Here is a 1,030,497-nt window from a genome sequence, read left to right on the forward strand (position 1 = left end):
AAGTTCCATATTCAGTATCTCGAGAAGAATTTCTGGATTATCCAATCCTCGGCCTATCCCTGGTCCTAACACATTATTGGATGATTGAAAAAAATATAATAATAATAAGCTGCTCAGATCAATGATTACTCATTCTGTTTCCTATCATAGCAGCATTTACTATGTTGCTTCTTTAAACATATTTCTGTAGAGATTCTGCAACATCTAGAATTGTATGGCCTTCTTTGGACTCTTCTAAAATATGAGCTCAAGTGACTGCCATCACTGAACTAACTTGCTTCTTCATTCATTGTTGTACTTCCATTATTTGGAAAAATCTCTCTTAATATTAAAAGACTGGAATACAAAGTAAAGAACAGTCGGTGGATCTGGGAGACTTTTATTTTATGCCACCATAAAAATTAATTATCTAATAATATTTAGTAATTAATCTCCTAGCACGCCGCAACAATGCCAGTTGGTGATCCACCGACTCTCTTAATGTTACATTTCCTTGGAGATTTAATTCGCTTTAGCCAGGGCAGAATTTCCAATTTAGCATGTTATCTTCCAATTTAGCAAATTGGAAGATAACATAAGGCACAGCCGAAAGAGGTTGATGAATCTTGTACCTATGGAAATATGATGTTATCAGAAAATCAGCATTCTGCATGATATCTCGACTGGCGATCAATTTTTTTTTCTTTCCTTTATTGTTGTTGTTGCTGACTGATTGAGTTATTTTGATTAGAAAAGTACCGAATCGCCAGCCTCGGTCTCTTATTTGCACATGATTAGTGTACGCCCTTCCTTCACTGCTAATAACTGGTAGCAATCTTTCTTTCTTAAATAAAAACTACTTCCACTCATAATTGTTACGAGCTGGAATATCAAGTTGTGCCAAGGTCAACTTCCTTTCTCAGTCAGGAAAAACTCCATACACTGTTTATTTTACCTTGTGCTTATTACGACGGAAAATTTCACTGCTATCTGATTGTTATTATTATAATTATATATCATAAGATATTTATTTTAAAAGTGACCACTAAATACAAGCCTGTTGATTTGTAACTAGATTTCAGTAATTTCCAACAATAAATAAGGGACTCCACAATCTCCATAATTTTGAAATTCCTCGATTTCCATATAAGGTCTTGAGTCACAGAGTATATTTATAACAGAGTCTAATGGTAACAATAGTGATTGGCCAATGTTACTCGGGGAGGCTTCACTAAGGTCTTTTTTTTTTTTTCCTTGGCGCATCCATGGAGTCAAAGGACTAATCACAAAGAAAAAAAAAACCACCATATACTCCTATACACCCTACATTATCCACCATCCGCAACATAATATATATCCACGAACGCCAACCACTGTCCACCAATACACTACATAATTCATCATCCACATCACTCCGCCCATCATCCGTTATCTACTACATAATTCCCCATCTATACGCTATGTATCTACCACCCACTAATTGTATTTTTGTCTGTTAATTGTCGGTAGCCGATTTGCTTGGGATGAAGAACCTGAATTTCCTGAGGAAAAAACCCTGTTACCTCCGTATGAGATCTGGTAAGTTATATTCGACTGAACAAAGCTCATATAAAGATTCCTCTTGTGAGGAAGAGAATCGAACCCAGGTCTTTTCCAATTGAAGGAAGCATGTCTCGTTGTTCTTCAACTACGCTACGGAGGCTTATGATAACGTTCTGTCCATTCGTAAGAACAGTGATTTCAGGCATATTCCCCCCCCCCCAATTTATAATTAAAGCATTTTTATAATTAAAACGTAAACGAGTCCATTATAGATATTAGGCTGTTAATCTCCTTTGTCATGACTGCTTTCTTAGCTCGAAGAGCATTATATTAATAATGAGCAAAATACTCTTACAAAATAACTAAATAAAAACTCTTGACTTGGAAGTGCATTGGAAAAAATTATTATTATTATTATTATTATTTGTCTTGCATTTTAAGTGGTGGAAGAGAATCGGGACTTTTTTTTATCCAGGATTATTTATTTATTTATATTTCTTAGTTAAAATTGAGTAAGGAGAAGGATGAATATTAGAGCGTTATTGAAATATTGGAAGGATGAGCGATTATTATTATTATTATTATTATTATTATTATTATTATTATTATACAGTATGTATGTCCTAGGGACATACAGAGAGCTGAAACAGGCGCATATAAATATTATAGCGAAAATGAAAATTTGAGAAATTCCTGTTTCTCTCCCTCTCTCTCTCTCTGTCCCTCACACACACACACACACACACACACACACACACACACACACACACACACACACACACACACACACACACACACTATGAAAAACCCCACTCAAAAAACACCACTACAAGGACACAAACAAAGACACCATATCCAAATCCAACCCTACTTGCAACAACAACAAAAAAAAAGTTAAACTGCGAAATAGCAGTTGAAGTCTCCCAAGCACGTACCAAGAAACAGTAAAATCAACACCCGGATGGCGACGGTATAGAAACATAACCACGAAACCACCGCCATCTATTTATTATCTTCCTCGAAGCTCTGCAAAGCTTCGAGGAAGAAATCAGAAATGCCTCCCTCAGAAAAGAAACAAAGAATATTATTATTATTATTATTATTATTATTATTTTAGCATTTCTTGTTATTACGACAATTAATTTCAATTTTCAGCTTTGTATTGTAATTAAAAATACAAATGGCTTTCGTTGTTGTTGCTAATGTTTAATTTAAGCTGAATATTATTTTTGCTGAATATTAAGCTACCAGAGGGCGATCACCTTTATTCTCTAACACGCATATGGATCAGTCTGCCTGCCGCCAGAATTAAATGGTTTGTTTTACTTTAAATTCTCCTTTTTTAAACCAGTACATTTTAAATTAAAATAATGTGCTAGTCATAACGGATGATTTTACTCAGGTATAAACTAAAATAATAATTTACTTAATTCTACTTCATAAAATATTACATAGTAACGTGATTTAAAAAAATTAACTTATAGTTCCAGTTAATATCAATATTACTGGTAACTGCTTTGAAATTGCTTATTTCAGTGGTGTTTTTATTTCCTGCTTATGATATGTCGCGTAAACATAAACAATTAGTTTTAATTGTGTTAGTTATCAGTACTGTGTTAATATTTTAATATGGAATATTTTAGACAGCTTCATAAAAATTGTACTTAAAAAAACAATAAATTTTCAATATCATGGAAAAATTAATAATTTCATATTTATGAAGAGCCTTTCTCTTCGGTGGAGATTGGTTTATAGGCATTATGGAACCAAGTCTCCTTTCATTTTGTGATTTAACAAACCAACTTTCATCGGTAACTCAGTTTTAAAGTTTTATGCGTTTATCTACTACGATGAAAAGTTGTGATAATCACCATGAAGGAATTGAGGTGGGACCATGTAACTTACAGGTTATTCTACATATTCCCCACGAAGTGTTATATACGTTGCTGTATCATTTGCAATCCTCTGAGAAAATAATTGTTATATCAGTTGCTTTAATATCATTTTGTTCTAGGTGTTTATCAGAACTTTTCACCCCCCCTCTTCCCGTATATATATTTATATCCCCGTATATGTAATCCCCAACTACAGCGAACTGCCACCTACTATCATCACCTACACCAACACTATCTACTATCCATCACCGCCACTATTTCTCATGCAGATTAGTATTTAACAGTACTAGCTGCGGTGGTGGATAGTAGATAGTGTTGGTGTAGCTGATGATGGTAGGTGGCAGTTTGCTGTAGTTGGTGGATTAAGTGGTGGAGACGGAGTATTGTAGAGTAGGTGCCCTCCCACGATGAGTCTTTGGACTCCTTGGAGGTGTCACATAATAATAATAATAATAAGTTGACACACCCTTTTTCTACTTGTTTATATATGGAAAATGTATGACCTGGATTGATTTTACCTTGCTTTCTTCTTGGCTGCACTAATGAGAGCACGATCAAGGTCGAAACCGAAACCACGGTCTGGAAATGAACTCTTTCCATAATGTTTTTGAATTGTGGGATACTAAGTCAATTAATGTGAAGTCAGCAGCCTCTCTATATAAGTAGACTAGTTGTAAATTTACTCTATGCTTTATCCTCATGCTCATGCTTAGGTATAGGGTTAAAACGAATATAATTTCTGCCAAGTATAATTATAATCAAGAAGAAAAACTGTCCACAACTATAAGAAGTTTAACATGTAGAAATATGTTGAATGATAATGGGATTGGTTATTTCCTATGAATTATCTCTGATAGTTTCCAAAAATACTTTTCAAACGTTTACCTTTTTTTCTTTTTCTTTTTTTCGTGGAAAGGAAACAGTTATAAGTTACAAAAGGAATTTGCGATTTCTAATTCTCTTTCCCATGTTCCGTCCCCATCATCATGTCCTATACTGATTATACCTGATCGATCTCTGAAATTTATTGGGATGTCTATGTAGCCCTGTAAAAATGACGTTTGCATCCATAGCTCTAGGATGCCCGAAGGAAGACAGTTATAGGTTAGATTCTAGTCGCAGACTAGAGGAACTTTTTCAAAACCTTTTCTTTGACTGGTTTCCGAGTTAGCCTGATTTTTGGCATGGACAAGTAGTGTTTTTTCCCTTCCTGAAATTCGGCTTTTAAATCAGCAGTCAAAAATCGGCAGTAGAACTCACTATTACAGGCAATAATGCGAGTGAAAGATTTAGGGGCACGAGATGGTGGCATTTGTATGCAATTCTCTCTCTCTCTCTCTCTCTCCCCTGAAGTCTTCATTCATTGATAGCTTAGGCTTACTGTCAGTGAAGGCTTGAAGAATAGAGACTGGCTGCATACCTATCTTCAGAACGTTAGGACTCAAGGAGTGCTGCTTACCTCTTTGGGGAATAAATGGCATTGGACGATTTTTTATTTTATTTTATTTTAATTTTTAATGAAAAATTTTCTCTCTCTTAGCACGTGCAAAAATTTTGCTTCTATAGGAACAGGGGTATTGTCAATAATTTTCGTTCTTCAACCAGCCCTAGATTTAATGCTAATCGATGAAAAATTGTTTTTTATATTTCTGTTATACTTCCATTTTTATTGATAAAACAATTTTAAATGATAATATATATATACTTCTCCCCTTTCTATAATTCGACACTTATTGTCAAACGTCACGAAATTATAATATTAATTTTTCCCTGGCTTGATGAAAAACTGTAATTTCAGTATTAATCTTTAAGATTCATACTGAAATTTCTCTTATCTAAAGTGGACCTCTTTCTTTATCTAAAATCAAGTAAAACAAAACAAAACACTAGTTACACATGCCAAAATGACTCTTCAGTGGCTGTGATAATGAATGGTGTCATGGATGCGATTATGAAATGTTTTTTATGCTTGTCTATGATTACTTCCTCACATATTTAAACGAAGCAGGTAACCATTCTAGGAAGAGCAAATCGAAATTGATTAAACGGTGCGACGTGTAGGATATCCTCATTTTGTCTGATTGCGATAAAATTTTGCTTCTTAAGAAGTACAGGAAAATAACTAAACCAAAGTGCTTTAATTCTCTTCTTTAATTGGGAATGGATGCTTCGGATTTTGCATGCTATGCCTTGTTCGCGGAATAAAAATGGCAGATCATTAACATTCGACTTAGAACTAGCTATAACAGGTTAAATTTCGGCTTTATTCCTGTGAAGCGTAGCGAATGTACAGTACTGTATTTCTACCTCGTGACTCTTCCAACTCTAGGCATTAAGCAAAAAAAAGAAACAAAAAGTAAGTATTGTTTGTTACTCATTAAACTAGACCTGAACAATTCAACATTCGTTTTTCCCCCTTAAAAAAACTAGACTCTCTCTCTCTCTCACTGAATACTAAAATACTTTTTTTTGTTTGTTTGTTTGTTTGTTGTACTGGCCGTGGCGTAATGCTTTACGCGTTGTCACTGTAACAGCGGTTCTGCTTAATGTGTTCAGATAAACTTAGCGTATTTTTCAGCGTAGGTAAGATAAGCGCTATCTTTCACATGTTCTGCATTGAAAGCCAACTTACCTTACAAATGTTCTTTTAAACCGAGGGGCGGGTTTTTTTTTTTCTTTCTTTCTGTTATAAACTTCGATTCTGAAATTCTTTATAAGAAATATTGAAAAATAATCAGCTTGCTGATGAGATAAAACATTTTTTGAAAAAAAAAAAAAATTACAAGTTTATTGTGATCGAGGACGATAGCTGTATCTTGCTGGCTATGTCCTCGAGACCCACTTTGCACTTACACCAAACTGGACGTGCGCATAATTAGTATGGGTGTTTTTAGTGACCTAAAAATGCCCAAACTTTTTACGAGGACAGTGCTTGAATTTAAAAAGAAAAACTAAACCGTCATTGTACTCATAGTTAATTTCTTCTTGTAGAGTAGACCAAAAACAAATACTTTAACATAGTATATATATATATATATATATATATATATATATATATATATATATATATATACTATGTTAAAGATACCAAGCAATTTTATAAGCTAGGTTTCTAATCCTTTTTCTCAAGTAAGCAAACAGACAAGTGTTTACTTGTCTGTTTGCAGACAATTGCTTACTTGGGAAAAAGGATTAGAAACCTAGCTTATAAAATTGCTTGGTATCTTTAACATAGTATATACCCAAGGTAAAAAAAAAACTTTCTACATATATATATATGTGTGTGTGTGTGTTTACATTTAGGTCATATTTTTGTGTGTGTTTGTATTTAGCTCATATTTTTAAATTTCATAATCTTTAATTCCATTATTCCAATTTTTTAAAATGTTTTTACAGCTTTAAAATATCTACCTTTTGATATACCATTTATTTATCTGCTTTTCACTTTCCACATTGTTTTTCTAATATCACATAAATTTTCGGCTCATTTTTAAAAGCGTCATCTAAATATCACCGTCATCCTGACTTCATAATATACAGGTATATTCAGGAACGCGCCAAGGATGCAAACTTTTATCGGTCGTCCCTTAAAAAATAACTCAAAGAAACTGCATATTAACTTTTGTGTGTGTATGTAGTAAATGCTACTTTTGCATGTAGCATTTACTACATGCAAAAAATAAATATTTGATATTTGTTTCTTGACGCTCTATCAATGTTGACGCCCGGGTGCACCACCCAGGGTCATCCACCCTCGGGTTGGCGCGGCCCTGGGTATATTATTCTTTGAAAATTATGTTTTAGAATATTCCGAGTTATAGAAATTAAACTTTCTCCCCCACCCCTCATAAATATGAACTAACTTTTATACCCAGTATATTAGCAACCGTAATGTATATTTCTATTTCTCATAGCTTTAACGTTGATAACCTGGAGATGCCAAATGATAATAAGCACACATTTTATATACGTTTTTATTTATTTTTTCCTTGTTGTTATTCGTTATTACGTAAAGTGTATGTCCACTTTCATATAATGAAAATATAGTAAAACAATCATATAAATAAATGGTAAATGATTACTGTTATTATTTATATACATGAATAACAGTTAATATAAGCTGTTATTTTTAGAATATTTCTTTTCAATCGCTATCTCTTTTTTTTTATTTATAGTGTACTCGAAAAACTTGAACGATTTGTACCTCACGTTATTTTCTTAAATGATTCCACAATAACTCAGGCGTGCATTTTGACCTGGATATTACGAAACAGGAATGACATTATTATGGAAGAAGGAAGAAGGAAAATGAAAAGGTAAAGGTATGTATGAGCTATGATTTAAAGCTGGAAACTGCAGATATGTAAGATAAAATGGGATTTGACAGCGAGTTAATTTTTATCACAGTGGATTTTGGTATATAAAAAAATTAATTTATTTATGATTAATTAATTAATCATAAATTAATTAATTAATCATAAATTAATTAATTAAATAAAATTAATTAATTTAATAAATTCTACCACATAAATGATGGGATAAATTACTAGTAAGATCCAGTTTAGTGAAGTGTAGGCTAGTCGTCCGCAAACGTTTTTTATAAAGTAGCTTGCGGAATAGGCTGTATTTAAACAGGACATAAGAGGCTCATGAAGAGGTTTTTTTTTTTTTTTTTTTTTTTTTTTTTTTTTTTTTTTTTTGTCTTAGAAGGACAGTGGAAGAAATCATAACACTGTGCTCATCAAACTGTAGTAGCAGTTATATGAACAATCACATCAGACTTTGGTTTAGATGTGCTATATTATGCGCATATATCTTACTGTTTTATTATTTTTTGATCAGGATTTAACTTCGAATTATTTTCAGAATAAGAACAACACCAACAAAAGGAATCTTAACACGTGTGTGTTTGTTTGTGTGTTCTTGAGGCAATGGTATGACGATAGCCTGCTCTCTCCGATACATATCTTCATCTTCGGTTTCACATGTGACGTCAATTCTGGCGATGTGCTCACAGGGTGGTGGATGTTTTTGAGGTGGGACACTGCGGGTGTGTGGTTGTGTTTTTTGAGATGGGAGAGGGTGGGCGCACGTCAGTCTCAGAGGGCCGCAGGCCAGGAGAAGAAGAGGTAGGTTTGCAGTTGGATATTTGGCAGCTCTGGTTCTGACAGGTTAGTGGAAAGGGGAGGAATGAAATATGCGAGTTCAATGGAGCAATGCCTATGAGAATACTTGTAGAAAAGCTGAAACGGACTGTTTGTGAGATAGTGGACGAAGTGTGACAGTGATCTCCAGCCAGACTGCCCACCTCTAGACAACTGCAAGAATTTTTAGGTAGATTTTTGATGCTGTGTCAAAAAATTAGATCAGTATTCTAAGGTTGACTGTTTGGAATTGTGCAGAGGTTGTCTTCATTAACGAATGTCTCGACCTTCTGTAAAACTTGAAAATAATCCGCACTTTTTCACTGTGATTACCATTGAAAAGATTCAGCTTAGTTTTTTTTTTTTTTTTTTGAAAAATATGAATACGTTTTAAGATTGGTATTTTACTACCTTTGCATTTCATTATGTAGATCAGGGCTGTCTAATCTTAGGTAATCCGAGGGCCGCATTAAAAAAAAAAGATTTATTCGAGGGCCGCATCCAAATTATTTGCGTGCTCACGAGGAACGTGAGCGCCCGGAGCATGCGCTTTCGAACAAAACAGTATAAGAACTCTTATTTGACACATCTAATATTTGAAAAACACGTGGGTATATAGTGATGTAAAAACACCAAATAAAATTAACGACATTGAGATTATCGATTAGTGATAGAATTACAATATCGAATACGCATTCGATTAAAATTGTTATTTTATTTTTTCGCTCGTGAAAATCAAAGCCCACTGGCAGGCCGCACAAAATCGTCCCACGGGCCGCGGTCAGTGTTTTGGACAGCCCTGATGTAGATGAAACTAAGACGGGTAAAGAGAACTAAGTCTCATTCCACAATGTGGATGCAGCGCCGCTTAAAATAATAAATATTTTTTACTGCACTATAAAAAAGCAGGGTTGGGTAGCCCCTAGTTAATAATATTGAAAAATATGTAGTCCGAAAACGACATTATTTGTCATTTTATCATTTTTTTATGTTGATTTTTGTCATTATTTCCTTAAGTCATATAAGAAAGGGTGTGCAAATACACAATGATTTTTTAACACTCGTCCACAGTTATGATTGTCTGCGAGACGTTATTCTATGTGTGATGCCTGCCATGACTTCGTGGTTATGGCAGATCGCCATATCACAAATTCCAGGCCGCTTGTTAATCCATAAATATGCAGCCTTGAGCAGGTGGACAAGTTCACAGCCAAAACGAGGTATCGTGAAAGGGTGGAAAGTAGTTGGACGGAGGGGAGGTTCGTAGGAATGCATTTTTCGAATAGAGTTACCGCTATTCGAACAACGGAAATATTAATTACATGCCAAAGAGAGAGAAAGGAATACTTTTTTCTTACGATAATGGGTGTTATTTTCAGAATATACAAAAATATCCCCCCCACCAAAAAAAAAGAATATAATGTGAAGATATGTTCGTGTTATGGTACAACGCCATATGATACAGGCACATTATTTCCTGATTTTTATTATATTACATTATATTTTTTTATTTATATGAATCCCACCCATAAAAAGTTGTAAACTTGTCTTATGTGGATTTATATTATTAGTATTAGTACCTCAGGTATTCGCGCGGTTAGCCTAGTGGCTTTGCGCTTCGCAACCATATTTCTTCCCCAGGCATATGGTCGCGAAGCGCAACCATATGCTTGGGGAAGGAGTGTCCTAGGTTCGCTTCCCATCGACGACGTGAGGAACTTAAGGATCTGCCATAGCCAAGTTAGCCGGTCTTGGGTGTGGACAGTAGGGTTTTTTCCGCCAGTTTATCTGGGATTGTTCATCCCGCAAAACAGGCCAACCGTCCCCGTGAACACACGCTTTGCCAGACATGGGATACTACCCAGAATAAGGAGCAACCAACCTATTCCGCGGGATTATCGGTTACGGAAGCTTACGCAGTAAAATGTGTAGGCCTGCGCGAAAGCGTAACATACGATGACCTCAGGTATGCTAAGGATAGATAATCCAGAGGCCCTAGAGAACCAAACATGGAACTTTTTCAAGTCACTTCAGTCATCCAGTAATCAGGGTGGTGGCAGTCTTATAATCGGACAAGTACTACCTGCTGTAGCCTTTGGTTTTGCGTAGTATGACCTTTATTATCCTTACGCCGTTAAACCCCTAATCAACCAGCCAACCTTACCGGACAATTACATTCAGCTATAGTTCGCCCACCATTTCTAGATCCCTTCTTGGCTTGGTGCCAAGAATAGTCGATTCATGCTGAAGGGGAGAAAGAAATGAAGGATGTACGAATTGGTCGCCAACATGCGAAATCACGTGCTTTCTTGTCTGTCGCTGTACTAGTACTAGCTTGATTTTTGTTGTTCTCTTTTTGCATTATTTTTTTATTATTAATTTGTATGATGGATCCAGTACAGTCCACAAGTTCTGTTGTTACACGTTTCAGTAGCTCTTGCAAAAGAATATTGAATAATATGCTGACATTCTGCGAAAAAGAATCGTCAGAAGGCCGTCTTCTTGTTCCCCTTTCTCAAGTCATAAAACGTGTAAGTGCGGACGTATCGGGGTCGACTGTTAAAAGAATTCGTAGGGAATCAAAAGGTGAAGGTAAGCCAAAATTTAAATCTCCTAAAAAAATAGCGCCAGAGAAAGAAAACCATCGAAACCGTAGCTTTGAATGATTTTGATGTAGACGTTATAAGAAGAGCTATTCACGAATTTTACGTGGTCGAGAAAAGAGTGCCAACTGTTCCGAAATTGATTCCTGTGCTTAAAGAAAAAATTAATTTTCCTTGGAAAAGAGAAACTTTAATGAAAATACTTCATGAAATCGGATTTTGTTTTAAAAAGTCCCAGAATAAAAGGAAACTTATCATGGAGCGAAGTGACATTGCTTTATGTAGAACGTACACTCTACGTACATTTTTCCAACTGTTATACAAGCAAAATAGTTAGACTTTAAAAACAACAATGTTCGTAAAAGAAAAGCTAAATTTTCCGACCTGTAATAATAAACAAACTCAGTTTGTTTATTATTACATCCCAGAAGACAGACTGATTACCCTATTATCGGAATGGATTCTCCTTTTTCTGACATGCGCAGAAGTGTCGAGGGACCTCAAATCGGTGGGCCAACTATACCACCTAACATTCTCCAAGCATCCACGACCACTGTTGAGATTCGAACTTTGAACTAGCTGAAGCAAATAATGCTGCAAGTCCAATGTATTATGTCTATTAATTTCTCTGACGGGTTTGTCTGCATTGCAGGATATAAAAACAAAAACAAAAAAAAAAGATCTTTCTACTCCCGCATTAGAACAGTAACTCACCTTCGGTTAAAAAGTCATAAATATTTTTTGCCTCTTAAACGAAATTCGAATCCACATCTTCCTAACCGAGGGGTCAGATCGTAATACTACCTGCTACTGAAGCTCTTTCCAAGCAGGGATGTGAAATTCATAGCTTACTGACTGCGATATTCCTCCCCCCCCCCCCTCTCTCTCTCTCACACACACAAACGCATTCCACTTTTGGTGTTCCCTTATATTCGATTGCTAGTTTCGAAAGAACCCGATTGGCAATATTTACAATCAAATGAATCTCAAATATTCCTATTAACTGTAAAATATCATGTTATATAAGTTATTTTAGAAATGTTTTAGATTTTTTTTCAGATAAAATATTCTTTTGAAGTGATTAAAACTTGTATGCTATAAAAAGCTCTCTTGAATATCGTTAGAATTGTTATCTCTGTTTTTCAAGTAAGAACCATAAGTTTCGATATTTTTCTGGAATGGTAACTTGTACATTAGGTTTGCATATACGATTGTGTGCTGCAAAATCCGCTTGTTGTTTCGGAGTGACGCTTAGACTCTAAGCGTCGCTCCGAAACATAATTTATTTAATAATAACCATCTCGCCTTTAAATAACACTTCTAAATTGGCTAAAGAAATCAATTTGCAAGCATAAGACAATAATAAAACACTCGTGCTGACGACCTTCTTACCGCTTGTGCTGAAATGTTAGGGGTTAAGGAAATTGTATCCAGAACAAACGTTTGGCAACGTTGTCGGCAAGCAGACGACAATATTGCCTGAGATAACAGGAAGTGTTATAACTTGCTTCTAGGAAACATGGTTAGGAAATAGAATCGTCTACTCTAGGTTAACAGAATAATTTGGACGCACCTCGAGCCGCATAGTTTCCTTTGTATTTTATTGTAAACTATTTTAGAATTAAGTGTGATTATTCTCAGAATGTTCTGAATAGACATTTCTAAGATGGAGATGATTCGTAGTAGAGGTTAGGTGTAGAGAGAATTGTAGATGTCCTCCCACGATGAGTCTTCGGACTCCTTGGAGGTATCAGGAATAATAATAATAATAATAAGCTATATATATATATATATATATGTAGAAATGTAGAAAATACCGAGAATGAAAAAGAATAAGGTTTAATGTTAAGATACTACTAGTTTCGTTGAATAAATCAACTTCTTCAGGTATCACAGGCAAAGAATTATATAAAATAACAGAGACATGATAAAATTACATCAACAGATCTAATATAAAACACAATAGTACATTTTAAAATAGGAATGCGTGCTGGAGTTCCAATTGAAGTTGACTACGTGTGTGAGCTGTCACGAGTGCGCCAATACTGAACAGTGGCAATGTGTGCGTCAGAAAGATTGTAGCTGAGGCTGTTGTTAATATGGGATGAATCGAGGGATATTCCTCTAGATTTGATAATCTTTCTTTCGAGTTCATTATAATACACATGGATATTAGAAGTTTGCGGCCAGTCTACGAGGTGTTGGCGGCCTTCATCCGAGTTAATAGAGAAGAGAACGTGGCTAGAGAGAGCTCTGGCCATGGTCCTATTGTAGGATATGTCTCTTTGGTGTTCTTCCATACGTAAAAGGATGGATTTAGCTGTCTGGCTGTAATATGGTTTGCCACATTCACACAAAATCTTATCGACTCCTGGATACTGAATAGGGAGATGTTTCACTTTAGGTCTACTTAGTATGGAGCAAAGTTTTGGAAACGTAGTGAAGCAAGTTCTAATGTTGATTCATCTCTCGATTCATCCCATATTAACAACAGCCTTAGCTGCAATCTTTCTGATGCACACATTGTCACTGTCCAGTATTGGCGCACTCGTGACAGCTCACTCACGTAGTCAACTTCAATTGGAACTTCAGCACGCATTCCTGTTTTAAAATGTATTATTGTCTTTTATACTAGATCTGTTGATGTAAATTTTATCATGTATCTGTTATTTTATATAATTCTTTGCTTGTGATACCTGAAGAAGTTGATTTATTCAACGAAATTAGTAGTATCTTAACATTAAACCTTATTCTTTTTCATTCTGGGTATATAGTCATTCAAACTAATTTTTTATAACATTATCTACCGAGTAAATATGAACGGTAATATATATATATATATATATATATATATATAGGTGCTTTAGGCGCCATCCCTAAAACATTGAAAAAACATCTAGAAGCACTCGAGTTAGATGGATTAAAAATTGGGTAGCTGCAAAAGGCCGCTTTGTTCGGCACAGCTTTCCTTTTCAGAAAGTATTTCCACAACTCATAGCCCTTGGGTAGGGCTCGAATTAGTGGAATATAACCAGCCTTTTCTTAAGTCTGAGGAAGCAAATCAAGCTTTAATGAATATTATATATATATATATATATTTGTGTGTGTGTGTGTGTGTGTGTGTGTGTGTGTGTGTGTGCGCGCGCGCGCGCTGCATTTAAACATTTATCATCAACATTAGTTGTAGTTTGTAGTACATTTTAAACGCCTGACTGGAACTTGCCAAACTACTTTTTTTTTTGTCCTAGAGGCCCACTTAAACTCATTCATTCATCCATATTTTTTTTAGTAACCAGATGCTCTTCCCCTTGATGTGCTTACGTGCCTCCGCAAGCATCACCAAGTGGTGCTACGTGACATTGCACTAGTAGGTCTAGGGCGCTTTAGTAGCGTTTCTCGAAATCTCTAAAATCTATACGTATATCGTTACCCTAGCAAGAACAAGCTGTCTTGTTCATTATATTAAAAAAAAAAAAAAAAGTGTTTGGCGGTTGGTTCTGTTATCGGAGTATAGGTAAGTAAATTCAATATATAAGCGTGTATGATATTCGCTACCTTTTTGGACAATTAAAAGAGAGAGAGAGAGAGAGAGCAAAACCATAAAAACTCGAAGTTCTGCCATATTGTAGATGACATCGTATTCAATTTTCATCACCCAGTGTCAGACAACCACCGCCTTTCTTATTGGAAGCTGAAGTAGCTTGAAAGCGTAGTCTTCAGAACAGAGTTTCCGAAGTATCTTTTAGCCCACTACAGCATATGTAGGTATAGTAGCCTATATATATTTAGTTAAATTTAAAAATACAACAGTATTTTCCAACCAAGTAAAAACAGAAATTAGCTCAGTTAAAAATTGAAGGTTTCTTTTTTATAAATTACAGAGGTGTGTAGTGACTGGATTATTCTTCCCATATGGCAAATACTCATAGCAAGTTCTTGCATGAGTATTCGTATAAAAGCAAGTTTCGTATTTTGCAGGTGCAATTTGGATTAACGTGGGGGAACACCCTGGTTCTGTCTTTCTTACAATGCTTCACGTATCCCAGTCTGATAAGTACAGTCGGTGATTAACTACCTTCTTGTTTTTGACCCAGCTGGGCGTAACCGTCTCAAAGTGACTGTGTGGTCGACTTGCGTGTAATTTACGAAACTGAAAACTTTAGTAGGTGGGAAATATTTTCATGTGCGGCAAATTGGGTGGTTAGGCCTAATGATATCTATAAATCAACCAGAAAAAAATAATAAAAAATAAATAACTAAAAAATAATGGATTCTAACCAGTTAAGGATATTAAACTGCAGTACTTAATATGAAAAATAGTCTTTCTACATAAGATTTATTCAAATAAATTAAATTTATGCTGATCTTGCCTAGAGACTCAATATGCTTACAGTTAGAGCTGGACAGGGAGAAAAAAAAAAGCTGGGGAAAGGAGTTAAGTATACTTGAAATAACTTTTTTTACGTAACTCTTATCCACAAAAGGTTGCAAATCCATAATACGTTAGTCGATTAACGGTGAGCTAATGAGTTATTTTTTATTTTTATTTATTTTCTTTACTTAATCCTGAAACTCTGCCTTAACGACAAACGTTTAAAACTGCTTCAGTTCTCCAGTTAGCAGGGTCGTGGTCTAGCACCGGATGATGATTTTCATCCCCCACATAAAAGACATTCACAAACATTTATGCTCACTGAGGGTTCGAATCCTGCAGCCCGTTGGTTGGAAAACGGCTAAGCTATCCATTCGGCCAACTAAAAGTCAATACCCCTGAGATTATGTGATTTTTCTGAGTTGCGTCATTAAAAACCCGAGTTTCGGGAGGGAAAAAAAAAAACTTGCATAATAAATAAGTTTATTTAATTAAACTTTTATTTATTATGCAAGTTGTTGATTTGGTAATTACTCATACGATTAATGCACCAGACCACTTTATTATGATGCTTGGAAGTTTTTTGATGATAGCGGTAATTTTCAAAAAAAAAGTATTCACTTTAGTTCAACTATCTTCGAGTCTTTTACTGAAAAAAAAAAACAACCCAAAACGATATATCTTTTAATTTAAAATACCTAAGCAAAGATTGCGTTTAATCTTGTTATCTTCTTTTATGCAGTCAGCACAGTAGGCAGTGACGACACTCTCAGAAAAGACTTGGGTTCGAATCGTATGCAGTGCAATGCATATTTATGATGGCTTTTCAACTGAGGATGAGTTAATTGGTTTCATACAGAGTTGGCAGGTTTCTCCATCCCGGCAACTCCGATTTTTACTCCCACAAAACGTACGGTTAACAGACCTACGTTTTTCATTCAGAGTAAATTCAATTAAATCAAACTAAATCAAGCTAATATTATTAAATTTGTAAAGTTAAGCAATAAACAGAATTTATCGTAATATTTTGATTTTGGATTTTTTTTATTCTAATGCTTCCCCCCCCCCCCCCACACACACACCCTCCGAACATATCATTAATCACTACTATTCTCGGTAAAAAATAAAAAGAAAAAATAAACTGCACTTCACCCTTCAAGATCGAGTGTTGACCTGAACGGATATTCAGTTTGGCAACAGGGGAAAAGATAGAAAGATCTGATTATATGAGGGCTTATGTCTGAAATAGATAGGAAAGTAAATATGTGAGCAGGGTGGGGGGGGGGTGTAGAAAGGCGTTCATATGATACTTTTGCATTCTCGTGCTTCTCAGAAGGGAAGTAAGTCACACATATATCAAAAGCAGTTCTTGACCTTCGATTATTTCAGCGAAATTTTTAATCAGAACTATTTACTCTTAAGCAGTTTTCTGTTGCTAACTGGAAACTCACTTCATTTTCTTCGAAAGGAAATTCTTCCCATATGTAAAGGCGGATATATAATTTCTATCAACTCAAACATTCTCTTAAACTATCAAGACTCTCCATAATTCTCATACGTAGTTGGAAAGATTTTTCCTTTTGAAGACTCCATTTTCTTCCCCAGAAAAGCAGGTAAACCTACCAGAAGAACACACACAGTTAGCGCCATAATACACTGACCTCATAGCCTTAGTTCCATCAGTCATAATTTCAAACAACGCCAAGTCGTTTCCAGTAAGAGGGGGGGGGGAAGTAAGTAAGAGGATCACTTGTAGTTCGACAGTGCACTTTAATGGATTTCTCCGTTATTTTAGAAATGCATTGTATTCCTATTGGACCAAACGCTTCGTGCGTAAATAAATAGCACATTTTATTCTAAAGGAAAAAGGGGTTGCGCACTGGCTATGAGGCCAGTGGATTATGGCAGCCAGCTGCGTGTGCTTTTCTGGTAAGTTTACCTGTTTCGCGGTAGAAAAAAAAAACGGAATTTCCAAAAGGAAAAATCTTTCCACCTCCGTATGAGAATGATAGAATAATGGAGGGTCTTGATAGTTAGGAGAATTTTTGAGTTAATAAAAATTATGTATCCGCATTTACATATGTTCAGAATTTCTTTCGAGAAAATGAAGTGAGTTCCAGTTTACAATAGAAAACTGCGTAAGAGTGTGAATCGTTCTGATTAAAGGTTTCGCTGAAATAATCGAAGCTCAACAACTGCTTTTTATATACTCTATATGTGATTTCCCTTCTTCGAGAGCCTCCCTAGCTCAGTCGGTATAGACGAAGCCCTTTGGTCGGAAAAACCTGGGTTCGATTCCCGTCAGTGACGTGAGGAACCCTTATCTGGTCTCTTTCGACGAAAGGAGAGCTAGCCGGTCTCATAAGGAGGTGGAGGATTTTTCTCTAGGAAACTCGGGTTTTTCGTCTCAGAACAGGCAAACCGCCCCCGTGAACACACTTCTACAGACAAAAATACTTCTTCTCCCCAACATTAGTCTCTGCGACAAGTCAGTTGGGATCGCGCGCATAAGGTCGCATCAGGTAAAAAATGGCCGATCCCAAATAGATAGGATAAGGCACAAGAAGAAGTGCTTGGCATTGGTTAGTTCATCCTGACCAAAGGCTGTTGGCATTATTCAGACAATAATGGATAGAATGTGAAGGGTATAGCTCATGAAGGGTATAGAGAAAAGAATGGGGGGGAAAGGAGTATTGTACTGACGATAGAACTGCAGTCAAAATAGAGTAGAAGTTCAACTGGAGCCTACTGAAAGTGAACGTGAGTTCAATTGTAAAGTTCTTATAAACGGTTCTTTGTATCCTAGATGGGATTCTAAGGCAATAGAAATACAATATAGAAATAGAAATATACACTATATATAGAAATACAATATACAAAATAGAAATATAGTGCATCTAGACATCCATAATTCCTTTTTTTTTTTTTTTTTTTTTGCTCTTCTAGCATATGATTTGCAAGTCGCTAATATAACAAGTTCCTTTCTACCACTTAAGAAAACCAACGAGGTTGAAACAGTTCTGTCTTGTAGTGGAATCTTAAAAACGAACTTTAAAAAAAAATGTAAATGTACAGGGCATTTAGTTGCCTATGTATCTTTTTAGTTCGGTATTACGAGCGCGTTTGCCGAGTGTTATAAGCGTCGGGGACAGCAAGATTGCAATTTGAGCTTTACGTTTTTGTGTTTACAGTAAATGCTTGATATATATTCATAGAAGAGGCACGACAGATGCCACTATCTCGTGATCCTAAACCCTAACTCGAATTGTGGTTTGAAATAGTGTGAATTCCACAGTCGATATTTCTGAGTTGCGAGATTATAAACCTCGGTTTCCTGAAGGGGAACCTACTCACATGAAGAATCGACTAACCCGGGGACCGGTTGAAAATGCTACCTTGAAAAGTTCCTCTAATCAGTAGCTAGAATCAACCTATGACTGCCTTTTTATCTCCGCTGTCTAAGATTATTGAACTAAGAATGATGCCACAAACTACAGATTCCGTTCTTAGGAATACATTTACTTTTGAGATTTTAAATATCAACATTTGCAATTGATCCTCCATAAAAATTGGAACAGAAATTTAAATGGAAATTTCCCATCTTATTGTCTGATCAATCAGATCACAATATTGATAATGATAGTGGCTTGGGATCACATAGATATGTTCTCTGAGCACCATATTGCTTGTTCGGCAAACTAGTTAAATTCGCTCAACAAGTTATCACACTATGAAAGTGCATTTTTTCAAATTAAAGTAAATATATACAAGCTATTTTATGCACTTACCTCGCAGTAGATTTTAAATTTTGAACAGTTCTCCATTAGAAGTGTTATACTTTGTATTATTATTAATATTATTTCCAGGTAGCAAGGAGATATTTCAAAATTAATAATAACGTCTCTCAATCCACGTAAATTTTAATGAAATGACTATAGCTGTTGTATAAAATGCAGAACAAACTCACAACTTAACATAGAAAACACAGATTTACATGCTAAATACAGAGAAACATCGTGTGGTGCTTTGGTCCATCTCTTGTTTATTTTGAAGCTGCAGTATACGCTGTCTCTTCTCAGCCAACATGTTATCTCTATTTTTCAATGTATAATCGGATGCATTAGGTATTGCGGCAACTACGGCAGAGCCCATGGCTATTCGGGAAAAGTTCGCATTTGTCTGATGGTGCCAGCGGTCGTTAACATCATCGTAACATTCTACTTCATCACTTTCTACTTCGTCTCTTTTAAGTCCACCAACAGCATATATAATACCATTTACTACCTAAAAGTATAATAGCATATCAGCATTACTGTTTAGTTTATTATCTGTCTAATGACATTCCATCATTTCGCTATTATTATATATACAGTATATAATAAGTTTTGAGAAAAATTACTAATCCAATTACTAATGCACATATCAGTGAAAGATTAATACTGTATATATAACTTTGGTAAATGATACAACGGAAACGTGTGAAAGCAAGAAAATCGCCAAAATTCGAAATAATAAAAGTAGTCATCTGTCTTCCAGACATTGGCTGATCAAAAGCATCAGTGATATTCAGTACCGTCGACAGAGTGTAGCATAGAGGCTGCCTGCTTCACAGCGCCGCTTAATTAAGGGCGCTCGTTCAGCCATATTGCGGTAGGCGCCGTATTACGGCAAGATATTTTACATCTGATGTAGATGCAATAGATTTATTTGAAGAATTAGAAATTCTCCCAAAAATCATACAAGAGAAAAGTGATCCTCACCAAATTTTATCATATATATATATATATATATAACCAAAATCTTGTGGAAATTTATCCCAATGTAACCCCCCCCCCCCCTAAGGATATTGTTAACAATTCCCGTCAGCGTAGAAAGTGCAGAAAGAAGTTTTTCCAAGCTTAAACTGATTAAAAATTATTTGCAAACAGCAACGACCCAAGAAAGATTGGTTGGTCTAGCAAGTATATCGATAGAGGCGGAGAGAGCTCGTAATTTAAATTTAGAAGAGCTTATAAACAGTTTTATTGTGCGATATCCCCGTAAAGCAAACATGTAATTAATATTATTATGTAATTTTTTTACATTAATGTTTCTCTTGTAATAAAAACAAAACAGCAATTGGAGATTTTCTTATATTTTTATCTTATAATCCATCAGGGGCGATATTTAATTGTTTGCCTCAGGGCACGATCTGGCTACGGACCTGGTGATATTTATTCCACTTTATTTTCTGTGTGTATTACTGTTAAGTACATAGCTGTTGTTTGAATGGGTATAAAGTTTGAATTTATTTCGAATTAGAAAATAAACTCTCAACTTTGAAATAATTGTTAGAGTTTTTATATTAGTTAATTCGGATAATCAAAGAAATCTCCCCGAAATTCGATCAGTGTTTTGACATGAATTTCTCCATTCGAATAACCATCAAATTTTTGGCCTGCTTTTGTGCAAACCTCATAATTTTCCCCCTTCCGTTCCTTAAAATTTCTGTCTCCATTGCTTCAATCTACATTTTAGTAATGGAGAAATCCATGAACAGTGAAGTTATACATGACCATATTTCTCTTGAATAATTAATGATCGCCCGCATGAATTTCGTCACTGTCAATCTACAGGGAACCCGCTTACCTAAGCATGGTTAACATCAAGGCAAATAACTCTGTATACCAAATTTAGAGCGTTTTTTATGTACCCCACTCATAAAAGGTTGTTATAGTCCAGCGTAAGGTTTAGTAGCTTGAAGGGTGCTTTCTATTGTCTACTCCTTCTCTTCTATGTACACAACATTCTAAAAAGTATTTGAGCATCCCTTTGAAATTGGTTACCATGCAATTCCATGTATACGCAGGTAAGGAGGCAGAGAACACAATACGTATCAGTAATAGTCCGATAAGTATGGGTTGGAATAAAGCATTTGGAAACTAAGCACCTTACTCAAAGAGATCCATTGTCTAATGATATATACGAGTATTTGTCGTTATTTGCTGCAGTGGACCTACCAAAGTCAACAGCAGAGTGGACGAAAGCGGGAAAGAAGAACAGAGGGAATAGATCCTGTAAGACTGGCTCTAGATGCACAAGAAATACATTCTATTTTAATAACAAAGCATAAGAAATTTTTAACGATGAACAAGAATAACATTATTTTAAATAAATAAATAAAATCAATCAGCTAATGCCTTTTATTCCCTTATTGGGAGCAAGCGGGACCTTTTAACCATACCCAGCTTTTGGAGACTGAGTGGGCAGTTCAATCTTCACCGGTAGCCAGAGATAGCTGACCCATGTCTATCACTAATTATAGGCGGCACCGATGAAGAGACGGGTAAACAAGTGCTGTTCATCTCTTGGTGCCTAATATTAACAGGATATGTTACTTGAAATAATGTGGGCTCTACGGTCGATTTCCTTGAGTTTACGGGAAGAAAAATCCGAGTTTTCGGGAGAAAAACCCGCTTGCCCGTGCCAGAGATTGACTAACTCGGGAACACGTCGAAGATAGGCTTAGAAACAGTTCCTGCAGTCGGTGACTAGACTTGGACTTAAGTCTACCTTTGGGCAGCTTAGCGCAGAGAATTCAAGCTCCACTTCCACTGAGCTACACAGTCCTATTATTTTCGTATACTTGAATAATATCTCTGTACTTTTTAGCCTGTTTTCTTGGCACAAAAAGGCGAAAATTTGGTATCAGTATTATGGTTATAGCGCATGATCAGCATACTACTTATTTTGGTTGGTCACCTATGCATGCGTTTATTGTACTTATGTTACAGATGGAAGAAAATGTCATGCTAATAATGGATAAGGCCAACTGGCTTCTCTAGGATGAGGTCAGTATATCCTACTGCTAATACTATGTTGCAATGACTGCACTGAAGGAGGAACAGCAACAAAACCAGAACTAGTCCAAATGGTTGCATGAATGAACAAAACGATCCACATTTGATTCATTTCCTTATTGCTAATCAAACTTATTCAACGTATGCTGGTGACCTAAGCCTGTAGAGAATACATTAATGTCTTTCAGAATGTGGTTGACAAAGTTCAAGATTCTGAATTGGAGAGATCTGAATTAGCAACCTGTTAGTTACGAATGGCATTTTCGTTCTTTGTTATAGGAATTAAGTAACCCTTTATTCTGAGATTTGATTTCCTCAATTGGGATTTACTTCACTTCCTGAACTGTTTTTCTTTAGCAAACAAACAAATATTTTCATGCCTATTATCGACTGGGAGTAATAAGAACCGTTTACTTCTGAGTTTCGTTCACTAGTTTACACGTCATAGCAGGTCACTGAAACCATTAGTCTCAAGAAAGTTCATTTAGTTCACTCGTTCATCTTGTTTGCCTCAGTTGCTCACATTTCGACTGTGCGTCAGCAGTTCCTTGCATAAATTTACGTTCAGGTTTTCTAGCATAATCATTGAGTGGAACAAGAATGAAGATCATTTAATAAATTAGTTAAATATTTACATGACTACGTTTCGGTAGTTTAAGCTAGCATTATTAAGGCTCAAAAGACACACATTCAATTATTATTGACAGGCAGATAACGCAGTGGGTGGACCAAAATTTGTTTAGAATTATATCGTTCATTGGTTGCAATTATTTCCAATCGTTTCGAATATTTGTGTAGAAATTTGACTTTCTTCCACCAGATGTCACGATTTTTATTCAAGGCATGTCATGCTAAATCTGCTTTTCGATTGTCCATACCGTATGTACACTGCTTGGAAAGAAGTCAACGGACACCATAGTGTGAGGAGCAAACAGTCATTCGCCCACCTTAATAAGATGTAGGACCTCCTTTCGATACGATAAATGCAGTAAAGTGTACAATAGTGATCAGTGGCAATTTTGGACCATTCTTCCTGTTGGGATGTAATGAGGTCCTGGATTGTTGTGGGAGGACGTCCCTTGATATTCATCTCCACAAACCATGCAGTTACAGCAACAGCCATAATTATGACACAGCACATAGTCGGCATGCAAAGAGACAATGGTGAGTTCCGTCGGAGCGTCACAAAGTAGGAAGCATTGCATTGTCCAAAATGTTCAGATACCTCTCGGGGTTCAATGTTCGTGGCGCCACAAACAGAGGTCCGAGGCCAAACCAGAAAAAACAGGACCATACCATCACACCACTACTTCCGAATTTCCTAGTTGGAGTTTGGTAGGAGATGTTCAGGCATTCGCCACACCCATACTGTCCAACTGCTCGGTACAGTGTGTAGCGTGATTCGTTGTTCCATAACATACCTTTCACATCCACTGTACACGCTATTTGCACCACTGAAGACGACGAGTATGTTAGTTCTGGTAATCTGGGGCTTGCATATTGCGGTTCTACTATGGAAAACCTATGATGTGTACCTCGGTTCTGAATGTTTTTGTGCAGATTCGTGTTCCAGTCGATGCCCGAAACTAGGAATTCAATGTTTTGGCTGACGAATGGTAGTTTTTACATATTATCCTTTGTAGCACCCACGGGCACGTTCGGTGAGTAAGATAGGTTGTCCAATGTGGGTAGCACTTGCAGTTGACTCCGTGGACTTTCCCTTTCTCAGTATGGTATTATTGATTGTTGAATTGGGATGACCAAATTTGTCGATAATTTGTCGAACAGATAGGCCTGCAACATTACGTCAAACTCCGTCAGTTCCCTTTTCGCTGCCATTTGACCCGAACACAGTTGCACTGACTTGGGAACATCATATTCCTTCAATTTATACTGGCGACGAACACGTGACTTATTACATGGCACGATGCACCTTGCCTATGGACGTGTCCGCTGACTTCTCTCCAAGCAGTGTATGTTTTGTATTTTTAAATGACTGACGAACTATCTACCTTAGTCCTCTCTCTCTCTCTCTCTCTTTGTAGGAAATATGAAGAACTTAATACAAAAACTAATTCATGTAGTTCTTCGGATTTAATCAGTCACGAGCTACCCATTGCTGCTTGGTACAGCGTGAAAAAATATTTTAAAAAATAATTAAAAAGCAGTTGAAAATCATTACATGAGACACGCTTAGGAATCCAGATAGGAGAAACTTCTTCAATGAAGAATAAGAGAAATATTTCCTGTTTTGCATTCTTTCTCATTTAACATCTAAATTTAGGAGATATGATTTGCTAAACCTCAAGAAAATGGAAAGCGAAAAGAAACTTATTTACCTCCATACAAAACTGGCAACGAGGATTAAGCATTTGAGCTATGATGGTCCACGTGTCAGTTGCTGGGTCGTATCTTTCTGTACTGGATGATGTCTGGAAGCCATTATATCCACCAGCTGCGTATATGTAATCGCGATGACTAACGATACATAACTCACTCCTCGCAATTGTCATGGAACTGACTGTCATCCACTCGTTCATATCTGGGTCGTAGGTTTCCACTGACTTGATATGCCTCTTTCCGGAATATCCACCAGCAATATAGATGGCTCCGTTGAGCTGTGTGGCAGATGCCCATGCTCGCTTGTAGTTGAGGGAGCGTACGAACTTCCACTGAAATTTCCGAACATTTAATTTTTTTAGAATGAGAATAAAAACTGTTTCATTTTAACAAAAACTAATAAGAATATAGAAAATAAGCACAGTTTTCACGCATACTTTACTGTTTTGTACCAACAGAACATGCCCCCACACCTTGACACTACCGCCACAACTTTGAGTTCTGTCTACAAGGCAACCTGGGTCATGGTTTCAGAGGCTCCTGCCAAACTCTCTCTCTCTCTCTCTCTCTCTCTCTCTCTCTCTCTCTCTCTCTCTCTCATCTCTCTCTCTCTCTCTCTCTCTCTCTCTACCGTCGGTGCAGAACAATGTGTACCATGACTCGTCGGACCACATGACTTTTGTCCGGTCTTTCAGTGTCCAGTCAGGTATCCCTTACACCATTGTGGACGAACTTTCCGGTTTTTTTGCAGAAAGCAGTGGTTTCCCGCATAGGCATGCCACTGCCAAGCGATTCTCTTTGATTCCCTGTGTATAGTTCGGTACGGTATGGGTCGGGAACAGCCTTCATTAAATGATTCGGTCAAATGTTGCACACAGAAAGTTCTGTTTGTCCGTATAAGCCTTCGCTGACGACGGTCAGAGAAGGCTTATACGAATGTCTTATGACCACAGTTACGCCTCTTAGATAAGCAACATAGATTATTTTTACAGTGATTAAACATCTGCGATTTCTCAAAAGATGAGATACCGAAGTCTGCCCTTCTGTCTGTTGTCAGCAGAGCTGACTGAAAACAGAATTGGCAGAGCTAACTGATTTTGAAAGCAGCAGCTCTGCTGATTCTGCTTTCAGTCAGCTGAATTGGAAATCGATAAAGCATTTTCCTCTTCTATTCGTAAGAACTCTAAAAATTGTAATTTTATTTTCTCATAATAGAAAATTCAATCAATAATCAATCAGTGAACAAGATTTTTAAAAAAATACAAGATTAAATTAAAAAATCATATTAAAAATACTCGGAGTTGGTTTCATCCAAACGGAATCTTGTTAACAAAGCGAAATGCATCTTTGGAGAGTAAATCGGCAGTGCGATTGGAAGAAGAACGTGAGAAACATATTCAACAGAGGCACTAGTTATCCATTCTCAGAAGGATGTATCAAGATTTCCTTCTGCTGCAAAAGAACAAATCCAACCTAAGAACATATGCAACTGTGAAACAGTACACGCAGATAACGTGGTCTTAGTTTGCCTACAAAATTAGTTTCTTCTTAACGCGGTCGTAAGGACAACGTGATTTGCCTTGCGGTAGAAAATATCTGGTGGCTTGAACTCGATCTTGGACTCGAGGAACCTTTAAAGGGTTTATCTCGTAGACATGCGTTGGAACTATGACCGAAGGAACTTTGAACCATGATGCCATTTGTAGCTTGTCTGTTAATTGCAGGCTTTCTCTCTTTGCCTAGAAAGATTCACTTTCTCAGAATATATTTTCCACTTTCGTCTGAGATCGATTTACTCCACTTAAAATTTTAAAAGTGTAGGAAATTTTTCTCGTAACTAATGTCATTCAAGCTAGTGTTTTCATCCAGAAAGCATGCTTTCTTTTGACTTCGTCAAAAAGCCATTGAGCTATGCCTCGTTTTCCAAGAAATGTGCCAAAGTTGTCCAAGATAAGAATGAAGCATACAGCTTTCATCAAAATATAAGCTTAAAATATATGCGAATTGTTCATAATTGATTTTTAAAGAATAAAACTCATAACGCTTGTAAGCATGTAAGAGAGTCTTATTTCCATCTTTTTTTTTTTTTTTTTTTTTTTTCAGTCTCTTCGGTTCTGAACTGTGAGTGCGGGAACGTTATATATATAATAATTCTTGCAAAGGATCTGGTTGCTAAGGCAGTGGGTTAGCATTGCTTCTTTAAAATTCACATTTGTAGGAAGCCAGCCATTTTTACAAATATACGGATAGGTCTATTGATCCATCGCAAATCTATTTGATTTGTGATGGATCAAACATTCTCTTCTTCGCATTCATGCAATTTCTATGAATCATGATCTATTTAGATCATGATTTAAAAATTCAAACGGTTGTGACCTACCTCATTTTTTGTGGGATCGAACTTTTCGACATTCTTTAATATCGTCTCTCCTGCTGATCCTCCGATAGCATAAATACATCCATTACAAACAGCCACACTGAGGGATGATCTAGGAGGAAAATACAACTAAATTACAACTAATAAAAGTATCTTGGAGTAAAGGATCATTGCTTTATTCTAAACTCTCTCAGTTCATATAATTATTTAATTGACAGAGTTTGAAATTATTTTCTATGTCTTTTTATATTTGTTGCCAGTAATACTAGGAAACAATGCGGGTAGTTTTTTTTTTTTTTTTTTTAAACAAAAAACTCTTGACTAGTTGGTATTTCCAGTTAAAGAATGTTCCACAGTGTTATTAATATTGAAGATACATGAAAAATAAAAGAAATAAGAACGTTAGCGGCAAATGTTGAACGCATCATTTTTGAACATGCTGAATATTCTCACCTTGCTCGACGCATTGATGATATATCCCCTCCATTCTTTTTTAACCACATTGAAAGAACGACAGCTGCGTAAACAGTCGTCCTCATTACGTCCGCCGATAACATAAATATCATGGCCAATTACGGCACATTTGTGGTAGGCTCGTTGACACTCTTCGTCGTCATCAGATACCTATGTAACGATATTAACATATTATTTATTTTCTAAACATATCCAGATTTTGTGGATTTATTTCTCTAATGATTTTTCGTATATACTTTACCACCTCTCCTTTATATGTATTAAATAAAATTTAGATAATTTTCGGTTTAGATTTTTTTTTTTAAATTTCAATTTATTTAAAAATTATCAAAAATATAAAATTTTTGATATATGCCGATTTTTTAGGCTTCTGTCATGTGCCTCTCAAAATCTATCACCAAGAAAAATAGTTGCATAACACAGTAATTTTTTAAAAAATAATTTTTTTATGTGATCAATGTTGGGAATGGGACTAAAATTCTTTGTTTTATATTTCTGAATGGTTTCCCGTTTTTGAGTTTTTTTTTTTTTTTCTTGCATGTATCTTTTAGTAAAATAATGAGTAGGGAATATCAGAACAAACAAATAGCAGTCAGATAACATAAGTAAATAGTAAAAATTCAAATAAAATAATACTTATAACCGAAGAGATGTAAGTGTAGGTACTCGAATAAAACGCAATATGAAAATGAAGCTAGATGGTCATAAAAAAGATGCGGCTCGCAATGGAATGATATTAAATAATTTAATTTAATACGAATTTAATAGGTAAATACACAAAATGCGTTTATATTATTAAATTCGATGTACGTCCGTATGCAGGTTATTTCTGAACTCTAAATGGACTGATTTCATTGAAACTGCACGTTTCGAATTCTTGCAAACGAAATGAGGAAGAATCATCTCAACCATCGAAATTTTATGTAGCAATAATTGTACTCTGGCTCGATGGCATTTAACAGAATTTGGTATTTAGTAAATTATACTACAATACGTTCATGCTGCTCAGTTTTTTTTTGCTTGGGGGGGGTAATTCGCATCATTCTTAGTGGCAAAACGAGTCGAACTAATGATAATTCCGCACTGGCTAGATGGAATTTCACGGAATTTCGTATTTAGGATCTCTATTACGGTTTGTCAAATCTCAATTTTTGTTTCAAGTCCTAACCATTTTTTAGTAGCAGAATTCAGCAAAACAAAATTATACGTGTACAGCAGAAGCCAAAATCTGGTTTAATGTTTCATGAATAGTACTATAACCTTTATAACACTCTCTTCATATTTTTGTACTGCCATTCGATAAAGCTCTTTGAATACCGTAATTTATTTATGACAGACATTATGACAGTTCTTTGAAAATAATTCGAAAAGATAATAATAATTCCACTTTGGGTTAATGGAATTTAACTGAAACTTGGTATTTATGATCACTATTAAAATGTGAATCATTTCAGTTTTGGTTTCAATAGGATCAGTTTAATGTCAAAACTAAATAAAGATAAAATTATGTGTGTAATACATAATTTTATCCTTATGGGTAAATATAGGTAATTACTTTTGAGTGAAATATAACAGGTATTGCATATTCAGACAAAGTACCGCTTTAAATGATGATACAACAACAACTTGGAAATCACCGTAAAACGCAACATCTGTCACTTTGTCCGTATTTTTCTCTCTCTTCCTGAAGAACTTCGTCATTTTACTTTTGGTTATTTATATTTAATATTTAATCGATTCTGAACTATACTGTTCCTTTTTTTTTCTGTCCTGCACTCCCCCCCCCTCTCTCTCTCTCTCTCATTATGCGAACAACTTTTTACTTACCACAGTCCACAGATCTGCTTTACTATCATAAGTTTCTATGCAGCCGATTTCTAAGTCATCGAAGCATCCTCCAATGATGAAGAGCACTTCGTGAGGAACTCGAGGACGAGCAAAGGGTGGTGTGGTCATATCCACCTTAGTTATCAGAGGAAGTTTTAGAAGAAGCTTGAACTTTTCTAGTAAGAAATCTTGACATGCCTCATTCTTTTTCACGAGACTATAATTGGCTATATTGTTAAATATGAAATCTGCTCTGATAAAAGCCAATCTCAGGGTATGCATAAGACGGAAAAGGGCTGTTTGTCTGTTCGGAAAATCCTTCTCTATCCATTGAATTATGGCGATCCAGGCGTCTTCTTCTTTAATATTAAGAGAGTCATCCTTCAAAAGTTCTAACATTTCATCAAATGATAGCTCAAAGAAATCAGGCGCTTTACGATGAACTGAACTAAAGTTGATCAGTAAGTACCTGAAATAACAACGAAAGTTATTACGTTTCAATTTCACATTTAATTAAAAAACCTTCATTATTAAGTTATAATACTAATCTACATCGATAGTTTTCCTTATTTCATCTATTAAGGAGTACAAAGTTTATCTTCGCATTTTTTTGCTTGTATCGAAACTTTTCCTTTATGTTTTTATAAACGTAATTTACAATAGGAAATTTTTATTAAAAAAGTAGAAATACGGAGTATGTATATATATATATATATATATTAATGACAATAATGAGAGCTTTTAGGTTTTCCTACATTGATTTCATGTCATTTATACAATTTGGATAATGAAATTTTAACGAAAATCAAAATGACTGATAGAGTAAAAGCATTTCAAATTCCTTTTTTTTTTTTTTTTTTAATCTATCCAGCCAGAAGAACGCTGTCATATATTGAGAGGGGGGGAAAAAGATCCGAATAATTATTTACTGAATTAAATATAAATAAATACATCTGGAAAAAAAATCACTGGTTTTCTGTAGACGTTTACAAAAAAGAATCGTCTATTTATTTTTTAATTTTTTAATTATCCTAGTTGTTGGGCATGTATTGCTCTGAATTATAATATAATTCATAATTCATTTTATGCATTCTTAGCCTCATATTCCCCTGTAGTGCATTAATTGCATTCCAATACTTTCCCTTTTGGTTGGTTTATTTACAACACTCCACCAGAAAAGAAAAAAAAAAAAAGAAAAAGAAAAAAAGATGTGGTCTGGCTAAAATATTTAAATCGAAAAGTTCTTGCAAACTTAAAAATTTTTTTTTTTTTTTTACATATTGTAGTATTAAAACATTTAATGCAGGGGCTTCTTAATTTTTTCTGAATAGGTGGCGACACAAATAGCTGTTAATCTATTATATATTTGATATAATAGATTAACATAATAGTTGATATTCTGTTCCAAACATGGCGTCGCTCCTGTCAGTGTCCATGCGAGGTTAACAAGCAAGTGCTGTTCAATGTGGGTTTTGTACTCACACTAAGCGTATCACGTTAAGTAACATTTATCGGGTTCATATATAATGAAGGACCTCCTACCATCTCCTGAGATTGAGATGTGGTTGAACCACATCGGTATATGTCACCATGAATTGCCATGATGCAGGAGTAACACTCATTCTAGGTTGCATCAAATGTTATGTTTCTTTTAGACAGTAACAAAACGCCGAAGTGTGCTGCAATGTAATTTAACAGTGGACATTGGTTTACCGACTATGTCCATAGTCAGGAAATGGACCAGAACGATTTCTTTATGTCGCTAAAATTAGCACGTCAACTTGCATTTGGAATTTCTTAACTGACCAAACCTGGCTGCATCAATGATAACAGTCCGTCCATATTTGAGCTGCTAGTGCAACCAATTTATCGTACAATGCAACAAATAAATTTTACACTTGACACTGACATTTATTGTTATTTAATTAATTTGTTGCCACTAAACATGACATTCGGGGATTCCGAAAATCGCACAATACTTCTTGTTGTTCTGATTGGGACACGAACATGAGCAAAACCATGTTCGGAATACCATAACATCCACTACACTATCTACACTTGGCGAAAAAATTACGAAAATACTGAGAATTCCTCCTTTATTTTATACTACAGTATGCCAAATAAAAATATTGCAGACTTTTCGATTTACCTTTGAATGAGTGAATTCTTAGACAATGATTAATGGAGGGCTGCTGATTAGAATCAGTAATAAACTGCAAATGAATCAGCCCGATGTCCAAATTGGCGGTTGATAAATGCATTGCCAAATCAACTTCATTGTTGTTCCACAATACTTAATCTAGACTGTAATTAATTTGAGTTCAAGATATTATAAATGTTCCTTTTGTTCAAGGATGTCAGGCATTATATTCGTACTGGGTTGGGAGGAGAAGACAAAGTATGCACAGTAAAGCAGTGGTCATTCTAGAGGGAAGATTACATCGAAGCGATCTCTAACAGCATTTTAAAACCATTTGGTTCACCAAAAAGCATTTCAAAAATTCAGTGATTGTACAGAGGGTCGGATGATCGGCTGTACTACAATATATTAAGAATTCGACAGCGCTATTAAAAAATTCCTCCTTAAATGTAGGATAAATTATATGAACACAGCAGTGTTAAGATCGGTTTTAACATTTAAATCCAAATCACGTCACGTTGAATTGGATTTCGATTCCTTCTCAAGTGTATCAAAAAATAAATGAAGCAAATTCTTCCCTCAGGCAAATAGGTTTCGTGCATGCTTTCTGTAGAAGCAACTTGCAACGAACGTATCATTGCAAGTAATTACAGTATATTCTCATGCATACATGGAGCCACGAAAATTCTCAGAATGGTGTTTGTCAGAGTGAGAACCATGGTAAAAGGTCATCAGTAAATCTTCTATATCGTAAGCAGCGCATCTGTTATCTCCATGTCCGTCCATTTGTATGAAACCAATTTAGAACGGATGAACTAGTTTTGATAAAACTTAATACTTAAGACTTCGGGGAAAAATTATCGAGAAATTTTAATTTTTTTGTTAACATCAGACAATAATTTACTACTTTACCCGAACCCTAAAATAGAGTAACTTCAATTGCTAGTGACGTCCTGCAATGGGGTGACCCTTGGCCGTCGGTGATTTTAACCACCGAATCTCTTTACCTGATTGTTTCCTTTTTTTATAATTTTGCTTTGCTTCATGTTGTGAAATTAAACTTATCGTAATATCGAGATTACGACTGCCATAGTATGTTGTGCATACGTTTCTTACTAATTTTTCTTGACGCTGTAATGTACATATGCAGTTTAATTTTAAGTATTTAAGTATTAAGTATTTAATGAAAAAATAATAATAATCAACTTTGTCTCTTTACCTATGGGAGATCTCTGCCAAATCCCAAAGCCCATACATTCGAGCAAAGTTTCTAATTCGAATACAGTTTTCAGGGCTCATATTGGAGGCGAAAAACGTTTCGCATAACTTGACTAATCCTGAAATAAGGAACTGATCTGCAGCCGTTATGGTTTCCCACACATTTTCCCAATTTAACTGCATAGTTCTTGTGTAAGCATAATCAATAATGTGACCCAGCATTTCCTTCGTAATTCCTGGAATCGTGACATCATAGCGACCTTCTGTATTATTTACTTTTCGGGCATAGAGAGCACGAAAATAATTGCTTACAATAATCAGAACAACTCGATGTACGTTGAATAGTCCACCATCTTCCGTCCTAAGTATTCCTTCACAGAATTCGTTTTTCTTTCTCAAGTCATTAAGCGCGTGGAGAAAGTCTGCTGATTCATCCATTTGGGGGGAAATGTTAGGCTGAATATTCCATTTTGCTGTTAGTTCATTTCAGTTTTAGTTCGTTTTTGGCGCTGAATTTAGAAGCTAACTATAAACGATTGCCATTATCTAATTACGTGGATTGCACTCTGACACAATAATATAAAAACTCCATCTTGTATTGTGTAACAACTAAGTCGATAGTATTCGAAGTAACTTCAATTGTTAAAATTGAACATTGTTTATGTTATAATTAAATTATGTTTTCGGATTCTAACTGATTTTAGTATCCGATCAACTTTGCACAGTCCCGTTGTATACCATCAAGTATTTGATTAGGTAACATTTTTAAATTCATTGATGAATAATATTTAAATAATACCAAATTTAGTTATTGAATTAGCATTCTTTCTGTCTTTGGAAACTTTAATATTCTAAAATATTCCAAAGCAGTTCAGTACATGTGTAGCCTCTTAGTTGCTTATCTTTTTCGCATGGTATTGAAAGATAAGATATTGTCAGGAAGTAAGGCGTAGATTATGTCGAACTTGTGTAAGTAGCCTTCTTAGAAGAAGATGATTTCCTAGAAAAATCGATGTGTCAATAATTTATTAGGATTGACGATACAGGCTGACAGGAGAATGTAAATGATATGCACTTACATGAGCAATAATATCTTCACTAGTTTCCTTATAAATGATGGATATGCCTCATAACTCTTATAAAGGAAATGTTTTCGTAGAATTTATCAGTTCCAGGAAATTTAAGTAGGAATATTGAAGATTTTGTACTTAACAGATTTTTAACACACTTTCTATCATTTCGCAAAAATCAGTACAGTAGAATTATGAATTACATCATTCTTTGAAATTATAAAATGATAATAAAATTAAGCAAAAATTATTTTCCCTTATAGCATCGGTAACACAATCTGAAAGAAACCGATTGAAATTTTTAATCCCATATAGGAGGCGGGAAAATTATTTCAAGTTTTTTGTTGTTGTTTTTAAACTTAAGCTGAGTTTATCCATGTTATTTAGGTTTCCCTCTTGAACAAATTAGACGAAACTGGCTTTAGAATACAAACACCTGACAAACGTAATACATCAGTTCTAAGTTTTATTATTATTATTATTATTATTATTATTATTATTATTATTATTATTATTATTATTATGTTGGGCCCATATACGAGAGGTTGGCTGGTCAATCTATAGTACTTTAGTACTGTATGTGGGTAGTGGGATGGGAAAGGAGGAACTTGTTAACATTTGATTTGGAAACTTTATTGTATTCCTGTATATTGTATTCCTTGGGAAATAGCTAAGGGGGAAGACTTTTCGACAGTACAACAGTAGCAAGGATGAAGGAGGGGGAAAAGAAACTTGTTCTGTGGGTTTCAAGATGTACTGTGAAGGGACGTTGGGAGGTGGCTGTATACGTGTTCCAATGGGTTTAGTACAGAATGGGGGAATTATTGATGCTGTTTCAGATAAGCATTTTCCATGAAAATATTTGTAGAATATACAAATGAATCATTTGTCAGTCTAGCATTTTGAAGGAGCTTTTAGGAGCCCCACTCCAAATGTGAGAACAGTATTCGATAGCTGGGCGGATTTACGATTTGTATAAGGTTAACAGCTGTTTAGAAGTGAATTAACGTCTTGAGCGAAAGAGGAAACCTAGTTTTTTGGAAGCTGAGGATGTAATGGTTTGTCTCCCTTTTTGGGAATGGGTTGAATATAGGGGCAATTTCCAGATTTCCAGGCTTTGGGATATATATATATATACCAGTGGAGTAAGATAGTGTGTACAGACAGCATAGGATAGGAGTCAGTTCTGCTGCAAGACCTTCAGGACAATTGGAGGAATGCCATCAGGGCCAGGGGCTTTTTGTGTCTAATTTTGACAACAGGTTTATGATCTCTTTCTGGCAAAAGGATACAGGGGGGCATTGTATTTGGGCAGTTGGAATGACTAGGGGGCATTTGCCATTGTCAGTTATGCATGCATTGTAGGCAAAGTTTGTGTGAAGCCAGGAGATTAGCTTTTTCTGTGGGTAATGTTGCAATTGAGCCATCTGGGTATAATAGGGGTGGGAGTAGTGTAGGGCAAAAGTTGCGACTAATTGCTTTGACAAGAGACCAAAAGGCATGGCTGCCGCTAGGACAGGCTGCAAGTTTCCTGGTTTTGCCTGTTCAAATTCTGTTTTCGAATCATCGATAATTTTTTTACATCTGTTTCGGACTTCAGTATAGGCACTGAAGGAGGATGGAGTTCTTAATTTGAGCCAGTTGTGGTATGCCTGATTTTTCATTGATATAGCCTTGGCACATCTTTTGGAGAACCAGGGTTTGGATATGGGATGGCAGTTCCGAGTGGTGTGAGGAATGTATTTTATCAAGTTTGGTTCCATGCCAATCCTAAATAACTAGCTAAACAATCAACTAACCCAAAGCTTCCAAGAAATTTGGTAACGGACCGGATACTCCAAATTATCTGTACATCGCAAGTCACTAAAATGTCTCCCCAAAATAATGCAGGTATTTTAAAATTCTGATTTTTTTAAACCTATGATACGAGGAAGATATAACAAATAATATGAACGACAGTTTATTATTATTGTGACGGTGGAACAAGTTAATTGTGAAACTCCATGTGTAGTTTTGTAACTTTCAGTTTGTAACTCAGCTCTTGCCTTGTACGCTTTAGCATTCCCAGAGTCATGATGGCTCTGCGTCTCCGATTTTTTTTTTTTTTTACTTTTTTGTTAAGACAAGCCTTATAAACCCAAAGAGCTGTACATGCTGTTCTAAAGCATCTACAGCACCGTGGACATGGATGGTTTACAAACATTCATGTTATCCAGTCGACCAACCAGGCCTCCAATTTGTACATCTCAAGTCACTAAAATATTATCTCGTAGTAACATTTTCGTTTTAACGCTTTTAATGTCTGTACCTTGTCCTTTACTTAACCCATAAAAATCTAAGGTGAAACTTTTCTACATTATTGTTGGTTTGTTTTGCTTCCAGTTCACTCTTGTATACGCCTATACACCAACGATCCTTTATTAACTCGGCTATTGTTTATTCGCAGAGTATCCACCCTTGATAAAATGGACGACGACGAAGGCTCATACCCAGCTCACTCTTCTATTCTAAACGAAATGAGGAAGAGAGGCGAACTGTGTGATGGGAAGTTACGGACTGAGGATGGCGGCGAGTTCCTGGTTCATCGAGCAACCATGGTAGCAAGTAGTGAATATTTCAAAGATTTATACATCAGTGATACAAGCAGTAGCGAAATTGCGAGTGACACGTTGATATCCGGTATTTCGGCTCAATTACTCGGGACTGTCATTGAGTTCGCCTACACCCAGAAGACGGATATCAACTGGGACACAGTGTGGGAGCTGATGTCGGCAGCCGATCAACTTCTAATGACTAGTCTTTCCAAGAAATGTAAACGATTTCTGCTCTCAAACATCGATCCTAATAACTGTATACGCATCTACCATTACGCAAATTCCAAAGGGATAGAACAGCTAAAGGCAATAGTTCACAGGTAAGTGAAAACAGCTTTTCTTCCATCTCATGCCCTTGGCGGGGGAGGGGGGGGGTTTCTCTCATTAATCAGTGATTAAGTCGAACTCGCTAGTCTGTTACATCCATAAATTGCATATGTTCTCTGCAGGGACAAGAGGGCATTCGGGCCCCGGTGAAAAAAAAATTTTTTTTTTTCGCTTTCCCTGGCAAGAGCAGCTGGCTAATAATTATCTAGAAAGACAAAAATATATGCAGCATATATTTGAGATCTCGAAATATGGTTGCATCATAATTCAAGTGAAAACAGTAGCAGCATCAAACCAAACAGCAAGCAAGGCAAAAGGCTACTAATTAGTTTTCTTCGCGGTCCGAATCATATACAGGGTGTTCGGGATAAATTTGACAGTTTCGTAAGGAAAAAGAAAATCTTCTTTGTATCTATTAAATTTAATGAATTGACAAAAAAACATTACAGGCAGAGTTAATTACAATACTATCAACAAGATTTACTCAAAATAACCACCATTAGCATCGATCACAGCTTCAATTCTGCTTCGGAACCTCGAACAAGCTGATGCTACAGTCTCCCTGGGAAGGGCCGCAAAAACTGTTTTAATTTTATCCATTAACTGGGCTTTTGTATTACTGGAAGTGCGATTGGTGTCTTTTTCAACTGCGCCCCATACAAAATAATCCATGGGGTTAAGGTCTGGGGAGTTTGGAGGCCAAACATTTGGACTGGTGAAGTCGTAGAAATTTTCAGACAACCATTTTTGACTTTTCCCAGAGGTGTGGCAAGGGGCCGAATCCTGCTGCCATACATACGGCCTACCATTGGCTACCCTTGTTTTCCAGGGCTTGACTACAGTTAGCAACTCCACGAACAAAGCCCGAATTCCAATGCCAGGGTTCTTCAACACCTGTTCCTGCAGATTTGCGAGGAATTCTGCTGTACGAACGCAATCAGATCGTCTGCTAGGGATCTTTCTTCTTGCTACATCCTCGTAGTCACCATTGCAAGTCTCTAGTTCATGCCTGATTGTTTTTACTGTATTCAGGGAGCATTGGGCAGCAGTCGTAATATCCTTATTTTGATGGCGGGCAAGAATCATCATGATACAAGTTATTCTCTTCCATGATTCAGGTGGGTTCCAGCTATCCATCCTTTCTGACATCTTGTATATGAATGAAGAAGGGTCCAAACTTTTAAATGAAGAGAAGTGTGTGTTAATACATGTAACTTACGGAAAAATATAATTAATTATAAATATGTCAAATTTATCTCGAACACCCTGTATATATAAAAGTTAAAAGTTACATCTGCATTATATTTCAAAACCAATTTTATTTTAATTTTATTAATTATTTGTGAATAATAAGAGAATAGCTATAATTATATTATAAATTCAAATATTAATTAATACAAAATGACATTTTTTGACATTTTCCGCTTCAAAAGCAGTCATGTTTGTACTCGATATTCCAGCATGCAAACAAATCGATGCACAATTTTTGGGAAGGTACAGCCGACTTTTTAATATTCTATATATATGACGTGTTAAAATAGACAACTTCAATAATTACTTTATTTACAAATTAGGTTCAAATCATGCGAAAAATTCGTTGACGTTCCAGATGCGAATCGCTATTTGCCATTCGGTGACTTTTGAACTACGATTACACGAGTTAAAGATATTCACTTGCAGACAAGAATACCAAATTTCCTTCTAAAATATTGAGCACAAGTTTTGTATTTTAAGCTGGATATTTAAGGATATTTTTAATCGTGCCAACGTTTCATTTCATTTTACTTGACTTTCTCAAGAGATTTGCTGAATTTTTCTGTGTGTTAAAAAGTACTGAAATTTGGTATACGACTGTTTAATTCCCTGCTAGTATAATGTAGTTTTTCATCAAATATTTAAAATAATTAACCGGGTGTTGATTTTTATTCTATCCTGTAACAATGACCCACTCTCATGATATCTCGTTCCTGCATTCAATGTCTGCTACGTGTTGAATGAATGAATTTTAAAAAAATGACGATTCGTTATTTAGAAATCTCCATGCTAATGTCTCGTTTTATGTTTGTGTAATTATATCAATCCGAAGCAGCACACAATAGTGTTGTACGAAACTAGTCATTGATTCATTAAATTGTTTTGACTTTTTTTTTAGATGGTTTTATGAGTTGCGAATATTTTTAGCATGCTCAATATTCTGAACTTCTTTGGAATTGAAGTGATTTTATTTTCAATGTAGTGTTAATTTATCGTTTCATAATAATAATAATAATAATAATAATAATAATAAAACTTCTAAAAATCATATTCAAGAATCCAATTCATATGAACTCAAAAATCTGCAACGTTAAAGAAAATTTTCAGTCCACATTGACGTTTGCAGCTTAAAATTGCATAAGTGATTTTAGTTATTTTTTTAATGGACTTTTTTGTGTGAAATTTTATTTTTTAGAGAATGATACTCACTCAAGAAGCACCATGTGCTGTGTAATCAACTATGAACATAAATTATCTGATTGCTATGGGATAATTGTCACTCGCAAAAAAGAATTGATGCAGTTTGTTTAATGAGGATGCATTATGCTGAAATGAAGTAAATAGGGATATCACATCATTCACTGAACGTTCCTGTTTTGCTAGTTTAAATTTGAACTTGTAAAGAACTATTCTAAAGACTAAGCATCTTTTTTTTTTTATCCTGGAACTAGGTTTAAATAATAAACAAGTTATTAAGCTAATTGCAATTCTTAAACAGATCTTAAAGTTAATGGTGGTTAACTTAAACACCCTATTTCTGAATTCGGTTGGCGAACAGTCGAGTTGCATTTCTCTTTGAGAGTGTGCAGTTGTCCTATGAACTGTTGGTGAAATCAGACAAATTACTTCGAGTAATATTAAGAAAAGGAAACCTGTAGTCCGTGGCATAGTTTAGGCCAGTGCTTTTTTAAACTGCGGGTCAACCCATTAGTGGGTCTTGAAACCAATTTAATGGATTACGACAGCATTTTTAATGAAATAGAATAGAAAATATCAGAGTGCATCTTGCATATTTCGTAGCTTTAAAACACTGATTTTGTACAAGTGTTCAGATCTAAAAAATATAAAATACAAATGGATGCCACGCTTGCGAAAATGTTTTTACATTTGCTATCTCCCCAGATAGGTATATGTGTGTGTGTGTGTGGAAGTTCATGATATTAGTCTTCACTAGAGACCTCTTGCGGCAACTTCTTCAAAAATATAATAATAATAATAATAATGATAATTCTGTTTGCTGTCAGAATGATGTCGGTTACGAATTATCAATGCGTTTTTCGGAAACGGCGTTATCGAGTGTGAGACAACTGTATAAAAACCTAGTGAAAATCATTCTCAAAATTGGTCGTTTTATTATTAGAAGAGAAAAGAATGATGAAGTTAAAAATAGAGTGGCATGTCGACTTCTAAATCTAGAAATGCAAATAGTGACAATATTGATTGTAATCAGTGTACAATAAACGTAACATTGTCTTCGTGTGTGTGTGTGTGTGTGTGTGTGTGTGTGTGTGTGTGTGTGTGTGTGTGTGTGTGTGTGTGTGTGTGTGTGTGTGTGTGTGTGTGTGTGTGTGTGTGTGTGTGTGTGTGATAAAATACATTTCTTATTGTGGTCGCGGTCACAAAAAAAAAGTATGAAAAAACACTGGTGTAAGCTATAAGAAAGTTGGTCAAGGACTGAAGCTTAATTTGTACTGCACTAATATTTTAGTAAAATCTATCCTCGCTTCTCTCACTTATTCATACATAAGGAAATTAGTGAAGCAAGTTTGTTTAAACCAGTCTATTATGTATTTAATTTAAACTAGTGATTTAATAAGTGGCTAGCGTATCCGCTTCCCAGCCAAAAGGCTGCGGGCTCGAATCCCGCCGTGGGCATGGATGTTTGTGATTGTCTGTGGAAATTCTAGTGGTGGTGGTGGTGGTGGTGATCGGCGATAGATGGCGTTGGTGCAGTTGCGGTCAGTTGGTGGATTGTGAATGATGGAGACAGAGTTGTAGAGTGGATGCCTTCCCTCGATAAGTCTTTGGACTCCCTGGAGGTGACAAATAATAATAATAATAATAACAAACTCCTAAGTTCAGTTGCAGCACATTTTGTCTTAAACTATATTGAAATCATTTACAAATAACAACAGCAAAAAAAAAAAAGTGCATTTTTATTCACCTACCGATTTTTGCCATGTGCTAGTATCTCTTCGTTGTATTAGGTTCTTGCTGCTTCTCACTGGCCTGCTGATAGTGCGACTTTGGTTAAGTTTCATTTTCTTTATACATTTATATTTGGTAGAAATGGAACTATTAATTCAGTGATTCCACAGGAAAGATTCCTAATTGGTTCTTTCATTCAATATTTACATCATGTGTTATTCGTCATTTTAAGGACATTATTATCTTTCGAAGTAGGTACATCAATTCTCGCTATAGCATATTTATTTATAGGAATCGTTTGTTATAGTTGAAAGTTTGCTATATTGCATTTTGTTTAGCATGTCATCGTGCGCTTGAGCATTCGGGCAGGAATTTTTGGAAGTTTGTTACAGTGAACGAGTTTGTTATAATGATGTTTTGCTTTAGTGAGACTGAACTGTACTTATTTCTCTTAACTCATGTTTTACAACACAATGTAGAGAGCATTGTGTTGTGCAGAAGCTTTGCATATTTGTTGTCAATTTTCCTTTCAGTCACCACAACCAAAGATATGAATCCATATTAGGAAAAACAGCTCCAGACCATTACGTCTCTTCCATTAAACTTTACAACGAAGATGTTCTTTACAGCAGTGTAGTGTGTGTGTGTGTGTGTGTGTGTGTGTGTGTGTGTGTGTGTGTGTGTGTGTGTGTGTGTGTGCGCGCGTGCGTGCGTGTGTGTTGATCCGCAAAGCCCTCTTCTGGGAAACCGAGATGTGCAGTTCTTTACATAGTGCTTTTCTATAAACCTAGACTCTTTGAACTCCCGACTGATCATGCTCACATCGGACAGTCGAGATTTCCGTACCTCCTTTCCCCAGCACTCTTTAGTTGCTTGGCCTTAGCTTTCTGGGTTATCCATTCCGTCTCTTGTTTAAGGTTATTCTTCCATTTTCATCCACTGATAATGTTGCGTACAGTTGATTTTAAGTGATTCCGTGTTTTTACCAACGTCGCGAAGGTAGGCAACTAATGTATCGTCAGTAGAAGGGGAGCCACTAGTGAAAAGATCAAGATCAAGATATAGGAATCATGACGTGATTGGTTATTGAGATGATGACGTTATTGTGCATCTGTGTGTGTGACATCACGTTGTTTGTTTTGTTCACGTATGGAATTATGGGTGATGATTAGAGATAAGGATTCGTGTCGTGATTGGTGGGACACTTTGAACAAGATCAAGATAAAATAAGGAATCGTTTCGTGAATGTTTGTTATTATGAAATGTAGATAAGTGACGTCATTTGTTAGTTGTAAATAAGTGACGTAATTTGTTATTTGTAAATAAATGATGTTATTGTTTTGAATGGAAAAGGAAGATATTAGTGGATAAGGATTCGTGTCGTGATTGGTGGGATACTAAAATAGGGGTAGGGTGAATGGGGGAAGCGACGTCAGTGTCCTGGATGTGTGTTGTTATGAGTTGTAGATAAGTAAATGGTTTGCGTATGGCATTATGGGTGATGGATAGTGATAAGATAAATTTTGGCATGTTTGCAATTTAGCTGGGGCCTACCCCCCCCCCTTCTGCCAGGGACATCACGTGGTGTGTTGGGTTCTCGTATAGCATTGTGGGTGATATTTAGAGATAAGAAATCATGATGTTATGTGTTTGGAAATTTCTGGGGAACATGTGTCTCTCTGTGATATCACATGGTGTTTTGGTTTGCCTATGGAATTGTGGGAGATGTTTTTGAGATAAGATATCTTGGAATTTCTGCAAGGTGACATACATCCGTCATTGTTGTTATGTTTTGTCTTTGGTTGTCTATAGATGGCTGTGCTAATTTTCCAATACAGTTTGGGGTATTTCTTTCCTGTTAAAAGACTATGGGAATTCTTAGAGCATAGTAAAGTCTAGTGGTGGCAGTGATTATGATTTTCTGAATAATTTAATTATATGCTGGTGTCCCTACAGCATTTAAAAAATAAATTAAAATAAACAGACAGTTAAATGGATTACAAAACCTTTTGTATGTATTCTGAAATTCTAATGATAATTTAAATTTCTTACAGTCTTTCCAGAATGGCTCTTCTAAATGCGAATATTCCAAACCAAATATTCCAAAATAGTTGAATTTTATATCCACACCACAACACAAACACAAAACCCACAAAGAACGAAATTTCTGTAAATACTGTAACCTGAAATAGTTGAGTACTTCTTCATTTAGATTTCAGCCCGTGGGATCATGCTATGTTTATTTTCCCACGGTAGTGAACATCGTGTGTTTTTCATGAGTAATATCTGGCAGCGAGCGGTTACTTCAAATCGCGGTATTCTTCAAAGGTGTCTTTTCATGAAGATGGCTGAGTTATATCCGCTCATTTGATCCTCTTTCACACTATGTGAATATTAGTTAGACAGTTTGTAAACAATTAATCACATCCCTTTCATAGATGTATTGTGACAGTTTCTGATGTGACTGTATTCATTCATTGTGACACATATCCTAATCTTCATTCCTGATTATGGAATTTTATTATCGCGTCTTGTTTTCAAGGTGATGCACGATTTGTTTACACTATTGTGGGTACCAATGGTTTGGAATTTGACCTCATGTGATCGATGAGAACTAAGTTTTTTGGTGTTCTCGTTATTGGTTTTCCATTGGTTCTGATATTTTATAAAGACTAATGGGTTCGTACAGTTCCTTTGTTTTTCAAGTATTTGGAATATCTACATGCAGTCAGAATTTCGTAGTTCCAAAATGAGTTATTCTGGACAAAATGTAAGTTATTTTATTTTAATGTCTAAGTTTTAATATTAGGTTATAAGGTGGTTTTGCAATGGAATTAAAAACATGTTCATGAAAATACTTCAAACTGTTTTTGTGTTAAGTGAATATATATTTTTTGGTTGTTAGTGATTGGAAAAAGATATTGAGGGTTGTTATTTAGTAAAATTGTGTTAGTGAAAGCATTGTGTAGTGTCGAAATTGAAAAAATACATTATGATGAGTAACGTTTATCTGAATTCGAGAAAGTCGTTTTTTTAATGTCTGATTTTGAGGGCTGATGTTAAGTAAAATTGTGTTGGTGAAAGCATCGCATAGTGTCAAAATTGCAAAAACACTTTATGATGAGTAACATTAATTTGAAATCTAGAAAGTAATTTTTTTTAATGTCCAAGTTTTTAATATATAAGTTTATAAGGTGGTTTTGCAATGGAAATTAAAAACATGTTCATGAAAATACTTCAAACTGTTTTTGTGTTAAGTGAAATGTCCATAAGTCATATTTATTTATTTATTATTATTATTTTTGCTTGTTAGTGTTTTTGGGAAAGATTTTGAAGGCTGATGTTTGTTTAGTAAAATTGTGTTGGTAAAAGGATCACTTAGTGTCGCAATTGCAAAATCACTTTATGATGATTAATTAATTTATTTATTTATAAAAGAGATTTCTGAATCTACAAAGTAATTTGTTTTAATAGCAATCATCAGTCATTCGGTTTGTTAGTGACGGCATTGTGTATAATCATGCACCAGTTATTACATAGACTCCCCTCCCAAAATTTACATTCAGATTCTGTAAGTGAAACTAAACTCTCTGCTGCTGCTACTACTACTACTTCTACTACTGACCTCTCAGTAGTAGAAGTAGTAGAAGTAGTAGAGTGACCTCTCACTCTACAGGGATTTTTATACAGTTTTGGTGGGCCGATCACGTTTCTCTATCAAATATCAAACTCATCAAATGGAGTATCAAATTAAATTTTGTGATCTTGAGCTCCTCCCACCAGAGTCTTTTTTTGGAATGTTTCAAGATATGCTTAATGAGATCATTCAGCGATTATTGAGTTTATGAACTTTTTCTCACGTTCGATTGGGCGTTAGTGCATCCAGTTTGGAAAGCAATATTAACCTACCATTCATGTTGCTTTCTGAATTAACTATCCAAAGGATAGTTGATGCATTTTATGCTGTCACCCAATCGAAATGTGAGTTTCTTTTGGCAAATGATCTTATCGATGTCACAGTGGTGGTGGAAGAAAACCAGTGTAAAAAGAAGAACGCTTCTTAGCCTGGATGAATTTATGAAACTCAAAAGAGCTATTGTGTAAATTAACAACAAAGACAATCTTTGCACTGGCCGAGCACTTGTTCTTGGTGTTTCTGCACACACTGATGATGCCCAAACATACAGGCAAGTGCAATTAGATTATAAAAAGATACAAACCAAGAGGGCTTTAACTCTCCACAAAATTGCAGGGGTTCTGCTCATTTCTTGCAGTATTCCAGAAACAGGTCTCTTTCAAAAGCATTTGACGCTGGAATACCAAATCGTAATTTTTTCGGCAAATGTTGATTTTTCTGTGGTGTTTTGTGGTTCAAATGCAAGTAAACATCTGTCTTTTATACCGCAGCTCTCATTATGATTTTGTGCGTAGTGTGCCAGCTCTGTTTGCCGATAACTATTATTGCCCCTGTCGTTTGAAAACATTCAAACAATCTATCAAATTGCAAATACATAGTTGTAAAAATGTATGCATCTGCTGTCGCACAAACGCCATTCATAAAATGCAGAACCTTCTTTTGTGTGAGTCATGCAATAGATTTTTCTACAACAACGATTGTCTGAATTTGCACATACAAAATAATATTTGTTCAAAATTCCATCTTTGTGGACAGCAGTGTTTGGCTACTTTTTCTACAAATAAAACCCACCTCTGTCCACCTGAAAATTTCTGCCACCACTGCAAGTTAGTTCACCCAAAACAGATGTGTTTTGTGCAAAAATCGGAGGTCTCAAATAAGCAGGTTTCTATGATTTTTTTGACACTGAAACTATTGCTAAAAATCATCGTCATGTACCAGTCTTATGTATAGTTGATTTCGGTAGTCATGAATGTGAGTTCCGGGGTGAAAACTGTGTGGGTCAGTTCCTAGACAAGTTGTTTTCTGTCAAGAATTTCATGAAAAGGGATCGAGATGGTAGGATCCTTCGGACTGTCAAACCAAAATACGAAAATATTCGTGTGAATGCACACAATTTTCGTGGTTTTGACGGGTATTTTATTTTGGAATATCTTTTTTCAAAAAAATTTCCAACCCCATGTAGTGTTTGACAGTTCGATGATACTTGCTATCTATTATGACCTATTAAATATCATATTTCTTGACAGTTTTTCCCACATTAGTGTGGGTCTCAGGAAACTACCAGCCATATTTGATCTCCCAGAAGTTCGTAAGGATTTCTTTCCTCAAGTTTCACAGATCCGATTCTCTGGATTATCGCGGAGTCATCCCCAAAAAATCATATTTCCAGCCAGAATTTATGAACAAAGAAACTCGTACAGAGTTCGAGACTTAGTACAAAAATTGGCTAGACACTGAATACTGTCTGAAAGCAGAACTATTAGCTTATACTGTACAAAAGATGACATGCGTGTTTTGCATGACAGTTGCAACAGTTTTCGCACTTTCTTCATACAGCTAACCCAGCGTAATCTCTTTCTCCATGACATTACAATTGCAGGAGTATGTTTGAGAGTATTTCTCTAAAACTTTTTGAAACCTAACACTTTGGCCATACTTCTTGCTTGGGGTTACATAGGGGTAAACGTGCAAAGTCGAAAGGCTTTGGCTTGGCTCAAATGGCAAGAACAACATAACCATACAACATGCACGTTCTGTGGGGGGAGAAGTATGCATCGGACCTTATTTTGTTGATGGCAAATGTGGAAGCTTTTTATATGAATTCTACAGCTGTTTCCATCATGGGTGCCAAAAAATGTTACAGACCAAGTACTTTCCAACCATACAGAAACACACATGATTTCCCTTTTTGAGCAAATGAAGGATCGCAAAAATTATTTTCGTAGCAAAGGATTCGATGTGATCTCAATTTGGGAATGTCAATTTAATACAGAAATTTCTTAAAACACAGCCTTGAAAAACTTTATTGCTGCTCTTAATATTCCAGATCCCATTTTACCTCGTAGTGCTCTGCATGGTCGCAGAACTGACTGCTACAAAATGCATCACAAAACCCAGTCAGAAGGGGAAGTTATTCGCTGTTTAGACTTCAATAGCCTTTATCTGTGGGTAATGAAATACCATTTCATTGCCCATAGATAAAGAAATACATAGATCAGTATTTCCTATGGGGAATCCCGAAGTTACTCTCGATAATTTCGACTATTCTCTTGGGGTATAATTTGGTATTTGCCATGCAAAAGTGGAAGCACCTACCGATCTCTTTTTACCAGTTTTGCCCATCACAGTGAACGAAAAATTAATCTTCCCCCTGTGTGGAAAGTGTGCTTCCTAAACGGCCCCATTGTGCTCTCATATGGACTGATCTTTTACAGGTTTTTGGTGCACTCCAGAATTATATTTAGCACATGCTCGCGGTTATAAAGTTTTAGAATTTTACGAGACGTGGCATTTTTCTCAAAAATTTGAAGGTGAAGAAAACTTCTTTGCTCACTACATTGATACCTTTCTGAAGCTGAAACAGGAAGCATCTGGATGGCCTGAAGGTCAAAACCGACAGTCTTATCTGGATGAGTTTTTTGTTAAGGGAAGGTGTTATGTTAAATAGTGAACACATTAGTAGAAATCCTGGTAAATTCACTTGCTAAGCTTTGTTTGAATTCCCTATGGGAAATGCTCGGTATGAGAATGTTAAGAACTCAGTACCAGGTGATGGTACAACATTTTGTCATGTTGTACCATCATTTTTAGATAACAGTAAAATTATCCAGGGTCAAAGCTGTATAACTGAGAGGAGACCTCGACATAGCCTTTAAAGGAATGCTAAGAACCAAACAGTGCTTCTGACGTAATGTCCAATCCTCACCTTCTCGTGGTGCACCCTGTTGGCTATCTACCTGGATACCGAATGAACGAGGATGGGCTGGCAATTTGGGATTTAGCCGACCAAATTGTATTCTTATTGGCTTAAACCAATATACAAAATGATGGTACAACATGACAAAATTTCATGCTGCCTGGTTAAACAAGGCCCCCGTTGTTTTCGCCAGGGAACCAGGGTGAATAGCGAAAAGTCAGCTACTGGAACAAATCTGAAAGCACACCCCAAATCAACATCACCAGAGTTAAAGATTGGTACTATCAACATAAGAAGCCTCAATGACAAAGAAATGGAGCTAACTGAGGAATTAGATAAGTACCAGATCGACATTGTAGGGGTGACTGAAACAAAAAAGACAAAAACTGGTGAGATCTTTCTGAGCAATAAATACAAAATATTATATTCAGGCAATGACAATCAAGGAAAAGAAGGAGTAGCCATAGTATTCAACACAAAATGTGAAGCTAATCTTCTTGAATGGCAGGCTGTGTCAAGTAGAGTGATTTGGTAAAATATCAGAATGGGGAACTGGACAATGAGATTTATTTGCGCCTATGGTCCCACAGAAGGCTCTACTTAGGTAGAAGTGGAAGAATTTTTTGAGGCTCTAGAGAAATACTGACACAATGAAAAAGGAAAAGTTGGTCCTTGTTGGCGATCTAAATAGCAGAGTAGGAAGTGATTGTCAGACATACAAAAATATTTTGGGAAAATTTGGAGAAAAGAGCAAAGCTAATAATAATGGCAAATATCTGTTGGATTTCTGCTCAGGACATGGACTGGTTTTTACTAACACCATATTCCAACATAAAAATGTGCACAAATTCACATGGAGAGAAGAGGCAAGGAATAAGAAAAATCTCATTGACTATGTTATTGTTGATAGTGATGTTTTCTCCCTGGTGCAGGACACCAGAGTGTACAGAGGATTTGAAATTGGAAGTGATGACTATTTAGTCTTGAGTAGGATAAAATTGAATTTAATATTGAAAAGAATGACATGTAAGAAAGTTTTAAAGCAAATAAAAGTTGAGCCATTCTCAGATGTGAACTGTAGACTAAAATACACGAAGATTATTGAATAAAAAAATGAAAGAGTTTCAGAACAAGAACCAAACCTTGAATCAAATACTGATTGATTCAGCCAGAGAAGCATGTGGTGAGATTGTCTGCAAGGATAGAAGAATCAGAACTCCATGGTGGACACAGGAAGTTAAAGAGACAGTGAAAGAAAAGAAGTAAGCATATCAAAAGTTGCTGGCAAATAAGTCAGCTTGTGCTCTTAAAGAATACAGAGACAAATGTAAGAAAGTAAATACTCTGTAAAACTAGCTAAACAAAAGTCATGGGAGGACTTTGACAAGAACATAGAAAATAAATATCAAGAAGGTGGTAAGATATTCTGGAGGTTGTTGAAGAATGTTAGAAATGGAGGAAAGAGTGCTGTAAAAGGAGTTAGAGATGATAAAGGTGACATGAAAATGGGAGAAAAAGATATCCTTGAAGCATGGCGTAATTACTTCGAAAAATTGCTAAATGAAACAAGCACTGATAGTACAGTGGTAAAAACACTCAACAGGCATACAGTCAGGAATAAATATCCATACTTGAAGTAGAAAAAGCCATCAAAGGCTTGTTGATGGTTGCCTACTCTCCTATTGAAATGTGGAAAAGCAGCAGGAGTAGATGATATTCGACCAGAAATGCTGAAGTATGGTGGTATAAACGTCTTACAGTGGCTGCACTGCATAGTTCAGAAGGCATGGACAGAGGGACGAATTCCTGATGATTGGGGTAGAGGTCTAATAGTACCCATATATAAAAAGTGAAATAAAACTGAATGTGAGAATTACAGAGGTATTTCCCTACTGAGTGTTCCGTTAAGATTTATGCCAGTATACTTGAGAAACGGTTGAGAAGAATTGTGGAAGAAAAGCTTGGTGAAGAACAAGCTGGATTCAGGCCAAATAGAGGCTGTCAGGATCAGATCTTCACTTTACGACAATTAGTTGAGAAAGCATGGGAATATAACAAAGATCTGTATTTAAGTTTTGTCGATCTGGAAAAATCATACGACAAGGTGCCAATAGAGAAGCTATTCAATACACTACAGTTATATGGCGTCAGTGGGGCATTATATCAAGCAATACTTAGTCTTTATTTGAGTTGCAAGTCCGCAGTTAGAATTAAAGAAGTACAGGAAGATGGTTTAATGTTAAATCTGGTGTGAGACAAGGATGTACGTTATCACCTCTGTTATTCGTTATCTATATGGATCATATTATGAAGGAAAGTGGTATTAAACATGATATCAGAATTGGAGATGTTAATGTCAGCTCTTTGCTTTACACAGACGATGTTATACTTCTAAATAAATCTGCTACAAGTTTGCAAGATTCCCTGACTAAATTGAATAACTGTTGTAATAGATATGGTATGAAGGTCAGCAATAAAAAGACAAAGACAATGAAAATATGTAGAATCGTTGAAAATGTCAACTGTGTTGTGAACGGGGAACCTGTGGAACAAGTAAAACATTTCAGCTACTTAGGCACGATTTTTAGTGAAGATGGTAAATTAAATATGGAAATAGACAACAGAATCAACAAAGCTAGTAATGTAGGAAGTCAATTGAATAAATTCATATGGAATAAGAGAGAAATTAGTCGGAACACTAAATTAGCTGTATACAAGACAGTGTTCAAACCAGTTTTAACTTATGGATCTGAGTGCTGGGTCAGAAGTAAAACACTTGACCAAAGACTAGAGACCGCAGATATGAGAGTCCTGAGAAAGATTATAGGCGTGAACAGATGGCATTCAATGGCAATATCATATTAAAAACGAGGATATTAGGAAAGAACTTGACATTGTCAGCATCCAGGAATGCGTTAGCAGAGTTAATCTCAGGTGGTATGGTCACTTGAACTGAATGGGCGAGGTAAGATTAGCAAAACAAGTGTTTTCTGCCAGGTTGGCAGGAAAATGAACGAGAGGAAGACCAAGATATAGGTGGATTGATACGGTACAAAGTGCCTTAGACGAGAGAAATATAAGATCTGGTAATGATGTTAGAGTCTTGACAAGTAACAGACTGATTTGGAGAAAAATTGTAGATAGGAAGTTAGTAATGAGGTAAATTTTTCATGAAATGTCATATCCTGTACACCGCTCAAGGGGTGTAGAGGATATGATAGGAATTTGATGATGATGATAAAATTATCCAAGATGCCAGACTAGTTTCAGAAGAGCAGATGATGGGTGCCTACTCTCCTAGTGAAGGCACTGAGTCTGAAAATAGGAAAGGGAATGCTTTCATATCCTCATTTGTAGCTGCCTACGGTAGGATAAAGTTATATGAGGTCATGGAACCTTTGCAAAGACGGATTTTATACACAGATACCGACTCTGTCATGTCATTTTTCAGTGAAAAACTGGGTGATTACTCACCGTCCACTACCTTGGGGAGGTAGGCAACGAACTCGACGGTGACTTTATAGTTGAGTTTGTTACTACAGGCCCCAAATCGTATTCCTACAGAACGCGGGGGGGGGGGGGGTAAGATTGTGACCAAATGCAAAGGCATTACTTTAAATTCTCGCGCTGTCACTAATATTAATCTGGAATCTATGATAGCAGCAGTATGGGGTGAGCCACAAAACATCGAAATTCCTGTACCATTTTCTGTCCACAGAGACAAATGGAGCTGTCAACTCAAAACGACCTCCGTAACAAAAAGATTTGGATACACTTTTGCGAAGCGCATAGTGTCAACAGACACATGCACTTTTCCCTATGGGTATTTTAAAGGATAATTCCTTACACACACATACCCCATAATCAGAAGATGCCATCTATGGGACAGAAAACTAACCAACATTCTACCTGGTAGGTAAAAATCCATGATTGTTTCCCAACACGATAATTTGCAGTGTCGCGCTTCTCATGTGCAGCTTTCACATCACTGTTATTGTTACTATTATTCTACAATAGCTTATTTTTTCTTAGAATTTAAAAATAAAAAAATTCGTCTTGGTATGATTACATGGTGACTGTGATAAAAAAAAATCTTGATGGGGAGAATTTTTTGATATTAAAACAAGTATCTATCTGTTTTTACATGATCTCTGATTATATAAAATAATCACAATCTATTATGTTATCATTTTCGCTATGTTCATACATCCATTTACATGCATTATTTCTGGAGCTACACAATCAGGAAAAACAACATTCGTGTTGTCTCTCATAGAACGTTGTAATCAACAAATCAAACCACCGCCGGAGCGAATCGTTTACTGTTACAGTGAAAATCAGGATAAATTTTAAAAATTTACCAACATAGAATTCGTGAATGGTTTGAAGTTACCTGAATTTGATTCAAATGTGAGAAATTTACTCATAATCGATAATTTGGTTCACCAGGCTAAGGACAGCACGGAAATAGCTGATGTTTTCATAAAAGGTTCACATTACCGTAACCTCAGTGTTTTCTGTATTCTGTAAAGACTACAGAATTTATTCTGTAAAGGAACACATTTTCGAACAATTTCTCTCAATAGCCATTATGTTATTGCTTTTAAAAATCCCCGAGACTCTTTACAGTTTTCTCATTTAGCTTCCCAAGTATTTCCAGGACAATCGAACGTATTAGTTCAGATTTATAAAGATGCAACACGGGAACCCCACTCATATTTAGTTTTAGACTTTAGACAGGAAAAACACCTGATATTTTACGCTTAAGGTCACGGATTTTCCCAGGAGAAGAACCCAATACAGTATATATCCCTGAATGGCTGATAGGCTCAAAACACTGCACTTTCAACCAAATCACCACACTCTGTGAAATCTGAAAAAATGTTTTATCTGGAAATATTCCACTAAAACATAACCAGAAGTCACGCCTACGAAGAAGAAAAAAAATTATAAGAGCACTAAGTGACAAATCGCTTCCTTTCATTACTAGAAGAAAACTGGTTTTACCTCACGGGGAGCACTATTCCCATTATTAGGCAGTATTATTGTTCCTTTATTGAGTTCAATTATTAGGAAATGAATCATACGTTTAAAAAATTTACACTCCTCCAATCACCTGAGAAGCATGAACTGTACACACCAGATGATGAAATGAGTGCCATTTTAAAAATAAGAAATAAACATGCAGATGAAAAAATAAAAGCATATTTAAATGTTCTGCAAAAGTATTTAGGGTTGAAAAACCAATTGGCTCACACAAAAGGAGAGCAACAGGAACATAGACTGTCACATCCAGAACCTACATTGAACAAACCGAATACCCAGAACCATTCCCGTCAACTATCAACATCAGTCAGTCCCAGTGAGGAAAATGTTTCCAGTCCACTCCCTGCCCGCAGGAGAGCTCGAAGAACTAATAGCAACTTCGCCTTTTTTATCTCCCCGAAAGCTGCGTGGGAATAAGAAACTGGTGTGGAAAAAATGGTAAGTGAAAATAAAACATTTTTTTTTAAATTATTTTTTATTTTCAGTAAATGATCTGTAACAGAATAAGTTACTACAATATCATTTAACCACAAATCCTTAGAATAACATTTGCTAATAATATTTTGCATAGAAAGACCACGGCATCTCAATATTAAAAAAATCTACACAGTGCAAACCACACGTGACAGAATCATTAGCTTGTACAGGTACACTATTATAATGCCATATATTAGTGTTGATATTCAGAAAGTTAACAATATCGCTTTCGGGTGGACGACCGAAGCTATCGAAAAAATCACCGTTTTTGTCTTTGATATAGATAACTTGCCAATCTTGTCCTGGCAACCAAGTCGGATCTGTGCCATTACGAACATCGAGTGTCGTTGTCTGATCGGATGTTGTAGCAATTCATCACGAGCACAAACTCCTAAACACACTTTTCTTGTGGTGGGTTCTAACTCTAGTATGCTTACTAATTGTTCAGTGTTCATAGTCCAGTAACACAGAACGATCCTTTGTTACGGATAACGTACACTCAAATTCTTCATAAAGAACCACTGTGATGTTTTCAGGAAGAGGTTGAGCAAATTTAACTTCGAGTCGCACACTTCCTCTTCTTAACCGGCTGACATGGGGGGCAACTGCATTTTGATCTGGCGATGTCAAATCCATAGAGAATGTTTCCCTTCATGTATTCCTCATAAGAAATGTCATTACCACAGTCCCTGTTGCATTTGCCTAGTGATGTGAACAGTGACAGGTAACATCTGCTGTAATGTCTCTCTTTGAAGTTCGGAGTCAAAGCTTGCGAGGGATACTGAATACCTTCAGCTGTCACCACAAGAAAATTCAGATTGAAATGATGAAAATTAAATGGATTTATGTTGAAAGTGCCATTAAATCCATCACTAACAACCAGTCCAATAATTAATCTAGATGGTATTTCACCTAGATACAGATTGTCTCGTGTGGCATCTGACATACCCTTGGGAATCGAAAAATAAGACACTTGCACTCGATTGATGGGATATACCATGTTTGGCTTGTCTAACACAGACAGGTGAGCCAGTTGAATCTTTGGGTTTATTTTGACTTTGCGGACAAAAAAGTGTAGCCTCTTCAATTTGCACTTTAGCCTTAGCATCAGCATTTGCAGTTAGTAAACAAAATTCGGGAGAACTGCGAACCATACGAACACGAACAGAAACGTTGTTGATCAAGTACCGGTCTTGATGCATGATGTCAGCGTGTATTCACCCAAGCATCTCGATACTTTTCGATTGGTTAATTCGAGTTTGTCGTCTACGCATCCCACATTCATTTTTGGTAAACATATCACTAACATTAGCCACATCATCTTTAACAAATAGTTCATTTGTCAGTTGACTGTTTTTAGCATCTCTGTCATAATTTAGTAGGTTTTCAATATGTCTTATAAGGATACGTGTCTGATGTCACATTCCCTAGTTTATCTTGGAGAAAAAAGTCAATTTGACTGAACGAACAGGGAATGAAAAAAACTATTCACAACACCAACTGAAGAATCTTCGATAGGTTTACCATCGTTGTCAGTGATGCGCACACGAACGCGTAGGTATGATTTTCCCAAATCCAAGTATTCTTCAGATGTACCTGGTATGCAAAATTTCACAGGACCTCCACTGTCAGTACTGGATATTGGTTGGTAGGTGACATAAGAACTTCTTTCCACACACATATTGACACGAGGGTGGGAAAAAAGATCTAACTCTGACATCATATCCTCAGCAAAAGATTAATCTCGCTTGCGCTTTTTAGTATTCGTTTTTTTCTTCTTGCTTCCTTGACCTCTCTGAAGTAATCGGCTCTGAGCCTTTTCAGCAATGGAGTTTTCCCAGCTTCTGATGCTCTGTTTATAAAGGCTCGACGTACAGGTACCCCTTCCAATACATCTCCTATCATATGCTGACCGGCTTTTAAGGCTTGACGACAAATTGAGCTGCAGGTTTTAAAAGTGGACTTAGAAAGGAGAAGGTACTTCTGAAATGCTACCTAATCTGTACCCACGCTGTATTGGGGGCCCCGTAAACATTTGAGCCCCACCTGTCTGCAGTGTGTAATATCTGAGATAATCAGTCATCCTTCACTTGTCGGAAGTGTAATTTAACTATTGTCTTACCGCCACGAAAGTGGAACAACTCGCCGCTGTCAGAACGAATTTCAATGCTAATTGACTGAAATGTTTGTTTTCGTAACGGATAATAATCAGGTTGAGCAAAAACGAAGGAACACTTGATGCTACACTGAACAACTCGTAACAATGGTGCACATATATCACCAACTATCTGTTCTTGGATTAAATCAGAATTAACAAAATATGTGGCTACACCCCTCTTTATATCAACTGGATATTTCCCTGTGAACACCAGTCTGATTAAAATCCAGTAGAAAGCCCAAACCCGAGGCCTCCTTGGGAAACAACAGGTTGTAATCTTTTGGGACTGTCAGAAAAATGGTATTGTTTGGGTTCTTTTTTTCCAGTAATCACAGAACTCACATCAAACACTGCTTGAAGAAGTTCAGAGGGTGAATTGTAACTGCCATGGGGAATCTTGTACACTTTGTAAAATCCTTCTTTAGACTTTTCGAAAACTTTATTTCCTGTGATGTTGTTGTTGTCGATAGTGTTGACTCCTCCTCCAACTGCACGTATCATATGAAACTCATCGTAACCCCAATCGATGTCATTAAATTCTCCCGGAAGATGAATTTCGACAAGAGCAACTTCCCATTTACCTTTAAGTCTGATCTCGTGTGGTAATTCCACTTGAAATTTCGTTTGGGTGTTAGTAGGAAACATTTTCATACAGGCGTTACTGAGAAGGGTTAAGTAAAACATCTTCGCTACGAACCCAAGAATTATACGATGAGGGATAACCGAGCCACTTAACAAAATACTGAAGCTTTCCTTTTGTTTGTGTTGTTTAAGTACTTGCTCGATTAGATACACGTCTTCCGGAAGTTCATTGGGTATATCAGCCTTTTGAAGTTGAGGTTCATAGAAAGTTCCCTCCACTATCTCTCCGTCCCGACCGCGAACTCTATATACTACAGGGTTTCTATTAATAACCTGAGCAATAGTGAACAATTCTCGTGTCCAGTTACCCCAAAACCCTTTTCTAAATTTGTGGGTATCATCACTTAAAACCACACTATTCACCGACTTGAAATTTTGGTTTGGTAGTCTCCTCTTGGGTTCCGTACAAATATTTCCAAACACGATCCTCGTTGTGAAGGTTAACTTCCGAAGGAGCCATACCGATAGTGCGGTGTGGGTGTGAGGTTATAAGTATGTACAAGGGTCGGCAAAACTTTCGTATAACTTTTACTTTTAGTATACGTCATCCATTTGTAGATCTTTGTTTTCGATGTTCTGATAAATCTTTCTGAAATGAGTGCTTTCATTTCGCTCCTGGTCGTGTAGAAATGAATATTATGGTTCTTAAACAATGCACGAACTTTCTTGTTGCAAAACTTTTCCTTGATCAATGTTTATGTAATATTGATCATTGGCACTTCTTATTTAAAAATAGACTCGAAAGCATTAACAACAGCATCTGCTGATTTCTTCTTCAGTGTTCGAACCTCCGCAAATCGGGAAAAACAATTTATGCACGTAAGGAGGAAACACACAACCCCATTCTCTTTTGCATGGGATGACATATCAGCCAAATCACATTGAAAAGTGTGTAAAAGTGTCGCGACTTTGATTTGATTGCGTTTAAACTCTCTTCTAATGGGTTTATGTCTCACATAAGTAGGCCGTGTTGCTAATCAACTTTTCACGGTTTCATGTGGCAAATTTTTGTAAAGCTTTGATACTAAGTACTGTATTAGGATTATAGTAATCTGCTAACTTTTCCATTATTAACAATAAGTTTTTTTTTTCTTTGCAGGAGAAAATCAAGACCTATCGCAAAAGTGGCTGATACTTGCTTTTACTAATACACTAATATTAGCAGCACTGCTAATACACTAATATTAGCAGTGCTGCTAATACACTAATATTAGCAGTGCTGCTAATATTAGTGTATGTGAAAATTGCCATACTCATCTGGGAAGCAGTATCAAAATCACCAAATCGTACATATCTCATCAAAGAAATGTTACGAGAAAAACACCACTTGCATTGGTGATATCTGTAAATTCCTATTTCTGCATATTACATTGTAAATAATATCTGTGAAATAAAATGTGTTAAGCTATGGAAAAAAAAAGTGTGTGTTTGAGGGACACCAGCATATAATTAAATTATTCAGAAAAGCCTAATCACTGCCGCCACTAGACTCTTAGAATTCCCATAGTCTTTTAACAGGAAAGAAATACCCCAAACTGTATTTGAAAATTAGTACAGCCATCTATAGACAACCAAAGACAAAGCATAACAAAAATGACGGATGTATGTCACCTTGCGAAAATTCCAAGATATAGTTCGCCCACCGATTTGAGGTCCCTCGAAACTACTGCGCATGTCAGAAAAAGGAGAATCCATTCCGATAATAGGGTAATCAGTCTGTCTTCTGGGATGTAATAATAAACAAACTGAGTTTGTTTATTACTACAGGTCGGAAAATTTAGCTTTTCTTTTATGAACATTGCTGTTTTTAAAGTGTAACTATTTTGCTTGTATAACAGTTGGAAAAATGTACGTAGAGTGTTAATACGTGCAAATACTGCGTTCTACATAAAACAATGTCACTTCGCTCCACGATAAGTTTCCTTTTATTCTGGGGCTTTTTAAAACAAAATCCGATTTCATGAAGTATTTTCCTTAAAGTTTCTCTTTTCCAAGGAAAATTAATTTTTTCTTTAAGCACAGGAATCAATTTCGGAACAGTTGGCACTCTTTTCTCGAATACGTAAAATTCGTGAATAGCTCTTCTTATAACGTCTACATCAAAATCATTCAAAGCTACGGTTTCGATGGTTTTCTTTACTCTGGCGCTTTTTTTTTTTTTTTAGGAGATTTAAATTTTGGCTTACCTTCACCTTTTGATTCCCTACGAATTCTTTTAACAGTCGACCCCGATACGCCCGCAATTGCACTTGCACGTTTTATGACTTGAGAAAGGGGAACAAGAAGACGGCCTTCTGACGATTCTTTTTCGCAGAATGTCAGCACATTATTCAATATTCTTTTGCAAGAGCTACTGAAACGTGTAACAATAGAACTTGTTGACTGTAAAGGATCCATCATACAAATTAATAATAAAAAAATAATGCAAAAAGAGAACAACAAAAATCAAGCTAGTACTAGTACAGCGACAGACAAGAAAGCACGTGATTTTGCATATTGGCGACCAATTCGTACATCCTTCATTTTTTTCTCCCCTTCAGCATGAATCGACTATTCTTGGCACAAAGCCAAGAAGGGATCTAGAAATGGTGGGCGAACTATATCTTATCTCAAAAATATCACCCACAATTCCATAGGCAAACCAAAACACCATGTGATATCACAGAGAGACATATGTTCCCAGAAATTTCCAAACACATAACGTCACGATTTCTTATTTCTAAATATTACCCACAATGCTATACGCGAACCCAACACACCACGTGATGTCCCTGGCAGAAGGGGGGGTAGGCCCCAGCTAAATTCCAAACATGCCAAAATTTATCTTATCACTATCCCTCACCCATAATGCCATACGCAAACCATTTACTTATCTACAACTCATAACAACACACATCCAGGACACTGACGTCGCTTCCCCCCATTCACCCTACCCCTATTTTAGTATCCCACCAATCACGACACGAATCCTTATCCACTAATATCTTCCTTTTCCATTCAAAACAATAACATCATTTATTTACAAATAACAAATTACTTCACTTATTTACAACTAACAAATGACATCACTTATCTACATCTGATAATAACAAACATTCACGACACGAATCCTTATCTCTAATCATCACCCATAATTCCGTACGCGAACGAAACAAACAACGTGACGTCACACACACAGATGGCCCCAGAAACATTCCAAACTCATGACATCATACACACAATGACGTCATCATCTCAACAACCAATCATGTAACGATTCCTTATCTTATCTTGATCTTGATCTTGTCACTAGTGGCTACTCTTCTACTACTGTCCTACGATAACGATCCTTCCAAGCAAGTTTTCTCTACACGCACATGTTAATCTAGCGATATATCTCGTTGTCTTTTAACACTTTCGTTGGCAAGCTGAAAATTGGAATTTCGTGTGGTGGCCAAATTTTTTAAATTTTTTATTTAGTTAGCGACGTCAACGCGATAACGCGTGATCGGCCGTTTGGTGAGAACTCGCATCGCGCGATATCGCGTGATTGGCAATGAACGTGTTAATGCGGTATAAGCCACATGTGCCGACATAAATATACTATTACACGTTTCAGTCCACTGATTCCATCATAGTATGCATTATCAGAATCTCAAAAGTTGAAAAGAGTATGTTTCTCTGATCATTAATATTTTGGAGGTTTAAAAGCTTTGTTTGTTTTTTTTTTCCCTGGAGGAAGATATTTATTTATTTTAAAGATTATTTGCTAATCGAATTTAAAATAGTAAACTATTTTCACTCATTCTGATCTCTACTGACAGATATGTGATGTCAGAATTCTGCAAAATTCCACTGCACAACGAATCTCTCTTGGAATTGACAGTAGACGAACTGATCAACTTGATCAATGACAGTACCATAAATGCTCAAGAGGAAGACATCTGGGAGATTGTAACTTATTGGACAGAACACGATCCTGATCAAAGAAAGCAGTTTCTTCCCCAACTAATGGAATGTATTCGCTTATCATTTGTGGAAAGAGGATATTTCTTTATAAATATTATGAACCATCCGTTCGTGGTAGAGAATGCTGAATGTCAAACAATAATATTGAATAGGTTCAAATTCCTAAGACAGCTGTCATTCATTGTTGAACGAGAAATGGAAACTCCTCATCATGCCCAACCACGTCTACCCCATGAAATTATCTTCCTGGTTGGTGGAATGAAACGGAATAACGAGCCCATGGATACGATAGCATCCTATGACACAAAAGCTGACTTATGGTTTGCGGTAAGTTTATCTCTCTACCATGCTATTTTTTTTTTTTAATCTCTTTTGCGGATTAAGCTTCTTGATAGACACTACTAACTCATTTACAAAGTGGAGATTGTTTTCTATAGCGCTCTATTTGATTAGTTCATTTAATTGTGAATTCGAAATATTTCTTTCAATTTACCCTTGTCTGAAGAACATGGATAAAAAATACCATTTTTTTTTCACTATCAAGTTTTCAAAATGAGTATGAAGAACGGTTGTGACTGGAGGACATCATAAAACTATTTGGTTGGGTTTCAAAGATTTCAATACGAGACATATTATTCATTCATCCATTAATATCTTCAATTTCCAAGTAATATAATTTTAATGCGTTTCCACGTGTTATGTCTCCGCTCATAAAAATTAAGTAACAAAGTGTAGAAATCTGCTCTTGTTTTGGAAACACCTGGTGATCTTCGAATCCCATTTAGGATGTAAGGAACCTTTTCAACCAAAGGTGACCTAGCTAGAGTGAACTATGGATTATGTTTAACAGGATTATTAAGATAAAAGAGACTAAAGTTTATTTCTGAAATTTAATTGGCTTCAGCACGCTCCTATAGTCAATTAAATAGATACAAACACGTAATATGTCTCCCCCCCCCTTTCTGGAAGTCTAAATAACGAGACTTAATTAGGCATTCTTATAATTTTCCCATCGGTAGCTGATTACGAGGATCGAGTTGCCGGTATCACGCAAAACTCAAAGCTATAAGCAGAAGCCTCTGTCTACACGCGACCAGGCCACGATTCGCAACGAAGTAGGGAATTGCTACCCTAAAAATTCGCGTTTATAAGCGCACGTAGTGATAAAATTCTACTCGAGTAAAAATAAATAAAAAGAAAAAAAAAAGTAAATTTCAAATATTTAGTGATGAATGTTCTGTTTTAATTTGAAATTTGTGTTTGTAAAGTAATAATTCTCATCATTATTTTTATCAGTTAAAGTATTGTAACTTGGAAGTTAATTGTAGTGATTGGCTAATGAGGATTATTTGATTAAACTGTGCTAATCCCATGTACTTCGAAGCTATGGTTAGCTTTTATGAAGAGAGTGAGATTAGCATACACAATACATAATACATACCAAACGTATGTATTATGAATGGAAAGCAGGCGTTGGATGCTGGTGATTTGTGAAGTGAAAATAGGTGTTAGTATAGTTTCAACAGTTCGTGTTTTAATGTTCTGTAATTGTCTATGTGTTTTAAATTTTGTGGTTGTTGAGTAGAGTGGGTATGAGATGTGATTTCGCTGCAGAACCGTATGAGTTGTTGAAGGATCTAGAGGTGTAAAGAGTTGTGATTGATCATGTTATGCAATTCGGTTGATCATGTTATGCAATACGTGTCTCTGTTGACGATAGGTATTATTGAAGTAATTCCTTAGTAACATTAAGTAGTGTTTCAGATTTTTTATGCTTAGGATTCTGTGCATCGACATAAAGGCTTCGGTTATTGGCTGTTGTATGTGAGTCCTCGAAATCACGGTTGAAATAATTTTCAAACGTAATGTTTCTGTTTTCTCTAGGTGGCTGTTTGATGTGTTTTTTGCGTAGACTGTTACGAGTAGTATACCGTAATCGAGTAGCGATTTGCAAATACCCTGATATAGAAGTTTTTTTTTTTACGTTATATGGAACCATGTCTTTTACTTGGAAACGTTCTGCTGCATTGATGCGGAGTTAAGTATGTAAGCATTCTATATGTTTTGTCCATTTGCAGTGGCAATCTATGTAAAGGCGAAGGTATTATGTGTTGCGGGTGTGTGATTTCGGGACATTAGCAGATATTTTTGTTGTTAATGCAGCGGTCTGTGTGACAGTGTTGCGATAGTGGTGCGGGACTCATGATTCTCAGATTATGTGTAATTAACATCTGCGTTTTGGTGCTATTCATTATAATTGAGTTTTGTTAGAAATAAGGTGTGATTTCATTTAGGTCTTGTTGTGCTTTGGAAAGAGCAGTATTGATGTCTTTGTGGAGTGCTAGTAGTCCACATTCAACATATACATATACGTCGTAAATGTATATGTTGAATGAGGTAGGTGATAATATGCCGCCTTGTGGGATTCCATGTTTTATCTGTATATCCTTGCTGTAATGTGTGCCTATTTTTGTCACTTGTGTTCTGTTTGAGAGATAGTTCCTGAACCAGGTATATGCAGTGTTCCTCTTATTCCGACTGAATGTAGTTTGGTCAGCATGCCATGTTCAAGTGTATCAAAAAGCTTTAGCTAAGTCAATAAATATAAGGACAGCGAACTCATTTTTATTGAGAGCTATGTTTATGGCGTTGGCAATATCTTCTAATAAAGTGATGGTGTGTTTTGTTTTCTGGAAGCCGTATTGGTTTTGTGAGATAATGTACTTTTGTAAATAATTCTGTAGTCTAGTGCGTGTGTTATTTTTTCAAGAATTTTGGAGATGGCTGGTAGATTTAGCTATTGGTCTGTTACCTGGTTCAGGAACTATCTCTCGAACAGAACACAAATAGGCACACATTACAGCCGGGCTATAAAGATAAAACACCGAGTCCCACAAGGCGCCATATTATCACCTACCCTGTTCAACATAATAATAATAATAATAATAATAATAATAATAATAATAATAATAATGATGATGATGATAATAATAACCCTTCTTACTTGAAAGAGAACCTCCGTACCGTAGTTGCAAGGACAACGTGGTATTTGATTTTCGATAAGAAAAACCCGAGTTCCAAGTTCCTTAGCAGGATCTTTGAGTTGTATGTAAGCCACTCGCTGTTTAGAGAAGTAGCAGGATTTGATTCTCTCCCGGCAAAGGGTGTTTTCCTCTTGTGAACCAGAAAAACTGGTAGAATACACAAATTATCGGCCATTATTTATGCTAATCTTAATCATAAAGCATAGTTACAATTTAACCATTTTTATTACGTATCGAAATAGAGTTATAAATTATAAACATATCCAGAATTTTGATTTTCCTGTTTTTTTATTTTTTATTTTTTTTAGCCTCCAAAATTTCAATGTCCAACTCGCTGTAGCAAATGTGTTTCTATTGGTTATAATATTTACATCATTGGAGGATTTCAGCCAGGAGAAAGTTGGTCCACTAGGTGTTATGTTTTCAATATTGTCAAAGAACAATGGAAAACTTTAGCCTCCATGAAAGAAGCAAGGTAAGTGAAAAATCTGATTGCACTAACTATTGTTTGTCATCTTAGATGTATAGAAATATAACTTTCAGTGTTAATCTCTCTTCACAGGTTTTTAAGATTGCCTTTTTTTTTTAGCAAAATCATTTTTATAAACCCATATATCACGATGTACATAAGTTCAGTTACACAAGTTTCATTTTATGAGATGCAGGAGTGAGTGTGATAACTTTTAATGATATTTGTAGTTCGCACTGTGACTGAATACAACTCTTTCCACTCTCCCGCCTTTTTTTCTCACCTCACACCAGAGACTCCATAGCTCAGTTGGCATCGACGATGACCTTTGGTTGGAAAGACCCTGGTTCATTAAAAAGCCCTTTGTACGGAGGAGGAATGGTTTTACCTCCCCAAAACTCTTTTTTCATTACATAAAACAAGGAAACCTTCCTGAAGAAAACACGGAATTAAGAACCATAATACACTGATTTCATAACCTTACTTGCTTCTGTAATTCTAAAGAATACCGAAGTTCACCTCACACCAGTGACCACTAGCATTCAAAATGAGTTCTTAAAAGATAATTTGCATATTGTTTGCATGTGATGAAAACCAGAGAGCATTTCTTTTTGAAGTATTCATAAAAAAAGGGAATAAACATCTTCATATCTCGGAGTGGAGTTTGTCTTGGTGCATAATCAATATAACTAATATATATAATAATCAGCTAACGTCTTTTTATTCCCGTATACGGGAGTAGGCGAGGCCATTTAGCCCTATCTAACTTTTGGAGACTGAGTGGGCAGTTCAATCTCCACTGGTACCAATCAGAGATAGATGGCCCAAGGCTATCACTAATTAAGCGATACACAGTGAAGAGAGACGGCTCAAATGTGCCGCCATCTCGTGGTCCCTAACCCTAACACAATATATTTAATGTCTGAAATAATGTGGGTTCTACGGTCGATTTTCTTGAGTTTACGGGAAGAAAAACCCGAGTTTCCGGGAGGAAAAACCCGCTTGCCCGTGCCAGAGATCGACTAACTCGGGAATCGGTCGAAAAAAGGCTTAGAAAAATTTCCTCTAGTCGCCGACTAGACTCGAAACCAAGTCTTCCTTCGTGCGGCCAAGCGCCGTGGTATGCAAACGCCACATCCACTGAGCTACACAGGCTTTTTATATAATTTTTTATTCCTTCAATAATTTCTTATGTACAACGTAATAATGCTAAGGATTTTTTTGTGTTTTTGTTTTCATATTTTTGTGATCTATAGAAGATTTCCGTGTGTCGCTGTTCTGAACAAACAGATTTATGTCATTGGTGGAGAAACTCAAGAGAATGGGGAACACGACATCCTAAATAGTGTGGAAAAATATGATATGGTGAACGACAAGGTGAGTCATTTATATTTAAACACACAGAAATGCTCCTTTTTAATGTTCATTTAAAAAACAAAACAAAACTGCAAATGGCTTTAGTTACTATCAACACGTCCTGGTGTAATAATTAATCCGCTAAATAATAAGCACATTTTCTGAAGTTTTCAATTTTGGAGTTCTTCCTTTTTGGTTGGGTCTACACCGGTATTTACTTATTTTAAGTTGGTTGTTCGAAAAACTTCTGCATCGTATGAAAAGGATTTGTAGCGTTGTAGACACTGATGTTTATTGTAATCAGTATATACAAATCTTTTTCTTTATTATTATTTCTTTTTAAAAATCTCATACTTGAAATCTGTCGACTTTGAACATCAACTTCAATAGTACTAAGAAACCCGATGATGAATACAAGAAATGTAGCCAAAAATTTAGTACGTCAAGCATATGGAGAATTCTATTTACTTATATTCTATACAATTCTTGTCTCTTTGTCTTTTGGTGTAAATAATTCAAGTATGCTGTTTATTAAATATATTTTAAGTGTTTTCATTCCAAATTTTTAAAAACTCATTAGTTTTTTTTCTGCTTTATTCATAGCTATTTTTATATTTTCCCAGTCATGAAATTATCTTTAAAATCCATCTCTTCTGTAATTAATTTCTTCTTATTTTGTATTTATTATACTTTAAATTTTGTTTTGTAGAATTTGCTTCTCTCTTTCTTTCTCATTTGTGTTAATTTCTTCTGCCCTGGGCATATTTTTAATTTTGAAACAACTTAAGAAGTGATCGGAAGACGTCATGTGCTCTGGAAACGTCTGCCTGCCACTTGTAATACTTGTTTTCTAGTAAGAAATTACTAAAGCAAGATCTTCCTTAAACAAATTCATGTTGTTCTTCTAAGAGATTCCTTTTCTCATCCACCTAGTCATTACTCCAGCCCAAAGAGTAGACAAAATCAAAAGACAAGTATCCGTTCCAGGAGGGTGGGGAGGAGAGAGAGTGAGAGAGAGAGAGAGAGAGAGAGGGAGTCTCCACCAGGATTTCTAGGATGATCATCTAGAATCTTTAAACTATCTACCAAAACTCTCTCTCTCTCCACTTCAGGATAGGAACCCCCCTTTACCTTTTTTCTTGTGTTTTCTGTCTTCAAGCCATACTCTCACTAGTTTGCCAAGCTACAATTGCCAGCAGATAACCTTGGATTAAGATGCTATTCAATAGAGGCAATCCTCTTTAGATATGTAGGTAATGACAGTACTCGAGAAACATGATGGCAAGCAACAAAGGTACAAGTTATGGATAAGAATTGCAGATAAACTACTGAAGCTACTCTACTCATCACTATAAAAGAATACAGTCTCTTCTGTCTTTGATGAATGAAAACCCAATACCATTCTTGAAAGGGAAACCAAGGAAAAAAAATAGTAAACCAGAGATCTGGTGTTAAACAAAACCAGATGATGCTACAGAGCCTGTACTATCCCGTGCCATAACGTGATCAGAAAGAGTAGGTTCCGAAAACTTAACTTGTTTGAAACTAGAAATTAAGATGGACTGGTGATTGGTCCAACAGTAGCCAGAGGGACAATGCATTAGTAATTAGAGTTATATCCGACTGCTGGTTCTCAGCAGTGGTGGTAGTCACAGTCATTAACATTAGTTCACTATGTTTGTTTGCTCATATTGTCTTTCCCTGGTAACTGTAATGCCCTTTTCGGCATTACATAGAATTCCTTGTTCTTTTTTCACCTTTGTTGTTGTTGTTGTTGTTGTCATATCATTTGTACTGACTTTTTTCGTCATTTTTTTTTTATGTCGGTTTCTGGCGAAAACGGTGGTGTATCCGAGCTTCTATTAGTTTTGTATTTAAGGAACATTTAAGTAATACCGAGTGTGCCAGATTTCCTACATTTTTTTTAGTTCTGTTTGAGTGAAAACTCTTACGAATAAAGTAACAAAAGTTGTGCTTTTTTTTTTTCATATATTCTGCATTTTTATAAGATAGGAGTGTAATAATGTAAGTGTTTTGTGTGTGCGCGTGCATTTTTTTTTTTTTTTTGGTTACTTTGTGTCTAAATACAAGAATATTATCGGTTAATAAAAATACCGGTCTTCCCCCCCCCCCCCCTTTGTCATCTAGTCACCATAAAATTTTACTATATTTTAACTGAATGCCAAAAAAATGCGTTACCTATCGTGAATGTCTGTGCTGTGATTGACTATTGCCTACTAGTGGGAAAGTATGTTTTTGGCTGACGACGTCACCTACTTAGTTAATCTCTGTGGACCAAGAAATTTTGTAAATAAAAGAAAAACTGCGTATGTGCTAAGAACAGTTTACATTCACACCTTTCATTTGTTTTCGTTTTTAAAATTAAGAATATATAATTAACGTATCTTTAATTTAAAATATATCAACATTATGTTAATAAACAACAGATCACTGAGTAGATCCGGAAGGTCCGCCTTTTTCATCCCACAAAGCATGCAAACTGGCAAGAAAAATCCATGCCATTTACTGACATAACACACCTGCCTCATAGCTTCAGTTGTTCACATAAGAAATAGGAGAATTGTGTACACGTGAATTATAATAAATAGGGTAAATGTAAAATAATAATATTTTTTGTTTATATGAGAATAAATTGCAAAAGTATAAGTTATATACATTCCTTAATTATTTAACACAGTGAAAAGCCAGATAGAGTTACAAAAACCTAAATTGGTACAATTCGTGAAGAAAGGACGTCTTGCGTCGTAGCGAACATTGTCAGGTCCACAGTTACATACTGTGTGGCGAGGTTCTTCTTTTTTTTTTTTCTTTTTTTTCCCCCCGAATTGTATATTTAGAAATATATTCCATGTTTGTATTTCATATATTACATCCATTGATGTGTTTCCAGTGGACCTATGTATCATCGTTGAACACAGGGCGGATTCATGCGGCTGCTGCGACACTTGGCGGATTAGTTTACGTAGCTGGAGGAGAAACTACCGAGTGGAAATTGCGTTCATTGGAATGTTTCTATCTTGATATCAGCCACTGGATGATGCTACGTGCAATGTTTACAAAACGGTCGAAGCTTTCGCTTGTCGCCTTTAAGGGTTGCTTATATGCTATAGGTGGATATCATAGTAACATAGTTGAACTTACGGTGGAAAAATACGATCCAGGGAATGATACTTGGACCTATATCCCAAATATGCACTCACCGAGATGTTTTGGCACAGCAACTGTAAGTTGTGTAATGTTTCTTCTATTTAATGAGATTATTGAATAGAGTACTTTACCATGAAGTCATTTATAAATATTTCGATATTAAAATTTCAAAGGCAACTGAGTAGCATTTAAGACAAAAAAAAAAAAGAAAAGTAAAAGCATTTTATTACCATCTTATTAATAGGAAAATATATACGAGTATATATATATACCATTGTAGAGACATATAATGTTATGATTAGGAACCCGTATATGTTCTGTGTGTGTGTGTGTGTGTGTGTGTGTGTGTGTGTGTGTGTGTGTGTGTGTGTGTGTGTGTGTGTGTGTGTGTGTGTGTGTGTGTGTGTGTGTGTGTGTGTGTGTGTGTGTGTGTGTGAAATGCATAATTAGAATTACTGGAGGACCTAATACGATTAATAATCAGTCGCCTGTTTGTTTGGTTTTGTTATAAGCATTTGTTTATACTTTCCATTATTCCACATAGCGGGTTAGACAGATACTTGAAAAAGGTAACTGAGATCTTTTGATCCAGCAATTAGGTTGCATTGCACAACGATTGAAAGATCGTACACCTGAACCAGAAATAACGTTTAACTCCGACCATTATAAATAAATATCTGATATGCATCTATGAGAAGTTGTTCAACAGTAGGTTTCTAATTACCGTGATTAATTGGGTTAATCACGTAAGAGATTTCACGAAGGGCAAGTAATGGGGACCAACTCTTTCCCCCCCTATGAAATTATCTAAATGTTTTTATGTGGCTATTATAGTGATTATTATACAGTTTACAGTTCGTGTTGCAATGAAGAATTTATTTATTTTATTTTTTAAAAAAAAAAGCTTTCGCAACCTTTCTCTTTTGCAGTAAAATGTGTTCAGTATGTTAAAATAAACACAAATGTAAATTGCATTTCGATTTAAATATGCGTAATATTTAAAAAAAAAAATTAAATATAAAATCTATTTTTTAATCTAATCAAAACATATTTAACACATAAACATTGCATTTTAATAATAAAAAAACTTGAAAATTAAATTATATCAACCAAATTCTTTTCAAGCAGTAAAATTTCTTCCCTTATCTTAATTTCCTTCACTTTTATGCAACTTTTTGTATACTTTACAAGTCCTTACTAACTCACAATAGACCATGACGCATACGAGTGCAACCTCTTGACTGAGGACATCATGCACAACACGTGATCATAGAATGTTTTACTGCACTTCTTTTTTCTCTTTGGTGCTACCCACACGATATATTTTATTACATATCGCATGAGACTAGATGCACAACTGAAAATATGGTCATTTTCCATAACTGGAAGCAAAAACAAATCTAATCAATACAATAAATACACAGTAAAATAGGTGAAAATATCGTGGCTTTAAAAAAATATATGTGCATGCACATTTCTATTTGATATCCTTGGCAGTTGAATCTCCAAACAACACTCTTCTCTCTCTCTCTCTCTCTCTCTCTCTCTCTCTCTCTCTCTCTCTCTCTCTCTCTCTCTCTCTCCCTCTTCCACGATTTTACATTCCAAATGTCCCTTCCCCCAATCAGCCTTCAAGTTATCATTTAATTTTAAAAAATTAAAATCATGGTCAAGAGGATTTAACCATGATTTTGTTTTAATGCATTTCAAAAGAAAAATCACGGTAAGTCCAAATGATTCAGTTTGTCTTGGTTTCCCGGTTTCATCAATTGACGATGTGGCCTATTTCGTATGTTATTTTAACACTGAAGTGGTCTTATTAGTCAGTTAACAATTAATTCCAGTATACGGGGTATGTCAGTTTGCAAGGTTTAAGTTAACAAGTGGGGTACCGCATTAGTGCTTAGTTCACTGTTATTCAATCTGTACATTAATAATATTGGGAAGGATTTGACAAGCGACATACAATAAAGATGATGATGATGCAAAGATAGGTAGGGTAATCAGGAATATGGCTGATATGTAGTACTTGCAGAATAATTGGAATGATTAGAATGACTGGAATTTGTGGACATGGGAAAATGGATGTCAGTTCAATGTCAGTAAATGTAAAGTCATTCACTTTGGTGTGATTAGATGTCCAATGTCGTATTATATTGCTGGGATTATGCTAGAAGAACGTAATGAGGCTAGGAATCTTGTAGTGTTAGTAGATAGGAAGTTGAAGTTCGGGGGCCATGTAGCAAAGATTGCAAATACAACTGAAAAGATAATTGCAATGCTGAAACGAAGTTTGACATGTAAAGATAAGGATGTTATTTTGCCTCTTTACAAGGCCTTGATAAGACGTCACTTGGACTATTGTGCGCAGGTCTGGTCTCCTGGTTTCCATTGTGATTCTGATACAGTGGTGAGAGTGCAAAGGGAATTAAAAATGCTATCAGTATTGTGGAATACTGATTACGAAAACAGATTGAGAATTTGTAGACTGCAGACACTAGCAAACAGGAGAAAGAGGGGTGATATGATTGAGACTTACAAACTTCTGAAAGGATCATACAGGAAATTGATGGAATTTTTAAATTTATGGAAGGTGGAGAAAAAGGACAAGAGGGCAGCCTTGGAAGCTAACATTGGCGGCCCGTACATAAGCACTGCGACACTGCAGCACCCCCAAGGAAAAAATGAAAAATTTAAATTTTGTTTGTGTTTATAAATAATAACGATGCTTACAACATTATATAAATGCAATAACCTGTTAAAGGTTACAGCTTATATTTCGACATTGATTGAATAGTTAATAATTGGTCTATTAACACTTCAGATTACGATACAAATGCATCGGCGATCTAACGCCGATATTCGTTTGCGCTTGTCATTGCACGTTACGTCATTCCCAACTGTAACCTGCTCAAACGGCAGTGTATCTTTAGTATGCTTCCGCGCGTTATTTCTGTGAGATATGAAACGTTTATTATTGGTGCGTGTGAGTGGCGAACTATTTTTTGTAAATCTTATTTTATTTTTTTAAAATAATATATAATTATTTATTTATTACAGTACAAGGCTGAATTATGACGGGTGTCACTGTCGAAAATATGAAAAGAATTATATTTTTTCATTTGTTTCGTGTAACGATAATTGCGATCTAACTCCGATATTCGTTTGCGCTAGCACGTTACGTCATACGATACACTGCCGTTTGGGCAGTGTATCATATGCTTCCGCGCGTTATTTCTGTGAGATATGAAACGTTTATTATTGGTGCTGTGTTCGTGGTGAACTATTTTTTGTAAATCTTATTTTATTTTGTTAAAATAACATATAATTATTTATTTATTATGGATACAAGCCTGAATTATGACGAGCGTCACTGTTGAAAATATGAAAATAATTATATTTTGTCAATTATCATAACGAAACAAATGCACTGCCATCTAACGCCGATATTCGTTTGCGCTTGTCAGCTATTGATACGAAACTTTTATTATTGGTGTTTGTTCGTGGTGAGGATGAAATATTTTTAATAAAGCAATTTTTGATATGTAAATTTATTTATTAATAAATTCGTTACTGATTAGGGTATTTTATTATTATTTTTTTTTTTGTATATGCAGTACCCCACTTTAAATTTTCACCGGCCGCCACTGGAAGCTAAGAAGGGGTGAGGGCTAGATTTTTCTCTCACAGAGTGGTGCGTGAATGGATTGGATTGCCATTGGAATTTGTGAGTTCAAGCAGTGTGAATGAATTCAAGAATAAGTATGATAGCTGGTGCGTGTAGTATGTGGCCTCCCTCGATGAGTCCCTGACTCCCTGGGGGTCTCTCTTAATAATAATAATATAATTCTTTGATTCAATGGATTTATGTCACATAAATAAAGAAATTTTGTAAAATTTCTTTTTCAGCTAAGTTGGCAATTTATTAACATATTTACTAAAAAAAATGTGTTATTATTTTAATTTCATTTTATTGAAAACCTTTTCTTAACCTTCTAGGTGGTCAACAATTTTATATATGTAATTGGTGGAATGAAGAATATAAGTGATACTGATTTCGATATTGCTAGTGTAGAAAGATACAACTATGCTACGGGAGAGTGGTACCAACTACCAGACTTCGATGCGAACCGCATAGGGATGGATGCATGTGTAATAGCTGACATTCCTACTCCTGATGATTATATTTTAACAGATAGGAGTAAACTGTTAGAGTTAAAGCGGAAGGAGATAATGAAAATCAAAAACAAAGATGGAGCAAAGTATACCGACTATACTGGAATATTGAAACTATTTTATATGTAAACAATGAATAGCAAATAGCCAATAATAGAATTATATATGAAATGATTTATTTTGATAGTCAAATTTTCATGAATAAAAATCAAGGCAGAGTAATTTTAAAAGTTGTATTTCTTAGTAAACCATGTTTCTCACAGGACTAATGGATAAGAAGCGAACAAGTAGCCTCGCGCTGAACATATTTTATTATAGACTATATTAAATCATACACGGGATTATAAAAATATGTTTAATACTGAAATTAAAATATTAAACAGTATGAAAAGCTTTACACTGGTCCAAAAAATCTACATCTAAAGAAACCAAAAAGCATATAAACAAAAGCTTCACTCCGGGTACGGATCCTAGCACAGACGCAGTCGCCACTGGTTACACCACGACAGATTGCTAACTATTATTATTATCATACGGACATCTCCATGCGTCAGTAGACTCATCGTGGGAGACCCAAACTATCCATAGAATATCTATCATACCTCTTCTTTATTGAGACGAAGCACTCACAACTGAGTCAAGCAACGCATTCCATTCATTCACCACTCTCTAAGTGAAAAATCACTCTCTTAACCACACTCCTACTTAATTTTCAGGGATGACCTCTTGTTCTTTCCACCACTGCTGAAATATTTTCCTTGCATCAATCTTACAAAAACTTTTTAGTAACTTAAATGCTTCTTCATATCCCCTCTTCTCTTCCTATCAACCAACTTCTGTAATCCATAAACTCTCAATCTGTCAATGTAGAGAGCATTCCTCGCCAACTTGGTCACTCGGCTCTGAATCTTTTCTACCACTTCCTCATCTAAAAAGGAATCCAGGCAACCAGACCTGAGTACAGTAATCCAGAGGGGGACGTATCAACGCCTTATGAAGAGAAATGATAACTTCTTTATCTCTGCATGTTAGTGTGTTCTTCAATAACCAAGTAATCCTATGAGCTATCTTGGACACATTACTAACATGCTCTCTGAACTTAAATTCTTTATTCACTAATACCCCTCCCCTAAGTCATCAACTCTTGGCGTACAGTTCCATCAATGTGAAACACAACTTGTCATCTTTTAATCCCAAAATGCATAACTTTATAATTTTTCACAGTGAACTGAATCCGTTATCTTTTGCCCGTATTGCCAGCTTATTTAAATAATCCTACAAGCTCTGTACATCAGCTTGATTAATTCTTGCGCTACCCAACTTTGCATCATCAGCAAATAACTGAATATCTTCCTTCAAGTCCTTTCTTATATCATTTATGTATAAATTAAACAATAATGGTCGAAGCACAGAGCTTTACGGGACACCATTGGTCACTTGCTTCATCCTGGACTCTGCTCCTCCGTACATTACTTTTTGGTATCTGTCTATGAGCCATTCTCTTGTCCACATCACCAGTTTAATGCCCATCCACATTTGTTCTAATCTGCGTAACAGTATTCTATGGGATATCTTGTCAAAAACCTTAGCAAAATTCATCAGTATCACTGTGTAGCTATTCTTCTTGTCCACACTCAGTTGTCACTCTGTTATAAAAAGTTACTAAGGAAAGACCGACCTAAAACTATTTTAAAAAATCTTGTAAGCTATTAAAAATACCTGCGTATTGTGATCAAAATATTTATTCTAATTTTTGTTTTCTTCTAAATCCAAATAAAATTAAAATGAAATCAATAGCATGAGCAAGTGTTTAGAAAAGAAAAAATAATCTGATTTTTATTTTATTTTATTTCGGATACCTTCTGTGTACCGCTTGCAATCAAAAATTACGCAATTTCTAAGAGTTGTATGAGCATGGATACATTCTTTTATGAAAATCGCAGCAACGTGGCAGCCGCTGTTCTCTCTCTCTCTCTCTCTCTCTCTCTCTCTCTCTCTCTCTCACACACACACACACACACACACACAATGCATATTATCTCAAAATGGTAAGCCTCGTTGGTGTTCCACAGTTCAGTTAATATTGCTGGTGAGGCTATTGTTTGTTATGCAAGTTCTTTTCGGCATAGCCGTGGTGTTTTTCACTTCTGATGTTATTACACTTGATATTACAAAATTGGGGCAATAGACTGGAATTAGAGCAATACGTCATGGATACTTCTCTTTCTCTTTCAAGGTGTAAAACCAATTGACCCAAAATCTAACATAAATGCCTTTGAGGCATTTATGTTAGATTTGTTTTTCTTTATAATTTGAAGTTGTCACGCTTTTTAATTGGGGAAAAATATTTCACACAATAAATTACGATTATCGTGTGGAATAGAAATGTTTCATGGTTGCTTAAGAGCTATTTCTTTACGCTACTCTAACACTTTTTGAAAATATTTTATAACTAACGCACTGTAGGCTTGATTTCTCATAACATTTAAACAGCGGAGAAAAATACTAATTGTATTAGTTTCTCTCTCCCATCTCTGTTCCCCCGCCCCTTGTTCAACAGTAACGACTGACAAGCTTGCAGCTATTGCGAAGTACCGCGCACACTCATTATATAGGTTCATTCATGAGTATCTAGCAGTTCGAACACGACTGCCGACTGAACTCAGTGCGAGCTGAAATAGATAACTCATGGTGCCCAACCAGTATAGCCGCACATTTTGGTCCTGAACAACAACCGAACGAAGAATACACGTACCTAATGATTTTTTTTTTATTGTTCTGTTTATTTTTGTATAAGTTGTTTGGGTCGCAGATTTTGGAATTCCTGGGGTTAGTGTTGTGCACCCTAATGACAGTTCGGATATATTGTGTAGTTCATGTTTTCTTAGATAAAGTTATACAGGGTGTTTCAAAAAGAATGTCCCGATTTGAAAATTGTATATCTCTGCAACCACGAACCACAAATGAATGCGACTTGTACCGTGTGAACGGTCTTGGTCCAGAGTTTGATATGACGACCGCTAGATGCCACTATTAGCGCCCAAATAGCCGCTACGCTTAGTTAATGAGACGATGGCGTCATACTTCGTAATTTATTTTGTAACTGTACCACATTTTCATTATTAAATATAATTATTTGAAATCGGGTAATTCTTTTTGAAACACCCTGTATTTAAATTCAGCTTGAGTGAAAAGAGTTGAAAACGTGTTAATCATATACGGTACGGTGTAAAAAAAAAAAAAAAAAAAAAAAACAGTACCGAACTTAGGCTTTTTTAGTTATTCAGTACTCTTTTTTTTTTTGCGCCGTACTGTATTTATGATCGACTAGATGGCAATCAAATATCCATAATGTCAAGTTATTTCGCAATGTAAGTGAAATGAGTCTTTTCGTATTATTATTATTATTATTACGTGACACCTCCAGGGAGTCCAAGGACTCATCGCAGGAAGGCACACTACTCTACCTCGCTAAACCCATTCCATCCTCTCCACTACTACTCAATTCTCCAACTACGACACTACTAACATTAACGCCATCTATTGCCCATCATCACCAACAACAGTAGTTTTTGTTTGTAAATTGCGTGTGTTCTGAAGGCCGATTTGTCCGTATATCTGATTAATAACACTTAGAAAATACGTGGATGCTTTTCTTTTCTTTTTTTTTTTTAAAGGGCACCTGACACTATCTAAACAGAATTCAAGACTCGTTGTAAGAGTGGCGTTACCATGATTTTTTTTTTCTTTTTTGCCACAGCAAGCTTTCGTTGGTAATATTTGAGACCATGAACAATACTTGCTTAGGATTGTTATCCAGAACCTCCGTTGAACACACTTCAGCTTTCCATACTGCCGCATTGTGGAGACCATTGTGTATGGTAGTAATTTCTCTGATTTCCACGTAGATATCTGCCACTTCTTTGGAATATCTGTTCCTTGACAGACAGAATTGACAGAATTCCCCCCCCCCCACCTCTGGGAAACTAACTCTTAAACAGATAAATTACCTTGAGAAAGAATGCGTCTGGCAGTTCAGTCTAATTTATAGATAGAACTTTCCCCGATGGTTGTTCAGATTAACCAGATTAGATGGCATCAGAGGACCGAAAGTGCAATATTCAATACCCCCCCCCCAAAAAAAAAAATGTTCGCTGAATTCATTATCGAAATCTGGAAAAAGCGATTTTTACTTGTTTTACCAATCCATCATCCAAGTAGTAACTTTTCATTTAAAAAGCTGATTACAGGTAGCATTGCGAATCTTGTTGATGGTGTCTCACTGAAATTGTTTCCCAAGTTGAACCCATGAACCATGTTATCAACATATGAAGGTAATTCTCGTTTGCGGTTTTCACTTGAAGATAAATGGGCGTGCACTTTTTTTTTTGCTCGCTCTCCAACTAATTAGCATTTTGTATTCTTCTCTTATAATAACCTTATTTTGATTTATTTTGTTTTGACTAAGACATGCATCACGGATTAGTATTGGAAACCTGATCTAATGGCAGACGGTGGAGTGACGGTAAACTTAGATCAGACATTAGAGATAAGGAGGTGTCCGAATAAAAGATAAGTGATCAGAATAGCTAATCCAAGGAATGCATCTTTACTAATACCCCTCCCGAGTATATTAACCAATTACATTGTGTATTTTCAAACTAATGGATTTGGTATATATAATTTAGAATTTATATATTATTAATTAATTTTAATTATTAATATATTAATAATTAATTTATATTAATTGTTATATTAATTATTATATTAATTATTAATTTATATTAGTTTGAATTAGGAACATGAGGTAGAAGTTCTCTGCATATTCTTTTGCCGCCTTCATCTAGGTACGAAACAGATTAGCAGTCAGTCGATTTCCGAAAAAAATAAAAAATAAAAAATACGACTAAAAATGCCATTTAATTCCCTTTGGGAAAAAAAAAACGATGTAGATGATTTATTCTATTATTATTATTTATTTATTTTTATTTGTTTTTATTTTAATTTCATTTACGTTGAAACTTAGAACTCGTTATTCATTTTAAAATCTTATTATTTGATCGAAATCCCTGTCTTTTCTGCTTCCTTCTACCATGGCTAATGAAGTTGTGACTCTGTTAAGTGGGTTCTCCACTGGAAAAAAATTCAGGCCTTGTATTCAAATAATGTCTGGTGTAGTTTACGAGACACTTGAAAGTAGTGTTACTCTTGAAGTGTATCGTAAACCTACACATACTGGACGTTATCTTCATCCATCATTCCTTCGTCATCATTAAGCACAATCCTCACCCTAAAGAAGTGGCTATTATGAAAAATGATGACTACCTCAAGACAGAACTGCAGACTCTGTCTATTGTTGTTGTTGTTTTCAATGGCTATTCCATTGAAACAGTTGGGAGACTTTTATTTTCGAATCCTACTCCTCGCAATAACCAGAATATCCAATACAAAGATTATTTTAAATACTTCAAACTGTTCGTAACCTTCTGAGATTTCTTAAAGCTAAAACACCTTTCCAGGTGTTTATACAAATACCCAGAAGTATATAGAATTCCATCTCATGTGGTTTAGCCTACATAAGACAGACAAGCCATGAATATCAGGTAAGAAAGAAGGAACATGTTGTAGATGTTGACCACAAAAGAAAAGACATGAGGTTATGCAGTTAATTGGAATTTCATGTTCAACATCTGTTGAAATCTCTAATGTTAAAATTTTTATTCCAGACTTCTGAAAAAATCAGTTATGGTTATCGATTTGCACGGATTATTGAACCAAAACCAAGGACTGGTGTTAAGACATATGAACATCTCTTATTAAATATTTTAACATTAGAGATTTCAATTTCTCCAACAATGACCTTCTATCCAGGGGCGGCTCGTGCATAGGCACTGCAGCACCCCCCACTTTTTCTCGATATAAAAATATATTTATTAATTTATTTATATTTGCTTGTAATATTTAATTTTATCGTCAACAATCCTATACAATTCTCTTATTTTGTATAAAAAAATAATAAAAATCCATCTTGTAGCACTTAGGATGGCGAAGGACGCTGGCAGCACTGTATTTGCCACTGTGTCATATTGCTACGCGCGCAAACGCATTCACTCATAATGAAATGCGAGCTATTAGCGTAATGCGGCACTGTCCGCCGCGCAGTTCCACTGTTGTTTATATGCAGTTTGCGCCAGTAGTAGAGTGTTCGATTGCTTATCGTGTTTACTCCGTCTCTTTAAATATTTGGACATTACAATTAAAGGATTTAATTGTAATGTCCAAAAATTGTAAATCCATTCCTTTAATTAAAATTAAAGGAATGGGTTTTATTTTTAAATAATTTTGAATTATACTAAACTGTATAATTTTATCGATAATAAACAATATTTTTTCATGAAATAAAACAAGAAGAATATATTTTTTTATTTTTAAGTAATTTTGAATTATACCAAACTGTATACTTTTTTCGATAATAAACAATATTTTTTCATGTTTAATTTTTTTTTAATTTTTACCATAATTTTGATATTTTATCCAAACACTACTTACAGTATGTATGTATATTTCGAAAGTTGCTGTACCCCCACGATTTCAAGCCACGAGTCGCCACTGCTTCTATCACTAATTGCAGACAGCTAATGCGTGCCACGCGTTTCTATTCGTTATCTAGCATGAATTCATCTATATGTACTGTAACAGTTTTTAAGCGTTGAATCAATTTTGTGATAAATATATTTATGTTCAATGCGTTTATAGTTTTTTTTTAATGTTTTTAACCTGAAGAAGCCACCAGTTCCATTTTAGGTAGTGAAACTAGTAGGTGATTTTTTCCTGTGGTTTTAATAATATATTCTGTTCATTACGAACCTAAACTTCTTCCTTTTAGGCATTAGGCTTAGTAGCCTGTTACGGTTACGTATTAGGCTTATTGGCCTATTACGAATTCGAAACCGGAAATCCCACTGAATAGGTCGGTCAATCCTATTTCAGGAGTGTTGTCTGTAGATGCATGTGTTCACGGGGCGGTTTGTCTCTTCTGGGAGACGAAAAACTCGAGTTTCTGGGTGACCCCCCCACTTCCGCATAAGACTGGCTAACTTACCTTTCGTCGAAAGAGACCAGATAAAGGTTCCTCACGTCACTGACGGGAATCGAACCCAAGTCTTTCCGACGAAAGGGCTTCGTCTATACTGACTGAGCTACGGAGGCTCGAACCTAAACTTATTTGTTAAAAATAAGATTCCATTTCAGATTACTGTCGATATGGGGATCCGGATAGTTAATTAATTAAAAAATAAAACTGAGTTACAGTGTTATAATTTTGGATATCACTACATTTCATTTCATGCAATTTTATAGTTATATTATGATCTAGCTTATCTGTTAACGTGAAGTGTATATATATTTAGTTTTATTTTACGGCCATTATCGCTAAACCACTTACTAAGTCACGGCATTGATTTTTTCTGAATTAGGCATGTAAAAGGATATGGAATTTAGATCGATATTTAATCTTTATTTTTTTTTATTAGAATTTCAAGAACCTTTGAGACTGTAGATAATAATAGATACTAGTCTGTAATTTCTGATTTCATTTCTGTTATCTCCTTTGAATAACGGAAGAAATGAAGCAGCCTTTAGTGCTCTATAAATTTCCTGTTCAAAAGATTTATTAATGATATGTGTAAATAACTTTAATATATGTTTAATTATAATATGTAGATTTTCGGTATTTATATGATCATATCCCATTTTTTTTCTCGTTTTTAAAAATCTGATTACTACATTCTTTACACTTATTCAAACATATTTTCTAATTTTTAATATTTCATTAATAAATTTTGTAACATCTATTATATGAAGTTATGTTTTTTAGGTTGATTTGTGTTGAGTCATTCATTCTATTGGTTAGTGATTCAGGTTTTGATTCGATCTTGAGTTTGCACTTCATTTTGATGAATGTTGTTTAGTCAGATTAATGCTTCCATTTTTTTTTTTTTTTATGCATATAGCGAATGAGTCAAGCGTTCCTTTTCTTTCACGTATATTACAAGGAATATTAGGATTTGTTCAGAAAATACTTCGGATCTAACTTTGAATTTGTTTACCATGGTGAATCTGTATTTCCTTAGGTTTATGCGATTTTATTCATGCGAAAGATTGGGATTGTATTCGGCACTAATTAAGCTGGGAGAATTTGGAAGTCGATCAAGTTCTCATCCTATTTCGAAAGCTGGGTGAATTGCTTGTGGCCAAATGGTCCCCTGAAGATATCTTGTGTAGTACTTCTTCATAGTCCACATCTCAGGTCACCATAGAGAAAAAAAAAAAAAAATCCGATGGATCCGTCGAGAGTAACACTAATGCAAAAAAAGCAGATACTCTATCATATTACCAGCTAAACATCAATGGAAGACAGTTGGGACTGCTATTAAATTCTGTATGATTAGCGTCTCAAAAGCGAAAACTACAGACAAAGGAGCCATAGAAACGGTTTCTGACTATTATAATATTACTAAATTCCTTAATGACAAGAACATCCCATATCACACCTTCGTCCTAAGAAAGCAAAAATTCAAAGTAGTAATCCGAAGAATTACAGAAACAGTTGCTTCAGAATTGCAGAAACAGTGGCTTCAGAGGAGATTTATTCATTTTTTAAAATGAATTCTACCCTGCTCTACAGATCAAAACATGAACATTTTTTCATGTACAATGTTCTGTACATGTATAGAATTTCATGTATAGAATAGTGGTTTCACTCCATCTAGATCAATCGTATGTAAAAAAAAAATAAATAAATAAAAAAGCGAATAAAAATCAAATGCTGCTCGTCCTCGTGCCGGTTAAAATTAACAAGCAACAAAGCAAAATCTATGATCTTCAAACAGTGTGTGATTTAATTATCAAGAGGGAGTCCTCAAGGTGTAATACTACCCAATGGCATTGTTGTCAACGTTTTGGTCATTCCTAGCGATGTTGGAAAGCAGAATTTCGTTGCGTGAAATTCGGAGATGAACACCCAACTGCAATCTACAAAAAATGGTCAAGTCGAAATCAGCTATGTTGCGCAAACTGCTTCTATTCACATCTTGCCAAGTACAAAAGATGTATCCAGTTTCCGCTGAACCTGAAACAAAAAGGAACCCTAAACAAAAGACCCATTATCCGAGTCCGCGATGACACAAAACAGAAACTTTCCTAGAGGCTCTGAGAAGCACACAAGTTGCAAGTCATACGCCAAGGTATTAGCATCGCCGAAAACAGTACAACACAGTTTGCAATTCTCATTTAAACCCAGCTATGCTGCTTTCTTAGTAGCCACTTTAGAGAAAACAACTGAATTCACTAACACAAGTCCCACACGACTCCACTGCTGCTTTTTTTTGAAGAATACTCAAACAATCTTATCCATACTGTTTGATAGCTAACTCTTACAGAAAACCTAATTCATTACATATCATTTGGAATGTCATGGTTTGGGAAATAACTCACTTGAACTAAAAAAAAAAATCGCTATGCACTGACATCGCTACACAATGATATAGCATCGTTGATCATATATATGATCAACTGTGCTATATCATTGAAAAGACAAATGAATACCAAAAACCCTTAGATGTCGTCTTTATTGATTTTGTTCATTTTCAACGCTAGCTATTTTACATCTTAAAAAAATCAAGGAATTGAAAATAATTATATCGATATACTTAGCCATGCTTATAAAAATTCAGCTGCTGCATCTAGAAAATCAGCAACAAATACGAAATTTCCTATAAAAAAAGAGAGTTAGACAGGGCAATGCATTTCACCTTAATTATTTACAAAAAAAGTTCTATAAGATTTTTTTTTTTAATCTGGAATGGATAAATAGAGGAGTTATAGTAATAGGAAAGAACCAAGTCACCTACGATTTGTTAATGACATTGTTCTTTTAGGAACTCTCCGGGAGTACTTCAACAAATGATCAATAAGTCGAATGCAGAAATTAAAAAGAAAAGATTAAATATCAAAACCAGTGCATATGCAACATCGGGAAATTAACATACTAATTTCCTATGTTAATCCAGGGGAAACGATCTCAGAAGAAGGAAGCTGTGAGCAAGAAATCAAACGAAAAATTCAACTTAATCGGGTAGCATTTGGAAATCTCTGCGAAGCACTGAAAGGAGATGCCCCAATCAGCCCTAAACTTTGACAAAAAAAAAAGAACAACAAGTTAACGACTACCCAGAGGTAGTAAACGGAAAGTACACTGGTATCAGCTTTGAAGAAATGGAAAGAGAGATACAGGAAGACCAAAAAAAAAAAATCGGTGCAAAGATGAGATTCCGGATCTCAGTGACACAGAAAATCACAAGAAAGAACTGAATGGAGGATGTTGGGGAGGTGGAGGGGTAGCTTCATTCAGTAGTGGTCAAAGATGTTTGATGATGAATGTAGCAGAGTGAAATTGTTAACTGTGCAAGTCTTGAGATTACCGAGGTTGAAATTTATACATTCAGCATGAGCAGTCTTAAGGTTTATCTCTGTTGAACTACTTTGTAAACGATTACCTGACTTTGATCTGGAAGAGGTATTAGAGGAGCCTATAGGAGTTAATGGTTGACATAGTAGTGACATTAAATGATTAAGTTTAATAAATTATTAAATTAATGCATAATTAAATTTGATTTTCATTTATGCTCACGAAATTTAAATGCATAGTTTTTTTATACGAATTGCACCCACGAAGGTTTGTAAGTACATAGTACATTAGTATTGTGGGTAGACTAGGGATGAGATAATCCGGAAGCGCTATTCTAGAGAAGTAAACATTTTTACAAGCTACTTCAGCCCTCTGATAAAAGAAAGTAGTTGTCTCACACTAGGCGAAAAAAAAAAAAAAGTCTACCATCTAAAGACCCGAATAGCCACCATTCCAGTGGGATTCTAGTCCATAGCATGTTGAGTGGAAAGAGGAGAGTTCGGACTACAAGACTTGCAAAATTCAGAACAGGTATGTGGTGCTAAAGCCTGATTTTGTTAAGCAGAGAAAGTTTTTTTATTCATTTTAACACTTTCATTGCCAAGCTGAACATTTGAATTTCGTGTGGTGGCCATTTTTTTTTATTTAGTTAGCGACGTCCACGCGATAACGCGTGATCGGCCGTTTGGTGAGGTCTCGCATCGCGCGATATCGCGTGTTTGGCAATGAACATGTTAAAGGAATGAGCTGTTTGTAACATAAAATTTTATATTGCTTGGTAATATTTTTGTCTAATCATTCCACTAAAAATAATCCGACTTAAAGCTAAAATTGAAATGACGCAACATATCTTATTCGAGATCCTAAATAATAAATTTCATTAAATTCCATCCATGTAGATTGCACTGTATCCTTTCTAAACGCTTTGAGTAATTTTGCAAATTTCCCGGAATGATCTAGTTTCAAATGAAACTAAAAATGTCCAGATAAATTTTTGTTAGTATCTCAAATATTAAATTACATTAACATCGTCTAGCCAGAACGGAATTGTTTTGTTCTTACATAATAAAACGAATCTATGGGTGCTTACACATTTTTCGAAACGATTTGAAAAGCATCAGAAAAATTTCATCACGGATAGATAAAGGAAAGCTTAGTGGGATTTTACTTTGTCTCCACAACACAGCTTGTCAGCTTCTACTTCCATTTTATCCAAATATCCTATTTAATTTCGAGTTTCATAACCCATTATATCCAAAATTATAAAATTAATTCATCCATAGAGCACGCTTTATGCCGCTGAATTAATGAAATCAGCAATATCACACTTTAACTGCATATTAAATAACTTGGAGATGTATTTAAATACTGCTGAGCGTAATTTCTAGTTAAATAATTAGAAATGCTGTTCCGTTTGGTCCTGTAATGAATCCAGGACACAAAAATTTCATCAAAATCCATCCAGATATTCATTATCTGACTGTTAAATACATCGCATTTCCATTTTTGAAAGCGCCAGTTCCACCCGAATTCATTTTAATATCAAACATTCAAGTAGGTAATGTATTTTTTCCCTTTCGCTACTGTAATTGAACATAACATTTTATTTCATATAAGATTAAGTATAAAAAATCACATATGTAATCCTCCATTTAAGCTTTCATATGGATTTAAACTTTTTGTATATCCTATTCCAGATTAAAAATCCTATAATAATATATTTCCTAAATATTGTTAAATTCTGCTTTGTTAATCTGAAACAAACCATTTCTCTAAAAATGAATTGGATTTTCTACCTCACATTTATTAAAGCAGCTTACCGATGTAAGATACTTTATAAACTGTAAAGGCCTGTAATTTATCTAGAAATTAAAAATATACAAGGTAATGTATTTGCGGATTGAGTATAACAGAAAAATAAACTGTCACACAAAATATATTCTGCAATACACATTAAGCAGTGTTATATTAACATAGAAATACAAACTAAGAGCACACCCTTTCAGATCATGTAGCAATTAATAATCTTCGAGAACTGCGGAATAATTCAGTCAATAATTCAGAAGAAACAAAATTTTAAAATAAATATTATACATTAAAAATCCTGGAAACTATATAAAAAAAACTATAACGTTCTTGCAATGTTGAAACTGTAAACTGTGATTATTTATTGCTATTTATAAGCCTGCTTGGTTACTGTGTCTTTGTAACGAATAATGTCTAATGCGTTATTTTGTAATATCTTTATTCTAATAAGCAGTGTGCGCTTTTGCTTTTGTAATCTTCCTTACTTATTCTATTACGTACTATGTTTATCCACCTTTCGCATTTACTACTCGTATGCCTATGAATATGGGAAAATTTATTTGTTAAGACTGCGCCACCAGTATTTCTATATCGGCATAAGACTCAGTAATGCTTCCGGTAGATCTCTCTCTCACTAGCATAAATTCCTTCAATAAAGTCAATAAAGTTTACGTAAACAGTCATGGTTTCACAAGTACTTAAACTACGCTTGATATGCCTTAGTTGTTTCCTGCTCACAAGTCCGAGATTATTTAGGAACAGTGCATTATAATTTAAAGAATCAGGCGGCACTCCATTGACATATAGATAAAACACTTTTATTTACATTAATATCAAAGTACATTAATTAAACGATAGGGAGGTTACTCTCTCTACTTATCTGTTAGACTTTCAGCATAAAGAAACAAACTTTTCATTTTCAATACTAATTAACTATACAATACAATTACTCAATTACTTCTCTGCTTATTAAATCAAATTATTGAAAACTCTGATTTACTTATTAAAAGGTTAGCTAACTATGCCAAGTTATTTCACAAATCTTATGCCAATCATTACCATTCCAAATTACTCCCTTATGGACTCTTCTTATTACTATTAAGCTAATTCTTATCAGTCCATCTATAACGTATCTCCTAGATTACAAAAGGAATGTACAACAAAAGATGGAACAAACTTACAGAGGCTCTGTATCGCACATTCAATCAAAAGTCTTGCACTAAAGTCTCTATGGCCTTTCTTTCATCTCAGGTCTTAGACTTCCTTCAGGAGTGTCTTGCATCAGCAGTATCTCAACGGGAATTGGCGCGCTGTGGACTGCAACCTGCGGTACTCGAATAGCTCCGGCAAGAGGTTGATCTCCCACGGCAAAAGGACTTCCAAGCTTCGGGTATTTACGTCGGCTGTTCTCTCGTCATTCCCAATTTTCTCCTCTGGCATGGGCTCGCTGTAACGTCCGGTCCTCTGGATCCTATTCCCGATATTTTTCTGCCTCTAACTGCCGACTCTGATAACTGTAACTGCCGCCGACCGGCTCCTATCGATGTTCGGCTCGGTCCCTTTTTATTACACCTTCTCCGGGACCTTGCATGAAAGGTTGTAACCCCCGAAGAACTCGGCACGACTCCTTGATCTTCTTTTAAGACCGACTCGTTCTTTCTTCTCCTCCGTGCATTCTTTTGATCGTGTCTTGTCGGACAGCGGAAACTTGTCTGAACCTTTCAGATCTCTCAGGCACTGACTTTGAAGGTGTTTATGCTCAGAGCTCGTAAGCAACTTTATCATACACTAAAATCGTAAACAACTTTCTTATACCCTCTTATAGAGCTATTATACAAAGTTCCGGCGGCAAAGCATTGCCTTTATTTTTGACATTCTAAAAATATTCTTGTTAAAGGAGTAAATACAGTTAATTCCCATAGGTTATTTACAGTAATATTTAGCATAAAACATAGAGAGACAAACAAGGTTATTTTTGCAACATTCTCATGGGACTTGACCTCTGTAAAAATCGATGTAAAGCGCTTTGGTATTTCTAAGCTACATCGAGTTTTACAAAACCAATCACTTATATATGAAATATTACACGAAACTACCACAAGAGGCCCTCACAACTGTATTCACAACAAAAAGGTCAAAATAATGTATAATGCATGAAAATCAAAAAGAAGAAAGTCGAGTACAGGAAAACCTACAGAACGTTTAAAAAAGATAACACACACACACACACTGCAATAATACCATCAGAATAAATTGAAATCAATGCTTGTAGTAAATGTAATTTACTGTAATTGGTTATGTTTATTACAAGTTTAACAAATTTAAAACTCGTCATTCAGTAAATTTTAGTGTTTTAATTTTATATATGCATTTTTTAGCCTGTTTTCAAAGAAATATAATTAACTCTAAACAATGAGTCCACTAAAATATTTATTTTAAATTTTGTCTTATTTCTTTCTTCTTTTCTTTTCTTTTTTTTTTTTTAACCAAAATTAAGAAAACCAATACTTAAGAAGAGCTATAACTCAAAATATGATCTGAAACCTTGAAATAAATACTGAACATGGAAGCAAGCATGGTTGAAATTCATTAGATATAATTGAGATTGATTACGCTCCAGCCAAATCACTTAAATGTCCGTATAAAAATATCATTTCTATATTTTTATTTCATTTCCTACTATTATACATAAATACCTGTAAAATGATTTTTGTTTGATGGTTTGAATGTTTCGTGATTCTGGTTAAAATAAAATATGAATCTTTGACATCTACGATTTGTGTAGCGCAGGATGGAGGGATGTTTAGACATGCTATGTGTTGGGTACATTGGTTGCATAATTCTACCTTATGTAGGATGTTGCTTGGCTTGGAATTACGACCGAAGCAGCTAAGACTACAAGGTAGGATATTTCTGTCAGTTAATATGCGTGTCCTCCACTACCAATCCTTGTATGAGACTTGCTGACTTGCTTTCATTTGAAAAGGCTTTATATGGGATTTGAACCCAAGAACAACAGGATGTCGTCGATATTGAATGAGTCTTGTAAGTAGGCCTGAAGGATTTCTGAAGAGAAATTTAACAACATTTGTTTAGAACACCTGCATTTTTTATTTTTATTTTTATTTTTGGAAAATGGATCCTCCACGTGATAGAGACGGTAGGAAAGAACGAAGAAGAGTTACTTAGAAGTCGAAGTGAAAATATCTTCAGTAAAGTAAGAAAAAACTGCATTTTTTTTTTTTGATGATGTGTTATGATGCAACTACAGATGGGATATGTTTGTTTCAAGAGAAGCTGGATATTACTAATTCCAAGGCGCTTGACGATTTGATTGTTATTCAATCAAATCAGTGTATAAATCAAGAAAATCGTATTCCACGAGATCTCCTTGACATATATACATTCAAAGATCTGAAAAAAGACCTTATATATACCTTATATATATAAAATAATTTCCTCCAATTTCTAACTATTCGGAAAAGTACATCGTAACGCCATCATCAAAACTATGTAAATTGGATTTTAAGTTTGTGAAAGAAAATTGCTGACACAGAAAGAAAGAGAAAGAACAGAATATTGAGGTACACCTCGACATTACAGAGAAGTCTGAGGATAAAAGTCTACATGACTCATATAAGGAATAAGTAGTCGGAGCTGAAATTGACACCCAATTACAAAATACAAGACGAACACCATACATGGGTCCTTGTCCAAGAGACACTTACGCTATGCCCCATGGATTTTGGAAATCTCAAAAGTAACAAGAAAAGCCTCTCAGCCTTTTCGATAGCATTGATCCAAATATGTGTAATGTATCAAGAAGGTGGATTTTTACGGGATAGTGCAGTTAGAAATCCCTATTGGAAATCTGAAAATACTGGACTTCTATGTAACATACGAAAGTTGACTATTAATAAATTTCTCCATTTGAAATGGACTAATAATTTATGTGTTTTTTTGTGTGTGTGTGTGTGTTGCAAGGTAAAAACAATGTTAATTGAACAACGCAGTTTAAAAAAGCAAAATAGGACAGATCTGTGGTCTAATAGTTCTCCAAACTAATATAGTGTTTTAAACTTGTCAATGTGCTAGTAAAAATAACTGTGAGGATTATTAAAGTTATATAAAGGCACTCATATGCTATAAAAATGTTATTTGTAATAAATAGATAATTATACATATTTTCTCGATTTTTAGGATATTTTACTTTCAAAGTTATCATGGACAACGCGGACGAAAAAAATGGCAGCTCTGCTTACTCAGCCGTTCTAAACGAAATGAGAAATAATGGCACACTCTGTGATGCGAAGTTGTGCACTGAGGATGGTGGTGCGTTTCCCGTTCATCGAGCAACCATGATAGCTAGTAGTGACTATTTCAGGGCTCTATGCACTAGCATAAGCAATGGAGAACCAGAAAGTGAAATCATGATACTTGGAATATCGTCTCAGCTACTCGGCAGGATCATCGAGTTCATCTACACCCAAGAAGCAGATATCAACTGGGACACAGTCTGGGATCTCATGTCGGCAGCAGATCAACTTCTTGTAGCTGCCCTTTCCAAGAAATGTAAGCGATTTCTACTCCAAAACATGGATCCAAATAACTGCATACACATTTACCATTACGCAGTCAACAAAGGTTTCGAGCACTTAAAAACAGACGTTCATAGGTAAGCTTGACTCGAGTCCTGAACGTTAATTTAATGATTTCTTATAATAATATTATTAGCTACCAAATCAGTTTTAAGTAGCCACTAAACTAATCCACAAAAAGGCTAAAAGATGGATCCTTTTAGCTATAATTTTTGAAATCGATGAGCTACCACACTTCACTCTTAGCAGTCACTATATAGTTGATCTCAAGGATACTGATAATTATAAACACATCCGGCCGCGAGTACGTCAAACAATTGCAGCCATCCTGTGATCCTAAACCCTAACTCCATTGTTATCTGAAATAGGAATTTCCAGTTAATTTTTCTGAGTTTCTGGGCAAATGGGCAAAAAAACCTAATCTTTTGAATAGAGAGAGAGAGAGAAAGTTTTTTTACCTTGGGTGTATACTATGTTAAAGATACCAAGCAATTTTGAGCTAGGTTTTAATACTTTTTCCCAAGTAAGCAAACAGACAAGTAAGTCGAGTTTGCGCCTGAACATAGTTCAAGTCTGAGGCAACTCGTGGTAAATAAGTTGCCACAAGGTGCTTTGACCTTATTAAATAAAAATCTTAGGATGAGAGTAAGTGTGTGTGTGTGTGTGTGTGTGCGCGCGCGCGTGATGAGCTCACAGAAGGATTTTTTCTTGCAGCCTAGCATTATGAAACTGAAAATCCCACACAACCACCAATTTTAAACAAGGAAAAAAAGGAACTGTTTAAAAAGTCATAGTTGCTTTTTTTTTCTTTTTTTTTTTCAAAAACCAAAAGAGGGAAGAAGAGAAAGCACAATAATTATGCCTTTGGTGTCGTCTAATTATATAGTACAATTTATCGCGGTCAGGTAGCGTCACGCAGATTATTCATATCACCTAGAATAAGCTCTGTTAAGTATCTGGTCAATAACTCCTCTAGGTATTTTAAACAGCATGCCACTTATTCTGTATTATCTTGGAGATGATAGTATTTCTCCAACAAACTGATTTTCAGATTGGGTTGATTTTCTGACTTGCGGTTAATCCACAAGTCAGAAAATAACACGAGATGGCGGTAGTTATTTTACTTATCATTGCCTATGAACACAAGCTAAAAATTGTACTGCCAATGAAACCAGCTGTCAACTGATTTATAACAGTTAGGACTAGAGAATGCTTTGATGCCGATTTTATTTTGTTTTTTTTCTATGCAGGTTATTTCCGATTTTATTTTTTATTATTCGTGTAATTATCAAAGAGAATTAAAAAGCTGAGTTGGATAAGTTGCCCACACGGTGGCTACTCGACTTTGAAAAACCATTGGACAGGATACAGCATGGAACTTTATTATAGAAATTGGAACAAATGGGTTCAGATATATGAAACAGGTGAAGTGGCTAATGGACAAAAAATATCAGAGAGTAGTTTATTGAGGATTTGAGTCCAGGATAAGACGTGTGAACAGCGGTGTGCCACACAGGACTTTGTCCATAATAATAATAAAGTGACATTTATTTTAGATTTTAATATAATTCAAATAAAAATTGCAGTTAGCAATATCTCCGCATACTACATTTTGATTTCAGCTAACTTTTTGGAGGGGGTTTTGTGGGCGTACCTCATATCTGGACTGAGCTTATGATAGGATCGATGCTTGGAACTGATTAGATAACTTCTTTAGCTTTGACACGTGAAGGTTTGCAAAGAGTAGACCGAGCTAATTGGGTCTACTCCATACACCAACTTCTGTAATGGTCTTTGCAAGATGTTGATTACTGATACCTTAGGGAGAATTGACCAATTTTAATAAGCTGTTCAGTCAAGAGCGTCACCGCCGTTAACGAAAAAGCAATAAAAAATTTCGAATCAATAAACAAATGTCAAGTATGAATGATAACAAATAAAGAATTAATGGATGGAAAATATATCTGAAAAATATTACTGTGTTACCACCAGCTAACAAAATAATACATTGACAAATGCAGTGTACAGTACAGCATTACAGTTATGTTCTAATTCTAACAAAATAAAGTTAAATATTACTATAAGAATTATTTGCAGATGAAGTCTTCTTTAGCCAACGAACAAGGAGGAGAGTGTACGATTAAAAAAAGTGATTTTGTTTTATTTATATGTTTCTGATTGAATAATTATTTACAAATGAATGTTCGTTCTCAAAATTAATTTCAGTGTTCATAACTTTTCCACTTTCTTAAGTTAAATGATTTCACGTTATTGATTTTTCATTTAAATGTGTGAAAGATCATAAAGAGAAAACGTCATTTCTTTTTCCCATTCATTTCAGATATTTGATGATAAATTTTGACAAAATCCCGCACAACAACGAATATTTATTGGAGCTCACAGTCGACGAACTCGCCCATCTACTCAACAACAACAACCTAAATGCTGAAGAGGAAGACGTCTGGGAGATGGTCACTTTTTGGATTGAACACGATCCACAGAACAGGAAGCAGCATCTCAGTATACTGATGGGTTGCATTCGTTTATCATTTATAGAAAGAGGAACTTTCTTTTCAAATATTATGAACCATCCGTTCGTCGTAGAAGATGCAAAGTGTCAGGAGAGGGTAAAAGACAGATTCAACTTTCTATGCGAATTACCACTTATTGTTAAAAAGGAGATAGAAGCTCCTCGTCACGCACAACCACGTGTTCCTCACGAAGTTATCTTCTTGATTGGTGGCATTGACGTAAACTGCATTCCTATAAAAAACATACAGTCGTACGATCATAAAGCTGATTTCTGGATAACGGTGAGTCTTTCTTACCATTATATACATTTGTTTTTGAGTGGAGAGGTTCAATGATAATTGTAGTCATAAAAGAAATTGTTCATTCTAAAATTTTCTAAATAAAATATACTTATTTCCAAATCTGGCAACGATTAATACTGCTTGACATGAAGACCCAAATACCTTTTTTTAGCAGAACTGGCGGTACCTGGATGAGTTTGATTTTAATCGCTACCTTAGGATGTTAATCACGATCTGTAAATGTAATTTCTCATTTATCTTCTTGCCTTTTGTTTATTAAGCAGTAGTCGTTTAAGCTACATTGATATGTGGAATGCCTCCAATGTTATGCTGTATGTACATTTCCTAATTTGTTATTTTTTCATTCATCTTCCTACTTTATCCAAGGATACGCTATTGGTGTAAACAACTTCCAAGGGAATCCCGAGATGTTCCATAAGCTATAGTTCGCCCACCATTTCTAGATCCCTTCTTGGCTTTGTGCCAAGAATAGTCGATTTATGCTGAAGGGGAGAAAGAAATGAAGGATGTACGAATTGGTCGCCAACATGCGAAATCACGTGCTTTCTTGTCTGTCGCTGTACTAGTACTAGCTTGATTTTTGTTGTTCTCTTTTTGCATTATTTTTTTATTATTAATTTGTATATGATGGATCCAGTACAGTCAACAAGTTCTATTATTACACGTTTCAGTAGCTCTTGCAAAAGAATATTGAATAATGTGCTGACATTCTGCGAAAAAGAATCGTCAGAAGGCCGTCTTCTTGTTCCCCTTTCTCAAGTCATAAAACGTGCAAGTGCAATTGCGGGCGTATCGGGGTCGACTGTTAAAAGAATTCGTAGGGAATCAAAAGGTGAAGGTAAGCCAAAATTTAAATCTCCTAAAAAAAAGCGCCAGAGAAAGAAAACCATCGAAACCGTAGCTTTGAATGATTTTGATGTAGACGTTATAAGAAGAGCTATTCACGAATTTTACGTGGTCGAGAAAAGAGTGCCAACTGTTCCGAAATTGATTCCTGTGCTTAAAGAAAAAATTAATTTTTCTTGGAAAAGAGAAACTTTAAGGAAAATACTTCATGAAATAGGATTTTGTTTTAAAAAGTCCCAGAATAAAAGGAAACTTATCATGGAGCGAAGTGACATGATCATGGAGGAAAAAATGGCGTTTTGCCTAGTGCTCATACATTTGATTCGCGATTCTGATATTTGATATAAAATGTGATTTAATGAACTCAACAAATATTTTTACTGACAGTGAATAGTCCTACTTGTATAGTCAACCGGTTTGGTTCTTATATAGGCTCGTAAAAACTAATTCAGTAGGTAAGTTAACCTTTTTTCCGAAGCAACGGCGATACGCTAGGCCTACTGCCATCAGCATCGCCATTGTTTCATTGCATCAGTTATTATTTTAGAAACTACCTATTATCACAATACGGTAGATAGAAATGGAAAGCATGTCCTGTTCTCCAGAACAAAACGTGGGTCCAACCACAGACCTGCCGTACGAGGAACTCACCTTCAAACAGCTCCTGGCTATTTTCAAGCATATTGGAAATCTGCTACACACAAAATGGCCAGGTAAGGTAGTAGTTCATGAAATCCAAGAAGTTGATACGGACGACGTTCAACTTCTTGAACTACTCCAAGACAACGCTACTGAAAAAACCACAACGGCTGAAGATCATTCCTGTACTGACCACACTGATTTCCAGGAGGTTCGCGCAAGCAAAAAGCGCAAAACTGTGACCTCCGAAACACCGATTATAGATGTCATGGAAGAAGATGGCTCTGCCCCAGACTCAACTACCTCCGCAAGGGAAAAGATCCCCCCGATTATCCTGCGTGAGAAGAACAAATGGATGACTCTAAAGAGCATAATGAACGACCTAAAGATCTCATATAACAATGCAAAGAATATCACAGATGGTGTAAAAATTCACCCTAAAACTGCCACAGACTATCGTAGGTTAACAGCAGAACTAAATTCCAGAGGAATTCAGTACCACACTTACTCACTCGGTTCGGAAAAAAATCTAAAGGTTGTGATTAGAGGCGTGCCTGAGGATGTCTCCACCGATGAAATCATCACAGACCTGCACTCAAGTGATTTACCATCAATCAAGGTCAGCAGGATGACCAGGAGGGACAAGACTCCAATGCCATTAGTGCTGATCGAGATCAGTCAAACCTATAAACACATATATGACTTGACAACCATCTGTGGATTAAAAATCTCGGTAGAACCGTTAAGGAAGAGAGCTTCTACTGGGCAATGCCATAGATGTCAAAAGTTTGGGCATGCCCAGAAAATGTGTAGGGCCGAATTTAAATGTTTGAAGTGTGGGGTTGGTCACCCAACCAACACCTGTTCTAAATCAAAATCTACCCCGGCTAAATGTGCCAATTGTGGCGGTCCTAACACATCCAACTACAGAGGATGTTTGCACAATCCACGTAACAGGAAATCTGAAGAGGGACCATTCTCTCCTTCCATCAGCTCGCCTACATCTGCGGCTACATCACAGCCTCCTAAAGTACAGAATAAAAACTCAGAAGCCCATCTGTTGAAAACTGAGGTCCCTCAAAAAACGACTCTAAGCTGGCAGCCCAGGACATATGTGGATGTAACCCGCCCTAAACAGACATCCCTAGAACAGTCAACATCACGCCCAAATATGACAGCTATCATTACCGCGTCCCTGGCAAATATGCTATTAGATTTCAGCAGATCTAATCCTTCACAAAGTTCTACTAACAGATTTCTAAAAGATACTCAAGTCATCATTTCAGCGCTCACTAATGAACGGTAAAAAATTAAAACCAGAAGCCCTAGAGATAATAGCCTGGAATGCAAACGGCTTAAGAAATAAGATCCTAGAACTCCAAAATTTTGCCCACAGACATCGGCCAGATCTTCTACTAATAAATGAAACGCATCTAAGACCAGCAGACAATCCCAAAATCTATGGATATCAGTCGTATAGAACTGACAGATCAACCCACAGAGGTGGAGGCACGGCAATTTTCATCAAAAATTTTATCTCTCATCACTCCATAAACATTCCTACTACCTCCAATCTTGAGATCACTGGCATCGAGATTCTCACGAGCTCAGTAGGCAAATTAAAAATTTTTGCAGCATACCATCCACCACAAAAAGCACTACTACCTTCTGATTTGAACGCCATATTTGACACTGGAGAGCCTACCATTGTGGCAGGTGATTTAAATGCCAAGCATTCTATCTGGAATAGCCACTCCACTAACAAAAATGGACAGATACTACAGAACTATGCTGATTTCAACAACCTTCACGTAATAGGCCCTGCTAATCCCACCCATCACAACACCTATGGTAGGGCCGATGTATTGGACATAGCCATACTGCAGCACATCAGACTCCAATACAATCTAATAACAATCAATGATTTATCATCAGATCATAATTCAATAAGGTTAAAATTAGGAAATCTTGAAAAATCATCCCCACTCCCTCACTCATTTATTCCTTGGGAAAGGCTCTCCAAGATGCTCCCGAAATATATTGGACCTGTTCCCATCATTAAATCAAAAGAGGAAATTGACATAGCTGTCAAAAATCTAACAGAACAGATTACAGCAGCCTGTACAGCAGTTACTACCCCTGCAACCAACCCACAAGTCCAACCACCTGCCTGAAGATACTATGAATCTGATTAGGGAAAAAAATAAGGCTAGAAAAAGATACCATAACACTAGGGCACCACAAGATAAACGGATCTTAAATAGGTTAAATTCTGCAGTGAGAGATGCACTCGCAGCTCATAGAACTCAACTCTGGGAAGAAAAACTGACCTCCATCTCCGCTGACAGCCACTCTGTATGGAATCTTATCCGAAAGATCAAGAACAAAAATAAACCTCTTCCCCCTCTGCAAACAGATTCAGGTCTCATCCACACCGATGCTGATAAAGCTGAGGCAATAGCGAATCATCTTGAAAATCAATGCAAACCCGCATACGGTCACCTTGACATTAGTCATATCTACAAGATACACCGTAATGTCAGATATTCACTCAAGTCTGCTCCCACACATTCTACTCAAATCACACCCACCTCACCTGCTGAAATATATGCTATTATTCAGAAATTCAAAAATAAAAAGGCTCCTGGACCCGACGGCATCTCCAACAAAGTTATAAAACTTCTACCTCGCAAAGCTATTGTTCATTTGGCAAACATAATCAACTCCATACTTCACTACAAGTATTTCCCTTCCTACTGGAAATTGCCGTACATTGTTCCAATTCATAAACCTGGAAAGGATCCCACTCTGCCACAGAATTACAGACCAATCAGTCTCATTTCTAATCTCGGAAAAATAGCTGAAAAGGTAATTCTTACTAGGCTTCAAGATTCTGTACTCCTGTTAAACATCCTGCCTGAGGAGCAGTTTGGTTTCAGACAGTTGCATAGTACCACACAACAAATACACAGATTGGTGGAACATATCATCACAGGTTTTAACTGGCGCCAATGCACTGGGGCTGTTTTCCTAGACTTAGCCAGTGCATTTGACAAGGTTTGGCATTATGGTTTACTATACAAGCTTATATCATCCGGTATCCCAATCGGAATCATTCAACTCTTAAAGACGTACCTCTGCGATAGGCGCATGCAAGTGAGACTAAGTGGAGTGATGTCCTCACAGAAACACATCTTGGCTGGAGTTCCACAAGGGTCCTTACTAGCACCAATCCTATTCTCCTTATACCTGCATGATATACCACACAACCCATTATCTTCAATTAAAGCTCTTTACGCTGATGACACAGCGATATTGGCCAGATCATTAAAGCCTCACTAAGCCATCAAGAAACTGCAAGAAAACCTACTGCAAATAGAGCAATATTTTGCCAAATGGCGTCTCCAGGTGAATCCTCAGAAGAGCGTAGCCGTCTTATTCTCTAGAAGATCAGTGCTTCCCAAAGAAGATATTCTCCTCTTTAACACAAAAATTCAGTGGAAAACAGAGATCAAGTACCTTGGTGTAGTAATGGACAGTAAACTGACTTTCAACTCCCATATCAAGACTCTCTGTGCAAACACATCCAAAACCATAGCCCAGCTCTATCCGCTAATAAACAGAAACAGCAAACTGAGCACCAGAATCAAACTTCTCATATACAAACTGATGGTTCGTCCAATACTCACTTATGCCTCACCGGCCTGGAGCCATACTTCAAACTCAAATATCATTAAATTACAACGCATTCAGAACAAGTGTCTTAGAATGATCCTGGGCGCTCCATGGTTCATCCGAACTGTCCAACTGCACCGCGACACGGAGGTCCCCTATATTTACACCTTCATGCGGACTATAGCAACCAAATTCTTTTCAAAGGCAAGTGTGCATTCTAACAGACTGATCCAACTGGCCGCTGACTATGATGCAACGGACTATTCTAAGCACAAAAGACCTAAAGCCATCCTAAATCCCCTCACTGAGGATTAATCTCCTAGCCCAATCAGGGCGAGCAATATAGCTCATAAACTCTTTCTACTCACAGTCTCTGTTAAGATAGCCGGGAATATGAAAAGCTTTTGCTTCACCCGTTAAGCCAGTAATGTTACTAGTTACTAGCGAAGTGACATTGTTTTATGTAGAACGTAGTATTTGAGAGCAATAAGACGTTTCAGGGAGGAGAAAAGACCGATTGTGTATCTAGATGAAACTTGGATTGATAGTAATTTAACTTATGGAAAATGTTGGCAGTCTAAAGAAGAATGTGGAGTGCTACAAACCGGAAATGCCTCGCGGCGCATAATAATTTTGTGTCCGGGTGGAGAAATGGGTTTTTTAGCGAATTCAAACTTACTATACAAAGCCAATTCAACTATTGGAGATTACCATGGGCAAATGAATTCTACGATTTTCGAAAAGTGGGCAGAAGAAAAACTGATTCCAAACCTTCCTAAAAATGCTGTTGTTATAATTAATAACGCTTCATATCACTCTATTCGATTAAACAAAGTTCCAAATTGGTCTAATAAGAAGCAAGTTCTTATGGATTGGCTCTCTGCAAATAACATTTTTCATTCCCCAGATATGCGAAAAATTGAATTGCTTAATTTGGTCAAAAGAAACTCGCCCACAACTAAACTATTTAAATTCGACACGATGCTCAAAGAGCATGGATTTCTAGCTTTGAGGCTACCACCATATCATTGCGATATTAATGCTATTGAGTATGTTTGGGCAGAAGTGAAAAGTTTCATTCGCCATCGCAACGTAACTGGGAATATTGACATGTCGAAACTTTTTAAGCTTTCAGAACAGGCGATTGAAAGTATTACAGTTCAAAAGTGGGGAAAATATTGCTCTCATGTCACCTCATTGAAAAATATATATTGGGATAGAGACGGAATTATCGAAGAATTGTGCGAACCTATGGTGATCAGTTTAAGTGAAAGTGATGGCGATTCGGACACCGATTCAGATGACTCTGAAGATTAAAAGAATTTGACAATGGTATTTTTTCCAACATTTTTTTGCATGCTGTTGAGAGTCACAACAACTCATAAATAATTAATCAGTTTAGGACATTAAAGTGCCTCAGTTCTCTCAACTGTAAGTTTGGAATATCTAAGTTCATTTGAAATAATTTCTGTTTTTCTGTATAATTCTTTTTATTTTATAGAAAACTTTCTTAAAAATAAACTTAGTTACATTTTTGTTTTATGCTATAGCTTTTTTAATTTTATTAACACTCTACGTACATTTTTCCAACTGTTATACAAGCAAAATAGTTACACTTTAAAAGAAAAGCTAAATTTTCCGACCTGTAATAATAAAAAACTCAGTTTGTTTATTATTACATCCCTGAGGACAGAGTGATTACCCTATTATCGGAATGGATTCTCCTTTTTCTGACATGCGCAGAAGTGTCGAGGGACCTCAAATCGGTGGGCGAACTATATTATCCATTGCAGTGCTCAGTTTAACATAGAAGCTAAATGTGGATCTTTCATTAGTGAGTTAGGCACACATGTCCTGTCACGGCCTAAGGCCGTACTCATACAAAATAGTCTCTCTCTCTCTCTCCCTGGATTCGAAGCTAGACCTTTCTAGTCGCGAAGTTGGATCTATGGTTGATGTACTTGTCAACAATTGTGCACCATAACATTCTATCTACGAAGCAAGACGTTTCCTATTTCAGTGTCACGTGAGGTGAAAGACAACCAGAAAATTATGGCGATAGTCACTTAGAAAAACTGCTTTAATCTACAAAATGCTGACTTGAAGTTTGATTATTCTTACTGTTCCGCGATCACATGTCATAGGGTTTATGACTGTGCAAAATAAAATAGAAACAGGTGTATTTCAAAGCTGCAACTTAAAAAAAAAAAAATATGCAACCACGTTTCATCAGTTACATCAGTCTTGGGACTGGTAGCTCAGCAGCAATTTCCTCCATTCCGCTCTGTCATTGGCTTTTTTCTTAACCTCCTGGTAACTCCTCAAACCCGTGCTGTCTTTGACTTGGTCAAGAAAGCTTTTCCTTGGTCTGCCTCTTCTTCTTTCCCCCTCTATTTTGCTTTCGGTTATTCTTTTTCACAAGTCCATCATGACGAAGTATATGTCCATACCACCTATCCCTTCTATTTTTGATCGATTTAATTAGAGTTCTTGTTTCGTTTATCTCTCTCTCAGGACGTGTTCGTTTGATTTTTTTCTGTCCATTTTATTTTTTTCATGCGACGTCAGCACCACATTTCAAAAGCCTCCAATCTTCTTACATCTTCTCTGCCTAGAATCCAGGTTTCACATTCATACAGTGCAATGCTCCATATCAATGTCTTTACTAATTTTTTTTTTCAATTGTAGGTTGAGGTTTCCTGTTAAAATGCTTTTCATCTTAGAGAATTGGGCTTTTGCATTGTTTATTCTTGATCTTATGTCTTCTCTTGTTCTGCCATCTTCTGTTATTAGGCTTCCTAAATATTTAAAGCTTTTCACTTGTTTTATTTGTTTCCCGCTGATGTCTATAGGGATTTTGCTTCTAACAATGATTTTAATCTTATATGTGTTGATTTTCATTTTATATTTTTCAAGGTTATTATTTAGTAATTCTAGCATTGTTTTTAACGTTCTTCTGTTTTCTGCTACAAGGGCTACGTCATTAGCAAATCTCATACACATGACTTGCTCACCATTTATCTTTATCCACTATTTATTTTATCTTTAGTTTCCTGAATGGCTTTTTCAATATATAAATTAAATAAAAGTGGTGAAAGTATACATCCTTGTCTTACTTCACTCCTTATATTTATTATTTTCTCCTTATCATTGATTTTAATTATTCCATTTCGATTTTTGTAAATTTGATAAATTATTTTCCTATCCCTCAAATCTATGCCGATATTAGTTCGACAATTTAGGAGTATTTGCTGGTTTACTTTATCAAACGCTTTCTCTAAATCAAGGAAGCAAATATAAGTATTTTGACTAAGGTCTAATCTTCTCTCTATTATTGTTATTAAACAGAGTATTGCCTCTCTTGTTCCTTTATTCTTTCTGAATCCAAATTGGTCTTCATCCAATAGACAATTTATTTTTGAATAAATTCTATTTTGAATAACTTTTAGCAGAATTTTGCTAACATGTGGGATTAAAGCTATTGTTCTAAATTGGTTGCATTTTTTTGCATTATTCTTTTTTGGCATTGGTATTATGGTTGATTTCATAAACTCCTTTGGTATTTCTCCTCTATCATAGATTTGGGCTATTAATTGATAAAGTTTTTGTCTCATCACCTAGATTTTGTAGCAGTCCTATGGGAATATTGTCTACACCTGGACTTTTTACCTTACTCAACCACGTTTAGGATTTGGAAAAAAGACAACTTTGTCGTTGACCATGGTATCTGCATAATGACATCGATGGACATAAGTATGAAGTCCTTTTGGAACGTGAATATCGGTAAACGACTTGTTCACTTACTCTTAATAGTCCATAATCCTTCATCAAAGATTATGGAACTTTGACAAGAAGAATTATCAAGATACACTCACGATTTTGATAATCAAGTATTATCATATTGTTAATTTTGACAGATTCGCTGATGATGCAATGCACTTCATCTGACCACGTTGTCCAAAAAAAACTCTCATTGTGATCGATCATTGATCTTGTTATAAACAAGAACTGCTATGAATAATAATAATAATATTATTATTATTATTATTACTTGACACCTTTAGGGAGTCCAAAGACTCATTGAGGGAGAGCAACTACTCTACTTCTCCACTACTCAATCCATCAGCTACACCAACGCCATCTACTGCCCACTACCACTAGTATTTTCACAAACATCCATGCCCACAGCGGGATTCGAAAACCCGCAGCCTTTTGGCTGGAGAGCGGATACGCTACCCACTCGGTCAACCTGGGCGGCAATATGATGCTCAACACCAATTCAAGGTGGACCAAACGTTACATGGTATGCTGTGTCAATCTTGAACTGGTGTTGGTTATTAGTTGTGCAGAATTTATTTAGAAACCTTTTATTTTTAGGCAACTGCTCTTCGCGCCGATCTTCTTATTCCCCCCCCCCCTTCCCACACATCTCATTTTGTGTTTGTGTGTGTGTACGTGTGACACAGAGGGAAGATAACAGAATATATATATATATATATATATATATATATACTCTTCTTTTAAGTTTTGTCTTTTAAATAAATAAAGTATCGGAAATTATATTTATTAAGACTGACAATATTTATCTGCTTTTTGTTTTCTCAGCCCACAAATACTACTGTTTGTTGCCATCATGCTGTTGCTATTGGTTACGACATTTATGTTATTGGGGGTCTTGCGCCTGATGAGAATTGGTCTGCTAATTGCTTCTGTTTCAACGTCGTTAAAAAAGAGTGGAGAGGAATACCTCCTATGAAACAATCAAGGCAAGTAGACACCACGTGAAAAACAAAATATATAAAAAATTGGAATAGCATTATTGAATTTTTAAATTAAAAACAATTATTTATTTTATATTTATTTTATATTTTTCTTCTTGACAGAGGATTTCCTTCAGTCGCTGTTTTGAACCAACAGATTTATGTCGTGGGGGGCGATTCCGGAACTAGGGATCGCGCTAATGAACCGATAATCCTGCGTAGTGCGGAGAAATACGATCCAACAGAGAACAAGGTAAATCATCTTAAATATTATAGTTCATACTTTTGAACTATAATATTTAATTATAGTTTTATATAATATTATGTTGATTGGATTGTTGATTTGGAACTTAAGTTCTTAACCGACTTCCCTATCTTGTTCACAAATTGCCATAAAATTCAAATTAATTTATATTGGAGTCTCAAATTTGTTAGCGAATGTTATCCAAATATTAAGAGCTGTTATTGTCAAGTCATGCTTTGTTTCCGTATCTTTAGTTCATCTCAAACTAAATTATGCTTAGCTTCCGCCCCATTACAAAACTACAGAAATTGAGCTGGATGAAAACAGCATGGGAAAAAAAAACATTAAAAATAAACAATAGCAACAAAACGGGCCTTGGTTGCTAGTTCATAGTACAGTATACCCGTTCTGAAACCAAGGCAGCATATTTGAATTCTGCCGTAGGCATGAGATACCTGTGATTGTCTTTAGGTGGGTGATGAATTTCATAGTCCTGGTGTGAGTCCAATGCTCTGCTTATTGGAGGTCTAAAAGGACTTGAATAACTCAAACCTATAATATTGAAAAATCAAGCTTAATATGCTTTTCTTCTAAACACAGGTTCGATTTTAGGTATCGACAAAAGGAACATTTTTTTTTTCTAGGTCAAGTTAGTCGATCTTTGGAATAGGCAAGTATGGTTTTAACTCCTCAGGTCAAAAAAGAACAACTTTAGAAATAGCATGATTCCAGACATCATGAGATGGCAGCACTTACCTGTCGTTCGCTCTCTCATGAAAGTTTCATTTCATTGGTAGCCTTGAGCTTAGGGATTGCCAAAGGATAGAAACGTCTCTTCTTTGATCTGCAAGAAGATGATTAATATAAAAATTACATAATTAAAATAAAAATATTTTTAAACACTAATGATTTTAAACTATTTCCCGAGTTAGTTGATCTTTAGCACAGGCAAGTTAGGGATTTTTCTCTCAGAAACTCAGGAAATATAAATATCATATAAATTAAAATTATGTAATTTACACTAAAATTACATAACACGAAGACATTCAACTATGTATCTGAATACATAATTACAAAAATAACTAATTTAAATATTTTTATTTTGATTAAAGAGTATTTAAAGTATAGCCCTGCGGAAATGGTTTGCATTCATAGCGCTAGGCTGCATAAAAAAATAATAAATAAATAACTGTTGTAGCTTCGACTAGAGGAATAGCTTTTTTGTAAGCCTTTCTTCGGCTGATTCCATAGTTAGTCAATCTTTGACACAGGAAAGTAAGCATTTTTACCCCTCGAAAGTCGGATTTTTGATTCCTCCTGAAAACAAACTACTGCATGAACTCACTATTACATACAATAATACAAGTGTTAATTTTTAGGGTCATGAGATAGCAGCGGTTATCTGCGGTACTCTCTCTCTCTCTCCTGAAAGCCTTGATTTATTGATAGCATGAGCTCACTATCAGCGAAGGTTGCTGATGAGATGTTCACCTGTCTTTATGATGTTAGAGTCAAAGCTCTGCCTACTCCCTTGGGAATAAATGCCATGAAGTGCAATTGTTTTATTTTAAGATAATGTTAATTGTTATGTAATTTTATTTTAATCACATTCGTTGAGACATTTCACTGAAAATGTCTGGTCTACTGATTGACGTTACAGTATTACAGATTATTGTCACATACAGGCTATTAAAGGACAGCTGTTTACTTTGTTCTCAAAATTCGATCCGATTCTGTTTGATTAGATGACAATGCAAAAAAAAAAAATAACGTAGGTTTCCCATTACTGATATATATTGTTGGCAGTGAAACATTTTCAAAATGTCATAATATAACCTAAGATGTCATCAGATATCTCAGATTGACAATGCGAACGTAATATACGCGTAGCATGGACGAACATCTTGGCACTGAAAATGTGTAGAGAACTATTTGTCTTTCTTTCTTTCCCCTCCTCCTTTTTTAAATTTTAGCGAAGAGGGTTAAAATATCTCTATTTCATAAACAAACAAGGCAATTAATTGATGGCTCAAGAAGCTGTTTCCGCCTTGTATAAGTGGGGTAAGATTTCTCCTTTTATCAGCGCACCTTCACAGTATGATTGCTCTGACAACACTAGTTTGAGCCTTACTAATAGCTTGTAAAGTGTGGGAAGTTCGCTCTAGTTTGAGTGACAGTTAAATCTGGAAGAGAATTTCAAAATGACTTCCGGTAGTTGTGAGCGGTTAAAAGCAAAGCAAATCACACACGGAATTTGAACTCCTGCAATGATTTGAATTTGTAGGTTAATCTCCATTTCTGTTTAAATGTTTTCCTTCTTCAGAGATTTGACTCAACACATGAATGGTGCAGCCCCCTTTATTTTTGGGTGGGATTTACGGTAAATCCAAATTTAATTTATAAATCGCATGTTGGTAGGGAGGGAACGGAAAGGAGGAAGCAAACAGTGTTTCTTCTCATAAGTAGATCTGCAACGTATGTTAAATACGCAGCCCCTATATAATTAATGGAGTGTGAAATGTGAATATGAACACAATTATTTTTCCTTATCACGTACATATTTTTCAATCTCGTGCTTTTTTTTTTTTTTTTTTTTTTTTTTTATTAAGAAATAATCTATCATGTTCTCGACAGAACATTCTAGACCAGGGATGCACAAACTTGTTAAGGCCGAGGGCCGCATAGTTCTACTGTTACTTATGGAAGGGCCGCCAAAAAAAACTTAAAATTATCTATCATATATTGTTTATTTTATTTATACCTATCATAATTGTTACAAAAAAGGTAATAAAAAGTAAGTAAATTTAATTTGATGCGTGACATTGCATTGATTTGATAATTGTTTTGATTGGTTCGAGTTTTGTAGTAGCCAACCGCAAAATTGATTATAAATTTTCATCAGTCAAGCGGTTCCTATTTTTCGATTTGTTAATATTCATGACTGAAAAAGTTTGTTCAGTTTGTTCTGAAAAAGCTTGCACATTTTAATGCGTTATCTAGAAACCATTTATAATTGTTTTTATCGACACAACGATAGAAGTTTAATAAATTGCCTTCGTTAAATTTATTTCGCAGGCTCTCATCGTTTTGAATGTCGATGAGTTCAAGCTGTGCTGATTCAGATGCATTTTCGGGCAAAATAATAAAAAGATTGCTAAATAAATCTAGCAACGGTTTCACTTTTTTAAAATCAGAAAACCGATCCTTGAAGGCTGATATCAAGTTATCAATCTTTTCAACATACACAGTTTTGAAGTTGACATTGAACTTTTCAGAAACTTTCTTATAATTAGGAAAATGTATGTAATTCCCTGACTTCAGTTGGATTTGAAATAGATTTAACTTGCACTGAAAAGACAAAATGTGGCCATAAAGTTGAGTAACCAATTGATCTTTGCCTTGAAGTCGCGTATTAAAATGATTAGTAATGCCAACCAGAAAGGCTAAGTCACATAACCAATCTGGATTTTTTATGTCAGGGACATTTTTTTTTTTTTCAGTCATGAAGATTTCAATTTCATCAATTAAATTTAAGAACCTCTCCAATGTTTGTCCACGACTTAGCCACCTCACTTCTGTGTAAAAAATTAAGTCGCCATGCTCACTTTCAATGTCTTCAAGAAACTTTTTAAATTGTCGGTGATTAAGGCCACGGGATTTTATAAAATGAATCGTTGAAACCATTATAAACTTTCATGACATGTTCTAATCCAAGTTTCTTAGGGCACAAGCTCTCCTGGTGGATTATACAGTGGAATTGTATCAACTCATCGTCGTGCCGTCCCAAATGCTGTTTCAATAATGTTACCAATCCAGAATTAGCTCCTATCATGGAAGGGGCTTCGTCAGTCGTGATACCTGATAATTTTGTCAGATCTAAATCAATTTTGGAACACTGTCCCAAAAGCCCAGTGAACATGTCATTACCTTTCGTTTGATCTGACAATGAACTCATTCCAATCAGCTCCTCACTTACCTCAAACTCTTGCGTTATTCCACGTGCAAATATTAACACTGGGCTGTGGAAGTATGTCAGCTGATTCATCAACAGCTAATGAATAATAGGCAAATTTCTTCGAATAAGATGTTAATTGGTCCTTTACATTTTCCGACATTGCAGTAATTCTTCTTTGCACAGTCATCCTGTTTAACTGAATTTTCTCAACATCTTTGGTTGATTCAGGACAAATTTTTTTAGCAGCTATCTCAAGGCAATCTTTAACGAAATCTCCGTCTGTAAATGGTCGGCACCTTTTTTGCTATAAGGCGAGATATTTCAAAACTTATTTCTGTTGCGATTTCCGAATCTTGAATAGGTTTTGTAAACATCACTTGCTGACCTGTCAATTCCCGTTTCAAAAATGAAAGCTTTTGTTTACGTAGTTCTTCGGGTAGATTTGAAAATGTAGAATGCAGACTTTCATAATGTCTCCTTATATTGTATTCTTTTGGTATGGCTACAGCACGTTTGCAAATCAAGCACACGATATTATTAAACGACTGCACAAAACCATATTTTTCGGTCCAGCTATCCCGAAACTACGTTTCCTGCGTGGCTCTGCTTTATCCATTGTAGAATTTATTTTTTTACCGTTTCCTAGGGATGATAATTAATTGTAGCAACCGCACCTACGAAAACAAAATACTCATATGAAAAATAGACGAATTATAAAATTTGTTAACATTATTACTAACCGATTATCATAAGTAGACAGGCAATCGTGACGTCACAGCTACTTTGCTTTGCGCATGTACCATTTTTAAAAATTACCTATCGTGTAACTTGTTAAAGTTAAAATAATACACGTTGAGGTGGACCGCCAGCAAATCAACGGAGGCCGCATGCGGCCCGCGGTCTGTGCATCCCTATTCTAGACTTAAAGAGAAGTAATGCCGATAGGTGGCGTGAATATATGTGGTCAGAATATCGCCAGGATTGTCATTCCAAATTTGTTTCACTGTTTTTGTTTTATTTTCTGTTTAATTTTCGTTATGCACTTGTCAGCGACAGCGTTTGTGTATAGTCCAGACAATCTTTTGTTATATCTGCGCTAGTTTTATAATTAAAAAGAGGCTGGAAAATATTAAGGAATGTTGCTCAGATATAACTGTATATATGTATATACATACACATTGAATTTCGGTATATTGTAATGTGATATATATTGTTGCCTTGTGTGTTTTACGAATATCGGAATATTTTTTAGAAAAAAAAATTGACTGACTGCTTTTATTTTAGCATTTGAAGGTGTCTTATAAACCTTCCTAGACTTTTTCTTTTATTTTGACAAATAACAATGTTATTTACCGGAAAATATCAGTCTACGAACTCTATTTTTTTTTTTTTTGACAGCCTCCATATTTTATTTCTTAACTTTATTAACAGTTTAACTCTGTCAATGTTTTTCCAGTGGTCAGTAATCCCATCAGCCAAGGTAGCACGAGTGTATGGCGCTGCCACTGCATTACAAGGAATCCTTTACGTAGCTGGAGGACATGATGGTAATTGGAATTTAAGTTTTGTAGAATCCTTCAATCCTGAAACTAAACAATGGCAAACTGTACATCCCATGAATTCATCACGTGTGAAGCTCTCAATGGTTACTTCTGGCGACTTTATATACGCCATGGGCGGATACAACAGTACTACCATTCATTCAACAGTGGAAAAATATGACCCTGAAACGGACACTTGGATTCCTGTTCCTCGTATGCACACGCCCAGATTCTTTGCTGCAGCAGCCGTAAGTAACATTAATATTTCCCTATATTCTTCTTCTTCTCTCGAATAATTTCTGTACTTCTCTGCGTAATAATAATGATGAAAATTTTGTTTGAGACAACAAACGGACGTGACGTATCGTTTCCATGACGACTGGTTTGCTTTTAGTAGCGATATATGCTCGATTTCAACGTGCAGCGTTTCAATCCAACTTACCTACAAATATTCTTTTCGATTGAAAAATAATAATTATAATCTGCAATAAGAGTTAGGGATATTGTAGATAGAATATTTTGAAGGAAGAATCTGAATAGGCGTCAGGCTTGGCGAATGCAACTATTTTATTTAAGAGAGTTGATTTGTTTTAGACTAGTGGTGAAAATCTTTACTGGGTCAAGAACATAAGAGAAGCAAAACAGTATGAGCACTGCATGTTATTATATTTTTTAATGAAAATAAAACGATAATGTACTTTTTAGAACGCCTATTTAATATACACTGCTTGGAAAGAAGTTAACGGACACCCCACATGTGCAAGGTGCATCGTGCCATGTAACGAGTCACATGCTTGTAGCCGGTATAAATTGGAGAAATATGATGCTCTCAGGTCAGTGCAACTGGGTGAAATGGCTTACAGAAGGGAACTGACAGAGTTTGAAAGAGGCGTTGTAATTGCATGCCATGTTACAGGCCTATCTGTTCGGTAAATTGTTGACAAATTGGGCCATCGCAGATCACCAATAAGTGATACCATACTGAGATGGAAGCGTAGCGAGTCAACTGCAAGTGCTACCCGCAGTGGACCGATCCGCCATCCTCGCCAAACGTGACCACAGCTTCTACGAAGGATAATATGTAAAAACTGCTTCGTCGATTGACGCGTTGAATTCCTAGCTCCGGGCATCGACTGGAACACGAATCTGCACAAAAACATTCAGAACTGAGGCTCACAACCATGGGTTTCCATGGTAGGACCGCAATATGCAAGTCTCACATTACCCTAACCAACATGCAGCGTCATCTTCAGATGCAAAGAGCGTGTACAATGGGACGTGAAAGTTTGGAAAGCTGTGCTATGGAGCTACAATTCACGCTACACCATCTACCGAGCAGTTTGATAGGTATAAGGGTGGATTCCGGGTGAACGTCTCTTACTAGAGTGCGTAAGCCCAACTATGCATTTCGGAAGTGGCGGTGTGGTCCTATTTTTCCTCAGACCTCTGTTTGTGGTGCTCTGAACACTGAACTTCCAGAAGTATCTGAACCTTCTGCAATGCAATGCTTCCTAATTAGTAGGTTTTTACGGAACTGACCATTGTCTCTTTTCAGCAGGCACTGTGTCATAAGGCTGCTGCTGTAACTGCGTGGTTTGAGGACATAAACGTGACCACACGTGACTGGGCTCCACAGAGCCTTGATGTCAACCCTATTGAACATTATATATATATATAAACTGACTAAAAATCCGAGAATTATAACAAATTGAGATTTATTTGAAAACGCAATATCTTTCGTCGGGATTGACTTCATCAGGCGTTAAGAACATAGAAAGCTATTAAAAGACACTGAAAGCAAAAACATTGAGACACTCTAAAGCTATACAATTATAAAGCTATAATATTCGACTGTAAATTACAGTTATTATGAACTTGAGCTATAGTCCGTGTTAGAGTTCTATTGTTGTACACTTGTGCGTGTGTGGAACCACGCAATCTCTAGTATCTGATAGTAGAGCTGAAAGAGTTAGGCAAATTAAAGCTGAGATTACTGTTCATATCCTCATTGTGGCAAATATGTAGGTTTGAAGTTGTTGTCGAATTTACTTCATGTTGGCGGCTTTCGTTGTTCGTGTTTATTGAAAACAGGACATGGCCTGATATATATATATATATATATATATATATATATATATATATATATATATATATATATATATATATATATATATATATATATATATATATATATATATATATATATATATATATATATATATATATATATATATATATATATATAATGAACATATAATATATATTGAACACACATATATATAGATATTGAACACACACACATATATATAATGAACACACACACACACATATATATATATATATAATGAACACACACACACACACATATATATAATGAACACATACACCCATATATATATATTGAACACACATATATATAGATATTGAACACACACACATATATATAATGAACACACACACACATATATATAATGAACACACACACATATATATATATATAATGAACACACACACACACACACACACACACACACACACACATATATATATATATATATATATAATGAACACACACACACACACACATATATATAATGAACACATACACCCATATATATATATATATATATTGAACACACATATATATAGATATTGAACACACACACATATATATAATGAACACACACACACATATATATAATGAACACACACACATATATATATATATAATGAACACACACACACACACACACACACACACACACACACATATATATATATATATATATATAATGAACACACACACACACACACACATATATATAATGAACACATACACCCATATATATATATATATATATATATTGAACACACATATATATAGATATTGAACACACACACATATATATAATGAACACACACACATATATATATATATATAATGAACACACACACACACACACACACACACACACACATATATATATATATATATATATAATGAACACACACACACACACACACATATATATAATGAACACATACACCCATATATATATATATATATATATAATGAACACACACACACACACACACATATATATAATGAACACATACACCCATATATATATATATATATATATATTGAACACACATATATATATATTGAACACATATATATATATATATATTGAACACACATATATATATATATTGAACACACATATATATATTGAACACACACACACACATATATATATATATATAATGAACACACACACACACACACACATATATATATATTGAACACATATATATATATATATTGAACACACATATATATATATATATTGAACACACATATATATATATTGAACACACACACACACACACATATATATATATAATGAACACATATATATATAGCGCCAACATGACATCCGTTTTAACAGCCTCACTTGCCACTATGCTGCAAGAATTCAGCAAGACATGCCCCTCAACATCTTCCAGAAAGAGATTCCTGCAAGGCACTCAAAACATTATATATATATATATATATATATAATAAACCCTGTGTTTCATAAAGTATACAGTATAGGGTTATGCATGGAATAATAGCATATCGGGTAAATGGCCTCCACCGCTTTGCTGGCACATACGCACTCTTTTGTCGAAATTTTCCATGACGGTTTTGCATAAATGTGGCTGAATTTCGTTGATACAGCTCTCAATTTCCTCCTTCAAGGCGTGGGTGGTCGTGGGCTTGTTGGCATAAACCTTAGACTTCAAAAAACCCCAAAGAAAAAAGTCCAACGGCGTTAAGTCATATGATCTGGGCGGCCAATTCTGATCAACAAAATGGGAAATTACACGACCAGGAAATGACTCATGCAGTAATTGAATTGTTTCTCGGGGTGTATGGTATGTGGCACCGTCTTGTTGAAACCACATGTCGTCCACATCCATATCTTGCAATTTAGGCACAAAAAACTGGATTATCATGTTGCGATAGCGAGCACTGTTATTAACTGTTATTGCCTTACCAGCCGCATTTTCGAAGAAGAATGGACCGATGATGCCTCCAGCCCAAAATCCGCACCAAACAGTGACACGTTGTGGATGCATTTGTTTCGCAACAATCACTCGTGGATTTTCTGAACCCCAAATACGACAATTTTGTCGATTAACGAAGCCATCAAGATGAAAATGAGCCTCATCGCTGAAGATGATTTGGTTCGAAAAATAAGCATCCACTTGTTGTTGTTGTTCCATAATCCATTCAACGAACTCTTTTCGCTGTGTGTGTGTGGTCATTTTTAATAACCCTTAACTGTCAGCTGTCACGGTGTCTTTTTTTTTTCTCGTTGGCAACACTTTACCGCACAAATGGCGCTAAATTTAAATCTTGCGTGAATTTTGGGACACCCTGTATATATTGAACACACACACACACATATTGAACACACACATATATATATATCGAACACACATATATTGAACATATATGCAGTGGTTACCCATTAAGGCAATGAGGCACGTGCCTAGGGGCCTCAAGCTTTGGGGAGCCCCAAGCCAAGACATTTTCCTATAGTGTTTTAAAATAGATTAATATTTTCAGTAAACATCATAAAAATCTTGATTATTTTAAGCGAAAAAATTTTCAAAACAATTATTACGTTTTAATACGTATTTTGAAAAGCGCGCACTATCTACGCTTTAAAAATGCCGCAATATCAATGTCGGCGCTAGTTGACAAGCTTCGTATTTTGAACAGCACGCGCTATTACGCTTTAAATTAAACCGCTTATCAATGTCGGCGCACGGCGCTGTTGACAGCTTCAAGGTCACGAAAACTGATTGCATTGCCGAGATAGGAAGTTTCGCCTGGTTGCTCCTTAACTTCATTTGTTATTGAATCGTGTAAGAGTGAGGTGTTTGACTTTTCAAAAATAACATTTTAGTGTGACTTTTCATGTTTTCATTATTTGAGTGTAGTGCAAGTAAAAAAAAAAAAAAAAAACTTTGTAAAATTGTAAAAAAAAAAAAAACTGATAAAAAAATAAAAAAAAAAGTTTTATTTATCATCCTTTAACAGGCAGAAAAATCCAGAAGTTCAAAAGTACAAAATTTCATTTATTTGCCGCCTTTTATTTTTTTTTATGGGGAAGGGGCAAATATATATGATAGATTAAAGATAGTTGGGGCCCCTAGGCAAATTATATTATTTGCCTAGGGGGGCCCAACTGTCCTTAATCCGCCACTGTATATATGGGATGAACTGGAGCGTCAGGTGAAGTCAAGGGACGTCGCCCCACTACAATCCAGGACCTCATTTACATGTCTACAGGAAGAATGGTCCAAAATTCCCATTGATCGCTATCGTACGCCTGTGGAAAGCATGCCCTGCAGGAAGGAGGTCCTACATCTTATTAAGGTGGGAGCCATGGTTGTTTGTTCCTCACATTATGGCGTTCATTGACTTCTTTTCAGCAATCTATTAGAAATTGGATTTAAAAACTAATATACAGGGTGTTCGGGATAAATTTGACAGTTTCGTAAGGAAAAAGAAAATCTTCTTTGTATCTATTAAATTTAATGAATTGACAAAAAAACATTACAGGCAGAGTTAATTACAATACTATCAACAAGATTTACTCAAAATAACCACCATTAGCATCGATCACAGCTTCAATTCTGCTTCGGAACCTCGAACAAGCTGATGCTACAGTCTCCCTGGGAAGGGCCGCAAAAACTGTTTTAATTTTATCCATTAACTGGGCTTTTGTATTACTGGAAGTGCGATTGGTGTCTTTTTCAACTGCGCCCCATACAAAATAATCCATGGGGTTAAGGTCTGGGGAGTTTGGAGGCCAAACATTTGGACTGGTGAAGTCGTAGAAATTTTCAGACAACCATTTTTGACTTTTCCCAGAGGTGTGGCAAGGGGCCGAATCCTGCTGCCATACATACGGCCTACCATTGGCTACCCTTGTTATCCAGGGCTTGACTACAGTTAGCAACTCCACGAACAAAGCCCGAATTCCAATGCCAGGGTTCTTCAACACCTGTTCCTGCAGATTTGCGAGGAATTCTGCTGTACGAACGCAATCAGATCGTCTGCTAGGGATCTTTCTTCTTGCTACATCCTCGTAGTCACCATTGCAAGTCTCTAGTTCATGCCTGATTGTTTTTACTGTATTCAAGGAGCATTGGGCAGCAGTCGTAATATCCTTATTTTGATGGCGGGCACGAATCATCATGATACAAGTTATTCTCTTCCATGATTCAGGTGGGTTCCAGCTATCCATCCTTTCTGACATCTTGTATATGAATGAAGAAGGGTCCAAACTTTTAAATGAAGAGAAGTGTGTGTTAATACATGTAACTTACGGAAAAATATAATTAATTATAAATATGTCAAATTTATCCCGAACACCCTGTATATACACATATATATGAAAAAAATCTGTTACTTCATTTCTATTATTATTACTTTTTCTTATTGTTAAATATATATATATATATATATATATATATATATATATATATTGAGTTAAATTGAACTCGTCCGTTGAACGTTTGCCAGTAACACCATAGATTCTTATCATGCTACTATGCCATGTACCTATTGAAATATATATATATATATATATATATATATATATATATATATATATATATATTCACAATATACTCCCAATATATATTCCGCTGGAGTACAATTACCACATGGATAAACTGTATGAAGTAATTTAATTCAACGGACTCATAATACGAGGTAGCATTAATTTCAGTTTTATTGAATGAAAGTGTTTTCTGATTTGCAGGCAATAAAAAATTTCATATACGTCTTCGGTGGCATGAACACGTTGGCTATCCACTACAGCGAATTTGCCAATGTCGAGAGGTACAACTGTAAAACCGATCAATGGTCGGAGCTGCCAAATTGCGATGCAAACCGTGCAGGAATGGCTGCTTGTGTCATAGCCGATCTTCCGTGTCTCGAAGATTATGTGCTGACTGACAGGAGTAAAGTGCTCGAGCTAAAACGAAAGAAAATTATGAAAATAAAGGGAAAAGATGGAAAAAATTATACTAACTATACTCCAGAACTCTCACTATACTTTTTGTGAGAGCATTTTGACAAATACTGCTTTTAAATATTTATTTATAGATTACAAATATGTGAGGATTTTCTATAAATAAAAATTAAAGTTTTGTTTGCAACAGAAATGGACATTAAATTATTGTCTTATGTGAGCTCTGCTGTTCAAATCACTCAAACTGATGAGCTACGATATCTCGAAATTCCCAGTATATTTTAATAACTCTGCACCAGAAGTTAATGGTACTTTTTTAAATGGACAGTTTATTAGATCAGTAAATTACAGGTACATCTATTCTTAGCTGATGTGAGTGAAGCTAAACCCTTCACCGCCATGTCAGCTAAGTCATCCTTAGTTAAAACCACAACAACAAAAATGTAAATATTCCTCTTGTATTACTTCGGGATTGGAACCGGATCTATTCATTATATATATATATATATAGAGAGAAAAACTTTCTCACAACAAAATGTAAATTCATATGCAAAGTGGATATTAGATCCACAAAGCTAAATGTAGAAACTATGAAATTTTCGTAAGTTGACCAGAGAGCTTGCGGAAATACATTTCTCGGCATTCACGAGTTGCTTTAGTGTGGACTACTTAAGACTAAGGCAACTCGTGAGCCGAGGAACTGAATAATGCATAATATCATTATGCAGCTAATTCCAGGAGCTTTAATTGGTGCAATCTATTTGTCAAAAAAAATCCTACGATATCATGGCATTACTTTATGGTGAAATCGGTATCTGAGTTATTTTAATTTCAATAAAATCCAGAAGAGAATGGAATCCAGGATTGAAAAGTGAGGAAATAAAATATTCGGAGAGAATTTTTATACACTTCACTAGAAGTAACTCATTTTTACGCACATAAATATAAAATCCAGAAGAGAATGGAATCCAGGATTGAAAAGTGAGGAAATAAAATATTCGGAGAGAATTTTTATACACTTCACTAGAAGTAACTCATTTTTACGCACATAAATATATATAAATATATATACACACGCGTGGCACGAAAAACCACTATTGGAGACTAATGACTCAGTGGTATCGACAGCTACCGCTGAGCCTAGAGAAAAGAACTTAGAGCCCTCTGAAGTCGAAAAAAAAAAAAAAAAAGCAAATTCTGTAAATAAATATATTTTCATTTACGCAGAAACAGACATTAATATAAAAACTCATGTCCGGGCCCAGAGAATTTGACCTTCCCTTCACCCCGGTGAAATATATTTCTGAACAGACAGTGCCAAGAAAATTGCTATTCACAGTTTTCATCTTGGTACACTCTTTTCGAAATATACACACACTACAGAATGTGGAATATTCTGTAAAGTAGAAAGTGACCTAGATATAAATTATTACGGGATTTTTCTGCAGTGATCATTTTTATATTTGTTTGCATTCGTATCAGGAAGTATTTTTTACTGATCGGATAGTGAGCAAGGCATATATTCGACTTAATACACTATAGTATCAATGTGTTATATGTAATACATTGCAGACTTAGGAAAGATTGTGTGATTAGTAAGGTGCAAAATCTTCTAATTTTGTCTCATGTGATCGAATATCCTTTTATTACCGTAGCTCAGAACCAAGATATTAACATCTCGGTTTTAATCCGATCTAGAACGCGAAGAACCTTTATATATATATATATATATATATAGATTTGCATCAATTGCAGGCCAAACTTGACTTTTAGTCTGTTTGCTTACTTGGGAAATGGAGTAAAACCAGATTTAAAATTACTTGGTATCTTTAACATATTTATACCCAAGGTATAAATACTTTCTACATTTATATCTCCTCCAGAGATTTTTATTTAATAAGGTTAAAACACCTTATGGTAACTTGTTTTGGCGAAATACTTACAAGCTCTGTACTACTAAATCTTGGTATTTCTAATTCTAGCCTAGCTCCCACTGACGAGACCTTAATAAAGGTCGAAACCGGTCTGGGTAGTGGCCCCTTGCCTTTAATAATACAGAACATCATACATCCCCTTCTTGGAGATGTGTTTTGGCATTAAGGGTAAATATTAAGATTAGTGATCGGAGCTTGTTCCACCTTTGCCATGAGTTGCCCTGGTCCTGCACTACCTGTGGGATCAGTTAGACTTGCATCAATTGCAGGCGCAAACTTGACTTTTAGTCTGTTTGCTTACTTGGGAAATGGAGTAAAACCAGATTTAAAATTACTTGGTATCTTTAACATATTTATACCCAAGGTAAAAATACTTTCTATATATATAGCTTTTCAGATGAGTTAGCTAGAGTTCTAGAAACCGCACTTATCCCGATAATTGAGAATTCAGCGATATCACTTGACGTAACCGGAAGTGCCGTTATTACTTGCTTCCCTCGTTACTCAGCGTTTAAGTAACGCTATATATATATATATATATATATATATATATAGCTTTTCAGATGAGTTAGCTAGAGTTCTAGAAACCGCACTTATCTTCGATAATTGAGAATTCAGCGATATCACTTGACGTAACCGGAAGTGCCGTTATTACTTGCTTCCCTCGTTACTCAGCGTTTAAGCTGCCGAATTTTTTTTCCCCCTGAAAGCGATGTCGTTCGTTTTATTTTTGAAGTAGGAGGGGTTAGGTTTTTTCCCTTCGAGACTTTAATTAGCGATCGGCTTCTGTAATTTTGAGGTTGAATGGTTATTGCAACGTGATACCGCCAAGGGATCCAGGGACTAATCGCAGGAGGACATACTTTACTCGGCTACACGTGTTTCCCCCCACCTTACTAAATTCTCCAGCTACACCTTCCGCACTTTTTCACGTTTGTATTCTGCATTTTTTGAGGGGAGTTGTGTTTTTCGTTTTCTAATGAACTTTTTTGAATGACTTTTTTTTTTTTTTTTTTTTTTTTAAGCTGCGAGTGTTTCCTCCCCTTGACTGGAGGGTAGTTTTCTTCGTATTCTGACTAGTACCTGCCTTTTACATCTTTTAAACCTAAATATCACCGATTTGTTTCTCCGTGGTAGATTTTTACTGATATTTGGAAAGAAAACGGTTATTTTACAAATATGTAAACTTACCCGTTAATAAACTGAAACTCACTTTCTCATCAGTGAAGAAATGTTTATTTTTATCCGTTTCTTCTTGCTGGTATAATAAATTTTAATTCTCACTGATGCCAAGTTCAGCATGCGATTGAACAGAAGCATGTAATATGAATTCTAGTTGATGTATTAACTTTTGTCTGAGCAATGGTTGTTGCCTGTTTGTTGCGTGTTATGGAAATTGTCCTCTGTTCATTTTCTTTAATGCACTCAACTGTTTCGTATACAGCCAGGTCGCGATTAATACTAGTTCGAATAATGCGAATCAAAGTTCAGTTAGTGCAGTTCAGGATACTGGGTTACCAGTAGGGTTGTAAACGCTATCGCGTGTGTTTTCGCTATAACGTTAATTTTCGCGATTTGTTTTAATCGTTTTAAGAATAATTTTATCTGAAGACTCAAATATAAATATGAGAGAGAAAAAAAACTAAGTTTTTTCTCTCTCCCATATTTAATGGGACTGAACGAGGTCACAGCAACCCTAAAATAAGACGATTAAAAAAAAAACGTATTTTTTATCCTTTACCGTAATATTTCTTTAACATTTTGTTAATGAAATATTGCGGTAAAGAATATTAGAAATATATTCGAATTTTAATCGTTATTTCCGTCAAGCTGGAATAATTACCATATATTTTAATAATTATTTAGTTCGAATAATGCGACCACTTATTGGGATTCATCTGCATATTGAGTACAACATGGTTTGCTGTGATGTTCGTAGCGCAAACTTATCACGTAGTTTTCTCAGTTATCAGAGACAGCGAGATTCCTAGAATTGTACACAACTAGATGGGAAGGCTCCGCTTCCCGAAAGTTTGGTTTTTTCCCTCCCGCGAAAAATGCACGCTTGTCAAGACATCTTAGACATGCAGCAGCTTCTTAGTCTTCGACCCGAATTCTAGACACTTATCGACGCACAAAACATTGTTGTAGCACATTACTGCATGGGACGAATTTAAGTCGTTTCTTGAGACCCGGGATACGCGAGGTCTTAAGGAATTTGTTTTAGTTTTGTCGCAGATAAGCGCATGTCTATTTTACAATATTGAATTTAAAAAAAAAAAAAAAAAAAAAAATTCAATCTTGGCATGTATAGACAGGATTGCATTTCAACCGCTTTGTTAGAACGGTTTGCATTAAAAGTTACAGCTAATAACGCGGTACTCCTCAAATTTCGGAATCACTTTTATATCGGACATTGCAATGGTCCCTAGCGATCATTTAACTACTCATGAGTTAAACTATAAATGGTTAATCGTGTTCGTATTTTATTGTAATGTATTCAGTAATTAAAGTTGTTCACTTGTAATTTATTGTAAAATAATTGCTTTTAATTATCCTTATCTAAATAAATTTAATTCTCCTAAATTACCTTTTTTTTGAAGGTGGTGGATATTGCCAGTGTTAAAGTTTTCCAAAACACTCTGCCCTAAACAGCACTTTCATCGGATTATGATGCACGAAGTGGTTCAGCAATATCGAAGCTCACGGGCAGAATTCGAGTTGTATGTCAACTCAAAAGTTTGTATGCGGTTAGAGTACTCCCCCCATCCTATTTTCAATGAAATCACTGACTGTATTTAGTTTCACGTTTGTCTTATTAATTACGAATTTTTGCGATTTTCTCCAATCGTATCATTCCTTACATGAATAATAGAACTATAGCTAAGAAACTTTGTAGCGATGGGAGGAGGGAAAGCTCTGTTCATCGAATTTAGAATGAATCAAGTTATTTGCCTTCTCCCCACAGATTCGAAATTAAGTTCAGCCGAGATGTAGATGCTGGCATATAGAAATAAATGTAATGCATTATCCAAATGCTAACATGAAAATTCTAGGTATAAATACAATTTAAATTGGAAATTAGTTCAAATTCTCACAGAATGGAATGTCAAATTTATTAACTTAGAATAATAGTTTATTCAATTATAGGTTTATCGTTAACTTTGTGTCTGCTGAAGCTTTTCATTCGATTAATGGTTATTGAAAGAAATGCACGTATGGTTGATACAAAGCCTATTTATATTCTGATTTTTAGATAAAAATTTCCAAAAACACGAAGAATGAAATGCGATTTGTTTTTGGTCAGGCGTTGTTTGGTGGAAATCTTTAATCTTCTTTCGAACAATACCTTAAACATTATATTTTTTATTAGAATTTATTCATAAATTATGTAGTTGTAAAATTTAAGTCATTTTTTAAATTAGTTTTTGCTAAAATATCTTTATTACCTTATAATACATAAAAAGTCATTTAATACTGGACGCCATGTAGTGTTGTCACAAGTCTACAAATTTCAGACATTAAGATTGAGAAGATAAACATGTTTTGCGTCTCACTTTATCTTTAAATGCTCAAAATTTAAAATGTTCAGTCTGTAGCTATTACCTTAGGCCAGTTAGTTGATTAAACTGTTCATTTTCTTCGTGCTCATCTGCTCAAGCACTAATACACTGATCACGTAAGACACAAAACATAAATTCAAAAAGCTTTATGAACGTCAAGAATTGCCTTGCCGTCAGTCATTTAACCACCAAAGCCATACAGTGTCTTTCCTTGTCGTTTAAGGGCATATACAACATCCATTGCAGTCACTGTTTTTCTCTTAGCATGCTCAGTGTAGGTCACAGCATCTCTAATGACGTTTTCTAAAAAGACTTTCAATACCCCGCGGGTTTCTTCGTAAATCAATCCGGATATACGTTTCACACCTCCACGACGAGCAAGACGGCGTATAGCAGGCTTGGTAATACCCTGGATATTATCTCGAAGAACTTTACGATGGCGCTTTGCTCCTCCTTTTCCAAGACCTTTGCCTCCTTTACCACGACCAGACATTTTAACACAAGCAAAGCAAAATTCTCAACTTCACAAATTACGTATACGCGGACTTGAAAGATAAATCTATCGTTAATTCAGAAACCATGAGAGGACGTGAGAGAAAGCCTTGTTTATATTTCGTTGAAAACCAATTGCATTCTAGAATGTATGACGTCATAGTAAAATCTTGTATCCAAAGTACTTTGGTTAAGGTTGCTATTGAATTTACTGCTTTTTACTAAGCACCTTGAATTCGATAACCAATTTTCATTTCGAAGTAATTTTGTTTATTTTTGTGTGCGTACTTTTGTGATGAATCGTTAAGGAGTTATTATACAGTTTTTTTTTAATGTTTTATTACTGCAGTAGTAGAAATTTGCTTTCGTTTAGATCACCATTAGTAGCACTACAAAGCAGGTAAGTTTTGTATATTTAAAACTAATATGGACGAAGAAGAGGTGAACGCTCTGCTTCAAAATCTCGATCATAAACATGTTCTCAAACTATTCAAAAAAACTTGTGCACATAATCGATGTCAAATGGTAAAAACATCTCAATTTATTCACTGTAATATCAAATGCATCTTATGTTGAAAATAAAAATTCTTAACTCAAAAAGAAACACATCAGTTAGAATCTCGGAACAACAATGGTGTTATCGTCTGCTGTGGTTTCTTCCTCTGAAACTGCTACCATGGAGGAAGAAACCTCAGCAGATGACCAACACCGACGAAAGAATTTTTTTTACCTCCAATCATTCTGCGTGACAAAGACAGTTTGAATGAAACAGCCACATGCTACCAAAGAGCAAAACAAAACAAAACAAAAAACTTTTCCTAAGTAATAAATAAATAAAGATGGAGGTATCAGGATACAACCTACTTCAGTTCCAGATTATTGCAATCTATCCAAACTTCATGACAATTTATGAGTTTACACGCAGTAGCGAGAACTTAAAAGTTGTTTAAGAGGCGTTACGGAATCAATCTCAACAGAAGAGGTGGATGCAGACCTCATTAAACAAGGGCTCCACCCGATCAAAATTAGTAGGATGTATCACTAGTATTAGTAGAGATTAACAAAAACCAGAGAGAAATATATAAGATCACATCAGTATGTGGCCTCATAATCACCCTCGAACCCCTTCGAAAGAGGGCTTCAACAGGATAGCGCAACAGATGCAGAAATTTGGTCATGCTCAAACATTATGCAAAGGTGACTACAGATATATGAAGCACGGTGAGAACCATCCAACTAACACTTGTAGAAAGCCCACGACCATACCTGCCAAGTGCACAGACTGCATCGGGCCTCACCCAACAAACTATAGAGGATGCAGTTTTCATCCTAACAACCGATTTGCGGGGAAAATAAGCTGCTCGAACACAGTATATGCAGAAATAACACGCCTCATACAAACTCCCTGCACCAACTGCAACCAAGTTGTTGACACATTTCATGATATTGGTTATTTCTGTTATGAATGTGGAACGGATCGCTTTCAAGTTTTGTGAGCTGGCTTAACTTGCCAAAGTTAAGCATTTTCTGGTGCATCTTGTGGACAGAATTGATGTTTATGTTTTCGTATACTGGGCTACACTGTCTTTCCAGGTTGTTAGCAAGCACTTTTGTTTTATTAGCGTTTGAATATACCCCATGTTCGCCTTATATTGCGAGATGTAGTCTGCTTCTGGTTAATTGTTAACTTATTTGAGTGATGGACTGAGTTCTTGACTCCTTATCCCTTTATCTGAGTTCTTGTTTGTGGGTTGGGGGGGGGGCTAGTGTGGGTTCTTTACCCTCTCTTTGTGAGCGTTTTGTGTTGTTTCAGCATTCTTTCGCAATGAAGGCTTTCGGTCTTCTATGCTTGAAGTGGTCCGAGGGTTTGTAATCAGCTGCTTGTCGAATTAGCTGATTTGGATGGTTGTCTTTGACTGTTAAGAATTTTTTTGCGATGCCTGTCATGGGTTTTGATGTCTGGCAAGTTAGCTTCTCGGTGCATCTGGAGGTTTCTGATGAACCAGGGAGCACTTAGCGCCATTCTTAGGCATTTGTTCTGGATAATTTGTAGTCTTTGGATGTTTCGTTTAGTCGTGTTTCTCAGGCTGGTGAGGCGTAATTTAGTTGAGGTCTTATTACTGAATTGTAGAGGAGAATTTTGTTGTTTATGTTTAGGGGGCTGTTCCTATTCAGGAGTAGATAAGTTTCCACTAAAGCCAACCAGACCATAGCTGTGCTATGGTCTGGTTGGCTTTAGTGGAAACACTATCGATGTGCGTGTTTTATTTCCGCTGGGAGTCTGTTTGGCGGTGCACGTGTGGTTGTGTTTGTTACACAGGATATTTCTGTCAATATTTGTTTTTCAAATTTTGCCACTGCCTTTTCTATTTCTTCAGTAGATGTTATATGGTACTGGGCCTATGTTTTCCTGGAAAGCTGAGGAGAGTTGTTAGGTCGTGTACGGTGCCTAATTGCAGTATGATGGGGGGGGGGGGGGGGTTGTAGTCCGAACTCATATCGTTTGATCGCCTGTATTTGATAGCCGTGTGCTGCTACGTTCTTTAGTATTATTATATCAAGTATGTTTGGACAGCCATTGGCTCAGTAGAATGTGGGCTCTCTGGGTCGTATTATTGTCATATTTCTTGTAGTAGCATATGAGTTGAGTGTTCTGCCGTTGATGTAGTAGTCTGCTGCTGGTTTTCTGCTTGTTTATTTATATATCCTCTGAATGTACGATGTTGCTGTGACGTGTGACCGGCATTGATTTAGTACTGTAAATTTTGTGCATGTTTTTAGTATATTTTGTATTATGTTGTTTAGGTCAAGCATTGTTTGCTTGTTTGTGTAATTTTTTTAATTCTTTTTGGTAAGTATCTTTTATGAAACTGTAGTGGCAGCGAATGTGCAAGCATCTAAGCCTAATTTTTGCTTCTCTTTGTAGAGCTCATTTCTGTATGCGCAACTGCTAAAAAATTATGTTGACAGTATCATGAAACTAAATCTTGTTTAAAGAATTGCTTGATAGAAGTATGTTATTAAGTTTAATGTTAGTTCATTACTAAAATACTATCCATGGTCAAAAGTATAAATCAGGTAGGCATTGGTGGGATGAGTAGTAGGATTAAGCATGATCGGCAAAAAAAAAAAAAAACATAAAATAAAATAAATAAATAAAATAATAATGTTATGGAGGATTTATAAGGAGAAAGATGATTGGTAAGCTTACAAACAGTACAGTGCTCAGGCTAGAAAGGTGACCAGCATAGTAAGGAAGGTAAAAAATCAGATTATGATAAGACTTTAGCCAAGCAGGTCAAAGGAAATGCCAAGGAATTCTTTCGCTACGTGGCAAGTAAAAGGAAGAATGACTTTGGAAGGATAACTTGAGTAAGTGCTGATGGTAGCGAGGTGACCGAGGCATATATAAAAGCAACTCTACTACTCTACAAAGTCTGTTATCCAAGCGAGGATATTTTTGTTTCATGCAGCAATAACGGATATGAGAATAATGAATCAAAGGTATTTGAGATATTGCATAATTTAAATACAGATACTGCCTGTGGGTTGGGATGGGATATCAGGCTGTTTAGCCTAAGTCTGAGCTGTAACAGGTCCCTAGGGAGTGGAAGGAGAATAAAATAGTTGCTTTGCATAAAGGAGGCTCTAAGACTGCAGTAGAAAACTACAGACCAATCACCATCTCTGGAGTGGTAATAAAAGTATTGGCGATTTGGTTGAAGAGACAAAATTCAGGAATCTGAATGGGTGGATAAGAATATGATACTCTGTGGGGAAGGAGCAGCATGGCTTTGTTAAAGATTGGTCTTGCCTTAATAATTTATTAATGTTTTAAAATAGAGTGACAGCTCAGTTGAACAAGAGGAATGGCTAGTGTTAGATTTTGCTAAAGCGTTTGGTGGGATACCCCATAGAATGCTATTTGGGATGGATGTTAAAGTGGTGATGTGGATAGGAGAGTGGCTGATTGAGAGATAAAGAAAACGTAGTGTATGGAGGAACAGAGTCCAGGAGGAAGCAGGTGAGCAGTGGTGTGTTGCAATGTTATGTGATTGGACCATTACTGTTTAAATTACACATAAATTATATAGGAAAGGATTTGAATGGAGATATCCAGTTTTTTGCATATGATGCAAAGATGGGTAGCATAATACGTACTTAATCAAACCGATATAGAGTGTTTGCAGGATGATTTAAATAAGCTGGCAATATGAGCAAAAAATAATGGATATCAGTTTAATGTAGAAAAAGTGTAGTTATGCACTTTGGGATTAAAACATTACAAGCTGTGTGTCACATACATGGAACCGTACACCAAGTTATTGATTCGGCTAGACAGTTGAAATTTAAAGGGCATATTGCAAGTGTAGCGACACATTAGATCACGTGATTCCAAGAATACACGAACTAGCAGGCATAGAGAAATACAAAGCAGGTATACCTTGGTCTATGCATAGACCGAGGAATTTAAAATGTGTTACGGGTGTGATTTCAGAACGGTAATAGCTACCGTTGTTATTGCATTGCTATGCGTAACTGTATATCGTGAACTGTTCTCAATGAGATGACATTGAGAACGGTGAAGAAAAACTAGTTGATAGGCAAAAAAGAGGATACACGATAGCATGATATAGGTTATTATACGGGTTATATGTGATCGACTAAACGCTGTTTTCAATCCGTAGCAGGGAGAAAACGAAGAAAATATCATTGGAATTGTGCAAGAGTAGGACAGGGTTTCTTGTTTCGAGGGTAGTGAATGGGTGGACCGGGTAATTAGAGGTGTTTGTGAGTCCGTCAGTGAATGAGTGTAAGGGGATGCATGCTAGGCATTGTGTTGATGGACTTTCAGAGATAAGTCTTCTGACTCCATGGAGATACTTGTAATAATAATAATTATTATATTAATTAATATAAGTTACCAACATAATTAATCTTATTAAACTAATATATTCCACCTAGAATTGCAAGTGTTACTAACATATCGTTCTGCCTTATTGCCACGCTAATATTGTAACATTCTTGACAAGAAAGGAAAGCTGAAAGCCACAATTCTTGTGAAAACACAACCATGAAGTGGGACAGAAATTGGTCTAACAAAGGTTCTTCAATCCGTAGATAACCAATTGGGTGGCACGAAACAAAGGTCTCTAAGATACCAAGCCAATTTCTGGCTTCCTGTCAGACCGTGGAGACTTAAGAAATAAGATAGCAATAAATAAATGCTACAGTTATATTCATAAGCATATAATAATTATATGCTTATGAATGAGTAAGCTGTTCTTCGATCTCTATTACAATTCCTTTGTGAAGGCGGCAACTAACATTAAGTTAGATTAAGCAATTTCTGTAAATCACACAATTCCCATCCCTTCCAAAAACTGTTCTGAAAAAATGAGACGTAAGATGAAGAATTCATCATAACATATTAACAACGTAATAACTTGCGTTAATTTTAATGTCTTTATTTGTAAAAATTTTGGCTAATTTTCATAGCCATTGTGAATACAATTATAGGAAAACACAAAAAAGAAAACATCAATTCAATTGAAAGTATGTGATCCAATGTGCGCTATCGGCTGCAGGAGAATAATTCCATCTGCATTAATAGATATTCAAACTAAATTACCATGAAATAATTTAGTCGATAAATTGTTATTAAATATAAACAATGAATCAATTACAAATTAAGAAACACATTAATAGTGAGTATTAGTCAGTATAGCTTTCCAAAATTGAGAAAGTTTTAGGCAGTCGTTTTCTGTTCACGTTTGTGTTGTGAATATGTGCTTCACAGCTTTCTTTGTACAGTCTTTCCAGGAGAAGAAAACTTTTGTGTAACACTGGTTTTGTCCCACTAAATCGTGTGTTTGTTTTGAAGATAATGCGTGGCTTGCTAAAACGGATGGAGCTATTCTCCTGCAATCGACAGTGCACATAATATTTGCTGTTCTATTTTTTTGTGTTTTTCTATAATTGTGTTGACAATAATTATAAAACTTAGTCGAAATTTTTACAAATAAAGACAACGTAAGCGATTCCGTTATTAATATGTTATGATGAATCCAAAAAAACTATGTGTGCTTTTTCCATTCAAGATATTTCACCTGTGCAATTCTTAACACTGCATAAATCTGTCCTGCCTTAGAGCACTGTTCTTTTACAGACTCACTGCAGTCGTTTTCTCATAGACCTTTGTTTGTGCTCCAAAGATATATTTGTATAGGTAATGACTAAAATTAACACACGTGAACCACAGTAGTAGGTTTTTTTTAAATACAAAAATAAAAAATAAAATAAAACAATAAAAAAACCGTGTGGTTCATGTGTGTTAATTTTAGTCATGAATTCTCCACAGGTTTCTTTATATAATCAAATGTATAGGTAATGTTTCGTTGAACTAGAATATGATTCCAATATTCCACTTTCTTCAAACGGCCGAACACACCACCACCAGCCAGTCAGCTGTTTTTCAACATTCACTCTGAAAATACTGAGCCAACTGCTCATCATCCTCTTTCATATGTTCTACCGTGGTTCTCTTGAACAGGCCTATGTGGGAAGGACTGCATCCTTCACTTGTTTCACAAATATATCAACGGATTCCTTCTTTCTTCTTGACATTGTCTACACTCGTCATTGATGTCTCATAGGTCTCGCAAATGATCGTGTGTGGGATTGATATTAAAAGAAAACTCAATCATTCCATACCTCTACATAAATTCACGTAGTGAATTTCAATTCTGAAGCTTACCAGTTTATTCTGACTGTTAATACCTTGTTCTTCATTAAAGTTTGCTATATTTCATTCTGAGATGAAATCTATTAAACTTTAATGAAGAACGTCATTATGTTGCATAGAATATATAAATATATATTCCGTTTTAGATGAAATGTATGCATTAGAAATATTCCTCTTTTCTATTGTATAGAACGAACTTTCAGAAATTAATTCTGCTTAAGTTAATTTGATATTCAGACTGATTAGAAGTGAGTCGACCTTGATTGGGAATCTTGCTATCCGTTTTGATGCAGGTGTTTCCAATTACAGGAATCACTAAGTTTCGGAAGGCACATTTAACGCGCTGGCTTCCGATTGGCTGCAATACCATCTCAGAAATTATCACTTGATAACGTTAGAGCTGGAAAAAAAAATTGCCTTTGTTATGATGCGGGTTGTTTTTGATAACATCAGTATCTCCAAGCTTCGAACCGTACATGTGACGCACTGATAATTGCCATGATAGTCTTCCGATTAGCTGTATGCACTATCAGTACCGTCGACAGGGTGTAGCATAGCTCAAGGAGCGGCTTAATAAGGGCGCTCGTTCAGTCATATTGCGGTAAGCGCAATATGGCTGAACGAGCCATTGTAATTTCTTATTGGCAGCAATGACCCAAGAAAGATTGGTTGGTATAGCAACTATATCAATAGACGCGAACATAGCTTGTAATTTAAATTTAGAAAAGCTTATAAACAGGTTTATTGTGCGATATCCCTGTAGAGCAAACATTTAATTAATATTATTATATAATCGTTTTGCATTAATGTTTCTCTTGTAATAAAAACAAAATAGCAATTGGAGATTTTCTTCTATTTTTGTCTTATAAATCATCAGGAGCGATATTTAATTGTTTGCCTCAGGGCGCGATCTAATATGGCGACGGCTCTGTGCACTATCAAAAATGATTACTTAATAAGTCCGATGTGCCAGAGGGGATGTAGAGTTCGTGTGTATGTTAGTCGAGGAAGGGTTGGCTGGTCAGATCACTAGCGTGGGGCATTACAACTTGGTGGGAATTGGAGATTGTTAGTTTTTTTTTTTTTGAAGAATTATTTTTTTTAAAAAAATCAGTAACTATGTTAAGTTGAATAAGAAGTTATTATTAGCCACGGAACCTCAGATTATACTAATTTCATGATTATAATGGTGTATAACAACAATAATATGAGGGATTTCAAGTGCTCTTGATTTTAATCTCTTAAGCAAGCAAGATTTTATTACAGATCATTCTCAAGGGGATTAAAACCAAATTTGTGAAAGAGATGCTTGCGGAACAAGCATCTCTTTCAAAAATTTTCGCTTTAGGAAAGTCGGAGTTACCAAACATCAGATCCTTTACTAATTATATCGCCGAACTTTATATATAGTTTCTATATATTCGGCATGAAACTCTTTGAGTTTCTTATTCGGCTAAGAAACAATATGGAATATCATTGAAAAGTGTTAAGAATTTAGAACTTTTCAATAATGCGAAAGTTTTCTTGTGTTCAGCATGTGGAAACTGTGCGAGGTAATGAAAATAATGAATTTTCCTCAATACACATTATGAGGTCCATAGTTAGCTTGTACAATGATCACGAAGCCACAGTAAGAACAGGATGTCAGGGAGTAAGGTGATGATGCCTGCTTTCTCCTCACTCGATTAGTATCTATGCTGAGGACATATTGAGTGAAGCATTGCATCACCTTAAGACAGGATTAGAATAAATGGCAGATTGATCAGCAATCTGAGGTAGAAAATTGATACAGTACTCCTTTGTAATGACAAGGAAGAAACAGGACGAATCCGTGACAAAGTTAATGAGATCAGTAAGAACAGAGACTACAACCTTCACTTGTTTCTAGTTCTTTTCTCTTTACAGATTTCCACACACACGCACGCACGTCATTGATGTCTCAAAGTCTCGCAAATGATCATGTGGGATTGATATTAAAACTATTTATTGAATCTATTTTTAGTTCTTTACGTTTGTGTGCTTCTCTCTATGTCCTCGGTAGCATTTTTTTTTTGTTTCTATTTTTTTCTTCTGTACTTTTTATGGTTCATATTTCGCTTCCCTACAAAATAAAGAGCATGCAATGCATTTGAAGCAGTTACAGGAATTGTATAAGTTTTAAGCAACTTAAAAACCACTTCAGTTCGAAATACTAAGTATTAATAGGAGGCTTAGAAACTGAAACCATCATCCATAAAATTCTAAGGTAGATCACTCTGAAAGAATGCATTTTACTTTCACTAAAAATATTTCATGTTTATCTGCTGAAAAAGTTCTTCTTTCAGTTAAAACATGAATTGTTACTTCGCTGGAACACTTGGGAGCGTCAGAAAAAAGTCATATCTGCTTCTGAATATCAGTATAAAAAATTCGTTAATTTTTTTCAATCTAAATAATGATGCATCATTATGCAACCCATTCAAAGATATGTATATATCCCACCGACCAACCCCTTTCTCCTATCCACTCGTTTTGCTCTATATTGTCAAAATGTCCGTATACCGCCTTCCTATAGGTGTTGACCACCATCTTCGTGTGAAGTTATTCAGACATTCCAGCAATCTTGTAGCCAAAACACTGCTACAGCACTGTTCTTTCAAACCCAGCAATCAAAATAACGTCGTCTTTTTATTTACGAGAGTGAGTTGAAAAATCACCATGACAGCTGTAACGCATACCCATCCACCAGCCCATTTCACACCGTTCAGAAGCCGAAAATCACGGCCCCAACATATGGAAATAGTGATGGTTCTATTTCCATTATTGCCAATTTCGTGAACAGATTTCAATGTAACCATTGAAGTAAACTCTTCGATATTTCTACCTAAGTGCAACATTGTTAGCATTATAAAGGCTTCGTTTTTCATTTTTTTTTGTTTTGCAAACAATGAAAGAGTAACTTGTTGACGTTACAATACGCAATGCGATGACGTTTGAAGAAAGGAGCAATCTAATGATTCAAATTGTATTAAGGGATATTATTTTAAGTGACAAATAGCTGTCACTTAAAACTCCAATGTATTTTCACCAGTCGACAGGTGCGATATTGAACAAATTACTGTCTAATCTCATTCTTTTGAGAGCTCTGCAATCTACTAATTAATTCAGTTGCATTGCGTTTCTTAGAAGAACCGGTATCGCCATTTTGTTGAAGTGATATCGTTTGTTTCTTCTTGGATTGGCTTGTACTTTGTCATAATTATTGGTTTTTAATTGGAATAAACGTCTGGCATGCTTATAATGAGAAATGTTTCTATCTTAAATAATCATCAAACTGCATATACCTGCACAGACATCACAAATATTACTCCGACCCATGGCCAGATATTGGCATTTGCTAACAAACTACAGTTTAGGCTTAATATTACAAGATTCCTACGAAAAACTATCCTATCCTATTTCATACGACTGGTGGGGGATAGCTATATGCTAGCTACCATATTAGGGAGATGATTATGAGCAAGCACGAAAAACTATGAAACCTAAAATTAATTTTTTTTTATGGAAGTGCTGTTTACACTCCTCAGTGCTAAACCGCCCGAAGAAAGAGTGTCATGAGTTCGAGTCTAGTCGCCGATTAGAGGGCCTTTTTCGACCGTTTCCCGAGTTAGTCGATCTCTGGCATGGGCAAATGGTTTTTTTTTTTTTTTCTCCCGGAATCTCGGGTTTTTCGTCCCGTAAACTCAAGAAAATCGACCGTAGAATCCACACTATTTTTAGACATTAAAAATATTGTATTAGGGTTAGGTACCACGAGATGGCGGCACTTGTTGGCTACCTCCTCATTGCGTGCCGTTTAATTAGTGATAGCCTTGGACCAGCTATCTCTGATTGGCTACCAGTGGGGTTTGATCTACCCACTCAGTTAGATAGGGCTAAAACAGCCTCACCTACTCCCTATACGGGAATAAAAGCTGTTAGCTTTTTTTTCTCTTTTTTTTTTAACTTAGTGGTGGGAGCGTCTTAAAAGTTATAGTTTAGGGATCATTAAAACCTTAAATCGGGTCCGACCATAACATTTGAAATATGCATTCCAGAATGAAACCTGAATGTCTATACTCAGCTTGTCCAACCCGCGGCCCAGGACGGCTATGAATGCGGCCCAACAAAAAATCGTAAACTTACAAACTTTATGAGATTGTGACTAAAAAATACCATTAATAATACTACAAATGCAATTTTAACATGCTATTAATTTATAAGCAATGAACTTTTGAATTTAACACGTTCTTTAGCAATGAGAGATTCATAAAATCATTCTCAAATAATTGTATTTATTCAAAATTGCCGCCCATGCGAGTAGTTACTTCTCGACATAATAAATGGCGCTAGCGCTCGTGCTCCCTACTTTTACCACGCAATAGATGTCTCTCTATGTGCGGCATGGGTACGCTGGTACGGCTTTCAATGTGCAATTGTAAACAGTCGAGTTGACACCGAAGAAAGGTACAGACGTTACGTGTGTTTGTGGCCATTTGGCGATTAATTTTTTTAGTAGTAAAAATTTGGCGATTAATTTTTTTAGTAGTAAAAATTTGGCGATTTGGTGATTATTAAACCTAGCTTTCTAATTTTCAATCTATTTTTTTTTTTAATTCCAGCATAGCTTCCACAGCGTCTCAAAAGAAAACCGAACCAAAAAACAAAAGAAAAATTATATAAGAAGGAAGATTGTTCAACGAAAAGTGGACAGGCGACTGTTTTTTTGTCGAGGCAAATACTAAGGCAATCTGCTTATTTTTTAGGGAATTTGTGCCAGTTTTCAAAGACTACAATTTGAAAAGGCATTACACGCAAAAACATACTGCGAAATTTAGTGCGTATCAAGGAATGTGTCGTAAAGACAAAATAGCGGAACTGAAAAAAAGTCTATCATCTCAACAAAATTTAAAAAAAAAAAAAACTGAAGCGGATTCTATTGTAAAAGCTAGTTATGTGGTTGCAAACTTGATAGCAAAAAAATCAAAACCGTATGCCGATGGTGAGTTTATTAAGCAATGTATGGAAAGCGTGGCAGATATAATTTGCCCTGATAAAAAAGGGGATTTTTCTAAAATCAGTTTGTCTCACCAGACTATAGCCAGACGAATTGATGAAATAGGAAAATCTGTCGAAAAAGGTTTGGAGAGTAGAGCTGCTAATTTTAAATTTTATGCTTTGGCGATAGACGAAAGTACTAATGCTACTAATACAGCTCAATTGGCAATTTTTATTAGAGGTATTGATGACGAATATAATATCACTGAAGAAATGGCTTCTTTAGTCACAACTAAATCAAGAGATTTATACGAAGCAGTGAAAAATACGTTAAAGCGATTTTCTTTGTCCATTGTGAACATATCTGGTATAGCTACTGATGGTGCCCCGGCGATGATAGGTAAAAGAGATGGACTTGTAAAATTAATAGAAGACGATGAAATTGCCTCCCAAAATTTAAGTATGATGAAATATCACTGCATATTACACCAAGAAAATTTATGCGCAAAAGCTTTAAAGATGGATAACGTCATGCAGATTGTCATCAAGGGTGTAAATTTCATAAGGGCCAAGGGATTGAATCATCGCCAATTCCAGGACTTCCTTAAATTTATGGATGCTGACTATGGGGACATCATTTACTTTTCGGAAGTAAGATGGTTAAGTCGAGGTAAAATGTTGAAAAGATTTTATGATTTGCCAAATAAAATCAAGTCGTTTATGGAATCAAAAACAAAATTGGTGCGAGAACTTGACGATGAAAACTGGCCTACAGATTTGGCATTTTTAGTAGACTTGACCGCTCATTTAAATGAGTTAAACATGCGTCTTCAAGGTGAAAACCAACTGATCAATAAAATGTTTCAAACTATAAGCGCGTTCGAAATGAAACTGGAACTATGGCAATCTCAAATTAAGGCAAACAATTTTATGCATTTCGACACGTTGGCTAAACACGGTCCTGTGAACAACGAAAAATATGCAGCCATGCTTTTCAATTTGATACAGGAATTTGAGAAGAGGTTTCAAGATTTCCGGAAAAATCATCAATCTTTTGATATATTTGCGACTCCATTTTCAGTCGACATAAACATATTACCTGCCAATTTTCAAATGGAATGCATAGAGCTATAATCTGACATTCAACTTAAAGAAAAATTTAATCATGTCTCTTTACTGGACTTCTATAAGCTATATCTTCCCAGAGAAAAATATCCCTCGCTTCACAATCATGCCTTATTCACGTCATCGCTATTTGGGAGCACGTACATTTGTGAGCAGCTATTTTCAAGGATAAAGCTCACGAAGAATAAAACTAGAACCAAAATATCTGATGAGCACCTTGAGAACTCACTGAGAATTGCAACTACTTCCATCGAACCATTAGTGTCTCAAAAACAATGTCAAACATCTCACTAATTTCATGTTGCTGTCTTGTCTTTTACTTTTATAATAAAAAATTCATGAATTAATGAAGTTTAAATTACTTAGATATGCTAACTATACATTCTACGTTTTTTTGCACATCAGCTATCGTTAATGTTAGTGTATTTTATGTGTGGCCCAAAACAACTCATCTTCTTCCAATGTGGCCCAGGGATGCTAAAAGGTTGGTTTGTTACGTTCATACAATGGCTCGTTAAGTTTTTTCTGTTTCTTTCTTTTTTTCCTGTTTATGTTTGCACCTTTTAAATTCTATTTTTTATGCTAGTTATAATAATAAAAGAAAAGCAGTGGCGAATTCTCCATGCTTGCTGCGCAAGCTCATTAATTGAGAAAGAAATAATATTTATTTGTTAATAAATGCATGCGTTTATAAGCATTCCATTTAGGCTTTTATTTTTGTAGACAGAAGACGTTTTAAGCTTGTGCGGCAATAATTGAGCTTTGCGTTGTGTATCGAAGGCCGACGCTAGTCAAGCTACCTTGGCTTGCTCGGTTGTGGGAGCATCCGGGTTCTCGCTTCAGCACTGTGATTTCATGCGCGCGTATAGCCATTTCTGCTCCCTCCACGTCATCTCACCCTCTTGCTTAAACACGGGCCATACGCAGTCAGAGTAGCTCTAGCTAGTGAGCTTCAGCCAGCCTTTACAAGTGTGCGTGTTGCTTGGGAAAATTAAGTTACAACCAACTTTTTATGACGATGTTATTGACCAGTTCATAAAGAAGAACTGTAGGATAGAATTTGTATTCAAGTAGCTAAATTGAAAGTGATAGAATATCATTTGTAAAATAAATGTTGTATTTGTATGATTAAATGTACATAAATTTCTAAATACTGTACATACTTTTAAATGGTCAGTAATTCATTATTCCGCTAATTAGACTTCAATCACACCTCTCATTCCCTGAATTTGATAACAAGAGCAAGCGTGAATTTCAAGACCAGCATTCGCCCTTGAAGAAAAATATTCCGTTTTTAATTCGATATTTCGTTGGGTGCCAGATGAGTGAAGCCAAAGTTTCATGGAGGACTGGGATCAAAGGATTCACTGAGAAGCTACTTCTCCTGGTGAATTCTAAATGGATATCGATTAGTTTCTCTTGGTGTGATTGTAGGATTAGCGGAAATGGAGAAGGGAATGATGGACACCAGTTCATTGGAATGGCATGAACGATGAAAGCATTGAAAACACAATACAGAGTCCCGATCCTATCAGACAATCGGAAAAAAAAAAGGAGAGAGGGGAACTCCGTCATAATGACTGATAGGTGAATCAATGAGAGAGGGGAAGGATGGTGAACCTCACCTCTTTGGTCAGCATAAGTAATTAAAAAAAATTTTTTTTTTTTTAGATTTGTTGATGTCCTTCCCATCGTGTTCTAAAATTGGGAAGATTTAGGATTTCAGGTAAAAAAAGTAACGTCTATACAAAAAATGGTGCCATGAAAAGTTAGAAATAAATGGCCGCCCATGGAAAAAATGAAAGAGACATTGTCGTCTGGTGACGTGGGTATTACTTAAGATAAGTGGAAGAGAAATAACAGCTTTATGCGAGAAAAAATATAGCTTTGGTACTTCGGTAGCATTAAGTCGAGTATAGCGATAAAGATTGCACTGCAACTATACTGGATGTGCTGTATAATATACAATAGAAGCTGACATTGACTTCAAACTTCCTAAGATAACACGAATGATCATTAACATTTTTAAACCTAACCAAGTTCAAAAGCATGCAAGAGTATGCATTTATAAAGTTTGGCAACATCTTCTCTGTTGTATGGAAGTGAATTGTGCACCATAAATCCTTCAGAAGAAAAAACCGAAAATGGAGAAATAAAATTCATATGAAGGAGAGCAGACTATACTCTCAGACAAATTGGACAAAGTATACCAATATCGAAAGTGCATTTTGGTGGATACGAACTTCAAGTTCAAAAGTCACACACAACAAAAATTGCAATGGAGAAGCAAACCATGACATGTCTGATTAAGGATCATTTTAGGATTCTGTCTGGACTATTGTGTGCAGGTTTGGTCTCTAAAGAAGTGGTGGAAAAGATGGTGTAAAGAACAGTTGCAAAGATATCAGGATTATACAGTGCAAATTATGAGGACAAATTGAAAGTATATGGACTACAAAGTCTGGCTAAGAAGAGAAAAAGGGTGATATGGTAGAGGGTCTATGAACTTTTAGTATTATAAGATATTGTCTAATGAAATTTTTCATTATGTGGAAAAAATAGACAGAACACGGGAACATCCATAGAGTTGTTCATGGTTAAGAAGATGCTAGTTTTTTCTCTGAGTGTGAGTGATTGGAATGTTTTGCTTTTGAAGTGGTGAATGTATCTAGCGTGAATGATTTTAAAAGATGTATGAGCTGGTTTGCGTGATGTGCAGCCTCCTTAGATCAGTCCTTGATTCCTTAGTGGTCTCAGATAAAAATGATTACATTAATAATAACTTCAACACTCCGTACACGTAATTATTACATAGTAATAATTACGTGTTTATACTTGCATGCACGTTCGTGCTTATGTGTAATGTAAATAGTATAAACGAAGTTTACCTTTGATTATGAAAAAAAAAATATTTTGTATAGACATTAATTCTAGTCATTGTTGCCAGATGGTAGTATCTAGCACTGAAATTTTTGTTATGGAATTATATAATTCTTATTTAAATTAAGGGGATATTTTATCCCACATTATTTCAAAGCCGAATAAGAAAACTCTAAGATAGAAATTAAAGAGTTACATTCCGAATATAGCAAACTATAAAAGTTCGGTGAGTCCAAGCGTGAGCAAACACCTGGGTGGTACAATACCGGGCAACTTGTAGTAAAGGAGGATAAAGCTAGGATCGCTATTCTTAGTATTTGCCCCAATGCAAAACTCATCCCCTAGGAGATGTATGTTTCATTAATTTATCTGTGCACCTTTCTTAGTTTTCTTATTCGGCTTTGAAATAATGTGGGATAAAATATCCCCTTAATTTAAATAATTTTTACATCACCGAAGTGAAGCCTTTTGGCTCTTTATTTCATTAATTATATAATTCTTGTTTACCTTCTTTCCGTGTACATGTAATTGCAGTTAGAAATAATGGCGAGAATAAGTAATAATATTTATTTACGTATTGTGTAACCTAATGGAAATTGGAGTTAGTGTTTCAATGTACAGTCCAATATATGATTGGAATTACAGGTGCATCCTCACAATGAGGTTGTATGGAAATCAAAAATTCGAATATAATTTATTTTTAAGTAAAAATTTTTAAAAAAATTTACTCCCCTATTGAGAATGAATTGCAGTAGAAATTAACCATTTCTTGATTTAACACGTTCATTGCCAATCACGCGATATCGCGCGATGCGAGTTCTCACCAAACGGCCGATCACGCGTTATCGCGTTGACGTCGCTAACTAAATAAAAAAAATTTGGCCACCACACGAAATTCCAATTTTCAGCTTGGCCATGAAAGTGTTAAAGAAAGATTTTCATGACTACTGGCAAGCATACTAATACATTATATTACACAAAAAACGTTATAAATTTCATACAAATTGAATTGCAATATGTTTTTTATATACCTATTTATATATACTTTATATACTATATATGCCTCCGTGACCAGGAGAAATCCTTATATGAGCTTTCTAAATTGAATGTGAATTAGCCGATCTCATACGGAGGTAGCAGATTTTTTTCTTCTCCCAGAAACTCGAATTTTTCACCCCACGTATAGACAAATCGGCCTTCGGAACACACGCAATTTACAGACAAAAAATACTGTTGGTGGTCATGATGGACGATAGATGGCGTTATTGGGTGTAGTAGAATTAATAGTGGAGGGGGTGAGATGTATTTAGCAAAGTAGAGTAGAGTGCTCTCTAGGACTCCCTTAAAGGTGTCATGTAATAATAATGTTTTTGGCAAAAGTTAAGGACGTAGTTAAGGAATTAACTTACATTGCTTAAGAAAATTATGCAGAAAGATGTTTCAGTATTGACCTCAGCACTGCCGTATCTATCCCTTTCAAGAACATTCTCGCGATGGTAAGCAGTACCACTTTCATGCCAGATCAAGTGTCGTCTAGAATCGGAGGAAAGATTAAAACGACTCTCATCTGTAAAGAGTACATTAACCCATTGGTGTCTTGTCCAATTTTTATGGATACAACACCACTGAAAACGTGATCTATGAAGAACCTGTCGATGAAGGATGCAAACTACAGTCTTCGGGCGTATAGGCCTACTTGTCACAGTTTGGGGATATCTGCGTACCTTTGCTTGAATGAAGCCAACTTGCAAGCTGGCCTGCCGTGGTGCGTCCAGAGTCTGGATACGATGCTATGTGAGATTCCAAACTCTCTGGCAATATCAGTCATATTTGGGAATTAATTTTAATATCCATTAGAATAGCTGTAAAGAATTGTAGAATTTGGGGTACTGCTCTTGCACAAGAAGGCAGTATCCTATCATGGATTTTCTATGGAAACAACCAAAGCAATATTCAAATATAGCATGAATACTTTGTAGACTTTATTCTAGAACTACACGAAAGATCTTGACCACAAGCGAAAGCCATTGTTATTCCCCACCATAAGAAAAGCAGAACTGTTGTCTATAATCCATCAAACTACACTAAAAGTTCAGGAACCAATGGCATCATTGGTTCCTGAACATCAGACCCACAGCTAGCGTAGGTCTGGTCTCACTAAAACTAATAAATAAAACCGGGATAAAACTAATCAGATACCCAGCATGTTAAAGACTAACCTAATCACATCTATGTACAATTAATTGATAGTATCTACACTACTATCAATTAAATTATGGAGCAAGTCATTTTATAAGAAACTTGCAACATATATAGAAAGCTTTCACATAATCCTAAAAATACAGTATATTTTTCAGGAGAATAAGGAATATCGATAATAAAAAAAATTTTATTATCGATAAAATTAGATATTTAGTATAATTCAAAATTACTTAAAAATAAAATCCATTCCTTTAAATTGTAATTAAAGGAACGGAGTAAACACGATTAGCACTACGAACACTACTACTGGCGCAAACTGCATATAAATAACAGTGGAACTGGGTGACGGACAGTGCCGCATTACGCTAATAGCTCGCATCTCACTATGACGTGCATATGTTTGCGCGCGTAGCAAATACTAGCAATATGACACTGGTAAACACTGCTGCTAGCGTCCTTCGCCCTCTTAAGTGCTACAAGATGGATTTTTTATTATTTTTTATACAAAATAAGAGAATTGTATAGGATTGTTGATAAAATTAAATATTACAAGCAAATATAAATTAATAAATAAATTTATATATATCGAGAAAAATTGGGGGTGCTGCAGTTCCGTAGTGGCTATGCACGAGCCGCCCCTGGCGATGAGAAAATATCAAAATTAGTTTCATTCTCGCGTAAGTTTTTGAACCGCGAACTGAATTCTTGTAGTCTCTGTATTTCCTCTGAATATTTTTTTTTCGTTTCAGGTGGATTTTCTTTTTTCAAAATTGGAAAATGATCCATATTATTAGATTTCAGTTGCCTATTCTAAATTTTTAGTTTATTTTCAAAGGCTTTTATCGAACATTTCATTAATAAGTTTATTCTGTCCTTGAAGATTTACATTTAATTCGTTCAAATGTTGAGTAATGCCAACGCAAAATCTCACGTCCAGTCCTTGTCATTAAATTCTGGAAACGGGTTGTCTTTCATCTCCAAGAATAACTGAATTTCGCTCTTCAAATCGTACACACGCTTAAGCATTGTGCCGCAACTTAACCATCGAACCTCGGTGATAAAAAGAATATCGCCATATTCGCATCTCTCAAAAATTCCTCAGAAATTCGCAATGATTCAGTCCTTGAGAGCTAATAAAATTTACAACTTCAATGATCAGTGGAATAACATTTTCAAAACTTTTGCACTCAAAGTTTCTTGGTGCAAACAGTGAGAAATAATTATTTCGCGTCCCTAATCTTTTTATCGTCTCTGGATAATAATCCGACAGACCAACATTCACACTAGACATGGCTTGAGCTCCATCTGTTGTAATACAGACGATCTTTTCTATTGGGATATTTAATTGATTAAGAACAGTTTTCAGTTCCCTGTATATATCTTTTCTGGTAGTAGTTTCTTTCAATGGAATTAAAGGTGCAAATTCTTCGGTGATGTTAAAACTAGAATCTGTTCCTCTCAAAAAGACAGCAAGTTGTGCCATATCACAACTTTCATTCAAAAGCCAAAGAAATCCATTCTAACTTAGAAATATGTCCCTGCTACTTACTGGATTACTTAGAAATATTTCCTCGATACTTTGTGAAAGACCGTCAATCCTTGCGATTGTAAATCGCGACAAGCCTGATTTTCAAAATTATATCTTTTTTTTTTATTTTATCAGTGAAAGCGACATCTGCTACCACTAGTTAGCATTCTTTTACTATTTCTCCATCAGATAACGATTTCATTCTTTTTTGCCAAAATTTGAGTACCAATGTAGCTTGCATGAACTGTAATATCTGCAGTTAATGAAGCAGCTCTAAATACTTTTGCCGTTGTTTAAGATTTTTTGCAGTTGATTCACTTTGTTTTCACGTGACTGTCCTTGCAAATGTCAAAATTTGAAGAATGTTTAGTTTTATAGTGCCTCTTGATGTTATATTCATTGAGAACAGATATCTTTTCACAACATATCAAGCAAACAGCAGTCTTTTATCCAAGTAAAAAAAAGTCGCATGTCCACTTTTGTTAAACTGACAATTTTCATCCTCAACTTTTCGTTTTCTAGATTTTGAACTCATTGATTAAACAGTTTTCTGTTTGTAAAAAAAAGAAAAAAAATTGTCAAGTTGCAATTTTTGAAAAGAAAAAATTATATTACTGTTATAAAATTATAATTTGTTTAGAAGACCTACCTTGCATCAATAAGTTTATTCAAGAATAATGCAACTACTTTCATATATTGTTAAAGTGCGACTGAAAATGCAAAAGCAAATGGCACAATCATGGGAACTATCATTGCGAGAAATATTTTTCATGTGACTTCTTAAATGCATGCTTCCTATTAATAGCACATGCTTTTTGCTCAAATTTTTACACTTTAGCTAAATGAAGTGAAATATTAAAAAAACGTTTAATTTTCTTGACCCAAAAGCTCTGGAATGACTTTTAATGGGATTATATTGATCAAGTGCATATAATAAACAACTATGTTATACCCAACTACGGCTATTGGCATCTTCGGGGGCACATAACTGATGTAAGGCACTAAAAAGTAAAAAAACTGTTACAAATTATAATCAACCGATTCCAATTATATTAAACAAAGAACAGAGCGCATACAATACATGCATAGAGTGTGCATGATATCACTGAAGTGAAATGTTTTGGTAGGCTGCAGGTTAGTAGTTGTAGGGCTGCATGTCCCCCATGGGTTGCTTAGCAGTGATCTAGATGTCTTTGAAACATTACAAGACATCCAAGTTTACAACTTTATTTCTTCATGGAAAGAGATTCCTTCAAAAAAATTCGCTTAACGCAGCCTTTTGCCTTTTATCCTGTTGAGTGCTACCATGCAATCCCCTTTTGCACACAATTTGACAATTTTGAATGTATACCCACTTTCTACTTGAAATAGTCAGTTATACAAATTGCCACAAGTTGACTTGTCTGAATTTGCAGTTGTAATCTACAGAAATAGTTTGTCCTTAGGTTTTAGATACCAGTAAATGGTCTGCATATATACAAATGCAAAAGCAGAAATCATCATGCTACATTTAAGGCTTGCTTTGTCATGATTACTTCTCATTTTACTTTGAGTGGTATCAAGGATCACACAATCATCCACATCTCTCACATACACTAGTGTATAATGCATTCTTATTTAAACTACTAATTATTTAGTTAGTTCAATTCAGGGTAAAATTAATTATAAAGCATCACATAAACCACCAAACAATTTTATTGACTGTGAAGGCAGCTTGGATCATGAGTTCTTACAAAAATTTGTTAAAGGATATATATACACACAACCTGAAGAGATTTCCAATGTACATTCAAAATTTTGTGCAAGAGATCCACAAGACATCTTTTGGCTTTTGTTAATAGCAAAATAATAAAGGAATTATAACAATATACAGTAACAGATATATTCACATTTTATTTAAGTAATTTATCTATATTTTGGCATATGAGTTATTTTCACTCAATAAAAAAATTTAAAAAAAAATTAAAAAAATTAATGTTTCTGGTTCATTATGAATATAAAATTATTCAATCCTAACTGCAATTGTTACTCAACTTGGAAAAATTGAAACAGAAAAATTTAATACTTTTAACTAGTGAAAGGAAACTGCTACATACCTTATTTTCTGAACACAAACACAGAAAGTGCTAATTCAATCTCTGGATGCTGATAAATTAGGTACTTGAGCTTAAGTCATCACAGTAATATAACATTCCATATTTATTGACCACAGAGATTAATAAGGTGGTATGCATATTAAAATAATGTCTCTGAAATTCGATATTTCTCATTTGCCCCAAGTTCACAATGCCTATATCAAATATTTCGTTATTTTTATTTTTGTGATTATTGTTTTAGCTGCAAATTTTCATCAATGCAGGATGATCACATTCCAAGTTTTAATTAAAATAGCCAGGTGTATTGCACCACCCTAAATCAAATTAGACTTCGATTCTGAAATGTGTTGCGATCAACAATTCTGCACTTATTAAGAACAATTACACAGGACATGTACTAGAAAACAACTTGATATAAAAACATTCATTGGCAATTAAAAAAACAACAAAACAGTGGAATGTTCTGCAGGAATGTCTTATCTGTTTAAAATGCTAACGGGGTTGAGTATTATACATGTTACAATGACACTTTATCGATGCCATCCATGTTGGGCTTATTAACACAGTTTTAACTCAATCCATATGCCATCAAACTATATTCTTAAGCACACATTTAATACGAAATCTCTATCTCCATAATCCAAGATTATCACTTAAAAAGTATCAGTCCAAAAATTGATTAATGGTGGTTTCCACTTCTGACCATCACTCATCTCCAGCTCCTGTATTTCTTTTTACTTTACGTTGGCGAGGAGACCTCCTTGGAGACTGCTTTGGTGATTTGTCTTAAAACAAAAAAAAAAAGAAAAGAGACTGAGATGTAACTAAATACATAAATACAAAATCTACTATTATATATTATTATATAGTTTGAAATTTATTTTAGATTTGGCCAAAAGCCAAATCCCAGGAATTTTCTGCAAGTTTACTATAGAAATATATTATAGAAATTTGACTGTATATAGTAAATCAAATAAGACCATGCAATGGGAGCTTACTTAAAAGAGGTCTTTATACCAACTATCTTAGTATGTCAACTCATATAAGATTTATTCAAAGATAGGGATATATTCAAACATGGGTTAACAGCAATGAAATCCATACTGGAGTTCATTTATTCACTGTGATATACTACTTTGTACAAATTAATGTGCATTTATTGATCTACCCTAATAATAGCATTTCTGGATGGAGTCATGCATTTTACTTAATAATTAATAGAATGTTAGTTCTCTATATATTCAGTGACAAGATCAGGCAAACAAGAATGGGTTGTCATCAATTATGTAGCTCAGGCTTCCATATTACTTGACACACACATTTTGAGCAGGTCTTGTGAAAAGTGACAAGATAAAGAGGAGAAGAGACAGAACAAGTGATAAATTACCTAGACACACAGAACAAAAGTGGCAATGGAGGGAAGAAGTTATTATTTTCATTATTTTCAATGTCTTAATTCATTAGAAATGCTTTACTTTAGTGCGATCAACTTGTTATGCTAACATAATTACTATGAATAAGTAATATAATGCATTAAACAACGCTGGATGCAGATATGTAATCCCAGAAAAACAGAATGCGCCATTAACAGTTCATAAGGGTAGTGTAATAGAATGCTGTGCCATTGCTGTTAATCATATGCTGTTAATTTCTTTAATTTAAGTGTCTTTATTTTTTCTCAATACCTTATATATTATCTCTTTATATGCCATTATTTTATTATCTTTACTATTCTACGTGTTTTTTCTATATATTTTCCTTTCTTACTCTGCCTATATTAGTAATATCTTTTTATCTTTATTCTAATTAGTGGTGCATGCTTTCTCTCTCTGAATCTTTCTTGCTTATGTTATTATGTACTATGTTTATATGTTTATCTACCCTTCGCACTATGAGTCTTATACCTAAGATACTAGAAAATTTAAACTTTATTTAATTTAGACTGCACCACTAATATCATTTAATTAGCATAAAACTTAAATAATACAGCCGGCAGATTTCTCTCTCTAACACAAATTCCTTCAATAAAACTTTACACAAACAGCTGTGGTCTATTCTTTTACTTAATTTTACGCTTAGGCTATATCACTTAGTTTCCCGCTCACAAGTTCAATTTATTTAGGAACAGTGTAGTTGTAAAAATAAACAAACAGGCAGCACTCTTTTAACAAAAAGAACAAAACAGTTTATTTACATTACTATGAAATATACATGAATTTAGACATTAGGGAGATTGCTTTCTCTATCCATTTATAAAATCTTTAGCATAAATTATAACCTATTTACTTCAACACTAATTAACTTCTTTAACTCACAATCTTATTTACTCTCTGCTTACAAATTCAACTTATTAAACTTCTAGTTTACTTGCAAAGCAGGTTAGTTAACTCTCTGTTAAGTTATCTTTACAAAATTTATATCAACTTCCAATATACCAAATCGATTCTCTTAATGACAATTCTTACTACTATTGAACAATCTCTTAAAAGTCCATCTACAACCTACTATGAGAGGGAATAAACAAAAGGTTTAACTTACAAGACTCAGCATTGCACATTCAGTCAAAAGTCTTTCACTACAGTCTTATGGCATTTCTTTCAATTCAGATCTTGAGCTTCCTCAGGAATGTCTGGCTTCAGTAATATATCTCAATGGGAAAATAGTGGGCTGTGAACTACGACTGGCAAAAGGTTGTTCTCCCACGGCAAAAAAGAAAATCTTCCAAGCAAAGTTGCTTCGAGTAATTTACATCGCCTTTTCTCCTCTGCTTTGGCTCGCTGAAAATGCCTGGACAACTGCCGTCTCCAATAGCTCAAACAGCCGCTTCCAAATGACCGTAATTGCCACCAACTAATTCTCTTATGGACTCCCGAATCTGTTCCCTCTTTCTGGCGATAACTAGAAGCCTTTCCTTTTTCGGCAACGTCTGGAAGCTCTCTCTCTGGCCTAGAAGTCGTCTCTCACTAGCAACGTCTCGAACCGGGAAGCTCTTTATGCTTGGCTCAGTCCCTTTTTATTATCCTTCTCTGAGACCTCGTACGAAGTTTGTAACCCCCCCCCCGAAGAATTCGGCATGAATCTTTCATCTTAAGTTTCAAGTTCGGTCCGTCCTTTGCTATCTTCTGTGCCTTCTTTTGATTGTAAGTTGCCAGTCATCGGAAAGTTGTTGGAACCTTTCTGACTGACTTTGGAGGTGTTTACATGCAGAGCTTGTAAGCCTTTCTCATACACACAAAGTGTATAAACAACCTTTCTTATGCCGCCATGTAGATCTATTACATACAGTTCCAGCGGCAAAAACATTGCCTTTGTTTTTAACATTCTAACATATTCTCATTAAAGGAGTATATACAGTTAATTTCCAAAGGGCTATTTACAAAAACATATCTAGTACAAAATATACAGAGACAAACAAGTTATTTTTACAACATTCTCATGGGACTTTTGACCTACGTAAAAATTGATGTAAAGCGTTTTGATATTTTTAAGCTACATCAAGTTTTTACAGTAGCTAATGAAAATAAAACTAATGTTAATATATATACCAGCTTCCCCTTAATCTGTTAAGTCCAATGGCCCATCATGGCCAAGTTATCTGGCATCATAAATCTAGCTAATGTCATGTTAGGATAGTTAAATCAGTATACATAGCTGCCATGAATTAATGAAGCAAACTATATTTTTTGGCCAGTGTATTTTGGAGATGACACGAGGGCAACTAACTCGCCATAAATAACACTGGCCAACAAAAAAATTTTTTTTTCCCTGCTGATTATGATCTGACACTTGTTTTTTACTAATTTGGGTACGCTGATTTCAAATATCAAACCCATTTTTCTCTATCACATCAGGTTTTTCCTCTGTGGCATTTTCTTTTTGCTAATTTGTAAGTTTTTGATAGTTTTAAGGAGGCAGTACTATTTAGAGGATCAAAAAAATCGATTTTTTATTATTTTCTAAAAGTATGTACTTTTAAAAATCTGTTCCTAACTTTTTATCAAGACATTCGAAAAATTCCCGAAGATATAGCTTATTATTCAAAGCGGTGCACAGATCAGAATCGAATCGGAGTGCTCACCGCTCTCACTTGTTAGTAAACGAATAAATGCGCAAGAACCTGCAACGGGACGTACTGGCGCTTTGAATGCGAGAGAGGGTGATAACCGACCTAATACATTTAGTTGATGAAAAGTAGGTGATGACAACTGCCTAAAACAAATGAATGCTATGGTGCTATATGCACCATAGCGGACAAAGAACGATCAAAATTAGTCAATCGATCGTGAAAGTATGATGAGCGCTTATAACGTTTCAATAAAGTCTCTGTTTTTTTTTGTCTTGTTAATTGCATGTTAGTTGGCAGTGAAGAAAATACATCATGTCTACTACTCGAAAATGTGTCAATAGTGTAGACTCCTTCTGCTACATTTGTGGCAGCTTTACTGTTCCCAGTCAAAGGACAAATATCACTGATTTTGTTAAGAAAGTGTACTTTGCATACTTTGACGTAAAACTTGCAGATCAGGACAATTCATGGGCTCCAAATAAAGTGTGTAAGTCATGTGTAGAAAATTTACGACAGTGGAGCAAGGGAAAATGCCAAAAATTAGCTTTTGGCATTCCAATGATTTGGCGTGAACAGAAAAATCACGTAGATGATTGCTGTTTTTGTTTAGTTCAGACTTCTGGTCATAATAAGAAGAATAAGAAAAAAATTGTGTATCCAAATCTCGACTCAGCAATTCGGCCAGTTGCTCATTCCAATGAAATAGCCGTGCCAATTTATAAAGGACTTCCTTTACTTGAGAACGAGCATGATCGGGATATGCCAGATGTTCTTGAGGAGCAAGACCCGGATGTTGATTTAGACAATGAAAATTTAATTTCTAGTTCTGGACCGCAACGTTTTACTCAAGCGGAATTGAATGACTTAGTAAGAGATTTGGGCCTATCAAAGGAATCATCGGAATTGTTAGCTTCAAGATTAAATGAAAAAAACTTACTGGAGCAAGATACGAAGATAACTTTTTATCATAGCAGGGAAAGTAATCTTGTACAATATTTTAAACACGAGTGTGGGTTTGTTTACTGTAACAATGTGTCAGGTTTACTAACTGAAATGAGTGTTGTACAATATCATCCAAATGAGTGGCGTTTATTTATCGACAGTTCAAGCAGAAGTCTCAAGTGTGTCTTACTACACAATAGGAATGTATATGGCTCAATTCCTATTGGCTATTCCGTCCACTTAAAGGAAACATATGAGGACATTACATAGGTTCTGAAGTTATTAAAATATACAGACCATAACTGGATCATCTGTGTGGATCTTAAAATGGTGAACTTTTTACTTGGCTTTCAAAGAGGATATACAAAGTTTCCATGTTTTCTATGCTTCTGGGATAGTCGAGCTAGAAACCAACACTGGAGTCAGAAACATTGGCCTCTTAGAATATCCTTAAATGTTGGAGAACAGAATGTTATAAATCAACCTTTAATTGACAGAGAAAAAATCATTTTTCCACCTCTACACATCAAACTAGGTCTTATGAAGCAGTATGTTAAAGCTATAGATTTACAAGGTGACTGTTTCCAATATATATGTGAAAAATTTCCATGACTTAGTTATGAAAAAATTAAAGCCGGTGTATTTGATGTACCGCAAATTAGAACTTTAATGAGAGACCCAAATTTCATCAACTCTATGAACGAAATTGAGAAAGAGGCCTGGACTTCATTTACGATGGTTGCGAATAATTTTCTTGGAAACAAAAAAGCATGCAATTACAAAGATCTACATGGAAACAATGCTTGAAAATTTCCAGCGTTTAGATTGCAACATGAGCATAAAGCTTAATTTCCTATACAGTCATCTTGATAGATTTCCCGAGAATTTAGGTGCTGTAAGCGATGAACAAGGTGAAAGATTTCATCAAGACTTAAAAACTATGGAAGATCGGTACCAAGGAAGATGGGATTCTCACATGATGGCCGACTACTGTTGGAGTATTCAAAGGGATTGCCAAAACAGAACACACAGCAGAAATTGCTACAAACAAAAATTTATTCCCTGAAACTCATGTGTAAGTAAAATTGTTATTTTTATATAAATATTCTTGTAATTTTTAATGAATATTGTTAAGTAGTTATGTATCTAATTATCGGCCTCTCTCGCATTCAAAACGCCAGTACGTGCTGTTGCAGGTTCTTACGCATTTATTCGTTTACTAACAAGCGAGAGAGGTGAGCGCTCCGATTCTGATCTGCGCACCACTTTGAATAATAGGCTATATCTTCGGGAATTTTTCGAATTTCTTGATAAAAAGTTAGGAACAGATTTTTAAAAGTACATACTTTCAGAAAATAATATTAAAAAATCGATTTTTTTGATCCTCTAAATAGTACTGCCTCCTTAAAACTATCAAAAATTTACAAATTAGCAAAAAGAAAATGCCATAGAGGAAAAACCTGACGTGATAGAGAAAAATGGGTTTGATATTTGAAATCAGCGCACCCAAATTAGTAAAAAACAAGTCTCATATAAAAGTCAGCAAAAATTGTGTTGGACTGTGTAACTTATAACCAAAATCTGAGACTTGATACAACCATTCAAATAAAACAAACTCTCAAACAATGCAGTATTAATAACTTATAAAATAAGGCAACTATCTGAGGTGTGACAAATTCCCAGAATGGCTTTGTACTATCATGCATATCAAGAGTTAGCAGAACCATGTGACTGTGAATGTTTGGACATGTCTGTGCTACTGTCTTGAATCATATCAAAACAATCAAGCTAGTAGTTCACAAACTATAGCAGAGTTTGCACATGCATGTTTGTTGTTTCTAGCAGAAAAAATAAAGTTTATGGAATTTAGGACAGCATGTTAATGTTTTGTGCAAAGTTAGGCAAAAGTTAAGAAAACTCTAGACATGTTAAGTGATTTGTGGTGATGCCGTGAAAGTCTGGTATATTTGAGTGGCATAAGAGGTTTAAAGAGGGAGACAGAAAGATGTGAAAACAATGAAAGAAATGGGTGACCACAAACCCATTGAATATGTGAAAAATGTAGAAAAAGTTAGGCAATTAGTTCAGCGTCAGTAATAATTAAGTGTATGGTTAGTGGCAGAATTAAATTTAAACAGAGAAAGAGTGAGGAAGATTTTGATGGATGAAAGTGAGAATGAGACAAATTGCTGCAAAGATGGTTTTGAGAATTTTGAGTACAGATCAAAAGCAGCAGCAACTTGATTTTTGACCTGATCTTTCTTCATGACCTTGAAACCAAATGCCAAAGTTTTTCCATTACATTACCAAATAATGTAATGGAAAAACAACATCTTCACCAAGAATCGAGGAAAAAAAAAAGTGAATGTCATGATCGTAGATAATTTTTTTTTTTAAATTGTAAGGACATGGTTCATTTCAATTCATTAAACAAGGACAAACACCGTCATCATTATTTAGAAGTGCTGGCAAGATATGAAGCTGTTCATAAGATGAGGCCTGAATTTTGGCCGAACAACTTGATATCTATCATCACAATGCTCCACATAATGCAATAGCTGACAGTTTCTGGCTAAAAAAAATCAATCACAAATTTGGACTTCTTCCATGAAAATTCACAGTTTACTGAATGGCAATGCATCAAATAAACAATTTGTCTAATGACAGTTCACTGCAAATGTAATTGATCAAAAAAACAATTCACTGATGATTTTTCATTGAATTCTTTTATTATTCATCAAAAGATGGTTTTCTTGAAAACTATTGTTTTAAAGGGTTCGGTAAGAATACCTAATATTCATGCGCAGGTTTCTGTGGTTAAGAAGTTCAATAGAAATATTCTGGTTTTGTGATCACATGTTTATTAGAGAACTGTTTTTAAAATACTAAAAATAACCCGACAAGTTTCGTTAGTTGTAAGACCAACATCTTCAGGGGTAAAGATAACTAACAGTTTAAAGCACAAACTATAAGAAATTATGAAAAACAAGTTCATTTGTTGTTATTATGAACCTAAAAAACATTCGTTAAAAAATCGAACAACAGATCTATACAACCGTTAATGCCTGTTAGTTGGAGACAATGCTATTTGTTGTCGCGTTCTGTGGTTCATGCTTACTCTGTCTGAGATCTGAAGTGGGTAAATTTTTAATAAACGATGACCAAACTTGATTTAAAATCAAACCTTGGTTTTTGTTGTATTGCATAGGAATTTTAATCATATTTGCCACCTCTTTGAATTTTCTTGTGAAACAATTCTTATCAATGTAGGACATGTTTGTTCTATCCCAGAGTACATCATGACCGGTAGAAGCAAGCTGTGTGATATGCTAAGCCAGATTTATATTCTCTCTTCTTGTGTATGTCCTTTTGATTCTTTTATCCTTTTTATAGTCCTTTTAGATATTTAGTCCTTTTATGTCCTCATGCGGATTTCCCCCGATCTCCCTGTCTGGCCTACATAGCAGATGTCACAGGAATAATGAATATTATAAACCCTTGGTTTTTTCATTGGGTGATATGGAGGTTTCGGAGGATGAAGAGATCTTGATATTTTTTCAAGTGGCAGGAAAGTCACTTTTATGTTGTACCTGTAGAGTAATTTGGCTAATTTATCTGTTATATTCTTAATATAAAGAAGGGTGACTGCATTCTTGAAGTCTTGTTTATTTAAGTTTTTTTGTAGGTGCTATGTTGAGAATTTTCTTAATTATCTTAGTTGTGTAACCATTCAGTTGTAGGATCTGTGTTAAATATTGTATTTCTTCTTTCCGCTTTTCTTCTGTACTGGGATGTTGTATGCTTTATCTCTGAAGGTTTTTATTAAGCCTATTTTTTTGCTTGGGGTGGTGGTGTGAGCATGAAGAAATCTTCCTGTGTTTGTTGGTTCTCTATAGATGGAAAATGATAACAGACCTGTTTTTTCTTTCATTTATTTCTATAAGGAAGTTTTTTATTTTCTTCTAGTTCCAGTGTGAATTTTATGTTTGGATGTAAGTTATTAAAGTAGTCTTTAGTCAATTCTAGTGCTGTTCCTGGCCAAATGATGAAGATATTGTCCACATAGCAGAGCCATATTTTTGGTTTTATGTGCCAGTTTTGTAAAGCATTATTTTCAAAATTTTCCATGTAGAGGTTTGCTAGAGCTTGTGAACCCATTGCTAGTCCTTTTTGTTCCCAGAGTTTGTCTTGGTAAAGGAAGAACGTGTTTTTTATGCAATGTTTGTAAAGTTGTACAATGTCCATTGGAAAAAGATTCTCCAGGACGTTTACTGTTTCATTTCTTGGAATCTTTGTGAAAAGGCTGACAACATCTAAACTCGCTAATATGTCTTAAAGATCTATGTGTATATCGTTTACTTTTTCTATGAAGTCTGTGCCGTTCTTAATGAATGATGTTGTTTTTCCTATATGTGGTAAAATCAAGTTTGGAAGGTGTTTTGCCAAATTTGAGGTTGGAGAGTCACTTCTGTCTACTACCAGTCTTAGTGGTATATTTTTTTTTATGAATTTTAGGAACTCTATATAATCTAGGCACTAGTGGGTGTTTTGATTGTAAATTCCTTTTTAATTCCTCAGACCAGTTTGGTATATTCTTGATAAGTTCATTAGTTTTGTTGTGAGTTTACCAAGTAGGGGTCTCTGTCTAATGCTGTGCAGGTATTGGAATCTTCAAGGAGGCTTTTCATTTTGTTGTTATAATCTTCTGAGTTCAAAATCACTTTGCATTGCCTTTGTCTTATTATGACTATCTTTTTATCTGATCTGAGTTTATTAAGGGTTGTGAATTCTGTTTTTTGGTGGTAATTTGCAATATAATAGTAGTGCTGTACTTTGAATGCAGATCAGGTCTGCTTTATCCCCTGATACATTTCTTATTCCTTTTTCAATTTGGGCTATGATATCGATTTTTGGGACTTGTTGAGGTGTTACAGCAAAATTAAAGCCTTTCACTAGAAGGTTTGTTTCATCTCCTGTTAGAAAAGGAAAGGTTAATAACTAATAACTTTGGATTGATCTAAATGTTTTCTTTTTCTTTTAAAAGAAAAAGAAAATATCAATCGTTTGATATGTTTAATCTGTTGTAGGTACACTGAAATTGTGGCCAAGTTCATAAAAATCAAACGCACATTCCACTCCAATACAGCCAACAGAAGAATTAGCTATATTGAGAGAAAGAATTACTGCTAGAGCAGAATTATCCAAGATTAACCAGGATACATGCAACATACATAACGAACTAGCCACATCACAGCCGTCCGAACTTTGGAACAACATAGACACTATCACATACAATAAACTACAATGGTGGCTGTAAAGAAAAAAAACGCAACCTAATTTAAAAATTCTATTCTCTTTTAAAACTAGCAATGGGTTCACTCCTCTCACTAGCTCTAGCAAACCTTTAGAGCTGGTGAGAGGAGTGAACCCTCTAGCAAACCTCAAAATTTTCTCAAAGAAAAATTTGAAAATAATGCTTTACAAAACTGGCACATAAAACCAAAAACATGGCTCTGCTATGTGGACAATATCTTCATCATTTGGCCAGGAACAACACTAGAATTGACTACATTTAAAGACTACTTTAATAACTTGCATCCAAACATAAAATTCACTCTGGAACTAGAAGAAAATAAAAAACTTCCTTTCTTAGACAACGAACTAGCCACATCACAGCCGTCCGAACTTTGGAATAACATAGACACTATCGCATACAATAAAGCTACAATGGTGGCTGAAAAGAAAAAACGCAACCTAATTAAAAAATTCTATTCCGTTTTAAAACTAGCAATGGGTTCACTCCTCTCACCAGCTCTAGCAAACCTCTACATGGAAAATTTTGAAAATAATGCTTTACAAAACTGGCACATAAAACCAAAAACATGGCTCTGCTATGTGGGCAATATCTTCATCATTTGGCCAGGAACAGCACTAGAATTGACTACATTTAAAGACTACTTTAATAACTTACATCCAAACATAAAATTCACTCTGGAATCAGAAGAAAATAAAAAACTTCCTTTCTTAGACATCCTTATAGAAATAAATGAAAGAAAAACAGGTTATCATTCTCCTTCTATAGAAAACAACAAACACAGGAAGATTTCTTCATGCTACCTCACACCACCACTACCCCAAGCAAAAAATAGGCCTAATAAAAACCTTAAGAGATAAAGCATACAGCATCCCCAGTACAGAAGAAATACAATATTTAACACAGATCCTACAACTGAATGGTTACACAACTAAGATAATTAAGAAAATTCTCAACACAGCACCCTACAAAAAACTTAAATAAACAAGACTTCAAGAATGCAATCACCCTTCCTTATATTAAGAATATAACAGATAAATTAGCCAAATTACTCTACAGGTACAACATAAAAGTGACTTTCCTGCCATTTGAAAAAATATCAAGATCTCTTCATCCTCCGAAATCTCCATGTCACCCAATGAAAAACCAGGGGTTTATAATATTCATTGTTCCTATGGCATCTGCTATGTAGGCCAGAAAGGGAGATCGGGGGTAATCTGCATAAGCGAACATCAAAAGGATGTACAAAAGAAGAGAGAACATAAATCTGGCTTAGCATATCACACAGCTTCTACCGATCATGATGTATTCTGGGATAGAATAAACATGTCCTATATTGATAAGAATTGTTTCACAAGAAAATTCAAAGAGGCAGCAAATGTGATTAAAATTCCTATGCAATACAACAAAAACCAAGGTTTGATTTTAAATCAAGTTTGGTAATTGTTTATTAAAAATTTACCCACTTCAGACCTCAGACAGAGTAAGCATGAACCACAGAATGCGACAAGAAATAGCATTGTCTCCAACTAACAGGCATTAACGGTGGTATAGATCTGTCATTCGATTTTTTAACAAACTTTTTTTAGGTTCATAATACCAACAAATGAACTTGTTTTTTTGTAATTTCTTATAGTTTGTGCTTTAAACTGTTAGTTATTTTTACCCCTGAAGATGTTTGTCTTACGACTAATGAAACTTGTCAGGTTATTTTTAGTACTTGTTTACTATTTTAAAAACAGTTCTCTAATAAACATGTGGTCACAAAACCGGAATATTTCTAAAGAATACCTAATGTCCCCCAAGATGTAGACAACGCACGTGTTATAATTATTCTGGTGTTTTTTTTACAACATGATTCTGTAATCATACCTGCTATTTCATTGTGTTGACAGTGATTTATCTCTAAACAAAAAAGTTTGTTCTACCTAATTTTTTCACAACAGTGATCAGATTGAAATAAAACTAACAAAGTTTAATATAGATCATAACTATAAAATTTCATTTATTTATTCGTATCAGGTTTCCCCCCTTCCTCCCCTCTCTCTTTTTGTTTTGGGGGAGGGGTTGAGCCCTACTAATGAGCTGTTAGGTATATGTATTTTATGACTGTAGATCTGTGTGTATACACAGAAGTCATTTTGCCTGTTCTGAGGGATGAAAAAACTGTCTACCTCTGTATGAGACCGGCCAACTCACCTTTAATCAAAGAGACCAGATATAGGTTCCTCATGTCATGAGCAGGAAATGAACCCAGGTCTTTCTGACCAAAGGAGCTACATAGGCTCTATAAAATTTCATCCAGCTAGAGTGGAATTATCAACATCATTTCCAAACTTCTTTACCAAAATTTCTAATAAAAGCGATCCTGTTGGAACTAAAACTGAAATACACTGATTCCTTGTACATTTTACAAATTCTAACATTTGTGTGTTTCCACTAAGTCAGAGAATTATTGCAATATAATTTCGCCATGTTGTCCTTTTGTAGTCCCAAATATGAGAGTGGTCTGAAAAGTTCTCAGCCTCAACCATAGATGACAACATTATCAGCAAGAGATTTTTTTTTTCTAAGTTGGTATGGTTGCATCTGTCATAAGCATCCATGTGAAATTGCAAGTCATTCTATCAAGTAGTTTGTTTTATACAGCTGTCTTAAGCAAAAGTGTTATCTGTATCCCTTGAAATGGATTAAATTGAGTATCGTGCAGTTATAAAATTCTTTGTAAAAGAAGGTTTAACATCAAAAGAAATTCATTCGAAGTTTGTGGGCACTCTTCTCCTTTGTTTTTGACAATTAAGAAATGGGTTGCAGAATTTAAACATGGCTGTACCAGCCTTGAAGATGATCCATGTGAAGGAGGTCCAAAAAGTTTAACGCTGGAAATCACTGATAAAGTGCATGAAATTGCTGAGACTATAGGCATTTCAAAAGAACGTGTAGGATATATTTTGATTGAAGAATTGCATATAAAAAAGCTTTGTGCAAGATGGGTGGTGCGTTTGCTCATAGCAGATCAAAACCGCACTCGCATGAAATTCTCTGTATGGTGCTTGGAGCGTTTTTAACAAGAATAAAACTGATTTTGTGCATCGATTTATTACTATGGATGAGACTTAGATTCACCATTATACACCAGAATCCAAACAACAGTAAAAACAGTGGACAGAAGCCAGTTGTTCAGAGCCAAAGAAGACAACGTTGGTTCCATCAGCAGGAAAAGTCATGACATCAGTGTTTTGGGATGCTCAAGGCATTTTGTTTATTATCTTGAAAAGGGTAAAACAATAACCGGGGAATATTATTCCGATCTTTTAACCAGACTAGACGAAAAGATTTGTGAGAAAATACCCAGTTTGCAGAAGGAAAAAAAATCATCTTTTATCAGGAAAATGCACCTGCCCACAAAGGTGTTTTGGCAATGGGAAAATTAAGGGATCTGCACTATGAATTGTTGGACAATTCACCCTATTCCCCCAGATTTGGCTCCCTTTGACCTCTATCTCTTCCAAAAACTAGAACTCTTCCTTGCTGATCAGCATTTTTCTTCGAATCAAGAGGTGATTACAGCTGTAGAGGGGTATTTTGCAGATTTTACTGAGAACCACTACAAGGATGGGATAATGACACTGGAGCATCACTAGAATAAATGTATTAGTCTTAAGGGAGATCATGTTGAAAAATAAAAATAATTTTTTAATTATAAATTCGTTTTTTTTTTTTTTTTTTTTCATTGTTAGGCCGAGAACTTTTCAGACCACCCTCGTATAGTAGAACTGAAAACTGGAATGGTTCGACAAATTTCTGTAAAAGGTTCATATACCAAATCGAAATAAAAATCTTCCCACAGAACTGGTGTGTGTGTGTGTGGATGTCACATACTAATACATTCTACTATTACTATTAATAATAATAATGGAGCCTCTGTAGTTCAGTCGGTAGAAACGAAGTCTTTTAGTTAGAAAGACCCAAGTTCAATTCCCATGCATTTTTAGCAGTTTTCTTCAACTGAAGGTGAGTTATCTGGTCTCATATGGAGATGACAGGGTTTTGACTCCTCTAAACTTGGGTGTTTGATCCCAAAAACCAGACTCCTGAACAGACATAAAACACTTATCAGGTAAGCAAGACAATGGGAAACCATCTTGTTCTCTAATTATTCCCTAGTAAAATAGCACTGCTATCCCACAAACTATTCTGTTGAGGAAAAAGGAAGATAAGGGGAATAATAATAATAATTAAGAATTTTTATGTAATCTTTCTGGATTGTGTAAAGCACACATAAAATACATGAAACTCATATACTGACTGAAAGGAATATCCCTCAAAAAAATGCTACATAACAAATATAAAGGGGATATCATGCTACACTTCAACTACATCACAAATTAATCCATTAAAAACTGCAGTTCTTTTTGATAAATACACTTCATGTGCCTTATAATTAAATTTTCGCCAAACTGTTCATTCGATGATTTGTAGTTTCAATGAATTATTGGTTTTTGATTAACTGTCTTTTGGTAAATTGTCATTTGATGAATTGTTTTCAGTGAATTTTTTGAATACCTTAGACCAGGGGTATGCAACCTTTTTAAGTGTGCGTGCCAAAATTGCCAAATCTTTGATGGAAATTTTTCTCACGTGCCAACCTAAATTTTGCAGAACATATCATTATTTGGTGTCTTTTCTATATTGGTTGAACCTTTTCAAATGACCAAAAATCACACACCAGTGGTAAAATCAAAGAACATTGTAACACTGAATGAATGTAAAAATTAGTGACAGAGTTTTTATTTAAAAGTCCTTCTACCCTGTTGACAGTGTGGATATTTTTTTATTTGCCTGTAAGTGTAATTCTAGCTGCCGTATACAGCCACACAATTTAGAGAGGCAATTTTTAAGCATCAGCAAAACAATAAACAATTCTGAATTTTTTTGTTTTTTTATAAAGATCAATCAGACATAAGTTTTTTCAAGTTTTTCCAATATGTTACACTGCACAATCTCATAATTGTTTACTTGACTAAAGCGCAATAAAAAAAAAAATTAAATTAAAGAAAAAATAAAAATAAAATAGAATTAAAAATGAAATAGAATTAATAAATTTTATTAATGCTTAATCCCTTAGAAGTAATACATAAAAATTACAGATAAATAAAATATTATTTTACCTACATAATATATTAAACAGAAGTTAATCTTTACCATTTTTAGCAGAAAACATCAAATCAAAACTAGAGAAAGAAAAATAGTGGAGGTTTTATTTAGCATCAATGAGACCTTTGCTGCTACATTACTGATGACATAATTTATATCAGTTTATATTTTGTAACCTGTAGAGATATGCAAGCGCTACTCCTATTACGAGACTTCACAAAGTTCATCATTGAGAACAATGATTCACAAGAATATGTAGATGCAAAAATGGATAGTAATGCTGTTGCAAGGGTATTTAAACATACAAAAGTTTCTGGAATAGTATTCCAAGTCCTTAATACCTTGCTTTCCGCTTTTCTCTATTACTCCCGTCTCTAATCACTCCTTTTCAATATTATCCAAGTTAACTCTGAGGTCAACAAATTCCTACCTCCAAATTGAGATATTTTCAATCAACTGCATTGAAATTGAGATAAAAATCAATCAACTGCATTTCAAAATCATCCATATTTATCCACAAAAATACCTGTAAGTTTAATTCAGCCAGTTTTATAGTGTCTGGAAACTTAATGAATTTTGCAGTCTCTTCTAATTCTTTGAACTTACAAGTCTTAGAGAGAACTGCTCAACAGTTGACACGATGTTTAAAAATAGCTTTTGAAGACATTGGCAGTCTGTTTTCTCATCCTTTTGGAGATCATTGATATAAGTAAAATAACATTTTATTTATCTATCTAGATTTGAAAAATATCTTAATCTCTCATTGTCTACATCTCTCTTATAAAACTGCTAGTTTTATTTCAAATGCCTTTATGTCACCAAACATCACATCAGGTTCAAGTCATTTAAATGTTCACAAAAATTTGCAAAAACATCTGTTTACAAACCCACACGATGTAATACATTTTTTTTATAAGACATTTGTTGATTAGTCAAAAAGAGATTTATCTCATCCAGGCATTCGACTGATCGTTTTAGAACAAGACCTTGACTAAGCCAACGAACATTACTATACATTAGTCCTTTGTACAACTTCGCCATTGCCAGTCCCAAGCCCAGATGAGAAAGGAGAGGGTTGTACTTGTGGCTAGCAACCATAATATAGAAAAAACATATTACTACAGAAACCTCAACCATTGCTGGAAAACTGATACAAAACCAAGAGGGAGAAGTACTGGGAAAATGAAGCAAGCCAGTGAAATCCCCATTGGGGATCACAGGCAGAAAACTACAAGAAAAAAAACCTCTTTAGCCCAAAACTTTCAACCAAAATTGGATGCTGGAATATTAGGACTTTGTACGAAAGTGGAAAAGCTAACTTACTAACCAGAGAAATGGACAGATACAAAATAGAAATACTAGGTCTAAATGAGACAAGATGGAATGGAAGCGGAGAAATCCAACTAACAACAAACATATACATTTTATATTCTGGAAACCAAAATGAAGATGACACACATAGCAAAAGTGTAGCTTTCATGCTAACAACAGATGCTAGAAGAGCACTAATTGAATGGAAACCAGTTTCTGAAAGAATCATCAAAGCTAGATTTAAAACTAAATACAGAAATGTGACTATAATAAACATATATGGACTAACAAACAATGCAAAAACAGAAGAGAAAGAAGACTTCTATGACATGCTGCAGAAAGAAGTCGATGAAGTAAAAGTAAAGATATGCTTTTAATTATAGGTGACATGAATGCAAAAGTAGGAGATAGTAACGTAGGATATGAACGAATAATGGGAAAAGAAGATTTAGGAAACTGTAACGAAAATGGGGAAATCCTAAAAGACTTTTGCACTTTCAATGATATGATGTCTGTTTATGGATGTCTTTATTTAAACATAAAGACATCCATAAACAGATTGGATATCACTAGATAAGAAATCCAAAAACCAAATAGACCATATTTTAATAAACAGATCTTGGAGAACCTCTTTGATGGATGTAAGAGTTTGGAGGGGTGCAGATGCCTTTACAGACCACTTATTATTGATTGCAAAAATAAAAATGAAACTAAGAAAAATATTTAAAGACAAGAACCAAAGAATTAAATACAATATATCCAAACTGAAACACAAGGATACAAAAGACAAATATAAAGTAACATTAAGGAATAAATATGGAAGCCTTGTAGAACAACATAAGGAAATAAACATTGAAGAGAACTGGGAAAAAATAAAGAATATATTTAATAGTACCGCCAAAGTTCTGGGAAGGCAGGGTAGGAATCACAAACAATGGATCTCTGAAGAAACCATCAAATTATGTGAAGAAAGGAAAGCTTTATGAAATAAACTTCTGCAAAGTATAGAAGAAAACAAAAGAAATAGGGTAAATGAAAGATACAGGCTTAAAAACAGACAGGTAAAAAAAAGTGCAAGGAAAGATAGAAGAGTTTTCCTGGAGGAAATGTGTAAAGAGGCTGAAGAAGCAGCAAGTAAATTTGACCCAAAGAGGTTGTTTGAGATAACGAGACAGTTAGCTGGGAAGAGTTTTAAAAGAGAAGGGCCTGTAAAAAATAAACAAGGAAAGTTACTCACAAATGAAGCAGACATAGAAAAAAGATGAGTGGAACATTTCCAAGAAATTTTAAATGGAGAAATAGAAAACCTAGAACAAGAAATACCAGAAGAAGAAATACTTAAAATAAATACAGGAACTATAACTAAACTAGAAATAACTCAGGCAGTAAAGAAAACAAAAAACAATAAAGGCTGGGAGTGACAATATACAGGCTGAACTACTTAAAGCGGACATAAACACTACTGTTGAAATGCTACACCTGCTATTTAATCAAATATGTGAAAAGGAGGAATGGCCAGAAGACTGGAATACAGGACTCCTGGTGAAACTGCCAAAAAAGGGAGATATAACACTTTGTAAAAATTGGAGAGGGATTTCACTTCTAAATGTTGTAAGTAAAGTATTTACTAGAATTTTGCTAGAAAGAATGAAACAAGAAATTGAAACTAAACTGAGGAAAGAACAGGCTGGGTTTAGGCCAAACAGATCTTGTATTGATCAGATAATAATATTAAGAATAACTGTTGAACAGTCAATAGAGTGGCAGAGTTGCCTATACTTGGGATTCATCGATTTTGAATGTGCATTTGATAGCATAGACAGAAAGACTATATGGAAGTTAATGAAGCACTACGGAATTCCTCAGAAAATCATAAATATAACAAAGAAAACTAACGAAAAATACAAAATCCAAATAATAAATAATGGCAAACTATCAGAATCATTTGCAACAAACACAGGAGTAAGACAAGGATGTATACTCTCCCCAACCATCTTTCTGATTGGTTTTGATTGGATGATGAGGAAAACATCTGAAGAAAGAATTGGCATTCAATGGGGATGGTCAAATAAAATCAGTGACCAGGAATCACTAAAAGAAAATGGAACTGGATAGGGCACACAATCAGGAACCCAGATAAAGAAATAGCAAAAAAAAGTGCACTAGAATGGAATCCCCAAGGCAAGAGGAAAAGATGTAGACCCAGGATAACATGGAGAAGAGAACTAGAGGCAAGACGGCTGGGATGTTCCTGGAAAGATATAAAAAAAGAAGCATTGAATAGAGTCAGATGGAAGTCAATGGTTGAGGCCCTATGCTCTGCAGGGAGCAAAGAGGATAGGTAAGGTAAGTCCTTTGTACACTGAATCCAACTCATTCAATAGATTCTTAAATTGTCTTTTATTCAAAGCACGTGCAGAAATGTAATTAACAACCTTGGTTACTGTTTGCATCACTTCTTGAAATTCCTTTAGGCCAGCTTTTAACACATAAAGTCTCTTCATGTCTGATGCAATGAAAACTTATCACTCGATGACCAACATGTTTTGCAAACAGATTTACAAATCCTGCTTCCTTACCAATCACGCTGGGTGCACCATCTATAGTGACGGATACCACTTCAGAAATATCAATTTGCTGAATAGATAATTCGTTCATAACTGCTTTACATATTTCAACCACAGTGGTACGCTCAAGTAGTGTTAAAAGGTTAATCGTTAATCATCTCTTTGCATACTTCATCAACCCTACAAAATCAAGCAAAGATTGCTAGCCTAGCTGATAATGTAATGTCTGTGCTCTCATCAACACAAATAGAAAAGAACTTCTATGAAGCAAAATCCTTTGTTAATTGTTCTGCTGTATTCCTTTCCAACTTAATTATCTTATCATTAACTGTTTTTCTAATCACAGACAAATCTTTAATACACAGAATAATTTTTACCTTATCAGACTGTTTTTTTGTCTTGTTCAGTAAAAGAGAAATTAATTCTCTTTGTTCTTGTTCACTTTTATTGCTTAAGTTCTTATGAACAGTTTCAAAGTGTCTCTTTACAGAAGTAATACAAACAACTGATTTAGAACATACAATGCATGCTTTATTATCTTCTTAATCATACCAAATTTTTCAGTCCGTATTCTTTAAATTCTCTAATATCTTCTTCATTTGAATGTCTTTGTTTCATTGCTGGTGGTTTTGACATTAAATTGACAATAAATACTTCCAATCCATATTTTAATGACTTATGATTTAATTAAATCCAAATCCACATATATTACACTTTAGAAAACTGATAAATTCTTTACGAAACATAAAAAAAATACAACATTATGGTAAAGGAGTCACGCCACATCTGGCTGCCTGGTTTATGATGCAACAACTGAACAGGACAAAACTTGTACGGCAGTATATCGTGGAGATAAATGGCTTGGAAATAGGATGTTTGTTTCATTTTCTTCATCATCATCAAATTCCTGCCATGTACCCTCAAAGGGTGTACAGGATATGATAGTACTACATGAAAAAAATTACATCATTACTAACTTCCTATCTACAATTTTCCTCCAAATCAGTGTTACTTGTCAAGACTCCAACATTATCAGACCTTATATTTCTATCGTCTAAGGCACTTTGTACCGTATCAATCCACCTATACCTTGGTCTTCCTCTGGGTCATTTTCTTGCCAACCTGGCAGAGAACACTTGTTTTGCTAATCTTTTCTCTCCCATTCTGTTTAAGTGACCATACCACCTGAGATTAGCTCTGCTAACGCATTCCTGGATACCCAGCTCTCATTTAGCATTTAGTTACATTTAGCAGTTTTTCAAAGTAATTACTCCATACCTCAAGGATATTTTTTCTCCCATTTTCATGTCATCTTTATCATCTCCAACTCCTTTTACAGCACTCTTTCCTCCATTCCTAAGTTTCTTCAACAACCTCCAGAATATTTTGCCACCTTCTTGATATTTATTTTCTATATTCTTGCCAAAGTCTTTCCATGACTTTTGTTTAGCTAGTTTTACACAGTGTTTAGCATTCTTGCATTTGTCTCTGTATTCTCTAAGAGCAAAAGCTGACTTATTTGCCAGGAATTTTTGATATGCTTTCTTCTTTTCCTTCAGTGCCTCTTTAACTTCCTGTGTCCACCATGGAGTTCTAATTTTTCTTTCCTTGCAGACAACTTCACCACATGCCTCTCTAGCTGAATCAATCAGGGGTTTCTTCGAGGCTTGCCACTGAATCTCCAAGGTTTAATTCCTGTTCTCAAACTCTTTCATTTTTTCTTCAATAATCTTTATGTATTTTAGTCTACAGTTCACATCTGAGAGCTGCTTAACTTTTATTCGCTTTAAAACTTTCTTACATGTTATTCTTTTCAATATGAAATTCAATTTTATCCTGCTCAAAACTAAATAGTGATTGCTTCCAATTTCAAATCCTCTGTACACTCTGGTATTCTGCACCAGGGAGAAAACATCACTATCAATAATAACATAGTCAATGAGACTTTTCTTATTCCTTTTCTTTTCTCTCCATGTGAATTTGTGCACATTTTTATGTTGAAACATGGTGTTAGTAATAACCAGTCCATGTCCTGAGCAGAAATCCAACAGATATTTGCCATTATTATTAGCTTTGCTGTTTTCTCCAAATTTTCCCGAAAATATTTTTGTCCGTCTCACAATTATTTCCTACTCTGCTATTTAGATCCCCAACAAGGACCAACTTTTCCTTTTTCATTGTGTCAGTTACTTTTTCTAAAGCCTCAAAAAATTCCTTCACTTCTACCTTAGTAGAACCTTCTGTGGGACCATAGGCACAAATAAGTCTCATTGTCCAGTTCTCCATTCTCATATTTACCCACATTACTCTACTTGAGATTGACTGCCATTCAAGAAGATTAGCCTCGTATTTTGTGTTGAATACTATGGCTTTTCTTATTACTTATTATTACTAAATAAGTTGACAGTGTCTATTTTTTTATTGCATTTTTATTTGGTATTGCTCTACTTAATAAAATTGTATTCCGTTATGTTAAAATATATAACTCAGCGAAGATGTTGGATATGTATTTATTTATTTAATTATTTTTTAAGGTAAGCCCTGGGTTGCATGCCAGAAAAAGGTCATTGGCATGCCATGTGTGCCAAGGGCTTCCCACTCCTGCCCTAAGACAGCTCTGCAACTACTCTGGCTGGTCACAAAACAGAAGAATTGTTGAAAAGATGCAGATTTTCTGACATCTGATGTCATGCGATGACAGTAATAAAAAGCAGACTTCATGAGGAATTTTGGCACCTATGGCCAGGAAAGAAAATTGAGCAGTTCTAAAAAAAAAAAAAATTAAAAAAGAAATATTATTCATATTAGCATCTAAGACGATCAGCAGAGAACTTCTGTAAAAATACCAGAGGATGATATCTACTATCTGTATTCACTTTTTCCAGTAGGTGGATAATTGCTCCTCCACATCTATATAACTATAATGCTTGCTAAAATAATATGAATCAAAAACCTTTAATCTTTTCATTCTTCATCTCTAGATTGTACTAGTCATTTAGACAAGTGATTCCTGAACTACAAACCAGAGGAAACTTGTCTGTTTCTATTCAGCTACAGCTTTTTATTAAAATTCATATTTTTGTTAATTTATTACCACCTTTTTAAAATATTCATTGTAATCTGTGTAGCTGATCAATAAATTATGTATTTAAATTATATTCAATTATTATTTACCAATATGTAACTTCAAGGGATGAATAAGATACTATGTTAGTACTACATAATTATGTTTACATTACTATTAGCTCATAATATTCTTGCAAATTAATCTGTTATTTGATAGGTCTTCAGTGATGCCACAGAAAACTGTTCTGTCTGCTAAAGCACCACTAACTATGTTGCATCTAGACCTTGGCCTGCCTTCTTTACATCAAACCAGTTTTGTCTTCATTTTAATGATTATGCCACTGAAGCCATCTAGATTTCTAACAAGCTCAAGTTTCCTTTTCAGTTACCTAGCAATGACTTTTAGACACTCCCTACAAGGAAGTTATCTTATGGTCTTTCTTTTATGTAACCTTCCTCTTGCATTTTACAAATCTTGTAGTGAATCAATAAGCCTTTAAAACACACACTATAAATATAATATTGACCTTTAACGACAAAGACAAAGTAATTCAAGGCAACTGACCTCACCAGTCATTTCTTGTAAAAGAAATTAATATCTGCACCTGTTATGACTTACATCTGAAGCAGACAAGATTTATTTTAAAAAACTTTAAAACTTAAATCATCACAGATAGGATATGAATCTGTCTTTCTAAGGGAGGTAAAATATGACAACATGATAAAGATGTGTCTTTTGTAATCAAAGTAAAATAATGATTCATATGTATAAAATAGGAGGAAAATTAAAAATATTTACTCATTTCATTTAGGGTTTCTTTTGGTAGCCAGTCATAATCTACATCATTTGGATTTTGTGTCCCAATCTCTATTTTCTTTTGCTTTGTTGCAATTTTCTTTCTCTGGAAAATAATCATAAAAAAAAACTTTAAAATATAAACATAATTAAAATTCCCACAACATATACTGTAATTTGATGAACAGATATTTAGCACAAGAAACACTGTGCTAAAGTTTCTCTGATCCAAGACATTCTAAGAAATTTAACTACAAGATGTAATTTCAAAATTTGGATCAAGTTTTTATTATTATTATGTGCACTAACCAAATGTTGCCTAAGAAAAGTGCAAATAAGTTTTAGTAGATAGCTGATTCAAGGGAACAAATATGGTTTGAATGTATGCAGTGTCTTTAGTTTGATTTTCTACAGATACTTTTTTTAAAATAGTTTCAAAAGAGAGTGGTCATTAATGTCAAGGATCTTACAATGATAATAACCTCTTCCATTTGTGTTGGCACTATCCCACACAGTGACAGAGTATTGTGCCAATTAAAGTTAACCATAAGAAGTATGGGTTAAGGCAGTTGCAAGATAAGGTTATCAATATCAATTTTGTTTAACTCAGCACCTGCTGGTAAATAAATTGAACATATTGTAATAAGAAATTCCATGGATAAGCAAATTGCTAGTGCTTGTAGAGCAGTATTAAGCTGGACATGATGGAAAGGAGTATGACTACCCACTAGAATAGTTCTCCTCCATGAGCAGGACCATCACCAGGTCTGTCCTTGTGTACAACAATGAAATTCCTTATTCTCATTGGATCTTAAATATGTTTCCTGCAGACAAAAAGGCTTGTGCTTCTGCAGTAAAATCTTGATATCAATATTTTGGAAAAACCCATGACAGTTCCATTATAAAAACTTTCTATTGTTTAGGCTTCGTTAGACTTGTCAGATTTCTGGCTCTGAAAAAATATCCAATACATCACTGGATGTGTCAGGATCACTGGGTAAATTCAAGTTACTTTAATCAGATACTGAAGCATCCATTTTTCTGTGGGGATATATGGTGGCTTATCTTTAAGTGATATCCTTGCCATAATTTTTTGATGAGTGGGTTCTCATCAAATGGAACGATTTTTGGAGTTGTTTCTGGAGTGAGACCAAAGGTCATATGATTGATGCACTCAACAGAGAAGCATTCACGATCATAAAGTTCAGGTATGGTGAAATTACCATTTGGTGGTATAGACGTTAAGCGTTTGAGATGTTGACATTTTCTTTGCTGCCACCTTCTCAGTATAAGAGGATCTCAGAACAGGTGTAGTGGTGACTAACTTCTTTTTTGCATCCTGATATGTTCTTTTTTAATTTTTTGTATTTCTTTTTTCATCTTTCTACTTCTGACATGTACAGGAGTAAGCTGAGTGATCTCCCTGCCAGTTGATACATTTGGCTTTCTTTGCAGAGCATGGTTTATCATGTTCTTTACTAACCACATCAAGCAGTTTGGGCATGTCTATATTTCTGACACCGAAAGTATTTTAGTGTTAGGGATGTACAGTCTAACAGGACAGTTGAAATACTTTCTTTTACAGCGGTTGGAGGCTTAGGCGTATCATAAGGATGCTATTCCTGGTTGGAACCAAGTGATCATCCCTATGCATCAGGATGCACCTCATACCTGTCCCTCCCTCATATTACGCTCTGAAAATATCTCATCAGGAACATCAAGGAGATCGCATTCTGATATTACTTTTCTACAAAAATTGCATTTTATGAGGTGTTATTGTGAATGGTATTCCACCTATTCATGTTGCTCTCAGCAGTTTCTCAAACTGTTGCTGATATGTTTCCACAAAGATAACAGTAAAACATAATTTTTTAACAGTTTTGGAAGATCCTGCCAGTCCTCCTAAACCCTTCTGAATAAAGAAGGGCGCCGTTTTCCCAATTGGCTTTTCACCTGTTGTGTGAATGATCAGGAACACTGGTACATTTGTATTGGTATCACATCTTTTGTTTCTTACTTCTGTTACCAAATACTGTATCAATAGTATCACTTCTTGGTTGGAATCTTGTTTGGGTCCCTGAAACATTTGAGGATGAAGAATTCATACTCAAGGGATTTTTGGTTCGGTGCCAGAGCTCCCCACCGACCATGAAGTCACACAGAATGTCCACTGACTGACAAACAATGACTCTGCTTGGTAGTGGAATGCCAGGGATACTACCCCAGATGCTATACCAGAACCACAGCAAGACTTGGGTACCGATTCTGGATCATGGGGTGAGAGACCTCCACCACAAACAGGCGTCCCCCACAGGGAGAATGGAAGAGAAAAGGTTAACAGAACGTGGTTGATGCCAAGATCACAGGAAAAAGACCCAGAGGAAGTTCTAGTGCATTGATTCAGTTAGAAGTGCCTTAGAAAAACAAAATTATTGGAGTACTGAAAAGTAATAGACTAATCTGGAAGAAAATTGTTGACAGTTTAATAATAAGGTAAACTTAATCATATAGTACTGTCGTAACAGCCTAAACATCCTTTTGGAATACATATCATGAAATTGATGCAGAATTTTATCTCTAATAAGTGCAGACTTACTACCTAAGTATAGGTGCGCTCTCTCTCTCTCTCTCTCTCTCTCTCTCTCTCTCTCTATATATATATATATATATATATATCTCCCATGATAAAAGCTTAATGGAGTAAAACAGCACTCCATTAAGCTTTTATCATGAGTTTTTCCTGGCAATTAAGTTTCCCCCCCCCCCCCCCCCAACTGCTTGGAAAGAAATCAGCAGACACACCATAGTGTGAGGAACAAACATGTCTGTTTGTTCCTCACACTATGGTATCTGGTAGACATTGTCGGCCTGGTTGGCCGAGTGGATAGCATATCCGGTCTCCAGCTAAAAGGCTGTGGGTTCAAATCCCACCACAGGCATGGATGTCGGTGATTGTCTTTGGAAATACCAGTGGTGGTCGGAGGGTGTTGGTTGTAGTTGCGGTCAGTTGATGATTGAATGGTGGAGATGAAGTTGTAGAGCATGTGCCCCCCCCCCCCCCCCCCTCGATGAGTCCTTGGACTTCCTGGAGGCGTCAAATAATAACAACAACAACACAGGCCTGTGATGGAAAAGTTGTCTGAGAAGTAATAATTGATTCTTATAGATTTTTAGATGCCGAGTTCAGAAAAAACAGTAAAAAAATTCCATCACCCACCAATTTTACCCAATTTCTAATTTTATCGTTTTTATTAGTAGTATTTGGATTTAAATTCAGCACATTTTATTTTCATTCTCCTTTATTTACAGCTTAGTTGTATAAGTGCTTTTTTTTTTTTTTTTAAATGCCTTTTTATGGTAAATAAAGAAATTTCCAAGAAATTTCTCATTCTTAAGATAGGAGAGGGAAGGAGGAATGCAGATAAAAGTGCAAGTGGCTACTTTGCATCTGATTCACCAAGATAACGGATGACTTTCCTTTTGTCACAGACACATTTTTCTGTATAGAAATTTTTCTCATTTCAATTCGGTGTTTAATTTTACGTTTTTTTTTAGTATATGTACTTAAATGTTTCAAAATCTTATATACATTGGGTCTTATTTTATATAAATCATGTTCTAAATTAGAAACAAATTTGTTCCATTATTCTCTCTGTCTTTTTCTGACTTCTCTTTTAGCTATGGCTCTTATTCTTTTATATTCTAATCTTTTACTGCTTAACCATTTATGATATGCGTCTTTTTCATTTTGATTATGTCTTTGATTGTATCGTCCCATATCTTCAGTTTTTTTCTTGTTATTGAACAATTTTTTGGTCTTTCCTAAGCTTTCATTTGCTGCTGTATTTAGTATCATTTTTATATTAAGCCATTCTATTTCTATTTCTTCATTTTGTTTTATTTTATCTAAATAATGGTTAGTTCTTTGTTCATATAGCCACTGTATATTTATGTCATTTAATAATCTAGTTTTATAAACAAATGTTTTAAATTTTCTTTCTGTTCTTGTTATTTGTAATTTATTTATTCATTGTAATTAGTAATATTCATTTAAATATTATCTTACCCCAAATGAAGCCAAAAACTGTTGTCCAGCAACTAACAATAACACTCCACATGCAGCCAAGAATACATAGAGAAAGAAGCTGAAAAAAATAAAAATAAATAAATAAAATAACATTAAAAACAAATGGAACTGCCATTCACAATTGTTCAATTATTTATACTTGAACTGCATCTTGGAAGTCATAAAAGGTATATTAAAGGATGTACATCTTATTAAAGGATGATTTGCAGTAATTATCCACACTACAGGCTGAAAGCAAATAAACAAGTTTTTTTGCTCAACTATCAAGTTTATATATTTTTAATACATTATATAATTTGTATATTTAACTGCATACCATTTAAAAAATCCAGAGCCTGAAATGGCTTCAAAACTTATTGCTAATTATTTAATTAAGTCTAATAAAAAATGTTGGTTTGTAATGATTATGTAGATTTTTAACCAATTAAAATCAATTATAAAATTTCCTTTTTATAAAATGCTGGTTTAGTATTACCAGTGAAGTATTCAGTGTGTTGGCTTATTCACATCTGCTGAGAATGCCACCCAATGCTCTATATCCATGCCGTTTTAGTTGAGAAAACATGTCATAATTCCTAAAATAATACAAAATTATCTGTAAGTTACTAAGGAAAAGAATTCCAGAAGACAACAAAGCTTTCAGGATACAAAAACTAAGAGAAACAGCACAGGCAAAAACCAGCTTGAAAAAAGTGGAGACAGACAAATTTTAAACAGTCGATTCCATCTGCTGTACAGGATCAAAATGGAGAAAAACATGCTAACAGAAAAAAGATAGAAGAAATTGTGCAGAATTTCTATAATGACCTTTATGCAACTAAATGCCAAGTCTCAGAACCTATCATCCCAAAACCAAACAATATACCAGATGTACTTCCTGATGAAACAGAACATGCCCTTAAGAAAATGAATAAAGGAAAAGCCTCAGGATTGATCATGTTATGGCTGAAGAAATCTAACAAAGTCAACCAACTATATTCAAAGCCTTGGCTACCAGATTCACATGGTACTTGAAAGAAGGAAAGATTCCTATTCAAAAAAGGAAATAAAAAAGACAAAAAAAATTATCACCCAATCTGTCTACTCTCTCAAATATATAAAATCATGAACAGGATAATACTGAACAGAATTCAAACTATTCTTGAAGACATCTCCAGCAGAGAGCAAGCAGGATTCAGAAGAGGCTTCTCCACAATAGATCGTATCTAGGTTATTTTGCAATTAACCGAAAAATGTAGAGAATATAAAATTCCTCTATGTTCCTCTTTATTGATTTCAAAAAAAAGCATTTGATACCATAGAACACAATGCAGTCATCCATGCCTTACTGGAAATAAACGTGGATTCTACTTACATTCACATGATAAGAGAAATTAACAAAAATCTGACCACACGAATAACCCTATTTGATCAACCTATAAATATAGATATAAAGAGAGGGGTCCACCAAGGTGATATGATCTCTCCAAATCTAATATTAACCAGCACTTTATAATATATTCTGAGAAAAATAGACCTAAACAGAGGAATAAACAGATGGCAAAAAATTACAAATCCTTATATTTGCCAATGATCTAATACTAATATCTCAAAACCCAAAAGAACTAGAAGAAATGGGCAAAAAAATACACAAACAGCAGTGAGATAGGCTTAGAAATGAATCTAGAAAAAACAAAATGGATTAAAAACATCTACACAACTGACAGCAACCTATGCATTAATAACATTCCTGTAGCTCAGTGGATGTGGCGTTTGCACACCACGGCGGTTGGCCGCACGAAGGAAGACTTGGTTGAGTCTAGTCGGCACCTAGAGGAAATTTTTCTAAGCCTTTTTTCAACCGGTTCCCAAGTTAGTCGATCTCTGGTACGGGCAAGCGGGTTTTTCCTCCTGGAAACTCAGGTTTTTTGTCCTGTAAACTCAAGAAAATCGACCGTAGAACCCACATTAAATATATTGTGTTAGGGTTAGGGACCACGAGATGGCGGCACATTGGAGCCGCCTCTCTCTTCACTGCGCACCGCTTAATTAGTGATAGCCTTGGGCCATCTATCTCTGATTGGGTACCAGTGGAGATTGAACTGCCCACTCAGTCTCCAAAAGTTAGATAGGGCTAAATGGCCTCGCCTACTCCTGTACACGGGAATAAAAAAAAAAAAAAGGCATTAGCTGATTTTTTTTTTTTTTTTTTTAGAACAGGTTAACTCTTACAATTACTTAGGACAAACAATAAAAACGAATAATGATTATCTGAAGAACTAGTAAAATAAAAGAAAGATGCATGACTATCATTCAACAGACTAAAAGACACACTAAATGATCCAAATCTTGACATCTCTGTGAAGGCGAAACTATTTAATAGTGACATTCTTCCATCACTCACATACGGATCAGAAACATGGAACACAACAAGACGAGAAGAAGACACTCTCTCAAGATATCTCAGTGTGCAATAGAACGTAGGATTTGTAACATCAGCAAAATGGAGCATGTTAGAAATACGGAACTAAGAGAGATCAGGTGTAAAAGATGTAACTGCAGTATACGAAAACAGGATGAGATGGGAAGGCCGCTTAGCAAGACTTAGGGATAATAAATGAACATACAGAATACTTAATTGGCAACCGAGAATAAAGAGAAAACCAGGAAGAACACCTACAAGATGGGAAGATCCATTAGTGAAATCTATGGGTATAACATGGAAGAGAGAGGATCAAGATCGCTGGAGGCATCTTTGTGACCTGAACAAACCACAGGTCCATCAAGGTAATTCCTAAAAATCTTTATGGCAGTGAAATTGTTAAATGTCAAATGGAAGTCTACATGGCTGACACTAGTTTCTAATAACATAATACTAGAAGATTAACTTTTCAATAAGTTGATTTGGAATTTTACTATAATCAAAAAATATTCACTCCTATTATGAAAAATGTCATTATATGAAACATTTCTTCAAACATAAAAAACTGTTTTTAGTTGAATAGTTAAATTAACATGCTCTGTTGTTTTATTAAAACTGATATACATACATAAATATAAATATTTAATGAACAATTTGGAAGACGTTATGAACTAGTATGTGCAGAAAGAGAAGATGGTTTCTTTTTTAAATGAAGTGTACACCCTCTGTCCAAAAACAAACCGAACCTTTGATAGAAAATAAAACACAGGCCAAATATAATTATTAAAATAATTTATTTTAATCAATATACTCTCCCTCAGTTTGATACAGTGTTCGGCATGGTCAATTAATTCGTTAATGAGTTTTTTTTATATCGGTTTATGGGATACTGTCGGGGGTCGTGGTTACTGCCGCTTGAACATTTTCAATGGTCGTATTGCTTTCCTTTCATCGGCAAATGAAGTCGGGTTGAAAAAAAAATAGTTACAAGGTGCTAAATCAGGTGAATATGGCGAATAATCCAACACACAAACTTGGTTTTTGCTCAAAAACTGTCTCACAAGGTTCGAACGATGAGATGGTGCATTATCGTGCAAAAGTGACCAGCTGCCTGCATCGTGATGTTCATGCCATACGCAATGAATTCTCGCTATCAATCGCTTCAAAACTACAAGATAAAACTCACCATTGACCATTTCGCCAGGCAGAACGAATTCTTTGTGGATAATGCCCTTGGAATCGCAGAAACAAATCAGCACTATCTTTACTTTTGACTCCTCCAAGCAACTTTTTTTTCGGATGCCCCGCCTCTTCTGGTGGTTTTCGCTGAGCACTCTGGGGCTTTGTTTCGGGCTCATACTCAAAATACCGCATTTTGTCACCAATAATGATCATTTCAAGGAAGTTTCAGTCCTTACAAGCAGTTTTAATGAGGTTCCTTGCAGTGTTCAATTCGATACATTTTTTGGTCGTCAGTCAACTTGTGGGGGACAAATCGAGAATTCAATTTACGAAGGCCCAAACTCTCGATCAAAATGTTGTGCACAGTTGATTTTGAAATCCCCAATTCATCTTCAATCAATCTCAAGGACGATTTTGGATTTTCTTTGATGAAATCGCACACTTTTTGGGTGTTAACTTCGCTCAGTCCAGTTTTTGGACAGCCCGGCTTTTTGTCGTCCTCAAGTGTCTCACAACCACCTTTGAAATCGCTTAAACCACTCATAAACTTAAGTAGGGGATAAGCATTCATCACTGTGTGCTTTTTGAAGCATTTGATGCACAGTAAAACTTTTACTAAAGTTTAACACAAAAGTCAATTGCAGCTCTCTGTTTGAAACTCATTTTCCGACTATTTGTCAAAACACACCGTCACTCTTGGCATTATAACTTGGCTTCTAATGAAACAAATGTCAAACAGTTGACACAATACTAATGAAGGTTGCTGCTTTTGACAACAAAAAGATACAACAGTGGCACCACTAGCTTCTTCTATTTTCGAAAAGTTCGGTTTCTTTTTGGATAGAAGGTGTATTTCAGGATGTTGGTTATTTAAATGCATTAAAAAATGTATGGGGTCATTTAAGAATCAAAGCTAAACTTGAAGGAAACCTCCACATAACATTTAAGGAATGCAGAAAATGACTGGGCCTCCATCCTAACGTCCAAAGAATACAGTCATGTGGTGCACTCCTGGTAGCAGGTATCCACCAGGTACCTAACAATGACGATGGGCTGGCAAACTATATTCTGTACAGCTTAAACCAGAAACAAACATGATGCCTTTCATGCTGACTGGGGTTTTACCCAGTTAAACAAGCCCACACCCCCTCTTGTTTTCATCAGGGAACTAGGGCAAATGGTGAAAAGTCAGCTACTGGAGCAATATTAGCCTACTTTTGTCTTCTGGATCAAAACGTCCAACTACAAAAATTCCAGATTTTCACAAAAAATATCAATAGGTTTCTTCTTGCCTACACACAGAACTCATAGCAATAAGTTTTGTAACTGATATAAGGTTCTGGATGAGAGAAACCAGAAAAAAAAAGAAAAAAAAAAAAAAAAAAAGAACTACACCCCCCCCCCCCCAAAAAAGCAAGCTACATTTGAAAACTTCAGAAATGTTACACACTCCAATCAACATGTTATTAAAACCAATGTATAACTCATAACATGTGGACAGCCCTGTATGCTTTCTCTAGGTATACATGTGCTTGAATTGTAATTTTTTAAAATGTCATGAAAGGTTTATGTTCATATCAAACTCAACTAAATAAAAGAAAATGGCAGGTGATAGGCAAATTTATTTTTTGGCGGTCTAAAAAAAATGTCTTTTATCATCATCATCATCAAATTCCTGCCATGTACCCACAAGGGGTGTACAGGATATGATAGTATTACATGAAAAAATTATACCATTACTAACTTCTTATCTACAATTTTCCTCCAAATCAGTCTGTTACTTCTCAAGACTCCAACTTTATCAGATCTTATATTTCTATCGTCTAAGGCACTTTGTACCGTATCAATCCACCTATATCTTGGTCTATTTCTGGGTCGTTTTGCTGCCAACCTGGCAGAGAACACTTGTTTTGCTAATCTTTCCTCGCCCATTCTGTTTAGGTGACCATACCACCAGAGATTAGCTCTGCTAATCCATTCCTGGATGCTGACAATGTCAAGTTCTTTCCTAATATCTTCGTTTTTAATATGATATTGCCATTGATGCCATCTGTTCATGCCTATAATCTTTCTCAGGACTCTCATATCTGCGGTCTCTAGTCTTTGGTCAAGTGTTTTACTTCTGACCCAGCTCTCAGATCCATAAGTTAAAACTGATTTGAACACTGTCTTGTATACAGCTAATTTAGTGTTCCGACTAATTTCTCTCTTATTCCATATGAATTTATTCAATTGACTTCCCACCATACCAGCTTTGCTGATTCTGTTGTCTATTTCCATATTTAATTTACCATCTTCAATAAAAATCGTGCTTAAGTAGCTGAAATGTTTTACTTGTTCCACAGGTTCTACATTCACAACACAGTTGACATTTTCAATGATTCTGCCTATTTTCATTGTCTTTGTCTTTTTATTGCTGACCTTTATACCATATTTATTACAACAACTATTCAATTTAGTCAGAGAATCTTGCAGACTTGTAGCGGATTTATTTAGAAGTATAACATCACCCGCATAAAGCAAAGAGCTGACATTAACATCTCCAATTTTTATATCATGTTTAATACCACTTTCCTTCATAATGTGATCCATATAGATAATGAATAACAGAGGGGATAATGTACATCCTTGTCTCACACCAGATTTAACATTAAACCATCTTCCTGTACTTCCTTCAATTCTAACTGCTGACTTACAACTCAAATAAAGATAAGTATTGCTTGATATAATGCCCCATTGACACCATATAAGTGCAGCGTATTGAATAGCTTCTCTCTTGGCACCTTATCATACACCTTTTCCAAATCGACAAAACTTAAATACAGGTCTTTGTTATGTTCCCTTGCTTTCTCCACTATTTGTCGTAAAGTGAAGATCTGATCCTGACAGCCTCTGTTTGGCCTGAATCCAGCTTGTTCTTCACCAAGCTTATCTTCCACAATTCTTCTCAACCGTTTCTCAAGTATACTTGCATAGATTTTGCCAGGAACACTCCGTAGGGAAATACCTCTGTAATTCTCACATTCAGTTTTATTTCCCTTTTTATATATGGGTACTATGAGAGCTCTACTGCAATCATCGGGAATTCGTCCCTCTGTCCAGGCTTTCTGAACTATGCAGTGCAGCCACTGTAAGACTCTTATACCACCATACTTCAGCATTTCTGGTCGAATATCATCTACTCCAGCTGCCTTTCCACATTTCGAACCTTTGATGGCTTTTTCTATTTCAAGTATGGATATGTATTCCTGCTTGCATGCCTGGTCAGTGTTTTTTACCACTGTGCTTTCATCACTGCTTGTTTCATTTAGCAGTTTTTCAAAGTAATTACTCCATACTTCAAGGATATTTTTTTCTCCAGTTTTCATGTCACCTTTATCATCTCTAACTCCTTTTACAGCACTCTTTCCTCCATTCCTAAGCTTCTTCAAGAACCTCCAGAATATTTTGCCACCTTCTTGATATTTATTTTCTATATTCTTGTCAAAGTCCTCCCATGATTTTTGTTTAGCTAGTTTTACACAGTGTTTAGCATTCTTGCATTTGTCTCTATATTCTCTAAGAGCACAAACTGACTTAATTGACAGAAACTTTTGATATGCTTTCTTCTTTTCCTTCACTGCCTCTTTAACTTCCTGTGTCCACCATGGAGTCCTGATTTTTCTATCCTTGCAGACCACCTCACCACATGCCTCTCTGGTTGAATCAATCAGGGTTTTCTTCAAGGCTTGCCACTGAATCTTCAAGCTTTGATTCTTGTTTTCAAAATCTTTCATTTTTTCTTCAATAATCTTTGTGTATTTTAGTCTACAGTTTACATCTGAGAGCTGCTCAACTTTTATTCGCTTTAAAACTTTCTTACATATTATTCTTTTCAATATGAAATTCAGTTTTATCCTGCACAAGACTAAATAGTGATCACTTCCAATTTCAAATCCTCTGTACACTCTGGTGTCCTGCACCAGGGAGAAAACATCACTATCAACAATAACATAGTCAATGAGACTTTTCTTATTCCTAGCCTCTTCTCTCCATGTGAATTTGTGCACATTTTTATGTTGGAGCATGGTGTTAGTAATAACCAGTCCATGTCCTGAGCAGAAATCCAACAGATTTTTGTCATTATTATTAGCTTTGTTCTTTTCTCCAAATTTTCCCAAAATATTTTTGTATGTCTCACAATCATTTCTAACTCTGCTATTTAGATCCCCAACAAGAACCAACTTTTCCCTTTTCATTGTGTCAGTTGCTTTTTCTAAAGCCTCAAAAAATTCCTCCACTGCTACCTTAGTAGAACCTTCTGTGTGACCATAGGCACAAATAAGTCTCATTGTCCAGTTCCCCATTCTCATATTTGCCCACATTACTCTACTTGAGACTGACTGCCATTCAAGAAGATTAGCCTCGTATTTTGTGTTGAATACTATGGCTACTCCTTTTCCTTGATTGTCATTGCCTGAATATAACATTTTGTATTTATTGCTCAGAAAGATCTCACCAGTTTTGGTCTTTTTTGTTTCAGTCACCCCTATTATGTCAATCTGGTACTTATCTAATTCCTCAGTGAGCTCCATTTCGTTGCCATTCAGGCTTCTTACGTTGATAGTACCGATCTTTAACTCTGGTGATGTTGAGTTGGGGTTTGTTTTCAGATTTGTTCCAGTAGCTGACTTTCCGCTGTTCGCCCTGGTTCCCTGGCGAAAATAACGGGGGCCTTGTTTAACCGGGCGACGCTCCAGCCGGCATGAAATTTTGTCATGTTGCACCATCATTTTCATTTTGGTTTAACCAATAAGAATACAATTTGGTCGGCTAAATCCCAAATTGCTAGCCCATCCTCGTTCGTTCAGTATCCAAGTAGATACCCAACAGGGTGCACCACGAGAAGGTGAGGATTGGACGTTAGGTCAGAAGCCCTGGTCGGTTCTCCACATTCCTTTAAAGGCTATGTGGTGGTCTCCTCTCAGTTATACAGCTTTAACCCTTAAGCACCCCAAAATGTCTTTTATAGTTGGCATAATAAGAGGCATAAACACATTTTCAGGGCGATGGTTATTTATCAAATGCTTTTTTAGGATGGCATGATTTATACACAAATTAAATGGGAATGAGGAAAATTTCATTTTCAAGCCAAAACTTTACTGTAAGCAAGCAAGCAAGTAAAAAAGTTTTAAAATGGATTAAAGTTCAGCAGCTTTCGGAGGTGAACTGTAGACTCAAATATATAAACATTATTCAAGAAAAAATGAGAGAGAGAGAGAGAGACTGAAAACAAGAATCAAAATTTAGAGATTCACTGGCAAAACCTGAAGAAAACATTGAGTCAGCCAAATATGCATGTAGTGAGGTTGCTTGCAAGGATAGAAAAATTAATTAAAGAGGCAGTTAAAGAAAAGAAAGAAAGCAAATCAACTTCGCTCTTAGAGAACAAAGAGTAAAACGTAAGAAAGTGAAGCATTGTGTAAAACTAGCTAAACAAAAGTCATCAGAAGACTTTGGTAAGCATATAGAAATTAAATATCAGGAAAATGGTAAAATATTCTAGAAGCTAGTTAAAAAACTTAGAAATGGAGGAAAGAGTACTATAAGAGGAATCGGAGATGATTAAGGTGACAGTCTAGATATCTGGAGTAATCATTTTGAAAAATTGCTAAAGGAAACAAGCAGGTGTTGGAAGGTGATGGAAAATACTCAGCAAAAATGTAACCAAATTTTCCTACTATATGTATTGATTACATGAAGTAGGAAAAGCCATCAAAAACCTGAAATGTGAAAAGGCAGCTGAAATAGATGATACCCAACCAGAAATGCTAAAATATGGAGGTATCAAAGGTTTACAATGGCCATCATCATCAAATTCCTGACATGTACCCTCAAGGGGGATGTACAGGATATGATAGTACTACATGAAAAATTATATCATTACTAACTTCCTATCTACAATTTTCCTCCAAATCAGTCTATTACTTGTCAAGACTCCAATATTATCATTATCAGATCTTATATTTCTATCGTCTAAGGTACATTGTACCGTATCAATCCATTTACATCTTGGTCTTCCTCTGGGTCGTTTTCCTGCCAACCTGGCAGAGAACACTTGTTTTGCTAATCTTTCCTTGCCCATTCGGTTTAAGTGACCATACCACCTGAGATTAGCTCTGCTAATCCATTCCTGGATGCTGACAATGTCAAGTTCTTTCCTAATATCCTCATTTTTAATATGATATTGCCATTGATGCCATCTGTTCATGCCTCTAATCTTTCTCAGGAATCTCATATCTGCGGTCTCTAGTCATTCGTCAAGTGTTTTACTTCTGACTCCAGCTCTCAGATCCATAAGTTAAAACTGGTTTGAACACTGTCTTGTATACAGCTAATTCAGTGTTCCGACTAATTTCTCTCTTATTCCACACGAATTTATTCAATTGACTTCCTACCATACCAGCTTTGTTGATTCTGTTGTCTATTTCCATATTTAATTTACCATCTTCACTAAAAATCGTGCCTAAGTAGCTGAAATGTTTTACTTGTTCCACAGGTTCCCCATTCACAACACAGTTGACATTTTCAACAATTCTACCTATTTTCATTGTCTTTGTCTTTTTAATGCTGACCTTTATACCATATTTATTACAACAGTTATTCAATTTAGTCAGGGAATCTTGCAAACTTGTAGCGGATTTATTCAGGAGTATTACATCGTCCACATAAAGCAAAGAGCTGACATAATGAATAACAGAGGGGATAATGTACATCCTTGTCTCACACCAGATTTAACATTAAACCATCTTCCTGTACATCCTTCAATTCCAACTGACTGTTAAGTTCTGAATGAAACTTAAATTAAAGTAATTCACGTTTCCTACAGACTTAACATGGGCTTGCAATTTTGAATCAATTATTGATATATCAGAATATACTAAACACTTGTAATTTCACAAAAATATTACTAAACTAAAAATCTTTCATTTAATTATGTTATAATGTAAAGTATTATATATTGCTAAATTGCTTAAACCCTACTGCTTAAGTTAAGTACCTATAAATTGCTGGGAGAAAGAGATAATCTGATTAAATAAAAGTAGCCGGATTCTGAACGTGTGCAACATAGAGTACAGGTGCACCTTTTTCGTAAGCACTTATCCCCCCCCCTCCCCAGACACATGTTCGGAAAAGTACGCTAAGAATTCCGTTTGTGGCGCTCAGTACTGGATGACGTGAGGTAATGCTGAAAAATAGGAGGAGAAATCGATGATGTAGTGTGAAAGTGTGGCGCACAATTTAAAAAGTCGTGCAGCGCCTGAAAAACCCCCCTTATGCTCCGGATCTAGTGCCTTCTTGCGGTCTTGCTGTTGTGTGGAGCCTCCTCGTGGCATCCTCTCGTTCCCCGCAGATTCGAGACAACGACTGAGGAACTTTGCCGCGGAATTCCCAAAAATTTACCAGTCGGCGACCAGCCCAGCAGAAGATAATCACCGATGCTAACGGAGATATAGTTATGATGTTGAGCCAGTTCACCAGAAAACAATGTCTACCTATTTTCGGCAGCAGAAGTAAATGCAGCTCGAACCCTTGAAGAATGCCTCAGAAAAAGCAGAAGGAATGTGGAATCGAAAGTAATTGTCCAGACGAAGTATGTGAAGTAGCCAAATAGTTCCCCAGCAGTTGGTAACGTACAGTATGTTTTTTATATGTAAATGTGTATTACAAGGATGTCTGTAAATTTTAGGAAGGACTCTAGAGATTGTTTCTTTTAATGATAGAGTAATAATGAGATTTTTGTGAGGGAAATTGTATGAAAGCACGTGGAGACTAGGAATTGTCTCTTTTAATGATTGAATAAATTATGAGAATTTTGTGAGAGAAATTGTATGAGAGCACGTGAAGCTAATTTAGTAATTCAGTTAACAAATGTCCTTAGTATTGATGAATAAGTGTGATCTTTCAAGTATAAGTTGTAAACCATAAATGAGGTTCTTTGAAAAAGAATTATGTTTGCAGTCGTAGCCTCTCTATAAATTAATCTCCCGCTGTGGTCCGTATTTTATGAGAAAGTGCAATAGAGAATCTGAATAATTAGTGCTCATTAATTAGCAATTGCAAATTACTTAATCAGAGTGTATTCATAATGTGTAATATGTTTCAATTGAATTAAATGTTTTGTATTTTTTTGTTTAACTGATGACTTGCCTGATTTTCTTCTCTATTGCACTTTCTCATAAAATACGGACCACAGCGGGAGATTAATTTATAGAGAGGCTACGACTGCAAACATAACTCTTAGTAAAATAAGCTTGTATGCTAAACTGCGTTCTGGTTCCTTGATTCTACAATCTTTGTTAATTTAGGATTCGGAGTGGCGCAGTGAAAAATAAATTTTCCCTGAATCCGATAAAGGAATTAGAACCAGTGTGAGACAAAAGAATTGGTATTGACCAGTAGTATTCCCTTTGTTCCCCAAACCACTAGCATCGTTCTTATAAGTAAGGATCGGCTTAAAGAGAAAATACTGAAGTTAAGAGAAACAAGGTTTAACTAAATAAGGATTTTACAAAGGGAACAGATACAAAAAGGTGTAATTAAGATTAAAGAGAACAAAATAGAAATAAATAAGAGACATATATAAGATTTTTACAGATAACTTACAACTCAAATGCAAACTAAGTATTGCTTGATATAATGCCGGATTGACACCAGCTTCTCTCTTGGCACCTTGTCATGCTTTTCCAGATCGACAAAACTTAAATACAGATCTCTGTTATATTCCCATGCTTTCTCAACTATTTGTCGTAAAGTGAAGATCTGATCCTGAAAGCCTCTATTTGGCCTGAATCCAGCTTGTTCTTCACCAAGCTTTTCTTCCACAATTCTTCTCAACCGTTTCTCAAGTATACTTGCACAGATCTTGCCAGAAACACTCAATAGGGAAATACCTCTGTAATTCTCGCATTCAGTTTTATTTCCCTTTTTATATATGGGCACTATTAGAGCTCTACTCCAATCATTGGAAATTCGTCCCTCTGTCCAGGCTTTTCTGAACTATGAAGTGCAGCCACTGTAAGACTTTTATACCACCATATTTCAGCATTTCTGGTCGAATATCATTTACTGCCTTTCCACATTTCAAGCCTTTGATGGTTTTTTCTATTTCAAGTATGGATATGTATTCCTGACTGTATGCCTGTTGAGTGTTTTTTACCACTGTGCTATCACTGTGCTTGTTTCATTTAGCAATTTTTCGAAGTACTTACTCCATACTTCAAGGACATCTTTTCTCCCATTTTCATTTCACCTTTATCATCTCTAACTCCTTTTATAGCACTCTCTCTCTCCTCCATTTCTAAGCTTCTTCAACAACCTCCAGAATATTTTGCCAAAGTCCTCCCATGACTTTTGTTTAGCTAGTTTTACAGTGTTTAGCTTTCTTACATTTGTCTCTGTATTCTCTAAGAGCAAAAGCTGACTTATTTGCCAGGAACTTTTGATATGATTTCTTCTTTTCCTTCACTGCCTCTTTAACTTCCTGGGTCCACCATGGAGTCCTGATTTTTCTATCCTTGCAGACAACCTCACCACATGCCTCTCCGGCTGAATCAATCAGGGTTTTCTTCAAGGTTTGCTACTGAATCTCCAAGGTTTGATTCCTGTTCTCAAACTGTTTCATTTTTCCTTCAATAATCTTTGTATATGTTAGTCTACAGTTCACATCTGGGAGCTGCTCAACTTTTATTCGCTTTAAAAGTTATTCTTTTCAATATGAAATTCAATTTTATCCTGCTGAAGACTAAATAGTGATCGCTTCCAATTTCAAATCCTCTGTACACTCTGGTGTCCTGCACCGGGGAGAAAACATCACTATCAACAATAACATAGTCAATGAGACTTTTCTTATTCCTTGCCTCTTCTCTCCATGTGAATTTGTGCACATTTTTATGTTGAAACATGGTGTTAGTAATAACCAGTCCACATCCTGAGCAGAAATCCAAAAGGTATTTGCCATTATTATTAGCTTTGCAATTGTCTCCAAATTTTCCCAAAATATTTTTGTATGTCTGACAATCATTTCCTACTCTGCTATTCAGATCCCCAACAAGGACCAACTTTTCCTTTTTCATTGTGTCAGTAGCTTTTTCTAAAGTCTCAAAAAATTCCTTCACCTTAGCAGAACCTTCTGTGGGACCATAGGCTCAAATAAGTCTCATTGTCCAGTTTTCCATTCTCATATTTGCCCACATCACTCTACTTGAGACTGCCTGCCATTCAAGAAGATTAGCCTCATATTTTGTGTTGAATACTATGGCTACTCCTTCTTTTCCTTGATTGTCATTGCCTGAATATAACATTTTTATTTATGGCTGAGAAAGATCACACCAGTTTTTGTCTTTTTTGTTTCAGTCACCCCTATTACCTATTATGTTGATCCAGTACGTATCTAATCCTCCGCTAGCTCCATTTCTTTGTCATTTAGGCTTCTTATGTTGATAATACCGATCTTTAACTCTGACGATGTTGAGTTGGGGTGCATTTTCAGATTTGTTCCAGTAGCTGACTTTTCATTAAAAAAAGTTTACAATGGCTATAATGCATAATTCAGAAGGCCTGGTCAGAGGGTAGAATTCCTGATGATTGGAGTAGAGCTGTCATAGTATCCATCTATAAAAAAGGAAATAAACTGAATATGAGAATTACAGGTATTTCCCTACTGAGTGTTTCTGGTAAGAAACAATTGCGGAAGGGAAACTTGGTGAAGAACATTGTTAGTTTTTTCACTTGGTTATACTCTAAAGATACCAAGAAATTATATACTTGGTTTAATCCGTTATTCAAGTGTAAGCAAAGAAAGTTTGCACTTGGACAATTTTCAGGACTGGGGCAACTCGTATATTGAAGCTGATGACTTCACATCACTTGCCTTGGTATCTACCCAGAAGAGTCACTAACCAGACCTTCTAACTTCAAAAATCTTCTAACAACTTTCTCTAATCCAGAGTATTTTAATAATAAGGTGTGACAACTTTTGGCTAATCGTATATGAAATTATGACTTCTGCATTACTTCAACCTTAGTATCACCTCTGGGTCTGGCTCTCACTGACGAGACCTCAATAAAGGTCAAAATCAGTCTGGGTAGGGACCTTTCCCATAACGCATAACATTATACATACCCGTAAGGATACGTGCTTCTGCATTATGGGATACTAAGGCAAGTGATGTGAAGTCATCAACTTCAATATACGAGTTGCCCCAGTCCTGAAAATAGTTCAGGTGCAAACTTTGTTTGCTTACACTTGGATAAAGGATTAAACCAAGCATATAATTTCTTGGTTTCTTTAATTTATTGGTGAAGAACAACTGGATTTAGGCCAAATAGAAGTTAGGATTATATTTTTGCTTTAAGAAAAACAGTTGAGAAACCATGCGAATATTACAAGGATTTGTATTTAAGTTTTATAGATCTGGAAAAGGAAACAGAAAAGAGAGAGAGAGAGAAAGATGCTGTTCAAAACCCTACAGTTATATGGTCTATATGGGACATTATATCAATCAATACTTTATATTTTGATTCACAACTCAATTGAGTTGTAAGTCAGCAGTTAGAATTGAAGGAGGAAGATGATTCAATGTTAAATCAGGTAGGAGACAAGGGTGTACATTACCTCCACTGTTATTCTTCATTTACATCTGATATCAAAATTGAAAATGTTAATCACAACTCTTTATTTTATGCATATGTGTTATGCTTCTAAATAAACCCACAGTACAAGTCTTCAGGATTCCCTGATGAAATTGAATGACGAATTAAATTTGGTATGAAAATCAGCAATAAAAAGACAATGAAAATAGGTAGAAACAGTGAAACATCAACTGCATCCTAAATGGAGACCTTATAGAACATGTGATACATTTCAGCTGTTTAGCACAATTTTTAGTGAAGATATTAAATATGGAAACAGACAGCAGAATTAGCAAATCTGGTTTGGTAGAAGGTAGCAGAATAAATAAATTTATATGGAATAATAGAGAAATTAGTTGAAACACTAAATTAGCTGTATACAAGACAGTGTTCATATGGATCGGATGGCTGGGTTTAGAATTAATTGGAACATTTCTAATAGAGGTGGAAATTAAAAAAGATTGAAGATTTACAATTATCAATTTGCTCTTAAACAGCATACATATACAAAACAAATGATAATCAATATCTGGGACCACTTTTGGTGGCAAACTATGGTACCAGGCAACTCTGAAATTTATAATTTAGTTATAAGAGGGTAATTACTGATGTAATAATTGATGTTTGGATAATGCAGAGTTTGCTGTATTTACTATCTTTTACATTTTCCAACATAATGGTCCAGATGATAAATCAATGACTAAACTGTGATTTGAAAATAACAACAATGAAACTGCAGTGGATAGCAGAGCCTCAATATAAAAGAACACTTGTTGAATGAACTGGAATGCAAAATGATGGTAAGGTCAAGACACCCTCTTCATTAATGCAACTTAATGCTACTCCAGAGGAGAAACATAATATGGTACCGTCAACTTTCTACCAGAAATTAGTCATCTTTCACAACATACTGATGCAAATATCATTAGAGCAAAAGCAGAATATGTTAATTTCTATCAAAGGCAAATTTTGTTTATAACCATAGCAAGCGTCCCATGATTTTTGGTTGTTTAAAGGCAGTGTTTCTCAACATGGGGCGTATGCCTCCAGAGGGAGGCGATTAGAAAATGATGTTGCATTCATCACCGATATACTCAAAAACTCACCTTTGTCGATGTTGCAACCCTGACTTTCCAAGAAAAAAAGCTGATATCACTAGTACAGCAGTCAACATAAATACAGTATCAAGAAGAACTCTCAGAAAAGCAAAATGATGAGTCTATTAGACATTTATTTAACATAAAAGGAACAATGGCGTGGCTTTCTGACAAGACAGAAACGAAATACAGAAATTCAACTAGTTTTGCAAAAAAAAAAAAAAAAAACTGTTTCCCTTCCCATCATCATATTTAGTTGAATGTGGCTTTAGTGCTGTAAATGACTTGCTACTGAAAAAAAAGAAATCATCTGGATATCACAAACCATGGGGATTTGAGATTGAAAATGACTAAATTAGGACTTCAAATAAAAACTCTTTGCAGCAGACATCAAGCTCAAGGATAGCATTAACTTGGATTTTCCCGAGTTCAGTTCAATTTATGTTTTATAATATACAAAGTGTAATATAAAATTTATATTCATTGAAGAAAGTCAAATTAAAAACAGTTTTACCTATGTTTTTTTTTATTTAAAGTACATATCTATATTATACTTTTTCAGATGCTAGAGGGGGAGAGGCATCAAAATCTTTGTGGCGTTGAGGTGGGGGCACGTTGAGAAACACTGGCTTAAGGGTTTATTACAGCCAAGTAACTTGGCTTCATATAAACCTAATTAATGCTCATATAAGGTGGTTAGGACTCAACTATACAGTCTTATTTCTGCCAACTATATGTATTCTCAGACTAGTTTGTTTTCCTGGATGAAAAAACAAACTTAGGTTTTGGGAGGAAATTCCGCTATCTCAATGAGTCTGGCTAATTTACCTTCAGTTGAAAAAAAAAAACGTATGAAGATTTTTTGCATCCTAGACCAAATTTATACACAACCATGGGTACTGGTAAAATTTAACTAGTTATCTTCCACTACAGCAAACACTGTTAAACTACCAAGAAATTCTGTTTTCTTTAAAAAAAAAAAATCCCTATAGAAAACTATCCATTATAACAAGCTATTCCTCTGGTGTATTTTAAAAAATATTTTTAATTTAAATCAAACAAGCCTTGATGAAACATAGCTTTTTTTATGATTGAATCTTGCAGAGCAGTGCTATCTAGAGTGATAGTTTGCAATACCATCCTAATAATAAGGGGTGGAAATGTGTAGTTGCTCAACTGCATAAGTAGATTAACATACAATGACAGCATCTGTATATATCAAAACATCAAATTTTGAATTTAAATGTTTGAAGTAAAATGCAAATATATAAAAATATGACTGTAATAAGTAGTTTTAAATATACTTACGTTTCTCCATCTAAGCCATCATCAATTTCAACTATATTTACTGTTTCATTATAAACAGCATCTAAATATTCATTACCTTCCTAAAAAATAAAACCCCTATTAATTGACATGCATAGAATCCAAGAATTATCTCACATACTTAAAAGCTACATCATGAACAGAGGTGAAAGCATAAAGAATAACAAGAGGAACTTAAACATTCAATTCAGCAAATACATACACCATGCTTATAACAATGCACAATCATTTCCCATAACTTAGCAAAGCAAGTTATGCTAAAATAAATGTCTATCACAGTAGAATTAAAATTACCCCAATGAATTTGATTGCCATCAATGGCATAATTTGGATTTTTCTATTGTCTGTTTAGCTGAACAAAATCCATGTACAGCTCAATATCAAGATTAACTGCAATAACTCAATAACAAGATCCTCATATGAAATGTCAGTAGGTAGTACATCAGGAAAACCTGGCTGAAGTCAGCAATGCATCATGTACTGCAGAAAGCACCAAAAGTATATTTATAGAAGTTATCACACAAACAAAAACTAGACTAGGAATGAAGTGATCTGAATTCAACCTAAGTGTTGGAACTATCTAGAGGAGTAAATTAGACATAGTTATTTCACACATGTGCACAAAACAGTTTCTGGATCAGCTGCAATATGATACTATCAGAGTTAGTATAATCTTTTATCCTAAGCATAGATAGAGTAGAATGAATGCATCATGTTCTGCTTCAAACTGGAAAATCTCAGAATTCGAGATGTTCAACTTGTTTTTAAAAATGGAAACAATGCACATAATCTAGATGCTTGACTGATTTTCCCAGTTCAAAAATTGATAACATTGAATGTTGGGGAATATCTATAAATTAGTAAAAAAGAATGAAGGTGCAAATCAAAGATTTTTTTTGAGTTCAAAAGTAGACTGACAGTGGATTTGGGAATATCCATCAATCAATGGAACAAATGAAAATGTGGATAGCAAAGAAATAGTCTATGAAAAATACAAGATCTGAATATGACTGACTGCAGCAAATGCTCCTGTTCACTCTGCTTTTTCTGTGAAGCATGTTGCTTTTGCAGTTTCCTCCATCCAATCCCAAACCATGCAACAACATTTTTAAAAAAACATCTTTAATGTAATTGGCAAATTAAAGATGGAAATATATAATAAGCGTGGTTAGCATAGTTGGTAGTCTCCTGAATATGAATGACAAAAGAGAAATCAACCAAAGCATCAAGCTAGCATGACGGTATTCAAACTACTTTTAACATGACCAAAGACTGGAAACCACTGACTGAAACCACTTACATAGCTATAAGGAAAAAAATTAAGATCATGAACAGGTGGCTTTGAATGCTATAATTGTTTAAAAATGACTATCAGAAAAGAAGAAACTGACATATTAATATTCAATAATGTAAGCAGAGCTAATTTAAAATGCACTTAACTTCATCAGCAGCTAAGTACTTTAGAAGACTGAAATATAAGAACTATTCAAATCAGAAATCTGATTAATAACAGATCAATTTGGAAGAAGGTGTTGATTAGAAACTAGTGATGTAAGCTTTGCTGTGTAGGACATATCTGGTATTAAAATTTGAGAATATACAATTACAAACAGGAAGCCTACTTCAGAGGTAAGTTACCAGAACTGTATTTTAAATATTTCATTCTGAAATAAGATCTGCTGAGGTGCTGATTTATAAGGTGTTCAAGCTTTGCTATCGAAGTACAGGTAAGACAAAACTGAGCAAAACATATTAAGGATATAGTAATTAAGTGCCCATATTTCTTTACATATGGGAGAGAAAAAATTCACCCTGCAGTGGGCTGTTCATCATCATTTCTTTATATGGTGGGATACTATTAGCATAACTTTAACTGGAAATTAAGCTTAATGCATTTCACTGATTACAGCTATCAAGTAAATATGCAAAAATGTTCCATTCACTCAGTGAAGAAGTAATGTTTCATATTCCAATGGTTGACCTAATTAATAAATTCTATTAACATAACATTTGGTTAGACATGCCACATGCAAAATTCTTCCCATCTGTTTATAAGGTAATAAATAAAGATACTTACCACGTCTCTATACATGAGGTTTACAACTAGTCCAAAAGGCCGTGAGCTGAAACTTTCACTGGTATAGAAAGAATAGAAGAATGTCACCTGCTGTTTGGGTTTCACAAGTCTGTTACAGAGAACAGTACTAAACTAATGGAGGGGGGAAAAAATACAATATATATATATATATATATATATAAAATTTTTACAATTATCAGTTTGCAAATATTCCTAATATTTAGTTGAAACAGAGTGGACACAATGCAATTGACTCTCCACAGAAATAGTTTCTTATTATAATCTGCCATAACAAATTTCCTGAAAAGAATTCATTAGGATTTAATTTGTTATAGTGAATAAATTGTAAAATTATGGTTAAGGTCAATGCTCCCTCTAATTTTTTTTGTACTGTTATTGAACTACAGTATGGTGAGGAGGGAAAAATCCATTCCTGGGAAAAATTGTAAATCCATTCCTTTAATTGTAATTAAAGGAATGGATTTACAATTTTTGGACATTACAATTAAATCCTTTAATTGTAATCTCCAAATATTTAAAGAGACCGAGTAAACACGATAAGCACTACGAACACTCTACTACTAGCGCAAACTGCATATAAACAACAGTGGAACTGCGTGACGGACAGTGCCGCATTAGCTAATAGCTCGCATCTCACTATGACGTGCATATGCTTGCACACGTAGCAACATGACACTGTGGTAAACACAGTGCTGTTAGCATCCTTCGCCCTCCTAAGTGCAACAAGATGGATTTTTATTATTTTTTATACAAAATAAGAGAATTAAATAAATAAATAAAATAAAATATTACAAGCAAATACAAATAAATTAATAAGCTACAGCCAAAAGGCTGCAGGTTTGAATCCACGCTTTGGGCATGGATGTTTGTGATTGTTGGTGAAAATCTAGTGGTGGTGATGGTGCTGGTGATGGGCGGTGGATGGCATTGGTGTAGATGATGATGGTAGTTTCGGTTGGTGGAGACAGAGTTGTAGAGTAGGTGCCCTCCCTCGATGAGTCTTTGTATTCACTGGAGGTGTCATATAATAATAATAATAATAATTAATAAATATATTTATATATATTGAGAAAAATTGGAGGTGCTGTAGTTCTGCAGTGCCTATGCACAAGCCGCCCCTGTTCATAATATATATATCACTGTGGTTACTCAGCACTGTTTTATTTTTTGTGCTGTATTAATAGTTCAATAATAATAAACATTTTCAGTCTTTTTGAGATTTTTTTTTATTAGCAAAATGAATAGCTACCCATTTCATGGATGTGTATTCCCAGTTTTCTAGTGTGTGTGTGTGTGTGTGTGTGTGTAGTTGAGGTAGTAGAGAAATCACATCAAAACATCAAACAGCTCAAATTTAATCTAGATCAATTTTATGTATTATTTTAAATAGAATGAAGTTTATATGGAATGGTACTGCTAAAAACAGCAAATGATTCATTTTAGCAAGATTTTGTGTTTTTCTCAAATAAGAATGGGGTAACCAAATACTATTATTGCTTCTTGTTTTTTTTTTTTTTTTTTAGTTAGAAGCTATTAAATTAATTTTGATGAGATTGTAATGATGATTACATGGTTAATATTTAATTAAATAGGTTTCAGTGATTAATAGCCAGTGACACTGATTTACCACAATACATTTTTACCTTGGGATATAATAATGCAAAAATTTTCATGCACTCATTACTAGAATTTATATAACTAGAATTAGATATTAACTTCAAATTATTTTGTAATATGGTATTAAGACTTCCAAATTCAAATAGTACATGGGTAATTTCAAAAAGTTGTGTAAGGAAGTTTTAAAAAGAACCAAAACTAAATAGTTTGAGGTGAACTGAAAGTTCAAAAACTCAAATCTCAAACCTAGGAGACTCAGTAATAGACTGAAGAAAGATTCATTCAGCCAGAGAAGCATGTGATGAAGTTGTCAGAAAGGATAAAAACATCAGTACTCCATGGCACTCAGTACACCATGGACTCAGGAAGTTAAAGAGCAATCTAAGAAAAGAAGAAAGCATATTGAATTTTATCAAATAAATCAGGATGTGCTCTGAGAGAATACAGAGAAAATTTTAGCACAGTAATGTGCAAAAGCAGATAAATAAAAGCTATAGGAAGGCTTTGGTAAGAATGCATAAGATAAATATCAGGAATGTTGCAAGATGTTCTAGAGGTGATTAAAAAACTGAAATATAGGGAAAAGAGTACTATAAAAGGAATTAGAGATGAAAAACTGAACTAGAGTAATTACTTTGAAAGATGGGCTAATTGAAACAATAATTGATACAGTGGTAGAAAACATTCAAGAGGAATACAATCAGGAGTGCATATAAAAAGCCATCAAAAATTTGAAATGTGATCAGACATCCTGTTTTTAATGGGATCATCCCCTTTTTCAGCCACTGATCCCACTGTCCCAAGAAAATGCAGATGGGATGGCAAATTTTTTTTTTTTTTAATGTGTTCCATTTTTCTCTCTTTTTTTGTAAACTCAATCTAACTATCTAATTTGTTGGCAATTAGTAAAGAGGTTTATCCTATTTCCAACAGAAAGGCATTATAATCCATTCAGATGTTAATCAGATGATTTTCAGTTTCCACAGGTGCCATTATAATACAAATGAAAGCCAACTTTTGCATGTGTAGCATGGTCAGTACAGCAGACACGTGTAAATGAATTTTAGTATTGTTTTTGGTGCGTTTCAAAGTACTGATGTGTTGGTGTAAACCAGCGGTTCTCAACCCTATGACTGTGGGTGCAAATGTGTCTGCAGAGCTATTTGCATGCACCCACTGTCAATTATTAAATAAGGAAAACTATAAAACTAAAACTGGAAAATATAAGTCTTCTCCTAGTAATATTTATTGAAATCGTAAAAAATGTTAACATTTATGTTACATTATGAACGTTTTATAATTCCCCTGTCTTTGAGTGCAAGTTACCAGTGCCGATTTTGTATGTTTTATGTATTTAGTCTACTTGCAACCATGTGTTTGGGGGATGTGTCACCACTTTGTGGGTGTTGTCAACATGCTTTGACCATACATTGTTTTCTTGTGTTTAAAAATTTAGCCTCAAAATGAGTAATCCAAATAAAAAAAACAACGAACCTATAAATCCAACTATGATTGGGAAGAACACTACTGTTTTATCCAGAGTAAAGAGAAATTTTTTGCTTATTGTGCAATGGTTTAATTTAGTTGTATAATAAATATTACATGTGTATTTATCCTACTTTCATAGTTAATTAATTTGTTAATTGTTATCATTTGATATTATAAGAAGTATAAATTTTCAATGAAAAAATATTGGTGTCCACCAATATTCCCAATCTTGAATGTGCCCACGACCACAACCAAGTTGAGAATCCCTGGTGTAAACAGACATTATTTGAAGGGTTTAGTAATTAATTATAAATTAAATTTGTTGAAAATAGGTTGTGATGCCCCAGCGAAAATGCTTTCATGCACGCGTTGAAACAAGAATTCTCCTTCCTAACTGAAGTCATAATGTTAATGGTAAAGTTTTATGCACTAATTTTATGCAGCTGAATTTTCTATCAAACATGGTGGTTGTTCAGATATTGCACATCACACTGCAAAAATAAGCACAAAAAATACACTAATAAAAATTTGTGTAATTCAACAATGTTAATGTGAGACTAAAATGGCAATAAACATGTAAATAACCTATGTTAATTTTAATCAAGCTAAATAGTTATCACTGCTTTTAACTTAGGTGGTAGATGTAAGAGCCGAGATAGAAATAAAACATTTCATCAAAGACTAGAGTACACAGATGGCAACAACGGTAGTTCCTTATGATATCCTCATATATAATATGGACATTCTTAGCATTCAGGAATGTGTGAGCAGAGCTAAGGTGATATTGGTCACTTAAAGAATGGGATAGGAAAGTAAGGAAAACAGGTGTTTGATGACAAAGATCTAGGTGGATTGATATGGTAAGAAGTGCCTTGGAAGACCAAAATATAAGATCTGATGATACTAGAGTTCTGACAAATAAGATTAATTTAGACATTATCAACAGGAGGTTAATAATCAATGTCACTAGTACTATCATAATAGCATATGCACTCTTCCGCCTAAGGGTACATATCAAGAATTTGATGAGAATCTATTTAAGACAATGAAAATCAAAGTACTTCAAATAGTATATGCATTCTCATTATTAAGATCTGAAAAAATTGTGAACTAATTTTGATTAGATTGTGTGATCATTTCGAAATAATGGACATATAATTCTCTGATGATAATGTAACGTACACCTAAACATCAATATACACCAGTTGCACAAGTTCCATCACGAAATTACAGAGGGGGGACTGAAAAGTTCTGATAAACACCTATAACAACCACAAGAAAGAACATATCTTAAAACCCTTTTACCCCCATGTTTCATCAAATTGTAATAATTTGTTCTTTTTCTTTTAGGATATATAAGAAGACATGTCAGAGGTTTTGAAGAAATTCAAAGACCCAGCGGCACGGGCCGTCATCACGTTTTTCATGCTGCAAGAAAAGTCCACAACTAGATTCATCAAACTTTGTGTGAGACTTTTAGGAGACTGTGCCCCAACATATCCAACCATTGCCAGATGGGTGACCAAGTTTAAAATTGGGCATCCTGAGACAATAGATGTCTCAACAAGTTTGGGTCGCGTTATCCACCAACATCTGGACATGCAGAAGTTCCCAGCAAAGCGAATTCCCAAATGTTCGAATGCCAACCAAAAGAGAAAATGTGTCCCGTTATCTGAAGGGATTTGGAGTCATTTTGAGAAATCGGGTGCAAATTGTTTGTCTCATATTGTGAACTGTCGATGAAATATGGCTTCATCACTATGACCACAGACCAAACAACAGTCAATGGATTGGAGACACAAAGGTTCTCTACGCCCAAAGAAGTTCCAAACCCAAAAGTCAGCAGAGAAGGCTCTTGCCTTTGTTTTGTGGGATATGGATTGTTTAATCCTTACCAAGTACATCAAAAAAGCAAACTGTTAAGCAGCAGTTTATTCAACAGTTCTGAAGAAAAAATGCCGTAGGAAATTGAGCAGAGGTGTATTGCTTTTGCAGGACAATGCACCTACCCACACTGCTCATGAAACCCAACAGAAAACAACTTGGGTTTTCAATGTCTGCCTCATCCACTTCATTCGTCGGACCTGGTTCCATCTGACTATTTCCTATTCCTAAATTTAAAGAAATGCTTGAAAGGAACAAAATTTACCACATATGATAGTCATATCTGTAGCTGAGGACTGGTTTGTGCAACAAGGGAATGACTTTTTTCTCAGAGGATTGCAAATGATGCAGCAGCATTGTAACAAGTGTATAACACTTCATGGGAAATATGTAGAATAATGTGTCAGTTACATGGTTCTACTTCAATTCCTTCATGGTAATTATCAGAGCTTTTAAGCAAACCCTCATATAATCAGATTGGTCATTGGCATTCTAAAGTATGTTACAAAATTGGAAACATTCTTACATTTTCTCGTATTGTTGAGCACACAAATAGCTCATTCCAATACAGATTAGTGCCGTTAGCAAATATTTTGATAAACAGATTACCTACAATAACTATACAGTCAATTTAATCCATTATTTCATGCGTATTCCAACATTTTATACTTTAACCTAATATATTCATTTCTTCTAAATAGTTGAACCTCAATCTTTTTTGACAATAACCTTTCTAACCACATATATAAAATCTAGATTTCTTGCTGGCCTAGTTGGCTGAGTGAAGAGCATATCCACTCTCTGTAGGTTTGAATCCCACTGCAGTATGGAATGGATGTTTGTGAATGTCCTTAAGTAGTAGATGAATTTCATCACCTGATGTGAGACTACTACCCTATTTAACTGAAGTGGCTTGAAAATTCCCATATTTTTTGTCTAAAGCAGGAAAGGGGGTTTCCAAATTACCTAATCTGCCCACAGTATTAATACTAATATAATACAGGTCTGACCTTTTGTGAGTGGGATTCACAGTGTGTGTGTGTGTGTGTTAGATAAATTTTTTCTCTGAATCATATTGTTAAAAACAAAATTTAGTTATCTTTAGTTCAAACAGTAACTTACATTTTGAATATAGAAAGTAAAGTCCATTGGATATCTGAATGATGCATCCATAGTATCTACTATGAAGTCTTGTGACCCTTTATTTGTGAAGCCAACCAGGAATTGCACATCATTGCCAGCTGGTAAATCTATTAGATAACAGATCTACTAAGTATATTTTCAAAGAAATGTTAGAATATTTTTATAAGACAAGAGTTACAAATAAATAAATATAAATTTTACTGACATGAAAAAAGGAAGCATTTTTATCAATTAAGGTAACTTTTGATAATTTTGTAGTAATTATTTACAAATTGTTTAATCATTTTCAATGTCCAGAATATAAATTTCTCTCTGTCTCTATGATACAAAAATCTAAAGAAACTCCAAGCAGCATAGTTGACACTGAAGCATGAGAAAATAAAATATCTGTTGCCATACACCATCTATCTGAACAAGTACCAACCCATTTCAATTATATCTGCTTTTACTTATATATGAATGCAAAAATGTAATTTATGAGTTCAGCTGCAACCATACATTTTCCTACTTAAGTAGGTAAGCAGATAACAAAGAAACATTAACAATGAATTTTTTTTTATATCATTTCCACACACAAGAGGTTGGAGCAGCTACAGAAAATGTGTGTGTGCGCGTGCATGCGCACGCACAGGAAGAACTAGTGAAAAATCAAGCGAGAAGGGTTTAGGTTTAGTCCCTTAGTATAAATTTTGTCTCACTAACCACCATATTGGCCTTGATGTGTATGTATGTACATAACTGCATGGATTCAAAGTTTCCGATAAAGTAAATATAACCATTGGATATTATAGAAATAATATGGATATGAAGCATATATTTTTGATATGTTTTATCTATGTGGTCGTTTGGGTAGTTAATATTTAGAGAGTAATTTGCATGATTCTGAAGGTCATGATGAATTTCAATGATTACTTCTTTCTAGTACATTACTTGAACACGTTTTTGTAAAGCAAGTACTTCAGAACAAACAAAGAAGTCACCAACTCCACTTTTTTTTTTTTTTTTTAAAGAAGTTTAGTCAAAGTTTAGTTAATTATTCACATATGATGTCATTGGATACCATATGGTCACTTCTACACCTCACATGGTTTTGGGAATAAAGTCTTCTGTTAGAAGTGGTAGGGTGGTAGATGCCCCTTTCCACACAGAGTTAGTAGGACAATCACAAACATCCATGACCATGACAAGATTCGAACCTACAGCCTGCAGAATGGATATGCTAACCAGTCAGCCAACCAGGTTAACAGTCCAAGTTTAGCATGTATCAAAGGAATGGAAAAAAATTTTGATATAACATTTGCTTGCTTGTCGTAGTGATTTATCACTTAAATGAATTTTTTTTATTCAGATAAACTCAAATTAGAATGAATTCAGTTGTCCATTGCCTCAAGAGATTTAGATGATACCATAATTATCCAACTTAAAGCTAGTTTTCTCTCATCCATTTTTTTCTTACAGCCTGTCACATTTACAGATTAGTTCTTAGGTTTCTTTCCACCAGGGTATGTTTTTAACCATATCCATCTATATAGATCTTTGTCGTTCTTTTGCTAATCTTTCATCCTGTTCAAGCAACTTTATCACCCTTAGATTACTAGTGCTTATGCTAATATCAATTACCTCTCCACTATTTGCATTTTTAATAAGGTTTTGCCACTGATGCCATCTGTTTGCTCTTATACTTTTTTTTTTTTTTTTTTTTTTGAACTCTAATAGTATAGTCACTAACTTTAGATCAACTGTTTTTTTTTCTAACCCAACTTTTAGGTTCATAAGTTAAGCAGTGGGAATGCTATTTTCTCTGTTTTGCCACCACCATATCAGCTGGTTCCATAACATATTTTCAACACAGAATTAGCTTTAACAATCTTTCATCTATTTTCTTTAGATGATCAGAGATTACTTCTGACATTCTTCCATATTAATAAAGCTCTTCAAAATGTTTTTATCTTTTAACTAAATAAATTAGTTTAGGTTAGTTTACATAGTCCAGAAAAGTTATAAAGCAAAACTTTTCCACTACTGACATTCTTGAGCACTGTTTAAACTATAATCCTTGGAATGTAAAAGCATAATGCCAAAAAACAAGGAATGTCAAGTTCTTCGAGGTTAGATTTGAGGAGAAGAGAACATGACTGGAAAGGGCGCTCGCTCATGTTCTACTGTAGGAGATGTAATGTCTGTGTTCCTCAAGACGAAGTGAAACCAATTTATCTGTCTGGCCAAAATAAGGTCGACCACAGTCGCACAAAACTTTATAAACACAAGGAAAATGCAGTCGGTTGTGTTTTGGTTGACTCAGAAAAGAACGAAGTTTTGGCAGAGTAGTATAGTCGGTCTTTATGTTGAATTTCTTCAAAATCCTAGATAGTTTTGGGGTAAGAGAGCTGATAAATGGTAACTGTATATGAGTGATAGGGTTGGAATCATCATCTTGTCGAGGATGTTGGCATGGTCTCAAACGTTTAGTGATGTTACGAGACAAATATCCATTGTTTAAGAAGGTGTTTTTCAGGAAGTTAAGCTCTGTTTTAAGGTCTTCTTCTGTGGAAGTGAGACATCTTGCTCGATGGGCAAGGGTGGAGATTATGCCCAGTTTCTGAGGAGGGAAGTGATGAGAAGAGCCACGTAAATATCTATCAGTGTGGGTGGTTTTTCGAAAAATTGAAAATTTAAGACAGTCAGGTAATCTGTTGATCTTTAGATCCAAGAAGTGGAGAATGCCGTTAATCTCTAGTTCTGATGTGAATTTAATGTTCTGATGTTGATTATTTAGATGGTTTAGGAAGTTTTGCAGTTCCCCTAAACTATGTCCCCAGAGATGAAGTTCTCTTGTGGGATCACTTTCTAGATAGAATACGTATTAAAACTTAATAAGTTGTTAATCTTTGAACAGTAGTCAGCTTTGTCTAAGATTGCAGTTGCATTCCCTTCATCAGCAGGTAAGATAATAATGTCATTGCTGTTACGAAGTTGTTGTATTGCTTTCCTTTCTGTCGGAGATAGATTATCTGTAGGATGACGACCGTTGTTTATGGTAAAGATGGCATCGATCCTAAGTAGATTCGCAGTTTGTTTTGGTAATTGTGCAGCTGCCTTTTCAACTTTTGTAAGAAAGAGTTCTTTAGGAATGAGGTTGGAGAAGGAATTTATCGTTCAAAGATTAACTTATTATGTTCTAATACGTATTCTATTCTAGAAAATGATCCCACAAGAGAACTTCATAACCATACAAACAATCTTCTGAAATCAACTTCTGAACTTCCTAGACACACGACTATCTCTCCTCTCTCTCCATCCCCCTCATTCCTCGGTTGTACGGCTTGCCAAAGATCCATAAGGCTGACACTCCTTTAAGACCTATTGTGGAAGGTATTGACTCACCTACGTACAATCTGTCTAAATATCTTGCAGCTTCTTTAAAACATTTAGTTGGCAATTCCTCCTCCTTCATCAAAAACTCTGAAGATTTCATCTCAAAAATAAAAAATTTGAATCTTATAGACTCTGACAGAATGGTGAGTTTTGACATGGTGTCTCTGTTTACAAATGTACCTACAGATGAAGTTCTGACTCTTCTTAAGGAGAAGGTTTCTAAAAAATGTTTGCTCTTTTAACTCACTGCATCAATTCCGGCTATTTCTGCTATGAAGATAAAATATACAAACAAACTAGTAAGTTAGCTATGGGCAGCCCTCTATCCCCAGTCTTGGCTAACATTTTTCTAGAAGATTTTGAAGAGAAAGCTATTTCTTCAGCTACTTTAAAACCTAAACTGTGGTTACGCTACATTGATGACGTCTTCCTTATCCAGAGAGATAGTTTAGAGGAACTGCAAAACTTCCTAAACCATCTAAATAATGAACATCAGAACATTAAATTCACATCAGAACTAGAGATTAATGGCATTCTCCACTTCTTGGATCTAAAGATCAACAGATTACCTGACTGTCTTAAATTTTCAATTTTTTGAAAAACCACCCACACTGATAGATATTTACGTGGCTCTTCTCATCACTTCCCTCCTCAGAAACTGGACATCATCTCCACCCTTGCCCATCGAACAAGATGTCTCACTTCCACAGAAGAAGACCTTAAAACAGAGCTTAACTTCAGAAAAACACCTTCTTAAATAATGGATATTCGTCTTGTAACATCACTAAACGTTTGAGACCATGCCAACACCCTTGACAAGATGATGATTCCAACCCTATCACTCATATACAGTTACCATTTATCAGCTCTCTTACCCCAAAACTATCTAGGATTTTGAAGAAATTCAACATAAAGATCGACTATACTACTCTGCCAAAACTTCGTTCTTTTCTGAGTCGACCAAAACCAAAACACAACCAACTGCATTTTCCTGGTGTTTATAAAGTTTTGTGCGACTGTGGTTGACCTTATTTTGGCCAGACAGATAAATCTGTTTCACTTTGTCTTGAGGAACATAGACATGACATCTCTTACAGTAGAACACAAGCGAGCACCCTTTCCAGTCATGTCCTCTTCTCGGCAAACTCTAACCTTGAAGAACAGCTACACCAAGTTGATTGGGAACGCACTACTAATTTATATATATGCAAGGATGAATTTGAAAGAAGAATTATCAAATCAAAAGAAATAGTTCTGGACCCTTCACACTTGAACAACAATCTAAGCTACAATTTGCCTGATTCCCATAGCGCAGTAATCCAGTACTGGCACCCTAAAATTAGCTGTCGCACACATTCAACTCGTGCCAACGGTAGCACGCGGTCACCTATTCAAATATGACTGTTACTATTCTACTTCTTTTTATTAAGCTGGAAAGTCCATGTTTTTTACGTTGTTATTTTTATAAGTCTTGTTTTTTCTTTCTCACCTGAAGAAGTCTGAGCACCGATGAAACTAGTCGTGATTTATTAAAGGTTTTTGTTATACTTTCTCGGGTTCTAGTCAGTTAAATTTATTTATATATATATTTTATTTATAAGCTTCCTATAATAGTACAATATGTTGAACAATCATATGTGTAACCTAAGAGCAACAGCTCATCCAGGTTACGATATGCATAAAGTTACAAAAATTTATGTAATGCATTTTCATTATATACATATATGTACATTCATATAATATACATATTACTATAATATAATTACATAATAAAATTGCAGATAAAATAAAATTTTATCATACAGAGAAAGTTGCATAACAATTAATTAGGAACAAAATAAAACAAAGCAGTTAAATAGCATTTAAATTTTACGTTTTACACATAAGACTGGATCTTTGAATACAAATATGCTAAAAACCAATAATTTATACAATTATTTTGAACAGAGCTTCCTCATTTCTGTGGGAAAATAAATACTCTTTGATTAGAGTTTTGTATTTGTTTGGGTTAGTTTCATTTCTTATTGTTAAAGGTAGTGTGTTGGATACTTTTGGCACTAAATAAGTATAATCTTTGTGTATTGCTTCTTTATTTGCTTTTGGAACTAGATATTTTAGGCCCTTATGTCTACTAAGGAAAGTATCTTGTTTGATATTTACGTATTCGTTGTCATTTTTTATGAATTATAGTATCCTATAGACGTATAAATATCTAAGGCGTAATATGTTTAGTATGATGTATTTATTACACATTGCAGTATCCTTATATCTGTTTCTAGTTAAGATTTTAATTACTTTATTCTGAGTCAAGACTAAAGGTTTCAGAGTAGTGCGAATAGATTCCTCCCCAACTTAATATACCATATTGTAGTGTGCTTTGAATCCAGGCAGAATATAATATTTTTAGCAGATTTAAATTTAAGAATCTTTTTAGGTAGTAAAGTCTGTTTAACATAATCCTTACTTTATTTATGACATCGGTGATATGCAGTTTCCAGCTTAAATTACTATCAATTTTTAATCCCAAGTAAGTTATTACACTGACTTTTTCTATTTTCTCGCAGTTGCAATTTGAATTTGTCCTGCAATTCCAATCATGCAAAATTAATTGTGCAGTGAAGTTCATGTTGCCAGTTGTATTTCACAAGTTAAAATTTACATATTTAGTTTTTGAGACATTCAGACTGAGTTAGTTTGACTGGAACCGATTTGTTACTTTCAAAAGATCAGCATTCACGATGGTTTTCATTTGTTTGGCTGTGTCTGTAGAGAAAATTAGTACTGTATCATCTGCAAAAGTATTTATTTTACTGTTTAGTTTAAGATTGCAGAAGTCATTGATATAAATATTAAATAAAATTGGTCCTAAGACAGATCCTTGTGGTACACCACAGTCTACTGTTTTGGAACTGTTATAGCTATTTATTTTTACAATTTGTGATCTGGTATTTAAGTAATTTTTGAACCAGTTTAGGGCAGTACGTCGTATTCCTATGACTTCTAATTTTTTTATTAAAATTTCATGTGATACAGAGTCAAAAGCTTTGTGTATATCTAGAAATACTGCTAATGTTAGTTTATGTTCGTCAAGGGAGGTATAAACTGTGTTTGTGAAGTTCAGTAAAGCATGTTCTGTTTTAAACTTTTGCCTGAACCCAAATCGATTCCTTGAAAAGAAGTTGTTTTTGCCCAAAAATTTCACAAGTCTAATTTTTACCAATTTCTCTAATATTTTCGAAAAGACTGGTAGAAGGGAGATCGGTCTGTAATTTCTCAAGTTATTTTTGTTTCCCTTTTTGCAAATAGGTACAACTACAGCTTTCTTAAAATCTAATGGAAACGTGCCTGTCATCAGCGGTAAGTTAAAAATGCACATTAGGGGTTTTATGATTTACATTTGGCATTCTTTTACAATGTTTGTGTTAATACCATTGTATCCTGAAGTTTTGGTTGTTTTTAGGCTAGTCATAACATTTTTGATTTTGTTTTCACAAGTGGAGAAAAGATATATGGAGTTGTCAAGTCTCTTGAGAGTGCAATTCTGAGGGGTGGGTTTAGCATTTTTCAGAATGCTTTCACTGACCATGGCAAAATGGTTATTGAATTCTTCAGCTAATCCCCTGTCTCCATTTTCTCTACTCCTATCGATATATCTTTAGGTATGGGGAGGTTTTGTTTGTGTGTATCTTTACTGATTAATTTATTCACAAACTTCCATTGTTTTCTGGGGTTTCCTTGGCATTTTAAGAATTCATTTCTGTAGTACTACTCATTTTTACTTTCTTTTAATTTATGATGTATCAGATTCCTATAGTACTTGAAACTGTGTTCATAATATTGATTGCGTGGTATTTTTTAAACTTTTTATACACTTTATCTCTAATTTTTATGTAGTGTCTGATTTCCTGTGTAATCCAGGGCTTTGTTTCTTTCATTTTGTCTATTATTTTAACTTTAATCTTGTATTTTATTGTTCAATATTGCAATAAATTTATGATACGAGGTATCAATAATTATTTCCGTCATTATATTTTCCCAGGAGACAGTGCTTAAGTTACGTTTCAAAACTCTGGAGTCAACTGTTGTGTAGGGAATGTTTTCAGTTGTACTATCTTTGTGCTGTACTTGCAAATGCACTTTAATACCGATTGGAAAGTGATCCGTGAGAGGTTGGCGCAGAACTGCTGCTTGGATTTTGTTTCCACTTAATGTTCTCCCAAATACATGATCTAGACACGTTCTACCACCACTGAATTCTCTCGTGGGGACATTAATATATTGTTCGAGTCCACGTATGGCAAATAGATCTAGATAATCTTGAGAGGATCCAGCAAGTCAATATTCATATCCCCAATTATGAGAACATTGTCACTTCTGATCTCATCTAGACTACACTCGAGTTCTTGTATAAAGTAGGAATCTGTGTAACAATGCAACCTATATACAGCCATTATATATATATATTATGATGTTCTAAATATAACTTGATATTTTCAGCTGTTTTCATTTTTCTGTTAGTAATGTTATTAACAGATATGGAATTTCGGATAAAGATAATTACTCCTCCAGATTTGTTATAATTTCTACATTGATAATAATTTTTAAATCCGTTTAATTGGTACAAATCAATTTCTTCGTCTTTAACCCAGATTTCTGTTAATATCAGAACATCTAGCCAATAATTTAAATTGTCTAGTAGTAATTCAATGTGCTCTAATTTATCTCGAATACTTCTTATATTTATATGCAAAATTTTCAAGGTACTTACAGTGTCTGAGGATAAAAAGTTTCTTAATTCTACTGAATCACGACAAATTACACATTTATGAAAAGGGACATCACAGTTATTATTCTCATCTGTCATTGTTGTCCGTAATTAGCTATTACTCTCGCTGTTTTCTTGGAGTTTAGATAAGTCTTCTTCGCATCTGATTCGCCATATTTCAGATATGTAGTCTCTTCTCATGAAAAGTTTGACCCAGAGATATTTGTAGTTGACTTTTTCTTTACATTTCTTGGCAATAAATAGTAGGTGTTTTAGGTTTCCAGTCAAGTACTTGTTTAAATATATTTTACTATCCTTAAAACTGTCACATATATCAGTTGTACTTAGTCTATATTTGATACTTTTGTTTCCGTCCAGCCATTTGTCTCTGATCATTTTACTTTTAAATTTTATAATGATAGGCATTGGTCTTTTTTTCTGCCCATCAGGAACACGATGTATAGCCTTGATATCATCTTCATTATAGCTGATTTTGATTCTACATGCAGTGTTCTTCGCTATTTCATGCACATTTTCACGTGGCTCATGAGGAACACCAATAATTTCTAGGTTTGAGCTAATTGTCTGTTGATTCAAGTCATCCACAGTTTCATGAATTATTTTCAGCTCCATATTTGCGTTTTCTAGTTCATAGTTCTTTGTTTTAAGTTCCTTAACTTCTTGTGTTAGGCCAGCAATGATACCCAAAAAACATCTATTTTGTTTGAGGTATATTCAGTCGAACTTCTTAAATCATTGATGTCTTTTTTAATTCTTTTATTAATCCCATTAAATCCGTTATACATATATTGTCTGCGTTACTAATCTCTGGAATGCAAGAGTCATCGCCCCCTGGAAGAAGTTGCCGGTCTTTGTTGTTCGCCGAATTTTCAAGTGAAACTGTGCAAATTCAGCAAACGAATTTGAAGCGCATTTCCAATTTTGTTTCCTGTCTTTGGAGAGCTTTTTAAATTGGCTTTCGCTGAGACCAGCACAATAAAAAGGATAACTACTTTTGCACTTATCTGCACACTTCATAACAGATGTAACATCAATACATGTCTCTTCACAAACTTTGCAGCGGATTCCCATTATGTTAGAGTTTAATGCTTAATGTTAAGCCTATTTGTTCTAGGTACTCACCTTGTATACTAGCCCAATGGTGACCGTTGAACAACAGCAGATTGGATAGGCAATTTTTAAAACTACTTGCAGAGGTTAACTTTCATAAAGTTGAGCATTATAGTACCACATCAATGACTTCATTTATCCTAGGAATGTCTGATCACACTTTAAAATTAAAAACAGGAGTTGGAACCAATTTAAAACTATAACAAACGGGAGCAGCGATATCACCGCGCGCCCATTCGTATGACTACACAGCACCCTGTGTAGTCAACAGAAGTGATATTTCTTCCACCAAACTTCACTTTAACAACATGGACTAGTATTCAGCAGCATTCAAAACCTTCTCACCAATTACTGAGACTAATGATGTAATATCAGTAAGAATCTGAAAAACTTTTAATGCAATGATAGATATCAACAATAATCAAGAGGCCTGAGAAGAAGTAACAAATTCATGTCTTAATGGTGTTTGGCAGGATTTGTATTATATTAATGGTAAGAAGTAAATTAATAGGTTTATGATAAACCTTAACTGATACATTAATTTTTAAGGCTTAAATTAGTAAGTATCAATTTTTTTTTTCTTTTTCATATTGTAAATTTTAGCCTAAAACTAAGTTGATAAATATATCTGGTAATATCAAAATGACATGGCATGATTTTCCAAGATATACAACTTATTTAACTTCAGACAGGCTAAACAATACAATATGAAAAAAAAAAAAAAAAAAAACAACCTCTAAATTGAATCCTTATAAAATAGAATCAGTACCATTATTACTAAGGTTTATCATAAGCCTACCAACATGGGAAATTACATTTTACTTCCTATCACTCACCCATATAAAAAAAAAAGTAAATGCTATTTATTTTGCTTGTGTATCTTACACTTCAATGTATAAGTGAGCCAAGTAAACATCTAAACAAAGTACAGTCAACTTTCACTTAGCATACAGCTATGAACTACTAAAGTCTGGACCAAAACCCTACAGGTACAATGTTATGCTAAAAGAAATTTGTTATCACAACTTATCAATAGTCCTGTGTCCTTACAAGGTTTACTATAGAGAGAGAGTCTGCTAACTGCTGCAATTTATCTCTCTACACTCAATTACAAATGCTGTATTCAAGATGTAACTACTACTTCTCTTCAAGGATTAAGCATTTGCCTGTTCTGGCTTCACTGGACTTTCTGTCTCTCTCTCTCTTTCCCTTTTGTCTGTATCTACCACCTCTTTTGGTAGCCAATATCTTTTCATCCTAAATAGATGTCCTTTCCATTTCTCTCTCCATTCCTTGATATTTTCATTTATATTGTAAATATCTAGCTCTTTTCTGATGTTTTTATTCCTTATATGGTCCAATTTTGTGCATCCTTTAATTGCTCTTAAAAATCTCATCTCTGCAGCTTGAATTTTATTTTCATCTTTCTGAACCACATAATAGAGTAGGAGTGTCTATTACTTTATAAAATTTTAGTTGGGTTTCTCGTCTTGTTTTTTTATTTAATGTCTTTTTAACCATTCCACAGATTTTCAGATAATAATAGATGCAGCCTAAATAATTAAACTGCATCATCTATTTTATTATTTAATTTTCTATAACTATTTTTGATCTAACATTATCTCAACCTTTAAATGCCATGACTACTGTTTTCTTTTGTTAAATTTTTAAATTGTAAAGTTGGCTTATTTTGGTTAATTATTAATAATTAAATAACATTATCTCAACATATATATATATATATATATATATTGAATAGAGTTGGGGATAAGCTACATCCCTATCTGAACACCCTGAGTAATTTCAATGTCTTCTATAAAGAAATTATATACTTGGTTTAATCCATTATCCAAGTGTAAACAAACAAAGTTTGTGCCTGAAGTATCTTTCAGGACTACAACTCATGGCAAAGGTGGTATTGACTTTTTTTTTTATAATATAACTAAGTGAAAAACTTTCAACAACATTCAATGTCTTCTGTTAATTTATTACCAAACTGTATTTGTGTATCTTTATAAAAATTTATGTAGTAGATATCCTTGATTTTTCATTATATCCATAGTTTTTCTCTGTGTATTTATCAAAAGCTTTCTCGTAGTCTATAAAATATTTTTATAGACTACAAGACTATAGAAACCATTTTGTTATTCTGAGAGTAGATTCTGAGAGTAAATGTTTACAATATTTCTAAATCTTTTATTCAGGATTTTACTATAAATGTTGTAACCTGTATTTAATATACTTATTCCTCTGATTTTTACAAGCATCTCTGTCTCCTTTCTTAAATATAGATATAATCTTAGCTTATAACCAATCTGATGGAACATCCCATTTCCTCCAACAGTCATTAATTAACGCCAAGATGTAACAATTTCCTATTTTAAGCTGATACTTAATATAATTAGTATCAACAAAAATTTTTAACAGAAAATAGTTACACCTTAGCTTCCTTGGCTGAATGCATTTTCTCTAAATTTTACCACTCTTCAAGGTTTTTAAGGTCTGATTCTCATTCTTTAAGGTTTGGTTCCTATTTTCAAATTGCTGCTTTTTCTACAAATAATAATTACACATTTATGTCTACAGTGCACATCCATGTTTGCAACTTTCTTTTCAAAATTTTGGTAAACATTTTTCTTTTTAATAACATGCTCCAGATCAAACTGCAAATCTTTCATAATCCAAATTCCTATATACTTTTAAGAGCCTCTGTAGCTCAGGATATAGATGAAGCCCTCTGGTTGGAAAGACCTGGGTTCAAATGCTGTCTAGGATGTGAAGAACCTTTATCAGTACCTTTCAACTGAAGACAAGTTAGTCTATCTCATACAAAGGCTTTGTATGAGATAGGCTAAGAGGCATACCAGCCAGAAGAATGCAAGCAATTAACATCCACAGCACACAATGCAAATAGGATTAACTGCCCTATCAAACAGTATCATGGCTCTAAGAAGCCAAGTTACTTGGCCTCTGCTGTTTAGGTTGCCTAAAGGAAACACTTTTTTTTTTTTTTTTTTTTTTTTTTTTTTTTTTTTTTAAAATCAACTGCCACACCTAGCGACACTTGAAATCCTCTACTTCTTTTCTACCAATGGCCTGGATGATCATGACCAAGGAAACAGCATTTTCACTTTCCAACCAATAGGTCATGGGTTCACAAACATCCATACTAAGAAGCCCACTTCTCCAAGAAGTGTGCCAAGATGATTCAAGAGAAAAATCAAGTATACTTCAGTTGACTTTCAATGATATGGTTGCAACAATATTAATCACCAAACAGGGCTCTAAGTGTAAACACATCGCAGTTGCCATGGATGTGAAGCGCACAGTAAAATTGCAACATCACTGATATTCCACTGAAATATGGATAAGAAGTTTAAGATAACTGATACATTTATCCACAGATGTTTTGGTGGTTAAGTAAATTATAAATAGATCCAAAATTGATTTTCAGTTTACAGGGAAAAAGCAAGAAACCTGGAACAGTCATGCTTTTGGCTTCTTTTAAATGAATAATTTTACTACATCATTATGAATGATGTAAGGAGGTGCTTAAGGGTCAAAGCTGTATAACTGAGAGGAGACCTCCACATAGCCTTTAAAGGAATGCGGAGAACTGACCAGAGCTTCTGACCTAATTTCCAATCCTCACCTTATCGTGGTGCACCCTGTTGAGTAGCTTCCTGGATACTGAACAAATGAGGATGGGCTGGCAATTTGGGATTTAGCCGACCAAATTGTATTATTATTGGCTTAAACCAATATAGAAAATGATGGTACAACATGAAAAAATTTCATGCCGGCTGGGGTCGCCTGGTTAAACAAGACCCCCCCATTGTTTTCGCCAGGGAACCAGGTTGAACAGCAAAAAAGTCAGCTACTGGAACAAATCTGAAAACACACCCCAACTCAACATTACCAGAGTTAAAGATCGGTACTATCAACATAAGAAGCCTGAATGGCAAAGAAATGGAGCTAGCTGAGGAATTAGATAAGTACCAGATCGACATAATAGGGATGACCGAAACAAAAAAGACAAAAAACTGGCGAGATCTTTCTGAGGAATAAATACAAAATGTTATATTCAGCCAATGACAATCAAGGAAAAGAAGGTGTAGCAATAGTGTCCAACACTAAATAAGAGGCTAATCTTCTTGAATGGCAAGCAGTCTCAAGTAGAGTGATGTGGGCAAATATCAGAATGGGGAACTGGACAATGAGATTTATTTGTGTTCATGGTCCAACAGAAGGTTCTACTATGGCAGAAGTGGAGGAATTTTTTGAGGCTTTAGAGAAAGCAACTGACACAATAAAAAAGGAAAAGTTGGTCCTTGTGGGATCTCTAAATAGCAGAGTAGGAAATGATTGTCAGAGATACAAAAATATTTTGGGAAAATTTGGAGAAAAGAACAAAGCTAATAATAATGACAAATACCTGTTGGATTTCTGCTCAGGACATGGACTGGTTATTACTAACACCAGGTTCAACATAAAAATGTGCACAAACTCACATGGAGAGAAGAGGCTAGGAATAAGAAAAGTCTCATTGACTATGTTATTGTTGATAGTAATATTTTCTCCCTGGTGCAGGACACCAGAGTGTACAAAGGATTTGAAATTGGGAGTGATCACTATTTAGTCTTGAGCAGGATAAAATTGAATTTCATATTGAAAAGAATAACATGTAAGAAAGTTTTAAAGCAAATAAAAGTTGAGCAGCTTTCTGATGTGAACTGTAGACTAAATACACAAAGATTATTGAAGAAAAAACGAAAGAGTTTGAGAAGAGGAACCAAACCTTGGAGATTCAGTGGCAAGCCTTGAAGAAAACCCCGATCAATTCAGTCAGAGAGCCATGTGGTGAGGTTGTCTGCAAGGATAGAAAAATCAGAACTCCATGGTGGACACAGAAAGTTAAAGAGGCAGTGAAGGAAAAGAAGAAAGCATATCAAAGGTTCCTGGCAAATAATTCAGCTTGTGCTCATAGAGAATACAGAGACAAATGTAAGAAAGCTAAACACTGTAAAAGTGGCTAAACAAAAGTCATGGGAGGACTTTGGCAAAATATTCTGGAGGTTGTTAAGAAGCTTAGAAATGGAGGAGAGAGAGAGCTATAAAAGGAGTTAGAGATGATAAAGGTGCCATGAAAATGGGAGAAAAAGATATCCTTCAAGATATCCTTCAAGCATGGAGTAATTACTTCGAAAAATTGCTAAATGAAACAAGCAGTGATAGTACAGTGGTAAAAAACACTGACCAGGCATACAGTCAGGAATACATATACATACTTGAAGTAGAAAAAGCCAACAAAGCTTGAAATGTGGAAAGGCAGCAGGAGTAGATGATATTCGACCAGAAATGCTGAAGTATGGTGGTATAAACGTCTTACAGTGGCTGCACTGCATAGTTCAGAAAGCCTGGACAGAGGGACGAATTCCCGATGATTGGAGTAGAGCTCTAATAGTGCCCATATATAAAATGTGAAATAAAACTGAATCTGAGAATTACAGAGGTATTTCCCTATTGAGTGTTCCTGGCAAGATCTATGCAAGTATACTTGAGAAACGGTTGAGAAGAATTGTGGAAGAAAAGCTTGGTGAAGAACAAGCTAGATTCAGGCCAAATAGAGGCTGTCAGGATCAGAACTTCACTTTATGACAAATAGTTGAGAAATCATGGGAATATAACAAAGATCTGTATTTAAGTTTTGTCGATCTGGAAAAGGCATATGACAAGGTGCCAAGAGAGAAGCTATTCAATACGCTACGGTTATATGGTGTTAATGGGGCATTATATCAAGCAATACTTTGTCTTTATTTGAGTTGTGAGTCAGCCATTAGAATTGAAGTATAGGAAGATGGTTTAATGTTAAATCTGGTGTGAGACAAGGATGTACATTACCCCTCTGTTATTCATTATCTATATGGATCACATTATGAAGGAAAGTGGTATTAAACATGGTATCAAAGTTGGAGATGTTAATGTCAGCTCTTTGCTTTATGCGGACGATGTTATACTTCTAAATAAATCCGTTACAAGTCTGCAAGATTCCCTGACTAAATTGAATAACTGTTGTAATAGATATGGTACGAAGGTCAGCGATAAAAAGACAAAGACAATGAAAATAGGCAGAATCGTTGAAAATGTCAACTGTGTTGTGAATGAAGAACCTGTGGAACAAGTAAAACATTTCAGCTACTTAGGCACGATTTTTAGTGAAAATGGTAAATTAAATATTGAAATAGACAACAGAATCAACAAAGCTGGTATGTTGATTAATTAGCTGTATACAAGACAGTGTTCAAACCAGTTTTGACTTATGGATCTGAGAGCTGGGTATCCAGGAATGCGTTAGCAGAGCTAATCTCAGGTGGTATGGTCACTTAAACAGAATGGGAGAGGAAAGATTAGCAAAACAAGTGTTCTCTGCCAGGTTGGCAAGAAAATGACCCAGAGGAAGACCAAGGTATAGGTGGATTGATACGGTAAAAAGTGCCTTAGACGATAAAAATATAAGATCTGATGATGTTGGAGTCTTGACAAGTAACAGACTGATTTGGAGGAAAATTGTAAATAGGAAGTTAGTAATGATGTAAATTTTTCATGTAGTACTATATATCCTGTACACCTTTGAGGGTACATGGCAGGAATTTGATGATGATGATCATCATTATGAATAAAAAAAAAAAAAAGGCATTTCCGAGCTTTTTTTCCCCCTATACTTTTCCTCAAATTGCTGATCTCAGCCTCTACCATTCTAAACTCATAACATTCTACTTCCTTCGATTCTTTGCAAGAAAGATCAGAAGAATTTTTGGTATCCATAGTGGATACCAAAAAAGTCTTCTGATCCTGATGGCAATTCTGTGAATGTTCTGAAACTTTGTCCTCCAAAGTTGACTCCTATTTTGATCTCTGCACCTTGGAAATTCTAATATCCAACATATTCCTAAAAATATTATACTTGACAAGAAATTATATTCATTTTAATCCTTTACGCAAGCATAAGCAAACAAAGTTTGTGTGTGAAGTATCTTCACAACTAGTCCACTTGTATATATTGGCTGTTGAGTTCACATCAATTGCCACTACCCAGACTAATTTATTGACATCTCATCAGTGGGGGACCGACTCAGGAAGATATAAAGGTTAAATGGAGAAGACTTATTTTCTATATATCATTATAAAATTGTGTATAACCATATTATTAAATATCTGAATTAGAGATAGTTGTAGAAAGTTTACCCAAGCATAAGTAAACAGAGTTTGCACAGGAAGTATCATCACGAGTAGTTACTTGTACATGTTGAACTTGTATATGAAGCTGTTACCTTCACATGATTTTCATAAGTATCACATAATTCAATCCCAGGAAGTCTGATGAGACCTCAATAGAGGTTGAAACTGGTCTGGGTAGTAGTAATGACTCTTTACATAATGTTTTTGCATTTTGGGATACAGAATCGACTGATGTGAAATCAACAGTCTCTATGTATAAGCAGACTAGTCGTGAAGACACTTCGTGTGCAAACTTTGTTTACTTATGCTTGGCTAAAGGATTAAAATGAGAATAAAATTTTGCCAAGTATATTCTTTGTAACCAAGTAAAAAAAAACTTCGTACATTCCTAGAATAAGAACAATTTTTAAGCAAACGACCATCCCATTGCTTACAGTTCATTCTAAAGTAATAAAGAAATTACAGTCAACTTCTAACCACCTAGAAACCATTCAACTAATAAATGAATGCCAGTATGAATTCCATTACTCTATCAATAGTAATCTTCTGTAAGAAGATTACTGTAAACATTAGACAAATGTCCAGAAAAAGTTCAGAGAAACTCAACTGACTGCTCTTGATATATAAGCCATTTCCTCAGGTTGGCACAGAATACTATTAAAAAAGTTGCCATCTTAGTCTTGTGATTTCTGTATGCACCTTACATGAAATGGCAGATGAATCCTTATTTTTAAACTTTGCAACTAATGCTGGAGTATCACAAGATACTCTAACATTAGTTTCAATAATTTCTCATCTGATAAACTGTGCATGAGAGTAATAAAAAAGATTTTTAGAATATCTCTTCTATAGTGATAAATTCTGATCTCCAAATCATTTTTCAGTGGTATTCTGACACACCTGTTGCCTGCAAAGCTACCTTGCTTCTAAATATTGTCTTATTTCTAAAATAACAAAAACTCTTTCCAGTCTTACTTCCGATAAATCTGTTAACAAGTTGCCTTTTTTAACTATGCTCTAGTACAAATGTACTATAGGATGAACATCCTCTCATGTGTGTGTGAGATTACTATAAAACTTAACTATGCTGTGTCAAAACATGTGTGGTGTCAAAAGGAAAATATATCAAAGGGAAATAATTCTTTGAGATATATTTAGATGTTTTACAAATAAGGAATAGTAACTTACCTGTAGTCATGCCAGATGGTTTGGTAAAGAGAATAAATGTATCTGCATCAGGAGATGGGATCAGTGGTTTCTCTTCTTCTTCATCCTCATCACTTTCCTTCAATTACAACAAAGTTTGCTTCAGAAAAAAGCTATGAAAAGTATATAATAATTCACATTCCTGATAATATTATTATTATTATTAAGAGAGACCTCCAGGGAGTCAGAGACTCATTGAGGGAAGCTACATACTACACACACCAGCTATTATATTAATCTTGAATTCATTCACACTGCTTGCACTCACAATATCCAATGGCAATCCATTCCAATCACACACCACCCTCTGAGAGAAAAATCTAGAAAAACCTCACCCCCTTCTCAGAGGCCTTCATTCTCAGCTTCCAAGGATGACCTCTCATCCTTTTCCCACCCTTCATAAATTGAAAAATTCCATCAACTGAAATCCTGTATGACCCTTTCAGAAGTTTTAAGTCTCAATCATATCACCCCTCTTTCTCCTGTTTGCTAGTGTCTGCAGTCTACAAATTCTCAATCCATCTTCATAATCAGTATTCCACAATCTTGATATCATTTTTAACACTCTCCTTTGTATTTTCTCCAATATATAAGAATCACAACAGAAACTAGGACACCAGACCTGCGCACAATAGTCCAAGTGAGGTCTTATCAAGGCCTTGTAAAGAGGCAAAATAACATCCTTATCTTTACGTGTGAATGTTCATTTCAGCATTGCAATTATCTTTTGAGTTGTATTTGCAATCTTTGCCACATGGCTTCTACTTCCTATCTATTAACACTCCAAGATCCCTAGCCTCATCAGTTTCTTCTAGCCTAATCCCACCAATATAATACGACATTGGATATCTAATCACAATGAAGTGAATGATTTACATTTACTGACATTGAACTGACACCCACTTTCCCATGCCCACAATTTCAGCCTATTCAAATCATTCTGCAAGTACTGCATATCAGCAGCATTCCTAATTACAATACCTATCTTTGAATCATCAGTAAATAGCTGTATGTTACTTGTCAAATCCTTCCCAATATCATTAATGTACAGAATGAATAACAGTAGACCAAGCACTGATCCTTGTAGTACACAACTTGTTACCTTAACTCTTGCAGAATCCCATTCCCTGTGTACCACTTTTTGATATCTATCAGTCAGCCATCCTCTTATCAATGCTAATGTTCTATAATTCAAACCCATTTTCTCCAATTTATGCAACAGTCTACCATGCTGTATTCTGTCAAAAGCCATAGCAAAATCCAAAAGTATCATGGTGTATCCATTCCCCCTTGTCTAGTTCAATGGTAACATTGTTATAGAATGCGAGCAAATTGCTAAAACATGACCTTCCCTTAGTAAACCTATGTTGTTCGTTGCAAAGTAAAGATTCACTGTCAATCCATTTCTGAATGCGAGCCCTAACCAATTTTTTGAAAAACGTCACCACCACCACTCCTGAGATACTAATTGGTCGATAGTTGGACAAATCGGACTTTGCAGCAACTTGTGCAATGGAATTACCATACATTCTTCCATTCCTGTGGAATCTTCCCTGTTCTGAGACTCATATTAAACAGCGTGGTCAAAGGAATGGCAATTCAGCTAAACATTCTTTTAGCACACGTGCTGATATCCCATCAGTCCCTATTACTGAATTCTTATTCAATTTGTGCAACAGCTCTAATACCTCGTCCTCAAACACCTGTGTTTCTTCATCTAGTGAAGCGGTAACAGTGAGCTCAATGTTGTGTACACCAGGTCGATCGCTTTTAACAAAATGGGCACTCATTAGCTGAACAACCTCTTCTGCATCTGTAACCTATCACACCATCAGGATTTAGAAGAGTTATTCTTTCATATTCATTCTTTCTTTTACTTGCAAGCATATCGATAGAATTTTTGTGGGTTGTCCTTAGTACGCAGAGCCAGTTTCTTTTCATACTCAGACTTTGTTTTCCGTAAACAGTTGCAACTATTCTAGCCTGCTGCTTATAATGTTCATAACGAACGTTATCCTTATGCACACAGTATTCCTTCCGCATCGTCCTTTTCTTACAAATCTCTTGCTTAATAAGATTACACATCCATTTAACTCCTACTTTATTTATTTTTCAAACTCTTGGGACACATTCTGATATCGCATCATTTAAGTATTGTTTAAATGCTTTCTATGCACTGTCGATATTCTTTCCATCCAGCAACCAATCCCATTCCACTGAACTCAGTATACTCCTCAGTTGGTCATAATTTCCTGCTTTGTAGTTCAGTATGTAACCTTTTCTGAGTGGAACATTTATAAACTTAGTCACTTCCCAAGTGAGTACCGCATGATCACTGTCACCAACCAGAAGCAGAATAGGTATGTCTAACTGAAATGCCCTCTGACACTATAATCAAATCTAACAATCTTTGCCCTTGAGTTCCTTCTGTCACATGCTGCTTGAGGAAGTTGTCTTGCAACAGCTCACTAAATGCATTTTCGTTCTTTTCATGAGATTCTACTGTTACTCAATCAATATTTGGATAATAAAAGTCTCCCATTATTATTACTCTTTTTGCACTCATCTTTTCTATTTAGTGATGCATTTTTATATATATATATATATATATATAATAGAGAGACAGAGAGAGAAAAGCAAGATGAACAGTTAACTACATATAGAAAATTAAACCATTTCATTTATTAAAATATTGTATTCAAAAGATTCCATCCTGCAATGAGTCTTTTCACTCCATGGAGGTCTGGTGTTAATAACAATAAACATAATATGTAAACTTCCTTATTTTCTCAGTGGTTATTTTGATCTCAGGTATTCAAATCAATTAATTACTTTACTTATATCAATAAAAATCAAGGAGTATACTATAAAATGAGCCTCTATAGCTCAGTGGGTATAGACAAAGCCCTTTGATTGGAAAGATCTGGGTTCGATTCCCTTCCATGATGTGAGGAACCTTTATCTGGTCTCTTTCGACTCAAGATGAGTTAACCGGTCTCATACGGAGGTAGAGAGTTTTTTTTCTCCCAGTAACTCAGGTTTTTCATCCCTCAAAACAGGCAAACCGGTCCTGTGAGCACACACAGCTACAGTCATAAATACTTATGGCAAGGGAGGCAATGGAAACCACCTTGCTTCATAATTATCTCCCTAGTAATCAGCTGCAACCCTCTCAAAGAGAGGAAGCCACAGGATTATGATACTATAAAATATAACTTTGCAATTTTAAAATAAACAGATCAGTTCTTGAAACTATCTTGTATCTGCCTAATCTCCATAATTAGTATTTACATGATCAATAGTATTAGAAATTAGAAACAGTTCACTGGTAATAGTATTACCAGTGAACTGTTTCTAATACAAATAGTATTAGAAACAGTTCACTGGTAAAATAGAAAAACTTGTATTATCAACAACAGAAAAAAAAAGTAATAATAATAATAAGTAAACAACTGCAGAACAAGTAAAAAAAAAAAAAGACAGGTTGAGAATATATGGACTGCAGCCATTAGCAAATAGGAGAAAGAAGGGTGATATTGATTGAGATTTACAAACGTTTGAAATGTCATATAGGAGATCAGTAGGAATTTTTCGTTTTATGGAGGGGTCGGGAAAAGACGAGAGGGAAGCCTTGGAAGTTGAGAATGAATGCCATTGTGGAGGAGGTGAGAGTCAGACATTTCTCTCAGAGTGGTGTATGACTGGAATGGATTGCCATTGGATTATGAGGTGAAGTGTAGCCTCAATGAGTCTGACTCCCTGGAACTATCTCTTAATAATAATCTTAGTAAATACAGATGTGAGGAAAGTATCTAATGCATTAGAAATAGCTAAGTTTGTATGCCTTATCAATATAATTATTTTGATAAGGCATATAATCCTGACAGTCATTAGCTCTAGGGAAGCTGAGATGGATCTGGAGAAATTATAGAGATTGAAGATGCCGGGGTGTTAAAAATATTGCAAAAGATCGATGTTAAGATTGCAGTGGGTCTGGATGAGATCAGCATGCATCTTAAAAGAATGTGCTAGAGAATTAGCTATGCCACTAATGGTTGTTTGAGTCTCAACATGAACACAATTCCAGATTAGCAGAAGAAGGGCAACATAACTCCATTATACAAGGAATGATCTGGAACTTATGCAGCTAAGTAGAGACTAATCTATCTCTGGATAGTAAGATAAAGCAGCTGGTGAAGAATTGCATCCAGTGGTAGATAGATAATAATTCAATCTTTTATAGAGGACAGCATGTTTGTTGAAAGGTAAGTCTTGTTTTACTAATTTACTCACATTTTACAATAGTGATACAGTGGAGTTGGATAAGAGTTAAATGCAGAATGATTCTTTTAGATTTTGCCAAGATATCTGAGAGAATTCCACACAGGAGTTTACAGTACAAACTCAGAGGGATGGATAAACAAAATAGGACTGTGGCATGGATTGGAGCATGGTCATCTGAGGTATCAAAGAGTGATGTATGAAGGTGCCGAATCTCTAAAGAAATGATGGTAACTAGTGGAGTACCACGGGATTTTGTGGCTAGACTAATTCTGTTTAACTTGTATAATAATGACAGTTGGAATGGTCTGGGGGGGAGGGCATTCAATTATATGAGGACAGCACTAAGTTGGAGGTGATGAGGGACATCTGATAGAAAATCACTGCAGATTGACTTGAACAGACTGCTTCCATGGCAAATGTTAATGAGTGCAGTTTAATGTTGCTGCATGTTATGCATTTTGGGTTGAAGACATTGCAGACCGAGTATGGGAATGGGAATTTATTAAAGATGGTTCATGAAGCTAAAGACACGGGAATAATAGTGGGCAGCGAATTAAAGTTATGAGGCTGCACTGCCAAGGTACTCAACATTGGATATCTACAATGTTGAAATGAACACTAAACCATACATTTTGGAAAATTATGGAGACAAACGTGAACACGGTAGTTGTCGCAATAATTTTCCAAAATGTATTCTGATCACCGTGTAAGCCTCAAAGAAAGGAACACTAAACCATATTTAGACTACTGTGCTCAGATATGGTTACCAAGGTTCTATGAAGGTGAGGAAACAGTGGAAAACGTCCAGCACCACTAAGCAAAAATCCTATCTGGATTGTGAAACTTTGCATAAGAAGACATGCTGAAGGGATGTAGTCTTCAGTTTGAAAGATAAGAGAAGAAGAAACATGATAGAAACTTACTATAGGTACATATTTTCCATCAAATGGATGGTCCAACACCTCCTTCAGTCCAGACAAAATTACCAGAGTGCACTTGAAATTTTTGAAATCACCTGATACATTAACCGTACTGCCACATATGGCATTGCTTATGCACATGCTTAATTATTTACATTTGCTCTTTTCATGGTAATCACTCGGTTGAATGATATAACCGAGTTCCTTAGCTTTTTTTGCTTACATTTAACCCTAGCTAAGTCTTCTTAGCAAGGACCAGTTCAGATCGGTTACAGTAATGGTGTCAAGCATAAGCACAAGTCCATATCTACTTGCACTGTATCACTTATGCTAATACATTTCATTATATTTATTTAATTAATATTTAAGTTTCTAGTGGTCCAAGGTGCTTTAGATATGTGAGAGATAAACTGATCAGGTGCACTGATGACTTATTATTTATGTGACCTCCATTGGTTTGGCAAGGCTCTAGAACCATGGATTCCAAAAAATTAGTGGTGTACCTGTAATTAGTTAAGAGGTTCTCATAGATATGGGAGAAATATAACCACAGTGCATTATATTTTTCAGTGGTCTATCTACATTGTAATAACACTTATGAATTTAAGCTAATGCCTGCTGATTGAAAATATTCGATTTCTGTTAACTTGAAAAATCATTTCTAGATATTTTCATCATACATATTTTGCAACTCATGGCAGGTGGGGAAGAACTTCAGGTCATCCATTGAAGCTGAGTAAGGAAGAATGTGTGAGGTCCAGGTTCTTTCATTGGCATGTAGTGAGTGAATAGGATAAGATGCCAGTAGTGCGCCATCGGTGAGCGTTTTTAAGGAGAAATATGATAGGTATCAAGGAATTATACTTTCCATGGTGGCCCCCCTCCCTTAATGAGCTCCTGACTATATATGATATATGTAAGATCCTGTTTTAATAGAGCACATAAAGTTGCTCTTCTCCAGAAATCTTACAACAAGAACTTTCGATCATTAAAAAGTTAATGGAATCTAATAATTACCACCCTAAATAAATCCAACAGATAATTGAATCTTATGTTCCAATACCTAGGGTTTCTTCAACAGTCTGCAGAGTTCCAATCCCCTACATTCCAGGAATCTCAGAACCTATAGGTAGAATTTTAAAAAAGTACCAATTGATTCCCACGTATATTCCTATCAACAAAATTTCTTCCTTATTAACTTCTACAAAAGATAAACTGTCATCTCTATCTTTGGCTGCATTTACCAACTACCATGTGAATAAGATGTTTCTTATTTTGGACAAACTGGCCGTTCTGTGGAAAAAAGAATTAAAGAACATCAATATTATATTGATTACAACAACTTCTGAGGTCAGAAGTCTGGTCTAGCACAACACAGTATTACCACAACCCATAATATCCAGTATTCTCCTTCATAGATGCAGGTTCAAATATGAATGCTTCTTTAAAGAAAGTTGTGAAGCTATTTTACACCGACCGAATTTAAATCGAAATGATTGCCTCTCTCTCTTTCTAGAAGATCTGGGAGACTTTTATTTTATGTAATCATTAAAAAACCGATTATCTTATATATTAATTATTTATTAATTTCTTTCATTTCCTAGCTCTCAACAACAATGTATTTTAATAGGTGATCCACCGAATGTTCATTACTTGTATTCCATTCCTATCTGTTTGTAACACTGAAGATGTACTATTAGTTTTAGTATGAAATATCTGTACCTTATTTATTAATTAAAAGTTATTACTGTGGATTTATGTGTTCTTTAATAAAGATCCTGTTTTGCACCTTCCACAAAAAAATAGGAATAAAAACCTAAGCACATTAAATCACTGTATGAAGGGTTGCTATAAAAATGTCAATTATTTCATATTTTAAAAAAATAAAATTTTTAGCACAATAATGTTTTCCACTACTATAAGTGCAGTTATGAAGCATACTGAAGGATCCTACTTATAATCAGTGTGTCATCAATAGTCTATCTCTATTGTAATAATATCTAATGTCTGCTGACTCAAAATATTATATCACAAAGAATCATTTCTAGATATTTTCACCATGCAGTGAGGAAGATGTAATGGAGTTCCTTAATGGGAAATGTTCTTTCACCAGAAAAAACAAAAGTTAATCTAAAGGATATGCCATTCATAGACCCAATACACTCAACAAATTTATCTTTTCTAGTGCATTATGGCTTTAATTGCCACTGTGCCAAGTAACACCAACCAATATGATCCTTTATGATTTATTTATGACTAGGAGTGTCTTCAGTAAAATATACCTTTCCAACCATTTCTCCTTCAGAAACATATGACTCAACAGGTGGTGGAGGTGAATCATCCATTTCAACTTGGACATCATCTTCATCATCTTCTTCTCCATCAACAATGTCAGCCACATCTTCAGCATGTACCATACCTATTATAGGTTAAAAAAATTATAAGCTAGGAATTATCAAATTTAAGTGGTTAGAATTCTATCTGGCACTAATTCTATGTAAAATTAAAGTTTACATTTATGTATATGACATCTAAAAAAAAGAAAAAAAAGTGAATTAACACAAGAGTTGGAAATCTATAAGAAATGACAAAGGGCAACCAAATTAGATGGTTTCACCTAATGTACTCCATCTAAAAGAGAATACATCCACTAGTGTAAATGTTCATTATATATATATACACACGAATGTGTGTGTGTGTATATATATATATATATATTCTTCTTCTTTCTTCTTCTTTTCAGCCATTTTCTGTCCACTGCTGGACGAAGGCCTCCTCCAGTTCTTTCCACCTTTCTCTGTTCTTGGCAATGGTTGACCAACTTTCCCCAATAAACTCTGACAGTTCATCACTCCAACTTCTTTTAGGATGTCCTCGGTTTCGTTTCCCTTCTTTAGGAATCCAGTTCATAAGTATGGTGGCCCATCGCTCATCTTCTCTTCTGGATAAATGTCCGGCCCATTTCCATTTTAGTCACTTGTGGTGAAGAATGATGTCAGTGATGCGAGTCTGGCTTCTTATCTTTTAATGTGATGCCTAGCATCAACCTTTCTATTTTTCTTTGAGTTGTTAATTTATTTGCCAGTGCTCTTGTTAGTGATCAAGTTTCGCAACCATATGAGATGACTGGAAGTATACACTGGTTAAATGTCTTCCTTTTTAAACAGAGTGGGACATCATCATTTTGAAAAATGTTTTTCAAAAATTTCAAAAAAATGTTTTTGAAAAACACACACACACACACACACACACACACATGTGTGTGTGTGTGTGTGTGTTTTTTTCAATATATAAATGAACAAAATATCTGCATTTAAGAAAATTTTTCAATTTAATAAAAATAAATATTTAGCAAGTCTTTATATGCATTAAATCGTATACATTTTTCTAATAAAAAATTACTCTTAAAGGTAATGAAGTTTAAATAACTGTCATGTTATTTATTCTGAAATAGCATCAATAATCATCATCTGAAATAATCTTCACCTGAGACAGCATCAATAATTCCCCCATTCTGTACTAAGCCCATTGGAACACGTACAGCCACCACCCAACATCTACACCTTGAAACCCATAGAACAAGTTTCTTTTCCTCCTCCTTTATCCCTGCTACTGCTGTACTGTGGAACAGTCTCCCCTGATGTATTTCCCAAGGAATACAACATACAGGCTTTTAAATTGACAAGTTTTTCCTTTCCCATTCCACTACCCATATACAGTACTCAAGTACTATAGGTTGACCATCCAACCTCTCGTACATGGGCTCAACATAAAAAAAAAATGTTAACATGTAATTGTTTATAATTAAGAGCTACTACCAAATTTACTGCAATAAACAACAGATCCATATACAGTAACTTTCACCAAGTGATTGGGACTATAATAGTAACTTCACACGCTGCAGTCTGTTTGATGTGAACTTATTAGCAAAAGTGTCTGAGTCACTAATTAATACCATTTGCAAATTTCAACTAGTTAGTTTGGATCACATTATGCGTGGAAGTAAACCAAACTGACAACCCACTCCATGTTACATTTCCACTGTAATCTCAAATATCCAGTACCAATTCAAATCTTATTTATACTGCTCAAAAGAATCACTATGCTACTGAAGTCTATACACGGATCAGTTGACTCTTATAAAACGCAACAATGCAGTGCAATGCATGTCAGTTTGGTAATATTTTTCTGAAACATCTTGTGTTCAATATTTAGTTAATCTTCACATATTTTATATATATTAAAGCCCATCTAGTTTACATGAACAAGCTGAAAATACTGAAATGGAAATTACACAAGGTTACTTTTGCTTTTAATGCCAAAAGCATTATTTTTGTAGATATAGAGTAACTTGCTCTCGCATCCACTATTTAGGTCCAGTTTTGTTCTTTGATACTGACAAAACAATTTATGAATTTCCTTCCCACCCCTAAAATGAAGAGCAAATAAATTTAAAATGTAAATAATGATAATTAAGCATATAAAACCAATCTGTGATCTGAAATTTTACTTCAGTTCAACATAAATGGATGATTATTCAACATCAATTTAACAAATGATGGGTGCATGAGATGTTCTGTACCTCAATGTTCAAGATCAAAAATGCTTTTGTGATTATGGATCCTGTGTGCAGAGATGGGATTGTAGAGTAGAAAAGGAAGATGTATAATGGAGGGAGGGAGAAAGAAGAAAATCAGAACAATTATTTTCAGGATGCTTATATTATGGACAGACAAGAATGAAGGGAAAGAAAATAACAGACAGTAAATAGGTAAATACAACATAGTCAATTGTCAAATTCTGCCTTTCTATGGTGTTTCTTGTTTCCAAAGAGATTGATGGAATCAGAGCATACTCCCACTACTAAGGAATACCTTTCCAGTTGGAGAAATACTAATTTCCTATGTTGCAGATGACTATTACCTAATTAAATATCATCTTGCTTATTAAAAGGCTGATATAATATTTGGTCTCTAGAGAGATTTCAGTTTTCTTCACCCTCTTCTACATGTAACAGAAGTAATACCTCTCGAGGGCATGCCAAACATATTATAGAGATTTGGAATCTCCTGGTGGTAATACAAAGTTGGCATATAATTCTACTGGCACTTAGTACCAAACCATGCCAAGAGGAAGGATGGTTATGGCATGGAAACTGGATGATTTGTGTTGTGACTAGTTTGAGACTATCTTCTCTTACAGAATGTCTTTAACTTCAATACCACCATTGAAAAAAAAAAACACTCATGTCATTCGACATTTGTGGCATAAATGCAAACTTAAATGACATACATCACCACTCAGACATCCTCATAGAATGATCTGACCTGTCTAACGCAAATTCAAATAGCTACAACAATTACATTTTTACTGTCCAAATTACACTGTATGATTCTTTCTGATGCAATGATATTCCCTGCCAGAGAATAAATCTTAAATACTCTCTTTTTGGTACACTATGGCTTAAGATCTCATTGTATCATTCTGAATTATTAATTTGCTGTTGTTACTGCTGTCCTAATTCCAAAAATGACTGATTCGACTTCTTATTTCCAAAGCTTAATTTATTGCAATTCAACTATCTGAACAGAAGTTGCCTTGCTTAGTGATGTATACAATTCCATCTGGCTACATCTTTTCAATTCCATTGATATGCTGGAAGAAATATTGAAGTATCTGCTATAAGCAGTAATTAATGCCAACTGTCCATCTATCAACCCAAATATCTGATAACCCCATACCCCTGGTCTTTTGTTAACCAATTTTCTCCTTCCAAGTATACTCTAGTAGAAGTCACCTCTTCTCTGGGTAACTCAAACCATAATCTTGTGCAAGTTTCATCTCTCTCAGAATGCCTTTCCTTGAACTTTGAATCCTTTGGCATTATGTATAATGGTACTGAGTGGATGACCTCCCAGACTCCTTTCCCATAGACTACTGCTCCAATCTGTTTCCTTGACTGGATGAGTGGGTAGCATCTGCTCTCCAGCCAACAAGTTGTATGTTCAAATCATGTGGTGGGCATGGATGTTTGTGACTGTCTTTAGGTTGGAGATGACTTCGTTGCTTGGCTTGAAACCACTGCCTAGCTTATTAGAGACTGAAGTGGCTTGAAAAAGTTCCATGTGGAAAAAAAAAAAAAAAAAAAAACTCCAATCATATACTCAATGTTCGAAATGCCAGCTTTTACCTTCACACATGTCTGAAGCTGCATATCAATGGTGGCATGCACAACATAAAAAAGAAATGCTGCCACTACTCTCTCCAAATCCCTTCAGACTGGAGATTCTGGGGAGATGTTTATTGCAGGCTGTTCTCTCATGCTCTGACCGCAATTTGAAGTCCAACAAATTCAGATCGGACTTCTGGATGGCCAATCAGATGATGATATGTGGTCAGGAACATTTGACTCCAACCACTGTGTGGTCCTCACCTTGAGTGCAGGGACTGAGTCCTGTTGGAATGTCCACTGCCTACTGTGAAATAAGGTGTTGTTCAGGAACTGTACCACAGGTTCCAGCACAGTATCTTGATCCACTCAGGCAGAGGTTTTGACCCCTTTCTCGAAGAAACGTAACTTGGATCTCTCATAATATATTACCGACATTGGGATGATTACCTCTGTGAATCCCAGGTACTATGGTGTATGCTGTGCAACCATCCAGGGCATGTACCTGATTGTTTTGGTGGTTAAATGACTCTGCAGTGATGAAAATCTTCTCATCTGTGAAGAGGATATAAAGAGGTGGTACATAAACAACAGACACATCTCTGTGTCTGTTGTTTATGTACCACCGGAGAAGTGCCTTCGATTTTTATCACCCTCTTCCACATAAAGTTGTGTTAGGAAGTGTTTAGTAGAATGATGATAGGCTCTTCTCCACAGGTCATCAGTTAGTATATGTGAAACGTTCATCCCTCGTGACATCACAAGCTGATGCATCCTAACGCAGCATGGTTGACCTGTTCTCTGGTGGTCATATGTCTTCTGTATCGTTATAATGGTTTATAGTCTGATACACCAAAATTCTACTGATCCCAAGTGTTTTCAGCATGTTGAAAATAACAGGTGGCTGCATTCCAACTTTGTGAAGTGCTTGTGATGCAACAGCTTGTGACATCACAAGTTACAATACTGTTACAACTTCCACACCCTTGTGCTGCCCACAAAATTGTGTGGTGCTGTGTGCAACCAACATTCGTGTGTTTATCAGTAAAGAGAGAGGGTTGTCTAGCTGTATGGGTTAACATGTGGGGAGATTATGAGAACCATGTAGCTGTAATAGCACTTCACAAAGTTGGAATACAGCCACCTGTTATTTTCAACATGCTGAAAACACTTGGGATCAGTAGAATGTTGGTGTATCAGACTATAAACCATTATAACGATACAGAAGACATATGACTACCAGAGAACAGGTCAACCATGCTGCGTTAGGATGCAACAGCTTGTGATGTCACAAGCTGTTGCAAAGACTGTGTATAATAGCACACAAAACTGACTCTTGACATCATTTTTCTTCTTCTTCATCTCTTGAAGACATAACAAAAGAGAAAACACCTCCAAGTATATCTCTCATCAATCAATTTCTGAATAATTTAAAGACTGCATTTCTTCAATCTATCCTCATATGCATAATCTTTCACAAATAGATAGTCAAAAAGATCTTGTGGCAAGATCTTTTTGACTATCTCTCCGTCTCAACAGAACCCAAGTGACCATATCTGAACACAATAGTCCAGATGTGAACTTATACAAGTCATGTAAAGTGGAGGAATAACTTCTTTATTCTTACGAGTCAATGCTTTCTCTTTCTTTCTCTCTCTCTCTCTCTTCAACAATGCAGTTATCCAATGTGATGACTTAACCACCTTGGCAATGAAACTTTAAACTTCAACTCTGTCTAATAAAATGCATAACATTACAAAATACTAAAAGGGCACATGGGAGATTGTCATAAGTGTCTCTGTAAAAATGTATGAATACATTATAAACACAAACATCTGCTAGTCAACACTCATATATAGTTTAGCTCCAAACTTATCAAACTAACTTTTCATCCTCTTCCATTCTATATACCTATGCTCTCTGGGAACAGTCTTCTCTATACTGTATTCCACTGATAACAATTCTAAGGTCTTCAAGAAACTCAACAAATTGCTTTCTTATCTCTAACTACCTACCCACATACATAGCACACTGCTCTATTATAGTTCTTAGGACATTTCATGTAGAACTGATGTAAACAAAAATATAGAGCACTGTCTATTGGGGAAAGTTGGTCAGTGACTGGGTTTACTCTGACAGCGGTGTTACACTTAAGAACCTTGGTGATATGGTTGAGATAATGTGCTTCTCACTTGGACTTGAGGGACTTGGCTAAAGAAAGTTTTTACGAAGGCTTCTGCAGTATGAGGACATGATGAAATCATAATGCCAGTATTAAACCACATAGAACAATCTGACAAACCTAAAACAATGTTTATTCAGTTATTCAGACACTCAACTAGCTTCATGAAGTAACTGTTTCACATCATCAGGAGATATAGTGGGCAGGGGGGGGAAACTAAGCTACAAACAGGAAACGACCACAATGTAAATATATGAAAAAGTGACTAACAATGGAATGCATGCTTGCACTATATAGAAATACTTGATGGTTGGTGGCATTATGTGTGCCACTGGCTTCCAAGTGTACTAAATGTTTTATGATAGAGGACTTTACTTGGTTCTCTCTCTCTCATGAGAGAGGACCTTACTTATTTCTTGTTGCACTGTTATGGATGATTTATCATTTTCACTGACTGTTTAAATGCTCTTGGATAGAAACCGTAATCTATGGGGATCATTTCAGTTTGCTGCCGCAATACTTTATTTGGCTTCTGTTGTATGTGTTTCCAATCCTGATTTGTGTTTCTTTTTTTATCCGTCTTTGAAATGTTCAGACATACATATCTCTCTCTCTCAACCTGCCTGTCTGTCCTACATAACATAACCCACAGCTATAGGTGATGTTGTAAATGCCAGGTTTCTTATGTAGTGGATGGCAAGATTTTTGGAGGCCTAAAGAGATTAGAAATCTTATTAAGGGGTTAGGAAGGCAATTTTGATATCCTGTTGATGCAGTAACTTTGAATGTTGTTCATGACACTGACTGAATATAAGAATTACTGCTCCCCTGAAAATCGTCATGCTCATCTAGTTGTTGTGTGGTGGTGGTGGGGGGGGGGGGGGGAGGAGTTAGGATTTCGGTCAATAGCCATTGACCAAAATTATAGCCATTCTTTGGTTGGATGGAATTGAGGTAATCAAGTTTTTCATTTCTATTGTCTATACTGCTGGAAATTTTATGTGCTCTCACTCTCTTAGGGTTTATATAATGGCAGGCTTTTGTGTTGGATAGTGATGAGATATGGCATGCAATCATCATCTGGTATGAGTTGACTTCCTATAAACCGAGTAAAAGTCTGTTTTACTCAGATACCTCTACAAGCATGTCTAAAAATGGTAATGATTTAATTAAAAAGTGAATTTGATCTCAGGGTGAAAATGTTTAGGCATGAGACAAATTCTAGTAGTTGGTTAGTATAACCAGGCCAAGTAATGAAAATATAACCACATTTTAGGTCATGCTCCATGGTACTCTCAGGCTTTATAAGAAACACAGTACATTTCATTGAACATACAAAAGATCTTACGGTAGAATCAATTAACCTATTGAAGTCTGGACGTTACTAATTTGTTCACCAATGTGCCTAGAGTGGAAACTATACATTTATTCTAAGTCTATTTCCACAAATACCGTGAAACATTTTAAGCATTGTATCAACATCTTTAAATTCCAAGGAATTTTGTGAAAAGAAGGAAAGACTAGCAATGGCTCCTCTCTGTCTCCACTGCTAGAAAACTGTTCAGAGTAGTTTCAGAAAAAAGCCTTACAGCACCATGGAACACAATATAAACTGTGGCTACATTATGCCAGAGATATTTTCATCACTTGGGATGGCTCTACTAACCAACTACAAGAATCTCTCATGCTTAAGCAATTTTCACCCTGGAATCATATTCAGCTTTGAATTAGAAAACAGATCATTACTTTTAGACTAGCTAGTAGCAGTATCTGAGTAAAACAAACTAAGTTGCTCAGTTTTATAGGCAGCCAACTCATACTGGATGATACTTGCATGTCACATCTCATCACTATCTGGTGCAAAAATTGGCATTATACACACCTTAAGAGGTAGAGTATATAAAATCTCCAGCAATAAGAATAGCAAAAGAAACCAAGAATTCATTACTTCAATTACATCCTACCAAAGAATGGCTAAAACAGAAAACTGGTCAACAAAATCCTATATCAAGACAACCAGATGTGAACCTGATAAGTTTTCAGAGCAGCAGTAATTCTTCCCTATAGTCGGTCAGTCATGGACAAGATTTCAAAGTTACTAGGTCAACAGGGTATTAAAAGTTGCTTTCTCACCAGTTAATAAGATTTCTAATCGCCTTACGCCTCCAAAACCTTGCCATCCATCACTTAAGAAACCTGACATTTACAAGATCACCTCTAGCTCTGGGTTGTGTTACACAGAACAGATAGGAAGATGCCTGATACCTAGTCTTTTAATATGCCATATCTTCAGACTGTGTCGTAAGCTTTTTTTCTCCCCTTCCCACATCAAAGAAAACAACCAGGTATTCACATTTCAGGAATGTATCTCATGTTCCCAAATGGATCAAAGGATCCAATGTTGGATGGTGTTAAAGAAAGCCAAATTGTTTGAGAGAGAGAGTATCATTGTTCTATGCAATGATACTCTATGCAATTTAGAGTATCGTTACTGTGTAACTCTATAATACACTATGCAAGTTTGGCATAGTGTATTATAGACAACACCTTACAAAGACAGATGGTTAGGGTCATAGGTCAGTATATGTGTGTGTGTGTGTGTGTATTTTTTAAATATGACTTCCACAGAGAGGCTAAAATATAATAAAAGGTAAGTAAGAAGTAAATAATAAAAGGCCTATATCAAATAAATCTTGTGTTAGTTGGGGTCAAGAGAAGAGTAATCTGTTAATATTTTTCCTAAAGAGCTGGAAGTTACAGTCCTTGGGGGATACTTCATGAGGTAGATTTACTCCATCTACCACAGAACTGTGGCAAATGGAATAAAAGACAACTGGGAATATCAGATTCAGTGAGATAACAGTTCCACTGTAAAAGGATGGGCAGGTCTTGCTTATCTTCCTGCAGATTTAGCAGAAATGGGGGAGGGGGGCATAATTGATGCTAGTTCTGCTGGACAGCACACATGGAAATATCTGTAGAAGAGAATGTGGAAACTATATGAGACATTGTCTGAAGAGTCTATGAGAGAGAGACAATAATCAAGCAAACCACTCTTCTGCAAAGGATCAAAATTGTTCAGTCTTAGGTCAAAATTCCAAATGTGGAGTGAGCTCAGACACTATACTGGCAACACACCATCACACATAAAAAACTCAGTCCACTTCAAAGCCAGCATAGAAAACCTTACACTCCAACATACTGACATAATGGTCAGCTTTGATGTCTCCTCTTAATTCGCAAATGTCCCACTCAAAGAAACTTTAGAGCTAATCCAAGCTAAATTTTCTCCCGATATCCCAGCCCTGTTTCAGTTCACAATGAACTCAGGCTATTTCGTTTAGCAGGGAAAATTCTATAAACAAATAGAGGGGACAGCCATGGGTTCACCACTCTCTCCACCCTTAGCCAATTTCTTTATGGAGCCCTTTGAAGAAAAAGCCGTAACCTCTGCCCCACAAAAACCAACCATATGGCTTCGCTACATTGATGATGTGTTTGCTATTTGGCCACATGGCTCTGATACACTCCTCTTCTTCTTAACACACTTAAACAACCAACATCCTGGAATCAAGTTCACCCTGGAAAAACAACAGCCTCCCTTTCCTAGACACAATAGTCATCTGCCAGCCTGATGGAACCTTGGTTTTCTCAGTTTATAGAAAACCCACCCATACAGGCAGGTACATTCACCAACAATCCCCACCCCCCTCACAACAATATGGAGTGGTGAAAACACTATACAACAGGGCTAAAACTAATCTGTTCTAACGACAAGGCTCTAAACACTGAACTAAATCACATCCTCAACACTTTCTCAGCAAATGGCTACCCCTCCCAAAAAATCCAAAAAATATTGAACCCAACAAACCACAACCTCCCCCTCCACAACAAGGATTACTCTAAATCCATCACCATTCCCTACATCCGAGGCACCCCAGAAAAAATTACCAAAATCTTAAAAAAACATGACTTGACCTCCTGTTACAGACCATACAGAAAATTGGCATCCCTTATCCACTCCACTAAAGACCAACCACTTCTCCTAGACCTACCTGGTGTATACCAGGTCCCTTGCAGCTGTAAACTGTCTTACTTTGGCCAGCGTGGGACAGCGAATATCAGAATTTCAGAACACAAGGACTACATCCGTTTTCACAAGTACAGCCACTCTGGTCTTGCAGACCATGCTCTGGATACATGCCACAGAATATGGTGGAAAAAAGCTACAATAATACACCGTAGCAAATACAAATTCGAAAGACTATTCATGGAATCAGCCTCAGCCCTAAGAAACTCTCCAAACCTCAACAAATTTGGTTGTATGAGACTCCCTCAAATTTGGGAGGCTTACATCAGCAGACCTTCAGCCCAATAACCAAGAACACTACTTAGCCCGCTAAGGGGCACCATCAGGACTTTTAGGAGAACAATAGCTTCATCACTTCATTCTTAGTTACTGTGTTGTAGTGCCTACGTGCATGTGCCTTTTTTGTAAGTTCCTTTTGAAGATAGCAACGTGACGTTGCCGAAATATCGGAAATATTTATTAAAGTGTAATTTAATTTATATTCTTACTACGTTGTCAATTCCTTAAGTGATGTAATAATGCATAACCAACATATAAGCCTGTCTACGAGGACACATTATACAATGTTCTAGATAAAAGAAGTGATTTTGCTCCATCACTTATGTAGGAGCTAAATGAGAAGAATGCTGCTAGGAGGTCAGCTTTATCTTTGGGTGATGCTGCAATGCTTATTTGCTCATGTTGAGTCTTTTCCTGGTTTTAGGAAAGCAATAATAATAATAATCACTAATCCAGACACTCCTCTTCAGTAAGTATTCTGTTGTACAGTAAGAGAAGGAGATCCACAGAAGATGGCAGAAAATGTTTTATCTCATAACGGATATTATCAGGCCCTACTGCAATTGCATGACATGACAGAGTGAAACTGTTCTGTTTAGTTCCTCAGCTAGAATGTACAGCCCTACCCATTTGTAGAAAAGTTAAGCAGCTATTTCTTTTGTTTTCTTTCAATATCAAAAATTCAAAAGGATATGAAGTTGTTGCCGAGATTCTAACCAAACTTCCTCCTAAATAGCTGCAAATCAGCAACTACACATCCATTACATTTTATGGATTTTTCAGATTTTGTCTCATAAAACTTTTGCATTGCATAACTGATGAATGTAAATTCAATCCATGATTTTTTTTTAACTCTGAAGTCTAATATAATGTCCTTTGTCCCAAGCACATTTAAAAGTCGTGAAATGTGGTAGGATGTCTTTAAAATATACTTAACATCTTTATTGGCTGCTTGGCACTCAGGGTTTCCATCATGACTTTAGGTAAAGTAGAAATCAAAATGTTTTTCAAATTTTAGTTGTTGCTGCCTGGGCAATACAATCTGTTACATACATTTCTACTTTACCAACAGGTGCTTGGCTGATTGCTACAGCATTAAATTTTGCAAGATGGGCAAGTATTCCAGTCAGCCTGGTGAAATTTCCACATACAAATCCATGTAGGAAAAACAGTTTTTGTGAGGATATAGTACAAATCACAGGAAAATCACTTCCACAATATATTCACCTCAATATCTCACACTGAAAAGTGTGAGAAAGGAAGGAGAGCAGATTGCAATATCTATTGCAGTATATATGAGTGGTTAGGCATATGAAAAAAGTATTGGCTCTCATTACTCTAGAGAGAGAGAGAGAGAGAGGTCATTAATGTCAAGCAAACAATCGACTGTTAATAAGGTCTTGGCCCTTTTGTGACGGCACTACCCCACAGTTTTCTGTCCACTAAAGTCACCTATAAGTATCAGCTGAGGAAGTTGCAAGATTATCAAGGTCATTCATGTAACTCACAGCAAAATGATAAATAAATGCAACATATTGTAATAAGAAATTTCACTGATAGGCAGATGGCTATAACTTGGAGAAGTGCGAAGCTGGACATGCTGTAAAGCCATATGGTTGTCCACTAGGATAGTGATTCTCCATGAACAGATCTATTTCCAGTTTTGTCCTTACGAATAATAGCGAGATGCCTTAAGGTGAGGTCCTCACCAGGTTTTAAATGTCTCCAACAGACAAGCAGGTTTATGTTTCTGCAGAGGAACCCCAATATTCTATTCTGGCAGAATCCACAACAATTCCACTGTTATTTTTTTGTCTTTGTAGACTTATGAGATTTCTGAGAAGATGAGAGTTCATCTCTGTCCTGGCTTATGTTTATCAATTGATTTTGGGAAGCAAAGTAAATTTTTTCTGTGAAGGTATCTGGTTGTTTTTCTTTTAATACCCTATATAATTTTAGGGCTATAATTTTGTTGATAACTGGATTCTGATTTAGCAGGATTATTTTAGGAATTGTTTCATAAATGAGACTGTAATAGGTTTTGCAATTAATGCATCTAAAGAGAAGCACTCAAAGTCACAAAGTTCAGGTATAGTGAAATTATCAGATGGTGGAGCAGATATATAAATTTGATATTTAAACTGCCATCTTCTCAGCATATAAGAGAATTTCAAGGATGGTTGATGGCTTCCTATTTGCAATCTAATGCAAGATACTTTGGGTCAATATTTATCTTTTGTATCTGTTTTTCACCTCTCTACCTTTGGTATGCACAGGTGTAAGCTGAATAGTCTTCCTCACAGTTGATATAGTTTCCAAACTTTGTTTGCTCACACTTGGATAAAGGATTAAACTAAATTTATTATAGTCTAATCAAGTGAAAAATAAACTTTCAACATCTTTCTCTAAATCCAGAGTAATTTAATAAAAAGGTGGCACACCTTTTGGCAACTCCTATAGGTAAAGATGACCTCGCTATTGCTTCCCTGGTATCTCCACGTCTGGGACTGGCTCCCACTGAAGAGACCTCAATAAAGGTCGAAACTAGTCTTGGTAGTGGCCCTTCCCTTAATGCACAGCATTATACATATCCGCAAGGAGATGTGTTTTGCATTATGGGAGATACTGAGATAGGAGTGATGTTAGCTTGGTCCACCTTTGCTGCGAGTCGCCCGGTGTTGTACTACCTGACCCCAGTCCTGAAGATACTTTCAGGTGCAAACTTTGTTTGCTTACACTTGGATAAAGGATTAAACTAAATTTATTATAGTCTAACCAAGTGAAAAATAAACTTTCAACATCTTTCTCTAAATCCAGAGTAATATAAATGTTCTTCATATTCGATTGATATATCAGCCTACAACTAGTTAAATACTAAAGAGAGAGAATTGTAAGATGATAAAACGTGATTGAGAAGAAGTTACGATCCAACAAAATTATTTAATGCAGTGTCACATAAATTACATCATAACACAGCATTCCAACAGGGACATTACAATTAAATGATCAACAATTACCAATCATGATTACCAATCAACATCCTGTCGACTGTGCCATTTTGTTGGATCATAACTTCTTCTCAATCACGTTTTATCGTCTTACAATTCTCTCTCTTTAGTATTTAACTAGTGTTGTAGGCTGATATATCAATCGAATATGAAGAAAATTTATATTATACTGCACCACTTCATATTCTGAATTGCAAGAGCAACTTAGATAAATCAACCTTCAACTGTAGGGAGATCAAACAACATTTTTAAAGTCCTTGCTGACTTTTACTTTGTAATAACACAGACTTAAAAGAATCTTCCACTTCCAAGACTCGGGAGAATATAACTTTGATGCACTTGGTTTAAATTATCTCCCTATTTCTTCTTTTTCTTATACATATTATCCTATTTCCTACACTATTCCATTGCTAGGCATTAGGAAGTTTTGGTATAACTCCAACTCAGAAAAAGGTAAGTTAAAATACCAAGCGATGCCCGGTCCTTTAAATTCCGTTTTTGGCATGTCAAAATTCCCTTCCAGTCTCCAGCTACCGTTCTCTATACTTCTCTACTCGATTCTCTCTTTACTTTCGTTTTTGTATCCACTCCTTCCTTTTTTCCCGTCAAAAAAAAGGTTCTCACCGGTTCAGCTCATATCGAACTTGTTTTTCCCTTCGTATATAGTAGTTCATGCTCCAACACGTGCTAGAAGAAATTTGCATGTTTTCTCACAACAACCAAATGATATCACAAAGAATCTTCTGGATATATTAAAATTACATACATTACAGTTTCTTATATTATTATCAAAGGAATAAAGTAAATAAAATAAATGACAATTTAATATAGAGCCTTTTCATGTCTATAATATATTTTAAAATCACATAAATAAAATTAACTAACAAAACTCAAAAGGAATTTACATGAATAACATTTTATAAGCAAGAAACTAACAGAATAATTTTAAAATAAGTCCTGCTTATGACATAGTAGATGATGTTAATTATGAATGAAGTATTATTACTTATAAATATCTTCATTCACAATTTAATAGAATTATAGCCAAGGCTGACAAAAGACATGCTGTTGTAGTGCAAGATAAAGAAACATTTTCGAAAACTCTGGCTGTTATTATGAAATCATTCAACATATAGCTTTATTTTCCAGAGATCCTGCATGAGGAGAAGGAATTTCAAATGAACAAATTAAACAAGCTTCTAGATAATGCTTAAACTTGAGAAAAATAATAAGGTCCATGCTGTCTAAGAGAATTACCTGTAAAGGAAGAAAGTGCTAGAGACCATATTGTTAGCATGAGAAATGATGTCAGAATCCACTACTAGCAATTCTGTAGTAACTTTCGTTCCTACTTAAGAGTGCAGATTTGTTTATAAATCTTCAGACTCTTCTCTAATAAAACAGATTGATAAAAAATGCAATCTGTTTTATTACACACCGAACATTTAATCAGCTTAGATGTAGTTTCATATTTCACTCATATTCCTCTGGTATGTTATAATTATTATCAATTTTTCTCCTGGTATTTTTGAAATTATTTGATTTTGCTATTAATGCTAGTTATAGTTCATGTCAGAAACTATAAGCAAATAGAAGGAGCAACAGTAGGTTTGCCATTGATGTTATCTTAAGTATTACATAAAGCATTTTCAGCAACACATCTCTAAAACTTTCTCTCCCTCTCTGACCTGCTAGGTTCTGCATGTTGATATGTTTGCAGTTTGGAACTCTTCCTTGTCAGACTAATACTTTAAAGAAAAACATCCGTCCAACGAACAATCAAACTCATTCTAAAAGTAGAAACAACTAACAGCCAGATGATAGTTTGTAGTTTTCTTCCTACAGAAAGAAAATAAATAATACAGGAAGATACATTACTGCCATTTCTCATCATCCTTCTCAAAAGTTTGGTGCTATCAAAATCTTGCATAAGCTTTCTCCATTGAAGCTCTTTTATATAAAAATAAAATAAAAAAAACTGATGCATATTAAACATCTTTTTCTCTCTAATGGTTACAACTTGACTCTTATTTCTAAGATAATAAACAACCATAGTCTCTATTCTCATTTCCCCAAGGAGATGTTTTTGGGGTTTCTATTCCCTTTGTCAAAACTTTATTAGTAACTGTGAATTTACTGTTAAATTCAAAATTTAACAGAATTTAACAATTCCATTTCAGAGAGTTAAGAGCTAAAACTTCACTCTTGCTTTAACTAGAAAGATGATGGCTTTCATGTTAAATGCACTGCCTTAAAATGAATTTTTCTAGCAGTACAATAAAGTATATTATGAAGTTCTTTATCGGTGTTAAAAGGAAAAATCCATTTTCTAAAGTCCCGGGAGGGGGGGGGGGGAATAATCTTAATCTGTTGATTAAGACATCATCCACTGTCATCGGAGAAATTACTAGTGACTACTTGCAACATTTTTTTTTTTAAATGTTATTCTATTGGTGCACAACTCTAAGTTTTTTTTTCCCTAATTAGAGATAACCTATCTATGCAGAATATACATACAATGAATAATAACATATGCAAGGTAATAAATGATACTTAAAAGAGAAAAACGTACATAAAAATTTTTATTATCATCAAGAGAAATTTTTGTTGTTTCATGACCACTTTTAAAATTGAAAGATTAACTTATTCCTTTATCCCACCGAGGACAACCACAGATTCCTTGCTCGTGGATTTTCATATTATGAACATATGAGTATATGATATTATGTTTATAAGAGCTGGGATTACATTTATTTCTGTGGACCAGACAATTTAGGTCTTGCAGATCAAGCTTCACAAAGATTCTGTTGAAAATTGACTGATGTGCTATAAAAAAAAAGGGAGGGAGGGAGACATTTCTTAATAGAAAGACTGTATAAAGAGAGTGGTGAAGCTGCGACTCATCAGCCAAATTTAAATAAAAATGACTGCCTCATATTCTCGTTTTGGAAAGTGATCTTACTAAATACTTATCAACACAGCCAGGGCCGTCAGCAGATTAGATCATGCCCTGAGGCAAACATTTAAATATCGCCCCTGATGGAAAAAACAAACATATAAGAAAATTCCCAATTGCTATTTTGCTTTTATTACAAGAGAAATATTAACGCAAAATGATTACATAATAATATTAATTAAATATTTGCTGTACGGGGATATCACACAATAAAACTGTTTATAAGCTCTTCTAAATTTAAATTATAAGCTATGTCTGCCTCTATCGATATACTTGCTACACCAACCAATCTTTTTTGGGTCATTGCCGTTTGCAAATAATTTATAATCAGTTTAAGCTTAAGAAAAACTTCTTTCCACACTTGCTACGCTAACAAATCCTGGTAGCGTAGCAGTAATGGCTATGATCTCATAGCCATTACTGCTTTGGCTATAAATCCAAAACAACTGACCAACCAACTGTAATGGTCATGACATATGATTGAAAATTCTGTTAAAAAAATTAGGTTTTTTCATTTTAATTAATTTAATTACTAGGCTTCTGCAAGTTGGCAGAGTTATCCAATCTCTCAGCACATGATGGCAATGTTTTCCTGCTTAGAAACTCGGGTTTTAATTATTTTAAAGAGATACTTGTGCCATAAGGTTTCTTCAATTCAAATATTTATTCAAAGGCCAATATTTAAACCTGAACAAATATTATTCACTTTTCTTGTGTTATCATGTGAGATGAAGGAAAACACTCAGGTTTTGATCCCAGCATCTCAAAATCCACACCGGTAGTCATGGGCTCAGCATTTGGTGATAGATAAGGATGTTGTCAGATCCCTGATTTCCACATTACTTAGGGATAAAATAGCTTTCTCTACTCCCTTTAGGGAATTAACGGGAGTTTGGAAATTTATTTTTCAATCTTCATATTAACTTTTATTTAACATTCTTTATATTAGTAAATCTAAATATTACTAATCGTATATTTCCTCCCACCTTATTTTTTTTATTTGTCTTTAAAATAAAAACCGCATTTTGGAAGCTTTAAAATGTTTAAGGGACTAATGTTTGAAAATCTGAGTACTAGGTTGTTTAAAAGTACAGCCACAGCTACTTAGGCGAGTAGTTGGATTAATAACATATGTTCTTCTGGCTGTTTTTCTGCTACTAGAAATGATTTATAAACACAAATATTTCATTCTGACTCACTGATTATCATTTTTGTTTAACTCTGTCATGATTTCACAAACTGACTCAAAAAAAGGGCTAAATCTTCATAATTTATTATTATTATACAAACACCTCCCGGAGTCAAGACTGATCAAGGGAGGCAATAGTAAGATGCATGCAATTCCCATTCTGTTCGTGTTTACACGATCTGTAAAAAAAAAAAAAAAAAAATCAATGTTTGATAAATATATAGATATATAATATATATAACAAACATTTATATTCCCTCGACACCTGTTAATTTTCATACTGGGCATTTAAAGAAAGGTAAGGGAAAAGTAGCCTGTAAAAATAATCAGTGTATACTTTTATAACACTTTTTTGAAGAACACGTGGTGTGTAAATGAAACATCTTCGTTTATATTTTCACAACATCGTGCAAATTGGATACAAAATTCTTATTTACAGCATTCACATGTTCATATACTTAAATTGAAACTTTGATATCGTAAACCAAAACATGATGAGTAAACCACTGCAAATGCCACGTCGTCATCTTCAACATGGGTAAGAAAATATGTAATCCCCAGCTTGCTTACCTTTTTTTTCGAATAACAGTACGATAGCTGGCAAAGCGAGCAATAGCATAATTAAAAATCTAAATGACATCATTATCAATGCACAGGAATTAGAAATAACTAATATTTAAAAATACGGTTTTGATGACATAAACCAATCTGATACACCGCAATAAACGAACACCGGAGAGCCGGAAAATTATTACAACTTTCCACACCGTTACTCTCTTTTCAAAGATCCACGCCACCTATAAAATATAGACTGATATAATTCAAGTAAACGGAGAGTTTAATTGACGCGAACTGTACGTAGATCAGTGACTTGTGCAAATCAAAATGGATAATCAAAATAGACAGGTTGCATTAATATGAAGAATGTGTTTTCAGTATCAGACTTTAAAAATATGCAATGATTAACATGTCGTTATTACTAGTGCTTAGATTGAAAAATAAAAATCGGAACGTCTACAGCAATTTAACCCTGCTGATTAACCAACTTAACCTTGCATCATTCCCCCATTAATCCAGTGATATCTTCCCTCAGCTGAAAGTTCCTTTTGGGAAGCTTTCAGCTGAGGGAAGATATCAATAATGAATAACAAGACCATGCAATTCTCTAAAGCGATCTGCTTTTTTTTCATACAAATATTCATAAACAAAAGAGTGAATCTGCACGACAAGTCGTGTCAATTTAGTCTAATCTTTCGGATTAAACAACAGGCTATTCCTTAAAAAAAGTTTTACCGCTTAGCTACAAAGTATAATATACTTGAAAAGAAATTATATTCCTGTTTTAATAATCTTTGATCCAAGCGTAACCAAAGAAAGTAAGAACAAGTATCTTCGCGACTAGTGTGCTTGTATATAGAGGCTGTTAACTTCACATCAATTGCCTCAGTATTCCACAATACAAAAACATTATGAGGAAGGTTGCTGTCCAGGCTGGTTTTGACCTTTTTTAAATCTCAAAAAATAAAATAAAATAATTAATGTGGGTGTGGATTTTTTTTCTCCTGGAAACTCGGGGTTTTCGTCCTGTAAACTCAAACAATCGACCATAGAATCCTCATTATTTTCATATAGTAAGCACAGTGTTAGGATTAGGGAAATGAAATGGCAACACTTGTCAGCCGCCTCTCTTCACTGGATGCCGTATATAATTAGTGATAGTCTTGGGCTGGCTATCTGATTGGTCACCAGTGAAGATTGAACTTCCCCTCAGTCTCCAAAAGTTAGGTAGGGCTTAAACAGTTCTCACCTACTCCCTATATGGGAATAGGTGAGATATTTGATATCTCATTTTTGATATGTTATATTATATATATATATATATATATATATATATATAGATATATATCTTCCCGTTATCTCAAAAAAATCGACCGTAATACCCACATTATTTCAGACAGTGACATATATATATATATATATATATATATATATATATATATATATATATATATATATATATGCGTGCGTGTGTGTGTGTGTGTGTGTGTGTGTGTGTGTTAAAAATTAAATTTAGAGTATGAGCAGCACATGGCACGTAAAAAGCTCGAGGATTGTCGAAAAGCAAATTTTGGAGCCCATATTTTTTCCCTTTCATATTTGCCCCATTGTCATACCCTTGATCTCGCATGTCTTCAATGGAAATGTTCCATTTTTCCAGTTGTTCCATTATTGTTGCACATAAACCACGTCCTGTGGAATCTGATATATCTGCAAAACCTAAAACGTTTTCCCTGAATTTGACAACTCCATTGTCACAGGAAACAAAGCTAATAATAATGGTCATTTGTTCTGTTTTACTTGCGTCAGGTGTGCAGTTTAAAATTATGGAATAATATTTAGATTTTCGAATTGATAATAAAATTGTATCTCCAATTGCATTACTTAAAGTTTCCAATATTTTATTTTGACTGTCTTTACTCAAATAACGTACTCTATTGTTTCGTTGTAGGGCCCTTTCAGCATGATTTTCCATAACGGGATCAAACTTCCCAAACATTTCGACTAATTTTAAAAAATTGCCGTTATTCCTTTTATATAATTTATCAGGTGATCCATGAAAAGCTAAATTTCGGCTACCAAGGAATTTTATAATTTCAATCAAGCATTCTAAAACACTTGTCCAATGTTTCTTTTCCATTTCATACATGCTTTGAGTCTGGCTATCAATAGTAGTTTTGTTTTTTTAATTTTTATCAAGTTCCTTCCATTTTAAGAAATTTTTCACGTGAGTTAAACTAGTCTCATGTCTATGCAAAGTTGTACTTACATTTCTCCAATCGTTATAACCTTCTACAAGACTACTTGATTCAGTAGGTGCGAAAAGTTTGCAACAAAAGCAAAAAACAGAATTTAAAGTTTCGGAATAGATGAGCCATATTCTTGTCATGAGCTGCCCGTTTTCCATTTTTCTATTATAATACGTGTCGCCAAATTTACGACCATATGTATCTCTGGAATATATTATATATTTCTTTTGAACAGGCCCCATTTCAATTAAAACAACTCGTAATTTTTCATCAATATTTCCCCATTCACCTGGATCTTCTAAATTTACAGACACTAGCAATGTGTTAGTTTCGTGGTCAACTACAACTAAATCTTCCCCTAACTGTTTTTCACTTAAAACATGCGTCTTGTTATCTTGTTCAATAGTTGCAATAGTACTTTTATGCAAACTGGATGATGTGCACGGTTCGTCAACTATGATTTCTGATGTACTGAGTTGGTTACAATCTGCATCAGAATATTTTAATATTTTAACAAATTTATTAAGAGCCCCAGTTTGTTTCTTAATATCTGCTTCTTTCGCAGCATGACGCTTACTTTTTTGTGCACCGGATAACTTTTTTTAAATTTTTGATTCCATTTCTATTTTTACCCACAAGAAATTATTACACAACACGACACAGAGACGAAATAATTTTTTTAAATTTTTATTCAGTGTATCCAGCTATATTTATTTTAATATTGATCATTCTAAAGATTTTTTGTTTTTATGATAAAAATTTTGTTTCTTAAAAATAAATTTATGAATCGTGCTCCGGCGGCGGCCCCTTCGTATCGACGCCCGCTTCCGCCGGCCTTGAATTTAAAGACAGTTTACAAAAAAAAGTGGAATGCGTTGATGCAAGGAGAGAAAAGTTACACAAAAGGAGGACAAATGTGACATGCGTCTTTGGTAACTATGTGTGAATGGGTAGCGAAAGCATGGGATGAAATAAAACCAGATACAGTAATAAAATATGCCTAAGTTCGATTCTCGTCTCGACGGGAGATATCTTTATCTGGTCAATTTCAATCGAAGGTGAGTTAGCCGATCTCATACGAAGGTAGCAGGTTTTTTCTCCCAGAAACTCGAGTTTTTCATACTGCATACAGACAAATCGGCCCTTCAGAACACACGCAATTTACAGACAAAAAATACTAGTTGTGGTGGTGTTGGAGGTTGGTGGTAGATGGAGATGATTCGTAGTAGAGGTTCAGTGTAGAGACAGTTGTAGGTGTCCTCCTGCGATGAGTCTTCGGACTCCTTGGAGGTATCAGGAATAGTAATAATAATAATAGTAAAAATCTTTTAAAAAATGTGCTATATCTAACAAATTAGATGGCTCAGAAGATGATTTTGTTTACAATGATGACGAAATTGATGCTAAATCTGATGCAAAAAACGAATACAATTTATATGACGATATACTGGAAGAAATTACAAAACCAGAGTACAATGAACTTTTCATACATTCAGACAGTGAAAATTAAATTTTAATTATGTAGTTACCTACCTATTTTCTTTTGTAAATAAATAATTATATAACATGTAAATAAATTTGATATAAGGTGAAATATTTTTACTTATTCACCCTTTTTGTATATTGCTAATAAAATTTAACAGAGTATGTTTACTAGTTTTTTCTTGAAAAGCAATCAATTTTTGACCCGGCATATAAGTCGACCTAAAAAATTTAGTACTTTTTTTCAATGCTAAAACGTCGACTTATACACCGGAATATACGGTATATAGTTAATTTTGTTTTTAAAGTTTGTATTTGAAATAGTTGTGAAAATTGCATGAAAACCAAGCAGAACAATGGATAAACGTCAATAATTGAAGATAATGATAATTTAAAGCCCAAAACGAGAACATTTATATCGATACCATTATTTTTTAGTATAGTACAGCCATCTCCATGGAGTTCTAGGACTCATTATGGGAGACCCAAACTATCGACTCAGTATCTATCACCTCTCCTTGAAACCATTAACAGACAAAGCATTCACAACCCATTCCATTCATTCACCACTCTCCAAGCTAAAAATCTAGTTCTCACATATTTGCTAACCACAGTTTTATCAACTTCCAGGGATGACCTCTTGTCCTGATCCTTCAAGCCAAGTGCTGAAATATTTTCTTTGTATTAATCTTATAAAATCCTTTAAGTAGCTTAAATGTTTCCGTCATATCCTTGCCCTTTTCACCTATCAACCAAATTGCAACCACAAACCATTAAGCTACTCACCATCTTAGTCACTAACCTCAGGATCCTCTCCACATCTTCAGTACCAAGAAAACCAGGTGAACAGACTTGAGCACAGTAATCCAGATGTGGTCATATGAAGGCTTTATAAAGTGGAATGATAACTCCCTCATCTCTGCTTGTTAGTGTGTGTGTTCTCCAATAACCAAGTAATCCTGTGAGCTACCCTGGCTACTTCAGCAAAATTCCTCTAAACCAATTTCTTATTTACTATTTCACAACTTGTAATCTTTTTATCCCAAAATACATCAATTTACACTTTTTCACATTAAATTGACATTCATTATGTTTTGCCCACACTGTCAGCCTATTTAAATCATTCCACAAGCTCACTTCATTATTCTGATTAACTATTACTCTACTCTACTTTATATCATCAGCAAACAATTGAATATCTCTGTTCAAATTAATTCCTATATCATTTATGTATAAATTAAATGGCAGTGGTTAGAGCCCTTTGGCATGACATGAATCACCTACCTTCTGCTTTACAACTTATACAATATAACTCTTATACAACTTTTTGGTATCTGTCCATCGACCTCGCTTACATCCATATCACCAGTTTCATAATCATCACTATTTGTGGCAGTTTGCATAAGTTCCATATGCTATTGTCAAATGCTTTTGCAAAATCCAGCAGTAACACCATGTAAGGAATATGATAAAAGGGAATGGTTCCGTTTATCCAACTCTATCATAAAATGTCAGTAGGTTACTAAGGCATGACTGACCCTTCACAAGGCCACGTTTACCCTGATAGAGTATCATATTCTTATCCACTCATTCCTAAATTCTCTTTTTAACCAACTTTCGAGTACTTTTACTACTCATGAGATACTGATTTGTTACCACAGGCTTAGATCCTCCTTCATGCAAAGGAATTATTTTGCCCTCCTTATACTCTATTGGGACATTGACAGAGCTGAGACTTGAACAGTCTAATCAAAGGCATTGCCAGTTCCCATGCAGATTCTTGTAAAACACAAGCTGATATTCCATCCAATCCCACAGCTGTATTTGCATTTAGATTCTGCAATATCCTAATTATCTTTAATTCATCAATCTCTGTTGTCACATCTGTCATAATAATATCTTCACTTGGATGATATACTCTTGCAAAATGGTAACTCAGTAGCAAAAACAATTTCATCTGCCTCCGTGACCTCTTTATCATCTGTCCTGATTCACGTTATCCTGTCACATAATGAAAAAACTCTGGAATTTCCTTTCACCTGCTTGGCTCAATTTCTTCTTATAATCTGATTTTGCTTTCCTTATCAAGCTAGTCACTCTTTTTTTGCAGCTCATGCTTAATGATACTACTCATCCATATAACTCCTCCCCTCCTGACCTTGGGTATACAGTGTAATATTACTTCCTCCAGATGTCCCTTGACTATTCCCCCATGTGCTGTTGACATCTTTCCCTTGCAGGTCTTCATGCTATGGTAGTTTCAAGCTGTCTCCTAGGCATGTCACAATTACATGCCTTGTAGACAAACATATATTCCCCCCCCCCCATTCTTAACTGGAATTTCCGTGTTTTGCTATCTCCTAAGTAAAGACCATGTGATCATTCCCCAATTAAAGGCAATGCAGCCACCTTAGTTATGAACAGGTCTTCTGATCCTATAACCAGATCCAACACATCCTGCTTCAAGTATTTATTTCTCAGTAAATGTATAAATAAATTCCATTTCTTTCATGCCATACGATGTTTCCTCCTTCCAGTCTATGTTTCCAAAGTTGAAGTCCCCATAATAATTATTTGACTTACATTAATTGTACTGATGCGTCTTCTATACCATCCATCGGCTATAGCAGTAACCAATTTTATATTTTGACCTACTGATCTCAATCTCACACCAGATTGAGCAGTAGTTAGCTAAAGCGGCCAAAAAAAAATCCTAAGGAGTTTTTTCGATATGTCGCCAGTAGAAGAAAGAATGATTATGGTAGAATGGGATTGATTGGTGAAAATGGAGGAATGATAACCGCTGCGGAGGATATAGTTGAGATATTTAGTGAGCAATTTCTAAAGGTATTTCATTCTTGCGAAAGTGACATTATGCAGAACTTGAAAGCAGTGGGAGAGGAGGAGGAGGAACTGTTAGTAAGTGAACAGGAGGTATATGAGGAATTGAATAGACTTGATGTAAATAAGGCTGTGGGACTTGATGCTATTTCACCACGTGTCTTGAGGGAACGTGCCAGAGAGTTAACAGCTTTTGTATATCTTTTCAACATGAGTCTCTCACTGGGTCAAGTTCCAAAAGAGTGGAAAGAGGGTAAAATTGTTCCAATTCATAAGGGAGGTGATAAGAGTAAGGCTTTGAATTATAGACCAGTCTGTGTGTCTGGAGTTGTGGTCAAGGTATTAGAGAAGTTAGTTAGGAATAAAGTTCAGAATTGGGTTGACAACAGAAAAATACTCTTTGGTGGCCAGCATGGATTTACTAAAGGAAAATCGTGCTTTAGCAACCTGCTTACTTTTTATAATAAAGTGACAAATGCGTTGGATAAGGGTATTGCATATACAGTGGTATATTTAGATTTTGCAAAGGCGTTTGATAAATTGCCACATGACAAGCTGGTAATTAAATTGGAACGGATGGGGCTGAACAGTAGATTGGTTGTCTGATAGGTATCAGCGAGTTGTTTATGGAGGAGCGATATCCCAGAAGAGGAAAGTTACTAGTGGTGTACCTCAAGGGTCTGTTTTGGGTCCATTGCTGTTTAATTTGTATGTAAATGATATCTGGAGAGGTCTGAATGGTGATGTGCAGTTGTTTGCAGATGATGCAAAGTTGGGCAGAGCTATCAGGAGTAGTGTGGATGCTGTAGCTTTGCAAGAGGACTTGAATACGCTGTCTGAATGGGTAAATAAGTGGGGATGTCAATTCAATGTCTCAAAGTGTAAGGTTTTGAAATTTGGGAAGCAGAGATGGGATGTAAAGTACACAATCGGTGCAAATATCTTGGAAGAGGTAGAGGAAATGAGAGATCTGGGAGTGATTGTAGACAAGGACCTAAAATTTCGGGGACATGTTACTAAAATAGTGAAGTGAAGACAACACAGCGGATAATGGGAATGATGCGGAGGACATTAACTTGTAGAAGTAAGGATGTTATGGTTCCTTTGTATAAGGCTTTGATCAGGCCACATATGGATTACTGTGCACAGATCTGGTCACCTGGTTTTCAAAAAGATCAAATTGCATTGGAAAAAGTTCAGAGGCGACTGACTAAGGTGGTTTCTGGTCTCTGGAATGTAGAGTATGAAGACAGATTGACAAAATGCAATTTGCAGAAATTGGTGGATAGGAGGAGGAGGGGGGGATATGATTGAGACATATAAGCTGTTGAGTGGTTATTACCAGATTAACGTCGGGGAGGTTTTGCACAGAATGGGTGAGGATAGCAGGAGAACAAGAGGTCATTCCTGGAAGCTGTATAAGGAGGGTGTGAGCAAGGGAGTGAGGAGTAGGTTTTTTGCATGGAGAGTGGTGAGTGATTGGAATGCTTTGCCCAAGAGTGTGGTGTGTGCAGAGACAGTGAATATATTTAAGGCACAGTATGATAAACTGTGTGTATAACAGTGGACCTCCCACGATGAGTTTTTGACTCCATGGAGGTTTATAGACAGGACAGTGGACCTACCCACTGTCCTGTCTATCCTATTCTCTCTGAAAATACTAACTTCATTCTATTCTTGTAACTTACGTGATCTATTGTTAGCCAAGTTCTCATTAATGCCTATAACTTTTGGTGAGGATGTGTACTAATGGTCATAAATGAAGGAAAATGAATATAAGAAATTTCGTTATTAAAAGGAATTATTCAAAAATCGACCAGGGAATTTGGGAAAGTAGAAAACATTTAGAACTAAGAAGAAAATAACAGGAATGAAAGCGTGGTAAGGTGTTTGTTATCAGTGAATAATAATGATAACAACGAAAGCAAAAAAAAAAATCATATGGGTGTGGTTTGATAATTAAATTTGCTCTTGACAAAGGAGTCACTACATACTGATATCTTCCTGGGAGCTAAAATAAAGGATGTAACAAAAGCAATAGACAAAAATAGATGGTAGTACTAGTCAGAACGAATAATTTAAGTAGTTGCAAATATAACATGAGAAAGGATAAGAAGAGCTTGATGGAAAAAAAAAAAAAGAATGAAAAGTGAGACATAAAAATAGTAAATTTATTACCAAGATATTGAGTTAAGGAAAACTATAATTGTAAATGATTCAATGTGAAGGCTATGTAGAAAAAAAAGGTTTAAATTTTAGGAAGTGTCGAGTGAGTTTGATTCCAGAAAATACTTGTATAAGAGTGGATTTGGACTTGAATGGAGAAAATATTTATTGGAATGAACCCTAATGCACAGTCAGGGAAACTAGTCATCTTGGGATGAACACTGAGGATATATATGTTCAGCTAGAATGTTCAGATATAATAATGATACGAATGTCAGTGAGCACAGTTCACTTTGGGTTCAGGCATTTTGAATGTCTAGGGAGGGAAAAGAGAAAGTTGCCACCGACAATGTGCCATGCCGATTGTAGATTTAAGTATCAGAAAAAGCAAGGAGGTAACTATGTTTATACACAAATATTAGAAGCATTAGAAACAAAATGAATATGTTATGTCCTAAAAGTTTTGGCATTAGTGAAAGGTAGCCCTCAGGTTCAGATGTATTAACTGGAATCAGTGTAAAGGGTATATTATTTTTATGAAAAAAGAGATAGGATAGAAGGAGAAATATTAATATCAAAAGACTTCAGTCCAGTTAGAATAGAAACATGAAAGCAATAATATGCCCGTGTAGTGCTAAGTTTGAGGCTATTTGGTGACATGCAGGATAACAGGATGAAGAAATATATTGCCAAATTACCCTGATGAGTAATTATTATGGGTGGCTTAAAGTCTCCAAATATTGAATGGGTAGCAGAGAAAACTCATAAGAACAAAGGAGAATTTATTGAGCTGATGCAGGACAACTTTCTCAAGCAGCATGTGAAAGAAGAAACATCTCAGTTAAAGATGTGACTGTTTTGTCACCATTTGGTGACAGTGATCATGCGTTCTGACATTTGAAGTAGCCAACTATACGGATGTTGCGATCAGGACAGGTTATATGCCAAACTACACAGCTGGAAATTATGACAAACTTGAGAAAATCACATCTTTGGTTCCATGGTACCAGTTGCTGAATGGGAAGGATATCAGCAGTGTATGTGGTATCTGAATGTGTCTCTAGAGTTCAAAGAACAAATAGGATGAGAATGAAATATATGTGCAATCCATTAAACAAAGAGATCCATGAGAAGAAAATGTGGAAGGATTATCGTGAAAATAAAAGAAAGAGAAGTTATGAAATATATAAAGCTGAGGCCAGAAAAGCTATGAGTATTGTATGGAAAACCAAGTTGGAGTATGAAAAAGAAATTGGCTGCACATGCTAAAGGCAATCCAAAAGAATTTTATGCTACAAGTAAAAAAAAAAAAAAAATGAACATGGAACAATAACTTCATTGAATGCACAGTTCCCTTGTATTAGAAACCATATAAGTGCTCACTTCACCATCATATATCAACCTGGTGTAAGTAACATAGTGCACAGTTCAAAACGGCATACCTTTCGTTTGGTTTCCCCATGGATTCTATTCATGTTAAAAAACGTTTAATTTTCTTGACCACAAAAGCTATGGAATGACTTCTAATGGGACTATATTGATCAAGTACATATAAGAAACAACTATGTTATACCAACTAGCTTCACCAACTAAGGCTGTCATCATCTTCAGGGTACATAACTGAAGTAAGGCACTAAAAAGTTAAAAACTGTTACAAACTATAATCAACCGATTCCAATTATATTAGACAAAGAACAGAGTGCATACAATACATGCATGATCTCACTTGTTATTTAGGAACGTTCTATAGTTGGCACTGTAATTCAGTTCTGGTGAGTTAAGAGATCTAATAAGGATCTTCCAGATCATGGACAAGATTAGTCCTTGGTTCCTGTTAAGGTTTTGAATACAGTGGGCAACTGCTGTAGCTTCTTTAATAATTCGGGAGCAGAAGTCCTTCTCTATGTAAGGAATTGTGCTTCTATCCCACTCTATGATATGGTTCGTTCTTGAGAAATGAAAAGCTAACCCCGCAGTGCACAATGTTACCACTGCATTAGATGAAGAGATAGAGGTGCATGAGAAGGAAATTGAGAAGGTATGACAGCTGGGTGATGTATGTCCCCCCTCTCAATGAGTCCTTGACTCATTGGAGATCGAATAATAATATAAAACACTTCCAGTATTATGCATTGTCAGAAACTATTTCAATGAGGTCCTTTAGTGCTTTTAAAAATTCTGGGATTTGAAAACTGATATTGATGACTGCCTGTTTGCTTTGTAAAAAAATACTTAATTTAATACAGCAGAATTTTTCGTGTTTATATTTGATATCAAGCACGAGGTCCAGTGTGACTACACAGATTATAAACCGATGAAGCTGGTGCCAGCTGCTCAGTCTCTGCAATGAAAGGTTGCTTAGTATGCATTCAGATCTTTTTTTACCTGAATTTCAGCACACTAGCACAATTGTGTAGTATTCAATAGCTTATTCAGTTCTTTGAATATTTAAGGAAATGGCATTTTATATGAAGCCTAGTGAATTCAATACTACCTAACAAACATAACTACTTAACAAAAAATAAATCCAAATTGCGTGCAGTTCAGGCCACAAAGCGCCACTGCACACAATTTGGATCCCATTGTACGTACGCACCCTATCCTTTGTGTCATTCCTAGTATTGTTCCACTGTACCGATGATATCCTAAGATACCTAGGATGAAATATTTACGTAATAAAAAACCTACTACTGTGGTTCACGTGTATTAATTTTAGTAATGATAAATAAAATATTATGTTTCCAGTTTTAATTAAATTTGTAAGGAAGGAGGAATACACAAGAGATCGACCAAAAATCGCTCTACGACCGATGGGCTGAACACCCTTGATCTATACTACAGGTTTTTTAAGTTCTTAATCTTTTTTTTTTTTTTTATTAAGCTCCTTGTCCTTTCTGTTTTACTATATTATATTCTTGCTATTTCATATTTCTATGTACATTTATTTTCTCAAGGGCTCACTTTAATGAGTATGGGAGTGGCGAACCCGAGGTACCTGATGTTGGACCATACCTTATTTCGTGTAATATACATCTGTTATATTATCTATAGGATGGTCCCTACTCTAATTTCTTTCTATCCTTTTCTTCTTTCTTGTTCCTTTCCCGATGCTATTAGAGTAATCGAGGGCTAGAGGTGATTCTTTCAATGTTTCTACTTTTTTCATCTCTTCATGCATAGAAGGCAACAGGAAACCACTATGCTTCTACTTTTTCCCTAGTTTGGATCAGCAGTAAAGATCAAAATGACGAGAGATGCACAGCTCAGGATGGGTCCGGAACTGTGCAACTGGCTACCAGGGAGGTCACTTGTTCCCGTATAGATATAGACCAGATTGCATTGCATGTCAGTCATATGAATCTTCTTTACTAAAGCCTGCGGGAGGTGGAGAAGTGGAAGATGAAAAGTATTCATGTGGAAAAGGGGCTAAAAGTAATTTTCGCATTGGATCTTGGAATGTGAATACCTTACATCAAACTGGAAGATTGTAAAGATGGAGATGCTAAGATTGAAAATAGATGTTCTGGGAATTGGCTGAGGTGAGATGGAAAGGAAAAGGAGATTTTAGAACAGAGGATGGAATAAGAATAATTTACTCAGGAGGGGAAGAGCAGCATCAAGCGGGTGTTGGAATAATATTGAATAAACGAGTGGCAGGATGTGTGGAAGGCTACTGGCAAATCTCAGACAGAGTTTTAGTGGTAAAGTAGAAAGCAAAACCAAGAAATATTCTACTTATCCAGATATATTTACCTACTTGTGATTATGAGGATGAGAAGGTAGAGAGAGTTTATGGCGATATAGAACAGGGCTTGAAATGTAAAGAAACAAAAGATATAATTATAATACAAGGCGATATGAATGCAAAAATCGGAAGAGGAAGGGAGAAAGATATTGTTGGGATATTTGGATTGGGAGTGAGAAATGAAAGAGGAGATATGTTGCTGGATTTCTGTAGAAAGCACAATTTTGCAATTATGAACACTTGGTTTAAGAAACATCCAAGAAGATTGTACACATGGAAAGCCCCAGGGGAGGATATAAATAGTAGAAGAAATCAGATAGATTATATTTTAATAAACAAAAGATATAGAAACATTATAAAAGATGTGACAACATATTCAGGAGTAGACTGTGATACAGATCACATATTGTTGTCAACTAAGATAAGGATTAATCTAAAAAAGATAGCTACAACAAAGCGGAACAAATCATGGAACATGGAGTGGCTGAAGATACCAAGTAGGCGAATGAATTCTCAAAGAAAGAGGAAGAAATGAACGAGAAAAATATACAAGAAAATGATGATGCAAGTGAAAAATGGAAGATTCTGAAAGAAAGCATAATTACAGCTACAGAATTGCATTTAGTTCACAAAAGAAGAGGAAAGAGAGAAAAGAAAGAAACCATGGATGATGGAAAATATTTTGAGGAAAATAACACAAAGAAGAAAGTTAGTTAATAGTATAACAGAGGAGAAAAAAAAAAGCAGTATAAAGATTTGAGTAGGGAGAGATACAAAGATAGATAAGAAGGAAAAAGGAAGAGTGGTTAGATGAAATAAGTAAAGATACAATAGCAAAGGCAGAAAGAAAGGACATAAAAGGTGGTCATCATTAATATGATGACAGGAAGGAGAAAGATGCTAAGGACTGGAGCAATCAAGAATGAAAGAGGTGAAATTCTGATAGAAAAAGAGAAGATATTACAAAGATGGGAAGAATATGTAAGTAAACTTTATGAAGACAGGGAAAGAGGAGAAAATCAAAGGAAAGAACATAGTGGGCAGAGACTGTGCATCATGAGGGAGGAATTGAATCTAGCAATTCAAAAGATGAAAGAAGGAAAATCGCCTGGAATAGATGGTATACAGATAGAACTTATAAGGAATATAGGCGAAAAAGGTATGGAAGTGTTATGGCAAATTATTAACGGAATTTATGAAGGACAAGAATTACCAGAGGAGTTTAGAAGATCAATTTTTATCCCCATTCCAAAAAAGACGGGAGTTTTAGACTGTAACAATTTTAGAATGATAAGTCTTATAACTCACACAGCAAAAATTCTGGTGCAAATAATTTTAGAGAGAATTAGGAATAAAATAGAAAAAGAAATGAATGAGGAAAACAGTTTGGATTCAGAACCAACAGAGGAACTAGAGACTATAACTTGTCTAAGAATTATTGGGGAGAAAACACTAAACTATGGTGGAAAGTTGTTTTTGGGATTTCTAGATTTTGAAAAGGCATTTGATACAGTGAAACATGAAAGGCTTTTTAACATTCTAGAAAATACTGATATTGACTCTTATAACTTGGAAATTTTAAGGAGATTATATTGGTTACAAATAGCGTCAGTATGTGTAAATGGAGAGGAAACAGGAGAATTCCCGGTGGAGAGAGGAGTCAGACAAGGATGCAAGTTATCACCATTATCGTTTAACTTTTATAGTGAACAAATGTTTAGAGAGGCACTTGAGGATGTAGAAGAAGGAATAAAAATAAACGGAAGAATTATTAATAACTTAAGCTATGCGGATGATGTAGTGGTGATGGCAGAAAGTGAAAATGGGTTACAACAAATTATTCAAAGAATTGAAAACTCTTGTATGGACTAAGAATTAACACAAAAAAGACCAAGATAATGATAATGGGTAAAAAATAGGAGATAATGTAAAAATAAGATGTGGATGAAAGATTTTAGAAAAAGTGGAAAGATTTCAATATTTAGGTAGCTGGATCTCAGAGAAAGGAACTTCAGAGTTGGACATTAGAAATAGAATAGGCAAAGCTAAATCAGCATTTATGGAAATGAAGAGAATTTTAATAAACAAGAACACTAAAATAGGCATTAGAATTGGAATAGTTAAAGCAACAGTTTGGAGTATTGCAAGTTATGGAAGTGAGTCATGGACACTCAGAAAGAGAGAAAAGATTAGCTATACAGAAAGAATATCAAATCAATTTAAGACGAGTTGGGATGGAAAGAACCCTGCTTAAGAATATTATGCAAAGAAAGACCAGATTTGCAGGACATCTTCTGAGAGGTTCTTCGGGACACCTGACAAGAACTATATTACAAGGGAAAGTTGAAGGGAAGAGAAAACGTGGAAGACCAACTAGAGAGTGGTTTAATGACATCGTGGAATGGACTAGTTTAAGAATGATGGAAGCGACAGACAGAGAGAAATGGAGAAGAGCTGCTCATCTGCTGCAACCATCTTGCTAGAGGATGCTACCGGACGACGCCGAATCTTTTTTTTTTTTTTTTTAAGCTCCTTGTCCTTTCTGTTGTACTATATTATATTCTTGCTATTTCTATGTACATTTATTGGTTCTTCACTTTTTGCATTTTTAATCTTATATTATTTTCAGCCTATTATAGAGTTCAGTACTAAATTCAGGACAACAAGAGGAGAGGGGATTGGATCCTGGTGAAAACATTTTTCATCTTCCTATCATGGGCAGAGCAACTAATAATAATACTAATGAACTCCTGGACCACTGGGTCCTGGTAATTTGTACTGGCTTCCTCCTTCTCATCAGTTCTGATAAAATGAAAACACATAAACAAAATAAAGTAACTAAATTTGAATGTTTGACAAATATGGTGATCATCTTTCCCTTCAAGAATATTCCACTATATTTTTGGTCAAACTTTCTCTCTCTCTCTCTCTGAAATATATATATTTTTGAGCTTTATGGCTAGATTATATGAGGATGGCCTCATTTTCATTAAGCTTTACTCTTTTAAATCATAAGCAGAGTATTTATACTCTACTTATTTAACAAACCATTTAAACATATATTAACACAGTGACATCCTTTGTTTTTATTTTTAGATACTGGCAAGAATGCACACTGAGAAAACAAGCTACCTGATTTCACAGTGAAAAAGAACTGAAGTTCAGGGACTTACTGACAGGTCTCTGAACTTCAACAGAGAGGATTAGTGCAATAATGAGTACATTTCACACTGAGTACAATGACTTTTTATTTTCTGAAAATAAACTGATCAAGACTACAATCAAAAATGATGAATGCTTTCCTACTCATACAACCCTAATTACACATTTTTGCAATACAGACATCCATCTTACTGTTCCATAGTTACAGTAAAACTGAAATGGACATCAGTTATCGTTATTTAGAATTATGGCTGAAGCAACTCAATCTATTAAGCTACTACCTTATGTTTGTAAACTGTATGTTCTTCTGTCCAGTTTGCCTGTTCTGCAGATGGAAAATCATTCTCATCAACCATTTTCTGTCCACTGCTGGATGATTGCCTACTGCAAAGTCCTTCATTCCATCCTATCTTGAGCTTTTCCATCTGAGGATAAGTTAGCTAGTCTGATACAGAGTTTCTCCATGTGAAAACTAGGCCTTTTCCTCCTGCAAAACAGATAAACTTGGCAGAGGACATATGCACTGAGAGACAGTGAATTATGGAGATTGGATTTGCTACCCTATTTTCACCAAAATCACTGTGTGATTGTTTCTTGTCTTTCATCAGCCGAAGACAAGTAGCTCCCTACCAGATTCCCTGTTTTTGTGGTCTATCTAGCCAATATGGAAGGTCAACCTCTGTCGGTTATGATAATATAAAAATTACATCAAATACTGTGAACCCGAGTAGCTTGGCTTTGCTGAACAGCATATCTATTCGAAAGTCTTCTTCTTTTTTTTTTTTTGAAACTAAAGTCCTGCACATGAACAGATTTCTTATGGAAAGACTTTACAAGAAAGTTGTGAAGCATTATTAAATTGCCCACAGATCTAAATGACTGTTTCTCACCTTTATGAGGAAATAGTGCTCAGCATAATTATTATTTTTTCTCAATTTTATATATAATTTATTTTTAACTTTGAACTTTTGTATTAATTGACTGTTGTTGCCTCACTAAATCATCAGTGAAGAAGACTATGAAATGTGGATGTAATTTTACATAAGTTTTCTGCATATTTTGCTCATAAGACACGAATACTGAATAATGACAAAGGTGTGAATATTTTCAAGCATATGAGTATGGAACATAGTGAAACATCACCACAAATTGCCTGTTCACTTCTGTAGTAATATCTATATGAAAAAAATATAATAATGACACTTAACCACTATAAACTGGTTAATTCAGCATTTCAGACACCGCAAGTGATAAGATATCTCATGAATTTATAGTATATGTCCTCTTTTAAACCCTAGTGTGGCCAAGTGGTTAGTGCACCTAATTTCCAACCAACAGGTTGCAGGTTCTAATCACACCATGGGCATGGATGTTTATTATTGTCTTCAGGTGGAGATGAATTTCATCACCTGGTGTGAGACCACTGCCCTACTTATTGGAGACCTGAAGTGGCTTAAAAAAGTTCTATGTTTGGTCTTCAGAGCAGAGTTTTTTCAGAACTATGTAAAAACAAATTATAAATACAAAAAAAAAAAATGTAAAATTGATAAAAATAGAAAAAAATATCCTTAGTCCACTCACGGTACAAAATATACTATAGGTTTGCTAAGAACCTTTTGTGGGTGGGAGCAAGATAATATATATAAACTGGAGCAAATGGGATGGACATGATAAGAGGGAGTGGCTGATGGACAGACATCATATGAGAGGGAAATATGCATCTGCTGATGATGGTGCATCTGCTAAATTAGGAATGACAATAGTTCATAAAGTGATATAGAGATCTTTCAGGATGGTCTCAAATAAACCAGCAATTTGGATAAAGGTTGCACTTCAGTATGGAAAACTTTAAGGTTATGCACTTTAGGATGAAAAGATTACAAGTTGATGTTAGACAGGGATTTTCTGAAGTTAGTTCACAGAGCATACTGCAAAGTGGCAAAATAGCTCAAAAGATCACTTGGATGCTAGATAAGAAACAAGCTGATAAGTAGGGATAAGGAATTATTATCTCTCATTATAATGTCTGATATAATCACATCTGGCAAAAGTTGCATAGATTTGATTGCCTGCCAAATCTGTGTGGCTATTGCAGAGGATCCAGAGGCAAGTGACCAAAATGGAGACACCTGGAGAGTGTTTGCGATGAAGTTAAACTGAGAGTTTGTGGATTCTAAAAGTTAGCTAACAAGCAGAAAATACTATATGTGATAGAAATAATCTGAAAAAAAAAAAAAAAAAAAAAAAAAAAGGTTATAGAGTATATGCTAGAAATGTTTCAATACATGACTGGATAGGGAAAAAAACAAGGGATTATTCTTTTGGAGGTTGTGGTTAATAAAGGGGTGAAGATTAGATTTTCTGCTTGGAGAATGTTGGATGAGTAAAATGGGTTTAAACAGAGTTATAATAAGCAACCTCCCACAATAAGTCTTTGGACTCCATGGAATGAGTCATCAAACTCTGCATAATAATATATTGTAAAGTTTTGAAAACTGAATCACTATTATTATTCAAATCAAAGGCAGCCCTGTGCTGGCCAAGAACCCCAGCAAGTGCACTGATTTAAAAGAAGTGATTGAAGTGCATCAGGAGATTTATGAAGTGAAATGAGCTTAACCCCCCCCCCCCTCCATTTGGAGCAGATATATTTTTGTTCTGTTAACTTAAAGCACTTCGCAATTCAGTTCATGCTATGTTAATTTTTTTTTTATTTATTATTTTCATGTATTATAGAATCATTTAATTAGGTTAATTCATATGTAATGTGTGTGTGTGTGTGTGTGTGTGTGTGTGTGTGTGTGTGTGTGTGTGTGTGTGTGTGTGTGTGAGTGTAACTTACTAAGTGATATAGCTATTCATTTTCCTCAGTGGAGTGCTGGTCAAAAGCAGGAAAAGAGAGAAACATTTTATGAACAAACTGTCTAAGATGATACAATGCTAGCATCTAAATAGTTTTTCAGGAATATAGTGTAAATTAAAATAATAGCCTTCAGCATGGGATAAAGGGATGCTTTCATGTCTGAATTATGTTCAAACAGGAAACAGTCAAAGCATATAATGTATAAATTAAAAAAGATACTATAATTAAGTTGAAGAACGTTTTTTTTTTTATTATGTGTATACTACTTTCAAAATCTTATTAAATTTATTTTTTGTTTATAAATAAATTTGACACTTTGAGCTAAAGATATAACATTCAAAAATGCTGATTAAAAAGAAATCAATATTTTATTATTTACAAAAATGACTTATGAATAATTATATACAAATGAAATCGGTGATGATTCGTGGGTGAAAGAATATCATGTGGAACATATACATATTAGAAGGCATAGCGTGTTCTAATGTCTTCCAGTTTTTTGGATACCTGAAAGGAGAAACAAAAATTTGAATATTACAAAAGCAAATTACCCATTTTGTCATGGTCTTTGATTTTAAATTTCTAAAAGAGACCATAACAAATGAATGAATAAAACATATATATACACATTACATATAAGCAATGTTATTTATTGAAAATACTGGCTTGTACATAAAATATGGCAAATTCCAACTAAGGTTATTATTGTATCATCTGCGAGATGTGAATAAGGAACTGTATAGTCTACATTGACAGTATTTTTATGCAGTTTGAGAAAAAGAATTCAGTATTGTAGTTGCTTGTGATGAAATAAAACAATAGCTTGGGGAGGGGATTCTTATATATAGTTATAAATTATATTTTTGAAGATTTGTTTAGTGTGAAAGTTATATTACATGGATGGGTGAATATAAAACTCAGCTGTTACTTTAGTATGAAATGTAATTACAAAGACAAGATCTTCCCTTAAGAAAATCCATCTAGAATTGAGAAACTTTTCCAAGATACAGAAATAATAAATGGCCTGTGATATGCTGCTTCATTTTGGTGTATCACCTTATGTGATTTGATTATCTTATCCTCTTTCTCACCTTCATTCACTAAGCAAGAATTAAGACTCAATGTAAATAAATGTGTGAAAGATACTATCAATTTTTTTGCAGACTGTGGGCCTGCATATGAGTATAAATGGATGGGGATTATCACTTTATTCAAATGGAAACTGCAAACTAGTATGGGTGGAATCTCAATTTACAAGCTGATTCATAAAAACCATCCAATTTAAAAATCATAAAATAATAACCATTATCAAATTCCTGACATGTACCCTCAAGATGTGTACAGGATATTATGATAATACTACATGAAAAACTTACATCATTACTAACTTCCTATCAACAATTTCCCTCCAAATCATGACTACAATATTAACACATCGTATATTTCTGTCTTCTACAGCTAATTTAGTGTTTTGACTAATTTCTCTCTTATTCCATATAAATTTATTCAGTTGACTTCCTATCATTTTGTTGATTCTGCTGTCTATTTTCATATTTAATTTACCATCTTCACTAAAAATTGTGTGCCTAAGTAGATGAAATGTTTTACTTGTTCTATAGGTTCTCCATTCACGATGTAGTTGATATTTTCAATGTTTCTGCCTAATTTCATTGTCTTTGCTTTGTTATTGTTGATACTTATACCATATCTATTACAACATTTCAATTTAGTCAGGGAATCTTGCAGACTTGTACTGGATTTATTTAAAAGTATGGTATCATCTACATAAAGTAAAGAGCTGAGATTAAAATCTCCAATTTTGATATCAGATTTAATACTGCTTTCTTTCATGTGCACTTGTCTGACACCAGATTCAACATTAAACCACCTTCTGTATGTCCTTCAATTCTAACTGCTGACAAAGTAAAGAGTTGAGATTAACATCTCCAATTTTGAAATCAGGTTTAATACCACTTTCCTTCATGTGATCCATATAGATAATGAATAACAGAGGAGATAATGCACACTTGTCAGACACCAGAATTAACATCAAACCATCTTCCTGTACTTCCTTCAATTCTAACTGCTGACTTACAACTCAAATAAACACTAAGTATTGCTTGATATAATGTCCCATTGACACCATATAACTAGGCGTTTTGAACAGCTTTTCGCTTGGTATCTTGTCATATGCCTTTTCCAGATCGACAAAACTTAAATACAGATCTTTGTTATATCCCCATGATTTCTCAACTATTTGTCATAAAGTGAAGATCTGATCCTCCTGACAGTCTCTATTTGGCCTGATTGTTCTTCACCAAACTTCCCTTCCACAAACACATTCAGTTTTATTTCTCTTTTTATATATGGGGACTATGAGCACTCTACTCCAATCATCTGGAATTCATTCCTCTGTCCAGAAGTTGTGAACTATGCAGTGCAGCTAGTGTAAGACTTTTATACTTCCATACTTGACCATTTCTGGTCGAATATCATCTACTCCAGCTGCCTTTTCTCATTTCAGGCTTTAGATGGCTTTTTTTTCTACTTCAAGTATGGATATGTATTCCTGATTGCATGTCTGTCAGTGTTTTTTTACCACTGTGTTGTCACTGATTGTTTCATTTAGCAATTTTTCAAAGTAATTACTCCACATATCAAGGATATCTTTTCTCCAGTTTCATGTCACCTTTATCATCTCTAATTCCTTTTACCACACTCTTTACTCCATTTCTGAACTTTTTCAACAGCCTTCAAAATATTTACCACCTTCCTGCTTTTTGCTGAAGTCTTCCCATTACTTTCGTTTTTGGTTTTACACAGTGTTTAGCTTTCTTATATTTGTCTCTGTATTCTCTAAGAGCACAAGCTGACTTATTCACCAGGAACTTTCGATATGCTTTCATCTTTTTCTTCACTGCCTCTTTAACTTTCTGTGTCCATCATGGAATTTTGATTTTTCTATTCTTGCAGACAACCTCACCACATGCCTCCCTGGCTGAATCAATGAATGTTTTCGTTAGGGCTTGCCACTGAATTTCAACATTTGGTTCCTGCTCTCAAACTCTTTCATTTTTCCTTCAATAATGTTTGTGTATTTTAGTCTACAGTTCGCATCTGAGAGCTGCTCAACTTTTATTCGCATTAAAACTTTCTTACATGTTCTTCTTTTCAATATGAAATTCAATTTTATCTTGCTCAAGACCAAATAAAAAATAATTTCCTATATCAAATTACTTAATTTATGCAATTTAATGTAATGTTACTTCTGCAAATTAACTAAATTGTTATTTTCCTTGTCAGACTATTATACAGAATTTGTATATGGGATAAGAAATAACAGCCTTACCTCACTTGGATTTCTATCTAAGTCTTCTGCAATACTTTTCTGCTTAGCAGGCTCAAGTGAATTGAACTGTTCACAGAGGTCTCCATCAATCACATTCTAAAAATGCATTCAAGACAGCTTCAATTAAAGGCATGTTAAAATAAGAAACCAATTTCCCTTTTTCCTTATAATTAAAACACACACACACACACACACACACACACACACACACACACACACACACACACACACACACACACACACACACACACACACACACATTAAGAAGTCTTGAATTTTTTGTTTCACATAAATAAAACTTTTTTTATACTACCATTTTACAAGCAAAAAAGCAACAAATTTAATCAGAATTAATTCATTATACAAGCGATTATTTATAATGCATCCATTTTTATATTTCATCTCAATGCTGTATGTAGCAACTTAGTTACAACAGTCAATTACTGTGTTTGAAATTTCAGAAAAATAATGTCTGGCTCTTACTGTTACTATTAGTGACTTCACAATTTATTTAAGTAATGTGAATTTACTTACTAGTTAGTGAATTAGAATCTTGCCCATTCTTAATATTTAAAAAAAAATAATTAAGTGATTTTTAAGTTAAGTTAAAACGCCCAACCACTTTCTATATAGGACTTCTTGAAGCAGTGCAAAATGAAATGAGAGATGAGATTATCACATGAAATATATGGATGAAATTATGCAATAATGAAAGAAATAAGCAACAGCTATAAACAATGTACTTCAGAAAGAAATACAAAACAGAAAAAATAATTAAAAAATTTAATTATTAAAATGTAATTTATGCATTTTTATATAATTAAAATATACTTACAACATTCTTATAGAATGTCTTATTCTTTAAGCAAGAATTATTAGAATTCAGAGATGTTTCATATGTTAGACTATTTTCAAATCTTATAGTTCATTCATAATTTGTATAGTTATTTGGAATTTCCTACTTTCTGTTACAATCACAAGTATGGTAAAGTGCAGGCAGTTAAATATGCTGTGCTTAATTTGATTTTGCTTGTTGAAGAAATTCAAACCAGACTGTATACAATGTTATTTTTTAAAGTGTGGTAACAATATTGTCATGGAACTTCCTTTAGAAAATACAGCATGAGCTGCTTTGCAAAAAAACTGAAAACACTTTCAAATTAAAGCATTCTTCAGACTCAGGAACTTGATAATATAATATTGAATTCATACTCACATAATGTACCATATAAATCTATGATTAATATAATTAAAGTGCCTGATGTACAAGGTAATTATAATTAAAGTTCACATTTCAAAAGGCTGTAACAGGGTAATTACTCAGCAGAATGATTTAATATCTGACATGATGATATGTGTGGCAATTGAATTTTATTTTGTGCAAAAACCAACATTAGTTCAAAAAGCTGCCACTAGAGTAAGGTGCTACATGGCACTGCAATATATGTAAATTACGTATGATACTCCTAGTATGCAGTGAAATGCTGCAACTATACCATTTATGCAAATGACAAATGTCCCCCAATGAAGCATGCTTCAAAAGAAGTTCCTATAAATGCAGGTAGCTGCGGAATGTGTCAGTTCATTGCCTGTGAGCAGACGTGTTAAAGCACAATGTCACAATTATCAAATGATCATGCACTTCTTGCAAAGTTGTTTTACCAAAATAACAGCTGTGCGTTGACAGCATTTTGAAAGTTCAGAACATCAAAGGGATTAAAAAGTGATTCTATGACTGCAAATGGTTTACACAAAATGATGTGGAAATTTGAAGAGATATGTTCTTTAGATGTCAAACCTGGCAGAGGATGGAAGCCCATTGAATGGAAACAGCAGAGGAAGTAGCCACGGTATCAGAGGAAGAAAGGATGGCAAATGTTGTAAGAAGCAACAGTGAACAGCATATTGCATCTAGATTTCCCACATTCAGCAATTGCTTAATCCTGACTGGAGTGCACTTTACCATTTCCCCTGTGGTTTCTTGCTCAGACTAAACTGGACAACAACTAGCCATGGAACATTTTCTGGACTGACAATGCTCACTTCCATCTAGATGCTGCTGCTGTGAATATGTACAACTGAAGAATTTGGGCAACCACAAACCCACATGTTGTGCAATAGATTCCACTTCATTCCCCAAAGGTCATTAATGAGACCTGCTGGTCTCATTACCTACACTACTAATGGCCAGCGATATGCATCCATCTAAGCCAATCAGGTGATTCCACACTTCAATGGTGCCAGTGTCTGGATTCAACAGTTTTTATGCAGGATGGTGCCCCTCCTCACATTGCCACCTATCAAATGGTTGTTTCAGACGCATTTTACAAGGACAGATTCATCAGCCACCATTTTTGTACAACATAGTCAGAACGCTCGCCGGATCTGAACCACTGAAACTTGTGGGGGCATCTCAAGACATTGTCTATCATGGACACATGGCCAACTTAGTGGACCTCAAGACCAGCATTACATGCCACATCCACAGTATTTGAAATGAAACCACATTCAGTGGGTTGGGCATGCGATTTTAGCACATTGCCGACAATAGAGGACAGCATATCGAACATGTTGTGTAACCACACAACGCCCCATATATATCCAATGTTCAGGGATCCCATTTTTTGAAAACAAAAAATCGGGACACAATAAATTTGTAGAATTAAGGGTCAAGAGAAATAAATTTTATTCGTTAACATTATGTATTTTAAAATAAAAAAATTAAAGATTTATTTGAATTTGAATTATTAACGTAGATAACATAAATGTTTATACATACGTCAAATAAATAGAATTCTAATAACAACACTTAAACACAGATGACAATACTTAATGACAATAATTCTCGTAGACAGGCTTAAACGTTGGTTATGCATTATTAAAACACTTAAGGAATAGAACAACGTAGTTAAGGATATAAATTAAATTAAACTTTAATAAATATTTTCCGATATTTCGGCAATGTCACATTGCCATTTTCTAAAGGAACTTACAAAAAAGTTACGTGAACGTAAGCACTACAACACAGAAACTGGGAATGAAGAGATGAAGCTATTGTTCTCCTAACAGTCCTGATGGTGCCCTCTAGCGGGCTAAGTAGGTGTTCTTGGCCATTGGGCTGAAGGTCTGCAGATGTAGGCCTCCCAAATTTCGGGCAGTCGCATACAACCAAATTTGTTGAGGTTTGGAGAATTTCTTAGGGCTGAGGCTGATTCCATAAAGAGTCTTTCAAATTTGTATTTGCTACGGTGTATCACTGTAGCTTTCTTCCACCGTATTCTGTGGTGTGTATCCAGAGCATGGTCTGCAATCCCAGAATGACTGTATTTGTGAAAACGAATGTAGTCCTTTTGTTCCGAAATTCTGATATTCGCTGTCCTGCCTGTTTGGCCAAAGTAAGACAGCTTACAACTGCAAGGGACCTGGTAAACACCAGGTAGGTCTAGGGGAAGTGGTTAGTCTTTAGTGGAGCGGATAAGGGATGCCAATTTTCTCTAAGGTTTGTAACAGGAGGTCAGGTCATGTTTTTTTAAGATTTTGGTAATCTTTTCCGAGGTACCTCGGATGTAGGGAATGGTGATGGATTTAGAGTAATCCTTGTTGTGTGGGGGGAGGGGAGGGGATCTGTGGTTTGTAGGTTCTAATATTTTTTGGATTTTTTTGGGGGGGGGGGGGTAGCCATTGGCTGAGAAAGTGTTGAGGAAGTGATTTAGTTCTGTGTTTAGGGCCAAGTCGTTTGAACAGATTAGTTTAGCCCTGTTGTATAGTGTTTTCAATACTCCATATTGTTGTGAGGGGGGGGGGAAGATTGTTGGTGAATGTATCTGCCTGAATGGGTGGGTTTTCTGTAAAAAACCTAATGGATCCTTGGTTTTCTCAGAAAACCAAGGATCCATTAGGCTTGCGGGTGACTAGCGTGTCTAGGAAAGGGAGGCTGTTGTTTTCCTCTTTTTTCCAGAGTGAATTTGATTCTGGGGTGTTGGTTGTTTAAGTGTGTTAAGAAGGAGAGAAGTGTTTCAGAGCCATGTGGCCAAATAGCGAACACATCATCAACGTAGCGAAGCCATATGGTTGGCTTTTGTGGGGCAGAGGCTAAGGCTTTTTCTTCAAAGGTCTCCATAAAGAAATTGGCCAAGGGTGGGGAGAGTGGTCAACCCATGGCTGTCCCCTCTATTTGTTTGTAGAATTTTCCCTGCCAAACGAAATAGCCTGAGTTCATTGTGAACTGAAATAAGGCTGAGATATCGGGAGAAAATTTAGCTTGGATTAGCTCTAAAGTTTCCTTGAGTGGGACATTTGTAAATAATAAAGAGGACACATCAAAGCTGACCATTATGTCAGTATGTTGGAGTGTAAGGTTTTCTATGCTGGCTTTGAAATGGGCTGAGTTTTTTATGTGTGATGGTGTGTTGCCCGTATAGTGTGTGAGCTCTTTGGCCAAATGTTTAGCTAATTTGTATGTGGGGGAATCAATGCCATCCACTATGGGACGTAATAGCACATTTTCTTTGTGTATTTTTGGGAGTCCGTAAATACGGGGGGGGGGGGGGTATAGAGTTAAACGGCTTTAATCTGTTGGTAACTTCTACAGGCCAAGAAGTGACTCTCTTAAGGAGCCTGTGAAGTTTTCTAATTTGAGAGTTGGTGGGATTGTAATTGATAGGGAGGTAAGTGGCCCGATCTAATAGAAGAGCATTCAGCTTACCTGTGTAGTCCTTTTGGTTAAGTAATACAGTTGCATTTCCCTTATCCGCTTTGGTGATAACTAATTCTTTATTATTCTTCATTTCTGGGCTTGCGGACCATGCTCTGGATACACGCCACAGAACACGGTGGAAGAAAGCTACAGTGATACACCGTAGCAAATACAAATTTGAAAGACTCTTTATGGAATCAGCCTCAGCCCTAAGAAATTCTCCAAACCTCAACAAATTTGGTTGTATGCGACTGCCCCAAATTTGGGAGGCCTACATCTGCAGACCTTCAGCCCAACGGCCAAGAACACCTACTTAGCCTGCTAGAGGGCACCATCAGGACTGTTAGGAGAACAATAGCTTCATCTCTTCATTCCCAGTTTCTGTGTTGTAGTGCCTACGTGCACGTAACTTTTTTGTAAGTTCCTTTAGAAAATGGCAATGTGACGTTGCCGAAATATCGGAAAATATTTATTAAAGTTTAATTTAATTTATATCCTTAACTACGTTGTTCTATTCCTTAAGTGTTTTGACAATACTTAAACACGTAACACTTAAATCAAACATTAATAAGTATATGAAATATAAAGACATAGAATAAAGATATAAAATGTTAATATCAATAACGGGCATTACAATGTAAATACAATAAAATATAAAATATAAACAACACGAGCCTTATGCGTATTGTGATGCATAATATCTGAAATTATATGAAAATAAATTAATTTAATTTAATTTAATTTAAAAATTTTAAAAAATAAAAACATATTTATAATTAATTTTTAATATATACCTCCTCTCTTCCTTATTCGCCTCTTCTTGTACATTACAGCTGGTCATTGCCTGTCCCATTTTACTGCTACTTGCAGAATCATTATTATATTTGGTTGAAGAATGGATTTTGTGTAAGAGTTGTCGATTTTTAGATACTATATCAAAAAACTCTGAACATAATATGTTTCTGTAATGGGTTTTAACAAGCATGATAGATTTAACTGTGTCCAGTTGTAAGCGATTCCTTTCATTTGTCCATAACAAATTCATCAATGAAAAAATTAGTTCAATAGAAGCATTTGATCCTGGTAAGGTCAAACAAAAACTTATAATTGAAGCTATTTCACTGTAAGTAATTTGTTCTTTTTTAAAATGACCAAAGATTTCTTTTCACCTATCCTCAAGTTTACAACTGACATTATTCCATTCATTAATTTTATACTCAGCTGCATACATTTTAACATGGCTGTACTCATCAAATAAGTTCTCTTCATTTAAGTTGAAATTTGGTAAGATGATCTTAATTTTTTTGACACATTCAATTAAATTTTCCCAGGATATAGGTGTGTTCAACCAAGTCCATTCCATTTTAGTAAATACACTAAACTGATTTTGAGTCTATTCTTGAATATATTGAATTGCAGTGAAGTAGAAATTGGAGATGTCTCTAAATAATGATTCAGTCATTAAACCTTCTTCACAAAGATTTTTCATTTCGATTTTCACTTCGCTGGTAAATACTTCTCATTTTCATGCAATAAAATTTTCGTAATAAGAATGTCTATCTCTTTTTTTACCTCACAACCTGTAGCATATTCTCTTTCGATTCGCTGGATTGCCTCAGAAAACATTTTCATCTGATTTTTTAAAAATAGAAGATAAATGAAAGACTTCTTATCACTGAAAACCGTATTCAAAATAGTTGGACATTTATCTTGAGACAAGAAATAGGATTTAAGCCCATCGTACATTTCAATAAAACGAATTAAACATGGCTGCAGTGAAAACCGTCGTGTTTTGACCTAAAATAGTCTTGTATTCAGTTTTGACAAAATCACAAAAAGATTTCAGACTTTTGACTCTGACAGTGAACTGGTGAAAATGCTGGAAAACTTTACCCAAAATTGTTTGAATATCTATTGGTAAGATATCAGCAGCAGTTTGTACAGCATTATGTATAATGTGAACTGCACAACCTACACCTATTAATTTTACCTTTCTGTTTTAATCCACCAAAATTTGTGTTGGTATTATCTGCTGAAATGCCTATTATTTTATCAGTAACGTTATATTTTTGGGCAGCATTTAAAATGTGTTCACAAATTAGATCTGAGGTTTCTCCAGGAAGGCTAGAAAATTCTAATATTTCTGTTGAAATTCTTTTATCAATAGTGAAATACCTCACATTGATAGGTACAATCTTAAGATCAATATGATTAGATGCATCTATGGATATACAACAATATTTTACATTCCTCAGATCTTCCAATATTTCACTTTTTACATGTAGTGATAAGACATTGGTAATAATAGACTTGCACTTCATTTGTGCAGATGAAAATTTCTTATTCAAGAATTTTTTTAAAATAGAGGACGTACAATCCATAGATTGGAAACTGTGATTGTGTTTAACTGCATGAAAAACAAATGTAGCCTCTTGTGCAACCAACTCCATTTCTTGGCTACTTAACTTTTGATACCCAAAAAATGATGTCAATGATTGACTTGAACTTTTTGCAGACACAGCAGACTTGTGCTTTTTTGTATTGACATGGTCAGTTATATCTGCCTTACCTCCGTAGCCAATGTTAAATTCTGCATGGCACACGCTACATTTCACTCTTGAGCTATCATCACAATCACTGCTTTTTGTTATGAAAATGAAAGGAAAAAGATCCTTCAATTTTTCATTGAATTTTTCACTTTCTTTTGGGCATTTTGTAACAAATGGTATAACTTTATTAATTTAAAAAATACAATATTCACAATTAATATGAAAATGCAAGAATACGAAATGAACAGTTCAAAACTAGGTTACATCACATACCCTGTAGCGATATAAAGCAATTTAGCGCCCGATGCACGAAGCTTAGTTCACATAGCGTACGATATCCGACGGTCTGAAATGTTTCTCGTTGGTTGAAAGAAAATGATCTATTGTGGCGCGTTAATATTCAAAAACATGCTGACCAATGAGAAACATTTCGGACCATTAGATATCGTATGCTATGCGAACTAAGCTTGAGACAAAAGATTGCTAAAAATTTATGGCCAACCAGATGAACGAAATAGATGCCATGCTTGTGATTAGTTAAACATACAGTTGGGCGACTGTCTCCCTCATTCTGACATTCTTTTCTCCGGCTGAATTAAATGAATGGATGTATGGAACTAAATTGTTTTCCCAAAATTCTAACATTCTGGTAATTCACCGAACTACAAAATAAATATGTCTCTGCTTTTTGTTTTGTAAACATACATTTTTAAAAGCACCCAAAAATATTACGACTTGTACTTATTCTTATTAGAAATGTTAATATTTTTATATTCTAAAAAATCTGGGACATTTACCGTCCCGAACTAAACATATCGGGACGCTGGGAGAGAAGTAATAAAACCGGGACGTACGGAATCCCTACCTATGTTTTATGACGTTTTGAACTATATGCTACTGTATTGCAGTGACATGTATCACCCTAGCAGCAACTTTTAGAACTAATATTGATTTTTTGCACAAAATAAAATTCCACTGCCACACACGTCTTCATGTTAAATAGTAAATCTTTCCTCTGAGTATACCAGTTACAGCCTTTTGAAATGTGAACTTTAATTATAATCACCCTGCATGTATGGATGGATATTGCTATTTGCTAATGCACAAGCTAAGGCAATATCAGAAACAATGCATAGAATTAAACCATGTGCATGGTTTCTGTGATATTATAACATCATGAATGTCATCCAAATGGAAAAGATACTTGAGATTAAAAGAGGTTTAGGCTTTTTAGTTTTTATTGTGCAGTACTTAACTGTGCTACACAATAAAAATTCAGTGACATTTAGGGCTGAGTGTGGCACATTTGGTCTGGGAGAATGTAACACGCATGATGAAAGACTGTTGGAATTTTCTGATGATAACAGATTAGTTATTATTCATACTTGCTTCCAGAAGCACTTATGAGGCACCTATTCTTGGACATCAAAAATGGATAGATCATTACATAATTGATTACATCCTGGAGAAGAGTGTGGCACAAATAATCAAAATAGTAAGGGCCAAAGTAAGACTGAGACTCCTTCCAAGCCATTCCCATTCCACCAGATGGAATGGCTCAGTAATTTCCAGAGTTTAATGGAAGAAATTTCAAAAACTTGGATACTCCTTTGGAGGCTGAGAGGACACACTTGAAATGTTCTGGGAGAAAGCCAAGGTCCGAACACAGGATACAACCAAAAAACATCTAGGCTCAATTAGAAGACAAGAGTCTTCATTGATCTCAGAATCAACATGGGATTTGATCAAGAGGGGATTGGAGAAACTAAGATATACACAGAATGAATAATACAAGAGATTACATAGAGATGTCGGAAAACATATCAGGCAGGACAAGGATAAATAATATGCTAAAAATGTGAAGAGACAGAATTCTAGATTGCTTTTAAAAGGATGTTGTTTGGGTTAGTTTGTGGGCTTAAGCACAAGTTTAATCCAAAATTGAATGTTAGGATGAGAATGGAGCAGTACTAACAGAAAAGCAAGAGTAGAAAGAGTATTGTGAGGAACTATATATATATATATATATATATATATATAGAGAGAGAGAGAGAGAGAGGATGAAGGACATTTGCAAAAAAAATCCCCTCCACAGGGGAATCTTGAGTTGGAACACCTCCTGTCTAGTCAGTTAATTAAGGCCATAGGATTAGTGTTTCACAGATTGATTATAAGGATACAGGAGAAAGAATGTGGCCTAGAGACTGGAAAAAGTCAGTATTCATAATACAGCACAAGAAGGTAGATATGAAGGACTAAGAATTATAGAACTATTAGTTAATTTCTTATGCAAACAAGATTATATTAAAGATTATTCTAAATACGACTGAGGCTTCTTAAGGTTCTTGTGCAATTTAAGACTGGGGCTTCTTAAGTTAAGTTCTTCTAACAGATAGAGGTATTCTGGGTTTGTGTCTGGCTACTGAAGAGAACAAATAGTTTGGAAAGGAGTAAATGTAACATGTCTGTTTTTCCAATATATGAACACCTGATTCAACATCAAACGTTTTTCTCTAGCGTTTTATTCTAACCACTGACTTGCAACTTAAGCTATATATAACTTCTACTTGCTATCATTTACCTATGGTGTTTCTCAGTGCTCTTCATAGTTATTACAGGTTATAAAAATTTTTGAGATATAATACTGATGAATTGTTCACAGCTCCTTTTCTACATTAAAATAGTGATTGTTTGATGTTCCTCCTGTAGTGTCAACAGCGTGCTCGATCAGCAGAGCAGGTAAGACTTCTATTTTCATCCCTGAAAATTTTCCAGGCCCCTCTCCTGTTCCCCGCGCTGTGCAGCACTTGGTGGTTGGAAGGGACAAGGCAGGTCCTGCCCCAACTTCAAGCCTAGATTTAATTATGGATTCACCATATGAGGTGAATCCATAATTAAATAACTAGATTTAATTATGGATTCACCTTTCAAGGAACTTGTAGCTACTGTTTGGCACATAGGTAACATATTACACATGAAATGGCCAGGAAAGGTTGAAGTCCATCAGATTATGGAGGTAGAGACAGAAGACCCTCAAACCTCCGAACTTTCTCCCAACCTTACACATGACAGCGTCAATTCCCCCACTTCAACAACCGACATAGATTCCAATGATTACCAGGAGGTCGGCAGAAAGAAGAGCTGCAGAACCTGAATTAGCACCCCAATCCTTGGAAAGAACAGGTCCAATGGACACATCAGCACTATCTGATGAAAGAACAGAGACAGATACATTGACACTGTCCAAAGAGAGGATTCCACCAGTAATCTCGAGATCTAAAGAAAAATGGTCGTCACTTGCAGAGTCGATGAAGAACAATAACATCAAGTTCTCATCAACTAAAAACACCGATGATGGAGTCCGCATACAGCCCAAAGGAGCAACGGACTACCACCAGCTCACCAGACTTATGGATGAACAGAAAGTCCGATATCACACGTACCAACTGAAAAATGAAAAAAACCTTAAGGTCGTCATCAGAGGTTTGGTAGAAAACATAACATCTGAAGAGATAGCCCCATGCCTCTGGTCTTAGTGGAGATCAGTAAAGATCAGAGGGAAATTTACGACTTTAGAGTAGTCTGCAACTTAGTCATCAAGACCAAACCACTCAGAAGAAAGGCATCTGCTGGTCAATGCCATCGATGCCAAAAATATGGGCATGCGTAAATGTTATGTAGAGCAGATTACAAGTGTGTAAAGTGTGGTGGCAACCATCCCTCGCACACTTGCGTCAAGCCAAAGACCACACCTGCTAAATGTGCGAACTGCAGCAGCCCACATCTTGCCAATTACAAGGGTTGTTCTATCCACCCATCCAATCTCCAATAGTCTAGACAGGAGTTAGTCCTGCCCATTCAGAAAAATATCATGAGATCTGCACCAGAGATTAAAGCATGGGTAGTTACACCAGATAAGTCTTATGCTTCTATGGTTTCCTCGCGTAACACTGTGGTACTCCCTGCAACTAGCAGTCAAAACTCCTCAGCAATTCTCGCTGCCTCACTAGGTAAGATGCTAACGGCCTTTAGCAAAACAAATCCCAGCCAGGCCGACACCAACAAATTCCTTAAGAATACCCAAGTCATCTTCTCCATGATTAATGACTAATCCAGCTTCAACATCAAATTCTATGCAGATAGCATTCTGGAATGCAAATGGTCTCAACAACAAAATTTTGGAATTACAGGAACTTGCAGATCACTTACAAATTGATATTCTCCTCATTAACGAGACTCACCTACATCCCTCTGATAATTCCAAACTCAGAAACTACTCGTTACTTAGAAATGACAGACTCAATGCCAGAGGTGGAGGCACTGCCATCTTTGTCAGAAGAAACATCCGCTATAATGCAATTAAGAAGACTAATACATCTAACCGTGAAGAGACAGGCATAGAAATACATACCAACAATGCAGGCAGCTTAAAGATTTATTCTGTATACAACCCCCCCCCCCCCCCCACCAGCAAACCTCTCCTACCCTCTGATCTCTCTCAGATACAAATGAAGCAATAATTGTGGCAGGAAATCTCAATTCCAAGCATCCTTTATGGAACAGCAAGAGTTTTAACAACAATGGAATGATCCTCTACAATTCTGCCTTGAAGAGAAACGTTATTGCAGGCCTAACACATTACGGAGCGACCGGCAGACCTGATGTTTTGGATATTGCTATATTTAACATTTCTTATCAATTCCAACTTCAAGTGGTTGACGAGCTCAGCTCAGATCACAATCCAGTACTTTTAAGTTTAGGAGGGGATCCTGAGCTCATTCCCAGCCAATCACACACTAACTTTGCAAAATTCAAGGCTAAAATCAACACTATCATAGACTCAGTACCTAGTATCTCCTCCCATGAAGAAATTGATGCAGCAGTCAACAACCTCGAAAGAAAAATTCAAACTAGCTTAACTGCAGCCTCTTCTATCTCCACTCCAGCTCAAGTAAACCTACTTCCAGAAGAAATCCTTACTCTAATCAGGAACAAAAATAGACTCAGATGCCGCTATCTCCGCAAGACCTTCGAGAACTAAATAGAGCATCCAACCTAGTCCGTTATGCATTAAAAGATCAAAGGAACCAGCAATGGGAAAGAAAACTCTGTACTCTCAAAACTGAAGATAATTCTCTGTGGAAATTGACAAAAGCTCTCCGCACGGATCACTCTAACATCCAGCCCATTCACGGAGAAAGAGGCCTTGTTTACAGAGACAATGAAAAAGCCGAAACATATTAAGAAACTAAGAATACTCTAACTATTAATGAATCATTATCATATATTTTGGCTGCCATTATCCATAGTACATGAGATTATCACTTCTTGAAATAATATCTTGAATAAAATATTTTCTACTCAACATTTTGTAACATTTCACAAATGACAACTACAATTATGCTTTAATTTTAGAAATCTAGATAATGTCTCATTTATCCATTTTGAACAATCTCAAGGTCCCTTATAAACATGTCTTTTTCAAATCTAAAAAACTTAAATATATTTCTTTGTTATATTCTTACAATTTCACAACTATTTGTCATAAAGTAAAAAAAAAAAAAATAATCTTGCTAATCCCTATTTGGTCTAAATCCAGTTATTTCTTGCCCATAATTCTCTTCTGCAATTTTCATTAACCTTTCAGTACGTCAGCATAAATCTTAATGCTGGAACACTCCAGGAAGGAAATTTTTCTGTAATTCTCACTTTATTTCCCATTTTATAAATCAATAATATCATCATCATCAAATTCCTGACATGTACTCCTCAAGAGGTGTGTACAGGATATGATAGTACTAGGTGAAAAATTTACATCATTACTAACTTCCTATCTACAATTTTCCTCCAAATCAGTCTGTTACTTGTCAAGACTCCAACATTATCAGATCTTATATTTCTATTGACTAAGGAACTTTGTACCGTATCAATCCACCTATATCTTGGTCTTCCTCTGGGTCATTTTCCTGTCAACCTGGCAGAGAACACTTCTTCTGCTAATCTTTCCTCGCCCATTCTGTTTAAGTGACCATACCACCTGATATTAGCTCTGCTAATGCATTCCTGGATGCCGACAATGTCAAGTTCTTTCCCAATATAATCATTTTTAATATGATATTGCCATTGATGCCATCTGTTTGACCAAAGACTAGAGACCGCAGATGAGAGTCCTGAGAAAGATTAGAGGGCTCTCATATCTGTGGTCTCTAGTCTTTGGTCAAGTGTTTTACTTCTGACCCAGCTCTCAGATCCATAAGTTAAAACGGGTTTCAACACTGTCTTGTATACAGCTAATTTAGTGTTCAAACTGATTTCTCTTTTATTCCATACAAATTTATTCAATTGACTTCCTACCATACCAGCTTTGTTGATTCTGTTGTCTATTTCTATATTTAAATTACCATCTTCACTAAAAATCAGCCTAAGTAGCTGAGATATTTTACTTGTTCCACGGGTTCCCAGTTCACAACACAGCTGACATTTTTAACAATTCTACCTATTTTCATTGTCTTTGTCTTTTTAATGCTGACCTTCATACCATATCTATTACAACAGTTATTCAATTTAGTCAGGGAATCGTGCAAACTTGTAGCGGATTTGTTTAGAAGTATAACGTCGTCCACATAAAGCAAAGAGCTGACATTAACATCTCCAATTTTGATATCATGTTTAATACCACTTTCCTTCATAAAGTGATCCATATAGATAATGAATAACAGTGGAGATAATGTACATCCTTGTCTCACACCAGATTAAACCATCTTCCTGTACATCCTTCAATTCTAACTGCCGACTTACAACTCAAATACAGACTAAGCATTGCTTGAAGTAATGCCCCATTGACACCATATAACTGTAGCGTATTGAATAGCTTCTCTCTTGGCACCTTTTCATATGCATTTTCCAGATCGACAAAACTTAAATACAAATCTTTGTTATATTCCCATGCTTTCTCCACTATTTGTCGTAAAGTGAAGATCTGATCCTGACAGCCTCTATTTGGCCTGAATCCAGCTTGTTCTTCACCAAGCTTTTCTTCCACAATTCTTCTCAACCATTTCTCAAGTATACGTGCATAGATCTTGCCAGGAATACTCAGTAGGAAAATACCTCTGTAATTCTCACATTCAGTTTTATTTCCCTTTTTATATATGGGTACTATGAGAGCTCTACTGCAATCATCGGGAATTCGTCCCTCTGTCCAGGCTTTCTGAACTATGCAGTGCAGCCACTGTAAGACTCTTATACCACCATACTTCAGCATTTCTGGTCGAATATCATCTACTCCAGCTGCCTTTCCACATTTCGAACCTTTGATGGCTTTTTCTATTTCAAGTATGGATATGTATTCCTGCTTGCATGCCTGGTCAGTGTTTTTTACCACTGTGCTTTCATCACTGCTTGTTTCATTTAGCAGTTTTTCAAAGTAATTACTCCATACTTCAAGGATATTTTTTTCTCCAGTTTTCATGTCACCTTTATCATCTCTAACTCCTTTTACAGCACTCTTTCCTCCATTCCTAAGCTTCTTCAAGAACCTCCAGAATATTTTGCCACCTTCTTGATATTTATTTTCTATATTCTTGTCAAAGTCCTCCCATGATTTTTGTTTAGCTAGTTTTACACAGTGTTTAGCATTCTTGCATTTGTCTCTATATTCTCTAAGAGCACAAACTGACTTAATTGACAGAAACTTTTGATATGCTTTCTTCTTTTCCTTCACTGCCTCTTTAACTTCCTGTGTCCACCATGGAGTCCTGATTTTTCTATCCTTGCAGACCACCTCACCACATGCCTCTCTGGTTGAATCAATCAGGGTTTTCTTCAAGGCTTGCCACTGAATCTTCAAGCTTTGATTCTTGTTTTCAAAATCTTTCATTTTTTCTTCAATAATCTTTGTGTATTTTAGTCTACAGTTTACATCTGAGAGCTGCTCAACTTTTATTCGCTTTAAAACTTTCTTACATGTTATTCTTTTCAATATGAAATTCAATTTTATCCTGCTCAAGACTAAATAGTGATTGCTTCCAATTTCAAATCCACTGTACACTCTGGTGTCCTGCACCAGGGAGAAAACATCACTATCAACAATAACATAGTCAATGAGACTTTTCTTATTCCTTGCCTCTTCTCTCCATGTGAATTTGTGCACATTTTTATGTTGGAACATTGTGTTAGTAATAACCAGTCCATGTTCTGAGCAGAAATTCAACAGGTATTTTCCATTATTATTAGCTTTGCTCTTTTCTCCAAATTTTCCCAAAATATTTTTGTATCTCTGACAATCATTTCCTACTCTGCTATTCAGATCCCCCAAGAAGGACCAACATTTCCTTTTTCATTGTGTCAGTTGCTTTTTCTAAAGCATCAAAAAATTCCTCCACTTCTACTTTAGTAGAACCTTCTGTGGGACCATAAGCACAAATAAGTCTCATTGTCCAGTTCCCCATTCTCATATTTGCCCACATCACTCTACTTGAGACTGCCTGCAATTCAAGAAGATTAGCCTCGTATTTTGTGTTGAATACTATGGCTACTCCTTCTTTTCCTTGATTGTCATTGCCTGAATATAACATTTTGTATTTATTGCTCAGAAAGATCTCACCAGTTTTTGTCTTTTTTGTTTCAGTCACCCATATTATGTTGATCTGGTACTTATCTAATTCCTCAGCTAGCTCCATTTCTTTGCCATTCAGGCTTCTTATGTTGATAGTACCGATCTTTAACTCTATAATATATACTATGACAACACTAAGCCAATCATCTGGAATTAGATCTTCTGAAAATCTACTAGGATTGTTCCTAGAATATCTTCTCCAGATGCCATATTTCAGGTTTCTGATGGCTTTTTCTACCTCAAGTATTGATATGATAAATAAATAAGAAAGAATGCACTTACAATAAGAATAATATATCACTTAATGAATGCAAAAGTTTTATTGGAGGTTCTTGAGCGTTATCAATGATCAAACACAGTTAAAGAGAAAATAACAAGCATATTAAAATATATTTAGATGAAAGAGCAAAACTTGATCTGTAAACATTCAAGTAAAAAAAAAAAAAAAATATATATATACATATATATATATATATACATATATTGCTGAGGAAACAAAAAAGTTAGTTCACTATGCTCATGATATGATAAATAGATTCTCTTCTACAATAAGATCTGTCATTTATTTATTAAGGATGCTTTTTCTCTAATAGCCAAAATTTCTATCTCAGGTTAAAAATAATAAGAGCAGCAGTCCTTCATCCTCATTCTTCTCAACAATTCACCTAGATAAGTCAAGAATTCATTTCATATGTCAAAGGTTTGTCTGAAAAGTCTGTTGAACTTCTAGGTCAAATAATTTTTTGACCTGGAATTTCTTTTCATCCAAAAGAAATTCCATTATTTCCTGAACATTAAACGTTTGCATACCGAGTTCTCTTTTTGCAATTAAATTGTATATTCTGTTGTCTCCTTAGTGATTCTATGTGCCTTGATTTGAATTAATTAATTTAATGAATTTAAGTGAATTCAGCCTCTCATTTATTTTTATTATCACACCTAACACTCACATGTCAAATTTGCCATAAGTATTGATATATATATATTATCATAGCTACAGGGTAATCAAAATTAAACTATCCCTGTTTATGTACTTGGAGAGCACCATCCAGTGATTCAAATACTGTGAAACTTTGCAGGAATACACCTGTGTCATGCAGAAGCAATATCTAAAAAGTTCCAAAATTTGGTATTTAGATGCCCCCTCTAGCAGCATCTAAACACCAAATGAATGGAATTTGAATACACACAACTCAGTAGGTGCCAAGAGGGTTTAAAAAGACATGGGATTTTTCTCTTCATTCTGATTGTTAAATACTCTCCACAGTGATGGCAATAACTTTGCTCCAACGTGCTTAGCTCATGAAGCTGTACTACCTATACAATTGTGATACTGTTGCTGCACTCTGTGAATTTTGTCACCTGAACAAATGTCAAAATTGTTGTGTCACAGCTCCAGCAATGTCTGTGCATGGATTCAGTCAATTTTATGCAGGTCCACTATCTCCATGTGCTCTGCAACAAATGATTAGTCATTTCGAAGAAATGGGACCATTTGGGGTTAGACCTGGCAGAGGTCGCAAACCAATCAGTTCCCAACAAGTGAATGAGTTGACTGTTTTTGTGGAGGTCATGAATAACAGTGTTGGTTTCTGCAGTGCATGTACTGTATCAAGGAGCATGGATGTGCTTTACAGAACTCTGTGGAAAATTCTGCATTTCTACCCATTCAAGATACCCATGACAGAGGAATTGTGCCCACAAAACTTTAAAAGTCAACCGGCATTTTCTTTAACATTCCTTGCTCAAGTGGAGTTGGACATTGCATGGCTGTGAATGATTCTGTGGGGAGATGAAGCTCACTTTCAACTTTATGTAGCTGTGAATACCCACATTTGCTGGGCTATACAAAACCTGCATGCTATCAAACAAATTCCTTTGCATTCACCCAAAGTTAGTGTCAGGTGCAGGTTTCTGGCTTCATTTATCATTGGACCATTCTTCTTTGAGGACATTTGCTAGTTGGGTCCTGTGACCTGCTCAGTTACTGCTGAGGTATTGCGATATGATAAACAATTTTGTTGTGTCACAGCTCCAGCAATGTCTGTGCATGGATTCAGTCAATTTTATGCAGGATGAGACCCTCCACAGATCGGTTGAACAGTACAGGAAGTTCTTTAAGAACATTTCATGGAAGCCAAATTGATCAGCCATGTGTTTCCCACTGCATGACAGCCTCATCCACATGATCTGAACCCCTGTGACTTCTGGCTTTGGGGATTTCTCAAAGACAGGGATTAATAGGATCATCCCGATAACTTACAGTGCTGAAAGACAACGTAACACAGCTTGTGGGCAACATCAACCCCAGCCAGCTGCATTTCTGCTGTTGAACACAGAATGCAGCTGGCTGAACACACACACACTATGCAAAGAATTCAGTTTGTAGTATACCAGAAAGGGCAGGTCATTGAATAGTACAGCCTGTGAATTCATAATGGAAGTGAATAAAATTGTGTTATTTATGCTTGTGTTGCTTTTCTCCTTCTTACACACAGAAAAATTACTACAACTACATTCAGTACATCATCCTTGGTGGTGAATTTTGGAACTATTTTTGTCCCTCAGATATTGTTTCTACACAACACACAATGCATTCCTGCAAAGTTACACTATTTGGATCACTGGATAGCACTCCACAAGGCCTTATATTTGTATATTTAAGTCTACAGTTCACTTTTGAAAGCTGCTTAAAACTGCAATTTGTTTTACTAAATGGTGTTTACTTCCTATTTCAAATCTCCCACACTCCTGTATATCATAAACCAGCATAAAGATATCACATCGACAATAACATTATTATTAGCTTTGCTTTTTTGTCCTTTCTTTCCTTCATAATTATTGAATTCAAAATACTAAGTATGGCATTCTTGTATTTGGATATTTTCATATATTCATGATTGAATTCTAACATTTTTAAACCATGTATTTCATTAAAATATGAAATTCCAAAGATTAATTACCTTAACAGGAAAGTAATATGAACGATATGAGAGATGATCTCGTCCACAAAGTGGAGGATTTTCTGAACGCATGTGCATTTCTAAATGTTGGAAAAAGTCATGGTCCTGAAAATCAAGCATAGCAAAATTAGTATATTGATAATAATATAACTGAATTTATAAATTATATAGATACTGTTTACTCTCGGGGTGCTTAAGGGTCAAAGCTGTATAACTGAGAGGAGACCTCCACATAGCCTTTAAAGGAATGCGGAGAACCGATCAGGGCTTCTGACCTAATGTCCAATCCTCACCTTCTCATGGTGCACCCTGTTGGGTATCTACTTTGATACTGAATGAACGAGGATGGGCTGGCAATTTGGGATTTAGCCGACCAAATTGTATTCTTATTGGTTAAACCAAAATAAAAAATGATGGTACAACATGACAAAATTTCATGCCGGATGGGGCGTCGCCCGGTTAAACAAGGCCCCCGTTGTTTTCGTCAGGGAACCAGGGCGAACCGCGAAAAGTCAGCTACTGGAACAAATCTGAAAACAAACCCCAACTCAACATCACCAGAGTTAAAGATCGGTACTATCAACGTAGGAAGCCTGAATGGCAAAGAAATGGAGCTAGCTGAGGAATTAGATAAGTACCAGATCAACATAATGGGGGTGACTGAAACAAAAAAGACCAAAACTGGTGAGATCTTTCTGAGCAATAAATACAAAATGTTATATTCAGGTAATGACAATCAAGGAAAAGAAGGGTTAGCCATAGTATTCAACACAAAATACGAGGCTAATCATCTTGAATGGCAGTCAGTCTCAAGTAGAGCAATGTGGGCAAATATGAGAATGGGGAACTGGACAATGAGACTTATTTGTGCCTATGGTCCCACAGAAGGTTCTACTAAGGTAGAAGTGGAGGAATTTTTTTTGAGACTTTAGAAAAAGCAACTGACACAATGAAAAAGGAAAAGTTGGTCCTTGTTGGGGATCTAAATAGCAGAGTAGGAAATGATTGTGAGACATACAAAAATATTTTGGGAAAATTTGGAGAAAAGAGCAAAGCTAATAATAATGGCAAATATCTGTTGGATTTCTGATCAGGACATGGACTGGTTATTACTAACACCATGTTCCAACATAAAAATGTGCACAAATTCACATGGAGAGAAGAGGCTAGGAATAAGAAAAGTCTCATTGACTATGTTATTGTTGATAGTGATGTTTTCTCCCTGGTGCAGGACACCAGAGTGTACAGAGGATTTGAAATTGGAAGTGATCACTATTTAGTCTTGAGCAGGATAAAATTGAATTTCATATTGAAAAGAATAACATGTAAGAAAGTTCTAAAGCGAATAAAAGTTGAGCAGCTCTCAGATGTGAACTGTAGACTAAAATACACAAAGATTATTGAAAAGAAAATGAAATAGTTTGAGAACAGGAATCAAACCTTGGAGATTCAGTGGCAAACTCTGAAGAAAACATTGATTGATTCTGCCAGAGAGGCATGTGGTGAGGTTGTGTGCAAGGATAAAAAAATCAGAACTCCCTGGTGGACACAGGAAGTTAAAGAGGCAGTGAAGGAAAAGAAGAAAGCATATCAAAAGCTCCTGGCAAATAAGTCAGCTTTTACTCTTACAGAATACAGAGACAAATGTAAGAAAGCTAAACAGTGTGTAAAACTAGCTAAAGAAAAGTCATGGGAGGACTTTGGCAAGAATATAGAAAATAAATATCAAGAAGGTGGCAAAATATTCTGGAGGTTGTTGAAGAAGCTTAGGAATGGAGGAAAGAGTGCTGTAAAAGGAGTTAGAGATGATAAAGGTGACATGAAAACAGGAGAAAAAGATATCCTTGAAGTATGTAGTAATTACTTTGAAAAACTGCTAAATGAAACAAGCAGTGATGGCAGCACAGTGATAAAAAACACTGACCAGACATGCAGTCAGGAATACATATCCATATTTGAAGCAGAAAAAGCCATCAAAGGCTTGAAATGTGGAAAGGCAGCTGGAGTAGATGATATTCGACCAGAAATGCTGAAGTATGGTGGTATAAAAGTCTTACAGTGGCTGCACTGCATAGTTCAGAAAGCCTGGACAGAGGGACGAATTCCTGATGATTGGAGTAGAGCTCTCATAGTACCCATATATAAAAAGGGAAATAAAACTGAATGTGAGAATTACAGAGGTATTTCCCTACTGAGTGTTCCTGGCAAGATCTATGTGAGAAATGGTTGAGAAGAATTGTGGAAGAAAAGCTTGGTGAAGAACAAGCTGGATTCAGGCCAAATAGAGGCTGTCAGGATCAGATCTTCACTTTACGACAAATAGTTGAGAAAGCATGGGAATATAACAAAGATCTGTATTTAAGGTTTGTCGATCTGGAAAAGGCATATGACAAGGTGCAAAGAGAGAAGCTATTCAATACGCTACAGTTATATGGTGTCAATGGGGCATTATATCAAGCAATACTTAGTCTTCATTTCAGTTGTAAGTCAGCAGTTAGAATTGAAGGAAGTACAGGAAGATGGTTTAATGTTAAATCTGGTGTGAGACAAGGATGTACATTATCCCCTCTGTTATTTATTATCTATATGGATCACATTATGAAGGAATGTGGTATTAAACCTGATATCAAAATTGGAGATGTTAATGTCAGCTCTTTGCTTTATGCGGATGATGTTATACTTCTAAATAAATCTGCTACAAGTCTGCAAGATTCTCTGACTAAATTGAATAGCTGTTGTAATAGATATGGTATGAAGGTCAGCAATAAAAAGACAAAGAGAATGAAAATAGGCAGAATCATTGAAAATGTCAACTGTGTTGTGAATGGAGAACCTGTGGAACAAGTAAAACATTTCAGCTACTTAGGCATGATTTTTAGTGAAGATGGTAAATTAAATATAGAAATAGACAACAGAATCAGCAAAGCTGGTATGGTGGGAAGTCAATTGAATAAATTCATATGGAATAAGAAAGAAATTAGTCGGAACACTAAATTAGCCGTATACAAGACAGTGTTCAAACCAGTTTTAACTTATGGATCTGAGAGCTGGATCAGAAGTAAAACACTTGATCAAGTCTAGAGACTGCAGATATGAGAGTCCTGAGAAAGATTAGAGGCGTGAACAGATGGCATCAATGGCAATATCATATTAAAAATGAGGATATTAGGAAAGAACTTGACATTGTCAGCATCCAGGAATGCGTTAGCAGAGCTAATCTCAGGTGGTATGGTCACTTAAATAGAATGGGAGAGGAAAGATTAGCAAAACAAGTGTTCTCTGCCAGGTTGGCAGGAAAACGACCCAGAGGAAGACCAATATATAGGTGGATTGATACGGTACAAAGTGCCTTAGACGATAGAAACATAAGATCTGATAATGTTGGAGTCTTGACAAGTAACAGACTGATTTGGAGGAAAATTGTAGATAGGAAGTTAGTAATGATGTAATTTTTTCATGTAGTACTGTCATATCCTGTACACCCCTTGACGGTACATGGCAAGAATTTGATGATGATGATGATTGTTTACTCTCCAAGCTCTATATTCATTATATGAAAGAGAAAAATAATTATTTTATATTTGTTTAAAATAGTGAATTCTGAGGGTTTTAATTTCAAAAGAAAATTCATAAATTCAAATGTTTATCATAGATTTAATAAAATACAACGTAATTAAAGCTAATACTTTTAGAATTTTTTCTTATTTTTCTAATTTTAAAATATTTTCTAAAGCAGTATATTATTGTTGATTTTCATGTTTTTACTATACTTGGTATATTTCCTGGCATTTTGCTGAAACATTATAATATTTCTTGTGTTGTTCTTTTCCCATTTGAATTTGTGCACCTCTTTGTGTGGAACATGGTGTTAGTAATGACAAATCCATGTCTTTAACAGAAAACTAAAGTAGTACTTAAATAAAATGGCCAAGTACACAAGAACAACAGAGCAGCAGCAAAATGAAATGCAAACTGAATAGTGAAGTTGAGAATAGAGCCTTATCCCTAATGAACAGAAACAACATGACAGCCAGTACCAATCTAATGAGGATACTGAAAATGAATTAACTTTAGAAATCTCAAGACTAAAACAAATTATTAGACAGATGAAATGGGAATTAGAAAAAGATAAGAGACATTTAGAACAAGAAAGTTTAGCAGCAAAAAGAAAAACAACAAAACAATGAAGTAGGTGAGATATTATTGTGTAATGATAAGTACAATATAATATAAAAAGAATATTATATTGTATGGTGATTCAATTATGTGCCATTTATGACTGCATTACTACTTGTGTTTTCTGGTACTAAAATCAAAAGTTTAATGAATGCATTTGAAAAACATTTCTGCCAGTTTATCTGGGGTTTTTCATTCCGCAAGCAGGCAAACTGGCCCCGTGAACAGACAGGGATACAGCCAGGAATACTTTGAGGCATAGGGGTGAGGCATAGGCATCCTATCCTCGTACTTCGGTTACAAAATCCAAGCATGCTTGGAAGGCTGTGGGCCTTAAAGGCCTGTTAAAGCCATAGGGATAGGATTTGAAAAACATACAAGAAAACTAAACTGGATGGTAGTTCTCATAGGTACAAATGATTTAACCAGCAATACAGTATGAGAGATATGAAAGAATTGTTGGAAGAAGTGAAAGTGAAAACATTAGTCTATTACAAAAATGATAGTATTTAATTAAGGAGAAGGGCTAGGATGATAAACAATTGGACATGCAGACCATGTAGGAAGAATGGATTTATATAACAGAGAAGCCTGCACTTGAATGCATTTGGAATCAGAAGTCTTGAGAAATTATTTATTGTTATGCCACCTAATAATGAGAGGGAAACTAGTTCATGATGGTGAGGAATTAGGAGAATCTATGAGTAAGGGCAATTAAATTAATGATATGAATATGTTTAATCATGGAATTTTTTATGATGAAACACAATTGCATATTCATCTAGTTTGGACTTAAATATGTGCAAAGATGTTGTTATAAGTAAAGCATTAGATATGAATAGAGATCTGAAGGTTGTTCAACAGAATCCTGCAGACTACAGTGGTGAGTATACAAAAAATCATGGAGATAACTTATATCTCTACACAAATGCTAGGAATATCAGGAACAAGGGGGATTGCATTTCTTGCCTTGTAGTTTCAGATTGTTGGCATTAGTGAGAACTGGCTCTAGGAAGCAAATCAAGTAACTGACAGAGTGTAAAGGGTAGGGTATTTATGAAGGATAGACAAGATAGGAGACGATGGGGGGGGGGGAAACTGCTTATGGTATCAGATGATTTGAGTCCACTCAGGATAGAAAGCTATGATTGCATTGCAAAATTAGTAACAACTTTCCATGCAGCAGTGAGTATGAAGCTATCTTGGGTGAGGTGGAGACTAACAAGATCAAATACATGGAATGGTATTGTTACAGACATAGTGGATCAGTTGCTGGTGATGATGAACTGCATCACCAACTCAATCTGATGGGTGCTAAATGAGTAATCATCACATGTGACTAATAATCTGAACAGTGATTGGGTAGCAGTGAAATCTCATTAGAAATACTGAAGACAAATTTATTGAGCTGTTGTGAGACAACTTCTTTAACACATTAAAGGCAGGGTATTTGAAAAACTCCCACAGCTACCTTAACCTTCTGGAAGGGTCAGAAAAAACATAAAACCCTGCAACTTTCATGTTTGCATATTGGTAATATACCACATATCATGACAAGTTCATTTATTATAACCGAATCTGCTTGGGAGAGTAGGGATGAATTTTTTTTTTTTTTTTTTTGATATATTAGAAAACAATAATTAAGGAGATTACTATATCTGATTGGTATATCTGAATTACTCAACAGCGTAAATATATGAATCAACATGTGAATCTCTAACTAAACTGAATAACAGCTGTAACAAATGTGGCATGAGAATCAGCAATAAAAAGTCCAAAACTATGAAAAGAGGTATAAACATTTAACATTAATTAATCGACTGCATTCTGAATGGAAAGTATAGAACAAGTAAAATATTTCAGATATTTAGGTATGGTTCTTAGTGAAGATGGCAAGTTAAATCTGGAAATAGACAACAGAATAAGCAAAGCTGGTATGGTGGAGAGCAGCTGAATAAATTTATATGGAATAAGAGAGAAATTAGCCAAAACATCAAACTAACAGTATACAAGAGAGTATTCAAACCAGTTTTACGTTATGGATCTGAGAGTTGCGTTAGAAATAAAGATCACATATATATCAGGGTTCTGAGAAAAATTAGGTAGAGTGAACAGATGACATCAATGGCAGAATCATATTAAAAATTAAGATATCAGAAAGGAACTTTTCATTGTTAGCATTCAAGAATGTGTAAGCAGAGCTAATCTAAGGTGGCATGGTCACTTAAACAGCAAGGGGGTAAGGAAAGGTTAGCAAAACGGGTGATGTTTGATGGCAAGAAAGAGACCCAGAGGAAGAACAAAGTCTAGATGGATTGATTCAGTCAGAAGTGCCTTAGAAGCATGCAATGTTAGATATGACAATATTGGAGTGCTGAAAAGTAACAGACTAATTTGGAGGAAAATTTGGATAGGAGATTAGCCAGAACATCCCCTTCTTGAGGATACATATTAGGAAATCAATGATGACAATGGCTGCATTAATGGGCCATTTTGAGAACAGCAAATATAAGGAAGAGAAAGAACAGGTATGAATAAAAATGCTTTCGTTAAAGACAAATCAATTAATAATTTACATTGCTGCTATTACATGTCTGAATCCTATAACTTGCTGGTTGGAGCAAGTAATATATGATCCTATAAGCTCTATAAACTTATGAAGAGAGGTAAAGAGTTTTGTTTGCAAAATGTAAATAGTTAACCAGTAATAAAACAGCAGCTGTATACATTGGTAGCTCAGTAAATAACTACAGAAAGGGGCTAATCTAATGAACTATAAAGTTCATTAGGTGAGTCAATAGACATGGCAGAAATTGTGTGGGTTGATGGAGCTGCAAATCATCTTGTACAATTTGTTGTGTTTGTTCAGTGCATTTATTTCTGTGTTTTATTTAGATTTCACTTTGTTTTCTAAGAATTTTTTTTATTAACTGATGATCAGTACACATTTTCACATAATAACATATATAAAAATAATTTCCGATCCCTATTGGAATTACCTGCTTATTATCCACTCTTTCGTGAACCTACATTAATTAATTATTTATTTTTTTGTCAGCGGCTCTTCTGTCTTATCAATAATAGATATAGACATTTTGCATATGATAGTATTTTGTTAACAACAACTCAAAGAAAAATGGAGAGGTTGATGCTAGGCATCACATTAAAAGATAAGAAGCGAAACACCTGGATAAGAAGCCAGACTCGCATCACTGACATCTTTCTTCACCACAAGCGACTAAAATGGAAATGGGCCAGACATCTATCCAGAAGAGAAGATGAGCGATGGACCACTTACTAATGAACTGGGTTCCTAAAGAAGGGAAACGAGGCCAAGGACATCCCAAAAGAAGGTGGAGTGATGAATTGTCAAATTTTGTTGGGGAAAATTGGTCAACCATTGCCAAGAACAGAGAAAGGTGGAAAGAACTGGAAGAGGCCTTCGTCCAGCAGTGGACAGAAAATGGTTGAAAAGAAGAAGTATTTTGTTGGAGATCAACATAAACAGTCCACTTCTTGTAATACATAGGATTCATTTTTACTTACTGTGTCTGTTCTTTCAAAGACTGGAATGAAAATGTTGCTAGAGCATGAAAATCCCCAACAAATGCCAAAAAGCAGAAGCAAAAAAAAAAAAAAAACCAACTAGTTTTATTGTATCACTAAATACAGTACAGAGACATTTATAGCCTATGTTCTGTATTTAGCAATAATTACTGTAATTAGAGGCAACTAGAAGGACTCTTCAAAATGTTCATGTTTCTCCCCTCCCACAAACACAGTATCTAATCAAATATGTGTCCTAACATCCTGTTTATAATGCAATCACTGGGTGCAGGAAGCAAACAATTTACGTAAAACAAATTTTCTAAAGAAAATAAATTTTTTATATACACTCAATGGACAAAACATTAAAGATACAAGTGATGGGAAGTTGACACTGGCATCCCCTGCACAGAATGAAATGTACCCAAACTGAATGCAGATGATAAATAGGCAGACATTCAGTGTATCGCAATCGAAGAACATAAGTTAATGTAGCGATCTTAGCAACTTTAATTGCAGACGTATTATAATGGTTGGGTCATTCTATCATTCAAGTGGTAAGAACCCTAGGGTTCTCGAGGACAACTGTATCAAGGGTCTACTGTGAGTATATCAACGGATGTAACAGCATCCAGTGAACAAGTGGTGGCCAACCACAGGGCAATGGCAGCATAAATCACAACCAGTTTTAATGTCATAGGTCCAAGCAGCATCAGCAAGTGAACAATATGTGGCGTATCCTATATAACATGGGCTACGGGAGCCAATGCCCTAGTTGTGTACCACTGTTGACAGCTTGTCAACAGACATTGCCTTGCTTAATGTCAGGGCCATCAAAACCGGACTCTACAGAATAGACCAGAGTTGTGTGGTCTGATGAATCCTATTATCAGCTGTGCTGAGGTGTGGCGTCAATAGCATGAGGCTGTGGCCCCGTCATGACAAGTTGGCTCTGTTCAAAGAGGTGGTGGCTCCGTGATGGTTTGGACAGCTTTCTCATGCGACACATTAGATCCCTTAGTGTGTCTGGAGATCCTTAAAATGTTGTAAGCTATCAGAATGTTATGGCTGATCACCTACATACTTCCATGGTCTTCAAGCATCCTGCAGTCGATGGTCTGTTTCAGAAGAACAATTTGCCACCCACCACTAGGCCAGAACCACCCACACATCACTCAAGAAACACACATCTGAGTTTGGGATGATCCAGTGCCCCCCCCCCCCCCCCCCAGGTCCCTGGATTTAAATCTGATCAAATTTCTTTGAGGTGCCATAGAGTGAGACCGTGTATCCAGGATCGATGTTGACTGGTGGAGTCAACTTCTCCTGTGAAGATTACTACCACAAATTTAGATGAATCAGCTTGTGGCACTTTGTTTAACTGACGATTTTGAGCAGAAAGTGGGTAGGTACACATTCAAATTTTCAAATCTCATGCAAAGGGAGTCATATGGTAGGTAGCATTCACAGTGTAACATCATTTCGGTGATGTCTTTGCAAAGACATCATCTAGGTGATTTTACACTGGGAAGAATTATTGGAAAGCTTGATGAAGGCCGCCTTATTACTGAAATTGCCAGTGTTTGGAATCTCACATAGCATTGTTTCCAAGCTCTGGGCAGCATTTTAAACTAATGGAATATGTTCTAAACATTTGCTAAGAGGTAGCCCTCACTCTATCATGGAGCACGAAGACAGACTTTTGGTTATAACAGCAAGATGTAATTGACGCACCATGGCAGGTCAGCTCCATTTGCTAGCACAGGTATGCGGATATATCGACAAACTGTGGCAAGACTTTTGCGACAAACAGGCCTATATCTCTGAAGGCTGTAACCCTTTATCTACAATTCATTGTAAAGCATGTTTTCATTGGTGTTGTATCCATAAAATTTGAACAAGACACCAATGGGCTGATGTACATGTTACAGATGAGAGTCATTCTAGTCTTTCCTCCAATTCTAGATGACACTTGATCTGGCGTGAAAGCGGTACTGCTTACCATCATGAGCATGTTCTTGAAAGGGATAGATATGGCAGTGCTGGGGAGGCATTATGCCTAATAGATGCACTGAGCTACAAGTGCTGGAAAAATAAAATATGATCGGTGAACAATACTGAAATGAATTTCTTCAATGGCATGTTTGAATGTTCTGTGGTGCAGAAGGCAAAGAATTTGTTTTCATGGATGACAATACCACATTGTACATGAGCAGTGGAGATACTTCTGGAGACCAAAGATATTAATTGAATTGAGTGGCCAGTATGCTCCCCAGATCTCAACCCCATAGAACACGATTGGGACATAATAGGGAGATGCACTGCTGTTCAAAATTTACCTCCAAAAAAGAAACAAGGCCTTGCTCTGAAGGAGGAGGAGTGGGTCACTTTGCCTCAAGAACTCCTGAATCACTTGAGGCTAAGCATGGTATGACATTGTGAAAAATGCATTGCAGTCCAGGGTGGACATATTCCATACTGAAAAGTTTTCTGTAAGCACTGTACATAAATTCCTTAACTATGTTCTTAAGAAATTTGTAACTTTTGCCATAAATATATTTCAATTTAATTTGTACAAAATTTATAACACATTTTTTGTGTAATATAATTTATTAGTATGCTGGCAATAAATTTATGTCCACATTTGGTTGTAGTCATGAAAATTTTTTCATATACAGGTAAAAATGTAGTTCATCCTTAACTTTTGGACACTATTGCATGTTATTATTATGTGACATCTCCAAGGAGTCCAAACTCATCCAGAAAGGGCACCTGCTCTACAACTCTCTGTCTCCACCATTCAAATCCACCAACCACAACGAATCCCAACTACCATCATTATCTACACCAACGGCATCTACCACCGACTACCACCACTAGTATTTTCACAATCACAACCATCCATGCCCACGGAGGGATTCAAACCCACAGCCTTTTGGCTGAGAGTGGATACGCTAAACTGCTCGGCTATATATATATATGCATATACAACTTGAAATCAGTTCAAATTGTATTTGAGATTTTTGATATCAGTAAGACAGTTCACAAACACTAATTTTACAAATAAAATTCTACTGAAATGTAACTGGTGTGCAGCATAAACTATATGGAAATGTGCCTGCTTGCGGAAGCTACATATATATATATATATATATGCTGAGGGTAGCAGTCCCCCCCCCCCAATCCACCAGAGTATTTTAATAATCCAGGTATACACCTCTTCATTACTTGTATATGGGAAATATATGACTTCTGAATTACTTCAACCTTTATGTCTTTTCTAAGTCTGGCTCCCATTGATGTCATTTAGTAACGTTTGTCTCTGGGCTTGCTTGCTTCCTAGGGAGTATAGCGGATCTACTTGGTTGTAGGTTTTTTGCCTGTCACTGAGTGAGGCCACCACCGAGTTTCCTGCCTTGGCATGATGAGTTTAGTAGTGATCCTTTAGGGTTATTCAATGAGATTTAGAGAGAGCTTATAGATCACTGAGTTTTTGGAAAGGTAACCTTCACACTTTAACAATACCTCAATAAAGGTTGAAACCAGTCTGAGTAATGGGCCTTTCCATAATGCATAGTATTATACATGTCTGAAAGGAAGTGTGTTTTGCATTATGGGATACTAAAGCAATTAATGTGAAGTCATTACCATTTATATAAAAGTAGCATGGTTGTGAAGATGCTTCATTCACAAACTTTGTTTATTTACACTTTAATACAGGATTACACAAGAACATAATTTCTTGGCATGTTTAATTTAAATTATAACCATGTGAAAAAAAACTTTCTGCTACTTCTGATAAATGGTGGCAGTATAAAATAGAGGTATTGGAAAATGAAACTGCAAAAATTCTCTGGGACTTTAAAGTACAAACTGATCAGCCTTTACACCACAATAGATATGACATCGCAATACCCAGTGATAACAACAAAGAATTGGAAAAAATTACTAAGATCGAGATCTGGCAACCGAAGTTAGCCAGTTATGGCATATACCAACCAAAATCATTCCAATTGTTATCGGTGGACTTTCAAAGAAACTATCTATAGAAATTCAACATCAACAATTTAAACACATCTCATTTCCAAAAAATTGCATTACTTGGAACAGCTACCTGACAGACTATTTTTAGATTTTTTGGTGGAATCTGAATTGCATCAGTCAAATTGATGCAAGTGGTATCTTGTTTTGGCTGTATTTCAAATGTGTGAATAAAATAGTAATAATAATAATGCAGCAAGTAAAAGAAAGTATGAACGTGAAAGAACAACTCAACATTCACTATAGCAAACAATCCACTATAACATGTAGTTTGTTATAGTGGATACCTTGCTACAAGTTTACCACAATGAAAGTCAACTATATACAAGAAGACAGATTTGATCACACAGCTGAACCTTGGTGTTTCATTTACATACAGAACATATACGATTAAGTTATCAATGGTTTAGCTTGTACCAATAATACAAATGAAGTGTGGGCTGGATATTCTATACCACAGACTTCATTCAATAATTGATAGCCTTTATGGGATTTGGTTATGCTAAAATCAATCTTGCATTTTTATACAAAGATAAGAATCATCAAAGGCAAATAAAATGTACAAATGAAGTGATATTTCTGAGTTCTAGTTTTAACTTATGACAATGCAAAATTCATGATCATCTCCTTGAAATTTTATATAATCATGTGATTTTAAAACAATTAATACAATTTTAACAATTTATAAGAATTAATATAAAGTATATTACAAATCATTATCTTAAACTGATCTAAAATCTAAAAGATTTAATTAAGATTTTTGTTGGAATATTTTGACAGGTCAAATATGCCAGGTTACACTGCTGGATAGTAAGACTGCACAAAGTGGATGAACAAAACTATATTGATATGAAAGTAGCAACTCTATGATATGAGTATCCCTTTCCCTCCTTCCACTAAGCATCAAACTGGTTGGGGGGGGGGGGGGTCATTTGATATTTTAAAATCAGCTTACATAGAAAAAAAAAAGCATTATTATTATCTGTGTTCTTAATGATGCTCAAATGAAAGAACATAATTCAGTTCCTTTAAGTTTTTGCAAAATACATTAAGTATATATAAAATTTTAAAAGAAAAATCTAAAAATTTAACTTGGTACAGAAACTCACCTCATGAGATGTGAATGGCACAAGTACTCCCACTGTACCAGATAAAGTTGTATAGACAAGAGATTCTGAACCACCAGGAATTAGAGTAGCTTTTTGTAAAGATAAAACTACTTCTCCTACATGGAAATTTGCTATGATTTCAGCCTAAAAACAAAAAATAAACTACAGCAAGTGTAGCAGAATATACATAAATCTTAGCAAAAAAAAAAGTTTTGCTATTAGAATAGGCCACTTTATCTTGGGCTCTCTTATTAAAATGTACAATGAGTCAGCAACACTACTGACTCACAGTTCATTTAAATGGTAATAATATAATAGTACTTATTAGTGAAGTTCTATTACAATAGCTCCACAAACTACTTCTCTAGTTGGGCAGATTTTTAAGATACAGTAAAATATATAGTCTTCTCCCCTCCAAATAACTGGAACTCCAGACTATTAATCTTCTAGTAATTTCAAGTTCCTTCACAGTTGGTCAATTGGAGGTACAACAATAATTGCCTTTTATTTGTTTCGTGTGTTTGATTTTTGTTTTTAAACTGATAATTACATATATTTAATTTTTAATATGACTGGCTTTTACTTTTTTCTGTTTGAAAAAGACTGCAATAAGCAGTAATCCTAAAATGATGGCACACTTTGGAAGGAAGGAGAACCAGCATGTGAATTGTTTAAGTGATAAATGATTAGCAGCATCCAAAGTAATCAAATTAATGAGACAATACTATTTTAGAGAATAACTTTTATTGATTAAAGGGTAACATGATGTTTTAATCATTACATCATGGTTATCCTTAGAGTATAGGACTGGTAAGCTTGACATCTTGTGATTAAAAACTTTTATCACAAACACCATATTTTAACACAAGACAAGCACAAATTCACATGGAGAGAATATATAAGAAAAAAGAAGTGTAATTGACTATATCATTGTTGATAGTGACATCTTCACACTGGTTCAGGACAGAAGAGTGTAGAGATTAGAAATTTTTTCTTCAAATGTTATAATGATCAGCATTCATTGTGTAGAATTGTGGAGACTAGACCACTTTATTTATTTATCTTAATTTAAAGTAGGTGCTCAAGCATGGGCGCTTGTCTCCATAATTTGAAAGAAACTGGAAGTGAACGTTACTCAGTTTTAAGCAGGATAAAAATGAATATCATACGTTTCTTACAATGACATAGGTAAGAAATTTTTTTTAAAAGAATTAAAGTTGAGCAACTTTTACAGGTGAACTATAGTTTCAGTTATGTTGATTTAGTCAAAAGGAAAGTTTGAAAACATTAACTACACCTTGAAGTCTCATCAGCAAACTCTGAAAGCATTGATTCAGCTAGGGAGGCATGTGGTGAAGTTGTCTGCAATAGAAAATTCAGAAAGCATAATGTTCTGGAGGATGTTGCAAAAAAAAAAAAGGCTTAGAAATGGAGAAAAGAATATAGTAAAATGAATCAGAGATGATAAAGGGACATGAAAAGTGAAATCAAACATATTCTGGATATCTACAGTAATTAGTTTTAAAGACTGTTAAATGAAACAAACAGTGACCAACAGAACAGTAATACAAAATATTCAAGAGGAATGCAATCCAGATTACATCTTGGTCCTTGATGTAAAATAAGCCATCAGAAATCTGAAACATGGAAAAGCAGCTAGAATAAATGATATTCAACCAGAAATCTTCATATAGGGTATAAATGTTTTACAGTTGCTAAAGTGCATAATTCAGAAAGTCAAATTCTGGATGACTGGAGCAGAGCTCGCATAGTAGCTATCTAGAAAAAAAGGGAAATAAAATTTAGTTTTATTTCCATTTTTTTTCAAGATGGCTAAATTACACAGGAATTTTTCTATTAGTGTTCTCCCAGGTAAGATTTATGCAAGAATACTCGAAAAGAGGCTAAGAAAAATTGTGGAAGAGTAACTTGAAAAACAAGTTGGGTTTAGGCAAAACAGAGGTTGCCAGTGTTTCACTTTATGACAAATAGTTGTGAACTTGTGAGAATATAACAAGGATCTGTACTGAAGTTTCATAGACATGGAAAAAGAACACGAGAAAAGATGTTCAGAATATACAATTATATGGGGAATGGAACATTATACAGAGCAAGAAAGTATAGGAAGGTGTTTGATGATCAGGTGTAAGATAAGGGTGTACTATATCTCCACTCTTCTTCATTATCAATATTATACCAAGGTCAAAGAGTTAGATTTGATTATAGTGCCAGAGGGTATTTCAGTTAAAGACAACTATTCTGCCTCCGGTTGGTGACCATGTATTACTCACTTGAGAAGTGGAAGTGACTAAGATAACGAATGTTCCATTCTGAAAAGGTTATATGCTGAATACAAAGCAGGAAATTATGACCAACTGAGGAGTATACTGAGTTCAGCACAATGGTATCGGTTGCTAGATGGGAAGAATATCAACAGTGCATGGAAAGCATTTAAACAATACTTAAATTATGCAATATCGGAATGTGTCCCAAGAGTTTGAAGAGTAAATAGAGTAGGAGTCAAATGGATGCATAATCTTATCAAGCAAGAAATTTGTAAGAAAAGGGTGATGTGGAAGGAATACCATCTGCAGCAAGTCAGAAGAGTCACAACTATTATACAGAAAACTAAGTCTGATGAGTATGAAAAGAAACTGGCTCTGCAAGCTAAAGATAACCCAAGGAATTCTATTGATATGCTGCAAGTAAAAGAAAGAAAGAATGAACATGAAAGAATACTGAATGCAGATGGTACAGGGGTTACAGATACAGAGGAGGTTGTTCAACTAATAAGTAACCATTTTGTTAAAAGCTATCAACTTGGTGTAGTTCACTTCACTGGATGAAGAAACTCAGGGATATGAGGAGAAGGTATTAGAGTGTTGTTGTACAAACTGAATAACAATTTGGCAATGGGAAATCATGGGATATCAGCATGGATACTAAAAGAGGGGTTCAATGGAATTGCTATACATTCTTTCTACTCCTGCAGAATCTTTCCAGTTGAAATTGGCTATTCCTTTGACCAAACCATATAATTTGATTCTCAGAAAAGGAAAGATTCTGAAGAAGTAGAAATAACACATGGTAATTTCATTGCACAAGGGTGGTGAAAAGCCTTATGCATCCAACTATTGACCAATCAGTATCTCAGGAGTGGTGGTGAAGATTTTGGAAAAGTTGGTTAGGACTCACATTCAGAAAAGGGTTGACAGAGAATCTCGACTTTGTAACGAACAGCATGAGTTTGCTAAGGGAAGGTCATGTTTTAGCAACTTGCTCACATTCTATAATAATGTTACCAGTGAGCTAGACAAGGGGAATGGATACACTATGATACTTTTGGATTTTGCTAAGGCTTTTGACAGAATACAGCATGGAAGACTGTTGCATGAATTAGAGAATATGGGATTGGATTATAAAATTATAATCTGATATCAAAAAAATGGTATACAGGGGATGCGAGTCTGCAAGATTTAAGGTTGCCAGTGGTGTACCACAAGAATCAGTACTTGCCCATCCGTGCAGTTAGCCTAGTGGTTATGCACTTCGCAACCATATGCCTGGGAAAGGAGTGTCCTGGGTTCGATTCTCGTCACCGATGTGAGGAGCTCAAGGATCTTCTCAAACATAGCCAAGTTAGCTAGTCTTGGGCGTAGACAGCAGGGTTTTTCTCCGCAGTTTATCTGGGGTTTTTCCTCCCATAAGCAGGCAAACTGACCCCTCTCAATACATGGATTACAGTAAGGAATACCCAGCCATAGGCCTGATTCATCAGCTATGCCGGTCCAGAGCCTGGATAAAATTTTGGGGGATTGAGATGGTGCCGAACTTTCTTGTTTTTACGGGGCTGCACAGCTGTTACATCATCATACGAATAAATAAAATAAATAAATAAGTACTTGGCCCATTGTTATTCAATCTGTACATTAATGACATTGGAAGGATTTTGATAACCAACATATAGCTATTTGCTAATGATACAAAGATATGTATGGTAATCAGATATGCAGTATTTGCAGTATGATTTGAATAGGCTGGAATTGTGGGCATGGGAAAAGAGATATCCGTTCAATGTCAGTAAATATCAATCATGCATTGGCATGATTAGATATCCAATATTGTATTATATTGGTGAGATCATGCTAGAAGAAACTGATCAGGATAGGGATCTTGGAGTGTTAGTAGATGGGAATTTAAAGTTCAGAGGCCCATGTAGCAAATACAACTCAAAAGATAACTGCAGTGCTGAAATGAATTTTCACACGTAAAGATAAGGATGTCATTTTGCCTCTTTACAAGGCCTTAATCAGACCTCACTTGGACTACCTCATGCCGAAATTTCATCTCCTGGTTTCTGTGGTGATTCTGATGCAGTGGAGAGAGTGCAAAGAAGAGTGTCAAAAATGATATCAGGATTGTGGGGTACTATTATGAAGACAGATTGAGAATTTTTTAGACTGCAGACACTAGCACACAGAGAAAGAGGGGGGTGATATGATTGAGACTTACAAACTTCTGAAATGGTCATCATACAGGATTTCAGTTGATGGAATTTTTATTTTATGGAGGGTGGGGAAATGACAAGAGAGTCATCCTTGGAAGCTGAGAATGAATGCCTAAAAAGAGGGCGATATCTAGATTTTTCTCTCATAGAGTGCTGCATGATTGGAATGGATTGCCATTGGATGTTGTGTGTGCAAGCAGTGTGAATGAATTAAAGAACAAATATGACAGCTGGTGCATGTGGTCTCCCTTGATATGTCCTGACTCCCTGGAAGTCCCTCTTATTAATAAGACTTTGTTTTATTTAAACTCTCAGTTAAAACCAGTTGGAACAACTGGTTTTAACTGAGAGTTGTGTTAGAAATAAAACAATTGATCAGCGATTGGCAACTACAAACATGAGAGTTTTGAAAAAAATTAGGGGAGCAAAAAAAAATGACATCGATGGCAGAATGATATTAAAAATGAAGAAATCAGGAAGGAACTTGACATTTTTAGCATTCAAGTACATGCCAGCAGGTGTGTCAGAGTTAATCTAGTGATGTATGGTTACAGAATGAGAAAGGTTAGCAAAACATTTTTGATGCCGAGGAGGAAAAAAAAAAAAAAAAACAGAGGAAGACCAAGATCTAGGTGGATTGATGCAGTCAGAAGTGTCCTAAAAGACAAAAATATAACACCTGATAATACTGAATACTCTAATTTGGGAGAAACTGATGACAGATTATTAATAATGTAGTAATGTCATAGTATTCTGTACATCTCTTGAAAGATCGACATCAGGAAACTGATGATCTGCTTTTGCACTCTTGTCAACTAGCATGAATGTCTTATCTCAGTCAGTGTATGAATGATTAATCATCTGTGATTACGAAAAAGATATCTCACATTTTAGTAATCAGAAGACCTTCAATCTAAAATAATTTCTTAACTGCAAAACTGTTTTATCCCTCTCTCTCTCTCTCTCTCTCTCTCTCTCTCTATATATATATATATATATATATATATATATTGAACAAGACTAAACTAACACTTGTTTTTCTACCCTTGCACAAATCTACAACAGTATCAGTCAGAGAATATAATATTCTCTTTTACCAGTGAAATTAAATTTCCTTAAGCAATTTGGGATTTAGCCGACCAAATTGTATTCTTATTGATTAAACCAAAATATAGAATGATGGTACAACATGACAAAATTTCATGCCGGCTGGGGCGTCGCCCAGCTAAACAAGGCCCCCGTTGTTTTCGTCAGGGAACCAGGGCAAAACAGCGAAAAGTCAGCTACTGGAACAAATCTGAAAATAAACCCCAACTCAACATCACCAGAGTTAAAGATCGGTACTATCAACGTAAGAAGCCTGAATGGCAAAAAAATGAAGCTAGCTGAGGAATTAGATAAGTACCAGATCGGCATAATAGGGGTGACTGAAACAAAAAAGACCAAAACTAGTGAGATCTTTCTGAGCAATAAATACAAAATGTTAAATTCAGGCAATGACAATCAAGGAAAAGAAGGAGTAGCCATAGTATTCAACACAAAATACGAGGCTAATCTTCTTGAATGGCAGTCAGTCTCAAGTAGAGTAATGTGGGCAAATATGAGAATGGGGAACTGGACAATGAGACTTATTTGTGCCTATGGTCCCACAGAAGGTTCTACTAAGGTAGAAGTGGAGGAATTTTTTGACACTCTAGAAAAAGCAACTGACACAATAAAAAATGAAAAGTTGGTCCTTGTTGGGGATCTAAACAGCAGAGTAGGAAACGAATGTGAGACATACAAAAATATTTTGGGAAAATTTGGAGAAAAGAGCAAAGCTAATAATAATGGCAAATATCTGTTGGATTTCTGCTCAGGACATGGACTGGTTATTACTAACATCATGTTCCAACATAAAAATGTGCACAAATTCACATGGAGAGAAGAGGCAAGGAATAAGAAAAGTCTCATTGACTATGTTATTGTTAATAGTGATGTTTTCTTCCTGGTGCAGGACACCAGAGTGTACAGAAGATTTGAAATTGGAAGTGATCACTATTTAGTCTTGAGCAGGATAAAATTGAATTTCATATTGAAAAGAAGAACATGTAAGAAAGTTTTAAAGCGAATAAAAGTTGAGCAGCTCTCAGATGTGAACTGTAGACTAAAATACACAAAGATTATTGAAAAAAAAAATGAAAGAGTTTGAGAACAGGAATCAAACCTTGGAGATTCAGTGGCAAACTCTGAAGAAAACATTGATTAATTAAGAGAGGCATGTGGTGAGGTTGTCTGCAAGGATAAAAAAATCAGAACTCCCTGGTGGACACATGAAGTTAAAGAGGCAGTGAAGGAAAAGAAGAAAGCATACCAAAAGTTCCTGTCAAATAAGTCAGCTTGTGCTCTTAGAGAATATAGAGACAAATGCAAGAATGCTAAACACTGTGTAAAATTAACTAAACAAAAGTCATGGGAGGACTTTGGCAAGAATATAGAAAATAAATATCAAGAAGGTGGCAAAATATTCTGGAGGTTGTTGAAGAAGCTTAGGAATGGAGGAAAGAGTGCTGTAAAAGGAGGTTAGAGATGCTAAAGGTGACATGAAAACGGGAGACAAAGATATCCTTGAAGTATGGAGTAATTACTTTGAAAAACTGCTAAATGAAACAAGCAGTGATGACAGCACAGTGATAGAAAACACTGACCAGGCATGCAGTCAGGAATACATATCCATACTTGAAGTAGAAAAAGCCATCAAAGGCTTGAAATGTGGAAAGGCAGCAGGAGTAGATGATATTTGAACAGAAATGCTGAAGTATGGTGGTATAAAAGTCTTACAGTGGCTGCACTGCATAGTTCAGAAAGACTGGACAGAGGGACGAATTCCCGATGATTGGAGTAGAGCTCTCATAGTACCCATATATAAAAAGGGAAATAAAACTGAATGTGAGAATTACAGAGGTATTTCCCTACTGAGTGTTCCTGGCAAGATCTATGCAAGTATACTTCAGAAACGGTTGAGAAGAATTGTGGAAGAAAAGCTTGGTGAAGAACAAGCTAGATTCAGGCCAAATAGAGGCTGTCAGGATCAGAACTTCACTTTACGACAAATAGTCGAGAAAGCATGGGAATATAAGAAAGATCTGTATTTAAGTTTTTTTGATCTGGAAAAGGCATATGACAAGGTGCCAAGAGAGAAGCTATTCAATACGCTGCAGTTATATGTTGTCAATGGGGCAATATATCAAGCAATACTTAGTCTTTATTTGAGTTGTAAGTCAGCAGTTAGAATTGAAGGAAGTACAGGAAGATGGTTTAATGTTAAATCTGGTGTGAGACAAGGATGTACATTATCCCCTCTGTTATTCATTATCTATATGGATCACATTATGATGGAAAGTGGTATTAAACATGATATCAAAATTGGAGATGTTAATGTCAGCTCTTTGCTTTATACGGATGATGTTATACTTCTAAATAAATCCGCTACAAGTCTGCAAGATTCTCTGGCTAAATTGAATAGCTGTTGTAATAGATATGGTATGAAGGTCAGCAATAAAAAGACAAAGAGAATGAAAATAGGCAGAATCATTGAAAATGTCAACTGCATTGTGAATGGAGAACCTGTGGAACAAGTAAAACATTTCAGCTATTTAGGCATGATTTTTACTGAAGATGGTAAATTAAATATAGAAATAGACAACAGAATCAGCAAAGCTGGTATGGTGGGAAGTCAATTGAATAAATTCATATGGAATAAGAGAGAAATTAGTGAACACTAAATTAGCTGTATACAAATTTGAAAACTGGTTTGAACACTGTAGACAGTGTTCAAACCAGTTTTAACTTATGGATCTGAGAGCTGGGTCAGAAGTAAAACACTTGACCAAAGACTAGAGACCACAGATATGAGAATCCTGAGAAAGATTATAGGCACGAATAGATGGCATCAATGGCAATATCATATTAAAAACGAGGATATTAGGAAAGAACTTGACAATGTCAGCATCCAGGAATGCGTTAGCAGAGCTAATCTCAGGTGGTATGGTCACCTAAACAGAATGGGCGAGGAAAGATTAGCAAAACAAGTGTTCTCTGCCAGGTTGGCAGCAAAACGACCCAGAGGAAGACGAAGATATAGGTGGATTGATACAGTACAAAGTGCTTTAGACCAGTGCTTCCCAAACTTCTGGATGTCAGGGCCCCCTTTGCAAAAATTAAAATATTTCACGGCGCCCCCCCTCGAAAAAAAATCGTAATAGAGATATATTATTATAATATTTATTGTATTTATATTCAATACAAAACATACACAGCGAATATTGCAAAAATCAAATGCATATATTACATTTTTTGCCTCTTACCGTTTGGTTCTGAAGACGATATGGTCTGTTCTGGTAAAATATGAAATACTGTCCTTTTTTTTTTTTAGTCTGTTTCTGCTTCTTCTGATTGTTCGCGGGATTTTTTTTTTTATCTTTTATCAACCACTTATCCATCTCAGGGTTAAATTTTTTAAAGTAGAATAGATCAAATAATATCACCACTTACCAATACTGGCACACCACAGACTGATAACATGAAATTAGTGAATATTACCTGAATAAGGGAATCCCCCGGACCAGGAACATTTTTCACTTTTGTGACTTTTCTCCTTTTACGGTAATTAAGCCTAACGCGAAACAGACAGCAAAGGCAGTCTGTTTATTGAAATGTGCATATGATTGGTGCGGTATTAACAAAAGATCGTGCAACCGAAAGATAAAAGCATAGCTGACAATTAAGTTGAAATGTTAACTCTCTTCAACCGAATTTCATATGTGAAACTGCCATAACATTCATTATATATATATATTACTTAGTTTTAACACTTTTACGAATTTTAACACGTTCGGTTGAATTTTATTGCTGCCTTGAAAAATCGAACTGACATACATCTAATTAATAACAATAGTTTTTAGTTAGATACTGTGTTTGCCCATGCAACATATGGTTTTGTTTCAGTCTATCTATACAGCATAATTTCTGTATAAGGGGACATGTGATTCATTAATTAGTATTTTTTTATCCCAGTTGTCTCTAATTGCACTATTTGTTGAGAAATATATTACACAGACTCCTCATACCTTATTCACTGGCATAATAAAAGTACTTATTTTTATTGCCTCTGCAGTATAGTGGCTCTTAGGGAGGGCATGTTGTTTACCACTGCAAGCGAGTTACTATATCCCCACATGAACTTGTTTAAGCTTTTTTTTCATGTCTGAAGTATATGCGAAACTTTTATTGGTAACAGAAAACTAGCTCGGATGACAGTGATAATATAAAACGAGTTTTGATATGTATATAAAATCAATATCAACAGTCCCTGATTACGAATGCGTTATGAAAGGGACAGAAAGATTTGGAACTTCCCTGGAGAACATTCGAAGTAAATACAATTAACCACTGCTTTGAAATGAAACATATGAATAAGCAATATTTACTAATATTCGTTAAGCGCCGAAATACGCAGGAAGCAAAGTTTGTGAACCAACACCAATGTGTGAATTTTTCCATTAAAATATAAAAAATAACAAAAAAGAAATAATAAAAGTTAAATACGTTTCTTTTAAAATAAAAAAAATATACTTAGTCTTAAAACATTTTAAATTTGTTTTCATTATTTCACGGCCCCCAAGGGGGCCGCGGCCCACAGTTTGGGAAGCGCTGCTTTAGACGATAGAAATATAAGATCTGATAATGTTGGAGTCTTGACAAGTAACAGACTGATTTGGAGGAAAATTGTAGATAGGAAATTAATAATGATGTAATTTTTTTCATGTAGTACTATCATATCCTGTACACCCCCTTGAGGGTACATGGCAGGAATTTGATGATGATGATGATGATAATGTGATACAGCTTGAATGTTTCACATTTTTGGTACTATTTACTTAGTTTGACTATTTATCCATCAGTCATAGGATTCAAGCAGGTATTTGCTTACACTTGGACTCGCCGAACTTTATATATTTACTATATTCGGCATGAAACTCTTTGAGTTTCTTATTCGGCTATGAAACAAGATGGGATGTAATATCGCTTAACTTAAATAAGTTTATATGTCACCGAATTGAAGCCTTTGGCTCTTCATATAATTAATAATTTATTAGGACACCTTCTTGGCAATTCTCATAGTAGAGTATATGTAAGTTCTGTTCGCTACAAACTTGGTATTTCTAAGTCTACCTACTCACTGATGAGACCTCAATAAAGGTTGAAACCGGTCTGGGGTAGTGACCTTCTCTCACTCATAATGTAGAACAGTAATACAGCTCCTAGGAGCTGGGTTTCACATTATGGGGAAATATCAAGAATAGTGATCGGAGCTTGCTCCACCCTTATCATGAGTTGCCTCAGTGTTGCATTCCCTTTAGGGTCAGTTGTAACACTATCCAGGTATTTGCTTATGCTTGGACTCGCCGAACTTTATATATTTACTATATTCGGCTATGAAACAATATGGGATGTAATATCCCTTAACTTAAATAGGATTCTGTAGTCTTACATTCCAAAACAAATCCTCTGATTTCTGTTCCTATCTTCTCTAGTCCAGCTGTCAATCTTCTATGAATCTCTTTGTTACCTGTCAGTCTGTAGGGCTGACTCTTAATGTTATTCAGTAATTTGTAAAGTAAATCTATAACAATGTCAGACAGTGTATGAATGATTAATTATCTGTGATTATGAAAACAATATCTCACATTTTAGTAATCAGAAAGCCTTCAATCTAAAACAGTTAAACATTTAACTGTTTTTCTGCAAAACTGTTTATCCTGTGTATATGTTTTTTTTTTTTTGTTTGTTTGTTAGTTTAGTCTCTCTCTCTCTCTATATATATTTAACAAGACTAAACTAACACTTGTTTTTCTACCCTTGCACTTGTAGATAACTTCATCAAGCTGCTTGCCATTCAACAAAATATGAGGTATCTTCATTCTGTTGAATAATATAGCAATCTATTTTTTTTCCCTGTTCTTCCAACAAGTCATATTATTTAGGAGGATCTGTTTTGTCATCAGAGTTACACCAATTCACATGATGAATGGGAATTTTAGTTATAATTAAAGAAATAACAGTTCATTATTGATTTAAATTCATAGTGAGTTATTTCTCTAGTTACACCAGTAGCTTTCCAACTTTTTTAAAAGATGTCCTCTCTTTTTTTTTCCTTGAAAAAATTCTTGCACTGTCTCCCCCCCCACCGACACTTTTCATGAAACAATACTGACCCATAATTTTCTTAGCATGTATTTTATTCTAGTAAAACTAAGATGTTCTTACAGTTTTTTTTAAAGTACACAATTAAACTTCAAGGCAAACTAAAAGTAAAATAGCACACACAAGATTAAATTTACAACTTTTATAACTTAGTGCATTAATCACAAAAATATTTAATAAAACATAAAGAATAACATTTGCTACTGCTTTGCTCTCACCCCCACAAAAAGTCTCATGTTCCTTGGAGGGGGATGTCCCACAGTTGGAACACCACTAAGTTACACCAGTTAATGAAGATATGGTATTTCTCAATTCTTCTACTAGTTTCCACTTCATTTCAGTTAATGTTTCTTGCAATGGTGGTATCTATTTTCAATTCTATTAAGGTCATTAATATTTTAAAATTCATGATTTTAAAAACTATAAGAGCACTAGTAATAATTTCATTATTAGTTTCATTATTATAAGAGCACTAGTAATAATTTCATTATTAGTAGTGCTCTTATAGTTGTTCCCATCTCAATCCCTTTTGCATCTTTTACCAGTCTTTTCTCTTTTAGATTATATTTTTATCTTTATCATCTCTTTCATTTTAATTTATTATTAAATTATTAATGTTATCATCATAATCATTTCAGAATTCTGTACTCGCAAGCTTTCCATTTTATGCATGGCTCTACTAATTCACTATTCATTATTCTTTGCTTCATTTTATTTATTAAGATAATTCAATCTGCCATCTCAATATTTTACCAATTAGCCCATCAGCAGTTTCATTTTTTTTTGTTTGTTTGTTTATTTTGCTAATTCCATTTGGTTCCGAAATATGTACAAATAATTTTCAACTTGCATTTGTTTTCCCTGGTTCCAAGCATTTGATATAAGCACACATGTATGTATATATATTGCATTTTGAATAAATTTAATTGTTATTCTAGTCTCGGTTATAGTCAGTATATATAAATAGTTGGCATTCACTACAGCATATGGATCATAGGAATATTGTGTTATGGTTGGTAGTACATTATTTCTTTTAGAATACCATTGTGTCTATAGGCTTGGTATGGGAAGTTGATAGTTTGGCCTAGCTACACTTCACTAAACCTTTGTCTTGGTCCAAAAAATTCTGCATTTGTAAGATAAAATTGCACAAAAAAATTCGAAGGCAGCAACTTGAAAATCAAACCATAAGTTTAAAACATCAAAATTATCTAACCTACATATAAAAAGTTGCAAGACCTGTAGAACATTAATGCTGTCTTCAACTTCCAAGTTCAAGAAAAAAAATTTACTGAAAATTAAATTGAAGCAAACAGATTCAACAACTGATGATATAATTTTAATAATTGTTTATGAAAATTATGAAAAAGGATTGACATTTATGAAACATAATTGTTTCATAAATGTCAACCCCCCCCCTACAATGATGGTTTTTAAGTCAGTGCTTCTCAAACTTCAGATATCCATGTACCCCTTCTTAAATTTTCATTATTACTGAATACCCCCTTATCAAAAATAATAATAATAATAAATAAAAAAAAAGTACATTTCATTGTAAATGCCTATTTTATTTGAATTTGTACATGTAAACAAAAAATTATTTAATTTTAATAGAACAATATTTATAAAGATACTGTAAATTTTTATTTGATTTAAATTATTTACCATCAATGAGAGGAGTGAAATTGCTTATGATGGGATAAAATGTCAGCAAAATTTGGCTCTATAGTTGTTAATTTCAATCTCAGATGAAGTTTGATATCTATAACGCAGTTCCTCTTCTTCGTCTTAATATCTACAAGGGCCGAAAATCCAACTTCACACAGATATGAACTTGGAAATTGAACTTTTCCAGGAATACTTTTCTAGATTCATTTGTAAGCTTTGTAAATGCTGCCTGATAGTAATTTTCAACACCATCGTCAATTTGTTCATTTGAACTTGCGAGCAATTCATGAAGAGATGGAAACGTGTCAACTTCTCCATTACCAACCTGCTTTTGCCATAACTTCATCTTTCCCAATGTGGCATTCACTTTATCTTGGACATGAAATATAGAAATTTCCTTGTCTTGTAAAGACAATTAAGATTATTTAGTGCAGTAAATATATCTGCCGGGTATGCTAATTGACTTAGTGGTTTCCAATTATGTAAATGTTTTTTTTAATTCAAAATTTTCATCAAGAAAAACTTGTAGTTCATTTCAAAGTTCAAATAAACGAGTAAGGACTTTTCCATGAGAATGCGAAAGAACATCGGTATGGAAAAGAAGTTGTGTATGATTACTTTCCATTTCTTCGCAAAGTTGAGAGAAAAGTCTGGCATTTAGAGGATTGCCTTGAATATAATTTATGATTTTTACAGCTTCATCCAGAACTTTTCTTAGGTCTGTAGACATCATGTGTGTAGCCAAAGTGTTCCTGTGTATGCAGTAGCATGTCGACTTTGCATCTGGTGCAACAGCTTGACTCCTTGAGACAAGCCCTTTTTTAGATCTGCCCATGGATTTCGCTCAGTCCGTGCTTATTCCAATACAACTTTTCTTTTGATGCATAAATGTATTTCTATTGTTGAATATTTCTTCTCCTGTTGTATGTTCTGGCAAGGGTTGGCAAAATAAAAGGTCGTCATGAAGTTTTTGATTTTGTTCAAACTTAAGGAACACTAGAAGATTTGCAAAATTTATAATGTCGGTGTATTTATATTTCAATTCAAAATGGCGATTTAAATTAGATGGTTTGCTTTCATTTTTTAAATTTCCCCACATATGATACATAATGGAATAGGTTCCTCTTCATTTGCCATCCATGAAAATCCACTTTTCAAGTAATTCATATTGTACTTATGAAGTTTTTCACCTTCTTCCCAGTTGATTCTTCAGAGATGTCAGACGAGACACCCTTATCAATTTCATTTGATCCAGATACAACATCAATGTTTTCTTGTTGCTTGCAGCTACTTGTATCAGCTATATTGTTCTCTTTTGTGCGTTTTATAAATCCAGTATTTAACCAATGATCCATACTTCTGTACATTATTAAAGCAATTATGTCACTATAAAAGTAGTACGAACCTATTAATCGTTATTTTAATTAACAACAAATTTGTAATATGATCAAATAATGAAGCACATTGATTAATATCTCCTTAACTGTCTTAATTACATCTACTAGTGATTCATATAATTACTTTTTTTTTTTTTTTATCAGTTGCTATTGTACGCTCTTCGCGTTGTTGCAGGCTCACAATGTACGTTCATATATGAATCTGAACAAAGATTCATGAGTGATCGTCCGTAAATTTGCAAACTATTCAAATGAAGCAGTTATCGTAATTTGAGTAGGAGAATTCATACATAATATATAATTTTATTGAGAAATATATAAGTCTAAAATAATTATTTTTTCTTAATAATGATTCCATGCGTTAATGACGCATAGCTGAAAATTGCGATAACTGCTTCATTTGAACAGTTTGCAAGTCTGGCATGCAAGGAGAGCCAAAGCAATAATGAAATATCAGAGAAGATTTTTAAGTGAAGGGCATTTGTAAGGTACCCATAGAATGATCCTTTAATATCCTATGACAAAAGTTTTGAGGTGTTTCTCCACTGTCACATGAGAGATATTCTTCTTCTTAAGTAGCTTCTCCAATTTGGAGGTTAACGATTATGGTATGCCAGAGTGTCCATTCCCTCTCTCATAATAGCTCTTGTTACCCATCCATTTATTTAAATCATCAACCCAAGAAGTTCCTGGTCTACCAGGAGATTTTCTTCCCTCTAATTTTCCCTTCAGTATTTCCAGAGACAATTTCCCTGAAGATCCCCTCAAGTCCCCCCCCCCCCATCTTGCACTTTCTCTTTATAAAGTCTTGCATGAGCACTCTTCTGGTTCCTATTAATCAAAATACCTTTTCATTATTTTTCTCCTTCCATCTTCAGTGTCTGCCTGTAGCACCACATTTGAAAGGTCTGCGATTTCCTGGTTACGGATTTTGTATATGTCCAGGTTGCACATCTATAATTTAATGTGGATGGTATATATGCTTTTATTATTCATATTTAAGTCTATTTATTTATTTATTCCAGAGGTCATTAGTAATTTATTATTCCAAAATGCTTCTTTTGCCTTAGCTATTTTTGATTTTATTTCCATAACTGTTGTTCCATCTTCTATAATCATTACTCCTCCAAAACAATTAATTACAAGTCTTTACATTTTAAATGAATCCAATTGATGCTCTTAAATATGTTTTATTGCTTTTTTTTAGCTTATTACCATATACTCTGAGTTACACTTCATGACTATTATTAGAACAATTTTAAGGCCATGATCTGCTGAAGAGAATCTTTCTGAAGTTGTCTATCATCTTTAATTAACCTACATGTTATTTTTATTTAATATGATTAATGTTGTTACATATAAATTTATATGCATGTTTTGTATATATAATATAATATATACATACATACAAGAGGATGGTCCGAAAAGTTCTCGGTCTAAAAATGAAAAAAAAAAATGTATAATTTCAAAATTATTTTTATTTTTCAGACTAATACATTTATTCCAGCGATGCTCCAGCGCCATTATCCCGTCCCTGTAGTGTTTCTCAGTAAGATCTGCAAAATATCCTTCTACAGATGCAATCACCCCTTGATTCGAAGAAAAATGTGACCAGCAAGGAAGAGTTTTAGTTCTGGGAAGAGATAGAAGTCAGACGGAGTCAAATCTGGGGAATAGGGTGGATGTTCCAACAATTCATAATGCAGATCCCTTAATTTTCCCATTCCTAAATGAGCAGATGCATTGTCTTGATGAAAGATGATTTTTTCTTCTGCAAACCGGGTCTTTTCTCATGAATTTTTTTGTCTAGCCTGGTTAAAAGATCAGAATAATATTACCCAGTTATTGTTCTACTGTTTTCAAGATAATTAATAAACAAAATGCCTTCAGCATCCCAAAACACCGATGCGATAACCTTTCCTGCTGATGGAACTGACTTTGTCTTCTTTGGCGCTGAACAACCGGCTTCTGTCCACTGTTTGGATTCTGGTGCGTAATGGTGAATCCAAGTCTCATCCATAGTAATAAATCGATGCACAAAATCAGTCATATTCTTGTTAAAAAGCTCCAAGCACTGTTCAGAGATTTTCATGTGAGTGCATTTTTGATCAGGCAAGCATTTTTGTGAGCAAGCGCAGCACCCATCTTGCGCAAAGCTTTTTCATTTGCAATTCTTCATGCAAAATATATCCTACACATGTTCTTTTGAAATGCCTATAGTCTCAGCAATTTCATGCACTTTGACTTGCCAGTCATCCAATACCATATTGTGCACTTCATTAATAATTTCTGGTGTTGTTACACTTTTTGGACGTCCTTCACATGGACCATCTTCAAGATTGGTATGACCACGTTTAAACTCGGCAGTCCATTTCTTAATTGTCGAAAACGAAGGAGAAGAGTGCCCATAAACTTTTCTGAACTTCGAATGAATTTCTTTTGGCATTAAACTCACTTTTACAAAGAATTTTATAACATCACAATACTCAATTTTATCCATTTCAAGGGATACAGACAAAACTTTTGCCTCAGACAGCTGTCTTGATAGAATGATTTGCAATTTCGCATGGATGCTTGACAGATGTACCAACTTAGAAAAAAAAAAAAATCTTGCAGACAGTGTTGCCATCTATGGTCAAGGCCACGAACTTTTCAGACCACCCTCGTATAGAGTGTGTAAAAATTGTGGGGAAACACTTGAAATTTCTGTTTTTTTTTTTTTTCTTTAAATTTTTGAAATTATATAAAGGTATTACATGTACTATAGACATATACTATAGTTAACAAAATGATGAACTATAATTATGAAAAAGATGCAGAATTGCTTTTGACCAATGCTATTTTCAGCTTGTTGCTGCAAACAGTCATAAACACAAAACCTTCATAAGAGTGAACTAAATTTTCTCACAAATTTCACAAAATACATCTATTTCGAAAATGTCAATGATACAGGAAGTATTGCATAAAATTATTTGAGTTTTGTATGAAAACTAGAAAACAGCAGAAAGTAGAGTCTCTATAGTTCAATAAATATCAAAAATGCCTTTGAATGGAAAGACCTTGGTTAAAATCTTGTCTAAGATATGAACGACCTTTATCAGGACTCATCAAGAGAAGGTGAATTAGCTGGTCTCATTGAGGGCTGGAAAGATCTCTCTGTGGGAAACTTGAGTTTTTCATTCTACAAAAAGGCAAGCCAGCTAAAAGAACACATGCCATTTACAGACCACAGAAGGATTGATCACTCTATCATAAGCAGTAATCAGATTTGTAAGATGGCAAGTTACTTGATTGTAACAGGCCAATGAGTCTAGCATGAAAGGAAGATGGGATGAGAATGAAAGAAAGGATGACACCAGAATTTTTTTAAACTTTACACAGTAATTTCATATTTGGCATTATTTTGATAGTCCATAATTTTGCCATTGCTCCTAAAAAAATAGAAGTTTTTTGAAATAATGACTAGCATGGAATGTGGTATCTATGTTCTATCATCCACAGTAGCTAATAACATTCATTTCGACTTTGCTTAAATTCTGACAAAATCAAAACCTCCCAAGAGTAACATCTCACCTAAAGAAATATCAGCACTAAAAGTTTTACGGCAACAAACAAAATTATTATAATCAAAGCAGATAAGGGAAATGCAACTGTTATTATGGACCAAATAGATTATAACAGAAAATTTGCAAGTAATCTTAAATACTTCTTGATATATGATATTACTAGAAAACTACCTAGAAAAAGTAATCATCCAAGGTAAACTGTGTGGGAAAAGAAAAAGAGGAAAACCACCCAACAGGTGGATTGACCAAATATTAAAAATCACTGAACTTAAACTAGAACAAGCAATAAGAGAGGCACAGGAGAGAAAGAAATGGCGAAGCATCATCAAGAAGGTCACGAGTCCTCAGACATGAGGAGATCCGAGAGAGAGAGAGAGAGAGAGATGATATTACAGATTGGGATCCTACCAAATTTTGAAAGAAAAAAGTTTATAAATTATTAAAAAAAAAAGTTGCATCTTGGCCCAAAGAAATTACCAAGGGGGAGGGGGGGATATATGAAATTCACAAAATTTACAAATCGAATGTCTTTTGTTCAATAGTTGACAGCATAGACACACCAGCCTACAAACATTTATCCAAGAAGAAGGTACTGCCATGGGAAGTCCACTTTCCCCTGCTCTAGCCAACTTTATTTGGAGCATTTAGAAGACATCATTTTTTCATCTATATACTACCCTCAACCTTCATTTTGGGTTAGATATATAGATGACATTTTGGCCTCACAACAGAGATTCCTTACCTTCCTTTTTTTTAGCTAAAATCAATACTTTACACCCTCGTATCAAGTTCACCATGGAAATTGAAAAAGACAAATCCTTTTTAGACATCCTTCTCATCCACTCGCCATCAGGTAATTTAACATCTGTTCACAGAAAACCCATTTTTACTGGACGTTACATTCACAAACAATCTGCTCATCATACTTCTCAAAAGACAGGAATCATAAAATGTTTAATTCGACAAGTTAGAACTAATTGTTCAACTCCCCCATCATTTACAGAAAGAACTTTCTACTATCAAGCAATACATGAAATTAAATGGCATCTCTGAAAGGACCACACAACATGTTCAAATCCTACAAGTCAAACCAAAAGAACAAAGAATCAATACATTGAGTTCCAATCCCATATATCTCCAGAATTTCAGAACCGATTTCAAGAATTGTGAAGAAATATGATCTAACAGCTACTCATATTCCTATCAATAAAATATCCACCTATTTCCCATCATCTAAAGATAAACACTCAACTATGTCTCTTCCTGGTGTATACCAAGTTCCATGTGACTGGCCATCTTTCTTACTTTGGACAAACCAGACGCTCTATACAATAAAAACAAGAACATCAATCTTATATTCTTCACAACAAATCCAATGTCTGGATTGGCGCAACATAGAATAGAGACAAACCACAACACTCGCCTTCTACACAGATGTTGGTATAAATTCGAACACTTATTCAAAGAGAGTGCTGAGGCCTTACTTCAACACCCTAACTTGAATCAGAATGACTGCATATCCTTGTCAAAAATATGGGAAAGTTTGATCCGAATAATACATTAACACGTTCGCTGCCACACTCCTCGGGCATATTTGTTACCGCACGCCAAGCACTTTCACTTCTACAAGGTCAGTACGAGTTATCTTGTGGCTGGTTTATCAGACAGAATTTTAGATACAAAATTAATAATGGAAAACTCGCATACAAAGATTATTTAATAGTATAATTTTCGCCTGTGTGTCACAGGTATTAGCGCTTTTTGGAATTGTCAGTTATTGTTTAATTTGAGCATAAAATGTACTGAAGATGCCTGTGACACACAGGCGAAAATTATACCATTAAATAATCTTTGTACATGAGTTTTCCCGTTATTAATTTTGTATCTATATGTCTGCTCACGGTGTTTCTTTATTGAAGCACACAGAATTTTGTTTCATATACCAACTACGAGTAATCTCATATTACTTCCGCCTATGTCTTACATGCGCTGACGACTATGTAACTTGAGTTCAGAGTCAGCGCAGTAAGGTTTATTGCGTCTAGTCTTACAGTTATTTAAAATTATCTAAATAAAAACTTTCAATTACGCCATGGCCAGTAAAAGAAAGCTTACTGATGAAGAATTAGAAGCTTAAGCTAATATGAGCGATGATGAATGGAATGAATTATTTGGTTCCGATTCTATAGATGATTATAATCCTACAGACGACTCTAGCGATGACTCAGATGATGATGTATCATATATAAATATATGTATATGTTGAAAAAACTTCAAACACTTGTTTCATTTGCATTAATAAATACACAGTTTACGCAGCAATACCTCTTATAAAATGCTCTACTTTTGCTGAAATTATTTTCCTTCTATCAAGCCCCCAGACATGCTCTCCGCTTTATTCACAAGTCAAGGGTCCAAATTAACCTGCTTATACTACGGGTTAACCTGTGCTTGACATAGGAGGTTGGTAATCGACATACAAGTATATTCGTAGTAGGCTTGTGAGGCTCATATACCAACTACAAGTATATTCATAGTTGGCAGCGAACAGGTTAATTTTTTATTTTTATTTTAAATCAAGGCCTTCTAGATACTACATCTGTCTAATGACATCTTTAATATGATTTTATAAATTAAGTTTTTTTTTTTGTATAACATTGTAAATTTACACATGCGATTTATTTCTGCACACTTATGTTTACCTTTCTTCAGTAAAATGATATCATGATTAGCGATGTAACATCACGCGGCTCTTTCTAATTTTGACTGATCGTTTTTCGTATCCTACCTTGTAAAAAACCGCTTCCTGCCAAGCCACTGATGACAATTTGTTATTTTCAAAGTGAAATATTTGGCAATATATTAAATATACTTTTCTTGTGCTAACGCGTTGATAATTCTGGACTAACCAGGCAGGGCGCTGCTATGGACACTTGTCGGCAGCCTAAGATATAAACTGCAATTTCAAAGTATTAGTGTTTCCCATATTTTGGAAAGTTTTATGCAATCATATTTATTCAAATTAGGCTGATTTTTAAGAGCAGCAGCAGATTCTAAAAACAGTCTTTCTTTTCTAAATTTATTTACTGTGATGGAGAATGCTGGTCTTTTTCCAATTGATTCTTTGAGCTGTATCCAAAGCACTGTCTGAAAGGCCAAATCAACCATAGACATAACTATCGTTGATTTGGCCTGATTATGTTCTTCCATGTGGATGGTAGCTGATCTTCCTGTCTGTCAGAGTAGGCCAACTTGCAGAAACAAGTAATTCTATATACACCTGGAACTGAGAGAGAAAGAAGTGGAGCAGATAAGGGCAGCTAGGTTTACGTGGGGCTTGAAAGTTAAAGGTTTGTAAATTTAGCATTGTTTGTTAGTTTAGTGTTTTTCATACGTCTCTTAAGAGCTTATAGTTTATCAATCAACCAAAGAAAAAGTACACAATACACAACTACTGACCTAAACTCATTACATGTTCAGAATAATTACAAAATACTTCAGTACAGATACATTTATCATTTCCTGAGTGAAGTGCACAACAAATCTAAGTATGGATCCAAGATATAAACAGATACAGGTAACTTCCTTTTCATTATAATTACAAGTTCTTTCAGCTTGAAAGAACTATTTCTTTGCAAGCTTCTGTGATGATTAAAATGTCAATTTTGAGGGCTACGTGAGCATTACAGTTTATATTTATATCAAAGTTCATATCTAATTAGTAGGAGGATTCCTAAGTCTTTCTTTTGTTAAACATATATTTAACATTTTTAAAAGAATTCTGTGTTTTTTTTAAAGTTAATTTATGCAAGGCATGTGCACCCATGTTTGATCTATTAGGGCCTGAACTATTTTAATGAAATTTTCTAATACAAAAATAGGGGAAAAAAAAAAGGAGAAGAGAAACTAAAGACTTACTTTTTGTGATGACCCTCCTAACCAGCCTCGGTCCCAAAGAGCCTTAACTCCAGTAGGATCTTCATCAACATCGTCACTAATCCCTGATGGAAGCCTTATCTAATAAAATAAAAATTATAATACAGTATTTGAACAGAATAAAATCAATAATGATGTGAATAATGTTATGACTGATGGGGTGTGAACTCAGGGTGTGCTGAGTGGTGTGGAAATAGATTTGTCCCCCCCCCCCCCGACTATATGATGAGGGTGTATCTTAATTAAACAGCAAATAGTGAGTTGAATGTTCAGATTTCAAGAATAAGACAAGGTTGATTTACAGTTGAATAAAAACAAAGCAACACTACAATATTTGTCAAATATCACAAGATATCATAACAGATTAGTCAACAATGGCTTACTGTCTATTATACAATTTAATTAATATAACATTAATACTTGTGTTTATGAGAACGTAAAGTAAAATATTAGCACAAGTTCCATCATATTGCTAAAACACAACTAGATTTAGCATTAACTTAAGATTCATCAAGTTGCTTCCATCAAACTACAAACAAGGTTCAAATGCTTACCTTACTGGCAGCTTTAAATACTTTACACTCTTGTCTAGGGTCTGACTTAAATTGAGGTTTACAACACATCAGCACATCTTAACACAAACACCTCGAAATTTGTGCTGTACAACGTGAGAGGGAAAGATATGTCTTCATAACAGGAACATTTCTGCATCGCCTACTTCTGCCTAAACTTGAGACTATTCTCAATAAGAAGATTATCTACTAGCCCTGTGAAACATGACATACTCTTATTTCAGCAAGTGCATTGCCTAGTTAAGTTCCAATGGTGAATCATTCTCTACTGCAATGATGTTAGAGACTTGTAGTGTTTTGTGGACTTCAGCTGATAAATTGCTATATCCTTACACCTTGTCCTTTCTAACTATATGCCTGACTTTGAACTTAAATCTCTCTCATTTTCTCTTTCCTCAACTCTAGAACAAGATATAACGCTATTACTACGTCAAACTTCCTTCCTCCTTCTTTCTGCCTGTCCTACTCTTAATGAGTACTTATATACATTTTTTCCCTACTACTTGCTATGTGATATATGATTGTGATTTGCATATATGGCAACTTTGCTTAAGTCCTAATTAGCAAAACAAGTGTTCTCTGCCAGGTTGGCAGGAAAAAGACCCAGAGAGAGACCAAGATATAGGTGGATTGATACAGTAAAAAGTGTGCCTTAGAAGATAGAAATATAAGATCCGATAATGTGGGAGTCTTGACAGGTAACACAGATTGTTTTGGAGGAAAATTGTAGATAGGAGGAGGTTAGTAATGATGTAAGTTTCATGTAGTACTATCATATCTGTACCCCCCCCCCCCCCTCGAGTGTACATGTCAAGAATTTTATGATAATGACAGTCCTATTGATTTGTAGTCATGGCAGACTTCATGACCCATGGAATTCAACATCCATCAAGCTCATACCATCCTTTAAATTTGTAAGAGTATGGTTGTTGCAAAATTTACATTGCGTGAAATTGAATTCATACAAATAAAATGTTTCGTTAGGTTTTGCGGATACACACTATGCTGACATGTGGCATTAATGCGCTATGGCAGAAATTCTAAAACTTTCTCAGTTTGTGGTACCCCTAGTGTCTTAGTATCCAGAAAATTCACCAAAAACAATTCATCGAAAGGCAGTTTTGTGAAAAAGCAATTCATCAAATGGCAATTAATCAAAAACATGATTTATCGAAAATCAACAATTCATAAAAAAATTATAAGACAAGTGAAGTGTATTTATCAAAAAGAATTGTAGTTTAAATGGATAAACCTGTGATGTATTGATATTCCCTTTGTGTCTGTTATGAGTAATTACTTCGAATAATTGCTAAATGAAACGAGCAATGATAGCATAGTGGTAAAAAACACTCAACAGGCATACAGTCAGGAATACATATCCATACCTGAAATAGAAAAAGCCATTAAAGGCTTGAAATGTGGAAAGGCAGCAGGAGTAGATGATATTCGACCAGAAATGCTGAAGTATGGTGGTATAAAAGTCTTACGGTGGCTGCACTACATAGTTCACAATGCGTGGACAGAGAAACGAATTCCAGATGATTGGAGTAGAGCTCTAATAGTACCCACATATAAAAAGGGAAATAAAACTGAATGTGAGAATTACAGAGGTATTTCCCTACTGAGTGTTCCTGGCAAGATCTATGTGAGAAATGGTTGAGAAGAATTGTGGAAGAAAAGCTTGGTGAAGAACAAGCTGGATTCAGGCCAAATAGAGGCAGTCAGGATCAGATCTTCACTTTACGACAAATAGTTGAGAAAGCATGGGAATATAACAAAGATCTGTATTTAAGTTTTGTTGATCTGGAAAAGGCATATGACAAGGTGCAAAGAGAGAAGCTATTCAATACGCTACAGTTATATGGTGTCAATGGGGCATTATATCAAGCAATACTTGGTCTTCATTTCAGTTGTAAGTCAGCAGTTAGAATTGAAGGAAGTACAGGAAGATGGTTTAATGTTAAATCTGGTGTGAGACAAGGATGTACATTATCCCCTCTGTTATTCATTATCTATATGGATCACATTATGAAGGAAAGGGGTATTAAACATGATATCAGAATTGGAGATGTTAATGTCAGCTCTTTGCTTTATGCGGACGATGTTATACTTCTAAATAAATCCGCTACAAGTTTGCAAGATTCCCTGACTAAACTGAATAACTGTTGTAATAGATATGGTATGAAGGTTAGCATTAAAAAGACAAAGACAATGAAAATAGGCAGAATTGTTGAAAATGTCAACTGCATTGTGAATGGGGAATAAGTAAACCATTTCAGCTACTTAGGCACGATTTTTAGTGAAGATGGTAAATTAAATATGGAAATAGACAACAGAATCAACAAAGCTGGTATGGTAGGCAGTCAATTGAATAAATTCATATGGAATAAGAGAGAAATTAGTCGGAACAATAAATTAGCTGTATACAAGACAGTGTTCAAACCAGTTTTAACTTATGGATCTGAGAGCTGGGTCAGAAGTAAAACACTTGACCAAAGACTAGAGACCGCAGATATGAGAGTCCTGAGAAAGATTAGAGGCATGAACAGATGGCATCAATGGCAATATCATATTAAAAACGAGGATATTAGGAAAGAACGTGACATTATCAGCATCCGGGAATGCGTTAGCAGAGCTAATTTCAGGTGGTATGGTCGCTTAAACAGAATGGGCGAGGAAAGATTAGCAAAACAAGTGTTCTCTGCAGGGTTGGCAGGAAAACGACCCAGAGGAAGAGCAAGATATAGGTGGATTGATACGGTGGAGGAAAATTATAGATAGGAAGTTAGTAATGACATAAAGTTTTATGTAATACTATCGTATCCTGTACACCCCTTGAGGGTACATGTCAGGAATTTGATGATGTGTGTTATGTAGAAGTGTGTGGCAATTTTTTCTTTTGAGGAATATTCCTTTCAGTCAGTGTATGCATTTCGTGTATTTTATGTGTGTTTTACACAATCTGGAAAAGATTATGTAAAAAAAAAAAAATCTTAATTATTATTATAATTATTATTCCCCTATCTCCTCCTCTCTCCTCAACCAAATAGTTGGTGAGGTAGCAATACAATTTTTTTTCTTCCTTTCTTAATCCTCCTGTTCTATCTTTTTATGGTGGCGAGGTTTCTTATTCTTGTAACTGCAATCATCTCAAGGATAAGGTGGTTGGCCCTATGTCTGTAAACGAGTGTGTTCACAGGGTTGGTTTGCCTGTTCTGGGGGATGAAAAACTCGAATTTCTGGGTGAAACCCCCCCCCCCCCATATGAGACTGGCTAACTCACCTTTTGTCCAGATAAACGTTCCTCACGTCACCGACAGGAATTGAACCAGATCTTTCTGACCAAAGGGCTTCATCTATAATGACTGAGCTATGGAGCATCAGCAATACAGTTTTACTAGGGAATAAATAGAGAACAAGATAGTTTCCCATTGTCTTCTTTATCCGGTAAGTATTTTATATCCATAGATATGTGGGCTCGTGGAGACTGGTTTACAGGATGAAATGTCTTTCTGGCCATCTCCATATGAGACCGGATAATTCACCTTCATTTGAAGAGGCTGAAAAAAAATTCTTTGCATCATGCATGGGATTCGAACTTGGGTCTTTCCGACTAAAAGGCTTTGCTTATACTGACTGAACTATGGAAGCTCCATTAAATTAGTAGTAATGTCCACACACACCAATCATCATACTAATACCTATTGTCGAACTGTCCCAGTTTTCAGTTCAACTATATTTGGCGCTACAAAGGAACAACATGGTGACATTTTATATTGCAATAGTTCTCTGATTTAGTGGAATACGCACAAATATCAGAATTTATAAAATGCACAAGCAATCTGTGTGGTTCAATTTTAAGTCTAAATGGATCACTTTTTATTAGACAATTTTGGTAAAGAAGTTTCAAAATGATATAATTCCAATATGGCTGGATGAAATTTAACGAAATTTTATAGTCAAGAACTATTTTAAAATTTGTCAGTTTTGATTTCAATCTGATCACTGCTGTTGTGAAAAAGTTAGGTAGAATGAACTTTTTTGTCTAGCGATAAATCACTATCTACAGAATGAAGTAACAGGGATGCTTATAGAATAATGTAAAAAAACTACAACAAAATAATTATAAAGTCTCAATGACCACCTACACACACTATCTACCAATAATTGTTCAGATACCCCTGTTATTTGAAGTTATGGAACATTCCAGGTTTGTTAATAACATAAAAACTGGTGGACAGATAGCAGGAAGCAGTATCTCATCATAGCAAGTGAATACAGGTGGTATGGCAATACGTGAACTCAGTGACTTCGAGAGAGAGGTGTCATCGTAGGCTGTCATATTGTTGGTATGTCCATACATGCCATTGCTGCTCAATTGGAGACATTCTGGAATCACAAGTGCAGAAAAACACCCAGGGCAGCTACCGAAAATGGCTGACAGGGACAGGAGGGTGTTGAAACAGGTGACACGCAAAAACCAGCTACAATTGGTCAACCATCTATGATGAGTTCCAGAGCACCAGTAACACCATGGTGACACTAATACTGTACAAAAAGAATTCCATTTACTGAGTGTTCACAGAAGAGCGATGGCACACAAGCTGAACATTACAACAATGAACATAGCAGCTCATCTAGCCTGGTTCAAAGAGCATGTGAACCAGACAATTGACCAGTGGAAAAAGGTACTCTGGAGCGATGAATCAGATTGAAACCAAGCTGCCTCCTCACCTACACCATGTCAGTCTGATGAGAGCATGTGGGTGAGGAGGCAGCTTGGTGTACGCTTGTTACCACAGTGTGTTGTACTGAGAGTGAAGTTTGGTGGTGGAAGGGTAATGGTGTGGGTGCATTCAGCTGGTTTGGAGTGGGACCACTCCAAACACTGTCCATGGTTTAATGAAGGTAGCTCAGTACCTTGATATTCAGGATAATCAGATGCTGTCCACACTGCAGAGTTTTATGGAACAGACCTGTGTTACTATCAAGACAACAATGCGCCATGCCACAAAGCTGCAGCTGTTAGGGAACAAAGAGATGGGTGTTAAATGACTGTCCTAGCTTGGGCAGAGTCCTGACCTCAATCCCATCAAACACCTATGGGACAAACTGGAACAGCGATTGAGGTCCAGAGCAGCATGTCCTTGATCTGTCGCTGAACTCATCTGCTTTGATGGAGGAATGGAGACAAATCACACCTGATGTCTGCTGCAGAGTGGTGGAAAGCCTCCCTCAAAGAGTGCAGTAGGTGATCAAAGCCAAAAGTGGACACACCCGATATTAGGGTTTGCCTGCTAGTATCAGTTTAAATTGCTAAATGTCCGGACAATTATTGGTGTTGTTGTCTACATGTTAGTGATGTTAGATATTCTTACTGAATACTTTAAAACAATAGTTTTAAAAAAAATTAATCTCGTGATGAATTATGAAAGAATTCATCGAAAAATTATCAGGGAGGAACTGTTTTTTTGATGAATTGGCATTTGGTAAACTGACTTTCTATGAACGGTTTTCAATGAATTTTCAGGGAACCTAGTGTCTGAGCAATTTCTTCATGTCGTCTCTAAGCCCAAAGAAATACCTAACAGTTCTGCTTATTAAATAGTTAGGTCCAAATTACTTACTTACTGGTATTTGTTTCCTAAAAACTTAGTCCATCCATCTATTCATAGAACATTTCTATGATTTGTCTAAGGCAAAGTATGTGATCTCTGGTACCCATATCTTTCCTAAAACCTGCTTGTTCCTCAGGCATCTGTGCCTCAACTTTGGCCTCAATCCTATTTAGAATGATCGTTAATAAAATTTTGCCTGCAAGAGAGATTAAACTAATAATTCTATACTTCTTGCAATCATTCATATCTTCCTTTTTGTGTAGTGTATTAAAATGTTCTTAAACTGTGCTGTGAGGTTTTTAACTTCTCATTTGTTGACAAAGATTTGTCATCCTGTCCTTTGTCATTTGTCATGACAACAAAGAACAGGAGTTAATGCTATACACCAATGGCAGCTTGTAAGAATTTGTAGTGGTGGGGCTGTAGCAATAAAAGTAAAAAAAAAATAAAACAAATATGGATTGAAAAAATTATATCATTTACTTGCTAAGTCAAGTTATACACATAAATACAATTGAATGTAAAAAGAAAAATAATGTCAATAGATAATTATCTATTTATATTTAAATTCCATTCTCATTCTTTTTGATTTACAAATTTATCTATGACCTTATTATTAAAATTTGTCATAATAAGAGAAATCATGTTTTTCTCTATACTTAATGCCAAGTTAAGTATTTTAAAGCAGTAAGTCAATTTTGTGCCATTGAATTTCTTAGTTTTAATCTTTTGAGAGCTGAGAAACACCTTTCAGGTTCAGTCGTGGTCATAGGTATAGTAATTATTATTTATAGAAGTTTGAATTACTAAATCACTTAAGGAATTGAACAATGTAGATATGAATATAAATTAAATTACACTTTAATAAATATTTCAGATATTTCAGCAACGTCACATTACCATTTTCAAAAGGAACTTACAAAAAAAAGGCACGTGCACGTAGGCAATACAACACAGTAACTGAGAATGAAGAGACGAAGCTATTGTTCTCCTAAAAGTCCTGATGGTGCCCTCTAGTGGGCTGGGCACCATCAGGACTTTTGGTTAAAATTTTCAAAAGGAACTTACAAAAAAAGGCATGTGCACCTACGTGCACTTGCCTTTTTTTGTAAGTTGCGAGAACTTTCATTTTATACTGGAGGGGCTGCAGCCCTTATGGATGAGCCACCACTGCTATACACATTCCTTGGGGACAAATGCTATCTTGAATAAGAGACATTTTTGTATTAAGTTTGCTCAAAATTCTTCTAACCTCCTTTCTAGCAAATATTCAAAAGGGACATTAAATGTTATATTGAGCAAGATCATCAATCAATGCAAAGAACCATTCTCTTAGTTCAGTACAGCAAGGTTGGACAAAAGTTATGGCAAAAAAAAATGACTGCTATTTTGATATAATGCAAATTTCTTACTTTTGGATTTTTCAAAGTCAGTTTTGGATGTATTAATAATCTACTTGCAACTATTTCAAGCTTTAGTTTAGCATAAACAAGAAAGGAAAATGGAGATGATGATGATGAAAACCAGTTGTGTTATTCTTCTCTTGTACAGCCTTGGCACACTTCTTGAAGAACCACTGCTGAGGGACAAGAATTTAAAGTGGAATGGGAAGTGAATATCTCTGTACTAATAAGAATGAGGCAATGAAGTCATGAAGATCATCCCTAAGCATTCTTACAGAATGCCATGTGGATGAGAGTGGCTGTGTAAATGTTGCTCTCTGGGAGAAGAAATTCACACTAGACTGTGGTCTGATCTACCTTGAGAACAATATATAGAGTTTAAAAGAGTCATGAGTGTGGAATATATCAAGACTATATGAAGAGTGGTTGAGGATATCTAATATTCTAATAGGTATGTGAGAACAGCTCCATGTGACAGTAGCTCACTCATTTTTTAGATTTTCAAATGAAAAGTACTATAAACGTTTCTTTCATAAGCACTTTTCATTGGAGATACTGTGTCTCTCAGAGACTTTAATTCATCAGAAAATAAAGGGAACAGCTTCCAGTTTAGCAGTTGCTCCATGTTATCTTTGAGAACAAATAAAGCTGCAACAATTCCAGCAAGCTGGCAGTGGATTAATGCAAGCTTAAAAAAAAAAAAAAAAAATCAAGATGATATCAATAGTAAATGCCTTGGATTGGAAAGGAAACTAAGAATAGAAACATTGAAATCATCAACAATTACAGATAAAGATGAGGAATTGGTGGATGTTATAATGGAGAAGAAGAAATCAGATGCTTTGAATTTTTGAGCAAAACAAAATAGAAAAAAAAAAAACAAGAAACCAAGAACTTAAGGGCAGACCTGTTTATGACAGGTGCAGATGCCAATAAAAAAATGGTGCTGGTTTCATCATCAATAAAGAAGTAAATGATAAGACTTACAAAGCATGATGGAATTAGTAATAGGATAATGAGGCTTGTATTTGAATGTAATGAGAGAGAAAAAAGAAAGATCTGACTTATCCAAATATATATACCACAACAAGCTTAAGATATGGAAGAAAAGAAACTATCTGAGGAGCAATTATCAAAATAAGAGTATTTTATTGTACAAAAAAACCTGTGGAAAATTCATGACTAAACAAACACATAATAATCACAGTAATAAGTTTTAATAAGTAAATATTTCATCCTAAGTATCAAAGGACATCATCAGTACAATTAATTCAAACAATACTAGGAATAAAATAACATACAGTTAGGGCACATGATTACAATGGAATCCCAGTATGCGTACAGTAGCGTGTTATAGAATTAAAATATATCTGGAGGGAAAAAAAATAGATTACATTAAAATAAGATAATATATATAAAAATTATTATTTTACACATAAGGGGCAATCATCTCGATTGTAAGGGAAGCGGCACTCCCATGGACCCCTAGCTGGATCTATCCTCTCCTTCTTCTACTTTGAGGAAGACCCACTTACTTTAATCTTTCCTATAAGGCCTTATCAGCCAACTCTTCTTACTTTATGACCCTTGTGCTATTAGAGTACTCGAGGGCCATGGGGTATTTTCATTTCTGGCCTTACAACTATGTACTCTCTATAAACCTTACTATATTTCTTCTAAAATCTACCCTTTCCCCTTCAATATACCTATTCCTCCTATGGGTTTAAATTCGGAAGAAGGCGAGTTCAGAAGCCTTAAGGTAGCAGCCCTACCACTGAACTATTCCATCGTCAGGCTAGTCCCCTGACATGGAGAACATAACCATACTTGTAAGCTGACAGAAAAAGATAATTGGATAGAATCTATGGGAAACGACCCTGGAATGGAAAAGGGAAAACGAAAATGGAAACGACAAAATATAATACACATAGCAAACTGGAATGTAAGAGGAATAGCATATAAAGAAATAGAATTAGACCAGTTATTAAATGAAAGAAATTTTAAAATAGCAGTAATCACTGAAACAAAAAAAGAAATTAAAAGGAACTATGAGAACTGAAAATTTTAATGTGATATACAGTGGAATCGACAGAGCCCAAAGAGCACAAGCAGGAGTCATGATTTGGATTCATAACTCCCTTTCAAAACAGTTTTCTTCACTTTTAAAACATTATAAATTATGGAATGAAAGAATAATAGAAGCTAGAATAAAAATAGATAGAGGCTATTTAACAATAATTGGTTTATATGCCCCAGAAGAAGGAAGAGAACAGGATAATATTGATTTTTATAATCAGCTACAAAACATATATAATAAAATAAATAAAAATGATTACATAATTTTAGCAGGAGACTTAAATGCAAGAATTGGAAACACGAAAATTAATAATAATATAGGAATACATGGAGAAAACACTAAACAGAAATGGTAAAAAATTGATTGACTTTGTAGTTTATAATAACCTAAAAATAATGAATTCCTTCTATAAACATAAAGACATACATAAATATACTTGGGCAGCAAGAGGATGGAAATCAATATTAGATTACTTCATATTAAATGAAAAGACATCAAAATTTTCACTAGATGTTAGAGTTCACAGAGGATATGAAATAAGCAGTGACCACTTCCTTGTTAAAATAAAATTAAGATTACCACCTAAATGGCTACAAGTAACAAGAACAGAAAGAAAAATTGAAACATTTGTTTATAAAACTAGACTATTGAATGACACAAATGTACAATGGCTATATGAACAAAGAATTAACCAGTATCTAGATAAAATAAAACAAAATGAAGAAATAGAAATAGAATGGCTTAATATAAAAACGATACTAAATGCAGCAGCAAATAAAAGCTTGACCAAAAAATTCAATAAAAGAAAAAAACTGAAGATCTGGGATGATACAATCAAAGAAATAATCAAAAAGAAAAAAGAAGCCTATCACAAATGATTAAGCAGTAAAAGATTAGAAGATGAAATAGAATATAAAAGAATAAGAGCCATAGCTAAAAGAGAAGTCAGAAAAAGACATAGAGAATCATGGAATAAATTTGTTTCTAATTTAGAACATGATTTATATAAAATAAGACCCAATGTATATAAGATTTTGAAACACCTAAATGCAGATACCAAAGAAAACATAAAATTAAACACTGAATTGAAATTAGAAGAATTTCTAAATTACTACACAGAACTGTGGACAGACAAATATTTTAAAAAAGACAACTGGCAAACAATTAACGAAAATGAAAAGGAAATAACTGAAGAAGAATTAGAAATCAGCCTGAAAGAAACAAGAAACGGAAAATCACCTGGAGAAGATAAGCTAGGTTCAGAACTATATAAATACGTAGGAACAAGATTCAAAGGAAGACTCATTATTTTTAAATAAAATTTACTCAACTGGTATCCCCCCAATAGAATGGAAAAAAGCAATTGTGATTCCTATCTTTAAGAAAGGTAATAGAGATGACCCTAAAAACTATAGAGGTATCAGTATACTAAATTCATGTTACAAAATATACAGCAGAATCTTAAATAACAAACTAATGAAATATTCCGAAAACTTTATTCTAGAGGTACAAAATGGATTTAGAAAAGGACGATCATGTATAGACCCAGCCTTCTGCCTAAAATTAATAATAGAGAAAAGAAGAGAATATAATTTAGAAACACATATTGCATTTATTGACTTTGAAAAAGCATTTGACAAAGTTAAAAGAAACATATTATTTAACATATTAAAAGAAAGAAAAATACCAAATAATATCCTAAAAGCTGTCACAGGTATATATGAAAATAATCAAATACAAATAAGATTAAATCATGAGCTATCATATACAAGAGAGATAAACCAAGGGGTCCGACAGGGATGTCCCCTCTTAGCAACTCTTTTTAATATCTACTTAAATGAAATAATAATAAAATGGAGTAAAAATTTACATCAAGGAATTAAACTTTCACCTACAGTTAACTTAAACACTCTCCTCTTTGCAGACGACCAAATAATAATTACAAATTCTGAAGATAACTTACAGAAAGCTATTTTAAATCTAAATGAGATATCCAAAGATTATGGTATGATAATATCAATGGAAAAATCAAAAACTATGGCCTTTAAAGGACAAGATCCAGCAAGAATTAAAATAGTATTAGATAACAAGATCTTAGAACAGGTGAATTCATTTAACTACCTAGGATGTATGATCACTTATGAAAATGAAAAAGATATAAACATAAAAATTGCAAAATATTTAAAAATAACAGAAGTAATTAACTCTATATTTAAACCAAACCTAGTTCAAAAACAAACCAGGCTAAAAGTATACAATACATTAGCCCTACCGGTCTTAATGTATGAAAGCGAAATCTGGACAATAAAACAAAAAGACAAACAAAGATTAACAACAGCAGAAATGAAGTTTATGAGAAAAACTGCAAAGTATACCCTATTTGATCACAAAAGAAACGAAGATATTATGAAAGAATTAAACCAAGAACCAGTAATTGAAAAAATTAAAAAATATAAACATAGATGGATGGAACATGTTCAAAGAATGAAAACAGAAAGATTACCAAAACAAGCCTTAAAGTACAAGCCATTAGGAAAAAGAAAACCAGGACGTCCTCTTAAACGATTCAACGATGACTTCTAAGGCCAGAACGGCCATACTAGGCCTAAATCCTTGATACGTATGATGATGATGATGATTATTTTACACAATTTTGTATGACAATTTCCCATACTTTAGGAATAGCAAGAATGTCATTACAGTTTAGATTTGGTCTGTGAAGTAGGTCCGGTTACTTCACTTGGAAAGAGAAAATTTACAAGCAAGAGAAAGGAACAATAATGGGGGTCTCCCTTATCACCAAACTTAGCCAACCTGTTTCTATAATACCTTGAAGAAAAAATTTTCACATTTAAACCCAACCCAAAAATTTGGCTATGATATGTTGATGACATCTTTGCTGTCTTGGGTCATTCCGAACAAGAACTTCACCTGTTTCTAGATAAAATAAACCTTCTTCATCCTCACATCAAATTCATGCTAGAAAAAGAATCTCCACAGGGTATCTCCTTTCTGGATTTACACATCCAAAGAAAAGAAGATGGTTCCATCTCCACTTCTGTCTATCGCAAGCTGACATTTTCGAGTCGCTATATTCATGATTCTTCTGCTCATCATCCATCTCAAAAATTTGACATCATTAAATCGTTAGTAATCAGAGCACACAGATTCTGCTCCACTGAAGAATCTCTAAACAAAGAATTGGAAATAATCAAAAATACAGCCCTACTAAATGGATAAAATCTTAAAACAACTCAAAAAATCATCAGTCACTTCCCCACACATCAACCTAGACAAGAACAGGCCTGTAGGATTCCCAAACCTTATGTCAAAAGTATCTTCGAACGTCTTTCAAAAATTATGAAGAAATACAAACTTGCTACTACCTACAAACCAATCAACCATATCTACAACTTGTTATCTTCTCCTAAAGAGAAACTCTCACCTCTGATGCTACCTGGCATGTACGAGGTTCCATGCTCCTGTAAATTGTCTTACTATGGACAGGTAGATCTGTTCATAAACGCATTTCGAAACATCAAGACCATATCCGTCTTATCAAACCGCAGAAATCTGGCTTCGCACAACATGGAGATGAAAACCCAAACCATAGGATCCATTGGAAAAAGACCAAACTTCTATATAGATATTTATATAAACATGAACGTTTATATAAAGAAAGTGCTGAAGCCCTACTTCACAGACCAAATCTAAACCGTAATGTTGTTCTTGCTATTCCTAAAGTATGGGAAATTGTCATACAAAATTGTGTAAAATAATAATTTTTATATATGTCATCTTATTTTAATGTAATCTATTCCCCCCCCCCTCCAGATATATTTTAATTTAATTCTATAACACGCTACTGGGATTCCTTTGTAATCATGTGCCCTAACTGTATGTTATTCCTAATATTGTTTGAATTACCTGCACTGACGATGTCCTTTGATACTCAAGATGAAATATTTACTTATTAAAACTTATTACTGTGGTTATTACGTGTGTTTGTTTAGTTAAAATAAGAGTATAATAATCTTGATTTTAATGTATAGGTTGAAAAAGATAGAACAAGAGTAGAAAAAATTTTGGAGTCACTTGGTTTTGGTTAAAGAAATGGTCTCAGAATTCGAAACCACTGGTTTGAGAAAAAAAAAAGCCACAGAACACAGGTGCAGTTAGGATAGTGCACCAACATTGATAATTGATTATTTCATCTTTAACATAGCATATAGATCATAGGCTTCTTATAGCCACCCTTTAAGGTATGCCTTAAAAAAAAAAAAAAGAGAGAGAGAGAGGTGAAGTTGTGGATGTTGAAACACACCAAAGTAAAACAAGAATTTGAGCCTCAGATCAAGTTCACAAGTTCAAGGTCCTTAGTAAATTACAGACAATGCAGATAAAGAATGCAAAACTTTTCAAGATATAATGATAGGAATAGCAGTAAAAGAGGTGTGTGTGTGAGAACAAGAAGCAGAAAATAAAAAAGAACACACTAGAGAAAAGAAAGAGTTAAAGAACCAAGTATATCAAAAAAAAAAAAACCTCTAATAAAAATAAAGCTTTTCAGAAGTTCATAAAGATGAGATCGAATGATAATATAATTTTTATAATAAGAAAGCAATGAAAAAAAAAAGAAAAAAAAAAGAGAGGAAATATAAAAACCCAGGTTGAATTTATACATGTTTGCGAAAGATATTAATGGGAAAACAAAATGTCACATGGATTGATAAATAGAAGAGGAGCCAATGAAGAACTAGCTTTTAAATAAATGGAGATGGAAATCATTTTAACATCGAAAGAGAGATTAGGATGAATATGGGAAGCTCCACAAATCTCATTATTTTAGGTACTTGTTCTGAAAACAAACCCCAACTCAACATCACCAGAGTTAAAGATCGGTACTATCAACGTAAGAAGCCTGAATGGCAAAGAAATGGAGCTAGCTGAGGAATTAGATAAGTACCAGATCGACATAATAGGGGTGACTGAAACAAAAAAGACCAAAACTGGTGAGATCTTTCTGAGCAATAAATACAAAATGCTATATTCAGGCAATGACAATCAAGGAAAAGAAAGAGTAGCCATAGTATTCAACACAAAATACGAGGCTAATCTTCTTGAATGGCAGTCAGTCTCAAGTAGAGTAATGTGGCCAAATATGAGAATGGGGAACTGGACAATGAGACTTATTTGTGCCTATGGTCCCACAGAAGGTTCTACTAAGGTAGAAGTGAAGGAATTTTTTGAGGCTTTAGAAAAAGCAACTGACACAATGAAAAAGGAAACGTTGGTCCTTGTTGGGGATCTAAATAGTAGAGTAGGAAATGATTGTGAGACATACAAAAATATTTTGGGAAAATTTGGAGAAAAGAGCAAAGCTAATAATAATGGCAAATATCTGTTGGATTTCTGCTCAGGACATGGACTGGTTATTACTAACACCATGTTCCAACATAAAAATGTGCACAAATTCACATGGAGAGAAGAGGCTAGGAATAAGAAAAGTCTCATTGACTATGTTATTGTTGATAGTGATGTTTTCTCCCTGGTGCAAGACACCAAAGTGTACAGAGGATTTGAAATTGGAAGTGATCACTATTTAGTCTTGAGCAGGATAAAATTGAATTTCATATTGAAAAGAATAACATGTAAGAAAGTTTTAAAGCGAATAAAAGTTGAGCAGCTCTCAGATGTGAACTGTAGACTAAAATACACAAAGATTATTGAAAAGAAAATGAAAGAGTTTGAGAACAGGAATCAAACCTTGGAGATTCAGTGGCAAACTCTGAAGAAAACATTGATTGATTCTGCCACAGAGGCATGTGGTGAGGTTGTGTGCAAGGATAAAAAAATCAGAACTCCCTGGTGGACACAGGAAGTTAAAGAGGCAGTGAAGGAAAAGAAGAAAGCATATCAAAAGCTCCTGGCAAATAAGTCAGCTTTTACTCTTACAGAATACAGAGACAAATGTAAGAAAGCTAAACAGTGTGTAAAACTAGCTAAACAAAAGTCATGGGAGGACTTTGGCAAGAATATAGAAAATAAATATCAAGAAGGTGGCAAAATATTCTGGAGGTTGTTGAAGAAGCTTAGGAAGGGAGGAAAGAGTGCTGTAAAAGGAATTAGAGATGATAAAGGTGAAATGAAAACAGGAGAAAAAGATATCCTTGAAGTATGGAGTAATTACTTTGAAAAACTGCTAAATGAAACAAGCAGTGATGACAGCACAGTGATAAAAAACACTGACCAGGCATGCAGTCAGGAATACATATCCATACTTGAAGTAGAAAAAGCCATCAAAGGCTTGAAATGTGGAAAGGCAGCAGGAGTAGATGATATTCGACCAGAAATGCTGAAGTATGGTGGTATAAGAGTCTTACAGTGGCTGCACTGCATAGTTCAGAAAGCCTGGACAGAGGGACGAATTCCCGATGATTGGAGTAGAGCTCTCATAGTACCCATATATAAAAATGGAAATAAAACTGCATGTGAGAATTACAGAGGTATTTCCCTACTGAGTGTTCCTGGCAAGATCTATGCAAGTATACTTGAGAAACGGTTGAGAAGAATTGTGGAAGAAAAGCTTGGTGAAGAACAAGCTGGATTCAGGCCAAATAGAGGCTGTCAGGATCAGATCTTCACTTTACGACAAATAGTCGAGAAAGCATGGGAATATAACAAAGATCTGTATTTAAGTTTTGTCGATTTGGAAAAGGCATATGACAAGGTGCCAAGAGAGAAGCTATTCAATACGCTGCAGTTATATGGTGTCAATGGGGCATTATATCAAGCAATACTTAGTCTTTATTTGAGTTGTGAGTCAGCAGTTAGAATTGAAGGAAGTACAGGAAGATGGTTTAATGTTAAATCTGGTGTGAGACAAGGATGTACATTATCCCCTCTGTTATTCATTATCTATATGGATCACATTATGAAGGAATGTGGTATTAAACCTGATATCAAAATTGGAGATGTTAATGTCAGCTCTTTGCTTTATGCGGATGATGTTATACTTCTAAATAAATCCGCTACAAATCTGCAAGATTCTCTGACTAAATTGAATAGCTGTTGTAATAGATATGGTATGAAGGTCAGCAATAAAAAGACAAAGACAATGAAAATAGGCAGAATCATTGAAAATGTCAACTGTGTTGTGAATGGAGAACCTGTGGAACAAGTAAAACATTTCAGCTACTTAAGCACAATTTTTACTGAAGATGGTAAACTAAATATAGAAATAGACAACAGAATCAGCAAAGCTGGTATCGTGGGAAGTCGATTGAATAAATTCATATGGAATAAGAAAGAAATTAGTCGGAACAATAAATTAGCTGTATACAAGACTGTGTTCAAACCAATTTTAACTTATGGATCTGAGAGCTGGGTCAGAAGTAAAACACTTGACCAAAGACTAGAGACCGCAGATATGAGAGTTCTGAGAAAGATTAGAGGCGTGAACAGATGGCAACAATGGCAATATCATATTAAAAATGAGGATATTAGGAAAGAACTTGACATTGTCAGCATCCAGGAATGCGTTAGCAGAGCTAATCTCAGATGGTATGGTCACTTAAATAGAATGGGAGAGGAAAGATTAGCAAAACAAGTGTTCTCTGCCAGGTTGGCAGGAAAACGACCCAGAGGGAGACCAAGATATAGGTGGATTGATACGGTACAAAGTGCCTTAGACGATAGAAATATAAGATCTGATAATGTTGGAGTCTTGACAAGTAACAGACTGATTTGGAGGCAAATTGTAGATAGGAAGTTAGTAATGATGTAATTTTTTCATGTAGTAATTCTTCTTCAACCAGACCTGTCATATCCTATACACCCCTTGAGGGTACATGGCAGGAATTTGATGATGATGATGATGATGATGTTAAACAAAGAAGAAAATTAAACTTTCTTGTATAATGAGACCTGTGAAGCTTCCATAATTATATAAACACACATATACAAATGACCTTATTAAATGGCTATCACCCAAGAATAAAAGAGAAAATATTTAACAATCTCCATCAAACCTATCAATGAAATTTGCAATCTCTAACCTTCTCTAAAAGGCAAACTTTAATGCTATCTGGTGTTCGCCACATGTTCTTGCAATGGTCAAACAGGAAGATCAATCAAGAAACATATCCAGCTTATCAAATCTCATAAATATGGCCTAGTTCAACATGGAATTAATAACACTAGTCACAGGATACAATGGGATAATAGCAACGTTTGTATAGATCTACTTATATATATGAGAATTTATTCAAGGAAAGTGATGAAGCCTTACTTCACCGGCCAAATCTTAATTGTAATGATTGCCATTGTAACCAGAAAGTTTGGGAATTTGTCATCCTCAACTATGTTAGCTAATTTTTTTAAATATATTTATTGTACACCTATCCCAATAGTATTTTATCCTAACTAATATGTGACTGCATGTTTAGATGAATTCCACTGTAATGCATGTTTTTCTGTTCTTTAGTTTTCACATTTCATCATTATTGTTCTTCACTTACACTGAGATGTCTTACAATATGTAAGACATTCGTCTAATAACTAATATATATTTTTTACTGTGGCATACATGTGTTTATATAATTAAAGAAAAAAATTAGTAAAATAAACTGTCAGATATAACAGGACAAATAGGTCTGGTTGAAGAAGAATTAAAGAAGATGAAGAATGGAAAATCCCCTTTCATATATTCCCTGGATAGATGATGTGCTTGCTGAATTGATCAGAACTTCTGGTAGTTCAGGACTGAAATTGTGTGACATCTTTAGAATAATTTAGGAAAGAAGAAAGAAGGTGATACTTGATGACTGGACCAAGGGAATTATTATTCCAATATATGAAGGTGGTTTCAAGAAGGAAGTGTAGTAACTACAGAGGAATAACATAACATAACATTGTATCACTATGCAAAGAGTTATGAAAGAATACTGCCAACAAGCATAAGGAATAAAATAGAGGAAAATCAACTGTTGGTTTGATTTCCACTACAAAGAAAATGACAGAGAGAATGGGATTCATGGCATTTCTTGTTCTTGATATGGAAAATATCTTGGACTGAGTTCAACAGGAAAAAGTCTGGGAAAGCTTGGAAAAGACAGGCACAGGAAAAGAAAAAAGTTATGATCAAGAATATATGTGCCAAATGTAAGAGCTGTGCGAATACCGAATTTGGCAATTCAGAGTGGTTTCCACTTCATAATGAATTGTAAAAAAAAAAAAAAAGTGTCTTATCTCCATTGCTGTTTCATTTTGATAATGAACAGTGTCCTTGATACAATTAACAACCAGAAAGGAGACACATTTGTTTGCAGATGATGAATACAGAAGAATATGGAAAAATGGAACAGCGTCACACAGACAGCAAAGAACAGTGAAAGAATGATTTTAAATCATACCAAATGTCCAAGTTGATGGTGCTAGACTCAACAGATAAGTTTGAAGAGTGAGTCAAATATTTGCAAAGTGTACTTTCTAGTTATAGAAGTTTAGCTCAGGAGGTATTGAGATTTCGTTATGCTAAAGTTTTTTTTTTTTTTTGTTGTTAACAGTGTAAGGTTTTGATTAACAGAAATTACTTTTTGTCCATTTTTTGTTTTATGCAGAAAAGACATGATAAATTCAAGAAAAATCAAGAAATTATAGTCTTGTTTTAATCCGATACCTAAGCAAGAGGAAGTGTGCTTTGCATTATAGGATGCACACTAAGGCAATTAATGTCACGTCAACAGTCTTTATATACAAATAACATAGTCATGAAGGTAGTTCACACACAAACTTTGTTTGCATAGTTGGGCATAGGACTAAAACAATATAATTTATTTTCTATTATAATTTATTTGACAACCAAGTAAAACAAAAACTTTCTGCAACTTGATACATCCACATCTGGATTACCATGCTAAAATGGTCTCCTGGGTTTCTTGGGGATGAGAAAGTAGTGGAGAAGATTCAGAAGTGAGCGACCAAGATGGTGAGTGGTCTGCAGAATGCTCATTAAGATAGACTGAGGGTGTGTAAACTGCAGAAGTTGCTTAACAGGAGAAAAAGAGGGGATATGATAGAAACATTTAAGTGGCTTAAAGGATTTCATAGGATAGATGCAGAGGAAATGTTTCAGCACTTGGCTGGAAGGGCCAGAACAAGGGGTCATCCCTGGAAGTTGAAGAAAGATGTGGTTAGTAAGGGGGTGTGAGGACTAGATTTTTTGCTTGGAGAGCTGGGAATGAGTGGAATGGGTTGCCAAAGTCAGTTGTGACTGCTTTATCTTTTAATGGGTTCAAGGATATGATAGATTGTGTGGATAATTTGGGTCTCCCACAATGAGTCTTCGGACTTCATGGAGGCACCCATACAATAATAATAATAAATTAATATGTCTACAGGGGTATATTTAATTGTAAAGAGATTAGAGAATTCAGAGGAAAAAATTAATTAAAATTAAATATCAAAGAGGAAATTATAAGGAATTATCAATGCTGTTTTTATGGGGGGGGGGGTTAAATATGCTTCTAGGATAAAATTTTCTGGTTAAAGATCCACAAAAAGAAGCATGACTATCTCTGCAAATGAAGAATTTTTATCTAAGTGTTTTTCATCTGGAAAAGATTGATAGGTATTTTTTGCGATCATAATGTCTTATCATAATCAAATTCCTGACATGTACTCTCAAGGGATGTACAGGATATGATAGGACTACATGAAAAATTTACGTAATTACTAACTTCCTATCTACAATTTTCCTCCAAATCAGTCTGTTACTTGTCAAGACTCCAACATTATCATTATCAGATCTTATATTTCTATCATCTAAGGCACATTGTACCATATCAATCCACCTATATCTTGGTCTTTCTCTGGGTCAATTTCCTGCCAAACTGGCAGAGAACACTTGTTTTGCTAATGTTTCTTCGCCAATTCTGTTTAAGTGACCATACTACCTGAGATTAGCTCTGCTAACGCATTCTTGGATGCCGACAATGTCAAGTTCTTTCCTAATATCCTCATTTTTAATATGATATTGCCATTGATGCCATCTGTTCACAGTGTTAATCTTTCTCAGGACTCTCATATCAGCAGTCCCGTCTTTGGTGAAGTGTTTTACTTCTGACCCAGCTCTCAGATCCATAAGTTAAAACTGGTTTGAACACTGTCTTGTATACAGCTAATTTAGTGTTCCGACCAATTTCTCTCTTATTCCATATGAATTTATTCAATTGACTTCCTACCATACCAGCTTTGCTAATTCTGTTGTCTATTTCCATATTTAATTTACCATCTTCACTAAAAATCGTGCCTAAGTAGCTGAAATGTTTTACTTGTTCCACAGGTTCCCCGTTCACAACAACACAGTTGACATTTTCAATAATTCTACCTGTTTTCGTTATTTTTGTCTTTTTATTGCTGACCTTCATACCATATCTATTACAACAGCTATTCAATTTAGTCAGAGAATCTTGCAGACTTGTATTTAGAAGTATAACATCATCCGCATAAAGCAAAGAGCTGACATTAACATCTCCAATTTTGATATCATGTTTAATACCACTTTCCTTCATAATGTGATCCATATAGATAATGAATAACAGAGGGGATAATGTACATCCTTGTCTCACACCAGATTTAACATTAAACTATCTTCCTGTACATCCTTCAATTCTAACTGCTGACTTACAAACTCAAATAAAGACTAAGTATTGCTTGATATAATGTCCCATTGACACCATATACAATGAATAGCTTCTCTCTTGGCACCTTTTAATATGCCTTTTCCAGATCGACAAAACTTAAATACAGATCTTCGTTTTATTCCAATGCTTTCTCAACTATTTGTCGTAAAGTGAAGATCTGATCCTGACAGCCTCTATTTGGCTGAATCCAGCTTGTTCTTTGCCAAGCTTTTTTTCTTTATCTTTGCATTTTCTTTGCATAGATCTTGGCAGGAACACTCAGTAGGGAAATACCTTTGTAATTCTCACATTCAGTTTTATTTCCCTTTTTATATATGGGTACTATGAGAGCTCTACTCCAATCATCAGGAATTCGTCCCTCTGTCCAGGCTTTCTGAACTATGCAGTGCAGCCACTGTAAGACCTTTATACCACCTTACTTCAGCATTCCTGGTCGAATATCATCTAGTCCTGCTGCCTTTCCACATTTCAAGCATTTGATGGCTTTTTTTCTACTTCAAATATGGATATGTATTCCTGACTGCAGGCCTGGTCGGTGTTTTTTTACCACTGTGCTGTCATCACTGCTTGTTTCATTTAGCAATTTTTCGAAGTAATTACTCCATACTTCAAGGATATCATTTTCTCCTGTTTTCATGTCAACTTTATCATTTCTAACTCTTTTTACAGCATTCTTTCCTCCATTTCTAAGCTTCTTCAACAACCTCCAGAATATCTTACCACCTTCTTGATATTTATTTTCTATGTTCTTGCCAAAGTCCTCCCATGACTTTTGTTTAGCTAGTTTCACTTCCTATGTCCACCATGGAGTTCTGATTTTTCTATCCTTGCAGACAATCTCATCACATGCCTCTCTGACTGAATAAATCAGGGTTTTCTTCAAGGCTTGCCTCTGAATCTCCAAGGTTTGATTCCTGTTCTCAAACTCTTTCATTTTTTCTTCAATAATCTTTGTGTATTTTAGTCTACAGTTCACATCTGAGAGCTGCTCAACTTTTATTCGCTTTAAAACTTTCTTACATGTTATTCTTTTCAATATGAAATACAATTTTATCTTGCTCAAGACTAAATAGTGATCACTTCCAATTTCAAATCCTCTGAACACTCTGGTGTCCTGCACCAGGGAGAAAATATCACTATCAACAATAACATAGTCAATGAGACTTTTCTTATTCCTTGCCTCTTCTCTCCATGTGAATTTGTGCACATTTTTATGTTGGAACATGGTGTTAGTAATAACCAGTCCATATCCTGATCAGATATCCAACAGGTATTTGCCATTATTATTGGCTTTGCTCTTCTCTCTAAATTTTCCCAAAATATTTTTGTATGTCTGACAATCATTTCCTACTCTGCTATTTAGATCCCCAACAAGGACCAACTTTTCCTTTTTCATTATGTCAGTTGATTTTTCTAAAGCATCAAAAAATTCCTCCACTTCTACCTTAGTAGAACCTTCTGTGGGACCATGAACACAAATAAATCTCATTGTCCAATTCCCCATTCTGATATTTGCCCACATCGCTCTACTTGAGACTGCCTGCCATTCAAGAAGATTAGCCTCGTATTTTGTGTTGAATACTATGGCTACTCCTTCTTTTCCTTGATTGTCATTGCCTGAATATAACATTTTGTATTTATTGTTCAGAAAGATCTCACCAGTTTTGGTCTTTTTTGTTTCAGTCACCCCTATTATGTCGATCTGGTACTTATCTAATTCCTCAGCTAGCTCCATTTCTTTGCCATTCAGACTTCTTATGTTGATAGTACCGATCTTTAACTCTGGTGATGTTGAGTTGGGGTGTGCTTTCAGATTTGTTCCAGTAGCTGACTTTCGCCCTGGCAAAAACAACGGGGACCTTGTTTAACTGGGCGACGCCCCAGCCGGCATGAAATTTTGTCATGTCAAAGCTGCATAACTGAGAGGAGACCTCCACATAGCCTTTAAAGGAATGTGGAGAACCGACCAGGGCTTCTGACCCAATGTCCAATCCTCACCTTCTCGTGGTGCACCCTGTTGGGTATCTACCTGGATACTGAACAAACGACGATGGGCTGGCAATTTGGGATTTAGCCGATCAAATGGTATTCTTATTGGCTTAAACCAATATAGAAAATGATGGTACAACATGATAATGTCTTAATGATATGATAATGGGCATTGCACACACACACACAATGGTCATAAATGAAGGATGCAAGGAAGCTGGTTTGATGCAAACTATATTGAGATGTAAAGCAAAAGAGCAGGCTATCTCCACCATTATTCATCAAGTATATGGATTGCATTATGGCATTAAATCTGATATCAAAAATTGGAGAAATTAAATCAGGTTCTTTACTTTATACAGATATATTACCTTCCTAAATGAATCTGCAAATCTTTAGAACTAAACTGAATAACTGCTGTAACAATCAGCAGTTAAAAAAAGAAAAAATTAAAACTGAACTATAAAAGCAAGCATGAACATGGAAAGAATTACCAGCACTCTCAATGGCATATCGAGAAAACAAATAAAACCAGCTATTTTGTTCCAATTATTTAGTGAAAATGGCTTGCCATTTTCAATTTGTTAAAGATGAAAATAGATAAATGACAGAATAAGCAAGTTGGTGTGGTAGAGAGTTGCTGAATAAATTTATGTGGTATAAGAGAAAAATCATCCCAAATATATTAGCAGTATAACAAGATAGTGTTTACACCAATTTTATGGATCTAATAGTCAGGTTAAAAAAAAAAGCATTCTATACATAAGAGAGTTCTGAAGAATATTACAAGCATGGGTAGTTTGCTGGGATTAATTGATTGTACCATTGATATAATCAATTTTTAATATGATTATATCAATGGTATAATCACATTAAAATGTATATATTAAAAGGAATTTGATATTATCATTATTCAAGAATGTATGAAGAGAGCTCAACTTTGTGTATTGTCCACCTAAATAGAATTTGAGCGGAAAAGTTAATTTTAAGTCAATATGGCAGGAAAACCCAGAGAAAGACTAAGATCCAGTGGTCTGATATCGTTAGCAGCCTTAAGAAAACTAAAATGTAAGATATGATAATAACAGATTAATCTGCAAGAAAACGGTTGATAGGAAGCTAGTAATAATATAAACCTAATTGGATAGTACAAAATCATTACACATCTTTAGAGTATATATATATATCAAGTGGTGATTTTTTTATTTTCTATTTTCTATTTTTTTTATTTATCACACCTTTACACTTTGATTCACATTCATGTATTTTTTTCTATTTGGTCTTTCTCTATTCAGATTTCAATAAATCAGCTTTGACACACACACACACACACACACACACACACACACACACACACACACACAGTGGGTGGGTCAACAATTAGATAATCTAGATTGGTTTGGTTTATAGTTTATTTGGCACAAAAACTACAAAGGTCATACTGTGCCATAATAAAGGTTACAACATTAGCATTTACAGAAAATGGTAAACAATGTCTGTACAAGAATCTAGTTTCACAAAGCAGCATCTCTAGGTAAACAGAACTGCTGCAGAGGGCACAGCAACACACAAGGTTAGAGGTTATTACAGTAATGAAAAAATAGTTAACAATATAAGTTAATACATAATATATGAAACACTAAGCCAAGGAATGTAGTATCTACATATATGTAAAATTATAATAGACGCCTTTATAGCAGTACAAAAATAGGCAAAAAGGGATTATTATAAAATATGCATGGATGAAAATTAAATTTAGCAATGCAGTAGAAACAGAATATAAACAGAATTACTAGAAAGTACACAAATAGCTAAGATGTCCTACAGCACTACATAATTATTCGAAAAATAAAGTAGTAAATAAGATGCATACACAAAATGTATGTTAAGTGATGCAGTATCTACATATAAACAAAATTACTGCAGAAGTTTCAGCAGTACATAAATAGATAACTATAGGTTAACATATGTATATACAAAACAAGTCAAGGAAAGCAGTGTCTACATCTAGTAAGATTATAACAAATATTATTATACTAATACTTAAAGTCAGAAAGGAATTATTATGCAGCATTGATGCATAAAATTTAAGTTTAGCATTATGGTATTTACATATTAACAAAATTACAGTAGGGTGATATAAATATACAAGATCAAGGCCTATGGTAATACATAATTGGTCAGATTTAACCAAATGAATAATATATGTATAAAAGTTAAGTTAAGCAAAAAAAAGTATTTACATATAAACAAATTTATGGTCAAATGTGTTTGTACAAATTAATTCTTTCTAAAAAATTAAAAACATCATGTAATTTGCCTGAGTCTGCTAGCATTTCCCTGAGTGTATATGGCTCGGTTAGATAAATGAAATTTTCATTTCTCTCTCGTGTAAATTTTTGACAATCTACCAGAATATGATGAATAGTGAGATGTGTGTTGCATTTTTCACATATGGGAAGGTCATCAGCTCTCCATAAATGAGAATACATAAGGTGACTGTGACCTATGCAGAGCCTAGCAAGGACAACCTCCTCCCTTCTCTTTGTATGCTGACTAGAATGCCAGTGTTTAATTTCAGGTTTAATGTTATATAATTTGTTTGTTGATGTTTCTTGCCATGTTAACTCCCACTGAGCAATTAGCTTTGATCTTATAAGTTGTCTGTAGTCTGTATATGGAACTTTCAAATAGTATGTGGAGAAGGTATGGGCTGATTTAGCAGCTGCATCTGCAGCCTCATTTCCTTTGATTCCGATGTGGCTGGGAATCCAGCAGAACTGAACATCGAAATTAAGGATTTTCATTTTGTGAAGCAGGTGTAGCACTTCATGAAGTACTGGATGAGGATTATACATAGAAGAGGAGATAGCCTGTCAAGAGCTCAATGAGTCTGTATAAATTATACACTTTTGGTATCAGTTTTTTTTTATATGCACACGTGCAAGCTGAATGGCATGTAACTCTGCTGTATAATTACTGCAGTCTGGTGGGATCTGATTTGAGATAATAATGTCAGGAAACACAGCAGCACAGCCAACAGAGGTGTTAATTCTTGAACCATCAGTATAGATGGGTAAGAAATCAGTGTATGCTGCTCTGTGTGCATTAAACAATTGCAGGTAAATGGATGATGGGGTATAAGATTTCTGTAGCCGACAAAGTGAGAGGTTGCAGGATGGTGTGCAAACCTGCCATGGAGGAATGTCGTTATGTTTAGTGTCGCTAATGTTGTCAACATTTATACTAACAGCTTGCACAGTTTCTTTAATATGCATACCAAAAGGATGTATAGCAGTTTGATGTGTGTGATATTGAGCTTCCCAATGCAGAGAGAAGATACTATTCCATGTAGGGTGATCTGGGAGAGATTTTATTTTTAGGGCGTAATTAAGAGACAACTGTTTCTGTCAAAGTGATAGAGCCGGTTCATTTGCTTCTACATAGAGACTTAGAGTGGGCGAGGTGAGAAAGGCACCAGTAGCTATCAGTATACCCTGATGATGGATGGAATCCAACCATCGTAGGTTACTCTGTCTTGCCAAACTATAGACTTGGGACCCATAATCCAGCTTTGAACGTATAAGTGCATTATAAAGATGGAGCAATGAGGCTCGATCAGCACCCCACCAAGTAGAGGATAGAGTGCGAAGGAGGTTCAAAGTTATTTTGCACTTTTCTCTTAGTTGATAAATGTGTGCTAGAAATGCGAGTTTTCTGTCAAAAATGTTTATGTTTATGATCTTGGTGATGAGTGCGTTTACAACTGAAGTGTACACAGACACTTTTTTCTGTTGAAAACCTACACCCATTATTAAGAGCCAACGGAGAGACATGATCAATTGCTTGCTGAAGTTGTCTTTCAATTATCCTCATGTTACGTGAGTGAGTCATCAACAAATAGAGCATTGTGAAAAATTGTGAAGTCATCAACATATAGAGCATTGTCTACAGTGGGAGGAAGCTGTTCAATGATTGAGTTGATTTTAACAGCAAAAAGGGTTACACTTAAGACAGAGCTTTGGGGAACATCTTGTTCTTGAAGATGTGGTCGAGATAGCGTACTTCCCGCTCTGACTTGGAAAGTTTGCCTGGACAGAAAGTTTTTAATAAATATAGGCAGGTGTCCTTTGAGACCTAGGTTATAGAGGTCTTTTAATATGCCATATCTCCAGGTTGTGTCATAAGCTTTTTCCATGTCAAAAAAAACAGAGACAAGATGTTCTTTCTCGCTTCAGAAATGCATCTCTTATACAAATTTCTAACTGAACTAAATGGTCTAAAGTTGATCGATGTTTACGGAAACCCCATTGTGTATTGGAAAGAAGACTGTTGCTTTCTAAATACCAGAGAAGTCTGGCATTAACCATTTTCTCTAGTATCTTACAAAGACAGCTGGTCAGAGCAATGGGTAGATACTTATTTGATTGTGTTGGATCTTTTCCTGGTTTTGGGATAGCAATGACAACTGACTTATGCCAAGAATTTGGAAACTAGTCCTCTGCAAGTATTCTATTGTATAATAAGAGGAGAGAGGAAGATCCATAGAAGATGATGATAGATGTTTTATCATTTCATAATGGATGTCATCAGGTCCTATTGCACTAGGGTGAGATTGTAGGAGAGCTCTTTTTAGTTCCTCCTTGACAAATGGTTGATTATATGGCTGAAGAATGTTGGTAAAAAATGAAGCCTTTGTTTCTCTTACTGCTCTTTCAGTATTAAAAATTCCGGAGAATATGAAGCTGTTGCTGAGATTTTAGCAAAAGTTTCTCCCAAAATATTTACAATAGCTTTGGGATTAGCAAGAACACCTCCATTATAGTCTAAGGTGGACAAACAATGCGTACTATATCTGCCTTTCATTTTCCAGATTTTATCCCATACAATTTTTGGACTGGTCATTTGATTAATTGATGCAGTAAATTGGATCCATGGTTGTTTTTGACTCTGACATCTTACAAAATGTGCTTTGGCTCGAGCATGCTTGAAAGTTATTAAATTTGATGTGGTGGGGTATCTACGAAATATGCTCCATGCTCTGTGTTGATCTTTTTTGGCTGCCTGACATTCTGGGTTCCACCAAGGCTTTGGATAGACTGGAAATCGAGATGATGTTTTTGGGATGGAGGTTGTTGCTGCCTGGACAATGCATTCTGTTATATATTTTACAGCTTCATTGATAGGTGTTTGATTGATGGTATCAGCATTAAATTTTGCAAGATGAGAGAAAGTGTTCCAGTCAGCCTGGTCCATTTTCCATATAGGTATCTGTGTGGGTGAACATGGTTCCCGTGAAGACATTGGACAAAGAACAGGAAAGTGATCACTTTTCATATATGTTCTCTTCAACGTCCCACCATGAGCAGTGGAAGAATGGAAGGGGAACAGATTGTAAGATGAATTGCAGAATATGAGCAGGTAGGCATATGGAAGAAAGTATTCAGTTTATTATTTAGAAGGGAAAGGTTATTATTATCAAGAATTTTTTCAATGATTCGACCTCATCTATTAGTGTTGAGACTACCCCATAGAGTATTGTGACCGTTAAAGTCACCCATCAAAAGTATGGGTTCAGGCAGTTGCGAGATAAGGTTATTAAGATCAATTTCATTTAACTCAGCATTTGGTAGTAAATAAATTGAACATATTGTAATAAGGAATCCCACAGAGAAGCGAATCGCTACCGCTTCCAGAGAAGTATTAAGTTGGACCTGATGCAAAGGAGTATGATTGCCCACTACGATAGCTACTCCTCCATGAGCAGGACCATCTCCAGTTCTATCCTTACGTACAACAGTGAAATTCCTAAAGGTACGGTCCTCATTGGGTCTTAAGAAAGTTTCCTGTAGACAGAAACAGAAAGGTTTATGTTTCTGCAACAATATCTTGATATCGTCAATATTCTGGCAGATCCCACGACAGTTCCATTGTAAAAATTTTCCTATTGTTTTGATTTTATTGACTTGTCTAGTTTTCGAGAGGTTGAGGGCTTACCTTTGTCAGATTTATATTTATCCACTGTTTTAGGGAAGTATCGATGGCCAGTGTCCATCTCTTCCTCTGGTAGAGTGTTCAAAACATTAAATGTGTTAGGGTCAATTGGTATGCTTAGTTTGCTTTCAGTGGGTATCGAGGTATCTGTGCGAGTGTCTAGTGGTTTATCTTTGAGTCAAGTCTCCACCATAAATTTTTTGACAGATGAGTTTTCATTGAATGGGACCATTTTTGAAGTTGTCTCTGGAGTAAGGCCATAGGTCTTGTGATTAATGCACTCAACAGAGAAGCACTTGCGATCGTAAAGATCATATATGGTGAAATTATCAAATGGTGGAATAGACATACATGTTTGAGTTGCTGTTGGCACTTTTTTAATTGTTACTTTTTCAGCATAAGAGGATCGTAGAACAGGTGTAATGGTGGTTAGCTTTCTTTTTGTATCCTGATATGTTATGTTTTGTTCTGTTTTTATTTTTTGTATCTCTTTTTCATCTTTCTATTTCTGACATGCACGAGAATATGCTGGATGATCTCCCTGACAGTTGACACATTTAGCTTTTTTTTTCACAACAAGATTTGTTTTCATGTTCTTTACTACCACATCGAGCACAGGTAGTAGAACCACAACAGGCAGTTTGGGCATGTCCATATCTTTGACATTTAAAGCATCTCAGCGGGTTAGGGATGTACATTCTAACAGGACAGCTGAGATACCTTGCTTTTACAGATGTCGGAGGCCTAGGTGTATCAAAAGTAAGGATGATGTTCTTGGTTGAGACCAGGCGACCATCCCTGCATATCAGGATGCGCCTTACACCTGTCACTCCTTGATCTTTAAGCTCTGAACATATCTCCTCATCAGGAACCTCAAGGAGATCCCATTCTGATATCACTTCTCTACTGGAATTGAGTGTTCTGTGAGGTGTTACTGCAATTTGTATTCAACCCATTGTCGTTGCTCAGAATAATTTCTCGGAATGTTGTTTGCACATTGTTTCCATGAGGATATCACCAGAACGCAATTTCTTGACAGTTTTGGGAGGTCCTGCCAGTCCTTCTAAACTTTTTTGGATAAAGAAGGGTGACATTTTCCCAACTGGTTTTTCACCTGTTGCATGAATGATTAAAAAGGTTGGTACATTTTTGTTAGTATCCAATATCTTTTGTTTCTTACTTCTGTTTCCATATGCTGTGTCTATATTATCAGTACTTGGTTGGGACTTTGTTAGGGTCCCTGAAACATTTGAGGATGAAGAATTCATATTTAAGGAATTTTTAATTCGCTGCCAGAGCTCCCCACCCACCACAGAGCCACACATGGACGCCCACTACCCGGCAAGCAAAGACTGCGCTCAGGAGTGGAACGCCAGGGCTACCCTGGATGCTATACTGGCACTGCAGCAGGTCTAGGATCCTGACCCTGGGCTGAGAGACTTACTGCAACACCGTTGACCCTTGCAGGCAAGCCCACTAGCCGACTGATCCTGGCTGGGCCATCCAGGACCACCCGTCTTGCTGAAGCAGGGACCAAAGTAGTGCAAGACTACCAGGATCCCCCTTTCCGGACGTCCACGGGTCGCACCGCATGGCAAACACGGCAGCAGGGCATTGGATCCCAGTGATGGTGGTCTGGAAAAAAGATAGTGAAAAGGACTCAGGAGAAGTAGAGCAAAGAATATGGGAAGAAAAGCAAAGAAATAGAGTTAGAATGAAAAGGGCCAGTACCATCACTGGAAGGTCCCCTCCACCACGAACAGGTGCCCCACATGGGGGGGGGGGAGATAATCTAGAAACTCTGCTCTAGAGACCTAAGAAAACTTTTTTCAATTCAAGTCTTCTGATAAGTAGGGTGTTGGTTCATTAGAATAAAATTCGCCTACAAAAAAAAAAAAACTAATAATTAAAACTGGATTGAAACTCCATTTGCTGTTGGAGAGCATATATGCTATCTACATGGCTAATCAGGATGGTTATGATGATGATGATTATACAAATATAATATACAAAGTCTTTCAAGAGGAACTGTAATGACTAGTATATTAACAAAGATTAAATCTTTATCCTAGTCAATTCTCTTCACCATACATTTGCTAAGAATACGTTCTGTTCTCTTGCAATCATTTTCAATTGGAGAAATTATAAGGTATAGCTGCCTTGTGTCTACTGGTCTATTGTAATGTAAGTACAGACATCACAACCTGTGAAAAGTTTTTTTTTCTACACCTTTTTATTTTAACCCATGAATGTATTTTTTTATTCTATTTAGTTTTCTCATTCTCATCTCAATAATGCTTTATTGCTTACTTTTCATTAGCCTGTACCAAGCTATTCTGAAAGTGGTTATCATAGAACTGCAAAGGTTAGCTGTACAATGGCTAATCAGGATGGCTATAATGATGATGATTAATAATTTCATGATAAACCTATTTAGTAAACTTTGTGATTTATTTCCTGCACTATTCTCATGGGAAAAAAAAATGGTATCTGTCACAGATTGTTTTGCCTAGTTATTATATAAACAAAATATGCACACTATGTTCATTATTCATGTGATTTATTAAAAAAAAAGTCACAGTTATTAAAGTGCATAAAGGAGGAATTACAGCAATTAGAAAAAATGCTGTTAATTTTAAAGACTACTAAACTTTTAAGTATACTTACTGCTGATATGTTGCCAAATTTATCAGCTCCTGCAACAGTGTCACAGTCTAACAAAGATGCAGTAGTTATCCATCGTGGATTTGTATCATCTGCAAATATCAGTAGTTGATTTTCTTGTCGTTTGTAGCGAAGGTAAAAAAAGCTTTCCTGGACATCACTGATAGTTACACGGTTACCAACTGCATGAATAGTAACTATGAAGTTTGGAACGTGCTGAAATGAAGCAATAAAACAGATATAATTAAATACACAAAAAAAGACCAAATATGTTTTAAAAAATCAAACAGCTATTTTTTTTATTACGCCATATTAGATCTTAAATCAACAATAAGTGTGTAATTAAGAGATAAAAAAAAGACATAAATCAAAAGCAATTGGGGAGGAGGGGAATCATAACTATATAAAGTCATTTTTACTACTGGATGAAATAAAAAAAAATCCACTAAAACAGAATTGTAAGGAACAGTATCAGAATCAGTTATGATCCTTTTATGATGTGTAAAAAACTTTGTTCACTTCACAAGGTATGGTAGAAAAGTTATGAGACTGCTCACATTATTAGTATGTGAGATATCCTCACATTCAGGCATGGTTTTTCTTTCAAGCATAATGTCTTTCAGGTGTTATAAATTTTTTTTTCTTTTTTCAAGATAGATTTTGCTTTGAGACCAAATCCACCAAATTTAAGCATCCCAAACACCCAAGAAATCACAAAGGATGATGTTGAGAATATAAGGTCATCAACATTTCTTTGGTTTATGTGCTGTGGCAAACTATGGAAATTTTAACAAAGGGTTCGCATCATCGAGCAAAAAAAAAAGCCTTATTTCATACAAAAACTTTTATTAATACAGCTTGTGTACAAATTCCAATAAAAAAGTATAAGGACAATCAACCTCTAAAGGTTATAATTTTAAACAAATATTTCATGATCTAAACATGAAATATTTGCACACAATCAACTGTGTTAATTTATCTTACATAAGAAAAACATTTTTTAACTATCAAAATATAATAAGAATGAAATCTTTTATAAAACATTTGATGGGCTACTGGTTTTACCATACAATTGGCTACCAGAAGGGAGAAGGGTAAAGATAGGCCATGTGCTTATTTTATTTTCAAACTTGGGCACATTCGTTATTTAGGAGTTGAAACAATAATTCCAAATAATCTACATTGCCGAATAGACTAATTTTTGTTAGGTTACAGTACGAGTTTGTCGCTTAATATGTTTGAAAAAATAAAAAAGTAAACAAGAACAAGGTGCTCGCAAATTTGAGAAAAATTTAACAAAGGGCTCGCACAGGCCCCTTATAGCTGTATGTAGTTGTGTAATCTGACTTGAAACAAAAATTTTGACAAACTTTGGTCTTTTTTATCTGAATTGTATACTGCCAATGAGACTTGTCTCTGTGTAAAAATTCACCAGTAACAGTTCCTTTCGGAAGCATCCACTGTTGAAGAATTGTGACTTTGAAAAAAAACAGAGTAGAAGAGAGTATTTCCAAACCACTTGGCTGTTGTTTGATTCAGTCAGAGTGTCTAATCTGAGACTCATCAGGTAATTATTATGGATGATAAAAAATCAGTTTTGTTTGACAAAAGTCAAATTTCACTAGTGAACTGCCATGCACATTTCATTCATCACTGAGAACATGTAAAATTATCTACACACAGTTGTTTCATATTTAATCTGACATAACAATGTAATGAATCCAATGATGCATTTAAGCTGGCAGACAATTCCTGTAATGATAATAATCTATCTTTGCTCAAGAAATAATCAGGAAATAAAATGCTTCCAGTACTTGAATAAATAATGTTGCTATAGCTACTGCTTGTAGTCCACAGGCATTTAATGACTTCGCTGTTTCTTGACCACTTTTTCTGGGTTTCACACAAAAATCTATAGCATATCTTAAAATGCACAAAATATCATTGCCAATGAAAGAGATAAAGCTCCTACAGCCCTGTGACAGAGAGCGAGAGAGAAATAATGTCAGGTCTTACACTGAGGTATACAAACCTGATAGAGCCATTCAGACTAACTGCAATACAAGAACACAGCAACAGCAGACTAAGCAGAAGGGGAACCTCTAAATGTATTGGTCTTCATTCCACCGGAGTTAACTTCCTCAGCTGTCATGTATTATTTATTTGCTGCACTAACATTCTCACATTATGCACAAGCATCTTCTAAAATGAAATTATCAGTGTCTTTTTTTTTTGTAAAAAAAAAGCACCAGCATTCATTCTTTGCTAGTAGGGAAAACTGGAGATTTAATGGATACGAAAAGAAAACTAAAAAAGGTATTAAAAAATAACCAGATTTTAGCTCGCAGATCATTTTTTATTAACACTTGATGTATTTATGTCTATATGGCTAGCATAAACACAAGCAAAAAATAACAAAAAAAAAAATAATCAAATTTTTCCCAATAGCCATTATTTCTATAAACTGAAAAAGACTGGAAGGACAGTTTAATTACACATATTATGAGGCATGTTATGCAGTCTCTTACATAGTTTTGTAAACTCTGTATGTGATTGCTGGCATAGGAGAGGTCTTGATGTTACATATGACATGCCTAATAACAAATGTGATTGAAAGAGCTGGTAGACAGAAGGAGGGGTGGAATGTGTAACTAATCTGCACAAGGAGAAGTTGCATGATGGAATGCAGTTGTGGCACAGTGCTAGTGTATTTAGTGACATCTATGCAATGTTAACTGCCCTGATTTTCTTGTATAATGAGACCTTATGGAGGACCATAATTATAAAATCATGCATGTACCCAGTAAAAATTTATTGTGTTGTACAACTACTTTTGTCGTATATAATGTAAGACATCACCATAAGACGAATAACAGTAAGGAATTGAAAACAGTAGAGTATATGCACATTAGATTCTGTCTATACATATAGTAGCGAGCTCTTAGAGACTATTAGGTGGAAATTAAAATTAAAATAATTTACATTTAAGAATTAAGTTTAAAAATACATTTATAAACTTCATTTATATACAATTAGGATTTCCTATACTTTAGGAAAGGAAGTAATTACAATTGAGCTTTAGTCGATGAAGTAGGGCTTCAGCACTTTCTTTGAATAAACATTTATATTTATATACTCAGGTCTCTTTTTTATGCAGTTTTGAAGTTATGCGGTGCATAACTTCAAAACTTACGTACCGCTATACATAATGAACAGCGTGTTGCAGCACATTCTGGTGTAACGTGCAAGCAGTGAGTGTCTGTAAAGTTTAATTTTGCATGTGAGTAAGTGTTTGTCTTTTCATTATTCGTAAGTCTAAAATATGTTAATTTTTATTTTAAAGATTTAATTTGACCCAATGGAGGAAAAAAAGCACCAAAGAAAAGCAATTTCTTTGGAAATAAAATGCAATTTTAGATCGCTTAGCAAAAGGAGAGGGATCTACGGCGATTGGTAAACATTTTAATTTAGGGGAATCTACTATAAGAGCAATTAAAAAGAATGAAGTCACAATAAGAAAATCTGTCATTTCTGGCACAAAACTAAGTGCCAAATTATCATTGTACTCAAGAGATGCTTTATTAGAAAAAATGGAACAAGCACTTGTAATTTGGATGGAAGAATTAACTCAAAGAAGAATTCCTATAAGTGGTTAGATAATTAAACAAAAAGCTGTTCAGTTTTATGAACAGATGAAGGAATTTGAGCCATCTCCTTCCGCTTCCCAGGCCGACAAAGAATTTTCAGCTAGCAAAGGATGGCTAACCAGGTTTTTAAAAAGGAATGCACTTCATAATGTGATGATTACAGGCGAGGTTGCAGCAGCAGATGAAAAAGCAGCCAAAAATTTTCAAGAGAAGCTATCCAAAATTATTGAAGATGGTGGATATTGTCCCGTTCAAGTGTTTAATGCTGACAAAACATGATTGTTTTGTTAGCATTAAATTATGAGTGCTCGTAATTTGGATAGAAGAATTAACTCAAAGAAGAATTCCTATAAGTGGTTAGATAATTAAAGCTAGATAATTAAACAAAAAACTGTTCAGTTTTATGAACAGATGAAGGAATCTGAGCCATCTACTTCCGCTTCCCAGGCTGATAAAGAAGTTTCGGCTAGCAAAGGATGGCTAACCGGGTTTTTAAAAAGGAATGCACTCCATAACGTGAAGATTACAGGCAATGTTGCAGCAACAAATGAAAAAGCAGCCAAAAATTTTCAAGAGAAGTTAGCCAAAATTATTGAAGATGATGGATATCATCCTAATCAAGAGTTTAACGTTGACAAACATGATTGTTTTGGAAGAAAATGCCTAGTCGAACTTACATCGCAAAGTCTGAGAAAAAAGCAAGTGGGTTTAAAGCAAGCAAAGATCGAGTAACATTGTTAATTTGTAGCAATTCAATCACGAGATTGAATGTTGAAACCCCTCCTAGATCGATCTCTAAGACCACGTGCTCTTAAAGGTAAAGATCTAAAACAGCTGCCGGTACACTGGATGACTAATACAAAGGCCTGGGTAAAAACTGCTGTATTTACTGAATGGTTCAATAATTGCTTTGTACCAGAAGTGGAAACATATATGAAGCAAAAAGCTCTCGATTTTAAAGTTTTATTAATTATTGACAATCCACCAAGTCATCTGCATTTAGAACATCCAAATGTGCAGGTAGTGTTTTTTCCACCCAATACAACAAGCATTATTCAGCCATTAGATCAAAGCATAATTGCAAATTTTAAAAAATATTACGTTAAGCACACTTTTCAATTTATATTGGATAAACTAGAAAATGAATCATTAACAGTAACTGACATTTGGAAAAAATTTTCTATTTTGGACTGCTTAAATCATGTTGCATCTGCTATCGCTGAAATAAGACCACAAACTTTAAATGCCTGCTGGAAAGCAGTTTGGCCTGCTTTCCAGCAGGCATTTAAGGTTTGCGCTGAAATCATTACTTTGGCACATGAAATTGGTGGAGAAGGTTTTGATTTTAGCCAGAATGATGTAGACGAATTGCTTGTAGATAATGCCTTAAGTGACGATGATATAATTGGATATCGATTAACTTTAGATATCGTCGAAGATCCAAAAAATGATAATAAAGTGGAAGAAAAACTGTCCCCCCCCCCAATGCAAATATAATTCGATAAGGTCTTGAACTGTGCAATAAATTGGAAAATCATTTTCTTGTTAATGACACAAATTCTGAACGAGTCTTTAAATTCCAACGTGAGATGAAGAATTGTATTGTCTGGATATCGTGAGCTGTATAAAAAATTAATAAAATCATCATTGCAAAGTTTAATCACCAATTACATTGTCAGAAGAAAAAAGTCAGCACAGAACGAGTGTAAAGCTAACTTGTTTGTGAATAACCATTGCCTTTACCATAAAGATCTGATGCGCTGACTATCTCTTCTGGTGATGAAAGTGATTTCGCACCAGTTCGCAAACATTGCCGAATATTGTCTAAAAGCGATAATTCTGATGAAAAAATGTAAAAAAAAGTGTCACTTTTCAATAAAATTAAATGAATAAAGCTTTAAAACAAATTTAGGTATTCTTATAAACTTTTTTATGCAATTTTAGATTTATTTTAATTCATTGCTTTGGTTTTATGTGGTTTTAGAAAATTATGGAAAGTATCCCTAACTTTTCAACGTAAGTTAGGTCTTTTTTGTGCCATTTTTTATATGCAGTTTTCTATGGAACATATCTACCGCATAAAAAGAAACCCAACTGTATATAGATCTATGTAATAGCTTGGTGTTTATCCATTGGATCCTGTGGCCAGTGTTTTCAATACCATATTGTACTAGGCCAGATTTGAGGTTTGATAAGTAGATCTGGTCTCGATGTTCAGAAATACATTTATTGACTGATCTTCCTGTTTATCCAGAGTGAGACAAGTTAAATGAACATGGTACTTGGTATATACCAGGCAATAGCATCATTGGTGAAAGTTTGTCTTTTGGAGAAGGTAGCAGATTGTGAATTTGATTGATGGGTGTTTAGATAGCAATGAGCTTGTATTTTTTCCTAATCTTTGTCAAATGTTCAAAGATGCTTTTGATATAAGATATGGGAATTCTATGGACATCATGCCTGAGTTGCTGTACCAGAGAGCTGTTGATTATTTTTTGCATTACTGTTGGGTTCTACAACCCAAGAATAAATGGATACCCATTTAGTAAAGCTGTCTGTTTGATAGTTTGAAGTTCTTGTTTGAGAAATCCTTTGGAGGAACAAATTATGTGTGCTCTAGACACTGATTTTATAATACTGTACTTTTGAGATGGATGGTGAGAGCTGATGTATTATGTATATAGTGTCATGTAAAAGCTAGTTTTCTGTAGAAAGAAACAGAAAGTGATCCATAAAGTTTCTGTTTGATGTCTTTATCTAGAAAGGAAATTCTTCTTGACAATTCTTTTTCTGGTGTGAATTTAATTTACAGATGTAAGTTGTTGATTTTTTGTAGAAATGAATGGAGTTGTGTGTGATTGCAAACAGCAAAAACGTCACCTAGATAGTGAAGTCAAATCAACAGTTTCTTCTATTTTATGTAAGATTTGTAATAATCAGCTCCCTCGTCTCTCAGGTACTGAGAGAGGAGGTAGAATGGATAAGGGTAGCAAGTTTCCAGTGGATCTTAGAAACTGTGTGGAGGTTGTACTTATTCAAAGACTTGGCTATTTTTTCCAATATGCCCTAGACATAGGGAATGGTGATGGAATTTCTGAAATCCTTCAGGATTTCATCCCCAATGGAAACCAGCTACCTTTATCCATTCTAACAAAAATCAGCTCCCTCCTCTCTCAGTGCCTGGAGTATATAAAGTGCCCTGCTCCTGTAAGTTGGCTTATTTCGGACAGACAGGGTAGATCAGCCATGATTCTTTTAGATGAACACATATCTTACATCTGTGATCAATTCGGCTTTGCGGACCATGTATTAGACACTATTCACAGGATCTTCTGATGAAAATACCATGCTCCAGCATAGTAAATTCAAAAAGGAAAGATGACTGTTTTTGGAATCTAAAATGGCACTTAGAAATCAACGTAATTTAAACAAATACATATGCATAAACTTCCCAAAATTTGGGAAACAATAATTTTCAGAGGTCCCAGTTTACATCCTAGGTTACCTACAAATACTCAGAGGGTGCACCACCTAGATAGGACTTTAGAGTCACATACGTGTTTCATTAAGTATTGTGGTGTCTTTGTATATGTGTTACAGGTGTTATTTATACTCCCTGAAGATATCTCAGTGACTGAGATGAAATATTGGAAGCATTAAAATTAGTTTTTAATCCTTTCCTAGTGCTGTCAATATTCCATTAAGAATCCAACATGATGTCCTCCTAGTATTTAAGCCTTAATACAAAGAATGACAAAAGATGGTAGTCATCTCCACAGAGTGAATTACTCACACATGGAAGAAGTTATTCTGTTATTGAGTTAACTAGGATAGCAAATAGTGTGATACCTAACACAGAAACTTGTGGGACACTGCCCTCTTTTAGAAGGGGCTGGGAGAGGCTTCCTCTAAAATGAAAGTCTTTCGATATGTCAACCTCCATTATATGTTTTTCTGGTCAAGAAAACTGACAAATACCTGCCCGTGTTTTAGGAAATATCTCTAATGGATGCTTCCAGTGGGATTAAATGATTTGGTGAAGAATATTTTTTTAAGAAGCCAGGCTGTGTCTTAGAAAAAAGGTCGCTGCTGTCTAGAAACCATAAAGATGAGAGCTAACCATTTTTTTAAGATGATTACTAGTGAAAACCATGTAAAAAAGTAAAACACTTTTAATAAAATACATGACTAGTTTCTTACAGCTCTATTAGGTACTTTGAGACAAAACACAAAGAGGTTTTTACAAAGACTTTTCTGAATTACAAACTATCATTTTTTAATTTATTCAACATATTACAGATGTTGAATATAGGAATAAGATATCATGAGCTTGGCTCATTGTTACAAGATATAGTATACCTTGCTAATTCCTTAATATGTAGATCCTTATATGTGCCATCCAGAGATGATTTAAGATTAAGCCTTGATTGTTGTTACACTGGGTTGGACATTGTATCATTTGCTAGCCTGCTTAAATTTGCATAACATATTAAATTCTATGTATGTCATTTTAGTCAGTTGCCAATTAACTTGATGGTTTTTGTTGGACAGACTGCCCTGTCTGTCCAATGTAACAAATTCAGTGATACTTCAACATGAATAATAGCAAGTGCTATAGAAATTTGAACATGGAAATGTTTAAGGCACTGGTTGTAGATGATTTTAAAGCTTGGGATGTATGTCAGAGGACTTCATGGTTTGTCAAATGAGTAGGATGAATGGAGAATACTATTGTCTGCAAAGCTATAGACAGGATTAGTGATGTTTGAGAGGAGGTAATTTTTGTAATTGTATAGGAGAAAGAGAGTAGGCGATAAGACAAAGTCTTGAAGCACTCCTGCATTAGTAGGTGAAGCTCAAAAAGAGGAAGCCATCTCCTACGACCTGCAATGAATGAACAGAGAGAAAGATGGTTATCCAATTATAGTGGGTGGCAGGTAGACCAAAGGATGGTGATTTGTTTAGCAGGATCCCTATGCCAGACATGTCAAGGGTTGTGGAAATGTCAAGAGCAACAGCACAAGTTTCTTTTAACCTTTCCATGGCATCTTCCAGTGGAGGGTGATGTAAGTTGATTAATCAGTAGGCTTCTAGGTAGAGATTAACTTAATAATTAAACCAATGGACTCATCAAGATGAAGCAAAAAAGTACATTCTGATGTAAATGTGATAACAGCTGATATTTCACATTATCAGCCATGCTTATTATTCAATGTTTAATTGCATCACTAGAAAGGAGCACTTTCACAATAACATTTTTTTTTGTTCTCCAAATGTAATTTTTGCTATTATTTTTCAGCAGGCTTGATAGTTTTCTGTTATAGTATGATCCTTCATGTTCTTAGTCATCAGTATTGATACTCTGAAGCCTGTATAGCAGTGGCATTTTCTCCACCACAAGTGATGAAATGAACATTTCTATTGCCAGTTAGCTCTTTCAATTTGTTTTGGAAAAACTGCAGATGCTTATGTCAAGAATTTCTTTGCAGTCCTCGTTTCTGCCAAAAGAATAGCCATTTGCATTAAGCACATTTTGTTTTGATTTTTCATTGTTTCCTCACTAGTTTTCACGTTTTTCTACTAATAATTTCAAAAACTTTACAAGATTTGCATTCCTAAATATCATTTTTAATACAGCATTCTCTACAAAATATAACTTTTTTTTAATTGACTAACCTTGTATGCCAGTTAATATGATTGGCAATCAATTTTTTTTTTATTTATTTATTAAGTCATTACAATGACTGTATATATGGAAATGCTTATTCCTCACAAAAATCAGAAGTGACCATTCCGGACTACACTTCACGAAGGCAGTAAGACAGACTACATTTCTTGCATGGTGAGATATATAGGGTGTGGTAAAACATTATAATATTATTATGTTGAAATCAAACGAATTTTGTAAAAGACTTTTTTTAATATATTCCAAACCATACTACCTGAAAATTTATAAGCTAAGATAAAAAAAAAAATATATATATATATATATATTTACTAATAAAAATCTCCTGCAGTCCATACTTTGAGAAAGGCTGTGAGAGGATGCTGGACAATGAGAAGGTTGATGGTGTCTGGACAGAAAAATATTTTCAAAGAATGATATCTCTTCTCTCAGAAAAAGTTACAACCAAACTTGCTAAGATATATGCGAAATCTAAATCAATATCATTAATTTTGTTAATGAAATCCTTCAAATTATTGATGCAGGAAGATGTTTTTCCTATATGTGAAGTTAGTAATTTAGCTAAATGTTTGGGGATTTATAGGAGAATCCACAATTGGTCTTAACAAAATACCTTATGAAGTCTAGGTGCACTATATAACTGTGGAATGACTATTATATAGTTTAGATGTAATTTCTTCAAGTCAATTACAAAAGTTCCTGATTAAATCATTTGTTTTATTATGAGTGGGGTTTCTCTAAGCATTGAGCAGTTCCCTCATCTTATTTTTGCACATACTGGAATCAAGAATAATGACTGTCGTGCCCTATGTCAGCTTTTAATACCAAAATGTTGCTATTTATTTCCTTATAATCTTTACTTTTTGTTTTAGATCTCGTTAAGACCATGTATTGACAAAAGCATAAATATAACATGAATCATATTATATACTATCTTCATATAAAATATAAAAAATAATATATAAAACTTTATTACTCCATCATTAATGATGAAGAATTTCAAGTTTAACTTCAAATAAAAGTTTTCAAAACTTTTTCTTTTAAATGGAGTACACATTCCGTAATTCACTTGGCCAATATATGTCTGCTAATTATGCATATCCTTCTAGCCATTTGGAAAACTCGGATTTTCAATGGCTAGAAGATGGCAGAGGAAGAGGAGAGGAAGCAAGCTGCTGATTTAGTTCAATACCATTCAGAGGAACTAAAGTAACTCAGCATTTGATTCGTGACATATAAATTTTAAGTTTTAAAAGAGGTATACTGTGAGTAGACATATCAATACAAAATTAATAACGGAAAACTCATGTACAAAGATTATTTAATAGCATAATTTTCGCCTGTGTGTCACAGGCATCTTCAGTACATATCAAGCACAAATTAAACAATAACTGACAATTCCAAAAAGCGCCACCTAAGTAGCTGGTGTAAGATAACTAAAATGGTCAATAAATTTCCTAAAAATCTATGAAAGATTAGCTGATTTGTAAAGTACTATCTCCCATAAAGGGGATAGACGTAAGCCGTTGGATCTGTTTAAGTTAGGAGAATGAAGTAAAGTTTCACATGTTTCTTTATAAAGGCGTTCCATGAGGAACCGACTTTAGTGAAGGACTCTTGTCTTTCTCCAATGAACTCTATGTCTAGCGAAGATGGCATGTTCTGCAAATCCAGACTTTTCAGGTTTAAAGTATTCAATATAAGACTGGTGCTCTTCTAGCCGAATAGCGGCAGATCTTAAAACCACTGAATATTTTTGTTGCCTTTTGACAGTTTAGAAAAATCTCCACCTTTCTCACTTCTCCTAAGGACAAGCTTCCACATCTTAATTATCCAGGTGTCTACTTGATTCCGTGCTCTTGTGGATTATCTTATTTTGGACAAACAGCAAGATCTACCTCTATTCGGCTAGAAGAACACCAATCTTATATTGAATACTTTAAGCCTGAAAAGTCTGGACTTGCAGAACATGCCATCTTCACTAGACATAGAGTTCATTGGAGAAAGACAAGAGTCCTTCACTAAAGTCGGTTCCTCATGGAACGCCTTTATAAAGAAACATATGAAACTTTACTTCATTCTCCTAACTTAAACAGATCTGACGGCTTACATCTATTCCCTTTATGGGAGATAGTACTTTACAAATCAGCTAATCTTTCCTAACTTTTTATTGTATAGATTTTTTTTTTGTTAGGAAATTTATTGACATTTTTAGTTATCTTACACCAGCTACTTAGGTGGGGCTTTTTGGAATTGTCAGTTATTGTTTAATTTGAGCTTAATATTACTGAAGATGCCTGTGACACACAGGTGAAAATTACGCTATTAAATAATCTTTGTACACGAGTTTTCCGTTATTATTTTGTATTGATATGACATATAAATGTTGAGCAGAGGCAAGAAAGAAAAAGTAAAATGATAAACCTAAAATATTTATGCTATAGTTAGCCGAGTAGTTACCATATCTGCTCTCCAGCCAAAATACTGTGGGTTCAAATCCTGCCGTGGGCATGGATGTTTGTGATTGTCTGTGGAAATGCTAGTGGTGGTGGGCGGTAGATGGTGTTAGTGGAGACAGAGAGCTGTAGAGTAGGTGCCCTCCCTCGATGAGACTTTGGACTCCCTGGATGTGTCACGTAATAATAATAATACAGGGGGGTCCTCCACCTACGTCATCCTCGACATGCGTTGTTTCGACTTTATGGCAGCAATCCCATAAATAATTTTAAAAATAAATTTCAACTTGAAGCAGCACGATGTAAAATTCAAACGTCGTGGGCGAACTTGTTTGTGAGCACGGCGGAAGAATACACCGTTACGCGGCGTTTGTTTGGGAGAGGTGGCATTGCTTGGCTCCCAGCATACACTCTTTGGGTACTGCATGCTTTGTTTACATCCGCTCTCTCACTTTTGTGTTTTTTTGTGACTTTTTACCCTCAATATGGCACCCAAACGTAAGGTAGACTCTTCCAATGGCAGTGTGTCGAAGAAAAGGAAAGCCATTACATTAGAAGTGAAATTAGACATTATTAAAAGGGCAAAAAAGGAAGAAACACCAATGAGCGTGGCCACGCATTGAACTTAAGTCGTACCACAGTCGGGACTATTATCAAGGATAAAGTTCACATCCTTGAACACGTGAAAGGATTGGCGCCCATGAAATCGACTGTGATTACAAAAAAAAGTAGTAGGCTCATGATTGAGATGGAAAGGCTTCTTGTTCTATATTGTACTATACAGTAATTATGTTCTCCCTTTCATTTTCCTATGGCCTAGTTCTGTTTCTTGATATATACGCATGACTTTAGGGTGTTTTAGGTTAAGCAAGTAACTTAGGCTATGGTAATTTCAACTTGCATCAAAAATCGCCTTATATCGGTCAGTAGGAATGGATCTCCGACGTAACTCGAGGACCGCATGTAATATATACAATTAATGCACTTTATGTAGATAAATTAGTTCTTTGAGGAACCCCAAAAGCAATCTAGTGTTAGAGCAACCAGCAGAGGGTCATAATTGCGCATCATCAGAAGGTAAGGTTGAACAATTACAGACTATATGACCTGTACGTATGAAGAAAATTATGATGATAATATAGGTATTTATTTCTGGGAAAATTCCCATGTTACTCCACTTAAAAAAATATTATTTTTACTACTACTAATATTATTATTTAAAAAAAAAAAAAAAGTTTTCAAAAAATTATTCTTCCTGCCTTGCGTCAAACACTCCCCCCATGTCTCCCCCCTTTTTTAACAACCTAACAGCAGAAGTATGGAGAATGATGTCATCCTAACATCTAAACAAGGTATGTACAAAATTTTATTCGTAAATTATTCTGCTATATTTTCCTTTAAAATTTCTTGAGGAAAAAAGCCAATGTATTTAAAATTAGGGATACTTCTAAACAAAAACAGGCTATAATAGCAGTAAAAATAACAGTTTTTTAAGAGGAGTAACATGGGAATTTTCCCAGAAATAAATACCTATATTTAATTGTATTTTATAACTATACAAACCTTCATCCATTGGCTCTCTACTCAAATAAACCTCCCCCCCATCACAATAAACGCCTTAAAATAAAGATCATTTTAGTACACGCACCAAACACAAGGCTATGTCATGGGCTCACATCATACATTCAATGAATGTATAATTTTCACAAAAGAAACCTACCAGAAAAACCATCCTAACATACATGGCACAAAAAATACACATAACATTCCTTAAACACTGCCTCCATCACAAAGTCACGCCAAATTTTGCAAGGGTACACGGAAATCGCTCCATTCCCGGTAATAACAAAATTTGCTACCGAGCATCATGCACTCTCATCAAACAGGCCATGCATGATAGATTCAAAAAGAAAAATCAAGCTGATTCATACATACACAATACAAAACATAGATTGAAAACTTTACTGACCCCTAAGGAATGGACTGGTTTATCTGAAAGTACCCAATCACACATCAATGACTACACGCAGTTAATAGAAGCCCGACACACAAACAAATGGTATGCCTTAACAGGCACCGAATACACTATACGTACAGCTCCCATTCCTTCGGATATCACAGCATCACGATCCACACAAGATAACTCTATCATAAATCTGTCACACCACACTCTCACACCCAATGAAATCACCATCCTGCACAAAGGACTTAATTTTGCTGTATCTCCAAAATACGTACCGAGAAAAGACATCATCATCAAAGTCCAAGCGAAACTTGAAAATGACCCCAACAGAGATAATATATTCCAGAAAATAAACAACATCATAAATAGCAAAATAATAGTGAAACCCAACATTACTCCCAACTTACAAAAAGTTGGGAGTAATGTTGTTGTTATCTTTAAGAATGAACCCGGATATAATGATCACAAAAGCAGACAAAGGGGGATACTGTAGTCATCATTAACAAAACCTATTGCCACAACAAAATAACGGCCGTCTTAAACGACCAACACACACGCACCTACCAAAAAATCCAAAATGATCCTACCCCCGACCTCATAAAACAAATCAACAGCACCCTACACCTTAAAAAGTCAAAACAAGATAAATAAAACCACATTGAAAAATGTGGTTTTATTTATCGTTTTGACCCCCAGCACCCCTTATATGTTCGGGAATATCAAAACCCACAAAGACGGTTACCCGATACGGCCTATAGTCTCCTATAAGAACACCACCCATATCAAAATTTGTTGCCAAACTCATCAAACCATTACTTACAATGTCTAATTCTATGATTAAAAATACGGACGACCTATTCCAGAAAATAAATAACATTACTTAATCCTGTGATGATGTCCTCACCTCATTAGATGCAACCTCTTTATATACTAACGTGGATGTTTCCAAAACATTAGACATCATACACACACACTACTCACAGAGGACCACACCCTGCACAAATGCACAAAATTAATACCTAATGACATCATTAACCTGATCAAACTCACAATATCAACCAATTTCTTTAAGTTCAATAACAACATATACGTTCGAATTTTTGGTCTCCCTGTGGGCAAAAACATCAGTGGACAACTAGCGGAATTATTCCTGGCACACATAGAATCACTCTTACCCCCCCCCCATCACCTTTTATGGCAGATATGTGGACGATATTCTATGCATTGGTAAACCCACACACACACATCACCGCCTTACAAACATCCCTCAACAATTACAGCAACAGACTTAAATTCACCATGGAAACTGAACAGAACAAATCCATCAATTTCCTAAACCTGACATTAATCAGAACCAACAACAAAATAGTCACAAAAATATACCACAAACCTGCATATTGGAAACTACCCCCATTTCAGTTCATATCACCCATATTCCGTTAAAAAATCAGTCATCCTATCACAATTTATAAATGCTTACAAATTCACAACTAACTGTAATTATCTTAACACGGAACTAAAGAATTTAACATAGATTTTTAAAAATCACAACTATCGCATAGAACTAATAAATCACGCAAACAGAACGGCAAAAACCCGTCATACACAACAACGCAACCAAAACTGACTTCCCAACATCAAACTGCCATACATCCAAAACACATACAAAGCCTACAAATACATTTTCAAACACACGGACTATAAGCTAGTATTCACCACGAACCAAAAATTAGCAACTCTCCTAAAACCCAGTAAATCGCTCACACACACAAAGAAATATTTGAACACCATAATGTAGTCTACAAATTTCCTTGCCAAAAAGACTGTGATATCACCTACACAGGCTCTACCATTAGGTCTTTATGGACTAGACTACAAGAACACTTCAGTGACTGTAACATCCCTATTCCAGAACATTTAAACACAAAAAAAAAACAATGCAACATCAAAAAGAAAAATAGAATACAGAGTACAGGGAAGACAGAAATAGCAGCTCGTGCCCTTGAACTGAAACACATCCTGCAAAATGACAAGGCCATAATAATAGACAAACAAGACAACGAAACAATGCTTAGAATATCCGAAACAATAGCCATAAAATGGGATGAAAACTAATCAACATCCACCGTCCGTACCTAATTTCCGAATGTTGGAAACTCCACAATTTACAAATCAGGTCACGCCTCCGACCAATTAGCGACAACAAATGCCCTTGCAGGTGTAGACTTCTGTGGTTAATTGGTTCAAAAGATATATTTCGGTGATTACACCACATTTTTTATTATTCAGTTATACAAAACACTGAAATAATAGTTCCTGACAAGTTTCGTAAATCATAGGATTTACATCTTCAGGGGGTAAATAGTATAACTTAAAGTTTAAACAAGAGAATTAATAAATACAAATCATAACCGTCTGGCTATTCATAAAACTCAAATAACAGAATGCAGATATAAAACGTTATTGACGTTGAACAATACTGGACGATGTCACGTGTTTTTGTTCTCGTTCATACAGTCCGAGCTCAGATTGAGGTAGATTTTTTTTTTATCAGAGCTGACCACACTTGATAGAGAATTAAACCTTGATTTTTATTGCATTGGGGTTGGGTTTTTAGCATATTAGCAGCTTATTCTTGTTGAGAGGCTTATACGCTGGTTATACATGATAACTAATAATTAAGGAATTGACAGCGTACACTAGAAATATAAATTAAATAAACTTTAATATATACTTTCCGATATTTCGGCAAACATCACGTTGCCATCTTCTTGGGAACTTATTACAAAGACACGTGCACACAAGTACTACATAACAGCAAATGAGAGCAGAAGCTAGGAAGTTAATGTTTTCCTAAAGTCCTGATGGTGCCCCCTGGCAGGCTATATTGGTAGTTCTTGGCCTTTGGGCTGAAGTTCTTCTGATAAATGTTTCCCAAATTTGGGCAGTCTCATGCATCCAAATTTGTTGAGGTTTGGCATGTTCCTAAGGGCTGAGGCTGATTCCATGAATAGTCTTTCATATTTGAACTTGCTGCGGTGTATTACCGTGGCTTTCTTCCATTTGAGTATCTGGAGCGTGGTCTGCAAGCCCAGAGTGGCTGTATTTGTGAAATCGGATGTAATCCTTGTGTTCTGAAATTCTGATATTTGCTGTCCTGCCTGTTTGGCCAAAGTAGGACAGTTTACAGCTGCAAGGGACCTGGTATACACCAAGTAGGTCTAGGGGAAGTGGTTGGTCTTTAGTGGAGCGGATAAGGGATGCCAATTTTCTATGTGGTCTGTAACAGGTGGTCAAGTCATGTTTTTTTCAAGTCATGTGTTCTCCTTGCCGACGTAAACAAAACCGTATGGGCGCTAGAGGAAGAGCTTTCGAATACACTCGGCCATGATCTTTGGACGATACTTTATGACGTCTCATGTGCATCGGCAAGAAAAGAGTTCGAAAAAATAAGAAGTCGGCACTTGAAAAAATACGAAAACCTGACAAAGAATTCTACTTCCTTACCACAGCTGCCACTCAACACAGTAGTCAACCTCTTGTCTGTAGTTTTAAAGCCTGAGGCACTCACTGCACTTGCACGTGGTCACAATTTTGCCCTAGCTCCTAAAAGAATACCTGCCGAAGAAATCATGATCCAATAGAACGTGGGATTCGCAACCTGCCTAACCATATCGCCAACAACATCAGACTGGATGTAGTCGGTGTTCTCACTAAAGCCAAACCTCCAAAAACCAACCTATCCAAAGACGAATATGCAGCCCTACAAGAAATGAAAAATAACAAAAAAATAGTAATCACCAAAGCAGATAAGGGAAATGCCACTGTGGTGCTAAATCAAAAGGACTACAAAGGTAAGCTTAATGCTTTAGTACTAGACCGTACTACTTATCTCCCTATTGAATATAATCCTACCAGCTCTCAGATTAGAACTCTCCACAGACTCCTTAAGAAAGTCACTTCTTGGCCTGTGGAAGTCACTAACAAACTAAAACCTTATAACTCTAGACCCCCCCCCCATTATATGGACTCCCAAAAATACATAAACAAAATGTGCCATTACATCCCATAGTGGATGGCATTGATTCCCCCACATATAAATTAGCCAAACATTTAGCCAAAACGCTCACACACTATACTGGCAACACACCATCACGCATAAAAAAATCAGCCCACTTTAAAGCCAGTGTAGAAAACCTCTCACTCCAACACACTGACATAATGGTCAGTTTTGACGTCTCCTCCCTATTCACTAATGTCCCACTCAAAGAAACCCTAGAGTTCATCCAAGCCAAGTTTCCTCCCGATATCTCAGCCCGATTTCAGTTCACAATGAACTCAGGTTATTTCGTTTGGCAAGGAAAGTTCTACAAAGAGATAAAGGGGACAGCCATGGGTTCACCACTTTCCTCACCCTTGGCCAATTTCTTTATGGAGACCTTTGAAGAGAAAGCCTTAAACTCCGCCCCACAAAACCCCACTACTTTGGCTTCGTTTCGTGGATGATGTGTTCGCTATTTGGCTACATGGCTCAGACTCACTCTACTTCTTCCTAACACACTTAAACAACCAACACCCCAGAGTCCAGTTCACCTTCGAAAAAGAGGAAAACAACACCCTCCCCTTCCTAGACACTTTAATCACCCGCCAGATTGATGGATCTTTGGTTTTCTCTGTTTACAGAAAACTCACCCATACTGGCAGATACATTCACCAGCAATCCCCCCCTCACAACAATATGGAGTTATAAAAACACTATATAACAGGGCAAAATTAATCTGCTCAGATGACAAGGCCCTAACTACTGAACTAAACCACATCCACAACACTTTCATAGCCAATGGATATAACCCCAAAAAAATCCAAAAAATACTCAAACCAGTAAACCACAACTCCCCTCCCCTCCTCCACAATAAAGATTACACCAAATCTATCACCATCCCCTACATCCAGGGCACCTCTGAGAAAATAACCAATATCCTCAGAAAATATGACCTTACTTCTTGTTACAGACCATATAAAAAGTTGGCATCCCTTATCCGCTCTACCAAGGACCAACCACTTCCCCTAGACCTACCTGGTGAATACCAGGTCCCTTGCAGCTGCAAATTGTCCTACTTTGGCCAAACAGGCAGAACAACAAATATCAGGATTTCAGAACACAAGGACTACATCCGGTTTCACCAGTACAGCCGCTCTGGGCTGGCAGACCATGCCTTAGATACCCACCATAGAATCCGTTGGAAGAAAACAAAAATAATACACCACAGCAAGTTTAAATACGAGAGATTATTCAAGGAATCTTCAGCAGCTCTAAAAAACGCTCCTAACCTCAACAAATTTGGGTGCATGAAACTACCCCAAATTTGGGAGACTTACATTTTGAGAACTTCAGCCCAACTGCCAAGTCAACCAAATTAGCCCACCAGAGGGCACCATTAGGACTTTGGGAACAAGATTAGTTTCTTGCTTTCTTCCTCATTTGCTTTTGTTAGTGCCGCATGCACATACCATATCTTTATGTTCTTGAAGATGGCAACGTGACGTTGCCGAAATATAGAAGTTATTTATTAAAGTTACCTTTAATTAATATACTTTATATGCGTTGTTAATTCTGTAAACTAATTACCAGTTATCATAGATGGCGAACCTATGGCACGCAAGCCAGGGTGGCACATCCAAGAATTTTGCTGGCACGTCAATGATTTACAGGTGATATCCTTTTATAAGCTTATAAATTATTCAACCTTTTTTTTTTAATTGTTACAATACACACAAGTTAAATTTTTTTTTACACCAGAGAGCAGCTATGAAGATGTGCATATGATTGGTGCGGTATTAACAAAAGATCGCATGACCCAAAGACAATCGACAATTGTTGAGTTGAAATGATAATTCTCTTCAACCGATTCCATAACATGCGCCACTGTCATAACAACATTCACTATACATTTCTTAGTTTTAACACATTCACGAGGTGTCGTTTATCATTCTGATGGAACTTCTCTTTATCGGTGGGGCTCAACTCACACAAATTTCAATGTTTGGTTGAATTTTATTGCTGCTTGTTTGCATTTGAGCTGGCACAGAAACTCACATATGCATTATATGGCATATTTCAATTCGAGGTAGAATTTTATTTGAAGTTAGCCTTTGTGATCTGTCATAATGACATTGAGAATTTCAAATACAATAAAACAAATACTTATTTCATTTAATTGAAATATTGGACAAGAGTTTTTTGTTAGATACTGTGTTTCCGGTGCAACATATGGTTTTGCTTGAGTCTATACAGCATAGTTTCTGTGAGAGGGGACATGATTCATTAGTTAGCATCAATTTTATTCTACCTATCTCTAATTGCACTATTTGTTGAGAAATATATTACACACCCTGCAAAAGCCTCTGTACCTTAATCAGGGATACAATAAAACTACAGGTAACCCCCATATAACGCGGTACTTATACAATGCGGTCTAAATTGTTGTAACCCTTGTTCAACTTGGTACTTATACAATGCAGTTTCGATATAACAAATTCCACAAATTGTAATAACCCTTTATCGTTTCATATATTTTTCACCGCGCAAATTAAAAATCAAATTATATCTTCGTTACATTTGCATCTGCCCTTATCATGCATGTAGTTATAAGTAGCGAATTTATATTAGGGGAAATACTCTTTAGCGCACATGTACATCAATTGTTTACCGTATAAAGTGTTTATCGGTGAAAATTGTCTTCGTTTTCTGCCAGGAGTGGATTAAAAATCATAAGTGTGTTAATCTCAAACTGAGCACTTTATTTTCTGGTGAGTTACATACAATATGTAATGCTTTATGTAAAAATTTTATTTTTATAGTAAACAAACTTTCAACGATATCGCGAAGCAGGACTTTTGCGATATAGCTGAAAATGAAATTAATGAATTAATTGATGGGGAAATAAATTTAAATGCAGAGAAACTGGTACAATTAATTGACGATGTTGAACCAAATGGCAGAGAAAGTTCTGCCGAAGATTCTGATTGTGATGAATCCGTTAAAGAATTCAGTTTAAAGAAATTAACAGAAGGATTGGACTTGGGAAGAAAGTTAGGAAGTTATTTTACGGATAATGATCCCTCAATGGAGCGCTCCGGAAAATTCACGAGACAATTAGATATTTGTTTAGCTCCATATGATGAACTTAATAAAAAATTGCAGGCAGAGCAAGGTCTTATTACGAAGTCTTATTTTTACAAGGTCAAGGAGGTAAGCAAGGTCTTATTACTGACTTTTTGATTTACTAAATAAGCTGAAGCATGCAATGAGAATGATACACGTCATATACAAGAGATTCAAGTGATGATGACGTCCGGCCACTAGTAAATAAAATAATGTCTACGAAATGTTATTTTTGAAGACAGTGATGACGATTAAAATATGCATTTTAATCTCCATATGAGTTTTAATTTTATTTTGCCTAAAACATTTATGCATTATGCATAAATGTTTTAGGCAAAATAAAATACAACTTGTGTTTTTATGTACAACTTGTATTTTTATAAGCTTATACTATGTATTTGTTTCATAGATGATGTTTTCTTAACTTACATGAATTACCTGAAATAAATAAAAAATATTTTTTCGTTGGATGTCATTTTTTTTTAATTATATAAACAACAAACAATTTCGGAACACAACCCTAATTTTTCTATGTGATCTGCATCTCGCATAACGTGATTTATATAAGGCGGCATTTTTGTGGAACCTAACATCCACATTATACGAGGGTAACCTGTACTTGTTTTTCTTGCATCTGCAGTATAATGGCTGCTGGGGAGGGCGTGTTGTTAACCGCAGGGAGCGAGTTACTACCACCTCGTTGTGAACATGTTTAAACATTTTTCGTGTGCGAGGCATATGCAATGCTTTTTAATGTCTTTTTTCATAAAGTAAAATCAGGGGTGCCAGTTATACGCGAGTGAGAGATATTTTCGAGTAAATATGGTAAGCGTTTCGTCGACAAGTTGACATCCTTCTGCTGCTTCCTTGCTCAGGTAACTTCGATGGTGAGTTACAATGCATAAATATTTTTCTCACTACTGTTTTTTTTTTTTTCAAACCGACATAATGAAAATCAATTTAATAATACAATAATCAATTTTACACTGAATAACATTATAAATTTATATATAAATAAATATTATAAATAAAATAAAATATTATTTATAAAATATAAATAAATATATCTCACCTCATCTCATCTTCCTTTCCCTCTTTTACCTTGCGGTGTCGAGGGTTTATTAATCAAAGGACGTCAAACTGTTCACAGGATAAGGTGGTCAAGCCCTATGCCCCAGTGTATCCTATGTCTGTAGTATTGAGTTCTCAAGGCTGATTTGTCTGCTTTGCGGGATGAAAAACTCCCACATAAACTTGGGAGAAAAACCCTACTGTCCACGTCCAAGACCGGCTAACTTGGCTATGGCTATAGGAATCGAACCCAGGACACTCCTTTCCCAGGCATATGGTTGCAAAGTGCAGCATTTATTATAAATAAATATATATATTATAAATAAATAAATTAAGTTAGATTAATTTTCTGTTAATTTTTCCCCTATTAAAAACTGCCCGGCACGTCAGCAAATCGATTGGTAAATTTTTGCCACCAAGTCAATGACTCAATTTGTAAATTTTTGGCACGCGCACATAAAAAGGTTCGCCACCACTGAACTACATGATTGCTAATATTGATATCTTCATGCTGGAAGTGACCATCATTTAGTGCTAAGCAATATAAAAATGGATATTACATTGAAAAGAACAGTCTGTAGGAAAGTTTTAAAAAGAATTAAAGTTGAGCAGCTTCAATGTTTGTTTGTTTAAGTTTACAGGTAAACTGTAAACTTAACCAAACAAACATTGAAGAAAATTTGAAGCACTCTGAAAACAAGAACCAAATCTTGGAGTCTCAGTGACAACCTCTAAAGACAATACTGATTAATTCAGGTAGGGAGGTATGTGAAGTGATGAACACAAGAAGTTAAAGAAGCAGTTTTGGAAAAGAAGAAAGCATAAGTAATAAGTGATATCTAAAAGAATACAGAGAAAAATTTAAGAGATAAAACTAAGCTATGTGTCAAAATAGCTAAACAAAAGTTATAGGAAGACTTTCAGGGAGGTATGTGATGAAGTGGTGGACACAAGAAGTTAAAGCAGTTCTGGAAAAGAAGAAAACATATGAAAAGTTTCTAGCAAACAAGTCTGCAGATATCCTAAAAGAATACAGAGAAAAATGTAAGTAAGCTACGTGTTGTCAAAGTAGCTAAACAAAAGTCATGGGAAGACTTTGGTAAGAATATATAGAAGAAAATGAATATCAGGAAAGTGGCAAAATGTTTAGGAGGCTATTAAAAAAAAAAGCTTACAAATGGAGGGAAGGGTACTGTAAAAGGAATCAAAGATGATAAATGTGACATGAAACTGAAGATAAGGATATCCTAGATATCTGAGTAATTACTCTGAATGACTGTTAAATGAAACAAGAAGTGAGAGAACTAGCAAAAAATTTTCAAGAGAAATGCAAACAGGAGTACATATCAATACTTGAGGTAGAAAAAGCTATCAAAAAACTTGAAATGAAAGGAAAGGCAGCTGGAGTAGATGATATTTCACCAGAAATGCTTAAGTATGGTGAACTGCATAACCTTTCCTCACCAAGAAAAGTTATGAAGTGGCTACACTGCATAATTCAGAGGGCCTGGTCAGAATGTCAGATTTGCAAAGATTGGAGTAGAGCTCTAATAGTTCCCATTGTTAAAAAAAAAAAAGAAAAGGGAATAAAGCTGAATGTGAGGATTAAAGAGGAATTTCTCTATAAGTGTTCCAGGTAAGATTTATGCAGGCATACTTGAAAAGAGGTTGAGAAAGATTGTGGAATAGAAACTGGGAGAAGAACAAGCTGGGTTCAGGCCAAATAGAGGTTGTCGAGATCAGATTTTACTTTAAGACAAATAGTTGAGAAATCATGGGAATATGACAAAGATCTGTACTTAAGTTTTGTAGATCTAGAAATGGCGTATAAAAAAGCTTTCGAAACACTACAGTTATATGGGGTAAATGGAACATTATAGAGAGGCAATACACAGTCTATATTTAAGTTGTGCATCAGCAGTTTGAAATGAAGGAAATACAGGAAGATGGTTTAATGTAAAATCAGGAGTAAGACAAGGCACATTATTTCCACTCTTATTCGTTATGTATATGGGGATCACATTATGAAAGAAAGTAGTATCAGGTTTGATATTAGAATTGGAAATGTTAAACTTAGCTCTTTGCTTTATGCAGATGATGTTGTACTCTAAACACATCTAGTGCAAGTTTCCAGGATTCTCTAACCAAATTTGTTACAGTTGTTCAATAACAACTGTAACAAATTTGGCATGAAAATCAGCAATAAAAAAACCAAAACTATGAAAAGCAGAAACAATAAACGCATCAAATGCATTCTGAATGGAGAGCCTATAGAACAAAAATATTTCAGCATTCAGGCACAGTTTTCAGTGAAGATGAGAAGTTAAATCTGGAAATAGATAACAGAATAAGCAAAGATGGTATGGTGGGTAATTAGCTGAATAAATGTATATGGAATATGAAAGAAATTAGCCAAAACACCAAACTATCAGTACAAGATGGTGTTCAAACCAGTTTTAAATTATGGGATCTGAGAATTGGGTTAGAAATAAAACACCTGAACACTCTTGTATTGCTAGTTTGGTGTTTTGGCTAATTTCTTTCTTATTTCATATACATTTATTCAGTAAACTATCCACCATATCAGCTTTGCTTATTCTGTTGTCTATTTCCAGATTTAACTTTTCATCTTCACTGAAAACTGTGCCTGAATGCTGAAATATTTTGGAGAAAAATTAGGGGAGTGAACAGATGACACCAATGACAAAATCATATTAAAAATGAAGATATTAGAAAGGAACTTTTCATGTTACATTCAAGGATGTGTAAGCAGAGCAAATCTAAGGTTGTATGGGTGAATAAAGGTTAGCAAAACAGGTGTTTGATGGCAGGAAAAAGACCCAGAAGAAGACCAAGTCTAGGTGTATTGATTCAGTCAGAAGTTCCTTAGAAGCATAAAATATTAGATATGACAATATCGGAATGCTGACAAGATAGACTAATTCGGAGGAAAATTGTGGATAGGAGATTCATAATAATGTAAAACTTAATCATTTAGTGCTGTCATAGTAGCCTGAAAACCCCTAGAGGATACACATCAGGAAATTGATGATGAGCCGATAGCAAAAATGGATTTTCCAGCTTACCTACTGTTAATTTCAAATGATGACCTGCAATTTGGTTTCCAAAATATAAGCTATAAATGGTAAGCTGAAGGTCAAGAAAAACAGTAAACAACTGCTGTTTATATAGCAATTGTGCTGCTATGCGAATTTGCAATGCAGAACACCAAATTTTGCATCAAATCACATCTTAACTTTTTTTTTTTTCTTTTCCTGTCGGAACATACTTTATCATCCCAGTTACACAATTTTACTATTTTTTTTTTATGAGAAGCACAAACATATGGATGAAAAATGAAAACCAACTATCCATTACTTAGAGAATAACCAAATATATTAGAATATATAAAAAATATGAGGGTTGTTCGATAAGTCCGTGCAAAAATGAAGAAAACAATTTTTTTGGGACAAACATTTTTTATTTTTCAACATAGTCTCCTTTGAGGTCTATACACTTAGTCCAATAATGTTCGAGTTTTTTGATCCCGTCCATATAGCATGATTTGTCCAACTCTTTAAAATTGGTAGCTGTTTTGGCAATCGCCTCAGATTTTCCTGCCAGCCATTTTTTCATGTTTGGAAACAGATAGTAGTCCGAGGGAGCCAAATCTGGAGAGTGTGTGTGTGGGTTGGGGGGGGATGCGAAAGGACTTTGTAGCGTAAATCGAACAATTTTGTGGTCACAATCACAGAAGAGTGAGCAGGTGCATTGTCGTGGTGAAAAAGAATCTTCTTTTTCGCCAAGTGTGGTTGTTTTTTCTTTATTTCATTATTTAAACGATCCAGCAAAGATGCATAATACACTCCAGTAATTGTTTTGCCCATTTCCAAGAAGTCTATAAAGATTATGCCATGAGCATCCCAGAAGACGGTGGCTATAACCTTTCCTGCTGAAGGAACGGTTTATTGCTTTCTTTGGTGCAGATTCCCCACTTGCAACCCATTGTTTGACTGTTCCTTGGTCTCAGGCTGGCAGTGATGAATCCATGTTTCATCCACTGTTATGAAACGATGCAAAAATTCCTCTGGATTCCGTTGAAACAGCTTTTTGTTTCAAATTTTTGTCACAAATTATTGAAAAAAACAGGATTTTTTCAATAATTTCTGGAGTGGTTACCCCAACAGGGCGTCCAGAAAGTTCAGTGTCATTTACGCTCATATAGCCACTTCAAAAGTTACTAAACCATTTATAAACTATTCTAATTGAAGGTGCAGACTCACGATAATGTTTATCAAGCTTAGATTTGGTTTCCTGAGCCATTTTGCCTTTCAAAAATAATGTTTAATCACTACATGAAATTCTTTCTCATCCATTTTACACAAATCATGGTACTTGTTTGATTCAAATGAACACCAAACACAGAGTAATAGATCCATCTGACTGAAATTTAGTGTGTGTGTGAGATCCTCCAACAGTTGCCAGCAACTAAAAATAGTTGCTGGCAACTGTTGGAGGATCAAGTACGTATCGAGTACTGATGGTGCCACCAGTACTCGATACGTACTGGTGGCACCATCTCTTCGACTTTGCATGGACTTATTGAACAGCCCTTGTGCTAGTAAAGTTAATGAAGGGGGAAAGGAATTTTAGGTAAATAAGTAAATATTAAACAGATACTGCATTAGCAACCATGGTAACAATAAGACAAGAAGCAACAAGGCAAGGGTTACTTCAAATAGTACATTATTTTTAACATTTGATTTAGATAGGTTTCATAAATTGGTCATTTGAACTGGAATCATTTTCCACAGTCACTGATAAGCATACAAAAGATATATATATATATATATATGTTATTTTCTCCAGTTTACTTTAATGTATAAAAACTAACACTCAATGATAATGATGCCCATCATTATTATCAAATGCTGATATCTATCCTTAAGGGGCCGACAGGATATTATGACAGTACTATGCAAAAAAAAAAAGTTCAAATCATTACTAACTTTTAATTGACAATTTCCCTCCAAATTAATGTGGTTTGATCTGTGTGATACTTTGTTATAAAAATTAGCTTGTCCTACCAGTCAGGAATTTTGCATGACTTCCGATTTGTATATAAGAAGACTGTAGGCAATGTTCCAAATTTTGAGAAATAAAATGAGGAAGAGAAAAAAAGATTTACTATTTCAAAAATTATGTAATTTAAAAATTGTGTTCATTAAGGACATTAATTTACCACTCTGTTTTCCTGACTGTTCCACTAAAACTGGATAACATCAAACTAAGAGTAACAGGTAACCCTAGCTAAGTTTTGAAAATGTAGGCAGTTAGTCTCCACAACAGTTAGTTAGGCAGTTAGTCTCTTAGTTATTGCCAATAATAGGAGAAATCATGGTTGCTAAGTTTCAGGAGTTCAGAGTGAGAGTATAACAGGCAAATGCCACCATCTCATATTACTATACCCTAAATGGGATATTATTGCCTGAAACAGTGCGAGGATGACGTTCCCTGTGACTGTGACTTGGCCTACTATGGACAAACAGGAAGACCAGTTAACATCCACCTGGAAGAACATAAAAAATACATTCACTACTATTACTATGGCAAGTGGACTGGCAGACCATGCTTCGGACACTCCTTCACACAGGATTAGATGGAAGAAAACGAATGTGCTATTTAGGAGTTGTTACAGATCTGAATGATTACTTTTTGAGTCAGCAATGGCTTTGAAGAATTCTCCTAACCTGAACAAGTATGGTTGCATTAATTTGCCAAAAATTTGGGAGACTGTCATCCTAAGAGCAACTCCCACATAGCTGTAATGATTCCCCCCCCCCCCCCCAACATTAAAGGGTGCCATGAATAGGACTTTAGATCTTTTGTACACTGTAATTTTATTGTTTTACTTACTCACTGTCGCACGTACAAGTGTGTTGTGCGCTGGTGATGCTGATTTGAAATTCAGCGAAATATAAGCAGTTAATAAAACATCTTTTGATTAAATTGTTTGGTGTTGTTAATACCATTAAATACTTAAGTCATGGTCTCTGATTAATTGGTGGGCCTCTAAACAGTGGAGGAGTTGGCTATTGATGGCTTTTGCCATTATTTTGGAGAGGACTGAGGTGATGGCAATTGATCAGTAGTTTGACAGTAGACTTCTGTCGCCTTTTTTTGGAATAGGATGGATATGAGATTGCTTCCATTCACTGGGAAAAGTACCAGTGATGTAGGATGGGTAGTAACTCTGGAGCACAATGTTTGAGAAAACAGCTGGAGAGATGCACCAGAAGACTTTTTAGTACCCAAGTTATTTAGTGTTTTCTGATTTCTTTCTTTTTTTTTTTTTTTGTTGAAAAACTAAAGGAGATATACAGTGCTTGGATTCCGGTATGGTAGTAGGTGATTTCCCTTGGTTGTCTATGCAGGACTCAAAGAAAAAAGAGTGATATAAGGACGTCAGATTATCCTTGGGTGAAGTAACAGTAGTGCCATCAGGATGAGAGAGAGAGAGGTAGCAGTACAGGAGAGCAGAAGTCGTATTCAAAGGCCTTATTGAGGGACCAGAAGGTACGACTTCCATTTGGTCAGAAGGCAAGTTTTTTGCTGTTGACCTTTATGAAATCAAATTTGGATCTGCTGATGACTGATTTGCATATGTTGTGTGCTTTGGTAAAGGCAGAGTATGAAGCTGGAGTTCCTGAAGTGAGCCAACATGCAGTCTTATATCATCTAAGGTTAGTCTTATTATTATTATTACATGACACCTCCAAGAAGTCCTAACACTCATTGAGGGAGGCACCAACTCTATAACTCCCTGACTCCACCAACTACAATGAACCGCATAAATATATATTCTTGTGTGTTGTCTGCCTGAGAATACATGCAATGTGTTCTCAGGCAGACAACTTCCACCATCTCACAGTCCTAAACATCTGACTTGTATCACTGTCAGTAATAGTGTAGGGTCTGAGGCCATTTTTTGAAATACAGGTTTAAAACCTAAAGTTTCCTAAAGAAAAATCTTAACTAACATGGGAAGTGGTTGGAGAAAGTCTCAGAAAAGTTTCTCCAGTTGGCAACCAGAATCAAACTTATGTTTCGTCAAATGGACTATGTTTTGGATACAAATGGTATTTCCACTAACCACACAGGCAATCCTCCCTCAAAAAAAAAAAAAAAAAAAAAAACAGAATAGATGTCTGATTATCACTCTGCTACTCTACAACCATAAGTGAGGTAGCAGTGAAAGAAACATAGAAATCACAAATTTAAAAATTAAATGAGATGGAGTAATAATTGAAATTGCTTTGTATACATCAAAATAAGATAAGTTATTCAACATTAACCACACACATCTATCAAAGCGACTGAATAAGTGAATAAATTCTTGATAAGGAGTGAATTTTGCTATGGCAACAGCATGATAATTTTACCTTATTTTCACATTTCCTGAGAAGCTTTTTTTTACCCATATCATATATCCGCAACATCCTTCCGACTCCAATTAGCACTCTTCCTTGAAATGGACATATAGCACCAGGCACTTCATCAACTGGAGTAACATGCACAAGCTCAAGTTTACGTCCTTCATCTACTACTTTGTAAGTATGAATAACTCCTCCACTACACTGTCTGGGGCTAAGGTGAAGTTCTTTGCCTATTCCAACTAGGACAAAAGGTTCATCTCCCTGATTAGCAAACTTGACTAAACAAATACTAAAAAAACAAAAACACTGTTAGTTATATGGTGATAATAATACAATTTAGACAAAAGATTATATTCAATCAAACCTAAGATGACCATGAATAACTATAAATTTCTATAATAAATTTAGTTTAATCCTTTATCCAAGTGTGAGCAAACAAAGTTTGCGCCTGAAAGTATCTTCAGGACTGGGTTAAGGTGGTACACACCAGGGCAACTCGTTGCAAAGGTGGAGCAAGCTACCAACACTCCTATCCTAGTATCTCCTATATCTCCTATAATGCAAAACACATCTCCTTGCAGATATGTCTATTGTTATGCATTAAGGGAAGGGCCACTACCCAGACCGGTTTCGACCTTTATTGAGGTCTCTTCAGTGGGAGCCAGGCCCAAGTCGAGATATCAGGCAGAAGCATTTGCAGGTCATCTCCACCTATAGGAATTGCCAATTGGTGTGCCACCCTTTTTTAATAAATTACTCTGGATTTAGAGAAAGATGTTGAAAGTTTATTTTCCACTTGGTTAGAGTATAATAAATTTAGTTTAATCCTTTATCCAAGTGTGAGCAAACAAAGTTTGCGCCTGAAAGTATCTTCAGGACTGGGTTAAGGTGGTACACACCAGGGCAACGAGTTGCCCTGGTGTGTATATATAATATGGTGTGTATATATAATAAAGGATTAAACTAAATTTATTATACTCTAACCAAGTGGAAAATAAACTTTCAAACTATAAATTTCTTCTAAAATTCTATTTATTTGTAAATCTTAGCTTGTGAATTTCACAAGTTTCCTGTCATGAAATTTAAACAACACTCATCTTTAAATGAAAAGCTTTATATTTATTATCAGCATTTCAGTTGAAGACAAAAGTACTTGCTTCATTTACCAATTATGTTGTCATTATCCATTATACCATTAAGACAGCATATAATAAATATTTGTTACTCAAATTTCACAGCCTTGTATCACGTAAGATCAGAAAATTATTTACTTCATTGTCACTGATTCAATAAGTACTCACCTAACACCCTTTTCTAACTGAAATCCTCATCCTGTCTATGAAATTTTATATGCAAAATATATATAATTAAAAAAAAAAAGTCTGAACCAATAAGCATAAGCAATATTTCTTTAGGAATTCTTGGAAATTTACTGTTTTATTTATTTTTAACATCCAGTAGACAAACTTGTGCTCAGTCTGTAAGAATAATAGTCATATTATATCCTTTCCAGAAGTTAGGACTGTTTGAAATTATATCTGAGGTAATTAAAGCCATAAAACCAATATATTATACATCTATTAAATGTATATATTTTCTCTAGCCAGTTTGCTGTTGTATAAGAGTAAAAATCAGAATACTGCCCCCCCCCCAATATTCTGATTTTTACTGAAAAACAAGATATGTTTTCTTCACAAATGTGATTCTTTGAAAAGCTATTGATCACCTTCAGTCTGGTGTGAGATAGAGGCAAATAGGACAAAATAAGTTGTTGGGTGCTGCTATAGATCAGTGGATCCACAGAAAGATGTAGATGTTATGTATTGGCAAATCGGCACGAGTGCAGGCCCAACAATTATTATGGGAGACTTTTAACTATGGGCACATCGACTGGAGGGAGGAAAGGAGCATGGCAAGATGAAAGTGGGATTTATGCAGTTGCTAATTAGGATAATTACATGAAATAACATGTTATAGAGGACACAAGAGGTTTGAGGGTGTTGGACACAAGAGGCTGGATCTGATAGCAGCATTGGAAGATGCATTGATAATCAAGATAGACACTCTGACTCCAATTGGGGAGAGTTACCATGTGGTCTTAACAAGTGGTAACTTGTTCTGGGAAGAGCATGGCAAGATGAAAGTAGGATTTATGCAGTTGTTAAGGGATAATTACATGAAACAACATGTTATAGAGGACACAAGAGGTTTGAGGGTGTTGGATCTGATAGCTGCATCATTCTGGGAAGTTGCCAAACACGTGGAATTCTGTGTCAAGAAAAGATTTGTGTACAACTACAAGGCTGGTGATTATGAGAAACTCTTGGAGTCAGTTGTTCAATCTAAATCAGCTCTGGCAGGGTTCCAAGGGAGTGGAGAGAGGGTAAGATAGTACCCTGCATAAAGGTGGCTCCAAGACAGAGGCTACAGATCACTTAATATATCGGGAGTGATTGTTAAAGTACTGGAAAAGTTGGTGAAAGGTAAAGTACAACAGTGGGTGAATAGGGATGTGATACTCTATAGTGGGCAGCATGACTTTGTAAAGGATAGGTCCTGTCTTATTTACATTTTATAATAAATAAATGCGACAGCAGAATTGGATAAAGATAATGACTCTACCATGATACTGTTTGACTTTGCTAGGGAGTTTGACAGAATACCACATGGAAAACTATTACAAAAACTGGAGAGGATGGGAATGGATATGAGGCTAGTATATGGTGGAGTGGAGTCTAGGAGAATGGTGGTGACTAGTGGAGTACCTCAGGAATTGGTACTAGGTCCATTACTCTTTAATTTGTATATCACTGACATAGGGGAAGATTTAAGAGGGGGGGGGGACATTCAGTTGTTTGATGATGATGCTCTCTATTGCTCTCTCTCTCTCCACAACTGGAGAGAGCAATAATTGATAAAGGTGATGTAGATATCCTGCAGGATGATACTAGGGGTCATCCATAAGAGAGTTGTCTAAGAGTGTGGTTAGTAGGAGTGTTTGGACCAGAATTTTTGCATGGAGAGTGACTGATGAGTGGAATAGATTGCCATAATTGGTTGAGTTCTCTGATGGTGAATAGATTCAAGGAGAAGTATGATAGGATTTGTGTGTATGATGGTTGATTTGGGTCACCAATGATGAGTCTCTGGACTCCATGGAGATGCTGTAAATAATAATAATAATAATAAAATAACTAAGGAAATATACAGTTTAGATGATGGTAAACGATGGTAAACATATATTTCTTTTTTAAAATATATAGAAAGAAATACATGATATTAATAACTATTATTTAAATGAGCACCATTCAAAATTACTTCCTAGAATGGATCTTCGCAATATAATATCTTTATAATAAAATGTCTTTGCTCTTTTAAAACATTCACAATTTTATATAAAAGTAATAAAAGTTTTATGGCGTTTTTTTTTGTGTGTGTGAAATTAAGATAGTAAAGACAAACTGCATGATTGCAGTATCTATGGCTAGTCTAATATGCTAAACTTCAGTCAAGTTTGATCAATCTGTTGCAACCAAATAATTTGCCTGCACTCTCATACTGGTGGGCATGTTATTAGTAATGAATATATCTCTCAGCCAAGAACCATTAAACCATCAGACAGGATGAAACTATTCAAAAGTGAAGTTCACTTTTGAGTAGATGACAGGAGTCATCCACATCTTTCAGATGAAATGCTGAGCCATCATGGTAATATGCAATACTAGGAATAGATGAGTTTTACTCTTGGTGCAAAATAATCTCTGATTGTTGGAAGGCTGTGAAACAGCCAAGGCATACAGTGGGAAGTGAGAGACTACTCACAAACATATTGCCCACAGAAAGAACCCAGTTTCCTGTCTCCATGTGGCCTTGACAGTTTCTCCTACAAACCACCAAATTTGGACTCCTCCAGGCACAAACTAGCAGAGTAAGTGACAGCAAAATCACCTGCCTGATCAAAGTCACTGGATCTGTTACTGTCAGGTTTAATGCCATGCATTATCTAGCAACCAGGTTGCAGAACCATTTTACTGCTGTACCTTTGAATGGGAGAAGGGTCTAGGTCCCTACAATATGTTCCAGAAGATTATCACTTGTACTGCACGTGAGAAGGGAGGGGGGCAGAAGCCCTCAATGATATCACTGAGGGCTTCTGTCTTCAATTGGGTATTAAACTTTTCCTTTGCTTTATTTCTTACTTTCTTTCTTTGTCCAAGACAAGGTCTTAGTGAATGACATCAAGTATATGTGAGATATAGATGTTGGTACACATTGGTAGATTGATTTCATCATTATACTGATAATAAAATCCCAAACTCTCACTCTTTCCATTCTGAGGAAAATAAATCCCATTTCTTGGTAAATCCTGTCTACACAACATATAAGTAGATGAATATAATGACAGTGACTCCATGAATGAGTGGTGACATTGTGCATTATTTAGCTACAGTTGAAACAGCTGTATTCTAGTTAATTTTGCCTTCAGCAGAATAGGTAATTGATTCCTGAACACATTTATTAGCAGTGAATAAGACTGATCACCTATAAATTGATAGGTCTTATTCACTTCATAATACCATTTTGGTATTAAAGACGTGAAGGAGAACAAGAATGTGATATGGTACTTAAGAAAATATTTAACCTACCAACCACACACACACACACACACACACATCAAGGTTACCATGGATGCAAAGTGCATATTAAAATTTTAATGCCATTGAAATATATGATGGATATGAAGTTATGAGGAATAATGTACTTTATCCATATTGACAGCAAGAGGGTTGATAGAATTAAATATTAAACTATTAAAGAAATATATACAAAAAAGTGCATATAGTAACATTATGGTTTTGCCCACAGTGCAAACAACACACAAAATGTGTTGATTAATCTCAATTAATGATAAAGTATATACTACATATGTGCATGTACGTGTGAGAGAGCCAATTCTAACCAAAAGTAACTTAGGATGTGGAGTATGCAGTTCAAGCCCCCACCTTCCCATTAGTTGAACTGCACAGAAATAGAGGTTGCCCAACATCTTAAAAATAATCCTGATTCTCAGTGATTTTTGAAATTTATATTCGATTTTTTGTCAGTGTTTCATGGATCCAAAAAAGTAAAAATTATTTCTGATTATAATTTGGCTAACATGCTGCAATTTTTTGCAAATTATGTACCATTTTATGGGTTTATGTTTCATTAAAAATTCAACCACATTATCATTATGACTGCACATTATATAAGAAGGAATTCATATTTTTTTTTTAATAGCCATTTAATGATCATAATGCATATAATGAAACAAATTACTTTCCTTAACAGGAAACTTAAATGCTTAAATCCTTAAAAATCAAACAGAAATAATAATCATCATCATGCTTTTCAAGGATTTAAGCCTTGAGTGGCCTTAGAAGTCATAGTTGAATATCTTTAGAGGATGTCCTGGTTTTCTTTTTCCTAATGGCTTGTTTTGGTAATCTTTGTTTTCATACTTTCAACGTGTTCCATCCATTTATGTTTATATTTTTTAATTTTTTCTATTACTGATTCTGGTTTAATTCTTTCATAATTTCTTCATTTCTTTTGTAATCGAATAGGGTATATTTTGCAGTTTTTCTCATAAACTTATTATAGCTGTTATTAATCTCTGTTTGTCTTTTTGTTTTATTGTCCAGATTTCACTTCCATACAATAGGACAGATAGGGATAATGCATTGTATACTTTTAGTCTAGTTTGTTTTTGAACTGGGTCAGGTTTAAATATAGTTAATTACACCTGTTATTTTTAAATATTTTGCAATTTTTAGGTTTATATCTTTTTCATATATAATCATACATCCTAATACGATTATTACTAGGTTTAAATGAATTCATCTGTTCTAAAATCTTCTTATCTATTCTTATTTTAGATCTTATTTAAAGGCCATCATTTTTTCATTTTTCTTTGATATTATCATTCCATAATCTTTGACTATTTCATTTAAATTTAAAATATCTTTCTGCAAGTTATCTTCAGAATTTGTAATTATTATTTGGTCATCAGTAAAAAGGAGAATTTAAGTTTACAGTAGGAGAACGTTTAATACCTTGATGGAAATTTTTATTCCATTTTATTATTATTTCATTTAGATAAATAAGAGTTGCTGAAAGGGACGTCCCTGTTGGACTCCTTGGTTTATCTCTCTTGGATATAGTTCATAATTTAATCTTATTTGTATTTGATTATTTTCATATATACTTATGATAGCTTTTAGTATATTATTTGGTATTTGTCTTTCTTTTAATATGTTAAATAAAATGCTTCTTTTAAAGTCAATAAATGTAATATGGATTTCAAAATTGTATTATCTTCCTTTCTCTATTATTAATTTTAGGCAAAAGGCTAGGTCTATAAATGATCGTCCTTTTCTAAATCCATTTTGTACTTCAAAAATAAAGCTTTCAGAATATTTTATTAGTTTGTTATTTAAAATTCTGCTATATATTTTGTAATAGGAATTTAGAATATTTATACCTCTATAATTTTTAGGGTCATCTCTACTGCTCTTTTTTTTTTTTAAAATTAGGATCATTATTGCTTTTTTCCATTTTGTTCAGCAGACAATAAGAACCAATACAAAAACTGAAGTCAAATAATAACAAATTACAGTGACAATGTAGGAAAATATCTTAATTTTAGACACTGCATGCACTTTTTCAAAAATATGCAACCAAAATTACATATGCATCAATAGTAAAAGTGACTTGCTACAGCTTAATGGACAGATCTTTTAATTGACATTTAATAGACATTAATAATTATAATGCACATAATGAAACAAATTATGTCTTCAACAGGAAACTTAAAAATCAAACAGGAATAATGTTAAAAGAAACATTATTTGTATAGGCTACTAAATATAGAATAAAATAAATTAACATTATGAAACACTTTTAGAAAGGAATAGAACAATTTATAAATTTTGGGACCACTGACTGCTAGAATTAGTATTTTCTAAAGCTTCTTTCACACAGTTCAATTTTCAGAATTAGCAAAAGTCTGTTTGTTCATAACTGTGTAAACAGTCCCTCTTTGGTGTCAAGCTTCCAAACATTTATTTTAAAGCAAAATGCTATAAAAAAAAAACACTATTCTGAATCAAAGTCCTAGAGGGAAAGGAATGCTTGCTAAGTAATTTTATATAAAAATTATTTCATAATACTATGTTATGTATGATGAAAATACAAACAATCTTAGTTTCCAATAAAATGTCACTGTTCATTTAAATTGCCTGCCTCTTTATTTGGTTAATTTTTTAAAAGAAAACAGTATTGCTATCATTTATTGTATTTTTCAAAAATGCACCTCTAGCAGATAGTTGGTTATACCTATACATTAACTTACACAACATTCAAATATTTCTGTTACATGCATGCAATTATTGTATTTTTATTTATTTCTAAAGTTTACCTGAAAGCAGCTTCATTTTGTTCCAGCTGTATTTTGTGAATTGTTGAGCCATCAATTGGATCAAGAATACGGATAATTGAAGCCCACATACCAGAACCTCCTTTAGGAGCACCAAATATATTTTCTGGTAAATTTTCACTGAGAAAAGCTGCAGCCATTTCAGCTGCCAGTTCTTGCTCATCTTCACCTGCTGCTTCTACCATTTCCTTAGAAAATATAAAAAATTTTAAATGAAATTAATGAGAAAAAAAAAAGGAGATTTGTTATTAATACTGCACTTTAATAATTTCTTGCTTATTCTTTTCATTAAAATATGATCTCTATTTGTTCATTGGAAAGTTGATTTGCTGATCAGGTTACTAAGAGTATAACTGAATGTATAATTGTTCCTGGAATCAGATAATGTGCCAAACCATTCAAGGACTGGTTAACTGAGGATTTTTTTATTTCAAGGTCAGAAAATAGAGATCACTATATATCAAATTGCAAACACCATACTGAAATGCAAATTATTCTTTCCACTACATGCATTTTCAACACATAAGATGTCTTAGTCTTCTTTTCAAAACCTAGATAACAATGTTTAAAATTTAGAGGAAGGTGTATTACAACATTGTACTGAAATGTATGGATCTTTTAATTCTATGTACTGAATTTGTGTTTATTTTATTTAAAAAGTGTCCTCATTTGTATAAATAATTAAAAAAAACTTTCAGATTATTTAAAATTCCAAAATATTATTACTGTCCGACCACAGATGCGAGAACCCTGGCTGGTACAGTGCCAAGAAGAGTCAATTCACGTTGAAGGGGAGAAAGAAATAAGGCGATGTATGAATTCGTCACTGATACATAAAATTTTCCAACTGTTGTACAAACAAAATAGTTACCACTTTCAAAACTAGAATTTTCATAAAAGAAAAGCCAATTTTCTGACATATAATAATAAATACTCATCTTTGATTATCTATTATCGGAATGGATCTGCCTTCTTCTGCCATGTGCAGAAGTGTCGAGGAGTCTCACATCCGTGGTTGGACAGTAATTTAAATACTATTCAGGAGCAGCAGGAAGAGTAGATAAAGTAAGTTCTCTAATATAAGAGTGCTTGTCAGAATATTATGCTTTAATTTTTATTACTCTGATGGTGTAATAGTTAATTATAATTCAATAGGCAAAAGAAGCAATGACTTCTTCTGCAGCCATTGACTGCTTCCAAGAGTGTTTTTTTTTTTAAAGTAAGGATGAGTCATTCAAATTCCAGCCAAGTTTATTAAACAAGGTATGCAGAGCATATACTTGCTTAAAAGTCTTAAGAATTCCCAACATAATTATTTTCAAGTAGTACTGTTTATTTATTTTTTTTAATTTTTTTACTTCATTAAGAATGCTAGGTATATGATCTGCTAGTCTTTTTTCCATACCGATATTTATAAATAAGTAGCTTGGTGTTCTCATTTTCTCTTAGCAGCATATCTTCCACACTAACCACAATAGGAAAGTTTCATATGATTTCATAAGTACCCCCCCCCCCCAGATATCCCCTAACTTAAAGGACTAATGCCTGATACAATTTTTAAGTGGTCTTTAGCCAGCATGCTATTGAAAAAAAGGAGAGGAATATTATTGGTAGGAAATAGTGGAATCTGTAGTGCAGGTAGTTATTCTTTGGATCTATGGTACATTTTGAAATTAGGGATGAGATTTGCCAAGTTACTTTTAAGTTTGAAGTAGTTCATGGAGTTGGATCTTACTTGAGATCCTACTCCATCAAGTAAGAAGTTAAGTCAAGGAGAGAATGTGTTATATGTCGATGTATTTTTTTTTCTTCTTCTTCAGTTCTGAGAATGTCATCCAGGAAGAGGTTAGCAACCTGATTAGAACCATAGCCAAGCTCAATAAGTGGTATATCTGGTGTTAAAAGTCAAGAGGTTTGTTGAAATTAGAATTTTAAAGAATCTAATTATATCAAACAGTAAATATTCTAAGATATAAATCAACAGAATTGAAGGAGACACAGGGTAGACTTTTTCATTTAGACTGCTAAAACAGTTAAAAAATATGCATATTGCTACTTAATGATTACATACTGAAAACCATTTACTTCCAATTCATTTGTTCTGTTTTGTTTGTAACTTATTTACTAACTTTCCCTTGTACATTTACATTTTAGATGAAAGGCTAAGCTGAGTGTGTTCTGAGAGCTTCAGCATCTTGAAGATGTAGCCATGAAGGGTTGATTGTAGTTTCCTTTTTCACTCAGTGGAGCTCTTGGTAGCAAGATATTGCTTCCATAACACTCCCAGCTTTAGAACTCTACTCATAAACTGGATTATTTTTTAATAATTGGTCTATAATTTGCATGATTGATGTGATACTTTTACAGAAAATGTTTATACAGTTACAAGTTCTCTTTGTCCCTCATCTTCAGAATCAAAGGATGCAGATTCTTCTGAATGCCTTGCTGTGCTAATTCTCAAAGATCTTCATTGCTAAAACTCTCTCTCCATCACAGGACAGCACCAATTCATCAGCATCCTGTTTATTGTACCAAGCATATCAAATTATTCAAAGAGTTGATACATTCAATATTATCACTTGAAGATGGAGAATTTGAGGAATTATTTACCACTGGAGAATTCAGGAAATTATGTGTTGTTATGTAGTATTATTGCTTGAAGGCAGTGAATTTGGGGATAAATGAAGTTTCCAGTGAATTGCAAGCTTATTGAGAAAAGAATGCCTGTCAGAGAGTGTTCTTTGCTTTCAAAATGGCTCCAAACTGAATAGTGAACATATGCTTTGAGATTTTCATTGTTACTACTATTCATAAAGAAAAATACGTATGTATAAACAGTGTAGTCAGTTGCTGAGATCATCAACAGCAAGTAGGAAGGTTCCCATTTAAATTTATTTCTGATTATTGCTTTAACAGAGCAAAACTAACTCCTTAATAATAAAGTGAAAAGGAACATGTCCTACAAAAGCTAAAGGTTGCTGCTGGCAGTGAATCATCCAATTCATGACAGACCTGGACAGTTCAACAGCTATGGTATTCTCACAACTTTATTTTATTGTGATTTATATGGTTAAATGAAGGCAAGTAAAAGAGCATGTAATATGAGCAGTGCACCCTTCATAACCATAAAATTTATCTTGAAACGAAATTGAATATTTTCATAATTATTGTTTAATGATACAAAAGATAATGAACTGATTGTTTCAGACTGTGGGTCATTAGTGATATATAGGAAATACTGTATTGTTCTCTGGAGAGAGAACAAAGCAGACTGATTTCAAATATGCCAGCAAACTTAAATAATAAAAAGAAAAAAGTGTAGTCAGTTGCCGAGATTATCAACAGCAAGATCCCATTTAAATTTTCTTTCTTTCTTGTTACTGGTTCAAAAGTGAAACCATGTCTTTCAATAACAAAAGTGAAAAGGAACGTACACCCTACAAAAACTAAAGGATGTTGTCAACAGTGAATCATCCAACCCACGACAGACTCATCTGTTTACTGTGGCTTCACTGAGCTATCTGCTGAACAGAGGAGCGACATTCATTATTTCATTAGTAGACATTGGAACCTCCTATAAGGGATTTACATAAATCCATACTTATAGGAGGATGTTTCATTATTGAACTTATTACATCATACTGTTTTCTACATCTAAAATCTCAAAGTGCTCTCTTTCTATCTTTCAACAATCTCCTCTTCAGTTATCATTTTTTATCCTTTATAACAGGAGTCCACAACCTATGGTCTACATGCAGCCCTGGAGCCATTCGATGCAGCCCTTGGTCTCTCAGAAATTCTCTTTCAAATTTTTATGTTTGATAACGTTGACTTTTAGTAAACCTATGACTAATGCAAATAAAATCTGTTGGCCTTTGAAAGATTTCAAAGGCCAACAGATTTTGCCTGCAACCCACCAACGTCTTTCCAGTAGCGAATGCAGTCCCAGAGGTGAAAGGTTGCACATCACTGCTTTATAGCATTTACTTGTGTCCTTCTTTCAGAGTATCTTTTCCTTGAAACCTCATACAATTTTCTAATGCTGCAGCATTGTGCTTCTTCTGCCATGTCATCAACGTAATTCCTCTTATCTTTTCTTGCTGATATTTTAACTTACTTGTCTTTTTCTCTATAATTGCTCAAATGGGTTTCTTCAATTCTCCGAGACCTTGATTTTCAAACAGCATTGTAATTTTATGCTTTTCTTTTGCGAGTTTTCAGATCTTGTTTTTTTTTTAACCAATATTTGTTCTTTTCTTTTCTTAGTATTCAAACAGTCTGATGCCATTTCATTATATACTCTCCTGAAAATTTTCCATCTCCTTTCTGTTATGTCTTCTGGGTTTTTTTTCCCCCTTTATCACTTTCTAGCTTCTTATTCTCCAAAATTTGAAATAATTTCTTTATCTTAAAAATTTTCACTTTATTTTGTTCTTTTAGATATATTGAATCTTATCCTTCCATCCTGATTTTTAGGTTTCTTACTCCAATGCAGTTTTAATCTAAGTTTGGCTGTTGGTAAGTAATGATGAGGTTCTTTACTCCTTACCTTGCTTTAATATCTAACAGTAAACTCTTGAAGTTACTCTTAATTATGATGTGATCATTTAAGCTTTTTTTTTTACTATCTGGTGATACCTAGGTTATTTTATGCATGTCTTTATGTTTAAATAAACTCCTCCTATCAAAAGATTATTTTGTTTCCCAAAATATTACCAGTAAATCAGCATTTTCATTTCTTTGACTCCATGCTTTATTACTATAAATTTAAAGATACCAAGAAATTATATTCTTGGTTTTAATGCTTTATCCAAGTGTAAGCAAAACAAAGTTTGTGTGTGAATTAACTTTACAACTGGACAGCTCATGCATAGAGGCTAATGGCCTCCCATCACTTGCTTTAGTATCCCATCCTTGCAGACATGTATAATGCTATGCATTTTGAGAAAGGTCACTACCCAGATTGGTTTCGACCTTTATTGAGGCCTCATCAGTGGGAAGCAGACCAAGGTTGAAATAATGCAAAGCCATATTTCCATATATAAGTAGCCCAGTCACAATATGACTTCTGCATTACTTCAACCTTAGTATCACTTCTTGGTCTGTCTCCCACTGATGAAGCCTCAATAAAGGTCAAAACTGGTCTAGTGACACTTCCCACAATGCAGAGCATTATACATGTCCACGAAGATGTGTGCTTTGCATTATGGGATACTAAGGAAAGTGACATGAAGTCATTAGCTGCTATATATGAGTTGCCCAGTTGTGAAGTTACTTCACTCACAAATTTTGTTTGCTTACACTTAGATAAAGGATTAAACCAAGAATATAATTTCTTGGCATCTTTAATTTATAGTATAATTAAGTGATAAATTTTCAACATGCTTCATTACTATTTTCTCATAATTTCTTTTGGCAATTTCAACATTCACATAAGAATATCCATGTAAGATACCTCATAATAACTATAAGCATAATCATGTTTCGGTACTTGTTTACAATTCTGTAAGTTATCATAAAAGATCTCATTTTCTTCAAGATCCTTATTGTTCATTGGTGCATAAATCTGTATGATGATTATTTAATACATCTTGAATACATCTAGTCATTATTGAAATCACTTATTGGCTTCCAATTTCTAAAGTTTTCACTTGTCTTTTCAATGCACCAGTCCTCTTTCACAATATTTATTAGATCCTAAATATTTGATAACCATCTACATTTCTCTCTCTTATAAAGATTATCCATATTAGTCACTTTTCCCCCTTAAAATATCTATTCTGTATTGTCTCATATCCCTATCAAATGCTTAGCTATGTATAAAAGCATCTTCTTCTGAGATTTTGCCAACAATTATCTAAGTTTTGATCATTATTTACATATAATATTTAACTGTTTTCAAATAATAATTTTTCCAATAATATTTATACATTTGGGTCATTGGTTCACCTCTAAAAGCTGCTCAGCTCTAATTCTTTTTAAACTTTCTTACATATTTCTTTAACTTGATCAAAGCTAAATGACAATAAATTTCTGAACCAGTGTGACGATAAAAAATAACAATCATAAGACTTTTCTTGTTTTCTTTATGTAAAATAAAGCATGTATGTATATACAGTACATATGGCCATGACATCAAGAATTAGTCCGCATCCTGGCAGAAATTTAGTGGATAGCTGTTATACTATTAGCCCTACTCTTTTCTTCTTTCCTAAAACTTTTCTATATTCCTGGTATATTCATTTTCTGTCCTGCTTGTTTAAGTGTCTAACAAGAACTTTTATTATTAATGTCAGCTGGCCTATTCAAAAAGCCAAAATATTCTTTTACCTCTTCCTTATTAGAACCTTGTGTAGTACAATAGGCACAAGTGAGTGTCATTGTCCAATTTCCCATTCTGAAAATTTCTCACATCATTCTACTTGAAACTGTCTTCTCACCATTCAAATTCATCATCACATTTGGTGCTGAATACTACAGCTACTCCTCCTTTTTCTGAATATATATATACATCTTACACCTATTATTTAGCAGTATCTCAATGTTTTGATCTTCTTAAATGCATTTAAGAGTTTGGAAAAAGTACAAGGATTATGGATGCCAATTCCTCAAATTGCCCGAAAGGGAAGCAGTCATACAAAATGCATAAATGAGAAACTCTTAGTAAGGGAATACCGTGAGTAGACATATAAATACAAAATTTAATTTGAGCTAACAACATGTCAGCTCAAATTAAACAATAACTGATAATTCCAGAAAGTGCCACCTAAGATAACTAAAAAGGTCAATAAAATTTCCTAACAAAAAAAAAAAAAACCTATATACACAATATAAAGTTAGGAAAGATTAGCTGATTTGTAAAGTACTATCTCCCATAAAGGGGGATAGATGTAAACCATCAGATCTGTTTAAGTTAGGAGAGTAAAGTTTCACATATTTCTTTATAAAGCCGTTCTATGAGGAACCGACACTTTTCTGAAGGACTCTTGTCTTTTTCCAATGAACTCTATGTCTGGTTAAGATGGCATGTTCTGCAAGTCCAGACTGTTCAAGTTTAAGGTACTGAATATAAAACTGGTTCAGATATGTCAATGACATTTTGCTATTTGGAATGGCTCTTCTGGTGAACTTCAACAGTTTCACACTAAGTTAAATGCACTTCATCCAAGGATCCAGTTTATCCTTGAAATAGAATCAAATAAGCAGTTAGCCTTTTTAGATCTTCTAATTCTTCACCAACCAGATGGTAACCTACATTTCTCAGTCTATAGAAAGAAGACTCATTCTGGCCATTATATCCATGCTGAATCTCATCACCATCCCAGTCAAAAGTCAGGAACTATTAAAACACTGGTTCATTGGGCCAACTGCTTTTGTTCTTCAGACGATCTCTTACAGAAAGAACTGCAATATATTACTTCTTCCTTTCTATCTAATGGATACAAGAATTCCTTCATCAAAAGAGCTTTGAGTAGTTTTAATATGTCTTCCTCTTCAAATACAGAAGAAATAACGTGCATTCCTATCCCTTATGTACACGGCATTAGTGAATGTATAGCAAAAGTTTTAAAACCAATGAATATTTTTGTTGCCTTTTGACCGGTCAGAAAAGTCTCCACCTTTCTCACTTCTCCTAAGGACAAGCTTCCACATCTTAATTATCCAGGTGTCTACCAGATTCCTTGCTCTTGTGGATTATCTTATTTTGGACAAACAGGAAGATCTGCCTCTATTCGACTAGAAGAACACCAGTCTTATATTCAGTACCTTAAACCTGAACAGTCTGGACTTGCAGAACATGCCATCTTAACCAGACATAGAGTTCATTGAAAAAAGACAAGAGTCCTTCAAAAAAGTCGGTTCCTCATAGAACGGCTTTATAAAGAAACATGTGAAGCTTTACTCCACTCTCCTAACTTAAACAGATCTGCTGGTTTATGTCTATCCCCTTTATGGGAGATAGTACTTTACAAATCAGCTAATCTTTAGTTTTTTTGTCTTTTTTTGTTAGGAAATTTTATTGACCTTTTTAGTTATCTTACACTAGCTACTTAGGTGGCACTTTTTTGGAATTGTCAGTTATTGTTTAATTTGAGCTTAACATGTACTGAAATGCCTGTGACACACAGGCGAAAATTATACTATTAAAAAATCTTTTTACGTGAGATTTTCCGTCATTAATTTTGTATTTATAAATGAGAAATATACACAGCGTGACAGTGTGTGGAGTCAATCAGTAGCACCACTTACTTTCACACTAATAGCAAGAGAATTCGTCTATTATGATAGATTGCAAGAAATGTTATCTATTTGGTTTGCCTGCTTAGGAATGTAATAAATAATTAACTATGCAGAAGGAAATCGTGAAATAAAACCTACAAATTGCATGACTTGATATACTTTCTGTAGAGGAGATATGTGCAAACTAAACTTCAACACATTTGCTGTTTTCTCCTATGGGAATATTTAGATTCAAGAGTTGTTTACTATCCATTAAAATACTAAACATGGTTTTATTGGAAGTTCACACATACATTGAATTAGCTTTGCATTAGGAACACCCACGTAATAACATATTGGTCCATCTTTTTGTACAACCATGGCTTGCAGACACCTAGAAATAGATTCCACAAGGTGTCGGACATCCTCCATGCATAACTCGACCCATGTCTGCTGCAGCAACTGTGTCAGTTCATGCTCATGCCTCGGAGGAGGATCAGCGGTTCTCACACCCTGTTCAAGCATATCCCACACATGTTCAATTGGATTACAGTCAGGGAAGTTTGGGGACTAAGGCAATGTAGCGAATTCGCTGTCGTGTTCCTTCAACCATTCAGTAGTTGTACAAGTCTGATGACAAGATGCATTGTCCTGTTGAAAGATGGTACTGTGGTCGGGATAGATCGCCTGCAAATATGGATGGAGATGGTCAGCTAACAGGTCCCTGTAGCATTCACCATTTAGTGTTTGCAGGATGATAACCAATGGACCTAGGGCATGCCAGGAAAAAACTCCCCAGACCATAACACCACCTCCACTGGCCAGTTGAACCCAAACTGTGCAACCAGGGGATAGGGTTTCATGCTGTTTATGCCAAATGTAAAACAACCGTCAGCATGGGAAGCAGGAAATGGGACTCATCATCTGATACACAGAGAGTTTATAAACACACACACATTTCAAATATTTTTTATTATTAAGAGAGACCTACAGTGAGTCAGGGACTCATCAAGGAAGGCCACTTACTACACGCACCAGCTCATCGTAATCAAATTCCAGCCATGTACCTTCAAGGGATGTACAGGATATGATAGTACTACATGAAAAATTTACATCTGTTGAGGGTCCATTTTCGATGTTCCTTCGCCCACAGGAGGCAGTGTTTGCAATGCCTGGCCATCAACATGGGTGCCCTTGTTGGTCTCCAGCTGTGGACCCCCCCCCCCATGGGAAGCAAGGTATGGTGCATGGTAATGTGGAAATGGGTCAAACTTCTCCACTGTTGCACATCATTGCTGAGATACCAGTCTTGACACCCGACACTCACTTCTAGGATCAACCATGCATGGCTGACCAATGTGAGCCTCTGTTCATGGTTAATCCAGTCCTGGTACACCTTTGATACAGTAGTACGGAGCAACCAACAGGTGTGGCTGTTTCCGAAATACTGGCACCCTCTGGGCCCCAACTATCTGCCTGTGGTCAAATTGGCTTACGTTGTCATGTTTCTCCCATTACCCATAAATGTTTAATGATTATGGACAGAGAGGGCAGGTGTGTCCATCATTTTTAGTAGCCACACTCAATGCTGATATAACGTGGTACTTCGTTATCTTGCCGAATACGTAAAACAGGGGGGGGGGGGGGAGATCCTAAAGCAAAGCTAATTCAATGTACATATATATATTAGGGTGCTTCTTAAAAATGGCAAATTTTAAATGCTTTGAATTTCATGTGAAGCATTTACTCATTTTTTTGCAATAATAAGAAAAACATTATGTGAAAATTTGAAATGATTTAAAGTATCTTTAGTGGTTGTGACAGTTTTTAATATTGCTTCCAATAAAATTATATAATTTGCTTTTTTTTTTACGTTAAAAATTACTTTAATGCCTAGTGAATTAAAAATTTTTTTTTTTTATTTAATTAGTAAAAGAATGGCTACACATGTTTTGTGGACTTGGAGAAGGCATGTGACCGGGTTCCTCGGGATAAGCTTTGACAAGTAGTACAGGAGTATGGAGTGGATGGCCAACTATTAGCTGCCATCAAGTCTCTGTATAAATGCTTAACGTTTTGTGTCAGGGTAAACAGCACAAAGTCTGAACCTTTCACATTCTCCGTTGGCCTCTGCCAAGGGTGCGTTCTGTCACCCCTCCTTTTCATAATATTTATGGACTGGATTGACAGGCACAGCCAAGGCAGCGAGCGTGTCAGAATTGGAAGATATAGCATTGGACGTCTGCATTTTGCAGATGACCTAGTTCTGCTTAGCTCTTCCACAGATGGCCTCCAGCAGACCCTAGATAGGTTTGTAGCTGTTTGTGTAGATGGCGGAATGAAGATCAGTGTGGCCAAAACTGAAACATTTGTGGTCTCAAGACAACCATTCCAGTGCACTCTACATGTAAGTGGAGTCCCAGTGAGGCGGGTGGAGAAGTTTAAATACCTTGGGTCCATATTCATGAATGATGGAAAGTGGGACGTAGAGCTAGATACTCAAATTGGCTTAGCAAGCTCAATATTGCGGGAGCTTGGCCGTTCGGTAGTATTGAAGCGGGAGTTAAGCCAGAAGGCAAAGCTGGCTGTCTTCAATACAGTCTATGTCCCCATCCTCACCTATGGTCACGTTGTGGGGCTGACAAGACTCGACAGAGTCAGAAGCTCTGCAATTCGGGAAACCCTCAATACTCAACTGCTGCTTCTCGGGGTTGAGAGATCACAGTTATGTTGGTACGGGCACCTACTTCCCATTTTCCTCTCTGGACCAACAGGAATTCCTTGTCTTCTGGAATTTTTATGATATCCAAGGCATCAGCATAAGCTATGGTCAAAAAGATCTTCGAGCCTTTCTTTCTAGTCATTTTCCTTCTTCACTAACATCTCCAAATTCTTTGCCTTGTTCTCGCTCTTTCCAAGATTTTCCCATTCTCTAAATGTGCCTTTGAATTTGTCCAGAACAAGCTTTTTCAACTTCATAGGTATTCTTGCCTTTTTCTCATACCACTAAAACAGCCTGGGTCATGGAATGAGTAAACTCCCTTGTCGTTTGTTTAATTGCCTTTTTGTAATGAAAAAAGGCAACAAATTCCTTTGTGGAAGGGAGTTTTGAGTTAGGCAACATGACTAACACATTTTTGTTTTCTGGTAGCAATGCTGCTTGCCATTTTTATAACATAACTGAAGATATTTTAACAATGCTGTTATATTACACGAACACATGGAGAACAAATTCATTCAAGCAGTGGCGACCGGTGAAAATTTTAAGTGGAGGTGCTGAATATACAAAATAAAATTTTCTTTTCCTTTTAATAAATTTATTAATAAATAAATTTACATATTAAAAAATTGCTTTATTAAAAATATTTCACCCTCACCATGAACAAACACCAATAATAAAAGTTTTGTATCTCACAAAAATAACGCGCAAGCATACGATACCCAAACAAGCAGTGTCGGAATGGCTTGTAACGTGAAATCACAAGTGCAAACGAATATCAGCGAGATGGCTACATTTGGCCAAATGCGATAATTCTGACACTGCATTAGATTGCAGTGTATTTGTTTCGTGTAACAATAATTGAAAAATATAATTCTTTTCATATTTTCAATAGTGACCCTCATCGTAATTCAGCCTTGTTTCTATCTATAATAAATAATTATATGTTATTTTAACAAAATAAAATAAGATTTGCAAAAAATAGTTCACCCTCAGCAAGAATACGCACCAATAATAAAAATTCGTATCTCATAGAAATAATGCATACAAGCATACGACACACTGCTCAAACGAGCAGTGTCGAAATGACTTGTAACGTGCAATCACAAGCACAAACGAATATCGCAGAGTCTGACTGCGATTGGTTGAACGTGATAATATTGACACTGCGTTAGATCACAGTGTATTTGTTTCGTAATATAAAGTGTTAATCGAACAAATCCAATTATTAACTATTCAATCACTGTCGAAACATAAGCTGTAGCTTTTAACATGTATTGCATTTATATACTGTTGTAAGCATTGTTATTATTTATAAACACAAACAAAATTTAAAATTTTCATTTTTTTCCTTGGGGGTGCTGTAGTGTCGCAGTGCTTATGAATGGGCCACCACTGCATTCAAGTCTACTCTTGAATGAAAATTCAAGAGTAGACTTGTTTTGACAAAGAAATGATTTTTGACAACAATAATATTTAAGTATAGAATACATGTTAACTTGACATGTTGATAAGTCTTGACGAATGCTTTCCTTTTTCATTCTTTAGATTATAAACTTCAAATTTAACAACCAGTTAACTGTGAAAACAATCTGATACTTCCCCCCCCTCAAACAAAAAAAGTCTGTTAGCATTACAGCAGAGCATTATCTTTCCTATTTTTTCTACTTTTTAAAACATTGGAAAAACTAGAAACAGTATCATAAAATGAGGAAGCATGTAGAACCTGCTCTTATTCACATGAAAAAATTTCTACAAAGCTCTTATTCTATGAAATGTTTAGTCATTGTTGAGGAAAAAATTCACTAATTAGTCATTAATCTAATAATAATTAACAAATTATAGATATACAAAAGTAAGAAAATACCTCAGCCATCTGTTGCTTACGAATAAGCTTTGTTTTCTCAGTATATGCATTGTGATCTGTTTCAATCATTATAAGATGCCCAGTTTCTGGATGAATAATAAATTTACGAGGAGTATATTCTAGGGTTGTAGCAACTTGATTAAATACTGCGCCGAGTTTTTCTAAAGCCAAAATCCTAAAATGGTGATAAATATATATAATATATATACATCAAATACTGTAAAAAAAATTAAACAGTGATAAATTCATATACAGCTAACTCACTATGGCAAACTCGTCAGAATGATAAGAACAGTTGGTTACAGTGGACAATCTGATATAATTTTTTTAAATACGGAATCATATATATGAAACTTTGGTTATGACTTTTATGGCAGTTTGTTATAGAGAGAAGTGACTGTATAACATTCATAAAGATTTTTAAATGAAATAGTTGTAAGAAGAGAAAATAATTAGCATTAGTAGTAAAGAAAAAATTCTTCTCACGATTCATGACAAAAAGAAATTTTAATGAATGGAATTACTTGGACCACTTTTTTCCTCCCACTTTATTTGATGAATAGCACAAAGTATGTTACACTCAACCATATTACTATGTAGCATTCAATGTAGCCTGTAATAATTACTTTTTTAAATAACGAAACCTGTGGTGCGTTCATAATTAGAAGAAACACACGTATAAACCACAGTGAAAATTATTTAATTGTAAATATTTCATCCTAAGTATCTTAGGACATCATCAGTACAGTATTTAAACAAAACAAAAATTAGGAATAACATACAGTTAGGGCGCATGATTACAATAGAATCTCATGAAAACGTGCTAAAGTAGTAAAAAAAAAAAAAAAAAAAAAAAAAAAAAAAAAAAAAAAACCATTAATTATTTAACACAGTTTTGTATGATAATTTCCCATACTTTAGGAATAGTAAGAACGTCGTTGCGGTTTAGGTTTAGGTTTGTGTAGTAGGGCTTCAGAACTTTCTTTGTATAAACGTTCATGTTTAAATAAAGATCTATGTAAAAGTTTAGCCTTTTCTCAATGGATCCTATGGTTTGGATTTTCAATTCCGTGTTGAGAGAGGCCAGATTTCTGCGGTTTAAGAAGACGAATGTGGTCTTGATGTTCCGAGATGCGTTTCTGAACATAGGATTCTCATACCTTACGTTAAAGGCATCTCAGAACGTCTTTCTAAAATTATGAAGAAATACAATTTTGCCACTACTTACAAACCTATCAACCAAATTTACAACTTATTACCTTCTCCTAAGGACAAATTCTCACCCTTGATGTTACCTGGTGTTTACGAGATTCCATGCTCATGCAAATTATCTTACTTTGGACAGACAGGTAGGTCTGTTCAGAAACGCATCTCGACGCAACTCTCATTTTATAATCCAATCTCATTTTACTACTATCCAATCAATTGGATAGTAGTAAAATATCCAATTGCTATCCAATATCGAATCCTCTTATTCGCACTAATATTTTATAATCCAATCTCATATTCTGCAATTTATGCAACAGTTTTCTATGCTGAATTCTGTCAAAAGCCTTAGCAAAATCCAAAAAGTATCATGGTATATCCATTCCCCTTGTGTAGTTCAATGGTAACATTGTTATAGAATGTGAGCAAGTTGCTAAAACATGATGTTCCTTAGTTCCCATTCTGTTCATTGCAAAGAGAAGATTCACAGTGAACCCATTTCTGAATACAAGCCCTAACCAATTTTTCCAAAATCACCACCACCACCACTCCTGAGATACTGACTGATCGATAGTTGGATACATCGGTCTTTGCTTCGCCCTATTGCAATGGGCATTCTTTCCATTCCTTTGGAATCTTTCCTGTTCTGAGACTCAAATCATATAGCCCAATCAAAGGAACTGAACACTCTTTTAGCACCTGCTAAAACTGATGAGATATCAGTAATAGGAACTGCTGATATCTCATCAGTTCCTATTGCTGAATTCTTATTCAGTTTGTGCAACAGCTCTAGTACCTCCTCTTCATACACCTGAGTTTCATCAGAAGAGGCAGCAGTGAACTCAAGTACCAGTAACCGATATCATTCCACTGAACTCCGTACACCCCTCAGTTGGTCATAATTTCCTGCTTTGTAGTATAGCATGTAACATTCATAATCTTAGTCACTTTCCAGCTGAGTACTGCATGATTACTGTCACCAACCAGAGGCAAAATAGTTACGTCTTTAATTGAAACACCCTCTGACACTATAATCAAATATAACACTCTTTGACCTCTTTCTGTCACATGCTGCTTGAGGAAGATGTCCTGCAACAACTCAATAAATGCAATTACTGAAATAAGAGCCAACAGGCTTCACTTTGGCGAAGTAAAATATTCAAAATTAAGTGGATATTGAATACCACATTATTTTTTAGCCAAATAAGAAACTCAAAGATAGGAAATCTAATCTGAGAGTTTCATGCCGAATATAGAAAACTCTATATAAAGTTCAGTGAGACCAAGCGTAAGCCAACACCTTGCCCTACCAGGTATTGGCTTACGCTTGGTCTCGCCAAACTTTATATATAGTTTTCTATATTCAGCATGAAACTCTCAGATTAGATTTCCTATCTTTGAGTTTCTTATTTGGGTAAGAAATAATGTTGTATTCCATATCCACTTAATTTTGAATCAATAAATGCATTTTCTTACTTCTCGTGAGATTTTACTACTATCCAATCAATACTAACAGTCTCCCATTACGATTACTCTTTTTGTGCTCATCTTGTCTATTTGGTGATGCATTTCTTCATCACTAGCAACCGATCCACCAGGTCTGTAACAATACCCATTATGTAATTGATTTTGTTGGATTCCACCTCACACCAGATGGCTTCAAATTCACTGCCATATGAAATACTGTTAGTAGTAGTAGTACTACAATCATAGGTCTCAACTCTAACTGGATTCAAGTCATCTGATATCATTAGCAGCATGGCCCCTCCTCTCTATTCTTCCTAAAAATAGTGTACCCTTTACACTCGATACCAGTTAGTATGCCCGATTCTGATAGCCAGGTCTCACTAATGCCAACAATATGAGGTCCCAACATTTTGACCATGACAACAAACTCTACCCCTTTGTTTCTGATACTCCTAGCATTCATATATAGACATAATAAGCTACCTGCATGTTCTTTTGTATACTGTTGTCTGCAGTCTGCACATGACACAGTTGGACAACTTGCAGATCTCTATTCTTCTCTAATGCCTTATACATGTAGACACCTTGCAAATATTTGATGGGTGCAAACCAGACGAACACAAAGTCAAAATCGTTCTCTCCTCATAATCATTTCCATGATAATGCCCACTCCTGTCATTAGCACAATTATATAACATTGTTGCTCTTACACTCATATTCTCACCATTCCGCGCATTATAATTTAGTTTCCCTGACTCTCTCTCTCTGTGTTTAGGTCTCATTTATTATCAAGTAAAATTGTAGATTCCCCCCTCTGAGATTAATTGGTATATCTTTAGTATAATATTGTAGTTTTAGTGGATTTATTTATGTTTAGTGTATTTAATAATATAACTGTAGAAACATTAATTTTAGAGTCTTAAAATGGTGCCAAACACCCATCAGAAGAAAGCAGTGTCAAGCAAACCTTGACATGTAATAATAAGGAATTAATTTGCCTCTTTACAAGGCCTTGATATGACCTCACCTGGACCATTCTGTGCAGATCTGTTCTCCTGGTTTCTGTGGTGAGGCAGATATGCTGGAGAGGGTGCTAAGGAAATTGTTAAAGATGATATCAGGATTGTGGAATGGAGATTATAAGAACGGATTGGGAATTTGTAGAACACAAGCAAACAGGAAAAAGAGGGGTGACATAATTGAGACCCACAAGCTTGTGTAGGTGATGTATGACATGCCGTCCCTCAATGAGTCCTTGATTTCCTGGAATTCTCAGATAATAATAATACATGCTTGAACTAATTCACTGAAGTACTCTACTCCCAACAGTAACCCACTGTACTCCATCTCTCACATTAAGAAACCATACTTAACACCTTTCTTATCTTGAAAATCCTCCTTGTTTCCCTCTCTTCTGATTTGTCCAACTACTAAACTTTGAAGCTTATTCTCTCTCTCCATGTATCCTCATAATCAACATTCACTGTCCTGATACTGCAAAAGCCACGCAACTAAATCTGGATCACAGCAATCCAAATGTGATCTAATCGAAGCCTTATAAGGAGAAGAATAAGTGTCGGATCTCTGCATGTTAGAATACCCTTCTGCATCTGAACTTCTAGTTTTCCACTGTGAATGCTTTTTTACCTTAGCAATGTGGCTCTTACGCTCTCTGTCCACCTTTCATTCTTAGGTTTCTAACTTTGTCAGCTAGTGGTAATGAATTCCCTTCAATCATAGATTTGTTATAATTTGTAAATATCAACAATATTCCTTATCATCCATTTGAGCTTTAACTCATCAGGTAATCAAATGAATATCATTTAGCAGATTATCTGTAATATCAATAACTACTATTACCTAGCAGCTATCACTCATGTTACTTGAAAAAAATTTATGACAAAATTTATTTAACCCTAAATTAATGTTTTCAAAAGCTTATCTGCAAACTGAATCTATCAGTTTGTTAGATACCTCAGTCATCTAACCACAAAGGAATTTTTTTCAATTAAACTATTCCCATTTATGTGATTGGCCAACTAGTCCAATAAACAAATAACCTTCAGCAATTTCCCAAGTTTACACTTAGTATAATGCACATTACAGACTTACGTCGCATTTCATAATTATGTGGAATCCTTATTATGAAGCTTAAGTAAGAAACAGGCATATTTTATTATAATACTTTTAAGATTTGTTTATTTTTTATGTTTTATTCATTTACAATCAAGAATCTACAAGTTCTCTGTAATTTACAGGGAATCAAATAAGTTCAAATTACACAGAATCCTGTCTTTTTCATTTTATTCAGTGCCCTTTAAGTAAATCAAAAATATTAAATAGTACTAGAACCTTGGAAATTCTCTGGAGCTAGAAAAATATAAATGTACTCAGTTTCAGTGCTGAAAATTGTTTTAAATTACAACATTTAAAAGGGCTTATAGAAATAAGTTTTGCAAAGGGATATTAAGGATTCATCTTCTCTGTGAATGTGCAATTGTGTTCTTCAAATTAGAGGATTATTACTATCTATGCACTAGTATTTAAAACCTCTTTAATGAGATATCATGCACAGAAAGTCTGAAAGGCATTCACTATAGTGGTACTGACATTTTCAGCTTTGTTTAGGAGTTGCAAAAGGATCAAAGCTATACAACTGGGAGGAAGACCTTCACACAGTCTTTGGACCTAAGGTTCGATCCTGACCTTCTTGTGGTGCACCCATTCAGTAAGGATTTTGAAAGAATATGGATAGGCTGGCAATTTGGATTTAGCTGACCAAATTGTTCTGTATTGGTTTAAACCAAAAGACAATGATAGTATCAAAGAATGAAATGTCATACTAACTATAGTAATGTCGAGTTAAACAAGGTCCTGCTGTTTTTGTTCAGGGAACCAGGGCAAACAACGAAAAGTCAGCTACCAAAACAAACAACAGGTCATCCATCAAAAGAATTCAAGATAGGCACTATCAATGGAAAAGAAGAGGAACTGACAGACTAGAGACGTATTATGTTACCATGATCTTATCAAACTAAACAACATGTACAATTCAGGCAGTAATAATAAGGGAAAGGAAGAATAGAAGAATAGTTATAGTATTTAGCAATAAACACAAAGATAATTTTATTGAGTGGCACAAAATATCGAGTAGGGTGATGTAGGCAAGCATCAAACTGGGAAATTGGAATAAGATTTATTTGTGCCTACAGACTCACAGAATATTCTAGTAAGGAAGAAGCAAAAGGATCTCTTAAGTCACTAGAGAAGGCAGCTGACAAAGGAAAAGTTACTCCTTGTTGGAGATCTAAATGGCAAAATGAGAAGTGATTACTACACATAAAGAAATGTTTTGGGAAAATTTGGAGAGAAGAGCAAAGCTAATTCTTCTTCTTCTTCTTCATCTATGATCTCTTGTGCTTTTAAGCGTCGAGATTTTGCCAAAGAGATTTCCATGCCGTCCTGTCCAAGGCTTGTTGTTTTGCTTCTTTCCAGTTAATTCCCTTCTTTTCCAATTTTTCTTTAATTTCCTTTTGCCAACCTTTCCTGGGTCTACCTATGTTTCTTTTTCCTATTTTCTGGCTTTTGTATACAGTTTTTGATATTCTTCCTTCTTCCATTCGATTAAGATGTCCAAAACCACCTCATTTGGGCTTGTGTTATGAATTGGTTTAGAGGTGCAACTTGAAGGCTGTCTCTTATAGTTTGATTTCTTATTTGGTCTAGTCTGTTTTTTGTGCCACTTTCCTACGATATTTCATTTCAATAGTTTATTTGTGTTTCCTGTTGTTAAACACCAAGCCTCACAACTGTATGTTAATGTTGGTAGAAACACTGAATGGTACACTGCCATTTTGGTATTCTGGGTGACTTCTTTCTTATCTAGGAGTGGGCCTTTCATTGAATAGAATAACTTTGTTCCCCCGGTTATCCTGTTGTTAATTTCTGTGTGTAGTCTACCATCTTCTTGTATATATGATCCCAAGTATTTAAAGGAGTGGACTTGTTTCAGTTGATGGTTCTCTATTTTTATTATGTGTTTTTGTTGGTTTCTATATATGATCATTGTTTTAGTTTTATTTATATTTATGGTCATATTCCTTTTCTTTGTTTCTTCATACCAAATATTGATGTTGTACTGCAAATCATCAGCTGTATTTGCTAGAATCACTACATTATCTGCAAAAGCCATGTGTGAAATCCTGGTTTCTTTCATTTCCTGTATCCTAGGTGGAACTTTTTTGTTTTTGTTTGGCATGCCTTTAAAATTTCATCCATTACTATGATGAAGAGAAGAGGGCTGAGGATACAGCCTTGTCTCACTCCTACATTTGTTTCAAATTCTTTTGATCTATTATTACATAATTTCTGTTACTTTTGTAGAGGTTTTGTATGGCTGCTATTAAATTATCTTGCATCTTGTTTTTCTTTAATGTTTGCCATATTAAGTGTCAAAGGCCTTTTCAAAATCTATAAAACATGCATGTAGTTCTTTTCCATATTCCAATGTTTTCTCTGATATTTGTCTATTTTTCGAAAGCCATATTGCATTTCATCCAGTGTATCCTTTATTTGGTTCCTGAGCCTTTCTTCTAAAATACGAGCATACAATTTTCCTGGAACACTTAAAAGCGAAATTCCTCTATGGTTTTCACATTTACGGTTGTTTCCTTTCTTAAATATAGGGATTATTATTGCTATTTCCCAGTCTTTGGGATTTTTTTTTTTCCCCATAAGACATTGAATAGGTGTAAAAGAAATTTTATGGCCTTCGTTCCCAAATTATTTACCATTTTTGGTGTTATTTGGTCATGACCTGCTGATTTGCCCAGTTTTATTTTATTTATTGCTGCTAACAGTTCATTTGCATGAATTTCCTCACTCTGATCTTCTGTTTTGCTTGCATGTCTTGCTCTTAGGATTCTATTTTTACCATGTCCTGCATCTTCCAATAATTCTTGGAAGTACTGTTTCCATCTTTCCGTGATGTCTCAGAATTTGTGAATAACTTTCCATACTTATTTTTGATAAATTTTATGGGGCATTCTTTCTCTAACCTCATTCTTCTTAAAACAATATAGAAGAGTTTTTGGTTTCCTTTAAAATTTTGTTCTAAAATATGTCCGAAGTCTTCCCAGCATTTTCTTTTCTCTTCTTTCACTAAGGTTTTAACTTTATTTCTTTGGTTGTTGTATGCTTCTCTATCAACCTGTAGCATTGATGTTATATATCTCTTCCACAATTGCTTTTTCTTTTTAATTTCTTCAGTCCACCAGCATGTTTTATGTTTCTTCTGTTTATTATTTAAGGATACACCACAAATTTCTTTGCTTGTTTCCAAAAGAAGTGTTTTGAACCTGTACCATAGGCTTTCTACATCTTGGTCTTCACATATCTCTTTTTCTATTTCTTTCATCTTCTCTTTTATTTTACTTTTATACTCAATGGCTGCTTCTTCATTCTTTAGTTTGTAGTTCTTTATCTTAAGATTTATTTCCTTACTACTTTTTCTACATTTTTCAACTTTTATTTTATGGATTGTTTCCAATACCAGTAAGTAGTGGTCACTGCCTATTTCAGGACCTCTATAGACTCTTGCATTTTTTGTATACTTCCAGTACGAGCTGCTTATGATGGCATAGTCAATTATAGATTTTTAGTTTCTACTGGGCTCTTCTCTGGTAAACTTATGGATTTCTTTATGCTTGAACATAGTATTCACTATTAATAAATTATTTGTAAGGCAAAGATTTATTATTCTTTCTCCATTATTATTCTGGGTTATTTCTCCTTGTGATCCCAACACTTGTTTCGTTTCCTCATCTACTGATTCCCTATCTGGCAATTAAGGTCCCCTAGTAGTATGATATGCTCTTGAACTTCTTCAATTGTTTTTTTGTAAGAGTTCGAAGAATTCATCTTTAATTTCTTTATTAGCATTATCATTTGAGCCATATGCAACAATCACAGTGAACACTTGGTTATCTGATTTAAAATCTATAGTGATTGTCAACAACCTTTCATTTATTAGTTGCCATTTAGTAATATATTCTTTGAGATCTGGTTTAATTATGCAAACTACCCCTTGTTTTCCCCATTCTCTTGGGTTTATCCCTGAATAGAAAAGTATATATCCATCTTTCATTTTCTGGCAACCTTGACCTAGCAAAGCTAATTAATGATGGCAAATACCTGCTGGATTTTGTTCAGTACATACTAGTCATTACTAACATTATGTTCCAATGCAAAAATGTGCATAAATCCACATGGAGAAAAAAAAAAAAACTAAAGAAATAAGAACTGTCCTATTAACTATGTTATTGATGATGATGATGATGATATTTTCATTCTGATTCAGGGCACAAGAGAATACAGGGGATCTGAAATAGAAAGCAATCATTTATTTTTTACCAGGATGAAAATAAATATCACATTGAAAAGAAAAGTGTATAAGAAAAAGTTTTAAAAAGAATCAAAGCAGAGCATCTTTCAGAGGTACAACACTAAACTATACAAATATTACTCAAGGAAAAAAAAAAGGAAAGAATTTGAAAACAAGAACCAGTCAATAGAGACTCAGTGGTAGATGTTGAGGAAAATACTGACTCAGAAAAAAAATCAGAATTTCATGGTGGACTCAAGAAGTTAAAGAGGCAGTTGTGGAAAAGAAGAGGACATATTGAAAGCTCTTAGCAAGTCAGAATGTGCTCTGAAAGAATACAGAGGAAAATGTAAGGAAGCAAAATAATGTGAAAGCAATGTGTAAAAGCAACTAAAGTTATAGAAAGACTTTAGTAAGAACATTGAAGGTAAATATTAGGAAGGTGGCAAAATGTTATGGATGCTATTGAAAAATCTTGAAAATGAAGAAGTACTCTAAAAAGAATTGGAGATGATAAAAATATTGTGTCTGGAGTAATTACTTAGGAAGACTTAATGAAATAAGCAGTGACAAAAGGGTGGTAGAAAATATTCAAAAGTATTGCAATTAGGAATAGATACCAATCCTTGAGGTAGAAAAAACCATTAAAATAGATGGTATCAGTGGCAGAGTTTATTAAAAATAAAGATATCAGGAAGGAATGTGACATTATTAGCATTCAGGAGTGCATGAGCAGATGTAACTTCAGGTGGTATAGTCACTGACAGAATATGAAAGGAAAGGCAAGCAAAACAAGGTATCTAATGTTAGAAAAAAGACCCAGAGGAAGACCAAAACATGACATTGGAGTCCTGTCAGATAACAGATTAATATGGAGGAAAATTGTGAGATCTGACGTCTGATGTGAGATCTGACATCAGATCGTGCATATGAGCAAACAAAAACAAACAAGTTAAATTTTATTCAAGAGGTATTTCAAGGTAAACAACATATTTTGTGATGTTTTAAGTTTTTTTTGATTAGTTGCCACTGGAAGGCACCATTAAAACCAATACTTTCATACTGAATACCCTTGAAAAAGGCAAACTCACAATCACTAAATAATGGATTAGGGAAATTATCTTACCCAGAGTGTGGTCTTAGAGCAATTTCATAGGAAACTGCCTACATCTTAGTTTAAATGGAGTAGCTGAATGAACAGAGGTCAATACATCTCAAGGGATAAAAAAATATGTTTAGCTTGAGAAGATCTATGAGTGCTTTTGCAATGATCAAATTGTTTTTTATATTAGCATAAGGTCTAGCCTTAAAATTAGGGAAACACATGTTTCTTTATTATCATCTGAGTAATGTTTCCAAACTGTCTACCAATTTAAAAATAATGCAAACAAATTCATACTTTCTAATTTAAATTTTTTTTTCTTTTCTGTTAATTTTTATACTTTTTATAGTCTTACCTCAGTGTGTTTGTAGAAATAGCTACAATCCCTTCAGGACACTGTTCTGATGAAAATCCAGAAGCATATTCTAATGTTTCATAAGACAGCGGTGTAAGATGAAATCTATTCTGATAATAGTAACTTAGCCAAGAGCGACTTGACATAGCAAGAACCTATGCATGCAATAAAACAGATATGCTAGGAATTAATACAGCTTCACTACCCAGAGTATGTAGCAAATAACTAATTATGGAAGAAAAAAAAAAAACATCTCTGCTACTTAAAGGATATAAGCCACAACTACTGTTCACCAGGTAAAGATGAAGGCACATCACTGATGGGTTAAATGTGGAAAACGTTACCTAGCCTCAGGCCACAAGATTACCATAATATATGCTCAACGTGCACACAATAAAACGTAGTTCATTGCTTCTACTTTAAAACCTAAGAATAACCCAATTCAATTATTAGAAATTACTAATTCCATAAACATGTAACACTTGATGTGCAAACAGAATTGTGTGTGTGGTCTTGGGACAACAGAAAGCATACCTAATTTCTTAAAAACTTATGCAGTATTTTGATGTGGAATAAATATATTATGGTGCATATATTATGGTTCAGGGTGCTTAAGGGTCAAAGCTGTATAACTGAGAGGAGACCTCCACATAGCCTTTAAAGGAATGCAAAGAACCAACCAGGGCTTCTGACCTAATGTCAAATCCTTACCTCACTTAGTGGAGCACCTTGTTAGGTATCTACCTGGATACTGAACGAACGAGGATAGGCTGGCAATTCGGCCAGCCTATCCTCATTTACAATTTTTACAAGTTTACAATAAGAATACAATTTAGCCAACCAAATTGTATTCTTATTGGCTTAAACCATAATTTTAAATGATGGTACAACATGACAAAATTTCATGCCAGCTGGGAGGTCACCTGCTGAACAAGGTCCCTGTTGTTTTCACAAGGAAACCAAGCAAACAGCGAAAAGTCAGCTACTGGAACAATTCCTAAAAACACATCCCAACTCAATATCACCAGAGTTCAAAATCAGTACTATCAACATAAGCCTGAATGGCAAAGAAATAGAGTAAGCTGAGGAATTAGATAAGTACCAAATTGATATAATAGGGGTGAATGAAACAAAAAAGGCAAAAACTGGTGAGATCTTTCTGAGCAATAAATACAAAATGTTATATTCAGGCAATGACAATCAAGGAAAAAAAGTATTCAACATTAATATGAGGCTAATCTACTTGAATGGCAAGCAATTTCAAGTAGAGTGATGTGGGCAAATATCAGAATGGGGAACTGGACAATGAGACTTATTTGTGCCTATGGTCCCACAGAAGGTTCTGCTAAGGTAGAAGTGGAGGAATTTTTTGAGGCTTTAGAGAAAGCGACTGACACAATGAAAAATTGGTCCTTGTTGGGGATCTAAATAGCAGAGAAAGAAATGATTGTCAGACATACAAAAATATTTTGGGAAAATTTGGAGTAAAGAGCAAAGCTAATAATAATGGCAAATTCTTGTTGGATTTCTGCTCAGGACATGGACTGAGACAATATTCCAACATAAAAATGTGTGCAAATTCACACAGAGAGAAGAGGCAATGAATAAGAAAAGTCTCATTGTTTATGTTATTGTTGATAGCAATGTTTTCTCTCTGGTGCAGGACACCAGAGTGTATGTACAGAGGATTTGAAATTGGAAGTGATCGTCATTTAGTCTTGAGTAGGATAAAATTGATTACATATTGAAAAGAAGAACATGTAAGAAAATTTTAAAACTAATAAAAGTTGAGCAACTCTCAGATGTGAACTGTAGGCTGAAATATAATAAATTTAGTTTAATCCTTTATCCAAGTGTGAGCAAACGAAGTTTGCGCCTGAAAGCATCTTCAGGACTGGAGTAAGGTGGAGCAAGATACCAACAACTCCTGTCTCAGTATCTCCTGCAGGAGGTTGTTTGTATCTTGCTCCACCTTTGCAACGAGTTGCCCTGGTGTTGTACCACCTTATCCCAGTCCTGAAGATACTTTCAGGTGCAAACTTCGTTTGCTCACACTTGGATAAAGGATTAAACTAAATTTATTATACTCTAACCAAGTGAAAAATAAAATTTCAAAAAAGGCTGAAATATACAAACATTATTCAAGAAAAATGAAAGAGTTTGAGAACAGGAATCAAACCTTGGAGATTCTGTGGCAAGCTCTGAAGAAAACATTGATTGATTCAGCCAGAGGCATGTGGTAAGGTTGTCTGCAAGGATGGAAAAATCAGAACTCCATGGTGGACACAGGAAGTTAACCTTTTAACTGCTATGGTCGAGTTAACTCAAGCGCGAAAAAAAAAAATTGCCACCGTGCTACGATCGAGTTAACTCGATTGAAGTTTATTTAACATGGGTTTCTGCCCTTGTATGACATCTAAAGAGAAAAATTTGAACTGGTGCAACTAATCATATTAAGCACCTTCGTAGTGCAATTGGAAGAATGATGGTACATTACGCCCTTTGATCGGAAAAGGCCTAAGTTCATTTTTGTCGTGATGGGAGGAATCTTTATATACGGTCTTTTTCAATCGAAGCTGAGTTGGCCAATCTCATATGGAGGTAGCAGGGTTTTTCCTCCGGAAACTTGGATTTTTCAACCCGCATACAGAAAAATCGGCCCTTCAGAACACACGCAATTTACAGACAAGAAATACTAGTTGTGGTGGAGGGCAGTAGATGGTGTGAATTGTGTACTTCAGATGAAGAAGATCCTGGTGATTCTACATAAATTAATGTATGTAATTTGCTTAATCAAGAGGATACCCCTTGATTATGCAAATTTTATAAAACACTATTATTGCCATTTTTGTGAGTGAACAAGTGTATATCAAGAATGTATGATGCTGTCCAGACTTCTCACTTCAGTACGAATTTTAATTGATTTTATTTATAAATTTTTTGTAAAATTAATTTAGCACATGGAACAATGTCAGTAGAATATAAAATCAGCAGTTAAAGAGCCAGTGAAGGAAAAGAAGAAAGCATATCAAAAGTTCCTGGCAAATACGTCAGCTTGTGCTCTTAGAGAATACAGAGACAAATGTAAAAAAGCTAAAAAATGTGTAAAACTAGCTAAACAAGTCATGGGAAGACTTTGGTAAGAACATAGAAAATAAATATCAAGGAAGAAGCTCAGAAATGGAGAAAAGAGTGCTGTAAAGGAATTAGCGATGATAAAGGTGATATGAAAACTGGAGAAAAAGATATTCTTGAAGTATGGAGAAATTACTTTGAAAAATTGCTAAATGAAACTGGCAGTGATGACAGAAAAGTGATAAAAAAACACTGACCAGGCATGCAATCAGGAATACACATCCATACTTTTATTATTATTATTAAGTGTCAGGTAGTCCAAAGACTCATCAAGGGAGAGTGCACCAACAGCATCGAATGATTGAACTCCATCCAACTACTAACCATGCTCAAGCTTGCTTAACTTTTTGTGTGAGGCATTAGTAGCAGAGGCTCTACCAATCGACCAACCTTTGCTGGCAACTTTTCTACTTGAAGTAGAAAAAAGGCCATCAAAAGTCTGAAATGTGGAAGGCATTTGGAGTAGATATTCAATAAGAAATGTTCAAGTATGGAGGTATAAAAGTCTTACAGTGGCTGCACTGCATAGTTCAGAGGGCCTGGACAGATGGACGAATTCCAGATGATTGGAGTAGAGCTCTCATAGTACCCATACATTAAAGGGAAATAAACAATGTGAGAATTACAGAGGTATTTCTCTACTGAGTATTCCTGGCACTCAGTAGAGAAATATCTTAGAGATAAAGATTTATGCCAGTATACTTAAGAAACGGTTGAGAAGAATTGTAGAAAAGATGCTTGGTGAAGAACATGCTGGATTCAGGCCAAATAGAGGCTGTAAGGATCAGATTTTCACTTTATGACAAATAGTTGAGAAATCTTGGGAATATAACAAAGATCTGTATTTAAGTTTTTAGATCTGGAAAAAGCATATGACAAGGTGCCAAGAGAGAAGCTATTCAAAATGCTACAGTTGTATGGTGTCAGTGGGGCATTATATCAAACAATACTTAGTCTTTATTTGAGGTGTAAGTCAGCAGTTAGAAATGAAGGAAGTACAGGAAGGTAGCTTAATGTTAAAACTGGGGTCAGACAAAGATGTACATTATGAAGGAAAGTGGTATTAAACCTGATATCAAAATTGGAGATGTTAATGTCAGCTCTTTGCTTTCTTATACTTCTAAATAAATCTGCTACAAGTCTGCAAGATTCCCTGACTAAACTGAATAACTGTTGTAATAGATATGGTATGAGGGTCAGCAATAACATGACATAGACAATGAAAACAGGCAGGGAATTTTGCAGACTTGTAGTGGATTTATTTAGAAGTATAACATTAAAAATGAGGATATTAAGAAAGAACTTGACATTGTTAGCAGAGCTAATCTCGGGTGGTATGGTCACTTAAACAGAATGGGAGAGGAAAGATTAGCAAAACAAGTGTTCTCTGCCAGGTTGGCAGGAAAATGACCCAGAGGAAGACCAAGAGATAGGTGGATTGATACAGTAAAAAATGCCTTAGAAGATTGAAATATAAGATCTGACAATGTCAGAACCTTGACAGGCAATAGATTGATTTGGAGGAAAATTGTAGATAGGAAGTTAGTAATGATGTACATTTTTCATGTAGTACTATCATATCCTGTATACACCCCTTAAGTGTAAATGTCAGGAGTTTGATGATCCATGATAAATACAGGGTGTTCGGGATAAATTTGACATATTTATAATTAATTATATTTTTCCGTAAGTTACATGTATTAACACACACTTCTCTTCATTTAAAAGTTTGGACCCTTCTTCATTCATATACAAGATGTCAGAAAGGATGGATAGCTGGAACCCACCTGAATCATGGAAGAGAATAACTTGTATCATGATGATTCGTGCCCGCCATCAAAATAAGGATATTACGACTGCTGCCCAATGCTCCCTGAATACAGTAAAAACAATCAGGCATGAACTAGAGACTTGCAATGGTGACTATGAGGATGTAGCAAGAAGAAAGATCCCTAGCAGACGATCTGATTGCGTTCGTACAGCAGAATTCCTCGCAAATCTGCAGGAACAGGTGTTGAAGAAACCTGGCATTGGAATTCGGGCTTTGTTCGTGGAGTTGCTAACTGTAGTCAAGCCCTGGATAACAAGGGTAGCCAATGGTAGGCCGTATGTATGGCAGCAGGATTCGACCCCATGCCACACCTCTGGGAAAAGTCAAAAATGGTTGTCTGAAAATTTCTACGACTTCACCAGTCCAAATGTTTGGCCTCCAAACTCCCCAGACCTTAACCCCATGGATTATTTTGTATGGGGCGCAGTTGAAAAAGACACCAATCGCACTTCCAGTAATACAAAAGCCCAGTTAATGGATAAAATTAAAACAGTTTTTGCGGCCCTTCCCAGGGAGACTGTAGCATCAGCTTGTTCGAGGTTCCGAAGCAGAATTGAAGCTGTGATCGATGCTAATGGTGGTTATTTTGAGTAAATCTTGTTGATAGTATTGTAATTAACTCTGCCTGTAATGTTTTTTTGTCAATTCATTAAATTTAATAGATACAAAGAAGATTTTCTTTTTCCTTACGAAACTGTCAAATTTATCCCGAACACCCTGTATATTCATCATTTTCAAGCAAACACACATCTACTTCTTTACACACACACACACACAGTATATGTATGCGTGTACAAACTATACTGGTGGCAATAACTTATGTTAATGCCACCCGTATAGTTGGTAATATTTATCAAGTTACATTCAGTAACTTGATAAATTATGCAAACTTGTTATTTATATACACTCACAAGCCAAAACATTATGACCACCTTGCCTGTTTCTAGCCAGCTAGACCACACAGTTAGTCAATAACAAGCTGGTGTTGATGGTGCCAGCTTCTTGGTATGGGAACTGTTCTCATGGACATCACTGGGTCCTCTTATCTCCAATGAACATAGCTTGACTTCTAATTCTTATCTGGAGACTGTTTCAGACCAGGTATTATATTCTACATGGTGACAATGTGGCCCAATGGATCTGGACTCTTCAGATCCTTGTGACAACACTGTGTGTCACAAGGTATGCACTATGTAAGTATGGTTCGAAGGTGAATACACAGAATCCAAGGAGTCTGTGTATTCACCTGGCTGCCTAATTCTGATTTGATTCTTACTGAATATTCATAGGATCATATGAAAACTACATTAATATCCAATTGCTGACACCAGTTGCCTTGCTGAGTAGCTGACTTTCAAAGGATGCCCTCTATGGTCTAGTAGAATCAATACCAAGATGGGTGCAAGTGTATTCTCAGGCAAAGGAGGTCCAATATGCCACTATATCAGTGTTTCTCAAATGGTGTGCTGCCAAATTTTGACAGCAAAAATATTTTCGTTCTTTTGCCTATTTATACAATTATTTTTGAATAAAAACTTTCTTCTGCCTAATATTTATGTAATATTGGTTTATTTTGCTAAAGCACCACCAATTGACCACCAGTAATACAACAATGATTATATCTTCAAGTACTGTGGACTGTTTGAGATGAGATATTTGCATACAAGCAGGCTCACATTTGACACTGAAAACAAGGCACTTATATAACAAAATTTAAAATCTCTCTCCATGTAATAGGATTTGAATATAGTCAATGTAGTGTAAACTGTAAAATACTATAAATTTACGGTCAATTACAAAAGATTCTAGCAGTAACACAGATATGCCATGACAGAAATTTAAATTGCCAAATGTGCCAAAGCCTGAAAAAGTTTGAGAACCACTGCACTAGATAAAAGGTCATAATGTTTTGGCTCGTGAGTGTAAATAACATGCATCTTTGCACAGACCATCATTACCAAATTCCTGATATGCATCCTCAGGGGATGTAGAGGATATTATGACAATACAATACTAACACAAAAAAGTTGTTTGCACTCAATTTTTAAAATCTTATAAGTAATAGTTCATATCATGGTTAGTATTAGTGAAAACGGCATATTAAATATGAAATCAAATTACAGAATAAGTGAACCTTGTAGGTGAGATGGGGGGGGGGGGAATAGTTCAATTAGTTCAATAAATTTATACAGACCAAGAAAGAAATTAGCCAAAATGCTGAATTAATAATATAAAAGAGTGTAGTTAAACTAATTTTAACTTGGTGATCTTAAACATAGGTAAGAAATAAAATGATTAAACCAAGGACTAGACTAGAGAATGCCGAATGAGAATTCCGAGAAAAAAGACAGGGAGTGAACAGATGGCTTCAATGGCAGAATCATATGAATGAAAGCTATTAGAAAGGAACCCAGCATTGTTAGTGTTCAAGAAAGTATAGGAAGAACTAATGTATGGTGATATTGTTAAACAGAACAGGAAAGAAGAAGGTTAGCAAAACAGGTGTTTGATACCAAGAGAAGAGGAAAAAGATCAAGAAGAAGAAGAAGACATAGATCTAAGAAGATTGATGTATTTAGCCTAAGAAGGCCAAAATGTAAATGTTACAATACTGGAGATCTGACAAATATCAGATTAATTCATTTGGAAGGAAACTGTTGATAGTTAAGTGTTAATATTTAAATTAAATTAAAACAAAACAAAAAATTATGTGATTGCCATCCACAAAAGGTTGTAAACCTACAGCAAATTAGTATCCTACTAAGGTACTATAAACTAAGTACTTTTATGGAGTACTATCATAGTACTCCATAAAAGAGCCCTATCATGGTATTGTGTACATCCTTGAAAGTACTTATCGGGAAGTGATGATATTTCATAAAGAATAGAAACATTTCTCAAATTTGTTGTAGAAAAGAAATCTTGTTTACAAGATTTCAATATGTTATAACTTAATTTATAATTCAGGAACAGTTCATTTAAGTCTAGTCTGGTCTGAATTTATAAGTCAGGAAAGGTTTAGTTTAGTTAGAATGATGGCTTTTTTGCATGTGAAATATGACTTTTGGAGTAGGAGAATCTAACCACTTCCAAATGAGATTAGTGATATGCTTTTACTCTAAAAGCCATTACTATGATTCCTTCGTATATCATATTCAGAAAAGGATATTTTCAGTTACGTGTTGCACTTTTATGAATGATCACAAATAAACAGTGATAATAAACAAACAAACACTTTGCAGCAAAATCACCACTTTTTTTTTTTAATTTTATGTATTTTTATATTATTTATTTATTTTTTATAATGGTGATTTCTAAAGGAAAGTGTTCTTCAAAGAATAGTAGTCTCTTCTGTTGTAGTGAGAAACTGTGTCATGAATGCATTGCATAATTTCATGTTTGTGGTTTGTAGATATATAATAAAGTTAATGCTGAATATGAAAATAGTTTGTATATGCAACAACAGTAATGATGCCATGCAATAATTAGTTTTCTAGTACTTTGGAGGAATGTTACATTATGAAAAGCCAACTTTTTTGAGAGTTCACTTTTTACAAAATGCATAGCACCTATAAAATTCATTCAATCTACCCATCTACATATAACTCAGCTTTGACTGGCTGGATTTTATTGAAATATAACATTTTGGATTTCACTTAATTTTGTTTCTCAGCATCAGTTTGGTCAGAAATTTCATCAGTTTGGAATGAAATTTAAATAAAAATTGATATCAATCATTTTACTGAAATTTTTCTGGTTATCTTAAATTAAAATAATAAGTTAGAGGTGACAACACAAACTGTCTACAGTAAAACCAAAAGAGCCCTAGGTTAATAATTGAATCTAGAGCTCTTTTGGATGTAATTATATCAAAGCTATTTTTTGATATGGCAACATAACTGTTATTGATATTTTTGATCTTTGATATTACTGTTTTCTCGTGTTAACATAGAGTTCTACAAAAGATTATTGCCTTGCAATTAGGGAACATGAGTTTATGGGACAATAATTACATAAACAATCATCAGACAAACAAGAAATATAGAAAAAAGAAGAATAAAAAAAATTAACAATATTCTACTTTGCATTACAATGTCTGAAAAAATATTATTTTTATGTCAATCACACTCACAAAAGGCTATTAGCTTACAGTACATTAGAATTATTAGTATCACAGATGGGCTTTTACATAATTCAGAAATCCTGCTTCAGAAATCGATCATGGAACTTTTACAAGCTACTTCAAAGTTTCCAATATCGGATGGGTCTTATACTGGACGACTAAAGGTTCATTAAACATCCAGTCCTTGTCAGGATTCAAACGCACTATCTCTTGGATCTATGTAGCTACAAAAATCCATCATCTATTGGTCATCATCATCATCATTGGCATGAGTTCAAGAGGCTATGCCTCTGCAACTTGATAACAGTAATGTCGATTTGCCCACACAGCCCAGACTAAAAATCATTATTAGTGTATTAAGTTGGAATGGGTTAGAGCAGTGGTCGCCAAAGTGGTCGATATTGACCCCCAAGGGGTCGATAGAAAAATATAAGACATCATTGTACGGGTAATATTTAATTCGGTTAACTTGGATTACTTCCATCCTGAATGACAACGCAATTAAGAGTGAATCGTGGGAACAGTGACATGAATAGGACCTGTAAGATGGAGTAAGGTCATGAAAATAGTTATGGAGGCCAATCAAGTAGGCTAAAATGACGTATTTACCAATAAACGGATGTCGGTGGTTCCTGCCCGGCAATGAAGCACACCCTTCACATTGACGTTAGTAAATTGTATACTAAGTTAATAAAAGTCTTATTTTCACATATATAAGGAAGATTGTATTATTGTTACTTTGTTATCTAAATTAAATTTTATATATTATTTATCCCTCCTATAAAGATATTTAAACGTATCCCTTTGACGTAGAAAGTTTTTTACTTTGGGTATAATATATGTTAAAGATACCAGGTTATTTTAAATATAAACCTGTTTTTTAACTCCATTTCCCAAGTAAGCAAACAGACAAGTTAGTCAAGTTTGCGCCTGCAAGTGTTGCAAGTCTAGCTGACCCTGCACATAGTGCAAGTCCAAGGCAACTCGTGGTAAAGGTAGAATAAGCTCTGATCACTATTCTTATTTACCCTTAATGCAAAGCACATCTCCTGGAGGAAATGTATGATGCTATGTATTAAAGGCAAGGGGCCACAACCCAGACCGGTTTCGACCTTTATTGAGGTCTCATCAGTGGGAGCCAGGCTAAGAAATACTAAGTTTTAAGTAATACAGAGCTTATAAATATTTTACCAACACAAGTTACCATAAGGTGCTTTGACCTTATTAAATAAAAATCTCAGGATGGGAGATAGATGTAGAAAGTCTTTTACCTTGGGTATAATATATGTTAAAGATACCAAGTTATTTTAAATATAAACCTGGTGTTTTACTCCATTTTCATTTGAAACACTTGCAGGCACAAACTTGACTGACTTGTCTGTTTGTTTACTTGGGAAATGGAGTAAAAAACCAGGTTTATATTTAAAATAACTTGGTATCTTTAACGTATATTATACCCAAGGTATTCTATCCAGCATCTTCAGAGCACACAAACAAAGTTTGTTACAGTAGCGAGACAACAATCGCTCATACTAGTCCCACTGTTACACTTGACTGCAGTTGTCTCACTACTGTAAGAAACTTTGTTTATGTGTGCTCTGAAGATGCTGTATAGAATACCAGCGAAATATTAGCAATTAAGTCAATAAATAATTATTTTTTTATCAATCTGTGTCCGCATCTATACTGTTAAAATCCAATCAACATCTCAACAACCTAGAATGCAATTTACTGTGGAGTTAGAAGTTGACAGTTTTCTCCCATTCCTGGATGTCAAACTTACATGTGTCACAAAAATTGAAGATCTATATTTACAGAAAATCCATACATATTAATAGATACTTCCTGCATTACCCACCCAAAAAGTTTGGCATCATTTCGACATTAGGTATATGCACTTGCTCCCTCATCAGTGATAAAGAGATCACTAAAGAACTAAAGTTTCTTCTAACAACTTTTCAGAAGAATGGTTATTATAAACAGACTATTTATAAGTTACTGTTTAATCCACCTGCTCATTGTGCTGTAGATAATAATGATGTAAAAGGTTTTATTTCTCTTTTGTACATTACTTACGTTTCAATGAAGTTAGCCAAAATTCAAAAAAATATATATAAAATCTGCACTTCTTTCACTGCTTTAACCAAACTCTGCTCCTGACTTGGCACAGCAAAACCAAAACAAAACAGCTTAAAATATCCAGGGGGATTTACCATCTTTGGTGTTAATGCATAGTACCATTTTGGTGAGATGGAAAAATCTACTCAACCAAGTATAGAGGAGCATGTGTGAGAAATAATCTATAGCAGAATTCTGACACTCATCCAGTGATTTAAGATAAATCAGAAATTTTTTAGATGCTATGATGAGCTCGAGAGAAGAATTGTTCAATCAACAGAAATTTTCCTCATTCTGGTCCACCTTAATACTAATCTAAGCTATGACCTATCTGATTGCTACTCCTTAGCCATTCAATTTTGGTGTATGAAAGATCATACCCATGTGAGCATGCTTAACAATACTGTGGGATCCAGTATAGCTGTTGCAATGCCGACAATTAGTTTGTAACTTACAGCTTAATTTATAGCTGCTGCTCTCTATTTCTTTGTATTTCTATTTTCTTCATCAGGTGCCTAACATGGAAACGTTATGAACCTGATGTAATTCTCCAGGAAGATGAAACTAGATGTGTGTTCAAGATAAAGTTTTTTTTCTATATTGTTATCCCTCGGTTTTAGTCATTTAAGTCACTCGATAAAATATAGATATATATATAAAGATAATTACAGAAAATGGTAAAACTGTATAATACTCACTGCATCATTACCCTGCATTCTAACTTTAAAAAGTTTAACAGGACGGGAGCCTAAATATCTTGTTCGGGTATCTGACAAATCTCCAGTCACCTGATCTAGCACAGTTCGTAGCAATACACCATTCTGGTAATAATAACAACAATATATATATATATATATATATATAAACATATACATTCATTAACACACATGGATAACATATATGTATACTGATGAATTAAAAAAAAAATTAATAAATAAAATAGCAGTATATTGATCAGTTTTCTCACAATATCATTCATTTTTATATGGCACATAACCAGATCATAATATTCCACTGAATGTAAATATTAATAAAGTTTTAAAATTTATTTAAGTGCATATTAAATAAACATACGCTTATTACCAGTGATATCTTAAGAATTTTCTCCTTGCTCTAAAGAACATGAGTTTTTGATTACACTTCAGGTTCTCACTCAGTATGATGAGCAGTGGTCTTATAGTAGGTGATAAAAATCAACGACCACATAAAGACTCGACATTGCTTTGTTTTTCCATCTTACCTCCCTCCCTCCCCCTCCTTCCAGTCTTAAGGTCTGACAATACCCACCTGAACTGAACAAGCTAAGATTTCTTTTCTGGGATAATTCCAATCTTTCTTGGCCTAAACATATTACAAACACTAAAACACTCTTTAGCATTAAAAAAAAAAATGGTCGCTTAAGGAAGAACTTTACCTCTGAGCAGATGCTAACTCAACAAATACAAATCTGTCCTGAATACTATTTTCACATTTGCAAGTTCCTAAGAGCTTCCTAATAACATTCGACTCAGTACAGAAAAGAGTAATAAGGCTGATTAATGACCTACTCTCATCAATTCCCTCCATTCTCAGAGGGGAAAGAGTGCATAAAAGGAGTTACAGATGATAAAGGTTACATGAAAACAGGAGAAAAAGATATCCTTGAAGTATGCAGTAATTACTTCGAAAAATTGCTAAATGAAACAAGCAGTGATAGCATGGTGGTAAAAAACACACAACAGGCACACAGTCAGGAATACATATCCATACTTGAAGTAGAAAAAGCCATCAAAGGCTTGAAATGTGGAAAGGCAGCAGGAGTAGATGATATTCGACCAGAAATGATGAAATATGGTGGTATAAAAGTCTTACCGTGGCTGCACTGCATGGTTCAGAATGCCTGGACAGAGGGACAATTCCCAATGATGGGAGTAGAGCTCTAATAGTACCCATATATAAAAAGGGAAATAAAACTGAATGTGAGAATTACAGAGGAATTTCCATACTGAGTGTTCCTGGCAAGATCTATGAAAGTATACTTGATAAATGGTGGAGAAGAATTGTGGAAGAAAAGCTTGGTGAAGAACAAGCTAGATTCAGGACAAATAGAGGCTGTCAGGATCAGATTTACACTTTACGACAAATAGTTGAGAAATATAACAAAGATCTGTATTTATGTTTTGTCACTCTGGAAAAGGCACATGACAAGGTGCCAAGAGAGAAGCTGTTCAATACGCTACAGTTATATGGTGTCAATGGGGCATTATATCAAGCAATGCTTAGTCTATATTTGAGTTGTAAGTCGGCAGTTAGAATTGAAGGAAGTACAGGAAGATGGTTTAATGTTAAATCTGGTGTGAGACAAGGATGTATATTATCCCCTCTATTATTCATTATCTATACAGATCACTTTATGAAGTGATCTGTATAGATAATGATATCAAATTGGAGATGTTAATGTCAGCTCTTTGCTTTATGCGGATGATGTTATACTTCTAAATAAATCTGCTACAAGTTAGTTTGCAAGAGTCCCTGGCTAAATTGGATAAACGTTGTAATAGATATGGTATGAAGGTCAGCATTAAAAAGACAAAGACAATGAAAATAGGTAGAATTGTTGAAAATGTCAACTGCATTGTGAATGGGGAACCTGTGGAACAAGTTCCCCATTCACAATGGGGAACTTGTTCCACAGTACCATCTTCACTAAAAATTTTAGTGATTTTTAGTGAAGATGGTAAATTAAATATGGAAATAGACAACAGAATCAACAAAGCTGGTATGGTAGGCAGTCAATTGAATAAAGTCATATGGAATAAGAGAGAAATTAGTCGGAACACTAAATTAGCTGTATATAAGACAGTGTTCAAACCAGTTTTAACTTATGGATCTGAGAGCTGGGTCAGAAGTAAAACACTTGACCAAAGACTAGAGACTGCAGATATGAGAGTCCTGAGAAAGATTAGAGGCATGAACAGATGGCATCAATGGCAATATCATATTAAAAACAAGGATATTAGGAAAGAACGTGACATTATCAGCATCCAGGAATGCGTTAGCAGAGCTAATCTCAGGTGGTATGGTCACTTAAACAGAATGGGCGAGGAAAGATTAGCAAAACAAGTGTTCTCTGCCAGGTTTGCAGGAAAATGACCAGAGGAAGACCAAGATATAGGTGGATTGATACGGTACAATGTGCCTTAGACGATAGAAATATAACATCTGATAATGATAATATTAGAGTCTTGACAAGTGACAGACTGATTTGAAGGAAAATTGTTGTAAATTTTTCATGTAGTACTATCATATCCTGTACACCCCTTGATAGTACATGTCAGGAATTTGATGATGATTGTTTGAATAGTGTTGGTTCTCCTTTTTCTACCATATAATTTCTGATAGCTGACAACAAGTTTCTCTAGGTCCTGGTGAAGTAACATGCTTCTTTCAATGTTAGGATTAACATCCATTACCTTTTATCTGAGGTACAGCCTGCTTCTGATGGTTGATAGAACAAACTGAGGAAGGGACAAATGCTTGTTTACTGCCCACCAAATGCATGGTAAGCTTAGCGTGCAATTCATACCTTTTTCAACTGTCAAATAAAGAAGGTCATGTAAAGTAAAAAGTGGTATAAAATTTTCAAATCACAGTAATTGAAAAACGTGTTAATCGACCTCATGTTATGCAAGGCATGGCTATAGTCACACAAGATAGCAGAATATTTAAATTCTGCTATCCTTATTTCAAATTCCTCTATTTCTTTCGCTTCCATTCTTCCTCCCTCCACTGTCCTTCCTCCACAATATTTTATGTTAAATTAAAACTGTTTCACCATCAACATTTTCAGAAAATTTATTTCTAAATGAATTACAATAAGCATTTTCGTTATTCTATAGAAGAAATATGAGAGAATCAATAAGAAAACATCAAGAGATCATGTTGTGATTTATTAATATCACAAACTAAATGCTAGGTTTTATATTACTCATTACCTGAAGTCCTATGTTAAGATAGAGAGTGCCTTGGCCTGTACTGTCTCTTCCAGTGCCTTCTCCACCTCCCATTTCAACAATGGATAATGACTCTGGAGTAGCAGGAAGAGCCTGCATACTTAGAGGTGATAAACAATCCTAAAAGTAAGGATTAAAAATATGTATAAAAAAGAGATTTGAGAAACTATACTTAAAAATGCAAATTTTTTTTTTCTCTAATTATACAATACATAATTATTTATTTATTTAGTTACTTAGGATTTCTCTTTATGTATCCATTTTAGTTATCCCTTTAACAACTGAAACATCCAAGTATATGAAATATATCATCATATTTATGTTATTTCAATGGAACATCAAGAGTATTGTAATTTTAATGTGAAATTTGTATCCATGGCAATATTCATGTGTATAAATCCAAGGCCAGTTGGGTGATTGGTATACAGAAGATTTGAAATAGGAAGTGATCACCACTCAGTTTTGAGCATCAGAAAATTGAATATGATACTGAAAAGAAAAGCACATAAGAAACGTTTTAGAAAATAATCAAAGCTGAGCGGCTTTCAGAGGTGAACTGTAGACTCAAATACATAAACATTATTCAAGAATGAATGTGAGCATCAAGTATCAAAACTTTGTGCTTGTTTTGAAAGTAGCAAACTCTGAAGGAAACCTTGATTGATTCAGCCAGAGAGGCATGTGGTGATGCCTGCATAGACAGAAAAATCAGAATGCTATGGTGGATTTGTGTTGGTAAAGCAGCAACACTGGAAAAGAATAAAGTATATTGAATGTTCCAAGCAAATAAGTTAGGATATACTCTGAGAGAATACAGAAGAATATTATCATGAAGGTGCAAGATGTTGTTGAGGTTATAGAAAGGCATAGAAATGAAGGCAAGAGTACTGTAAAAGAAATGAGAGATGATAAAGTGACATGAAAACTGAAGATCAAGATATTCTACATGTTGGAAATAATTACTGGTTGATCAACCTTTGGTACATTAGTACCATATATAGGTTGGGAAAGGAGGAACTTGTTTTCATTTGATTTAAAAGGACTGTATATTGTAATCAAAACAAGTGTTCTCTGCCAGGTTGGCAGGAAAACGACCCAGAGGAAGACCAAGATATAGGTGGATTGATACGGTACAATGTGCCTCAGACGATAGAAATATAAGATCTGATAATGTTGGAGTCTTGACAAGTAACAGACTGATTTGGAGGAAAATTGTAGATAGGAAGTTAGTAATGATGTAAATTTTTCATGTAGCACTATCATATCATGTACACCCCTTGAGGGTACATGCCAGGAATTTGATGATGATGATGTATATTATATTCCTTGGGAAACATAACAGGGGTGAAGAGACTGTTCCACAATACAGCAGTTGCAGGGATGAAGGAGAAGGAAAAGAAACTTGTTCTGTGGGTTTCGAGGTGCACTGTGAAGGGATGTTGAGCAGCAACTGCACGTATTCTGAGCTCAGTACTAAGTGGAGCAATTATTGATGCTATTTCAGATGAACATTTCTCATGGAAATATTTGTAGAATACACATAATGTGGAAACTGTGACGTCTGTACAAAAGTGTGTGTGGGGGGGGGGAGTTGGTAAGAGATGGGTCATTAATAAGTCTAGTTGCTCTCCTCTGTATTGAGTCAAGCATTTTGATGGAGCTTTTAGGGGACTCTTATGTGAGAGCAGTATTCAATAGCTGGGTGGATTTGTGATTTATATAAATTTAACAGGCTGTTCAGGGGTGAAGTAACATCTTGAGCAAAACAGAAATCCTAGTTTTTTAGAAGCTGAGAATGCAATGATTATGATGTGTTTATGCCAGGAGAGGCTTGATGTCGGAGTAATTCCAAGAAGAGAAATCTCAAATTGTCTGGAAATTTGGGCATTGTCAAAAATAATATTCATAGAAAATGCTTCTTTTTTACGAGAAATAAGACAGAACTGGGTTTTATTAGCATTGAAATTTACAAGGTTATCTGAACCCCTGTTGGAGGATGGCTTGGAGATCAGAATTGAGGGAAGTGGCCAATACCCAGACCAGTTTTGACACCTCAATTTCTGGGAGCAGACCCAGAAGAGACACAAAGATTGAAGCAGTGCAGAAGTCATATATTTCCCATGGGTGATGGGAAATTTGATGTGAAGTCATTAGCTTCTACATACAAGCAGCCCAGTCATGAAGTTACTTCATGCACGAACTTCGTTTACTTACACTCAGATAAAAGATGAAACCCAGAATCTAATTTCCTGGCATCTTCAATTTATAGTAAGAACATGTCTGGATGATATGGAGTCCTCAATGATCAGTGCATTTATTTTGTTTCTTGTATCCAATCATTTTTAAATGAACGCTACAATTATTTACCAATATGTTGTCAACTAGTAACAAAAATTCAATGAAATGACAAGCTGTGATTTAATGTGGTGATATTTCAGAAGATAGGTTATACATCCTTCTAAGACTTGAATCTCTTCCACCCTTTTGCACATGTCACTGGTATATAAAAAACAAAACTTACAGAAATATCTATCTTTCTGAATATGAAAGAAGAGTCAAATTAAGCTGTGACATGTAACTAGAGATGCCAGTCACTGCTCTTAGGGGTAATATATTAAGGTTAGCCAGAAAGGAGCAATGTATAATGGATTCAAGAACATCAATCAAGTTTCACTAAAAGAAGTAAAATTTAATATATAATTCTTTAATGTTAATCATGAAGCATTCCTTTCAAACAGTATGTGAGGAAAGGTTTATTTGTGGGATTTTGAGATAAAGTAGAATCAGAAAGGTACAAAAAAATTCAACAATATTCGAAGTTTTAATGGAAACATAATGCCAAGTTTTGAAAAATAAAGAAAAAAAAAAAAAAAAAAAAGAAAAGAAAAAAAAACACCTGTAATCTCAAATAAATTATACAGCATATAATAAGATCTCAACACAGGACACAAAGTTATCAAATAAGAAGTATGAGAAAAGTAATCAGATGGGTATTATAGTCTTCTCTACAAGCATTTCAATCACAAATCAGACAAAATTAGAGGATGCGTGGCTTTAAGGAATTAAAATCAAGAAATGCTTAAATAATGTACTTGGATTAAATAGCTTGAAAATCAATCAGCATTAATAAGTGTATAGAGATTTAAATCCAAAATGTTTCATTTTGCAACTCTTTAATCTGTCAACTTTCATACACTATTGTTGTTAAGGTTTGCTATGTTCCAAAACTCAATACAATATAGTAACTTTTTTTTTTTGCACTTATATACAGAAAAAAAAATTAAAGTAATTAACAATTTGAGATTTATAACAAAGGGAAATGAAATGTATTTAAAACTTACTGATGGATCTAGAGAAATTATCCTAACAGTATTATCCAGGAGACCAACAGCTAGAAATCGTGACCTCTGCTCACCACTGGGAACACTAGCTAATGCCATACATATAACATCTGCTGACATTTCCTTCCTGTCTGTATATTCGTTCAACTGCCCCGACTACATTTGATAAAAGGAAAACAATTAAATAAGGTTGACTAAGGAACAGTCTAATAGAAAAAATAATTAATCTAAAATTAAAATATAAAGGAAAAACAAAATTAAATAAGAATTCACAGGAAAAGTTTTATTATCTTTTGAGTCATGATAGCAAAATTTCACCTTAATTTCTCTCTCTCACTAGTCTGTGTCGAGAAGTGACACTATAACTTTGGCAATATTAGAATGAGATGAATATCTTTATCGAAATTATATTTTTAAAGTAATTAAAACATTTTGAACTAGTTATTGCTATTGATCTCATGGCCATCCTTGGGTGGAGTTATCATCCACTTAAAGCTGCACTCCCAAGCAACCCAACTCCAATGAGATCACACCATCAATCCTTTATCCAAGTGTAAGCAAATTAAGTTTGCACATAAAGTATCTTCACAACTAGGCTATTTGCACACAGAGGCTGCTGACTTCACATCAGTTGCTTTAGTATCACATAATTCAAAGCACACTTCCTTTTGGGCATGCATATTGTTATGTATTATGGGAAGGGTCACTACTCAGACTAGTTTTGACCTTAAGTGAGGTCTTTTCAGTGAAAGGAAGATACTAAGGCTGAATTAAATCAAAAGTTCAAACAAGTAGTAAAGGAGCATATCACTTTATTATTAAACTAAATTAAATTATTTTCACTTGGTTACAAAGTAAATTATATTTGAGAAGAAATATCCTTTAAATAAACTTAAACAAATACTGTATATCTATTGTTTATCAGACCACTTCTGGAAAGCAATTTGCTGTTCTGATAGCTGAAGATTGGATAACTGAAATACATTTACACGGTGCTTCACCAGAAGTTGGTTGACATCAAGACTCAGTATATTGAAGGGTCACTGTTTTGAAGGTCAGATAAAGGGTAAATTACTGTATGTAAGCAGATATGACTTCTGCATTTATTCAACCTTGGTATCTTTCTGGGTCTAGCTCCTGCTGATGAGATCTTAGTAAAGATCAAAACTAATCTAGGTAGTGACCCTTCCCATAATATATATATATATATATATATATATATAAAAATTAGTTTTTTTACCTTGGGTAATGTATATTAGGGTGGTTACTAAGTAATTTTATAAACTTAGTTATTTTACTCCTAATCTCAAGTAAGCAAACAGTTAAGTTTGCACCTGAACGTAGTTCAAGTCTAAAGGTGGTGCAACTCATAGTAAAGGTAGGAAAAGCTCTGATCACTATTCTTAGTATTTTCCATAATGTAAAGCACATCTCATTAAGAGATGTGTACTGCAATACATTATGGGTAGGGTCACTACCCAGACCGGTTTCAACCTTTTTTGAGGTCGCCTCAGTGAGTAGCTAGACCCCAAATACCAATTTAATGTAAACTAATTTCCATCTACATCTCCTCCAGAGATTTTTTATTAAAAATAATAACACCTTGTTGCAACTTGTATAGGTAAAGTTGATAAGGCTCCATATTACTAAAACCTTGGTATTTAGGGTCTAGCTACTCACTGAGGAGACCTCAAAAAAGGTTTCAACCTTTTTTGAGGTCTGGGTAGTGACCCTACCCATAATGTATTGCAGTATACATCTCTTAGTGAGATGTGCTTTACATTATGGAAAATACTAGGAATAGTGATCAGAGCTTTTCCCACCTTTACTATGATTTGCACCGCCTTTAGACTTGAACTACGTTCAGGCACAAACTTAACTGTTTGCTTACTTGGGATTAGGAGTAAGATAACTAAGTTTATAAAATTACTCAGTAACCCTAATACATATATATATATAATATATAATCTAGGTAGTGACCCTTCCCATAATATATAGTAATATACACATCCAAAAGGAAGTGTGTTTTCTTAATATGATACCAAGGCAATAGATGTAAAATCAATAGCCTTTATATACAAGTAGCCTAGTTGTGAAGATACTTGGCACACAAACTAAGTTTGCACACATTTAGATAAAGAATTACACAATATAATTTCTTGTCAAGTATAATTTACTTTGTAACTAAGTGAAAAACCTTTTTACATTTCCTATCCTCTTCTGTATACATTGTGAATGATACTCTTTAAGGGCATGTTGCACATGCTTAGAGACCCTATATCCTATATTTTGAGAGTACAGCAGTAAAAACAGTTTCAAACACTGGCTGTAAGAGAGTACATAGGCCTGAACATAATGATGTATTAGGGTTTTCGTGATTAACTGGCACATAGATGCCTGGAGAAGAGAGTGGAATCCAAGTAGTGGTATGGACTGTCAGTGCCATGGCAATGACTGTGATTGCTCTCTGTATGGACAACATGCCCAAGAACCATGGAATTACAACAAACATCACAGTGTAACTGTGATAAAACACTCAAAAATTAACTTCCACAAAAACTATAAAAAAATAAAATATCTTAAAGAACACAAAAAACCCTACCAAAAATATCACTTTCACATCCACATCACCAACATCTGTAGCATCAGTGCTAATATAAATGACCACATTACATAAAAACATCTAGACCAAGACCTATTTTTGACAGAATACAGCTACAACAACTTGTCCACTTTAACTGTGTAAATTACACTTTGTACAATTCCTTTCACTATGGGTGGAGGGGAACAGAGTACCTGTACCTTTGTGAGATCAGCTATTGCTTGTCAGATAATGCCAAATTGAAAATCTCAAGCATGAAAAATTAGCATATTGTTGCAGGTGGCTGCTTGCAACAGGAATTCCATCTATTGCAAGCAACAAATGCTAAAATCACCATCAGATGAAAACTCCCCTCCTGCTCAAATGGCTATGATGTCCTCTAGTTCCTTGTAAAGGCCACTGAAAATAACTTTTATTCACCTGTTCTCTCTCTTTCATAATCTCGTAACATCGTTTAAAGATAAAGCTTTAGATACTGTAAGAACTCCAGGCATCATTCTTGTTTTCTAACTCCTGCACAAATGACCAAGACAAGTCCTGTCTTACTATACCACAAACAATGTATCACATCTTTTGTAGTCTTTCAGCAAAAAGACATCAAAAGAATCTTAAATAAACTAGATACTAAAAGGTTCTAATGATATCTTGCCAACTGTAATCAAAACTTGTGTTCCAGAAAGAACATTTTCTATATTGTCTCTGTACACTCTTTTATGTGCAGACGGACTTATCCCACCCCATGGAAGCAACCATCCAACCTATTCCAAAAAAAGACTGTGGTACAACTACTGATCTATACACCTCGGTTCTCTTCAAAATAATGGAGAAGATAATCAAGTTAGCTTCTTCACTATTTAAGAGGCCTAGCAGTTAATCAGACCATCAGTATAGTTTCTAATAACACTCTTGATCCAAAGAAGAATACTTCACCCACCACTAGGCATATGACATGAAAAGGGTTTTACACAATCATGCTGTTGCTCTTGACATTTCTAGAGCATTTCATCATGTCTGAGATTGAGGCCTGCTTGGTAAACTGCTATCCTCTGGTCTACCTTCTTCTTTCTGCAATCAGGTAGCCAGCTTTCTTTCTGGTCATTCATTGAATGCCAAGTAAATGGCATTCTCTTTCTCTTCCAGCTTCTCCAACAATGCAATAGTCTCAGGACTCTGTTCTATCATTTACACTCTTTCTCCTACATAAATGGCCTTCCCTCATTGACCAATAATTCTATCCCAACTGGTAATTAGTTTATAGAATTAACAACGCATATAAAGGATATTAATTAAAGGCAACTTTAATGAATAACTTCAATATTTTGGCAACGTCACGTTGCCATCTTCAGGAACATAAAAATATGGTATGTGCATGCAGGCACTAACAAAAGCAAATGAGGAAGAAGGCAAGAAACTAATATTGTTCCTAAAGTCCTAATGGTGCCCTCTGGTGGGCTAATTGGTTTGTCTTGGCCATTGGGCTGAAGTTCTCATAATGTAAGTCTCCCAAATTTGGGGTAGTTTCATACACCCAAATTTGTTGAGGTTTGGAACGTTTTTTAGAGCTGCTGATGATTCCTTGAATAATCTTTCGTACTTGAACTTGTTGCGGTGTATTATTTTAGTTTTCTTCCAACGAATTCTATGGCGGGAATCTAAGGCATGGTCTGCCAGCCCAGTTTCATCAGTACAGCCACTCCGGACAGGCAGACCATGCCTTAGATTCCTGCCATAGATATCGTTGGAAGAAAACTAAAACAATACACCGCAGCAAGTTCAAGTACGAAAGATTATTCAAGGAATCATCAGCCCACCAATTAGCCCACCAGAGGGCACCATTAGAACTTTAGGAACAATATTAGTTTCTTGCCTTCTTCCTCATTTGCTTTTGTTAGTGCCTGCATGCACATACCATATTTTTATGTTCCTGAAGATGGCAACGTGACGTTGCCAAAATATTGAAGTTATTCATTAAAGTTACCTTTAATTATTATCCTTTATATGTGTTGTTAATTCTGTAAGCTAATTACCAGTTATGTATGACCAACGTATAAGCCTTGCTACTAGAATTCTATCCCAAGGTTCTGCTTATGACAGTACCTTAAAAACTGATTTTCATAGTCAATTACCTAAAATGCTACAAAAGCACAGCCTTATCTTCTTTCTCACGAAAAAGATCTCAAAGACAACAAAATGGACAATTTTTACTTTATGTTTCTAGAGTAAATTTTGCCAGCTGTTAGCAGACTTTATTACTAGTAATTAAACAACCATACGAAACTACTACATGAACTTATTACAAAACAGCATTAAATTAAGTTTACATCAACAGTCTTGAGTATGAATATTCAAAGCAGCTAAGGGAAATATTTTTTTGGCTTTCATCTAATTTGTGACAGTATTCGCCAGGAGGCAAATATACAAAGTTGATGGCAACAGTGTTTTCCCTGCATTTGTTGAAATATAGTGTACTTACTGTAATTATGAAGAGTGATAAAACACTTTTTTTTTCCAACCCTCAGCATTTCAAAAAATTAGGGAAATTGCAGAATTTTTGGAATTACACGAAAATAAGTTTTTTAACAACTTTTATTACCAAAACGTTTTCTATACTTGTAATTAAACTTTTAAAACTTAATTTACGCTAGCAAACAAAGCAAAAATTGTCTGTTATGTTGATATTTTTGGTGCTGCTAAAGTTATATCCTTAGAATGTAAAAGTATAGTAGTGGCAAGAAAACTTCCCCATAAAACAGGAGAATCAGAATACTAAACAAACAGGAACTGTTTAAATTATCAGATGATCAAAAAGTCCACATCAATTTTAAGAATAAAATTAAGAACAAAAGTCTTTCATAAAATAACCATCTCTGCAACCAATAACCTTTTCCTGAGAATATAAATACCACTCATTAAATCTTTCAATTTTTAGATGAAAATGATTCAATTTGTTTCCACTGTTTTTTTTGGTTTTGAAATTATCAAATATGTAATTTTTATATAGTAATAAGAAAAGATGGTTATCAGATGGCGTCACTTAATTTAAAGTCCATGAAATATGAAGGATGTGCAGTTGGTCCCAGGGTGTTTATGCCAAGTGAAGTTTTACAGTATGCAACGTCCTCTTGAAATACAACACCTTTATGGTTAACCAGTACAAGTAGTTTCTGGAACAATGCATTGTGAACCTGCTATATTTGCATAGAGTAAACATCTCCTGTGAAAACTGAAACTGACTGTAAGAAGACTGAAAACGATACTAGTGTATTCCACTACAACATATATTCCAGATATAGAGCAAAATCTTTTGCTTGTGAATGAACTGTGGGTTTGAATGTGTGTGCCACAGACTCAATCAACAACAATAAATGGTGTGATTGTTTAGTACTGTAGTAAGTGAATACACATAATAATAATATAAATTTTTCCCATATAATAATACTTGAAGAACGCAGGTTTGAACTGTATGGGTCCACTTACACATGGATTTTTTTTAATAAATATATTGCAAAAAATTTTTTGGAGATTTGTGATAATTTGAAAAAATTTGCAGACAAACCACGTAACCTAGAAATATCAAAAAAAATTAAGAAAGAGAGGTGGGTAAATTTATTGGAGATTTGCAGAAATTTGAAAAAACTTGCAGACAAACCATGTAGCCTAGAAATATCGAAACAATTAAGAAAGAGTTAGGTTCATGAATGCATAAAATATATGTAAATATTAATCTTTAAAGGTACCTGTGGCATGACTATAAACAAATTACACGATTACCACAGTAATTAAGTTTAACAAAAGGAAAGTACAGATATTTCATACTGAAAATAACAGTACATCATCAGTGCATGGAAAAAAGCAAATAAAAGAAATAGGAATACAAGGTACATACAGCAGTCAGTGGTTTACCAATTAAAACTGCTGCTGCCTGCTAGAAATTAATATTAATAAATAATAATATTAAAAACTATTTTTGATGGTTACATAAAATAAGAATCTCCAAAACTTTTGGGGGAGAGAGAGACAATCATTTCAGTTCAAATTTGGCTGATGTAAAAGGCGTTCACATATTTAAACCTGCTTCTATGGAGAAGACAAGTTTCACCCTACTGGATACTGTGGTCAGTGTCAATACTATTTTGTGCCAGACCAGACTTTTAGGGTTTCATGTATTCAATGTGATATTGATGTTCATTAATGCTTTTTTCCACAGAATGGCCAGTCTGTCCAAAGTATGCAAAGTATGTTAGATTACATTTGCAAGGTATCTGGCAAATGCCAGCTAATGATAGAGGTGACAGTTTGTCTTTTGTAGATAGCAACAGATCTGTACTTTCTTTTCATTAAAGTTAATTACTGTGGTTATCCAACGTGTAATTTATCCTTCATGTAGATACTAGTCTATTTTATCATTTACTACCATAAACTATACACAAATCTATTATAAAAAGTTAATTTTTCAAAACTTATGCACACAAACACTTACAGACCATAAATGGCACCATTTGCAGTTGAGAGAAATGTAAACAAACATAAAGATGCAGCATTAAATCATAATTCCAAAAAATTAACTGTTATTAATTAATTAGCACAAAATACAAAAATTATAACGATTTATTCATTAGTGTATAGGCTAGGCTACTGCTAAGCAATCATATTGCTGCTTATTTGTTATCAATGCATGAATCATTATACCTGTAAATAAATATGAATAATTTATTTTTCACATTATGTTTTCATTTTTTATGTCTAGTGTTAGTAATATGTATAACATCTACAGTGTTTTGTATCATATAAGACAATACCGATTTGCCTTGGATCCCTGATGAAACAACGGGGGCCTTGTTTAGCTGGGCAATTCCCCCAGTTGGCATGAAATTATCTCATGTTGTACCATCATTTTACATTGTTGTTTAAGCCAATAAGAATACAATTTGGTCGACTAAATTCCAAATTGTCAGTCAATCCTCGTTCGTTCAGTACTCAGGTAGATAACTAAAAGGGTGCACCACGAGAAGATGAGAACATGACATTAAGTCAGAAGCCCAAGTATGTTCTCTGCATTCCTTAAAAGGATATGTTGTTCCATTTTAATGAATACTATTGATGACTGTGTGGTTCTGGCATATACTCATCAGCCAAAACATCATGCCCACCTAACTAGTTGTGTGCATTGGGCCTCTTCTGACAGAGTTAACTGTCTGCACCCATAGTCTAATGGAGTCATTGACTCCATTAGACTATGGAGAGTGTCCTGAGATATTATGGACCAACTAGACAAAAAAAAAAAAATCAAATTCCAGAGATTGTGAGAATTATAGAACCATTACTTTAATTTTGCATGCAAATAAAGTTGAGTTAAGTTAACAAAAGTAAGATGGATTATGGAAAGAACAACAGAATTTCAAAAGGAAGTATTCATCTGTTTTATTGATTATGGAAAGCTTTTGATTACGTGGATCAAAAAACAGGAGTGTAATGAGATCAATCGGAATACTTGAGCATCTAATTCTCTTGATAAGAGAGCTATGAAGTCTATGGAGAAACAGTGTTCGAGTGGAAAAATGGGTGTGACAGGGCACCATCCTATCTTTTTAATATTTACAGTGAATATATTATGAGAATGGCTGATTTAGACAAAGATCCAGCTGGAATTAAGATTGGTGGCAGAAAAATAAATAATTAAGATATGCAGATGATATATCTCTCATAGCAGAAACGAAGGAAGATCTGGAGCGGTAGATTCTATTGGTTAAGAGGGAAAGTAACAAAGCTGGGCTTAATTTAAAGCCAAACAAAAGTGATGGTTTTTGGCAAATTTGAATGAATTTATAAGAGAGGGAGATAAAATAGACATCATTGAAAGTTATGATTTACAGTCCAAAATCAGAAATGATAATAAATGTAAAGATGAAATTAAAAGAAGGATAGTCATGGGGAAGCTATGTTAAACCTGACAAGAATTATGAAAGATAGAGGTGTGAGTTAGGCCACAAAAGTTAAAGATTTTCAAAGCAGTGGTATTTCCAGTAATATATCGATCTGAAAGCTGGATTATTAAGAAGAAAAACAGAAAGCAAATTGATTCATTTGAATTATGGGCATGGAGGAAACCATTAAGAATCCCATGGACTGCAAGAATGACCAATAAGAAAGTTATAGGGAGTATAAAGACAAAATGCTCCTTGGAGGCAACGATCGCTAAACAGAAGTTGATGTACTTTGGACATATTATGCAAGCAGATGAATCACTAGAAAAGGTAGTTATGTTGGGGAAGATTGAGAAAATGAGAGGAAGAGGAAGACCACAAAAGAGTTGGATGGACAACATGAAAGAACTTACCAACTTGAATTTACAATTTCTGAAAGAAAGGACAAGAGACCGAGTTGGATGGAGAGTCTTTCTTCACAAGATCGCCAAGAGTCGAAAACAACTGGATGGCACATAACAATATAAGACAAAATAATGTCCTGGAGGTCAGTGACTGAATGAGGTACTAGTGTCAACCAAAAGATGCCGAGTTTCACAAGATCTCACAAATGTTCAATGGGATTCAAATCAATAGAATTAGGCAGGAGGCAGGGGAGCACAGAGAATTTGGATATACTCTTTGAACCATGCTTACACAATGCGAGTCTTGTGATACAGGACATTGTTATGCTGGAAGAATCCAGATCCATCAGGTCACATTATCATCATGTAAGGGCATACCAAGTCTGAAACAATCCTAGGTAAGAAGCAGCAGCCAATTTGTGTTAATGAGTTAACACAAATTGTTGTCCATGAGAACAATCCCCATACTAGAATATTGTCACCACATTCCTGGTTAATTGTGTAGTCCTGTTAGCCAGAAAACATAACATTATGATTCATATTTTTCTTTCAATACCAATCACATGTTGAATGAATTAAAAAATGACAGTTTGTAATTGAGAAATCTCTTTATAAACAGCTCTTTATATTTGTGTTTTGTCTCAATCTGAAGAAGTACACAAGACTGTACAAAACTAGTCATTTATTTTATTAGTGTTTTACTTTTAACTGATTTCTGCTGGTAATTATTTAAAAAAGAATGTACTTTAGCCCAAGCAATTTAAAAAGCTAGAGATTTGATGGGGTAGAGTATCTCCAAAATATACTCCATGTTCTGTCTTGATCTTTGTTTTGGCTTTTATGCACAGGTTTTAACCATGGCATTGGATACATTGGAAATAGAGATGTTTCTAGAATTGCAGAAAATGATGTTTCTAGAATTACATAAAATGACACGTGTTCAGCAGACTGCTTCAGCATTAAATTTTGCAAGATGAGAAAATGTATTCCAGTAAGCTTGGTCATTTTTCCACATGGACATCCATGTAGGAGAATATGGTTCCTGCGAGGACACAGTGCATATCACAGGAAAATGATCACTTCCATGTATGTTCTTCTTAATATCCCACACTGAACAGTGGAAGCAAATTGAATAGAGAAACAGATTGTAAGATCTGTTGCAGAATATGAGTGAGCAGGCATATGAAAGAAGGTACTGCATCCAACATTAATAAGCGCAAGGTTGTTATTGTCAAGCATGTGCTCTATAATACAACTTCGTCCATTTGTGTTGGCACTATCGTGAAGAGCATTCAGCAAAGTCACACATATGTATGGGCTGAGGCAGTTGCAATATAAGATTATCAAGGTTGATCTGATTTTAATTCAAAACCGGGGTAAATAAATGGAACATATGGTAATAAGAGATCTCACTGACAGGTGAATGGCTGTCTACTGAGATAGCAATTCCTCCTGGAGTAGGTCTATCTCCAGTTCTGTCCTCAAGAATAATAGCACGACTTAAGATGAGGTCCTCTCATCGGGTTTTAAATACATCTCCTGCAGACAGAAACAGATGGGTTGATGGTTCTGCAGAAGAAACTTGATATCAATGTTCTGGCGAAATCAATGACAGCTGCACTGTAGAAATGCCCCTAATTCTTTTGGCTTTTTCATCATCAGATTTCCAAGAAGCTGAAGACTTGCTTTTGTCTGGTCTGTGTTTGTCAACTGATTTTAGAAAGTATGGATGGTCAGTGTCCATCTCTTCCTCTGGAAAAATGTTTACTACACTGTCTGATATGCTTGGGTCAGTTCTTGGTGTAAAATACATTTATCCATATTGAAATATCCATGCCTTGCCATAACTTTCATGACATTTCAGTAGAATCATTTTAGAAGTTCAGCCAACACATTTAGGTTTCTTTGTTGAGCAAAATTTGTTATCATGCTCTTTACTACAACATCAGGCACAGATGGGAGCCATGACAGGCAGATTTGGGCATGCCCATATTTCTGAAATTATATTAAAGCTTAACAGTTGAAATATCCTGCTTTAACCACTGTTGGAGGTATGGGTGCATCAAAAGTATTGATGATATTTGTAGTTAGAAGCAGGTGACTATATCTATGTATCAGGATGGCCTCATTCCTGTCATTCCTTGATCTTTAAGCTCTGAACATATCCCACTCATCTTCAGATGCTTCAGCATCAAGGGAATCCCATTCTGATATCACACCTCTAAAAAAGTAGAGCATTTACCATAATTATTACCCCCCCCTCCACCCCTAAGCACTGATGTTGCTCACGGTACTTTTTTTAGAGGCTTACTGACATGGTTTTATCTCCCAAAACAGTTTTTTAACTTTTGGGAGATCTGTTCTTATTCGAAACCTTTCTGGATAAAGAAGGGTGACATTTTCTTTATTGGCTTTTCTACTTTTGTATGGATGATAAGAAACTATACATTTATATGCCAGATGTGTTTTATTCTTTTATCTGTTATCAAATGATGTATTTATGGTATATCTGTACTAGGTTGGGATCTTATGAAAGCTCCTGGAAAATTTGAGGATGAAGGATTTATGCTCAGAGGTTTTTTTTTTTTTAAAGCTCAGTACCAGATACCACTCACACATGGATGCCCACTATCTGAGAAGAAATAAATGCACTCTGAAATGGAATACTAGGATTACCCCAGATACAATACTAGCACTTCAGCAAGCATTGGAAAGGGGACTTACTGCAACACTGCTGACTCTTGCAGACAAGCCCACTAGACAAAGTGATCCTGGCCAAATCACCAAGGATCACTTATCTTGCTAAAACAAGGACCAGAGTAATAAAAGATCACCAGGATCCCCTTTCCAGATGTCAGGCTGCAACACATACATGGTAACAGGGCACTGAACTCCAATGGTGGTGATCTGGAATACAGGAGTAGTAAAAAAAAAAAAGATTAGGAGAAGTTCAGCAAAGAACATGGGAGGAAATATAGACAAAAGAAGAAGAAAGAAAATGGCCACTACCTTCAGTGGAAGGCCTCCACTACAAATGAGTGCCTCACGTGGAGAGGAGTGAGTTAGCAAAATAGCTATAATAATATTCACATAGGCAGCACATACTGTGTAAATTTCTCTCTTTTTCTTCTATCAGCTGCTATGTAAACAGCTGAACACAACTTCTGCAGAGTTGCATCAAAGAATCTGAGGTCACCCATGTTATGTGTTAAAAATCAATTCAAATGAAGGACTCAAAAATTCTGTCACAAATGAATATGAAATAAAAAATGTTCATAGAAGTTAGGAAGATTTATTGTAAGAACTATTCAATTAAAACACTGTTTCACAACTGGTATCAATTTTCTTTTGTTGTTATGTGCTTTGATTTAATGCTTTATATAGGTGATAGCAAAGCAAACTGTAGAACCTGGTGAATATTTGAAGAAAAATTCATTAATTCTATCACGAAAGTATCATTCTACAATGAGTAATAAACTTTTGTGGATATACTATATGATCTCACAATAATAGATCATTAGAGAAGTTATTAATGCATTTATATTGCAAATGCTACACAGCAGACAGATAGTTGCTTGACCACTTGACCATATAACATGTCTCTTCTGCATAAGGCAGGTGTATTTTAAGAAATTTGTCAATATTTATGGGCTCACTTTCTTTTAATTGGTAGAATTTTTTTTCTGTAAAACTCATATCTGTATCAATTGCATAGAAAATCAAAAGTAATATTCTTAATTTAAATCATTAAAAAATGAGCATTTGCTTGATAAAATATTAGTAACTGCAGAAATTGGTTGGTTTTTGAGCTTGGTGATGCCTACAAATTTTCAATTTTATGACAGCAGAAGAATGCAACATGAGCACTTAAGTTTCCTATACTGAAGTCATACCTTAGTGGGCATGGTGTACCAAGTGTACCAATAAAATAACAAAATGTAAGTGAGCTAAGCTATGTGTAAAAATAGCTGAACAAGAGTCATGGGAAGACTATACCCTATTTCACTTTAAGATTGCAGGAAATCACTTCCTCACAAAAAAACAGCAAACAAAAAATAGTCACTTCTTATGATGCAATTAAAATATCGTTTGAAATCACATCTCTCCGTTGGTTGTACCGTGATTTCAAAATCAGAACTAACACCATGTCAGACAAGACAGGTGTTTAATTGTGATTACAGGTTTTTTTTTATTCAAAATTCTCATGGGGAAAACACTGATGAGTCAATCAAAGTAACTTTTGATGAACATTTATGCAAACCTGCAAGCTTCACACCTCAGCAAAACCAAGGAAGAGAATGTAGTGATGGTGAGTGAGATGACTGGTGTTTTGGAGAGAAATATCTTCAGTGCAAAAGCTGATAAAAAGTCCTATTAACTAGAAGATCTGACAACGTTGAGGCCTAGCTGATAACAGGCTCCTACAATGTCACCAATTTAGATGAAATTTTCTGTAGGAAATAATTAATGATGTCAACTTTTCATCTAGTACCATCATTATGGTTGATATATTTCATCACCTTCCATGGTCAGTTGGGTGTTTAATAAAAAGTTGATTAGAGAAAGGGGTGGAAGATGTTTTCTCTTTGGAAGGAAATATCTGCAAGGGTGCTTGAATTATCAATCAAGTCAATGGAGTAGCAAAGATTTTATACACTGATAATGAATGCTAAATGCTGAAATGAGGGGTGGTGTTTCCACTCTTATTTCTCTCCACTACAGCAACTGAAAATAAAACAGTATACATAAAAATTATATTTATATTATATCGACAGAATGCCACAGTCAATATTACTTGTATAAAATTATCAGATATTGTTTTGATTTCATTTACAAAAGAAAACTCTAAATTCTGTGATATGATATTTCACATATATTTCTGTATGACAAAACCTCAGACACATCAACACTGAAATGCAGAGTTTGCAAAGCTTCACAATAATTATTTACTTCTAATTATCCTAGATGATTTCCAAAACATAAAAAAGAGATTAAATGATATAAACTCCAAAAACAAAGTGTTTTCTTTCTTAGGTAAGAGAACAGAAGGATAGAATGTAAGATCATGAAAAATTCTTATTTGTTTTCTTTGATAAGTTATTCTGAAATAGACCGTTAGGAAACTACTATATTTAGCACTACTAAGTAGTATTACTAAATAAAATGAATTAGACAATAAAATATCTATTTCATTTTAGTTATGTCTGTATAGACATAACTAAAACTAGTGATAACTTTAGTTATCACTGGACAATTTCTCATATCCAACACGAGATGATTTGTCAACACCCAGCAAAAATGTGTTAAAAAGTGATATTTTATACAGAGTTCTTCTGGCATCGGTGTCATATTTGTTTATTATGCTTGTAGATGCATGTGTTCTTGGGTTTGCTTACTGGTTTTGTGAGAGGAAAAACTGAGGTCCCAGGAGAAAAAAAAATTCATGTGTCTGCAATTAACTACCTAAGTTCTAACATGAAGAATGCCTTACAGAGTTTAAATCACACATGGGATTGTCACTTTCTTCAAACATGATGCACATAATATGTTTCCTCAGTACTGAAAGATTTTCTTCAATGCTTAAAAGCAATACATCATATTTAATGGTATTATATTTTATATGATATCAATAGTGACAAGGTACATACATATGCACACGTTATTTGAGAATGAGCTTGCAAAGATGTCTGCTTGGGAACATGTTATTTCGACTTCCAAGAATGACATATAAGAAACATCAAATTGGAAGAGATCTTATTATGATCACATATACTGCTAGACAAAACTGCATCCAAATTTGACTGTTTCATATCAGGTTCAATAAAACCTGAGTATCTACTGTAGAATATTATATGTGACATAATATAGCGTGTTATATCAGAATGAAATGACTGTTGATGTTTAGTCTAAGGTAATAAAATCACAAAGCTGCAGCAGTGCTACAAAGAAATTAAGTCTGGAAGAATAGAAATTAATAACCATGATAATTACTTACTGGATCCATTTCAAAATAAACAAGTTCTCCTCCTGTTAAGGCTATAACAACTTGTCTCTGATTTACAGCACACTTCACTATTGTTTTTTTTCCAGGAGTTCTCCATTCATTAACTCTTTTATCTGCTCGGATATGCCTGATACCATCAGGATATATCTATAAGGAGAAAATAAAATAAGAAAACTATTTACTAACTAACAAAAATGTAAACTGAATATATTCTTAACAAGGGGACAATTTTTTTTCTCCTGTGAAGAAATTAAAAATTAAAAACTAAGCTAAAATAAGAACTTTTATGTCAAGTCCACAAAAGGATGGAAACTTATAGTACATTAGTTCTGTGTGTGGACCAGGTGTTCAAATAAACTGGAACTGAATGATCTTTTCCTGCCACTTTTTTCCTCCAATAAGTGATAAAGTGATCCAAAATGAATTACCTAATTACAACTGTACCTACCCTTCACCATTAATAGTTATATCACATACTTCACTACTTACTCTTAAGTAATAAAAACTGACTTTAAAGCATAATTTAAGTACACATTCAATCAACAAATTTAATGTATTATACACACAGACACACACATTAAATGTTATATAGTTTATATATGGAACCTTTACCAGCCTGATTGCCTAAGTGAATAACACTTCTGCTCTCCAGCTAATTACCTAAAGGGCTCAGTTTAGTGAGTATGGGAGTGGCAAACCTGAGGTACCTGATGTTGGATCATGCTTTCTATATGTACATCTATTATATTATTAGAACCAGTCTGTAGACTGGTTCCTCCCCTTCTTTCTTTTTCTTCTTGCTTCTCCCCCCCCCCCAATGCTATTAGAGTATTCAAGGGCTAGGAATGCATCATTCCTATTTTGCTATTTCATTTCATCTTATGCAGTGGGAGTCTACCTCACCTAGTAGGTGGAAGTCCCAAACCACCTGGCCAATGTGGGATGAACTGGGGAACAAAATTTCCCAGATATGTGGAAAGGGTCTCTGCAACCCTACCACTTTTTTCTTGCAGTGACTTCACTCCAAAATGCTAATATGGTTGTGCCTTATATCATGCTGCATTAGTTGTCATGACTTTCATACTGTATTGTATGATGAAGTTATTATTTTTAATTTTTATTTTTAAATTTGGATCACATTTGATAACTAATTCAAAATATAAAAATTTATAATTTTAATTTTTCTTAATTTTATAATTTTAATATTTTCACTTTAGCTTCAAAAAGAAAATAAATCATTCCAAATTTTGAAACGCTTTAAGAAATGTAAAATGGAAAAAGCAGCTCAGTGCAATTATTGTCTAAAGCTGATTTTCTGTAAGGAATTGAACATAAGTGACTAATAAGGCATTTAAAATGTATGCATGAATTACAATTTAAAAATGGGCTGAGAAAAATACAGAACCATCAAGTAGATTGAAAGAATTAAGGCTGATCAGTAAATTTTAAACTTTTGTAAAAGAAAATTTAAAAGAAAAGAAAAGTCAGATTGTATCTAGATTGACTACAGAAGATGGAATCTCAATTCAAACAGCTTCCAGTAGTTCTTGTTCTTTTATAAGGAAATCAATTTCAAAGTAAAATCATGTATTACTAAAGAACCAGGTGAATAAAGTTACTTTGGACTTTTATAAATATAAAAAAAAAAAAAAAAAAAGAGCAAATATCAAAAATTAACGCAGAATCAGATTGCCTTTTTAATCTTACTGTGAATGAGTGAATAGTAGTCCACTGTAAATGGACTACTATTGGAAATAAAAGATATTTAAATATTGCTGTTTATTCAGACGAAGCAAAAATTTTAAATTTAGGATCAGTTTGTATATACTCAGAAAATATTCTTCAGCTGATATACAAAATATTGTGGATTTAACTGACACAATACATGAATAAAATATTTTAATAACTTAAGAAGTTGTTAAGATATTTTAGGTTGTTAAGAAGTTGTTAACAACTTAACAACTGATTGACCTGATCCTGATTTACACTGATGCATAGATCCTTCACTATGTAGGCATTCGAAATCCTATGGAATAAGTTGGTTAGTCCTTATTCCAGGAGTGTCTTATGCCTGTAGATTGTGTGTGTGCATGCATATGTGCACACACTGGTTGGTTTGACCTCTACCTCACGAATGAGACCAGCTAACTCACCACTAGTCAAAAAGAGACCACATAAAGGCTCCTCACATCATAGATGGGAATCGAACCCAGGTTTTTCAGACCAAAGAGCTACGGAGGTTCTACTCAAATGACCATAAAAGAATAAATTAGGAATGAATTAAAAAAGGATAAACTGTTAAAGATTAAAATCTAAAAGTTAAGAATATGTGAAGAAATAATTTAAAACACCAGAAAGGATAAATAAATAAGTTTTAATCACTAAATCACAAGTCTAAGTCTATGCTCACAAATCCCTAAATCATAAATCCAAATACAAGTCTATGCTCCTAAACAAAATAAGTGTGCTCTTTTTTTTTTTTTTTTTTTAGTGTTTATATGAGCTTTTACAACTGAACCAATGTTAGCTGATCTCATAAGAGGGTAGCAAGGATTTTTCTTCTGGAATAGTGGCTGTGCACTTTGCAACCATATGACTGGGGAAGGTGTACCCTAGGTTCAATTCCTGTCAGTGACGCGAGGAGCTGAAAGATCGTCCTCAGTCATAGCCAAGTTAGCCGGTCTTGGGCATGGACAGTAGGGTTTTTTCACCAGTTTATCCTGGGGTTTTTCATCCCGCAAAGCAGGCAAACCGGCCTTGAGAACTCAACACTACAGACAGGATACACCGGGGCGTAGGGATGACCACCTTATCTCTGAACGGTTCGAGGTCCGATGATTAATAAACCCTTAACACCACAAGGTAAAAGAGAGAAAGGATGATGAGATCTCAGATTTTTTTTTTTTATCACACATACAGGAAAATAAGCCAGGAGAACACATGCAATTTACAGACAAAAAAACTTATACTGATAGTGGGCAGTAGATGGTGTGTGTGTAGAGTGCTCTTCCTCAATGACTCCTTGGAGGTGTCACATAGTAATAATAATAATAATAATGTTATTGTATGATGTTAATGTTATTATTAGGGGTGCTTAAGAGACAAAGCTGTATAACTGAGAGGAGACCTCCACATAGCCTTAAGGAATGTGGAGAACCGACCAGGGCTTCTGACCTAATGTCCAATCCTCACCTTCTCGTGGTGCAACCTGTTGGGTATCTACTTCGATACTGAACTAACGAGGATGGGCTGGCAATTTGGGATTTAGCCGACCAAATTGTATTCCTATTGGTTAAACCAAAATCAAAAAAAAAAAAAAAAAAAAAAAAAAAAATGATGGTACAACATGACAAAATTTCATGCCAGCTGGGGCATTGCCCGGTTAAACAAGGCTCCCGTTATTTTCACCAGGGAACCAGGGCAAACAGAGAAAAGTCAGCTACTGGAACAAATCTAAAAACACACCCCAACTCAACATCACCAGAGATAAAAATCAGTACTATCAACATAAGAAGCCTGAATGGCAAAGCAATGGAGCTAGCGAAGGAATTAGATAAGTACCAGATCGACATAATAGGGGTGACTGAAACAAAAAAGACAAAAACTAGTGAGATCTTTCTGAGCAATAAATACAAAATGTTATATTCAGGCAATGACAATCAAGGAAAAGAAGGAGTAGCCATAGTATTCAACACAAAATACGAGGCTAATCTTCTTCAATGGCAGGCAGTGTCAAGTAGAGTGATTTGGGCAAATATGAGAATGGGGAACTGGACAATGAGACTTATTTGTGTCTATAGTCCCACGGAAGGTTCTACTAAGATAAAAGTGGAGGAATTTTTTGAGGTTCTAGAGAAAGCTACTGACACAATGAAAAGGGAAAAGTTGGTCCTTGTTGGGAATCTAAATAGCAGAGTAGGAAATGATTGTGAGACATACAAAAATATTTTGGGAAAATTTGGAGAAAAGAGCAAAGCTAATAATAATGGCAAATATCTGTTGGATTTCTGCTCAGGACATGGACTGGTTATTACTAACACCATGTTCCAACATAAAAATGTGCACAAATTCACATGGAGAGAAGAGGCAAGGAATAAGAAAAGTCTCATTGCCTATGTTATTGTTGATAGTGATGTTTTCTCCCTGGTGCAGGACACCAGAGTGTATGTACAGAGGATTTGAAATTGGAACTGATCACTATTTAGTCTTGAGCAGGATAAAATTGAATTTCATATTGAAAAGAATGACATGTAAGAAACTTTTAAAGTGAATAAAAGTTGAGCAGCTCTCAGATGTGAACTGTAGACTAAAATACACAAAGATTATTGAAGGAAAAATGAAAGAGTTTGAGAACAGGAACCAAACCTTGGAGATTCAATGGCAAGCCTTGAAGAAAACCCTGATTGATCCTGCCAGAGAGGCATGTAGTGAAGTTGTCTGCAAGGATAGAAAAATTAGAACTCCATGGTGGACACAGGAAGTTAAAGAGGGCAAATAAGTCAGCTTGTGCTCTTAGAGAATACTGAGACAAATGTAAGAAAGCAAAACACTGTGTAAAACTAGCTAAACAAAAGTCATGGGAGGACTTTGGCAAAATATTCTGGAGGTTGTTGAAGAAGCTTCGGAATGGAGGAAAGAGTGCTGTAAAAGGAGTTAGAGATGATAAAGGTGACATGAAAATAGGAGAAAAAGATATCCTTGAAGTATGGAGTAATTTCAAAGTAATTACTTCGAAAATTTGCTAAATGAAACAAGCAGTGATGACAGCACAGTGATAAAAAAACACTGACCAGACATGCAGTCAGGAATACATATCCATACTCGAAGCAGAAAAAGCCATCAAAGGCTTGAAATGTCATGGGAGGCATTTGTGGAAAGTGGAAAGGCAGCAGGAGTAGATGATATTCGACCAGAAATACTGAAGTATGGTGGTATAAAAGTCTTACAGTTGCTGCACTGCATAGTTCAAAATCCTGAACAGAGGGGCAAATTCCCGATGATTGGAGTAGAGCTCTCATAGTACCCATATATAAAAAGGGAAATAAAACTGAATGTGAGAATTACAGAGGTATTTCCCTACTGATATTCCAGAAAAGATTTATGCCAGTATACTTGAGAAATGGCTGAGAAGAATTGTGGAAGAAAAGCTTGGTGAAGAACAAGATTCAGGCCAAACAGAGGCTATCCAGACCAAATTTTCTCTTTATGACAGATGGTTGAGAAATCATGGGAATATAACAAAGATCTGTATTTAAATTTTGTAGATCTGGAAAAGGCATGTGACAAGGCGCCAAGAGAGAAGCTATTCAATACGCTACAGTTATATGGTGTTAATGGGGCATTATATCAAGCTATACTTAGTCTTTATTTGAGTTGTAAGTCAGCAGTTAGAATTGAAGGAAGTACAGGAAGATGGTTTAATGTTAAATCTGGTGTGAGACAAGGATGTACATTATCCCCTCTGTTATTCATTACCTATATGGATCACATTATGAAGGAAAGTGGTATTAAACATGATATCAGAATTGGAGATGTTAATATCAGCTCTTTGCTTTATGCGGACGATGTTATACTTCTAAATAAATCCGCTACAAATCTGCAAGATTCTCTGACTAAATTGAATAACTGTTGTAATAGATATGGTATGAAGGTCAGCAATAAAAAGACAAAGACAATGAAAATCGGCAGAATCATTGAAAACGTCAACTGTATTGTGAATGGAGAACCTGTGGAACAAGTAAAACATTTCAGCTATTTAGGCACGATTTTTAGTGAAGATGGTAAATTAAGCATGGAAATAGATCACAGAATCAACAAAGCTGGTATGGTAGGAAGTCAATTGAATAAATTCATATGGAATAAGAGAGAAATTAGTCGGAACAATAAATTAGCTGTATACAAGACAGTGTTCAAACCAGTTTTAACTTTGGATCTGATAGCTGGGTCAGAAGTAAAACACTTGACCAAAGACTAAAGACCACAGATATGAGAGTCCTGAGAAAGATTAGAGGCGTGAACAGATGGCATCAATGACAATATCATATTAAAAACGAGGATATTAGGAAAGAACTTGACATTGTCAGCATCCAGGAATGCGTTAGCAGAGCTAATCTCAGGTGGTATGTTCACTTAAACAGAATCGGTGAGGAAAGATTAGCAAAACAAGTGTTCTCTGCCAAGATATAGGTGGATTGATACAGTACAAAGTGCCTTAGACAATAGAAATGTAAGATCTGATAATATTGGAGTCTTGACAAGTAACAGACTGATTAAGGAAAATTGTAGATAGGCAGTTAGTAATGATATAAATTTTTCATGTAGTACTATCATATCCTGTACACCCCTTGAGGGTACATGGCAGGAATTTGATGATGATGATGATGATGTTATTGTTGAAAGATATATCTTCGTGCTGGTTCAGGACATGAGAATATGCAGGAGATTTAAAAAAAGGAAGTGATCACCATTTGATTTTCAGCAGGATAAAACTTAATATCATATTGACAAGAAAAGAGTGTAAGAAAGTTGAGCTTTCAGGGGTAATCTGTAAAATCAAATATAAATAAAATATTCAAGAAATAATAAAAGCATTTTAAAACAAGAAAATCTTATTGACTAGGTTATTGGTGATAGTGATATCTTTATATTGGTTCAAGACATAAGAATATACAGGAGATTCGAAATATGAAGTGACCACTATTTGAGATTCAGCATGATACAAATGAATATGATAATGAAAAGAAAAATATGTACAAAAATTTTAAAATCAATCAACATTAAACAGCTTTCAGAAGTGAAATGTAGATTCAAATATAAAAATATTATTCAAGAAATAATGAGAGCATTTGAAAACAAATCTGGTAAACTTCGAAGAAACTATGACTAATTCAGTCAGGAAAACATGTGGCAAAGTTATTTGCAGTTTTGAGTAAAGATATTTCTAATGAAACAACCACTCAATTTCTGAGCAAATGATATATAGTTAGAAGTGTCTTAGAAGACAGAAATATAACATTGACAATATTGGAGCATAGGCAAATAACCAGCCAAGTTGAAGGAATATCAATAATTAGTAAAAATGTAAGCTTATCATGTAGTACTATCATTGCCTATCCTGCAAATTCCATATTCTATATATATGGAATTTGATAATAAAAAAAACTTTCACCTGAACAAGTGCATCATCACCAATCTGAGCACAAGACAGTGTTGGAGTTGTTCCCAAAAATCCAGAGTCTGTAACTTCTTCCACAGTTTCCCCAATTGAAAGTACAAGAGTGGCATTAACGAAAGACACTATGATATACGCATCATATTCCTCTGAAGGAAAATAATAATAAAAAAAACTGTTATTAAAAAATGAACAAAAGAAACATTCTATAATATAAAAAAAACTGTTTCAGTTTTAACTAATAACAATCCAGTTATCATTTATCACCACAATTATTTGAAAATTTTCTAACCTAATTTTTATAACATTCTTCATGGAATTAATTAATTTTTTTAAAGAAATTATCTTGTCCCCCCCCCCCCCCACACACACACAGAATATAATATGACAAGGCCATCTAGGGATGTCATTTATTCAATACTAATAGTTGCACACCATGTGAAGGTAGGAAACTATTATTAAGAAACCATGGGTTGAACTGAACTATATAATAGTTCTTTCCTAGAGCTTTTGTAATACTAATTATGCATGCTAAGAAATTATCACAAATAAGGTCAAATGTTTTCACCAAATTAAAAAATTTCTGAATTTTCTTATAAGCTGTAGCATACTCCAATAAAGGTCTACAGTAAGTAGACAGCATAAAAAAAAAAATGAAAATAAAATTAAGTTAAAAGAATTTTTGAAATATGTACATGACAAAATAAGAGAAGAAAGAGCTGAAAACACAGGAAGTAGCAAGAGCAAGATTTCAAGGAGCATTTTTAGATTGTCAATGCCTAATAACAACAAAACAAAATGCTAAATTAAAGATATTTAATTCACAAAAGCAAAATTATCTGCATGCAACAAGCAAAAGGCATTATAATACAAATAACGGTGTAGAGATATATTTTAAAATGTTTGTATGCTGTTTTTGTTCACTTATTTTGAAATATAATTAACTAATTATTTGAAGCAAGATTAAATAATTATTTCAAATATTACCACTGAAGGGGCTTGAAAAAAAGCTCCATGAAAAAAGTCTCTAGAGCAGGGTTTCTAGCTTATGTAAAAAAAAAAATAATAATAATAAAAGGAACAAAAATCTAGCCAGAGAATAATTAACATATAGGTTTACAACATTTTTTCTGGATGGGAGTTCCATAATATAGATTTCTTCATTCATTTCTTTTGGAAAAATTTACCTATTTGATGTATTATTGAATTCTGTTATTTCTCACAAGCATATCAATGTGATGTTATTTATCACAAAAATCATGAACCACTTACAAATAGGATGACTCGCAGTATGCACATGTTTGCAATCTGCAAAGAAGTTGACAGGACATGTAATGAGCAGGTGCAAAAAAATGTGAAAAAGAGGCTTTTATAAACCAATTACATTCTATTAATACAAGTTACATACTGTTAAAACCTTAATAAACACAGGTGGCTTTCTAATTAGAAGCATGGTATATGAAGAAAATAAAATTTGTATTTTATTTTCTTCATATACCATATACCATCCTTGGAAACTGAGCAGAGTGTAGTTAGCAGGGGTATCAGGACTAATTTTTTGCTTGGAAGTGGTCAATGAGTGGAATAGGTTCTCACCCAGTCTATTGTGGGTGCCATGACTGTGAATGAGTTATGAGTTCAAAGCAAAGTATGATAGATACTGTGCAAATGTTGGATAGCACTTAGCATGATATTTAGGGCCTCTTCTGATGAATCTAAGGGGGGGATGAATCCATGGAGTAGCCCATATTAATAATAATAATATGAAAGTCAGTTGAAAGGCTGCTCAGAAAAGCAAGGCCCCTTTTAAATTTGTCAGGAAACTACTCAAACTGTAAAAATTTAATGACAAAAAAAAAAAAAAAAAAAAGATAGGAACCATCAATGTAAGAAGCATCAAATGGAAAATGAGATAGAAATATCAGAGGAATTGCAGAAATGCCACGTCAAATTGATGTTAGCAATAGCATTTAACAATAAATATAATAAATCTTTAATAGTGGGCAGTTTCATTCAGAGTGATTGGAAAATTAGAAAATGCATTATTTATAACTGTGACTCACAAATACCGTATGCCTATCATCATTAGTGAGCCTTTTCTGTCCATTGCTGGACAAAGGCGCTTGTTCTAAAGTCTATTCTATTTTGAGCTTTCTATGCCACTGAGTTCTAGCCATCTCTTTAATCTTATCCTCCCAATGTCTCTTTTTTTCTTCACAGAGTTCTCTTTTTGCAGATATGACTTCATCATCTGCGGTAAATTTTGTCCCATGAGATGACAGCACGTTTATTTTCTCTTTTGGTCAGCATTCAAACATTTGGGGACTCACTTTACTGAGAGTTTCTGCATGTCCGATGTTAGTGGATAATGATTCCAACTCATTCCCTGGATATCCCCAGAGCCTTTTGCAATGCTTTTGGCTTATCATCAAGAATAACATCAATGTTTTCAGGTGATTACCAAGGGCATCTGTTGTCTCAGGATGCCTAGTTTTACACTTGGCCATCCATCTGGCAACTGTTGGATATGTTGGGGCACAGTCTCCTAAAGTCTCACACAGAATTTGGTGAATCTCAGTTGCAGACTTTTCTTGCAGCATGAAAAACTTGATGACAGCCTGCACTTCTGTGTCTCTGAATTTCTTCAAAACCTCTGTAGATATGTCTTTTTATATATCCTAAAATAAAAAGAAACGAATTATTATAATTTGATGAAATATGGAAATTAAAGGGTTTTAAGACATGACCTTTCTTGTGGTTATATCAGTCGCTTAAATATCATTTTTTGTTCTATGTGTTTATCAGAACTTTTCAGTCCCCCTCGTATATGAGGAATCTGATAACTTCTTACAATAAGACCTGCTCAATGCCACTTCAATCTTTTAGTGGCTGTTACAATGTCTAGAAACTAGAGTGCTGCATGGAAGCTGTTATAAATCTGAGACAATATTTTTGGAGTGAGCAGTAGCAATGAAGAACTCTGAGCATTAAAAAAGTATGGCTGCATTAATGTGTAAAAAATTGGGAAACAGTTATTTTACACCCTCTGATCCAAAAAGAAACCGAACTTTTCGAAAATATAAGGAACTAGTGGCGGCATCTGTTGTATCTTTTTGTTGTCAAAAGCGGCAACCTTCATTAGTGTTTGTCAACTGTTTATGACATTTGTTTCCTTAGAAGCCAAGTTACAGTCCCAAGAGTGACAGTGTGTTTTGACGAACGGTCGGTCGTCACGATATTCATGCCGTACGCGATGAATTCTCGCTATAAATCGCTTCAAAACTTCAAGATAAAACTCACCATTGACCGTTTGGCCAGGCAGAATGAATTCTTTGTGGATAATGCCCTTGGAATCGTAGAAACAAATCAGCATTGTCTTTATTTTTGACTTCTCCAAGTGACTTTTTTTCGGATGCCCCTCTTCTGGTGGTCTCCACTCAGCACTCATGCTCATACTCAAAACACCACGTTTTGTCACAAGTAACAATCGTTTCAGGAAGTTTGAGTCCTTACAGTGTTCAATTCGATACAGTTTTTTTTTTTTGGTCATTGATCAACTTGTGGGGAACAAGTCATGAATTCAATTTGCGAAGGCCCAAACTCTCGGTCAAAATGTTGTGCACAGTTGATTTTGGAATCCCCGATTCATCTTCAATCAATCTCACAGACGATTTCGGGTTTTCTTTGATGAAATCATGCACTTTGTGGATGTTAACTTCGCTCAGTCCAGTTTTTGGAAGGCTCGGCTTTTCGTCAGTCCTCAAGCGTCTCATGACCATTTTGAAATCACTTAAACCACTCATAAACTTGAGTACGGGATAGGCATTCATCACCATATGCTTTTTAAAGCATTTGATGTGTTTTGGTAAAACTTTTACTAAGTTTTAACACAAAAGTCAATCACAGCTCTCTGTTTGAAACTCATTTTCCAACTGTTCATCAAAACACACCATCACTCTTGGTTCTATAACTCAGCTTCTAATGAAACAAATGTCATAAACAGTTCACACAACACTAATGAAGGTTGCTGCTTTCGACAACAAAAAGATATAACAGGTGGTGCCATTAGTTTCTTCTATTTTCAAAAAGTTCAGTTTCTTTTTGGACAGAGGGTGTAGGACTAACTTCAACTGAACAGCTAGAAGTTTTTTCTGGACTGTTTACTGTTTTGTGTATGGTAACAAGTGTCGGTCAGATGTTGGTTTGAAACCTAGTTGCATATATATATATATATCATTAAAATTTATGAATAAATGCAATACTTAAGTCTTTCAACTTTTACCGTATCAGAAAATGGGCAAGGAGAAGAAGGAGTGGGAGACTGAACTTTTACAGATCTGTCAACAATTAATGCAGCAAATATGATATAAACATTGATTTATTCAGAGAGAAAACTTAGCAAGGATCCTTTCTTTGAGGAAAATGATTAACCTAATTATTACTATTATTATTTTTTTAAACTTAGAGCACTCTCCATGAGATAACAGTAGAAGAATTAAAAATAGTTTTACAAAAGAATAATTGCATACCATCAGATTTTCTTTTAACTGTCCATACAGCATTTGGATTACCAGGCAATTCTGATACTGCCATTTCAGATACCTAATAAATAGCAAAATATTTACACACTAAATATTAACATAAAAACATGACATAAACAGCAATTAGCTTAATTTATGATACTCACAATGTTACAAACCACTGAAAACAAGAAGGGGGGGGGGAAGATAACAGCATGCATAACTGAAAAATGTATATTTATCATTTTAATTTTAAACTAGAAAATATGACATTTTTTCAGTTTTATTTTTTTTATTTTTATAGCAATTCCAACTGCAAAAATGAAAAATAACGGTATATTAATATTATGGATAGTCAAAGGTTAGAGATAAATTTGCCAAAACTGCTCCTCCATCCAAGCATGACTTTTTTTTTTTTTTTTTTTTGCTACTTTCAGAAATAAGTAAGTAAAGGTATCACGAAGATGATAAATGTAAAATGTTCACAAAATTATTTACTGGCTTGTTAAAATTTCCACTACAACAGCATCATGACACCTGAAACTCAATGGCAGTCCACAGAAGATAAAATCAGAAGAAAGGGTGAGAATTTTTTTTTCAAAATTGTCTTATTATAAAGAAATTAGACTTCTTTGCTACTGCTAACTTTTCTGAAATGATTAACAGATTAGTAAATATGAAAAAAAAAAAAAAAATCATGTGCAAATACAAAAGCAATGGTGACAAATGCAGCTGGCTAGGACTGGTGTTGTCACATGCTCTGTTATGTGGTCTTTCAGCAATGGCAATTTATCGGGATGATCCCCGATCAACACTGTCTTTTGTCAAATGATAATTCTCAGTGGTAACTGAGCAGGTCACAGAACCTGACTGGCGAATGTACTCAAAGAAGACTGGTCCAATGATAAACGAAGCTGTAAATCCACACCAGATAGTAACTTTGGGTGAATGCAAAGGAATTTGTTGGATGCATGCAGGTTTTGTGTAGTCCAGCAATTGTAGGTATTCACAGTTCTGTAAAGGTGAAAGTGAGTCTCATCTCCTCAAAGAATCGTTCACAGCCATGCAACATCCAACTCCACTTGAGCAAGGAATGTTAAAGCAAATGTCAGTCGACTTTCAAAGTCCTGTGGGCTCAACTCCTGTGTCAAAGTTATCTTAAATGGATAAAAATGCAAAATCTTCTGTAGAATTTTCCAGACAGTTGTATAATGCCCATCTGGAATAATACATACATTAATGTGTGTATTATTCCAGTGTTGATACAGCACATGCACTGCAGAAACCAACACTGTTATTCATGGTCTGCTTTACAAAGGCAGTAGCAACTTCATTCACTTGTTGTGAACTGATTGGTTTGCAACCTCTGGCAGGTCTACCATCCCATTTCTTCAACAATCTCCCCCCCCCCCCCCCAAAAAAAAACCCAGCAATCCTGTTTCTTTAAAACAACTAATCATTTGTTTCAGAACACATGGAGACAGTGGACATTGTCAACATTTGTTCAGGCGACGAAATTCAAGGAGTGTAGCAAGACCATTGAATTGTTTAGGTAGTACAGCTTCATGAGCAAAGCATGTTGGGGAAAGGTTAGTGCCATCACTGTGGACAGTATTGACAACCAAAATGAAGGGAAAAATCCCATCTTTATAAACCCTCCTGCTCTGCTGAGTTGAATGATATGCAAATTCCATGCGTTCGGTGTGTGACCCTGGTGGTAAATTTTGAAACTCCCCCATCCCCCCACCCTCAGATATCACTTCTACATGATGCACAATGTATTCCTGCAAAGTTTCGCAGTATTTCAATCATTGGATAGTGCTCTACAAGGCCTTAAACAGGGATACTCGAATTTTGATCATCCTGTATATAAAGCATATCAGAATCAACAGCTAGTATAAAATTAGAACATTAGGAAAAGGATATTCTAGCACTGAGAGAAGAATAAGGCAAGATCTGATATCACCTAGATTGTTTTCTGGTACATTAAATAAGATCTTTAGGAATGGTTCATGGGAAATGTATGGAAATAACATTAAAGAAAAAATCTCAATCATTTATGTTTTGCGTTCTGTTATCAAAAAATAAAGTACCAATTCAGGAAATGCTAAATGAACCTCGACAGAAAAAGCAGGAAAAAAAGGTTTAAAAATTAATATAACTAAAACTCACGACAAATTCGAATCAAACTGTAAAACATTAGCAAGTAATTCTATTGAAATTATGAATGACTATATTTACATCATCATAATTCTAATTATGGATATAGACCATATTGGTCTGTTCCGGTGTCATTATCCATCTAATATCTTTTTTTGAGGTCTACCCAGCCTTCTCTTTCCAATTGGTTTATATTTTATTATTTGTTTTGGATAGCAGCTGTTGGTCATTCAGTTTACATGTTCTATCCATTTTTGTTTATAATTGTTTAGTTTTTCTTCTAATGATTTTATTTTTGTTCTTTTAAAACATCTTTGTTTCTTTTTTGGTCTAATAATGTCATTTTGCAGTTCTTCTCATAAATCTCATTTCACTTATTTTTATTCTTTGTTTACCTTTAATATTTACAATATTACCTCAGACAATTAGTTAGCTTTAAGGAAAATAAAGATAAAAAAACAAATAGAAAAACTGCACAGGGACATGAAAGCATTTTGGCTGTATAAAGATCACTTATTAAATAGCTTTCTTTTAAAAGAAAGCTATTTAATGTGTGTATTATTCCAGTGTTTACCTAACCTATGGAACTGAGACATGGACATCAACTAAAAAACAGGTAGGCAGGTTGTGTGTGGCCCAAAGAGCCTTGGAGAAAAGAATGTTCAACATAACAAAAAGAGAGAATTAGAAATAAGAGAGAGAGTAGAGGAATGACTATTGGAGGATTGACAATTGACTGGAGTAGATGATATAAAGTGGTAAAGCATATAAATGAAGACTTGTTGGCCATATCAGCAGATTAACAGATGAGAGGTGGACAAAATTAAGCACTTAGTAAATACCAAGAGAAGGAAAAGTTGCCAAGAACAAAGTGAAGAGATGATCTACAAAAGTTTGACATTTACTAAAAACAGAAAGATCTGGAAAGTTCTTTTTGTCTTTAGTAAATGGATGCCTATATAGTTGATGGAAAGAAGATGAAGAAGATTAAGTTCACTTCAAGTACTAACAGTACCAACAATGTAGAGAATTTCTGCAAACCGGAAAAACTTGAAATTCATATATGATCTCTTCACAATTGATTGATGGGCTTTCTGAAGATTTTTTTTTTTTTTTTTTTTTTTTTTTTTTGTATATTTATCTGGTAGTATGTCCTTTCTCAAAAACAGAGATCTAACTTCATTTCTTCTGATAATATCCAGATCCTCAAACAAAACTAGATTTCTTTCCTTAGGCTAATTACAATGTAGTCATGATTATACTATTTTTTTGCATAATTTTTATATAACATGCCCTTATAAATAAAAGTGATAATAATAAATTATTAGCATATGAATAAAAATAACACAGCACCATATGTTCATACAGTCAAAAATTTCAAAACCAACTCACCAAATAATGATATTATTTACCCCAACAGCACTCACAAAACAGTAAATCAATAGTTTGACACAGCTTCATTTGTAGCTATATCAGCATGCTTACTTCTTAATTTACATGTCACTCTACTTTTTTTTTTATTGTACAATACAAGTTAGTTTCAGGCAGATGTTTTACAAAAAATTTTTTTTTCTCATGAGGCACATGTAAATTTTCATTACAAATTTCATTTAATTTTATCTTATGTTATTATAAAAAATTCTATTAATTTTATCTGCATAAAATAAGCTGACAAAATTTTACATTAGGCACTACTTATGCATCCCCCTGAATGTTAATGTAATTTTATAGGATAACTGTTCTTAAGCTGCTCAAATCTTTGCTTATGTGCATGTTTTAGGTACATAACCATGCACAAATCATGAATAAAGCAAATACTGCCCTGTTTCTACTTCTAGTTATTTGACTAGTGACTCTTGATTTTAATGATTCATAATTATCATTAATAACAATAAATTAACCAATTATGAAGTTCACTAATAAAATAAGTTCCCTCTTATATGTACATCTCTCTAAAAATTCTTGATGTCGGCCAGAAGAGGGTAAATTTGAGGAATTAATGAGTCCTCTCTTTTGCAAGCTCATTCCAAATGATTTTATCTTGCAGACTGTTCCTGCTTGTCATTTTTTTTATGGGTACCTGTACAGACACTCTTCTAATCATTTAATCCTATGACCAGATCCACTCTTATGCCCTTAGTGTCCTCCATGCTTCAAGTATTATCTCTCTCTCAGTAGGTGCATAAATTTCATTTCCTTCCTGCCATGTGATCTTTCCTACTTCCAATCTGTCTTCATAGCTGAAGTCTTCCATAATAATTACTCACCCTGCACTCAATGTATTAATTTGTGGATGCATGTCTTCCACATCATCCCTGTATCCCCCTACCCACCCACTTCATGGCAGCAACCAACTGATTTGTTCTACTGGTCTCAATCTCACACCAAACTGCCTCAAAAGAACTTCATCCACCTACCCGTCTCATGCTCTTTTTTGGTTGCAATTCATCTGCTATCATCAGTGGTATCGCTGTCCCAATCTTACATCACCTGATGTTAGCCAAGTTTCACATATGCCTTTTAACAAGGTTGCACTAACCAATGCCAAAATCTCCTCCCTCTTTTATTCCTTTTGGCATCAGTAGATAGAAATTGTAAAATCTCCTTAGCCCCCTCCCAAACCACCCTTACACCCTGAATTGACTACCTTTAATACTGTTGCTTAAGAGACTAGATTCTACATTTGTTGATCAGTCTCACATTCACGTACCTCATAGGTGCCTGCACATACCCACCTTTAGTTTTCCTCACTTCCTGGATACCTAACTCCAAATCCATTTAAGTACAGTCAGTCAGTCAGCATTATATAAATCCTTCCATCCATCAAATTCAGACCATAAGTCCACAAACATAATTTCTTCTGCACATTCTGCTTATTGATCAATTTATGATTAATACTATCCTTCTCAATTTGCCTTTATTCTATTCACATTGCCCTCTCTTTTCTTTTTCACATCTTCCAATAACTCCTTCAAATCCTCCCTAATAGAATACTTCTCATCTCTAAGGTCATTAGTACCAACCTAAACAATTAATTCTTTCACCTTACCTTTATGCATCCTGACAGTATCATTAATATTATTAATTTCTGCACCACCGGGGGAAAACAAGATTTTGTCACACTTTCATTAACTACTCTGATTACAAAATCTGCACACAAAATTATCTCACTGTTTTGTTTTGTTTCTCTTTTATTCACACGATTTGCTTTTTTCCTCTTCTCAGGATTACACATAAGCATGCTATTTCCTTATTGAGGTCTATTTTCCACACATTCAACAGTAATTCCAATATTAACATTTTTCAGTTTACCATCGATACCATCTACTGTACTATCACATGCTTTGTGACAGTACAGCAGACTATTCACCTAACAAGGATGTCTTGATCACCAGTGTTCTACCATGTATTAGTACCATACTGACAGTATCTAATTTCAACAAAGTCTTACTTAAACTAAGAAACTCAATCTGTCACATAATCCCTCAACCATCATACATATTATGCATCCAGTCAGAAAGCTGGCAATCATGTTGCAGAAGTCAAGGGACGGGCTAAATGTGGAAGTATAATAGACCCTTGTGCAAAACCCTGTCGCCTTGTATATATATATATATAAAGTCAACATCTGAGACATGTCAAATTTTTCCTTGGTGTTTGTCCATAGATAGGTGATATAAGTGAGTTGATTCCCTGTTGATTGGCAATGCTGAAATCTAAAATTGATAAACGATTTCCAAGCTAGAGATCATTTATCAGTTGAATGCTTCAAAGGTAGTATAGGAGTTGAATGCTGATGGTTATCTACATTACTTTAGAGAGAGAACTAAAGTAAGAGAAAGTGGGTGGTAGTTAGATGGTAAGGATTCATCATCCTTTTTAGGAATAGATTGTATGTGGGTTCATTTCCATACTTCAGGATAGATATTAGTGGAATATGGAAGTGTAAAAATGCAACACAGAAGGGGAAACTCAGGGCACACAACTTCAGGATGATTGGAGAAATGCCATCAGGGCTATGAGACCTTTTTTTTTTTGTATCTAATTTGAATAAAATTCTTAATTTCTTTCTAGTGAAGGATCAAAGAGGACATTTTGCGTGTTTGGAATGCTCGAGGACAGTAGGAAGGGTCAAACATACAGGAATTAGAGAAAAAGTAAGAAGCTAGGAGGTTGGCTTTTCTGCGAGTGATAATACAATAGAACAACTACGCGTAATAGTTGTGGGAACAGTGATGAAAGAAACTATAGCCAATGGCTTTGACAGGAAACTAGAAGGCATGACTGCCATTTGGAAGGAATGCAAGTCTCCTGATTTTAGCTCTTTCGAAATCCATTTTGGATGAGTTGACAATTTTCGTGCAGCTATTCCGAGCTTTAGTATAAACAGTAAAGGAAGACGGCGTTTTGAATGAGAGCCAGTTACAGTATTCTTCACTTGTACAGCCTTGGTGCACCTTTTGGAGAACGAAAACTTAGGGTTTGGGAATGTAGAGTGTAATGAGAGATGAATGTTTTCATCCTTATAAAGATTATTTCAGCAACACATATTTGGGTCAAAAGGATAAAAATACCCTAACAAAAGAAATGAGCCAAAGAAGTTGTGATTATCCCATTTGGCATTTTTATAATGCCCATATACATCACAGCAAAAATGGCTGTGTGCACGTTGCTCCATGAGGAACAAGATCAGCACTAGGTAAGAGTCTGAATTACCTAAAGCAGTGTTTCTCAATCTGTGGTCTGTGGGACAGGTGGTCCCACAGTCAATATGTGGGACAGGTGGTCCGCAGACAGACTTAAATTAATTAATCATCATCATAAAATTTCTGGCATGTACCCTCAAAGGGATGTACAGGATATGATAGTACTACATGAAAAAAACTACATCTTTACTAACTTCCTATCTACAATTTTTCTCCAAATCTTTCTGTTACTTGTCAAAACTCCAACATTATCAGATCTTATATTTCTATCGTCTAAGGCACTTTGTACCGTATCAATCCACCTATATCTTGGTCTCCCTCTGGGTCGTTTTCCTGCCAACCTGGCAGAGAACACTTGTTTTGCTAATCTTTCCTCTCCCATTCTATTTAAGTGACCATACCACATGAGATTAGCTCTGCTAATGCATTCCTGGATGCTGACAATGCCAAGTTCTGTCCTAATATCCTAGTTTTTAATATGATATTGACATTGATGCCATCTGTTCACGCCTATAATCTTTCTCAGGAATCTCATATCTGCGGTTGCTAGTCTTTGGTCAAGTGTTTTACTTCTGACCCAGCTCTCAGATCCATAAGTTAAAACTGGTTTGAACACTGTCTTGTATACAGCTAATTTATTGTTCCGACTAATTTCTCTCTTATTCCATATGAATTTATTCAATTGACTTCCTACCATACCAGCTTTGCTGATTCTGTTGTCTATTTCTATATTTAATTTACCATCTTCACTAAAAATCGTGCCTAAGTAGCTGAAATGTCTTGTTCTACAGGTTCTCCATTCACAACACAGTTGACATTTTCAATGATTCTGCCTATTTTCATTGTTTTTGTCTTTTTATTGCTGACCTTCATACCATATCTATTACAACAGCTATTCAATTTAGTCAGAGAATCTTGCAGACTTGTAGCAGATTTATTTAGAAGTATAACATCATCCGCATAAAGCAAAGAGCTGACATTAACATCTCCAATTTTGATATCATGTTTAATACCACTTTCCTTCATAATGTGATCCATATAGATAATGAATAACAGAGGGGATAATGTACATCCTTGTCTCACACCAGATTTAACATTAAACCATCTTCCTGTACTTCCTTCAATTCTAACTGCTGACTTACAACTCAAATAAAGACTAAGTATTGCTTGATATAATGCCCCATTGACACCATATAACTGCAGCGTATTGAATAGCTTCTCTCTTGGCACCTTGTCATATGCCTTTTCCAAATCGACAAAACTTAAATACAGATCTTTGTTATACTCCTATGCTTTCTTGACTATTTGTCGTAAAGTGAAGATCTGATCCTGACAGCCTCTATTTGGCCTGAATCCAGCTTGTTCTTCACCAAGCTTTTCTTCCACAATTCTTCTCAACCGTTTCTCAAGTATGTTTGCATAGATCTTGCCAGGAACACTTAGTAGGGAAATACCTTTGTAATTCTCACATTCAGTTTAATTTCCCTTTTTATATATGGGTACTATGAGAGCTCTACTCCAATCATCGGGAATTTGTCCCTTTGCCCAGGCTTTCTGAACTATGCAGTGCAGCCACTGTAAGACTTTTATACCACCATACTTCAGCATTTCTGGTCAAATATCATCTACTCCTGCTGCCTTTCCACATTTCAAGCCTTTGATGGCTTTTTCTACTTCAAGTATGGATATGTATTCCTGACGGCATGCCTGGTCAGTGTTTTTTACCACTGTGCTGTCATCACTGCTTGTTTCATTTAGCAGTTTTTCAAAGTAATTACTCCATACTTCAAGGATATCTTTTTTTCCTGTTTTCATGTCACCTTTAGCATCTCTAACTCCTTTTACAGCACTCTTTCCTCCATTCCTAAGCTTCTTCAACAACCTCCAGAATATTTTGCTACCTTCTTGATATTTATTTTCTATATTCTTGCCAACGTCCTCCCATGACTTTTGTTTAGCTAGTTTTACACAGTGTTTAGCATTCTTGCATTTGTCTCTATATTCTCTAAGAGCACATGCTGACTTATTTAACAGAAACTTTTGATATGCTTTCTTCTTTTCCTTCACTGCCTCTTTAACTTCCTGTGTCCACCAGGGAGTTCTGTTTTTTTTATCCTTGCAGACAACCTCACCACATGCCTCTCTGGCAGCATCAATCAATGTTTTCTTCAGAGTTTGCCACTGAATCTCCAAGGTTTGATTCCTGTTCTCAAAATCTTTCTTTTTTTTTTTTTTTTCAATAATCTTTGTGTGTTTTAGTCTACAGTTCACATCTGAGAGCTGCTCAACTTTTGTTCGCTTTAAAACTTTCTTACATGTCATTCTTTTCAATATGAAATTCAATTTTATCCTGCTCAAGACTAAATAGTGATCACTTCCAGTTTCAAATCATCTGTCCACTCTGGTGTCTTGTACCAGGGAGAAAACATCACTATCAACAATAACATAGTCAATGAGACTTTTCTTATTCCTTGCCTCTTCTCTCCATGTGAATTTGTGCACATTTTTATGTTGGAACATGGTGTTAGTAATATCCAGTCCATGTCCTGAGCAGAAATCCAACAGATATTTGCCATTATTATTAGCTTTGCTCTTTTCTCCAAAGTTTCCCAAAATATTTTTGAATGTCTGACAATTGCTTCCTTCTCTGCTATTAGATCCCCAACAAGGACCAACTTTTCCCTTTTCATTGTGTCAGTAGCTTTCTCTAGAACCTCAAAAAATTCCTCCACTTTTATCTTAGTAGAACCTTCCGTGGGACTATAGACACAAATAAGTCTCATTGTCCAGTTCCCCATTCTCATATTTGCCCAAATCACTCTACCTGACACTGCCTGCCATTCAAGAAGATTAGCCTCGTATTTTGTGTTGAATACTATGGTTACTCCTTCTTTTCCTTGATTGTCATTGCCTGAATATATAACATTTTGTATTTATTGCTCAGAAAAATCTCACTAGTTTTTGTCTTTTTTGTTTGTTTCAGTCATCACCTCTATTATGTCGATCTGGTACTTATCTAATTCCTACGCTAGCTCCATTTCTTTGCCATTCAGGCTTCTTATGTTGATAGTACTGATCTTTAACTCTGGTGATATTGAGTTGGGGTGTGTTTTCAGATTTGTTCCAGTAGCTGACTTTTCGCTGTTCACCCTGGTTCAAACAACGGGAGCCTTGTTTAACCGGGCAATGCCCCAGCTGGCATGAAATTTTGTCATGTTGTACCATCATTTTTTTTTTTTTTGGTTTAACCAATAGGAATACAATTTGGTCAGCTAAATCCCAAATTGCCAGTCCATCCTCGTTAGTTCAGTATCCAAGTAGATACCCAACATGGTGCACCACGAGAAGGTGAGGATTGGACATTAGGTCAGAAGCCCTGGTTGGTTCTTCGCATTCCTTTAAAGGCTATGTGGAGGTCTCCTCTCAGTTATGCAGCTTTGACCCTTAAGCACCCCAAATTAATTAAATAAATATATATTTTTTAATTATCCAAACAAACAAATTAAAATTATATAAGTAAAAATTATAAAAAATAAAATGGATATTTAAAACAACAACAACAACCACAACAACAAATGGCAGCAGAATGTTCATTTCATGAAAATTCTGCCGCTATAATGAACAACGTGATTTTATTTTTGTTCAATTTCGCACTTTGTCCAAGTAATACTTGGACAAAGTGTGTCGTGAGTTAACCCCGGTATTTATATATTTTTCAGAAGCATTTTTAATAATGAAAAAATGGCTTAGAACTAGGACTTTGAAAAGAAGAGCAAAAGAAACAGTTGATGCTAACCCTAATTGTGATACATGTGTTGTAATGGCAAATAAATCTGATACTATAAAAGAAGAACAAACAAACAGTTCAAAGAAAAAATACCATAGGAAATATACACAATTCATATTTGGAATTTGGGTTCACTTGGTGTGGAGATGAAAGTGAATAGAAACCTCAATGTGTTTTGTGTCATGAAGTGTTGTCGAACGAGTGCATGAAACCTGTGAAACTCCAACCACGTTTAGAAACTAAACATTGGGATGTGAAAAATAAGCCAACTGAATTTTTTCAGCGATGCTTAGGGACATTAAGTCATGGGAAAGATATAGTTTCAGCCATGGGTTCGATTAATAGCAAGGCACTGGAAGCATCCTAGCTCTTAAGTTTGCGCATAGCTAAAACAGGGAAACCTCATTCTGTCGGAGAAGATTTACTACTTCAAAGCTATAAAAGTTGTGGTAAAAACTATGCTTGGCAACAAGTGACTAAAATATATTGATTTGATTCCTCTTTCAAAAATGACACTGTCGATCACAGAATTAATGACATGGCAGGTGACGTAGAATCTCAGTTAATCGAAAGAGTTAAGAAGAGCCCTTATTATGCGTTATAAATAGACAAGACAACTGATGTTACAAATGATGCGCAGTTAATATGTTACATAAGATATGCGCACGATAACAACATTCATGACGATAACTCTTAGTAAGGGAATATCGTGAGTAGATATATAAATACAAAATTAATGACGGAAAATTTCACGTAAAAAGATTTTTTTAATAGTATAATTTTCGCCTATGTATCACAGGCATCTTCAGTACATTTTTTTTTTAAGGAAATTTTATTGACCTTTTTAGTTATCTTACACTAGGAATTGTCAGTTATTGTTTAATTTGAGCTTAACATGTACTGAAGATGCCTGTGACACACAGGCAAAAATTATACTATTAAAAAAATCTTTTTACGTGAGATTTTCCATCATTAATTTTGTATTTTATTCATGACGATATTCTGTTTTGTAGAACTTTGTCATCACGAACAACTGGAGAAGAAATATTTCACACCCTCAATAATTCCATACACAAAGGGATCTACTGGGAAAAATGCATGGGCTTCTGTTTGGATGGAAATCGCTTCCTTACAGGCAGGCATAGCTAAGTTGTTTCTAAGGTCAAAGAAGTAGCTCCGGATACGAATTGAGTAAATTATTTCATACACAGGGAAGCATTAGCCTCCAAAGGAATGTCACCAGAATTTAAAACTGTGATATGCAACACTGTAAAGCTAGTTAATTTTATTAAGGCTCGACCATTAAATAACAGGTTATTTTCAGTACTCTGCAATGAAATGGGCAGTGAATATATACAACTTTTGCTTCATTCCGAAATTTGCTGGCTTTCCAGGGGAAAAGTACTAACAAGGTTATTTCATTTAAGGCACGATGTTTTATTGTTTGTAAATTAATGTAATTCTGATTTTGCATCACTCCTTGTTGATGAAGCATGGTTATCAACACTATCCTATCTTTCAGACATTTTTTTTAAAATAAATGAACTAAAATCTCTCCCTTAAGGGAAATTCTTTAACCATTATTGATGCCTACGACAAAATAAAGGCATTCGAGAAAAAACTGGTTTTATGGATTAGTTATGTAAAAGACAGACAGTTTGCACCTTTTCCAACATTGGAATCCTTTTTAGTAGAAAATGATATTTTTGTTGATTCTGAGTTTCTGGAAAGGGTTTGTGACCACCTCAAAACTCTGAAACATATTTTCCGAATAACTTTTATAAGAAATTTCTGTGGGTTCACAATCCATTTCAGGATTAGTCACGAGAACAAACCTTTAGTTATAAAAAAAAAAAAATAAAATAAATAAATAAAAAAACAGTTAATTGAGCTTTCAAGTGAGAATGGACTTAAAATGCAATTCCATGATCTTGGTTTGGCTCGATTCTGGATCTTCCCTTCAGTGAGAAGTGAATTTCCTGAATTATCTGAAGAAGCATTGAAAATTGCCATGCAGTTTTCTACAATCTATCTTTGTGAGAAAGGATTTGCATCACTCCTTCAAATAAAAACAAAATACAGAAATCGTCTTAGTGTGTGTGTGTGTGCTGATCTTCGACTGAAGTTGACCAATATCGAACCAGCTATCCAGCAACTCTGTAAAGGCCGTCTCATTAAAAGTAAATAGTAACATAATTTTATCATATTATTTATTTGTTTAATAAAAATTAAAACTTTGTTCAATCGTGATGCACTTTTAATCGTTTACTTCCAATTTAATTAATTATGTTTCACGTGTATTCAAAACATGCTTTTAGATTTATTATGTTATAAATAGCACAGTTTTTATTTTTCCCAAATGCTGGTAATCTCCACTTTTTTTTTTTTTTAATTACAAAACTTAGTGGTCCGTAGAATTATTTAAGGCATTTTACTGGTCCTTGGGCTTAGAAAGGTTGAGAAATGCTCAGCTAAAGAACAAGCAACTTTTGCAATGTAGTGCGAATGAAGGAAGAGATCCAGGATGTTTGGAGAGTGGTTAGGATTATCTAGTATAGAGTGGGTATGTGAATGATGGGACATTTGCTATCACCGGTAATAGCAAATGTCTCAGCATCTCTACTTGCCTGATCTGTACACTGAGCTGGAAGAGTAAAACCAGTTGGTGCTATGAGCATTAAAATCCCTGAGGAATATACCAGCCTGGCTGGCTGAGTGGTCAGCATATCTGTTCTCCACCCAAAAGGCTCTGGGTTCAAATACCACCGTGGGCATGGATGTCTGTGAAATTGGTAGTAGTGATGGTGGGTGGTAGATGGCATTGGTGTAACTGCGGTTCGTTGTAGTTGGTGGAGACAGAGCTGTGGAGCAGGTGCCCTCCCTCGACGAGTCTTTGGACTCCCTGGAGGTATCATGTAATAATAATAATAATATTATCTTACTGTTAGGAAATTTAGACTGAAGAAACTCAGCATTTAAAGAGAGTAAATCAAAAAAGTTTGGAATGGTTAGTGGTATTAGCAGAATAATAGAGACAACACCTGAATTTGGTAAAATGTGGTAGAGAGTTTTTCAGCCCAAGGAGGTAAAAATCAGATTCTAAGGTGGATTCTCTCTAGCATAGTATATGAGAGCGAATGTATGCACATGTTCCACCTCTGAGTCAAAGCGTGTGCAATTATGAAAGGTAAGATGAGTAGTGCTTGAGGAAAATGCAATTTGAATTTCTCTTAGGAAAAGTATAGTTTTGCAGACTGAAGGTGGAAATGGACATTACTAATGCTGGAATTGAGACCACATATGCTGTGAAGTAAACCTGTAGAATTCTCTAAAAGGTTTGCTGTTGACCACTTGGGCCAAGCATGTTCCCTATGTTCTGAGTTTTGGTTTTCAGGGTGGCTGTTAGTAGCATTTGTTTTTCACACTTTTATTCCTTAGTTTATGGTCCATGCTTCATCGCCATTTTGGCATTTTTCTTCCAGACAATGACGTAGTTGGTGATTTTGTTTCCACCATGTGAAGATAAGATCAGGATGGGCACATAATGGGAATGGAATGCCTTTGAATTTGTTATAGCCATTATGAATTAAGATCTGCTCGTCAGCATGTTGCAGATCACATTTACAAGGCGAGGGCAGTGTTTTCCATTTGTACACGTGCACATGGGTCTGAAGCAGCAGCACCTGACAATTTTTTGGGGTTACATGTTTTAGCAAGTGTGTTAATTAATGTTGTCCTTTGATATTGCATCTGTTTATAGGAAGTTGAGTGGCATTAGGTTTTGTTTTCACTTCTAGTGAATCATTCATTGCTGTAGTAATGATGGTGGTGGTGTAAAGCTTGTTGGTGTTTTTATCAGCACTTGAGTTATCATCTAGGTGCTGGTCTTGAATCACTCTGAGTTTTCTATTGTTGTATCAATTTTGTTAGAGAAAGTCTCCTAAAAAATAATCCAGTGAACTTATTAAACTACCAACACAACCCTTTCTTATTTTCTATAAGAAAGATCAATTTCACTCCTCCCTTACTTTTGATAATATTTAGATTTTCAGTCAAAATCAGGTTTCTCTTCTTCAGTTGACCTGCACAACTAGTCTTGCACAGAAAAAAATCATCACATTCATAACCTCCTCAAGCCTCAAAAACACTTCTATTATTTTCTTCTGTACAAGACCCTTCTCATCTATAAAACTTATAATATTATATAAATCTCACTCCTAATCTTACAATACTGTTCCCATATTTCAGGATGGTCATCAAAAACCTTTCTGTGAATACTTGATGCTATCCAGAAGAGGGCAATTTTGTTTTATCTTTTCTATAGATATTTTAATGAGTGTACCTCATTAAACTGGTTAGCTATTCCTCCACTTTCCTTTAAAATAAATCTGTAAAAAAACAAGTTGCTGCTGGCCAACATCTATATAAGAAGTTTTCTTTCAAACTTATCACACCAACTTCTTGTTCTTTTCTTTCATTCCACTTACCTTGTTCCTTGGAACAACTTTTACTCATGCAATTTTCCCCAAGAATTATAATTTTGGCTCTTAAATAGATCAATTCATTCTCTCTCTCTCTTTTCTAACCAGGCACTGGATGCAAATTGTGCTGGTGCAAATGCGTCACATTGGCATATCAGATGAGAAGACATAGCATATCTTAAAATGTGCTTTCCATTAAAACCCAAGCTATAGAAGGGAAAAGAATCTACTGGTTTCAGGATATGTAAGTGTACACACACACACACAAAAATATATGTACAATGTATATAAGGGTATATATACATTCTTTCCATGGTTACAAGTTTACAACAGTGAGCGCTGACTGTAGTTCTACACAGTCTCTCTATCCAGAAAATTTCTAGACATGAGCACTGAGATCACTTCCAGCATATACAATTCAAAGGTCACAGGGAATATTCTGTGACTCAGGATTTGGAATAAGACTGCTCCTCCTTTATCTGGCATACAATCTGAAGAAACAAAAAAAAATCATGAAGTAGAAAGACCACAATATTAAAAATAACTAAAACAAGGGCTGATGTGAATTTAAACATCACACACCAGTAAAGGTTAAAAACATCTCAGTTATGTGCAGTTTTTGATTTATGTGACCAGGCAATAATTTTTTTTATCTAAAAATTACAGCTATGAAATCTTACTCAAAAATCTACCCACTGGTGATATTTTCAGTCTTAATACAAGCATGTAGTGTAGTGTTTGAATTCCTAATAGTAATAGCCGAGTTTTTTTTAACATTGCATTCTTTAATATTTTTGGATGGGAAAGGAGAAGAAAAACACAACAGTATGCTTAATTGCAGAGCAAAAGTTCCAAGTAACCTATTAATTTTACTATCTGCCAATTGAGAACACTTGGGTAATATTCATTTCTCTCTATAGATACACCTCTTCTTGACCATTTGCCTCTTCTGTAGGAGGAAAATCTTGAGTTTTTGCAGAAAGAAGAACCCTGCTTCTCTCTAAAATGGAATCAGAATGTGTATCTCCTTATAAGACAAGAAAACAAGATAAAAATACTCTTCTATTCACTCAAATACTTGATTATTTCCATGCAATCCCAAAATCCAGATCCTACCACAGAAAGCAATAAAAGAATAGAAAGAAAGAGACTTACCAAATAGCATTCAAGAAAACCAGAAATTTTATTTCTCCAAAACTTGATTCAAAGTTTAGAACATAAAATGTTCTCTCTCTCTCTCTCTCTTCCCCCTTTTTCATGCAGGTCTCACTCGTCAAAGATTGTAAAACCTAGTGCATATTTTATATGAGTGAGTAAAGAGATTAGATTATCCAGGAACACTGCCCTAGAGACCAAATGTGGTACTTTTCTAAGCCACATCAGGCTTCCAGTAAGCTAGGTAGTGGTCTTATGATGGCATCTATCACTTGAGGATAACATCAATATCGATACTACAGTGGCAGAGGCAGTATTCATTTCCTTTGTTAAGTATATAATTGTAATTACATCACAACACTAATTCTTAATTTAGTCCATACAACCATTCAAGTTTATCCTTTTACTGTATGTGTATTTCACAAAATTTACAGACTAAAGATACTACAATTTTATTTCTTGAAATTAACCAGTAGGATTTTCATTAACTTTCCATATAATATTTTAATAATTACACTATTTCATAAGACAAAAAAAAAGTATAAACAACAAAACAATATGACCTATGTTCGATAAAGAAGTGTTGCAATTTCACGATAATTCTAAATTTATATAATCTAGAAATATTGATAAAAAAATGTTGATCACTGAAAGCAACCAAGACAGTAGAAAATGTTGACAGTGGTGTGTTATGTCTGCAAGTCTCAAGCAAAAGTTTGAGACTTGCAGACATAACACATTGAGGACAAAAAATTCTAAGTTGTCAGGAGAAGAAAAAACTGCTAATTTTCTTCCAAGACTAGATTATGCTAACTGTCCTGACTAACAAAAAACAAAAAAAAATTCTTACAGTCAGATGTGATTTGAATACTAGTCTCTTCTGAAGCAACACATGGTGAAATTACTCAATCACAGAGGTGTGATTGTGCAATTTCAGAATAACACACAGAATCAAAAAAAAATTTCAAAAAAGCAAATGACTAAGAACTTTAATTTCATATTAAAAAAATTAAACAATTAAGCTAGCATATAAAGTTACTCTGTTTATAGAATATAGTATACCTCCAAACCATGTCTTAATACACGTAATGATGATCTTGGACCACGACCACATGCAACATACAACTGTGGAGTATCTTCATTTGCTAAATCAGCTATCTGACAGTGCATTATAGGAGACAAGCTTTCTAGTTCATCAACAAGGACAAGATTTTTTAATGGTCTTGGTGCAAAGAAGAATGTATCACCCTCTTCCAAAGGCATAGCACTACTGAATTCTGGCTCATCATCATCATCTCCTAGATGGGCTATCTGGTATAGAAAGCTATAAAAATATGTGCATATAAATAAATAATAAATAAAATAAAACTGCAAGTAAAACTCAGATGTAAACTTTATTTTGGGGAAAGATTCATTTAAGAAATAAAAAAATTTAATATCACTTGCTTTGATGATATTTTTGTAAATAATACATCACTAAAATTTTATAAATAAAATTACAAGAATTACATTTATAGTACTTATCTACAAATATAATTCAGAAATATAAAATAAAGAAATGAAATAATATACAGAAAACTAATGCTTTAACATCTGCTTTAGTATGACAAAGACAAGTATAAGAGCTGAAAGATTTTCACTTAAAGTGAAAAAAACTTTCAACATCTATCTCTGATCCAGAGTATTTTAATAATAAGGTAATACAGCTTTTCACTATTTGTATATGAAAAATATGCAACTTCTGCATTACTTCAGCCTTGGTATTTCTTCTGGGTCTGGCTCCCATGATGAGACCTTAATAAAGGTCAAAACCGATCTGGACAGTGGCCCTTCCTATAATGCATAGCATTATACACATCCAAAAGGATAGGGGTTGCGTTGCATTATGGGATACTAAATTTGTGCTCTGAAGATTCTGGTTTGAAATCCAGTGCAGTATTAGCAACTCAATAAATTACAGAAGATGTATGTTATAGCAAATTTCTAGGGGACACCAGAGAAATAATTTGTTGTATTGGAAAGTTAGCTATAATGAATTTAGAAGGAAACAACAGTTGTTGTTTCCTCCTAAATTCATTTCCTCTTAAGTTTTGTGTGTGGGTGTGTGCGCGCACACACCCACACACACACAAAAAAAAAACACGAAAAAGTAATAATGCAAACAATAGTGGGAGACATATAAGAAAGAAAAGAACTAGAAGAGTATGAATTTATAAAAATGAAAACCCAGAATTAAGACTTAAATTTCAAAATGTTATGTTAGCTTAAATTAATGTCACTTACCTGAAATCTTCACAGTGAATAAATATGTGCAGTACATACCACTAAAATCAAAAATAGAAAATTAGCCAACTTTTTAAATGGTCACCTCCCATTAGAAAGAGAGAGAAAACACAAGTGATGAACAGCCTGCCTACATAAGTTAACCTAGTGGAGGGAGGGAAAAAGAGCTGACTTGTTCACACAGCTGCACCAATCACTTTTCTCCTTTCCTGAGGCTGACCAAATTATAAAGTTGACTGACTGCCAAAGTTTTAAGATTGTTTTTAATTTTAATGGTGTAGACCACACACAAATACTAATTAATTATGAAGACTTTAGCTATGTGACATTAAGTAAACATAACATTTCAAAATTCAAATCTTAATTCTGTATTTTTTATATATTCATTCTCTTCTTTTTATATGTCTCTCATTGTCTGCATTTGCACTTTTTCATGTTTTCAATTTGTATGCTTAATGTATAGTTTATGCAATTCCTTTGTATTCTGTCATCAATTAAAATATCCTGCCATTTATTTTGATATTACCTGCTATTTTCTTTGTGTTCTGTTTCGAGTAATTTTCTTTGCTCTCTTTCTCCCCTTGTATACCATTTCATTTCTTCTTATATTTATTTTCCTTTGTTTCCTAGGAATGGAGTTGGGGACACACACACACACACACAGTCTTTTGTTTCCTTAGGTTTTTTGGTTTTTTTTTACAAAATACAGCAGCAAGCATCTGCTGTATTACAATAGCCCAAAAGGTTTTCTTGTCAGATGTCTGATTTGACTAGCATTTAGATTTTTTAAATTACTACTCAGTTTATCAAGCCATCTATATCTTAGTCCCATTTTGGTATCAAGTACTTATTCTGCAAATCATTCATCTCCTCTTCTATTTAAATTATCAATGGTGACTGAATATTGTCCAATTCAACTGGTTCAGGACACAAGAGCATATACATGAGATTTGAAACAGGAAATAGGATTTGAAACATGATCTCTACTTAGTTTGAAGCAGGATAAAATGAATATCATACTGTCAAGTTAAACATGTAAAAACGTTTTTTAGAAAAATTTAAGTCAAACAGCTTGTAGAAGTGAACTGTAGAATTAAGTAAACAAATATTATTCAAGAAAAAAAATGAGAATTTGAAACAAGAACCAAGTATCAGTAGCAAAGTGAAGCACCAATGACTGATGCAACTGGGGAGGAATGTGATGAAATTGTTTGCAAAGATAGAAAAATCTGAACTTCATACAGAATGCATGAAATTAAATAAGCAGTACTGAAAATGGCAAGGGCATTACAAAAGTTACTGCAAATAACTAATTTTCATTTTGGTAAAATTTCTTCTTTTTTCATCCATCAGATAATAGGTTGGATTCCCCTATGAACAAATCTTTGTTATCTGGTTTCTGGATTTTTCAGTCATCTCTTTGAAGCTCCATAATTGTGACTTTTCCTTCAAAGAGACTGTAGCTAAGTTTTTTTTTTTTGGTCTGCCTCTTGACCATCATTCTCCAATGATTTCATTCAAGACTATACTTGGCAATCATTGAAAGGACATTCTCTGGAAGTGTCCAAACCATCTTAATCTTAACTGCCGTTTAACTATGATATCTTCTCTAAGTGTGTGTTTGACTTGCTCATTTGTTTTGTGTTCTGACCAGTAAGTCTTATTTATTTTTCTTAACCATTTCATTTCGAATGCTCTGATTTTCTGTATTTCTTTCTGAGTGAGAGTCCAAGTCTCGGCCCCATATATTGCTGTAAGTATAATAATGGTTTCATAGTTTGAAGCTTTTTGAAATGCTGTCATTTTTCCATATTTTATGTAATTTATTCATATTAGATGATCCTTTGTTAAGTCTGTATTTTACTGTTTCTGTGACATTGAGGTTGTGAGTAATAAGACTGCCAAAATATGTAAATTGCTTTACTTGTTTAAGTATATGTGTGATTTTCTAAATTCATTGAAATTTTTTCCTCATCTCTTCCTGTTTTCATTGTTTTAGTTTTGCTTTGATTGATTTTTCATTCTGAAAGTCATTTAAAATTTTTATTGTTTTTTTTCATCATCAATCTCCTGATATGTACCCCTAAGGGGTGTTCAGGTTACTATGACAGCACTACGTGATAAAGTTTAAGTTATTATTAATCTCCTATCTTCCTCCAAATCAGTCTATTACTTGAGTCCAATATTGTCATATCTAACATTTTGTGCTTCTAACTGAATCAATCCATCTAGACCTTGGTCTTCCTCTGGGTCTTTTTCCTGCCATCTTGGCATCAAACACCTTTTTTTTTTTTTTTTTTGCTAACCACCTAAAATTAGCTCTGCTGACACATTCTTGAATGCTAATAATGTCAAGCTCCTTTCTAATATCTTCATTTTTAATATGATTCTGCCATTAATGCCATTGGTTCACTCCCCTAATTCTTTTAGAACTGTCATATCTGTGGTCTCCAGTCTTTGATCAAGCACTTTATTTCTAACCTAACTCTCAGATCTATAACTTAAAACTGGTTTGAACACTGTCTTGTATACTGCTAGTTTGGTGTTTTGGCTAATTTCTCTCTTATTCCATATAAATTTATTGAACTGGCTACCCACTATACCAGCTTTAATTATTCTGTTTTTTTTTTTATTGTTCTAATTTTCTGTACCTGTTTAGAGACATATCACAATGAAAGATGAATAAAATAAGCCAATATCATTGACAAAAGCTTATGTGCAAATTAGGATGAGGAATTTCTGAATAGGTTTGACCTACATGACATTCGATTAAATCTAGATATTTTTGGCAATATTTAATTATTTCTCCAGCAAGTTTTAAAAATAAGAGACTGTGTTTCAATTAATACTGCTGGCAAAGCTAATATTGCTGATCCACAACATGGTGTTGGTTCTATATGTAAAACACCTAATAAAAAAATATGCTGTAATTTATACCATAGTAATGATGGTGAAATAAGCAAGTGTTGAATAAATTGAGTGATGATACTATCAAAATAGTTAGTTTTGTGAAATCTAATGTTCATAATTCCTGGTTATTTGTAGCATTATGCAATAAAATGTAATCTACACCTATATTGCATTATTAAGACATGCAGAATTTCACTAGCCTGAAGCACAGTATTAAGATGGATCTTAATACTGTGTAATGAACTTAAGAAAGAAGTACCCATATTTCTAACCAGCATAAATGCTCATCTTTATAAATACTACAGAAACAATGACCAGAATAGAAAATTCCTGCAGATAATTTTCTTTTAAATGTACTGAATTATTTTTCAAGGACCATTAAATACTGTTTCATATGCATAGCAATACTGAAAAAATTAAAAAGAAAGCTGAAGTTGTAAACAATGGAATCAAAGATGCTTTGATATGTTTGTTACATTATGAAAATTAGAGAATGGAACAAGACAGAATAAATAACAGTTAAGTTAATAGTTTCTATCTCTCTTGAATGCACTTTTCCTTCAATTCAATCAGTATTATCCTTGAGAAAATATAACAGAGTAGAGGTGTTATTCGGATATTAGACCCATATTACTGAAAATTTATCACTACATAATGAGATGTTAAGATGATTGCTCTGAAGTTTCACAAATTTTTTGGAAATCATCACATTTCTGCTATTAGTAAGTGAATGAGTTGTGTACCAGAGAGGATGTAACAATAAGTTGGTCATAATTGTATGCTAAAAATCAGTAAATTTTTACTAAATAAAATGAATATCAATTACTTATCACTTTAAGTTTCAAAAATGTTTAACATTCTTTTAAATAATGTCATGTGATGGGAGAAAAACTGTAAATATTACTGGTTGCCAAATTCTGCTGCCAGAAACAAAAATCCTGTCTTGAGAACACACATAGCAGAAGCAACAGGTATGGTGTCGAAGTACTTCAATTTTATTTCAGTTACCTGAAAATAAACATAACTCAATAAAATGTGAACAAGTCAGATATAAACTACAAAAGTATGAAGTATAAACTTTTATATTAACCAATGCATTGTATTTTATTAAATTGCATTTTTCCCCCCAGAAATTCAAACTTTTTTATCATCTCTCAAAATTTAGGTAGTGGAAAGCTATTAAGAGCAGAACAGACTGACAGAAAAAAAGTAGATATTTCAGTTCTTCATTAAAGTAGTTACTCTTTTAAAAGCCCTTTTTAAAGGTTAAATGTTTAAAAACAAGCCCAAGAATGGTGGAAGAATAAATAAAATCAGAGAGTTGAAGCAAAAATAGACTAAAAAGATCCATGGGAAAGCCTGATTTCTTTCCAGTCTATTTTTGCGTCAACTTCTTTTTCTGCTAATTTTTCATCTCCAACTCTGCTGAAGTGATTATACCATCTTAGATTAGTTTATATTACACATTCTTGAATATTAATAATGCCAAGTTGTTTTCTAATATTTTCATTTTAATATAGATTTTCATTAATGCCATTAAGAATTCTCATATCTGTGGTCTCTTTGATCAACTCTTTTTTGTTCCAGCCCAATCTATATGTTAAAATTTGTTTGAACACCAATATACTGCTTGTTTGCTGTTCTGCTAATTTCTTTCTTGTTCCATATATAAATTTATTTAAACACTTCTCCAACAGGAATGTTGCTGCAATCTTTCCTTTGGATTTTTCCCTCCAAGTTCCCCTCTCCATTGAATAACAAAAATTTTTTGCCTATACATTCATTATAGTTTAGCTGTAACTCTGAATATCTGTTTCCATTCATTCATTCATATGATGGGAGACATCACTGAAATAGACCAATTTCACCAGCTAAGTAAGAGTTTTAAACAGCCAATCCAACATGCACTTCTCAAAAAATATATATTCCAATTTCAGTTCAAAATTCTCAAAAAGATCTTTCTTTAAGAAAGAAAGAGGATATCAAATTGAAAGAGCAGGTCTTGTAGTTTGGACCCCAATTTTGTTGCCCATCTTTAGAAAACTCAAGTTCAGTGCTTTTACTCTAAGTTCACAATTTGGATGGCATCCTTAAGAATACCCAGTTCTTGGTTTTTACTTGGTTGTTAAGAACCAAGTAAAACTCTGGCTGCATCTGATGGTCACTATGTTTCCTCAATGCAGAAGGTCACACATTTGGGATGGTGCACCCAAAACCTCTTTAAGTATTCTCAACTATATCCAGAAGAAGGTTTGCTTAATTGATGATCCCCCCCCTCTCAGAGTCTCTTTACAATCACTTCCCCACAGATATTCTTTTTCTGAATTACAATTTTTTTTTTTAACAAGTATTTAATAGACACTGCTCCATTGAGCTAGCCACTACCATTCTTCTGCTTTCTTTCCTCTAATCATGTAAGAAGAAAAGCAGCTGACTCCGAAATTATTGAACCAACCTCTCATCTTTCTCTGTTCCATTCTGCCTCCATTCTTTGGAACAGCCTTCTCCATACTGTTCCTCCTAATGAATAAAACCACAAGCTCTTCAAGAAACATTAACAGATTGCTTCTTTTTTCCTAATCACATGCCCACATACGGCACTTGTCCTACAGATGTTGATATTAATATTTAAAAAATTTACTACTGTAGAAAAACAAAAGCACACATAAGGCCAAATAGTTAGAAATAAACATGTGACAATGTGCAAATTTTGGTTTCAAAATTTTCAGCTTTCACATCCAAAGAAATAGAAACAATGTTAAGAGGCTGCTCAACAACATGCACTTGAGTTTGTCAGATTCAAATTCTTCCCTGGAATTCTACTAATATCACTTGGTTTCATCGTTAAACAATCTAAAAATTAAATTTTATTTGAATCCACAGATATGACAATTCTGAGAAAAATCAGGGGGAATAATGAGTAAGCAAATGACATCAACAGCAGAACCATATTAAAAATAAAGATACCAGAAAAGAACTTATTAATATTCAAAATTATGTAAGTAGAACTAATTAGGTGGTAATGGTTACACCAACAGAATGAGAGCTGACAAATTAGAAGAACAAGTGTTTCAAGCATAAAATGATAGGATAATATGGTTATGAGTGCTTCAGACAAGGAATATTCAGAAATGATCAAATTAGAGATCTGACAAACAGTTTGGAAGTAATTGATAGGAAAACATAATAAAATTAAGTGCAATTCTTGAACTTGAAAAATGTCATCTCTATCGCTGTTATGAAACACTGACAAAGTTTAGCAATATTTTATAACATAAACTAAAATTAAAAATTCTTTAATTATTAATTTTAAAATATATAAAATGGCTTATTAACAAAAATTTTGAATATTTTTGTAGAGATGAAGACAAGTGAATTTAATTATAACTTCATGACAAAGTATTAAAAGAAAACGCATTACATTACTATAAATAAATAGGGCAAGAAATTGATATGTTTAGTTATATCTCAATCTCGCTCTTTTTTTTGTAAGATTTCTTGACATGTCATCATATACTCCACGAGGTTATACAAAAAACTGACACAAAGAAATTCACAGATCTAAATCAGAAACTAATAGCAGAAATAAGTCCCAGAAAAAAAAAAAAAGACAAGAAAAAAAAAAGACAGTGATAAAATTGGATAGAGAACAATTAAAAAGCCATGTGGTCTAAATTTTGTGAGAGGAAGAAGAAGATAAAAACAGAAGTTAGTTCATTCATTCATTCATATAACGTTTCACTACCAGATAGCAATATTTAGTAGAATCTTAAAAATAAACTAATAAAAGGCATATATAGAGGTACTTCAGTATTTGTGGCATCTATTACAAATACACATGCAAAGAGCTGAGAAAGGTTGTACAGAATTAAGAAGAAAATGACCAAGGCAATGAAGCCAGTGCATGTCTGTTCTTCTGCCCAGTCTGCCTGCTCTCGGGATTTAAAAAAAAAACTGAGTTTCTGGGAGGAAAAATCCTAGCACCTAGATATAATCACACCAAAAGTCACAAACATCTCTTTTTTTTTTCCAATATATTGATCCCATATACAAGAGGTCAAGGGATCTATAAGCACATCAATGTCATGTGTGGATTGCAGACGAGGACTGAGATAGAAGTTTATTGATGTTTTTTTTTTTTTTTTTTTTTTTTTTTTTTTTTTTTTTTTAAGTTTCAGGTTGTATTGAGAATACTTCATGAGGAAGGTTGTTCCAGAGTCAGCTGCACAGTAAAGGGATGCTGGGCAGCTACTGCTCTTGTATTAAGAGGTGCAACAGAAAGTGAAGGAATAATGGTTGCCAATTCACGGGAGCAGTCACTATGGAAGTACCTGAAAAATACATAGTGCTGAAACACTGCACCTGTGAGATAGAGGTTAAAGTGAATCTGTAAAAGAGGGATCATCTATGAACCTAACTGCTTTCCTCTGGATGGCATCAAGGATTTTAGGGAATGTTTCAGGTGCATCATGTGAGGCATTCTAAACATGGGGAGATTTGGGATTTGTTTATAGTTAAGAGTTGGTTGGGTATAAAATCAACTCTTGAATGAAACAGAATATCAAGTTTCTTGGATGCTGAGGAGGCCATTGATGTGATGTGTTTATGCCAAGACAGACTGGAGGTAAAAGTTAGTCCAAGCATCTGTGAATGCAAGTTTCAAAGTGGATATAATCTTTCTTCATACTTTTGCATTTAAAGTAATATGCAATACATATCTTCATAGATGATATAAGAAACTGAAAAGAAATAATTTATGCTATTTATTCCAGCATGAAGCTTTTGCACTAGTAGAAATACAATTTCATTTTTATACTGAATTATTTATTTGGATATGATAGTTTTAAGATACAATATATGAACAAGTCCAAGTATTGCATGGTAGAAATACTGCTTCACAGTTCTGTTTAATAAAGAACTAAGAATTGACATCAAGATACAAATGCCACAACATAACTGAAGTAACTGGAATGCATGCTTTTTGATTTTTAAAACATGGACAGATGCTGTTAAATGTGCTATCTCTAACATGCAGCACCAGCCATGAATGGATAGCCAACTGTTAAACATTTTCATATTCACCAAAGATGGACTGAGACACGATTATGTTACAAGTTTTAAAAATTATCAAATAAAATGAATTACAATTATTTGAAACATTAATAAGTATATACTGTGTTAATGTGTTTGTTATATACATCTACTTCACAGTTTCCTTTGAAAATTTTATAATCCACCAAATAGGAATTATACTCATGTGTGGTACTATCTATTAATTTTGGTTACTGACACACACACAAATTATATTTAAGCAAGAATTACTAAAAATATTCAGCCAGCAATCTCCAGGTGCCTAACCATTATAAGATCACATATTTAACAGACCAGATTTATGGTTCATTCTGAAGGGAAACGTAAAATGGTATCCTATCTCACTCCAAGCACTGTTTATATACAAAGTAAGAAAATATTTCAAATTTTAAAATTTATAATAAAATATGTATAGCAAAGTTAACTAAATACTACAATAGTAATAATTGATTATATAATTACATGGCAAATGTCCATAAATTGAATTTCAAATATACTGTAACAGCATCTCTTACCATATCTTCATCAGTCTCCAGTGTGATCTTAAAAATATCTCCTTGTTCAGTTTGTGTCAAAAAGAAAAACATTGACTGAAATGAATAATAAACATATATTAAAAATTTCCAATTTCTAATAACCACTTATTTAATTAGGTCTTTATTTTACTAATAAAAGAGAATGCCTAATGGCAAATCTTACAATCCACCATATCACACTTTCAGGTAATTAATCACAATATGGATTTTCCCAAAGTTCAGTACAAGGACCTAACAAGAATACATTCTCAAATTCAGTTTTGGTCCAGACTGTTGAATTTGTTATAAATTGTACAGAGCAACACTAAATGAAATAGATTGTTTTAATATTATACTAATACAACAGCTAAAAATTACATATTTTGCAAACTTTATGTAGTTGCATTCTAATTTTTTGTGAATCAAGACTGCTATTTTTGAGAGTCACAGATGACATAGTGCATAGTTATTTATTGTACAAAATTAAAAATAAATGACTTTTCATGTGATTGTAAAGTGATATATTTTGGCCAAATATACTAGTAAAACATCATCGTCGTCATGCCTATCAAGGATTTAGGCCTAGAGTGGCCTGTTCCAGCCTTAGAAGTCATCGGTGAACCTTTTAAGAGGATGTCCTGGTTTTCTTTTTCCAAATGGCTTGTTTTGGTAATCTTTCTGTTTTCATTCTTTGAATGTGTTCCATCCATTTATGTTTATATTTTTAATTTTTTCTATTACTGATTCCTGATTTAATTCTTTCATAATTTCTTAGTTTCTTTTGTGATCAAACAGAGTATACTTTGCAGTTTTTCTCAAAAACTTCATTTCAGCTGTTATTAATCTTTGTTTGTCTTTTTGTTTTATTGTCCAGATTTCACTTCATACATTAGGACTGGTAAGGCTAATGTATTGTATACTTTTAGTCTGGTTTGTTTTTGAACTAGATTTGGTTTAAATACAGAGTTAATTACACCTGTTATTTTTAAATATTTCATAATTTTTAAGGTTTATATCTTTTTCATTTTCATATGTAATCATACAACCTAGGTAGTTAAATGAATTCACCTGTTCTAAGATCTTGTTATCTATTACTATTTTAGTTCTTGCTGGATCTTGTCCTTTAAAGGCCATAGTTTTTGATTTTTCTGTTGATATTATCATACCATAATCTTTGGCTCTCATTTAGATTTAAAAAAACTTTCTGTAAGTTATCTTCAGAATTTGTAATTATTATTTGGTCATCGGCAAAAAGGAGAGTGTTTAAGTTCACAGTAGGAAAAAGTTTAATAACTTTATGAAAATTTTTATTCCATTTTATTTTTATTTCATTTAGGTAAATATTAAAAAAAAGTCACTGAGAGGGGACATCCCTGTCGGACTCCTTGGTTTATCTCTCTCATATATGATAGCCCATGATTTAATCTTATTTGTATTTGATTATTTTCATATATACTTATGATAGCTTTCAGGACATTATTCAGTAATTGTCTTTCTTTTAATATGTTAAATAAAATGCTTCTTTTAACTTTGTCAAATATTTTTTCAGTCAACAAATGTAATTTGTGTTTCTAAATTGTATTCTCTTCTTTTCTCTATGATTAATTTTAGGCAAAAGGCCAGGTAGTAAAACATTAAAGTTAAATACAGTCAGCAATTGGTATAACCAACTACTCAGAAGTCCAACCAAATTCCATAACGTACACTTATTCAACAGCAAATTCACTATAGTAAACCATTCCTGGGGTCTGTGTGAGTTCAACTACAGTGAAAGTCAAATGTAAACCTAAAATAGAGAACGCATTTAAAAGTGTTCTGTACTTCATTTTGGAACATTTTACCTTTTTTGTCTTCATCTTAATTATACAGATTTCTATATAATTGTTATCTCTCTTTTCCCCTATAAACCCTATTAGGTTTACAGGTACAGTACAGTAAATTTTTGCATGATAAACAGTGTTATACAGTTCATCATCATCAAATTCCTGATATGCCCTCAAGGTGGGGGGGGGGGGGTTACAGGATAATTATGATAGTACTACATGAAAAAGTTACACCATTACTAACTTCCGATCAGTAATTTCCTTCCAAATTAATCTGTTATCTGTCAAGACTCTAATATTATCAGATCTTATATTTCTGTCTTTTAAGGAGCTTTTTATTTTATGAATCCATCTATATTTTGATGTTCCTCTGGTATTTTTGTATTTTTCCTGCCAAATTGGCAAAGAACACATTGTTTTTTTTTTATCTTTCCTCTCCCATTATGTTTAAGTGACCATACCACCTGAGATTACCTCTACTAAAACATTCCTGAATGCAAACAATGGCAAGTTGTTTCCTAATATCCTCACTTTGATGTGATACTGCCATTAATGCCATCTGTTCATCTATTAATTTTTCTCAAAACTCTCATATCAGAGGTCTTCAGTCTATGATCAAGTGTTTTATTTCTAACCCAGATCTCAGATCCATAAGTTAAAATTAGTTCGAACACTGTCTTGTATAAAGCTAATTTAGTGTTTCGACTAATTTCTTTTTTATTCTATATAAATTTATTCAGCTGACTTCTACAATACCAGCTTTACTAACTCTGTTGTCTATTTCCATATTTAATTACCATCTTCACTCAAATATATTACACCTAAATAGCTGAAATCATTTACTTGTTTTATAGGTTCACCATTCAGGATATAGTTGATGTTTTCAATGTTTCTGCATATTTTCTGTCTCTGTCTTTTTATTGCCGATTTTAATACCAAACTTATTACAACAGTTATTCAATTTAGTCAGGGAATCTTGCAGACTTGTAATGGATTTATTCAGAAGTATAACATCATCTGCATAAAGTAAAGAGTTACGATTAACAAAGTCAATTTTAATATCAGATTTAATAACACTTTCCTTCATAATGTGATCCATATACACAATGAATAAAAGTGCAGATAATGTGCACCCTTGTCACACACCTAATTTTACTTCAAACCATCTTCCTGTACGTCCTTCAATTCTAAACTGCTGGCTTACAGCTTAAATAGAGACTAAGTATTGCTTGATATAATGTCCTATTTATATTATATAACTGTACCGTTTTAAAGAGCTTTCCTCGTGGCACTTTCTCATATGCTTTTTCCAGATCTACAAAACTTAAATACAAATCATCGTTATATTCCCAAGATCTGTCAACTATTTGCCATAAAGTGAAAATCTGATCCTGACAGCCCTCTATTTGGCCTGAATTCAGCTTCTTCACCCAGCTTCCCTTCCACAATTTTCCTTAGCTGTTTCTACTTGCATAAATCTTACCAGGAACGCTTAAGAGGGAAATACCTCTGTAATTCTTGCATTCAATTTTATTTCCCTTTTTACAGATGGGTACCATGAGAGCTTTGCTCCAATCCTCTGGAATTCAACCCTCTGACCAATCCTTGTGAATTATGCAATGCAGCCACTATAGAATAGTTATACCTCCATATTTGAGCATTTCTGGTCGAATTTCATCTACTCCAGTGCTATTTTTCCACAATTCAGATTTTTGATGACTTTTTGTACTTCAAGTATAGATATGTATTCCTGCACTGCATTCCTGTTGGGAGTTTTTTTTATCATCATGCTGACATTGCTTGTTTCATTTAGCAGTCTTTCAAAGTAATTACAGATACGTAGAATATCATTATCTTCAGTTTTACGTCACCTTTATAGTGTCATATTCCTTTTATAGTATTTTCTCTCCATTTCTAAGATTTTTCAATTGCCTCCAGAATATTTTGCGAACTTCCTGATATTTATTTTCTATGTTCTTACAAAAGTCTTCCCATGATTTTTGCTTAGCTAGTTTTACAGAGTGTTTCACTTTCTTACATTTTTTTTTCTCTCTAAAAGCACAAGATGAATTGCTTGCCAAGAACTTTTGCTATGCCTTCTTCTTTCCTTCTGCCTCTTTAACCTCCTGAGTCTACCATTGAGTTCTGATTTTTCTATCCTTGCAGACAACCTCACCACATGCCTCTCTGGCTGAATCAATCAATGTTTTCTTCAGGATTTGCCCCCGAATCCCCAAGGTTTGGTTTGGTTTTCAAATTCTTTCATTTTGTGTATTTGAGTCTACAGTTCATCTCTGAAAGCTGCTTGACCTTAATTCATTTTAAAACTTTTTACCCACTCTTCTTTCCAATATGAAATTCAATTTTATCCTGCTCAAAATTAAATAGTGATTACTTCCTATTTCAAATCCTCTATATACTCTGAACCAGTTTGAAAATACTGTTATCAACTATAACATAGTCAATGAGACTTTTTTTTATTTCTTGCATCTTCTCTCCATGTGAATTGTGCACATTTTTATTTTGGAACATGGTGTTAGTAATACCAGTCCATGTCCTGAAAGCAGAAATCCAGTAGGCATTTACCAAAAAATCTTGCAATTTTTTGGTAAATTTTTCCAAACATATCTATATGTCTGGTAATCATTTCCAACACTGCTGTTTAGATCTCCAACTTTTCCTTTTCATTGATCCAGCTGCCCTCTCTAATACCTCAAAAAATTCCTCCATTTCTTCCTTTATAATGGGATCATAAGCACAAATAAGTCTCATTGTCCAGTTCCACATTCTGATATTTGCCCACATCACTCTACTTGATATTGCCTGCCATTCAAGAAGATTATCCTCATATTTAGTATTTAATATTATAGCTACTCCTTTTCTCTGATCTTCTTTGTTTCAGTCATACCTATTATGTCGATCTGACACTTATCCAATTCTTCTGCTAGTTCCATTTCCTTTCCATTGATGCTTCTTGTGTTGGTAGTACTAATCTTGAACTCTGTTAATGTTGAGTTGGGACATGTTCTGGGATTTGTTCCAGATTTATTCCAAAAATATCATCACACTATGAAGTAAAAATATCCATAATTTTTTTTTTTAGTTTTCTTTTCATATCTTTTTAATTTTCAATATTTTTCCTAATAGCAAAGAATGAGTACCAGCACTTGTTCTTTTACAAAAAAAAGAATTGTATATTATGTATATAACTCTGCCACAAGTGGAACTTATACTCATCCCTATGCCGGTCCTAAGCCCAAGTAAAAGAGGAAGGTTGAGCGATGGGCTAATCACCGATACTTGTAAAAAATTCCTGATTACAGACACCATGATTGAAGCAAGAAATCCCTTGGGGCAGAGTGCTAAGACCTAACAGATGACTATTTACAGGACTTTGGAGAGAAGCCAACAACTAACTTGGATGGTCGAGCTGGGGGGGGGGGGGCAAGAGAAGCAGCACTGGACCAAAGAGAATGGTGAAATAAACTCATGGCTTGATGTACCTTATGGGGGTAAAGAGTAATAAGCAAGCAGTAAGCATATTATGTGTGTGTGTGTGTAATATAGCAGTTAAGACACCAAATGAATATCTTCAATTCAGTTCCTCAATAGTGTATCATCATATCATTAAAATACTCTAGATCAGAGATAGTTGTAGAAAGTTTATCACTTAGTTACAAAGTAACAACTTCAATAATATGATAATACACTGCTTTACAACTTGTATATGGAACATGACATCTTTACTGATTCAAATTCAGTATCTTTACAGGTCTATTTCCCACTGATGAGACCTCAATAAAGATTGAAACCAGTCTAGGCAGCAGCAGCAACCTTTCCCATAATGCAAAGCAATATAAATGTCTGAAAAGGAGTTTGCTGTGCATTATGGGATACTAATGCATTGATGTGAAGTCAACAGCGTATGTCCTAATCTTAAAGATACTTTACATGCAAATTGTGTTTACTTTTACATTAATAAAGTATTAAACAAAAATACAGTTTCTTGGTAAGTATAATTTGCTTTGTAACCAAGTTAAACTTTCTACAACAAAGTAACAATAATATAGTCAAACCAAAAACCAACATTTTATTATCTGAGAAAATAATGCATTACCTTAGTTTTATGTGTCGAACTGCAAACAAAAATCATTCCTCTTTCTGGATCATCCAGATCATTCTATAAGAAAATATTTATTTAATCCAATAAATTCTGACAATTTATTTGATACTATCAAAATAATTCAAATGATAATTTGAATATCTAAGAAATACTGATTCATGTTGAAGTTTCTGGAACAAAAAATTATGTGAAACTGGAATGCAAATAAACTCACTTATTTATAAGCCAAAGTTTCACCAGTTCAAGCTAGTATTATCATAAGTGCTTTAACAATACACGGTCAGTGAAGACAGGGAATGAAATGAACTCAAGATCAAGGGCAGTCATGGAGGGTGACAGCAGAACTCTATGTGGTAATTTCTATTATTAATGCTGATGAGGATAGAGTGGTGCACCAAAATTTATGCAAGATCACACTATCAGTTCTGTTGCACTTAACAGATTTTGTAGAACTTGTGCTGCTTCCAGAAACTCTTTGAAAAACTGGAATTTGTGAAGTGGCCTGGCTTTCTTCCATCTGATGGTCCTTCTCTAAAGCATATTGTGCTGGTATACATTTTGGCTCTCCATACTGGATATATTTTTTCTTTTCTGTTTTTCTGACCTTGGTCAGAAAAACAGAAAAGAAAAAATCCTTTTTGTTTGAAATACTGAGCTTCCCAATGACAGGGGATGCTACAAACACTTGGGAAGGAGAGATTTTCCTGGAGATTTTTGATTTGTCTCAGGAGGATAGAAACTATTCAGTATATCTCCTAATTTTTTTTTTTCTTTATGTTGTTATTTATTCATACTGATCCTGGAAGCAGCACACGTTCTACAAATCCAGTCACTGTAACAGTCTGACACACTGTCCTATCCTTCCATCAGCATTAATAGCAGAAATTATCACAGAGAGTACCACTGTTGCTCTCCATGCACATGACCATCCCTATTCTCAAAGACATTTCATTCCCTGTCTTCATTGACTGTGGTTTATATGATTTATTTACATGTAAACAACAGGTAAAGGTAATAATTTATTTGATTATAAGGACATACATTTCAGTCTGAAAATTACAGACCATCTTCAGTGGCAAAAAAAAGTTGATACAAGGTAGAATGCAAACAATGAATTTATTTATATAAGTGTTTATGTGTAAATAATTCATATAACTATGGCACAAGTTTCTCTTAAAGAAATTAATGTGGATTGTTATAGTACCTCTTATAATGCCAATTTGAACTGGTGAAATGTTCAGCTTGTAATAATTAATTTGAGTGAGTCAATTAGTTATTTTAGTAAATTTTAACTCAATTATTAACTGGAAACTGAATTAGTCAATTCAGTTTCCAGTTACATTCTAGTTTTTTGTTCCGGAAACTTCAGCATGAATTACAGCAGCAACAACCATGGAAATGTAAGAAATACTGCAATTAATAAGAGACTATCTTACCCTACGCCTTGGAATGGGGCACCGAATATCTGGCTGATCACCAAAATTTTTATATGTAATGTAATTTTCTGAACATATGAGGACACCACTAGGACCATCTGTACCACCAGGAACTGTAAATCAAGCATGAAGTATAAGAAATTTTCATCTACATACATTATCACACATTAAATAATTAGAAAGCAGAAAATAAAGAATATGTAATTTATTTATTCACATAGTAAGCTCTGCTTATTCAGCAAGATTATTCAATATTCAGGGACTGCAATATAGACAAATTTCTCATATTTTAATGGAATTCACTATGTATTACTTGACTGAAAATCAAGTGGCACATAATTAAGTTGGCATTTCAAGAAATCATCAATCAATGTAGATAATTCATTTTACTTTTCAAAATTCAAGCATTCTGATAGTTTAATTAACATGGAATAAGCTGTCCACTTAATATGTTGTAATTGGATTAATCTCAATCACTTATAACAGCCGTGATATCTATGGAAACAGCTACTGAAACGACATCTCTGAAATGATAAGATATATTATGCAAGATCTGTGAAGAAATGTTTTGTTAAATTTTCTGATACTTGTATACAGAAGTACAAGTATCAGAAGAGCACCTAATGTTCCAAACATATAGTATTGGTGAAAAATTTGTTTACTACGTTCACCAGAAATACTAATTAATGTGCATAGAAAAATTATGATTAGTCTTTATTTGAGTTGTAAGTCAGCAGTTAGAATTGAAGGAAGTACTGGAAGATGGTTTAATGTTAAATCTGGTGTGAGACAAGGATGTACATTATCCCCTCTGTTATTCATTATCTTTATGGATCACATTATGAAGGAAAGTGGTATTAAACCTGATATCAAAATTGGAGATGTTAATGTCAGCTCTTTGTTTTATGCGGATGATGTTATACTTCTAAATAAATTCGCTACAAGTCTGCAAGATTCTCTGACTAAATTGAATAGCTGTTCTAATAGATATGGTATGAAGGTCAGCAATAAAAAGACAAAGACAATGAAAATAGGCAGAATCATTGAAAATGTCAACTGTGTTGTGAATGGAGAACCTGTGGAACAAGTAAAACATTTCAGCTACTTAGGTACGATTTTTACTGAAGATGGTAAATTAAATATAGAAATAGACAACAGAATCAGCAAAGCTGGTATGGTGGGAAGTCAAATGAATAAATTCATATGGAATAAGAGAGAAATTAGTCGGAACACTAAATTAGCTGTATACAAGACAGTGTTCAAACCAGTTTTAACTTATGGATCTGAGAGCTGGGTCAGAAGTAAAACACTTGACCAAAGACTAGAGACCGCAGATATGAGAGTCCTGAGAAAGATTAGAGGCATGAACAGATGGCATCAATGGCAACATCATATTAAAAATGAGGATATTAGGAAAGAACTTGACATTGTCAGCATCCAGGAATGCATTAGCAGAGCTAATCTCAGGTGGTATGGTCACTTAAATAGAATGGGAGAGGAAAGATTAGCAAAACAAGTGTTCTCTGCCAGGTTGGCAGGAAAACGACCCAGAGGAAGACCAAGATATAGGTGGATTGATACGGTACAAAGTTCCTTAGTCAATAGAAATATAAGATCTGATAATGTTGGAGTCTTGACAAGTAACAGACTGATTTGGAGGAAAATTGTAGATAGGAAGTTAGTAATGATGTAATTTTTTCATGTAGTACTGTCATATCCTGTACACCCCTTGAGGGTACATGGCAGGAATTTGATGATGATGAAAAATTATGATTAAAATTAAAAATTAAAAAAAAAAAAATTATGGAGCACCATATGCTTATTAAAGTTATAAAGCCAGCCAGAACTTCCTGAAAAAGTTTCCCCTTCATCTCTGTTTTCTTTTAACACCATATAGAGTCATGTTGCTATAACCTGAATCATCAACTGACTTAATGGAATTTTTTTCTAATTACCATCTTCAATTCATATTATCCATTGCAGAACTTCTATGTTTAATGATCACTTTTGTCATATAAGATGCTGTGGCTATTCCATGTTGTTTGATTTGATCGTTTTTCTTAATTAGAAACTGTACTAATGACGTGTTATTTCTTTGTCAAATGCTATTTTAGCATACAATGCTCCTTCTTCATGACACTTTATAATTTCAAGTTTTTGTTCTTGTGTTAGCCATTTACATTTGTTAGGTTCATAAGCTTTGTTACATTTCCTCTTCCCTCTCTTAACTGTGTATAAAAGGGCAATCATACGTAATAAAAAATAAAATAAAATTGTAGAGTGACCACTTTGCTGCACCAAAGCCAAAATAGTACTAAAGCATGCATCGATACAGCTGTTACTGCAGTATGCTAAATCACTATGGTATTTTTTTCGTAGAGTAAGAAGGCCAGTAATGTCAATACAGTATGGTACTACTCTTTTTTTTTTAATTAAAAATTATAAACCATGCTAAAGTGAAACCCATGATGTTCAAAACCACACTATGCAAGGTATTGCTGTATTTGGCTGATGACTTATTGGTTGATGTCGATCTTATTGGTGCATAGGCAAGGTCATATGACATGTTTAAGCAGTACATAAAGTAAAATAAATAAAATATTCAGCAACAAAAAGAGGAAAATAAAGTAAAGAAAGTTCGGTATCGAACAGAAAATAAATAAGATTGAGTGCAACTGCATAAGCTGATTTTCTGAAAAAAAAAAGTTAAAAATTGGATGTACTTTATTTGTCAACAGAATCTACTTAAATGTATTTGGCACAGCCAAGAGTAGTAAAACTAATAAAGAATAAATGCAATTCTTGAATAAAGAGTGGCACTTGACTAGCATATGGCATAAATTAAGCCTGGTGTTATAGAGCTTGCACACAGAATGTGAGCCTTGTAAGAAGATTGAGAATCTTGCAAAGAACGACTTCCTCTCTAATGTTCTTATGTAGATAGGGCTGCTAATGTTTCATTACAGGCTTGATTGGGTGTAATTTATTAACATGTACATAATGACTCCCCTATGTGGTGACCAGGGTTAAAGAATAGTCCCAATGTAACCCATGCATGTCGTAAGATGACTAAAATGGGTGCCGAGTGCCCGATGGTATAGTTGGGCCTTCAGGGGACAAAAATTTGGAGGCTAGGTCCTCAAGGTTGGGGATTTGGCAATGGGCTAACAAACCATTCCTGTAAAAAATATCCCTTGTTAAGAAAGCTAAACAATTGAAAACTGGACTGACTTCAAGGAAACGACACATGAAAAGAAAAAGATTAATGAATTTTGGAACATGGAATGTTAGAAAAATGTTACAGGTAGGGAAAATGCAAAGTATAGCAAAAGAGTTAAAGAAATATGAATTAGATGTTACAGCATTACAGGAGATATGATGGAGAGGAAAAGGAAGAATAAATAAAAAAGATTATATTATGTATTATAGTGGTGCTGAAGAACAAGGAAATTATGGAGTAGGATTTATTGTTAGAAAGAAGATAATAAATTCAATTTTAGGATTCACGCCACTAAATGAAAGTATTTACAAGTTAGTTACCAATTAAAGGGAAATTCCATAATATCACTTTTATTAATGTATATGCCTAACTGAAAATGCTGATGAGATTGTAATAGATCAATTTTAGAGGATTTACAAGAAACATGTGAAAAAATAAATAAAAATGATGCCATGATAATACTAGGAGATTTTAATGTAAAGTACAGAAAGACATATTTAATTAAGAAACTGGAAAGTACAGTTTACATGAAGAAACCATTGAAAATGGAAATAGACTTATACAATTAACAATATCAAATAAACTTAGAATAATGAGTATATGTTTTCAACATAAGAAGATACATTTGGGGACCTGGATTATTCCAACAGCCAAAGAATGTAATCAAATAGATCATGTCCTGGTTTCGAAAAGATGGGCAAGTTCAGTTAACAATGCATGAGCATATAGAGGAGCAAACTGTGAATCTGATCCTATGTTAGTTAAAATTAAATTTATATACAGAATATCAAATGTAGACCAAAAGAACACTGAAAAGATAAAGAAATGGAACACTGATGAAATTAAAACCAATGCCATCTACTGCTGACCACCATCACTAGAATTTACATAGACAATCACAAACATCAATGCCCATGGCAGGATTCGTACCCACAGCCCTTTTGGCTGGAGAACGGATATGCTAACTACTCGGCCAGCCAGGCTGGCAATAAAAATAATAAAACAAATTAAAAGTTTTAAAGCACCAGTAGTAGATTGGATAATAGGAGAACTTATAAAGAATGCAGGTGAAATCTTATGGAAAGAAATTTATTATTTGTTATTAGATATATAGAAAGAAGAAAAAATGCCAAATAATTGGAAAATTAGAATAACCCAACCAATATATAAAAAAGGAGATAAGATGAATTTTCAGAACTATAGAGGAATTATATTATTGAATGGGACTTACAAAACTTATCAAGTATGATATATAAAAGATTAGAACCGTATATAGAAACAATAATAGGAGATTACGAGTGTAGTTTCAGAAATAAAAGATCCACAATTGATAATATATTTATGCTACGAAATATATATGAAAAATGCTTAGAATATGATAGAACTTCATCATTTATATATTGATTTCCAACAAGCATTTGATAAATTAAATAGACAAGAAATGATACACAGCCTGAAAACACTGGGAATACCAAGAAAACTAATTAGATTAATTAAAATTACGACAGAAGGATTCAAAACAGTAGTTAAAATACAAGGGGAATTAATGGACCCCTTGGAAATAAATTATGGAGGAAGACAAGGAGATGTACTTTCAGCAAGTCTATTTAATTTGGTACTTTCTTATCAATAAGAAAGATAAATATGAGAGGATTTATTAATAATAAATCAATACAAATATGTGCATATGGAGATGATATAGCAATAATAAGTCACTGAGAAAATATTTAGAAGACAAATTTGAAGAACTTAATAGAAATGCTAAAAAGTTGCATTACAAATTAATGAACAGAAAACTAATATGCAATGTGGAAAGACAATAAATAAAAACATTACAAGATATAATATAGGAGAATAGTTTTGAAGTTGCAGATTGTTTTAAATATTTAGGTTCATTAATAGTAGAATCATCGCTGAAAATAAGTGTTATTATATTTATAAAAAGATATTATAAAAAATTTTATATCTTTTTATAAATATTTATTTATTTAAAATATTTATAAATATTTTATAAAAATTAATAAGAATATCATTAATGAGTAATGATATTCTTAAACGTAATTCTAAATTAAAACCTTATAAAGCAATTATAAGACCTGTAACAACATATGGATGTGAAATGTGGCCATTAACACAAAAAGATATAGATAGATTGAGAATCTTAGAAAGGAAAATATTAAGGATGATATATAATTATTATTATTATGGGAAACTCCAACATGTCATTAGACTGATTGAGGGAGGCCCTAAACATCATGTCAAGAACAACTATTCAGCATCCACACAGTATCTATCATACTTTGCTTTGCACTCACTCGCAATCATGGCACCCACAACAGACACTGGCAGCTTATTCCACTCATTCACCACTCTCCAAGCAAAAAACCTAGTTCTAACACCCTTGCTAACCACACTCTTGCTCAGTTTCCAAGGATGGCCCTAGTTCTCCCACCATGAGGCCTATTCTGAAAAATTTCCTCTGAATTAATCTTGTAAAAACTCTTCAGTAATTTGAATGTCCCAATCATATCACACCTCGTCCGCCTATCAACCAATTTCTGCAACCCACAGATCTTCAACCTCTTCTCATAAGGTTCATTCCATAGACCAGCTATCATCTTGGTCACTTGCCTCTGGATCCTCTCTACCTCCTCCCCATCAAGAAGAAACCCTGGCACCCAGATCTGGGCACAGTGGTCAAGATGGGGTCTTATCAAAGCTCGATAAAGAGGAACAATAACTTGCTTGTCTCTGCTCGTCAACGTATTCTTCAGTAACCAAGTGATATGATGAGCTGATTTAGTCACTTTTGCAATGTGCCCCTAAACTTCAACTCCCTGTCCACCAACACTCCCAAATCCCTGGCCTCAATCTCCTGGAGTACAGTTCCACCAATGTGGTATATTACCCTTATTACCCTTATCCAGTTCAGCCATCACTGTGATATAAAACGTGAGCAAGTTACTGAGGCACCTTCACAAAACCATGCCATTCCTGTATTTTTCTCTTGACTACTTTCTCCAAAACCTTCACAACGACTCCTGGTATGCTGATTGGTCGGTAATTTACAACAGCAGTCTTGGAGCCTCCTTTATGTAATGGAACTATTTTCCCCTCCTTCCACCCCCTCAGGACTAACTCTGACCTGAGACTCAAATTAAACAAAATGGTCAAGGGCACTGACAATTCTTCTGTCGCTTCACATACGACACGTTCTGGTATACCATCCAATCCCACAGATGTATTGACATTGAGGTTTTGTAATAGACTATTCACCTCCACTTCGTTCACCACCATTCCAGTATAAGCTGTTGGTTCCTTCATTCCTGCAATGTCACCACCTGGATGATATACTCTTGCAAAGTGCTCGCTCAGTAATTCCACTATATCAACTGATTCAGTTACCTCCCTACCATCGGCATTCTTTAAAGTCATTCTGTCATATACATTTTTTCTTTTACTTGCAACATATCAAAAAAACTGTTTGGGATTCTCTTTAGCTTGCATTGCTAATTCCCTTTCATAATCTGCTTTTGCTTTTCTTACAACACTAGTTACCCTTCTGGCTTGTGCTTTATACTTTTCGTGTGCCTGCAGGTCACCTTTCTCCTTAAATTCCCTCCACAGTTGTTTCTTTCTTTGCTTAATCCCCACTTGATTTACTATCTGGACTCTAGGTATGCAGTCAGCCATTACCTCCTGCAAACGCTCCTTAACCACTTCCCATGCACTATCAACATCCAGCCTTTGCAATTTTACATGCCATGGCACTGAACCAAGCAAACTCCTAAGCTTGTCATACTTATCAGCCCAGTAATTCCACATGTACCCTGTCTTGATTGAAAATTCCACACATTTAGCTACCTCCCAGGTCAAGACCTTATGATCACTCTCACTAATTGATGGCAATGTGGTCATATTCATTACAGTCAAATTACATTCATTACAGAGCATCTTTATTTGATAAAATACTTGTAGCATTAAGAGCGCTAGATATGGATTATAAATAACAGAACACATAGTCTAAAGAGCTCAGAATGTATGTGTATATGCGTGCAAATCATCCTGTAGAGGTTTTCTTTGAATCTGATAGGATATAATGAGATCAGGAAAAACAGCAACAGATCTAACAATGGACGATAAAAGAAGAAAATAGGATATGGAGAATTAGAACAAATAATGAACTCGAACAACTAACTAAAGTCACAGAGAATAGCATGGTTGGGACATATAGAAAGAATGGAAAAAGATAGAGGAGTTAAAAATATTTGAATGGAAACCATTAGGACAAAGGAAGAAAGGTAGACCAATAAAAAGATGGATTGATAATGTATAAAAAGATCTTACGACTCTAAAAGTTAAGAATTGGAAGAATATTGCGCAGAAAAAAAAAAAAAGAATGGCTAAAAATTGTTTGAAAGCTAAAACCTCAAAGAGTTGTAAAGCTAGAAGAAGTACATGATAACTGTCACTCAATTAATTCTGCTTTTACTGACTTACTATAGTCTGTATAAGAGACTGACAAACATATCTGTAGAAAGTCCAAATCCTGATCTAGCTGAGTCTGTAGTCCAGTTTTCTTTGATTCCAATGTGATTAAGAATCCAACATAAGCAAACACACAGAGCATCTTTATTTGATAAAATACTTGTAGCATTAAGAGTGCTAGATATGGATTGTAAATAACAGAACATATAGTCTAAAGAGCTCAGAATGTATGTGTATGTGCGTGCATGTGTGTAAATCATCTTGCAGAGGTTTTCTTGGAATCTGAGTGGATATAATGAGATCAAGAAAAACAGAAACAGATGTAACAAATGGCTCAGATCTCAAACCATCTATACAGACTGGTAGGAAATAGAATACTTTGCTGTACATGTGCACACACACACACACAGAATAAAGAGCCACTGGTAGATTAATGACAGTTAGCAACTTTCTTAGCTAGCATAATAAGAGATAGTGTGATTGAGTAAACCTGCCAGCGTGTAAGACAGAAAGCTACAATACTGTATATGGACAACATGGTCTCCAGTGCCAAGAGCATTGTAATCTCTTTCACATGCATTCCAAAGTGAATGGTGGTGTGATATGCATTATATTTAATTTACTAATGAGAGGTTCAGTATGATACAGGTTTATCTGTATATCAGCAAATAAAGCTGCTCTCACTTTATCACCGTTAGTTGTCCCTTAACTATGCTCTTAAAAATGTTGATTTCAGGAGCATAGTTAAGTAACAATTGGTGGTGATAAAGTGAGAGAGCATATTCATTTGCTTTGATATAAAGACAAGGATAAGTTAACAAATGTAGCAACTGATATTTGTATTCCCAGATAGGATCAAGCCACCAAAAGGTACTCTGCTATATAGAAGCATATATTTATGATCTATAATATTTATCATCTAAATATCATGCAAAATATGTAAGTGACTTTAAAAAATGAGCCCTAGGAATTTGGTTTCTGGTACAAATGGGACATTAATTTGCTGCAATCTTAATTCTGTGTAAGGGTGCAGACTGTGCTTATGGCAAACTGCACATACACTTTTTTTTTTCTGCTGAAAATATGAAAAGTGAGCACCCAAGAAGCTAGATCTGTCTTGTTCCACTTTGTTTCAATGATCCTCATGCTACAAGAATAACAGAAATTGTAATGTATCAACATTGCTTATAGTTGAACAGAAGATGTTTTGTTAAAAGTTAATTTTAAAAGAAAAAAAGTATTACACTTAAGAATGATCCCTGAAACACTTCTTTTCCTATTAGCAGCATAGCTGAGACATCATGAGTACCACTCTAACTTGGAATGCTCAGCTAGTTTTTTATTTTTAAACAAAGAGGGGAAGTGCCCACTGAAACCAAGATTATTATAAAGGTTTTTTAATGGATCATATCTTCAAGCTATGTTGTAAACTTTTTTCCACCCTTAGGAGGTCACAGTATTTAAAATAATTTAATTTTTGAAAGTTAATTATTAAAACATGGGGTTTATTTGAAGGATAATAAGATAATCCATTATGCCCCCCTTATAAAACTAATCAATTTCAAAATGAAGATATCTTTCTTTTCTTTCTAACTGTTTATGAATAAAATATTTTTCTTTTAGTAGATGGTCTTAAATTATAACCTCCAAAAAATTTCACTACTGCTACTAAGAGCCACATTGGAGCCATGCTGTTCAAGAGAAAATTTTGAATGCACAAAATCAGAGACTATCTTGTACCAGATATCTACAAGAATCAACCTCTTTGTCATTTGTTGAATTGTCAATGTTAGCCCTGAATCTACCTTCTTGCTCTGTCTGATAATAAAATTTTCATTATTTTATTATTTAATATTTAAAAAACCCAATTATCTTGCAAAGCCTAGTCAGAGACACTTTATTGACCACTTTATTGACAAGAGAATGAAAATGGTCTGGATCTGTTGCTTTCATAAACTTCATTACTTCTTTACTACTGAATTATTTTTATGGATAATTTATATAAAATACACCCTTCATTATGGACAACAAATGAAAGAAAATGCAAACTACACTTTATAGTTTTGTAAAATGATGCAAAACTGAAGGCATAGGTAAGACGGACCAGGAGGTTTTCAATAATAATAATAATAAGAAGAAGAAATTAGATTACAAAGATGAAGTTGCATTCTATCAATATAAAAAATCAGCTAATGCCTTTTTATTCCCGTATACGGGAAGTAGGCGAGGCCATTTAGCCCTATCTAACTTTTGGAGACTGAGTGGGCAGTTCAATCTCCACTGGTACCAATCAGAGATAGATGGCCCAAGGCTATCACTAATTAAGCGGTACACAGTGAAAAGAGACGGCTCAAATATGCCGCCATCTCGTGGTCCCTAACCCTAACACAATATATTTAATGTCTGAAATAATGTGGGTTCTACGGTCGATTTTCTAGAGTTTACAGGACGAAAAACCCGCTTGGCCCGTGCCAGAGATTGGCTAACTCGGGAATCAGTCGAAAAAAGGCTTAGAAAAATTTCCTCCAGTCGCCGACTAGACTCGAAACCAAGTCTTCCTTCGTGCGGCCAACCACCGTGGTATGCAAACGCCACATTCACTGAGCTACACAGGCTCCCATTGCATTCTATAATGTATAAAAAATATCCTGGGATTGCTAACAGAAACTCTAGATTACTACAAGATTTTGAGACTTTTAAAGAGGATATTTAGGTTTCATGAGACATTCAAGAGTAGCCATAGTATTCAACACTAAATACGAGGCTAATCTTCTTGAATGGCAGGCAGTGTCAGGTAGAGTGATGTGGGCAAATATGAGAATGGGGAACTGGACAATGAGACTTATTCGTGCCTATGGTCAAACAGAAGGTTCAACTAAGGTAGAAGTGGAGAACTTTTTTTGAGGCACAACAAAAGTTGGTCCTTGTTGGAGATCTAAATAGCAGAGTAGGAAATGATTGTCAGACATACAAAAATATTTTGGGAACATTTGGAGAGAAGAGCAAAGCTAATAATAATGGCAAATACCTGATGGATTTCTGTTCAGGACATGGATTGGTTATAATTAACACAACGTTCGAACATAAAAATGTGCACAAATTCACATGAAGAGAAGAGGCAAGGAATAAGAAAAGTCTCATTGACTATGTTATTGTTGACAGTGATGTTTTCCCACTAGTGCAGGACACCAGAGTGTACAGAGGATTTGAAATTGGAAGTGATCACCATTTAGTCTTGAGCAGGATAAAATTGAATTTCATATTGAAAAGAATGACATGTAAGAAACTTTTAAAGCGAATAAAAGTTGAGCAGCTCTCAGATGTGAACTGTAGACTAAAATACACAAAGATTATTGAAGGAAAAATGAAAGAGTTTGAGAACAGGAACTAAACCTTGGAGATTCAATGGCAAGCCCTGCAGAAAACAGACTGATTCAGCCAGAGAGGCATGTGGTGAGGTTGTGTGCAAGGATAGGAAAAATCAGAACTCCATGGTGGACACAGGAAGTTAAAGAGGCAGTGAAGGAAAAGAAGAAAGCATATCAAAAGTTCCTGGCAAATAAGCCAGCTTATGCTCTTAGAGAATACAGAGACAAATGTAAGAAAGCTAAACACTGTGAAAAACAGGCTAAACAAAAGTCATGGGACTTTGGCAAGAGAATAGAAAATAAATATCAAGAAGGTAGCAAGATATTCTGGAGGTTGTTGAAGAAGCTCAGAAATGGAGGAAAGAGTGTTGTAAAAGGTATTAGAGATGATAAAGGTGAAATGTAAACAGGAGAAAAAGATATGGAGTAATTCTTGAAGCATGGAGTAATTACTTTGAAAAACTGCTAAATGAAACAAGCAGTGATGACAGCACAGTGGTAAAAAACACTGACCAGGCATGCAGTCAGGAATACATATCCATACTTGAAGTAGAAAAAGCCATCAAAGGCTTGAAATGTGGAAAGGCAGGAGGAGTAGATGATATTCGACCAGAAATGCTGAAGTATGGTGGTATAAGAGTCTTACAGTGGCTGCACTGCATAGTTCAGAAAGCCTGGACAGAGAGACAAATTTCCGATGATTGGAGTGGAGCTCTCATAGTACCCATATATAAAAAGGGAAATAAAACTGAATGTGAGAATTACAGAAGTATTTCCCTACTGAGTGTTCCTGACAAGATCTATGCAAGTATACTTGAGAAACAGTTGAGAAGGATTGTGGAAGAGAAGCTTGGTAAAGAACAAGCTGGATTCAGGCCAAACAGAGGCTATCCAGACCAGATTTTCACTTTATGATAGTTGAGAAATCATGGGAATATAACAAAGATCTGTATTTAAATTTTGTAGATCTGGAAAAGGCATATGACAAGGTGCAAAGAGAGAAGCTATTCAATACGCTACAGTTATATGGTATTAATGGGGCATTATATCAAGCTATACTTAGTCTTTATTTGAGATGTAAGTCAGCAGTTAGAATTGAAGGAAGTACAGGAAGATGGTTTAATGTTAAATCTGGTGTGAGACAAGGATGTACATTATACCCTCTGTTATTCATTATCTATATGGATCACATTATGAAAGAAAGTGATATTAAACCTGATATCAAAATTGGAGATGTTAATGTCAGCTCTTTGCTTTATGCAGATGATGTTATACTTCTAAATACAAGTCTGCAAGATTCTCTGACTAAATTGAATAGCTGTTGTAATAGATATGGTATGAAGGTCAGCAATAAAAAGACAAAGACAATGAAAATAGGCAGAATCATTGAAAATGTCAACTATGTTGTGAATGGAGAACCTGTGGAACAAGTAAAAGATTTCAGCTACTTAGGCACGATTTTTACTGAAGATGGTAAATTAACTATGGAAATAAACAACAGAAATCAACAAAGCTGGTATAGTAGGAAGTCAACTGAAAAAATTTATATGGAATACAAGAAAAATTAGCCAAAACACTAAATTAGCTGTATACAAGACAGTGTTTAAGCCAATTTTAACTTATGGATCTGAGAGGTGAGTTAGAAGTAAAACACTTGACCAAAAGACTAGAGTCTGCAGATATGAGAGTTCTGAGAAAGATTAGCAGCATGAACAGATGGCATCAATGGCAATATGATATTAAAAATGAGGATATTAGGAAAGAACTTGATATTGTCAGCATCCAGGAATGCATTAGCAGAACTAAATCTCAGGTGGTATGGCACTTAAACAGAATGGGAGAGGAAAGATTAGTAAAACAAGTGTTCTCTGCCAGGTTGGCAGGAAAAAGACCTAGAGGTAGACCAAGATATAGGTGGATTGATACAATAAAAAGTGCCTTAGAAGATAGAAATTGATAATATTATAGTCTTGACATTTAACAGACTGATTTGGAGGAAAATTGTAGATATGAAGTTAGTAATGATGTAAATTTTTCGTGTAGTACTATCATATCCTGTACATCCCTTGAAGGTATATATCAGGAATTTGATGATGATGATATAAGAAAAATCTGGTCAAACCATTTTAAGACTATCTTTCATCAAGGAAACAAAACTACAATGCCAACAATAGAAGAAAATAACGACCACCCAAAAATTTTACAAGAAACAGATGAAAAACAATAAAGCATCAGGCATTGATACTATCCCTACCGAACTGTAGTCATATGGAGGCAGCACATCAATCTAACAAATTCCTCAACAGACACCTACTCTACAACTCTCTGCCTCCACCAACTGCAACTATCATCATCATCTACACCAACGCCATCTTCTACTCACCACCATCACCACTAGATTTTCACAGACAATCACAAACATCCAAGCCCACGATAGGGTTTCGAACCGGCAGCCTTTTGGCTGTTTGTGGAAGTGGTGGTGGGGGGGGGGGGCATATATCAAGAGCCAGGTGTAGGAAAGGTCTAACAGATAACTGTGCCGATTGAAGTAGTGCTTTTTCTCTAAAAGGAGTTTTAACTTGACATAAATGACAGGATCTAACAAATTCCTCAAGATCTTGGCTCAATGCTAGCCAATAAGACTAATGCCATCTACTACCCACCACCATCACTAGATTTTCACAATCACAAACATCCATTTTGGCTGGAGAGCAGAGATGGTAACCACTCGGCCAACCAGGCCAGCTACCAAATTTACCATTTACCAAATTCTTCTTACATAGAATACCTAACCTATGAAGTTTTTTTTTTTTTTTTTTTGGAAAAACTCTTTTTCATCAGGTAGACTTTCTTCAATGTGACCTTGAGAGACAGTCTGCCAATGATTTGTTAATTCCTTGGATATAACAAACTTCCAAAGCTCATCTAATTATTCTTTGATTTTTGTCCTTTGTGTTGGTTAAAAAATATAAAAGCTTATAATCAGATGTGATATCAATGTCATTACCATATGAAAAGTATTTTTATTTCTCTGCGGAAAAATAATTATCACAGCTTCCTTTTCAGTCACTGAATAGTTAAGTTCTCTGAGGAAACTACTATGGGTCTTAATCCATCAGCTCCCTTCTGCTCGACTATTGCAGCAAAAGGATGGCATAATACATTGGATAGCATATAAAATCTTTCTTCCAACCCTGGGTAAGCTAAGACAGGAGAATTATGAGAGCTTGCTTCAAATGTTCAAAACTTTCTACTCTTTAATTCCCAATTAAATCCCTCTCTTATTTGTGAAAATTGTGAAAGGATGAGGATATGCACGACTATTTGGAATAAATTTGTGACAGAAATTTAATGCCTAAATAAATCTCATCACCTGTCTTCCTAGGAGGATTAAATAAAAAAAAAAAAAAAAGGGCAGAAGTATTTTTCACATCAGATCTAATTCCATTCTATCTATAACATGATACAAAAACTTTGCTCGAGAATAATTGGGCCTTTGAGGTCCCCAGCTTTAAATTTGCTCGATGAAACTTAGAAATAACTGATTTTAATAACTTACAATAACTATCAATGTTAAAAGGATAAACAAACAAGTCATTTTGAAATCAAGTTACTCCTTTTCCAACATATCAGACAAGACCATATTCATCTATAGTGAAGGACCCAGTTGAATTTATTGCACTCTGAAGCTTTCTGGCTAACTTATAGCTGGCCCATAAGGAAAAAATAATGCTAGTCCTCATTTTTCAAAGCGATCTAGTGGTACTATTATTCAAATATAACTTTAAAATACAGAGGCTCCTTCAAGAGATGTTTCTATAATGCAAAGAGGAAAGTTTTCAGACTATAACTTTGTTAACCTTCAGGTTTAAAACAATTTAAATTTAAAAGAATCTCCCCACCCATTTGGTTTCTCCAGAAGAAATAGACTATTCCACAAGCTTTTCAAAGGCTGCATAATTTCTGCCTACAGGTATAAGTTAAACTTGTATAAGCTAAACTTGTCAATATACTTCAGTGATGTCTGTGCTGCTTTACAAAAATTGTTTTATCTGAATTAACTTAAACACAAATGTTCTGCCACATTTCTTTCAGACATATTAGATGTCTCCCTCAGAGGATGAACCAAATTTTGAAATTACATCTTATCTTCCTGAGAAGAAATATTGTTGAGTATTTTCTCAAAAAGTGCTTCACAAGAGGGAATCTTAGATAATGCATCACATGAAACATCCTATTTTTCAAATTTCTTGGAGATTAGAAGATTTAAAAGAAGGGACAGAAAAATCAATTGATCATGAAACTGGAAATTTATTATTATTATTTATTTATTTATTTATTAAAATCAAGAATTCTTCTCTACAAATAATATCAAAGTTACAAGTAGGAGAAATTCAATTTCAGTTATGTTTTAGTAGCTAACATTTTTTTAAAAATTTAAATCCCTTTTAGTATCAGCGCTAAGCCTAAATTTCCTACTGCCCCTTGTAAAGCATTGTTAATCATTTGATAAAAAATTACATGTTAGAATAGAAGCATGTGCTTCTGTGCTCAAGAGCACAAATGGGATAATCAAAATAAATGCATTTACAAGTTGAATGAGACTAAAGTAGTCATAGATGCAGAATTGAAGAATGAATTAAATTGCCATCCTTGCCATATTGTGAATAATAATTCCAAGCATTATGACTTTGTAATGCATGCAGCAGAATTTTTTGGTTTACTATAATTAGAAGGGAAATTAGGATGAGCATATGACTCAGGAAGTTTGGAAAAGTCAGTAGGGTTGTTTTCATTACATTTATAATAATGCAAATCCTTCCTTTCCAATTGCTGCCTGATCAGATCTCATACGTTTATCCTTTTTTTTTTAGAATTTTCTTGAGTCTGTTTAAGATTTACAGTCACTGACAAGAGATAAACCTGAAACTTATCAAGAGACTAAAAACCTTGTGGGCATCTTCCTTAAATTCCTCTCTCTCAAGTTTGCCATTTCCTTCTTAATTAAAACGGATGCAAAACAATCCATACTTTTTCTGAAGGTTTTAGAATCCTTCAAAGATTTAATTGTTAAAAATGGATGAAACTAATCACCATGTAAAATGCTACCATTCGTCATCAGATTCTCTTCGGCTAATTCTATGTCCAATGAGTGTTCTACTCATTGGACATAGAATGGCGAACCTATGACAGGTGTGTCAGCACTGACACACTTGAGGGTTTCAGGTGACACACCTTGGATGTTGAAAAATACTGGCATTCTGATGGAAAAAAACTGCGATAAATCATGTAAGATCGCTCTCAGTTAAGGCGAAGGTAGGTTTGTTCATTGAAAGAACTTTCTACCAGTAGTCAGCAACAGAAAAGTCATTAAATGTAATGTAAGTTTGTAATTTCAGTTTATTAAATTAATTGTATAATATGAAGTCATAGATTTTATATCAATGTCCAATTAAATAAACAGCTTAATATGATATGTATAAGTCACCATCTATGATTATGTAGTTACATTTATAATGCATGTATGCAAGTGGCACATCAACAATGTCAATATTTAAAAAATAAAAAAAAGTTTGACACACCTGGGTAAAAAGGTTTGCCATCACTGCACTACATCAACAACTTTTTCATGGATGCTCCCTTATTCAGGAGCATCCATTTTCAGATAGCAAGAAATTGCTATCTGAAACCTTTATATCAAATCCATAAGTAGTGTCAGTGAACCTATCGTAAAATTGAGAGATAGTTTCCTTAGTTTCTTAAACACATTCACTGATTTTCCAGAAGTTAAGACCCATATCCAATTTCCTGGAAAATTTGTTGCATCAGAGATTGAAATATTGCATAACCAAGAGCTTGCTTTACATTTCTAGAACTGCGGGCAAATCTCTTACCAATTAACTGCAATTTTGTCTTAAAAATAAATAATAATGGAGTATCTGACTTCTTGTCAAGAGATCTAACTTATTTCAACAGTTTCAAAACATATCTCAATGTTTTCCTGAGGTTCACCATTTAAAAGCATGGTTACTCTTTCTAGATCAATAAAGTTTATTTTATAAAATTGGAACAAAATCACCTACATTTTCATAATGAAAAAGGAAGTGAAATATCCTGGAATAAATTTTAGATTAAATTGAAAAGAAAAGTTTGAGAAATAACAAAACCCCAAATAATGCTATTTACCTTAATTTTTTTTAAAAAAAAGACTCATCCTATTTACTGCACCATTTCATTTTTTCTTCTCTCAAGATATCCTGTCATCACATCTACCACTTTGTTCAAATATTTTTCTTTTCTTTCAAATGCATCCTGTACCATTTTTGTTTCAAATTTAATAATGACAATAATATGCTAGCATTTAACAACACAATTACTATTAACCATCAAATTTGCTTTATTCATCTTAAAAGAATTATCAATTTCCATTTAAGTTCATTTTCACATTATATTCACTTATTTTAGTCTTTAAAAATAAGAGAATTGTAATAGATTTGTTGAATTAACTTTTAAAAATATACACATATATTTATTTGCATAAAAATTTAACAAAAACATTATGTATATACATTTCATATTTCTGTACATGTAATTTAAATTCATCTTCAGAATTAAAACATATCACAACCAAATTCACAAATAAAGAGTGTGTCTGTGCATGTAATTTCAGTTGAGAATTCTACTCAAATTCAAAACTTTCTTCTTTCCTTCCAACATTTCCTTTTCCTTTCTTTTTATACAGAAGAAAAAATAAATTATCCTACCTCTGCAGACTTCAGTGTAATTCTTATCAAAAATTTTCTCTGTTTTAAAAAATATTCAAAAAGAACCAAGCAGGCATAGAACGCTTTATTGACTGAACAGTTCAACAATCCTTCTATTTGATAATAAACTATTCTCATCTCTGATTCAAGATGGCTCCAAATATATGTAATACAATTTGTTTTAAAATATGCAAGCATCACACAAGAAACACTATTAAAAAGAAAATTTTTTTTCTTCCAGAACAACTATGAAGTTCTTCCAATTCAATACTTATCTCAATAGTCCATTTGCTAAAGCAAATAACTTTCATCAAATTATTACAGTTTTATTGTATTAAAACAAGAATTAAGAGAGCCTTCTTCTTCTGGCTACCATTAATCAACAGAAACTCTTTCGAATAAATCTATTTGTCTGTTTTCATTCCTCAACTTTCTACTTTATCTTCTCCTTTAAAAACTCTATTCTATTTGAATATCAACACACTAGATACCATTTCAAAGCTATTAATACTAATACAAGTTGTGCTGCTTCCTGGAAGTCTGATCAGCACATGTAAACACTTCCAAACTACCAGTTACAATTAACGGAATTTCCCCTTCCAAACAATGATTAAAATAAATTTTGATATAAGAAAAACAGTTTTATATAGTTTCAGTCTACTTAAGTAAAAGATGACAAGTTCTTGATATTTTCTGACCAAAACAAATAACTTGAACACTGTTTAACTCCACATGCTAAAACTTATCACTATGAAAATCTCAATAATGTTATTACAACTGATAACATAAACTTAAGGAAAGTTGTTTAAATTATAATAAATTGCAACTTCGTTTAAGAAAGAATAAGAAAGAATGTATTGGTAATCTAATTGCACAAGGATGATATAAAGACTGATGTATCCAACTAGTGACCCATCAGTATCTCAAGAGTGTGAAGAAAATTTGGTTAGGGCTTGCATTCAGAAATGAGTTGACAGAGAATCTCTACTTTGCAATGTATAGATGGATTTACTAAGGGAAGGTCATGTTTTAGACTTGCTAACATTCTATAATAATGTTAACATTGAGTTAGACAAGGGGAATGGATATACCATGATACTTATGGATTTTGCTAAGACTTTTAAAACACAGCATGGAAGACTGTTGCATAAACGGGAGATTATAGGTTTAGATTGGCTGAATATCAAAAAGTGGTATATGGGGGATGTGAGCCTGCAAGATTTAAGATCTAGTTTGTAAGATACAGGAGGAGCATGGGGCAACTCCGAAGTTTACCAGCGCCACAATCTCTTTACATGTCATATGGAGTGCAGATAGTTATAAGGACTTAAAACAGCTTGGACCTACGCAGAAGGATATAAAAGTTCTTTCCTTGAGGGCCCTATAGGGCACACTGGTGGCATGTTGCCAATAGAGAATGACTACATTGATAACTAGAACATAGGTTAAAACACTTGTAAAGGCTTAGGTCTATATCAAGTCTGGACGTGATGTAAGGGTAGTACTGCCCATAACCAGTACAAAGATTAATAAAAAAAAAATAATAATAATAAAAATAACCAGTTGTGTACCACAAGGATCAGTCCTTGGTCCACTGATATTCAATTTGTACTGGAATGACTTCTAATGGGACTATATTGATCAAGTACATATAATAAACAACTATGTTATACCAACAGTTTCACCAACTAAGGCTGTTGGCATCTTCAGGGTACATAACTGATGTAAGGCACTAAAAAGTAAAAAACTGTTACAAACTATAATCAACTGATTCCAATTATATTCAAAGAACAGAGTGCGTACAATACATGCATAGAGCGTGCATGATCTCACTTGTTGTTATTTAGGAACGTTCTATAGTTGGCACTGTAATTCAGTTCTGGTGAGTTAAGAGATCTAATAAGGGTCTTCCAGATCATGGGCAAGATTAGTCCTTGGTTCCTGTTAAGGTTTTGTATACAGCAGGCAACTGCTGTGGCTTCTTTAAAAATTCGAGAGCAGAAGTCCTCCTCTATGTAAGGAATTGTGCTTCTATCCCACTCTATGGTATGGTTCGTTCTTGAGAAATGAAAAGCTAACCCCAATTTTTCTTCTCTGTTATTATTGACGTCACCAATGTGTTCTTTTTGCCTAATTTCAAGGCTCCTTGAAGTCTAGCCGATGTAATTCAAGCCGCACGAGCAGGGTATGTTGTAAACTCCAGCATATTTGAAAAAAGGATGCCTATCTCTTGGAGATCTTAAGAATTGCCTAATCGTTTTCTTTTAATCAGATCTCTTTTAAGCCAAATAGATTTAGAATGTTATCAGATTTATGACAATATCGCCAGTACTTTAGACCAAGATATATGGTCACTATTAGCTATGATAAAGCCTTTACAACAAGCAAACGAAACCAAATTAAAAAATTCCATGATCATTATACAAAACGTTTTAAGTCAAAACCTTTTCTACCAGATAACAAAGTTATTTTTAATTTATCGGATCACGTATTAACGTAGTAAATTACGTAGTAATTTCAATTTTGCGATAACACCTGATCATGTCCCTAAAGTGGATATCATTTGTAATATAGAAAAGGCAGTCTCGTCGTTACCGGAACCCATAGTTAATGATATTAGATAAAAAAGTAGTATCATTCCTCTGGAAAAAAGAACATTGTATAGTGTGAAGAAAAAGAAAGACATTATCATAGTAAAGGCAGATAAGGGAAATTCTACAGTGATTTTAAACACCAGTGATTACAAAGATAAGATTAACAGCTTACTATCGGATACATCAACCTACCGTGTCCTAGTCACAGATCCAACATTACAGAATCACGACACCAACGATTTAATACATCACATGGTGAACTGGCCTATAGACTTAAAACGAAGATTGAAATCTATACATCCACTAACACCAAGACTATATGGTGGTCCTAAAGTACACAAAAATGGAATACCACTACACCCGATTGTAGATGGAATGAATTCGGCCACTTATCTGTTATCTAAACACCTGGCAGGCCTCCTCAAACCACACATCCATAATTTAGATACTTACATAAGAAATTCTCAACATTTTGTTGAGAAACTGAACAACATCTCAATCTCCAATACGGATCTACTCGCCAGCCTGGATGTTACATCTCTATTCACTAACATCCCTGTGGAGGAAGTCATCAACATTTTGGGAAGTTTGCTCCCACAAGATATTACTTCTCTGTCCAGTCATTGTTTAACATCAAACTTTTTCATGTGGAATAAAACCATATATCAGCAATTAACTGGCTTGCAATGGGTAGCCCCCGCTCTCCGTCTTGTGCTGATCTCTTTATGGAGGATTTTGAAAGTAAAATCTTATCTCTAGTAGACCCTAAACCCACAGAATGGTGGAGATACGTGGACAGTATCTTTATTGTTTGGAAACACACAAAAAAGGACCTGTTAGACTTTCTAAACAAGATCAACTCTTTACACCACACAATCAAATTCACTCTATTACTTGAAAAAGATAACCAATTACCATTTCTGGACACTTAATTAAGAAGCTAACAAATGGTGGTATCAACCTCTCAATTTACCGCCAACCTACCAATACAGGACGTTATTTACATTTCACTTCCTCCCACCACATTTCGCAGAAACTTAGCATTGCACACATGCTGAAGAACCATGCCTCTCTGCTTACAACAGATCAACAAGACCTCCAGGAAGAACTATCCCTGATATCTAACAACCTTACCATGAATGGATTTCCTCGAAGACTCGTCCACAAGATACTTTTCTCTGACCGCACACAAAGACGAGATTGCATACATTATATTTCTACCATCATTATTCCATACTTAGGGACAGTTTCGAATAAGATTGCAAGACTCCTTAGACCACACAAAATAAGAGTGACCTTTAAACCTACAGAAACGATTAGGCAATTCTTAAGATCTCCAAAAGATAGCCATCCTTTCTTCAAATATGCTGGCGTTTACAACATACCCTGCTCGTACAGCTTGAATTACATTGGCCAGACTTCAAGGAGCCTTGAAATTAGGCAAAAAGAACACATTGGTGACGTCAATAATATCAGAAAAGAAAAATCGGGGTTAGCATTTCATTTCTCAAGAATGAACCATATTATAGAGTGGGATAGAAGCACAATTCCTTACATAGAGGAGGACTTCCGCTCTCGAATTTTTAAAGAAGCCACAGCAGTTGCCTGCTGTATACAAAACCTTAACAGGAACCAAGGACTAATCTTGCCCATGATCTGGAAGACCCTTATTAGATCTCTTAACTCACCAGAACTGAATTACAGTGCCAACTATAGAACGTTCCTAAATAACAACAAGTGAGATCATGCACGCTCTATGCATGTATTGTACGCACTCTGTTCTTTGAATATAATTGGAATCAGTTGATTATAGTTTGTAACAGTTTTTTACTTTTTAGTGCCTTACATCAGTTATGTACCCTGAAGATGCCAACAGCCTTAGTTGGTGAAACTAGTTGGTATAACATAGTTGTTTATTATATGTACTTGATCAATAGTCCCATTAGAAGTCATTCCAGAGCTTTTATGGTCAAGAAAATTAAACGTTTTTTAACATTCAATTTGTACATTAATGGCACTGGGAAGGATTTGACAGGCAACATACAGCTATTTGCTGATGATGCCAAGAAATGTAGGGTAATCAGAAATGCAGCTGATATGTGATTTGAATAGGCTGGTATTGTGGGCATGGGAAAATGAATGCCAGTAAACGTAAAGTAATGCACTTTGACATTATTAGATATTCAATATCGTATTATATTGATCGAATTATGCTAGAAGAAACTGATCAAGCCAGGGATCTTGGAGTGTAAGTAGATAAGAAGTTGAAGTTCAGGCACCATGTAGCAAAGATTGCAAATACAACTCAAAAGATAATTGCAATGCTGAAACAAACTTTCACCTGTAAAGAGAAGGTTGTCGTTTTGCCTCTTTACAAGGCCTTGATTATACCTCATTTGGACTATTGTGCACAGATCTGGTTTCAATGATGATTCTGATACAGTGGAGAGAGTGCAAAGGAGAGTATTAAAAATGATATCAGGATTGTGGAATACTGATTATGAAGAAAGATTGAGAATTTGCAGACTGCAGACACTATCAAACAGGTAGTGTAAGGGGAAAGAAAGGGATGTGATTGAAACTGAAACTTCTGAAAGGGTCATACAGGATTTCAGTTGATGGAATTTTGCATTGTATGGAGGGTGGGGAGAGGACAAGAAGGCATCCTTGGAAGCTGAGAATGAATACCACTAAGAAGGGCAGTGAGATTTAGATTTTTCTCTCATAGAGTGGTGTATGATCGGAATGGACTGCCATTGGGTGTTGTGTGTGCAAGTAGTGTGAATGAATAAAGAACAAGTATGATAACTGGTGTATGTGGCCTCCTCGATGAGCCCTGACTTCCTGGAGGTCTTTCTTAATAATATGACTGTATTATGCAAGGATTAAAAAAAATTATACTTTATTTAATGAAAATTAAATAAGGTATAAGCTTCACAAGTAAAAAGGCTCATTTTGTCTGAAGTTACAACTGTTACACAGAAGGTTTAAAAAACTAGAGAATGTAAACACAAAACACTGGGAAGTGAAGGAATACAATAGCTTAAAAAATTAATTAAACTAAACAACATACACATGAAGGAAAGGAGAAGTAGTTGATGCTGTCATGTTCTTTAAACGTAGTGCACATATCCCAGGTCCAAAGATTTTAATGAACGAAGATCTAACCCATTGCAGTATTAAGCCCTTGTTTTTATTTTGTAGGGATGTGTAGCATTTCAGAAGCCTCCTTGAATTTTCTTACAAAACAACTATGTTCAAAATAAGGAATTTCTGTTTCCTGCCATGGTACTGGGTACTTAACACTGATTGTGTGCAAGGCCAATCTGGACTTGTGCTGTTTCCATTCAACATCTATAACATGTTTTGACTACAGATTTCTTCAGAACATCCTGTTTGGCCAATACAGCAAATGCCACAGAGCAGCTAATTCTTTAGAGCCCTTGTTTCTTTAAGGGAGAGAAGAAAGTGTGGTTTGAAGCTTGCAGAGTAAAAGTTCCTTTTATGTCATAACTATGAAGGAAAGATGGAATGAATTTTGTGACATTACAGATGTAGAGAAGGATTATTGCACTTCCACAGACCTGGGATATGACATGCATCATACCACAGAATGTGACAGCAACAACTAGCATTCTTCCAATGTGTATAGAATAATTAATATGTTTTTTTTTTTCTGGTCACCTGTTTGTATGTATTAATTGTGAAGTTCTGATAAGATCTGCTATGTGTAATTAATTTTTTCTTAATTTTTTTTATATGTTTGCTACTTGAAACCCAACAAGGGTTATGATTAATTATAACCCTTTCTGTAAAGGGTTATAATTAATTACAACCCTTTCTGTATTGAGACCATTGAAACATGGTCTCAATACAGAAAGAACAGCTAAACCACATAAACATTCATATTCATGCTTCGCTAATTCACTTTTTACTGATATCACTTTTTATGTTTCTCTGTAAATACTGAGGTAATTAAAAACATTAATAACAGACAATATTATATGAACAATATCACATATATAAAGATTTATTTTCAACTCACCTGATATCAGAAAATTTCCATGTTCTTCCAGAGGTTCACTGTATTTTCTCACAACATGATTTAAACCCAAATCAAGTTCATAAAATGTTAAAGTTTGTTGTGTACTTTGTGCTGCTTCTCCAGTAGCATCATTATCTGCTTCCTAGAAATATTGCAAGTAATTTTACTAAAAAAAAATTTTATATATTTGCTATAACATATTATACTGGAATATGCTATTTAAAATACAAAATCTTGACAAACAGTATTAATTCTAATGTCAGCCGAGTTTCACAATTAGATTCATTTTGTTCATTTATTTGTCATTCATTCAGATGCCATCTCCAATTCAAAAGTCAATGGCTATAGTTTCACCTATTCCTACCTTGTTCATTCTCTAAAGATCTGGGTGGTAACTTTGCCCATGCAATGTTCTATGTCCTTTACATATTGATGACCAACCAAGACATCAAAGGATATTGATGACTTGGTTGGTCTCCCATTTTTTTCCCTATAGTTTCCTGTGATGATCATCGTAGTCAGTCTTTCATCTCTTAGAGTATGTCTTAATTCCACAGTGGAAAAATTCAATGAAATTTGGCATACAGGTTTGTTATTAAAATTTGTCATTTCAATTGGGCCATATGCCCTAAAAACTTCATTTTCCTCTTTCTGGTCCCATTCAGTAAGCTTCTTTTTCAGTTCACTCTTGTATGTACTTGTTTGGTTGTCTGCAAGTTATTTTGTGACTAAGGCTGGATGAAATTATATACGACAGCTGAAATTTAGGATGAGTGCAAGATGTCCACATGGTTCAATGTTTGTTTCAATTGTTGACAAAATTAATTCCACAGTCGAAAAATTCAATGAAATTTGGCATACAGGTTTGTTATTAAAATTTGTCATTTCAATTGGGCCATTTGTAGTGGCAAAATTAGAAAAAACAAAATTATATGCTTAGAGTATATAAGTCAAATATGAAGTGCTGTTTCATAAATATTCTTTAATTCTTGAATATGGGCTTGAATAGTGATTATGAGTATCCTTGAATGCTCACAACCAAGAAGAAGGTGGCATTACCTCTTGCTGAAGAAACTCTGAATGAACAGAAAGTGGGTGCTCGTTGTGAGTGAAGTGTGTGTATGTGTGTGCAACACTTGCACTGGCTAATCAGCAGTTAATATCGCTGTTCCCTGTTAATTAACCTTTTCTCTGGCTGAATCTTTTTTTTTAAATTTTATTTCAGAGTTTGATATTCAATCTGTAAAGCACGGCTCTTGTTTTCAAACTCCATTACTTTTTCCCTCATAATATTTGCATATTTGAGTTTACAGATCACAACTGAAAGCAACTCAACCTTAATTCTTTTTTAAAACTTCTGTACATATTTTTAATTTCAATATAATACTCATTTTTATAATAATTAAAAACTAGATTACTATTTCTTACTTTAAATTCCTAGCATCCTGAATCAGTATTAAAATATAATCACAATTAATACATAATCAATAGAATTTTTTTTTCCATTTCTTGTATGTTCTCTACATGTGAATTTATGCAATTTTTATGTTGGAACAGTGTTGGTAATGAAAGTCATTATCTTGAATAGAATTCAACAACACTGCTTGTCATTATTATTAGCTTTTTTCTCTTCTTTGAAGTTGGTCAGCTGCAACAAGGCCCTGGATTCAAATCTCACCTACGATGTTAAGAACCTTTCAATTTAAAAACCCTTTTCCACAAGGAAAATAAAACTCACATTTTGCATCCCACAAAAACAAACTAGAAGAAATGACAGTCACAACATATTGTGCAGAGAAATTAATCACCCTATTAGAGTTTTAATTAGGTTTCCAAAGAAGCCAAGTACTTGGCCATGACGGATCCTTGCACCCAACAATACAAGGGGGGAAGTGGGAATAGTATTTCTTTCTTTCTCTATTTAGATCTCCAAACAAGGTCCAAAATTTTTTCTTATATTAGATATACTCTCTAATGACTTCCAAAATTCCTGTATTTCTTTCCTACTATGAACTCTTCTGGGGACACAGACACACATGCAAGTGGTATTCTTTGATTTCCCATTTGCATGCACCAAATTACTCGAAATTAAGTGAATTCAAGAAATTTATCTTTGTATTGAATGTTGAATATCACAGCTATAGTAACTCATTATATTATATATAGTTTCTGCCTCCTTTCTCTAATCATGATGATCTGAATAAATTATCTCACCTGTTTTTAGTCTTAGTAATGATAATTATAGTGGCATAGTATTTCTCTAATTCCTCTACTAGATTTAATTATTTTTCTATTGATTTTTATGCTGATAGTGCCTATCTTCAATTCTTTTGAGGTTGTTCTGAAACATTTGCATACTATTTTCAAAACAGAAATATTAAACTGTTGTTCCATACACAGCTATATCAAATTAGAAAACAAGAATATATCAGTTTATTAAAAAGGTAAAACAATTTTATAATTTGTATATACTAATATACATTTCTCATATATATATATATATACACATACAGGTAACCCTCGTATAATACGGATGTTAGATTCCATAGAAATGCCACATTATGCAAAACTCAGATTACGTAGAAATCGTAAGGTTAGGTTCCGAAATCGTTTTTTTTTTTTTAAATTATATAAACAACAATGACATACCCAACAAAAATATATTTTTATTTAATTCTTGTAATTCATGTAAGTTAAGAAAACATAGAAACTATGAAACAAATATATAGTATAAACTTATAAAATTACAAATTGTACATAAACTTCATTGCACATAATAAAGTGCATATTACAATCGTCATCACTGTCTTCAAAACGAAGATTTTGTAGATGTTCTTTATTTACGAGTGGCCGGAAGTCGTCATCACTTGAAATCTCTTGGATTTCAAGTGATGATTTCATTTGTATAATTCTCATTGCATACTTCAGCTGGTTTAATTATCAAGAAGTCAGTAATAAGACCTTGCTTACCACTATGCTGCAATTTTTTATTAAGTTCATAACATAGAGCTAAACAAATATCCAATTGTCTTGCGAATTTTCCAGAGCATTCCGTTCTGGGGTCATTATCCATAAAATAGCTTCCTAACTTTCTTGCCAAGTCCAATCCTTCTGCTAATTTCTTTAAACTGATTTTTTTTTAACGGATTCGTCACAATCAGAATCTTCGACAGAACTTCCACCGCCATTTGGTTCGACATCATCTATCAATTGTACCAGTTCCTCCTCATTTAAATCTATTTCCCCAACAATTAATTCACTAATTTCGTTTTCAACCATATCGCAAAAGACCTCTATGTGGCCATTACTATAGAAATAATTTTTTTTACACAAAAAAAGCATTACATATTGTATGTAACTCAGAAAAAAATGAAGTGCTCAGCTTGAGAAGATCAACACACTATGATTTATAATGCGCTTTCCTAGCAGAAAACAAAGACAACTTTCAACAATAATTAACACTTTATACGGTAAACAATTGATGTACATGCGTGCTAAAGGATATTTCACCTAAAATTCGCTACTTATAACTACATGCGCGATACGGACAGACACAAATTTAACAAAGATAAAATTTGATTTTTAAGTCACGCGGTGAAAAAATATGAAAAGATAAAGGGTTACTGCAATTTGTAGACTGCATTATATCGAAACTGCGTTGTATAAGTACCACGTTATACGAGGGTTAGCTGTATATACACATACACACACACCCAATTCTCCATTTACATGGTAGATTGGTTCCAGAAAAAAAGGTTCCATGTAAAAAAGAATACAGTGCATATGAAAAAAATAGGAATGGTTCTAGATGTGAAAACCCAATACGAACAATAAGTTATTTACAAACGAAGCATACGAAAATCATTGAATAAAACTCTAATTTTAATGGAATATTTTTTATTTTTGAAATACTTATTTAAAGTGTGTGTGTGTGTATCTTGCCAAGAGAGAAGCTATTAAATATGCTACAGTTATATGATGTGAATGTGGCATTATATCAAGCAATACTTAGTCTTTATTTGAATTGTAAGTCAGCAGTTAGAATTGAAGGAAGCACAGGAAGATGGTATAATGTTAAATCTGGTGTCAGACAAGGATGTACATTATACCCTCCGTTATTCATTATCTATATGGATCACATTATGAAAGAAAGTGGTATTAAACTTGATATCAAAATTGGAGATGTTAATGTCAGCTCTTTGCTTTATGTGGACGATGTTATACTTTTAATAAATCTGCTACATGTCTGCAAGATTTCTAAATTTCTCAAGCCTGACTAAATTGAATAACTCTTGTAATAGATATGATATGAAGGTCAGCAATAACAAAACAAACACAATGAAAATAGGCAGAAGCATTGAAAATATCAACTGCATTGTGAATGGAGAACCTATAGAACAAGTGAAACATTTCAGCTACTTAGGCACAATTTTTAAAGATGGTAAATTAAATCTGGAAAGAGACAACAGAATCAACAAAGCTGGTATGGTAGGAAGTCAACTGAATAAATTTATATGGAATAAGAGAGAAATTAGCCAAAACACAAAATTAGCTGTATACAAGACAGTGTTTAAACCAATTTTAACTTATATCTGAGAACTGGATCAGAAGTAAAACAATTGACCAAAGACTAGAGACCACAGATATGAGAGTCCTCAGAAAGATTAGTGATATGAACAGATGGCATTAATGGCAATATCATATTAAAAACAGGAAAGAACTCGACTTTGTCTCAGCAACCAGGAATGTGTTAGCAGAGATAATCTCAGGTGGAATGGTCACTTGAACAGAATGGGCAGGGAAAGATTAGCAAAACAACTGTTCTCTGACAGGTTGGCAGGAAAAAGACCCAGAGGAAGACCAAGATATAGGTGGATTGATATGATAAAATGTGCCTTAGAAGATAGAAATATAAAACCTGCTAATGTTGGAGTCTTGACATTGAACAGACTGATTTGGAGGAAAATTGTAGATAGTAATGATGGAAATTTTTCATGTAGTACTATCATATCCTATACACCCCCTTAAGGGTATATATCAGGAATTTGATGATGACGTATGTATCTTTCTTAAAGAAAATAGCATGTCACTAATAAAACAGAAATTGGAAAGGCCCAAATATACCTGCACATATGGTTATTAGTTAAATTTTATTCACCATCACTTTCTAATAGTAATCACATTCTTTTGTTTGAGAATGGAATGGAATGAAATCACTTCGATCACTTGAAACACTTTGGCCATCCTGTTTGTATGGTAATTGCAAAGAGTTTTCTTCAGTAAAACGAACTAAATTAGCACTAATTTCTAATAATTCTGAAGGTTGATTTCTTTTTTTACCACGAATTCTGTAATTAATCGTTGAGATCCTGTTTTCACCAGATCTTTGTAAAATTCTTCACATCATGCATACATGACTTCAGTTCATGTTTAAACTGTTCAGCTCATTCAGTATATGGATCATATGTAAGAAAATAACTGCAATTTACTAGCCATTTGAAGCCCTTCTTTAATTAATCCTACAGTGAGCAGAATCTCTTCATCGTCACTTTTTTTTTATCAAGATTCTCAAGGACAGTTTCTATAATTTCATCATCACTAACAGCCTTGTCAACCATCAGTTCTTCCAATATCTGCAGATGAAAAATCAGCAAATCCTTCTCTGCCAACTGCATGTGCTAATCTGATGATATTGAGATATTCAGTTGTATGCAAAGGTATAAGGTTTCTCTTTTTCACATATTCTGGCCAAGTAGCTTTCCAGCATGCATTTAAAGTTGACAGTTGCAATTCTGATAATGCCAACTTAGCAAGTTTAATGTAATCCAAAATAGAAAATTTCTTCCACACATTCAATAACTGCCAGTAAATTATCCTAAACTAGTTTATCCAAAATGTATTGGAATGTTCTTTTTATGTAGTAAGTTTTGAAGGTAGCGATCACACCCTGGTCTAGTGGTTGTATTAGATGGCAGAAAACAAAATTTCACATTCAGGTGTTCTAAAACAGGATGGCCAGGTGCATTGTCTATAATCAATAAAACTTTAAAGTCCAGATTTTTTTCTATCAAATAATGTTTAACTTCTGGAACAAAACATTGATGAAGCCATTCATTAAAAATTTCTGTTGTAACTCAACCATTTTTTTTGCCTTCCAGTGCACTGGTAATGTGTTAAAATCCACACCTTTCACTGCACATGGTCTTAGGGATCAATTAATGAGTAATGGTTTTAATATACGATCTCCTGAAGCATTGTTTCAAAATAAAATAGAGTCACATGATCCTTAGCTGCTTTAAAGCCACCAACACTTTTTTTTGTGATTTCACTATATAAATTCTACTTGGCATTTTTTTCCTAAAAAGGCCAATCTCATCTGTGTTCCAAAACTTAATCAGGAGTGCAGCCACCAAATTCAATAATTCAAATTTAAGTACATATGTACTGTTCTAGGAAATGATAATTATAACGGAAATAGTCTTTTGAACAGAACTGAATTCAATGGTTTAAAATAAAAATTTCAGTGGATTAAAACAGAAATTTTTTTAAAAAAAAGCACCATTTGAACCATGTTAAATCAAAATATACTGTGTAAAAATAGAAATGGTTTTATTTTCTAAACCATGTTATTTCAAAATCGTGTAAAGGCCGTGTATAAAGAGAATTAGCTGTATAATTACAGCACACAAAATGACTAATATATAAACTTTTCTGGGAAAGAAATGTACATATATATACTAATATACATTTCTTTCCTAGAAATTTATGGATCGCAGTGCGGTTGAAACATGCTGGAAGTACCTAAGGCTAACAAAGAAATTTTTCATAAATCTTTCGAGTACATTGTGACGAGTAGCTATAATAAACTTCCGAATGAAATTAAATCTATAACCTCAGAATATGTATTCAGAAAAAGATTGAGAAACTACCATATGGGATTAAAGAATGTTGACAATTATTTTAAACGTATAGTATAAGAGATCATTATAACTCATATATCATAACCAATTAAGGTATTGATTTACAAATTGGTTCATTCAATTAGGTATTAAAATATCAACGTGTACATTATTATAACTGGTAAGGAAGTCCTCTTAGATGCGGTCCCCGGAGTCTCAGTGTCTGTTTTGAGCTAATTACTTTTCTAGTAACCAGTATGGCTATGGCCCTTGGTTACACATATTTGCATTAACTAACTTACATTACTCTAAACCAGTTACTTATCATAACTCAAAATATATTATATTCTACTTATATATTATTATATCATCATCATCATCAAATTCCTGCCATGTACCCTCAAGGGGTGTACAGGATATGATAGTACTACATGAAAAAAATTACATCATTATTAATTTCCTATCTACAATTTTCCTCCAAATCAGTCTGTTACTTGTCAAGACTCCAACATTATCTGATCTTATATTTCTATCATCTAAAGCATTTTGTACCGTATCAATCCACCTATATCTTGGTCTTCCTCTGGGTCGTTTTCCTGCCAACCTGGCAGAGAACACTTGTTTTGATTACAATATACAGTCCTTTTAAATCAAATGTAAACAAGTTCCTCCTTTCCCAACCTATATATGGTACTAATGTACCAAAGGTTGATCAACCAGTAATTATTTCCAACATCTAGAATATCTTGATCTTCAGTTTTCATGTCACTTTATCATCTCTCATTTCTTTTACAGTACTCTTGCCTTCATTTCTATGCCTTTCTATAACCTCAACAACATCTTGCACCTTCATGATAATATTCTTCTGTATTCTCTCAGAGTATATCCTAACTTATTTGCTTGGAACATTCAATATACTTTATTCTTTTCCAGTGTTGCTGCTTTACCAACACAAATCCACCATGGCATTCTGATTTTTCTGTCTATGCAGGCATCACCACATGCCTCTCTGGCTGAATCAATCAAGGTTTCCTTCAGAGTTTGCTACTTTCAAAACAAGCACAAAGTTTTGATACTTGATGCTCACATTCATTCTTGAATAATGTTTATGTATTAGAGTCTACAGTTCACCTCTGAAAGCCGCTCAGCTTTGATTATTTTCTAAAACGCTTCTTATGTGCTTTTCTTTTCAGTATCATATTCAATTTTCTGATGCTCAAAACTGAGTGGTGATCACTTCCTATTTCAAATCTTCTGTATACCAATCACCCAACTGGCCTTGGATTTATACACATGAATATTGCCATGGATACAAATTTCACATTAAAATTACAATACTCTTGATGTTCCATTGAAATAACATAAATATGATGATATATTTCATATACTTGGATGTTTCAGTTGTTAAAGGGATAACTAAAATGGATACATAAATAGAAATCCTAAGTAATTAAATAAATAAAGAATTATGTATTGTATAATACATAATACATAATAATACATAATAATAATTGCCTCTAATCTTTCTCAGGATTCTCATATCTGTGGTCTCTAGTCTTTGGTCAAGTGTTTTACTTCTGACCCAGCTGTCAGATCCATAAGTTAAAATTGGTTTGAACACTGTCTTGTACACAGCTAATTTAGTGTTCTGACTGATTTCTCTCTTATTCCATATGAATTTATTCAATTGACTTCCCACCATACCAGCTTTGCTGATTCTGTTGTCTATTTCTATATTTAATTTACCATCTTCAGTAAAAATCGTGCCTAAATAGCTGAAATGTTTTACTTGTTCCACAGGTTCTCCATTCACAACACAGTTGACATTTTCAATGATTCTGCTTATTTTCATTGTCTTTGTCTTTTTATTGCTGACCTTCATACCATATCTATTACAACAGCTATTCAATTTAGTCAGAGAATCTTGCAGACTTGTATTTAGAAGTATAACATCATCCGCATAAAGCAAAGAGCTGACATTAACATCTCCAATTTTGATATCATGTTTAATACCACTTTCCTTCATAATGTGATCCATATAGATAATGAATAACAGAGGGGATAATGTACATCCTTGTCTCACACCAGATTTAACATTAAACCATCTTCCTGTACTTCCTTCAATTCTAACTGCTGACTTACAACTCAAATAAAGACTAAGTATTGCTTGATATAATGCCCCATTGACACCATATAACTGAAGCGTATTGAATAGTTCTCTCTTGGCACCTTGTCATATGCCTTTTCCAGATCAACAAAACTTAAATACAGATCTCTGTTATATTTCCATGCTTTCTCTACTATTTGTCGTAAAGTGAAGATCTGATCCTGACAGCCTCTATTTGGCCTGAATCCAGCTTGTTCTTCACCAAGCTTTTCTTCCACAATTCTTCTCAACCATTTCTCAAGTATACTTGCATAGATCTTGCCAGGAACACTCAGTAGGGAAATACCTCTGTAATTCTCACATGCAGTTTTATTTCCCTTTTTATATATGGGTACTATGAGAGCTCTACTCCAATCATCGGGAATTCGTCCCTCTGTCCAGGCTTTCTGAACTATGCAGTGCAGCCACTGTAAGACTCTTATACCACCATACTTCAGCATTTCGGGTCGAATATCATCTACTCCTGCTGCCCTTCCACATTTAAAGCCTTTGATAGCTTTTTCTACTTCTAGTATGGATATGTATTCCTGACTGCATGCCTGGTCAATGTTTTTTACCACTGTGTAATCACTGCTTGTTTCATTTAGCAGTTTTTTAAAAGTAATCACTCCATACTTCAAGAATATCTTTTTCTCCCGTTTTCATGTCACCTTTATCATCTCTAATTCCTTTTACAGCACTCTTTCCTCCATTCTTAAGCTTCTTCAACAACCTCCAGAATGTTTTGCCACCTTCTCGATATTTATTTTCTATATTCTTCCCAAAGTCCTCCCATGACTTTTGTTTAGCTAGTTTTACACAGTGTTTAGCATTCTTGCATTTGTCTCTATATTCTCTAAGAGCACAAGCTGACTTATTTGACAGGAACTTTTGGTATGCTTTCTTCTTTTCCTTCACTGCCTCTTTAACTTCCTGTGTCTGCCAGGAAGTTCTGATTTTTTTATCCTTACAGATAACTTCACCACATGCCTCTCTGGCAGAATCAATCAATGTTTTCTTCAGAGTTTGCCACTGAATCTCCAAGGTTTGATTCCTGTTCTCAAACTCTTTCATTTTTTCTTCAATAATCTTTGTGTATTTTAGCCTACAGTTCACATCTGAGAGCTGCTCAACTTTTATTCGCTTAAAACTTTCTTACATGTTATTCTTTTCAATATGAAATTCAATTTTATCCTGCTCAGACTAAATAGTGATCACTTCCAATTTCAAATCCTCTGTATACTCTGGTGTCCTGCACCAGGGAGAAAACATCACTATCAACAATAACATAGTCAATGAGACTTTTCTTATTCCTAGCCTCTTCTCTCCATGTGAATTTGTGCACATTTTTATGTTCGAACATGGTGTTAGTAATAACCAGTCCATGTCCTGAGCAGAAATCCAACAGATATTTGCCATTATTATTAGCTTTGCTCTTTTCTCCAAATTTTCCCAAAATATTTTTGTATGTCTCACAATCATTTCCTACTCTGCTATTTAGATCCCCAACAAGGACCAACTTTTCATTTTTCATTGTGTCAGTTGCTTTTTCTAAAGCATCAAAAAATTCCTCCACTTCTACCTTAGTAGAACCTTCTGTGGGACCATAGGCACAAATAAGTCTCATTGTCCAGTTCCCCATTCTCATATTTGCTCACATTACTCTACTTGAGACTGACTGCCATTCAAGATTAGCCTCGTATTTTGTGTTGAATACTATGGCTACTCTTTCTTTTCCTTGATTGTCATTGCCTGAATATAACATTTTGTATTTATTGCTCAGAAAGATCTCACCAGTTTTGGTCTATTTTGTTTCAGTCACCCCTATTATGTCGATCTGGTACTTATCTAATTCCTCAGCTAGCTCCATTTCTTTGCCATTCAGGCTTCTTACGTTGATAGTACCGATCTTTAACTCTGGTGATGTTGAGTTGGGGTTTATTTTCAGATTTGTTCCAGTAGCTGACTTTTCGCTGTTCGCCCTCGTTCCCTGGCGAAAACAGCGGTGGCCTTGTTTAACCAGGCAACGCCCCAGCCGGCATGAAATTTTGTCATGTTGTACCATCATTTTTTATTTTGGTTTAACCAATAAGAATACAATTTGGTCGGCTAAATCCCAAATTGCCAGCCCATCCTCGTTCGTTCAGTATCAAAGTAGATACCCAACAGGGTGCACCATGAGAAGGTGAGGATTGGACATTAGGTTAGAAGCCCTGGTCGGTTCTCCGCATTCCTTTAAAGGCTATGTGGAGGTCTCCTCTCAGTTATACAGCTTTGACCCTTATATTATAATATAAATATATTATATTATATTCTACTACCAACAGAATATGATAGTAATACCTGAATTTTATTTTGTAACATTGTACTGTGCATTGAATTGTATTGTGAAATATTGTCATAATTATACAAGTTGAATAGTATAATATGTATAATTTGTATACGTGATGTGAATAATAAAAACTTAAAAAAAAAAGTTTATATATTAGTTATTTTGTGTGCTGTAATAACACTTGTAGAGTTCATAATGCACTAGCATATAAATGTCAGCATGTGAATTATTTAGTAATAGTTACATACAGTACAGTCTCATGAGATCTGCATTTTCACAAGAATTTGCCATTTTCAGAAGTCATTATTTTTTGGTGTCATTCCTTACCTAAAAGTTACTATATGGTAAAGGAAGACAATCAAATTCTGGAACATTCATATTGCTGGTATTAATTGAAAGGATGGTTATTTGGGAAAAACAACTCATATAGTAGCTTGCTGTTGTATGTGAATTAGCTGGGTTCATGTTTCTGTAGGCCAAGTAAGTGTGACACATATATGCATATTATTATAAATATCAGCAAATAAACAGAAGATGCCACTTATTTTCGTAGACAATAAAATAGTTCCTTTGCTATTGTATTATCTTGCATGGGCTATAGGCTGTTCTTGTTTTGAATGTATTAGGATTGAGCCAGATTAATTTTCATTCTGATGTTTCTAGTCCAGTTGTATATATTTGCCAGGTCACTGGTTACTTATTTCAAACATTATATCATGTAATTGTAATGCTAGTTGCCATGCCAATATAATGAAAACTAAATAACAAGTAATAAAAGTTGTTTACGTCAGGTGAAACTTAACACAGGGTGCAACTGAAAAAGAAATAAACTGTGACTGTTCTAAAAAGAAATCTTAGTTCCCCCCATTGGCAGGCTCGGTGACAGGCCAGTTGGGGGGTTATACTAACAAAATCGCATCAATATAATACATGGACCCTGCACTGAAAGTGGATAAACGTGCAGGGGAAGAAGTGATGACAGTTACCATTTTTAGGGTTCCTTGCATTAAAATATTTACAGTTACAAACTATAACTTTGTAAATTTTTTAATGTGAGTCTTGCTCACAAAAAGTTATAGTTCTGTCAACATTAGTTGAGAAGAGAGGAAAATGGGTTAGATAATTTGGAGACTCTAGTGATCAAATATGGATCTTTATCATGCCACTTCAGGCCTCCAATAAACAGGATGATGGTCTTGCATTGAGTGACAAAATTCATCTGTCACCTGAGGGCATTCCCCAAAATCCAAGCCACAGTAGGATTCAAACCTATGGTCAGAGAGCAGAAGTGCATAAACCATTTGAAGGATGAAAAAATCTCTGCTATAAAAAAAAATTCCCCAATTTTTTTAAAACTAAATGAATTTTGTATTGTCCCTGATTATGTACACAGTTATGGTCAATAGTGGTATTTTGATATTTAAATCAAGTTTTATAAGATCACTGCAGTCATAGCAATCATGGTCTTCAAGTCACATTATAAAATTTGCACTTGTAATGTGATATTAAGGGTAATTTTTTACAGTAACATGCAACCCACCAGAAAAAAAGAATACACAACTGACTCTCAAATACAGCAAATTTGCAAGGAGTGAAGAAATGGTTTGTTATAGTGAAGTTGACAGCATATTCTATTTCTTGTTTTTTAGAGTCTCAGCTAAATGCCCATATTCTATGGGATTTTAACCAAGACTATACTGCAGTTTTAGAGAGAGTTCACTATAATAATGATATCTGCAAAAATAGCAATGATAATTCATCAATTTGGTGAAATCATTAATTGTTGCTTTTCTTAAGCAAATACAAGGGTTTCCTTGAGTATATACAAAATACCATAAGTTCTCTTAATATACTTTGCATGTGTACAATATATTAATAAAATACATTTAAAAAAACTAATATATTTTGCAGTGTCGATATGGTATGTGCATTTCACTGAAAAAACAGAATTCATGTGGAGAAGTTTTTAACTGTTCTAAAAAGGCTAAATAAATTTTCTCAAGAATGCATCTCTCTCTTCTCTCTGAAAATGTGTAGTTATAGATAATAAGAATAACCACCTTATGCACCTGCTAAATCAGTAGTTACAATTAACTTAACCTAATGTTAAGTTGATAATAATCAACTCTGTTTGAGAAGAAATAACTCAGAAGTACTTCAATATTTTCAATATATATATATACAGGGTGTTCGGGATAAATTTGACAGTTTCGTAAGGAAAAAGAAAATCTTCTTTGTATCTATTAAATTTAATGAATTGACAAAAAAACATTACAGGCAGAGTTAGTTACAATACTATCAACAAGATTTACTCAAAATAACCACCATTAGCATCGATCACAGCTTCAATTCTGCTTCGGAACCTCGAACAAGCTGATGCTACAGTCTCCCTGGGAAGCGCCGCAAAAACTGTTTTAATTTTATCCATTAACTGGGCTTTTGTATTACTGGAAGTGCGATTGGTGTCTTTTTCAACTGCGCCCCATACAAAATAATCCATGGGGTTAAGGTCTGGGGAGTTTGGAGGCCAAACATTTGGACTGGTGAAGTCGTAGAAATTTTCAGACAACCATTTTTGACTTTTCCCAGAGGTGTGGCAAGGGGCCGAATCCTGCTGCCATACATACGGCCTACCATTGGCTACCCTTGTTATCCAGGGCTTGACTACAGTTAGCAACTCCACGAACAAAGCCCGAATTCCAATGCCAGGGTTCTTCAACACCTGTTCCTGCAGATTTGCGAGGAATTCTGCTGTACGAACGCAATCAGATCGTCTGCTAGGGATCTTTCTTCTTGCTACATCCTCGTAGTCACCATTGCAAGTCTCTAGTTCATGCCTGATTGTTTTTACTGTATTCAGGGAGCATTGGGCAGCAGTCGTAATATCCTTATTTTGATGGCGGGCACGAATCATCATGATACAAGTTATTCTCTTCCATGATTCAGGTGGGTTCCAGCTATCCATCCTTTCTGACATCTTGTATGTGAATGAAGAAGGGTCCAAACTTTTAAATGAAGAGAAGTGTGTGTTAATACATGTAACTTACGGAAAAATATAATTAATTATAAATATGTCAAATTTATCCCGAATACCCTGTATATATATATATATATGTGTGTGTGTGTGTGTGTGTTAAAGATACCAAGCAATTTTAAACCTGGTTTTACTCCATTATATATATATATATATATATAATGAATTCATATAAAGTTGTCTGTCTAGAAGAGCTAAGCAGGATTTATTAATAATGTTGCACAAAAATTTTATGATAAATCATAAAAATGGAAAGATCCTCTGCATATTAAAACTAGGCTTACTGCTCTAAATGTTGTGATAACAACATGGTACCAGAATGTAATAGTAAAGAACTACAGGATGTCCACATTGGTCTGTAGTTTCAACATATTACTACTAAAGTGTATGGACCATGGTGTTGAAATTGTACAAATGAGAAGTAACACTCACCAAGTTTTTGTAAAAAAAAATCAGTACACTTCCACGTGTGCGCCTTTAGTAGCACGCACAATGTCAAGTCGATAGTCCTCTGATCAGGTTCTTTGACGCATGTCATGGGGTGATGGAGAACATAGCAGCAGAAATACGATATTTCAGGTTCTCTAGGCTGTCCACTTTAGTTGCATAGACTGTGTCTTTCACATACTTCCCCACACACACATACAAAAAAAAAGAAAAAAAAAAGTAGGGTACGATCTGGCGATCGTGGTGGCCAGGGAATCGGTCCTACACGTCCAATCCACCATTGTGAGAAGACCCTGTCAAGAGTTGCATGGATCTTCAAATGCCACTGTGGTGGGGAATCATCCTCTTGAAAGAGGATGTGCAGTTGCAATTCTTCGAGTTGTGGAAAGACGAAATTTTCCAGAATGTCAAGATAAATCATTCTATTAATATTGCTTTCCATGAATAAAAAAAGGCAATAATAACGCTTCACATTACACCACACCAGATGTTTTACCTTGGGACTATCATGCACGTGTTCCATGACACAGTGAGGATTTTCACTCTCCCATATCCTGACACTGTGCCTGTTCACTTTTCTGCTGATATGAAAAGTGGTTTTGTCTGAAAAGCAAATCTGGGAAAGAAAATTTGGATTCTCATCAACATGTTCCAGAATTTCAGCTGCAAACATCACCCATTATGGCTTATCATTAAGCTTGATTTCCTTATGATGGATGACCTTGTGAATGGTGGAATGGGGTATTTGCAATTCATGTGAAGCTCACCTAATGGATTTTGTCTGGCTTCACGCAAAGGTCTTGCAAATCCTTGCTACCTTCTCCGATATTGGATGCTTCCCTCCTCCATGTTGTTTCAAAATTCTTCATGTCATTCGGAAATTTTCTTTCCACAAACAGATACTCTGGGGGGTCAAGTGCTGCCTTTTTGTACACCTGACAGAATTTACACTGCACTGCTTTGATTAATTTCAGCTCAGCTAACCACCACACAACTTGCACTTTCTCTGCCCCTGATGCCATGTTTAAAACTATGACAGCTCTATCCAGCAGCACCACTACATCATATCACTGGAAAAAATTCTGGATGAAACTTGTGAAGTCTCAGAAACATTTGAACAACCCGAACCTTACATATTTCATTTTGATTTTTTACAGGTCTTTGAAACTAGGGAGGTCCAACATGGACATCCTGTACAGTCAAACCTCACTATAGCAAACACTACTATAAAAAACTTGCTCATTATAACAAACTACTGATTCCATCAACACTAACAAACTATTCCTGATCCCTACAAGTTTTCTATAGTGAGGGTCAAATGTAGATGTCTGTAATTATTATTCAACATAATAGAACCTAAGTATATAAAATAACTTAAAAATCTCTATACCTCGTAATCCATTTCCAGACATGCAAACATTGGATTTTCAAATCCAACATCCACGCCAACCATATGATAAACCAAAGTGTTAGACTTATGAGCTTCAAGTGGAGAAGAAATAGTCAGACGGGCAGCAGCATCACGATTCAAAATATAAACCAGCTTTTGCTTTTCAACAGCACCTTTGAAATAAAAATTTAAAGCTAACTATAAATGCAAACTAAATTCCATTATCAAATAAATATATATAATTCATAAATAAAATAACAGGAACAACTATTCAGACTGAGTAATAATATTTTGGTCATTGTATCCGAGAAATTTTTGCTTGCAGTGAACTAAAATTTACATACCCACAATGAGAACTTACCAGTGCACCACTCACTATCAGAGGCAGATGTGTCCAATAAACTACTTCATTGCAAATCTCACTTCTTGGTAGTAAAGAAATAAAATAATCATTCAAACACATTACTATGTATAACTTAATAATACACAGTAATGTATTTTCTCTACTGAAACTGACTTAATATAAGAAATTATGTTGCCAAGACAGTCTTATATAAAGAGATGAGAGTCAGTCTTAAATGAAGGTGGTGGGGTTCCCCCCCCTCCTGAAAAACTCAGATTCTTCATCCAGCAAATTAGACAAACTGACTGTCAATGATAGACCTATCACACTATATAGACAGCAACAACTGTTTAGCTGTCTTACATTACACTGACCTTGAATTACATTTCTTGTATGAGACAGGATTCAATCTTGATTCGATCCTGACTCAGTCAACACATTAAGGAGAATAGATTAAATAACATCAGTTAATGTATGAATAATCAGTATAATCATATTTTACATAAATTCAAGGACAGATAAGGATGGTTAATTAACATACTGTAGATTCTGCTGTTATTCATACTACTAAATATTACCGTCATTACTGTAAATTTTAAATGACAGTTAATAGAGTAATAAATAATGATTAATGAGAAATCAGCATATATATATTTTACTACTACTGTTAATTCTTAGTGGTCAATTTAATGACTGCAATTACAAAGAGTGGCAAATTAAAGCTAACATGCAACTAGCAATGCAGAACACTGCTGACACTGAATATCATGAACATTAGATTAGCTAATATGAGAAATTACTAGCATTGTTGAACATGCTGGTATTGGTTCTATACATAAATAAATATAAAAAACAAAACAGATTGTGTAAAAGTATAGATGGGAAACAAGCCAGCCTATATAAAGAGTTTGGAGGGGGGGGAGATAGATCCGTGGTTCAACATCTTTATGTTGAAACATGGCATTAGCAATGACTAGTTTGCGTCCTTAGCAGAAGTCCAGTAAAGTGAAAATCTGATCAGAATAACTTTCAGTCAACTAGAACCCAAGTTGTTGAAGTTTCCTTTAAAACAATTTTTCTTAGCCTCCTTTTCTCAAGTATTTCTGCATAAATTTTACATGGAACGCCCAGTAAGGAAATTTCTCACTGTTTTCCACCTTTTATAGATGGGTACTATATGAGCTCTACTCCCGTCATCCTGACCCAGTAACTAGGCCATCTGAATTATGTGGTGCAATCATGATAACATTTTTATACCTCGATGTATTTGTTTTCAAAAATCTTGTTATCTATTACTATTTTAATTGGATCTTGTCCTTTAAAGGCCATCGTTTTTGATTTTTCTGTTGATATTATCATTCCACAATCTCTGGCTATTTCATTTAAATTTAAAATATCTTTTCTGTGAGTTAACTTCAGAATTGGTAATTATTATTTGATCATCAGAAGGAGTGTTTAAGTTCACAGTAGGAGAAAGTTTAATACCTTGATGGAAATTTTTATTCCATTTTATTATAATTTAATTTAAATAAATATTAAAGAGCTGCGGAAAGGGGCCATCCCTGTCAGACTCCATGGTTTATCTCTCTCTCGGATATGATAGTTCATAATTTAATATCGTTTGTATTTGATTATTTTCATATATACTTATGATAGCTTTGGTATTTGTCTTTCATTTAATATGTTAAATAAAATACTTTAACTTTATCAAATGCTCTTTCAAAGTCAATAAATGTAATATCATCATCAAATTCCTGCCATGTACCCTCAAAGGGTGTACAGGATATGACAGTACTACATGAAAAAATTACATCATTACTAACTTCCAATCTACAATTTTTCTCCAAATCAGTCTGTTACTTGTCAAGACTCCAACATTACCAGATCTTATATTTCTATTGTCTAAGGACTCTTTGTACCGTATCAATCCACCTATATCTTGGTCTTCCTCTGGGTCGTTTTCCTGCCAACCTGGCAAAGAACACTTGTTTTGCTAATCTTTCCTCTCCCATTCTATTTAAGTGACCATACCACCTGAGATTAGCTCTGCTAACGCATTCCTGGATGCTGACAATGTCAAGTTTTTTCCTAATATCCTCATTTTTAATATGATATTGCCATTGATGCCATCTGTTCACGCCTCTAATCTTTCTCAGGACTCTCATATCTACGGTCTCTAGTCTTTGGTCAAGTGTTTTACTACTGACCCAGCTCTCAGATCCATAAGTTAAAACAGTTTGAACACTGTCTTGTATACAGCTAATTTAGTGTTCCGACTAATTTCTTTCTTATTCCATATGAATTTATTCAATTGACTTCCCACCATACCAGCTTTGCTGATTCTGTTGTCTATTTCTATATTTAATTTACCATCTTCAGTAAAAATCGTGCCTAAGTAGCTGAAATCTTTTACTTGTTCCACAGGTTCTCCATTCACAACATAGTTGACATTTTCAATGATTCTGCCTATTTTCATTGTCTTTGTCTTTTTATTGCTGACCTTCATACCATACCTATTACAACAGCTATTCAATTTAGTCAGAGAATCTTGCAGACTTGTAGCGGATTTATTTAGAAGTATAACATCATCCGCATAAAGCAAAGAGCTGACATTAACATCTCCAATTTTGATATCAGGTTTAATACCACATTCCTTCATAATGTGATCCATATAGATAATGAATAACAGAGGGGTATAATGTACATCCTTGTCTCACACCAGATTTAACATTAAACCATCTTCCTGTACTTCCTGCAATTCTAACTGCTGACTTACAACTCAAATAAAGACTAAGTATTGCTTGATATAATGCCCCATTGACACCGTATAACTGCAGCGTATTGAATAGCTTCTCTCTTGGCACCTTGTCATATTTCTTTTCCAAATCGACAAAACTTAAATACAGATCTTTGTTATATTCCCATGCTTTCTCGACTATTTGTCGTAAAGTGAAGATCTGATCCTGACAGCCTCTATTTGGCCTGAATCCAGCTTGTTCTTCACCAAGCTTTTCTTCCACAATTCTTCTCAACCGTTTCTCAAGTATACTTGCATAGATCTTGCCAGGAACATTCAGTAGGGAAATACCTCTGTAATTCTCACATGCAGTTTTATTTCCCTTTTTATATATGGGTACTATGAGAGCTGTACTCCAATCATCGGGAATTCGTCCCTCTGTCCAGGCTTTCTGAACTACGCAGTGCAGCCACTGTAAGACTTTTATACCACCATACTTCAGCATTTCTGGTCGAATATCATCTACTCCTGCTGCCTTTCCACATTTCAAACCTTTGATGGCTTTTTCTACTTCAAGTATGGATATGTATTCTTGACTGCATGCCTGGTCAGTGTTTTTTATTACTGTGCTGTCATCACTGCTTGTTTCATTTAGCAGTTTTTCAAAGTAATTACTCCATACTTCAAGGATATCTTTGTCTCCCGTTTTCATGTCACCTTTAGCATCTCTAACCTCCTTTTACAGCACTCTTTCCTCCATTCCTAAGCTTCTTCAACAACCTCCAGAATATTTTGCCACCTTCTTGATATTTATTTTCTATATTCTTGCCAAAGTCCTCCCATGACTTTTGTTTAGCTAGTTTTACACACAGTTTAGCTTTCTTGTGTTTCTAAATTGTATTCTCTTCATTTCTCTATTATTAATTTTAGGCAAAAGGCCAGGTCTATACATGATCTTTCTTTTCTAAATACATTTTGTACTTCTAAAATAAAGCCTTCATTATATTTTATTAGTTTGTTATTTAAAATTCTGTTAGATATTTTATAACAGGAACTTATGACTCTATAATTTTTTGAGTCATCTCTACTACCTTTTTTAAAGATAGGGGTCACTATTGCATTTTTCCATTCTATTTGTGTGATACTTGTTGAATAGATTTTATTTAAAAATTATAAGTCTTTCTTTAAACCTTATTCCTGCATATTTATATAATTCTGAACCTAACTTATCTTCTAAAGGTAATTTTCCATTTCTTGTTCTTTCAGGCTGATTTCTAATTATTTTTTAGTTATTTCTTTTTTATTAAATGTTTGCCAGTTATCTTTTTTAAACTATTTATCTGTCCACAATTCTGCATAGAAATTCCTCTAATTTCAATTTGGTGTTAATTTTATCCTTTAATGTTTTAAAATCTTATATACATTGGGTCTTCATCATCATCAAATTCCTGACATGTACCCTCAAGGGGTGTACAGGATATGATAGTACTACATGAAAAATTTACATCATTACTAACTTCCTATCTACAATTTTCCCCCAAATCAGTCTGCTACTTGTCAAGACTCCAACATTATCAGATCTTATATTTCTATCGTCTAAGGCACTTTGTATATCAATCCACCTATATCTTGGTCTTCCTCTGGGTCGTTTTGCTGCCAACCTGGCAGAGAACACTTGTTTTGCTAATCTTTCCTCATCCATTCTGTTTAAGTGACCATAGCACCTGAGATTATCTCTGCTAACGCATTTCCGGATGCTGACTATGTCAAGTTCTTTCGTAATATCCTCGAATTTAATATGATATTGCCATTGATGCCATCTGTTCACACCTCTAATCTTTCTCAGGACTCTCATATCTGTGGTCTCCAGTCTTTGGTCAAGTGTTTTACTTTTGACCCAGCTCTCAGATCCATAAGTTAAAAGTGGTTTGAACACAGTCTTGTATACAGCTAATTCAGTGTTCCGACTAATTTCTCTCTTATTCATTATGAATTTATTCAATTCACTGCCTACCATACCAGCTTTGTTGATTCTGTTGTCTATTTCCATATTTAATTTACCATAGCTGAAATGTTTTACTTGTTCCACAGGTTCCCCGTAAACAACACAGTTGACATTTTCAACAATTCTACCTATTTCATTGTCTTTGTATTTTTAATGCTCACCTTCATACCATATCTATTACAACAGTTATTCAATTAAGTCAAAGAATCTTGCAGACTTGTAGTGGATTTATTTAGAAGTATAACATCATCCGCATAAAGCAAAGAGCTGTCATTAACATCTCCAATTCTGATATCATGTTTAATACCACTTTCCTTCATAATGTGATCCATATAGATAATGAATAACAGAGGGGATAATGTACATTCTTGTCTCACACCAGATTTAACATTAAACCATCTTCCTTCTAATTCTAACTGCTGACTTACAACTCAAATAAAGAATAAATATTGCTTGATATAATGCCCCATTGACACCATTGACAACCTTTTCTTATGCCTTTTCCAGATTGACAAAACTTAAATACTTAAAAACATTGTTATAATCCCATGCTTTCTCGACTATTTGTCGTAAAATGAAGATCTGATCCTGACAGACTCTATTTGGCCTGAATCCAGCTTGTTCTTCACCAAGCTTTTCTTCCACAATTCTTCTCAACCATTTCTCAAGTATACTTGCATAGATCTTGCCAGGAACATTCAGTAGGGAAATACCTCTGTAATTCTCACATGCAGTTTTATTTCCCTTTTTATATATGGGTACTATGAGAGCTCTACTCCAATCATCAGGAATTTGCCCCTCTGTCCAGGATTTTGAACTATGCAGTGCAGCAATTGTAAGACTTTTATACCACCATACTTCAGCATTTCTGGTCGAATATCATCTACTCCTGCTGCCTTTCCAAATTTCAAGCTTTGATGGCATTTTCTACTTCAAGTATGGATATGTATTCCTGACTGTATGCCTGTTGAGTGTTTTTGTGCAATCACTGCTTGTTTCATTTAGCAATTTTTCAAAGTAATTACTCCATACTTCAAGGATATCTTTTTCTCCTGTTTTCATGTCACCTTTATCATCTCTAACACCTTTTACAGCACTCTTTCCTCCATTTCTAAGCTTCTTCAACAATCTCCAGAATATCTTACCACCTTATTGATATTTATTTCCTATGTTCTTGCCAAAGTCCTCCCATGACTTTTGTTTCTGTTTTACACAGTGTTTCGCTTTCTTACATTTGTCTCTGTATTCTCTAAGAGCAAAAGCTGACTTATTTGCCAGGAACTTTTGATATGCTTTCTTCTTTTCCTTCACTGCCTCTTTAACTTCCTGTGTCCACCATGAAATTCTGATTTTTCTATCCTTGCAGACAACCTCACCACATGCCTCTCTAGCTGAATCAATCAGGGTTATTTTCAAGACTTGCCATTGAATCTCCAAGATCTGGTTCCTGTTCTCAAACTCTTTCATTTTTTCTTCAATAATCTTTGTGTATTTTAGTCTACAGTTCACATCTGAGGGCTGCTCAACTTTTATTCGCTTTAAAACTTTCTTACATGTCATTCTTTTCAATATGAAATTCAATTTTATCTTGCTCAAGACTAAATAGTGATCACATCCAATTTCAAATCCTCTGTACATACACTCTGGTGTCCACCAGGGAGAAAACATCACTATCAACAATAACATAGTCAATGACACTTTTCTTATTCCTTGCCTCTTCTCTCCATGTGAATTTGTGCACATTTTTATGTTGGAACATGGTGTTAGTAATAACCATGTCCATGTCCTGAGCAGAAATCCAACAGGTATTTGCCATTATTATTAATAATAATAACATTGGGTCTTATTTTATATAAATCATGTTCTAAATTAGAAACAAATTTATCCATTGGTTCTCAATGTCTATTTCTGACTTCTCTTTTAGCTATGGCTCTTTTTCTTTTATATTCTATTTCATCTTCTAATCTTTTACTGACATACCATTTATGATATGCTTCTTTTTTCATTTTGATTATTTCTTTGATTGTATTGTCCCATATCTTCACTTTTTTCTTTTCATTGAATTTTTTGGTTTTTCCTAAACTTGCATTTGCTGCTGTATTTAGTAATGTTTTTATATTAAGCCATTCTATTTCTATTTCTTCATTTTATTTTATCTAAATATTGGCTATTTCTTTGATCATATAGCCATTGCATATTTGCATCATTTAATAATCTAGTTTTATAAAAAATGTTTTAAATTTTCTTTCTGTTCTTGTTATTTGTAGCAATTCAGGTGGTAATCTTAATTATATTTTAACAATAAAGTGGTCACTACTTATTTCATATCCTCTGTGGACTCTAATATCTAAAGAAAATTTTGATGTCTTTTCATTTAAGATAAAGTAATCTAATATTGATTTCCATCCTCTTGCTGCCCAAGTATATTTATGTATGTCTTTATGTTTATAGAAATAATTCATTATTTTAAGGTTATTATAAACTACAAAGTCAATAAATTTTTACCGTTTCTGTTAACAGTACATTCTCCATATATTCCTATATTATTATTAATTTCCGTGTTTCCAATTCTTGCATTTAAGTCCCCTGATAATATTACATAATATTCTTTGTTTTTAATTATTTTATTATATATATTTTGTAATTGATCATAAAATTCAATATCATCATCTTCTCTTCCTTCTTCTGGGACATATAAACCAATTATCGTTAAATAACCTCTTCTTTCTATTTTTTAATAAAAATAGATCTTCTATCTATTTTTATTCTAGCTTCTATTATTGTTCATTCCATAATTTATAATATTTTAACTGTTTTGAAAGGGTATTATGAATCCAAATCATAACACTTGCTTGTGCTGTTTGGTCTCTGTCGACTCCACTATATATATTACATTAAAATTTTCAGTTCTCACGGTTCCTTTTAATTTCTTTTTTTGTTTCAGTGATTACTGCCATTTGAAAATTTCTTTTAGTTAATGTTTAAGCTAATTCTAATTTTTTATATGCTATTCCTCTAACATTCCAGTTTGCTATATGTATTACATTTTGTTGTTTCCATTTTCGTTTTACTTTTCAATTCCAGGGTCATTTTCCATAGATTCATTTCAAATACCTTTCTCTATTAACTTAGAAGTAAATTAATGTTCTCCATGTCAAGTCACTAGCCTGGCAATGGATAATCCAGTGGTAGGGCTGCCATCTTAAGGCTTCTGAACTTTCCTTCTAACAAATTTAGACCTGTAGGAGGAATATGATATATTGAAAGGGAAAGAGTAGATTTTGGAGAGGACATAAATATAGGCCAGAAATGGAAAGATCCTATAGCCCTCGAGTACTCTAATAACATAAGGATCATAAAATAAAAAGAGTTGGCTGATAAGGACTTATAGGAAAGAGTGAGTAGATCTTACTCAAAGAGGAGGAAGAAGAAGAGGACAGATCTAGCTAGGGGACCATGGGAGTGCCACATCCCTTACAATCAAGACGATTGCCCCTTATGGCCCTGTTAAAAAAATACTTCTTAAAAATGTTACCTCTTGGCTTCCTGAATTTACAAAAAAAAAAAAAAAAAAAAAAAAAAAAAAAACACCTCAAGCCATTTTGTTCCTCTCTTCCTCCCCACCAAGTAAATGGATTACCCAAAATTCACAAATCCGATAACCCCCCTCATCCCACAGTGGATACTACTGACTACCTCACCTTTAAACTAACCAGACAACTAGCTAATTCCTTATCCCCCCCCCACTCCTTCCTAACTGGTCATACTTCATATGACATAAAAAATTCTACGACTTCAAATCTTTGATCTTGAATTAAATTTTATGGAGGACTGATATTATGGTTAGTTTTGAGATCAACTTCTTAATTTCCCAACATCTCCCTTTTTGACACCTTAATCTCTTCAGTTTCTCTTCTTTCACTAACCAGTCTGGGTAGTGACCCTTCCATTAATGCATAGCAACATGCACATCTGAAAACCATGCTTGGCATTATGGGATATTAAGGCAATGGATTGAAGTCAACAGCCTCTGTATACAAGTAGCCTAGTAATGAAGATACTTCATGTGCAAATTTTGTTTGCTTACACTTGGATAATGGATTAAACAATAATGTAATTTCTTGTCAAGTACAATGTCCATGCTAGATAGTTTACTTGAAAGAATATCAGACAGACTACAGTGATGGAAGTTATCATCTTAGTCTATCTGACTAAGATGAGTTCTTCATATAGCCACATGAAAGAGTACCTTAGGGAGGATTAAAGTTTAGAAAAGAGAGACTTGTTATTTTTTCTATAATGAACTTGATTCCGAGATGCTGACTGGTGAGTTGAAAGAGGAATAAATCAATGGAAAACAACTATTATGCTTCACTGCAGCAAATATAAACAGGACTTTTTTTTTTTTTTCCAATCAGCAGATTTAAAAAAAATCAACCAAATCTTAATAAATATGGATGCACAAAAATTTCTTAAGAGCTGAGGAACAGTAATTCTCAAACCTCTCACCCAACAGTCAAGGTTGCCTTATTAGTGCAAAGAGAGCATCTGTCTTAGGACTTAACATCTTCCACAATATCTTGTGGTGTTGGTGTGCATCATCAATTCTTGTATCGTATCCCTAATGTTGTCGCTGTAACAAACAAAATACTGAAGCTATTAAATCTATGTTTAATTCTTTCTTTCATTTTATTAAACCTCAACATGAGCTTCAGCCAGCACTTAAGCCTAAACAAACAGTAACAATCACAGATAAAATACTGTATATTATAAACAGAGTGATCAAAATCATGATTAGTTTTGTTTATGTTAGACCTTACTGGACTATGAAGTTATGCAGCCAATTCCTTAATCTTCTCTCAGAACTGTTGTAAAAAATCTATTAGATTGATGTAGTCTTAGCCAAGTGACAATATCTTTTGTAGAGTAAATGATAGCCCTGACTTTTTTTCACATCCATTGTGTTTCTTAATATATTAGCAGTCTACAGTCTTGCCATAAATACTGTTACAGCTTCTGCACACCATCACATGAGCACAGTTCTATTTGTGGCACTGTATGCAGCCAACATTCACATGTTTATCAGAAGAAAGAGAGTTGTCTAGCTGTATGGGTTAATATGCAGTGGGGAGATTATGAGAACCATGTAACTGTAATAGTAGTTCTCAAAATTGGAATGCAGCTGCCTGTTATTTTCAATACACTAAAAACACTCAGGATCAGTAGAATATTTGTGTCCCAGACTATTAACTGTTATAGCGATACAGAAGACGTATCTGACTGCCAAAGAACTGGTTGACCACACTGCTTTAGAATGCAACAGCTTATGAAGGCACATCTCCACCGTAATTCTGTGAGAATGCAGAAATTGATGTTGCAAGAAATGAACATTTTGCAGAACAATGTCATGTGTACTAACTGATGACCTGGTGGTGAATGCCTATCATCAGTCTACTGGACATGTCCTAACACCACAACTTATGCCATAGAGAGAGTGATAAAATCAAAGGCACTTCTCCAGCAGTACAAGAACAACAGACACAAAGATATCCTCTTCACAAATGAGAAGATTTTCATTTGTTTAACTGAAAAGTTGTTTAACTGCCAAAACGCTCAGGTATATGTAATGGAAATTTTAACAAAGGCCTGCATTGTCTAGCAAAAAAAAAAAAAAAAAAAAAAAAAAAAACGTATTTCACACAAAAACTCTTATTAATATAGCTTGTGTACAAATGCCAATCAACCTGTAAGGGCTATCATTTTTAAACAAATATTTCATGATCTAAACATGAAATATTGGCACACAATCATCTGTGTTAATTTATCTTACATAAGAAAAACATTATTTAACTATCAAAATATAATAAGAATAAAATCTTTTATAATTACACATATGCAATAGTCCGCATTTTTTATAAACAAAATAAATTTCTTTTGTTTGCGATAGAAGTTTTTATGACAAACAATCTATAAAGAATAAATAAATATTATCTATTGAAGTATACGTTATATTTCTCTTTTGTTTTTATACTTCAAGTGATAATCAACGGTACCAATCAAGGGGCATTATTTTATAGTCCTATTTATTTATATGTGATTACCAAAAGTGAATTCTTATTTGTAAAATGGTGGTAACAGTAACTATAATATTTTATTTAATAAAATCACTTTGTTAGGTTACCGTATGAGTTTGTCACTTAATATATTTCAAAATATTATGGTTTTTTTTTTGTTTTTTTTAAACATAAAAAAGTAAACAAGAAGAACAAAAGGCTCGCAAATTTGAGAAAAATTTAACAAAGGGCTCAGGCGAGCCCCTTATAGCTCACAGCTGGGTATATGCCTGACATAGTCGCACAGCATGTGACATAGCACCCAGGATTCAGAGAGGTCATCACCTTGCATCAGTGGTAGTTTGGTGTGTGGGGGGGGGGGCGTATATGGCCCCTGAACAACACGTTGTTTCACGGTAGGCAGTGGACCCCTCCAACAGGGCACAATCCCTGCACACAAGGCAAGGACCACACGACAGTGGTTGGAGGCAAATGTACCTGACCACATATAACCATCTGATTGGCATCTGGAAGTCCTGATCCGAATCCGATGGATTTCAAATTGTGGCCGAGGCTTGAGAGAGAGTGGCCTACAAAAACTGACACCCCAGCATCTCTAGCCTGAAGGTGGATTTGGAACGAGAAGGCTGTGTGTGTGTATGTGTGCCATCATCAGTAGGTGACCTCATAGATTTCGAGTATGTGTGAAGGCAGAAAAGGGACATCTGGAACATTGAGTGCTGCTATATGTGGTTTGTATGTGTGGAAAGCTATAAATGATTTACTGATAGAACAAACGTTTATTTGCTCATAAGTTGTAACAGTTTTTATGGCTAGACCAGGTATCCCTCATAACTTGCCTACTCATGCAATGTTTTGTTGTATTTCTTTTTGTTTCTTGGGAGAATGCATAGAAGACAAAAGTCTGTCAAGAGAAACTACTTGCCATAGAAAATTGATCTGCAGCATTCTATGTATAAGAGAGTCACTGCTAATCAGTATGGTTGGGCATTTCTGTTAGCTATCTAGCTTGCATCAGTTTTTTCAGGGGACTCAATGCTACAATCATTCATTCAAGGTTAGTATACTTCAAGTTGTTTCAATTCTCTTTAATTTCTTAGTCACTCTTCATTTGTTGCTTTAAAAATTATTACTGGGCTTGCAATGGGATAATGGCAAGAACTCTACCAACTACTCAAATCCATATTTATACCCACATGTACATTTAACTACTACTAGTTCAAGGTTGGATTTTTATGTTGGGGGAGAGGTTAGGTTGAACACATGGAGAAAAATGTAGTGGGCAAATCATAAACTAACTAATCATCACTATGGCCAAACTGAAACATGTATTATGAAATTTACCATAAATATAGGTTGGCTTTTGTATACTCACTCATAAGGGTCAAAGCTGTATAACTGAGAGGAGACCTCTAGTACCCTTTAAAGGAATGCGGAGAACTGACGGCTTCTGACCTAATGTCCAATCCTCACAATCTCATGGTGCAGAGGATGGGCTGGAAATTTGGGATTTAGCCAACCAAATTGTATTCTTATTGGCTTAAACCAATATACAAAAGGATGGTACAACATGACCAAATTTCATGACGGCTGGGGCGTCGCCCGGTTACACAAAGCCCCCGTTGTTTTCGCCAGGGAACCAGGCGAACAGCGAAAAGTCAGCTACTGGAACAAATCTGAAAGCAGACCCCAACTCAACATCACCAGAGTTAAAGATTGGTACTATCAACATAAGAAGCCTGAATGGCAAAGAAATGGAGCTAGCGTAGGAATTAGATAAGTACCAGATCGACATAATAGAGGTGATGACTGAAACAAACAAAAAAGACAAAAACTGGTGACATCTTTCTGAGCAATAAATACAAAATGTTATATTCAGACAATGACAATCAAGGAAAAGAAGGAGTAGCCATAGTATTCAACACAAAATACGAGGCTAATCTTCTTGAATAGCAGGCAATCTCAAGTAGAGTGATGTGGGTAAATATCAGAATGGGGAACTGAACAATGAGACTTATTTGTGCCTATGGTCCCACAGAAGGTTCTACTAAGGTAGAAATGGAGGAATTTTTTGATGCTTTAGAAAAAGCAACTGACACAATGAAAAAGGAAAAGTTGGTCCTTGTTGGGGATCTAAATAGCAGAGTAGGAAATGATTGTCAGCCACACAAAAATATTTTGGGAAAATTTGGAGAAAACAGCAAAGCTAATAATAATGGCAAATACCTGTTGGATTTCTGCTCAGGACATGGACTGTTTATTACTAACACCATGTTCCAACATAATGTACACAAATTCACATGGAAAGAAGAGGCAAGGAATAAGAAAAGTCTCATTGACTATGTTATTGTTGATAGTGATGTTTTCTCCCTGATGCAGGACACCAGAGTGTACAGAGGATTTGAAATTGGAAGTGATCACTATTTAGTCTTGAGCAGGATAAAATTGAATTTCATATTGAAAAGAATAACACGTAAGAAAGTTTTAAAGCGAATAAAAGTTGAGCAGCTCTCAGATGTGAACTGTAGACTAAAATACACAAAGATTATTGAAGAAAAAATGAAAGCGTTTGAGAACAGGAACCAAACCTTGGTGATTCAGTAGCAAGCCTTGAAGAAAACCCTGATTGATTCACCCAGAGAGGCATGTGGTGAAATTGTCTGCGAGGATAGAAAAATCAGAATTCCATGGTGGACACAGGAAGTTAAAGAGGCAGTGAAGGAAAAGAAGAAACCATATCAAAAGTTCCTGGCAAATAAGTCAGCTTTTGCTCTTAGAGAATACAGAGACAAATGTAAGAAAGCGAAACACTGTGTAAAATAGAAACAAAAGTCATGGGAGGGCAAGAACATAGAAAATAAATATCAAGAAGGTGGTAAGATATTCTGGAGGTTGTTGAAGAAGCTTAGAAATGAAGGAAAGAGTGCTGTAAAAGGAGTTAGAGATAATAAAGGTGACATGAAAATGGGAGAAAAAGATATCCTTGAAGTATGGAGTAACTACTTCGAAAAATTGCTAAATGAAACAAGCAGTGAGCATAGAGGTAAAAAACACTCAAAAGGCATACATATCCATACTTGAAGTAGAAAAAGCCATCAAAGGCTTGAAATGTGGAAAGGCAGCAGGACTAGATGATATTCAACCAGAAATACTGACGTATGGTGGTATAAAAGTCTTACAGTTGCTGCACTGCATAGTTCAAAATCCTGATCAGAGGGGCAAATTCCCGATGATTTGAGTAGAGCTCTCATAGTACCCATATATAAAAAGGGAAATAAAACTGAATGTCAGAATTACTGAGGTATTTCCCTACTGAGTATTCCAGAAAAGATTTATGCCAGTATACTTGAGAAACGGTTGAGAAGAATTGTGGAAGAAAAGCTTGGTGAAGAACAAGCTGGATTCAGGCCAAATAGAGGCTGTCATGATCAGATCTTCACTTTACGACAAATAGTTGAGAAAGCATGGGAATATAACAGAGATCTATATTTAAGTTTTGTCAATCTGGAAAAGGCATATGACAAGGTGCCAAGAGAGAGAAGCTATTCAATACTCTACAGTCATATGGTGTCAATGGGGCATTATATCAAGCAATACTTAGTCTTTAATTGAGTTGTAAGTCAGCAGTTAGAATTGAAGGAAGATGGTTTAATGTTAAATCTGGTGTGAGACAAGAATGTATCCCCCTCTGTTATTCATTATCTATATGGATCACATTATGAAGGAAAATGGTATTAAACACGATATCAAAATTGGAGACGTTAATGACAGCTCTTTGTTTTATGTGGATGATGTTATACTTATCAATAAATCCGCTATGAGTCTGCAAGATTCTTTGACTAAATTGAATAACTGTTGTAATAGATATGGTATGAAGGTGAGCAATAAAAAGACAAAGACAATGAAAATAGGCAGAATCGTTGAAAATGTCAACTGCATTGTGAACGGAGAATCTGTGGAACTAGTAAAACATTTCACTTACTTAGGCACGATTTTTACTGAAGATGGTAAATTAAATATGGAAATAGACAACAGAATCAATAAAGCTGGTATAGTAGGAAGTCAATTGAATAAATTCATATGGAATAAGAGAGAGAAATTAGTCAGAACAGTAAATTAGCTGTATACAAGACGGTGTTCAAACCAATCAAATTCCTGACAGGTACCCTCAAGAGGCATATACAGGATATGATAGTACTACATGAAAAATTTACATCATTACTAACTTCCTATCTACAATTTTCCTCCAAATCAGTCGTTACTTGTCAAGACTCCAACATTATCGGATCTTATATTTCTATCGCTAAGGCACTTTGTACCATATCAATCCACCTATATCTTGATCTTCCTCTGGGTCGTTTTGCTGCCAACCTGGCAGAGAACACTTGTTTTGCCAATCTTTCCCCACCCATTCTGTTTAAATGACCATACTACCCGAGATTAGCTATGCTAACACATTCCTGGATACTGACAATATCAAGTTCTTTCCTAATATCCTCGTTTTAATATGATATTGCCATTAATGCCAACTGTTCACGCCTCTAATCTTTCTCAGGATTCTCATATCTGTGGTCTCTAGTCTTTGGTCAAGTGTTTTACTTCTGACCCAGCTCTCAGATCCATAAGTGGTGCAATAGAGGTCCATGCAGCGTGCATCGTGGTGGTGCAATGGAAGTCCTACTTATTAGACATGGGGGGGATTATATAATACACAAATAAATAAAAAAAGACATGGGGGGGAATATATAGTACACAAAAAAACAAAAAAAAATGCGATGACTCTTAGCTTATCTCCTACCCTGTTCTTCATGCTTTTGCATGAAAAACAGGGCGGGGAAAAATGAAATTGTGGGAAAAAAATTTGAAATTTTTTCCCATACATAGTTAAATGTGAGCTTTTATATCTTACTCAGTTTTAATGATTACTTTGGATGGAAAGATTTTGTGTTTGAATCCTTTTTGGGACATGAAGAACTTTTATAAGGGCTTTTCAATTGAAGGTGAGTTAGTTGGTCTCATACAGAGGCAGAAGGATTTTTCCCTTCTGCCTCTTGAGTTTATTGCACAAACAGGCAAATGGATGGATCAGTGAATACACCATACAAATAACATTAACCACCCTATCAGAGTGTTAAGGTTATAAAGAAGCCAAAATACTTTGCTGTGATTTGCCATTGCCCCTAACACACAGAAAGATGAGAGATTTGACAATATATTTGGAAAAGCTCACTATCTTATGCTAAAGGAAATTCACTGCAGCAAACTAATCTGATGGAATCTACAAATTTATGATAGTGAAAGAAGACTTCAATAATAATAAAGCAAACATTTATGCCACAGTGGGATTCAAATCCTGTTGATAGCAGAGTAGTAAACACTATTCACTCAGTCCCAGAGGTTGGGTGTATTGTATATCTGTCAGTGGGTGGCTAGATTAGTTTGAAAACTAAGTGCTACCAACAAGTGATTTTTTTAAATGGTAATTCGCCCTGCTTACTGAAGACTCAAAGTACCTCGAAACATACCATATTTAGCCTGTAGGGTAAGGTTCAAGATTATCTCTAACCTTTTAGCAAAACGCATCGTACTAATGTACTATTTCTCTCACATATGAAAAGTTGTAAATGTTTCATTGGAAAATTTGCAAATAAAGATTTGTGGTTTTGGTAGAGACTCAATAGTTTGTTATAGTGATGTTTGCAATATTGAAAGCTGGTTACAATACCATCTTGTTTGTGATTATTCAATTAAACTTTTTTTTTCTATATGATAAAAGTTGCATATGAAAAGAAAAAAATGATTATAGAATTTTCCAAATACACTCAACCTCACTAGAGTAAACCACTGCAACAAACTTGCTACAACAAACTGTTGAAAGTCCCAACCAAAACCTCATTAGGTGCAATGCTATACTAAAACATACCATCCACTGTAATAAACTATTTCTGTGATCCCTATGAGTTTGCTATAGTGAAAGATGACTGTACCTTGTCTTTTCTGATCTTATATTTTGTTAATTAAATGGAAATTTAACAATTGATTAAAGTTTTATGAGGGTCATTAAGGGGTGTTTTGTAACAGGTTAATATTATTAAAAAATAAACCAATGAAAAAAATTATAATGTAAATATTAATTTTATGGCTATTTTAGCCTATTTTTGTCTAGGAGTCCCCCTTTTTTTATAATGTCAATAACATTATAAAAAAAAGGGGGTCCTCCTAAACAAAAATAGGCTAAATAGCCATAAAAATAATATTTACTTAGACTAGTAACATGAGAAGTTTCCAAGAAATAATACCTATCATAATGTAAAATCTGTCCGCGCGGTTAGCCTAGTGGCTTTGCGCTTCGCAACCATATGCCTGGGGAAGGAGTGTCCTAGGTTCGATTCCCGTCGGAGACGTGAGGAGCTGAAGGATCTTCCTCAGCCATAGCCAAGTTAGCCGGTCTTGGGCGCGGGCAGTAGGGTTTTTTCCGCCAGTTTATCTGGTGTTTTTCATCCCGCAAGCAGGCAAACCGGCCCCTTGAACACACAGGGATACAGCCAAGAATACCTTGAGGCATAGGAGTGACCATTCTATCCTCGTATTTCGGTTACGAAATCCAAGCATGCTTGGAAGGTTGTGGGCCTTAAAGGCCTGTAAAAGCCATTGGGATAGATAGATAGATAATGTAAAATCTGCAAACAAAAGATGATCTATAAATCAACACTGCCCAAAACCTTGGATTTTTAGGTGGGTAAGAAAGTGATCTTATATCATGATATAGCAAGCTTCAATTAGAATCAACCATTTGGGTCCAGATAAGAAATATTCCTCTATATAAAATACTTTATTTTCTGTATAATCAATATCTATGAGATCTATAAGATACCTGACAACTTCAGAATGATAAAACAATACATACCAATCATCACAGCACGACCTTTAGGATCAATTGCTAAATACTGTCCAGGTACAATTCGACGGCAGCCACTCTTGCCAAATGTTTCTTGGTGGATCTAAATTTTTTTTTTAAACAAGTATATAATAACCTTATGGCATCAAGTCATGAAGTTTTTTTTTTAGAAATACAGTTGACCCTTGAACAACACTGGGGTTAGGGGCACCGACCTTCCACATCGTTCGAAAATCAAATCCGTGTATAACTTCTGACACCCCAAAACATAACTACTAATAGCCTACTGTTGACCGGAAGCCTTACTGATAACATAAACAGCTGATTAACGCATATATGCATATTTTATATGGCATGTGTATATATATATATATATATATTGTTATATATTGTTGCAATTAGAATCGACTCGGTATGTATACAATTATAAGATTTAACTCACTAGAACCCGAAAAACATCGGGTTCTAGTGAGTTAAATTTTAATCTAATAAATATATATATGAAAGAATGATCATTAACTCAGTTAACATACATATTTTTTTTTTAAAAACAATTATGTAGAGACTCTCTATGTTGTTCATAGTTTATTTAAGCTTCAGTGTTTTAGCGTTTTTTTTTCTTTTTTTTATAATGTCACCTGATGAAGGCTGTTACAAGCCAAAACTAGTCGTGTTTTAATATTAAAACCTTTTTACTTAAATCTCGGTTCTAGTCATTCCATTCTTTTAAAAAAAATATTAAAAAAAAAAATATATATATATATATATATATGTCTATATGTATATACTACATTCTTACAATAAAGCTAAAGAAAAGAAAATGTTATTAAAGAAAATCATAAGTGAAAATATATTTACAATACTGTATTGTATTTATCAATACCGTAAGTGTATGTCGTCTGTTTACAAGATGAACTGTATGTCTGTCAGTACCTATATTAGCATATAGGCTAGGCTACTGTGAGGTAGCCTAGCCTATATGCTAATGAATGAATCTTTATAAAAATTTTATTTTATGTTAATTGATTGATTTAACTAATTAATAACAGTTAATTTTATGCAGTTATGATTTAACACTGCATCTTCTTTAAGTTTGTTTACATTTCTTTTGTAAATGGCCATCTACGGTGTGTAAATGTTTGTGTGCGAGTTTTGATAAATTTTAATTTTCTATAATATTTGTGTATACTTTATGGTAGTAAATGATAAAATAGACTAGTATCTACATATATTTTATGCATTCAAAACATACCTAACTTTTTCTTGATTTTTTTCTATATTTCTAAGCTATGCGCTTCGTCTGTGAGCAAATTGCCACAAATCTCCAAAAATGTTTTCCAATATATTTATTCATAAATAACACATAAAAGTGGATCTGCGCTGTTCAAACCCACATTCTTTAAGGGTCAACTGTACAGGTTTATGCAAATAAAGAATGGCAATTAGTTAATGAGATAGTATCCAGGTCTAAATAATAAACAACAAAAAAATTTGACTTTTTTTTATTTCAAATACAAGAAAATTAACAAAGTAAAAATATTTTGCCTTTGTATCTTAATTATGTTACTTGATAGCGATTTTGGGAAATGCTCAAAAAACCACAAAAATAATAAATTAACATTCATTTTAAAAATTTTATGAAATTTACAAGCGTGTTAAAAAAACTTTTTTTATTATCCCGACATTTCGATCTTCACATCAAGATCATCATCTGGAGAAAATCCAGTATTGTAAATCAAAAATAAGAATTGTAATACTAAAAATAGTACACCAATTGTTTCTGAAAGAAAACCATCTAAAAGAATGTTTATTCCTGTCATTGTAAAAATAGAATTTAGCTTGATGTAAAAATTTATTTTTTATTTTATTTATTTTTTATTTTTATTTTATTTATTTATTTTTTTCCACCAGAGGTCAAGCCAGTAGAATAACATGTGATCAAATCATTGTTTCTCTAGCTTACAGTTAATGATGTAACTCAGCTTGTTCTGTATATTTATGTACGCTCCAGATGATGATCTTGATGCGAAGATCGAAACGTCGGGATAATAAAAAGTTTTTTTTAACACAGTTGAAATTCCATAAAATTTTTAAAATGAATGCTGATCACCGTGTAACCCTAAAAGAAAGGATTACGATAATTCGTGGAGATTCGACCCACAAACGATGTAATCAATATGGTAAGCTGAAGATCCAAGTTTCAAATATGATCAATCGACTGGTGTTTTTAAAACGGTGTAGGGACAGCGATATCACTCCTAATTGCATCAGGCTAAAGAGAAAATTCACTTCAAAGGCACAAAGAATATACCACTGCATGGAGAAAGCACTACTGAGAGAGAGAGAGAGAGCAGATCCAAGCTACTAGAAAGAACCTAGCCGCTACACAAAACCAGCTACTAAAAGAAAAAACGGAGCTGTCGCAGATATCTGGATAATCCTAGAAAGGATTACGGACAATACAGCAAACCACATCCAACAAACGAAGAAAGAAAACCTAATTTCCAAATTTCAAAGACAAAAAGAACGACAAAATCAGCCACTATATTCAAAGTTTGCCACAGTGAACAACAACCAACCAGAAGCAAGAAACAACAGGAGCCAGCAATCACCCACAGGTATCAATAACATAATTAACCTATCTAACCACGCTCTAAACAAAGACGAAATCTCTATACTTAACAAAGGTTTAAATTTTGCTATATAGCACCGAAAACGATAGACAAACTCGAAGTTATTTGTAATATGGAAAGAGGCCTAAGATTCATACCTAATAACATAGCACACAAAATACATATAGAAACTGTGAACATTTTAAACCATAACAAAACAATAACAAGCAACATAACTAAACACGAATTAACAGTGATAAAATCACTTAAAACAAATCCGAACATAGTAATAACCAGAGCCGATAAAGGAAATGCCACTGTCATTTTAAACCATACCACTTATATAGAAAATATGAATCTGCTGGTCTCTGACAATAACATACAAATTAGTTAACTACAACCCAACTAACAGAACAAAAAACAAAACAGAGAAACTACTTAAATCAATTACCACATGGCCCGAAGATACAGTCAAAAAACTGTTCCCTCATTACGCACACTCCCCTAGAATTTATGGGCTACCAAAAATTCACAAAGAAAACACCCCGCTAAGACCTACCGTTGAAGGAATTGATAGCCCGACGTATCACTTAGCCAAAAAATTAGCGGCAACACTCAAGGAGTTGGTAGGTCATTCCCCTTCCTATATCAAAAACACACAACACTTCATAAACATCATCAAAGACATTACATTAGAAAAAGATGTTAGAAAAATTACATTAGAAAAATATTAGTCAGTTTTGACGTCTCTGCCCACTTTACGAATGTCTCAATCAATGACACAATCCTTCTCCAAATTCCCTCCAGATATCACAACGCTTTTTGCGCATGTATTACGATCAGGTTATTTTGTATGGCAAAATGCCTTCTACTTACAAAAAGAAAGCACAGCCGTGGGCTCGCCATTATCCCCTCCCCCCCCCCATTGCTAACTTTTACATGGAACATTTTGAGCAACTTGCCCTAGATTCCTTCCCTCTATAACCCAAAGTCTGGCTTAAATACGTTGACGATGTTTTCGCGATCTGGTCCCATGGCCACCAGACATTAGACATGTTCCTTAGCCACCTAAACAAACAACACAAACGCATACAGTTCACAAATTAAATTGAAAAACACAACACACTTCTGTTTCTAGATACACTTGTCACACGTCTTCCCTCGGGCAATCTTTCCTTCACTGTTTACCGAAAACCGACACATACGGGACAATATATACACATAAACTCCTACCACCACCCAACACAAAAACTAGGTGTCATCAACATGCTAAAAAACATAGCTCAGACGATTTGTTCTAGTGAACAGGCACTGAAAGATGAATTTAAAATTATCAGTAATAACTTACAAAGAAACGGATATAGCCAAAACACTATAAACAAAATTCTCTACAAAACCACAATAAAAAACAAAGACAAACCAGACTACAGTAAAACTATAACCATTTCCTACATTAAAGGAATATCAGACAAAATAAACAGAGTACTACAAAAGTACAACCTCAAAGCCACCTTTAAACCTCCTGCAAAAATTAAAAAGCTTACTCAACTCATCCAAAGACCCACTCCCTCCACTAGCTCACCCTGGAGTATACCGGATTTATTGTACTTGCAACATACCATATATAGGAGAAACAGGACGCACTATTCCTATTAGACAAAAAGAACATAAACAACACATTAAATATAATAATTATGGTGAAGCTGGCCTTTCTGATCATGCCCTGAATACCTTACACAGAACTGACTGGAAAACCACCAGCTGTCTACATCACACTAGAACATAGTATGAACGGAAATTCAAGGAAGCCTGTGAGTTTTAACAACAATGATGGTTTAAAAATCCCAAACATATGGAAGGTATAAATTCGACCTTCCTTACCAAGAACACCTATAAACAGGACTGTAGAAAATCCAGTATTGTAAATCAAAAATAAGAATTGTAATACTAAAATAGGACACCAATTGTTTCTGGAAAAAAAACCATCTTAAAGAATGTTTATTCCTGTCATTGTAAAAATAGAATTTAGCTTGATGTAAAAATTTATTTTTTATTTTATTTTATTTTTTATTTTTTTTTCCACCAGAGGTCAAGCCAGTAGAATAACATGTGATCAAATCATTGTTTCTCTAGCTTACAGTTAATGATGTAACTCAGCTTGTCCTGTATATTTATGTACGCTCCAGATGATGATCTTGATGTGAAGATCGAAATGTCGGGATAATAAAAAAAGTTTTTTTAACATGGTTGTAAATTCCATAAAATTTTTAAAATGAATGCTGATCACCGTGTAACCCTAAAAGAAAGGATTACAATAAATTAACATGGCCATATGGCTGCATTAATTAAAATTAAAAAATCATTTGAGAGACATTTTAAAATTAAGCTAACAGCTGTAAACCTTTTTTTTATTCAACATTAAAAAAAATTGAACGTGATTTTTTTTTCTTATGTCTGTTACAATTTTTCCTGTTTCCATGACTCTATTGTAAATAACTGTGTACTGTGAATCAGTTTGTGTGTGTGTACTCTGAAGATCATGGTTAGAAATCAAGTGAACACAGACTGAATGGAACAAGACCTGATCCCTGGCATACAAACACTGGTCACCTTTCACCCATCACATACATCAATTTTTGATACCTATCAGTCAACCATCCTCATCTAAACCAACAGTTTATAATCCAATCACATATCTTCAAACTTATGCAATAGCTTTCCATGCTGTATCCTGTCAAAAGCCTTAGCAAAAGTTCTGAAGTATCATCATGGTATATCCATTCTTGTCTAACTCAACTGTAACCTTATAAAATACACTAAAATGAATTTTACAATAAAATATTATTATAAAACTCAAATGTGACCTTCCCTTAATAAACCTATGCTATGCACTGCAAAAGTACAGATTCTCTGTTAACCCTTTCTTCTTCCTTTTCCCCTCTTTTATCCTGCGGTGTAGAGGGTCTTCTATTCATTTAACCGCAACCATACACTAGGATAAGATGGTTAACCATATGCCTCCCGGTAGGAGTCTTGAGTTCTCAAGTTCTTGAGTCTTGAGTCTGTAGGAGTCTTGAGTTCTCAAGGCTGATTTGCCTGCTTGTGGGAGGAAAAACCCTGCAGTCCATGCCTAAGAACATCTAACTTGGCTATGTCTGAGAAAGATCCTAAGCTCCTCACTTCAGCAATGGGAATCAACCCAGGACACTCCTTTCCCAGGCATATGGTTGCAAAGCGCATAGCGGTATATCCTATGTCTGTAGGAGTCTTGAGATCTCAAGGCTGATTTGCCTGCTTGTGGGAGGAAAAACCCTGCAGTCCATGCCTAAGACCATCTAACTTGGCTATGTCTGAGAAAGATACTAAGCTCCTCACTTCAGCAATGGGAATCAACCCAGGACACTCCTTTCCCAGGCGTATGGTTGCAAAGCGCATAGCCACTCGGCTAACCGTGCACTTTTTTTGACACAGTTTCTGTTAATCCATTTCACACTAAACTCTAACTTTTCCAATATCTTCATCACTTTGGAAATATTGAAACATCAACAGTTAGTTACATCCAGCTTTGCATGACCCTTGTGCAAATAAATAACCATACAATTTTTCCATTCCTGTAGAATCTCCCTTTCCTGAAACTCAAGTTATAGTTATATAGCCAGATTAAATGAACAGACAATTCTGCTGAACACTCTCTTAGTATCTGTGCCAAAAGTGAAACAATCTTTTCTTCAATCGACTACCTGCATATCATTTGCATTCCTTAGGATTATTCTTTCACAATCATTCATTCTTTTACTCAGCACACTGGTAAATTCTTTTAGGTTGCCCTTGTCATGCAGAGTGTGTTTCTTTTCATATTCAGTCAGACATAGCTTTCCATACAATACTTGTAACTTGACTGATCTGACATTTTTCTTAACTGACATTCATCTTATAAACAAAGTATTTCTTCCACATTCTCTTTTTATTGAGAATCTCTATCTTAATAAGACTGCACATTCATTTTACAATGACTATTTATTCTTTGAACTCTAGATATGTCTTCTGATAATGAACCATTTAAGCACTTTTAATGTTTCCCATGAGCCTCCGTAGCTCGGTCAGTATAGATGAAGCCCTTTGGTCAGAAAGATCTGGGTTTGATTCCTGTCACTGAATCAAACCGACAAAAGGTGAGTTAGCCAGTCTCATGTGAAGGTGGGGGGGGGGGGGGGTTCACCTGGAAACTTTGATTTTTCATCTCCCCAGAACATGCAAACCAGTCCCATGAGTGCACGTGGATTACAGTCATGAATACATCCCAGCCATAGGTCTGATTTGTCAGCTATATGCCAGTCCTGAGCCTGGATAAAATGGGGGAAGGACAGGGGAAGGAATGGTGAACCATCCTATAAAAATCACACCAGGAACACTTTGTGGGCAGAAGTACTTGCCTACAAAGTCACCTAGGGTCGGAAATGACTGAAGGGATAAAGCACCACCACCACCAATGCTTCCATACACTGTATATATCCTTCCCATCCAAAAACTGAAACCAAGCATAGTATTATTCTCCTCAGCTGGACATAATTTGCTGCTTTATAATTCAACATGTAACCTTTTCTTTGTGCTGGAAAATCAGATGCACAATGCAAAAACATAGCTTGATATGAATGTGTTAAAGCAATGTTACTAAATTTCTCTTTTTTACTGAGAATAACCTAATTTGCCTACCTCTCAACTTATTCATAATGTGTTTCAACATCCTGTTTTCATAACGTTGTTATGTTGAAACATGTGGGAGAGAGTATGAGTAGGAACCAAGCAAAAGCAAAGTTATGAAAGGTTTACAGTTAACCTGTGTAGTAACTGAACCCTAGGCTCATGTTGCTCCTTTAAGTTTAAATGAAAATATAAGCAAGTTTTTTTGTTTGTTTTTTTGTTATGGAGCTCCGTACTTGAATGAACTATTTTTGGATATAGTCGATTTATGATTATGCCATGACATGTGGCTAAAATTATGTTGTTAATGAAAGGAAGTCATCCATTTCATATTTATTGCTGAAAATAATGATATCATTAACCTATCTTGGTAGTTTTAACTTCTTCTATACATATGGGGAACTAAGTTAATTGTGTAGTGAATCAGCCTTTAAATTAGGATAAATTATTTTGGGGGAAAAACATAAAATTTAAAAATATGGAAGAATAATGAAAATAAAATTGGGATATAAAATGGAGAAGTAATACATAAACACATCCGCGCGGTTAGCCTAGTGGCTTTGCGCTTCGCAACCATATGCCTGGGGAAGGATTGTCCTAGGTTCGATTCCCGTCGGAGACGTGAGGAGCTGAAGGATCTTCCTCAGCCATAGCCAAGTTAGCCGGTCTTGGGCGTGGGCAGTAGAGTTTTTTCTGCCAGTTTATCTGGTGTTTTTCATCCTGCAAGCAGGCAAACCGGCCCCGTGAACACACAGGGATACAGCCAAGAATACCTTGAGGCATAGGAGTGACCATTCTATCCTCATATTTCGGTTACGAAATCCAAGCATGCTTGGAAGGTTGTGGGCCTTAAAGGCCTGTTAAAGCCATTGGGATAGGATAGGCATACATAAACACTGAGATATAAAAGTACTGAATAAAACCAATGGTATAAAATTAATGAGTGAACTCGATATGAGAACACTAAATTAAAACTAATTATAGAAGCTATAGATAAAATTCAAAATAAAAAAGATATGAAAACAAAGAATAAAAAGAATAGATATAAAATTATTATATAATGCAAGATCAAATAAAAATAAGATTTTAAAAATGCTTATAAACTTAAAATATATTAAAAATATAACTATGTACTAAAATTGGATAGTAACAGTAAGCAATAGATGGCTGGTATGAGAAAACAGATATCCATGATATCATTATTTTCACTAACCAATGAAATAGATGCCCTTTTTCGATTTAACGACATCTCATGGCATAATCATCAATCCACTGTATTAAAGTATTTTTAAAAAAAAATAAATAAATTCGCTTATACATTCTCAAATAACTGCAATTTATGTTATTTATTAGTTTCATAATTTTTCTGGGTTTCTACACCCCCCCCCACCTGTTTCCACATAAGCATTCTTTATTTCATTCTTTCTGTCCACAACTTCTTTGAGGGGTGAATTGGTACACTTCAAAGTTGTAGAAAGGAAGAATGTTTTCATAAATACTGAATTATGTGTCATGCTCGTGATGTAAATAATTTGTTATTATAATCAGCTCTGTTAAAACACATTAAATGTAAAAGCATTTTGCTTTTACATTAATATCACATTAATATGTTAGATTTCATGAAAACACATGTACATCAGGTATCTGGTATATAAAAATTCTACATTTTTAGTATCATTCTGAGTTTCCTACAACAATGAATTTACCAATGTTACAATACCTCTATGAAACAAGAAAAGTACTTTAATAATATACATCAATATCAGTAAATATGAATCAGTAAATCATAATTTGCAAAAGTAATTACAGGAGGCTATATAACCTCTGCCCTGTGAAAACTTACTTTTTCAAATACATTCTTACTTGGATTATACTCCAAAATCACTATTCGACCAGAATCTGATCCAATCACGAGGTAATCTGAAAACATTTAGATTAAAAGTCTTATATTATTATATATATATGTATAACATAAAAACAATTATGCCTATAACTTTAACAGATCTGATGGAAGAAGCATCAAACTTCAGAAGGAAAGTGTTTTATAAACTACCTAGATACAAGAAAGTTTCATAAACAGTTATATGCATGATCAGCTAAATTTCAGTACTGGATAATAGAAAAAAGTGAATTTATTCAAAAACTACACGGAAAGTTAGGAGAGCACTACATCTTTGCTCAGAATGTGAGATAAGAAATTTGCAATTAGCTTTGTCATGGAAAAGTGCCTTGTACTTTTTTTTTATTGTTTCAATAATTTTAAGTTAGTCTTATTCTTTCTGGCCAATAATATACTGTTGGTTTCACTGGCTGTGAGTCTTGCTACAACATCAAGTACCTTGAAATTTGTTTGTGATCCACCAGACACAGGATATTCAACTAATATTGAATAGTTCTGTGTTGCCCATTGAGTGTTGTTTTAATAACACTTCTTTCCTCAATTTCAGAACAAAATATATAATCACAAAGGTCTAGCTATGGATTACTCATTCTTAACTAGCCAGTTCACTCAGAGAACTTTGAACATGCCTTAGAAGGAGCAACAAACAAAAAATAAAAGATGTTGATGACATTTTCACAGTGTGGCTGGGTACAAGAGAAATAACAAATCTGTAAACCACTTCAAATGAGATGCATCCAAAGTTACACTTTATCCACGAACTGAAGCAAAAAGATTGTTCCCATACTTTGATGTAATGAAATAAATCTCTACTCGTGATAAAATTACTTATGAAATGAATTTATCATGGAATTTAAATTCACATGAAGAAAGACAGACAGGAAAGTACTACCTGCATTTTACATCATCAGAACTCTCAGAAAAAGACTTATAGGTACATAGAAAACAGAACAAAAGGATAAACAGTGATTATGATTATAATCCAAGTTAAGTATGGATGTTAAGACAGGAACCAGAATACAAGATTACTCAAAATGAGATCACAATTAAAGGGCAGTTACTCTCTCATATATAAAGGTGATAGACAGAATTAGATATTCCTTAAAAGCTAACAACATCAGTCATTTTCAACTACATAACTAATTAGTTGTATAGATCAAAGCGATCACAACAAATAAAAGAAACCAAAAAAAGAAAAATGCGCATACAGGTTTAGTATTCTGTACCACAGAAATTTTCTGTAAGAGCTATGGAATACTAACCACATTATATATACCAGAACAACAAAGAAGATAGCCATAAAAATCTTATATGGGATTTCTTCATTTTTTAGAAAAGACTCAATATGGATCGTAACAGTTGCATGGAAAATTTGCATTTGATTTTTTTTTTTTTTCAGAAAAAGAATATGAGTAGAACTATCAATAATACACGGGTGTGTTTAAAAAAAAAAAGACCACACAAAATAGGGATTCATAATGATGCACAAATTTTAATAAAACTGAAGCAGCTATCAGGAAGTGATCAATACATTTAATAATAATAATAAATCTGTCCTTATCAACATTATTTAGGTCTTACAAATTTCTTACAAAAAGCAAATATGCTGAGTATGATATGCTAGGAAATATAACAAGACTTTATAATAAGAATTAGAGAAGAAATAAATGTTGGAATAATCTTAAAGAGATATTTCAATCAAACCATTAAAGTGGAAGTAAGCACAAAAAAAGCAAGATGACAGTAGGTCATTTTTATTCTTTAGATGTTACAAGTAAACCATATGGTGAAAAAAAAGGAAAGGAAAATAAGGTGCAGCCAATGTCATTAATAATAATTTAATTTTTACATCTCATTTAAATAGCAAATGAAGCTGGATTATGTGAACTGACTCCTCAAACATACTGGAATTATTTTTTATTTATTTATTTTGCTCATATTAATATCCACACTTATAATCATTAAGATCAAATCGCTAACAGAGAATTTTAGTCTTACAATCACAACAATGATGCCATAAAATAAATAAATAAAAATAAATCATCAAATGCAGTCTTCTTCTCTGTATTATATATTCATGCAAGTGATTATTTTTTTTCAAGCATGTTTAACTTTAGTAAAAATTCAAAGTTATCACAGAAATCTATATTAAGTTTATCAAACTGCACATCTTGTAGTTTGGCATTAATTCAAATGATACTACTAAAATATTATTTAAAATATTTCAGATATACCTTTTGATCCTCCAGTTAATCTGAATCCCATCATGGAACGAATAACTCCGAAGATTTCTATTGTAAGTAGAGTATGAACCTTTCCTGTATTAGCATCTGGACGCAATAGTTCTAGAATTTTGCCTCGTGAAACTGCTATTTCCTGCTGCTTGGTACCCGAAAAATTACCATGCACAGCATGAGTAATTCCTGTTGATCTTTGTAGAGTTAGATTATAGAGAAACATGTTGAAGCTGTTTAAAAGAAAAATAAAAAAAGAAAATCAAAATCAATTTAATTAACTATACTTTGAATGTATATTTAATTTGACGGTATTGCTTAATGTGATTAGTCATGGGACATTATCGTTTGCTTTCTAATCCTGTGAGATATTTGTATTTTATCATAACATCACTAATATGCTAGTCAGGAAAGCATTATGTAATGAAAACAATTATGCAAATTCTCCAATGTGTATTGGAGAATTTGCATAACATTTAGATAGCCGTTGGATCAATGGCTAATGTATCCACTCTCTGACCAACATGCAGTGGGTTCAAATTTCACGTTGGGCATGGATGATTGCGACTGTCTTGAAGTGAGTGATCAATTTCATCACTTGGTGTAAGACAAAATGTCCTCAGCCTACCCATGGTACTAATGCACTATAGGTTTATAACCTTTCACAAATGGAAGTGACATTAAAAAATAAAAAAAAACAGGAATGAAAGGAAATTATAACATACAAATACAATACAGAAGAATGAAAAATAAGACACTTGACATTCAACATTTAAACCGCCACTAATTTATTTTTTTCTAATAACTTAAGTGACAAACTACTAAACAGTAATCAATGATAGAAATGGACTAGTCTCACCAGTCCGTATTAACAAAGCTTTGAGCATTTTGACACTAACAGCAGGATCTTTATAGAGGCTTCTCAAATTAAGGCAAGTTAGCAGTCTTATACACTAACTCACCTTCAACTGAAGAGTCTCATACATCTGACTTCCCTTCAAAGGAAGAATAACTTTCTTTCCTGAAATCCAATGTTTATCTCTGGCAAGCTGATAAGAGAACACATCCAATTAACAAACAAATAGAAATGCATTTGTAGGCAAATTACTGTAGCACAGATTGGAGATAAAAGATAATTTGTGTAGTGCTTTTCAGGTGGAACTCCATGAAGGTACCTTATATATATATATATATATATATTTACAACTAATAAATAACTTAGCACCTCTAAAGGAGAGTAGGAAAAAAACGGTACAAATAACATTATTAGCTGGTCTGCACTTGGTGTGGGGAAATAACTGATCTCCGACTAATCTGTCTTATTTATCACAAATAAAACGATTCACGTATAATAAATATTTAATCAATTTCGTTATTTTGTATCATGTTGTGTTCTACTTTATCAATAATTTTCATGTAATATATAACATACGCCAACTAATGTTTTCAAATTTTAAATAACTTAGTTTCTTTATGGTCATCGTATTTATCTTACGCATTGCATACCTATAATTTATTCTAAAATATTTTATATTCAGATTTTCTAATTTCATATATCTAAACTGGCATGATAGAGGTAATAATAATAAACGAACAAAACAACAAACCTACTTATTAAACACAACAGTTTCTATAGCAGATTCATACGAGGTGCACAGCAGGTGTCTCTGAGATGACGGAATTCGTAGGTGAAGAAACTAAATAAATAAATAAATAAAATTTTCAGAATTTAGAGTATTAAAAACATAACATTTTAAAATTTTAAATAAAATAAATAAATAAAGAACAATAAATAAATTTAAGACGAATATCTTTAATAAATGATTTGCACGAACTACAAATTATGATTACTTTAAACTGGCCAAGAAATTACACTCTTGTTTGATCCGTTATCCAAGTGCAAACAAAGTCATTTGTAAAGAAGAACAAGAATATAATTCTTCGCAAGTTTAATTTCGTTTGCAACGAAGTAAAAAAAAAAAAAAAAAAACTTTCCAAATGTGATTAATTGTAATAGGATGTCGGCGCAGGAGAGCGAACGTCAAATCAGTGTTACGAAATGTAAGAATTTATTTCAATAAGCAATTATAAAGACATTCTCAGCTGACATTTTCATAATATATTCTCATCATTAATATTCTCATCATTAAGAATGGGCGTGATATTTTTTTTTATTAGCCTTCTATCCTTTTTCAACATTCTCTCAAAATACAGGTAACCAAATCTATAAATAGGAGTCAGACAGCTTAACTTCATATGACATGTTCAGTCGACATTGCTTCCACCTGTAGAGAGTTCAGTGATTGTAGAAGGATAATGGCCTAAAGAAGATGCAGCAAATGACATAGAGGAACCTCAGTTACTTTCAGAGACAACGAGGACACATAGTGCATATGTATCACCTAACAGTCAGCATTAATATTCTACATTAATTTCAGTTATAGGTAAGCTGTCCATTCCAGTGCCTGCTATAGGCTTAAGCACAAGAGGCAGCGGCCTAGGGGCGCAATGGCTTTGGGGCGCCAACATCGTAAAAAAAGTAATAGCATTAGTCGAAATAATAGTCGAAGCGTTGGCAGTACGACCAGTGCTCCCAAAATGCTCTTTTTAATAAATACGCACTTTTTTTTGTCAATAACTAGAAACTGCTTTTAACAATGAAGAATTTTATATGCCTGTCTTGTCTTACAATGCGTTGATAAACTGGCCTAGGGACACCGCATACCTTCGAGCCGGAACTGGTCCATTCTTAATGCACTCCAAATGAGAGACACTCGATCTCATCTCAAGAGGTCATCCCTGAAAGTTGAATAAAGGTGTGGTTAGTAGGTGTATGAGGATTACATTTTTTGCTTGGAAAGTGGTGAATGAGTGGAATGAATTGACACAGTCAGTTAAGAGTGCTTTTTCTGTTAATGGGTGTAAGGACAGGTATGATAGATTGTGTGGATAGATTGGATCTCCCGCGATGAGTCTTCGGACTCCATGGATGTGCCATATAATAATAATAATAATAATAATATAATCTCATGGAATCAGGAGCATACGAAGACAGAAAAGACCATACGAAGACGAACATAGTTCTCTTCCACCTGAATTGCAGTTCACCAGTCAAAATGCTCAAAGTATAATGCCACAGCGTGACGCTGCAAACGACGCATCAATACTCGATCGCTCATTGGTTCTAGGCTCCATCAGTTACCAACAATATTGATAGTGCTGATTCTCAAACTGCTGTCATGGATCTGGAGCCCAGAGAGAGAGAGGGCTTGCCTTTTGTTCTTGGTCCTACACTGACTAAACTACAATCCACGAAGAGAGAAAGAGATGTAGTGGGAAAGGAAGGAAGTGTAAAATATGAAAACAGACATGAAACTGAACTTAGAAAGACGGTCGAAGATATGAGAACTGATAGGTAGTCAAAAGGAAATTCAAGAAAATGAAATCAAAACTGAGTTGAGGGCGATGAATAGAAAGATTACGAAGCTCGAGATTAGTTTAGTGGATACAGAAATGGGTAGTAGAGAGAGTGGAATGAATATGAGAGCAAGGGAGAGAGTGTAAATGATAAAAGTCGAGAGAATGGAAAGAGAGGGAATGATAAGATGTCATGAAAGTGCAGGAATGAAGGAAAGAGACGAAAGCGGGAGAGCATTTCTAGAAAATATGGGAAAAGAGAGAGTGAAGGATGCTAATGTGAGTAAAAATGAAGCTATGATAGTTAAAATATATATGGTGATTCGATCACTGAGCGTGCAGAATAACATGTCAAACGGCGCTTGCCAGATTGAACACTGGAGAGAATCACTTTTGCAATGAAGAGAGGAGAGTGTGGAGGTGGTGTTAATGGTGGTTAGTACAAATTATCTGACACGAATCGTTAAGCAGATAGCAAAGGATTTAAGAACAATATTAGAGATTGTGTAGAAGAAATGTCCTAGGTGTAGGACAGTGAATGTGCTTCCTCGATTTGACAATGCGAAGCTAAGTAGAAGTATGATGATAATAAATGATATGATTGCAAAAATGTAGGAAGAGAGGTGGAAATAGTTAAACAGATGATGTCCTAACTGGAATAGAAGTAGAAGGATATAATATTTTCCAAATGGATACAGGAAGAGAAGCACAGAGGGGAGTGTGTTTATGATAGCTGATGAAATGCACCTTCTCAGGATAGACAGCCAGGAGGATATAATGCATGGCTTTGAAAGTGTGTGGTGTGAATCGGAGATAGCCAGAACCAGATATACACTTAAATGTTCCTATTCACAAGGATATGCTGAGGGTGGTGAACATGAAACGTTCAGGCAAATTGGCTTGGAGTGTGGAAATTGTATGGTCATTATGGGAATTTTAATCGTGGTAATATAAATTGGAGATGAAATAACCTGTGCTAATAAGGAAACTCATTTCAGAGTTTGCAGTGAAGGTAGGTTGAACCATATGTAGAAATGAATGTTGCTATAAGCAAAAAAAATGAAAAGGGTTATGAGCAGCAAATTTTATTGGTGAGTGAAAAACATGTGATCTTTATGGGGGATTTCAATTATGGCAATATGCATTGGACAGAAGGAGTAGCCTAGGGTAATAAGGAAACTCATTTTCTGGAATTCTTGAGAGACAAATGTCATAGACATCATGTTTTTGTGGGAACCCGAGGATGAAGAGTTTGGGATTTGGTTATAGCGTCAGAGGATTTGATTGTTACTGAAATGTAATGCTTGCTTCCACTTGAAAGTATTGGCTTGAAAGTTTCATATTGATGCAAAAGTCTTAAAGAGAACAGAAGTGATCTGGAATTACAAGGTGGCTTCCATTACTATTTTATAATAATGGAAGCCAACTTGGAGCAGTGCTCTGGATGATAGAATTAGCAGGTAAAGAGATCATTAGTGCAAGAAACCTAGTTCAAAACGATTTCTTAGCTACAGCGGCAAACTGTATACAAAAAAAATAACAAATAAAATAAAATGAAAAAATTCGAGAACGCCTTCTGTTTACCTATAAAGAGGAGGCAATGCTGTTTTATGTGTCTGACTTTTAAAGACTAGGGAAGTTCCATCTCCACTGGTAGACAATCAGTGACAGCTGGCCCAAGACTATCACTAATTGTAGATGGTAACCGGTGAACAGACGGGCAACAAGTACCGCCATCTAATGGTTCCATGTCTTAAATTTATATTTATTGTTCGATATAGTGTGGTCTCGATGGTCGATTTTCTTCAGTTTAAGGGATAAAAAAATCTGAATTTACGGAGAAAAAAGACCGCTTGCCCGTAACAGAAATGGACTAACTCTGGAAATGGTTAGAAAAAGTTCTTCTATTCGCCAACTAGATTTGAACGCTTTCTTCGGTTGACCTGGTGCTCTGGAAGCAACTGTCATTCCAAGGGGCTACAAATATCTTACTGGTATATTGAGGAGTATAAATTTTATTTAGAATATGAGAAGAGATTAACACGACATTTAAAGCACAATTCTAAGTAATTTTTTCGTTATGCGACCAGCAGGAAAAGAAATCATTTCGACGAATGATCTTGATAGACAGAACTGAAACCCATATCCCCATCAGCAGAAAAAACAGACTATACACTATACTTTACCTTCATCAAAGGTATAACAGATAAACTGAGCTCCCTTCTAACAAAACAGAATCAAAACAGTATACAAACCAATAAACAGAGTATCGACCTTCTCAAGACAAATCAAAGTTCGCCTGGGAAACACCTGGGAAGGAGAGGTCTTTAAAGCATCCTGCACAGTTTTTGTGCATGTCCGAACTTTTGACATCTGTGGCATTGCCCTGCCGATGCCTTTTTCCTTAGCGGCTCAGTTGTTATTTTGAGCCTGCAGATATCTGTAATTTCAAAAATCCTTTTTTTTTTGGGTATTGCTTATTTCTACAAGCACAAGTGGCAATGACTTTTTGTCAGATCTTATCATTCTGCTTACTTTGACTGGTGTCAGGCCTTGATTGATTAGGTCAGCAATGATCTCGTCGATTGTGATCTCAACATGTTTTAGAGAAAGAGTTCTTTATAAGATGAGGGAAAGCACGGTTATGTTCAAAAATACACGGATAAATCAGGACTTCCTAGAAGTGGCACAAGTTCTGCAGAACACGGTTCACTGTAATCGAACCCACGGTATGATTTAACATAGATTATGACAAACCACTCTTTTCCAATCAGCATTAAAAGCAGACATGAGTACCAAGAGCACTACCGTCGACTTCCAGGTCATTTCGGATTGTGTCTTTACTGAGTGTGTAGTTAAATTGCCAAAAAAAAAACAAAAAAAAAACATCTGCTTGTTTAGCTGGATCACTGACTGATTCACCATTCATTGTGTAAGGTTTGGTTCTAGATTTAAACTCCTTCACTTTTTACCCACAATATTTGTATATTTTGGTTGGTTTCTGAATTTATTGCCTGGTGTGAGACCACCATCCTGCTTTTTGGAAGCCCTGTAGCAGCATGAAAAGATTCCATGATCATCTTTAGCAGAATTTTGGGAAGATGTAAAAATAAATTTTAAAAATTAAAATAAATAAATAAATAATATTAATGAAAATTCGAGGAGCCTATGTAGCTCAGTGGATGTGGCGTTTACACACCACGGCGCTTGACCGCACGAAGGAAGACTTCGTTTCGAGTCTAGTCGGGGACTAGAGGAAATTTTTCTAAGCCTTTTTTCGACCGGTGTTCCCGAGTTAGTCGATCTCCGACACGGGCAAGCGGTTTTTTGCTACCGGAAACTCGGGTTTTTCGTCTTCTAAACTCAAGAAAATCGACCGTAGAACCCAAATTATTTCAGACATTAAATATATTGTGTTAGGGTTAGGGGCCACGAGATGCGGTACATTTGAGCCGTCTCTCTTCACTGTGTACCGCTTAATTAGTGATAGCCTTGGGCCATCTATCTCTGATTGGTACCAGTGGAGATTGAACTGCCCACTCAGTCTCCAAAAGTTATATAGGGCTAAATGGCCTCGCCTACTTCCGTATACGGGAATAAAAAGGCGTTAGCTGATTTTTTTTATATGAAAATTAGTCGGTCGTCTCTCTTCTCTGATGACATGTACAATTATTGGTAGTCTCGGACCAGCTATCTGTGATTGGCTACCGATGGTGATTGAACTGCACCCACCCTCCCCTCAGTATCCAAAAGTTATATAGGGCTAAAATGCCTCACATACTCCTGTATGGGAATAAAACGCATGAGCTGATTTTATCTCATTATTATTTTTCTTCGATGACAATAAAAATTCTGAACACAGTCACTGCACTAATGAACCATGAGTATAGCAACAAGTGGTATCCCAAATACAGTAATAATATAATGTGTGAAACACTCTTTGTATCATGCGCATTCTGTCACTTTAGAATTGATTCATATCTTTATATATATTAGTGTGCACTCTTCTTCAAATTTTTTCAAAGATATTTCTTTGGAACAGATGGTCATTCACTTCTTACTTGGTTGTTTGCAGTTCCACCAAGAATTTGATTTTTCTTTTTCTCTTGTGCCACCTGCACACGGAAATTAATTGGAAAGATTTCCCTTCCAAACTAGTACACGCCATAGAAAATTCGGATACATAACTTGAACGCTTTCAGAAAATAGCACATCTAGTTATAGTTTGGCCATGGTCCTGACACTGTTAGCAAATGTAGTATAATTTTAAAAATTCTAAACAGTAGTGGCTCGATGGAGGCTGATTTCGAAAAATTGATTTGTAGATGAAGAGTTTGGATTTTCTGATTGAAAGGTGAATAACACATTTTAGAGGATTCGGTTATTCGAAGTGTCGAATAGCGTATTCCATACGCTATTCGACAGATTTCTGTGTCTGCCCAAAATAAGGAATATCACAATCACACAATATTTTATATACACCAGGGTATTTGATTTGATGATGACAAGGTTTTGGGTGGCTTATTAAGAAACGGATCTTTGGAAGTGGAGTGAACAAGGTTCTGATATTGTATTTTCTAAGAACGTTTGCTAATTTATGTGAAACAGTACTTATGTAAGGAATAGATATATTGCCTTTGAATCTATTTGTTTCTTCTGAGTGATGTCTAGGAGGATTAAGGAGGAATTTTTCAATGCTTCTCTTGGAATATCCATTAACTTCGAAAGAAGGTTTCAGATGGTTTATTTCTGTAAGAAGTTCATTTGGGTCATCTAGAAGAGAACGGGCTCTATGTCCCAAGGTGGAAATTATTCCAAGCTTATGAGGAGGGAAGTGATGGGACTGACTATGCAGATGTCTGTTGTTATGTGTGGGATTTCTATATATCGATATTTTGAGTTTACCAGAAGAGTGAATCAGTTTGACATCAAGAAAAGGCAAGCAATTATCCGTTTCGAGCTCGGCAGTAAACTTAATACTTTGATGTCGGCTATTGAGATGTTCGAGTAAAACCAAAAGAGAAGCATGTCCATGGCTCCAATTAATACCAGGGATTTTTCTCCCGGAAACTCGGTTTTTTCAACCTGCATATAGACAAATCGGCCCTTCAGAACAGACGCAATTTACCGAAATAGAATACCAGTTGTGGTGGTGGTGGAGGTGGGCGGTAGATGGCGTTGATTGAGGTAATTCGTAGTAGAAGTTCGGTGTAGTGGTTGAGACAGTTGTATCAGTTGAAACAGTTGTAGGTGTCGTCCCGATGAGTCTTCGAACACCTTGGAGGTGTAAGGAATAATAATAATAATAATAATAATAATAATAATAATAATAATAATAATGAAGACATCATCTACATAGTGTTTCCAAACCTTAGGTGTTAATATAAAGGAAGAGATAAACTTGGTTTCAAAATCCTCTAAGTAAATATTTGCGAGTACAGGCGATAAAGGATTACCTATAGCCAGTCCATGATTTTGTTTGTATATATTATCTTGAAATATGAAATAACCAGACCTGATGCAACGTGTAAGCAAGGCTAATATTTTTTTGGATAACTTGTCCTTGAGTAATGTTAGGACTTCAGCTATCGGGACATTAGTGAACAAAGAAGTTATGTTCAAGCTAGCCAAGATGTCATCTTCATTAACTGTATAATCCTTGATTTATGTAAGAAATTCTGTAGTGTTCTTGATAAAGGATGGTGACTTGCCTGAAAAACGTTTTCAGGCAAGTCACCAAGAACACTATAGAATTTGAAAATGTTACGAAGATTGTTGCAGGCCTGGACTGTCTCCTACGAGGATAGATTAAAGGTATATGGGCGACTTCAAAAACTAGTTGACAGACGAAGGAGACAGATATGATAGAGCCATATAAATTTTTAATGGATTTTATAGGATTGAGACTTATAACTTTTTTAAGACCAGTGCATGAAAGGAGAGAACGAGCGATCATCCGTGCAGATGTTTTAGAGTATGGTTAACAAGCGAAAAAATCTAGCCAGGACTAGATTTTTTGCTTGTAAATGATTGGAATGCGTTTCCAGAGGTGGTTGTGAATGAGTTTATGGGTATATATGACAGGTATTGTGTGAATAACGGTTAGTATATCAATCTTGGGTCTCCCGACATTGATATACTTAATAATAATAATATTATTATTATTATTTTACGATGCTACCTGACAGACTATTCTTATTTTCGTAGGTAGAATCTGAAGTTTTCTGTATCACCAATCATATTGTTGTTTAAATAATGCTGTTTAAATCTTGTTTTGACTGTGTATCAATTACGTGAATAAATAATAATAATAATTATTATTATAATAAATCAGCTAACGCCTTTGTATTCCCGTATACGGGGAGTAGGCGAGGCAATTTAGCCCTATCTAACTTTTGGAGACTGAGTGGGCAGTTCAATCTCCACTGATACCAATCAGAGATAGATGGCCCAATGCTATCACTAATTAAGTGGTACACAATGAAGAGAGATGGCTTAAATGTGCCGCCATCTCGTGGTCCTAACCCTAACACAATATATTTAATGTCTGAAATAATTTGGGTTCTACGGTCGATTTTCTTGAGTTTACGGGACGAAAAACCCGAGTTTCCAGGAAGAAAAACCCGCTTGCCCGTGCCAGAGATCGACTAACTCGGGAACCGGTCGAAAAAAGGCTTAGAAAAATTTCCTCTAGTCGCCGACTAGACTCAAAACCAAGTTTTCCTTCGTGCGGCCAAACGCCGTGGTATGCAAACGCCACATCACTGAGCTACACAGGCATATAATAATAATAATAATAATAATAATAATAATAATAATAATAATAATAATAATAATAATAATAATAATAATAATAATATGGGGATGATGATTGATATATTACTAAAATATAAGCTTTACTTATTCAAGTTATTTAACAATAATAAATCACTGCATTTTAAGACATTTAAAATTTTATATATCGTCGAGACTAGGAAATAATGCGGATAATGCAAATAATGAAATAAAATGAATGATTCATGGACCAGCTATGTCTGATTGGCTAATGAATGAGTTTGACTTACCCCGTAAGCGCCAAATGTTAGGGAGGTTAAAAACGGCCTCGTTCACTCCCTATGAGAATATAACTCGCTAACGGATTTTTATTTTTTCTGTTCTTTCTTTCTTTTTAAATTCTTCATTAGGTATATGATATGTCGCGTGGCATATTTAGACGTTTCCCAAGTCGATTTGTTTTACAGCGGAAGTGATTAAACATAGTATGGAAACTATATTGTAAGTTTCCATACTACGTCCTATCGAACATTCTCGTTTTCTAGCATATTAGGTATATAACTTAACTCCTTTCATGATAAAAATTCTGGACATTTTCAGGAAAGATGCTTTTAATGTTAATAAAATTTAAATTTAAAAAATCAGCTAACGCCTTTTATACCGTTACTTGGAGTAGGGAGGCGGGTTTTAGTCCTATCTAGCTTTTATAGAATGTGTGGGCAGTTTAATCTGCACTGGTAGTCATTCAGAGATACTTGCGCAAGGTTATCACTAATTTCAGTGGCACGCAGTGAATAGATGGATAACATGTACCACCATCTCGTGGTCCTTAATCCTAACAATACTTTGTTAGGATGAAGATATAATACAGAATCAAGAATAGCTGAACTAAGTCTCTTCATAAATAAAAGATACCAACTGAAAATTATACAAGTATATGCCCCAACTACAGACCATTCAGATGAAGAGATAGAAGATTTCTATAATACATTAGAATCCACATTAAATAATTCTAAAGAATTCTACATAATTATAATCGGTGACTTTAATGCCAAGATTGGAAGCAGAGATGACCATCTGAACTCTATCGGTAAATTTGGCTTTGGACAGAGGAATGAAAGAGGAGAAAGACTTGCTGAATTCGTAGAAGAAAATAAACTCTTTATGGTGAACAGCTTTTGCAAGAAGAAAATCAACCAAAAATGGACTCGGAGAAGCCCAAATGGACAAACTTATAATGAAATAGACGTCATCCTCTCCAACATAAGATATATAATAAATAATACAGAAGTGCTTGAGAGATTTAATACAGGAAGTGACCACAGACTAGTAAGGGCAAAAGTATGGCTCATCAAGAAATGGGAACGGAAGAAGCTCATAAGGAAAAAGTCCAATTTTGTGAATCTACAAAACCACTACCACAATAAAAGCTGTTATAGAGAATCACTCAAAAATGAAATAAAAAAGTTAAACAAAGCTACTACCATCGACGATGCTAATGAAATATTTACAAAATCTACCTTGTATTGTGCACTAGAAATAGGAGGTGTAAAAAGGCACCAAATAGAGGAAAAACTAAAACAGGAAACCTTAGATCTCATGAAGAAAAGAAAAGATATGAAAAGAGATTTCAATGACACCAATAAAATAGAATATGAGGAAATTTGTAAAACTATACGTAAAAAGATGAAACATGAACCTTCATCATATAATAATAGGAAAAATTAAAGAAACAACAGAAAACAATAGTAATATGAAGTTCCTAAGATGAACATTATCAGTTGGAACAAAGGAAATATGAAGACAAAGACCGTGCATCCAAGAATCATCTATGGATAACTCCAGTGAGGAAGATCATGATGCCCCTGAGATCTTACAAGGCGAAGTGGAGATGGTACTGCGAGAAATGAAGAATGGAAAGACTCCAGGAGAAGATGGAATTATCGTAGACTTTTTAAAAATGGGAGGAAGCCCTATCATCAAACAGCATTAAACTTTTAATAAATGCATAAAACAGAGAAAAATTCCAAAAAATTGGAACAATTTAATTCTAATATTAATTTTTAAAAACGGCAATAAGGAAGAAATTAAAAACTACTGACCTAAAAGCCTACTCCCCACCAAATATAAAGTTTTCCCAAAACTTATAAATAATAGAATAAAGTCTAAACTAGAAAGAATGCAATCCTGTGAACAAGCTGGATTTAAAAAGAATTACAATACTTTGGACCATATTCACACATTAAGACAGCTCTTTGAAAAATCAATTGAATACAATAAACCCTTATGTCTGGCTCATATAGACTACGAAAAAGCATTTGATCAAGTTTAAACATCTGCAACACTAAAAAGCACTTGAAACCCAGGGAACTGAGAAACCATATATTGAAACACTAAAATATATTTACAATAAAGCAACTCCTGTAATTAAATTATATAAAAAAACAGGGAAAAGTTCCCAATACAAAAAGGCATCTAGCAAGGCAACACCATATCTCTCAAATTATTTACAGCTGCACTAGACGAAGTCTTCAGAAGCCTTGACTGGGAAACAAAAGGAATAAACATAAATGAAGAGAGGCTGCATCATCTGAAATTTGCAGATGATATTGTCCTAATAGCAGGTAATCTTGAAGATCTCGAAGAAAGGCTAAATCAGCTAAATGAAGTCTCCATAGTTATTGGATTGAAAATAAATAGAAATAAAACAAAAATAATGATGAAAAAATATATTAACTGTAGAATTGTCAAAGTTGAAAACCATGAAATAGAACAAATTACTTCATATGTATATTTGGACCAACTGTTATCCTTTGAGGAGTGCCAAAGAAAAGAGATTGAATGAAGAATTCATCTTGAATGGATGGCTTATGGGAAAATGAGAGACATATTCAGAGGTGATATCCTTATGAGTCTAAAAAGGAAAGCTTTCGACCAGTGCATACTTCCAGTCCTAACATATGGAGGAGAAACATGGACCTTAACAGAAACCCTAAACAAAAAGCTGAGAACAACACAATATCGCATGGAAAGAAGTGTAAAAACTCGAGTGGAGCTTATATATTCAAAAGCACATTGCATCGATTTTTTACAGAGGTCACGTCCCATGAGAATGTTGTAAAAATAACTTGTTTGTCTCTGTATATTTTGTACTAGATATTTTTGTAAATAACTCTTTGGAAGTTAACTATATGCACTCCTGTAATAAGAATATTTCAGAGTGCTAAAAAACAAGGCGATGTTTTGCCATGTATTAGATCTACATGGAAGGATAAGAAAGGTTGTTTATAAACTTTGTGTGTATGAGAAAGGCTTACAAGCTCTGCACGTGAACACCTCCAAAGTCAGTCAGAAAGATTCAAACAACTTTCCGATGGCCGACATCAACAAAAAAGCTGGGAAGAGAACAAAGAGTTGACCGAACTTGAAACTTAAGATGAAAGAATCATGCCAAATTCTTCGGGGTTACAAACTTCGTACAAGGTCTCAGAAAAGGCATAATAAAAAGGAACAGAGCCAAGCATAGCGTGGCTGCTCGGTTCCAGACGTCGCCAGAGACAGGACTTCCCGGATCCAAAATTCACTAGAGAAAAGAGCTGCCCAGTTCCAGACATCGCCAGAGTGACAGAGAGCTTCCTGCAGTTGCAGAGAAAGAGGTTATAGGCCGCAGACAGAGCTTCAAATTGCCGAAATTAGAAGTTCCAATCTACGGAGAAAAGTTTCCAGTTCAGAGAGGGAGCCTGTTGAGACACTTGGCGGTATTTCGAGTTACTGGCAATTTGAGCTATTTCGTGACGGCAGACAAAAGCGACAGTCGTTCAGGCATTTTTGGTGAGCCTAAGCAGAGGAAAAAAGGCGAGGCAAATTTCCCGAAGCACCTTCGCTCGGAAGTTTTTATTCTTTTCGCTGTGGGAGAGCAACATTTTTGCGGAGCTGTACGAGTCCACAGTCCGGTATGTTCCCGATAATAGACTGTGATGCCAGATTTCCTGAGGAATTCGAGATCTGAATTGAAAGATTTGCCATAGAACTTTTAGTGAAAGACTTTTGACTGAATGTGCAAAACAGACCCTTTGTAAGTTACATACTTTATATATGGAGCCTGTGTAGCTCAGTGGATGTGGCGTTTGCACACCATCGCGCTAGGCCGCACGAAGGAAGTCTTGGTTTCGAGTCTAGTCGGCGACTAGAGGAAATTTTTCTAAGCCTTTTTTCGACCGGTTCCCGAGTTAGTCGATCTCTGGCACGGGCAAGCAGGTTTTTCCTCCCGGAAACTCGGGTTTTTCGTCCTGTAAACTCAAGAAAATCGACTGTAGAACCCACATTATTTCAGACATTAAAATATATTGTGTTAGGGTTAGAGACCACGAGATGGCGGCACATTTGAGCCGTCTCTCTTCACTGCGTACCGCTTAATTAGTGATAGCCTTGGGCCATCTGTCTCTGATTGGGTACCAGTGGAGATTGAACTGCCCACTCAGTCTCCAAAAGTTAGATAGGGCTAAATGGCCTCGCCTACTCCCGTATATACGGGAATAAAAAGGCGTTAGCTGAGCTGATTCCTCTTATAGTGTGTATTAGAAGGACCTTTAAGATATTTACATAATAGTGATAAAAAGTGTCTTTAAGAGAATCAACTGGCATGTTGGAAGTTGCTATAAAGTTTGTAAAAGAACTCTAACCTCTTTGCAAGTAAACTAGGAGTTTCATAAGTTAAAATTGTAAGCAGAGAGTAAATAAGTTTTTGAGTTAAAAAGATCAATTAATGTTGAAGTAAAAAGGTTCTAATTTATGCAAAAGAATTTTTGTAGATGGATAGAGAAAGCAATCTCCCTAATGTTTAAATTCATGTATATTTCATGGTAATGTAAATAAAATGAGTTTTGATTTTTTTGTTAAAAGAGTGATGCCTGATTGTTTATTTTTAGAACTGCACTGTTCCTAAATAAAACGAACTTGTGAGCGAGAAACTAAATGAGATACCGAAGCATAAAGCTAAGTAAAAGAATAGACCACGACTGTTTGTGTAAGATAAACATAGTACGCAGTAGAATAAATGAGAAAGGATAAGAAAGAAAAGGCGCACAGCTTATTAGAATAAAGTATAGAGTAAAGATAAATCAATAATAGTAAGAAACAGCAAGATATTACAGAAGTATGCTAAAAAATAATATTAAGAGATAGTAAGACATATACCTCGATAAGATCTCAAACAGGTGTCATGGATATTGTAAAATACAGTAAACAGGCTAAATGGAGATCGGCTGGCCATATTGCCAGATGCAGTGATGGGAGATGGACTAGAAAAACAACAGTGTGGAGACCAATGGATGGAGCAAGCAGAACCGGCGCTAGGGTCTTTGCAGCCCGCATGTAATTTCTATCTAAGCGCCCCTGATAAAAATTTAAATCATTTGAAATTTCTTAAATAAATTTTGACAGAACAGCCACACGTTGGTTCGCTAAATGTAACGAACCAGGTGTTGACTAGGCAGGATAATCGTTAAAAACCCAAAGATTCAAAAAATTCTCAAAAGTTAAAGCAAATTTTGATAAAGCCACTTCACTTTAATCGTTGAATATAATGATACAGGTATTATAGCGTTCTAACCGATCCGAATCGCTAACAAAATTTAAATGAATTTTAAAGTTAAAATTTATTTGAACTAAAGTTTAAAAAATTCTTGCATTTTGAAAATGAGAAAAGAATTCAGAAATAATTAGAACATTTAATATAAGTATTCTAAAAATAACATCTTTACAGAATAACAGAAAATAAATTAAATTCGGTACCAGCTTGCCGCTTTCTTCACGCAGTGAAGAAGGCAGCAAGTACCGATGAATCAGTGATAGCCATGGGCCAGCTATCTCCCTGATTGGCTACCAGTGGAGATTGAACTGCCCACTCAGTCTCCAAAGTCAGATAGGGTAAACGGCCCCACCTACTCCCTATACAGGAACAACATGAGCTGATTTTTTATGAAATTTTTTAAATTAAAATTTTAGGGTTTTTGATTTCATATTCACAAAATTAGAAATAATGGTCTTAACGTTTAATTCCGCACATATGTCATTTTCAATAGCTAATAATGTTAAACTAACAAGGGTTTTTGTGACATACTTGTTCTTAAGTAGGTTTTAATCAATTTCAACTTGGAAAAGGAACGTTCGTCACTAACAGGTAAGGTTAATTGTATTCTTAAAGCAATTGAAAAGTTAGAGAAAGATAAATTATTGGACACAATAAAATTAAGAATATCGAAAGGGTTTTGAATATTTAAATTATCCTTCCGAAAAATATCCCGAATGCACATAACTCGTCATATAATTCTATAGCATTTACGACTTTATTGTCGCCATCCTTCAAGAGAATCTCTAAATCGTCATAATTTTTTCATAAATCTTCGTTATTAATTTGTAGTAATCTAAGCAAGAAATTGAAATTATCATAATATGTTTTTAGTTGTTCGAAATGTTCTATTAACGAACACATTGCAACGTCTAGAGTGTCTAAAACACAATCACTCTAAATTTATCTTCTAGCGATTGTGGTATTTCGTAATGATGCTCGTAGTCAAATTTTCGTGTTTTCGTGACGTTCTATTTTCATGTTATGTTCTAAATCCGCCATCTTGGTTCAAGTCACTCTTATCAATATAACAACTAATTGCAAATTGATCACCGATCCAAAAGTAGGGAAATTTATAATTATACTGCGCCACCCTAATTTTAGATTAGTCTATATAAAATAGTAGGATCAATTCTTAATTAAGTTAGCAGTCTCCTAGTCTCCTCATTTATTTAGGCCGAATTATTTACTATTCCACTTGGGGTTCCTGCAAGATTCGAATATTTATGAACGGTGCAATAAAAGGGAATTCAGGCAAACACAATATTTAGATTAACAAAATAAAACATTTAATATATGATATATATAACAAATACAAGAATTCTGCTTTAAAATGAAACAATACAATCAACTTAATACATCTTGTTAAGTCACTCATGCCAATTCAATGTTCTAAACTTTCACATAAATTTCACAGCTTCAAAATCACAAGCTTTCTTAACTCAAGTTAATAAAACGAAACTTCTTATTTAATCAGTCTCCACATATCTATCAGCTGTACTTAATGTTTAAATTCACAGGAAGCACTAATCAAGGTAGACAATATTCCAAGCAATCTTATTTCGGACTTTGAACTTCGAAGATATGTTAATGTTAGAATAAGCAAACAAGTATGACTACTCTTACCAGATACAATCTTCAATACATCAATCAATTGTGAGCACACTTATGAATTAACTTATTTACGTTAGCGGAACATATTAATAAAAATTCTCCAACGATTTAACTGAACTACTGTTAATTGCGCTTCACTACTCAAAAAAAAAAAACACATCAATAAGGCACTGATATCTTTCCTTGTTTGCTTTTCTCAAACTAGTTAATTTCAATATAATTCTTCTCAGGGCAACATAGAATTAAGACGTAATCCTAGACTAACTGGAACTAATCAGAATTTTCCATTGAATGTCCAGTTCTTTGTTTATCCGGTTACGGCATTAATTTTCCTTTACAACACAGGTGACTTCACTTGCAGCTAAGTATATAATTCACTATGTTTTGGCTCACTTCTAAACACTATTCTCATGAATTTCTGCCCTAGAGAACTTATAATTTTCTTCCGCTTCTTTTGCTTGTATCCTACCTTCCTTCCCGCTCCGCAAAAACTTCCTCTCTTCTCTAATTAAAAATCTTCTCAGGAATATCTTTCCTCTCCTTTTAGTCCGAAGGTCACGCTCTATTCGACTCGTGCTTGTTTATTTCATGCGTCTCCATGACGACAAATAAACGCAAACATTTCGCTAATGTAATACAATGCTCTACTACTACATGAGTGATTACATAACGTTAAATTTTCACAAATAAGAATAAACAGAATATTTTAGCTACTTAATCAGCTTTTTCATTACGTATAGAATTAATTATAATAATACTTTTCGTTACATCATATATAAACATCATATATATATTTTAGTTATAAAATTCTTTACATATTATTGCTTAACAAATTAATAGTAGGTTAAGTTTAGAATAAATATTTAAATAGTAATCCTAAATTAAGGAATAATAAATAATTTTTATACAAATCATGATTAATACATAATAAGCAATGTTAAATGTGAATAAAAAAAAATATTACACAACATAGTTTCATTCACAATTTAACAGTGTCTCCTTTCGTCATCGAACTTTGCTGACTACTGGTAGAAAGTTCTTTCAATGAACAAACCTACCTTCGCCTTAACTGAGCGCGATCTTACACGATTTATTGCAGTTTTTTTCAACAGAATACCAATATTTTTCAACATCCAAAGTGTGTCACCTGAAACCCTCAAGTATGTCAGTGTTGACACGCGTGTCATAGCTTCGCCATCACTGCACTAGGCTAACCGCGCAGACAGGTGAGAAGATGAAAGATGTTAATGAAACTAATCGTTTGAAGAGAAAAGAGAAGGACAAGTGAAAGAGTTAATTGTTTTGCCAGTACGAATGATATGAAAGGTAAGAAATATGCAATGAGAGACGATATGAAATAATGATGAAAGAAGAGAAAAAAGAATAGTGAGAAATTATAGCATGTGAGTGTGTTGCTTCGATATGATAGGAGTGAATTTAGGACGGGAGACCATGATTGCCTAGTGATAAACGAGAATATTGTGCAGGAGGAATATCTTTTCAGTTTATATATATGAAGTGAATTTGATGGACAAGAGAACTTGTATATGCATAATGGTTCACCGCATTTGAATGGTTTGGGAGTTTTATGTTTGGTTAGTGAAATGTTGGTGCAAACCGCATTTCTCTAACACCCCAAGTGCAAACCCAAGAGAGGTGTGGTAAAGTGTATGTGGTTCAATCTATCCCTTGGAAAAATGTGTGTGAGTAAAAAAAAAAATGTTTATGTCATATACTGCATTTTCACAGGTTTCGATTATGAATAAATTTGTAATTATATCGCAAAGATGAATTGAATTGCCATATTAAGAAATGTTGAAATTTATGGGAAAGAATGTCAGAAGCACAGCCAGATTGAGTGACTGAAGATGACATACAAGAATAGATTGTAAGGGGAGACAGAGGAAACAGGAATGGAGCGGTGTTACTAATGAAAGTTGAAGAACTTCAACAAAAAATAAGTTAAGGAGGATTTTACGTCTGAGGGATATAGGTCATTTGAGACTATCTGGTGTAAGATAGAGATAGTACAAAATATATTGTTGGTTGCTAGTATAGAGCAGTAGATGAACATAAAAATGCATGCTACGAATCAGCAGATTAACACAGTGAGTGCAGGCCAAGCAATTATTGTGGGGAAATTTAAGGAAAATATAGCAAAATAGAAATGGAATTGACACAGGTAATCAGAATAATTATCTAAAACAACAACAATTCTGGGCGAGTTTGTGAATAATGAATCTTGTGTCCATTACCACTGTTGTCACTCTACCTTCAATTGGGAAGGGACCATGCAGTCGTTTGCTGTAAGGTTGCTTAGCATGTGAAATTCTTAATCAAAAAGTGTTCATGTGAAACTAGAAGGTCATAATGATGTCAAGCATAGGCGACGGCTTCGAGTTTTGCATTGGCGTAAGAAGCTATAAGAAATCAATAGTAGATGGGAAGTGATCATTAAATGTTCCAAGGAAGCAATATCAGGCTGCATGCAATTGGTCTGGAGGATAAACCAACTGTTTCTTACATTTGGATAATGAATGAGAGAGAGAAATAAAGTGGAAGGAATATAAAGAATAAGTTGATCAGCATGCTCATGAATGATACAAAGAGTAGAAAAGAAGGGTGATTATTATGGTAAGTTACTGAAGTGTTCTGTAAGATTGATTCACAAGAAATGTATCAGTATATGGTGAGAAGAGAGGGAAATAGAGGTCACACCCAGAAAGTTGTGTGAGAGTGAGTATAGTAAAAGTGTGCAGGGTAGGTTTTTTGCTTGGGTCATCATGAATGATTTGAATAGATTATCAGATTAATTGAATGCCCTGATACTTAATAAGTTTTAGAAGAGGTATTATGCTTGGAATTGTGTGAGTAATGCTTAATGTGGATTTTCTGCGATGAGTTTTTCTAAATTCATGAAGATACTTCATGAGGTAAGGTAAGGTGTAGAGATAGTTGAAGATGTCCTCCCGCGATGAGTCTTCGGACTCCTTGGAGGTATCAGGAATAATAATAATAATAATAATAATAAATTTTAAAAGGGCCGCCATCTCGTGTTCCCTAATCTAATTTTCGACACTATTTAGTGTCTGAAAGAGTGGGGATTATATGGTCGATTTTCTAAAGTTTATGAAACTAAAACGGACTCCTTGGAGGTATCAGGAATAATAATAAACCCAAGTTTCCAGGAGAAAAGAGACAAACTCATTTCCCCGCGCCAGAGATAAACTAATTTTGGAAACGCTAATCTAATCGTAATTCATACCTCATTTCCAGTTGTTGCGTTCGTGTAGAGGGAGAAGTTAAGATTCTTGCCGTTCCTTGCATCGGAAGGACTTTCCCCAGTTGTTATTTTCGAAAAGTCAAATTTATTCCAATTAACATTATCAATGAATATACACATTGTTCTCCTCCATATTATGTTATATCTGTTAAATTTTTATTTACAATTTTCAAATTAAAATATTAGGTGCATTTATTAGTACATGATATTTAAAATAACACGGGGGAAATACATTTCCTCGAGTATTGTACAGCATGGCAGCAAGTACTAATGGAGAATCGTTAGATGTAACAAAATTAAGAAATTTCGAAGATGTAAAAGTTGCATATGGTAAATTATCCGAGAAGGAGGTAAACTATACATATTTGCAAACTTAAACAGCATTTTTTTAAACCTCTTATTTGTTATTACCGCTGTTAAATATTTTGGCGAACTGATGTACAAGTGTGCAAATTATGCTTAGAGCTTGCTCCACCTTTGTCTAGGAGTGCACTACTTTTAAAAAAAAAGCCTCAAAAGGAATAAATCATCTCTTTCTATTAGTGGAATTTTTAAGGTTCTCCCCCTCTCTTGCACACAAAAAGTTACAAGAACGCAATCATCAAATGTTCTGTCAGTATATCTAGTGATTCATTCTTTCCACCTCAGCTTGGCTTGTGTGCACTTGTTGGCTTTTATTATTTTTATCATATATATATATATATATATTTTGCTCCCTGAAAAGAACACATAATTTGTGAATTTACAAACCAAAAAGAATCCAGTCTCTTGCTGAATTAAAATCCAAATTAAAAGCTGAAATAAATTTTAATATGAAATGGTATACACCTGTATATTTTTCAGTTGATTATTTTCTATCTCAGTGTTTTTTTATCTGGCCTATCTAAAGCATGGCTCTTCCACTGCTTCGAATAATATCTTCGAATAATAATAAAATGTAATAGCAAATAATAATAATATCATTTGCTATTACAAGATTTATTAAAGAAAATATGCTATTTAAATAATGTAATGAATTAGTAGCCTCATATAATGCTTTAATATATATATATATGTATATACATACTGACTATATAAATATGAACATATCCCAGTACCGAGTTAATACTACAAATTGCTATATATATATATATATATATATATATATATATATATATATATGAAGGGTGCAGGGGAAAAACAAAGTCCAGGATATTGACTTCCGAAAAAAACATAATTAAATTTTCCTTGTTGTCAAAATGCAAGTAAACATTGCATAACAAAATAAAAAAATAATAGATATGGTACATTCATGTATATTAAGCATAATTAATTTAAATAGTACTTAAAAATTAAAAAAACAAATGGCAATTATGTTGAATTCACAAAAATTGGACTGAAGTTGTTTTTCCCCTGTACCCTTCATATTCAAGATACCAAGCAATTTTATAGGCTAGGTTTTAATCCTTTTTCCCAAGTAAGCAAACAGACTAGTAAGTCAAGTTTGCGTCTGCACGTAGTGCAAGTCTGAGGCAACTCGTGGTAAAAGTGGAGTAAGCTCTGATCACTTTCCTTAGTATTTTCTCCTAATGCAAAGCACATCCCCTTGTGGAGATGTATGATGCTATTCATTAAAGGCAAGGGCCACTACCCAGACCGGTTTTGACCTTTATTGAGGTGTCATCAGTGGGAGCCAGACCTAAAAATGCCAAGGTTAAAGTAATGCAGAGCTTATAAATTTTACCTAAACAAGTTACCATAAGGTGCTTTGACCTAATTCAATAAAAATCTCAGGATGAGAGCAAGATGTAGGAAGTTTTTTACCTTGGGTATATAGTATATTCAAGATACCAAGCAATTTTATAAGCTAGGTTTTAATCCTTTTTCCCAAGTAAGCAAACAGATCAGTAAATCAAGTTTGTGCCTGCACGTAGTGCAGGTCTGAGGCAAATTGTGGTAAAGGTGGAGTAAGATCCGATCACTTTCCTTAGTATTTTCCCCTAATGCAAAGCACATCCCCTTGCGGAGATGTATGATGCTATGCATTAAAGGCAAGGACCACTGCCCAGACCAGTTTCAACCTTTATTGGAGCTTATAAAATTGCTTGGTATCTTGAATATACTATATACCCAAGGTAAAAACTTCCTACATATATATATATATATATATATATAACTGTGCATAAACTGATTTGTTGGTTAAATATAAATATAGTTTAAAGAAATAGACATTTGGAATGTAAGAGCACTCAGTGACATATAATTAGAGTTGACATAAGAATCAGAAAATAAATAATAATAAAAAAATTAGGACAGCTGATTCAAGTTATAGACCACTTTATATATTATTATTATTATTATTATTATTACTATTATCTAAGACCTCCAGGGAATCAAGGACTCATCGAGGGAGGCTGTAAATTACCCAACCCAACTATCATACCTACCCTTGAATTCATTCACACTAGACGCACCCACTACCCGTAAAGGTAAATTATTCCACTCACTCACTGCTCTCTGGGAGAGAAACCTAGCTCTTAACCCTTTCTTGACTGAGAACAGCCTTAACTTCCATGGATGTCCCCCCGTGTTCTCTCCCTGCCTTCCATATAACGAAAAATTTCATCAGTTGAAATGCTATAACACACCCATTCAAAAGTTTATAGACCTCGATCGTATCACCCTCTTTCTCCTGTTAACCAGGTCTGTAATCCACATACTTGCAATCTGTCCTCATAATCTAAATTCCATAATAAAGATATAATCTTTGTAACTCTTCTTTGCACCCTTTCCACAGCTCTTTATCCCCTTGGAACCTGAGAGACCAAATCTGTGCACAGTAATCCAAGTGTGGTCTTATCAAAGCCTTATAAAGAGGCAAAATTACTTCCTTATCCTTACATGTCACGGTTCACTTCAACATACCAATTATCTTCTGAGTTGTATTTGCAACTTTTGCTATTTGACCTTTGAACTTTAAATTCTTATCTATCAATACACCAAGATCCCTTGCCTCTTCAGTTTCTTGTAGCATAACCCTGCTAATATAATATGCCATTGGAACTCTAATCACGCCAAAGTGCATAACTTTACATTTACTTACATTAAACTGACAGCCATTTTCGTTAGCCCAGATTTCCAGTCTATTGAAATCATTTTGTAATTCCCGAATATCAGTAGCATCCCTGATTGCCCTACCTATCTTCTCATCATCAGCAAACAATTGCAAATTTGATGATAGACCCTGCTTGATGTCATTAATGTATTGATTGAACAATAATGGACCAAGGACTGAACCCTGAGGTACACCACTGGTTACCTTAAATATGGCAGAGTCACACCCATTGTATACCACTTTTTGATATCTGTTTGTCAACCATCCCCTGTTCCAAGTCCAGTCCCATATTCTCCAGTTTACACAACAGCCTGTCGTGTGGTATCTTATCAAATGCCTTAGAAAAATCCAACATTATCATAGTATAACCATTCCCTTTATCCAACTCGGCTGTAACATTGTTATAAAATATGAGCAAATTGCTAAAACATGACCTTTCTTTAGTAAACCCATGCTGTTCCCTGCATAGTATAGAATGCTTGTCTACCCATTTCTGTATGCGAGTTTTTACCAACTTCTCTAAAATCTTCACTACCATATATATTTATTTATATTTTTTCAGTAAACTCTGTTTGACATCGGGGAAACTCCTGTTGTGAATTTTTTTACTTCATGGTGGTCTGATGTTAATGATGTTATTGCTATGTTGGTTTTGAGACACTAACCCTGATTCAACCACCCATAAACCTCAAAACAAACCCTTTTTCACCTTCTCCATAAATATTATCTCAGGATATTTATAATGTGCGACACCTTTTAGCTGTTCATATTTTCAGAAGTCATATTTTCATATATGAAAATATGACTTCTGCATTACTTCAGCCTTAGTATTACATCTGGGTCTGGCTCCCACTAATGAGACCTCAATAAAGGTCAAAACCGGTGGGGGTAGTGGCCCTTCCCTTAATGCATAGCATTATACACTTGTTTAAGTTAAGGGATATTACATCCCATATAGTTTCTTAGCCGAATAAGAAACTCAAAGAGTTTCATGCCGAATATAGTAGGAACTATATAAATATAAAGTTCGGCGATTCCAAGTGTAAGCAAATACCTGGATACTGCAGCAACTGACCCTAAAGGTAGTGCAAGCTGAGAGACGTGCATTATATACATCTGCAAGGAAATGTGCTTTGCATCATGGGAGATACTAAGACAAGGAGTGATGAGAGCTTGATCCACCTTTACCACTAGTTGCCTCAGTCCTGAAGATACTTCAGGTGCAAACTTTGTTTGCTTACACTTGGATAAAGGATTAAACTAAATTTATTATAGTCTAACCAAGCGGGAAAAAAAACTTCCAATGTTGAAACTGGTCTGGGTAGTGACCCTTCCCATAATGTATAGCATTATACATGTCCGTAAAGATATATGCTTTGCATTATGTGATAATAAGACAGTTGATGTGAAGTCATTGGCCTCTATATACAAGTAGTCCAGTCGTGAAGTGACGTAACATGCAAATTTTGTTTGCTTACACTTGGATAAAGGATTAAACCAAGAATATAATTTCTTGGTATCTTTAATTTATATACACTATTAGAGTTCAAGGAAACAAAATGGTTATGAATAATTTATATTATTATTGTTATTATTATTACGTGACATCTCCAAGGAGTCCAAGGACTCATCACAGGAGGGCACTCGACTCCACTCTGCTTCATGTATCTCACATCTCTATTACTTAATGCTCCACTACACATAACTACTATCAATGCCATCAACACCAACAACAGTATTTTTTGTCTGTAAATTGCATATGTTTTGATCCGATTTGCCTGTATGCAGGATGAAAATCTCGAATTTCTGGGAGAAAGAAAAACCTTACTATCCCTGTATGAGATTGATACCTCACCCTCTATTGAAAAAGCCCACATAAAGATTCCTTTTGTCCATATATAAGGAATATATGAATGATTAAAAATATGTTGACAGTTAATTGTGATTACTTCCTAGAATTTGGGTATAAGCATGATTTGGATGATGAGTTAAGTTTCACATTTTCTAGAAAAAATGATCAAATTTAAATTGCCTGGAGTGGAGTATTTTAGTTTAATTCCAGCAAATTCTGTGAATAGTGTCACTTGCAGGGGATGTGAGGGCAGATTTATGAGATTGCAAGTGTTTGATATAATCTTTGTGTATTTGAATTCACATCTCAGCAAATGGCCAATTTGCCCAAAACAAGGGAATTTTCATGACTGGGGTATAATCTCTGGGTCTGGCTTTCACTGATGAGACCTCAATAAAGGTCAAACCGGTCTGGGTAGTGACCCTTCCCATAATGCATAGCATTATACATGTCCACAAGGAGGTGTGCTTTATATTATGGGATACTAAGGCAAGTGATGCGAAGTCTTAGCTTCTTTATATGAGTTGCCCCAGTCCTGAAAATAGTTCAGGTGTAAACTTGTTTGCTTACACTTGGATAAAGGATTAAACCAAGTATATCATTTCATGGTATCTTTAATTTATACTATAACCAAGTGGAAACCTCCAACAACTTTCTCTAATCCAGAGTATTTTAATAATGTGTGACACCTTTTAGCTATTCATATTTTCATATATGAAAATATGACTTCTGCATTACTTCAGCCTTAGTATCACATCTGGGTCTGGCTCCCACTAATGAGACCTCAATAAAGGTTGAAACTGGTCTGGGTAGTGACCCTTCTCATAATGCATAGCATTATACATGCCCTCAAGGAGATGTGCTTTGCATTATGGGATACTAATTCAAGTGATGTGAAGTATTAGCTTATTTATACGAGTTGTCCCACTCCTGAAAATGATTCAGGCGCAAACTTGTTTGTTTACACTTGGATAAAGAATTAAACCAAGTATATAATTTCTTGATATCTTTAATTTATACCTAACTTCCTAGTCAGAGTAACTTTCAATTCCCTTGAACTATCTCCAAATATACAGGTCAGTATCCTGCATAATTCCATTGGCCACATCTGTATGGAGATTGCATAATATCCTAAATACTTCAATTTAATTTACCTCTATTCTCACATCATTGAGGTGATGGTGGATAGTTTGAGTACATATTGCAAAAGTGTACAAAATAACACCACAGATTAATTGACGTTGATTAATACACTGATAAATAGAGATACAGAATCTATCATCTCCCTTATAAGACTTGTTTGAGGCTGGTGTGATTGGTTGGTTGGCAAATTTGGTGCTCCTGTGAAATTGGTGATTTTTGTGTGTTTTTATTGTATTTTCCCTTAGAAAATGAGTGTTTTGTAGTATAATAGTGTAGATTTTAGTGTTTTTTACAGTATTAGTATTTTATCACATATTTTTATTAGATATTTCAATATTTAGTAAACATTTGAAATGGCCCCAAAAAAAGTAATGTAATGCTAAAAAAAAGCACTGCAGGTGAGAACAAGAAGGTTAGCCCTACTAGCAAGTATATATTGAGGAGGTTAATGAAAATGAATTAACCTCCAAAATAGCAAAGTTGAAGCAGATCATCAGAGAGACGATGCAGGAATTGCAAAAAGTCAAGAGGTGTTTAAATGAATAGAGGGAGAAAAAGAAAATTAAACAGGAAAATAAGAAACAACAAAGCAAGGAAACAGGTAAGTCAGGAAATAACGGAAAAAATTAGGTAAGTGACGTTGTTAGTAAAATATGAAACATGCTATAGATGAGCGAGTCATAACATTTAGTTTTCCTGTAGCGAAAATTAAGAACATAAAAGAAGCAATTAAAAAACAGAAAAGAAAAGTAAACAAAATTGTAGTTGTAGTAGGTACGAACGATTTAACTGGTGATAAGTTCAGTATGAGAGCAGACATGAAAGCGTTGTTGGAAGAGTGAGAAAATGAAAATCGTTAATATTTTACCTCGCTATGATAAAAATGAATTAAGAAGAAAGGCTATGATGCCAAACGATTCGATGCATAGGCTATGTAGAAGGAATGGATGTGAGTTTTTGGATACCAAACACATTCAGTGCACCCGAATGTGTTTGGTATCAGGAGTCTAGAAAACTAATAACTGGTATGAGACCTAACACAGAGAGTCAGGGAAACTAAATTATAAAGGGAGGAATGGTGTGAAAGTGAGTGTAAGAGCGACAATGTTATATAATGAGAATGGGCTTTGTCATGGAAATGTTGATGACGAGAGAACGATTTCGGGTTTGTGTTCATCTGATTTGGACCCATCATATGTGTCCAAAGATGTCTACGTGTGTAAGGCATTGGAGAATAATAGAGAGCTGCAAGTTGTCCAACTGTGTCAGGCAGGCTGCAGACATGACAATACAAAAGAATGAACAGGTAGATTATTATGTCTGTACACAAATGCTAGGAGTTTTAGAAACAATTTGTTGCCTTAGTCAATATGTTGCGACCTCAGATTGTAAGTATTAGTGAGTCCTGGCTATCAGAATTAGACCTACTAACTGGTATCGAGTGTCAAGAGTATACAGTATTTTTAGGAAGGATAGATCTGGTGTGAGGTGGAATCTAACAAGGTCAATTACATAGTGGGATGTTGTTACAGATCTGGTGGATCAGTTGCTTGTGATGAAGAAATGTATCACCAAATAGAAAAGATGAGCATCAAAAGTGGAATCATAATGGGAGACTTTAATTATCCAAATATTGATTGGGCAGCAGTAGAATCTCATGAGTAGAATGAAAATGCATTTATTGAGCTGTTGCAGAACAACTTCAAGCAGCATGTGACAGAAGGAACTCGAGGTCAAAGAGTTTTAGATTTGATTGTAATGTCAGAGGGCATTTCAGTTAAAGACGTGACTATTTTGCCTCCGGTTGGTGACAGTGATCATGCAGTACTCACTTGGAAAGTGACTAAGTTTATGAATGTTCCATTCAGAAAGGGGTTACATGCCGAACTACAAAGTAGGATATTATGTCCAACTGAAGAGTATACTGAATTCATTGGAATGGGATCGGTTACTGGATGGAAAGAATATCAACAGAGCATGGGAAGCATTTAAACAATACTTGAATGATGCGATATCAGAATGTGTCCCAAGAGTTCGGAGAATAAAGAGAGTAGGAGTGAAATGAATGTGTAATTTTATTAAGCAAGAGATTTGTGAGAAAAGGACAATGTGGAAGAAATACCATGTGCATAAGGATGATGGCCGTTATGAACATTATAAGCAGCAGGCTAGAATAGTCGCAACTGTTGTATGGAAAGCAAAAGTCTGAGTATGAAAAGAAACTGGATCTGCGTGCTAAAGACAACCCACAAGAATTCTATTGATATGGTTGCAAGTAAAAGAAAGAATAACCCTTTTAAATCCTGATGGTGTATGGGTTACAGATACAGAAGAGGTTAACTGCGTGGCATGAGTGGAAAGTAAAATTGGCAAGGCAACTGAACAGGTTAACCTTCTTAAAAAGGTGCTGAGATACCAATTTGATACCAAATTGTATAAAAATTAAGAACAAGTTTCACTTTGCCAAAGCCCAACATATTTATAAACGAGCTAGTTTAGCACTATTACAGGAACAGGTATACGCTACTCACCGAGAACTTTCAAAAATAAATTCTCCCATCAGTGCACTATGTGATATACTATCTGACATTTTGAACCCGGAGCTATGGGATATCCTGGATAGAATCTCCGCCTCTACAGCCAACAAAGAATTCGCCAAAGTTAAAAACCGGCACTAAAAGAAATTTGAAATCCTCCAGCAGCGGCCGCAATTACATCAAGATGGTGTTGTTGTGAACTTATCATTGGTAACCTTAACCAAAGAAGCCACAAGTGCATTAAGTCTTGGACATTTTGCTGTTACTCCTAAAGAAGTTCCAAAAACCAAAATAATGGCTTCCGTTGAACGTTGGATATACGACCTGCCTCCAGCAATAGTCAATAATATTTGGTTAAACATAGCCAATATCCTAATCCATTCTAAGCCTCCCAAAAATAATATCCCACATAAAGAAATAATGGCTCTAAAAGAGCTACTCAGTAATAACCACATTACAATAACCAAATCAGACAAAGGAAATGCAACTGTAGTAATGGATACAACAGAATATGAAAGCAAAATGCACATACTTCTCCAAGACCGGTCAACATATCAAATTATAGATCGAGATCCCACCAACTCATAAAACAATAAGGTGTGCAAGTTATTGAACAAAGTCACTTCCTGGCCAAAAGAAACAGTCAACAAACTCAAACTCTTTCACGTTAAAACACCCAGAATATATGGAGCTCCAAAAATTCACAAACAAGGTACACCTTTACGCCCTATAGTAGATAAAATAAACAGTCCTACATATAAACTAGCTAAACATTTAGCAAACTACTAGTACAAACAATTCTCCCTCTTTTGTTAAAAATTCTACCCACCTAAAAAGTATTTTAGAAAACCACACCTTAAATAGTTCAGTTTAATGGTGAGTTTTGATATCACCTCATTATTCACGAATGTCCCATTGACTGAACACTTAACTTACTAAATTCACAATATCCCCCTGATATACTGTATTTCAGCTATTTAAATTCACAGTACAGGCAGGTTATTTTACATGGAAAGGGAAAATATACAAACAATTAGATGGAACAGCTATGGGATCTCTCCCCTTAGTCAACTTCTACATAGAACATCTGGAAAAGCTAGCTATCGACACAGCCACTCTCAAACCTAGTCTCTGGCTACGCTATGTTGATGATGTGTTTGCTATTTTGCCACCATGGCCCAGACACATTGAATACATTTTTAGTGCATCTAAATAGCCAGCACCCTGAAATCCACTTTACAATGGAACTAGAAGCCAATGACTGCCTGCCCTTCCTGGACACACTGATCACACGTCTTCCAGAAGGTTCCTTATCATTCTCGGTTTATAGAAAACCCACACATACAGGGAGATATTTACACAAACAATCGCACCATCACCCTTCTCAACAATATGGCATCTTAAAAACACTAACCCATAGAGCTAGAGCAATCTGTTCCAATGACATTGCTCTCACTTCTGAACTTTCTCACCTGTGTCACACCTTCCTAACCAATGGCTATAATCCCCATAAGATATATAAAATACTAAATGCTACCCAGAAATTCCCCCCCCCACTATCTACCACAGAAGACAACAAAACTATCACCATCCCATACATTAAAGGTGCATCTGAAAAGATATCTAGGGTGCTTAACAAACACCAACTGTGCACCGTATTTAAACCTTATGTGAAATTGGCAATTCTCATCCGTTCACCTAAGGACAGATTCACTTCTTTATCACATCCAGGAGTCTATAAAGTGTCCTGTTCATGGCATCGAGCCTACTACGGAGAGACAGGAAGAACTGTGGACATCCGCCTCAGTGAACACAAAAAATATATCCGGCACTTTCGCTATGGCAAGTCAGGTCTGGCAAACCATGCTTTGGATTCCCCGGCACACAGGATCAATTGGAAAAAAACAAAAGTACTGCACAGAAGCTTCTACAAGTCAGAGAGGTTGTTCCTGGAATCAACAGAAGCCTTAAAACATACTACCAAAGATTTGATGAGACAGTCATCCTAAGACCAAATTAATATTTATTTATTTTTTATTTTTATTTTATTTGTTTTTATTTTTTTTCAAAATTTTGGACTACTGTTTTTTTTTTTTTTAATTAATTAATTTTTTTTTAAAACTTAGATGGCTCCTTATTAGGACTTTAGTCTTGTGTTGCATGCTGAATTACTTATACTAGCCCCACTGTTACACCGGATTGTGGTTGTCTTGCATTTGTAACAAACTTTTTCGTGCCCTCTGAAGATGCTGGATATAATACCAGCGAAATATTACTTTTTAAGTTAATAAATAGTTATTTTCTTATCAATCTGTGTTCGCATCGATACCGTTAAAATCCAATTCAACATGCAGAAGAGGTTGTTCAGTTAATGAGTTAAAACGAAACATGGAGCTCACTGTTACCTCTTCACTAGATGAAGAAACACAGGTGTATGAGGACGAGGTATTAGAGCTATTGCACAAATTGAATAAGAATTCAGTAATAGGGACTGATGGGATATCAGCACGTGTGCTAAAAGAATGTTCAGCTGAATTGGTCATTCCTTTGACCAGGCTGTTTAATATGAGTCTCAGAACAGGAAAGATTCCACAGGAATGGAAGAATGTATGATAATTCCATTGCACAAGGGTGGTACAAAGACCGATGTGTCTAACTACCAACCAATTAGTATCTCAGGAGTGGTGGTGAAGATTTTGGAAAAATTGGTTAGGGCTCGCATTCAGAAATGGGTTGACCTTGAATCTCTACTTTGCAATGGACAGCATGGGTTTATTTGCTCACATTCTATAACAATGTTACCATTGAACTAGACAAGGGGAATGGATACATCATGATACTTTTAGATTTTGCTAAGGCTTTTGACAGAATACAGCATGGCAGAATGCTGCATAAATTGGAGAAAATGCGTTTGGGTTATAGAATATTAGCATGGATAAGAGGATGGCTGACTGACATGTCAAAAAGTGGTATACGGGGTTTGTGAGTCTGCAAGATTGGGAATTCGAAGCGTTGTTGTCTTGGCTTGCACATCCCCTGAGACACTTTGCAAGCGCGGCTGTAGGTGGCCTCCTAGGGGCGATTCCTGGACACCTTCGGGTGACTGACTGGCCTGCTACGCTGTTCCTCCCTTCCAGGGTTAGCAGCCCTGGTAGAGTTAAGTTTCCTCACTTGCAATAACTCATCAGATGAAGGCTCCGACTCTTATAGGCCGGAGCCAGGAAACTCATCAAGTGTGAATCCAGATGTCTGTTTCTTGTTTTGAGGTGATCCTGCCACTCATCCCAGCGGCATCCTCAGGAAGAAAGTGAAAAGAAAGCACTGCAAGGACTGTCATCGACCCATTTCTTCAAGTTCTCATCATGCTTGTTCCGGCAGTCAAGGAATTCCCAATCTCAGACACTTTGTATGTCAGGTCCGAGATCATGCATTCTCCCCCTTCAGTCGACCTTGGCATGCATTGCACCTCAAAATATCCAGCCGAAGCCAACGCTGCAATAAGAATGGAGCACGTCAAAGCACGTTGGACTGTCGAAGCAGAAAAGATCCTTGCCGCTCATGAGATCGAGTTGACGGCTTGAGGGATAAAGAAAATCAATGAAGCTTTATTTAAGGTGTTCCCATTAAGATCCTTGGATGCCATCAAGTGTCATAGACGTAAAGCCAGTTACAAAGCCTTAGTTCAAGAATTGGCAGCCCTTCCACCACAGGTCGGGACAGGTAATATCTCCTGTCCCTGCCTCTCCATCTTCCAGCCACCATCCTGCTGTTGAAGAAGAGGCTTTGATTCTCAGACTGACCTCATCTCTAGATGATCCTCCTCTTCTGGAATATAACCATCAAATTCTTAAATCTCTCATCCACACTCACCTTCTTGGAATGAATATTACAGATCAGTTGAATGACTACCTCCATGCTGAATTCTCTGAACACTTCATGCCTCGTCAACATCAGCCTACATCTCATTCTACAATGACTTTGTCAAATAGGAAGCAGAGGAAGAGGGCCAAAACCATCCTTGACGGTGCTTCCCCTCCACCTCTAGCAGACTTACATGATGATTTTGTTAAATTCTAGAGTACAGTCTTTTCTGCTCCACCTCCACACTTCCCTGATTATGATGACCAACCTATGATATTGAGGTCCATTCCTGGCTTTCAAACATACCAGCCTGTCTCCATCCAGGAGATTAAAGCAGCTCTTCCATCCAATTTCTCTGCCTCCAGACCTGATGGCTTTCTTGCATCTAGGCTTCGGAAGGTGCCGTTGAAGATTCTTCAAGAATTAGTAGACATTCTCCTTTCCAGTAAAGCAATAACACCATACCTATGTGCTTCAAGAACTATCTTCATTCCGCTGTCTATTGCTGGATGTCCAGAACCCTTTCTTTCCTATGTAATGGAGCTATACTTGGGTAGCTCCATCACTATCACTACAGGTCCCGTGCAACTTCTATTTCCGCAATGCGGGGTGTTTGCCAGGGTGATCCTCTATCTCCCCTTTTCTTTAACTGCATCATAGATGAGTTTCTTCACTTTCTTCCTAGCCATATAGGCTACTCTCTAAGTGCTTCTTCCTTTAATGCTATGGCCTTTGCGGACAATCTTATTCTCGTAGCCTCTACTAAGATAGACTTGCAGGAACTCCTTGACCGGGCAGTTGACTTCTTCTCTATTTGAGGCCTTTCTATTAATGTAGAGAAGACTTGCTCTTTAGCTCTTGTCCCCTTCTGGTTGTGAGAAGAAGCTTAAGGTCGAGACTATAGAGTTTTCCCTGCATGGGAGGCCATTGCATGCTTTGACCATCCTGGAAGAGTGGAGATACCTCGGTGTCATGTTCACCCCAAATGGAAGGTCTTCTGTCCCTTCTATCCTAGAAGCTGGGATCGCTTCTTTGAAGAAAGCTCCTCTTAAGCTCCAGCAAAGACTGCTTCTCCTTTCCCCTGCTACCTCACTTTTACCACAAGTTGGTGCTTGGTAGGACATATATCTCGGTACCATCCCGAATGGACAGGGCTATCCATTCAGTCATGAGATTATGGCCCCGACTGCCGCCTGACAACCCTACTGCATATTTCCACGCAAGGATGAAGGATGGTGGGCTCAGGGTTCCATCACTTAGATGGCTGATCCCACGCCTGCGGCTGTCAAGAATCGTAAAATTAGAACTATCTTCTTCCCCTACCCTATCTGCAGAGAGGCTTTCTATAGCCCATTAATACAAGAAGACTTTACGCGTGCTAAAGGCTGGTCCCATTATCACGGTACCTTAATTGAGTCAGCACCAGCAGAACACAAAAGGTGGGCATCTCTCTCTTGCACTGTTTTGTAGTAGATAGTGCTCCTTTAAAAGAGTCATATCTGGTGCCTTCCCAGCATGATTGGGTAAGGGATGGCACCAGACTCCTCCCTGGGTTCGAGTATATTGACCTTATCAGGACGAGGAACAATGCCCTGCCTACTCGAGCCTGCACAGCTTGATGGGGTAGTGACGACTCAAACTGTAGGGCTGGCTACCACTACAGTGAGACATTGTCTCATATAGCCCAGTATTGCTTCCGCACCATGGGGTCCGTGTGCGGAGGCATGACGCCGTGGTTTCCATTCTGAACAACCGCTTTAAGAACAAAGGGTGGGAGACCGCGGTGGAACCACATTATAGGACCTCTGCAGGTTTGCGTAAGCCAGACGTAGTGATTAAAAGAGATGGTTACATTTGGGTAGTTGATGCCCAGGTGGTGAGAACAGGGCACCCACTAGCCTATAGCCATAATAAAGTGAACTACTATAAAAATAACCAAGATCTAGTTAGTAAGATATGGGAGGAGCATGGGGCAACTCCGAGATTTACCAACGCCACCATCTCTTTACATGGCATATGGAGTGCAGATAGTTATAAGGACTTAAAACAGCTTGGGCTTATGCAGAAGGATATAAAAGTTCTTTCCTTGAGGGGCCTACAGGGCACACTGTTGGCATGGCATTGCCACCAGAGAATGACTACAATGATAACTAGAACTGGCATAGGGTAAAACACTTGTAAAGGCTTAGGCCTATATCAAGTATGGATGAGATGTCTGGACGTGATGTAAGGGTAGTACTGCCCATAACCAGTACAAAGATTAATAAAAAAATAAATAAATAAATAAATAAAAAAACTAGTGGTGTACCACAAGGATCAGTGTTATTCAATCTCCACTGTTCTTCAATCTGTACATTAATGATATTATTAGGAAGGATTTGAGAAGTGACATAAAGCTATTTGCTGATGATGCAAAGATTAGGCAGGGTAATCAAGAATGCTGCTGATATGCAGTATTTGCAGAATGATTTGAAAAGGCTGGAATTGTGGGCATAGGAAAATGGGTGTCAATTTAATATTGGTAAATGTAAAGTCATTCACTTCGGCATGACTAGATATCCAATGTCATATTATATTGGTGGGATTAGGCTAGAAGAAACTGATAAGGCTAGGGAACTTGGAGTATTAATAGATAGCAAGTTGAAGTTCAGAGATCATGTGGCAAAGATTGCAAATACAACTCAAAAGATAATTGCAATGCTGAAACGAACGTTCACATGTAACGATAAGGATGTTATTTTGCCTCTTTACAAGGCCTTGATAAGACTTCACTTGAGCTATTGTGCGCAGGTCTGGTCTCTTGGTTTCCGTTGTGATTCTGATATATTGGAGACAGTACAAAGGAGAGTGTTAAAAATTATATCAGGATTGTGGAATACTGATTATGAAGACAGATTGAGAAATTTGTAGACTGCAGATACTAGCAAACAGGAGAAAGAGGGGGTGATATGATCGAGACTTACAAACTTCTGCAAGGTTATATAGGATTTCAATCGATGAAATTTTTCAATTTATGGAGGGTGGGGAAAGGACGAGAGGGCATCCTTGGAAGCTGAGAATGAAGGCTGCTAAGAAGCAGTGAGGACTAGATTTTTCTCTCAGAAGTTGGTGCTCGATTGGAATGGATTGCCATTGGATGTTGTGAGTGCAAGCAGTGTTTCTTTCAGATGAGAAAGTGGTAGACAGGATCCAGAGGCATATGACCAAGATGGTGACAAGTCTCTGGAATATTCACTATAAGAATAGTGATATGAGTAGAAAAGAGGGATGGGATAGAAACTTAACTTACTAACGGCTAGGAGAGATGCAGAAGAAATTTTGAAACTATGATAGGATGGAGAACAAGAGAATCAACTCTGGAAGTTTAGTAGTAGTGTGATTAGCATCTTTGTGAGGACGAGGTTTTTTTTTTTTTATATTTTTTTTTATGTGGACATTGGTGAATAGTACACTTGATACCAGAATATGAGTGTAGTGTCAGAGAAGGTTCAGTTCAAGGGATAGTATAATAGGTGTTGTGTGAATAATGATATGTGTGGTCCTCATGTGATGAGCCTTTGTACTCTATTTAGATGTTCAGATAACAATAAACACCTACTTGTTCTATTCTAATTCTGTAAAGTAGCATCCAACGTTTTTTCCTTTTGGTCATTGTGTTTGTAAATTATTTCTCATACATAGTGCATAAATGAATGAGTACATCCATTAAATATATATTTTTCTTAATAGAAACAGATTACACAAGAACTAGAAGGTATACTTGATCAACATGTTCACATTGAAGCCAAAATGATGTCACTACAAAAAATGCTGTAAGTATAATAAGTATATAAAAGTAAGTATAAGTATATAAAAATATATATATTTATATATGTTAAAGATACCAAGCTAATTCAAACCTGGTTTTACTCCATTTCCCAAGTAAGCAAACAGACAAATAAGTCAAGTTTACGCCTGCACGTAATGAAAGTCTAGCTGACTCTGCAGGTAGTGCAAGACTAAGGTAACTCATGGTAAAAGTAGAATAAGCTCTGATCACTAATCTTAATATTTACCCATAATGCAAAGCACATCTCCTGGAGGAGATGTATGATGCTTTGTATTAAAGGCAAGGGGGCCACTACCCAGACCGGTTTCGACCTTTATTGAGGTCTCATCAGTGGGAGCCAGGCTAGAAATATCAAGATTTTAGTAATACAGAGCTTATAAGTATTTTACCAGAACAAGTTACCATAAGGTGTTTTAACCTTATTAAATAAAAATCTCAGGAGGAGATATAAATTTATTATACCCAAGGTAAAATACATATTTATATTATGTTTATTATTTCTGGGAAAACTCCCATGTTACTCCTCTTAATAAACTATTATAATTACGGCTATTTTGCCTGCTTCAGTTTAGGAGTGCCCCTGTTTAAATGTCATTGGCTATTTACTCATGGATTCTTAGGGCATTGTAGATGTGAATTTACCAAAAAGTATATGTAGCATAAGGAAGAGAAATTTACACACACCTTTTTCTGGGTGTTGCAACTTTTCTTCTTTCTGCGATGTCCGAAAGCACTGAGTGTGTGGAGGGGGTGGGGTAGGCAATTTGGGAGAATTAAATTAGAAAAACCCAATTTTTTTTTCAGTAATATATATATAAACATGTATATTATATTTTTATGTTATATAGGGTGGGGAAAAGGTGAAAGGGTTGATTTTTTATATAGGGAAGGGGAAAAGGGGGTTGACGGGGTGCGGTCCATTTCGACTATTGGTCGTCATCTGAACACATTGGGAAAGTGGATGCTACGTCAGGTCTGATAGGTGCTTCTGTTTTTTGACCAATAGCTTTCGACCAATAGTCGAAATGGACCGCACCCCATCAACCCCCTTTTCCCCACCCTATATAACATAATAATATAATATATATGTTTATATATATATTACTGAAAAAAAACCTGGGTTTTTCTAATTTAATTCTCCCAAATTGCCTACCCCCCCCTCCACACACTCAGTGTTTTCGGACATTGCAGAAAGAAGAAAAGCCCCCAACACCCAGAAAAAGGTATGTGTAAATTTCTCTTCCTTATGCTACATATACTTTTTGGTAAATTTACATCTACAATGCCCTAAGAATCCATGAGTAAATAGCCAATGACATTTAAACAGGGACATTCCTAAACTGAAGCAGGCAAAATAGCCGTAATTATAATAACATATTTATATATATGTATATATATATTTGTATGTATGCATTTTACATTGTTTCTATATATGTTCCAAGTGTTTCATAAGGTAAGATAAAAAGAAAATGTTGGAAGTTTTTCCACTTGGTTAGACTATAAATATATATTTAGTTTAATCCTTTATCCAAGTATAAGCAAACAAAGTTTGCACCCAAAGTATCTTCAGGACTGAGGCAACTCGTGGTAAAGGTGGACCAAGCTCTCATCACTCCTTGTCTTAGTATCTCCTAAAATGCGAAGCACATCTCCTTGTGGACATGTATAATGCTATGCATTGTGGGAAGGGTCACTACCCAGACCATTTTCGACCTTTATTGAGGTCTCTTCAGTGGGAGCCAGACCCAGAGGTGATACCAAGGTTGAAGTAATGCAGAAGTCATTTCCATATACAGGTTGCCAAAAGGTGTCACACCTTATTATTAAATTACTCTGGATTAGAGAAAGATGTTGGAAGTTTTTTCACTTGGTTAGACTATAAATTATATATTTAGTTTAATCCTTTATCCAAGTGTAGGCAAACAAAGTTTGCACCCTGAAGTATCTTCAGGACTGGAGCAACTTGTGGCAAAGGTGGACTAACTTCTCATCACTTACCTTAGTATCTCATAATGTCTCATTCCCATAATGCATAGCATTATACATGTCCACAAGGAGATGTGCTTTGCATTATGAGATACTAAGGCAAGTGATGAGAAGTTAGTCCACCTTTGCCACGAGTTGCCCCAGTCCTGAAGATACTTCAGGGTGCAAACTTTGTTTGCTTATGCTTGGATAAAGGATTAAACTAAATATATAATTTATAGAAAGAAAATGTTGAAAGGGATTTGAGAAAATTGTTGTTATAGAAAGAATTGTAGTAGGTTTGCAAAATTGAATTATGTATCACCTGAGTATCTTAAATATTAATCAAGAAGAGCCAAGATGATGAATTGTATGGTGGCTGAGTCTATACAGCATACATCAACATATTATGTTGATGTATGGAGTGAGAGGAAGCAGGAGTGGCATAAGAGGAATGGGCTGCACTTCAAATGGATTTGATGTTAGGCATTTAGAGCAACTGTTATTGGGTGAAATTATGCATGTAGAAAATATGAATATGCATAAGATGAATTATGCATGTAAAAAAGTGGAAGTAAGAGATATACAAGTTCTTACCAAAGAAGATGTAAGAATGAGAGATATGGTATGGAAAGAAAGAGAGAAGAAAAATGTGGAGTATCATATAACAAGTTGAGCAGGGAAACAGAGTTGACTTAAATGGAAATAAGAGGCATTACGTAAAGAGTATGTAATTTAATTAGTTGCAGAAAAAGAAAGAGAGAGAGCAGTTTAAGTTGAATAGCCATGAACAGAATAGTGCCCGTCATATTTAGAGAAGTAAGGAGTTATGATTTCTTGTGAGGCATCATGTTTGAATAATGACAGGTGTGGCTGTATACGTACATAACAGCTCAACCTATTATTATTATTATTATTAACATCTAATCTCCATGGAATCATTATAGGATGTCTATACTCTCCCATACCAAAAGATCATCCATCATCAAAGCCTTGAACCTATTCGCAGTTTCTGCAATCACCACACTTTCAGGCAATGCATTCCACTCACAGTCACTCTCCATAAAATGAACCTGCTTCTCACTCACCTGCTCACATCTTCCGTATACAGTTTCTGTTGACGACCTCTAGTTCTAGCCTTGCCCTCCTCTGCTCTATGATTAATGTGGAATATCTTCTTCATCTTAATCTGGTAACAACACCTCACCAATTTATGTCTCAATCATATCTCCTTTTTTCTTCTATTCACAAAGCTCTGTAAATTGCATTCCCTTAATCTCTCCTCATATCTGACATTCCATAAACCATACACTAAGTAAACTTTCTCTGGACCTTCTCCAAAACATCCTTACCCCCACCCCGATAACCACTTGATCAAATCTGTGCACAGTAGTTCATATGTGGCTTGATCAAAGCCTTATACAAGGGAACCATAACCTCTAAGCTTCTGCATGTCAATGTTCTCCTCACGATTACCATAATTCATTGGGATGTTCTTACAATTTTAGCAATGTGACCCCTAAAATTCTCTCACCACAATCACTCCTAGATATCTCATCTCCTCCACCTCACCCAAAATTTTCCATCAGTTGTATACTCTGTATCCCAACCATTTCTACTAAATTTCAAGACCTTTCACTTTTGCAACATGAATTCAGAGCTTTACTCTTTTGCCTACTCACATAGTCTATTCAGGTGCTCCTACAAGGCCACAACATCTGCTCCACTTCTCATAGAGCCCTTCCCAACTTTGTATCATTAGTAAACAGCTGCACGTCTCCAGTTAAACCAGTCCCAATGTCATTAACATACAAGTTAAACAATAATGGTCTCAAAAGAGATTCCTGTGGCACTCCACTAGTGATCTTCCTCTTTTGAAATGGCAGTATACAGGTACAACCTGCTGGTACCTGTTTGACAGCCAATCAGCTATCCAACTTACTAGTCTGTTATCTAATTCCATTTGTTTCAATTTAGCTACTAGCTTGTTATATGGCAGTCTATCAAAGGCCTTTGAAAACTACACCACTATATTCTCCTTTATCGAATGAATTTGTCATCTTGTTATATGTAAGCAAATTGCTGAAACATGACCTTCCCCCCTAACAAACCCATGGTGACCATCATAAAGAATACTGCTATTATCAACTCACTTATGAATCCTAGTCCTCACCAACTTCTCTAATACCTTAACAGCAACTCAGACACACAGATTGGGCTATAATTTGTAGCCCTAGTCTTATTCCCCCTTTTGTGAAGTGAAATAATTTTTCCCACCTTCCATTCCTTTGGGACTCACCTTGTTGCAAAACTCATGTTAAATGATTGTGCCAGGCAATGCATTCAGATAAGGTGCCATTAATTCCATAAAGAATTCCCTCAAGACACATGGCAGTATACTGTCAAATCCCATTTCCTTATTAATATCAAGTTTATTTACTTGATTCCTCATATACTTCCTGCTCATTCACCATTAGTCCCTCCTTTGCTATACCTTCTATGCTCCAGCTTCTCCTGATGTTGCCATCACTAGGATGAAATACACTGATAAACTGATCATTGAATAATTCAACTACCATATTTACTCGAATATAAATCACACTTTTTTCCCAAAATGAAAGTTAAAATGTGGTAGCGCAAGATATATGCTGGGATTTTCGGAAACTAAAGTTTTTCAGGAAAAAACAAAATTAATTTTATAATTTAATCCTCAGTATTCATTATAATTTATAATTGCTCACATTATTTATAAAATGAATGCATTTAAATTTTAATTATCAACGTTATTTACACGATTGGCCACTCACCTTCATCATGCGATATATTTGAATTTTTCAGCGATAATGCTTTTGTAATTAAATTAACTATTTCTTGTCAAATCATGTCCCATGCTCTCAGAATCCAGTTGCACAAAGTTCTAATGATGTTCTCTTAATCTTAATCCACTCCCATGCAGTCCAAGATCGAGTAGAAGTTAATTCTCTCACTCCCACATTTCTTTTACTGGTTGCTTCCATCTCTGAGTATATGATTCGTGTGGTATTAACAAAAGATCATGCGACTCAATGACAAAGCAAGCCGATGATTGTTGAGTTGAAATTCTGATTCTCTTGAACCGAATTTCAAAATATCTGAAACTGCCATAACAACATTCACTATCTTTTCTTAAAGTTTACTTTTTTCATGTATGAACTATATGCAAAACTTTTTCATTTCTTTTTTCGTAAAGTAAAATCAGGGGTGCAAGATTGTTGAGTTGAAATACTGATTCTCTTCAACCGAATTCCAAAATATCTGAAACGGCCATAACAACATTCACTATCTTTTCTTAAAGTTTTAAACTTTTTTTTTGTGTATGAACTATATGTGAAACGTTTTCATTTCTTTTTTCTAAAATAAAATCAGGGGCACGAGATATATGCGAGGGTGAGTTATATTTGAGTAAATACAGTATATCTTCTGCATTGGTTATTCAATCTGCCATTGTCATCAACTAGCATTATCCTCCCATATTCATTTTTCCTTTTACTTGTTACATATCGAAAGAACTCATTAGGATTTTTCTTAGCTTGATTGGCTAACTTCTTCTCATACTGCACTTTTGCTGCCTTTACCAACTGAGTTACCTTCCTGGCCTTCTCTCTCTGTACTCTTCATGCAACCGATCATTACCAACATTGTGTTGCCTCCACAGTGCCTTCTTTCAGAATTCAAACTTAATCTCTTCATTCATCCATTGCCCCTACCTTGTTTAGTCTTTTCACCTTTGGTATATACTCAGATATTGCTGCTATTAAATATCACTTGATCAATGCCCATGCAGTGTCTATATCCTTCCCACTCAACTCTTTCCATGCTATAGCTCCCAAATGTCTTCTAGGCTTTCCATAATCACCATCCTTGTAGTTCCACATATATCCTTTTTTATAGAGGTTCTCATGTGACTGGTTGCAACTCAGGCACTCACTTCATGGTCACTCTTGCCAAATGGGGGAAGATTAGATACTCCATTCACAATCACATCCTCCGATGATATAACCAGATCTAAGACCCTTAACCCTCGTATGTCCTCCATTACGTACTGCCTAAGATTGTTGTTGTTCCTTAAGAACTTGAAAAATTCATTCTCCTCATTCACTGATGCTGTCTCTTCATTCCAATCAGTATTGCTGTAGTTGAAATCGCTCATAATGATCACCCTTTGCTTGCTTGCTCACTAAGCCGAGTTGCCTATACATTTCTTTGTCTCTGCCTTCCAGATTCCCTGACCAGTAGCAACACCCCACCAAATATCTTTATCAATCTCCACGCCATACTGCTTTAAAACCACTGCTGCTATTTTCTTCTTGTATCTCCAACACCTTGCATAAACATAATTCAGCAGCACTCCCCCCCCTCTCTTCTTGCTTTTCCTTTCCTTTCCTATCTTCATGAAAAACATCACATTCATCTATTTCTGTTCCTGTCCAAATGTTGTTCTCATCCAGTCATGTTTCACATATTCCAACTATTTTCAAGCACATAAACTCAATCAGTGCAGAGCTCTTATTTATTTTTATTGAGAAGCTGTTATTTATTTTTACAAATTCCAGGAGCATAAAAAATGAGATCACTTTGTAGTTTTAATTGAGTTGCAGTAAAAATTGGTGAGACTTGGTTGTTGATGGTGAAAGACATAGTTACAGGAATAGAATAGAAGAGGTATTGTAGATAAAGAATAGAATGTCAGGATTTGATTAACATCAGAATTTAGTAATGAGTGGGTAAGAATATGATACGTCTTGGGGGAGGACACTATGCTTTGTGAAAAGTGGATCTTGCCTAATTAGTCAAGTTTGACAAAGTAAAACTTTCAGTTTAAAGAAGTGGAACTGCAGAATGGGTGATTATGGAAATCTCTTAACAACATCATAAGCTTTGAAAGAAAGATGTTGATAATCTGTGGGAAAGGAACTAATAAAATGCATTATAAATAAATAATGTACAACTCAGTACTTAAGGGTTAGAGGATAAATTAGGAGTGAAATGGATGCATATTGAAATCCAAGCTCTGTTTTATACGAAGTTGTGTAAGGAGGAGTATAAGATGCAAATACTTCCCCCTTTCCTTACCTGCCCTGCACCTTATCCTTTTTGTGCATCTTTGTTATGGTGTGGTCAGTATTTGCATCTTATACCCCTCCTTATACAACTTCATGTAAAACAGAGCTTGGATTTCAATATGCATCCATTTCACTCCTAATTTTGAGAGAGTGAATTGATTGACTGCCTACTCAGCCAATTTGTTATGTGGCAAATTCTGGAAAGAATGATTAAGGAATGGGTGATAATGGTTAATGGCAATGATTGCAAAGTGACTTTGCAATCATTGCCTCAGAGGATGTAGTGGAATTATTTAATAAACACTTTTCAGGGTATTTCTTACTGGTGAGAGTGATTTTGAGCATAATCCTTGAGGGGTGGGGGAAATAAAGTACTAGAGAGATTAGAAAGGAATAAACTGAAGATATTTATTACATACATATTGATTAAGCTATTATAATGTATTACAATATCAAGTTGTATACAATGACGTGGAATCAGTGTCAGGTGCATTGAAATTTGCATGAGATAACTGAGCAGGATAAAATGACAAGTGCAACATAATATACAGAGTTTAAACAAATATATGAGTAGATAGAGATTAGGTTCAAGAATATGAAACATGCTGCTGTGTGATGAGCACATGAAGAAAGTAAGCATATTATTGTTGGAAATTAGAGAATAACATTTTTAGTGAAAGAAAGGAGATAGTGATGATGTTTAAGCATTAAGAGAAAACATTTCAATCTTACAATCCTTATTATTCCATGGTTGGCAAAAAATATATATATATTCAGTGGAAGGACACAGAAACGGTTAATGATCTCAAAAAAGAGAGGGGAGGATGTTAAATTGAGGAGCTGAAACAATTATTTGTAAGCAGATGATATACAAATTTTTTTGAACTTATTCAGCTTTTTTCAGAAGCTGAACAAGTTCAAAAAAAAATTTGTATATCATCTGATTACAAATAATTGTTTCAGGTCCTCAATTTAACATCCTCTGACTGAGTGGTACTGACTGTGATTAGGTGAGCATTAAAAGTTTCCAGAAGGCTACACTGATTTTGAAAGATTTGGTATTCCTAAAGATAAAGTCTTTGCTTTACAACATGTATGCACCTATCTGTATGAGACTGGAAGAGCAGAGAAGTCTCAAATACAGCACCCAAGTTTTTAATAGATCTTTATTGGTAATTTTAAAATTGGAAAAGATATTAGTCTTTTGATCTACTGGAAGGAGATGCATGAACATTTTTCTGTGATTAGTTTAGAGCCTTTTTTTCTACATCACTATACTAGATTATCGTTTATTTATGTATTTTATTTTTTTATGTAGCTTCCACCCATGAAAGGTTTATTTGTTAACTTATACTGCATTTGGTTAAGGATTATTTTTTGTCCAATTTTTATTAATTATATATATATATGTATATATATTTGTTTTTTTTATATTTTTTATATCCTGCTCTAGAGATCAAACATGGAACTTTTTTTTTTTGAGCCACTTCAGTCCTCCAATAAGTGGGACAGTGGTCTCATGCTTGGCAGCGAAGTTCATCTCTCCCACCTAAAGACAATCACAAACATCCATGCTCACAGCCAGATTAGAACCTGTGGCCTGTTGGTTGGAGAGTGGGTATACTAACCATTCGGCAAACTAGGCCAGAAAAGAAGAGCAGAGAAGTATCAACCACAACACCCAGTTCTTTATTGGTAATTTTAGAATTGGAAAAGATATTAGTCTTCTAGTCCATTGGAAGAAGATGCATGAACATTTTTTGTGTTTGCTTTATGGCATTTTAGTTTAAGGCCTATCTATATTACTTTATAAAATATGTGTGTAACAATGGACTTTGATTGCATATAAAAGTTTGAAAACATCAGAAAGTATTAGGAAATTGGATATGCTGAAAAGGCTGAGAGATATCATTCAAAGAGCAGAAACAGTAAAGGGCCAGTAAGAGTGTTGAGGTACTCCACATGTAGCATCCAATTATAATAACTCTAGTTCCTCTTGAGTGAATTGGAAAAGTTGCTCTTAAGTCATTCCTGGATGTTTTCTGAAATTCTAAGGTGTTGAAGTTTGTGATTAAGGAAAGAAAGATTTATGCTCTGAAAGATTTCAATGAAATGTATAGATGACATCAGTGTGCTTATTATTCTCAAAGGATGTGAATACATGGTTTTTTAAATAAGAGCAGATTAGTAGCAGATCTCCCATGTAATCTGTGTTGCTGTGGGGAAATAATATCACAAAGTAAGTATGCTTACAAACAGTTTGGGAATAATTGGATGCATACATTTTGTTAGTAAGAAAGTGACAGAAGCAAATGAAATAGTTCACTTACTGAGTGGTCATTTTGTGTACCATTCATGTGGAGATATTTCAATGCCAGATGTAACATTGACTGATTGAAGAATAGAGGTAGATGAATTGGAGGTGCTTGTGAAATATATTGCAGAACTTTAATGTCAGTGCATGTCAATCCATATATTTTGAGAATGTGCAATGGAATTTGCACCTTTTATAAGCTGTTTAATTTAAGCCTCAGTTTTAGGAAGATAACAAGGGAATGGATACATAGCAAAACAATCCCACTGCAGAAAAAGAGGCTCCATGGCAGAAGTACTAAATTATAGTTTTCTCGGGAATGGTGGTTAAGGTATTGGAGAAGTTGCTAAAAGATAGAATTCAGGGTTGAGTTGAGAGGGATATGGTACTTTATAGAGGACAACATAGTTTTGTGAAGGGTAGGTCTTGCTTTAGTAATTTGCTTACTTTTTATAGTAAAATGACAATTGAGTTGGATAAATTAAATGGATATATAAAGATACTGCTGGACTTTGCAAAAAATTCAACAGGATTACACATGGAACTGTGTTGCATAAATTGGAGCAAATGGGGGGGGGGATGAATATGCCAATTTAACATGGGCAAGTATAAGGTCATGCATTTTGGGATGAAGAGATCACAAGCTGTGTACTATACTGATGGAACTGAACTTGACAAAAAGGGTTAGGTAGGTTATTATTTGCCTTTATAAGGCTCTAATAAAGCTACATCTAAACTACTGCACACATATCTGATCCCTTGGATTTCATTGGGATGAAGAAGTGATGGAGAGGATCCAGAGGTGAGTCACAAGGATTGTGGCAGGTCTATGGAATATTTTATGGAATAAGTTTACTTTTCTTTTCTGTTTTTGAATTGCTTCCTTTATATTCTTAATTTATTCTTGATACTGACAGTGTCACTTACTTGATTTCCGTTATTTCCTGATTTACCTGTTTCCATGCTTTGTTGTTTCTTATTTTCCTGTTTAATTTTCTTTTTCTCTTTCTGGCATTAAACTTCTAATTCTTTTATACATGACCAACACAAACCTCCTTTCACTATACCAGGATCTCCTCATTGCATATCTCCTCTTTCCTTTTTCCAGAAAGTTGTCAGAAAAATTCTTAATATCATGAATTTTGATGTATTCTGGCAAAGATTGTGATTAATATTCATTCTGCATTGTTTGACGAGCTGTCATACTTGATGTTTAACATCAATTTCACAGCATGGAAGCAAACCTATATTTATTCTAAAAAAAAAAGGAGATGCCAGTCTCTGTCTATTTTCTAGATGTCCTTACTTTAATCCTCTTGAAAACAATGGAAAATCATCAACAAGCAACTTCTTCTTCTTCTGCCTAGAGCAGTGGTTCTCAACCTTTTCAAAGTCACGGAACATTTTTGATTATAAGAAAAATTTGGGGAACACCAAAAACATTAGGGTAATAAAAATAACAATAAAAATATGCATGGACTCGTTTTTTATAAAAATGGAACCTATTTTAATGCGATACTTGAGCTTGTCGATTTTTGCAGGTTTCAGCAATATCAGGTCTAATATGTGATGTATAGTTCTTCTCATCTCTTTGTCAATATTAGTAAGTCTTTCACGTTTTTTATTTTTTATATGGGTTAATATTGAGAAATCGAGCTCACACAAATATGATGTTGAAAACTGTAACAAAATTTTCAGTGCTCTTGTGGATAGCTGAGTATTCGGCTTGACAAAAATGCAAAATTCTTCAAGAGTTATTTTAGAGAATTTCATTTTTGGAGTACGATCCATTGACAAGGTAACTAATTGTTCTTCTTGTAACGAAAATTCACAACTCGATGTATTAACTGTGCCAAATGGATTTCGTATCCAGTCATAATTGTGTGTATTTAAGGAAGAAAAGTAACTTGAAATATTTTCTTCCGATATTATTAATTGTTCTTTTTTAAGTTAAGGGATATTACATCCCATATAGCCAAATAAGAAACTCAAAGAGTTTCATGCCGAATATAGAAATTATATATATATATATATATATATATACAAAGTTCAGCGATTCCAAGCGTAAGCAAATACCTGGATGGTGCAGCAACTGACCCTTAAGGTAGTGCAAGCTGAGGCAACTCATAGCAAAGGTGGAGCAAGTTCCGATCACTATTCTTGATATTTACCCATAATGTGAACTTAGCTCCTAGGAGCTGTATTACTGTTCTACATTATGAGAGAAGGTCACTACCCAGACCGGTTTTGACCTTTATTGAGGTCTCATCAGTGAGTAGGTAGACCTAGTTAATAATAGTTAATATATACAAAGTTCAGCGATTCCAAGCGTAAGCAAATACCTGGATGGTGCAGCAACTGACCCTTAAGGTAGTGCAAGCTGAGGCAACTCATAGCAAAGGTGGAGCAAGTTCCGATCACTATTCTTGATATTTACCCATAATGTGAACTTAGCTCCTAGGAGCTGTATTACTGTTCTACATTATGAGAGAAGGTCACTACCCAGACCGGTTTTGACCTTTATTGAGGTCTCATCAGTGAGTAGGTAGACCTAGTTAATAATAGTTAATAATACCAAGATTGTAGTGAACAGAACTTATATCCCTTCTATGAGAATTGCCAAAAGGTGTTCTAATAAATTACTAAATATATGAAGAGCCAAAGGCTTCAATTCAGCGACATAACTTATTTAAGTTAAGGGATATTACATCCCATATTGTTTCTTAGCCGATTAAGAAACTCAAAGAGTTTCATGCCGAATATAGAAATTATATAAAGTTCTGCAATTCCAAGCATAAGCAAATACCTGGATAGCGCAGCAACTGACCCTTAAGGTAGTGCAAGCTGAGGCAACTCATAGCAAAGGTGGAGCAAGCTCTGCCTATATCCTATATTTGGCATGAAACTCTTTGAGTTTCTTATTCGACTAAGAAACAGTATGGGATGTAATATCCCTTAACTTAAATAAGTTATGTCGCTGAATTGAAGCCTTTGGCTCTTCATATATTTATTAATTGTTCTGTTATAATGGAAATAATTTCATTGACATTTTTATTCAGAGTAGCCAATTACACTCAGAACTGTGTCATGTGACATCTTTCACTGGCGGAACACTTGTGACCAGTTCGTGGATCACAAGTGTTCCGGGGAACACTGGTTAAGAACCACTGACCTAGAGGCTCACCAATTAATTAGTGATCACATGGATTCTACCACTTTACAATGGATCTCTCAATCTTCCTTATCAATTTTTGGAACACAAGCCACAAAAAAGAATGTTTGGAGAAACTCATGTACTTGCTGTTAACACAATTAATCATGCCTGGTATAGAGCCTTACTTGTCAGTACTTTCTTGTGGTCTGCCTTCTGCTCTTTGCAATTGGACTGTCATGCGAAGAGAAGAAATATCCACTATGACACATTGTCGTTCACAGTATCAGGGTGAATAGTTTCTTCTCCTCAGATTTCTCCCAGGTTTCTCTCAGATTTCTCTAACCCAGGGAGTATCCCAGGTTAGAGAAATCTGAAGATAAGAAATGGTCTTCCTCCAATCTATATTAATAACTATCTCACAAATCTGAAATTCTATCCTTAATGTCTTTAATGGATTAATTATGGAAGATTCTTCAAGGTGTCTTAAACACTGATCTCCTCTTTCTTCAGTGAAAGGAGGACAATCTAGTGAACTTCACCACTACCAAAAACACCTTCATGTCTTGTTTCTCATTACAAAAAAAAATCTAATTTAATTTCCTCTTTCTAACAGACATATAAGCACGTTAAAGATACCAAGCTATTTTAAACCTAAGAAACAGAAGTTGCACTATGTGCGGGGTCTGGGTGACCCCGCACATAGTGCAACTCGTGGTAAAGATGGAATAAGCTCTGATCACTATTCTTAATATTTACCCTTAATGCAAAGCACATCTCCTGGAGGAGATGTATGATGCTATGTATTAAAGGCAAGGGGCCACTATCCAGACCGGTTTCAACCTTTATTGAGGTCTCATCAATGAGAGCCAGGCTTAGAAATACTGAGATTTAAGTAATACAGAGCTTATAAGTATTTTACCAAAACAAGTTACCATAAGGTGCTTTGACTTTATTAAATAAAAATCTCAGGATAAGCAATTTTTTTAAAAAAATAGTTTGTTTGGTGTTAATACTGTTAAAATAATTTATGAATAATTACCTCTTTGATAACATTCAGATCTCCAGTCAAGATTAGATTTCTCTCCTCTGGCTTAAATCCAAAGAATTATTATGAGATCCCACCCTGACAGTTATTAATGCAATACCTGTCATATCTTCTTAAACTCATTCATTAAGACTTTTGTTAACCATACTCTTACTCACTTTTCAGGAATGACCCCCTTGTCATTTATTAAAAAATCTATCTAATAAAACTCCTTTAGTAAATTTATCATATTCCTCCCATCAACCAAACTTTACAACCAATAAACTTCAATGAATCTTCATAGGGAGCATCCACAGATCTCTCCTCTGGATCCTCTCTCTCTCTCTGCCATTTCTCCAACCCACTAGAAACTTTAGTGACCAAATCTGTGCACAATAGCCCAGACAGACAAACTATATCAAAGCCTCATAAAAAGGGATAATTACCTCCTTATCTGTATTTGTCCGTGTTTTTTTCAACATCCAAGTGATAAGCGATTTTTCTAATGCAACTTTTTTATAGTTTTTGAAATTTTATTCATCTTTTACTTATTCTCACCTCTAATATTCCAGGTTTATTAACTTTCTAAGCTGTCAATGTGAAATTACCATGAAATTATCATGCAAAAAATATAAAAATAGAACAACAGGATATATATATAAGGTTTTCATTTGGTATTTCTTTTCAGTCCAAATCTGCACTTAGTATATTCAGATGCAGAGCAATTAGCAAACATGATTTCAGTTACATCTACTTTGGCAGAAAATATTAGCAGCAAAGTTAAGAAACTAGACATCACTAAGGTTAGAATAATATTTTGATACTATTGTTTTATTGAAGAAAATTTATTTATTTATTTTAACTATTATAGCATCATTAATAAAGTAACATTCTTAATATTCTACTGGAGGCAGTTTTGAATTTTATCAAAATTTTTAGTTTTTCTGAATAGAAGAATGCTACCTGTTCTTAAAGAAACCTCTTTAAAAAAATAAAACAAACTATCATTATATAGATTTAAGAAAAAAACCACAGAATGATTTTCAGTTTTTTTTAAAAAAGTTTAAAATCCAAGAGTTTAAACGTCAGTTCCATTATAAAAATGAAAGCATATTTTAATATATAATGTTTTTGCTATTTTATTAATTTTTTTTTTATCTATAGAAAAGCATTACTACTAAGGCTGGATAAAATAGGAGTAACAGAGCACTTATTCCACAGAATCAAAATATTGAAGGCCTTATCAAAATAAAAATGTTCCAACAATTAAAATAATACCAGTTATAATATGATGCTACCAGCTTTTAATCAAGTGATGGATGATGTAGAATGAGATTAGCCATGGATTCAGAGTGGTGGAATCCATAATGGTGAGCATTGATTAACTGGTAAGCCTCTAGATAGTGAAGTTGACTGTTGATGACTGTCTCCATTATTTTGGAGGTGACTGAAGTGATGGCAAGTGGTTAATAGATGGACAGCAAAATTTTATTGCCCTTTTTTTTGAAACAGGTTAGCTATATGGATACATACCAAAACCTAACCAGTTTCAAAAAAAAAAAAAGGGCAATAAAATTTTGCTGTCCATCTATTAACCACTTACCATCACTTCAGTCGCTTCCAAAATAATGGAGAAAGTCATCAATAGTCAACTTCACTATCTAGAGGCCTCCCAGTTAATCAGTGCTCACCATTATGGATTCCACTTTGAATCTATGGCTAACCTCATTCTACATCATCCATCACTGGATATGTGTATGGATAAGAATTGCAAGTCAGCCCTCATATTGATCACAAAGTTCTATAATCCTTCACACTGAGGAAAACACTTAAGTAGGTTAACTCACTTTCAAAGCTGCATCTCTGTTACCTATTGCAAGAGAAGCAGTTCCTCGCTGTATGCTGGGTAACTTGGAATCTTAGTTATATATTAGATAGACCAAATATCTACAAATGACTTTTATTTTTCTACTTCTTTTATTGTGAAATTATAGTTTTTAATGTCAGGACAAAATAAAAGATTCTTTCATACTTTCTTCACTTAAATATTGTAATCTCTTAATCTAATCTTTTAATCTCTTAGCCTCTTAGCCTTAATCTTCTAATCTCTTAGCCAACAACTTATTTTGTTTGTTCTTGAAGAACTTGATTCAAGATAATTATTTTTGACAAACAAGAAATTTGTCATTTCTTTGCTGATCTGGAGAAATTTGTATGTCAGGATATGTTAATGATATGGAAAGGAAGAAGAAACACAAATCCAGATTATCCTATCATACTACTAATGAAGGTCATCCATGCTATGACCAAAAACAGAAAGGCCATATGTGGACCAGAAAATTATAAAAAAGCTTCAAAAATGCTGCTCACTCCCGTTCAATGGAAGCAAGGTATCATATTTCATCTAGTTTGGTCATCCTTCATCAAAAATATCACACATTCAAAGATATGATGCATATCTTTGAATGTAATAATTCCAGTCAGTACATACATGTACCACAACACATCCATTGTTAACTAGTTGATTCAACTAGTTCACCTAGTTTAACTAGTTCAACTGTTGATTCAATTCCATCTTTGATATAAAGTGCTCTTATTGTTTAACCGATATCTAGCAAAATCTTCAAAAGAAGTGTACAAAAAGTTACACAAAACTAGTAGAGAAGTGAAAACTAACCGAAAATTATGGTCTTACTGGAACTTGCAAGAATTTCACTGGAGTTGTAGAAGATCAGTTTTATTTTTCCCCAGCTACCACTTGAGGCCTCCAATAATTAGGATGATGGTCATCTCATACTAGGCAATGAAACTTGTATGCACACCTAAAAAATTCACAAATCCAGGTCCACAACAGATTTTGTGGACCTGGATTTGTCAATTCACAGTCTCTTGGTCAGAGAGTAGAGACATCATTCAGTCTTCCATTCATGTACATATGGATTGCACTAAAAGCAAGTAATAATAAACTTAACAGTGACATAGGAGATGTTACACTCAGCTTTTTGTTGTATTTTTATCTGAAATAAATTTTATTCAAGTCCTTAAGACTCTTTAAACAAATTAAATAGCTTCCATAACAGATGTGGTATGAAAATCAGTATGAAATAGATAAAACTATGAAAATGGGCTGCAAAACAGAAAACAGCAACTGCACTCTTGGTTGTAAATTCATAATAAAACAATTTTGTAATTTATAGACAAGTTCAAACTAATTTCAACATTTAGAGCTGAGAGTTGCATTAGAAACAAAACAGTTGATTGTAACTTAGAAACTGCAGACATGGGAGTTCTTAGGAAAATAATGGAGTGAACAGATGGCTTCAAGAGTATTATTGATGGTGTTAGAAAGGAACTGAACATTATTCATATTGAAGAATGTGAATATGTGATAATGTCACTTAATGAAAGATTAGCAAAAGAGATATTTGGAATGAATGTGGGTTTGAAAGGATGAATAAGATGAATGAATGAATGCAATTAGATGTGCTTTAGAAGATTAAAATATGAAACACCACACCTTGCTTATTTAAAGGCCAGAAGGCTGTTATCATGATTCATCTCTAGCATAAGGATTTCTTTTTTTGTGTGCAGTGTGAGTGTTATCCATTCAGTGAGGTGACAGACATACTATGAAGACTCATAACCACTTCTTTTCAAGAGTACAGCAGTGAAGTGGCTCTGTAGGCTGACTACCTTATGGTACACAGGACCGAATCTGCAAGTTTCTCCAAATAAATGATCAGGAAGTTTACAAATATGGTACCCTGCTCAGTTATTTTGGAGGAGAGTACACTGATCCATTGCCTTTATCTCATCAAAATTCAACTTCTTCATTACTCAAAGTCCCATCAGTTAATCAGTGATCGCCAATATGGACTTCACCACTCTAGATCCATAGCAAATCTCTTAGCTTACTTCTCCCAGTTCTGGAAATACACTATTGGAAAGATTTGGAGAAACTGTGCTCGCGTTCTTGACATTTCCAGAATATTTCATTGATCTGCTCAACAAATTGCAGTATCTTCCATTCTCTTTATTCAAGCACCTAGTTTTCTCTTTGGTTCAATCACCAAATAATGAAGAATGGGTATAATGAATGGAGTATAATGAAAAATGGCTTATTTTTCTTCAGGCTTACCTACTGGTTCTGTTTGCTGCCATTCTTCTCCTGTACATAAATGACCAATAAACTTATCAGTGGTTTTATTAATTGGTCATAAATAGACCAATAAGCTAATGATGATGTACTTCATTTCTCCTACTCATTTGACAAACTTTGCAGTTCCCAAACATTTCAGACTTCATGATCTTTTATAACTAGTCTATTAAACATAGATGGCCTGTCATTTTTTGATGTGGATCAAGACAGTTTAGTTACCCTCATTGCTATCAGTACAGTTCTGTTCCTTTTTAATTGCTGAAAGGATTTTAGTTCATCCCTTACCCTTACAAAATGAAATGCACAAATCACTAGATATAATCAGATCGCTTTTCTCATGTTGACATTTATGTAGCCTTTCCAGGTACAGATTATATTAATAGCTTTCTCAGCCTTTAAAAATGTTGGCATTCCCCCCCACCTCTCATGATGAGGCTCTCCCTAAATATTCTTAATGTTGTCCTTAGAAAGGTGGTCCAGCTGATTCTTCTCTCTTTTTAATTGATTCAACCATATATCTTTTCTATAGGTACTTCCATGATCACTGCTCCACCAAACTGACATTCATTTTTCTGTGGCATTCCACTAAGTTAGTTAAAGTGTGAGAAACTGCTGCTCACCATGCTTTGCAGTTCAACTGCAAGCCCACCAAACCTACTCCTCTCTTTCTTTCATTCCATCTGCCTAGTATTCTTTGGAAGAATCCTTCTTGAAATGTGTTGAGCTTCATCTACAACCTTTTGGTGGAATTCTTTCTCGTAAGCATGTAGGTTCTGTGGTTTCTTAATTGCAAATACTGGAATTTGCGATGACAATAATGTTGCCCTTGTCTGCTCTGATAAATATAAGATTCTTGTTTTTTAAAAATGCAGGACTTTAATTTCAAAAACAAGAATTTTTAATCTTGATGCTTTTCAACTGTAAATGACATTGGAAATCTTGAGCATAACTTAGTTTTATCACTTAAAAGATGAATATGTTATGCTTTTTGTTGTGAAGACAATCAAGATATAGGAAACATCTTTTGGGACCAAAGAAAATCCATGACCTCAGGAAAAAATATTTAGTTCATCTTTCTGTTAAGATAGTTGGAGAGATTAATAATTATCCATCACTCCAGTGTCAAGTCCCACCAAAATTCAGCAGCTGTAAACTTAAAAAAAACTCTTAGACAATGTTACTTCATTAGATAAAGCAAGTGTTAAAAAAAATGAGAACATATCATGATAGATCTCCCAGGATCTAAAGTCCACCAAAGATTCATAAATCATTATTACTATTTTTTGAAACTGGTGGTGGATTCCTTTGACAGTCCTGCTTATAGCATCATCAAATTATTGTCCAACATTCTTCATCCTCTCACAGGTTCACTCAAGTTCATATATCAAAAATAGTACAGATTTTCTCTAAAAAATTAAAAATATTATGATAAGTTTTGACATCACCTCCCTCTTTACGTTGTGCAATTGGCTGACACCAAAGTTTAGTGTCTCTAGATTTTTCTGGCCAACATCATGGAGCTATTCAGATTTATAGTTGGTTCCAGATATTTTTCTGCCTGGAAAAATATGCTTTATAAACAACTTGAAGGACCCTTCACAGTCAATCCATTGTCCCCTATTCTGGTAAACTTTTTTTTTTTTGAAAAAAATACTTTCAAGCTCTACATATCCAAAACTATCTTTGTGGAACTGGTACATTGGTGATACTTTTTTGTACTTATCAACATGTTAATCAAGAATTGTGAGTTTTTCTAAAAAAAAAAAAATCGGTCTTCTTCATTCCATGATTAAATTTATTTTCAAAATGGAATCACATGGAGTGAGTATTATCCTTTCTCTGGATACTTTGTATATATCAATCCTCTACACATCATTTATTCCCAAAATATTGCTGAGCACTTCTTTGAAAGAAAATCTCTCAACTGTTAGGGAAACTTGGTCTCAGTGGCTATAATCCAAAAGCGACTCAAGATGAAATCAACTCACTGCCATCTTCAGACACATTAACAAAATATGCCAGCTACTTCCCTCTCCTATAGACTAGCTTATTTTTCCTTTCTCTACCAGGTATTTAAGCACTGGGAATACATTATGTTGGAAGTTTAATGGAATACATATAGCACTAAGAAAGGATTAAAAACTATTTTAATATAATTTTATTTTAATAGTGACTTAGATGAAATATTGGAAGAATTAAAATAGTTTTTTTAATCCTTTCCCAGTGCTGCACATAACTCTGTTAAACTGCCAACATGAAGATATCTTAACATCAGTACTGTATTTGGCTAATTAAACTTCATAAGCCTGGGTTACTCCAGGCATGAAATTCATACTAGTCATAGGGTCCATTGAGATAATATTAAATTGTTTTATCAAAATGCCTTTAAATATGAATGATTATTTAAAGAAAGCTGTGAAGCCTTATTATGCTGTTCAGTAATGGAGTTTTATATGAAGTGTCCTATGTGGCTGTAACTTGGACTACTATTGAAAGAAAGGAAAATCTCTTCACATCTACATCAGAGAACACATTGCTGCCATTTATTATGGGAAGTCAGGAATGCCAGACTATCTTTGGACTCTCCATACAAAATTAAATGGCAGAAAACGAATGTACTAAGAAGTTGTTATTAGTTGGAGAGCTTGTGTTTAGAGTCAGCAACAGCAATGAAACACACTCCTCATTTATCTAAAATTTGAGAGACAGTTATTTTAAGATCATTCCAGCCAAACAATTGTAAAAACTTCTGGTCATCTCCAGTGTTAGATTTGCCATAGGGATCTGTAGGGACTTTATAAGACAAAAGAGTTAGGACTCTTTTGTATTACAGTTTGAATTGTTTCTACACATATTATTTGCTTGCATATTTGTGACATTTAGTTTGAGCTTTGAAGATGTTGGTTTAAAATCCAGCAAAAATTAGTTCATCATCATGTTACCCTCAGTGGGTGTAGAGAAGGAGAAATTAGTTATTAATTCTTAGTTATAGCAATGACCTTAGGAAGAATAGACTTTTTTGTCATCCATTTAGGAGAAGATTTTTGTGATCACTTTTTGGAAAAAAATTAAAGGGGGGGGGGGAATTTAATATTGTGTGTTTGGAATGATAGGAGGACATTTCCAAGATTGTCAGCGCAAGAATTTGTAAAAAAATAAGAAGTCACAAGATCGATTATTTCTGTGGGTAACAATACATTTGTATTATTTGTACAGTCAGACAAAAGTTATAGCTAGTAACTCTGGCATGAGACCAGAAAGTATGATGCCAGTTAAGCATTGCAACTCACTTGCTTTTAATCCTTTCAAAATGAGTTCTGGATGTGTTAATAATTTGCCGGCAATTGCTGACCTGGTTGGCCAAGTGGTTAGCGTATCTGCTCTCCAGCCAAAAGGCTGCAGGTTCAAATACCGCCGTGGGCATAGATGTTTGTGATTGTCTGTGAAAGCACTAGTGGTGGTAGTCGGCAGTAGATGGCATTGGTGTTAGATGATGAAGGTTGGTGGAGTAGTGAGACGAAGAGTTGTAGAGTTGATACCCTCCCTCAATGAGTCTTTGAACTCCCTGGAGGTGTGATATTATAATAATAATAATAAATAAGTAACAGACTGATTTGGAGGGAAATTGTAGATAGGAAGTTAGTAATGATGTAAATTTTTCATGTGGTACTATCATATCCTGTACACCCCTTGAGGGTACCTGGCAAGAATTTGATGATGATGATAATAAACAAGAGGAAAATGGCGACTTCACTGCAGATCATTTGCGGTATTCTTGAATTTTCTCTTGTGTAGCTCTGACACAGTTTTTAAAGAGACCAAGCAACATAAGGAACAAGACTTCAAAATGGAATGACAATTGAGCATTTCCATACCAATATGATTAGTGCAGATATTTGGATTGAAAGACTGATAATAATCAACCAAAGAAATGAGGCATAGAAGTAATGAAGATTTTTCCACTAGGGATTCCTGTAGTGCCACACAACATGTAGATGAAAATGGCTGTGTGAATGCTGTTCCATGGGAGAATACATCAATGCTAGATTGGGTTCTAAATTGCCTAGAAGTCGTCTTCTTCTAGGCAATTTAGAAGAACATCACAGTATATTTAGATGTTCACTAGTAAGGAACATCTAGTTTGGAGAGTAGTTAGGATTATCTGGTGGTATTCTGGTATGCAGCTAAATAGCATTATGAGATTATTTATATAGTAAATGCCTGCCTTGATATCTCTACCTGCTGGATCAGTTTAGTTGGAAAGGAAAGCCAGTTGGAGTTCAGAACAATGAATGAAATCCCCAAGAAGGTGACTTCTCTATTAGGAAATTTGGAGTAGAGAAAATCAACATTTAAAGAAGCAAAATCAGATAAGTTCAGAATGGTTGGTAGCATTAGAAGATAAAAAAAAAAGATGATATTCTAATTTGAAACTCACTAACATAGTAGTATATCAGAATGAAACATACACAAATATCTCCTTTGAGATGAAAAGATCAAAGATTGTGTAATTAGGAAAACAGCAATGAGCACATCTGATCTTGAAAGTGTTTTAAAATCTGAGTTTCTGTTAAGAAAAGTGGATGTGATTTTTGCAGATTGGAAATAGAAATGAACACCATTGAAGTTGGAACTCAGGCCATTTACATTTGCAAAGTGAATCTGGAAAGGTTGCCTTTTTAACACATGTAATCTATTTCTCTTTGCTTGACTTTTCATAGTTATTGTTTGAGTGAAAATGGGAGGGACACAGAATATACAGCAATAGTTTCTTTATTAACTCATTCTTGAGAATTTTTCCACAACTCCTCTACAAATCATGGCCTCAATGCTTCCTTACATATCACTATTGGACTCTTTCTGGGCAGCACACATGTCAGAATAGTGGTAGCAAGATTATTTACTAGCTAACCCAGAAGCCTCCAAAAGTGTTACCATTAAATTTGGTCTAGTATATAGTATCTGGCAGATGATCTGCAGAATAATTGTTTTAAAATTGCACTGAAGAGAACAAATATTGGGTCACTCCATGATGTCAGATACAAACATCAAGTCCAAACGTGTTACAAAGTGGTGTATTATAAACAGTATAATGTATCAGATATGAAATTGTTCTTATTACATACTTACTCTAAATTAGGAAACACGTAAACTAGATCTTTGCTCTGTAGTCTAGATGTGCACTTTTTTGCCACTTCAAGCTCCTGATAAGCAAAGTGATGTGTAACAAGCAGTGTAATTCATCTTTCATCTATCACCTAGCACCACAGGGTTTGGCTTTTCTGCTGATGTGTGGATTTCACACTCAATCCCTGCCTATGGTTTGCTTCATTCATAGTTTTTTCCAGTCTGTTTGGTGTATGTTGGATGTGATATATCTAGGGTTACTAATGAGCCCACCAATATGAAGGTTAGGTTAGGTTAGGATTTGGTTGCTGGAAACTGACCAGACTTCACTATAGTTTGGCAAACTTGACACTGGGGGGGGGGGGCAGAACATCTGTTGTCATTTTTGATTTTCAATGTTTAGCCATAAACATTGCAGTCATGTAATGTATCTTGGCTATCTTGAGAAGAATATCTTCAACTCCTTTTAGGGCCAGATATTTCTTTTTCCATTTTTATTCCATTCCAACATTGATGGTATATAAAAATGATGAAATGATGCAGTTATTTTATTTATTTATAAAATAAAGTTGAAGAGTGAAGAAAGAGCCTTGATAGGTCTTGTCTAGTGAAGATTATTTATAATTTGATAAAGTAAGATAAAACTAAATATTATTTATAATTAAAGTTTTTAGTAATTATTACTGTATTTGGGAACTATGACATCTTGCAGAGCAGAGTTATGGAAAGTATGCAACGTGTTGAGGATATACTAGATCTGAAATTTTGTGCAGATGGTGTGCAGACTGCACTTCAGAATGAAGATTTTGAACAGGTTGTACTTCATTTTCTTTTGTATTATTGATCAACAAATAAATTGATATAAAATATATATTATTAAGTAAACAAGAATATTATTTGTTTATTTATGATTCCACCCACAGGAAGTTGGAAAATACATAGTACTCTTAGAGAGAGAGAGAACTTTAGTGTTTGCATTTTAATTATTATATGAAACTAATATGGTATATCAAATATTTTAACACATTTGGTACAATTGATTTTTTCTCTAACAAATATTATTCCACCCAAAGCTCCATAGTGCTGTTATAATGGAAATTCACTATAACAAAATATTCCTTTGGTTCCTATGAGTTTGCTATAATAAGATTTGATTGAATATCCATAGTAATATATGGAGATTTTTAATTGATTTGACTAAATTCAAACACATTCTTTTAATTATATAAACAGAAATACATTAATGAAAAGTAAGGTTGTTTTGTTTCTTCTGCAGAATACTTTTCATTAATGCATTTCTGCATTAATTCAAACACATTCTTTTAATTATATAAACAGAAATACATTAATGAAAAGTAAGGTTGTTTTGTTTCTTCTGCAGAATACTTTTCATTAATGCATTTCTGTTTATATAATTAAAAGAATGTGTTTGAATTTAGTCAAATCAATTAAAAATCTCCATATATTACTATGGATATTCAATCAAATCTTATTATAGCAAACTCATAGGAACCAAAGGAATATTTTGTTATATTAAAGATGTTTATATAATTAATTTGATGTGTGAATCTTGAAAAGTGAACAAAAATAGACAAAGTATTAGTGATTTCTTCTTCATAATTGTGTCTGTTATAAGTTAATTCTTGAAGGATTGAATAGCATGCAGTGTTTATTATAAAAGACTCATGGATTCAACTACCATCTGAAAAATAAAAATTAGTAACAGTAATAAATGGCTAAACTCAATGTTTCAGCCTCCATTGTAAGTATATATCTCCTGGAGTATATATACAATATAATACCAACACACAAAATCTTAAAACATTATGATCAGTAAACTGCAAGAATTTTGTTGACTAATTGTAGAATACCACTGCTACTAGTGAGAGTTAAAAAATTCTAATATAAATCATTGGTGATCCAATATCAGTTAGGATATCTTAAATGAATTAATAACTTTGAGAATTTCCTAACTGATGCTGGACATTTATGACTACAGTGTATCGAATGGTAGTAAGTTGAGGAACTGGACACTTTTTTGTCAACCTAATATCCTAAATTCTCCAAAAGAAAGTAGTGAATCATCTATTAACACTTGCAGAAGGTGTTTTCTGGCTTCATAGCATCCTGTATTGCATTGTATGTATATCCTGGGCACTTTTTAGTTTAGTTGTGTGTTAATTCACTGGAGATTTACAGAATAGCTGGAGGATGATATCTGACAATACAGACTAAATTCTTTAAATTTTGAGACCATCATGTTTATTCAGGTTGAGAGAGAGAGAGAGAGTTGATGATTCCTCAGAACCTTTTCTGCCATACCAGAACTTACTATAGTGTAAAAGTTGAGTTTTTGCAAGTCAGTTTGGTGGTCACTATCAGTGACATGATCAGATAGACCTGATTTTCCATGATGTAGATATCTGATGTGGTTCTTTTTGCACCTTTTTGTGCAGTGGACTTGGGTGGGATAACTGTGGAATAGGATCTTTAGGAAAAAACTGAAGAACTTCCTTTTGGGGGGGTGGGGGGGGGTTTGAATGTCACTCTGTGATTGTACTTTTGCAGTGCCGAATTTATGAGTGTGGTGGTGGGAGTTTGTATACATGTACTGTGTGTGTGTGTGTGTGTGTGTGTGTGTGTGTGTGTGTGTGTGTGTGTGTGTGTGTGTGTGTGTGATATTTTTGGATAAAAAGACTAAATCCAAATGGAGACTTCATTTATGTTGTGAAAACACTTTGTCATACCAAGGAGTCCTTAAACTCCTTGGTATGAGTTATTATTTCTTCACTTATGCATTTTTATTTGTTTCCTTAAATTATTAACATTATGGTAATAAATAGCTCCTATTTTGCTGGAATTATACCAAGAACAACCGTTTGTATGTATATCTATAACTGTCTGTATATCACACCACACTTCCAAAATATATGACCACTTATAATAGTTACTATTTTTACTTATATTTGTTGGTAACAGAAACAATTAAAGTTAAAAGTATGGACTATAAATTCAATAAGTTAAATTTTATTTCATAAAAGGTAATATACAGTATGTTTACAATTTATAAATTTATTTTGCATAATTTCAGTATATTCAACAACTTCGGAATGCAAATAAAAACAATCAAGGACATTCTATCCTTGAGAATTTGACATATAGTCACACAGATTCTTCGGTGGGACACTGAAGACACAGAGATGTAAGCATTTGATTAGCATAAGTTACTTTTTGCCAGTTTTGTCTTATGGAGGAGATATGAAAACTAACAAAAAGAGACATGAGTAGAATGCAAGCAGTGGAAATGAAATTTAAAGTTTTGAAGTGTTGGCAAAAAACAAGGAAAGACAGAATAAGAAATATGGACATTAGGAGTGTTTTAGCACTAGGAATTTTTGAAGAAATGCTTGAAGTGGTTTGGACATTGAGAAGAAAAGATCAAGACAAAGACCATGTAAAATGTGAGAAAATCATATAAGAGAATATTTAAAAAAAAAAAAAAAAGAGTTGAACTGGAACAGTGTTCATGAAGAAAGAATATAGAAGGATAGAAATAAATGAGAGGAGCTTTGATCCACCTGTTTCTGTTAGAGTAGTTGTTGATTAAAAAGAAGATAGCTGAACTAAGTTTAAAGCTTGTAGTGATTTTAACCAAAGCTTTCCAGTTTATTGATGATGCTGATGATTCACTGAGTCCTTGGACTCCTTGGAGGTATCACATAATAATAATAATAATGATACATCCTGTCCAGGAGGTTGATTTTTATGGGTCTCTACCTGGATTTTAGAACAATAAGCCTCATTTCCCATACATCAAAAATACTTATGAGAATCTTAATATGAAGAATTGCATCTAAAGTGGAAGAATTTCTTGGAGAAGATCATTTGCTGTTTTAAGGATACTTGTGACATAAGACTGAATGATAAATGCATGTAAACACAAGAAGGATATTTAATTAACCAGATATTTCGGTCTGGAAATAGCAGACATTACAAGTGGCATTACAAGAACAGTTATAAAAAATACAAGCTAGAATATTAACAATAGATCTTTTAAAATAGAGCAAGCTGCGTGATGTTATATCACTAAGTATGAAACGGAATATTTTGAAGTAGAGACATGATTAAAAAAAAAATTAATGAGTAATCTTGATTAGACTTTCCCAGATTTTTGATATAGATATACAGTCATTATGATTCAGGTTGGGACAATGGAGCAAGGCCTCTACACGTTCCTTGAACAAATGTTCAAACCTATAACGGGATCTATGTAAGAGGCGAGTCCTGGACCAAAGGATGTTGTGGTCAGTTTCAATCCCGTGCTGAGCCAATCCAGACTTTTCAGGTTTGTTGTGAAGAATGGAGGATTGATGTTCTTGGATTCTTTTTTCAAGAGAACGTCCAGTCTGTCCAAAATAGGATAGATCACAGTTGCACGGAATTTGATAAACTCCAGGAAGAGATAAAGTTGAGCATTTGTCTTTAGGAGAAGGAAAATAAGAAGACAATTTGTTAATAGGTGAATAAATAGCTGTTAAATCATATTTCTTTAAAATTCTTGCGATAGGTTCTGAAATACTGGAGATATAAGGAATTGGCACTCGATGTATTGAAACTTTGTTGTTTTGTGGAGGAATATAAGCATTGAGAAGATGTTGAGTACTTTTTTTCAGAAAAGCCATTGAGTTTCATGTGTTGTTGAAACTCAATGAAACGCAATGAGTTTCATGTGTTGTTGGATAGTAAAAAGTTCTTTCTGTAGATAATCAAAGGTAGAACAATTAGTTTTTGCTCTTCTGATGAGGCATTTTATAATTCCTGTTTTTTGACATGGATGATGGGCTGATTCTTTAAGAATATAACGACCTGTGAACGTTAGTTTCCTGTATACTGTAGATGTAAGAATATTTGAAGGTGACCGGATGAGGAGAACGTCTAAAAAAGATAACTGGTTGTTTTCTTCTATTTCCATAGTAAACTTTATACGATGATGTAAGGAATTGATACTGTTTAAAAAAGAAGGTAAAGAGTTTTTGCTATGTGGCCAAATAGTAAAGATGTCATCTATATATCTTACCCAAAAGGATGGTTGAGGGAAAATAGGTGAGAATAGAACTTTTTCTAAATGTTCTAAATAAAAGTTGGTAAAGCAGAAGAAAGGGGACTTCCCATGGCCGTTCCTTCTATTTGGCTGTAAAATTTATTTTGACATACGAAATATCCAGAATGTATTACGAAATCGAACAATTTTATAATGTCTTCAGGAAAGATGTCAGCAAGTAATTTTAAAGTTTCCTTGAGAGGTACATTGGTATATAAAGATTCTATATCAAAATAGAAGAAAACAACCAGTTATCTTTTTTAGACATTCTCCTCATCCGGTCACCTTCAAATATTCTTACATCTACAGCATACAGGAAACCAACGTTCACAGGTCGTTATAGACCTGAGATCTGCAATGTGCAGTAGAAATATGAGATGGTGAAGCTCTAATCTGTTTCATCTCATAGTTAGTATCCTATGTCTCTGGATATATGTGTTCACTGGGCTAGTTTACGTGTTTTGAAGAACAAAAAACTAGAGTTTCTAGGAGAAAAAAACTCTTCACCTCCATTGAGACCAGTTAATTTACCTTTGACTGAAAAACCCTGATACTTAGGTTTTGCATCATGGATGGGATTCTAACCCACTTCTTTTCATCGAAACCAACTGAGCTACAGAGTCTTAGTGATAAATTAATCATATTAAATTAAGTGCTTTGAGCAGATAGCTCTGAATGAGTTATCAGCTTTGTTATTTGAATTAACATAAAATATAAGTATCTTTCCCCTTTCTGTTTGCATTTTCATATTACTACATTATGGTAATTCTGATTTCATGTCATACTGTTATATATTCTTGAAAGAGAAATTATTACTTTCCCAAAATTTTTTATTAGACTTGAAACCCTTTTAATCTCTAAATTGTCCCCTCCCATTAGGATGATTTGTTTAATTTCATTTCACTTTGATTATTGTGTTAAATATATTCACACTTTTGATACAAAATGTAATATTTTTTTGTTCTGAAACTTGTATTAGAACAGTAATTATTTATGATGATAATACCAACTTGATAGTATGTGATCATATAAAACATGCAATAATTTCTTTGTGATTACAATTGATTTGCTCTTTTAATAATATTTTTTTAATAATTTAAATTGCAGTGAGTAAATCTTTTCACTGATAAATTAACAGCAATTAATATGTTTTTTATGTTGTTCTACAAGGCTGCAGCACACATTCATAGATTCTTGAGCTTAGATCAGTCAGTTCTCAAACTTTCAGCTGCTGATAGTAATGAAGGTAAATTGTTTATTTCTTAAATTTACAAATATTAGACATATAAATGATAACCTTTATTTTAATATTTGACTGTTGTGAGTGAATGTGTTTAATATTTGACTGTTGTGAGTGTTGATAAATGTGTGTCATCTATCTTTAGGTGTTTGGAACTTTTTTTTTTAGTGTCTGCCATGAGATGAAATATTAATCATACGATACAAATATTGCAATGAATGTTTGATGGAAACCTTCTGTTTTATCCTGGTGTGTCATCCTTTTTTTTTTTTTTAATTCAAACGCACAGCATATTTATTATTATTATTATCTTAAATATTAATTCAGTATACATGAAATTGCAAGATATATAGCACATTAGCACATACAGCAAGCCAAGAAGGGATAAAGAACCTATTAATGTTTTCTGTGACATCTGGAATTTGTAGTCCTTGAGTAGCACTATGGGAAGAAGGCTAGCCTCAAGAACCAAGGGTCATATTTTAAAAGAATGAGTAAAATTTACTTTGGTGGGCTCCCAGTTTGACTGCGAGCCCATCAACTTAATTAACCAACAAGTTATTGACCAACAACTGCTTTTGTGACATTGGAAATCTGTCTGTAGATGAAAATCTCTTTATTAAAAGCTTAAAGCTAAACTTGTCTGTGAAAAATTAGTTAGATTGAGCTTTAAGAGAATGTACATCATTTAATGAAATTACTCTCTTCTGGTGCTAATTAAGAATTTTCTGGTCATAACATGATATAAATTCATAATAATGATAGTTAAATAGAATAATTCCAATATGAAATTTTGTAGAAAAAAAAAAGTAATGTTTTGTCATTCTACTTTCATGCATGTAAAATATAAATAATCATCATTTTTGGAATGCATCACCTCCAGGGATTCATAGCACACTGCGAAAACCCACCACCGTTCACACTCTGATTGCATAATCATTATTGCAGTTTAATGATGCCAAGTAAACTTCTAACACACTGCATAGGGGAAGTGTGACTTACAGTGCTGACAAAAAATATGTGAAATAAAAATTGAAAACTTAAGTACTACTAGATATGTATTCAAAATTTTATTTAAAAACGTCCTTATTAAAAGTCAAAAACTGATTCTAAATTTCATCTTACATATTACAGTCAATACAGTACCGTACTTATGTCATTCTGAATCAAAATGAAAAATAATATATATAGTTGGCGGTTATTGAATTGATATGACATAAATTTCTATGATTAGAGATAGTGAGGAGTATTCATTAGAGATAAGGTTCTTAGTTTTCTCAGGGACATTTTTCTTTTCTGCTCTTTTCTGAGTCTATTTCCATGTCCCACCCCCAAAGATTACCAAGGAAGAAGCACCTTTACAAGTCCATATTAGAGTCAGCCACTTGTATTTATGATGACTAACCCATTAATGCATTCACCGAATACCACTTCACTTCTCCAACCCATGAATGAGAGTTATTGTGTGTATTTTATTGATGTTATAACTTTACAATTATATGTTATAACACTACAATTATATTGGAGTAAATGGAACATTATACAGAGCAATACATAGTCTGTATTTAAGTTGTAAGTCAGCAGTTAGAATTGAAGAAAATACAGGAAGATGGTTTGATGCAAAATCAGGAGTAAGACAAGGTGTACATTATCTCCACCCTTATTCATCATTTATATGAATCACATTATGAAAAAAAAGTAGCATTAAGCATGATATTAGAATTGGAAAAGTCAAACTTAGCTCTTTGCTTTATGCAGATGATGTTGTTCTAAATGTGTCTGGTGCAAGTCTCTAGCATTCTCTAACTAAATTGAATAACAGCTGTAACAGATTTGGCATGAAAATCAGCAAAATTAAAACACCAAAACTATGAAAATAGGCAGAAACATTGAATACATCAGCTGCATTCTGAATGGAGAGCCTATGGAACAAGTAAAATATTTGAGTTATTTAGGCAAAGTTTTTAGCAAAGATGTCAAGTTAAACATAGAAATAGACAACAGAATAAGCAAAGCTGGTGTGATTGGTAGCAGCTGAATAAATTCATATGGGATAGGAGAGAAATTATCCAAAACACCAAACTAGCAGTATACAGGACAGCATTCAAACCAGTTTTAAGTTATGGATCTGTGAGTTGGGTTAGAAATAAAGTACTTATTGTAAGACTAGAGATCACAGATTTGAGCATTCTGAGAAAAATTAGGAGAGTGAATTGATGGCAATGGCAGAATCATATTAAAAATGAAGATATTAGAAAAGAACTTAACATTGTTAGGATTCGTGAATGTCTCAGTAGAGCTAAATCTAAGCTGGCATGCCACTTAAATAGAATGGGTGAGGAAAGGTTAGTAAAGCAGGTGTCTGAAGACCAAAATCTAGGTGTATTGATTTCAGAATGGCCTTAGAAGCACGAAATGTTAGATATGAGAATGTTGGAGTGCTGACAAGAAATAGATTAGTTTGGAGGAAAAGTGTGAATAGGAGACTAATAGTAATGTGAACTTAATCATGTAGTGCTGTCATAGTAGCCTGAACACCTCTTGAGGGTACATATCAGGAAATTTATGATGATAACAATGTTAATGAAGACCTAGCCTCTCTTATTTCCTCTGATGAACTGTCTAATTAATAAAACAGTAGCCTTGAAGAATTACTCTTGTTCCTGTTTCCAATTGGTTATTTACTAATAAGCACATAGAATTACCATACACTAACATACCGTACTGTAATTGTTTATTACAGTACAGTATGTATAGTAATTTTATGTTATAATTTGTACATGGTATTATTTTACTATGAACAAAGAGTAAAATTATTTAAAAATATACTAAAACAGATCTACACATTTTAGTATTTGGGTATGTTAATTTTAACATATCCTTATGATTTGTATAGTGTAGGTCTGTTTTGTTATATTTTGAAAAATTTTGCTACCTTCTTGACTTATGACTGGATCATTTGATTGGAACCCTGTCATAAGTCAAGGGCCAATTGTATTTCATGCCAGTGATTGTGAACTCGGGAACTGACTATAGTCAACTCTCATTATAGATTACTTGGACCATAGGAACAATTTATTATAGTGAATAATTTGCTATAGTGAATTTCAGCATAGCATTGTACCTAATGAAGCTTTGATTGGGATAGTTAATTTGATTTGTTTACTATAATAAACCAGACCAGAAAAAAATATTAAAAAAAAAAAGTTCATTTCCAGAAATTGACTATTGCCTATTTCCAAAATAGAAAGTTCATTTCCAAAACCATGCTGATTGCATTTTTTGATTACAGTGAGATAATATATAAGGAATTTATTTGCAGAAAAATGGCATATCACATCACTAGCAATTACTCTTTAGAGGTACATTCAGCCAAATTTGGAACAGTCTGATTGGCAGCTATTTGCATATGTTGCATCTGTTAATACAACAATCAGTGTGTAGATTAACTAGCTCATAACTGCAGTGCTCAAGTACCTTGGCTCCAGTAGATTTTTTTGCTGTTTCATGTTGAAATTCAGATTGAAATGGTGCTTCTCTGATGGTATTTATGATGTTAAAAAGAATGTGACATTAAAACTGAATACCATCATGGGAGCTGAATTTTCAGATAATTTGAATTTAAAAAAATTCAAATTATGTGTTATAATATTAATACAAACTCTTTCCAGAGTTTGTATTAATGTTATAACACATAATATTTAGACAAGTAAAAAGATATTTTCCCTTATCCATATTTTAGTTTATTTGAATTCAGCGTCTATTTTTTTGCTACTCTGTATATGCTTCTTTCACTACATGATGGAAAATTGATATGTGCAATGCTTTCTGTCTTTGTCATTATAATTATTAAACATTGTGTCCCAAAAATTGTATTTTATCTGCCCTTTGCAAAGTTTGTATGGTAGTTGCCTTCTGTCTTTGTTATTATCATAATAATTACACATCCCAAAAATTATATTTTGTGTCCTTTGTCAGATTTGTATGGTAATTTGTCAGTTTATTTATATATGTATGGTTATGTATGAGAGGGAAAGCAGACTCCCAAGGAAAATTCCTCACCACTTCAGAGCGAAGTGCCAACTTTTATTAGAAAATAATTTTCTCCTCCTCATTGCTTAACTAAAATAAAACAAGAAAGTAAGAGATCATGCTTAGGAAAATTTATTATTATACCTAATACAAATCTATAATCAAATTATTTGTAAATTTTAAACTGTAAATTAATTATTTATTTAAATCTTAAAAATACTTAAATAGTACCTTTGTGACTTTATTCATGACTAAATTTTCATATCCAAATAGGAAGTAGTTTGGATGAAGCATTTTCTCATTTACATGAAGCTGAAAACAAGTTGAAGGCAATTGTGATGAGAAAATTTGATGAAGCGGTGCGAGATGAGGATATAGCCTCTGTAGAAAGATTTTTCAAAATATTTCCCCTTTTAAATCAGCACACAGAAGGACTCAGGAAATTTTCTACCTATCTTTGCTCTCAGGTAATTATTTTACCTTATTGCAGCATTATATAAATTAAACTTTTTTGATTAAGTATAAAAAATGCTAAGCCTGATATCACCATTTTATATATATATATATATAATATATATTCATATTTATATATACTGATTAGAACCAAGACTAGAATAACAATTAAATTTATTCAAAACGCAACATGTTTCATTGGATTGTCCATAAACACTATAAGAAACATCATATCACTATAAAAATGACTATTATAAAATTCAGTTTGCTTTGAATTGTAGCTACAGTCCGTGTTGAAGTTCTATTGTTAGGCAGCTGCGTGCGCCTGATTTCATGAGTGTGCCAATATCGGAATGCAGAACTGAAAGAGTCCAGTAGATTATAACTAAGGTTATTATTTATGTGATGAGGATCCATAACAATTTCCTTAGACTCGACTATGCGGCACTCCACCTAGTCAAGGCATATATGAAGGTTTGAAGTTGTTGTCCGGTTTATCTCATGTTGACGGCCTTCATCATTTGTGTTTACTGAAAACAGTACATGGCTTGACTGGGCACTTGCTCTAGTTCTTTTGTAGGCAATGTCCCTCTGGTGTCTTCCAGATGTAGAAGAATGGATTTTCCAGTTTGGCCATAGTATTGTTTCCTGCAGTCACACTTGATTTTGTACACTCCTGGGAATTGGAGATGGTTGTGAGCTTGTTTGTATTTGCTTAAAATCGATCTTAGTTTAGGAAGAGTAGAGAAGCAGGTTTTTATGTTGAACTTTCGTAAAATTCTTCTTAGTTTCGTGAAGAGCGAGCTGATGTGTGGGTAGGTGATATAACCTTTGGGGTTGTCTTGTGTTTCTGAGTTGTTTTGATGGCGGCAGTATAGATGCATATTAATAGTTTTCGACAAGTGGCCATTACTTGTGAAGGTTCTTTGTAGATGTTGTAGTTCATTTTTTAGCTCTTCATCATCTGGCATGATGTGCTAGAGTTGAGATGATACCCACTTTCTGTGCAGGATAGTGATGTGAGGACGCATGTAGGTATCTATCTATGTGTGTGTGTAGATTTTCTAAGATCGAGATTTTAATTGAATCAGATTTCTTAGTAAGTCTTATGTCCAGAGTTTAAGAATAACTGAGGAGATTATCTTTTGTCCCAATTTTATATATATATATATATAAAATATATAATTTTTTTTATTTTTTGTTGTTGTTTGTTTTCTCTCAGTTATTATTTAGATGTAGTATTACATGCAGTTCATAAAAATTCTACTTTCTAATACTAACCTGTTTATAGAACATTTTGCAAATACCAGTTTACATTGTTCTGTATAGAAGGTTCTACTAAGGTAGAAGTGGAGAAAATTTTTTGATGCTTTAGAGAAAGCCACTGATACAATGAAAAAGGAAAAGTTGGTCCTTGTTGGGGATCTAAATAGCGGAGTAGGAAATGATTGTGAGACATACAAAAATATTTTGGGAAAATTTGGAAAAAGAGCAAAGCTAATAATAATGGCAAAAGCCTGTTGGATTTCTGCTCAGGACATGGACTGGTTATTACTAACAACATGTTCCAACATAAAAAAAGTGCACAAATTCACATGGAGACAAGAGGGAAGGAATAAGAAAAGTCTCATTGACTATGTTATTGTTGATAGTGATATTTTCTCCCTGGTGCAGAACGCCAGAGTGTACAGAGGATTTGAAATTGGAAGTGAGCACTATTTAGTCTTGAGCAGGATAAAATTGAATTTCGTATTGGAAAAGAATAACATGTGAGAAAGTTTTAAAGTTAATAAAAGTTGAGCAGCTCTCAGATGTGAACTGTAGACTAAAATGCACAAACATTATTCAAGAAAAAATGAAAGAGTTTGAGAACAGCAACCAAACCTTGGAGATTCAGTGGCATGCCTTGAAGAAAACCCTGATTGATTCAGCCAGAGAGGCATGTGGGAAGGTTGTCTGCAAGGTTAGAAAAATCAGAACTCCATGGTGGACACCGAAAATTAAAGAGGCAGTGAAGGAAAAGAAGAAAGCATATCAAAAGTTCCTGGCAAATAAGTCAGCTTGTGCTCTTAGAGAATACAGAGACAAATGTAAGAAAGCGAAACACTATGTAAAACAGAAACAAAAGTCATGGGAGGACTTTGGCAGGAATATAGAAAATAAATATCAAGAAGTGGTAAGATATTCTGGAGGTTGTTGAAGAAACTTAGAAATGGAGGAAAGAGTGCTGTAAAAAGAATTAGAGATGATAAAGGTGACATGAAAACAGGAGAAAAACATATTCTTGAAGTATGGAGTAATTACTTTGAAAAATTGCTAAATGAAAAAGCAGTGATCACACAGTGGTAAAAAACACTCAACAAGCATACAATCAGGAATACATATCCATACTTGAAGTAGAAAAAGCTATCAAAGACTTGAAATGTGGAAAGGCAGCAGTAATAGATAATATTCGACCAGAAATGCTGAAGTATGGTGGTATAAAAGTGTTACAGTGGCTGCACTGCATAGTTCAGAAAGCCTGGACAGAGGGACGAATTCCCGATGATTGGAGTAGAGCTCTCATAGTACCCATATATAAAAAGAGAAATAAAACTGAATGTGAGAATTACAGAGGTATTTCCCTACTGAGTGTTCTTGGCAAGATTTATGCAAGTATACTTGAGAAATGGTTGAAAAGAATTGTGGAAGAAAAGCTTGGTGAAGAACAAGCTGAATTCAGGCCAAATAGAGGCTGTCAGGATCAGATCTTCACTTTATGACAAATAGTTGAGAAAGCATGTGAATATAACGAAGATCTCTATTTAAGTTTTGTCGATCTGGAAAAGGCATATGATAAGGTGCCAAGAGAGAAGCTATTCAATACGCTGCAGTTATATGCTGTCAATGGGGCATTATATCAAGCAATACTTAGTCTTTATTTGAGTTGTAAGTCAGCAGTTAGAATTGAAGGAAGTACAGGAAGATGGTTTAATGTTAAATCTGGTGTGAGACAAGGATGTACATTATCCCCTCTGTTATTCATTATCTATATGGATCACATTATGAAGGAAAGTGGTATTAAACCTGATATCAAAATTGGAGATGTTACTGTCAGCTCTTTGCTTTATGCAGACGATGTTATACTTCTAAATAAATCCTTTGCAAGTCTGCAAGATTCCCTGACTAAATTGAATAACTGTTGTAATAGACTTTGGTCAAGTGTTTTATATTTGATACAAAGATAAAGATAGTGACCGCAGATATGAGAGTCCTGAGAAAGATTAGAGGCATGAACAGATGGCATCAATGGCAATATCATATTAAAAACGAGGATATTAGGAAAGAACTTGACATTGTTAGCAGAACTAATCTAAGGTGGTATGGTCACTTAAATAGAATGGGCGAGGAAAGATTAGCAAAACAAATGCTCTCTGCCAGGTTGGCAGGAAAACGACCTAGAGGAAGACCAAGATATAGGTGGATTGATACTTTACAAAGTGCCTTAGACGATAGAAATATAAGATCTGATAATAAGACTATTACACTTTTTTTATAATCTTTGTCAAGTAGCTTTATTTTATCCTCCTACATGTTTTGCCAATCTTTTTCTATTGGCATCCTCAGGGAATACAAACTAGTAAGCTAAAATGAAGGTTACAGACTAGGTTATAACTGATAATTCTAATTCATACAAAAAATTGGTATTGTGCGTGTCTCGTTAACGTGATTTATTCGTTATGGCTCATTACGTAATTGTTATGAAAGTTCATTTCTTTAATGTTTAATGATCAGATAAAAGTTTTCCAAATTTCTGGTAAAATTAGACCTTGATTCTTGTTTAGGTTTTCAATTTTACGGGCAACTGTAGCTGCTTCTTTAAAGGTTCTTGAATGGTAGTTATCTGCTATGTATTGCATAAGGCTCTTATCCTACTCAATATGATGGTTAGTAGAGGCAAAGTGGCATGAATGGCGTGAAATGTCTTGTCTGTTATTTCTGACATATCCTATGTGTTCTTTCTTTCTCGTTTCAAAGCTTCTAGGCCTTTCATGCCACTTTGCCTCTACTAACCATCATATTGAGTGGGATAAGAGCCTTATGCCATACATAGATGATAACTACCATTCAAGAACCTTTAAAGAAGCAGCTACAGTCGCCCGTAAAACTGAAAACCTAAACAAGAATCAGGGTCTAATTTTACCAGAAATTTGGAAAACTTTTATCAGATCATTAAACATCAAAGAAATGAACTTTCATAACAATTACGTAATGAGCCATAACGAATAAATCACGTTAACGAGACACGCACATTGTCACGCACAATACCAATTTTTTGTATGAATTAGAATTATCAGTTATAACCTAGTCTGTAACCTTCATTTTAGCTTACTAGTTTGTATTCCCTGAGGATGCCAATAGAAAAAGATTGGCGAAACATGTAGGAGGATAAAATAAAGCTACTTGACAAAGATTATAAAAAAAGTGTAATAGTCTTATGAATAATTGTCAAGAAAAAATTCAACACAAGATCTGATAATGTTGGAGTCTTGTAAGTATCAGACTGATTTGGAGGAAAATTGTAGATAGGAAGGTAGTAATGATGTAAATTTTTCATGTAGTACTATCATATCTTGTACACCCCTTGAGGGTATACATGGCAGGAATATGATGATGATTTTTCTGTTTGTATTAGAATGTAGTGGACTACATTCTAACTTAACATTACTCCTCACCTTCCTGCATTGCATTCTCAAGTGAACTTATTTGTTGAAACCAGTCAAATTTTATTCTTCATGTGAAACTAACCATGCATTGTAACGTAGTATAGCTTATCTTTCATTTCATCCTATACAAAATATAATACAGATACAGTATAAATGGAATATAAAGTCCAGAATCATACAGATAAGATATTGTTTAGATAATCAAGGCCTCCTTGTTACTTTCAATCAGAGAATTAGAACAAAAAAACACTGAAAGTCAGGTACTAGAGCATTCTTAGGAGCATAGACCATCCATGTCTTGGGAAAGTGGATTGGGGAAAAACTAACAGAGTCCAAAAATATTCTCTCCTCTATTGTGATTTGCTGACCTGTTTATTCTGTTTTCCACTTTCCAAGACATTATGTATTGTACTTTTTAAATACATATATATTCATGTGCATGTTTGAGGGAGGGGGAACATTCTGAGTTTCTGAGAGAAAAAAAAAAATTCTTGTTGCTTCATTTATGCCTGGCTAAGGTATGTAAGGTATGGAGCTCTTATCCCATACAATGTTATGACGTGTGTGTGTGTGTGTGTGTGTGTGTGTGTGTGTGTGTGTTGTGGTCTTTAGGCAAGCAAAATAAACCCCATGCAGTTAAAGTGGGGTTGAAGGTTGCTCTTGTGGTCCTGAGATTTGTGGAAACTAGCAATCTTGAGTGAAAGCCTACCAATCTATTAAATGGAAACAGAATTTCCATAGAGAATGTCAGGATTTTGTTGTTGAGCTCATAAGAGCTCAACAACAAAATTCCCTACAACAAAATTCTCAACAACAAAATACTTTTTTGTATGATTTTCTTAGAATATCATTGAACACAATAGTTGAAGTAGAGACTGTAATTTTTCCTTCGGTTTTTCTTGATCTCTTTTGATGGAGATTGTCCTTATTTTGAATATATATATATATATACAGGGTGTTCGGGATAAATTTGACATATTTATAATTAAATATATTTTTCCGTAAGTTACATGTATTAACACACACTTCTCTTCATTTGAAAGTTTGGACCCTTCTTCATTCATATACAAGATGTCAGAAAGGATGGATAGCTGGAACCCACCTGAATCATGGAAGAGAATAACTTGTATCATGATGATTCGTGCCCGCCATCAAAATAAGGATATTACGACTGCTGCCCAATGCTCCCTGAATACAGTAAAAACAATCAGGCATGAACTAGAGACTTGCAATGGTGACTACGAGGATGTAGCAAGAAGAAAGATCCCTAGCAGACGATCTGATTGCATTCGTACAGCAGAATTCCTCGCAAATCTGCAGGAACAGGTGTTGAAGAACCCTGGCATTGGAATTCGGGCTTTGTTCGTGGAGTTGCTAACTGTAGTCAAGCCCTGGATAACAAGGGTAGCCAATGGTAGGCCGTATGTATGGCAGCAGGATTCGGCCCCTTGCCACACCTCTGGGAAAAGTCAAAAATGGTTGTCTGAAAATTTCTACGACTTCACCAGTCCAAATGTTTGGCCTCCAAACTCCCCAGACCTTAACCCCATGGATTATTTTGTATGGGGCGCAGTTGAAAAAGACACCAATCGCACTTCCAGTAATACAAAAGCCCAGTTAATGGATAAAATTAAAACAGTTTTTGCGGCCCTTCCCAGGGAGACTGTAGCATCAGCTTGTTCGAGGTTCCGAAGCAGAATTGAAGCTGTGATCGATGCTAATGGTGGTTATTTTGAGTAAATCTTGTTGATAGTATTGTAATTAACTCTGCCTATAATGTTTTTTTGTCAATTCATTAAATTTAATAGATACAAAGAAGATTTTCTTTTTCCTTACGAAACTGTCAAATTTATCCCGAACACCCTGTATATATAAAATACCTAGTTTTTGTGAATATGTGGTGCAATGAAGATGAGTGTAGGTATCTGTATGAATGGACTTGCACTATACACTAAGAGAGAATCCTCCTTTTGGATTTTTTGGAAATTAAAACATCTAGGAAAGCAAGTTTTCTTAATTTTCCACTTTCAAAGTAAATTTTATTTTTTGGTGCAAGTAGTGGATAGATGAAAAAAAATTTGTGCAACATTGTATATTTCCAAATGATAAAGATTTCATCTACATATCCTCACCAAATTGAAGGCTTTTTTTTTTGTTTGTAGATGTGAGGAAATGTTTTTCCAAGTTTTTCATGAATAATAGTCATCTCAGGCCTAGCTTTTCATTTTTTCCTAAACACACACATCATAGCATTGAATGAGATGAGCTTCATGACTTGCATAGAGGACAACTTCACTACTTGTGACATAAAAGAATCTGCTGTGGTTATCTGTTCACAAGGCATACTCAATGGAAACTAAGGATTGATCCTATTGATATTTGGAAATCGCTCATTAGATCTTTTCACATGTCAGACTTGAACTTTTCAGTCAACTGTCTTGCACCCATCACTGAACAATAGCTAACCCTTGCCAACTCTCACACTCCATGTGGTTTCCATTTTTCAGCTTATATTGTAATGATTCCTACATGTTCTGCATTGTAGTAATGTTTTAGTTTATGTGAGCCTTTTTATTGCATTTTTTGGTCGCCTGTGCAGAGTAAGAAAAAAAAAATCATCAAAATTTTTTTTTCCACCAGAGATCAGGGCAATAGTTTTAACAGTTGACCAGATTACTATGACTTTAGCATACCATGTAGATTGTAATGTAACTTGTATATATATGTATACTCCAGATGATGACCTTGATATGAAAGTTAAAACATCGAGTGATTATTTTGGTTTATATTAAACTGAAGTTTTATTATAACATGGGTTGTTTCCATAATTTTTAATAATGATTGCTGATCACCATGTAACCATGAATGAAAGGAGTTATTAAAGAGGATAGCTCTAAAGGAAAAGCTGATCCTTGTTGGAGACTTAAACAGTAGAGTATGAAATGAATCCAAGATATATGGAAATATTTAGCAAAAATTTAGAGAAAATGGCATGGGTTAATAATAATGATAATTGTTGAATTTCTGTTCATGACATGAACTAGTAATCAGGTTCCAACATAAGGATGCACACAAATGCACATGAAGAAAATACACAAGAAATAAGAAAAATCTTATTGATTAGGTCATGATAATGAATCTTCATGCTTCTTCAGGGCACAAAATTATATATGGATTTGTAATAGGAAGTTATCAATCACCATTAAATTTTGAGTAGGATAAAAATGAATTTCATATTAAAAAAAAATCTGTATATGAAAATTTTAAAGAGAATCAGAATTGAGAATCTTTCAGAAGTGTACTGTACACTCAAATATACAAATATTATTCAAGAAAAAAAAAAAAAGAGTTTGTAAACAAAATCCAAATCTTGGAGTCTCAGTACAAACTCTGAAGAAGACATCGACTGATTCAACTAGGGAAGCATGTGGTGAGGTTGTACGTAAGCAGAAAAATGCAAATTTCATGGCAGAATAAAGGTTCTGGAAAAGAAGAAAGCATATTGAAATTTCCTAGCAAGTAAGTCAACAGGTGTTCTGAGAGAATATTGAGAAAATGTAAGAAAACTAAGCTGTGCGTGTAATTACCGCAGACATCTAAAAAAGAATTTTTTAGATGTCTGCGGTAATTACTTTAAAAATTATTAAATGAGATAGGTAGTAATAGTAACTGTGGTAGAAAATATCCAAGGAATTCATCAATACTTGAACTAAAAAAGGAATCAGACACCTGAAATGAAGAGAAGCAACTGGAGTAGATGATATCTGGTGATAAATGCTCAAATATGGAGGTATAAAAGTTTTACAGCAGCTATGGGTAATGGAGTATTACCCATCTATAAAAAAAAAAAAAAGAGAAAGAACTGATGGATAATTATGAATATCTCAGAAAAGGCTAAAAACTTATGGAAGATGTAAGTCAGCACTAAGTTAGAACTGAAGGATATTGGAAAATGGTTTGATGAACAACTACAACTCAATATCTACAAGAACAAACCCAACATCAGAAAAATTGAAGATAGGAACTATCAATGGAAAGAAAATTGAACTGACTTACAGAGCAACTGGGAAAATCCATACTTCTCCATCTATCAAAGCCACTGCATAATTTCGAGAGCCTGGTCAGAAGGTTGAATTTCAGAGGATTGGAATAGCGCTCTCATAGTTCCCACTATAAAAAAAAGGAGATTAAAAGTGAAAGTAAGAATTACAATGGAACATCCCTTCTAATTATTCAAGTAACAGTTATGCAGCATAGTTGAGAAGAGGCTAGGGAAAATTGTGAAGAATAGCTAGGAGAAGAGCAGTTTGTGTTTAGGCTAAATAGGAGTGGTGATTATAAGATTTGCACTTTATGACAAATAAATTCATAATAACTTCCAGGGATGTCTCTCGTCCTTGCTCCCGAGTGTCAGCTCTGTAACTACTTCTCAACAGTTTAAATATCTCAATCATATAATCTCTCCTTCTTCTATCTACTAAACTTTGCAATCCACATGCTCTCACCCTATCCTCATAACTGACATTGTACAGTTTTGATATAATTTTTGTTATCCACCTGATTTTATTATTATTATTATTATTGCACTCTCCATGAAGTCGGTAGACTCATCATGGGAAGTTCATTCAACTGATAACATATCATACTGAAATTTTAAATTCTTAACACTAATTGCATTAACAACATATTCTAGTAATGCGTTCACTGACAGTTCTCCATGTAAAAAGATCTACTCCTCACATCCCTCTTCACCACACTCTTACATAACTTCCAAACAGGGAAAAACAGAGGCCATTCTCTGTTTTTCCCTGTTTGGAAGTTATGTCCTCTGTTTTTGCCCTCTCACCTTCCACTCTTTTTATAATCCCATCCAGATTAATCTGATAAAATTCTCTCACTAACTTAAATGTCTTTATCATACACCTCTTTTTACTCCTATCCTCTGAAATCCACATTTCTTCAACCTCTCTCCATAGCTAGCATTCCAAAGTCCTGATATTCTCTTAGTCACTTGTCTCTGGACCCTCTCCAATGTTTCCATATCACACTGATCTAGTAAAACTGATCTAATATTTGTATTAAATAACCTGATTTTGTTTTTAAACCTATTTCTGTTGATTTCTATATTTTCCCTAACATGTTAAAAATTCCTTGTGCTCTCTGTATCTTACATTTTATATCCTCCCCTGTTCCTCCCTGTTTATTTATTATTGATCCTAGTGTTACGTTGTTACTTTCTCTATATTATACCTTGTTCTACCTCTAAATAGCCTGCTTTCTAATCTACTGTTGTGCCCTTTAAAATATTAATTCAGATCTATTTCCTCTTCGGATATTGGCAAAATTTTTATTATGCTGCGCCAGCCAATATCCTATAACAGAAGAGACTCTTGTTCAGGGAAACAATTTTAAATTCAAAAGGGATACACACAATAATCAATCTTACGCTAGCGCTGTACAGATTCAGTTAGCAGTCATGACCCGAATCTCACTTAAGCAATAATATCTAATTCCTTCCCGCCAAAAGGTTCTATTTCATATGTGGTGGTGGTGGTTTGAATTCGTAATCAGGCATAAACTCAGGTATAAGGTACAAAACATGTTTATTGGAAAAGCACAAAACAATTATAGTTAAGAAAATTATTCAATAGAACAAAACTCACTCTAAGCTAAGGTTTATACTAAATCACAACAATGAATTTGAGTAAGCTAAATCCTTCAATTACGAAAAGATAAGATTAAGTGTAAGCATAACACTACTAGGATATAATTCCTTCACAAGTTATTCACAGTACACGCATTGAACACTTTCATTAATACTCTATCAATAACTATCTTAATTCTAAATTTCCAATCCAATCCAATCCAATCAAATTCTCACTTAAAAGTTCTCTATTAGTGTCCTTTAGTTTACAGTATACACAAATTTCTTATTCTTCTAAGCGATTTTTAACATAGAATGAAAATCTTTACATTACCGGATCCTTTCAGATTTCATGCCGCCATCTCATGTAGATCTGGTTTACCTTACTGTATATTTATCGGCCGTCTTTTCACCTGGCGATGCACTACGCTTTTCTTTGAATAATTTCCGGACTGTGGCGTGCTGTCTACCGCTCCGCAGGAAACTTTCTCCGTTCTCTCTGATGGGACATTCTGCTAAGGGTTGATTCTGCATAGGCCGTCATATTGCGATCAGCGCTGCTTGGAAATCTTCAAGCATTCTCAAGAACCCGCCATCCATCATCACTGTAGCCGAACCCACCGCTCTCTCATGAATCCCCCGACAATCCTCCTAAAACTGGAATCCAGGAAGAACCAAAGAAGAAAAAAGCCCTGTAACATGGTGCGCATCATAGTTTATTAACTCTTTCAGGTGCCCTCTATTCAATGTGTTTTTTACCGCATGAACCTCACAGTTCATGCCCGTTGGGTGATCCTACACTCTCCCTAATCTGTTGGGTTTATCCTATTCCAGGTAGTCGTTCTGACGTCACTTTCCGCATAGGTACAGCTTCCATCGCTACACTTGACTCGTACAGATTATACACGATTATTCCGGATTACTACTTATTATCTTTCTGGAAGTTTCGTAATGTACTAGACAGCTTAATGGGACTTACAAATAACTTAACAATTCCCTTACATAATTCTTACCATTCTGACACAAAATTATCTGCTTCTCATTTTAGTTATATAGGAATAAATATCAATATGTGACACATATGGACTACACATTATCACATAACATAAAGAAATTTTTCATAATTATTAGCTGATGTGCAGGTATCTCCTTAATTAGTAATTATCATGTTAAATCCTGAATGAATGATCTCTTTGCAAGATTCCTTCATTCAGGATCTAACACTAGGTAATTAAAGTTTTCCACTTTTTCTAAAATTTGACCATTCATTACTATGTCTTTTTTTTTGTTTATTTATTTTCATTTTGTTTTTTATTTTATTAATTTCAATCCAACAGTCAAGGCTTTTTCATTTAGTTTTATTGTTTATTCCTTCATATGTTTTTGTATATGTGACAGTAAACATATATCATCTGCCAGGTCATGTAGCTTTTATTTTCTCATAACCCAGTCCACAACAGTAAGAAATATTGTTGGAGAGAGAATGCAGCCCTGTCTAACTCCTATTTTAATTTCAAACTTTTCTGAAAGTTCTCCATTGTGTATGATTTTTATTTTATATATATATATATATTTTTGTATATTTTCTTAACTATGTTGCTAATTTTACATGGTATGCCATAATACAACATTAATTTCCATATAGCTTCTCTATCAATGCAGTCACAGATTTTTTGAAATCAACAAAGTTGTTATAAACATTCGACTGCCATTCTGTTGATTGATGCAGTTTTGCTGATCTATACATGGCCTGTTGGCTCTAAATCCTATTTGTGTTTCTCTTAGCTTTAGTCTATTTCTTCTTTTTATTCTTTCTAATATTATGCTTGTTTAGTATTTTACTTGTGTTTAATAATGATATTCCTCCCCTATCAGTTAAATGTATTTTGTATTTTGATTAGTAATCCAATATTCCATTAATCCCATTCTTCCTGTGTCCATATTTGAATAAACAGTGGGTAGAGTGATTCACTGTTAGATCTATATCTGCTTTTAATAGTTCATTTAGTATGCCATTTATACCAGTGCTTTTTCATTTTTACTTTTTGTATTTCACTGTTTTATTTATTTTTTGTGTCTGTTTTAATATATATATATATATATATATATATATATATATATATATATATATATATATATTTTTTTTTTGGTATTTGAATGTCTTTTTCAAGGTTATGAAATTCCCTATTCATTATCTCTTTGAAGTATTCTATCCATCTTTTTATTATTGCTTATTTCCCTGTTTATCTTTAATAACATCTTCTCTTCTCTTCTCTTCTTTTCTTGCCTGTCATTGTTCTCATATTATTGTATAACATTTTAATATTGCCTCTATTAGCTGTAATTTCTGTCTCATGTGCTAGGTTTTCTATAAACTCTCTCTTATCTTTTTGTGTTTTGTAATATTTTTATGTATTTCTTTATATTTCTCTTGTAATCTAATATTATTCTTATCTTGTATTATTTTTCCTTATTTCTTTTCTTTCTTCAATCTTAAGTTTTGTGTGTGAATATATATCCATTCTTTGTCTTTTCTTTTATACACTCTTGGTACTACTATATTTTTTGAATAATGACTTCACACTTGTAAGAGAAAACTAAATATAATTTATTACTCCTATATATTTTGCTTATTATGTCATGAGCATCTTTTAGGGAGAAGACAGAAAAACTGGTAACAACATTTAAATTCTGAATACAAGAACGAGTCATACAGCATGCGTATAATATCGCATTTCGTCACATCTGTCCAGTAGAAGGAAACACCATTAATGTTCAGAGATGTTGGAATAGATGTATAATTAATTTAAAAATAATAAATAAATAAAAATATAAAAAATTATACACAATTAACAGTAATCATGTCCCAAAAACTTAGAAATAGGCATACAGTCTATCCAACTTCATGTGTTGGATAGGCTTAAGTGCTGTGAGGACATCATGTTGGAGGCTTAATGGAATGTATACAGCATTCAGAAAGGATTAACATAGGTTTAATGCTTCCTATATTTCGTCCTAGTCACTAGGACATCTTCGGGGATTACAAAAACAACTAATGTAACATGAACACAAATATTATATAATACTAAGCCCAACCACATGGGTGACACTAAAGTCCTATCTAGGTGGAGTGCCCTCTAAGGGTGGTTGTAGGTGGCCTGGAATGTAAGGTGGGACCTCTGATGATGAGTATTTCCCAAATCTTCTGAAGCTTAATGCAACCGTATTTATTGAGATTTGGTTGATTTCTGAGAGCTGCTGCTGCTTCTAAGAATAGGATATATCTGATCCTTTTAACATCAGATTGCAATCTGGAAGAGGGATGATATTCTTAGAAGCAGCAGCTCTCAGAAAACAACCAAATCTCAATAAATACGGTTGCATTAAGCTTCCGAAGATTTGGGAAACACTCATCACCAAAGGTCCCACCTTACAATCCAGGCCACCTACAACCGCCCTTAGAGGGCACTCCACCTAGATAGGACTTTAATGTCACCCACGTAGTTGGGCTTAGTATTGTATAATATTTGTGTTCATGTTACATTAGTTGTTTTTGTAATCCCCGAAGATGTCCTAGTGACTAGGATGAAATATAGGAAGTATTAAACCTATGTTAATCCTTTCTGAGTGCTGTATACATTCCATTAAGCCTCCAACATGAGATCTATCCAACTGGCATTAAGACGGTGACAAGGGTTTCACACAGTTCAAAAATAGATGATCAAATTTGAAACTACTCTGGTGTAGCATCTTGGTATGGTTCCAGTGAACTCTGTGTCTGGTGTTGATGGCATGAGAAGCAAGGCCTGAACTTCAGAATCCAAAAATCTTACATAATGTTAATGTTCTTCGATTCTAGTAGTAGCAGAATAGACAGTCTTTCCAAAGTAGCAAAGCGACAAGAACTGGGTATTTGATAAACACCAGGCAAGGATAAAGGTGATAATGTATTTTTGATAGGTAGTAAGAAAGATGACTACTTCCAGGCTGGTTTGAAGATAGTGTACAAATTATATCTGCGAAGGGTCCTTCTATTTGTTCAGATGTTCCTTTAAGGTAGGATATTCTGATCCTTTTAACATCAGATTGCAATCTGGAAGAGGGATGATAATTATCAAATATTTTCTGCATCAAGGTCTCGCTGTATCCATTAAGTAATAGAGTAAGTTTTATTTTATTTAATTCTTCTAATAGAAGAGACTCAGAAGAACAAATTGTGCATGTTTGGTGTACAAGGCTTTTGATAATACCTATTTTTTTGTGAAGGATGAATGTGAAGATGTGTGGATATATGCCTGTAAAGGATGGCTTCCTGTAAAGAAAATTCATTATTACCAGCAGAGTTATGATGCATTAAAGTATCCAAAAAGGGAAGATTGTTGTTAGATTCAGTAGTGAACTTGAAGTGAGTATATAAAGGAGTTAATTTTATATGTAAACCGAAGTACTGTTTCATAGTGAAACGAGATTGCAAAGATGTCATCTACAAAACATAGCCAAATGCAAGGAGAAATGGTGTTAGAAATCTGATCCTCTAAATGCTTCATAAAGTAATCAGCCAAAGTAGGTGATATAGGACTACCCATCGTAGTATCTTCGATCTGCTGAAATAATTTATTACACCAAGTAAATTAGCTGGCATTGATGTCAACAGGGAAATCTACTTTTAAGTTTTAGAGTTTCTCGAAATGATATATTTGTAAACAACGAAATTACATTCAAAGGAAACCATCATTTCAGACTCTTGAAGATGAAAATCTTAAATTTTTTCTTTGAAATTAAAACTGTTTTTTTTTTTTAAGTTTTTTTATCTATCTATCTATATATATATATATATATAAGAGGTGGTTTTTCTAGCAGAATTTCATAGAACTCTTGAAAGATATTTTGCCAAATAATAAGTAGGAGATCCAGTGCAGTCAATTATTCTATATAATGGATAATCAGATTTGTTACCTTCAGAAGGCCATAAATGTGTGTGTGTGGATGTGTGTTTTGTTGAGGGGATGAGCATGATGAATCTGTAACTTTTCAGTAGTATTAGTATCTAAGGAATATGTTTGATCTAACAATTTATTCAATTTGTTTAACTGGCTTTGTGTAGGATCTCTGTGAATTATACTAAAAATGGACTATCATGCAGTAAAATGTTAAGTTTGTGATTGTAGTCAATAGTATCCACGAGTATAGTTGTGTTAATAATTGGTGGATTTTTATATAAAAGATTTTCATATATTATATCTTAATATTAATCCTACCATAGAGATGATCTCTCTTTCTAACAATTATTTTTTTTATTTCCGAGTGTACCTATATATTATTATATGCACAAGGGTTCACTTCAATTGGTGCAATGATCTTAACTCTTTCTTTCAGAATCCAAATAATCACTGACTCAAGACCAAATACAAAATAAACACATTAATAAAACAACAACAATATATATATATATATATATACACTTCAAACAATATTACATAACTAACTACAAATTAATTGGATCCAAGGCCTTTTTTAAAATAAACTTACACTTACGACTAGACTAAACACTTTGTTTGCACAATCACAAAATGTTCATAGCCGGTTTCTTTCTCTGTCAAGGCCCTTTTCCGAAGATATGTGACTTTATTTTTCATTTTCACAGGATCCTTTACCATCACTTATGTAGCACACATTAATTCTTCCTGACTTAATTCTGTCTCTTTTCCAGTAGAAATAATAGTTAGATCCGGCGTCCTTAATACAGATGAAACTTCCTAATCAGAGTTTTCTCGAACATTCCTTTAGAACGTAAATAGCAAATTCTTCTTTTATTCATTAAATGCTTATTGACAGTCTTAACTCTTCCAACTAAAAAAAAAACTTACAGTTCTACGATTTCATTTTCGGAATCTACTATAAATCTTTCAATTAGTGTTTCCTCCAATATTCCGTTTAAAATGCATAAAGCAATATTTTCTTTTATTTATCCACATACTTATTCCACATTAAAACTTAATAGTTCCACGATTCCTTTTTCGGAATATACTATTAATTTTCTTCCGATTATCACATAAAAAAAACTCAAATTCCTCCGAATCTGAATATCTGCCAGCCTGTGTTCTAATTTTCTTCCAAACGCTATCCTTGTTTACTCTCCTGTTGCTTCGATACCGAACACGTTTCTTGTCAGCTGTCAATCACACATCAAACTTCTCGGCGAGCATGTGCACTCCATGAAACTGGTAAGCAAGAAGTTAGGTATAAATAATGGCTGACACGTTGTATCCGTTAGTGACAAGAGAGAATGTCTTAATAATAAACACAAAACTTAATTTTAAATTATAATAAAATTCTTGTAAGTAATACAAATATCAAATATAGTAAGTACATCAATTTTTTAACTTCTTTACATATCATTTTTGACGAAACAATTTCAATAACGGGCACATCGCAAGTGCTGACAATGCGTGTTATGAAACTAAAACTAATAAATATTTTAACATAAACAATTCGTAAAAATATTCAGAATTTTAATTATGATTATTTTTACATAAATATGTGTGTAATTTATATATAATGGATAATCAGATTTGTTACTTCAGAAGGCCATAAATATGTGTGTGTGTGTGTGGAGGGGACGAGCATGATGAATCTACAACTTTTCAGTAGTATTAGTATCTAAGGATTATGTTTGATCTAACAATTTATTCAATTTGTTTAATTGGCTTTGTGTAGGAGCTCTGTGAATTATACTAAAATTGGACTATCATGCAGTAAAATGTTAAGTTTGTGATTGTAGTCAATAGTATCCACGAGTACAGTTGCATTTCCTTTGTCAGACTTCTTTATTACAATATTATTATTTTATCATAAAGAATGGAGAACTTGTAATTCATGTAAAGAAATATTTGAAGGAGGAGGTTTAGTGCTATGCAAAATCTGCATCATCTTTGCTACCTTAGCTAAGGTAGCAAAGGTGATGCAGATGAATGGTTAGTGTATCTGCTCTCCAGCTAAAAGGCTGTGGGTTCGAATCCCACTGTGGGCATGGATGTTTGTGATTGTCTGTGAAAATACTAATAGTGGTGGTTGGCAGTAGATGGCGTTGGTGTAGATGATGAAGGTAGATGTAGCTGGTGGAGTGGTAGAGCCGAAGAGTTGTAGAGTAGGTGCCCTCCCTCGATGAGTCTAGACTCCCTGGAGGTGTCATATAATAATAATAATGATAATAATATACATATCAGTTTGTTTAGCCTGGGGGAAAATTCGCTAAAACTTGGTGCATCTCTCATGTGGTAGATGAGGATGGTCCTGAAAGGGTTGTTTTGAATAAAGAATAGGAGCCATGAAGTAAAGGGACCAATGGATATGTCACCATTCCTGTGGAAAAGTAATCTGTGATTACTTTTCCACAGGAATGGTGACATATCACCATTCGTGATATGTCACCATTTTGGATATGTCACCATATCACCATTTTGGAGTGAAGTCACCACCTTTCCAGTAGTGAACTTCACTCCAAAACCCAATCTGTGACCCTTTCTCATAATGAATTTTTTTTATGCTGTGTCTGATGATGTTGTGCAGATCAGACTTATGTTTAGGAAGTAGGCAGAGTGTCCTGTTCCATTTGCATACTACAATCTCTAGTATAAGTAAATGTTATCACAGATAGAAGATACAAAAGACATGGGATTGATCTTAGATGTAATTTTTACATAGATGCATGGAATGTCTTGGGAACTTTAGATGAGTTCTCTTGACATTGTTGTTTGCAGAGAGAAACATGGAAAGATACACAATAGATGTCTTGAGAATTACAGAGCCAGGTAGAATGTACATTTTAGAATAAAGTAGAGACTCAAAAGCACCATGTAATAGCTACTGAGACAAGGTCAGGCAGGATTAGATACAAGCCATATGATCATGGTGGCTTATGCATGCCACACACCAAGTCGTTCTGATGTAGAAAGTGAGATATTCTAAAAAATCTTATAATCTTATTTGGACTACCAAGAAGAGATGTTCTCTTCATTCTTAGGAGACTTCAGTGCAAATGTGGGAAAGAGTAGGATAGTTAGGCCTGGTTGCGGCATGTTGGGTCTAGTGAACAAAACACTCATTATGAAAAATTGCTGGAATTTATCCATCCCTAATGGGTCTGTTATTATTATTATTATTACTATTATTACTACGGGCGACTCCAAGGTGTCCTTGGACTCATCGAGGGAGGCCCTAAACATCATGTCCACACAACTATTCGACATTCTCACAGTATCTATCATACCTTGCCTTGAACTCATTCACTGTCATAACACCCACAACAGACTCTGGCAGCTTATTCCACTCATTTACCACTCTAAAAGTAAAGAACCCAGCTCTAACACCCTTACTAACCACACTCTTTCCCAGCTTCCATAGATGTTCCCTAGTCCTCCCACCACTAGTTCTGATCTCAAAAATATCCTCTGAATTAATCCTATAGAAACCCTTCAGCAGTTTGAATGTCTCAATCATATCTCCTCTTTTCTGCCTATCAACCAATTTCTGCAACCCACAGATCTTCAACCTGTTCTCATAAGGTTCATTCCATAGACCTGCTATCATCTTGGTCACTCGCCTCTGGATCCTCTCAACCTCCTCCCCATCAAGAAGAAACCTAGGTGACCAAATCTGGGTACAGTAGATGCTTTCAGCAGCATCCACAGTATACTTATACTTGAACATGAAATATCCATGGGTCAAGGCACTAGAGTGATTACATTCTGGCACTCTGCAATGGTAGAGGATAAGCATTTTGATGTGCACACTTGACCAAGAGCAGTTATAGTACGATTATCAGCTAGTAAGAGCCAAAATAAGATCTTCATAATATGAATCTGAATCCCATTCTATCCCATTAGACTGGATGTCATAGTAATTCCAAGGTTATACAGGATGAAAACATTAAAGAAGTTTGAGGCTCTTTTGAAAAATGATGAACACAATTGAAATACAGCTTATGAACGCAGTTGAGGGGAGGAGGTCAAAAGCATAATCTGGGATGCAGCCAAGAAACATCTTACTGCACGAAAATCAAGGGATCTACAAATTTCAAGTTGACATTGGATTTGATGAAGAGAAGGAGGTTGAATAGGCAAAGGGAGTGAGGGACTGAAGAAAAATATTGGTCATAGAGAAGTTAGATCATCTGGGATTCTTATATCTTCACATTATCTTTCCTTGTCTTTCCAAATGAGGAGGCATAATTACAAGGTGTTGTACCAGTTCATGAGCTTAGCTACAAGTTTGTGCCCAAATTGAATATTATTAAGGATCAAAAAGAAATGGAAATAGTACTGCAAGGAAATGTACAGGAAGTATAGTGAGAAAAATTTCACATAGTGAGATATTTTGAGTTAGAATCTCCTCTACTTAGATATGAAGTTGAAAGAATAATTAAGGAGCTTACTAACAATAAGTTCCTGGGCGCAGATGGAATCCAGTCAGAGCTAATTAAAGCCACAGAAGTTAGAGTGATTAGACTGTTTCTTTGATTGATTGTTAGGTGTAGAGAGAAGAGTATGGCCCAGAGATCGTAAGAGAGTTCAGTATTCATACTACTGCACAGAAGGATAATAAGGATTGTAAGAAGTGTAAATTTATTAGTGTAATCTCTCACACAAACAAGGGTCTACTAAAGATTATTCCAAACAGGATTGAAGGTGGTGATAAACACCTCTAAAGTCAAGGCTCGGATGCTATGAGTGTGTTTCAGGAAGCAAAAAGAGAGATCAGATCCATTGCCTCATATTGATCATCATGAAGCAAAGTGTTTACACTTCCTTTGGTGATGTGCTTTATAGTCTTCTCAATAGTTTTTGATCTTTTTGAGCATATGAAGTTGCAGAAAGTAATGAAAGAACTGAGCAGCGAATTTTTGTTAGCAACAAAAAGAGGCCACTGTAAGAACAGGTATAGAATTAACTGTGACCAGATTGAGGTAGACTGTGGTGTTATGCAAGGATGCTTAAGCTCTGCTCTCCTCATCTGTCTACTGAGGATATCATGTGTATAGTACTGGATAAGCTGAAGAGAATTATTATTACCAGAGATTTCTTGGGTGTGCCAGAGCCTTATCGAAGAGGCCACATATCACCCACACCAGCTGTCATATATATCTTTTCTTGAATTCATTCACATTTTCTTGCATTTACATCCCTAAATGCCAGCCATTCCAATCACTTAACACTCTATGAGAAAAAAGTCTAGTTCTCATCCCTTTCTTGACTACCATTCTCAACTTCCATGGTTGCCCTCTTGTGCTCTCCCTACTCTTCATAAAATGAAATTTTCCATCTACTAGTATTTGTAGAACCCTTTCAGAAGTTTGAAGGCTCTATCCAAGAGCCTTCAAAACTTCTGAAAGGGTTATACACAATACCAGTAGATGGACTTTTTCTCTTGTTTACTAGTGTCTGTAGTTCACACATTCTCAATCTTTCCTCATAATAATACATTCTCATTCCACAGCCTGATATCTTTAATGCTTGCCTTTGCATCCTTTCTACCATATCTGCATCACTTGGAAACTAGATCCTAGGATTTGCTCACAGTCTAGGTGAGGTTGTATCAAGGTCTTGTAAAGAGGCAAAATGACCTCCTTAACCCTTACCTGCTTATTTCAGCATTATAGGTATTCTCTCTCATTTTCACTCATAGTCTTTGCTGTATGGCTCCTGAACTTCAACTTGCCTTCTACTAGAACTCCAAAATCCCAAGTCATCAGTTTCTTCTATCATAATCCCACTCATATAATATGCCATTGGATATCTCATCACACCAAAGTGCATGCCCACAATTTCAGCCTGTTTAAATTATTCAGCAACTCAGTCACATTCACATTATCCTATTCTTTGCATTATTAGGATAAATAGATGGACAATCAGAATATTCTGATGACACAGTACTTCCATGTAATGGAAGAGAAGAACTAGAATAAATCCTTGATATTCTTAATGAATTAAGATTAAGAGAGAGCAGAGAACATAAATTCAACCCTAGTAAAACTAAGGTTTTGATTCTTGAAGGTAAATCAGACAAGGACCTACAAAATAGATGTACCGTAATGGAGAAAGTCATTGAGATAATCAGCAAACATGAGTATTTAGGATCTATCATTGGTGTGATGAATTGCTGTTCATAATACATCAGTTGAAAACAAGAATAATGGAAGAACAATAAGTAGAGGCCTAGTTAACTTTAGGATGAATTTACAATTCAATGCAGCTGTTTGGTAGCAACTTATGGAAGTGCAAATTGGAACCTAAGAAAAGTCTAATAGGGAAGGGATAGATGCCTTTTGAGATGTGGTCTTCCAGGGACTATTGAAGATTGCATACATTGAAAAAGAGGCATAGACAGACAAAATGGGTTCCAGAGAGGATTAGTAGGATGTAAAAGCACCTTAAGAGCATTGACAGAAGAAAGTTGAAGTATTTTAGGCCCATAGAAAGAATGGAAGGAAGCAATCTCAGAACTGTAGTAGAGTATGGTATATAGGAAAAGGAGAAGTGACAGACCATGAATCAATCATCTGGATGAATAATATGTCAAATTAAGTGTTCATCAGAGAATTGAGTCTTCAAAAAAGTTCAGTAAAGAACCCCTTTCAAGAAGTTATGTGGCATTTTACATGTTTTGAGTGATTCTACAGCATCCTCTAATGCCTAATACAGTTATGGTTTGGGTAATATAAGTTTAATTCTAAAACAGGGTGCTTCATTGCTTATTGCAGTATATGTTTGGGAAGGTTGCAGAATATATGGTTAAACTATTTATGCATTTTAATATCCTTGTTTTAACTGTTTCTTTTTCTTGCACTTATTTTAATATAAAATGAATCAGTTATTGAGCCATGGCTTTTACCAAAAAAGTATTAACATATTTTTGATCTACTCTATGTAATGAATTTTTCTTCTGTGAGAAATCTAAATTTTTTTCCCTCTCTTTTACAGATTGCAGACACAGCTCAAAAAAATCTGAAGATTGCTCAGAAAACCGAACCGTCCGATAAAAGAGCTAATGTGATATATGCTGATACCATTACATTATTATTTGAGGGTATTGCAAGGGTGGTGGAAATTCATCAGCCTTTAGTGGAAACATATTATGGTAATTACTCTAAGACAGTATGTATAATTTATTATATTTTGTTTTAAGGTCTATTATATTTTATGTCAGGGTTTATTATATTTATGATATTCTCTATGTCATGTCAAGTAACTGCAAAGTCACCACCTGGATGATATACCCTTGCTAAATGATCACTTAGTAACTGAACTATTTCTTCTGCTTCTATCACTTTTCTATCATCAGCACTGAGTAAACTTTTTAGAGAAAAAACTCTTTTGGATTTACTTTGATTTAGCCTTCCTTACTATATTCATTACCCTTCTTGCTTATGCTTTATATTCCTCATGATCATGCTTTTTTGTTTATATTTCTTCCATAATACTTTCCTTTTTTGCAGCTCCTGCTTTATATTGCTACTTATCCACTTAATCTCTACTTGGTTTACCTCCTAACCATTGGTACGCAGTCGGATATTACCTAGCTCAAACAATCCCTAACCTCTTCCCACACACTAATGACATTCATTCCATATAGCTTATATTTATGGTATTCTCTACCTCCAATTGGGTAAAGTGACTATGCAGTCTTGTCCTGGGAGGTTGCTCAACATATGGAATTTTCAAGAAAGGGGTTTATGTTGAACTACAAAGCCGGCGATTATGACAAACTTCGGAGACAACTTGGAGCAGTACCATGGCATAAGAAGCTACATGGAATGAATGTCATTAGTGCATGGGAAGAGGTCAGTGATTATTTGGAGAAAGGTGATCAGCATGCTCATGAGCAATATAAAAGCACAAGCAAGATGGTAACAGCTATGGTAAGGAAGGATAAATCAGATTTTGAGAGAAAATTACCTAAGCAGGCAAAAGTAAATCCAAAAGAGTTCTTTTTGCAATGTAGCAAGTAAGAGAATTTGCTCAGTGCTGATGGTAGGAAAGTAGCAAAAACAGAAGAAATAATTAGTTATTAAGTGATCACTGTCCAGGGGTATATCATCCAGGTGGTGACTTTGCAGTTACTGATGTGAGAATTGAAGTAGATAATCTGGAGGTACTCAACATACTGAAAAATATCAATGTGAATACAGCAGTGGGCCTGGGTGGTATATCAACTTGTGTGCTACAAGATGTGCAAGTTAACTGGCAGCCTCTGACGAAGTTGTTTAATCTAAGTCTCAGCTCTGGCAAGATCCCGAGAGAGTGGAAAGATGGTAAGATACAAGGATGACCTGAAAAGTTCTCGGCCTAACAATGAAAAAACGAATTTATAATTTCAAAATTATTTTTATTTTTCAACATCATCTCCCTTAAGACTAATACATTTATTCCAGCAGTGCTCTAGCACCATTATCCTGCCCCTGTAGTGTTTTTCAGTAAGATCTGCAAAATATCCCTCTACAGCTGCAATCACCTCTTGATTCGAAGAAAAATACTGATCAGTGAGGGAGAGTTTTAGTTTTGGGAAGAGATAGAAGTTAGAAGGAGCCAAATCTGGAGAATAGGGTGGGTATTCCAACAATTCATAGTGCAGATCCCTTAATTTTCCCATTGCCAAAACACCTTTGTGGGCAGATGCATTGTCCTGATGAGAGATGATTTTTTCTTCTGCAAACCAGGTCTTTTCTCATGAATCTTTTCATCTAATCTATTTAAAAGATTGGAATAACATTCCCCGGTTATTGTTTTACCTTTTTCAAGATAAGTAATAAACAAAATACCTTTAGCATCCCAAAGCACTGATGCCATGACCTTTCTTGCTGATAGAACCGACTTTATCTTCTTTGGCGCTGAACAACTGGCTTTTGTCCACTGTTTTGACTGCTGTTTGGATTCACCATTACACCAATGTGTAATGGTGAATCCAAGTCTCATCCATAGTAATAAATCAATGCACAAAATTAGTTTTATTCTTGTTAAAATGCTCCAAGCACTGTTCAAAGATTTTCATGCGAGTGCGTTTTTGATCTGCTGTGAGCAAGCGCGGCACCCATCTTGTGCAGCTTTTTCATTCACAATTCTTCATGCAAAATACATCCTACGCATTCTTTTGAAATGCCTATAGTCTCAGCAATTTCACGTACTTTGACTTGCTGGTCATACCATATCATGCTTGAACAATGATTTCTGGTGTTGTTACACTTTTTGGACGTCCTTCATGTGGATCATCTTCAAGGCTGGTATGGCCATGTTTAAACTTGGCAGCCCATTTCTTAATTGTCAAAAACGAAGGAGAAGAGTACCCATAAACTTTTATGAACTTCGAATGAATTTCTTGTGGCATTAAACCTACTTTTACAACTGCACGATACTGAATTTTATCTATTTCAATGGATACAGACAACACTTTTGCTTCAGATAGCTGTATAAAACAAACTACTTGATAGAATGATGACTTACAATTTCACATGGATGCTTATGACAGATGTACTAACTTAGAAAAAAAAAACTTGTGAATAGTGTTGCCATCTATGGTCCGGGCCGAGAACTTTTCAGAAACACTCGTAGTTCCATTGCATAAAGGTCGCTCTAAGACAGACGCAGCAAAGTATAGACCAATTAGTATCTCCGGTGTGGTGGTTAAATGTAAAATTCAGGAATGGGTGGATAGGAATATGATGCTCCATGGGGAGGGGGCAACATTGCTTTGTAAAAGGGAAGTCCTGCCTTAGTAATTTATTCACATTTTATAATAAGGTGACAGCAGAATTGGAACTGGCTAAACCATGATACTGCTGTACTACTTTGCAAAGGTGACAGAATACCACATGAAATTTATTACATAAGTTTGAGAAAATGGGGATGGATATGAGGTTGGTGGCATGGATGGGAGGAGGTGCTGATAGACAGAAATCAGAGCATGGTGTATGTATGGTGGAGTGGAATCAAGGCAAATGAGAGTGACTAGTGGAGTGCCCCAGGGCTCTGTACAAGAACCACTACACTTTAATTTGGACATTAATGATACAGCAAATGATTTGAGATGGGGAGGGTTATTTAGTTGTTTGCTGATGATGCAAAACTGAGAAGGGCAGTGGTTGATTAAGGTGATACAGATATCTTGTAGCATGACTTAAATAAATTGGCAGTGTGGGCAAAGGACAATGGTTGTCAACTAGATTACAGAAATTGATGAGGCTATGGATTTTGGGAGTGATGGTGTTTAGAGATTTGAAATTCAGAGGATTACTTGAATGTTGAAGAACACATTGAAAACTAAAGAGAGGATGTTGAACGTTTTTCACTTGGTTATACTATAAATAAAAGATGCCAAGAAATTATATTCTTGGTTTCATCCTTTATCCAAGTGTAAGCAAACAAAGTTTGCACATGAAGTCACTTCATGACTGGGCTACTTGTATATAGAGGCTAATGACTTCACATCAGTTGCCTTAGTATCCCATATACATACCTTACGGACATGTATAATGCTAAACATTATGGGAATAAGTAATAAGAATAATAAGGTGTGACACGTTTTGACTACTTATATATGGAAATATGACTTCTCCAATACTTCAACCTTATTACAGATTACAGAAATTGATGAGGCTATGGATTTTGGGAGTGATGGTGTTTAGAGATTTGAAATTCAGAGGATTACTTGATTGTTGAAGAACACATTGAAAACTAAAGAGAGGATGTTGAACGTTTTTCACTTGGTTATACTATAAATTAAAGATGCCAAGAAATTATATTCTTGGTTTCATCCTTTATCCAAGTGTAAGCAAACAAAGTTTGCACATGAAGTCACTTCATGACTGAGCTACTTGTATATAGAGGCTAATGACTTCACATCAGTTGCCGTAGTATCCCATATACATACCTTACGGACATGTATAATGCTAAACATTATGGGAATAAGTAATAAGAGTAATAAGGTGTGACACGTTTTGACTACTTATATATGGAAATATGACTTCTCCAATACTTCAACCTTGTTAACACCAATGGGTCTGGCTCCCACTGGTAAGACCTCAATAAAGGTCAAAACTGGTCTGGGTAGTGGCCCTTTCCATAATGCTTAGCATTATATATGTCCATAAGGATATGTGCTTTGCATTATGGGATACTAAGGTGATTGATGTGAAGTCATTAGCCTCTATATAGAAGTAGCCAATCGGGAAGTGACTTCACTGCTTACACTTGGATAAAGGATGAAACCAAGAATTTGATTTCTTGGCATCTTTAATTTAAAGATAGGAAGATTATTATCCCTCTATGTAAGGCTGTGATTTGGCCACATGTTGCCTGCTGTGCACAGATTTGGTCACCTGCTTTTCTAGGGGACCAAGAGGTAGTGGAGAGGATTCAGAGATGAGTGACCAAACTTGTGACTGGTCTGTGGAATGTTCCCAACGAGGATAAACTGAAAGTCTGTAGGTTACAGAGTTTAGCTGACAGGCAGAGTAGAGGGATATGATAGAAACTTATAAAGTTACTAAAAGGATTCTATAAGATTGATACAAAAGAAATTTTTCGCTTGATAGGGAGTAGGTGGAAAACTAGGGATCAAACGCGAAAGTTTTCTAAGAGTGTGGTTAGTAAGGATCTGCAGACTAGGTTCTTTACTTTCAGAGTGGTGAATGAGTGAAATGGATTGCCAGAAGTGGTTGTAAGCACCCAAATGTTTAAGTGACGGTTGTAAGCACCAAAACCTCAAACGTGAAAGTTTAAGGAGATATATGATAGGTATTGTGTTAATGAATAGTGTAGGTCTTTCGCAATGAGTCTTTTGACTCCATGCAATACCCGTATAAATAAATAATAATAATAATATTTTATGTCCAAGTCATAAAGGTTGGTGATGGTTAATATGTTCTCTCTCATCCAATTGCCAACTCTACCCTTCTGATGGTATGACCTGTTGACACAAAAGGACTATGGCAACTGACTGGTGCCTATAAGCATAGCATCTGTAGTAGGAGGAAATGCCATCTATGACTGTAACACTAGTTCAGCCTACTAAGAAGTGGCCATCTTCATCGTCATCAAATTACTGTACATTATCATGAGCTTAACTTGACCATTCAGACTGAATGGATCTGATTATGGTTTTGAATTTGGATATGAAATAAACTTTGGTGCACCGATACACCTTTGTGAAAGGGAAAGCCACCACTTTGTTACTCTGTCTGTTTTATTAAGTTGATATATTGTAGGTACTTGGACTGCACTGCTTGTTGGAAACATTACAAAATTTCAACTGATGTGTACAACTGATTTAGGTGGCTTAAGCTGAAGGGAGTTGGAAGATAGGTTATTGCCTCATGCCTGTGACTATTATTATTATTAAGAGAGACCTCCAGAGTCAGGAACTCATTGACAGAGGCCACATACTACATGCAAAAGCTATCATACTTGTTCTTGAATTCATTCACACTGCGTACACACATGACATCCAATGGCAATCCATTCCAACCATTCTATGAGAGAAAAAATCTAGCTCTCACCCACTGCTTAACATCATTCATTCTCAGCTTCCAAGGATGTCCTCTTGTCCTTTCCCAACTCTTCATAAAATGAAAAATTCCATCAACTGAAATCCTGTAAGACCTTTCAGAAGTTTGTAAGTCTCAATCATATTACCCCTTTTTCTCCTGTTTGCTAGTGTCTGTAGGCTACAAATTCTCAATCTGTCTTCATAATCAGTATTCCACAATTCTGATATCATTTTTGTGCTCTCTCTATCTCTAAACTGTATAAGAATCACAACGGAAACTAGTAGACCAGACCTATGCACAATTGTCCAAGTGAGATCTTATCAAGGCCCTGATAGAAGCAAAATGACATCGTTATCTTTACATGTGAAAGTTCATTTCAGCATTGCAATAATCTTTTGAGTCGTATTTGCAGTCTTTGCTACATGGCCCTGAACTTCAACTTCCTATCTACTAACACTCCAAGATCTCTAGCCTGATCAGTTTCTTCTAGCTAATCCCACCAATATAATATGACATTGGATATCTAATCACACCAAAGTGCATGCCCTTACATTTATTAACATTGAACTAATAACCATTTTCACATGCCCACAATTCCACTCTATTCAAATCATTCTGCAAGCACTGCATATCAGCAGCATTCCTAATTACCCTACCCATCTTTGCATCATCAGCAAATAGCTGTAGTTGCCTGTCAAAAACCCTTCCCGATGTCATTAATGTAGAAATTGAATTACTGTGGACCAAGAACTGATCCTTGTTGTACACCACTAGTTACCTTAAATCTTGCCATATACCACTTTTTGATATCTGTCAGTCAACCATGCTAATATTTTATAATCCAAACCCATATTATCTAATTTATGCAATAGTCTTCCATGATGTAGTCTGTCAAAAAAATCCAAAGGTATCATGGTGTATTCGTTCCCCTTGTCTAGTTCAATGGTAACATTATTATAGAATGTGAGCAAGTTGCTAAAACACTTCCCTTAGTAAACCCATCTATTCATTGCAAAGTAGAGATTCTATGTGTCAACCCGTTTCTGAATGTGAGTCCTAACCAGTTTTCCCAAAATCTTCACCACCACCACCACTCCTGAGATACTGATTGGTCAATAGTTGGATACATTGGTCTTTGCACCACCTTTATGCAACAGGATTACCATACGACTCTTGCAGAATCTTCCCTGTTCTGAGACTCAAATTGTATAGCCTTGTCAAAGGAATAGACAGTTAAGCTGAACATTCTTTTAGCACCTATGCTGATATCCCATCAGCCACTATTGCTGAATTTTTATTCAGTTTGTGCAACAGCTCTAATACCTTCTCTTCATACACCTGAATTTCTTCATCCAATGAAGAGGTAGCAGTGAACTCAATGTTGCATACACCAGGTTGATAGCTTTTAGCAAAATGGGCACTCATTAGCATCTGTACTAATGAGTACCACTCTTCTGCATCTGTAACCTTTGCACCATCTGCAATCAGTAGAATTATTCTTTCAGTTTCATTCTTTCTTTTACTTGCAGCATATTGATAAAATTGTGTTGTCTTTAGCTTGCAGAGCCAGTTTCTTTTCATACTCGGGTTTTGCTTTTTTTCAACAGGCTGGAAAAGGCACAACAATAGTTGTGCCTCTTCTGGCCTGCAGCTTATAATTTTCATAATGGTATTCGTTACACATCATCCTTTCTTATGAATTTCTTGCTTAATAAGATTACACATCCATTTGACTCCTACCCCCTATTTATTCTTCACACTCTCAGGATACATTCTGATATTGCATAAGTTAAGTATTTTTTAAATGCTTTTCATGCACTGTCGATATCTTCCCTTCCAGCAACCAATACCATTGCCCTGAACTCAGTATACTCCTCAATTGGTCATGATTTCCTACTTTGTAGTTCAGCATGTAACCTTTTCTGAATGGAAAATTCATAAACTTAGCCACTTCCCAAGGGATTCTCACATGATCACTGTCACTATCGAATTAAACATTTGACAATCAAATCTAACACTCTTTGACTTCGAGTTTCTTCTGTCACCACACGCTTCTTGAGGAAGTTGTCTCACAAAGCTCAATAAATTCAGTTTCATGCTTCTCATGATATTTTACTTCTATCCAATCAATATTTCAATGATTAAAATCTCCCATTATGATTACTCTGTTTTCACCCATCATCTGTATTTGATGATGCATTTCTTCATTGCTAGTAACTGATTCACCTGGTCTGTAACAACACTCCACTATGTATTTGATCTTGTTAGATTCCACCTCACACCAGATGATTTCAAACTCACTGGCACATGAAATACTGTTACTAGTACTGCAATCATAGGTCTCAAACCCTAACTGGATTAAAGTCATCATGCCCCCTCCTCTCCTATCCTGTCTATCCTTCCTAAAAATACCATTTACACTCGCTACCAGTTAGTATTCTGATTCTGATAGCCAGGTCTCACTAATGCCTACAATCTGAGTTCCCAACATATTGACCAATGCAACAAACTCTACCCCTTTGTTTCTGATACTCCTAGCATTTATGAACAGACAGTAATCTACCTGCATGTTCTTTTGTATACTCTTATCTACAGTCTGCATGACACAGTTAAACAACTTGCAGATCTCTATTCTTCTCTAGTGCCTTATACATGTATACATCTTTGCACAAGTTGGATGGATGGGTCTGAACTGAACAAACACAAAGTCAAAATCATTCTCCCCTTGAAATTTCCATGAAAATGCCTATTCCCATCATTAATGCAGTTATATAACATTGTCGCTCTTACACTCATATTCTCACCATTCTTCGCATTATAATTTAGTTTCCCTGACTCTTTGTATAAGATCTCATAGCACTTATTAGTTTTTCAAGACTCCTGATACCATATACATTAAATTCAAGTGTAAGCCATCCCTCTTAAACAAATCCAATCTTCCCTCAGACTCGCTCCCCACATCCAAAAACTTGCATTCATTCCTTCTACACGCTACCTACGCAACAAATCATTTACCATCATAGCCCTTCTTCGTAATTCATTTTTATCATATTGAGGTAATATACCAACTATTTTCACTTTCGCCTCTTCTAACAACCCTTTTATGTCCTCTCTCATGCTGAACTTGTCATTAGTTAATTCATTAGTACCTACTACAATTGCAATCTCATTTACTTTTATTTTCTGTTTTTGAATTGCTTGCTATATTTGGAATTTTTGTTTTGGGAAAAATTTATAAAGTTATAACCAGTTCATCAACAGCATGTTTCATTATAGAATCAATATACCAAATAACATCCTTCTTTTTACGAACAATGTTACTTACCTGATTTTTGTTGTTTCTTTTTTGCTTCATATGTTCATTCAAACTATCACTCATCTTTTTGTAATTCCATCGTCATCTCTCTGACAATCTGCTTTACTTTTACTATTTTGGAGATTAATTTATTGACAATAGCCTCTTCAATATCTTCCATAATCTCCTTAGCACAGCAAGCCTTTTTGTTCTCGACTTCGCTGCTCTTCTTAGCATTACATTTCTTTTGCATTTTTAGTGCCATTTTAAACTATATTTAATATTGCAATATCTTAACAAAAATATGTTATAAAACACTAAATACACTAAAAACATGAAAATCTACACTAATATACCATAAAACACTAATTTTCTAAGGGAAAAACACAAAACAGATAAAAATAGATGTAGATCACAAATAGTCCAACTAGTGAATACGCTTTTCACATTTTAAGTGGTGTGTGTGCTGCCTCTAAGGCCCCTAATACTTGACTCACTATAGAAGGGAGCACTTAGGTTAATTAATGATCCATTTCTCATCAGTCTACTCTATTCTACTCTGTTTTACATAGACATTCAGTTCAGTTTGTACTATTTGCATTTACTACAAATATTTCCATAGTCACTGTTCAAAAGAGTTGGCATTGATAATTTCCTTCCCAAATGTTCTTCTAAAACTATTAATTCCTCATTGGAAGCTGCATTACCCTTTTTCACATCTTCAAACTCTTTCAGAACCAAGTTTTCTTCCTCTTTATTCATTCTTTGTACTACTCTCTTTTGGAACAGCTTTGTTTCTTATGCACATTGAGTCCTTGATTCACTACACGTTCCATTCTAATGATACCTTACATTGCCTGAGGCTTTGTCTTTGTCAAATCCTGTGAATCCTGTATTTTCAGCAGCATCGTAAGCATGCCATTCATGCACTTTGCTGTCTCCTTACTCCTTTCTACTTCTACAGTCTTTGTACAGTGCAGGATATTATATTCCTTTTCATGGTCTCTCAGTGCTTTCTCTCTCTCTCTCAGTAGAAGCAATAGCCTAAGCAAAAGGATTTTTTAAATAAATGCCTTTAAGGTAGCAATAACACCCTGGTCCATGGGTTGCAGGAGTGAGGTGGTATTCAGTGAATGAGTTAATATGATAGCTATCATAAGTACAACTGGTCATAAGTTGCATACATTATAAAGTGAGGACTGACTGTATTTCCTAGAGTACAGTCATAATACCAGTTTTCAGACCAACCATCTAATGTTAACACATTTCTTCTTTCTCTTTAACTTTCTGCCCATGCAAAGCATTTATGTCGTATTGGATGTACAACCTCTCATGTGTGTAATTATCATATAAAAAAAATCTGTTTGTTTATTCAGTATTCAAGTAGATACTAATAACTAGGCTCACCTTCTCATGGTGTACATTGATTCAGAAGCTTTGGTTGGTTCTCTATATTTCTTATCCTGACTCTAATCCTAAAGACATTGTGGCAATTTTTTTTTTTCCCACTAGCAACTGACCAGATGCATTCATAGCTAATAACCTCAGAGAGTTTATTCTGTTTGTCTGCTTTTCCTTGTACTTCCTGTTGCAATATTTCATTAACAGAAATTATTGCAACCCTTTGCTCTTATGAATATTCCTGCTTACGTGTAGGCTTAAAACACAACACATATAATAAAGGCATGTGATTAAGAATTATCTTGTACAGTAGTTTCTCTCCCCCCCCCCCTTATCTGCTGGTTTGCTTTCTGCAGTTTCAGTTACCCACCCCAGTCCATAAATGTTAATTGCAAACTTCCAAAAATAAATGATTTCGGAATTTAAGTTTTAAATTGCATGCCGTTCTGAGTAGTGTGATGAAATCTCGCGCCATCCTGCCCAGGACATCAATCATCCCTTTGTCCAGCTCATCATATTCAGGTAGTGTACGCACTGTACTGTATACACTACCTGCACATTAGTTACTTAGTAGTTAGTTGCTTATCAAATCGATTGTCACAGTATGACAGTGCTTGCATTCAAATAACCCTTATTTTACTGAATAATGGCCAGGAAGTGCAAGAGTATTGATGCTGGCAATACTTTGGATATGCCAAAGAGAAGCCATAAAGTGCTTCCTTTAAGGGGAAAAGATGAAAGTTCTCGACTTCAAAAGGGTAGAAAAAAAAACGTATGCTGAAGTTGCTAAGATTCCATTCACATTCAGATAACTTTTATTACAGTATATTGTTATAATTGTTCTATTTTATTATTAGTTATTATTGTTAATCTCTTACTAATTTATAAATTAGGCTTCATCATAATAAGTATGTACGTATAGGAAAAAACATAGTATATATAGGTTTCGGTACTATCTGCGGTTTCAGATATCCATTTTGGAATGTATCCCTGAAGATAAGGGGAGGACTACAGTATATATAAATAGATGCATTTTGTGTGTGTGTGTGTGTGTGTGTGTGTGTGTGTGTGTGTGTGTGTGTGTGTGTGTGTGTGTGTTAAATTGTTGTTGTTGTGAACTTCAGAACTAGAGATTAACGGTGTTCTCCCCTTCTTGGATCTAAAGATCAGTAGATTACCTGACTGTCTTAAATTTTCACTTTTTTGAAAAACCACCCACACTGATAGATATTTGCAAGGCTCTTCTCATCACTTCCCTCCTCAGAAACTGGGCATCATCTCCATCCTTGCCCATCAAGCAAGATGTCTCACTTCCACAGAAGAAGACCTTCAAACAGAGCTTAACTTCCTGAAAAACACCTTCTTAAATAATGGATATTCATCTCGTAACATCACTAAACGTTTGAGACCACGCCAACAACCTCAACAAGAAGATGAATCCAACCCTATCACTCATATACAGTTACCACTTATCAGCCCCAAAACTATCTAGCATTATGAAGAAATTCAACATAAAGACCGACTATACTACTCTGCCAAAATTTCCTTCTTTTCTGAGTCGACCAAAACACAACCAACTGCATTTTCCTGGTGTTTATAAAATTATGTGCGATTGTGGTCGACCTTATTTTGGCCAGACAGATAAATCTGTTTCACTTCGTCTTGAGGAACATAGATGTGACATCTCCTACAGTAGAACACAAGCGGGCACCCTTTCCAGTCATGTTCTCTTCTCTGCAAACTCTAACCTCAAAGAACGGCCACACCAAGTTGATTGGGACTGCACAACCAATTTATATATGCAAGGATGAATTTGAAAGACGAATTATAGAATCAAAAGAAATAGTTCTGGACCTTTCACACTTGAACAACAATCTAAGCTACAATTTGCCTGATTCCCATAGCACAGTAATCCAATACTGGCGTTCTAAAATTAGCTGTCACACACATTCAACTCATGCCAACAGTAGCACATGGTCACCTATTCGAATATGACTGTTACTATTCTGCTTCTTTTTATTAAGCTGGAAAGTCCATGTTTTTTACCTTGTTATTTTTATAAGTCTTATGTTATTTCTTACTCACCTGAAGAAGTCGGAACTGATGAAACTAGTCGTGATTTATTAAATGTTTTTGTTATACTTTCTCAGGTTCTAGTCAGTTAAATTTTAATTTTATAAATATATGTTAAATATATATATATATATGTTAAATATATGGAATTCTTAATATTTATTTTAAAGGCCCAGGAAAATTGTATTCAGTAATAGAAATGATTCAAAAAGAATGTGATAGACAAGTGAAAAGAATTCTAGATGAATTTAGAGCCAACAGACAGTTTAAAAAGAAGGTAATTTTATATATTATATGTTTAATTTACCTCCTTATTCCTTCGTCTTTGTATATCTGAGTAATCTAGAAATAATTAGAAATGAATATATGTATATATATATACACACACACACACAAACCATAATTTTTTTAAATTATAGGTGGCTTCTGTTCAACAGCATTTGCAAAATCCACACAGGACATTAGAAAAGTAAGTTTGTTTTTTTTGTATTGCAAAATGTTCTGCTTTTTGTAGTTACTTTCTGCCTTAACTATTTCTAATTGAGAAGAGTTTATTATTTTCACAGATTATTGATTTATAAAGAATAATTTTTAAAAGTTATCACAAAATTCTTTCTTGTAATGGTGTTGTTTGTACGTTTTGTTTATAAATGTGTTATTGTAATGAAATGACTGCAAATTATAATAACTTTAGTCCAAAATTCTTTGATTTGTTATTTTTTTGCATTAAGATGATACATTTTTAATATTTTCAGGCTTGATCCAAGAGAATTAGATGTTCTGTTAGCAGAAATTACTATTCTTAATAGCAGAAGTGAAATGTACCTTAGATTTATTCGAAGAAGAATAACAGTAAGTATTAATAAAAATTCTGTTAAATATCCACTCAAAATCTGATTATAATTTTTAGCTTACTTTCTATAAGGAAATTAAATTTAGATTACCATGCTGTCTGTTGTGTGGCTTCCTAAATCACTCTTCAACCAGTGAACCATTCTTCATGAAACTTCAGTCATAGAGCCATAATGTCTGTATGGTTGTATGACCATATGACAGCAATATTTCACACATTTCAAATAGTAGTATAGGGACACTGTATGTTTACCTAATATTTTTAGCTATTTTCATTTGACCTTAGGTTTAAAATTTAGCATATATAGTTAGAAAAATTGTTTCTAGGAAAATGTTATCTCTCAGAAAAGTATATGTGCTATTATAGACAATGACCATTTCTTAAATACTTTGAGTCAGAATTTAGATTAAAACTTGATATGCTGATTTTTAAAAAAAAAATAAAATAAAATAAAAATAAATAAAAAAAGGTGAAAAGACCCCTTCCCACTCAAAAAAAACCAAACAGACTAAAACTCATAAAAAAAGTGGCATGGGAGGCACTTTATACGGCAGCATGGGGAACAGAATTCATGAGATGTGTATCTGTTAAGAGACTAAATTTGAAAGTGCTTTTATAATTCACATATGTTTGTTAGAAACAATTTATATTTCAGGGAGATATTGAAGTGGCATCCCATACTGAGGAATCCAAGCAAGGTGAGCATTATTTGCATAAAATACTTTTTGTCTATTCATAATATGTTTTTGAATAGACAACAGTGCATTGTAATTGTATGATGTTCATTTAGAAAACAAATTTAAGAAAATGAACTGAAACAGTATAGTGAATATTTTATTTTTATATTTTCATTTATATGATTTCATTTTATAAAAAGCTTCTTACAGGTTTGAGTGGTAAGAAGCTATGAGCATCATATCAATGTTTCTGGATTGACAGAAACATTAATTTTTTAACTCTTGATCAAATTATAATAGGATCCAGGGTAACTTATCTAATCAGAATGTGTATACATTTTTTTTTTTTTTTTTTGGTTACAGTAGTGTTTACTCTCACTATAGCAAAGTTGTAGAGATACCAAAGGAGTAGTTGTTGTGGTGGAATATTATAAAATAAAACTGTGGCTTGACTGGGATTTTTTTTTGGTAATTGTTATAGTGGGCATTTTTGTTGTAGTGAGAGTTAACTAAACTATACAGTGCTGTTAAAATGAAACAATAGTATATTTGATTAAAAAACTGAAAATAATAAAAATAAGCAAATTTGTAAGTTAAGCAGATTAGGAATGAATGGAAGACTAGCAGGAGTGAATTATGGATTAGTTAGCTAATGGGGATTGAGAATTGTACAGGAAGGAGATTATGGGGGAACAACATGGAGTGATTTAAGATCTATCTTTATTTAATTTATTTGTCGAAAGTATGGTAGTGAAGTGTTGGGAAATGTCTTCTGTTTGCACTGTGCAAAAGTTTTTAAACAAATGCAGTTTGAGGCTAGTATAATGACACTGTGGTTTGAGCAGCGAAATGAAGATTATAGTTTTACTATATCAATATAAGATTAGATCCATGTTTAGAATTCATGTCTTGCATCATAAAATTTCTTTGCATGAATTTTTACAAAAGTTCAGTCTCGTCTCATCTCATTTTCCTTTTACCCTCTTTTACCTTGCGGTGTTGAGGGTTTATTATCATCAGGCCTCAAACCGTTCACAGGATAAGGTGGTCAGCTCTACGTCCCGCTATATCCATAGTGTTGAGTTCTCGAGGCTGGTTTGCCTTCTTTGTAGGATGAAACACCCCAGGAGAAGCTGGGGGGGGGAACCTACTGTCCACGCCCAAGACCGGCTAATTTGGCTATGGCTGAGGAAGATCCTTCAGCTCCTCACATCACTGATGGGAATTGAATCTAGGACACTCCTTTCCCAGGCATATGGTTGCAAAGCGCACAGCCACTAGGCTAACTGCACGGACAGAAGTTCAGTGTATATTATTATGACGGGAGGGCACTCTTCTCTACTCCACTACGCACATCTAATCATCTCCCCTACTACTTAATTCTCCTACAACACAACTGCCGTCAACCACCCATCACCAACAGTATTTTTGTTTGTAAATTGCATGTGTTCTGAAGGCTGATATGTCTGTACATGGGATGAAAAACCTGAGTTTCTAGGAGAAAAACAACCCTGCTATCTCCACTTGAGATTGACTAACTCACCTTCAAATGAAAAAGTCTGTATAAAAATTCCTCTAATAACATATAAGATTCCTGTTATATTTTTATAATACTCTTAACTGCATTATCTTATTTGTATAACATGATTTGTAAGAAATAGTATCAAGTGTAGTAAAATGAATTATCAAGAACTAATGAAGAACTTGCTGTTTGCAAAAAGTGGAAATATTATTATTATTAGTAGTAGTAATTAACAATTATCAGTACCTGTACAATGTTTGTCATATTTTGCCTTGAAATGATTCACTGACAAAGCACACACAACTGACTTTGGCAATGTGTTCCACTCATTCATCACTCTCTATGCAAGAAATCTAGTTCTCACTCTCTTACTAACTACCCTCTTACTCAATTTCCATGAATGACATCTAGTGATGGTTATGTTTTGAACACATTGTTTAGTTACATTATGCAAAATCGTAATGGTAGCTAAAAGTTGTAAACCTGCTTCCTTGTTATTAGCCTCTCTTAATCACTGGAATGAGATGCAAGATGAAAACATCAAATATTGAAATATCTGAAAAAGGAATTAGGAGTTGCTAAGGCAAGGAACAGATAGGAGAAAATATAGATTATGGTGCAGTAAAAAATATTATTATTATTACATGACACCTCCAGGGAGTCCAGAGAGTCATTGAGGGAGGGCACCTACTCTAAAACTTTATCACCGCCACTCAATACACCAACTAATGAACCAAAGCCATCTACAGTCCACCACCACCACTAGTATTTTCACAGACAATCACAAACATCCATGCCCACAATGGGAGGATTCGAACCTGCAGCCTATTGGCTGGAGAGTGGATACTAACCACTTGACCAACCAGGCTGGCAAGTTGCTTTAAGTGCAACAAGAAAGACAGAAAAAGAAATAAACTACTTATAAATTAAAAAAAAAAATCAGAGTGACTGATCATTCAAACCAGAAAACATAGATGTTTTATTATGAATTTTTAGAATATTATTGAGTCCCTGACTCCCTGAAGGTCTTGTTGGATTCTGAATGAAGAGAAATTAAAATTATTAATACTCCTTTCAGAATCCAACATAATCCACCATATCAAAGACTACATTTGTAGATATTATTTAATGTAAATCTCTTGTTATAAACTATTATTCATATAATTACCTTTGAGTTTTTTTATTTAATTATTTAATCTAGGATATGTATTAATAATGGAAAGGACTCTGTATAAAAATAACGTTCAGATTATTTTATTTATTCCTATATTAATAGTAGAAGAATTTGTATTCATCATATTTAATTATATATTATTTGAATTGAAAAATATCCTTTTATTTTATTTCTGTATGTAAAAGTATAATGTTATGTAATGCTTATGCTTAGGTACTGCTCTAATTGTTGTCATGGAGATGGAGTTAAAAATAGAAAGCGCGAGAGTTATGGACGTGAGACGGAATTGATTTGAGCTAGATGGTGAGAACAAGTTTTGGCGGGAAAACGGAGAGAAAATATATAAATGGAAAGCGAGAGAAAAACAAAAGTCAGTGAGTAGCAGTTGGTCGGCAGAGTTAGCCCTAGAACTAGGGAACTAGGGACTGAGTACAATTGGAGCACTCAGCACAGTAACGGCACTGAGAACAGTACAATAGAGATGAGGAAATAATTTATTGGCAGCACGGAGTTAAATAAGAGGCTGTAGTACAAAGAATTAAGTGCTGTGATCAGATTACGAAGAATCGAAATGGAAATTGACAACTCAGAATATTGATATGGCATTCTGAAGTTAATGTTGTATTTCAGAGCTTTCAAGGAAGATTAGTAGAAAGCTGATTCTATTGTAAAGTAGTATATGAGGAATAAGTAGATTTTCTAGTGCAAGTGTGTCTGCCTATGTGATGTGCTGAAATTAAAGATTAAGTTAATTTAAAGAAGATTACTTTTGAAATGTGTAGCTCCAGTGTGATAATTAACTAAAGTTTTAAGTGTGCCTCAGTGAATAATATGTGCAAAGATTTATTCCGGTAAGAACAGTTGTACTTTATAGCATTTTAGAGTGAAGTTATAAGAGTTATCTCCTTCTGTTAAATCCTAACATTAACTGTGATGTTTATGCTGAATTTTGCCGAAGCTAGAAGATTAATAATCTCCCCCCCCCTTAAAGTGATAGCTATCTCTTGACTGAGCTATGTGATTTCTGACTAAGGGATAGATAAAGAATACTATTGTAAAAATATTTGCTGTGAATTTCACTGGTAAAGAACTTTAGAACTATCTTTGCCTATTAAGGAGAAATTAGATTTTGAAGCTCATTGTTTAATACCAAAAGTCAAGTGAGTGTTATGTGTAGTTGAACTGAGTTAATTTTGCATTATCTTGTATCCAAAGTATGCTTATGCATATATTATATAACCTTGCATTAAATGTTTTGTTTTATTGATTTCAATTTGTTGTTAGCCTGATTCTTTTCCACTGCACCGTTCATAAAATTATCGGACCTAGCGGGAACCTCAAATGTTAATGTAAAATTCGTCCTATATATAAACATTAGACTGCAAAAGTTAATTAATATTTGATTACACTATTTTGCATAGACTAATCTGAATATAGGGTGGCGCAGTATAATAGAAATTTCCCTATATTTGGATTAGTAATCAACATACAATTAATTAACCTTAATAAGAACAACGTTAAAGCAAGATGGCAGATCAAAAGACAGGAAGGATGATCCAACAGTCTCAAATAATTATTATTATTTGAGACCTTCAGGAACTCATCAAGGGAGGCTATAAATCACCAAAACCAGCTGTCATATACCTTCCCTTAAATCAGGAGTCGGCAACCTTTTCAGACTCATGGACCACATTCAACTTTTATTTTTAATAATTGGGCCGCAAGTGTTTAACTAAGAGAAAATAGTGAGTGAAAAAATACTTAAGTTATCCATTTTTATTATATCAATCTTAAAAAACACAGAAATATTTAAAGTACAAGATTATGAGATAAAGTACGACATTCTTGTAATGACATCTGATATTGTATTCTTTCATAACAACAACACTTTTATGATATATAAGACAAAGGGACTTAACCCCACATTTTCAATAAAGAAGTACTTGCTGTTCCATTCATCATTCATCCTTCATCTGCAATTTTACATTTTCTTGAATCCATTTTTGAAATTATTATTAACAAATATATATCCTCTGAAAATAATAGTTGATATTATTGAATTATGTTAAAAGACTGACCAGGGAACACGACTGCAGAAGTGTGCCAAAATCTCAGTTTTCGTCGAATGAAGTCGCCTTTGTTATCCCCACTCATAATGACTTGCACCAAGTTGCACAGCGATATCACAAAGTATAGGTATAAAATTATTTTTAATTTATTATTCATATTATAAAATGTATTATTTAAATAATTCAGCATATGGGCCACATGCCATGTAAGTATGGTCAACCTTTTATGTGCTGCCAAAGATGCATACCTGGGCTTCATGCGGCCCATGGGCTGCCGGTTACCGACCCCTGCCTTAAATTCATTCACACTGGGTGCACTCACTATCCCTATAGGCAAACTATTCCACTCACTCACTGCTCTGTGAGAGAAAAACCTAGCTCTTACCCCTTTCTCGACTGTGAACAAACTTAACTTCTATGGATGCCTCCTGTTCTTTCCCCATTTTCCACATAATGAAAAATTTCATTAGATCAATATCCTATAACACCCATTCAAAAGTTTATAGACCTATATCGCATCACCCCTCTTTCTCCTGTTAACCAGAATCTGTAATCCACATACTTGCAATCTGCTCTCATCATCCAATTCCCATAATCCAGATATAATCTTTGTAACTCTTATTTACACCCTTTCCATGGCTTCTTTATCCCCTTTGAATCCAAGAGACCAAATCTGCACACAATAATTCAGGTGTGGCCTTATAAAGAGACAAAATGACTTCCTTATCCTTAGATGTCAAGGTTTGCTTCAACATCGCCATTATCCTCTGCGTTGTATTTGTACTTTCGCTGTGTGACCTTTGAACTTCAAATTCCTATCCACCAATATGCCAAGATCCCTTGCCTCCTCAGTTTCTTGTAGCATAATCCTGCTAATATGATATGCTGCTGGAAATCTAATCACAAAGTGCATAACTTTACACTTACTATTTAACTGATAGCCATTTTCGTTTTCCAAAATTTCCAGCCTATTCAAATCATTTTGTAAGTGCTGGATATCAGCAGCAGCATCATTCCTGATTGCCCTGCCTATCTTCACATCATCAGCAATCAATTGCAGATCTGATGTTAGACCTTGCCTGATGTCATTAATGTGTAGATTGAACAATAATGGCCATAGGACTGAACCCTGAGGTACACCACTGGTCACCTTAAATCTGGAAGATTCACACCCACTGTATACCACTTTATGATACCTCAACAATCCCCGGATCCAAGTCAAAAGTTTATATTCCAATTCCATATTCTCCAGTTTATGCAACAGCCTTTCATGTGTGTATTCTATCAGATGCCTTAGAAAAATCCAAGATTATTATGATGTATCCATTCCTTTTATCCAATTCAACCATAACATTGTTATAAAATATCAGCAAATTGTTAACCTAACCTGACCTTCCTTGAATAAACCCATGCGCTTCCTTGCAGAGTATAGCATGTTTGTCTACCCATTTCTGTATGCGAGTGTTTACCAATTTCTGTAAAATCTTCACTACCACACCAGAGATACTGTGTTGGATCCTACTCCTTGTCAATCTATACTTTGGATCCAACATTTAGTTATAACGATGTTCTTAACCTAAAAAAAGTAGTTGCTAGTTGCATTTTTGGAAATTATGGAGACAACTACCGTGTTTGAATAAAAACTTTAGTTTGATATTACTAAAATTTACAATTCGACGTTTCGACCTTTATGTCAAGGTCATCTTCTGGAGCGTACAAATATACACAAGAAACAAGCTATACTACAATCAGACTGGTTCGTTAAAGACACTGACCAACCGCTACCACCACAATTGTTGGCCTGACCTCTGGTGGAAAAAAAAAAATTATACATCAACGTTTTTTTTTTTTCCTCAACAGAGGTCAGGCCAACAATTGTGGTAGCAGTTGGTCAGTGTCTTTAACGAACCAGTCTGATTGTAGTATAGCTTGTTTCTTGTGTATATTTGTACGCTCCAGAAGATGACCTTGACATAAAGGTCGAAACGTCGAATTGTAAATTTTAGTAATATTAAACTAAAGTTTTTATTCAGGGGTGCTTAAGGGTCAAACAAAGCTGTATAACTGAGTGGAGACCTTCACATAGCCTTTAAAGGAATGCGGAGAACCGACCAGGGCTTCTGACCTGGGGTACTTAAAGTCCTTCAGGGGTGCTTAAGGGTCAAAGCTGTATAACTGAGAGGAGACCTCCACATAGCCTTTAAAGGAATGTGGAAAACTGACCAGGGCTTCTGACCTAATGTCCAATCCTCACCTTCTCGTGGTGCACCCTGTTTGGTATCTACTTGGATACGGAACTAACGAGGATGGGCTGGCAATTTGTGATTTAGCCGACCAAATTATATTCCTATTGGTTAAACCAAAAAAAAAAAAAAATGATGGTACAACATGACAAAATTTCATGCCGGCTGGGGCATTGCCCAGTTACACAAGTCTCCCGTTGTTTTTGCCAGGGAATCAGGGCGAACAGCGAAAAGTCAGCTACTGGAACAAATCTGAAAACACACCCCAACTCAACATCACCAGAGTTAAAGATCAGTACTATCAACATAAGAAGCCTGAATGGCAAAGAAATGGAGCTAGCGAAGGAATTAGATAAGTAACAGATCGACATAATAGGGGTGACTGAAACAAAAAAGAAAAAACTAGTGAGATCTTTCTGAGCAATAAATACAAAATGTTATATTCAGGCAATGACAATCAAGGAAAAGAAGGAGTAGCCATAGTATTCAACACAAAATACGAGGCTAATCTTCTTCAATGGCAGGCAGTGTCAAGTAGAGTGATTTGGGCAAATATCAGAATGGGGAACTGGACAATGAGACTTATTTGTGTCTATAGTCGCATGGAAGGTTCTACTGAGATAGAAGTGGAGGAATTTTTTGAGGTTCTAGAGAAAGCTACTGACACAATGAAAAGGGAAAAGTTCGTCCTTGTTGGGGATCTAATAGCAGAGAAGGAAGCAATTGTCAGACATACAAAAATATTTTGGGAAAATTTGGAGAAAAGAGCAAAGCTAATAATAATGGCAAATACCTGTTGGATTTCTGCTCAGGACATGGACTGGTTATTACTAACACCATGTTCCAACATAAAAATGTGCACAAATTCACATGGAGAGAAGAGGCTAGGAATAAGAAAAGTCTCATTGCCTATGTTATTGTTGATAGTGATGTTTTCTCCCTGGTGCAGGACACCAGAGTGTATGTACAGAGGATTTGAAATTGGAACTGATCACTATTTAGTCTTGAGCAGGATAAAATTGAATTTCATATTGAAAAGAATGACATGTAAGAAACTTTTAAAGCGAATAAAAGTTGAGCAGCTCTTAGATGTGAACTATAGACTAAAATACAGAAAGATTATTGAAAAGAAAATGAAAGAGTTTGAGAACAGGAATCAAGCCTTGGAGATTCAGTGGCAAACTCTGAAGAAAACATTGATTGATTCTGCCAGAGAGGCATGTGGTGAGGTTGTGTGCAAGGATAAAAAAATCAGAACTCCCTGGTGGACACAGGAAGTTAAAGAGGCAGTGAAGGAAAAGAAGAAAGCATATCAAAAGTTCCTGGCAAATAAGTAAGCTTTTACTCTTACAGAATACAGAGACAAATGTAAGAAAGCTAAACAGTGTGTAAAACTAGCTAAACAAAAGTCATGGGAGGATTTTGGCAAGAATATAGAAAATAAATATCAAGAAGGTGGCAAAATATTCTGGAGGTTGTCGAAGAAGCTTAGGAATGGAGGAAAGAGTGCTGTAAAAGGAGTTAGAGATTATAAAGGTGACATGAAAACAGGAGAAAAAGATATCCTTGAAGTATGGAGTAATTACTTTGAAAAACTGCTAAATGAAACAAGCAGTGATGACAGCACAGTGATAAAAAACACTGACCAGTCATGCGGTCAGGAATAAATATCCATACTTGAAGTAGAAAAAGCCATCAACGGCTTGAAATGTGGAAAGGCAGCAGGAGTAGATGATATTTGACCAGAAATGCTGAAGTATGGTGGTATAAAAGTCTTACAGTGGCTGCGCTGCATAGTTCAGAAAGCCTGGACAGAGGGACGAATTCCCGATGATTGGAGTAGAGCTCTCATAGTACCCATATATAAAAAGGGAAATAAAACTGAATGTGAGAATTACAGAGGTATTTCCCTACTGAGTGTTCCTGGCAAGATCTATGCAAGTATACTTGAGAAATGGTTGAGAAGAATTGTGGAAGAAAAGCTTGGTGAAGAACAAGCTGGATTCAGGCCAAATAGAGGCTGTCAGGATCAGATCTTCACTTTACGACAAATAGTCGAGAAAGCATGGGAATATAACAAAGATCTGTATTTAAGTTTTGTCGATTTGGAAAAGGCATATGACAAGGTGCCAAGAGAGAAGCTATTCAATACGCTGCAATTATATGGTGTCAATGGGGCATTATATCAAGCAATACTTAGTCTTTATTTGAGTTGTAAGTCAGCAGTTAGAATTGAAGGAAGTACAGGAAGATGGTTTAATGTTAAATCTGGTGTGAGACAAGGATGTACATTATCCCCTCTGTTATTCATTATCTATATGGATCACATTATGAAGGAAAGTGGTATTAAACCTGATATCAAAATTGGAGATGTTAATGTCAGCTCTTTGCTTTATGCGGATGATGTTATACTTCTAAATAAATCTGCTACAAGTCTGCAAGATTCTCTGACTAAATTGAATAACTGTTGTAATAGATTTGGTATGAAGGTCAGCAATAAAAAGACAAAGACAATGAAAATAGGCAGAAAATGATTGAAAATGTCAACTGTGTTGTGAATGGAGAACCTGTGGAACAAGTAAAACATTTCAGCTACTTAGGCACGATTTTTACTGAAGATGGTAAATTAAATATAGAAATAGACAACAGAATCAGACAAAAGAAATTAGTCAGAACACTAAATTAGCTGTATACAAGACAGTGTTCAAACCACTTTTAACTTATGGATCTGAGAGCTGGGTCAGAAGTAAAACACTTGACCAAAGACTAGAGACCACAGATATGAGAGTCCTGAGAAAGATTCGAGGTGTTAACAGATGGCATCAATGGCAATGTCATATTATAAATGAGGTTATTAGGAAAGAACTTGACATTGTCAGCATCCAGGAATGCGTTAGCAGAGCTAATCTCAGGTTATATGGTCATTTAATTAGAATGGGAGAGGAAAGATTAGCAAAACAAGTGTTCTCTGCCAGGTTGGCAGGAAAATGACCCAGAGGAAGACCAAGATATAGGTGGATTGATACGGTACAAAGTGCCTTAGACGATAGAAATATAAGATCTGATAATGTTGGAGTCTTGACAAGTAACAGACTGATTTGGAGGAAAATTGTAGATAGGAAGTTAGTAATGATGTAATTTTTTCATGTAGTACTGTCATATCCTGTACACCCCTTGAGGGTACATGGCAGGAATTTGATGATGATTATGGAGTTTTTATTCAAACACGGTAGTTGTCTCCATAATTTCCAAAAATGCATTCGGATCCCCGTACAAGCCTAAAAGAAAGGATAGTTGCTAGTTGATTTCTAATACAAATATAGAGAAATTTTATATTTATAGACTGCACCACTCTATATCTGAATTAGTTCAAGAATTGAAGCTAAATCAACCCTCAACTATTTCTCCTTAATATTTATACTGGCCGAGTATATTTAACTTATTTATCACTCCCGCTTTGGTTCGAATATTTTATGAATGGTGCAGTAAAAGAGATTCAGGCAAAATACAACTTTTAATTTTAAAATCACAAATTTTACACTTAACTTCAAATCACTAATTAAGTTATTAGAAACACTTCAGCCTTCCTGACATTACAGTCATACAAACTCATACAATGGTAACTCTGTTATCTTTATAATACAGTCTTCTCACAGTTCCTTAAGTTTCAAATACAATGAAATTGCAGTAGGACCTCTTCACAAACAAACAGTTTTAAATTTACACTTCAGCTAGTCTCTGCAATAGTTACTCTTAATATAAAGAAATTCTTGGAAGAAACACACTCACATCTCTGTATAGGGATATTAATAGTTGGAATATTCATACCGATAATCTTCTTTCTTCATCACTTATGTGCAAACACTTTTTATAACTGTAAACACTTTAAATAATAAATGGCACTCCCTAAAATAAATCTTCTAGGCAATAACTGAAATAGTCATCGTTCACAATATACATAAACAAACGTTCTTGCATGAAGTACTACTGATCACTCATGAAATAAGGCAACACACAATAATTCTTTAACTTGAGGTTTTATATGCACAGTTGTTCATTCCTCTGGCATTCAAATAATTCTTTAGGCACTATAATTCTAACCACAGCTAACGGTAAACTTCAACCTCACTCCTCTACTATTCTCTAGAAACTCCGTGCTTTAGTTCAAGATTCTGTGTGTCCTCAAAAGGTCGGCCCTGAATTTAAATCTCAACTCAAGTATCGCTAGTCTATTTAGTAGTCATTCAGCTGTCTTCCATAGCTATAATTGTTATTTTACAACTTATTAGCTAACCGCCTCTCAACTAGTAGACTTTAATTAGCTGCTTGAGTGACTTGCCGACTCTCTATTATCGCACTGTGATTCCCGAATGCTCCGATTCCAACCTAATGCCAATCCTCTCTCTCTCTCTGTTTCCTTATTATTTTTATTTTCAGCGTTCTTCGCTTATATCTGCGTTTTTTCCCCGCCTAAATTCTTCTCGTGATCTCTTTAACTAATTCCTTTTTAGTAAACTCAGCTTTCTCCCCACGTTCTGTTCCAAAAACGTGCTCGCTCACTTACATACGTTTCCATGACAGCCAAACAAAATATAATAAAATTGAGGTATTGCATAACGCTAAACTTCTACAAATAGGAATAAATAAAGAATATTTACATTTCAATTAATGCACAGTTAAATTATCAAATACAAGTTCTTATAATATTAACATAATAATAATTAAAATAGCTTAATAATATTTAATACAGTCTTTTCATTATTAATACATATATCTTTGATTAAATAATTAAATATTAGACAAAATTAAGGTAGTTATATGAATATTAAATTGTAAAATAAGTTGTTTACATTAAATGATATTTACATAAGTCTTGCTTGGTATATGGTAATTATGTTAAATGTGAATAAAAAAAAAATATATATATATATATACAAAACAATTTCATTTACAGTTTAACAACTGAGATAGGTCGGTTAGACATATCAGCTTTTACACCATCCTTGTACAATGGAACTATCATACATTCCTTCCATTCCTGTGGTATCATTCCTGAGCTGAGACTCAAGTTATACAAACATGTGAAAGGCCTAGCCAATTCGGGCTGATATTCCTTCTATCCCTATTGATAATTTCTTATCCAGGTTATGCAACAGCTCTTCAACCTCATTTTCATGAGCCTCTAACTCTTCATCTTGTGTAGAAGTAGCACTGTGCACCATGTTACATACACCTGGTTGATATATCTTAGCAAAGTGAGCACTCATTAACTGAACAATCTCATTAGCTTCCAACATTCGAGTACAATCTGCATTCAATAAAGGTATTCTTTCAGATTCATTCTTTCTTTTGCTTGTGGCATGACGATCAAATTCTTTTGGATTGTTTAGCTTGCATGGCCAATTTCTTGTATTCTCTGATTTAGCTTTCCACACAATACTCGTTACTTTTCTGGCCTGAGCTTTATATTTCATAACTCCTCTCACGATATTCTTTCCACATCATCTTCTTATGGATCTCTTGCTTAATGAGGTTGTGCATCCATTTCACTCCCAACCTATTTATTCTTTGAACACTAGGGATATATTCAGATACTGAACATTTAACCACCTTACCAGCCATTATGGATCAGATATGCATCCTCATATGCTTTGTATCCATCATATATTTCAATGTAATATCAATGGTATTACAATTTTAATATGCACTTCGCATCCATGATAACCTTTATCTATAGACATCTTGGCCGGTAGTGTAGTTAAGCACTTTTTCGAAGATTCCCATGCATTTCTGACATTTTTCCCAATTCAGTAACTGATATAGACCAGAGATAGTATTCTCCTAAGTTGATCATAATTTCCACCTTTGTAGTTCAGCATGTAGCCTCTTTTAATCTGAGCATAAATACAATTAGATACTTCCCAAGAAAGCACAGTATGATCACTGTCACCAACTTGTGGTGAAAGAGCCATCTTCTTAACAGAGACCCCTTCTGACGCTCTGAGCAAATCAACACTCTTTGACCTTGAGTTCCTTCTTTTGCAAGCTGCTTGAGAAAGTTATCTCGCAACAATTCAATAGATTCCTCTTCTTTCTTATCATGAGAGTTCTCTTCTACCCAATTAATGTTTGGAAAATTAAAGACACCCATAATGATCACTTGTTTGGTACCCATAAGGCTAAATTGGCAATGCATTTCTTCTCCCCCTGCAACTGAGTCACCCATGTCTGTTGCAACACCCCACTATATATTTCATTTTGCTAGCCTCCACTTCACACCAGATAAACTCACTACTACATGGGACATTATTACCATCACTGTTTTCTTGGGTTTCTACCCTAACTGGACTTAAGTCATCTGATATCATTAGTAGTACTCCTCCTCCTCTCCTATTTCTTCTGTCATTCCTAAAAATGGTATACCCATTACACTCAATCCCACTTACCACATCTGATTCTGATAGCCAGGTTTCACTAATGCCAACAATATTAGGCCACATCATATTCAATAAAGCAACGAATTCAACCTCTTTGTTTCTGATGCTCCAGGCATTTGTGTATAGACATAAATAAATTACCACCTAGCAACCCAGCACCTGTTAACAATATAAAAGGAATTCATAATATGTGAATTCACTAAAGATATTAACAGTTTTCTTTAATGGAAAAGTGAAAGATAGAGTCTGAATTTATTATGTCTATACACAAATGCCAGGAGCATCAGAAACAAAGACGTTGAGTTTGTTACTTTATTGAATATGATGTGGCCTAAGATTGTTAGCATTAGTGAAACCTGGCTGTCAGAATCAGATGTGGTAATTGGGATTGAGTGTAATGGGTATACCATTTTTAGGAATGACAAAAGAGATAGGAGAGGAGGAAGAGGAGTACTGCTAATGATATGAGATAACTTAAGTCCAGTTAGGGTAGAAATGCAAGAAAACAATGATGGTTATTCAGTTAATCTATATACAAACTGAGCTTATATTTTTCAAGATCAGACTTAAGTCAGTTGATTATATTGAAAGTAGGAAAGGAAGTCAGATCAGATGATTGTTTTCTCTTATTTTAAGATACAGAAGTAACAATTTTCTTCTTTTTCTGGAATAAAAATGATAAAGGATACTTCAGCATTGAACAGTAAAAGATTCATCTGAGTAACTTTCTATAAAATTTGAAGTTAATTTTTTTATTTGAAATAAATTTTTTAAATAAACATTTTTTAATTTTAGAAATAAGAAATTCATTTTTTAAAAATTTGCGATTTAAAAAAAGTGAATGTTAAAATGTTTTTTTTAATTCATTAAATTTTTTTTTAATGAATTAAAAAAACATTTAAGTTTTTTAAATGAATTAAATGAATTTTTAAACGTACCTTCAATATCCTCAGTATTAAAGGTGTGTTTCATAATAGGTAGATCTTTATAGTTAATTCATTGTAAATTATTTGAATTACTTTTGTAGATTATTTATTTATTATTATTAAAACATATTTGTTTTTTAATGAATGACTGTCTTTCTGAAAACTAGAAGAGAAGTTATATTTTTATTTTGTGTACCCAATAAGGAAAATTATCACCTGAAAATGAATTTCTTTAGCAGTCAGCATAAAAAGGGAAATAATTAAATAAAAATTCTAAAGAAAATTAATACTGTTTTATTTGACAAGGATAGCACTAGGCAAAATAATAAACGTAATCCTCTTTGGTTATTGGAGGATAAGGGGGCTGACAAGTACATTATTACTTGGTAGTTAGATGTTACATTACTTAGAAAATTATGACTGTAATGAAAATGATATCAGCTTAAGAGAAGTGGAAGTGGATTAATTACTATCCCCAAATTTTGATTCTAACTAAAAGGGCACAGCACTTTTATGAAAATTCTTGAAGTAGTACTCAAGTATTGAATGATTGTCTTTTAGGAGATTCTCTCAATGAAGCAAACTATTTGAAGTGAGTATCAATCTGACTATGTATTATAGACTGTTCATGAACATACATGAATTATTTTTATATAACTAAACCTGTGGTGAATTCATCACTAAAAAACACACGTACTAACCACAGTAATGACTATTTAATTCGTAAATATTTCATCCCAAGCATCTTGGGACATCATCAGTACAGTAGTTCAAACAATACTAGGAAAACATACAGTTAGGACGCATAATTACAATGGAATCTCAATATGTGTGCAGTAATAATGTGTTATATAAGTAAATTAAATATAACTGAAAAAAAAAAAAAAAATATATATATATATATATATAAAGATAATTTTTTTACAAAATTTTGTATGACAATTTCTCAAACTTTAGGAATAGTAAGAACATCATTTTAGTTTAAATTTGGTCTGAGAAGTAAGGCTTCAGCACTTTCTTTATATAAACGTTCATATTTATATAAAGATCTGTGTAAAAGTTTTGACTTCTCCCAATGGATCCTATGGTTTGGATTTTCAACTCCGTGTTGGGAGAGACAAGAAGAAGTCAATAGGATTCCCATACCTTACGTCAAAGGCATCTCCGAATATCTTTCAAAAATTATAAAGAAATACAATTTTGCCACTACTTACAAGCCTATCAACAAAATCTATAACTTGCTACCTTCTCCTAAGGACAAACTCTCACCTCTGATGTTACCTAGCATTTATGAGATCCCATGCTCCTGCAAATTGTCTTACTTTGGTCAGACAGGTAGGTCTGTTCAGAAACGCATCTCGGAACATCAAGACCAGATTCGTCTTTTCAAACTGCAGAAATCTGGTCTCTCCCAACACGGAGTTGAAAATCCAAACCATAGGATCCATTGGGAGAAGTCAAAACTTTTACACAGATCTTTATATAAATATGAACGTTTATATAAAGAAAGTGCTGAAGCCCTACTACACAGACCAAATTTAAACCCCAATGACGTTCTTACTATTCCTAAAGTATGGGAAGTTGTCATACAAAATTGTGTAAAATAATCTTTTTATATATACAGGGGGTCCTTGACCTACGTCGTCCTCGACATGCGTCATTTCGACTTTATGGCAATAATCCCATAAATAATTTAAAAAATAAATTTCAACTTGAAGCAGCACGACGTAGAATTCAAATATTGCGGGTGAACTTGTTTGTGAGCGAGATGGAAGAATACGCCATTACGCTGCTTTGGTTTGGGAGAGGTGGTGTCGCTTGGGTCCCAACATACACTCTTTGGGTACCTCATGCTTTGTTTACATCCGCTCTCTCACTTTTGGGTTTGTGTTTTTTTGCCCTTCAATATGGCTCCCAAACATAAGGCAGACTCTTTCGATGGCAGTGTGTCGAAGAAAAGGAAAGCCATTACATTAGAAGTGAAATTAGACATTATTAAAAGAGTAAACGAACATCGGCTATGCGTTGAACTTAAATCGTACCATAGTCGGGACTATTATCAAGGATAAAGTTCGCATCCTTGAACACGTGAAAGGATTGGCGCCCATGAAATAGACTGTGATTATGAAAAAATGTAGTAGGCTCATGATTGAGATGGAAAGGCTTCTTGTTCTTTGGCTGAAAGACCAGCATCAATGCCGTATTTTTGTTTTTTTGTTTTTTTTTAATCACCTGTACAGAACGTACAGTTTCATTTGTAATTTTGGAGATTGTTGTCACTTTTATGTTTGGTTTTTTATTACAGTTTCATTTTTGTCATTTTTCTGTACTATACAATAATTATGTTCTCCCTTTCATTTTCCTATGGCCTAGTTCTGTTTCTTGATATATACATATTACTTTAGGGTGTTTTAGGTTAGGTAAGTAACTTAGGCTATGGTAATTCCAACTTGCTTCGAAAATCGCCTTACGTCGGTCCGCAGGAACGGATCTCCGACGTAACTCGAGGACCCCCTGTATGTATATATATATATTTTTTTTTCAGTTATATTTAATTTACTTCTATAACACATTACTGCACGCATATTGAGATTCCATTGTAATCATGCGCCCTAACTGTATGTTTTCCTAGTATTGTTTGAACTACTGTACTGATGATGTCCCTAGATACTTGGGATGAAATATTTATGAATTAAATAGTCATTACTGTGGTTAGTACATGTGTTTTTTAGTGATACATGAAGTGGCTTGATGATCTATTTTGGTTTCTAGAGTTGGGGTCTGGATTATCCAATTAATATCCCTTAGCCTATTCATGACATTAAAATAGTGTTTTTTGTGGATGGGATTCATACTTGAAAAGAAAAACAAATGCCTATTAGGACATAAAAGTTCATGAAAAAAATTTGTTGATTTATAACTTACCTGTTTTACATTTTGCTCCATGCTACTTAGGTTTAATTTTTCAAGCACTCAAAAAAAAAAAAAAAAAAAAAATGATATACATCATTATTAAAATATATTAGATTTGATATATATACGTAGGCTGTTCAATAAGTTATAAGACTATATTTATACAGAAAGCAGATTACCTTTAATCGTCATCATTTACATGGTCTTTTTCGAAGTAACTACCGTGAGACGCGATGCATTTGTCCCAACATTGCGTCCACTTCTTAAACACATGTGAAAGTCCGTTTTTTGAGAGTTCTTTCAAAACCGCCTCTGCAGCTTTTATACATGCTTTGTTGCTTTCGAAATGGTGGCCTCTTAGTGGTTTTTTTCAGCTGAGGAAACAGCCAAAAATCACACGGTGCGAGATCAGGACTGTATGGAGGGTGTGGTAGGATATCTTTGTTGTTCTTCTGCAAAACGTCCACTACACTACCAGCAATATGTGGCCTTGCATTATCGTGGTGCAATAAGAAGCTATTCTTCAGCAATGGACGCTTCCTTTTGACGTGCTGCCATTGTCCGTAAAACATCCGCATAGTATGAGCCGTTTACAGTATTCCTGGGTTCTACAGCATGTTGGTAAACAATGCCTTCGTAGTCAAAAAAACATTATGGTCATAACTTTACCAGCCGATTTTACAGTTTTTGCTTTCTTGGGGGGTAGGCGAAGACGGATGCTTCCATTAACTGCTTTGTTGTTTCATTGTAGGGTCATAGTGATACAACCAAGCTTCATCTGCTGTAATGATGTGCTTTAAGAAGTTGTCACCTTCTTGTTCCAGTCTTTCTTTCCATTCTGTGCACACATCCACTCGATGCTGCATTTGCTCTGGTGTCAAGAGTTTGGGAATCCATCGGGCCTAAACACGTTTCAGTTCCAAATGTTTAGCCATGATTGAGTGAACACTTCCCACAGAAATATTCAGGACAACATGCAGCAGGCGTACTGTAATTCTGCGATCCTCCTTGATGATAATCGCTGCTGTGTTGATCATTATCTCTGTGATGGACGTTGAAGGTCTTCCCTCACGTTTAAGAACTTCCACATTTTGCCTTCCTTCCTTAAAAGTTTTATGCCAGCGAAAAACACTTGCCCTTGACATTGTTTTATCGTGGAAAGCTTCGTGTATCATGTTAAAAGTGTCCGATGCCGATTTTTGCAAACGCACACAAAATTTAATCGCATAACGCTGTTCCAAGGACGCTTCCATTTCGACGACTGGTCGCGGCTTGTAGGTGCACCGAAACAAGCTTGCGTTTAGTCACATGAACACTGGCACATCAGCCTGTATACGCCATCTATCAACCTCTTTTGTTAATACAGACAGCAACATTTCTTTATTCCACAGAAATTAATATTGTGATGAGTGGTTTCACGACAGTCACGACAGTAAAATTAGTCTTATTACTTTTGAACAGCCCTCTTATATGTGTGTGCGTGTGTGTGTGTGTGTGTGTGTGTGAGTGAGTGAGTGAGACCTTGGGGATAATATATATTAAGGATACCAAGTAATTTTATAAACTTGTTTTTTTTTTTTTCTCCTTCTCCCAAGTAAGCAAAACGGTTAAGTTTGCGCCTGAGCATAGTTCAAGTCTAAAGGTAGTGTAACACCAGGGCAACTCGTTGTAAAGGTGGGTAAAGCTCTGATCACTATACTTAGTATTTCCCTTAATGTAAAACACATCTCACTAAGAGATGTGTGTGTGTGTGGGGGGGTCACTACCCAGACCGGTTTCAACCTTTTTTTGAGGTCTCCTCAGTGAGTTGCTAGACCCTGAAATACCATATATTACTAAAAACCTTGGTATTTCAGGGTCTAGCTACTCACTGAGGAGAACCTCAAAAAAAGGTTGAAATCGGTCTGGATAGTGATCCCTCCCTCCCCACCTATAATGTATAACAGTATACATCTCTTAGTGAGATGGGTTTTACATTATGGGAAATACTAAGAATAGTGATCACAGCTTTACCCACCTTTACAACGAGTTGTCCTGGTGTTGCACTACCTTTAGACTTGAACTACATTCAGGTGCAAACTTAAATGTTTTGCTTACTTCGGAGAAGAAGTAAAAAAAAAAAAACAAGTTTATAAAATTACTTGGTATCCTTAATATATATAAAATTACTTGGTATCCTTAATATATATATATATATATATATATATATATATATATATATATATATATATATATATATATATATATATAATGCTTTTGAATTATTTCAAATAACATAGACATTCAAGCACAAATAGCTAGATCCATAGAAATGCTTAAAAAGAAATGACTCAGAAATCATTTAGAAAAGATTCACAGCAAGATTACCAAGTAATTACAAAACATGCTTTAATGACAACAATATGGAAAAAAAATTTCATTTAGTTTCTACAAATGTCTTGAGTAATTTATTCACTAGAATTCGAGAGAAAAAGTTAACAAGTATATATTTCTGCACAAACACATACACACAAAAAACAACAAAATTCCATAATTGAGACAGCTTTAAGAATATTTGGTAAACACCGGTAAGTTCAGGGTGAATATACATTTCTCATATATATATATATTCACCTCATTAGCTCAGTTGACATTGACAGTTCCCACTGGTTCAAAAAACCTACCAACCAGTGGGTACTGATTCAGATTCTGTCTAGGATGCAAAGAATCTTCATGAATTCTTTTCAACTGAAGGTAAGTTAGTTATTCTCATATAGAGGTGACAAAGTTTTTCCTTTGGAAACTCAAGTTGTTCATTCTAAAAAACTGATCAACTGACCAGAAGAACTGCAATTAGCTGATACAATACACTTGCTTATTAACCTTAGTTGCTTTGGCTGTAATTGATGATGCAAAGGGAAGTAGTGAGTAAGATTAGGTAGATTTTAATGCATGGAGAGTGATAGGTGCATGGATTGCATTGCCTGAGAGAATGGTGAGAAAGCGCAGTGAATGAATTTAAGGAGAAGGCCTGTGTAGCTCAGTGGAAGTGGCACTTGCGCCCTCTACGCTTGGCTGCTTGAAGTTAGACCTAGGTTCTAGTCTAGTCGCTGACTGGAGGAACTTTTTCTAAGCCTATCTTCGACCAGTTCCCGAGTTAGTCGATCTCTGGCATGGGCAAGCGGGTTTTTCATCCCATAAACACAAGAAAATTGACCATAGTACCCATATTATTTCAGACGGTGACATATCTTGTTAGGGTTAGGTCCAAGAGATGGCAGCACTTATTTGCCAGCCTCTTCATCGATGGCTGCTGTAATTAGATAGCCATGGACCAACTATCTCTGATTAGCTACCGGTGGAGATTGAACTGCCTACTCAGTCTCCAAAAGCTAGATAGGGTATAAAGGCCTTGCCTACTCCCTATTAGGGAATTAAAGGCGTTAGCTGATTTTTTTTTTTTTTTTTTTTTTTTTTTTTTAATTTAAAGAGTTGAATGATAGACTTTGTGTCATTTAAGATAGACCTCCTATGATGAGACTTATGACTCTATGGAGGTAATGAATAATAATAATAACAACAAAATAACCTGATCATATGCATGTAACAATAGTAAGCACAATAACAATCACCAGCATATGTTTTTTTTTTCTTTTTCATTTTTTATGTGATGGCTGTATGGCTTTTCTTTTAGTTTTTCTGACTTTTATTTCCTTATCAAACATTCACTTTTTTGTCTACCATAACAAGCAAAACCATTAGTAAAATTTTTTATTCCAGAGAAAATAGATAAAGTTACTTTTCTTCTTAAATGATATCCCTTAGTACTTATTAGCATGTCCATCCTGTTGCTTATATTCTATTTCTCCTTTACATGCATCTGCTGTTCTTTTCATTTCCCAAATATGGGTCTGCAATATGCAATTATGAATATGCAGGAAGTGCGATATGCTGATAGACCACAAGGCTTATTTGAACCAGAGTAGGGAACATGGTTATCGAGGAAGATTGTGCGAATGCAAAGAAAGCATACAAAACTGATGACAGAGAGAGTCTCATTGCTCTCCAATCAACAAGGCATGGATTCTAATCCCACTGTGGTCATGGATGTTTGTGATTGTCTTCAGGTGAGAGATAAATTTCATCACCTGGTGTGAGACCACCACCCTGCTTATTGGAAGCGTGAAGTAGCTTTAAAAAAGTTCCACATGTTTGATCTCTATGTAAAATATGTAAAGTCTATATAAAAATAAATTTTAAAAAATATAAGTGATAAAAATAGAAAAAAAAATAGTCCATCCACTTACATAATGTACTATGGGTTTGTAAATAACCTTTCATGGTGGGAGCAACATAAAAAAAGAAAAGAGTGCAACTGACTGCAAGAAAGTGGGCAAGAATGATGGTGAATGACAGAGTTCAAGTATGACAAGTGGGGCTGGTGACAAAAAAATGTGTGTGATTAACAGTGTGAGAGAAAGCAGGAAAGTTCCATCAGCAGGAAAGGTCATGGCATCGGTGTTTTAGGATGCTAAAGGCATTTTGTTTATTACTTATTTTGAAAAGGGTAAAACAATAACCAGGGAATATTATTCCAAACTTTTAACCAGACTAGCTGAAAAAATTTATGAGAAAAGACCCGGTTTGCAGAAGAAAAAAAATCATCTTTCATCAGGACAATGCACCTGCCCACAAAGGTGTTTTGGCAAGGGAAAATTAAGGGATCTGCACTATGAATTGTTGGAACATCCACCATATTCCACAGATATGGCTCCTATCTTTGACTTCTATCTCTTCCAAAACTAAAACTCTTCCTCGCTGGTCAGCGTTTTTCTTCGAATCAAGAGGTGATTGCAGCTGTAGAGGGGTATTTTGCAGATTTTACTGAGAACTACTACAGCAATGGGATAATGGTGCTGTAGCACCGCTGGAATAAATGTATCTTAAGGGAGATTATGTTTAAAAATAAAAATAATTTTGAAATTATAAATTCGTTTTTTCATTGTTAGGCTGAGAACTTTTCAGACCATTCTAGTATAAGAATGATAGACTGCATTTGAATGGTTTTGGTATAAGTCATCTTGAGAGACTGCTGCTGGTAGAGAGAGAGTAATGAATGCAGAGAATAGATCTAAGCAAAAGTGATGTGGTAAGAGGGAATGAAGTGGTGTGAATGAGAAGTGAATAGCAAAAGTGTAGAGAATGAGAGAACACGTGTGCAAGATGAGCAGGGAAATGGGGAGAATAGTCAGGGTAGATGGGAATACAGTGTGAAAAAAGTCGATGCTCAGAGAGGAAGTGAATGTGTGAGTTGACAAGAAAGGAGTGGGAATGGCCTGGGATATGAGGGAAACATTTGGGTTTGACATGGATATGAGAGAGAGAGAGGAAGGCACGGAGAAGTCACATCACATCTAATAAGTGATATCAATGAAACTTGTTATAGATTCAGAAATCAACTGTTATGTTTGTATATGAATGCCAGAAGTATCAGAAACAAGAGGAACAAAATTGTTGCATTGTTACAAGATGACTGTAATGCAATGAAGTTGTATTACAGTCATCTTAAGACCAAATTAATACCTGCTTTCTCTCTCTGTTTTTCCCCCCCTCAAACATAGATGGCGCCTAATCAGGACTTTAGTCTTTAGTGAAACTATTCACATTATTATACTGGATTGTGGTTGTCTCTCATACTGTGACAAACCTTTTTTGTACTCTGAAGATGCTGGATAGAATACCAGCAAAATATCAGCAATAAGTTAATAAACAGTATGCGAGACAATCACACACAGCTCATCACACCATGCTTTGAATACATTCACATTCTCTGCAGCTGATTCTCCAATGCATTCCAATCAGTCACCACTCTCCATGTAAAAAATAGAAAAACTCGCTCCTTTGCTCACACCCTCATTATACAACTCTTGTTCTCCCCCCCCCCCCCTCTCCCAATATTCTATGACAAACCTTTTTTGTACTCTGAAGATGCTGGATAGAATACCAGCAAAATATCAGCAATAAGTTAATAAACAGTTATTTTCTTATCAGTCTGTGTTGTCATCTATACCATTAAAATTAATCAACATAACACTGAAGAGGATTTTCATAGAATATTGGGAGAGGGGGGGGAGAACAAGAGTTGTATAATGAGGGTGTGAGCAAAGGAGTGAGTTTTTCTATTTTTTACATGGAGAGTGGTGACTGATTGGAATGCATTGGAGAATCAGCTGCAGAGAATGTGAATGTATTCAAAGCATGGTGTGATGAGCTGTGTGTGTGTGTATATGATAGAGTGACTTACCACAATCAATCTTTGACACCATGGAGGACTGAGGATGAAATAATAATAAATATCACACTTTTTTATGGTATCATCAGCCAACCGAACACAATTCCAAGAACATGAATCATGATGTCATGGCCACCCACACCTATCACCAACTAGTTGGTCATTTTACACTTTATTTTAGTGGAAAATATGCAACTAACTTTGGTATAGCTGGAATGAATTTTTTTGCTGACTTAATAATTAGATTTTATTTGCAAGAAAGTATGTAGCTATTTCACTTTCCAGTGATGTTATAAGAAAAATATATGACACTGATTTTCAAAACTTTATGAACTTTAATTTTGTTTTCTGTTGATCACTCTCAGATTACTAGGTATAGTTAAGTTTAGTGGCCTTCAAGCTTGCAATAATGAAACAAAACTAAAGTCAGTTTAATTTACTCTTACAACAAAAAGCATAAAATATTATGACATTTTTGCACCACTGTAGACATTGCAACAGTCTGTAGATACATTTTGTCTTATTACAACATGGAGTTAAAATTGTTGAATCCATAAGTATTCTTTATTCAAGAAAAACGTTCATTTCTCCTTAATAAATAACCATATTGATAACTAAATTTGTCTAATGACAAATTATGTATAGATGCCTGTATGAATTCAAACAAAATATTCTTGTTTTTATCCTTTACCCAAGCATAAGCAGACAACATAGATGACCCACTCATGAAGATTTTTGAAGTATCTTCATGTGTGGGTTTCTTGTATGTTGAGGCTGTTAACTTTACATCAGTTGTCTTAGTATCCTATAATGCACAGCACACTCACTTTTGAATATATATATTGCTGTGCATTGTGGGAAGGCCACTACCCAGACCAGTTTGTCTTTATCAAGGTCTGATTAGTGGGACCTAGATCTCCAATACTGAGTAGTTTGATAATCTGGTAACACTCCATTTTACTACTTGTACAGGGTGTTCGGGATAAATTTGACATATTTATAATTAATTATATTTTTCCGTAAGTTACATGTATTAACACACACTTCTCTTCATTTAAAAGTTTGGACCCTTCTTCATTCATATACAAGATGTCAGAAAGGATGGATAGCTGGAACCCATGGAAGAGAATAACTTGTATCATGATGATTCGTGCCCGCCATCAAAATAAGGATATTACGACTGCTGCCCAATGCTCCCTGAATACAGTAAAAACAATCAGGCATGAACTAGAGACTTGCAATGGTGACTACGAGGATGTAGCAAGAAGAAAGATCCCTAGCAGACGATCTGATTGCGTTCGTACAGCAGAATTCCTCGCAAATCTGCAGGAACAGGTGTTGAAGAACCCTGGCATTGGAATTCGGGCTTTGTTCGTGGAGTTGCTAACTGTAGTCAAGCCCTGGATAACAAGGGTAGCCAATGGTAGGCCGTATGTATGGCAGCAGGATTCGGCCCCCTGCCACACCTCTGGGAAAAGTCAAAAATGGTTGTCTGAAAATTTCTACGACTTCACCAGTCCAAATGTTTGGCCTCCAAACTCCCCAGACCTGAACCCCATGGATTATTTTGTATGGGGCGCAGTTGAAAAAGACACCAATCGCACTTCCAGTAATACAAAAGCCCAGTTAATGGATAAAATTAAAACAGTTTTTGCGGCCCTTCCCAGGGAGACTGTAGCATCAGCTTGTTTGAGGTTCCGAAGCAGAATTGAAGCTGTGATCGATGCTAATGGTGGTTATTTTGAGTAAATCTTGTTGATAGTATTGTAATTAACTCTGCCTGTAATGTTTTTTTGTCAATTCATTAAATTTAATAGATACAAAGAAGATTTTCTTTTTCCTTACGAAACTGTCAACTGAACACCCTGTATATAAAAAACACGAGTATATGATTTTTTCACTGATTTAACCTGAGTATCTTCCTGCATCTGGCTCCCACTGACAAACTAAATAAAAATCAAAACTAGTTTGGGCAGTGATCCTTCCCATTTTTTCTTTGTTCCTTAATTTATGGAAACCAGTGTAGTTCACTTTATATGTTTATGCATCAGTATGTTTCTCTTAAAGTATGCATATATAGTTGGGCAAATTCATAGGGATCATAGGAATAGATTGTTATAATAGAGAGTTTGCTATAATGAATTTTGAGTAGAGCATTGTAATTATACAACTGTTATGGAGCTTTGGTTGGGACTTTTCAGTAGTTTGTTGCATATTGGCCTCGATGCTCTACAATATTTATACTAACAATCAGCCAACCCACCCACAAGTGAGGAGGTTTGTCTATGCCAACGACACAGCTATATGCAGTCAAGCAAGGAGTTTTGAAGAAGTTGAGAAGAGGTTGACAGAAGCCTTAGAAATACTCTTCAATTACTATGAGACCAATTGCCTGAAGCCTAACCCAAACAAGACTCAGGTTTGCGCTTTCCATCTGCGCAACAGGGAAGCAAAACGCCAGTTAAACATTGTCTGGAGAGGAAAATGTCTCGAACACTGCAGCAACTCCAGATATCTTGGAGTTAAGCTGGATCATACCTTGTCATATAAGATACAGGAACTAAAAGGAAAAATCTATGCAAGAAATAACATCATAAGAAAATGACCAACACGACTTGGGGAGCTCTACCAGAGGTACTTCGCTCGATTGTGTTTTGCTGCAGGGGGATACGCTGCCCCTGTGTGGGAGGCATCTGCCCATGCAAAACACGTTTATGTGGCTTTAAATGATACTATTAGGATCATAACTGGATGCCTAAGACCAACCCCAGTCAACAAGCTGTATCCCTTAGCAGGCATAAGATGGCAAGTGGCCGGTGAGATGGAGAAAAAAAAAAGCAGATGACGGACGAAAGACATCCAATGTACGGCCATATCATCACGGCTTCTCGACTCAAATCGAGGTGTAGTTTTATGCAAAGAACTAAACCATTGATTCATAAACCTGAGGAGTGATGCCTTGTTCTATGGAGGGAATTGGTTCAACTTCAAGAAGCCCCCATAATTAAGGAAGAGTTAACCAAGGGATATCACCTACCCTACAGTACCTGGAGGACTCTGAACCATCTTAGAGTAGGAGTGTCCAGATGAAGAAGTAACCTGATGAAATGGGGTTATGCAGATGATGACAGCTGTGACTGCAGAGACGTCCAAACTGACGGACATCTTTTATGTTGCCCAGATCTAATTGATGTGTGCTCCACAGATGACATTCTGATGGTCAATGACAAGGCGATACAAGCCACTGTTTTTTGGAAGGAAGAGAAAATGATTGGTCTTCCAGACTCGGAAAGTAAAGTAAGTAGTTTGTTATAGCAGATATGTATGAAGTAGTGTGCCGAAACCAGCTCACATGAGCTGATTGTTAATTTTTCAAGAATTTTGCATCTGTTGGACTAATAGTGTCTATAAACTGTAGAATGCCACTTCAATCTACAATGGGCAGAGTGGTGTTTGGGCAATAAGCTTGTAATAGCGACATAGAAAATACAGTCAGGATGTACTTGTTTTGGCACCCTTTGTACTTCCTTTCCCCTCATCCTCTTTCCTATGCAGCAATCTCTGTAGGAATATCTCTGCTAACAATTTTACAGGAATATTCTTTTTCGATAAACATCCACTTAATTTAGCCTATGCTTCTGCTTCTTAAGATAATGACATTCTGATGCTAGGTGCTTATCAAAAATTTCACATTTCTGCAGTTGTTATGAACCTTAATAAGGTTTTTACCCTAAAAAGTTGCTTAGGTGCAAAAAGTTTGGTGGGCAGCAAAAACTGGCAAAATTGTATCTCAGCCATAAAATCACCACTGTATTCTCAGCCAGAGAGGCATGTAGTGAGGTTGTAACGATAGAAAAATTAGAACTCCATGGTGGATACAGGAAGTTAGAGGCAGTTAGGGAAAAGAAGGAAGCATAATTGAAGATTCCTGGCAAGCATATCAACTTGTACTCTTAGAGAATACAGAGGAAAATGTAAGAAAGTGAAGCACTGTGTAAAACTAATTGAACATAAGACATGGGTAGAACATAGAAAATAAATATCAGGAATATGGTAAAAGGAATTAGAGATGACGCATATCTTTTAATTTAGGACTGGCAAAATAACTTTGTGAGATCTTCCCCCCTCCCCACCAAAATAGGACCGATCTTATACTGTAACATTGGTCCAGTTTTGGTGTGTGTGTGTGTGTGTGTGTGAGGGGGGTTCATAAAGGGAGAATCTGTTGTTTTTATTTATGTATTTTTTAACTTACCAGTTGTTAAAAATTTACCAGCACATCCCTGTGTGATGTCATAGTGTTGTTTGCAAGGGTCCTCTGTAATTCTCTGTATATATAAATATATATATATATGTATCATCCTTATTTTTTGCAGGAGTATATAAGATGCCATGGTTGGTACTACCTAATTGATTTTTACTTCTTTACTAGCTTCTGCTAATAGTTTTCATTGAGTTAATCAGTAAAAAAAAAAAAAAGGTTGGCAAAAAATTGTCCGATGCCAGGATGGTATCAAACACCTTTTTTTTTTTTTTGCTAACCTTTCCTCTTCCATTTTAAGTGACCATACTACCTTAGATTAGCTCTGCTCACACATTCTTGAATACTAACCATGTCATGTTCCTTTCTGATATTTTCATTTTTAATAGGATTCTGCTATGTATATGATCTGTAAACTTCTCTAATTTTTCTAAGAACTGTCATATCTCTAGGTTTCACTTTTAGATTCATTAGTTAATAATTTATTTGAGAATTATTGATTTGAACACTATCTTGTATAATGGTAGTTTAGTGTTTTGGCTAATTTCTCTCTTATTCCATTTAAATTTAATCAGCTGGCTCTCTGCCATACCTGCTTTGTTTATTCTACTATATATTTCCAAACTGAACTGTCATCTGCATTAAAATGCCTAAATATCTGAAATATTTTCCCTCTAGATTCTCCATTTAGAATGCAGTTGATAATTTTCACATTCCCACATGTTTACATAGTTTTATGTTTTTCTTCTTCTTCTTTTTATTATTATTATTATTATGCAGGCTGCCCCAAAGAATCAAAAACTAATTGCAGGTCATGTATTGTCTAAATATCCATGATATCTTTCTTTAAAAATATTTACCAAAGATGCATCCACAACATTCACTAGTAGCCCATTCCACACACCTATCCCCATGTGCCTTAAGAAGAACTTGAATTTCACATGCATCCTACACACACTTACTCGGTTTCCAAGGATGATCACAAGTTCTTGTCCCCACTTGCCATGAACTTTGAAGACAGCATGCTCCGTTTGTTCTTATATGCAAAATAAGCTCAATATCATCTTGGTTACTTACCACCATATGTTTTTGATTGTCTCCTCATCTCTGAACCCAGGTGACCATATCTAAGCAGTAGTCAAGACATGGTTTTATCAAAACCTTGTGCAGTGAAAGAATAACTTCATTACTCCAATTTAGCATTCTCTTCAACATTGTGGTTACTAGTATGATGACTTAATCACCTTAGTAATGTGGCCCTGAATCTTAACTTTCTGTTTACTTGCTCTCCCATATCTCCATTGCCTGTGGGCGATTAGAAGTGAGCGAAAAAATAAGTAGTTTTTTGAATTTGCATAATAATAATAAAAATATTAACTTGTAGCTTTTATGAGTATGTGATAGAGCACCTTGTCTACATTTTAAGAAAAAGTTTATATTTTATGTTAAATATTGTCAGTATGATGCCAATATGTAATAGAACAATAGTAGCCATGATATCTTCTTTAGGGGAAGTTCAATATGAGAGATATGTTTGGTACAGTGCATGTGTGTGTGTGTGTGTGTGGTATATTCATTATAAAAGATGGGGGATTTGTGGAAAGAAAGCAAGACTGAGTAGCAAGTGTTTTGAAAGTAAGTGTCACTTTAGTAAGTGTGGGGCGAGTAAAATGTGTAGCAGCTTGGAGAATGTTGACAAGGCAAAGATGTGTCAGTGAGATTATTGATGAAAGTGCAGTGGCAGAAATTCAGAAGAACAAAGAGGACTTCATGAAAAAAAAAGCATACTTATGTGAAGTCCATTGAAGTTCAAAAGATTGTGAAATAAGGTGAATGATAGAACTAGGAGGAGAGAGTAAGCAAAGGTATGAGGAAAAAAGTGACAATACAAAAGTAGAGTGAAGAGAAATTTCTTATGGCCATTCTATGATAAGAGGAATACTTAATGAGACCATGGCTAAATCCTGTTTACCCTTTTGCACAAATTAATGATATTAGTGAGAACTTTCTGGATGCAAAGCAGTCGGTGAAAGAATTGATTGTTTTAGCAGGCAGCAATGACTTGAGAGATGAAAAATATTATATGAGAAAACATATGAAAGAGTGACTGGAAGAAGTAAAAAAGAAAATGAGCAAGTAAAGATTGTGAGTCTGCTGCCACAGTATGATAGTGGTGAGTTGAGGATTTGACAGTTGAAGAGTCTCTGACATTATAGAAAGAGTGAAACATCTGAAGTGGCAGTGGGCTGGACATATTGCTTGAAGACAAGACTAATGATGGACAAAAGAAGTACTGGATTGGATTCCATGGGAGGAAAAACATGGAATGGATTGATAAAATCATCAGATTTGTAGGAGTGACATGGGTAAGAAAAGCTATTGATAGACAATCTTGGAAAGGCTGTCATCCAGCAGTAGATTGAAAATGGCTGATGAACAGTGACCTTAAAAAAAAAAAGTATTACTCAAAGAAGTCAGTTTTTAACAAAAATCCAGTTTAATTTTATTTTTTCTCAAATTGGGTATTTGTTTGTCTTCATACATTAATATTTAAACTGGATTATATAATAACTTAATGTTGAAATAAATGGAAGGTATTATAGCTTTTTTTTTGTTATTTTTTCATTCTTTTAAATTCTTTTGGTTACTTCTGACTATTAATATGACAATCTTAATTTGTTAATTTTATTTTAGAGCAACTTAAGAGTTTGGATAAGTTGATTAAAGAATGTGAATTAAGTCAAACCATGCAAGAGCTTCTTGGTACATACCTCATGATGGAAGAATACTTTATGAGAGAATCTGTAAACAAGGTAATCTTATTTTTAAATATTTATAAAATGCAATAAATATATATCAGTGTATGTTATTTCACAGGTGTTATTAGAGACTGATTATTAAATTTATAGAATACTGTTACCCACCCATTTCTGTATCCTACTTCTCACCAATCTCTCTAGTACCTTCACCACAATACAGATAGGCCTACAATTTGAAGCCACAGCCCTATCACCACCTTTATGTAGTGAAACAATTTTATCTTCTTTCCATTCTTTGAAACCTGTGCTGTTGTAAGACTCTTATTAAACAGGCATGCCAATGCTAATGCCAACTCCCTGGAACATTCCTTTAAGATGTGTGATGATATGTCATCAAATCCTATTGCCTTATTGACATCAAGGTTATTTATTTCCTCAAATGCCTCCTGCTCACTCACAATTAAGCCATCCTCTCCAATGTCCTCCACACTTGAATTCCTCGTGATTCCACCCTGATCAGGATGAAACACCATTATAAATTCATCGCTGAACAATGTCTTCTGCAGCAGTTACCATTTTACCATTTTCATCCATTAATATTATTATTATTATTATTACATGGCATCTCTAGGGAATTCAATGACTCATTGAGGGATGGCACCTACTCTACAACTCTCTGCCTCCACCACTCAATTCACCAACCAACTACAATCATTATCTACATCAACACCATCTACCACCAGTACCACCACTAGTATTTTCACAGACAATCACAAACATCCATGCCCACGGCAGGATTCGAACCCACAGCCTTTTGGCTGGAGAGCAGATACGCTAACCACTCGGCCAACCAGGCCGGCTTATATCATCTTACCATTATCATTCTTCCTTCTACTTGCCACTTATCTGAAAAACTCTCTAGGATTTTTCTTTGCCTGATTTGCCAATTTCTGCTCATACAGCACTTTTGTTTTCCTTACTAATTGAGTCACTCTCCTGGCTTGTTCTTTATACTCTTCATATAATTGATTATTATCATTATTCATCTTGTATTGCCTCCATAGTACTTCTTCTTCCAGATTTCCTGCTTAAGTCCCTCATTCATCCATTTTACACATACCTTTACACCTACTTGTGTGAATGTATTTCTTCATCAGTTCCCAAGCAGCATTTTCCTTACCGCTCAACTCATTCTATACTATAGCTCCAAGCTGTCTCCTAAGCTTGCCATAATCATCAGCCTTGTAATTCCATATATATCCTTTCCTCACAGAAGTCTGCATGTGGCTAGCCACAGCACAGGTGATCACTTCATGATCACTCTCACCAACTGGAGGAAAGTGTGAACCTCCTCCCCCTCACAATTACATCCTCTGATGGAATGATCAGATCTAAAACTCTCAATCCTCACGTGCCCTCCTTTACATGCCGCCCGAGATAGTTATCTCTCAAGAACTCAGGAAATTCATTTTCCTTATTCCCAAATGCTATCTCGTCATTCCAATCCATACTGCGAATCGTCCATAATAATTGCCCTTCCTTTCTTCATTAATCCAAGTTGTTTATACATTTCTTCATCACCACCCTCCACATTCTCTGGCCTATAGCAACATCCAGCTAAATGCATCTCTCTGTCAACCTCCACTTTACACCACATTGCCTCATAATCATTGCCACATTTTCCCTCTTTCATATCTCCTCATGTAGACATAATTGCCCTACTGTCATCAGCAACATTCCCCCCTCCCTTCTTGTCCTTCCTATTCCTGTTACAATATCATTTTTATTCAATCACGTTTCACTTATTCCAATGATTTTGGACTGAATAAACTCAGTCAGTGAAAAAACCATTTCATCTCCCTTATTTCTTACTTCTGATATTTGTTACCAAACACAGCAGTTTAGGTCTATAACTATCCAAGCCACTTGTTGGTTGTGATTTCCCTCCCAATAATTTTTAGCACCACTTGCCATATACATCTGCTCAGTTTCAACTTCCCCACCTACATCACAATATATTCCATCTTCATATGCACATTCACTGCTACTTTCAACATCCACTCTCCCTATGCCATGTTTCCCTGTCCATCTGTCTCCCCCCACCCATTTCTCTGTTCCTCTTGAATTTCAGTTCTCTCTCTCTCTCTCTCTCTTCATCTCTCACAATACCAAGCACCTCTGTCTCTTCAATACCACTCCCGTGATCTTTCACTTCTGATCTCTTGCTTGCATCACACACTGAACTTCCATCTAGCAAAACTTTTTCCATTGCACTCACTCCAAAGCCATTCAAATTAAACTCATCACACCTGTATAATTCCATTCTTTCCTCAAACACATGCCATACATCCACAAACTGTACTCCCTTCTCATACAGCCTCTACTAGCATTCCATTCATGATTCTGGCTCTCTGTCTCAACTCATATCATACCTTGGCAACACATGACAACCTTTCACACTATGTTGTTATCTTTCACTCTTTGCAATAACCTCCTGATATTTGCCCTTACATGCCCCTTATGTCCACTAAAAACACATTTATCTCCACAGCCACTACAGTTCTCTTGCTCATTTCCTTCTGATGTCCAATACCTGAATTATCTTGTTCATTTTCCCTCCTGGATAGCAAATCTTATGGACTCTCTCATTAACTAACCCTCTAACTATGGAATCTCCATACGCTGCTATCCTGGAATCACGTGTCACCTCTTTTACCCTTTTTTTTCCTTTCATTTTAATCTTTTGCACACTTTCATTAGTTTCCACTAAATGTCTAATATGACTCCGCATATTCCTCATTTCATTTTCAATAACTGTTCATCAAATCTTGCAATTCAACAATTTCACTCTCTGTCACTCCCACAGTCTCTCTACCTCTCATTCTGCCACACCTTACTTCCGTTTATTCATTTATACTTCCTTTCGCTCTCTTATTACTAACTTTCACTTCTACATTCTTGTGTTCTTTCACTCTCTCAGTTTCACTAGCTCTCATTCCATTTCCATTTTTTTCATTTATGCCATCTTTTATCTTTTTGGTCTGTTTTGCATTTGCTGACTCATGGTCTAATAATATATCACACTTCCTACAAATAAATACTTTTTCTCATCTCCCATTCATTCTCTCCACAAACACATCTCTTACACTCCACCATGCATACATATTACACTTATGACATTGAACCATTTTTGTGTATGTTGTTAATGCCACTTGATTTTGTGGCACTTGCCTAGTTGCATCGATTGACTAAGTGAGCACCACAACTAGGCCAGTGTGGTAGACCTCGTTAGTACTGCCATTGTATTCTGTTTGTTTAAAGAAAGCAATTTCAGTTAATAAATCCTGCAAAAATCATGTAGACACACATATTCAATTCAGTTATTACTCAAAATAGCACTCATCTTTTTGAGAGCTCTATTTCAACACTACACACTTTACAGCTTTCTAGTAGCCAAAAATTCATGTGTGTAGTTTTTAAACTGTAATTTATATTAATTTCAAAATTCATAAAGTACACATATATATACCAAATGTTTTCAAAATCCTGAGTGATCATTGTGTTAACTTTGAGCATATTTAACAAATTATGGCAACATCTAAGAAAAATATGCAAATTGGCATTTCATTAACATTAAACGTGACTGCCAGAAAAAATTAAAATAAAAGGTGTAAAAACAGATATTTTTAATGATATTTATTTGTCTTAGTAAATATCTGGTCAAAACATGGCAGATATTTACTAAGACAAATAAATATGTGAACCAATAAAATTAGAGATATTTTAAACAGATCCCACCGTATGAAATTATGGTCTTATCCAGTTGCGGCTGATGACCGAAAACAACTTAGTTTTTTTTATATTTATATAGTGGATTCTATTATTGATTTATAGTTATTATTTCTATTACAATAATGTTTAGTCAGAATCCAATGATGCATTGAGCTATTAATTTTTTAAAAGTGTTAGTACGTAACATATACTGGCTCAACCTATTAATAACACGAAAACTCGAAAGATTTGCAGTTGCAGGCATAGCTCAATGGACTAGAGCATATAAAAAAAAAATGTCAATTAGAATAAGCATGTACAGATATATATTGTAAATAGTTGTATATATATTTATTCTGACTTTACATATATGCTTTGATGTACAATATATGCTGTACATATATGCTTAAATAAAATATAATCGGACTAGAGCAATGGACCGGCAATCCAAAGATGCTGGTTCGACTCCAGCTGGCTGCCCTGCAAAATGTTTTCATTTTTCAAATGTTAAAAAAAAAAAAGTTATTATTTCTATTATTTATTTTATAAATCAATGTTGAAACTTCAGAGAAAATAAATTTTTAAAAAGATAAAATTGTTTAATTTAGATTGACTAATAGAACCCATAAATATAAACACATAAAAGTCAAAGAAAAATCATAAATTTTATTTTTTACAAAGTAAACATAATATGAACTATCGATTTTGTTCATAATTAACATGTATTGTTTATGGACGTAATAAAAATTTAAACTTTAAAATAAATTATAACAAAAAATGACAACAATAATTAAACACACTAAAAACAATAAAACAGATCAACAACGAGAATAAATAATAAGACAATGAAAGAATAGCACGCTATTTACGTACAAACACAGTGACTGCGCCAGACTAAACTGGCCCCAAGATAAGCGTTGCACCCAGTAGCCACGATAAGCATTGCCACGTGCTTCACAATCAAAGAATCACACACATATCAAAAGTGCCTGGCAAATAAAGTCAGCTTGTGCTCTTAGAGAATACAGAGACAAATGTAAGAATGCTAAACACTGCGTAAAACTAGCTAAACAAAAGTCATGGGAGGACTTTGGCAAGAATAGAGAAAATACATATCAAGAAGGTGGCAAAATATTCTGGAGGTTGTTGAAGAAGCTTAGGAATGGAGGAAAGAGTGCTGTAAAAGGAGTTAGAGATGATAAAGGTGATGAAAACGGGAGAAAAAGATATCCTTGAAGTATGGAGTAATTACTTTGAAAAACTGCTAAATGAAACAAGCAGTGATGGCAGCAGAGTGGTAAAAAAACACTGACCAAGCATGCAGTCAGGAATACATATCGATACTTGAAGTAGAAAAAGCCATCAACGGCTTGAAATGTGGAAAGGCAGCAGGAGTAGATGATATTCGACCAGAAATGCTGAAGTATGGTGGTATAAGAGTCTTACAGTGGCTGCACTGCATAGTTCAGAAAGCCTGGACAGAGGGATGAATTCCCAATGATTGGAGTAGAGCTCTCATAGTACCCATATATAAAAAGGGAAATAAAACTGAACATGAGAATTACAGAGGTATTTCCCTACTGAGTGTTCCTGGCAAGATCTATGCAAGTATACTTGAGAAACGGCTTAGAGGAATTGTGGAAGAAAAGCTTGGTGAAGAACAAGCTGGATTCAGGCCAAATAGAGGCTGTCAGGATCAGATCTTCACTTTACGACAAATAGTCGAAAAAGCATGGGAATATAACAAAGATCTGTATTTAAGTTTTGTCAATTTGGAAAAGGCATATGATAAGGTGCCAAGTGAGAAGCTATTCAATACGCTGCAGTTATATGGTGTCAATGGGGTATTATATCAAGCAATACTTAGTCTTTATTTGAGTTGTAAGTCAGTTAGAATTGCAGGAAGTACAGGAAGCTGGTTTAATGTTAAATCTGGTGTGAGACAAGGATGTACATTATCCCCTCTGTTATTCATTATCTATATGGATCACATGATGAAGGAAAGTGGTATTAAACATGATATCAAAATTGGAGATGTTAATGTCAGCTCTTTGCTTTATGCGGATGATGTTATACTTCTAAATAAATCCGCTACAAGTCTGCAAGATTCTCTGACTAAATTGAATAACTGTTGTAATAGATATGGTATGAAGGTCAGCAATAAAAAGACAAAGACAATGAAAATAGGCAGAATCATTGAAAATGTCAACTGTGTTGTGAATAGAGAACCTGTGGAACATGTAAAACATTTCAGCTACTTAGGCACGATTTTTAGTGAAGATGGTAAATTAAATATAGAAATATACTACAGAATCAGCAAAGCTGGTATGTTGGGAAGTCAATTGAATAAATTCATATGGAATAAGAGAGAAATTAGACGGAACACTAAATTAGTAGTATACAAGACAGTGTTCAAACCAGTTTTAACTTACGGATCTGAGAGCTGGGTCAGAAGTAAAACACTTGACTAAAGACCAGAAACCGCAGATATGAGAGTCCTGAGAAAGATTAGAGGCGTGAACAGATGGCATCAATTGCAATATCATATTAAAAATGAGGATATTAGGAAAGAACTTGACATTGTCAGCATCCAGGAATGCGTTAGCAGAGCTAATCTGGTATGGTCACTTACAGAATGGGCGAAGAAAGACTAGCAAAACAAGTGTTTTCTGTCAGGTTGGTAGCAAAACGACCCAGAGGAAGACCAAGATGTAGGTGGATTGATACGGTACAAAGTGCCTTAGATGATAGAAATATAAGATCTGATAATGTTGGAGTCTTGACAAGTAACAGACTGATTTGGAGGAAAATTGTAGATAGGAAGTTAATAATGATGTAATTTTTTTCATGTAGTACTATCATATCCTGTACACCCCTTGAGGGTACATGGCAGGAATTTGATGATGATGAGAAACATATTTTTTAAAACTACAATTATTGGGCTAGTTATACAAATATAGGTGGAACCCATCCCTTGTGGCCCCTATAGATGAGCCACCATTGGTCTTACCATAATATTTTTACCCAAACAGATATTGCTAAAATTATCACTATTTACTGCTATGGTCATGGGAATCTCCATCTTGGCTGTGAGTCATTGTAAATCTGACTGGTATGTTGTGAAGGCTGTATGAATTAGCTCCATCAGATGTTGATTTATAAAGATTGCCCAATGCCTCAACTTCACAAACTCATTATAGAGTACAGTGATTCACAACAGTATGTTATGAGTTGCATGCTGGTTTTCTTTGCTTCAGGATATTTTATTTTTGGAACTTGCTTCCAGAACTCACTTGTAGACTGGTATTGATGGATCATCTTAAAACCCATGTCCTCCTGTAATTCTATTAGTTCCATTTCCACAGCAGATGATTCTGTAAGCAGAGGTTTGAGAATTGTAACAAACATCATTGATTGCATCAACTATGACTGGATTTACACAAATGGCAAAGCAGGGCTTCAGCTTCTACAAATCCTCAAACCTGTCTATGAAATTATCAATCAATCCTTGTAATTTATCTTTGCATTCTTCCAGTTTGTTGTCTTTTATTTCAATATTAGGGAAATCTGTTCACTCTCCTTTTGAGATTGGGAAAGAACTGAAGTATCTTGACAATATGTCTCTTTGAAAAACTCTTACTTTATTCCAAAAGCTGAAAATTGTTCTGAGTAAGATCAGAAACGGTCTTATCCTTCTCCTGGAGTGCCAAGTTGAAAGTTTGATTCACTATCAGTATTGAACATTAGATCTCGTATCATTCATTTTCCAGTTGAGGATAGAATTTTTTTTTCTTCAAGAAAAGTAATAATAGGTTCCAACAGATCCACCTACTTATGACATTGCTGGTTGACAGCCACTTCACAATGCAGTAGACAAAAACATCACCGAGTTTATCTTCAGGCTCCAATTCGTCAATAAAATTTTTGAACTCTCAGTGGATCTTCCTATTTAAGCATATAAAATTGACAATTTCAAGAGCAGATTTCATGACTTCGGCATACTCAAAGTATCTGGCTGACAGGTGTTCACAATGAATAATGCAATGAACTGGAAGAACTCCTGGAAAGTTGGGATCACTTTTCATAAGTGCAATTAATTCTGCATTTTTCCCCACCGTTGCAGGTGCTCCATCTGCTGCAACACCGATGAGTTTATCCAGTGGAATATCAGCATTTGTTAAGGTTCTGCCAAGTGCATTTTTAATGTCAACACCACATGATGTTTCTTTTAGTGCCACTAAGTCCAACATCTCTTCTTTCACAGTTACATCAGAGGAAACCTAACGAACAAATATTGTTAGTTGTGGGTTTTCTTGTATGTCTCTGTAAATTCATCTAGAGCTAAGCTGAATGAAAGGCAATTCTTTAAATCATTTTGCATTTTGCCTGCAACATCAGCACTGATCTGGGAAAATACAGATATGCCTCTATAGTGTGGCATGAAGCTGGTGTTAGTCACTAAAGTTTTGTGTTATTTGGATCTAACACTGCAACAACTTCAGTTATATTCTTCTTAACAAATTTTTCATCAGATATAACAAAATTAGCTTCAGTCATAGTTCATCTTCCTTACTGAACATGGTCAACAGTGTCTGCTGGCTATTTTATTGATGATTTTAAGGCAGTTAACTTGTTTATTCTGATTTAAGTGGATAATCAGACAAAAAAGTTTTTATGATTTGTTTCGTAGTGGTGTTTCAAGTTACTGGCTTTGTAATGACTGACACATTGCAGATAAGACACAAAGTTTGATCTCCTTTAATGGTGAATGCAAAATCTTCCTTACACTTTTGGTTAAAATTTCTGTTTTCATTTCACTTCTTACAATTTGATGAGGCCATCTTCCTTCACAAAATTTTCACAGACACTTCTAAAAATAATTAAAGTAAAAAGAAACAGTAAGTCCAACACATGCAATGCAACCAAACTCTAAAATGGCAAGTATCACACTAACACTCCACTAATTTCACTGCCCCAAGCACAGCCACACACACACACACACACCACAATCATGTGATCACAAGCCATGTTCACTAAACTAACATTGTCAGTACTAGCTTGTATAATTACTGATTCTCCAGCACAATTCCTTTGTAATCCTTGCCAATCTGAAATTTCTTTAATCCTTGAATCAAATCTAACATTAAAATTATCATTTAAATTCTTGAATATATTTACTCAAAATGAACATTAAACTTACATTTTAATCCAGTGGACTCTCACTTTACACCCAGTAAATAATTATATAGCTTCAAAATGTTTAATTTAATTTACATTTTATATTAATTTTGATGTGATGCAAAAAGGAGTTCAGCCAACATATTTTCACGAACCCCACATTATATGTCAAAGAGCTGCATGTGGCTTGCGATCTGTGCTTTGACCACCCCTGTTATGCATAAAACAATACAAAGGTATAACTGAGGAAATATTGTATTACTAGTTATTAATTAACTACATTATAAAAAAAAACTTTAATGATGGGTGATTAGAACAAGACTCTCCATCTCTTAGATAGCGAGAGGCAGTCATTCCGATTTAAGTTTGGACAGTGAAGTAAGGCTTTAGTACTTTCTTTCAATAAATGTTCCAATTTATAGTGACACAGATGAAGTAAGTGTTTCAGACCATAGGATATTTGTATCTGTGTCTGTATCTGCATGTTATGAGGCATTTGGGTTAAAGATATATTTGGTACTTTGTTAATTCTCTTAGAATTGTAACCATTAGATAAAAAGGTGTGGTGAATATGGTTAAGTTGGCTTTAATAATCTCTAATAAGAAGAGAGAGAGAGAGAGTAATGATTCTGTTAGCGAGTGTTTTAATAATACCTATTGTTAGGAGGGGGGGTAAATGTGGGCTTCTTACGGACAATCTAGATCTGCTAAAATATGTCTTCACAACCATAAAACAACTATTGGCAACTACTCTTCAAAACTGACTTCATTTAAATAAATACAGATGTGTGAAACTTCCCAGGATATGGGGAGCAGTTGTTTTAGGCGTTCTGCACAAGAACAACCTGAACAAAACAGCTGACTAGTACACATAAAGGGTGTCTTTCCTTGGATTTTATTCTCTAAGTCTAATCATTTTCACTCCCTTTGTATTGACTACATGCAAAATACATATCACATTTTTATTTTACTCCTGATATTGTCTCTGTGATCAAGGTAGAAGTCACTAAACCATAATTTAATTTCATTCCTCTGCACCATGTTCCACTTCACCACACTACACCACATGCACACACACACACTATTGTTGTAGCATTTATTTTAATTTTTATTTATATATCATTCTCATATACAAAAAAAAGTTGTAAGCCACATTAATATTAGTACTAATGGTTAGATGAGCTGCAAACTCTGTTCTAGAAAAAGTTAGCGATTGCTTGTGGAGGGGGTAACAGGAAAAATTCAGGTGAAAAAAATTCCCACCCGGTATCACAGCGCTTTTTGCTCATGTACTATGTTCTGGCTATTTTATGTGCAAAATACTTTTTACCCACAAAAAGAAGGCACATCCATTGGCTCACTGTTATCTCCCCCCCCCCCCCCAATTGCTAACTTTTATATAGAAGCTTTTGAGCAACATGCTCTAGATTCCTATACTTTAAAACCCAAAGTCCAGCTTAGATATGTTGACGATGTTTTCGTTATCTGGTCTCATGGCTGCCAGACATTAGATACTTTCCTCAGACACCTAAACGAACAACACAAACTCATAAAATTCACAGTTGAAATTGAAAGTCAGAATACACTTCCTTTTCTAGATACACTTGTTACACATCTTCCTTCTGGTAGTCTTTCCTTCACTATTTACCATAAACCTACACATACTGGCCAATATATACCCATAAACTCTTACCACCACCAAACACAAAAACTTGGTGTCATTAACACACTATAAAACAGGGCTTTCTAGTGAACAAGCTGTTAAACATGAATTAAAAGTTATCAGCAATACCTTCCTGAAAAATGGTACAGCAAAGCTACTATCAACAAAATTCTTCACAAGACTTCACTTAAAAATAAAAACAAATTAAATTGCAATAAACCTGCATGCCATTCCATACATTGAAGAGATATCAGACAAAATAAACAGAATACCACAGAAATACAACCTTAATGGCATCTTTAAACCACCTGCAAAATGAAAGAACTTATTCAATTCAACCATGGGTCCATTTCCTCTGCTGGCCCACCCTGGAGTATACCATATTCATTGAACCTATAATTTGTCCTGTATACAGGGTGTTCGGGATAAATTTGACAGTTTCGTAAGGAAAAAGAAAATCTTCTTTGTATCTATTAAATTTAATGAATTGACAAAAAAACATTACAGGCAGAGTTAATTACAATACTATCAACAAGATTTACTCAAAATAACCACCATTAGCATCGATCACAGCTTCAATTCTGCTTCGGAACCTCGAACAAGCTGATGCTACAGTCTCCCTGGGAAGGGCCGCAAAAACTGTTTTAATTTTATCCATTAACTGGGCTTTTGTATTACTGGAAGTGCGATTGGTGTCTTTTTCAACTGTGCCCCATACAAAATAATCCATGGGGTTAAGGTCTGGGGAGTTTGGAGGCCAAACATTTGGACTGGTGAAGTCGTAGAAATTTTCAGACAACCATTTTTGACTTTTCCCAGAGGTGTGGCAAGGGGCCGAATCCTGCTGCCATACATACGGCCTACCATTGGCTACCCTTGTTATCCAGGGCTTGACTACAGTTAGCAACTCCACGAACAAAGCCCGAATTCCAATGCCAGGGTTCTTCAACACCTGTTCCTGCAGATTTGCGAGGAATTCTGCTGTACGAACGCAATCAGATCGTCTGCTAGGGATCTTTCTTCTTGCTACATCCTCGTAGTCACCATTGCAAGTCTCTAGTTCATGCCTGATTGTTTTTACTGTATTCAGGGAGCATTGGGCAGCAGTCGTAATATCCTTATTTTGATGGCGGGCACGAATCATCATGATACAAGTTATTCTCTTCCATGATTCAGGTGGGTTCCAGCTATCCATCCTTTCTGACATCTTGTATATGAATGAAGAAGGGTCCAAACTTTTAAATGAAGAGAAGTGTGTGTTAATACATGTAACTTACGGAAAAATATAATTAATTATAAATATGTCAAATTTATCCCGAACACCCTGTAGGTGAAACAGGATGCACAATTCTTATCAGAAAAAAAGGAGCATAAATGGTACATTAAATTTAACAACTATGGTAAATCTCACCTTTCTGATCATGCCCTGAATACTCTGCATAAAATTGACTGGAAAGGCACCTGTTTGCATCACACCAAAACGTGGTATGAGCATAAATTTAAGGAGGCCTGTGAAATTCTTATGAACCATCCTAATCTTAACAATAATGGTAGTCTAAAAATCCCAAGAATATGGATGGCACATATTCTACCCACATAACCTTTTGGTCTAAGAGTTATTGGAAGTTTTTCCACTTGGTTATACTATAAATTAAAGATACCAAGAAATTATATGCTTGGTTTAATCCTTTATCCAAGTGTAAGCAAACAAAGTTTGAACCTGAATTATTTTCAGGACTGGGGCAACAGCAACTCATATATAGAAGCTAGTGACTTCACATCACTTGCCATAGTATTATCTCTGGATCTGGCTCCCACTGATGAGACCTCAATAAAGCTCAAAACTGGTCTAGATAGTGACCCTTCCCATAATGCATAGCATTATACGTGTCTGTAAGGATATGTGCTTTGCATTATGGGATACTAAGGCAAGTGATGTGAAGTCATTGGCCTCTATATACGAGTTGTCCCAGTCCTGAAAATACGTCAGGTGGAAACTTTGTTTGCTTACACTTGGATAAAAGATTAAACCAAGTATATAATTTCTTGGTATCTTTAATTTATGGTTTAAGAATTAAGTATAATTAGGACTGTAAGTAATCAGAGCCTCCATAGCTCAGTCAGTATAGACGAAGCTCTTTGGTTGGAAATACCTGGGTTCAATTCCCATCTTTGATGTGAGGAACCTTTATTTGATCTCTTTCGACTAAAGGTGGGTTAGCTGGTTTCATACGGAGGAAGAGGGTTTTCCCTCCTGGAAACTTGGGTTTTTTTGTCCTTCAGAACAGGCAAACCGGCCCCATGAACACACACAATGGATCTACAATCAAAAATGCATACTTAGAAGTCCCTCACTGTAGAGCACAACCTCAATCAGTCCTAAGAGGGACAGATGGAGAAAATTTGGGGAACCCCACATGACAAACAAACAAACTGTAAGTAATCTAGGATCTTAACTCTAATATAACAACACTCATGTTAAATTATGGATTAGGCCACCGCGTTTGCTATATTAAAACTATCTGTATGAATTTGTTCTCTTATGATGTTATTAATAGAATATAGATTTGATGTGATTTTTTTTCCACTAGAAGTCAGGCCAGTAGAATAGCAGTTGATCAAAGCATTGTCACTTTAGCATACTGTTTGAAATGTAATATAGCTTGTCTTTGTGTGTGTGTGTGTGTGTGTGTGTACTCCAGATGACCTTAATATAAAGGCAAAAATGTTGGGAAATTGAAGTAATCATTCCTAACACAGTTGTAGTCGCCATAATTTTACTAAAATAAAGGTAGGTTGTCTCTTCTTCTATTTGAAGGGAACTAGCATCATTATTAGCTGCTGCAGTTGCACATATTGCTCAGATAAGTCTTTGTTTTTGTTAATATTGGCAATATTGTTAAATATAATTGGTGTAATTTTCTTTAGTTTTGACTATATTGTTAAGTGTGTTGTTCTAGTTTTGGCTATTATTATGATATTATTTGAAAAGCATTCTATATTATGGCACCGATGCATATGAGAAAAATTGTGGCCAAGACATCAATGTTGAATGATTTTAATATGCGGAATTTAGTGCAATGTAGCATTTAATGTATTTATTGCCAAGAGTGAATAGTTTGTGGTATGAGAGCGAGAATGGAGAGAATGTTTGTCAGAAATGTTTTGTGAATAAATACAGTGGTGTTGCTGAATGAAGTGATTGATACTAAGGGTATGTAGCGGAAGCAGTGAATGATAGTGCATGAAATACAAATGAGAGTTTGAAGGAAGTGGACAAAAGTAATAATATGGTTGATGAGATGCCAGTGTGGAAAGCAATTGCATGTTTATGCAGACTCCTTCACAGGACAAAACATGAGCTTGAGCGACTGGAGAAACAATTGGCATGTGGTACATCAGGAGGGAGAAAGAAAGAGTGAATGGGAAAAAGCATAAACATGTGAGAAACTGGGAGAAAAGAGAAAGTATTGCATGGGGATTTCATGATAAGAGGTACACTTAATGAGAAAGTGATGAAATCATGTTTCCCAGGTTTTGAGATAAAGGATGTTAGTGAAGCTATAAGTTTGCAGAAGAAAGAAGTGAATGAGTTAATTGTTTTGGCAGCACAAATTATTTGAATGGTGAAAAATATGCAATGAGAGAGGATATGAAAGAGTTGTTGTAAGAAGCAAAAATGAAGCGTAAGAAAGTAAAAGTAAAAAAAAAAGAAAAAAAAACTTTATACGCACTTTTGATCTTTATATATATTTTACTTTTTAGAAGAATTGCCATGATTGTCAACAAGAAAATTGTGTAGTGGGAATGGTATGCAATTTATAGATATGTGGTGTGAATTTGATGGATGAAAGGACCTGTATATGCCTGATGGACTGCAGTCGAATGTTTTTGGAATTAGATGTTTGGAGAAAGTGCTGTTCAGTGAGAGTTCGGAAGTTCAAAACCAGAGAAACTAGAGATATTAGAAGGGAAGCAAATAAGCATGTGTCTAGCCATCCCTGGGACAAATGAGTGTGGGCGCAGGAATGACCGTGAGGAAATAATAACCCCTGCAAATGAGTATGAGTGTAGGAATGACTGTGAGTCACTCCTGGGATAGATGAGTATGAGTGAAGGAATGATTGTCAAGGGTTGGGTACAGTTTCCCAGGTTTTGAATCTGACTGGATAGGTATTGACAATATGTAAAGGTAACTGTGGGCCCGAGGAGATGATGAAATGCATGTAGATGAATACCTTAAGTATCAGAAATAAATAAAGGACAGAAGTTTTTGGCATTGGTCAGCTTTTGACTTGGCCAAAAATTATCGGCATAATCAAAACCTGGTTGTCAGAGAATGGTGTAGATACTGGAATAGGATGCAATAGATACTGTATTTTCAGAGAAGATAGAAGAAATAGGGCAGGAGGAGGGATATTATTAATGATAGCTGAAAAACTTCAAAAACAAAAATAGAAGTTTGGGAAGATTGTAGATTTGAGGGAAAATGGTTCATTTGAGGCTGATGTGAGATAGAGGCCAATAGGACAAAATATATTGTTGTTTGCTGGTACATACCTTGGGGTTCAGAAGAAAATGGGGATGTCATGCATTAGCAATTTAGCAATAAGTGCAGGTCAAACAATTATCATAGGAGACTTGAACTATGGAAACATAGATTGGAAGGAGGAAAGGGCACATGGCAAAATGGAGATGGAATTTATGCAGTTACTGAGGGATAATTGCCTGAAACAGCACATAATGGAGGGGGGGGGGCAGAGCATTGGATCTGGTGATAGTATCATGAGATCTATTTATAACTACAGTAGCAACTCTACATCCGGTCAGAGAAAGTAAAGTGCAGTCTTGTAATGGGAGGTTACTCAACATATGGAATTTTCAGTCAAGAAAGGATTTATGTGGAACTGCAAAACTGGTGAATATGACAAACTTAGAAGGCAACTTGAGAAGTGCCATGGCATAATAAGCTACATAGAACGAATGTCATTAGTGCATTGGAAGTAATCAGGTATTGCTTGAGCAAGGTAATATCAGACTGTGTACCTGGTGTCAGGAGGATAAACTGAGTAGGGATTAAGTAGATGAGTAGCAATATAAAGCAACAGCTGTAAAAAAAAGCATTGTGGAAGGAATATAAACAAAAAGATGATCAACATGCTCATAAGCAATATAAAGCACAAGCAAGAAGGGTAACAAGTATGGTAAGAAGGCTAAATCAGATTTTGAAAGAAAATTAACTAAGCAGGCCAAAATAAATCCAAAAGAGGTTTTTTTTTGCTATGTAGCAAGTAAGAGAAAGAATGATTATGGAAAGATAACTTTACTCAGTTCTGATGGTAGGAAAGTAAGAGAAGTAGAAGAAATAGTTCAGTTACTAAGTAATCACTTTGCAAGAGTATATCATTCAGGTGGTGATGACTTTGCAGTTACTGACGTGTCAGAGTCTGATGTGAGAATTGAAGTAGATAATCTGGAGGTACTCAATATGCTGAAAAATATCAATGTGAATACAGCAGTAGGCCTAGATGGTATGTCAGCTCGTGTGTTACAAGAATGTGCAAGTGAACTGGTGGTGCCTCTGCCAAAGTTGTTTAATCTAAGTTTCAGCTCTGGCAAAGGTCCAAGGGAGTGGAAAGAGAGTAAGACAGTTCCATTACATAAAGGTGATTGAAACTAAAATTCAGGAATAGGTGAAGAGGAATATGATACTCTGTAGTGGGCAGCATGGTTTTGTAAAAGGTAGGTTCTACCTAAAAATTTATTCACATTTTATAATAAGGTGACAGCAAAATTGTATAAAGAAAATGGCTATACAATGATATGCTGGACTTTGCAAAGGCATTTGAAAGAATACACATGGAAAATTATTACATAAGTTGAAGCAAATGGGAATGGATATGATGAGGATAGCTAATAGACAGATGGACATCAGAGAGTAGCATACAATGGAGTGGAATTAAGATGAATGAGGGTGACTAGTGGAGTCCCCCAAGAGGACTAAGACTGCAACTCTTTAATATGTACATTAGTGATATAGCAGAAGATTTGAGTGAGGGTTCAGTTGTTTGTTGGTGATGCAAAACCAGGGCAATAGTTGATAATGGTGATATAGATATCTTGCAGGATGATTTAAATAAATTGGCAGTGTGGGCAAAGGACAATGGTTATCAATTTAATGTTATAAAATATAAGTTAATACAATTTGGAATGAAAGGATTACATGCTTTGCATCATACTGATGGTACTAGATTATAAGAAATTGATGGAAAATCTGGTTGTGATGGTGTATAGAGATTTGAAATTCAGAGGACATATTGCAAGAGTTGGCAGAATAGCTCAGAGGATTACTTGGATGTTGGAGAACACATTGACAAGTAAATATTATCCTCTTTATTCATCTAAATGTGACTACTATGCACAGATTTGGTTACCTGCATTTCTAGGGTACCAGGAAATGGTGGAGAGAATTCAGAGACAAGTAATCAAGCAAGTGACAGGTCTGTGGAATGTCCCCTACGAGGATAGATTTGAGGTGTGTGGGTTGCAGATTTTAGCCAAGAGCCGGAGAAGAGAATATAATAGAAAGTTACTAAAGGGATTCTATAAGATTGACACAAAAGAAAGTTTCAATTCATGAGGAGTAGGGAGAAATGAGTGGATTGGAGAGTGGTGAATGAGTGCCAGATGTGGTTGTGAGTGCTCCAACAGCGAATAAGTTTAAGAAAATGCATGGTAGGTATTATGTTAATGGATAGTGTAGGTCTCCCATGATGAGTCTTATGACTCTGTGAAGTACCTGTATAAATAATAATAATATCGTTCCTCTTTCTATGTAAATTTGAAAACATTTTTGGAATTTGTTTTCTGAAGTTCTTACAGTGCGATAACAGACTAATTTTGAATTTTATTTGTTTTTCTGGCCAAAATTTTTGTAAATGACACTTTGTCATAGCTATAGGTATCGATGTCCTGACAAAAATATTGTCTGTTTACCAAAGGCATGAGCATAATTACTTCAAATAGGAAACATTTTTACAATGCCTTCTCTATATTATTCCTCTATCTAGAATTTTCAGATTATTAAAGAGAGAGAGAGAGAGAGAGAGAGAGAGAGAAGAGGTCTGAATTCAGCTAATATTTTTTTACATTTATTTATTATATTATGTATTTATATATATTATATTATATTATTTATTTCTTTATCTTTATTTTCTATATGTTTTTCAGGCTATTAGTATGGATATAATTGAAGATAGCTCTTCTACTTCAAGTATGCTGGATGATGTGTTTTTCATTATTAAGAAATGTGTGAGGTGAGTTTTTAAATTTCACTTTGACTACAGTAATAATTTAATGATAGTGATTTAATGAGGCTTACACGGTGATCAGAATACATTTTTGGAAAATTATGGAGACAACTACCATGTTTAAGTAAAACTTTAGTTTAATATAAACCAAAATCAACACTCGACGTTTCGACCTTTATATCAAGGTCATCTTCTGGAGCATATACACTATATACAGAGAAACAAGCTGCACTACAATCTACATGGTTTGCTAAAGTTACTGACCAACCATTACAACAATTATTGGCCTGACCTCTGGTGAAAAAAAAAAAAAAACCTTACTACATCAACGTTAGAGTCCTCTTATTATTATTATCTATCGGTTGTAAAATTACATTGGGCTGAGAAGCAACATGTTTATACATATAAATTCCAACCAGTTAGTATGGAATGGTTTCCAATACTGGCTGATGGTTGCCTAGAGTCCTGGAGTATGCTAGATACTAAATATTAAGTGGGCTGAATATGTGCCATCCAGATTCTTGGAATTTTCATGCCACCATTATTGTTGATATTTGAGTGGTTTATCAGAATTTCGCAGGCTTCCTTAAATTTTTTTTCATACCAGGTTTTTGTATGGTGTAAAGAGTGGGTACTTTTCCAGTCAATTTGGTGTAAGGTGTTGAGAGCATGATCTGAGAAGTCTGCTTCACCAAAATTGTTATATTTAATGTGTTGTTCTTTCTTACGTATAGGGATTGTATGTCCAGTTTCACCAATGTATGGTAAGTTACAGGTGCAGTGAATGCAATAAACTCCAAGATGTGCCAATGGGAGGAGATGATCCTTAGAGGAGTTGAATATGTTTTTAAGTTTTATAGGTGGTTTAAAGGTGGCATTGAGATTATAATGGTGTAGGATTCTGTTGATTTTTTCTGATAACCCTTTAATGTATGGAATGGCTATGGTTTTACTGTAATCTAGATTCTTTTTTTGATGATGTTTTATGAATAACTTTGTTAATAGTATTTTTGTTATAGCTATTATTTATAAATGTGTTGCTGATGATATTTAGTTCTTGTTTAAGAGCTTGCTGGTTAGAGCAAATTGTTATAGCTCTGTTTTTAAGGTTGTTAACGAATCCATATTTTTGTGATGGGTGGTGGTGGTATGAATTAGCATGTATGTCTTGGCCAGTGTGTGTCGGTTTGTGGTAGACCGTGAAGGATAGACTGCCTGTAGGAAGACGTGTGACCAGTGTATCCAGGAACGGGAGTGAGTTCTGATTTTCGGTTTCTATAGTAAATTGTATGCGTTCATGTTGTTTGTTCAGGTGGCTAAGGAATGTGTTTGTCACCCATGTGGCCAGATAACGAACACATCATCAAAATATCTAAGCCACACTGTAGGTTTTAGAGTGAAGGAATCGAGAGCACTTTGCTCAAAAGCCTCCATATAGAAGTTAGCAATTGGGGGGATAGTGGTGAGCCCATGGCCGTACCTTCTTTTTATAGGTAAAATTTATTTTGCCACACGAAGTAACCAGGACGTGGTACGTGGACAAAGAGAGCTGTAACAGCGGGTGGAAGTTTGTTCCATAGGAGAAAAATTGTGTCATTGATTGGGACATTTGTGAAAAGGGCTGAAGCGTCGAAACTGACTAATAAGTGTTATGTTTTTAATTTTGTTTATAAAATGTTGTGTGTTCTTTATATAGGAGGGGGAATGACCTACCAACTCCTTGAGTGTTGATGCTAATTTCTTGGCTAGGTGGTAATTAGGGCTATCTGTTCCTTCCAAATTGATCGAAGCGGCACGTTTTGTTTGTGTACTTTCGGAACACCATATATTCTGGGAGAGCAGGGGTAATGGGGTATAAGTTTTTTAACCATGTCTGATGGCCAAGAAGTGATGGACTTAAGTAATTTCTCAGTTTTTTTCTTTATTCTGTTAGTTGGGTTATAGTTTACTAGCTGATAGGTGCTGTTATTGGAGACTAGTCGATTCATCTGATGGATGGATGTTGACCTGTCAAGGACGACAGTGGCATTGCCTTTATCCGATTTTGTTATAATTATGTCTTGATTAGCTTTCGATGTCTTGATTAGCTTTCGATGACTTGATTGCTGCTAGTTCCATTTTTGTAAGATTATTATGCATGGTTCTCTTTCCAAAAATGTGTTTAATGATAGTATTTAATAAATAAATATCCCCGAAGTTACACACACATGCAAACCGCACACACACACATACAAAATGGTAGTGAATGGACATACCTGTGATGGCTTCTCTTTTTTTAGCCCGATTTTGTTTAGTATCAAGGAGGAAAACTTTATGTATCAAGTATTGATTGCTTGTACAATGTTCTTTCTAACAGTGAGGAATGATTTTTTATTCTTCCCTTTTTGGTCTCTAAATATGACTGGTGAGACTGTATCCATTGTTAAGCTGCCCATAAAGACAACATCCCTCTCACCATAGGATTAGCTTCTATGGCAATGGCCATCGCTTCCCCCCCCCCTCTCCCCTACACACGCACACACTGTTGCCTCTGGGAAGAACATAGGTCACAAAGAACAGTCTTTTGAAGGTCAAATCATTGAAAGTGTCACTTTTAAGAATACGCTTCAATTTTGAATGATTTAAAAAAGAATGTACTAACTGCTGTGAGTGAAGTAATCAACAAAAGTATTCAACAAAGTGAAAAATGAAAAAAGCATTCAAGGAATAATCCACCATAACAAAATAGGCACAGGCTAATTTGGATCAAGCAACTCTGCTATATTTACAAGCTGTTAAAAACAATAAAAATGAACATGAAGTGGGTAACAGAATTTGCTTTAAATTAATTGTCAAACTGGCAGCTCATTAAACAGGAAAGAAACTAAAAACATCAAAAAAGATAAAATAGATCCGAGAAAAATCAAAATCGGAATCACAAAAATTGAAAGTATTAATAATGGAGGAGTGTTAATTGAAACTAATGAAAAGACAGATATTGACTTACTGCATAATGAAATTTCTAAGGAATGGAAAGATATGTTAGTAGCAAATCCCAGTAAGAAATATCTTCCAAGGATAATTATATGTGATGTTCCTAGTGAAATTGATATGGGACAATGTTGGCTCAGTATGCTTACTGAATTAAGAGCTCTTCATTGGGGACACTAAGATTACACACAAAATTAACATGACAAATAAAAAAAAAAAATTAGCAAGAGGGACTTAATTATTGAAGTTGATCCAATTTTGAGAATAAAATTGCTGAAAACAAATGTTAAAATGTTGTGGAGAATTTGCCATTGCACAGACTATGTTAGTGTTCTGAGGTGCTTTAACTGCAATAAGTTCCACCATCATACATGAGACTGTAGGGGAAAAACCACTTGTCCGTTCTGCTCTAAGGAACAAAAGCTTCAAGAGTGCCCATGAAATGAGTCCAAGATGAACTGTATAAACTGCCAAAATCATAATAAGCATGCCAAAACCAAAAACGACTGCAAACACTTGGCACTAAGCAAAGACTGCTTGTCATTTACCTATTACTACAAACAGCTCAAAATTCAAAACATTGATTATGGAAAGCAATAATAAAGTTAGCAGAAACAGCAATACTTCCCTGGCATGGCTTCAAATAAATCTTTGGTGCTCTATCAAGGCTAATAGATAGCATTAATACAAGAACCTTAACGTCATCAACAAAATATTTTGTTGTTGATATTTCCAACTAATTTTAAAGTATTTACCAAAGGATTCGAAAGAAAGCAAGCTGCAATACTTGTGGTCAACCCTGAAGTCAAGGCAATATTAATTTCTCAGTATGGCAATGTGGACATGGTACTTATAGAAATTATGTACAGCAGTATCAAAATTTTTGCTGCAAATGTGTATCTAAACTATCATAGTGACATAAAATACAACTTAGTAAAATTGAGCAACATCATGGATTTTATTATCAATCATGGCTTAATCCTAGCAATTGATAGCAGTGCCCATTCTGTTTTTTGCTTTAACAAGAGCACGAACAATAGTAGTTCAAATCTGGAAGAGTTTTTAGCATCAAGTTCCATACACATACTAAACGGCACCAATAATATCCCATCATTTGAAAATATCAGAGAAAGCGCTTCATTGACAATAAACCTGACAATGGAAAATTATGCTATTTTATCCTGAATAGAGATGTGGGGAAGAAGAAAGTTGTTCTGATCATCACATATTAAGTTTCATCATTAACAACAAAAATTTAAGTGGAATACAGGTCAAACCAGTGCAGTAACATTAAGTACATCGTGAAGGAAGCATTTGCAAAAGCATTGAAAGCAGAATTTGCAAGCCTAATCTCAGAGTATCAATTGTCACCAGCAAACAACAGCTTAAACTAGACAAGAACTTAGCCATCTGGGCATCAGCACAAACAAATATAGATGTCTTTTTTTCTGAACTTTCATCATCTCTAAAAAAATCCTGTGACTAAACACTCAGAATACCCAAGAAGCTAAAGATCAATAGCAAAAAAGTAACACATTGTGGAATGATGAACTAACAGTCTTAAGAAAAGTCATTGATGCACTCAGATGACTCTATCAAAGAACCTACAACAATCAAGATTTAAGGCAGAGTAGACGACAGAATTATTATAAAGCCAAATAAAGCTATCAATCGAAAGTTACAAATGTGAAAACAAAATCATGAAAATAATTTTGCACTGTGTCAACTTCATTGAATCCTTGAAACTGTATATATAAATTAGCAGCAAGCAAAAATAAAATAACATCCATATCAACTTTTAAAAAAACAGATGGCTCTTACACTAGAAACTTAGCAGAAACCATAGTTATTATGATAAACAAGTTTATCCTGATGACACCCAATCAACAGATGAGGAAATTCACAAAATATGCAGACAATGAATGGAAACAGATATAGATACTCCTAATGACAATTTATTTATGTCTAATGAAATTAAATCAATATTAAGATCAATAGATCCAGGAAAAATCCCTGGAGATGACAGGATATCTAGTGAAATACTCCTAAAAATGTTTCTCAAATTACCTGAATTTATCAACAAATGCCTCAAGAAAAGACAATTTTCCTTATTATGGAAACACTCTAAAATGATACTGATAATCAAACAAGGAAAAGAGGTATCTCATGAAATTAGCAAATACAGGCCAATTAGTCTCATAAATGTCACTGGTAATGTACTAGAAAAACTAATAAACTGAATAATGTGCTTTGTCTATTCAAGAGACCCATTAAACAGCACTCAGTATGCATTTAGACCTCATTCAAATACTGTAGACTATATTATGGAGATTAAAAAAGTTCACATGAGACAGTCTACAACAAAAAAAATGACTACTATTGATCTCAATCAATGTGCAAGGTGTCTTTGATGCTGCTTGGTAGCTAGCCATAATTACTCAATTAAGATATTTCAAAAAAACCTACTCTATCTTACAAAAACTTATTTCACAGACAGAAGAGCAACTATAATGAAAGAAGCCAAATGAGACTGCCAACAAGGTCCTTGCTCTGGACCAGGTTTCTGAAACGTCAGTTGAGACTCTGTCACAGCTGAAACCCAAGTCATAACATTTTCTGATGATTTGATGGTAGTGATTCAGTTACATGACTAAGGACACTTTGAAGTAATGGCCAATGAAGAACTTATTAAAATTGTGCACCAGGCTCATGAGAAGAAAGTTACTTTCAATAGCACCAAGGCTAAGTGCTCCTGATTTCATGTAAACAATCGAAACAGCCTATAACAGTCTTCATAAATGGAGAAGTTCTAGAGGTAGCCAGTGAATTAATACTACAGTTAACAATAGACAACAAATTTAGCTTCAATAATCACATCTCATATGTTGCCTGAAAAAAGCTTACAAATTGTAAATTTTCTAGCTTAGTCGGTAAGGATAAACTGGGGATTAGCCAATGAGCACTAAAAGCATCCAGTATGACTTGTTATTAGGTAATTACTTTCTTTCACAACTGAAACCAAAGTCAAAATCATAGCATTATATACCAGAGCTATACTACCATTGATACTGTATGCTGCACCTGCTTGGAAGATGCACTAAAATCTAAGAAAAACCAACAAACGTTAACCAGAGTTCAGTGCCTTATACCCACATGAATAATTAAAGGATACTGGACAATATCTTTCAAGACAGGTTGTGTTATTGCTGATCTAACACCAATCTGCCTGAAGATTCTAGAGTTCTGTATTACATGTGAAGTCACTTCTGGAAGATATAATGGAAATGCCTACATTGCTCCAAACCACTATGAACTTCCACTTCACTACACCCAGTGAAGAAAACATATATCAAAGAGAAGTTAATGTTGGTTGCTCCCTCATAGTATATTAGAGACAGTCCATTATGCTGTTTTAGACTGTATTCCCCTCTGTTCAGATAATGAAGCAGAACAATTTGTTATAGTTTATTTACTCACATATCTCCAGGAATTAGAACTCAGCACCCTCATTAAAAGAGAGCAAAAATTTAGTGATAGTAGAAGCACTATTGATGGCATAAAAAACCAGAGCAACCACCTAGCACTAATAGAGCAGACATGAAATCTGATAAGGAATCTCACTCTAGAAGGATTGGAAATTAAGTTCTGTTGGGTGAGGATGCATACTGGGGTAACAGGAAATGAGAGAGCCAATCAGCTGGTTAAAGAAGTGGCTGTAAACAAATGATTAGAAAAGAGATTATCAAAAGTACCCAAAATCAACTGTAAAAACACTGCCAGAAAAAATAAGTTAAGTTTGTGTGAAGAAGAATGGAAAACATCTAAAAATAGATCGACAACAAAAGAATTTGTACCAAAGTATCAGAAGCAGACTCTGGCTGAAAATAGACTATATCTCTCCAGGTTTAACCACACTACTAATGGAACATCAAAAATTAAGACTATCCAAATAGATTCCATCTGGAATCATCATTTTACATCTGTTGTCCACACCTTCAACAGACTGTCAATCACTTGTTCTGTGACGGTGAGCTACTGGACTTCATTCAGATGCCCCTAATATAACACATCATCACTTCAGGAAATGAATGGCTAGTGTTAAAACAGAGACTTATCCAAAAGCATTACTCAAAAATTACTCAAAATTAAATAATTTTGAGTAATGGAGCATGTAGGAAATAAATTGCCTCCTGGTAGGGTCACTATTGGGAGGAAACCACACACACACACACACACACACACACACATGCATGCACATATCTGATGTGCATGAAAAGTTGCAAGACCTATAGCACATCATGTATATGGGCAAGAGGATAAGAAGAAAGAGGAGTCTGTTTATGTGTTTTTTTGAATGTCTAAAGGTCTTTGGGGAAGACAGTGTGTGTGTGTGTGTGTGTGTGTGTGTGTGTGTGTGTGTGTGTGTGTGTGTGTGTGTGTGTGAGATTATTCCAAAGAAGTAGACAAAATGAAAGAGGAAGAAGAGAAGTTAGTTTGGCAAGTTTGGAGCTAGACTGTTAATGGATGTTGACTAGTAACTGTTTCTTCCAGTTTGGAAGAAAAAAGAGGAAGGATAGTGTGGCCATTTCAGTAGAGCATTATCCAGATCTGCAAACTTACAAGTTTGCTATACCCACAAACAGATGGAACCCAGTCGTCTGTCTGAACATGGTCTTTACTGTTCCTCCTTCATACTTGCTCTCTCTCCCTAGGCAAACTGATAGAGTAAGTGACAGCAAGATTTATCACTAGCTGATTGGGGAAGCTTCTGGATTTGTTACTGTCAGGTTTAGTCCATGCTATCTAACATCCAACCTATGGAATCATTTTGGTGTTATACTCTCAAACTTGTGTGTGTGTGTGGGGGGGATCTTTATAGGGTGATTGGCATGTTTTTGTTGGGTAGGGGAGAGGAACAGATGACTGAGCCCTTGTTCTGAAGACCAAACATGACAGCAAGCTACTTCAGGCCTGCAACAAGCAAGGTGATAGTGTTTCACCAGATGATGGGCTAGTTACTTTCCCTAGTGGAGACACCGACTAGATGATGGTCTAGTTGGTGTCTCCACTAGGGAAAGTATGCTTTTACTGTGGCGGTAATTGCTGAGTATGCCAGAGCCCTGTTTGTGGAAACAGGCTGCACCATGGGAAGGTGGAGGTTGACTTGACTGTGAGAGGCTACATATTAGATATTGACAATCCTTTTATAGTCCTCTGGATGATGTACCACCCAAAAATTATTATTGATAGAAAACAAATGAATACTAGTCTTCTAAAAGAAAAAAAAAACTATTTTTTTCATTGTATGAGCATTTTAAAAGGGAACTAAAGTTATGTCATTATCTTAAGAAATTAATTGTTATTATGATTATTTTACTATTATTTTGTTTCAAGCTAATTATATTCTTGTTATGTTCCCCCCCCCCCCCCCCCCCCACACACACACATTTATTCCCACATATTTTCAGTGCATTCATTGCATTACATTGTGTGCCATGCACATTATATATTTTTGTATATTGTATATGTTTATTGTTTTTATTCCTAATGATATTGGCTGAGTCAGTGTACTGTTTAACTTAATTGAATATACTGGTATTTTACTGTGCATGTCACATTTTTTGGGGGATTCCTTTAATATAAAAAAAGATTCATATGTAACCATTGTATAATGTTCTTGCTTCTTAAGAAGATACTTTTTATGTGAATACTATTTACTAAAGGTTGTAAACCTTTAGTACTATACTAATATAGTATAGTACTATATTAATATAGTAATATAGTACTAATATATTAGTATATTAGTACATAATATACATAATATTAGTGTATACTAATATACATGGTACTAATATACTAGAGGTTGTAAACCTCTAGTATATTAGTACTATGGTTGAGTTAAGGATTATATGTTCTGGAAACCTAAGCTAACCTTGGCCAGCCTGGTTGGCCTAGAGGTTAGTGTATCTGCTCTCCAGCCAAAAGGCTGCGGGATCGAATCCTGCTGTGGGCATGGATGTTTGTGATCGTCTGTGAAAATACTAGTGGTGGTCGATGGTAGATGCATTGGTGTAGATGATGAAGGTAGTTGTGGTTGGTGGATACGGAGAGTTGTAGAGTAGGTGCCCTCCCTCGATGAGTCTTTGGACTCCCTGGGGGTGTTATGTAATAATAATATTTCTGGATTCCAGAAAACAAGGTGGTGGTGGTCTCATTCCAGGCATTGAAATTCATCTAAATATATAGACATCTGCAAATATCCATGCCCATGGTGAGATTTGAACCTGCAGTCTTCTGTATATGTTATCCACTAAACCAACCAGACTGGCTAACATTAATGCTACAATAACAATGAATCTGAAGGCTGAAATTTACAGTACCGTTAGCATTAGCACTAGTGAAATTTTCAACAGTATAATAATTATCGAATGGTTAATTCTGTTAATCTCTTTGCTGTGGATTAATGCTATGCTGTTGATGATTACTCTTTCCTTGATCTCGATATCAGATGCCAAGCATTAAGACTCATGACCCTCCCACCACACACACACACACACACATTGCATATAAAAAATCAAGGGTTTTTTCATCTTCGGTATTTGAATATAATCAATAGCAGTTTGTATCAGGAAAATTACTGCAAATTAACGACCACAGTTGCCTAAAAGAATTCCTAACTGGTCTTTTCTAATGCTTGGAGATAGTAATGTTTAGAAATATTTTAGCAGAGATGCAGAATAGCAAGATATAACTCGTTATGCTTTCTCCCCCCCCCCCTCCTCTTCCTTATTACACATATTTTAGCATTACAATGCAGTAAAGTGTGTGCATATATATATCACTTAGCAGTATCCACAGTTCTGTTTGCCTACAAAGTAGTTAAGCCTTGTTTTGAAAAATACACATCATATAAAATCTGATTTTATATATATATATATATATAGCAGATATGATACTACTGAATTTTATTAGAATATCCTAATGAAAATTGTCACACTGTTTTGAAAGTTCTTTTACAATTGGTACTTGTTTTTCGGTGTTCATTGTATGTGCTTCAACTATGGTCAACCCTAACAGTAAAAACCTCACTGAAATTTATATAGAAATCTCAAATTTCACAATTAATTCATTATTAATTTACTTATAGTTAGAAATATCTAACAGATAACCTTCATTTTAATTTTACTGCTATTTGAATACTGCATCAACACAGAATGTTTTTAATGATAAGTCCACTTATGACTCTCATCTTCTTCTTCTTCTTCTCTGTTGCTTTCATTTTTTTCCCTATACATTCCTTGAGGGATGTACAGGAAAAAATCATAATTCATACTTATTAGGACTGGTGTCGAGGCTAGCTGGTGAAAGGACGTACTGTCGGAGAGCTCCTGAAAGATTTGTGATTTTTGTTGATTTATTAATATTTTGTTAGATTTAATTGTGTAATTTTAGTATATTATTGTAGTTTTATTAGTGTAGTTAGTGTACTAAAGTGTTTTATAACATAATCTATGTCGGGAAGTCGCCGCTAGAGGGATTCGTAGTGTGTAGTGTTCGTGAAAGCTCCTGATAAGATAAGCGTTATTTTCAGTTATCGTTGATAAATTTACTTTAATATTGCGTAGTTTTGTTTGCCTTGCGTATCTTAGTGCGTCTGTTTGTGTTTTTGGTGTTTATAATTTATAATTTGATAAAATATGTTACTAGTAAGTATGGCTCCAGTACGAAGGAAAATGATGGCCAGTAATCATGGTTCGCCATCTTCATTCAAGAACGGTAATGTAAAGGAGATGATTTAGTGTACTATCTGCAAAATGTACGCTTTGCGGAATGCGGTCAGAGTGTGGTTAGATGATAATAAAGGAGTGAATGTGTGTAGAAAATGTAGGGAGAATGAGGAATTGAAGTGTATTTCGGATCGTGAATGTGATATTTTTGTCAAACTTCAGAATGAAGAAAATAGGGATATGACAAGAAACAGCGAGGTTGTACCAGAGAATTGTGAGAGTGTGAATGATAGTATTAATGGTTTTACAGAGAATAAAAAAGACGAGATAGATGCAATGAGTGAGATCGCGTTGTTGAATGGTGCGATGCAAAGGGCAAAACAGCAGCTAGAGCATATGAGCAAAAGTCAACTGAATGAACCAGCCAATAATAAAAAGTATGACAGGAAAAATAGGCATATGAGTGAGAACATGAACAAAATGAAGGATAGAGTGCTGTATGGAGACTCGTTAGTACGAGGTGTGTTAGTAGAGGATTTGACAAAATCGTACCAACCTGGTGCGACCATAAAGGATGTAACTGAGTCTATTAGAGAGCAAAAGGAAAGGATGAAAGAAATGATTGTTGTGGCAGGTACGAATGATTTGAAAGGAGATAAAATGGAAACGATAGAAGACCTGAATGAATTGTTTGAGGTAGCAAAAGAAAAGAGTGAGAGAGTTAGGATGATTAGCCTTTTGCTGCGGTATGACAGTGAAGTGTTTAAAAGGAGGGCCATAATTGCAAATGATTTTATGCGTGGGTTATGTATGACGAGTGGTATGGAATTTGTGGACGTGTGGAGTGAGTTCGATGGGCGAAGGGATCTATATAAGATGGATGGCTTGCATTTGAATGGATTCGGTGTAAGGAGACTTGAAAAAGTGTTGCTGAATGTAATGGATGTGCAAAATGAGGGAAACTAGATTTATTAAGGGGGGGGGAGTAGATATACAGGCCTTAGGGAGGCAGTTGAATGTATGAATGAATATAATATGCCCGAGCGAATAAGGACAACAAATCAGAGTGGGATAGTTAATATAAGGCATCAAGGTAGGGTTGGGGCTAATGGCGGTCTTAAATTCATATACACTAATGCTAGGAGTATTAGGAACAAGAAGGAAGAGTTTTTGGCCATGGTTGGCACTTCCAGACCACAGGTTATTGGTATTAGTGAATCATGGCTGACTGTAGATGATATAGCTAGTGGGATTGAATGTGATGGGTATAGTGTGTTCAGGAATGACAGGGAGAATAAAATGGGGGGAAGAGTATTGTTGATGATAGCTAATGAGCTACAGCCAAGGAGAATAGAAGTTGAATTGCAGGATAGAGAAATGAGCACATTTGAGGCCATTTGGTGTGAGATTGTGGCCAGCAGAACTAAATATACAATTGGGTACTGCTAAAGACCAAGTGATGGAAAAGATGGTGGTGACAGTATGCACAAGCAAATAGAAGAAATGAGTGGAAGGAGGGTAATTATTATGGGAGATTTCAACTATGGTCGCATTGATTGGAGTGAGGTGAGGACACACGGGAGGAAGGAATTGGAGTTTATGCGGTTATTAAGGGATAACTATCTGCGACTGGATAACTGCGACTGGACAGCATGTAATGGAAAATACTAGGGGTCAGAGAGTGCTTGACCTACTAATTACATCTGAGGAATTGGCTGTGACAAATATGACCACATTGCCACCAACTGGTGAGAGTGATCATAGGGTCTTGACTTGGGAGGTGGCTAAAGGTGTGGAATTTTCAATTAAGACAGGGTACATGTGGAAATATCGGGCTGGAAAGTATGACAATCTTAGGAGTTTGATTGGTTCAGTGCCATGGCATGTACAACTGCAAGGACTAGAAGTTGATAGTGCATGGGAGGCAGTTAAGATGTGTTTGCATGAAGCAATGGCTGACTGTATACCTAGAGTCCGAATAATAAATCAAGTAGGGATTAAATGGATGAATAACACCATTAAGCTTGAGCTGCAAAAAAAGAAACAACTGTGGAGGGAATTTAAGGAGAAAGGTGACTGGCAGGCACATGAACGGTATAAAGTGCAGGCCAGAAGGGTAACGAGTGTGGTAAGAAAAGCAAAAAAGGATTACGAAAGAACATTGGCCATGCAGGCTAAAGAGAATCCTAAATAGTTTTTTAGATATGTAGCAAGTAAAAGGAAAAATGTACATGGCAGAATGATTTTAAAGAATGCTGACGGTAGGAAGGTAACCGAATCAGTTGATATAGTTGAGTTACTGAGTGAGCACTTTGCAAGTATATATCATCCAGGTAGTGACATTGCAGAAACGAATAAACCAGTAAATTATACGAGAATTGTGGTGAATGAAGTGGAGGTGAGTAGTCTATTGCATAACCTGAATGTCAATACATCCGTGGGATTGGATGGTATATCAGCTCGTGTCGTACGAGAAGCAGCTAAAGAATTGTCAGTACCCTTGACCATTTTGTTTAATATGAGTCTCGGGTCTGGGTTAGTCCCGAGGGGGTCGAAAGAGGGTAAAATAGTTCCACTGCATAAAGGTGGTTCCAAGACTGCTGTTGTAAATTACCGACCGATTAGCATATCAAGAATCATTGTCAAGGTCTTAGAGAAATTAGTCAAGAAAAGAATACAGGATTGGATAGATGAAAATGGGATATTGTATGGGGGACAACATGGTTTTGGGAAAGGTAGATCATGCCTCAGTAACTTGCTCACATTTTATAACACAGTGACGGCTGAACTGGATAGGGGTAATGGGTTTACAGTGATACTACTGGACCTTGCCAAGGCTTTTGACAGGATTCCACATGGAACCCTAATCAGTAAACTGGAGCAGTTGGGGATAGATATAGGGTTGGTGAGATGGATAGGAGGGTGGTTGAAGGAGAGATACCAGAGAGTGATTTATGCAGGAGTGGAGTCTAAAAGATGGCTTGTGACTAGTGGTGTGCCGCAGGGCTCTGTTCTTGAACCACTGCTTTTCAATTTGTTCATCAATGATATAGGGAAGGATTTGAGAGGAAGTGTTCACTTGTTTGCTGATGATGCAAAGTTGGGTAGAGCAATTGTTAGTGCACAGGATGTCAAAATTTTACAGGATGATTTGGATAGTTTGGAGGACTGGGCTAGGAAAAATGGATGTCAATTTAATATGGCAGAGTGTAAGGTTATGCACTTTGGAGTGAAAAGAATAGCAGCAGTATATCACATTGGTGGAACCGTACTCCAGGAGATTGATGAGACCAGGGATTTGGGAGTGTTGGTGGATAGGGAATTGAAGTTTAGGGGGCACATTGCAAAAGTGACTAAATCAGCTCATCAAATCACTTGGCTTCTGAAAAATACTTTAACATGCAGAGACAAACAAGTTGTTGTTCCTCTGTATCGAGCCTTGATAGGACCCCATCTGGACTACTGTGCCCAGTTATGGGCACCAGGGTTTCTTCGTGATGGGGAGGAAGTGGAGAGGATCCAGAGACAAGTGACCAAGATGATAGTAGGTCTGTGGAATGAACCTTATGAGAATAGGTTGAAGATTTGTAGGTTGCAGAAATTGGTCGTTAGGCGAAGGAGGGGTGATATGATTGAGACATTCAAATTACTGAAGGGTTTCTATAAGATTGATCCAGAAGATATTTTTGAAAATATGACTGGTGGTGGGAGGACTAGGGGCCATGAATGGAAGCTGGGCAAGAGTGTGGTTGACAAGGGTGTTAGAGCTAGGTTTTTTACTTTGAGAGTAGTGAATGAGTGGAATAAGCTTCCAGAGTCTGTTGTGGGTGCTACAACCGTGAATGAGTTCAAGGCAAGGTATGATAGACACTGTGTCAATGTCGAATAGTTGTTCTTGACATGATGTTAGGGCCTCCCTCGATGAGTCTGTCGACTCCTTGGAGTTGCCCGGAACAATAATAATAATAATACTATTTACATAAACAGTACACATCAAGCACTGTAGAAATCTGTCGTTATATGTTTCTTTTGTCCTGCAACCTCAGGTATTTTTTTAAAAAATTTAATACATATCAAACTAATTTAATAAGAAAAAGAATTGATAGCAGAATTAGTTTTTAGTTCATATTAATTTCAGGATTTGCATAAAGTAATCTTATTTTATTATTATTATTATTTTGAAATATTTTCTGATTTTCTTTAAAAAAAAAGACGAGCAGTTTCCAGTTCGAGTATTGATATTGCTTGTGCTATGTTAAATCATACCTCTACACTTCTGCAGTCAGAGTTTAGTGGAGCATTGAGTGAACGCTTAAAGCAAGGTTTCCCTTCAGGAATGCTTGATCTTAGTCAGGCATATAGTGTGTTGCAGTCTAGTATCCAGCAGGGAAGGCTACAATCTTCAGATACAGATAAAGCTCGAACTGTTTTTCTGGTGAGTTAGTAACAAAACTTATACATTTATTTTCTTCTTATGTTTAGGTTCCTTGATTAAAGTCAGCAGATATATGGTAATAAACTGTTTATTATCGAGCTTTGAGGAAATAGCAGAATTTAATAAACCAAAGCAAATTTTTCTATTGTGTATTTTTAGACATGAACAGAAAGTTTCCAGGAAGCAAGAGTGGTATTGTGTGAGGGATTCCATGTTGAAGGATGTTAAAATAAAACAGTGTTTGAAAGGGACACTTAGGAAGAGTGACTGAGGCTATGGGGGGGGGGGAGGACAGGAAGAGTAGACAAATTGACTTTATTATTTGAAAAAACAAATTATTTAGTTTGGAATGATATGAGAGTGTTATTAGAGACAATTAAACAGAAAAGCGTGAGAGATACAGTTATGGATGTGTTGTTGTGATATGATAGCCAGAACTCATAGGAAAAGCTAGAGGCCTACCGTTTATGAATATATGAGATAACTTTAAGGTAAGAGAGAGAGCTGTTTGCTAGTAGTCCACATCTCTAGCACGTTTGGTCTCTACTAAAGCAGGATTCTTGGATTATCTAACCATTGGCTCACCTGGAGCGCTAATGTGGTATAGGTTTTCTTCCTTTCATGGATGGGATTAACATTAAAAAAAAAAAAACTGAGTGTAAATGGCAGTGTAAAACAATTGAGATGGCCTTTGATAGGAGTGACTAGAGCATGTTCATGCTGAGAAATGAGAATTAGATGGTGGGCTGTGATTGTAAGCCATCAGTATAATTATTAGGTGAATGATAGTGAAATGAGAGATATGACTACACAGATGGCCCTATAGAAAAAACAAAACCAAATATGTTGTAGGATGATAGGATAAAGATTTATGGGAAGGAAAGAGTTACTGGATAGCTTATGTTTATATATCAATGCAAGGAGTATTAAGAATAAAGGGAGAAAATTTTTGACACTGATAAAATTAGTTGGTTCACAAATATATCAGTGATACTCTCACCCATGAAAGGTTGTAAACCTATAGTTCCATGGGTGAGTTAAGAATCCTTTTTTCTTCTTTTAATAAATTTATATATATTTTTGTATTATTTATTTATTTATTTACATAATATGGAAACTCTGCTCTAGAGAACAAATGTGGAACTTTTTCAAACTGCTTCAGGCCTCCAGTAAGTGAAGGAGTGGTCTCAGAGTAGACATTGAAATTTATCTCCTGCCTAAATACCATTACTAACATCCGTGCTGGAATTGCTTAAGGATCAAAGCCAAATAACTTGGAGGAGACCAGTCTTGAAGTTACTTCATGCTCAAACTTTGCTTGCTTACACTTGAATAAAGAATTGAACCAAGGATATAATTTCTTGGCATCTTTAATTTAAAAAAATGTATAGCAACTTGGCTTAGTGAGCAAGAAAAGGGTGATTTCAACTATGGCAATATTGACTGGAATGAAGAGATGGCATCAGGGAATAAAGAGAATGAATTTCTTGAGTTCTTAAGGGACAACAATCTTAGTCAGTACATAATAGAGGGGCACACAAGGGTTAAGAGTCTTAGATCTGGTTATATCATTAGAGGATGTGATTGTGAATGGAGTGTCTACTTGTCTAAGCTTCCCCCAGTTTGCGAGTGTGACCATGAAGTGATCACCTGAGTTGCAGTCAGTCACATGAGAACTTCTATAAAAAAAAGGGATACATATGAAACTTTAAGGCTGATTATTATGGAAGGCTTAGAAAACATCTGAGAGCTATATTATTAAAAGAGTTGAGTGGGGAGAATATAGATGCTGCATGGGCATTGATCAAGAGTTATTTAACAGCAGCAGCAGTGTCTGAGTATATCCCAGTGGAGAAGTTGGTGAAAAGACTAAATAAAGTAGGACTAAAACAGATCGATGAAGAGATCAAGCATGAAATCTGGAAGAAGATAGCACTGTGAAGACAAGTGAATGTTGGTAATGATCAGTTAAATGAAGAGTATAAAGAGCAGACCAGGAAAGTGCCTTAGTTGGTAAAGGCAGCTAAAAAGAAGTTAACCAAATGAATGAAAAATGCTAGTGAGTTCTTTCAATATGTGGTGAGTAGAAGGAAAAATAATCATGGGAGGATGCTGCTAGTTGATGACACTGGCAGATTGGTAACCAGTGCAGAGGATATGGTTGAATTATTCAATGATCAGTTTATCAGTACATTCCATCCTATTGATGGCAACATCAGGAGAAGCTGTAGTGTAGAGAGTATGGCAGAGGAGGGACTGATGGTGAATGAGCAGGAAGTATATGAGGTATTAAATAAAAGCCAATATTAATAAGATAATAGGATTTGAAAGAATATCACCACGTATTTTTAGGGAATGCTCTATGGAATTAATGGTTTTTCACAACTATTTAACATGAGTCTTGCAACAGGGCAAGTCCCAAAGGAATGGAAGATAGTTAAAAATTGTTGCACTTCACAAAGGGGACTAAAGCTACAAATTATAGGAACAGTTTGTTTGTCTGGGATTGTTGTTAAGGTATTAGTGAAGTTGGTGAGGACTCAGAAGTGGGTTGATAATAGCAGTATTCTTTATAATAGTCTGCATGGTTTGTTAGGGGGAAGGTCATGTTTCAGCAATATGCTTATGTATTACATAAGCATATTGTCATATGACAAACTAGTAGCTAAACTGAAACAGATGGGATTAGATAACAGGCTGGTTAGCTGGATAGTGATTGGCTGTCAGACAAGTATCAGCAGGTTGTATATAGAGGAGTGGTATCTCAAAAGAGGAAGATAACTAGTGGATTGCCACAGAGATCTGTTTTGAGACCATTATTGTTAATAACATTGGGACAGGTTTAACTGGAGATGTGAAGCTGTTTGCCAATGGTGCAAAGTTGGGAAGGGCTGTGAGAGATGGATCAGATGCTGTGGACTTGCAGAAGGATCTGAATAGGTTATGTGAATGGGCAAATGAGTGGAGCTATCAATTTAATGTTACAAAGTGTAAGGTCTTGATAATTGGTAGGAATGCAGAGTGTTCAATTAATGGAGAAATTCTGAGGAAGGTGGAGGAGATGAGAGATCTCAGAAGAGACTACAAGTTTTGGAGTCACATTACTAAAATTGTGGTGACATCCCAGTGGATTATGACAGTGATGAGGAGGACATTGACATGTAGGGGCAAACAGGTTGTGGTTCCTTTGTATAAGGCTTTAATCAAGCCACATATGGACTACTGTGCACATATTTGGTCACCTGGTTTTCAGGGGGGAGAAAGTTTAAGTTAGTTTCAGGTTTATGGAATGTCAGATACGAGGAGAGAGCAACTGAATGCAATTTATAGAGCCTTGTGAATAGAAGAAGAAGAAGAAGAGGTGATATGATTGAGACATTTAAGTTGGTGCAGGATTGTTACCAGATTAATGTGGAGAAGATATTTCATAGGGTAGAGGGAGGCAGGTGTAGAATTAGAGGTCAGGAAGCTGTATGAAGAGGGTGTGAGCAGAGGAGTGAGAAGCAGGTTTTTTGCATGGAGAGTGACTAATTAGTGGAATGTATGCCTGAAAGTGTGGGAACTGTGAATGGGTTCAAGGCATGGTTTGATGATCTGTTAGCATGGGAGAATATAGACCTCCCACAATGAGACCTTTCACTTCATGGAAGTCAGTTGTTAGTAATAATACTTATTATTATAACTATCTTGTACACCCCCACCCAAAGGACATGTCAGAAATTTGATGATTTATATTTTGTTATGTCTTATAGTTGCCAGTGCTTAAGTGATACACTTTTATCGCCAGAAACAATCTTGGAGTGATGAAAATGGAATATGATGCAAGAGACCATGCACTATCTAGCTGAGCTGGCACATGGTCAAAACTGTTATACTGAAACACAGTGATAAGGGTTTAATGCTTGTGTCACTCATTCTTAAATACTTATGATCAGTGCTTTTTTGGGGATGTTATGCAACAATACGATGTACCAGCTCCTTTATTAAACAGTGACATGGACTTATGAATGTGGTATGTTTAGAAATGTGTAATATTCAATAATTTTTTTACACATTTATCTAGTTCAAATAAGTTTAGTTATTTAATGAAATTTGCATTTTTACTGTTAAGATATTTGATATAACTATTTTTAGAATTTTAAATTACATTCATGTTTATATATTAACACAGTCATGCCAGGCTGTGTCTAGCACAAGTTGTGCATCTAGCAGATCTGTACTGTATTTTAATGCTACAATAAAACTTTTACTTTGTTTAGTTTGCAACTATGCCGTTTGGTGTTCATTCTAGTTGTTTGTAATTACACTAAATACTCTAATTGCTGTATTTGTCACAGTATTTTTTATGCTATTCTAAATATAGTATACATTAATTGTTTGTGTGTTTGTGCTGTTTTTACTTCTACAATAAAAATTGACTTTGTTTTGCTTGCATCTGTGCAGTATGCAGTACGGTTCTTGTAAGGGGGGGGGGGTGTCACTATGTAGGATCATTTTCGTTCTACTACTAATTGTAGTTCTAGCCAAGTGAAATTGAAGGAAAGTTGGATAGTTGATGGATTGCATTTGAAGGGTTTTTGGTATTGAGCATTTAGAAAGGCTGTTGTTTGTTGAGAAGGCAGAATCAAGAGGTTAATATAACTAATGATCTAAGGATACTAGTGAAGCAGATAGTGTAGCTAGATGAGTTGTATGACAAGAGGAAGATGGATATGAGATTAAAGATGTAGTTGTAGCAGCACAAGGTAATGGAATGCATAAAGGTGAGGATGAGACAAGTATGAATGGCAACCAGAGCCAGGATCAGGTGAACAGGAGTGGTCAGACCAAAGATAGAGGTATGGTATAGCAGATATAATATAGAATGTTGGTGCTAGTAGAATTGTATGAGAGACACAGGGATTGTTATATTTGTATAGAAATGTAAGGAGTATTCAAAATAAGAGAGCTGAGTTTGTTGTGTTGATTGAGTGAGTATGCCCAACGATGATTGTTATAAGTGAAACTTGGTTGTCTGAGGATGTGATGTCAGGATTAGAAATGGAAGGATATTAAATTTCCCAGAAGTTTAGGAAGGCAAAAAGAGAAGAGGGTATGTTGTTAATGATTGCAAAGAAAATGTGTCCACAAAGTGTGAAAATTGATACTACATGCACAGATTTTGAATCTATGTAGTGTGAAGTTGAAATTAACAGGCTAGTATATCTGATAGGATGCTGTTATAGGCCAGGGAATATAGAGAATACCAATTGTGAAATGTTTAGGCAAATTGGTTGAGCATGTAAAAAGAACACACGTAATAACCACAGTAATAACTATTTAATTCGTAAGTATTTCATTACAAGTATCTTGGGACACCATCAGTACAGTAGTTCAAATAATACTAGGAATAACATACAGTTAGGGTGCATTACAATGGAATCTCAATATGCGTGCAGTAATGTGTTATAGAAGTAAATAAAATATAACTGGGAAAAAAAAAAATATATATATATATATACTCATCATCATCAAATTCCTGCCATGTACCCTCAAGGGGTGTACAGGATATGATAGTACTACATGAAAAAAAATTACATCATTACTAACTTCCTATCTACAATTTTCCTCCGAATCAGTCTGTTACTTGTCAAGACTCCAACATTATCAGATCTTATATTTCTATCGTCTAAGGCACTTTGTACCGTATCAATCCACCTATATCTTGGTCTTCCTCTGGGTCATTTTGCTGCCAACCTGGCAGAGAACACTTGTTTTGCTAATCTTTCTTCGCCCATTCTGTTTAAGTGACCATACCACCTGAGATTAGCTCTGCTAATGCATTCCTGGATGCTAACAATGTCAAGTTCTTTCCTAATATTCTTATTTTTAATATGACATTGCCATTAATGCCATCTGTTCATGCCTCTAATCTTTCTCAGGACTCTCATATCTGCAGTCTATAGTCTTTGGTCAAGTGTTTTACTTCTGACCCAGCTCTCAGATCCATAAGTTAAAACTGGTTTGAACACTGTCTTGTATACAGCTAATTTAGTGTTCCAACTAATTTCTCTCTTATTCCATATGAATTTATTCAATTGACTTCCCACCATACCAACTTTGCTGATTCTGTTGTCTATTTCTATATTTAATTTACCATCTTCACTAAAAATCGTGCCTAAGTAGCTGAAATGTTTTACTTGTTCCACAGGTTCCCCATTCACAACACAGTTGATATTTTCAATGATTCTGCCTATTTTCATTGTCTTTGTCTTTTTATTGCTGACCTTCATACCATATCTATTACAACAGTTATTCAATTTAGTCAGAGAATCTTGCAGACTTGTAGCGGATTTATTTAGAAGTATAACATCATCCGCATAAAGCAAAGAGCTGACATTAACATCTCCAATTTTGATATCATGTTTAATACCACTTTCCTTCATAATGTGATCCATATAGATAATAACAGAGAGGAAAATGTACATCCTTGTCTCACACCAAATTTAACATTAAATCATCTTCCTGTATTTCCTTCAATTCTAACTGCTGACTTACAACTCAAATAAAGACTAAGTATTGCTTGATATAATGCCCCATTGACACCATATAACTGCAGCGTATTGAATAGCTTCTTTCTTGGCACCTTATCATATGCCTTTTCCAAATCGACAAAACTTAAATACAGGTCTTTGTTATATTCCCATTCTTTCTCGACTATTTGTCGTAAAGTGAAGATCTCAACCTGACAGCCTCTATTCAGCCTGAATCCAGCTTGTTCTTCACCAAGCTTTTCTTCCACAATTCTTCTCAACCGTTTCTCAAGTATACTTACATAGATCTTGCCAGGAACACTCAGTAGGGAAATATTTCTGTAATTCTCACATTCAGTTTTATTTCCCTTTTTATATATGGGTACCATGAAAGCTCTACTCCAATCATCAGGAATTCGTCCCTGTCCAGGCTTTCTGAACTATGCAGTGCAGCCACTGTAAGACTCTTATACCACCATACTTCAGCATTTCTGGTCGAATATCATCTACTCCTGCTGCCTTTCCACATTTCAAGCCGTTGATGGCTTTTTCTACTTCAAGTATCGATATGTATTCCTGACTGCATGCTTGGTCAGTGTTTTTTTACCACTCTGCTGCCATCACTGCTTGTTTCATTTAGCAGTTTTTCAAAGTAATTACTCCATACTTCAAGGATATCTTTTTCTCCCGTTTTCATGTCACCATTATCATCTCTAACTCTTTTACAGCACTCTTTCCTCCATTCCTAAGCTTCTTCGACAACCTCCGGAATATTTTGTCACCTTCTTGTTATGTATTTTCTATATTCTTGCCAAAGTCCTCCCATGACTTTTGTTTAGCTAGTTTTACACAGTGTTTAGCATTCTTGCATTTGTCTCTGTATTCTCTAAGAGCACAAGCTGACTTATTTGTCAGGAACTTTTGTTATGCTTTCTTCTTTTCCTTCACTGCCTCTTTAACTTCCTGTGTCCACCATGGAGTTCTAATTTTTCTATCCGTGCAGACAACTTCACCACATGCCTCTCTAGCTGAATCAATCAGAGCTTTCTTCAAGGCATGCCAATGAATCTCCAAGGTTTGATTCCTGTTCTCAAACTCTTTCATTTTTTCTTGAATAATGTTTGCATATTTTAGTCTACAGCTCACATCTGAGAGCTGCTCAACTTTTATTTGCTTTAACACTTTCTTACATGTCATGGGATCTCATAAATGCCAGGTAACATCAGAGGTGAGAGTGTCTCCTTAGGAGAAGGTAACAAGTTATAGATTTGGTTGATAGGTTTGTAAGTAGTGGCAAAATTCTATTTCTTCATAATTTTTGAAAGACGTTCGGAGATGCTTTTGACGTAAGGTATGGGAATCTTATGGACTTCTTCTTGTCTGGGTTGATATGTGAGAAGGTGACTGATGATTTTTTGAGTTATTTTAAGATTATATCCATTTAGTATAGCTGTATTTTTGATAATTTCTAGTTCTTGGTTTAGAGAATCTTCAGAGGAGCAGAATTTGTGTGTGCTCTGGAAACTAGTGATTTAATGATGCCAAATTTCTGAGATCAGAGTTAAAGATCGGTACTATCAATGTAAGAAGCCTGAATGGCAAAGAAATGGAGCTAGTTGAGGAATTAGATAAGTACCAGATCGACATAATAGGGGTAACTGAAACAAAAAAGACCAAAACTGGTGAGATCTTTCTGAGCAAAAAATACAAAATGTTATATTCAGGCAATGACAATCAAGGAAAAGAAGGAGTAGCCATAGTATTCAACACAAAATACGAGGCTAATCTTCTTGAATGGCAGTCAGTCTCAAGTAGAGTAATGTGGGCAAACATGAGAATGGGGAACTGGACAATGAGACTTATTTGTGCCTATGGTCCCACAGAAGGTTCTACTAAGGTAGAAGTGGAGGAATTTTTTGACACAATGAAAAAAGAAAAGTTGGTCCTTGTTGGGGATCTAAATAGCAGAGTAGGAAATGATTGTAAGACTTACAAAAATATTTTGGGAAAATTTGGAGAAAAGAGCAAAGCTAATAATAATGGCAAATATCTGTTGGATTTCTGCTCAGGACATGGACTGGTTATTACTAACACCATGTTCCAACATAAAAATGTGCACAAATTCACATGGAGAGAAGAGGCTAGGAATAAGAAAAGTCTCATTGACTATGTTATTGTTGATAGTGATGTTTTCTCCCTGGTGCAGGACACCAGAGTGTACAGAGGATTTGAAATTGGAAGTGATCACTATTTAGTCTTGAGCAGGATAAAATTGAATTTCATATTGAAAAGAATTACATGTAAGAAAGTTTTAAAGTGAATAAAAGTTGAGCAGCTCTCAGATGTGAACTGTAGACTAAAATACAGAAAGATTATTGAAAAGAAAATGAAAGAGTTTGAGAACAGGAATCAAACCTTGGAGATTCAGTGGCAAACTCTGAAGAAAACATTGATTGATTCTGCCAGAGAGGCATGTGGTGAGGTTGTGTGCAAGGATAAAAAAAATCAGAACTCCCTGGTGGACACAGGAAGTTAAAGAGGCAGTGAAGGAAAAGAAGAAAGCATATCAAAAGTTCCTGGCAAATAAGTCAGCTTTTACTCTTAAAGAATACAGATACAAATGTAAGAAAGCTAAACAGTCTGTAAAACTAGCTAAACAAAAGTCATGGGAGGACTTTGGCAAGAATACAGAAAATAAATATCAAGAAGGTGGCAAAATATTCTGGAGGTTGTTGAAGAGGCTTAGGAATGGAGGAAAGAGTGCTGTAAAAGGAGTTAAAGATGATAAAGGTAACATGAAAACGGGAGAAAAAGATATCCTTGAAGTATGGAGTAATTACTTTGAAAAACTGCTAAATGAAACAAGCAGTGATAACAGCACAGTGATAAAAAACACTGACCAGGCATGCAGTCAGGAATACATATCTATACTTGAAGTAGAAAAAGCCATCAAAGGCTTGAAATGTGGAAAGGCAGCAGGAGTAGATGATATTCGACCAGAAATGCTAAAGTATGGTGGTATAAGAGTCTTACAGTGGCTGTGCTGCATAGTTCAGAAAGCCTGGGCAGAGGGACGAATTCCCGATGATTAGAGTAGAGCTCTCATAGTACCCATATATAAAAAGGGAAATAAAACTGCATGTGAGAATTACAGAGGTATTTCCCTACTGAGTGTTCCTGGCAAGATCTATGCAAGTGTACTTGAGAAACGGCTGAGAAGAATTGTGGAAGAAAAGCTTGGTGAAGAACAAGCTGGATTCAGGCTGAATAGAGGCTGTCAGGATCAGATCTTCACTTTACGACAAATAGTCGAGAAAGCGTGGGAATATAACAAAGATCTGTATTTAAGTTTTGTCGATCTGGAAAAGGCATATGACAAGGTGCCAAGAGAGAAGCTATTCAATACGCTGCAGTTATATGGTGTCAATGGGGCATTATATCAAGCAATACTTGTCTTTATTTGAGTTATAAGTCAGCAGTTAGAATTGAAGGAAGTACAGGAAGATGGTTTAATGTTAAATCTGGTGTGAGACAAGGATGTTCATTATCCTCTCTGTTATTCATTATCTATATGGATCACATTATGAAGGAAAGTGGTATTAAACCTGATATCAAAATTGGAGATGTTAATGTCAGCTCTTTGCTTTATGTGGATGATGTTATACTTCTAAATAAATCCGCTACGAGTCTGCAAGATTCTCTGACTAAATTGAATAGCTGTTGTAATAGATATGGTATAAAGGTCAGCAATAAAAAGACAAAGACAATGAAAATAGGCAGAATCATTGAAAATATCAACTGTGTTGTGAATGGGGAACCTGTGGAACAAGTAAAACATTTCAGCTACTTAGGCACGATTTTTAGTGAAGATGGTAAATTAAATATAGAAATAGACAACAGAATCAGCAAAGCTGGTATGGTGGGAAGTCAATTGAATAAATTCATATGGAATAAGATAGAAATTAGTTGGAACACTAAATTAGCTGTATACAAGACAGTGTTCAAACCAGTTTTAACTTATGGATCTGAGAGCTGGGTCAGAAGTAAAACACTTGACCAAAGACTATAGACTGCAGATATGAGAGTCCTGAGAAAGATTAGAGGCATGAACAGATGGCATTAATGGCAATGTCATATTAAAAATAAGAATATTAGGAAAGAACTTGACATTGTTAGCATCCAGGAATGCATTAGCAGAGCTAATCTCAGGTGGTATGGTCACTTAAATAGAATGGGAGAGGAAAGATTAGCAAAACAAGTGTTCTCTGCCAGGTTGGCAGGAAAACGACCCAGAGTAACACCAAGATATAGGTGTATTGATACGGTACAAAGTGCCATAGACGATAGAAATATAAGTGATAATGTTGGAGTCTTGACAAGTAACAGACTGATTTGGAGGAAAATTGTAGATAGGAAGTTAGTAATGATGTAAAATTTTTCATGTAGTACTGTCATATCCTGTACACCCCTTGAGGGTACATGGCAGGAATTTGATGATCATGAAATTTCTGAGATGGATGATGAGCAGAAGAATTGTGAATGTAGCGACCTGAAAATGTAGGCTTGTGATAGACAGACGTGGCGATGGAACCATCTTCTTTTCTTTGAATGTGTAAATCCAGAAAGGAGATACCCTGTGGAGATTCTTTTTCTAGCATAAAGTTAATGCAAGGTGAAGAAGGTTTATTTTATCTAGAAACAGTTGTAATTCCTGTTCGGGATGATCCCAGACTGCAAATACTTCGTCGATGTATCGTAACCAAATTTTTGGTTTGGGTTCAAAAGTGAATATTTTTTCTTCAAGGTGTTTTTTAGTGATGAATTCACCACAGGTTTCGTTATATAAAAATGTAAAAAGAAGGTGATCCTGATGGGAGAGTTTAATTATAGGAATATAGAATGGAAGGAGGAGATAGTATACAGGAACAAGGAGAGCGAGTTTGTTGAATTTCTGAGGGATAAATATCTTAACCAGCATGTGACTGAATCAACTAGAGGATTCAGAGATTTAGATTTGGTGATAGCTTCACAAGATGTAGTGGTTAATGAGCTCTTGACACTGCTGCCAGTTGGTGAGAGTGATCATGAAGTAGTTGTTTGGGAAGTAGTGAAACAAGAAAAGGTTACTGCCAAAAACAGATATAAAGTTGAGTGATTAATGGAAGTTTTGCAGTCAACTAACATCAGTATGTTGAGTAGATGAGCTGTGCAGAAAAGATGTTGAACAGTACATGGTAATTCATAAGGCAGTATCTCACACAAGCAGTGTATAACTGTATACCATGGGTTAAGTGAGTAAATAGAGTAGGAATGAAATGGATGAATAGTGAAATCATTCAAACTGTGTTGGAAAAGAAAATGCTATGGAGGAGGTACAAGACTGTCGATGGTGATCAAATTCATGAATAGCATAAACTGAAGACTAGGAAGGTGATGTGTATGGTAAAGAAAGAAAAGGTGCAGTATGAGAGAGAGAGAGAGATTAGCAGGTCAGGCCAAGGTTAATTCCAGGGAATTCTTCCATTATATGGCAAGCAAGAGAAAAATAATTATGGCAGGTTGACACTGGTGGATAGTCATAGCAGCAGAGTGACCATTGTAAATTATATAGTGGAATTATTGGATGAGCATTTTATCACTGTATACTACTAGTGTAAATGATTCCCTGCATTGTATAAAAGGGAGACAAGTATTTAGGAGAATTGAAAGTGAAAGAATCAGAGGTATATCAGGTGTTGATTGGGTTCAATGTTAATAAGACTGCAGAAATGGATGACAAATCACTACATATTCTTAAGGAATGTGCACAACAGTTAGTTATTCCCTTGACATGATTATTTAATGAAAGTCTTGCAGTGGGTGGAGTGGAAAGAAGGCAAAATAGTAACACTCCATGAGCATGGTTCTAGGACAGAAGTTTCCATTTATAGACCAGTCTGTAGAATACCGTATATGGTACTAATGTACCATTGGTCGATCAACCAACCTCTCTTGTATGGGCTCGACATAAGAAAGAAAAAAACAACCATATAATGGGTTGATGGACCTAGCATTCTTTGTGATGGTCAGCATTGTAAAGGGTCTTGTTTTAGCAATTTACTTGCATTTTATGATAAGATGATAAGTGTGTTAGACAAGGGAGAAACATATACAGTGATATTCTTGGACTTTGCAAAAGCATTCAATAGATTACCACATGATAAGTTGGTGTATAAGCTGCAGATGATGGGAAATCAAGCCAGCTGTATTGGAAAAGAAAATGCTATGGAGGAGGTACAAGACAGTCGATGGTGACCAAATTCATGAATAGTATAAACTGCAGACTAGGAAGGTGATGTGCATGGATAGATTGGAGATTGGCCTCTAAATGATACCAGCAAGTTGTGTATGATGGAGTAGTGTCTCAAAAAAAGAGGGCAACCAGTGATATGTCCCAGGGTTCTGTTCTTGGGCCCTGCTGTTTAACTTATTTGTAAATCATGTGGACTGACTGGGGATCTTCGGTTGTTTGCTGATGATGCAAAGTTGGGAAAAATTATAAGTAGCACTGCTGATATTAATTCCCTTCGGGAAGATTTGAATATACTTTTGACTTGGACAAAGGAGTGGGATTTTAATATTAATAAGTGCAAGATATTGCATTTTGGAGCACAGAAATATAAGGCTGCATACTATATTGATTGTGCCATACTACAGGAAAGGGATGAGATTCAAGATTTGGGAGTGATAGTTGACAATAGACTGAAGTTTAAAGGGCATATTGCAAGTGTTGCAAAGACTGCATATTGTAGTGCTGCTATGATACAATGTACTCTGACATGCAGAGTTAAGGAGTTCAGACCACACTTGGATTATTGTGCTCAGATTTGGTGGTTTTTAGTGTGATGTAGAAACATTGGGGAGGGTCCAGAGAAGAGTGACTAAGACAATATCAGGACTATGGAATGTTAGCTATGAAGAGAGAGAGAGAGAGAGAGAGAGAGGTTGAAGGAATGTGGATTGTAGAGTTTGGCAGATAGGAGGAAAAGAGACATTTAAGTGGTGAAGAGATTTTATCGGATTATTCCAGAGGGGATTGTAAAAATAGTAGAAAGCGAAAGGGGAAGAACCAGAAACCATCCCTGGAAGTTGTGTAAGAGTGTGGTGAAGAGGGGTTTGAGGAGTAGATTTTTTATATGGAGAATTGTCAGTGAATGGAATGCATTACTGGAATATGTTGTTAATTCAGGGACTGTTAAGGATTTTAAGATTTAGTGTGATAAAATTTGTTGTCAGTTGAATGAAGCTCCCATGATGAATCTGCTGACTTCATGGAGGGTATAATAATAATAATATATTCCAGATTATTTTAACAGAAAGCACAGAACCAATTCTCCTGTCTTGCCTGAAGATCAAGTACAACATGAGTTAATTTGTCTCTTATCCTTGCAAACATGTAAATCATTTTACTAGGTTATATCCAACTTTTAGGAAATATTAAAAACAAGTGAGAAAATGAGTACAGAGTTAACTGCAGAGGCTGTATGTCAAAGACTTTTTTTTTTTTTTTTCATCCTCATGATGATATCAGCATCTAACAGGAAGAAATAGCTGTAAATGACTGGATAAGTTTCTGGATTGCTGTTAATAAAAGTGTAACTTCTGTGTGAAGTATAACTGGCTAAATTATCAAAATAAGAGACTTGGATGCAGGACCATTGTTAAGGTATATGCTACCTCTACATTCAAGAAAATATGTAGATTTTTTTAATAATTTTTTTTTTTTTTACTGACTGAGGTACAATTTTGCTGTATTTTACAGCTCTGTAAGCTTGCTTCTAGGCAGTCTTCGTTGCTTAGCAAGCTACAACTCTGCTTAGATGTGCATTGTATAAAGAAATGGAAAGAACTGGTTAGTTGCTTATTTTGACAAAAATAAACAGCAGCAGCTACTATCTGGAAGAAAAAAAATGTTATCACACTGTGAAGTAACAATATAGGTAAATACTTTTTTAGTTTCTTTCATATCCTTTAAATCTTCAATTTTTTCCTGTTAACAAAGAATGAGTACTGGCACCTGTTTTTTTTACAAAAAAAACTGCTTATGACTATTAATAATCATAAACATACAGCTGCCAAATATTAAAAAAATATATTTAAGGTAAGAAAACTTACCTTAAAATGAAAATTTCACTTCACAAGAATTTCAAACATAAAATTTGTTTAAATGAAATTTTTATTTTGAAGGATTTTCAGGAAATAAATTTGCATGCATTTCCTGCACTTGAAAAAAAAAAAAAAAAAGATTTTTTTTCCTGCACATTAGAGAGAAAGGCAGAATAATTCCAATTTCTGGAATGATATGTTTATATAATAGCAGAAATTGTTATTCTTTTGCAGCTTTATTTTTGATTTGGCTGGTGTGAATTTGTATGGTGAAGTTGTATGGGCTTGATAAATGCAACATGCCATTACATATAGAAATGTCTTTAATGATATATTTCAAGCAATTACATATACAAAGGGCTCCCAGTCAGTCAGCCACTAACATTACTTTTAAAACTTTCATAGCAAAATTTTTAGTCTTTCCAACTTTGAACTGAAAATTATACAGAGAAAATTATTATTGTTCCATTTTATAAGGCAATAATAAGGCCACACCTGAAGTACTGCACACAGATCTGATAGCCTGGATTTCTTGGTGATGAAGAAGCAGTAGAGAAGATCCAGAGACAAGTGACAAAGATTGTGGCAGGTCTGTGAAATGCTTCCTATGAGAATAGATTGAAGGTCTGCTCCAAAAACTAGCTGATAGGCTTAAGAGAGGAGATATTATAGAAGCATGTAAGTTATTAAAGGGGTTTTATATGATTGACACTGATGACTTTTTTTCAGTACAGTGCACGAGGGGAGAGAATTGAGGGGTCTCTCCTAGAAATTATGTAAGAGTGTGGTTAACATTGATGTTAGGATGAAATTTTTTGCTTTTGAATTCTTGTTATAGTCTGTTCTGTAGTTTAAATATTGTGCAAATACTAGCGTATGAGTTCATGCCAGTATCTAATGGCAGAACTATGTGAGTCAGGTAGACTATAACTGAGGTTGCTATTGATGTGAGCAGAATCCAGGTTTATTTCTTGATTCTCTCACAATGAGTCTTCTGACTCCATGGACACTCATTGTAATAATAATAATGATAATGTTTTGGAATATTGTAAACAAGAATCCTTTAATGATTTTATTAACATGTTACTTTTATATATTACAGATTACCTTGAATAATTCAGATGTTGCACGTGAATATATAAAGAGTTTACAGAAGAGCCTTGAAGTGAGTTTAGGATTTGTCATCAGTAATTAGTAATTATTTATCCATTTATACTAAAAATGGTGAATTTCTTACCTGAATAAAATAGGATGCATATACTAAAAATGTATTTTTTGATGCTGAATTCGGAAATGACTTGAAGTTTTTTTATCACTAATAGTTTGTGATTAATGTGAAATTTTAAATTTGAAGCATAGTTTTTTGACTAATATGAAGCTTTTTTTTTTTTACTTCTTAAAAAAAAAAAAGGACCATCCTTATTTTGTAATACAGACAAAATGTACTACAGTTTTATAGCTTCTCAAGAATAAGATTCAGATAAAAAAATTCATCAGATTATGGATTTACATAATCTGATCAATTACAGTAGCCACAAAATATTTAATTTCTCATTGTATATTTTTTTTGTATATCTGACCCATACACAAAAGGTAACAAGACCTATAGTAGATCAGTGCTATGTTGTGTGGGCAAGAGGATAAGAAGAAAGGAGAAATCTGTTCACATTTTTTGTGAACAAAAGGTTGTATTCTTTGTATTCTCTTGAAAAGGTTGTATTCTTTGGGGAAGGCAGAGTTGGTTCCGAAGAACAGAAGTAGATGGAATGTGAAAGAGGAGGCAGTGAAATTGGTTTGGTGAGTTTCAAGATGGACTGTAAAATGGTGCTGGTTAGCAGCAGATTTTGTTTTAATGATTTTGAAGGCAAGGGGAGGAATAATAGTGGCAGTTCACCAGAGGTCCATAAAAGTGTCTGTATAAGAGGCACAAAGCAGAAACTAAACATCTGTGAGAGAGAGACGTGAAGTGGATGTCAGAGGAGGGATCATTAACTGGATTGCCTTCTTATGGATAAAATTGAGCAATCTTAGAAAGTATTTTGGTGCACCACCTCAAATATGAGAGCAGCATTTCAAGGTTGGGCAGATTTGGAATTTGTATAGAGTTAGCAGCTGTGAAGGTGTGAAGTAGTGTTTTGTGCAAAAAAAAGTGCTATTAATGCTCAAATCAAATAAGAAGTTACTGTAATTTGCATCACCTCTTATCTTGATTGTGATTTACCCACCAAAGAACACATATATCAGGGAATATATCAGATATTATAATAGTCCAAAACAATTAATATTTCATTACTAGTTTCCTCCGAACAACTTTATTCTTACCAATTTGGCCTGAAATTTGTGAGATGTGTTTGATTGATCAGCTGTTATATTTTGCACTTTGTATACACTCTTAACTGCTTTATTCCACATTTTTTGGTTATCCTCTAGGACTTCTGGAAATTGCAAAGTCCTAGAGTAATACAGGATACACTGGATGAGTCTTTTCACTTTGGGTGCTCTATATAGTCATGAACTTAAAGGGTGCATTAATTTCAACTTTTAAAGAAAAAGTTGAAATTGGTACTCTTTAAATCTGTAGGCCAGGTAAGCATATTGTGTAAAAGATTGGTCCCATCATGATTTGTCCAAGTAAGATCCTAATCGTATGGATCATAAGTGGAGGAATCGGAGAGTAAGAGTGAAATCTTAGACATGTAATCAGCATTCATGATGACAGTTGAGTTGCCTTTGTCACTGTGTAGTATTAAAATATCATTGTTCTTTTCAAATAGAAGGAGCTATTTTTTTTTCTGAGGAGTTGATGTTGCTTTTAGAAGAGCGAGATGTAAAGAAAAGAATTGCAGTCTTCAGTCTGATGTCATTTACAACAACTTGTGGAATTAAATAAAGAGCCTTTTCTACATTGCAAATAAAGTCTACTTTAGGAATGTGGTCTGGCATGAGAGCAAATTGAAACCTTTCTTTAAAATACTAGCTTTTGCTTTTGTCAAATTATGATTTGATATGTTTACTAATGCTTTTTCATTGGGTAGGGTGACTTTTGAAATGAACTTTTTGTTGTAAAAAGCATTAAATTTTTTGATTTGCCTGTTTTCAATGGATAAAAGAAATTGCTGTTGTTATAAGAAGAGCTGATCATGCTGGCTAAAAAACACCATATGTCGGCATATATGTAGTTTGCTAAAAAAGAGTGCAACTGAAAAATAAAGAATTGATTTAGCCAAGAGTATACCTTGTGGATTACACCTATCGTGTAATAGGGCAAACAACTTTTTTGATGGTCCGTTTATAAAATGGAAACATTCTTTGAAATATAAAAACTTGGGGATTATGTTATTGTTCTTACATCTCTTTAGAAATGTGAGCTGGTTCAATAGTTTATGACAAAAGATTAATTTTGAAAGTCACCCTACCTGATGAAAAAGTGTTAGCAAACATCTCAAATCATAATTTGACAAAAGTGGAAGCTAGCATTTTAAAGAAAAGTTTCAATTTTGCTATCATCACACCAGAACACATTCCTAAAATAGATTTTATTCGCAACATAGTAAAGGCCCTTTATTTTATCCCATAAATTGTTGCAAATGGCATCAGACTGGAGACTGCTTCGTCTCTCTCTCTCTCTCTCTACATATCGCCCTTCTAAAAGCAACATTAACTTCTCCACTTCTCTCCATTCCTTCATCAAGATTGAAGGAATGGAGAGAAGTGGAGTGGAGAAAAAAAAAACATGGCTGCATAACATGATGTAATGGAGAGCCATAGTTGAAGGGAGAAATAGTTATAGGAATGTATTCAGAGACTTATAAATTTATCTGAAAGTAGTTATTTCTTCAGTTGGTGTGTGACCACCAGAAGATAATCTCAAAGAAGGCCTTAAATATTGTTTTTGTTATGGCTTAATGTGTGGTTATAGGTAGCCATTTTGATAGAAGAAAAGGATTATAGAAATATATTTGGAGACCTATGGATTTATCTGAAAGTTGTTATTTCTTTTTATTGGTGTGTGACCACCAAAGGATAATCTAGAAGGCTTCGAATATAGTTTCTGTCGTAAGGAAAAACAGAACTCAAGTTTGGAGAAAGCAAGTTCCACTACTAGCTCTATTATTTATATAACCATACATTTTTTCCTCTCAATGAATGAAATGAAGACGAATATTTTATCTCAAGCAGAAAGTTTGTGTTCGTTCTAAGCATTGTTTTTATGATAATGTATGTGTATTACAGATCACTGAAGACATGAAGAAAACGATTATTCAATTAAAGATAGGAACCAAATTTATGTAATGAAGTTTATGTTTAGAGAATAAGATAAACAGTTTACTCTAAGTATTTGCTCTTCATGTTTAACTTTTTGGAGGGAGGTAAATATTCCTGAGATAATTTGTACTCAAGCTATACAGAGGTAGGATTGTGCATATTTTTGTTAAGAGTGACAACTTTGAACTAGAGTGAGAGGATTCCTTTATTGGAACTGATTGTATTAAAATGCAATAGCTGCAAGTAATGAAAAATTGTTTAATCCTAGAGAGGATTAGTAAAGGAATTTGTTTCCATTGTTTTGTATATTGTTATTGGAATTTTTAATTCTGGAATTTAAATTCAAGTGGGTGAGAGAAAGTGTATTGTCTTGCAATTTTCTTAATGTAAATAATTATTTTTACATAATTATTTAATCAAACATTGTTTCTTTTGTATTGGAGGCCCAAATGACTTGAAAAAGTTACATGTTTAGTCTCTGGACCAGGGTTTCTGGACTATGTAAAAAAAAAAAAAAATAGTAGTTCAGATCCTGCTGTAAGCATGGATGTTTGATTGTCTTTAGCTGGAATATGAATTTCATTGCTCAATGTAAGATCACCACTCCACTTATTGGAGGCCTGAATTGGCTTGAAAAAGTTCAGTGCTTGGTCTCTAGAGCAGGATATCTGGACTACGTAAAAAAAAAGTAAACTAATAAAAAAATTACTTAACCGAAACATAGTATTGATGTATACATATCGGTTTCTAATTCAATGACCAATGTGTGTGTGTGTACATCAGTACTATGTAGATGTACGTAAACATCACTTATTCAGTGTATATGCAAAATACTTGGTCACATACATCACCATGTGTTCTAGGCAAGCGCTTCCCAAACTGTGGGCCGTGGCCTCTTTGGGGACTGTAAGTTTTGTTGAGGGGGGGGGGGGGGCATGTAATAATGAAAACAAATTTAAAATGTTTTAAGACTAAGTAGATTTTTTTTATCTTAAAAGAAGCATATTTAATTTTATTATCATTATTTCTTTTTTGTTATTTTTTATATTTTAATGGAAAAAATCACACATTGGTGTTGGTTCAGAAATTTTGCTTCCTGCATTTTGACGCTTAATGAATATTAGTAAATATATGCTTATTCATATAAGTTTCATTTCAAAGGTATTCATAAAAAGGCACAAAAAAAAGCTTACAAATGCAAAATCTCGAATATAAATTGTATTGAATAAAAATACAATAAATATTATAATAATATATGTCTGTATTATGAATTTTTTTTCGATGGGGGCCGTGAAATATTTTAATTTTTCCAAAGGGGGCCTTTACATCCATAAGTTTGGGAAGCACTGTTCTAGGCAACTATTTAAGAATGCTGCTGGTCAGTAATTATCATTAGTGTTGATCACAATGGATAAAAACAAAGATCTTTTGGAGTTTGATAAAGGGCTTTTTGTTGGTGCCTGTCTGGCTGGAGCAATGATTTTGAAATAGAGCTGATTGGATTCTCAAAAGGTGAGACATTCCAGGTGTTTAATCAATGGAAAAATAACCTACATTGATTGTCTAAGAGGCATAACTGTGGTCCTAAGACAGTCTGTCAGGAACATCTGAGAAGACTTGTACTGACAAACAGAACTTCCTGTGCGCATTCACTTGACTGAAGCATTTAATGAAAGCTGTTTCTCAACCTATATCTCACTGAACTATGGGCAGGAAATTGAAGAAATCAGTATTGGTAGTCACATACCTATACAGAAACCACTGATTTCTGTGAAGTTTCTAATGCAGTGGCCAGTATGTGTACTATAGTTTACAACCTTTTGTGGGTGGGGAAAAAAAAAAAAAAAACAGCCATCCTTATCAGGCATATGCAGTATAAGAGCTTTTTTCCACCTGAATACTGTTAGGTCAGATGCTGCTACATTTGTCATCCTATGTTTTTTGTCAACCATAACATATAACAGAAGTAATTTGGTCACAGTGTGTGGACATTGGTGGATTAATTGTGTGTTAACTTTCTGCTATTAGTAGTATAGAAAGTTTTGCTACTCGATTATAAAATAAATTATAATAGACAAGAAATTATAATTGTTGTTGTAATCCTTAACCCAAACATAAGCAAGCAAAGTTTGAGCATTAAGTATCTTTATGACATTCGTTTTGAATGTTTATATTGCTATGCAGACCAGTTCTGACTTTTACTGAAGTCTCATCAATGGAAGCTAGATCCAAGAAGAAACTGGGATTAAATCATATATTTTCCATGTACAAGTAGCATATCATTAAACCGCATTGGATCAGAAATAGTTATAGAAAATGTTTGCACTTGGTTACAAATAAATTATGATAAAAAAAGAAATTATATTCTTGTTTAATCCTTTATCCAGGAATAAGTGAGGTATCTTCACAATTGGTCTACTTGTATATAAGAGACTGTTAACTTGACATCAGTTGTCTCACATCCAAAAGATAGTGTAATTTGCATTAAAGGATGATAATAAGACAGCTGATTTGAAGTCAGACAGCTTCTATATACAAGTAGACCGGTCATAAAGGTACTTTATGCACAAATTATTATTATTATTATTATAATTATTATTATTCTTACTCCATGGGAGGCCCATCCTAGAAAACACCAAGTCTATTACATTACTTCTTGAACTCATTGACCATTCTGCACCACTCTATCAGGCAATACATTCCACGGTTCAACCATCCTCCATGCAAAAAAACTACTCCTTACCTTCTTGCTCATGACTTCCTTTTGCAACTTCCAGGGATGGCCTCTTGTCCTCACTCCTTTCCCCTGTTCCACTAAGCAAAAGAACTCCTCAGTGTCAACCCTGTAACTACTGCTCAATAGTTTAAAAGTCTCAATCATATCACCTCTTCTCCTTCTATCAACCAAACTGTACAGTCCACATTCCCTCAGCTTCTGTCTTCATAACTAACATTGCACAGTCCTGATATCATCTTTGTTATCTGCCTTTGCACTTTTTCCACAGTAAATTTTTCCCCTTCAAATCCTGGGGACCAAATTTGGGCACAATAGTCCAGGTGTGGTTTGATCAGGGCGTTATACAATGGAATGATAACGCCTTTATCTCTATAGGTCAGCATCCTTCTCAATATTATAGCAATTCTTTGGGGTTACCTTCACCACCTTTGCAATATGTTCCCTGAATTTCAGATTTCTGTTAATCATCATCATCCCTGGATCCCTTGCCATCCCCACTTCCTCCAGTACAGCCCCTCCAACAGATCATGCAGCCTCAAATCGATGTATTCCAAAATTCAAGACTTGACATTTAGCTGCATTAAACTTATTCCTATTCATTTGCCCATCTATCATTTATTCAGATCCTCTTGACAGGCTATCACATAACTACTATCCCAGCTTCACATCTTCTGCAAACAACTGAATATTCCCTCTTGCAATCTATTGACAATGTCATTGATATAAAGGTTAAACAATACAGGTCCTAGTACTGATTTCTGTGGGACCCTACTTGTAACCTACTGCTTCCTTGATACACAACACTTCCTCATACACAACTCTCTGACACCTATCGGATAGCCAATCTTGAATCCAGTTCAGTAATCTGACATCTAAACCCATGTGCTGCAACTTAAATACCAGCTTATCATGTGGTACCCTGTCAAATGTCTTTGTAAAATCCAAAAAAAAAAATAGCAGAATATGCTTTTCCCTCATCAGCTACTCTTGTCACTTCATTATAAGAGGCAGTCATATTTTAAAACGAATGACCCATAACAAATCCATGCTGACTCTCACAGATAACATTACCCTCATCTTCCCAATGCTGTAGATCCCTCACTAATCTCTCCAAAATCTTAACAACTACTGATGAAATGCAACCTGGTCCATAGTTTGATACCTCCAGTCTGCTACCACCCTTATGCCATGGCACTAACTTACCTTCCTTCCGCTCCTTGGGCACCTTTCCCATGGGCAGACTTTCACTGAAAAGCCAGGTCAATGGAGTTGTCGGTTCCTTAGCACATTCTCTCAATATCCATGGTGAAATCCCATCTAGTCCCATTGCTTTACTGACATCCAGAGTGCTCAGTATTTGAAACGCTCTCTTCTTGCACTGCTTAATCCCAAACTTGTACTCTTCCTCTTGTGTTAAAACCCTAATAAAGTGTTCATTGAACAACTCCACTATGTCCTTTGCATTTAGTCACTCTGTTCCCATTTTTATCCAAGAATGTCATTCTTCCACAATCATTTCTCCTCCCTTGCCATATAGCTAAAATGTTCTTAGGATTTTCTTTGGATCTCAGGGCCAATCTTTCTCATATTCCAGTTTTTCTTCCTTACCATACTAGTCACTCTCCTGGCTTGAGTCTTATATTTTCATTCATCTGCTCTCCACCCCTCTCCTTATATCTCTTCCATAACCTCTTTTTTATCCTGCAGATCCCATTTGATATTGTTTGTCATCCACTTTACATCAAATTGTGTTCTCTTCTTCACTTGTAGTATACAACTTGCTATTGCTGCTAATAAATATTCCTTCACAAGTTCCCAAATATTGATGATATCTCACCCTTCCAATTCCTTCATCCATGGAACTCTCCCCAAGCTGATATCGAAGACTGTTATATTCACCTGCCTTATAATTCCACATACATTCCTTTCTCTTTGATACTCCTACATGTTTATTCATCTTACAAGTCAAAAACCACATGATCTCTCTCTCTCTCTCTCTCCAACTGGGGGGCAGAGATGCAGCTCAGTTATAATCAGCTCTTCTGAAGAATACCAAATTCAGAACTCTTGAATCTCGTGTTCCTTCTACTACATGTTATCTAAGGCATGTCCCTTGAGAATTCCAAAAATTCTATTCCCTTACTATTATATGCATTCTCTTCCTAATTTATACTGCTTTAGTTAAAATCTCCCATAACAATCATTCTTTTTGCACTTGCCAAGCTCAACTGCCTAAACATCTCTTGCTCTTCACCCTCTATGCTCCCAGGCTTATAGCAACACTCCACTAAATATCCTGTTCTCCTCACCTGTACCTCACACCATATGCTTCCAAAATCATTAGTGCCGTTGCCCTCCAAATCCTCCACTCTGAGAGGACATAAGTCATCACTTATCATAAGCAGTACCCCACTACTGCATTTGCCCTTCCTATCCCATTGAAAAATGTTATACCCTTCTACTTATATTCCTGTTAGTATATCTTCCGTCAACGACGTCTCAGAGATCCCAATAATCTTTGGACAGGCGGATACTATCAGCACCACCAATTTTTCCTCTTTATTCTGGATACATCTAGCATTAGTATAAAGAATCAAGACATTATAATTGTTTCTATACCTATCATTATCTCCTGCATACCCCAATGGATTCAGCGTTACCCAATGTATTCCCCCTTCTCCCAAGTGCCTACTCCCACAAAAGGCCACTCCTGCTGCCATCCACCCTGATTATTTTTGTTTCCCTACATTGACACACTGACTTGTTCAGAACAACATTCTCTCCAGACGCTCTGACCGAATCCAAAACTCTTGAACCTCACGTTCCTTCTATTATATGTTCCTTCCTCATTCAAATGCAAGCCATCTCTTGCATAGTTTCTTTCTGTCTTCAAATGCCCTCCAAGCATCCATGTAATCTAAGTCTCTCTTTCAACATGTTCTGACTATTGTACGATTCATTATTGATGCTCTTCTCTGTAGCTCTGCATTATCATACTTAGGCAAAACACTCGCCATCTTCCTTCCCTCAATCTTCTTCCATACATCCTCAAGCATGAACTCAGATCTCTTGCCACTTTATTCACATTGCCTCTCAAGTCATTCATACCCATCATCACAATCATCTCATCCACCTTTTCACTTGCTTAATTGCCATAGTCACACTATCTATTATTCCTGCAGGCAAACAGTCCTCTGGCATTCTATCTTGTACATCACGGATCATCAAGTCTCCATACATCACATCTTACCACTCTATTTCTTCCTTACTCACCTGCATTCCTCACTCTCTCTCCTCTGACACTTTCTTTCTTTGTTTCCCCCCTCACTTACCTGTCATCTCTCCATCCTTGGTTCTCCATTATGCTTGGATAAAGGATGAAAACAAGAATATACTAGCGCAAAAAATAGTGCAAATGTTTCAAATAATGAAATATTTGCACTAAGACATACTCAGAAGTAGTACTGATTTTTTGAGATGAAGAATTTATATGATTAAACCTAGTAAATTAATTTGATTTACACTGGCAGTAATGTTAAGACATCATCATCATCAAATTCCTGCCATGTACCCTCAAGGGGGTGTACAGAATATGATAGTACTACCTGAAAAATTTACATCATTACTAACTTCCTATGTACAATTTTCCTCCAAATCAGTCTGTTACCTGTAGACTCCAGTATTATCAGATCTTATATTTCTATCTTCTAAGGCACTTTTTTCCATATCATTCCACCTATATCTTGGTCTTCTTCTGGGTCTTTTTCCTGCCAACTTGGCAGAGAACACTTGTTTTGCTAATCTTTCCTCTCCCATTTAAGTGACCAGTAATGTTAAGACTATGTACCCAAATCAGTCATGTGGAGTAGTTGCCCTATTTAATTACATGATATCCTGTGAAGAATAGTGTTTGAAGGTAGGCCAGTCTTCATAGTGAATCACAGAAGCATTATTTATAGGAGACATGTTCATGAAATATAGTATAGACTCACTATTATGACTCATAGGAGCTAAAAAAAAATGTTTATTATAGTACAGAGAAAATGACTCAAGTTTTAAAGAGCTGAATAGTATTAGAATTGCCATTCTACTACCACTCAACTGTGATGCCTTCAGTCCACCTTGACTTGAACCATTTGTAGAAACATAAAATTTGATTTAATAATTACTCTCCTCTTTATAAACTGCTTAATGTAAACAGAAATCAGAGGCAAAAATTCTCACAGCATCTTCAGAGTCGGGATTAAACTGAAGGCTTGGGGGGAGGGATATCAAATTAATCCAGTTATATACTCTTTTGTACAGGTAGGAGAAATATAACTGTAGCAATGGATCCTTTATATTTTACTGCCACTTTACAAGCTTCTGGATGTGGAATAATATTTTGGAGAATATACACATAACATGAAATAACATACGTCCAGTCTTCTTAATAAAAGTCAAAAACACCTTAAATATGCCATAACAAAAGGTTATTATACATTTATTGAGAAAGACGTGCATTTCTTCTATAATGAATGTATTGGACAGCTGGTAGTGAAATGAACAACTATTCTCAATATATGAAAAACATAGTCATGAAATTACTTCATAAACTATTGTTTGCTGCATGAAAATGGATCATATGTATATATTTGCTTCCAAGAATTTCATTTGATCAAATTCATGCCATATGAATATTTCTACTTATTATTATCCATTATTCTGCAGATATAGCCTGCACAATGGCAGTGAAATATATACATGTATGTATGTTACAGAGAATTTGATGAATAGGAAATTATGCATAATCACTGGGAATTGTGAATAATTTTCTAAATATATTGGAGAATATGGTTAATATTTTTGAATTTATCAAAATCACTGGTCATTATTTATATTTCTTCAATATTAGATGGTTACTTGGATTAATGAATATGTTTTGACTGGTAAGCAGAGATTAGTCATGCAATGTCCTGATTATGCCACATCAAGCATTTACTAGTAGATAGAGGTTGGTCACATGACATCACATCATGCATATGTAACATAACCTTGTTATCACATTAGCAACAGAACTGTGAACAGAGTGTAATTTAGTGAATGAAGTTACTGAAAGTTTTGTATTGAGGATTATAATTTTTACTGTCCCTTTTAAAATGGATGTAACTAAAGTAGAACAAATGAAACAGCAATTTAATGCAAAGCTAGCCACACTGATCTCAGAAAAGGCTTCAAACAGCAGCTTTTTTTATGAAGAGAAAGATATTTAGAATTAAAATAATGCAACTTAACCAAAAAAAAAAAAACAGGGAAAATGCTAGTCAGTTATTAAAAATTAAAACAGTTTGATGTAATCAAAGTTGAAGATAATAACAAACTCATTTATCCAGTTTTGGATAATTCAACTATAAAATACCATCACCCCAAATAAACTTTTCCTTATCATACATGAAACGCATCTCTCACTTGGACATGGAGGAAGAAATGGAATGACTAAAGAAATATAAAATATTATAAGAAACGTAAAAACATGATTGAAGAAACCATTATGCTTTATTTGAATTTATATGAAGCTTGCTAAAAAAATTAAATGTTCCTTAAAAAGGATTGGTAGGTAGACCAATGATTTTTAATGAAATGTATAATTGATGCCAAGTCAACTCAATCAGCATTGAGGAATTCTTTAGAATTCCTTGTTTGCTACCTATTTTTTATTTTTATAAACTTTTATGCAATATAATTTTGGGTATATAGTTGTTTTTTTATTGTCACTTCAACATGGGAATGTTTTTTTTTTTTTTTTTTTTTTAATTTGACTGTGGTATGTATCTACTTTTGCAGTGTTTAAAGTATTGTATTAATTTTGTAAATTGTTTCTTCATTTTTGGATACAATCAATTTAATAAATTTGGCTTGATTATTTGACATTTTATTAATAAATTAAAAATTTAATTAATGATTACTTATTAAATTTTTTTCTCTATCATTTTGCCTTATTTGGACACAATCAAATTAGTTAGTCTTGAATTTCATGCTTTTTTTATGATTATTTATTTTTTTATATTTATCATATTATTATTATTAGTAGTAGTACGGGCAACTCCAAGAAGTCCTTAGACTCATCAAGGGAGGCCCTAACATCATGTCAAGAACAACTATTCAACATTCACACAGTATCTATCATACTTTGCCTTGAACTCATTTACAGTCATGGCACCCACAACAGACTCTGGCAGCTTATTCCACTCATTCACCACTCTCCAAGTAAAAAAAACCTAGCTCTAACACCCTTGCTAACTACACGCTTGCCCAGTTTCCATAGATGGCCCCTAGTCCTCCCACTACCAGTCCTATTCTCAAAAATATCCTCTGAATTAATCTTATAGAAAGAAACTCTTCAGTAATTTGAATGTCTCAATCAGATCACCCCTTTTCTTCCTATTAAACAATTTCTGCAACCCACAAATCTTCAACCTATTCTCATAAGGTTAACTCTGTAACAATAACTTGTTACAGAGGAACAATAACTTGTTTGTCTCTGCTCGTCAAAGTATTTTTCAGCAGCCAAGTGATTTGATGAGCTGATTTAGCCACTTTTGCGATGTGCTCCCTAAACTTCAACTCCCTATCCACCAACACTCCCAAATCCCTGGCCTCGTCAATCTCCTGGAGTAGAGTTCCACCAACATGGTATACTGCTGCTAATCTTTTCACCCCAAAATGCATAACCTTACATTTTGTCACATTAAATTGACATCCATTCTCCTTAGCCCAGCCCTCCAAACTATCCAAATCATCCTGCAAAATTTTGACATCCTGTGCATTCACTATTGCTCTACCCAACTTTGCATCATCAGCAAACAAATGAACAGTTCCTCTCAGATCCTTTCCTATATCGTTAATGAACAAATTAAACAGTGGTGGTCCAAGAACAGAACCCTGCGGCACACCACTAGTCACAGGCCGTCTTTTGGACTCCACTCCTGAACCATCCTCCTATCCATCTCACCAACATTATATCCATCTCCACATGCTGCAGTTTACTGATTAGAATTCCATGTGGTATCCTGTCAAAGGCCACTGTAAACCCATTACCCTTATCCAGTTCAGCCGTCACTGTGTTATAAAACGTGAGCAAGTTACCGAGGCATGATCTACCCTTCACAAAACCATGCTGTCCCCTATACAGTATTCCATTTTCATCTATCCATTCCTGTATTCTCCTCTTGACTATTTTCTCCAAGACCTTAACAATGATTCCTGATCGGTCGGTAATTTACAACAGCAGTCGTGGAACCTCCTTTATGCAGTGGAACTATTTTTTCTACCTCTTTCCACTCCCTCGGGACTAACCCAGACCCGAGACTCAAATTAAACAAAATGGTCAAGGGCACTGACAATTCTTTAGCTGCTTCACTTACGATACGTGCTGGTATTGACGTTGAGGTTTTATAATAGACTATTCACTTCCACTTCATTCACCACCATTCCAGTATAAGCTGTTGGTTTCTTCAATCCTGCAATGTCACCACCTGGATGATATACGCTTGCAAAGTGCTTGCTCAGTAATTCCACTATATCAACTGATTCAGTTACCTCCCTACCATCGGTATTCTTTAAAGTCATTCTGCCGTATACATTTTTTCTTTTACTTGCAACATATCGAAAAAACTGTTTGGGATTCTCTTTAGCCTGCATGATTAATTTTCTTTCATAATCCACTTTTGCTTTTCTTACCACACTTGTTACCCTTCTGGCCTGCGCTTTATGCCATTCATGTGCCTGCAGGTCACCTTTCTCCTTAAATTCCCTCCACAGTTGTTTCTTTTTTTGCAGCTCAAGCTTAATGATGTTATTCATCTATTTAACCCCTACTTGATTTACTATTCAGACTCTAGGTATACAGTCATCCATTGCCTCCTGCAAACATTCCTTAACCACCTCCCATGCACTATCAACATCCAGCCCTTGCAGTTTTACATGCCATGGCACTGAACCAAGCAAACTTCTAAGCTTGTCATACTTACAAGCCTGGTAATTCCAAATGTACCCTGTTTTATTTGAAAATTCCACACATTTAGCCACCTCCCAAGTCAAGACTCTATGATCACTCTTACCATTTGGTGGCAACATGGTCATATTCATTACAGCCAAATTCTCATATGTATTTATATCAATTACTAGGTCAAGCACTCTCTGACCCCCTTGGTATTTTCCATTACATGCTGTCGAAGATAGTTATCCCTTAATAACTGCATAAAATCCAATTCCTTCCTCCCATGTGTCCTCTTCTCCTTCCAATCAATGTTACCATAGTTGAAATCCTCCATAATAATTACCCTCCTTCCACTCATTGCTTCTGTTTGCTTATGCATACTATCTCCACCATCTATTCCATCACCTGGTCTATAGCAGCACCCAGTTGTATATTTTGTTCAGCTAGCCTCAATCTCACACCAAACAGCCTCAAATGTGCTCTTTTTCTCTATCCTGCAGTTCAACTTCTATTCTCCTTGGCTGCAGTTCATCAGCTATCATCAATAACACTCCCCCCCCCATTTATTCTTCCTGTCCCTCCTGAACACACTATATACCCCTCACATTCAATCGCACTAGCTATATCATCTTCTGTCAGCCATGTTTCACTAATGCCAATAATCTGTGGCCTGGAAGAGCCAACCAAGGCCAAAAATTCTTCCTTCTTGTTCTAATACTCCTGTCATTAGTATACATGAAATGCAGAAGCCCGTTAGTCCTACCCCTATTTTGATGCCTTATACTAACTATCCCATTCTAATTTGTTATCCTTCGTACTTGCTCGGGCATATTATACACATTCATACACTCAACTGCCTCCCTAAAGTCTGCATATCTACTCCCCCCCCCCTTAATAACTCTAGTTTCCCTGATTCTGCACATCCACTATATCTGGATTATATTTATCATATTAACCAGTAATGATCGGAAATTATGCATAATTGCTGCACATTTTTGATAAATAATAGGCTCATTCATTTTTATTAATCATATTTGTTATGTTAGATGATTATTCATAATCCCCTGAATTAATCAAGTTGACGGTAACATACATACACTCATACATACACAACAGCTTATAAATAATGGGTAGAAGCACAGAAATAACTATTCATAGCGGCCACTGAATCAGAAACTTCACAGAAACCAGTGGTTTATGTAGTTAGTTAGCATATCCGCTCTCCAGCCAAAAGGCCGCAGGTTCAAATCTCGCTGTGGGCATGGATGTTTGTGATTATCTGTGGAAATACTAGTGGCGTTAGATGACGTTGGTGTAGTTGTGGTCAGTTGGTGGATTGAGTGGTGGAGACAGAGCTGTAGAGTAGAGTTGCACCCTCCCTCGATGAGTCTTTGTACTCCCTGGAGGTGTCAAAATAATAATAATAGTTCATTGAGATATGGGTTGGGAACAGCCTTCATTAAATGCTTTGATCGGTTGAAGAAGTTCAGTTTGTCCATACAAGCCTTCTAAGATGACAGCAATTTTTTTACTGACAGACTATCTTAGAACCACAGTTATGCCACTTAGCCAAGCAATGTGGATTATTTTTCCACTTATTAAACTCCAATGATATCTCACCTTTTAAGAAACCAGTCAGCTCTGCTGTTTTCAAAATTGTGACTCTATCCAGACCCACAATAATCCCTATATCAAACTCCAAAAGATCCATTGTTTTTCCCTGACTTACTGACCGCAGCATTCTTAAATAATTGCCTAGAACACGTGGCGATGTATTTGACCAGGTAATTTCATTAATGCTGCGTAAGTGATGTTTATGCACATCTATATAAAGGTTTCTAATTCAATAGTTGACATGTGTAGTTTATTAAGAGACACTACTGTTTCATCTTAATTATGATTTTCTTATTCATCTTTATTTTTTTCATCTTCCACATGTGTAAGAGAAGGAAATAATACACAGCAATGCATCTATTGCTGTGTATTCTTGTCTTTGCTCTTGGCTAGCCATAGCAAGAAAGTATTCCAGTAATTTACTGCTAGGATTTACATTCAGATATATTTAATCTAATAACATTTCCAATGATTTCTGGATTCTTCTTTTCTGTTTATTCATAGCACTAGTGTAAGATTTCAGATTCATTCAACAAAGCTTGATAACTTTCTGTTAAGGCATTATGTGGATCAGCTGAAGATGGTACATGTGATGATAGAGCTCAGGACTCACTTCTGGTATTCTCTAACATGCTTCTCAATGCATTGTTTGCTAGATTTTTCAGTCTGTCAATAGTATGGTGTCCTACAGTCACACCATAGTTGATAATTCAGTGATATTTCAGTGAGTTGTGTGTGTGTGTGGATTGAATGCAAATTCTAGCATTAATTTATCTGAATAATTCCATATTTTTTTGCCACCTTGCTAATTTTTTATTTTGTCTATTAATTCTTTCTCTTACACCTGCAGAAGGCTTATGCAATTTCAGTCAGTGTGAATTGAAGGTATCAGAATGGCAAAATTCACATCAAAGTTTTTTTAAATCTCTGCGGTGATTCTCTGTGCACTCTTAATGAATGGATTCATTATTTACTATGGGTTTGTTATAATGAGCATCTGCTGAACTACCGGCTCCTATACTATTAATGTAGTAATAGCTAGTAGAACACGAGCCTCACCCAAAATACCTTGGAGCGAGCCTGGACAGAAGCCTAACCTATAAAAGGCAGATCACCAACCTGTCCAACAAAATTAAAATGAGAAACAATATCAATTCAAGGCTTGCTCGAACAACCTGGGGTTGTGGTGCAAAAGTCCTCATCTGCACTAGTCCTTGCATTCTCTGCAGCAGAATATTGTGCCCCTGTCTGGGAAAGAAGTGCACACACTAACATTATAAACACCCAGCTAAACTCTACCATGCACACAATTAGTGGGACAGTGAGAAGCATCTCTCTCTCCTGGCTGCCTGTCCTATCTAACATTGCTCCACCAAACATACAGAGACGATAAGCCTCGATTAAAGAATTTAATAAAGCAATGAGCAACCCACTCCTGCCCCTGCACCAGACTCTTATAAATCCACCTAGTCTTCGTCTAAAATCTAGAAAGCCTTTCTGGTCCATGGATGAACTCTCTTCAGCTTCTCTGCCATCAACACTTGACATGTAAAAAGGATACTGGTCCAACAATCTCCCAACAAATGGCTTCCTGGTAGAAGATTCCTGTGGCCTGCAGCCTGGTTTTGCTCTTCCTAGGAAGATTTGGTGATCATTCAACAGGATCAGAGCTAACCAGGGCAGATGTGGCTACCCACTACATAAATGGGGGCTGTTAGACCACCCTTATTGTGATTGTTCTCCTGTGGCTCAGACAATTACTCATATTGTGAACAACTGCCCAAGGCACCAATTTCACAGTGGTGGTCTACAGGACATCCACGAGTTGACAGATGAGGCCTTGGATTGGCTTTCCAGACTGGACATTGACCTGTAGCTGTTCTGTATTCCTTTTGCCATAAGAATAAATAAATAAAGTAATAGCTAGTCAGGGTTGACATGGAAGAAATTTTTCATAGAATGGGGGGGGGGGGGGTAGAACAAGAAGCCATCCCTGGAAACTGTATAAGGAGGGTGTGAGCAGAGGAGTAGGTTTCTGGCACAAAGAGTGGTTGGTGAGTGGAATGCATTGCCTGAGTTTGTTGTGAATGTCAACACAGAAGCAGTTTAAGGTAGTTGGATAAGCTTTGTCTGTGATAGTGTGTACCTTCCACAATGAGTCTCTAACTCCATGAGATTATAATAATAATAATCCTCAGATATCCCAAGTTACAATTTGCATGTGTGTATGTATGTTACGAATGTTAGCTTGTTCTCCTTTCCCTGTGCTGTACATATTCCATTAAACTGCCAACATGATGTCATCACTTAAGCTTTAGTCATGACTTGGCTCCTATAAATAATTGTCTTTGTATCACACCATAAAGATTGGCATACCTTTGTGATTTTTTTATATATATATATTTTGCTGTTTTTGTCATTTTTATAGTAGATTTTTTTGTTATATGCATTTTGCTTAATATATTCATGTATAGCTCACAGTTTAACCTTTTATGGACTACAACTTATAATAAACCATTTGAAATAACTTATCCCAGTTCCTTTATTACAATATTCATATCTAACCATTATGTAAACCTCATAAAAATTATTATGTTTATCCTCTGTTGTTTAGGAGGAGATGAATAAAATATTTACTCAATCAACTGAACAAGAAAAAGCTAAAATTGAGGTAAGACTCAAAGTCAAATTTATGCAATTATGAATAATATGACTATGATGCTTCTAAAGTGATTTAAGCCTGAAGCTATTTCTTAGCGCACGTGCATACACACGCACACATATCAAAACTTTACAAAAGGCTTATACTGTTGTTTATTAGAAGAGTGATGTTTAAATTTATTTTTTATTGGCTGTGATCAACAATGAATGCACTGATAGAGAGAAGTTCAAAAAAAAAAAAGTAAAAAAAAAAAAGAGAGTAACAATTCTGGCAAGGAAATTCTTATTCCTGGGGAAGGGCAGTGTCGGAGGTATAGAAGTGCATGAGATGTTGCCATCTTTTAAGGAATATGTTAAGAAACTGATAGTATCATTGACCTGGCTGTTTAATGAAATTATTACAACTGGAAATGGCCCTAAGGAGCAAAGGGATGGTAGAACAGAGCTATTGTATAAGTGTGATTGTTAAATGGAAATAAACTATAGACCAGTTTGTATTCTTTCTGTGGTTGTTAAGATTTTGAAGAAAGTTTGTATACAGTATTGGACAGATGAGGATAAGAAGATAATATTATTTTTGAAGGTTAGCATCAATTTGTTGCTGTTGCTTTTAGTAAAACAGGTGCTTTTTTGTAGTACAGCAACAAAAGTGGTTCATGAGGTAATTGCACATAATTTTTATGGATTTTTTATAGGCATTTTACAGTTACAAGGTCTGTTCAAAAAAAGTTCCAGGTTGGTTGTTATTATAATAAAGAAACTGTTCATGCAAGCATATTGTTTTGTAAGCAGATATGTATATAGACATGTTGTGACATGATGAAAGAAGTCCAAAGTCGTTACTTCACTTCAGTCACCTGCAGTGTTTTGATGCATAAACATAAGTTTTTCCCTTTTCAGTCTCCCAATGTGGTAAATTAATGAACAATATGTGTGCATTGATATTTTCCAAAAACTTAGCAAAAAAAAAATCACTTACTCTGGATTGTTATCGACATTCCATACCCATGATTTACTGGCTTTGTGCTTGCAAAAATGTTATCAATAATTGTCGAATTGCTTTTCGACAGATAGCCTGCGAAACTCAGTTGGATCCCTAGGTGAGTGGTGAAACTCTGATGAAACTTTGGAAATGAAACTTCTGTAAAGTTTATGCTGTGCTGCAACTTCTCATTCAGGACCATGAGTTTCTAGCTCAGAAGAACATCATGGTTATGCCTCACCCACCCTATTCATCAGATTTGATTCCCTGTGATTTCTTTTCATTCTCTAAGCTAAAATCTATACTTAAAGAATGAAGGTTCAGTCAGTAAATAAAATTAAACAGAATGCAACAGTGCATTTCAAAGACATTCCTGTAGAACAGGCTCAAGCATGATACCAAAAGTGGGAAAAATGCTGAGAACATTATATTGAGGCAGAAGGAGAAATGTTCCTATAGCTCATAAGCTTTTGTACATATTTTAAATAAATTCTGTCCCAGAACTTTTTGAACAGACCTACCTCATATAACTTGATTACTGTTTCTACATTAAACTAGCATATATTATCTTTTGCCCATACTGCATCAGTCTATTTAAATTATCTTGAAATCTCTCTACATTACCGTGATTAACTGTTACACTATCCAGTTTAAGTGTGGAGGTATAAACGTTCAGAGAGCCTGGTCAGAAGGTCGAATTCCCGATGATAGGAGTAGCGCTCTCATAGTACCTATCTATAAAAAAAAAAAGGGAATAAAGCTGAATGAGGAAATTATAGAGGAATTTCTCCACTTAAGTATTCCAGGTGAGATTTATGCAAGTATACATGAAAATAGGTTGAGAAAGATTGTGGAAGAGAAACTTGGAGAAGAACAAGCTGAATTCAGGTCAAATAGAGGTTGTCAAGATCAGATTTTCACTTTAAGATAAATAGTTAGGAAATCTTGAGAATATAGCAAGGATCAGTACTTAAAAGGTGCCCAGAAAAAGGAAAAAAACTTTTCAAAACACTGTAATTATATGGGATAAATGAAACATACAGAGGAGCAATACATAGTCTATATTTAAGTTGTCAGTCAGCAGTTTGAAGGAAATGCAGGAAGATGGTTTGACATAAAACCAGGGATAAGACAAAGATGCACATTATCTCCACTCTTATTCATCATCTATATGGATCATGAAAGAAAGTGGCATTATGTCTGATATTAGAAAAGGGGATGTCAAACTTTTGCTCTTTGCTTTATGCAGATAATGTTGTACTCCTAAACACATGTAGTGCATGTCTCCAGGATTCTCTAACTAAATTGAATAACAGCTGTAACAAATTTGGTATGAAAATCAGCAATAACAAGATCAAAACTATGAAAATAGGCATGAGCATAGAAAACTTCAGCTGCATTCTGATTCACAGATATGAGGGTTTTGAGAAAAATCAGGGAAGTGAACCGATGGCATCAATGGCAGAATCATAGTAAAAATGAAGATATAAAATAGAAAGGAACTTAACATTATTAGCATTCAAGAATGTGTAAGTAGAGCTAACCTAAGGTGGTATGGCCATTTAAATAGAATGGATGAGGAAGGTTCAGTCAGTAAATAAAATTAAACAGAATGCAACAGAGCATTTCAAAGACATGCAGATGGCAGGAAAGCCCAGAGGAAGGCCAAGGTCTAGATCATAGGTTCCCAAAGTGGGCGGTACTGCCCCCAGTGGGCGCTGAAGCCTTCTGGGGGGGGGGCTATAGCGGGATCAGAAGCATTTGGGGGCATTCAGGCGGTCTAGGGGTCGGTGGCTCTTTATAGAAGAAATCAATAATATATATATTTAAAAATTAATTATTTTCGTGATTTTGCGATTAGATAATCATTTAAAATTTAAATATTCCATTTTAATCCATCTTATGCCTGTCTTACATGATCAATTTTTTTATCAATTTTCTATTTCAATTATTTAATCATTTGAAAATTTACCATGTCAGATAGAAATAGATGTCAATTTTCTATGTCAATGAGAAAATAGAGCATGCATATATGTGTGTATAATAGGTTATGTTTACAGTAGCAAATATATTCATTATATTTCATTTCAAAATATATATAAAATATATAAAACCACTTTTCTAATTGATTTGTACAAAAATAAACCCAATTTTATATAATTTATATAATGGGGGGGCATTACAAAATTTATGTCTTGCAAAAGTGGCAGTGGCCCAAAAAAGTTTGTGAACCTATGGTCTAGATGGATTGATTAATTCAGAAATGCCTTAGAAGCACGAAATGTTAGACATTACAATATTGGAGTGCTCATAAGTCATAGCTTGGTTTGGAGGAAATTTGTTGATAGGAGATTAATAATAATGTAAACTTAATAATGTAGCTCTTTCATAATAACCTGAACACCCCTTGAAGGTACTTTATCAGGAATTATTATACATACCCCCCCCCCCTCTCATAGAGTATCATGTTCTTATCCACCCATTCTTGAATTCTGTCTTTGATCAACTTTTCCAATATCTTTACCACTTCATACAAAATACCAAATGGTCTATTATTTGCTGGATGCTCAAAGGATGCTCCAAGCTGCAGCAGCAGCTTGGAGCATCCTTTTTGCATCAGAACTATTTTGCTCTTCTTCCACTGTCTTGGACTTCTTCCACTTTTATTAGTCAGAGGAGCTGCCACTTCCTTTGCTCATTCTCATAATATATTAATTGATATCTCATCTAATCCAAATTTACTTATTGAATATTTTGAGATATTCTATAATTTATTTCACCAGCATTTCCTGTGGTTTCTAATTAAAGTAACCCAAGAAGAAAAAAGTGAGTTTAATAAGGTATTACTGCAAATGATATATCTTGCATGCAAATATGTATTGATTACACTGGACAACACAAAATTTGCCTCTGAAATGAAAATAGCAATTCTTTACTAATTTTTATATGCTGAAAACGAAAATAACAATAAAATCTGCCAATTGGTTCTTGTTCAGGAGAGACTCAGTCTGCATTTTGTACTTAGGTATCATTTGGCAACGCTGTATTTCAGTCTCCTGATTGCAACATATTGCATCAGCCACAACACCCCCAGGAGCTACTGCATCATTGGCTGATGCAGTGCAGTTGAGTCATGATATCACTGTTGTAAGATGATGCAATCATTAGTATAAAGTCAAGTCTCATAGGGTGAGAGCAAGTGTTTGTGCGACTTCCTAGGCTATCATAAGCACTACACTAGGGATCTCTCTCTGCAGTGTAAATCCAGCATTAGTGATGCTTCATACTTGTGTTAATAGTGCAAATAACTTTTGTTATATTTACTAGCCAGAATAAGGCCATCACTCCGTTAGTGAAAAAAGGGTATCAGCTTTATTTCCGATGTAAGATCTGGGACCAGGACAAGGCCTGGGTGCCATACATATACTGCAGTATGTGTGCTAGAAATCGTCTGAAGTGACTGAAAGGTAATAAAGTGCCATTTGCTGTTCCTATGATTTGGAGGGAGCCAAGCAGTCATTCAAATGACTTCTACTTCTAGATGGTACTATCTGTTTTGGGAAGCATCACTAGGAAAAAGAGGTGGACAATAGCATATCTGAATGTACCATCTGCTCTTTGATCAGTTCTGCATGGCAAAGGACTTCCCGTTTCTGAACCTTCAAAAGAATTTTCCATCCATTCAGAGGATGATGAGGATGAAGGCAAACTGATGTCGGGTTCTCCTGACCCTTCAGCATCTAATGATGATCCATATGTCGGCCAAGGTGCATCATCTGCACCACACTTTCTCACACAAGAAGAACTTGATGATCTTGTTCATTGTCTGGAGCTGTCCAAATCCAAAGTGGAGTTACTGGGATCAAGACTTCTATAATGAAATCTTCTCAAGGAAAATGTCCGAAAAAGTAACTTTGTTTCGCACTTGTCATGAGTAGTTTGCAACTTACATCCGAAAGGAAGATGACTTTGTGTTCTGCTATGATGTAGATTGCCTGATGAATGTCCTTCAAATCGAACATGATCCCCACGAATGGCAACTATTCATAGACTCATTAAAATTGAGTCTCAAGGTGATGTTGCTGCATAATGGAAACCAGCTTCCATCCATTCTGGACGGACATGCAGTCTGCATGAAAGAAACCGACTGCAACCTAAAACAGCTGTTGAACTGTCTTCAATACTGCAAGTATAGCTGGCATCTCTGTGGTGACTTGAAGGTAGTGTTCTGTGTGGATGGTGTACAAATACAAAGTACTGCTGTTTTTTTGTGTGAATCGGACAACCAATTCACACAAAATCGGACTTTGTACTAAGTGAAGAGAGACTGGACTGTGAAGAAATCTCTGAAAGTCGGAGGAAAGAATGTGCAAAACCCAGTACTGGCAGAAATGCACACAATTCTGTTACCATCCCTACATATCAAACTCATTTTTGTAAAAAAAAAAACCTTGTAAAAGTCATGGACTGGACTGGATCAGCTTTCAAATACCTGGGTGATAAATTTCCTCAATTCAGTGAAGCAAAAATTAAAGAGGGAGTTTTTGTGGGTCCTCAGATCCGAGAGCTCTTCATCGATGAGTTGTTTGACAGTCTGTTATAGGGTGACAAGAAAAAAAATCTTGGGATGCATTTCGTCTGGTGTCAACTAACTTCCTTGGAAATGTCAGGGTAGAAAACTATAAGGAACTGGTTAAGGACTTTGTTGTCTCTGTATCACAAACTTGGCTGCAATATGTCCTTAAAAATACACTTGCTCCATTCCCACTTAGATTTCCTCTTTGAAAGCTGTGGCATGGTTAGTGATGAGCACGGTGAGCATTTCCATCAGGAAATTGCAACGATAGAGAAACATTACCATGGAAAGTGGACCACTTCCTTGTTGGCTGACTCTGTTGGACATTTGCTAGTGATGATCCTAAGCAGTTATACAGGCGATGTGAGATGTAGAAGTGGACATTTACTGGTATATGTGTGATAAGTACATATTACTCTATTATATAAGAAACTATTGCGGATCTCCCACCAACCATAACCAATTTTGCATTTTCGTTGTCATATTCGTGTTCAGCACCTCAAAATCTGTAAGATGACCAAATTAATGTAGTGGGCATGACTGTTGTAAAATTTTGTTGTCCAATGTTATCAGACAAATTAGCCACAAGCACACTCATGTGCATGCGTGCCACACACAAATGTCATCTCCTTCCTTGCAAATCCATCTAATACATACTAATACATAATTCCTTCATAATAGTGTGGATGATTCATTGACATTCAGTCAAAAAATATTGCTTTAATATAGTTAACCAATTTGAAATTATTTTTAAATTTATAGCAATGTTCTGAGCATTAGAGAAAATTTGTGTACATTTGAAAGAAATTTCTTTCAGTCATTATTGTGACTTGATATGATTTATTGAAGGTTTCCTTTTAAGTTGCATTTCACAAAATGTGAAAGTGCTTATCACATTTGTATTGTCCATCTATATACAGGGTGTTCGGGATAAATTTGACAGTTTCGTAAGGAAAAAGAAAATCTTCTTTGTATCTATTAAATTTAATGAATTGACAAAAAAACATTACAAGCAGAGTTAATTACAATACTATCAACAAGATTTACTCAAAATAACCACCATTAGCATCGATCACAGCTTCAATTCTGCTTCGGAACCTCAAACAAGCTGATGCTACAGTCTCCCTGGGAAGGGCCGCAAAAACTGTTTTAATTTTATCCATTAACTGGGCTTTTGTATTACTGGAAGTGCGATTGGTGTCTTTTTCAACTGCGCCCCATACAAAATAATCCATGGGGTTAAGGTCTGGGGAGTTTGGAGGCCAAACATTTGGACTGGTGAAGTCGTAGAAATTTTCAGACAACCATTTTTGACTTTTCCCAGAGGTGTGGCAAGGGGCCGAATCCTGCTGCCATACATACGGCCTACCATTGGCTACCCTTGTTATCCAGGGCTTGACTACAGTTAGCAACTCCACGAACAAAGCCCGAATTCCAATGCCAGGGTTCTTCAACACCTGTTCCTGCAGATTTGCGAGGAATTCTGCTGTACGAACGCAATCAGATCGTCTGCTAGGGATCTTTCTTCTTGCTACATCCTCGTAGTCACCATTGCAAGTCTCTAGTTCATGCCTGATTGTTTTTACTGTATTCAGGGAGCATTGGGCAGCAGTCGTAATATCCTTATTTTGATGGCGGGCACGAATCATCATGATACAAGTTATTCTCTTCCATGATTCAGGTGGGTTCCAGCTATCCATCCTTTCTGATATCTTGTATATGAATGAAGAAGGGTCCAAACTTTTAAATGAAGAGAAGTGTGTGTTAATACATGTAACTTACGGAAAAATATAATTAATTATAAATATGTCAAATTTATCCCGAACACCCTGTATATATGAAACTTAATTCTGGTGTCTGGCTGGATGGATTTTTATCAAAATTTGGCATTCCTTACAAAACTTTGTTGGCCATAGCAATTTTTGTTTCTGTTTCACTAATTAACAAGAAAAAGAACATTTTAATATTACATATAATGAGTAGTGTTCTGGAGCTGACTTGCACTGGCTCCCACAAGCTGATTGTTAAATTTTCAACAATTTTGTGAGCCAGTTATTAACTCAACAATGGCTATAAACTATAGAGTGGAATGCATACTTCAGTCCACAATGGCTAGCTGCATCTGGGTGATAAGCTTGTATATACTTACTTATTCCTCTTCATTTCAGTGGGAGCATAGGGCCTTGAAGCATGTATATGGTGAAATGTAAAATTCATCTGCACTTATTTTGGTGCCTTTTGTGATTCCTTTCCCCCTCTCCCCCTTCCCTTTACTACAGCCTATATAGGGATTATTTCTGTTACTTATTTTACAATATCATTTTTCAACAACCATTCTAGAAATGGAATTCACATTTCTAGAATTGTCATGAACCTATTAAAGTCATTACCCTAATAAGAAGTGGCCCATGCAGAATTAAGATAATGTTTGCTCATAATGGAATTTGTTTATACTTTCAGGGGGTTGTGATTCTTATGGAAGAACCTCTTTTTTTTTTTTTTTTTTTTTTTTTTTATGTAAGTGAGCCAGTCAGTAAAAATTTAAAATTTAACAGCACGCATCCCTATATAGCAATCACTCTGCTGTAGAAACTGTGTTCTAGATAGAGCAGAGTTATTACTCTAGAAGCCAAAATGAACTGCATGAACATAACTCAATTTTGGTTTCAGTCTTTATTGGCAAAATAATTTGAACTATAACAATAATTCATCACTGGCTAGATGGAATTTAAATGAAATTTGGCATTTAGTATACAGCCTCAATAGTTCAGTTGCTAACAAAAATGCCTTTTTTAGAAATGTTTTTCCAGTATAAAACAACAAATGAAGATGTCAAATAGAAGCTGCGTTTTTATTTTGACTACTTTCGTGAAATGACATGAATAAACTAATAACTAGAAGGCAAGTAATAAAAGTTAACATTTCTAGTGAAAAATATTTGAAAACATTTAAACATTGGAAAGCATGCATTTGCTCTTTTGCTGGCTTCTGGTTTTTGGACTGTAACATATCACTGGTAGATACAAGTGAGTGTCATGATGGATTAAGGAAGACCAAACTTGATGTAAAATCATCCATTGTTTAAACATTTTCAGAATATTTTTCTCTAGAAATGTTAACTGTTATTACTTGCTTTCTAGTTTTTAGTTTATTCATGTTATTTCCTGATGAAGTGAAACAAAGTATTTCATGAAACTAGTCAAAATAAAAACATAGTTTCTATTTGACATCTTTGCTTGTGGTTTTATGCCTGAAAAAATGGTTCTAAAAATTGTTATCCCCCAGAAGCCTATGCAACAAAAGTTCCTTTTTTGTTGGCAAGGACTTTTCTAGAGCCAGGTTTTGAATCCTGACTCTAGGATGTGAAGTAGTAGCAAGGCTTTTTCTCAGAGAAAACTCAGTTTTTCCATCCTTCACAATAAATAAACTGGTCAGAGAATACAGTTGACAGACAGACAATACAGAATATACAGACAGAATTAACCTTTACCTTATTCTAAAGTTAATTAGGTTTCTTTAAAGTCAAGTTATTTGGCTATGATATACCATTGAGCCTTAGACATTCAGAAGAATCATCAGCCATTTGTAGTGACAAAATTATTATTATTATAATACGGGCGCCTCTATGGAGTCCGAAGACATCAAGTGAAACCCAGTCTATTCACACAATCTATCATACTTCTCCTTGAACCTATTAACAGACAGCACACTCACAACTGACTGGCAATCCATTCCATTCATTCACAACTCTCCAAGTGAAAAATCTAGTCATGCCCCTACTAAGCACACTTTTACTCAACTTCCTGGGATGTTGAGTAAAAGTGTTCTAGTCCCTCTAACTAAGTGCTGAAACATTTCTCCTGCATCTATCCTATAAAACCCTTTAAGCAGCTTAAAATGTTTCTATCACATCTCTTCTTTTTTTTCCTATCGACCAACTTCTGCAATCCACACTTCTTCAATCTATCCTCATAGAGCACATTCTGCAGGCCACTCACCATCTTGGTCACTCACCTCTGAATCTTCTTCACCGCTTCCTGATCCCCAAGAAACCCAGGGGACCAGGCTTCAGCAGAATAATCCGGATGTGGATGTATCAAGGCTATAAGGAGGAATAACAACCAACTTCCTTATCTCTAGTTGTTAATGTGTTCTTCAATAGCCAAATAATCTTATGGACTACCTAAGCAATATGTCCTCTAAACTTTAACTCTCTGTCTCACCACCACTACCTCTTAATCTCGAGCTTCATCTCTTTCCTGGAGTACAGTGCCATCAGTGTGATACAGCTTGTAATCTATTTATCCCAAAATGCATAACTTTACATTTCTTGACATTAAACTGATACCCATTAACTTTTGCCCATACTCTTTTTTAACAAGATTTGATGAACACAAACGATTTTTGTTTTCATTTCAAATTAGACAAAACAAAATGATGTGTCTATATACATAAACCAAAAGCATGTTGAAGCTTCATAAACTGCACTCTAACCACACACCAGATTTTTATTTAAAAAAAATTTTAATCCTGATTTGATAAGAGCTCTTTGAATGCCATCAATTTTTCATAAATAGTGATGGAAATATAACATTCAGATATTCAGTCATATGGTAATTTTACATCTTTGCAATTTCTAAGTATATATAATCCATTCCATATGATTTAAGAATACTTAAATCTTATATATGAAAATCTGCTTAAGACCTTTTATTGACTAAGTGAAATTATTTTAATCCAAAACTTTTACCATGAGGTTATTGTACAGCCAGTCATAAAAAGTCTTTTGAATGAAATGTACTACATTTTGTGTGTGTGTGTGTGTGTGTGTGTGTGTGTGTGTGTGTGTGTGTGTGTGTGTGTGTGTGTGTGTGTGTGTGCGCGCGTGCGTGCGTGCACAAATGTAGTACATTTCATTTAATATTAGGTTTGGTGTCATTTTAAGTAAACAACATAGTGTATCAAAATCCTTTTACAGTTGAAAAGAAGCTAATAATTGCTATGTGGATGCATGAATGATATCATTAGAATAATTGTTCTTTGAATTCCAAGGTTGTTTTAATAAAACCCTCCATCAAAACTGACTGATATTTCTTAGGAAAAGTAGTTATTTGTAATAAATAGGCAACATAAAGGATTTTATAGGTTCTGTAAAACTGACAATAAATAGAATTAGTGACTGGCACATCTTAGAACATCCTAAATGAGTTCCACTGTGTATATAGTAGTTATTATCAGTCATCATTAACTAATAATTTTGAATATTTTCATATACTTTTCATTGTATATATATATACAATATATAGGTGCATTTTTCTTACCAAGATGTCTTTCATTCAATTTAGAGTTGTTTAGTGGATGTAGGAAGCGTTATAACAAGATTTCAGAGTGTACTCAGCTCTGGCATGAGCACTTTATCTAGTAGTGCTATAAAACCACGTATCAAGCCATGGGTAGATACATTTCAGTCCACTAGCCATGTTATTTCTGAGGTAAGAATTTTAATCTTCAAGTTATGACAATTTTATTTCCTTAATACGTATGCTTCTTTGGACAGCGTTTTTAGGAGCTGTGTTCCATATTGTCAGCCTGGTTGGTTGAATACCTGAACTCTGACCACCAGGTTGTAGATTTGAATCCTGCTATGGCACAAATATTTGTGAATGTCTTTAGACAGGAGACATGTTTAATTTCCTGGTGTTTGACCACTGTCTCACTTGTTAGAGACTCAAAGTGGTGGCTTTAAGAGTTCCATGTTTGATCTGTAGGCCAGGGTTTCTGGATTATTTGAAGAAATAAATAAAAAAACATTATACCATGGTTTTATAACTATCTGTGGGCTGAAGTTACATAAAAATTATAAATAAATCTTGATTTGGTTACATGTGCAAAAGTGTGCATGTATATTTTAGAACATCTTCTCGAGATGATGGTCTAAAGCATTGCTGTTTTACTAGAAATGAGGAAAAGTAATGATCTCAGCCTTCTATATACAACATGCATCGACATACATCTAGACATAATAAGACAGTCTGCTCCATGATATCCATTACAGAATGCTGACTTATGCTCATCACAAAGATGGGATAAAACAAAACATAAAATTATTTAGATTTAGACTATTTATTACTACAATACTCATATCTTAATTCCTTATAATTATCTTCACTACTTATGTACCTATATTCTGCAGTAGCTATGAGCTATCTGTAACCAGATATTGTTTCTGGTAAGAATACACCAATACTATGTTCACCACCTCTGTTCTTTGTTGGTTGTCACAAATTCCAGTATGATCAAAAACTTCCTTCTCTTATTGTAACAACAAATTATATTTCACGTTGCTGCCTGGAACATGCACACATTTTGAAAACTGAATATTTTTTATTGGCACAGCTTCACACACTGAGTGTCAAATCTTATCTCCAGCTAGAATTCTCTAAATTTTCAACATGACAAATAGTCTGCCAATTTCAGTATTGTGTGTTCTCCTCCATGTGCCCTTTTGTGTGTCTATTTATCTTTGTTGATTGTACTTGATAAATTGTGTAATTTAAATGTAATTTCAGAAATGGCAAAAATAGAGAAAGTATTTGCAAAAAAAAAAAAAAGTGAGAAAACTAAAAAGATGCTTCAGCTGTAGAAATTTTTAGTCTAATTGTTATCAAATGAAAAAAAAAAGCTAATCTTGGCATTTAATTTTCTTTAATTCCATATTTTGCAAACCGTAGAACATTGCTTTAAGCAAACTATTGTAACTATAATAAGACATAAATCTTTGCTGATAACTTAGAAAGAAAAGAATTAAAATACTGTTGAAAATTCAGAATTTATTAGCAGAAAAATTTTCCACTGAGTTGAATAATATATTATATTTGTTATAATAAATTGTTCTTGTTTTTATTCATATTTTAACCTAGCATAAGCAAACAGTAAGTTTTCATGTGAAATAACTGACTTTGGCTGTTAGTTCACTTCACTATAAGTTGCTCTAACAGAAGAACCTTCATTATTGTTATCAAGAAACTTTATCTCAAATTTCACTCAGTTGCAGATTATATTAAGCAGTACTGCTATGTAAAATTTTAGCTCTCAATACTAATTACAACTATCTGAAGGGGGGAAAAATTCCAGATGTGTGAATTTTAGTGGTGCACACTTTGGAACTCTATAGCAGAGAATCTTTAAATTACTAAAATTGTAAGTGTTCTGAGACATAGATGTATAATAGACACACCACTACACTTGTTGTTTAGTGATTGTATCCTGCTTTGTTACTATTTTTCAACAAATAAGTGTGATAGTTTGACCAGAAAATTATGAAACAAAAATTTCATATAAAGTTTAGTATTAATGATTGACATTTTAAAATTTTCATTGTTTTCAAATGCATTACAATTGAGAGAAATCATAATATACAAAGTAGAAAAATTAATTAAGCAATCAGTGCCATAAAATAATTACCAGATGATAATGATAAATATGAGACAGTGGTTGAAAATATAATAGGTAGTAATAATTTCACAGGCATTCTATTTGAAGAGAAAACAGAATTTTAAAGTCTTATAAAAAGAAAAGTTAAATGATAGTTTAGTTGAATACATGGATGCATAATCTCTAAAAGCCAGTGATAAACTTAAAAAAAAAAAGGAATTTTGATGGGAGTTTTTAGAATTCTTTAACATACTCAATCCAAATTCTTGAACTTTAGAAAATATCTTTTCTCCTTGGAGATATGCAGAAGATATGCAGGAGATATTTGTAAAATTATTATTATAATTATATGGACACTTCAGGAAATCCGTGTGTTGAGGCTTAAGTGCTGGGGGTTTATCATCATGTTGGAGGTTTAATGGAGTATTGACATTAAGAAAGAACACTAAGAAAGGACTAAAAACTAACTTTAATGTGTCCAATATTCGTCTCAATCAGTGAGACATCTTCAGGGGTACAACTAGCACACACACACACACACAAAGACAACAGTACTCAGTGAAACATGTGGCTATGAATCTAATATCCTATCTAGGTGGTATGCTCTCTATGGGCATCTGTAGGTGGCCTAGGATGTAAGTTAAGACTTCTGACGATTAATGTTTTCCAAATTTTGGGAAGTTTTTTGCACCTGTATTTGTTTAAATTCGGTCTCATATCTGAATGCTACTGCAGATTTCAAGCACAGTCTTGCTTTTTTAAATTTACTGTGATGGAGAATGGTGGTTTTCTTCCAGAAGATCCTTTGAGTGGTATCCAATACGTGCCCCACTTGCAGATGTAAGTCTTATGTCAACGAAATTTAAACAAATATGGGTTCAAAAAACTTCCCAAAATTTGGGAAACATCAGAATCATCACAGGTCCCAATTTACATCCTAGGCCACCTACAGATGCCTATAGAGGGGCTTACCACTTAGACAGGACTTTGCCACCAGTCATTGCCATGTGGCAAAGTCCTATCTAGGTGGTGTATTGAGTTCAGTGTGTGTATGTGTTATAAGTGTTAGCTGTACTCCCTGAAGATGTCTCATTGACTAAGACGAAATATTGGACACATTAAAGTTAGTTTTTAATCCTTTCTTAGTGCTGTTAATACGCCATTGTTGGATCGTACTTCCTTGTTTTTGATCCGCCAATCTTGTTTTAACTCTGTTCTTAAACAAGTAATAAGTTGCTTGTTGATTACTAATTTAAATATAGAGAAATTTATATTTTTAGACTGCACCACTCTATATCTAGATTAGTCTAATGAAATGTAGTGAAACCAACCATCAACTAATTTTATATCAATATTATTTCTTACGTAGACTGAGTTTATCTCTTATTTTTGAAGCTCCCACTAGGTCCGATAATTTCATGAATGGTGCAGTAAGGGAGATTCAGGCAAACACAATTTTAAAATCATCAAAACAAAACATTTAATTCTGGGTTATATATTATACATATAAATTCAATTCTGAGAACAAGATAATATAAATGTCTTAGCTTAACTGGTCACAACATCTTACAGATTCAGTCTATGGGCATTCTGCTATCAGACTTATAGCTTTCACATTATTAAAATAACTTTTAATAGAGTTCAATATCACAAAATCTTTTAGTAACAGATTTTACTATTATCACACAGTCAGTAAAGTCTCAATACATTAATGGTGGCAACAACTGCTTCATGAGTATACACTTTCATACTTCATACTCCAGCTGATTTCAGCAAAAAACATTATAATTAATGTGGGGAATAAGAGGAGGAATTACACATATATCTCTGCACTGAAGTAATATAAAATTGGACAGCTCTTACCGGATAAATCCTTTACTCATGGTATTCACTGAGGCACACTTAAAACTTTAGTTAACTATCACACTGGAGCTATACATTTCTCAAGTAATCTTCTTTAAAATAACTTAATCATTAATCTCTGTGCATCACAAATGTAGACACACTTTCACTAGAAAATTCACTTGTTCCTCATTTACTACTTTGCAATAAAATCAGCTTCTCACTAATCTTCCTTAAAAGCTCTGGAATTCGTCATAACTTTAGAATTCCTTATCAATATTCTGAGTTGCCAATTTACATCCTGATCCTTAATCTAATTGCAGCACTTAATTCCTATTACTACAGCCTCTTATTTTATTCCGTGCTTCTAAATAGCTATCTCCTCATCTCTTCTTAATCTAATTACAACACTTAATTCCCATTACTACAGCCTCTTACTTTACTCAGTGTTGCTAATAAGCTATCTCCTCATCTCTTCATCTAATTATGGCACCTAATTCCTATTACTACAGCCTCTTACTTTACTCCGTGCTGCCATGAGTGCTCCCTGCTTCCCGCCTCTCCACACTGTCCTGAGTGCTTCCCCCCTCTTTCTTCACCGCACTATCGTGAAAGCTTCTGGTCTACTGATCCCCTGTATACTCGCGCTTTTCGCTTATATACCTTCACTTTCTTTCCCACCAAAACGTGTTTCTCACGCTCTCATCTCAATTCCTTCTCTGCAGTTGAATACCATATCTTGCGATCCATGCACGCGCTAGCTATTTCTAGCCCGTCTCCATAGTAACAAACAAAATGAAACATAAGTATAATCATTACATAACATTTTACCTTTACATGCAGTAATGAAAATTAATAAAAAAATATTATAGTTACTTAAATTTACCTTCACCTTCATTCACAATAACAAAAAAAAAACATATATTACAGTTCACATAAGGCTCATAAAGTTACAAATTACAATTACGTACAATTTCTTATAATATTATTGAAGGAATAAAGTAATAAAATAAATGGCATTTACTATAGAGTCCTTTCATTATTATGACATATCTTAAAATTATATAATTAATTAATAACTGACAAAATACAGAGCAATTATATGAGTAATACAGTTTAAGCAAGAGACAAACAATAAACAATATTTACAAGTCTTGCTTATGTTATGGAAGATCATGTTGGATTCTGAAAGAAATATCAATAACTTTAATTTCTCTTCATTCAGAATCCAACACCATTAAACCTCCAAAATGACCTCCAGGAGTCAAAGACTCCTGGAGGAGGTGCCCTTATAATTATGATCATACAAAGTTTTCAAGTTTAGTTCTGCATTTGCAAGTAACTATCATAATTCTCCTTGAAAACATTCACTTAAGATGTACCCAATTTATATATAAAATATGAAGTTGATTTAAACAGTTTTAGGACTTTTTTTGATAGGTATATAGAAAAAAAATATCAATGATTCATCATTGACATTTTTCATCATGGTCATCAGTAATTAAGGAAAGGAAGGGAGGTAAACAACCGCATTTAGGAGCATGGAAGCTGAAAGAGGCTTCAATCTTATAAAAAGTATTTGTACTGAGGGAGAAAAAAGGAAATAAAAACATATCATTACAGACTTATCTTTATTATTATTATTATTTGACACCTCCAGGGAGTCCAAGGACTCATTGAGGAAGGGCACCTGCTCCACAGCTCCGTCTCCACTATTCAATCACCAACTGACTGCAACTACATCAATGCTATCTACCACTGACCACCACTGGTATTTCTACAGGGAATCACAAACATCCATGCCAGGGTGGGATTCGAACCTGCAGCCTTTTGGCTGGAGAGCGGATACGCTATCCACTTGGCCCACCAGGCTAAGTAAGATTGTGGAAATGTTTTGATTTCTTTGCAGAAGTTGTATAAAAATATTTGTGTAATTTAGAAAATGAAACAAACAAATATTTAATATATTTCATTAATTGTCAATAAACAGTGCTAAACCTAGCCCAAAAAAGATTGAGAACCATACATACTATACTGGGGATGTGCTATGGATTAGCATGTATCTCAGCATCCCACAGAACATTTATGGGATGAACTGGAAGTGTTTATTTGTTACATCATGTCAGAACTATAATTTGCATCCATAGCTGCAGAGTTCTTGAGATTTTTGGCTAATAGATGTAGAATGAAATATAATTATATTAGATATGAAATTTAAATATCTTGTAAACAAAGAAAATTAATGTGATTCCATTTCTCAGTTTTTACATAATTTCTGTAATTAAAATAGAAATAAAAAATGAATTTAAAAAAAAAGCGAGTCCCACACACGAGACTGTAGAACCAATATCATAATGATATATGTAGATAAAGATTAAGAAAGAAATCTTTGATGTTTTTTTGAAGAGCATAATTTGCAATCTTTCGAAAAGACTATCCAGAGAACAGAGGTAGAATGAACGAAAGATTGAATGGAAGTAACAGATGTGGTGAGTTACCAGTCGAATTCAAAAATGTTAGGCAGCTGATGTTATTGTAGTATTAGCAGAAATAGGAGGAACAGTACATAATTAGGCAGATTTAGCCTCCTCTGATAAAGAATATCAGACCACACAAAAGTATATGTACCATCCTTAGGATGGAAAAATCAAATAAGGTGTAATTTGGACATTAAGATAGGTTCAGGTTGTTGTATCTCTAATTTGGAGTGTGGTTGAAACAGGTCTAGTTTAGATGTCTGTAGGTAATAGTGTGCATCATTTAAGTGGGATCTTTTTGTCACAAATGTTAGTGAAGTGAATGTGGAAGAGAGTTTTTTTTTTTTTAAATAAAATTTGTTTTTATTTTTACTGCAGTGACATGATATCTATTTGAGTTTACTATCATAGCAATGCTTCAGCAAGGGGGGAGGGGATGCATATAGCGAGAGGAAATAGATTCTTAGACATCACCCAAAAACAGTGCCCACATATACTGCTATGATTAAAATAGAATACAAGTTTATATACATAATTTCGTTACATGTGTTTTTTCATAGATCTAAATTATTTAAGAATACTTCAAAATACAAATTTCACACGGTATATTTTAAATTATTATTTACAGGAAGAATTTGTGCAGTATGAAGCAAGCGATGGAATGAGGCCATTTATTCAAAATTTTATTGTCACAATAGATGGTCTTCTTAAATCTTTCAAGGTAATTTTTTTTTTTTTCATTATTATAGTATTATTATTATTGCACAGGAACCTGTGTGGATCCTGAAGACTCATTGCAAGGGACTCCACGTTATCCACCCAATATCTTCATGTTGCACTTTAATGGAATAATTTACAGCACAAAGAGAAATAATTAAACAATAAGTTTAATTGATTTCAGTATTTTATCAGTTAAAGAGACATCATCAGGAATACAGTTGTAATAACATACACAAAAACAATAAGTAAAAGAAATGAGGTAGAATAAATAAAGACTCAAGTCATAGAGGGGCAGCCTCAATGATGCTGTTTGCTAGCTTAGATGTTGGGTGGAAGGCATAAGAATTAAAGGCTCCCAAATTTTTGGAAGTTTAATGCAACCATATTTATTAAAATTAGACTGGTTTTTTAAGTGTGTTGCAGATTTTAAAACGAGTCTTTCAAGTTTGTATTTGCTGTGATGGAGCATGTTTTTTTTTTTCATCCGATTCTCTGTAAGGTATCCAAGGCATGGTCTGAGTGACCATAGTTGTGGTGGTGGTAGATGTGTTTTTCATGTTCGTCTAGGTAGATGTTAGTAGATCTCCCAGTCTGACTATAATATGATAATTTGCAAAAGCGAGGAACCTTGTAAACACCTGGAATAGAGAAGGGAAGAAGCAGATCTGAGGAAGCAGTTCCTTAGGAGAGCAAAGAATGGAAGCCAGCTTCAAATGAGATTTGAAAGCAGTGCAGAGATTATATTTTTCTGGCTATTTTTTTCTGAAGTGCCCCTGATATATAAGGAATAGTAATGGCATTATTGTAGTCTTTATTTTGAGAGGGATATGAGGTGAAAGGGACAAATAATTTGCAGATTTTTTTGGCATTGTAACCATTGGACAGGAAGGTTTGGTGAATAAAGGTAAGTTCTGCTGTAAGGGAATCTTAGGTGGAACAGAGGTTGGAGGCTCTGTTGGCATGGTTTTGATGACACCATATTGTTGAGAGGGGGGGGGGGTAGGAAGGTTTAAGTATGTATCTACCTGTGTGGGCAGGTTCCAAGCTTTAATACCTGTTCAGAATTAAAGCCTTGAGCAATTTTGGATGCTGAGTAGACATAATTCTGATGTATTTATGCCAAGAGAGAGTCTTGATGTCAAGGTAAGTCCAAGGAGAGTACCTTCATCTTGCCTAGAGATTTGGTTGTTGTGAAAGGTAAGGCTGGAAGAAAAAAAAATTTTTTTTGTGGGAAATAAGACAGAGTTGTGTTTTGCAGGTATCAAAATTGACAAGAATGATTGGAGATCAGCATTTAAGTTTGCAGAAGTTGTTGCACTCTGGGTTGTGGTGGTGTAAGGTTTGTCAAGTGAGAAGGAGTAATGTCATGTACTGTCATCAGCATAAAAACATTAGAATTATGCCTCCTCGGCATTCAAAAAATTAGGGTTCCTCTTTTGTTCACGGCATTACTTTAATTCTAAACAGGTATTAAAGCTTTTAACCCCCCCCCCCCCTCCCACAGGTAGATACATACATAAACTTTCCTACCATCCCCCTTTCTCAACAATATAGTATTATCAAAACCCTTGTCAACAGAGCCTCCAACATAAAGACTACAATAATGTTGTGGGGGTTTTTATGGTGTAAAGTTTGTCCAATGAGAAGGGATTGATGGTTGACTGGAGCAGGTCATTGATGAATATAAGAAAGAGGGTGAGTGAGAGGATAGAACCTTGTTTTTTATTTACTGTTCTCTTCTGTTTGATCAATAATAGATATCTCAGACATGCTAGTATTTTATTGTAGATCAACAGCTTCTTATAATACACAGAAGTATTCATTTTTCAGGAATAGATAAACCATCCCCCTTTCTCAACAATATAGTATTATCAAAACCCTTGTCAACAGAGCCTCCAACATAAAGACTACAATAATGTTGTGGGGGTTTTTATGGTGTAAAGTTTGTCCAATGAGAAGGGATTGATGGTTGACTGGAGCAGGTCATTGATGAATATAAGAAAGAGGGTGAGTGAGAGGATAGAACCTTGTTTTTTATTTACTGTTCTCTTCTGTTTGATCAATAATAGATATCTCAGACATGCTAGTATTTTATTGTAGATCAACAGCTTCTTATAATACACAGAAGTATTCATTTTTCAGGAATAGATAAATTTTACTGCCTGTTGTTTCCGAAGACTGGAATAAAAATGTCCCTATATGGTTAAAAAAACTTACCAACCTCAACAGATGCTATACTACACAAGCAAGAAAAACAAGCAGCTTTGTTTATCATGAAATACAGTAATCAGACATTTAACATCTGTGCATTATATTTAGAAACAATTAGTGTAATTAGAGACAACTCAAACAACACACTTAATGGGAAAAACACTATGCTTCATGCATGCAAATAGAACAGATTTATTATAGATAAACATAGCAGCCAACCAGGCGTATTTAGGTATTTCCCACCCCTAGGCCCGCAGAAAGTGCCCCCCCCCCATATTTAATGAACATTTATGATATAAATAGGTTACATGCATAACCTATTTATATCGTAAATTCATAATATAAATATAATTACAAAAATGAGAGCTCGGAAATTTCCACTGCCCCTCAAAATTTTCCGCTCTAGGTCTCCTAAATATGCCACTGCAACCAACTAAATATATTTGTATAAACATCCACTTTCAAATTTTCAGTTCCAGAAAATTTGTGTAGCAGCTGCTTATAATACACTTATGAAGCACAAGTTCAGGAAAACTTAAGCAATTAAGGTGGAAACAAGTAAGTTTATGTGAAGGCACCCATGAGGCAAGTGAGTGTGAGAATGACCAAGTGTAGAATCTAGTCTCTTAAGCAAAAATATTGAATAGGGTAGTTAATTCAGGAAGGTGGGGGGGGGGACTAAAGGGACGCTGCAGTTTCTATATGTCACAAGTATTAGGAGCAAGAGGGAGGAGTTTTTGGCATTGGTTAGTGCAACCTCGCCAAAAGTTATAGCCATTAGTGAGACTTGGCTAACAGCAGATGATGTAATAAGCCGAAAGGCTAATATATAGTACACCACTTTGTCAATTTGATAGTAGAGGTATGTAGGTTTCGGTTCACTTAAAACCTTGATATTCCAGGTCTAGCTACTCACTGATGAGACCTCAAAAAAGGTTGAAACTGGTCTGGGTAGTGACCTCTTCTCATAATGTAAAACAGTATATATACACATCTCTTAGGAGCTGGGTTTTACATTATGAGTGAATATAAAAGTTAGTGACAGAGTTTGCTCCACCTTTGCATGGAGTTGCCCTGGTGTTGTACTACCCAAGTGATCATTTACACTTGGTTCCACCGATAGTTTTTTCGGCATTGAAACTCTATGGATGTCGATGGATTTCGACCCGAGTTTCGTACCCGGCTATAAAATAAAACAGGATTACCAGCTCCCTCTTAATTAGCAGATGATGTAGTTACAGGGATCGAATGTGAAGGGTTTAGTATATTCATGGAAGATAGGATGGAAGGAGGAGTACTGCTGATGATAGAAGATGAATTGCAGCCAAAAAGAATAGGAGTCAGATGTGAGGGTGGCTGATCATTTGAAACAATCTGGTGTGAGATTAAGGCCAGCAAGACAAAATATACACTTGGGTGTTGCTATAGGCCAGGGAGTTCCACAGATGATCTGGAAGACATGCATTGCCAAATTAGTATAATGAGTACAGGTTGAGTGATTATTATAGGAGACTTCAACTATGAATATATAGACTGGAAGGAAGAAAGATCACATGGCAAGAAGAAAATAGAATTTATACAACTGCAAAGAGATAATTACTTAAGGCAGCATGTGATGGAGGGGGTGGGAGAGTTTTGGACTTGGTCTTAGTATCAGAAGAGCTATACACCACATTGCCTCCAATTGGTGAAAGCGACCACGCAGTCTTGACTTGGGAGATTGTAAAAATGAGGAATATTCTATCAAGAAGGGGATATATGTGTAACCACAAGGCAGGTGATTATGACAAGCTTAAGAAGAAGCTTAAATCTGCATCATGGTATAAAACACTTCAAGGTAAGAATGTTAGTAATGCATGGGATATAGTTAAGAGTCATCTAGAGGAAGCAGTATTAAATTGTATACCTAGGGTAAGGAGGGTTAATCAGGTAGGAGTTAGATGAATGAGTAATGTCATTAAGCACGAGCTGCAGAAGAAGAAGAAGAAAATGCTGTGGAGGGTATATAAAGAGAAAAGTGACCAGCAAACTCATGAGCAGTACAGCTCAGGCAAGAAAGGTGACCAGCATGGCAAGGAAGGCAAAATCAGATTATGAGAAGAATCTAGCCAAGCAGGCTACAGGAAATTTCAAAGAGTTCTTTTGTTATGTGGTAAGTAAGAGAAAGAATGACTATGGAAGATTAACCTTAATGAGTGATGATGGTCATGAGGAAACAGAAGCAGATAAAATAGTTGAGTTACTGAGTGACCACTTTGCAAGGGTCTATCATCCTAGTCAGGTTACTGCTTTAACTTATGTGACAGAAACTAATGTGGGAACAATGGTGGATGAATTGGAGGTTCTTGGAATATTGCAGAATCTCAGTGTAAATACAGCTGTGGGATTAGATGGAATATCAACTCATGTTTTGCAGAAATGTGCAAGGGTACTGGGAACACTTCTGACTAGGCCTCTTTAATTTAAGTCTCAGCTCTGGTAGAGTTTCAAGGGAGTGTAAAGAATGCAAAATAATTCCTTGCATAAGGGAGCTTCTAAGACTGCAGTAGCAAATTATAGACCAATCAGTATTTCAGGCGTAGTAAAAGTACTGGAAAAATTGGTCAAAAAGAGGATTCAAGAATGGGTAGATAAGAATATTATACTCTATCAGGAGAAGCATGGCTTTGTGAAGGATTGGTTATGCTTTAGTAATTTACTAACTCTTTATAATACACTGACAGCTGAGTTGAATAAAGGAAATGGCTATATGATGATTCTGCTAGATTTTGCAAAAGCATTTGACCAAATATCACATAGAACTCTGTTACGCCAGTTAGAAAATGGAGGTGGATATGACACTGGTAATGTGGATAAGGGGGCGGCTGCTGAACAGATATCAAGAAGGTGGTATGGAGATATCAAAAGGAGCAGAATCCAGGCAAAAGCATTTGACTAGTGGTGTTCTACAAGTTTTATTTCTAGGACCACTACTGTTTAATTTGCACATAAATGATATAGGAAATAACCTGAAAGGAAATATTCAGTTGTTTGCTGATGATGCAAAATTAGGTAGAGTAATAATTAATCAAGATGATGCAGAGAGTTTGCTGGACGATTTAAATAGACTGTCAGTATGGGCAAAAGATAATGAGTATCACTTTAATGCAGAGAAGTGTAAAATTATGCATTTTGGGATAAATAAATTACAAGCTATGTACCAGATTGATGGAACTGTACTCCAGGAAATAGATGAAGCTAGGGATTTAGGGGTAGTAGACAGAGAATTGAAGTTTAGAAGACATATTGCTGAAGTATCTCATAAGATTACTTAGCTATTGAAGAACACACTAACAAGTAGAAATAAAGAAGTTATTCCTCTTTATAAGGCCTTGATATGTCCACATCTGTATCATTGTACTGAGGTCTATTCTCCTGGGTTTCTTGGGGATGAGGTTGTGATAGAGAGGATTCAGAGGTGAGCAACCAAGATGGTGAATCATCTGTGGAATGTTCCCTATGAGGATAGATTGAGAGTGTGTGGATTGCAGAAGTTGATTGATAGGTGAAAAAGAGGGGAGATGATAGAAACATTTAAGTTACTCAAAGGGTTTTATAGGATTGATGCAGGGAAAATGTTTCAGCACTTGGCTAGAGGGAGAAGAACAAGAATTTATCCCAGGAAGTTGAGTAAAAATGTGCTTAGTAGAGGCATGAGGACTAGATTTTTCATTTGGAGAGTTGTGAATGAATGGAATGGGTTGCCAGAGTCAGTTGTGAGTGCTTTGTCTGTTCAAGGAGAGATATAATAGATTGTGTGGATATTTTGGATCTTCTGCGATGCGTCTTTGGACTCCATGGAGGTGCCCACACGATAATAATAATAAAATAAATAAGTAATTAAAAGGAAAGCTGGTTCTTGCTGTAGATCTAAACAGTAGAGAAGGAAATGAATTCAAGACATTTATTTCAGCAAATAATACCATGCACCTGTTGGATTTTTAGGACCTTGACTAGTCATCATTAACACCATTTTCCAGCATAAAGGTGTATAAATCATGTGACAAGAACATACAAGAATTTTAAAAAATGTTTATTGATAAGATAAACATTTTTTTATCTTAAAAAATTTATATCTTATCAATAAACATTGATAAGATAAGATGATGTTATTAAAATAGGAAGTGATTACCATTAAGTTTGGTTGGATAAAAATTAGTATCTTATTGAAAAGAAAAATATTTATGATAGCTTTAAAATGAATCAAATCTAATCACTTTTCTGAGATAAATTGTAGAGTCAAATTTGCAATTTTTTTTCCTTTATCTTCTCTAAGGCCTTTAAACCTGCTAGGTATCATTGGTGTCCATAGATTTAAATATACAAATATGATTGTGTGTGGCAGGGGGGCGCGATGTTAGTTGATTCAGCCAGAGAGACATGTGGTGAAGTTGTTGCAAGTACAGAAAATTTAGAACTGCTTGATTGACTCAAGAAGCCACAGGGGAAGTTCTGGAAGAAGAAATCATATAAAAAGTTTCTTTTTTTGCATGGTAATCCTATATATGAGAGGTTGTTCATCCTCTAGGACATTAGTACTATGATAGGCAGAAAGCTGAAAAAAATTTTAAAAAAAAAGGCATAACACTGGACTTGAATATGTAGATTATACTCTTTAGGAAATACATAAAATGGAAGACTGTTCCAGAAGACTTCAGCAGAAGGAATAAATGAAGAGGACAAAAAATTTGTGTTGTATGAGGTGTGTTGAGAAGAGAGTGGGATCTTTCTTTTCAGTGCCACTTATTAAAAATATCTCTAGAAAATGCAAACACTAGAAACTGAACATTTTTGTCAATGAGAACTGAATTGGTAAGAGATGGGTCACTTATCAACCTAATTGCTCTCTTCTATACTTAGTCAAGTACATTTAAGGAGCTCTTAAGGTGCACTATCTCAAATGTGAAGAATACTATTCATTAGTTGGATGAATTGTGATTGTATAAAGTTAATAACTGTTCAGAAGTAAAGTAATGCCTTGAGCAAAAAGAGCAGATCTAATTTTTAGGTTGCTGAAGAGGCATTCTTTGCAGTACATTTATAACAAGAGAGAGAGACTGGAAGTTAGAGTAAGGAAGCCCCAGGCTGCTGAAATTATTATGCATATGGAAGATTCCACTTGAAAGATTCCACTACTGAAATAGGCAAGAATAAAAAAAAGGTGACATAGGACATGCATCAACTTGGAAACACAAATTCTCAAACAACAATCATAACAATGCTGTCTGGACAAAGTGAATGTTTGGTATCCAGGTTTGGACATGATATTTCTGATTGCTTTCTGAAAAAAAAAATCATCAAAGAGGGGGGGGGGGATATTACTACCAATGCCTATTGGAATTGGTAGTACATTTACCAAGTATAAGAAGCCAGGAGATTGGCTTTTTATGTGGAGGATAATGATGCATTAGAAACATTTGAATGCAAAAGAGATAGAAGTAAGACTAAACAAAAGTTATGCTCAACAGCTTTGGCAGAAGACCAGAAAGCATGTCTGCCATTTGGACATGATGTAAGTTTCCTGCTTTTAGTCCTTTCAAAATCAATTTTGGATGTATTGATAGTTTGCTTGTAGCAATTTCAGGCTTTGGTATAAGCAGAAACAGAAGAGTTTTGATGAAGGCCAGTTAGAATATGTCCAGTTAAGACTAAACAATAATCCAACCAAGGAAGTCATCAAGCAGCTATGTGATTGTTGCTCCAAAGATGAAGAAATCAATGCTAATTTGTGTTCTGAATTGCCTCAAAGACAAACATCCTAGTATACTTAGAAGGGTCATTAGTGAGGATGAGATCTGAATATTTGAACAGTGATTGTGGTTATCTGGTACATGTAAACAATTTGTGTAACAACAACACAAAAAAAATTACTGATATCAAATGTCTCATCTCTACATGCTTGATCTGTACAGTTGGAGTTGTGAACATAGGTGGTGATTCAGCTGACCTTTCTCACTGACTATTCATCTATCTCACTGACTCACTTCAACACTATCTCACAGATGGTCTGTTTTGCAGTTACTTCCACAGACACTACTCCATTGAAGTGACATCTGTTTTTCTTTTTTCTATTGGACCTCCTAAAACATGGGCTGCAATATCCTTTTACAAGTCAAACTAAATACACTGAACCTCCTCCTCTTCTTCTTTTATTTCATCTACCTCTGTTTTCTGAAACATTCTTCTTCACTGTTGCTCGAACTCTTTCAACTTTTTCAATCTTTCTTCTCAACCCAAATTCATCTTGCACATGCCATTAATGTGCCATAGATTCTTCCATCCCTCGTGTGTGGGATTGATATGGAGGTGAGGGAGAAATTAAAATCCCCAAGAAAGATGACCTCACTGTTAGGAATGGACTGCATAAAATTAACATTTGAAGAAACGAAACCAAAAAGTTCAGAGCACTTTGTAGCACTCTGAACTTTTTTGGGTGCAGTGATTGAATTTGACAGTTTGTGTAAGATTTTAAATGGGATTAAAAGGGATCAAAAAGAGAAGATTCTAAGTTAGAAGTTCTCAGGCATACTATATCAGAATGAATATATTCACAAATGATACCTTTGAAATGAAAAGAGTCGAAACAGTGTGTAATTGTGAAATCTGAGATAGTAGTGTTTGAAAAAAATTTTGTTTCTGCTAGGAAAAGTAAGAATGGTTTTGCAGACTAGAAATGAACATAGTTGCAATTAGAACTAAAACCACATACATTTATGAAATTAACCCAGGAGACCTAGTGAGGTCTGCCTTTATCCATTATCAGTTTCCTGATATGTACCCTCAGGCTACTATGACAGCACTAGATGATTAAGTTTACATAATTATTAATCTCCTATCCACAATTTTTCTCAAAATTAGTCTGTTACTTGTCCGTACTCTAATATTGTCATATCTAACATTTCATACTTCTAAGGCACTTCTGACTGAATCAATCCACCTAGACCTTGGTCTTCCTCTGGGTCTTTCTCCTGCCATCTTGACATCAGAAATCTGTTTTGCTAACCTTTCCTCATGCATTCTGTTTAAGTGACCATACCACCTTAGATTAGTTATGTTTATACATTCTTGAATGCTAATAATGTTAAGTTCCTTTCTAATATCTTCATTTTTAAAATGATTCTGCGATTGGTTCACTTCCCTAATTGTTCTCAGAACACTTATATCTGTGGTCACTAGTATTTGATCAAGTGCTTTATTTCTAACCCAACTCCCAGATCCATAACTTAAAATTGGTTTGAAAACATTGCCTTGTATACTGATAGTTTGGTGTCTTGGCTAATTTCTCTCTTATTCCATATAAATTTATTCATCTAGCTACACACCATACCAGCTTTGTTTATTTTGTTGTCTATTTCCAGATTTAACCTGCCATCTTCACTAAAAACTGTGCCTAAATATCTCAAATATAGTCATCCCCTAACTTACGTCTGGGTTCCATTCCATCTGTCAGGACGTAAGTCAATACATTAAATCAACAGAGTTATAGGGGTTAGGGACTTAACCGTAATAAGTATACTGTCATTTTAATTTTTAAACCTTATTATAAAGCTGTACTGTGTGTTACTGCCACTATAAAACAGGAGAATAATCATCCAAATCTTCGTTATCCTTTCACAATCACATCCACAATCACTTCTTCGTTACTTTCCCTGTGTGAGCGATCAAGCTGTTGCTCTTCTGCTGTAGCCTTTGTTTTTATGATTAAAATGTCCAATGTGCTTTGCTTATTCCTCTTCTTCTTTTCATCATAAATTTGTTCATAGCAAGCAAACGCATCATGTACTTTCGTTTCTATTATTAAGTAGCGTTCAACATTGGGATCCATGTCTTCAGCCATTTTAAGAACATCGCTAACTGCAAAGAACATTTCTGCAAGACCCTTCACTATAAATTGTTTAACTACCTCTTTCTGTGTTTCGCTTTCCCCTCTTCCTTTTCTCGGATTTACTGTTCTGCAACAGTTGTTCCTCAAGTTCGAGCAATCCTTCGTTGGTCAACTCTTCGGGGGTAGAACTTTCTATGAGTTGAGTTATGTCGTCATCATTCACTTTGAGATCCAGATTGTTTGCTAAGCTCACTATTACAAACTTCCAAAATCATGAACAAATGTTTTTAATGTTTTTTTTCCATTTTCCATATGCCACTCATACATTGAGAGGTCACTTCGTCCCAAGCCACAGCAATATTTTTAATAGCATAAATATTGAATGTTTTCCAGAATTACATGAGAGTCTGGTCATTTCCTTCAGTAGCAGAAATGGCTGGTGAAAAAGTTGTCCATAGATAATAAGCCTTAAACCTTGCAAAAACTCCCTGATCCATCGGGTGGATCAATGAAGTAATGTTTGGAGGGAGAAACGTGACCTTGAACTTGATGAAGATCACTGCTATAAGACGGATGACCTGGAGCATTATCTAGAATCAATAAAATTTCAAATTCTACATTTTCTTTCACACAATAGCTATTTATTTCGCTCGCATAAAGTTTATTAAGGCATACTCAAACAATTTTTGAGTCATCTATGACTTGTTATTGCTCTGATAATGAACTGAGAGTATGCTTCCCAATGTTTTTGAAGATACATGGATTCTCACTGTGCCATATCACAAATGGTTTCAGTTTATATCCAGGCACATTACCCATAACAGAATCATAATACGGACATTAAGAGCTTTAAAATTAGGTATAAATTTTGACTTTTTGTGGATGAATGTCCGCTCGGGCATTTTTTTTTTCGAAACAAGGACGTCTCATCCATGTTAAATATTTGCTGGGGGCTAATAATTTTCCTCCATAATAATTTTATCCAATTTTTCCATAAACTCCTTGGCAGCCTTCTCAGCACTTGAAGATTCAAATATATTTTCCAATTATGCAGCACAAAATGCTGCTTGAATCTCATGAACCAACCAGAAGAAGCATTGAATTCGTAGTCATAATCGGATTCTGTTTCTCCTTCAACATGTTGAAGAGACTTAGTGCCTTAGCGGTTATGGTCACAGTACTAAGGGGCATGTGCTTTTGGTTCAGGTCCTCTATCCATGATTAAAGTAGCTTTTCCATATCACCGATAGGACCTTGTCTTTGCTTTGTCACTCTCATTGATTTAATATGGAAGCAGACCCTTTCCCAGCCTCTACGATTTTATCCTTATTTTTCAAAATGGTCGTCACTGTGGAATGAGACCATCCGAAGTCATGTGCAATCACATTAACGAGCTTACCTGTTTCATGTTGCTTTATAACTTGAAATTTCGTTTCAAGATCAATTGCTGGCCTCTTTTTCTGTGATTCTTCGCTAGGGGCCATGTTGCACAAATTATCGTGAAATATTTAACAATAAATATACAAATAACCTATTTCTCAAACACAAAATCAACAGAGGAACTGTTGAAGACACGGGCCGACTGCCAAGGGAGGTTGCCGCTGTGCATGCTTTACCTTATGCTTGCTTACGTCTTGTTTGAAAGTATAGCCGAAAATGTTATTTATTCCCTTATGGGATCACAGACTTCGAAAGGATGTAACTCGAACAGACATAAGTCGAGGGATACTTGTTCTGTAGGCTCTAGGCTCCATGCTGAATGCAGTTATGGTCAATGTTTCTGCCCATTTTCACAATTTTAGTCATGAAAATCAGCAATTCTTTTTATTGCTGATTTTCATGCCAAATTTGTTACAGCTGTTATTCAATTTAGTTACAGAATCCATGAGACTTCTACTAATTGTGTTTAGAAATACATCATCTGCATAAAGCAAAGTGCTAAGTTTGATACCTTCAATTTTAATATCAGGTTTAATGCCACGTTCTATCATAATGTTATCCATATAGATGATGAATAAGAGTGGAGATAATGTGCATCCTTGTCTTACCCCTAACAATCTTCCTGTATTTCCTTCAATTCTAACTGCTGACTTGCAACTTCAATTATAGACTATGTATTGCTCTGTATAATGTTCTGTTTATCCCATATAATTGTAGTGGTTTGAAAAGTTTTTCTCAACACCTTGTCATGTCATTTTCCAGATCTAAAAAACTTAATTACATATCCTTGTCATATTCCCATGAGTTCTCAACTATTTGTCTTAAAGTGGAAATCTGATCCTGACAATCTCTATTTGGCCTGAATCCAGCTTGTTCTTCTCCAAGTTTATTTTCCACAATCTTTCTCAACCTCCTTTCAAGTATGCATCCATTAATCTTACATGGAACACTTAGTAGAAAAAGTCATCTATAATTCTCCCATTGTTTTATTTCCCTTATAATAATGGGAACTGTAAGAGCTGTAATCCAATCATCTGGAATTCAACCTTCTGACCAGGCTCTCTGAATTATGCAGTGTAGCCTCTGCAAATCTTGCTAGCCCTCCTCATTCATTCAGTACCTAGTAGATCCCTACTAATGGGGGTGCACTACATGAGGGTGAGAATTGGACATTTGGTCAGAAGCCTCAGTCAGTTTTCTGCATTCCTGAAAGGCGACATGGAAATCCTCTTGTTAGAGGATTTCCATGGATGTCATATGGATAAAGGCAATCCCTTTATCCATATGAAATCTGTTATTTCTGTTGAGTTGAAATTTGGCAGGATATGTAATATATATATATATATAGTAATGGTACACAATAAATAATGGAAAAAACTCACGTAGAAAGATTATTTATTAGTATAATTTTCGCCTGTGTGTCACAGGCATCCTCAGTACATTAAGCTCAAAATTAAACACTAACTGACAATTCCAAAAAGCACCATCTAAGTAGCTGGTGTAAGATAACTACAAAGGTCAATAACTTTCCTAAAAAAAAAAAAAAAAAAAAAAAAAAAAATTAATACAATAAAAAGTTAGGAAAGATTAGCTGATTTGTAAAGTACTATCTCCCATAAAGGGGACAGACGTAAGCCGTCGGATCTGTTTAAGTTAGGAGAATGAAGTAGAGTTTCACATGTTTCTTTATAAAGGCGTTCCATGAGAAACTGACTTTTGTGAAGAACTCTTGTCTTTCTCCAATGAACTCTGTATCTAGTGAAGATGGCATGTTCAGAAAGTCCAAACTTTTCAGGTTTAAAGTATTCAATATAAGATTGGTGTTCTTCTAGCTGAATAGAGGCAGATCTTCCGTTTGTCCGAAATAGGATAATCCACAAGAGGACGGAATCTGGTAGACACCTGGATGATTAAGATGTGGAAGCTCGTCCTTAGGAGAAGTGAGAAAGGTGGAGATTTTTCTAAACGGTCGAAAGGCAACAAAAATATTCAGTGGTTTTAAAACTTTTGCTATACGTTCACTGATGCCTTGTACATAAGGGATAGTAATGCGCGTTATTTTCTCTGTGTTTGAAGAGGAAGACATATTAAAACTACTCAAAGTTCTTTCAATGAAGCAATTCTTATAACCATTAGATAGAAAGGAAGAAGTTATGTATTGTAGTTCTTTCTGTAAAAGATCGTCTGTAGAACAAAAGGAGTGGGCCCGATGAACCACTGTTTTAATAGTTCCTGCCTTTTGACTGGGATGGTGATGAGATTCCGCATGGATATAATGGCCTGTATGAGTCTTCTTTCTATAAACTGAGAAATGTAGGTTACCATCTGGTTGGCGAAGAATTAGAAGATCTAAAAAGGCTAACTGCTTATTTGATTCTATTTCTAGGGTAAAAAACTTATAGTAATGGGTTCTTCACTAAACCATATGCATGAAGAATTTCTGCCCAAATTCTCTACAAATCACTGCCTTGAAAGTATCTCCCCCCAACCCCAACCTCCTCATACCACAACTTAGGTTCCCTCTAGGCTCACTTTCCTCTAGGTAGAATAATGTGAGTAAAAATTACACATTAGCTGACCTGAAAGTGCTGCTATTAGATTCAGTCTCCAGTATATGCTAATAGAATAACTTTTTAAATTGTATCTCAAAAAAAAAAAAAAAAAATATATATATATATATATATATATATATATACCGGGTGATTATAAAATAATGTCAAGTGTTCAGAGCCCTCTAGCGAGTAATGTATTGGACGAAACACACCAATATTCGGTAGATGCACATAGTGGAATATAGGGATTCGACTTAACAAAAAAAATAGTACAAAAGTTGCCATCAGGGGAAATTTTGGCACTGTTTACCTAGTGAAATGCATTAATTTGCATTATCGCGTTTCTTGTGAACGATCATGCAGTAAAAGGAAAGCCTGTGAGATTTCTTATCATTCGTAGACGAACTGCTTTTCAATGCCTCTTACCTTACATGAGCATGCTTTTGTTAGTCAAACTCTATTATCAGCGGAACAATAATGCCAGTGCTTGTCTTCGTGATTTTCGGCATATGAAAAATTTACGAAAAGGACCAATTAGCGTAACAAACTTACGAAAACTTATTCGGCAATTTGAAACTACTGGAACTCTAGCAGTGCAGGTAGGCAGGGGACGCAAACCAATCAATCACCAACAAGTTGCAACTGCTATTGTGGAACAAGAGATGACGAATGTGCAGGGTACCAGCAGTGCACGAGCAATATCCCGGCAAACAGATATTGCATAGACAATGGTGTGGAAAATCCTACATCAGATGTTGAAGCTTTACCCCTATAAAATCAGTCATGTTCAAGAATTGTGCCCTGGTGATGCGACCACACGAATCAACTTATCTTTGAGATTCTTAGCGCACATGAAAGTGGATGATGCATGGTTGTGGAAGATTTTATGGAGTGACAAAGCGCTTTTATTTGAATGGCGATATTAACACACACAACTGTCGCATTTGGGCTGCAACTAATCCGCACGTGTGTCTGCAGATGCCTATCCACTCGCCGAAAGTCACAGTTTGGTGCAGATTTATGGCATCTTTTATCATCGGTCCATACTTTTATGAGGAAAATCGCCAAAATGGACCAGTGACCTGTTCCGTCAATGCTAACAGGTATGCCAATATGCTACAGAACTTTGTGGTTCCACAACTGCAGCAAAGAGGATGTCTCGATTCGACTATCTTCATGCAGGATGGTGCACCACCCCACATCGGACTTCAGGTACAGCGTGTTTTGCGTCAACATTTCTCTGACAGAAGAATCATTAGTTGTGCATTTCCCACACCATGGCCACCGAGATCGCCTGATCTCAATCCTTGTGACTTTTGGCTGTGGGGATGTACCTGATATTCCAACATTCAAGGACATGTACCTGATATTCCAACTTTGAAAGATCGAATAACGTTACACGTGAGACAAATCAATTCCGATATGTTGCGAGCCACTGTGGAAAATGTCGTGCACCATATGCAGTTCCCGGAACATCAGAATGGTGGTCATATTGAACCTCATTTATAATTAACAATAAACGTCATGAAATTGATGTGTGCTGTCTCTCATTTGCCATTTAGTCATTCATTAGTCACACCTACTAAAATTAATTTGGCAGCGCCAAAATTTCCAGTGTTGGCGACTTTTGGTACTATTTTTTTTTTCCGTTAAATCGAATCCCCATGTTCCACTGTGTATGTCTACCGAATATTGGTGTGTTTCGTCCAATACATTACTCGCTAGAGGGCTCTGAACACTGATGTTATTTTATAATCACCCGGTATATACACGCACGCACGCACGCACACACAAAATTGTGGAAACCTTTTGGAAAAAGTGTATTTTTGAGGTTTGATGGCTCATAACACCACTTTTTTTTTGGTGTAATATCATAAAATTATATATATCAATGGAAAGATAATTTAATCAAGAATGTAATGCAATAACTTTTATGAAGGATTTTTTTATTAGAACAGCAGTTATAAAGAAGAAAAGTGAAACACAGAAAAAATGAGATATACAAAAATTCTCACGATGTGAGTTAATACTTAGTTGGGTAACCTTTAGCATTAATTATGGCCTTACAACGCCTTCCCATGGAGTGAACCAAGTTTTTTAGTTCTGCAGCTGTTATAATGTGAACCAAGATTGAATTATTGCTTCTATTAATTGGGTTTTATTGGTGGGTTGCTTCTGACTAACAAGTTTCTTTAGTCAGCTCCATAGATTTTCGATTGGATTAAGGTCTGGACTATTCCTAGGCCATTCCAGCAGTGCAGTATGATTATCTTGAAACCACTTTTTGCACACAGCAGCAACATGACATGCATGGAGCTGAATCCTGTTGAAATATAAATGCTTCATTATCTTGGAAAAGATCACGTGCAGAAGGCTCGCTCCAGTGTGGGCTCAAGTATTTCATTTATGTATTTTTCGGCATTTATATTCCCATTAATCACGCAAATTCTGCCCACACCTTTTGATGCCATACAACCCTAGATCATAACACTAAGTGGGTGTTTCACGGTAGGTGTAATGCAATCAGGATGCAAATCTTCTCCGATTCTTCTCCTTACGTATTTTATGCCATCACTACCAAACAGGGAGATTTTGGTCTCAAATAACACTGTCCCATTGTTCCGCTGTCCAGTTAACATGGGTTTTAGCCCAGTTTAATCTTTTCAACCTTTGTTTGAGAGATAAAAATGGCTTTTTTCGTGGAATTCTAGCATTTAGACCAAATTCCTGCAGTCTGCACCGAACAGTCCTTGCATTCAACTTCACATTCTATTGCACCATTTCACCTTGTATACACCCAGATGATTTTCTTCTGTCACGTAGGCACAGTCTCTTAATTCTTCTATCATCACTTGCTGTTGTGCACCTTTTCCTGCCTTTACCAGTCTGGTTTTGTAGTGACTGAGTCTCCTTATACCTCTTCAAAAATTTAGAAATGCCACCTTTGGTTAAGTTTCCACCAATTTTTCTTCTAATTTCTTCATAACTGTAGTAGCCTTGTTCACTTAATAGTAGTATTTTACATCACTTTCTGGGTGACCAGTCAACTCTTTGCACCATTTCTTTAATTTTATTATGTTTTACTAGCTCACTAAATGAAAGAACACAAAAAACCAACCAACTTGATAGCAATCACATAACACACTGACAAATGTCCTCCTCTCATTTCCAGTACATGACATCAATAGCTGAATCCTACTGTGACCTTATTGGCTCATTGCCAAAACAAGATGACACCTGATTGGCTCTCTAAACACTCATGCTCATTGGCTACATTCAAACGAAGGAAAGCTACTTCATATCTAACTATTGTTAATATATTATAGTGCTTTATCTCTCTCTCTCATGCCCTATTTCGCTGCCATTTTTTATCTTATTATATTATATGATTCAACTCTCACATATGCTATTTATCCTACTGGCTGTGCAGTTTTTTAATATAATATTATATTATATTATATTATATTAAAATGTGTGAGAATTTTATACTATAATAAGTGTGTGTGAGCCTTTCCTTTGCTCCTCAAAGAAGATCTCACAAACAAGGAATATATTACAAACTAACAGGAATATATTACTTGAGCAGTCCAAATGCATTTCCAATTTCCTGAGCTTTCATGGCAAATTGCCTCTCAGAAATATTTAATGCTTTTAATTCAGCATACATTTGCTGTACAGTTCCTTATTCTTGGAAGGTAACTTCTAAAAAGTTCTCCGACATTTTTTAAACTTAATTCCATAGAGTAATTATCTTGTCCGATTCTGCTCTCTTGCATGCCTCCTCTCGCCTTCTTGTTTCTGAGTGACAACGTCCTTCCTGCCAATCTCTTGTACTTTGCCAAAAATCTCTTTTTGTTTTACTGATGACAGCTCTTACTTTATGCCCACAGATACGAGACCCTTTGACACTTCTGTGCATGTCAGAAGAAGGAGAATCCATTCTGATATTAGGGTAATTGATGCGTTTCACGGGATGAATGTTTATTATTATACATTGGAAAATTAGCTTTTCTTTTATGAAAATTCTAGTTCTTAAAGTGCTTTATGCATAAATTTTCTTGTACAACAGTTAGAAAATTTATGCATAAAGCACTTGATTTCGCATATTGGTGACCAATTCATGCATCATACATTAGAAAATTAGCTTTTCTTTTATGAAAATTCTAGTTCTTAAAGTGCTTTATAAATTTTCTTGTACAACAGTTAGAAAATTTATGCATAAAGCACTTGATTTCGCATGTTGGTGACCAATTCATGCATCCTTTATTTCTTTCTCCCCTTCAGCATGAATTGACTATTCTTGGCACATTGCCAGCCCCAGTTTTATGAACTGTGGGCATACAATATACACAATTTTCCACAGCTAGTGCGCATGTCTGATCCCAACATTCACAGAGAAACTCCACGTCACACACATATTTGTCATTATTACAATTTTTACTTCATATGACAGTTTGAATAATACAGAGTACATAATTACCATACTGAATAACTTAACAGAAATGTATTTCTAACAAACAACAAATTCTCACCAAACAAAAATTTTAAAAAACTAACATATTAAACATTTATGTAATATTTTACTCTATTAACAGGCCCACCAGTATGAAGGTATTGGCATAGGATACTGTCACCCAGACTTCATCAAAGTTCAGTATACTCCACATTGTAATTGCCAGAACATCAGTTAAAAGAAGACATTATTTTTCATGTGTTTTCTCGCTTGTTACTTTCTTTTCTTTGAGTTCTTTTTTTTTCTCCCTGTAGTAATTTATAAATTGATGATTTTAATTCTAAAATTGCTTGAAATATGTTGGAAGATATAGAGTATTATAGTTTTTGTAATTGTATAGTATTTAATTTATATGTAAGGTATTTTAATTACAGGAAAGTTTAACATCTGGTAATTATGATACTTTGGTAACTTTGTTAGCAACAGAGTTGACCTTACATCTTGAGAAAGCTGTATTAAAATGCACATTTAACAGAGTAAGTTCTAATTGCATACAATATTCAGAAATTTCTTTATTTAATACAAATGCTTATTATTTTCTTTAATGGTCAAGTTCAGTGTTTTGGAAAACTAACAAAAAATATAGATATTATTTCTGGGAAATTCCCATGATACTCCTCTTAAAAACTATTATTTTTACAGCTATTTTTGCCTGTTTTCATTTAGGAACACTCCTAAACAAAAACAGGCAAAAATAGCTGTAAAAATAACTAGCAAAAAATTATTATTATTATCTGACACCTCCAAGGAGTCCAAAGACTCATCGAAGGAGGGAGGGCATCTGCTCTACAATTCTCCATTATGTCCACCACTCAATCCACCAACTACAGCGAACGACATCATCTACTGCCCCCCCCCCACCACCACCACTAGTATTTTCACAGGCAAACACAAACATCCATGTCAACAGTGGGATTCAAACCTGCAGCCTTTTGGCTGGAGAGCAGATATGCTAACCACTCAGCCAACCAGGCCAGCAAGTGTAAGATGTGTTATTTTGGAACCGTTTTTTTTTTATTTTTTTTTTATTTGATAACATCAGTTCAGGAAATTTTATAAGATATTTTCAAATGAAAACAAATTAACAGTTTCATTTAGAGATGGCAAGGTTTTTCCTCTTAGAAACTCAGCATTTTCATTGTAAAACAAACTATTTGGCCAGAAACACATGCAATTAATAATATACAGTATTACCCATCTTATGATACTTTGCTTTTTGATGATTCACTCATACAATAGTTTTAGCAACATGACACTCCCCTAAATCGGCCAGTGTGCTATAATCCTGTGAGAACACAGAAAGCAATGTCGTGAGAGATGAACATTTCATGGAGAACAATGTCATGTGTACTAACTGATGACCTGGGATTGAGAGCCTATCATTGTTTTACTGAACACACTTCCTAACACCACAAATTATGTGGCAGAGGGTGATAAAAGTGAAGACACTTCCCCAGTAGTATGCGAACAAGACACAGAGATGTCCTCTTCACAGATGAGAAGATTTTCACCATTAAAAAGTCTAACTGCCAAAATGATTGGAGAATATATGCCCGAGATAGTTGCACAGCACGTGCCATAACACCCAGTTAGAGAGGTCATCACCCCCACATCAGTGATGGTTTATGTGCATGTGTGTGGGGAGTAATGTATTGGAAGTATACATGTTACATTTCTGTAAGAAAGGGGATCAAAACCTGCCCCAAAGTGTATCAAGATACTGTGGTATGGCCCCTGAACAACACCTTGTTTCACAGTAGGCAGTAGACTTTCCAACAGGACTCAGCCTCTGAACAAAGGCAAGGACCACACAACAGCAGTTGGAGGCAAATGTGGCTGACACATATCACCATCTGACTGGCCATCTGGTAGTCCTGATCTAAATCCATTGGACTTCAAATTGTGGTTGGAGCTTGAGAGAGTAGCCTGCAAGAAACGACAGCATCGCCAGCCTGAAGGTGGATTTGGAGCGAGTAGCTGCAGAATTTCCATTGGATGTTGTGTATGTTGTCATCAATATGTAGCCTCCCAAACTTTGGGTGTGTGTGTGTGAAAGCAAAAGGGGAGGGGACATTTCAAGCATCTACTGTTATATGCACATTATATATGTGGTTTGTATGTGCTGAAAGCTGTAAATTTACTGACAGATTAAAGCACTCATTACTGAAAAACAAAGAAAAATTAGTAATGAAATTTCAAGCCCTACAACAACAGAAAAACACAAGACCATCAAAACACCATTACGAAAGGAACAGCCAATCACAAACCGACATCATAAGGAGCAGCCAATCGCCCACAAACAATGTTAGGAGCAACCAACCACCATCGGATCACTGCTTGGTTATCAACCAATCAAACCACAATCTCACCCAAGGCGAACTCTCGCTGCTAAAGAAAGGTTTGAACTATGCCATTGCTCCGAGGTCAGTAAACAAATTTGATATCGTGTATCATATCGAGAGAGGTTTAAGATCCCTCTCCACCATTCTGGCTGATAAAATACGAATGGAAACATCGTGTATACTAAATTCAAACAAAAAACTAAGCACTAATTTAAACAAAACCAAAAATCTAGCCCTTAAATCCTTAAAAAATAACCAAGACATTATAATCACGAAAGCAGATAAAGGCAATGCCACTGTCCTTTTAGACCGTACAACATACATTGAAAAAATGAACCATTTAATATCGGACCACAACACCTACCAAATGGTAAACTACAACCCCACAAAACGTAACAAAAAGAAAACAACTGAATTAATCAAATCCGTCCACACATGGCCCGAAGAAACAACAAAAAAATTAATACCTCAGTATGCCCATGCGCCCAGAATTTATGGCCTGCCAAAAATACACAAACCAGGCACACCGCTTCGTCCGATTGTTGAAGGAACTGACAGCCCAAATTATCACTTAGTCAAAAAATTAGCTGCCACACTCAAGGAATTGGTAGGTAAGTCCCCTTCCTACATAAAATATACACAACATTTCATTAATAAAATTAAAAACATTACACTCAACGACCAAGATTTATTAGTCAGCTTTGACATAACTTCCCTTTTTACCAATGTCCCGATCAATGACACGATCTTGCTCCTACAGAACATATTTCCACATGACATCACAGCTCTCTTTGCCCACGTACTCCGCTCCGGATATTTCGTGTGGCAAAACAATTTTTACCTTCAAAAAGAAGGTACAGCCATGGGCTCACCACTTTCTCCCCCAATAGCTAACTTTTATATGGAAGACTTTGAGCAACGTGCTCTAGAGACAGCATGTCTAAAGCCCAAAATTTGGCTCAGATATTTGGATCGACGATATTTTCACCATTTGGCCCCATGGCCGCGAAGCTCTAAATACATTCCTTAGCCACCTAAACAAACAACACAAACGTATCCAATTCACCATTGAAATAGAAAAAACAACTCTCTTCCTTTCCTAGACACACTTGTCACACGTCTTCCCTCTGGCTGTCTCTCCTTCTCAGTTTACCGCAAACCTACACACCAATACATACACAAAAATTCTTACCACCACCCAACACAAAAACTAGATGTCATAAGCACCCTTAAACACAGAGCCCTAACTATTTGTTCTAATGAACAGGCTCTAAACCAGGAATACAAGATCATCAACCAACCATTTATCAAAAATGGATACAGTAAAAAAACTATTCACAAGATCCTCCATAAAGATACCAGTAAGAAAACAAAAAGGATTTCAAGAATGCTATTGCCATTCCTTATGTTAGAGGCATTTCTGAAAAAATAGACAGAACACTTTGCAAATACAACATTAAAACCACCTTTAAAACCCCCAAATAAGTTAAGCCACCTACTCGGTTCTTATAAAGATCCTCTTCCACACCTAGCACACCCAGGGGTATACAAATTACAATGCACATGTAACATGCCATACATAGGGGAAACAGGGTGAACTATCCCAATCAGACAAGACGAACACAAGCGACACATTAAATACCTCCATTTTGGTAAAACCGGCCTTTCTGACCACGCACTCCAAACATACCACAGAATTGACTGGAAAAATACCAAGTCCCTACACCGCACCAAACCTGGTTTGAGAGAAAATTTAAAGAGTCATGTGAAATACTCAAACACAACCCAAATCTCAACAAAAATGATGGCCTAACCATTTCAAGAATGTGGAGGACCCATCTACAACCTGTATAACAACCTAAACTAGCCTTAGAAAAATCCCACTACAAGAAGACAACCTGGTGAAGTGTTTGTAACATTCAACAGCAACAACTGAAAGAAATCATTTTATAACAATCAGAACTATCCAGAAGAATATTAATACATGAGGACTTTAGCAGTTTATTATAGTTGTATTTATTTATTTTGATATATATATATATATATATTTTTTTTTTTAATTAATTTATTTTATTTTATTTTTTATCACTAGAGGTCAGGCTAGGAAAAAGGATTTATTAACTACGTAGATTTAGTTTACTGGTATACAGGGCATGAGCATGTAGCTTGGTTCCTTATACAGTTGTATTCTTCTTCTGATGACCTCGATATAGGGGTCGAAACGGCAAGTTTTATTTTATTAGTAATTAATAAAAGAATCTGTTCAACACGTGTGTTTTTGTATCCCTAAATTTACAAATATGAGATTAAAGGTTTGTTCAACTCGTAACACTATGGTTAGACTATATATGTGGCATTTCAAAATAATGATGAAACTTCCAGGCTATCTGTCATCTAATAATAATCTGTCAGAAATTTGAAACATATCAGAATATGCATAAATTGGAAAAATGTACCTTGTATCTAATTCCTTATTCACCAGAGAAACGAACCCCAAAAGATGAAGAATCAGAGGTAAAAAAATAGCAAGATATTTTAAAGAAATGAAGAACTCTTAGTTTGTAGCCTTCTAAGACAGTGGCTGTGTTCAACAGTGCTTCTGCTTTTCAAGAAACCTACTTGAATTTTGAACAGAAGAGATGTTACATGTGGTTCAATTTTTAGAAACATTGTTATAGATTTTTAATGTGGTAAGAAGAAGTGTGATTCTTCTGTAATTTTCTGGGTTGTGCAGATTGCCTTTTGCAATTGGTATTATTAAGTCTTCCCTCCACCATGATGGAATGTTGTGTATATAGCTAGAGCTGTATTGCAGATTTTTAGTAATTGTTTCCAAAGCTCTTTCTTCCATGTTTAATAGATCTGTCATTATATCATTTAATCCAGGTGCTTTCTGATTCATTTAGGTTTTTAGTGAAGTTTCAAATTCTTGCAATGTAAAATTATTACACATAATGGGAAGTTGTCTTTCGATTATTATTTGCTCTAGAGACAGCATGTCTAAAGCCCAAAATTTGGCTCAGATATTTGGATCGACGATATTTTCACCATTTGGCCCCATGGCCGCGAAGCTCTAAATACATTCCTTAGCCACCTAAACAAACAACACAAACGTATCCAATTCACCATTGAAATAGAAAAAACAACTCTCTTCCTTTCCTAGACACACTTGTCACACGTCTTCCCTCTGGCTGTCTCTCCTTCTCAGTTTACCGCAAACCTACACACCAATACATACACAAAAATTCTTACCACCACCCAACACAAAAACTAGATGTCATAAGCACCCTTAAACACAGAGCCCTAACTATTTGTTCTAATGAACAGGCTCTAAACCAGGAATACAAGATCATCAACCAACCATTTATCAAAAATGGATACAGTAAAAAAACTATTCACAAGATCCTCCATAAAGATACCAGTAAGAAAACAAAAAGGATTTCAAGAATGCTATTGCCATTCCTTATGTTAGAGGCATTTCTGAAAAAATAGACAGAACACTTTGCAAATACAACATTAAAACCACCTTTAAAACCCCCAAATAAGTTAAGCCACCTACTCGGTTCTTATAAAGATCCTCTTCCACACCTAGCACACCCAGGGGTATACAAATTACAATGCACATGTAACATGCCATACATAGGGGAAACAGGGTGAACTATCCCAATCAGACAAGACGAACACAAGCGACACATTAAATACCTCCATTTTGGTAAAACCGGCCTTTCTGACCACGCACTCCAAACATACCACAGAATTGACTGGAAAAATACCAAGTCCCTACACCGCACCAAACCTGGTTTGAGAGAAAATTTAAAGAGTCATGTGAAATACTCAAACACAACCCAAATCTCAACAAAAATGATGGCCTAACCATTTCAAGAATGTGGAGGACCCATCTACAACCTGTATAACAACCTAAACTAGCCTTAGAAAAATCCCACTACAAGAAGACAACCTGGTGAAGTGTTTGTAACATTCAACAGCAACAACTGAAAGAAATCATTTTATAACAATCAGAACTATCCAGAAGAATATTAATACATGAGGACTTTAGCAGTTTATTATAGTTGTATTTATTTATTTTGATATATATATATATATATATTTTTTTTTTTAATTAATTTATTTTATTTTATTTTTTATCACTAGAGGTCAGGCTAGGAAAAAGGATTTATTAACTACGTAGATTTAGTTTACTGGTATACAGGGCATGAGCATGTAGCTTGGTTCCTTATACAGTTGTATTCTTCTTCTGATGACCTCGATATAGGGGTCGAAACGGCAAGTTTTATTTTATTAGTAATTAATAAAAGAATCTGTTCAACACGTGTGTTTTTGTATCCCTAAATTTACAAATATGAGATTAAAGGTTTGTTCAACTCGTAACACTATGGTTAGACTATATATGTGGCATTTCAAAATAATGATGAAACTTCCAGGCTATCTGTCATCTAATAATAATCTGTCAGAAATTTGAAACATATCAGAATATGCATAAATTGGAAAAATGTACCTTGTATCTAATTCCTTATTCACCAGAGAAACGAACCCCAAAAGATGAAGAATCAGAGGTAAAAAAATAGCAAGATATTTTAAAGAAATGAAGAACTCTTAGTTTGGAGGAACTTTGATAAACTGTTGAATAATTCACCACTGAACTTCACTATATATATATATGCTTTGCCAGAAATAATAATCGAAAGACAACTTCCCATTATGTGTAATAATTTTACATTGCAAGAATTTGAAACTTCACTAAAAACCTAAATGAATCAGAAAGCACCTGGATTAAATGATATAATGACAGATCTATTAAACATGGAAGAAAGAGCTTTGGAAACAATTACTAAAAATCTGCAATACAGCTCTAGCTATATACACAACATTCCATCATGGTGGAGGGAAGACTTAATAATACCAATTGCAAAAGGCAATCTGCACAACCCAGAAAATTACAGAAGAATCACACTTCTTCTTACCACATTAAAAATCTATAACAATGTTTCTAAAAATTGAACCACATGTAACATCTCTTCTGTTCAAAATTCAAGTAGGTTTCTTGAAAAGCAGAAGCACTGTTGAACACAGCCACTGTCTTAGAAGGCTACTAGGTGAATCAGGAGGTAGAAATCTTCTAATCTTAAACTTTATAGATTTTCAAAAACCTTTGATTCAATCAAAATTCTCAGTTATTATGCCATACCCTTGAAAATAATTACCACAATAGCAGAACCATACCAAAATTACCATGCATGAGTAATGGTTAATGGAGAGATGACTGAGAAGAACTTTCCTATTTCCATTGGAGTTCTTCAAGGAAAATCTTTGGCACAATATCTTTTAATTCTTACCTTTGACTGTGTTTTCAGACTCACAGGAAATGGGTACAGGATAACTCTTGAAGATTCGGCAGGACAAACCCACATAAATTGTTTCTGCTTTGAAGAGGATGTTGTACTAATCAATTTAACATTTGGACCACCCAAAACCACCTAGGTAATTTATATAAAAATGCAGCATTGATTTAGTTGGCGGTCAACAGCTGTAAAGCTTAAGTTCTAAAAAACAGAATATAGTAGGAGGAAACATTAAGTTAAACAACCATACTATTGAAGAAGTAAAAGAGGTTTCGGTACCTTATTTCTACACTGATATTTTAACTAACATAGTGAAAAGAAAGTACACAGCTCTTCAATTGCACAAAATCCTAATATCAGAAAATTCAAAACTCATCACCCACAAACAGCAAAATTCATAGGCTGTATTTACAGATTCCCAGATGTGGAACATCATTATTCAGTGTACAGTTAATTTCATCAGTAGCTTTGGGACAACATGCTTTCAATCAGTATTAAGATGTACATGGCAAAATCACATTCCTAATACTGTCATTCTTGAACAATGCCAATAAAGACCTCTAATAGCAACAATTCAGAAAAGCTAGTAGTTGGAACACCAACTTAGACATCCACCCTCAAACTATGTTCATTGTATTCTTGCTCTCGACAGACCCAGAGGAAGGCCAAGAAAACAGTTTTGGCAATACATAAGTAAAATTCTTTTTGAAGATGAACTATCCAACATTTACTAGTTGGCACATAACAGAACAACTTAGCTTACCTTCATTTAATAGACTTTATCTCTGTGAGTTGCATATATGCATATTCTGTGTAAATTTCATTATTCATACTTGAATAAACTATGATGATTACTCTGGAACAGTTTTAAATAATTTTACCAACAATTTTAAAGAGTTTTGGTTTTGAAATTTTTAATTAAGTTTCAAATATTGATCTTTAAAATAATGATGGAATTTTGCTATATTTTCATTTAATTACTCAGCAACTGTTTTGAGTAGTTAGGGTTTTTCCTTTAACCTCCTTGCTGGCCAGGATATAAATGTGTCCAGCAAAACCTGGACATACATATAATGAAATATTAAAAATGGGACCCATATGTTCCAAAATTAAGCTTCGTTTATTTTTTTATTCATAATCATAGTTTGAAGAATACTTTGCAGATTGTGTGAAGGCTGCACTTTTATGATTTTGCTCTATAGAGAACTATACAAAAATCATTAATCATATAATGAAATGAATATTCTTTATAACATAATCTGCGGTTCATTGTGCATCAACTTTCTTGGTCTCACAGAATTGCTCATTACAAATTGAAATAAATTGTTATGAAGTAAATTTTTATGTATATATTTCTGCTAGTTTAGATATTATGCTGCAATTTTGAAGTAATGTATGGGGGGGGGGGGGAATGCATCAAAATTGAAATTTCATTTCCAAATCTTTCACGATAGAATTAAAATTGGAATTATTATTAGTAGTAATATTGCACTAAGAGTGGGATAAAGGGACTCTTTTTACATACATATCAATTATCATCATCCTCATCAAATTCCTGACATGTACCATCAAGGGGTGTACAGAATATGATAGTACCATATGAAAAATTCACATTATTACTAACTTCCTATCTACAATTTTCCTCCAAATCAATCTGTCTCCAACATTCTCAGATCGTACATTTCTAAGGCACTTTTTACCATATCAATCCACCTATATCTTGGTCTTCCTCTGGGTCTTTTTTTCTTGCTAACCTTGCAGAGAACACTTGTTTCGCTAATCTTTCCTCTCTCATTCTATTTAAGTGACCATACCACCTGAGATTAGCTCTGCTATCACATTCCTGGATGCTAACAATGTCAAGTTCTTTCCTAATATCCTCATTTTTAATATGATATTGCCATAGATGCCATCTGTTTATGCCCTGAATCTTTCTCAAGACTCTCATATATGTACTTTCTAATCTTTGGTCAAGCATTTTACTTTTAACAAAGCTCTCAGATCCATAAGTTAAAACTGGTTTGAACACTATCTTGTATACAGCTAATTTAGTGTTTTGACTAATTTCTCTATTATTCCATATAAATTTATTCTGTTGATTCTGTTGTCTATTTCCATATTTAATTTACCATCTTCACTAAAAATTGTGCTGAAATGTTTTACTTGTTCTATAAGCTCTCCATTCACAATGCAGTTGATATTTTTCAATGCTTCTGCCTATTTTCATGTCTTTCTCTTGTTATTGCTGACCTTCATCCCATATCTATTACGACAGTTATTCAATATAGTCAGGGAATATTGTAGCGGATTTATTTAGAAGTATAACATAGTCTGCATAAAGCAAAGAGCTGACATTAACATCTCCAATTTGGATATGAGGTTTAATACCACTTTCCTTAATAATGTGATCCATATAGATAATGAATAAGAGAGGGGATAATGTACATCCTTGTCTGACACCATATTTAACATTAAGCCATCTTCTTGTACTTCCTTCAATTCTAACTGCTGACTTACAACTGAAATAAAGACTAAGTATTGCTTGATATAATGCCCAACGGACACCATACAACTGTAGCATTTTAAATATCTTCTCTCTTGGCATCATATGCTTTTTCGAGATCTACAAAACTTACATACAGATCTTTGTTATATTCCCATGATTTCTCAACTGTTTGTTGTAAATTGAAAATCTGATCCTGACAGCCTCTATGTGGCCTGAAGCCAGCTTCTTCTTCTTCATCAAGCTTCTCTTCCACAATCCTTCTCAACTGTTTCTCAAGTATACTGGCAGAAATCTTACCAGGACCACTCAGTAGAGAAATTACCTCTATAATTCTCACATTCAGTTTTCTTTCCCTTTTTATATATGAGTACTATGAGAGCTCTACTCCAATCATCTGGAATTTGTCCCTCTGTCCAGCTCTTCTGAACTATGCAGTGCAGGTGCTGTAAGACTTTTATACCTCCATATAAATATCAATTAATTTCAGAAAATTTATTGTGTTATCATAATGTAAAGTTTATTCTAAAATAACAGTATAGTGATTATAACTATAGTTATTATTTTCCTGACCCCCATGGAGTCACAAGACTCATTGCAGGAGGTCAACAACTACTCCTTAAAATCATCCCCAGTCTGCATATTCACCACCCTCTCAGGCAATGCATTCCATACGCCTACCACCCTCCAAGCAAAAAAACTTCTTATCCTTTTACTCACCACTCTCTTTTGCAACTTCCAGGGATGCCTCTTTTCCTTATTCCCTTCCATCATTCTACCATATAAAAAATCTCTATGTTAATATGATAATAACCCTTCAACAGCTTAAATGTCTCAATCATATACCCCCCCTTTGCCTTCTATTCATCAAACTCTGCAGTCTGCATGCCCTGAGTCTATCCTCATAATCAACATCATACAGTCATGACATCATTTTTTTTTTATTCATCTCTGCACCTTCTCCAAGGTTACTTCATCCCCCTTGAAATCCCGGTGACCAGATCTGAGCACAGAAATTCAGATGTGGTCTGATCAAAGCTTTATACAATGGGACCAGCACACTTTAATCTCTCAAGGTCAATGTTCTCCTTAACATTACTACAATTCTCTGAGATGTCTTCACAACCTTGCAATATGTCCCCGGAACTTTAAATCTGTATCCACAATCACCTCAAGATCCCTTACTTCCTCCACTTCTTCCAGTGTAACTCCACCAAGTGAGTATGAAGTATCCCTTCTTGACTCAGGAAAAGCAAATGAAAGTAAGATTAACTATTACTGTTATCAAATTTCATTTCTAATGGAAAAGAAAGAAAATCATTTACTATTAGAGCATTCATCAAAGAAAAAGTTGTTAAAAGTTATTATATTTTTGGTTTAATATTTATCCAAGTGTAAGCAAACATGAAATATCTTCACAACTGGGCTACTTGTATATAGAGGCTAATGATTTCACATCAGTTGTCTTAGTATCCCAAAGCTCACATCCTTTCAGACATGTATGATGCTATGCATTATTGGAAAGAGCCATTACCCAGACTAGTTTCAACCTTTATTGAGGTCTCATCAGTGGGAGCCAAACCCAAAAGGCATACCAAGGTTGAAGTAATTCAGAAGTCATATTTCCATATAAAAGTAGTGAAAAGGTGTAGCACCTTATTATTATATTACTCTGAATTAGAGATAGATACTTTCAACATCTATCTCTGATCCAGAGTAATTTATATTAATAATAATAATAATAATAATAATACGATAAACCTTTCCACTATTTGTATATGGGAAATATCACTTCTGCATTACTTCAACCTTGGTATCCCTTTGGGGATCTGGTTCCCACTGGTGAGAACTCAATAAAAGTTTAAACCAATCTGGGTAATGGCCCTTTCCTTAATGCAAGATGTGTATGATCTATGCATCATACACATCTTTTTTTTTGCATGTTGGGGAAACTATGGGCAACTGATGCAAAGCCATTAGCCTCTATATACAAGTAGCCTAGTCATGAAGATACTTCAAGTGCAAACTTTGTTTCCTTACACTTTGGATAAAGGATTAAACCAAGAATATAATTTTTTGGCATCTTTAATTGAGAGAAGATGCTCATGTTTTGTTGTAATATTCAAATTTATTTTTGCATGAAATCCCAGCTTTTATCTGGATTGTTTTTATTTTTTGAAACATTCTGTGTAACATAATCCCACCTAATGCAACTGGGTTTTGAAATTTGCCTATTATAAGACCATTTTTAGTAAATAAGAGTATGGTTTGCTGAGAATGAAACTTTGGCTTTTAAATTTTTATAGCAGTATGTTTCACAGATGAAAAATCTTCAAGGTAGCTCTAATTAATTTTTTTTATTACAAAATAGCAAATTAAAAAAATAATGTTGTTATGGTATATTAAAAGGAGAAAAAGATTCTGTATAAACAGATGTACAAAAAATTATTATTTCATGCTGTTCAGCTTCCTTCCTTCTTAAGTACAGAAAATAACATTAACCTTCATATCTAACTTTCATGACTTTTAAGTACAGACAGTAACAGGTAATCTATATGTAAAAAAACAATAATTTTTGCTGATCGCTATTCCATAAACAACAACTGAATACTATTACTCAAAAAGAAAAGAAAGTAGTGGAATAATTAAATAGCAAAGAAATAGTATGGTTGGATAAAAGAATAATTATTTCATTTCATTTCTCAAAGGGTAAAATTAAATTATAGATTTCAAATATGGAAATGTGAAATTCACACTAGGAAAAGCATGAAATACAAAATTAGAAGAAAATAGATATTTATAATTCAGTTACTGTGAGTGATTGTGGTCCTGGAGTGTGAGGAGGGAGGAAATATGGGGAGAGTTGTGAATGCAATACTATAAACATAAAATTTAAATCAATTCCGTATAAGTCATGTCTCAGATAATTTACAACAGTTAAAAAACAGAATTATTATTACTGAAATGAACACTCTACAAATAACAACAACAGCAGCAATAATAATAATAATCTGTTTTGTTTTCAAACTACATTTATAGTACTGAATAAATTTGTGATATTTTAAAAGTCAGCCTCAAAATAAAAATATAATACAATTTAACATAATGTCTTATTCAGAAAAACAGAAAGTGTTGTTTACAAACAACAACAGTGTAATTTGTAAGCACAATGACACTACATGCATATTTTCTTATATTGGAATAGTGCAAGAAAAAAGTAATGTTCAAACTATATTTTTTTCAATAAATGTTGCTTGAATCCATTTTTTTATCAGAATATTTTAAAATAATTTTTTAACACAAGATTTGGAGAATTAGCGTGAAAATAATTTCCACAACATTTTCAATAACACTTTTTTTTTATGTTGCTCCCACCCACGAAAGATTATTTTGTATATTTTGTACCGTGGGTGAACTAAGGATTTTTTTTCTTTTTTTCATATATTTTTTGTATTTTACATAATCTGGAAACCCTGTTCTAGAGACCAAATATGGAACTTTTTCAAGCTACTTCAGTCCTCCAATAAGTAGGGCATTGGTCTCACACCAGGTGATGACATTCATCTTCCACCTAAAGACAATCACAAACGTTCATGCCCTAGAGGATTCAAACCCATAGCCTGTTGGTTGGAGAGCAGATATTCTAACCACTTGGTCAACCAGGCTGGCAACATCTTTGAAAGTGAATATATCTTTTGGAAACAACCAAAATTTTACTAGGAATTTCCTAATAGAGGAAATTCCAGGTAACACATTTCATTTTCCAAATGAAGAGGTCATAAAGGTTGCAAAACCACTACAATTAAGTTAATGTCATTCTTATAATTATTTCTGATGTTCAGTTGACAAAAATAGCAAGAAAATAATTATTATTTTACGGCATCTCCATAGAGTCCAGAGGCTCATCGTGGGAGACTCAAATTAACCAGTATATACACAAATCCTATCATACCTCTACTTGAACCCATTCACCATCAGGGAACTCACATCGCAACCAATTCTGGCAATCCATTCCACTCGCTCACCACTGTCCAAGCAAAAAATTGGTCCTCACACCCCTACTAACCATACTCTTACACAACTTCCACAGATGGCCCCTAGTTCTCTATTTGTCATATATTAAAAAATTTCACTTGCATCAATTTTATAAAACCCCTTTAATATCTGAAAAGTTTCTATCATGTCCTCTCTTTTCCACCTATCAACTAAACTTTCTAATCCACAAACCTTCAACCAGTCCTGATAGGAAGTATTCCACAGACCTGTAACCATCTTGGTTGCTCATCTCTAAATCCTCCGTACCGAATGATATAATCACGTAATCACAAGAAAGATATTTATTTAACCAAATATTTCGGTCTGGAAATAGCAGACCATCGTCGGTGGTATTACAAGAACAGTTTAAAAAATATACAAGCTAGAATACTAACAATAGATCGTTGAAATTAGAACATGCCGCGTGATGTTATATCACTAAGTATGAAACGAAATATTTTGAAGTAGAAACATGATTGAATTTGCTATTAAAAAAAAAAAAAAAAAAAAATATATATATATATTTTGAAGTAGAAACATGATTGAATTTGCTAAAAAAAAAAAAAAATTAATGAGTAATCTTGATTAGGCTTTCCCAGATTTTTGATATAGATATGCAGTCATTACGATTCAGGTTGGGATGATGGAGCAAGGCCTCCACGCTTTCCTTGAACAAACGTTCGAACCTATAACGGGATCTATGTAAGAGGCGCGTTTTGGACCAAAGGATGCTGTGGTCAGTTTCAATCCCGTGTTGAGCCAAACCAGACTTTTCAGGTTTATTGTGAAGAATGGATGATTGATGTTCTTGGATTCTTTTTTCAAGAGAACGTCCAGTCTGTCCAAAGTAAGAGAGATCACAGTTGCAAGGAATTTGATAAACTCCAGGAAGAGATAAAGTTGAGCGTTTGTCTTTAGGAGAAGGAAAATGAGAAGACAATTTGTTAATAGGAGAATACGTAGCTGTTAAATCATATTTCTTCAAAATTCTTGCGATAGGTTCTGAAATACCGGAGATATAAGGAATAGGTACTCGACGTATTGAATCTTTGTTGTTTTGTGGAGGATTATAAGATGTAAGAAGACGTTGAATACTTTTTTCAGAAAAGCCATTGAGTTTCATGTGTTGCTGGATAGTAGAAAGTTCTTTCTGTAGATAATCAAAAGTAGAACAATTAGTTTTGGCTCTTTTGATGAGACATTTTATAATTCCTGTTTTATGACATGGATGATGGGCTGATTCTTTCAGAATATAACGACCTGTGAATGTTGGTTTCCTGTATACTGTAGTTGTAAGAATATTTGAAGATGATCGGATGAGGAGAACGTCTAAAAAAGATAACTGGTTGTTTTCTTCTAATTCCATAGTAAACTTTATGCGATGATGTAAGGAATTAATACTGTTTAAAAAGGAAGATAAAGTGTTTTTACTGTGAGGCCAAATAGCAAATATGTCATCTATATATCTTACCCAAAAAGATGGTAGAGGGAAACTAGATGTGAAGAGGACTTTTTCTAAATGTTCCAAATAAAAGTTGGCTAAAGCTGGAGAAAGAGGACTTCCCATGGCTGTTCCTTCTACTTGGCTATAAAATTTGTTTTGACATATGAAATAACCAGAATGTATAACGAAATCGAATAGTTTTATAATATCTTGAGGAAAGATGTCAGCAAGTAGTTTTAAAGTTTCCTTAAGAGGTACATTGGTGTATAAAGATTCTATATCAAAACTAACCATAAGATCTGTAGGTTGTAATGAGACATCTTTTAATTTTTCTAAGAAATCTGAGGAGTTTTTTAAAAAAGAACTCGAGTTGCCAATGTAAGATTTCAGTAATTTAGCTAGATATTTGGCTATACGGTAAGTAGGAGAATCAATGCAATCTACTATTGGACGAAGAGGATAGTCAATCTTATGGATTTTTGGAAGGCCATAAAATCTAGGAGGTCTTGCAAAATGAGTTTTAAGTCTTTCAATTGTGTCTTTATCCAAACTGATGACTTCATCAAGGAGAGAATTTAATTTCTTTAGTTGTCTGTTGGTTGGATTATAATCAATTTCTTGATATGTGGAGCGATCTCGAAGCAAAAGAGAAAGTTTTCTTCTGTAATTTGCTGAGTCCATAACTACTGTTGCTTTTCCCTTGTCAGCTTTAGTGATAATGAGGTGATTATTTTTTCTCAAGGACTGTAAAGATTTCATTTCAGAAGGAGATATGTTAGAAGGAGGAAGTTTAGCCTTAAGTAGAGAAGAAGCGACTTCTAGGCGAAGAGCATTAGCTTTATCGCTGGTTAGATGATTAAGATTCCTTTCAATGTTAACTAGGAAATCTAGATATGGTATTTTATTTGGAACAATAGAAAAATCATGTCCTTTTGAAAGGATGAGGGTTTCGCTTTTAGTCAAAGGACGTCCGGATATATTTACAATCCAATTATCTGGAGTTATGAATGGCTTGGATTGTTTAGACGAAAGAGCCTCATATTTACGGTTAAGATGTTGACTTAGTTTATTATAAGCACGTTGAGTAGAACGTTTAGCTACATTTAGAACTATGTGAGAAAGATGTGGATCCAAATTTGTGGATATATAGGTGCGTAAATCAGAAGTCTGATGACTGTGAATAGCAAGATCACGTTTAGCAGCTTTAAGTTGATTACGGATTAGAGATAAACTTGTGTTCCGGTAAATATTATGAGCTCCAGGAGATTTTATTGTTTCTTTAATCCTTAAAATTTTACTAAATTTTAAGTTAAAAATAAAATTTAATCCTAAAATCTTACATTGGCAACTCGAGTTCTTTTTTAAAAAACTCCTCAGATTTCTTAGAAAAATTAAAAGATGTCTCATTACAACCTACAGATCTTATGGTTAGTTTTGATATAGAATCTTTATACACCAATGTACCTCTTAAGGAAACTTTAAAACTACTTGCTGACATCTTTCCTCAAGATATTATAAAACTATTCGATTTCGTTATACATTCTGGTTATTTCATATGTCAAAACAAATTTTATAGCCAAGTAGAAGGAACAGCCATGGGAAGTCCTCTTTCTCCAGCTTTAGCCAACTTTTATTTGGAACATTTAGAAAAAGTCCTCTTCACATCTAGTTTCCCTCTACCATCTTTTTGGGTAAGATATATAGATGACATATTTGCTATTTGGCCTCACAGTAAAAACACTTTATCTTCCTTTTTAAACAGTATTAATTCCTTACATCATCGCATAAAGTTTACTATGGAATTAGAAGAAAACAACCAGTTATCTTTTTTAGACGTTCTCCTCATCCGATCATCTTCAAATATTCTTACAACTACAGTATACAGGAAACCAACATTCACAGGTCGTTATATTCTGAAAGAATCAGCCCATCATCCATGTCATAAAACAGGAATTATAAAATGTCTCATCAAAAGAGCCAAAACTAATTGTTCTACTTTTGATTATCTACAGAAAGAACTTTCTACTATCCAGCAACACATGAAACTCAATGGCTTTTCTGAAAAAAGTATTCAACGTCTTCTTACATCTTATAATCCTCCACAAAACAACAAAGATTCAATACGTCGAGTACCTATTCCTTATATCTCCGGTATTTCAGAACCTATCGCAAGAATTTTGAAGAAATATGATTTAACAGCTACGTATTCTCCTATTAACAAATTGTCTTCTCATTTTCCTTCTCCTAAAGACAAACGCTCAACTTTATCTCTTCCTGGAGTTTATCAAATTCCTTGCAACTGTGATCTCTCTTACTTTGGACAGACTGGACGTTCTCTTGAAAAAAGAATCCAAGAACATCAATCATCCATTCTTCACAATAAACCTGAAAAGTCTGGTTTGGCTCAACACGGGATTGAAACTGACCACAGCATCCTTTGGTCCAAAACGCGCCTCTTACATAGATCCCGTTATAGGTTCGAACGTTTGTTCAAGGAAAGCGTGGAGGCCTTGCTCCATCATCCCAACCTGAATCGTAATGACTGCATATCTATATCAAAAATCTGGGAAAGCCTAATCAAGATTACTCATTAATTTTTTTTTTTTTTTAGCAAATTCAATCATGTTTCTACTTCAAAATATATATATATATTTTTTTTTTTTTTTTTTTTTTTTTTTTTTTTAATAGCAAATTCAATCATGTTTCTACTTCAAAATATTTCGTTTCATACTTAGTGATATAACATCACGCGGCATGTTCTAATTTCAACGATCTATTGTTAGTATTCTAGCTTGTATATTTTTTAAACTGTTCTTGTAATACCACCGACGATGGTCTGCTATTTCCAGATCGAAATATTTGGTTAAATAAATATCTTTCTTGTGATTACGTGATTATATCATTCAGTCTTATGTCGCAAGTATCCTTAAAACAACAAATTCCTCCGTACCACCTCCTGGTCCCCAAGAAACCTAGGTGACCAAATCTATGTGCAGTAGTCAAGATGTGGCTGTACAATAGCCTTATTAAGAGGGGTAATAATAACTTACCTATCTTTATTTATTAGCATGTTTTTCAACATTCGAAATTTAACAACCTGGTTAAAGCCAAACCGCAACCGCTCCAGACAGTAGTGAACTTATCATCCAAAAGACTCAACGACGATGCCGTCAGTGCCCTAAGCCTCGGCCACAATTTTGTGGTCGCTCCTAAAGAAGTGCCGGTGCTTGATGTGAAGTACAATGTCTAACGTGGTATCTGTCGCTCAGCGCTGGAGATAGCAAATAACATCAGACTTGACGTCGCCAACATCCTTGCCCAGTCTCCGCCTCCAAAAAGTAATTTATCGTCCGCCCCACGCACTGCTCTCATGAAATTACGAAATGAAAAAAGTATCGTCATCACCAGAGCAGATAAGGATAATGCCACAGTCGTTCTTAATACCATGGAATACAATCGGAAAATGGGGATTATCCTCCGAGATCGCTCTACCTACTCTCTGCTGGAACACGACCCCACAAAAACACGTCAAAAAATTAAAAAACTTACTTAAAAAAGTGTCTTCCTTGGTCCCTAAAATCACAAAAAAACTCAAAGATTTCCGTTCCCCCCCCCCGAATATTCAGTTTACCAAAAATCCACAAACCCAATTCCCCACTAAGACTTATAGTAGATGCCACTAACGCACCTTGCTACAAGCTGTCAAAACAGCTGGCCATCTCTCTGACCCCCCCCCTCCCCACTGGACTTTCCACATCCTATATAAAAAAACTCTACCCATTTTAAAACCCTCTTAGAAAATTTAACCTTAAATAACACAGCCATATTGGTAAGCTTTGACATCTCTTCATTGTTTACCAATATTCCCTTAATTGATACCTTAACACTCTTAAAAAACGTTTTTCCTTCTGACATCTTAGATCTCATTTCCTTTGCCATCAATTCTGGTTATTTTTCTTGGAAGAACAAAATCTACAAGCAGATAGAAGGAACCGCCATGGGTTTCCCCCCCTTGCCAATTTTTATATGGAAGAATTTGAAAACCAAGCCATAGACTCAGCCCCTCTCAAACTTTCTATCTGTCTAAGATATGTAGATGATGTGTTCTCTATTTGGCCTCATGATCCAGACACACTAAACTCTTTCCTCAGTCACCTCAACAGCCTAATCAGTTTACAATGGAAAAGGAAAAGAACAAAACCCTTCCTAGACACCTTAGTTACATGCTTCCCAATGGTACGCTTTCCTTCACTGTATATAGAAAACCCGCAGATACATTCACAAACTCTCCCACCACCACCCCGCTCAACAATATGGCATTATTAAAACTCTTGCCAAGAGAACCCACAATCTTTGTTCCAGTGGAACTGCCCTTACAACTGAGCTTGACCACATACACAACACTTTCTTCTCCAATGGTTACAGCGATCACAGTATTAAAAAAATAATCAGGTCCTCCCCCTTTTCTCGGTCTTCTCTTCAGAAAGAGTTTAGAAATGCCATCACCATACCCTACATCCATGGCACATCCGAAAAAATAGCCAAGATTTTAAAAAAGTACAACCTACACACAGCATTTAAGCCCCACTGCAAACTTGCTGCCCTTATCTGCTCTACAAAAGATCAGCTCCCTCCTCTCTCAGTGCCTGGAGTCTATAAAGTATCCTGTTCCTATAAACTGGCGTACATTGGACAGACAGGCAGATCAGTGACTATCCGCCTGGAGGAACATAAGTCATACATCCTCAAACATCAGGCCTGGCTGACCATGTCTTGGATACAACCCACAGGATCTCATGGAAAAAGACCACCATGCTCCACCACAGCAAATTCAAAAAAAGAGAGACTATTCTTAAAATCAGCATCAGCTCTCAGAAATCAACCAAATCTCAACAAATATGGTTGCATTAAGCTTCGGGAAATGCTTATCACCAGAGGTCCCACTTTACATTCCAGGCCACCTACAACTGCCCTTAGAGGGTGCTCCACCTAGATAGGACTTTAGTGTCACACACACACGCAGTTGGGCTTAGTATTGTGTGTTATTTGTTTTTATGTTACATTAGTTTTTTTTGTAATCCCAGAAGATGTCTCATTTACTGAGACGAAATATATAGGAAGCATTAAATTCTGTTTTAATCCTTTCTGAGTGCTGTATACAATCCATTAATCTTCCAATATGATGTCCTTACAGCACTTAAACCTCTACACACGGCATATTCTTTTCAAAAAACAGCCAAGAACATTATAAATAACATTTCATTCTGAAATGATCACTCATTGAAAAAGAGAATACTGCATATTTTTTTTTTCTTAGTCTTACTTTTATAATTATTTGGTATTTTCTTATAGTACAAAAAAGAAATTGCACATTTGAAAAATATATTTACTGCTGGTTTAGATATGTGACATTTTTGAATTAGGTATACTTTTACTACTATGAGCATGTTTCCCACATGATTTATGTTGCCAGCAAAGGTTTGATCAGTTGGTAGAGCCTCTGCTACTAATGGCTCGTGAAAAAAGTTAAGCAAGTTTGAGCACAGTTAGCAGTTGGAATTGGACCGTTCGATGCTGTTTGCACGCTCTCCCTCGATGAATCCTTGGACTCCCCTGGAGGTTTCACATAATAATAATGTTAGTGACAATTGTCTTGTTAATGGGTTTGAAAATAAATTATCTGAAAAATCAAACCTTCTTTCTTTCCAAGATAATTGTATCAAATAATTTATAATTTTTCAATAATAAGAGTGAAATTGATTATTATCAATTCAGAAATTATTTTGATATAAATACTGTATCAGCCTGTAAAAGAAATATCTATTTCTGTTTAGGATGCCTGCTAATCAGTCAATTGAAAATGAAACAAGACATTAAACAACAAATTACTCAATAATCACAGTTCATTTTATTTCATTAAAGTTAATTATGGGGTTGTTGTGTAATTTGTTGTTTATAGTCATGCCCGGACAGTTCATCGTGGGAAAATTGATCACCGACAATTCATTGCGAGGAAAATTTACCACAGACTATTCATCGTGAGGAAAAATCATTGCGGAGACTATTCATTGCTGGAAATTCAATCGTGGCGAAAATTAATCGCAGATATATGTGAAAAAAATTTTTCCCATATAAGAAAAATTTTTGAAAAATATTTCTTTTAAAATGTTTTTTTTTAAATTTTATTCTGATATTGCTTTTGTATGATGACACTGTTTTTTAAACATTAATTTCCCCAATATCACATAATTTAATGATTTTATCAGGAAATAATATAAATGAGAAAATATGCAAAATTTGCTCATTTGTAATCATCACAATTTGATTTCAGTATCAAAATATTAAATGTTATTTGGTACAATTACTTTTAAAAAATAACGAATTCAAATAAAAAGAAGGTGCACACATGTTACCTTGCAGTATTTGTGTGTGTGTGATAGTATGGAAGAGGGAGGGAAGCCATCAAAGAAGAAATACAATTTAATTATATTTTGGAAATTTTGGAAATAAAATTTCATTTTGATGCATGCATCTATACATGTTTCTATTCATAAACTGTAGGGAAAGTATCACTACTTCAAAATTGCCACATAATATCAAAATTAGCAGAAAATATGTACATAACAGTTTACTTCATAATAGCCATTCATTTAAATATGTAATGAGCGATTCCAGGAAACCAGGAAAGTTGAAGTGCAAAAAACTACAGATTACGTTATAAATATTATACATTATGTGATATGGAAGTTTATTTTCCACTTGGTAGACTATAATAAATTTAGTTTAATCCTTTACTCAAGTGTAGGCAAACAAAGTTTGCGACTGAAGTAGCTCAGGACTGATGCAACTCGTAGTAAAGGTGGACCAAGCTCTCATCACTCCTTGTCTCAGTATCTCCCATAATGCAAAGCACATCCTTGCAGACATGTATAAAGCTATGCATTAAGGGAAGGGCTACTACCAAGACCAGTTTCGACCTTTATTGAGGTCTCTTCAGTGGGAGGCAGACCTTCTCAAGGAGGCATCGTTCTCCAGATTGTATCACTCTGGAGAACAATGCCACTATCATTTTTTTTTTTTTTTTTGCTATTTATCTTAGTAGCCAATACATTTTATTCTCCCAGAACTTGATTCAACATAATTATTTTTTATCAAACAATTATTTTATAAATTCATAAAAATCCAAATCTTAAAATAAATACAGCCTCCATCTGATACAAATTGTTTTCTTTATTTTTTATTTATAATCTTAGAAAATGAGTTCACAGATTGAGTGAAGGTTCACTCTTTTACAATATTACTTTATAGATAATCATACATAAATCTTGAATCATATCACATAATAAATTTAGTTTAATGCTTTACCCAAGTGTAGGCAAACCGGTCTGGGTAGTGGCCCTTCCCTTAATGCATAGCTTTATACATGTCTGCAAGGAGATGTTCTTTGCATTATGGGAGATACTGAGACAAGGAGTGATGAGAGCTTGGTCCACCTTTACTATGAGTTGCCTCGGTCCTGAACTACCTTCAGGCACAAACTTTGTTTGCCTACACTTGGGTAAAGGATTAAACTAAATTTATTATAGTCTAACCAAGTGGAAAATAAACTTCCAACATCTTTCTCTAAATCCAGAGTAAATTAATAATAAGGTGATTCACCTCTTGGCAACTCGTATAAGCAAATATGACCTCTCCATTGCTTCTGCCTTAGTATCACCACTTCTGGGTCTGCCTCCCACTAAAGAGACCTCAATAAAGGTTGAAACTGGTCTTGGTAGTAGCCCTTTCCTTAATGCATAGCTTTATACATGTCTGCAAGGATGTGCTTTGCATTATGGGAGATACTGAGACAACTCGTGATGCAACTCATAGTAAAGGTGGACCAAGCTCTCATCACTCCTTGTCTCAGTATCTCCCATAATGCAGAGCACATCCTTGCAAACATGTATAAAGCTATGCATTAAGGGAAGGGCTACTACCAAGACCAGTTTCAACCTTTATGGCAAAATGAAGTAATAGATTTTACTGTCTGTGAAAACTTTCAAACCAGTAGAAATTTGGACCAAGTAACTATTTATAATTTAGTTCCAGGAGCAGAGAGGGAGGGAGGGAGAGGACATACAATTTGAAATTTTCAAAATGAGCATAAATGTTGAATCATTTGTTATAGGATATCTTTTATCCATTTTCATCATATCTACAGTGGTTAAGCGGTAGATATAGGAAGGTGCACCCAACAACAAAAAAAAAAAAAATCATCAATTGCAGTTTTAAGCAGGTGAATAAGTTCATGCTGAAATATCATTGGATATAAATTTTTTTGTTATTAAAAAAAGTTGTACCGTTGGGAAGAGCAAGTAATGCAATTTTACATCATTTGTTGGTCATAAAAAACAGAAAAATTCATTTCTAAAAATGAAGCACTCATGAGTCATGTAATGGTATTTTGCAAGGAAAGAAAACCAAAGTTCGTATTAATTTTAATAAATTATTTAAAAAAAAAAGTTATAAATATTTAACATAATGATTTTCAATGCAACCATTTGAAAATTGCACATAAATAATTTCTGCAGTATTGTCAGTAAAACGAAAGAACATAAATTGTCTTGTTCCGTTGCACTGATTTGAAAAATAAAAGACAACAAATTTACTACTACTAAATAAATTCATTGCAAAGGCAATAGGACTGGGACCATTATGTCCCAGTTTTGGGAACTTTGGGAACAGACAATAAATAAATTGTGCCACAAAAAAAGTTCAAATATTGAAGGATAATGAAAGAAATTCCAAGTAAGACAGTATACTTTAAGTCTCGTAACACAAAGTTGCTAATGGAAAAGGAGGGTAATTACATGATGAAATGTAGAATGCCAATGATGTTTTGATCCATGAAAAATCTTAAAGTTAAATGAAACAAAAAAAAAAGTTGAATTAATAAATTACAATTATCTCATTATGATAATATCAAGTATCTCCTATATCAATCATAATCATTTTAAAGTGTGTACCATTTTCACTGTACTTTAGTGTGGTAGTTTCATTATAGTATGCCAGTTTCTATTTTAATTTTAAGTGAAAGATAATCATATTTCTATTTTATATGGACTTTTGTATGTAGGTTGTATTTTAAACATTTTTTTTTTGTTATCTTATTACAGCTAGGAGGTCTTCAGTTTGACCGAGAGTTGAGAGCATTAGTAGCATATTTGACATCAGTGACCACGTGGACCATAAGAGATAAGTTTGCCAGGCTTACTCAGATTGCTACACTACTTAACCTAGAAACAGTACGTTAAGAATTGTTATTATTCATTGGAATTACATCTAATAAGCATGTAAATTAATTACAATTGTTCTTTTTGTGTGTGGAGAGGGGGCGGGGGGGGGGGGAATTATGTGTTAAATGAAGTTTTTGTGAAGCCATACACTTGCTTTGAATATACTTTAAGGTGGGTGGGAGACATATAGCAGTGTAAAATCTTGTATAGAGGGAATTTAGAATCAAATTTTTTCTATACTTATTTTGCTGTACTAAACCTGAAAAAAATGTTAGAATAAATTGTAATAAGAAAATTGTACAAACAAAGAAATGACTCAGACAGGATTAAGAATGTAAGACATGAGGCTCTCACAACTCGCGAAGGGCAACAAAGTACGGGGTTTCCCGCCTTAATTCACCGACCTTAGGGTGGATGAGAAGACCTTGCCAACAAAATGCGGGCAATTGAATCTGTAGGAGTTCCAAGGTTGGGAGAGCAGAATAAAAGGGGGAAGAATTGATGGAAACTGGGCTCTTTCTGTTCCGGCTCTTGCTATGAGGAGTTTCCAAAAACGGGGAATCCACGTCCCACCAGCTGAAGTCCGACAATGATAGGAGGTTCGTAATAACAGTGATGGTCTAGGTCCAGAGTTCCCACTGCTAAGTTCCTTGACGATCTCCACGTGTGAAGTATCATCGATGTCGTAAAATGTGCCTGTATGTGTGTGAATTTAACCGGAAATAGAAGAATGTGTGAACAATCTCTAGGATCTTGTGTAATGAACTGGATGACAAAGTAGCAAGTAAGACTTTTTTGTATAGGACTTTCCTAGATGCGAAATTTATGGCAAAAATTGCTGATTTTATAGTTAGCATAAAGAGCAGTAGTAAAGATGGAAAGCCATTTTGTTAAATTAATTGTGAAGTAGTTTGCAGAGTTACGAGGAGTTAGCTAATGTTATATATTGGAAGAGGGATTGTATGTGAAAGTTTTAGTTAAGCTTAATAATATTTATAGTCTGAGTTAAATCAATGTAAAGTGTATACAAGTTTCTGATGGCACAGTCGTGAATATAAATAAATTTTCAGAGATCAGTGCGAGGAAAAGCCAGCTATTTAGACAAAGGAATTGGCTCTAGCCAGAGGCAATTCCTAATTTCTAAAATACGTACACGTGAAGAAGCATAGTCATGACCTTGAGAAAGGGGAGAGTTAAATTGAAAGACCGAAAGGATTAAAGGTGATAGACTAATTTTGCTGTACTAAACCTGAAAGTAAGTTAAATTAAATAAGCAAGAGAAGAAATATTGTACTGTATTTTAAAATACACTAAAATTAAAGAAAATAATGTATTTTTACAACAGTTTGCCGATTTTTTGTAGATTTTGACAAAACTCATACCATTACAGTCAACTCTCAGTATAAAAAAACTTCCATAATGTCCCAGCTTTGTGGTGTCTGTAGGTTTTTGAAAAAAATCAATATGTCAAACTGTATGCTATAACAAATTACAGTGATCTGTTAATTATCCTACCTTCAGTTAACTGACCCTTGAATGGGTTAATGTCAATTGACTTCTATATGGCACCAGAAAATTTCTTTACTGCTGTGATATAATGGAGAGATTTCATGACTTCACAGTTGTAAAAGTTGACTGTGGCTGCAAAGAAATATATATACTAGCCCCCCCCCCGAGTTCCGGATTGGTAGGCCGGTTCTCCTTGAATTCCGATGACTTAAATTTTTTGAAGACTCGACACTCAGGGTAGCCCCTGAGTTTCAAAACGTTTCACAAAAACGTTACATAAAGACGTTTCATAAAAAGACTTATCATTTTATATTATAGAGTTGATATATATATCTTTGTAGTCACATTATATATAGAAGGAAGACATACTGCATTAGTTAATTGCATAACTTCGAAACCAAATGCAGCTCTCAGATAAAGAGATTTTTTTTTCTCTCTCTCTCTCTCTCTTTATCTGTTATTGCCACCATCAACTGGAGTGAGACTAGTCAGAAGCATGTTTTATGCAAATTATCTATAACTAAATGCCTTAGTGTGCCTTGCATTATGGAATACTAAGGCAGTTGATGTGAAGTCATTAGCCTCTATATATACAAGTAGTCCCATTATGAAGTTACTTCACACACACACACACAATTGGTAAAAGGACAAAACCAAGAATAATTTGTCATCTTTAACTTATAGTATAATCAAGTGAAAATACTTTTAACAACTAACTCTAATCCAAGGTATTTTAGTAATAAGATGTGACACCTTTTGATCACTTGTATATGGGAAAAATATGATTTCTGCATTACCATGGTATCTCTTCTGGGTCTGGCTCCCACTAATAAGACCTCAATAAGGGTTAAAACCATTCTGGGTAGTGGCCCTTTCCATAATGCATACATTATATATGTCTGTAAATATATGTGCCTAGCATTATGTAATACTGAGGCAATTGATGTGAAGTCATTACCCTCTATATAAAAGTAGCCCAGTCATGAAGTTACTTCATGTGCAAACTTTGTTTGCTTACGCTTGGATAAAGGATGAAACCAACAATATAATTTCTTGGTATCTTTAACTTAAGTTCCTTAATTTTTATATTGCTAAGTTTTGCCTACTTAAGAGCTATCCGTGCATAAAGCTTATGTACTTATATCTGTAATGAGACCTTAAATACAACAGTTGTTCTACCTCCCCATGCTAGTAATGTTAGATTGCAAATAGTTCTAATGCCATAGTTTCACCTCATCTCTTGCTGGATGCATGAGCTGTCTGCCCCAGGCAACAGATTGATCATGGCAATTGAACAGCTCACTACTACAGTCAAAAAAAAAAACCAGGAACTGTCTACTGCTTCATTCCAAGAACGATAGAACTTTCAGAAGGAAAACAGGTCAGTCACTTTCAGTACTTATGCTAATGTAGTAGCAAAAGCTAAAACCTTACTGCCAATGAAAACACTGCTTTCACACACTAATATGGTACTAGCAAACAATCAATTAAACATCACTTCCACAACCAACTCCATTAAGGATAGAGTGTACTATGGAATTGGAAAAAAAATTATTAATCAAATAACAGTCATATCATTTATTGTTTTTGTTAGGAAGAAATATTCAGTAATAACTTTCTTGGAAAAAATGTTTAAAAAATGAACATTCATTTTTAAAAAAATCGAATTTTTTGTGTCACTTTTTTTTTATGAAACAAATAATTTTTTTAGTTCAGATTTGCTACAGATATTCTATCATGTCTATTAAGCAATATAAATTGAAATTATTGAGCAAATATCAGTTCCTTTTAAGCTATGAAATTTAATTTGTCCATATAATGATTATTACACAAATTTTGGATGTTTGAAAAATAAGCTTAAAAAATAAAAATGAAAATACATATCAATGATTATAATTTTAGTTCAATATATTCTGGATATATTAAGCTGTGTTAGAAAAAAAAAATAATATTCTAGGACTAATAGTTTTTAAGATATCTTGCCAAAACCAACTGCAATGTGTTAAAATTTAAAAACCAGAGAAAAATCAATTTAAAGTTTATAACTATACTTTATTATTATTCTATGAATATTTAAAGGCCACCAGCAATATATTGTTATCACAGGTGGTTTAAATAACTTATTCTTAGATTTTTGCTTTCTTTTTTAATTTTTCTTCTTCTGAGGCAGCTTTTTTTTGCTCTTAAGCATCTCTGTTTATCAAATATCTGAAATGTTTGTAAACATTGGTCACCTATTTTTAGTCCCAATCTTTCAAATACTGGTAATCTTCCTAGATCATCACCATTAAAAGTTATCAGTGCATCATATACTGCTATTTCTTCTCTTCTTTTAGGCATATTTATGTTTCTAAATGTTATATTAAAACTTAATTTTTATAATAAATCTCAGAATGAAGACAAAACTTTGAAAACACACTTAAACACACGAGTTAGTGGTGGCCATATTGGTTCCGTTTTGGTGTTGTAAGCTTTGCTCTGACTGGCTTATTTCAAAGTAGCTTACAATATAGCAATGGTAGCAAGAACCAATAAAATTTCTTCTCGCAATTGATTTTACTTACGAAACTGATGTTATAGAGCCTTTTTTTTAATTCTGACAATTACAAGCAAAGTTATAACAATTTAAAGTTTTTGCATATTTAATGAGCATTTAAATGATAAATATGATGAATAATATGATAAGATAACTCAAAATGTAGGAAGTTTTTGAGTATGAAAATTATGGAATATATTCTTTAGTACATAAACTATAAAAAAAAAAAAATTTTTTTTTCTTATTTTTACCTCAAAACTATGATTTTTTGTGGGTACCCTAACCTTAAAAATGACATTTTCAGAGAAAATGGAATAGCCATTTTCACTACTAAAGAAAACATGCCTTCAGAAGATTATCTTGACAGCAGTTGCCAAGATTGTACCACCAAAAAATATTACTGATATGGTTCCTAACACATCCTGCCATGCAGGATGTGTCTGGAACCATACACGTTTACTTCACTCACACCTCATGGGCACAGATACTACCGCAAGAGGGCATTGATATCAGCCCTTATCATGTAGATGCCTCTTCCATCACATTGATTACCACTGACTAAAGTAGTGGTGTCAAACATCCTCTGAAATCCCTCATCAGTTTCTTAGAGAGCGTTTCCGTCACATCACATAGAAGCACTGTGAAGTGACGTAAACAGACATTAAACCCAGATAGCAGTCACTAGAAACAGATATACAATGTAAGACAGTGTTGCTCATGAAAAAAATCTAAGTACCATTTGATCCAAGTACAACTGAAAACAACAAAACCTCCATGAAAAAAAAAAAAAAAAAGATTGATTGCACCAATGAAGGCCCATTATCTGAAAGAAAAATCATGCCTATGAAACTTGCCTAGAACACTGCTTGTAAATAGCACCCAACCCAACCCAATGAGGACAAACATTAACAACTGGAGGGAGGAAATTTGCAAAGCTAACGATTAAACTTGCCAGTTGTATTTCTTGCAGACCCAGAGCAAGAAAATATTCCCATTTTTAGTACAACCTCACTAGACTCCATGAACAAGAGAAACATGGAGGTTAGGGAGAATGAAGAGGAAAGACTTCCTTTACATGATGATCTAAAAAAAGAAGAAGCTGAAAGTAAACCCCCACTCCCCACCGGAGGCCTACTGAACACCAAACAGTTATCATTCTTCATATAAAAAGTTTGAGACTCTCCTCATAAATTAACCATAGCTTTCAAATACGCCACAAGAATACCTGAACTCATATCACAACTTCAGGAGTTACATTCAAAACTAAAATGCAAAAAGGACAGAGCAAGGTCAACAGTTGCAAATGCATATATTACCTAATCAACAGTCTGGACCCAACAAACTAGTTCTTGAGCAAGTACAGTGGCATCATGTTGATCTATGATGCCACTGTACTTGTAATGGATGTTTGTTTCTTTTACAGGAAACAAACATCCATTCAGCATCCAAACTGCAGAAAACTGGACATCATGGCCCATACGAAGTCCATCATTCACCTACTCAGCAGCACAATGGAGCAGTAGTCAGCTTGGGAGTCCATTATCAGTCTCCATGCAAAATCAAGCAGATTGCTAAAGTATCTGGCCATGCACTGTACAACCACTTTGAAACACCAAACCACAACATCCTCCATGTTTTCAATATCTACTTACCATAGCAGGCTGCACTGGCAGCAAAAGTCTTGGACTTGATAAATGTCTAACACATCATCATTACTGAAGACTTCAACTGTACCCTTAATCCTAAAATGAGCAGGGTAAACTGCACTGAGCATCACATCTCTTTAATCGACACACTGCAGGAAATGGTGAACAACAGTGAACTTGTTGCTGCTTTCTTTCCGGCACTAGTATCCAGAAAAGAGGTACATCTGGAGATCATCCATTACAGCATCTAATAGGCCTCTCTACCAGGCTTGGCTGGACAGATTCTACCTCTCTAAACACACTGTTCATCTGATAAGAAACATGTCTCATCCTATATCACAGACCACTGCATCATTAAACTGGAACTCTCATTATCCTACAAGGCATCAAAACCAGGAAATGCCTATTGGATCTTTAATAACATCCTCCTACAAGACTCAGAATATGTACAGAATCTCCAGGGTTTGTTATCCAACCTTATTAAATCAAGAGATACAAGAACCCATGAAAACATGGCAGCCTAACCTGAAATCTCAACTAAAAGCATACACAAACCTATAGTCATCAAAAGAGGAACATCAGCATTAGAAAACTTGAAGAACAGCTTCAGTTCCTCACTGAAGAAATTCCAGAATATCAGTCAATTCTCCAACTATCTGTACTAACTTAACAATAACCTCATTTTTAATATAAGGATATTGTTAGGTCATCTGTCTGTTCCTCTGATCTTTCTCCGAACTCTCATATTTGTGGTCTCCAGTCTTTGATCAAGGGTTTTATTTCTAAATCAGCTCTCAGATCCATAAGATAAAATTGGTTTGAACACTCTTTTATACAGCTAGTTTATTGTTCTGGCATATCAAATCACTTCTTTATCATCCTCAGCTTACAAAACACTTGGCATCCTCTTTCACTCAAGATACTACTTTTCATCTGTCTAGTTAATTACTCTGTGCAAATCTCAAATCTGCCAAACCTTGGAATACTGCTCTCACATTTGGGGTGGTAATAACACATACGCCTTCTGTAAAAATTTTTCATGCTCTTCAGAAAAGAGCAGCTCGGTTGATTGATGACCCCTCTCTCACAGACTCGCTTCAGGCCATTGTCTCATAGACAGTTTTCAAATTGCCTGTTTAGCTTGTCATAATCACCAGATAAAATAAAATAGTTCTAAATAATAACCCTTTCTCACAAAAGTAATGATATGGCTAGCCACCACCCAAATAATCACTTCATGGTCACTTTCACCGACTTGAGGAAGGTTTGATATTTCATTTACAACAACATTCTCTGATGGGATAATCAAATCCAAGATCCTCGATCCTCTTGTACCTTCCATCACGTACTGCCTAAGATAGTTCTCCCTCAAAAAAAAATCATGAAATCCACTGTCTTTTGCTCAAACACTGTTTTGCCGTAATTGAAGTTGTCCATAATCTTCTACCTTTTTTGTATTAGGTCTACTGGCCTGTTACGGAGCTCTCCTAAGCCCTTTCAAGCTGTATCCATCCCGAGGATAAGGTGGCAAGCCCTATGCCTCCCGGTGTGTCCTATGTCTGTAGATTACAGGGCCGGTTTGCCTGATTGCTGGAACCCCAGATAAACTGGGGAGAAAAACCCTGCAGCCCACACCCAAGACCTGCTAACTTGGCTATGTCTGAGAAAGATCCTTAAGCTCCTCATGTCGACGAAAGGAATCGAACCTGAACCTAGGACACTCTTTTCCCAGGCATATGGTTGGGAAGCGCAAAGCCACTCGGCTAACCATGCAAATGTCATCCATAATAATCACTATTTTCTTATTAGCAAGACCAATCTGCCTATACATTTCCTTCTCACTAACCAACATATTAACAGGTCTATAGCAACGCCTTACTAAACATTTCATTCTGACACACCAAACTACTTCAAAACCACTTTCACTAGTAGCTGTTTGCATCATCATCTGTGGATGGGCATAACTCTTCTGTTACCATCAACAGCATTCCTCCTCCCTTTCTGCCTTCATGAAAAACTACATATCCCTCCATCTCTTTTCCTGTTAGAACATTATCCTCATCCAACCACATCTTACTTATTCCAACAGGTTTTGGGCAAATGGACGCTGTAATTTATAGAGTTCAAAATCAAACTCTTCAGCCTTTATTTTTTATACTTCTAGCATTTGTAAACATGCACATTATTTTTATTTTACCCCTCCCCTCCCCCAGCCACTCTATCATCATTGATATTACACCTCTTCTCAGACTTAAATGTTACCCTGCATCCTTGACCTTCTTAATCTTTTTTTGTGCACATGCACACACACACTCTCTCTCTCTCTCTCTCTCCTGAAACCATGATTTTGCACCTCACATAGTCTCCCTGTCCACTCTGGACCCCCCCCCCCCCCAATTTCTCTCTCCACCTTGTGTTCCTTCTGTTTCATTATCTTCAGACACTCGCCTCTCTATTTGTGAACTCTACTACTCTTCCACAACACCTCTTGTACCCTCAAGTCTTCCATTCACTTTAGTCATCACTTTCTCTTCAGCAATGGTTTCCCTGGCTGACTCACACTGAATCCATTTAAATGTAGTCTATCTCTTTTATACAACTCTATCCATTCAACAAAGTCATACCACATGTTCACAAAATGAACTCCTTTCTCCATACACAACTCTGCTAGCACACCATTTTATCTTTGCTTACCTTTGCAACTCATCAATATCATACCTAGGCAACACACTGACTACCTTATGACTATCCAGTTATGACTACCTTACCTATCTCACTTTCACTCTCTTCAACAGCCTCCTGTCAACTATTCTTACATTCTTGTTATCAACCAAATCACTTGTGCCAACTCTTTTGCTTGCTGACTTCTCTTATCTGATGCTTCAATCACCCTGCCCATTCTACCTCCCAGAAAACAAACAAACCTTGTTTGCCTTTTCCCTACCACACCTCTAGTAATTGAATTCCCATACAAGGCTGTTCTCAAATCATTCAATATCTCTTTCAAAAGGCCATCTTTTTTCCAGTTCTTTTTCACATTTCCATGCAAATATGTATTTCTCCTCAGTTCATTCTTCATATGCTTAATCAATTGCTTCATCCTTATGAACTCCACTTTCTTCTCTTCAATTACATTCTCACCACCATTTATGCCAATTGCATTTTCACTACCTTCACATCCACTGTCTCACCACTAACAATGCCCGTTATGACTGCTGTGTTGCTGTTATCATCAGCCACATGATAATGGCATCTTTCATGAAAAAAATCTTTTATGTTTTTTGCATTTATCAATGCAGTTGTGCACCATAATATCACTGAAACCACCATGTGGTTAACTAGTGGCATAACAAGGAGACTGAGATATATTTAAATATCGAGTTTGCTTACCGTAATAATATAATTCTTAGGAAGTTACAGAAATAATGTTGTATGTATATTATTTTTTGTTATTTGTAGTAGTAATAGTAGTGTTCCTATTTGATATACTACTGTAACTTGCAATTGCTGCACTAATGGCAGCCATTTTATCACTTGAGTTTCACTTTGAATTCCTGGAAATGGACATATTCATTAGTTGTGAGTTTTTTTGTTTTTTTTAAGAGCTTTTGCCTAGAAACAATGCCAGTTCTGCTGATCTGTGATCATTTCTGTGATCTCAAAAAAGTTTTTATATGCATCTCTATCTACTCTCCAAGAAGGAACTGTGAAGTTAATATTGAAGTAAAATACAGTGTATCAGACTTTTGTATATCAGTGAGAATGTTATCTGCTTAGTTGAAAAGCCAGTGATATCTGCTCCATGAAGCAAAATGGGAATCTTCATTAAAGTTCTTTTTCTTGAAATTGCCTTTAGAGCTTCTCAATCAAATGTACTCACTCCTGTAGTCTGAGTGATTATTCTTCATGCCCATTTCAGCAAAAGAAAGATTTTTATGAAATTTGCTTGCTAGAAGATATATATATATACAAGTGTAATGATTAAATGCAGTCTTTAACTTCTTTTATTGCGATTAATGGATTTGAGAGATAAGTCAAAATAATGAATGAGTAGAAACAAAACAAAAATTAAATAAATAACTAAAATAAATGAAGACAAAGAGGACAGTAATGAGCTAAATGTTGCAAAGGAAGTTCCCATATAGGCAGGTGAAAGCTATAGGACTTTTAGCTGAATGCTATATATATATATATATATATATATATATATATATTTTTTTTTTGTATGGTATTTGTTATACCTCAGAATTGAATTTAACTGTGAGAACTGGAGAGTGAGAGATAATGTTTTCTTTGAACTCATGTCACACCTCCTCCTCCTCCTCCTTTCCACTGTATTTAATCAGAAATTAAGATATATATATATATAAAAATTAATTTTTACTAATTAAAATTCTAAAGCAAATATTATATAGGATGGCCATAAAATAACTTTCCCTCTTTGGAAGCATCTGTAGCTAAAACCAATAAACGGAATGAAACCAAATTTTATATTGAGACTTTTGAAGGCATGGGGAGATGATTTCCGCGAAAAAAATATTTAGTACCAAAAGTCGCCAATAGGGAAAATTTTGGTGCTGGCAGAAGCAGATAATTACATTAAAGGCAGATAAAATGGAATAATAACATTTCGACGGTGTAAGCGACAGCCGCGTTACTCATTCCAACTGGATATGTGGTACGTTACAATGATAATAAGAATAATAATAATTAAACTAAACCAACAACTTGCGAGAGACACAGAAATTAATGTAGTAATTGAACTCACGGGAAATAATGTTTTATTCATCAGAATCAGGTTCCCCTGGACCACATACATGATTTTCAATGTGCTGACCTTTCTTGTGTACAACAAATTGCATCCAGTGTGCGACATGCTCTACAGCTGAGCACAAGGAATCGGATTAGATGTTCATAACAGCCCGTTTTATGTTCTCTTTCAAGACATGCAAGTTGGGAACGCCACCAACATACACAACGAATTTCAAATATCCCCACAGCCAAAAGAAGTCACATGGAGTGATGTCTGGTAATCGAGGCGGCCATGCCGTTCAATGTGTGAGTGTGTGGGGGGGGGGGGACGTGCTCCATCCTGCATAAAAATTATGGAGTCCAAACATTGTCTTTGCTGCAATGCAGGAATGACAAAATTTTCCAGCATTCATCGATAAATCTCTCCAGTAATGGAGCAGGTTACAGGACCTGTAGGAGCGATACGCTCAAAAAAGTATGGTCCTATTATGAAATCGGCTGTGAAGCCATACCACATATAAGGAAATTTACTTTTGGAGAATGCAGTGGTACTTGCTGGATTGCTTGGGGATGTTCAGATGCCCAAATTCTGTAGTTGTGAGTGTTGACTGACCCATTCAGATAAAAATGAGTCTCATCACCCTACAATATTCTCCAAGATCAGTTATTGTCGACCTCCATTTGGGCAAGAAACATTAGCGTGAAGGTTATGCGCTTATCATAATCTGCAGTAGTTAGTGCTTGCACCCAACTGAACTTATACGAATAGAAGTGAAACATTTTCCTTAAGATTTTCCAGACTGTACAATAAGCCATATCAAGTTTGCGAGCTATGGCACGAATTCTTGGACCAGTATTGGTCCCCTTGTTGTCGAACACTGCAGTAGCAATGTTTGTTACTGTCTCTTCTTGCGCTGCTTTCCGTTCTCTGCCAGGTCTAACTCCTAGTGATCCAGTTTCTTCAACCTTCTTAATCATAGCGCTCAGTGCTACAGCTGACATAGGATGTGTATGCAGGTTATGAAGCCTTCTAAATTCCCAAAGGGCCGCTATGGCATTACACTGTTTAAGGTAAAACAACTTAACAAGTAAAGCATAGTGAGGTAAGGTAGGACGCATATTGAGCACAATTCGTTAGTCACTCGAATAACTGCCTGAAGGTTCCCAGGCCCTTTTTAAGTGGAATTGGTGGCGCTGCTGTCATGTACGCACAGTAAAATTTGCATAATCCTTTTTACCTGCATTTACTGCAAATATCTGACTGCTTTCGGCTCCACCAGCACCAGAATTTCCCCAATCAGCGACTTTTGGTACTAAATCTTTTTTTCGCGGAATTCATCTCCCCATGCCTTCGAAAGTCTTAATATAAAATGTGGTCTCATTCCGTGTATTAGTTTTAGCTACAGATATCGCCAAAGAGGGAAAGTTAATTTATGGTCATCCTGTATTATCGTCTGACCTCCATGAAAGTCAATGATTCATTGTGGGAGGTCCCACTGTCATACATACATACATACAGCTAATCATACCATGCTTTAAATACATTCACAATGAGTCAGAGATTTATTGCAGTAAGTCACTCTATCATACGAGGTGGATCTGGAAAGTTATGATAAACAAAAATGATATTAATACTAGTAACAGAGTTTGAAGGTAACTTATATTCTTATATCCTCAAGAAAGAACATATGTTCTTTCTTGAGGTTATATCAGTTGCTTTAATATCATTTTTGTTTTAGGCGTTTATCAGAACTTTCCAGATCCACCTCGTATCTATCATATACCCCCCCCCCCCCCATTGTATACACAGTTCATCACATCATGGCTTAAAGACATTAACATTCTCTGCAGACACGACACTCTAAAACAGCACATTCCAATCATTCAGCACTCTCCATGCAAAAAAAACTAGCTTCCCACTCCTTTGCCCATACCCTCATTATACAGCTTCCAGAGATGAAGCTTTCACTTGTTCTCTCTCCATTTCCCACCATTCTATGAGAAACCTCTTCATTGTTAATCTGATAAGAACCTCTTACACATCTTTATCATACTACATCTCTTCCTCCTTTCCACTAGACTGTAAATTGCCTCTTATCAACCTTTCTTCATGCTCAACATTCCAGGACCAGAAACCATCTTAGTCAATCACCTCGGAATCCTTTCCAATACCTCTTCATCTTTTTGAAAACCAAGTTACCAAATCTGTACACAGTAGTCCACATATGTTGCCTAATCAAGATGTTATACAACAGAACCAGAATCTCCTTACTTCTACAAGTCATTGCCATCCATATCATTGCCATAATTCATTGTGTTGTCCTCACAATTTTAGCAATGTATCCTCTAAATTTTCGATTCCTACCCACCATCACTCTGAGATCTCTTATTTCCTAAACTTCTTCCAATATATCCCCCACTAAGTATATTATTATTACATGACACCTCCAGGGAGTCCAAAGATTCATTGAGGGAGGATGCCTACTCTACATCTCTCTGTCTCCACCACTCAGTCCACCAACTACAACTAACTGCAACTACACCAATGCCATAAACTCTACATTCCATCTTTGGTTTCTGAATTTTTTTTAACATTCTTTCCAACTTTGCATCATCTGCAAGCAACTGAACTTTGTTCAAACCTTCCCCAATATAATTAACATATAGGTTAAACATCAGTGATCTTAAAACAGACCCTTGAGGCACACTACTAGTAACTTTCCTCTTCCAGGATATTGCTTCCATATACACAACTTGCTGATAATATCCAAACCCCCATCCATTCTAGTTTAACAATCAACTTATCATGTGGCAATCAATCAAAAACCTTTGAAAAATCTATATATACTACTTTGTATCCATCTCTTTATTTTAATATTTGTAAGCAGATTGCTAAATCATTAGCAAATTCATGCTGCCCTTCTGTATCTTGTTCTTGCTAACTTCCCCAACACTTGAATCACATCTGCCACATTGCCTTTTAATTTGAAGCTGAGGTCTATCACTTCCCTGGTAAAGTAATACAATCTTGCCTTCTTTCCACTCCTTTGGAACATGACCCAATATAAGACTCATCATCAAGTCCCACAGCCTTATTAGCATCAAAATTACTCAATTCCAATATACCTCTTGTTCACTTAGTCAGTCTCTCCTCCTCCCTCCCCACTGCACTCAAACTCTGCATGATGTCACATTGACATGGATGAAAAACCTTCATGAACAAGAGGTATATTGGAATTGAGTAATTTTGATGCTAATAAGGCTGTGGGACTTGACGATGAGTCTTATATTGGGTCATGTTCCAAATAGTGGAAAGAAAGCAAGATTGTGTTACTTCACCAGAGAAGTGATAGAACTCAGCTTCAAATTATAAGCCAATGTGGCAGATGTGGTTCAATTGGAGAAGTTAGCAAGAACAAGATCCAGAATTGGGTTGACAACAGTGGCATTCTCTTTGAAGGTCAGCATGAAATTGCTAAAATTGTGAGGACAACACAACGAATTCTGGCAATAATGTGGAGCACGACTTGTAGAAGTAAGGAGATTCTGATTCTGTTGTATAACATCTTGATTAGACAACGTACATGGAATACTGTGCACAGATTTGGTAACTTGTTTTCAAAAAGATGAAAAGGTATTGGAAAGGATCCAGAGGTGATTGACTAAGGTGTTTTCTGGTCTTTGAATGTTGAGCATGAAGAAAGATTTAAGATGCAATTTATAGAGCCTACTGGAAAGGAGGAGGAGATGTGATATGATAAAGACGTGTAAGAGGTTCTTATCAGATTAACAATGAAGAGGTTTTTCATATAATGGTGGGAGATAGAGAGAGAACAAGTGGTCATCTCTGGAAGCTGTAAAATGAGGGTCAAAGGAGTGGGAAGCAGTTATATCCTCTACAGTGGTTATTTTTTTACCATTTTCTCCAGTCAATATCATTCTTACATAATTATTCATTTTTCTGCTGGGTATGTATCAAAAGAACTCCCTAGTGTTTTTTTTTTGCTTTATTAACTAACTGTTGCTCATACGTCTCTTTTACTATCCTTGCCTGTTTTTTATAATCTTCATGCACAATTATGGGTATGGATCTGAAACATTCTAACCAACCAATAAAGAAAATAAAATTGTATATAAATATGGTTAACTTACTCTCCATGGCTGGCTGTTAATTAATAAGTTGGATATAGAGAATGTGAGGGGGTAATAATACAACTGTGTGTTGAAGAGAAAGTTGTTGCCCTCTTAAGGTTCTGCCTGGTCTCTGATGAGAACCAGCAGTTTAAAACAGGTTTTAGTCCAGTGAAACTTTTATCAGAACACTAATAAAAAGGCAGACATGCAAGCTCCTAGACAGAGTTCATGTTTTTTAAATAGTGTCATACCATGGAATCTTCATATTATATTTTTGTAAGCACTCCAAATAGAGTTCATGTATTATAGTGACTAAAATAAAATGACTGATAAACAGAGATAACAATAATTTTTTTTTCTTCCCTGTTTAGGTGAATGAGATTCTTGACCTTTGGGGACCAAATTCAGGCTCATTAACTTGGAGGTTGACTCCGAACGAAGTTAGATCAATACTTTCTTTAAGGTATATTTATTCATTTATTATTATTATTTATTTATTTGTATTATTTTGCATGTTTTTTCGTGTGCATGTCATTCATGCTATGGCTAACTCTTACTTAAATAATGGTGTTATAAATATACATATATAAATAATTTTGGGAAAATAAAAAATAGATAATATGATATGAATGTGACAGGGTTTTTCCCCCTCCTAGAATCTCAAGCTTAATTCCACAATACATACAATCCCACACCAGAGTATACACAATTTACAGGCATATTATACTAGTTGCCATATGTAATTTAAATGACAAACCATCAGACATTGCAGAACAAAATATTTTAGCCACTACCTTCATAACAAATTACATCACATGCACACATAATGTTTACTATAAGTTAGTTCTAGTGAGTTAGTTCCTAGTTTACATATGAAACAGTTGTTGATTTTGGGAAGATAAGTGTAGGTAATTAACATTGAAATTTAGGTTATACTGAATTTAATTGCATTCAATGACCAAAAAAAAAAATATGTTTTTGAACTAAAATTGATAGATATTATAGTTTTTTAATGCTTAGTTCAAATATATCTCAAAATTATCTCAAATTTGTCTGTCACCATTACTATCCAAGAAGAAAGTGTATATTGAACTTAGCCAAAATTTAACTTCTCGCAATGAACATCATCTTCATCATCAACATCAGTTCCTCATATGCACTTCAAGAAATGTACAGGATGCTATGATAGTACAATTGACTCTTAGTATAGCATACACTGTTATTGTTATAAGGGTGTTTGATACCTAGCTGAACCAACATAAACACAGTGCTATTTCTAAAGGTAACTCACAGCAAACACTACTCTAATAAACTATTCCTGTTATCCCTACAAGTTTGTCTCAACTCAACTATAATGATGGGTAAGATTACATCATTACTAGTATCCAGTGTTGCCAATTTAGCTCTTTTGGAGCTAGATCTAACTCTTTTTTTTCTTCCCTAGCTCCAAAAATTTTAATCTAGTACCTAGCTCCAAATCTAGCTCCTTCAGAACTAGTTTCAGCTCTTTTTAGCTGTTTTTATAACTTACTGTTAAAGAAATTGTTTTAAAAATTTTCCAGATGTTCGCATTTGATAAGGAATTGTATGTTTGGTGCGAGTATTGTACATGTTTCAAACGCATGATGACGTCAGTCAGTCACGTGGCCCAACAGTCTGCCGTTTTGTAGCCTTAAAGTTGATTGCACAGTGGTAATTATGATAGCGAGTGGGAAGTTTTCAGAGACTGATTGTAATTCGCTGTAATAAAGAGTTGAATAGCCTTCTTCAAAAATGAGCAAAGAGAAAAATAAAGCTTACAAGCAAACGTTTAGGAGGGAGTGGTTGCAAATGGGAATATTTAGTAAATGGTTTTGTGAAGTTCCTGGTGATGCTACAAAAGGCCACTATAAGTTTTGCAGATGTGATATAGCTGCTAAATATTGTCAGCTTGTAAAGCATAGCAAAACTAAGAAACATCTTGCTGCAGTTCCATATAAGGCTGTTCCTATTACAAATATGCTTGTGAAAAAGTTTGATGAGACCGCGAACTTTGAAGGTAGGTTAGCATTATTTCTTTGTTGTCACTCATCATTCAACAGTTGCTATCATCTAGTAGATCTTTGCAAAAATATCATCCTAGACAATCAAATTATGCCAAAGGTAAAAATGCACCGAACTAAGTGCTCTGCAATTGTAGAGAATATTCTAAGTGAGCATTTTGAAGAAGATCTAATTGCAGACATTGGAGATGAAAATTTCAGCTTGCTAATAGATGAATCGAATGATATCACAGTGAATAAGATTTTAGGAATGGCCATCATTTATTATAGCAAGAAATTCAACAAAATTATGCATACATTTCTGAGCATGGTGGTTCTAGAAAAGTGTGATGCTAGTGGTATTGTGGCTGCACTGAAAAAAGAGCTCTTGACCAAAAACTGGACATTAAAAATCTCATTGCAATTGATTACAGACAATGCCAGTGTTATGGTTGGTGTCAATAATGGTGTTTATGAACAACTGAAGACATATATTCCCTCCTTAATTTTAATTAGATGTGTATGCCATTCATTACAACTGACAATGTCTCACACTTGTGCAGATTCTCTCCCAAGAAAATTAGAATTTTTAGTTGCCAAAACGTATAAGTAGTTTTCACATTCTTCTTCAAGACAAGCAGCATACCAAGAGCTGTATCAAACTATCAACGAAAATGATGCTCCTCTGAAAATCGTAAGCAATTGTGCAACAAGGTGGCTCTCCATTGAACCTGCAGTAGACAGAATTCTCAGCCAGTGGTTGGAATTAAAAACTCACTTCGAAGTCATGAGTGTGACTGAGAAATGTCAAAGCTTAAATTTTGTGGGAGATGTACAAAGATGAAAGGAATCTGCTGTACCTTTTATTTTTGCATCCTGTTCTAGTTCAAGTTCAGCAAGTTAACAAAATTTTTGAATCTAACAGTGCGGATAAGATGAGATTATTTGAAGACCTTTTTCGTTTGATTCGCTCTATTGCTAATATGTTAGTGCTACCATCATCCACAGTCAACCCTCTAGAGTCAGAGATTGATGACTATTTGGATCCTAATCCAGATCTTGGTTACAGATTTGAAAGAAAAATTTCAGAGTTGATGATACAGAAGAAAATAATGCAAAATGATGAGCGAAATCTTAGAAGTAGAACAAGACAGTTTCTTCTTGGTCTCTTCAAACAGCTTAAACAAAAGTTGCCTGAAAACTTGAATATTTTAAGAATGATGTCTTCTTTTTCTGTTGACAATACCCTAAAACATCTAAAAGAACCTGTTACTCCCATCTTAGAAATAATGCTGAAAACAGAAAAAGATGTTGCTGCTGCTGAATACCAGTACAATACTATCCACTTAAATAAATGGACAAATATAGAAAACACTGAGCTATTCTGGACTGAAGTATGAGAATATAAAGATGCATCTGGAATGAATCCATTTAAAGAAATTGCTCCGTGTGCAATAAATTCATTAAATACTTCCAAATTCTAATGCAGAAATTGAACGAATTTTTAGTTCCATGAATGTAGTTAAAACTAAATTAAGAAACAAGATGGAATTGCCAATACTGACAGCTATTTTGTCGGTCAAGTATGGCCTCAGGCATAATTAAGTGCAGTAGACCACATGGAAGATGTATTTAGCCACTTATATGCAAGTATCACTTTGACTTGAATTTTTATTTATTTTTATTTTTAACTCCTTTTTAGCTCCTTTTTTTTTTTTTTTAGGATTTAGCTGTTTTTAGTAATTTTCATTTGGCAACACTACTAGTATCCTGTAAACGTTTTTCTTACAAACTAATCTATTATTTGCAGCTCTTATTTGAGAAATTGCTCTCTTATCCCATATAAATTTATTTACGTGGCTGCTTCCTCCCTTCCCCACAGTTTTGCTTATTCTTATTATCTTTTTTTCATATTCATCTTACTTATTTCTGATGCTAGGAACTTTAGAAATAAGGACGACGAAATAGTTTCACTGATTGTATTTATTCACCCAAAACTTGGTAGAATAAGCTTGAATGAGATGATATTCTAACAAGCAGAGTAACAATGCTTTTGCGAGGATAGAGAGTACAAGAACGGGGGGGGGGGGAGTGCTGCTGAAGGAATTATATCCATATAAGGGTAGCGATGCAAAAGGGAAATAGTGGCATTTATTTTGGGGGCAGAGTGGTGTGAGGTGAAGGTTGACAAGGAAGAGATATTTAGTTGGATATTGCTATAGGCCAGGGAATGTGGAGAGTGATGATGAAATGTATAAGCAACTTGGGTTAGTGAACAAGGGAAGAGTGATCATTATGGATGATTTTAATTATGGCAGTATATATTAGAATGAAGATATAGTATTTGGGAATGAGGGGAAATGAAATTTCTTGAGTTCTTGTTAGACAGCTATCTTAGGAAGTATGTAAAGGAGGGCACATGAGGATTGAGAGTTTTAGATAAGATCATATCATCTGATGATGTGATTGTGAGTTGGGTTTCACACTTCCCTCAAGGTGGTGAGAGTGCCACCTCGAGGGAAGTTGTGGGATTCCAATGATTTCCAATTTCCAAAAATGGGATTTCAATTGCCATCATCATACTATGTCCTATGCAGCAGTTATCAACCTACCATTTTTGTTCATTAACATCATCTTGCTATAATCACTCTTCTTTCTACTTGCCACATATCTGGTTTGTGCCACAATCCACATACCTGGATTGTGGCTAGCCATATGAAAAACTTCTGTGAGGAAAGGATATATGTGGAATTACAAGGCTGGTAATTATTGAGAAGCTTAGGCAATGTTGGAGCTATAGTATGAGAATGAGGGAGCTGAGAAGAAAAGAAATAAATGCTACTTGAGATTGACAAAGAGATATTTAACAGCATCAACATGTAAATGTGTTCTGAAGGTCAAAACACCCAATAAAGGTAGGTGCCAAATGGATAAATAAGGGGATCAAGCATGAAATCTGGAAGAAGAATGCACTTTGGAGTCAGCACAAGTTGAAAAATGGTAATAATCAGGTTCCATGAAGAGCATAAAAGAATAGTCAAGGACACTGACTCATTTGGTAAGAACAGTAGAAACACAGCACAAGCTGAAATTAGCAAATCAGGCCAAGAAAAACCCTGGGAAGTTTTTTTTTTTTTTTTGATATGTGGCAAGTAGAAAGAAGAGTGATTATAGCAAGATGAGGTTAATGAACAAAAATGGTAGGTTGATAACTGCTGCATAGGACATAGTATGATGATGGCAATTGGAAATCCCATTTTTGGAATGGATTGGATATGTGTTATTTTCCATGAGATGGGATAGGTGCCAGCTGAGTATAGGAAATTGAAGAAAAAATAGAGGACGGGTGTTAGCTCTAGAGCACAATGTTTGAGTACAATGAGATGCCATCAGGACCAGATGACTCATTAGTGTTCAGGTCATTTAATATTTTTCTTATGTCTATCTGCCAAAAGGCCACAGGAGGCATATGGTGCTCAGTTGCTGCTATGGATGAAGGTGATTTGCCTTTGTCATCTGTGCAGAAGTTAGAGGAAAAGAGTGATGCTAGAAGGTCAGCTTTTTCTTTGGATGATGTAACAGAGGTGCCATCTGGATGGGAGAGGTGGAAGTGCAGGGGAGTAGAAGTTGCATGTGATGACTTTTATGAGGGACCAGAAGGAACAGCTACAGTTTGGACAAGAAACAAGTTTTCTGTTAGTAGCCTTTACAAAGTTGGATTTGGATTTACTAATAGCTGATTTACATTTATTGTGTGCTTATGCATAGGCTCAGTATGAAGCTTGGGTTCTTGATGTAAGCCACTTGCAATAAGCTGAGTTTTTTTTTAATTCAACTGCTTTCATCCGTCTTCTGTTGAACTAGGGCTTGGAAAGCAGATGGGAATTTTGGATGGAATGAGGCATGAATGCCTTCATGTCACTGAGAATGGCTTCTGTGACTGGGTCAGAAGAGCGGAAGCAATAGTCATGCCATGGGAAAGAAGAGTAGCAGTAGTAGTTCTGAACATCATCCCACTTTGTACCATTGTAGTGCCAGAGGAGGGAATGTTCTGTGAGATAGGAAAGTTGCACTAGATTGTGGTCTGGGTTGCTGAGAGGAGAGGTAACTTCTACACTGTGTTTGGAAGGAGAACTACTTAAAAGAAAATCAAGGCTATTGGGAGAGTGGAAGGGATTGTCTGGAATTTGGGTAGGTAGGTGCACAATTTGCATTACATCGTTGCTTGTAGCAAAAACTTCCGCATCATGTCCAGTTTGATGTATAATGCTGAAGAGGAGGAGCCAGTTGGTGTTGTGGACATTCAGGCTACTGAGGATGATGATGACTTCTCTGTTTGGGTAGATTGTCAAATTTCATGGAAAGGAAGGTGAAGAGGTCTTTTTGATTTTCAGGGTTTGGAGACCAATAAATGCAGCAGATGAATGTTACTAAGTGGGGCAAGGAAACCTTCAGCCAAAGTAGGTCAAAAGCACAAGATTCTAAATTTAACTTTCTCTGGCAGGCAGTGTTAGAACGTACAAAGGCACAGGTGCTACATTTGTTGCAAAATTAATCAAGAAGAGTATATGGATATTGAAGGTGAACTGTGGTTGATGTAGCTATATTTGTGTTTCTGTTAAGAGAAGGAGGTCTGGTTTGGATGTCTGTAAGTGGTGATGAACATTGTTTATGTTCATCATCACTTACAGACTTTCACTTCACAAATATCTGCAGATGTTTATGAAGTGGATGTGGAAATGATTTTTTTTTATAGGGATCCTGGTAAGCTTGGAATATTGTGTTTGATTTGAATTGTTTGGAAGTGTTCCTGTCATTGTTTGTGTGTTTCATTTTTCCTTTGTTATTAGATGTAAGGAAAGAGTGTGTGTGTGGGGGGAGGGGAAGGATAGACTCATGAACATGACAACCATGAGAGCGACCAGTTTCCTTGCCATTCCATGGCCTCAACACTGCCTCCCACATACCACTATTCAGACTCCCTCACGTCACAACCTTGCAGAGAGTGTGGCATTATGTGCCAGTTGACCAGGAAGCTTCCTGACTTGTTATTGACTGGTTTGGGTCTGTATACTGTCTGGCATGATAACTAATAATTAAGGAATTGACAGTGTACACTAGAAATATAAATTAAATAAACTTTAATATATACTTTCCGATATTTCGGCAAATGTCATGTTACCATCTTCTTGGGAACTCAATACAAAGACAAGCGCACGCAAGTACTACATAACAGCAAATGAGAACCGAAGCTAGGAAGCTACTGTTTTCCTAAAGTCCTAATGATGCCCCCCCCGGCGGGCTATATTGGTAGTTCTTGGCCTTTGGGCTGAAGTTCTTCTGATAAATGTTTCCCAAATTTGGGGCAGTCTCATGCATCCAAATTTGTTGAGGTTTGGCAAGTTCCTAAGGGCTGAGGCTGATTCCATGAATAGTCTTTCATATTTGAACTTGCTGCGTTGTATTACTGTGGCTTTCTTCCATTTTATTCTGTGGCAAGTATCCAGAGCATGGTCTGCAAGCCCAGAGTGGCTGTACTGTTGAAATCGAATGTAATCCTTGTGTTCTGAGATTCTGATATTTGCTGTCCTGCCTGTTTGGCCAAAGTAGGACAATTTACAGCTGCAAGGGACCCTAGGTAGGTCTAAGGGAAGTGGTTGATCTTTAGTGGAGCAGATAAGGGATGCCAATTTTCTATATGGTCTGTAACAAGTGGTCAAGTCATGTTTTTTTAAGATTTTGTTGATTTTTTCCGAGGTGCCGCGGATGTAGGGAATGGTGATGGATTTAGAGTAATCTTTTTTTGCGAAGTGGGGGGGGGAGGTAGGTTGTGGATAACTGGTTTAAGTATTTGTATTTTTTGGATTCTTTGGGGGGGGGGGGGGTAGCCATTGGCTGAGAAAGTGTCACGGATGTGATTTAGTTCAGTGGTTAGGGCTTGATCATTTGAACACATTATTTTTGCCCTGTTGAATAGTGTCTTAATAACTCCATATTGTTGTGAGGGGGGGGGGGGGGTTGATGGGATTGTTGGTGAATGTATCTGCCTGTATGGGTGGGTTTTCTATAAACTGAGAAAACCAAGGTTCCATCAGGTTGGCAGGTTACTAGTGTGTCTAGGAAGGGGAGGTTATTGTTTTTCTCTTTTTCTAGGGTGTTGGTTGTTTAAGTGTGTTAGGAAGGAGAAGAGTGAATCCGGGTTGTATTGAATTCTAGTGTACGCTGTCAATTCCTTAATTATTAGTTATCATGTTTAACCAGCGTATAAGCCTCTCTACAAAAAATACTGTCTGGCAGCTGGCCTGCATTACCATTTTCCAGTCATAGAATTGACCTGGAAAAGCACTAGTTGTCTACATCACACCAAAACATGGTATGAACGCAAATTTAAGGAAGCCTGTGAGATCATTATCAACCACCCCAATCTAAACAGTAACGATGGTCTAAAAATCTCATACATATGGAAGGCATATATTTGTCCCACGAATCCTTCCTCTCTAAGAACAACTATAAATAGAACTAAAAAATCCAGGATCCTAAATCTAAAATAACGACTTTAATAGTAAAAAATAGGACATCACTGTTAAAGAAAAAATCTGTAATCAAGAATGTTTATTCATGTTGTAATTTATAAATAATTTTTTAAATCAGAAATAACAATTGTAATAATTGAAATAGCACATCACTGTTACTGGAAGGAAAACTATCTGTAAGCAAGAATGTTTATTCATGCAATCATAAATTAAATCTAGCTTGATGTAATTTTTTTTTTTTTTAAATTTAATCTGAGATCCATATAAATTTTGTTCGTGCACTCTCCACATATACAGCTAATTTAGTATTTTGAATAATTTCTCTCTTGTTTGATATATCATCATCATCAAATTCCTGCCATGTATCCACAAGGGGTGTACAGGATATGATAGTACTAAATGAAAAAATTATATCATTACTAACTTCCTATCTACAATTTTCCTCCAAATCAGTCTGTTACTTGTCAAGACTCCGACATTATCAGATCTTATATTTCTCTCATCTAAGGCACTTTGTACCGTATCAATCCACCTATATCTTGGTCTTCCTCTGGGTCGTTTTCCTGCCAACCTGGCAGAGAACACTTTTTTGCTAATCTTTCCTCTCCCATTATATTTAAGTGACCATACCACCTGAGATTAGCTCTGCTAACGCATTCCTGGATGCTGACAATGTCAAGTTCTTTCCTAATATCCTCATTTTTAATATGATATTGCCATTGATGCCATCTGTTCACGCCTCTAATCTTTCTCAGGACTCTCATATCTGCGGTCTCTAGTCTTTGGTCAAGTGTTTTACTTCTGACCCAGCTCTCAGATCCATAAGTTAAAACTGGTTTGAACACTGTCTTGTATACAGCTAATTTAGTGTTCTGACTAATTTCTTTCTTATTCCATATGAATTTATTCAATTGACTTCCCACCATACCAGCTTTGCTGATTCTGTTGTCTATTTCTATATTTAATTTACCATCTTCAGTAAAAATCGTGCCTAAGTAGCTGAAATGTTTTACTTGTTCCATAGGTTCTCCATTCACAACACAGTTGACATTTTCAATGATTCTGCCTATTTTCATTGTCTTTGTCTTTTTATTGCTGACCTTCATACCATATCTATTACAACAGCTATTCAATTTAGTCAGGGAATCTTGCAGACTTGTAACGGATTTATTTAGAAGTATAACATCATCCGCATAAAGCAAAGAGCTGACATTAACATCTCCAATTTTGATATCATCTTTAATACCACTTTCCTTCATAATGTGATCCATATAGATAATGAATAACAGAGGGGATAATGTACATCCTTGTCTCACACCAGATTTAACATTAAACCATCTTCCTGTACTTCCTTCAATTCTAACTGCTGACTTACAACTCAAATAAAGACTAAGTATTGCTTGATATAATGCCCCAACTGACACCATATAACTGCAGTGTATTGAATAGCTTCTTTCTTGACACCTTATCATATGCCTTTTCCAAATCGACAAAACTTAAATACAGATCTTTGTTATATTCCCATGCTTTCTCGACTATTTGTCGTAAAGTGAAGATCTGATCCTGACAGCCTCTGTTTGGCCTGAATCCAGCTTGTTCTTCACCAAGCTTTTCTTCCACAATTCTTCTCAACCGTTTCTCAAGTATACTTGCATAGATTTTGCCAGGAACACTCAGTAAGGAAATACCTCTATAATTCTCACATTCAGTTTTATTTCCTTTTTATATATGGGTACTATGAGAGCTCTACTCCAATCATCGGGAATTCGTCCCTCTGTCCAGGCTTTCTGAACTATGCAGTGCAGCTACTGTAAGACTCTTATCCCATCATACTTCAGCATTTCTGGTCGAATATCATCTACTCCTGCTGCCTTTCCACATTTCAAGCCTTTGATGGCTTTTTCTACTTCAAGTATAGATATGTATTCCTGCCTGCATGCCTGGTCAGTGTTTTTTACCACTGTGCTGTCATCACTGCTTGTTTCATTTAGCAGTTTTTCAAAGTAATTACTCCATACTTCAAGGATATCTTTTATTCCAATTTTTATGTCACCTTTATCATCTCTAACTCCTTTTACAGCACTCCTTCCTCCATTCCTAAGCTTCTTCAACAACCTCCAGAATATTTTGCCACCTTCTTGATATTTATTTTCTATATTCTTGCCAAAGTCCTCCCATGATAGCTAGTTTTACAAAGTGTTTAGCATTCTTGAATTTGTCTCTATATTCTCTAAGAGCACAAGCTGACTTATTTGCCAGGAACTTTTGATATGCTTTCTTCTTTTCCTTCACTGCCTCTTTAACTTCCTGTGTCCACCAGGGAGTTCTGATTTTTCTATCCTTGCAGACAACTTCACCACATGCCTCTCTGGCTGAATCAATCAGGGTTTTCTTCAAGGCTTACCACTGAATCTCCAAGGTTTGATTCCTGTTCTCAAACTCTTTCATTTTTTCTTCAATAATCTTTGTGTATTTTAGTCTACAGTTCACATCTGAGAGCTGCTCAACTTTTATTCGCTTAGAAACTTTCTTACATGTTATTCTTTTCAATATGAAATTCGATTTTATCCTGCTCAAGACTAAATAGTGATCACTTCCAATTTCAAATCCTCTGTACACTCTGGTGTCCTGCACCATGGAGAAAACATCACTATCAACAATAACATAGTCAATGAGACTTTTCTTATTCCTAGCCTCTTCTCTCCATGTGAATTTGTGCACATTTTTATGTTGGAACATGGTGTTAGTAATAACCAGTCCATGTCCTGAGCAGAAATCCAACAGATATTTGCCATTATTATTAGCTTTACTCTTGTCTCCAAATTTTCCCAAAACATTTTTGTATGTCTCACAATCATTTCCTACTCTGCTATTTAGATCCCCAACAAGGACCAACTTTTCATTTTTCATTGTGTCAGTTGCTTTTTCTAAAGCATCAAAAAATTCCTCCACTTCTGTCTTAGTAGAAGTGGAGTAATTTCTGTGGGACCATAGGCACAAATAAGTCTCATTGTCCAGTTCCCCATTCTCATATTTGCCCACATTACTCTACTTGAGACTGACTGCCATTCAAGAAGATTAGCCTCGTATTTTGTGTTGAATACAATGGCTACTGCTTCTTTTCCTTGATTGTCATTGCCTGAATATAACATTTTGTATTTATTGCTCAGAAAGATGTCACCAGTTTTGGTCTTTTTTGTTTCAGTCACCCCTATTATGTCGATCTGGTACTTATCTAATTCCTCAGCTAGCTCCATTTCTTTGCCATTCAGGCTTCTTACGTTGATAGTACTGATCTTTAACTCTGGTGATGTTGAGATGGGGTTTGCTTTCAGATTTGTTCCAGTAGCTGACTTTTCGCTGTTCGTCCTGGTTCCCTGGCGAAAACAACGGAGGCCTTGTTTAACCAGGTGACGCCCCAGCCGGCATGAAATTTTGTCATGTTGTACCATTTTTTATTTTGGTTTAACCAATAAGAATACAATTTGGTCTTCTAAATCCCAAATTGCCAGCCCATCCTCGTTCGTTCAGTATCAAAGTAGATACCCAAAAGGGTGCACCACGAGAAGGTGAGGATTGGACATTAGGTCAGAAGCCCTGGTCGGTTCTCCGCATTCCTTTAAAGGCTATGTGGAGGTCTCCTCTCAGTTATACAGCTTTGACCCTTAAGCACCCCTTGTTTGATATATATATATATATATATATATATATATATATATATATATATATATATATATATTTTTTTTTTTTTTTACTTTGAGTATTTTCATTTTTGATTTATCTTCACTAAAAACTATACCTACATAGCTGAAATATTTGTTCTCTATATATATAAGGTTGAGAATGCATTTGATATTTTCTGTGTTCATGCCTAATTTCATGGATTTTATCTTTTTATAGCTGAATTTCATGTCATTTGTATGATATGACTAAATTGTTATTCAATTTAGTTCAGGAATCCTATAGACTTATGAACAAATTCATTATCATCATCATAAAATTCCTGACATGTACCCTCGAGGGGTGTACAGGATATGATAGTACTACATGAAAAATTTACATCATTACTAACTTCCTATCTATAATTTTCCTCCAAATCAGTCTGTTACTTGTCAAGATCCAACATTATCAGATCTTATATTTGTATCGTCTAAGGCACTTTGTACCATATCAATCCACCTATATCTTGGTCTTCCTCTGGGTCTCCTTCCTGCCATCCTGGTAGAGAACACCTGTTTTGCTAATCTTTCCTCGCCCATTCTATTTAAGTGACCATACCACCTGAGATTAGCTCTGCTAGCACATTCCTGAATGCTAACAATGTCAAGTTCTTTCCTAATATCCTCATTTTTAATATGATATTGCTGTTGATGCCCCTAATCTTTCTCAGGAATCTCATAACTGCAGTCTCTAGTCTTTGGTCAAGTGTTTTATTTCTAACCCAGCTCTCAGATCCATAAGTTAAAATTGGTTTTGAACACTGTCTTGTATACAGCTAATTTAATGTTTTGACTAATTTCTCATATAAATTTATTCAGTTGACTTCCATACCAGCTTTGTTGATTTTGTTGTCTATTTCCATATTTAATTTACCATTTTGACTAAAAATCGTGCCTAAGTAGCTGAAAGTTTTCACTTGTTCCACAGGTTCTCCGTTCACAATGCAGTTAACATTTTCAACGACTCTGCCTATTTTCATTGTCTTTGTCTTGTTATTGCTGACCTTCATTTGACAGTTATTCAATTTAATTAGGGAATCGTGCAGACTTGTACCAGATTTATTTAGAAGTATTAACATCATCAGCATAAAGCAAAGAGCTGACATTAACATCACCAATTTTCAAATCAGGTTTAATAGCACTTTCCTTCATAACATGATTCATCTAGATAATGAATAACAGCGGGGATAATGTACATCCTTGTCTGGCACCAGATTTAACATTAACCATCTTCCTGTACTTTCTTCAATTCTAACTGCTGACCTACAACTCAAATAAGACTAAGTATTGCTTGATATAATACCCTACTGATACCATGCAGCTGTAGCGTTTTGAATAACTTCTCTCTCTTTCTCTCTTGGCACCTTGCCATATGCCTTTTCCAGATCTACAAAACTTAAATACAGATCTTTGTTATATTCCCATGATTTCTCAACTATTTGTCGTAGATCAGAGGCTGTCAGGATCAGATGAAAATCTGATCCTGACAGCTCTATTTGGCGTGAATCCAGCTTGTTCTTCACCAAGTTCCCCTTCCACAATCCTTCTCAACCATTTCTCAAGTATACTTGCATAAGTCTTACCAGGAACACTGAGTAGAGAAATACCTCTGTAATTCTGAAATTCAGTTTTATTTTCCTTTTTATATATGGGTACCATGAGAGCTCTACTCCAATCATCTGGAATTCCCTCTGTCCAGGCTTTCTGAATAACGCATTGTAGCCACTTGTATACCTTGTATAAGTATTGAGGTATAAGACTTGTATACCTCATTACTTGAGCATTTCTGGTTGAATATCATTTACGGCAGCTGCCTTTCCATATTTCAGGCTTTTACTGGCTTTTTGTACTTAAAGTATAGATATGTATTCCTAATTGCATGTTTTTTACCACTGTGCACTGATTATTTCATTTAGCAATTTTTCAAAGTAATTACTCACTTCAAGGCTATCTTTTTGTCCAATTTTCATGTGACGTTTATCATCTCTAATTCCTTTTACAGCACTCTTTCCTCGATTTCAGAGCTTCTTCAACAACCTGCAGAATATCTTGCCACCTTCTTGATATTTATTTTCTGTGTTCTTACCAAAGTCTTCCCATTACTTTTGTTTAGCTAGTTTTACATAGTATTTAGCTTTCTTACATTTGTCTCCATATTCTCTAAGAGAGCAAGCTGACTTATTTGCCAGGAACTTTTGATGTGCTTTCTTCTTTTCCTTTACTGCCTCTTTAACTTGCTGTGTCCACCATGGAGTTTTGATTTTTCTATCCTTGCAGACAACCTCACCACATGCCTTTCTGGCTGAATCAATTAATATTTTCTTCAGGGCTTGCTTGAATAATGTTTGTATATTTTAGTCTACAGTTCACATCTGAGAGCTGCTCAACTTTTATTCGCTTTAAAACTTTCTTACATGTTCTTCTTTTCAATATGAAATTCAATTTTATCCTACTCAAGACTAAATGGTGATCACTTCCACTTTCAAATCCTCTTAGTGTGCTACACCAGTGAAAAAACATCACTATCAACAACAATATAGTCAATGAGAATGTTCTTATTCCTTACCTCTTCTCCCCATGTGAATTTGTGCACATTTTTATGTTGGAACATTGTGTTAGTAATAACCAGTCCATGTCCTGAGCCGAAATCCAACAGGTATTTGCCATTATTATTAGCTTTGCTCTTTTCTCCAAATTTTCCCAAAATGTTTCTGTGTGTCTTTCAATCACTTCCTACTCTGCTATTTAGATCCCCAACAAGGACCAACTTTTCCTTTTTCATTATGCCAGTTGCTTTCTCTAAAGCCTCAAAAAATTCCTTCACTTCTACCTTAGTAAAACCTTCTGCAGACCATAGGCACGAATAAGTCTCATTGTCCAGTTCCCCCATTCTGACCCAAATTTATTTAAGAATATAATATTGTCTGGTTGAATGTCTTATACTCCATCACCTTTCCATATTTCAGGTTTCTGATGACCTTTTCTACCACAAGCATTGATATGCACTCCTGATTGCATTTCTCTTTAATACTTTCTGCCACTCTTTCACTACTTGTTTCATCACTAGAGTTGGTTCTCTGGTTTCCTCTCCTTTTTTTCCCTCCACTGACATGCTGTACAAGTGATGGCATTTGCTGGGCATACTCAACACACTTAGTAATGAATTAGGAAGCCAGAACCTCTTCCATTTGAGGGTACAGTAGTAAAGCAGTTTCTGTGGTTAGCAGCTAGGCAGTACAGGACAAAACCAGATTGTGTTCCTTGAACATGACTGGAAGATTCCCAGTTAACTGGCAAATAATCCTCATATTGCTTACTTTGCCAGGTCATGCTCTGAGAGAGGCTGAGTATAGCAGAGTTCAGGGACACTGTTGAGATCACACTTGGATTAGAGGCTGGGTGCTTTTTATGTGGGAGTTAAACATAAATCCTTTCACCTCATTCACCTCAACTGCATGACTCCTACTCTTTATGTTTCCTGTACCAGCTCGACAATGAAACATAATGAAACGAATGCCATCATTGTCGGTGTAAATATATATATGTGTGTGTGCCATAAAAATAAAATAAACAACATGAAAAATACAGTGAAAAAATTGCAAAAAAACAACAGAAACATACCCCAAAAAAACAAAATAACACTAAAATTTTATCCAGTAAAAACACTCCCATATTCATTTCACTCATTTTGTGGCATCAATACAAACATTAATGATATATACCACTTACAGGCATCAAAACCTGATCTGCTATTCTTAAACTGAACCCCATTTGACATCCTCTGTGATTATAATCCACTTCAGCATCTCAACTACATCTTGCATGACACATTCCAAAGACTATCAAACCTGGAATCCCTGCTTTTCAATCTGCTCTGGCTCATTATTTCCTTACTTCATGTTATAGTTTTCGTTTGCTGCCTTTACTCTCCTAATTCCGACAACCATGCTGCCATTTTTGACTACTTATCTTTAAAATTTGATTTCATACTGTCTGATTATGCAAATTATGAGATTATTTTCCTAGGAGACATTCATAACACAGACTTATGCCCCCCTTCTCTAACTTCACAGATCAAGCTGGAAGAGAAACCTAATCATTTGCTATCAGTTCATGATCTAACAAAATAAGTAACCTCTAACCAGAATACTAGACAGTCCTCATCATTCTTCCAGCACTGAACTGTTCTTAAGTAGCTCTCCCTCCACTTACACTGTATATGTCTGCCTTCCATCCATCTCGACAATCCCCATGTCTCCTTTTCTACACAGATGGATCTCCTAGCCAATTTCATCCTTGTATCCTATGGTACTATAATGGTGCCATTTGGGATGACCTCTAAAATTTCTATGCCTCTTTTCCATTATCAGATCACTGTTTTCACCTTCATGATCCAAACATCTTCTCTGAAACAATAACTTAATTAATCCATACTGGAATGAGGGGCTTCATTCCCCACTCTGCTGCCAATCCCCATCTGTTATACAAACTAAATCTGCAATCCAGTTCTCTAAAGATTGTGCCCTGCAGTTCGTGATAAAAATACTGCATATGCTGAATAGCTCAAGTCAGAAACTCTGACTTCTCATTCATCTTACAGTATAACTAATTGATAAGGGTGAAATGCAATAAGCTTGCTTCCTGTTTAACTGGCAAACTTCTGATCCTCCAATAATTTCTGCCCTTCCTTGTTTCCACTTCTCTCACATTCTGATAGTACCATGGAAATTATTATTACCATTATGGTAATAATAATTGCCAGGAGGGCACTCTGATCTGCTACATATATCTTGCCTTCTCCAGTACTACTTTATTCTCCAACTACACACAATGACACTACTACTCTCAATACCATCTACCACCACCAGCAACAACAGTATTTTTTATTTGTAAATTATTTGTGTTCTCATTGCCAATTTGCCTGCACATGGGATGAAAACTTGAGTTTCAGGAGGGAAAAAACCCTGCTACTTCTGTATGAGATAAGCTAACTCTCACTCACCTTCAGTTGAAAAATCTCATATAAAGATTCCTCTTGTCATGACGAGAATTGAATTTAGGTATTTTCCAATCAAAAGGCACAGCATTCCAAAAGATAAGGCAGACCTCTTGCCATCAGTCTTTCCCTCTACCTCTTGTTTAGACAACCAAGGCAAATCATTTCCTGCAAAACTACACTGTCACTGCACATACCTTCCCTCTGATTTTTTGTCAGAAGGTGAGAAGCAATGCTTTGAATGAAAAAAGAAATGAAAATGAAAATTCCCTGTATCATTAATGTTCTTCTTCCTCTTCAGCTTCATTTCCACTAGTCTTTAATTTGTATATTAATGATATAGGGAATGAAGGAGGTTGATTCACTGCAGTGACCCCACTTGAGTGGAAATGAAGCTGAAGAGGAAGAAGAACATTAATGATACAGGGAATGATTTAAGGGAAAGGAGGATATTCAGTTGTTTGCTGATGATGCAAAACTGGAACAGCAGTAGTTGATAAAAGTGATGTAAATATCCTGCAAGATGATTTAAATAAATTGACATTGTAGAAATTTTTTTATTTGGTTATAAATTAAACTAAAAATGCCAAGAAATTATATTTTTGTTTAATCCTTTATCTAAGTGTAAGTAAACAAAGTTTCTTCACATGCAAATTTTGTTTGCTTACACTTGGATAAAAACATACCAAAGAAAGGAGATTTAGGAAATTGTAATAATAATTGTAGGGACATAAACCTGCTATGTGTCCTCAGCAAAATTTTCTGCAAAATTATTCTTTCAAAAATCTTTAATATTTTAGATGAGGGAATGAGAAGAGGGCAGTCTAGTTTCAGGCCAAATAGATCAGATATAAACCACATTAACATCTTAAGAATAATAATTGAACAGGCAGGTGAATTTAATTTTCCTTTATATTTGCTGGTTGTGGATCATGAAAAAGCCTTCGATTCCATTGCTAGATATTGTGTGTGGAATACATTTCAAAATAAAGAAATGACCACAGAAGATAATAAACCTCATACAGGAAGGATATAACAAATTCCATTGCCAGGTGCTGCATGATAAATATTTGTCACAACCCTTTCAAATCATATCTGGAGTGTGACAGGGATGTCTGTTATCTCCCTTATTATTTATACTGGTGCTAGATCATGTAGTAGAACAGACAGCAATGAAACATGTCAAAAGAATATTATGGAAAATAAATAAAACTTGGGGTGATCCAGAACTATGCAGATGATGTATGTCTAATTGCTCACAAAACATGCAAAATAAATGCACAACATCCAAAATAAACTAACCACTGAAAGTTGGTTGGAAAATAAATACAAGCAAAATGAAAGAAAAGGCTCCAAGTACAATTGAAAATGGAAAAATTGAAACTGTTTCAAATTTTACATACATCTCAACAGTGTACACAGATACAAAAATAAAAATATTTAATGCGTGTATTAAATCAGTTCTTTTATATGGATGCAAAACATGGCTGGTTTCAAAGGAAATACAAAGAAAGCTACAGACATTCAAAAATCAATGTATGTGCAGAGTACTTCGAACTTGGTGGCCACAAATTATTACTAATGAAGACCTCTGGAAAAGAACAAATCAGCAAAAAGTCAACATTGAAATCAGAAAATGAACATTTTGCTGAATTAGACATACATTTAGGAAAGATCATAAAGAAATCTGTCATGCAGCCCTGAAATGGAATCTACAAAGAAAGAGAAACCCTGGCCATCCTAACAATACATAGAGATGAAGAAAATGTAAGATTATTCACTTTGAGATGAAAAGATTATATATTGTGTGTCATATTGATGGTACTAGATTTCAGGAAATTGCTGAGGCTAGGGATTAGGAAGACTGGTGAATAAAGAGAGTAGAAATTCAAAGGACATATTACAAAAGCAAAATAGCTCAAAGGAGCTCATGAATATTTAAAAATCCATTAACAAGTAAAGATAGAGAAATTATTATCATTCTTTATAAGGCTATGAATCAGCTGCATATTGAATACTATGCACAGATTTTGTCATCTGGGTTTCTTGAGGATCAGGAAATGGTAAAGAAGATTTAGAGACAAGTGATGGCAGGTCTGTGGAATGCTCCCTATAAGAATAGATTGAAAGTGTGTGGATTGCAAAGTTTAGTTGATTAACAGAAAAGAGGGGACATATAGAAACTAAGTTACTAAAGCGATTCTATGAATCATATATGATGGACACAAAAGAAATTTTTCAGTATATAACAAATAAGAGATAGAGAGAACTCTTAGTAAGGGAATACCATGAGTAGACATATAAATACAAAATTAATGACGGAAAATCTCACGTAAAAAGATTTTTTAATAGTATAATTTTCGCCTATGTGTCACAGGCATCTTCAGTACATGTTAAGCTCAAATTAAACAATAACTAACAATTCCAAAAAGCGCCACCTAAGTAGCTAGTGTAAGATAACTAAGAAGGTCAATAAAATTTCCTAACAAAAAAAAAATATATATATATATACATATATATACAATAAAAATGAGGAAAGATTAGCTGATTTGTAAAGTACTATCTCCCATAAAGAGGATAGACGTAAACCATCAGATCTGTTTAAGTTAGGAGAGTGGATTAAAGTTTCACATGCTTCTTTATAAAGCCGTTCTATGAAGAACTGACTTTTGTGAAGAACTCTTGTCTTTTTCCAATGAACGCTATGTCTGGTTAAGATGGCATGTTCTGCAAGTCCAGACTGTTCAGGTTTAAGGTACTGAATATAAGACTGGTGTTCTTCTAGTCGAATAGAGGCAGATCTTCCTGTTTGTCTGAAATAAGATAATCCACAAGAGCAAGGAATTTGGTAGATGCCTGGATAATTAAGATGGGGAAGCTTGTCCTTAGGAGAAGTGAGAAAGGGGGAGATTTTTCTACCCGGTCAAAAGGCAACAAAAATATTCAGTGGTTTTAAAACTTTTGCTATATGTTCTCTAATACCGTGTACATAAGGGATAGGAATGCGCGTTATTTCTTCTGTATTTGAAGAGGAAGACATATTAAAACTACTCAAAGCTCTTTTGATGAAGGAATTCTTGTATCCATTAGATAGAAAGGAAGAAGTAATATATTGCAGTTCTTTCTGTAAGAGATCGGCTGAAGAACCAAAGGAGTTGGCCCGATGAACCAGTTAGCCCGATGAAAAAATAAAATAAAAAATATTTTTACACAAGATTTTCCGTCATTAATTTTTGTATTTAGATAGAGAGAAAACTAGGAGTCATTCCTGGAAGCTGTGTAAATATGTGGTCAGTAAAGGTGTGCAAACTAGATTTTTTGCTTGGAGAGTGAGTGGAATGGATTGCCCTGACAGTGAATGAGTTTAAGAGGACATGATAGGTATTGTGTATATAAAAGTTAGTATGGGTCTTCTGACTCCATATCAAATAATGTATTTGATATATATAACTAATAATTTAGGCATGTATTGTTCATAATTGTTTTGCTTCTGTTGTGTGCATTTATGAGTTTGCAATTTTCATTTTTAAATCACTATTAATTCATGTAAATATTCATAACATTTGGATTGGTAAGAATCACCTGTGAAGTATTTTTTACCTTTTTTTTAGTACATATTGCACTCCAATTCTTATTTGTGTTTAATTGTATTTCAATGTAATAACATTATTTTAGCAATTATAGACAAAAACTAGGGGTGTTAGTTTCACTTAGGAAAAAAAATTGTGCATAAATTCATCCATGTCAGTAATAACTACACTGATAGTTACTTTGTTTGTCCTCACTAAAATATATCCGTTATTTTTGCAGGATAGAATTCAGAGCAGAAGATATTAAAAGATTGAAACTATAATGTAGATACCAAAAATAAACAAAAGGTATTTTCTGAATAATATTAAAAAAACTGATCTAATCATTTTTAGCTTCAGATTTCTTTTCTAGTTATTATTATTATTATTATTATGTATACTCCTCCAGAAGAATTCATCAAGAGTATGCCCCTTTTAGTCACTCAGGAAGAACCTAGGTCTCTTTCTAACCCACATCCTTAGCCTTTCCAGGAATGATCATGAGGTATATACTCCATTGGCATATGCTGCAAAATCTCTCTTATATCTATGCAATATGATTCCGTTACTAACTTCTGTGTGTCTGTCTGTCATATCTCCTCCTCCTTCCTTCTTAATCTATTCCTTAAACTTTGAAGGGACATTCTCTTTATCAATGCAGTGATTTTAACTACCTTGGCAGTATAGTCCCTTCAAAGTTTAACTCTCTGTCCACTATAACCCCCAAGTCTCTATCTTCTTTGACTACTTACAGCAACTTCTCATTAATATACAGTTGACTTTCACTATAACAAGCTCTTGAAAAGTTCCAACCAAAGTCCTAAAAGTAGAATACTATACTAAAAGAAATTCACTATAGCAAACTATTCGTTATTTCTGGGATCTCTATGAGTGTACTGTAATGGAAGTTGACAGTAATACTCTGCCTCCAGTGTTCTCTGTTTGGAATCTTACACTGGGCACATTGAACATATTCTGTTATCAGTTATGTTCCATATTACTTTTCCCATTATTTGTTGATGATGGTATTATTATTCCTGGGTATTATTCCCTAGACTGGTGGTTTTCAAAGTGGAAGTTTTGCTAGGTGTGCAGCAGGAGGGAAAAAAAGTTCACATTTTATATTTATTTTGCTTTCAACAAAATAAACAAAACTGAATGGTTTACAATCAAAGATTTGATTAATTACTGAAATTATTCAGTAATAATTCTGAATAATTATTCAGAATTATTGCTTCACCCTCTGGGCCTGTAATTTCTTGCACAAATGTTATACTTGCAGTTGTTTTTTTCTCACTTTTGTTATTGTTGCATATTGCATTTGACTCATTATTCACCTTTTTACATTTAATCAAAAATATTCATATTATTATTATTATCATTATTAGACTTCGAGGCCATACATCATCCCCACCAGTTATCACACCGTCTCTTAAACTCATTCACACTAGATGCACTCACTACTTTAACAGGTAAACTGTTCCACTCACTCACAGGTCTCTGAGAAAAAAAAATCTAGCTCTTACTAGTTTCTTAACTGGACACAAACTTAACTTCTGCAGATGCTCTCTTGTCCTCACCCTGCCTTCCATATAATGAAAAATTTTATCAAATGATATCCTATAATGTCTTCTCAAAAGTTGATAGACCTCTATCATATATGTCTTCAGTCCACATACTCTCAACCTCTCTTTGTAATCTACAATTCATAATCCTGATATCATTTTTGTAACTCTTCTTTGCATCTTTCCACAACTTCTTTATCCTTTGCAACCTAGGGGCCAAATCTGCACCCAGTAGTCCAAGTGCAGTCATATCAAGGCCTTGTGAAGAAACAAAATGATTTCAACATCCTTACACGTCAGTGTTCATTTCAACATCACAATTATCCTCTGAGTTGAATTTGCAGTTTTTGTAATGTGACTTTGAACTTTCAGTCCATCATAACACCAAGATCTCTGGCCTCACCCAAGCATAATCCCATCAATATAATATGCTGTTGGATCATGCCAAAGTGCATAGCTTGACACTTACTAATATTGAATTGTCAGCTATTATCGTTTGCCCACACTTCCAGCCTATTCAATTCACCTTGTAAATGCTGTATATTAGTAGCATCTATGATTGCTCTATCTTTGCATCATTAGCAAACAGCTAAAGATCCCCTGTCAGTCTCTTTCCAATATCTTTAATGCATAGATTAAACAACAATAGTTCAAGGACTGATCCCTTGGGCACCCCACTGGTCACCTTAAATCAGGCAGCTTCTCATCCCCTATATTTCTCAAGAGCTGCAGCAGAACTCTTCCAACGTAAACAAATATGGCTGTATCAAACTGCCTCTCATATGAAAGACCCTCATCTGCAGACAGTCAGCCCAACAGCCAAGAACACCAACCAAAGCCAACAGGTAGCATAATTATAGGACTTTAGGTCATCTTGTAGCTCTCCTGTTCCATCTTTGTTACTGAAGTGTGCCTGCATTTGATATGTGTTTGATACCAGTGTATTAATCTCTAAAAATGGCAATTTAACTTTGGCAAAATATAGGAAGTAATAATTAAAATTTTTTAGTTATCTAGTCTACATTGTCAATTGCCTGAAGCAACGTGATGCAATTTATATTCCAATTCCACATTCTCTCTCTCTCAGGGGCTCGCATTGGTGAGTATAGCAAACCTGAGATACCCGAGCTAGACTCCATCGCACTTCCTACAATATAAATTGGGTATATTATATTTGTAGGCTGGTCTTCTATTCTTCTTTCCTCTACTCTCTCTCTCTCTCTCTTACCTTCCCCCTCCCCAGGGCTTTTAGAGCAACCTGAGGGCAAGGGGGTGACTGTTACCTCTCAAACTGTAATTTCCACTATTTACTAAAAAAAAAAAAAAGGCAAGCCTAGTTGCCCTTAGGTAGCAGCTACCATCACTAGGATACCTATTGGCATGCTAGTAACTTGACATAGGGAAGCACACACATTACTTTCAAGTCTCAAGGAAATCAAAACGGATAGAATACATGGAAATGACTGTGGAAAAGGTAAAGAAACTGTGGAAAAAGAAAAACATGGTGAAACATGCTACACGGAACATTAGAAGCATAAGTGCATAAAGAAGAATTTGATAAAATTTTAAATGAAGAAAATATAAAATTGCAGTTCTTACAAAAAAAGAAACTTAAAGAAACAAGTAATCATCATATCATATTTTATATATATATATGATATATAATATATATATATATAGTGGTGTAGACAAACAAATAAATGCAAAAGTTGGTATAATGATTTGGATCAATAAATCAATTAATGCAAAAATAACTCATCATACATACTGGAATGAAAGAATATGAGAAGTGCAAGTAAAATTAAATAAAGCAAATTTAACGGTTGTTGGAGTGTATGCCCCCAAAGAAAATTACTTTTACAAACAATTACAAGAAATATATGAAAAATTAAATAAAACAGACAATATAATAGCTGGAGATCTTAATGCTAGAATGGGAACAAAAAAAATTAATAATAATATAGAAAAATTTGAAGAATCGACGGTAAACAAAAATGGAAAACAGCTCATTGATTATAATTATAAAAAAAAAAAAAAATCAACTAACGCCTTTTTTTGTTCCCTTATAGGGAGTAGGTGAGGCCGTTTTTAAGCCCTATCTAACTTTTGGAGACTGAGTGGGCAGTTCAATCTCTGCTGGTAGCCAATCAGAGATAGCTGGCCCAAGGCTATCACTAATTAATCGGCACGCAGTGAAGAGGCATCTAGTAAGTGCCACCATCTGGTGGTCCCTACTAAAACAATATATTTAATGTCTGAAAATAGTGTGGATTCGATTGCCGATTTTCTTGAGTTTACGGGACGAAAAACCCAACTTTCTGGGAGGAAAAACCCGCTAGCCCATGCCAGAGATCGACTAACTCTGGAACCGGTCGAGAAAAGGCTTAGAAAAAGTTCCTCTAGTCGGCGACTAGATTCAAACGACTTTCATTGTGCGGTCAAGCACTGTAGAGTGCAAATGCCACTTCTACTGAGCTACACAGGCTCGATTATAATTATATAATAATTTAAAAATAATGAATACATTCTACAAACGTAAACATATACATAAATATACATATTGTGCAAGAGGACAAAAATCAATAATAGACTACTTTATAGCAAATGAAAAGCAAACCTCTTCCCAGATGTTAAAGTCAAGAGAGGGCTAGAAATAGATACATATCATTATTTGGTGCAGACAAAATTAAGGTTTCCACCAAACTGGTTACAAAAAATAAAAATAAACAAACTAGAGAAATAAAATCTACTTACAAAGTAAGCCCTACTAAACAATTTAAGTATAGCAAATTTATACCAACAGTGGATTAATAACTATTTAGAAAAAATACAAGAAAAGGAAGACATCAAGAAAGAATGGGATAATATAAAAGAAATTATTACATCAGCAGCATACGAAAGTCTGTTATTTTTGTTATTTGCCATCCAGTTTTTTTCAACTCTTGGTGATCCTGTGAACAAAGGCTCTTCATCCAACTCAGCCTCATGTCCTTTCTTTCTGTAATTATAAGTTCAAATTGGTGAGTTCTTCTTTCTTGTCCATCCAACTCTTTTGTGGTCTTCCTCTTCTCATTCTCTCAATCTTCTCCAACATAACTGCCTTTTCCAATGATTCATCAGTTCAGGTAATATGTCCAAAGTACATCAACTTCTGTTTAGCGATCATCGCCTCCAAAGAGCATTGCATTATGTCTTTATACTCTCTAAAACCTTCTTACTGGTCATTTTTGCAGTCCATGAGATTATTAATAGTCTCCTCCACACCCATAATTCAAATGAATCAATTCACTTTCTATCTATCTTCTTAATAATCCAGCTTTCACTTCCATACATTACTACTGAAAATACCATTGCTTTGACAATTCTAACTTTTGTGGCTTTACACACACACACACACACACACACACACACACACACCTCTATCTTTCATAATTTTTGTAATTTCAGGTTTAACATTGCTTTTTTTCCCCATGACTGTCCTTTTTATTTCATCTTCACATTTACTGTCATTTCTGATTCTGGACCCGAGTAAATCATAACTTTCAACAATTTCTATTTTATCTGCCTCTATTATAAATTCATTTAATTTGTCAGAATCCATCACTTTTGTTTTGCTGATGTTTAAATTAAGTCCAGCTTTGTTACTTTCTGTCTTAACCAATAGAATCAACTGCTCCAGATCATCTTTAGTTTCTGCTATGAGGGTTGTATCGTCTGCATATCTTAAATTATTTATTTTTCTGCCACCAATTTTAATTCTAGCTGATCTTTGTCCAAATCAGCCATTCTCATAATATATTCATTATAAATACTAAAAAGGGTAGGGTGAGAGTACACAACCCTGCCACACCCCTTTTTCCACTCGAACACTGTCTGTTTCTCCAAAGACTGTTCTTTACTGAAACTTCTTGGTTGTCGTACAGCTCTCTTATCAAGAGAATTAGATGTTCAGGTATTCTCATTAATCTCATTACAATCCACAGTCTCTTGTAACCCACACAATCAAAGCTTTCTTATAATCAATAAAACAGATGAATATTTCCTTCTGAAATTCTCTTGTTCTTTCCATAATCCATCTCATGTTTGCTATTTGGTCTCTAGTTCCTCTACCTTTCCTAAAGCCTGCTTGCTCTTGTGTCATTTCTCTATTCACATATGGCTCCAACCTTTATTGGATCACTTTCAGCATAACTTTACTTGCATGTGAAATTAAAGCAATGGTTCTATAATTATCACAGTTCTCTGACATTTGATTTTTTTGGGATTGGGATGAATACTGATGTTTTCCAATCTCTAGGCCAGTATATTTTATTCCAAATCTGTTGATAAATTTCAGTCAATATTTTAGTCAGATATTTTTCATACCAATGAGTTTGAAAGAGCTGTCAGTAAACCTTATCAAAATGAACCAATAGGAGGCGAATATATGGACTCCTTGAATGTTCAGCACTTCCTATAAGGTTCGGCTAGGACAACTCGTAGTATGACAGCGATGTATTCTCACAAGTCTCTGGTCAGTTTTCGCATGAGACTTTTATAGTTGTTGTATTTGGCTTTCAAATGATGTTGGATTTAATATCCACTTCATTTATATAATTTTGCATAGCTGAAATGAAGCCTTTTGGCTCTTTATTTTAGTAAATTCTTTTATGTTGTCGGAAGCAAGTGTTTGCAATAAAGCAACTGTTCTCAACACAAAATTCCAACATTCTTTCTCCTGCTTCATTCCTCAGTCCTAAAACAAATTTTCCAGTGATGCCTTGTTCTAATTTTTCAATAATTTCACCCACTTTTGCATTCCAATCATCTAATATCAAAAGAAAGTCTGCTTTATCAGTATTGTATACTACTTGTTGCAAGCTACTGTAAAATTCTTCTACCTCATCTTCACTTGAATCTGTAGTGGGTGCATACATCTGTATGAGCGTAACATTCACTGGATATGCCTTTATTCTAATTAGAATTATTCTGTCGACCACTGGGTTGTAACCCAAAATGTATTTTCTGTATTCTCTTCTAATTATGAATGCTGCTCCATTTCTCTGAAGGTTTTCATGTACAGAGTAATCATCATCATTATCATCATCATCAAATTCCTGCCATGTACCCTCAAGAGGTGTACAGGATATGACAGTACTACATGAAAAAATTACATCATTACTAACTTCCTATCTACAATTTTCCTCCAAATCAGTCTGTTACTTGTCAAGACTCCAACATTATCAGATCTTATATTTCTATCGTCTAAGGTACTTTGTACCGTATCAATCCACCTATATCTTGGTCTTCCTCTGGGTCTTTTCCTGCCAGCCTGGCAGAGAACACTTGCTTTGCTAATCTTTCTTCGCCCATTCTGTTTAAGTGACCATACCACCTGAGATTAGCTCTGCTGACGCATTCCTGGATGCTGACAATGTCAAGTTCTTTCCTAATATCCTCGTTTTTAATATGATATTGCCATTGATGCCATCTGTTCATGCCTATAATCTTTCTCAGGACTCTTATATCTGTGATCTCTAGTCTTTGGTCAAGTGTTTTACTTCTGACCCAGCTCTCAGATCCATAAGTTAAAACTAGTTTGAACACTGTCTTGTATACAGCTAATTTAGTGTTCCGACTAATTTCTCTCTTATTCCATATGAATTTATTCAATTGACTTCTCACCATAGCAGCTTTGCTGATTCTGATGTCTATTTCTATATTTAATTTACCATCTTCACTAAAAATCATGCCTAAGTAGCTGAAATGTTTTTCTTGTTCCACAGGTTCTCCATTCACAACACAGTTGACATTTTCAATGATTCTGCCTATTTTCATTGTCTTTGTCTTTTTATTGCTGACCTTAATACCATGTCTATTACAACAGCTATTCAATTTAGTCAGAGAATCTTGCAGACTAGTAGCGAATTTATTTAGAAGTATAACATCATCAGCATAAAGCAAAGAGCTGACATTAACATCTCCAATTTTGATATCAGGTTTAATACCACTTTCCTTCATAATGTGATCCATATAGATAATGAATAACAGAGAGGAAAATGTACATCCTTGTCTCACACCAGATTTAACATTAAACCATCTTCCTGTACTTCCTTCAATTCTAACTGCTTACTTACAACTCAAATAAAGAATAAAGAATTGCTTGATATAATGCCCCATTGACACCATATAACTGCAGCGTATTGAATAGCTTCTCTCTTGGCACCTTGTCATATGCCTTTTCCAAATCGACAAAACTTAAATACAGATCTTTGTTATATTCCCATGCTTTCTCGACTATTTATCGTAAAGTGAAGATCTGATCCTGACAGCCTCTGTTTGGCCTGAATCCAGCTTGTTCTTCACCAAGCTTTTCTTCCACAATTCTTCTCAACTGTTTCTCAAGTATACTTGCATAGATCTTGCCAGGAACACTCAGTAGGGAAATACCTCTGTAATTCTCACATTCGGTTTTATTTCCCTTTTTATATATGGGTACTATGAGAGCTCTACTCCAATCATCCGGAATTCGTCCCTCTGTCCAGGCTTTCTGAACTATGCAGTGCAGCCACTGTAAGACTTTTATACCACCATACTTCAGCATTTCTGGTCGAATATCATCTACTTCTGCTGCCTTTCCACATTTCAAGCCTTTGATGGCTTTTTTTCTACTTCAAGTATGGATATGTATTCCTGACTGCATGCCTGGTCAGTGTTTTTTTATCACTGTGCTGTCATCACTGCTTGTTTCATTTAGCAGTTTTTCAAAGTAATTACTCCATACTTCAAGGATATCTTTTTCTCCTGTTTTCATGTCACCTTTATCATCTCTAACTCCTTTTACAGCACTCTTTCCTCCATTCCTAAGCTTCTTCAACAACCTCCAGAATATTTTGCCACCTTCTTGATATTTATTTTCTATATTCTTGCCAAAATTCTCCCATGACTTTTGTTTAGCTAGTTTTACACACTGTTTAGCTTTCTTACATTTGTCTCTGTATTCTGTAAGAGTAAAAGCTGACTTATTTGCCAGGAACTTTTGATATGCTTTCTTCTTTTCCTTCACTGCCTCTTTAACTTCCTGTGTCCACCAGGGAGTTCTGATTTTTTTATCCTTGCACACAACCTCACCACGTGCCTCTCTGGCAGAATCAATCAATGTTTTCTTCAGAGTTTGCCACTGAATCTCCATGGTTTGATTCCTGTTCTCAAACTCTTTCATTTTCTTTTCAATAATCTTTCTGTATTTTAGTCTACAGTTAACATCTGAGAGCTGCTCAACTTTTATTCGCTTTAAAACTTTCTTACATGTTATTCTTTTCAATATGAAATTCAATTTTATCCTGCTCAAGACTAAATAGTGATCACTTCCAATTTCAAATCCTCTGTACACTCTGGTGTCCTGCACCAGGGAGAAAACACTATCAACAATAACATAGTCAATGAGACTTTTCTTATTCCTAGCCTCTTCTCTCCATGTGAATTTGTGCACATTTTTATGTTGGAACATAGTGTCAGTAATAATCAGTCCATGTCCTGAGCAGAAATCCAACAGATATTTGCCATTATTATTAGCTTTGCTCTTTTCTCCAAATTTTCCCAAAATATTTTTGTATGTCTCACAATCATTTCCTACTCTGCTATTTAGATCCCCAACAAGGACCAACTTTCCTTTTTTATTGTGTCAGTTGCTTTTTCTAGAGTGTCAAAAAATTCCTCCACTTCTACCTTAGTAGAACCTTCTGTGGGACCATAAGCACAAATCAGTCTCATTGTCCAGTTCCTCATTCTCATATTTGCCCACATTACTCTACTTGAGACTGACTGCCATTCAAGAAGATTAGCCTCGTATTTTGTGTTGAATACTATGGCTACTCCTTCTTTTCCTTGATACAGAGTAATACATCATGAAATCATCACTATCAAAGTGACCCATTCCTGTCCATCTCAGTTCACTAATTCCTAACATCCTAACTCGAGTTCTTCTCATTTCTTTCTTTACCAGTTCCAGTTTTCCTTGATACATACTTCTTACACTCCATGTTCCTATTTTATGTAAATCAGTAATTCTATGTGATGACACTCCCTCATGGTGCCTCCTAAGTTCACTTGCCCTGTAGCTACTCCCTTCTTAACTAAAAATTCCATGTTTGGCAACCTCCCAAGTTAAGACTGTATGGTCATTCTCCCCAATCAAAAGCACTATGGCTGCCTTCATATGGACAGATCAAATCAAAACATAGACATATAGAGCACTCTCACATTTCGAGTTGTCTCCATCACATGCTTTCAAATAATTGAAACATTATTAAGCATACATTAATTTGATAATTTTCATATTAATAAAAAGCATTTTTTTAATCCAAAGAATTACTTATGCACAGCATAAATACCATATGTTTTATAAATGCAATATGAAAAAGCACAGACAGATTATGCCATCATCAGCTAGTAGAGTGTCTCCCATTCTGAGCTCAGTGATGACTGAAATGGAAAATCTGTTATTTAAATAGACAAAACATCTAAATGAGTATCCTGTTTCTCTAATAATACGGTTCATTTTTATTTTTAATATTTTTTTCTTTTTATTTATTTTTAACTAAAAATGCTTGATATTAATTTTTTGAAAACAGATTTTTTTACTGCATAAGTCATATAAGCCTATTTTTCACTTATTTGAGTATGTTAAGGTTCAAACCAGTATCTGTGTCATTGAAATACATGTTATAACACCTCTAGGAACATATAATTCCATTAATGGAATTGACAGTATATATATATACATCCACTGTATTAAAGATGGATCTCATATTTATGTAAAATTTCACACAAAAAATGAACAAAAAATTAATTCAAATAGAAACATCAAAACGATATATCTGTATTTTCATTTATTAAATGTTTACATATAAAACAATGTCAATATTTCTGCATAGCTGGTATAATCTGCATCATCTTTATTCTTCATTTTCATTATTTGATTTCGTTTTAGCTCAAGTAGCTTACTTCTGTCAGTCAACACATAATCATCAAAACTCGGAAGGTCTGTTATTACACATGCATCCATTCCTGCACGGTTCCTATCGCACTCAGGCAGTTCTTGCCACTGACCAGTTTTACAGTTGTATCTTTCAGTATTGGCAAATCTGTATGGACGCACATTAGTCTTTATGCCACCAATCACGTAAATAAAATTGTTAGCAACCTGAAAGTTGTTATGAATGTTTTCAATCAAAATTACAATTAGAGTAAATAATGTGAAAAAAAAAAAGAAAAAGAATATTTTAGAAATTTTTGAATATCTAAAAGTAACAATAAAATTTCACTTATAGAATATAAAGTGTTACCTACAGATATACCAATTGAAATTGTAAGATGAATTATCAAATAAATGAATATGCTGAATTAGCTTTTGTGAGGTCGTAAACTAGATAATTATATATTAATCTTTGTTTTGATTGGAGCACCTCTATAGTGCAGGTGCAAGAACATCATGTTATTTACTTTCAAGTTCAAAAGAACACCTGCGTTCAAATCCCGTCTACATCAGAGCATGCTTAAGGGTCAAAGCTGTATAACTGAGAGGAGACCCTCCACATAGCCTTGAAAGGAATACGGAGAACTGACCAGGGTTTTTGACCTAATGTCCTATCCTCACCTTCTCGTGGTGCACTCTGTTGGGTATCTACTTTGATACTGAACGAACGAGGATGGGCTGGCAATTTGGGATTTAGAAGACCAAATTGTATTCTTATTGGCTTAAACCAATATACAAAATGATGGTACAACATGACAAAATTTCATGCCGGCTGGGGCGTCGCCTGGTTAAACAAGGCTCCCGTTGTTTTTGCCAGGGAACCAGGGCAAACAACAAAAAGTCAGCTACTGGAACAAATCTGAAAGCACTCCCAACTCAACATCACCAGAGTTAAAGATCGGTACTATCAACATAACAAGCCTGAATGGCAAAGAAATGGAGCTAGCTGAGGAATTAGATAAGTACCAGATCGACATAATAGGGGTGACTGAAACAAAAAAGAAAAAAAACTGGTGAGATATTTCTGAGCAATAAATACAAAATGTTGTATTCAGGCAATGACAATCAAGGAAAAGAAGGAGTAGTCATAGTATTCAACACAAAATATAAGGCTAATCTTCTTGAATGGCAGGCAGTCTCAAGTAGAGTGATGTGGGCAAATATCAGAATGGGGAATTGGACAATTAGACTTAATTGTACCTGTGGTCCCACAGAAGGTTCTACTGAGGTAGAAGCGGAAGAATTTTTTGATGCTTTAGAGAAAGCAACTGACACAATGAAAAAAGTTGGTCCTTGTTGGGGATCTAAATAGCAGAGTGGGAAATGATTGTCAGGCATACAAAAATATTTTTGGAAAATATGGAGAGAAAAGAGCAAAGCTAATAATAATGGCAAATACCTGTTGGATTTCGGCTCAGGACATAGACTGGTTACTACTAACACCATGTTCCAACATAAAAATGTGCACAAATTCAAATGGAGAGAAGAGGCAAGGAATAAGAAAAGTCCGATTGACTACGTTATTGTTGATAGTGATTTTTCTCCCTGGTGCAGGACACCAGAGTGTACAGAGGATTTGAAATTGGAAGTGATCACTATTTAATCTTGAGCAGGATAAAATTGAATTTCATATTGAAAAGAATAACATATAAGAAAGTTTTAAAGCGAATAAAAGTTGAGCAGCTCTCAGAAGTTAGAAATGTGGGAAAGAGTGCTGTAAAAGGAGTTAGAGATGATAAAAGTAACATGAAAACAGGAGAAAAAGATATCCTTGAAGTATGACGTAATTACTTCGAACAATTGCTAAATGAAACAAGCAGTGATAGCACAGTGGTAAAAAACACTCAACAGGCATACAGTCAGGAATACATATCCATACTTGAAGTAGAAAAAGCCATCCAAGGCTTGAAATGTGGAAAGGAAGCAGGAGTAGATGATATTCGACCAGAAATGCTGAAGTATGGTGTTATAAAAGTTTTACAGTGGCTGCACTGCATAGTTCAGAAAGCCTGGACAGAGGGACGAATTCCTGATGATTGGGATAGAGCTCTCATAGTATCCATATATAAAAAGAGATATAAAACTGAATGTGAGAATTACAGAGGTATTTCCCTACTGAGTGTTCCTGGCAAGATTTATGCAAAGGATGAATAACGATTGAGAAGAATTTTGGAAGAAAAGCTTGGTGGAGAACATGCTGGATTCAGGCCAAATAGAGGCTGTCAGGATCAGATCTTCACTTTACGACAAATAGTTGAGAAAGCATGGGAATATAACAAAGATCTGTATTTAAGTTTTGTCGATCTGGAAAAGGCATATGACAAGGTACAAGAAAGAAGCTGTTCAATACACAACACTTAGTATTTATTTGAGTTATAAGTCAGCAGTTAGAATTGAAGGAAGTACAAGAAGATGGTTTAATGTTAAATCTCATGTGAGGCAAGGATGTACATTATCCCCTCTGTTATTCATTATCTATATGGATCACATTATGAAGGAAGGTGGCATTAAACATGATATCAGAATTGGAGATGCTAATGTCAGCTCTTTATGCAGACAATGTTATACTTCTAAATAAATCTGCTACAAGTTTGTAAGATTCTCTGACTAAATTGAATAACTGTTGCAATAGATATGGTATGAAGGTCAGCAATAAAAAGACAAAGACAATGAAAATAGGTAGAATCGTTGAAACTTAAATAATAAAGCAACACGTAAAAACCACAGTGATATCTTTAATTAGTAAAAGGACAGATATTTTGTACTAAAATTAATAGTACATCTTCAGTGTCTGTAACAGTAATAGGAATGGAATACAAGCAAAACGTTCGGTGGAACACCTATTAAAATATAATTGTTACTGTGTGCTAGGAAGTAATAGAAATAACAAATTTAATCTATTAAGATAAATGGTAATTAAAGATATTAATTTACTAATTTAAATTTACTTTTACTAATTAAAGTATTCACTGTGGTTTTTACGTGTTGCTTTATTATTTCATTACTATGTCACAGGTTCAACTAAAAATCAGAATCGTTGAAAATGTCAATTGCGTTGTGAACGGAGAACCTGTGGAATAAGTAAAACATTTCAGCTATTTAGGCACGATTTTTACTGAAGATGGTAAATTAAATATGGAAATAGACAACAGAATCATCAAAGCTGGTATGGTAGGAAGTCAATTGAACAAATTCATATGGAATAAGAGAGAAATTAGTCGGAACACTAAATTAGTTGTATACAAGACAGTGTTCAAACCAGTTTTAACTTATGGATCTGAGAGCTGGGTCAGAAGTAAAACACTTGACCAAAGACTAGAGACTGCTGATATGAGAGTCCTGAGAAAGATTATAGGTGTGAACAGATGGCATCAATGGCAATATCATATTAAAAACGAGGATATTAGGAAAGAACTTGACATTGTCAACATGTAGGAATGTGTTAGCAAAGCTAATCTCAGGTGGTATGGTCACTTAAACAGAATGGGTGAGGAAAGATTAGAAAAACAAGTATTCTCTGCCAGGTTGGCAGGAAAACGACCCAGAGGAAGACCAAGATATAGGTGGATTGATACGGTACAAAGTGCCTTAGACAATAGAAATATAAGATCTGGTAATGTTGGAGTCTTGACAAGTAACAGACTGATTTGGAGGAAAATTGTAGATAGGAAGTTAGTAATGATGTAAATTTTTCATGTAGTACTATCATATTCTGTACACCCCTTGAGGGTGCATGTCAGGAATTTGATGATGACGATGATGATGACATAATTTAGAAAGTCTCATCCAAAGATAGCAGGGTTTTTTTTTTCTTCCAGAAACTTAGATTGTTCATCCTGCACATTAGGCATCTTGCCAGAGAACACATTTAATCAACAGTACAATTAACTAACATCATTTAAATTGCTTTGGCCATAATTTCGACTAACTCAAGTTGACTGGATTTTTGAGGAAAGGCACTCATTTTCTAAGAATCAAACAATTATTCACATTTACCTTTTCAATAAACAGAAAGAATCACTTTATTATAGCACAGTTATCATTTAAAAAAATTAACATTTGAGCTTGAAATACAGCAAAATTCTCACTTAACCACGCTACCGGCCAAGACATCAAGATTATCATGGATGCGATGTGCATATTAAAATTGTAATACCTTTGATATTACATTGAAATATATGATGGATATGAAGCATATGAGGATGAATATTTAATTCATAATGGCCGGTAAGGTGGTTAATATACCTTGCTTTCTCTACCAGCAAAAATTCATTATATACACTCATCATCATCAATCATCATCATGAAATTCCTGACATATATCCTCAAGTAGTGTATAGGATAAAATGATAGTACTACATGTAAAACTTACATCATTACTAACTTTCTATCTACAGTTTTCCTTCAAATTAATCTGTCACTTGTCAAGACTCCAATATTATCAGATCTTATATTTCTGTCATCTAAGGCACCTTTTACTGAATCAATCCACCTACATCTTGGTCGTCCTCTGAATCTTTTTCCTGCCAACCTGGCAGAAAAAAAAGAACACTTATTTTGCTAATCTTCCCCCCCCCCCCCATTCTGTTTAAGTGACTATACTATCTGAGATTAGCGCTCCTAACATATTCCTGGATGCAAACAATGTCAAGTTCTTTCCTAATATCCTCGTTTTTAGTATGATATTGCCATTGATGTCATCTGTTCCCACCCCCTAATCTTTCTCAGAAACTCTCATATCTGTGGTCTCTAGTCTTTGGTCAAGTGTTTTATTTGTAACTCAGCTCTCAGATCCATAAGTTAAAATTGGTTTGAACACTGTCTTGTATACAGCTCTTTTATTCCACATAAATTTATTCTGTTGTCTATTTCCATATTTAATTTACCATCTTCACTAAAAATCATGCCTAAGTAACTGAAATGTTTTACTTGTTCTGTAGGTTCTCCATTACAATGCAGTTGATATTTTCAGTGCTTCTGCCTATTTTCATTGTCTTTGTCTTGCTATTGCTGATTTTCATACCAAATTTATTACAACAGTTATTCAATTTAGTCCAGGGATCTTGCAGACTTTTAGTGGATTTATTTGGAAGTATAACATCATCTGCATAAAGTAAAGAGCTGAGATTAACATTTCCAATTTTAATATCAGTCTTAATACCACTTTCCTTCATAATGTGATCCATAATGTGAGGCCATGCTAACCGAGAGCAGACATACTAACCGAGTGGTTAGCATGTCTGCTCTCCAGTAAAGAGGCTGCGGGTTCGAATCCCGCCATGGATGTTTGTGATTGTCTGTGGAAATACCAGTGGTGGTGGTGGTCGGCAGTAGATGGCGTTGGTGTAGTTGCGGTCAGTTGGTGGATTGTGAGTGGTGGAAGCAGAGTTGTAGAGTAGATGCCCTCCCTCGATGAGTCCTTGGACTCCCTGGAATGGATAAATAATAATAATATAAATAATGAGTAACAGAGGATATAATGTACATCCTTGTCTGACACCAGATTTAACATTAAACCATCTTCCTGTACTTCCTTCAATTCTAACAACTGACTTACTGCTCAAATAAAGGCTAAGCATTGCTTGATATAATGCCCCATTGACACCATACCACTGTAGTATTTGGAATAGTTTCTCTCTTGGCACCTTGTCATATGCCTTTTCCAGATCTACAAAACTTAAATACAGATCTTTGTTATATTTCTATGATTTCTCAACTATTTGTCGTAAAGTGAAAATGTGATACCGACAGCCTCTGTTTGGCCTGAATCCAGCATATTCTTCACCAATCTTCCCATACACAATCCTTCTCAACCATTTCTCAAGTATACTTGCATAATCTTACTAGGAATTCCAAGTAAGGAAATACATCTGTAATTCTCACATTCAGTTTTATTTATCTTTTTATATATGGGTGTATGAGAGCTTTACTCCAGTCATCAGGAATTCATCCCTGTGTCCAGACCTTCTGAACTATGCAGTGCAGCCACTGGAAGACTTTTATACCTCCATACTTGAGCATTTCTGGTCAAATAAAACGTACTCCTGCTGCCTTTCTACATTTCAGACTTGATGGCTTTTTCTACTTCAAGAATGGATATGTATTCCTGATTGTATGCCTATTGAGTGTTTTTTACCATTGTGCTGTCACTGCTTGTGATTACTCTACTTCAAAGATATCTTTGAAGTAGAGTAATTTGCATGTCACATATATCATCTCTAATTCGTTTTACAGCACTCTTTCCTCCATTTTTGAGTTTTTTCAACAGCCTCCAGAATATTTTACCACCTTATTGATATTTATTTTCTATGTTCTTACCAAAGTCTTCCCATCACCAAAAGTCATGGGAAGACTGGTAAGAACATAGCTTTCTTACATTTGTTTCTGTATTCTCTAAGAGCACAGGCTCAATTATTTGCCAGGAACTTTCAATATTCTTTCTACTTTTACTTCACTGCCCCTTTAACTTCCTGTGTCCACCAGTGGAGTTCTGATTTTTCTATCCTTGCAGATAACCTCACCAGATCTCTCTCTGTCTGAATCAGTCAATGTTTTTTTCAGGGCTTGTCACTGAATCTCCAAGGTTTGGTTCCTGTTCTCAATCTCATTTTTTCTTGAATAATGTCTGTGTATTTTAGTCTACAGTTCACATCTAAAAGCTGCTCAGCTTTTATTTGCTTTAAAACTTTCTTACATATTCTTCTCAGTTTTCATCATATATATATTAAATACATATAATAATATATAGTAAACATACATATATATAATAAAATTCAATTTTATCCTGCTCAAGACTAAATGGTTATTATTTCCAATTTCAAATCCTCTGTACACTCTAGTATCCTGCACCAGTGAGAAAACATCACTATTAACAGTAACATAGTCAATGAGAGGTTTTTTTTATTCCTGGCATCTTCTCTACATGTGAATTTATGCACATTTTTTATGTTGGAACATTGTGTTAGTAATAACTAGACCATGTCCTGAGCAGAAATCCATCAGGTATTTCCATTATTATGATTATAATTATAAAGAGCTTTGCATCTTTTCATCAAAAATTTCAAAAATATTTCTCTATGTCTTTCAGTCACTTCCTACTCTGCTATTTAGATCTCCAACAAGGACCAACTTTCCTTTTTCATTGTGCCCGTTTCTTTCTCTAAAGCCTCAAAAAATTCCTTCACTTCTTCTTCAGTAGAGCCTTCTGTGGGACAAATGACATAGGTACAAATGAGTCTCATTGTGAAGTTCCATTCTGATATTTGCCCACATCACTTTACTTGATGTTGCCTGCCATTCAAGAAGATTAGCCTCATATTTAGTGTTGAATACTATAGCTACTCCTTTTCCATGATTGTTATTGTCTGAATATAACATTTTGTATTTATTGCTTAGAAAGATGTCACTAGTTTTTTTTTTTTTTTTTTTTTTTTGTTTCAGTCATATGTCAATCTTATACAATTCCTCAGCTAGCTCCATTTCTTTGCCATTCAGGCTTCTTATGTTGATAGTAGTACTGATCTTGAACTGTGGTGATGTTGAGTTTAGGTGTGTTTCAGGATTTGTTCCAGTAGATGACTTTCACTGTTCGCCCCTGGTTCTATGGTGAAAACAATGGTAAGGGGATCTTGTTTAACTGGACGATGACCAGCCAGCATGAAATTTTGTCATGATGTACCATCCTTTTACATCGTGGTTTAAGCCAATAAGAATACAATTTGGTCAGCTAAATCCCAAATTGTCAGCTCATTCTCATTTGTTCAGAATCCAGTTACATAACCTAAGAGAAGGTGAGGATTGAACGTTAGGTCAGAAGCCCTGATCAGTTCTCTGCATTTCTTTAAAGGCTATGTGGAGGTCTATTCTCAGTTCTACAGCTTTAACCCTTAAGAAGAAAAAAAAAATTGGTAATTTTGATATCAAGATTAAAAAAATAATCATTTTCCAGTCTGAATAGTTCAGGGTGTCCAATCCCCAGTTTTAAAGAATGGTATAAAAAATGAAATGCATAAATATGTAAGGTTTGGGTTGTTTAAATGTTCCAGATACTCTACAAGTTTCATTCAGAATTTTTTTCCTGTGTTGCGATGCTGTGCCACTGCTGAACAGGGTTGTCATAGTTTTAAACATGGCAACAGGGGTGGGAGAGAAAGCGCAAGTTGTGTGGTGGTTAGCTGAGCTGAAATCAATCAAAGCAGTTCCATCCGGTATACAAAAAAGCAGCACCTGGCACCAAGAATATCCATTTGCAGAAGAAAAAAAAAATTCCTAACAACAGGAAGCATTTCGAAGCAACATAGAGGAGGGTAGCAGCTAGTATTGGAAGTGAAGGTAGAAAGGATTCGCAAGACCTTTATGTGAAGCCTGACAAAATCCGTTAGTAGAGTGTCATGTGAACTGCAAATACTCCGCTCCACCGTTCGCAAGGTGGATGATGGATGATCATCCATTATCCACCTTGCGAACAATTTATGATGGATGATCATAAGACATAACCAGACACAGATGATCAAACCAGACACAACTTATGATGGATGATCTTGCGATCATCCATCATAAGTTGTGTCTACACACAAAGTGCAGTGTTGCAGGAAATCAAGCAAAATCATAAGCCACAATGGGTAATGTTTTCAGCAGAAACTGGAACGTGTCGATGAGAATTGATTTTCTTTCCCAGATTTGCTTTGCGGACAAGCCACTTTTCATGTCAGTGGGAAAAGTGAACAGGCAAATTTTGAGATATGGGGAGTGAAAATCCTCACTGTGTCATGGAACAACTGCATGACAGTCCCAGGGTAAATGGCTGGTGTGGTGTAATGCAAGACGCTATAATTGGCCTTTTTATGGAAAGCAATATCGACAGAATGATTTACCTTGACATGCTGGAAAAGTTTTTTCTTTCCATAACTCGAAGACTTGCATCCTTTTTCAACAGGATGGTGCCCCAACACACTGACATTTGGAGGTCCATACAACTTTTGACAGGTCTTCCCTCAGCGGTGGATCAGATGTTGGGGACTGATTCCTTGATCACCACAATCACTAGATCTTACCCCACTTGATTTTTTCTTGTGGGGATATGTGAAGGACACAGTCTATGCAACTGAAGTGGACAGCCTAGAGAACATGAAACATTGCATTTCTGCTGCTGTGTTCTCCATCACCCCCTGACATTGACATACTTCGGAGAACATAGTCGGAGATAGACTATTGACTTCACATTGTGTATGCTACTGAAGGGGCACACATGGAGTGTACTGATTTTTTTTACAAAAATTGGGTGAGTGTTCCTTCTCATTTGTGCAATTTCGATACCATGGTCCATACACTTAAGTAGTAGTAATACATTGAAACTAGGGAGGTCCAATGTGGACACCCTGTACTTTAATTGATAAGATATTATTTTGAAATCCTTTATTACACACTGAAGTTTGACTGGTTTTCGATAAAAAGGAGCTTTCATTTGCTTTTATTTTTAAATATAAACAAATGAAGCATTCCATTACAGAATTTTGCAGTCACTCTTTCAGAATCTGTAAGATTCAAAATGAAATAGGTTCTGTTTTACTTCTAAACCTCCTCTAAAACTTTTTCATATTTGTTGGACATCTATCTATCCATGGGCCAGCACTCTTATTTGCCTTCACCTTTAATTTATAGAGTAACCTACTGCATGTTATTCTGTTAGATCTATCTATCCCAATGGCTTTAACAGGCCTTTAAGGCCCACAACCTTCCAAGCATGCTTGGATTTCGTAACCGAAATACGAGGATAGAATGGTCACTCCTATGCCTCAAGGTATTCTTGGCTGTATCCATGTGTGTTCACGGGGCTGGTTTGCCTGCTTGCAGGATGAAAAACACCAGATAAACTGGCGGAAAAAACCCTACTGCCCGCGCCCAAGACCTGCTAACTTGGCTATGGCTGAGGAAGATCCTTCAGCTCCTCACGTCTCTGACGGGAATCGAACCTAGGACACTCCTTCCCCAGGCATATGGTTGCGAAGTGCAAAGCCACTAGGCTAACCGCACGGACTATTCTGTTAGATTCTTATGCAAAATATAGGAATCACTAGCCTAATTTGGCCAAGCGAGTAGAATCTGTTCTCTCCAGCCTATAGGTTGTATGTTCAGATCCCACTGAATATAGTGAATGAATATTTGTGAATGTTGTTAGATGGTTTTCATTGTCCAGTGTGAGACTACTGCCTTACTTATTGGAGACTTGAAAAAAAAAGTTATGTTTTTGGTCTCAGTAGCTGGATTCTAGATTATCTCTTAGCCTGGTTGGCCAAGAAGGTGCAATATCTTCTCTCCTACCATGAGTTTGAATTTTACTGTACCATGGATGTTGATTGATGTGAGATCACCACTCTACTTACTGGGAATCTGAAGTGGTGCTTGCTAGAGCAGGGCTCCTGGATTATCTAACACCATAGCCCATCCATGGTACTAAATACACAATGAGCTGGATGGAATTTGCATTTAAAAAAAAAACTCAAAGCAGGGAGGGGAGAAGAATCAAGGAAATGGACTTTCATCCTCATCCAAAAGATATAGTGGAGTTACTGAGCGTGCACTTTGCAAAAGCATATCATCCAGGTGGTGACATTGAAAAAGTGAAGGAACCATTAGTTTATACGGGAATAGTGATGAATGAAGTGGAGGTGACTAGTTTATTACAGAACCTTAATGTGAACACATCTGTGGGATTGGATGGTATACCGGCACGGGTCTTGCGTGAAGCGGCTAAAGAATTATCAGTGCCCTTGACCATGTTGTTTAATCTGAGTCTCAGGTCTGGCTTAGTCCCGAAGGTGTGGAAAGAGGGGAAAATAGTTTCACTGCATAAAGGAGGATCCAAGACTACGGTTGCAAATTACCGACCGATCAGCATATCAGGAGTCGTTGTCAAGGTCTTAGAGAAAGTAGTCAAGGGAAAAATACAGGAATGGATTGATGAAAATGAGATACTGTACAGGGGACAACATGGCTTTGTGAAGGGTAGATCATGCTTCAGTAACTTGCTCAAGTTTTATAACAAGGTGACGGCTGAACTGGATAAGGGAAATGGGTTTACAGTGATACTGCTGGACCTGGCAAAGGCGTTTGACAGGATACCACATGGAATACTAATCCGTAAACTACAACATATGGGAATGGATATAGGGTTGGTTGATGGAGAGATATCAAAGAGTAGTTTATTCAGGAGTAGAGTCCAAAAGACGGCCTGTGACTAGTGGTGTGCCACAGGGTTCTGTTCTTGGACCACTGCTGTTTAATCTGTTCATTAACGATATAGGGAAGGATCTAAGTGGAACAATTTATTTGTTCGCTGATGATGCAAAGTTGGGTAGGGCAATAGTGAATGCAGAAGATGTCAAAGTCTTGCAGGATGACTTAGATAGATTGGAGTTCTGGGCTAAGGAGAATGGATGTCAATTTAATGTGACAAAATGTAAGGTTATGCATTTTGGGGTGAAAAGATTAGCAGCAGTATACCACATTGGTGGAACTGTACTCCAAGAGATTGATGAGGCCAGGGACTTGGGAGTGTTGGTGGATAAGGAGATGAAGTTTAGGGGGCACACTGCAAAAGTAGCTAAATCAGCTCATCAACTCACTTAGTTGTTGAAAAATACCTTGATGAGCAGAGACAAGCAAGTTATTGTACCTCTGTACCGAGCCTTGATAAGACCTCATCTCGATTACTGTGCCCAGATTTGGTCACCTCGGTTCCTTCTTGATGGGGAGGAGGTGGAGAGGATCCAGAGGCGAGTGACTAAGATGATAACAGGTCTATGGAATGAACCATATGAGAACAGGTTGAAGATTTGTGGGTTGCAGAAACTAGTTGATAGGCGGAGGAGGGGAGATATGATTGAGACATTCAAATTGCTAAAGGGATTCTATAGGATTAATTCAGAGGATATTTTTGAGATCAGGACTGGTGGTGGGAGAACTAGGGGACACCTATGGAAGCTGGGCAAGAGTGTGGTTAGCAGGGGTGTTAGAGCTGGGTTCTTTACTTTTAGAGTGGTAAATGAGTGGAATAAGCTGCCAGAGTCTGTTGTGGGTGCTATGACGGTGAACGAGTTCAAGACAAGGTATGATAGATACTGTGAGAATGTAATCGCATAGTTGTGTGGACATGATGTTTAGGGCCTCCCTCGATGAGTCTAAGGACTCCTGGAGTCGCCCGAAATAATAATAATAATAATAATAATATAGTCTAGCTGCCACCATCTATCCATCTGTTCCAATCAGTGGCTCATTTCCTGTGTTAATGCTTTGCCAATGTTGAAGTCCATCTAGACTGAGATGGATATGCCATAATGTTAATGTACTATAAGTTTAAACTTTTTTATGAATGGAATTGTCATTAAAAATAATAATAATAAATTAAAAAACACTCAATTTTATAATAAAACAGCTTTTGTTTTATGATAAAATTTGAATAAGTTTCTAAAACATGAGTTCCTTTTAACATATACCAGCTTACTAATTCCTGAATTCGTCCCAGTCAGCTTATCAACACTTGAGCCACACTCATGACCACATACAAACTGACCCATCATTTCATAATCTGATTCCTCCATCTTAGCACTACTTTTGTGAGACTTAATGAAAAACCAAAAAGTGAAAAGTACTATTAATTGCATATTGCATATATCCATAAAATATGTAGCAGTGTCTCTACCACTTAAATTGCTTTATTAGCATTTAGTCAGTGTTGAATAGTGATTATGACTAGTAATGTGAAATATACAGCCTTACTTGATCAAGCCAACCCCACCTTCTCAAGGTGTGGTCTCTTTCCACCAAAGAAGCTCTGGCATCAGCAAGTATTCCCACTGTATAAGGATACCTCCAACTAAACCCATTAACGACTTTCACTGCCCGTGAAACAGCTACTTCAGGCTACCTTGCTTACTTGTGGCCTGAAGTAGCTGTTGCCATGTTTGATTCATAGAGCGGATTTTCTGGTTTTTGGCCCCCCCCCATCCAGTGTTTTAACATACAGTGGAAGTAATACTGCCGAATGTATTGTAGAGATCCAGTACCCTTCCCCATCTTTGAGGGTCATCATCATCATGCGTATCAAGGATTTTGGCCTAGTATGGCCTGTTCTGGCCTTAGAAGTCATTGTTGAATTGTTTAAGAGGACGTCCAAGTTTTTTTTTTCCTAATGGCTTGTACTTTAAGGCTTGTTTTGGTAATCTTTCTGTTTTCATTCTTTGAACGTGTTCCGTCCATTTATGTTTATATTTTTTAATTTTTTCTATTGCTGGTTCTTGGTTTAATTCTTTCATAATATCTTCGTTTTTTTTGTTATCAAATAGGGTATACTTTGCAGTTTTACTCATAAACTTCATTTCTGCTGTTGTTAATCTTTGTTTGTCTTTTTGTTTTATTGTCCAGATTTCACTTCCATACATTAAGACCGGTAGGGCTAATGTATTGTATACTTTTAGCCTGGTTTGTTTTTGAACTAGGTTTGGTTTAAATATATAGTTAATTACGCCTGTTATTTTTAAATATTTTGCAATTTTTACGTTTATATCTTTTTCATTTTCATATGTGATCATACATCCTAGGTAGTTAAATGAATTCACCTGTTCTAAGATCTTGTTATCTATTACTATTTTAGTTCTTGCTGGATCTTGTCTTTTAAAGGCCATAGTTTTTGATTTTTCCGTTGATATTATCATATCATAATCTTTGGATATCTCATTTAGATTTAAAATAGCTTTCTGTAAGTTATCTTCAGAATTTGTAATTATTATTTGGTCGTCGGCAAAGAGGAGAGTGTTTAAGTTAACTGTAGGAGAAAGTTTAATTCCTTGATGTAAATTTTTACTCCATTTTATTATTATTTCATTTAAGTAGATATTAGAAAGAGTTGCTGAGAGGGGACATCCCTATCAGACCCCTTGGTTTATCTCTCATGTATATGATAGCTCGTGATTTAATCTTATTTGTATTTGATTATTTTCATATATACTTGTGATAGCTTTTAGGATATTATTTGGTATTTGTCTTTCTTTTAATATGTTAAATAATATGTTTCTTTTAACTTTGTCAAATGCTTTTTCAAAGTCAATAAATGCAATATGTGTTTCTAAATTATATACTCTTCTTTTCTCTATTATTAATTTTAGGCAAAAGGCTGGGTCTATACATGATCGTCCTTTTCTAAATCCATTCTGTATTTCTAGGAATAAAGTTTTCGGAATATTTCATTAGTTTGTTATTTAAGATTCTGCTATATATTTTGTAACAGGAATTTAGTATACTGATACCTCTATAGTTTTTAGAGTCATCTCTATTACCTTTCTTAAAGATAGGAATCACAATTGCTTTTTTCCATTCTATTGGGGGGGATACCAGTTGAGTAAATTTTATTTAAAAATAATAAGAGTCTTTCTTTGAATCTTGTTCCTGCGTATTTATATAGTTCTGAACCTAGCTTATCTTCTCCATTTGATTTTCCGTTTCTTGTTTCTTTCAGGCTGATTTCTAATTCTTCTTCAGTTATTTCCTTTTCATTTTTGTTAATTGTTTGCCAGTTGTCTTTTTTAAAATATTTGTCTGTCCACAGTTCTGTGTAGTAATTTAGAAATTCTTCTAATTTCAATTCAGTGTTTAATTTTATGTTTTCTTTGGTACCTGCATTAAAGTGTTTCAAAATCTAATATACATTGGGTCTTATTTTATATAAATCATGTTCTAAATTTGAAACAAATTTATTCCATGATTCTCTATGTCTTTTTCTGACTTCTCTTTTAGCTATGGCTCTTATTCTTTTATATTCTATTTCATCTTCTGATCTTTTACTGCTTAACCATTTGTGATAGGCTTCTTTTTTCTTTTTGATTATTTCTTTGATTGTATCATCCCAGATCTTTGGTTTTTTTCTTTTATTGAATTTTTTGATCTTTCCTAAGCTTTCATTGCTGCTGCATTTAGTATTGTTTTTATATTAAGCCATTCTATTTCTATTTCTTCATTTTGTTTTATTTTATCTAGATATTGGTTAATTCTTTGTTCATATAGCCATTGTACATTTGTGTCATTCAGTAGTCTAGTTTTATAAACAAATGTTTCAAATTTTCTTTCTGTTCTTGTTACTTGTAGCCATTTAGGTGGTAATCTTAATTTTATTTTAACAAGGAAGTGGTCACTGCTTATTTCATATCCTCTGTGAACTCTAACATCTAGTGAAAATTTTGATGTCTTTTCATTTAATATGAAGTAATCTAATATTGATTTCCATCCTCTTGCTGCCCAAGTATATTTATGTATGTCTTTATGTTTATAGAAGGAATTCATTATTTTTAGGTTATTATAAACTACAAAGTCAATCAATTTTTTACCTTTTGTTTCTGTTTAGAGTGTGTTTTCCATGTATTCCTCTATTATTATTAATTTTCGTGTTTCCAATTCTTGCATTTAAATCTCCTGATAAAATTATATAGTCATTTTTATTTATTTTATTATATATGTTTTGTAGCTGATTATAAAAATCAATATTATCCTCTTCTCTTCCTTCTTCTTGGGCATATAAACCAATTATTGTTAAATAGCCTCTATCTATTTTTATTCTAGCTTCTATTATTCTTTCATTCCATAATTTATAATGTTTTAACTGTTTTGAAAGGGAGTTATGTATCCATATCAGGATTCCTGCTTGTGCTCTTTGGTCTCTGTCGACTCCACTGTATATCACATTAAAATTTTCAGTTCTCATAGTTCCTTTTTAATTTCTTTTTTGTTTCAGTGATTACTGCTATTTTAAAATTTCTTTCATTTAATAACTGGTCTAATTCTATTTCTTTATATGCTATTCCTCTTACATTCCAGTTTGCTATGTGTTTTATATTTTGTCGTTTTGAGGGTACAGCAGTAAAACAGTTCTGTAAGCGGGAATGCCAGATAGCATAAGCACCGAACCAGACGGTAAAGAGTATGGAGTAATTACTTTGAAAAACTGCTAAATGAAACAAGCAGTGCACAGTGGTAAAAAATACTCAACAGGCATACAGTCAGGAATACATATCCATAATTGAAGTAGAAAAAGCCATCCAAGGCTTGAAATTTGAAAAGTCTGCATTAGTAGATGATATTCGACCAGAAATGCTGAAGTATGGTGGTATAAGAGTCTTACAGTGGCTGCATTGCATAGTTCAGAAAGCCTGGACAGAGGGACGAATTCCTCTGGTGTGAGACAAGGATGTACATTATCCCCTCTGTTATTCATTATCTATATGGATCACATTATGAAGGAAAGTGGTATTAAACCTGATATCAAAATTGGAGATGTTAATGTCAGCTCTTTGCTTTATGCGGATGATGTTATACTTCTAAATAAATCCGCTACAAGTCTGCAAGATTCTCTGACTAAATTGAATAGCTGTTGTAATAGATATGGTATGAAGGTCAGCAATAAAAAGACAAAGACAATGAAAATAGGCAGAATCATTGAAAATGTCAACTGTGTTGTGAATGGAGAACCTGTGGAACAAGTAAAACATTTCAGCTACATAGGCACGATTTTTACTGAAGATGGTAAATTAAATACAGAAATAGACAACAGAATCAGCAAAGCTGGTATGGTGGGAAGTCAAATGAATAAATTCATATGGAATAAGAAAGAAATTAGTCAGAACACTGAATTAGCTGTATACAAGACAGTGTTCAAACCAGTTTTAACTTATGGATCTGAGAGCTGGGTCAGAAGTAAAACACTTGACCAAAGACTAGAGACCGCAGATATGAGAGAAAGATTTCCTGAGAAAGATTAGAGGCGTGAACAGATGGCATCAATGGCAATATCATATTAAAAATGAGGATATTAGGAAAGAACTTGACATTGTCAGCATCCAGGAATGCGTTAGCAGAGCTAATCTCAGGTGGTATGGTCACTTAAATAGAATGGGAGAGGAAAGATTAGCAAAACAAGTGTTCTCTGCCAGGTTGGCAGGAAAACGACCCAGAGGAAGACCAAGATATAGGTGGATTGATACGGTACAAAGTGCCTTAGATGATAGAAATATAAGATCTGATAATGTTGGAGTCTTGACAAGTAACAGACTGATTTGGGGGAAAATTGTAGATAGGAAGTTAGTAATGATGTAATTTTTTCATGTAGTACTGTCATATCCTGTACACCTCTTGAGGGTACATGGCAGGAATTTGATGATGATGATGATTTTGATATCATGTTTAATACCACTTTCCTTCATAATGTGATCCATATAGATAATGAATAACAGAGGGGATAATGTACATCCTTGTCTCACACCAGATTTAACATTAAACCATCTTTCTGTACTTCCTTCAATTCTAACTGCTGACTTACAACTCAAATAAAGACTAAGTATTGCTTGATATAATGCCCCATTGACACCATATAACTGCAGCGTATTGAATAGCTTCTCTCTTGGCACCTTGTCATATGCCTTTTCCAAATCGACAAAACTTAAATACAGATCTTTGTTATATTCCCATGCTTTCTCGACTATTTGTCGTAAAGTGAAGATCTGATCCTGACAGCCTCTATTTGGCCTGAATCCAGCTTGTTCTTCACCAAGCTTTTCTTCCACAATTCTTCTCAACTGTTTCTCAAGTATACTTGCATAGATCTTGCCAGGAACACTCAGTAGGGAAATACCTCTGTAATTCCCACATTCAGATTTATTTCCCTTTTTATATATGGGTACTATGAGAGCTCTACTCCAATCATTGTGAATTCGTCCCGCTGTCCAGGCTTTCTGAACTATGCAGTGCAGCCACTGTAAGACTTTTATACCACCATACTTCAGCATTTCTGCTCGAATATCATCTACTCCTGCTGCCTTTCCACATTTCAAGCCTTTGATGGCTTTTTTTCTACTTCAAGTATGGATATGTATTCCTGACTGCATGCCTGGTCAGTGTTTTTCTATCACTGTGCTTTCATCACTGCTTGTTTCATTTAGCAGTTTTTCAAAGTAATTACTCCGTACTTCAAGGATATCTTTTTCTCCTGTTTTCATGTCACCTTTATCATCTCTAACTCCTTTTACAGCATTCTTTCATCCATTCCTAAGCTTCTTCAACAACCTCCAGAATATTTTGCCACCTTCTTGATATTTATTTTCTATATTCTTGCCAAAGTCCTCCCATGACTTTTGTTTAGCTAGTTTTACACACTGTTTAGCTTCCTTACATTTCTCTCTGTATTCTGTAAGAGTAAAAGCTGACATATTTGCCAGGAACTTTTGATATGCTTTCTTCTTTTCCTTCACTGCCTCTTTAACTTCCTGTGTCCACCAGGGAGTAATGATTTTTTTTTATCCTTGCACACAACCTCACCACATGCCTCTCTGGCAGAATCAATCAATGTTTTCTTCAGAGTTTGCCACTGAATCTCCAAGGTTTGATTCCTGTTCTCAAACTCTTTCATTTTCTTTTCAATAATCTTTGTGTATTTTAGTCTACAGTTCACATCTGAGAGCTGTTCAACTTTTATTCGCTTTAAAACTTTCTTACATGTTATTCTTTTCAATATGAAATTCAATTTTATCCTGCTCAAGACTAAATAGTGATCACTTCCAATTTCAAATCCTCTCTACACTCTGGTGTCCTGCACCAGGGAGAAAACATCACTATCAACAATAACATAGTCAATGAGACTTTTCTTATTCCTAGCCTCTTCTCTCCATGTGAAATTGTGCACATTTTTATGTTGGAACATGGTGTTAGTAATAACCAGTCCATGTCCTGAGCAGAAACCCAACAGATATTTGCCATTATTATTATTAGCTTTGCTCTTTTCTCCAAATTTTCCCAAAATATTTTTGTATGTCTCACAATCATTTCCTACTCTGCTATTTAGATCCTCAACAAGGACCAACTTTTCCTTTTTCATTGTGTCAGTTGCTTTTTCTAAAGCGTCAAAAAATACCTCCACTTCTACCTTAGTAGAACCTTCTGTGGGACCATAGGCACAAATAAGTCTCATTGTCCAGTTCCCCATTCTCATATTTGCCCACATTACTCTACTTGAGACTGACTGCCATTCAAGAAGATTAGCCTCGTATTTTGTGTTGAATACTATGGCTACTGCTTCTTTTCCTTGATTTTCATTGCCTGAATATAACATTTTGTATTTTTTGCTGAGAAAGATCTCACCAGTTTTGGTCTTTTTTGTTTCAGTCACCCCTATTATGTCGATCTGGTACTTATCTAATTCCTCAACTAGCTCCATTTCTTTGCCATTCAGGCTTCTTACATTGATAGTACCGATCTTTAACTCTGGTGATCTTGAGTTGGGGTTTGTTTTCAGATTTGTTCCAGTAGCTGACTTTTTGCTGTTCACCCTGGTTCCCTGGCGAAAACAACGGGGGTTGTTTAACCGGGCGACGCCCCAGCCGGCATGAAATTTTGTCATGTTGTACCATCATTTTTTATTTTGGTTTAACCAATAAGAATACAATTTGGTCGGCTAAATCCCAAATTGCCAGCCCATCCTCATTCGTTCAGTATCAAAGTAGATACCCAACAGGGTGCACCACGAGAAGGTGAGGATTGAATTAGGTTAGAAGCCCTGGTCGGTTCTCCGCATTCCTTTAAAGGCTATGTGGAGGTCTCCTCTCAGTTATACAGCTTTGACCCTTAAGCACCCCTGATATCAAAATTGGAGATGTTAATGTCAGCTCTTTGCTTTATGCGGATGATGTTATACTTCTAAATAAATCCGCTACAAGTCTGAAAGATTCTCTGACTAAATTGAATAGCTGTTGTAATAGATATGGTATGAAGGTCAGCAATAAAAAGACAAAGACAACGAAAATAGGAAGAATCATTGAAAATGTCAACTGTGTTGTGAATGGAGAACCTGTGGAACGAGTAAAACATTTCAGCTATTTAGGCACGATTTTTACTGAAGATGGTAAATTAGATATAGAAATAGACAACAGAATCAGCAAAGCTGGTATGGTGGGAAGTCAATTGAATAAATTCATATGGAATAAGAGAGAAATTAGTCGGAACACTAAATTAGCTGTATACAAGACAGTGTTCAAACCAGTTTTAACTTATGGATCTGAGAGCTGGGTCAGAAGTAAAACACTTGACCAAAGACTAGAGACCACGGATATGAGTGCCCTTAGAAAGATTATAGGTGTGAACAGATGGCATTCAATGGCAATATCATATTAAAAACGAGGATATTAGGAAAGAACTTGACATTGTCAGCATCCAGGAATGCATTAGCAGAGCTAATCTCCGGTGGTATGGTTACATATGTACACTTGTAACATACATTTGTACACTTTCAAATAGCTCATCATGAGAGTAGACATGATTCATCTACTCTGTAATTCTACATATATAACTGTTTTCTAAAACATATCTGCATTTGATGATCATTTAGACAAGGATGATAACATTACTATTCTTCCCTTGAAATAGAAAAACCACTTCACTTTATAATTACATCACCTGATGCTATTAAGTCAACCACATTTGATCTATGTCTGCTGTATCCTGAATTATTAAAGTTAATTATTTCCTTGCAACTCTGAAAATTTTTTATTTTATTTTATTTTTATCTACTGTATCCTCCTTCAGTCTCTGTTGCCACAGCTAAAATTTCTATATTGATTACTTCCTTAGTATTCACCAAGCCTGTGTGCCCACACTTTTGACTCTTATCATCCTCTACACCAGAGATCAGCAATGCAATGCCCACAGGCGCCACGGCACCCGCAGTGAATTTTCAGTGCACCCTCAGAGAAATTATTGTAAACTGCTTTGGAGCTCGCAGTGGTAATTTTGCAGTGAAGATCACAGTATATCTGAGAAATACATTCATTACTAGTATGTGCTAAAATGCAAGAAAACATAAAGAAAAAACACTGCAAATATACATGATGGTACAAATTAAGTGAATATTGAATCCAACATTATTTCATAGCCGACTATAGAAACTACAAGAGTTTCGTGCCAAATATATAGAAACTAAAAGTTTCGGCAGATGCAAGCATAAGTAGTTCCTTATGGGCAACTCGTAGTAAAGGTGGAACAAGCTCCAGACCTCTTTCCTAGTATTTTCCATAAATGTAAAGCACATCTTGCAGAGGTCTCTCCTCCACTCAGGCACTCACATTTGATCTGACAGATACATGCTAATTGTTAACATGAATATTCTTTAACCGTTAAAGAATATTCATGTTAACAATTAGCATGTATCTGTCAGATCAGATGCGAGCACCTTGCTTTATCAATCATAATGGCAAATGTATTTGTTTATTATGCAATAATAGTGTGGCTATTTCTAAAAAAAAAGTAACATAGAAAGACATTTCAAAACCATTCATGCCAATTGTAATTTTAAGTTTAATTATTTAAATCAGGAGGAGTCGGTAACGCAGCGCCTGCGAGCGTAATGGTGCCTGCTGGATTGCACCCTTCATATTAAAAAGGTTGCCGACCACTACTCTACACTCCTTTAATACTCATATTAAATATTTTGTCCCATTTAATTCTACCTCACACAAATAGCTTGGAACTTACTTCTACTCCCTCCCTCCCCTTTTTGTGTGTGTGTGTGTGTGCGCGCGCGCGTGCGTGCGCACTTCTGATGGATAAACACCTCTATACCTTGTTTAGAAGGACAACAGGACATTGTGCCCTTCATTTCGAAAAGACCTGGGTGGATTTTCATCCTAACAAGAGGAATCTTTATATGGGCTTTTCAGTGAAAGGTGAGTTAGCCAATCTCATATGGAGGTTGTAGTTTTTTCTCCTGAAAACTTGGGCTTTTTCCATCCTGCATACAGATGGCATTATGTGTTGTTGGTGGTAATATTGTGTGTAGTTGCAGGATTAAGTAGGAGAAGGCGGCCAGTGTTGATACCTATGATTGTAGTACTAGTAACAGTATTTCACATGGCAGAAAATTTGAAGCCATCTGGTGTGAGGTGGAATCTAACATGATCAATTACATAGTGGGGTGTTGTTACAAACCTGGTGGATTGGTTGCTAGTGATGAAGAAATGCATCACCAAACAGACATTATACGCGTGAAAAGATTAATCATAATGGGAGACTTTAATTATCCAAATATTGATTGAGTAGCAGTCCTTGGAGATGTCACATGATAATAGTAACATAAATCTTCCACTGTTCCAGAAAATTATGTATGTTATGTGTTCAAAAAACAGTGTTTAACAGATTACCATCTAGATCAGTAGCCTCAATTGGTTCTGCATATCTTATAGTCTATACAAAGGCTTCCTTCCAGTTATCTAACTTCAACCATAAAACTAAGCATATTCTGTAAGCCAACATTGGTGGAGAGTGCTGCTAATTATGGTTATTCCATAAAAACTGTCTACTTGTTGAAACAACCTCAGCTGAAATGCTTATTCAATTCTCAGGTTTAAATATCACATAAAATTCATCATGCCTGATGACAGCATTATTGAAAATGAAAATTATTCATCGACAAAGTAGTGTATCATGTTACAGCATGTATAACACTAAATTTCACAACTGCAGTACCCAAAACATCAAGTCAGTTTCTGCCTTTCCTCAACTCATGATGGAATTCGGAATGTACACCAGCAAAGACAGCCCAAAACAAAGCTTTGAGTATCTTTTGCAAATACCTCCACACAAAACTTAACTTTTTTTTTTTATGTGCTTGTGCCAGAGCCAAAAGAACTTGCGAATCCAATTCATCAGATCAGCCAACACCAATGAGATCTGGGACAAAATCCAGAAAATTAAGAGCAGATATGCTGCATATCCATTTTCGATCCTGGAACAGAATGGCTATATAATTACTCATACAAAAGGAGTTGCAGATACTCTTGAGGAGAGCACTGCCAAAATCAGCAGTATCTTCTTACTCCCATGAATTCCTAACTAAAAAAAAATCAGAGCAGAAAAAAATCAAATTCTGTTCACTTAGAACAGTTATTAAGTTTGAAATAGGCCTTTCAAGAAAGAACTGACAGCTGCTATGCTTCAGTGTCGACCAACTGCTGTACCAGATATCTATTATGAGATAAAACATCTGTTACCAACTCTGTGAATCAGCTTCTGCTGTTCTAGAAAGTGATGTATGTTAAGTGTTCAAAAAAAAAAAAAACAGTGTTTAGCACATTACCAACTAGATCAGTAACCTCAGTTAGTTCTGTGCATTCCTTATAGTCTATGCAAAGGAATTCCTTCCAGTTATCTAGCTTCAATCATAAAAGCATCTGTTCATTGTGTTCAGCTGCTGCTCTACTGCAAATACAATAAAATAATAGTTATGAACAGTTTATAATTCATAATTCACAGTGAAACACCAAAACACAAAGTAGTGAGCAACAACATTCATAAACAAACAGTTCACAAAAACTGTTGATTCATGGGAGCGTTATGTTGTTAAAACATTTGCTCAAATGTAGCGTCATATAAATGGGCACAGATCATAACTGAATGGCATCATATGAGCAAATGTAACATTGTATAAATGGGCCCCTGGTCATAATTGAAAAGCATCATATGAGCAGATCATTGTACTATACTACTGGATGCCATTTTTTTACAAGATCCTGCATGAGCAGCTGGTAGAGCTTTAAATTCTTAGAGAAGGAAAAGTGCTATACTTGTTAATACAGTATAGCACTTTAGATGCATTACATGCATCTACAAGTGGTTTGTAGATGCATGTAATGGAGTGATTTGCTACTTGATTCCATATGAGTGGGATATGCCTGTATTGGTTTTGAAATATAGAGACAATAAGCATAGTTTGGAGATTTGGTATGCTGAAAAACCTATGCAACTTTGGCTTTAGAGAATCTTCATTTTTTTTGTTTTGTTTTTTTAATCAAAAACCTTTTCTCTAACTGAATCTTACAAATTGGGACCAACAACTCTCGCTCTTCCAATTCTTTCCATAAAAAAATTCCACAAGTTTTAAGTGAGATTATTTGCAGTCAAAGTTAACTCAATAACAGAATAGTATTCCAGCAACTGTAAATAATGCCCTCTGTGTGGGTGATGTCATTCTTGCAACATGAGAGTCATAGAAATATGGTTGTAATAAGCCATTGACCATCTTTTCATCTGGATGTTTGTCAGTGGTTTCAAGTTCTTACAACAGAAGACAGCTTATGTGTATGTACTTCTGCTACAGTGTTTGTTCTATGTGGTAGAAATGTGCCTTCCATATTCTTGAGATTTTTAGGCCACCATTATTATCACACACACATCTCCATGAAGTTTAAAGACTCATTGTAGGAGACTCATAAAAACTCTATTCACACAATACTTTCACACTTGTTCTTATACTGATTCAATGACAGTGTACTAACACACAGGCAACCAAATTCATTCGGCACTCTCCAAGCAAAAAAAACTAATCCTCCAACACCTGCTACTAACTACTTATTCAACTTCCAGGGATGATTCCCCACCCAGGTCATGTAGTGAAAATTTCTTCTGCATTTTTACCTTTCATTTTTATTGCATCTATTTTCTTCTTCATGAATTTGTTTTATGTGGCTCTTGCTCCCACCCATGAATTTTTTTTTTCATAAACCTATAGTACATTTGTACCATGGATGAAATAATGATTTTTTTCTATTTTTTTTAATTCATTTTATTTACTTTTTATATTTTATATTTTTTTTACATTGCTCAAACCCTACTCTCTATAGAGAACAAACATGGAACTTTTTCAAACTAATTGTTGGCATTAGGGTGGTTGAATAGAATTTCACAAGGCCTCCTTCAATTTGGGATAATACTAAGTTTTGGTATTGTGTGATGTAATGAACAGGTGCCTTTCCAGTCAATTCTGTGTAGAGTATCCAGGGCATGATCAGAAAGGGCAGATTTACCATAGTTATTAAATTTAGTGTGTTTATAAAAATCAAGTGGATATTAAATCCAGCATTATTATTATTATTATTAAACAAGACCTCATGGAGTCAAAGACTCACTTAGGAGATCCTTTTATCTCACACACATCTCATCATTATTAGTGTATGTGTTTTCATTTCAGTTAGTATTATGAAAATTTTTCCATACATATTTATATATATATATGTGTGTGTGTGTGTATATGTATACACATATATACATACAGTATATAATAAATGAATAAATTACTTACAGCTGCTGCAGCCAAATATCTGGGTGTGTGCATACTTTGTATACAACTCCAATTGTCTGTTGTTGGGTCATACTTTTCTACACTGGAAAGAGATAAGCTACCATGTAATCCACCTATAGCATATATAAAGCCCAGATGACTAGCCATTGAAAGTCTGACTCGTGATGTATGCATTGGATGAATGATATTCCACCGATGGTGCTCAGGCCAGTAAAATTCTGCAGAACTCAAATCCCAAATACCATCTTCTCCTCCAGCTACATAAACTCTTCCTTGTAAGGATGCTGCTGCAGCATGCTTACGTCTTGTATGCGATGGTGAAATTTCTACCCACTATAAGCAGATGAATAAAAATTATCATATTTGACATTGTAAAAATAAAAGATTTTTATGTGTTCTTTAACTTTTTATTGTATAGTTGATTCTAAATATATTCAATATTATTCCTTTCACTTAACTTATTTAACAGTCGTACTCTGAGTTGTAATCATTGCCTGAACTTAGTCTTATCACCTTTAATCCTTTAGTCTACAATTTGATTCCCCCTCCCTCTCAAGATCGTAACTATGCTACATTCACGTGTGTATAGTTAGATTTAGAAATTGCCTCTGGCTGGAGCCAATTCCTTTGTCTAACTACCTGGCTTTCTCTCACACTGATCTTTAAAAATTTATTTGTATTAATGACTGTGCCATTAAAGATCACGCAAGGAATTTTTTGTCCTTCCTAAACATATAAGAGAAATGCTCAGCGGAATGCAAAAATATCTCTAATATTCAATTCTAATTCAAGCAACGTTAGATACTTAAATTTAGTCAGTCATGGCTACTTTTACTTTAAGGACACACGGGTTCTATCTTTTTATGAGAAGTGCATTGGTAAGTCGAAATCAGGCAAGTTATTATTATTATTATGTGACACCTCCAGGGAGCACAAAGATTCATCGAGGGAGAGTGTGGCAACAGCATCGAACGATTGAACCCCTTCCAACTACTAACTGCGCTCAAACTTGCTTAACTTTTTGCGCGAGCCATTAGTAGCAGAGGCTCTACCAATCGACCAACTCTGACAATTTATTAATACTAAGACATGGTAATTACAAATTAAAAGAAAAAAGATTTCACACATATCAAATTTATCAGACTCTTATCAATTCTGTCAAGTAACAAAGCAATGCACGTGTCTGGTTCTCAGCTTACTTAAATCAGTACTTCTAGCCTTTAGCTTAGAGATAATGACAAATATTTACGTTCACATATACTTCAGACACGTAGGTAATTTCATACACACTTTAAAACGATTTAACTTAGATCAATATCAGAATTATGCTTAACTAAGCTTTACATTTAATCTCTCCCTCAAACATTATCTCTTAACAATGAACTTTTAACATTAACAAATGCTCAGAATTCTTTAGACAACTATTTCACAATAATTAAGAAGTGCAGTTTTCCAACTTCATAACCTTACAATATGCTAGCAACTGTATAATCAGCAATCTCTGCTCTAAGGTTCACAATCCATAACAGTTCTACATTAATCTTACTTGATACATTTCTCAGGCAATTCAGCATTCATGATCCTAGAGATCACAAATATAACCTTCTTTCCCGTTAGAACTGCAAACAGACATTACTCCACAGCAACGAGATCTTTCCTGGAGATCGCTTAAGGAACTTCGCAATTGGACTTCTCAAACAGGCCTACACCGCTGTTACATATCTCCTATCATCGTTGATATACTGCTAGCAGGATATCCTTCCCCATCCTTGGAATGGCTGGATTTCTTCGAAGCAAGACCAGAGCAGAGCTAAGTCAAAAAGAGCCAGGAGTAGAGCACTGCCCCCTTTTTATTCACCCTTGACGGCCTTGGAACGTCTTTAGATCGAGTTCCCTGGATGTTCTACTAGGGGTACCCCCCCCTACAAAATTCACTGAGTTATGGTGGGAAAACCCCGTAACTCGCTGACCTTTGCACCTGGCAATAGCCTCAGGTCTACATTCTCAATCTGTCTGGACTATCTCTTTTTTTTTGTACAACATTGGCTGTCAAATAACTTAGCAATTCATTCTAATATTTTTCCAGATCACATAAAACACTCATGAAAAATTGTTAATTTAACTACAAGTATTTCTTATTGACTTTCTTTCTCGAGTAAAATCGGTATATATAAGAATTTTATACAAAATTCCTTCTATACAAGATTTTACAACATCTAAAAAAGAGAAACTTTAAACTTGATTTGTCTTTTTAATTAATTAAAGCTCATTCTTAATATATGCATTGTCATTCTGTAGTGAGTAGTTAAATCCAGGAATCACAGTTAGATTTGTCTTGGACTGGTTCATTTTAAAATATCTTATTTCAGAACAGCATTAATGCAAGAAAGCAAACACTTCAAATTAACATTGTATCTTTAATGATAGACCTAGTGACTTATAAACTTATTTTTTGTCAGTATAGTGAATTCATCCTATCTATATAGTCTGCTGGTGTCTGTTTTTATTTCTTTTGTGAGAGAAAAAAAAGTTTCGAGGATTTTATATCATGCCATTGATATAAAAAAAACGATCAGTGTTGCCTTCAGTTTTGACTTGCTCATTTTCTTGCTTTTTTCATTCTCGGAGACATGGGAGTTTTCCAGATCTAACCTAACCTAACTATGACTATTAAATTATTTAAAGAATTTGCAATGTATACTGGAATATTAATTAAAAGAAACTTGAATGAATACTTCCTATATTTCAGTATTGTCACATTGCCATCTTCATGGGAGCATACAAATATGACACGTGTATGCAGGAACTACAAAAAGCAAATGAGGCAGAAGATAAGAAACTACTCTTGTTCCTAAAGTCCTAGTGGTGCCCCCCCCCTAGCAGGCTATATTGGGTTGTCTTGGCCGTTGGGCTGATGTTCTCATGATGTAAGTCTCCCAAATTTGTTGAGGTTTGGAACGTTTTTTAGAGCTGAGGCTGATTCTATGAATAGTCTTTCGTACTTGAACTTGCTATGGTGTATTACTTTGGCTTTCTTCCAACGTATTCTGTGGCAGGTATCCAGAGCATGATCTGCAAGCCCAGAGTGGCTGTACTGGTGAAACCAGATGTAGTCCTTGTGTTCTGAAATCCTGATATTTGCTGTCCTGCCTGTTTGGCCAAAGTAGGATAGTTTACAGCTGCAAGGGACCTGGTATACCCCAGGTAGGTCCAGGGGAAGTGGTTGGTCTTTGGTAGAGTGGATAAGGGATGCCAACTTTTTATATGGTTTCTAACAAGAAGTCAGTCATATATTTTAAGGATTTTGGTTATTTTTTTCAGAGGTTTCCCAGATGTAGGGAATGGGGATAGATTTAGTGTAATCTTTATTGTGAAAGGGGGGGGGGTTTATTGGTTTTGATATTTTTTGGATTTTTTGGGGGTTGTAGCCATTGGCTAAGAAAGTATTACGGATGTGGTTTAGTTCAGTAGTTAGGGCATTGTCATCTGAACAGATTAATTTTGCCCTGTTATATAGTGTTTTAATAATCCCATATTGTTGTGAGGGGGGGGGGGTTTGCTGGTGAATGTATCTGCCTGTATGGGTGGGTTTTCTATAAACAGAGGAAACCAAAGGATCCATCAGGCTGGCGAGTGATTAGAATGTCTAGGAAAGGGAGGCTGTTGTTTTCCTCTTTTTCCAAGGTGAACAGGATTCTGGGGGTGTTGGTTGTTTAAGTGTGTTAAGGAGTGGAGTGTATCTGAGTCATGTGGCCAAATAGTGAACACATCATCCACATAACGAAGCCAAATAGTGTGTTTTTGTGGGGCAGAGTTTAAGGCTTTCTCTTCAAAAGTCTCCATAAAGAAGTTGGCTAAGGGTGGGGAAAGTGGTGAACCCATGGCTGTCCCCCTCTATTTGTTTGTAGAATAACCTAACCATCCACCTTACTCGCCAGATTTAGCTCCATGTGACTTTTACCTTTTTCCAAAGTTGAAATCCTCATTGAAAGGCACCCATTTTCAGTCAGTGGATAAGGTAAAGGAGAAAACAGCAGCACTACTGAAGCAGATAACACCTAATGACTTGTAGCACTGCTTCCACCAGTGGAAAATTCGTATGCAACGGTGTATAGATAGAGGAGGAGAGTATGTTGAAAACGATAGCAATTAAGTTGTAATAATAAACAACATTTTTGCGACCAGTCTCATTATTTAATAGCCACACTCATATGAGAAAGCCATATGTAGAAGTAACAAAAGTCATGGAAAGAATTTGATAATACAGAACACAGTTTAAAAAAACAGTGCAGCTTAAACAACTGTGTTCTGCTAAATCTTAAGATAGAGCTTGTAGGGGTTTGTTTCCCAGAGCATAAATACTTTTATAACTTGTATTAGATGTAATTTCAGTGAATTGGGAATTGCTCATTTTTATTTCATTCCTTCTAGAACAGTTATGTTACTTTGCTATTTGTAATATTATGTAATATGTTTTCTCATTATTATCCTGGCATTATGGAGAGGATGAGATGTCTTGAGTGACGTAAAGTAGAATGCCCTCCCATGATGAGTCTTTGGACTCCTGGAGGTGTCACATAATAATAATAATAATAATATCCATCCTTTGGGGGGGGGGGGGTCCAGGTCATGTTTTTTTGATTAAAATATTTACAAATAACAATAGTTCATTGTCATAATTACTTTCCAGTAATTTTTTATGAAAATTTTCATAGGGATGCCCTGAAAAAGAAATATTTTTATGTAGGTATATAGGGTTCAACAAATTCAAGTAACGCTGACATAGAAGGTAAATATCACAAAGGTAGCAAAATATTCTGGAGGATTCAGAAAAAGTTTAGAAATCCAGGAATGAGTACCTTCAAATTAAATTTAAAAATTTTAAAACACACATCCTTTCAGGTATGTATAATGCTATGAATTATGGGAAGGGTCACTACAAAGATGGATTTCTACCTTTATTTGTGGTCTCATCAGTGAGAGCCAGACACAGAAGAGATACGAACGTGGAATTAATGCAGAAGTCATGTATTTCCCATTTGCTACTAGTCAAAAAGGTGTATCACCTTATTATTAAAATTTTCTGGAATAGATACAAGTATATATATATATATATATATATATATATATATAGTTTAATTTAAGGTGTATTGGATACTGTGATGGCACTACATAATTAAATTTACATTACTACTAACTTATAATCAAAAATGTTCCTCCTAATTAGACTTATTCTGGACTCCAGTATTGTCAGATCTTATATATAATGGTCTTTTAAAAACTTCTAACTTCAACTTGCCTAAATGTTAAACCTCCTTTTGGTCTTTTTCCTGCCATCCTGGTATCAATGCTTGTTTTTCTAACCTTTCCTCTCCATTTAAGTAACCATACCACTTTAGATAAGCTGTGCTGCAATTCTGGAAACTGGTTTTGCCAGTTTCCTTTCTGAAAACTTCAATTTTAATACGAGTCTGCTAGTGATGCCATCTATTCATTCCTATAATTTTTTTCAGACTTCTTGCATCTCTGACATCTATTTATTGATGATCATTCCTATTTCTAACCCAATTTTCAGATCATCAAGTTAAAATTGTTTTGAACATTGTCTTTTATAGCGTTGACTTAGTGACTTGACTATTTTCTCTCTTCATCCATATAAATTTATTCAGTTTGCTTATTCTGTTTCCTATTTGTGTTTATTATTATTTTTATTATTATTATTATTATGTGACATCTCTGGAGTCCAAAGACTTATCAAGGGAGGGCACACACTCTACAACTCTCTGTCTCCACTTCGATCTACCAACTACAGTGAATGCATCATCTACACCAACAGCATTTACTGCCCACCACCACCACCACTGGTATGTTCACAGACAATCGCAAACATCCATACCCACAGCGGATTTGAACCTGCAGTCTTTTGGCTAGAGAGCAAATATGCTAACAATTCGGCCAACCATGTTTACGTGTGATACACTATCTTCTTCTTCTTCTTCTTCTGCAGCTTCTCCCACTTAAGTGGGGTCACTGTTTGTAATGAGTCTCTTCCACACCTTCCTGTCTTGGGCTGTCACCACATCCAAGTTCTTCATCTTCAAGTCCTCTTCTACCAGCTCCCTCCATCTCTTCTTTGGCCGCCCACGCTTCCGCCTTCCTTGCACATCCATCTGCATGACCCTTCTTCCCACATATTCGTCCTCCCTCCTCATCACATGACCAAACCATCTCAACCTTGCCTCCTGTATTTTCGCTCCTAAGTTCGTAACTTTCACTGTTCCCCTGACATAGTCATTTCTCAGACGATCCTTTCTGGTCACACCGCACATCCACCTAAGCATTCTCATCTCTGCTACTTCCATCCTGCTGATATTATTTTTCCTCAGGGCCACAGTTTCTATAGCATATGTCATAGCTGGCCTCACTACTGTCCTATAAATTTTGCCTTTCAGATTGATCGGCACCCTCTTATCACATAACACTCCAGCCATCTCCCTCCAGTTCCTCCAACCCGCTTGTATCCTGCATCCTACTTCCTTCTCAGCTCCTCCATCTTCTTCCACTGTTGAACCTAAGTATCTAAAGTCTCTCACCTTCCTGATGACATTTCCTTCCAGCTCCAGATCTGTCTCCTGGCCGCCGCCCACTGCGCAACACATATACTCTGTCTTACTTCTGCTCAGTCTCATACCTCTCTCTTCCAGTACTTTTCTCCATCTTTCCAGTTTAGTTTCCGCTTCTTCTCTTGAATCTACACAAAACAAGATGTCATCTGCATACAACATTGTCCAAGGCGCATCTTCTCTCACCTCCTCTGTTACCACCTCCATCACAATATTAAACAGAAAAGGACTTAATGCTGACCCTTGATGCCAGCCAACTGTTACTTGAAAACTTTCTGTCTGTCCCAAACAGGTCCGAACACTTGTCTTCACATTTCTGTACATTTCCCGCACCAACCTGACATATTTCTCCGGCACCTTCTTCTCCCTCAGACACTATCAGATGTGTATTACACTATCCAGTATGAAATTTCCTCAACCCGTACCATAATTTTGTTTTTTTCCAGTAAGTCCCAAATTGCCAGTCCTCTTGCATTCAGTATGTAGGTTGATGCCCACTAATGGGCTATACCACAAGAGCATGAGGATCAAAATTATTTCAGCAGTCCCGCTCAGTTTTCCCAATTAGAGGAGTTATTTAAATAAAAGAAAAAATAATCTCTCCCCCATTGCTTGTGTTGAAATGATAAATGTTGATTGTCATCATCATCATCAAATTCCTGCCATGTACCCTCAAGGGGTGTACAGGATATGACAGTACTACATGAAAAAAAAAAAAAAAAAATTACATCATTACTAATTTCCTCCTATCTACAATTTTCCTCCAAATCAGTCTGTTACTTGTCAAGACTCCAACATTATCAGATTTTATATTTCTATCGTCTAAGGTACTTTGTACCGTATCAATCCACCTATATCTTGGTCTTCCTCTGGGTCTTTTCCTGCCAGCCTGGCAGAGAACACTTGCTTTGCTAATCTTTCTTCGCCCATTCTGTTTAAGTGACCATACCACCTGAGATTAGCTCTGCTGACGCATTCCTGGATGCTGACAATGTCAAGTTCTTTCCTAATATCCTCGTTTTTAATATGATATTGCCATTGATGCCATCTGTTCATGCCTATAATCTTTCTCAGGACTCTTATATCTGTGATCTCTAGTCTTTGGTCAAGTGTTTTACTTCTGACCCAGCTCTCAGATCCATAAGTTAAAACTAGTTTGAACACTGTCTTGTATACAGCTAATTTAGTGTTCCGACTAATTTCTCTCTTATTCCATATGAATTTATTCAATTGACTTCTCACCATAGCAGCTTTGCTGATTCTGATGTCTATTTCTATATTTAATTTACCATCTTCACTAAAAATCATGCCTAAGTAGCTGAAATGTTTTTCTTGTTCCACAGGTTCTCCATTCACAACACAGTTGACATTTTCAATGATTCTGCCTATTTTCATTGTCTTTGTCTTTTTATTGCTGACCTTAATACCATGTCTATTACAACAGCTATTCAATTTAGTCAGAGAATCTTGCAGACTAGTAGCGAATTTATTTAGAAGTATAACATCATCAGCATAAAGCAAAGAGCTGACATTAACATCTCCAATTTTGATATCAGGTTTAATACCACTTTCCTTCATAATGTGATCCATATAGATAATGAATAACAGAGAGGAAAATGTACATCCTTGTCTCACACCAGATTTAACATTAAACCATCTTCCTGTACTTCCTTCAATTCTAACTGCTTACTTACAACTCAAATAAAGAATAAAGAATTGCTTGATATAATGCCCCATTGACACCATATAACTGCAGCGTATTGAATAGCTTCTCTCTTGGCACCTTGTCATATGCCTTTTCCAAATCGACAAAACTTAAATACAGATCTTTGTTATATTCCCATGCTTTCTCGACTATTTATCGTAAAGTGAAGATCTGATCCTGACAGCCTCTATTTGGCCTGAATCCAGCTTGTTCTTCACCAAGCTTTTCTTCCACAATTCTTCTCAACTGTTTCTCAAGTATACTTGCATAGATCTTGCCAGGAACACTCAGTAGGGAAATACCTCTGTAATTCTCACATTCGGTTTTATTTCCCTTTTTATATATGGGTACTATGAGAGCTCTACTCCAATCATCCGGAATTCGTCCCTCTGTCCAGGCTTTCTGAACTATGCAGTGCAGCCACTGTAAGACTTTTATACCACCATACTTCAGCATTTCTGGTCGAATATCATCTACTTCTGCTGCCTTTCCACATTTCAAGCCTTTGATGGCTTTTTTCCTACTTCAAGTATGGATATGTATTCCTGACTGCATGCCTGGTCAGTGTTTTTTTATCACTGTGCTGTCATCACTGCTTGTTTCATTTAGCAGTTTTTCAAAGTAATTACTCCATACTTCAAGGATATCTTTTTCTCCTGTTTTCATGTCACCTTTATCATCTCCTCTAACTCCTTTTACAGCACTCTTTCCTCCATTCCTAAGCTTCTTCAACAACCTCCAGAATATTTTGCCACCTTCTTGGTATTTATTTTCTATATTCTTTCCAAAGCCCACCCATGACTTTTGTTTAACTAGTGTTTAGCATTCTTGCAGTTGTCTCTGTATTCTGTAAGAGCACAAGCTGACTTATTTGCCAGGAACTTTTGATATGCTTTCTTCTTTTCCTTCACTGCCTCTTTAACTTCCTGTGTCCACCATGGAGTTCTGATTTTTCTATCCTTGCAGACAACTTCACCACATGCCTCTCTAGCTGAATCAATCAGGGCTTTCTTCAAGGCTTGCCACTGAATCTCCAAGGTTTGATTCCTGTTCTCAAACTCTTTCATTTTTTCTTCAATAATCTTTGTGTATTTTAGTCTGCAGTTCACATCTGAGAGCTGCTCAACTTTTATTCGCTTTAAAACTTTCTTACATGTTATTATTTTCAATATGAAATTCAATTTTATCCTGCTCAAGACTAAATAGTGATTGCTTCCAATTTCAAATCCTCTGTACACTCTGGTGTCCTGCACCAGGGAGAAAACATCACTATCAACAATAACATAGTCAATGAGACTTTTCTTATTCCTTGCCTCTTCTCTCCATGTGAATTTGTGCACATTTTTATGTTGGAACATGGTGTTAGTAATAACCAGTCCATGTCCTGAGCAGAAATCCAACAGATATTTGCCATTATTATTAGCTTTGCTTTTTTCTCCAAATTTTCCAAAAATATTTTTGTATGTCTGACAATCATTTCCTACTCTGCTATTTATATCCCCAACAAGGACCAACTTTTCCTTTTTCATTGTGTCAGTTGCTATTTCTAAAGCATCAAAAAATTCCTCCACTTCTACCTTAGTAGAATCTTCTGTGGGACCATAGGCACAAATAAGTCTCATTGTCCAATTCCCCATTCTGATATTTGTCCACATTACTCTACTTGAGACTGACTGCTATTCAAGAAGATTAGCCTCGTATTTTGTGTTGAATACTATGGCTACTCCTTCTTTTCCTTGATTGTCATTGCCTGAATATAACATTTTGTATTTATTGCTCAGAAAGCTCTCACACATTTTTGTTTCAGTCACCCCTATTATGTCGATCTGGTACTTATCTAATTCCTCGACTAGCTCCATTTCTTTGCCATTCAGGCTTCGTATATTGATAGTACCGATCTTTAACTCTGGTGATGTTGAGGTGGGTTGTGTTTTCAGATTTGTTCCAGTAGCTGACTTTTCACTGTTTGCCCTGGTTCCCTGGCGAAAACAACGGGGGCCTTGTTTAACCGGGCGACACCCCAGCCGGCATGAAATTTTGTCATGTTGTACCATCATTTCTTATTTTGGTTTAACCAATATGAATACAATTTGGTTGGCTAAATCCCAATTTGCCAGCCAATCCTCATTTGATCAGTATCCAAGTAGATACTCAACAGGGTGCACCACGAGAAGGTGAGGATTGGGCATTAGGCCAGAAGCCCTGGTCGGTTCTCCACATTCCTTTAAAGGCTATGTGGAGGTCTCCTCTTAGTTATACAGCTTTCACTCTTAAGCACCCCCTTGTTGATTGTCATAATATATTAATTATATTTTTAAAAATGCTTAACTTTTTAGTTTGCTTGTTGCGAGTATCTTCTTGAAATATAACTAAAAGAAATAACAAATAGAGAAAACTGATTGTTAAGAACACTTGCCTTATCTTCTACTGGATTGTATTTTTCAGCAGTATTTAGAATCATAAACTGGTCTGCACATTCTCTAATATCTGTTGCACCACCCATCACATAGATATTTCCATCCAGTACACTGACACATGGAAATCTTCTGTATTGTATAAAAAAAAGAAATATATTTGAATATTCCCTAAAAGAATTTCACATTTCTCTCTAAGAATGTTGCATAAATTATTATCATCTGCATTTGCCTTAATTTTCTTAAACCTGAACCTTATTAATTTCAAAAATGTATTTGTCAACAACAGAAAAATTAATATAAATTAATGGTTATCACCCTATGAAGATACTGGAAATAAGTTGAGAGTTTATTTTTCACTTGGTTAGACTATAATAAGTTTAGTTTAATCCTTTATTCAAGTGTGAGCTAACAAAGTTTGTGCCTGAAAGTATCTTCAGGACTGGGGTAAGGTAGTACAACACTGGGAAACTCATTACAAAGGTGGAGAAAGCTCTCTCATCACGCCTATCTCAGTATCTCCCATAATGCAAAGCACATCTCCTTGCGGATATGTGGAATGCTATGCATTAAGGCAAGGGCCACTACCCATACCGGTTTCGACCTTTATTGAGGTCTCCTATAGATTAGGATGCCCCTTCATTGCTTCTGCCTTTGTGTCTCCACTACTGGGCTTGGCTCCCATTGATGAGACCTCAATAAAGGTCGAAACCAGTATGGGTAGTGGCCCTTGCCTTAATTACACATATCTGCAAGGAGATGTGCTTTGCATTATGGGAGATAGGAGTGATGAGAGAGCTTTCTCCACCTTTGCAATGAGTTTCCCGGTGTTGTACTACCTTACCCCAGTCCTGAAGATACTTTCAGGCGCAAACTTTGTTGCTCACACTTGGGTAAAGGATTAAACTAAACTTATTATACTGGAAATAAGATTAACAATTCCATCCACGAAGTTTAAAAATACCCAAGTATCCTGCTATCATGTGCTAGAGTTGCCTAAAAACCGGATTAACTAGGAACTCTATTCAAAAATTGATATGGTTACTTTTGCAATAAGAAATGCTGAGCCATACTGGGTGATGAAGTTCATCAGTACCTTATGAAGGTCTCCTCTTGTAAGTAAAAATATGAATTCTGGTCAAGGATATTATAGTTCTCTCTGCAATAAAACTCTCTTCAAAAGAGACTATGCATATTTTGATGTATGGAATCTAAATTCTCTTGGTGGTGGTGGTGTAAGCATAATCAGCAACTTCATAATAATTTCCATGATCATATTCTGCATTGTGGGTTTCTATACAGTCCAACTTTGAGAATGGGCACGCTATAGATCATTTCCGACTTGAGTTTAGGCATGACACAAAAACCACAGGAACAAAATAAATGAGATATTTATTAATCTGCTAATAGCTTGCTAGATTTCAAATCAGCATCTTTACAGCATAGAACAACTAATCACAGTACACAGCCACTAATAATCATGTAGTAGCATGAATAATGGAAAATTGTAACTGATAAAAGAACTTCCTGTTTTGGTTCTTTCTAATGTTGGATGAAAAAAGGTTTGCAACAGTGAGGTTGGTCCTAAAGCGACTCTTACTGGATATTAAAAGGGGTTTCCAAAAGATCTATTAAATTAATGAAGCCAAACTCGTTGAGATTTAAAAAGTACTCCTTATTGCTGCTGCTAACTACAGAAATAGTTTCTGCAACTTGGAATAACAGTAATTTTCCTTCTCTAGGATTCTATGTAGTGAATAACACTCTCTGAGGCAGATATTAACAGATCTTGTCTGCACACGGTAAGTCAGGTCACAGTCCCTGTGTATTTTATACTCTCTTAGGTGTGATAGAGGATGGAGTTTATCCTTAGGTTATCCAGGTTTCCAAACTGCTCATTGTTTGGTACAGGCAAGTAGGGTTTCTTGGAAAATTCTAGTTTCACCATGTATCTTAGAAAAGAGACCGTATAACTTGTATTGTTTTAGACAACATTACAAGTGTAGGGCTTAAGATCATGAAATGCACCAACTGTCTGCCATACTCTAGTCCCAATGTTTCCAATCGATAACATGAGATCAGCTTTTGATGATGGATAAGACAGAGCTTGGTCTACCCCAATTTCCAAAAGGGAGTTTGGACTAAGAGGGTACTAGTTACATTACCTTTGGATGACAAAAAGGTGCACGATAAACTTTTTGTACTTTGGCTGTGTTTTCAGATTTATCCCAAGTGCAGAGGAATATGATGTGGTATTTTATAGAATATATGAAGTACTACGTCTGAGGAAATGTAGTATTATATATACTTTATAGTGGGCTGTAGCAGTTGGCTAAATATGTGTGTTGAAGTTGTTGATTTCTGTGGTAATATCTTGAACAAATAGCTTTACCTCCTTGAATTGGTGTTTCAAGGATACAATATTGCTGAGATGGATGTGGTTGTTTATGCATTTTCCAGTGTATGTGTTGTCTTTATATAAATAGAAAAGGTAATGAATGAACCACTTGAAAAATGTGCAACTGATATATTTAGGAAACCAGAGTTATTTGAAGCTTTTTTTTATTATTATTATTTTGAAGTGTATTTTACAATGTTGATTGTATTGTATAAATGCAATCTGAAGTGTTTGGGCTCATGCGCTTATGTTCCAAAGATGATGGTTTGAAATTCAATAAAATATTAGCAACTTCATAAATTAAGATCATATAAGATGAAATCATCCACTGTCCTAAAAAGATATATGTTTATTGTCATAAAACATCAATATATGTTTTAGCAACAAATCAGACTTCACTAAAGAATGTTAAAGATTATTTGTCCATTTTTTATAAATCCAGTCAGTGTATGAGGAAAGAAGCAGTCTTGATCGTTTAGTCATCTTCACATTCGCACTGCACCTCAGGCGTTGCTATTATCAGGCTTTCATTTTGCCCAGGTATCTCAAACGCTGCCATTGTCCTTTAATGCTTGATATGCTTAAGACTCAGAAATTCTTCTTATCATCCCTGAGTTTAAATTATTTTGTGTAGAAATAAATCTCAACAGATAATGTGTAATGAACTTGCTTTTGTGGAAAATTCCATTCACAAAGTCTACTATCACTTCCAGCCTTTTTAAATTTTAGCACTATTTAGGAATTTTTTGACTTTCTGTCAGGGAAATAAATAAATTAAGACCATGGTTTAGAAATCATGACTTATCAGTTTACATCATTGCATTATGTAAAACAATGTAAAGTCAAAGAGTAAAAAACAAAAAAGTGCAAATATCGAAAAAAATCCTTCACATATTTTCACATTACTATATGAGATATTGGTGGCCAATTTATTAGGCACATCCCCAGTCATCCACATAACCTACCACTTCATTAGAAATGGTGCCATATAGGGTTTTCTTTCCAAATTTGGATTATTCTGCAAAACAAGTAAATTTGCCAGAAGAACACATGCAATTAATAACATGAATACACAGGCCTCATAAACTTAGTTACTTTGGTCATAATTCCAAAGCACCCACGTGTCAATGATGGTTCAGGCTAATAAATGTAAGACAAGAAACTCTGTATGTGCATATACGTGTGTGCAATTCAAGTGCAGTAATGGGCTAACAATGAGACATCTTTGTTGTGTAGTATGTTACAAACCGTGTATCATGGAAACTGCTACTCTCTGTAAATCTTCATGCATAAGACTGACTTTTCTTTGACTTCTTAAAATGCTCTCAGATGGCAGAGCAGTACAATAGCAGTCTTGAGGAGCATGCTGGAATGCATAAATGTTAGATCCTATTGTGGATGGGAATACAACAGTAGACAGTGATTACTGAGTTCTACTGTCATATTAAAACAAGCAGTGTTACTACATTAGATACAAGAAAACACTAACAGGGGAACAGAAAAAGAGGTGTGATAATTCTATTTTTTCCTTGCTGTGGTATAGTTAGGATACAACGACAGCAACATTAATCTATAATCAGGCTCATAATAATGATGATAGTGTGAGTATTCTCATGTTAAGTCCTCCTGACACCAAGAGGGCAACATCTCAACTCCACGGTCTACTTCAGCATTGTTACCAATAAGGTGCATTTCATGCCCACAGTTTATCCATATGATAATTATTCGTGTATAGAGGCTTAAGTGCTGTGAAGACATAATGTTGGAGGTTTAATGGATTTTTTACAACACTCAGAAAGGATTAAAAAGAATTTAATACTTCCTATATTTCGTCCTAGTCACTAGGACATCTACGGGGATTACAAAAATAACTAATGTAACATAACACAAATATCATACAATACTAAGCCCAACCACGTGGGTGACACTGAAGTCCTATCTAGGTGGAGCGCCCTCTAAGGGCGGTTATAGGTGGCATGGAATATAAAGTAGGATCTCTGGTGATGAGTGTTTCCCAAATTTTCAGAAGCTTAATGCACCCATATTTATTAAGATTTGGTTGATTTCTAAGAGCTGCTGCTGCTTCTAAGAATAGTCTCTCTTTCTTGAATTTGCTGTGATGGAGCATGGTGGTTTTCTTCCATGATACTCTGTGGGTGGTGTCCAAGACATGGTCAACCAAGCCTGAATGACCATAGTTGTGTTTACAGATGTAAGACTTGTGTTCCTCTAGGCGGATGGAAGCTGATCTGCCTGTCTGTCCAAAGTACGCCAGCTTACAGGAACAGGGTACTTTGTAAACTCCAGGCAGAGAGAGAGGAGGGAGCTGATCTTTTGTAGAACGGATAAGGGTAGCAAGTTTGCAGTGGGGTTTATATGATGTGTGTAGGACAGCATATAAACCCCACCGCAAACTTGCTACCCTTATCCGTTCTACAAAAGATCAGCTCCCTCCTCTCTCTCTGCTTGGAGTTTACAAAGTACCCTGTTCCTGTAAGCTGGCATACTTTGGACAGACAGGCAGATCAGCTTCCATCCGCCTAGAGGAACACAAGTCTTACATCTGTAAACACAACTATGGTCATTCAGGCTTGGTTGACCATGTCTTGGACACCACCCACAGAGTATCATGGAAGAAAACCACCATGTTGAAAGTTTATTTTTCACTTGGTCAGAGTATAATAAATTTAGTTTAATCCTTTATCCAAGTGTGAGCAAACAAAGTTTGCGCCTGAAAGTATCTTCAGGACTGGGGTAAGGTGGTATAACACCAGGGCAACTCGCTACAAAGGTGGAGCAAGCTACCAACACTCCTATCTCAATATCTCCCATAATGCAAAACACATCTCCTTGCAGATATGTCTAATGTTATGCATTAAGGGAAGGGCCACTGCCCAGACTAGTTTCGACCTTTATTGAGGTAGAATGGGAGTTCATGCCTTTCATCACTGGCCTCTTTAGATTTAAAAAAAAAGTTGTGCTGAGAGTCAGCTTGATAGTGAGAGAGGAGAAGAAAGATAGAGTGGATAGTAGTAGGTAGTTAAAAGAGGCCTCAGTCGATCCACCTGGCCTGACTTAAATGCCAGCACCAAGCAGATCTCCGACATTATCTCCCTCCATCCGTTCTCCTCCGCGTTCTCCTGCCAGCCACCTCTTCAAATGTCTGGCCGATGAAAGAAGTGAAAAAACAAATGCAGGAAGACACACATAAATTGAAAATCAAAAGAACTAGGACACACATAAACAGAAACAACAAAGGAGCTAGAACACGCATAAAGAGAACAACAAAAGTCGGTGAATTAACAGAAAAGTACTGCAAGAACGGGGGAAGAGCCTGGCCCGAGTGATGCAGCCCGCAAGGAGCTGCACCGCCTCGCTGTAAGCCTTCACCGCTCGGGTTCTCAGGTCTGCCCCTCCTATGTGGATTAAGCGTGAACATACAGAAACAGAACCAAGAAACTTAGAAGGGGCTTTTTTTTTTATTTTTTTTTATGTCATATTTGCCCTGCTATCTCTTACCGCTTCCTCATAGTCTTTTACCACGTTTTCCATCACTGTGAGTACGTGTACTGACTCTTCATCATTAAGTTGCCATATTCTCTTCAAGCATTCATTCCATTCCGCTCGGTCGTAAGTGACTTTCCCAAACTTGAGCCATATTCTAAGACTCTCTAGCTCACCTTCACATTGCAAAGCCACATCTCCCTTTTCCTGTACAGCTGTGTGGACTTTGTGTTTTATCTCGGGTTTATTCCTAAGATAGAATAAGATTCGTTCTGTTACATTCGAATATTCATATCGGGGTTCTTTTCTTTTTACCGGTTTTGTAATGGCGTGAGAAGAACCGGTGTTTGTATCTACTGGTAAAGTTCTTTTTTCAAATTCCTTCATTATCCCTGGGTATCTCTTTTCCAGATCTACTCGTGTCAGCGACTTCAATGTGTCGCATAAGTGTTGTTTTTCCTCCTCTGTTAAGTCCAGGTGACCGTCCAGTTGCTGGGGCTCGACCTTGGTTATATCCTTTACATAGAGTTCTTCCCATATGAGTCTATTGCTCCTTTTAAAGAGCAAGAAAGTTGGCTCTCCGTTTGTGGTCATTATCTGAAATAGTTTTCCTGCCGTTTTTGGAGATCCCTTAAAGTTCTTCAAAATGACAGAGCCGTTTGGAGTATTGCTTTTAACCAAGTTTGTTCCTTCCTTAGTTTCTGGATTGTTTCCTTGCTCTCTGTCTTCTTCTTCTGATGAGGTTTCTTCCTCATTTTCTGTGTTGTTTCGCGATATTATCTCATTTCCTTCCTCATCCTCATCTGAACTTGAGGCTTCTATTTGGCTTTCAGTGTCCTGTTTATTTCGTTTCATTTCTCCTTCTTCCGGCGTGATGGGTCGTTTTGTTGTACTGGTGTTGATTTCCATTTCCTCTGTTTCTGTGCTGTTATTGTTGCCTTCCGATTCATTGGTGTAAGATTTCTTAGTGTTCTGTTTCTTTTTCTTCCTAATTCTCCCTTCTGCGTTCCTCCCAGTTATTGCCTGATTTCCTAATGTAGTCGTTGCGGTAACTGGCGGTTGGAGGGCTGGAAACTCTTCTGGTTCAGTTGTTTGTGGTTCGTTTACTGTTTGGCCGGTAGCTCGAGAGTCCTGTGTTGTGAGCTTAGGAATGGCTACTGCCGCAGGTGTTATGGTGCCTCCTGCTCTTTCTGCAAGGGTCCTATTAGGACAAATATCTATTTTATGGGATGTGTTCCCACATTTACGGCACGGTGACTCACATTGATTCAATGTGTGTTCTGTCGATAAGCAGTTGCGGCATGTGTTGTTTTTCGGGCAGTGAGCGCTAAGGTGACCCAAAGCGGTGCACCGAAAACATTGTTTTCTTACGCCTGGATAATTGACTATTACCCTTGCTGAGCCTAAAAAAATCAAGTTGGGGACCTCGGTTTTCATCTCGATTGAAATGCTCACGTCCCCTGATTTCCACTCTGGGATATCCACGTCTTGTCCGATTGTTACGTTTCGGACAGTCCCCCACTTGGAGAAAATGGTTTTAATGATTTCCTCCCCTTTCTCTAGATATTCGAGTGGAAACCTGTCAATTTTTATGGATTTTAAAATACTTCCGACTAGGAAGGATAGGTGTTTTTTCCCTTCACATTCTACGCCCTTAAGGAGCGTTTCTCTTGTTTCTATGTTGTTTGTTACTATTTGGAATCTACCCCCCCCCCCGTAAGGGGTAAGCCCGTAAATACTTTCTGCTTTGACGACTTTGAGAAGAGCTCTCACAAACGTCGCTTTGTCGATGTTTGGGTCAATTTCGATCCCGAGAGTACGAACTCTTGGCAAGAATTTCGACATTGTTTAAAAGCAAATACCTTACCAACGGAATAGCAAATTTCAGTCCCCAAAAGGAAATACCCTAAAATGGACCTGCACCGATTAGAACGAGGCCGCAAAAAATAAAAACCAACAAAAGAAAAACTAGAAGGGTTCTTACCAAACAATACTGGAATAGGAGCTCTCTCTCGGGATCTGGTAACTGGAATCCAAAAGAAGACTGGAACATGGAGCTTTCTCTCGGAGGTCGCTAGTGAGTCTTCACTGATACGGTTGTGAACTTTCTTCTCTGTAGAACGTGGTAATTAAATACGATGGTTTTGAAGTGTAGCTGCTAGATTAACTAGCAGAGACGCGTTTATTTAAAGTCATTAAATTGCGGACTATACTGAATCTAAGAACATCAGCAAAGGTAAGTGGACGGTAATTGCAACGAGGGCGATTCGTTAGGCCTAACAGCCGATAGAATCGCCATTGTTAGCATATCTATTCCAGATACATTTACTTGCGTTTATACGCAAACTGTCAATAATGAATGTGTCAGATTTGGACGCCCTCACAGATTCGCTGGACGAAGAGCCAGCGCTCATACTTGTAAATAAACTTCAAAGGAAATTTAAGCTCAAATGGCCATCAAACTTGATAGATCCTGATACAATTATAGACTCTCTAGATAAAGGATTGGCTTTCAGCTTCATAAAGAAACTCCTTAAGAAGTTCGAGCGTGAATGGCCCGGCTTCCTGAATCTTTACTCTTCACCTGAGACTGACGATGATCCAAATGAAGACACTCCTCAAATGGAGGAAAATTTAAATCCAGTCACCTCTGAATCTACTCATTCAGATCAAGGAGAGAAGCACGTGCGTAAAAAACGCAAAACTCTCGCCTCGGAGTCAGCAAACGAAAATGGCATGGATGAAGATGCCCCCAACATAGATTCCTCTGCCTCCACCAATGAAAAGGTGCCTCCAGTCATTCTTAGGGAAAAGCAGAGATGGACAGCCCTAAGAACCACCATGGCCAACCTGCAAATAAATTACTCCACTGCCAAGAACATAGAGGAGGGCATCAAAATTCAGCCCACTACAGTGTCTGACTATAGAAATCTAACCAAGGAGTTGGACACAAGAGGTATACAATACCATACATTCACACTTACCTCGGAGAAAAATCTTAAAGTGGTACTCCGAGGAGTATCTGAAGACATTGAAACAGCTGAAATAGCTGCTGACCTCAACATGCAAGATCTGCCTCCCATCAAAGTCAGTAGAATGTACAGATCTAACAAGACCCCTATGCCTCTAGTATTGGTAGAAATACACATCTATAAAGATATTTACAATTTGAAGACAATCTGTGGGTGGGCTCAAGATCTCACCAGAGCCACTTAGGAAGAGGGCCTCTTCTGGGCAATGCCATAGATGCCAAAAATTTGGTCATGCCCAGAAGTTGTGCAAAGCCCAATACAGATGTCTGAAATGTGGTGACACCCACCCCACATATACCTGCTCCAAGCCAAAAACCACTCCGGCTAAGTGTGCTAATTGTGGTGGCCCCCACACTGCAAATTACAGAGGATGTATATGCCACCCAAAAAACAGACAAACTGAGTTAATCAGTCAGTCTAGCTCACTGACAGAAACGAAAGCCCCAGAAGCCCAAGTTCATCAGGCTCCTATTAGCTTGAACAAGATGACAGGTGTTCACCCACCATCAACTGAGCCCCCTAAGAAAATAAATCTTCAACACCAAACAAGAACATATGCTGATGTGGCCCGCCCCAAAAAGCAATCCATGACCAGAATATGACAAATCCACATTCAAATATAACAGCCATCATCACCTCTTCTCTTGTAAATATGTTACAGGATTTCAGTAACGCAAATCCATCACTGAGCACTACAAAAAGTTTCTTGCAGCAAACACAGCTCATTTTATCTGCACTCTCCAATGCATAGGAAAAAATTTACCCCAGATTCTCTAATGATTATCTCATGGAATGCCAACGGCCTTAAAAATAAAATACTAGAAGTACAGGAATTCAATGACAGATATAATCCGGATATATTATTAATTAATGAAACTCACCTGAGACCTGCTGACAATCCTAAATTCAAAGGATATCAGCTCTACAGGAATGATAGACTGGATTACAGAGGTGGTGGCACTGCCATCCTCATCAAAAATCACATCAATCATCATTCTGTAGCCATTCCTACAACCACCAATCTCGAACTTACAGGTATCAATGTCATCACAAACTCTATCGGAAACATAAAAATATATTCTGCTTATAACCCACCATCAAAAACATTGCTGACCACAGATCTGGATGCTATCCTCGGCATTAAACTGCCGGTTATTATTGCAGGAGATTTTAACGCAAAACATCACGCCTGGAGCAGTAGGTCTATAAATAGGAATGGCCGCATCCTCTATAACTACACAAGCTCAAATTGCGCAACTGTGGCTGGTCCCTCAGTGCCAACTCACCACAGTCCTACTGGCTCATCCGACGTCTTGGATATAGCTGTCCTTCAGAATGTTAACCTACAGTACTCCCTGGAATCATTGAATGAGTTATCATCAGACCACAATCCTATTCTGCTCCAACTGGGTTATCAGAGGGATCTTCCCCATTCGCCTCATACCTTCATTCCCTGGGAAAAACTATCTAAAATGCTTCCAAACTACATTGATCCCATCCCTCATATTAATTCCAAGGAAGAAATTGATTCTGCAGTCAATAAACTTACTGATCAAATCAACACAGCCATAGCATCTATCACCTCAAATTCAGTTGCCTTCAGGCCTAAACGACTACCAGATGACATAATGAACTTAATCAGGGAGAAAAATAAAGCAAGAAAAAGATACCACAACACCAGAGCACCCCAAGACAAGAAATATCTCAACAAAATGAACAGTGCAGTGAGAGATGCACTTAAAGTCCATAGAAACAAACTATGGGAAGATAAATTAGCCTCCATATCACCTGGTGATCAATCCGTTTGGAAGTTCCTGAGAAACATCAAAAACAAAAACAAATCTTTTCCTCCTCTCAAATCTGACCTGAACATTGTTTACACAGATGCAGAAAAAGCCGAAACTATAGCTAAAAATTTAGAAAAACAGTGTAGCCCTTCATACAATAATCTAAATTTCAATCATATTTACAAAGTCCACCGCCACGTCAGACACGTGTTAAAACGGCCTGATACCTGTACTAGCCAACTCACACCTATTTCCCCAGCTGAAATTTATGACATTATAAAGAATTTAAAGAATAAAAAAGCTCCAGGGCCTGACGGCATCTCCAACAAAGTTATTAAACTGCTACCCCGAAAGGCCATCGTATATCTCACAACAATAATAAATGCTATGTTCAGGTTTAAGTACTTCCCCTCTGCATGGAAGTTGGCAGACGTAGTTCCTATATACAAACCAGGCAAGGATCCTCAGCAGCCTCAAAGTTATCGTTCCATAAGTCTGATATCTAATCTGGGCAAAATAGCAGAAAAAGCTATCCTTTCCAGAATTCAACTTTCAGTAAAAAAATTAAACATCCTTCCTTCAGAACAGTTTGGTTTTCGCCAATTTCACAGTACCACCCAACAAATTCACAGACTAATAGAATTCATTATCACAAGTTATAATTGGCATCAATACACCGGGGCAGTTTTTCTTGATTTAGAGAAGGCGTTTGACAAGTTATGGCACTTTGGACTACTATACAAGTTGATTTTAGCTGGCATTCCATCAGATCTAGTTCAAATTATAAAGTCATTTCTTAGTGATAGACGAATGCAAGTCAAACTAAATGATATATTATCTACCCAACGACGCATCTTGGCAGGAGTTCCTCAAGGGTCCCTTCTGGCACCGATACTTTTCACGATTTACATGGCGGACATTCCGCACAATCCAATGTCATCCATCATTGCCCTATACGCATACGACACAGCTATACTAGCCAGATCTATTAAACCTCACCTTGTCACCAAGAAACTGCAAGAAAATCTGCAAAGATTAGAGCACTGGTTCTCGGAATGGAGACTGCAAGTAAACCCTCAGAAGAGTATTGCCATGCTCTTCACTAAAAACTCAATACTCCCCAAAGATGATATCTTCCTATTTAATACCAAGATTCCCTGGAAAGCAGAAGCCAAATATCTGGGTGTACTGCTGGACAGAAAACTAACTTTCAGTTCACATATAAAAGCCTCATGTTCAAAAGCATCAAGAGTCATTGCACAGCTTTACCCTCTTATCAATAGGAATAGCAAGCTGGATACCAAAATAAAACTGCTCCTTTATCAACTGTTGATTCGACCCATTATCACTTACGCATCCCCAGCCTGGAGTCACACCTCAAGTACAAATATCCTCAAACTACAGAAAGTGCAAAACAAATGTCTCCGCATGATATTAAACGCACCATGGTACGTCAGAAATGTCCAACTTCACCGGGATACAAATATCCCCTACATCTATTCTTTCCTGCAGTCTTCAGCAGTGAAGTTCTTCTCAGTGTCCTCTTCACATCCAAATGAATTAGTGCAACAAGCAGCAAATTATGATGAAACAGACTTCTCAAAATATAGGAGACCGAAGGCCATCCTACTTCCAAATGAAGATCTCTGAATCGCACCCACTCAGGCAGAGCTCTTAGCTCATAAACTTTTCCTCACACAGTAATCCTTATCAGATAGCAGGGAATAAAAAAGCATTTTGCTTCGCCCTTATAGTCAGCAACGTCTTGCGTCTTGCGAGCTTTCTCTCGGGGTCGATAAATCTGGAACTTGTCTCATCAGTGAGTAGCTAGACCTAGAATTGGGGTCTCTTCAGTGGGAGCCAGGCCCAAGTGGAGATACCAGGCAGAAGCATTAGCAGGTCATCTCTACCTATAGGAGTTGCCAAATGGTGTGCCACCCTTATTTAATAAGTTACTCTGGATTTAGAGAAAGATGTTGAAAGTTTATTTTTCACATGGTTAGAGTATAATAAATTTAGTTTAATCCTTTATCCAAGTGTGAGCAAACAAAGTTTGCGCCTGAAAGTATCTTCAGGACTGGGGTATCTTCAGCACTCCACCTTTGCAACGAGTTTCCCTGGTGTTGTACCACCTTACCCCAGTCCTGAAGATACTTTCAGACGCAAACTTTGTTTGCTCACACTTGGATAAAGGATTAAACTAAATTTATTATACTCTAACCAAGTGAAAAATAACTTTCAACATCTTTCTCTAAATCCAGAGTAACTTATTAAATAAGGGTGGCACACCATTTGGCAACTCCTATAGGTAGAGATGACCTGCTAATGCTTCTGCCTGGTATCTCCACTTGGGCCTGGCTCCCACTGAAGAGACCTAAATAAAGGTCAAAACTAGTCTGGGCAGTGGCCCTTCCCTTAATGCATAACATTAGACATATCCGCAAGGAGATGTGTTTTGCATTATGGGCGATACTGAGATAGCTTGCTCCACCTTTGCAACGAGTTGCCCTGGTGTTGTACCACCTTACCCCAGTCCTGAAGATACTTTCAGGTGCAAACTGTGTTTGCTGACACTTGGATAAAGGATTAAACTAAATTTATTATAGAAAACCACCATGCTCCATCACAGCAAATTCAAGAAAGAGAGACTATTCTTAGAAGCAGCAGCAGCTCTTAGAAATCAACCAAATCTTAATAAAAACGGTTGCATTAAGCTTCCAAAAGTTTGGGAAACACTCATCACCAGAGATCCTACTTTATATTCCAGGCCACCTACAACCACCCTTAGAGGGCGCTCCACCTAGATAGGACTTTAGTGTCACCCACATGGTTGGGCTTAGTATTGTATGATATTTGTGTTATGTTACATTAGTTATTTTTGTAATCCCCCATAGATGTCCTAGTGACTAGGACGAAATATAGGAAGTATTAAATTCTTTTTAATTCTTTCTGAGTGTTGTAAAAAATCCATTAAACCTCCAACATTATTATCATATGATAATTAATTCACCAGAACAGCACATGTTGTGACATGTCACAGATTATTCAGGAATAGTTCTAGGCTGGCTTGATCTCAACCAAACTGAGCATCCTGTGCAATGAGCTATTTAAGACAGGAACTGCCTCAAGCCAATATTAGTAAACTGTGATTAAAATTCATTCACGTATGTAATGGGTTGAGATATATTTTTTGCATCTTGTGGAGCCTGTGCCTCAATAAATTGAGATTATTCTGAAGACTTAGGCCTGGGGTACTTGCTATTAACTTGGGGGGGGGATGCCTAATAAATAGGCTACTCATCCTACATTACGCGCTATAGTGGTGCTAATGAAACAGCTGTTTCTGTATTTGTATTAGAAATCTATAAATTAGGAAATACTACTCACCTTGACTGTTTCATGGAAGCTATCTCTTTCCACTCTTTCTTAATAGTATTGAAACAGAAGCACTTGGCAGACCAGTCTTCATGTGGTTGTAAGCCCCCAATGATGTAAATATTATAACTCAAAGCAACACACTTGTGGGCACGAATACCACATTCTACATCGTTAACCTAAATATAAATAAAAATATTAATTTACTGCATATAAACCTCTTTGGAAATGAAGTAGTTGTGGTAAGTTATGGGGAAAAGCTCAGCAATTACTATTAGCTGCCAGTATAACCAGAGCAGATGACTTCACTATATTATTTTATAGTTATCCTTTCTCACATAACACTTGAAATAAGAAAGAATACTTGTGCCATCCATATTTTATATATGTGCACAAACAAAGTTTGCATATACTAATGTAAAATAAGGATTGTAATATGTTGTCCCTCCACATAGAAACAGTCATGAGTGTTTCATGACACCCACAATAGAAAGGCATCCATAATGATGGTTAAAGGTGGGCTAACAGTCTAGCGAAAATCATCATTTGAGTCACTTGCGAACATAGAGCAGTTCTAAAATTTATCAGTGAGTACAAAGATGGTAGATTACAATGCGTAATCTACACAACCTTCTGTGATGGTTAATTATTATTATTATTATTATTATTCAGGCCTCCAAGGAGTCAAAAGACTCATCGAGGGGAGGTCCCCCCCCCTGAGAAACACTAAGTCTATCATACCACTCTTTAAACTCACTGACCGTTCTCGCTCCCACCACTCCATCAGGCAATGCATTCCACGGCTCAACCACCCTCATCACAAACTGAACTGAATTTCCTCAATTTTCTGAGAAATGGCTGCCTAGAGAGCATAACTCGATGACATTATTAAAAATTATCCACCTGAATGATAGTTTCTTGTACCCAGGGCCGCATTTATAGTTTTGGAGGCCATAGGCACAACATGAGGCCTCAAAAGAACAAGAATATTTCAGTTAATCAAATCCATATGGATTATTTTAATGAATATTTGCCCATGCATTCTAATGCTCATTTCTTATTCTCCTTAGTCTCTGTTGTTCGTTGTTGGAATTTAAAATACTGACATGCTATAAACATTACCTTTCTATATTTTTTCCAATCTGGAAACAGTTTCCTGATTGTCTATGGTGTATTTCTTCATAGTTTCCCCCTAAATTATCCTGGAGGTACTTATTGTATTCTTGTTCTTTGACCCTTCCTCAATTCCAAGAAGATATATGTTTTGAGAAGTGATGGTAATCTGATAATCATTGCCTCTACTGATTCAGCTATCTAAATCTGAAGGCTAACATTAGTGCACGTCTTTCCAGTAAATCTTATGAATTCCTGAAATGCGATATTCGTGATTTTTCCATATTCTGCAGGTGCTTGTAGCATGTGATCCAGGTTATAGAACCAAAGAGCAAAGTTAGTCTTATATAAACCGATACTTTCATTGCATTATTGAAGTCCTGGTCATCGGAGAATATTTTCTCACGCTTCCAATACCGTATAATATCACAAACAACTAAATTTCCTCAATTTTCTGAGAAATGGCTGCCTAGAGAGCATAACTTGATGACATTATTAAAAATTATCCACGTGAATGATAGTTTCTTGTACCCAGGGCTGCATTTATAGTTTTGGAGGCCATAGGCACAACATGAGGCCTCAAAAGAACAAGAATATTTCAGTTAATCAAATCCATATGGATTTTTTTAGTTTATTGAAAATAAAAGGTGACATTTCCATAATAATGTCATTTTAATGAAATAAAAATTTCGAGTCCATTACATGGACTAGATTAATGCAAGTTGCTCCCTCAATCATTTTTATTCATTAAAAAATGATTGAGGGAGCAACTTGCTCCCTAATGAGTGCTAACACTCATTTCAACACTGAAATGAGTGTTAGCACTTGCATTTGAAATAGGCATTGTCAAAAATATTTTTTAATTTGTTTCTACATTCGGAAAAGTAGACCGTAACTCATCGTTTATAAAATTGTACAAATTTTTTAATTGAAGTCCTTTATCATTATTAAAAATTACTTAATTTCATCAGTAAATTTTTCTGAGTCAATATCAGTCCCACAAGTTTGTAAAATTTTGTTAATACCATTCTTGTACTTATCTTGATCTATATCTTTCTTCAAAAAATGTCAAATATATCTAATATGTCTAAATAGTTTTTTGATCTTTCATTAATTTCCAAAATTAAAAAAAAATCAGCTACCGCCTTTTTGTTCCCATATATAGGAGTAAGCGAGGCCGTTTTAGTCCTATTTAACTTTTGGAGACTGAGTGGGCAGTTCGATCTCCACTGGTAGCCAATCAGAGATAGCTGCTCCAAGGCTATCACTAATTAATCGGTATGCAGTGAAGAATTCGGCTAGCAAGTGTCACCTTCTCATAGTCCCTAACACAATATCTTTAATGTCTGAAAATAGTGTGGGTTCGACGGCCGATTTTTTGAGTTTACAAGACGAAAAACCCGCTTTCCAGTGCTAGAGATCGACTAACTCGGGAACCGGTCGAAAAAAGACTTAGAAAATGTTCCTCCAGTCGGCGACTAGATTCGAAACCAGTAGCGGCCAGTGAAAATTTTAAGTGCATATACAAAAAAAAAAATTTTCTAATCAGTAATTACATATTAAAATTGCTTTATTAAAAATATTTCATCCTTACCACGAACAAACACCAATAATAAAAGTTTTGTATCAATAGCAATGACAAGCACAAACGAATATCACAGTGCATTTGTTTCGTGTAACGATAATTGAAAAAATATAATTCTTTTCATATTTTCAACAGTGACACTCATCATAATTCAACCTTGTATCTATAATAAATAAATAATTATATGTTATTTTAACAAAATAAAATAATATTGACAAAAAATAGTTCACCATGCACGGGCACCAATAATAAAGTTTTATATCTCACAGAAATAATGTGCATAAGGATACTAAAAAATACACTGCCATTTGGGCAGTGTCTGAATGACATACCGTGCAATAACAAGTGCCGACGAATATCGGCATTAGATCGCAGTGCTTTTGTTTCGTGTAACGATAATTGAAAAAATATAATTATTTTCAACACTGACACTCATTATAATTCAGCCTTGTATCTATAATAAATAAACAATTATATGGTATTTTACCAAAATAAAATAAGATTTACAAAAAATAGTTCACCACGACATGCACCAATAATAAACGTTTCATATCTCACAGAAATAACGTGCGTAAGGATACTAAAAATACACTGCCGTTTAGAGCCTTATGCCGTTTGGGCAGTGTGGGAATTACGTAACGTGCAGTGACAAGCGCAAATGAATATCGGCGTTAGATCGCAGTGCATTTGTTTCGTAATCTAAAGCGTTAATCGAACAATTCCAATTATTAACTGTTCAATCAATGTCAAAACATAAGCTGTAACCTGTAACATGTATTGCATTTATATAATGTTATAAGCATTGTTATTATTTATAAACACAAACAAAATTTAAATTTTTCATTTTTTCCTTGGGGGTGTTGCAGTGCTTATGTACGGGCCGCCACTGTTCGAAACCTAAGTTTTTCTTCGTGCGGTCAAGCGTCAGAGTGCAAACGCCATGTCTACTAAGCTACACACCTTATCGCAAATGACATTAAAAGTATTAACAATAAAATTTTCTTTCCCATGTAATATAACCTCATCGTTAGATTGTGAAACTTTGTCACACATTTTTTTTCCTTTTTTCACTCTTTTCTTTTCATCTTTAAATTTTGTCTCATCTGCTAATAAATTCGCTTCTTCATTTAAAGCGGCAAAACTATTTCTTATATCTAATATAAAACCAACTAAAGACTAGCAAATTATTAGCTAACAACAAATCCATATCAGGATCTTGTAGAGATTTACTAGTAGCATTTATTCGTTGTAAAATAATCCCACGCAACTGTTAAAATTGCTGTTTCTGAATTGTCAAAATGTTCCAATGATGAGCTCTCTAATTTAGAAATAGGTTTTTCATAAGGAGAAATGGATAGTTCAAGCAATGCCTCTTTAATTTGTTTATATCCACGTGTCAAAACCAATATAGGGTCAGCTCTTGCTGACCACCTCATTTCACTTAGTCTTTTAACTGTTAAAGATTTTTTTTCTAAATGTTTAAGGAGTATAACCCATCTTGTTGAAGATGAAAAGTAATTATATGCATTTTGAATAAAACAAAAATATTGCACTGCTTCCGGAAAAAAAATTCTTCGGCATAGTGGCCAATTAAATTTAAGGAATGACTACATAATATGCAGAGGGACTATGTTTTTTCAGCCTAGCTTGTAAACCTGTATAGACACCTTTCATTTTTGCAGCATTATCATAGCTTTGTCCTCTGCACATTTTTATCTCCAAAGATAATTCTAACTTTTCTAATACTACCTCTGCTAAATATAAATATAAGGAATTATTTTGTAATACCGATGAACCCGATAAATGTTTCTCTAATGTTAGAATTTGCGGTAACGTACCTAAATATATATTAGCTAGTTGGTCATTATGAGTAACGTCTGGCGTTGAATGGGTATTATTGTAAAATAAGCATCATCATCATCATCAAATTCCTGACATGTACCCCTCAAAGGATGTACAGGATATGATAGTACTACATGAAAAATTTACATCATTACTAACTTCCTATCTACAATTTTCCTCGAAATTAGTCTGTTACTTGTCAAGACTCCAACATTGTCAGATCTTATAATTCTATCTTCTAAGGCACTTTATACCGTATCAATCCACTTATATCTTGGTCTTCCTTTGGGCCTTTTTTCTACCAACCTGGCAGAGAACACTTGTTTTGCTAATCTTTCTTCTCCCATTCTGTTTAAGTGACCATACCACCTGAGATTAGCTCATCTAACTACTAAAAAAATAAGCAGCTTCCTTAATTTCTGATATTAATATTTCTCTTGTTTTATTAGCTATTAACACTATGAATTCATCACAGGTGTGGTAAGAAAGGTAATTTGATCTGCCAGAACCACAGTTGGCGTACATTTTCAAGTGATCTTTTAAAAAATCATCAGATTCACTTAAATAATGTAAACACGATAAATAATTTCAGCAAGAATTTGAAAAATCATTTGTATTGCCTCTAAATGCTAGCCCTAGTTTACTTGATGACTTAATCGTAGCTATTATTCTTGTTAAAACATCTCTCTCTCTCTCTCTCCAGTAATTTCCTTCAGATTGTATTTGTTTCATCAATTCAGAATCAATTCGACTATTTACAGATCTTGATTTTCTTTTGCGATATGTGCACATCCCTCATGATCACATAAGGTCTGTATTATATTTTTCCAGTCATTAAAACCCTGCATTAAGCTAGTATTTGACTTAGAAAACAATTTACAAACAAAGCAGTAAATTGCTTTGCTGGTCTCTGAAAAAAATTAGCCACTCTCGTTTCTCCTTTGTTCCATTCGTCGTTTTACAGTAAAATGTGATTCGCTTATATTTCTGACATATATTCTATTGCGTTCTGTATACTCGCTTTTTAAATAGTCGATTTTACCAACATTCTGAGGCATATTTATTAAAATATGCTCGATAAATTGTTCATTAATACTAATTGACCACACTACTATATCGGTAGGATAAGAGATAGCTTGCTTGCCGGTAAGTACAGACTCCGATTGAAAATTTTCTTCAGAACTCTCTTTATTTGTTTCATTTACTTCTTTCTCTCCTATGTTTTCCACATTATTTTGATGTTCTTTATTTTCACTTTCGTCTCCTACTACTTTAACCATATAATTAGGTATTTACATTTGTATACTGCTTTACAAAGACAGTATCCCGCCCGCCCCCCTATCCGCGGGTGATACGTTCCAATACACCCCGCGGATAGTGCCGAACCCTATATATACACTACGTTTTTTTCCTACTACTACTACATACATTGCATACCTATGATAAAGTTGAATTTATAAATTAGGCACAGTAGGAGATTAACAACAATAACTAATAACAAAATAGAACAATTAAAACAGCATACTGCAATAAAAGTTATCTGAATATGAATGGAATCTTAGCAACCTCAGCATACGATTTTTTTTTTATTATTTATTTATTTATTTATGAAGTCGAGAACTTTCACTTTTCACTTAAAAGGAAGCAGTTTATGGCTTCTCTCTGGCATATCCGAATTGCCAGCATCTCCACTCTTGCGCTTTGGGGCCATTATTAAGTAAAATAAAGGTTACTTGAACTCAAGCACTGCGACACAGTGGCGTAGCTAGGGGGGGGGGGGGGAGGGGATACGGATGGAGCGCTCCTCCCCGGGCGGCACTTTGAACCTTTTTGAACTTTTGTAGTTAATTCTAAAATACGGTCTCGAGAACTCATTTCCAAATATTGTAATACTACTGCGAATTTTCCTCACAATTGCTGTAAGTGTTGGTAGTTGTGAGAGGAGTTTTTCTAAATAAAATTGATTAAGAATTACCTACATTACTATAAAATAGATTTTGCTAACAGAAAAGCAAGAAAAATAACATTTTAGAATGTTGAAATTAAAGTTTTACTTCAAAAATAAATACAGCGTTTTAATTTATTTCCCTATACGTCGTTTTGACTTGTAGTATTTTTGGTGTGTATTGAGAGGGGCGGCAAACTCAGGGATCTCCCCGGACGACAACAGCTCTAGCTACGCCACTGCCGCGAAATTAGATAGGCAAAGTGAATATAAATCCAATTATTTCAAAGCCGAATGTTTGTAGAATGACCTGGGAGCTTACGAGAATATAATCCTCGTCATCTCAGAGTTGGCTTAGCTACTTAAGTCAAGTATGCAGTGGCGTAGCTATGAGGGGCGGTCCGCCCTGGGCGGCACTTTGAATCTTACCTTATACGTCGTTTTGACTTCTTGTAGTATTGAGAGGGGAGGACGACAAAAGCTAAAGCAACGCCGCTGCAAGTATGTAGTGCAACTCGGGGGATACCGATGATTGTATTCTCGTAAGCTTTCAGGTCAACTTACGAAACTTTCATAGTTTCTGCAAACATGCTGCTTTGAAATAATGTTGGATCTAATATCCACTTTGCCGATATAATTATAAATTGTCTATTTCTGAAATTTGCCATTTAATATTTTCAGAGCGGGGTTGATCGTGGATAAGGGGAGGGGGGGGGGACTACGGTACTAGCCAAATAACGGTAACTAAACTACTGTGTTACTTTGGAATTTCCTTTACTGTCATAGGACAGTAAAGGGTTTGACTATTTTTGGTGCACAATTTATTTATTGTGTCTCTTCCCAAAAATAAAAACGAATTTCACATGTGCAAAAATAATCAACCCTGAAATGACCAGAGATGCCCAATGAATCTATTTAGTAATAGTAAATTTGCTGTATTTTATTCTTCAAATCAGTGCAACGGAACAAGACAACTTTATAGTTCACATTATTCACATTTACCCATAGTTCACATTATGGGTAAATATCAAGAATAGTGATCGGAGCTTGCTCCACCTTTGACATGAGTTGCCTCAGCTTGCACTACCTTAAGGGTCAGTTGCTGCAGTATCCAGGTATTTGCTTACGCTTGGAATCGCCGAACTTTATATAGTTTCTACTGTATTCGGCTAAGAAACGATATGGGATGTAATATCCGTTAACTTTAACAAGCCATATGTCGCCGAATTGAAGTATTTGGCTCTTCATATATCTAATAATTTATTAGGACACCTCTCGGCAATACTCATAGAAGGGTTGTAAGTTCTGTTCGCTACAAACTTGATATTAACTAGAGATGACGGGATTAGAGGGGGAATGAACACCTGATTCCCAGAAAAGTCCTTTTTAGGACTTCCAGGGTGACAAATGGCAATGCTATAGCCAATGAAGTTTGAACTGAGGCTCGGCTATTGCCGTTACCCAGCCATGACTAGAGCTTTTTAGCTCAATAACACTCCATCCACACAGATTTACTTCATTCAGATGACGGGATAAAGAGTCAAGGACTCAGTCCATCGCCCAGTTCTTTTAAGAACTTAAGAACTTGATATTAACTAGGTCTACGTACTCACTGATGAGACCCCAATGAGGGTGGAAACCGGTGCGGGGCGAATCTGGCTTTGAGAGGCTCCACTTGGAGGTAGGTTTTTGCCTGCCTCTGAGTGGGGCCACCGCTGAGATTATGTATGGCTCTGCTTGGTGGTGGGGTGAGCCTGCCACTGGGTAGAGCCAATGCTGAGAAGTTCTTCTCTGTGACGGGGTGAGGCTGTCATCGAGTGGAACAATGCTGAGTTGGTCTTATTTTTAGAGCCGCTTCACCTATACATAAGGTTGAAACCGGTCTGGGTAGTGACCTCTCATAATGTAGAACAGTAATATTAACTAGGTCTACCTACTCACTAATGAGACCTCAATAAAGGTTGAAACCGGTCTGGGTAGTGACCTTCTCTCATAATGTAGAACAGTAATACAGCTCCTAGGAGCCTAGTTCACATTATGGGTAAATATCAAGAATAGTGATCGGAGCTTGCTCCATCTTTGACATGAGTTGCCTCAGCTTGCACTACCTTAAGGGTCAGTTGCTGCAGTATCCAGGTATTTGCTTACGCTTGGAATCGCCAAACTTTATATAGTTTCTACTATATTCGGCTAAGAAACGATATGGGATGTAATATCCCTTAACTTTAACAAGTCATATGTCGCCGAATTGAAGCCTTTGGCTCTTCATATATCTAATAAGACAACTTTATGTGCTTTCACTTTATTGACTGATCTGATCTGATTTTCCCTTTCAGTCGTTTCCGACCGTAGGAGACTTTGTAGGCATTGCCCACAAAGTATTCCTGGTGAGAGTTTTACTGGGTAGTTTACCATTGCTTTCCCCAATCCTCCCAGTTTTATCCGGGCTTGGGACCGACATATGGCTGGGAGGTATTAATGACTGTAATCCATGTGTGTTCACGGGGCCGGTTTGCCTGTTCTGGAGGACGAAAAATCTATGTTTCCAGGTGAAAAAAAACTACCTCCGTATGAGACCGGCTAACTCACCTTTAGTCGAAAGAGACCAGATAAAGGTTCCTCAAGCACTGACAGGAATTGAACCCAGGTCTTTCCAACCAAAGGGCTTCTTTTATACTGACTGAGCTATGGAGGCTCTACTTTACTGACAATATAGAATATTTTTTTCGCGAATTTTCAAATGTCTCTTCAAATGTAAGGTTTTAAAATGTGGCCCCCATAGAGAGTGAGGCTCCGGCTTGCGCCTTATGGCAAATGCGACCCTGCTTGTACTGAATCAGCTGAAGTGCTTCTGCTGATTCGGTACAAGTAATCTGAAGTAATTCGGCTAATCTGAAGCACCAGATTAGTGAGGCACTTCCATCTTTTTAATGTTTGCACTTTAGTTATTTTCTTGTAGACTTCATATAGAAGTCTTCGCATATGAACGATTAAAGTTCAGTTTCAGAGTGAGAAGAAGTGATAAGGCTGTCAGCATACTGGAGATCCACAAATAGAATTTCGGTTGTCTTTGTTTTGGATCAATCTGTTAAGGTTAAAAAGTTTAACCTCTATACTGAAGATTATTTTGACTTGCCTAGCAAGTAAAGGGGTAAAGAGCACGGGTGCTAGGATACAGTGTGCTTCACTGTGTATGGATCTTTTGATTAGCTGATTATAACACTTGCTAACATGTTTTCTTGCAGTAATCTCAAAACAAATAAATTTTGGTACGCAACCAACTGTTGATAAAATTGTCCATTGAGATTCTCAAAGATTAACCACACCAAGAGTTTTATTAAAGGTCATGCTGACAGTAATCATATTTCATTCCCATACCATCTTTTGCTGTGTAGTAATGACCATTATAATTCTTCCTGATAACCTACAACCTGAGATTTTGGAAGTTTTATGGGCAAGAGTATAAAAATCTTCCAATCAATACATTTTACAGAAATTATCCGATACTTGCCACAGTCTGACTTATTACCTGTAAGTATAGGTGATAAGTTAGGCGCTGTTTCATATGTGAACAAAGATAGTGTGAAGCTTGTGCTTGAGTTCTGCACTTCCTTTGAATATTTCAATAAGGATACTATCAGGACCAGCAGTCCTGTTAGGTTTCACATTCTTGGTAGTATGTTTAACAATAGAGAACTGAGGTCGTCTGTAATTGGCTATTGGGGAATGACAGTGGCGAATCTGAAGGGCTTTATATTTTTCATTCCCACAGGGATTAATATAGGTGATGTCGTTAAAGCAGATTGATCTATGGATGGAAATCTAACCATGAGTAGAAAGTCAATAGAATGGGCTGATGGGTCAAAAGATAAAAGATATGTGAATCACAAGCATTATCAAGGCATTTCTTTGGACATCTACAACACTACCACCACTGAGTTCTCCAAAATTACCATTTATGGTTGTCGTGCTCTTGAGAAAAGTATGTCCTGCAGAATTGATTGCTGTAGTCATCTCAGCAAAAGGAAGTCCTACATCATATTAAGATAGACATCATGGCTGTTTGTTTCTCACACTATGGTGTCCGTTGACTTCATTCCAGGCAGCATATACACATATATACATATATAGATGTATATACAGGGTGTTCGGGATAAATTTGACAGTTTCGTAAGGAAAAAGAAAATCTTCTTTGTATCTATTAAATTTAATGAATTGACAAAAAAACATTACAGGCAGAGTTAATTACAATACTATCAACAAGATTTACTCAAAATAACCACCATTAGCATCGATCACAGCTTCAATTCTGCTTCGGAACCTCGAACAAGCTGATGCTACAGTCTCCCTGGGAAGGGCCGCAAAAACTGTTTTAATTTTATCCATTAACTGGGCTTTTGTATTACTGGAAGTGCGATTGGTGTCTTTTTCAACTGCGCCCCATACAAAATAATCCATGGGGTTAAGGTCTGGGGAGTTTGGAGGCCAAACATTTGGACTGGTGAAGTCGTAGAAATTTTCAGACAACCATTTTTGACTTTTCCCAGAGGTGTGGCAAGGGGCCGAATCCTGCTGCCATACATACGGCCTACCATTGGCTACCCTTGTTATCCAGGGCTTGACTACAGTTAGCAACTCCACGAACAAAGCCCGAATTCCAATGCCAGGGTTCTTCAACACCTGTTCCTGCAGATTTGCGAGGAATTCTGCTGTACGAACGCAATCAGATCGTCTGCTAGGGATCTTTCTTCTTGCTACATCCTCGTAGTCACCATTGCAAGTCTCTAGTTCATGCCTGATTGTTTTTACTGTATTCAGGGAGCATTGGGCAGCAGTCGTAATATCCTTATTTTGATGGCGGGCACGAATCATCATGATACAAGTTATTCTCTTCCATGATTCAGGTGGGTTCCAGCTATCCATCCTTTCTGACATCTTGTATATGAATGAAGAAGGGTCCAAACTTTTAAATGAAGAGAAGTGTGTGTTAATACATGTAACTTACGGAAAAATATAATTAATTATAAATATGTCAAATTTATCCCGAACACCCTGTATGTGTATATGCTGATACGAGCAGATACGCTTACCAGCCTTGTTTGCCAAGTGGTTAGCGTATCTGCTCCCTAACCAACATTCTGAGAGTTCGAGTCCTGCTGTGGACATGATCTTTAGGTGGGAAATGAATTGCATGATTGCATTGTTTTCATTATCCCGCCTACGAAAGGTTGTAAACATCGTCAGTTCGTGGGCGAATTAAGGAATATCTTATCATTTTATTAATATGTGCCAGTCACATATGAAAGTGATGGGCATCCCGCAACCACATGAAGAGCGAGAAGAACACACGCAATTTATAGCAATAATAGGCAATGCAGACAGGATTAACTGCCCTGTCATAAGCAGTAATCTAGTATCCAAACAGCTAAGTGCCAAGCTTAGCTAACGCGAAGGGTTAGGTTAGGTTAGGATGGATGAACTAGTTTTTTTTTTCTTTTTTAATAAGCATTTAAGTATTACTTGAAATATACCAGAAAATAACAGAAGTCATAATTAAAAACCATGGAAATCGCTTAGATGAGTCAAGAAAGTTTGAGGAAAAACTTACTTTCATCCACATATCAGCTTTTGCGTCATACGATTGTATCTCATTCACAGGATCACTATATTCGTTGATTCCACCAATAAGGAAGATCACTTCGTTTGGAAAACGTGGTTGTGCATGGTGTGGAGTTTGCATTTCTCTGTTCACAATAAGTGGCAGCTCTGCTAGAAAAGTTAATCTATCGAGTATGATCTGCTGGCATTCTTCATTCTGTATAACCAAAGGATGGTTCATAATATTTGTAAATAAAAATCCTCTTTCTACAAATGATAAACGGATGCAAGTCATAAGTTTTGGTAAGAACTGTTTCCTTTGTTCAGGATCGCGGTCTATCCAAAGAGTGATAATCTCCCAGATATCTTCCTCTTGAGCATTTAGGTTATTATCATCAATGATATCTGCTAGTACATCGACAGTAAGCTCTAATAGGTGCTCATTGCTTAGTGATATGCTACAGAAGTTTTTCATCAAGTATCTGTAAGGATAGATTAAAAATTAGTTTTATTTTATTCATTTAATTTTTTGATATCTACATAAATAATTTACCACTGAATAAGATTAAAAGCTTTATATCCACTCTCTTTATCATACTACTCACACTTCTTGCCTAAGAATGTGCCTTCAACGAAGCTAGATCACCCGACGAGAGACAGTTGTAAGTTCAATTCTAGTCGCCGACTAGTAAACGTTTTACTAACCTGTTTTTTTTTTATTTTTATTTTTATTTTTTTTTTATTTTTTATCGGATCTCGAGTTAGTCGATCTCTGGCACGGGAAAACTTTTTTTTCCCTCCCGGAAACTTGGGTTTCTTGTCCCGTAAACTCAAGAAAATCGACCGTAGGACCCGCACTAATTTCAGACAGTAGTGTTATGATTAGGGAGCACGAGATGGCGGCACCTGCCAGTTTCTTCTTTTCACCGGACGCATGTATACTTAGTGATAGTCTTGAGCAAGCTATCTCTGAGTGGCTACCAGTGGAGATTGAACTTCCCCCTCAGTCTCCAAAAGTTAGATAGAACTAAAACGGCCTATATGGGAAAAATAAGATATATATATATATATATATATATGTAGAAAGTTTTTTACCTTGGGTGTTATTATGTTCCATCGAGTCGTTTTCGACTCCTTGTGATCCAATGAACATACATTCTCCATTTAGATCTGTCACTGACCATGTCTTTCAGAATTTCTAAGTGCACTCCAGTTGCTCCATCCGCCCATCTAATTGTTGGTCTTCTCTTCTCCTGCTTCCATCAACTTTAGCAAGCATCATCATCATCTTCTTCTCCAGACTGTCATTTTCTCGCATAATATGTCTGAAGTATGACAATTTTTGCTTCATAATCATAGCTTCGAGGGAGCAATCTGGCTTTATTTTGTTTATCGTTGATTTATTGGTTTGCTTTGCAATCCATGGTAGGCTGACCATACATACCGTTTTGAACGGGACAGTACCTTTTTTTTTTTTTTTCATATTTCCCGGCCGTCCCGTCGTTTTAATAAAAATGTCAATTTTATCCCTTTTAATAAAAACTATAAATATACTTTAATATTGGTCGATCATAAATTATTGTTCATAACCTAATAATACAATAATCGTATATCAATATCATGGATACCAGTAATTTGTATAACCATGAAGTCGCATTGTTCGATACTAAATATCGATATCTGCAGTGATTTATTCAGAGAAAATAATAAATACATATTAGCAACGCTTGCGACTCATACGCGGCGTATGTTCTGCTGTAGCGTTAGTTTTTGTTTTGTCTGTATGCTAATTTGTTATTTAATGGAGGTGGTTTAAATTTCATAATTTTTAAAGTTTTAAGTTTTATTTTTTAAAGCTTTAAGTCTATCCTTGCAATGTTAAAGAGGCGAAACTGCAGTTTTAATGACGATCTCCAGAAAGAATTCAAATTTATTAAGTCCAGTGGACAAGCTGTGTAGTGATGGAACAAAAGTGGTATGCCAACATTGTAATGCCCATTTTTGCGTTGCTCATGGAGGTAGAAGCGACATCTACATAGCCAGAAACATAAGGATGCTGAAAAGACTCTGGCTTCAGTTAAAAACATTAGCTCGTTTATGCTGAGAAGTGATGGTGATAACGAAAGTGATAAAATTACAGCAAGTGAAGCTCTTGTAGCTTATCATATTATGGGTCACGGCCAAAGTTTTCGAGCAAATGACTGCTTGTCGACATTGATCAATAAAAGTTATGAACCAAAATTTTCTTCAGCAAGTACGAAATCAAAACAATAATCACCGGCATTTTATCAGCATACAAAGTAAAACGTTTTTTAATCGTCTTACTTTTTCATTAATACAGAATATTACGTAACTCCCATCCCGTTTTTGCCATCCCAATGTCCCGTTTTTTGTCTCAAGGAAATATGGTCAGCCTAGTCCATGGTATTCTTAGTAAGCGTCTCCAAACCCATAATTTAAATGCATCTATCTTCCTTCTTTCACTCTTTCTCAGGGTCCACTTTCACATCCATATACTACCACAGGGAATACCATTGCTTTCACGATTCTGATTTTTGTTGCAGCTAATATTTTTATCTTTAAATATCTTGCTTACATTTTTCATTGCTTTCTTTCCGACTAATAATCTTTTTCTAACTTCTTCAGTACAATAACCATCTTTATCAAATCCGGATCCTAGGAGCGCAAAATTGTTAACTGCTTCCATTTTCTCCCCATCTACTTAAAAATCATTAAGTTCACATGTTGCCAAAACTTTTGTCTTTTTGAGGTTAAGTTTAAGACCATGTTTAGAACTTTCTTCTTTAACTTTCATAATAAGTTCCTCCAAATCTTCTGCTAAGATTAAACTTTGAGATTAAATTAAGATTAAACTATTCAACTGCTAAGATTAAATTCTGCTGGCAAGGTGGTATCATCTGCATACCTCAAATTATTAATATTTTTTCCACCAATTTTAATTTTAACCTTGGGTATAATATACGTTAAAAGATATTAAAACCAAGTATAAAATTTCTTGGTATCTTTAACACACACACACACACACACACACACACACACACACACATACATATATATATATATATATATATATATATATATATATATCCCTGAATAGAAATCCCTGTTATTTGAAGTTATGGAATATTCCAGGTTTGTTAATAACATAAAAACTGGTGTACAGATAGTAGGAAGCAGCATTTAATCTTAGCAGTTGAATACAGGTGGTATGGCAATATATTCAATGAGTTCACTGCGTGAACTCGGTAACTTCGAGAGAGGTGTCGTCGTGGACTGTAACATTAGTGGCATATCCATACTTTCCACTGCCGCTCAAGTGGAGCATCCAAGATCAACGGTTAGAGACGTGATCAACAAATGGAGACGTTCTGGCATCACTAATGCAGGAAAACATCTAGGGCCGCCGCCGAAAATGACCGACAGGGACAGGGGGGCGTTAAAACGGTTGGCACGCAAAAACCGGCTACAATCGGCACAGACCATCCGTGATGAGTTCCAATACGCCAGTAACACCATGGTGAGCACTAATACTGTAGGAAAAGAACTCCATTTATTGGGTTTCCACGGAAGTGCAAGCGGCATACGTGTACATCACAACAACGTACAAGGCGATTCGTCTTGCCTGGCGTAAAGAGCCTGTGAACTGGACAATTTGGAAAACTGTACTCTGGAGCAATGAATCAAAGTTCACCTATTTCCTGTCTGATGGCAGGGTGTAAAGGCAGCGTGATGAACGCTTGTTACCACAGTGTTGTATCTACATTAAAGTCTGGTGGTGATGGAGGAGTAATGATGTGGGATGCATGCAGCTGGTTTGGAGTGGGACCACTGGTCGTTGTCCATGGGTTCATGAAGGCAGCTCAGTACCTTGATATTCTGGATAAACAGGTGATGCCTACATGTGGAGTTTTTATGCAACCGACCCGTGTTACTATCAAGAGGACAATGCTCCTTGCCACCAAGCTGCAGCTGTTATGGAATGGCATGAAGAGATGGGTGTTAAACGATTATCCTGGCCTGCACAGGGTAATTCTGACCACAACTCCATCCAACACCTATGAGACGAATTGGAAATTGGAAAGTAACAGAGCATCGGACGTGCTGCTCTGTTACTTCCAGAGCAGCACGTCCTCAATCTGTCCCTGAACTCATTGCTGCTTTGATGGAGGAATGGAGACAAATTCCACCTGTCTGCCGCACATTGATGGAAAGCCAATGGTGGAAGAAACAATCATTATGGTTTTGAAATGCCTCTTCTAGCAACACCAGTACCACAATTATTTATCTGAAGCTGAAGAACGTAGGTTTCCATGTCTGCATACCCACACACACAAGCCTAACATCAGCAAGAGCAACTCTAAGCGTCGGGTGAAGTAGGATAAATCTCGCCACCATAGGAGTCCGGAGCATTAGAAGCGCATTCTCTGGGGGTGATGAATCACGCTTCACCATCTGGCACTCGACAAACAAGTCTGCGTTTGGCGAATGTCAGGAGAAAACTACCTACTAGAATGTGTTATTCGAAGTGGAAGTTTGCTGAAAGAGGCATCATGGGCTATTTTTCATGGTTTGGGTGAACAGAGCACAGAGACCAGATCACAACTGCATCGAACATCTATAGAACGAACAGATAGATCAAATCATCCGACATCAGTGATGCTCTCATTAATGCTCTTCTGGAAGAATGGAAGGAAATTACTGCAGCAATGCACCAAAATCTAGCGGAAAGCCTTCACGGAAGATTGAAGGCTGTTATGACGGCAAAAGGCGGACCATCTCCATATTAATGCCTTTCATATGAGAGCCGTACCGATATTTGTGATCAGATAGTGTATCTATACACGATTTTGGGATTAATGTTAGCACTTTCCTAGATAGCTGTAGTTTTAACTTTACAGTCTTTAATTAGCAATTTAGTTGACACTACTAATCTCATATCTACCAGAATTAGTAGTTATTTATTCCATTCATACTCTTTCGATAGTGTTATCTGGCAAGAATTTGACTATTTATCCAATAGATATATGAAATTCACTTCACTTCACCGAATATATTTTAACATTAAATTATGCATTAGTGTTACTTGCAGCAAACAAGTTTTTCTTTTAATACCTTTCAACTTTGTTATTATACCCTTAAAGATAGCGTTCATGATATTCTACCCCGATTATGTTTCGAAAGGTGCTGGACACGAAAAGAAATTGGGACAGTGACAAAAAGTTTTAGTATGGTGTGTATATTCCTTTCTCCTGCAATAGATAACACTGTAGTGAAAATACTCCATATTTCACTCAGAACATAGACCCCACGATTTCAATCTCTAATATAGATTGATATCGTGAGATCTGAACTGGCAATCCACTAATACTGTGTCATTCAAGCCTCTTTCAAGCACTTTTTCAACGATTCCCATGCATTGCTGACATTTTTTCCATTCTGTTACTGATACCATGGGACCAAAGATAGTATTCTTCTTAGTTGATCATAATTTCCAGCTTTGTAATTCAGCATGTAGCTTGATTTAATCGGAGCTTCAACACAGCCTATCGTGGTAAGTTGGTAAGAACTCGCATAAAGAAATGGGTAGACAAGCATTCTATACTCTGCAGGGAACAGCATGGGTTTACTAAAGAAAGGTCATCTTTTAGCAATTTGCTCATATTTTATAACAAAGTTACGGCGAGTTGGATAAAGGGAATGGATACACTATGATAATGTTGGATTTTTCTAAGGCATTTGATAGGATACCACACGATAGGCTGTTGTGTAAACTGGAGAATATGGGATTGGAACATAATCTATTGACTTGGATCAGGGGATGGTTGACAGACAGATAGCAAAAAGTGGTGTACAGTGGGTTTGAATCTGCCAGATTTAAGGTAACCAGTGGTGTTCAGGGTTCAGTCCTTGGGCCATTATTGTTCAATCTATACATTAATGACATCAAGCAGGGTCTATCATCAGATTTGCAATTGTTTGCTGATGATGTGAAGATTGGCAGGGCAATCAGGGATGCTACTGATATTCAGCAATTACAAAATGATTTGAATAGACTGGAAATCTGGGCAAACGAAAATGGCTGTCAGTTTAATGTTAGTAAGTATAAAGTTATGCACTTTGGCATGATTAGAGATCCAGTGGCATATTATATTAGCGTGGTTATGCTACAAGAAACTGAATAGGCAAGGGATCTTGGTGTATTGGTGGATAAGAATTTTAAGTTCAAATGTCACATAGCAAAAGTTGCAAATGCAACTCAGAGGATAATTGCTATGTTGAAGCGAACCTTGAAATGTAAGGATAAGGAAGTATTTTTGCCTCTTTGTAAGGCTTTGATAAGACCACACTTGGATTACTGTGCGCAGATTTGGTCTCCCGGGTTCCAAGAGGATAAAGAAGCCATGGAAAGGGTGCAAAAAAGAGTTACAAAGATTATATCCGGATTATGGGATTTAGATTATGAGGACAGATTGCGAGTATGTGGATTACGGACTCTGGTTAACAGGAGAAAGAGGGGTGATAATAGAGGTCTATAAACGTTTGAATGTGTATTATAGCATTTCAAATGATGAAATTTTTCGTTATATGGAAGGCGGAGAGAGAACACAGAGGCATCCATGGAAGTTAAGGTTGTTCTCGGTCAAGAAATGGTTAAGAACTAGGCTTTTTTCCCAGAGAGCAGTGAGTGAGTGGAATAATTTGCCCTTACGGTAGTGGGTGCATCTCGGGTAAATTAATTTAAGGGAAGGTATGATAGATGGGTTGGGTAATTTACAGCCTCTCCCCATGAGTCCCTGACTCCCTGGAGGTTTCAGATAATAATAATAAAGTAGGATTTGTAACCTAAGGAATTATTCTGATGAAATTTATGAGGTCTTTCATCACAGAATTACATCACTGTATAGAATGTTACATGACAGTCCAGTCACTGTACGATAACGTAAACAAGCAGAAGAATACGACACTACGAAAACGTTCTCCATGTTAACACACCTCGAAGTATGTCTACGCCACAAATTTAATGTGTGCATTAAAATTTATGATCAGGGTTCCTAGGCTGCAACTCATCCATAAATCTTTGCTAATATAATGTTCATACGTATATATGCTAGTCTTCTGTTCTATTCTGTGCACGAGAATTTCCCCAAAGAAAGACTCTCCTTTAGACATGCAACTGCTAGCGATGTTCGAACTAGCTGTATTTTACTCGTTAACAGAGTTCAAAAATGAGTGCATTTTCAGTGCTGAATGGATAAATAAGTATAAATAGCATGTATTTTATAATTTCGTTAATATATACAATATGCTATAGAAATCTTACTGTATTATTTCCAAGAGCTCATATTACGGTAATATATACCTAATGGTTTCTCACTTATAGTGCGTGAAACCCTATATATATATATATATTACATTTCCGTGTATTTCATTCAATTCACAATGACTGCATTTCCTTTTATTTTTATTTTTTACATAATTGATAACGTGAAAAATATTCAAAATATATATTGACTGTGCCTTTTTTCCCCCCCTTTCCTCCTATATGCTACCGATGATAAGTTCTGTCCAAGACAATCAAATTTAATATGAATCCTTGAATGGCAATCTTACCTGAACTGAATGGGATGCTTACCTATTTTCGGTATAACATCAATAATTATAGATTGGTAGAAGAGAAACCCATAGGTTTGGTCCATCATCACCAAATAAAGGAACTTGTTCTATGACTTTTTGTTTTTTTCAGTCATTTCCAAGTTAGTTGATCTTTAGTGTAAGTAAATAGGATTAATAAACCGGAGTTTCTTCCTTTTAGAAAAAAACTTGTCATGTTTTTCACTTCTCAACTTAAAAAAGACTAGGGAACAAATAGTGGGTTTTATATATATATAACTCGTGGTAAAGGTAGAATTAGCTGTGATCACTATTCTTAATATTTACTCTTAATGCAGAGCCCATCTCTTTGAGGAGATGTATGATGCTATATATTAAAGGCAAGGGGCCACTACCTGTATATTAATACGCTTAACATATATTATATCCAAGGTAAAAAACTTTCTACTTATATATATATATATATATATATATATATATATATATATATATATATATATATATATATATATATATATATATATATATATATATATATATATATATATATTATATATACAGTACACACACACACACACACATATATATATATATACACACACACATACATTATATATACAGTATATACACACACACACACACACATATATATACACACACACACATATACATTATATATACGGTATATATATACACACACACACACACACACATATATATATATACGCACATATACATTATACACACACACATATATATATACACACACACACACACACACATATATATATATATACACACATATACATTATATATACGGTATATATACACACACACACACACACACACATATATATATATATATACACACATATACATTATATATACGGTATATACACACACACACACACATATATATATATATGGGTGGGTTTCATTTTGTTATTTTCATTTGAAAATTTAAATTGTTTTATTTTATTTATTTTTTTTGTTTTGTTTTAATGAGACGATCTTCTATTCCCCCCACCCTCTGGACCTGACACTAGCGGCTTCACGCTCACCTTGAGAATTGCAGTGCCAGATATAATCAACAAAATAAAATTACCAAATTCTGGATTTTTGTTGAACTTAGAGGAAATGGCTCATATCTTTTATGATGATTTTCAAAATTTCTCTAAGAAATCTACATTTCTTAGAAAGATTATTGACAAATAACTTGTCTGCTTCTGGCACGTCGAGAACGAGAAAGTTAGGTTCTTCATTTTGCAACTAAGCACTACATATTTCTATGTGATTTCTTATTTCAATGTATTATAATTATTGTTGTTGTTGTTGTCGTTATTATTTTAAAGTACGCCTTGATTATATTCATCTACAGATTTGGAAAACCGGAAAACCATATTAATCAAGGCACGTTTTTCCGACATTCGATAAATGTTATTGATTAAACTTATTCCTTGTCCCACAATAGAATTTTTTTTATTTAAGCATGCTAATTTATATATATATATATATATATATATATATATATATATATATATATATATATATATATATATATATATATATATATATATATATATATATATATATATATATATATATATATATATAATTATCCCTCAAACCGTGTGGGGTAAACCAAACATATCTATTGTAACTAATATTCATATTCAGTTATTGATACATATTTTATTATATGATCCTCATTATGTCTATGGCAATAAAACATGCCATTTAAGTTTCGAATGACTTGAAGCTTTTTTTACTAGAATAAAGAGGCAAAAGGCATCGGTTCGGCGATGCAAAAATTATAAAAATCAAGTGGATATTAGATCCAGCATTATTTCAAAGCCGAATGTAGAAACTATGAAAGTATTTTTTTACTTTTTTTTTTAGTTAATTTTTACTTCGTAAAAATCAACAATGCTCAGTGACTTTAAGCTTATTCTAACTTATTCGTAAGTCTGCATCTAAGAATATAAATATCAAAGCAATGCAAATTCTTGAAACTTACTTGCAAAGCTGAGATTTTAAGAGTCCAAAACCACTACTGATTGCATACTGGTAAATGCGTAAGCAGTTATCATAATTTATATTGTTGAGTAGAAATCTTCTGCATTTCTTGGAAAGATTATCTACAAGAAATCTATCTGCTGCTGACATCAGATCCCATACCGTGTCCCAATTAATATCTACTTGGTGAGTGTAAACGAACTCTGTAATAGCACCAAGTAACTTGGACGATATGCTAGGTATAAGAATGTCTTTTTTTGTTTCTGTATTGCTTTCGTTGTTGACGTACAAAGCTCTGAAATAGGCGCTGCTAGCTACCATGATAACACGATGTACATGAAACACTCCACCATCCTCACACTGCAGCATCCCATCACAAAGTTCGCCCCTCTTTCTCATTTCGTTTAGAATAGTAAAGTAAGAAGCGCATGCCTCTTCGAAGTCGTTTTTATCAGTTGTGACGTCTCTGTAAGAAAACAACAGTTTGTTAGTAAATATTATTGTGTGTGTGTGTGTGTGTGTGTGTGTGTGTGTGTGTGTGTGTGTGTGTGTGTGTGTGTGTGTGTGTGTGTGTGTGTGTGTGTGTGTGTGTGTGTGTGTGTGTGTGTGTGTGTGTGTGTGTGTGTGTGTGTGTGTGTGTGTGTAATATATTCATTTGAGAAACCTAAATTTTAAAAATCGTAATGGGTAATCACCGGAAATTTAAAAAATTCTTAATATGGAATCCTTTGATAAATTAATTCGAAATACAAGTAATGGACAAAAAAATGGAAACACTGAAAACTATCAGGTCGTATTATCGGTAGTTGCAATGCAGCGCCTACGATGTTCCAAACATGGATGCAGTTGATATGCAAATATACTCGCAACATGTGGATAAAGGCAAACGGAGGCCTGCTGCCGTTTATTGCATGATAGAATTGAATCCAGAGACTTTGAAGGGGAGTAATTGTTGGAGCCAGGCTGGCAGGTGAATTGCTGAAATGCACATGTTAGTCGAGGAACAGTCTCTAAAGTTATGTTAGCATCGCAGTCGACAGGACAAACATCATCAGCGAAATGCAATAGTGAACGAAAGCGTTTACTGCAAAAGAGGGACGTTCGAGCATTAGTGCGCTGTACCAAGAAAAATAGGCGGGCTGAGCAATTGTGTGAAAAATTCAACACCGGTCGTGAGAAACCCGTTTCCACAATAACTCTGCGCGGGGAACTAAACAGGGTTGAATATCATGGTCGGGTTGCTTTTCACAAGCCTTTGATCACTCCCGTCAGCCCCGTCGTCGCGTCCAGTGGTGCAAAGTTCACAGGCAGTGGACTGCACAACAGTGGAGGGATGTGATATGGTCCGATGAATCCACATTCACACTTTTTGCTGCAAACGGCCGAACGTGTGGCGTAAGCCGAAGGAAGCTTACCAGCCAGGGTGCTTGTTTCCAAACAAACTGCACGGTTTGGGTCCACTTGTTGTATTGGAAGGCAAAGTGGATGCTGCACGTTATCTTTCAATCGTAAGTGATCATCTTCATCCCATGTTAACACACTTTTCTCCTACACAGCCAGCCAGCCAGCCACGTTTCAACAGGTAATGCTCCCATTCAGCGAGCAAATGTGACACCCAGTGGTTTGCAAAACATGACAGTGAATTGTCCTGTCTGCCATGGCTATCCCAATCACCAGACATAAATCCTATAGAACATTTATGGGACATTTTGGCGCGAGCGCTCAGGCAACGTTTCCCACCTCCAAAGAACAAAGGCGAATTTATCCAGTTTCTGTCAAACGAATTCCTCCTGAGTTCCAAGCACTGACAGAGTCTCTCCTTCGAAGAATTCAGGCTGTACTAGACGTTCATGGCTGATCAATGCCATATTAATCGAAAACATGTTTCGATTAACATGGCGTTTCCAATTTTTTCCATTAACTGTTTCTCCATTACATGCATATATAATTACATGCATATATAATTCAAGTTTTACCCCCGGAGCAAAAACACATGTAATCGAAAAACAGAAAAGAAAACCAAAGGAGATAATAATTCTAGTAGATAGTAATTCGACGTGTGTCGAATTACTATCTTTTAAGACTATCTAGATAATTACAATCTATTAAGGTGTGTCGGAAGCGAGAGTGAAGAGTGAGAAAACGAAAATCTAAGTATATTACCTAGACATGAAGGCAAACGATTCGATGCGTAAGCGCTTTGTAGAAGGAATGGATGCAAGCTTTTGGATGAGTAGAGTGAATTTGAGGAAAGAAGTTGAATGCGTTTGGTATCAGGAGTCTTGAAAAACTATTAATTGGTATCAGTCTTAACACAAAGTCAGGGAAAGTACTTATGATGGGAGTAATGGACAGAATTTGTGTTAGAGCAACAATGTTACGTAATTGTGTTAATGAGGGAAATGGGCATTATCATGGAAATGATTACTGAGAGAATGATTTTGTTTTCATACGTTTTGGACTTATCAAGCATATGCAATGATATCTGTGTAAGTCAGGCAATAGGTAAAACAGAGAAATGCAAGTTGTCCAACTGTGTGCCAAGCAAACCACAGAGAAGAGTATACAAAAAAAGCAAGCTGGTAACGTATATCCCCTTCCCACCGTGCTGGGTCCTGTGCCTATGCACCTGTCTAATTACGGTTCTGCACACATATGCGTAGTTTTAGTAGCACCTGAAACAAATTGTAACATTAATAAGCACTTTATAATTTTACAAAATTGAAGAAGTTACTTGAAATGCCAAATGAGGATGAAACTAAAATTATAAATTTAATAACATCGCTACGAATGCTGGATCTTTGAGCTGTACGAATTCCCACCCAGAGCTGATTGGTTTCGCGATGCAGTTATTACACCACTGATAGATCCAGGGAAGTGAATTACATTCGTCTTGAACAGTGATGAATTCCAGATTTTTCCCGAACTCAATGAAACAGGAAACGTGTGCCTTCGATCTTTTAAAATTGTTATCGCTAGAGTGCATTGGAATCCAGAGAATCCGATGAAAGCTAACATTTAGTAGTATTCATTGCAACTCGCTTGGCAGTGACGCCTTTTGATTGGAAAGATCTGAGTTTCAATCCTGTCTGGGATGCGAGAAACATTTATAAAAGCGTTTCATCCGAAAGTGCGTTAGCTTTCAAAACACCTCAAACAGGTTCTAACACCTCATTTTGAGGTGTTAGAATCTCTTTTCCCGAAAACTCTTCCCCTCAAAAAAGATAAACCGGCCAGAGAACATGCTTTATTGATAGACATAACTAGCGTAAGTAAGTGTACTCTTTGGCCGGTTTAGCTTTTTTTTTGGAGGCGGGGGGGAGTTTTCGGAAAGGTATATCGTATGTAGATAGCACGATGACGTATGTGGATATTACGATGAAAGTGGGTAACTCGGCTCTGGCGAGGTACTGAGTCTTGCACATTTAGAGGAAGATGAGATAGGTCTTCACTACAGGTAACAAAATTGCAACATTATTACCACTTGAAAAATGCCTCTACAGCACACGTGACAGAGACGATGTTCTTTGGTCGGAAAGATCTAGATTCGATTCCCGTTTATGGTAGGAAAGAAAAATTTACAAAGTGTTTTTCAACTAAGGGTGTCAGTTAGTAAGTCTCATATAGAGTCACAGATTTTTTTTCAACCCGCAATCTCGTATTTTTCATCCGAAAAATGTGCAGTGAGATCAGAGAATACATGCAGCCCAGTAACAGACGGTTGGTCGACTCTAATTTCGGGGCGGCCCGAAAAACAAAGAACACCATGGCGATATGATATCGCTATAAATGCGAACGGCAGCTAATGAACACGTTATTATTATTATTATCATTATTATTTGTTGATCACCTGACATGATCACCGGTAACCTGTGGAGTACCACAAGGAGCTGTTCTTTCTCCCATTCTGTTCAACACACACACACACACACACACACGCGCGCGCGCGCGTGTGTGTGTTGACCAAAATGGGTAGATGGCTAATATCGCGCGCGCGATATTAGCCATCTTCCCCTAACAAGTAATATCTTCCAATACGCAGACGCCACGGTCATGGTATCCATTTACAATAACGCAAATATAGCTTACACAAATATACAATATGACATCGATCTGATCACTAACTGGCTAACTGAAAACGGCATATATATATATATATATAAAAACAGATCGTAGCATATATATATATATATATGCTACGATCTGTTTTTCGAATCTGGGATACAAGGAGCCTTCATTAGGACTTAGCCGGTCTCATCCAAAGATAGCAAGTATTTCTTGGAACAAAACAAGCACACAGGCTGGAGAATACATGCAATTAACAGACTTTTTTTTTTTTTTTTTTACACTGACCTCATAGCCTTAGTTGTTTCGGCAACAATTCCAGTCAAACCAACCGCACTGACCTCTGTTTGGAACTGGCTTCACTTGAACAAATTTAAACCACACTGGCATACTAGTTAAGTTTTCTTGATGAGAAGGCAAGGTTGCTACCACTGTATGTGTGTGTGATCCAGATGAATTCGCCAATAAAACTGAATGTTAAATCAGTATATCTATACAAAATAATCTATTACTTACTTAGGTTCGTCATTATTGTCAGGTGGTTGTACCCTGTGTCCTGAATCGTGGAAACCCCAATCTGCAAGCATGATGCTTGGCAGTAACAGAATGGCAAAATGAAACAGATAAACTGTGTTGGCTTTGGTGGTCAACGGTACAATGTTTGAAAGCCAATTTTGAATTATTGTTGTTCTTCAATAACTGTTTATTAATTTAACTTTAGAAAACAATCGTTCTCCTTGCTCTTGTGAGAACAGTATAACAATAGTCACGATGTCAGTAAATAATAAAAGTACTGTTACTATTATTATTGTTGCATTAACTGTCTGAGTTGGGAATAAGAATTATGAGTGAACAAACACAGAGAATGAGATATGCTGCTGGTCAGGATCGGTTTAAATAACCCAGAGAGTCCCATGCATTTGGGTCCTAAACGTAAATTTTTGAAGAAAATTTCGAGGCAATAAACAGTTATTATTGAATTAAATTATTGTGTTATCTTAATGTCAATACAAAATAATAAATTACAAAACATTACTCAAAATCAAAGAAGAAAACATTTTCTTATTTTTATCAAGAAAGACTCGATTCGAAGTTAAAATTAAAATAGCGATGTAAAACTAGTAGTATCACTGGTTTATAAAAGTAATTCATAAGCTGTGTTGGCTTTGATGGTCAACGCTACAATGTTTGAAAGCCAATTTTGAATTATTGTTGTTCTTCAATAACTGTTTATTCATTTAACTTTAGAAAACAATCGTTCTCCTTGCTTATCTGGAATAAATAAACATAAAAATATCCTAAAAGTACTCTCAGAATATTTGGAAATATACTGTACCAGGTCCTGCCGCATATTTAGAAGTTTTTGAAGTTGATTTTTATGTCATAGCGGCAGGCATCAAAAACGTCTTTACCATAAGTTCCTTCTTGTTATATGAGCACGCAACGCTCTTAAACATGACGCTTCAGTAACGTAACACCTTTTCATGGCGAAAATTTCTTGCTAACGCCCGTAAAAATTTACGATAAATACCTTTTTAACGCCAATAATTACATTTCTCTGTGGTCAGCATTGTAACTTTGTGGTAACCTTCATTACTCCAGACCATAAAGACCATCTAATAGGTTCGATTCTAGTTCCCGACTAGACGAACATTTCTAGGCGTTTTTTTTTTTTTTCCCTTTTTCAGTAGGTTTGCGAATTAGTCTATCATGAATGCAGTAAGTGGGAAGCCTCCTCTTACCGCAAATTCTCAGTTTTAGTCCCGCAACTCCGAAAATTCTAACAAAAAAACTCATTACTTAAAATCACTTCTAGTTAGTAACAAGATAATTTCGGCAGTTGTCTGCCGTACTCTCGTCACCCATAAGATTACAAATTATCGGTAGCCATAGATTCGATTACTGGTGGCAACTCAGGATTGAGATCAGCTGCCTATCGATTTTCATACGTTAGGATTAAAGAATTTTTCTTACATCCATTTGGGAATGAAAATATATTAGAGGATTTATTTATTTACATATGTGGTTAGCTAAGAATACTAATTTCTCATTTACAATAGTGAATTCCTTCAAACAGTAGGGGTTTTGGTTCTCAAACGCTTCTGTTTACGCCACTTCAGAATAACTCCGGATCGACTGGGTAATAATAATGATAATAATAATTAAAAACGTTTTTTTCCTAGGGAAATAAAAGCGGATGATTTCGCGCGAATCAAGAATTAAATGACTTTTGCTGTTCAAATTCAACTTCGCGGTGAATCTGAAGTGCAAATGAATCTACGTTTACAATCGTACTTTTTAACTCCATTATTATACATAAGTTAAACCTTATTGCATAAATTGTTATTAAATAAATGTAATTAAAATAACTTTGCGAAAATTTCAAAGTAAAATAAGTTAAAAGATGTGGTGAAAGCCAGCAAACATGGCGATAAGCCACAGGAGTCAGGATGGCTGGAACGAAAGTTATAAGAAGTATGTATACCTTAACCTATTCATTTGTTACAACCATAAGATCTATGTTCGCATCCCATCTTAGGTGAGAATCTCCACAAAGGTTTTTTCGATTGTTTAAACTTAACTCACTGTTAACCGCTCATTAGAGGCATCATTCCCCTCTGAATGAGACCGGGTAGCCGGTCTCATTCGGAGGGGAATGATGCCTCTCAGAATTTGGGTTTTTCATTCCACAAAACAAGCAAATGAGCTAAAACAACACAAGCAGCTTACAGACATAACTGGACTCCACATCTTTAGATGCTTCAACTCTAATTCAAACGACCAACCAAACCAGTTGCTTTATCTCGTCCATCTTGTGTCAGAATGGCACAAGATAGACGAGATAGTGGGGAATTTCTTTTCCCTCATCCTCATTGTCCAATTCTAATAACTTGAAATAATTTTCTGTGACCTTCATATATTACGAGGCCACAGAAATAAAGGCACGTAAAATTCCTAGTCTGAATACAAATGTCGTCTCATTCAAAGTGGGAACTTTTTTTTTTTTTTGATCAATGCTTATATATTTTAAACACATTGAATTAAATCTGTTGGAAACTCATAGTGACTGTTCTATTCATGCTACGTCACATCATCATCTAATCAAAAAAAAAAAAAAAAAATCGGGACTATCAAGACTTAATTACATTGGTGTAATAATATTTATTTGACTTATTATTTCGATGCTGGATTACATTAAGTCAGATTTTTTTTTAAAAAATTGTTTCAACGAGTCCTTTATTAACAAAGCATTCAATAATTATAAGCTCCCCACCTCCATATCTTTGGTAAAATCTCTCGTATTTCTCTTTCTTATGTTCTTATGTTAAAAGAATATCGGAATTAAAGTTCTGGGCGTCTCAACATCGTCGTGTCCTTTCTTCAATTCTAAGGACAAGCTTCATCCACTCAGCTATCCAGGTGTCTTCCAGATTCCTTGATCTTGCGGCTTGTCTCCTATTTCAGTCAATCACGTATATAGTTGCAGTCAGTGGTGAAGAACATAAATCTTCTATCATATACCATGAACTTGAGCAATCTTGGCTTGGCTGAACATACCACTCTACTATGCACAGTGTATCGTGAAAAATCCCAAACTCCTACACAAGAAATTCCTTACATTCCATATAAAGGAAGTTGTGAGACCTTTTTTCACATCGTCCAAGTTTAAAAGATTTGATGGTCTTCGGTTTTACCCATATGGGACAGACATATTATGGTATCACTCCTCTAATAAATCCTAATTTTTCATATTTATTTATTTATTTATTTATTTATACATATACAGTATTTATTATTATTATTTTATTGACCGTCTGTCAATAAAATAATAAAATGAACTGTGGTGACGCCTTTTAAATTATACTGTTGCTCGTATTTTAATTGTTTTATTATGGAATTTTACTGACGATGTCTTTGATACTAAGGCGAAAATTTTAGCTTTATTAAATATTTATCTGCGTAAATCTTCCATCTCTAATTTTTATAACTGTGTCTACTTACATACCTATTCTTAGTTAATCCTATATTTCCTCCTAGAGTCGTTCATATTCATATTAAAATATTGAGCTTTTTTTTTTTTCAAAGATTTCTGTACAATGAATTCAGCAATTTGGCATATGTTTCTGATGCGGAACGAAACTTTTTATAGGGACAAGGGGGAAATCCTCATTGCTTTCGAACTATTTTGCTTGTTGCTTTAGACCACAATTAGACAGCTTTCTCTAAGGAAGAATCAGTTCGCTTCAGTGCGTTTCTTAGAGAAAACCATCGAATTAAGTTTTAACTAATTGCGGACACAAAGTAATACTCAGACTTATTTCTTTAGAAAATATTACTTACTCTTTTAATAGTTTTCATCACGAAACCAATATTAGGACAGAAGTCTACACTGCTTTACGATATTTATTAAACATCTAGCTGTTTGGCTTGCAATCCTTAAGCAAGCAACTTAAATTACAAATAAAAGCTCTTAAATACTCATCGTTTGGTTATCAGCAAATTGTGGGGAAAAAAGCGCCCTCTCAGCATCTATTACTGTGAAAATGTTTCTAATAATCGTTACTATGTTACAAAAGCTATTAAAAATTCGCGTATCGCGCTGTTCGACCGAGCTTGTGTATTTTTCTTAATAAAAGTATTTAATACAGCATCCGAAACATGAGTAAGCGTCCCCGTTATAAGAATCCAAGTAGTGAACCAAAAAAGGAAACTCCTAAGGGGAGGCTTCGAATAATAAAACGTTTCGAAAGAGACGAGAGAACATGAGATATGTCGAAAGCAACAGATTTACAGGAATCCACGTTACGCATCACCAGAGACAATGCCGTGCAGAACGCAGAACGATACTGACTTGATAGGTGAAGCATAAATGCTTTTCACATTCCCCTCCATCTGAAAAGGAAAGTTCTTAGAGTGGAAAATTATTGAACTTTAAGCTCGCCCTGAAAGGGCAGTGCGATTAACTGTGTTCAGCTGAGCATAGAATTGATTTGGGTCTCTTGTATTTGCAGAACTCTGCTTCATTATAGTCTGAGGCTTGCTTGATCAGTGGGTTCAGATGATTAATTGTCTTGAAGAAGAACTTCTCAGCTAGGTCGTGAAGGAGGGATGTGATGTAGGCAGAACGCAGAATGATACTGACTTCATGAAGCATAAATGCTTTTCATATTCCCCTCCATCTGAAAAGGAAAGTTCTTTGGGTGGAGAATTATTGAGCTTTAAGCTCGCCCTGAAAGGGCAGTGAGATTAACTGTGTTCAGCTGAGCACAGAATTGATTTGGGTCCCTTGTATTTGCAGAAATCTGCTTCATTATAGTCTGAAGCTTGCTTGATCAGTGGGTTCGGATGATTAATTGTCTTGATGAAGAACTTTTCAGCTAGGTCGTGAAGGAGGGATGTGATGTAGGGAATGTTGACTTCTCTGTGAATTTGTGAGTTCCCTGATAAACCACGGGGCATCCAAACTCATTCTCAGACATTTGTTCTGTATTCTCTGCACCTTTTGAATATTTGTGTTAAGTATGACTCCATGCAGGAGATGCGTAAGTGATGACTGGGCGTATTACCATCTTATATATGAGTAGTTTGTTCTGAGTATCAGTTTACTTTTTCTGTTGATCAAGGGGTAGAGCTGCGCTATTACTTTGGATGTCTTTGAACTTATTGAACTTATGTGTTCTATATGATTGGTGAATTGTAGTTTTTTTATCGAGAATTACGCCGAGATATTTGACTGTATTTTAATTTGACTGTATATTTGACGAGATATTTGACTGGATTTTAACACCTAGTAAATGTATATCTTCCTTGATTTGAGGCTTTTTTCTAGTCAACAGTATGGCTGAACTCTTCTGTGGGTTGGTTTGGATTCTTCAGTCCATCAACCATTTCTCTAGTGTGTGAATACTGTTTTGGAGTCTCTTGATAGCTAGTTTGGGGCTGAGAGATTTTGCTAATAATGCAGTATCATCTGCATATAATGCAGTGATTGTTGAGCTTGGGTTTTGAGGGATATCAGCTATATAGATAGAAAACAGCAAGGGGGGCCAAGAGTGAGCCCTGCGGCACTTCTGCCAGAACCTTGCACCTGGTTGACACAGTTTCATTTATTTTGACTTGCATATATCTGTCTCTGAGGTATGACTGAATTATTTTAACTAGATTAGTAGGCATATTGAATGTGATGAGCTTGTAGAGAAGACCCTGATGCCACACCTTATCAAAAGCCTTTGCAGCATCTAAAAAGACTGCACTGTATGAAGGCTCCGGTTGAAGCCTTCGGAGATGTATTCGATCAGCCTGTGGATCTGCTGAACGGTGGAGTGATTTTTTCTAAATCCAAATTGCTCATTTGGGATTATACCTAATTTATCCGTTTGTGATTGAAGTCTTGCGAGGATTACTTTTTCTGCGATCTTTCCAAGGTTAGACAGAAGATCTTTCCAAGATTAGACAGAGTTGATTGTGGAGCTATGCCAGGCTGTATGTTTTGCTTTCAAGTCACCAGCCATGATGATGGAGTCTGTGAAGCCGAGAATGGTGTCCAAGTCAGATACTGGTAATGGAATGCTGGGTGAATTATATACAGCATAGATTTTGATGCTGCCAGCATTGTTGGTATGAACTTCAATGCCTGTTATCTCTAGGTTCTTGGTTTGTGGATTAGTCAGAACATTGTGGCTTAGGTAGTTTTTAATGTATATGGCTGTTCCTCCGCTGCTGGTGAGTCTATCTGTTTTATACATAATATAGTTCCGTAATTTGGGGTTATTAGCTGGCCTGAGATGTATTTCATTTACCAGTATTATGTCAGGATTGTATCTGTGAGTGAACTCTTGTAGTTCTAGGATTTTGTTATTCAGTGCATTGGCGTTCCATGCAGTGATCATGAGAGAGTTGGGATGGAATTTTCCTCTATTCATTGTTGAGGGCTGTCAGAATTGAGTGGGTACCTTGTAGGAATCTTTTCGTGGAGGACAGCAAAGGATTCGTCATACTGAATTCTTGTAACATGGTAGCTAGTGAGGCAGTTAGTACTGATGTTAGATTTGAGCTTATTTGATCATGATATGGAGCAGCCTTTGTTCGTGCTGCCTCTACATAAGTTTTGGGCATTTGTTTCTTTTCCTGAGTTGTCAAGCTGGAGATAATTTGAACCGGGGTGCGACTTGCACGGCTGTCTTGAGCATCACTGAAATGTGTTGGAAGGGTAGTTTTTGCTGACCCTCGGTTATTTGGGTGTGTAATGCATCCCTTGTAGTTGGCAGGGTGAGGTCCTCCACAGTTGGCGCATTTAGCTGGTGTGGATCTTGGCTTTGTACACATGACGGTCTGGTGGCCCTCGCCTCATTTTAAACACCTGTAATTTGCCTTGCAAAGTTTTTGGGCAAGGCAAATTTTGGCACCTATGGCACTGCCCAGCTGACGACTTTTTCCTTAGTGGTTCAGTAGAAATTCTGAGGCCACATATCGTTATCAATTCATATATATCTCTTTCTGTGCCTTACCAATTTCTACGAGTACCAGTGGCATTGGCCGTTTATCTGTCCTGAGCTCCTGCTCACTTTCACTGGTGTTAGGCTCTGACTCATAAGGTCAGCAGTGATTTCTTCATAGGTGACACCTTCGGTTACCCCACGAAGTACTACTTTAAGATTCTTTTCACTGGGTAAAGTAAAAGTGTGATATGAAAGACTTTTGTCATCCATTAATCTTGTCAGCTGTCTGTAGTCAGTGACTGAGACTGGCTGGATTTTGACTCCTTCATCTTGGTATTTAGCCCAGGAATATGAGATTTTATGTTCCCTAAGGGCTGATGTGACAGTGGTCCATTTGGCCTTGTCCCTTAGTATAACAGGTGGAACCTTTTTGGTGTTCCTTGGGACATCTGATGTTGGTATGTCTTCATCCATCTGGTCTTCTATAGTTCTTCTTCTTTTGTTAGAGTGCTCTCCCTGAGAGTTGTTTTGACAGGGGGATTTTGGTGACAGAGCAGCAATGAGTTCATCTTGTGAAATCTCATTCTCCTCCTCCTCTCCATCCTGATCATTAGATTGAATGTATTGTTTTATAAATCCTGGCGAGTCAGACTCTAGCTTGCCTATTATAAGTTTCAGTACCTCTAGGGACTGCTCCTTATTAAGGATCTGGATATGTTCTTTGATGTTTTCCATGTCAAAGTGGCGATTTCCTGCCAGCAGAAATTGGTTGATAGCAGTATAAATAATCCCGCAGGGCTAGGTATAAATAATCCTCACAAGGACACTTGCTGGCAGACTTCAAGCCTTGCGGGATTATATACTGCTAGTAGTCCATCTAGGTCTATAGGATACTTTGCTGGAAGGACCCGGATAAAATTTGGGGGGACTAGATGGTACTGTGAACTCCCGTAAAAAGGGGGAACGCAGTATCATCACACGAAATTTATTTATTAACAAGTGTCCTGTAGACTGAGTTGGTCTACTAGCAAATTAAGTCTTGTTGTAAATCTACTAATTGGGGAAAAGGAGTATCAGTATCTCACTTGGCCACAGTTTAGAAACCTACCTCCCCTACAAAACCTTAAATCCACCACTGGTCCTCATTGCGGGTGGGGGCCTGCCAGCCATTTGACCTCTTGCACGTTTCGTGCAGAGGTGGAGACAGTAGGAATCACACTGTGTTAGCACCAGTGCAATGTGAGATTACTGAGAAACTTTGTATGCAATGTAATCAGGCTCAGTCTAAAATAACACGTCCGTTCTCATCAAAATCGCGGTCCAGAAAAGACAATTCCGTGATAAACACAAGTTATATATATATATTCAAAAAAAAAAAAAAGATTTTATATACACTAAATATACAATGTATAATACTATAATTACCGTAGTACTGTACTGTACTTTATTGTATTTCGTCATTATTATTAGGAATTTAAAATGTTTAAACTATGGACATTTTTGTTTAGTTTGTTATTTTTATTTATTTATTATTTGTAGTATATTACTTACGACATATTTTGAGTGTTTGGTGTTTTTTTTTTTTTTTTTTAATCTCAACTCTATTTTCCCCATAAGAACACATATGCCACGTTATAATAGGAACTACTGTACGTTACTGATTGACGGTGTATTCAAAGTTATCTCCAATTAGGTTTGCTTCCTATATACACATCTCTGGTACGTGGTTCCCATTTATTTACTGATATCTGAAATTTATCCCCCCTCCCCCCACAGTCTACACTTCATCCATTAATACTTTAAAAATTATTTTCCATATGATGACGAAGTTAGAGAAGCGGTGCATATTTGGTTGCAACAACAACAGAAAACGTTCTTCTTAGATCGCATTTAAAAGCAAAAGAATCATATCAAAAAATAGTACTAAATGTTCGTCCATTTTATCTTTCTATATTTAAGAGGGGAAAAAAACTGTCTTTTCAATATGATTTACTCTGTAATTAAACTTTTCGGCTTGACTTACTAATTTCCATTGTACATGAGAAAGAAACTATTTTGATTTAAAATTTGATTACCAATAATAATGTCGGTCTCTCTCTCTCTCTCTATGAATGCATTCTTTAAAGTTGTATTCTTCGATAACTGTTCTTAATCTAAAATGTTTAAACAGGAATGCGTAATCATCTGATACGATTATGACGATTTATTTACATGTAAATATTAATGAATCTTCAAAGTAAATGATAATGCAAATAGTTACATAAAATTGAGATTTTCTTGCCAAAATCTAATAAGAAAACGAAGCATTCGAATTAATTTATTCTGGGTTTAAAAAATGTTACACTAACAATTGTATACAAAATAGCTCCAAACTGATATTCCACTTCATTTCTTGAATATTCATGTATAAAACAACGTTAGTACCTCGGCATACTTGCTATGAAGTCCACCGGTTTGAGTCTTCACTTCTAACACCTCGTTTCGTTTTATCTGCAGCAATTTGCTCCTATCTGTGAAGACGTAATCATCAAAATTCGGAAGGTCTTTTATCACACACGCATCCGTTCCTGCACGGTTGATGGTACACCCTGGCAACGTCTGCCATCGAGCTGTTTTTTCGTTGTATCTTTCCATATCAGCAAATCTGAATGGAAAACCATTCGTTTTCATACCACCCATTACATAAATGAAATCGTTGGCTACCTGCAAGTTATAAAATTATATTCTAAATAGCAAACAGAAATTATTACATCATTTCTATATTCAAATAGCAGACTTCACAGTCAGAGCAACAAGAAACAAGAAACTTCTTTCAATGCTTTGAACGTATTTAGAGGGGGGGGGGGGAGGCGAATCAGAGTAATATCTTCCCTCTGCGCCCGCAATTTTATCAAGTAAAACTTAAAACGAATAAAAAAAAAATTCTCAGTATAAATTTAAAATGGTGGGAAATGATCATCATAGTGTGATAATTTGACGAAAATTTTAAACCAGGAATTTCGTATTTATTTTTATAATTTCCACAAATACCTGTTCATGTATGTAATTATAATTATATTAATTGTGTACTTAATGTTCACTTCCCTTCCCTTCGAAAAATCCTGGCTTGCTAGGAGCATTAATAATCTAGTACATGTTGAATTTCATAGTGCGTGGTATGTTGAAATATGCCGCACACTGAAGTTGGGGAAATATCTAAGAATGTACTTTAAAATCTTGCATTTACATGCACATTTCTATAAAATACATCAAGAAAATGTTTTGGATTAAAATGATATTAAGTTTTTCGAAAAAAAAATCTTGCCGATCTGACAATAATTTTTTCTTTTATCTTCTATAATAATAATAATAATGCACAAAATTCTCTATTTTTTGTTTTCTGCATTATTGTTATTATTACTTGACTTTCCTTAATCATACCACCTTTTATGTATTAAATGCAGGCTTTTATTATGATTATTATTATTTTAAAAATCTACTCGTAATTTCCTACCCTCTTTATGCACTATTTCGTTTTATTTTTAATTCCATCAGGAATTAGTTTTAATATATATCTGTCACTGTCTTTTTTTTTTTTTTTTTTTACTGATAATGTGATTTTACATGTCATATTATTTTCGATATTATCCATATTATCTGCGATCCGGAGTGTATTTACATACAGTCTAGCCAGGGACACGCTAGTAGTGTCCGGCGCCTGTGTGCAAAACTTTAGTTGGAGCCCCTACCCCCCACGCCCAATAAAAAAATCACTTTAAAAACATTCTTTTTTTAAGTATTTCCTCCTCTTTGGCGCCTTTACTACTATCCTGGCGCCTGTGTGCGTCGCACAGATTGCACACCGTGCCGGCGCGCCCCTGACTCTAGCTCGCAAATAATATTCATTTGGACAACAAACACGTCATGTTCACTGCCAGCACCTCATAAACTTCAGTGTGAAGAAAGTGATAATCAATTCAGAAGTCATATCCTTGAACTTTCAAAGCACTTTTGAGTGCTGCTTGAAAGGTCAACGTTTTGCAAGCGATCAAAGGTCACAGAAGTACTGTACCAAATGGCGTGCAAAAACAGTAAATTTCACTACTGAGGGGCAGAAAAAATCTGCAGGCATATAAAAGCTTCCTGTGCCCGCTGAACCGCATATATGCGGGATGCAGGACATATATGGCGCAGAGGGTGAAGCTTGACGCTTTTCATATTCCCTGTTGTCTGTTTCGGGAGCAGTGATGGTAGAGAATTGTGAGCTATTTTAGCTCGCCCTGAGTGGGCAGAAGTGGTTATTCGTCGTTGGGTGTTAGGATGACTTTCGGTCTTTTATGTTTCCAGTGGTTATACCGTCATAGTTTCCGGCTTGCTGTATTAGTTGGTTTGGATGCGTAGATGTCTTCATAAAGAATTTTTCTGCTAGGGAGCGTAGTAATGGAGAGATGTAGGGTATATTTATGTCCCGGTGGATCTGGGCGTTCCTGATGAACCACGGGGCGTCCAGAATCATTCGCAGGCATTTGTTCTGTAGTCTTTGTAGCTTGAGGATGTTTGTCTTGCAGGTATGGCTCCAGGCTGGGGAGGCGTATATGACTGTAGGACGGATCACTGTCTTGTACAGTAGTATTTTGTTTCTTGAGCTTAGTTTGCTGTGTCTGTTGATCAAGGGATATAGCTGGGCGATAACTTTTGAAGCGTTGGTGCATGTGCTCTTGATGTGGCTGTTGAAGGATAATAGCTTATCGAGAAGTATTCCGAGGTATTTTGCTTCAGTTTTCCAGGGAATTTTAGAGTTGAACAGAGTGATGTCTCCTTTCGGGGATGCTCGTCTTCTTGTGAAGAGTATAGTTGTGCTTTTCTGGGGGTTTAATTGTAGTCGCCAGTCTTTAAACCATTTTTCTAGATTCAGGATGGTGTCTTGTAGTTTTTTGATAACGAGATGTGGTTGGCGAGATCTGGCTAGAATAGCCGTGTCATCTGCATAAAGGGCGATGGTGGATGTGAGAGGATTTTGAGGGATGTCTGCCATATAGATGTTGAACAGGATCGGGGCTAGCAGTGATCCTTGAGGAACTCCAGCGAGGATTTTCCGTTGGGTTGAGACTGTTTCATTGATTTTGACTTGCATCCTCCTGTTGGAGAGATATGATTTGATCAGGTGTATCATGTTTAGTGGAAGGTTCGCGATGATAAGTTTGTAGAGGAGGCCTTGGTGCCAGATCTTATCGAAGGCCTTTGAGATGTCTAGGAAGACAGCTCCAGTGTGTTGATTCCAATTAAATCCTGTAGTGATGTATTCTACCAGCCTATGGATTTGATGGGTGGTGCTGTGATTTTGACGGAAGCCAAATTGTTCTTCTGGAATGATATTTAGTTGGTTTACATGATCTTGGAGTCTGATGAGGATGATTTTCTCAGCTATTTTCCCTAAATTGGATAGCAGGCTGATGGGACGGTAATTTTCAGGTAGGTGTGGGTCTTTGCCTGGTTTTTGGATTGGGATGATGTCAGCTATTTTCTGTGACTGGGGGAAGTGCTGCCATTTGAGGATGGAGTTTATGATGTTTGCCAGATGTGCTATGGCTTTGCGTGGTAGTGCCTTGATGACTTGGTTAGTGATGCCGTCAGGACCTGGGGCTTTCTTGATCTTGAGATGGTTGATGATGCCGATTATTTCGGTAGGTGAGGTAGGCATTATAGGACTTGGATTGACATCGGGAGGATTTACTGTGAACCTGACTTTACGATGGATCTTGTATACGTGGCTGATGTTTAGGTTCTCATGTGCAGGACTGCATTGTTTCTCTAGGTTTCTTGCTATGGCTTCGGCTCTGTCAGCATCTGTGCATGCAAGGTGCTGTTCTGCTTGCAGAGGGGGGGGGGGGAGGGATTTGCGCTTGTTCCTGAGGTTGTTTAGGAATTTCCACATGGAGGTGAGCTTGTTGTCCCATTGTTGGTTCCTGTGGTTCTGAAGAGCTTCTCGGACAGATTTGTTTAATCTGTTGAGGGCTGTTTTGTCCTGGGGAGCACGAGTTTTTTGATATCTTTTTCTTTGTCTGTTTTTTTCCCTTATTAAGTGTCCATGATTTCTTCCGGGAGACGATTTTGTTTGTGGGTAATCGTGGATACTGTGGCTGCTGTTATGGCTTTATTGATTTGATTGGTGAGGTTCTTTATTGCTGTGTCTATTTCTTCCTTGGCTCTTATATGGGGAACTGGACCAATGTGTTCTGGTAGCACTTTCTTAAGTTTCTCCCAGATGATGGATGTTTGGGGGGGAGGTGACTGATCTTTGTTCCCTAAGTGAAGTAGGATTGGGTTGTGGTCTGATGATAATTCGTTCAGTGCTTGAATGCTGTGCTGGTAAACCGCATATATTCAAAACCCAGAGAAGATTATGATGTACCCATATATTCTTTGTTGTTGTTGTTGTTGTTGTTGTTGTTGTTACGCTAACTTTGATACATTGCAAGTGCTTCCTGATTTATCGTCATGACTTATTTAAATGAAGGGGATATTAAATCCCACATTATTTCAAAGCCGAATAAGAAACTCAAAGATAGGAATCAAAGAGTTTCATGCCGAATATAGCATAGCAAACTATAAAGCATGAAACTCTTTGATTCCTATCTTTGAGTTTCTTATTCGGCTTTGAAATAATGTGGGATTTAATATCCCCTTCATTTAAATAATATTACATCGCCGAAGTAAAGCCTATTGGCTCTTTATTTTAAGTAAATCATAACTTATGCTTGTAATCAATCAATAGTTCACCGCTTAGCTAATAGATGGTACTAGGGAGTTCTGTTGGTACTGCTTACATATTAGTATTATAGGAATTTTTCTTTAAATAAATAAATAATAAGTAACATTATGCTCTCAAAAATGAAGTGAGCCTGATGTTTTCAAGAAAGGAACGTATAAAACTGAATAGGAAACACAACAGACATATTAATGTCAGCTTATAGAAGCTGAATGAGCTAAGAGTTTCGGCACTTTGATTATCCAATACAGCAGCAGCAACAACACCAACAGTTTTTCATTGTATATTATACTTGACAAGAAATTACATTCTTGTTTTATCCTGTATCCAATCATAAGTGTGAAGTAACGTCACAACTAGTCTACTTGTAAAGCTGTTGACTTCACATCAATTACTTCATGTCCCATAATGAAAAAAATATTATAGGATGGGTGACTACCCAAACCCTTTCTTACCTTTATGGAGGTCTAGTCAGTGGGAACTGGGAACCAGATCCAAGAATTGATTTAACTTTGATATCTTCTAGGGTCTAGTTCCCACTAATAGGACTCCAGAAAATCATTGGGATGGGCTCCAACTGATAAATGAGAGATCTCTGGTCAACGATCCTTCCCATACTGTTTTTGCATTATGGGATACGAAGGTTATTGATGTAAAGTGAACAGGCTCTATATACCAATGGACTAGTCGTAGAGTTACTTCACAAGAATGCTTATGGTTGGGTATCAGATTAAAACAAGAATATAATTTCTTGTCAAGTATAATATACATTGTAACCGAGCAGAAAAATTTTGCATACTTTTTTTCATTGCACAAACTGTTGTTTCAATCTTCCAATGTCAATAGCAATCTGCATTATGAAAGACAACAATGCAAAAAAAAAAAAACAGTGGTCGCTATCTATCAGTTTTTGCAGAAATAAAAATTTCAGAACAGCTTAATAAATGAAAAACTAAACAACAACAAAAATGGCAATTACATCATTCTCTAAGATATACCCCTAAAGATGTACAATCAGAGTTTCAGATGTCAATGGAATTGGAAAGTGTTCACTGTCAAGGATAGAGGGATGGGTGGATAGTGGGATCCAACTCAAGCTTCAGATAACATTAGCGCATGCCAAACATGCAATCTGATGTATTAGTGAAATAATAAAATCGCTTCAGAGCGAAGACCACGTTATCATACACAATGATCACATCTAATGCTCGGATTTAGGAAGTGTTACTTATATTCAAGTTGATGATTATCCACGATTCCAATGATTATGGTCATAAGTGATGGTTGTAAACACTTACTTTTAAGAATGTGGTGAATTTGCATGCAACAGAAAAAAGCTACATCCATCGAACATTACGAAAAACTGCCCTGCAGTGTTACTGTACAGCAGTGTATCTTAAAAGAACTATGTTCCCTCGGCTGTAGTGAGTATTTAACCGCACATTTCACAAATATAAATTCTAATATTTTCTTCATTAGGGACTTTACAGAAATATATATATATATATAGATAGATAGATAGATTACTTACAGCTGCTGCAGCAAAATATCGAGGAGTATGCATATCCGGGATGCAAATCCAGTCATCAGTTTTAGGATCATATTTTTCCACTGAGGAGAGAAGTCTTTGACCCCGCAGTCCACCAATGGCATATACAAAACCCTGATAGCTAACCATTGCAAGCCTCACTCGGGAAATATTCATAGGACATATGTAATTCCAATGATTATGGTTCGAACAGTAACATTCTGCAATGGACAAATCATGAAAACCGTCTTCTCCTCCAGCTACATAAATTATGCCTCGTAATGTTGTTGCTCCTGCGAATACGCGTCTGCTGTTGAGTGATGCTATGACTGACCACTGTAAAGAAATGGCACAGACGATACAATAAGATTCTCCATTTTCATTTGTTTTAATTTTAACCCTTTTAGTAAATATTATATATGTCATTAATATATTCATCTCTCGTATCAGTAGTGATATGATAAACCAACGTTTTATTTTTATCATTTAGAAAATTCGTGTGTATATGTTGGGGAGGGATTAACTTCTTCAGAACAGACTCCTGCGTGCACCCTCTTCAGCATTCCTGCTTTTAAGATAGTTCTTCTAGTTATTAACGATATTAACATCATTAACCTTCTGATGATTCTGTTAATAGAAAATATTGCGAATATTGCGGAAATAGTATTTAAAAATGCTATAAATTATTACGCTGTAAAAGTTATTCATACCAATATCATTCGTTAAATATCCATTTCCAAACTTTACTTTTTATAATGTCCTTGCAAGCAAATATGTTCGTAACATGAATGTATATATATATATATATTTTTTTTTTCCCCCCATAAGATATATTGTTCTACTTATTAATGTATCGGTGAACTTCGGGTATCGTAAAATGTTCGTTAAATGAACTGGGATCATAATTTATTATCCCGTGTGGCATTCGTAAGTACGAATTGTTCGAATCTTGAAAAGTTCCCAAGTAGAGGTTGTTCGTCTGTAGTCATCTACAAAAAGATTTGTTTAAAAAGAAGGCCTAATTAAAAAATAGTTTCTAGTCAGTGACTAGAATCGCACCTGTAATCCTTTCTTTCTTTTGCATGTTTAGCGTGTTAAAAACTACCACTAGGTTGATATATAATCTGAATTCATTATTTTATAGTTTTTTTTTTCTTTTGTCAATTAGAATTTTTGGTGTTTATGCATTATGAAACGGTGCTTAATATGAACAGTTTATTTTAAGTGATAATAATGACAATAAATTGGTGATCGTCAAGGACCTCGTGGTCAATTGACGATCACCCATTCCTTGTCATTGCTTTTATGATTTTTTGTATTCATACAACCATATAAACTAGTTCTTCACTTTACCAATATATATGGGTTTCTTTCTGCAAGAATTTTTTCTTTGTATGATATAAAGAGAGAGAGAGAGAGAGAGATATCAATACTTTTATACTTCAATAATGATCATTTCTGAAGCACTTACTGTGTCTTTTGATGGATCGTATTTTTCCACAGAATTTAGGATCAAAGGGACATTCCCACGAATTTCGCGATCTTGGGAATCGCCGCCTATAACATAAATCTGTTTATTCAGAACTGCAACGCAAGGAAAACCCCTATAAGAATATATAAAAATAAAAGAGAAATAAGAAGTATAACTTAAAATTTCTTCAGATATTTGGTTATATGTGTTATTTCAATTTTTAAGAAATTGTTCCACTTGCCTTGCGGTGTTCATTGGGGCAATTTCTCTCCACTCTTTTCTGATTACATTGAAACAGAAACACTTTGAAGACCAGATTTGTTCTGGTTCTTCCAGGCCGCCTATGATGTAAATATCGTAATCGATAGAAACACATTTGTGGCAGCAAACAGCACAGTCTCCACCTTTGGGCTAAAAGAAATAATGTTATTATTATTTTTTTCCCATCATACGCATATTAACACTGAATTTAAATTTCGAAAGGTTACATCAAATGAACTTTTAAAAATTCCGTTATCTTTAATCATTTGTTTGTCTTTACGATTTGTTATTACTAATCACCTGAACAGAATGAGATTACACCGCAATGTGTCACAGTGAAGCAGCAGACGATTCAGTATGTAACGTATGTATTATGGTAATAATAATAATTTGTGTCATATTTTGCATAGAGGCAAGCAAAATCTTTTGCCCAATCAAAAAATTAATAACAAAGACTGACAAAATTACAGACCACCAACCTACCTCTGCAAGCTTTAGGGTACATGTTTTTTTTTTGTTTGTTTGTTTGTTTTTTTGTTGTTGTTGTTGTTGTTGTTGTTTTCACTATTGATCGGTACGCAAGGCACATAGCAAATGAACTTTGGATAGTTAGGTATCACTGAAATTTAATATTATTACGGAAACTTCACAAGTTACATTAATAATATATTTTAGACCCGATTGTTTTTTTTCCTAAAAAATGCTGCAAATTGTACCAAATTATATATTGTGAATGAGAATAAATAAATAAATCCTTAATCGCCTCAACTAAAACTCTTCAAGATTCATTTACTGTGGTAAGGAATGATGACACAACAAGAATGAAATTAGGATGCGATTCTGCATTTTTATGATTGTTTTGGGTTACCGAATAAGTCCCCCAAATGCAACGTTTTTTCTTTTTTTTTGCCTAGAATGCTACTAATATAAACGAATGTTGAATGCTGGGACTTATCATAATCGCCTCTTAATTTTGGTTAGAATCATCGTCGAAGAAGCTAAAACTACAGAGATATTAATGTATGTCTTTTCTACGTACGTCCTTAGATCAGTTTGTCTGTTTTAAGAACATGACTTTCCTTTATACAAGTGTATAAAAGTGCATCTATCTGATAATTTCTCGCCCTCTTATTCATAATAAACTAAAACTTAATAAGATCCTGTTTAATATGATAATGATTTCATTTTCAAGAGACAAATTAATCTATAGAACAATATCGTTATTATTGGTTACCGTTTGGAATACAAACTGTCTTTCCACGTTATTAACTGACTTCCGTTTCATAAGTCAGATTCGTGTGAGTCTAACTGATCAATAAATTATACCACACTGTTTGTAGATATTTTATGCCAGTTTTAATTATTCATCCATTATCGAATTGAAATTATTTAAATTTCCAAGCATATAAAGACAGTTGGCGTGGTTATCCCCGGTAGAGAACGTTGCTGCTCTCAAACCAACAGGCAGCCGGTTCGCATCCCACCGTGGGGATGGGTATTTTGTGAGTGTTTGTAGATGGTGGACGATTTTTCGTTGATCAATGTTAGACAATCACCCTTGCTCATTAAAGACCTGAAGTGCCTTAAAAAATTACCACGTTTGGTCCCCAGAGCAGAAGCACCAAATCATGTGATCGTATCCCTTCTACGATACTAAATGTATGATAGAGTTAGGACCTTTGGTAGGTTGAATTCAAATTTGCATTAGAAAAAAAATACAACTACGCTGGATCAAACATAGAGAAGAGCATGATTGTGTCCAGATGCGCAAGTGTTGTGCAACAAAGAAAGATTAACTTCTGAGACGGAAAGCGAACTCCTCAAGATGTGAATGCCTTAGGGTTTGTTAGAGTTACGGCCAAAGTAACTAAAGGTTATAAGTAACTGTAAGTCTGTTAATTATATTATGTTTTTCGGGTGGTTTACCTGTTCTATGGGACGAACAACACAAGTTTCTAAGAAGTAAAAAACCCTGCCATGTCCATATGATTCCTGTTAAGAGAAACATTGCATAGTTTAGCTGCGTTAATACAGAGACAGCGGTCTGCGAAGAATCAATGTGCTATGTTTGTTTGCGTATTCGCAGGCTTCTTTATCTGACTCAAGGCGACAACTACCTTCATCCTTTATGAAATTTTAATCCAAGTTTCTTTGAACAAGGTAAGTTCAAGACAGTGACGTATCAAAGAAGAGGTCTGAAGGGTTTACACATGTTAGTGAAAGGTTTGGAATCAAGTATACTAGGAACTATTTTCCAGACCTTTTCAATGTGGAAAGTGATCCGGATTCAATTAGACTTGTCAGAATATTTCCTTCAGGACCGATTTTATTCCCTGAAACAGCAAACAAACTAGCCTAACAATACATTTTCTCTCTCTCTCTCTCTCTCTCTCTACACACACACACACACACACACACACACAATATATATATATATATATATATATATATATATATATATATTAAGGTGCAAATATATTAAGGTGTAAAGGTAGTGCAACACCGGGGCTACGAGTTGCCCTGGTGTTGCACTACCTTTAGACTTGAACTACGTTCAGGCGCAAACTTAACTGTTTTGCTTACTTGGGAGAAGGAGTAAAAAAACAAGTTTATAAAATTACTTGGTATCCTTAATATATATAATCCCCAAGGTAAAAAAACTTTTGACATATATATATATATATATATATTACAATCAAGATGATTGCCCCTTATGGGGCAATCATCTTGATTGTAAAGGAAGCGGCACTCCCATGGACCCCTAGCTGGATCTATCCTCTCCTTCTACTTTGAGGAAGATCCACTTACTTTAATCTTTCCTATAAGGCCTTATCAGCCAACTCTTCTTACTTTATGACCCTTATTCTATTAGAGTACTCGAGGGCCATGGGGGTCTTTTCATTTCTGGCCTTACAACTATGCCCTCTCTATAAACCTTACACTATATTTCTTCTATAATCTACTCTTTCCCCTTCATTATACCCTATTCCTCCTATGGGTTTAAATTCGGAAGAAGGCTAGTTCAGAAGCCTTAAGGTAGCAGCCCTACCACTGAACTATTCCATCGTCAGGCTAGTCCCCTGACATGGAGAACATAATCCTACTTGTAAGCTGACAGAAAAAGATAATCGGATTGAATCTATGGGAAACGACCCTGGAATGGAAAAGGGAAAACGAAAATGGAAACGACAAAATATAATACACATAGCAAACTGGAATGTAAGAGGAATAGCATATAAAGAAATAGAATTAGACCAGTTACTAAATGAAAGAAATTTTAAAATAGCAGTAATCACTGAAATAAAAAAGAAATTAAAAGGAACTATGAGAACTGAAAATTTTAATGTGATATACAGTGGAGTCGATAGAGACCAAAGAGCACAAGCAGGAGTCATGATTTGGATTCATAACTCCCTTTCAAAAAAGTTAAAACATTATAAATTATGGAATAAAAGAATAATAGAAGCTAGAATAAAAATAGATAGAGGCTATTTAACAATAATTGGTTTATATGCCCAAGAAGAAGGAAGAGAAGAGGATAATATTGATTTTTATAATCAGCTACAAAACATATATAATAAAATAAATAAAAATGACTACATAATTTTATCAGGAGATTTAAATGCAAGAATTGGAAACACGAAAATTAATAATAATATAGGAATACATAGAGAACACACTCTAAACAGAAATGGTAAAAAATTGATTGACTTTGTAGTTTATAATAACCTAAAAATAATAAATTCCTTCTATAAACATAAAGACATACATAAATATACTTGGGCAGCAAGAGGATGGAAATCAATATTAGATTACTTCATATTAAATGAAAAGACATCAAAATTTTCACTAGATGTTAGAATTCACAGAGGATATGAAATAAGCAGTGACCACTTCCTTGTTAAAATAAAATTAAGATTACCACCTAAATGGCTACAAGTAACAAGAACAGAAAGAAAATTTGAAACATTTGTTTATAAAACTAGACTATTGAATGACACAAATGTACAATGGCTATATGAACAAAGAATTAACCAATATCTAGATAAAATAAAACAAAATGAAGAAATAGAAATAGAATGGCTTAATATAAAAACGATACTAAATGCAGCAGCAAATGAAAGCTTAGGAAAGACCAAAAAATTCAATAAAAGAAAAAAACTGAAGATCTGGGATGATACAATCAAAGAAATAATTAAAAAGAAGCCTATCACAAATGGTTAAGCAGTAAAAGATTAGAAGATGAAATAGAATATAAAAGAATAAGAGCCATAGCTAAAAGAGAAGTCAGAAAAAGACATAGAGAATCATGGAATAAATTTGTTTCTAATTTAGAACATGATTTATATAAAATAAGACCCAATGTATATAAGATTTTGAAACACCTAAATGCAGATACCAAAGAAAACATAAAATTAAACACTGAATTAAAATTAGAAGAATTTCTAAATTACTATACAGAACTGTGGACAGACAAATATTTTAAAAAAGATAATTGGCAAACAATTAGCGAAAATGAAAAGGAAATAACTGAAGAAGAATTAGAAATCAGCCTGAAAGAAACAAGAAACGGAAAATCACCTGGAGCAGATAAGCTAGGTTCAGAACTATATAAATACGCAGGAACAAGATTCAAAAAAAGACTCTTATTATTTTTAAATAAAATTTACTCATCTGGTATCCCCCCCCCCCAATAGAATGGAAAAAAGCAATTGTGATTCCTATCTATAAGAAAGGTAATAGCGATGCCCCTAAAAACTATAGAGGTATCAGTATATTAAATTCCTGTTACAAAATATATATCTATCCCAATGGCTTTAACAGGCCTTTAAGGCCCACAACCTTCCAAGCATGCTTGGATTTCGTAACCGAAATACGAGGATAGAATGGTCACTCCTATGCCTCAAGGTATTCTTGGCTGTATCCCTGTGTGTTCACGGGGCCGGTTTGTCTGCTTGCGGGATGAAAAACACCAGGTAAACTGGCGGAAAAAACCCTACTGCCCGCGCCCAAGACCGGCTAACTTGGCTATGGCTGAGGAAGATCCTTCAGCTCCTCACGTCTCCGACGGGAATCGAACCTAGGACACTCCTTCCCCAGGCATATGGTTGCGAAGCGCAAAGCCACTAGGCTAACCGCGCGGACACAAAATATATAGCAGTATCTTAAATAACAAACTAATGAAATATTCCGAAAACTTTATTCTAGAGGTACAGAATGGATTTAGAAAAGGACGATCAAGTATAGACCCAGCCTTTTGCCTAAAATTAATAATAGAGAAAAGAGAATATAATTTGGAAACACATATTGCATTTATTGACTTTGAAAAAACATTTGACAAAGTTAAAAGAAACATATTATTTAACATATTAAAAGAAAGACAAATACCAAATAATATCCTAAAAGCTATCACAAGTATATATGAAAATAATCAAATACAAATAAGATTAAATCACGAGCTATCATATACAAGAGAGATAAACAAAGGGGTCCGACAGGGATGTCCCCTCTCAGCAACTCTTTTTAATATCTACTTAAATGAAATAATAATAAAATGGAGTAAAAATTTACACCAAGGAATTAAACTTTCACCTACAGTTAACTTAAACACTCTCCTCTTTGCAGACGACCAAATAATAATTACAAATTCTGAAGATAACTTGCAGAAAGCTATTATAAATCTAAATGAGATATCTAAAGATTATGGTATGATAATATCAACGGAAAAATCAAAAACTATGGCCTTTAAAAGACAAGATCCAGCAAGAACTAAAATAGTAATAGATAACAAGATCTTAGAACAGGTGAATTCATTTAACTACCTAGGATGTATGATCACATATGAAAATGAAAAAGATATAAACCTTAAAAATTGCAAAATATTTAAAAATAACAGGTGTAATTAACTCTATATTTAAACCAAACCTAGTTCAAAAACAAACCAGGCTAAAAGGATACAATACATTAAACTTACCGGTCTTAATGTATGGAAGCGAAATCTGGACAATAAAACAAAAAGACAAACAAAGATTAACAACAGCAGAAATGAAGTTTATGAGAAAACCTGCAAAGTATACCCTATTTGATCACAAAAGAAACGAAGATATTATGAAAGAATTAAACCAAGAACCAGTAATAGAAAAAATTAAAAAATATAAACATAAATGGATGGAACACGTTCAAAGAATGAAAACAGAAAGATTACCAAAACAAGCCTTAAAGTACAAGCCATTAGGAAAAAGAAAACCAGGACATCCTCTTAAACGATTCAACGATGACTTCTAAGTCCGGAACAGGCCATGCTAGGGCCTAAATCCTTGATACGTATGATGATGATGATGATGATGATGATGATATATATATATATATTGTTATTAGGATTGACTTGGGATGTATACATTTAGAAAATTAATATTTAACTTACTAGAACCCGAGAAAGTATAACACAAAACACTTTAATGAATCACGACTATTTTCATCGGTGTCCCGACTTCTTCAGATGAGTAAGAAATAACACAAAACTTATAAAACTAACAAGGTAAAAAACATGCACTTTCCAGCTTAATAAAAAGAAGAAGAATAGTAACAGTCATATATGAATAGGTGACCGCGTGCTACTGTTGGCATGAGTTGAATGTGTGTGACAGCTAATTTTAGAGCGCCAGTACTGGATTACTGCGCTATGGGAATCAGGCAAACTGTAACTCAGATTGTTGTTCATGTGTGAAGGGTCCAGAACTATTTCTTTGGATTCTACAATCCGTCTTTCAAATTCATCATTGCATATATATAAATTGGTCGAGCGGTCCCAATCAACTTGGTTTTGAGGTTCTTCTAGGTTAGAGTTGGCGGAGAAAAGAACATGACTGGAAAGGGCGCTCGCCCGTGTTCTATTCTACTGTAGGAGATGTCACGTCTTTGTTCCTCAGGACGTAGTGAAATAGATTTATCAGACAATAGATAGATTGTCTGACCAAAATAAGGTCGACAATCTATCTCCGACAGAAAGAAAAGCAATCCACCTCCTTCGTAACAATAATGATATTGTTATCTTACCTGCTGATAAAGGGAAGGCAACTGTAATCTTAGTTTGTGACTGACGCTTAAAGGAGTGTCAGCCTTGTGGCTGACACTCCTTTACGACCTATTGTAGAAGGTATTGACTCACCTACTTACAATCTGTCTAAATATCTTGCAGCTTCATTAAAATATCTAGTTGGCAATTCCTCCTCCTTTATTAAAAACTCTGAGGATTTCATCTCAAAAATAAAAAACTTAAATCTCAAAAACTCTGACAAAATGGTGAGTTTTGACATCGTGTCTCTTTTTACGAATGTATCTACAGATGAAGTTCTGACTCTTCTTAAGGACAAGATTTCTAAGAAAATGTTTGCTCTACTAGCGCACTGCATTAATTCTGGCTATTTCTGCTATGAAGATAAAATATATAAACAAACAAGCGGGTTAGCTATGGGCAGCCCTCTATCCCCAGTCTTAACTAACATCTTTTTACAAGATTTTTGAAGAGAGAGCTATTTCTATCGCTACATTAAAACCTAAACTGTGGTTACGTTACATAGATGACGTCTTCCTTATCTGAGAACATAGTTTAGAGGAACTACAAAACTTCCTAAACCATTTAAATAATCAACATCAGAACATTAAATTCACATCAGAACTAGAGATTAACGGCGTTCTCCCCTTCTTGGATCTAAAAATCAGTAGATTACCTGACTGTCTTAAATTTTCAATTTTTAGAAAAACTACCCACACTGATAGATATTTGCATGCCTCTTTTCATCACTTCCCTCCTCAAAAACTTGGCATCATCTCCACTCTTGCCCATTGTGCAAGATGTCTTACTTCCACAGAAGAAGACCTTCAAACAGAACTTAACTTCCTGAAAAACACCTTCTTAAATAATGGACATTCATATCGTAACATCACTAAACGTTTGAGACCACGTCAACAACCTCGACAAGAAGATGAATCCAACCCTATCACTCACATCCAGTAACCATTTATTAGCTCTCTTACCCCAAAACTATCTAGGATTATGAAGAAATTCAACATAAAGACCGACTATACAACTGCCAAAACTTCGTTCTTTTATGAGTCGACCAAAACCAAAACACAACGAACTGCATTTTCATGGTGTTTATAAAGTTATGTGCGACTGTGGTCGACCTTATTTAGGTCAGACAGATAAATCTATCTCACTACGTCTTGAGGAACATAGACGTGACATCTCCTACAGTAGAACACGAGCGAGCGCCCTTTCTTGTCATGTTCTTTTCTCCGCCAACTCTAACCTAGAAGAACCTCAACACCAAGTTGATTGGCAATTTGAGAATTTCTGTTTATATATTATTATGATAGTATATAATAATATAGGTGTATTATTATATTTATTGTTCTTCTATATACACTACAATTGAAACAGAGTTCTGTAATTTTAAACGACTATACCACGGTGGTCTGAAAAGTTCTCGGCCTAACGCTGAAAAAAACGAATTTATAATTTCAAAATTATTTTTAGTTTTCAATATAATCTCCCTTAATATAATCTCCCTAAATTAATACATTTATTCCAGCGATGCTCCAGCGCCATTATCCCGTCCCTGTGGTGGTTTTTAGTAAGATCTGCAAAATACCCCTCTACAGCTACAATTACCTCTTGATTTTTAAGAAAATCGCTGAACTCGACAGCCCATTTCTTAATTGTCGAAAAGGAAGGTGAAGAGTGCCCATAAACTTTTATGAACTTCGAATGAATTTCTTTTGGCATTAAACCTTCTTTTAAAAAGAATTTTATAACCGCACGATACACAATTTTATCCATTTCAAAGGATACATACAACACTTTTGCTTCAGACAGTTGTATAAAACAAACTACCTGATAGAATGACTTGCAATTTCGCATGGATGCATATGACAGATGTACCAACTTAGAAAAAAAATATTGCCTATAGTTTTGCCCATCTATGGTCGAGGCCGAGAACGTTTCACACCACCCTCGTATATCATGAATAAGTCTTTTTTTTTTTTTTTTTCAAGGATGTTAATAAAGAGATATTATTTAGCAGAATTGTTTAATTCTCAACCTCAGCAGAAACTGTAGTACATATTTGGTTGATTTTGTAAAACTGAATATTTATGTTTAAGGACGGGACTTACCGTTGACCATAAATGAGTCTTCGTATCATAAGATTGTATGGGATACACAGGCATTCTGTTTGAACCAATTCCACCAACTAGGAAGATAACTTCATAAGGAAGACGTGGTTGTGCATGATGTGGGGTTTCTATTTCTCTTTCAAGAATAAACGGTAATTCTATCAAGAAATCTATTCTCTCTGCTGTCATCTCCTGACATTTTTCATTTTCCATAATCAAGGGATGATTCATAATATTTGAAAAGAAATATTCTCTTTCCACAAATGACAAACGAATGCAGGCCATAAGTTTGGGCAGGATTTGTTTTCTGTACTCAGGATCGTGTTCCGTCCAAGAAATTATAACTTCCAAGATATCTTCTTCTTTGGCATTTACGTTATCATCGTCAATGATTGAAGTTAGTTCTTCCTCTGTCAATTCCAATAGATATTCGTTATGGCGTGAAATTTTGGCAAAGTTTGCAATCAGATATCTGTAATTATAAACGGAAAGTTAGAAATATCTTCGATTATTTTAACACGTTTCTGCAACCGGATTCTAACAGACAATATAGACTTGTTGCACCAAAGTTTATGTTTCATACTTCTGCCGAAACGTTTTTGTATATGTATATACAAATATGTATGTATCTATATATCTATACATATACATATGTATATGTATAGATATAATATACTGTTATATCTAGTTCCTTGATTGTTGCGATTATCATGGCATATACTTTATCGATCACTATAATCTTCTAAAAAAATTCACCACGTGTGATGATAATGTGATCGGAATTCTACAGACCAAGTATTTTAGAAGTGTTGACCTTTCCTCACAAATAAGCCTTCGAGGACACCCCTTGAGCTCTTGAGAACGTTTCTTGGCTCTCTGTCATCGGTAGATCTACTAAACTTTCCCCATCCCAATTTTGAGATTTCATGATATGTTCGTGACAATGAACCACTGACTGAAATCATATATTCAGTTTACCTTACCCTTTTTCCCCCCACCTTATCTCAAAATTTTCAACAGAACGTTAGAAAGTCTGTCTAACTGTCACAAAATTTCACGCTCCAGCTATATCTGCGCTGAATGTCTACAAGAGCTCAGAAATGTTTGATATGCAAACCCATCCGACCTTATACAACAGACACTCAATTTACACGTCCTAGATTCATTCTAGAAAATCACACGGACTTTAGTTGTTTGGACAGTTATTCCAAAAAATAACAATACATTTTTGTATTTTAAAAATCATGCTCCATTTTCTCCGAAATCAACTTTTGGGAAGATTTAGTAGTTGCTGATAGCTAAGCAAAAGCCATCGATGATTTCGAAAATTGGCATCCAGGGAAAGAATACTTCGGAAGCTGTCGCTATTTCTTAAGCCTAAACCCTGACAGATTTAGGGTTAAGAGAGAAAGAGACTGTGTCCTTTATTGCTGGGTTTTTATCACCAAATATTCATTTGATCAATATATTTTACTTTGTTTTTTTTTCATTTCATATTTATATATATATATATATATATATGAGTTTTGAATATTAATAATGGTCGTCGGACACGACCATTATTAATATTCAAAACTCATAAATTATTTGCATCATTAAAATCATGACTTCAGTAAAAACAATAAAAACAAAATATTAGTGTCTGAAAGTGTGAGTTCTATGGTCGATGTTTTAATTGAAGGAAGAAAACCCAAGTTCCTCTAGTCGGCGACTAGAATCGAAGTTATAACAGTCTTTTTTCTGGAGGTCTAGCGCTATGGAGGAAGACGTCATTTCCAGAGCATACATAAACACCCTTACTATGAGTACCATTTCCATTTTTAATTATTATTGTGGAATAAAAATGAAGTTATTAGCCGCAGTATTACACTTAACATCAAACTTTTTACAGTCAATTTTCGAAAATGTTGATCGTTTTTTTTGTTTTGTTTGTTTGTTTGTTTTGTTTTTGTGCATAATTGAATGGAATTTTATTTTTTTATTTATAAACTCATGTTGTTGTTCATCCACATTAATATTTTTTTGCTAAAAAAACAAGATAAACTTAAATTCAATTAAAATAATTAAATAATTATTTCGTGTTCAAATAAGCTCAATTCACATGCGATAGTTTTGCGAAAGAAACTGAAATACGATACTCTAATCAAAATGCAAGCAGCAAAGGATCAAGGCATAATTAAAAGCGTATTATTTTATTATATCTTCATAGTACTGCTTTTCACATTTAAAGAGAGAGAGAGAGAGAGAGACTGTGTCCTTTATTGCTGCGTTTTTATCACTAAATTTTTACAGAATTAGATAGGCATCCATAATGACTATGCGTCCTCTAAAACACAATAAACTTTTGGAACCAGAAAAATTGACAAATATGATATTTTTATATACTTGTCACATTATAATTTATGTAACCGATAAGATTAAATTTGCAATAACTTGAAGAATTTGTGGGTATACAAGAAACTCTCTTATTAGTATAAAGGCTTAGAAGCTATAATTGAATGCTATAATTTTCAGTATAATTTGAATAAATCTCATCTCAATAAACTTACTTGTGAATTTCTGATTTTAGGAGTTCCAATCTCAGATCAGATGCAGTGCTGTAAATGTGTATGCAGTTATTTAGATCCATGTGTGCAAACAGAAATTGTTTGCATTTCTTACAAAGATTATCCATAAGAAACTGATCTGCTGTTGACATTAGCTCCCATACTGTGTCCCAGGTGATATTCGCTTTGTAGCTGTAGATGAACTCAATGATAAAACTGAGTTGCTCTGATGATATGCCAGGTATTAGAATGTTACTTCTGTCTCCACAGCTTAATCTACTAGTATACAGGGCTTTGAAATATTTACTGTTAGCCACCATGATAGCACGATGTACTCGAAACTCACCACCGTCTTCACTACGTAATATCCCATCACACAGTAACCCTTCTTTCCTCATTGTGTTTAAAATAGCCAATCCAGTAGAAAACCCCTCTTCCTCGTCCATACCATCCATGATGACTACCTGACAAAGAAATATTCATTTGATCAATATATTTTACTTTGTATACACTGTAATAAATGAAGATAAAAACGATAAACATAGAACTCACCAGCAGATAACAGATTTAAAATATGAGTTTTGAATATTAATAATGGTTGTGTTCCTTTTTTAAATTATTTGCATCATTAAAATCATGACTTCAGTAAAGTCACCGTAGATCTGAATCTTTGATCTGATGTCTCAAAATTACGCCTCCGTAGCACAATTGGAAGAACGACGGTACGTCGCACCCTTCGATTAGAAAAGGTCTAAGTTCAATTCTCGTCGTGACGAGAGAAATCTTTATATAGGAATTTTTCAGTTGAAAGTGAGTTAGCTGATCTCATACAGAAATAGCAAGGTTTTTCCTCCCGAAAACTCGGATTTTTCTTCCCGCATACAGACAAATCGGTCTTCAGAACACACAATTTATAGGCAAAATACTAGTGGTTTTGGGCAGTACATGGCGCCGGTGTAGTTAGTTGGTGGAGACGAAGAGTTGTTGGTTGATGCCAACCTCGACTCCTTGGAGGTGTCACGAAATAATAATAATAAATGTTTTCATAACACATTTTCTAAGATACTGCCATTTGAGATCTTTTCATAACCTGCCAGTTCATTTTGTCGTTTTTTTTACGTTTCATATGTTAATAAATATTAATTTTTTTCACTGAATATACTGAAAAATTATTCACATCAAAGAAGTCGATAGCTACAAAGGTGAGCTATCACCTCACTAATGATAATAATAAAGCCAAATGCAAGTGCCCAGCAAGTACAACAACACAAAACAAAAAAAAAAAAAAAAAAAAAAATTGCTGGTCCCTCTTCTTGAGGAAAGAATTCAAATCTTAAAAAACGTTAAGGACACTAAATTCGGTAGTGAATCATAGATTGAAAATCCTTATGTTAAATTATCACGGAAAATAAAATAGAAAGAAAAACTGGACATTGAAATCCATAATATAATTCGGGGATGCGCAACTCCCGAGCAGTTGTTACTTTTCGGATAAAATATGATGTAAGAGTGAATTTTACGAACGAAAAATGTAGCTATTGATATTAATAAATGATTCAAACCGGAACTGATTTCTTGTCTAATGTCATAAGTTTTATTTTATTTATTGAAAGCATTATAAACTCAGTAATATTACTTGTATAATGCAACGATGTGGACATTCCCAACTTGTTATTGCAAATCCTCCCAGCCATTAATAATTTGCACAGTGTTTCATAATTTACAAAAAATTTTCTTAGCTAATTAAAAACAATGGCATATCTAAAAGTAATTTACAGAACTCTTTAGTGAGATGGAACTTTAGATGCATGCATTCGATTAACATGTCATACTCTGAGTATGAGGAACAACATACAACATTTAATAACAATTGGGATCCCCTTTTGCCGTAAGAACGTCCTCTATTCTCTCTCTCTCTCTGGCACTGATTCAACTAAGCATCTAAAACGTTCCTCTTGGACATTTACATGCCGGCAAAATGACATTGCACAATAATTACAGAATGGATAGTGGCACGTTGCAGCTGCTGCCAACTATTCGTTCCACTTCATCCCAGAGATATTGCATTGGGTTGAGGTCTAGAGAATGAGCTGCCACTGAACTAAAGCAAACTCACTGTCGTGTATCTCGAAGCATTTCAATATGCTACATACGTTGTGGCATGGCGCAATGTCTTGCTGGAAGCATCCATTTGACAATGAGTAAACTACAGCCAGGAATGGGCAAACATGATTAGCGACGATGTTAAGTTAAGCTGTTGCATTCAGGCGGTATTCAACTGGTATCAGGGGACCTGACGTGCTCCGAGAAAACAATTCACACGCCATTATACATCCCCACCACCAGCCTGAGCTTTTGGTATTTGGCTGTAGAGATCCGTGACCTCATGTTGTTGTTGTTGCCGTCATATTCTGAGTCTGTCATCAACATGAAATAGCAGTACAAACCGGGACTCTGTTGACCAGGCAAAATTTTTCCAGTCGTCAGCTCTCTCCAATATTGGTAACCACGTGCCCTCAAAAAGTCACGCGTTTTACCCATTTAATGCATTAAACACATCGGATACCTTATTTATATAGAAAACTGCATGGATGTGACACGTCTTCAGAAATGGGCTATTTTCCTAAATTGTAAGGTGCTCCTAATAAAATGACTTCTGGTGTTAAATATCTCGAATGCTGGTTAAATGAAGAATGCAATACAGAAATGGAAATAAAAGTTAAAATTGAAATAGCAAGAAAAAATTTTCTCCTGATGAAATCAACACTGTGTTACCGTAATTTAAATTTAGAGTATACATGACTAAATGCTATGTATGGTCTGTTTGCTGTACGATGCAGAAATTTGGACCTTGAAGACAACATCGATAAAAAAAAACTTTAAGCACCTTTGAGATGTAATTATACAGACGAATGTTAAAAATCACATGGACAGCAAAAATGTTCAATCAAGAAGTACTGGAACAAATGAGGAAATCGTGTGAACTTTTAGATACCATAAAAAGAAAAAAAAACTTGGTCACCTACTTAATGAAAAATATAAGATCCTTCAATTGATTAAAGGGAAGATAAATAGAAGAGGACAAGGAAGACGAGGAAAATCTTGGATGGCAGACATCAGACAGTGGACTCGCGTGAGCTGTGAGGAACGCTCACGCGAGTTCAGAATAGCTGAGGAACGCGCAAAATTTGCCAAGGTAGTCGCCGACTTCCGATAGATGTTACCAGTGGTGAACTATAAGGAGCTCGCGCGAGCCCTTTGTTAAAGTTTTCTCAAATTTTGCGAGCCCCTTGTTCTTGTTTAATAATCTTGTAGAACTAGAAAATACCACCGCAGAATGTATACATACTGCTACAATTGCTACTTAAAATTCATATGGATTTTCTGATAACTATTTAAAAAATCATCTCGTTGTATTTTGTTCTGATGGGGCTAGTGTAATATTAGGAAACAAATCAGATGTTGCAATCAAACTTCTATAAAAATTTCCGAACGTTGTGATTTAGCATTGCGTAGCTCATCGCTTACAATTAGCATTAGACGATTCGATAAAAAAACATTAAAAAATAAATAATTTTGAAATATTTATGGATAAATGATATGCTTTTTATCATCAATCACCGAAAAATCAACGAGAATTAAATACGATTGCAAAAGACCTTGGTATTGAAAATTTAAAGATCGGCCGTGTGTTTTGACCACGATGTGCAGCTTGCAATTTACAAACGGCTGTTGCTGTGGAGAAATTATCCAGGTTTATGCAAGCATTTTGCATCGAACGATAAATATAAGGGCTTTTTTTTAAACCGAATTCTCAAATTGGAATTTTTAAAAGATCTAGCATTAATGATTGATATCCTACAGGAATTATCATATCTATCAGAAGCTATACAAAGTCGCAATATAAGTATTATAAGGGTTAAGTTAGCCCTTTTTTGTTTTTCTCGATGATGCGAGCCCTTTGTTAAAATTTCCATGGCTCACCACTGGATGTAACTCAACGAAGAATGTTATGCAGGGTGATCCAAGTGTCAAGTTTATTTTATGATGTGCGCATGTCACCCACATCATAAAATAAACTTGAATTTTTCATTATTAGTGACACACTTTATAGAACTAAACTGCTGCAAACAAAGTTTATAACCTATGTTAATAAAGGCAAAAATAAATAACATTACTAAAGCAAATATTCAAAATGGCTGCCTCGTTCTTGAACACAGGCATGTGATCTGTTTACCAAATTGGAGGCAACTCTTCAAAGCATGGAATTATTGACTACTCTGATTGCTTCAATTCATCAATTGCGTGAGCATTCTTTTTATGCACCTTACTTTTCACGTATCCCCATAAGAAGAAATCTGGCTACCTTGGGGACCAAAGTACTTTCGAAATCACTCTGTGACAAAACAACTCCTGTAAAAACTGCATGGTGAGTGGCCCCATCCTGCTGAAAACAACACTCACGTTCTTCAATGTCAATGAGAGCCATGAACTGGGTGATGTCTTGATACAATGTACTATTCAATAGTGTCTCAAAAAATGGGTCCGGCAATGCGACAGCCTGATACTGCACACCATACTCCAATTTTCAGAAATGCAAGAGCGTTTCATGGAATTCATAAGGATTTTCCGATGACCAAATTCTGTTGTTCTAGCTGTGGGCCATGCTTTTTGTCACTGAAAAAAATTGTGTTCAGCTCGTGAACTCAATTTTCTTCAACAAAATCGAAACCACCTATAATACACAATGCATTTTACCTTATCGTGCCTTCGCTTCCTGAACTCAGTGAACACGATATGGACGAAGCTTTGTTTGTTCTCTCCAAGTGTTCCCATATATAATATACCCGTCTGTGCAGAGTTTTCCAAGACTTTTTTGCAAGTTAATGTTGCAACACATCGTGTACTGAAGACCCTTTAACCTGTCAAAATGAAAGATCTTTCATGCTGCTGTTTGTCTGCAACTGATCCAGTTTCCCGATAGCGTTTCATTAATCTCGTAATTGTTGATTTTTGTGAAACAACAGAGTCGGGATACCTCTGACGAAATTCCTCCATGTAATTTGTGACAGGCAAGATAACATTTTGCCGCCGTTCTTACGTTATTTTCCAAATTTTCGCTTTCCTCATAAATAGAATGGACACCCAATACCTGATGCGTGGTTGATAGAATACATGATAGCGGCCAATAGTCCTAGGCTGCCATCTAAAGGTGAAACGAATTAGATTTGAAACACTTCGATGCAGCTCAACTTCAACTTTGATGGCAACATTTGGATCACCCTGTAACTGAATAGCATAACATAATATAAATCATAGGAATAACTTTTGATTGTGGGCGCAGTTAATATTAAATAAAATGAAAGAATACGAGTACAATGGCTTGAAAACCATTCGTTCGAGATTTGAAACATGCTTATGTAGAGTCCAATGGGGATCATTTAGGCAATTCTCCTAATTTAAAATAATTAGATATTGGGAATATATGCCATTAAACAATATTAAAAATTAAATCTGCTAATGGTATTTATTCCCGAAGTAGAGAACTTTTAGCCTTAAATATTTTGAAAACTGGTGAAAGCCAGTATACATGGCTTAGTATATGCTCATATGTTTCATTAACAATAACTGAACTTTCGCTTTTTGTAAGGTATCACAGTAGTATTACAACTTGTATCTTTACGTAATAAAATAGCTACTTGCATTAAATAAAAATGACACATGACTTACTAAATAATCTGTGGTTTATACATCTCACAAACAGAAACCTAGACAAGGCCACAACATATTATGAGAGTAGGCATATAAACAATGCTAAAGAAACAATTAATGGAATGTCATTTTTAATGGATATGATGACGTTATAAAACAATAAATGTAATAATAGTGTTCGTGATTTGTGGAAAAATACAGAAATAAATTAAACGAAGTTGCTTGAACTTGGATGAGGGAGGGGGAAGGAAATTGGTCAGTGACATTCCCACTGACTACTTTCTTGTGGTTATAATCCGAATCAATGGCAAATGGGCGATACTATAACCGTGCCATTAAAGGTGTCTGTTTCTTTGATCTCTAAGATTTCACTATAGAGAACGTTCGATTATATTAAACTAATCCATAACAGATTTTTCTTTTGTCAGTTACTCATATAATTGCCAAATAATTGAAACTGGAGTAATTGCCAAAATGGAAACACCATTAATAATTTAAACACGGATACTTATTAAATAGAAATCTTGAATTCAAGGAGCAAAACGTTTTTTTTTCTTTTTTTTTTAAACCAAGAATTTTGTAAAAAAAAAAAAAATAATAATAGCTGATTTTAAAAAAAAATTAACATTTGGATTTTCTTTATAGCAATCGTAATTTTTTCAAAAATATTAATATTGGAAAATTTATTTAAAATTTTTGAATAAAATTTTCAACTCTGCAAACAGTTCTATTGCTCACAAATGTCCCTGCAGCATTTTCCAGATTGTAAGGTCCGCCACTGATGACAAGTGATTTTCAGAACGGATATGCTCGAACATTCCGAGATAGCTCGTCGACCTTGGTCAGTGACCGCCGAAAGCGTTTTCCTGCTATGGTAACACCAACTTTCCATCTGCGAATGACCTAAACAACAGTGGATTTCAATATCGATGGCAGTAATGTCGATAGAAAGACCACTGATGAAGCATCCAACTACCATTCCATTGGAAGTCTTGTCAGATCAGCTAAACGTGACATCGAGTAAAGTGCAAAACGAAGCCCATTCCACCTTTGATTACCAGTCTTATGCAGACACTCCCTGAATATTTGCATAGCAGTAAGGTGCTCAAATACTTTTGCCAATATATTGTATGTTAAATCACGCTTTTGACAGCATTTTGTTCTGTTTTTTGATGCCGTTGATGATGATCTTGTGGCTTCCTCTCTTAGAGAGGGTTACAGCTGATCACTAAGGAGATAATGACGCAAGGTCGTTATGTTGGTGCCATATTAAGACCAAACTGAACAATATATCTATAATTTTTGTACTATATCCAGTAAAAAAAAATCCTACCAAATGCTAAAATTACACCAATTAATCCAAGAAAATTCAACAATCAGAGGGGGGGGACAAAAAACAATTATACGGGAGCTTTATAATAATATTCACACTCAAAATCACCTCGAAACAGACTCCCAAGTTATTATCTTCATCATCAACATCAAATTCCTGCGATGTATCCTCGAGTGGTATACAGGATGATATGATAGACTACATGAAAAATTTACATCATTACTAACTTCCTATCTACAAGTTTCCTCCAAATCAGTCTGTTATTACTTGTCAAGTCTCCAACATTATCAGATCTTATATTTCTATCATCTAAGGCACTTTGTACAGTATCAATCCACCTATATCTTGGTCTTCCTCTGGGTCGTTTTCCTGCCAACCTAGCAGAGAACACTTGTTTTGCTAATCATTCCTCACCCAATCTATTGAAGTGACCATATCACTATAGATTAGCTCTGCTAGCGCATTCCTGGATGCTCTAGCAGACAATGTCAAGTTCTTTCCTAATATGCCCATTTTTAATATGATATTGCCATTGATGCCATCTGATCACGCCTCTAATCTTTCTCAGGACTCTCATATCTGCCGTCTCTAGTCTTTGGTCAAGTGTTTTACTTCTGACCCAGCTCTCAGATCCATAAGTTAAAACTGGTTTGAACACTGTCTTGTATACAGCTAATTTAGTGTTCCAGCTAATTTCTCTTATTCCATATGAATTTATTCATTTGACTTCATACCATAGCAGCTTTGTTGATTATGTTATCTATTTCCACATTGATTTACCATCTTCGGTAAAAATCGTGCTCAAGTAGCTGAAATGTTTTACTTGTTCGACAGATTCTCTGTTCACTACAGTTGACATTTTCAAACAATTCAGCCTATTTTCATTTTCTTTGTCTTTTTATTGCTGACCTTCATACCATATCTATTACAACAGTTATTCAATTTAGTCAGGGAATCTTGCAGATTTGTAGTGGATTTATTTAAAAGTATGACATTGTCCACATAAAGCAATGAACTGACATTAACATCTCCAATTTTGATATCCTGTTTAATGCCACTTTCCTTCATGTGATCCATATAGATAACGAATAACAGAGGGGATAATATACATCCTTGTCTCACACCAGGTTTAACATTAAACCATCTTCCTGTACTTTCTTCAATTCTAACTGCTGACTTACAACTCAAATAAGGACTGAGTATTGCTTGATATAATGTAATGCCCCATTGACACCGTATAACTGTAATGTATTGAATAGCTTCCCTCTTGGAACCTTATCGTATACCTTTTCCAGATCGAGAAAACTTAAATACAGATCTTTGTTATATTCCCATGCTTTCTCAACTATTTGTCATAAAGTGAAGATCTGATCCTGGAAGCCTCTATTTGGTCTGAATCCAGCTTGTTCCTCACCAAGGTTTTCTTCCACAATTCTTCTCTACCGTTTCTCAAGTATACTTTCATAAATCTTGTCAGGAACACTCGGTAGGGAAATACCTCTGTAATTCTCGCATTCAATTTTATTTCCCTTTTTATATATGGGTACTGTGAGAGCTCTACTCCAATCATCGGGTAATCGTCCCTCTGTCCAGGCTTTCTGAACTATGCAGTGCAGCCACAGTAAGACTTTTATACCACCATACTTTAATATTTCTGTTCGAATATCATCTACTCCTGCTGCCTTTCCGCATTTCAAGCCTTTGATAGTTTTTTCTACTTCAAGTATGGATATGTATTCCTGACTGTATGCCTGTTGAGTATATTTTACATCTGTGCTATCACGTTTTGTTTCATTTAGCAATTTTTCGAAGTAATTATTCCATACTTCAAGGATATCTTTTTCTCCCATTTTCATGTTCCCTTTATCATCTCTAACTCCTTTAACCACACTTTTTCTTCCATTTCAAAGCTTCTTCTACAACTTCCAGAATCTTACCACCTTATTGATATTTAATTTCTATGTTCTTGCCAGTCTTCCCATGACTTTTGTTAGCTAAATACTGTGTAAAACTAGTTTTACACAGCGTTTAGCTTTCTTACATTTGTCTCTGTATTCTCTAAGAGCACAAACTCACTTATTTGCCAGGAACTTTTGATATGCTTTCTTTTTTTTCCTTCACTGTCTCTTTAACTTCCTGTGTCCACCATGGAGTTCTGATTCTTCTATCCTTGCAGACAACCTCACCACATGCATCTCTGGCTGAATCCATCTTCAAGGCTTGCCATTGAATCTCCAAGATCGTTATTCTACATCTTCCCCCACGAAGTGTTATATACTTGTTACAATGCTGCTGCATCATTTGCAATCCTCTGAGAAAAAGTCTTTCCCTTGTTACACAAACCAGTTCTCAGTTGCAGATATAACTTCATCATGTAAATTTTGTTCCTTTCAAGTGTTTCTTTAAATTTGGGAATAGGAAATAGATGGCACCAGGTCTACCAAATAGGGTGGGTGAGGCTAACATTGAAAACCCAAGTTATGTATTGTCTTTTGGATTTCATTAGCAGCGTGAGCAGGTGCACTGCCCTGCAAAAGCAACATGCCTATGCTCAATTTCCCGTGGCGTTTTTCCTTCACTACCTCCAATTCCCTCAGAGCTGTTGAGCAAATTCCTGCTGTAACAGTTTCACCTTTTTTTGAGGTAATTGGTATGGATTACACCATCCATATTCCAAAAGACATATGGCAAAAACCTTCCCTGCTGACTTTTTGGATTTATAACTTCTTTGGCTGCAGAGAACCCTTGTATCTCCACTCCATTGATGGTTGCTTGGTCTCTGGGTCATAGTTATGAAGCCATGTTTCATCAACAGTTACAATATATAAGCTAAAAGATTTACAGCTGATTTCTCGAAATGATCCAAAATCCCGTGAGATGACATATACATGTTCTCCCTTTTGGTCAGCATTCATTTGAGGACCCACTTTGCTGAGAGCTTCTGCATGCCCAGATACTGGCTGATTTGACCCAAACTCATTCCCTGGATATCCAGATTCTTTGCAATGTTTTTGACTGGTGTTCACCTATCATTAAGAATCAATGTTTTCAGGTGTGATTGCCGCACAAGGTCTTCCCGACCTGAGGCATGTTGTCTCAGGATGTTCAGTTTTAAACTTCGCCACCCATCTGCTAACTATTGGATATGCTGGGGCACAGTCCAATAAAGTCACATACAAAGTTTGGTGAATCGCAGTCACAGACGTTTCTTGCAGCATGAAAAACTTGATGGTCCACATCTGTGTTGTCTTTCAATTTCAGACAGACCTTTTTCAGCCTTTGCCTTATCATTTATGATCAACACAAAAGAAATTTTTTAGTACAGTAATACCCCAACTTACACGAATGCGGAGTTATGTGGTTTCTTATATGTACACATTCCCTTCCCGCTCACCACTAGCCGTATCTTTCCGACGCCAGCCGCATTCGCCAGTGTCACACATGCTGTGAACAAGCACTAACATGTTTCAGTGGTCTCCATTCATACACCATTTTTATAGTCTACAAACCTTGCGATTGTTTAATGCTATGTTCTTGATAAAAATTTTATCATATTATTTTTATGTGTTAAAATGTCATCCAAATTGTTTAATGCTGTGTTCTTGATAAAAATTTTATCATATTATTTTTTATGTGTTAAAATGTCATCCAAAAGAAGCAAGTCCAATTCTTCTATGGCTAGCATGAAAAGAAAAACATTGACTTTGGAAACAAAACTCAACATTATTACAGATTTTGAAGGCGGAATGAAAATTTGTGAGCTAGCAAAGTTCAATCTACAGGAATCCACAGTAAAAACAATCATAAAAGAAAGGTTTACAAATTTTGGAGGACATAGATTCTAACGAGGAACGAATTGCAGCCACAAGGCAAGGAATAAAAAAATCATTAGCTTGCTATGAAGAAATTTTGCATGACAAGAAAAAGACATTATGCCGTCAGATGAATCTATTATTAGATTTTATGAAACCATCAACATCGAAATAACTTTCTTTTTATGTACGAAAAACTACAATTATGATTATATTTCTTAAAAAATATAGGTGCTTTTGTAAACCTTTGGTCCCACTTAACTAATATTTTGTATGTTTGTATATATAAATTACATACAAAATTATACCCCAAGTTACGCGAATTCGACTTATGCTCTTTTTGTTGGTCCCACCTACCGCGTAACTTCGGGGTATGACTGTACATGACAAACAGAGGACTAGGGGATCACACATGGAAGCTGTGTAATGTGGTCAATAAAAGTATGCAAACCAGATTTTTTTGCTTGGAGAGTGGTGATTGAGTAGAATGGATTGCCCTGACAGTAAATGAGTTTAAGGGGATATAATAGGTATTGTGTATATAAAGGTTAGTATGGGTATCCTTCAATGAGTCTTCTGAATCCATGGAGATACCTGCATAATAATGTATATAATTAATTATTCACCATTTGTTCATAATTGTTTTGCTTCTGTTGCGTGCATTTATGAGTTTGCAATTTTTATTTTTAAATTATTAATTACATATATACGCTTAACATTTGGATTGGTAAGAATCACCTGTGAAGCATTTTTTACGCTTCTGAGTTCTCGAGACTGTATTTTAGAATTAACTGCAAAAGTTCAAAAAGGTTCCGTACCCCACCCCCAAAGCTATGCCACTGATTGCACTAGCACTCCAATTCTTATTTGTGTTTAATTGTATCTCAGTGTAATAACATTATTTTAGGAATTATAGACAAAAGCCTGGAGCATTAGTTTTACTTTTGAAAAAACAAAGATTATGTATAAATTTTTCAGTAATAACTATATTGAAAGTTATATTTTAGTAAGGACAAATAAAGTATCTGTATTTCCTCAATCTGTGTCATATGAAATTCCATAGGCCAGTTATTATCTTGGATACCCACTGCTGGATCAATTCAAATGTCTCTCCATTTCCTTGGAACTCGGGTGACTATATCTGCATACAGTAGTACAGATGTGGTCTTAAAGCCATTAGCAAACCAAAAGAAAACATGCAATTTACAGACATAAGACACTGGTCTCATAGCTTTTGCTGCTTATCAAGAATAACTTTTTCTTACAAGTTAATGTTTTCTCTAACAATGCAGTGACAACTACCTTGGTGATATGGTCCCTAAACTTTAACTCTCTGTTCACTATAACCTCCAGGTCTCTATCTTCATTGACTACTTGTAGCAACTTCCCATTAATACAGATTGACTTTCACTATAAAAGCTCTTGAAAAGTTTCAATCAAAGTCCTACAAGTAGAATGCTATGCTAAAAGAAATTCACTATAACAAACCATTTCTGTGATCTCTATAAATGTGCTATAATGGAAGTTGATAGTAATACTCTGCCTCCACTGTTCTCTGTTTGGAATCTTATACTGGGCACATTGAACATATTCTGTTATCAGTTATGTCCCATATTACTTTTCCCATCATCAACAAATAGCTGGATATTATTCTCTTAGTGGTTGTGCGGCAGAACGTGGGGGGGGGGGGAGGTTAGAAGTTCTATTTTATATTTAAAATAGAACTTCTCTTAAACTTATTCACACTAGATGTAATCACTACTTTAACAGACAAACTGCTCCACTAATTCACAGGTCTGTGAGAGCAAAATCTAGCTCTTACCCCTTCCTTAACTGCACACAAACTTAACTTGAGCAGATGCTCCCTCACCCTTACTTCCATATAAATGAAACATTTTTGACTGATATCCTATAATGCGCTCTCAAAAATTTATGGACCTCTATCATATGTGTCTGCAGTCCACATGCTCTCAATCCATTCTTGTAATCTATATTTCATAATCCTGATATCATCTTTGTAACTCTTCTCTGCATCTTTCCACAGTTTTTGATATCTGTCAGTCAGCCACTCTTATCCACATTACTTTATAATCAAATCCCATATTCTCCAATTTATACAAGTCTTCAATGCTGTATCCTGTTAAAAATCTTAAAATCTAAAAGCATCATGGTATATCCATTCCCTTTGTCTAACTGAATGATAATATTATTATAAAATGTGAGCAAGCTGATGAAACTTCACCTTCTCTTACTAAACCTGTGCCATTGTTTGCAAAGAAATAAATCTTTGTCCACCCATTGCTCCTTATAATTTTCATAACCAACATCATTCTTATGAAAACCATCATCTTTCTTTTCTTAATAAGATTACACATCTATTTTTCTATCCTATTTATTCTTCATAAGCCAGCGACACATTCTGATATTCCATCTAAGTATTTTTTAAATGTTTCCCATGCATTGCTAATATCCTTTCCATCCAGCAATGATGAGAAGGATAATGGCAAAGCATGGGACAAAATTGGTATGCTCCTCAGATGGTAATAATTTGCTGCTTTGTAGTTCAGCATATAACCTTTTCTGAATGGAACATACAAAAACTTAGCCACTTCCCAAGTCAGTACAACATGATCATGGTCACCAACTGCAGGCAGAACAGTGATGTCTTTAATTAACCCCCCCCCCCCCCCCCGACACTATAACGAGATCTTCTCTAGTTCCTTCTGTCACATGCTGCTTGAAATTGTCTCACAACAGTCCATAAAATTCAGTTTAATTTTTATGAGATTTCACTGCCATCCAATCAATCTTCGGATAATTAAAGTCACTAATGATGATTAGTCATTTTGCACCCAGCATGTTTATTTAATAATGCATTTCGTTTTCAGCAGCGGGTGATCCACTAGGTATGTAACAACGCTCCAATACATATTTAATCTTTTTAGACCACTTCACACCAGATCACTTCAAACTCATTGCCACATGGATCATTCACTAGTTCCAGCCGTGGCCTTCCATCCTAACTGGACTCAAATAATCCAGTATCATTAGACGGATGCCCTTTCTTTCCTGTCTATCCTTTCTGAAGTACCCTTTACACTCAATACAGGTTATAGTATGCCCACAGATTCGAGACCCTTCGACACTTCTGTGCATGTCAACAGAAGGAGAATCCATTCCGATAATAGGGTAATCAATCCGTATTGTGGGATGAATTGTTTATTATTACACGTCGGAAAATTAACTTCTCTTTTATGATCATTGTAGTTTTTAAAGTGGTAACTATTTTGCTTGTATAACAGTTGGAAAAATTTACCTATAAAGCAGGTGATTTTGCGTGTTGGCAAACAATTCATACGTCCTTCATTTCTTTCTCCTTCAGCATGAATCGATTATTCTTGGCAAGTCTCCAAGTGAAGATCTCTAAAGCATGGGCATACAATAGTTTATCTGTCTGTTAACCAAGTTTCATTAATACCTCCAACATGAGGTCCTAATGTTTTCACCAAGGCAACATACTCCACCCTTTGTTTCTGATACTTGGGCATTCATGTACAGACATAAGTTACTTGTATGCTTTTTTTTTTTTTTTTTTGTAGACCAACTCTTGTAGTTCTGTATGACCCACTTGGACAACTTGCAGATCTCACATTCATATCTAATGCTGACATCCTTGCACTTGATTAATAAGTAAACTGACAAACACAATTGTTTTTTTTCCCCCTCAATCATTTCCTTGCTAATGCACATTCCTCAGTTGCATAACATGGTTGCTCTTTCACACACACACATTCTCACCATTCCTCCCATCATAATCTAGTTACCCTGATTCTGTGTTAGGGCTTAATAATTTTTCCAGACTCTTGATACCAAATGCAAGTGTTGGCCATTCATCTTATACAAATCCATTTCTTTTCTGAACACCATGCCACACATCCAAATGCTCACACACACATTCTACAGTCTATGCATCAAATCATTTGACCTTCTACTTAATATCTAGATAATATACTACAGATAAACCCCTGTTTTATGTGGGAAATGCATTCCAAGAAATCTGAATAAAAGGTGTGTGTGTGGGGGGGTAACTGTTTGCTTTTGACTGTTTTTATTGATCTTGAAACAAATTATTTTTATTCAAAGTACAAACAGATAATTGTATTTTGAATAGAAATTGTTAGCTGCTGGATAATTGAAAGTTGGATAATGTTGCTGGATAATGTGTAAATAGGGATTTACCCATATTTTCACTTGCCCACTGTTACTTCTTCCAACAGTCCTTTCATACCTTCTCTCATACTGTATTTATCACCAGACAAATCATTTGTTCCCACCAAAACTAGCATCTCTTTTACTATTCTTTTTTGCTTTTCAATTACATTTGTAAAATTTTTTATTTTAACACCCAGAAAACTTGAAATAATCACATGGTCATCAATTGCACATTTTATGACTGAATCTCCGTATCCTTTTTATTTTATAATCTATTTTACCTACCTGATCATCTTTATATGAAATTTTTGTTTTTCCTTTTATCACTTATCCTTCTGATGCCTCTCTAATTGCTTTTCAACCTTTTCTAATTTCCATGTTGTCCATCTAATGATTTTCTTTTGGCTAGATATTTCCAAAGTTAATTCATACTCAATTAAGTCACTTCATAATTTCACTAGCATTCCTCCTTGTTGCTCCTCTATTGTTCTGGTGAGGTTTTAGCACCATTTTACAGTATTACTTTAATATTAATATATTCAAATAAAATATCAGTAAATGTATCAAGCACCACAAATACATGAAAATCAGTAATAACATAATTATTCTAAGAAAATAACACCATAAAACAGATAAAAATCACTATCACAGGAGAATTAAACACACTGACCTTCCGCTATACAACCACAAAGGCAGTCACATTATGAAAGAAAGTAGCATTAGGCTTGACTGATATACTGAACACAGCTCTTTACTTCATTCAGATATTATATTCTTAAATAATTCCAGTACAAATCTGTAGGATTCTTGATTTAAACTGAATAACTGCTGTAACAAAGAGGAATGCACCTACATTTCAGCTAATTAGGCACAATTTTTTTTATTGAAGATGGTAATTTAAACATGAAATAGACATTAAAATGGCAAAGCTGGTATGGTAGCGAGTCAACTAAATAAATTTATATGGAATAAGAGAGAAAGTAGTCAAAACAGTAGAATAGCTACATACAAGAGAGATAAATCAATTTTAACTTATGGATCTGAGAGATGTTAGGAATAAAAATACAAACTCTGGAGACCTTTAAGCGTGCTGTGAGAAAACAAGTGAATACAGGCCATCAATGGCAGAACCATATTAAAAATGAGGATATTAGAAAGGAACTTGACATTGTTAGCAGAATTCAGGAATGTGTGAGTAAAGCTAATCCAAGATGGCATGGTCAATAAAAGAGAATGGGAGAGGAAAAGTTAACAAGTGGCAGAAAAAAGACCAAGATCTAAGTAGAACTGAGGCATTAAGAAATGCTTTATTTAGAAGACCAAAATATAATATCTGACAATACTGGAGTCCCGACAGATTAATCTGGAGGTAAATGTCAATAAGAAGTTAGTAATAATGTTAACTTTTCACGTAGTATTATCACAGTATCCGATACACGTGTGTGACTTTCTGTTAACAGTTTTTTGTTGATACATTAAGAGCACAGTTAATAAAAAAAATGCTCTTCTATATACTCATAAAAAACTGGTTTTCTTAACATTTTATTTATAACTATACAAATAAATGCTATAAAATCAGTTTTATTTATATTCTTATATTTCCCATCCCACCGCTGAGCCAATTTGACCAACATGTTGTCTGACTGCAGCATCTAAAATGATATAGATATCTTTACAGCCTTTTAAAGCAGTATCCAGAATTTTATCAAGATTATCTATGTGTAGCCTAGCTGTCATTTCTTGCAGTACGATTTCTTCAGTGTCTGGAAGAATTGCAATAGTTAGTTCAGTTCCACCCAAGGATTCTTCTATATGACTGATATCAACAAGAGATATATCATTCACAAATCCTGCAGTGCAAGAACATACATAATCTCTCATTGGTATTCCAGCATCTATTAGAGCAAGAGTAGATGCATTTACACAGGCACTATAATTACCTCCATCAGCTTGCAGCACCTAAAAAAAAAAAAAAAAATGGTGACAAGGCTTAAAAAGTTAAGTATGTGTTAATAGAAATAATTTAAAAAAAAACATTACAATATGACATGCATGGCACTCTCTTTTTTTTTTTTTTTTTAACAATCGTCTTTAACAAACTGAAAGTATGTTCAACCCCTTAAGACACTTAAAAAAAAAAAAAAAAAAAGTTATACCATCATAAGTGCATGCAAGACCAATCATGTGTACCATAAGTTATCCAGGTGAAAACTGCTATTTTATCATATCACACCACTGAGCGCAGCAGTAAGCAGCGCTGTACTTTTTATTTTTAACTATTCCAACAAATCAGAACTTAGTTTTCTTGAACACTCTTGATTGGCCTTCAGGCATACTTGTGAGTAATAATTTTTTATTCAATAAGAACCATTTTCATTTCAAAATATTTTTATATATTATGTAGAAAATTATATTTTTTTCAGACCTGGTGTGTAAAGCTTTCATTTTGTAATTACTGCATGTTCACTTGAAATTATTTTTGCTCCAGTTTAAGTTTAGTTAAATACCTAGTGTAAAGAATAAGGAACAAGAACAGTTTCTTATTCTTTATGAGATTAAACCATCATACCCAAAACTCATTTTCACTAGTATTGTGGATGATTGGGAAGAAACCTCATTAACATTAGATTTTGGATACTTATAGATTATATTATATGCAAAAGGAGCTGTTCAGAAAGTTTGAACAAATAAGAAAAATTTGTTCTGTGATTAAAAATGATCTATGAATATAATTACTTAATAGTATGTACTAAATAGATTAAGAGATTAATGTTTTGTGAGTGTGATTGACTACAGCGAGCTAAGGATTAGATAATTCAGAAACCCCTGTAAACAATCAAATGTGAAACATCTTTGAACCATTTCAGGGTCCCAATAAGCAGGGTAGAAGTTTGTGCTGGAAGATGAAATGCATTTCTCAATCATATGTGTTTGTGTGTGTGGGGAATCATTGATACTTGTTCTAAGGAAAAGTGATCATAATAATATACACAGTAAATATAAACACAGAAACAGCATCTGTGTGAAAGATTGAAGTGAATCATTGAGAGATGGATCAATTATCAACCTAACTGTTTTTTAAAATTTTTTTTAATAATAATAATTTATAATTTTTATTGATTGTTAAAATATTTATACATACAATAAACATCTTGTGTGACATTGCACCTTATGATTTTACAGAGTTCAGCACTAAGTACTGCATTTTTTACATTGGATTTCAATTAAAATTTTTAATAATACTTTTCTGTCTTTATATTATGTATTTACAACACATTCTTCTAATATTAAAATGAAGATGATACAGAATTTTTTGTATAAATTTTTTTTTTTTTTTTCAAAGTTTGAGAAAGAGTGATTATACAAACAAATTTCTGCATTTGTTTATAAGGATTACTTGTAGATGAATGAGGCAAGTTAATCCCACCTACTTCGAAGCTTGGGTTAGCTTTTGTGAAGATAGTGGGATTTAGCCTTCACTATTTGTGTTGGTGCTACTGCTTATGTATAGGTATAGGATGTAGGCAATGGATGCGACTGATTTGTGATGTGTATATTAGTGTTAATGGTATCTTAACTTTGTTGGTATATTTTCCAGAGTTCGTTTTTTAATGTTCTGTAGTTATCTACATGTTTTAAATTTCTTGGTAGGTGTTGAGTTGTGTGGGTATCTGATGTGATCTCACAAAAGAACCGTATGAGTTGTTGAAGGGTGTGGGGATGTAGAGAGTTATTATAGGTCATGTTATACGATGTGTCTCTGTTGTTTCAATAGGTGATGTTGAAGAAATTCCTTGTTAATGTCATGTAGTGTTTCAGGTTTTTAATGCTCAGGATTCTGTGTATCGCCATGTGCTTGTCGGATATGTTGTTGCATGTAAGATGTCCAGATCACTGTTGACATGATTTTCCTGTGTAGTGTTTCTAATTTTGTTAGGTTGGCTGTTGGATGTATTTGCATAGACTGTTATTCCATATCTGAATAGGGATTCGCAGATACCATGATAAAGTTTTTTTTTTTTTTTTATGTTGGGTGGAATAATGTCTTTAACTTGGAAGTTTTACTGCGATGATCTGGAGTTTGGTGTGGAGGTATTCTATATGTTTTGTCCATTTAAGGTGGGAATCTATATAGAGACCGAGGTATTTTGCGTGTATTACAGGTTTGATTTCGGAATATTGGTAGGTATTTTTGTTGTTAATGCAGCGGTATGTGTGACAATGTATCGATAGTGATGCAGGGTGTATGATTCTTGGGTTGTGTATTATCAACATCTGTGTTTTGGTGGCGTTGATTAGAATTGCGTTTTGGTGGAAGTATGTTGTGATTTCATTTAGATCTTGTTGTGCTTTGCAGAGAGCTGTGTTAATGTCTGTGTGGATTGCTAGTAGTGCTGTGTCATCTGCATATTGAAATATTTGACTTCTTATGGATATGTTATGAACATCGTTAATGTACAGGGTGTTCGGGATAAATTTGACAGTTTCGTAAGGAAAAAGAAAATCTTTGTATCTATTAAATTTAATGAATTGACAAAAAAACATTACAGGCAGAGTTAATTACAATACTATCAACAAGATTTACTCAAAATAACCACCATTAGCATCGATCACAGCTTCAATTCTGCTTCGGAACCTCGAACAAGCTGATGCTACAGTCTCCCTGGGAAGGGCCGCAAAAACTGTTTTAATTTTATCCATTAACTGGGCTTTTGTATTACTGGAAGTGCGATTGGTGTCTTTTTCAACTGCGCCCCATACAAAATAATCCATGGGGTTAAGGTCTGGGGAGTTTGGAGGCCAAACATTTGGACTGGTGAAGTCGTAGAAATTTTCAGACAACCATTTTTGACTTTTCCCAGAGGTGTGGCAAGGGGCCGAATCCTGCTGCCATACATACGGCCTACCATTGGCTACCCTTGTTATCCAGGGCTTGACTACAGTTAGCAACTTCACGAACAAAGCCCGAATTCCAATGCCAGGGTTCTTCAACACCTGTTCCTGCAGATTTGCGAGGAATTCTGCTGTACGAACGCAATCAGATCGTCTGCTAGGGATCTTTCTTCTTGCTACATCCTCGTAGTCACCATTGCAAGTCTCTAGTTCATGCCTGATTGTTTTTACTGTATTCAGGGAGCATTGGGCAGCAGTCGTAATATCCTTATTTTGATGGCGGGCACGAATCATCATGATACAAGTTATTCTCTTCCATGATTCAGGTGGGTTCCAGCTATCCATCCTTTCTGACATCTTGTATATGAATGAAGAAGGGTCCAAACTTTTAAATGAAGAGAAGTGTGTGTTAATACATGTAACTTACGGAAAAATATAATTAATTATAAATATGTCAAATTTATCCCGAACACCCTGTATATGTTGAATAGAGTGGGTGATAATATGGCACCTTGAGGTACACCATGTTTTATTTGTATACTCCGACTGTGACATGTACCTATTTTTGTTACTTGTTCTGTTTGAGACATAGTTCTTGAACCACGTATGCAGTGTTCCTCTTATACCTATTGAGTATAGTTTGGTGAGTAGTGTGTCATGTTCAAGTGCATCAAATGCTTTGGTTAGGTCCAGTAGTATAAGGACGGCGTATTTGTTTTTGTCAAGAGCTTTGTTTATTGTGTCGGCGATGTCTTCTAATAAAGTAGTGGTGCTTTTTGTTTTCTGAAAGCCGTATTGGTTTTGTGAGATGTTGTACTTCTGTAAATAGTTCTGTAGTCTGGTGTGTGTTATTTTTTCTAGAATTTTTAAGATGACTGGTAGTGTAGCTATTGGTCTGTAGTTCTGAGTATCGTTTCTTTTGCCGTGTTTGTATATTGGCGTAATTACTGCAGTTTTCAGTTGTTATGGAATAATGCCCGTGTCGAATATTATGTTCACGAGTTTCAAAAGTATTGGATTTATTTGTTCAAAGTGTGTTATAAGGTCTATGAGTTTTATTTTGTCTATTCCTAGAGTGGTCTTTGGTTTTAGTTGTAGAATTGCTTCTTTCAGTTCCTGTTTTGTTACGGGTGGAAAATACATCGTTTGTTGTTGACTTTGTGTCGGTAGTTTTTTGTTGATTGTTGGTAGTTTGTCTTTTTTTGAGTTGTGTGATGTTGTTTTGATTTCTTGTGCTTTTGTATAAGGTTTGTAAATGTGTGACTGGGTGACTTTTTAAGTTTTTTCCATAGATTTTCTTTTACAGTAATAGTATTTAATATGTCGTCGTTTATCCATGGATTGTTGTCTGTCTGTTTGTCACCTCGTTTATGTAGGTTTTGTTGCTTTTTTGTATATTTCTGTGAACTTTAGCTGAAAATTCTCATATAATGTTACAGGATCATTTATTCTAAGTAGAGAATTCTAGTCTGTAATTTTTACTTAGTTATCGACAATGCTCTTTAGTATGATCGAGTTTTGTCGACTTTTGGGGTGGTGGGAGGCAGGGGTAGGAAACGTTATAAAACAAAGTTGAGAGAAAGTAGTGATCGGCAATTTTGATGTTAATTACTGATGATGTATATGTATGAATGGGCATCCGTATGCGATATGATCAATGCACAATCTTGTTAGTGAGTTATTGAGTATTTCTTCTCTTGTTGGGGAGTTAATGGTAGGGTTTATGTTGTACTGACTTAGTATATCTAGATATACTAATTCTGAATGCTTGACCATGCTTCTTCAATCACTAACAGTGATTGAAGAAGCATGGTCAAGCGTATTTATGTTAATGTCTCCTATTAGGATGAGCCTGTGTGTTGTACAGGGTTCGATGCCGCTTAGCCATGTTTCTAACTCATGAAGAAAACTGAGTGGATTATTATCTGGGGGTCTGTATATTGTGTATTTGATACTATTGTGGCTATTTGTCAATTAGTAATTAAATGTGAATGTTTATTTGAAAAGGGATAATAATACAATAACTGTCAAAAATAATGAAGGCAATTAACATTTTTATTTTTGATTAATATTTGGCTCTTTTAGTACAAGATGTGACAATTAGGAAATGACAACAAACATTTCTAAATGGAGTGGATAGTGATATTTTCACTGTAAAAACAAATACCAGTATCAAAATTTAATTCAACTACACAGTTTTATTAACATTCAAAGCTAAAAATTCACTTTTTGCTGTTTAGTACTTCATGGATCCTCCTTTTGCCTTTATTGCAGCTTGGCATCAGCAGGACATCAATTTCAAAATCAATTTCCTGATGGATGCAACACACACTGTCAATTCATGGTTCCATAGCCTTATAATGGCTTCTTGGAGCTCCTGAACTGTTTTTGGCTTATTCTTGTGTATATCAGTCTCCATTTGGTACCACAAATTTTTAATGGGATTGAGATCTGGGCTGTTTCCCAGCCACGGTAATTCACTGAATTGAGTGTTCATTGAACCACTTGTTGCAAGTTAATAAGTGGTTCCATTTATTAACCTGCAATAAAAATTGAAGCTTTTTAATTACTAAACTCAATTCGTATGGTATATTTTAGGGCTATAATAACATTACTTACACTTTTTTCCCCTATGACAAGGGGAAGAGACATCCTGAAAGATGGAGTTTGTTGTTAGAGTAAAGTGGTCTCTGACAGTAAGCAGCAATTCTTCTAAAATTTTCTGTTACACTTGTGCATTCACTCAAACTTTTGTGAAATGCAAGTAACCAACACCATGATACGATATACAGCCCCAGATCATCAGACTGGCTGAGAATTCAACTGTTGACACCAGTCAGGGCTGAATTTTTCCTGATTGTCTCCTCAAACTCTCTGCCATCAACACCCTGCAGGTTAAACTTTTTTGTGTCAGAAAAAAAATTACTCTTTTTTCACTGATCAGGGTTTCATTTGGCATGCTCTTTGCACTAATTTTACCGAGCCAATGTCATTTTTTTTTGGTGAACAAGAGCTTCTTTATAGGGTGCCTGGCTATTAGTCCCCGTGGAATGAGTCTTCTCCTGACAGTTACAGAGCTTGCCACAACTCCCATTTGTTCTCACTCCCATTTCAGTTTTGAAGATGACACACAATGATTTTTGAGGCAAAACTGCTTTAGAACTTGATCTTGGAATAGTGTATAGGGTGGCCTTTTTTCTGTCGCCGTCTTACCTTTCAACAGATACAGTTTCCTTCACTTTCGATACCAGCCGTACCACAGTAGATTGACTAAAAGGGTGTCCTTGTAGGAATAGCCTTCTGTATTCAAAGCTTGAATCGCACGTTTTCTGCAAGGTGTTAACTGCAAGTAACAAGCCATTGCAATTTCAGCAAGAGAATGCAAAAAATAGCTCTTGCTGTCTGTCTATTTATAGCATACAAAATGCTGATGCAACAGCAGCAACTATTACATTATACAGAAACCAGTGTGAATGATAGATGAGAAATACAGCTATTAAATATCTAATGATAAACTAATGAAAATGACCATTTAACCGATGATTACAACTGTAAATTCAGATGAATCAGCTTGTGGCAATTTGTGTAACTGACGATTTTGAGTGGAAAACAGGTACACATTAAAATTTTCAAATCATGCACAAAGGGGGTCACGTGGCAGTACTCAATAGGATAAAATGCAAAAGGCTGCACTAAGCAAAATGTGCTTGAAGGAAGCTCTTTTCGTGAAGAAATAAAGTTGCAAACATTGTCTAGATTTCATGCAGGGAAGAATTATTGGAAAGCTTGCAGAAGGCTGCATAATTACTGATAGTACCAGAGTTTGGAATCCCACATATCATGGTATTCAGGCTCTGGACAGTATTTCAAAACAATGGGATATGTTCCAGACATTTGATAAGAGATCATTCTCGCTGTATCACGCAGCATGAAGGCAGATATTTGCTTATAACAGCAAAACGTAATTGATGCACCATAGCAGGTCAGCGTAAAAATGAGCTCCACTGAAGCATGGGAATGGAGATATCTCAACAAACTGGCAATATGTTTGTGATGCCTGAAGGCTCAAGTCTACATCCCTTTATACACAGCTCATCGTAGAACATGTTTTCAGTGGCATTGTATGCATCAAATTGGACAAGACACCAATGGGCTAATGTACTCTTTATAGATGAGAGTCATTTTAGTCTTTCCTCCAATTATAGATGACACTTAATCTAGCATGAAAGTGTTATTACTTATAATCACAAAAAAATGGGATACAGAAACAGCAGTGCTGAGATCATGGTGTGGGGAGGCATTATGCTAATGGATGAACCAAACTACAAGTGCTGGTAAAGGGACTATGACCGGTGAATGATATTGCAATGAAGTTCTTCAACATCATGGTCGATTGTTCTGCAATACCTTTAGGTGAAGAATTCATTTTTATGAATGACATTGTACACAAGCAGTAAAGATACTTCTTAAGACCAAAGGACATTAAATCGAATTGAGTGGCCAGCATGCTACCCAGATTTCAACCCTCATAGAACATAATAATTAAGGGGGATACAAATCCCTTGTTGTTCAACTGCCAGTAAGCAAAACTCTAAGGTCGATACGAATCTATGAGTTTCATATATACCGAAAAACTATCGGCGAATCCAAGTGTAAATGACCACTTGGTAGTACAACACTAAGGCAACTCGAAGCAAAGGTGGAGTAAGCTCCCTCACTATCCTTGATATTTTCTCATAATGTAACAACATAGCCCCTAGGGATGTAATATTGTATTATGAGAAGAGGTCACTACCCAGACCGGTTTCAATCTTTTTTGAGGTCTCATTAGTGAGTAGGTAGACCTGGAAGATAACAAGGTTTAAGTGAAAAGAACTTGCATACCTTTACTATACGAATGCCATAAAGGTGTGTTTGTATATTATAACATAAATTGAAAGCCAAATGGCTATTTTTCTGGCATCCTTAATAATAATTAAGGGGATACAAATCCCTTGTTGTTGAACTGCCAGTAAGCAAAACTCTAAGATCGAGAACTCCGAATCTATGAGTTTCATATATACTGAAAAACTATCGGCGAATCCGAGTGTAAATGACCACTTGGTAGTACAACACCAAGGCAACTCGAAGCAAAGGTGGAGCAAGATCCCTCACTATCCTTGATATCTAGTTGCCTTGGTGTTGTGCTACCAAGTGGTCATTTACACTCGGATTCGCCGATAGTTTTTCAGTATATATGAAACTCATAGATTCGGAGTTCTCGATCCTAGAGTTTTGCTTACTGGCAGTTGAACAAGAAGGGATTTGTATCCCCTTAATTATTATTAAGGATGCCAGAAAAATAGCCGTTTGGCTTTCAATTTACTTCATAGAACATGTTTAGGATGCAATAAGGAGACACACTGCTGCTCAAAATTCCCCTCCAGAAAACAAACAATGCTTTATCCTTTGCTCTGAAGGATAAAGCATTGTTTGCCTCAAGAATTCCTGAATCACTTGGTGCTAAGCATGGTACAACATTGTGAGAGCTGCATCAATCACAGTTCGGGGGGGGACATATTCCGTACTGCAATGTCTCTTCACATAGTTGTTTGTAAGCACTGTAGATTAAATCCTTAACTACATGCTTAGGAAATTTGTAATTTTCTTGTCAAAAAAAAAAAAAAAAAAAAAAAAAAAAAAAAAAAAAAAAAAAACATATTGCAATGCATTTTTAGCAAAACTGTGTTGTAAATTTCCAAAATTTATAACACAGTTTTTTTTTTTTTTTTTGTGTAGTATAATTTATTAGAATGCTGCCCAATAAATTTATATCCACATTTGGCTGTAGTCAAGAAAATTTTGTTTTGTATACAGATAAAAATGTAGACCATCCTTAGCTTTTTGACACCAGTGTACTTCTTTCACCAATTTCTACTTTTTGTCTATAGAGAGTATTTGTGATTACCTTCAGTGATTGGGATGAAGTTGCAGTTTTTTTGCACATAATCTTTACTTCACATGAGCATTTTATGTTACAAGTTGAGATCCCTTCTAAAAAAAATACTAAGTGTTTGTGATAGACATTGATATATTTTTATTATTAGAGGCACAGTTGAACTGGTGAGTTATTTGTATAGTTCATAATGTATTTCATATCTTGAAATATTTCAAGATTTTTATACCATTTAGAAAATGGTATAAAATGCAGGCTCTTGATTATTTTTTTAAATATTTTTTATTGCTTGTTCTCTATATTCTTATATTTTATATCTGTTTGATTACACCAATATAATGACAGTGGAATCTGATTCTGATGAAGAATACATACCAGGAACAAACTATGCAACACAGAGTCACCTTTGGAAAATGTCCAATGCTAAGAAGAGGGACTGTTTTTGACCGAAATTTTTCGTGCATTAAAAAAAAAAAAAAAAAAAAAAAGGAAAAAAAAGTGTACAATAAAAAATATGATGCATTACCAGTTATCACTAAAAGTGTTCTTCAGCTGATGGACTGTTTTTTGGGTAAAGGTTACTATGTCACAGTGGATAATTGGCATATGTCTCTAGATCTCGTGGACTTATTTGTAAAAGAGAAGACATTTTTGGTAGAGTGAATAGTAGTAGAAAGGATCTCCCCTGCAAAATCTGATGAAAAATAAATACATTTTTTTTTGTACCACACAGATCAAAACATTACCCAGCTGGACGGTTAATAGTAATCCTACATGCCAAATGTCATCACATAATACTTTACCATTATTTAAGTTAAGGCATGTTACATCCCATATTGGTTCATAGCCGAATATAGAAACAATATAAAGTTTGGCGAATCCAAGCTTAAGCAAATACCTGGTAGTGCAACACATAACCCATTTGTTAGTGCAACACTGAGGCAACTCATAGCAAGGGTGGAGCAAGCTCCGATCACTGTTCTTGGTATTTACTCATAATGTGAAACCGCTCCTAGGAGCGGTTTCACATTATGAGTAACACATGTTTCACATTATGAGTAACAGTAATACAGCTCTTAGGAGCTGTATTACTGTTAAGGGATGTAATATCCCTTAACTTAAATAATTTCATGTCGCCGAATTGAAGCCTTTGGCTCTTCATATAATTAGTAATTATTAGGATACCTTATTGGCAATTCTTATAGTAGAGTATGTAAGTTCTGTTTGCTACAAACTTGATATTAACTAGGTCTACCTATTCATTGATAAGACCTCAATAAAGGTTGAAACCGGTCTGGGTAGTGACCTTCTCTCATAATGTAGAACAGTAATACAGCTCCTAGGAGTTGGGTTTCACATTATGAGTAAAATCCAAGAACAGTGATCAGAGCTTGCTTCACCCTTGCTATGAGTTGCCTCAGTGTTGCACTACCAAATGGGTTATCTGTTGCAATATCCAGGTATTTACTTATGCTTGGACTCACCGAACTTTATATAGTTTCTATATTCGGCATGAAACTCTTTGAGTTTCTTATTTGGCTATGAAACAATATGGGATGTAATATACCTTAACTTAAATTATTTCACGTCGCCAAATTAAAGCCTTTGGCTCTTCATATAACTAGTAATACTTTACCATTATTGATTTATTACTATTAGTTCAAAGTGTTTTGAAAACCAATTTGAACTGTAGCTATGGTATCTGATGCAAGAAAAGTTGCGAAGCATTGCTACATCATCTTAATGTAAAAAACCTGTCTATCCACATTGTAAGAAGTTGTGTTGTTTATTATCTTTGTATACTCTGTTACTACACTGCACTAGTAATTCAGTTGATAATTAAACCATACTACTCTAGTATACAATTTATGATTTTCTAAGATTTGTTAATCCATCTGTCATAATGCCTATGCCACTATCTTGTCTTTCGTACTGAAGATGCCCATGACACATCAAATATTTTACAAATAAAATGGTTATTTTTGTGTAAGTAATTTGCTTTTATTATTTGTTTGCAATATGTCAATTTATGTTTCAAATATAATAGACTAATGGTAGTTCCAAGTGAACTCACTGCAAATTTACATGCATTTTATTACTATCATAGTAAGTCTTACTCACTTCTATGCTCTTTGTTAACTTTACCTAAAGGTGAAACTAAAAATAGCTGTGAAATGTGGTCAAAATTATGCTGTAATTTTGACTACAATGGAAGGTTATGAAAAATAACTTGGTGAAAACATGTTAAGGAGATAGCCAGGAAGCATTACTAACTGTGCATAACACTGTTAAGAAAACATAGAGATCTTTCCAAGCACCAAAACCCCATGCTGGATTCTATTCTAACAACAATTACAGAAATTTAAACATTTGGAAAGTAGTCATTAAGTCACTCCTTGGTCTTATCTTCAAAGAAATATTCAAAAAGATTGTTTAAATACTCTTCAGCAGTGACTATTCACAAACTGCTTAGTGGAAATGTGTTTTGATCACTGTAAGTTCCATATAAAAACTGCTAAAAGGATTTGTCAGGGAGTAAAAATTGATCAGCATACTATAGTTGATTAGGGGAGCACTCTACTTCAATAGATCAGCTGTACATGCAAGGTAATTTATGCAAAGTCTTAATAAAAATGCACTGTACACAAGCCTGGTATTCTAAATTTCCAGACAAGCTCCTGACTTTTAAAGGCTTTCTGTAATATTCATACACAAAATACAAAAGCTGAACCTTATTGACAATTAAGGGGGAGCATGAAAAACTGCATGGTAGAGGAATCAGCTGTGTGGGATAGCAGTCAAAGGATGTCAGAAGAAGGTTAAAGCTGACTGCATCCCTGGTCAGGAGAATTAATCATATGAGTATTAAAAAATTAGACCTATTTTCCAAACCTGCCATGTACTGTTAGGCTCAATGGCATGTCGTAGCCAAGAAGTTATCATCTTAGAAACCTGCTTACAGATAGCACTGTCTGCTATGTCTGTAAGCATGTGTTCTGGATGGCTGGCCTGTTTTGCAGAATGAAAAAACCCAACTTTCCATAAGGGGAAACCTCTGCTACCTCCATATGAGATTGGCTAACATATCTTCAATTGAAATGCCTGATAAAAGTTCTTTGCATCCATGGGATTCAAACCCAGTCTTTCCAACCAAAGGGCACTGATGCTACTGATTGAGGATACTTTGTTACAAAATTAGGAAGGTGATAAGGGACATTTCTGATCCAGAATTTTTTTAGGCCAATTTGAATAAGATAGTTCTATGGGTAAATCACAATGAATATTCAGTTCAATGCTGCTAATGGAAAGCTATGAATTTTGGATGATGCCCTTACTGTCACTATCGCAAACACCACAGTAACAAACAACTGAAGAGTAATGATCTAAGCACCATAGATACAATGCTGATTTAGGAGCAGTGTGGTTATGTCATCACATTGGATAACTGTAATGTTGAAGAGAACACTAACTTCCAGGAATCAAGAAGTTATTCTTCCCTTATATAAAAAATATAAAAATTTGATGATACATATTGAGACTGAAAAGATAGAATGGAGGACAACCAACATGGTATAGTAGCATAATGAATTGCATTCAAGGAGAAATTGAAGGAATACAGTCTTCAAAGTTTGTGTAATAGATGAAAGAGAGAAGATATGATATAAAAATATATTGGTAAGGGGATCTTACTGTATAGAATATGAGCTTTCACAGTTCATGGCAGGTGGAAGGGGAAAATTCAGAGTCATCTCTGAAAACTAAGTAAGAATATGGTTTGGAAGTGAGGGTTTTATGGCACATAAATGTATGAAATGGGCTAAAAGTAAACCTATGCATGCATCTTTGGTGAACATTTTTTGGAAAAAGCTATGATAGATATTTTGGCACCATGTGAACTGGAAGAGGCCTTCCCTTGATATCTGACTTTCTGGAGAAGCCTGTATAATAATATTAACACTTGAAGATTTATCTTCAAGTTTTATCACAAACAATGAGCTAGTCAGTTTTCAAAACTCACTCCTTTTTTGAACAAAAAAGCGAATTTTCAAAATGAAAACTCACTCGTGTATTCATCATAGCTTCATGGTATACCAAGAAGCATTTAGGAATAGGTAACAACCTAAGCCATTCTCTATATATCACTTCGTTCATATGCACCCAGCAAGACAGTAATGCATATATGAGTTGATTGAGATCTTTCAGAGCATATTATTAAAAAAAAGTATTAAGCTTTTTGTATCCCTGAACATTCACATTTACAAACTGATTTCAATTTAAATACAAAATTAATAATGGAAAACTCGCGTAAAAAGATTATTTAATAGTATAATTTTCGCCTGTGTGTGTCACAGGCATCTTCAGTACATTTTAAGCTCAAATTAAACAATAACTGACAATTCCAAAAAGCGCCACCTAAGTAGCTAGTGTAAGATAACTAAAAAGGTCAATAAATTTTCTAACAAAAAAAATTTTATATATATATATACACACAATAAAAAGTTAGGAAAGATTAGCTGAATTATAAAGTACTATCTCCCATAAAGGGGATAAACGTAGGCCATCAATCTGTTTAAGTTAGGCGAGTGAAGGAAAGTTTTACATTTCTTTATAAAGCCGTTCCATGAGGAACCGACTTTTGTGAAGGACTCTTGTCTTCTTCCAATGAACTCTATGTCTAGTGATGATGGCATGTTCTGCAAGTCCAGACTGTTCAGGTTCAAGGTATTGAATATAAGACTGGTGTTCTTCTAGCTGAATAGAGGAAGATCTTCCCGTTTGTCCAAAATAAGATAATCCACAAGAGCAAGGAACCTGGATAATTAAAATGTGGAAGCTTGTCTTTGGAGAAGTGAGAAAGGCAACAAAAATATTCAGTGGTTTTAAAGCTTTTGCTATACGTTCACTAATGCCTTGTACATAAGGCATTAGTGAACGTATAGTGAACGCATTAGTGAATGAATGCACGTTATTTCTTCTGTCTTTGAAGAGGAAGACAAACTACTCATAGCTCTTTTGATGAAGGAATTCTTATATCCATTAGATAGAAAGGAAGAAGCAATATATTTCAGTTCTTTTGTCTGAAGAACAAAAGGAGTGGGCACGATGAACTAGTGTTTTAATAGTTCCTGCCTTTTGACTGGGATGGTGATGAGATTCAGCAGGGATATAATTGCCTGTATGAGTCTTCTTTCTATAGAATAAGAAATGTTTACCCTAGAAGTAGAATCAATTATTTGATTCTACTTCTAGGGTAAACTGGATCCTTGGATGAAGTGCATTTAACTTAGTGAGAAACTGTTGAAGTTCATCAGAAGAGCCATTCCATATAGCAAAAATGTCATCGACATATCTGAACCAATGAGTAAGTCTGGGAGAAATGTTGTCCAAGATATGTTGTTCAAAATGTTCCATAAAGAAGTTGGAGATAGCAGGAGAAAGAGGATTGCCCATTGCTGTTCCTTCGATTTGTTGATACAACTTATTTTTAAAGGGAAAATAACCAGAATGCATTACAAAATCAAATATTTTTACAATGTCTGAAGGAAATTCCTGTTGCAATAATTCAATGCTGTCAGATAAAGGAACATTTGTAAATAAAGAAACAATATCTAAACTGATCATGATATCCAAAACGTCCAAATGAAGATCTGAAATTTTATTTTTGAAATTCAAAGTATTTTTTATATAAGTATCAGTTCTTCTAGTTGAAGAAGTGAGAAGATTTGATAAAAATTTTGAAATTTATTTTGTAAGTGGGACAACCTATACAATCTACAACTGGCCTCAACGGAATGCCTGGTTTATGAACTTTCAGAAGACCATACAATCTAGGTGGACAACCGAAGAAGGTTTTAAGTTTTTTTTCTCTTATAGATAATGTAGATACATTATCTATAAGAGAATTAAGTTTCTTCAATTGGCTCCCGGTAGGATCCGATGTAAGAGGCCTATAAGTTGAATAGTCGCAGAGTAATAGAGACATTTTTTTCTTATATTTCTTCCTATCTTGAATAACTGCAACCTTCCCCTTGTCAGCTTTCGTAATAATTAAATTATTATTATTCTTAAGTAATTTCAATGCTTTAAATTCAGAGTAAGAAAGATTAGGACGTGGAGGTTTGGCATTATAAAGAATTTTCACACATTCAAAACGTAACCTGTTGGCTGTTTTTTTGGGATAAGGATCGAATACCTCTGTGTATGTTATGAAAAAATTCTATCAGGGGCATCAGTGCCCTTTGGTTGGAATGACTGGGTTTGAATCCCATGGATGCAAAGAACTTTTATCAGGCATTTCAACTGAAGATAAGTTAGCCAATCTCATATGGAGGTAGCAGAGTTTTCCCCTTATGGAAAGTTGGATTTTTTTCATTCTGCAAAACAGGCCAGCCATCCAGAACACATGCTTACAGACATAGCAGACAGTGCTATGTCTGTAAGCAGGTTTCTAAGATGATAACTTCTTGGCTATGACATGCCATTGAGCCTAACAGTACATGGCAGGTTTGGAAAATAGGTCTAATTTTTTAATACTCATATGATTAATTCTCCTGACCAGGGATACAGTCAGCTTTAGCCTTCTTCTGACATCCTTTGACTGCTATCCCACACAGCTGATTCCTCTACCATGCAGTTTTTTGGCGCAACGGCGAAATCATGTCCTTTTGATAAAACAAAACGTTCACTGTCTGTTAGCGGATGTCTGGAAACATTGATAACTATTTTATCTGTATCATTAATAATATTACTGGATCTAGGTAGGCTGACCAAAGATTCAAACTTGCGCTTTAACTTATCACGAGAATCATTAGAGATCTGCCTCTATTCAGCTAGAACACCAGTCTTATATTCAATACCTTGAACCTGAACAGGCTGGACTTGCAGAACATGCCATCATCACTAGACATAGAGTTCATTGGAAAAAGACAAGAGTCCTTCACAAAAGTCGGTTCCTCATGGAACGGCTTTATAAAGAAACATGTGAAACTTTACTTCACTCGCCTAACTTAAACAGATCTAATGGTTTACGTCTATCCCCTTTATGGGAGATAGTACTTTATAATTCAGCTAATCTTTCCTAACTTTTTATTGTATATATATCTATATATTTTTTTTTTATTGTTAGGATATTTATTGACCTTTTTAGTTATCTTACACTAGCTACTTAGGTGGCGCTTTTTGTAATTGTCAGTTATTGTTTAATTTGAGCTTAATAAAATGTACTGAAGATGCCTGTGACACACACACACACAGGCAAAAATTATACTATTAAATAATCTTTTTACGTGAGGTTTTTTGTTATTAATTTTGTATTTATATGTCTGCTCACGGTTTGCCATTATTAAAACTTATTTCAATTTAAAATCACTAAAGTGTACTAAATACAACAAGCTGAGAATAACACATGATGAGATTCAGGAATGAATTAATTACATACCAGTGGAACTGAATGCATTATCACCATACTCCCTTGATGGACAGTGAGACAGGAGAAACATTCAAAATTTATATTCCATTTAATTTCTGAAAAAATAACAGTGACAAAGATGAATACTAGATTTATTATTATTATGACACCTCCAGGGAGTCGAAAGACTCATTGAGGGAGGACACCCACTCCACAACTCTCCGTCTCCACCAACTTCAACTAACCACAACTACACCAATGCCATCTACAGCCGACCACCACTAATAGTATGGCAGGATTCGAACCCGCAGCCTTTTGGCTGGAGAGTGGATACGCTAACCACTTGGCCAATCAGGCTGGCAATATGCAAAACAGAAATCTATTGACAACAAAATCTTGAATAAGAGCAATAACTTTATTGCCACAAATAAAATGATTTAGGGAATAGGAGGAAAAAAATGGCATGAAAATATCTACACAAAAACTTGCAAACTGCTTACCTCTACAAATATGTCAATCTGTGACTTGGGATATAAAGTAGTTAATATTGCTTCTTCAAATGTCTGCTGCAAATGCATAGTCATCTCCTGAGATCGCCTATCTCCTCTGGGCCTTCTTTTACGCTCACCAGTGCTAAAGGTTGCCATACTATATTCACAATTTATTACGGCTTTATTATGATGAGATTTCAGTCTGCCACCAGGAATCTAAAATTAAAAGTATTGTGAAAGTGATGAAATGATGCTCCTTCAAAAATATGAATGCACACATGAAAATTTTAAAAAAATAAAATGTTACCAGTTTATGAATCCCATTTAATTTTATTCAGTTACTAGTTAACTATGTTAGGCCTAAATGACAAAGCCAAAATCTTACAGGTGCAATTCTCATCATAACTATCAAGTTATATATAGCATTTTGAAAAATAAGGTAACACAGCATATCATGCATGAAAAAGAACCTGTTCATTTGGTTCATGTTAATATGCAGAGTTGCATGACATAATCAAATTTCTACATGTGAAGCTGGTTGCTTTTTTCTACAAAAAAGCAACCAGCAGTTGACAGAGGAGTACAAAGCAATTATACAACTATACCTATCACTTCCTCTATTTAAAAAAAAATTGAAGCAAGCCATTAAAGATCTTGGTAACAGTTATGAAATCCAAAGTGTGTGCTTCTCATTAAATTTATTAACTAAGATGGCAATAAAAATGCCAAACATTGGATCAATTACAGGGAGCTATTTATCAAAAATGTCCTAGGTTGTTATGTGACAATGACATACACTGGTATCCAAAATCTAAAGACAAACACTATTTCTGAAGATTACAACTGCAAATTCAGATGAAACAGCATGTGGCAATTTGTATAAATGACGATTTCAAGTAGAAAGCGAGTACACATTCAAATTTTCGAATTGCATGTAATGGGGTCACGTGGTAGCACTTAACAGTATAAAAGGCAAAAGGCTGCACTAAGCAAATTGTGTTTGAAAGAAGCTCTTTTCATGAAGGAATAAAGTTGCAAACTTGGATGTGTACTGTAATGTCTCAAAAACATCATCTAGATGATTTCATGCAGGGAAGAATTTCTGGAAAGCTTGAAGGCTGCAGAATTACTGATATTACCAGAGAGTAGGAATCTTGCATAGCATTGTATCCAGGTTCTGAACAGTGTTTCAAACCAATAGAATGCGTTCAGACATCTGCTAAAAGGTCATCCTCACTCTACCACAGAGCACGAAGACCAATTTTTGGTTATAATAGCAAAATGTAATCAATGCACCATGGCAGGTCAGCTTGCAAGTCGGCTCCATTCAAGCACAGGTACGCAGATATCTCAACAAACTGTGACAGTAAGTCTGCAACAAGTAGGCCTGTAGTCTGCATCACTTTATCCACAGGTTATCTTAGAGCACATTTTCAGTGGTGTTGTATCCATAAAAACTGGACAAGACAACAATGGGCTAATGTACGATTTACAGATGAGAGTCATTTTAGCCTTTCCTCCAATTCTAGACAACACCTGATCAGCATGAAAGTGGTACTGTTTACCATTGCTAGAATGTTCTTGAAAGGAATAGATACAACAGTGCTGGGATCATGGTGTCAGAAGGCATTATGCTTAATGGATGCATCAAGCTACAAGTGCTGGAAAAAGGGACTATGACTGATGAACAATATTGCAATGAAGTTCTTCAATGACATTTTTGATTATTCCATGATGCTGTAGGAGAAGAATTCATTTTTATGAATGACAATGCCACACCATATCGTACGAGCAGCAAGGATACTTCTTGAGACTTAGGATATTAATCAAATCGAATAGCCAGCATGCTTCTCAAATTTCAATCCCAACAGAACATGTTTGGGATGCAATAAGGAGACACATTGCTACTCAAAATTCCCCTCCAAAACACAATGCTTTATCCTTTGCTCTGAAGGAGGAATGGGCCACTTTGCCTCAAGAATTCCTGAATCACTTGGTGCTAAGCATGGTACGACATTGTGAGAGCTGCATTTCAGTTCAGGGTGGACATATTGCATACTGAAATATCTGTCCACATAGTTGTCTATAAGCACTATAAATTAATTCCTTAAGTATGTCATTAGGAAATTTGTAACTTTTGCCAAAAACATGTTGCAATTTAATTTGTACGAAATTTATAACACATTTTTTGTGTAATATAATTTATTAGTATGCTGGCAATAAATTGATGTCCACATTTGGCTGTAGTCATGAAAATTTTTTCACATACATATAAAAATGCAGGTTTGTCCTTGGCTTTTGGAAAGCAGTGTATTATATACTAACAAGTGCATGCATTAGCAGTAACAGCACACAAGCTTAAAATTTGGAACTGTGCAGCATGCTGATTCTAAATATTATAGAAGAAATTGACAGTAATTCTTTTTGTTCTCTGTGTGACATTGGTTAGTAACATATTTTCCTACCAATACCGTCATCCTATTCAGATATTGTATAGAAGATAATATTCTAAGATAGGTACTGAGAGCAGACACTGAGTTAAATATTCCATATTGTAAATAATTAAAATATTCAATACCTATTTGTTATCAGGAGCATGCTTATACATCTCTAGCTATTTACTCTTATAAACATGCTCCATGCTGTCATCAGACATTATATGAAAATACTTTATTTCAGATGAAGAATAGGTACTGAGAGCACACCCACTGTCTTGCAAAGAATTCCATGAATACCATCAAAAACAAAATTTGGCCTGGAAAATTCAAGAATTATCTTAATAGCCAATCCCAGTCTAAAGTTTACTCTTCAACTTGAAAATAACAGGTCATTACCTTCCATAAACATTCTTCTAGAATGTCTCTGAAGATAAGACTGTTATTCAATATACATAGAGCCCACCAGCATTAGATTCTTCCATACTTCTTTTCACCACTACCACATCTTGCAGAAAGTAGAAATAATCAACACGCCAAGAGACAAAGCACATAACTCCGTCAGCAACAGAGAGAAGAGAAATAAAAAACTTCATTACCTTATCCATATTTTTTCTCTTAATTGTATGCACACAAAATGATCACCAAAATTTTGCAAACATTCCTGCTTATTTATTGTGGAATATTGCAAATATTCCACAATAAATAAGCAGGACTTCAAACATGCACCCTTCCTTACATATGTAATGTGATGGACAAAATTTCTTGGATTCTCTTATTTATTCATATGGAGTTTCCTCCCTTTTCTCCCCCATTCCCTATTGGAGCAAGTCGAGCCACCTCATGGGGGTGGTTAAGTATTTATGGCTGTAGATCCGTGTGTTCACGGGGCTGGTTTGCCTGCCAGCAGGATGAAAAACCCCAGATAAACTGGGGGAAAAAACCCTGCTGTCCATGCCCAAGACCGGCTAACTTGGCTATGGCTGAGGAAGATCCTTAAGCTCCTCACATCGTCGATGGGAATCGAACCCAGGACACGCCTTCCCCAGGCATATGGTTGCAAAGCGCATAGCCACTAGGCTAACAGCGTGGACTTGGATTCTCTGAAGTCATGGTATAAAAAATGGCTTTCACTCTGCTATACATCTCCATCTTACAGTCTCAAAAATCCCCCTCGAGAACCCAGGTGTGGCTACAAGTTAAACTGTTCACATGTGGCATTTGTTACATTGGGCAAATGAGGTGTTCTCGGGAAATGTCTATTTCCTGAGAACACCTTAAAAGATATTGAAAAGAAAAGTAAACAGATCTAGTTTAACTTTCTGCATAACTAATAAGGGCCACATCTGGTACTTTGGCAAAAAAACAGAAATGCTATATACTGAACATAATTGTTTTACAAGAAAATTTAAAGCTTCCAAAATGCTACACTCTCACTCAATGCAATAAGAAACAAGACATGATCCTGCACCAAGTTTGGTCTTTATCAAAAATCTTGCATTTACACACTGCTGGTATTGCTGCATAGTATGCAACAATACCAATTGATATACAGCTGCTTTCGTATGTTTGCTGTTGTACATTGTGTGCATCTCTAGCCAACGACTCTTATAAAGATGCTCCTGAAATCTCTGCACTGCATTCAAATCTCATCTTCTCTCCCATGAATTCTCTTCCTCCTCTCTCTGTTCCAGGTTGTTTACAAAGTTACTTGTGCTTGCAACTTATCATATTATGGCCACTTAGGTCTAGCTGACCATACCTTGGATATCTCACACATAATCAAATGGAAGAAAACTACTAAACTTCACCACAACAAATACACTTTTTTAGAATCAGCAGTAGATTTAAAAAATCCAATCTAATCTTAATAAATATGGTTGTATTAAACTTCTCAAGATTTGGAAAACTAATTCATAGACCTCCTGCCCAACAGCACCTATAAAGGGCAGCCTCTCATAGGATTAGGCTTTAGTCTAATTTTTCCACTTATTGTTTTGTGCATTTATGTGTGTGTTTTTGCAATTTAATGTTTCCTCAATGATGTCTCAGTGATTGGGACATCATTGTGTTTATTTATACATGCTGTATTCATTCCATTAAACCTTATGAGTTGAAGCCAGCAAGTAAGGCTAAATAGTCTATTTTCTTGCAAAAAAAATTTTTTTCCTTTCCAGTTTATTATTAACAACATTCAAATGTCTAGGCAAGATGAGACTTCTCTTTTTGGGATAACTAACCTCCAGCTAGTCACCTTTCTCCTTATACATCCTTCAACATTTTCTATTCTTTCTTTTTTTTTTTTTTTTGCAGTGAGCCAAGACTGTTTTTTTTTCCCCATGACGAGTCTCTTGACTCCATGGAGGTTTGTTGATAATATAATAATAATCAACGCATTGAAAGTACTACATATCTCCAGCAGAACTCTCTTTTTTGCTACAGGTGTTACATTGCTTCAGAACCATGATTAACTATGCAAATCTGTCCAACTCTGGAATACTATTTGACATTTGGGATAATTCCCCTAAGAAGTCCTTAACAATTCTAGTTATGATATAAGATAATCAATTTCAAATCTTCTGCTTTTCTGTTGAAAACAGATGACCAAGTTACTGGGTTTAATAATTAAATGTATTATTATTATAATGGTGTCTCCATGGGGCCTGAAGACTCATTGCAGGAGACCCTACATTGACACACTAACTATTATTCACACAATACCTATCATACTTCTTAAACTTATTCATAGACAAAGCACTTATAATCACCTCTGGCAATGCATTCCACCCATTCAGCACCCTCTAAGCAAAAAATCTAGTTCTAACATCCTTGTTAATCACACTTTTACACAATTTTCAGGTATGACCCCCCCCTCATTCTTTCCCTTCCTGCAAAGTCATCAGTATTAATCCTATAAAACCCCTTTAATAACTTATATATTTCTATCCTATCTCCTCTTTTATGTCCATCAGCTAGTTTTTGGAGCCCACAGACCTTCAATCATTCCTCAGACCTGCAACAATCTTTGTCGCTCGACTCTGGATCCTCTCCTCCACTTCATCACCAAGGAATCCAGGTGACCAGGTGATCACAATAGTTCAGATGTTACATCATTAATGCCTCATAAAGTGGAATAATAACTTCCCTACCCCTGCTTGTTGGTGTATATTCTTCAACAACCATGTAATTTAATGTGCTATTTTGGCAACCTTTGCAATATGCCCTCTAAACTTAAGTTCTCTGTCCACAACAATTCTCAAGTGCCTTGCCTCATGAATTTCTTGCAGTTAAATTCCATTAATATAGTATACAACATGTGGTCTTATTCCCCCAAAGTGCATCACCTTATACTAGCCATGTTAAACTGACAGCCATTTATCTTTGCCCATATTGCTAGCATATTTAAGTCATCCTGTAAGATAGACATCACCTTCATTGACTATCAGTCTTACCAATTTTGCATCATCATCAACAAACAAGTGGATATTTCCTGACAAACAATATTTCCAATATCATTAATGTACAAATTAAACAACAGAAGATTAAACAATAAGTACTGAGTCCTGAGGTATACCACTAGTCACCTGCCTTCTCCTGGCCTCAGCTACTTCATAAACCACTCTGATATCTGTCCACCAGCTAACCTCCTCTAATCCAAATCACCAGCTTCTCCAATTTATGCACCAGAGTCCCTGGAATCCTGTCAAATGCCTTTGCAGAATCCAGCAGTATCACAGAGTAAGGATTTCCTTTATCCAGCTCCACTGTTACTTTATTATAAAAGTTAGTTATTAAGATCTATTCTTTGCAAAATCATGTTGGCCCTTATAAAGTATGTTTCTGTCCACCCAGTGCTGAGTTCTAATTTTTATCAATTTCTCCAAAACATTAACCATTACTCCTGCTATGCTGATTGGCCTATAATATGCTACTTCTGTCTTGGGCTTCCCTTATGCAGTGGAATTATTTTTCCCCTCTACCAAAACTGAGGCTTAAATTAAACAGCTTAGGCAGAGGAGGAGGAGGTGCTAATTCTCTTGCACAATCTCGTACCACATGGGCCGATATGCCATCTAACGCTATGGCAGTGATAGCAATAAGGTTCTGTAATACACTAAGCATCTCTATTTCCTTTATCTCTAGACCTTCATCAGTCAGTGACACATTTGACATTGCAATATCATTTATTGAAATGCAATGTATTTAGATGATAAGCCTTATTTGCTTTATCTGCAATTAGAGATATGAAGCGAGTAGTTCAGTGAATGTCTGCAAGTGCAAAGTCATAGAAACTAGAGTGACAGGTGTGTGTGGGGGGGGGGGGAGGTGCAAGTGACAGAGAGAGAGAGAGAGAGAGAGAGTCTATGTGTAAGTTCCCCCTTCTAGGCAAGTGAGTCTAGGAGTGAGAATAATAAAAAAAATGCTGTAGTTATTTGATGTCTCACATTTGAATGGGACAGTCGATATAAAATGGGGATAGGTGGGCCCAAGGGAATTTAGATACATTATCATAACACCTCCAAGGACTCATCACAGAAAGCCAGTCTACCCCACACAATCCGTCTATGCCATGTAATTTTTCATCTACATTACACAGCAAAATGCACAGTTAGTTGCTTCAATAGGCCAGAGGATGAACACATTCACTGCCTTTGAAGGTTGCTAGAAGGATCAAGAGATAAAAACCTTCTGTTAAACTCCATAGATTTCTCAAAAGCTTTCAATTCAATCAATAAACAAAGGATGTTTAAAATTCTCAGTTATTACGACATACCCCTAAAAATAATCAAAGCAAAAGCAGAACCATATCAGAATTATCATGCAAGAGTAATGGTTTAATGGAGACGACAGAGTTTTCCTATTTCCACTAGTCCTTCACAGAGAGACTGGCACCATATCTTTTTATTACTATAAATGATTATGTATTCAGACTCAGAAGAAATGGGTATGGAATAACTTTCAAAGATTCAGCAGGACAAGGCCATATAAGCTGTCTGTTTTTCATATGATGTACTGATTGACCCAACATTCAGACTGCCCAAAATCACCTAGATAATTCATGTAAAAATGCAGTACATTATGTTGGCAGTCAACAGCCTAAAGAACAGAATAGAAGGAAATATTAGGCTAAATGACCACATTCTTGACAAAGTAAATGATTTTCAGTACCTTGGTTCCTACATTGATACTGACACAGTGAAAAGAAAGCACAAAGCTCTTCAATTCCATAAAAGTCTAATATCTTAAAATCCAATCTAAATCACCATAAACATCAAAATTCATCTGTACTAAACTACCAGTCAAGCCATATTTACATATGGTGTCCAGACATTGAACATGAATACTCAGCGAGCAGTTAATATCAACAGCTTTGGAACAACATGCCTTAAAATAATACTAGGATATACATGGCAAGATCACATTCATAATACTGTCGTTCTTAAAAACACTATTATTATTATTATTACATGACACCTGCAAGGACTCATTGCAGGAGGGCACTCTTATCCACTTGAAGAAAGCCAGCAAAGACCCCTAAGTCAAGAAAATAGTGAGTAGGTGTTTCAGGACTCTAAAATTATGGATATGAAGACAGATGAAATGCCACAAAATGATTGAGTCATAAGCTAATATGGGATTATTACCAGATTAATGTAAAAGGAATTTTCTTAGAATGGTAAAATAGGAAGCAATCCCTAAAAACTTTATAGAGAATCTGAGAGCAGGGGAGTGAAAGGCTGATTCTTTACGTGAAAAGTTTATGATGAGTGGAATGCACTGCCTGATCATATAGTGGCCTGAAACAGCGAATGAGATTAGGGCACGGTTCGGTAAGGCATTGTGGATGAAGGCCTTCAGGAGACAAGATTCGACTGCATGGCGATTTAATGTTAGTAATAATAATAAATCAACGTGGGATAAAACACATCACCTACGCTACACTAAAATTCACCACATTATAATGCTGGCGAAACTTAACATTAGAATTTCAAAAGCTCGAGTCATTCAGTTACCTCATGAGGTCCATACACCGCTGCTAATACTTTAGTATTGCCCTGCTCGATATAAGCCGATCCATCCGACTGCCTAAAAACACCAAGCCGACAATCTATTTTACGGAGTTCATGGGGTCTCCGACCATCAAGACGAAATCCTTGATCCGACAGCAGTTCCAGACCAGCCATAATGTTTTGTACATAACATACAAAAATACACCACTGGAAACACGCAAATAAATCTACAAACTTTGTTAAACACGTTGCCTATACTACCCTTTGTTTTTAAAAAGTAGAGTGCCGTCTGGCGCTTAAAATCTACATTATGGAAATCAAAAAAATAACCCAAATATTTTAGGATGAGTATAAGATATTTAATAACAATGAGACTGAAACAAACACAAAAAATTTTGCTTGTTACCAGATCTTTAAACTAATAGTGTCTCAATTTAAATATCTAATACTATTCTCCTAAGGAGAACACCCCGTTATACTGATTAATTTTCCAACACGCACAACGGTACTGACCAGGGTGACCACTCAGCAAAAATATTTCGTACCAACTTATGCAAGAAAAAGGTACTAAATCTGAAAAAAAAGTACTAGATTTTTATTTGCTTTCGTTTCACTCTGTTTTGGGCATTTTAAGATATCACTACCTTATTATCATAGATGAACTCAATGTAAAACCTGTAAATTAACACATGTACGACACAAATGAAAAGAAAAAAAGTCAAACTCATCCCATTGTAGTCATCTATGAGTCCAAGAGCTGCAGTTGTCATTCATCATAAAAGTCCCAGTTGTTACTCTAGCACTATGTGTATTAATTTAATATATAATTTTTAGTATTTAAAATAATTTAACATTATATTTTAAGTTATTTAATATGCTATTTACATATATACATATACAGGGGTGCCGGTTCACAAGAAAAACACTGGAAGTATTTATTCATTATTTTTATTAGATTTTGCTAAATTAATTAACTCTTCAGAAATAGTAAAATCCGTTGCTGATGAAAGTTTCAATTTTTCTTTTGTCAAAGGGAGTCCATTCATCAAGGGAGTTTATAGTTGATTTCTTATTTTATTCTTATTTATTTTTATTACTGAAAATAGTTTTTCAGTTGCTGCTGATGAATGAGGGAGACACAATACAGCTCTAACTAATGTTGCTAAATTAGGAAACATTTGTTCTCCTATAGCATTTTTCATTTCAAAAATTTATTCCAAAAAAACTTTTTTCAAATGCTTCTACAGTCTTCAATATTCAGTAGTTGTCATTCTCTATCAAGCTCTTCGTAACGTCCCTAGATAAACATTTCTATGTCTAAAAACTGACCATTGTTGGCGGGATTTATCTTTTCAATGGGTCCAATTTACGCTGTGCATAAATAAAAGGTGGTTACTCATATTATACATACATACACGCATGCATCTTCAAGGCCCACCTTTCCTAATTGAGTTGTGGGGGCAACAGCTGCAAGAGGAACTTCCAATGGTCACGATCCTCTGCCACCAAGCACAGGTGTTCTGGTGGGATTCCCAAACGTGTCCACCCAAGGTTTTAGACATAATCTATCCAGCGAGTCCTTGGCCTTCCACGTTGCCTCCCACTCTCTGTCTTGGCAAAGAGGGCTTGCTGAGGGAGCCTCTCTTGTGGCATTCTGACCAGGTGCCCGTACCAAAGTAACCGTGATCTCTCAACCCGGAGAAGCAGCGGTTGAGCGTTCCCGAATAGCAGAGCTACTGACTCTGTCAAGTATTGTAAGCCCCGCAACCCCTCGAAGGAAGCTCATTTCAGCCAGACACGAATCGCTTGGATTCGTGTCCGCATTCTTTCGGTCCGTACCCAACTCTCATGACCATAGGTGAGGATGGGGACATAGACTGTACTGAAGACAGCCAGCTTTGCCTTCTGGCTTAACTCCCACTTCAATACCACCGAACGGCCAAGCCCCCGCAATATTGAGCTTGCTAAGCCAATTCGAGTATATAGCTCTATGTCCCATTTTCCATCATTCATGAATATCAACCCAAGGTATTTAAACTTCTCCATCCGCCTCATTGGGACTCCCCTTACATGTAGAGTGCACTGGGATGGTTGTCCTGAGACAACAAATGTTTCAATTTTGGGCAAACTGATCTTCATTCCGGTGGCTGCACAAACAGCTACAAACTTATCCAGGGTCCGCTGGAGGTCATCTGTGGAAGAGCTAAGCAGAACTAGGTCATCTGCAAAAAGCAGACGTCCAGTGCTATATCTTCCAATTCTGACACACTCACTGCCTCGGCTGTGCCTATCAATCCACTCATCCATATAATATGAAAAGGAGGGTTGACAGAACACACCCTTGGCGAAGGCCAACGGAGACTGTGTAAAGGTTCAGACATTGTGCTGTTTACCTTGACACAAAACTCTGGGCATTCATACAGGGACTTGATGGCAGCTAATAGTTGGCCATCCACTCCATACTCCTGTACTACTTGCCAAAGCTTATCCTGAGGAACCTGGTCATATGCCTTCTCCAAGTCCACAAAACATGTGTAGACATTCTTGGCATATTCCCAAGATTTCTCAAAGACTTTCCTTAAAGTGAAGATTTGGTCAGTTGTGCTTCTATCAGGACGAAAACCACATTGTTCTTCCTGGAACTTTGACTCGACTATGCTCCTGCACCGTTTTTCCAAGCAACTAACATACACTTTCCTAGGCAGACTGAGCAGAGAAATGCCACGATAGTTGCTGCAATCCTTCTGGTCTCCCTTCTTGCAGACTGGTATTATTATGCCTGTCTGCCATTGCTTTGGTGCTAGCCCAGATATCCAAGCAGCCTGACACACTCGAGTCAGCCAGAGAACACCGTCTCGATTTAAGGATTTTAGCATTTTAGGCCGATTTTCATCATCGCCAGCAGCCTTGCTCGATTTTAGCGATTTTATTGCTAAATGAACCTCTTCTGCTGTGAGGCTAGTCATTTCCCCGATCTGCACCTCTTGGATGTCCACAACTGCTGGGCCACCCCGGTTAAGAAGGCGCTCAAAGTATTCCCTCCATTTGTGGAGGATATCCTTCTCGGTTGTTAAAAGTGCACCATCAGAGACCTTAATTGCTCTTGCCGTGCACGATTTCCTCCCTCGAAGGTGGGGGATGGTCTTCCAGAATACTTTCTTTGCATTTGCATAGGATGAGTCTAATCTTTCTCTAAAGGATTCCCAAGCCTTCTGCTTTGCTGTCTTTACTGCCTGAGCAGCAGCTTTTCGTGCCTCAGCATACTGCAAACGCATCTCAGATGACCTTACCCTAAGCCATGTTAGGTAGGACGCCTTTTTTGCCAGTTTTTGACAGTTTTTTGGACTTCTTGGTTCCACCAAGGTGTCCTTTCCTCACTGCCGGTTGCCACGACAAGCTGCTTTCTGCCCCATCATGAGAGTGCAGAGGCAGTGACAGCTGTTCTGAACAGCTTCCACTCGTCCTCAACATCTGCAGTATGCTTGGGAATCTCTTTGAAACTGGAGGAAATGTCATCTGCAAAATTCTTCCTCATATCCTCATTTTCCAATACCTCCCATTTTGCGCGGTATAGCTGCTTAGGCCTACCAGCGTTGATGGTAGCATCTGGTTTCTGAAGCCGTAGAGTGCACACAACAAGGTGGTGGTCAGTTGACAGTTCTGCCCCTCTTCTTACACGAACGTTCAACACTGAGGAAAATAGGTCTTCTGAGATTATAAAGAAGTCAATCAGAGACCTTTGTTCTAGTGTGTCCCTGTACCAGGTATACTTATGGACTTCTCGATGCTGGAAGAAGGCATTCATTATAGACAAGCTGTTAGTACAGCAGAAGTCCAATAATTTCAGTCCATTCGCGTTAAGGTCAGGGGCGCCGTTCCTCTCAACCACACCCATCCATGTCTGGTCATCTATTCCAACATGTGCATTGAAGTCACCCATTAGCAGGACGGATTTCATGTCTGCCACCCTGTCAAAAGTAGCATCTACTTCCTCGAGGAAGGCAGAGTATTCTGACTCCAGATTAGGTGCATAGGCTTGCACCACAGCCAAATCATGGTTTTTCATCTGAAGCCTTAACACACATACCCGTCCCCCCAATGGGATCCAATCAGCAACACATTCTGACAGCTGGGGGCTTGTAAGTATCCCCACACCCGCCTGAGCAGACATTGTCGGGATCACACCAGAATAGTAGAGCTTCCACCCCTTATCCAGTCGACAGTTCCAGAGCCTCTCCTCTTGGTCGAAGAAAGCCCGAATAAGTCTATCCGGTGTTACTCATATTAAAATATTTAATTTTTCCAGTTGTTTTCTTCATTGGTGCAGTGATCTTATAACGCACGAGGGGTGTTTAAATAGTAAAAAATATTTTTTCATTAGATGCATGAGTATGGGTTCGGGAGGTGGGGGAAGAGAAGGTTAGCGAACAGTGAGAAGGTGGGAAAAAAAAGGAATTATGCTTATGTCACCGAATGTGACATATGGGGAGGTGGGAGAAAAGAAAAATATTAAACTCATATGGCTGACACTCATATTGTTGTTATTATTATTATTCGGAAGGAAGAAAGTACTAGCTCTTTTGGTGAACGCACTAGAACACTAAAAATATATAAAAAGTACTAGATGTGGTCACTCTGGTAATGACCAATACAGAGATCCAATGGCATCAACCGTCCACAAGTATTATTTTTTATCTGTAATTGTATGAATTCCTTGCCCGATTTCCTTATAATTTTCAGAGCAAAAATCTTCAGGAAATTACTTATGTTGAAGAGAAATTTTACTAAAGCAAACTTTTTTTTTCTTTTGAAGGAAGAGAAGAAAGCGAAGGTTTTACACAGGAGTCGATTTTTATTAGAAATAGTGTACAGATAAAGCTTTGAAACCCACATTCTCAACTAATTTGAGCAAAAATAACTCAACCTTTGGATTTTGGGGTCTGGCTCCTACTGGCAAAACCTCAATAAAGGTGGAAACTGGTCTGGATAGTGGTCCTTGCCTTTAATGCATAGCATCATACATCTCCACAAGGGGATGTGCTTTACATTAGGGGAAATACTAAGGTAAGTGATCAGATCTTACCTCACCTTTACCACGAGTTGCCTCAGACCTGAACTATATTCAGGCACAATCTTGACTTACTTGTGTGTTTGCTTACTTGGGAAAAAGGATTAAAACCTAGCTTATAAAATTGCTTGCTATTTTTAACAAAAATAACTCTCTTAATCTTACACAATACGTATGTGTTAAATAATTTGTTAATTGCAATACCTTGACTTGTACTATAATCGTCACCAATCAATCTCTCTTCTTGCAATGAATATCATGTATTTTATCACACACTTTAATATTAAATTGTTATTCTCTTGTATCTTGTCACTTTAAGTGTTTGTGTTGAGAAATGTCTGAGAAGCAGACCAAAAATTATGCTTCCTTTTAACCACCTTACCGGCCATTAAAGATCAAATACGTACCCTCAAAAGCTTGAGGGTGCGTATTTGATCTTTAATGGACGGTAATTTAATGGCCTTCGTATCCACCATAAATTTCAATGTAACATCAATGGTATTACAATTTCGATATGCACTTCACATCCATGGAAATGTGAACGTATATATATATATATATATATATATATATATATATATATATATATATATATATATGTTAAAGATACCAAGCAAATTTAAACCTGGTTTTACTCCATTTCCCAAGTAAGCAAACAGACTAAAAGTCAAGTTTGCGCCTGCAATTGATGCAAGTCTAACTGATCCCACAGGTAGTGCAGGAACAGGGCAACTCGTGGCAACTCCTGCACTACCTGTGGGATCAGTTAGACTTGCATCAATTGCAGGCGCAAACTTGACTTTTAGTCTGTTTGCTTACTTGGGAAATGGAGTAAAACCAGGTTTAAATTTGCTTGGTATCTTTAACATATATTTATACCCAAGGTAAAAATACTTTCTACATATATATATATATATATATATATATATATACTTTCTGGCCGGTAGCGTGGTAAATATTTCTTTCAACCGTAAGTGATTACCGTCATTTATTTGTCTAGGATGTGTCATTATCATATGTTTCTATATTTCGTTATAAAGGTAATTGTTTTATTAAGTCGTCTCATAACTACAGTAGCAGCATGTTTTCTCCATAAAATACAATCAAATGCTAAAGAAAACACAAAATTTACTTATGAAATAATAATTATTGAAATAGTGCTTAAATAAGAAGTTTCAAATTTATCTCCTGATAGCCCTGTGAAAGTGACTTTGATCTAGCGCTAAGACGGCCTAAGAACCCCGTTCTCAGCTCGAATATAGTCGCGGAATAGAGGAACTACATTTATAACCGTTTCTTTGACATGTTCCCAAGATAGTCGATCTCTAGCATGGGAAAGCGAATTTATTCCTGTAAATTCAAGAAAATCGACAGCATAAATCACAATATTTCAGTTCATAAAATGAGGGCACTTGTCTGCCTTATCTTCACCCGAATTCGTTTATAAGTAATAGCCTTGGGCCAGTTCTCTCTGATTAGCAACCTGTGGAGATTGAAGTTCTCCCTCCGCCTTCAAATGTTTGATAGACTAAAACAGCCTCGCCTTCTCACTATTGGAAATAAAAAGGAGTTAGCGAATTTTCTGACTTATCTAATTTATTTCGTTTTATTGCTATTATGGGACACGTCAAAGGATTCTTCGCGATAGGGTACTCTATTCTACTACCCAGAACTCACTCTCTCCACTAATTCACTTCAGTAATTCACAACGGCCTACAGTGTCATCACCACCATGTACATATGACGCTATCTATTCCCTATTACCAGTAGTATGTTTTTTCTGTAAAGTGTTCTCCTGGTCGATTATCTATATCTTGGTGAATATGCTTGGTGAAAAATTGCAGCACCCAGGAGAAATATACTTTCCTTTGTTTTCATCATGGGATAAATATTCTAATGAAAAAATTATTCAGAAAGAAATGGCTTAGAAATTGTGAAAAGAACAGTATATGGAATCAAACATGACAAAGCTTGCACAATACCCAAAGACATTCTTGATGTTTGGAGTAATTGCTAATATACTGAAATGGTGACAAAAGCAGGTGATGACAAAGTTTATGTATTACACGGTAATGCTGATACTATTATTTTTTACAAAATAATTTAATTCCATACTTTCAAACACATTAGCATATTTTGCAAATATTTTGATTAAAAGCTTAATAATAAAAGTAGCACTTTCAAAATGACGTTGACATCTAAGCCACCAGAAGTGAGACCTCTTCTAAGGGCGATTCTAGTCTACGAATACAAGAACTTTTCCAAGTCTTTCGTCGACCAATTCCTGAGTTTTATCTCTGCTACCAGCAAGTGGGATTTTCAACTGGAAGCTAAGCGTTTTTTAACCCTTAACCTAAAAAAATATCAACCGTAGGAGCCATAATATCTCAGACAATATATCTAGTGTTAGGAACCACGAATTCGCAGTAGTTTTTGCCCTAAATCTACTCCCCTAGTACCAATTAAAGTCACTAATAATGTATATTTATTCTGTGGTTGGGTCAGGGTACAGACTAGCTGCTCACTGGTGTTCAAAAGTTTGACCTTGCTAAATGGCCGTATGTAATTACTTTATGTAATTTCTGTAAATTACATATTTCGGTGTTCTTAAATTTATTTTCATGTAGCTTATTTTCACCAATCTTTGGGAACTGACTTCAGTAAGACAAGGGCCTCTTATATGTTTGGCACAACCAACTTTGTACTTTGCATATCCTCATTGGTTATCTAGGTCATCTTTTCACAGTGTTTATTGTAAAAGGACCTTAATTAAATTTAGAGCCAAAAGTAAAAATAAAATCCTTCTTTTTAAAAATTTATTATTGTAGTGAATGATTTCATTTATTTTAGTTTATTACCAAGATATAGTTCATTTTGAGCTGTGAACAAAATCTTAAAAATGGTCTACTTTAGTGTTTGAGACACGCTAACCAGAGAGAGTTGAAAAAGGTTAGTATCTATTATCAGTATTAATATTAATTCCAAGCCTCCAAGGAGTTCAAAGACTCATCGTGGGAGGTCGAATACTCACGGACACCAATAATTACCATACATTGCTTTGAACATATTCAATGTTGGAACAGTCATCACCCATTCCGGCTATGCGTTTCATTCGTTCACCACTCTCCAAACAAAAAATCCCTTTTTCATCTCTTTACTTACATGACCTTGTACCATCCAAGAATGACCTTTAATCCTTATATCACCCATTATTATATACAGTAATTCCCCTGCATCTATTTGGTAGGCTTCGCTCTCTTGTTTATACGTCTTAATCATATCACTCCTCCTGATTCTCCTATCTGCCAAGTTCTGATTCCCACAAAATTGGAAGAACATTCCTCAATCTGTCATAATTCTCAGACTAAAATTAAATCAATCCAGGGTCTTCACACAGTTTTAGTTATTCGCTTCTGAACTCTCTCCTTTTCTATAACACCAAAATAGCCAAGTAACCAGATATGGGGACAGAAACAGAGTGGAAATATCATATCCTTATCTTTACATATCAGTGTCCTTTACATTATAGCAGTGATTTTTGGATAACCCTTTCTCGGTAATAGTAGCTTTCGATAAAAATCTTTACTGAACTTCAGTTCCCTATCTATCAAAATGACCTTGATTCGTCCACCTCCCGAAATAAAGTTCCTCCACTGTGGAAAACCTCATTCCATCTTCTCCAGCCAAAGTGCCTAATTTTACAATTAGCAAAATTGAAATCAAATTCCCATTCTTCAGCCAAAAGCATCAACTTATCAATTCCTAACAACAACCCATCAGAATTTACTGACATTAGATTTCTTACTTGATTCCTTCTACATCAAAAAAAAATATTTTTTTGTTTTTTGATGTAGATGCAAAATTCTTTCCAAGCAGAAGTGAAATATCTTATTTCACTTCTGCTTGGAAAAAATTCAATGGACACCTTAGTGTGAGGAATAACAAACCATGGCGCTTACCTTAATAAGATGTAGGACCTCCTTCCCTTATGATGACTACAGCAATCCGATGGGCATATTTTCCATAAGCGTTCGATAGAAATCAATGGGAATTTTGGAGACTGTTCCTCCTGTAAGATGTCATAAGGTCCCTAACTGTTGTGGGGTGTACGTTTTCGATAGGGTTGAGATTACGGCTCTTTGCAGGCCAATCAATGTGGTGATGTTCATATCCACAAACCACGCAGTAACAGTAGCGGCTTTATGACGCTGTGCATTGTCTTGCTGAAAGAGATAGTGGTAATTTCCGTAGAAACGCCAAAAAATAGGAAGTATTGCATCAACCAGATTCTTCAGATACCTGTCAGAGTTCAATGTTCGTGGCACTACAAGTAGAGGTCCGAGACTAAATCAGGAAAAACAGGACCGTAGAGCATCCATCCAACTCCCACACTCGTTCATTTTCCAGGAGAGGGTGTTGTGTGATTCGTCACTCCATAACAGTTTCCAATCTTCCACGTCCCACTGTACAAGCTCTTTGCACCAGTACATGTTGGTTTGAGAAATATAGGTGTTGTATATTTCGGTCCTAGAATGGAAACCCATGTTGTGAATTCAAAACATTCAGTTTTGAATGTTTTTTGTGCAGTTCGTGTTCTAGTCGATGCCCGGAACTCCGCATTGTATGTGGCACCAGAGAAATGCGGTTTTTACATATTATCCTTTAGCACCCTACGGTTGCATTCGATTAGATTGGTCGGTCGTCCACTGCCGGAAGCAATAACAGTCGACTGTTTGTGTTTCTACATGAGTTTGGTATCACTGTGCAAGAAGGGAACGGCTTTTTTTAAAAGTATTGCAAATTATGGAGCAACACAATAACAAGTGTATAGCACTTTGATAATATATAGAATAATGTGTAAGTTACATGGTTATACTTCAATTCCTTCATGGCGATTATCACAACATTTCAGCACATCCTCATATATAGTCCCATAGAATGGGACTATATACTATATTGTTGACCTAGGATGGACCAATTTATCAACAATTTTCCAATGTCTATACCAGTATACTCCATACCAAAGCATGCACGTCAGTCATAAGAAGATACAAATCCAATTTCATAAATGCCACCAGCAGAAAATTGCCTTCTGTCAAAATTGAAGCCATGCTTTTCTGATCGCTTACTAGGGCAGTTAGACGCAACTTCTGCTCTCCTGCATTTCACCTCTGTGTCATCCTGGTGACACCACTGCTACTTCATTCAAAGATAAAGCTTCCTTCTGGCAACACTAGTTTCCTTAAAATCTTGCATAGATGACCAAATGAAATCACCTTTTATTATACCCGAATTCAAGCACAGCATGGCTCCTGTAGTTTCTCAACATAAAAGTCATCAGAAACACCTGAGTAACCACTAAAAGTCTTCTGGACTGACAGCATCTCCCCAATTGTTGTCACAGATTGTGCTACAGAGCTAACACTCGTCCTGCATCGTCTCTATAATTTATTATACATAAATATTATCACACACACACACACACACACACACACACACACACACACACACACACACACACACACACACACACACACACACACACACACACACACACACACACACACACACACACACACACACACACACATATTAGGGTTACCAAGTAATTTTATAAGCTTGGTTATTTAACTCTTAATCCCAAGTATGCAAACAATTAAGTTTACACCTGAAAGTCTAAAGATAGTACAACACCAGGGCAACTCATTGTAAAGGTGGGTAAAGCTCTGATCACTATTCTTAGTATTTCCCCATAATGTAGAGCACATCTCACTAAAAGATGTATACTGTTATACATTATGGGTGGGGTCACTACCCAGACCGGTTTCAGCCTTTTTTGAGGTATCCTCAGTGAGTAGCTAGACCCTAAATACCTATAGAAGTTGCAACTTCTATAGGTAAAGTTGATAAGGCTCTGTATCACTAAACCTTGGTATTTAGGGTATAAGTCCTCACTGAGGAGACCTCAAAAAAAGGTTGAAACCGGTCTGGGTAGTGACCCCACCCATAATGTATTGCAGTATACATCTTTTAGTGAGATGTGCTCTACATTATGGGAAAATACTAAGAATAGTGATCAGAGCTTTACCCACCTTTACAATGAGTTGCCCTGGTGTTGTACAATCTTGGCAGTAATTGTTTGCCCATCTCTTTATCGGTGCTGCCTATAATGAGTGATATACATGACTAATTAACCACTAATTAGTGATAGACACGATTGATGCTGGTGAAGATTGAACAACACACTCAGTCTCCAATAACTAGATAGGGTTTAAAGACCTAGCCTACTCCCTATAAGGGAATAAAAGACGTTATCTGATTTTTTTGATAAGTTATATATATTGTACACCGACCAAAAAACTCACTAATAGCCAGTGTCTCCACAACTTAGGGGATCGCGAATTAGTCAACTAATTCGTTCATGAATTTATCTACAATATTTCCTGACATGAAACATCACATTATTTTCTTCCTCAGTATCTAAGAACCTTGGAATTCTTTTTTGTTCAAGAGTCTATTTTACACTGAACCAACTCTTTACTGTATACAAATCCAAAATACATCCGTACTTAGAGAATACTGCTCACATGTTTGGGGTGGTGCACCTAAAACTTCTCTTAAAATCCTTGACGTCATCCACAGACGTGCAAATAGGCTCATATATGATGTTTCTCTTAAATAATCACTTCAACCTCTATTGCTCAGGCGCCGTGTTTCAGCACTGTATCCATTCTACAGGTACTTCCATGGTCAATGCTGCAGTGAATTGGCAACCATCATTTCTGCATTTTCTGTTGCACCGTTGTACCCTGTTAATACGAGAGCTGGAGCTGCCTAGCACCAGTTGACTGTGCAACTACAAATACATTAAACCTGCTTCTCCTCTTCCTTTTTTATCTCATCCTTCTCTATCCTCTGGAACAGCCTTCCTTAAGAAGTATAAGGACTACAACCTGTTACTCTTCAAAGAACATCATTAAATTTCTATCTCGGTCCTCACCAGTACCCCACAAACGGCACTGATGTGCTTATAGGTTCCCGGATTTCTCGTCTATGGGATCATTATATATATATATATATATATACAGGTATATATGTGTGTGGAAAGTATTTTACCTTGGGTATAATAAATGTTAAGAATACCAAGTAAATTTTTAAACCTGGTTTTACTCCATTTCCCAAGTAAGCAAACAGACAAAAAGTCAAGTTTGCGCCTGCAATTGATGCAAGTCTAACTGATCCTACAGGTAGTGCAAGATCAGGGCAACTCGTGGTAAAGGTGGGGCAAGCTCCGATCACTAATCTTAATATTTACCCTTAATGCCAAAACACATCTCCAAGAAGGGGATGTATGATGTTTTGTATTAAAGGCAAGGGGGCCACTACCCAGACCGGTTTCGACCTTTATTGAGGCCTCATCAGTGGGAGCTAGGCTAGAAAATACCAAGATTTAGTAATACAGAGCTCATAAGTATTTTACCAGAACAAGTTGCCATAAGATGTTTTAACCTTATTAAATAAAAATCTCTGGAGGAGATATAAATGTGGAAAGTATTTTACCTTGGGTATAATAAATGTTAAGAATACCAAGTAAATTTTTAAACCTGGTTTTACTCCATTTCCCAAGCAAGCAAACAGACAAAAAGTCAAGTTTGTGCCTGCAATTGATGCAAGTCTAACTGATCCTACAGGTAGTGCAAGATCAAGGCAACTCGTGGTAAAGGTGGGGCAAGCTCCGATCACTAATCTTAATATTTACCCTTAATGCCAAAACACATCTCCAAGAAGGGGATGTATGATGTTTTGTATTAAAGGCAAGGGGGCCACTACCCAGACCGGTTTCGACCTTTATTGAGGCCTCATCAGTGGGAGCTAGGCTAGAAAATACCAAGATTTAGTAATACAGAGCTCATAAGTGTTTTACCAGAACAAGTTGCCATAAGGTGTTTTAACCTTATTAAATAAAAATCTCTGGAGGAGATATAAATGTGGAAAGTATTTTACCTTGGGTATAATAAATGTTAAGGTTTGCTTACTTGGGAAATGGAGTAAAACCAGGTTTAAAAATTTACTTGGTATTCTTAACATTTATTATACCCAAGGTAAAATACTTTCCACATTTATATCTCCTCCAGAGATTTTTATTTAATAAGGTTAAAACACCTTATGGCAACTTGTTCTGGTAAAATACTTATGAGCTCTGTATTACTAAATCTTGGTATTTTCTAGCCTAGCTAGAAATTTTCATCCCACTGATGAGGCCTCAATAAAGGTCGAAACCGGTCTGGGTAGTGGCCCCCTTGCCTTTAATACAAAACATCATACATCCCCTTCTTGGAGATGTGTTTCGGCATTAAGGGTAAATATTAAGATTAGTGATCGGAGCTTGCCCCACCTTTACCACGAGTTGCCCTGATCTTGCACTACCTGTAGGATCAGTTAGACTTGCATCAATTGCAGGCGCAAACTTGACTTTTTGTCTGTTTGCTTACTTGGGAAATGGAGTAAAACCAGGTTTAAAAATTTACTTGGTATTCTTAACATTTATTATACCCAAGGTAAAATACTTTCCACATTTATATCTCCTCCAGAGATTTTTATTTAATAAGGTTAAAACACCTTATGGCGACTTGTTCTGGTAAAATACTTATGAGCTCTGTATTACTAAATCTTGGTATTTTCTAGCCTAGCTAGAAATTTTCATCCCACTGATGAGGCCTCAATAAAGGTCGAAACCGGTCTGGGTAGTGGCCCCCTTGCCTTTAATACAAAACATCATACATCCCCTTCTTGGAGATGTGTTTCGGCATTAAGGGTAAATATTAAGATTAGTGATCGGAGCTTGCTCCACCTTTACCACGAGTTGCCCTGATCTTGCACTACCTGTAGGATCAGTTAGACTTGCATCAATTGCAGGCGCAAACTTGACTTTTTGTCTGTTTGCTTACTTGGGAAATGGAGTAAAACCAGGTTTAAAAATTTACTTGGTATTCTTAACATTTATTATACCCAAGGTAAAATACTTTCCACATTTATATCTCCTCCAGAGATTTTTATTTAATAAGGTTAAAACACCTTATGGCAACTTGTTCTGGTAAAATACTTATGAGCTCTGTATTACTAAATCTTGGTATTTTCTAGCCTAGCTCCCACTGATGAGGCCTCAATAAAGGTCGAAACCGGTCTGGGTAGTGGCCCCCTTGCCTTTAATACAAAACATCATACATCCCCTTCTTGGAGATGTGTTTTGGCATTAAGGGTAAATATTAAGATTAGTGATCGGAGCTTGCCCCACCTTTACCACGAGTTGCCCTGATCTTGCACTACCTGTAGGATCAGTTAGACTTGCATCAATTGCAGGCGCAAACTTGACTTTTTGTCTGTTTGCTTACTTGGGAAATGGAGTAAAACCAGGTTTAAAATTTACTTGGTATGGTATTCT

The 1,030,497-nt window shown here is 35.2% G+C and overlaps 9 protein-coding genes across 16 annotated transcripts; 3 read left to right on the forward strand and 6 right to left on the reverse strand.

Annotated features, from left to right (window-relative positions):
• Nucleotides 1-2,782: 2,782 nt before the first annotated feature.
• On the forward strand, nucleotides 2,783-164,689 carry LOC150103189 (kelch-like protein 38). 4 transcript variants are annotated; one of them, XM_090397751.1, is made up of 10 exons: nucleotides 2,783-2,836; nucleotides 7,592-7,738; nucleotides 36,267-36,734; nucleotides 59,886-60,357; nucleotides 63,383-63,549; nucleotides 91,457-91,928; nucleotides 101,715-101,875; nucleotides 101,993-102,122; nucleotides 107,525-107,857; nucleotides 114,437-114,836. In XM_090397751.1, exons 3-10 carry the CDS (start codon nucleotides 36,286-36,288, stop codon nucleotides 114,740-114,742), a joined length of 2,490 nt encoding a protein of 829 aa, XP_090253877.1. In that variant the 5' UTR covers nucleotides 2,783-2,836; nucleotides 7,592-7,738; nucleotides 36,267-36,285; the 3' UTR covers nucleotides 114,743-114,836. The 4 variants fall into 4 exon arrangements, with proteins under 4 accessions (XP_090253877.1, XP_090253879.1, XP_090253876.1 ...); XM_090397753.1 differs by lacking the exon at nucleotides 114,437-114,836 and adding an exon at nucleotides 164,122-164,689 and having other exon boundaries at nucleotides 2,831-2,923; XM_090397750.1 differs by having other exon boundaries at nucleotides 2,831-2,923.
• Nucleotides 25,016-29,648, reverse strand: LOC150103190 (kelch-like protein 10). The gene is made up of 4 exons (XM_090398407.1): nucleotides 29,393-29,648; nucleotides 27,545-27,715; nucleotides 27,095-27,203; nucleotides 25,016-25,046 (listed from the first exon to the last, which is right to left on the reverse strand). The coding sequence occupies exons 1-3, from the start codon at nucleotides 29,519-29,521 to the stop codon at nucleotides 27,177-27,179; spliced, it is 327 nt and encodes a 108-aa protein (XP_090254533.1). The 5' UTR covers nucleotides 29,522-29,648; the 3' UTR covers nucleotides 25,016-25,046; nucleotides 27,095-27,176.
• Nucleotides 32,748-33,188, reverse strand: LOC150103191 (kelch-like protein 10). Its single transcript, XM_090398124.1, has one exon. The coding sequence runs from the start codon at nucleotides 33,186-33,188 to the stop codon at nucleotides 32,748-32,750; it is 441 nt and encodes a 146-aa protein (XP_090254250.1).
• LOC150103192 (kelch-like protein 26) lies at nucleotides 67,753-72,386 on the forward strand. Its single transcript, XM_090397756.1, has 2 exons — nucleotides 67,753-68,143; nucleotides 72,067-72,386. Exons 1-2 carry the CDS (start codon nucleotides 67,769-67,771, stop codon nucleotides 72,370-72,372), a joined length of 681 nt encoding a protein of 226 aa, XP_090253882.1. The 5' UTR covers nucleotides 67,753-67,768; the 3' UTR covers nucleotides 72,373-72,386.
• Nucleotides 119,996-120,692, reverse strand: LOC150103193 (histone H4). The gene has a single exon (XM_090397675.1). The coding sequence runs from the start codon at nucleotides 120,637-120,639 to the stop codon at nucleotides 120,328-120,330; it is 312 nt and encodes a 103-aa protein (XP_090253801.1). The 5' UTR covers nucleotides 120,640-120,692; the 3' UTR covers nucleotides 119,996-120,327.
• LOC150103194 (translocon-associated protein subunit alpha-like) lies at nucleotides 141,812-239,022 on the reverse strand. Its single transcript, XM_090397755.1, has 9 exons — nucleotides 238,809-239,022; nucleotides 220,648-220,784; nucleotides 213,144-213,240; nucleotides 195,425-195,552; nucleotides 189,293-189,424; nucleotides 187,198-187,277; nucleotides 169,516-169,594; nucleotides 165,453-165,555; nucleotides 141,812-143,015 (listed from the first exon to the last, which is right to left on the reverse strand). The coding sequence occupies exons 1-9, from the start codon at nucleotides 238,879-238,881 to the stop codon at nucleotides 142,936-142,938; spliced, it is 909 nt and encodes a 302-aa protein (XP_090253881.1). The 5' UTR covers nucleotides 238,882-239,022; the 3' UTR covers nucleotides 141,812-142,935.
• Nucleotides 239,023-257,653: 18,631 nt separating this feature from the next.
• On the reverse strand, nucleotides 257,654-558,414 carry Sf3b3 (splicing factor 3b subunit 3). 2 transcript variants are annotated; one of them, XM_090398423.1, is made up of 27 exons: nucleotides 558,388-558,414; nucleotides 556,777-557,009; nucleotides 554,486-554,562; nucleotides 545,339-545,432; nucleotides 527,273-527,445; nucleotides 511,025-511,166; nucleotides 486,546-486,658; nucleotides 485,104-485,166; nucleotides 479,164-479,238; nucleotides 474,462-474,565; nucleotides 469,427-469,688; nucleotides 452,085-452,157; nucleotides 447,553-447,704; nucleotides 440,376-440,531; nucleotides 425,451-425,606; nucleotides 422,092-422,229; nucleotides 418,816-418,938; nucleotides 406,911-407,065; nucleotides 396,399-396,573; nucleotides 383,575-383,780; nucleotides 376,122-376,404; nucleotides 346,695-346,907; nucleotides 314,652-314,750; nucleotides 292,351-292,494; nucleotides 279,479-279,583; nucleotides 260,654-260,749; nucleotides 257,654-257,811 (listed from the first exon to the last, which is right to left on the reverse strand). In XM_090398423.1, the coding sequence occupies exons 2-27, from the start codon at nucleotides 557,000-557,002 to the stop codon at nucleotides 257,767-257,769; spliced, it is 3,648 nt and encodes a 1,215-aa protein (XP_090254549.1). In that variant the 5' UTR covers nucleotides 557,003-557,009; nucleotides 558,388-558,414; the 3' UTR covers nucleotides 257,654-257,766. The 2 variants fall into 2 exon arrangements, with proteins under 2 accessions (XP_090254549.1, XP_090254548.1); XM_090398422.1 differs by lacking the exon at nucleotides 558,388-558,414 and adding an exon at nucleotides 558,283-558,365.
• A 14,607-nt stretch (nucleotides 558,415-573,021) lies between these two features.
• Cog4 (conserved oligomeric Golgi complex subunit 4) lies at nucleotides 573,022-894,077 on the forward strand. 4 transcript variants are annotated; one of them, XM_090397413.1, is made up of 23 exons: nucleotides 573,022-573,148; nucleotides 593,710-593,792; nucleotides 608,057-608,171; nucleotides 617,367-617,468; nucleotides 622,926-623,001; nucleotides 627,301-627,494; nucleotides 649,809-649,965; nucleotides 662,309-662,415; nucleotides 662,558-662,607; nucleotides 662,894-662,990; nucleotides 663,647-663,689; nucleotides 694,179-694,297; nucleotides 712,086-712,171; nucleotides 727,075-727,297; nucleotides 743,057-743,119; nucleotides 761,164-761,220; nucleotides 772,114-772,260; nucleotides 779,150-779,242; nucleotides 798,196-798,297; nucleotides 822,664-822,792; nucleotides 837,732-837,823; nucleotides 858,440-858,507; nucleotides 893,944-894,077. In XM_090397413.1, exons 2-22 carry the CDS (start codon nucleotides 593,770-593,772, stop codon nucleotides 858,480-858,482), a joined length of 2,118 nt encoding a protein of 705 aa, XP_090253539.1. In that variant the 5' UTR covers nucleotides 573,022-573,148; nucleotides 593,710-593,769; the 3' UTR covers nucleotides 858,483-858,507; nucleotides 893,944-894,077. The 4 variants fall into 4 exon arrangements, with proteins under 4 accessions (XP_090253539.1, XP_090253536.1, XP_090253538.1 ...); XM_090397410.1 differs by lacking the exon at nucleotides 573,022-573,148 and adding an exon at nucleotides 577,512-577,843; XM_090397412.1 differs by lacking the exons at nucleotides 573,022-573,148; nucleotides 798,196-798,297 and adding an exon at nucleotides 577,512-577,843.
• Nucleotides 894,078-990,092: 96,015 nt separating this feature from the next.
• On the reverse strand, nucleotides 990,093-1,016,244 carry Ski6 (exosome complex component Ski6). The gene is made up of 3 exons (XM_090397932.1): nucleotides 1,015,991-1,016,244; nucleotides 1,007,551-1,007,757; nucleotides 990,093-990,773 (listed from the first exon to the last, which is right to left on the reverse strand). The coding sequence occupies exons 1-3, from the start codon at nucleotides 1,016,159-1,016,161 to the stop codon at nucleotides 990,408-990,410; spliced, it is 744 nt and encodes a 247-aa protein (XP_090254058.1). The 5' UTR covers nucleotides 1,016,162-1,016,244; the 3' UTR covers nucleotides 990,093-990,407.
• Between the last annotated feature and the right edge of the window lie 14,253 nt (nucleotides 1,016,245-1,030,497).

Source organism: Typopeltis vanoorti, chromosome 9, assembly GCF_054136105.1.
Source record: "Typopeltis vanoorti isolate ZY-2024b chromosome 9, IOZ_Tvanoo_1.0, whole genome shotgun sequence".
NCBI classification, from domain to species: domain Eukaryota; kingdom Metazoa; phylum Arthropoda; class Arachnida; order Uropygi; family Thelyphonidae; genus Typopeltis; species Typopeltis vanoorti.

What these genes read in the sequence shown, in the direction of transcription:
- LOC150103190 (XM_090398407.1), bottom strand. Translation starts at nt 29,521, where the DNA reads ATGACCACACCACCCTTTGCTCGTCCTCGAGTTCCTCACGAAGTGCTC. An exon ending in AAGCAGATCTGTGGACTGTG is followed by an intron (nt 27,716 to 29,392) that starts GTAAGTAAAAAG and finishes ATCGTTACATAG; the next exon opens with GTATCTGATGACGACGAAGA. An exon ending in TCATCAATGCGTCGAGCAAG is followed by an intron (nt 27,204 to 27,544) that starts GTGAGAATATTC and finishes TTTTCCTCCTAG; the next exon opens with ATCATCCCTCAGTGTGGCTG.
- LOC150103191 (XM_090398124.1), bottom strand. Translation starts at nt 33,188, where the DNA reads ATGGATGAATCAGCAGACTTTCTCCACGCGCTTAATGACTTGAGAAAG.
- LOC150103189 (XM_090397751.1), top strand. Translation starts at nt 36,286, where the DNA reads ATGGACGACGACGAAGGCTCATACCCAGCTCACTCTTCTATTCTAAAC. An exon ending in AAGCTGACTTATGGTTTGCG is followed by an intron (nt 60,358 to 63,382) that starts GTAAGTTTATCT and finishes TATTTTTTTTAG; the next exon opens with CCTCCAAAATTTCAATGTCC. An exon ending in GATTCTTTGCTGCAGCAGCC is followed by an intron (nt 107,858 to 114,436) that starts GTAAGTAACATT and finishes TCTGATTTGCAG; the next exon opens with GCAATAAAAAATTTCATATA.
- LOC150103192 (XM_090397756.1), top strand. Translation starts at nt 67,769, where the DNA reads ATGTTTGTATTTCATATATTACATCCATTGATGTGTTTCCAGTGGACC. An exon ending in GATGTTTTGGCACAGCAACT is followed by an intron (nt 68,144 to 72,066) that starts GTAAGTTGTGTA and finishes TTAACCTTCTAG; the next exon opens with GTGGTCAACAATTTTATATA.
- LOC150103193 (XM_090397675.1), bottom strand. Translation starts at nt 120,639, where the DNA reads ATGTCTGGTCGTGGTAAAGGAGGCAAAGGTCTTGGAAAAGGAGGAGCA.
- LOC150103194 (XM_090397755.1), bottom strand. Translation starts at nt 238,881, where the DNA reads ATGATGTCATTTAGATTTTTAATTATGCTATTGCTCGCTTTGCCAGCT. An exon ending in ACTGTTATTCGAAAAAAAAG is followed by an intron (nt 220,785 to 238,808) that starts GTAAGCAAGCTG and finishes AACCTATAATAG; the next exon opens with GTATGGTACATGCTGAAGAT. An exon ending in TTACTTTCTATATTCAAAAT is followed by an intron (nt 189,425 to 195,424) that starts GTAAGTTACTGT and finishes CCCCTCCATTAG; the next exon opens with TTTAGTACTGTTCTCTGTAA.
- Sf3b3 (XM_090398422.1), bottom strand. Translation starts at nt 558,329, where the DNA reads ATGAAATTAGAAAATCTGAATATAAAATATTTTAGAATAAATTATAG. An exon ending in AGGTCGTGCTGTGATGATTG is followed by an intron (nt 527,446 to 545,338) that starts GTATGTATTGTT and finishes TTTATTTCAAAG; the next exon opens with GTGCTGTTGAAAAGCAAAAG. An exon ending in AATTTGGCAACATATCAGCA is followed by an intron (nt 314,751 to 346,694) that starts GTAAGTATACTT and finishes TTATTTTATTAG; the next exon opens with ATAAGGCTTCCATCAGGGAT.
- Cog4 (XM_090397410.1), top strand. Translation starts at nt 577,748, where the DNA reads ATGGCAGCAAGTACTAATGGAGAATCGTTAGATGTAACAAAATTAAGA. An exon ending in ATTATTAAGAAATGTGTGAG is followed by an intron (nt 712,172 to 727,074) that starts GTGAGTTTTTAA and finishes TTAAAAAAAAAG; the next exon opens with ACGAGCAGTTTCCAGTTCGA. An exon ending in AGATCAATACTTTCTTTAAG is followed by an intron (nt 837,824 to 858,439) that starts GTATATTTATTC and finishes TTATTTTTGCAG; the next exon opens with GATAGAATTCAGAGCAGAAG.
- Ski6 (XM_090397932.1), bottom strand. Translation starts at nt 1,016,161, where the DNA reads ATGGCTGGTCTGGAACTGCTGTCGGATCAAGGATTTCGTCTTGATGGT. An exon ending in CGGTGTATGGACCTCATGAG is followed by an intron (nt 1,007,758 to 1,015,990) that starts GTAACTGAATGA and finishes TTTTAATTTTAG; the next exon opens with ATTCCTGGTGGCAGACTGAA. An exon ending in AGATTGACATATTTGTAGAG is followed by an intron (nt 990,774 to 1,007,550) that starts GTAAGCAGTTTG and finishes TTTTTTTTTTAG; the next exon opens with GTGCTGCAAGCTGATGGAGG.